The sequence below is a fragment of the Schistocerca piceifrons genome, chromosome 1, assembly GCF_021461385.2.
Source record: "Schistocerca piceifrons isolate TAMUIC-IGC-003096 chromosome 1, iqSchPice1.1, whole genome shotgun sequence".
Taxonomy (NCBI): Eukaryota; Metazoa; Arthropoda; class Insecta; order Orthoptera; family Acrididae; genus Schistocerca; species Schistocerca piceifrons.
Window position 1 is genome coordinate 729759605 of NC_060138.1, and position 1153433 is coordinate 730913037.

Below are 1153433 nucleotides of genomic sequence, written 5' to 3' on the forward strand. Positions count from 1 at the left end.
TGATTCCTTTTAAAGTGTAAAATATGCGTATAAAAAGGACTTCATATTATTTGTTGTGGACCATCGATGGTCGAACTCAAGACTCCAGATGGCCGAGCTGAAGCCAGGACCTACCGCACTATATTTTGTCAAGAGGCTGAGCAAGTTCAATAGCGTCAAGGGGCAGAGCAGAGTGATACAGCGGTATTTGGAAGTATTCCTTTATTCAGCTAGTTTACAGAAGCGTAATGTCGGCGCGCCGCCCGCATGCTGTTCCGCGCGTCTTGCCATCTCAGCACTCCTGGACTGCTGACACCGCTGCTGCAGTTATCAAGACCGCCCGACGATGTAAGTCAGCTTTGCTCACCCGCTCACCAACCGCCGAGGCGTCGCGTCTTGCGCCGCTTAGCCGCCCGCGATTCCAGAGATTGCTGGTGCTCACCACCCTCCCTCCCTTTTCGACCTGCTCTGTCCGACCATGGGACGAAGGTTGATGTACTGGTCACCCGTGGCCCTCGGGCCAATGCTGCTCCCAGGACAGGCCCAGACTCGAACCCGCGCCCTCCTGGATGTGGTGCCGCAACTTGCCGCTAGTGGTGCTTGCGGGATGGCAATACCCGCCGCCGTCTCCGGCGCTGCTGCAGCGCTGCCACGCCTCCAGCATCGTACGCCTTGCCCAGATCCCGGTATGCCAGGTGGGAAGCGAACGTGGCCCATCCTGGACCCACTGCAGACCGCTGTCACTGCCCTCCTTCAGGCACACCGTGCAATCTTCCAGTACCCGGCTGCCATTCTGTTCTGCCCTGGTGTAGTTTCGCTGGAGATGTAATACATCCGAAACAAGTACATAGAAGCAAAGTACAGGTTTACACAGAATATTTACAACATCGCTGCCAGACTGGCCCCTAAAAGCGTAGCTCCAGACTTCATTGCCCAACCGCGCCTTTACTGAATTTTTAACAAAATCCCCTTTCCTACGATTACGACTAATACTAGTGCAGCATATTTATTTCATATGTGAGTATGACCCTGACACGCTCATATTTCATGCGCTTAACACTGACTAGCCAAAATTGTTGCTTAACATAAAAAAGGAGACTGAACTTCATACAACATTTTACATGAGGGAATTAATTACTGTTTTCATACGGTCAAAACTGGTAGAATTCAAACTCTAAAAACCAGCGACAGTGTTAAAAGTAAACTCACTTTTTAAAATTACAGTTTCATTTTGGCGACATGAAAGAATGAACATTTATGGCTACTACCAATAGCGCAAAACGTTAACAGTAAATAAACACAAATACATAGAGTAAGTCACACAAGTGACGCTTCCCAGCATATACATTTGCTTAGTAAATCGAACATCCTGTATCATAAAATATTTTAGCCCAGCGGAAATACAAAAGTGTGGACATTTGACTGCCCCCCAAAAAACTTGCGGGACAGCAGTACATTTTGGTAGGAAATGTGACAGTGTCACGAAGAACGGGACGAATGGACACCTTGAGATGGAACCACTCGCTATTTTCCTGCAGTTTCTTCGAAACACAAACAAAATCACTTCAAAACCTTGTCTATATGTATCATGAAGTTATTCAGATGCACAAACTTCTTTTTGATTTTATACAGGATACGAGATGCATTCAATAAAAACACAACTCTTTTTTTTTCTCCTCCGATTCCTGTTCAAAAAATGTGGAATTGTTGCGGGACGTCGTGGAATGTTCCCGCTTCAGCCCCTATAGTTTCATGAATTTCCGTTAGGTGGCGGCGGTATACGTAGCCTTCAAAAAGGTGTCTGTAACGGAGCTGTGTTCCAAACTGACAGCCGTCATTGAGTTTTTCACTGCCAGTGAAACATTTTGTGTTATTGGGCAAATGTACAGAAAGCTGGCTAAAGCCTGAAATAAGTTCTGCAGAAATTTTTACGAAGTCTCAGACGGTGCTTTGGAAAGATAGATTAGGCAGAATTGGTGGTGGAGTGTTTGTGTCTGCCAGTAGTGGTTTATCTTGCAGTGAAGTCGAAGTAGATACTCCGTGCGAATTGTTATGGGTGGAGGTTATACTTAACAGTCGAACTAAGTTAATAATTGGCTCCTTCTACCGACCCCCAGACTCCGATGATATAGTTGCTGAACAGTTCAGAGAAAATTTGAGTCTCGTAACAAATAAATACCCCACTCATACGGCTATAGTTGGTGGGGACTTCAACCTTCCCTCATATGTTGGCAAAAATACTTGTTCAAAACCGGTGGTAGGCAGAAAACATCTTCCGAGATTGTCCTAAATGCTTTCTCCGAAAATTATTTCGACCAGTTAGTCCACGAACCCACGCGAATTGTAAATGGTTGCGAAAACACACTTGACCTCTTAGCCACAAACAATCCAGAGCAAATAGAGAGCATGATGACTGATACAGGGATTAGTGATCACAAGGTCGTTGTAGCTAGGCTCAATACCGTTTCTTCCAAATCCACCAGAAACAACGCAAAATAATTTTATTTAAAAAAGCGGTTAAAGTGTCACTAGAAGCCTTCCTAAGAGACAATCTGCATTCCTTCCGAACTGACTATGCAAATGTAGACGAGATGTGGCTCAAATTCAAAGATATAGTAGCAACAGCAATTGAGAGATTCATACCTCATAAACTGGTAAGAGATGGAACTGATCCCCCATGGTACACAAAACAGGTCCGAACGCTGTTGCAGAGGCAACGGAAAAAGCATGCAAAGTTCAGAAGAAAGCGAAATCCCGAAGATTGGCTAAAATTTACAGACGCGCGAAATTTGGCACGGACTACAATGCGAGATGCCTTTAATAGGTTCCACAACGAAACATTGTCTCGAAATTTGGTAGAAAATCCGAAGAAATTCTGGTCGTATGTAAAGTACACAAGCGGCAAGACGCAGTCAATACCTTCGCTGCGCAGTGCCGAGGGTACTGTTACCGACGACTGTGCCGTTAAAGCGGAGTTATTGAACACAGTTTTCCGAAATTCCTTCACCAGGGAAGACGAATGGAAAATTCCAGAATTTGAAACACGAACAGCTGCTAGCATGAGTTTCTTAGAAGTAGACACCTTAGGGGTTGCGAAGCAACTCAAATCGCTTGATACGGTCAAGTCTTCAGGTCCAGATTGTATACCGATTATGTTCCTTTCAGATTACGCTGATACAATAGCTCCCTACTTAGCAATCATATACAACCGCTCGCTCACCGATAGATCTGTACCTACAGATTGTAAAATTGCGCAGGTCGCACCAGTGTTTAAGAAGGGTAGTAGGAGTAATCCATCGAACTACAGACCTATATCACTGACGTCGGTTTGCAGTAGGGTTTTGGAGCATATACTGTATTCAATGTACTGTATCACCTCGAAGGGAACGATCGATTGATACGTAATCAGCATGGTTTCAGAAAACATCGTTCTTGTGCAACGCAGTTAGCTTTTTTTTCGCACGAAGTAATGGCCGCTATCGACAGGGGATCTCAAGCTGATTCCGTATTTCCAGATTTCCGGAAAGCTTTTGACACCGTTCAGCCTTTGGGATAAGCGACTTTGACAAAGGGCAGATTATTATTATACAGAGCCTTTGAACGAGTATCTCGAAAACTGCCAAACTGAACGGTTGTTCATGTGCTACTGTCGTGAGCATATACGGAAAGAGGTAGAAGGACAGTGTAACTACCACTAGGCGCTAAATGGTTGGACGTCCACGACATTTCACAGAACGTAGAGTTCGGAGGCTTGTCTCTACCGAAAGAGCACAACGCTAGTTCACGCACAACTGTTTATGAGAACACCTTTCATCGTAAATTGTTGAACTTGGAACTCCACAGCAGACCATCCTTACGTGTTGACATGTTTGTTGACACAACTACATCGTCAGTTACAATTGTAGGGGGAACGAGACCACCAGGGGTAGCGTTCTCGCATCCCACGCCCGGGTTCCCGGGTTCGATTCCCGGCGGGGTCAGGGATTTTCTCTGCCTCGTGATGGCTGGGTGTTGTGTGATGTCCTTAGGTTAGTTAGGTTTAAGTAGTTCTAAGTTCTAGGGGACTGATGACCTAAGATGTTAAGTCCCATAGTGCTCAGAGCCATTTGAACCTTTTTTTTTTTTTTTTTGAGACCACCAGGATTCGACCGTCGATCAATGAAAACGTGTCAGCTCTTCGGGTGAATCACATTTTTGCTACACTAGGTCAATGGTCGTCTCCACAACCGCTGTCATCGAGGTGAACGGGGACTCGAAACGTGCAGCGCGCCACGGACGCAGGCTGGCGGGAGCAGTATTGTGCTGTGGGAGACAGTCTCCTGCGCTTGCATGGGACGTGTGGTAGTAATCGAAGACACGCTGACACCTGCGAATGATGTCTTCCCCGTCTTTCATCAGTATAATTGCCCGGGTCTCGGAGCCAGAACCGTGCTTCAGTGGTTTGAGAGGCATTATAGTGAACTCGCATTGATGTCTCGGCGATTAAATTCGCCTGATGCAAATCCTATAGAACCCATCTGGATCGCTATCGGCCGCCATCGTCGCGTACGCAAATCAGCGGCCCGTTATTTACGCGAATAACACGACCTGTGCGTAGACATATAATGCCACCTACCTCCACTATCCTGCCGATGATGGCACCACCAGTGCAGACGTCGACACCATCTGCGACAGCACGGCACAATTACCGACCAATCAGAAGCCGTGGGTGTGCTATGTAAGGCCACTACAACTGCAGTGCCGAAGATGAAGGAGATAATCGTTGAAAGCTCGAGGTTTTACTCAGAGCTGACGCGGCAAGAAGTCCGAGAATGTTTTATACAACAGTGCCGTCGCAAAAGACTTCGCTCTGCTACTTGTAGCTATATTTTCACTCTCCTCCTTTACTCTCTTTACTGTGCAAGTGGAATAGCAAGCACTGCAGCCATCTTAAGCACACTTTTAATGAGGTTTTTATATCCTTGTTTGCCTCTCCTGGCATAAATTTAATAGAACTGCATGTAATCACACACCTCTGACTACGACGAACGTTCTTTGGGCTTTTGGTGCACAGTCTGTGGTGGAATAATTTGTAGGAAAGCAACAGCAAAGAGAACGTTCGAACTGCGCAGGTCGGTAGGCGATAGTCAATAGAGGTGGCCCCTTCTTTGGAACAGAGTGGTGGACTCACCCAGCGCTCAAGACGAGAATGCGTTTCTGCACAGGCGCCACGTTATTTTGTGGAAGCTCCACTGGGATCTGGCGATGGACTCAACGTGATGTTGCTGCTGATGTTGTTACTTCCAGCAGCTCGACGAGAGCCGTATGAGGAAGCGACTCAGAGTAGATTGAGGCAGTGGCAGCACATGCAAAATTATGTCAGTGTGCTACAGTGTCGTCGCCTACAGTCTTCTTTTGACGTAAAAGGGTAGTAAACGGAACTGACTTGAATATATTAAGTTTATGTACATCAACTTAATTGTTTAAATATATTTAAATTTCATAATTCATTGTTTAACATTGTGAGGAATTAAATTAAAAGAAATTGGGATCAGCTGGAATCGAACCCAGGTCGGCAAGCTGCCATTATTAGCTTTGATCACTCACTCACAGCACCATCATGACAGCAGCACTTTAAAAATACTTTATACTGTACGCTTGCATAATGCGTTACATGTAATTTCAAAGAAAAATAATGACCTTTTGAATTTAGTAATCTGTGGCAGAGGATAGACTTTAGATTAAATATTTGTTCAGAATAAGATCTGCCCTTTCTACAACCACCTTGATATTCACCTAAATTACTCTTAAGTGTTGTTTCTACTCTCTTCACAATCTCGCAAAATATACTATACGCAATTAGTTGCAAAGAAATTCTGTGTAGTTGTCATCATCTTGCTTACAGTGTTCCTTATGGAGTAGATGTATCAAGGCCACGTTACATTCTCCTATGAGTTTTTCTGTTTCCCAAATTCTTTTATTTTTGGTAGAGATCATTTCTGAAATTCTGCTGTACTAGAGTCTTCTCCACTAGCTTTATAAGTTTATAAGGTTTTAATAACTTCTTCAACTTCTTTGGCAGATGGGGCGGGGGGGAGGGGGTAAATCTTCTTCTAGATTTTCGTGAGTGTTTGAAAATTCGAGCTTATGGATTGGTTCTGGGTACTTAAGAAACTGATTAAAATGTTTTACAATTATTTCGAAGCCAAACCAATGAGCCTCGTCCAGTGGCGCTCTCTACATACATCTACATACATCTTTAAATCTCAGTTTCTCTTCCAAAAATCTACTGGAAAAGGGGCACCTTAGTAAACATCAACACATCATCTGCAGAAAACACTTTCATACAAAATTTCCTCTATACTCGCTTGTTTTACCACCATCTAGCCTTTTGACTTACAAGGGTAGTAATCACCCGCCTCCATGGCTGAGGTCGCTAAGGCAACTGGGCGCAAGCCGGTTCGAATCCTGGTGGTAGAAAAAATTTTCACTGCCAGTATTTGGTCGGCAAGGGGAGGAGAGGTGTGGCGTACAGTTTCTGATCATCGGAGTTTGCGCCAACGTCGTGGTTTAAATACCAAACCTCTCTGCAGTGCCTCGCGAGGTGAGGGCAGGTGCACTGTTGATGGTGATCCCACCATCGGATGGAGACATTAAGCTTGGTGGCGCTAGTAGCAAGAAGAAGGCAATATGCTGGCACCGGGTTTCACCTTCTCCCCTCTCTCATCATCATCATCATCATCATCATCATCATTATACAACCCAAACATTACACTACAAACACACACAAAATACACGCGTGTAGTATTACAATTGGTGTGTAATGGAGCATGTTGTAAATAAACAAACTAACAACTAAAAAAGACAGTAATCGCAACTAAAGTGAATATATTATTTTTGCACATATAATCTGAGCTGTTTAAATACATTTAAATGAAAAAAATCTTAGAGACAGTGGAAATCGAGACCTGTCCCATCAATTGCCACTCTGTTGTCAAGACCAGTCAGTCACTGTGCTGTCACTACAGTGGGACTGTACAAATTCCTCGTACTGCATACTTGCACAATTCGCTACATGCAATTTCAACGAAAAATACTGATCTGGCGCTGTGAGTAAACGCAACACTCATAGTGGCAGAAGGGATGACATCACATCAGAGCCAGAAAACAGTTTCGTCGCTTCTCTAAGCTGATCGTAGTGCGACTGATTATCATTTCAGCACTCAGCACCGGTCTCTAGTTATTGTGGAGAGAGCGCTACAGAGTAAGTTTTTCGTCCATTTTATTTCCATACCAGCACGCATTCGAAGGAAAATTACGTAATTTTAGTGCGATTTCCAAACCGCATAAGAAAAGAAATGGCGTAATTTTAGTACGATTTGTGGCTCACATTCGAAGTGAAATGGCGCAATTTTAGTATGATTTCCAGCTCGCATTTGAAGAAAAATGATGTAATTTTAGTGCGATTTCTGGCCCACATTCGAAGCGAAAGAGCGTAATTTTAGTGAGATATTTACATTGTGCTGTAGCACAGTAGCACACGATAACCAACTGCCACTGGACTGAGGGACTCCATTTCGTCACTCTTCTGTAAACACACACACACACACACACACACACACACACTTTGACTGGAGGACAGCGTAGAAAGTGCTGTTAAGCAAAGGGAAGGGCATAATTTCCTGTCGGTAGCCAGGCAAGCAAACAAATCAAAGGTTCACTGCCACGACAGTGCTGAATACCATGTAGTGGACTCACAGATTGTAATTTCTAAAAATGTTGAAAATTCTATTGTAAATAAAAAGCCTATCGTAGGGGTCAAGTAGAGTCTGCGCAGAATACGGTGACTGATGCGCAGTGACCAATTTTCGTCCAATGCACTGGGCAAGTTCATTCGTTTATTTGCAAAGTGAGGCCGGCAAGTGTTCACCACCTCTTTCAGCCAGTCGGCGCACGCTCTGCAATCTTTCTCAAACGATTTTGCAGGAACTATTCGGTAAAAAAAGATTCATTTTTGCTTTACTTACGGCTTTATATGTTAGGTTCATGATGATGTGCCCATCATTTCGTTAATTTTCATAGTGATATTTACGTGGAAGTAAGACACAGCGCTAAATACGAAAATGTTTGCAATCAAAAATAGAGGTCGCTCAGATTCTGCATTTGGTACACAATATATGATATGTTCCTTCCTGCACCCGCCAGGGTAGCCGAGAGCACTAACGTGCTGCTTCCTGGACAGTCGGCTTTCAGCCGTGTTACCGTGCGGACGGGCTCGGCGCGCCGGGCAGTGCTCCGCAGGTGTTGTTGTTTACCCGCTAGCGCGCGGTCGCGTCGTTGTCTTGCCGTATAGTACCTGTACCGACCCGACATGGCGTTCTCATATCGAAAAGCTACAATCAAACTAACGTTCAACGCATCGTACACGAGACCGAAGGCCAATGAAATTGAACGGTTTCTACGAGACATCATGCACATAGAACCACAAGAACTGATAGGAATTCATCTGTCTATTGTAACCAGCACAGTGTACCTCAAACTGATTGACGAAGCGGCCTGCGACAGATTACTCCAACGATCTGCAAACGGCTTTCGCTTCTGTCACGCAGACGGTAACGTGAGCGTGGTAGGAGTTGACCATGCTGGTCTGGGGGTGCGTACCGTGCGCATCTTTGAACTACCGTTCGAAGTCCCTGCCAACCTAGTCGTTGATGCGCTGCGGCCATACGGCACAGTTCTGAGCCACACAGAGGAGAAATGGAACACATTCGAAACGTACCCTGTCCTTAACGGGGTACGACAAGTGCGCATAGAACTTAAGAAGCACGTTCCATCGTATGTTTTCGTTGGTGGCTGCCGCGCAATTGTTATATATGATGGACAACCGAGGACCTGCTCGGGCTGCGGCCAGGAGGGCCATGTTAGAACTGAGTGTCTGCAGCGCCGCCTAGTTCAGGTGCCCCGCAATGAACTTCCCCAACGATCCACTATGACCTCTCTCCCGCTAACATATGTGGAGGCGGCACGACATGATGTGATGGATGATCAAAACCTGCTACCTCCTCAAGCCGCTGCCAGCTCCGTTGGAGAGTCAGCGCCGTCGACGACGCCGCTGTCCAACGGTGCAGAGGTTCCTACAGCCTCCGCCCACCGCAGCGTCGTGAGCACCCAGCCACCGTCACTGTCGGGATCAGACACAGGGGTTCCTAGCGACCGAGACTGTGTCGAGCCCCGCCCTCCAGTGGATGTCGAATCTCGGACCCGAAAGCAAAAATCACCCAAGCGACACAAGAAGAGGCGATTGTCAGCTGACGAACAGGACAGGAATGTGAAGCCGGCGGAAGACATCGACTTCGTTGACTCGCCCACAATTGCAACGGACTCCAGTGGCATCATTCACCAGAAGGTGCCTGAAGACAAGGAACGCTCTCCTCAATCTGGTGGCCCAGAAAACGAGGCGCACTGCGTCGACTCCCAAAATGTGGGCTCCTGTGAAAGCGTCCAGCCCCCAATGACATCACAATCGTCTCTTGGTGATTGGGCAGACGATATGGAGGCAGATGATGCACAGCAAACATCGATATCTCCACCAGTGCCCATGGCTGACAATGAGCCCGGAGGGCTCTGCCAGTCAGGGACTCCTACGGCACAGTAATGCACAGCATGCAGGTGGATGGCTGTGTGGTGGGCGGTGTGTGAAATCACTGTGGGATTGCACCGGCACACTGCCTCCGCCTCTTGATATGTCTCAGTCATACCGTGTGGGAACAGTCAACGTAAATGGTGTCCACTCCACTGTCAAGACCCGCATGTTACACGACATGATCAGAGCGGCAGACTTGGACATTGCCCTTCTCCAGGAGGTCCGTCCCGAGCTGTGTTTAGACCTATATGGCTACACCACGTACAGCCTACCCGTAGGTGATGGCGCAGGAGGAACGGCCATCCTTCTCCGAGATGGCATAGACGCGACGGACGCGACGTACTTGCCGAACGGGCGAGGCATCGCACTCACACTTGGCGCAGTGCGCCTCATTAACGTCTACGCTCCCTCCGGTAATTCGCACCGTGGTGACAGGCATGTCTTCTATTCGGAGGAGTTGGCCCCACTTTTGCAAGGAAATATGGACCATTACATAGTGGGCGGCGATTTTAACAGTGTTCTGCGGCCCGAGGACCAGATACCGCATTACGTCCCATGCCCCGCTCTACAAGCATTGATACGTGACCTCGCGCTCCACGACACATGGCTCTTGCATCATGGGACCCAGAGTGGATATACGCACTTTACCAGCCATTCTGCCAGTCGTCTGGACCGGATATACGTCTCGCGTGCTCTCCGCACAGCAACCCGTGATGCAGAACTCTGGCCGACGGCCTTCACGGACCATCTCGCGTATATCTGCACTGTCACCTTGCCCCGACAACTCACAAGACGCAGCAGGGGCCCGTGGACGCTGAACGTCTCCCTCCTTCGCGAGGAAGCGTGTCGGCGAGCAGTCTCTGACACGTGGCGTCGATGTATCAGGCGCCTGCCTATGTATGCTTCCACGTTGCTGTGGTGGCTGGGATGTGTCAAACCTGCCCTCCGAAAGACCTTGATGGCCTACGGGCGTGACAGATCGAACTGGCAAAGGGCAACATCGGAATTTTACTATACAGCGTTACGTGAGCTGGCGACGCAACCGCCGTCTCCCGAACGTCAGATGTCCGTACAACGCATCAAAGCTCGTCTACTTCGCATCAGGACAGAGCAGTTAGACGGTGTCCGCATCCGCGCGCGAGTGCAAGACTGTATCCCCAACGAAACAGCGTCAGTGTATCACATTGTGCGCGAGAGACGCCACCGCAAACGTCAGCTCATTACGGCGGTAAACACGGAGGACGGCGGGCGCGCAGTGACACAAGCGGACATCGCGCACACGTTCGCCAGACACTATGGGACCTTGTACATGGAAGATCCGCGGAATGTACGTGATTATGACGGGCTGTTGCACGATTTTCCCGCCCCTCGGGACGTGGCACCCGATGATAGTCTGCTGTTGCCCATTACACCCGACGAGCTGACATCGGCCTTGGCACGTGGAGCACCGAACAAGTCGCCTGGACCGGACGGTTTACCCCTGGAATTCTACCGCACTTTTTATCACCTTATGGGTGACAAGTGGCTCCAAATGTTTCAAGACCTGATCCGCCCTGATTTCACTGTCCCCACAGAATTCACAGAAGGCATCTTGATCCCAATTCCGAAACCGAATGGTGGTTGTAGGTGGCAGGATTTTCGCCCACTCACACTCCTCAACAACGACTACAAGATCTTCGCCCGTATCCTCCGCGCGCGTCTCCACACCGCTATCGGGAAAGCCATCCACACCGATCAGACATGTTTAGGTGGTGTCAGCAACATTTATACGGCGTTAGGAGCATACCGCGACGTAATTGCTTTGACGGCGGCCTGCAAAATACGAGGCGCCCTTGTCGCCGTAGATTTTGACCACGCATTCGACCGCGTCGATCACGGCTTCTTACGCGCAGTTTTGCATCGCATGGGCCTCTCTCCGGAGTCTGCAAAGGTGGTCCTTCGACTGGTCCACGGAGCGCGCTCCCGCATGATGGTCAACGGATATCAGTCTGGTCATATTGTTGTTGGACGGTCAGTGCGACAAGGGTGCCCCCTGTCGGGCATATTATTTGCTGCAGCACTTGAACCAGCTTTACATGGTCTACGGCAGCGATTAACTGGTATCTCCTTGCGGGACGTGACCTTTTGTTGTGGTGCATTCGCCGATGACGTGGTGTTCCTGGCCAGATCAGAGGATGAAATGCATATGGCGCTACAGTGGCTACGCCAGTACGGGGCGGTCGCTGGGAGCGTCATCAACGTGAAGAAGACAAAATACATGGATGTCGGAGGGGGGATTTCCCACACAACGGCGGTGCCCTTTGACAAGGTGCCCGTACTCAAGTGTTTAGGAGTGCAATTCTATAGCAATGTCCGCCGCACGGCGGCGGCTACGTACCGCCGGCTCCTACACCAGACACGTGCTCTGCTGCAGGACAACAAACTGCGTCGCTTGGATATGCTCCTCAGAACACGTTATGTCAACACCTATCTTGTCTCAAAACTGAACTATTTTGCGCATATCCTTCCCTTGACAGCTACGATGGCCGACAGATTTCAAGCAGCATATGGACATTTCGTAAGCACCGGTCTGGTTTTTAAAGTCCGATACGCCACCCTGACACTGCCGCAGCGGGCGGGCGGTATCGGTTTAATTCACGTATATAACCGTGCGCGATCGCTTTATCTCAACACTAAGCGTCGCACGTGGACTTCTGCCCACGCCACTCTGACGGGCACCCTGATAGCGGAAGTGGCACCACACTCTCTGCATCCCCCGGTTTCTGTAGGACACATTTCACCGGCACTCACCCACATCAGAGACTTCTTTATTGACTTCAGCTACTTATGTTCAGAACTTCCGACGACACGGAAGCCCAGCACAAAAGACTATTATCGCCTCTATCAGCAGCGGCAACCTGTAAATACGGTCACCCACAGACACCCTGAAGTTGCCTGGAACACGGTGTGGCGAGCGGTACACACGCCTTTTCTACCTACGACGGTGCGTTCATTGTGGTACGTAGTTGTGAATGGGAAGTTCGCTACTCGTCAGAGGTTACATTCCATACATCTGACGGACGACCCCTTGTGTCCGACATGCTCAGTCGCTGACTCGGATGCACACCGTCTGACGTGTGCCGCGACCAGCGAGTGCTGGCTACTGACGCAGCGCATGCTGGCATTACTCTTGCGGCGATTGCCGGAGTCTATCTCCCCTGATGACGTATTGCGCCCCGACGTCGTATACTTTCCATCAACCAGAACGAACGCCGTTAACTGGCTAAAAGGCATGGCCGTTCACTACATATTTTGCGATGTTCCCAAAGGTACACTCGACTTTTGGTCCCTATTGATGACGACACATGCAGCTTTCAGCCGCCACCCGAAGTACAGAACTCGTTTCGCAAATTATTTAGGTTCATTATTTGCGGATCCTCCTGCTCACTGGGGCGTTCCGGGTATGAGACGCTGAAAATGAAGACGAATCCTGGAGCATATTGATCCTCTACGGACGGAATAGGGGGGAACCCCTCCCAACAGACGAGAAGACGACTCGGACGCTCGGCTACGGCAGTTGTAGGATCTTTCTTTGTAATGAAACAAAATAAATCTATAATACAAAAAAAAATGTTGTAAAAATTAAAGAAATAAATAAATAAAAAGAACTTGATGTGGTTTTTAGGTGGTTTTCCACATCCCCCTAGGTGAGTACCGGGCTGGTCCCTACCTCCCGCCTCAGCTACACAAGTTACAGATATTTGAAACACATTCACACTATTTCACGATTTACACTAGACGCAGACAGCTGGGGTGCACTCATTCCGCCCCGGGGAGGTATGGGGTGGCGGCAGGAGGGGCATCCGGCCACCCCTTAAAATTAACCATGCCAAATCCGTACTTGACCCTGCCACAATGCGGGATAAAGGCAATAGCAAAAGAAAGATAGAATATGATATGTTCCTGCGTATGAGATGTCCATCTGTAACCAGTATTGAAAAAATTGATCTGATGTAGCACACTCATTTGCGATCGCGCTGCGCTAGTGATAAAGCTAGAATTAACTATCCATAACATTCCTCATATTTCATAAACAGTTTCAGATATCGAAAAGAGATTTGGCCAAATGACAGCACGCAAAGAGGACAGTATTTTGCCATATCGTCATTACGCAAAACTTTATTACCTACCATGTTACTACACTAACTACAGACTATCTGATGAAAGATTGTAATTTTTAAGGGCCATCGATAGTTGGTAAAACGAGAAACACTACGGGTTTTGGATCAACATAAGTGAAGACACTACACGTTTTTTGTACCGAGGATGTGCTTTCTCATAAGCTACTGACCTTACTTTTGCTCAGTTCCTCACATTTTCAGAATTCTCTCGCAATTGTACCTGTGCAACATCTTACTGAGGCGAGACTGTGTAAACTCCGATGTATTTTCGCAAAAGAAGGAAATTTTAATTTGGCAACCAGGGAAATGCGTAGGTTTTACTCGAAATTCGGCACTCATGGCGCTTCTCTGAAAGTTACAAATGGTTAAGAAGCCAGGCGAAAATAAATCGCTGCGTTTTCGCCGAAATTCTTTTTAGATACTAAGCAAAGCAGAGGTGACAGATCTTTTTGAATGGTCAGCATGCATGTACGAGTGTGAAGGAGTCCCACTTAATATTTACAGATAATGTGAGTGTAGGCTTCAGTTTAGAATGGCATTTCCCCTCCAGCGCTCCACATTTCTCCACAATGCCATCACTACTGCCCTCCCCGCGCGTGCCCTGCCATCTGTGCATCTTGCCTGCCATGGTACTGTGCGCGGACTGTACTGCGTGTTACTTTCCCCTTCCCCTCTTTTCATGTCAAAGCCAACGAATGGCAGTCATCTGTAAGTATGGACACTCTGTGAGAGAGATTGGAGAGATTCCCATAGCAAACTAAAACTGTTAACTGACGAAAGATGGGGATTGCATCATTCCACCACTCTACATACCCACAAAGCCTCGATGGCAGGCACTTGGAGAACTAGGCCGGCCCGCTCGAGTATATCACTTTAAGCCCTCCGATGGGAAAACAAAAAAAAAAAAAAATGGTTCAAATGGCTCTGAGCACTATGGGACTCAACTGCTGTGGTCATAAGTCCCCTAGAACTTAGAACTACTTAAACCTAACTAACCTAAGGACATCACACACATCCATGCACGAGGCAGGATTCGAGCCCGCGACCGTAGCGGTCGTGCGGTTCCAGACTGTAGCGCCTTTAACCGCTCCGCCACTTCGGCCGGCGATGGGAAAACAAAACGGTCTTGTAAGTAGGTAGGTCACGTATACAAAAGTGTTGAAAAGAATAATGTACAGAAGATTGGGAAAAATGAGGATCTGTCAGGCCAATATTAGTTTCTGAGAGTAAACCAAGGGAAGACCAGAGTTTTTTTTTTGGTCATCAGTCTACTGACTGGTTTGATGTGGCCCACCACGAATTCCTTTCCTGTGCTAACCTCTTCATCTCAGAGTAGCACTTGCAACCTACGTCCTCAATTATTTGCTTGACGTATTCCAATCTCTGTCTTCCTCTACAGTTTTTGTCCTCTACAGCTCCCTCTAGTACCATGGAAGTCATTCCCTCATGTCTTAGCAGATGTCCTATCATCCTGTCCCTTCTCCTTATCAGTGTTTTCCACATATTACTTTCCTCTCCGATGCTGCGTAGAACCTCCTCATTCCTTACCTTATCAGTCCACCTAATTTTCAACATTCGTCTATAGCACCACATCTCAAATGCTTCGATTCTCTTCTGTTCCGGTTTTCCCACCGTCCATGTTTCACTACCATACAATGCTGTACTCCAGACGTACATCCTCAGAAATTTCTTCCTCAAATTAAGGCCGGTATTTGATATTAGTAGACTTCTCTTGGCCAGAAATGCCTTTTTTGCCATAGCGAGTCTGCTTTTGATGTCCTCCTTGCTCCGTCCGTCATTGGTTATTTTACTGCCTAGGTAGCAGAATTCCTTAACTTCATTGACTTCGTGACCATCAATCCTGATGTTAAGTTTCTCGCTGTTCTCATTTCTACTACTTCTCATTACCATCGTCTTTCTCCGATTTACTTTCAAACCATACTGTGTACTCATTAGACTGTTCATTCCGTTAAGCAGATCATTTAATTCTTCTTCACTTTCACTCAGGATAGCAATGTCATCAGCGAATCGTATCATTGATATCCTTTCACCTTGTATTTTAATTCCACTCCTGAACCTTTCTTTTATTTCCATCATTGCTTCCGCGATGTACAGATTGAAGAGTAGGGGCGAAAGGCTACAACCTTGTCTTACACCCTTCTTAATACGAGCACTTCGTTCTTGGTTGTTGTACATATTGTATATGACCCGTCTCTCCCTATAGCTTACCCCTACTTTTTTCAGAATCTCGAACAGCTTGCACCATTTTATATTGTCGAACGCTTTTTCCAGGTCGACAAATCCTATGAAAATGTCTTGGTTTTTCTTTAGCCTTGCTTCCATTATTAGCCGTAACGTCAGAATTGCCTCTCTCGTCCCTTTACTTTTCCTAAAGCCAAACTGATCGTCACCTAGCGCATTCTCAATTTTCTTTTCCATTGTTCTGTATATTATTCTTGTAAGCAGCTTCGATGCATGAGCTGTTAAGCTGATTGTGCGATAATTCTCGCACTTGTCAGCTCTTGCCGTCTTCGGAATCGTGTCGATGATGCTTTTCCGAGAGTCAGATGGTATATCGCCAGACTCATATAGTCTACACACCAATGTGAATAGTCGTTTTGTTGCCACTTCCTCCAATGATTTTAGAAATTCTGATGGAATGTTACCTATCCCTTCTGCCTTATTTGACCGTAAGTCCTCCAAAGCTCTTTTAAATTCCGATTCTAATACTGGATCTCCTATCTCTTCTAAATCAACTCCTGTTTCTTCTTCTATCACATCAGACAAATCTTCACCCTCATAGAGGCTTTCAATGTATTCTTTCCACCTATCTGCTCTCTCCTCTGCATTTAACAGTGGAATTCCCGTTGCACTCTTACTGTTACCACCGTTGCTTTTAATGTCACCAAAGGTTGTTTTGACTTTATTGTATGCTGAGTCTGTCCTTCCGATAATCATATCTTTTTCGATGTCTTCACATTTTTCCTGCAGCCATTTCATCTGAGCTTCCCTGCACTTCCAATTTATTTCATTTCTCAGCGACTTGTATTTCTGTATTCCTGATTTTCCCGGAACATGTTTGTACTTCCTCCTTTCATCAATCAACTGAAGTATTTCTTCTGTTACCCATGGTTTCTACGCAGCTACCTTCTTTGTACCTATGTTTTCCTTCCCAACTTCTGTGATGGCCCTTTTTAGAGATGTCCATTCCTCTTCAACTGTACTGCCTACTGCGCTATTCCTTATTGCTGTATCTATAGCGTTGGAGAACTTCAAACGTATCTCGTCATTCCTTAGTACTTCCGTATCCCACTTCTTTGCGTATTGATTCTTCCTGACTAATGTCTTAAACTTCAGCCTACTCTTCATCACTACTATATTGTGATCTGAGTCTATATCTGCTCCTGGGTACGCCTTACAATCCAGTATCTGATTTCAGAATCTCTGTCTGACCATGATGTAATCTAATTGAAATCTTCCCGTATCTCCAGGCCTTTTCCAAGTATACCTCCTCCTCTTGTGATTCTTGAACAGGGTATTCGCTATTACTAGCTGAAACTTGTTACAGAACTCAGTTAGTCTTTCTCCTCTTTCATTCCTTGTCCCAAGCCCATATTCTCCTGTAACCTTTTCTTCTACTCCTTCCCCTACAACTGCATTCCAGTCGCCCATGACTATTAGATTTTCGTCCCCCTTTACATACTGCATTACCCTTTCAATATCCTCATACACTTTCTCTATCTGTTCATCTTCAGCTTGCGACGTCGGCATGTATACCTGAACTATCGTTGTCGGTGTTGGTCCGCTGTCGATTCTGATTAGAACAACCCAGTCACTGAACTGTTCACAGTAACACACCCTCTGCCCTACCTTCCTATTCATAACGAATCCTACACCTGTTATACAATTTTCTGCTGCTGTTGATATTTCCCGATACTCATCTGACCAGAAATCCTTGTCTTCCTTCCACTTCACTTCACTGACCCCTACTATATCTAGATTGAGCCTTTGCATTTCCCTTTTCAGATTTTCTAGTTTCCCTACCACGTTCAAGCTTCTGACATTCCACGCCCAGACTCGTAGAACGTTATCCTTTCGTTGATTATTCGATCTTTTTCTCATGGTAACCTCCCCCTTGGCAGTCCCCTCCCGGAGATCCGAATGGGGTACTATTCCGGAATCTTTTGCCAATGGAGAGATCATCATGACACTTCTTCAAATACAGGCCACATGTCCTGTGGATACACGTTACGTGTCTTTAATGCAGTGGTTTCCATTGCCTTCTGCATTCTCATGTCGTTGATCACTGCTGATTCTTCCGCCTTTAGGGGCAATTTCCCACCCCTAGGACAAGAGAGTGCCCTGAACCTCTATCCGCTCCTCCGCCCTCTTTGACAAGACCGTTGGCAGAATGAGGATGACTTCTTATGCCGGAAGTCTTCGGCCGCCAATGCTGATTATTTATCAAAATTTAGGCAGTGGCGGGGATCGAACCCGGAACCGAAAACGTTCTGTATATGAATCAAAGACGCAACCCCTAGACCACTTTTTTTTTGTTTTTTTAAACCTTTATTAAAAAAAACAATGTTACTCATTGCAAATACATTCTAAGTTAAACATACATGTAGTTATTTAAACAAAGCGGTTTGATCATTTCAATTGCGCTGACATTAAGGAAAGACAACAGAAGATTGTGTTACTGACTAATTCACCAGAAGAATTAAATTAAACATAAATACTTGAGAATGGCGGAAAGGAGATATATAATAAAGTTGACTAGCCTTCCAACTACACTTTCTGGACATTAAGTGAATCTAAGTATTTGAAGTGATCAGATCTATATAATCAGTCTTTTCACTGCAAAAATGAACAGCGCAATGTGCCAGCCACTGAATATGGTTTGAACCAATCGATAAGGAGATTTCTATAAAAACTGTCTATTTCCAAATTTCTAGTATAAGCCAGTAATGCACCTTTCATGTTTTGTGTTTGGCACTATTAGACACACAATCTCAATGTCACATAAGTTCTGTACATTAGCTTATAAATTTCAAAAAACTACTCTCTTAAATAGAGAAAGCACACATCATAAATATACTGTAAAATCTTAAAAATAGTATCCTTAAGGTAACTACAATACATCACTGTCAACACAGTCTTCTTTTTTATATTAACCAATGCCCATTCTTTCAAATACAATTTTTAGCATATTACCGAACTTTTTCTTGTGATTCGAATAGCTTCTAATTTTGTGGAACTCACACAGCATGTGTACCTTGAACTCTATGATGCTATCGGATCCTAATTTGTTTAGGACGTAGTTAACAAAATTTCCCAGCAACCAGTACACAGCGTTATTTGTTGCTTCTGGGAAATAGCGTGCTTCAGGCCTGTGTATCAATGACAGCGATATATACTCAGGGGATGTTCTTGTAATCAGAGCTATTTGCTCCCGGATCCACTTCCAACTATTCATGTGACCACTGCAAGTATATCTATGAATTACTGTGTCAACTAGATGGCATTGTTGACATAAATTTGTTTCACAGAGTCCGATTGCGTGCAGTCTTTCATTGGTGCTAACTATGTTGTTAACTGTCTTGTACCATGACGTTTTTATATTAGACGTGAGCACATTAGAACTAATGTTTTTCCAAATCTCAGTCCACTCAATGTTTGGAAACTGTCGTTCTATTTTGTTTCTTCCTTCGCTTTTCTTTCGTTCCCGCATTATGGCTCTCGATGTTAAGTGTCAGGACTGCCTGAGTTCGACACTGACATAACTAAACTCAACATAGAAAATCCTCACGTGCTGTAAGCGACTGTTGATATTCTGCACGTCAATCGGGGGAAGCAGGCTTGGAGGTTTAATGATCTCGAAAAGTTGGCTGGTTATGCTTTCTCGCGAGTCTCTTATTAAATTAACTTGCCTTTTGATAAAAAGAGCAGAGGCTTTATCCGTTATATCAGTTAATCCTAGTCCACCATTTTTAGGATCTAAAGTGGCTACTTTAGCAGGTACTCTGAACACTTCACCTCTCCACAAAAATTTTGTGATTTTGGACATTATTCTCCTCGCTATCATTCTCGGTATTGGAAACAGCTGGGCAGTATAATAAGCCTTAGCAAGGATGCATGAGTTGATATACTGTGTTCTTTGAACTTGGTTCATATATCGAGTTAAATTCTCTACAATGGCTCCTTGCACTTTATCTGCTGCTACTTTCCAATTTAAAGCAGTCATTTTCATAGGGCATGCTGTCAGGGTGATCCCAAGTGTTTTATGTTGTCGGACTAATTTTGCCCACTCGACGTTGATATTATCAAAACCTCTGAGATTTAACATCTTACTCTTTTTTCCGTTTGCATTGGCTCCAGATGCTCTACAGTACGAATCAATCACTGTTGCTAGCGTGGTTACCTCGTCATTATTCCTTATAATGACCCCTATATCGTCAGCATAGGCTCTTATAACTGTTTTGTTTCCTGATAATGTTAAGCCTTTTAATGTAACATGGACATGTCGGAGGAAAGGTTCCAGCGAAATTGCGAAAAGCGACATGGACAGAGGACTTCCTTGAGGAACACCTCGTTGTATTTGCATCGGCCTGGATTGTTGACAATTCACCGCTATTTTAGCATTTATTCCAGTTGCTATGTTCTTAATCAACTGTATAACCCTATCGTTGAAACCTATTTTCTTCAATGTGTGTAGAAGATATTCATGGTTTACTACATCGAACGCCTTATAAAAATCTAAAAACAATAAAGCACACTTTATGTTTGTTACAGAAGTTATTGCAATGATATCCCTGAATTCCGCTAGATTTTGAAAAATGGTTCTGCCTTGCGCACAATTCTGATGTTGACTAATAATTTTATCTGTAAGGCATGAAATTCTCTTGTTTATTATTCTAGCTATTAATTTATAATCAGAATTCAGCAGTGAAATTGGACGAAAATTATTTAAGTCTTTGTTTCCATTATTTTTTGGCACCAGAACAATTTTACTCTCCTTAAACTCAGCCGGAATCATTTTACCCTGAATAACCTCATTTACAATGTCCGTGATTTTCGCACCTACTATTGGCCAGTAACGGATGTAAAACTCTGCTGGCAGACCATCCGGTCCTGGGGATTTTTTTGGTGGCGAGGCGCACAGAGTCTCATACACGTCTTCTTCACTGGCAACCTCGAGAAAATTTTCGTTGTCATCTTCTGTCAGCTGTGGGGCTAGGATGTCAAGGAATTCTTCCAAGGAAGCATCACTACTTTGATGTACAGAATATAGCTCGAAATAATAGCGATAAATCTCGTCCATGATATCCTGCTGGGTTCTGAGAATCGTGCCGTTTTTTGTTCGAATTTCTTCAATAAAAGTTCTTCTCCCGTTTTTCGTATGCTTCACTAAATGATATAGGGAAGCAGTTTCATCTGCTGACACCGAATTTGCCTTCGATTTTATTTTCAACCCTTCCATTTGACTTCTCTTGATATTAAGTAACTTGGCTTTGACTTTTTTTATGTCTGCTATCCGAAGTGAGGAACCTGCTGAGACTTGATCATATAGATCTCTCAAAACGGAATAGTAATACTCTATAGTGCATTTCATTTCCCTTGCGCTCTGGGCACTGTATTGAATAAGAACTTTCCTCAACTTTGGCTTTGCCATTTTAACCCACCAGTCAATAGCAGTGGCATATCTACTACGGGCTCGCAGGCATATTGCCCATGTTTCTTTAATCAGATCTTCTAAATCATGATTAACTAACAAGGAAGTGTTCAAATTCCACTGATTCTTGAATCGGCGAACCGGCTGTCTTGTTAGATTTATGCAAGCTAAGACACTTGAATGGTCTGAAAAGTACGTAGGAATGGTTTCTACTTTTGTCACGGAAGTTACAAGATTTTTAGAAATATATAGTCTATCAATCCTGCTACGTGATGTTGCCGTGACATAAGTGAACTCAACAGTGGAGGGGTATTTGATTTCCCATATATCCTTTAACTCTAAACCAATAACTAGTTGTTTTAGTTCAACTGAGAAATTAAAATTAGGTAACTGATCTTTTCGATTTAAAACACAATTAAAATCACCTCCAAGTAATAACTGTCTTGGAGATTTCCTTAACAAGTATATCAGGTCATCTTTGAAGAAACGTGCCCTGTCAGCTCGATGAGAACTTCTTGAAGGGGCGTACAAGTTGATGATAGTCACATCATAGATATTTAGTCCTATTCCCCTTCCGGATTCCAGTCGTTCCACCTCGCTTACTGTAATCCCTTCCCTTACCAAAATAGCTGTTCCAACACTTGTTTCGGGAGGCACATTTATGTAACTGACAAAACCGGGAATTACCAAATCCGAAATTAGAACTTCTTGTAACAGGGCAATATCAGTCGCAGATTCGTACAAAAATTCCTTAAGGGCCGATAATTTCAAACCAGTCGTGATTTTATTTATGTTTATAGTGGTGACAGAATAAGATTGCGTCATTGTGCTGTCACTATGTAGTTGTTTTGTTGAACTAATTTAGTTTACTGTGGTTCAGGGTTCAGTTAAGCTGTAACAGTTTTCTCGGAAGGCTGAACATGGAATAACACTTCAATCAGTTTATTAGTTACTGTCCCGTTTTTTTCTACTTCTGATGTTTTCTCTTGTACCGCAAGTAGACTGATTTCCTGGTAAACTTTCTGATTTTTCCTCCAGTGATTCGTGTACGACCGTTTCGGACTGAACATTCTTTGGGCTTGGGTCGCCCCTACTGGATTTTCCCTTCCCTTGGTTACGAGCTACATTCTCATTTGGTTGCGTCGGTATTTTGCTTTGCGGCTTATCTGGAGCAGCAGCAGACGCTTTAGCAATTTCGGTTGCCGGCGCCTGCCCTGAGGTGTTGACCGTGATTTCAGTTTGGCCACCACTTCCTCGTTCTTTATTAATTTCACTCACTTTCTGATCTAGGGAAACAAATGGAGACTGCAGTTATGCATCCTCTCCCTGAATTTGTTTATTAACAGATAGATTCTGATCTTTGCAATCGGCTACTGCACTGTTTTTTCTTGCAAATTAATGCTGCTTACACCCCTTCCATTTTCTGGTACCGTATGTGTATTATCTATCTGTTCATTAGTTTCCATTCGCATTTTGCCTTCAGGTTCCTCAGCCTTCTCATCGCACTGTTTTTGCTTGCGAAGTGAGGGAGTGGGACAAGACAGCTCGTCCTCTGAACAACTATCAGTTATCTCCAGAGGTCGTTTTTTCGGTTGCATTTCAGTTTCACGAGTAGTGGCAACGGGGTTTCCTTTTGTTGTTAATGGGGGAAATTGACTGTTATCGTGAAGGGAGACATCAGCTTGTCCCGCTGCGTTAACATCCTCAACCAGTTGTTCCGGGCTATTCTTTGGTAACAGATCATTTAAGGTAAGCTTCTGACGCTGTATCAAATTACTTTTAAGCACAACAGTTCGCCGCGGACATTCCTGTCTGAAGTGGCCGGTTTCGTTACATATATGACATGTAGCTTCCTGACCTGTATAAACAATTTGTGCCTTATACCCACAAACAGTTATGTGAGACGGAATATTCGTCTTAACGTCCATCTCTACACAGCGGACCCCGTTAAAACACTGCAGTTTAAAGCGAGGCGACCATCTTTCATTTGCAATTGATTTAACGTCTCCATAGTTTAAAAGAGCTTCCTTAATCTTATCATTTTCAATTTCAATGGGGAGATTCAAGACACGAACGGTTTTGTAATGAATGTCCGCTCTATAGATGGAAACCTTACTTTTATAACCATTCCTATGCACAAAATCTACTTCATAGCCCCACTTTCGTAGCACTTTATCAACAGTCGAAGCACTGATTAACTTGACAAAAACACAGTATTTTTCCTGATCCAGTTGCCAGGTATGAACGGTTTCAGAATTTAGACCAATTACCTGTGTAATCCAGTCATCTATTTCCAGGGATGTCGGCTGAACAGGACGGGATTCTTTGTCAAAAGCAAATACCAGAGTATTCTTCCTGAGGTTTGTAGCCATGGTTAATCCGGCGAAGCAATTTCGGTTAAACAACCGAAATTCCAAGTAGCAGCAGCAAGACCAGAAAGAGCGATCAGATCACAAGGAACAGGAACGAACACGGAGATTAACGGACGGACGGCACTCGGCGAAGCACAAGTACAGCGATGTAAACACTGAAGTGCAGCGCAACGACCACGGGTATGGCTCAAGACCAGTGTGAGTAATGATATTAGTGATAAATAAAACATCGTAATCGGGTCCACATAATAGATGAAGTAAAGAGTAATTTTTTCATCAAAACTGAGAACTGCGTTATAGAGAATGTGAGGAGACATTCCTGGTCTATATTAACGACAAAGGAGACAATCTGAGTAGCCGTCTTAAATTATTTGCAGATGATGCTGTCATTTACCGTCTTGTAAAGTCATCAGATGATCAAAACGACTTGCAAAATGATTTAGATAAGATATCCGTATGGTGCGAAAAGTGGCACTTGACCCTCCAAAAAGAAAAGTGTGAAGTTATTCACATGAATACTACAAGAAATCAGCTAAATTTCGACTACGCGAAAAGTCACACAAATCTGAGTGCTGTAAATTCAACTAAATACTTGGGGATTACAATTTCAAATAATCTAATTTGGAGCGATCACATAGATAATATTGTGGGTAGAGCAAACCAAAGACTGCGAGTCATTGGCAGAACACTTAGAATGTGCAACAGGTCTACCAAAGAGACTGCTTACATAATGCTTGCGCGCCCTATTCTGGAGTATTGCTGTGCGGTGTGAGAGTCATTGGCAGAACACTTAGAATGTGCAACAGGTCTACCAAAGAGACTGCTTACATTATGCTTGCGCGCCCTATTCTGGAGTATTGCTGTGCGGTGTGAGATCCACATCAGGTGGTACTGACGGATTACATCGAAAAAGTACAAAGAAGGGCAGTTCGTTTTGTATTATCGCGAAATAAGGGAGATAGTGTCACAGACATGATACGTGAATTGGAGTGGCAATCATTAAAACAAAGGCGTTTTTCGTTGCGACGGAATCTGCTCATTCTCTTGGCACCCACCTACAGAGGGAGAAATGATCATGACGATAAAATAAGAGAAATCAGGGCTCGCACAGATACATTTAAGTGCTCGTTTTTCCCGCGTGCCGTTCGAGAGTGGAACGGTAGAGAGACAGCTTCAAGGTGGTTCATTGAACCCTCTGCCAGGCACTTTATTGTGAGTAGCAGAGTAATCACGTAGATGTAGATGAGGATGCTGCTTAGGATGCAGAATACATCACAGAAGAAGCAAGGAGGATATAGTATTCGTTGCTAAAAGAAATCTTCTCGTACCAAACATAAGCGTTAATCTGAGAACGACATTTCTGAGAGGCACCAGCACGTCAATTGGACCTCGCCACTGTGTTTCTTAAACCTCTCCATTACAAATAAATGGTTCAAATGGCTGTGAGCACTATGGGACTCAACTGCTGTGGTCATAAGTCCCCTAGAACTTAGAACTACTTAAACCTAACTAACCTAAGGACATCACACACATCCATGCCCGAGGCAGGATTCGAACCTTCGACCGTAGCGGTAGCGCGGTTCCAGACTGTAGCGCCCAGAACCGCTCGGCCACTCCATTACACTCCTGGCCTTATGACATGACGCACTCTCTTGTTGAAAAATGACTTGATCGTCATGAAGGGGTATACGTGGTCTGCAACCAGTATACGATACTCCTTGGCCGTCATGGTGCTTCGCACGAGCTTCACTGGACCCACGGATGCCTACATGAATGTCTCGAAAGCATAATGGAGCCGCCGCCAGCTAGTCTTCGTCCCACAGTACAGCACTCTAGGAGCTGTTCCCCTGGAAGACGACGGATTCGTGCCTTCCCATAGGCATGATGAAGAAGGTGTCGGGATTGATCAGATCATGCAACGCTCTGCCACTGCGCCAACGTCCAGAGCCGATGTTCACGTGCCCATTTCAGTCGTAATTGCCAATGTCGTGGTGCTAACATTGGCACATGTATGGGTCGTCGGCTGCGGAGGCCCACGGTTATCAGTGTTGGGTGCACTGTGTGTTCAGACACACTTGTACCCTGCCCAGCATTAAAGTCTGATGGTAGCTACACCACAGTTTGCCGCCTGTCCTGTTTTACCAGTCTGCCAAGCCTACGACGTCCGACATCTGCAATGAGAGGTGTGGCCGCCCAGTCACACGACGTCTGGACGTGGTTTCACGGTTTGTTTTTTTTTTTTTCGCTATATGTTGAAGACACTCACCACAGCACTCCTCGAACACACGACAAGTCGTGCAGGTTCAGAAATGCTCATGCCGAGCCTCCAGGCCATCACAATCTGCTCACGGACAGCGTGTATCTGACTAGCAGTCATTCCTCGCCAGGTGACGCTATCGCCTGGATTGTTTTATATCGACAGTACGTCGGTGACCATCATATTCTGGCTGATCCGTGTACCTTGAACTTTGTCAGTAGCTTTTTCTGGAGGCAGTATTGACACCCGCGCTGCAGCAAGTCTTGCTAGTTCTTTCTACACAGCCAGTATTGTTGTAAGTAGGATGTTTAGGCTTTTATGTTGGTAACGTCACGTAGCGCTCTGTATGAAAATCACTGACTGTGCTGTGTGCAGTATGTGACTGGTTTGCATTGCTGGAATATTTGCCATTGTAGTGTTGGACATTTGGATGTGAACAGCGCATAGCGCTGCGCAGTTGGAGGTGAGCCGCCAGTAGTGTTGGATGTGAGGAGAAAGTATTCCTATCAGTAGTTAGTGCCTTCAGTAGTTAGAATCTTTTGTTCAGCTGGCAGTATTGGCGCTCGCTGTATTGCAGTAGTTCGAGTAACGAACATTCTTGTGAGGTAAGTGATTCATGAAAGGTGTAGGTTACTGTTAATCAGGGCCATTCTTTTGTAGGGATTATTGAAAGTCAGATTGCGTTGCGTTAAAAATATTGTGTGTCAGTTCAATGAATGTCTGAGTACGTCCAGTTTTGCTCAGCTGTTTGAAAAATCAAATAACGTAGAGGTTTTCCAGCACTGTCCTTTATAAAATTTTTCTAACGGAGATGTTTCAATGTAATCGCATCCAGGGTTACCCAGAAGGGTTGAAGGGGAGGGGCCAGGGTATAAGAGGTTCCGCCATTTGTTTACATAGCAAAGTTTTTAATGAATTACTTTAATGAGTGCTTACTGTCCTAATCTGGTAAACTCCTTAAGTATTAGGTTGATGCATAAGTTCACAGCGTTTCTGTTTTGCGTTTTTGTATTCCGGTTGCTGTGGATTAATTTATCAGCTGTCAATTTCTATTTGTAGTTCACTACTGATATTCGAGTTTACATTTTGTCATTTGGAGATAGTGAGCGGAGCTGTGAAGCTAGAAAATGAAATACAAAGTTACGGCACATTCTTCTGGTCGAGCTCAGTAGAGGAGTGACAGCAGCGGAGGTACCCAGTAGCATTAGCACCGTGTAAGCGGATAGTACCATTGGACAGATTACAACAAGAAAATTGTTTCCTAGTTTTAAGGAGGATCGTTTCGACATTTGTGACTCTCCACGTTCAGGAAGACCTTCGGGATTTCGTGAAGATCCTTTAAATGCATTAATACATAATGATCTACGACCGTGTACTTGAGACCTGGCAAATGTGAGGAACTGTATTCATTCCATCACCGTACGACATGTGCACGCGCTGGAGAAGGTTCAAAAATCGGGTGTGTGGGTGCCGCATGCTCTAAGCTAAAATCACAGAAATCAGTGGACGGCCATAAGTGCATCTTTGCTTGCTCATCATCAATTGGCTCGTCAACAATACCTAACATTACTATCCTGTATCTTTACTGGTGACCATAAATGGTGTCTTTATGCTAACATAAGGAAAAGAAAGGATTGGTTGAGCCCAAATAAAGCAACAAATCCCGGTACAAAGACCTGTGCACATCCACAAAAGACAGTGTTATGAACCTGGCGGAACAGTGACGGTGTAGTGTGCTACGAATTGCTTCCTCGATGTGTAATCATTGCTGACATTTATTCTCAACAACTGAGACATCTTGCAGGCGCAGTCCAAGGACAACTACCGTGAAGACTGCGGGAAATGATGCTTCTACACGATAAAGCCCGCCGGCATTCTGCTAGACTGACAAAAAGCGCTTTACAGGAGTTGGGTTGTGAAGTCTTTTCGCACTCACGTTATTCGCCTGATTTTGCGCTCTCAGGTTTTCACCTTTACCGCTCTCTATCGAACAACCTTCACCGGAATTTCCTTTCTGGATGAAAACAAGTCCCGAACGTGGCTCGACGAATTCTTCACCTCAAAACCACGTGATTTCTAAAAGTTGCGAAGTCGAAAAGTTAGCCGCGCGGAGTTGCCGCGCGGTTTGATGGGTCATGCACGAATTGCGCGGCCCCTCCCGCCGGTGGTTCGAGTCCTCCCTCGGGCATGGGTTTGTGTGTTGTTCGAAGCATAAGTTAGCTTAGCTACTGTGCAAGTCTAGGGACCGATGACCTCAGCAGTTTGGTCCCTTCGGAATTCACACCCATTTGCACATTTTTTCGAAAAGTTGCCCCAGCGTTGGCAAACTGTTGTAAATAGTGAAGGAGAACGTATTATTGATGATTAAAGTCTCTATTATGTGTATCTCTTGTGTTTATTAAATCTATAGAAAAACTTCTTGCTACCATTTGAAACCCTAATTTTACAATTGTCTAATTGCTTCTGTTGCAATCACACTTCATAATAGGACTTCTTGTACCCACGCTGCAAAATCTTTCAATCACTTTACGTGCACGCGGCCCAGAAAGCTACGGCAACATATTCGTCACTAGAGCTACATCTCGGGTAACGCTCGTTTTTCTGCAAACTTTTGAACCGGTTTGGGAGCTGACGCTCTATTCAGTCCCATACTTAACTGCAAGTAGCACTGCATTTTATATCACAAGTTTTACTTTTACCTTTGCTGACTGGTACTACTTATACAACATTCTTCATTCGTATGATCCCTTGATCTTGATTGTGGCAGTAACGTGATAAATAAAAAGTACTTTAGCCAATATAGGTGGTCCATTCGCAGAAATAACACTGAATTACACTACTGGCCATTAAAATTGCTACACCACGAAGATGACGTGCTACAGACGCGAAATTTAACCGACAGGAAGAAGATGCTGTGATATGCAAATGATTAGCTTTTCGGAGCATTCACACAAGGTTGGTGCCATTGGCGACACCTACAACGTGCTAACTAGAGGAAAGTTTCCAACCGATTTCTCATACACAAACAGCAGTTGATGGCGTTGCCTGGTGAAAAGTTGTTGTGATGCCTCGTGTAAGGAGGAGGAATGCGTTCCATCACGTTTCCGAGTTTCATAAAGCTCGGATTGTGGTCTATCGCGATTGCGGTTTATCGTATCGCGACATTGCTGCTCGCCATCTGCACGAACAGTTCTACGACGTTTGCAGCAGCATGGACTATCAGCTCGGAGACCATGGCTGCGGTTACCCTTGACGCTGCATCACACACAGGAGAACCTGCGATGGTGTACTCAACGACGAACCTGGGTGCACGAATGGCAAAACGTCAGTTTTACGGATGAATCCAGGTTCTGTTTACAGCATCATGACGGTCGCATGCGTGTTTGGCGACATCGCGGTGAACGCACATTCGAGGCGTGTATTCATCATCGCCATACTGGCATATCACCCGGTGTGATGGTATGGGGTGCCATTGGTTACACGTCTCGGTCACCTCTTGTTCGCATTGACGGCGCTTTGAACAGTGGACGTTACATTTAAGATGTGTTACGACCCGTGGCTCTACCCTTCATTCGATCCCTGCGAAACCCTACATTTCAGCAGGATAATGCACGTCCGCATGTTGCAGGTCCTGTACGGGCCTTTCTGGATACAGAAAATGTTCGACTGCTGCCCTGGCCAGCACATTCTCCAGATCTCTCACCAATTGAAAACTTCTGGTCAATGGTGGCCGAGCAACTGGCTCGTCACAATACGCCAGTCACTACTCTTGATGAACTGTGGTATCGTGTTGAAGCTGCACGGGCAGCTGTACTTGTACACGCCATCCAAGCTCTGTTTGACTCAATGCCCAGGCGTATCAAGGGCGTTATTACGGCCAGAGGTGATTGTTGTGGGTACTGATTTCTCGGGATCTATGCACCCAAATTTCGTGAAAATGTAATCACATGTCAGTTCTAGTATAATATATTTGTCCAATGAATACCCGTTTATCATCTGCATTTCTTCTTGGTGTAGCAATTTTAATGGCCAGTAGTGTATCTGCATCTCTCTGATTAATCCCGTGTGACTTCCCGTTTCCTTCAGGCGTCAGAATATGTTATACACTTTGCTCTAATAACAAACTTGTGATGTATAAATTTATGGACGTCTTCATGCGCTCGGTGAAGGAGAGCACTCAGTCTTAGCAAGGACGGCCGAGTTGGCTACCTACAATATCGCTGCTTCCTGGAAGACTATCTGTCGTACGGTGCTGCTGCAGTGTGATAAGGCCCCTTCATAATTATTGCTGCCCAGATAACGCCGCCGACGGAGAAGAATATGTAGCAGTCACACATTACAGCGGCTCCGCCTACAGAAACAGCATCTTAAGCGTAGTCTTTGGCGGGGATCTTATTATACACTGAGCTGACAAAAGTCATAGCATACCTCCTCATAATGTGTAGCACCTCATTTTGCAGGCGTAGTGCAGAAGCTAGAGGCGGCATGGACTCAGCAAGTGGCTGGAAGTCCCCTGCGGAAATAATGGGCCATGCTGCCTCTGTAACCGTCCATAATTGCGAAAGTGCTGCCGATGCTGGATCTTGTGCACGAACTGAACTCTCGATTATGGCCCATAAATGTTCGATGGGATTCATGTCGGGCAATCTGGGTCGTCAGCCATTCTCTCAAATTGAATGAGATTTTCACTCTGCAGCGGAGTGTGCGCTGATATGAAACTTCCTGGCAGATTAAAACTGTGTGCCGGACCGAGACTCGAACTCGGGACCTTTGCCTTTCGCGGGCAAGTGCTCTACCATCTGAGCTACCCAAGCACGACTCACGCCCCGTCCTCACAACTTTACTTCCGCCAGTACCTCGTCTCCAACTTTCCAAAATTCACAGATGTTCTCCTGCGAAAATCTCATTCTGGAAACATTCCCCAGGCTGTGGCTAAGCCATGTCTCCGCAGTATCCTTTCTTCCAGGAGTGCTAGTTCTGAAAGTTTCGCAGTTCGAGTCTCGGTCCGGCACACAGTTTTAATCTGCCAGGAAGTTTCATATCAGCGCACACTCCGCTGCAGAGTGAAAACCTCATTCTGGTAACATCCCCCAGGCTGTGGCTAAGCCATGTCTCCGCATATCCTTCCTTAGAGGAGTGCTAGTTCTGCAAGGTTCGCAGGACAGTTTCTGTGAAGTTTGGAAAGTAGGAGACGAGGTACTTGCGGAAGTAAAACTGTGAGGACGCGGCGTGAGTCGTGCTTGGGTAGTTCAGATGGTAGAGCGCTTGCCCGCGAATGGCAAAGGTCCCGAGTTCGAGTCTCGGTCCGGCACACAGTTTTAATTTGCCAAGAAGTTTCATTCTCTCGAATTGTCTAGATGTTCTTCAAACCAGTCACAAACAACTTTGAAACCAGGCCGCGATTTTCCAGTCCTCTAGGGTCCAACTGATATGGTCACGAGCCCAGGAGAGGCGCTGTAGGCGGTGTCGTGCTGTTAGCCAAGGCACTCGCGTCATCGTCTGCAGCCACAGCCCATTAACGCCAGATTTCGCCGCACTGTCGTAACGGATACGTTCACTGTACGTCCCACATTGAGTTCTGCAGCTATTTAACGCAGTGTTGTTTGTCTGTTAGCACTGACAACTCTACACAAACGAAGCTGCTCTCGGCCTTTAACTAAAGGCCATCGGCAACGGTGTTGCCCGTAGTAAAAGATAATGCCTGAAATTTAGTGTTGCCACGACACTCTTGACATTGCTTATCTCAGAACATCGAATTCCGTAATGATTTCCGAAATGGACGCGTCTAGCTCCGACTGCCATTCCCACCACCGTTTTATACCTTGTGTACGCGATACTACCGCCATATGAATATGTGCAAATGTTCAAATCTGTGTGAATTCCTAACGGACCCAATTGCTGAGGTCATCAGTCCCTAGACCTTTTGCTTGGTCATCAGTCTTCTGACTGGTTTGAACCGGCCCGCCACGAATTGCTCTCCTGTGCTAACCTCTTTATCTCAGAGTAACGCTTGCAACCTACGTCCTCAACTATTTGCTGGATGTATTCCAGTCTCTGTCTTCCTCCACAGTTTTTGCCCTCTACAGCTCCCTCTAGTACCATGGAGGTCATTTCGTCATGTCTTAACAGATTTCCTACCATCCGGTCCTTTCTCTTTATCAGTGTTTTCCACATGTTCCTTTCCTCTTCAATTCTGCGCAGAACCTCCTCATCTCTTACCTTATCAGTCCACCTGATTTTCAACATTCGTCTGTAGCGCCACATCTCAAATGCTTCTAATTTCTTCTGTTCCGGTTTTCCCACGGTCCATGTTTCACTACCGTACAATGCTGTACTCCAGACGTACATTCTCAGAAATGTCTTCCCAAATTAAGGCCTATATTTGATATTAGTAGACTTTCTTGGCCAGGAATGTCCTTTTTGCCATTGCTAGACTGCTTTTGATGTCCTACTTGCTCCACCCGTCATTGGTTACTTTACTGCAGAATTTCTTACCTTCATATACTTCGTGACCATTAATCCTAATGTTAAGTTTCTCTCTGTTCCCATTTCTACTACTTCTCATTACCTTCGTCTTTCTCCGATCTACTCTCAATCCATACTCAGTACTCATTAGACTGTTCATTCCTTTCAGCAGATCATGTAATTCTTCTTCACTTTCACTCAGGATAGCAATGTCATCAGCGAATCGTATCATTGATATCCTTTCACTTTGAATTTTAATTCCACTCCTGAACCTTTCTTTTATTCCCATCATTGCTTCCTCCATGTACAGATTGAATAGTAGGGGCGAAAGGCTACATCCTTCTATTACACCCTTTTTAATAGGAGCACTTGGTTCTTGGTCGTCCACTCTTATTATTCCCTCTTGGCTGTTGTACACATTTATACGACCCAGCTCCCCTTGTAGCTTACCCCTACTTTTTTCAGAATTTGGAACATCTTGCACCATTTTACATTGTTGGTGGTGGTTGGTGGTTGGTTGGTTGGGGAAAGAGACCAGACAGCGTGGTCATCGGTCTCATCGAATTAGGGGAGGATGGGGAAGGAAGTTGGCCGTGCCCTTTCAGAGGAACCATCCCGGCATTTGCCTGGAGCGATTTAGGGAAATCACGGAAAACCTAAATCAGGATGTCCGGACGCGGGATTGAACCGTCGGCTTCCCGAGTGCGAGTCCAGTGTCTAACCACTGCGCCACCTCGCTCAGTTTTACATTGTCTAACGCTTTTTCCAAGTCGACAAATCCTATGAACATGTCTTGATTTTTCTTTAGCCTTGTTTCCATTATTAATCGCAACGTCAGAATTACCTCTATCGTGCCTTTACCTTTCCTAAAGCCAAACTAATCGTCATCTAGCGCATCCTCAATTTTCTTTTCCATTCTTCTGTATATTATTCTTGTAAGCAACTTGGAATGCTTGAGCTGTTAAGCTGATTGTGCGGTAATTCTCGCACTTGTTACCTCTTGCCGTCTTCGGAATTGTGTGGATGATGCTTTTCCGAAAGTCAGTTGGTATGTCGCCAGACTCATACATTTTACACACCAACGTGAATAGTCGTTTTGTTGCCACTTACCCCAATGATTTTAGAAATTCTGATGGAATGTTATCTATCCCTTCTGCCTTATTTGATGTTAAGTTCTCCAAAGCTCTTTTAAATTCTGATTCTAATACTGGATCCTCTATCTCTTCCAAATCGACTCCTGTTTCTTCTTCTATCACATCAGACAAATCTTCACCCTCATAGAGGCTTTCAATGTATTCTTTCCACCGATCCGCTCTCTCCTCTGCATTTAACAGTGGAATTCCCGTTGCACTCTTAATGTTATCATTCTTGCTTTTAATGTCACCGAACGTTGTTTTGACTTTCCTGTATGCTGACTCTGTCCTTCCGATAATAATTTCTTACTCGATGTCTTCACATTCTTCCTGCAGCCATTTCATCTTAACTTCCCTGCACTTCCTATTTATTTCATTCCTCGGTGACTTGTATTTCTGTATTCCTGAGTTTCCCGGAACGTTTTTGTACTTCCTCCTGTCATCGACCAATTGAAGTATTTCTTCTGTTACCCATGGTTTCTTCGCAGTTACCTTCTTTGTACCTATGTTTTCCTTCCCAACTTCTGTGAGGGCACTTTTTAGAGATGTCCATTACTCCTCAACTGTACTCCCTACTGAGCTACACTCCTGGACATGGAAAAAAGAACACATTGACACCGGTGTGTCAGACCCACCATACTTGCTCCGGACACTGCGAGAGGGCTGTACAAGCAATGATCACACGCACGGCACAGCGGACACACCAGGAACCGCGGTGTTGGCCGTCGAATGGTGCTAGCTGCGCAGCATTTGTGCACCGCCGCCGTCAGTGTCAGCCAGTTTGCCGTGGCATACGGAGCTCCATCGCAGTCTTTAACACTGGTAGCATGCCGCGACAGCGTGGACGTGAACCGTATGTGCAGTTGACGGACTTTGAGCGAGGGCGTATAGCGGGAGGCCGGGTGGACGTACTGCCGAATTGCTCAACACGTGGGGCGTGAGGTCTCCACAGTACATCGATGTTGTCGCCAGTGGTCGGCGGAAGGTGCACGTGCCCATCGACCTGGGACCGGACCGCAGCGACGCACGGATGCACGCCAAGACCGTAGGATCCTACGCAATGCCGTAGGGGACCGCACCGCCACTTCCCAGCAAATTAGGGACACTGTTGCTCCTGGGGTATCGGCGAGGACCATTCGCAACCGTCTTCATGAAGCTGGGCTACGGTCCCGCACACCGTTAGGCCGTCTTCCGCTCACGCCCCAACATCGTGCAGCCCGCCTCCAGTGGTGTCGCGACAGGCGTGAATGGAGGGACGAATGGAGACGTGTCGTCTTCAGCGATGAGAGTCGCTTCTGCCTTGGTGCCAAAGATGGTCGTATGCGTGTTTGGCGCCGTGCAGGTGAGCGCCACAATCAGGACTGCATACGACCGAGGCACACAGGGCCAACACCCGGCATCATGGTGTGGGGAGCGATCTCCTACACTGGCCGTACATCACTGGTGATCGTCGAGGGGACACTGAATAGTGCACGGTACATCCAAACCGTCATCGAACCCATCGTTCTACCATTCCTAGACCGGCAAGGGAACTTGCTGTTCCAACAGGACAATGCACGTCCGCATGTATCCCGTGACACCCAACGTGCTCTAGAAGGTGTAAGTCAACTACCCTGGCCAGCAAGATCTCCGGATCTGTCCCCCATTGAGCATGTTTGGGACTGGAAGAAGCGTCGTCTCACGCGGTCTGCACGTCCAGCACGAACGCTGGTCCAACTGAGGCGCCAGGTGGAAATGGCATGGCAAGCCGTTCCACAGGACTACATCCAGCATCTCTACGATCGTCTCCATGGGAGAATAGCAGCCTGCATTGCTGCGAAAGGTGGATATACAGTGTACTAGTGCCGACATTGTGCATGCTCTGTTGCCTGTGTCTATGTGCCTGTGGTTCTGTCAGTGTGATCATGTGATGTATCTGACCCCAGGAATGTGTCAATAAAGTTTCCCCTTCCTGGGACAATGAATTCACGGTGTTCTTATTTCAATTTCCAGGAGTGTATTTCTTATTGCTGTATCTATAGCCTTAGAAAACTTCAACCGTATCTCGTCATCCCGCAATACTTCCGTATCCCACTTCTTTGCGTATTGGTTCTTCCTGACTAATGTCTTAAACTTCAGCCTACTCTTCATCACTACTATATTGTGATCTGAGTCTATATCTGCTCCTGGTACGCCTTACAAAAAATGGTTCAAATGGCTCTGAGCACTATGGGACTCAACATCTGTGGTCATCAGTCCCCTAGAACTTAGAACTGCTTAAACCTAACTAACCTAAGGACGTCACACACATCCATGCCCGAGGCAGGATTCGAACCTGCGACTCTAGCGGTCACGCGGTTCCAGACTGAAGCGCCTAGAACCGCACGGCCACACCGGCCGGCCCGTACGCCTTACAATACAGATTTTGATTTCGGAATCTATGTCTCACCATGATGTAATCTACCTGAAATTTTCCCGTATCACCCAGCCTTTTCCAAGTATTCCTCCTCCTCTTGTGATTCTTGAAAAGAGTATTCGCTATTACTAGCTGAAACTTGTTACAGAATTCAATTAGTGTTTCTCCTCTCTCATTCCTTGTCGCAAGCCCATATTCTCCTGTAACCTTTTCTTGTACTCTTTACCCTACAACTGCATTCCAGTCTCCCATGACTATTAGATTTTCGTCTCCCTTTACGTACTGTATTACCCTCATACACTTTCTCTGTCTCTTCATCTACACCTTTCGACATCGGCGTGTATACCTGAACTATCGTCGTCGGTGTTGGTTTGCTGTCGATTCTGATTAGAACAACCCTGCCACTGAACTGTTCACAGTAACACACCCTCTGCCCTACCTTCCCATTCATAACGAATCCTACTCCAGTTATACAATTTTCTGCTGCTGTTGATATTATCCTACACTCATTTGACCAGAAATCCTTGTCTTCTTTCCAGTTCACTTCACTGACCCCTACTATATATAGACTGATCCTTTGCATTTCCCTTTTCAGATTTTCTAGTTTCCCTACCACGTTCAGGCTTCTGACATTCCATGCCCCGACTCGTAGAACGTTATACTTCCGTTGATTATTCAATCTTTTTCTCAGGGTAACCTCCCCCTTGGCAGTCCCCTCCCGGAGATCCGAATAGGGGACTATTCCGGAATCTTTTGCCAATGGAGAGATCATCATGACACTTCATCAATTACAGTGCACATGTCCTGTGGATACACGTTACGTGTCTTTAATGCAGTGGTTTCCATTGCCTTCTGCATCCTCATGCCGTTGATCATTGCTAATTCTTCTGCCTTTAGGGGCAGTTTCCCACTCCTGAAGTGCGCGTCATTTACGACGGCGGCCGAGTTTAGGTTCGTTCTCCGCATCTGACGTCACAAAACACAGTCAGCCAATGAACAGAGAACGACGTTGCCAGAGCTCGACTGCAGTGCAGAGCACGGACGAGTGTCTTCAGTTTTAGAAACATTCAGTCATAAATAAAGTAATTGAACAAAAGCAATGTCTTGATAGCAGACTTTCTTTTATAGAAAGTTTTTAAAAAGCATTCTTTATACCAATTGCTTCATATTCTATTAATTAATTAAACCAAACAAGCAATAAGCCTCCTAATTCAGGCGATAGCAAGGAAAGGTGTTTGTATCATTCTCACTAACCGCTTTTACGCAATAAAGAACAGCGGTAATTGTTTATTTCCTATTGTACTTCGACGAAACGTGAGTAATCCATAATCATACCAACAGTGTTTGTCGGTATTTTGCGTGACATTTTATTAAGTCCTCCGAGAGATATACTGAATGACGAGCTACGTTAGCGTAATGATTAAAAGGTTCTGAGGTCAAACCTTGATCGGTGCATAATATTTTCTTTATTTAAAAACAATATCGAAGTGTCTTACTTCACGAATTTTATTCGTTTGAATGTAATTTTTTGAAATTTCTACAGGCAACCAAAATCGACCATACGGAAAGTATATGCTGTGGACTTTTACCTCTGCAAACTCTTCAAAATTTCGTGCAATAGTTTACTACATCTAATGCTGCACAATAACAGCGTTGAACATTGAAACAAAATTAAGTCATTTATGGGGTGGGAAGATATCAGTCAAGAAGATGTGTAAAAATCAAATTTTTGGGCCAAATAGTTTTTTGTGAAATCGAATGATAAAGTGTGTCAAAGCAGTCGAAACACCATGTGTCTGCACAGGCGAGCAGTGAAATGATGACAAAATCGCGCACATCGCGGAATGCGGGGAGCACGTCTTTGTAGCAGCGAAAGGGTTAATGCGGCCGTGGTGGCTTTACTTCATAAACTGCGCGCTCCCCCCTAAACGTAAGTTTGCGAAGTATACTATGCCACTGCTTCTCTTGGCACGTACAACTGGCAACGCAGCAATCTCCTGCGTTTGGGCGGGCATGCGCGAACCGCCAAGATAAAAGATTTGAACTATAGGACAGGAGAGTGCCCTGAAACTCTGTCCGCTCCTCCGCCCTCTTTGACAAGGCCGTTGGCAGATTGAGAGTGACTTCTTATGCCGGAAGTATTCGGCCGGCAATGTTGATTATTAATCAAAGTTTAGGCAGTGGCGGGATTCGAACCCGGGACTTAAGATGATTTTGAAGCAAAGACCACGAGTGCTGCTTACAGACTATTTTTTTCCCCTGAAAACTACATCCAGGCTGTCCAGCTCACCGCCCCTCATCGTTAATCCGCCAGGCGGATTCGATCCGCCGCCGGCTCGGCTACCCGAGTTCAGGAAGCAGCTCGTTTTTTTTTTTCGCGGTAATGACAGAATGACAGTCAGGTGGCAGAGTGGGCAGGGGTCATACATGGAGGCCTGGCAACGGTGTCCCCGTCTCCTGACAGGATAAATAAGGGAGAGGCAACAGGAAGGAAACATTGTACATTGTAATTTCTGTGTTAGTAACAATAATATTTTATTTAATCATTTAATTTTAATGTCCCAAAAGAAAAATCATATATAAAAAAGAAGGGAAAGAAATATAGGGCTGACGTGACATCATCGTCACTTCACTGGGAGTACATCCTATCCCTCGAAACAACGTAAACCTGGGACTCCCTACCGCTTTGGGGGGTTATGAAACATGCTGCCTAGAAAGTTCGCAAAATGCGTTTTATATTTAGAGTGGCGTCGGATGATTTCGTCTTGTTCTAGTAGATAATGACAATAGTCCATGCCCGATGTCAAGGTCCGCGAGAGCACGTAGTGCGATGCGTGTCCTCCAATCCATTGGATTGCTGAAGTTTTTGTGAGGGGGAAAAGACAGCGTCAGGGAAAAATAAAGCGTCCGTCGTGATCGTTGATTCGTCGGTGCATCGGAGGAGGGCCATGATGCGTTGCGTCAGCCGCCAAACATCCTTTGCCCCACCGCACTGCAGAGAATGTTCGTCGGTGTCCTGCATGCCACATATAAGGCAGAGCGGGGAATCTACCATGCGAATGTCGTACAATCGTTGGCGGTTGACTGTCTTGCAGTTGATTAGTGTATACCACGACGATCGCGCTGCTTTCGTGAGGAGAGGTATATGGACAGCTCGCCAAATCTGTCGCCAGTTTCGTGTTGGGTATTTAAGTTCGACAACATTGCTGCCATGATGACGCTGCAAGTATCGATATGTCTCACGGGTAGTGGGGATTCTTGTAGAAGGTATCTGTAACTGAACATAACTGAAATCAAAAAAAAATCGCGCGACGTGAGAAAAAGAGGGCGAGATTGTGCCTACCGCCATCGGTGGTTCCAAGGACGTGGGAAGAAGCACATCCAGGATTACCGATGTGATGGCGTGTTGCCGTTGGTTCAAAGTGCGTAGCGTCGCTCGCAGGTATAGAGCTAGAGCCTTGTTCCGCACATCCGTGAGGTTAAGTCCTCCAGAATGGTGTGGGAGAGTTAAAGTCTCGTATTTGATCTTAAACAACATTCCTTGGCTGACATAGTATCCAAAGGCCGCAATTAATCTGTCTGCAATACCATGTGGCATTGGCAGTACCTGTGCCAGGTGCGGCAGTCGCGAGGCCAGGTGAACATTAGTGTAGTCCACCCTTTGGAGCAGGTCGTGCGTTCGGAGTGAATTGTTGCGTATGTGCAGTCGGACGTTCTGGAGGAGACGTCGATAGCTCGCCACTGCTGATTGCCGTAGCGATCGGGTGAACAATACACCTAAGCATCGCAAAATGTCCACCGTCATAAACGGACTGTGCAGAGCGTCCAGCCCTCGACCGATGTGCATGATCTTGGTTTTATTCATGTTGACCCTGCTTCCCGCAGCTACTCCGTATGTAGTAAGAAGGGTAACCATCTGACTTACTTCGTTCTCCGACCGGACGAGTATCATCAAGTCGTCAGCATATGCACGACACATGAAGGAGCTCGCACGGAGTCGGACGCCTGTTAGAGTCCGTCTAAGAGTCTGCATCAATGGTTCAAGCACTATTGTAAACAGTATCATCGACAAGGGACATCCTTGCCTAACTGAGCTGCAAACAGGAATCGTTCCTACCTCCTTGCCATTGACTCTCATCGTCAAAGAAGCGCCGCGAAGGAGGCGCATGAGGACAGTAATAAAATCCTGTGGTATCGCCATACGTTGCATGGTCGAGTCAAGGAAATCATGGTTGATCCTGTCAAAGGCACGATCAAAATCCACCGATACGAACGCCGCTCGCATGCACAAGCTTCCGTCAGGGAAATTACGTCATGGTATTCGCCGAGGATAGAATGTATGTTGCTCCAAACCCCTAGACAAGCCAGGTCTGGTGGTATTGTCTTGGATATTACAGTCTTGAGCCTTGCCGCCAACATTCGTGCAAAGATCTTATAGTCAGTATTGAGCATCGTGAGCGGTCTAAATTGATGGGCGCTGACACTCGCTGTCGATTTCGGTATTGGTATGAGCAGTCCCGCCATGAACTGTGACGGAACGTCCGTGTCAGGGCTCAATAACTCATTATACATCAATACCAACTGGGACATCATTAAATCTGCAAATGCGCGATAAAATTCGAGTGTCAACCCATCTGCCCCAGGGGATTTATGCACCGCAACCTTCGCGAGTGCGCCCCGGATATCGTCTTCCATTAGGGGTTCCAATAGCGCCTCTGCATCCGGACCATCCACCTCCGTTTGCATCTGTCGCAAAATTTCTTCTCCTGTCCGACTGTCCGTCGGCGTCCCAGAGAAAAGGAGGCGGTAATGCTCCAGAAACTCAGCAGCAATGTTCTGTTGTGACGTCAAGGGCCGACCATCGTCATCATGGAGCACTGTGATTAAGGATCGGCGATTACGCGCATGTCCCTTGGACACATGATGCATGGCAATACGTTCTCCATCGACGTTGTCCAAGCACCGAGCACGGATCCAAAGTCCCTCCAGTCGATGTCTCGTGATCGATAAAATGCAGACCTGAATGCGATGGACTTCCGCTTGACACTCGGGCGATGGGGCTCTGGAGGACAGGTCGCGCAGCACCATGTAATAATAATCAAGTGCATGTCGGAGCCATTTCACTTGTTCCTTGCCATACGTTATGAGAGCTCTTCCTATCGCCGGTTTTGCACACTGCAGCCACCACGAAAGAACCGTACGGTGCAGCGGCAGACGGCGAGTGCAAGTCTGCCATGTTTCTTCGATTTGCTGGCGACATTTGAGATCCACCAATAAGGATGAATTAAGTTTCCAGGAACTACGACTCCGCCAGACCCGCTGCCGTGGGAGGGTTAACGTGCATAAATATGCAAGGTGATCCGTAAAAGCTGTGGGCCAACGTTCAGCAGCCAACAAGTGATCTCTTATCCGTCAGAAACATAAATCCGATCCAGCCTGCTCGCCGAGTGGCTAGTAAAATATGTGTAGCCCTCTCGCTGCCCATGGATCTTTTCCCATGTGTCCTTAAGGGCCAAGTCCCGGCAGATTGTGTTCAATGCATGGCAGGAGCTGAAATTAGGAGTTTGATCCTTCGGTGTGAGTACACAGTTAAAATCCCCCCCTACCAAGATGTGGTCATACCTCCCAAGGAATAGGGGGGCAATCTCCTCCAAGTAGAATCGTGCACGCGCCTGTCGATTGTCAGATCCGGAGGGTGCATAGATGTTGACGATACGAATGTCGTTCACGGTCATAGCCAAACCCCGAGCCGAAGGAAGGTAATCGAGGTCACACATCGGAATCCCTTCCCGGACTAGTATCGCTGTGCCATGTCCTCCATCTGGAGTTGGCGATAGGTAAGTGTTGTACCCATGCACGTCGGGAAAAGCAGCATTGCAGGTTTCCTGCATCAGCAGAATATCAACGTCTGTGGCGTAAATCATGTCCCGGAGAAGTTGCATCTTTGCAAGTGAACGTGCCCACCTTATATGCTTGGTTTGTTGTCGTTGTCATGCTCGTGTCATGTCATTGAGAACTCCAAGGGCTGTAGTCCACTATTCGTGCTCAGAGGGGTGCCCGCCAACGGGCTGCCCTCCTTTGTTGTCGTTCCGTGGTGTGCATCCTGTAGGTGAGTGGTCATCATTTGGGGGTGGCAATTCCTGTATGTCTTCGACTGGTTCCACCCAGTTACAGTGGTTATCCATCCGAGAAACGTACTCTGATGTATTTCGACATGGCTGCCAGGACACTGGCGTCCCTGACTCCTTCGTCGGCAGTGCTGGGTCAGTCGGTGTCAATGAAGAGGGACCATCTGAAAGGGAGGACATCCAGTCACCATCTGACGGAATCCTGTCAGCGTCCTCTAAAGGCACATGTTCTGTGTCAGACAGTTCTTCGGCTAGGATACCTTCCGTGTCCCCTAGGCTAGGGGGGGACGTGTCACTCGAACTATGGCGACGCTTTTTGCGACGCTTCGGCGATCGCTGTTTGTGTGCCCTGCCCTCTGCTGCCTCACTGTGTTCGTCGATCGTTCGTTGATCCGTTGCCGGCGCCACTGTCTCGACCTCTACTTCCACACCGCGTGCTACATGTGGGTTTTCGGAATGTTCCTCCCTCAACTGACATGACGTGGGTGTAGGGACATTCTCCGAGTCACAATGGTTCCAATGGCTCTGAGCACTATGGGACTCAACTGCTGAGGTCATTAGTCCCCTAGAACTTAGAACTAGTTAAACCTAACTAACCTAAGGACATCACAAACATCCATGCCCGAGGCAGGATTCGAACCTGCGACCGTAGCGGTCTTGCGGTTCCAGACTGCAGCGCCTTTAACCGCACGGCCACTGCGGCCGGCTTCTCCGAGTCACTTCCATGCTCCCGTAACTCGGTCTGCTCGTGCATAAACACGTCCTTGTCACGCTCCGAACTTGGCAACACCTCCCGGCGGGCCACCGACACGTACGTCATCGGCAGTTGCGTGGGAACTTCTCGCTGTGACGCTTCTCCATGTGGTAGTTGCAAGTTGCACGACGCGGCGTTGTATGCACTCCGAGCGGATATGTCCTTCCCCACCACAGCCAGAACAGGTGCGTGGCTGGCCATCGTAGATCACAATAGCTCGACATCCGCCAATGTATAAATAAGATGGGATATGTTTAGTAAGGACGATCCGCACCTGTCGCACGCCTTTTAGCACAGTATAGGTACTAAAACGTGCCCAGCGTTCAGGCGTATGACTAAGTACCGTTCCATATCGTCGCAGCGATTCAGTAACCATCGATTCTGGCACCTCAAATGGCAATTCAAAGATCCGAATGACCCTCACACCCAATCCTGAAGGAGCTACTGTTACATCGCTGATATGGCCATCAGAGTGTCGAAATTTAAATCCTCTTTGAGCAGCGGAGAGAGTTCTTTCACATGCAGCTTCATCGGTCATCTTTACGTACATTGTACTGCTTACAATGGACAGGTGTATTCCAATTATGTCTGCAGCAGGTAAACGAACCTCTTCCCTCAAAAAACGCTCTATTTCGAAAGCTTTGGGTCTGTCAAATTCGTTGTCAAACGTAAATTGGAGCGTAGCCTTTCGAAAATTGTGTGCCATGGCGATCGAGTCAGACAACAACACGCGCGAGTACCGCCGGTGTAAACACTTCCTCGTCCACGCGCGCCCGCGACCGGGACAGCAGGTCCGTGCCGCGCCACCGCCTAAAGCAGACTGAAATTTCTACAGGCAACCAAAATCGACCATACGGAAAGCATACGCTGTGGACTTTTACCTCTGCAAACTCTTCAAAATTTCGTGCAATGGTTTACTACATCTAATGCTGCACAATAACAGCGTTGAACATCGAACAAAATTAAGTCATTTATGGGGTGAGAAGATATCAGTCAAGAAGATGTGTAAAAATCAAATTTTTGGGCCAAATAGTTTTTGTGAAATCGAATGATAAGGTGTGTCAAAGCAGTCGAAACACCATGTGTCTGCACAGGCGAGCAGTGCATTGATGACAAAATCGCGCACATCGCGGAATGCGGGGAGCACGTCTTTGTAGCAGCGAAAGGGTTAATGCGGCTGTGGTGGCTTTACTTCATGAACTGCGTGCTCCCCCCTAAACGTAAGTTTGCGAACTATACTATGGCGCTGCTTCTCATGGCGCGTACAACTGGCAACGCAGCAATCTCCCGCGTCTGGGCGGGCATGTGCGAACCGCCAAGATAAAAGAATTGAACTATAGGACAGGAGAGTGCCCTGAACCTCTGTCCTCTCCTCCGCCCTCTTTGACAAGGCCGTTGGCAGATTGAGGGTGACTTCTTATGCTGGAAGTCTTCGGCCGCCAATGCTGATTATTAATCAAAATTTAGGCAGCGGCGGGATTCGAACCCGGGACTTGAGACGATTTTGAAGCAAAGACCACGAGTGCTGCTTACAGACTATTTAAACTAACTTAAACTATCGTGTGGTAAGAACAACACACACCCATGCCCGAAGGAGGACTCGAACCTCCGGCGGGAAGGGCCGCTCAGTCCGTGACGACGCCTAAAACCGCGCGCGGGTATGTGCATGTCGTTATCCCAGGACTTCCGCCAGCTCAGGGTCGTCGTTACTAGGCCCTACTTCCTCATGAAATACTGTGACTATAAGCAAACGTTGCTCTTCGTGCATCGCCTTAGTGGTTGCCACTGGCGTGCAGATTACTGATCTGTCAGTTGAGTGAGCGACGTGCAACAGTGGTTGGTAAGATACTGCGACTCGCAGCCTGCAGTCATCCAGACGTAGCTTCTCTGCGGTCTTCCTCTCCTTCACTTTAAGGATTATGCCTCTTGTCTGTTTCAATCTCAGTCTATCCATCTCTTCCGTGGTCTTCCGTGATCTCGTGTTCCTTGCGGTTTTTGGTTAAACTCGTTTGTTCAGAGGCGGTTTGTTAGTATAGCACATGCTAAGAGCCACGCTCCGCCAAGGATCCGCACCGCATTGCCAGTTTTTCGGGTGGGAAATAATCGTAAGAGTTTTGAATTACAGGGTCAGAATTCAACATGGCTTAAAACATTTGACAACAACAAAGCGACTGAAGCAGATAACATTCCTGCTGTGTTATTGAAGATTACGGGAGCTAAAGAGAAACAACTAACGTACAGTTTGTGATTGTGATACGAGGATGGAACATTACGAATGGAAGTAGCAAAAAGTAAAACAAATACCATACCTATGAAAGAATATGCGAATAGTTGTTCACAATACTGAACTTTGGCGTTACTTAGCAATGCTTCAAAAGTTCTTCCCAGTATTTTTAAGGAAATCTAAGCTCAACCAACGTTTAGGAGAAGATCAATGTACATTTTGAGAAGAAAAGGAACGGAAAAAGCTGTAATAGCACTAAGAATAATCTTACAAAGAAAAACTAGAATGAACAAGGAAACTTGTGCTGTATTTCGTTACTTACAGAAGGTTTTTGATAGGGTGGACTGCAAGATACTGTTTCGAAACCTGAATAAAACTGGAATAGACTTGAGAGATCAAAGATTGATTCTCAATCTATACAAAAACCAGAGTACAAAACTACATATCAATGAAACTGAGGAAGTGGCTAGGATAAGAAGGGTGTTCAACGAAACTGTCTTATGTCGCAATACTTACGTAATTCTTTTGCGGAAAGTACAACACAGTCCATGAAAACTGGAGCAAAGTTAATGGTAAATAAATACCTTATATTCGACTTGCTGATGATATATTAGTCGTAGTAGCTTATGAAAAAGGCGTGAACTACACTACTGGCCATTAAAATTGCTAGACCAAGAAGAAATGCAGATGATAAACGGGTATTCATTGGACAAATATATTATACTAGAACTGACGTGTGATTACATTTTCACCCAATTTGGGTGCCTAGATCCTGAGAAATCAATACCCAGAACAACCATCTTTGGCTGTAATAGCGGCCTTGATGCGCCTGGGCATTGAGTCAAACAGCTTGGATGGCGTGTACAGGTACAGTTAGTTGCCCATGCAGCTTCAACACGATACCACAGTTCATCAAGAATAGTGACTGGCGTATTGCGACGAGCCAGTTGCTCGGCCACCATTGACCACAGGTTTTCAATTGGTGAGTGAGCTGGAGAATGTGCTGGCCAGGGCAGCAATCGAACATTTTCTGTATCCAGAAAGGCCCGTACAGGACCTGCAACATGCGGTCGTGCATTATCCTGCTGAAATGTAGGGTTTCGCAGGGATCAAATGAAGGGTAGAGCCACGGGTCGTAACACATCTGAAATGTAACGTCCACTGTTCAAAGTGCCGTCAATGCAAATAAGAGGTGAGCGAGACGTGTAACCAATGGCACCCCACAACATCACGCCGGATGATATGCCAGTATGGCGACGACAAATACGCGCTTCCAATGTGCGTTCACCGCGATGTCGCCAAACACGGATGCGAACATCATGATGCTGTAAACAGAACCTGGATTCATACGAAAAAATGACGTTTTGCCATTCTTGCACCCAGGTTCGTCGTTGAGTACACCGTCGCAGGCGCGCCTGTCTGTGATGCAGCGTGAAGGGTAACCGCAGCCATGGTCTCCGAGCTGATAGACCATGCTGCTGCAAACGTCGTCGAACTGTTCGTGCAGATGGTTGTTGTCTTGCAACGTCCCCATCTGTTGACTCAGGGATCGAGACGTGGCTGTACGATCCGTTACAGCCATGTGGATAAGATGCCTGTCATCTCGACTGCAAGTGATACGAGGCCGTTGGGATCCAGCACGGCGTTCCGTGTTACCCTCCTGAACCGACCGATTCCATATTCTGCTAACAGTCAATGGATCTCGACCAACGCGAGCAGCAATGTCGCGATACGATAAACCGCAATCGCTATAGGCTACAATCGGACCTTTATCAAAGTCGGAAACGTGAGGATACGCATTTCTCCTCCTTACACGAGGCATCGCAACAACGTTTCACCAGGTAACGCCGGTCAACTGGTGTTTGTGTATGAGAAATCGGTTGGAAACTTTCTTCTTGTCAGCACGTTGTAGATGTCGCCACCGGCGCCAACCTTTTGTGAATGCTCTGAAAAGCTAATCATTTGCATATCGCAGCATCTTCTTCTGTCGGTTAAATTTCGCGTCTGTGGCACGTCATCTTCGAGGTGTAGCCATTTTAATGGCCAGTAGTGTATATGATATTAGATTTATCCAATGCCTTGAGGCGGGTCCACACTGAGCGCGCCGTGCCGAGCCGCGCTGAGCAAAACGGCTGTGCGCGGCCCTGCGCGCTCAGCGTGGACGGCGACGGCGAACAGCGCCGCGCAGTTTTCCGGCTGTTGTCGGTACATCAAAGGAAGTGCGCGTTTGCGCGCTCAGGTTAGACGGGGCTTCGGCTCGCTCCATCTTCAGACCATGGGCGCGCTCCAACTGGAACACGGTGCGCGCCTCGGAGCGGAGCGGCGCGGCGGGGCGCGGACGGCGCACTCCTCTCTGTTACGGAGGATGCTAAGTTCACCCGACGGGAGGCCCTAGTCACACGACATTTCCATTTTTACCGGATTTACTTGGATACGATGTGACGTCATTATGACGTATACACGCTACATCGAAAACGATAGAAACCGTATATCAACTATTCGACTTTTCTGAACTTTCGAGAGGTTGTGACAGGGTAGCGCTGTGCTCTGCGCCATTCGTTTGTGAACAGTAGACTCTAAAGCTGAACTGAGTATATGATGACCTAACACATTGGTTCTCCGAGTAAGAGACCTTTACTGTTGCCATCTTCTGCAAGCTGCATCCAGCAAAAGTAATGAGACTTCTGCATAGTTTAAGGTATCCGCTCATGTTGTGATGCAATTCGTATTTTGCATAATCTTGTCTTAGCAAATTATACTGCTGACATAAACCACACTGACATGGCCAGGTACATGCTAAAACTATTGTGGTTGTATACATGACATAATAAACAGTACGTCTGGTTTATCATACCACCGTGGAATGCTTTGATACTGCATTCAATTATTTCATACGTCAATCAGTACTAGACACTAACCTTTGGTTAAGATTACATTGAGAAATCCACTTCCCCTCGTATTTCATCTCCGGTCGACGATTTTTCTTCAACAATGCCTCATATTTTTCTTTTTAAGTTCGAAATTCAATCATTCTACACACCAGTCATTACTGGACGCTAAGGTACCTGTCTCTGCGGTCCGAGTGTAAAATTACTTGGAATTATGGTTGATAAAAGACTCTCTTGGGATGGACATATAAATTACTTAGCTAACAAACGTGCACGAGTTCTCTTTCAGCTCTATAAACTAAGAAAAAAAGTCAGCAAGAGTATGCTGCTACAATCTAATATGTACTGACAAGACCAATTGTATGAAACCATACTAAAATGTTGATAGTAAATAAATATAATTTTCGGCGTAAGCATTCAATACAACAATCACACAATCTAATCTGGTCGGGACATAAGAAGACTTCACTTTTTTACGAAACGTGTTGTCCATGGTGTTTTCAAGGCCACTTTCAGGAATATTTCTACTAATATCCAGCTCTTTTATTTTGGCGAAATACATATACGCTGCCACACTGAGCTGTTTTCAGAACGCTAGCAGACGACAGTTTAGTATCTCGAACGTTCGTAAAAGTCGATAGGTGTGTTAATCGAATAAAGCGTATATACGTCATAATGACGTCACATCATATCCAGGTTGGGTGAACTTAGCATCCTCCCTCTGTTACAGCTGTGCGCGGGCAGCAGCAGCGCGGCGCAGCACGGCGCGCTCAGTGTGGACCCGCCTTTGGACAATCACAAAATGAAAATAAATAAAAACAAGACTAATAGTGGTGGGAAACTAAATTAGTTTTTCTGCTTGGTAGTTACAATAACAGATACCGACAAAAGTAAAAAGAAAACCGCAATAACAAGAAATTATCCGAGTGGGACGAAAATCGGTAGATGTAATTTACGTGAACAGAGGATAAAATGATTACAATTTCTGAAAAACTTGATAATTTATTCAAGAGAAAGAACTTCACAAATTAAACAGTTCTATAATGCGTTGGTACATCTCTGGCCAAAGACAAGCAATTAGTTGATTGATAGAGTTCTTGGATATCCTCCTGAGGGACATCGAGCCAAATTTCCTGCAATTGGCACGTTAGATCATCAAAATCTCGAGCTGGTTGTAAGGCACTGTCCATAATACTCTTAATGTTCTCAATTGGGTATCTTGCTGACCAAGATAGGATTTGGCAAGTACTAAGGCAAGCTGTAGACAATCTCGCCGCGTGCGAGCTGGTATTAGGGTGCTGCAGTGTAAGGCTTGGCTCTGAGCACTATGGGACTTAACTTCTGAGGTCATCAGTCCCCTAGAACTTAGAACTACTTAAACCTAGCTAATCTAAGGACATCACACACATCCATGCCCGTGGCAGGATTCGAACCTGCGACCGTAGCGGTCGCGCGGTTCCAGACTCTAGCGCCTAGAACCGCTCGGCCACCTCGGTCGGCTGCAGTGTATGGTCAGGATGGCTTGCCACAAAGGGCAACGAGACGGGGTGTAGAGTATCGTCGACGTACCGTTGTAGGGTGCCGCGGATGACAACCAAAGGGGTTCTGCTATGAAATGAAATGGTATCTCAGACTGCCATTCCTCATTGTTGAGCTGTATGAGGGGCGACAGTCGTGTTGTTATCCCACCGCCTTCGGAGCCGTCTGCAGATACGTCCTCGGTGGTCGTCGGGGCTCAGTTGGAAGCGGGACTCATCACTGAAGACAGTCCTACTCCAGTCAATGAGATTCCAGGTCGAATGTGGCCGACACCACTGCAAAAACCGGGGTTGTCAATGGTAGTCGACGCATCGGGCACCGTGAACTTTTTTCTTTCTGTGAGCGATCTGTTAATGGTCCTTTGGTCATGAAGCACCAATTGCACGTCGGATCGATGATAATGATGAATCCGGGGCTCTGACGATTGCCCGATCATAAAGTTCGTCGTATATCTAGGTAGACTGTTTCGTTCTTGACCCTGTTTTCAGCTGTGTGTCACCGATTTCTACCAGCATCGTCGAATAGTGGCATCGTTCCTATTGAAATATCGAGCCATTCGCAGATTACTTCAACCGGCTTCTTTATGGCACAATTACCTTCCTCTCTCAAATGCTAATATTTGTATATATTGTTCAAGCGTGTGCCCGCCGGCATTGTTACCAACGGAGTACACGGAATGAAAGTCGCAGAAACTTTATGCCCTGATATCGACATATCCCCTATTTAATATCCCCGCCAGCTGTGCGGTAAAACTGCGCTGCGCTGCAGCGTCACACATCCATCCATCGGCCGCTTTTTCCGTAGATACCGTATGAATATCAGTTTGTGACCAATTTGCGTAACTCCTTCGTGATAGGACGATTTTCTCTTTTTTTTGTCTTAGAGTATATAATGGATATTAAAAGAGGATTTGCAATAACTATACAAGCCTTTAGTGATAAGAGGAATTTATCAACAAACAATCACACTAATATAGGAACAAAAATAAATTCATTTTGGAGCATTTTAAGTTATTGTTGCGAAGCATGGGCTCTGGGTGAACAAGAAAAAAATTAGAAGCAATATATGGAGAAGAGCCGCTAAAACATCCTGGAACGAAACCAAATCTATTGAACGAATACTAAGTTGATTAAAGAGAAAAGGGCGTTGGTTAACATGATACAGAGAAGAATAGCAGCACTCCGTCATCTGGCCACAAGTGGCCCTTCGCGACCATTCGACCGCCGTGTCATCCTCAGCTTAGGATGCGGATAGGAGGGACGTGTGGTCAGCACACCGCTCTCCCGGTCGTTATGATGGTATTCTTTGACCAGAGCCGCTACTATTCGGTCGAGTAGCTCCTCAATTCGCGTCACGAGGGTGAGTGCACCCAGAAAAATAGCAACAACGCATGGCCGCCAGGACGGTCACCCATCAAAGTGCCCGCCACGCCCGACAGCGCTTAACTTCGGTGATCTGACGGGAACCGGTGTATCCACTGCGGCAAGGCCGTTGCCCGTATACAGAGAAGAAAAACTAAATTAATTGGAGATCTAATACGACGAACCAACTTCGTATGAAACATCTTAGAAGACAGAACCCTAGAGAAAAAAGTCGAGGAGCAGTCCCAGAACATCCATGTTACAGAGTGTTATAACTAGAATTACAGTAGAATTAACTGTAGAAACTACAGTAAGGCTCCAACTTTGCAAAAATTCGCTGCTGGACTTTTTGTGGATGTAGGTAGGGACTGAGGCCAAGTTACAGAGTGTATCGATTTCGCTGAAATTAGAAATTAATGTTTCTGACATGAGTGACATTTTTTGATTAATTCTAGGGTCTTGATTTAGAATTCCATGAAAATTTTCACAAGTTTCCGTACTAAATTTTGTATTTAGCATTGAACGTAGCGTTTCAACTGCGAGTGATGATTTTTCCGATATCCGCATGGCACTCATCAACGAAATACTCGTTATGTAGTAAACAGAGTAGGTACTAGACGATGGTCAGACAGTTTTTAAGTGGTATTTGCCGTTCATTCAGCTTTTCGAACACCTCTAACCGCTTTTGCCCCGTACTGCTCTTCATCCCTCCCCATCTCTTCACTACACTGTGTGTGGTCCGTGCAATCTGAGACGCAGCTTACTTCATCGAATAAGTTACCTTCTGATATTATTGTTGCCGTCGTAGGTATCTGCACCGTAAATGTTTGTAAATCTGCTCTAGTACACGGAATGAAAGTCGCAGAAACTTTATGCCCTGGTACCGACATGTCCCCTGTTTAATATCCTCGCCAGTGTTGTTTTACCTCAATCCAATTATATGTTTCGAATTCACTGTACTGATGAATATATTTCTGTAGGTACTGGATGCAGCTGTGATAGAAGTTGCGTATATGCCCCCTGAAATAATTTCTGTCGATTTTCCCTCTCTTCACAAGCTTATTTAACTCATTTCGTATGCTCAGAGCAATGTAATCGTTTCCAAGCGGTTTGTGTACTTGTTTTACAGTTCTACAAAGAAGTGATAAACTTCTGTAATGCTAATTTTGTCTCCTTCCATTTATGTACGCAGATGTATCACTCTTGCTTGCCAACATTCTAATTTGACCGCTCTTGAACAGAGTTTCACCTACGATCTGGAATTGATAGCTGAATACTTCAGGAAATTGCAACTAATCCCAAGCGCACTTAAAATGGAGACTTCATGCTTCCTCCTAAATAACAGGCTGGCTGGAACACCTCTACAGATATCTCTGAATGGTATTGCGCTTCCTTACAATTCCCATCCAAAATATCTCGGTGTAACATTGGATCGCACTCTCTCTTATAAAACACACCTATCAGACCTAGCCGCAAAACTGAAATCCCGAAACAACATCCTCCAGAAATTAGCGGGAATGACCTGGGGAGCTGGTGCAGAGACACTTCATACCACCGCTCTAAGTTTGGTCTGCTTAACAGCTAAATATTGCGCATCGGTGTGGCTAAACAGCCCACACGTGGGAAAAGTAGAGTGGTGCTACATCAGACGATGCGAATAATTGCTGGAGATATTAAAACCACTCCACTTTACTGGCTACCAGTCCTCAGTAACACCGAACCGCCTTGTATACGAAGATGTACCCATACTCATAAGAGAGTTTAAAAAGATCTCCAATAATACAGCCCTGCCAATCCACCAGGATCTTACTGTATTTAGAAGACTCAAATCCAGAAATCCTCCCGTGAAGACTGCACAGCAATTTCTGAGCCGAAACTACAATGTCGTTGAAATCTGGCGAACAGACTGGAGAAAAAGAGCCAGTCCAAGATGGCATACTTTATTTGAAACTCCCAACCATCCAGCGCGCTTTCACTTCCGAAGGAAAAACTGGGTAACACTGAATACGGACAGGTCATGGCCGATGCAGAATCTCGATGAACAGATGGAACCAGAGACCTGACCCGGGGTGCGACTTCGGTGCCAAAGAACATACCATCCACCACACCGTCAGCGAGTGTCCACTGTGGGTGTTCACCGGCACTGATGACTTCCTGAGGGTAACACCACAAGCTGTAGAGTGACTGCAGAATCTAAGTGTGGAATTGTGATTGCTAAAAATACTCGAATCAGAACTTTATGCAATCTTACTGTTTTGTAACGTAGTTATACATTTATTGTTACGTGCCAATGTTCAATTTACATTATTTTATTGCGTTTGTATCCTATATTTTAACAATATACATTCTCTTTTATGCTGTTCCCAATGTGGTGTGTCTTGCCATAAGCTACATAAATAAGTAAATAAATGTCTCCTTCCATCATTGTCACGGAGTCGCTAAATAATGCAGCTTGAACATGTATGAATTTTAGCCACGGCTCCGAGCATTCATTACAGAAGAATACATGTAGTACAGTTGGACTTTTTCTTGTAATAAAAAGTAAGCTTTCAATGGTACATACATTTGCAAGATTCTCTCAACGGTAGGCGAAAGTGCAAGCCATCTTGTTTTACTATATCCCAAAATTCTTTTGTACTGTGTCTCTGCCTCTTCGCAAATATCTTTGAGAGCTTCTACACACACTATGCATACATAAAAGTACTAATATATCTTCATATCAATGTATTCGACGTCCACTGGTAACAAATCTACTTATATTTGTATAGCGTTGTGCGCAATGTGTGCTGCACACCCGATATCGACCATTTTTCCTCCTAAGTCCAAAAATGGCTCCGAGCACTATGCGACTTAACTTCTGAGGTCATCAGTCGCCTAGAACTTAGAACTAATTAAACCTAACTAACCTAAGAACATCACACACATCCATGCCCAAGGCAGGATTCGAACCTGCGACCGCCTCCTAAGTCCTCTTGAAGTTTGCCGGCCGGAGTGGCCGAGCGGTTCTAGGCGCTACAGTCTGGAACCGCGCGACCGCAGGTTCGAATCCTGCCTCGGGCATGGATGTGTATGATGTCCTTAGGTTAGTTGACGTCAGCAGTTAAGTGCCATAGTGTCAGAGCCATTTGAACCTTCTGAACCTCTTGAAGTTTGGGGTAAACGTCACATTGTACGTCACACTTAACTTCACCAAAATTTGTATTGGCATTATCAGCAGATATTCTAATCCCCTTCTCTTTAAGATTGTGCGTTTCAAGAATGTCATTTAAAGAATAATATAAAATGTCTGCAGTTTCGCCAGGTTTATTCAGGATAACTAATATTTTGACATTAATTCTAGTTTTAAGATGAAAGAACAGCAATTGCATTGGAAATATTGTAACATCTTATAAATGGGACCTCATTAAGTTCTCTCTTCAGACTGTCTCGAAAATGTGGCGCAATCACACTTTATAGTTGCCTCACACTTAGGTTTCCGCAGCAAATCTTCTTTTCAGATACAGTTTGAATTAATTTAGAATTCACTTCGTCGATATAAAATTGCGATTGTCACTTGCGTGCAAGGCCCACAAACCTTCGGCTCTTGCAAGTTCTTGGTTTCGTGACGGAAGTAAATTGACAGTGGTGGCGATGTAGTGGCAGCGGTCAGCGGATTTTTGTGCTTGTCACATGTTAAACGCCATTGTATGTCGTGTTTGCCCCGTGGGCAACAGAAAACATCCCTTTGCATATATTGCGCTATACTTCAGCATGTGTTGAACACTTATGAAAGAAAAAGAATTCTTTTTGTAAGTCGTACAGGAATTTACAACTTCGCTTTCTCGTTGTCGGCGGCATTGCAAAGCAAAACACGCAGATTACTTCAAGAAATTGGGCGAGACAGAGGGACACAAGTTAACATGTCGTGTCACAGCACGGGCTAATTTAAACCCCAAACAATCACTTCGCGCTGAAGGTCTTGTTTTTCAGATCGCTGCCAGCCTCTGTGATCTAACAGGGTTCGCTATTTATCTTACGCTAACTGCGTTGTATTACAACATCCTTAATTCAGTTTCATTTTCTGTTCTATTAATAAGTACCACGTTTCAAGATGAAGGCCTTTATGATTCACTTTCAAGAATACATGTTACATCTGTGTGAAGTTTATTCGACAGGCGCTGCGAGGTACGAGGCACGTGGAACCGTAGCTTGCATGCGCAGGTGTCAGCATTTTCCCTCTCACATTCCCACTCCAAGCAAAATCAGATAACTTCCTCTGCGCATCCCACTAGTAGAACTAACTGACTAATATGTCAGTTTTGCGGCGCTTTTTCACCTTGTCTAAAATATTATTATCTTATATTTCTTTCTCTTTCATTTGCAATTGACAACGAATGCTATTGCACGTAGTCACACAGAGATTGTATGTTGATAAGCTGATTAATATTTTCTACGGCATCTGGAAAGAATGTGACTGGTCGAATGTGATAATTACCGGAATGCGGGACGTATTATGAGTTTTGCGGGACTTTCTTGTTAATAACAAATACCATTGCGAGATGATCCCACAGAATGCGGTACGGTTTGCCGCCATATAGTGCCCCCAAATGGTAAGGAGACGAGGGACAGAGCTACATGAACAAAAGCTTCCTTTAATGTCTGAGGATGATGAGAGTTTTTAACTGACAATAATAGCTCTGTTTCGGTTTATGCGTGCAAGATTTTTCAGTATTTGTAAAACACTTGAAGCATTCAATCAGTAAAATTAAGGTTGTGTGTTTTTTAAGGGTTGAAGAATATTTTCGACGTAATACTCACGTATTAAATCTCATTTACGTGTTACAAACTGGCAACGTGTTCTATTCCCATATCAACTGCTGTGCACTATTACTAACTTGCGTCACAGTATTGTCGATAGGTGTTGTTTGCTTTACATTGTTAACAGATCACGAGTAAAATTTAGTTGTTGATATCGCCCCAGATGTCGTAGGAGAAACGGCCTCCCTACCAGGGTACTTCAAAAGTCTGACAACTATTCCTTTGAATTGACGTTATTTTCTGTTTTCTTGCGTCCACAGTTCCGCAATATTTTAGAAGATACAACATTTTGCGCCTGGACTCTTATTAATTAACGAGGGCCACACTGAAAGTCGTGATTAACCCATTGTAAAATTTCAGTGATACCTACGTAACGAAAACGATCGCAGGATCGTGACTTACAGACTTTGCACCATATTTTGCCATATTGTGACGTAATATTAGCGTCTATCACGTGATCACAAGCAGTACTTCCAAAATGGCCGACATTAATTTTTCGTTTCGACAGCGTGCTGCTATTTAATTCATTGTTAAAAAGGGACAATGTGCTGATGAAATTCACTTCAGACTTAAAAGTGCCTTTGGAGATGTATGAAAGGGAGGCAGCAGAAACATTTCAAAGGTGAAAACACAAGTGTCCCGAGATTAGCCTCAGAGCGTTTCGCTCTCGAACAGCCTCCACAGAATGCAACAATGGAAGACTTGTTTATCCCGTTAGAAAAGACGGGCTGGACACACAATGAATTCGCTACAAAACTTGCAGTAGGACACAGTGGACTGAAGAAGTGATGAAACTTACTTGAGGAAGAGGTTTTGAGAATACGTTCATTTGGAGCACCGCGTTGTGTGGTACTGAAACCTGGGCTGTGGGAAAACCGGAACAAAAGATAATCGAAGCATTTGTGATATGGTGCTACACAAGGGTGTTGAAAATTAGGTGAACTGTTAAGATAAGGAATGGGGAATTCCTTGCTGAATCGGTGAAGAAAGGAACGTATGGAAAACACACTTAACTAGAAGAAGGTACAGGATGATACAACGTATGTTGAGACATCAGGGAATAACCTCCATGGTACTAGAGCAATCTAGGTAATTTGATGGAACATCTTGTTTATTTTAAACGTCAACAAAACTTTATAAAAATGACAAAAACTTGTTTTACTTGGTGATTATTTCAATTTTAAGTCGTAACTATTACCACAGAAATCGTAATAACATTTTTAAAATATAATTAGTACCGGTATCGTCAAATTGTCAAATAAATCGTCATACTATTAACAGTTTGTTGCCGATCACTTATTCACTTCCCACGAAACAAAGTTTGGGAAACCCTGTACTGGTGGAAGCTGCAGAGGGTAAAAACAGTAGGAAAAAGGAAGTGATTGGAACCATCTAAAGGCGCGTTTACATTGAGCTCAGAACATGTTTTTGTTCGGAACATTGTGTGCAACTTGTTCCCTCAACATGTTGGCAACATTGTTCGTTGTCCGCATTCCCATTTACACTAGCGACCAACATTTCTACGTATTCGCATAGCCTGCTGCGGTGAACTGACAGGTGTATTCACATCAAGAGATACGCTATGTCAAGTGAAGAGGAAGAATTAATGACATTTGGTGTTGCATTAATAATACTTCACGAAATTAACAGACGAAGAAAACGACGTAGTCGTCGTTAGTGGGCCGAAACATACTATAGAAGACGTGGCGGGAATGACATGCTTTGTGAGCTGAATTTGGAAGACGGTTCTGGCTTTCGCAACTTCAGTAGGATGTCGCCGTCAGATTTTGAAATGTTGTTGAATATTATAGGACCAGTTGTTTCAAAGAAAGTCACAAATTTCAGAAAAGCAAACCCTGTGAATCAAAGACTTGTTGTTACTCTTCGTTTTCTGGCATCAATGTTGTTGTTGTTGTTGTTGTTGTGGTCTTCAGTCCTGAGACTGGTTTGATGCAGCTCTCCATGATACTCTATCCTGTGCAAGCTGCTTCATCTCCCAGTACCTACTGCAACCTACATAATTCTGAATCTGCTTAGTGTATTCATCTCTTGGTCTCCCTCTACGATTTTTACCCTCCACGCTGCCCTCCAATACTAAATTGGTGATCCCTTGATGCCTCAGAACATGTCCTACCAACCAATCCCTTCTTCTGGTCAAATTGTGCCACAAACTTCTCTTCTCCCCAATCCTATTCAATACTTCCTCATTAGTTATGTGATCTACCCATCTAATCTTCAGCATTCTTCTGTAGCACCACATTTCGAAAGCTTCTATTCTCTTCTTGTCCAAACTATTTATCGTCCATGTTTCACTTCCATACATGGCTACACTCCATACAAATACTTTCAGAAATGACTTCCTGACACTTAAATCTATACTCTTCTTCAGAAACGCTTTCCTTGCCATTGCCAGTCTACATTTTATATCCTCTTTACTTCGACCATCATCAGTTATTTTGCTCCCCAAATAGCAAAACTCCTTTACTACTTTAAGTGTCTCATTTCCTAATCTAATTCCCTCAGCATCACCCGACTTAATTCGACTACATTCCATTATCCTTGTTTTGCTTTTGTTGATGTTCATCTTATATCCTCCTTTCAAGACACTGTCCATTCCATTCAACCGCTCTTCCTTTGCTGTCTCTGACAGAATTACAATGTCATCGGCGAACCTCAAAGTTTTTATTTCTTCTCCATGAATTTTAATACCTACTCCGACTTTTTCTTTTGTTTCCTTTGCTGCTCGCTCAATATACAGATTGAACAACATCGGGGAGAGGCTACAACCCTGTCTTACTCCCTTCCCAACCACTGCTTCCCTTTCATGTCCCTCGACTCTTATAACTGCCATCTGGTTTCTGTACAAATTGTAAATAGCCTTTCGCTCCCTGTATTTTACCCCTGCCACCTTTAGAATTTGAAAGAGAGTATTCCAGTCAACATTGTCAAAAGCTTTCTCTAAGTCTACAAATGCTAGAAACGTAGGTTCGCCTTTCCTTAATCTTTCTTCTAAGATAAGTCGTAAGGTCAGTATTGCCTCACGTGTTCCAGTGTTTCTACGGAATCCAAACTGATCTTCCCCGAGGTTGGCTTCTACTAGTTTTTCCATTCGTTTGTAAAGAATTCGTGTTAGTATTTTGCAGCTGTGACTTATTAAACTGATAGTTTGGTAATTTTCACATCTGTCAACACCTGCTTTCTTTGGGATTGGAATTATTATATTCTTCTTGAAGTCTGAGGGTATTTCGCCTGTTTCATACATCTTGCTCAGCAGATGGTAGAGTTTTGTCAGGACTGGCTCTCCCAAGGCCGTCAGTAGTTCCAATGGAATGTTGTCTACTCCAGGGGCCTTGTTTCGACTCAGGTCTTTCAGTGCTCTGTCAAACTCTTCACGCAGTATCATATCTCCCATTTCATCTTCATCTACATCCTCTTCCATTTCCATAATATTGTCTTCAAGTGCATCGCCCTTGTATAGACCCTCTATCTACTCCTTCCACCTTTCTGCTTTCCCTTCTTTGCTTAGAACTGGGTTTCCATCTGAGCTCTTGATATTCATACAAGTCGTTCTCTTATCTCCAAAGGTCTCTTTCATTTTCCTGTAGGCAGTATCTATCTTACCCGTAGTGAGATAGGCCTCTACATTCTTACATTTGTCCTCTAGCCATCCCTGCTTAGCCATTTTGCACTTCCTGTCGATCTCATTTTTGAGACGTTTGTATTCCTTTTTGCCTGCTTCATTTACTGCATTTTTATATTTTCTCCTTTCATCAATTAAATTCAATATTTCTTCTGTTACCCAAGGATTTCTACTAGCCCTCGTCTTTTTACCTACTTGATCCTCTGCTGCCTTCGCTACTTCATCCCTCAAAGCCATCCATTCTTCTTCTACTGTATTTCTTTCCCCCATTTCTGTCAATTATTCCCTTATACTCTCCCTGAAACTCTGTATAACCTCTGGTTCTTTCAGTTTATCCAGGTCCCATCTCCTTAAATTCCCACCTTTTTGCAGTTTCTTCAATTTTAATGTACAGGTCATAACCAATAGATTGTGGTCAGAGTCCACATCTGCCCCTGGAAATGTCTTACAATTTAAAACCTGGTTCCTAAATCTCTGTCTTACCATTATATAATCTATCTGATACCTTTTAGTATCTCCAGGGTTCTTCCATGATTATGTTGTGCTCTGTTGCAAAACTCTACCAGGCGGCTTCCTCTTTCATTTCTTAGCCCCAATCCATATTCACCTACTATGTTTCCTTCTCTCCCTTTTCCTACACTCGAATTCCAGTCACCCATGACTATTAAATTTTCGTCTCCCTTCACAATCTGAATAATTTCTTTTATTTCATCATACATTTCAATTTCCTCGTCATCTGCAGAGCTAGTTGGCATATAAACTTGTAGTACTGTAGTAGGTGTGGGCTTCGTATCTATCTTGGCCACAATAATGCGTTCACTATGCTGTTTGTAGTAGCTTACCCGCATTCCTATTTTCCTATTCATTATTAAGCCTACTCCTGCATTACCCCTATTTGATTTTGTGTTTATAACCCTGTAGTCACCTGACCAGAAGTCTTGTTCCTCCTGACACCGAACTTCACTAATTCCCACTATATCTAACTTCAACCTATCCATTTCCCTTTTTAAATTTTCTAACCTACCTGCCCGATTAAGGGATCTGACATTCCACGCTCCGATACGTAGAACGCCAGTTTTCTTTCTCCTGATAACGACATCCTCTTGAGTAGTCCCGGCCCGGAGATCCGAATGGGGGACTATTTTACCTCCGGAATATTTTACCCAAGAGGACGCCATCATCATTTAATCATACAGTAAAGCTGCATGCCCTCGGGAAAAATTACGGCTGTAGTTTCCCCTTGCTTTCAGCCGTTCGCAGTACCAGCACAGCAAGGCCGTTTTGGTTATTGTTACAAGGCCAGATCAGTCAATCATCCAGACTGTTGCCCTTGCAACTACTGAAAAGGCTGCTGCCCCTCTTCGGGAACCACACGTTTGTCTGGCCTCTCAACAGGTACCCCTCCACTGTGGTTGCACCTACGGTACGGCTATCTGTATCGCTGAGGCACGCAAGCCTCCCCACCAACGGCAAGGTCCATGGTTCCCATATCTCAAATAGTTCCTTATCATCCAGGAAACGTTGATATTTGTGTCAGTACTACATCCAGATTTTTTACTTTCCTCTATTTTTCTTTTCTCTCGTCGGTACTGAGACAAGAGAGATTTAATTTTTTTGTCCACGTCACTGATGCAGGTGCCAAGCGCCGCAGCAACTTTTTGTAATAAATCGTTTTTGATTTTAGTATTTTTGTAACCTGCGCAACGTACATTCCACAGGCACTCCTCTGCCTCATAGAGCAATATCAACTGGAAAATTTTGTCTCGTTATCACTCCGTTCCAAATAAAAATGAAGGGACATAAAATTAACGTACCACTTCACTCCAGCAAAACAAACACCAAAACAGTCACTCAGAGCAAACGAACACTAGCGCTGCGTAGCGGAATTTGGTGGTAGCTGGCCACTAACAATGTTTCTTTGATCTCTACCGACGCAGCCGTGGAACATTGATTTTGTGTTGCGAACATGTTGCCAACATGTTGCGAACATCTGCAGTCCATTACTAGCCACCAACAATGTTGCGAACAATGTTGTGAACAATGTTGCGAACTCAGTGTAAACACGCCGTAACAGTAGTGTGCAAATGACACGCTGAGACAGGAGCGATGGGGAAAAGAAACTCTGATTTTGTAATGCGATGTGTGTGGAGAAGGAATTAGTATGTTGCGTGTCTAGTTTTGGTACTTTGGGATGAAGGCTGCCTTTACACGAGGCCACCGAGATGCGTTTCCTGCAGCGCACCGACTCTACACACATTGTGGCGCGGGGCGGTGAGTTGCTACTGAGAGAAGCGGCTCCTTTGTTGTCGCACTGGGCAGCTGAGTTCTGCCTCTAGTGCGGCGCCGCCGTTTTCCGACTCCTTCATGGAGTCCGATGGGGTGGAGGTCTCTCGTCTAATTCTCTCACGCCACCTTCAAGGGACCACAGACCAGCGCTTCGCAGTATTGGTTTAAATGGGCGCTTGCAGATGTGCAGAGCCAGCGAGCTTCTGTGGCTCTCAGCAAAGGACTGCCACTACCTGTGGCGCAAAAGCCACTGGGCCCAGTGTTGCCAACAAGACTGAACTAAACGTCGCTAGACTGAAGGCGAGAAGTCGCTAGATATCTTTAAAATAATTTGATGAGATTGACGAATTGAACCACAAAATATAATTTCATTACTTCAGAATTTTTTGCTCATATGTATATCAATTAGGAATGTCTTTTAAATTAATAGAAGAAAAGGAGCCAAAACCTGTTTATTCGTCATCATCATCGGAAATGTCAATTAGACAGACTAAAGGGTGTTGAAGTTGCACCAATGTTGAAGCTGGCCGGCCGCTGTAGCCGTACGGTTCTAGGCACTTCAGTCCGGAACCGCGTGACTGTTATGGTCGCAGGTTCTAATCCTGCCTCGGGCATTGATGTGTGTGATGTCCTTAGGTTAGTTAGGTTTAAGTAGTTCTAAGTTCTAGGGGACTGATGACCTCACATGTTGAGTCCCATAGTGCTCAGAGCCATTTGAACCATTTTTTTGTTGAAGCTGATGGTAGTGTTTACTACCATCTTTACTCCTAAACGAGTATGAGCTGTTGGCTCCAATAAGTCTTATTACAGTTGTTGGTAACTCACAGTCAAAACATTTTTATTCATTCTTTTTAAGGTGTTTTTGATCATCAAAATAGAATTCAACGAAGTAAGCCAAGGCGACTGGAAAGTTTTTTGACCATATTCATGGTACGAAAAATTAGTTCTCTCTCTGCATTTGAGTGTGGCAATGACAATACAGTAAACGCAAGAGTACACAATTCTTTGAACAGATTTCGATTTCCAGCATCTTTATGAGATTGAACTTCAATCCAAAAATCGACTGTATTCTCGATGTTTTACCATCGAATGAAATTGATATTCCATTGCTACAAGATTTTTTACAATATGTTGATATCATTTTATTCCAATTATTTTGCTAGGTGTGTGACTTCATGAGTACTTGCTTTAGTTCGGTTACAGACAACTTGTACAACTTCATTAAAATTGTACTTCTTTCATAAGCTTCATTGTGAAGTCAGTGTATCGTTTTGTTACCAATTTGATACTGTCGTCAGATAAGTTCAACTTGCTGGCACAGGTCTCGTAAGCGATGTCTGTACCTATTTATTCCTGTCAAATTTTCAATTTCCGGGTTGGATCTTTAAATATTTCTTCGATTGTATCCTCCAGAACTTTCGCATCGGCTTTTTCGACGGGAGTGAGCGATAAAAATGAAGGCACAGTTTGTTTTTGTGGTCCACTCCAGTTCCTAGATGTTTTAAAACACGTACGTCAGTGGATTCATCTATCAGCAGACTAAATTTTTCGTTACCGAGATCAGCTGGAAAGTACTTCACGTATTATGTTTGAACACTTCGTTCGATGTTATTGTAAGTCTGTGATGGGTTTAGAAACAGAAAATATATTTTTACACAATTCTCCCAGATGTTTCACAGTCAAAACTGAATAATGTTCAACAGTGAACAATGTAACTCATGCTTCTGCTTTAGTGAAAGGTCTAATATTGTCCATTTTTTGTGCTGGCCACGTCTTCTGTGCCGATTTTATGTCAAGTCTCATTTGATGTTTCTTGGTTTCAACGTGTTTTTTGTATCGCTCAGTTTAGCCTAAAATTCAGTATGGTAGTAGCGACATAAAACTTTAATACCATTTCCAGGAACTGGTGTCAGCCGTCCTTTAAATTCAGGTTTAGTCTCCCATTCCTTTCTGTATTTTTGTACGCAGCTCTTTTTCTTCACTGGGAAGTCCATTACACCACACTGTATTCGCTCACCATACACAACGCAACCCAGAGAAACGAATATATGCAAAAATACACTTAAGCCATCCCACTGTACCCGAACATTGCGCCGGCCGGTGTGGCCGAGCGGTTCTAGGCGCTTCAGTCTGGAACCGCGTGACCGCTATGGTCGCAGGTTCGAATCCTGCCTCGGGCATGGATGTATGTGATGTCCTTAGGTTAGTTAGGTTTAAGTAGTTCTAAGTTCTAGGGGACTGATGACCTCAGATGTTGAGTCCCATACTGCTCAGAGCAATTTGAACCATTTGAACCGAACATTGCACAAATACTCTTGAGTCATACCAAGGTAACCGAACACTCCCGAAATGACAGTAGACAACTACCGATTCCAAGCTACCTGAACAGTTTCGAAGTGGCACGGGACAAACGTCGGTTTCAGAGTGCCTTGCTCTAGCTTTTTGAGGTATCAAACAGCTGTTTTTTTCGAGTTTGGTTAGCGTTTTCCGACAGAACTAAGAGTTAGAGCATATATATTCTCAAGAGAAATTGCTTGTAGTAGTTGAAGAAACACAGTTTAAAAAGTCACCAGAAAAGTCGCTACACAAATTTTGTCGCTGTTGTGTCAATATGTTGCTTAATCTAGTGACAAAACCGCCAAATTGGCAACGCTAACTAGGCCACCGATTCCAAAAGCGGCCTTCACACGACATCAATCGGTGGCCCTGCTGGTCGGCCTAGCCATGTTGTGCTTTTTCCGCCATTTTGGGGAAAAATGTTTTTGGTGAAACGAAAACTATGGGCAAATTTTTTGGGGAAATTGGGAAGTATATTTTGCGTAACCATACTACTAATGTCATCTCTGATATTTTAGTTCAAATAACACATAGTTAGTTTTATAGATATGCTGGTGTTTGGTATTAGCTTCATATCGACCGCCGCAAGATATAGCTACAAGCATAGCACATATCGAGGTCACGGTGTATTCAAACATTGCTAGCCGAAGCTACTAGCATATGCAATGCCTAATACAAATTTTTATTTCTCCCTTGAGGAAATAATGAGAGATTTGTGATTACTTTTTAATTGGTAGTATTTATTTTCCTTTTAAAATTATTTCCGACGTTTACGGAGTCAGAGATTCCATGTCACATCCTGTCTTATAGTTTCATCTGTGTGTACTTATCGATATATCTGCTGACGTACAACCTCTGTTTAATTTCATCAGTCATTTTTATGTCTAATTCTTTTGTCTAGCGTCCGCTGGTTTTTGTTCTGTTCTGTTCCCGCTCTGATTAGGTGTGGACGCATTGTCATGACGCCCTGTATGAGTCTATGTTAAAATGTTCCTTAAGTGCTTATAATGTAGTCAAAGTTAACTTTACTATGATTTTCGTTTCTAAATTTCAACCCTCCATGTCACTTTGTTATTAATATTTTATGATTTATGTTTTTCAGACGATCACGGCTGAAAAATAGGCGCCGACCCATTGTTAGTGGACGTATATGGCTGAACACTACTCGTGTTCAGACATTAATTTCAAACCGCGTATATCGCTCCACGTCCCTTAGATCGGTGCGCCGATCATTTCATTTGCATTTTGCCGCAGTTTTCACGCGAGTGACGCAAAAAATGATTCGTCCCGCCGTCCACCAACAGTGACGTCGTTGTGCGACCTACACCAGTCGTACACAGGCTCCGCTTCGTTCAAATTATTGAAGGTGGTCCATGTTTTGTTTTTTAATTTATACTAGCTGCTTCACGCCGAACTCAGCACGGAGCGTTGCAGTTTCATCGCGCTGCGCCGTCCGTATTGCTGCCGACAATACGCATGCGACCGCCATCTAATGGCACTTTCCTCCTTCTTTATTAATTCTGAATGCTAATTTACATTTTCGATTCCCCTTGAAGGCTAGGACACGTTCATTCTGGCGCCTAACGTGAGGCTAGACACTACTGTTGTACTAATACATGTTTTGTTCTATATTTCATGGTCTATCTTACGAGGGCCAACTGTTATGGAGAATTGTTGTATCTGAAAATAACGGTACATTGATGATAAATTGCTTGGACCGCCAGTAAGAGAGGAAATATTGTACAAACCTGGAGTTATGAAAGTACGACGCTGCACTTCACATCTGTAAAAAGGTAAGGGACATCATCGTTCTCAGCCTGTTTTACATGTTTGACAACTTTAAACGCGGGCTCAGTAACTCAAATTTTGGCATTTTTTCGGTTAACCACATCATTGATGTTAATTTGTATTTTAATGTTAACTTCCATTGTTAAAAGTTTGTCAAACATGTCTGCCGTTGCGCTGCGCCGCGACAAGATGGAACATTCATCTTTCTAATGTTTTGCTTAGCCCTTCACGCTGCCATGTTTTTGTTGCTTAATAATTACATTGCAGCTGCGCGTTGTCCAACTTCATTTTATTATCATTCAAAGTCAGTGTTACCATATTTTCCTGTTTCTATTAGTCAATGCCGAAATACGGAAAATTTTCTTCTATGAATATCAGCGACAAGACATTTAGACAATCGCATGTGGATGACGGCACTGCTGCTGATGCGATAATGGCGCGAACGGGTTAAAAGCTGGATGAGAAATTCAATGAACAACGCACTGAGTTACGAGAAAGCTTTAATGAACAACGTACTGATTTACAAGGGAAATTTGGCGCACAAAGCTCTGTGTCTGACGCAAAATTTGAAAATCTGACTAAAAATATCCGAGAAAGTTTTAATGAACAAAGTATGGAGTCTAATGCAAAATTTGCAGATTTGTCAAAAAATATTTAAGAAAGTTTTAGTGAGCAAAGCACTGCAATAGATGCATAATTTCAAGGCATATTAAAAACATTCATGAGAAATTTGATGAGATAGTCACCGATCAATAAGCCACGGCTGGAAAATGCTAACACGAATTCTTTACAGACGAATGGAAAAACTGGTAGAAGCCGACCTCGGGGAAGATCAGTTTAGATTCCGTAGAAATCTTGGAACACGTGAGGCAATACTCATCCTACGACTTATCTTGGAAAATAGATTAAGGAAAGGCAAACCTACGTATCTAGACTTGTAGACTAGATTTGTAGACTTAGACAAAGCTTTTGGCAATGTTGACTGGAATACTCTCTTTCAAATTATGAAGGAGGCAGGGAGCGAAAGGCTATTTACAATTTGTACAGAAACCAGATGGTAGTTATAAGAGTCGAGGGGCATGAAAGGGAAGCAGTGGTTGGGAAGGGAGTGAGACAGGGTTGTAGCCCATCCCCGATGTTATTCAATCTGTATATCGAGCAAGCAGTAAAGCAAACAAAAGAAAAATTCCGAGTGGGAGTTAAAATCCATGGAGAAGAAATAAAAACTTAGAGGTTCGCCGATGACATTGTAATTCTGTCAGAGACAGCAAAGGACCTGGAAGAACGGCTGAACGGAATCTACAGTGTTTTAAAAGGAGGATATGAGATGAACATCAACAAAAGGTAACGAGGATAATGGAATGCTGCGGGAGTAAGATTAGGAAATGAGACGATTAAAGTAGTAAATGAGCTATGCTATTTGGGGAGCAAAATAACTGATGATGGTCGAAGTTGAGAGGATATAAAATGTAGACTGTCAATGGCAAGGAAAGCGTTTCTGAAGAAGAGAAATTTGTTAACATCGAGTAAAGATTTAAATGTCAAGAAGTCTTTTCTGAAAGTATTTGTATGGCGTGTAGCCATGTATGGAAGTGAAACGTCGACGATAAATAGTTTAGACAAAAAGAGAATAGAAGCTTTGAAGCTTCCGAAATGTGGTGCTACAGAAGGATGCTGAAGATTAGATGGGTTGATCACATAACTAATGAGGAGGTATTGAATAGAATTGGGGAGAAGAGAAATTTGTGGCACAACTTGACTAGAAGAAGGGATCGGTTGGTAGCACATATTCTGAGGCATAAAGGGATCACCAATTTAGTATTGGAGGGCAGCACGGAGGATAAAAATCGTAGAGGGAGACCAAGAGAGGAATACACTAAACAGATTCAGAAGGATGTAGGTTGCAGTATGTACTGGGACATGAAGAAGCTTGCACAGGATAGAGTAGCATGATGAGCTGCATCAAACCAGTCTCTGGACTGAACACTACAGCAGCAACAACAACAGTCACTGATCTGAACAGTTAACTGGATGCAAACCTAGCGCAAATCCGAGCTGAAATTTCGAGCTTAACTGAAGCATATCGTGAGATTCCGGATCAGGTTAAGCGGTTGTCTAACGATGTGAAGGAATTAAAAGATACGCAGACAACTATGCAAGCGAAAATGTCAAATTTGACGGACCAGTTCGCGGAACTTTCACTTGAGCAAGAGCGCAAATTGCAGCAAAACCTCGACGTTCAAGGCGAAAGCTTAAATAGGGAATTTGGCGAATGAGTATCAGGACGCAATAAAGACATAAATTCAATAAGCCTAGACAGAAATACGCGCCACAGTACTAGCTGCTGGTGCAGAGATACTGTCTGAACCAGGCGCATCTGGCAAATTTTTGCGGGATGAACTTGGTCACATTCAAAATATTTTGAAAAAATGAGTTGCCTGGATGGCAGCAACAAGCAAATGATTTAAAAAACGAGATTCGTCAGATGCAAGAGTCGCCATGCGTGCCAGATTCATTACCGCCGTTTTTGCAAAATAATGCGGCGGGGGCGCACAGAATAATATGACGTCACCGCAACATACTGGACATTACAGTCCGTATGGTAATTCTCCATCGAATCTGTGGGGGCAGCGAATGTTTTAACTACGGTGTTGCTAGAAGGAGAGCTGTTGAAACACCGTCAGTTTCAGATTTTTATACCGGAGAAGAAATTCCCACACTCCGAAGTTTTTATCAGAGGTTTTCGAGGGGCGCAGCCTACACCGTGGAATGACAGGCAGAAGATACAATTCGCTGTAGCGTACGTACATGCAAAGAGAATCCGCACTGTGGGCTACAGCCACTACCGAACACTGTACAACGTACGAAAAGTTCGAGCAGGCGTTTGTGGCCAAGTATTGATCACCACACGTGCAAGCCAGATTGAGACGAGAGGTATTTAATCCTGAAACGTACCACTCTAAAACAGGGAACGCTTCAAAAGTACTTCGAGCGCCAAATTAACAAAAATAGGTACTGGGTCACAGTTTTGAAGGTGTGAAAGGTAGTAAGCAATGATTTCGACCGATATTTGACAAGTGGTGGTTTTTTTCCAAAATTAAGCACAATAATTCAGAGCACATTGCGTCCATTTCTGGCTCTTTCTTGCATTCACCAAAGAAGTAATTTATTCGGAACACGGCTGACGAAAGTTGCGGGGTTAGATGTACCTGGTATTGGTTTTTTGGGTGCTTTGTTTTTTGTTGTGTTCGCTGATGCTGTGATTTTCTGGGTATGTCAACTGAAAGAGAGGAAGTAGGCATATTTTACCTAAACTATTTACCATACGAAGATATCAGTCTGCATGGGAAGCCGAACCACAATTTTCTGGTAAATTTCTGAATTTCTGCGGTTTCGGGGTACTTCACTTGACGCAAACCAGAGTTTCAGTCTTGTCTAAAAAGCTACAAATAAACGATTTTCATTTTATTTTTAGGATAAATGCATTTATGACGAAATCACGCTATACGATATTTTATCATTCCGATACTGCGTACTGAGTGAGATCACGAGTACTTAGAGAGCGTTGAAATATGGAAGTTGGGTACTGATTACTGGTTTGTGTTTCTGTTTGTACTGAGTTGGATCTGTGTATTTTCGTGTTGTTTTGTATGCCATTAAAGCAAGAAGTAACTATGTATTAATGGTAACTGGATTGTTGGCGTCATCAGCTTACTTTAGTTTTGGTGGAATCATCTGATTCGCTCCTTAAAGCGCCTGTAGACGATAGTACCAGATGATGCTGACCAGCGGTCCAAATTGCACACCACGGACCGACTAAAAATAGGCTACTCATAAATCTCTTTCATTTTCGTTCGTCAGAAATGAACAGCGCAGTGCGGTCTTTGGTTTCGTCTGTGGTCCAGACTTCGGTATTATCATTTGGGGGCCCTTTTTGCTTGCTTGGTGTTGCTATTAGGGTGTCCCAAGAGAAGTGGCACTTTTTCCGCGATACTAAACACATATAACCTCATTTTTTTGCTGTTTGACCTTAATAACTCAGTTAATAAATATTACTCCGATTTAATTGTGGTAACACGTGTTGACTGAATGCCAAACATGAGACATGAAAATCTGTACCGCGTGTGGAAGGATTCTAGAATTTATTGGTTATTTGATGTGAAACACCAACATGCCCATTTTTTTTTACTGTTTCACTGTTTAATGTGCAATAACATTATTTTTTTAAAATTTTCTTTTCGTAGTTGGCTTTCTACGGTCACGATAAATATTCCAGTGTTATTGTATGCAACGTAACGAAAACTGCTTTTGTTCCTTCTCAAACATGATTAAATGAAAAATTTTGTGCAGGGCTTAATTTCGGCCGGCACCTCCCTGGGAATTTATTTTGAATGCGACGGAACAAGTCCACACCGGAGATTTAAAATAGTACACGTGTATTAAATCGCAATGTAACTAATTTGCCGCTGCGCCGGCACCTGTGAATTTGACAATGGGCGACCAACGTGATGTGATGAAATATCTTGAGCATCATTCATCGCTAAATGTTTTATTAGTTAATACTGGACACACGATCACCGAGCAGCTACACTGCAACTTATTGAGTGCTGCAATTACAGTAGTTGAAAACATGATCTCATATTCACGTCTGGGCGGGCCGATGTATCGAACAGAAATAGGGAGCAAAGTGAGGCTGCAGTGGCATCTGTTGTTTATGTTAAACCTTATGGTTATAAGAAATTATGTTTTAAAACCTGAAATTCAGAATAGTCTTCTGTAAAAAACAGTTTCTCATCGTAAGTTTTTTTCAAAAGTTTTCAAAAACCGAAACTTGTGATCTTTATGTGTGGAAGTGGGGATTGTATGGTTGAAGAGGTGCGTTCGCAGATTCCGACACCTAAACTTCTAAAATTAAGCACTGGTCCTGCAGTAACCTGACTATTTCTTTCTGGTCTCTTGAAAAAAGCGTTATTTGGCCACATTGTAGAGCACTAGCAGAGAAAAACTGTCGTCAGTTTTAAGACGATCGAACAGTGACATGCCTCTGACTCGAAAGAATTCGTAGGTACATTTTTGTAAAATAAGAAAAGAGAAAGTCACTTAATAAAATATTGATCTAAACTTAAAACTAAAGGGATTGTTTTTATATTTACTTATTTAACTTACAGCAGAATGGAACTCAAAGTTATCCCTTCGATGGCATGTAATATTTACCATTGGTTGGTAAATTCTCTTTTGTTAAATTTTCAACCTTTTTTTGCTTTATGTATTGATCCACGTCATCGTCAAACAGTGAAAAGACAGAAACTTCATCAGTAAGGTACCATAAATATTGGTCTTTCTTCTGTAAAGCTGCTTTCGAGATGCTTATATCATTTTTTGCGTAAGCCTACCTAATGGCCTTGGTAGGATGCTTTTACTGTCAAAATAGATTCAATCCATGGTTTGACGCAGAATGTCACAATGAACGGGCAAACGCCTCCAACAGCGCTGCTACTTTATCCTTGCTTTTAATTTTGTACTGAACACAAACTAATGATATTTTTACGAAACAAATAGCTCTCGCCTTCCATCTAGCTTGGTGTATTGAACCTGGATCTCTGACTAATTCTCTAATCATTTCAGTTCAGTAAAACTCAAGCAGATTGTCAATTTCGGACACAGTCAGGTGTAATCCGAGCTTTTCTTTACAGGGCTGTAATTAATCTTGATCGGTACTTTTCCTGTAATCTCGAAACTTTTTCAACAATACTTCGAACACGCTTTTTAACACCAATTCATACACGTGATGGTGGCAAGCAAAAATAACAGTATGTCTGTTAAATTTTTGTCCAACAAGCACACAGGTACAACTGATTAATCGATATGAACAAACAGCTTGCGCCTCTTGTCATTCTGAAGAGCTTTCCGGCCTTGGCGCAGCAAAAAGTTTTCTTTATTCCAGTATGAAGTTAACTATTGGAAGACATTCTTCTTTTGATTTCAGATCATGTAAAGCAGGTAACAGTTTGCCATCCCAGTGAACAGTTACAACATCTGGTACCTCGTTTTGAAAATTAGCTTTTATGGCTTCCGCACGCTCTATCCGTCATTCTGTAGGAATTCTTTGAATCGAGAACTTACTTGCACGAAATTTATCACTATTATATCCAAGTGCCTAAATGTAGCTTCAAACATAAACACTGAAACTTTCATACTTAAGATGGCACCCTCCTATTGCTACTGATTTTGGAGTAATAAAATTTTTCTGCATAGTTGCTTTACAGCAGGGATTCCTAGGGGTCGACATAAATTTTGTGGGTCGACGAGGTCTAAAAATCGACCCCTATTAAATTAACACAAGTTCTTATTTAAAACTTAAAGCATTGATAATTCTCACTCTGTCTTCTTCTATTGACCTAAGTCAGAATGAAAAATAACACTCTGTAGCAGCTGTTTTAAGTTAGCGGACCATTATGAATAAGGGGGTTGATCTTAAAAGTAGGTAATTTGGCCATGGGGGTCTGAGGTAACAGTTAATTTTGGAAAAGGGGTCACTTGTCCAAAATAGTTTGGGGATCCCTGCTTTACAGGTTCTGAAATGTATGTTCTCGAACAGACTTGGAAAATCTTCTTGTAAATCCATGTCATTTTCATTAGCATCAGAAGATGCGACTTTTGTAACGAGTCGAAGGAGATGGCTCGGAAAACTATTCAGAGCGTCGTTTTACTTAATAGTTCTGAGCACGCCCTTCTTCTTCATCAGCCAATTTTTTGTCCACTCCCAGCTAACTGATCAGGTCGACCTGTTTTCATTAATTGAAGCACATCGGCGTGTGCAGTGTTAGACAAATTACGTAAGTTGTTGACAAAGTCTTGTCGGGGCCGCTCAAATATGTTTTTTTTTGTGTTACTCTCCAAACTTCACACAATTAGGCAAGGATTTGACAAGCATACAGTGAGATCTGCAGTTTCATTGACAGTTAATCGCTTCACTGATATCGTAAAATAAAATTATTACAGGGCAATTTTGATTCTCTTATTTGATGTGTTGCGCCGTCTATTTAAAACATACTCATTTCACAACTATTAGGTACAGTGTGTTAACTTTTAGATACCAGACCAGTCCCTAGTCTCGAGTCGGCAAAGTCTGCAAAAGTCGGACGGCTTTGGCGGATAGTCATTCGTTTTTGGCTGCAGCCAACATTAGCTAGCTGACAGTACTGTGTGAGGTAGTCATTGTTGTCTGCAGTGATACTTTGTCGCAGTTCAGTGTAATTAGTACTGTTTCATTTCCTTGCGATAAGTGCATATAATTGCTGCAGTTAGAATCTGCATTAAACGCGTCAATACGTATGGCTATTTCTCAGTTCCGTTAACGAACAGCATTTCAGCGATTTTTTACTTCCGTGCATGAATTCTGCTTTCGCGGAAGCATGTAGCGTAGTTTACGGTGCCAGGACTACCGGGCACACTGTAATTCCTCTGACTTGTTCTCTAATTGACAACATTCTATTTACTGACGGTGTTAAAAATTGCTTACAAGCACGTCAACGCAATACTGCGCGGTCGCCTTACTTAGCAAGTTTGACAGGTACGGGCTACCGGGGTACTACGTTTACGAAATTTTATTTACACATGTTTTTGACATCGTATAAATAAATTAAGTGGATACGCGTTCAACAAAAACGACTTCGATTTTTTTGGGACACCCTAGTGTCCGTTAAATAAAAAATGCTCGTTTCTGGGTAATTACTATAACGCCAATTTCGATATTGGTTTCAGGGTGTTTCACTTGGTCAAAAGGCGATGGAACCAAAGCGTTTTGCAAATTGTGCAAATGTACCTACAAGCACATAAAAAAGATTTGTCTAACCATGCAAATCGTAGGAAGCATTTACAGGCCCTCAAATTTTCACAAGTCGGTTGCAGCAACTCAAAATTAACAACGTTTTATGGTGCAAATATACTACCTAGAGTTAGAAAAATTGCAGAGATGAAAGTGGCGGCATTCATTGCGGAGCATTGTTTGGTATCAGCAGTAGACCATCAAAATCTGTCGCCAGCTTTGGACAAGTCATCTACTGTTCTCAGTGGTATGAAGTTGCACCACACTAAATGTGAAGGGCTGATTACTAATGTGATTTCACCAGGTTTGCTTGAGGATCTCTTTGAAGACATTCACGATAGTCCTTATTCGATGACAATAGATGAGAGTACGTCGACTGACACCAAGAAAATGTTGTGCATCATTGTGCGTTATTTTAGTCAAAACACGAAAAAGATAACAACGACGTTTTGTAGACTGTTGAAAATGAAGGTGGTGATGCTGACTCTTTACCTAATGCGTCTAAAAAGCAACTAGCTACAGATGGCCTTTATTTAAGTACGTTAATAGGTGTAGGTGTGGACGGAGCTAATGTAATGGCAGGAGAGCATCATTCATTCTGTTCAATTCTGAAGGAATCTCTGCCCCGCCTTACTACTGTCAAATGTATGTCACACTCGTTGCATCTTTCTGCAGAAAACGCTTGCAAAGTATTACCTTCGCATTTAGAATACATCATTAGAGAAATCCACAACTGGTTTTCGAGCAGTACCAGGCGACAAATTGAATATTCTCTGCTGCATGAAACACTGACCCGAAAGAAACTGCTCAAAATAGATAAGTTGTCAGGGACGCGCTGGCTGGCTCGCATAGGAGCCATTATTTAAATTTTAGATCAATGGGCTGCTTTAGAGCTTCACTTTAAATTGGCCAAGGATAAAGAAAGATGCTATAACGCTCATCAGTTACATCTTATGCGATTGTCAGAACTCGATAAATTATATTTAATAGTTTTGAAACACTCACTAAAAGCAATCACCGATTGTAATCGCATGTTTGTCTGATAATGTTGAACTTCTTAAGCTGTTATCAGAGCTACATACTTTGCTACTGAACTATCTGTCAATTTTAGTCCCCAAGGAGGAGTAATTGATGTCAAGAGACAAGATTTGACAGGCTGCAATTTCAGGGATTACGCAATGAATTTTCAGTAGATCAGTTTAGGATTTAGTTACAGTGAAGAGACAGGTGATAGCGAGCAAGTGATTTAATAGTCATAAAAGAGCCGTGTGTATCATTTCTTTGTTAATTATGCCAAGAAATTCAGAGGAGAAATAAAAAAATCTAAAGCTTTTGGAAAAAATTGCCTGTTTCACACCTGACCCGGCTACTAGCCAAGTCCGGCCTGATGTGGGGGATACAATGCCCTATTTTAAAGAATTACTTGGAGCTGACAATGTTCACAGCGCTTTGGATCTAAGACGAGTTCTCCCTTCCAGCAATGGTACAAGGGTAATTCAATATTTCGGGGTGGAGTGTTGGTCCTTGAAGATGTTGCTGGAGTACGAAAATTCTGGGCTGTCAGCAAGTTGATGACAGGTGTTTTGAACCTGCCATTCTTCAATACTAATGTGGAGAAAGCATTCTTTGTAATGAATATGGCAAAAGACAAATTGAGAAACAGAATGCACACAAAACACTGCAGATCACATAATTCGAGTGTGGTACAGTTTCAAAAATGAATGGTGTAATACATTCGAGCAAAACACTAAAATGCTTACCAAATTTAAGTCAGAGGATGTATATAATACAATGATGTCGATGTCATGTCGCTTCTGGCATAAAAAAATTGATCATACTGGCTTTATTTCTGTTTTATTCCAATGTAAATGATTGTAAACAGTGTCTGCATTAGTACAATAATTGAAGCAGGCGTACATGACACATAATTTCATCCATTGCACCATGTAACATCATATCTTTATGACAATACATCATTGTACTGTCATTTTTACGGCAGAGAAAATTTATTTTTTGTATTGGTAGATGCTTAAGAGATTAAAAATTTTTAAATTATGCCCCCGTAATTGTGCTTTTGTCACTCACCGAGCCGCAAAATAGCTGTTTGATCTATTTCTAAAGTTTCTGTAGCATCTAATGATAAACCAATTGGACAAAAAAAAAAATAAAACATGAAGAAAGTGAGTGTGGTACCCATAGACCGCGCTTTTTATTTTTTTTGTCAGGCTACCTGTTTTTTTTTTACGTTATAACGATCAGTACAAGAAAAATCTGAAAAACTTGAACATCGATCCGAGTAACTGGTCCACAATAGCAGAAGACCGAAGTCGCTGGCGCTCAGTTACCTCAAATGCTCTTCAAAACTTTGAGCTGGAACGTCGAAGAATGGAGGATGACAAACGCCGGAGACGCAAACTCCTCCAGGCTCAGCCACGTCCTCCACCTTCCATCAGCTGTAATGTCTGTGGCCGCCTGTTCCACGCTAGGACTGGATTGCTAAGCCATCAACGACACTTCCACGCCTGAACCGTGACAAAGGAAATCTCAGGAGAGAAATGAAAACTCGGATACGAGTATCAGCCGACGACGACGACGACGACGACGACGACCTGTTTTTATTTACAAATTAAAGATTTTATTTTGTTTAGTATATTTCTTTGATATATAAGATAATATTACGGTCTTGGACACGTAATTCGGCCTCTTAATGCTGCCAATACTGATGATAAATATACCTATTCCTTTTAACTATAATTTAAGATATTTGGGGAAAAATAGTATCATGTTGGGCAATTTTTTTGTCTACTTCGGGGAAATTTAGAAAATCCTATCTGGAAACGCAGGCCAAGCAGCGGGTAACGAAGCACGTAAACAGTCGGCTCGTGGCCTGTAGCGACTGCTGCTCACTGTTAGTTGGTAGCACGGTCGTGTGGGTCATACTGTTGGCAGAGCTGCAAGTCACAAAAGAAGTGTTCCTATGTGAAGTTGAAAAACATTGATCGATATGCAACATGGAGTGAGAGGACTATTCAAATGAAATGCAGAAAATGAAAGTCATAGTGTACAGAGATAAACGATTGGCGAACGTCACTCACATTTGTTCCCGCTTGTATTGGGTCTGTTGATTTATCATGTAACACACAAATACTCAAAGTGTCTTCCAATCTGTATCTGTATCGATCACGAACATAACTGTGCAACTCGCAGTAAGTTTTTACAATATTCTCAGCGAATTCTGGAGATACATTCAAAGGCCGAGCAAAAGCTCTGCACTATTTAGCAAAAATTCCAAAAATACATTCAACAATGTCTTCTAGCACTACAGACTGTACCTGAAAACTCTTTAAAAAGAAATTTTCCATGTTAACGCAGTAAGATGACATGCTGAGACATTAATCACATACGATTACAATGGGAAAGTCCGCCTCCGTAGAGTAGCGGCAGCGTCTCCTCTTATCACGCAGGAGGCCCGGGTTGGATTCCGGGCAGGGGACTGGGTGTTGTGTGTGCGTCATCATCATTTTCATCATCATTGACCCGAAGTGGCGTCAACTAAAAAGGACTTGGAATACGGCGGCCGAACTCCCCCGCACGGGGCCTCCCGTCCAACGGTGCCATACGCTCATCTCCACACACAACAGGAAAGTAATTCCATCCTTCACACAACTGTCTGTTTTGAGGAAATTTAGTTCCATTGTCAATTCTTGACACCAACCTGGCGATCATCTATTTGCTCCATTATCAATGAACAAAAGTCTGTGGTGAGAATCACACATAGCCAGAAACAGTATGGGGAAAATGTTTTTGTTGTTTTAACTACGCACAGTCTGTTGCCTTGATGACAAATATATGTTTACCATTTGTAGCCGCCATACGGTTGGGTGCATTTGTTTGCCTTTTTTTAGTACACCTTTAACAACTTTCCCTTCGAGACACAGTGGCACCCAGGCTTTACTTTTAAATTAACAACTTTTCGATCGAAACCTTCATCGCCTACGGGTACTAGGGCAAAGTAATTAGAGCTCTAACGCAACTGCTTGCTTTGAGCGAATATAATTTGTATTGCCAGTATCAGCACAAATAACAATCACTTTCTCTTCAAGATCGTGTTTTTGAAGAACGTCCATTAAAGAATGACTGCAGTTTTGCCAGTTGAATAGATGGATATCTAACATTTTGACGTCAATTCCAGTTGTACTATGATAGTACCACACTAGCGTTGGAACTACACTCCTGGAAATGGAAAGAAGAACACATCGACACCGGTGTGTCAGACCCACCATACTTGCTCCGGACACTGCGAGAGGGCTGTACAAGCAATGATCACACGCACGGCACAGCGGACACACCAGGAACCGCGGTGTTGGCCGTCGAATGGCGCTAGCTGCGCAGCATTTGTGCACCGCCGCCGTCAGTGTCAGCCAGTTTGCCGTGGCATACGGAGCTCCATCGCAGTCTTTAACACTGGTAGCATGCCGCGACAGCGTGGACGTGAACCGTATGTGCAGTTGACGGACTTTGAGCGAGGGCGTATAGTGGGCATGCGGGAGGCCGGGTGGACGTACCGCCGAATTGCTCAACACGTGGGGCGTGAGGTCTCCACAGTACATCGATGTTGTCGCCAGTGGTCGGCGGAAGGTGCACGTGCCCGTCGACCTGGGACCGGACCGCAGCGACGCACGGATGCACGCCAAGACCGTAGGATCCTACGCAGTGCCGTAGGGGACTGCACCGCCACTTCCCAGAAAATTAGGGACACTGTTGCTCCTGGGGTATCGGCGAGGACCAATCGCAACCGTCTCCATGAAGCTGGGCTACGGTCCCGCACACCGTTAGGCCGTCTTCCGCTCACGCCCCAACATCGTGCAGCCCGCCTCCAGTGGTGTCGCGACAGGCGTGAATGGAGGGACGAATGGAGACGTGTCGTCTTCAGCGATGAGAGTCGCTTCTGCCTTGGTGCCAATGATGGTCGTATGCGTGTTTGGCGCCGTGCAGGTGAGCGCCACAATCAGGACTGCATACGACCGAGGCACACAGGGCCAACACCCGGCATCATGGTGTGGGGAGCCATCTCCTACACTGGCCGTACACCACTGGTGATCGTCGAGGGGACACTGAATAGTGCACGGTACATCCAAACCGTCATCGAACCCATCGTTCTACCATTCCTAGACCGGCAAGGGAACTTGCTGTTCCAACAGGACAATGCACGTCCGCATGTATCCCGTGCCACCCAACGTGCTCTAGAAGGTGTAAGTCAACTACCCTGGCCAGCAAGATCTCCGGATCTGTCCCCCATTGAGCATGTTTGGGACTGGATGAAGCGTCGTCTCACGCGGTCTGCACGTCCAGCACGAACGCTGGTCCAACTGAGGCGCCAGGTGGAAATGGCATGGCAAGCCGTTCCACAGGACTACATCCAGCATCTCTACGATCGTCTCCATGGGAGAATAGCAGCCTGCATTGCTGCGAAAGGTGGATATACACTGTACTAGTGCCGACATTGTGCATGCTCTGTTGCCTGTGTCTATGTGCCTGTGGTTCTGTCAGTGTGATCATGTGATGTATCTGGCCCCAGGAATGTGTCAATAAAGTTTCCCCTTCCTGGGACAATGAATTCACGGTGTTCTTATTTCAATTTCCAGGAGTGTATTTATCGTCCATGTTTCACTTCCATACAAGGCTACACTACATACAAATACTTTCAGAAACGACTTCCTGACACTTAAATCAATACTCGATGTTAACAAATTTCTCTTGTTCAGAAACGCTTTCCTTGCCATTGCCAGTCTGTATTTTATATCTTTTCTACTTCGACCGTCATCAGTTATTTTGCTGCTCAAATAGCAAAACTCCTTTACTACTTTAAGTGTCTCATTTCCTTATCTAATTCCCTCAGCATCACCCTACTTAATTCGGCTACATTCCACAATCCTAGTTTTGCTTTTGTTGATGTTCATCTTATATCCTTCTTTCAAGACAATGTCCATTCCGTTCAACTGCTCTTCCAGGTCCTTTGCTGTCTCTGATAGAATTACAATGTCATCGGCAAACCTCAAAGTTTTTATTTCTTCCCCATGGATTTTAATACCTATTCCGAATTTTTCTTTTGTTTCCTTTACTGCTTGCTCAATATACAGATTGAATAACATCGGGGAGAGGCTACAAACCTGTCTCACTCCCTTCCCAACCACTGCTTCCCTTTCATGCCCCTCGACTCTTATAACTGCCATCTGGTTTCTGTATAAATTGTAAATAGCCTTTCGGTCCCTGTATTTTACCCCTGGCACCTTTAGAATTTGAAAGAGAGTATCCCAGTCAACATTGTCAAAAGCTTTCTCTGAGTCTACAAATGCTAGAAACGTAGGTTTGCCTTTCCTTAATCTTTGTTCTAAGATAAGTCCTAAGGTCAGTATTACCTCACGTGTTCCAATATTTCTACCGAATCCAAACTGATCTTCCCCAAGGTCGGCTTCTACCAGTTTTTCCATTCGTCTGTAAAGAATTCGTGTTGGTATTTTGCAGCTGTGACTTATTAAACTGATAGTTCAGTAATTTTCGCATCTGTCAACACCTGCTTTCTTTGCGATTGGAATCATTACATTCTTCTTGAAGTCTGAGGGTATTTCGCCTGTCTCATACATCTTGCTCACCAGATGGTAGAGTTTTGTTAGGACTGGCTCTCCCAAGGCCATCAGTAGTTCTAATGGAATGTTATCTACTCCTGGGGCCTTGTTTCGACTTAGGTCTTTCAGTGCTCTGTCAAACTCTTCACGCAGTATCGTATCTCCCATTTCATCTTCATCTACATTCTCTTCCATTTCCATAATATTGTCCTCAAGTACATCGCCCTTGTATAGACCCTCTATATACTCCTTCCACCTTTCTGCTTTCCCTTCTTTGCTTAGAACTGGGTTTCCATCTGAGCTCTTGATATTCATACAAGTGGTTCTCTTTTCTCCAAAGGTCTCTTTCATTTTCCTGTAGGCAGTATCTATCTTACCCCTAGTGAGATAAGCCTCTACATCCTTACATTTGTCCTCTAGCCATCCCTGCTTAGCCATTTTGCACTTCCTGTCGATCTCATTTTTGAGACGTTTGTATTCCTTTTTGCCTGCTTCATTAACTGCATTTTTAAATTTTCTCCTTTCATCAATTAAATTCAATATTTCTTCTGTTACCCAAGGATTTCTACTAGCCCTTGTCTTTTTCCTACTTGATCCTCTGCTGCCTTCGCTACTTCATCCCTCAGAGCTACCCATTCTTCTTCTACTGTACTTCTTTCCCCCATTCCTGTCAATTGTTCCCTTATGCTCTCCCTGAAACTCTGTAGAACCTCTGGTTTAGTCAGTTTATCCAGGTCCCATCTCCTTAAATTGCCACCGTTTTGCAGTTTCTTCAGTTTTAATCTAAAGTTCATAACCAATAGATTGTGGTCATATTTCACATCTGCCCTTGGAAATGTCTTACAATTTAAAACCCAGTTCCTAAATCTCTGTTTTACCTTTATATAATCTATCTGAAACCTTCTAGTATCTCCAGGCTTCTTCCGTGCGTACAACCAACCTTCTTTCATGATTCTTGAACCAAGTGTTAGCTATGATTAAGTTTGTGCAAAACTCTACCAGGCAGCTTCCTCTTTCATTTCTTAGCCCCAATCCATATTCACCTACTATGTTTCCTTCTCTCCCTTTTCCTACTCTCGAATTCCAGTCACCCATGACTATTAAATTTTCGTCTCCCTTCACTACTTGAATAATTTCTTTTAGCTCGTCATACTTTTCATCAATGTGTTCATCTTCTGCAGAGCTAGTTACTTTGTCGAATTAATTTAGAAGTGCACTCCCTCGATCTAAGACACTGATTGTGACTTACCGTGTGGAAGGCCCACAAACCTTCAGCCCTTGCAAGTTCTTAATTGCCGTATTTTTCTTGACGGAAGTAAGTTGACATTGATGACGATGCACTTGCAGCAGTCAGCGTTTTTTTTAAGCTTGTCAGAATGCAAGTACGTCTTCGGAAATAAATTTAGAATAATTTGGATAGTACATTGAAAAGTTAACTTCTAACAAAATATTTTTTGATTGTGTATGGGTATAAATTGTCCTGACCTTAACGTGAGGCCAAGCTACTCACTTAGTTGAATGCAAGATCGCATACTGGAACTTTGTTCACTTAATATCAGGCTGAACGACGGAAAAAAGTTTGTCAAAAGATCCCCGCGACATGCGGAAATACATAAAAAAAAGTTGCCATCATCCTGTTTAAGGTCGTAATCCAAAGTACGAAACAAACCCATAGCTATTCTTCCTTCTAGAAAAGGTTGCACCGATAATTTTCTTTTAAATTTTCTCATTTTGGCTTTCTTATTCAGTAAGCAAAAGGAAGTTATCAGATTCCCAAGCCTGCGTGACGAAACTGAAACACAGAGGCGCAGCTGTCAGCGTTGCTGTGGCGGTAGTGTCAAAGCTGCTCGCTGCAACAGCTGCGCCGTTCTCAAGTCGCGCCGTGCGAAGGCTCAAGAGCTGCAGGGAAGCGCATCTCAGTGGTATCGGGCCCTTAAACCTCTATAAGTTTATACGGAGCGCTGTTGAAATTTTTCCTGTTTTGTTGCAGTTTCTATTTCCATGCAGCATGTAAGGTTGCAGTATCCTTACACATATGAACGCAACGTATTCTGCACCACACAATTTATCGCTGATGCTAACACTGCGTTTCAGAAACTGCAGCAAACAAAAAGGCCAAATGTGCCACTTCTGTGTGGGCCACGCCATGCTTGGGACGTAAATGTAGCGTGAATGTACTTTCAAAGTGTTGTTATGACACTCAGTATTAGTCAGGATGTTTTCTCTTACATATGTGATAATGTAAGCTACAGTCTTCATTAACGGATATTGCTTCCGTTAAAACAGTACTTCGTCAACCCACAGTAGATCACCAAGAGGAAAAACACAGAGTCACAGTAAGAGTTGTAATTGTAAGAGTAGGTGGTACGATTACTATCTGTGTAGTCTATGTAGAAACAATTACTAGTTGAAATTGAATCTGAAATCCAGCTGACGTTTTCACACAGACGACCTCGTTCTACAAATCTTCAGAGGGATTCACTAGTTCAGAGTCTGATACTATCTTACGTAACCAACTGAACACATTATTTGTGTTAACCAAATCAGACCATCACAGTCTCGATCGTACATATTGCTTTTTAATTTTTGTTAAATACCGTTTGAGGATCGCTGCTATTTTCAGTTCTAATTACAAGAATAATCTCTTTTTAGTATTTGATAACGGTACCTATTGCAAGCACACACTAACTCAGTCAAGTACATAACGTCCACATACACCAATGTATTTAACATTTAATATAGGATTACATTTCAATAATAATTAATAGTGAAATTAAAGGCATATCTTGTTATACTACAATACAAATTTAGGGTAATACAGAACGTATTGCACTGCTTATCTCTGGCATTTTGCTTCCTATAATCAGACTTCATAAGGCTTCTGGACGAACTACATTAAGGTGCTGGTCAAATTAGTGATTTGCACATGCCTCCCGTTATCAATAATTGCACTGTCTTCGAATGAAACATGGTCTGACGTCTGCCCTCCAAACAACTAGATTTATGTAATCGATTCATCCTGAACCTCTCTTGATCGAAATCCTGGGCATTTGTCGCTTGTGACTGATTTCAGTGATTTATGGTTAACACGTTATTTGAGTGTATTTGGCACTATTGAGGGTCATGTGTCGGCTTTTGCACCAAGCGTCAATCAGTCTATTATCCGCAGGTCAGTCTCCGCCTCGCAACCATTTTGTGACAACTCCCCGCCCCCCTCCCCCCTCTCCCCCGCCCACACCATCACACACCTGCATTCTTCCCGAACAGCCTAGCGAGAACAGTTGACTTGTCTGTATTTAACAACTAGTTTCGGTCCGCAGACCATCATGAGGTTCATAAAGGCAATTATAACACCATATTAGGCGTTATAAAATCTTGGCGTCAAATAATATAATATAATTCACGAATTCGTCGCTGTTGTCACATAATAACATCAGAAATTGTGACATATGGTGCACTTATTTACCTATATTGAGGGTCATGTGTCGGCTTTTGCACCAAGCGTCAATCAGTCTATTATCCGCAGGTCAGTCTCCGCCTCGCAACGATTTTGTGACAACGAGAACCAGAAGCATTCAACGTGAAAATTTTTTTTATCATCAGTAAAGAAATTTTATCAGGAGCTCTAGATGGTATTTATGACGTTTTCAAATGTTTACAATGAGTCTTCCGAAAATATAACACATATCTCGTATGAAGGACATTGCAACACGAGTCCGCAGCTCGTGGTCGTGCGGTAGCGTTCTCGCTTCCCACGCCCGGGTTCCCGGGTTCGATTCCCGGCGGGGTCAGGGATTTTCTCTGCCTCGTGATGACTGGGTGTTGTGTGATGTCCTTAGGTTAGTTAAGTTTAAGTAGTTCTAAGTTCTAGGGGACTGAAGACCATAGATGTTAAGTCCCATAGTGCTCAGAGAGCCATTACAACACGAGACTATGTAGGATCTTTAGTATCGGTACCAACAAATACTTCGATAATATCGGAATAAAAGCATAGATACCAAAAATATAGCGAGGTATGAATTGCTTTTTTTTTCAGTATTTTTGAGCTTTGTTTCAACACAAGAGGACTAAATTGGAATATCAGAAGAAATATAGAAGTTATTGTGTGTTGTTAGCATGAACCATATTGAATATAAAATTAAATACTAATGTTTGTAGTAAAGGTTAAATATTTCAACAATGAACAAAATATCTGGTTTCACATAAAATTTTTTGTACACATTGATGCTACGAGGGTTAGTCAAAAAGTAATGCCTCCTATTTTTTTTTCTACGTTTAATTGTCAGGAAATTTAAATGCAATTACATAGGTTGAAAACCACAACGTTGAGGATCATTTTGTCATTTTTCAATGTAATCTCCGCCCATCTCTACAGTTTTGGTCCATCTTTGAACAAGGGCATGTATCCCAGCACGGTAAAAATCACAGCTCTGCTTCCTAAGCCATTGACGCACGGATGTTTTGACGGCCTCCTCATCTTCAAAATGAATCCCACGATGAGCTTCTTTTAGTGGCCCGAACAGATGGAAGTCTGATGGTGCCAGGTCAGGGCTGTATCGGAGATGAGGCAAAACTTCCCATCCAATTTTGACAATCTCGTCAGAGGTGTGACGACTGGTGTGTGGTCTTGCATTGTCATGCAAAAGAAGAACATCTGCCATTGATTTTGTTGGGTGAACTCGCTGAAGACGTGCTTTAAGTTTGTTGAGGGTTGTGACGTATTGAACAGAATTTATTGTGCATCCCTGCTCCAAAAAATCAACCAGAATCACATCCTCTGTATCCCAGAAAACTGTTGCCATAACTTTCCCTGCCGATCGCACAGTTTTGAATTTTTTCTTCTTCGGCGAGCTTGTGTGACGCCACTCCATTGACTGCCTCTTTGATTCGGGTTCAAAAAAATGCACCCATGTTTCGTCCCCGGTCACAATTTTTTTCAGAAACTCATCTCCCTCCAAACGGAAGCGTTGCAAGTGTTGGGAGGCTATTGTTTTCCTTGCCTCTTTATTCTGATCGGTTAACATTCTTGGAACCCACCGTGCACAAACTTTTGAGTACCCCAATTGTTTAATAATCGTGATCACACTGCCTTTACTAAGAGAAATAATGCGACACACTTCATCTGCAGTCACCCGACGGTCACCACGAATGATGTCATCAACTTGCTGAATGTTGTGTGGAGTCACTGCACTCACCGGCCTGCCGCTCCGCTTTTCGTCAGTCAACGGTGTTTGCCCTTCAGCTTCCTTACAACGACGAACCCATCATCTAACAGTGCTGACATCCACTGTCACAACACCATACACCTTCTTCAGTCTTTCATGAATGCGTATGGGCGTTTCACCTTCTGCATTCAAGAACGCTGTCTCAAACGAACATCGATGTCGGCCATCTTACAAACTTCTGCTGTGCTGCCACCTGTTGACACAGAAAGTTACTACTGCAGTGGATTGCAGAAGAAGGTTTGAGGAATGGCGCCAAATTCAAATTTTTCACTTAACTTAATTTCTTTAAGTAGAAAAAAAATGGGAGGCATTACTTTTTGACCGACCCTCGTACAATGCACTTTCTACAAGCTCTTCTTTAGGTCAAAGGAATCAATTATAATTTCAGTTAAATTACAGTTTTAGAACAGTTATTTGAATGTAACAATATAATCAATTACAATATTTCATAGCCTGTGTTATTCAGATTACGATGCAAAATTCCTTTACTGTGGCGACCACAGCCGGTATAAAACATTTGAAATGGTAATCAATTACTGCTGACCAATGGTTAATTAATAGACATAGTAGCGAAGTAAGACCAATTATTTTTAATAATATATGATACCATCAAAAGGTGTTCTGCAACTTTAAATAATTTTCTTGAAAGAAAAACACCTGCTTACACTATGTTTCTTCCTCTTCCTGAGAGCTAAGTGGACCCAAGGTCCCCCTTGCCCCCAGGTATGGGCACCCTTACAAAGTAGCGTTTGTATTCCTCAGGGTTCAAACTATCTCCATACTGGATATCATCTGAATCAGTTCGGTGGTTGATCATGAAAACATAAGTCAGAATTACTTTCACAAGGCGTGGCCTACACCTCGATAGGAAAGGGAAGGGTAAACTGGCAGGGGTGTTAGCGAAATCCATAAGGGGGGATACTAGTACTCATGGATGTACCTAATATCAATGTCCAATGAGAAGTTCAGGCAGGCAGGTGCTAAAGAGGTGCAAAACTCACAAGATTCTCACAACAGTCAAGTAAATAATAATGTTACCATATTTAACCAAAATATTGGTGGATTAAAGAAAAAAGTAGATTCTCACAAAAGTAAAGTAAAAAATGATGTTACCATTTTTCACCAAAATATTCTGGGATGAAGAATAAAGTAGATGAGCTCCTGGTTTGTTTAGATGACATTGAATATCTGATAATGTAATAGATATACTATGCCTTTTTGAGCATCACATTGTGTCTGATATGGAAAAGGTAAATATCAGTGGTTATAAACTAGCTGCATATATGATTAGAGAGAATAAGGTGAGAGAAGGAGTTGCCATATATGTCAAAAGTTATCACTGTGTCAAAAGCTTAGATACAAAAAAAGTTTTGTCTAGAGCAACACATAGAAGCATGTGCCTGTCAACATAAACTGAAGGGGGGCTCTTTTATATTTATAACAGTATATAGATCCCCTTCAGGAAACTTTAATTTATTCCTCGAAAACTTGGTTGCCTTGTTGTGCTATCTGTCAGATAGGGGAAAGCAAATTATTATTTGTGGGGACTTCAATGTTGATTAACTGAAAGAGTGTAATAGGAAGAATGACCTGGAAGTCTTGCTCAATTCTTTCATTTTGACATCTGTCATCAATGTTCCTACTCGGGTAGTAAAGGACAGTAGCACCTTGATAGATAATACTTTTATAGACCAAAATAAGTTTAAAAACATAAATTCTTGTCCTGTTGAGAATGGCGTTTCTGATCATGGTGTTCAGCTAGTTGCAGTATATGACATAGCTCCATTCAGTAATCCAAAACTACCCTCCAAAGTTGTGCATTCAATTAATGACTCAACAATTAGAAATTTCAGGGAAAATCTTCAGCAGTTAGACTGAGATGAGGTGTACACGGAACCTGTTGCTAATTTAAAATATAACTTATTTCATGATACACTTGTAAGAGAATTTGAAAACTGTTTCCCCAAGAAAGTAGTTAAATATAATTATAAGAAACCATGCAAAAAACCTTGTCTTACTAAAGGAATAAAAATATCTTGTAACCACAAAAGGGAACTGTATCTAACAACAAGAAAGAGTAATGACCCAGAAACAGCCAAATATTATAAAAACTACTGTGCTGCATTAAGAAAGGTTATTAAAAAGTCTAGAAGCATGTGCATCAGGTCTGAGATTAATACCTCTGATAATAAAATCAAAACAATTTGGAATATTATTACAAGGGAGACAGGGAAACCAAGAGTACAGGATGACGGCATTACCATCAAAGCGAATGGAAACATGACAAACAACAAGCTGAAAGTCGAAAACATTTTGAATAATCATTTTTTGAATGTTGTAGAGAAAATAGGATCTAAATGTTCATTAGAAGAAGCAAGGCAGTTAATGGAAGGGGCCTTACCCACACAATTTGATGCAATTGAAATTCTACCAACCTCTCCTTCTGAAATTAGGAAGATAATAAACTCTCTCAAGAATAAAAGCTCACATGAAATCGATAGCATTTCCAGCAGGATAATAAAAGCTTGTTCACAACAGATAAGTGGGATTCTTAGCCACATATGTAATAGCTCTCTGAAGCAGGGTATTTTCCCAGATAGACTGAAGTATGCTATTGTTAAACCACTGCATAAAGTGGGGGATACGTCTGATGTCAACATCTACTGCCCCGTCTCTCTTCTGACTGCCTTATCCAAAATTCTTCAAAAACTAATGTATTGTACAGTAGCTTCACACCTTTGTAAAAATGAAGTTTTAACAAAATGTCACTTTGGTTTCCAGAAAGGTTTTTCAACGGAAAATGCTATATATACTTTCACTAATGAAATATTAAATGCTGTGAGTAACCGGAAGTCACCTGTTGGGATTTTTTGTGAACTCTCAAAGGCTTTTGATTGTGTAGATCATGAAATACTTCTAGTTAAGCTCAAGTACTGTGGTTTGAATCGGACAGCGCTCAAATGATTTAAATCATACCTAACTAGAAGAGTGCAGAAAGTTGAAATAAGCAGAGCACATAATATGCAAAAAACTGGTGATTTCTCAAACTGGGGAACAATCAAGAATGGGGTGCCACAAGGTTCGGTCTTGGGTCCTCTGCTGTTCTTAATATATATTAATGATTTGCCATTCAGTATTCACAGATACAAAACTCGTACTTTTTGCCGATGATACAAGTATAGCTATCACACCCAACAGACAAGAATTAACTGATGAAATTGTAAATGATGTTTTTCAGAAAATCATTAAGTGGTTCTCTGCAAATGGGCTCTCATTAAACTTTGACAAAACACAGTATATACAGTTCCACACAGTAAATGGAATGACACCATCAATAAATATAGACTTCGATCATAAATCGGTAGCTAAGGTAGAATATTCAAAATTTCTAGGTGTATGCATTGATGAGAGGTTGAACTGGAAAAAAACGCACTGATCTGTTGAAACGTTTGAGTTCAGCTACTTATGCTGTTAGGGTTATTGCAAATTTTGGCGATATACATCTCAGTAAATTAGCTTACCACGCCTATTTTCAATCTCTGCTTTCGTATGGCATCATATTCTGGGGTAACTCATTGAGTAAAAGAGTGTTCATTGCACAAAAGCGTGTAATGAGTATAATTGCTGGAGCTCATCCAAGATCATCCTACAGACACTTATTTAAAGGGCTAGGGTCTTCACTGTAGCCTCACAATATATGTATTCACTTATGAAATTTGTTATTAACAATCCGAACGAATTCAAAAGTAATAGCAGTGTACATGGCTACAACACTAGGAGAAAGGATGATCTTCACTACTCAATGTTAAATTTAGCTTTGTCTCAGAAGAGGGTAAATCATGCTGCCACAAAAGTTTTTGGTCACTTACCTAATAGCATCAAAAGTCTGACAGATAGCCATATAGCATTTAAAAGGAAATTAAAAGAATTTCTGAATGGCAACCCCTTCTATTCATTAGATGACTTTCTGTATATAGTAAGTGGGTAATTTCCCCACCCCCACCAAAAAAAATTAAAAATATTAAGTGTCATGCAAGATTTTGTCTAATGTAATATCTTGTTTAGGCACCTTTTATTAACCTGACACGTTCCACATCATTACAAAGTGTCATATTCATGATCTATGGAACAAGTACTAATCTAATCTAATCTAATATTAGTATGCAAGTATCCATGTACACAGAGATATTATCACTCAACATTATCGTGATGCACACCATAAGATGCTTAGTACACACCATAAGATGCAGAGTAGGTGTGATACGTTTGTATTTGAAGGAACACTGTCATTTTAAAATAGCTTTTGTTGTTTGTGCTTTCACAGCTTTGATAAATTGTAGAAATGACGTATTTTAACATGTGAAGCAGCTGAATAATTTATTTTTAATTGTACAACTAGTTACAGCCAGAGTACATTTCCCAGTACCTGTTGTACAGCATTATGGATATGGGACAAGTTTCATGCAAAAAGGATGTTTGAAATTTGTGGTAAGATATACACAATACTAGCAGTTTTTGTAAATAATGGGTGTCACATAATTTTTATTATGCAAAGATACGTAGATGCAGGGAGCATCCATTACTCAACTATCCAAAGAATATATAAAATGAAGTGGCATAGAATTGCTACTATCACCAATATTATCTTTGTAATATACTATCACGAAAATTTTCCATACATTTTTATTTTTCAGTTCGAGTAGCACATTTTAAAATAGCAATCGATGTAGCAATTCATTACACTCCAAATCATGGATTGCTCAGTATGATGGGATACTACCCGAGTCATGGCCACTAGTGTACCTAGAAGGTTCAATAGCAGAGCACATGCATAGCGTTACAGCAAACTGCCGCAGCTACCGCGAATTCAGAGAGGCTTTCCTAAAAAGTGCTGGTCACAGGACACCCATGGAAGGATCAAAACAGGAGATTATGTTACGGAATAGTTACGAAGCAATGGGGTACCGCAATCCGGTAAAGTTTTTAGAGACGCTTGTCAACAAAAACCGATACCTGGACCAACTGTGTAGTAATGGTGAGATAATGCAACACTGCTACATGAAACTGCCACACTTTTTGGATGATTTGTTATTATAATTAGAGGATAAGATCTCCTGTAATACTTGATCAATGAATTTGGCGTTTGTAGTTTTCTGTAGATAATTTACTGCAAATTTGAGAGGTACTGGTATCATCTCATGTTTCACAGAAAGAAATTTATTTCGTGGATAGGAAAGTGCCGTATTCTCGCCCGACACCTCTTGTGTTTATGATAAAAGTGCTCAGTTTAACACTTGAGCGTTGCTGTATTAGTAGCTTGTCACACCACAGCAAATGTATGTGTTGAATCAATGTGAATCTTGCATTTTTTGTTCAAAAATAATTGCACAAGCGTTAGAGACACAATTGCGATCCGATATTGGTTCTTGGCGAGATATCGATCGAGCCACTGATACCGATGGGGGTATCTTGTCAGATGGACTTGGGTTTTCCACTCCAGAGGCGTGTTTGGATATGGTTTTTCTTCTCGCTGTGGTTCGATTAGGGTATGTCGATTGGAACCAGATAAAAAACGGAAGATAGTCACAAATCCTTATGCACTACAAATTATAAAAATCTGGTATTTGATGTTTGTATGACAGCTGTTATTTGATCATATCAGTATGTAGATTTTTGAGAAACATTGGCCAGTTTCAGAGGGAAAGGTCAATTCCTGTCGATATCTGATTTACCCTAACAGCACAGTAAGAAGTGTAAGATGGTAGTGAGTTATATCGGCCCAGATTCTGCTCGAGACATCTGGATCAGGGCCACCATACAGTACGTTGGCATCAGGAGCAGTATGAAGTCCAGTTTAGCGTAAACCAGAAAAGTTAGATGTAGCTAGACTTGGTAATGGATAGAATAAAATTAGAAGTAAGTGTTGGATGATGTGAGAGTGCTTGAAGTATATGTGTGCTGGCTTACCCCATTAGGGTGCATGAGTGGTGTTCGGAAACTAACAAAACACTGACATACACTAGAGTAACACATCTTCACCACTAGAAAATGATTAGTTTACGTGTTTTAGATAAACGATTAATTATCGATGATAGTGCAATTTTTTTTTGAAGATCTTTTGCAGTAGCACTGACTAAATGAAAAAAAGCTGCAAGGCACTTTTTTACGTTAATCATATTGTGAAATTCAGCTACAAGCAATTCATGTTTTTGTTTTGATTTTCTATGTATTTGTTTTTGGAAGTATTCATATAAAAACACATCACTAAAATATGCACTAAGGATTCTGCAGAGGACTCTGGCATTCAAACGACAAGCGAGAAGCAGACCATGGCTGGACGTGGCTGGGCAGACATTACATATCGCAATATGACTGGCAGGGATTGTGCGTTGTAGCACAACTGAGGCACAACTGCCAACATGGCATCACAGCAGGATGATCACCCCAGACGAGCGGCCACCGACGTGACATCACCATGTGACCACACCGGCAGCTTTCAGCTACAGGCGACCCGTCCACCCCCCCCCCCCCCCTGCTTGAATGAGGTCAAGACAGGGTGAAGTGTTTTTTGCTTTTTATTGGTAAAGCTGTCATTATTGAAGACTCAGTAAAAGTGTCACAATTTCTTCTGGTACATGTAACACTAAACTGTTTTTTGAATTGTGTCCCTGCCCATCCAGAAATTGTTGGGTAACAGGGAGGTAGTGACAGATGGCACTCCACTCTCTTGCTTTAATAACATTGTCTGTCAGATTAACATTCATATTTTAGGTCATGATTTCAGTGTTCCACTGTACTACATTTGGTTTGTGTGGTTTATGACATTTTTATATGAGGAAATTGTGGGCAGATATTATAACTGCATGTCTAACCTGTAGAGAACTTGTACCCGAGGGGCTGTAGTGGAGACGATGGAGAACAGGGAGAGAGATGAATCGGGACCATAAATGCTTAGTGCAGCGACCTGGCTGTGTCAGTGATTCTGGGAAGCCTGGGCCAGACGGCAGTCTGTTGCGAAGCAGCCAGTTTGAGGAAAGTGGGTGGAGGAATCTATTTAAAAGAGGCTACCGTAAATTGAGCTTTAGCGCTAACGGTGGTAAGGTCATAAAGCCCAATGCATTTTGATGTTGGAGGCTGGAACGATACGGATAGAGCAGCTTGTATATGTGTTTAGTGGACAGAAACTCCTCCTGATGCCAGGAAGTCACCAGGTTCCTGTAGCGAGCGGCAAAAACATATATTTCATGGGCACAACTGCCTGGGAAGTTTAATAGCCTTGTTTCAGAAATTGCAAATGGTCAGCCTGGAAAGATTAGATCTCTATGTAAGTGAGAGACTGTGGTTTCATCTAGGTAGCTGTTTCTGGCAAAACATTGCCATGCTTATTGTGAGAACGACGCCTCCCTAATCTAAAATCTTCTTCCTTCAGACAAGAGAGATTTGGGGTCGCTGATTGGGTCCTCTCAGGATACACATGGTTGAGGCTTGCTCCCCCAGCATGGGAACCGTGTTGCTGTGTCTGCATTGACTACTAGGCGAACAGTGGCTGCTTGGTTTGTACAATGTGGAGGCAGGTTCGTGTTTGCTAATTCGGCTCCTTTAGCAAGGCTTGTTGGAAAGTGGTTGTGTTTCTTTGCTTTTTAGTCTTCTGATCCTCCCCTGGTGGAAAACTGCAGGTCTTTCCATAGTGGCTGACACTTGTGATCTTTATCTTGTGGTGGACTAAGAGCCAGTGGCAGTTTCCAGCTGCACTGACAGTAGAACTACGTATTATCTCAGACAAACCATGTGTCACAAGGGCGAACTTACTCAGTCTGACGTTTCACTATCCCAGAACGCACTGCCAAGCCTGTGAGTCAACTTGGTCTGGCTAGACCAGCGATCAGGTGCACCTCACACTGAATCTGCCGGGATTTCAAGGCTCTGACAGGGGAGTTTCCCGCGTTCTGATAATCAGGACGCCCGACCACGTAGTTTGCAAATTTTTGTGGGTGCGTCGGAACATTTATAGCTGCCACAGCGCACTGCTCTTCTCTGCTGCGGACTGAATCAAGGGGAAAGGGTAAAATACTGCTGCACTGCCGTAGGGTTGTTAAATGATATTCACAGCTCTCTGTTTCAAGGCTAAAGCATAGTTTGTAGCATACTTAGTCATAGTTGATTCCTTTTGAATAAAGTTGGGCCTTACAGTGGATTCAGATTGCACTGTGAAAGGGATTCATGCAGGGGAGAATTTGTATAGCATCTACCCCAACGAATGATTTGCCAATCAAATACCATTCCTTTTCTGATTTGTGTTTGTCATTTTTATGTCAGCTTTATCTGCTAGTTGTAGTTACAAAAAAATTAATACGACTTGTCATTATTTTGTAAACTGAAATGCGCCACTGTTTTCGTTCATACTTCCTGAACTATTCACTGTTTTTGTATTGTGGTAGTACATTGGAACACGTGTAATTTAAGGTTCAATCATATTAAATTAATTAATTTGATTATTAATTTGAGTTCTCAAAGTGACGAGAGGCATAGGCAAGAAAATTGTCGTGAGTAAATTCACTAATTCACAGATAGAAATTAAGGGTGTAGTTCACGATTTGAAGGTTACTGAGAAAATAATACTTTTCTTTATGTAAAAATAATAACATTTAGCAACACTCGGACATATATTTACGATTAAAGCAAGCGATGGCTTGCAAACTAAAAACATGCTAGATATGCATAGCTGCACTAAACCGGACGGTGAACAAATTTTCCTCAGCCCAGTAACTTTTAGGCGCATCTGCTGTTTATTATATTGATCGAAGGGCCGCAGTGCTGAAGAAAATAGCCACGGATGCGGGAGAAGCAGGACCAAAATCACTGTCTGGCAGTCTTGATTTAGATGTATTGCTTTAAGAAAAACATAAGCGTTGTTCATTTGACACGGGCACGCCTAAGTTCCTCAACCTTGCCGATCTTCTGTTCCATGTCTAATAACATTGGCGTCGACGAAACGTCTTCATGCTTACTTTCTGTAGTATATTTAAGTCACAGATGAACTTCAGTATCCTCTCAGCGCAAACCAGTATTTACTGACCGATTGAAGTTGAGCAGTACTGAAAGTCTTCTGATATTTCTCAATGGAATGATAAGCAAATTCGTCCCCTGCAAGTCGATTTCGAATATGCACAGCATCTTCTTGCATATTATGAGCATTATAGTTCAACTTATGGATGTGTTTCTGGTGGCCAATCCTGGCACAAAACATGCGTCCACATACATCGCACTGAATGGTTGGAGGAGGGCGGTATTGTAACTTAAGGAGCCTTTTTGTTTGTCGCTTGGCCTCATCGTGTCTGCAGCGATCTCCTTAAAACAGGCTGACAGCGGAGAATGTAGTGTTCCTCCACAGTAAGCGGTTTACAGCACTTTCTTGCCACGTTTGTATGTTTATGCCAGTCGTCTTCACAATGTGATTTTATCTTGTCCTTAAATCGCTTGAGAGAGTCTCCATGCGGTCTGCTGCCGGAGCAGTGTTCACTATAAAGAATTTGACAGGGAAGTCTTGTATAGTTTATGCGATGAACATGGCCTACCCGTCTCAGTCGATGAGTGATGGTGGTTGCCTCAGTGCGGCTTAGATGCACTTTCTGGAGAACCACAGTGTGGGTCACATGGTCCTCCCACTTAATGTTCAAGATGTATCTGACTTTTTGTTGGTGGAAGCGTTCAACTGTCTTGATATCACGGCGAGAGAGTGTCCAAGTTTCACAGTCATAGAGGAGCGTAGAAATAACAACGGCTCTGTACTCTATGGGTTTGGTGTGCTGCTTTAGGTCTTTATTCCTGAAGAATCCGTGTATTAACCGTCCAAATGCTGCATGGGCAGTCCCAATTCTTTTATCAACATCTTGTCCGCAGGTACACCGTTTAGATAAGATGCTTCTGAGATATAAAACGTGCCCAACCTGCTCCAGTGCTGTGTCTAGGACGAAGATATTGAACTCAGGGAGAGTTAATCCTGGGGCAGGTTGTGTGAGTACCTTCGTTTTTCCTGCATTGTTGGAAAGACCACAGCGATCACATGCAGTTTTAAAGCAGGTGACTGACAGTTGTAACTCTGCTGGTGATAGAGAAGGAGATGCAGTATCATCGGCACACTGTACTTCCGTCTCCCAGGTAATCTGGGTACATCTTTGGAGACGAAGTCTTTTTTATTAATTTTTTTATTTACATGTCAAGTTCCGTAGGAACAAATTGAGGAGCAAATCTCCAAGGCCATGGAACATATCAGTACATGAAATTACAACATAAAAGTAATAACAGATAAAAATGAAATGTTTATGAACCCAAAAAAGTTAAGCCGTAAGTTTAAGTAAATGCAATCAACAATATAACATAAGAATCAGCTTAATTTTTCAAGGAATTTCTCAGCAGAATAGGAGTCACCCACGAGGAAACTCTTCAGTTTCGATTTGAAAGCGTGTGGATTACTGCTAAGACTTTTGAATTCTTGTTGTAGCTTACTGAAAATGAATGCAGCAGTATGCTGCACACCTTTCTGCACAAGAGTTAAGGAAGTCCGATTCAAATGCAGGTTTAATTTCTGCCGAGTATTAAATGAGTGAAAGCTGCTTATTCTTGGGAATAAGCTAATATTGCTGACAAGAAACGACAGTGAAGAATATATATATTGAGAGGCCAATGTCAAAATACCCAGACTAGTGAACCTCGACAAGAGGTTCGCGAACTTACAACACTTATTGCCCAAACTGCCCGTTTCTGAGCCACAACTATACTTTCAGAATGGGAAATGTTACCCCAAAATACACTCCTGGAAATTGAAATAAGAACACCGTGAATTCATTGTCCCAGGAAGGGGAAACTTTATTGACACATTCCCGGGGTCAGATACATCACATGATCACACTGACAGAACCACAGGCACATAGACACAGGCAACAGAGCATGCACAATGTCGGCACTAGTACAGTGTATATCCACCTTTCGCAGCAATGCAGGCTGCTATTCTCCCATGGAGACGATCGTAGAGATGCTGGATGTAGTCCTGTGGAACGGCTTGCCATGCCATTTCCACCTGGCGCCTCAGTTGGACCAGCGTTCGTGCTGGACGTGCAGACCGCGTGAGACGACGCTTCATCCAGTCCCAAACATGCTCAATGGGGGACAGATCCGGAGATCTTGCTGGCCAGGGTAGTTGACTTACACCTTCTAGAGCACGTTGGGTGGCACGGGATACGTGCGGACGTGCATTGTCCTGTTGGAACAGCAAGTTCCCTTGCCGGTCTAGGAATGATAGAACGATGGGTTCGATGACGGTTTGTATGTACCGTGCACTATTCAGTGTACCCTCGACGATCACCAGTGGTGTACGGCCAGTGTAGGAGATCGGTCCCCACACCATGATGCCGGGTGTTGGCCCTGTGTGCCTCGGTCGTATGCAGTCCTGATTGTGGCGCTCACCTGCACGGCGCCAAACACGCATACGACCATCATTGGCACCAAGGCAGTAGCGACTCTCATCGCTGAAGACGACACGTCTCCATTCGTCCCTCCATTCACGCCTGTCGCGACACCACTGGAGGCGGGCTGCACGATGTTGGGGCGTGAGCGGAAGACGGCCTAACGGTGTGCGGGACCGTAGCCCAGCTTCATAGAGACGGTTGCGAATGGTCCTCGTCGATACCCCAGGAGCAACAGTGTCCCTAATTTGCTGGGAAGTGGCGGTGCAGTCCCCTACGGCACTGCGTAGGATCCTACGGTCTTGGCGTGCATCCGTGCGTCGCTGCGGTCCGGTCCCAGGTCGACGGGCACGTGCACCTTCCGCCGACCACTGGCGACAACATCGATGTACTGTGGAGACCTCACGCCCCACGTGTTGAGCAATTCGGCGGTACGTCCACCCAGCCTCCCGCATGCCCACTATACGCCCTCGCTCAAAGTCCGTCAACTGCACATACGGTTCACGTCCACGCTGTCGCGGCGTGCTACCAGTGTTAAAGACTGCGATGGAGCTCCGTATGCCACGGCAAACTGGCTGACACTGACGGCGGCGGTGCACAAATGCTGCGCAGCTAGCGCCATTCGACGGCCAACACCGCGGTTCCTGGTGTGTCCGCTGTGCCGTGCGTGTGATCATTGCTTGTACAGCCCTCTCGCAGTGTCCGGAGCAAGTATGGTGGGTCTGACACACCGGTGTCAATGTGTTCTGTTTTCCATTTCCAGGAGTGTATAATACCATACAACATAAGCGAATGAAAATAAGCAAAGTAGGCTGATTTTCGTGTCGAACGACCACTTACTTCACATACTGCTCGAATATTAAAGATGGCAGTATTAAGTCTTTGAACAAGATCTTGAACCTGGGCTTTCCACAACAGTTTACTATCTATCTGAACACCTAGAAATTTGAACTGTTCAGTTTCACTAATCATATGCCCATTCTGTGAAATTAAGACGTCGGGTTTTGTTGACTTGTGTGTTAGAAACTGTAAAAACTGAGTCTTACTGTGATTAAGCGTTAGTTTATTTTCTACAGGCCTTGAACTACTGTCATGAACTGCACTATTTGAAACCGAGCCAATGTTGCACACAACATCCTTTACTGGCAACACAGAAATATTTTGGAGTTACCCACAATACTAGAGGGCATATCATTTATATAAACAAGGAACAGGAGTGGCCCCAAAAGTGATCCCTAGGGCACCCCACACTTAACCCTACCTCACTCAGACCCCACATCACAGCCATTCTCAGCACTGTGAATTATGACCTTTTGCTGTCTGTTGTTAAAGTAAAAGGGGTGAACCAATTGGGAGCTACTCTCCGAATTTCATAATGGTCCAACTTCTGGAGCAATATTTAGTGATCAACACAATCAAATGCCTTAGTTAAAGCAAAAAAATATGCCTAGCGTTCGAAATCTTTTGTTTAGCCCATCCAGTACCTCACAGAGAAGAGAGAGCATAGCATTTACAACTGTTAAACGACTTCTAAAGCCGAACTGTATATTCGACAGCAAATTATGTGATATAAAATGATTAATTATCCTTACATGTACAACCTTTTCAATAATTTTAGCAAACACTGATGGCATAGAAATAGGTCTAGAATTGTCTACATTCTCCCTTTTTATAAAGCGGCTTTACTACTACTTTAATTGTTCAGGAAACTGACCATTCCTAAAGGAAAAATTGCAAATATGATTAAGTACAGGGCTAACACGTGCAGCACAGTAGTTTAATATTCTGCTAGGCACTCCATTATATCCATGAGAGTCTTCAGTGATTTAATTATTGACTCAATCTCCCCCTTGTCTGTACCACAGAGGAGTATTTTAGACATAAATCTCGGAAAGGCATTTGCCAAGAGAGTTGTATGATTCCATGCAGAAAATAAATTTTTGTTTAATTCACCAGTAATGCTCACAAAATGATTGTTAAATGCTGTACATATATCTGATTTAACAGTAAGAGAAATACAGTAAGTAGCGTGAATAAAAGGTCGCTATGTGTAAGAACCGTGAAGCGCACTTTGAATGTATCCTAATAGCTAAAAGAGCGACGCGCACTTTGAATAAGAAAATGCTATTGAAATCAACATAAAAGATTGGGTCGCCACCAACTCTAACCACACGATAAATAAGAGGTTGCGCTGAGTCGGAAAATTACTTAATTTATTCATAAGGAAAACTCACAAAAGAACATTCATTGTAAAGTCACTGATAAAGAATGGGATGTATTTATTAATATGATCCATGCATTGTTCATGTGAATGAAATATTCACGGAGACGTGACATCGGTACACTGGATAAGATTGGAGGCAAAATTATTTATTCCTTAAAACATTGATGTAATGCATCTATAGAACTTCTGTTGCCTGGTAATGAAGCACAATTGCTTGTGGAACGCTATACGTTTCACAACAGACTCGTGTGCCCACGTGGCTCGCGGAGACACAATTTCTACGTACCGTGGCCAAATTTTAGTAACATCAAACCAAGCAGTCGCGAACAATTAACATTTTACAGAGGACACATTTGAATAGACAAATGATAATGGCAGATGGACAACAAACTCTAATATTAACCCATGTGAATTGTTTCTACCGGACGTAAAGCAAAGAGACAAAGAAAATTCTCAAAGAAGCAAAAATTACCAAAATTCGGAAAAGATTAGAATGCACACACACGCAGTTGCGGGCACACAAACATTCACACTGAACCGAGGACACTTCAACATATACAACACCTTTGTGCTACGTTCTTCTTACAGATCAAAGTAAATTCTGCATAAGGAATCAAACTGAAAGTCCGCAAAAGGCTTGCATTCCTTGCTGCGACCCAGCAAATCAATCTTTATAAGATGAAACGCGAGACCAAAAGATAAAAGCTCCGCTTCTGCTGCGAGACAACGCGCCATGCGGTTAAGTCAACACCCTTCTGCGAAGAGACTTCGGCTGTAAACCCTCCGCGAGCTGGGAGCAGACTGACCGTCTCAAACATTCCAGCGTCTCAAACGCGACCCCGTGGCCAGGAAAACCCAGAGATGAGGCTTCCGCCACCAACCTAACACCGGTAACATTTACACGGGGGGAGCAAACCTCTTCGCCTACCTGAAAACCACAAGGGTTGGCCATTCTGTACGACTACGGCTGCAGACTAAACCACACACATTCATTTACTCACGTATGCCAGAGAGTTCTGTATCATTGAAAGCAAATAAAATGATAATTAAATGGGACCACAGGACCCTTTCATCACCCCAAACGTCCTGGAGAAGCCTGTGCCGTGAATTTGCTAGCCATGCTAGGAGATTTCGCGAACAGTCTCCGAAACAAACATAACTTAAGAAAAAATTATCCCAACAGGCAAACAGCAGCTCAAAAGAAGGGACTAATCTACATTATTTAAATGAGTTTTGAATGACTTTCGTCAGTAGTTGTGACCTCGTGTGGTCCGCAAAGCAAACAGTTTAAGATAAATGAAATGTATGACATTGGAAGTTGACATCATACCACCCAACTTGTTGCAATAACAAACATGAGATATCATCTTAAAAATTGCTTTAAACAGTTATTAAAAGTGAGTATTATAAGGTGATCATTGTGTCCTGATCATCATGCTCAGTGGAAGGGCCAAATTACAAGCATTTCAAATAAAATTTCAAAGAGAAAACATGAAATGTATGTGACAGAACAGACATGTGTCGGTCATTAAAGTAACATTGGAAATTGTTTAACGATATTAAATGCAAAGTCTTAATTAACACAGAAACATACATAAAAGGTACACAAAATATATAGGTTTTAAAAAAACGCAATATTACAAGATTAAAGTCGTGAGTGCACGGTTATTACGATATTCAACAAAACATCATAATTAACACAGAAACATACATAAAAGGTACACAAATATACAGGTCTAAAAAAAAAAAAACACAATACTACAAGGTTAAACTCGTGAGTGCACGGCTAGACAAGTTAATATTACGTCGGTGGTTTGTAAGGATGAGGTCGCAACTTTCGTTCGCACTTTATCATCATAGCTAGTTTCACGCCGTAACACAGTAAAGACATACGCGCCTCGATAGATTATCTGAAGACAATCACACATCCATATTATGTGGCGAACAACACAAAAAAAAACACTTGCACTTCACTGGTCGTGCGGTGACGTAGCCCCCGAATCCACTAGAGCGCACGCCGTCGTCCCACAGAAAGAAGGACCTCATTGGTGGAGCGCCTCCCGCCAGCATAGCTGTCAGCACGCATCACTGTCCATGCGCCACGACTACTAGACGGAAGTACTTCGTCGTGGCCGGTGTCAATTCTTCCGTTAGGACACCTTAGCGCACCGTGGTCGTTTGAGAGCAAAAAATGGCTCTTCTGTTAGCGCCGCCCTCGACAAGCAAGGAACGTCGACCACGACTACATTTCATCTGAACGTCAGGGTACGTCACTTCAGACTTCATACCATCGTCATCATCGTTTGCGAACAGCTCAGTTGGTAGAGCCATGCAATGTTCGTCAGGACATTCCGTGATTTCTCTAAATCGCTTCAGTTAAATGCCGGGATGGCTCCTCTGAAAGGGCACGGCCGATTTCCTTCCCCATCCTTCCATAATCTGAGCTGGTGCTCCGTCTCTAAGGACCTCGTTGTCGACGGGACGTTAAACGCTAATCTCCTCCTCCTCCAGGACATTACCGCGCGAGGAAGGCACTAATAAGCTCTTATTCGTGCCTTCCATCAGAAAGCGGGGAACTTCCACTTCAGGTGCTGTTTGGTAGTGGTCAGGTGCAAAGCTCTGTACTTGTCACAAGGGCACGCCCCGTACCGTGAAACTCAACGAAACCATCTTCCTGAGATGGTAACGTCTCAATAGACCAGTAGCCGTGCCGTCGTCAGACAGCGTTAATGTTTTTTGGTTGTGCCTCGGGCACTGCCTAAATCTCGCTTGTGTGTGCGCGAGCGCCGCTCTTCTGCGCCACGCTAACACAGCTCCGCTCGCCGGATCAGCGACCAGGGCGATGCCCTGGCGCGCCACGCCGTCTGCGCCGGCCGACACTCCGGAGTTGGGGGGAAACCAGCATCTGCCCCCCTCTGGCGTGGAAACAGCCGTGACCGCTCGCCACACCACTGGCTCGCTGTTGATAGCAAGGCTCCGCAACACCTGCCGTTGCAGCAGGTCCCGTACTTTCTGACGCGCAGGCTCACTAGGCGGCCTGGGGATCTTGCGCCCACTTAATAGCTGCACTCACAGAGACTTTCACATAATATGATGCATATACACTATTGGCCATCCATTAAAATTGCCACACCAAGAAGAAATGCAAATGATGAACGAGTATTCATCGGACAAATATATTATACCAGAACTGACATGTGATTACATTTTCACGCAATTTGGGTGCATATATCCTGAGAAATCAGTACCCACAACAACCACCTCTGGCCGTAATAAGGGCCTTTATACGCCTGGGCATTGAGTCAAACAGAGCTTGGATGGCGCGTACAGGTACAGCTGCCCATGCAGCTTCAACACGATACCACAGTTCATCAATAGTAGTGACTGGCGTATTGTGACGAGCCAGTTGCTCGGCCACCATTGACCAGACGTTTTCAGTTGGTGAGAGAGCTGGAGAATTTGCTGGCCAGGGCAGCAATCGAACACTTTCTGTATCCAGAAAGGCCCGTACAGGACTTGCAACATGCGGTCGTGCATTTTCCTGCTGAAATTTAGGGTTTCGCAGGGATCGAATGAAGGGTAGAGCCACGGGTAATAACACACCTGAAATGTAACGCCCACTGTTCAAAGTGCCGTCAATGCGAACAAGAGGTGACCGAGACGTGTAACCAATGGCATCCCATACCATCATGCCGGGTGATACGCCAGTTCGCGATGACGAATACACGTTTCCACTCTGCGTTCACCGCGATGTCGCCAAACACGGATGCGAACATCATGATGCTGTAAACAGAACCTGGATTCATACGAAAAAATTACGTTTTGCCATTCGAGCACCCAGGTTCGTCGTTGAGTACACCATCGCAGGCGCTCCTGTCTGTGATGCAGCGTCAAGGGTAACCGCAGCCATGGTCTCCGAGCTGACACTCCATGCTGATGCAAACGTCGTAGAACTGTTCGTGCAGATTGTTGTTGTCTTGCAAACGTCCCCATCTGTTGACTCAGGGATCGAGACGTGGCTGTACGATCCGTTACAGCCATGTGGATAAGATGCCTGTCATCTTGACTGCTATTGATACGAGGCCGTTGGGATCCAGCACAGCGTTACGTATTGCCCTCCTGAACCCACCGATTCCATATTCTGCTAACAGTCATTGGATCTCCACCAACGAGAGCAGCAATGTCGCAATACGATAAACCGCAATCGCGATAGGCTACAACCCGACCTTTACCAACGTCGGAAACGTGATGGTACGCATATCTCCTCCTTACACGAGGCATCACAACAACGTTTCACCAGGCAACGGCGGTCAACTGCTGTTTGTGTATGAGAAATCGGTTGGAAACTTTCCTCATGTCAGTACGTTGTAGGTGTCGCCACCGGCGCCAACCTCGTGTGAATGCTCTGAAAAGCTAATCATTTGCATATCACAGCATCTTCTTCCTGTCGGTTAAATTTCGCGTCTGTAGCACGTCATCTTCGTGGTGTACCAATTTTAATGGCCAGTAGTGTAACTGTACGTCTTTTTCTTCTTCGTTAATGCTGCCACAAATGGTATCAACTCGTCTGGGCCACTTTTATTTGCCCCACCTTTTACATAACGGGCATTCCAATGAAATAGAGACAAATAGTGGAGAGATCGGAACTGTATAAGAGCTTCCCAGCGACACTGCAGAACGTTTGGACTACGCTACAGAAGTTTCGCTGAGAAGTCCTTACACACCCTTCATACAGTCTCGATCTCTCCCCCTCCACGCACTTTTCTGTCCGAGGCAGATCGACGGCCACGAGAGTCTTTCTTCAGAGGTCAAAACAATATCGAAATCGCATAGGGAGAGATGGGGTATATACGCAGGGTTCCCCGGTGAAATTTTAGTTTGATTCGACTACACTGCAGAAGTTTCGTTGGGAAGTCCTTACACATCCTCCGAACAGTTTCGATTTCTCCCCATCTAAATTCCATATTTTTGACGCCCTGAAGATAGACATTCGTGGCAATCGCGAATATTTTTCTATTAAGGCATTGACGGTCTTGTCTCACAGTGGGATGAATGTATTGTATTAACTGGCAATGTCGATGTTGTTGTGGTCTTCACTCCAGAAACTGGTTTGATGCAGCTCTCCATGCTACTCTATCCTGTGCAAGCTTCTTCATCTCCCAGTACTTACTGCAACCTACATCCTTCTGAATCTGCTTAGTGTATTCATCTCTTGGTCTCCCTCTACGATTTTTACCCTCCACGCTGCCCTCCAATGCTAAATTTGTGATCCCTTGATGCCTCAGACCATGTCCTACCAATCGGTCCCTTCTTCTTGTCAAGTTGTGCCACAAACTCCTCCCCAATTCTATTCAATACCTCCTCATTAGTTATGTGATCTACTCATCTAATCTTCAGCATTCTTCTGTAGCACCACATTTCGAAACCTTCTATTCTCTTCTTGTCTAAACTATTTATCGTCCATGTTTTACTTCCATACATGGCTAAACTCCATACAAATACTTTCAGAAAAGACTTCCTGACACTTAAATCTATACTCGATGTTAACAAATTTCTCTTCTTCATTCTCTATACTTCGACCATCATCAGTTTTTTGCTCCACAAATAGCAAAACTCCTCTACTACTTTAAGTGTCTCATTTCCTAATCTAATTCCATCAGCATCACCTGATTTAATTCGACTACATTCCATTATCCTCGTTTTGCTTTTGTTGATGTTCATCTTATATCCTCCTTTCAAGACACTGTCCATTCCGTTCAACTGATCTTACAGGTCTTTTGCTGTCTCTGACAGAATTATGATGTCGTCGCAAACCTCAAAGTTTTTATTTCTTCTCCATGGATTTTAATTTCTTTTCCAAATTTTTCTTTTGTTTCCTTTACTGCTTACTCAATATACAGATTGAATAACATCGGAGATAGGCTACAATCATGTCTCACTCCTTTCCCAACCACTGCGTGCCTTTCATGTCCCTCGACCCTTATAAATGCAGCCTGATTTCTGGACAAATTGTAAATAGCCTTTCGCTCCGTGTATAAGAGTCCTGCCACCTTCAGAATTTGAAAGAGAGTATTCCAGTAATATTGTCAAATGTTACGGCGATTACTTTTGAAATATTAAACAGTATACTTATTTTTTTCCATCTGTCTAGTTTTCATTTGACTCCCCTTACAGAAAAAATGATGCATTAATTCAAAATCGCAAACTCTATCCAAACATATTTTCACTTTTAAAACGTTACTGTAAACGACAGGTTTTACAACGTTTTTCCTTCAGCCCATATCTAAGTGTTGCAGATCACGCTTATATAAATTTCTTAGCTTTTGATTTACGGCTTACTCGAATAATTGAAATCCGATAAAATATGTAATAAAACTGTGGATATAAATTTAATACAAAATCTACAAACATGTTCATCCCTTAAGTGTTGAATCCAGAGAGGGCTGTCATTTCTTCACGCTACACAGTTTGAACTTAGTATTAACAGATAACTTTAATAAAAAATTAACTGACCTCTGAAAGAGACAGTTGACTTTGGCCACCGTTATCCCACCTGTATTTATGTTAACTGTAACTGAAAACTGAAAAGTTTTTTGGTCAATGCGACGATTGTGTGACCATCGTTAACAACAACCAAAACATTAATTCAAGTGATCGGGTTACACTATCTCGCCCAGTCGGAGACACAGCGCGTCACCCACTACAGTAGCTGGAACAAATTGTGTTGAGCCTCGAATTAAGTAAAACGTCTTAATAGTTCACGTGTTAATATCACTTTTAACACCCTGTACCGTACATCAATCAGTTAAACAACTGCCAACAATAATAACCTAGAAGTTGATATTCTCGATGTAGCGTAACAACTTAAAACACTTGGTAGAGGCAAGGCTTCTGGTCCAGATTGTATACCAGTCGGCTTCCTTTCAGAGTATGCTGATACAATAGATCCATACTTAGCAATTATACACAATCGTTCGCTCGTAGAATGATACATACCCGAATGCTGGGAAGATGCACAAGTCACACCAAAAACAAGAAACGAAATAGGAGTAATCCACAGGATTACAGACCGTTGGATTACAGACCGATATCACTAACGTCGATTTGCAGTAGGATTTTAGAACATACTCTGTTTTCTAACATTACGATTTACCTCGAAGAAAACGATTTATTGAGAAGCAGCCAACACGTGTTCCGAAAATATCGTTCTTGTGAAACACAACTATCTCTCTATTCTCACGCAATAATGAGTGATATTGACAGGGGATGTCAAATTGATTCCACATTTTCTGGATTTTCAGAAGGCTTATAACACCGTACCTCGCAAACGATGTCTATGTGTGCCTAAGGACTATCGTCTCAGTTGTGCGACTAGATTCCTGATTTCCTGTCAGTAAGGTCACAGTTTGTGATAATTGACGGAAAGTGATCGAGTAAAACAGAAGTAATATCTGCCGTTCCCCAAGGAAGTATTACAGGCCCTCTGTTGCTCTTGATCTACATAAACGACAATTGTTTGCAGATATTGCTGTCCTTTACCTTCATGTAAAGTTATCAGATGAGCAAAACGAATTGTAAAATGATTTAGACGAGATATCTGTACGGGTCAAAAAGTGGCAGGTGACTCAAATAGCTCTGAGCACTATGGGACTTAACATCGGAGGTCATCAGTCCCTTGAACTTAGAACTACTTAAACCTAACCAACCTAAGGACATCACACACATCCATAGCCGAGGCAGGATTCGAACCTGCGACCGTAGCGGTCGCGCGGTTCTAGACTGAAGCGCCTTGAAGCACTCGGCTACAACGGCCGGCCGGCAGGTGACTCTTAAATCATGAAAAGTATGAAGTCATCAACAAGATTCCACCGAATTTCAGCTACACGATAAATCGCAGAAATATAAAGACTGTAAACTCCACTTAACACTGAGTGATTACAATTACGAATAACTTAAATTGAAACGATGACATAGACAATGTCGTGGGGAAAGCAAACCAAGGACTGCGATTTATTGGCAGAATACTTAGAAAATGTAACAGGTCTGCTAAAGAGACTGCTTACTCTACACCTGTCCGCCCTCTTCTGGAATACCGCTTTGCGGTGTGGGATCTGCATCAGATAGGATTGTCAAAGGATTTCGAAAAAGAAGAGGAGGTCGTTTTGTCCTATCATGAAATAAGGGAGATAGTACCACGGATATGATACACGACTTGGGATGGCAATCATTAAAACTAAGGCGTTTTTCGCTGCGGCAGGACCTTCTCATAAAATTTCAATCACCAACTTTGTCCTCAGAGAGTAAAAATATTTTGTTGGACCTCATCTACGTAAGGAGAAATGATCATTATAATAAAATAAAAGAAATCAGAGGTGGAATCGAAAGATTTAAGCGTTCGTTTTTTTACCGCGCGCTGTTCGAGTTAGACCGGTAAAGAAGTAGCTTAAAAGTGCTTCGATGAACCCTCTGCCAGGCACTTAATTGTGAATTAGCGTTATGATGGAGATGTAGACTGCTCCCGTTCACGAACTCTGCAGAATCGTCACCGTAATGTTCAGTTTGATGGTGACCTTATAGAAAACTGTGGTTAATTGCAGTAGCGAAATACGTTGTTTCCAATACAAGTAAAACTTCAAGCAGTCGTTCACAAACAGTGCGGTCTACTTAGTTTCCGATACTCGAGTAAGGCTGGCTAACCCTGGCTGGAGCGACGCCAGAACGGCGCAGTACTATCAGCTTTTGTTTAACGGAAGGTGCCGATGAGACAAAGTTCATGCTAGACGGAACATTTGTCTCGACGAGTCACAGGAGTTACTGCCGTACACGAACTATCTGTTATTTGAATCTCACTCATAAATACATCCAACCATAGTCGGAAAAAGAACTGGGAGGTAATTTTACGCTTCATCATAATCATCATAGACAATATCCCAACTGAACTTCAGAAATCTGGAGGAGCAAAACTGAATCAGGAGCAGTATAATCTTGTTTTCAACATGTACGAGCAGGGTAAAATTTGTACAGACTTTGAGAAAAACATTATGATCCCCATTCCAAAGAAGGCAAATGCTACAAGATGTGGAAATTATAGGACGCGCAGCCTAGTTACTCACGCCGCTAAAATAGTAACCTCAATTATCCTAAAACGCATAGAACAAAAAGTCGAAGCTACACTCTCCGAAGACCAGTTTGGATTCCGGAAAGATAGAGGAAGCAGAGAAGCAATATTTGCTCTAAAACTAATAATAGAGAAACGACTAGATAAGAATCTGACAGCATACATACCTTTCGTAGATGTAGAGAAAGCGTTTGATAATGTTAAATGGGATAAGATGTTTGAGGTACTCAAAAAAGTAGGAATAGACTATAAAGATAGAAAAATGATATGGAACCTGTACAAAAACGAGACAGCAGTTATCCGCGGACGGACAAAACGAGAAGAGGTGCAGATATGGAAAGCTGTCCGATAAGGTTGTGCACAATCCCTTGTTATCTTTAACCTATACATTGAAGAGGCGCTGAAAAAAGTAAGGGAAAATTCACAGACAGGTGTAGTAATTCATGGCCAACGAATAGATATGATAAGATATTTATTTATTTATTTAATCGTGTCCAACCCATAGACAACCCACATATTACATATACACACAAATACAAATACAATACACATATGTATAAGTAAAACAAACCCAAAATGGCGAGTCACATTACAATATAAAGACAAACATAGTTTATATATCATATCACGTCCCGCCAAAATTCAGCGCATTTAACTGCCACTGCCGTAGCGTTTGCCAGATCTTCTTTCCTGCACACTTCCCCCATGTTGCTGCATTCCAGGAGGTGGTCCATTGTTTGGGTCTGTCCGCACTGGCACGTGTCCGTCCCGTCTCGGTATCCCCATTTACACATGTTTACGTTGCATCTGCCCACACCAGTTCGTAGGCGGTTGAGGGTTCTCCATAATGGCCATTTTAGTTCATTTCCAGAGGCCAATTGTTCGTTGGGTGAGGTTAGAGGTGCCTGGTCTCCCGTAGGCAGTGTTGCTTGCCATTTTGGCAATCTGGCCTTTTGTTTTGAGGTTTCGATCGGTTGAACTGAGGTGAGGAAACTCCGTCTTGATTTTAGACGTGTGTGTGGAGGGTTTTGTCCGAAGAGTGGATGACGCTGGTCGCGCAGCTGCTTGAGGCGCTCTGCTTCTCTTGCTATAGCTCGTCTGATGTTGGGTGGAGCTATGCCACTAAGCAAATAAAGTTGGCTAACCGGGGTGGGTCTTAGGCATCCCGTGATTACGCGACAGGCATCGTTCAGCAGAGGATCCACTCGTTTCGCATGCGCTGAACTTTCCCAAACTGGAGCAGCGTATTTAGCAACCGAGTAGCAGAGTGCAAGTGCCGACGTACGTAAAGTATGTGGGTCGGCACCCCATTTTGTGGAGATGAGCTTACTCAGAAGGTTGTTTCTTGTTGATAGTTTGCCCCTGACCTTGTCTACGTGATGTCTGTAAGTAAGTGTGCGATCAAGGGTGACGCCTAAATAACAAGGAGTGCTGCTGAACGCGATCCGTTGGTTGTTCCACGTGATGTTTAGGGTATGTTTGGCGTCTCGGTTTCGAAGATGGAATAGGCAGGATAATGTTTTTGCTGCGTTCGGGCGTAGGCAGTTGGCTTCGTAGTATGGCGTTAGACCGTTGGGGGCATTCGTAAGACTAATTTCTATGTCGTTGAAGTTCCGACCCTGCACGACTTTTGCAAGATCATCCGCGTAAGGAAAGCTCCTAGTCCCTGGTGCAACTGGTTGATCATTCACATATATGTTGAAAAGAGTGGGTGCGAGGACACTGCCTTGGGGTAGTCCATTTTTATGGATACGCAATCGGCTTCGCTTCCCTCCTAGGTTTACGATGAACCGTCTGTTGCTGAGAAGAGTTGATATAATCTGTATCAGCCCGAAATCATTAGTCATAGCGTATGTTTTAGTGAGCAGCAGTTTGTGATTTACAGTGTCGAATGCGGATGAGAGGTCGACAAGTACGGCTCCAGTAATTAGACGGTTCTCGTACCCATGCTCTATAAACTGGGTAAGATTCAGGACCTGTCCAGTGCAAGTTTTCCCAGGGCGAAACCCCGCCTGTTGCGGAATTATATGATGATCAATATGATAAGATATGCCGATGATATAGCTGTCCTAGCTGAAAGTAAAGAAGATCTTGTAATCGTACTGAATAGAATGGATAAAGTTATGGGGGAAGAATATAATATGAGAATTAATAAAGCAAAAACAAAAGTAATGGCATGCGACTAAAAAGATCAAGTGAAAGTCCAAGTTCATGAAGGCAATGAACTGCTTGAACAAGTCGATAAATTTACTTATCTGGGCAGTAATATTACCACGTATAGAAAGAGCAAGGCAGAAGTGGGAAGTAGAATTGCTCAAGCAAAGATGGCTTTTAACAAGAAGAAAAACATCTTAACATCTAAGAGCATCAGCCTTGAAATCCTGAAAAGATTTTTGAAATCATATGTGTGGAGTGTGGCATGCTATGGATGTGAAACATGGACTCTCGGGACAGAGGAAGACCAGAAGCTAAATTCTTTTGAAATGTGGTGCTATAGACGCATGCTCAAAATAAAATGTGTCGACAAGGTCACAAACAAAGTGGTTCTGGAAAGAGCAGGTGAGAAGAAAGCTTCTGGAGTTTCATTGTTAAATTAAGAGTGCAATTTACAGGCCATCTATTAAGACATAAAGGACTCCTGAACACAATCATAGAGGGATATGTCGAGGGAAAAAGACCAAGAGGAAGACCACGGCTGAGGTACATGGATCAAATCGTGAAAGATGTGGGATGTAACACCTATAAAGAAATGAAGAAAAAAGCTGAAAGACGCACAGAATGTAGACAAGCAGCTATTGTAGCTGTTGCAAACCAATCCTTGGATTGACCACTACAGAAGAAGAGAAGACATAATCATTGAACAGCTCCGTTTTCCCGGCTGCAGCGCCCAAGCCTCTCCGTGTCTTTCCGTCAAGATAAATCTTATTGTTCATTTTGTTTAACGGAAGGTGCCGATGTGACAAAGTTCATGCTAGACGGAACAGTTATCTCGACGAGTCATACGAGCTATTCCCGTACACGAACCATTTTTTATTTGAGTCTCACTCATTAATACACCAAGCCATAGTCGGAAATGTCCATTTCTTTCTATCAAGATAATCCCTATTGTTCATTGCATCGCCCAGTGTTCCTCCTCTCGCTGCAATGTCCGTCACTCTAATGTCCATCCAGTTTGTTGTTGGTGTTCCTATCCGCCAAGTCTCTCCAACTCCCTCCAGATTAATTCGAGCTGTCCTCGATGATTCCGTCCTTGGTGTGGGCCCAAAGCCCGAGAGTCTTAGATATTCTGACTTTCTGTAGTACAGCCGTCCCTCTCCCCTCTCCATTTCTTGATCTGTCCACTTGTCTGTACAATGGATCTCAAGAACTTTATCTCTGACGCCTGTAGCCGCGATAACTCGCTGTGAGGGTGTAAGTTTCTATAATATGTTTAGAATTAGTTTGAAGTAGCTGTTATACATCACTGGTCGTGCTTTTCTTTGGACCTTAGGACCACATAGAAGATAAAAGCATTCTCATTTGTTCAACCTTAGTTTCAACCTTATTCAGGGCTAGACTGTCTCGAGAAATTGTACTTCAAAGACGGTCAAAGCTTTCCGCATTTCCCAGAGTAATGACATAACTAGGTGTTTCCTGGGCGCCCTTCCCTATGCACTGCCATTACTACTGTTTTGGCTTGATTTATTTTCAGACTGTATTTTTTGGAATTCATTCATCCATTTGTACGGCTTGAGACGTATTTCCAGCTTCGTTTCTTCCCAGTTCTCAACATCGGCAGTAAAATCCAAGACATTAAGATGTGTATAGGATTTTTTTGTTAGGTCATCCATGACAGTGATAAACAACATTGCTGTATTCCACCTTCGATCCGAAGCGAAGATGAATGGCCTTTGCCAGATCGCACACGGCTAATGCAGTGCTCATACACTTTCTGAGTCTTCCTTACTAAGCCTGTTTTCTATCTTCTTTTTCTCAGACACTCCCATATCATTCTAGTTTCCACGCTGACATATACCTTCTCGATATCAGTAAACACTAGGATCATCTCTGTACTTTTTCCACAATTGTGCAATCAACAAACAACTCTGTTGTTGGCCTTTTTTGTCCGGAATCCGTATTATTCGACTGTGATAATGTTACACAAATTTGGAGGCTTTCGTGGCCACTTTGTGACATAGAAAATCGGAACCATTCCATCTGTTTGACTTCTGTGAATTCTGCTTTCTTCCCCTTTGCTCATTTCTCAGATTTTGAACATTTTCTAACTAGTTGACGTTTGGGAGGTTTTCCAATACGTCAAATGTCAACTTAACTGTTTCCCCCTTTAGATTCAGTATTCAAGATAATTTTTTTGATGTGCTGACTCCAATGACACACTTAGCTTTAATGGGAAATCAATAAATTAACAGTTCTACCTAACCGAAAATCCCGCTACACTACAGAATAAGGAAACAATGGAGTTAATATGTATTTCTTGGCACACTTACAATACTAGTTACAAAAACTGGTTGTTCAACTTTTACAAAAAGTTTTCGAAGTTGCATAAAACTAATTAATTTGTGAAAAAATTAATATTCAGTTTTAGGAATTACTACATCATCTACCGCAGATTTTGTGTCTGTGCTTGTTACATTTCGACCTTTACCATTATACTTTTATCAACCTGATTTTTTTGCACCACATTACATAACTCATAAATGATTATGCCATTAATTAAGATTTTTGGCATAAATTACAATAGTTTTCAATGTTGCACTCGTAAGTTGAGTATTCGAAACATGGATGCATAAAGCGATTCTATAACGTTTCCTAAATTCCTACACCACCACTATTTCTGTAAACCAGAATGTTATCAGTACTTGTAAGTAGTGGACCAGAGTCAACGCTGGTGCAGTTTTGATATCAAATTAATTGACTAATTGATTAAACTGATCAATTAATCGTCTGTCCCCCACCCCTCAGGGAAATCTCAAGCCCTTCCCCCTCCTTCTGGGAAATTCCCAGCCCTCCACACCCCTCACTCCTCCCAACCCTCCACTCGCCTCCTACCTTCACTCCCCACTCGTGAATTAGTGGGAAACCCTCAGTCTATGCTGAGCCACCAATATAGATTGACATAGAGTATTATTTTCTTTATTTTGGGAACTATGGGTGTTATCCTGTGGAAAGAATTTTCCAACATGAATGGAAACCGATGGAAAAAGTTCAGGAAGGTGCAAGTTCAACAATTACATGTCCCAGTTAGGTAACTGCACTGCTACATATCATCAGTCCAATAAAAATCAGCTACAGATCCAGTAACATATTGCAAAAAATGGTATCAAAAACCTCACCTATAACGATCCAAACATATATTAAAAAATGTTACCAAAAATGTCGTCAATAAAGACCAAAATATTCTGTGAAAGACTGTATCAAAGACAATGCCTCAAGTCCACCTATAAATGTCTTGAAAACAGTATGCCAACACAGCTAACACACACAGCAGATGGAGTCTATAATATTACTTGCATCTCCTGCTAGCAGCTCCACAACTCCAAGCAGATGTACGTTGCTTGAAAACGTTATTGCACTACGCCAAGCACTAGGAGCGCTGACAGTTCCACAAATGCGGGACTGTGGCGCTTTGTGCTGGGAGTACATATCCCCCTACATCCACTTGCCACAGCAGTCAGCCGGCTGCTGTGCACCAGTAGCGTAGCAACACTGCAGGTCAGGGAACTAACTCGCCCTAGACTCAGTGCCCAAGACTGTGCACTCATTATCTGGTAGCAGTACAGAGAACTACCACGCCCACAAGAAAGATGGTAGCCGTGGACTTCCTGTCTATTGTTTCTAATGATGTGGATTTTGAGCTCAGCCTGCAGGCTTCTTTAATTCTCTAGAGATGTGCACTGGTGGAGGTTTCGTAGGCAGATTTCTTTGTCTGCACCCTGCTTTGTTGACTGACCGCTCACAATGCTCTACAGACATCCCCCACATACAAGCAGGTGCTTCAGAGATATTCCTCAGACTCATAAGAGCTGTCCTGTTCTTCTTCTCAGAACAATTGGGCAGTTAACAATATGCTTCAAACGTTCTGTATGTGTGCTGAAGGATTCTCTTCCCTCATGAACAATAACAGACTATCTGCCCACTACAAATGTGTTTGAGCCCGCAAACCTGTAGCGGGTGGAACAAAGACAACCCATCCTTCCAGGAAGGAGTGGCAAACACCTGAGGGACTTAAATATCACCGACCATCTGGGATACCAACAAAAGAATGGTGCATTTCCTGTCTCAATGTTCACATGCGCGCACACACACACACACACACACACACACACACACAACACACACACACACACACACACACACACACACACACACATGCACACAAGCTGGTGCTTCAAAGACATTCCTCAGAAATGTAAAAGCTGTTCTATATTTCTCAGAAGAACGAGGAAAGACCTGAACACTTAAGTGTCACTGACCACCTGAACTGGGGGCAGGAATTCCAGATGCCTTTTCTGTAGTGGTTGCTTCAAAAACACTTCTAAACTGTCCTGGAATACATGGACACTGTGAATAATACTGGCTGCTTAACAGTAGGTTTCCTCTCTTCCCATCTGCGTTCTGTATGTGGGGCATTCCTATCGGTTCCCACCAAATGCAGGCCTGTGTTTTCCACCTGTATAAGCATCCTACTGGTTCCCACGAAATTTGTCACTGACCTCCAGAAATGGGAAAAACGCCAGCCCTCCTCACCCCCACCGCCTACCCCCTTATATCCCCACCTGTTCTCCATACCCTTCCCTCCCTTCGCCCACTGCCCTGGAAATTGGCGGGAAAAGCTCGGTCTGTGTTGAGCAGCTGGTGTGGAAGCAGTTTTGTGTGTGTCTATGATGTTTGTGTGTGTGTGTGTGAGTGTGTTTGTTTGTATGAGTGCACAATGTGTTCAGTTGACGAGATGTTGGTGTCAGACAGAGACGACTTCAGTCACCACATTACCTGTAAGCATGCATCCGAGGACTGTGTCCATAGTGTCCTACATAAGGACTGAAAAGAAATGGCAATGTAGGAACACAAAAAGGATACTTTTTAGCAAATAATGATGATGCTGCAGTTTCAAAATACATTTCACATCTGATAGAGGCAGTTGCTGGTGCTCCAACTGTCAAACTCGTTTGAAATGGCTAGTCAATCTGCCTCTCCCACTGCACGTAAGGCGACTGCCACCACTCCAGCAGGTAAATGATATTATTATTAAGTACTACACTGTGTGGAGGACATTGTACCAATAGCAATGATGTGCTGAACTAATAACGGTTTTCCCTGCAGCCAAACAGATGGGGTTGCAGCCCCAGACTGTCCTATATCTGTGTGTGACTCCACTATGAGACCTGGAAACAATAGAACTATAAGGCGAGTGTGATAGCTCACCAGGCCCAGCTTCAGTCAGTGGAAGGACCATGACATGTCAGCAGCAACCAAGATTGTCCAACGTCTCCCAGAAGAATAGAAAGAACGGAAGAGTATGTGCCCCGTGCTTAATAATATTACACCTGTACCTGTCACATACATGCCTGTAGTTGGTGTTATTATTATTGCATGCAATGGTCATTCTTCTTCTTCTTTGTTCCACAGCGTAACTGGGCCTGCAGTGATGGTGCCTTACACTTGTCGAGACCTGAAGCTGCACAACAGGCCTGCTTGTCAGGACCTGCAGCAGTGGCAGCGACCTCCAGCACATGCGATCCTGTAGTGGAACTAGTCAGCATGTTAGAATAGGACAAGGATCTACTATTGTCTGTGCTGCTCATCGGTTTGTGTGATGAAGACACCCAACAACAGAGCAAAGATAACTTGTCCACAAGTTGCAGAAGTTCACTGCAGGCTTTCAATTTTCACAGTCATAACCTGCTGAGCAGTATCAGCAGTATACCTGGAGTTTCAAACAGTATGGTGTATGTCAGTAATGGACTCCAATACATCATACATTGAACCGCAGAACATTCCATTGATGCTGCAATGACAGAGTGTGGATGTAGTGAATGAAAAGAAAGCAACTGCTCGCAGTGTACTACTATTACTATTCATTTCTACGTATAATTTAATTGTTAGTGGATCAAAGTGTCTGACTATAGGCATAGAAGCAGACAGCGACTGGCATGTGGTGACAGAGGCTGAGAATTTGATGAAGGTTGTTGACGAACAGTTTACTCAGTCATAAGGGGGGGGGGGGGAAGAGGTATGTCATGCAATGCCATACATAAGTGCTCAGATCACTACAGAGTATAACTCACCTCTTTCTCTCCTGGAAATTTGCTGTGCTGATCTGAAGCTATCTGTCATATCAATGTATGATGATGCAGCACTCAGGATGAAATTTGGAGACCTTGCCATTCATTTATGGCACTCTACTGTTATGAACTTATTGAGACTAGAGATGGCGCTATCTTTTGTGTCAGAGAGACTGAATTGCTGGCTAGAGCGTATTCATACTGTATAGAATGACTTTATGAACTATCAGCATGAGCATAGTGTATGTGTGAGTGATTTAGAAAAATGCTTGAGTTCATATATCCGTACAATATGTGTTGAATCCATTCACGCTAAATTTATGGATGGAATACCTGAGTTTTGTGATGCTCCGAACAGTTTGAGGGAAATAAGAGCAGTAGTTAGTGCATACAAGAAACAGTTATTTGGGAAATACTGTACAGCTATGAAAAATTAACCATTCAGTTTCAATGCGATTACAAAGAACTAAAATCTATCTATCTTTTATACGCATCTGTATGTAAGAGAACTGAATAAACGAATTTGTTACCCTACATCTTTGTGTGGTAACTGTAGCAGCACCACCATTTAGGATAGGGAAAGTTAGTTTTGTTCGATATTCCAAGCGCAAGTCGCATCCAGGTGTGGGCCGGTTTGCAGTGAGTTACCCATACCAGCAGTTGCAAAGCAAAATAGAGGCCACAGGGATGTAGAACTGCCAGAGAAGGCACACACAGCAGTTTGGATGGCGCAAGTCGCAGGCAGAAGGGGGCCACTGGCCAGCCTACCATGTTATGCCTACATGACTCGGAGGGGCATGTTAGCCAAACAGGGGCACACAGCCGAGTATAAAAAAGAAGTGTGTCAAATCTTATGGGACTTAACTGCTAAGGTCATCAGTCCCTCAGCTTACACACTGCGCAACCTAAATTATCCTAAGGACAAACACAAACACCCATGCCCGAGGGAGGACTCGAACCTCTGCCGGGACCTACCGCACAGTCCTGAGACCGCTCGGCTAATCCCGTGCGGCAGCTGAGTATAAATAGGTGCTGTTGTCTAATGAGATCAATACAAGTGTGGCAGCTCTCCGGGACAGCGGGGCGTGTCACACCATCGGGCTACATGCAGCAACAGATGGGGTGCCAGCTTCAAGTCCACAGCGGGTTGTTGGTTCGATCCTCTGAGGTCGACATGGGGTTCGCAGCCAGCCAGTGGTGGGCCACTCTTCGGCTCGCAACCGCAGGCAGTTGTCTCGACTCCCGACACACGCCGGAGACATCCCAAGGCAAGGGCTGCAGATTCGGACGCACTTGGGCACTTGTTGGCCCTGTGACTCGGGCCCCGCCGGCAAGGAACCGTGGAACAGGCATAGTGCAGTTGGCAGCTGGCTGCACGGTGGCTCCCGGCGGAGCTGCGTGGAGACATATAGGATGGTGGCCGCTGAGTCGGCTGCTGACGCAGCCATGCTGACGTAATTGGAACTCTGCAGCTGGTGTACAAGGCCCGCTTGACACAGATTGCACTACACGGGCCGCTGGGGTGCTTCCTCAGCATTGTGGGTCCTGTGATGCAGATCAAGAGTAACGAGGGCACAAAGCAATAAATCACTTGGAAAGTTCTCGCCGAGTTTTAATATGGCACCTCCTGGCACCCATCCACTACATGACGAATATATATATATATATGTACACTCCTGGAAATGGAAAAAAGAACACATTGACACCGGTGTGTCAGACCCACCATACTTGCTCCGGACACTGCGAGAGGGCTGTACAAGCAATGATCACACGCACGGCACAGCGGACACACCAGGAACCGCGGTGTTGGCCGTCGAATGGCGCTAGCTGCGCAGCATTTGTGCACCGCCGCCGTCAGTGTCAGCCAGTTTGCCGTGGCATACGGAGCTCCATCGCAGTCTTTAACACTGGTAGCATGCCACGACAGCGTGGACGTGAACGGTATGTGCAGTTGACGGACTTTGAGCGAGGGCGTATAGTGGGCATGCGGGAAGCCGAGTGGACGTACCGCCGAATTGCTCAACACGTGGGGCGTGAGGCCTCCACAGTACATTGATGTTGTCACCAGTGGTCGGAGGAAGGTGCACGTGCCCGTCGACCTGGGACCGGACCGCAGCGACGCACGGATGCACGCCAAGACCGTAGGATCCTACGCAGTGCCGTAGGGGACCGCACCGCCACTTCCCAGCAAATTAGGGACACTGTTGCTCCTGGGGTATCGGCGAGGACCATTCGCAACCGTCTCCATGAAGCTGGGCTACGGTCCCGCACACCGTTAGGCCGTCTTCCGCTCACGCCCCAACATCGTGCAGCCCGCCTCCAGTGGTGTCGCGACAGGCGTGAATGGAGGGATGAATGGAGACGTGTCGTCTTCAGTGATGAGAGTCACTTCTGCCTTGGTGCCAATGATGGTCGTATGCGTGTTTGGCGCCACAATCAGGACTGCATACGACCGAGGCACACAGGGCCAACACCCGGCATCATGGTGTGGGGAGCGATCTCCTACACTGGCCGTACACCACTGGTGATCGTCGAGGGGACACTGAATAGTGCACGGTACATCCAAACCGTCATCGAACCCATCGTTCTACCATTCCTAGACCGGCAAGGGAACTTGCTGTTCCAACAGGACAATGCACGTCCGCATGTATCCCGTGCCACCCAACGTGCTCTAGAAGGTGTAAGTCAACTACCCTGGCCAGCAAGATCTCCGGATCTGTCACCCATTGAGCATGTTTGGGACTGGATGAAGCGTCGTCTCACGCGGTCTGCACGTCCAGCACGAACGCTGGTCCAACTGAGGCGCCAGGTGGAAATGGCATGGCAAGCCGTTCCACAGGACTACATCCAGCATCTCTACGATCGTCTCCATGGGAGAATAGCAGCCTGCATTGCTGCGAAAGGTGGATATACACTGTACTAGTGCCGACATTGTGCATGCTCTGTTGCCTGTGTCTATGTGCCTGTGGTTCTGTCAGTGTGATCATGTGATGTATCTGACCCCAGGAATGTGTCAATAAAGTTTCCCCTTCCTGGGACAATGAATTCACGGTGTTCTTATTTCAATTTCCAGGAGTGTATATATAGAATGTCTTATATCACTGCTAGTTGGTTCCCTTTTCTGTTCCAGTTGCAAATGGAGCAATGGAAGAAGGAATATGTGCCTCTGATAGGTAACTTTAGCTATTGTATTGTGGTGAATATGTGGGACTTCTTAGGTGAGTCACTAACTATTGGCACCTAGAATAACTCCGAAAGTATGATAGGAGCTGAAAAGTTTGTGGGACAAAAGTTGCATGGGTCAACGGGGGCCATAACATGGTGTTGGTTTTTTGTTGCTAGTTGGGGTCGCTTCATAGATATGAAGGTCAACTTTGTTTTGTTTTTTTAAAGGGATGCTATAGTTTGGTACTTATTTTCTGATAGTAGCTATCAAGACGAATCTAATGATATGTGACAGTAAGGTATTCGAAGATCAACGAAGGTCACAAAGGTGGCATGAACGTCCATTTACAGAACGTGTTCGAAGTGATGACTATAGGTATCAATGCAGTGCTGCAGTCTTCTTATTATGGATTGTGTGTGATTCCTTATCACTTTGGCACTTATTGAAGCACATGCTCTGACAATTCTCTCTCATATATCGTGCAAATAGTAAGTATTCGCTGAATATGGCGTATCCAGCGTATTTACAGAAGGTGTTCGAAGTGATGATAAAGGGTGTGCGAGATACATACACACATGACATTAGTTTTGAAAGTGAGTGCAGAGGAGGAGATGAATAAGAAATGGATGCAGTTTAAGATAAAGTATAACAGTAATTCTGGTGTACTGGTCCAGATTTGAAACACTGGCATAGGTTCTATGACGCAGAATACAAGTTCTGGAATACTGGTTGGTACCTTGCAGGAAAATGTGCTACAATAGTTCGTAGGACAACGTAATCGAATATCTCTTAAGATATATCCACCATACATAGTTTCTTCGTAGCGATCCATATTTCAGAGACCAAGTCCCACAGATACACCACAATTCAACAGCTAAAGTTACCTTTCAGAGGCACAAATTCCTGCCTCGTTGCTCCATGTGGAACTGGAATATAAAAGGGAACCGACTAGCAGTGATATAAGACATTCTTTACAATGTTTTATATGCTGACTTACTACCAATCTACACATCTACATGGTCGCTCTACAATTCACACTTAAGTGCCTGGCAGAGGGTTCATCGAACCATTTTGATACTGCTTCTCTACCATTCCACTCTCGAATGGCGCGTGGGAAAAAGGAACACCTGAATCTTTCCGTTCGAGCTCTGATTTATTTTATTATGATGATCATTTCTCCCTTCGTTGGTGGGTGTCAACAAAATACTTTCACATTCGGAAGAGAAAGTTGGTGATTGAAATTTCGTAAATAGATCTCGCCGCAGAGAAAACCGCCTTTCTTTCAGTGACTGCCAACCCAACTCGCTTATCATATCAGTGACACTCTCATCCCTATTGCGCGATAACACGAAACGGGCTGCCCTTCTTTGCACTTTTTCGATGTCCTCCGTCAATCGTATCTGGTAAGGATCCCACACCCCACAGCAATAGTCCAGCAGAGGACGGACAAGTGTAATGTAGGCTGTCTCTTTAGTGGATTTGTCGCATCCTCTAAGTGTTCTGCCAACAAAGCGCAGTCTTTGTTTCGCCTTCCCCACAATATTATCTATGTGGTCTTTCCAATTTAAGTTGCTCGTAATTGTAATTCCTAGGTACTTAGTCGAATTGACAGCCCTTAGATTTGTGCGTTTTATCGTATACCCAAAATTTATCGGATTTCTTTTAGTACCCATGTGGATGACCTCGCACTTTTCTTTGTTTAGTGCCAATTGTCACTTTTCGCATCATACAGAAATTCTCCCTAGATCATTTTGTAATTGAAATTGATCGTCTGATGATTTTACTAGACGGTAAATTACAGCATCATCTGCAAACAATCTAAGGGGGCTGCTCAGGTTATCACCTAGATCATTTACGTAAATCAGGAATAGCAGAGGGCCTATGACACTACCTTGCGGAACGCCAGTTTCGCAACACCGAAGATATCTACTTTTATGTCACTCATGTTAACAGCTGTTCTGGTTTCGAATTCTGGAATATTTACTTAATCTTCTTTCGTGAAGGAACTACGGAAAACTGTATTTAGAAACTCCGCTTTAGTGGCGCCATCATCGGTAACATTTTCATCGCTATTGCGCAGTGACGGTATTGTCTATTTTTTGCCACTGGTGTACTTTACATACGACCAGAATCGCTTTGGGTTTTCTACCATATTTTGAGACAATGTTTCATTGTGGAAGTTATTAAAAGCATCTCGTATTGATGTCCGAACTAAATTTCGAGCTTCCGTGAAACTTAGCCAGTCTTGGGGATTTTGCTTTCTTCTGAATTTGGCATGCTTTTTTCGTTGCTTCTGCAACACTGTTCTGACGTGCTTTGCGTACCATGGTGGATCAGTCCCGTCTCTTACTAGCTTATGCGGTATGAATCTATCTATTGCTGTCGATACTATATCTTTGAATTTGAGCCATATCTGGTCTACACTTACATAACTAGCTTGGGAAGAATGGAGACTCTCTCTTAGGAAGCCATAAAGCGAATTTTTATCTGCTGTTTTAAATGGATATATTTTGCGTTTATTTTTAGCGGTTTTGGTTGATATGGTTTTGAGCCTCGCTACAATGATCTTGTGTTCACTAATCTCTGTATCCGTCATGACGCTCTATATTAGATCAGGGTTATTTGTGGCTAAGAGGTGAAGTGTGTTTTCGCAACCATTTATAATTCGTGTGGGCTCATGAACTAATTTTTCAAAGTAATTCTCAGAGAAAGCATTTACTACAATTTCAGAAGATGTTTTCTGTCTGCCACCGGCTTTGAACATGTATTTTTCGGCAACAAATCGAGGGTAGATTGAAGTCTCCACCAATTATAACTGTATGAGTGTGGTACTTATTTGTAGTGAGATTCAAGTTTTCTTTGAACCGTTCAGCTATTATATCATCTGAGTCGGAGGGGCGGTAGGAGGAGCCAATTATTATTTTGGTACGGCTGTTGAGTATAACCTCTACCTATAGTAAATCGCAGGAACTATGTATTTCAGCTTCACTACAAGATAAACTACTATCAACGGACACAAACACACCACCACCTACTTTATTTAATCTATCCTTTCAGAACATGGTTTGCGCCTCTGTAAAAATTTCGGCAGAATTTATGTCCGGCTTTAGCCAGCTTTCTGTTCCCATAACGATTTCAGCTTCAGTTCAAGAATATATTGGAGCAAGACAGCATCAAATTCATTAACACCACACACAACACACGCCAGAAACTGTACATAACATCTGTAATTTCTCACAAATTGTACTGGAGTTTATACAGAAAAGTGTACTGTAATAAATGTGAATGTATGCTTTCCCGGCGTATACAGCTGGCGAAGAGTTCTCGGGCTTCCAGCCGGGTGGCGGTGTCTTCAAACTGCTGCTACTGTAATAGTTCCTACAGATGTATGTGCCGCTGTTGCTTAGTTGGTATAGCATCAAACCAGCATTTGTAGTAGCAGATCTACATCTACATCTACATAGACACTCCACAAGCTACCGTACGGTGCGTGGCTGAGGTTACCCTGTACCACAACTAGTCATTTTCCTTTCCTGTTGCACTCACTAATAGATTGGTTCGTTTGTTGATTTGGGGGAGGGGACCGTACAGCATGCTCATTGGTCCCATACGATTTGGGAATGATGGGGAACGAAGTGGGCCATGCCCTTTCAGAGGAACCATCCCGCCATTTGCCTGGAGCGATTTAGGGAAAAACCTAAATCAGGATGACCGGACGCGGGTTTGAACCATCGCCCGCCCGAATGCGAGTCCAGTGTGCTAATGCTCCACGTCGCTTGGTGCGGAAATAGAGCGAGAGAAAAACGACTCTCTATATGCCTCCATATGAGACCTGATTTCTCGAATCTTATCTTCTTGGTCCTTCTTGGAATGTATGTTGATGGTAGTAGAATTGTTTGGCAGTAACTTCAAACGCCTTAACTCTAAATTAACGCAATAGTGTTTCTCGTTATGGACGTCGCCTTTCCTCCAGAGATTCCCATTTGTGTTCCTGTAACACTTATGTACCGTTTGAACCTACCGGTAACAAATCTAGCAGCCTGCCTCTGAGTTGTTTGGACGTCTTCCTTCAATCCGACCTGATACAGAACCCACACCCTCGAGCAGTACTCGAGAATAGGTCGCGTCCTGTATGCGGTCTCCTTTACAGGTGAACCACTCTTTTCTAAAATTCTCTCAATAAATCGAAGTCGACCATTCGCGTTCCCTACCACTGTTGTCGCATACTCGTTCCATTTCATACCGCTCTGCAACGTTACGCCCAGATATTTAAACGACTTGACTATGTCAAGCAGAACACTAGTAATACTGTAACCGAACATTACAGAATTGTTCTTCCTGATCATCCGCATTAACTTATGTTTTTCTACATTTAGATATAGCTGTCGTTCACGACACTAACTAGAAATTTTGTCTAAGTCGTCATGTCTTCCTACAGGCACTCAACTTGGACACTTTACCGTACACCTCAGCATCATCAGCAAACAACGGCAGATTGCTGCCCATGGTGTCTGCCAAATCATTTTTAGAGAACAACAGCGGACCTATCACAGTTCCCTGGGGCACTCCTGACGATACCCTTGTCTCTGATGAACAATCGCCGTCGAGGACAACATACTGGGTTCTACAACTTAAGAAGTCTTCGAGCTACTCACGTATATGTGAATTTATTCCATATCCTCATACCTTTGTTAACAGCCTGCAATGGGGCACCCTGTCAAATGCTTTCCAGAAATCTAAAAATAAGGAAACTGCTTGTTGCCCTAGCTCTCAGTATATCATGTGAGAAAAGGGCAAGCTAAGTTTCGCCCGAGCGATGCTTTCTAAAACCACGCTGATTCGTGGACATAAAGCTTCTCAGAAGCAAAAAAGTTTATTATATTCAAACTGAGAATATGTCCAAGGATTCTGTGGTAAACCGACGTTAGGTATATTGGCGTGCAATTTTGTGGTCCGTTCTTTTTCTCTTCTTATATACTGGAGTCACATGCGCTTTTCTCCAGTCGCTTGGAACTGTTCTGGGCGGGAGGTTCACGATAAATGCAAGGTAGGTAAGTGGGAAATACGGAAGAGTACTCTTTGTAAAACAGAACTGGGATTTTATAAGGACCTAGGTACGCTTATTACTACGTCGTCCATGTGGGAGTTCGTCCGATGGTCAAATGACGGTATGTTTGTACGATTCTCCTGTGTGAACGGTTTCTTGAATGTGGAATTTAAAACTTGGGCTTTCGTTTTGCTGTCTTCGACTGCCACACCAGACTGCTCAACAAGGGACTGAGTGGAAGTCTTAGAAACGATTAGCAATTTTACATGGGACCAGAATTTTCTCGGGTTCCCTGCCACATACTTTGCTACGGTGTGGCGGTGGTTGTGTGTTTCACTCATAGATCTTTTCACAGACGCACAAATTCGAAAAAGTCCAGCAGTAGGCTCCATGACGAATTCAGATTGCAATAGATTCCCATCTACACTGTAGGATTCTCAGTCAGCTGTATCATAGGAACTTGCATACTCTTTTAATGGATGGCAGTACAGCTTTTGTAACTAACACCGGTTTTCACTGTAGACATACTTAGTGTGATGGGGGTTTGGTGCTGATGCAGACGGAATGTTAAACTCCATCTATCCTTCCTGAAAATAGAATGTGATCTAATTTCCGGGCTGCCGCTGCATTTTTAGGAGATTACTCTCATAAATTATAAGCGTTGTACGTTGTATATAGGACATCTAAGATTTCTAGGAGATTTCTATCTACTACTCGCCTATAGCGCCCAGGCTTACTACCCATCAAGAATGAAGTGTCTACTGTGAATTTGTACACACACATACAGAAAAACAAGGAAACTGCACTAAGTGTTTACAATTGTACTACGTTTAGAAGGAAATGTAGAAATGTGACCCAAGGTGATGTCATGAGCACGCGAGCAGAAGTGTCGGCTTATTGGACGTTTAGAGCAGGCTGTATGTAAAGGGAGCTTTGGAAGCAGGTCGCTCAGTAACGTAATGGATGTCTGAGGGAGCTAAGGAGGTATATCGGAGCTTTGAACTGTTTGTTTTGCATGATACTTTTAACCTGTGCAGAATGGATATACTCCCACATTCATTTCCTGAATCTGCATTGTTATGAAGTTCAGTGTGTGATGTGCGGGAGATTAGGTTAGCTCACACTACATATATAACATACGATGCGAGGCCGGCATCTTTCAAAGGTTGGTCTTTAGCTGCTAAGCAACCTCCTGAAAAAGTAAGTATGGATTGTTTTATACCCGTTATGGAGATGGAACCATGAGTTTCCATTGGGTTGGAGGGTTGAAATATTGGGATGAACCGAATAACCCATGGGTGGAACACGCTGTGTGGTTTTCCATGTCATTGTTTGTGCTTCTTGTGAGGGGTAAGGATTTTGTGGATAATGTTTGCCAGAAGAGAAATTACTGCAATGGTTGCAGCTAGTATTGAAACTCCATCAAGTCGACTGAAGGCAGTGTCAGAACATCATGTGACTGTGAGAGCTTCTGGCAATGCTCACCTGAGTAAAATTTGCTTTCCGGAAGAAGCAGGAGTACAGCTCTTTCCCTGAGGACGTATTGCTGCTTGTGTTAAATGTGGACCTATCCTTTCCTCAAGTGCTGTGTGTCAGAGACCAGTTTTACCTACAGTAAGACCATTTGTGGCGAAGGCCATGATGTAGTAAGAGATACTATTATTTTATGGTGTACTTTTTATTCTTTGTTTACATACAGTGCGAAGAATAAATCATTGTCGTTGAAATGCGTTATTTTCTTGTTTTTTCCTACATCAGTCAAACTCAGTTCTGCTCTTAATACGATAGCTATGATTACACTGTAATCTTAACACCTACTGACCTGCACTGAAGAATCTTGATTTTTTAGTGTCGAAGCAAGGAACTGATTGACATACAATACCACCGTTCTGTCAACATATTCACTCTTCTATGGGGTTAAAAAACATCATTTCGTCCGACAGCAGAGTACTATTGTTGAGATCTATGCTACAGAGTTCCAGATGATCTGGTAATAAGTGCTTTGCGACACGTACACCTCACTACGCTAGTAGCGACTAGATTATGTTCTGGGGAGTGTTGCGGGGAGAAAAAGTACATCCAAGTGCTGCCTATGGCTATGCGTCATATTACTTTAGTATAGAGCATTACACAGCAAATCTAATGTGAATCGAATCAGCAGTGTTTTCGAGAACCTGTTATTTTCTGAGAGGTTAGATCGAGATAATTTTCGCCTGCTCACGAATTATTAGCATCTTATTGCATCTATATTTAATTTTTTCTCGAATTCCTCTTGTACTGGCTCGTGGTGACGCTTGAACGTTTTATCAGGGCTAGGTACACGGACACTTGTAGGCGCAATTCCGGCACAGTAGAATGTCATATATCGGGATTTTAATAGGCGGAAGTCTGTGCATTCTAGAGACATCGTAACATATCCCATAGTCGGGAGCATGTTGTGTATTTGGAGAAATAGTTGTGGATGCAGCAGGAATATAAAAAGAATCAATCTGAAGCAGAACTGTTTGACGCTGAAATGAACCATCAGCCCGTACTTTTGCAGTGTCCTTTTATAGATGACTACCTGCTTATGAATTAGGGTAAAACGCTACTTTTTGTTGTTGGGAGAAACTTTTACATCTTCCTCCGCTAAAAAGAACCTGGTTTTTAAATTCTGAGCTATAACTATGAAAATAGAGGGTTCGAGTTTGATCCTATCCAAATGCTAGCGATTCAGTATGGGATGTATACGGTGCAGAAGACTGTGGTTTTTATGGAGCATTTGTTAATGACAGAAGGGAGTACGTTACACAACATCACTGTACTTAAATAGCCCTGACAGTCGTTTGGAACCTGTGTTACATGCATTTGATTCCATTGAACCGCAGGATTACTGGGTATTTTTCACTTCTTAAGCAAATCACATTTAGAAATTAGTATGGAGTCTATATGCATGTATACGACATGAACGACTGTAGTTTTAATGGAACATTTGTAATGGTGGGAAGGAATACCACACACAGCATCTCTGTACTTAAATAGCTGTGACAGACATTTGCAGAGTAAGTTACACACATATGATATCGCTGCGCCGAAAATGTTATGGATTCTAAACTTAGAACCATACAGGTCAGTAGTACCTGCAGGGTGAGTCATGAAGAATTGCGGTCCCGCTATTCAGTGGTTTACTATGTTGGAATGTCATTTGAGAATACCATGTTAGAAATTCACAGCAGACACTTCACTCTTGATGGGTAGTAAGCCTGGACGATATAGGCGAATAGTGGATAGAAATCTGCTAGGAGCTGGCCGGGGTGGCCGAGCAGTTCTAGGAGCTACAGTCTGGAACCGCGCGACCACTACGGTCGCAGGTTCGAATCCTGCCTCGGGCATGGATGTGTGTGATGTCCTTAGGTTAGTTAGGTTTAAGTAGTTCTATGTTCTAGGGGACTGATGACCTCAGATGTTAAGTCCCATAGTTCTAAGAGCCAGCCAAATCTGCTGGAAATCTTAGATGTCCCATGTACAATTTATCTGCAGGGAGAGAACATTACTCCCATTTCTTCTGGGAAGCAGGTTATACACAGGTAAAAATTGCCAGAAGCTCTCACAGTGATGTGGTGTCCTGATGCTGCTTTTAGTTTATTTGATAGAGGTTTAATATTAGCTGCAAACTTTGCATTGATTTTTGCACATCTCTGCTGACAAATATCATTCACAAATTCCTTACCCCTAGCCAGAACGACAAATAAGCGCTTGGAAAACCACAGATGTTCAGTCACTTAAAAATGCAATATCATCCTGGACAATAGATCACATTCCCACCACATCAAGGTGTACTTACAAGGAAAATGGCTATTAGTTAAAAAATTTATACTTCCATCCATTAAAAGAGGGTGCGTGTCGCTATGGTATCTGAACTTTACCTTCATCGCTCACACTGTTATATCATGGAAGCTCGAAAACAGGTTTTTGTAGCCCAGTGGAGGAAGAGGAAATATAGTTATCATGAATTTTGCTCAGTTACTGTGTATATAAAAGTTTACTATTTCAGTGACTGGTTTCCTGTGTGTCAGTAAATGCAAGTAGTATGTAAGAGGATGGATGTGGAATCAATTAGTATGTAAGAAGATGGAAACCAAAACCTTTATTGTTACGTCAGCTATTTTGTAACAGATGTCTTAACTGTATCTGGGTTCAATGACACTGAAAGATTTGTTTAATTAATTTCTAATTGTTTTCGATTATATAATTTGACAATATAATCAGCTAACGAGGTAGCAGCAACAGCACTTCGCTCAGTTCATAGTAGAAGTAAACTCAGTATGTCATCATAATGTCTCAGTGTCCATAAGAATATCTTATCATCTTCCCCTTCAGGCTGAAGTGAATACATTTGGGATAGAATAAAAAGTATGTCTCAGAGTAGTGACTATGAAAACAGTATTTGTTATGAAGAAGCCCTTCAGTGAGGTGAAGAACAGAATCAGTATTTTTGTAGTAAAGTAACATCCTCACATAATGGAGGCGCTTAATGCTATGCGATAAAGAATATAGCTTTGTAAAACGGAACTGGTTTGCAGCTGTAATGTGTCATTTTTAAAGTTAGTTTTATGAAAGGGAACAAACCATTAAGATGTAATGATATAATAATGAAGCAGTGACGTGTCAGTGTAGTTATATAGAGTAATAAGGAAGTTAGTGTTGAAGTAATAATGGGAAATATGAAAAGAATTGTGTAGTGGAGCAATGGTTAGGAACCCTGGATTCGTGGCAATTTCTTTTGGCAGATCCATTAATTAAGGTATTCAATGAAAATACCGGTAAAAGAAAACGAAGTTTAAGTGTATAAAGGATAATATAATTTTGTTATTCTGGAACATCAGTACAGTTTGAAACAACATTTGGTACTATGTTTGTAATTTATGAGCCCTTAAACAAAAACTGAATGGAATGTGAGGGTTAATGTGACTTCATTATAGTGAAATATATATGATTTGAGGTAACATTTGCTACTATCCTTGTAATTTATGGTCCTTTAAACAAGAACTGAATGGAATATTAATGCTTTAACATTATGTGGAACCGCTGCATAATTTATTTTCCATGATGGCAAATGTTGCTGTCTTCATCTTTGGTGCCAATAACTTTGAGTGAATGCGAATCAAAAGAAAAAAGTCCTGGTAATTAAGTATATGCAACACATGGAGTAAATGTGAATGTTCTCTTGGGAATAAATAACAGTAAATTTGACTTTGTTTTCAGTAAATTTGCGTAATTTTCTTTGAGTGAACTCAACTGAGATTTAAAAAAATAGCTTTCATCCATTTAATTGAAGTAATTAGGTAAATTGTTGTCATACAGTAGTAATAAATATTAAATGAAAAATGAAATTTTTTTAATTGCTTTGCTCTAGATTTAGGAAAAAGTGTATCATTCTGTATTTAATAATTGGTTCCTGACCATGAGTGGAACCATGGACACTGACAGGAGTTTCTGGAAATGAACGTATTGTCAGTCCATTTGGAGGATGTGAATATACGTGCTGGTAAAAGTGGGTGGACTCCAGATGATGCATATTGTGAGTGATGCATGTAAAATACTTTTTTTATCCATTTGTAAAATTGTAAAATGTTGTTCATATCCAAGAAAGTTACTACAAATATACAGGTATACATGTTTCTGTATGAAGGATGATGGCTAGTCCCAGTTCCAGATTAATGCCTCTTATTGCAAATTAAGGTTGTATGAAAATTCGATGACTGGAGTGCATTGTATGTTAAGATACAGGGTGATTATAATTAAGGTTAAACTTTCAAACCGCTGTAGAAATAACATCACTGGTCAGAATGACATCAAATTGCAACAGAATGTTATCAGAGAAGGGGGAATACGTATGGCAGAAGAAAAATAAAAAGTTACAAAATGTGGCAATAGATGACGCTGTAAGCGTAATAAGCTAATGGTGGTCGACTACAAATGACAAACGAATTACACAACAATGACTGAGGTGTACGTTTGACGTGTGCATGAGTGTACTGGTGTGATAGTGTTAGTTACGCAACCCATCCATCATGGCAAGGTCATATCACATCGGATCGGAAAAATCAGTTTTTCATTGTCCTAAGGCCAGAAACCGCATAAAAAGCATCAACAAAATCAAATCGGATTATTAATTTCCGGCTGACTGGCGAAAAACATGTTCAATATGCTGTCCACCGTTTCCTGCAACAAGCTGAAATCGAGAAACAGCATGTTTCATAGCTGATTGAAGTGTTTCTGGGGTCACGTTCAGAATGTGTTGTGCAATGCGCACCTTCAATACAGCTAATTTTGCAATCGGAACTCTGAACACAACATCTTTCAGATAGCCCCACAGCCAGAAGTCACACAGATTAAGATCTGGTGATTGGGTCTACCAGGCTCTACGGAAATGGCGGCTGATAATTCTAGCATTTCCGAAATGGCGCTTCAGCAGCTGCTTAACTGGATTTTCAGTGTGTGGAGGTATTGCAATACCTTGCAATACTCAAGGCAACCTCTTAAGTAACATGTTAAGCTATAGGTGGTTTAAAGTACATCAAGGAGAAGAGAAAAGCAGATGGCATGTACTTAATGAAGGATTACCTCAGGGCTCTGTTCTTGCTGCAGTGTTATTCAACCTCTGCATAGCTGACCTGCCGAATTTGACCTGCCGAAAATTTCAATATGCAGATGACTTGGCAATTTCGCATTAGAGTGAAGACCTTTCTGAATGTGAAGAACACCTAACGAACAGCCTTACTAAACTTTATGAGTATTTTGAGACATGGCGACTGAGACCAAATGTTTCTAAAACTGAGGTAAGTCTGTTCCACCTCTCTAATCACCTTTCATCAGCAAATATCAGTCCACAGTTTGGCCCTCTTGGCACAGTCAGATACAACGATGAAACTAATTATTTTTTTATATAACTAATATTCAGTTTCAGAAATAGCTGCATCTTCCATTGCAAGTTTTGCCTCTGCGCTTGTTACATTCCACCATTTACCATTATACTTTTATTGACATTATTTGTACCAGATGACATAACTCATTAATTAATTTTGATTTTTGCATAAATTACAATAATTTTCAATATGGTACTTATACTCATAAGTCAAGTATTACTAATGTGAATGCATAGCATGATTGCATAAAATTTTCTAAATTCTTACATTACCATATTTGTTGTAAACCAAAATTTTATCATTACTTATAGTGCATTCTGAGTTGCAAAATTTAACCTAGTCACTTTTCAGATGATTATGAGTTTGTGAAATAACAGTTTGCTCATACACCAGTCTTTAAATAGACGTCACTCAAAATCAGTAGTCTGCACCACGTCCTGGTTGAGCTAACAAACATATAGTACTATGTTGAGTCTACTACTGGTGTTTGTTCGCACAATAGCTATGCATAATTTGTTCACGAAAATACTTGTATCAGCATCTGACAAAAACTCAATAATTTCATTGCCCAAAAGCTTCCAGGTGATTTCTGTAACCCAAATTAATGCATATTTTGACTGCATTGTGTTGTGGTTGATAGGAGGCTTGGACTATAATTGTTATTAAAACGAGTGACTGTTGAGAGTGGTGACTTCCAGTAAGAACTGGACTAAGTGAACTACTGCAATGTACTTTACTTGATGAGTGAATATATGAACTGCATTCTTTGTCACACTTCATTGTTTGGTTTAGTGAAATTTTAGAACTACCAATGATGCTTGGACAGTGCTTCATTAATTTGTGCTTCAGTTAACTTAAAATTTGGCTGAGTAATTATGGTGCTGGACTCCTAGCTGTTTGTGATTCCCACTTGATTTTAATCGCTAATAATCTTATGAAATAGAAAAACTAGTTACCATCCCAACAATATAATTTTGAGGCTAGAAAATGTGTAAAAAGTGCAACCTAAGTAATGGTGTCCGGTATATCTTTTTTTAGCAAAGACCATCAAATACTGAAAAAGGTTTTCAGCTTCAAGACAACAGACTGACGTGCTACTGAGGAGGTGACTGAGACTACAGAAAATCAGGTTGGTGTCTTCATGACTTGTTGAATATTGACTGTTGGCGTTTGTATCACGTTCTTTGGCTGATGTTTACTTGACGATTTTTCTGACGTTTTACCCGCGTGAGTGGCTGGCATTGCCCTCCATTGCTGGCGATGGACTAGTGTCGAGTTCCGCACCGCAGATTATATGTACCTGTCACGCAAACATCTGAGGGTTTTTCTCTGGTCATTACTGTGGTGGTTCTCCTCTTGTTGCCTCAACGGTTGTTCGCTGTACCGACGTCGCTTTCCGACCGCGGTGTATCCCACCCTTTTGTAGGTGCAGCTCTTACCGTGGATCTTCTGGCCAATCAGTTTTGCACCATGGATTTTCCGACTACAGCCTCCCCCTTTGCTCATTTACGCCAGCCGTGCATCAGCAGCGGCGGATGTGTTGTCAACGTCAGTCAAACAGTGTCGTCGTCCACACGCTTTGTTTCCATACAGTTTCATAGGCCTAAGCTACTTGAACTTGTGTCTGCTCCTCCGTCCTCTTTGCAAGGCTGTTGGCAGAACGAGGGCGGCTTCTTACGCTGGAAGTCTTCGCCCACCATTGCTGATAATGTCTGCTCAAAACTTAAGCAGTGATTTCGAACTTGGGACCAAGGACGTTTTGGTTACTAGTTACTGGAGACCACGGGGTCAAAGTTCAGGGTGCTCTTCCTATCGGGATGGAAAACTATCCCAGAAAGCTAGAAGTATCTGTAACGCCCAACAGCATGACAATGCAGAAGGCAATGGAAACCACTGCATTAAAGAGATAAAACATGCATAGACAGGACGTATGGCCTGTAGTTGAAGACATGCCATGATGATCGTTCCATTGGCAAAAGATTCCATGTTAGCTTGTCATTTGAATCACCATGAGGGGACTACCAGTGGGAGGTTTTGTTTGCTTGTTTGTTCATCGATTTACAACATCCTGGGTTATACACTGTAATGCTACACATATATTTGTGTGTGTGTGTGTGTGTGTAGTGTAGGTAATGTTTGTGTTGTATGATGACGTTGAGAGAAGGGAGAGGGTGAAACCTGATGCACATAGCCTACTCCTCGCAAATAGCACCAATGGGGCCACCAAGATTAACGTCCCCATCCGATGGACGGATCACCATCAACTGCGTCACATGCCCTCACATCATGAGTAGTGTGGAGGGGTTTGGTATTGAAACCAGGACGTTGGCGCCAAGTCTGGTAATCAGGAACACAACCTCTCCTCCCCTTGCCGGCCAAATACTGGCAGTGAAAGTTTTTTCCACCACCAAGGGATAACATTAGACGAGTCGGAGTAAGGAATGTCAGATATATGAACGTAGTATGAAAACTAGAAAACCTGAAAAGGGAAATGCAAAGACTCAATCTAGATATAGTGGGGGTCAGTGAAGTGAAATGGAAAGAAGACAAGGATTTTTGATCAGACGAGTGTAGGGTAATATCAACCAGCAGCAGAAAATCTTATAACGGGAGTAGAATTCATTATGAATTGGAGTGTAGGGCAGAGAGTAAGCTCCTGTGAACAATTCAGTGATAGGGTTGTTCTCATCAGATTCGATGGCAAACCAACACCAACAGCGATACTTTGAGTGTATGTGCTAGTGTCGCAAGCAGAATACGAAGAGATAGAGAAAGTAGATGAGGATATTCAACGGGTAATTGTGAACGTAAAGTGAGATGAAAATCTAATAATCTGGAGCACTAGAACGCGTTTGTAGAGGAAGGAGTAGAAGCGCCATCTAGCGGGCCAACCATAGCGCCATCTGGTTTCCCCCTTCAAGCTAGATAAGTTTCGTTCTTTGTAGTTTTTTTGTTTGACGCTTATTTCTTGAAATATTTGGCCCGGTCACGATCAATGGGCCACCCTGTATATTGATATAACATTGCCCTTATTCGTCTACTAATTGTACGTCAGTTGAATGGATTCAAAGAAAAATAACGAGAAAATTATTTGATATCGTTGTCGCCGGCCGTTGTGGCCGAGCGGTTCTAGGCGCTTCAGTCCGGAACCGCGCTGCTGCTACGGTCGCAGGTTCGAATCCTGCCTCGTGCATAAACGTGTGTGGTGTCCTTAGTTTAGTTAGGTTTAAGTAGTTTTAAGGCTAAGGGACTGATGACCTCAGATGTTAAGTCTCAGAGTGCTTAGAGCCATTTGAAATTGTTGTCGGTGAAATGCCTGTAGTGTATCTCGAATCATAAGCAGTTGAAAATTTCCGGAAAAAAGATCCGTTATGCACTGTTTGTTGCCGCGAAATTATTGCCAAAGCACGAAATCTTCATCTATGTTAACGACGTTTCTTTCTCGAGTGAGATTCATACGAAGAAATGTCACCGTGGCAAACCTCTCTTCCTGCAATGCTCTTGGTGTTCGGAAAAATCTGTGTTTTGAATGTGTCTACGATCGGTATCATCCAAGGGCATGCACCAAATCTTACTGAAGAGTAAACTTAGGAATGAACTATAAGAATTAATGTAAGAATTTACATGAGAATGAAATACTGGAATACGAGAATTTAAAAAGATTGTAAAACCTCAACATACCGTACACATCCAGTGGTAATTGTTACAATTACAATAACGAACGCTCTTGTATCCCATAATTTGTTGAGAAACATTCGTGTAGTAACCTTCCGCAGATGTGGGTAGATAAGGGAAACAACAACAAAATAAATAAATAAAAACAATAATTGGGTTTCGAACACAGCGCGTAAAATTAAGAAGCCGCGATGCAAACCGCTGAGTTACCATTCCGCCTGAGTAGATAGTTCGGTAAAAGGCGTGTAAAGTGCGTCGAAAATGCTTCGAAAACTTTGAACGTCGTTTTTTCAGTAACGGTCGAGTAGTTGCGGATAAGGCAAGTCGCTTATTTTAACTCCTCTTCCGCTGAGCGAAGATCCTGACACGTCGTTTTGTTTTTATTTTTCATTTATATACCCATGTCTGCAGAAGATTACTACAGGGATGTTTTCCAGTGTATATTGATATATGGTTGTCCTTATCAGTCTACTAACTGTATGTAAAATGAACGTATTAAAACAAAACGAGAAAATTATATGAAATTGTTCTCAGTTAAATTCCTGTAGTTGCCTTGTCGTGTTCTCCTCGTCAGGTGAATGGGTGTCGATGCCTCTGTACAGGTACATTACTCGAGTGCTCAATTGAGGCGCACTGGTGGCACTGAGGCTGTTGCCAAACTGGGGACCCTTTGCCATTTTACTCACACTTGGGTCAATGTTGCAACCTCCTACGATCATGCAAAGGGGAGCGCGCAAGAGGAGGGCTGAAAAAGCAAAAACACCGTTTGCTGCTTCATATAGCGTTGAGATTTGGTCGAATGAGTTTAAACAGTCCCTGGCGGCTCCACCTGTACACCAGATCAAAAATTGTGGTTGCGCTATGCTCCAAAGGGGTCAGATCACGTTCAATGGAGTTGTAGGTCCCCGATGTCAGCAGAGACGTCCACTTGCTTAGCAAAGTGGTAACGTGCTCGCCCCCCATGCAAGCGGGCCCCGCTTCGATTCCCGGCCGGGTTGGAGATATTCTCCGCTCGGGGGCTGCGTGTTGTGCTGTCCTTGTTATCATTTTATCCTCATCACCGGCGCGCAAGTCGCCCAGTGTGGCGTCGACTGAAATAAGACTTGTAGTTGGCGGCCGAACTTCCCGGATGGGGCCTCCCGGCCAACGTTGCCATACGCTCATTTCATCTGTCTTTAGAGACGGCTTGAATCGTCCGGAGGGTTTCAGCGGTGTCGAACGTTATCAAGTACGTCGTCCTCTTGCTCATCCAACTGCGAACTGTCGTTTTTAACCGCGAGATGTGTAGGAATGAACGCTGCAGGGGAAAGGATAGTTTCACTGACGCCCTTTATCCCATGTAATTGCGAATACATAGAAAGAAGGATCCATTATTGTGTGAGTATATGATAGCGGAACAAACACTGGTAGCAGATACTTCTGTAAAATATCTGGGAGTATGCGTGCGGAACGATTTGAAGTGGAATGGTTCAAATGGCTCTGAGGACTATGGGACTTAACAGCTATGGTCATCAGTCCCCTAGAACTTAGAACTACTTAAACCTAACTAACCTACGGACAGCACACAACACCCAGTCATCACGCGGCAGAGAAAAATCCCTGACCCCGCCGGGAATCGAACCCGGGAACCCAGGCGTGGGAAGCGAGAACGCTACCGCACGACCACGAGCTGCGGACTGAAGTGGAATGATCATATAAAATTAATTGTTGGTAAGGCGGGTACCAGGTTGAGATTCATTGGGAGAGTCCTTAGAAAATGTAGTCCATCAACAAAGGAAGTGGCTTACAAAACACTCGTTCGACTTATACTTGAGTATTGCTCATCAGTGTGGGATCCGTACCAGGTCGGGTTGACGGAGGAGATAGAGAAGATCCAAAGAAGAGCGGCGTGTTTCGTCACAGGGTTATTTGGTAAGCGTGATAGCGTTACTGAGATGTTTAGCAAACTCAAGTAGCAGACTCTGCAAGAGAGGCGCTCTGCATCGCGGTGTAGCTTGCTGTCCAGGTTTCGAGAGGGTGCGTTTCTGGATGAGGTATCGAATATATTGCTTCCCCCTACTTATACCTCCCGAGGAGATCACGAATGTAAAATTAGAGAGATTCGAGCGCGCACGGAGGCTTTCCGGTAGTCGTTCTTCCCGCGAACCATACGCGACTGCAACGTGCAGTGGCACGTAAAGTGCCCTCCGCCACACACCCTTGGGTGGCTTGCGGAGTATAAATGTAGATGTAGATCTCTTGAGCAGCGGTGTCTGAATTGTTTTCTTCGGCCACCCATAAGAAAACCGCGTGATTTCAAAGCTGGGCGTCGTGATTCTGACCTCCTTTGCAGAGGCGTTAAGAGAAGGTGTGACATTTGGACAAATCGGAGTGTGACGACCTTCCCATCGTATGATACGTCCACGATGGCGTTGGGCAGAACTGTGGTGAAATTTGGTGCCAGCTCGACAATAATAACGCATTTTACACCTCAGATGGACTTCTGAGCTCTGACCTTTTTTGCGCATGTGTCGACATCTTGCTGTCTGAAGTGTCGCTGAGACCGAGTGACGTCGCAGGGCACCACGCTTCTGCACTATCAGGCTTCTTGGAGCCAAATTTCAGACGTCTGGGTCGCAATGGAAGACAATTACAGGATTTCATAAAAGTGACCCTTTAATTGTGTTTCCGATTTATAGCGAACCACTGAAAAAGACGCTGATACAATAAATGCAGGCCTACTCCAAAAAGATTTTGTTTTGCGTTTTTTTGGCTAATGATAGGCGACCACCCATCCACGATTTGGCAACTATTTTTATTTTCAGTGTTGCTGGATGCCTTGCTCGTAATTACAGACGTCATCCTAAGGAAGAAAAGTCATGTGCTGCTTTTTCTAATGCACTGATAAAAAAAAGTGCGATATTTTGACGAAAAGTGTAGAAAACCGCGTAAAAGTCACATTCCGCCAGTGTACGATAGCACTCAGAGTCGATACGGTGTCAGGCTGACCTTCCCGACTCATAATGTAGTGCATTGTGCCTTAAGCTGTATGGGCAAGAACAACGTGAAAGTGTAACTTCTCAAAACTGAAAAATTTCCCTTCCCAAAAAAATTGTTCAAATGGCTCTGAGCACTATGGGACTTAACATCTGAGATCATCAGTCTCCTAGACTTAGAACTACTTAAACCTAACTAACCTAAGGACATCACACACATCCATGCCCGAGGCAGGATTCGAGCCTGCGACCGTAGCAGCAGAAAAGTTCCAGACTGAAGCGCCTAGAGCCTCTCGGCCACTGTGGCGGGCACACCCTCCCACTGCACCTGTTTAATTATTACATTCTCGTGACAACCGCTGCTAACAGTCATGAAAAGTGGCTACATTCCTGCCAAGTCTTCCTACAGCATCGCAGAAGGAACATCCAGTTTCTCGTAGTCCTATTACACGACATCGTTCGAACCCAGTGAGGTGTTGAAAATGGCCTCTTTGTCACCTTAAAGGTATTCTTGTCTAACACCAGTCCACCATGTCCAATCCCAAAGGTAACTAACGCTCACGACTGGCACAGCGCGTATTTTTTACTTTTTTTAAACAACCTGTTTGGCATCCTCATACTGGGGCTACTAGCACCACTCTTATGTGACTGGCGTGAAATTGTAATAACATCAACTTTCAGACGTGGAAACACGCTTACCAACGTACGTTCATGTCGCCCAGCTCCTTCTTGGTGTTGCGATTTTTTCTTCCGTCAGTGTATTTGTAATCTTTTGATGTAACATATAATTGAAGTTGTTTACTCTGTCGTATGCTTTTTGTGATGTAAAAGTAGGATATAGATTGGTACGTTACATTATCCGTGTTTCTCCATCATCTGTTTTATTGTTAAGATTGTACCTATAACATTTCTGTTAAGAGGTTTAACGCTGAGGTAGAATTCAACAACCAGAAATACAAAAGACTAAATGGATGCTATCCATATCATCATCTCTGACATCAAGGCAAAACAAGAGACGAATAGGAACAATGGAAATGAATGTTTTGACGTGCCACGGAAATGACTTTATGAGATAAAATTGGAAGTGTTGATATCTGTAGGGAACTTAATATTAGTAAAATTACTGACATATGGAAACTGATCGCCCTCACATTTACAACACAATCCCAAGGCTGCCTCCCGTGACAAGCATTCTTTTACTAACCCAGAGAGAACTAGACATCAGTCAACAGTTCCATTACTTTGGGATCAGGAGTTTTTCCAGCCTTCATTGGAGGATGAAAAAGAAGACCTTGGCGGAAGAATAATACATTACAACGCCGTTCATACAAATCTCATAGTGACCGCGAGGGCAAAATAAGATGAAATTGAGGTCATTCAAATTCTTGCCACCAAATGTTCTTCTGTAGCATCACACGGAAAAGATGAGAATAGTACTCGTCCTACACTGTACCCCTCGCCACACACCACGCGGTTGTTAGAACAGTATAAGTGCAGATGAAGTCGCTATGGATCGCGCCATGTTGACCCAGGATCGCGCCATGTTGACCCAAATTCATTGGCATTGGCATTCCATTCATGCCTACCAGTCTCTCACACCGCAGTTGACACGAACGTGCTGCAGCATGCAGCGGTAACTCGAGTCGTGGCGTGGAATAGTCGGGAAATTTCGGCTGACGCTCCGAGAACTGCCGGCATGAAGAGGGGTATTCCCCTTGTAGAAGAGAGCAACGAATTTATTGGATGCAATCAGGCAGTGAGCACGAGTTGAATTTATCAGCCGATGACGAGAATGGAGCGTGGGTATTGAACCCTTGACTTAAGAAGTCAAGTGCCTGGAAATACCGGAGCACCGCTAAAGCACAGAGTCGCAGTCTAACTGAGGAGCTTGCCACAAAGACTGAATATGTATGACCCCCTGGGAATAAGAAAAGAAACGAAAACATTATGTTTGATGTATTTGTTTTGCAAAATTTGTATAATACAAAACAAAACATTTTCTTTCTTTTTTTGCCCATTCCGAAATGTTTAACATCGATGTTGGACAATTTATTACGATTTCGGACGTGATTATTTTTAGGCCTAAACGAGTAATTACACTTTTAATTTGGTCAACAAGTAAAAGGTAACTGGACCTAATGGGTTGCCTGTGCGATTTCATTTAATTACGGATGAACTTGCTCCCTTTCAGCGGCAGTTTATGCTCAATCACTAGAGCAAGAAGCGTTCCAAGCGACTCGAAAATTGCTGAAGGTCAGCTCCGTTTCCGAGAAAGGTTGTCTGTAAGGCTGAAGTCAGTCTAGCATTATGAAACACTTTTTAAGCTAGCGTGTCATAACCAGTGTGGATTTAGAAAATATTTCCAGTGGGAGCCAACACTGATTCCTCAATCATCTTCCGTAACTCAGCAACACCGACTCAAAGGAAGGCCTCGGCGCTTGTTGGTGACGTCACGTCAGCTAGGCACGGCGAACGCCAGGTCTGTTGCAGGCAGAAACGCCTGGGCGTGCTTATCACTATGAATTTCTTATTTTTGGACAAAATGTTTGGTATTAATTTGGATTCTGCAGTTTTATTTAGATGAAAGATTTTCTTACTATCGTAAAGCTACAAATGACGATCATAGTTCTGTATTACTGAATCCTGTCGAAACAAACGTAGATCAATATGAGAAGATGCTTTACCCCATTGCAAGCTTCGGAAATTTTACATTCAAGTAACTACATTTACTTGATCCATTTTGTTATCGAAACTTACCCCAACCCCCTTACAGTGAACTCGTTTCTTTTATTTATTTATTTATTTTCGTTTGACATCGTCACTGGAAATGTGAACTAATTTACAAGTGTAAATGCCCAACTGTTGCCAGTCATTAGATTACAGTCGTTTTCAACGAAAGGAATTCTAAACAGGAAACAAAATAGCTTCATATATCGAAAATACTGCTGAGCTTAAACTTTTTTAAACATGCACATTAGAAAAGATAAATATTCCCCTCTTGCAACTGAAAGGAGAACTTTTATAAGATTAAAAAAGAAAATTATTTGATAAAACAAGTATCTCTCTTTTGCCTCTTCTTCTGTCCTCCACCCCCTCCCCCAACGTGTACAATCGCAAGATAGTTCATTAACATTCAGTGCTCCTCACCCCCATAGTCAACCAAGATACCTAAAGAAGAGCACCAATATGTTCACAGTTTTCTGTAAAAGCAACCCAGTACAAACGTAACTTCCTCAGATTTACAAATAAGGTAAAGAAGCACGAATTCTGTTGCTGCTGGACCATGAAGTTGTTTTTGTATGTCAATCCTTAAAACAGGTGGAAATTTAAGTTCAGGAGTACACTATTTGTTAAGAAGTGTAATGAATTGCACAATTAATTGATTGCAGGAATCTCTCAGAACAATGTGTGTCGGTCAACTACCGCCAATAGTTTCACATTTTCCTGTGTCAGAGAGGGAGACACCACCATTATGAGTATGCCTGCAACAAACCTGGCGTTGGCCGTGCTTAGCTGACGTGACGTCACGAACAAGCGCCGAGGCCTTCCTTTGAGTCGGTGTTGAACCCAGCCTGCTCTGTTGTCAATGAGATCGAAATGGCAGCAGATAACGGCGCCCAGGTTGATGCCATGTTCTCTGACTCAGGAACTTTTTTTTAAGTCATCAGCATTCTGACTACTTTGATGCTGCCCGCCACGAATTCCTCTCCTGTGCCAACCTTTTCATCTCTGAGCTGCATTTGCAACCTACGCCCTCATTTATTTGTTGAACGTATTCCAGTCGCTGTCTTCCCCTACAGTTCTTAGCCTTTAAAGCGCCCTCTATTACCATGGAACTCCTATCGTCCTGACCCTTCTCGTTGACAGTGTTTTCCACATACTCCTTTCCTCGACGTTTCTGCAGAGAACCTCCTCATCCTTACTTTATAAGTCCACCCACTTTCCACCATTCTTCTGTAGCACTACATCTCAGATGCTTCGATTGTCCTCTGTTCAGTTTTCCCTCAGTCCCTGTTTCACTACCACACAATGCTGTGCTCCAAACGTACATTCTCAGAAATTTTTTTCCCTAGCTTATGGCCTGTGTTTGATACTAGCAGACTTCCCTTCGCCAGGAATGCCCTTTTTGTCGGTGCTAGTCTGCTTTTTATGTCATGGGCTATTTTGCTGCCGAGGTATCAGAATTCCTTAACTTCATCCACTTCGCGATCACCAATTCTAGTGTTAATTTCTCGTTGTTCGCTTTTCTGCTAATTCTCATTACTTTCGTCTTTCATCGATTCAGTCTTAAACCATATTCTGTACTCATTAGCCTGTTAATTCCATTCAACACTTCCTCTAATTCTTCTCCACTCTCACTGAGGATGGCAATATCATCAGCGACTCTTATCGCCTTGAATTTTAATCTCATTCTTCAACGTTTATTTGATTCCCGTCATTGCTTCTTCGAAGTCTTTATAGAACAGTAGGGTGAAAGGCTACACCCTTGTCTTACACCCTTTTTAATCCGAGCATTTTGTTCTTGGACTCCCACTCTGATTGTTCCCTCTGCTCCTTGCACGTATTATGGGTTATCAGCCTTTCCTTTGAAACTTCCCCTTTGAATGTAAAGAATGACAGTGCTGGAAAAAATCATTACGTTATTAGATTTTCAAACAGCTGAGCAAACCTCAACGTGCTCAGACAGTTTTCTCTTTACTTATTCTGATCATCACTAAACTGACACACAATATTTTTGGCGCAACGCAATTCGACTTTCAATAATCCCTACAAAAGAATGGCCCTGACTAACACTAACCTATACCTTTCATGAATCACTTACCTCACAAAAATCTTCGTTACTCTAACTACTGCAATACAGCGTGCGCCAATACTGCCAGCTAAATAAAAGATTATAACTACCGAAGGCACTAACTACTGATAGGCACAGTTAGCAAATGAAAGATTTTGATAGAGAATAAACAATGTATTTACCTTAATACTGTTCAAAAGTCATATATCAGTTCATGACGTCCAGTCTTACAAATTTCTTTTTTCTGACGGACACACGTCCAGATCGTCCGCTCTCACAACTCTGCCATCTCTCCCCCCATATCCACCACTGTTGGCGGCTCACCTCCAACTGCGCAACGCTACGTGCTTTTCCCATCCAACTGCCCAACACTACAATAGCGAATATTCCAACAATGCCAACCAGCCACAGATTGCACACAGCACAGTCAGTGATTTTCCAGCCACAGATTGCACACGGCACAGTCAGTGACTTTCATACAGAGCACTACGTGGCGTTACCAGCATAAAAACCCGAATAGCCTACTTACACCTTATGGCTTACCCATTTCTTAGAAATTTGAACGTCTTGTACCATTTAACATTGTCTAACGCATTTTCCACGTCGATAACCCGATGAAAGTCTCTCAATTTTTCTGCAGTCTTGCTTGCATTATCAACCACAAAGCGAGAACTGCGTCTGTGGTGGCTTTAAATTTCCTAAAGCCAAACTAATCATCATCTAAGAGATCTAATTTTTTTTTCATTCTTCTGCACATTATTCTTGTCAGCAATTCGGATGCACGAAACGAGCGAGGTGGCGCAGTTGTTGGTACACTGGACTCGCATTCGGGAGGACGACGGTTCAAACTCGCGCCCGGCCATCCAGATTTAGGTTTTCCGATATTTCCCTAAATCGGTCCAGGCAAATGCCGGGACGGTTCCTTTCAAAGGGCAGGGCCGATTTCCTTCCCCATCCTTCACACAACCCGAGCTTGTGTTCTGTCGGTAATGACCTCGATCGACGTCGACGAGACGTTAAACCCAACCTTCCTTCCTTACTTCCTTGGATGTAAGAGCTGTTAAGCTGACTGTGCGAGAATTCTTTGTCCCTACTTCCTCCAATGTTTTTGGAAATTCTGATGGAATGTTGTCTATTCCTTCTGCCTTATTTGATCTTAATATATCCAAAGCTCTTTTAAGTTTTGACTCAAATGCTGGATCCCCCATCATTTCTCTATCGACTCCTGTTTCTTCTTCTATCACGTCATCACGCGAGTCATCCCGCTCATAGATGCCTTCAAAGTACTCTTTCCACCTAACCGCTCTGTCCTCTGTATTCAACAGTGGAATTCCCATTGCATTCTTAATGTTACTGCCGTTGCTTTTAATTTTACAGAACGTTGTTTTGACTTTTCTATACCCTGAATCGGTGTCTCCAACAACCATTCCTTTTTCGCTTTCTTCACATATTTCATGTAGCCATTTCACCATTTCACCTTAGCTTGCAGCACTTACTATTTATTTCATTCCTAAGTGTATCTTGGTAATCCTGAATTTCCCTGAAAATTGTCGTACTTACTTGTATCGTCGATCAGCTGAAGTATTTTTTCTGTGATCCGTAGTTTCCTCGCAGTTGCTTTCCTTGCATATATGTTTTTCTTGCCAACTTCTGTGATTGCTCGTTTTGCAGGGACCCATTCCTCTTCAACTCAGCTGCCTGCTGAGCTGTTCATTATCCCAGAACTTATAGCTTTAGATAACTTTCAGTGTGTCTCCTCACTCCTTAGGTGTCCGTATCTCACATCTTTGCACCCTGATTGTTCCTGACTATTCTCTTAAACTTCAGCGTACTCTTCATAACTACTAAATTGTGATATGACAAGTGTATATCTGCTTCTGGATATGCCTTACAATCTAATATCTGATGTTGGAATCTCTGCCTGGCCATGATGTAATGTAACTGAATTTTTTCCGTATCCCCCGGATACTTTTGCAAGTATACCTCCTCCTTTTATGATTCCTGAACAGAATATTCGCTATTACAAGCTGAAATTTACTGCAGAATTCAATTAGTTTTTCTCATTCCTTACACAAAGCCCATATTTTCCCGTGATCCTTTATTCTACTCCTTCCCTTACAACTGCATTCCGCTGTCCCATGGCTATTAGATTTTGAACTCCCTTTACGTATTGAATTACCCGTTCAATATCCTCGTCTACTTTCTTTACCTCTTTATGTTCTGGTTGCCATATCAGTATGTGACCCTCAACTACTGTCGTCAGTATTCGTTTGGTGTCGATACTGATGGGAACAACCCTATCACCGAACTGTTCAAGTAACACACTCTTTGCCCTCTCTATTCGTAACGAATCCTACTCCCGTTATACCATTTTCTGCTGCTATTGATGTTACCCTTGTAAGTAGGCTGTATAGGTTTTATTATTGGTAACGCCACGTAGCGCTCTGTATGAAAATCACTGGCTGTGCTGTGTGCAGTCTGTGGCTGGTTTCCATTGTTGTTGGCTATTGTAGTGTTGGGCAGTTGGATGTTAACAGCGCGTAGCGTTGCGCAGTTGGAGGTGAGCTGCCAGCAGTGGTGGATGAGGGGGGAGAGATGGCGGAGTTTTGAGAGCGGATGATCTGGACGTGTGTCGATCAGAGACAGTAAATTTGTAAGACTGGATGTCATGAACTGATATATATATTATGACTTTTGAACACTATTAAGGTAAATACATTGTTTGTTCTCTATCAAAATCTTTCATTTGCTAACTATGCCTATCAGTAGTTAGTGCCTTCAGTAGTTTGAATCTTTTATTTAGCTGGCAGTAGTGGCGCTCGCTGTATTGCAGTAGTTCGAGTAACGAATATTTTTGTGAGGTAAGTGATTTGTGAAAGGTATAGGTTATTGTTAGTCAGGGCCATTCTTTTGTAGGGATTATTAAAAGTCAGATTGCGTTGCGCTAAAAATATTGTGTGTCAATTTAAGCACAGACATTTATAATTTTTCTAAGGGGACGTTTCACCCTACACTCATCTGATCATAAATCCTTGTCTTCTTTCCACTTCACTTCACTGACCACCACTATAGCTAAATTGAGCGTTAGTTAGTATTTCCCTTATCAGATTTTCTAGCTTCCCTGTCCTGTTCAAACTTCTGACATTCCACGTCCCGATTCGTAGAACGTTATTATTTCGTTAGTTATTTATTATTTTTCTCATGGTTACCTCCCCCTTGCAGTACCCTACCGGAGGTCCGAATGGTGGAATGCACCAGAATTTTTTGTCAATGGAGAACTCATCATGACATTTTTTCAGTACAGTCCTCATGTCGTGTGGATACACATTGTGTGACTTTTATGCAGTGGTTTCCATTGCCATCTGCATCTTCATACCGCTGATCACTGCCGATTCTGCCCTCCTTTTAGGGGCAGTTTCCCACCGCTAGAGCAAGAGAGTGCTCTGAACTTCTGTACACTCCTCCGTCCCTTTTGGCAAAGCGTTGGCAGAATGAGGGTAATTTCTTACTCTGGAAATTACGGCTGTCATTGCTGATGATTTTTATTCAAATCATCAGCAGTGATTTGGTTCGAATCCGGGACCGGGGACGTTTTGATAACTAGTCAAAGACGCTAGCACTACACCACGCCTACAGGGACTACTGGAGAGATTCAGATACCGTTTCCACTAATACATAAACTGCTTCGTGAGGAAGATTTATGTATATTAACTACAGTTATAGCAGTGATGAGGGTCTATACAAGGGCGATGTACTTGAAGACACTATTATGGAAATGGAGGGGATGTAGATGAAGATGAAATGGGAGATATGATACTGCGTGAAGAGTTTGACAGAGCACTGAAAGACCTGAGTCGAAACAAGCCTGCGGGAGTAGACAACATTCCATTAGAACTACTGACAGCCTTGGGAAAGCCAGTCATGATAAAACTCTACCATCTAGTGAGCAAGATGTATAAGACAGGCGAAATACCCTCAGACTTCAAGAAGAATATAATAATTCCAATCCCAAAGAAAGAAGGTGTTGACAGATGTGAAAATTACCGAACTATCAGTTTAATAAGCCACAGCTGCAAAATACTAACGCGAATTCTTTACACATGAATGGAAAAACTGGTAGAAGCCGACCTCGGGGAAGATCAGTTTGGATTCCATAGAAATACTGGAACACGTGTGGCAATACTGACCCTACGACTTATCTTAGAAGCTAGATTAAGGAAAGGCAAACCTACGTTTCTAGCATTTGTAGACTTAGAGAAAGCTTTGACAATGTTGACTGGAATACTCTCTTTCAAATTCTAAAGGTGGCAGAAGTAAAATACAGGGAGCGAAAGGCTATTTACAACTTGTACAGAAACCAAATGGCAGTTATAAGAGTCGAGGGACATGAAAGGGAAGCAGTGGTTGGGGAAGGAGTAAGACAGGGTTGTAGCCTTTCCCCGATGTTATTCAATCTGTATGTTGAGCAAGCAGTAAAGGAAACAAAAGAAAAATTCGGAGTAGGCATTAAAATCCATGGAGAAGAAATAAAAACTTTGAGGTTTGCCGATGACATTGTAATTCTGTCAGAGACAGCAAAGGACTTGGAAGAGCAGTTGAACGGAATGGACAGTGTCTTGAAAGGAGGGTACAAGATGAACATCAACAAAAGCAAGACGAAGATAATGGAATGTAGTCGAATTAAGTCGGGTGATGCTGAGGGAATTAGATTAGGAAATGAGACACTCAAATTAGTAAAGGAGTTTTGCTATTTGGGGAGCAAAATAACTGATGATGGTCGAAGTAGAGAGGATATAAAATGTAGACTAGCAATGGCAAGGAAAGCGTTTCTTAAGAAGAGAAATTTGTTAACATCGAGTATAGATCAAAGTGTCAGGAAGTTGTTTCTGAAAGTATTTGTATGGAGTGTAGCCATTTATGGAAGTGAAACATGGACGATAAGTAGTTTAGACAAGAAGAGAATAGAAACTTTTGAAATGTGGTGCTACAGGAGAATGCTGAAGATTAGATCACATAACTAATGAGGAGGTTTTGGATAGGATTGGGGAGAAGTTTATGGCACAACTTGACTAGAAGAAGGGATCGGTTGGTAGGACATGTTCTGAGGCATCAAGGGACCACCAATTTAGTATTGGAGGGCAGCGTGGAGGGCAAAAATCGTAGAGGGAGACCAAGAGATGAATACACTAAGCAGATTCAGAAGGATGTAGGTTGCAGTATGTACTGGGAGATGAAGAAGCTTGCACAGGATAGAGTAGCATGGAGAGCTGCATCAAACCAGTCTCAGGACTGAAGATTACAACAACAACAACAGCAGTGATGAGTGTGTAATATATGCACTGTTATCTGTTGCCTATTTAACTGGCATTCGGAGTGACATTTCGTGACAATGACGAGCAGGTCAGCTAAAGCGACGGCAGCGCCTGGTGGGAAAAGAGTAAACAGGCGTCGCAGCTCTGGAGAGGAGCGAAGGTTGGCCAGAATCTGCATGTATCTATGCACATTACAAATTAAAGTCCCCCACTGCACTTTTATGTTTGTACATGAACGCTAATCACAGAAACTACTGTAGGAGCTCTTATGGGGTTTTAATTAATAGATAGACTGATTCATAAGGAATGTTTGTGTATATAGTTTTCAAATATTTTGCGCAAATTGGCTGAATTATGAAGAATTAAGGTCCCCTACTGCGTATTTCTGCCTTCATGTAGTAGCTATTCCCAGGAAGTACTGTACGTATTTTGATACAGCTTTCACTGACTGTTCACGAGATGAGTTTGCTTACACAAAAGCAAAGCAAAGCTCTGCATTCTTGCCCCGGTGGGCCAATCGGACCCGACCGACCGCCGTGTCATCCTCTGCCAATGGAGACCCTGGATGTGGCATCATGGTGCGTGGGATCAGCACGCCGCTCTCCCGGCCGTTGTCGTCTTTATTGACCGCAGAGACGCTGCTGCTCGGTCAACTAGCTCCCCAGTTGGCCTCACGACCCATCTAGCAGAAAAAGGAGCCACTATGAATATATTAGAAGAATTAGAAATACACACACACAAAAACAGCACCCCAGACTATATCCTTAACGAACACACAAAGTTAGCTAACACACCCCTTTCCTGAAAAATTTCCAAAAATCACTTTCCAGCCTCCAAAGCAAATAATAGTAGTACACCTATCTGCAGATCAAGTAGCAAATTTATATGTTACTATAATTCTCATGATGCTAAATGTAATTAAATAATATACTATTATAATTAATTTAGCAATATCAACTCAAAAATTCAATGTCTCTGTACTAGTGTAAAAGGCATTACATTTGTGTAAACTAATATATGATCCTTCCAAACATAATACATCATCGTCAAATGCTACGAGATATCATAGCATCTGTGATACACATATGTTTGTAAGCTCTTTGTATGTATCAATACATGTGGCGCGTGGTAGAAATCGGCTCAGTGACAACTCTTAAGTGTTCAGTGAGAACAATTTACGTGTGCAACAATAAGAATGCAGTGGGAATGCATTTACATCTGTTGGACGAATTTTATGAAAACAAACACTCGAAACTGACGTTTCACGTAAGTCACTTGCAACGAAAATCTGTAACGCAACCGGGCGAGGTGGCGCAGTGGCTAGCACACTGGACTTGCATTCGGGAGGACGACAGTTCAATCCCGCGTCCGGCCATCCTGATTTAGGTTTTCCGTGATTTCCCTAAATCGCTCCAGGCAAATGCCGGGATGGTTCCTTTGAAAGGGCACAGCCGACTTCATTCCCTGTCCATCCCTGATCCGATGAGACCGATGACCTCGCTGTCTGGTCTCCTCCCCGATACAACCCAACCAACCCTGTAACGCAACCATCTGTGTGTGGCGTGTTTATAATTATGTATTATTTATCTTTTAGGACAATTAGAAAGCATGTAAACCGTCTGAGGATGAATCACAACGACTCGAAACCGGTAACGGTACCCTTTGAATAAAGGAACTGAAAGTAAATTTGTGGCTGGTTGCTGTCCTAACACCATCAACATTTGTCTTCAAACAACATCCACGGTCTCCATCATGTCATCATATTACAAAATTGCATACACGGGATTTTCTCTGAAATGTCCGAGAACACCTCACACAAACATTCAGTGGGAAATGAATTGGTCGGGGAGGCCCTGTACGTTGGTCATCTCGTCCCTCCCCCTCCCCCGAGATGACGACGTTAGTAAATTCAGAAAATTTGAAACTCGTGCTTCGCTTGCCCATAATCGACCTCCTGCGCTCCGTACACGAATGAGACAGGAAAGACAGCTGCATGATCGTGGTGCCAAGAGTAGCCTTGCGAAGTGCCTGGACGGAGTACAGATGTAGGTGTTTATGTTGTTGCGGTTCGTGTTCTTGCGTACGTCAATCAACGTCGTCAACGGCTCTTTTTTGGTGCATTGCCGAGGCACACGGCTTATCATCTGCTAAGCAGCAATAAAGTAATAAGTCGGCTTTTTGCAGTTAGTCCTAGATGAATATTTTTGCCAAAATTAATTTGTATCAGCAGAAGTCGCATCTTACTTGACCTGTTTCATTCGTAGAAGTGTTGCATTCTCGTCAGAGACGTGGGAGCAGGTGAAATCTGCTACGGGTTAACTGGCAACTGATTTCGAATAGCAGCAAGGAGACTGCCACGCGTTAAGTACCCCCGTATGGCGGAGGATTGCCACCGAAACGTAAGACTGTAACCAAGCATTCTGGCGTAAAACCCTATGATCATGAGTCTGTAGCACCACTTTCTTGCCGGCCTGGGGTGACCGAGCGGTTCTATGCGCTACAGTCTGGAACCGCGCGACCGCTATGGTCGCAGGTTCGAATCCTGCCTCGAGCATGGATGTGTGTGATGTCTTTAGGTTAGTTAGGTTTAAGTAGTTCTAAGTTCTAGGGGACTGATGACCTCAGATGTTAAGTCCCATAGTGCTCAGAGACATTTGAACCATTTTTGAACCACTTTCTTCTCATTGCTGGAAAAGCAGTGATGATGAAAATATTTTACGCTGCCAGATTTCGAGCCAAATACCACTAGATGCAGCTGTCCATTTCATTCTAATTAAAGTTTAGTAAAAAACCTGGGACAGTTAGGAAAGAAAACAGGACACAAACTGTACTAACAAAATTTAGTGCACTTAGAAATTTACCTTAGCATCATGCAGTTGGATGAACCCAGAGGACTTCTTAAATTTATTCTCTTGCATTGACACCGCAATTTCCACTTTTATGTATTTTATCAAGAAGTGCATTTTCGTTTGAGCACTCATGCGAGGTCTGTTCGTCCTATCGCGATTCATCGCGGCCGACCTTCCACCATGTCTAAAAGCGAAGTTTGATTTGCACAACGTTCATGCTACAGTTTCTCTACTGCCATTGATAAAAGTAAACTCACTTTTTATATTGCTGTTATAATTACATTTTCGTTTTGGCATGATGAAAGAGCGAATATGAATCGGTACTACAACACTGCAAAACGCTAACAATAAATAAACAAAGATTGTAGAGTAAGTTGTACCAGGCCTACTTGCACACTGCGCAGTACATTGCAATCCAAACATCTGGTAGCGCAAAATACAGTAGCGAAGAGGAATTACAAAAAAGCAGAACATTCGTGCGTTCCCAAAAAGCTTTCGAGACAGCGGATGTTTTGGAAGAAAAGAAACGGGATTGCCCAGAGAAAAACGGGGTAAGTTGCCGCCCTATGCTAGATAGAAGACCACTGCACAACCAAAGTAGTTACAGTTCGACAACTGAGCAATTTCGTTGCACCGTCCGTGATGAAAATGGCAAGAAGGAAGTGAAGGATCCGCCGTGATCTACTCGCAGCACCAGCGCAAGAGGTAAACTATATATATATATATATATATACATATATATATATATATATATATATATATTGCTAGACTAGTTTATATATATAGTCTAGCACTATCTAGCTGTTTGGCTGAAATCACGTAGTTCCTAAATACAGATTCCGGGCTGGGATTACAACACTGTTAACACTGTTTCTGCCAAATTCGAGTTCAGGGTTAGTTCCTTAGCCAGCGCGAGGTATCAAAGAAATTATCCACAATCGTCGGCAGGAAACCCTACAAGGAACCCGTTGTGCATCACATGAGGATTGACCCAAAAATTCGGACAGTCGAAATTCTAAGATGAGCCAAAAATTGTGAACTTCTCCGACAACGGCCTGGTTTTATGGTTATAACGGTAAGCTTAGAAAAATTCGGACACTGTCATTCCTGCGCCCATTAGCGATTTGAACAGGGTGGGGGAAACTGTTTCTTCTGCCACATACCACATACGGCAAAAATACCTAGTTTTCTGCTGTTGTTCAGTGTGTTACAATTACCTTTACGCTGCGGTGACGATTTCTAAAATCAAAATATGGGACCCAAATTAGAAATAGAAATGAATGGACAGTTTGTGAAAACTTCTGTTATTACCATACCTACATAGTAGATTTGTGTTAAACTACTTGGTTTATGCTACAACAACGTAGACCATTGTCGCAATTTGTTAAAATTCGCGCTGCTAAAAGATGTGTAAAACGTTACATTAGTAATCGGGTAAATATTTTATTGAGGAGACATGCAAACACAATATATCACTTTAATATAACGAAGTCCTTAACTGCGGTAGAAAATGATCATTATTTACATAGGATACTTATTTTTCACTCTCAATTGGCCTGGAAGTTCCGCCTTGGTAGTTTCTGAAAAATGTTCTTAGGGTAAAATTTTAGTTACAGCAGCGGCGGCGTAGTGTGCTGACGTTGGTAATAGTCTTTTATGTTGACTATAAAGTAAATAATTAATGCTGGTCGTGCTCTAAGATTGACAGGTTCTTGTACGTACTCTTGTCAGCTCAGTAAATTAATTATCCTCGTAAAGCGAACATCCATAATAAAACGTTTGCGTTATAATGAATAGATTAACACCGACGTTACATGTTGCCAACATCAGCACACTATTCCGCCACTGCAGCAAGTAAAATTATACCGTTTTTTGTTGTATTTTGCAGAAGTTTTATATTTTCAAAGGAATTTTATTAAAAAAATCAACACTTCAAGTATGCTAAAAATAAATTTTGGTTATAATTACTTCCTTAAAAGTTTACATAATAAACCTCTTTCTTCCATCAGTTCAAAACGAAATTGGATCGTGATCACGCTTTCTGCAGTAGCGTTAGTGTCAGGAAGAGCTAGCACAAATGCAGTAATGAATTAGAAATTTTTGCAGAGATGTAAGGAAACTGTAAACGATTAATCTCGTTCCTTCTGGTTTAATAGAAGTGTGCAGTTTCCTTATTCTCTCAGTACGACCACATTTGTTCTCCATTTGATTATGCTACATCTTAATTGAAAACACGCTACTTCAAAATTTACCGGACGAGTAATGAAAAACTGGGTAATACACGTCTCGTATGTATTTCATCGGGACACTGAAGCTAAATAAGGGACGATCGCGTAAATTATGGGACGCCTGATCACCCTACTTTACATGCCTTTGAAATAGGACCCGACATAGTGATTTTTGCGAGTAGGGATGATCTCGCACGCATGACTCACTGACTCACAGCTCGTGCTAACCTCCAGTGTGCAGCGCAGACAGGCACCTGGTGCATCGCTTGCACAACAGCGGCAGCAGCAGCTTCGGCATTCCAACACGTGGGCGCTGCGGCGCTGCCCGTGGGCAAGTTCCACTGACCTTGACAGCCAAACTCCGGGGAATCCCCGAACTCGGTTGTCTGGGGAGAGGCGGCGGGAAGGCTGGACAAATACGCTCTCGCGAAACAGCCGGCAACTAGGTCACGCGTTGGCGAACTTGGCAACGCTGTTTCCTTAGCTCTGCGTGACTCTCCTGTTATCGATTATTTACAAAACGAGACGTTGAACTGGGGAAAACACCGTAATCAAATCAAGCGGCTGTTGTCTGAATACCAGCCGGCCATGTTGACTTCCACGACAAGTGCGTTAACGGAAAGCGGTGATGACCGCACAGATGTCGCCTGTCTTACTATTTTCGCTAGGCCATTGAACAAGCAGAGTAAAAGACAGGGAAAAAAGCTTTCTGTTCTGTAAGGGAACCACTGCAGTTGCACAAGAATGTTCTCTTCCCGTTTTCGATCAACATGGAACTAGTTTCTCATAAATCATTTGTAAGAACTACTTATTTTTCGTCTCCTGCGAATATTTGAGATTTCACTGCTGAATAATTTACAGACTAATATGTTAATTCTTTCTTGTTCGAACTACACAGAACAGGATCGCATTGCCTCAAAGCCCCATCAACAACAAATAAATCGCAATTACTGTACAAAGAATTTCGCAGCTGTCAGTTAGGCGTTCCATAGATCATTTGAGCGATTTCATTATTGAAATAACGTAGAACGAGTCAGATTACAGGATATGTATACAGGATTAGTTTTAACATTAATGAATACATTATTTTGTAGTCCTACACAACAAGGTTTTTTTGTCGAATAAACTGTTCCTTACACGTTAGATACTTTTTCTTTGTCCATAGGCAGACGACGGTATCTTGCATGGTGTTTAGCTGGCGCTAAAAGTCACCATAGCCAATGGTTAATGAGGCGGTGTGTAACAGCAGCAGTTAGGTTCCATTAGCGTACTAGTGTTGCCGCGGACGTAACATGTATTCACGCGTAAATATGCATTGTCTTTTCTTTTCCTCTGTGTTCATTAACAAGACACAGCGGATATTTGATGTTACTATGACACACGAGTAGTTGCTCTTTAAGCTCTGCTCTTTCTAGGCGAGATATAAATGAGTACGTACTAAATGTTTACGCATAATATAAAAATGAGATTTATACAAAGTCATATAACTATTACTAATATTTTGTGGACGTTTTCGCATCTTTCAATAATGTGAGGTCTTGTTTAACATATTAAAAAAATTCTTTATATGAATAATTAAAATTGACCATAATTTGGAGCTCTTCCTCGATCGTTTCTGTACTACATGTGTTTCTTGTCTCATTCAATTTGTTATTCGTTAATGAGAACATCCTTTCCAAAAAAACTGAACAAGAATCCCACTGTCTCATAAATATTTGGCACCTTATGTTCTGGTGCTCTTGAAAAGAAACGTTACTACCGTCCTTGTTCAAAGGCGATTTCTCAGGTTAATTTCCACTGCAGTTTCGAAGCCTTTAAATTCAGTTCCATTCTCCAAGGAAAACCCAGGTAAGTATGCAAATCGACGGTTGCAGTAATATCACATGTCTTTTCCAGATACTGAAGTAAAATACAGTAAAAGGCATTGAAACCTGCTGAAACCTTTTTTCCTTTAAGTAAGAAATTAAGTCATCCAACTGTTGCTTTGCCTTGCAGCCATAAAAAACCAGCCTTCTGCCTCTGTTTAAGCGTATCAGCTAGAAGACGCATTTGTTCAAGGGTCTCCAACACACTCAGATGACAACTTTACAGTGTTCTGTTAACTGTATCCATCAGATTTCCGACATTGCTCACAAAATGGAGGTATATTTCTGCATGATTTCTTGCTCAGGGTTTTCATTCAGAAAAACTGACCTCAGAAATTTGCATAAACTGTGAAATGGTTATAAATTTTTTAGAACTTCACTTTTCATACCAATATCTATTTGTCAATATCATTCTCAATTACATTATGGATTGTATTATTACTGCAGTTCCACCTTCATAATATTTTTACTCTTATTGACAGGTGACTGAAAACTTATTTAGTCGCGCCAAAATTAGCGCTTGCATGATCAGCATTGTATGAAGAAAGCCTTATTTACACTCAGCTTGTAGATATCTAAACTTCGCAATAGTAAATGAGTCACTCCAGAAGAGATTTCAGCAGCACTTTCAGTGAATTTCAGAAGATTGTTTCGCACTCCTTTCAGTGGGTCAAAATAGCAAATGCAAATAGGAGATATCTGTTGCTGTTGAAAAAAAAATTGACGTTTTCCTAAGCCTTTCTGAATGTCTAAAAAGTCATTCACACTCTTTGTCCTTCACCAACATTAGCACCTTTGTTCGTTCACAAGAATCTTCGCAAAATCTTCGAAAAATATGTTGTTGTTACCGGGTATTCAAGTCTTACACCCATACGATGCCTTTTGTCAGATGAACATACCGTGCATTCGGGAGGACGACGGTTCAATCCCGTGTCCGGCCAACCTGGTTTAAGTTTTCCGTGATTTCCCTAAATCGCTCCAGGCAAATGCCGCGGTGGTTCCTTTGAAAGGGCACCGCCGACTTCCTTCCCCGTCCTTCCCTAACCCGATGAGACCGATGACCCCGCTATTTGGCCTCCTTCCCCCAAAACAACCCAACCATACCGTGCAGTTGGAATTTGAACTTCCTCGACAGACTGAGACAGGTGGGTGGCTCTAGCAAGATCCAGTCGCAGATTGAACCTTTGTAGGAACGGGATCCGAAAACAACGATCGTGTGAAACTCAGCTCGCTCTGTTTGTCCACGAGACGAGGGATTCAGTACATACGGGCGCGCAGGTGGATGCCGTGTTCCTTGACTTCAAGAAGCCGATAGATACAGTTACGCACTGCTGCTCAATGAACAAAAGACGAGCCTAAGCAAAATCGGACAAGCTACTTGATTGGCCCGAAGACTTTCTAGCAAACAGAACACGGCGTATCATTCTCAACGGAGAGGAATCTTTAGACGTAAATGTAACCTCCACCGTACCCAAAGAAAGTGTTATAGGAGCATTACCTGTCACACGTACTAGATGAATCACCTAAAAGCTACCCCGCAAATATTGCGGGAATGCAAAGTGCTATGATGTGTGGTTTTTGTTTCTAGCATTTGTAGACTTAGAGAAAGCTTTTGACAATGTTGATTGGAATACTCTCTTTCAAATTCTGAAGGTGGCAGGGGTAAAATACAGAGAGAGAAACGCTATTTACAATTTGTACAGAAACCAAATGGCAGTTATAAGAGTCGAGGGGTATGAAAGGGAAGCAGTGGTTGGGAAGGGAGTGAGACAGGGTTGTAGCCTTTCCCCGATGTTATTCAATCTGTATATTGAGCAAGCAATAAAGGAAACAAAAGAAAAGTTCGGAGCAGGTATTAAAATCCATGGAGAAGAAATAAAAACTTTGAGGTTCGCCGATGACATTGTAATTCTGTCAGAGACAGCAAAGGACTTGGAAGAGCAGTTGAACGGAATGGACAGTGTCTTGAAAGGAGGGTACAAGATGAACATCAACAAAAGCAAGACGAGGATAATGGAATGTAGTCGAATTAAGTCGGGTGATGCTGAGGGAATTAGATTAGGAAATGACACACTTAAAGCAGTAAAGGAGTTTTGTTATTTGGGGAGCAAAATAACTGATGATGGTCGAAGTAGAGAGGATATAAAATGTAGACTGGTAATGGCAAGGAAAGCATTTCTTAAGAAGAGAAATTTGTTAACATCGAGTATTGGTTTAAGTGTCAGGAAGTCGTTTCTGAAAGTATTTGTATGGAGTGTAGCCATGTATGGAAGTGAAACGTGGAAGATAAATAGATTAGACAAGAAGAGAATAGAAGCTTTCGAAATGTGGTGCTACAGAAGAATGCTGAAGGTTAGATGGGTTGATCACATAACTAATGAGGAGGTATTGGAGGAGGAGGAGGAGGAGGAGGAGGAGATTAGTGTTTAACGTCCCGTCGACAACGAGGTCATTAGAGACGGAGTACAAGCTTGGGTTAGGGAAGTATGTGAAAGGAAATCGGCCGTGCCCTTTCAAAGGATCCATCCAGGCATTTACCTGAAACGATTTAGGGAAATCACGGAAAACCTAAATCAGGATGGCCGGAGACAGGATTGAACCGTCGTCCTCCCGAATGCGAGTCCAGTGTGCTAACCACTGCGCCACCTCGCTCGGTAATGAGGAGGTATTGAATAGAATTGGGGAGAAGAGGAGCTTGTAGCACAACTTGACTAGAAGAAGGGATCGGTTGGTAGGACATGTTCTGAGACATCGAGGGATCACCAATTTAGTATTGGAGGGCAGCGTGGAGGGTAAAAATCGTAGAGGGAGACCAAGAGATGAATACACTAAACAGATTCAGAAGGATGTATGTTGCAGTAGGTACTGGGAGATGAAGAAGCTTGCACAGGATAGAGTAGCATGGAGAGCTGCATCAAACCAGTCTCAGGACTGAAGACCACAACAACAACAATGATGTGTGGTTTTTGCAGAATGGATTGGCAGTCAGGAGATCGTATTGTTAGCCGATTAACAGACTGTAATATTACTTAGGAAGTGTGCTTCTTTGTGCAAACATACACTTTTATAAATGGAACAACACATTAACTTCAAGATGGGTTACACTAGAGGGGAAGAAGAGTGACCATTTGTCTTGTGGTGCAGTTTTTCTCTTCGTTTGGCAGTAGAATAATCGTTCGATGAACTTGTTCTAGTTCCAGACAAAACTGTCCACATTGCTAATCAGTGTGAGATGGACCAGGATTTCAGAGGGGTTTCTTTAGCCTCGAGAACTCTCCCCTCCTGGCTTATTGTCAGTCCTAGAAATATTGATGAGCAGTATTGATGAACCTCAAAATATTCTCACCATTGCCTATACACATTGAACGTGTGAGGTCAAATATTGACTGTTTGACAATATTCTCCATTCAGATGTTGACAGAGTCTCAGGAACCAGCCACGCGACGTTAGTGTGCACTGTTTATTTTTTTTCAATTCGCCATTGTGTATATCACACTTTAGATTCAATTTTTAAGGAGTCTTTTAACACAAAAGAATTTTAATAGGCGTATGCAAGGGTAATCATTGTATATGTCACTTTAGTATGGTTCACGGAGGATTCGCTATAATATTCCTTACTTCATTAATTTAAAAATATAGTATAGATTGTTCTGTTACACAGCAACTTTGAAAAACGCTCCCATTTCGGCAAATACGCCATATATATGCAGTGAATGGTAAGATGCCTAGGAAATGTGTGTCAGTTTCACTAAATTATCACAAGGAGCAAAACGTTTGACGTTAATTTTCTGAACAGGTCTTTGCAAGACAAAATGAATTGCTTCATACCTTTCCATAGAAGTTTACTAATTGTGGTTGCTGATACTGCAGAATTAAACTTCGAGCATTAAAATGACCTGTCTGTCGCCAGATGTCTGTAAGTTTCTCCTCTCTCATTAACGTATATTGCTTTTTTTATTTTATCTCGTATTAACACTAATAACTTGTCATACGATGCAGGACTAATCGGAAATTAATGTATAAAATCTTTTGGGTCCGTGATTCAGGTTTCAGTCAGGAAATTAACATGTGACCAGTGGCTCCTTTTTTCAACCAATCTCGGACCCATTTCCTCTTTTTCCCTGTTTTGTGTTGCTTGTAAGCTACAGCTAATACAATTGCAGTATACGCTTTCCTCTGGCATTCGACATCCTACCCTCGTGAAATCGCTATGTCAACTGACAGTTTTTATCAGTGTTATTGATTGTGTGAGGTCGTTGCAAAATATTGATGGTTCGACAAACTAGTATTGTCAATATATATTGAACGTCTGCAGTCCCCTTTACAGAGTGGAAAATATTGGAAGCAAATTCACATGTCATATCACCAAAAAGAATAATCGTTGAACCTACAACACCCGTAATTTCTGTCTTTATGCAATAACACGCGGAACCTTTATTCTTTTGTTAGTACAACGCAACTTTGCAAAAAAATTGATAACAAATCGTATTACGTGGTGTACAGCTTCCGCAAAAAAATTCAGAACTGCTCCTTCCCACAACGCAAACAGCCAAGCTAGAGATGAAAAACTCTGTTATTGTTATTACACTGAAGTGCCAAAGAGACTGGAATAGCAATTCGTATTCAAATACAGTGATAGGTAAACAGTCAGAATACGGCGCAGCGGTCAGCAACGCCTATATGACAAGTGTCTGGTGCGGTTAAAGGCGCTGCAGTCTGGAACCGCAAGACCGCTACGGTCGCAGGTTCGAATCCTGCCTCGGGCATGGATGTTTGTGATGTCCTTAGGTTAGTTAGGTTTAACTAGCTCTAAGTTCTAGGGGACTAATGACCTCAGCAGTTGAGTCCCATAGTGCTCAGAGCCATTTGAACCATTTTTGTCTGGTGCACTTGTTAGGTAGCTTACTGCTGCTGCACTGGCAGGTTTTCAAGATTTAAGTGAGCTTCAACGTGGTGTTTCAGTCGGCGCATGGGCGATAGGTCCCAGCATCTTCGAGGTAGCGATGAAGCGATTTTCCCGTACGACCACTTCACGAGTCAGGAATCCGGTAAATTATCAAATCTCCGACATCGCTGCCACTGGAAAAAGATCCCGCAAGAACGGGACCAACGACGACTGAAGATAATGTTTCGACTTGACAGAAGTGTAAACCCTCTGCAAATTGCTGCAGCTTTCAGTGCTGGGCCCTCAACAAGTGTCAGCGTGCGAACCATTCAACGCAACATAATCGATATGGGCTTTCGGAGCCGAAGGCCCAGTTGTGTAACCTTAATGACTTCAAGACACAAAGCTTTACGCCTCCCCTGAGCCCGTCAACACCGACATTGGACTGTTGATGACTGGAAACATGTTGTCTGGGCGGACGAGTCTCGCTTCAAATTGTATCGAGCGGGTGAACGTGTACGGGTATGGAGACAACCTCATGAGTAGTTGGAGTGATATGAGACCCCTGATACGTCTTGATACGACACTGACAGGTGTCACGTACGTAAGCATCCCGTCTGATCACCTGCATCGCCGGCCGGAGTGGCCGAGCGATTCTAGGCGCTACAGTCTGGAACGCGCGACCGCTACGGTCGCAGGTTCGAATCCTGCCTCGGACATGGATGTGTGTGATGTCCTTAGGTTAGTTAGGTTTAAGTAGCTCGAAGTTCTAGGGGACTGATGACCTCAGCAGTTGAGTCCCATAGTGCTCAGAGCCATTTTAACCATTTGATCACCTGCATCCATTCATGTCCATTGTGCATTCCGACGGACTTGGGAAATTCTAGCAGGACAATGGGATACGCCACACGTCCAGAATTGCTACAGAGTGGCTCCAGGAACATTCTTCTCAGTGTAAACACTTCCGTTGGCCACCAAACTCCCCAGACATGATCATTATTGAGCATATCCGGGATGCCTTGCAACTTGCTGTTCAGAAGAGATCATTACCCCCTCGTACTCTTGCGGATTTATGGACAGCCCTGCAGGATTCATGGTCTCATTTCCCTCCATCACTACTTCAGACATTAGTAGAGTCCATGCCATGTCGTGTTGGCGCACTTCTGCGTGCTCGCAGGGGCCCTACATGATATTAGGCACGTGCACCAGTTTCTTTGGCTCTTCAGTGTATATTCCAAAATCAAACAACCCGGTACGGGCGTTGCAAAGCGAAAGTTCATCTGTCGTCTGCAAATCCTGGCCCATCAAGGTGAGAATGAAAGATGAGCTATTCACCGTAAGATGACTGTTAAAACTTCAGGTGGTGTATTTCCACGGCAGAGAAAAATGCTTCAAATGTCTCTGAGCACTATGCGACTTAACTTCTGAGGTAATCAGTCGCCTAGAACTTAGAACTAATTAAACCTAACTAACCTGAGGACATCACACACATCCATGCCCGAGGCAGGATTTGAACCTGTGACCGGAGCAGTCGCTCGGCTCCAGACTGTAGCGCCTTGAACATTCCGGCCGGCATCCACGGCAGAAAAAGAGTACTATTTATTCGCTTTTTTCCCTCTACACAAACAGTTATATTTATTGGTTCCCGTAAGGCTCCATATTTAGGTAAATAATGCGGGAAGCGAAGCACAGTGCATTTGCGAGAAAACAATCTGAACATGAAGCAATTTATCCATCCCTCAACGGGTACGGAAACACCTCCTACATTATGTGACTCAAGAAGGATCTTGTAGATTGGAAATCGATTTCAGTTAAAGTGGAAAGCATTAAATGTAGTTTTTAACATATATCACATAAATTTAAAAAAATCCAAAGTAGGACTTGCGCACTAAGAGTTCTGTGCAAACTAAATTAGGTATATGCATAAAGTTCAGTCATACGGGGAATCGAGAATGTGAATGATTTTCGCTATTTTCGATATAGGTACAGGCAAGATATCCGTCCAGGGATTTCTAAGATCGTTTCAACATCTCCACAGCAGTTTCTTAGACCAGCATGGGCATATGAAGCGAGCAGAAAAATTCGGTTTATACGTGTAGATACTGAAGACTTATTGAACTATTTTTATTTAGTTACTAAAATGGGGCTACAATTTACATTTTGTGTTTGCATACAGCAATGTTCGTTTATTATTCTTTTGTCGGAGGATGAATGCAGTGTATGTTATAATGCTAAAAACATTTTATGTGATATAATTAAAATTTAACAATTTTCAAATCTTTTAATTTGCATGAACTGTAAAACCATGCTTCTTGACAAATTCATGATGCTACGTCAACGGGAAGTACCGTACAGGTTTCGATGAGTGGGTTTTGCGAGATTCAAAATATGTGACATAAATGACCGAATCTGTTGACTGCACTGACTTCTAAGCATAATCTTTTTACACCGCCAAGGCACCATAGGCCTTAGTAAGCGAAGTAAATTTGAAGTTGGTAAGCCAACCTGTTCAAGAAAAAACGGGGTCCTAACAGACGGGCAGACAAACAGAAAAAAATAAAAACATGGACACGTACGAGCAGGATTCCCGCACTACGGATTCTGCACAAACTCAGTTACGTATGTATACAGTTTTTCCATTCCTAGATCAGAGAATCTCGATCATTTTTGCCTGTTGTTAATACTGACAAGAAATCGGTCCCAGGAATTCCAAGATTTTAGAGATTGTTTCAATTTCAATAATATAAATATGACATGCGGTCATGCATGAGGCAGGCGACCACTTTTATAATAATTAGTAGTTCTCCATTCCGGGTGACTTGGTCGCAGTGGTAAAAGTTAAACATTAGGCAAGGAATGACTCTATTGCTCACGTGACGCGTTTCGGAATTTATCCATCTCCAGATATCCAGAAGCGATTACTGCACGTCGATATGTCTTTTCAAGTTGTGTGTGAAATAAAAATTCGCAGACTAATCTATGTCTACGTGATATAACTATAATTTTATAATTTTCAGTTTTTTTACTTTATTTTTATTGTAAAACCTTCCTTTTTGACAATTTTCATGATTCTAGGGCAACGGAAAGTACCGTATAGGTTTTGGTTAGTGAGTTTGCAGGTATCAAAATGTGTGATATAAATGGCGACATCTTTTGACTGCATTGACTCAATTTTTTACACCGTCAAGGGATCATAGATAACAGTATGAGACACAGATTTCGACTTGATATGTCTAACCGTTACTGAGAAAAAGGGTTTCCAACAGCCGGACAGACAGAAAACAAAGCATCCTACAAGGGTTCCGTTTTTACCAGCTGAAGCAAAAAGGACTAAATAGTATTTATTCTCCAACGTCCAAATGGCAGTAGCTGACGTCCCCACTTCTTGTGTCATTATGAAAGCTGTCTACATCTATGCTCCGCAAACCACTGCGAAGTGCGTGGGAGATGGTACTTCCCATTGTATCACGCATTAGAGTTTCTCTCCATTAAATTCGCGTAACGAGTGCGAGAAGAATTCTTAAATGATCGTCTGTGCACTTTAATTAGTTTTATCTTGTCCTCGCGCGGCCTCTGCTGGAATGATACGAAGGGTTGTAGCTTATTCTTAGAGTTATCACTTAATACTGATAGTTGAAAGTTTTAAAGTAGGTTTTCGCGTTATAGTTTTTTCGGGCGTCTGTAAGTTAAGGTTATCAGCAACTGCTTGACGCTGTCCCAGGGCTTAAATAAACCTGTCATATTTCGTTGTCTTTTTATGTACATTCAGTACCCGCCATTTTTCATATCTTGTATGGGTCCCACACACATGAGTGTTCTGTATTGGATCGCACAAGTGTTTTGTAGACACACTGCATTTTACAGGTATCATTCCAATGAGATTAAGTCTGTCGTCTGCTTTGCATACTACTGACCCCATGTGGTAATTCCACTTCATATCTCAACAAATTTTTAGAACCAGGTCTTTGTATGAGGTGACTGATTCCTGCTGCTACTCATTGATATTGCAGTCGGGAGAGAGTAGGGTTTTGCGTTTAGTGAAGTACGGAGGCTGCTCAGTAAAGAATGATCATAATTTATTATGGTCATAATTTCTCGCTCTAAAATTTAATCTTATGTTATTCTATTAGCTTAATGTGCAATAAACACGCCGTAGTAGTTTCATTGTTGGGACTCTTGGTTCCTGCTAGTGAGAGGCAGGCAAGGTCAGACATGTACAGTATCGCCTATCGCTGCAATGGAGGTAGCACGCGAGGAACTATAGGCGGCTTTGAAATTCTGCTTTCGTCTCAACAGATCTTCAACTGAGGCCTATACAATGTTACAGGAGGCCTATGGAGAATCTGTTCTGCCCTAAAGCACAGCTCGAAGGTGGTTTAAAATGTTTAAAGAGGGGGGACAATTAATTTCAAAGGAAGGTGGACCAAACTTTTCGACTCTGTAAGCGCAGAACAGGGAATCAGTGATCATAAGGCCGTGAAAGAACTTGCCCCACTTCTAACAGCCGTGTACCGCAAGTCTGTAGAGGAACGGAAGGTTCCAAATGATTTGAAAAGAGCACAGGTAGTTCCAGTTTTCAACAAGGGTCGTCGAGCAGATGCTCAAAACTATAGGCTTATATCTCTGACGTCGATCTGTTGTAGAATTTTAGAACATGTATTTTACTCGCGTATGATGTCATTTCTGGAAATCCAGACTCTACTCTGTAGGAATCAACATGGATTCCGGAAACAGCGATCGTGTGAGACCCAACTCGCTTTATTTGTTCACGAGACCCAGAAAATATTAGATGCAGGCTCCCAGGTAGATGGCATTTTCCTTGACTTCCGGAAGGCGTTCGATACAGTTCCGCACTGTCGCCTGATAAACAAAGTGAGAGCCTACGGAATATCAGACCAGCTGTGTGGCTGGATTGAAGATCTTTTAGCAGACACAACACAGCATGTTGTTCTCAATGGAGAGAGACGTTAAAGTAACCTCTGGCGTGTCACAGGGGAGTGTTATGGGACCGCCGGCCAGTGTGGCCACGCGCTTAAAGGCGCTTCAGTCTGGAACCGCGCGACCGCTACGGTCGCAGGTTCGAATCCTGCCTCGGGCATGGATGTGTGTGATGTCCTTAGGTTAGTTAGGTTTAAGTAGTTCTAAGTTCTAGAGGACTCATGACCTCAGGTGTTAAGTCCCATAGTGCTCAGAGCCATTTGAACCATTTGTTATGGGACCATTGCTTTTCACAATGTATATAAATGACCTAGTAGATAGTGTCGGAAGTTCCATGCGGCTTTTCGCGGATGATGCTGTAGTATACAGAGAAGTAGCAGCATTAGAAAATTGCAGCGAAATGCAGGAAGATCTGCAGCGGATAGGCACTTGGTGCAGGGAGTGGCAACTGACCCCTAACATAGACACATGTAATGTACTGCGAATACATAGAAAGAAGGATCCTTTATTATATGATTATATGATAGCGGAACAAACACTGGTAGCAGTTACTTACGTAAAATATCTGGCAGTATGCGTACGGAACGATTTGAAGTGGAATGATCATATAAAATTAATTGTTGGTAAGGCGGGTGCGAGGTTGAGATTCATTGGGAAAGTCCTTAGAAAATGTAGTCCATCCACAAAGGAGGTGGCTTACAAAACACTCGTTCGACCTATACTTTAGTATTGCTCATCAGTGTGGGATCCGTACCACGTCGGGTTGACAGAGGAGATAGAGAAGATCAAAAGAAGAGCGGCGCGTTTCGTCACAGAGTTATTTGGTAAGCGTGATAGCGTTACGGAGACGTTTAGCAAACTCAAGTGGCAGACTCTGCAAGAGAGGCGCTCTGCATCGCGGTGTAGCTTGCTGTCCAGGTTTCGAGAGGGTGCGTTTCTGGATGAGGTATCGAATATATTGCTTCCCCCTACTTATACCTCCCGAGGAGATCACGAGTGTAAAATTAGAGAGATTCGAGCGCGCAAAGAGGCTCTCCGGCTGTCGTTCTTCCCGCGAACCATACCCGACTGGAACAGGAAAGGGAGGTAATGACAGTGGCACGTAAAGTGCCCTCCACCACACACCGTTGGGTGGCTTGCGGAGTATAAATGTAGATGTAGATGCTGCTCTTACGGACGAAAACATCACACTGCTGCTGTCATTGTGAGAGAGGATCGACGAATTACCTTAAGATCACGTTCTAAAATACTGAACATGTCACTGGGTGCCACCCACAAGTTGCTGGCAGAAAAATTACACGACACGTGTTTGTGCGTGATGGGTTCCAAGACTGTTGATTCTCTAACTAAAGGACACTCGCGTGCAGGTCTGCAAGCAGTTAAAGTTAATGTTCGAGGAAGATCCGGAGTTTCTTTCAAATGTAATCACAGCTGATGAAACTTGGCTACATTATTTTGAACCTGAGAGCAAACAGCAAAGCTCAGTGTGGAAATCTCCTTCATCACCAACCCCCGAAAAAGCAAAAGTGGTTGCTTCTGCTGGGAAAGTTACGGTCATCTCGTTCTTTGATATTCATGGAATGGTTTATCAGCATGTTGTACCTGCACACACATCAGTAACTGGACAACATTACAAAGATGTCCTGAAAACACTGTAAGTCCATATCAGGCGCAAAAGACCACATTTCCTTGAAGCACGCTGGATGCTAGCCCACGATAATGCGCGGCCGCATATTGCTAGTGTTGTTGCTGAATATCAACGTGTAGTGCATCCCTCACCCTCCCTATAGCCCGGATTTAGCCCCAAGTGACTTTTTCTATTTCCTAACATCAAGAAACGCCTTCGTGGGTGCCGTTATCAATCATCAGAAGCAGTGGTGAAGGCTGCGGAGCTGATTTTGAAGGACCTCTCAAAAATGGTTTCCAGCATGTATTTGAAGACTGGCAGAAACGCTGGGACAAGTGCAACGCATTCATGGGAGACCACTTTTAGAAGGACCTCAAAATGATGAGGATGAGTAAAGGTATGTTGTCAAATATACAGGGTATAAACTTTGAGAAACCAGAATAACTCGAAAAATAAGCTTCACGCGAAAAACTATGTAGAATCCAAAGTTGATTATTTTCGAGGGGGACATCTGCGGGTGCCAAAATTAGCCCGCCACCCCAGCCCCCTGGGGGTGGGGCGGGAGGCAACTTTAAAATTTCATATGGGAAACCCCATTTTTTTATTGCTGAATCAGATTCTACATTAAAAAAACTACGTATATTTTGTCTTAAACATTTGTTTTGATTCTTGATAGTTGGCGCTGAAATTCAAGAAAATCCAAGTTCTCATTTTTACGTGGAAAATGGTTAAGGATAAATAAAAAATACTTATTTTCTTCGTAAATTTTGATTCGCTAAAACTAAAACTCTCCCTCTCTCTTCATAAGGCGGAGTTTGAGAGAGAGGAATTAGAATTTTACAAATGTTGACACAAAATTAATGAGTTCACTCATTAGTAAGTAGGATGTTTGGTTAGTTAGCTAGAATTCCTCTCTCTCAAACCCCACCCTATGGGGAGAGAGGGAGAGTTTTACTTTTAACGAATCAAAATTTATGAAGTAAATAAGTACTTTTTATTTATCCGTAACCATTTTCCACGCAAAAATGAGAACATGGATTTTCTTGAATTACAGCACTAACTACCAAGAATCAAACAAATGTTTAAGACAAAATGTACGTAGTTTTTTAAGTAGAATCTGATTTTGCAATAAAAAATGGGGGTTCTCATTTGAAATTGTAAAGTTGCCTCCCGCACCACTCCCAGGGGCTGAGGTGGCTGGCTAATTTTAGCACCAGCAGATGTCCCCCTCGAAAATAATAAACTTTGGAATCTACACATTTTTTCGTGTGAAGCTTATTTTTCGAGTTATTCTGGTTTGTCAAATTAAAATTTACACCCTGTATACATATTGACAAACATTACGCAATATATATATATATAATTTTACAATGGAAAACTGCACTATCTGCAAAAACATTTGAGGTTGTTATTAGTATTCTTTGTCAGATAAGTAATATGCAACATGAACAGGAAATGTTCCAAGTCGCTTCCCTGAGGCGCACCCAGATTACGTCTACACCTGAAGTGGGACTTCTGCGTTAAAGCATCGTTTTGTGGGAGTGATGTGTCAAACAGTCTCTGTCTCTACGTTGGATTTTCATTCTGCCGCGGGGTGTGCCGTGATTTGAAATTCCCTGGCGGATTAAATCCAGGGTATGTGCCTGCGGGCTTTGCCTTTCACGGGCCAGTGCTCTACCGACTGAGCTAGCTGTATCTGAGCACGACTTATGACCCTCCCTCACAGAATTACTTCGACTAGTACCTCTTCTCCTACTTTTCAAAATTCACATAAATTCTTCTCCGTACCTTGCTGCATCAGCATTCTTCGAAAAAAGGATATTAAAAAAATGGCTCAGCTACAGCGCAGGAGATTGTTATCAGGACGAATTTTCAGTCTGCAGCGGAATGTGCGCCGATTTGAAACTTCCTGGTGGATTAAAACTGTGTGCCATACTATTATCCAGGTAGTTTAAGTCTCTGTTTCAATTAACGGGGTTTGAAATCAGTGCTGACCATGGTTCTCTCATTATCAGAACTCCGAGATCAGGTCCAAAATGTTACAAGAGGTAAAGAGTACAGCAGTCAGTCGAAAATAGCGTTTATCGAATCCAGATTTCGGTTGCTGTGTGGCCATCTTCAGTGCAACAAATGTAAGTTGAGACATTACAACCACTTGTATATAGACATAGTATCAACTGGACTACCCACGTCAAAGTCTGAGTTCACACTGGTCTGAAGATGGCTACAGAGTGTCTTAGATCTGGATTTGAAGTAAACATTATTTGCGACTGATTGCCGTAGTCTATACCACTTGTGACGCAGCACCTGGGCACGTCTATTTTCCACATGGAGTTAAGCCTCCAAAACGTTTATTTAACGGCCGACTTGAAATCTGGTGAGCATCCTCTCAGTAACTGCGCTGTTGTCCAACACGACTTTTCCTTGTCACTGAAAGGACTGAGCTCGTCCACAGGCGGTTGGTACCTGCCAGAAAGAGAAAACCATATGCTTCGCTGAGAGAAAATGCCCGGCGGAAATTGTGCAATAAATGGTTCGAAAGTCTAGAAAGGAGCGCAGAGTTCATGTAAATTATTTTAAAAAGTTGAAATTGGTAGGCCTGGGCTGAGACACTTATCTGGTGCCTCGGTTCTTCCCCACAGATACAAGCGCTGCGATAAGACATCTTGTACCTGATGCACGCGTGAGAGCGACATCGTGCAAATGTGGGGATTCTGCTGTGTTATTTTTGTGTATGGCATGTCCAGAGTTACTGTGTTGCACTAAGACTTCATTGATGCTGGCTTTCCTTGGTTGGCTAACTATCAGACACCCTTTTCTCCTGTGGGCGCAGTGCTTCTCCCGTCCACTTATTTTTCTTTTTTTTTAACTTAAAAAAGTACGGTGCCACATAGCGCCGTGGTAAATACGCTAAGCTTCCATTCTGCAGAAACGCGGTTCAAATCTCCTGGTGCCCAGCCACATTTACGTTTTCAGCAGTTCCTCTAAAATCGCAATAGGCGATTTCCCGAATAGTTCCTCTAAAAAGAGTGGAGAAAAACTGTGCATATTTAAATCTGTTGCATAATGAACAAAAGCTTTGAGATATAAGGCATTACGTTCACTGACGTTGGCTGCTGCATAGCACTATTGGGAAGTGGTGCGTCAAACGTAAACTGAAGTACTCCGTAATGGAAGAAGCTGACCTCATAAATTTAGCCGACATTATACAATGACAACGACGAGTTCCCCTTGCCATCCTTTCCAAACCGGGCAAATGCTCTAACGATCTCAACCGCCATGCTACGTTAAGCTCTGCATCTACATCTACATCACTACTCGGCAGTTCACACTTAAGTGCTTGGCAGAGGGTTCTTCGAAACTCCTTCAGACTGTTTCTTTGCCGTTCCACTCTCTAACTGCGCCTGGGAAAAATGATCACTTAAATCTTCCAGTACTACCTCTGATTTCTCTTATTTTTGTTATGACGATTATTTCTCCCTATGTAGGTTAGCGGTAATGAAATATTTTTGCATTCAGAGGAGGAAGCTGATAATTGAAATTTCGTGAAAAGATCTGTTCACAACGAAAACCACCTTTGTTTTAATTATTGCCATTCCAACTCGGCTTATCACATTCGTGGCACTCTCTCTCCCCTATTTCGCGATAATATAATACGAGCTGCCCTTCTTTGAACTTTTCCGACGTCATCCGTCAATCCTGTTTCGTTAGGATCGCATACAGCACAGCAATACTCTACCAGAGGACGAGCAAGCGTACTGTAGATAGTCTCTTTAGTAGACCGGCTGCAGCTTCTAAGCATCCTGCCAATAAATCGTAGTCTTTGATTTGCCTTCGCCATCACATTTTCCGTGTGTTCGTTCCGACTTAAACCGTCTGTAAACGTAATTCCTAGGTATTTAGTCGAACTGACAGCCTTTCAATATGTGCGATTTATCGCTTAATCAGAATTTAGCGGATTTCTTTTAATTCGTCATGTGAATGACCTAACACTTTTCCTTATTGAGAGACAATAGATACTTTTCGCGCCAATCAGATCTGAAAGCGACAGATTAACGTCAGCATTGTGCTTTAGGTACTCCATCAACTTGATATGCTGTGCGGAGCGGCAAAGACTCTGAATTTATAAATTCAGTTCCCGTCCTGTGACACTGCACTCGCTGGCGATGCATATTGCTGTATAGTTGTCCATGAGGAGGAGATTTACAAAACGTGAGGTATTGAAAATGGAAAGAAGCTACGGAATAATATGGAGCCAATATCTTTGCTCTGTAGGTGAAGAAGTTCTCTACCTAGCCATTTCTGAGTATCGTGTCTCTTACAGGAATTTTATGAGCCACTTACGCATGTTTAGGTTACTTACTTTCTTTGGTCTAAATACTGTGTTGGTATTACTGGTTATACGTTCACGGCATTTTCTCATTATGTGGTTACGCTTTGCGGTGTCTGGGTACATCCCACCTTACTTCATTCCGAAACTCTCAACATTTCGTATTCAAAGATGCAATGGACACAACTGTATTCCGTATAAATTGAATGAAAAAGTGTCATTTATCTGAAGAAACAAGCTAATAAGATAATGCTTTAGTAATCCTGTTCCTACAGAAACAGGAATGTGGTTATGTAACGCTACAAGTGGAGTGTGCGCGAGCGCCCGCGCACGCGTGTGTGTGTGTGTGTGTGTGTGTGTATGTGAGTGAGAGAAAGACACACACACACACACAGAGAGAGAGCACTATCTACACGCAAATAAGATTTCTTTTAAATCTCAAGCAAAAAAGCAAATCAGTCATATTCCCTGCCAGGCATTATCAGTGCAAATGCGTTACTCAGCGCCCGTAACCCGAGGAGTCTAGTAGGTCACAGTCGATTCTTTCTCCTTATGTTCTGGCTCCATGTGAACGCTCCTTACATCTTGCGAGTGTCCGGTTCTCACCTAAGCTAGGGAAGGGAAGCAAAAGTATCTACTCTAACGTCTCGTCATCGCTGTGGTCATTAGGGACTGAGAACTACACTGAAGCGCCAAAGAAACTGGTATAGGCATGCGTGTTCAAATACGAAGATATACAAACAGGTAGAATATAGCGCTGCGGTCGGCAGCGCCTACGTAAGACAAGTTACTGCTGCTACAATGGCAGGTTATCAGGACGTAAGCGAATATGAACGTGGTGTTATAGTCGGCGCACGAGCGACGGCACACAGCACCTCCGAGGTAGCGGCGAAGTGGAGATTTTTCCTTACGACTATTTCACGAGTTACCATGAATAACAGAAATCCGATAAAACATCAAATTTCCGACATCACTGCGGCCGGAAAAAGATCCTGCAAGAACGAGACCAACGACGACTGAAGAGAATCGTTCAACGTGACAGAAGTGCAACCCTTCCGCAAATTGCTGCAGATTTCAATGCTGGGCCACCAACAAGTGTCAGCGTGCGAACCATTCAACGGAATATTATCGATATGAGCTTTCGGAGCCGAAGGCCCACCCGTTCACCCTTGATGACTGCACGACACTAAGCTTTACGCCTCGTCTGGACCCGTCGCCGCCGACATTGGACTGTTGATGACTGGAAACATGTTGCCTGGTCGGGCGAGTCTCGTTTCAAATTGTATCTAGCGGATGGACTTGTACGGGTACTGAGACAACCTTATGAATTCACAGACCCTGCATGTCATCAAAGGACTGCTCAAGCTGGTGGAGGCTCTGTAATGGTGTGGGGTGTGTGCAGCTGGAGTGATATACGTCTAGATACGACTCTGACAGGTGACAGACACGTAAGCATCCTGCATCCATTCACGTCCACTGTGCGTTCAGACGGATTTGGGCAATTCCAGCAGGACAATGCGACACTGCACACGTCCAGGCTACAGAATGGCTCCAGGAACATTCTTCTGAGGTTAAACACTTCTGCTGCCTACCAAACTTCCCACACATGAACATTATTGAGGATATCTGGGATGCCTTGCAACATGCTGTTCAGAAGAGATCGTTACACCCTCGTACTCTTGCGAATTTATGGACAGTCCTGCAGGATTCATGTTGTCAATTCCCTCCAGCACTACTTCAGATATTATTCGAGTCCATGCCATGTCGTATTGCGGAACTTCTGCTTGCTCGCGGGGTCCTACAAGATATTAGGCAGGTGTACCAGTTTCTATGGCTCTTCACTGTAGATCAGTTGTAACGGCACGGGGGAAGGAACCAGTCTTGGCCAAATTAAAAGAAACGTCTGTGCATTCGCCCGTAGTGGGCTTAGGAGCCTACCGAAAAATCTAGATCCGTTAGATGCGACAGGGAGCTCAACCCCGCCGCACCCCTGAATATGAGTTCAGTGCCTTTTGTTGCGCTACGTCGCCTAAACAAAGGCACACCACTCTTCGTCCGTGAAATTCTGATACTAGCGGTCTCTATGTATTCGAGGTTTCTCTTTCTTTGTTTTTTTATCTAATCATTTAACAATCAGATCTCCTGCTAAGTTACGCTAGCCGATCATATCACAAGTCCACAGTCTTCTTGTACAAAAGGACGTTAGAAGATTTTGCGTCTGTGAGTGGTCAGCAGTCTCTGAAGAATTCGGCTGTTCTTGATTGCTCTGAGGGTGCGGTTAATTGCAGATTGTGTAGATAAATATGTAGCAGCGAATGTGGAACAAGCTACACTGTGACGAAGTATGTAATAATATTTTGTGATCTAAAGAAGAACAAATTTTTGACACCATACGACATAGTTCAAAACTATGAAACTGATTCTAAAATCCATCTCCTTAAAAAACAGAGCGATATATCAGTGCAAGTGTCTGTGTAGCAACATTCAATATTTCTGTTTCCACAGACAATCTTTACAGAGACCTTTATCGTACTTTGTATCGGTAATGTGAGAACACTGTCTTACGCGTTTTATACTCTCCGTCTAGTATATGGTGTTCGAATAGATTTCGGCAGAATCTCTCTGCGACAGAGATTCACATAATAAACTATTAGTATTAAGGCTGTAGTCAACCCGAAGGTTAGTTTGAACTCTGCAGTGCTTTACTGAGCATGCCTCTATTGCCGCAGGTGTGCCCTTGCCTTCCTACGACCTTTTCACAGACTTACCCAGTCCGCTATACGGAAATCTGTAATTAAACATAGACTCCGAACCACAGCCTAGCTTGGCATATATTCACATTTACAAATGATTACCAGAGGTGAAAGGAGTGATAAGTGACATAAGAAGTGCTAGGACTGACTGAGGGTAAAAGCCCACCATCCGATTTGTAGCTTGGTATCTCATTAGCCACACGTTAAATAGTGGTGAGTAGTTTTGAGAAACACACTAATGAGACTGGCTCACCCTCCCCGATAACCGCGCACGTTAGCTTGCCGCAACCGGGTTTCGGGGAGGCGCGCCAGCCTCGGATCGAACTCGACGAGGGGCGGTATACTGGTCGGCCTGAATGTGGTTCTTAGGTGGTTTCCCACAACCGAATAGGTGAATGCCGGGCTGGCAACCACGTTCCGCCTCAGTTACGCGACCCGCAAACATTTAGGAAACATGCACACACTTTCAGATGGATAACATTCCAAGATGCTATTCCAGGCGAGTGTCAAATGAATGTGCGCAACGGAAAATATTGAACGCAATAATGAAGATTTGCCCGTCTGACTGTCCCATGAAGCAGATCTTAGAATCTCTTAATGGTGATATTATCTCCTCCTCCTTGCTCCTTAACATATAAATTACAACATAAACATAAATGATTAAGGGAACTAGTAACTACAAAATAATAAATCCTGTTTCTGCTTACACATTTATTGTAGATTAAAACCCCTCTATATTACAAATGTCTTTATATTAACGTCCAATGGACATAAAGAGACAAAAATTAATTTCCTTATTGATATTAGTGATCAATTGCCCAAATCTGCCGTTTTCTATGGCTACGCGATCTAATATAAATAATGCGAGGCGACTGACGTCATCTACGTACCAAAAACTAGAAGACACTACTTCCAAAGATAATCTACAGCGGTGTGCAACCACAGTGGAAATAAAGTTACGTGACCACAGGTATTTAGGTTTATAGCCCTAATAAGCCAAAGCAATTTGCAATGTCAACATATGTACAGCACAGAGTGCGTTGGAGTGATGGTTCTCGTACGCGTCTGCGGCAATGGGAGACCTCCAGCCACAAAATAAAACTCTTTCAAACACTAGGTTGGCAGAAGGCGGTCCTCTGACTAGTATGATCTAATACTGTCTTCTCCTCTCTATGTTCTACAGAAAAGAAATGCGAGCTCCGAGCCGCAAGGACGGAATTCAGATAACGTCTCAACGTGAGTATAGGCAGAAGAAGTGCTCTCAGTCACTGAACGTTGTGTACTCAACGACGACTCCCAACCCAGAGGCGAAGTCCAGAATCGTATAAGTTCGCAATATTACAGTGCCTAACCGTTCTGAGTATAAAATCTCCTCAGAGCAAAGACAGCAAGTCCGTCTGTAGCAACAAAGCTGATACTGAGCGACTGTCAGACACGGGCGCTCAAAACGGAAGACCTCTTTCTTTCCACCGCTGGCTTCCCAGCGAAGCTCGGCTCCCCTCCCTCGTAACTGCAGGAGACGAATCATATTCTCGACACCACGAAATATTCTCCCTTTCTACAGATTCTTCCGAATGCCGACCAACCAAATTTTAGTCTTTTGTCGTCCAGCGCGGTAAGTTTGCGAGTAAATACCTATCCCGCTAATTAGGAATTCATACAATGGCCCGCTTCTCAGAGTAAAAATCCTCGGAAGTAACCCAGCCTGCGTGATTTCGAAGTAACGCTTCATTGTTCCTCTCTGCTCCGTCCAAGATTTTCAGTGTTTCCGGTTATCCTTCCGTCCTAGCTACAGTACTGTCCAGCCGCCACTCTATTGTGCTTCAGCGCTCAGGTGCCGCGACCGTCCGGCTAGGGCTACTTCCTCTGTTAAGCAGGACCAACACACCTGTGCGGGCCATTCCACCCAGGGCCTGAGTTATGCCTGCCGTTTCATTTCCACTGGCGCTCTAACCTCTACTAGTATAGGCAATCATTCATTACGCCGTTTTGATAATGAAGACACTCCGTCACCTTCATGCAATAAGTGTACGGGACAGTGTCAGTCTTCTTTAAATATTCATATATACGATGTACAACCTATCAAATGATATCTAATTCCGTTTGTAAATCACGGCAAAGTATGTAGATGAGTGCTTGTAAGGTGCGAAATTATAGCCATCTTACAACATTAGATGCGGACAATTGGGATACACAAATTCCGTTCCGAGGGGTAAAGAGGTAGCGACAGGAAGGGAGTTCGATTACCCTCTAACACTAAGAACGCCAAATCCAATAGCCGTGTCGACCTTGTGTAGGTACGGGATCAAGGCAACAGAAGAAGAAGAAGATTGATGAGACGGGCTCAAAATTCATCACACACACTAGGGAACAGTATACCTCAGAACGAAAAAAAATGTAGGTATGTGTGTGCTCAAAGCTGGAGTATTGCTGTGTGGTGTGGGAACTCGCATCAGATGGGACTGACGGAGGTCATGGAGTAAGTTCAAAGAAGGGCAGCTAGTTTTGTATTATCGCGAAATAACTGAGTGACACAGACATGATTCGCAAATTGGGTGGGAATCATTAAAACAAAAGCATTTTTTGTTGCAGCGGGATCTTCTTGTGAAATTTCAATCACCAACTTTCTCCTCCGATTGCGAAAGCCGCGCGGTCTAGGGCGCCTTGGACGGTTCGCACAGCTCCCACCTTCGGAGGTTCGAGTCCACCCTCGGGCATGGGTGCGTGTGTTGTCCTTAGCGTAAGTTAGTTTAAGTTAGAGTAAGTAGTGTGTAAGCCTAGGCACCGATGACCTCAGCAATTTGGTCCCACAGGACTTACCACACACATGGCTCTGAGCACTATGGGACTTAACATCTGTGGTCATCAGTCCCCTAGAACTTAGAACTACTTAAAGCTAACTAACCTAAGGACATCACACACATCCATGCCCGAGGCAGGATTCGAACCTGCGACCGGAGCGGTCACGCGGTTCCAGACTGAAGCGCCTTTAACCGCACGGCCACACCGGCCGGCAGGACTTACCACCACCTACCTAGGGAGAACTGATCTTCAGAAAAAAAGAAGAGAAATCAGAGCTGGCACTGAAAGCCTCAAGTGCTTGTTTATCCCACGCGCTATTCTACGGCAGATCGGTAGAGAAATAGCTTGAAGGTGGTTCATCTCCGCCAGGCACTTAACTGGGAATCATGTAGATCTAGAAGGATAGTGCAAAGCAGCACTCCTCTCCCACAAACCATGGACTTTACTGCAGTGTGGAGGCTTCCGTGCTTCAACAATACAGATGACCGAATCCATTTGCATCAACGTCGGAGGGGTATCTGTGGAGAGACTAGACCAGACTAACATTTGGTAGAGAGAGAGCTTTGCAGTACTTGCAGGGGCATCAGTTCGAATGACCGACTGATCTGACCTTGCTGTGTTGGTACTGTGGCATGGCTGAATCCAAGAGCAAACTACAGTGATTAGCCAGAAGGAATTTTCAGTCTGTAGCAGAGTGTGGGCTGATTTGAAACTTTCTGGGAGATTAAAACTGTGGGCTTGCCCAAGGCTCGAACTCAGAACCTTTCCCTTTCGCGGACAAGTGTTCCACTAACTGAGCCCCCCCGGCACGACACAGAACCCACCGTCAGCGATTTACTTGCGCCAGATCTCCCACTTTCCAAACTTCATAGCAGTCCTCCTGCAACCTTGCGGGACTATCACTCCTGAACGAAAGAACATTACGGAGAAGTGGCTTAGCCATAGCCTCGGGGATTGTTTCCAGAATGAAACTGTCATCCTGCAGCAGAGTCTGCTCTGATTTAGAACTTCCAGGCAGATTAAACTCCGTATGTAAGAGAGAAGTCGTGGCGGGAGTAAAGATGCGAAGGTTGACAGTGAGTCGAGGCTGGATAGTTCAGTCGGTAGGGCACTTCTCTCCACAATAGTCTGAAGCTCGAGGTGTGAGTCCAAGGCCGGCACACGGTTTTAATCTGGCAGGAAGTTACAGCAGTTATACGCGGTTCGGTCATGTTAATGTGACCACCACATGCACTATGTGATTGAAAGTTCCGCACACCTTCAAAAACATACGTTTTTCTATTAGGTGCATTGTGCTGCCACCTACTGCCAGGTAGTCCATATCAACGACCTCAGTAGTCATTAGACATCGTGAGAGAGCAGAATGGAACGCTCCGCGGAACTCACGAACGTGGTCAGGTGATTGGGTGTCACTTGTGTCATAGGTCTGTACGCGAGATTTCCACGCTTGTAAACATCCCTAGGTCCACTGTTTCCGATATAATAGTGAAGTGGAAACGTGAAGGGACACGTACAGCACAAAAGCGTACAGGCCTACCTTGTCTGTTGACTGACAGAGGCCACCGACAGTTGAAGAGGGTCGTAATGTGTAATAGGCAGACATCTATCCAGACCTTCACACGGGAATTCCAAAGTGCATCAGGATCCACTGCAAGTACTGTGACAGTTAGGCGGGAGGTGAGAGAACTTGGATTTCACGGTCGAGCGGCTGCTCATAAGCCACACATCACACCGGTAAATGCCAAACGACCATGCGCTTGGTGTAAGGAGCGTAAACATTGGACGATTGAACAGTGGAAAAACGTTGTGTGGAGTGACGAATCGTGGTACACAATGTGGCGATCCGATTGCAGGGTGTGGGTATGGCGAATGCCCAGTGAACGTCATCTGCGATCGTGTGTAGTGCCAACAGTAAAATTAGGAGGCGGTGGTGTTATGGTGTGGTCGTGTTTCTCATGGAGGGGGCTTGTTTTGAGTGGCACTATCAAAGCACAGGCCTACATTGATGTTTTAAGCACCTTCTTGCTTCCAACTGTTGAAGAGAAATTCGGGGATGGCGATTGCATCTTTCAGCGCGATAGAGCACATGTTCATAATGCACCGCCTGTGGCGGAGTGGTTACACGACAATAACAGCCCTGTAATGGACTGGCATCAATCTTATAGAACACGTTTGGGATGTTTTGGAAAGCTGACTTCGTACCAGGCCTCACCGACCGTCGTCGATACCTCTTCTCAGTGCAGCACTCCGTGAAAAGAAGAAACCTTCCGGCACCTGGTTGAACGTAACGCCTGCGAGAGTGTAAGCTGTCATCAAGGCTAAGGGTGGGCCAACACCATATTGAATTCCAGCATTACCGATGGAGGGCGCCACGAACTTGTAACTCATTTTCAGCCAGGTGTCCGGATACTTTTGATCACATATCGTACGTTCGAAGTAAACATGCAATAACCACTCACAGACGGCAGATGGTAGCACTAGCAGAGTGTATAAAGCGTTTCGGGGAGACACGAAAAACCGAGCGGGGTAGTGCAGTGGTTAGGACACTGGGCTCGCATTTGGGAGGATGACGGTTCAAACCCGCGTCCGGCCATCCTGATTTAGGTTTTTTTTTTAAAAAAAAAAAAACTTTATTTCTCAATATATATATGATACATTACAACCCACCACCTTGTACAATTAGTGGGTCCTAGTTGATATAGTTTGGTGTTAGTACTACAGCTTACTCTATATTAGTTATATTAGTTTTCTATTGCTCTCACTATGGGCACTACTATTTTGTCTTCCTATGTTATTTTATTCTACTTATACTAAGCTACTTCTACGTGCAGCGTTACAAATGTGCCAGCATAGTATAAACCTACGTTGTTGGCCCTGTTCACCGAGCTATCCCGGTGAACGTGCCCCTGGCACCGGGCTGGGCGGAGTTGTTTTAATCATAACTTATCGTACGTCTAACCTATCCTAACCTAGTGTCGAAATCGGTGAGTGTCTCAGATCGGTAGTTGGGCGCACCCCCCCCCCCCCCCCCCCCCTAATCCCAGGCGTGGCGGATTCCAGCCGTGAGGCGGCTGGCCAAGTCCACGCCTCGGCGGAACAGGTCAGGTGCGTTGAGTCAATTTGGGTGTAGTGAGATCTTAGTCATTGTTCCTGAGATATTCCCTTATCACTTTGAGCGAGATCTCATTGGCCAACTTGTTCAAGATTGTAAAATGGTCCTCATGCCTGAGCAGGTGATACGTGTCATGGTGTGGTAGTTGCTGGCGAAATTGCGCCGCTACGTCGTCGAAGAGGTGGCACTCATACACCACGTGTTCCGGGGTGCCTGGTGTGGCCCCACAGTCACACGCTGCTGTAGCCCGTTTCCCGAACCGGCATAGGTATGCCGGGTAAGGTCCATGACCTGTGAGGAAGTGCAGCAGTCCTCGTGACGGTGTGAAGTGTTTTAATTGCAACCTTTCCCTGATATTGGGCAGCAGTTCATGTGTTCTACGACCGGTTTCTTCATTATCCCGTTGTTCTTGCCAAAGTTCTTCCCCCCTTCGTTTGATTTCTCTTTTGTTCCCCACGTAAATCCCCATTAGATCAACTATTTTATCCCTGTTACCCTTTCTTACCAAGTACCATGTTGCCTGTTCCCTGATTTTTATGTCAAGCGGACAGAGCCCCATCAGTACTGTTAGGGCTCCTCCTGGTGTTGTTCTGTATGCCCCTACTGATCTGAGTAGCATGTTCCGCTGCACTCTTCTCACAGCCATGGCAGGCATAACCCTCGTGAGTCTGTGGCCCCATATTCCTGATCCATATCCTACAATTGATGTCAATATGCTGTTATGATATAATTTGATTAATTCTGATGGTAAGTGGAATCGCTTGTGTCCAATCGCAATTAAATTATTTAATGTTTCTAATGATTTTTGTGTAACGGTGTCAATGTGTGATGCATAAGTCCACCTCTCATCGACGACTACGCCCAGGTATCGCGCCTCATGGCGTCGAAGAACTGGTGAGCCATCTATCCTTACAGTTGGGTTTCTAGCTAATTGTCCTTTTAGAAGTAAATATGTAGATTTGGTTGGTGAAATCTTCATTTTGGACATGTGGCACCATGTACTTAGAATTGATATGGCCCTTTCAATTTTCGGCTCTAAGTCTTCGCGGCTACGGCCACCAACCAGCAGGAGGAGGTCGTCCGCATAGGCTATGCCCTCTAGCACATCGTCGCTGTTCTGAAGGTTATCCGAAAGGGGTTCCATATTAATATCCCAAAAGAGTGGCCCCAGGACAGACCCCTGTGGACACCCCTTATTGATCTTTTTACTTACTCTCCCGCTAGGGGACGATAGCCAGACCTCCCTATTCTCACAATAGCTCCTGAGACAGCCATATAGCGACCTCGGGCACTCCTTCTCTCGCAATCGGGAGAAGAGCGAGGGCCACCACAGGTTGTCAAAGGCGCCACTGATATCCACCATGATGCCGACCACGTATTTGTGCGGGGTAGAGGCACAGACCTCCGCAGCCAGGGCAATAGCGTCAGACGCCGATCTCCCAGACCTGAAGCCGAATTGTCTGTCACTCATCCCGCACAAAGCTCGGTGTGCTGCCAGTCTGTCTGCCAGCAACCTCTCAAAAAGTTTCCCCAGTGTGTCTAGTAGACAGATGGGCCTGTAGGACTTAGGTTCTCGTGGATCTTTGTCTGGGCTTTTCTTGATTATTACTACTGTTGCCCTTTTCCATATTTGGGGGAATTTCCCGAGCCGCAAACACTCGTTGTATAACTTTGTGAGAGGTGCTACCAACTGGGGGGGGGGGGCCAGGAATTGGACCACCTCTGCAGTGATGCCGTCTGGGCCAGGAGTCTTGCCTTTTTTAAGGGCATTTATCTGTGTGGCTACTTCTTCCTCGGAGAAGGGATATACCATGTTGTTGTTCCGGTATTCCTCTTCATCTTGTCTCCGGATCTGCTGTTGTGCCTCGGAGTCATCATTCTCGTCATCGTCAGGCAGCAGGACACGGAGGAGGACCTCAGCAGTTTCCTGCCAGGTTTCCGTCATCCTGCCCTGATCCCTGACGGTGGACGGCACCATGGGTGACCTAATCTTTTCCCGTACTAACTTGTATGGTACACCCCATGGGTCTGTAGCTAGTTGCGTCTGTACATATTTTTCCCAGCTCTGTAGCCTTACTGCTTTAAGCTCTTGTTGGAAGTGCTCCTTTGCCTCTCTGTATCTTAGCAACCAGCGTTGCTTTTCTTCCCAGACGACACTCCGCTGGTAGTACCTCCTCGCCCTCCTGACCGACTGGTGCATCTGTCCCAGTTCAGCTGACCATGGTGACGGAGAGGCCGCTACGGCTCTCCTCCTGGTTGGTACGGCAGCTTTTACCGCCCTAACAACTGCTTTCACCAGCTCCTCGGCGTATCCTTCGACATTTTCGTCACCATCGGGCAATGTCGGTATTTCACACTCCCTAGCCAGGCGGTCCCAGTCAGCTCTATTGTAGTTTAACTGTGTCTCCCACCCCATGTCCCAGCGGCACTCCTCGTCTCCCAATGAGAATGTGATAAGATTGTGATCACTAGTTGTTACCTGATCCCAGACCATCCAGTTTGTTACTCCGGTGGCGAGATTGGGCGTGACCAATGTGACATCAATGTTCGTGCCCTCGCCCCCACCTCCTGCGTAGGTGGGCGGGTTTCCTTGCTTATTGGGGACCATTAACTGTAGCGCCATGATGGTCTCCTCGGCCTTTTCTCCTCGGTCGTCTCGTGTGCCGCTGAACCACAGGGGGGACTTAGCATTTATGTCTGCAGTAATAACACATCGACGTCCCCGCAACGCCGTGGTTACTTGTATGAGCTTGTCTAAGAATTCATCTATTGCCCGACCGTACTGGAAGTACATGTTGATGATGTACAGTACTCCGGCTGGTGTTTGTAGTTCCACGACGTTGCAGTGATCGTCGGAGAACTGGGAGAGAACTGTGGCTCTTAGTGCTTTGTTAATGATCATTATAGCTGCTCTGGGTTCTGCTCCGCTGTGAATGACTTGCCAGCCTGCTGCCGCAAATGGGATTCGCCCAGCCAGGGAGTATGGTTCCTGCAGACAGAGCACATCGAGACTCCTCTCCTCCACGACTCTGCGGAGTTCTTGCATGACTAATTTGCTTTTATGTGAGTTAAATGGGTCTCGTGCATAGTATGTTCTAATATGCGATTCAGGCCAGTTCTTGCTCCAATCGTGAGCTATTCTTCCATTCGTAATGACAGATTGACTGTAGAGTTCGTCAAGGTCGAATTTCTCATTTCGCCTTTCAAAGACTTTTTTGACCAGGTCACGCAGGGCTCCAAAGTCGGTGGGGAGATTCATTGTCTTCAGCTGTATTCTGTCGACAGCCTCCATCACCGAGAAGGTGACGTCTCTGCCGTACACGTGACCGACACGCACCACGTGCCTCAGGGCTGTGGTGAGGACCGCCGGCTCCTCCAGGCGTGCTAATTGTAGAGCGTGTTCTAGGTTGGGGTATACCCTATTGGGATCTACGCCCAAACCTTTTTGTATGCCAGAATTGGTAGAGGATGATGTGCTACTTATTGTGTTGACTTGTACCTGTTGTTTCTCTAGTACTTCTGATTTAGGTTTTCCGTAATTTCCCTAAATCGCTCCAGGTAGATACCAGCCAGCATCGCCCCTTCGACAGGGCAAGGTTCCTTCACCCTATGCCTTTCGCGGGCAAGTGCTCTACCGACTGAGCTACCCAAGCACGACTCACGCCCCGTCCCCACAGCTTTAATTCCGCCAGTACCTCGTCTCCAACCTTCCAAACTTCACAGAAGCTCTCCTGCGAACCTTGCAGAACTAGCACTCCCGGAAGAAAGGATGTTGCGGAGACATGGCTTAGCCACAGCCTGGGGGAAGGCATAGGTCCCGAGTTCGAGTCTCGGTCCGGCACACAGTGTTAATCTGCCACGAAGTTTCATATCAGCGACACTTCGCTGCAGAGTGAAAATCTCATTCTAGATACATCCCTAAGGCTGTGGCTAAGCCATGTCTCCGCAAGATCCTTTCTTTCAGGAGTGGTAGTTCTGCAAGGTTCGCAGGAGAGCTTCTGTATAGCTTGGAAGGTAGGAGACGAGGTGCTGGCGGAAGTAAAGCTGTGAGGACGGGGCGTGAGTCGTGCTTGGGTAGCTCAGTAGGTAGAGCACTTGCCCGCGAAAGGCAAAGATCCCGAGTTCGAGTGTCTGTCCGGCACACAGTTTTAATCTGCCAGGAAGTTTCAGTGCAGTCATTGTCGTAATGCAGAAACGGAGTGATTTATCTGACGTCCAATAGAGCGTGATCATTGGATTTCGACCTGAAGGTGGAAGAATTTTCTAAACGGCCAAGTCTGTAAACAGTTCCCATGTCACTGCGGTTAAAGTATACCGCCCATGGCAAACTAGCGCTATCCAAAACCGGGGCTGAGGCTGCTGTGGTTTACCATGGGCCATAGATGACAGACGTGACCTATGGCTGCAGAAATGTGTACGAGCAAACAGGCGTACAACTGTTGAGCAAGTGACCACTCAGATGAACCAACGAGATACCAGCCGTGTCTCCTCAACGACTGTTCCACGAACGTTGCTGCACATGGGTCCATGCAACAGGCATCATGTTCATGCACTCACTCTCACTGCTGTTCATAGGCGACGAAGGCTGGTATTTACCTGAGTCGAAACAAGGCCCCGGGAGTAGACAACATTCCATTACAACTACTGACGGCCTTGGGAGAGCCAGTCCTGACAAAACTCTACCATCTGGTGAGCAAGATGTATGAGACAGGCGAAACACCCTCAGACTTCAAGAAGAATATAATAATTCCAATCCCAAAGAAAGCAGGTGCTGACAGATGTGAAAATTACCGAACAATCAGTTTAATAAGTCACGGATGCAAAATACTAACGCGAATTCTATACAGACGAATGGAAAAACTGGTAGACCCCGGGGAAGATCAGATTGGATTCCATAGAAATATTGGAACACGTGGGGCAATACTGACCCTACGACTTATCTTAGAAGAAAGATTAAGGAAAGGCAAACCTACGTTTCTAGCATTTGTAGACTTTGAGAAAGCTTTTGACAATGTTGACTAGAATTCTCTCTTTCAAATTCTGATGGTGGCAGGGGTAAAATAGAGGGAGCGAAAAGCTGTTTACAATTTGTATAGCAACCAGATGGCAACTATAAGAGTCGAGGGTCATGAAAGGGAAGCAGGATATAAGATGAACATCAACAAAGGCAAAACGAGGATAATGTTGTCGAATCAAGTCGGGTGATGCTGAGGGAATTAGATTAGGAAATGAGACACTTAAAGTAGTAAAGGAGTTTTGCTATTTGGGGAGCAACATAACTGATGATGGTAGAAGTAGAGACGATATAAAATGTAAACTGGCGATGGCAAGGAAAGCGTTTCTGAAGAAGAGAAATTTGTTGACATCGGGTATAGATTTAAGTGTCAGGAAGTCGTTTCTGAAAGTATTTGTATGGAGCGTAGCCATGTATGGAAGTGAAACATGGACGATAAATAGTTTTGACAAGAAGAGAATAGAAGCTTTCGAAAGGTGGTACTACAGAAGAATGCTGAAGATTAGACGGGTAGATCGCGTAATTAATGAGGAGGTATTGAACAGAATTGGGGAGAAGTTTGTGGCAAAACTTGACTAGATGAAGGGATCGGTTGGTAGGACATGTTCTGAGGCATCAAGGGATCGCCAATTTAGTATTGGAGGGCAGCGTGGAGGGTGAAAATCGTAGAGGGAGACCAAGAGATGAGTACACCAAGCAGATTCAGAAGGATGTAGGTTGCAGTAGGTACTGGGAGATGAAGAAGCTTGCACAGGATAGGGTATCATGGAGAGCTGCATCAAACCAGTCTCAGGACTGAAGGCCACAACAACAACCGCCATTGGACGTCCACTGAGTGGCGAAGGTGGCCTTTTCAGAGCAATTACGTAATCATGATTTATGCTCCATTTTTTATGACCCCCCCCCCCCCCGGCCTCAGGGGGTGTAACGCACCAGGATGACAGAGGACATGGTTCGGGAGAGAGGGATGAAACACGCCGGGGCGTGCAGAGATACGCAGACAAATTTGGCGTTGACTTCTGTTTCGCCGAAGAACATATGTTCTGCTGATTTAGACGTCGGAGTGTGTACGCCTATCAGCGGAAACGCCAGCTCCGGATTCCGCTACCACAGCATCCGTCGTCTGCTCTGTGCACGTGACCTAACGGCTCCTTTCCTCAGGCAGGCGGCGTGTGTTGGCCGAGGCAGAAGCCCCGCGCCTGCTCTTCGGAGCGCGGCTGAAGCTACACTCGTCTCACCATGTAGAGCGCTGAAGGGTAACCGTGTAACGAGCCGACTGGCGGTACTCGAGATCGAGCTCACAACAGATCGTACTGTACCACCGTCGCTAAGCCGCTGATGTATGGCTTCCTACCGCGCAAAATTACTTGAGCGAACCAGTCGACCACTATAGCATGAATTTGGTACAATTTTAATTTTACAGTCGATGTTATGAGCCGGCCGGAGTAGCCGAGAGGTTCTAGGCGCTACAGTCAGGAACCGCGCGACCGCTGCGGTCGCAGGTTCGAATCGTGCCTCGGGCATGGATGTGTGTGATGTCCTTAGGTTAGTTAGGCTTAAGTAGTTCTAAGTTCTAGGGGACTGATGACCACAGCAGTTAAGTCCCATAGTGCTCAGAGCCATTTGAACCATTTTGATGTTATGACTGTGGATCGCTATTAGTTTTCAGGTGATTCCAGTCATAGCGGAGCGCCTGACAATTACTCGAAGTCTGGCTCGTACCGTAGTTGGACTCTTAAAAGACAAATTGAAGACAGATCAACCCTCGGATAATTAATACTGCAGCAATCACAACCATTGAAGAGACGACAGACTCAAATGTCGAATAATAATAAACAGCCCCTTTACTGTACACATCGGTCGTAATCGTACAGTGACACTATTACACCACGAATAGCCACGCTAAAACATTCCAATGACACTGATAAACAATATCGAGCAGCAGTTACGAGACAGGCAGATTTCGATAACAACTCCCGTTATCGTACTATCGCACAAAACAAAACACCAAACCACTTTAAATACAATACCTGTTTATGTTATGTAAAACTAAATGTTACCTCTAGCTTGCAATTGTTCTGACACGCAACAAAATTCTACAACGCAGCAGACTATCTCTGGTAAAGTCTCGTAATCTTTTAATTACTTACAATATTTATATTCACTATATCGTCGTGTTACGACCAATTCACTTTAAGTTGCTTTCACCGATCTCTATAAGGATTAAGATAATTGATGCTACCATTAAATCTCTTTCTGTTTAGTCCAACGTTGCTATGTAAATAATACGACGTACTGTATTCCACAGATTTACCAATCTTTGTTATTAGTATAATCGCTGACTTTTCCGTGATAACTTTCGACAACTTCAATTCTAATAGAAGTTACTTGGGACACTCTTTCCATAAATGAAATCGTTTTAACTGTTTAGAATATCTACACTCTGTATATTTAGCGTGGGTCAATTCAATTAATGAACTTTTTGATCTGGCAAAACTTAGAAATACCATCGAAAAATTGTGTCATGCAAAGCTTTATTAATACCTCTGAAACTAAACCTTTGCTTTTCTGACAAAATGTAGCTACACACAACAGCTACTAATTGACCACAGGTAAAGGTTTCTTTTAACCCAAGGAAACTGGTATTCATTGGATCTAGGTATCTCAATACAATTAAATTCACGTAAGTGAGCGAGTGCCAGCAAAGACACACCCCACAAACACGGAAATTCAATAACAAAAAAAAATAATAATAAATAAACAAAAATCCTTGGTGCCAGTGTCTCTTTAACCCTAACCTTAAGTAACAATTTAACACAATTCTGAGCCTCTTCAGGCGTAAACAAAACGCGACCCGCTAAGTTCCCTAAATTGAAATAGGCCACTCGTCACTTTGACTAAAAAAGTTTTCGTTTAGTTGCGTGTTGCTTGTAAATGGTTCCTTTTATTCTCGTCGCTTATCAACGCAACTACTGGTGCGACCTATCATATTACAGTGAAACAGTCCCAATCCATACGAGCCAATTCTAGGTCCGCTGTATGATCGTGGTTCAAATGGTTCAAATGGCTCTGAGCACTATGGGACTCAACTGCCGTGGTCATAAGTCCCCTAGAACTTAGAACTACTTAAACCTAACTAACCTAAGGACGTCACACACATCCATGCCCGAGGCAGGATTCGAACCTGCGACCGTAGCGGTCGTGCGGTTCCAGACTGTAGCGCCTTTAACCGCTCGGCCACATCGGCCGGCTATGATCGTGGTATTTAAACAACAACAACAAACATGTGTTCGAGGTTTCCCCTTCTCGACACACCCCAATCACTACCGAACCACTCCAACAAAGCAGCTACAAACCCAATTACCTCTGGGCGAGCCGCGACCACTAATCGTACACCACGGACAGGATATCGGTTCCAACGATTCCCAAAAATTCATCAACTGCAAATCTCCTTCTCTCGGACACGTCTCACGCTGTATTTATCACAGCAAACTATTCCTTACTACCGAACTGTCCATAGGACGACAATAAATCGATCGCCCTAGCACATAAATTAGCCAAAACCAGTGTCTCATCCGCGACTATTTATAAAATCACACAGAGCCTGCGTATATTCCGTAGCTCAGGTTTGGGAGGAAACTGCCGTCACAGCCACGTATATGAACAGGGGCCAAAAAGACAAAGTATCCACGCAGCCTCCGCGAACTGCACCAAAATAAGATACTAGTTCTACCAGGCAAAACTTCTTTCCCTCTCCCAAGCCTTAAATACCAACTGCGGTGCCTCAATACACCACGCAATGGGTCGGTATCCTATCCGACCTAGATGTACCCCGATATATCAACTTAGTCGGTAACTAACTACCTTCTTACGTCATACATAAGAACCAGTTACACGAACAAACACGCAGCGCCACGCCAACTTTTGACAATTAATTAATTATTCTTTGATGCCGTCGGTTCTCTACGACAGCGGCCCGTTGCTACGAGTCGCTCAGGCAGCATCTCTGGACCCAGCGATGGCGAATTGTTGCGTCGCTGAAGTCGCGCGCGCTCACCACCTGTTTTTTTTTTTTTTTTTTTTTTCGTCGACACCCTCGGATCATCTATAACATGTTTTGCCGCCCTTAATACATCGTACACGTATATTTATAGTAACCCTCGGGTGTTATTAGTCATTTATCCGGTTGGATGCTCATCAATTGTAATGGCGAACGAAACCCGTGCGTTTTGACACAGCATAACCGCCAACAGCCGTCGCTGCAGTAGAACCTCAGCAACTCCAGTGGCCCGAAGATCGCGCACCGCCTCCGCCCTTGCAAACGGAATCTTGCGTTCCGTCGAACGGCGTCACCCAGGGAGCGGAGGCAGCCCCCCTTGCCCTACCCCCCTCCCTGGCGCTCTGCTCCCAGAACCTGTGCAGCGGCAAGTTTCGAACCCGCTTAGCGGTTGATTCTGTGGGCCGGCTGGCCGCCGAAATTCATCACCAGATGATGGTGTTGGCTGGCCTGCAACTTAAAACTACGCCACTCTCATCGGTCTCTCGACCAGACAGCATGGCGACGCGTCTGCTTGCATTGGGCATCTGGTCTCCCTTACGTATACTCCTTTTCTTATGCCTCTGACGTTGGTCCTCTGGAGGCGAGGAGTGGAGTGTTCGTTAATAAATTATAACGTCACCTTTTTTCTAGCTCGCTTCAGCCCCCCACATACAGGTTTCTGGGCGCTGTGGTAACTGCAACATATCGGTTTTTCAAAGCATATCAGTGCCCTGTGATGCACCTGATTACTCCACTCCTGTCTCTACACTCATTTATACAGGGTGATTTTTTCCACCATGTACAAACTATAGGGATTGATCGATGAGAGGATATGGCACAAAAAAGTTGAAACGTTCCCTTAGAAAAATTATGAATGACAGTGCTAGTAAACTACTATGTTATTTGATACAAACACAGCTGAGTAAAACTGAACATACTCAGACAGTTCTCTCTTTACTTATTCTGATCATCACTAAACCGACTCACAATATTTTTTTAGCGCAACGCAATCTGGCTTTCAATAATCCCTACAAAAGAATGGCCCTGACTAACAAAAACCTATACCTTTCATGAATCACTTACATCACAAAAATCTTCGTTACTCGAACTACTGCAATACAGCGAGCTGCAATACTGCCAGCTAAATAAAAGATTCTAACTACTGAAGGCACTAACTACTGATAGGCATAATTAGCAAATGAAAGATATTAATACAGAACAAACAATGTATTTACCTTAAGAATGTTCAAAAGTCATATATATATCAATTCATGACATCCATCTTTACAAATTTCCTTCTCAAAACTCTGGCATCTCTCCACATCCACCACTGCTGGTGGCTCACCTCCAACTGCGCAACGCTAAGCGCTGTTCCCATCCAACTGCCCAACACTACAATAGCGAATATTCCAACAATGCCAACAAGCCACAGACTGCACCCATCACAGTCAGTGATTTTCATACAGAGCGCTACGTAGCGTTACCAACATAAAAACCTAAAGAGCCTACTTACAAAGTCTAACGAATTTATGTCCGGAAATGCATGGTTTCCATGCTAGAGAGAATTTATTCAATCATATTTTGTTACAGAGACTGCGGTCTAGTATGCGCTGCACCATACAGCCATAGTTACAGTATGCATGATTTCCTCGTAGAGGGTGGTACTGTTGCTGATATGTCTTCTGCAATAGTAATTGGTAACGTTGTGTCTGATTCACTTCTTTTGCTGACTCTCCTTGTAGTTGATGTGATACAGCATTGTACACAGTGGTTCCGTATTCGATCGAGAGCCTGCCGACATGGTGTCTATTTACGGAAAGGCATATTGCAATGGGCGGCGGGCAGCATGAATTATATCAGACCTATCCTCGCCGACAACTACCGCAGCATTCAAAGTTTGAAACAGTGTTTCGCTGTTTGTTTGAGACAGGATCGCTTCAGGAAGTAGGAAATCATGAAGGACACACCCGAAATGTTCGGACACCAGTGGCTTGAAGGGAATGAAAACGTGTCCCGGGTTCGATTCCCGGCGGGGTCAGGGATTTTCTCTACCTCGTGATGGCTGGGTGTTGTGTGCTGTCCTTAGGTTAGTTAGGTTTAAGTAGTTCTAAGTTCTAGGGGACTTATGACCACAGCAGTTGAGTCCCATAGTGCTCAGTGCCATTTGAATGAAAACGTGGTTAACGTTGTGGAAGGCCACCGCCACGTCAGTACCAGGCACTTGGTCAGCCGGAACAGGGTTAGGCAGACGACCGTGTGGGACATTCTCCATGTCAGCTGAACTACCCTTCTCATTTACAGCGTGTGCAGGACTTACTAGCGAATGACCTTCCGTTTCGGGAGCAGTTTTGTCCCTGTTTCTTCACCAGGCAACCACGATTCCGGGATTTGTGTCATCCATCTGTAGGGAAGGAGCATACTCACGCCTTATAAAATTCACATCAGTCTTTCCATTGTGTGCCAGCCTAGTCCGCTGTAACTAGCTCTCACGTCATAAATATTGCGCAATACTTTAAAATGAAGTAAATAACCTGAAACGTTTCTAGCACGTCAGGAGTAATACTAAATCAATATGTGTTGAATATCAGTTCAATAACTCTAACCATTTTCGAAATTTGGACGTTTTTCTGTAAAAATCATTGGCGCAACAGAAAAGAGCTAGAAACTTAAAAATTTATATTTAGATTCCCTTTGCATAATAATTTAGTAGAAACAGTATTCTGGATCTCACAAATTAAAATTTTAGCTGAAATTCATGATTTTCTGGTTTTTATCTTAAAAATTAAGGAAGCAAGATAGATTAAGTAGGCGAATAAATAAATCTAGGATGTTTAAATTTAAGTAGAAGGGAAATCCGCTATACTCATAAAGATGTGAGAAGTTTCAACTGAATAACTATAAAACTATAGCGATAGCGTATCTCCAAAGGGCAAGTTCAGAGCTCGTCTACTGCGTGTAGTGTAATTAAATTAATTATCTCGCCCAAAATATTTGACTTAGCCACTTCAGACTTTTATTATGATTACTTACCTGTGTGCTGATTGCACATTTAAATTGAGAGCTTCATTGGCCATCAGCTAAGGAAGCAATGATTTATTCGATAACTTAAAGTGGAGCCGGCCGAAGTGGCCGTGCGGTTAAAGGCGCTGCAGTCCGGAACCGCAAGACCGCTACGGTCGCAGGTTCGAATCCTGCCTCGGGCATGGATGTTTGTGATGTCCTTAGGTTAGTTAGGTTTAACTAGTTCTAAGTTCTATGGGACTAATGACCTCAGCAGTTGAGTCCCATAGTGCTCAGAGCCATTTGAACCATTTGAACTTTAAGTGGTGCATTACTAGCCCAGCGGCTAGTCGGGAGAGCAGATTTGATCAGGCGTTCCCTTAGCCGTCCGCACCGCGGCTTTATATGTAAGAAAGCTGCGTGAAAAAGGAGAAGGCCCCAGTTCTCTCCAGACGCTGATTAGCGCACCACCTGTGCCGGGAGTAGCGTCGCGTCGGTATCGTTGATATAAACAGCCTCAGCCTCGGATGCAGTAATAAGTTACTCGGGATATGTGTAACCATGAAATCGTTTTCGAGTGAAGTGTTAATTTTGGGATGACGTTAATGATCTATCTTTATTTGCGTATGTCGTATTTTCACGTGCCGCCGCAGGACAGACATTCTACCATTATTAGCGTGGCGTTTGATGAACATTATCATCAAATTATGGCGAGCATTCACTTAAACATTTAATTTGAACAGTTATAGTTGCGACTCTGAACTGCTCTGGTAGTTGGATTGTGTGGATTCTTTTTGGTCTGTGACTTTCAGAATATAGTGAACATTTTAGAGAGAATGGTTTTTGATTATCAATCCCAGACAATATCCTAATTCCTCAGGGCTATAAGCTGTAGCTATAAATGTATTTCTCAGATGAAGTGGACACTAGGAATTCTAATTACAGGCTTCACGTTTTGCTAATCACTTTCTGGTTGCCAATATTGTAGTTAGAGAGCCAGTGTTGAGAACGGAAAACAACAGCATTAAATAAATTGTAGGAACATTAACAATTATTCCACCCACCGCCCCACACATCTTATTCAAATATGAGGCCACCATTATGTGTAGTGTTATTTTCAACTTTCACAACGGTCATCTGTGTGATAGTCAGTAGAGCCCCCATGGTATGGCTACAGCGCCGGCCGCTGTGGCCGAGCGGTTCTAGGCGCTTCAATCCGGAACCGCGCTGTTGCTACGGTCGCAGGTTTGAATCCTGTCTCGGGCGTGGATGTGTGTGATGTCCTCAGGTTAGTTAGGTTTAAGTAGTTCTATGTCTAGGGGACTGATGACCTCAGATCTTAAGCACTATAGTGGTTAGAGCCATTTGATTTATGGCGACAGCAAATCATCAACATCGGTGCAGCTGGAGAGTGTGGGGCGGCATAACTGACGACCGTATTTTGAGACCAGTCTTATTTCCACGTCGCCTATTTGGCCGGAACTATCGGAGTTTCTTGCGGGTAACTTTGCCTCCCCCGCTGGAAGAAGTGTCACTGATGATTTGGAGGGATATGTGGCTGCTACAGGATGGAGCCCACTTCGCCGCTAATGTCCATCTCTATCGTGTCTTCCCTGGTCTACAGCCTACAACACACAGGGAACACACGGCACGTGGTCAGAGCAACCTTCATTCGTCAGCGCCGTCTGCTGTGGCAACGACGCGTTTCCGGCCACATGTTCGTAGGCTCTTTTTTCCTCGATTTCCAGACAGAAATCCGTCCCCGCAGTTTGTCGGTTTTATTAAGCTAAGTTTCGCAACGGTAATAGATGTTAATGAATGTTCCACACTAGGCCTCTTTCCTCGTGCGCAAGCACAGACGCAAGGGAACAAAAGCGCGTACGCAAAATTTAGTTAAAAGAGGGCATTAATCGCATGGGCGCTCTCACGTCCAACGCGTCCGTCGTTGTTCAAGCAGTCTGCAAACGTGTACACTTCTCTGCTCGGTAATTTATTGCGACAGAAGAAGAAAACATGAAGGCTACTCTGTGTAAAACAGTATCGAAATAACTGAGGTACAACACATGAGAAATACAAAGTGACGGCGACGTTTTGTTTACAAATTTCAGAAGAGTGTCACAGCAAGCTTTTGATTTTCTGGATGGGGAACTCAGAACTTGTAGCTTTAGGCAAGGTGCTATTATGCGTAATGCCATTTCTGCAGCGATAATATGGCAATAAAGTTTTGTTAGCAGGGTAGCAACGACCTGTGTACCAGTTTGAGCTGTTTATTTCGGTTTTCCAAACACCGCAGTGTTTTCAATGACTATTCTTGAATCTGCAAAACTTTTAAGGGAACTTCTTAGCGGTTATACGCTGAGCCGACAAAGCTCATGGTATATCTCCTAATAACCTGACCCTACGACTTATCTTAGAAAATAGATTAAGGAAAGGCAAACCTACGTATCTAGCATTTGCAGACTTAGACAAACCTTTTGACAATGTTGACTGGAATACTCTCTTTCAAATTCTGAAGGTGGCAGGGATAAAATACAGGGAGCGAAAGACTATTTACAATTTGTACAGGAACCAGATGGCAGTTATAAGAGTCGAGGGACATCAAAGGGAAGCAGTGGTTGGAAAGGGAGTGAGACAGGGTTGTAGCCTATCTCCGATGCTATTCAATCTGTATACTGAGCAAGCAGTAAAGGAAACAAAAGAAAAATTCGGAGTAGGAATTAATATCCGCGGAGAAGATATAAAAACTTTGAGGTTCGCCGATGACATTGTAGCTCTGTCAGAGACAGCAAAGGACCTGGAAGAGCAGCTAAACGGAAAGAACAGTGTCTTGAAAGGAGGATATAAGATGAACATCAACAAAAGCAAAACGAGGATAATGAAATGTAGTCGAATTAAATCGGGTGATGCTGAGGGAATTAGATTAGGAAATGACACGCTTAAAGTAGTAAATGAGTTTTTCTATTTGGGGAGCAAAATAACTAATGGTGGTCGAAGTGGAGGGGATATAAAATGTAGACTGGCAATGGCAAGGAAAGCGTTTCTGAAGAAGAGAAATTTGTTAACATCAAGTATAGATTTAAGTTTCAGGAAGTCGTTTCTGAAAGTATTTGTGTGGAGTGTAGCCATGTATGGAAGCGAAACGTGGACGATAACTAGTTTAGACAAGAAGAGAACAGAAACTTTAGAAATGTGGTGCTACAGAAGAATGCTGAAGATTAGATGGGTAGATCTCATAACCAATGAGGAGGTATTGAGTAGAATTGCGGAGAAGAGAAATTTGTGGCACAACTTGACTAGAAGAAGGGATCGGTTAGTAGGACATATTCTGAGGCATCAAGGGTTCACCGACTTAGTATTGGAGGGCAGCGTGGGGAGTAAAAATCGTAGAGAGAGACCAAGAGATGAATACACTAAGCAGATTCAGAGGGATGTAGGTTGCAGTAGGTACGGGGAGATGAAGAAGCTTGCACAGGATAGAGTAGCATGGAGAGCTGCCTCAAACCAGTCTCTGGACTGAAGACCACAACAACAACAACAACAACATCGTGTCGCACCTTCTCTTACCCGGCGTAGAGCAGCAACTCGACGACGCATGGACTCAATACGTCGTTGGAAGTCCCAGGCAGAAATATTGAGCCATCCTGCATCTAGATGCGCGGGATCAGCCGAGCGGTCTCGGCGCTGCAGTCATGGACTGTGCGGCTGGTCCCGGCGGAGGTTCGAGTCCTCCCTTGGGCATGGGTGTGTGTGTTTGTCCTTAGGATAATTTAGGTTAAGTAGTGTGTAAGCTTATGGACTGATGACCTTAGCAGTTAAGTCCCATAAGATTTCACACGTATTTGAACATTTTTTGCTGCCTCTATAGCCGTCCATAATTGCGAAAGTGTTGCTGTTGCAGGCTTTTGTGCAGGAACTAACCTCTCGATTATGTCCCATAAATGTTCGATGGGATTCATGTCGGGAGATCTGTGTGGACAAATCATTCGATCTAATTGTTCAGAATGTTTTTCAAATCAGTCACGAACAACTGTGGCCCGGTGGCATTGCACATTGTCATCCACAAAAATGTCATCGTTGTTTGGGAGCATATAGACCACGAATGGCTGCAAATGGTCTCTAGGTAGCCGAACATAATCATTTCCAGTCAACGATTGATTCAGCTGGATCAGAGGACCCAGTCCATGCAAACGCAGAGCACGCCATTATAGACCCATCACCAGCTTGCACAGTGCCTTGTTGACAACTTGGGTCCATGGGTTCATGGGGCCTGCGCCACGCTCGAAAAATACATCAGCTCGTATCAACTGAAATCGTTTTTCATCCGACCAGGCCAAGGATTTCCAGTAGTCTAGGGTCCAATCGATAAGTTAGGAGCCCAGGAGAGGCGTTGCAGTCGGCGTCGTGATGTTAACAAAGGCACTCGCATCGGTTGACTGCTACCGTAGCGCATTAACGCCAAATTTTCGTAGCAATGTCCTAAAGGATACGTTCCTTGTACGTGCTACATTAATTTCTGCGGTTATTTCGTGCAGCGTTGCTTGTCTGCTAGGACTACTACACTCAAGCGCCGCTGCCCTCGGTCATTAAGTGAAGGACGCAAGCCACTGCGTGGTGAGAGGTGACGCCTGACATTTGGTATTTTCGGTACATTCTTGGTCCTGTGGATCTCGGAATGTTGAATTCCCTTACGATTTCCGAAATGCAGTGTCCCTCACGTCTAGCTCCAACTGTTATTCCGCTTTCAGAGTCTGCTAATTCTCGTCGTGTGGCCATAATCACATCGGAAACCTTTTCACATGAATCACCTGAGTACAAATGCCATCTCCGCCAATGCATTGTCCTTTTATACGTTGTGTACGTGATACTACGTCCATCTGTATATGTGCATATCATTATCCCAACACTTTTAGTCACCCCAGTGTATGATGATTAGTTGGCTTGCACTACATTTTTGCATTTTATTTCACACAACTACTTCTTTACACTACTACATTCAAAAGATAATATAGAACATCTACAGTCTTGATAAATTCGGAAATATCATCGAACCCAGTATTGCGTTTTTTCTTAAATTAGTTTTTCTTGCATCTTCAGTGTCCTTCATTTCAAATTCTACTAGTTTGTTGAGGAGCCCGCCGTTTCTGATATTTTTCAGTTGTTCAGATGCCAGGTACTCCAGTATTTTTTTTTTTCCTGTTAAGTCGCCAAAGCGTTAACGTTGGCCCACAATTTCACAAGCACTTTCATAAATTTGTAGGCTGCTTCTTCACTGACTTCTTTCTTCCAGAGTAATTCCTTACAGAAATATGGTTCAAATGGCTCTGAGCACTATGGGACTTAACTTCTGAGGTCATCAGTCCCCTAGAACTTAGAACTACTTAAACCTAACTAACCTAAGGACATCACACACATCCATGCCCGAGGCAGGATTCGAACAGCAATATGACTTGAGACTTTTTATCATATTTTTCGTCCCCACCAAGTCATCCCTCATGCTTGGCACTCGGGTTATCGCATCTCCATTTTTGTTTCAAATAACCTTTAGGAGAGAATTTCCCTACGTTTGGCTGTAGTCATCGATAAATTTCAGCGTGCATTGTTTGGACCCAACAGACATCACTGGACATAAATCTCCTTAAAGCGTAGCCACAACACAGTAAACTACGAAACATACTTGGACTTTAGCTCTCTGTCGTATGGTGAACAGCGAAAGAAATTCCCATCAAATCCGGAAAGCAATGCGCTATGAACCCGCCCTCCGTTTGGAACAAATTACGAGTATGCAAATACGTGTGGTTGCTTGTTCTCTTGGAAAAGTGGAGCGCTAACGCGAAGTTAAAACAGGAAAAAGGCATCCTGTGGATGCACCTCCAGTGGATAATAACAGATACCGCTGTGCACACACAGGGCACCTACAATAGCTACCCAACAGTGCACTCTTGAGATATCGACATACAGGTAGTTGCTGTGAAGCAGAGGCACAGTTTTCCCATCTACAGACTCGATAATGACGCACGGTTCTAACAGGACAATGCCGCTTGCAGTTGTCACAAGGTTCGAGCATCTGTTGCGCATCGTGAAATGTCCTGCACAAAAGACTCAAAGCGTCAGAACTCGACTTGCCTACACTACTAGCCATTAAAATTGCTACACCACGAAGATGACGTGCTACAGAAGCGAAATTTAACCGACGGGAAGAAGATGTTGTGATATGCAAATGATTAGCTTTTCGGAGCATTCACACTAGGTTGGCGCCGGTGGCGACGCCTACAACGTGCTGACATGAGGAAAGCTTCCAACCGATTTCTCATACACAAACAGCAGTTGACCGGCGTTGCCTGGTGAAACGTTGTTGTGATGCCTCATGTAAGGAGGAGAAATGCGTACCATCACGTTTCCGACTTTGATAAAGGTCGGATTGTAGCCTATCGCTCTTGCGGTCTATCGTATCGCAACATTGCTGCTCGCGTTGGACGAGATCCAATGACTGTTAGCAAAATATGGAATCGGTGGGTTCAGGAGGGTAATACGGAACGCCGTGCTAGATCCCAATGGCCTCGTATCACTAGCAGTCGAGATGACAGGCATCTTATCCGCATGGCTGAAACGGATCTTGCAGCCACGTCTCGATCCCTGAGTCAACAGATAGGGACGTTTGAAAGACAACAACCATCTGCACGAACAGTTCAAAAATGGCTCTGAGCACTATGCGACTTAACTTCTGAGGTCATCAGTCGCCTAGAACTTAGAACTAATTAAACCTAACTAACCTAAGGACATCACACACATCCATGCCCGAGGCAGGATTCGAACCTGCGACCGTAGCGGTCGCCCGATTCCAGACTGTAGCGCCTAGAACCGCACGGCCACTCCGGCCGGCACGAACAGTTCGACCAGGTTTGCAGCAGCATGGACTATCAGCTCGATGACCATGGCTGCGGTTACCCTTGACAGGAGCGCCTGCGATGGTGTACTCAACGACGAACCTGGGTGCACGAATGGCAAAACGTAATTTTTTCGGATGAATCCAGGTTCTGTTTACAGCATCATGATGGTCGCATCCGTGTTTGGCGGCATCGCGGTGAACGCACATTGGAAGCGTGTATTCGTCATCGCCATACTGGCGTATCACCCGGCGTGATGGTATGGGGTGCCATTGGTTACACGTCTCGGTCACCTCTTGTTCGCACTGACGGCACTTTGAACAGTGGACGTTACATTTCAGATGTGTTACGACCCGTGGCTCTACCCTTCATTCGATCCCTGCTAAACCCTACATTTCAGCAGGATAATGCACGACCGCATGTTGCAGGTCCTGCACGGGCCTTTCTGGATACAGAAAATGTTCGACTGCTGCCCTGGCCAGCACATTCTCCAGATATCTGACCAATTGAAAACGTCTGGTCAATGGTGGCCGAGCAACTGGCTCGTCACAATACGCCAGTCACTACTCTTGATGAACTGTGGTATCGTGTTGAAGTTGCATGGGCAGCTGTACCTGTACACGCCATCCAAGCTCTGTTTGGCTCAATGCCCAGGCGTGTCAAGGCCGTTGTTACCACCAGAGGTGGTTGTTCTGGGTACTGATTTCTCAGGATCTATGCACCCAAACTGCGTGAAAATGTAATCGCATGTCAGTTCTAGTATAATGTATTTGTCCAATGAATACCCGATTATCATCTGCATTTCTTCTTGGTGTAGCAATTTTAATGGCCAGTAGTGTATGTTCGGCTTCAGAATACGTAACCCCGTTTCGTTTAGTGAATCATAACCAAAATAAGCACAGAGAACAGATGAAAAAATGGCAACAGTAGAGTTGCAAATCGACTCCTATATATGCTCGTTCCGAAGAGAATTAACAGAAGATACACTGAGGAATGACAGAAGAGGTGCGCAGCTCTTCGCCAGCTTATTTAGTCCGTACACTCTGACAACTTCCTTAATGTAGTATATTTCTAGAGGGCATAAAATGGAAGAGAATGAAGGAATCTTCAGGAACACACTACATTTTTTCTCCAGTGTGTAATGGAGGCTTAAGTAAAAGACTGACGTAGCAGGCTGATGGGCGGTATTATGAGCCTTTGCCTCAAGAGGTAATTAGATGTTTATGTTACAAAGTGACTGTAGAGATATTTTAAATGTTTCTGTGGAATATACTAACACGAAATTTCATAGGAAGAAAGGTCAGACTCTAAAGTACCCTGTTCAGTTGAACTGGCTCCAGAAAATAGTACGGACCCTAATTAGGATGGTTGGGAGTACACTTTAGTCTCGCTATCCCTGAATAGAAAGAGGATAAATGGTTATTAAAGCCATAGAATTAGCTTACATTGGAAGTAGATGGCAAAGCAATTCGGGTCTTTCCTTTCCAAAGGAAGCGTCCGGGCTTCGCCTTTTCTGATTTATGGGAATTCTCTATTATCCTAAGATAATTTTGTCATAACAAACAATCAATTGTTTTTCTGGAACGGAAAACGAAACAATATTCAATAACTTTAATCATTTCAGTTAGACTTATAAAGAAATAACTATAATTTGTAGCTACAGGGTGTTTCAAAAATGACCGGTATATTTGGAACGGCAATAAAAACTAAACGAGCAGCGATAGAAATACACCGTTTGTTGCAATATGCTTGGGACAACAGTACATTTTCAGGCGGACAAACTTTCGAAATTACAGTAGTTACAATTTTCAACAACAGATGGCGCTGCAAGTGATGTGAAAGATATAGAAGACAATGCAGTCTGTGGGTGCGCCATTCTGTACGTCGTCTTTCTGCTGTAAGCGTGTGCTGTTCACAACGTGCAAGTGTGCTGTAGACAACATGGTTTATTCCTTAGAACAGAGGATTTTTCTGGTGTTGGAATTCCACCACCTAGAACACAGTGTTGTTGCAACAAGACGAAGTTTTCAACGGAGGTTTAATGTAACCAAAGGACCGAAAAGCGATACAATAAAGGATCTGATTGAAAAAATTCAACGGACTGGGAACGTGACGGATGAACGTGCTGGAAAGGTAGGGGGACCATGTACGGCAACCACAGAGGGCAACGCGCAGCTAGTGCAGCAGGTGATCCAACAGCGGCCTCGGGTTTCCGTTCGCCGTGTTTCAGCTGCGGTCCAAATGACGCCAACGTCCACGTATCGTCTCATGCGCCAGAGTTTACACCTCTATCCATACAAAATACAAACGCGGCAACCCCTCAACGCCGCTACCATTGCTGCACGAGAGAGATTCGCTAACGATATAGTGCACAGGATTGATGACGGCGATTTGCATGTGGGCAGCATTTGGTTTACTGACGAAGCTTATTTTTACCTGGACGGCTTCATCAATAAACAGAACTGGCGCATATGGGGAACCGAAAAACCCCATGTTGCAGTCCCATCGTCCCTGCATCCTCAAAAAGTACTGGTCTGGGCCGCCATTTCTTCCAAAGGAATCATTGGCCCATTTTTCAGATCCGAAACGATTACTGCATCACGCTATCTGGACATTCTTCGTGAATTTGTGGCGGTACAAACTGCCTTAGACGACACTGCGAACACTTCGTGGTTTATGCAAGATGGTGCCCGGCCACATCGCACGGCCGACGTCTTTAATTTCCTGAATGAATATTTCGATGATCGTTTGATTGCTTTGGGCTATCCGAAACATACAGGAGGCGGCGTGGATTGGCCTCCCTATTCGCCAGACATGAACCCCTGTGACTTCTTTCTGTGGGGACACTTGAAAGACCAGGTGTACCGCCAGAATCCAGAAACAATTGAACAGCTGAAGCAGTACATCTCATCTGCATGTGAAGCCATTCCGCCAGACACGTTGTCAAAAGTTTCGGGTAATTTCATTCAGAGACTACGCCATATTATTGCTACGCATGGTGGATATGTGGAAAATATCGTACTATAGAGTTTCCCAGACCGCAGCGCCATCTGTTGTTGAAAGTTGTAACTACTGTAATTTCGAAAGTTTGTCTGCCTGAAAATGTACTGTTGTCCCAAGCATATTGCAACAAACGGTGTATTTCTATCGCTGCTCGTTTAGTTTTTATTGCCGTTTCAAATATACCGGTCATTTTTGAAACACCCTGTAGGTATAAATGTGTATCTCATTTAAATCCTCTTTATCAAGAACGTTATTTTTCTTGGAAATTATTTCGTGAAACTCTTGACGAGATTACACAACAACACACAACAACAGCTTCATCTTCGTGATTTTGTCGGCTTGCAATTTATTGCTTTTCTTTTGTCCGTTGGACGCTAATGAAAGAGAGCACCCTTTCGACAATGGTATTGTGGCTTGGAAATTGCAAGGTAATATTCTGCCAATGTTAATAATTCCGAATAAAATTCTGTGATTTGAAATAAGCTGTCCGCTTTACATGTGTCTAAAGCTTTTTCAAGGCAGAGTCGTCACTTTTTTGTTGCAGGAATTTCGTGAAATTTCACCGCTGGTCAAAGAATTTACTGTCGTCCAACTTTTTTTCTAGAACAATATCTATTATTTCTGCTGCTTGTTTCCAGGCTGGAACATCAGCGAATGTCATCCATTGAAAGTACATTAAGTGGGTGCTAAATTCACATGCCCATGATTTTAAGTAGTCTTTGACAACCATGTGTATATTATTCATGATTGCTGTAAATTCTTTCGCCTGATTTGGCATCGGCTTATCGGCACATCCTACTTTGCCTCGCTCGTTGTGGTCGTAACATGATTGTTTCATTATGTGTTAGGCTCGTACGGGCTTCAGAGAACAACATAGGACACAGACATAGCAATAGCATTGGCTGATATTTCTATATGCTCTTCTCATATATCTCCTTACGCTTATTTGTCGCACTTACGCCACTGGCTTGGAATGGGCCTTAGTTGTGTGTTCTCTGCTTCATCCCTAAAAAGCCTAACAAAAGCCGGACAGGCGTCACTGCTTAGTTAATCATTGAAGTTAAGTTCTTTGTGTGCTGGTATTAAATTTTACAGGCTACTTTTAGGGCAGTAGTCCAGGTGTCAACCGAGTCCGTTTCAGATTCTGTACGAAAACTGTAACTGAAGTAGCTCCGTTTTTACCAAAATTTTCTACAGATATTTGGAGCAAAGAGCTGTCACAAAGAATTGGAACTGAGCATAGATCACTCGGAAAAAAAGGTGAGCAGGACCGACGCAAATAGAACTCACCTCAGTCCGTATGAGGAAACGATTTTTTATCAGGTAACAATGCAACACGTTAGACTGGATGAAGTGTCATGCGTGGGCATCAGAATAATTTGGTTCATCCTGTATGAGAATGCCCATGTTCTCTTCAGGTGTGTTTGTGCAAGTTAAGACTACGGAAGGAAAACATTAGGTAAACAACTGCTCTGCTCTCGTTTTCCTAGTTGCAGGTTTTTGGAGGTGTCAAGAGTGGGAACGTTGAGGTTCAAATGGCTCTAAGCACTATGGGACTTAACATCTGAGGTTATCAGTCCCCTAGATTTAGAACTACTTAAACCTAACTAACCTAAGGACATCACACACATCCATGCCCGAGGCAGGATTCGAACCTGCGACCGTAGCAGCAGTGCGGTTCCAGACTGAGGCGCCTAGAACCGCTCGGCCACTGCGGCCGGCGGAACGGTGATGAAATATTGAATTAACAGACCAGTGTTTGTATTGTTTTACTGTTAGTTTTCCTTAGCATTTCACTTTCAAAACCGACTCTTCATACTTCAATGGATTTTGCATCTTGTGTAGACAGATTCTGTGCTCTAATAGACCAATAGAAAGACAGGAAGTATCACCGTCAACTTCAGTGCATTTGCAAACTATTGTACGTGTATGATTAATCAAATGTTCAAATGTGTGTGAAATCTTATGGGACTTAATTGCTAAGGTCATCAGTCCCTAAGCTTACACACTACTTAACCTAAATTATCCTAAGGACAAATACACATACCCATGCCCGAGGGAGGACTCGAACCTCCGCCGGGACCAGCCGCACAGTCCATGACTGCAGCGCCTTAGACCGCTCGGCTAATATGATTAATCGATGCTGGGATGCGCTTTAAAGAAGACCGTAGAGAACAGTTTAGTTTAATCAACCATGTAAGCTATCTGCGAAATGCAGTGAAACTGACGGTGAATGTCCCGTTTGGTAACATTTGAACACCATTTGTAATGCTGAAAGTTCCAAACAGTTGCACTACGAACAACATGGAGAATATATCGTAAGTTTGTTGTCATGATGTCTTCCTTCAGAATGATCAGCACTATAACGTATTAATATAGGTTTCTTTCCTTAAAAAAAGAAAAAAAAGCAGCTGCGTAAATGAATTAGCATTAGTTGCACTCTCAGGCTTATCCAGACGACGCGACTATCTACTGCATGAGGAACTGTTATCCGTTGATTTTACTGTCAATCACTCGTCATATACAATAAAATATCAGCCTTTGACGAAGACTATCAACTAGGCTATCGCTCCCCTTCCCTTTTAATTGTTGAAAACATATTGCTGTACTGTTTTCAGCCAACACCAACGTTGGATAAATTTTTATTGGTGGCAAACAGGCCAAAATAGTTTAATGACAGCACGGTTCTGCAATTTATCCATACCATCAAAATGTACACAGTACGACTACTTAATAAAGTTGTCTGAAACAAGTTAACACTTGATTTAATATTGTTGTGCAACATGTATCAACAAAACAAAAACTGAATTCATATGAACTTCAATTGTGTCCTATGCGCATAAATTTTCTCCTTGCTCTGACAATAAGTCATTCGTGAGTAGAATGGGACAAAATCTGAACCCTTAACTGGTATCATACGTATGAGACGACTGTCGAGCTCCCTGGTGGACATCCCCTTCCCTACTGGGGTTGTTTCATCTTTTACTCCGGTGTACCTTTCAGTTGTAGTGCTGGTCTCTTGCTGTGAGTGTGAGGTACCGCTGGCACCATTTGACCTTCAGTGAATCCACAGTAAAGTGGCCGCAACGTTTCGCAGACGTTTTCATCAAAATGTCATGTTTTATTGGGATAATTACGGTGAAATATGTTATGGTTATTACTGACAGTGTCTCACAGTTAATTTACACAATATGGAGCCTCTGCCAGATCCATCTCGCCATTGAAAACACCCGGAACAGACTGGTTGTTCTCAATGAGTTCTAAGAGTAAATGAACCAAACTTCGACATTTATGTGGAAGAAATGAAGAATGATATTGATCCATATTACGATACAGCCAATGATGATGATACAAATTCAAAGCAGGAAGGTTTATGTTGATGTTGATAATGATGATGACGATGATGCAATCTAGGACATACAAAGAGGCAAAGATGATCTAAGTAGAAAACAGTTATATCGCCGTGATTCCTCATTGTGATAGGGGAAACTGCTTCAAATGTACAAAAACACAACCACCAACTAATGTCAGGATAAGACAACATAACACGGCATTGCAGGTTCGTGGTCTGCGACTTAGGGCTAATACATTCAGTAATAATTCAGATGTTGAACAAATATGGTGTCGTCTTTTGCTCAAGACATTTTAGGTAAAACAAAAGTGCTCTCACGTCCTTTGTACATAATATTTGATGTTCCTGAGCTGCAAGCTTTTATAGGCTTCACAGCAATTTCCCAGGGTGGCAGTGAATCCATAGATAAACATTTCTGAGTGGATGGAAGCGGACGTAACCTTTTTGCTGAGAAAAAAAGTTTATTTCGCATCGGGAGTTGTTAGATTTGAGGCCACTGATGACAGCAAAAACAGGAGAAAAGATTCGACTGCCGGAGTGCCGTTTTCTCTTTCATTCCTGTCATCTGGGTTCCCAGATCGAAGGCATGGAGCTGACAGCAGAGTTACTCTCTAGAGTGTACTAATTTTATCGATAAAATGCTTATACTTTTTTGGAACAACACTTGCGTATTTTCTGTACTTTCTTTTTGTTTATTAACATTTTGCTGTGCTTTTATCTTCATATGTATGAAGATATATGTTGTAACTAGCTGCGACTAATAAACAATTAATAAGCTAAGACAATATTGTACAATTCAACAGCAAACTTCTGGAGTCTGACAGACACCATGATAGCAGTTAACGTTAAAAATAGTATTATACCAATTAAGGGTTAATGTGTGCTGAAGTTGTCGGTCAGAGTAGCCGAGCGGTTCTAGGCGTTACAGTCTACGGCCGCAGGTTCGAATCGTGCCTCGGGCATGGATGTGTGTGATGCCCTTAGGTTAGTTAGGTTTAAGTAGTTCTAAGTTCTAGGGGACTGATGACCTCAGCAGTTAAGTCCCATAGTGCTCAGAGCCATTTGAACCATTTTTTTGTGCTGAAGTTCATCGAGTGATTAAGCAGTGTATGCCTATACGGGTTCAAATAAATGCCTACGTAATCTAAACACCAGCAGACTCAACGTCATACAGACATTTCCTCCGGTGATAAAGAAATCTAATTTACATTATACATTGTGTCGCAAAAGTTTCCGACAAGACAAAGAGAACAATTTAGCAGTTAGAACGTCGAAGAGGTGTATATCTGTTTGCTGGGTACAGAAAGACGGTGCACGCCGGAACGCTGTCTCAGCGCATGCGCAGAAGGCTTGCACGGTGAGTCATCCGAGCCGGCTGCACCAGCAGCAGTAACGACCCGCTCTGCGGGAGCCAGCGTCATGTTTCGCCAACCTTTCCGCTGCACTCGTCTCACTGTGCAGCACGTTGTCGCGGGGGATGACGCGCGATGCCTGTGGGTGATTCTACTAATGAGCGATGTGTGTCGAAATACTACTTGTTCCGAGAGATACTCAGCCTGTGCCCATGCCTTTTTTCTTTTTCAGTACAGTGTTGAATGGAGGCTATGATAAGGAAATACTTCAAAGTGGAATATTCAGGCAGATTTAAGTCTGTAATCAGTTCTTAACACTGAGGGTGCATTTCATTATTTCAAAGGCAGAGTGCTACAGAAGTACTGTGTAAATCTGAACTGGGTCTGGCTTGCAGCAGGTACACATGTGCAATCGCAATGCTTGTATCGTTACTTGCAAAATAATTGTATGAATGAATGAACTGCGGAATCTCGCTGATCTCTTACATCATCTTCAACGACAACTAGCTACAGAAAATTGTACATTAGAGTACTGGTTTCTCCTGAAATGAATATACACGAGGTGAAGGTCTAGTGTGTCAGTTATAAAGATCGGTCTGGAAACGACGGAGTCGAAAGTTAACGAAGCCTTTAAGTGTTGCGGGATAACTCTGCCAATCGAATACGAGAACCAACGATGCAATAAACTAATTTATTATGTACGTAGCGTACCGTAACATGGAAAAATTCTGTTAAAAGTGGGCCCCATGAACAAAGTGTAAGAACAAAAGAGAAAGAAAAACTTCGTGTTAATCTAAATATGTCAATTACCCACATTTTAAAATAAATTTGGAATTGCAGAAACTGATAGAACGCTGAAATTTAGTTAATACGGCATATGGAAAAATAAATGTAATTATGTGTTATCTCCAGGATGTTTCACAATTCATGTTATACGCTTCTAGAGGTTGTAAAGGGGACTTAATAGATCAAGTTTTACATACTGACCCATGTCTCTGCGCGACAGCAATGGAGATAATATCGAAGACAGTGCTGCCAAAGCAGAGTTACTAAACACAGCCTTCCGAAATGCCTTCACAAAAGAACTCGAATCGAGAACAGCTGCCAACATGAGTAACGTAGAAGTAAATATCCTCGGAGTAGTGAAGCAACTTAAATCACTTAATAAAAGCAAGTCTTCTGGTCCAGACTGTATACCAATTAGGTTCCTTTCGGAGTATGCTGATGCAGTAGCCCCATACTTAAAAATCATATACAACCGTTCGCTCGCCGAAAGATCCGTACCCAAAGACTGGAAAGTAGCACACGTCACACCAATATTCAAGAAAGGTAGTAGGAGCAATCCACTAAATTACAGGCCCATATCGTTAACGTCAATATGCAGCAGGATTGTAGAACATATATTGTGTTCGAAAATTATCAATTACCTCGAAGAAAACGGTCTATTGATACACAGTCAACATGGGTTTAGAAATCATCGTTTCTGTGAAACACAACTAGCTCTTTATTCACATGAAGTGTTGAGTGCTATTGACAAGGGATTTCAGATCGATTCCGTGTTTCTGGATTTGGGAAGGCTTTTGACACTGTACCACACAAGCGGCTCGTAGTGAAATTGCGTGCTTATGGAATATCGTCTCAGTTATGTGACTGTGATTTCCTGTCAGAGAGGTCACAGTTCGTAGTAATTGGCGGAAAGTCATCGAGTAAAACAGAAGTGATTTCAGGCGTTCCCCAAGGTAGTGTTATAGGCCCTTTGCTGTTCCTTATACACGTAACGTGTATCCACAGGACATGTGGTCTGTAATTAAAGAAGTGTCATGATGATCTCTCCATTGCCAAAAGATTCCGGAATAATCAAAATATTCACGTGTGTACTGCCGGTCTACAGTGTCCAACGGGCACAATATTTCGGCGATCATACATGTCGCCATCATCAGGTGAACTGACGGACTGAGCTCCTGTGAACGTGCCGGCACGGAGATCCGTACGTCTCCGACAATTGTCTGGTTGAAGGCGTATGCAATACTCATTGGTGAAGAGAACGTGATGCCAATCCTGAACGGTCCATTCGGCATGTTGTTGGGCCTATCTGTACCGCGCTGCCTGGTGTGGTGGTTGCAAAGATCGATCTCACCATGGACGTCAGGAGTGAAGTTGCACGTCTTGCAGCCCATTGCGCACAGTTTGAGTCGTAACGCGACGTCCTGTGGCTGCACGAAAAGCATCATTCAACATAGTGGCGTTGCTGTCAGGGTTCCTTCCAAACATAATCCGTAGGTAGCGGTCATCCACTATAGTAGCAGCCCTTGGGCGGCCTGAGCGAGGCATGTCATCGACATTTCCCGTCTCTCTCTATCTCCTCCATGTCCGAACAGCATCGCTTTGGTTCTCACCGAGACACCTGGACACTTCGCTTGTTGAGAGCCCTTCCTGGCACAGAGTAACAATGCGGACGCGATTGAACCGCAGTATTGACCGTCTAGGCATGTTCCGACAACACGAGCCGTTTACCTCCTTCCTAGTGGAATGACTGGAACTGAACGGTTGTCGGACCCTCTACGTCTAATATGCGCTGCTCATGCATTGTTGTTTACATCTTTGGGAGGGTTTAGAGACATCTCTGAACAGTCAAAGGGACTGTGTCTGTGATTCAATATCCACAGCCAACGTCTGTCTTCAGGAGTTCTGGGAACTGGGGTGATGCAAAACTTTTTTTTGATGTGCATAGATACGTATGTCTGGAAAAATCGTTCGAGGGCTACAGCAACGAAACACGTATGTACTAAGTGAAAGAGAGATTGCAAATAAGTGTGACTACGATAATTATCAGTTTTGTAACCAATTAATGGATGCCATAATATTGTCCAAGCTGTTGTAGCAGTGGAAGGGGTTGCGAATCACTACTAGAAGAATACACACACAATAAATAATATGTCAAGTGAATACAACCTTTTTATCGTGTACTTTAGACTGGGCTTTGTTGCTAGTATAGTCAGTTATCCCATTGGAAAACATCCCATGGAATGCTGTTCACGAATGACAGCACAACAGATCGAATGACCAGACGTATAAATTTACCGTCAGGGTGCCTGGGAGAACCACGAGAATCCTGCTACTGTCACACGACGTCGCACCCCAGACTGTGTAAGTAGGCTGTTTATGTTTTCTCAATGTAAGTAGGCTGTTTATGTTTTCTCTATGTAAGTAGGCTGTTTATGTTTTCTTATCGGCAACGTTACGTAGCGCTCAATATGAAAATCACTGGCTGTGCTGTGTGCAGTCTGTGGCTAGTTTGCATTGTTGTAATACTCGCCATTGTAGTGTTAGGCAGCTGGCTGTGAACAGCGCGTAGCGTTGTGCAGTTGGAGGTGAGCCGCCAGCAGTGGTGGATGTGGGGAGAGAGATGGCGGAGATTTGTAATTTGTCATGAACTGATATATATATTATGACTTGTGATGATATTAAGGTAAATACATTGTTTGTTCTCTATTAATATATTTCATTTGCTAACTATCCCTATCAGTAGTTAGTGCCTTCAGTAGTTTGAATCTTTTATTTAGCTGGCAGTAGTGGCGCTCGCTGTATTGCAGTAGCTTGAGCAGCGAAGATTTTTGTGAGGTAAGTGATTTGTGAAAGGTATAGTTTAATGTTAGTCAGGGCCATTCTTTTGCAGGGATCTTTGATAGTCAGATTGCGTTGCGCTAAAAATATTGTGTGTCAGGTTAAGCACAGTCATGTAGAAATGTTCAAAGGGGAAGTTTCATATGTCGACCCTTAGCCGAGGATACCTCACTGGAATCTTCTGATTTTTTCTTGTAGTTTGTGTAATTGGTGTAGCTATTGTTTATTGGTAGCGCGTAATCATAGAGAGAATTTCCTTTGTAGTTGTAGTTTTTCATTGTTGTACAGTAAAACAGTTGTGGCATGCATGTAGATTTGCACCAAGTATTTCGCAGCTGCGCTTGCAATTAACTAGATATTATTTTCAGTGCTATGTTAATGTGTTCTCTTATTTTTGATCTTCAAATTGTGTTTTTCTGTGTTGTCGTGTGAAATACTGTGACAATAATGGCGTGTGAAAAACGTAATACTAGGATCCAAAGTAAACTGAGAAATGACAGTGAAAATGAAAGCAGTGTGTTAGCGCCACCGAGTAATGAATTAGCTGATGTTCAAAGTAGTAATTTGGTAACTGTTCATAGGGAAATGGAGCAGGCGGCAAACAATGGCGTGGACAGTGAAACAATTAGTGAAGAGGGACGCATTATCGATCGATCGGTCGGCAACAGCTTGCCTCAGGAATCGGGAATGTCAGGACACAATTTTGCGAATACTGTAGACTCAGGTTTTGGGTTCTCGCCGTTTTCTCAAATAAGTCAAGACACATTTTCTGCATGTCAAAATGTCAATGTTGCCGGTGCAAATTCACTGCCGAAAAGCACTGAGGAACATGTTTCAGACACCAGTGCATTGTTATTACAGTTAATGCAACAAATGGGACAAAAGCTACAAAAGTTAGACACAACACTTGAACAAAATCAGAAACAAATGGGACAAAATCTTAAAAAGTTAGACACAGTGGAACAAAATCTTAAAAAGTTAGACACAATGGAACAACACCAGAGACAAACACAGCAACAGCTTCAAAAGTTAGACTCATTGGAACAAACTCTTGAACAAACGCGTGAAGATTTAACTACTGAGTTACATAACATTGAATCGAAATGTCAAAAAGTCTGTAATGACGTAAAAACACAAATTTGTGAGCATTTTCAACCTATTTTTTCGCGGCATGAAAATGCATTACAGAAGCACAAAGCAGCCATAAAAGAGCTGCAAACCATTGTTCATGAAAATCATGAGACCTTGTGGGCTAAATTTGACTCAGTTGCATCTACCGATTCGGTTACGCAACTTGCAAAAGCTCAGGAAAACTTAAAGGACAAAGTAGATACTCTGAAACTTGGTTCAGAAAAACACGCTGAGGAAATAAGTACACTATCGGAGAAAGTAGCCGAACTTTCGGATCAATTCACTAACTTATCTACAAAGGTAGATGATGATCTGAATGACACAAGACCCGTAGCCTTCACTGACACGGAAGAGTATGAACAAATAAGAAAATTCAAACAAAATCAGAATCAAATTAATACACAACACCAAAGAGAAATCCGGGAAGTACAAGATCAGCTGACACAGGTAATACAAGAATTACGTATTTCCGTAAGAAAGACTCGCGCTCCAACACGGGAAGAGGGACTTAGAAACACGGAAAAGCTGCAAAATAATAACACAGGGCATTTCGGAAGTAATGAAAGAAATTGGGAATGTGCACCGAATTTTGAGATGGAACGGCCGACACGACCTAACAATGACCGATATGCGACTCGCCGACATGATGATTTTGACTATAAGCTGTTCATTACTACACGTAAATTCAAAACATTTAAGAATTCTGGCAACGACATTCATCCACAAGCATGGCTCCATCAATTCTCTCATTGTTTTCCTCCCAACTGGTCATTGGAGCACAGATTAGAATTTATGTGTGGCTACTTAGAGAATGAACCAGCTGTAAGAATGCGATCGGTCATTCACGATTGCCACAGTGAAGGAGAATTTTACCATGCCTTCCTCTCAGCATATTGGTCTCAAGCCACACAAGACCGCGTAAAACATGGCATCATAATGATGAAACATTTCGAACAATCTGAATTTTCCAGTCTTGTGAAATATTTTGAAGACATGTTGCACAAGAATCAGTACCTGTCAAACCCATACAGCCCCTCAGAACTCATCCGCATTTGCTTAATCAAATTACCTGAACATTTACGACACATTATTTTGGCAGGGCGTTGCAAAGACGACATTGAAGCTTTTCAGGGACTGTTACATGAATTAGAAATTGACACTGACAATCGCAGAACGCGAAACCAGGAACACAACAATTACAGGTCACATCCGTCGCAATTCCGCGATGAAAGAAGTAATAACTTGACACGACAAGGCTATTCTCACAACACAAATCGTGACCAAACCAGACACCACCCGTATGACAACCGTTGGCAGAGTAGTAATAACTACAGGGAAAGATCACCTCTCCGTGGTAATGACTATCACAGAGACAATCAGAGAAACAGACAATATGGGAACCAAAATAAATATTATCAGGGGAGACAGAATAACTTTAGACGCAACGGTCCAGCGCGCAGTTTCGATTCAGGGAGAAATTCTCCACCACGTGACCGACAAGAAAGAAACTATGGCATCTACCGACATGACGACAGACGATATGATCGTAACGACAGACCAGAATTGCATCAGAACTGGCGGGATTCAAACAGAGCAGGGCCCTCTCGTCACGGTGAATTTGTAGAAGTTAGGTCTCCAAACCCCAATAACGACGCGCGCCAACAAAGAGACAATAGGCAATGACTCACACCGCTAGCAGCCACAAAACGTTCTTATGACACTAACGACGCAGCTGCCGTAGCTAGTAATTACGTAAAAATGGAAGACATTAGGGACATCTTACTCCAAGAACACGACGTAAAACATAACAACGTTGCATATCCTGTGATTTGCATTACAGTAAATGACGTAAAATTTACGGCAGTACTTGACTCTGGCAGTCCCATTTCAGTAATCAGTGAAACAGCCTTTAGCAAATGCAACAAATCGAACGATTGCCCCACACTTCCGTTACGTAAGATTAAATTACAAGGTGCAATCTTTGGAAAAAGTGTAGATGTACGCCAACAAACCAACCTAGAATTCTTTTGTCAAAGCCACAGCTTCTCTACGAACTTCCTTATTGTTCCATTATTGTCGACGGAAATTATACTGGGAGTAGGCTTTTTGAATGAATACAAAGCAATCTTAAACTTTCACGATGCTGAAATAACTTTAGAAAAAGAAGGTAAGTCAATAGCTTTGAAATTTGAAGATTGGCTCTCAAACCATGATGAGGAAATTAATCGGCTTTACGTTCTGTTAGACAACAGTTCGGAATTTTCTACGGAACTAGACACTAACAATCACTCTGCAAGTACTGACAGGGATGATATCGACGGCGCATTTGACACTAATAAGTTAATTCAGAATAAAATTCAAACAATTGAGAATTGTAATGACACTGATAGGCAGGACCTTTTTGAGATTTTACAAGCACATTTCACAGTTTTTACTCATAAAACAGGAACAATCAAGGGATTTCAATACCAATTTCGTGTTCGTGAGCATACTAAATTTTGTGTTAGACCATATGTAATTCCAGCACATTATAGGGACCGTGTTAGAACAGAAATACAATCTATGCTCGATGAGGGCATTATTGAGCCTGCAGTAAGCTCATACAACAATCCATTACATGTTGTTGAGAAGAAAAATGGATCGATCAGGCTTGTCTTAGATTCGAGACAAATCAATACGATCATTATTCCTGAAACAGACAGGCCGCAAACGTTAGAAGAACTTCTTCAAAATTTTAATGGTGTAAAAGTGTTGTCTTCCATTGATCTCAGATCCAGCTTTTATCAGATCGAACTTCATCCAGAATGTGGAAAATACACAGCTTTCCTTTGTTTCGGCGTTTGTTATCAGTTTCGGAAACTTCCTTTTGGTTTGAACATTTCTTCGGCAGCATTCATTCGTGGGTTAAATTCCATATTACCTGAGTTCTTAAAACGTCACATCACCTTGTATGTGGACGATATTCTGATAGCAGAAGCTTCATGGGAACAACATAATCGCATCCTCAACAGTTTGTTACGTATTTTTGCAGAATCTGGAATTACAGTTAACTTGGAAAAGTCTGAATTCGGTAGGACAAAGGTGAAGTTTTTGGGACATATTATTTCTTCTGAAGGGATTCAGCCGGATCCTGAAAAGTTAGAAGCAATCAGAGCCATTCCAGTTCCATCCACAAAAAGACAAGTCCGCAGTTTTCTAGGTCTCGTAAATTTTTACCGTCGTTTTCTGAATATGCAAATTCTTGTTACACCAAAACTTTGTTCTCTCACTGGAAAAAATACTATTTGGAACTGGGACGAACAAGCACAGTTGGAATTCAATTCTTTGAAAGAATCGCTACTTAACGCGCCAATACTAGCACATCCAGATCTGTCACAAGATTTCTGCCTTAGCACGGATTCTTCTAAAGTCGGTCTTGGTGCCCATTTATTTCAAGAAGCCATAGAAAATGACACTACCATTCAGAAAACCATTGCTTTTGCTAGCCGAGTGCTAACCAAATCTGAAAAAAAATTATTCCGTTACTGAATTAGAAGCTTTAGCTATCGTTTGGGCATTTAACAAATTCCGTTTCTTTCTTTCTGGTAAGCACGTAAAAGTATACAGTGATCATCGTGCATTACAATTTCTTAAGTCTTCAAAATTAAATCATGACAGGTTAAAACGTTGGGCATTGTTTCTGCAAGAATTCCGCTTCACAATAGTCTACATTCCCGGCAAGGAGAACATTGTTGCGGACGCACTGTCACGCGCACCGGCTGGGCTTGAGAAAAGTACCACAGAAGGCAACCTCGAGAAAAATTTCAGTATTCTTTACATTCAGAAAGTCGCCTTTGAAAACTTCATCACCACATCTTTAAAGGACATTGCTCATGAACAAGATAAAGATCCGATTTGGAAAGACATCAAGAGCAAATGGCATGAATTGACACACACACAGATTCGGCATTATTACCTGGTTAGAAAAAACATACTCTTCAAACGCTGCACTGTTGATGACAAGCTATGGGTACTTTGCATTCCAGACGATTTTGTTAATAAGCTCATTTGGTACATTCATTTCAGCTACGCACATTTTGGTCCACGAAAATGTTATCATATTCTTCGAACGACTTGTTATTTTAACAATATGGAAAAGCGAATTCGAAGAGTCTTGTCTATTTGTAAACTTTGTCAAAAGGCGAAACCATCTACTGTCTCACATCGTGCTCCGTTGTTTCCTATCATTCCTTCTGAATTAAAAGAATTTGCTGCTGTTGATCTCTTGGGACCGCTTGTCAGAACATCTAATGGATTTTCGTACGTTCTAGTCGCTGTTGAACTTACTTCAAAATTTGTTTCTTTCACACCGTTACGTAAAGCCACTGGACGGTCTGTATCCAACGCCTTTGTTAAAAATTTCTTACGTGAAGTTGGACACGTTAGTAAAGTCATTTCAGATAACGGACCGCAATTCAGATCTGCTGTTTGGTCACGCATGCTTCGCAACCATAAAATCAAACCTGTTTTTATTTCATTGTACTCACCACATTGTAACCCGTCTGAACGGATTATGAAAGAAATCAATAAGCTTTGCAGACTTTATTGTCACAGAAAGCATCAGCATTGGGACAGATATTTACACTTATTTCAAAATGTGCTGAATGAAATGCCTCATGATTCCACTGCTTTACCACCTACTCTTGTACTAAAGAATGAAGAACCACCGAACAGAATCAGAGAGCTTGTACCTTTCCCAAATACACGTAAACTTCGACACAAAGACATAATTGATTTGGCTCTTAAAAATATAAAATCTGCAGCAGACAAAAGGAGAAAACTACACGGTAAAGCAAATACAAAGAAATTGTATATTGGTCAGAAAGTTCTCATTAAAGCTCATTCATTGTCACATAAGAAGAAACACTTGAGTCACAAATTCTTTCTAGTTTACAATGGACCTTACAGAATCCGACGTATACCACATGATAATTGCGTTGAAGTTGAAACTCTGCGTACTAGGAAGAGTAAAGGTTTACACCACATTTCACATGTAAAACCGTTTATTGAAAGATAATCTGCTTTTTAACTTTGTCATTGCCATAAAACTTTTCGCTTCACATTACTAATATGCTTTGTCAGATTTAGAATCTGTTAACATGTAACAATGTTTGAAGTTAAATATCCAGTCTAGAAACCTAGGGAACATTTTTAAACAGAAATTACGAATGCATTGTTATAGTGAACAGACGACACAGTGCTGTATTTGTACATTCTTGCTTGTTAGTTGCACGATTACGTAACGACTATCAGGCTTACATACTTAGGACACATACTATATTGGTACTGCTAATGAGATTTTAATGCAACATTTTGGTTTACTTGAAAATACATTCTGGGTTTAAAGTACTTTCTGTGAGATACCAGACGACAGAGTGATTAGTTTATGTGACAGCTACACGATTTTTATCACGACGCTACTAATGAGTGACAATTTACAATGTTGATTTTGCGGTGTTTCTGTTTTATATCTGCACAGTTTTTCTGTATTATTCCGGAAAGTAAAACATGTTTTAATAGTAACTTTTGTGGTATAGCTACAATGAGACAGCCTTTTCCGTAGCACAACAATACGTTACAGCACAGTAATTTCTTCATCACAACAATAAGCGTAATAACTAAGATATCTATACGCAAAGCATTTCACTTTTGTTTATCATGAGGTAAGTACATTGACTTCTGCAGAACTTAGCTTTCGGAGGACGATAAGTACGACACTTCCACAGAATTATCTTACAGCAAGACGCACATTTAGCGCTACAGGACACGTATTAGAGTGATTAATTTTGTACTTAAAACATTTATTTTTAAAGATTTTTTGAATTACAAAGAAAGTTTTCAGTGATACATTTCATTTCATTGCTGTAATCTGTAACACCTGAGGGTATAATTACATTAATCCTCAGGGGGGTACACGCTTACTTTGTGTACCATGTGTGTGGCAACCACAAGGAACCCTAGCTAATATGGTATTTGCTTATACAACTTTACACATCGGTACCATATTTCTCTAACACACAAATTACACAGCTATCTGATTATTTAACTGAGAGAGACAAACATTTATTTTACTACATCAGTGACACATGTTTACGCAATTATACAGTTGGATAACTTCACACTTATGAAACTGTATTTTGTCTGTACTTTGTAAACTGTTCATATTTTTTCGGAATCATTGTGATACTATGAGAGCTTTGAATGATGTATTTGGTATGAGATCATGATTTTTAAAGTACGTTTGAGGCAGCTGACACTTTTGACATGAGCAGAGAATTTTTTTAGGCTTAGAAATTATTGGAGGAAGTTACGACGATTTTGAGATTTGACTGAGGTGTTATGATGTTATTATTACGACGACGATGTGTATTATGTTGTTGAGGAATGTTTATTATGCTACGTATTTCTCATGATGAAATATTGAAGAAGTGTCGACGAATATGTATATGTATAATGAGGTAAGGAATAATGAGTAGTGTTTAGGGACTCTGATTTATGAAAAGGATGTTGGAAACCAAGAAACGTACTTTAAGAGTTATGAAATGTGTGTGTATATTCGTGAATGTATTACAATGCAGACGAAAATTTTTTTTGGACACTGTTATATCAATAGCATTTTGTTTCTACAGATTTGTAACGCAAATTCTTGACCTGTGAAATATTTTTATATGCGACTGTCTCTGTAGCGGAAACTGCTGTCGTAAATATTTCCGTAAGAAAGTTAACGGACCACCTACACATAATGCGTCGTGGGCACCCAGCTGTGTCAGACGCCTGGAGAAAAAGCCATTAGCGCGTGCCTTTCAGAGCACAGGAAAACACCTGGAGAACAAGCCATTAGGGTGTGCCTTTCATCGCTAATGCGACACCCTCGTTACTTGAAAACATATGATTACTCGCACTTTGTGCTAATTGCTGAAATGCTTATGAATTGATGGGAAATATTCGTACATCTGCACACCTGATTATGACAAGTGTCTTTCTATGAGAGTTGAGAGCTACTGACTTACGAAATGCCACATGACTATTGAATGATGTTTTTATGCTTTGGTTTGCGTAATTGCTTATTTCACTTGATATCTGGTTTCCAGCTGTGTTGCAGCATTGCTTTTATAAAATAAAATGCATTTGCTAATGTGAACACTTTCTGTCAACAGATCTATTAAATAATTATTTTATAATCCACATTCTTTAAAAAAGGAGCGCTTGGAAAGGAAAGAACAATAAGAAGGAACTAGTAACTGCATACATAATATTCTTTTCAAGTACATGGTAATATTTCTTTTACAATAAGTTGTTGTGGTGCACCACTTTAATTACATAGATGTGAATATACATTTCCCTTATCTGCATTGTTGTTTTTACTGTATTATTTTTTCTGCTTGAGCTATGTCATGTTTAGATATAAGTTATTGCATTTGCTGTTGCTGTTTGCCAGGCATAGTGCTACTAAATTTCACATTACATTACTCTGTTAAGCCAGTTTTACAACTGATTTTTTTTTGTTGCTGCTCATTGGCTCATATTAGTTGTAATTTTGCATTTTATCTGTTAATTTAGATTTACTGTAGCTTGCTTTGCAATTTTCCAATTTTTTGGTCATTGCTGTTTGTGTTACTTATTTTGTGCTGCTGCATTGCCTCGTCCCTTAGTTTAGCATCTGAGCTCAGTAGATTTAAGTTAGCTTAAGAGGGGGTAGCCTCTAAGAGAATGAGTTGCGATGAATTGGAAGAAATGCATTGAGAAAACAGGTTTAGGTAGGATTTTCTTGGAAATAAATGATGAGGTAAGATAATGGAAAATAAAAATGAGGTAAGAAACGTGTGAACATATAAACACAGAAAGCATGCTTAGTTAGAATTTTTTTTGGTGGAAACAAAGGATGAAATAAGAGGAAAGATATATGAAGTTTTGGGTTGGACTGCAGTACCAAATGTTACACTGAAAACGAACCCTGTCCTTTCCTATTGGTGTTATCCCACTATGAGTTTGTGTACCCTTGAGTATTTGTTTTCTTCCTGTCTCTGTGTAGTTTCATAGAATTTTTTCTTCTTTTAATATTAAGCTACATTCACTATGATGAGGAATACTGTTATCCTCAAATATAATTGGCATTAATAATATGATATTTACTTTGTAAAGATATTAGACATTATTCATTCTGTTTAAATGCTCATGTGTGAAGTTGATGTTTCGCAAGTTATTCTGATCTTCTATGTATGTACTCATGTCATAATTCCACTGATGTATATGTTTATTTCTATTCTTTTGTAAAGCCCCTATTACTACAAATGTTATCTGTATTATTATGTTTTTAATGATGTATTTTGTACCTTTGTTATTGTATTCTTATGTTATAAAATTGTAATTGTCACCAGTTCATGATATTATTAACTTGTTAGTTACATTTCACTGCACACGTTTCTGTTGGTCATAGTATATGGATAATATGTGAGAAGTTGGGACTGTGAGTGTTTGCACGTGTGTTAATAACTCAGCAAGGGATTGGATAACAGCATTGCTGGATCTAAGGACAATTCCAGAAACTTTGTGAGTGCACAAGTGGTGGTTTATGGACTTGCTATATTCTCCGCAAGACTCTTCGATGGTGAATGTGCACCTGCACAATCGCAACAGATGGCTGCTGGCCATTTCTACAAGGACTGCAGTGGGTCTGCACCTCTGGTGGCCCACCAATACCACAATCTCTACCAGGACTACAGTGGGTCTGCTCTGTGATGACCTACCTACCAATATTCTTCCAAACTACGACTGACTCTGCTGTGGGTTTGCTCTGTTGTGGCCCATTACCTGCATGCATGTCGAGAGTCAGCACTGTCTTTCCATTGGAAGGACAACACTACTTCTTCAAGACTGCATGGAAATCCACTACTTCTGTGTGCATTTTCTTTTACTGCTCAGACTTTGAGAAAAACACTGCTATTCTCCTGTTATGTACGATTAGGACTGTCTTTATGGACTGTGAGACAATTTTAGCTTTTGACCAAGATTGTATCAATAAGTGTGTGCATTTGATTTCTTTGTTATTGTAATTATGAAAAGAAAAATTTTTGTCAAATCTGTATTGGCCAGTGCCCAACACCATTTGTAAAAATTTTTTGTGGGGAGCTATGTAAGTAGGCTGTTTATGTTTTCTCAATGTAAGTAGGCTGTTTATGTTTTCTCTATGTAAGTAGGCTGTTTATGTTTTCTTATCGGCAACGTTACGTAGCGCTCAATATGAAAATCACTGGCTGTGCTGTGTGCAGTCTGTGGCTAGTTTGCATTGTTGTAATACTCGCCATTGTAGTGTTAGGCAGCTGGCTGTGAACAGCGCGTAGCATTGTGCAGTTGGAGGTGAGCCGCCAGCAGTGGTGGATGTGGGGAGAGAGATGGCGGAGATTTGTAATTTGTCATGAACTGATATATATATTATGACTTGTGATGATATTAAGGTAAATACATTGTTTGTTCTCTATTAATATATTTCATTTGCTAACTATCCCTATCAGTAGTTAGTGCCTTCAGTAGTTTGAATCTTTTATTTAGCTGGCAGTAGTGGCGCTCGCTGTATTGCAGTAGCTTGAGCAGCGAAGATTTTTGTGAGGTAAGTGATCTGTGAAATGTATAGTTTAATGTTAGTCAGGGCCATTCTTTTGCAGGGATCTTTGATAGTCAGATTGCGTTGCGCTAAAAATATTGTGTGTCAGGTTAAGCACAGTCATGTAGAAATGTTCAAAGGGGAAGTTTCAACTGTAACTGCAGGTGTAGGTCCATTGCATCAAGCACAAAGCATGTTGGTTGCAGGCCCTCAGCTGGCACCCTTCCAACCAATACGCGGCCATCATGGGCACCGAGGCATAACCAGCTTTCATCAGAAAACACAACAGACCTCCACTCTGCCCTACAAAAATGGTTCAAATGGCTCTGAGCACTATGGGACTTAACATCTGAGGTCATCAGTCCCCTAGAACTTAGAACTACTTAAACCTAACTAACCTAAGGTTCACACACACACACATCCATGCTCAAGGCAGGATTCGAACCTGCGACTGTAGCAGTCGTGCGGTTCCGGACTGAAGCGCCTGGAACCGCTCGGCCACCGCGACCGGCTGGGAAATAACAATGATGGGTTCGAACATAAAATGGGGGTACATGGCGTGGGTGAAATGAATGATAATGCGGAAAGATTTAATGACTTCTGCGCAAGCCATGACCTTGTAATAGGAGGGACCTTTTTTCCTCATTAGAGATGCCATAAGATAACATGTGTATCCCCAGATCATATCAGAGAAAATCAAATTGACCCATCGCGTTATCCAGGAAGTTCAGGAGGAGCCTGGAAGATGCGCAGAATAGAAGGGTGCAGACGCAAGTAGCGACTATTGATGACTGTAAATATGTTGCCTTGTCGGACGAGCCTCGTTTGAAATTGTATGGAGCGGATCGACGTGGGCGGCCGATGTGACCGAGTGGTTCTAGACGCTTCAGTCCGGAACCGCGCTGCTGCTACGGTCGCAGGTTCGAATCCTGTCTCGGGCACGGATGTGTGTGCTCTCCTTAGGTTAGTTAGGTTTAAGTAGTTCTACGTCTAGGGGACTGATGACCTCAGATGTTAAGTCCCATAGTGCTTAGAACCATTTGAACCATTTTTTGGATCGACGTGTACGGGTATGGAGACGACCTCATGAATCCATTGACCCTGCATGTCAGCAGGGGACTGTTCAAGCTGGTGGAGGCTCTGTAATATTGGGGAGTAATATGGGACCCCACATACGTCTAGATGCTGTAAGTAGGCTGTTTAGGTTTTTTTATTGGTAACGCCACCTCTGTATGAAAATGAAATCACTGGCTGTGCTGTGTGCAGTCTGTGGCTAGTTTGCATTGTTGTCTGCCATTGTAAAGCGGCAGCTGGATGTGAACAGCGCGTAGCGTTGCGCAGTTGGAGGTGAGCCGCCAGCAGTGGTGGATGTGGGGAGAGAGATGGCGGAGATTTGTAATTTGTCATGAACTGATATATATATTATGACGTGTGATGATATTAAGGTAAATACATTGTTTGTTCTCTATTAATATCTTTCATTTGCTAACTATCCCTATCAGTAGTTAGTGCCTTCAGTAGTTTGAATCTTTTATTTAGCTGGCAGTAGTGGCGCTCGCTGTATTGCAGTAGCTTGAGCAGCGAAGATTTTTGTGAGGTAAGTGATTTGTGAAAGGTATAGGTTAATGTTAGTCAGGGCCCATTCTTTTGTACGAATTATTGAAAGTCAGATTGCGTTGCGCTAACAAAATATTGTGTGTCAGGTTAAGCACAGTCGTGTATAATTGTTCTAAGGGGAAGTCTCGTGTATAAATTGTTCAAAGGGGACGTTTCAATGCGACTCTGGCAGGTGACACGTACATAAGCATCCTGTCTGACCACCTGCATCCATTCATGTCCATTGTGCATTCCGACGGAGAATCCCCGTGAGAATATGACGCCTTTGGTCCCTAAAAGGGCCTTGAAGATTCGGCGATTCCTGACGGACGAGAATGTGCAGCAGGCAGTTAAGGACTTCTTCAAACAGCAGGACACAATGTTTTACCAAATGGGTATCTTAACCCTAGTTCGTCGCTTGGATGATTGCCTAGATGCAGACGGCGATTTATCCTGACTGGCATACTGATTCTGGACTACGGCCGTCTAATGGATTTTTTTTATCTCCCCTGGTATAAAACAGCTTCAAACGTCTCATTATATTACAAATGGGTTAATGTCTTAAATATTTGACGCTAAGCACATAAGCGAAAAAAGTTTAGATAAGTTTTGAAATTATACTTAAAATTTATTGGAAGTCGCTAAGCGCTCTCGTTATGAAAGACTGGATGAATGTAGTCTGCCTAACTGCACTCTGTTTTATGTAAAAGCACGTTTTTCATGCGCCTAAATGTCTGTGATGTCATATCTCCTGAACTACGTGTCGTACAATAAGATAATTTTGCAGGTACATTCATCGATATATATATATATATATATATATATATATATATATATATATATATATATATACACAATAATTTTGTGGGGGTGTGCAGTAAGAGAAACTTTCGGAAAGATATGAAATTCCTACGATATGCGTAAAGTTTGTTGGAAGTCGCTAAATCCTCTCATTCTCAAATGTGCAACAGACTTTGCAGACGGTATATATATACATATATATATATATATATATATATATATATATATATAATATCGTCTGCAAAGTGTGTTGCGAATACAATTGCTGGTAAAGAAGTAATAAATTTAACACCACACCAAATGTTGAAGTTTTACTGCGCAATGTTTTTAAGAGAAAATAGATTTTCACCGAACTAAATGTCTATAATATCATACCTCCTGAAGTATGTGTGGTTAAATTATATAATTTTGCAGTTACATTTAGCGGTATATGTGGATACTGTAAGCAAACTGCGATGCAAATGGAGTCCATAGGATAGAAGTAATAAATTAAATTGTCATGTTTGATGCTGAAGCTTTACTGCAAGAACGGCGAAAATGTTGTAAGGGATAAACTCTTTTCCTTCAGTAATTTTGTGGGGGCGTGCAGTAAGAAAAACTTTTGGAAAGACATGAAATGCCTACGATATGCGTAAAGTTTGTTGGAAGTCGCTAAATCCTCTCATTCTCAAGTCCTGGATGAATGAAATCTGGGTATTTGCGTGCTTTCAGTTATCCTGCCTCAGGACAAATGTTTTCAAACGTAATAGTTGTCTTACTGTGTTAAACTTTTAACTCAAGATTAAACCTCTTTGTCAGTAGATTATGACAGAATTTTAAATTTTTAAATTCGGTCAGTAATGTATTCCGAAACCTTTCGTCCAAATTAATACAGGAGGCAGATGATAACAAATGTACACTTGACAGCAAAAAAAGTGGGTCACTGCCAAATGCAACCAACATAACGTAGCTGTGTTGCAGGTCCTCTAAACACCAAAACCCCGTGGGGTACAGTCGTTTGACTACACACAATGAGTACCGCAAGAGACTGCTAAGAGACCAAAGGTCTTTATGGCAGTCAGTCTAAGCGCCAACTAATATCGTCATACAAAACATATTAGAAAACACGTTCTTAGCGATGAGAAACCCCATAACACTCATAAACTAACTTTAATTACAACAAGTGACATTCCAAAAGTTCTGAGAAAACGGATTATTTTACATGTATCGTACAGTAATCCTTGGTCAAAATTAAATACTTGAGACAATATATGGAGTTACAAAGCTGTATGGCAATTGGAAAAAAGTTTTTCGCTCTCTAAAAGGTTTTCCATCCACGTGCTGAAGGTCACTCAATGGCGAGTGGCTCTGGAAACTGGATATTGGAAGAACCAGTAGACAAACGCGATTAACGGCAACAAGCACTCTAAGGAAATCTCAACATTAACAGTGAATCACCAGTAATTTCTCGTAACACATCAACAGCTACGTGTACACAAATTTGAACTTAAAATGACATGACCAACGTCGTCGTTATGGTCCTGGATTCAAACCCAGCACCTATAGCCATTGCCACCTAAGCTAAGCTTTGTTTGTGCCTTATTGAGACCGGATAACTAGGCACAAAGAGACGTGAAGTATAGACGTTTGCACCAGTATCAGTTATCAATTCAGATCCTGAAAATAAATGACGAAAATGTTTGTACTGAACTGGAAATCCTGTCATAACAGTTACCGTCCTGAGAACTACCCCCAACGACGTTTAATATGGTGTCATTGACAAGGAACAAGGTGTGCTCATGTTTAAAATTGAAATGGCACTATATAAAGCTTGTGACAGGGATGCGAACCCAGCACCTAATCGGATTGTTAACGAAGTACGGTCATGCTCAAAAGTATCCAAACGACCTGGATTGCATTTCGACTGATTCCCATGCAACCCACATAACGCAACTGTCTAGCAGGTCCTCTAATAGCTCCTTGATACAGTCGTTTGACTATTGAAAATGGTTCCAACAAGTCACCACTAGAAAACACTGCTCTGTATCGCAATAACTCAGGATGTAAAGTGATAACACGATACTAAAAATATCAGGGAACACCTCATCACGGATAAGACTGTCCTTAAGGCTTGTAAGCTCGCATTTATTGCAATAACTGACGTAGCTGAAATGTTAGCATTCTCATTATTACGTCAGATGGGTAATGCACGTAGTAAGTTAATCGTATTCATGATTTCCTCTTCAAAGTAACATACCATACTTGTTATTTAACACAAAATGTCATTCAAAATTTACGTTATTCACGAGCAGCTAGTTGAGAATATGTATGAACTTCAAATGACACGACGAACCGACTCGTTATGCATATGGATTCAAACCCATGTCATGCAAACTAAGATTTCGTGACTGACGGAAATTATCAGTCATTCCTGACTAGGCATAGAGAGAGTGATATACCTCGATTTTAGACAGTATCAGTTAACAAATATCAACTTTAAATTACATAACGTAAACATTTTTAACGGTCGCGAATTCCTACACAGCATCTATTGTCCCTGTTAACGAACTACGAGAGATGTTAAATATTGCTACTTCACAAGTAACTTACTTGAAATGCAGTGAGGTAAAGCTTTGTGTTGGACAGGGATTCGAACCCAGAACCTAATCGGATTGTTATCGAAGCACAATCAACTTTGACATATCGGACTTTCTCGGCAGTAGCTAGATGTATTAAATGAAATGACGAGACGAAACATTAATTTTTCCTTTTCAGGACTCCAACCCGGCACATATCGCTGTTATATTCTAGAGAAAAGGAACGTTAAGTATGGGTTTGTTACACAAGTAGCGACATGTGAGCATGTTTGAACTAGAAATAATATGACGAAGTGTTCAGTGCTGACTGAGAATCGAACCCCAAACATATCGTTGTTGACTACACACGAAGAGGCGACACTTACCGAATTTTTCACCACTAGCAGCTCGGAATAACATCCCTGAACTTACTGTGATCTCGCAAATAGTTCTGTGTCTCACTGGGTGTCAAAAACGTCAGATGTCGTTAGTGTTGACAACGAATGCAAATGCATTAAAAATAAAAATTATTATCCACCAGCAGATAGGTGTTCTCATGCTAGAGCTTGATAATACATAGTGAAAAGTTTAGTGCTGGGCCAGGATTCCAACCCATTCATGCGCAATATGTGGAGGTGTTGAGGAATCTGCAGTTTTGAACAAACAACAAGTTGTAGTCGAGTTCTATTGTCACGAAGGGATCAAATTCCGCGTTAAGGGCGGTCTGAGTTGCATTCCCAGTTCAGAGCCAATTTTATCGACATACAGAAGCTCAAATAAAAGACGGAATAAATGTCCTGTGACCATACACAGTGTTCGTTTCGTCACTAGAAATAAATAACTAGTATAAGAAAAGTTACTGGTGATAGAGTTTCTAATTGTCGCCACTCCTTACTTTATTGTGGTTCCACCTAACGTCTACTTGGTAGAGAAGGAATATCACGTTTAACGTGATTTTCAGACCACAATGCCATTATACCTTCTTCACTTGGCGTAGCCAGAAGAGAATAGAATCTACCTCTCCTTATCAAAAAACATCGGCAGAAGTTGGAATCGAACCGAGAGCATATGAAACTATCATCAGTCCAACAGACCACCACACCAACTTCTCTACGGCTCATGTCTCTATCATAACACCGTTGCGGCACACAAGATGAGAATTCCGACACACAGGCTCCCTGTAGTGGTTTGCAGGATGTTCAGTACATTCATTTACTTGGTTGACCGAATCGCCGTGAACTAGCTGCCTTGGCTAGCCAGTGCATACATTCGACTCTATTTTCTAATCACCGAAACAAAATAACGTAACTGCCATCTACACAGAACTGCCAATAGTGTAGGATGCTGAAATTTAAGTAGGAAGTGTTCTTTTCGATTTGAGCTACTTTATTGCGCTATCTGTTTGTTGAAACCATCGTGCAGTGCAAAATAAATGCTGTAACTGTCTGTCTCTCAGAAGTCTATATCCGGCCATATGCATTATCTCACAGCACTGTGGAATGCCGAAGTTCTGGAGGAACTGTTGTTCACTTCCAGAGGTGGTGTACCTATGTCACAGCTAGTAGCGTAACGGTAAGCGTCGTGCACTGGTGATAAGACGTCGCGTGTTCTATTACATTCGCTACTACATTTTTTTAAACACAATTCTGCTGTCTGCTAAAGTATTCAATTTAATGGAACTTTGAACATAATTCTCTTCACTTCTCACCCCAAAATAGTCGCATGTGGAAAAAAGGCTAACTTCTGCGTCATTTTGTTCTTTTCAGGCTTAATAGACGGCCAGGCAGCAGATGCGCTTGAAGCTTTTGTATTATGTATGGGGAGAGCGCATCATGCCAAAATAGTCAGAAAAGTATTTTCTACATTAGCTGTCGTCTGGTAGTGGCATTTTATTCTTCTTCAAACCTTGTCTGACAGCTTTAACTCAGAACAAGTTTTCTACATGCATGTAATCAATAAACTGCATGTGCATTGTCAGACTGTTATAGATAACATCAGAGAATTCGCATATATCGTTGATGATTAATTTCTCTCTCATGTTTAGCATTGTTTTAACAACACTAAAAGAAACCTTACGAAAACTGTGCACTGTATTGTAAGAAAGGAAATAAAACTACCCACGATAACCTTACGACGAAAGTCTGTTTTAACAAAACTGAGTATCTGTACAAAAGCGTGCCTCTATCTGCACGAATTAGTAAAACACTATTCACTTAGATTTCTATTGGGTCTGTGTTTAAACGGTATGCTGTGTCATACTCAACAGGTATGCAAACGTGGCATTTTATAAATAAAATTACGTATCCCTAGAAACCCAAAATTTGCTTGTCAGCAGCGGAAAGAGGCGTTACCTGTTGTGCAGCATTGTAAGTTTTTCACCGTTGCACTATGAGCTGAAAGTATTTTCTTACGATTTGCTTATCGACGTTTGATCTAACTGCTTGCAGCTCTTACACAGAAGGGATAAAAACGTTACATTCAATGAGGCTGGAACCGCGAACCATAACAGTCGCGTTTCCACAGGTCAGCACGTCAACACAGAGCTGTTGACAAGCAAATTTTGGGTTTCTAGGGATACGTAATTTTATTTATAAAATGCCGCGTTTGCATACCTGTTGAGTATGACACAGCATACCGTTTAAACACAGACCCAATAGAAATCTAAGTGAATAGTGTTTTACTAATTCGTGCAGATAGAGGCACGCTTTTGTACAGATACTCAGTTTTGTTAAAACAGACTTTCGTCGTAAGGTTATCGTGGATAGTTTTATTTCCTTTCTTACAATACAGTGCACAGTCTCGTCATTTCATTTAATACATCTAGCTACTGCCGAGAAAGTCCGATATGTCAAAGTTGATTGTGCTTCGATAACAATCCGATTAGGTTCTGGGTTCGAATCCCTGTCCAACACAAAGCTTTACCTCACTGCATTTCAAGTAAGTTATTTGTGTAGTAGCAATATTTAACATCTCCCGTAGTTCGTTAACAGGGACAATAGATGCTGGGTAGGAATTCGCGTCCGTTAAAAATGTTACATTATGTAATTTAAAGTTGATATTTGCTAACTGATACTGTCCAAAAATGAGGTATATCACTCTCTTTATGCCTAGTCAGGAATGACTGTTAAATTCCGTCAGCCACGAAATCTTAGGCTGCGTGATTGGTTCAAATGGCTCTGAGCACTATGGGACTCAACATCTAAGGTCATCAATCCTCTCGAACCTAGAACTACTTAAACCTAGCTAATCTAAGGACATCACACACATCCATGCCCGAGGCAGGATTCGAACCTGCGACCGTAGCAGTCACGCGGTCCAGGACTGAAGTGTCTATAACCGCACGGCCACCGCGGCCTAGCCTGCAATGCCTGGGTTTGAATCCATATGCAGAACAAGGCGGTTCGTCGTGGCACTAGAAGTTCATACATATTCTCAACTAGCTGCTCGTGAATAACGTAAATTTTGAATGACATTTTGTGTTAAATAACAAGTATGGTATGTTACTTTGAAGAGGAAATCATGAATACGACGAACTTACTAAGTGCATTACCTATCTGACGTAATAATGAGAGTGCTAACATTTCAGGTATGCCAATTATTGCAATAAATGCGAGCTTACAAGCCTTAAGGACAGTCTTACCCGTGATGAGGTGTTCCCTGATATTTTTAGTATCGTGGTATTACTTTACATCCTGAGTTATTGCGATACAGAGCAGTGTTTTCTAGTGGTGACTTGTTGGAACCATTTTCAATAGTCAAACGACTGTACCAAGGAGCGATTAGAGGACCTGCTAGATAGCTGCGTTATGTAGGTCGCATGGGAATCAGGTGAAATGCAATTCAGGTCGTTCGGATACTTTTGTGCACGACTGTACATAAAATCAGAAGTTAAATATCAAATGTTTTCACCAATAGCGAAATGCTGGAACCTTAATTGACGATAGAATTGTTTTTGCCTGACTGGGATTCGAGCCCAGCATCTAGCACCGTCGTTTTCTAACCAGAAACAGACGATAAATAGCTGTTGTTGGTTCACCAGTAGCGAGATGGGCGCATGTTTAGCTAGACATCAGGCGACGAAAAGTTCTGTGCTGAATGGAATTCAAACCCCGCACACGTGGTCATGAAGAAACGTTAACTATCAAATTCTTTTCCAATAGTAGCTATGAATGACATGTTTGTACTGTCAATGATGTGATGGAAAATACTCTGCTGGCTAGAAGTTGAATCCACAACATGTCGTCGTTGGTGATCACAACGAACACAACGTCAAACCCAAATCCGTTTTCACCAGTAGGATGGAGAGGAATATTTGAACTTGAAAAGATGTAAGGAAACGTTTGATCTTGTAATGTTGTGATAAAACGCTCATCATGTGGCTGTGAGTTGAAACGAACACGTTACAGCTGACAACGCACGAAGAGACGTTGAAAATGCAACTATTTTTCACCAGTAGTTCGGAGTGCACATGCTAGGGCTTGAAATGAAATAATGAATATTTTGTGCTGATCAGGATTCGAAACCAGATAGGTGCCTTTCGGGGACGCCTAGAAGAGTTTGCAATCTTCAGGAACATAGTGAAATCGAATTCTAATCTCAGTCCAGCACCACAATTTTCAACGTCTCAGTTTCAAATCAAGTAAGACCCTTGTGAACTTACATGGCCATTGGTTCATTAAAATGAAATACTTTTTCTAGTTTACGACGGCTTGCTGGTGACAGAGTCTCTGCCTTGTGGGGTTTCTCCATCTGTCACAGCTCAAACGAATGCCCAGTCGGCAGCGAAGGGATGTTATCTTTACTGCGGATATTGAACTACGGAGCTTACAGGCGTTCTGCACTTGGCGTTACTAGGGGCGAAGGAGAGCTACTTGTGTGTGTTAAAAATTTACGCCCGACGTGAGATGTGAACCTACACGTTTTACACCTCAATACAAGATTAATCCACCAGACGACAGAACCCCCTGCCAAGCACATAATTATGAATTGCAGAGTATTCATTTAGATGTAGATGCAGATGTCAAGGGACGCGTAACAGGAAGGAGGGCGGGGTCTGGGAATGGACAGAAGTGCAGAAGTGCAAAATATAAGCGTGAAATGCTTGCAAAGTATTGCTTATTTAGACGTGTGCCACAGTTCGTTTTATCTTAGGACTGAGAGATAAGGAAGGACTGTTCTCAGAACGAAGAATGGGTTACAGGGAAGGGGAGATCAACGAATACGGTTTCATAGGTGGTGAGAGGAATGATAGAGAGTAAAGACAGCAGCAATTAAAAGAGAAAATGTTGCGTCATTGGAAACCGCTAGATTTGTTTACGAAGTTTTGGGGGAGTGTAATAGAAGGGCACTTGCGGTGATAGTGACGGCTATTGCGTCGGTAGCGCTGATTGGGATTGGGTACTGACATTCAGTTATCCATAGTTGGCATGTATGGGCTCATATGGCTGTAAGAGATACTCGACCTCGTGCTCATCAACAGCCATTTGGTGATAATGTGTGACCCGGCATTCTCGGTAACAGGTTTACTGGACCATATATTCTTCCATTTCGCATCAATGGACGAAGATATCGCATCTTCGTGGAATATGTGTTTCCAGACTACTGGAGGATAAACCTTTGAGTCTTAGACAACGGATGTACTTTTAGCACGATGGGGCGCCAGCCCATTACAGTATTGCTGTGAGGAATCATCTGAGAGCCACCGTCGGGAATCGATAGGTTCGATGGGTTGGTCGAGGTGACCATGCGGCCTGCCCACAAATGTTACGTGGCCTTGCATTTCGGATTTCTTCCTCTGGGGGCAGACGAAATAGTTGGTGTTCCAAACCGTTGTGGAAACAGAAGACCTCGTCGCTGGAATTGCCATTGCTGCTGGTGTCATAGCGGACATGCCAGGCATCTTCGAAAGGACACGAATCAATGGTCCTATGACGTACTGCGTGCATACAGGCCAATAGTCACGTATTTCATCTACATCTACATTTATACTCCGCAAGCCACCCAATGGTGTGTGGCGGAGGGCACAATACGTATCACTGTCATTACCTCCCTTTCCTGTTCCAGTCGCGAATGGTTCGCGGGAATAACGACTACCGGAAAGCCTCCGTGCGCGCTCGAATCTCTCTAATATTCATAATCTCCTCGGGAGGTATAAGTAGGGGGAAGCAATATATTCGACAGCTCATCCAGAAACGTATTCTAGCAGTTCCTGTGAATGCCGTTGATATACTTAGCATGCAAAACTGTTTTCTATGTAAAACGTCGCTAGCATCACACTCTGCTGTCAGGTACCACGTTTACCATAACTGAATGTATTTGTTTTGTTGTTCTCTATATCCTGACTCAATCTGAACGAATAGTTTCGCAACACCCTGTAGAAGTGTACTAAATAATCAGAAACGAAGTAGAAGTACTGAATTTGGTATTCAGATTGTTAAGAATGTTTTGTTTGTTGCAATAATTTTGCTCGTATTTTGCGTCCTCTTGCAGAGCTTCGAGTTCCGTGCTGTGAATTTAAGACGTGCAGCGGGTAGTGGGGCCGTGTTATCAGCAGACCTAGTATCGAATCTCAGCTGCTAGGCCGCACGTAAAGGGAAGGCATTTACCCGGCTAATTGGGCGCATGACCTTCCCAGGTAGCCTGCTACCGTTTCCGCACACAGTACAGGAGTGTGACTTGTTGAAGACTCGTATACGATGACCACAAAGAGATTACTTTCCTTTAAGCAGTTTGTCCCACTCATTTAGGAAAGATTCGACATTAGCGCAGGAAGAGACTATTAGTATTGGCGGTGGACTAACAGACTAGAACCCATTCGTTATGAGTAAATCTGGGACCGCAGTGTACTGTTGATAGTGATTTGTCCCAACGGTATACACTGGGTCAGAATCCCGAAAAAGTGACTATAAGTTTAAAAAAAAGTTCCGACTCAAGAAGTTTCGTTTAGTAGGTTGGCTAGAGTAATGTTATGAATATTGAATCCTGGTCTTAGAAGCGGTCAGCTGTTTCTTCCGAAGCTTGAATTTTCAGGGCCAACGCAGCAATTCATTTGTCAGCTACGCACAGAGAGCTAGCTGGGCTGGAAAAGTACTGCGTCGTTAGTGAAATATTTATGTTGAGCGAAATCAGACCGAAATTTTTTGAAAGTGGAGGCTATTCCAGAAGGTATGTACTCAATTACGAACACTTATTTCATTATTTAAACATTAATTACCAATTTATTTCTGTTAATTAACTTCTCACCGGAACTCAAACAAGGAAATTGTAAAACGCGAGCGATAGAAAGAAGTAACCTTTAGATTCCAGGATATTCCGCCTTCTCTTTCATCCCGTCCTTAAGTACGTACTATTATCACCGCGAATCAGCCTTAAAATTCAGTTACTTAGCCGACAACTCCGGAGTTTGCACCATTTTTAAGCGACAGTTGCAAAATGGCGTTATTTATACTAAGAAAATAGAAACTGACGTCGAAAAATTTCGAAGCTACGTCATTACAAAAGCCAGGCATTATGTCAAATGGTACCCATGGTACAATGTGCCAACAGGAGTCCATAGATTGTTGATCCACGGACTGTACATAATTACTTCTACACTTTTATCAACAGGTTAGCTGTCGGAAGACGCGCAGGAATCAACAAACAAGTTAATAAGGCAATAGCGCCTAAGCTTTTCCCGAGAGTCTCCTTGCGTGAAAAATATGGGAACAGATCCCTGTTTTTCTTCTTTGCGGAAACCATCTTCGAGGAAAGTAAAAACTTTACCGACGAAAGCTGTTGCCCTCTTGGTGCTTGCTACAGAGGATTATGAGGTTCAAATGGCTCTGAGCACTATGGGACTTAACTTCTGAGGTCATCAGTCCCCTAGAACTTAGAACTAGTTAAACCTAACTAACCTAAGGACATCACACACATCCATGCCCGAGGCAGGATTCGAACCTGCGACCGTAGCGGTCGCGCGGTTCCAGACTGTAGCGCCTAGAGCCGCTCGGTCACTCCGGCCGGCTCAAATACAGAGAAATGTAAACAGGCAGAATATGGAGCTGCGGTCGGCAACGCCTGTATAAGACAACAAATGTCTGGGGCAGTTGTTAGATCGATTACTGCTGCTACAATGGTGGGATATCAAGATGTTTTGAGTTTCACGGTGCAGAGCGATGGGACACAGCATCCCCGAGGTAGCGATCAAGTAGGGGTTTTCAAATGGTTCAAATGGCTCTGAGTACTATGCGACTTAACTTCTGAGGTCATCAGTCGCCTAGAACTTAGAACTAATTAAACCTAACTAACCTAAGGACATCACACACATCCACGCCCGAGGCAGGATTCGAACCTGCGACCGTAGCGGTCGTTCGGCTCCAGACTGCAGCGCCCAGAACCGCACGGCCACTCCGGCCGGCTAGGGGTTTTCCAGTACGACCATTTCACGAGTGTACCGTGAATTTTAGGAATCAGGTAAAACATCAGATCTCCGATATCGCTGCGGCCGGAAAAATATCCTGCAAGAACGGGACCAACGACGACTGAAGAGAATCGTTCAACGTGACAGAAGTGCAGCCCTTCCGCAAACTGCTGCAGATTTGGATGCTCGGCCATCAACAGGTGTCAGTGTGATAACCATTCAACGAAACATCGTCGATATGGGCTTTCGGAACCGGAGGGCCACTTGTGTATCCTTGATGACTCGACGACACAAAGCTTCACGCCTCGTCTGGACCCATCAACACCGACGTTGGACTGTTGATGACTGGACACACGTTGCCTGGTCGGACGAGTCTCCTTACAAATTGTATCAAGCGTATGTACGTGTAAGGGTATCGAGACAACCTCGTGAATCCATGGACCCTGCAAGTCCATGGACCCTGCATGTCAGCAGGGGACTGTTCAACCTGGTGGAGACTCTGTAACGGTGTGGGACATGTGCAGCTGGAGTGACATGGGACCCCTGATACGTCTAGATACGGCTCTGACAGATGACACGTACGTAAGCATCCTGTCTGACCACCTGTATCCATTAATGTCTATTGCGCATCCCGACGGACATGGGCAATTCCAGCGGGACAATGTGACAGCCTACACGTCCAGAATTGCTACAGAGTGTCTGCAGGAACACTCGTCTGAGTTTGAACACTTCTGCTGCCCACCAGACTCCCCAGACCTGAACGTAATTGAGCATATCTTGGATATCTTGCAAGGTGCTATTCTGAAGAGATCTCCACCCCCTCATACTCTTAACGATTTATGAACGGCCCTGCAGGATTCATGGTGTCAGTTACCTCCAGCACTACTTCAGACATTAGTTGATTCCATGCCATGTTGTTTTGCGGCACTTCTGCATGCTCACAGGGGACCTAGACGATATTAGGCAGGTGTATCAGTTTCTTTGGTTCTTCAGTGTACAAGTGTTCACAGAAAACATTTTTTGGCATCATCATTCATTTTTTCCAGATTCGTTTTGCCGTATTGGACCCGCCATTTTGAATTTTTTAATTTTGATTGTAAAAATGTTATCAGAAAGGCCAGAAATATCATTACACCCATTTTTGAACACACTGGAGCAATTTTGAAACTTTGGCCAGGTTTTCAGGGTTCTGACCCACTGTGCAGTCGTTAAATTCGGCACTCGCTTTCGTGTCCTTTTTTACGAATATTTTTTTGTGGTGACAGAGAGCGTCCTTCGTTGTATTTCACAATCACCAATGACACTGATCAAGATGATACTCAGTTCGACTGTGTAGAAGAACAGACTGTTTATCATATGTTTCAATACCGACTGTGTCCAACGCTGTGCACAGAAGATGAACTTCATCAAGGAGCAGAAAATGCATTGGAAGTGGCAAAGTTTTGGGCAAAAGTAATATAGTCATAACTATGTATCCAATATGTATGCTTGTGATTGCACAATAAAAAATGACAAAAACACAGAAAAAGTCCGAAGACTTTTACAAGGAAGCGAACGACAGTTAGGAGGTGATAGTAAGTGAGCCTAGAATGGAAGCACCACATAAACGTATACTTGATTCCTGGCACCCTCTAAGATCCAGTTTTGAACGAAAGTAGTCAAATATCTGTCTCCAGTCACCTTTATTGATCTTGCCACTTCAGTAAGAGTTACTCGTGCATTTAATTGATGTTCATTACAGTCATGTTTAGTTCAAGTCTAAAACACTCGTATTTAAAAGATACAGATTTGGGAGATTGAGAACTGAGAACAGTGCGTGAGATTGTGAAGTACCTGGTCTTTTACTAATTTCCGTTAGAAGACAATGTTTAACAATATTTCTGCCAACCTAGGGGCAAGTAACAATAGCTTGGCTACATTTAAAATGATTGTCAATTTATTTCACGGTCATCAGATCATCCCAAGATTGCTCTCGAAATGATACAGAACTGTACTCCGATTACAACAATTTATGATTGACGTTTCAGTTAGTCGAATGGTAGGGAGCAGCCGCCATCCAATAGCAGTTCTTTCTCGAGCCCCACGTGCTCGCTGCGTCGCCTGATTAGTAGGCACAGAGCTTTGTTAGCGTGACCGGTTGGACACCGGCACCCTGTCACCCACTACTGCAATCTGTCAATCACCAAGTTATTTCAATCCGAGTATAGTAAATTTACAGGCTACAAACACTATGTGATCAAAAGTGCCGGCCGGTGTGGCCGTGCGGTTCTAGGCGCTTCAGTCTGGAACCGCGTGACCGCTACGGTCGCAGGTTCGAATCCTGCCTCGGGCATGGATGTGTGTGTTGTCCTTAGGTTAGTTAGGTTTAAGTAGTTCTAAGTTCTAGGGGACTGATGACCACAGATGTTAAGTCCCATAGTGCTCAGAGCCATTTTTTTTATCAAAAGTATTCGGACACCCCCAAAACCATACTTTTTCATATTAGATGCATTCTGCTGCCACCTACTGCCAGGTACTCCATATCAGCGACCTCAGTAGTCATTAGACATCGTGAGAGAGCAGAATGGGGCGCTCTGCGGGACTCACGGACTTTGAACGTGGTCAGGTGATTGGGTGTCATATGTCTGTACGCGAGATTTTCACATTCCTAAACACCCAAAGGTCCACTGTTTCTGATGTGTTAGTGAAGTGGATACGTGAAGGGACACGTACTGCACAAAAGCGTACAGGCCGACTCGTCTGTTGACCGACAGAAGCTCCAGACAGTTAAAGAGGGTCGTAATGTGTAATTGGCAGACATCTATCCAGACCATCGCGCAGGAATTCCAAACTGCAACAGGATCCACTGCAAGTTCTATGACAGTTTGGCGCGAGCTGAGGAAACTTGGATTTCATGGTGGAGCGGCTGCTCATATGCCTCACATCACGCCGGTAAATGTCAAACGACGCCTCGCTTGATGTGAGGAGCGTAAACATTGGACGATTGAACAGTAGAAAAACGTTGTGTGGAGTGACGAATCACGGTACACAATGCGGCGATCGGATAGCAGGGTGGGGGTATGGCGAATGCCCGCTCATCATCATCTGCCAGCGTGTGTAATGCCAACAGTAAAATTCGGAGGCGGTGGTGTTATGGTGTGGCCTGTTTTTCGTGGAGGGGGCTTGCACCCCTTGTTGTTTTGCGTGTCACTATCACAGCACAGGCGTATACTGATGTTTTAAGCACCTTCTTGCTTCCCATCGTCTAAGAGCAATTCGGGGGTAGCGATCGCATCTTTCAACACGATCGACCACCTGTCCATAATGCACGGCCTGTGGCGGATTGGTTACACGACAATAACATCCCTGTAATGGACTGGCCTGCACAGAGTCCTGACCTGAATCCTGTAGAACACCTTTGGGATGTTTTGGAACGCCAACTTCGTGCCAGGCCTCACCGACCGACATCGATACCTCTCCACAGTGCAGCATTCCGTGAAGAATGGGCTGCCATTCCCCAAGAAACTTTCCAGCACCTGATTGAACCTATGCCTGCGGGAGTTGAAGCTGTCATCAAGCCTAAAGGTGGGCCAACACCGTATTGAATTCCAGCATTACCGATGGAGGGCGCCACGAACTTGTAAGTCATTTTCAACCAGGTGTCTGCATACTTTTGATCACGTTATGAACACTGCCACTGCGAGAATGAATGATGCCTGGTGACGTCACTGGCACGTATTACTTTAGGGAAAGTATATAACTGGAGCAGAGACGCCAAGGGAATCATTGCATTCGAGTTTGCTATGTCAAAGTGTACAACCCCAACGCACACACGGATCTCGAGTATGAGGGACCGGCAACAGACATACACTAAGGCGAGAAGTCATGGGATAGTGATAAGAGCTGTACTACTCCACCGCCACTCCTTTATGTAATTGACCTGTATCAGTATATAGATGCCCAATGAAGACTGTAAACTATGTCGCAAAATTATTTTTAATTGACTATAAATTATGGCCCTACAGACTTCAAAGGAGTGTTGGAATAGTGACATGTAATTTAATTTTGTGACCAGGTAGATACATATGTAATGAAAGTCAGAGTCACCATACATTCTGTTTATTATCATAAACCCTCATTCCAAACAAGAGAGTAGTTACGCTAAAGTATGACATGAACATGTTTAAGGGGTCAGGGATTTTCTCTGCCTCGTGATGACTGGGTGTTCTGTGCTGTCCTTAGGTTAGTTAGGATTAAGTAGTTCTAAGTTCTAGGGGACTGATGACCGTAGATGTTAAGTCCCATAGTGCTCAGAGCCATTTGAACCATTTGAACATGTTTAATAACACCCTATTCACTGACAAATTATCAGAAGAACGTTAAATAGTTACAAGTAACATAGTTTGGCAGAGATTCAAGACAAGGAATCGATAGATATGTTACTATATTATTGGCTCACGGATCCGTTTGTGCAGTCTGACGATAGTGACTGCCAAAATTTGAGTTCGTAAAGTTATGTATGGCAGAACGGCGTCTCCCTTCTATTCATTAACACTCTAACGTTTACTAAGTACATTGCGACCTGTAGACGCCGAAACCGATTGCAGATCTGACCATTTCGTGAAAAGCTACCTAAAGCAAACTTTACAGCATGCTGCAATTGGAGCTGCAAAGTGAAATGACTGCTTCTCACACCAAATTCTGCGAGCGGAATTCCGAGTGTTTCTCTCACTACATCAGACGAAGTGTCCTTAGGTCCTCCTGTATTTCCTCATAACATTCATCCCTTCTTCGAGAGTCAGTCCTAGCCTCTCACGAGCAGTCATCCAGTGACAAATGTTCTCCCACTTCTCAATAATTTTCCAAAACTACTTTGTCAGACCAGGCTGACCAAAAAAATTCCCGCATTTTCGCGCCCAGAGGCCGACAGCTTAAGAAAGGAATTTGTTATGGCTCTGTCCTGTTGGTGCCTCAAAGGAGCGCATTATTGTGTTACAGCATGTTGTTTCCTACGACCTTGCTAAGATCCCTGTCTGCTTTATATGTGTGACGGGGCAGCTGCAGGTATTTTTGGGATGAGAAAGTTACAATATCACATTTATAGAATCCTCACACCTCACCTGTCATGTTTTGCAGAGAGCTGTAGCTTTCACAGAGCCTACGTAGTGTCCACCGGTATATTGCTCTCCTATCGGCAAATTGGCGCCATCTTCTCTGCATTTTCCGCCCAAGACTCATTGTTGCCCACCTTCCAAGACCGTTACTGTGCTTTACAATGCTCTCACCATAAAAAACCGCTATAGGAACGTGGGAGCAGTGGTCGTTTCACGCGGTATTCGAACGACCCCTCTGCGGCTGTCCGAACAGCCGTGGCGTTATCTGCTGTCTACATTGTGTCAGCTCACGACCGATGTACCATCATCGCGTCCAATACACACAACAGCCTTCGGCGAACACTGTCCTACCTGGTTCCGGCGTCACCTTTCACAACTTGCATTAAGTTAATGGTGCCCTTCCGTCCACTCTGATGTGCTGTCTGTCTGATAAATTGCCAGCTCAGCCAAACGTAATTCTGAAGAAATAAAACGCCTTCAAGCACTTAATGTATTGGCAGTCACTATCGGATATTCTTTAATAAAAATAAAAGAATACGCTATTTTCAAATCAAATTAATTCGATCTGCATGTAATTCTATATGATCTACGTATCAAATATCGACCGTCAGTTTCGTCGTCTTTCAGCACATATACAGGTGGCGGAAACATCGCATGAACAAGGTGTAAAAGGCAGCGCGTTAATGGAACTGTCATTTGTATTCAGGTGATTCATGTGAAAAGGTGTCCGATATGACTATAGCCACATGACGGGAATTAACAGATTTGAATGCAAAATGGTAGTTGGAGTTAGATGCAGGGAACATTTCATTTCGGAAACCATTCAGGAATTCAATATTCTGAGACCCACAGTGTCAAGAGGGTGCGAAAATACAAATTTCGGCATTACCTCTCACCACGGACAACGCTAAGGTCAACGACCCTCGCTTAACCACCGAGAGCAACAGCAAAGTTGTCAGTGCTAACAGATAAGCAACACTGCGTGAAATAACCTCAGAAATCAATGTGGGACGTACGACGATCGTATCTGTTGAGACAGTGATGCGAAATTCGGTGTTAATGCGCTATGGCAGCAGACGAGTGTCTTCGCTAACAGCGCGACATTGTCTGCAGCCCCTCTCCTAACCTCCTGACCGACCATAGCGCTTGGACCCTAGACGACTGGAAAACCGTGGACCTGTCAGAAAATCCTAGTTTCAGCCGGTAAGAGCTGCTGCTCGCGTTCGAGTGTGGCAGAGACTCCACGAAGCCATGGACCCAAGTTGTCAACAAGGCGCTGTGTAAGCTGGTGGTGTGTGTCTAATGGTGTGGGCTGTGTTTACATGGAACAGACTTGGTCTTCTCGTCCAGCTGAACCAGTCATTGACTGGCAATGGGTAGTTCGGCTACTTGGAGTCCATTTGCAGCCATTAATAGACTTCATGTTCCCAAACAACGACGGAATTTTTATGGATGACGTTACTCCTTGTCACCAGACCACAATTGTTCACGATTGGTTTGAAGAACATTCTGGACAGTTCGAGTGAATGATTTGGCCACCCAGAGCGGCCGACGTGTATTCCATGGAACATTTATGGGATATAATCGAGAGACCGTGCACAAAATCCTGCACGGGCAACACTTTCGCAATTGTTTATGGCTATAGAGGCAGCATGGCTCAATATTTCTGCAGGGTAGTTCTACTGTGCCACTTCAGTGGCGTGGCGAGATGTTACGCTAACTTGTACAAATAACACAGCCTTAGCTTTATAGTTAGCCACGTCGGGTCCCCAGTGCTAATATAATACGTTAAATTTCGATCCACGATCGTTATTACATGCTGGTTCTAGTGGCTGCGCGCAAATAACCCATCTGCTAGTGTAATTCAGAAGAACTCAGGCGCATGCTATTAGTACGTGTACGGTATATAATGTCAACTAAATCCAATTTACTGTGCTCGTCAATAATGTTACTACCGCGCGGAGGTGTGAAAAGTTCGTACCCGTCAGCGCTTGTATTATCGCTTATACAAAATGTGAATTGTTTAAACTTTGCACTCACGGTACTTTAAAATGACATCCAAACACGACTTCTAATTCAATCTTGCTAAGGAAATCAATAATCCAATAACTCTTATGGGAATTATGTACACGTTATGTCACGTGTACTGTGATGTTATAGATTATAACATTTGCTATTTCCACCTCTTTAAACCATTTAATAGCTTCACGCTGCGAGATAACTACGGCTACAGCTACTTATTTACCTCAAAACAAAGCTATCGGCAGCCGGCCGAGGTGGCCGAATCAGAAAAAAATTAGCAACTATGCAGAGAAAACCGCCATATTTGATAACGCCAGCGTGCCTTTTATACCCGGAAGAAGAGCTATACCCCACCTGGAAGAAAAATGCCGTCAACTGGTTGAAGGGACACGCGGTATTTTATCTACTGTCCAGTAAAGAAAGGAGCGAAGGAGACTTTTGGACGTACATTTCCGACCAGCATCACAAGCTACTACGCATGAATAATTCTTATGATACGTACGCCAACTTCCTCAGAAGAACAGTCATGTAAACTCCATTTTCGATGATGCGATTCAGAACATGAAGAAACGAGAGACAATTTGATCTTTGAAAAACAAATACGATCAATACGATCAAGTGACGAACATCACTATCTGGTCTAGACTTGGACTTTTTCTAAAATGCCAAGGAACCTGTAATTAATTTTAGTTTGTTTTATTACTTTTAAATGTCAGTTGAAAATTATGTACTACTGTGGAATGTTATGACTAATAAATCGGGAAAAAAAGCGGTTCTAGGCGCTTCAGTCTGGAACCGCGCGACTGCTACGGTCACAGGTTCGAATCCTGCCTCGGGCATGGATGTGTGTGATGTCCTTAGGTTGGTTAGGTTTAAGTAGTTCTACGTTCTAGGGGACTGATGACCTCAGATGTTAAGTCCCACAGTGCTCAGAGCCATTTTTTGAATGCTATCGGCCAATATTACGTTCTGCAGCGGAGCGCGCCAAATTATTACGAAAAACGCAATGTACATCAACACACGTATTAATTATTTACCGTAGCTACTACTTATCTTACTTAAGGTAACTACCGATTTAATAAAATCCCTCAAATGCCAACTTGTCTCTTTTTACGAGAATTCTGATCGTAGCAGTCAAAGTTATTATTTTACCATCATCGAGCGATACAGTGATAGCTACCTCTGCGGTAGCATTAACTTCGATGACCTCTGATCTCTCTTATTATACCTTTTCTTATCTTTATCTCTTTAGAATATTGAAATAACCTTTTAATTATGAACATTATTATTTCCTTTTGTATATCTCAAATGAAATTCCGATTAAAACTGTTTCTAATATTTACTGAACTTTAATCGTTACTGAATTAGTAGTACGACAAACTGCATTCTTTGTTTCTTTATCTTTGATACTACTAAAACTGACTGATCTTTGCGATAGTCGCTTTTGAATGCTTTGAAATTCAAAATAATAACTTTCCCCTGTTTAGGCAACTTGCGTAACTATATACTTCATTAGGATTCTATCCTTTCCACTAAACAGACACATGTAACGCAGATTTAAGTTTACCTCTTTCTTTATTTAACTGAATTAATTAATTTCAATACAACTTTTAAACTTCAATGACACAAAAGCTAAAGCCCTCACACAAATCGGAAACTACGAAAGATAAAAAAATTTAAACAAAAAGCCTACATACCACCACCACTAAATTTAAAATTATAAGCGAGGCTCAGCCTCTACAGGTGTTGGCTTTCGCCTTCCCACTAACAGTTACTAATTTACTTGTCACTCGTCGTTCTATCAAGCAATGGTATATCATCGTTTACGTCAGTTGGTTCCGCTAGGGTACAAATGTATAATTACTGTTTAAGTTCTCTAATTTATGGGCAACAACAGCTGTGTTCTCTCAATGTAAAATATGGATATACTGGTTCCTGGCTCTCTTTAAACACCAATTGAGACTTTAACTCAACGGTACATAAACCGTGTACGATACGCCAGCAGTGCGCACTAAAACCTCAACAAACACAACTGCTCAACACTCATTTATCTTAGAGTAGGCGTCATAACCACGAAATTATCGCAAACGATCAATTACCTTACAGCGTGCGTTCCTCTAAACACCACAAAATGCAACCACAACGACTTTCTAAGTCCTGTGCACACCAGGAAAACCACGAATCGCACTAATAGTCCACTTCTTTGACTGACTATCACTTTTATGAACACAAAGCTTCTCCAAATATGGAACACAACTTCCTCAAAATGTGCGTAACTTCTCCTCACCACGCTAGCACATCATCTTTTCCCTCCGTGACCACGAATAAACTATATCTACGCCCTTCCAGCGGCAACTAACAAAAGGTTCAAATGGCTCTGAGCACTATGGGACTTAACATCTGAGGTCATCAGTCCCCTAAAACTTAGAACTACTTAAACCTAACTAACCTAAGGACATCACACACATCCATGCTCGAGGCAGGATTCGAACCTGCGACCGTAGCAGTCGCGCGGTTCCGGACTGAAGCGCCTAGAACCGCTCGGCTACTGCAGCCGGCGACAACTAACACATTCTCCAAGTATGATGTCGTACCTTAACCTTTCCAGAGCTTACGACCAGAACACTCTCAAATTAACTGACCTCAGCATAAACTAAATTTCTCTTACGGAGCCGGCCGGTGTGGCTGTGCGGTTCTAGGCGCTTCAGTCTGGAACGGCGTGACCGCTACGGTCGCAGGTTCGAATCCTGCCTCGGGCATGGATGAGTGTGATGTCCGTAGGTTAGTTAGATTTAAGTAGTTCTAAGTTCTAGGGGACCACAGACGTTAAGTCTCATAGTGCTCAGAGCCATTTGAACCATTTTGATCTCTTACGGAACAGAGTAAACTCAAAGCAGACACACTATAGAACTCGTCTACCGAAACCAATCACACTAACTTAGTGACTCAAAATCGATCAGATTCTAAATCGGTATCGCCATTCAAACTTATCGACGATATTCGCGATCTCGACTAGATCCACGATCAGTTCTTTCCCTAGGTGAATAATATACGCTATGCCTAACTAAAGTTCGTGTCATGTAAGAAGGTGGCCCAATTTTCAGCCATTCTGCGTATCCCCCTCCACTAGCCACTGGCAGCCAATAATATACATTCTCTTTACAGCGAACAGCAGAGTGTCACAGCTAGAGAGCGAGAATCTTGCTCCTACATGCTGCACTGCTGCTGTACTTCGCGACAACCGAATTATTAATTCAACTGTCAATTCTTTTGTTTCCTTTTTTTCTTGGAGCAGTAGAGCTGTGAATGTGTATCTGTAAATGTTTAACAGCGATGTTTTTTTAAAAAAAAACAGGTGACGGCAATAGATGTGAAGTGCTTCATAAGCAAGCGAGGAGGATTATTTACCGCATTTACAACTTTTTCAAACGTGAATTTGAAAGCTGGTCTCCTGCTGCTGACACTTGAAAACATGAGACCGGACTGCAGAACCATTTGGTGTCGACAAGAGAACTATAAAAAGAATTGTAAACGAAAGTGTCAGAGCTGTAGGAACCGTAGAAACAGTTGGTTTCGTGTCGCCTGGAAAGCATCGAAATCGCAAGGAACCTGTAACACAAATGGATGGTTTTAACAACGCTGTCGCCGGCTGTTGTGACCGAGAGGTTCTAGGAGCTTCAGTCTGGAAACGCGCTGCTGCTATGGTCGCAGGTTCGAATCCTGCATCGGGCATGGATGTGCGTGATGTCCGTAGGTTAGTTAGGTTTAAGTAGTTCTAAGTCTAGGGGACTGATGACCTCAGATGTTAAGCCCCCTAGTGCTTAGAGAAATTGGAACCATTTTGAACAACGATGTTTTAAACTGCTTCATGTGAATGATGAATGCCTGACATCACAAAAATGTGTTACTGTTATGCAGCTTCGTCAATGTAAAGAATTTTAAAAGATGTTGGTTCCAGATATGTTAAGAAGAGAGTTTTTAATTCAAAGAAGTGACAGATGCAGCACGAACTATACCCTATATAAAGATTCACGATGCAAGAGAATGAGTAGTTCAGCAGTGTGTTACCTTGATGAAACACAGGTCAATTAGAATCATTCGAAGAAGATATACTGGAAAATAAATGATGGTACTGGCGGTTTTAAAGTTCTCATAGGAATAGGTTCTCGGATACTTAGTCTGCATGCTGACTCTTCTTCTGGTTTTGTTTCTGAGAATAAACTCGTATTTATATGTAAAGAAAACACCAGTGATTACAATTCGGTAATGAACGCTGTCATTTTCGTGACGCGATTCACAATTCTTGTCCTACCTTGCTTCGAAGCCAGTCATTGCTAATTATAATCCAACTGTTATAGAGAAAACATCAAGTACAAACACCAGAAAAGCGGATATTTTTCTCCGGCTTAAAAATAAAAATATTAAGCACCGTATAAACCAGACTTGTACCGATCTCCTGCAGCTCGTTAATTTATACAAGACACGTGACAGAACATACGAACTTGACGGCCTTGCACGTGAATGGGGACACACAGTTTTGCGTTTACCGCCGTGCCACTGTCATTGTAACCCCATAGAACTAATTTGGGCAAAGGGCTTTAAGGCTATGTGGGAGAAAAAAAAACAAAACATTCAAGATAACATACAGTGAATCGCTTGTGCCTGAGACAATAGAGAATGAGGCAATACACAACATTACACCTGCAGCCTGCGCACTGTCTGTGCCGCAGGCTGAAAAGCTTCAGAAAGAAGAATTTGACAGGGAAGTGGTGATGGATATAAGCCTTGAACCTATCATCGTAAATTTAAAATCAGATTGTTCGGAAACAGACTCAAATAGAAGTGATGATGATGTTACGATGTAGACTTTGAAACAAAGCAATAATAAGATTTCTTACTTTTAAAGACTCGTGGTTTAAAACATGTGTTCGTCAACATAAAAGTTGCATGCATAATAATGAAAACTTCCTAGCCTTTTTGATTAGGACTTAGTATTCTTTTAGTTATGCAGACTACAACGTTTAAAATATTGCCCAAGGAGAAGTTAAGCTTCTCCCATCATTTTGTATGCTTTAATAACACACGAAAACGCAGCTGGGTAATTTCGTCAGGAGTCCGATATTTCCACATATAAATCCGAGTCATTTTCAAGGCACGAACTGGATAAGGCCATAAAATGACAGCAACTGTTACTTGTCCAGATATCGGTGGTTTTCGATGTTATTGGTCAACATTTCCTGGAGTTATTCGCAGATGATGGTTAATTGCTTGCTTGTTCAATGGATTATAAATGCGGTCTGTCACCGTAATATCGAACTTGTTAGTTTACACTCATAATTCACGTTAACAGCGAAAAGTGTGACAACTTACTGACAATCTTTACGATAGTCTTTTACATTAGTCTTTTCTACCCGCAGCGATTACACTTAACTATAATCGAACACATCCACACACACATACACACCTTACACATTTCAAATTTTTTTTTTGATTGGAAGCAGTTGTCAAGCAAATATAATAATTTCGGCTTGTGTTTGAAGTTAATTTTGTTATGTATTAAATTTTTACGTTTATTGCAGTTCAAATCGTGGTAAATGGTAATTATTGCAAGCATTTTCAAGCACCTTATCGTTAGACAATTGTCATTTTGAGATAAATTGTACTTCACGTCTTGACAAATCTGTGTCAGCTGTTGTCGTCTCCCGATGTCATGCAGAGTAAATCTGTGGACGCAACGTCGTCAAGACGTGTATTAACGTTCCTCTCATGACGATTGATCGAAATTGGTTTTAATATTTATTATTCCCCTCATAGATTTGAACGTATAATACAATGTACCGTAGGCAAACGAGCCTGACTTGTCCGCAGCAGAGCAGTTCGGCAACATGGACTTTGTCCGCTCTCTGCTGCCGCGCATGCACAGTCCTCATCCCCCCCACCTTTCCTTTCCAGTCCACCGTGATGTGCGGAAGCGCCATCATAGGTGACGCGGGCCTTAGAACTTTCAGAGAGAAACTCTCGCGTGGGGCACTCGTCTAGGACTGAACTTCTAACACACGAAAACCATACGGGAAGCAATTCTTGACAATCATTTCACTATTCCATTGCTTTTAACAATTAACTATTTATTCTTCTGCGGGCTTCGCTGCGTCGAATGGTAGACAGCTGAATGGGATGGTATCCCTGGCACGGACAGCTGTTGGCTTCTGCTGCTGGTGCATGGAGACTCTTCGCCGCTACTTGTTCAATGCGGACATTTGCTCGCTTTTCTACAATAATCTGACATACAAAGACATTCGTTACAGAACGTGGTTACATTTACAACCATTCTTCAACTATTAACGACTTTCCAACCTCGCTGAAGCGACTGAGAATGTGTCACAGCGCTCGAAAACTTTTGTCTCGACTCAATTTCCAATGACTTGTTGAATCCACACCACGTTGAGTTGCTGCTCTATGCCGAGTAAGAAAAGGAGATCTGACACGATGTTAGGAGCTCCTTCGTGACTATCCTTGCCCATCTCTATAACGTCATCCTCTCTACCGCCTTCTACCCTGTGGAAGACTTCCCGCTTCCTCTTATTCCTCAAACCCAAGAAACCCCCTTCCGTCGCCCCTCCTATTGTCCCATCTGCCTCACCTCCATCTTCAGCAAAGTCTTCGAATCCATCCTCTTCTGTCGTATCCATCAGCACCTTAACTAACACCACCTCTTCCCCTTTACCCAGTGTGGCTTCCGACCCTCCTTCTGCGCCGAAGACCAACTCCTTAACCTCGTTCACCTTCTCTCCCTCCAGCTTAACTCCCGTCGCTCCGCCATTTTTGGTTCTCTCGACCTCCAAAATGCCTATGACTATGTATGGCATCCCGGTCTCCTCTTTAAACCCCAAACCCAGCAATTTTGTCTGTCTGGTCGCTTCCTTCCTCTCACACTGTTCTTCCCATGTCACCCTCCACAACACCAACTCCTGCATCTTTTATCCCACTGCTGGTGTCCTCTATCTCCTGTACACCACTGATATACCCAAGCCACCCCCACCTGTCCACCTTCTCGAATATGCTGATGACACTGCCTTCCTTGCCTTCTATCCCTTCAACGGTCCCAATGCACCCTCCAAACCCACCTTGACAAGTTCACCACTTCGTGTAACCAGTGGTCCCTTCATGTTGACCCCTCGAAAACCCAGGCAATCATTATAGGCCGCACCACCCACTCCTTCCATCTCTATGACTTCTACCTCACCCTTTATGGCCATCAAGTAGAAGGAATTGGAAGAATTTATTCTGAAATCAAAGAAATGAGACCATTAACAGCTGAAGAACAATCATACATTGGAAATCTAAAATTTGTACATTGTGTAGATGTCGTTATACAAGAAATAATAAAAAAGTTTGTCATCATGATCATTTGAGTCCCACACAGTTATATTTGTGATAAATTTTACAATCATAATTCCTAACATTACACAGCACAATTCCTAACCACAGGACAAGTTTCCATTTCCAAATCTCTTTAATTCCTCTAGAGAATGTATGAGTGGAATACTGCTAATTTTTAACAAGATTTAGAATTTCCCACCATTTCTCAGTACGGAGTTAAGCATAAGTTTAATTCCTGCATTTTTAAATTTCCCCACCATTTTAACTTAAGTCACATGGACTGTAATTGCAAGACTTTCACACACGCTGTACTAGTTTTGAGAATTGGAACTATGAGTGGGTGCCGAAAAGTAATGCCTCCGATTTTTTTATGTGAAACCTCTTATAGTGTTTTAAACAAAGCAGGTGTTATTAACATTTTACATGTTTACTCTTCAGGCCAACATATTTATTTGTCAACATAGTCACTCAAATGAGGAACACATTTCTCCAAACAAGAGACCAGTATGTTGATAATGTTATTGCAGAATGTTTGACTTCTGGTTACACCACTTCATTACTATCTAAGTGAATTCCCTGAAGATATTTTTTTAAGTTTTGGAAACAGATGAAAACTGGTTGGGTCAAGTTGGCTTGTGTGGAGGATGACCCATTACAGTGAAACCAAGACTTCAGATTGTTGCAGATATTGCATGTCACGTGTGTGGTCTGGCATTGTCATACTGTAGGAGAGGGTGATCCGTATATAGAGCAACTCTTTGAAATCGAAACTTCATGCAGGCTGCAACAATATCACAGGGCTACCAATCTTGGAGTTTGACATCACTGACCTAGGGAGGAAACTGACAACTATGCAGGCTGCATCTGTATCCCGGAGTCCAGCACCTTAGATTTTCAACCAATAGGATAACTTCCCCTCTTGGATTTTTCAATTTATAGCAATTTTACACTTAGAATAACCACCTTACATCCTCAGTTACATCACACAAGTTGGAGAAAACCCGAACTAGTTTGAATTTCCTTCCAGATTTGAATTTCCCATCATTTTATATATATATGGCAACTGACTTTTATCCGAAAGGTGTGGGAAAAATCTGGCAACATTCCATGATGAAAAAAGTTGTAGCAATGAAGACAGTATCTTCAAACCTATAGACCTATAGCTGATGTTCGTCCAGCAGCACTTGCACAACAGGCACTACATAATATTGAACCAGCTCAAGTACAAGAACCAGTCTTGTGGCGTGCCAACGTGGGTTAATCCACAGGACCAACATTGCGTATCCTGCATCACACTAATAGTATATGTATCAGTCACAATGTGTGGAGAGAAAGATCTTGTTGCTGATTTTTACAACAGACTACCATCATTATGGGGTTTCTCACATCAGAAATCTTTAACAAAGAAGTGTGCTTAGGTAGATGCCATCATAAACTTGCATAATCGTAGCTATGGGCTACGAAAGATTCACAAAGAATGGTTGAATCGTCATATCAGCAGCGGTTTAGCACCAACGTGTGGGCAGAGATTATTATCGCCCATCTTCTTCGACCATTGGTTTGACACAGTTCCTTAGTGGACCCGCATCTGTGGAATTCCTACAGAACACTCTGCTCTTTTTCAGAAGAACGTGCCTTTAACTGTATGACCAATAATGTGTCTGATGCATAATGAAGCACCAGCCCACTTCTGTATCATTGTTCAACAGTACCATAACATCTCCCATAGGGGAGGCCCCTTTGATTTTTACTTGTGGGAGCATCTGCACAACATTGTGTCTGCTGAACCAGTTGATGATGTGCAGATGTTTGAACAGTGTGTCCGTGTATCATATTCAGCTGCAGCGTGATAAATTCGAAATAGTTGGGCGATCCATGATGCGACATGTGAATGCTTGCATTGCCTCTCAAGGTGGACACTTTGAACAACTTTTGTAATGTGGTAAAATTAAAACCATATAATGTGTTGTGTAATGTTCCTGTACTAATTGCTTTATTGCCAACTTGCCCTCCATTTCCACATATACATTGATATAAACTGTTCTGTTCCTTTTCCTGTCAGGTATCACCAACTGAAATTTGTCCCTTTACTTAATGTTGTTCCTGTATATGAACTTTTGAAGTGTTGCATGTGTTGCAATGTTTACACTAATGTGATTACTGAAGTTTGAATAGGCAATGTTATCTGAGTTGGAACAGAGGGATGTTCTACTTGGAAAGTTATTTTGATTCACAATGATTATTGGTCCACAGTATCAAGAAGTACCAAAATTTCATCCTTGTAAGTGTCCTTTCCGGCTAGACACATCAGTGCTCTATTTCACCATCATGTGCAACAATGTTTCAGCAGAATCATATGACCAACTGACTAATTGACAAAGGACACCACAGAAGTAGCACTCAGATTTCTGATATGGAAATCTTCCTGTACTTCTATCAGTTTCCTCGTTTCTTCTTTTCTTAGAACAACTGTTCTGTTCCTTTTCCTGTCAGGAACCACCAATTGAAAGAATATTTCATTTTCAATTCCGTAATGTCATACATTAATAGGAACCAGTAAATTCAAGCGCAAACTTTCTTCAAGAGCTCTTCTGTTGCAAGTCTGTACCAATCAACAACGTTTCTCGCAACACTATGTTGGAACTCAGTTGTGTCCATAATATCAAGGTGGTAAATCAATGCTGCAAAATCAAAGACAGCAACACATTTTCATCGACTACATCATGTGTAGGTTGTAGTATTTCTGGTTCTTGGAGCCACTACCTTATTTCCACAGATTAGATCTGAGTTGAGCATGAGTATGATGTCACAAGGTGGCATGAGGTTACCATGACAGACGGTACTGAGCTGATGCACAGCTTGTGGGAAATTGCAGCAACAGGAACTATTTACATTCTGAGTGCCTGTGAAGTGAAAACTTGAGAAGATTCTTCTCTTGTCTGCACTCCAAATTCCTTATTTTCATTTATTTTTAATTATTGAATTAATCTTCAGACATAGTCCAAAGTGGCCTGGGAGATTCTCTCAGTACTATAAAGTTATGTCATAATTGGAACATCTATTTACAATTAATTTAATATTAGTTAAATGTTTGACATACAAAGGGACATCATTTCATGTATCATCGACCATGTAAAGGCTCACTGTCCAGCGAAATGGTTCACACCAAATTAGTCAGAGCTCCATTGGATGGTATGGTATTAGGAATTTTATCTGTGAATCTTGGTCAACTATTCGTAAAGCAGATCATATTATGAGTTCATAAATGTTTAATTTATCTTGTGATATGTTGATAGTATGTATTATTCAGACAAAAGGTGATAAGTGATTGATTTTTTACACATGAGAGTGATGATCATGTTTATCTTGACAGGTGTGCATGTTTTTATTACAATGTACCTGGTGTGCTTGTTATTGAATTACAAAGAATGTAAGTGTGATGTGCAGTACACACCACTCGGGCTAGAAAATTTTGTTGTAATTCAAGAAAACAAAGATTCTTCTGCTTCCATGTTCCAGAATTTGAAGCGTCAAGGTGATAGTGGAAGTGCAATATATAACAAAGGATTACAGTAGAGGAGCAGGGAGGAAGGCATCTGATGTTGGGCTCAAGAAATTTTGACATGAAATTTAGAGCAGCAGTGCCAATTTTTTTAGGAAAACTGTAATATTGTATATCTCCACCATCAAGATTTCAGCTATCAATGATGGGGAACTTGGCTTTCTCAACAGTGACACTATGTGCATAATTTATCATAGGAGAGTAAATACTTGAAGTGAAACAGCCTACTGTTTGCAGTAGATTATATTTTGAAAAGTATTGAAATAGAATAAATATGTTTAATTATGTGATGAACAAAGAAGAAAATGAAATGTTTTGTAATTAATTTTACCCAGAATATTTTTTGTTTGTTTTTCCTTCCCCTCTGTGATATATTTTGTTGTTGATATCTTATTCTGATGAAATACTGCTCTTGTTGTAATCAACATGTAAGCTGAAATAGCAGAAGAAGGTAACAGTAACTGATGTGCACTCCAAGTCTGCATGACTCGAGCTTCTTAAAAGACTAAAACTGGCACTGAGAAAGCAGATGCAATTAGAAAGACATACAGAGGAATTAGTGGTAGAATTCTGAATCATTTACAAACACACTTAGGTAACGATTGTTTCCAGAAGCACATTGATATGACTAAACTTTCTACCCCAAGGAATCAGTGCCAACAAAAAAAATAAAAAAAATCATAATAAAACCTCTCTTAAACAATAAGCAAGTAAAAGGTGACTGTTGCGCAGTCTTTTTAAACAGTGACTGTTATTAAGTTAAGAACTCGTAATTTAGAAAAATCACCCAAGTGTGGCACATCTGACAAATTTTTTTTACATCCTCAGCATGGATGCAATGACATATTAAGCTTAAGCAAAGAATAGTGAGCTAGAACTAAAAATAGAAATCTAAAGAGATGGCAATCAGAACAGAAATTACTCTAAAATTCCTCAGCTCACCAATTATATTTGCAAATATTTGAACAGGCGAAGGAGATACTCTACATGTAATTACAACATCGCTCACACATACGTCTTTAGGCAGAATATTTAGAAGTTAAAGCAAGTACATCAACAGTAGACATGCCTTAAGCACTGTTGGAAGGCAGATGCAGGGGCACAACAGCAACAGGTCCTCGCAGTCAGCAGCTGCTGAAATATTGGGCTTGCGTTTCACAAAATTTCACAAGCTAACAGACACCATATAGGTGACATATAGCCTATAGAAATACAAATTACATGAACAACAATCACCACCTTCTTAAGAGATCATGGCTATAAGCCCAAAAAATACATAATAAAATAAAGTAGTGATTATTACTTTCAGAAAGCTGTCTGAAGGAAACAGATCCTAAATCGCTGATAGAGGAGCGTAAAAATAGGACAATTAACGTCTCCCGAAACAATTTATGTAAACTTTAAACCAAACTGCAATGCTGGATGCCTACTTGAATCAAACAGGTTGAACAAATAAATGCTTAAGCTTACCCCTACGAGGGAATACTTAGTTACAGGGCATTATGAACAGTGTTTCCTTGAATCATACCACATGTCTCATTACCATGTTAATAAAACTGAGTAAAGAACTACATTAAACACTAAAACTCAAACAGGAAATTGCCACATGCATAAGGTGGAAGTTAAGTTTCACTAGTAAACCACTGAATTTGAAGAGTGTCACACGGCTAATGGCCTTGGTAATACACAGCAACTAAAGATCTCAATGGTACACTTTATCGCCAATGCAGGGACAGTCACTAATTTACAACCAAAACTTCCACCAGTGAAATAAATACAATGGTACAACATGGTTGCGGCCAAGATTGATCACGATAAATTAAAATGTTCCAGTGATACAAAACGATCCAACAGTAGAGGCACAGATATCAGAGCGCAACAGTAATGACCACAAAACTTTCCACTAATGGTCCTTGCATGCGCGGAAACAATGAGGGCAAAACTGCAACAGTCCAGGTCTGCACAGCATGGATAAGCAGGGAAGTGCAAGTCCGCTGAAGGTCGTATGAGGACACCGTCGATACAGCAGTGTAATTGCCACTACCCAAAGTGGTGACAAGTCGATCTCGGCACAAACAGAACAGCCGAAGGAACCGTTGCGCGCGAAAACCCATGAGCGATACTCTTACACTGCGCCTCTTATGCCCGTTCTCACCAAACTGCCGGCTTGTTTCAACCTCTCTGAGCCAACGATCATCCACGAAAAGTAAGCACTGTGAAAGTAAGTACCGGGAAGAAGGAAATAATATGAGCTGGCGCCGCCACGCCGTAAGTAGTATACAGGCTAGTGAGTCAATGAACTCAATAATTTTACTTCAAAAGAACAAATACTTTCCATTTACATTTTATATATGATTGAAACGTAAACTAAAAACCAGCCCTTCAGTTTTATCTACTTCAACTACGTATTATGTTTCTAATAAATACCAGTCTCCCATGGCTTGTGAAACATTTACTATCACAGCTTTCCTTTTCGTTGTGTCCAGTAGTGTGACAAGTCAAAACCGCTGGAGGAAGTCTTATTCACTCTCCTATCCAGTCATTTTAAGTGTCGTTTTCTTATAGATCGCAAGTACTGAATACTTTATTATCTCTGGTCGCATTTTCTCAATCGAGAACATATCTAACTTACATGTTCAGGATACCCGAACATTTAGAATCAGTCACTGGTGGTTACAATGTCTGTGTTTATACAGTGTCTGTGTGTTCACAATACGGTGTCCATCTGACACGCATGTGTATGTGAAGAAACAGACATTGTCACTGACGATTACAGCTGTGGTAAACATAACGAAACAGATTCGCACTCTACAACTAAGCATGGCCGTCAGCTATTTGCGACACATGGAAATTTATGTTGGACGTGGACTCGAACCCAGATTTCACGCTTATCGTGAATTGTCGCCTTAACCGCTTTTTTTCTTTCTTCTTTATTAATTTTTTATGTGACAGGAAACTGTGACTTTTTATCTACCTATCTCAGAAAAAAATCTGAGGAGATACCAGCAGTCAAACATGGGCTGTTCTGCACTGAAAGCGACGACGCTAACCATTTTTACTACATTTTAGTTTCATTTTATTATTATTATTATTTGCAAGAAGTTCACAATAGTGCAAAGAGGAAAACTTGCTGTACAATTTGAACAAAAAAGGTCACTGTATTTTTCCTCTTATGATGCTAACCATGGGACCAACAATAGTGAACACAACATAATTACTATATAAAAGAAATCTGTTCACAGCATTGTATTTTATTTGAATACGGTATTAAACAGCATACAACAAGTTGAGCATACCCTTCCGGTAATATAACATAGGAGCGATGACCAGTCGAAACATCAGAAAATAAACACTGGCTGGTCTCACTTCCCCACAGCAGTAACACAGATACGTTTTCTTGGAGTACATACTTGTTCGAAGGTACATTTCTAGATGCAAATCAGTGTCCACCAGAATCATCTTGTCTTACCCCATACAACCCAGCTGTGGAGAGATCCTTGAATACATTGCTCAAGTAATTAGCAAAATTCTAACGATATCATGAAGAGTTCATCGTTTCGTTCCTATAGGAAAATCCAAAAGTCAAGCACATCCTTGAGACTGTCCCTAAAAAGCGCACAGAAAGTCCTCTGATCCAGTTCATTGCATGAGTCTTTTATTAAGGAAAGTATGTCTCACTGGGCGAACGAGCATTCCGCGCTCGATCGTGTGGGACGGTACTCGGGTGATACAAGGTTAGCATTTTCCGAATTACAAGCCACACATCCGCGAAAGGTCCACATTCCAGGCGATTTTTAGCCATGTCGGTCGCACAACACCGCTTGCACATTGGAAAGTCTGCTAGAGCAATGTTGTGCAGTCTTTGTCTTGGAAACTTTTCGTTAACCACGGGTTACCAGATGGCGCGGATCCCCATCGCGAAATATTTTTTTGGTGAATTGCTCGCCACACCGCAGGCCATGCCACTGCTGGGTGGCATCTCTCAAACACGTTCCGACGGTGATTTGTCATCAACAGGCCGTACACATGACGCACCATAGTTGCTCTGGTATGGGGGAAATTCGTGTCCACATAGTTATAACCGAGGAAGAAAGTTTTGATGTGAAAGAGCGCAGGTGCGATGTGAGCGAGTGCGACATGTGACAGGGAGGATGGAGGCGCTAGTGAAACTGTGTCCACGATAGGTCCACATCTTGAGCATTGTGTTGACGCAGAGGGCGCATGAACGTTTGATAAGCCTAGTCCTCCCCTCCTAGGGGCAGGGTGACGGTATATTGAAGACAAGTCCATTCTAACAAAGTATCCAAAAGCCACCTGGACCCACTGTGCAGTCACTGGAGTCATCAGAGGGACCTGCAGCAAATTAGGTAGCCAGGACACCATGTGAGTGTTAATGAAGGCAACACTTTGGATCATATCTAAAGCTCGAAGGATGACTGTGCGGAGGATTTGTAAAATGCATTGATAGTCCAGTACCATTGTACAGCAGACATCTCTCGTAAATACACTCCTGGAAATTGAAATAAGAACACCGTGAATTCATTGTCCCAGGAAGGGGAAACTTTATTGACACATTCCTGGGGTCAGATACATCACATGATCACACTGACAGAACCACAGGCACATAGACACAGGCAACACAGCATGCACAATGTCGGCACTAGTACAGTGTATATCCACCTTTCGCAGCAATGCAGGCTGCTATTCTCCCATGGAGACGATCGTAGAGATGCTGGATGTAGTCCTGTGGAACGGCTTGCCATGCCATTTCCACCTGGCGCCTCAGTTGGACCAGCGTTCGTGCTGGACGTGCAGACCGCGTGAGACGACGCTTCATCCAGTCCCAAACATGCTCAATGGGGGACAGATCCGGAGATCTTGCTGGCCAGGGTAGTTGACTTACACCTTCTAGAGCACGTTGGGTGGCACGGGATACATGCGGACGTGCATTGTCCTGTTGGAACAGCAAGTTCGCTTGCCGGTCTAGGAATGGTAGAACGATGGGTTCGATGACGGTTTGGATGTACCGTGCACTATTCAGTGTCCCCTCGACGATCACCAGTGGTGTACGGCCAGTGTAGGAGATCGCTCCCCACACCATGATGCCGGGTGTTGGCCCTGTGTGCCTCGGTCGTATGCAGTCCTGATTGTGGCGCTCACCTGCACGGCGCCAAACACGCACACGACCATCATTGGCACCAAGGCAGAAGCGACTCTCATCGCTGAAGACGACACGTCGCCATTCGTCCCTCCATTCACGCCTGTCGCGACACCACTGGAGGCGGGCTGCACGATGTTGGGGCGTGAGCGGAAGACGGCCTAACGGTGTGCGGGACCGTAGCCCAGCTTCATGGAGACGGTTGCGAATGGTCCTCACCGATACCCCAGGAGCAACAGCGTCCCTAATTTGCTGGGAAGTGGCGGTGCGGTCCCCTATGGCACTGCGTAGGATCCTACGGTCTTGGCGTGCATCCGTGCGTCGCTGCGGTCCGGTCCCAGGTCGACGGGCACGTGCACCTTCCGCCGACCACTGGCGACAACATCGATGTACTGTGGAGACCTCACGCCCCACGTGTTGAGCAATTCGGCGGTACGTCCACCCGGCCTCCCGCATGCCCACTATACGCCCTCGCTCAAAGTCCGTCAACTGCACATGCGGTTCACGTCCACGCTGTCGCGGCATGCTACCAGTGTTAAAGACTGCGATGGAGCTCCGTATGCCACGGCAAACTGGCTGACACTGACGGCGGCGGTGCACAAATGCTGCGCAGCTAGCGCCATTCGACGGCCAACACCGCGGTTCCTGGTGTGTCCGCTGTGCCGTGCGTGTGATCATTCCTTGTACAGCCCTCTCGCAGTGTCCGGAGCAAGTATGGTGGGTCTGACACACCGGTGTCAATGTGTTCTTTTTTCCATTTCCAGGAGTGTATAATGCCCAAACACTGAAATGTCTCCCTCACCTGCAGAGTGGCAACTCCCTTCCCAGAGCTCTCTGTCTGTTTCCAGGACACTCGACTTGACCACGTTCATGTTGCTACCTGCCGCATTTGCATACTGCTCAATCCATCTAGCTCCTGTTCAGACTGGGCGGAAAAGACTAGGCCATTTGCGTAAGTGCGCTGTTGGAAAAAATGTCCTCTTAGAGTGAGCCCCAAGAGATGCTGTTTCAGCCCATATTGAAATAGAATAGCCCATGTTGAATAGAGGGTTGTTGAGAGAGAACAGCTCTGTCGGACCGAATGTAAGATGGGGATGTGTCATTCCACACTACAATTAATCATCACCTCCGGCAAGGCACCAGGAAGAATGCATATGGTCATGTGGCAGAGAAGATCACACAATCCATCATGGCAGCCAGGAAAGACTGGTTCACTTTATCAAATGTGCGATCAGAGTCTATGGAGACCAAGGCAATTTCTCAGCCTACAGGCTGACGCAAGGATGATCACATCTCGACAGTCGCTAAGGGCTGTTTGGATACTCTCCTCCATAGACATTTGTTGATATGAAATAACTTGGCGAAATACTTGCTTAAAACCTATCGCCAAGATTCTAGTGAAGATCTTGAAACACAGTTGAGGAGGGTGATTGGACAGTAATGTTAAATTCGTGTGCCTCCAGCTGGTTTAGGCGCTGGAATAATGAGAGCTTCCACTACAGCTGGCCATTTAGGGACCGGTAATGACGGCAACTCCTGGTACATCGCCTTCCACTGCGGGGCTATTTTGAAGGTCTGATAGAAAACTAATGGAAAATCTTAACTGCCCACTTGGCGTGGGCGCCCACAACATCATCACTCGTGATCTCCTCCAAAAGGGATGCCGACGCCGTATCATCCAGTATGCGAATGAGGGTCTAAGGGATTGCTGCGAAGGCTGCATCATCGATACGCACCTCATATAATCAGTGATAATAGTCGACAAACGCATGTGCTATGTTTACTTGGGTCGTCACCATGTTACCATCTGGGAAATCCAGAGCGTGCACCAACGTTCGTCGTCTTTCTCATCGTTCAGAGATAATGTGGCACATAGAGCAAAGTTCTTCGTTGGTCGTGTCCTTGCATCTCGTTCACGCCTCGACACCTTCAAGCCTATATTGGTTAAGGGTGAGTATCTTCGCTTTGGTGCGATAGAACCCCGCAAGACGATCATGGGATGATGGGAGCGTTGTAAGTTCCCAGAGAAGTGCATAGTAGATGACCATAATTTGTCAGTGCCATAGCGACCTTTCCCTGCTCTAACCAGAGGACACCGTGAAGCCAGTGGAACGCATTCAAGCCACCACCAAAGCCACAGTGAATATCTCATCAATCGACATTCACATGAGGCCTACATACTCGCTATTACTTGTCTACATTACTGATTCTGTAGGAGCGCCACATTCAGTTTCCATAGTCTCCAACTTCTCCACACCATCCGTCTCCAGAGGTTGACCATGCGGATCTAAGCTCTATTGTCCAAGAAAGCCATGGGCCAACATTCCTCTGCTAGAACCGCCATTGCAAGAACAGAGTAGACATAGATGCGATCGAGTCAGCTGGTAGAATGGCTGGTCGCACAAGTAAAGCCAGGGCGATCACCATGTAACATTTCCCAAGTATCAGCAAGATGCAGGTTTTGTACCAAGAGACGCAGTTCAGGGCATAGAATGTAGTTTAGTTGTTGGTCTTTCTGAGACAGCACACTATTGAAATCTCCTTCAATAATGATGTGATCGTAACGACCCAAGAATAGAAGCATAATTTCTTATGCACAAAACCGTGACCAGTCCCACTTTTTATCTGTGGGGCGTAGATGTTCATAACTCGGTCCCCTGCGTATTGAACGCCAGTCCCCATGCCGACGGCGAGCATATCACATTGGTTACCCATTTTACATCTCGCACAAGGGCAGAACAGTAAAGCTGTAGAAGTCCGGTACCATGTCTAGTCGAACTTCCAGCAGTAGTGCAACATCCTGCCCTGAGCATATCGTGCAGCAGTTGAAATGTGCCGACCATGTTCAGATTGATTGAGACAAACTTGTGAGCTTGCTGCTGGTCCGCAGGCAATAGGGCGTTCATAACAATATGGGGAGGAGATGTAACCACAATCAACTTCATCAAGCTACACCTTCATCACATAAAAAATTCTATCATTCCTGTGCAGCCGAGGCAACAGTTGCTTGTGCATCCTCGATCATAGATTCAGGGACAATTTCATCTGTCCATGCTATCTGGTGAGTGGCAAGATCTTCAGATGTCCCCCCAATGGGACGAGGTCGCTGCAGGGATACTTAGTAGGTCACAGAGCATCGTTCATCGAGTTGATCGATAATCAATAGCTGCACATCTGACATGACTGAACAGGGGGCCAGCCAAGTGGAAAGACGTGCGTCACAATCCAGCGTGGAGGCGTCCACTGGAAGCTCATCATGGTGGTGAGAGATCGCATTGGCTCATGAGTGTGGCCATGGGTGTACTGGCTGAGTTCATCTTTTGCCTCTTTGGAAACCACTGTTTCTGCGAGTGACAGATGAAAGAAGTGAATCCCAATATCCAGGCACAAAGGTGGTCATGGGTGCAACCATCACATCAACTTCCATCCTGCCATGGGACTTCTCTTCACCTCCTTCTACAGCTGGTGGAGCTAGAAAGGGACTGTGTCAAGCATTGGACCCCACTCCATGTCCCATCTTGACATTGCTATTTGTGAAAGGTCCTGCGGGTGGTCAGGCTCATGCATCTGTCTGGGATTTGTCTGGAGCTCTGCTGCATATGTGAGGGGTAAAGATATCAGAGTTGTGGAAGCTATCAGATCCATAATTTGGAACCGAGTAATCAGTTGTAGGCCGTTTGAAGGAACGTGGCCTTCTTTCCCACAATGTGAACAGGTCTTCGGCTATTCAACATATCTGATGTTCCCTCTGCATCCCCCTCAGTGTAGAGATAGGACGGAACATGCTAACTGAGGTCAATCCATACTTGTCACGCTCTGTTTGGTACAGAGTGGGTGATGAATTAAGCCCATTTCTCCTCAATATGACTGTGAATCATTCCATAGAGCCTGAGTGCAAACACCTCATCGTCCATTGGCACTTCGAATGGGAATCTGAATATGCAAATCGTGCTAAGACCAAGTCCCACACAATCCACAGTCACCGGACCAACATTGGCACCTGGATGTCGGAACTTGAGCCCATCACTCGTCTTCTCTAAGATCATGTTGCATGCAGCATCACTTACTAATTTAACATAAACCACGCTGCTCAGGATTGAGAAGTGGATTTCAACAAGATCAGTACAGTGGCTCTTCACATTGTCTTAAAGAAATCGTTGCATTTCTGGCACGTACATATTCATTTGAGAACCTGCATTTCAGGGTCGATTTCCGATAGGGATTGGACGTTTACTTCGAAAGACACTCATTCGCGCCAAGGCTGCTGAACTACGTAAACTCCTAGAAAGCACAAGCCATGACGAGAACATAAGCAGGTCTATCTACAATGCACCATGCTGCTGCCAAAGACAGACTGCCACTACAGCTATTCAAGCACGACTTCAGGAGCGACCCAGACTTCCATGTAACGTAGTCACAACACTTATGCTTGCACGTCTCGTGATCCTCTCACAGGTAGACGAATAAGTCGTCGTTTAAGCCAGTCGAGACATGGACACATCATGATGGTTACAGTGTCTGTTTTTAAACAGTGCCTGTGTCTTCACAGCACAATATCCTTCAGACATGCGTGTATGCTTGATCAAAGACATTTTAACTGTCAGTGATTTATCCTTGCCTTGAAGGGCTAAAATAACAATATAATATTTGTCTCTGTATGCACGACTCACGAATTGTGGACACATAAGGTTTGTGACTACATGACATATGGAAGTTTAGATCAGTGCTGGAGGCGTGCTTGCATAGCTGACATGATTAAGGCGACCACTCGCGATAAGCGGGAAATCTAGGTTCGCGACCCGATCTGGCACAAATTTTCATGTGTCACAAACAGCTGTTGTATGGCCAATAGGAGATGCTGAACTGAGGATTTTGGGTAGCGAACCAATGGTCGGAAAATAAGTGGCGTGACGACTTCAGATGGTTCAAATGGATCTATGCACTATGGGACTTAACATCTGAGGTCATCAGTCCCCTAGACTTAGAACTACGTAAACCTAACCAACCTAAGGACATCACACACATGCTTCTCCGAGGCAGGATTCGAACCTGCGACCGTAGGAGCAGCGCGGTTCCGGACTGAAGCGCCTAAAACCGGTCGGCCACAGCGGCCGCCCTTGACGACTTCAATCAGCAATGTGCGTGAGACATTTGTATGTAATCCACTTATGATTAATAATAAACAGTTGCACGTAGCACCATTGTTGGTGGTAGAGTAATACACAACTGTCGGCGATGTCCTCGATGGAGATGGACGACGATGGATCAATCCTCGTCACAGGAATTTGCAAAATTCACATACTCTGCTACATGGTGCAGTGCCCAGAAGCCAAACGGATTTATACAGAAACGTTGCCCCAACAGGTGGCATCACAGTTCGAGCAAATTTATTGCTGTGGATGGAGGTGCACGAGAAACTTTGTCTTTAAGGCCACAGAGAGCTGATCTGGGTTCTCGACAAATAATTGTTCACCCAGTATAATGCAGGGATTAAATATTGGATTATATGGGGAAAATTCTAAAAATTCTGATAATGTCATTTAGGTGATATAAAATCTAATGTGCAATCAACAACACACTATCCGATCAACAGTGTCAAGACAATTATTAGTGGACATTAATATGGGATGTGGCCATCTTTCGCCTTTATGACGGCTTGAACTCCTCTGAGGACACTTTCAGTTATGTGTCTGAATGTCTGCGGACGAAATCAGAGAAGGCTGTGGTGTTGGACGCTGTGGTCTGGAGCGAACTCACCTCAAAGATGTTTCATTGGGTTCAGGTTGGGAAGCTGGACAGGGTAGCCCCTTTCAGGAATGTTGTTGTCCACAAACCATTGCCTCATAGATCCTACTTTACAAAAGGGTGCATTTCCTACTGATAAAACAACTACCATCTCCAAGCAGTTCCTCTCTTGTATTCCATACACATTGATACAAAATGTGTTCATACCCTTCCATATTTAGTGTTTTCTTAAGCGCAATAAGAGGACCACAACTTAACTACAAAGGAAGCCTCCCTACCATAACACCATCTACATCTAAATCTTCATCTATACTCTGCAGACCATGGCAGACGGTACTTCCCATTGTACCATAATTAGTGTCATCTAAATCTACATCTGTACTCTGCAGACCACTGTGAAGTGCATGGCAGAGGGTATTTCCCATTGTACCACTATTAGTGTTTCTTCCCATTCCATTCGCTCATGGAGCGCGAGAAGAGTGGTTGCTTAAACACCTCTGTGTGTGCTGTATTTAATCTAATTTTGTCTTTACGATCCCTGTGTGAGTGATATGTAAGAGCATATTCCTAGAGCCTTCATTTAAAGCCGGATCTTGAAATTTTGTAAGCAAATTTTTTCGGGATCATTAAAATCCTTTGACATTTCGGCTACTGTTGCAAATGGTCTTCCTCAGGGAGTATTTGCTTTAGCAAAGGCCGTTTTTGCAACACTGGCAGAAACGTCAGAGGATTTTAAACAATGAAAATGCGGTCATATATTTAAAAGAATTTTATTGCCGGTCAAATGGGTGCAGAAGCCTGCGCTTACATTTATCGGGATGGTTAACATCTGTCTTCAAGAGTCTGCCAGTTCAGTTTCTTCATCATCTCTGTGACACTCTCCCATTTGTCAAACGATCCAGTGACTATTTATGCTGCCCCCGTTAGCCCTGTTTGATATGGGTCCTACACACATGAGCAATATTCCAGAATCAGACAATCGAGTTATTTGTAGGCAATCTCCTCTGTAGATTGATTTATTTTCCCAGTAATCCACCAACAAACCGAAGTATGCCATCTGCTTTACCCACGACTGAGATTATGTGAACATTCCATTTCATTTCCCTAAAAGATGCTACATTAGATATTTGTCTGAGTTGGCCGATTCCAGTTGTGACTCACTGATATTGTAATCATAGGATATTATGTTTTTTCGTTTTATGAAGAGCACAATTTTACATTTCTGAACATTTGAGGCGAGCTGTCAATTTTAGCACTACTTTGAAACCTTATCATATTCTGACAGAATATTTATGCAGCTTCTTTCAGACAGTAGTTCACTACAGATAACTGCATCATCTGCAAAAAATCTGGGGATACTATTAATATTGTCTGCTACGTCATTAATATACAGTGTGATTAGCAAAGGTCTCAACATACTTGCCTGCGTCACATCCGAAGTTATCTGACGATGACTCTCCATCCAGTATCACATGCTGCATCCTCCCTCATTCCATTCACAAATTTCGCTTCATATCCCACGTGATGGTACGTTGGACAATAATCGTAAAAATGCGAATTGAGTTTCGCTTGGTCTATGTTTTCGGAATCCATGCTGGTTGACATGGAGGAAATCATTCTGTTCGAGATACCTCATTAAGTTTGAACTCAGTATATGTTCTAAGATTCTGCAACAAATCAAGGTCAAGGATGTTGGACGGTGGTTTTGTTGATCACTTCTTCTGCACTTCCGGCAAACGGATGTGACATGTGCTTTCTTGCAACTATTGGGCATGATATTTTGTTCGACAGACCCAATAAATTACAGTCAGAAGAGGGGCTAGCTCAGCCGCAAAGTCAGTATGCAATCTGATAGGGATTCCATGTGGCCCTGCGTCTTTGTTCAGTTTTAACGATTTCAGCCGTTTCTCAACGCCACTGCCACCAATATGTGCTTCACTCACCCTTTCACTGGCACAAGAGTTAAACTGGTCGAAACTTCTGTCTCTTCCTCTGCAAAGGAACATTTGAAAACGCAGTTAAGCATTTCGGCTTTTCTGTTGCTACTCTCAGTTTCAGTTCTTGCCTCGTCCGTGAGTGTCCGGGCACTGTCTTTGGTGCCACTAACAGCCTTTACATTCGACAAGAATTTCTTTAGCCTTTACATTCGACAAGAATTTCTTTAGGTGTTGTGAACGATCTTTCGACAATAATTTGATACTTTGGACACTGAAGATTTCACACATTGCTGTCTTCACAGCCATATGTCTTTCATTCAGCTTCTGTCTATCTATAGCGCTATGCTTTGTTTAACACTTATTATGTCGTAGTCTCTGCTTCTTTATAAGTTTATTTACAGGGACTGAAAACCATGAAGGGTCCCTCCCATTACGAACTCTTCTACTGGGTACATATCGACACAGTTCATGGTCGACTGTTCTTTTCAAGTTGAGCCATAGTGCGCCACATCCTCCTGTCCTGTGCTGAAAATTTCAAGTTAATCACTGAGTTATGACGCTGCTGCTATTTTATCTGGTTTACTGAACATACGTATCTTTTTACTTGTTTTGATTGTTCTTTGTTCTTTCGTTACCAGTGTCGCCTCAACCACGTCATGTTCACTGATATCAGTTTCAATCTGGATATTCTCAAAGAGGTTGGGTCTGTTTGTTGCCATTAGATCTAATATATTTCCGTCATAAGTGGGATTCCGAACTATCCGTTTTTGGTAGTTTTTAGGCAAGGGAATTAGTAATGTTTTAAAAGATGTCTTGTCACATTCACCACTAACAAAACTGCAATTTTCTCAATTGATTGTTGTATGATTAAAGTCTCCACCGATGATTGCAGTGTGACTGGAGAACTTAGGTACAAGCGAACTGAGGTTTTCTCTAAAGTTTTCAGTTACATCAGGAAGCGAGTCTAGTGAGTGATAGAAAGATCCAGTTGCCATTTTATGTCCTTCGCTGATGCCGAGTCTTGCCCAAACGATTTCGCATGCAGCTTCAATTTCTGTCTCTGAATTTGAGTTTCTTATCTATTGTGACAAGTACACCACTCCCATTACCCTATCCTTTCGATAAGCATTTAAATTTTCCACAAAAATCTCACTGCTGTCAATTTCAGGTTTCAACTAGCTTTCTGTACCTATTGTTATGTGAGCTTCACAGCTTTTCTGGAGCGCTTCAAACACCTAGCACTTTGACAAACTGCCTACTGGCTTCTGTCTCGGGTTCTTCGGCCGACGTTCATCTAATGATTGTTCTGACGTTTCGCCAGCACGAGTGGCTGGCATTGTCAAAGCTTCACCCTCCATTGCCGGTGGTGAACTGGAGCCGAGCTCGCGGGCGCAGACTATATGTACCTGGCGCGCCAACGTCCGAGGGCTTCTCCGCGGTCATTTCCGGTGCGGTTCTCCTCATGCTACCTGCGACGGTCGTTCGCTGCAGTACGGGAAGCCAGGATCCGTTTACCTTAAGGCTTTCCTCTTTCTTGTTGAAACTGTTCGCGTGTTTTTGTATTTCTACAGCTTCTCTGAACGAGCGCGTGTGATAGTGCTTCTCTACAGCCAGAATTTCCGTGTCGGCGAATTTTATTACGTGGTCGGTCTCATTGAGTGCGTGCTCTGCCACGGCCGATTTCTCCACCTGCCCCAACCTACAATGTCGCTTATGCTCGTTGATCCTGGTGTTGATGGATCGTCCAGTCATTCCGACATAAACTTTTCCGCATGTGCATGGTATGCGGTATATTCCCGACATTGCAAGTGGGTCTCTTTTCTCCTTTGCCGATCTAAGACACTCTTTGATCTTCCTTGTCGGTTTGAAAATCGTCTTTACTCCATGTTTGCGCAATATACGGCCGATTCTGTCCGTCACGCTGGGAAAGTATGGCAGAAAGGCCGTACCCGACATCTCTTTTTCTGGTTCCTTACTTCGCCGAGCGTTTGGCTCTGTTACACTTCTAATGTAATTTGTGGAGTACCCATTGCTCCTCAGGACAGTTTCCAGGTGTTGCATTTCTCGTTTGAGGTGTTGAGGCTCACATATTCGTCCTGCTCTCGTTACGAGCGTACTAATCATGCCTCTTTTCTGGCTCGGGTGGTGGTTTGACAGACTGTGCAGGTGTCGCTCCGTGTGTGTCGGTTTCCGATACACGCTGTGTCCCAAGTTTTCGCCGTCCCTTGTGACCAGCACATCTAGAAATGGCAGTTTCTTGTCCTTTTCTACTTCCATGGTAAATGTTATGTTGGCATGGAGGCTGTTCAAGTGTCTCAGGAATTCGCCGAGCTGTTCTTCACCATGGCTCCACACCACGAAAGTATCATCGACGTACCTGTACCACACCTTAGGTTTGCAAGTCGCCGAATCCAGTGCCTGTGCTTCGAATTGTTCCATGAAGAAGTTGGCCACCACTGGACTGAGAGGACTACCCATGGAGACACCTTCCAGCTGTTCGTAGAAATCGCCATTCCACGTGAAATAGCTCGTGGTGAGACATGCATGGAAGAGCTTTTTGATGTCTTGCGGGAACATGGAACCGATGTGCTCCAGAGCGTCACTGAGTGGCACTTTCGTAAATAACGAAACAACATCAAAACTGACCAGGATGTCGTTTGGCGCAAGTTTCAGTTTCTTCAGCTTCTCAATGAAATGTCCTGAGTCCTTAATGTATGTGTCGGTCTTCCCCACGTGTGGCTGGAGCAGAGAGGCCAAGTGTTTCGCCAGTTTATACGTTGGTGAGCCAGGAGCGCTAACGATCGGTCTCAGTGGAACGTCGTTCTTATGGATCTTGGGTAATCCATACAGCCGAGGCGGTAGGGCTTCTGTGTTGCGCAGGTTTCTCTGTATGTCCGCCGGCAGACAAGACGCCTTGATTAATCGATTCGTATTCCGAATGATACGCTGCGTCGGATCTGCGCTTAGTTTTCGTTACGTCGTCGGATCTAACAGGTCTCGGATCTTTTGCTCATAATCCTCGGTCTTCATTACGACGGTCGCATTCCCCTTATCGGCAGGCAGTACCAATATACTCTTGTCGGCGTTGAGATTCTTAGTGGCTTGTACCTCTTCTTTCTTCAGGTTGCAAGCTGGTTGCAGAGCACGCACTAAATGAGACCGACCACATAATAAAATTCGCCGACACGGAAATTCTGGCTTTAGAGAAGCACTATCACACGCGCTTATTCAGAGAAGCTGTAGAAATCCAAAAACACGCGAACAGTTTCAACAAGAAAGAGGAAAGCCTTAAGGTAAACGGATCCTGGCTGCCCGTACTGCAGCGAACGACCGTCGCAGGTAGCAAGAGGAGAACCGCACCGGAAATGACCGCGGAGAAGCCCTCGGACGTTGGCGCGCCAGGTACATATAGTCTGCGGCCGCGAGCTCGCCTCCAGTTCACCACCGGCAATGGAGGGTGAAGCTTTGACAATGCCAGCCACTCGTGCTGGCGAAACGTCAGAAAAATCATTAGATGAACGTCGGCCGAAGAACCCGAGACAGAAGCCAATAGGCAGTTTGTCAACAAGTGGCCACGAAAGCCTTAACAATTTTGTACCTAGCACTTTGTTGCGAAGTCTTCGGCAGTTAACTACTAATATTAGGATTTTAATACTCTCGCCTGCGTTGGGCATTCCTTTTAGACCTTACACATACTCTATTGCGTCTTCTACAGCTGCTGTCTGGACTGGATAGGAAGTCGCCTAATCTAAAAAGCCCTCGTGTGCACCCCACTCACAGTTAACTACCTGATGTGTAGCGCACACCTGACCCATTTTGGGGCACTCTCCAGTTCTCATCACTATGGCACAAGTCCAGAAAGTCGCAGCCTAACTTGTCACAGAATCCTCGAAGTCTCTGGTTCAGTCGTTCCACTCTACTCTAAACAGGGCCCATGATCAGTTCTTGGGACAATGCTGTAAATTGTGAGCTATGTTGAAACTCCACGTGCATAGCTGGTCTTCTCAACCTCATAATCTAGCTGCTGGAATGGTCCAAGTACGGTGTTGGAGCCCAGTCTACAAGCATTGTTTGTTACGACGCATGCAACGGAATCTGCAGTTGAACGCTGTTCCCTCAATGACTGCCTCCTCAACACGTCGAATGAGGTCCCTAGGCATACAGGTACACTCTGAGTAGACCTGGTGTTCTTACTGTCCCTTGCTGCCATTGCCCTAAGTGGTACCATTATTCGCTGTACAATTGAACTGCCAACGATTAATACACCCCTATCCTTTTGCGTTTGCTACCTCTTTGCTAGGGACAAATCGGGTTCCCCCAGAACAGGTGAAGTGTTCCATGGCTCGGTTTCATTTTTAGTGGAAGACAGCACTTCGAACGTATTGGTCAGGCGGTCGGTATAACACCCTAAGTCCATCCTGGTCTCTGTTTACCCTCTACAGGACAGCAAGATCTACCATTGGTATGCAACTCTCACTCAAGTGGACGCGTAATGACAGATTCCATACTTCCTGTAGAGGAGACAGGTTCCACAGTAGAGGATAGTACTTGGGATACCTTTGGTACCGAAAAAAAATATCTTTAAACTAAGCCTGCTGACTATCTTTTAATCTGTTGAGCTAAAAAATTATTAATTCCCTATAAGGACTGAAGCAAATACACAAAACGAGATTTCCATTAAGGCGAGAGAAAAATCACTAGTAAAAATTACTAGTTTACGCAAGCTTTTTGATGTTAGTTATAGTTGCTAACAAACTCGAAAATAGAGTTAGTTTACGATAAATGTAGATAATATTCAGGGTGTTCGTGTTAACTGGACGCATTGAAATAAATCGACAAACACACATTGGATCAAAAAAAGTTGTAATTCAAATCTATTCGTATCGGTGGGGGACATCCAACGATGCGTGGGTGGAGGGAGGCAGCTTTAAAATCTTCAGTGGGAACCAACATCACATTACGATTCTACGGCAAAATCTAGGTACGTTTTGTCTGAAACACTTTCTTCGTTTCGCCACAGATGGCATGGAAATGAGTATAGATGCTGCTTAATGGCCCTTGAATATCATACAGCCATTTGGATCCCAACTCCGTGCTGCGATGGTAGGACAGCCTAGTATTTCATAACTTCTAGGAAACCCCATTCTCACCCCATTCTCAACGTTGTATTCCTCCGACATATCGAACAGGGAATAAATCGACACGCCATCGTGACCATGTAGCGAACTACGATGTATCATAACAGGCAGTACACTGCGACCGGAGCTCACATACGAGGGTAATCCCAAAAGTAAGGTCTCCAATTTTTTTTATAAGTACAGAACTCCGTTTGTGTGGCAGTTGGTCACATTGTTATGAAGAGTGCTTCACGCGCTGTGTGCCGCACTGAGGCGCTCAGTCTTGGCTTGGCAGCCGTTGAGAATGGAGCTCCCGTTGGATGTTACCGCCAAGTGCGAACTGCGCGCAGTTATTCAGTTTTTGAAGGCAAAGGGCTACTGCGTCGATTGAAATACATCGCCAATTAACGGAAGTGTATGGTGAGTCGTGCATGGATGTCAAAAATGTTCGTAAGTGGTGTAGAGAGTTTGCAGCTGGTCGGACCGAAATTCACGACGAACAAAGGAGCGGAAGACCGTCAGTTTCTGTGGAGACAGCGTTGAAGGTTGAGCAAAGCATGCGTGAAGATCGGCGGATCACCGTGGATGATCTCTGCACGTTGGTTCTTGAGATTTCCCGAAGCACCGCTCACAGAATTTTAACGGAAACATTGAACTACCGGAAGGTGTGTGCAAGATGGGTGCCACGCATGCTGACTGAGCACCACATGCGGCAACGAGTTGATGCTTTTCTCGCATTTCTTCACCACCTTGCAGCCGAACAGGACAACTTTCTGGACTCAATTGTCACGGGTGACGAAACCTGGGCATACCACTTTACATCTGACACCAAGCAACAATCACGCCAGCGGCGGTATCCTTCTTCGCCAAAGCCGCGGAAATTCAAACAAACACAGTCTACCGGTAAAGTGATGAATTGTTTTTTGGGATCGGAAAGGGGTATTGTTGGTCGACTATATGCCCCCTGGGACCACAATTAACGCTGATAGGTATTGTGAGACTCTGAAAAAACTCAAACGGACAATTCAGAACCGGAGAAGAGGAATGTTGAGCAAGGGCGTACACATTCTACATGACAACGCTCGCCTACACATCGCTCGGCAAAGTGTTGCTCTCCTGCAACAGTTCCAGTGAAACATAATCACGCACCCATCATATAGTCATGACTTGGCGCCCAGTGACTGTCACCTGTTCCCTAAGTTAAAAGAACATTTGGCCGGAAAGCGATTCAGCTCCGACGACGAGGTGAAAGAAGACGTTCATAACTTTCTGAACAGCATGGCGGCGAGCTGGTATGACATCGGCATCCAAAAACTGACACAGCTTCTACAAAAATGCATCGACAGAAATGCTGATTATGTCGAAAAATAGCTAAATGTTCAATCTGTGAACTGATATAAACCATTGTAGAAGTAAACAGGTCTATGTAGTTATAAAAAATAGGAGATCTTACTTTTGCGATTACCCTCGTATCATGCAGACACAGAACAGATAGCGACTCTAGCATTACAATATTTGCGCAGTGTTTACTGTCAGCACACTTACCTATAATTTGGAGAACAGACGTGCAAGTGAACGATGAATGTTGCAACCACTGAAGAAAAAATTGAAATGATCCTGATTTACATAGAATGTAGGAGAAATGTTGAGCTGCTGTTGCCTTGTGTGCCGAACGTTTTCCAGTGAAAGTTAGATCTCGTTCGTTCTTTTACAAGGTTGTGACGCCTTTATGTCTGGTGGCAACATACAACCGGCAAATGGGAACAAAGGAGACATGTTACAGGAGAAGCTAATGAAATAGATATACTAGCGGCAGTGCACCACTACCTTCAGATAAGTGTCTGGCAACTAAGCCTCGATTCCGTTGTGGCTGTAGATAGTATTGTCACAATACTACAACGTCATAAGTATCATCAATGCTACGAATCACTGCACCAAGAAATTCATGGCGACAATTTCCATAATTGGTTAATATTTTCTGAATGGGCACGTCAACGACCCCCACGTTCTTTGCCGAGGTACTATTTTCTTATGAGTCTGCATTCACAAACCATGGTAGCTTTAACCGGCATAACAAGCATTACTGGAGTGTAGACAATCCACACTGGTTACAGCAAGTTGACCATCAGTGTCCTTGATCGGTTATCGTGTGACGTCATGAGCAACAAACTCATTACTCCACATTTTATCGACGTCAAGTTGAATGGATCCAAATACAGAAGTTTTGGAACAGGAACTACCGGTACTACTGCAGTATGTTGCCCTGGACGTTCGCCTACGTATGAGATTTCAGCATGAACGTTGCCCACTGCATTGTGCAACTGGAGAACGGGAGGTATTAGACCGTGTATACACAGGTCGGTGGGTCAGCAAAGGTGGGCATATTAATTGGCCCTCTAGGTCGCCGGATTTGACTTTGCTGGGTTTATTTCTGCGGGAAATTTAAAAGATAAGGTGCTCCAGCAAGTGCCGACAGATTGTGCAGACATGGTCGAACGCATCAGAAACACCTTTACTGACATTCCTGCATATATGCTTATGTCGTGTATACAGTCATTTGAAAAGCGGATCACTAAGTGTATTGAAGTTCGCGGTTCCACTGTGGCCGTGACTCGAGGCGAACGCTACTCTACTTTTCCAATTAGACTAAGTGTTCAAACGTATTACCGTGAATAGTTCCTCTGTTCGATATGTCGAAGGAATACAACTTTCCGAATGGGGTGTCCAATAAGAAGTTTTGGAATGTTGGCCTGTCCTACCCTCGCAGCATGGAGGTGGGGCCCCACGAGCCAAGGGGCTACTGAGCACCATATCGTAAATTACGATTGTGTATCCATTTTTATTCCTCCGATTACAGCGCCATCTGTGGCGAAACGAAGAAAATGCTCGAGACGAAACGTTTATAGATTTTACCATAGAATCGTAATCTGCAATAAGAAACGGAGCTTCCAATGGATGATTTCGAAGTTGCCACTCGCCACCTACGTATGGGGTGGAGTTCGTTGGTTGGTTGGCTGATTTGGGGGAGAGGACCAAACAGCGGTGTCATCGGTTCCATCGGATTAAGGAAGAATGGGGAAGGAAGTCGGCCGTGCAGTTTCAAAGGAACCATCCCAGCATTCGCCTGAAGCGATTTAGAGAAAACACAGAAAACCTGGCCGGACCGTCATCCTCTAGAATGCGAGTCCAGAGTGCTAACCACTGCGCCACCTCCTTCGGCTGGGGTTGGGTGGGGGGTCGAGTGTGGTGTCATTGGATGTCCCGCTCCGAGGCAAAAAAACTGGAATTATAACTTTTTTTGATCCAATGTGTAGCTTTTGAGATATTTCAATGTCTTCAGTTAAAATGAACACTTGTATACTCCTCTTGAAAGAGAAAACTAAATGTAACCCAATATGTTCGTAACAATATCTGCTACAGTAGCTAAATCACAAACGCCGAATTAGTTTGTACGCAGGACAATGGTAACTTCCGAAAATTCTCAAAAATGTACATTTATTTGCCATAATAGGCACTGAAAAACAGGGAGATCTATTCTTTGGCAGTAACTGTGAATCGCAAACGCTGATTTGCTGCGAAATAAGTTATCCACAACCCTCATAACTTACGAAAATTTTCAGAAATATCTCCTCCGTACTTCACTGTAGGAAGGTAACAGTCTCCTGGCATTCGCCAAACCCAAACCCTTTCATTGGACTGTCACAGGGTAAAATGTCATTTATAACGTGATTCATTACTGGAAATCACTCAGTCACTCTTTTACAATCATCCACTGTGCAGCTCTTTTCGCCACCTGAAGTGTCGCTTAGCATTAATTAAAGGAACGTGTGGCTTGCGAGGAGCTGCTCAGCTATTGCAACCCATCCTTTCCAACTACCCAGCCTCAATCATTGTGCTAGCTAGACTGCCGATAGCACTGTTGGAATTCACGATTGATTCGTTCCACTGATTTCATGCGACTTTTTACTACCACCCACCGCAACGATCGACGGCCCCTGACGTTCAGTACGCGAGGTCCATCCGGTCCTGGTTCAGCTGTTCCTGTTCCTTCGTGTTTCACTTCAGTCACATCACCAACAACTGTACTGGGCAGGTTTAGAAAAGTTGAAATGGCCCTGATGGAGCTGTTACTCAGGTGATGTCCAATGATTAATCCACGATCGAGGTGACTGAGCGCTCCTGGCTGACCCATTCTGCCGTCACTGCTTCTCTAGTGGCAACATAATACTCCACGCCTCCTATTATACTGGCGGGTCCCCCTCTCCTCCCCCACCCCCCTCGTGACTTACTTGGTCAAGACTGGTCAATACGTAGTACACAGGAGAGTTGGGGTTGTTTTGGGGGAAGAGACCAAACAGCGAGGTCATCGGTCTCATCGGATTAGGGAATGGTGGGGAAGGAAGTCGACCGTGCCCTTTGAAAGGAACCATCCCAGCATTTGCCGGAACGATTTAGGGAAATCACGGAAAACCTAAATCAGGATGGCCGGAAGCGGAATTGAAGCGTCGTCCTCCCGAATGAGCACAGGCGAGTCCGTATACTTCAAATCAGACAAGTGTAGCACCGCGATTTTGAACAAAGGTCTGTGGGTAATTGGAAATTTGGTAATTAGGGCGGGGGGAGGGGGGGAAGGAGGAATTCTTTGTTTCAGTCGTTGCTGAAAACCCATCCACGTGGGCCGTCAGCCGAAAACTGTCCTGTATTAAACATAACTCGTAATTTTTTACATTTACTTGCTCTTTTCAAGACACTTGGCTATCATGTTAATTTATTTTTAGGAAGCTCTCTGAGAAAGCTGAAAATTAATATATGTAAAAATACACTTTTAGTCATTTTTGGGGAAGGGGGAGAGGGTTTATGACCTCCACAAACCCTCTCTTGGATGGCGCTTGGACTCGCATTCGAGACGACGGTGACTCAAAGCTATAACCAGCCAACCAGTTTTACGATTTGCGTGATTTCCCGAAATCGCTTAAAGGATATCTGCGATGGTTCCTTAGGAAGGCCGTGGCCTAATTCTTTCCCCAGTCCTACGCCATACACGAAACTAAATATGAGCCCACAACTGTTAAAGGACTTTTTAAGTGGACTGGAACATGCATACCACCTCCATAGAGATGGAACACATATTTCAGAGGCGTCGGCGGCTCATATTCGATGAAGAGACACGCTGTAGTGGTCAGTACCCGCTAACTCGGGACGCCTCCTTATAGCGGAGCTCACTGCAATACCAGAGGGACTTAAACATGCTGAAGGCTTAGATAAAGATACAGTCATTATTCTGACAGACTCGCGTTCGGCATTGCGGCTCATACGGTGTCATGCTGTCGATAATGCCAACAGTTACTCGGTGTCCAGACTACAAACAGTATTGCAGAATTATGACGCGCTACAAGAAAATCACAACGTTACAGGTGAAGTGGTACCATGACATAAGGGGCAATGAAACAATCGATGTTTAAGCTAAGAGTACCATTCACCATGGGACAAAGAAGACATACAAACATGTTCCTTACTCTGACCTTCCGCAGGACGTGCAGCGGCGAATCAGAACATTGTGAAACAAAAAGTGACGCATATCGTGCCAAATCGAGGAGGGTTTACTACGAAACATCCACGCACGTCCATGGTTCTCCATTGGTACGTACCATAGAAAGTTTCTGGTCACCATGTTCATCTTCGTTTTAACCGCGAACGGTTTCTACTACATCTCCAACGGCTACAACTCGTTGGCTCACCTCCAAGTCACCGTAGCGCGGAGGACGACATCGAGTTCACCATTTTCGATTGCCCAATGCGTTACCCCGCGACAACAAAATTATTACGGTGCCTAGTACTTCGTGAACAACAATTTCCGACCAGAATGGAGAGACTACGTACAACTGATGATGTAACACTATAAATCGTATATATAATTTTTTAGCGGTTGAAACTTGGTTTGTTGTTGTGGTCTTCAGCCCAAAGACTGGTTTAATGCTGCTCCATATGCTAGTCTGCCCTCTGAATGACTATTGCAACCTACAGCCATTTGAACCTACTTACTATATTCATGTCTAGGTCTCCCTCTACAAATTTTACCCTCTTTCCCCGCCCCCACAACACACACACACTTCCCATAGATTCACTATTCCTTGAGTTCTTAGTATGTGTCCTATTTTTCTAGTCAGGTTGTGCCACAAATTTCTTTTCTCCACAGTTCTATTCAGTATCTCCTTATTAGTTACGTGATCTATCAGTGCCACCTAGGAACAAGGCCGCTACACTGCGTGTGTAACGTCAGCGCAAGGAAAAAAAAATGGCTCTGAGCACTATGGGACTTAACATCTATGGTCATCAGTCCCCTAGAACTTAGAACTACTTAAACCTAACTAACCTAAGGACAGCACACAACACCCAGTCATCACGAGGCAGAGAAAATCCCTGACCCCGCCGGGAATCGAACCCGGGAACCCGGGCGTGGCAAGCGAGAACGCTACCGCACGACCACGAGCTGCGGACTCAGCGTAAGAGTCATACCACTACACTACGAGCCGAGAGAGACTTGTAGATGCAAGTGTATATTGAACTTCATGTTTATTAAATAATTAATTTATCTAAAATAAAAAGAAATTCTAGTACTTTAAATAATGTTTCCTTATTTTTTTTACGGTGAACTTTTTTTCGTAAAATCACCTTTATACTTAAGTAATTTGAAGTTAAGTGAAATCATGAATTATCTATATAAATATCTGTTTACAGAAATCAAAGAAAGCTTTGAGAATTCAATAAACAATGAATTAGTATTTATGTTTACACAGTTACCATATTTGTTTATTATCTAAAAGCACAATAAAATAAACAGAGCCAAGTTTTCAGTCCATTTTTCTCTTTCTCTTGAGGGTTGTAACATTATTTGTATTTACAATGTCATTGACCCTCTTTGTATAATCATTCAAAAGAATGTTGACAGTAGCACCAAATATATTGTCAATGATTTCATGTACAGAGTGATTTTCAGTGCAAGCAAACCCAACAAATGTGTCATCAGGCAAGTTGCTATGACATACACAAAACAATACATTTCTTCGGTACTTTTCCTGAAGAAATAACTCAGTTTCTGTGCAGTAACATATATACATGCTACACATGTTACAACATCCTAACTAGGATAGCAGATACCACCTCTACTGGTCACAGTAGTTAAATGATTTCTGTCATCTTTCACATCCTCATCATCTCCACCAATGCAAGAGTGGTATGCCTAAGAGCTACATGTGTTTGTCTGCTAAGACCAATTAAACCCTGAGAATTTTCCTTTGTTAACCAATTTGCAAACTGATGTAGGAACTCTAGTATGTGCTCAGAATTCTTGTTATTGGCTCTTGAAACCTATTTAATAACCTTTGACCTTTTAACAATGTTTTTACATTAACTGCATCCCACCACTTGCAAATGATCTCAATGAAAGTTGCAGTATCATTGCAATATTCAGTATTGTGTTTAGAGCCTAATTCCCCAAGAGCAATAGCTGTCATATGGTCAAAAATATGGAGAGCAAGTATTACATTCTGCCTTTCTATGGTTGAGGGATACAGTGATTAAAGACATAGCTTGTTTGCAAATTTCAATAAATTTGCCTTTTCCAGCGAACGAAGACATTTCAAACTATTGAAAGACGCAAAACCACCATCCAGCTCATTATTAAAATTCGGAAACTCTATAAACTCTTCTTTCTGATTCAGCTAAATGTTACGTATGCATTTTAATAGGTGCACACTATTAACTAGAAAGTAAAAAGGCCTACTTCCAGCACCTGGAGAAGGTTTTGGTATTTAATTTTAAGTTCAGGTGGATCACTGAAGTAAGATTCAGCTTTCTTAATGATAGCATTATTATCTGATACTATACCAACTACTTCAATCCCTATGCTTTCTAACTTTAAAAAAAATGGCTCTGAGCACTATGGGACTTAACTGCTGTGGTCATCAGTCCCCTAGAACTTAGAACTACTTAAACCTAACTAACCTAAGGACATCACACCCATCCATGCCCGAGGCAGGATTCGAACCTGCAACCGTAGCGGTCACGCGGTTCCAGACTGAAGCGCCTTTAACCGCACGGCCACACCGGCCGGCTTCTAACTTCAGTATAATATTTTTAAGGAATGTGAAAAGAGCAGGGGCCAGCATGACTTTGACCGGCAGAGTATGAGCTACATCAGTGTACTTTGTATCCAAACTATGCACCATAAATACGTAGGCTGCAATGCACATTCACTACTATTATAGGCCTGGCCAACTATGTTTCCCCCTTTGTAGTCCATTTGTGACTTTAAATGGATTTCATCCATTAAGAGGAGAACTGTCCAGTCATCTTCAGTTAAAAATCTCTCTTTCTTAGTTATGTATCCAAGAAAATGTGCAGGAACTTGTTCAAGAGCAGGATTAAAAGCAAATCCACCACATATTCTAGTCAGAGTAGCAGGGCTAGGTATAGTTATTTATCACTGCTTCTTAAAAACTTGTAACAGTGAGGAGAAATAGAATGAGCTAATGACCACAAAACTAAAATATCCCATGAATATCTAGCATTATTCTTCTTGCATTTTAGCAATGAAGTCTGTTCTTTCATAAAGTTTATAATTTCATGTTTATCTGACAACTTTCAGAAAAAATATTCAAAATAGTGGTTATGAAATCAATACTCTCATTAGGTTCCTGATCTTCTCTGTTGCTAAACTTTAATTTGACAATATTAAGAATATTAGTTAACGGTGTTGTGGTACTTACAGTTACTGGAAACTTTATGTTCCCTATTTGACCAAGCTGTAAATCATTGACATGGACAGTGAGAGTGAGATTTGCGTTAATTGTAACATAACACAGAACTTGCAAAAATGGCACTTCACTAATTAAAAGAAAATACACACTATTCAACTTTTTGACACATGTCCACTCATTCAAATCACTACTATTAATTTTATCGCATAATTCCTTCAACGAAGAGAATGATATTGCCTTCTTATGGTCTTCATGAGTAATCAAACTTTCTTTCAGCGCTGATCTGACGAAAGCATTTTCCAAACTCTGTCTTCGATCTTCAGGATGTTCTCTTGATGCTGACGGTGTAGATAAATATTCAGGACATCCTGGAAATAGTGCTGGTATTGCACCTATAAAAAAATATTAATTCTCAGTATCTTACCATATAAACCAAAAGCGTAAGAGATTCATCCAATGATTATATAACCTAACTCGAAGTCCGTAAATAACCAACTTACCTTTCCTTAGACGTGGACGGTCAAGAGGTGTTGTAATTAATCTTCCAGTCTTCGCATCATCTGCTGATGTAGTTCTTTCCATATCGTGTGCATGGAAATGCAGCTCACAAACCTGTTTAAAATATGGATTACGTTACTTTAGTATGAGAAAAGTTTGGCCTATGTATACAGGTTATGTTTATAAATTATAATTAACGCTAAGACTAAACAGAGCCATTTCATAGGTTTATTTACTAAAGCTGCTACTCACCACAGTGTGATCTGAAGGAGTAAAATTATCATGGTGAACTGCTCTTATCCATTCTCTCCTTGCATCTTCATCATGAGGGAAATGAAATGTACTTACTCTTTCCTGAGTAATATAATTGCCTCTACAAGTAGGCATACAACACCTACGTGGCATATGTATATATTGAAGTAGTATGTACACTATGGGACCTGGATAAACTGAAAGAACCAGAGGTTGTACAGAGTATCAGGGAGAGCATAAGGGAACTATTGACAGGAATGGGGGAAAGAAATACAGCAGAAGAAGAATGGGTAGCCTTGAAGGATGAAGTAGTGAAGGCAGCAGAGGATCAAGTAGGCAAAAAGACGAGGGCTAGTAGAAATCCTTGAGTAACAGAAGAAATATTGAATTTAATTGATGAAAGGAGAAAATATAAAAATGCAGTAAATGAAGCAGGCAAAAAGGAATACAAACGTCTCAAAAATGAGATCAACAGGAAGTGCAAAATGGCTAAGCACGGATGGCTAGAGGACGAATGTAAGGATGTAGAGGCTTATCTCACTAGGGGTAAGATAGATACTGCCTACAGGAAAATTAAAGAGACCTTTGGAGATAAGAGAACCACTTGTATGAACATTAAGAGCTCAGATGGAAACCCAGTTCTAAGCAAAGAAGGGAAAGCAGAAAGGTGGAAGGAGTATATAGAGGGTCTATACAAAGGCGATGTACTTGAGGACAATATTATGGAAATGGGAGAGGATGTAGATGAAGATGAAATGGGAGATATGATACTGCGTGAAGAGTTTGACAGAGCACTGAAAGACCTGAGTCGGAACAAGGCCCCCAGAGTAGACAACATTACATTGGAACTACTGACGGCCTTGGGAGAGCCAGTCCTGTCAAAACTCTACCATCTGGTGAGCAAGATGTATGAAACAGGCGAAATACCCTCAGACTTCAAGAAGAATATAATAATAACAATCCCAAAGAAAGCAGGTGTTGACAGATGTGAAAATTACCGAACAATCAGTTTAATAAGCCACAGCTGCAAAATACTAACAAGAATTCTTTACAGACGAATGGAAAAACTAGTAGAAGCCGACCTCAGGGAAGATCAGTTTGGATTCCGTAGAAACACTGGAACACGTGAGGCAATACTGACCTTACGACTTATCTTAGAAGAAAGATTAAGGTAAGGCAAACCTACGTTTCTAGCATTTGTAGACTTAGAGAAAGCTTTTGTCAATGTTGACTGGAATACTCTCTTTCAAATTCTAAAGGTCGCAGGGGTAAAATACAGGGAGCGAAAGGCTATTTACAATTTGTACAGAAACCAGATGGCAGTTATAAGAGTCGAGGGGCATGAAAGGGAAGCAGCGGTTGGGAAGGGAGTGAGACAGGGTTGTAGCCTGCCCCGATGTTATTCAATCTGTATATTGAGCAAGCAGTAAAGAAAACAAAAGAAAAATTCGGAGTAGGTATTAAAATCCATGGAGAAGAAATAAAAACTTTGAGGTTTGCCGATGACATTTTAATTCTGTCAGAGACAGCAAAGGACTTGGAAGAGCAGTTGAATGGAATGGACAGCGTCTTGAAAGGAGGATATAAGATGAACATCAACAAAAGCAAAACGAGGATAATGGAATGTAGTCGAACTAAGTCGGGTGATGCTGACGGAATTAGATTAGGAAATGACACTTAAAGTAGTAAAGGAGTTTTGTTATTTGGGGAGCAAAATAACTGATGATGGTCGAAGTAGAGAGGATATAAAATGTAGACTGGCAATATTGAATAGAATTGGGGAGAAGAGAAGTATGTGGCACAACTTGACCAGAAGAAGGGATCGGTTGGTAGGACATGTTCTGAGGCATCAAGGAATCACCAATTTAGTATTGGAGGGCAGCGTGGAGGGTAAAAATCGTAGAGGGAGACCAAGAGATGAATACACTAAGCAGATTCAGAAGGATGTAAGTTGCAGTGGGTACTGGGAGATGAAGAAGCTTGCACAGGATAGAGTAGCATGGAGAGCTGCATCAAACCAGTCTCAGTACTGAAGACCACAACAACAACAATGTACACTATTATACTAACATTTCAATTCACAATCATATAACGGCTACACAGGCGAAACAACTAAGACAGCTTTGTGTTTGTTATGACCTGTAGTGCTTACGTCACGAGCGACTCCAAAGACAGTGTAGCGGCCTTGTCCTAGGTGACACTGGTTCTACCCATCTGATCTTCAGCTTTATTCTGTAGCACCTGTAACTCCCTCTCACATGAAAGGTAAATTGTTATTATTTTACTGAGATTGAATGATTCACGAGAGGAGTCATTATTTCATCCTGAACCCAGTTATTGTATAGAGGCCTGTGTTGAAAACTCCCTTTCAGATACAGAAAGCAACTTCGATGAACTGCTTTTATTATTATTGTTATTCATTTCGTAACTGCTTTGATTTATTTTTATTATTATTGATTGCAGAAATTAGTTCTTTAGTATTCAGTCTCACTAAGAAAAGAGTTTAGGTTTTCGAAATGAATAAATAACCAAACAGCTTTCACTAGACGACGTTTATGTTCAGGGGATTGGGGCTGGTAGACTAGAGATCTGCTGCTGCATACTGACTGGAAGCTGTACTCGATGTCTCTCCCGGTCGTCGAACTGCGTGCGGAAACTGTAGGAATCTTAGTCTATGTTAAATACTGTCCAATTCTCCTTTCTATGGAAACCTGTCCGTCGAAGTGGGTATGTTTAAAAGTCGCTGCAGGTTCGAACATCCACGGTAGAAAGAAATGTCTCGTACGCATGCACAAATATTTGAAAATGAGAAGCCGTAAGATGGAGAATACAGTAATTTACGCAATACACACCTTGTTTATGCTGCCGAGAAATTGGTTTATTGGCTTATTATTGTCGCACAAAATCAAAAACGCCTTTCAATTAAAGATGGCGGTCTCCCAACAATGCCTTCTCGCTTAAGCCAAAATACATTCGTCCATACTCATTAAGATCAGAAGCTAGACAATATCTTTTCACAATAGTTAACAGCGAACCACAGCTCTCTTAGTTCAAGTAATGGAGAGAGTGTCAGCGATAATGCTGCTTTCTCGCAGGCAGTTGCGTGCGAGTACACTTCAAATAATACCTTGCGCGGCCATGTAATATCGTCGCACCACCGTCACACCCTCACTTGCCCATGTTAGGCAAAATTTTTCTGCCTAACTCATGTAGTACTATCACCGTCAGAGAGTGGTGCGGGACTACAAGTCCCACCGCCACACCTCCAAAGTGAATTGCAGTGACGCAGTCACTGCCCTGTGGAAATATACTGCCTCACCAACACAGTTGGACCGCAATAGACCGGTGATGCTGTATTGCAACATATCACCCCGGACTACAAGTCCATTTAAAAATAAAAAAAAAACATGTAATATCACTGTCTCGTGACTCAAATTGCTACACACCACATTTCAAAGCTTCTAATCTCTTCTTATCTGAACTGCTTATCATCTAGTTTTCTTCTTTGCGCATCAGACAAATACATTATGAATGGTTCGTAACAGGTCAGTTTACACACAGAAATTGCAAAGACTGGTACAGACGTGCGTCTTCAAATTCAGAGACATGTAACCTGGGAGAATACGGCGCTGCGGTCGGCAGAGTCTATATAAGACAGAAAGTGTCTGGCGCAGTTGCTGGATCGGTTACTCCTGCTACAGTGTCCGGTTATCAAGCTTTATAGCGCATTTAAAATTAGTTGGCGACTCTTGACAGCCCAGTACGGACCGTGTGGAGGAAAGCGTGGTTGCCAGCGTCTGCTGAACACGTCAGCATGCGACTATAACAACAGGCCTTCTCGGCACATAACCTGTCAGCTGCCCAAGCTGTCCGATATGCAATCTTTCTCAAACAATTTTAGAGAAAATATACGGTAATTAACTTTGAGTCTCGCACAGCCTATAGCTTCATTCGCCAGCTTCATGATGAACTACCTATTATTTCGTTAATGGTCATAGTTACTGTGAAATTTCGGTATTAGCTAAATTACTGCCAGAAATTGTTAAGGTTTCAAGTGAAAATTAGGGATCGCTACGAATTTGCGTTTGGTGTGATTTAGGTCATTTTTGCTGTATATAAAATTTAGATAACATATTGAATTAATCATTAAATCTCGAAGGATGTCGGTTTCTATATCCAAGGTCTCATAATCTGTCTTTGATATGGAATCAAGATTTTGGCAAAGAGCAGAGTATTTTGCCGTATGATCAATATGCGAAACTTCCATATCTATCGCAGTATTCAAACAACTACAGATGTTTTCAAATGAAGTAACGTAATTTTCAAGGATCATCAGTAGTCTGTGAAACGAAACTTGCAGAGAGTTTTGCAACAATGTAAATGAAGAAGCTGTACATTTATTTTTATACTGGGAATGGGCTTCCTCGTGACTAAAGATGTGTCTCGCCTTCAGTTGCTGGTTTAATAATACGTTGTTTTAGGATTCTGTCACTACTTCAACTGCAGTAGAATATTTGTGAGATGCATATCTGTAAACTGTGCTGTGTTTAGGCAAAAGAAGCGGTTGTTAACACAGCAACAAGAGAAGTAACGTATTACTCAAAACTCAACACAGTTCTTCATGAATCCGTGTCTCCTTAAACATATTCTTAGAATACCCTACAACTTGAGACCAGTCCTGTGATGTAGCATTTGCAATGACTTCTTTTGTCAGCATTTCACCTTACTGAGAGTAAATAATTGTTGTTTTTTGCCTCATTACTTTTCACCTCGGCCTATATTCTCAGTCGGATTTAAATGGGCGTGATACAGAGGAAATGTGATTAAACTATGGTCTTTAGTGTTAGCCAGTTCATCGACCTGGTAGTGTGGAGTTTTTGACTTGTACATTACTACAAGTTCCGTTAACTTCGCCTTAGACGAGCTAGGTTCACTTAATCCATTCGAACTTTTCTTTGTACCCAGATAAAAATAGCCGCTTTCCTCCGCTGTATTGTTGGAGCTTTATCCATCACAACCGAGTGATATTGCGTATTGTCCATTCCTTTGTCGAATTCAGAGGAATGTTTTGCAGTAGACCGTGTTCTTGCATGACCACTTTTATTGAGAATCTCGTGTTCAGACGTGCTGCACTATTATTATTAACGCAGCGCACTCGTTCGCAATATCTGACGACCGTAGAACACTTCAACGCCAGAAAATACCACTTGACTACGAGAGCAATTGAACATAGATGCCTCTAAATCGTGACATCACGTGGTACTGTTTATCCACAGCGTGGCAACAGTGGCGCTTTACCAAGAGAACTGCTGGTGGCGTGGTAGGGAAAGCTCTCCATTGGTGTTACCTTGGGAACGGCGTCATGTCCCAACTGGTGAGCCAAATGTCAAAAGTCGCAACCAATTTGAAACGCACTATAAGTGAGTTTGTACTTTGTGTATTAGTCGGCGCACGAGCGGTAATACACAGTATCTCCGAGACAGTGATGAAATGGAGATTTTCCCGTATGACCATTTCACGAGTGTGCCTTGGATATCAGGAATCCTGTAAAACATCAAATCTCCGACATCGCCACGGCCGGAAAAAGATCCTGCAAGTATGGGACCAACGACGACTGAAGAGAATCGTTCAGCGTGACAGAAATGCAACCCTTCCGCAAATTGCTGCAGATTTCAATGTTGGGCCATCAACAAGTAATAGTGTGCGAACTATTCAACAAAACGTCATCGATGTGGGCTTTCGAAGCCACAGGCCCACTTGTGAACCCTTGATGACTGCACGACACAAAGCTTTACACCTCACTTGCGCCCGTCAACACCGGCATTGGACTGTTGATGACTGGAAACATGTTGCCTGGTCCGACGAGCCTCGTTTCAAATTGTATCGAGTGGATGGACGTGTACGGACATGGAGACAACCTCATGAATCCATGGACCCTGCATGTCAGCAGGGGACTGTTCAAGCTGGTGGAGGCTCTGTAATGGTGTGGAGCGTGTGTAGTTTTAGTGATATGGGACCCCTGATATGTGTAGATACAACCCTGACAGGTGACACATATGTAAGGATCCTTTCTGCTCACCTGCATGCACTTGTGTGCATTGTGCATTCCAACGGACTTGGGAAATTGCAGCGGGACAATGCAACACCCCACACGTCCAGTATTGCTACAGAGTGACTCCAGGAACACTCTTCTGAGTTTAAACACTTCCGCTGGCCACCAAACTCCCCCGACATGGACATTATTGAGCATATCTGGGATGCCTTGCGACTTGCTGTTCAGAAGAGATCTTGACCCCCTTGTAACCTTACGGATTTATGGATAGCCCTGCAAGATTCATCGTGTCAGTTCCCTCCACCATTGCTTCAGACATTATTTGATTCCATGCCATGTCATGCTGAGGCACTTCTGCGTGCTTGTGGGGGCCCTACACGATAGTAGGCAGGTGTAACAATTTCTTTGGCTCTTCATTGTATTAGAGGTTAACAAATTTCAGTTTCTCAGAAAAAGTTTTATTACTGTTGTCAGTTTGCATTTTATATCCTCTCTACTTTGTCCATCATCAGTTATTTTGTTGCCAAATAACAAAACTCATCTACTGCTGTTAGCATCTCATTTCCTAAACTAATTCCATCACCAATTTCTAATTCAATTCTACTTGATTCCACTGGCCTTGTTTTCCTTTTGTTTATGTTCAACATGTAATCTCTTTTCGAGACACAATCCATCCCATTCAACTGCTCTTCCAAGTCCTTTGCTGCCTCTAACATAATTGCAATGTCATCAGCAAAACTTTGAGTTTCTATTTCTTCTTCCTGAACTTTAATTCCCTTTCCTACTTTTTCCACGGTTTCCTTTACTGGTAGCTCAATTAAATTGAAAAACAATCGAGTCTCAATGTCTTGTCAGCTACAGCTTCGCTTTCAAGTCCACCAATTCTTACCACTGCAGCTGGTTTCAGTTCGAGATATAAATAACCATTCACTCCCCTTAGTTTATCCCTGCTACCTTCAAAATGTCAAAGCATGTGGGCCAGTTGACACAGCCAAAAGCTCTCTCTAAATGTATGCAGTTCTCCTTCCTTCAACCTATCTTCTAGGATGAAGCATATGGTCACTATTGCCTCACATGGTCTTACATTTCTTCGTAACCCAAACTGGTCTTCCCTGAGGTCAGCTTCTGACAGTTTTTTCATTCTTCTGTAAACAGTCAATGTCAATATTTTTTGAACCATGATTTATTAAACTGATGGTTGGACAGTATTCACACCTGTCAGCACCTGCCTTCTATGGATTTTATATTTAGTTACTTTCATGATCCTTGAGTATGATAAATCGTAATTATGTGGAGTGAGTCATTTTATATTCACAGCAAAAGTTATTTTGTAAATATGTCTATATTACTAAATGTCTTTTTTCTTCTGGTATTGTAATTATGTACATCATTGTTCCTTTTGATTTGCAGTGGATTATTTACAATGAACTTCATGAGGGAATAAATATACTGTGAAGCAGCAGTATAATGCCGATCGCCTTAAACATAAAGGTGATAACAGGGTGATTGTGGGTGATTACAGCCCATTATTCTTAAAGCATGTTTAAAAAGGAGTTACCTCAGAACATTATTACATAAGCTACTAGTGAAGGAAATATGCAAAATTATTGATTTGTTTCTTCCCAAGATCTGCAATGATTCTAAGTGAAAATTTGGCAGAACTAAGTTGTTTTAGGCATTCCAAAATATGCTTCTTCCAGTTTAAATTCTCATCAACATGGACACTTAAGAAATTCGAAGTTTCCGTCCTTCTTATTATTTTCTCAAGATGTGTTCCACTTATCATTGGTGTAGTACCTCTAGATATGCAGAAGAAAATATTTTGCGTCTTTTTAAAATTGAAGTTGAGACAGTTCACACGTAACTAGCTAATAACACTTTTCAGAATATTGTTTACTGTTTCCTCTGTTGCTGTATGTGTGCTTCAATTGATTACAGTACTAATGCCATTCACAAAAAGAATTAATTATGCTTGTTGTATATAAAATGGAACCTAATTGACATATATGAAGAACAATAGTGGACCAGGTGAGAGTTGGGTCCCCAGACTACGTTGATTGAGTTACCAAGGACAACTTTCTATATTCTTTTTGCTAGATATGACTTTATCCATTGGTTGGCGAAACCATTGATCCCATAAAACCTCAGTTTAGGTACGAGCATATAGTGATTCACTCATTCAAATGTCTTAGAAATGTCGTAGAAAAATTTTGTTACCTAATGTTTGTAAAATTTGGTGAATGAACATGTAAATGGCATTCCTATGAGAGTAACTCTTCTGAAATCGTAGCTGTGATTTACTGATGTTATTATTGTTACTTAGGTAAGGTGCTATTCTAGAACACATAACCATCTCAAAAATTTTGAAAAGTGACATCTATAGTGAAAGAGGTTGGTTGTCATTGATATCTCTTCTATCACCTTTCTTATAGAGGGGTTTAGCAAAGGTATACTTCAGTCTCTCTGGGAAAATACCTTGAGTTAGTGATATGTTACATATTTCAGATAAGACAGGGCTTATTATGTGTGAACAATTCTTTAGTATTCTATTGGAATCTCCATCAAAATCCAAATAAGTTTTTATGTTTGAGAGAACATAAAACTTTCTTAATGTCAGAAGGGTGGATTTTATGAGAGTTGCTTTTTGAACATACTCTTGTGATTGTTTTCTTGTACTGTTTGTCCCTGTATTTTGTACTACATACACAAGTGATTATTAAATACATTTGCTACCTGTGGCACACCATTTATAATTCTTCCATTCAAATCGATAGTGATATTATCGTTTTCTGTGGTTAGATGCCCTGTTTCTCACTTCACTACATTCCATATAGCCTTAAATCTGTTCCGCAGACTTATTGATTTCTGACGTAATATACAAGTTCCTTGATTTTTAATAACATTTCTTAATAATTTCGAGTAGTTATTTTAGTGTGTAACTGCTACAGGTTCTCTACTTGATCTTGCTAACAGATGCATTTCCCTTTTCCTTTCACAAGATACTTTATACCCTCTAGTGATCCATGGTTTCTTACATGGCTATTTAATGTACTTTTCTGATTAGCTTATATGGAAAGCTATTTTCAAATAATGATATGTATTTATCATGTAATAGATTATATTTTACATCAGCATTTGGCTCATTATAAATATCACCCCAAGTAACTATTGTAAATTGTTCTTTGGTCATTTCATATAAACTGTTCTTAAAAAATATTGATTCTGGAGTCATTAATTATTCTAACTAATTTACACTGTGTAGTATCAATGCTGCAAGGTGCTGCCTTATTTATCCTAATTAGGTGTGCATCATGATCAGAGAGAGCATTTTTACTGATTATACAGTTATTTTCTGGTTTTAGCTTCATCGAGGAAAATGTTTCAGTTAGAATTTACTGTCTTTATCCATTCATGCTGAAAAATTGATTACTGAGATCAAATTGTAGGATTCAAATACAGTTTCAGGTCATTTTTTCCTACAGAATATTTTAGAAAATCTAAGCAAATTCCTCGTAAGTAGTTCAACACTGTATTAATACGTTATTTTTTAAGTCTGGAAGTATTTCCTCTCTCTCATATACCTTGCACACTATGCGACTAGTTTTGTCATGGATGACTCCTCCAAAGATCTCAGCAATTCTTAGGGTATGTCGTCTAGAGAATGTCATCTACTTGAGAGGCATTGTTTCCCCTAAGATCTTTCAGTTCTCTGTTAAATTCTTCTTGCAGTATTGTGTATTCTGTACCTTTAGCTACTTCTTCATGTCTTGCTATAATATTGTCCTTGAGTTTGTATCCTTATAAATATCCCATAGCTACTTGTTCTGCCTTTCAGCTTTACCTTCTTTGTTTGGTACTGGTTTGCCATATGAGTTCTTGTTAATCATTCAGCTGAATACATAATGATTTTGTTAGTAGGTTTACAACCTAAGTAAATATCCTACCATATGCTTGGAATGTGAGTCAGTGGTTTGTGTGTGTGTGTGTGTTTGAGTGAGAGATTGAGTATCTCTTTCATTTACTGAAATAAGTATTAGTCACTTAGAAAAAGAAAGTAAATTATTTAATAATTGGTTCCTCTGCTAGTGTCCATTAGGGGTGGATAAAATTCGCCTACGTTTGCAGTATAGTTATATGACAAGTGAACGAAAATGTTATTAGTAATTTGCTAGTGATGTGTTGAATAAATAAAGTACACATAGAAATAGATTTGTGACCAATCCTAATGCAGCTGTTCCTTTAGGATACCTATCATGGAAATTGTATTGACTGTTAAGCTACAGTCTATCTCTGAGATTCTGTGGTAAAGGTTCATAGCTCAAATGTACATTGACAAATCCAGATCGAAGTGCATACAGGAAAGTGCATGCAGGAAACACATTGCAGCAACCCTCAGACTCGAAATTAATACAATCCTGCAGGAATATTTTTGACGCATGATCAGGAAGATGAGGCTCTCTTTATAATGTACCTATAAAAAAACATATTTTTTTCAAATTGTCAATAGCTTTGTATTTTATGCCTTGTGAAAGAGGTGTTGTTACTGAAACAAACATCTATGTAAAGCACAAAACGCAGTTAAAGAGGAAGAAGCAATTTTTTGTGAATAAAACCACTTAGATCGTTTATTAACCATCTTTATTTATTACAACATTTCTGCTATTACCTTCATACAATATCTGCAGTTACAATGAAGGGAACATTATGAGATATATGTTTTCATTACACTGCAACAAGCTGACAAAGGATAATAAATTAAAATGTTGAAGCATAGTTTTGAATGTGCACTCTCCAGAAAGCTTAGAACTTATGAAAGAAGGTCTGTGACAGTACTACAACCTACACATAATCAAGGCATCAATTAACAGCTTGGTTCAAAAAATGCTACAAAGATATAAGTTTTAGTGGGCAAGTTTTAAAGATGATCCATCTTTTTACATGTTTGAAAAGACAAAAAATATATCAATAATAAAATAAAATAAAATTTTAAAGTGACATTCCTAACACTAGCGTCATCTATCGACTAAAACACGCTGGCCGGGGTGAACGAGCGGTTCTAGGCGCTACGGTCGCAGGTTCGAATCCTGCCTCGGGCATGGATGTGTGTGATGTCCTTAGGTTACTTAGGTTTAAGTAGTTCTAAGTTCTAGGGGACTGATGACCTCAGAAGTTAAGTCCCATAGTGCTCAGAGCCATTTGACTAAAACACATCTGTAAAATGTTTTGGAGCAAGCTATTGATTGATGACCCACTTAGGCATAAGCTCTAGAACTTACACAGAAGGCTCTTTTATAAGCTCTAAATTTTTTGGTGAGTGTAGTTTTAGAAATATTTTCTAGCCACTTAGTTTATTTTTTAGCTTGTTGTTGCAGCTGTAATAAACGCCTGTCCCTCTTTATGTTCCTTTCGTATTAATGCCAAGTATCTGATGATAGCTGTAGCCTCCTTTCATCTTAATTGCAGGTTTCTGATTACGGCTGTAGAGAAAACGTCATAATAAATAAACAAATTTTAATAAGCGGTGTATACGATTTTGTTCACAAAATATTCACAATATTCGCGTACCTGTATAGGAAATTCATTTCCTTTTTTTTTTAATAAGGGAAGAGCAAGCCGAAGGTTGACGTAAAATTGACGAGAGGCTGTTGCACAGCTACGGACGATCAGCTCTGTCAATTCCTAGAGTCAGCCGAGATGATGTATATACAGGAAAATTAGTGGATAAAGAGAAATATTTTTAACAAGCTGCACAATGTAGCTACACATTTTTGCAGCGATGCGGATAACGCAAAAAATGAAGTAGTAGATTTCTAAACTAAGTCAGTACAGATCCTTTTTGTGGTGAACAAGAAAGCCTTCTCCTGAGGCAGCAAGAAATATGTCAATTTGAAGCATGACATAGTTATTATAATTAGTGAGTCAAATACTTCTGTTGCCTACACATTAGATTAGTGTCTAAACAATTCGTTTTCACAATACAGCGATGAGTATTTGTTTAATAAATTAACAACGTTAACCTGTTGTACCGGTATGTTTCAGCATCCATTTGATTTAACAGTGTTAGTAACTGTAGTGATAATATTTGGTATGTGGGATGTACTGGTGATATTTATTTTACATTTAATTCCTCTTTAACGCTTTCGTTACATTAGGCTACTTAGACAGTGCTTTTGTAGGAGAGAAATAAAGCACTAAAGTATTCACCTCATAATCTCGCCACAGGAAGGTCGAAATTTGAGGTCACAATAGCAACTATGATAAAAACGACTTTTAATACACATGTCTTGAGGAAAACAATGGTAATGGGACCTGAGAGTTTTTCCCTATCCGGTGTATATGGTACTATTTAGTACTTACAATGTACACTTTAATGACATTACTAAACTAAATAAACGAAACAAGACAAAATTGGACATTTTTACGGAGAAAGCTCTAATGAATTGAGTGTGGTTTGGCGGACAATTAAATTAGATCAATTTTACAGCTTGATAAATATATACTTGAACGTTTGACTAATGTGTCTTCTAAATAAAAATAAATAAACAACTGAATTTTCAAATACGTGTATTCGTGGTTATTGGCAGTTGCTTTTGTGGACAGCTGTTGAGTTACGAGACAGTTTTGCAGGATTGTTTACGTGTGAAGCAGTTGGTATCACTGCGATGCGGATTGTTGCTCCATGTGACTCGCGCGTTCATGTGAAATGAGATAGTCAGCTGGTGGAGTTAGTGTAGGTGTGACGTTCTGTGGGTGTAAATTATAGAACGCTGTGTTGTGTTTTTCAGTATTTAAAACAAATGGCTGTGATTAAACTGTTGTTTTTTATTTTTGTGATGAGTCATGAAACATTCGAACTGGATACGTCAAATTGTATATTTAAAGTGTCTAATTCTTCTGCAGCATCCTATTTCGATTTATCTAGGTAAGGATACGGTGTTATTGGATTGCATTTGCTACCTATATTGCTTTGGATTCCTTACATTTATTGTTATTTTTGTATGAATCACCATGACAGCGCATTTTTGGTTTATGAGTTGATAGTCGAAATACTGTTTACGCATCACAATGTCATTGTCAAGTGTTGCATAGGTCTTTTAATTTTTCCGGGGGTTTCTCTCAAGCACTGTTAGTGCATTAGGAAACTGTTGTTATGTGTGCTAACATCGATTGTGACATAAGATTTATAAGGAGACGGAGAGTGAATGCCGTGTGTCGAATATCTTTCAAGTTACATTTGTTTTGTTGCTGTGTTTCGTTCATGTATTTATACCGGTTTACTTGTTGACAAACAAACGCTTGTGTAACTTTTGAAATGAAGTGGATGACAGTCATATTGCGTGACAGACTTTGTTGTTAATTATGGATTGCATAGCCATTTTCATGTCTTCCGCTGAGCCAGAGGAAAGAATTGCAGGTATTGACAGCATTTGTATCGTTTTCCTTTCAACTGAAACAGTGCTGTTATTGATACTGTTATTGGTGGGCAACGGTCTGTGATCATAAGCGTGTTATTACAGCTAACTGTGGTTGGCTTTTGTTTAGTTTTGAAGAAGGTTGCGTTTCTAGCGTGATTTTATCTGGTGTCAAATTTTGGATGACAATGAAAGAACAACAAGCTAGCTGAGATTTGGGTGCATGTACCATACTGTTAGTGGTTTTTCCCAACTGAAGGTAGACTATTTTGGGACTCAAAGTAAATAAAAATTTTGACTTTTGTAGTAAGTAATGTCGCTTATTGAAATGGAGAACAGTATGGGAAAATATCCAGTGAGTAGCTAATGTTTCTGAAATACTATTTTATGTGGGAATAGTCCGCACTTCAGTACACTTCTTTACACAATTTATAATTCAGTGTGGTTGCATTGTTAACAACTGGACATATTCTGCTATACTCACGGCAAATATATCCTGAAGTAGGGGACATTAAAAATGATTTTCAACACGGACAGATCAGCTGCATTGCAAGCAAGTACTGGCAAAAGATTTAACATTATAAGGATACCAACACAGTAGCAATCACTTGCCTATATCATAATGTAGAGAGTAATAAAACTTTTGTGCAACAATAACATACATCATCCTTCACCTTATTGACATAATTCACAAAGTAATTAAGGAGTTCTGTGTGCTGTTTTATTAAACTGATAACTCTGTGTTTAGCAACTTACAAAATATAGACTCACATTGTTTATTGTGACCATGATTGTGTTTTTATTTTAAATACACCAATGTCGAATAGGGACCAATGACCTTTGTAGTCTGCTCTCTTTTACCCCACAAACCAACATTGTTTATTGTGGCTGTGAGTGTGTTTGTATTTTAAATACATCGATGTCAAATTGGGACTGATGGCCTTTGTGGTCTGCTCCTTTCAACCCCACAAATCAACCAAACAATCTCAAATATATTGAGATAGTAGCAAAATGAGCAAATAAGACAGACAGCATGACAAAACACACAAAGTGCAATAAGCCTACTGCATTTGCTTAGAGTTATGCTGGAGATGCAATAAATTGATGTTAACATACACAGCTTGAACTTTACTTTTTAAAATTCTTCATTATCCACATGACCAGGAAACAATAATGGAAATGCTGAATTGATGTTTGACTCCTAAATATTGTTGCGTAAGAATTTCATCTACTTATTTTCTGTCAGTGAATTTGGAAATTATCCCTTAGTCACTCAGTACATACCAGTTTTACAAGACATGGTTGCACTGCTCAATATTCAATGAGAAACTTAAGAAAAATGGCAAAACATGAATGTTTCTATTAAATACAATATGAATTCTGCCTTTGTTTACAAAGGTTTTTGTGTTGAGAGTGTGCCTCTTTTCTGCTCAGGAAAGGAATAAAAAATTTCTTTTTGCTTATGGCATAAACGTCATAGTCCTTGCTAAGACAACACTATTCTTATTAGAGAAAGGAAATAAAGTCCTCAGGGATGTTTACACTTGGGTGGTGTGCAGTAGATTGACATTGAATATAAAGTAAACAAACAGTATGTACTCCAGCAGAAACAGGATGAAAGTTGACGCAGTAAACATAGACAATAATACTACTATTTTTATTATAAGCACAAAGTTTTCAAGGGTGAATTTTGATTTTCAGTTAACATGAAATGATCACCCAAAGAAACTGGCAAAAATAACATCATCAGCATACTATTCTTTTAAAATTCTATTAACAGTTTGTAACAGCTAGTGTAATGTGGTGACATACTGTTCCTACATACACTCTGGTCTCAGCTATGCTTCTTTTTTGTGGGTCAAAAGCATGTAAGAATAATAGCAACTAGATGTATTAGTCAGGCTCATTGCAAAGAACTATTTAAAATACTGGGAATTCTTACTGCACCAAGTGAGTACATCTACCAAGTTATTGTGTAAATCAGGGAAACATTGCTAATAATTTTACTGATAGTTCTATACACAAATGCTGAACAAGAGCTAATTTGAAATTCACCAATTAAAAACAAAACCTCAAAACAACTTTTTCTACTGGAGAAGAAAATTGTATAATAAATTGTCTAGGGATATGAGAAAATGTTACTGATGCAATTGTTTAAGGCAGCTAAAATATTCATCATAAGTAATGAATATGACACAGTTAAAGATTATTGAGATGGTTCATAGTAGTGGTTAATTTGGTGTGGTGACTACAATACCTTGTCACATTACAATGTTACATTTTTACAAGAAATTGTGTGTGCCAAGATGTATAGTGCATGAAAGTAATTCTTGTCTTGTCCTGAGCTTAACATCTCACTTATCACGAGTTTACTTGTGTGTTTACGAGCCTGGAGTCTTTTCTGAACAGACTGGAGGCTGTGCAGGGTCACAGCAGTGTGTTTGTGCTCGAGGAGTCTCCAGTGGGTGCCCTTTAGTGCAGTGACGCCATGCAAAACTATGTTTCGTGTTATGAGTTATCTGGTGCAGATTGTGTATGAAGAAATAAAAAAATAAAAATAAAAAATTCCATAATAGGACCAACCAAATGAGGCAGTGCAGTTGTTAAGACACTCACATTGGTGGGAGGAAGGAGTTTGCTCTGTCTGGCCATCCTTACTTAGGTTTCCTGTGGTTATTCTTAATCATTTCAGGCAAAGAGAGGGGTGGTTCCTTACCAGGGCCATGGCTGATCACCTGTCCTATTATCATAAAACCGTACCTGTGTTTTCTAAGTTATTTATTTTTATTATATAATGGCGACACATATAAAATTGTGAGAGAATCCCGGGACAATTAAATCAGTTCATAATTAATACAGGATATGTGGAATCCAAATACTATTTTTTAGTGGTTGTATATATTAGAAGCAATCCATTGATTGGGGCTCCTGGAATGGTTATGTTTATAGGAAACCCCCAGGGGTGGGGAAGAGGGAGAACATAGTCCCAAAATACTCCATTTATTCACCATGTTCTGTAGATCTCATCATGAGTGTAAAGCTTCTTTAATGTGGAGACCCAGTCAGTTGACAAAGTGAAGCTAACACAGTGTTCAGAATGTGTACATTGCATTAAAAATGAAGTATCACTACAGTGCCTTATACTGTTTGTGTTGAGATACCCTGAATTTGCCACAGTCTGAAAGTAGCAAGTAAGCTACTACTTCAGGAAAAGCTGATATTTCCTCAGTTGTGTTAAATACTTACTGTAACCATAATATTTTTGTGATCATGTTGATATAGGTCAGGTTGAAAGATAACAGTTTTGTCATGAGGTGGCATAGAGACATTGAATAGTTTTGTTGGTCCATAATCAGTTTTTCAAAGAATAATTTTATGTTTGCAATGTTACAGTCATCATTAGCACTTGTCTTGCAGTTACCAGGAGTCATAAAACCTCGAATATAGATAAGCAAATGAAGTGGTGAGAACCTTAAGGGCCTAAAGCACATAATTTTCGATTGTGAGATTCTAGCACTTATTCATGTTTCTGAGCTCTGTTGATCTTATACTGAGTCATGTTTATCTGTGCTGTAGGTCCTCATAGTATATACAGAATAATCCGTATCACTTCAGGCAGGGGGGTTACCTTCATACCCCCGGATGTTATTGAATTTAAAATTCAGGAGTAAGTAAGAAACACGTATTTTTTTGTTTTCTCCAAAAAAATTCCTGCCCTAAGATTCAGGCCTCCAAAGAGGACACTGTGAACACCATTTTGAAGATGTGAATTTCAGAAACTTTTTTAGAATGCTATCTCTCTGTAACAGTTCTAGATATTTTGTTAGAGTTTTTTTTATTTGAAAGGTAATTGCTTTATGATTGCAGTGATATCCTCTGTTTGGACATATCTGTCAAAGTTCTTTTACTGTCACCTTTTGAGTTTTTTTATAATTTACAGATTTTTTTATCAAATATGCCAATTCAGAAAAATTTGATTTTTTTCTGTTGACTAGTACTTCATAGTACTATATTATATGTAAAGGAGAGCTTCCACTTTTAAGTTGGACAGGTTTTATTTTTAAAAAAGCTTTTGTTTTTTTTAAAAAAACTATCAAGGGTAATGTATGTCTTCGCTGAAGTTATTTCGTACCAATTTCTTTGTTACAATGTTTATTTCTGTCGTCTTTGTTGTGGTTATTTCTTATCACTTTCATTGTTGCAGTTATTTCTTACACTTTGTTGTAGTTTCTTGTCAGTTTCTTTGTCGTAATTGTTCATTACATGTTTCTGTATTGTAGTTGTTCAGTGCTAATTTGTTTACTGTGGAGCCTTCTAAGAAATGTGAGACCATCCAGTGAGTTCTGTGTTTTCGTGAGGAATTTGCCAGTTGACACAATTGCAGTGTGTTTTGTGAAAAGGACTGTTTTAGATGTCTTCCGACTGGGGCCACAGGAAAGTGAAGTGTGGTGGCTATTTGCATGTCCATAAAAGAGTGATACGTAAGAAAAACAAAAAACAGACTTTGTTCACGTTGGGAATAAGTGTTCTCATTTGAAGATTCTGTTTCAAAATGAAGACGTTTCCAGTGAGACTTTTTGTGTTATAAATGTTTTGACACAATAACAACAATGATAGGATCTGAACAAGGTGAAGCCTCCCATGATGCAGATAACGCAGATTTTGCATCAATAGAGGAAGACTTAAATACGCTGAATCAGTCAGCTACAGAGGTAGTTGTTAATCCTGTTAAGAAACCGTGGTCAGTGAAGTCGAGTCATAAGCTATATGGATCAAGAAAGTGCAGAGAAGTTACTAAAGCTTTGGATGAATACTCTACAGCAAAGCTGGCCACACTCTTCAAAGTAGAAATTCCATCTTCAGAAGAAAATGAACCAAAGCCCTCTCGCACCTCTTGCCAGGAATTTTTCACAAATATCAATTCAGCTGTTGAATATTGTGCATCCTACAGTGAAAAGGTACAAATTTTAACTATTATTCCAGAGACATTTTCAAAGAAATCAGTTTTGAACCATGTTCCATCAGTATCAAAGTACATGGTAGACAAATCAAGAAATGTGAGGTCTGTAAAAGGAGTCTTTGGAAGACCAGATCCCTATTATGGTCGTCTTGTAGAAGTAGCTCAAGTTCAAATAGTGCAGTCATTTTATCTGGAAGGTAAATGGGATTGTTCTTGCCAGAGTGCTGACAAAAAAGACACCATAAGTGTAACAGTTGAAGGTCAAAAAGTTGTGAAAGTGAAGAGGTACATAACTTGAAGTATTAAAGAAAGTTACACAATTTATAAGAGTAACTATATAACTTCACATATTGGAAGATCAAAATTTTATGCACTATGACCTAAGTAGGTAGTTCCACACCTACCTAGAGATGTCTGTTTATGTGTGTACTGTGCGAATTTTGGACTTTGTGTGGTAACTTTGAAGAGCTTACTGGAGCATGCGGTGTATGGCACCTTGGTTTGGTGTGTGAAGTCATTAGTAGGCTGTGATGTGAGAGACATGTTTGTTTCAAGAATGTGGTGACTGCCCTGGTAATGGAGGACTGTCTTTGCAGATACTTGGCCCGGAAGACACTGCACGTAACTCTGCAGAAATTACATATGTGACATGGGAGGAAAATAATTAAGAAAACTGTTGCCTTTACAGTTTCATTGATGAACTTGGTATATGGTCAGTGAAAGCAGTAACACACCAGCATCTGAAGAAATTGCATCACCACATTGCAGGAGTGAAAGGATGTGTACAGGATGAAGAACTACGTTTAGTGCTTCACTGTGATTTTGCTGAGAACCAGTCTGTAATTCACCCACAAGAAGTACAAGTAATTGGAGTAATGGCCAGGTTTCAATTTTTACAGGAGTGACATATTTTCAAAACAAGACCACAAGTGTTGCGGTTATAAGTGATGACATAGGGCATGACTCAGCACATGCTTTGCTAGCAGTGTGCAAAATTCTTCAACTGCAAACAGGGGCAGAGAAGATCATCATTATTTCTGATTGTACTTCTACTCATATGAAAAATAATTACCAGCTGTTTGAATTGAGTAAGTCGCTTGTGCCAACTGACTGCATATACAGTGCTACTGGTCATGGGAAGGGGCCTCGTGATGGTGTAGGAGGCCTGCTGAAACACCATGCTACAAAACAATCTTTCCAGACCAAATATAGCTGTGATCCAGAATGCCGAGGATTTTACGAGAGTCATGAAATTTTACACATCCACAGCTCTCATTCTTTTGTCCAAAGAGGAAATTGAAGAATTCCATGAGCAGAAAAAAGAAGAATGGTCCAAACAGACTACTCCTGTGTTAGGAATTCAGAAGAAACATTTTTGGACTCAAAATGATGGGCGAGCTCATATTGCATGCACTTTAAAGAGCAAGAGGGAAGAAATTTCATTCATTCAACCAACACCTCAGAAACAGCAGAATATTCAGATTCACAACCTGGAAGAGGGATGTTTGTGGCGTGTGTGTATGACTGTGACTGGTGGATTGTAGAGATTATAGACACCAGATTTCGGTTAAATGTTAAATGAAATTGTAGTGAACTTTATGCTACCACATGGACCAGCTGCTGGATATAGATTTCCAGCTGAAGGACAGCAACAACGCCACCAGTGCTCACTTCCTGTTCACAGTGTCGTGAAGATTGTAACTGCTCCAGTTCCTATTGGTTCAACAGGAAGGCATCACTCTATATCGAAGGAAGATGCTGAAGCAGTGGAACACATTGTAGTTCGTTGACTGGCTAATTTCAGTACAAAACAGAGTGCACAGATCTTGTATAAATTGAAACCTTTAAGTCTTTGGACCTTTCACATACACTTCGGAACCATTTAAAATGCTTGAAAAACGAGTCTCTTACTCATCTTTCAAAACTAAAGTTATGTTAAATAAGGCTAGGTTTTGATTTTTATCAGCCTGTTATGTGATAATGTGGTAATAAAACAGGTTTTAAAGTGTGGCAAACATTTCAGTTGTTTATAAAACCTGTTCAACGCAAAAGTGGAAGCTCTCTTTTTCAGGAAATGTAGAACTATGTGGTACTAATCAACAGAAAAAAATAAAAATTTTATGAATTGGCATTTTTGAAAAAAAAAATCAATGAATTATGAAAAAAGTTCAGAACATTATAATAAAAGAACTTTGACAGATAAGTCCAAATGGAGGATTTCTTTGTAATCATAAAACAATTGTCTTTCAAATAAAAAAACCTCAACAAAATATCTAGAACTTTTCTAGAGCATTTTAAGATTTTTACCAAAATTCGCATCTTCAAAATGGTATGCACAGTGTCAGCTATGGAGTGTTGTATCTCGGAGCTGAAATTATTTTGGAGAAAACAAAAAAATAACGTGTTCCTTACTTAGTCCTTCATTTTAACATATGCTAAATTCAATAATATACGAGACTACGAAGGTAAGATTTTTTCCTAGCCTGCCTGAAATGATATGGACTTGGACATGAACTTTTACAGAAAGCTTTCTCTCCAGTTCTCTGATATTCGTGTAAATGTGGACTCAGTGATGGTGTGCTTTAGGACTTTATGGTTCTCAGTGCTTCAAATTATTTATGGAATGAATAGATTATAATAAATATTTTTAAACTTGTAGTGTTTGAATGTAGATATTCCCTGTTCCTATCTTTTGTGTCTGAAGGTAGTTTGTTGAGGACCTCTGTAGGGGCAAAGTCAACAAGAAAATAATTTTTGCACATTGTGCTGCAAATGGGTCACAGTCCATTTCAAACTGATATTCAGTGTTAGCATAAAACTCAATTAAAAAGTAAATACACTGACAAATGAATATGGTAGTTCAAGTATCTTTGGAGGAAGACTGTGTAAAAGTTTAGGCCCTGTGTACTTTAATCAGTATTATTTGTGTTCAGTTTTGCTGAATGAATACACTGTTCTCTATAGCTGTACTGCCCCAAGAGACAATTCTATACAACAGCAAGGAGTGAAATTATTTAAAATAAACTTGCATTGCAGAGGGCACACACTTCCTAGTGCTAAGTAACAAATTTGTCCAAGGATTATTTTAAAGTGAGCTGGGATAAATTAGCTTAATACTAAGAAAACAAATTAATACTAGGAAAATGTAAGTAAGGCATGTTAAATGAGGAGATGAGAGGGCAGGTAGTTCACTGTGGCCTTGTAAGAACCATCTCAACATACGCATGAAGTGATACATGAAAATGTAAAACAGGATTCCTCCAGAATCTGAGGGCCATGCCTTAACAAATGTATTATCTCAGTCGGTTATAGCTAATGTACATTTTTCTTGCATTTGCACACACTTCCAAGGAACAAATTAACTCCATAAGGTGAAAATAATTGTACACCGTTCATTTAATCTTTTCACTGCACACACCACCATACACTTGCCACTGACTTAATGACTACAACCAAGTGCAAAGCTTGTTCATTAAATTATATGAGGAGGCCTACTGATTACATTAAATCTTAGTAAGGAGCTGCACTCTGTTGAGAATGATTATAAATTTCTTTTTCCATCAGTAATGATTTTGTCATTTGACATGGTGTTGAACAGGGATCTTGTCTCTGAATACTAATGTCTGTTTCTGGTATCAACATGTTATTTTTTATTAATTTGAAATTGCATTACGTGAACCTTGAAAACTTTAATATTTTTGTGTGTAACAGTGCAGTGTCTGGTATGGTTGAGTTTAGGCCATTATTGATTGCTGCATGTGCGTTATCTGCAAACATAGTTTTTTGGACTGCGGTGTCCTTTATAATCATTACATCATTTACAAATGATAAAGACGAGCAAGAGTGAGCCCTATGCTTAAAGTCTCCATAATGTTTTTCATTTTTTTTTGTTTGTTTTCACTGTTACAGTGCAGTTTTTCCATAAGACTGTCTGCTTTCTGTAATTGTAATCAGACTCAATGCGTGTGTGAAATGTGCTAGCAGTTTGAGGACATATTAATTTATTAAGATGAATTTTATAGGTGACACAACCGTGTGTTGACAAGGTCATGGGAATATATCAGCAGGATATGTTTCTTATTTGGCTCTACCATGTATGGCTTTATCTGTAGGGAGTCTCCAACAGAAATCAAACTGAAAGGCACTTACGAAATTCTGTTCAGAAGAATGGATTGCTCTGTTGTAACTCCCATCTTAAAATATTTTTGTGAAAGTTGGAAAGACTGGTGTGGACTTTTAGAAGTGATTAGCCTTTTGTGGGTGTGCTACCACTAAATACTGAAAACTGTCAGGAAATATGTCTTTTGCTATTGACTGATTACAAAGATAGCTCAGTTGTGGTTATGTTTTAATATTCAAGTAAAACACATTTTATAGGTTGAAAAACTACATTTCTTGTTACCTAATGATCTTTGTAATCTCACTAGGGATTGCGGTCTTGAAACTTACACCTGGCAGTGGTGCATGCATTGTATGCAGATATAAGTCTGACTTATTTGTATCTTGTTGTTTATTACTAAGAACAAGATTTGCTGTTACAGAGAGAGAGAGAGAAAGTAATTGAATTTAGTTGTCTGTGATTTTAATGTTTCATTTGTCCCCCAGCAGTTGTCTCCAAAAATACATTTCATCTGGTCACTCCTCTGTGTTTTCTTTGTAAAAAGGGTTGATATATGTTTTGTATTGTTTTGGGATGTTTTACTGCATTTGTGTGTTGTGTAATAGGTTAAGAATTTTACCAGTTTGACAAGCGTATGGGATTTTTGAAAGTGCTAGTACTGGTTGTAATAAAGTTTCAATCCTCATTGGGAACTTCAGTATAGAGAAATAAATTGTAGCTGGCCTCCAGTAACTCCAGGTGTCTGTAATCAGTACGTCTGTCATTCGACACTGAAGTCTCCATGAAGAGTGAATACCCTCTTATGCCTGAATAATCATATTAATACTGTGTAATTTCTTGGTGGAACTTACACAATTTCCAGCTGCTGTCCTGAAACTGTCAGTAGTACTGGCTAGTTCTTTTTTTTTTTTTTTTTTTTAAAAAAATTAACGACTGTGCCATAGCATTCAGAGAGCTGTTGAATTCAATATTACATAATCTGCGTGGCCTGTTATTTAAGTCCAATTTGTGTGTATAGAGACTTCTCCGTACTTTCTTTTTATTGGTTGTACAGCAGTTTGATATTAGCTTGTGTGACCTGCTAGATTTCAGTCATTTTCGAAGTTATTTTCTGACAACTCCACCTTCCACCAACCTCCTTATTTTGTCATATTGATATCATAGTGCTTATCTTTCAGAAAAATTTTCCCAGAAAACACCTTTTGAAAACAGTGAATGGCCCTAGGATAGGGTGGAGTCAGTTTTGACCAGACTGGATGATTCTGCCAGTTAGCTGTACAAGTAACCTTTTAGCAGAAACTTGCAGGTGCAGACTATTCCACATAGATTGGTTGGTTGGTTGGTTTGTAGGGGTTGAAGGGACCAGATTACAAACGATTCCACATAGGACGTGACACACTGACTAGCCCCACCCGTATGTTAACATACCTCTGTCATAAGCTCCTCTCAACAGTCTGCATGAAGGTAGTTCATGGAACGCTAAATTTGAGTTTTGTTCAACTGCTGGAAAAGTAACCTGATCTTCGATGATGAAATCTTCTAAGGTTATCAGCTGAGCTGTGGCATCATGCTTTCAGAATGCTTCAACAAGTTTCCTACCGTTAACTTCAGGTGAGGCTTTGAATAGTAAACTCGTCAGAATGTTGTGACAGCACGATATCATGATTTGGCTGATAACCCGAAAAGATTTCATTGATGAAATTCTCTTAACAAAACCTGCATTCCCATGTAACCTGATGTTCACTCTAATGTTAGGTGCAGTCTCAGTCTGATGCCTTCCAAAATTTGATAGTTGAGATTGTGATCTAAATCTTGCAAATGTCCACTGCTGTTCTCTTGGGCATTTACCATGAAACTTGCTCAAATAACGTAAATCACAGATACATTACCTCCCTACAGGAGCGGTACATAGGTAGTTGTAGTATATTCCAGGATACATCATTTTAAGCTGGTCCTTGAAACTTTAACAGTAGGCAGTCTTGGGATACTTTACATCTATCTTCAGGTGCCTGCCAGTTCAGTTTCTTCTGAATTTCTAAGACCCTCTCTCATGGGTCAAACAAACTTGTGATCATGGGTGCAGCAGTAGTGTGTATATGTTCAGTATCTCCAGTTAGTCCTCTGTGGTACAGGTGCCACACACTTGAACAGTGTGTAGGATGGGTTGCACGAGTGATTTGTAAGCAATCTCCTTTGTAGATTGATTGCATTTCCATAGTATTCTACCAGTGAACCAAAGTCAGGATCCTGCTACGCCTGTGACTGGATTTGTGTGACAGTTCCATTTCATATCCCTACAGAGCATTACATCTAGGAGTTGACCAGTTCCAATTGTCACTTGTTGATACTGTAGTTGTAATATACCATGTTATTTTTTCATTTTGTGAGTGCACAATTTTACATTTCTTAATATTTAAAGCAAGTTGCTATTCTTTGCACACCTTTGGGGTTGTATCAAGATCCAAATGATGATTTGTGCAGCTTTTTTCAGACAGTACTTTATTATAGATAACTGCGTCGTCTGTGAAAAGTCTGAGGTCACTATTAATATTTTCTGCAGTCATTAATACACAGCATGAACAACAAAGATCCTGACATACTTCCTTGGGACTTATACATCTGTTATTGACTCTCCATATAAGATAATATGCTCTGACCCTCTGCCAAGAAACACCCAGTCCAGTCACAAATTTCACTTTATACCCCTTATGACGCCTTATATATGAGCCCTGTTGACAGCCCCCTGGCGGAGGCTGGTGTCCCACCACTGTGGGTTAGATGACAGCAGTTTCTGGTAAGTTACACAGTCACAAGCTGTCAGAAGCCTACGCATCCATGCCACTCGACTCTGTTCTAAAGCCAATAGTTCAGACCGTTTGCGCATTGCCCAAAACTGGGCAGACCAGCTGAGATCTTACTTGGTATTCTATTGAAGGACTTCCAACAGCCTCCATTAGTTCTGTGTTCCTAGAGCTCCCTCTTGACATCCCCCATGGGCTGTACTGTGTCCTGTGATACGGATGGACCTCTTTTATGGCTCCAAGAAGAATGATGATCCTACCCTTCCCAGACACCTGTTTCTTTCAATCCACCTTGATTACTCTAATTTGGTATGCATCTACACAGATGGATCGAAAGTCAACAGCAGGGTTGGTTACGATTTTGAACATGCAAGGGGCACTGAGAAACATTCTCTGCCGAGTGCCTGCAGTGTATCCACTGCAGAGTTGGTTGCCATCTTTCAGGCTTTGTGGTATGTCAACTTTGTGATCTGTACCGATTCAATGAGTTGCTTAGAAGGCTTAAACTTGTGCTAGCCCAAAAATTTTGTGGTTGCAAACATCCAGGACCTACTGGCTGACCTCTACAGTCTTGGAAAGACGGTGACCTTCCACGTGTACACTGAGCCATGTGGGCGGGTATTCCAGGAAATGAACTTGCTAACCGTCTAGCTAAAGGCGCAACCACAGCAGATCAACTTGAGGTCGGGATGCCAAGTCCACACTTACAACTTTGACGCAATATTTCGAGGATCTGGGTATTGGGATGGTAGGCTACTAAGATCCAAAACAAGTTGAGGGTGATTAAAGGATCCACCAAGTTGTAGCATACATATTTCCAGGCCTCACGGAAAGCTGCCATTGTGCTTTGCCGACTATGAATTGGCCACATGAGACTCACTCACAAGTTCCTTCTGTGTCAGGGGATTCTCCTCATTGCAGCTGTGATAGTCTACTGACGAATCCGCATGTTCTTGTTGAGTGCGTCCTACTGGCCGATCTGCAGCAAGCTCTGAGCTTGAGTGTCTTACTACCTCAGATGCTTGTGGATGACGTGACAGCCACTACCGTAGTCTTGCATTTCCTGAGGGAGAGCAGATTTTACACTAACTTTTAATACTCTTCCACTCCCAGTGTTGGGTGTGGTTGTGGGGGCGAGAGCCACCCCCTCCCCACCTCCTCTTTGGCGGGTACCCACCAAGCGACCACTCATTAATTTCTTCCCCTCTCACGTTGTACCTTTTAGCCCCCCTTGTGCAAGATGCTACCTGTGTTATCTCTTTTCTTTTACTTATTGTGGGACAACTACTTTCATGGCCTTTTAAACTCTCTGACTTGCTTATGTAGTTTAAGTAGCCAAATCCCCAAATTTTTTTTTTTTTTTTTACTTTCTACCTTTTGATATGTTTCTCTCATGATAAGGAGGGACTGATGACCCAGTAGTTCAGTCCCTGAAACACACATTGATCATATTGTTGGATTCAACTGGTCACTAAACACATCTGCTCCTCTCACTCAAATGTACTGACACAGCAAAGTGCTGGAGACACTATGTGTGGGATGCATGCAGATGCACACCAATTGGTGCATTGAAATCACTGTTTCCAGCATTTTCTATGACGGGCGCTTCTGTTCCTCTGTTCTGCGTCAGCGTTATCAATTTTTTTCTGCGACAGTTGTATGCATAAGTTGAAAATGTCTTTATTTTGCCAAACAGGTATTGCAGATAAAAAGTGATGGATGCTACACCCTGTGCTGATTTAGTAAAATAAAGTATATTCAACTTTTAGCATTTGCTCTTAACCATATATCATGATTATTTTTTTAAAAAACAAATATTCTGAGTAACTGAGGAAGTGACAGTTTTTTATAATAGCTAACCTCATTCAATTGTTTTGTTAAATTTAGCCCACACAAGCACAAATAACAGGGCTGTAAAGCATTTAATGACTATTAATTTTGAGGGCAGTTTCTAACAGCTGTGCCTCATTGTTAATGTGTACAGTGAAACATTCAACAGCATAAGTTCACCATGACGGGATCTATGGAACATTGGTGAATGACTAGCCTCTTTAACCGAGGTAACCAAATGGAAAATAATAACCATAAGGCAAATTTTCTTTTACAGTGAACAGTTTGTGTCAGAAACAGCATACTGTGAGTTAACACCCTTTTTCCAGGTATTTGGATGACACTATTAAATTTCCCATTAGGTGTAGATTGAGAATACGGACAAGTCATAAGTAAAACTCAAACAATAGAAAAAATCCATGATGGAATGTAACAGTATTATGAAAGGAAAATTGCTACTCACCATATAGCCTTGCTGGCTGAAAGCTTATTTGTGACAGTCTTCTTGTTGTGCCTCCCTGCGACTCAGCATCTTTGTTGTATGGTCAGCAGCAACTTTCCTTTCATAAATAAAACTTGGGAATACATGGAGGAGTAGTCTGAATCAGACTTTTTATGCATGTGGCTTACCTTTTGGAAAGACACATTGTGTGGGGAAGACACTTCTAGCACCTGTATGGGTTAGAGAAGAAAGCGATGGCATTTAAAAATGACTGTAAAAGACATATTACTGTTGAATCCTTGGTGTTCGTGGTCACTAGGCTGTATTTTACAATATATAATATGTGGCAAGAAATCTTGTTATCTACAGTTTTACTTTTCATGTAATTTTCAATTATTTTTCCAGTCTTTCCAGACAAGTGTGGAACATCAAAGTAGCTGATGAAAGAAAACTTGATGGCAGTAGAAATAGTAGAGGTGGCAATCGGACACTGTTTGCATTCATGTCACCATGCAGCAGTGTGAAAAGTAGAAGTAATGTGGACTATTGTCCAGATGAAAGTGCCTCCGTTTGTATTGCACAGAAGTCTGGTGGAGTATGGAGTAGGGAACTGCCCAACCTAGGAACGGATGTCCTCAACAGTAAGTATCTATTTATTATATGATTACATAGTTATTTTTATTTTTTTATGCTGATGAACAATTGAATTAGAGAACTACCATCTTCACAGGATAGCACTTGTCGAATATTGTAGAATGGCTTACTCAGGTATACCAGTCTTCCGTTGTATGGACTATGTATGAGAGATCGTGGTCAGATGATCGGGACCAGATTCATGAGGCTTCCCATCTCTGATGAAGTCCTGATGAATAGTGCTTGGTTTCTGCCAAAATCAACTACCATTGTCAACAATATATGTGTGACTGTGGTCTAAATTGATGAGATTGGAGGGACCACAATTATCGCAGTTTTGCCGCCAGTTCAGTGCTGGGTGACATATGAGCAACCAGAGCCATGTGTTTGCTATTTCAGAGATCTCAGAAATCAGAAATGACTCAACCACTTTAATAGATTGAATCATACACTTATAATTGTTGTGTATGCCGATGTGTGCAATTGGGAGTGTACAAATGTCTCAATAACATAGTCTTGCAGGTGGGATTCAGCCAAAACAAGTGTTGGTGGTGTTCTTAATGGGAAGAAATGGGGCTTTTCTGAATACTATTGTCCCTCATAGCTGAACATACAGGTAACTACTGGCAGGCTTTGTGCACCCATTTGTTCATACACATCACCTTGCTGGATATCATTGTTGTAAACAAACTAATACACAACATACAAATCATAAAGGAGAGGCCCCCCAGGGGGTCCACAACTCTTTTGTGGATACGTGCGTACCGAGCACGGGACACCGAGCTAATGTGGCCTTCCTTCCTTTCCGGGCTGCATACCTTCCTTTTCCGCATCCTTCCCCATCCCCCATCCTCCCCCCCCCCCCTCCCCCCCGTCACCTCCGCCTCTTTCCTTCCCTTTCTCCCCCTCTGGGAGTATGTTTTGTGCCTACGTCCGGAGACAGACGCTCGAAAATGTAACACATTCTTCGCTTTCTCTGCTTGCAAGTCTTCGTCCTTCCTTTGTCCTTCTCGTTTCCTTACCTCTTCTCTTTACCCTTTCTCTGCTACGGCGTTTGAAACCTCTCTTCTTTCCTTTCCCCTTTGTTTTTTCCTCCCTGTGCTTGTCTGAAGGCTGACCCACGCATTTCCATGTGTAGCCGGTGACGGGATAACGCGTAATTCCCCGCCCTGGGTAGACAGGTAGGACACGTACGTACCCCCTGGTAACGGCCAGGCCCAGGGAGGGGTGATTACCCGAGCTGATACCTTCCGAAAGTTCCGATTGGTCCCTCCATCCGTTTCTCGGGAGGTGTGACCTGAGGTGTGAACAATCACCTAAGGCGGGAGTGCCCTCTGAGAGGGCCCCCTCAAGGGAGGAGCGCGCCATCAGAGACGCCGCTAATCATGGGGGATACTTCCGCAATGGTTTCCTCATCTTCTACTATGTCTGCTCACAAGCATAAGTTCAATGAGTCTCAGCCACAGACAGTTCTTCCATCGTTGCCACAGTTCCTTGTTGTTTCTCGATCTGATGAAGGTCACGACTTCTCCACGGTCAACCCTTTCATTATTCAGAAAGGTGTCGACGCAATTGCAGGTCCTGTAAAGTCTTGTTCCAGATTACGAAATGGCACCTTGTTGTTGGAAAAAGTCAGTGCCCTCCAGGCTCAAAAATTGCTGCGTACTTCACTGCTACACACCTTCCCTGTCCTGGTGGAAGCGCACCGCACTTTAAATTTCTCACGTGGGGTCGTTTATACATGCTCCCTCGATGGATTGTCCGACGAGGAAATTCAACACTACCTGTCTGACCAGAGCATAAGGCTGTTCATAGAGTCATGAAAAGGGTTGACACGAACATCGTTCCAACCCGTACTGTCTCCTTGACATTTGGCAGAGTTCAACTCCCATCGAATATCAAAGCGGGCTATGAGATAATTTCCGTTGCGTTGCTATCGGTGTCAGCGGTTCAATCATACCAGCCAGTCCTGCTCCAATCCGGCCAAATGTGTTACGTGTGGCAAGGATGCCCATGAGGGTGCTTGTCCACCTCCATCCCCTTGTTGCATCAACTGTACGGGTGACCACGCTGCTTCCTCTAGAGATTGCCCCATTTTTAAAGACGAAAAGCTCATTCAGGAAATCAGAGTGAAGGAAAAGGTGTCGACCTTTGCTGCTAAAAAATTATTTGCCAGTTGAAAGCCCACGGTGCCTCAGACAGGTAAATACAGCACTGTCCTCGCCTCTCCTCGGCCAACAAAGGAGGCGGCCATGCAGACTTGTGATCTCACCTTTAGTGCCACAGTCGTCAGATCGGCCAGTGCAAAGATCGCCCGTTCAACCTCTCCACTTTCACCTGCTCACTCTAAGGCTCACCCTTCATCGGGTTTTGCTAAATCTCGAGCCCAAAAGTCAGACACCTGGACTTCCAAAAAAGAGCCTACACGTGAAGATTTTTTACGTACCCCAAATTCACAACCATCAGTTCCTCCTTCATCTAAACATCCTGTTTCCAAGCAGGCTAATAAGAAACCCAGTTCCTCTCCTTCTCCGCCACGGCATGTCTCATCTACAGCACCACCTGGCGGTAGCCGCCCTCGGCCGTCTTCTTTGTCGTCAAGGTGCACTGCTAGCGGCCGATCAACCGGCCGATTGCTGGTGGCAGGAGCTGCTCCTGAACAACCTATGGATCAGGATCTTCTGCCTTCGGCTGACTGCTGTTCCACGCTGTCAGTCGCAAGCTCTAAGCTGTCGTTGAGTTGAGGGCAATCTTGGTCACATTCTTCCATTTTCTGTCCACCCTATGTCCATTATCCATTGGAATATACGTGGCATTTGAGCCAATCGGGATGAGGTGTCGATCCTCTTACGATCCTACTCGCTGGTCATATTCTGTCTTCAGGAAACAAAGCTGCGTCCCCACGACCGCTTTGTTTTTCCCCATTTTCAGTCAGTACGATTTGATCTCCCCTCTGTTGAAGGCACTCTAGCACATGGAGGATTCATGATTCTTCTCCATGATACTCTCCATTATCACCCAATCCCCTTAAAACACTTCCTTCCAAGCTGTCGCTGTCCGTCTTTCCCTTTCTGGATACACCTCCTCTCTTTGTACCGTATACATTCCATCGTCCACACCAATGGCACGAGCTGATCTCCTTCATCTTCTTGGTCAGCTTCCACCCCCCTATTTGCTGGTTGGGGACTTCAATGCCCACACCACCCTCTTAGGGGATCTCCACATCCTTGTCCGCGTGGCTCATTATTGATAGACGTCTTCCATCAAGCGGATCTTGTTTGCCTCAACACTGGGACCCATACATTTTTGTCTGCCTCCACGACCAATTTCTCTCATTTGGACCTTTCGGTCGGTACTGTTCCGCTAGCTCGGCGCTTCGAATGGTTCGCCCTTGCTGATACACACTCGAGTGACCACTTTCCGTATGTCCTTCGATTGCAGCCACACCTGCCATATGTGCGCCCGCGACGCTGGAAGTTTGCCCAAGCTGATTGGACACTTTTTTCGTCTCTAGCGACATTCAATGACCGTCACTTTTCTAGCGCCGACAGTGAGGTCACTCATATTACAGACGTTATTCTTTCAGCTGCGGAACGTTCAATACCTCGCACCTCCGAATTGCCCCGGCGCCCCCCAGTTCCTTGGTGGAATGAGGCATGCCGTGACGCAATACGTGAGCGGCGGTGTGCTCTTTGCGTTTTCAGACACCATCCTACATTGGCCAACTGTATCCGCTATAGGCAGTTCCGTGCGCGATGCCGTCGCGTCATCCGCGATAGCAAGAAGGCAAGCTGGGACTTCTTTACTAGCTCATTTAACACTTTCACTCCCTCCTCAGAAGTTTGGAGTCGGATTCGACTTTTTCTCCATGCGGGAACTCCAACATGCACTATCTTCTTCTCGCTATTCCGCCCCAGGACCAGATGGTATCCACATTCAAATGTTGCTGCATTTACCATACCATAGTCTGCGTTACCTCCTTCGCCTTTATAATCGAATTTGGGCTGACAGTACTTTTCCCAGACAGTGGCGGGAAGCTATCGTTGTTCCTGTTCCGAAACCTGGAAAGGACAAACAGCTCCCCTCTAGCTATCGCCCCATTTCTCTCACGAGTAGTGTATGTAAGGTTTTGGAGCGTATGGTGAATTGCCGTTTAGCTTGGTGTCTGGAGTCCCGCAGTCTTTTAACACCTGCCCAGTGCGGTTTTCGAAAGCATCGTTCTGCAGTTGACCATCTTCTTGCCCTCTCCACTTATATCGTGAACAATTTTCTCCGGAAACACCAAACTGTAGCAATATTTTTTGATCTGGAGAGAGCATACGATACCTGTTGGAGGACAGGCATCCTCCGCACACTGTTCTCTTGGGGCTTTCGAGGTCGGCTGCCCCTTTTTCTTGCCAAATTTATGGCAGAGCGCACATTTAGAGTGCAGGTGAACACTACTCTCTTTCCCGTACTTTCTCCCAAGACAACGGGGTACCCCAGGGCTCTGTGCTAAGTGTTGTACTGTTTGCCATTGCCATAAATCCCATTATGGATTGTCTCCTTCCCGATGTCTCGGGCTCCCTCTTTGTGGACGATTTTGTGATCTACTACAGCTCTCAACAGACCAGCCTTCTTGAACGACATCTTCAAGGATGTCTCGATCACCTCCACTCTTGGAGCATCGAAACCGGCTTCCGCTTTTCTCCCAGTAAGACCGTTTGTGTTAATTTTTGGCGTTGTATGGAGTTTCTTCCACCTTCCTTACATCTAGGACCTGTCAACCTTCCGTTTTCGGACGTCGCTAAATTCTTGGGTCTTATGTTTGACAGAAAGCTGTGCTGGTCCTCCCACGTTTCCTATCTTTCGGCTCACTGTCTGCGATCCCTCAACACCCTCCGTGTCCTGAATGGTACCTCCTGGTGTGCGGACCGAGTGGTCCTTCTCCACCTCTATCGCGCCGTAGTGCAATCAAAATTGGACTACGGAAGCATGGTTTACTCCTCTGCTCGGCCGTCTGTTCTTCGGTGTCTCGACTCTATCCACCACCGTGGATTACGTTTAGTTTCCGGACCTTTTTACACCAGTCCTGTGGAAAGCCTTTATGCTGAGACTGCTGAACCTCCGCTGTCCAATCGGCGAGCTGTCCTGAGTCGTTACACTAGCCATCTGTCTTCCATGCCTACTAACCCAGCCCATGAAATTTTTTTTGACGCCTCCTTGGATTTAGGGTGTGCAGGCCGCCCTTCCTCCCTACAACCACTGGGAGTCCGCTTCCTTCAACTGCTCCATTCTCTTTCCTTCCGCTTTCCTAAAACTTTCTTGACAATTTGGGGTACAGCACCGCCTTTGCTCCGTCCCCGGACCTGCCTGCTCCGTGACCTTTGTCAGTTTCCCAAGGATGGTACCCCTACACTTGTTTATAGTCGGGCATTTTCTGCTCTATGTGCAAAAATGAAGGCTGCCACATTTATTTACACTGATGGCTCAAAAACTTCGTTTGGTGTAGGGAGTGCCTATATTGTTGGCGACACCCCAAATTGATTTCGGCTTCCCGACCAGTGTTCGGTTTATACTGCGGAGCTTTACGCTGTTCTCCAGGCTGTCCAATACATCTGTCGCCATCAGTGGATACAGTATGTTATCTGTTCAGATTCTCTCAGCTCTCTCCTCAGTCTCCAAGCTCTCTACCCTTTCCACCCTCTGGTCCACCGGATTCAGGACTGCCTACGCTTGCTCCACTTGGGGGGGAGGGGGGGTCTCTGTGGCGTTCCTCTGGATTCCAGGACACGTTGGTATCTGTGGAAATGAGGCGGCCGATATAGCGGCCAAGGCTGCAGTCTTTCTTCTTCGGCCAGCTATTCGCACGATTCCCTTTGATGATCTACGGAGTGTTTTATGTCATCATGTTGTTCTTTTATGGCACGCACATTGGTCGACACTTCCCAATAATAAATTGCGGGTTGTGAAAGCTCTTCCCTGTGCTTGGACCTCTTCCTCCCGAACGCGTCGTCGGGAGGAAGTAATTTTAACTAGACTCCGGATAGGTCACTGTCTTTTTAGCCATCGACATCTTTTAAGTGGCGATCCTCCTCCACTCTGTCCCCACTGCTCTCAGCTGTGGACGGTAAGACACCTTTTAATTGAGTGCCCTATTTTACTTCGTTACGTGCCCGTCTACAGCTGTCGCGTGATATATCTTCCTTTTTAGCAGATGACACGTGCTCAGCCGATCGCGTTCTCGAGTTTATTAGTGCCAGTGAGATGACGTCAGTCATTTGAAGCTCTTTTTGGGGACAACCAAACCCCTTCTATAGTGGCTTTTTAAGCTTTCCTTCTGTTTTTAGTTTCTCCAATTTTTTGAGTTTCGTTCCCATTGCTGCTGGTTTAGAGTTTCGTTTTTTTACCTTTTCCTAAGTCACAGACCGGGCGCTAATGACCGTAGCAGTTTTGCGCCCTAAAACCATAACAATAAATAAATAAATAAAGGAGTGAGTTGACAAAAACTCATTGGAGTAAAAAAAAAAAAAAAAAAAAAAAAAAAAAAAAAAAAAAAAAAAAAAGTTTTGCTGGCACTTTAAATCGATAGACTTTGTTCTATTTATCATCACTAGAAGTTCGTAATATACCTGTCTCATGTGGAATGTACAGTATCATGATGTACCACAGTCAGCAAAGAAATGTTATACATTCATGGACAAAATTCTCTAATTCACTTGTTCATAAGGAATTTTATGTTGCTCTATGAATCATATGCACTGATATTTATTTGCATGTTTCTCATTCTGTTTCACAGAACATTCTTTTGCAAATGGTACACTGAAGGTTATTTTGAATGGAAAGGAGAAATGTGTGAACGACAAAAATTATGAAACCGAAATACTATTTTCATGTGTAGAAAAGGTAAGTCATTTTAGAAAAGTTTGCATTTCAGCAGAAGACCTATGTAGTTTCACATTTAAAATAACGTTTTTGTTTTCAGTAGTTAATCTACATGCAGCATCCCATGGGATTCATATGTAATGTCTGATGATGAGATTGAAAGGAGGACGTTGGCAGAAAAAAATTAAAGATTAGAAAAGCAAGTAGTTGTCATCATCTCAGATGAAATTTGTATTATTTTAAAGGTGCCATGTCAATTTCCCAGAGGCATTAGCAAAAATACCTGTGGACCAGTAGACACATGACTCCTCAACAGTCTACAAAGTAACACTACAACCCAGTTGTTGTTTTTCTTTGTTACTGTTCTCTGTCCCATTACATTACTCTGTGTCCTGCCCTGATCTTTCTCCGCTTTCCCTATTCATTCCCCATATGACACATGCTTTCCCTTGCTTACTGTGTATGATGTGGCATACTGGCTTCTGAGCCAGTCAATAACAAGGGTCTTCCCCACTTACAACACATTGTGTATGGTTCCAACTTCTTGCTGATAAAATTATTTGTAGACCTTCACACTGATCTCACTTCCTACCTTCACTCACACATATTTTTGCATGCTCTCTCTCTCTCTCTCTCTCTCTCTCTCTCTCTCTCTCTCTCTCTTTTTCTCTTTTCTGTCCTGAATGCACCACACACACCCACATATATATTGTCACACCATACTGCTGTTGTCCAGTCCATTTACACCTGCTGCCCCTCTCCCCGCTCTACCTGCTGATGTGCACCCCACATGATTGTTGTTGTTTTATTTCTCTTTTTGACTTTGATATCATCCTGTTTTCACATTGACCGTTATTTCATATCCATCTCATTTTTTTTACTAAATCTAGTTTCATCCTGTTCCACTATACTTCATCTAGTGTTATTTTTTATGAGTTTCAAAATATTCCTACAAATTTTTACTTGCTTATTATCCTCCATGGGTTCTTGCTCCTTTCATCCACGTGGGTTCTTGCTCCTTCTGTCTGTGCTATTACAGAAAAGTTTCTCTATCCTTAGCCAGGACTCAGTGTCACATACTGTTCTTCAATTGTTCCTAGTTTGTGGACTCTCACCAAATGGCCTGGCCATCAAATTACCTGTCTACAGCTGCAAAATTCTTCCACAATTACCTCTCCTTGTTCAGTTTTTGTCAATCCATTGCCTTCACCTACCTAGTCCTTCAAAACTATATTAACTCAGGCTCGAGTCTCCTCTCACTACAGCTCCATCTGTAAAAACCTGCTCTGCACTTCCAAGTGTCTGCGTCCCATCATCCAGCACATCATACTCCCGCCATGGATCACCATCACCACCATCACTGCCAACCACTCCCCTCTCTCATACCTGCCAGAACCTACCCAGCAGACTTACTACATGTGTCAGACCCACGGAAACTTCTTCCCACTGCCATACAGAACCCAGAGCCTCAATGCAGCTGCAACAGGGTTATGAAGGGGCCATCCCAAAGCCTCAGTATCACAGAAGTGTCAGTCCTTTTCAAAGGCCTCACCTTTTGCCCCATTCTTACATTTAATAATGCTGGGCTTGTTAAAGGCCTTCTCGCACTATCATGATTCTTATAGCAGAAACACCTTTTTGCCACCAAGCCTACCAACCAGACATGATCTAGAACCAGTATCGAAACCTGCCTCATTCAATTTACTCTTCTTTCCAACCATGATCTATCCCACTACCCTTGTATTACCCTTGATAGCTTTCCAGAATTTCGTAAGCTCAAACTTTGCCTCACCATCATTCCCTAAATCTGTCAACATGGAAATCAACCTTAACCTTACATCCACAGAAAGAACTACAGTCCACCTCCTAAAACTGATCCCAACCTTATAATCCTACCTTCCAACAAAGATTCCTCCACTTTTGTTATGAACTGCAGGGATTATGTGGCTGAGAACCTCTGTCAGCTGTCCGACATGTCCACCTAGAAGCCCTGCCATAGTGACCCCATTCCAGAAACCAAGCATGATCTCCAGTTTCTCCTCAAATCCCTGAAGCTCTCCCCAGAGTGTTATCTCCCTCCTCATCCCCTTCATTTTCTGCACTCCTACATTCTACGTGCTTCTTAAAATACATAAACCTAACCACCAAGACACCACCATTGTGGCTGGATACTGCAACCCTACAGAGAGAATCTCTGCCCTCCTGTGGCAATACAGTATAGTCTTGGTATTTTGAGATTCCGTGTAATTCGAGCTCGTCTTAAGAAAATTAAAATTTTACATAAAACTAGAGTAAAAGCTTGTTTTCATAAGTTGTCCACATGTACGTTCTGTGCACTTTATCGAATGTGGTACATTTTGAATTTTCTTTCAATTTTCCATGTACAATTCAGGTAAAACTGTCGCACGTAGGGTTTTTGTTCATAATGCTCAACAATAACCTTAGCCTCAGACTGCTAATGCATTTATATTACAGATGGACAGGTACCATTTGGTTTTAAGGGGTTTGAGTATACCCAAGTAACAATACAGTACACGTTTTAGAATGCTGGCTGACCATTGTTGTAGGTACTTTAGTTGGTCGTGTGTAACACCTGTACTGCAGTGTTCCCACCTGTATCATGTTAATTTTAAAGTGTTGTATGTATGTTCAGTGTATTGTACATATGTAACTGTGTGTTTCTTAATGTTTTAATTCATACATTAAAGTTAGTGGTAGGAGTAAGAAAAAATTTGTGCCATTGAATGTGAAATTCCGAGCTCTCTAAAGACTAAACAAAGGAGAAACATAAAGAAAAAGAGAAAAGAAAAAATCTTGCTGCTGGGTAGGAAGGCGGTGAAGTGACAGTTCAAGAGTGGCTTAGAAACAGAGACAAAATTGAGAAGTTTTCTTCAAACAAGTGTTCTATCTATTTCGTCATTTTAATGAATGGAAGTCATTGAACAAGTCTCAGTGTGAAAAAATGAGTGAAACTTTGTTTGTTTAATTTACTCAACAGAACCAAAAAGGAAAGCCAATTTTGTGGCCTGTTCTGCAAGAAAAAGCTGCATTTTTTAGAAATGAGTTAAAGGAAGGGGAGGATGATTTTACTGGAAGCTCAGGATGGCTGAATAGGTGGAAGAAGCAATACATCATAAGAAAGCTTGAAATTTGCAGTGCAAAACTTCTGCAGATTGTCAAACTGTTACACGATTTTGTGAGAAATTAAGAAAAACTTTACAAGAAGTAATCTCACTTGTGATAAACTGTATAACTATGATGAAACTGTGCTAAATTATAAAATGCGTCCAATCTAAAACTCTAGCCTCAAAAGAAGAAAAGGCTGCCCTGGGCTACAAAAAATGTAAAGCGAGGTTAATAGTTGTTTCTGCATTGAATGCAAATGGATGCCATAAACTGAAGCTGCTGGTATTGGGAAGTCTGGTAAGCCTGGAGCTTTAAAGAATATCACTGGTTGTGCACTGTCTGTCACATACATCCACCAAAAATGTGTTTGGATGGACAAAAATATTTTTAAGAACTGGTTTTTCAAAGATTTTATTTCAGAGACCAAAAGATTCCTAAAGAAAAAGTGCTTGCCTTCCAAAGCAATCGTAATGCTTGAAACACTGGTTCACACCTTGATGAGGAAGAATTACAAAGTAACAGTATTCGCGCAGTGTTCTTACCCCCTAACGTGACGAGTTTAGTACAGCCTATGGACTAAGGTGCCTTACAATGGGAACTAGATTCTGTGGAATCAAACGGATACCTGCAATACAGAGGAAGATGGCCTACCAGTGGCAAAACTGATGGAAAAGCTTGCTGGGTGTGGAAATGCAAGTGCGAGTTATGTCCCAAACTGGATGAACAGTGATAAACAGTTCGAAATGACAGATCTTGCAGTAGTTGACATGAAATGGATAGTGAACCTGCTGAAGACAGTGATCATGAGGAATTGCCCAAAGAAATTGTACCAGTGATCACTCACACTGAGGGTTTGGCAGCACTAGATGTGGCATTGTCTTAATATTGAGCAGCAAGTGGAAGCTACTCCAAATGACACCATGCTTCTTAGAAGATGGCATGACATTGCTGCTTAAAAAACGAGATTCTGTTTTAAAGCAAAGGACTGTGGACAATTTCTTTTTGCAACTTTAAAATGTGTGCCAATATAAGTACATATAAACAATTATGTACTATAATGATTTTTATTTAATTTGTTAACCATTATTGTGTTGATTAAACATTTATTCATGATTTACCCATTGACTTAGTGATGTTTCTGTATTTTCTGAGTTTTCTGTAATTCAAAGTAGCCTTAGCCCCAGTTAGCTCGAATTGCTGTGGATCTGCTGTATCTTCAGTCTGTTATGGTAAATTACCCTCCTATATAAAATGCAGTACCCATTTCCTCTACAGACATTTCCTGACCCTTTATGACTGGCGCTCTGGTGGTCACTGTTAATGCTACTGCCCTCTATACAAAAGCCATCGATGCCCATTGCATTGCTGTCTTCGCAATACCCAGCTGCCAACAAATCAAGAAACTTCTTTCCTGGTCACTATGACTAATTATATTATCACCCACACTTACTTCTTTGAAGGCATCACATGCAGCACAGCTATGGGAACCTATTCCAAATTAGTCATGAGCTATCTGGAGGAATCCTTCCTAGCCATCCAGTATATCCTTGCTACATTGCTATCTTGGCAATACCCAGCTGCCTCCAAATCGTAAAACTCTCTCCTGGTCGCTACGGCCAAGTATATTATCAGCCACACTTACTTTTCTTTTGAAGGCATCACATGCAGCACAGCTGTGGGCACCTGCATGACATCACCCTATTCCAAATTACTCATGAGCTTTAGTATCAAAAATCCCTCACGTGGTTCAGATTCGTTGATGACATCTACATGACCTGGATCCACATTCCTACAGCACCTCAACAACTCCTCTCACATTCACGTTTTCTGATAACCCTCAGCACAGCATGATACCTTCCCCATTATTGACCTCCCACTTCATGGATGGCTCCATTCACTCCAGTGTCCACATAAAACATAGTAACCACGAACAATACTTACATTTCAACAGGTTCCACACTTAGACACTAAGTGGTCCCTTTCATCTTTCATGCTGCCTAGCCACCTATAGTTGTCACATCTGCAGTGGCTCTGCCGTATCTTCCGCCTGTTATGGTAACCTGCCCTCCTTTATAAAATACAGTACCCATTTCCTCTACAGACACTCCATAGCTCCTGAGCCTTTATGACTGGCACTCTGGTGGTTACTATTAATGCTACTGCCCTCTACTCTCCAAATATGCAGATTGTCTCACTGAGACCTTTAGAGAGCAAAACTACCCTCCTCACCAGATCTCCCACGCCTTTTCTCCCCAGTCAGTTACCATCCCCCACTTGCTTAAATGTAAACAAAAACTTCTAACTTGTGTTTTATTGTTATGTGCATGCACAAAATAAAATTGAAATTTCAATACTGTATGATTATATAAGATATTAAATGCCATTATAGCTGATTAATGAAGTAAAAATATCTTGAACTACCACTCAAACTGTTGAAGAATGGGAAGAAAGAAGTTGCACCTATAATTGCGTATGCAGCTTGGCAGAGCAGTTGTTGTTAAAGCTCTTATTGTAAACCAACTTCCATTCGAATTCACCTTTGTTGTACCTTCTGTTTCTGGCATCTGCTTATTTTATTTAATTTGTCATGTCAGTTTCCTTTTCCCTTCTATTTCCATTTTCTTCATTAGTGGTAATTGCAGTGTTCTTTTATGATAATCCTGGACCATTTATTAATCAGCAGTTCATAAGGTGATACTTCAATTGTTGAGTGTTACAGCTCATGTAGTACAGCCTCAAAGCTATTATATCCATTCGTCACAAACTGTTTATCAGTACAATATACTTACATAATTGTCCTACTCCCCTCATTTCTCCTGATTTCTTCGAAGCTTTCCCTTGAATTGTACCCTTCTTTGGGATTGAAATAACTGGTTTTCATCTCCCTTTCCCATTCCTAACATGCCTTATTTTCAGGCACTTGTATCTTGAAATTCCAATATAGGTCTAACAAGATCTGTGAATTTTATTATTTTTTATGTTCTTACTTGTTAAGTACACATCATGTCTTCCTTAAAGCTCATCACTACCACATTGTTACGCAAAGAATCTGTCCTAGTTTCAAATATAAGTACAGATTTCATACCAATGTAGCACTAATTTTGTATTTTACAGGTACTACTTCTATCTCAACATTTATCACCACCTACTTCTTTGTTAATTTGCTGTTTTTCCTATGTTCGTAGAACATTTAAAGACTTCTACTAGCAAATCTAGTTTAAATGTACCTCAAACTGATGCCCATTTCAGTAATCATTAATGTATTCCCCTTTGCTATTTTTGCAGGTTGTGTCATTATCTGCATTTTGTGGTAAACTACATTGAATCAGTCATAAGACTGGTGATTGAAATAAATTGCATTTTTTAAAATTTTCTTCCTAGTCAAATTGATATCCCCCTGAAGATTGGTGACCGTCTCTTTTCCAGCCACCTCTTCCTCTCCTGGGCAGATTCGAATACTGATACCTGTTATCATTGTTCCCCTGATACCTCGTACCTCTGGTATTTTTCCCTTTCGCCTTCCCTTTGCTGCAGGTTTCAATATGTCATTCGCACGTCATAAACTAGTGTATGTAACTGTTCCAAAGCCTGCAATAAGCCATCCACATTCTCTTCTGAAATACCTTCTCCTGCATGCTCATTGGTAATATAACGAGGGGTAAGGCAACCAGATCATAACTAGAAATGGTTCTTAAGATAACAGGTTTTGCTCCCAGTAACTGCAAAGCTCTTTCCTGAGATAATGCAGTTCCTTACATTATTTAGCATACTCTGTGACTGATATTAGTTCAATAACAGTTCTACAAAATCATCGTACTGCTGGCCAGAACTTCCTGCCTCATGCCCCATGATGAAGCATCTGCTTCCAACCTACTTATTACACAGCCAGACTTTTGTGTATCATGTTCAGGAATAATGCCCTGAAACTGTTGGAGGAAAGCCACTGTGTATAGTTCGCCTTTGGTGAAAAATGCTGGAATTCACAGTTTTAAATTTTATCCTTCATTGAAGCTCCCATCCCAGGATATTATTTTTCTGGCTCAGCAGACTTCTGTCTTTGGAGTTCAACGCACTCTTAAGGGATTCTGTCTGTTCTGCAGTAAGGTTAGTGTTCTTATTATGTTGTTCACTAATCATATGTTGGATAATGTCCATTTTTTTCCTGCACTTCAGGTGAGGTTTCATTTTAGCATTCCTCAACAGTATTAAGCTTCACAATTAATTCAGATTATGTATATTCGGTATTTATGCTCTTCCAAGTATGTAAATACCTTAGCAGTTTTCTTAATGGGCTGTCATTGATGTTACAAAAGATCTCTCTACAAGTTACATAAATTAACTGTTTTGCCAAAATTTTCTGTTGTCTTGCTAGCTTCCTACCACTCATCTACGAATTTCTGTATTCAGTTTGTCTACATTTCCTTGTAGTTTTAGATTGATCTCAATTCATTATCTTTTGTTGTGCATGTTTCTAAGGTTTCCGCAATATTTACTACCCCACTGTACACTTCTTCTGTACTTCAGATACAGAACTATATTTGCAAAAAATATTTTCTGTGGGATGCCCTGCTTAAATTTCTTCTTGCTGATTATTGTGCTCTGCTTCTTCCACATAATTTCTATTAGGCTCCTTAACTCTTTTTAAATTCATAATGAAACTCTCATCTTGACCAGAAAATACAGGGTGTACATAAAGTCCGGGAGCACTTTCAATTATTTATTGTGCAAGAACTAAACATTGTACAGATGTCGTACATATTGCATTTTGAAGAGAAACTCTGAAAGTTTTTTTTTACAAACATTTAATATGCAAACCATGAGTGACCCGGCAGACATCAATACGGTAATCGAATTCTTGCGATACCCATCCCAGCATGGCATCGTCGACTGTGGCAGTTGCTTCTCATATTCTCTCCCGGAGCTCTGCTACATCATGTGGTAGAGGCAGTACATACACCAGATCTTTAATGCATCCCCACAGAAAAAAGTCACAAGGAGTGAGATGTGGTGATCGGGGAGGCCATTTCATGAAACAGCTGTCCCCTTCTGTAGCTCTGCACCTGAACTCGACATGTTTGCAACTAGCGCTGACTATCGGCAAATTACCAAACTTTGCTGTGGAGGTATACATGGAAAAAAAAACTTTCAGGGTTTCTCTTCAAAATGACTTATGTAGGATATCTATCCAATGTTTGGTTCTTGTGCAATAAATAATTGAAAGTGTTCCTGGACCTTATGTACACACTGTATTTATTTCAATACTTCCTTATGAAATGCGTAAGAAAGATTATCGCTTTAGTCTGAGTAATTACTTAGTTAAATGCTATCCATCTGCACGCACGCGCATGTGCGCTCTCTCTCTCTCTCTCTCTCTCTCTCTCTCTCTCACTCACACACACACACACACACACACACACACACACACACACACAATGTATGTGTCCTCTTAGATTGTGCACTACAGTAGTTGCTGACAACAATCTAACCCTTTTGTCGCTCATGATCAGTGTGCGTCTGGCATGTAACTGCCTTTACAGCATCTTCTTTCTTCATATCTGGCCCAAAGCTTGCTTCCAGTTGTCTTTCTTCTACATTATCTGGCTTACACCCCACAATAGGTCTTGCACCACTTTCTGTACTCACAAACCATTTATGCTCTCCTACCATGCAGTGGTAATTCTTCATTATTTAAATTATTTAGTGCTGCCTGCAACTTTCATTTTTCCTTTATTATATGTGTGTTGTAGTTGTTGTGGTCTTCAGTCCTGAGACTGGTTTGATGCAGCTCTCCATGCTACTCTATCCTGTGCAAGCTTCTTCATCTCCCGGTACCTACTGCAACCTACATCCTTCTGTATCTGTTTAGTGTATTCATCCCTTGGTCTCCCTCTACGATTTTTACCCTCCACATTGCCCTTCAATACTAAATTGGCGATCCCTTGATGCCTCAGAACATGTCCTACCAACCCCTTCTTCTAGTCAAGTTGTGCCACAAACTTCTCCCCAATCCTATTCAATACCTCCTCATTAGTTATATGATATACCCATCTAACATTCAGCATTCTTCTGTAGCACCACATTTCGAAAGCTTCTGTTCTCTTCTTGTCCAAACTAGTTATCGTCCATGTTTCATTTCCATACATGGCTACACTCCATACAAATACTTTCAGAAAAGACTTCCTGACACTTAAATCAATACTCGATGTTAACAAATTTCTCTTCTTCAAAAACGCTTTCCTTGCCATTGCCAGTCTACATTTTATATCCTCTCTACTTCGACCATCATCAGTTTTTTGTTCCCCAAATAGCAAAACTCCTTTACTACTTTAAGTGTGTCATTTCTTAATCTAATTCCCTCGGCATCACCCTTCTTAATTCGACTACATTCCATTATCCTTGTTTTGCTTTTGTTGATGTTCATCTTATATCCTCCTTTCAAGACACTGTCCATTCCGTTCAACTACTCTTCCAAGTCCTTTGCTGTCTCTGACAGAATTACAATGTCATCGGCAAACCTCAAAGTTTTTATTTCTTCTCCATGGATTTTAATACCTATTCTGAATTTTTCTTTTGTTTCCTTCACTGTTTGCTCAATATACAGATTGAATAACATCGGGGAGAGGCTACAACCCTGTCTTACTCCCTTCCCAACCACTGCTTCCCTTTCATGTCCCTCGACTCTTATAACTGCCATCTGGTTTCTATACAAATTGTAAATAGCCTTTCGCTCCCTGTATTTTACCCCTGCCACCTTTAGAATTTGAAAGAGAGTATTCCAGTCAACATTGTCAAAAGCTTTCTCTAAGTCTACAAATGCTAGAAACGTAGGTTTGCCTTTCCTTAATCTAGCTTCTAAGATAAGTCATAGGGTCAGTATTGCCTCACGTGTTCCAATATTTCTACGGAATCCAAACTGATCTTCCCCGAGGTCGGCTTCTACCAGTTTTTCCATTCGTCTGTAAAGAATTCGCATTAGTATTTTGCAGCTGTGACTTATTAAACTGATAGTTCAGTAATTTTCACATCTGTCAGCACCTGCTCTCTTTGGGATTGGAATTATTATATTCTTCTTGAAGTCTGAGGGTATTTCGCCTGTCTCATACATCTTGCTCACCAGATGGTAGAGTTTTGTCAGGACTGGCTCTCCCAAGACCGTCAGTAGTTCTAATGGAATGTTGTCTACTCCCGAGGCCTTGTCTCGACTCAGGTCTTTCAGTGCTCTGTCAAACTCTTCACGCAGTATCGTATCTCCCATTTCATCTTCATCTACATCCTCTTCCATTTCCATAATATTGTCCTCAAGTACATCACCCTTGTATAGACCCTCTATATACTCCTTCCACCTTTCTGCTTCCCCTTCTTTGCTTAGTACTGGGTTTCCATCTGAGCTCTTGATATTCATACAAGTGGTTCTCTTTTCTCCAAAGGTCTCTTAAATTTTCCTGTAGGCAGTATCTATCTTACCCCTAGTGAGATAAGCCTCTACATCCTTACATTTGTCCTCTAGCCATCCCTGCTTAGCCATTTTGCACTTCCTGTTGATCTCATTTTTGAGACGTTTGTATTCCTTTTTGCCTGCTTCATTTACTGCATTTTTATATTTTCTCCTTTCATCAATTAAATTCAATATTTCTTCTGTTACCCAAGGATTTCTACTAGCCCTCATCTTTTTACCTACTTGATCCTCTGTTGCCTTCACTACTTCATCCCTCAAAGCTACCCATTCTTCTTCTACTGTATTTCTTTCCCCCATTCCTGTCAATTGTTCCCTTATGCTCTCCCTGAAACTCTGTACAACCTCTGGTTTAGTCAGTTTATCCAGGTCCCATCTCCTTAAATTGTCACCTTTTTGCAGTTTCTTCAGTTTTAATCTACAGTTCATAACCAATAGATTGTGGTCAGAATCCACATGTGCCCCTGGAAATGTCTTACAATTTAAAACCTGGTTCCTAAATCTCTGTCTTACCATTATATAATCTACCTGATACCTTCTAGTATCTCCAGTATTCGTCCATGTATACAACCTTCTTTTATGATTCTTGAACCAAGTGTTAGCTATGATTATATGTGTAATTGTACAATTTTGGTCTTAACACCATTAGCAATTATCTAACAGAATAAGATCTTTTGGAGTCACATGCCCACATTAAACGTTCTGTGGCCATAACATGTATGTTGAAGGCAATGGGGCCTGAAATATGTATGTAGTTTCGTAAATTGTGATGTGCACCAGTACTAATGGAGCTAGTTTCCAGCTCTATGGCAATCACGGCACCTGTATTCATTAGGTAGAATAACAGTGGAGACGGCTTAAATTTACACATATGCAGACACTTGTATGGCAAATGTGCCCTCAATGAATTTTTTGTAAAGTCAGTTATATTTGCTATAGCATATCTGAAGATCTGATTTGTCTTCATGTTTAATTCTTAAGTGACTGCTAATACACTCAGTTGATGATGCTTCCATTTTATAGATACTTGTTAAATGATCTATTACTGAAATTGTACAATTCTACACCAAAGAAAGAAAATACGATTGTAAAATTCTTCACTCAATAAAGAAAAAATGGCAGTTGCAGATCTGTTTCAAATTAAGATAACCGTTATTGTTCATATTGCTCCACATTCATAGGGAAACAAGCTTTTTCTGTTATTACCAGTACACAGTATATTAAATGCTTACAGTTGTCTCTCAACAGTCTTGTTATATTGCCCAGCAGATTTAAACAGAAATGCCAATTTCTAGTTTTCACTGTTCCAGTCCATAAGTAATGGTATGGCCCAAACAATCCCCCATCGCAATGGGTCCCAGTTGTGAGCCCCAATTTACTCGAATGCTTCACCCTTGGGATGCCCTGACACTACTCGCAGAATTGCTATAGTAGATTTGTTGCACAGAGAGCTACAGTTTGGAAAAAATACTTACTTTTACTACACCCCAAGTTGGTGTTGGAGTTTGTGACATACTGCGCAGTTTGTTACACTTTGTTTGTGGCAGAGGTAACATTAGTTGGCTGCAATTAAAATCCTTTTTGTGTGAAGTTGACTGTTTGACTGGTGGATTGTGGTGCAATCATCTTGAGTAATTAAAAGAGCTAATATATCAACAAAAAATTATCAGTTTTTGAAAGTAGAATTGGATAGGTAAAAAATCTACTCACCAAGGGGCAGCAGGGGAAAACACACATAGAAGTTAAGGAAAAGTGCTAGCTTTCCTGCTTCTTGCAGAAGGGGTGAAGGAGAAGGAAGAGGGATGAAGAAAAAGGAATGGCAAGGCTTACGAAATGGAAAGAGTTACAGATAAGTCATCCAGAACCCTGGCCAGGGAAGACTGTTGGACAGGATTTTGGGGTTTCAGGATCAGATATGTACAACAGGGGGCTGTAGTGAAAGAAGTATTTAAGTTCGCCATCTCTAAGAAACAAAAACACTGATGTATTCAATTGACACAAGATGCTAAGCCACAGCACACCTTCCTGTCTTAGGAGTTACATCAAATAAAATGGGCAGAGTTCTGTGCAGCTAAGGTATTCAATCCATTTTCTGACACCCAATTAAATTAGAGAGATGCTGCACTGAGTATAAGACAGTCTTGATCTCAAGTGTTCATGGAATATACAAAATTACTTGTGAAGCAGTTTCAGTTTCATTGGATACTCTATACGTACATTTTTAAGACACTGCACAGAGCACAAACGTCACATTAAATATCAAGATTTTGACAGAGCTGCCATTACAAAACACAGCCTTACAAACATATCATTGTGTTTTGATGAAATGAAATGAAAATCTTATACCATGCACCTACTTTCAGGAATTCTGCCATCATAAGATCTATTAGTATGACAATTAGCTACTAATGATGATGATGTGTTAATACGACAGTTAACTCCTAATGTTGGTGACAGAGGAAAGCATTGAATGCTGGATTATATGAACAAATCTCACGTGACAAGTAAACTAAGAAACATTCCCTGAATGTGATAGCTCATTTCTTGACCTAATATTTAAGGAAACACTGTCACTAACTTTATCATGTAAAACATAATCTGTTGTATTTTCACTAACCACTTTTTTTTGCTTACGAAAGAATTTTTTCATGTCATATCAATATAAGCAGGATAACATTGATACTCAAGTAGGAAATGGTAATTTACAGCACTGCTCACATGCGAGGGTAATGCCAAAAGTAAGGTCTCCTATTTTTTTTAATAAGCATGTTGACCTGTTTATTTCTACAATAGTTTACATCAGTTTACAGCTTGAACATTTAGCTATTTTTAGACATAATCACCATTTCTGTCAATGCATTTTTGTAGACGCTGTGGCAGTTTTTGTATGCCCTTGTCATACCATTGAGTTTCTTCAGAGTCTGACAGTACCTGTCAGTGTTAACTGTGGTCCCAGAGAATCAGCCCCGATGACGAGATGAAAGAAGAGTTTCATAACTTTCTGAACAGCATGGCGGCGAGCTGGTATGACATGGGCATACAAAAACTGCCACAGCGTCTAAAAAAATGCATCAACAGAAACGGTGATTATGTCAAAAAATTGCTAAATGTTCAAGCTGTAAACTGGAGTAAACCATTGTAGAATTAAACAGGTCTATGTACTTATAAAAATAGGAGACCTTACTTTTGGGATTACCCTCGTACATTCCATTTTGCTGGATTTAAGATTCCACTGCATAACACATATTGTAAATGAAATGCCATACAGACAGTAACTCAAGAAGATGTATAAAAAATTGTTTAGCCTGAGTGTTTGTTGGTAGTGGTACAGAATTGAGATGTGATCATCATCTAATGAAGGGAAATATGAAATTCTTGTCTGAAGCATTAAGACCCGTTAACTTTTTGATGACAGATCTTGTTCTTACTGCTGAACATTTGCAAGTGGACATGCATATAGAGATTGGCAGAGGGGGAAGGGGAATTGTACTATGACAGATGACCTATCTTCTCTCCCTCTATGCTCTGTATTAATTTTAAATTAACATGTTTGTCTGTTCCAGTTTGATGGTCCACTGATGGCCCGGCTGAGTGATTGTAGTTTCACTGTATACTGGCCTACAAAAATAGCTTGCCCTTTAAAAGGTCCAGATTCAGTGCTAGTTGATCGATGTCTGCTACAGACTGAAGGAGAGAACTCTGGAGTTGTTGATCTACGTCCACTCCGTCATCCACAGTATTATTCTGTCCATTCACCTGACGGTGGATTATTTTATCTGAATATATGTGCAACATTAAAGAATTCAACTTGTGATGGCTCGACAGCTTGTAAACACACCAAAAATGGAACTGTTGTTATTATTGGAAGTACCAAAGGCACTAATGTCAGAATTGCTGATGATGGCCCACTGCTGGTATATAAAGCAAAAGGTCTGCTCTGTTAAGATCTTCATTATCAGATTTATTAGTATTCAGCTGATAATTTAGCAGAGAACTTGACTGTTGTCGTTGAGATTACAGCAGTATGTTTGTTACGCCTTGCTATAAATTAAGTTACTCGATTCAGTGTAGAAGCAATGAATATGTGGGCTAGATGTTTTAAAGATTCATTGTTCATATTCCACTTGGTTTTGTTCATTCGCTGCAACTGCACTTGATAAGTGGGAAAGGTATTATTAGTATTTTTATTGTATTTGAATTACTTTTAGAGTCAAAAATGTCGCATCAGTATTAATAAAAACATTAGTTTTTCTGATTTAAGCATTTAGCTTCAGAATACGATTAACTTACCGTATTTACTCGAATCTAAGCCGCACCTGAAAAATGAGACTCGAAATAAAGGAAAAAAAAATTTCCCAAATCTAAGCCGCACCTGAAATTTGAGACTCGAAATTCAAGGGGAGAGAAAAGTTTTAGGCCGCACCTCCAAATCGAAACAAAGTTGGTCCATTGTAATATGAGACACAATTTAGGTCGAATAAATGACGATACAACCACAGTAGTTTCGTTCGAGTCGTAAGCTTAGCAGTTAAGCTTTACCAGGTAGCCATTGCTATGCATCAGGCACTCCGTCGGTATTTATACGGGTACCCTTCCTTTTTCATGTGCTTCGTCTGGTTTAAATTGATTGCTTATTTTGCTTTGATCTGATGAGTATCTTTTTTTTTTTTTAATAGGTGTTTACGTCACTCGAAGCTGAAAATGCATTACTGTACTGTGTCATGCATTATTTGTCACATTCTGATAGTGTGTGTTTACGGCCTGTCGCCGCTCGCGGCATGGCTTGCTTTTGTGCGCGCTGCCGCCTCTTACAATTTATAAAAAAAGAGAGGAATCATCTCGTTAGTGAAACAATGGCAAGAGACTGCTATTTGTTGTTACTTATACTGCTGCTTTCTTTGATAGTATCAACAAGAATCAAATAATAGACTGGGTATGATAGAACATGTTCTGAACGAGAGTTATGCGAAAATTTTTCTGCGTTTGAAAATCTTTGCGGCCGCTTCTTTAGTGCATCAGAATCTGCACAGAAATTAGTCATCTTAAATTTAAAATTCTAGTCAGTTGCCATGCTTCATTTCTGACTGTATCACTATTAGCGTAAGAATAATACGAATATAAACATGACACGATACCTATGTTCTTACGCGTTTGCTGTTGTCTCACTCTAGTTTCGTAGTTTATTAGGCAGACAGGATTTAAATGAGATAGCAGCAAACACGAAAGAATACATGGCAAAATGTTTATATTCGTATTATTTTTATGGTGAAGAGAATACTGCATGTGATTCACATTTCATCAGGTTCCTATTAGCAACCATCTCTTCTCACAGGTAGCAAAAAATTCAGAACGTAGAGTTGGCCATACTGACAAACATCCCAAACAGTCTTGCCAGTCGGATTTTCGTAGTACATTGAAATTCTGCTACATTCGAAGATGAACAATACGGAATTTGTATTTACTTCGTTGGATAATGTATGAAAATACAGTGGTAGAAACTGGAGGCGATGGAAAAAAAGCTCGTCTTCCACCCTTTTTTTTTTTGTTAAAATTTATTAACTGACGCAGAGGTTTTGGCGCCAGCATTTATCTTTGTGCCTACAAAGCATGCCTGTGTACCGCTACATATATTTGACGGCAGAAGTTAGTTGTGGCGGTACCTACCAAAATTTTTTAGAGCTTCCGCTTGCTTTGCACTCGATTCTAAGCCGCAGGCGGTTTTTTGGATTACAAAAACTGGAAAAAAAGTGCAGCTTAGATTCGAGTAAATACGGTACACTAACGTAATTCAAGTTTACCGTAGAATGATATTAAAGAGCTAAAGAAGAGAAGAAAAGAAAAATGTAAAAGTGTTGTATGTAAAAGTAAATAATTCACAATAATTATAGTGAGTACTAGGATAGAATACAGTTACAATTAAGAAGAAAGAAGTAATGGTATGGTTCACATAGGGAAAATAGAAGAAAAGTCTTAGATTCAAGAGGGTTGTGCTTTGTGCAAAGTTAGCTATAGTTCAAGCCTTTTAGGTGGGGGGCAGGGAGGGCATTGGGGGGAAGCGTCTAGTGGTTTGTGGGAGAGTGGGGAGCCATCTGAGGCCAGCTAGGGACGCAGTTAGAGGGGCAGGTGGCAGACAGCTGGACATGTGATTTCATACACTAGGGCATGACATAAAGCACACAACTAACTGATGTGTGGGCACAAGTTGGGTTGGGGTACTAGGCAGTAGATAGTGTACACACTCTCTCTCTCTCTCTCTCTCTCTCACACACACACACACACACACACACACACACACACACACACACACACACACACACACACACACACATACTAATGAACAGGTGGAGGGGATTAGGACGCAGTAAGTTCCCATAGGTTTATGCCAGAAAGTTTACGGAAGCGGAGGGATGTGCTGTAAGGATAGCTCCTATCTGCACAGCTTAGAAAAGCTGATGGTGGTGGGGAGAATCCAGATGGCACAGGTTGTGAAGCAGACATTGAAATCATGCGTGTTGTGCCATTGGGTGGCCCACCTTGTTTTTGGCAACAGTTTGGTGGTGGCCATTCATTCTAGTTGACAGCTGGTTGGTTTGTCATACCAATGTAAAACGCAGTGCAGTGGTTGCAGCAGAGCTGGTATATGAGAAGTTATCCAAAATTTTCGGGACTGGAGCTGCCATATGTTGAAAACCTTACCTTTGGACTAATGGTCACCATCAACCTCGAAGTAGTTCCTGTCCACACATTATACACCGGTCCCAGCACTTCTGCCACTGGTCATATGTTTTCTGGAAGTCCTGTTCTATGAGGGTGTTTATCACCGCCAGCAATGCTTCTTGAATCCTCTGTAGAGTGTTGAACTGACGGCCTTTCAACTTGAGTTTCAGTTTTGGGAATAGGGCAAAGTTGCAAGGTGCCAAATCTGGCAAGTACTGTGGGTGGGGTACAACTGCCATGTTGTTTTTTGCCAAAAAGATCCTGGTGAGCAAAGATGTGTGACAGGGCGTGTTGTCGTGATGCAGCAGCCAGGTCCCTTGATGTCAAAGTTCAGGCAGTCGTCGCCGCACGATGATCATGCTCTTCACTTTGCTCCTCACCTTTCTTGCTTTTTTGGGTCTTGGAGAGCCCGGACTCTTCCACTGGAACGATTGTTGCTTTGTCTCTGGGTCATAACCGTAAATCCATCTCTCGTCACCGGTGATAACCCGTGACAAGAAGGTTCGATCATCAGATGCGGTCTGACAAAGATCCGTGCACACTTCAACGCACTGTGCTTTCTGATCGACAGTCAAGATCCTTGGCACAGATTTTGCGGCGACACAATGCATGCCCAATTCATCAGTCAACATACATTGACCCACTTCATCCGCAAGGTCTTGAACAGTTCGACGTCGATCCGCACAAGCCAATTGTTGAAGTTTGGCAACAGTGTCTGGCGTTGTGCGGCTAATGGGCCTTTCAGTGTGAGCATCACCTTCGGCGTCTGTACAGCTGGCCTTGAACCGAGCATGTCACTCAAGCACACGCATACATCTCATGCTCTGTCTCCTAAACACTTGTTGAATCATTGCAAGGGTCTCTGTAGCACTTTTCCCAAGATTCACACAGAATTTGATACACACGCACTGTTCTGTCTGCAGATCCTTCATATAATTTCCACACAGCAAACACAGAGTATTACGGAAATTGCTGTGGACATGCAACACGTCCTCCCAGCTGACTGACACTCCGTACACTGCCACTTCAGATACGCAGCTCTCGCCACCTAGCGGTGCAGAGATCTTCTACTACTTTCCAGATGGCAGCACCAGTCCCGAAAATTTTGGATTCCACCTTGTATAACACGGCTGCTTGCACAGGTGGCCCTGTCTCTGATGTGGTAGAATAAGACTGTGATGGGACTGGAGCAGGTGGTGCTTGGGGTGGATTGGGCAGGTCTTGCATCTGGGTCTTTCCCAGGCGTATGATCCCTGTGACAGTGTATTGGAGGTGGGAGGGGCATACAAGTGGACTAGGATGTTGTGGAGGTTGTGTGGGCAGTGGAACACTACTTTGGGAGGGGTTGGAAGTATCTTGGGTAGGATACCCCTCACTTCAGGGTATGATGATAAATAATCAAAGCCCTGACTGGGGATGTGGTTCAGTTGTCCCAGTCTGGGGTGGTGTTGGGTGACAAGGGTTTACTTCTTTGTGGTTGGTTCTTTTGATTGATGTGAGAATCAGGTGTGTGTGTGTGTGTGTGTGTGTGTGTGTGTGAAGATACGGTATGGGAGATCTATTTGTGAATGGTCTGGAGGGTATTGCCTCTCTGCGAAGGCCTTTGTGAGGCCTTCAGCAACTGGGTAAGAAACATCACTGCAGATGTGTCTGACATGGGTGGCCAGGTTGTATGAGAGCGATTTTTTTAGTGAGGAAGGGGTGGTAGCTGTCAAAGTGCAGATGCTGTTGGCGATCAGTGGATCTGATGTAGACCAAGGTGTGAATGGAGCCACCTGAGAGGAGGAGATTGACATCTAGGAAGGTGGCATGATGGGTGGAGGAGGACCAGATTAAGTGGATAGGAGAGAAGGTGTTGATGTTGTGGAGGAATGAGGATAAGATGTCCAGGCCTTGGGTCCAGGTTATAGAGATGTGATCAGTAAACCTGAACCAGACTAGAGGTTTTGGGTTTTGGGAAGCTAGGAATGTTTCCTCTAGATGGCCCATGAAGAAGGTGGCATCGGATGGTGCCATGCGGGGCCCCTGGCTGTGCACCTTCCCTTCAGAGGTGAAGTAGTTTTGGGTTAGGATGTAGTTGGTTAGGTGTTTGAGGAATGAAGTGGTGGGTTTAGAATCTGCAGAGCATTGGGAGAGGTTGAGTTCAATTGTTGTGAGATCATGGGCATGAGGATGTTGGTATATAGTGAGGTTGCATGAACAGTGACGAGTAGGGATCTGGAAGTTAGGGGTGTAGGGATGATGGAGAGCTGGTGCAGGAAGTGGTTGGTTTGTCTTATGTGGGAGGCTGGGTTTTGGACAGTTGGTTGGAGATGTTCTTCAACAAGAGCTGAGATTCTTTTAGTGAGTCTCTGTAACCAGCCACAATGGGGTGCCCAAGATTGTTAGGTTTGTGGGTTTTGGGGAGTGTGTAGAAGGTGGGTGTGGGGGCTGATGTTGAGGTGAGTAGGGAGGGGGATTCAGGGGAGAGGTCTGGGAAGGGACTAAGGATTTCAGCAGGGATTAGAGGTTATGTTGGCCTTTAGGATGGGGTCACTTTGGCAGATATTGTAGATGGTGGTGCCGGACTACTTGTGCAGGTCCTCTGCTAGGTAGTCACTCTGGTTCATCACAGCAGTGGTGGAACATTTGTCTACCAGGAGGATGATCAGATCAGCATCCATTTTTAGGTTGTGGAGGACAGTCCTTTATTCTGTTGAAAGGTAGTTTTACGTAATGAGGGACCTAGGGAAGGATGGTGAGACCATGTTGGAAGTTAGGAATTTCTGGAAGGTGACCAGTGGATGTTCAGGTGGGAATGTGCAGAAGGTCATAGTTGGGTGGTGGTATGAAGTGGGACAATCAGGGTTTGATGTTGGGATTGTATTGGTTTTGGTTGGAGAGATTGGAAGCAAAGAAGTGTTTCCACTGCAGAGAGTGGAAGAAGGAAAGTAGTAGGTCTTTTACAAGTCCAACATGGTTAAACCTGTGAATCGGCCTTTGTCTAGGACTGAAACTTCTGTTTTGGGGGGAGAGGTTAACAGCAGTGTTCAGGGGTTGTTTCGGCTCTAGATTTCGTGGAGTTTCGGCTCTAGATTCCGTGGAGTGTTGTTAGGGGTTTTTGGAGGATGTAGTCTGGATGTTATGAGGGGTTCACAAGGAGTACATGAGCTTATTTAGACTTAGTTATGTGTTTTTCTTTGTTATATGCTTTTATGAATATTTATTGTGTGAAGAGTTCTATTTTTCAGCATTTCTAGCAGAAAAGAGACAACACTTTGATGTGGCATCAATTTGCCGTTAGCATGATTTCATTACTAACTGGCATTGTTCATTGCTATGTATTGTGTACATAAGAACTTGCAGTCATTCAGAAGAGTAGTCCGAGTTTTTCAAACCAATCATATGGCATAGGGTGATTACCAAATCGCAATATGCAGAGTACAAATTTTTTTTTTTTTTTTTTTTTTTTTAAGTTGGTCCACACCCCCTGTTGCACTGCTTCCAACACTGACCTGGAACATTTACGACCTTCATTCTGGTAAAATTCTGAAACATTTGAGTTGGTAGAGATGGAAGCCAACACTTGAGATGTGGGATCTAAACATAATTTATTGGTTGTGAATTGCACATTAAAAATGAAGAACCTGTAGGAAGGTAGAAAATTAAGAGAGCTGCAGTGTGGGTAAGTTGAGAGAACCAATGGTTGTTAATAGTTTCAAAGGCAGCATTAGGAAGCAATTTACTGAAACGGGGGAAATGAATATAACATAACATGAATGAGAAAGTTTCATGAAAGAAATAGCCTTGGCAGCAGAAGATCAAACAAGTTTTAGAAATCATTGGCTAATGTGCCTGATGCCAAATTAAGATGATGAAAGGAGAATATATAAAAATGTAGCATACGAACCAGAAAGAAGGGAATACAGATGTGTAAAAAACGAGATTAATTAATCAGTGACTAAAAGTATAGTACGGATAGATAAAAAAGTCTACTCACAAAGTGGTGGCAGGAGAAAACACATAAGATGTGAAAATGCACAAGCAGTAGTTCCTAATTCTGGCAGAAGGGCTGAAGGGAGAGGAAGATTAATGAAGAAATAGGACTGATGAGGTCTAGCAAATGGGAAGAGTTACAGAAAAGTTGCCCCGAACCCCTGGTCAGGGAATATTTATTTTTTATGGGAGCTGAAAAAAAAATCATTGAAACTTCCTGGCAGATTAAAACTGTGTGCCAGACTGAGACTCGAACTCGCTTGCCTTTCGCGAGCAAGTGCTCTACCAACTGAGCTGCTTATAAGCCATCCTCACAGCTTCAGTTCTGCCAGTACCTCGTCTCCTACATTCCAAATTTCACAGGAGCTCTTCCGCAAACCATGCGCAACTAGCACTCCTGGAAGAAGAGATATTGCGGATATATGGCTTAGCCACGGCCTGGGGGATGCTTCCGGAAAGAGATTTTCACTCTGCAGCGGAGTGTGTGCTGATATGAAACTTCCTGGCGGATTAAAACTGTGTGCCGGACTGAGACTCTTACTCAGGACCTTGACCACGAAAGGCAAAGGTTCCGAGTTTGAGTCTCGGTCCAGCACACAGTTTTAATCCGCCAAGAAGTTTCATATCAGCACACACTCCACTGCAGAGTGAAAATCTCATTCTGGAAAAATTCATTCTATGCATACACACTGGGTGAAATTTGAAAACCTGGGAACTTAAAGGTGGAAGGCAGGGTAATAAGCAAGACAGAGATTACTGAAAAAAAAAAAATGTTGTGAAGTAGTTATAAGAATGGAAAGCATTGTATAGGTTAGAAGGTGCCGGGAGGGGGGGGGGGGAGGAGGTAGCCATATCAGAAAATAAACATAAAAAAAAAATAAAAAGGTAAAAGGGACTCAAGAAGGAATAGTTACTGAAAAGACATTCTGAGACCATAGAAGATAATAAATTTACGGCAGTGGTGAAGGTTGGGGTTGTTAAAGGAGGTTAGCTGAGGTTGGTTTGCAGGAGAAGAGTGATGTTCGATGGTGTGTCTTTTTTTGGAGCTGGATTGGAACAGGAATGAAAACACCACTATTGAGGCAGTTATAGGAGAAGGTAGGACAGCTTTTTGAGGTAAAGTCTGGGCTGTTGTAGTAGTCTGTGGTTTTCTTTGCAAATGATACTGTCCAAGTATATGTGAGGGGCAGATAACTGCTGAATTTTAAAAGGAGAGAAGTCTGATGAAATGGAAAATGGCAGAAGAGGTGTATTATAGATCAGAGATTATTATTTTGGTAAGTGTAAGAGAGTCCAGAATCAGGAACTTTCAAAGTTAGGGTTGTGGGGGTAACTTCCAGGAACAGGCAAGGTTCCAGGAACAGGTGAGTTTCAAGGAACAGAATGTGGGACCTCAGTTTAGACAGTGTGAAATATTTAATGACATTTGTGACACAAGAGGAGTGTTTGAAGTATTAAGAGGGGGGTAGAGTGGTGAAGAAAAAAAAGCAGAGAGAAGGAAAATGAGAGAAAGAAGAGAAGGAAAGGGGAAGACAAAGAAGGGAAAAGATAAAAATTCAAACGAAAATTGTGAAGAGATAAGAGCTAAGAGTAAGTAATGGGTTGGTGTGAAGAGGTGAGAGTTTCTTGTGAGAAAACTGGTCAATATGGTAAAGTGAAAAAAAATTACGACAGTAAATCACAATTTGAAAATTTGTGAAAAAGACATGGAAACAGAGCAAGGAAGTCTTGGAGAAAACGAAATGTCCTGTATTTGGGAAATACGCTAATGCAGGAAATGGCAGTAATAGTCAGTCAGTGTGGCTTGGCATAAAACAAAAGCACAAAAACACGAAAGAATCGCATAAAAGCAAGGTAAGTGGTGGGAAAGAAAGAAAAGTGGTAGAAGTTTGGCATATGACTAGCTGAAAGATGATATGAAAATGAAGCAGCCCTGCATTGTATAGTGGACCATAAACAACATACGAGGGTGGTTTGAAAAGTTCTCATAGTCGCCACGAGAGGTCAGCGCTAGTGCAATGAGTTGTTAACGTGATATTCATTGGACATGTTGCCTGTAAACATGTGCCATGTCAATGCTCTTGGAAGAGAGCTGTGGCGGTGATGTGGCTCTGTTGTTGTTCCCACATAGTGATTTACGAAGATGCAAAAAATCAAGATTCGTGCAGTGATTAAGCACTTTGTAAAGAAAGGTATGAAAGCAAGGGACACTCATGCTGATCTCCAGAATACACTGGGCGACTCTGTTCCTTCAAATTGAACCATTGTCAAGTGGACAAATGAATCTAAATTCGGTCGGGAGAGATCAGGTGATGATCCGCGCAGTGGTCGGCCAAGACGTGTCACTACTTCATAAATCATTGCAAAAGTGCACAAAATGGTCATGGAGGATCCCTGATTGAAAGTGTGTGAAATTGTTCACGCTTGCCCAAAGCTTATCTGAAAGGGTGTATCACATTTTAACTGAACAATTAGAAATGAAAAAATTATCTGCAAGATGGGTGCCGCGACTCTTGATGCTGGATCAGAAAGGCATGAGAATGGACATATCGGAACAATGTTTGGCCCATTTTAAGAGAAATGAACAAGATTTTTTGCACCAGTTTGTGACCACAGATGAAACTTGGTTGCACTACTATAACCCAGAGACAAAATAACAGTCAGAGCAGTGGAAACATACTGATGCTCCGCCACCAAAGAAAGCAAAGAAATTCCTTTGGCGGGGAAGGTCATGGAATTGGTATTCTGTGATGTGACTGGGATTGTTGTTTGTAGATTATCTCCCCAGTGGGCAAACAGTTACTGGAGAATACTATGCTAACCTCCTGGACAAACTGCAACAAAAGATATACAAAAAAAGGCAGGTTTAGCAAGGAAGAAAGTCGTCTTCTATCAAGACAATGCATGCCTGCAAACATGCCGTCGCCATGACAAAATTACACAAACTAAGGTATGAATTGTTGCCACTCCCATCAGACTTCCATCTCTTCCAAAAACTGAAAATTTCACTTCAAATGGAAAATGGAAAGCTGGAGTTGACAACTATTTTACAGGCCTGGGGGAAACTCGTGGTCGAGATGGGATCAGGGCAGTGGAACATCGTTGGACCAAGTGTATTAATCTACAATGAGACTACATTGAAAAATAATAATAAAAAAAAAGTTTCAGTGATGTAAGTACTTTTTCTCTGTTCTGTTCCGAGAACTTTTCAAACCACCCTCATATAATTGGGTGGATAAGAAATCTCCTCATCAAGTGGCGGCAAAAGAAAATGCACAGGTGTTAAGAAATGTGCACATTTCCTTAACTTTTACATGTGTTTCCTTCTGTTGCTACTTGGTAAGTAATTTTTTTTATCCACACAGTTATATTTTCAAAAGGGAACTATAAACAAAGTGTTACAGGAAAATTCATAAAGAAGACTGGACCTTTCTACAAGCATGAAAATCGGTAGTAGATATAAGGGGCAGATTTGGTGAATAGTAGGTGGTACAGATAAATAAATGAACAAACGAGCACATTGGGTTGAAAACAGATATGACATTTTGGACAAGATATATGACAACAAAGACTGAAAAGTGGTTTACATAAGGAGAAATGATGGCCACAAGGGCTATATACCAGTGAAAATAATTAATGTTTGATTTTATAATCATCATCATCATCATCATTGTTTCCCCTGTATCCAACATCTGGTCGGGTTAGGGTATCAGTGGGACTTTGCCTCTTTACGCGGTCTTTTCACCATTCTTCTTCCACAATTTGGTTCCACAGCAGGTTTCTCCTCCTAAAACTTATCATTATTGTATCAGTCTATTTTGTTCTCAGTCTTCCTCTTGGCCTTTTGCCCTCAATCTGGAACTCCATCATTTTTCTTGGTATCCTTTCCTCTCCCATCTTCTTCACATGCCCAAACCATTTTAATCTATTCTTCTCAATTTTTTCAGTGAACTTCTCCACTCCAGTTTCCTTACTAACATCGTTATTTTTCACTCTGTCTCTCCTCATTTTCCCTAGCATACTTCTCAGAAACTTCATTTCACTCTCTTCTAGTCGTAGTCCAAATCTCTGAGCTGTAAATTAGTATGGGTGTGAAGTAAGTCTTGTATAGCACCAGCTTGCACCTCATTGGCACTTCCCTTCCCCACATCAAGTCCCTCACACACTGGTAAAATGTACTACTCTGTTCTATTGCTAATTTCTGTCTCCAAATGAGCATTCCACATTAATACACTTCCCAAATATTTAAAGTCATCCACTATTTCAATATCCCGTCCCTTAATATGTATTTGTCCCTTGCCCTCTCTATCCCCTCTGGTTACAACCACGGTCTTGCTTTTCTCCACACTAAATTTCATTCCATAATTTTCGACCTTATCATTTAGGATGTCTATTTGTTTTTGTACCTCTATACTGCTTGTCCCCCATACCACAATATCATCCACAAATAGTAACAGCTTCATTTCCCTTCCTTTAAGGGCTTCTTTTGTCTCTCTGCCTATTTCATCCATCACCATTATAAATAGTAGTAGTGATATCACACTTACTTCTCTTAGTCCCATAACATTCTTAAACCATTCAGTTCTTCCAGCTGGTGTCTGCACACAACTAGAGCTTTTTTCATACATTGCCTGGATGACTTCAAGTGTTTGCTTTCCAACTCCCTTTTTCTTCAAGGTTGTCCATACCTTTTCTGATGGAACACTGTCATATGCTTTCACTAGGTCGAGAAATGTCATCACCAGATCTTTCCCATACTCCCAGTGTCTATGCATCAACTGTCTCATACTAAAGATTGGGTCCACTGTTTATGTACCATGATGAAAGCCATACCGCTTCTCTTCTAACTGCTCTTCCACTTTTTCTCTCTCTCTTCTTTCCACTATCCGCTCCACTATTTTTGGTACTTGGGATATGAGTGTGATCCCTCAATAGTTGTCACATACTTTCCTGTCACCCTTCTTGAAAACTGGGATTGTTATTCCCTTTCCCCATTCTTCAGGTACACATTCTTGGGTCCAAGTGCATCTTATTAGTCTATATAGCCACTGTAGCCCAACTGGTCCAGCTGCCTTTATTATCTCCACAGTAATTTCGTCTATCCCAGGTGCCTTTCCTGTTTTCATTCTTCTCAGAGCTAGTTCCACTTCTAATATTGTTATATTCTCCTCGTCTTCCAGACACCTGCCCCCCTGCCGTACTTTTATTCCCTTTCCATTGCCATTGCCATTCTTCACATTTAGTAATTTATCAAAGTACTCTTTCCATCTTTCCTTTATCTCGTGTGGTTGCATCATTAGCTCTTCGCTTTCCCCTTTCACTAGCTTTGTGTATGTTTTTTCCTTTCTCATACTCATTGTAATTCCATATATCATCCTCATACCACTAGTAACATCTTTTTCCAACTCTCGGGTGAATTTCTCTTAGCTTTTCCTCGTTTCTTCTGCTACCATTTTCTTACACTTATTTTTACTATCCTGGAATTTCCTTTTACTTTCAGCTGTTCAGTCTCTGTTCCATTCATTCCAGGCTTTCTTCTTTTCTTTTACTGCCTCTTTGAACCTCTCATGCCACCATAGTGTCTCCTTTTCCTTTACCCTTCCGGACAGTCTGCCACAGGTCTTCTCAGCAGAGCTTACAAACACTTCTTTGAACTTACGCCATTCCTCTTCCACATTGTCATACTCGGAGTTAGGGATTTTACGCTTAAGTAACTCCTTAAATTTTTCTTGTACCATGCCATCCTTTAGTTTCCACTTTTTTATTTTCCTTTCCCTTTCTTCCTTTATGTCTTTCAATTTCTTGAATCTCATCTTTGCCACCACCACTCGATGGTCTCCATCAAAAGCCTGTCCTGGGATTGCAGGTACATCCATCAACTGTCTCTTATTTTCCTTTTCCAACAGAAAGTAATCGATGACCGTCTTCGTCCGTCTATCACCCCATCCATATCTCGTTATCTTTCGGCCATTCTTTTTACGGAACCCTTTGTTGCCCACAATCACCCTGTTTCTTTTACAGAAGTCAACCAGTTTCTCTCCTTCCTCCCATATCCATATGGGCCAATTATCTCCTCCTTCCTTAGCCTTTCTTTGCCTACCTGTGCATTTAGGCCAGCCATTACTATTGCTTCCGCATCTGTAATTACTCTCTAATACCTCTAGAAAATCCTCAATGTTCTCTTCTTTATTTCCTGTTTGTGGTACATATACTTGGATGAAGCCCTTCACTACACTCCTGGAAATGGAAAAAAGAACACATTGACACCAGTGTGTCACACCCACCATACTTGCTCCGGACACTGCGAGAGGGCTGTACAAGCAATGATCACACGCACGGCACAGCGGACACACCAGGAACCGCGGTGTTGGCCGTCGAATGGCGCTGGCTGCGCAGCATTTGTGCACCGCCGCCGTCAGTGTCAGCCAGTTTGCCGTGGCATACGGAGCTCCATCGCTGTCTTTAACACTGGTAGCATGCCGCGACAGCGTGGACGTGAACCGTATGTGCAGTTGACGGACTTGGAGCGAGGGCGTATAGTGGGCATGCGGGAGGCCGGGTGGACATACCGCCGAATTGCTCAACACGTGGGGCGTGAGGTCTCCACAGTACATCGATGTTGTCGCCAGTGGTCGGCGGAAGGTGCACGTGCCCGTCGACCTGGGACCGGACCGCAGCGACGCACGGATGCACGCCAAGACTGTAGGATCCTACGCAGTGCCGTAGGGGACCGCACCGCCACTTCCCAGCAAATTAGGGACACTGTTGCTCCTGGGGTATCGGCGAGGACCATTCGCAACCGTCTCCATGAAGCTGGGCTACGGTCCCGCACACTGTTAGGCCGTCTTCTGCTCACGCCCCAACACCGTGCAGCCCGCCTCCAGTGGTGTCGCGACAGGCGTGAATGGAGGGACGAATGGAGACGTGTCGTCTTCAGCGATGAGAGTCGCTTCTGCCTTGGTGCCAATGATGGTCGTATGCGTGTTTGGCGCCGTGCAGGTGAGCGCCACAATCAGGACTGCATACGACCGAGGCACACAGGGCCAACACCCGGCATCATGATGTGGGGAGCGATCTCCTACACTGGCCGTACACCACTGGTGATCGTCGAGGGGACACTGAATAGTGCACGGTACATCCAAACCGTCATCGAACCCATCGTTCTACCATTCCTAGACCGGCAAGGGAACTTGCTGTTCCAACAGGACAATGCACGTCCGCATGTATCCTGTGCCACCCAACATGCTCTAGAAGGTGTAAGTCAACTACCCTGGCCAGCAAGATCTCCGGATCTGTCCCCCATTGAGCATGTTTGGGACTGGATGAAGCGTCGTCTCACGCGGTCTGCACGTCCAGCACGAACGCTGGTCCAACTGAGGCGCCAGGTGGAAATGGCATGGCAAGCCGTTCCACAGGACTACATCCAGCATCTCTACGATCGTCTCCATGGGAGAATAGCAGCCTGCATTGCTGCGAAAGGTGGATATACACTGTACTAGTGCCGACATTGTGCATGCTCTGTTGCCTGTGTCTATGTGCCTGTGGTTCTGTCAGTGTGATCATGTGATGTATCTGACCCCAGGAATGTGTCAATAAAGTTTCCCCTTCCTGGGACAATGAATTCACGGTGTTCTTATTTCAATTTCCAGGAGTGTATATTCCTTGTCCTCGGCCGAATCCTCATCACTCTATCACTTGTGTATTCTACTGCTTCCACCTATTCCTCTAGGTTGATTTTATAATATGGATGGATAAAAAAGCTACTCCTGTAAGAATGCAATCATTATTACTGCCTTTAGATCTTTTGAGATGTTTCCTCAAATAAATGAAAATGTATATAGTGATGCCTCTTCCTTTTCATGTGTCTTTCTGCTGGGCATTTCTCTTCCAAGTCCAGGAATTTGATGGGTTGTTTTTACTAATCTGCTCTTTCCACCTACTTACCAGTGATCTCTCATTTCCATTGTGAATATCCATTGTGAAATCCGTTTGCAGTCACTTCTGCAGAAGATCATCTTGCAACCTTACATTCGTTTTGTTGCTCCTGACCCTTAATTTTTCTTCCTCTCCAATTCTTTTATAGTCTTCCTGTCCAACGTTACGCATATGCCTTTTGTATCTCGGATACTCTTGTATTTCCTTCTTTCATCCACAAGCGAAACTCTACATTATGTGTTACTGTTACAGCAGTGATTTGTAATTATATATACAGTGTAGCAGCTATTTTTGTCTGTGCAAATATTAAAGCTTCTAATGAACCAAACGAACAACTGGAGATGATGCTGATCCTGTTTACATAATTTGGTAGGAATTTCTCTCCATAGACAGTCCAATAAAAGCAGAACAGTTTATTGTGACCACAGAACTTCGATTAAACCAGTGGTGAATGTGCTCATTGGAAACAGCAGCGTCAGCATTTGTTCAGTCCATTTTCCCCAAATGTGTTCAGAAGCTCTACATTTTAGCATTGATTGTGACATCCATGCAGACCATGATTCTACAGACAGCATATTGTAATGTTCACAATGCTCTTCGCATTTTGAGAATTACGTATAGCTTGTGTTACCAGAGTGATGGAAATTTCTTCAGTTGTGAGATCAGGGGTTTCACTCTCACCTTACATGAAACTGTTGTGACATTCTGATCAAGCTTAAGTTGACCAACGGCTCCTCTACTACCATGAGCATTCAAGTGATTCTTTGTTGCCATTCTTCATTGCTCATGCCAATATTTCACTATATCTGATTGTTCTCACCTTCACCATTGTTTTGGTGTCACAGCCCACTGCCTAATCACAACTGGTTTTCTCTAATAAATGAGCTGTAATGCTGGAATAGTGTTCCTACCAGTAGGTTTATGCCAATACATTGGTGTAGTGCAGTGGTGGATATTGAAGTATCACTGTTCCGTAGTAACTGAGTTGAGTATTTTCACTTTTCTTCCACTGCACCGATCTTAATGATTTTGCTCAGCCTTGTAATTGTTTTTTCTTATATTTGAGTCAGGAGACTGCTCTGCAGCTTACACTGTTGTACCATTATACCGTTTTGCTTATTGATATGCATGCTTACAGTGTTGTGGTTGGCAGACATATTTCAGAAGCTGCGTGCACTCAGATTAACTCTGGACAATAATATGTTTGAAAATATTGACATAGCCATTTCATTTTTGTTGAATCCAGCTCAGTTTGGGTTTTTAATGTGTAGTGTTTCTTGAGCCCTGGCTTAACACCATTCCATGTGGTCATTAATATTAATTATTTATCCATTTTGATAACAGCAATTGTAAGCAGTCCTACATTTTTTACGCACATTATTGGTGAATTTTTTTGGCGAAAGAACGAAACTTGTTCAAACAGTTTTTGAACTTGCAACCAGTTGTCGTTCAGTACATCCCATGATATTTCAGCTGGGCAGCTGCCAATCGTACACGGGTGTGCCATTGAAAACGGATGAATTTATCCTCTGTTCTACAAAATAAAGTGTGGTGCGAGTATTTTGCATATGTGTGACAATCAAGCTGACGGATGGACCACACCACTCAGCGGCAGTACCGTTGTTGGTGGAACTGCAGAACTCGACTGTCTTCTGCATTACCGCTCGCAACAGCCATCTGTGCATTCTGTCTTCTTTGATCAGAACAAATTGTGGAGGTGGTTGGGTTCCACGCACCGTCCAACTGATAGCCACCATCGTGGTTCATTGGATTATCTGCCAGGCATAACGGAGTCCTAAAACAATGTTGCTGTGGTCAGAATCATTGTTTTATTATACACCATTGAATGTCCAGTGGAAATACAGTGTTCGGCAATAGCAGACTTGCTTCGTTGCAAAAGGTGAGTACAGTGTTTGTGTTCAGTGCAGCATTCTTTTACAGTACGTGTCATCTGACCTATTTAAGCAATACCACATTGGCAAGGTATTTTGTAAATTCCGGCCTTTTGCAGTGGCAAATTGTCCTTCACTGACGCCAGAAGGTCTGCGATTTAGAAGGTGGGTGAAAAACGACTTTCATCTGAAATTTATAGAGGATTCTTGCTGTCTTAAACAAAATGTTGGCTGTAATCAGTAGAATTGAGGTGCTGTAGAAACTCCTTTAATTTATCTTCTCCATGAGGCTGCACAATGAAAGTATCATCCACATGCCTCCAAAATAGATTAGGTTTAAGGGCAGCTGATTGAAATGCTCATTCTTTGAAGTCCTCCACAAAAACTCTGCCGTCAAGGGAGACAGAGGGCAGCCCCTGGCAACACTCTCAGTCTCAAAGAAGTGCTATCCACGTAAACTTATTTCCAGTTAGTGTCAAACAGTCTGCAAGAGGGTTCTTTGTAAAAAGTGAATCCACATCAAAACTAACTAAAAGGTCCAAACTGCCTAGACGGAGAGCCTCCATTCTATTGAAAAAGTCGGCTGAGTTACGGATGTGATATGAATATTTGCCTACCAGTGGACTCAGCAAAGAAGCAGGATGTTTGGCTAAATCATTTGTAGGAGCTCCAATGGTGCTCACTATTGGATGTAAAGGAAGATTTTCTTTATGAAGGCCATATGGTCTTGATGGCACATGACCATGTGGTCTTAACCTCTTAAAAGATGAGGAGGAATTCAGAGGTGCAGAAATTTTCTGTTGTACACATTCTGTAGGCTCATAATTGTTCCTCCTGTAGGTATTACTGAGCAGGCATGCATTTTATCATCATCACACTCTGAAGTAACAAAACAGTGGCATTACCATTGTCAGCCTCTAACGGTTTTGGCGACAAGAGAAGCGGTGCAAAACTGGATTGCGAACTTCACACTTCTCCTACTGCAGTTGACTTACTTGGCCTGTGGGGGATATTCCCAGTGTTGCAGTTCACCTGGGTCTCGTGTTCTACAACTTTGCTCTTTGTTCCAGTAATACCGATTATGTACACTCCTGTTACTGGTAATATCGTAAGTGATATTTCGTTCGTAATGTGTTAAAGAAAGCGCTAGAAATAAGTGACAGTTCACTCCCGGAATTTGTAAATATGTTAACTTCAAAATCCTCCTTTTTTCCTATTACTATTGGTTGTGTATTAGTGGTAGTTAAGCTCAGTTCTTACAGTAACAACCATTCTTTGGTTGGTATTTTATGCATGAAGTTAATATACCTATTATAAGCCAGGCCTCCGAATATAACTCTTTGACCTGGGCCCCGGCCCTGTATCCAGATCCCACTACGTTTCCCTCATTACTGGTGATCACTGGTTGGTTACCAAATCGGGATATTACATTATCATTTTGTACTCTATTACTACTTGGTACAAATTCTTATGAAGTAACTGGATCTAAATTCGAAGGCAGATGCTTTTCCTGACAATCTTCGCTACCCTCATTCCAATTACCCTGGTGTACTCTAGCTAAGTTGGCCTCATGTCTCTTAAAATTGCTATTACTGTTATTACTACCTCTTCTGAAATTCTGATTTTCATTTTGATGTACGTTCTCATTGCAGTCTTTGTTTAAGGCATCAAGTGCGTCTACGAAGAATAATAATTTTCCACATTTTTCCACCCACTACATAATATGTCCTTCCTTGCGTAAATGGGTAAACGTCTTATTAAAATTTGTACCAACCCTTCTTCCTCCATGGGCTTATCTAAGTACTTCGCTCTCTTTAATGGCAGTCGAAATACTTTCGCATCGTACCCCACGAACTGTTGTAATACTTTGGGTCCCATAAGTCGGATATTAGTTTTTCCTGGGTGCTTGCTGACCAATACTTCTCCTTAAACTTTTTCTGGAAGTCTGTCCAAGACAAAAAATTCTCTATGTTCACTGTGCCCCACTCTCAAGCTTCTCCTAAAATGTACCCCACCACAACTTCAATCTTTTTTTTAATCTTCCCAAGTCTTGGGCAAGGCTTGATTGAACCTTTTCAAAAAATGTAGAATGTACTTCCCCATCTGGCTTGAACTTAGGGAAATCTCTAGATAACCCTGAATTTGCTCCCCATTGTAAATCTGTCATTACTTCAGTAGTTAATACTACGTTGGGAGAAGTCACTCTATTATCTACTTTGTCTTACATAAGTTTAAATTCTTTCCACAGTTCATTTATGTTTCTCTTGGTGTTACTAAGTTCAGAAGATAAAATTGGAGACACGTTGTCGGAGGATATGCTTGCGGCAACTTCTCTGTCTATCATCTCTTCTACTTGTCCCTCCAGACTGCTTATATTTATTGTGTCTGATGTTGCTAGTTTCTCTTTAAATTTCCTTTCCACGTTATCAACTTACGAGTGTTAACGCCTGCAGTTTGTGATTGGGCTATAGGAATTAGCTTGTCCTATTTCTCTACACTTTCCTTTAAAATGTGTAGTTTCTGCTTTACCGCATCAAATGTAACATTACGTATACTTTGAAATGATCCTAATTTTTCACTAAATTCAGATTCTACATTATTACATTTATCTTCAATATCAAATTCTAGTGTTTTAGCTAAGTCCTGAAATTAGTTACTGTGGATCTCACTAAAGTCAGTGAACAGTTGGTTTACATGGATGGTCAGGGCATTACTTCATTCATCCTTTAAATCTAATTGCAAACTCTCCACTATATCATTTTTTCACTTATAGTAGTACTTAGTTCCTTTCTTATAGCAGCTGAATCCGCCTCCTGTTCATCTAATCTTATCATTTAACTGGGCATTTACTGAATCTAACTTAAGACTTAGCTCTTGTCTTAAAGTAGCTGAATTTACACTCTGTGCATCTAATTTTTCACTTAAAGTTGCAATTTGAGCATTTGCAGCTGCACTTTGATCATCTAATATAGCATTTAGTTGAGTATTCACTGAGTCTAATTTAAAACTTAGTGCTGTGTCAGTGAGCAGGTGTGGAATCAGCGCCTGTGCTGTTCACAGGCGCTGATTCCACACCTGCTCACTGACACAGCACAGCACAGGCGCTGGCAGCATCAAAGGTTGGTTTCAGTGTCGATATCGGTGAACGGATTTGTAGTCAGCACCGGTGAGCAGCAGCTGGCATCGTTGGCAGGTGTGTGTGAGGGCTGCTTACTCTCCACACTGGATCTTAGTTGTTGAATAGATCTCGTCGTCTTAGTCTAAACTGTTGAGATTTTCCTTGCTTCTTTTCTTACATAGTATTTATTTTCATCCCTTTTTACCATTTATGCAGAATCTAACTCAAAATATCTTTTTATCTTGATTTCATTTGAAAGTTCCTCTTTCTTCGAGTCCTGTCATAACTTCTTCTCCGAAGCCAATGAGGTAACTGCACAATGTTCCGTTGTCAATTTCATGGATGAAAATTTAGATGATTTGATGCTGTCTGCATTAAACAAGAGACTTGAAGATTTTGCACTTACACCTAGAGCACTGCCTTGAATAACCGTAGAATACCTCCCTTTGGATGCTCATTTGTATTTATAAGCATCGAGTTGTCATCACAAATTGCAAACTAAGATCATATGTAAAACACTTGCACACAAAGCTCAAACACGTTTCAGATGCAGATAGCTTGCCTACAGAGCTTCCCCACCTGAAGACATGTTCAGGGATAATGGATATTCTAGCCGGCAGATTAACAAGGCACTGTCAGTTAAAACCAAGAATCAGGGAATGGGTAAAGAGGAGAATATGCCACAAAAGCTTTAGCTTTTCTTCCTTTTGTGGGTGATATTTCATTTAAGATAGCAAGAATCCTCGATAAATATCAGGTGAAAGTTGTTTTCCGCCCTTCATCTTAAATTGCCCATTATCTGGCTTCAGTGAAGGATGATTTGCTACTGTGAAAGGATAGAATTTACAAAATACCTGGTCAGTATAGTATACCTTACATAGGTGAGACCACATGCACCGTGGAAGAGTGCTGTACTCTCCTTTTTCAGGGAAGCAACTCCGCCTGTGGCAGACATTGTATTTCCACTGGACATTCAATGGAAAATGCTATGGTGGGGCATTTGGAACGACGACTGGCTGCAAATCCAAAATTAGTTCGTTCATTCAGTTCAATGGGAAAATATTAAAATTCAGAATGACACTGTCAGCTTGAGAACTGTCATATTCAAAATGATGTAGGTAAATAAAGGGTAAATTCTGCTCCTAAGAACATTAAAAAGAGTTTTATAATTAATATCTGTGGCTTGCTGTGTTACAGGTGGAATACTAACTCGAGTGGAATTCGTTTGCAACGTTAGTGTTCCATTTGGAGAACCAACATTCAGATCAGAAGTGGGAAATACATATACATTTGAATTTCAGTCTTCACATGCTTGTCCTAAGGGAATTGTGGACTGTGTTGTAAGTATTGAAATGTTACGGATTGGTACAGAATAAGTGAAACACAGTTTTTCAGTTAACATTATTTTATGGTGCTATTAGCTGAGCACAGCTGCTGGTTACTCACATAATTAAAGAAAAACTGTGTCCAGTGGCCTTTTTTTTCACATTTATGTATTTTGAGCTTTTACTCATCTCCATGTGGCATACTGTAATAACATAGTTATTATTCTTTTATCAACTGCATTTTGAATGCTGCCTTTGATGCTACAGCTGTTGTGTGTGGGAACAACCTTTGTTACCAGATACTGTTATTAGAATCTGGTTGAAACATGTTACATTGAAGATGTGAGTGGAGCTTAAATGCAATACTGACTTCTGTTATCATCATCGTCATCATCATCATAAGCAGCAGCAGCAGCACCAGCACCATTGTCATAATCTTTTACACTTTCTATCACCTGGCTGAATCTGTTAGATCATAAAACCTATCAGTCTTTTTCTGTCCTCCCTCCAAGTTTCGTTCTCCACTCTGTCTCAGTCTTCTCTCCTCATCACACATTCCTTCACTCCAGTGATCTATCTTTCTCTCAGTCGTCCTCTGGGTCTCCTTCTTCTTCATCTTCTTCTTCTGTTGTCATTTCATGGGCCTATCTCGGTTTTCTGCCAATTCCCATTCTTTTAACATGTCCATACCATGTTAATCTTGTCTTTCCTATGATGTCTTGCATGAGCTTGTCTTTAATGCTTTCTCACACTGTCTGATTCCTTACTCAACTCATTCTATTTAGTCCTATTCTACTTTTCTGAAATTTTGTCTTGCATGCCTGTATTCTGCTCACCTGCCTTTTCTTCATTACAGACTTTTTTGATGTGTATGGGTACTGAGGCATAATACACTTTGCATAATGTTTGCTTACTTTTTGGTGATACTTCCTTGCTCCAGACCGTGGTTCTTATGCTCTAAAGGAAAACATTAGATTGCCTTCACCTTTCATTAATCTCCTTCTCATTCCTCCTGCTTGTTTCTGTTTTGTACCCCATGTACTTGTAACTTTCCACTTCTCGTAGTACTGCCCTCTAGTACACCTGTTGCCACCATCCTCTTATTCCTAATTGTCACCATCATTTCACACTATTCTTAGTGTCTCTCATGAACTTGCTTTACTGTAAAAATTAGACTCCCTGTTTTACTTACAGGTCCAAACCCGTATTACTCCTCTTCCAGCCCTCCTCGTGCTATCTTCTGTACTCTCTTTTTCAGAATATTCTGAAATACAATGGCAGCATGACACATCAAAGAAACTCCTCTATAATTATATATAAAAACAAAGATGAGGTGACTTACCGAACAAAAGCGCTGGCAGGTCGATAGATACACAAACAAACACAAACATACACACAAAATTCAAGCTTCCGCAACAAACTGTTGCCTCATCAGGAAAGAGGGAAGGAGAGGGGAAGACGAAAGGAAGTGGGTTTTAAGGGAGAGGGTAAGGAGTCATTCCAATCCCGGGAGCGGAAAGACTTACCTTAGGGGGAAAAAAGGACAGGTATACACTAGCACACACGCACATATCCATCCACACATACAGACACAAGCAGACATCGTGCTTGTGTCTGTATGTGTGGATGGATATGTGCGTGTGTGCTAGTGTATACCTGTCCTTTTTTCCCCCTAAGGTAAGTCTTTCCGCTCCCGGGATTGGAATGACTCCTTACCCTCTCCCTTAAAACCCACTTCCTTTCGTCTTCCCCTCTCCTTCCCTCTTTCCTGATGAGGCAACAAACAGTTTGTTGCGAAAGCTTGAATTTTGTGTGTATGTTTGTGTTTGTTTGTGTATCTATCGACCTGCCAGCGCTTTTGTTCGGTAAGTCACCTCATCTTTGTTTTTATATATAATTTTTCCCACGTGGAATGTTTCCTTCCATTATATTAAACTCCTCTATAATTTTGACTAGTTTGCTGCAATCCGTCTCAAAAATTGGCTCTATAAATTCCTTATTTCAAATTTTCAGGTGTCCTCCTTTCTTGAAAGACCTTATGTCCTCCTGCTCCTCATTTTCTTCTTCCATATTTCCACTGGGATTTAGTAACTTTCCAAAATACTCGTGCCACATCTCCTTGATTTTCTGTACATTCTCAGCTTCTTTTCCTACTTAATTGATCATCCTGACGTTTTCCATCATGCCTAGCATTAACCTTTCCATAGAGGAATTCCTTACTCCCTTCACTGTCCCCTCAGGGGGTCCACAACTCTTTTGTGTATACATGCGTGGTGAGCACGGGGCCCAGACCTATTGCAGCCTTCCTTCTTTCCAGGGCTGGATTTCCTTCCCCTTCCCCTCTTTTCCTCTCCTTGCTCCTTCCCCCTTGCCCTCTCCTCTCCCTCTCTTGGTGTCCTATCTTATGTTGGCCCCTGCTATCCTCCTGGTTATGTTGGTTTTCTCTCTTGGTGTCCTATCTTATGTTGGCCCCTGCTATCCTCCTGGTTATGTTGGTTTTGCAATTTAGCTTTGTTGCATAATCACCTCCTCCTTTTGGCACTCCCTGGTCCCCCTCTGGGGTTTGACCTCCATTACTAAATTTCTCTTCCATAGTGTGAACCATTTGGGGAAGAGCATCTTACCAAGTGCCTCCGATGTGTGCCCTCCTAGTACTTTCCACCTTTTCTTTCACGTCGTTGTCTGATGCTAGGGTGCATAGCCAGCACGGTAGCCAGCCCATGTGGTGGGGTCGCTATGTACCCTTTTGGTTGAGCCCCCCTGAACATACAGGGATTACACTTCTGATACCTGAGCTGTGACCACCTCATGCAAGCCTTGCAGTGGTTGCTCATCATCCTGGAGCATCGGAACTCCCGGCAATGGCCGCCGTGCCAGACGACCCTTGCTGTGACTGGGTGGTGCCCGTGAGGAGAGCCCCAATTGGAGTGGGTGGTATCAGGGCGGACGCTATGCAAATGAAATGCATACGGGTCCAGAACTCTGGCCGTTCTTCTGCGCCCGTCTCTCTGCGTGGAACTGATTCTTCTAGTGCTGCTTCTCCGGCTCCTTCGGCCTTCCCTTCCATGGCTACCCCCCTGGGAAGAGGGTCAGGCCCGTCGGCTAGGGGCGAAACCTTTCCCCCACTATCTGGTTTGCACCAGGACTGATTGTATTCTTTGTGGAATACATTGAAGACAAGATTGGCGAAGTGGACTCCCTGAGCAAGATGCGGTTGGGTTCGTTGCTGATCAAAACTGCTTCAGCTGCCCAGTCTGGGGCCCTTCATGCCCGTACCCATCTTTGCACAATTCCTGTGTCCATTACCCCCCACCAGTCTCTAAATATGGTTCAAGGTGTGATTTTTCACAGGGACCTCATCCTTCAAACTGATGAGAAAGTTAGGGACAATCTTGGACGGCGCGGTGTTCACTTTGTTTGGCCTGTTCAGAAGGGTGCTAAGGACAATCACATTGATACTGGTGCCTTTATCCTGGCCTTTGAAGGGGATACCCTGTCTGAGAAAGTAAAGATTATGGTTTATTGATGTGATGTGAAGCCGTACATCCCACCTCCTATGAGGTGTTTTAAGTGCTTGCGTTTTGGACACGTCTTCCCGCTGTTCGCTGGCCCCTCTCTGTGGTGACTGTGGATGTCCACTCCATGAGGAGAGTCCCTGTGTTCTCCCTCCTGTGTTGTTAATTGTCATGGCAATCATTCTCCACGTTCACCAGATTGCCCAGTATATAAGAAGGAAAAGAAGATACAGGAGTACAAGTCCCTTGATCGTTTAACCTACACAGAGGCTCATAAGAAGTATACACGTCTTCACCCTGTGTCCATGTTGTCTAGTTGTGCTTTAGTTACATCTTCACCCCTTCCTCCCCCTTCCTTACCCCAATCCCATACCCCTCTCCTCCCCGCCGCCCCTGCGGCACCTTCTCCTCTGGGCACTGCTCCCCCTCCCCAGCCGGAGAAGTGTCCCACTCCTTCGGTGTCTGCCGGTCAAGGGCGCTCCTCCCGGGATGCCCCTTCCCGGCACCTTCCAGGCCAGAGGTCTGCTGCCATGTGACGACCGTGAGAACCGCGGTCTGTCAGCTCCCACGTTGCCCGATCTCTTTCTGTTCCCGATCTTGCTGCAGCTGGCTCCTTTATGCCACGCAGCCCTCCTTGATCTCAACCAAAAAAGAAGAAGAAACATAAGTCCCGGACAAAGAGCCTCTGGTGTCACCAGAGGTCCCATCCCCAGCTTCACCACCAGATCCAACCTGTCGTTCATGGAGGTCACCCCGTCCTTGTCGGTGACGGGTGGTGACCCGGTGGTATGACTGGCTTTAGCCTGTTCACCCCCCATTTAAATCATCGTACTGTGGTTATCCAATGGAATTGTAATGGATACTACTGTCACCTTCAGGAATTGAAAGCCCTTATTTCGTCTTACTCTGTAGCTTTTGTGATTCTACAGGAATCTCATTTTACTGATGATCACTTACCGACCCTCTGCGGGTTCCGTGTTTTCTGTCGAAATTGGCTCGGACTCCTGTGGGCTTCTGGTGGCGTTTGTACGTTGGTCTGTACAGACATGGCTAGCACATGGATTCCTCTTCAAACTACATTGGAAACGGTTGCTGTTAGGGTCAACCTGGACTCTGAGGTCATGGTTTGCAATCTTTATCTCCCTCCTGACAGGACTCTTACACCTGCTGTCTTAACTGCCCTTCTTCGGCAACTTCCTCCTCCCTTCCTCCTTCTCAGGGATTTTAATGCTCATCGTCCTTTGTGGGACAGTGTATTTCCATCTAGACGAAGTCTTGTCTTAGATCAGTTTATTACAGACCAGGACTTGTGCCTTCTTAATGATGGCTCCCCTACTCATTTCACTGCCAGTTATGGTACCTTTTCTGCCATTGATCTTTCTCTTTCTTCTCCCTCTCTCCTCCTGTCATTACACTGGCCGCCACACAATGACCTTTGTGATAGTAACCATTTCCCGTTGATTCTCTCTCTCCCTTCCCACTCCCCAAGGGACAGGTTACGCCTTTGGTCTTTCCAACATGCCGATTGGCCTCTATACACTGCACAGATCGTGTTTTCTCCCTCTTTGTCGGGTTGTATTGATGACGTCCTACGTGACGTGTCTGACGCGATAGTTCGCACTGCTAGCCTCGTTGTACTGCGCTCATCTGGACCATTTTGTCGCCAGCAAGTCCCGTGGTGGAGTACGGCCATTGCCATTGCCATCTGTGATCGCCGTCGAGCTTTGCAACCCCTTAAGAGGCACCCATCCGTTGCCAGCCTTATTACCTTTAAGCACCTTCGCGCTAAAGCTTGTTATTTGATCAAACAGAGAAAGTGGATGTGTTGGGAACGATTTGTTTCTTCCCTCGGTTCTACTGTCCCTATGTCATGGGTATGGGCTACACTTTGCTCTCTCCAAGGTTGCCATCAGCAATCCACCCTCCCAGCCCTTCACCACCCAGGTGGCCTTTGTACGGACCCGTTGATTCTCGCAGAACATCTTGCGACCCATTTTGCAATGGCATCAGCATCAGCCTCCTATCCAGCTTCTTTCCTTCACCAGAAACAGCGGGCCTAAGCTTCCACCTTATGTTTTACCCCTTGTCAGTCAGAATCTTACAACGAACCTTTTACTGAATGGGAATTTCTTTCTGCTCTTTCTTTTTCTCATGATATGGCATCTGGCCCAGACTCGATTCATAACCAACTGCTTCAACATCTCAGTGCTCCACAACGGCAACATCTTCTTCGGGTGTTTAACCGTATCTGGCTCCAGGGTAACTTCCCTCCTCAGTGGAAGGATAGCATCGTGGTTCCTGTCCTTAAGCCTGCTAAGAACCCCCATTTGTTGACAGCTATCGGCCAATTACTCTGACCTATGTTGTTTGTAAGTTACTTGAACGGATGGTAGCCCTTCGGCTCAATTGGGTCCTTGAATCTCAGGATCTATTGTCCCCTTACCAGTGTGGCTTCCGAGAGGGACGGTCTCCAATCGATCATTTACTTCGCTTGGAATTCGCAGTTTGGCAGGCTTTTCCCAGTGCCGCCATTTGGTTGCAGTATTTTTTGACCTACGCAAGGCCTGTGACACAGCCTGGCGCCATCACATCTTACTTACCCTTTCTTTGGGCTCCACTCTCGATTTTTATCCACCAGTTCCTGTTCCGTCAGTCATTCAGGGTTCGGGTTGGTACTGTTTTTAGTTCTCTACAGACCCAGGAGACGGGCATCCTACAGGGTTCTATCTTGAGTGTACTTCTTTTCCTCATTGCTATCGATGGACTTGTGGCCTCTGTTGGTCCTTTGGTCGCCCCTGCCCTGTATGTGGATGATTTCTGCATTTGGGTTAGTTCCTCTTCGATGGCCTCTGCAGAGCGGCAGCTCCAGGGAGCTATACGGCGTGCCTCTGCATGGACCCTCTCACACGGGTTTCAATCTCTCCTTTAATATCGTGGGTGGTCCACTTCTGTCGCCGTACTACGATCCACCCTGATCCAGAGACCTATCTTGATGCACAACGATTGCCTGTGATCCCACAGTTTCGTTTCCTGGGTCTTCTTTTCGACAAGCTCACTTGGCTGCCCCATATCAGACTTCTGGAGGTAGGATGTTTCCGTAAACTCAATGTCCTTCGCTTCCTTGCCCACTCCTCTTGGGGTGCGGACCGCTCCCTCCTTGTCAGTCTTTATCGTGCTCAAGTTCTGTCTCGCTTGGACTATGGTTGTCAAGTTTATGGTTCGGCTGCTCCTTCCACACTGCATGTACTGGATCCAGTCCACCATCGCGGTATCCGTTTGGCCACTGGTGCCTTTCCTACTAGCCCTGTTGATAGTCTCCTGGTTGAAGCTGAGATCCCCCCCTTTTCTGCTCGGCGGTCCCAGCTTCTGGTGTCTTATGCACTCGCTGTCTGTTCCTCTCCCACTAATCCTTTCTATTCTATCCTGTTCCAAGACCTAGGATGTCGCCCATCCGATTCCCGCCTTCGGGCGGGTTTACCGGTTGGGCTCCGCCTTGCGTCCCTTTGCCGTGATTTTCAGCTTCCTTCTTTGCCCTGTCTTCCTTGCTCCCTCCCCTCCACCCCCCCATTGGTTAGTTCCTCGAATTCGGATGGATCTTCGCCGAGGTCCGAAAGATTCCATCCCCCCGATGGTGTTCCGTTCCTTTTTCCACTGAATTTTATGGGAGTTTCGGGATGCTGTTCTTTTTTACACTGATGGCTCTAAATCTGCTGATCATGTGGGGTATGCCTTCACGTCCTCCGTGGAAACGGAAAATCAGCTGCTGCCTCCTACATGTGGGGTGTTTACTGCGGAATTTATGGCAATTTCCCAGGCCCTTACCTTTATTAAACAGTCCCAACACAACCGCGTTTTGTTATGTATGGACTCAATTGTTTTTCGCGCCATCCCTTGGTCCTTGGTCTCTGCCATCCATGACCATCTCACTGATATTCACCGTGCTGCTTGTTCTGTTGACTGCCTTTGGGTCCCTGGCCACGTGGGTATCCTGGGTAATGAGCTCGCTGATCGTTTGGCTGGGGGAGCAGTCACTCACCCCCCCCCCCCCCCTCCCCCTGTTTTCTGTAACCTCTCCTGCAGCGGATTTACGGCTTCACATCAAATTCCACTTCGCACAATCATGGGCCAATTCTTGGGAGGCTACTTCCCTGTCTAATTAACTTTGTGCGATTAAGGTGACACCAGGCCCGTGGTGTTCTTCCTTTTGCTTCTCCAAAAAGGGCTCGACCACACTGTGTCGTCTCCGCATTGGCCACACCAGGCTGATCCGTGGTTTTCTTTTGCGTGATGAGCCAACCCCGCTTTGTGGTTGTGGAGCCTTCCAGTCAGTAGCCCACATTTTGGTTGAATGCCCCCTTCTTTTGGCTCTGCGTGCTAAGTACAGCCTCCCTCGCACTTTACTTTTGATGTTGGCTGACGATTCCCGGATGGTCTCCCTGGTTCTTGGTTTCTTCCGGGAAAGTGGTTTTTATTCTCAGTTTTAAGATTTTTAATCTCTGGTGTTGGGGCAGGGCGGTGTGTGTTGGGGTATCTCCCACTGTAAGCCGTGTTTGGAGTTTCCCGACTCCCCTCTCTGACCGAGATCCTCTTTTCTTCCCCTTTTACTCTGGTTTTTTTTTTTTTTTTTTTAAAGGATTGGTTAGTCTCCTTTTCCCATACGTACTTCTACATTCTAGTGGTTGCAGCTTGTAAGCTGCAGGTGGTCTTGCCTCTGCTGCTTCAGCATAGTGTTGGGTTTGCTCTCTTGCTGACTTACCTCATTTTGTTTTTACCAGTGACAACATTACTGCCCTTTTACATTTTTTAGCCTTTTCCTTTTAATTGTTCTGACTTTTCTGAGATATCACTATCGGAATGGACTACATTTGAAACAAGGGACTGATGACCTTGCTGTTTGGTCCCTTAAACCCCAACCAACCAACCTTCACTATCCACTTGCATAATTTTTGTCCACTCTTCTACCACGGTGTTTCTTTCCACATTTTTGTATCACCTTTTCTTCTGCCCACTTTTTCTGCTGCTTCCACCATTGTTGTTTTCCCATTCCTCCTCTGATGACTGCATTTCATAACTTGGTATGTTGCTCTTTACTGTTCTCTGAAATTCTACTTTGCATTCTGTTCTTTCAACTTCCATGTTCATATCCTTCTTCCCTGTCTTTCTGCCTCCTTTTCCTCTTTAATCCTTCTGTCACTACAAAAAGGTGGTGATTGCTATGTAGGACTTCAGAAGGTAGTATGTTGACACCTGTGACTGTTCTCTTTTCATCCTAGTGACATAATATGTCGTGTGCCACAGATTTACTTGGAAAAATAATGGTTGTACCATATTATTTTGTGGTTGTTTATTGAAAAGTTATGTAAATGTACTGAACTGTCAGGTAGGATACGCTTGATGTTGATGTCTTCAGGCCAAAAATTGGTTTAACGTAGCTCTCCCTGCTATTCAGTCCTGCGCAGTCCTCTTCATCTGTGAAAAGCTACCGGAACTTACATACTTCTGAATCGCACTTCCTGTCAATCTAATTTTTCAGACATTTGTATTCCCATTGGCTTGCTTCATCTACTGTACTTTCATATTTTCTCCTTTCATTAATTGAATTCAATAATGCCTGTGTTACCCAAAGATGTCTACTAGGCCTTGTCTTTTTATCTGCTTGATTGTCTGCTGCCTTCACTACTTAATCTCTCAAAGCTACCTATTTGTCATGTACTGTATGCCTTTCCCCTGCTCTAGTCACGTGTAGCTTAATGCTCCCACTGAATCTCTCAGTAACCTCTCATTCTTTCAACTTATGCAGGTCCTATCGTTTTTATTTCATAGCTTTTGCAGTCCCTCCAGCATTAACCTACAGTTCATAACCAGTAAATTGCGGTCAGAGTCCATATTTGCCACATTAAAAATCTGTTTCTGATATCTGTCTTACTATTATATAATCAATCTGAAACCTTCCGGTGTCTCTAGATGTCTTCCAAGTAAGCAGCCTTCTTTCACGATTCTTAAACCAAGTTTTAGCAATGATTAGAGTATGCTCTGTGCAAAATTCTACCAGATGGCTCCCTATTTCACTCCGTTCCCCTGGTCCATAATCACTTGCTGTTTTCCTTCTCTTCCTTTTCTTATTGTCACATTGCAGTCCCCCATCACAATTAAATTACCATCTCTCTTAACTATCAGAATAATTTCTTTTATTTCATCATAAATTTCAAACTCTTCTTCATATGTGGAGCTAGTTGGCATGTAAACTTGCACTACTATGGTGGGTATGGATCTTTATGATAATTTTCATAGAAATGTTAAATATGAACTTAGCAAACACCGAGTAATTGTACGGCTGTGGGATGTCCACACAGGAACAGTGAGTCACAACTTTTCTGTACGGAACTCAAGAATTGATTTTAACACAATCCAAAATAGCTGTAAGACCTCACGTACACTGGGTACTGACTGTTTTGGTGGTGAGGTTCCTTACATAAAAACTGGTGTATGAACATATTGTGAAGTTGGAAAGTATATAATGATTTGAAAGATGGCTAAGTCATATTTTACTATTGAGAATGGACCATAAGTATTAATAAACGGCTTAATCAGTTAGCGAACTATGTCATCTGGCACTTAAGTTAGGCCAATAAGAGTATAATGGCAAAGATTGGAACGATCAACAAGAGTATAATGTCAGAGATTCGAAACTAATAAGCACAGACAAAAATCTGCAATGGAAGATGTAACTGGTTACAGACTTTACTGTTAATCATTTTGTAAGTTACATAGTTCCAGGTAATTCAAAATACTTTATTGGGAAGTGAGGGTGGAGTCATTGTGATGAGAGCTGCTAATTAGCTCTCTAGAAATTTACTCTTGTGTGTTGCATTAAGAAGTTTGATTACCCACATTTTTAAAAACTTAATAAGGTTTTCATTATAGTTACTTGTACTATAACAGTAACTACAGCAAAAATAACAGTTGGAACAATAAATCCGAGTGAAACTCATTTAGGTTAATGTTTTAAAATATTCATGCATATGCTAAAAGTGTATTATATGGGTGATAGTATCAAAAATGGAATAATGAATATCGAGAAAAAAATTAAATTTAGTAAGGTGTAATAAGAGCAAATGGGTGGTTCCAGCTTACTCTTGTTTCATTATACCCCCTCCTCCTGCCCCTCCAATTGAGTTATACAGACAGATATTGATAAATCACTTTTAACTCGAGTGCCATAGCAGGAATTACTGTTGCTCATTGATGAGAAGCTGAAAGAGGAATTTGACGATTTGTTCAAGCGTATGCTCACTTTGGTTTACTTTTTATTCAATGACCAATACTTTGAGCAGACTGACGGTGTCACAATGAGTAGTTTTTCTCCAGCCATTGTGGCCAGTCATTTTATGGAAGATTTTGAGGAGAAAGCACTCCAGTCTGCGGAGTTCATATCGGCAGGTGGCTCCCGCGAAGGGGGTCCTCTGGTGGCTGAGGGCTCTACACAGTGTGATTGACAGCATCTGTGCATGCGTTGAAGCTGTTGGTTCATCATCCAACAGGTGATGTAGCTGTCCCTCCCACTACCTATAAGCATGCCTGCACTATTGGTCACTGAATTTGGTGCATTCATGCCTGTATATTTCCTTCTCAGCTGGCATACATAGGAGGCTTCAGTCACAGCTTCAGCAATGCGTTTGCACATCTGAAAAAGTCAGTTGTGCTGACGTAATATTATAGAAATTCCATGACGATATTTGATGTCTAGCGTGAGGGCCATATTTACAGTGCTAATTTAAGTAATCTGACATTTAGAATTTCACAAATACATGTGCTAACGGGACTTAACACCAGTCATCTTCATTACATAAGAAATGAACACGTGTTGTATGACTTATTAGACAAATACATGTTTGCACATACTAAAAATTTCTACAGCAAATACATTTTTTTAACAGTGTCTTTACATTGTTTGTGGAAATTTTGTACTTTATGTTTTACGTAAAACACCTCACACTTTGTTGCGAGTTGTGCCTACTCCTTTAGAAGGTCCAAGCTGTGGATCCATTTTCCAGACACTTTTCTCAAGGTCAGTGGTTTTTCACATGCAATAGATTTGACCAACTGTCAGAGTCGAGTGGAGAGGAGCCTCTTGTAGCTGTGGATGTAGAGAACATGCAGCAGTCCTCAGCAGTTAGGAGGCCTAGGTCAGTTGCAAAGTCTAACAGAAAGAAGAAAGTTTTGCTGCTAGGTATTTCACACTGTAGAAGTGTGGGCCAGCAGTTGTTGGAACTGTTGGGGAGTGAGTACCAGATCACTAGCATTGTGAAGCCTAGTACAGTGTTGGCTCAGGTGACTGACAGCTTCGGGAAGTTACGTAGGAATTTTACAAAGGAGGAGCAGGTAGTGATAGTGGGTGGAGCAGAGGACAGTCTTGATAGGGACGGGGAATATGGTGTAGGTAGTGACCCGGTAAAGGTAGCTACTCAAACTGGTGGCACTAGTGTGCATTTCGTACAACTGTTTCAGCGTGATGGACATCCTCATCTTAATGTGGCTGTTAGGCACATTAACATGGGTCTGGAGAGGGTCACATTTCAGTGGTGCCAGTTGGGTCTGTCAGTATATCGGGTTTCACTAGACATGGCCTGCACCTCAATATGGTATGGGAAGGGGAGGCTGGCAAAGCCTATAGGTGACAGTGTACTGGGTGGTGGTGGGATCACTCATGGAAAAATTCCTGTAGTAGCTGGTGTTAGAGCTGGACCTTTTTTTAGGTTGAAATCAGCTGATAGGTATACCTGCTTAAAGGAATTAAGGGCTCGCCTTTAGAGGACATCATGTTTCCACGTAGAGAAGGAATTAGCATATTTCATCAAAATATAAGAGGTGTTAGATATAAAGTTAGTGAATTGCTTATAGATGTTGACTCTGAAATTAGTGGTATGGCAGAGCACCGCTTAAATAATTTGACAATTCAGAGGCTTCCTTTACCAGGATACAGATTATCTAGCTGTTTTTCAAGGAGTTTGTTGCAGGGTGGGTAGTGGCCATGTATGTAAAAAACAGTATTCCATTTGAGTCCACAGATGTATCACGGCACTGCACTGAACAGATATTTGAATGTTGTGCAGGGGCAGTTGTATTTAGTGAAACCAAACTTCTAATTGTTGTTGTTTATAGGTCCCCTAACTCCAACTTCAGAGCATTTTGCACAAGCTAGATAGGATTCTTGATTCACTTTATAGGAAATACTAAAAATTAGTTATGTGTGGTGACTTCAGTATTAATTTTGTATATGAAGGTGCAAGAAAAAGGAAGTTGGTAGATCTCCTAAATTCATATTATCTGATGCATACTGTGTTTTTTTCCAACTAGGGTGCAGGGGAACAGTAGTACAGCAATAGACAATATTTTTAAGCATTCTTCATTGCTAGATGGACCTTTCAGACCACGATGCACAAATTTTAACATTAAAAGGCTTTTGTACTCAAACAAATGCCATATATAATTACAACTACATAGGAAAAGTTAATTCAACAACAATAGAGAGTTTTTTAACCTTGTCAAGGAACAAGAGTGGCAGCATGTTTATAGTGCCGATAACATAGATGATAAATATAATGCTTTCCTTAACACATTTCTCATGCTTTTTGGGAGTTGCTTTACATTAGAACATTCTAAACGGGGTACTAACAGTAATAGGCAGCCTGGGTGGCTGACTAGTGGGATAAGGATATCATGTAGAACGAAGTGGAAATTATATAAAAATGTTAGAAGTAGTCACAATCAAGCCACAGTAGCCCATTACAAACAGCACTGTAAGGTGCTTAAAAATGTTATTAGGAAGGCAAAGAGTATGTGGTATACAAATAGAATAGCTAATTTACAGAATAAAATTAAATCCATATGGACAGTTATGAAGGAAATGTCTGGTCAGCAGCACAAGGTCGATGTTATAAAGTCAGTTTTTAGTAAAAATATTTCTGTTACTGATAAATCAGATATATGTACAGTATTTAAAAATCGTTTTCTGAGCATTGCTGGTGAATTGAGTAAAAATTTAGTTTCTACAGGGAATCATACAACTCTCTTGGCAAATGCCTTTTCGAGACTGATGTCTGAAATACTTCTCTGTGATACAGACAAGGGGGAGATTGAGTCAATAATTAAATCACTCAAGACTAAGGACTCTCATGGATATGATGGAGTGCCTAGTAGAATAATAAAGTACTGTACTGCACATGTAAGTCCTGTATTCAGCCATATTTGTAATTTTTCCTTTAGGAATGGCCAGTTTCCTGAACGATTAAACTACTCGGTAGTAAAGCCACTTTATAAAAGGGGAGAAAGGGATAATGTAGACAATTTTAGACCTATTTCTATGCCATCAGTTTTTGCTAAAGTTACTGAAAAGGCTGTGTATGTAAGGATAATTGATCATTTTATAACACACAATTTTCTGTCAATTGTACAGTTCGGCTTTAGAAGTTGTTTAACAACTGAACATGCTATATACTCTTTTCTCTGTGAGGTACTGGATGGGTTAAACAAAAGGTTTCAAATGCTAGGCATATTTTTTGATTTAACTAAGGCCTCTGATTGTGTTGATCACAAAATATTGCTCCAGTAGTTGGACCATTATGGAATACAGGGATTAGCTCACAATTGGTTCACCTCTTACTTTAGCAACGGACTGCAAAAGGTCATTATTCACAATATTGAGAATGGCTGTGATATGGGGTCTTAGTGGGGTATGGTCAAGTGATGGATGCCCCAGGGATCAGTGTTGGGGCCACTCCTATTCTATATTTATGCAAATGACATGCCCTCTAGTCCTACAGGTAACTAAAATATTTCTGTTTGCTGATGACACTACCTTGGCAGTAAAGGAACTTGGGTGCAACATTGACTCAGTTTCAAATAGTGCAGTTCATGACCCAAGTTCGTGGCTTGTAGGAAATAAACTAAAGCTAAATCACAGTATGACTCAATTTTTACTGTTTCTAACACACAATTCAACAAAACCAGACATTTTAATTTCATAGAATGGGCATATGATTAGTGAAAGTGAATAGTTCAAATCTCTAGGTGTTCAGATAGATAGTAAACTGTTGTGGAAATCCCACGTTTAGGATCTTGTTCAAAGACCTAATGCTGCCATTTTTACTATTTGAACGGCATCTCAAGTTAGTGTTTGACACGAAAATTACTCTACTTTGCTCATTTCATTTGCTTATGTCATGTGGTATTATAGTTTTCGGTAACTCAACCCGTTCTGAAAGATTATTTTCGGCTCAGAAACGATATATATTAGCTCTTGTTCAGGAAGGTGTGCAGTATACTGCTGCATCCATTTTCAATAAGCTACCACTTGAATTCAAAAATCTTAGCAGTAATCCGCGTGCATTCAAATCTAAACTGAAGAGTTTCCTCATGTGTCACTCCTTCTATTCTGTCGAGGAGTTCCTTGAAAAATTAAGCTGATTCTTGTTGTATTGTTACATAAACTTATGGATTGACATTTTTCGGGTTCATAAACATTTTATTTTTATCTGTTATAACTTATATGTTGTAATTTCGTGTACTGACACATTCTATGACCTTGAAGATTTGCTACTCAATTTGGTCCTATGGAACTTGACATGTAAATAAATAAATAAATAAATAAATTTCAGCACTCAGATATATGAAAAATACATAACGCATCCTGTCTTTGTAAAACAGTACATCTTAATACTAAACCTTAAATAAAGTTTCTTATTTTTATGAAGTATAATTTCCAGTCACATACAACATTTTTTTCCCAAAACCTTTCATAAATTCATTTAAAGGGGATGGAAGCTGTTTTTAAACCTATAATTCTTTTGAAATATAGATCAAAATTACTGGAATTCTCAAAATTCGTTCAATCTATCTGAGGTCATGACTACTTTTGTTTATTTTTGTTAGAGCACCACTCATTGTCTTCATTTATTGTAACCAGATGATCAGTACATCCTTCTATAGTGCTTTATTACTCAAAACCATTAGTATCAAAGACCTAATTAACACTTTAATATCATGGAAAATGAAGTATGCAGCAGTATATAATTAATGGTGTGTTCAAAATATTAAGATTTCTCTTAACTTTTCTCTAAAGTGCCATAAATTACATATACATAGAGCTACTATAAATGATTCGTTTGCCTTCAAAGCTCTATATTTTACAAAGTGTCACCTGTACAAACATTACTTAGGTATGAATAGTGTTGTGGGTGGCAAGAGAGCCAACCCGGTACTACTAGAGGAAGCCAAAAGGCACGTGTTTTAGCTCACACAGGCTGGCGTGAGGTCTGGAACAGGTCAAGGAAATTAGACTTTAGCAAAAAACGTACGTAGCTGCTGGAATACTTAACTTTAATCCATAAATGGTGAACATCGCTCTTGAGGGTACATTATTCATAATCTCAATAGTAACTGGTAAAGGTGCCTTTCTAGGTCGTAGCAAATGACGTAGCTGAAGGCTATGCTAACTATCGTCTCGGCAAATGAGAGCGTATTTTGTCAGTGAACCATCGCTAGCAAAGTCGGTTGTACAACTGGGGCGAGTGCTAGGAAGTCTCTCTAGACCTGCCGTGTGGCGGCGCTCGGTCTGCAATCACTGATAGTGACGTCACGCGGGTCCGACGTATACTAACGGACCGCGGCCGATTTAAAGGCTACCACCTACCAAGTGTGGTGTCTGGCGGTGACACCACATTCCTCCCCCGTAAATCGGCGGCCGGTTGTGGCATAAGGCTTCCTCTCGCCGTGGGGAGGACCCCATGTTGACGTATGCGACGAGGTGGGGAGCCTAACAACAGGCGAGGCTGTGCCACCCCCCCCCCCCCCCCCCCCTCCCCTCCACCCTGCCATTTGGACCGAGGGGAGCTAGGTGCACGCCAACATGCGGTGTATGCGCCCGTAGAGAGACAGGAGGGGCCGAAGGGTCGACCTTCATCGGGCCGGGGCACCCAACGGGCGAAGACGACATGGCCCGGAGTGGGCAAGAGTTCCATGGCGGAGGACAACTGGTCACGGGAAGCGATCAGCGGCGCGTGACCCAGGGAGGCGCCCGGCAGTTCCAGCGACGCGTCCACTGCGGGCGTCGCTGGCGGGAGAAGAGGCGGCAGCGGCGCGTCACCATGGGGCAAAATGGAAGGCAGCGTCGGTAACACCTGGGGCTGAGGCGAGCCAGTAGATGGGTCCCCAGGGCGCTGACCGGACGGCACCGTCGCTGAAAGCAGACGGGGAGCGGCAGATCCCGTGCGACGACAGAGGCGCAGCTGATTGAGATGCCGATGCACCTCACCAGAGGCCCCCAAAACCATATACATAGTGCGGCCGAGGCAGCGAAGAATGCACCCTTCGAGCCAACACCGTGAACCTCGGTAGTTGCGGTAGTAGACAACGTCGCCTGGGGTAAAAGCAGGTGTCTGCCGCTGCACAGGAACCTGATGCGGCGGATGTAGCAAAGGCATCAAGGTGTGATGAGGGCGACCGTGGAGCAACTCAGCCGGCAAGCGACCATCTCGGGGCTGAGAGCGATACAAGGACAAAAAGAGCAATAACGCATCCTCCCGAGAATGCGACTCTTTCAACTTCAACATCTGTGACTTGAAAGTCCTGACCAACCGTTCAGCAGCACCGTTTGACTGTGGCGAAAATGGCACATACGTCAGATGTTGAATACCATTGGCCTTGCAGAATGACTGAAATTCTGCAGACATGAATTGTGGGCCATTGTCAGAAACAATAGTCTGTGGAAGACCTTCAATACAAGAGATAGCAGGTAATGCTTGGATGGTGGCAGATGACGTCGTGGAAGACATCCGGACAACAAAAGGAAAATTACTGAAGGAATCTACCACAACCAACCATCGAGCATTCCAGAATGGACCAGCAAAATCGATGTGTAAGCGTTGCCAAGGGGAAGTGGCTTTTGGCCATGCAAAAAATTTCCGCGGTGGTGCTGATTGTTGTTCGGCACACACCATGCAAGAAGAGCACATATTCATGATCGCGGCATCGATTCTGAACCAAGTACAGTGCTGATGAGCAAGTTGTTTCGTTCTCACTATACCCCAACGTCCTTGGTGGAGAAGCCGTAAGACAGAGGACTGTAACGAACGTGGGACCACGACCCTGGACTGATCATTATCAGAACACAACAGCAAAACACCACGTCGTACAAAAAGTCTCTCCTGGTGAGCAAAAAATCGGCGAACCAACGGATCCCCGATCCGTGACTTTCACAAGGGGCATTGCGTAGCAGCAAAACGCAGAACGGTAGCAAGGACAGGGTCGGCAGCTGTGGCTGTAGCTACACGACGAAAATCAATCTGAAACGATTTGACCACGTCATCGGTTTCCGAATCAATGAACATGTAAGCAAGTTCGGAGGAATCGAATGCTCTATCCTCAGCAACAGGCAAACGGTACAATGCATCGGCGTTTCTGTGCTTAGCAGTGGACCAATACAAGATATCGTAGTGGTACTGCGAGAGGAAAATAGACCAGCGAATGAATTTCTGCGCTGTATGTGGAGGTACAGGCTTGGTCGGATGAAAAAGCGATGTCAAAGGTTTGTGGTCTGTGATGATGGTAAAGTGATGACCATACAAGAAATCGTGAAACTTTGTAACACCAAATACGAGAGCCAGTGCTTCTTTCTCGATCTGTGAATAATTTCTTTGCGCAGACGAGAGCAATTTGGACGCAAAGGCAATAGGGCGATCGTGCGAACCATCTTTGTGCGCAAGCACAGCACTGATCCCAAAATCCCATCCTCGTCGCCAAATGTTGTGGGTTGGTAAGAGAGCCAACCCGGTACTACTAGAGGAAGCCGAAAGGCACGCGTTTTAGCTCACGCAGGCTGACATGAGGTCTGGAACAGGTCAAGGAAATTAGACTTCAGCAAAAAACGTATGTAGCTGCTGGAATACTTAACTTTAATCCATAAATGGTGAACATCGCTCTTGAGGGTACATTATTCATAATCTCAATAGTAACTGGTAAAGGCGCCTTGCTAGGTCGTAGCAAATGACGTAGCTGAAGGCTATGCTAACTATTGTCTCGGCAAATGAGAGCGTATTTTGTCAGTGAACCATCGCTAGCAAAGTCGGCTGTACAACTGGGGCGAGTGCTAGGAAGTCTCTCTAGACCTGCCGTGTGGCGGCACTCGTTCTGCAATCACTGATAGTGGCGACACGCGGGTCCGACGTATACTGACAGACCGCGGCCGATTTAAAGGCTACCACCTAGCAAGTGTGGTGTCTGGCGGTGACACCACAAATAGAACTCTAAACTCACCATGTTTGCATTTTGAACTGTACAAACGAAATATGAGTTCCCCTCTGGTCACACTACACACGTCTAGGTGGTAGTACAGTTCGTTCCATACGTTCTGTAGTGACATCCTGTCAGTGGTCATCACAGAAGCATTGATGCATTTTGTGAACTGTTCCAGGGTTCTTGTTAGTGGGGGGTATTGAAGCTCAGTGCTTTTCTGTACTATCAAAGGAAAAAGGCACAAGGTGTTAGGTCAGGTGACCTGGGCGGGCAATTGATCAGAGGCACATCATCTTCACCACTACAACCAATCCAGCCATGCAGAAGTTCACCATTTAGGTAGTGAGGGACATCGATGCTCGAATGAGGGGGCACCGTTCTGTTGTAATATGATATTTTCATTATCAGCAATCGGTCAGCTGTGGAAATAACCACAGGTGCAGCATATCAAACAAGAGATAGTTGTCCCAGTCTTCTCACAGAAGGAAAACGATCCATACAACTTCATCTGTGTCATTGCACAGAAGATGTTAATTTTTGGCTAATCTTGTTCATGCATCACAATTTTGTGAGAATTTTCAGTGCCCCACACTCTCACAAAGTGGCGATTGTCTTTTCCAGATAAATGGAAGGTTTTTCATCTGTGAACATCAGCTGGGATGCAATATATTCTTCCTTGAGTGCTGCTGCATCGTAATGCAGAATGGAAGCCACCAGCCATAATCTTCCAGTTTTAATTGTCGAACGAGCTGCAGATGGTGCAGTTTGAAATGTAACCTTATTCGCAATATCTTCCGTATACTTTGCTGCAGTATTTCAGGTCATGGCTTGCATGGACTGTTGTCATGAGCATGAATGCAGAAGTTGTTAACACGAAAGCTGCCACAGTAGGACATATCAAAGTTTGTAAGTGTTGGAACAAATAGATTGGTCGTTAATGTACACATGTTTCTTCCAGACATAGTTGAAGACATTGCATCATTCTTCCTATGGTGCAGTTCTAGTGCTTTCTAAGCTTTTCTGTTCTCTATTGAGTGTCCATTCCCCCGAGGTGCAATGAGTCACATGTCTTAAAAGTATCTGACTTTGTCCTCCAAATGATAGGTTTGGAAAGTGTTTAAGAAATATCTTTCTTTACTGTATTTCATTAACTTTGGTCTCCCGGAATATCACTGTAAATGCTTTGTATAAGCAACTAATATTAAGATCAGAGCCGAGGTATTCTTTAGAAGACTTTAATGAGTCTACACCTTTGTTATCAAGGTATGACAGTTGACCCATCTTCAGTTTATTGATTAATGTAGCAATCCTCCTCTTTGAAACACAAAATACATCCATAAATGTTTTACAGCAGGGTCTGGAATGACCTCATTCTCCATCAGGAACCACGTTCACTACATTACATTGATGACGTCTGTCCTCCGGTTCAGCATATTTATCACTGCGCTGCCTGGAGTGTGGTAGTATTTTCATTAAATCCATTCGAAATTAGCCTTGCTTAGTTTCATTTTGCATATAGAAGTCATGAAATAAATTTGTTCTTAATTCATTTGACAGGGACTTGTATGATTGGCTACATTTGCAGTTCAACTGAAATGGGAAAGAGTACCTACTTTAATTTCGATATATTGAAAAACAGTTTCTTATTAAACTAGGTACATTTCCATTCCATGTGTTTCACTACATTAAATACTTAAATGCATATGTTCTACACTGTTCCCCTGTCACATTGAGTCCAACATAGTTCCAAAAAGAATGGAACCATACAGAGTATAAATTGGATACCTCCCTATTTTTTACATGTTTTGCTGGAATTGTATTCCCAGAACTTGTGGTATATTCTGCCCCTTTAACTCGTGCATTGTGCTGTCGAACTTTCACAGGTAAGCAATGTTTTGAGACATTACTAGCATGCTTTTGTTTCTCCATAGCAGAAATGTGCCCACAATACATGACAACAATATTGCAGCTATTAAGTACTCATGTAAAACTGGTGTAATGTAATTCACTGCTGACTATCGAGCACGTTTAGAATGAAGAAGGCTGTGGAGCTAACATGTACACCATCTGTTGGTAACTGTTAACAACTTCTTACTTTCGTCAGACGATGAAGCGCTTCTAGTATAATATACTCGCGTGCATATAGCTTCTTTAGAGCAGATAAAATCAATTTTGAAAAAAGTGGCACTTAGCATGTTTAGAATGTTGGATCTTCATTTATCAGTGCAGTATTATCTTTAATTTTGTTTTTCATCCACATTATTTGAACTGTCCTATTCACAATCTGTGCACATTTTTTATCATTTGAAATATTTCTTATTGTTCACTGCGACTGTCATTCCTAGTTAATACTTCCCATTCACTTTTAATCTTAATTTCACTGTCTACCAGTTTGCTCCTCTTACATGTGTGAGTTTGTCTCATCGTAACAAAACAACGAGATGTCATCACATGGTAGGCATCATAAGGAACGGTGCCTTGTTGCATTGTCCATTGTCAAAGTGTTGTAGAATATCTGCAAATTAGTTTCCATGAATTTAAAATAAATAAATAAATAAATCTTATGGGACTTAACTGCTAAGGTCATCTGTCCCTAGGCTTACACACTACTTAACCTGAATTATCCTAAGGACAAACACACATACCCATACCTGAGAGAGGAATCGAACCTCCGCCAGGACCAGCCGCACAGTCCATGACTGCAGCACCTTAGACCGCTCGGCTAATCCCGCACGACTTCCATGAATTGAGCAAATGATGTTCACTACACAGGTTTCCAGAGAACGTGACTCTTTTCACATTGATTAACAACACAAACATTATGATGACCAGATAAAGGTTCGCATCGCATCTTTTTATGCAAGTAGGTATTTCCGGCTCTCCTCTTCACTATACACAGATGTGACATTAACGACGTAATCACTACCTGAAAACACAGTCCTTTTTGTTACAGCTGTAGCTGAACACAGTGGCTACAGATTATGTAAACAGTGCACTGGCTGCAGCTTACGTAAATAGTGCACGTACTCGAGGTTTTGATATAGTCACCAAGATAATTAAACACTAAGTGCATAACACGATACCAGTCCAAAGTAAACAAACTCTATTGATTCAAAAGGAATCAACACAGTCATTACTTGATAAAAGTACATCAGATAATCTATGCATTCACTATGTGATCAAAAGTATCTGGACACCTGGCTGAAAATGACTTAAAAGTTCGTAGCTTCCTCCATTGGCAATGCCGGAATGGAATATGGTGTTGGCCCCCTCTGAGGCTTGATGACAGCTTCCACTGTTGTAGGCATACATTCAATCAGGTGCTGGAAAGTTTCTTGGGGAATGGCAGGCCATTCTTCATGGATGCTGCACTGAGGAGAGGTATCGATGTCAGTCAGCGAGGCCTGGCATGAAGTCGGTGCTCCAAAACATCCCAAAGGTGTTCTATAGGATTCAGGTCAGGACTCTGTGCAGGCCAGTCCATTACAGGGATGTTATTGTCATGTAACCACTCTGCCACAGGCTGTGCATTATGAACAGGAGCTCGATCGCCATCCCCGAATTGCTCTTCAACAGTGGGAAGCAAGAAGATGATTAAAACATCAACATAGGCCTGTGCTGTGATAGTGCCACATGCCAAACAACAAGGGGCCCAAGCTCCCTCCACGAAAAACACGACCACACCACAACACCACCGCCTCCTAATTTTACTGTTGGCAGTACCCACACTTGCAGATGACGTTCACCGGGCAAGAACCATACCCACACCCTGCCATCGGATCGCCACATTGTGTACCATGATTTTTCACTCCATACAACATTTTTCCATTGTTTAATAGTCCAATGTTTACACTCCTTACACGAAGCAAGGAGTTGTTTGGCATTTACCTGTGTGAGTGTGGCTTATGAGCAACTGCTCAACCATGAAATCCAAGTTTTCTCACATCCCACCTAACTGCCATATTACTTGCAGTGGAACCTGATGCGCTTTGGAATTACTGTGTGATGGTCTGGATAGATGTCTGCCTGTTACACATTACGACCCTCTTCAACTGGTGGCAGTCTCTGTCAGGCAACAGATGAGGTCAGCCTGTACGCTTTTGTGCTGTACGTGTCCGTTCACATTTCCACTTCACTATCACATTGGAAACAGTGGACCTAGGGATATTTAGGAGTGTGGAAATTCGCTTACAGACTTATGACGCAAGTGACACCTAATCACTTTTATCACTTTTGAAGTCCGTGAGTTCCGCGGAGCGCTCCATTCTGCTCTATCATGATATCTAATGACCACTGAGGTCGCTGATATGGAGTACCTGGCAGTAGGTGGCAGCAAAATGCACCTAATATGAAAAATGTATGTTTTTGGGGGTGTCCAGATACTTTCGATCACATAGAGTGTTGGTGTGTACATAGTCAAAAGATTTTCATGAAAGTATGAACTAAGTAATTGTATGGATTCCACATAGTAATAGTCAGTTGTAACTTTTCAGTACAGAGGTCAACAATGTAGAGATCAATTGTGAAGTGAAGAATTGACTTTAACACAATCCGGACTAGCCACAAGATCTCACAAAGGTGTAGCTGATGGCAAACATTATTAAGAATACCAGCTGAGATGATGCTCCTTCAATAGCTCACCTTAGAATTGATGTTTTGGGGTGAGGTGTGCTATATAGAGACTGACATAAGAACATATTTCTATTTTGGAAACAACATAATCATTTGAAAGATGACCAGGTTATATTTTGTTACTTAGAAAGGACTGTAAGTATCAAGAGTAATTTAGTTTATGAAGTATGTTGTGGGTTAGCATATCAGGTAAGTTTACAAAATCATTTTGTACGTCTGTGTTGGGGATACACTATTTTCGAGTACAAGTGCTGTATTGAAAATTATGGCAAATTACGTGAAAATCTCAATTGTGTAATCAATAAGTGGAGTATGTCATCTTGTACCTAAAAATCAGATCAATAAGAGTGTAATGGCAAAGGTCAGAATCTAATAACCAAAGAGAGAGAATCTACAATGGAAAATGTAACTGGTCACAAATTTTAATGTTAATTATCTCATCAGCTAATTTGTTTCATATAATTCAAAATATTTTACTGGGAATTTTGGATGTTGGTCTTTCTAATGGGTGGTGTCATTGCGATCAGAGCTGCCAATTAGCTCAGCGGAAACTTGCTCTTGCATGTTGCATTAAGAAGTTCATTTATCCACATTTTTTTAATTAACAACAGTTTCATGAAAGTTTCCTGTACTACAAGAAGCAGCACATCAAAACTAAGACTCAGAACAATAAATCCAAGTGAAACTCATTTTAGTTCTTGTTTTAAAATATTCATGCATGTGCTACATGCACATTATATGAAAAATGGAGTAGCAAATACAGGAGAAAAATTATTAAAATATTCAGTCAGATGGAGATAAGGTTCCAAAGTAGTGCAAAGATTAGAATGTTGCTTTAAATGTTGATAAAAATAGAATTGTACACTTTGCAAAATGCAAAAAACATAGTATCTTGTGGCTACAAATATCACTGTCAAGGGAACATCACCAACTCAGCCTCATATTTTAAGGAGGGAAAAAAGCAAACTTGCAAGATGTCAGCCCCAGGAGTTGATTCTGCACAAAAATTGGGACTGTAATTCTGATAGTATGCTGTTATGACTTTCTGAAAGTACAGCTGTTAAACTTTTTGCGTGCAATGGCTATTTATCACTCCCTCCACCTGACTGCAGCGGCGTAATGCCCGAGTGTGAAGTACTGTACGGTCATGTGACAACCAGAGCTCTCCTATTCACGGAAAGTTGAAAGCGAGGGGAGAGGAGAGGGAGGTAGACACTTCTGCTCAATGTGTTTTGAAGTCTTGGTCATGGACAGTCAAGTTATTCTGTACGGAAAATAGTAAATAATATGAGTGATAATATATCAGCCTCCCACGCGTATTCAGTCAGTATTATTTTAACAGTATTCTCATATTGATATTCTGCCTCAAAATAATAATTAATGAACCTAAGTAACTGAAGAATGATTATGAAATGAAGTTTGATTTTTGATTTACCATTTAATCATATTGAAGGGTACTTCACTTTAACAGTGCCGACCTTAAAATCCAAAGAAAATAATGTATAATAGTGATGTTAATTATTAAATTGTGCAGCATTACTACTTTGACAACACACTAACTCTTTTCATTCATTCACACTGCATTTGTGAACCACAACATAAAAATGTTCGAAACAGAGAGGTTTGTGGCACCAGCTATGGGTTAGAAGCTGCACACGTTGACACAATGAACAAAGCATGTTACCAATGTCAATACAATATTTCACTAATCTTGTATTCATATCCATAATCCAATTACAGTTTGACTCAGTGCGCAGCCAAGTTATATCTGTTATTGCCGCCAGAGATGGCAGCTCTGTGTACTAAATTTTGCATCTTTTGTACCCCCAAATCACCTACAAATTTGGTTGTGTATCATTCCTACTATATTTTACATGCACCATAAGTAAAATGTCATTATTTATTATCTGCCCTGGTGTTGTAATTATAATGGACAACAGTGTATAACAAAGTCCATAACAAAGACATCCGTGCAGTTTTGTGTACTTTCGGATAACCAAACAATTCTATGATTTTCTTTCACATCCCAGTAAGCATAATGGCTGTCAAAACTCAAATAAGAGGCAAGAGGAATGAGTGAGTATGTGGAGCAGTCGAACCTCACCTACTCCAGATGTGTATGGTTGGGTTTGATTATAGTTGAAATTTTATGTTTATAAAGCTTTTGTATCACAAGAAACTCCGTAGAGCCCATCATGTGGCATGGAGGCCAACCATAGGCCCTTTTAAGACAATTCCCATTACCAGCCCGGGAGCCACCACTTTGCATAAAGTAGCAACTCGTCATGGTACAAAAGACTTACAAAATTTACAATATTCCAGTCACATGCTTATGTCGCCACTGTTCACCCATCCTCCCAATGGAAGGACATTTTTAATCTTAACTTGCAAACTAGGACATCTGTGAGATCGATGCAAAGAACTAACTTCTAGCAGTATGTGTGGCAAATAATAATGTTTCATGTTCATTGAGAGCATCAGAATAATTTTAGATGTATTAATAAAACTGGATTGTGTAGTTTTTGAGTCTTCATTTTAATTTTAGATAAGGACTGCAAATATGTTACGATATGTATAGATGGGTTAGTGTGAGTGGACACATTTGATTGCTCTTTGGTTCTCCCTGACCTTGCCTTACTGATTCACCTGCCTAAACATTACTAGGTGTGAAGGGCAGTGCTATATGCAGTCCTGGAACACTGGAGGAAGTGAAACATAGTAAAGGAAAAATTTTCTTATTCACTTTAATTTAATTAGTGCTCTCCAAACAATTTATTAGTATATTTTGCAGAGAAAATATTGAAATAATTAGCATTCTTCTACCACAGAAACAGAAAAAGATTGTGCCAGTTAGCTTTGTATCAAGGTACATTCAGATTCAGGTAAAGAGAGCAGCCAAGGCATTTTGTCAGAAACATGTTACAGTACAATGTGCTGTTTACTATGGGATGTGCTGAGGCAGAATTTGGTGGGCTGCTGATAGGTAGAGCGAACTGATGGGCAATAAGCTGTGTTTGGTTAACATGACTGCTTGGCAGTGGTGTGATTTCTTCTGTCACACAGGGGGATGAAGTAACAGTGACCCATCTTTGTATATGGCATTATTCTCTAGCACACGTCTTTACGAGAGGATCCATCTGTGTGTTGTGTTTGTTATAGAAGCATTTCAGTACACAACATCTTAACAGACAATTTTACAGGGCCAAAGCAGATTCAGGAGGAAGCCTATTCTGTATATTTCAGCTGTTGACAAAAAATGTGTGCCATGCCTTTTAAAATTTTGAGTACTGTCACAACATAAAACTCAGAGCTTAGTGGTTTTAGTATATTGTGGTGTGAATGTAGTGGAGCTAGAGAAAGAAGATCCCTGGCAGTTGCAGTGGGCTGGTTGCATCTGCTTTGCGTGTGTATCTCAACCAATAATGTAACATAATTTTCTATATGTCTGTGGTGCAATGTCTCAGTGTTGTTGCATCTTTTTGGACTACTATTGTTTTTGCCTGCAGCCATTTGCACTTTGTATTATAGCAGATATATATAGCTCTCTCTCTCTTTTGTAATGTGGTGTTCAGAAAGAAAGTCGCTTGAATTTGCTGTAGCATTTTAATCTTTGTCTCTTTTAACTTCCACTTTCATCATAAATTGTATGAACTGACATAATCACATCTCTCTCTCTCTCTCTCTCTCTCTCTCTCTCTCTCTGTGTGTGTGTGTGTGTGTGTGTGTGTGTGTGTGTGTGTGTTTAGGGAAAAATGTTGTACTTATTTTTGTACAAATTTTGATCATTTTAACCACTCTCATTCTTTATTACTGTGGGTATTTAAGATTCTGGTGCCAAGAACTCCACCCCATATATATATATATATATATATATATATATATATATATAAATAAAAAAAACTGGAATGCGTCTATTGTCCTCGTTCTACATTATAGTATACATTTCTTATGAGACGTATTCGTTAGCTTATTGTTAATATTTAACATATATGTTTTTAGGTTTATGATGATCAAGCAAACAAATTTGATCTCAGTAATTTAAGAAGAGAGATTGGAAATTGGGAAGTTCGTGCAGAAGTCCACGGAAGAATGAATTCAACATTTTTCATAAATGTCTGCAAATCTCTCAATCCTGTACGGATGTGCAATTTTAAAGGTAATATTTTCTTCCTTATTATTCATTTCTTTCCATTTCAATTCCCCGTGTAAAATTGGATAGTTTTGTAATGTATATGTAATTTCTGCCATACGCACTTCATTGTGGAGATTAACAACATTCTTTGAATGGCATGGATATAATACTGGAAAATATAATACAGTAAGTACAATATGAATGCGTTATCGATACCGTGTAAATAAAAAGCCTATAAATCAAACTACAAATACTGGTCCAGTTAAAAAAAAAAAGAGTTACCTTTCATGATTTAGATTCATTTGCACAAGGAGTCATTTGAAAATACTGTGCCTCTAGCTTAGGTATTTTATCCTCCTAAAATTAAAAGAAAATTACTACTATAATCATATTGACATTCCATACAACATTTTACCTGTGTACAGAAGAACAGAGGACTGTGTATAATGTATACTGCTACTTGTCACACAGCTAATGAGTGTAATAGCCATTATCAAGTGATGTGGCTGTATGTGATGAAATACATTCTTTGAAATAACAAATATTTATTACAAGAACCAAATGAAATACAACTTCCAAGAACAATGTCTCCTCATCTTGAGAACACCAATGTTTTGAGGGGAAGGGAAGATGAATGACAACACAGTCCCATGAGGCTGTAAACTCAAGCCATTCTCCTGATGAGCAGCAAGTGCTGTGATGACATGGTCCTACAGGACTGGGAACTTGCAGCCTGTCAGATGGTAACAACACACTCATACAAGACTAGTTGCTTGTAGGCAGTCAACTGATGTCCCAAGAGACAAATACTACAAAGTAGAGCCCTTGAGAGGAGCTGGTGGAAATGCTATGCTGGACATGGCTTATGGTGGGGGCGTGGTGACATCTTGGTGGGCAGTGGCAGGTGTGATTCGTTGTGCAGACTCAAAGCGTCTGTCAATCGTTTGGAGCTTGGGATGTAACTGCCCACTGAGGGGCGGAGTGCTGACCTCAATAGCCACCTGCAGGAGGATACATGCACAGTATCACATGAGCACGTGACCATGTGTACTAGTGTTGCAGACTCCTCTGCTGCCTCCCTTTAAGGGGCAAATGTTCACTTGGGGGGGAAAAACAGCATTTCATTTTTTTACCCAGGACAAATGAAAAATAAATTATTTCTTGTGATTTACTGGTCTTCATTATATTTAATGATGAATGTAACTTAATTTGCTTTTGTTTGAATTTACATATTTAAAAAAATCAATGCAGTTACAATCATAGTTAAAAATAGTCATTAATTCACTTTTTCATCAAATTTGAGGTACATTTATTTTGTACGTCAGTCCCTTTTAACGCCATTTGTGAAAAAAACTATTTCAAAAAAGCAGTTGGAAGTAGGGATGCTAAAGATGAACCTTAAGACGTGAAAAATGTTAGGGATTTCATTCTTGGAAAATCTTCCATGATTTTCTTCCATTTCTCAATCACACACATATTTCTGTCATCAAAAGACAGTACCGTGTCCAGGCTTCTTTTAATTGTTTGAAATTTTTCGAATAAGGATTCCGTGTTGATTGATCCTTAAAAGTTCCACAATTTCTTGAAAATGTTCATAATTTATTGGTGATTTAAAGTTTAAAAACAGCGTATTGGAAATGATGTTTTTTTTCTGAGAAATCATCTTGTGGTAACAGATATCCTACAAAATTGGTGTATAACTGTAGAAAATCATTCCAAATAGATTCTTTTGCATTAGTGCTTAGTTCACCCATTATTTTTCTTGCCTTACTTCTGTAAAAGTTGTCTTTTATTCTTTTCGTGAATCCTGTGCATTTCGGCATATGTCTCGATAACTGACAGAGACTCTGGGATTGTTGTTTCTTCCGAAAACATTACGTTATGCAGAAACAACAAATACAACAAAGATTTTTTTTCTTTTCTTCTTCTTGTTCAAATGTGCTTCTGTTTATTAATAAATGAGGACACTCATTGTGGTCCAGAAAATGAGGTCTTAGCGCAGGCCATATTCTTAATACTCTTTTGACAGCAGGACAAAGAGATAAAAATCTTGTGTTTTATTTCTTCCCATTGCATCTCATTTGCTTCAAATTGAAGTTGCAAGTATGCTCTTTGTTTCACAGATCTACTGAAGTGACTCCATATTTTCAGTATCGGACTTAACGCATGCGCTCCCAGTTTATCAGTACTGAATTTTATAGCATTGTGGAGAATATGGATGGAGCAACCAGCTTTTGACAGTTTTATCATTTTCAGCTAAAATAAATGTAAAAATGTAATGGTTTCTGCTGAAGTTTACATTAGTGTTGTCAGCGCGAGTACCGAAACTTTATTTAAAGACAATCCATCCTATCTTCGAAACTTGATACACGCTTTCATCATTACATTCTACAAATTCTATTAGATGGTTTACAACCCCAGTACTCTAATCAAAGTAGTGTTAGCAAATTGGAAACATTTTTCTACTGTTTTTAATTGCTTGCATCTGTTGCTATAGAAGAGTATGGATTTTTTTTTTCCTTGGATGGTCTTTAAAATATTTTTAACACAGTCTTTGGCCAATACTCTAAAACTTTGAGCAATTTTTTAGTCACTGCAGGTATATGGCAGTAATTTGTGTGAAGAATCCATACTATTGTAACTAAGAGAATGCTTTACCTTATGATAAACAGATGCGAGTTCTATAGCAGTAATCTTGTCTGCCTCCAAGGCAGGTGGTTTAGGCTTCGAGAAATGTTTAAATAAGGTACTCGATACTCTTTTGCTAACGACAGTATTGTGAGATTTAGTAGATGCATGTTGTTTTACATCAGGAAAGCCTCCATGAGCACTCGAGAAATGTTTAATGTACAAATCACAGTATGCCTTGTACAAATTTTCTTTTGCTTGTCCTAACCAAAAATAACTATTTTCCCAGTTCAAATTATAATTAGTAAGCTTTTTGGCTTTCTTAGAAGGTATTGCACCTGTTCTAGACAAATTATCTGTGTCACTGTCATTTAAATAACTCATTTTGTCTTTAGTTTTAGAAATAATTCACAAGCGTAACTCGTTCGACACTCAGTTCTCGCAAAACTATGAATGAAGTTTTAAACTAGAATAACAATCAAGAATGGAATTAAAACATCCTTCCAGTATTGTTAACACATGTTGACATGGCTTTTAAATGAATTAGCAAACAAACGAAGATGTTAAACACAAAATTGTGGAAAGAAAGTTCGATGATAATAAACAAGTAGAAGAATGTAAAACAGACAGACAGACAGAGGGAAACAGATGTGTGGCACCATGCAAGAGATTGCTGAATGTGGCCCTCCTCTCTATCACCCACCCCGGCATTATCATAGACTGGTAGCCGAGCTAGTTGTATCCTCTTGTGATGTATGCATAGATAATATGTGCTGCCAGATTTAGTGCGAAAGATTTCACAATAATAATTGAACAAGTTTGAAATATGGGACAGTGTCTGTCTTGATGGGACATTTAAAATTATACAGGATGTCCTGGAAAATATGGGATGTCTGGCTACACTAGTTTGACTTGCATGACAAGTTAGTGATAAGGTATTGCCCTCGAATACCGTGGCAGCTGCTGGTAGCTTGACTGTACAACATGCATGTAATTGTGGTGGCCGAAATAAGCAGGAAGCAGTCCTGCATACACTACATCCTTACCCAATAAAAAAGATGTGTTGCAACAATCTCAAAGAAGTGCCACACATAAGGCAGGAGGCACAACATAGCCATCCAAACAACTGAAACAAAACAACAGTACATTCAGCTAGTATGTAAATGTGTGCCTGAGAAGTGATCAACATGTGGTTAATCACTTTAACACAACTTTGCATCCTACAAGTATTGAACAGAACCAAATGTTATACCTGCAAAGTACCTCAGACATGACATGAGCAAGTGAATAACAATGCAGGTTGCAATGAACAAGATTACTGAGCATGGGGTGTAGGACCCATGACATCTGATACACAAGAATAACAAAAGCACACAAAAATTGTGTAATAACTTTCAAAAGATAAGCGAAAGGCCCATGAAGTTACTGAACCAAAGTATTACTGTATTTACACGAATCTAAGCCGCACTCGAATCTAAGCCGCACCTGAAAAATGAGACTCGAAATCAAGGAAAAAAAATTTTCCCGAATCTAATCCGCACCTGAAATTTGAGACTCGAAATTCAAGGGGAGAGTAAAGTTTTAGGTCGCACCTCCAAATCGAAACAAAGTTGGTCCATTGTAATATGAGACACAATTTAGGTCGAATGAATGACGATACAGCTACAGTAGTTTGGTTCGTGTCGTAAACTTAGCAGTTAAGCTTTACCAGATAGCCATTGCTATGCGTCAGGCGCTCCGTCCGTATTTATACGGGTACCCTTCCTTTTTCATGTGCTTCGTGTGGTTTGAACTGATTGCTTATTTTTCTTTGATCTGATAAGCGCCGTTTTCTTTGTTATAGGTGTTTTCGTCACTCTAAGCTGGAAATGCATTACTGTACTGTGTCATGTATTCTTTGTCGCATTCTGATAATGTGTGTTTACAACCTGTCGCTGCTTGCGGCATGGCTCGCCTTTGTGCACACTACCGCCGCTCACAATTTAAAAAAAAGAGAGGAATCGTCTCATTAGCGAAACAATCGCAAGAGACTGCTATTTGTTATTACTTACACTGCTGCTTTCTTTGATAATGATCAACAAGAACCAAATAATAGAATGCGTATGATAGATGATGTTCTGAATGAGAGTTTAGCAAAAATCGACATGGCGCAGTCGTAGTGACTGTTGGTGGGCAACCTTTATTGGAGAAAGAGGAACGATGGATGTAAATAAGGCTACACCTCGCTATTACGCATAATGAAATATGACATAATGAGCCTACCTTGTCAGTTTATAAAACTTTGCCCTGCACGTGCGCAGAACTGAATTCAACAGGTGAGCCGAGCACACTGACTACTCATAGACTGTGAGATCTAAAAAGCGAGCGAGGCAAGTGTGACAGCACTGTCTCTGCCAAGCAACGATCAGCGTTAATTATGATATTATTAGTAGCGCTGCGTTTGTTGACCCTTTAAGAAACCATGAATGACAAGACGTATTAACCAGTCTTACTCCAGTAATCTGTTGCAAGTTTCTAGCTAATTTTACATGTACAGTACACCATCTCAATTATAAAGACGAAAGATATTAAGGCCACCGTGCTCATTGACCAAAGTTCTGAAGGCTTTGCCACCTTTTCGTTCTAGCTTATTCCTTATCAATTTTAATTAAAAGTCTAGATTCTGTACCAGCGTACATGCTGATTTACTTCTAGAGGAATTATTTACCCACTTAATTTTAAAATATGGTTTTACTTGACATCCAGTATATCGATAATGTCGCTTTTTTTGTATCCCTCCGTAACTAGAAACGTAATAAATGCTGTTCAGCTGTTATTGTTGTCTTCATGTTATATTTTCTTGCTGTTGTTTGACGTATTTGCAAGCCCTCTCTCCATATTTTTCTGCTAATCAAGTCCGCAGTAAAGGAAACACGCTGGATGATAATTCCGTTTGTACATGCCTTGTAAAACCTATTTAAGGATTTCCATTCTGGAGTAGTTCTGTATATTTGGACCATGGAATCGGAACGTTTGCCCTTGAACTTTTGCGTGATCCGATGGCTGTAGAACTTAGATGTTGCGGAGTGCACTCTAGTAACTGCTTCTGTATTTGCGAATGTTTATTGCAAAGATAGAGCACAAAAACAACCTGAAACGTGCTAGCTACATGGTAGTCTGTGATCATCTGAGGAACATGCTACTCTGCTCAATAAACTTGTATTTCAAGACTCTTGCTCCAGACTTTTCTTCTTTAATTATTGACCAACTTACATAATGTTTTTGTTTACCACTTGTCTACCAGCTAGTATTTTCCTGTAATACTGTCTCGATGGTTTTTTTCTTTCTCTCTTTACATATACTACCAAGTTATATTTTTTGGCATTGGATATATAAACAGCAATTGTTTTACTTGTATTTAATCACGCTAACAGCGGCTGTATTATTAAGGCGTTTCACGGTGTTGGGATTTTGAGCAGGCATGTAACAATGTTAGCTGCTGAAAGCGATGACTTGTCTTTCGTGTGATCGATTGCTGCCCAGTCAGGCAGAACACAGAATGCTCTCAAAGATCCCTAGACCTTGCTGTGAGTGCTCGCAGCCTTATGTCAGTGGGTGGTTAAATGTTGTACACTATATTCGGAGTTTCCAATGAAAACAATGTAAAAGCTGTTGCATCACTCTTCGATAAAACGTGGCCCCTACCACAGCTAAGTACAAACTTCACTATGTAAAGGTTCTCCTAAATCGCTGCAGCCATGATCACAAAATAAAAACTAAATAAATTGTGTTATTGCAAAACAGTTTATGGAAAGGTTAGGGGTTTTATACTTCCGAGCACTTTAGGAAATGAAATCCAGCAAAAAACAATGCGTTTTGGAAAGATCTTTGATTTGCATCGGCATTTGAACTGCATGTTTGCATAATACGAAAGTATATGTATGAAATACATCAAATACAGCAGTTTAGTTTCCGAAGCATTCTTAGGATCCTGCCTGACCATGCCCTCCGAGAAAAAACAGCAAAACATTGTTAATGCTTTTTGTGAAGATATTGTGTACTTACATTACTTTAACCCATTAACCTTTTGTGTTTGTATGGACGTGCTACTTAACAATGATGCTGCTAGTGGTTGAGTACATAACATGCAATCTCTATTTTAGACCTTCGGTAGCTACCATGCTGTAACTTGTGGAATTTGTGTATATACTTTCGCAATATGAAAATAAGCTCTGTCCATAGTGCATAAGCACTGAACAAGGCCCATGAGAAAGACAGGCCACGGCGTGTATGTCACGAAGGACAGCCTGAGCTCGCTCGTTCCCTTAATGTAGTGGGTAAAATGCGTTTCTAAATCTGTTAACTCGCAACCAGGTGTGTTGCATACTAATGAGAATTGCATCTTGTACTGGAATCCGTTATTATGAACTCTTACTGATTACTGTTCGTACAACAAAATTTAAAATCAATTCTTGATAGAAATGGTATAACCGCTCATTTATAGCATTTAGTCTCTTCTTCGGAACAGTTCTCCTTTCATGGAAGATGTGGTGCCTTAAGCAACTGATAATCACTTTGGCATGATTTTAATTGCCAAATTAGAGCCTGTTACTAGGCCTATAGACTTCCTATTATTGTAGGACTAATAATAGTGCATTCCAATAGACAATGCAATTCTCGTTCGTGCATACACATTTAGTTATGAGTTAGCCGGTGTAGAAACACACTTTGCTGAGATGAGCGAGCTCGGCCTATCTTCGTAACGTACGCGCCGCGGCCTGTCTTTCTCGTAGGCCCCGTGCTCTGAATAATTGCCATCATTCGCTAGCGAGATCACGAGCTCTGAATAACTGCCGTCATTCACTGGCAAGATCATGTGACGTGAGCTAAGACTGGCTGACAAAAGTGCATCACTCAACGCAATCTCCATTTTAGACCTTCGGTAGCTACCATGCTGTAACTTGTGGAATTTGTGTATATACTTTCGCAATATGAAAGTAAAGCTCTGTCCATAGTGCCTCGCATCAATTATCTTTCCAAACGCATTATTTTTCCTGTTTCCTAAAGCGCTGGGACATCTCACTATTCAAAGGACTGAAAGGTTTTACAGCTCCGAGGGAAAGTATACTGTTGCTTAACACGGATGTATTTTCACCCGCTTTATACATAATTTTATCCGAGATAAATTATGTTTTTAACTGGGAAATCCGAGAAAAATCCGGGAATTTTTTTTCCTTGTCCACGTAGACACCCTGATACAAAATATAGAGTGCTGTACTACACAACTGCTAAACAACAACATTGCAAACAACCTGACTGAAGGTGGCGCAACTTGCTACACACAAAAATTCTGGGTGCCCAGTCTGGATGCTGTTCAGGACCAAGTGCGCTTGAATATTGGGGAAGATTGCCCAACATTAAGAAAGAAAAAAATGGCACAAACTGTTCGGCCGGAGGTGACTATCGCACCAAAAATACTCGTATAACCGTTCCACTAAGTACTAGAGTCCACAAAGAACTGACAACACAAACAAGAAATTTCTGCACCTACACTGGCAAGAAAATGAGTGCGGCATTGTATAACTTGTATGCCATAGGCCATAAAATGAAACTCCAACTGTTGGTAGTACAGGTCCCAGTCCTCTTTCTGAGCGTCATGCATCTGAAAATTTGCCGCAGTTGCGGTAGCGGCATGCCAAGATGTGGCTGTAGAAGTCGAAACCTGAGTGAGCTGAATTACACCCTGCAACAGGGACTGAATTTGCATGCAGTGTGTGTGAATGACTGGGGACAAAGACAGCTCTGATGATGGAACAAACTTGAAAAGACAAAATGATGTTTGAACCTCAAGCAAAAATACGCTGCCAGTTAACTGAAACTTGAATTTTTAATTACTTCAAACAACTAGGACCAACAGCATCAGTTAAGAGAATTCACACTTATAAAACACAGCACCTGGACTAGGCATAAGAGACAACTGCTAAGAAACTTATTTCATTTCAAAAGCATGCATATAACGAGAAACTTGCCTTGTAGGAATCGCAGAATACGATGAATACTATTACATGCAGACTGTGTGTTATTGTTGTTGTGGTCTTCAGTCCTGAGATTGGTTTGATGCAGCTCTCCATGCTACTCTATCCTGTGCAAGCTTCTTCATCTCCCAGTACCTACTGCAACCTACATCCTTCTGAATCTGTTTAGTGTATTCATCTCTTGGTCTCCCTCTACGATTTTTACCCTCCACGCTGCCCTCCAGTACTAAATTGGTGATCCCTCGATGTCTCAGAACATGTCCTACCAACCGATCGCTTCGTCTAGTCAAGTTGTGCCACAAGCTCCTCTTCTCCCCAATTCTATTCAATACCTCCTCATTAGTAATGTGAACTACCCATCTAATCTTCAGCATTCTTCTGTAGCACCACATTTCAAAAGCTTCTATTCTCTTCTTGTCTAAGCTATTTATCGTCCATGTTTCACTTCCATACATGGCTACACCCCATACAAATACTTTCAGAAACGGCTTCCTGACACTTAAATCAATACTCGATGTTAACAAATTTCTCTTCTTCAGAAACGCTTTCCTTGCCATTGCCAGTCTACATTTTATATCCTCTCTACTTCGACCATCATCAGTTATTTTGTTCCCCAAATAGCAAAACTCCTTTACTACTTTAAGTGTGGCACTTCCTAATCCAATTCCCTCAGCATCACCCAACTTAATTCGACTACATTCCATTATCCTCCTTTTGCTTTTGTTGATGTTCATCTTATACCCTCCTTTCAAGACACTGTCCGAATGTTCAACTGCTCTTCCAAATCCTTTGCTGTCTCTGACAGAATTACAATGTCATCGGCGAACCTCAAAGTTTTTATTTCTTCTCCATGGATTTTAATACCTATTCCGAATTTTTCTTTTGTTTCCTTCACTGCTTGCTCAATATACAGATTGAATAACATCGGGGAGCGGCTACAACCCTGTCTTACTCCCTTCCCAACCACTGCTTCCCTTTCACGTCCCTCGACTCTTATAACTGCCATCTGGTTTCTATACAAATTGTAAATAGCCTTTCGCTCCCTGTATTTTACCCCTGCCACCTTTAGAATTTGAAAGAGAGTATTCCAGTCAACATTGTCAAAAGCTTTCTCTAAGTCTACAAATGCTAGAAACGTAGGTTTGCCTTTCCTTAATCTAGCTTCTAAGATAAGTCGTAGGGTCAGTATTGCCTCACGTGTTCCAATATTTCTACGGAATCCAAACTGATCTTCCCCGAGGACGGCTTCTACCAGTTTTTCCATTCGTCTGTAAAGAATTCGCATTAGTATTTTGCAGCTGTGACTTATTAAACTGATAGTTCGGTAATTTTCACATCTGTCAGCACCTGCTCTCTTTGGGATAGGAATTATTATATTCTTCTTGAAGTCTGAGGGTATTTTGCCTGTGTCATACATCTTGCTCACCAGATGGTAGAGTTTTGTCAGGACTGGCTCTCCCAAGGCCGTCAGTAGTTCTAATGGAATGTTGTCTACTCCCGAGGCCTTGTTTCGACTCGGGTCTTTCAGTGCTCTGTCAAACTCTTCACGCAGTATCGTATCTCCCATTTCATCTTCATCTACATCCTCTTCCATTTCCATAATATTGTCCTCAAGTACATCACCCTTGTATAGACCCTCTATATACTCCTTCCACCTTTCTGCTTCCCCTTCTTTGTTTAGTACTGGGTTTCCATCTGAGCTCTTGATATTCATACAAGTGGTTCTCTTTTCTCCAAAGGTCTCTTAAATTTTCCTCTAGGCAGTATCTATCTTACCCCTAGTGAGATAAGCCTCTACATCCTTACATTTGTCCTCTAGCCATCCCTGCTTAGCCATTTTGCACTTCCTGTTGATCTCATTTTTGAGACGTTTGTATTCCTTTTTGCCTGCTTCATTTACTGCATTTTTATATTTTCTCCTTTCATCAATTAAATTCAATATTTCTTCTGTTACCCAAGGATTTCTACTAGCCCTCGTCTTTATACCTACTTGATCCTCCGCTGCCTTCACTACTTCATCTCTCAAAGCTACCCATTCTCCTTATACTGTATTTCTTTCCCCCATTCCTGTCAATTGTTCCCTTATGCTCTCCCTGAAACTCTGTACAACCTCTGGTTCTTTCAGTTTATCCCGGTCCCATCTCCTTAAATTCCCACCTTTTTGCAGTTTCTTCAGTTTTAATCTACAGGTCATAACCAATAGATTGTGGTCAGAGTCCACATCTGCCCCTGGAAATGTCTTACAATTTAAAACCTGGTTCCTAAATCTCTGTCTTACCATTATATAATCTATCTGATACCTTTTAGTATCTCCAGGGTTCTTCCATGTATACAACCTTCTGTTATGATTCTTAGACCAAGTATTAGCTATGTTTAAGTTATGCTCTGCGCAGAATTCTACCAGGCGGCTTTCTCTTTCATTTTTTAGCCCCAATCCATATTCACCTACTATGTTTCCTTCTCTCCCTTTTCCTACTGATGAATTCCAGTCACCCATGACTATTAAATTTTCGTCTCCCTTCACTACCTGAATAATTTCTTTTATCTCATCATACATTTCATCAATTTCTTCGTTATCTGCAGAGCTAGTTGGCATATAAACTTTTACTACTGTAGTAGGTGTGGGCTTCGTGTCTATCATGGCCACAATAATGCGTTCACTATGCTGTTTGTAGTAGCTTACCCGTACACCTATTTTTTTATTCATTATTAAACCCACTCCTTCATTAACCCTATTTGATTTTGTACTTATAACCCTGTATTCACCTGACCAGACGTCTTGTTCCTCCTGCCACCGAACTTCACTAATTCCCACTATATCTAACTTTAACCTATCCATTTCCCTTTTTAAATTTTCTAACCTACCTGCCCGATTAAGGGATCTGACATTCCACGCTCCGATCCGTAGAACGCCAATTTTCTTTCTCCTGATAACGACGTCCTCCTGAGTAGTCCCCGCCCGGAGATCCGAATGGAGGACTATTTTACCTCCGGAATATTTTACGCAAGAGGACGCCATCGTCATTTAATCAGACAGTAAAGCTGCATGCCCTCGGGAAAAATTATGGCTGTAGTTTCCCCTTGCTTTCAGCCGTTCGCAGTACCAGAACAGCAAGCCCATTTTGGTTAATGTTACAAGGCCAGAGCAGTCAATCATCCAGACTGTTGCCCCTGCAACTACTGAAAAGGCTGCTGCCCCTCTTCAGGAACCACACGTTTGTCTGGCCTCTCAACAGATACCCCTCCGTTGTGGTTGCACCTACGGTACGGCTATCTGTATCGTTGAGGCACGCAAGCCTCCCCACGAACAGCAAGGTCCATGGTTCATGGGGGGGGATGCAGACTGTAACAACACAAAAAGCAAGAAAGTGTTACCCCCACAGAATGACCTAATACACAAGTAAAAATACACTGAGTTGAAAAACCACACTAACAAACTTGAAAACATACCCTGCTCAAGAAATGAACTAATACTCATTGAAACACCAGAACAGGCTTGAAGATCAAAACACTAAACCTATTACCTCGTGACCAATGTAATATGGCGGACAAGAAGAGAAGACAACAGTCCTGTAGGCACTAACGCACATGAACACATGAGAATCAGACTCTTTGCCAATGTAATGTTATTTACCGAATAGTGTACCGTATTTACTCAAATCTAAGCCGCACCTGAAAAATGAGACTCGAAATAAAGGGAAAAAAAATTTCCCGAATCTAAGCCGCACCTGAAATTTGAGAATTGAAGTTCAAGGGGAGAGAAAAGTTTTGAGCCGCACCTCCAAATCGAAACAAAGTTGGTCCATTGTAATATGAGAGACAATTTAGGTCGAATGAATGACGATACAGCTACAGTAGTTTGGTTCGAGTCGTAAACTTAGCAGTTAAACTTTACCAGGTAGCCATTGCTGTGCATCAGGCGCTCCGTCCATGTTTATACGGGTACCCTTCCTTTTTCACGTGCTTCGTCTGGTTTGAATCGATTGCTTATTTTGCTTTGATCTGATAAGTGCCGTTTGCTTTGATATAGGTGTTTATGTCACTCTAAACTGAAAATGCATTACTGTACTGTGTCATGCATTGTTTGCCGCATTCTGATAGTGCGTGTTTACGGCCTGTTGCCGCTCGCAGCATGGCTTGCTTTTGTGCATGCTACCGCCGCTTACAATTAAAAAAAAAGAGGGAGGAATCGTCTCATTAGCGAAACAATGGCAAGAGACTGCTATTTGTTGTTACTCACACTGCTGCTTTCTTTGACAATGATCAACAAGAACCAAATAATAGACTGCGTGTATAGAACATGTTCTGAACGAGAGTTAGGTGAAAATTTTTCTCCATTTGAGAACCTTTGCGGCCGCTTCTTTAGTACATCAAATTCTGCACAGAAATTAGTCATCTTAGATTTAAAAATCTAGTCAATTGCCGTGCTTCATTTCTGACTGTATCACTATTAGGCATAAGAATAATACGTATATAAACATGACATGATACGTATATTCTTCCGCGTTTGCTGTTGTCTCACCCTAGTTTCGTAGTTTATTAGGCAGATGGGATTTAAATGAGATAGCAGCAAACACGAAAGAATACATGGCAAAATGTTTATATTCGTATTATTCTTATGGTGAAGAGAATACTGCATGTGATTCACATTTCAACAGGTTCCTATTACCAACCATCTCTTCTCACAGGTAGGAAAAAATTCAGAACATAGAGTTGGCCATATTGACTAACATCCCAAACAGTCTTGGCAGTCAAATTTTCGGAGTACATTGAAATTCTGCTACATTCGAAGATGAACAATACGGAATTTGTATTTACTTCGTTGGATAATGTATGGAAATGCAGTAGTTGAAACTCCGGCGGAGAAAAAAAAGCTCGTCTTCTACCGTTTTTTAAAAATTTATTTACTGATGCAGAGGTTTTGGCGCCAGTATTTATCTTTGTGTCTACAAAGCATGCCTATGTAGCGCTACATATATTCGACGGCAGAAGTTAGTTGTGGCGGCACCTACCAACATTTTTCAGAACTTCTGCGTGCATTGCACTCGATTCTAAGCCGCAGGCGTTTTTTTTTTAATTACAAAAACCAGAAAAAAAGTGCGGCTTAGTTTCGAGTAAATACGGTAACTGGTTGTAGTGAAGTTCACTCTTCAAACTAACAACTGTTTATTATAAGAACCAAACTAAATACAACTTCTGAGAATAATGTTCACGCAACTTGAGAACAGCATTGTCTTGAGCAGGGAAGATCAATGATGACACAGTCCAATGAGGCTGCAAACATGTAGCCAGTCTGCTGATGAGCAGCGGTGCTGTGACGACACGGTCCTACAAGACTAGGAGCTTTTAGGCAGTCAGTTGCTAATGTCAAAGTCCTTCATGGCTGAGAGCTCATAGGCGGTCATCTGGTGAGCAGCAAGGTGCCATATCGACACGGTCCCACAAGATGATGAGTTTGTGGCCAGTCACAACGAATACTGCAAAATGGTGCCCTTGGGATGGAAGTGCAGTGCTGGACGTGGCTCATAGTGAGATGACACCTTGGCAGACAGCGGCAGGCAGGGCCTGTAGCAGAGACCCGTAGTGCAGACTTGAGGTGGCTGCTGTTGATCACTCAAAGTTCGGGACATAACTGGTCTTCAAGGGTTGCAGCACCGACCTAAGTAGCCACCTACAGAAGGACACAGTGCGCAGTATCATGTGAGAATATGACTGCTTGGACGTAAATCAGTGCCCCTGACTGCTGTGCTGTGTTTTTGTGACTTGTACGCCACATAGTGGATAGGCTGTTGCTCCAGATGCTGTGACGGCTGCTGAAGGCTTGAGTGTACACAGTACCTTGCCTCTTCTGTTTGCAAACAACCTCCTGGGTGAGGCAGGGGCCGTACCTAACCAGCAATAAATACATGTAATTGCAATGGCCAAAATATGCAGGGGACGTCCCAGCATGCACCACAAGAAGAATCTTCAGTTCTTGAATTTCAACAAATGGCAGCTTCTTTAACACATCTGCACAGAATGCAGAAGCCTTTCTTTAGTTATAGCCAAGGAGGAAAGATTTACATGGAAATTACTTTGCTGTGTTGTATTGTGGTTGTGTAATAGAAACCCATTTTTGACCTTGAAACAAAATTCATAAGCAATAGACATACTGGGAAGTGCATATGAGAATTGCACGGGTGTAGGAGAATTTGGAGGAGCTCTGTAAGATGTTGTATTATTCACATTGTGCAAGTGTAGCGTACACCATGGAGAACTGTTTTGTGTATTCTTGAACTCCAGCTTAGCCTTCATAATTTTCCTATTCTGCAGTCTTACTTTCAGCATGTGAGCTATTTTCCTGCTTTCTGAGGTTGATACTTGACCATTTACTTTTTCATTTCCACAGTATAATCCTGTCGGCTGGGTAAATGTTGACTATTACTTCCCAGTACGTATTTTCCTTTATGTGTTTCATCAACAAAAATATTGGGTTTTATAAAAGAAATAGTGAATACCGTGGATATGATACTAGGAGAAAGCACGATTTACATGGTGATTGTATAAACCTGGCTATGGTGCAAAAGGGTGTTGTACAGTTACCTGGTGCAAAAGCTTTTAATGCTCTCCCTTCAGATATTAAAAGCAAATTTGACAAAGATTCCTCTTTTGGGAAGCATTTGAAGCAATTTCTACCGGATTGGTCATTTTACAGTTTGGAAGAGTTTTTAGCAACAATGAAAAAACCTAATAGATCTATGGACCAGAAATTTTGAGTGTGATATACCATAGTGTAAGTTTGGACAATGATGTGGGTACCGTACTCATGTAAATATTCATAGTTATTTTCGCTTTAATTCTATACATATAGATTGTTTACTGACACACTCTATATCCTTGTGAGTTTGTCACAGTTGGATCGATGGAGTAAGAAATAATTGAATAACAGACATTTTCAGTATGGAGCTATTCAGATGTAGGTTTTCTGCTGTTCCTTAATTGCTGTGGTTTCTTAGTTGCTTAAAATTTACGGCTGTATGGTTACTTTTAGTAGGAGTCATCTAATTCAGCCTCCAATCTTGTCCATTCTGGGCTTGTGTTCTCAATTCTAATAGCCTCATCACTGGCAGTCTTATTCTTTGTACCACAAAAGATTTCTGGCTTTGTCAGTGTGGTCTGTACATTATACATACCTTTTCGTAGGTGCCTGTTTTACATTTTAGAAGATGTAAACTAAGCATGTCTTTTTGGATGCTGCAACAGCACCTGTGTTTCCGGAACAGATTGTGACAGTGGGTTCCACTTGTATATGCAAGCTGCAAAATTCTTCTTAAGGTACTTTGTTTGCACAAACATGTTTCAGCACATTTGTGGGTTATTTTATTGAAATCTTAATAACTAGGTTGTGAGGCTTTGCATGACCTCCATCAACTACTGATCTGGTAGCTTGTCATAGTTTGTGTTTTCATACATTCCAGCTAGCATACATTTTTCTCATGAAGATAGATGCCTAAAAGCATATTATTATTATTTAAAGTAACAGTATTCAGAAGTATAAACACTGAACTTCAAAACAAAATGTTTATATGTATGTTGTACATGTATCCTCTGGGCAGCCATTAACTAAAAGTAATTTTCCTAAAGGTAAAATTTTGTTGCTTGCAGTGAAAAATTCCTGCTTAATCAAAAACTTGTGAGGAGACTGGGCAAAAGCCTTGAAGTTGGAAAATAGTGCAATCAATTACTTTTATTCTAAAGTAATATACTCTTCTGCTTCTCTACCATTTCTGTTTTATTAAATAAATTCATGGGATCACATCAAGGCCACCAAACCACTTGGTAGTTACATAAGACTAAGAAATAATGTGTGTGTTCCTGTCAACACTAATTGTGTATCAGATACGTGAAACTGACTTATTCCACATTATTTTGATAAATGAATTGTTTGGATGATTTATTTAATTTGTAACTTACTAAGTAACTAACATGTACAAAACATTCTGAAGCAAATACATAGAAAATGGAAAACATGAAAGATTATGGCTTAGTTAGCAATGCCCTCGTCTTGTGTAAGAGAGATCGTTTGCCAATCTTTTATTTCAGTTTCGTTTTTGTAACAAAAGTCATTCTTCTCTGTTAAATGATATTTGTCGAGAAGGTGGTGGTTATAGAAAATTGCCTGAGGAATGTGTTTTTACTAGTAGTTGCAAAGGACAATAACTCAGTTTTCATAAAGGTAGAAAGACCTCTTTGACACACATTGTACATGTTCAGTTGATTTTATTTCATCTTCCTATACTTCTCCTTCTCCTTCACCTGCATTTGCCTTCAGATCAAATGAGAATGAAGCCACAATTCCAGGATCAAAAGTATCAGACTTGGATGGAAACATTGTTTGCACCTACCTTACTGATTTTCAGATCAATGTTTCAATAATTTATCTGTGAATAGGAAATCGGGATGAGATGCTTTAATTCATTCTGATGACAGAAGCTAGGCTCATGCGTATATTTGAGCAAGAAAAATTCATACTCTTAAAAGCTCTTCTCCCGATTAGATAACTGAAATGGATGTTGAAAAAGATATTAAAACTGTTCTTATCATCTGCCTTGTATGATTTACAGCTTCTGGAGGTGAAATTATATCTTGTTCTTATGAAAGCCTTCTGTTAACTCCAGAAGCTGTCTGTAATCATCTCATTGATGAGTAAGTAGAGTGGACAGCATGAGGCACTTCATTGCTTCAATATATGTAAATCATAACTAACTAATCCAAAAATATGATGATGATGGCAAGAGATTCACGACAGGTTATTATTATTATTATTATTATTATTATTATTATTATTAATCTTATTCCCCCCGTCCCCAAATCCGTCTTTGACATGTAATTGATTTGTGTTGCTTGCTGTCATATCATAGCAAACTGCCTGAATTTTTTTGGTTATACCCATTTCAGTATTTGATAAACAGTTATGGATGGCTTCCTGTTCTGCTAAATATGTTGAGATTTAGGGACTCCCAGCAAATGCTCCCTGATTTGCAATGTGGCTATTACTGACAGTCTAATAATATTTTCAACACCTGTGACTGCTGGGAGCAGCTTTCTATCTCAGTGTAAGCCTAAGATTGTTATTGAAGTTAAATTGTGACTTTTTTCTGTGGGTCTTGTTTCTTTAATTTTTTTATGAACCTTTGTAAAGAAATACAGCTTATTACAAGGTTTTCTCTATTGTGTCTGCAAACTTATACTGCCAGCATTAATACATAATCCCCATTTCTATCACTGAACTTGCACCTATCAACAATGTGAGAGAGACTGACCAGAAAAAAAGTGCTATGTGCATCAACGTACTGGAACAGCTATTATTGCTGCTGCTATGGTTATTGTTATTGCTGAGCTTTGCCAGATGGTGGCAAACTCCTTTTCGCTGTTAGTTGCCAACATTACTACTCTCACTGGTTGATGTTGGATTGATCTTTTTTGATCCACCATGCTGGTGAGTGGCAAAACATGAAGGCATGTTGTCCTTTTTAATGTTGAAGCATTAGGAAATCTTTTCTTATTTTTTTTGCGTGATCCAAAACATATTCACATGGCCTGTCAGAGAGATTATTCACCATTTGCACAAAAGAGGTATCTTTTTTTTTCATTTTTTATTGTCTGCAATTCTAATCAAACATGTCTGTAAATCTTTCCAATTGTCATAGAATAAAAATAAATTATCAGTGACATAGCAAGACTTCTAATAGGAAGTTGTACATGTTTACCAAAAAATTGAAACTTTTTCATTCACTAATGCTGCACTTTCCTATGTTGCAAGGCTTGTAACTTTTTGATTATAGAAAAAAATGTTTGAAACCTGCAGGTTTGAAGCTAGTTTGGCTCCAATTACTTAATTGGAAATGTAGCTTACAAGACATATCAGATTTATTTTCTGCTTGTAATATGTAATTTTACATACTTTGCCGATATCAACAAAGTACAAATTACAGCATTATTTGTGTACACAGACAGTTTTCATCCAATGTTGTTCAATTATCTAATGCAAGCTGTAGGACAGTAATTAATTCCTTTATGAATAGTAGGATCTTATGTAATTTACTATTATACTTATTTCTAGGACAGCATTGTTGCTTACATTATTATTTATTTTAAATCCAAATTTCATGAGCATTTATGGATAAGCCACTGCTTAAGTCACTTGGTAAATTTATTTCCTTACTACATCTTGAGATCATTTGGAAGAAAATTATGAAAAATCAGCTTGACATGAACTTTTCACTGCTAACATTAATGTTCTGTTAACCATGTGAAAGTCTGTTTCATGCCTTGTATCATGATTGTGAATCTGCATGATCCTATTGGTGACCTTAGTGTCTATTTTTCACTAGCATAATGGTCTCTACCATATACACTGCATAAACTGAGAAAATATTAAAGCAAGTAAATAGTCTTTTACAAGATGTTCCTTTTTTCTCTGACCTGCATGCATACATACATACGTACATACATACACATACATACATACATAATCCGCAAGCCACTGTATAATGCCTGATAGAGGGTACCTTGTACTTCTACTAGTCATTTCCTTTCATGTCCCATTCAAAAATACAGCAAGGGAAAAACGAGTGTCTGTCTGCCTCCATGTGACCTCTAATATCTCTTATCTTACCTTCATGGGTGTTGGGCAAAATGTGTGTTGGCATGCTGTAGGATCCTTCTGCAGTCAGTTTCAGCTGGGTGTATATGCCCAGGAAGAACCAGGAAATGTGGCAAAAACAAGGGAATTTTTTCATCTGGGAAAACCCTGGGAATTTTTTAGAATTCCAAGAATTTTCATTGTTTGGTTTTCAGTTAGAATTTTGTAATTTTCACTCGTAAGACCTACTACTGTAATACTGCTACTGCAGGGTAATACTGCAGCAATAAAACATAAACTTGAGAATAGTACCAAAATAAAACTTTGTTGCAAAGGATATGTTTTATTTATAGCACCTAAACATAGTCCACACACAAGTTTTCAAATGTGTCAGAGGATTTAAGCCAAAGACTATATAAAATATAGTAACAGCAGACTGGTTTTAATAAGTGTGACATTGCAACTGTTGACATTTTTAACAGGCCACGGGAAAATTTTGGGAATGGTGGTTTGAGAAGCATTACTTTCAAAGTATATTTCCTTTTACACTAGATGAGTTGTGTTACGTGTGAGAATGTGTAATGAATTTCTTGCATCACAGAGCATTTGACTCTTATTTAACATTTCACACTTTGAGGACCAAGCATTTAGAAAAATTTTGGCCCCAGAAGACCAGACATTTGTGCCATTATTTAAAATTTTGGAACTTCCTGGCAGATTAAAACTGTGTGCCCGACCGAGACTCGAACTCGGGACCTTTGCCTTTCGCGGGCAAGTGCTCTACCATCTGAGCTACCGAAGAACGACTCACGCCCGGTACTCACAGCTTTACTTCTGCCAGTACCTCGTCTCCTACCTTCCAAACTTTGGTAGAGCACTTGCCCGCGAAAGGCAAAGGTCCCGAGTTCGAGTCTCGGTCGGGCACACAGTTTTAATCTGCCAGGAAGTTTCATATCAGCGCACACTCCACTGCAGAGTGAAAATCTCATTCTGGATTTAAAATTTTACTGGCACTTTGTGTATTTGTTTATGATATATCAGCATAACACAAGCTAAAAAGACCAAGCTTCAAGGTTAGTTTTTTATATTTATTTTAGTTCTTTCATAGATTACCAATTATGCAGTAATGATGCAATTTCACACTTAACTGGCTTTTCTGTAGAAAAGTTAAAGTGCTTGGTGGAATGTGTATTCAGCCAAGTAACCCTTGAATTGTGTGGTGCACAGCAGTGAAATTTGTAATTGGGCTTTTCAGAAATATTCAGCTGCCGCAATTTAAGCTGTGCCTCCTGCCTCTCCTGCTCCCCCTATCACCCCCCTCCCCACCCCCACCCCTCCACCCCCCCTCCCCCCCACACACACTATTCTCATCAATGTTATAATTATTTCATAATTGCTTTCTACCTCTGCTTATATATACTGCAAACTGCCATGAGGTATATGGCGGTGGATGCATCCCATTGTACCTGTTTTTAGGGTTTCTTCTTGTTCCGTTCATGTATAATTGTTCAGAAGCCTCTGTGCATGCAGTAATTATTCTAATTCTATTCTCATTGTTCAGTGTTAGTGATATGTGGGGGATTGTAGTATATTTGTAGAGCCACCAAGTAAAACCAGTTCTTGAAACTTCGTCAATAGACTTTCTTGGGATAATTTACATCTATCATAGAGAGTCTTCCAGTTCAGTTCCTTCAGTATCTCTGTGATGCTCTCCTATGGATTAAACAAACCTTTGACCATTCGTGCTTCCCTTCTGTGTATAAATTTGCTGTCCCATTTGTCCTATTTGGTACGGGTCCCACACACTTGCACAATACTCTAGGATGGGTCACACGAGTGATGTGTAAGCTATCTCCTTTGTATACTGATTGCAGTTCACCAATATTTTACCAATAAACTGAAGTCTACCACCTAGTTTACACACGACTGAGCCTATGTGACCATTCCATTTCATGTCACTACAGATTGTTACACTCAGGTATTTATATGAGTTGACTGAGTCCAACAGTGACTCATTGATATTATAGTCAAGGGATGCTATATTCTTATTGTTTTGTGTGTGTGTGTGTGTGTGTGTGTGTGTGTTTTGTGAAGTGCACAGTTTTACATAAGCAAGTTGCAAATCTTTGCACCACTTTGAATTCTTATCAAGGTTTGACTGAGTATTTATGCAGCTTCTTTCAGTACTTCATTGTTGATAACTGCATCATTTGCAAAAAGCCTGATATACTATTAATGTTGTCTGCAAGGTCGTTAATATACAACATGTACAGGAAGGGTTCCAACACACTTCCCTAGGGTACTCCCGAATTTACTTCAACATCTAATGATGACACTCTATCCAAGGTAATGTGCTGTGTCCTTCCAACCAAAAAGTCCTCAATCCGGCCACATATTTCACTTGACACTGCATATAATCAAACTTTTGACAATAAGTGTAAATGTGGTACTGAGTCAGATGCTTTTCGGAAGTAAAAAAATACTGCAGCAATCAAGTTGAAATACGGAAATCTATCTTCAGATCAAGGCAATCAGCCTTGATCTAAAGCTGGTTGCCTTGATCTAAAGCTCTCAGTAAGTCAAAAAGTGTAAGTTGGTTTTCACATGATTGATGTTCTCGGTATCCATGCTGATTGGTATTGAGGAGGTCATTTGTTCGAGATAATTAAGACAGTGGTTTTGTGGATCACTTTTGCTACCCTCCAGTAGACTGGTTTCTGTGTGTGTGTGTGTGTGTGTGTGTGTGTGTGTGTGTGTGTGTGTGTGTGTGCCCCGGGCAATCCGGGAAATAACCAGGAATTTTTTCATTATGGCGTAAACCAAAAAAAGGTTGGAATTTTCAGAACTCCGGGAATTTGTCGTGTTCTAGTTTCAGTTAAGTTTTTGTAGTTTTGGCTGGTATGAATTTATACTCTAATAAAGAATTTTGCTTCCATATGCTACTACAGAATAGTATTTCAGCAATAAAACATAAATGAGAGAAATCACCAAAGTAAAACTTAACAATATTTTGAAAAGAATAGTCGCTACTCACCATTTAATGTAGATGCTGAACTGCAGCTAGGCACAACAAAAAGACTCTCAGAAAGTGAGCTTTCGGCCAACTAGTCCTTCATCAGAAATAGATAACATACATGGATGTATGTAAGCGCGTGCCACCCCCACCCACACGTGTGTGTGTGTGTGTGTGTGTGTGTGTGTGTGTGTGTGTTTTGTTGTTGTTGTTTTTTTTTTTTATATAAAACTTAAGTTACAAAGAAAATGTTCCATTTACAACAACAAAACACAGTGCCCACACAAAAGACAAAAGTTTGCCGACAGCCAAATTTTTCAAAGGCTTTAGGACAAAGGCTGTGCAATACTTTTAACAACAAACTGATTTAAATGAGCATGACATCGCAACTGTTTAATTCCTGACAGGTGGCAGGAAAATATTACTTTTGAAGTAAATTTCCTTTTTTGCAAGATGAGCTATGTTCCATGTCAGAATGTTCAATGAATTTCTTAAATCACATAGCATGTGACACTCATTGGAAACTTAACAGTTTAAGGAGCAGCCACTTAGCAAAATTTCTGATCCATAAGACCAGACATTTACATCATTATTTATGCTTTTACTGGCACATTTGTGTTTGATATGTCTTAAAGGGTAACACGTGCAAAAAGGACTCAATATTATATGTGAAAGCTTAGCTTTTCTTGTAGCTAGACCCTATGTATACTAATTGAAACCATTACCTTTTCCTTAGACCCTATGTATACTAATTGAAACCATTACCTTTTCCTATTTGTGTGTTCGCGGTGCTTAACAGTGATGTTGCTGTTGACTGACTGCATCACGTCTTGTTCTTGAAATATCGGCTGTCATTGGCTGGTGAGATCATGTGATGTGAGCTGTGACTGGCTGTCAAAAATTCATTGCTATCTCATTTTCAAAGCTGCCGAAACTAATGTGCTGTGTTTGGTGGAATTCGTATTTATACTTTCATAATATGAAAAATGCAGTGTACATGTTGCTGCGCATTGAAGAACTTGCGAAAATGTGACTTGGTTGAGAAACACTGCAGCATTCTCCATACAACTTGATTTTTTTGCCATGTATTTTTCACACCTAGGTAATGTGAAAAGATATGTGTGGATGTCGCTTTCATTTGGTGGAGCAAGTCCAAGAGTGGGTGCGGTTGTGGATCCATCAGCAGCCAACCCTGTTCCACGAAACAGGAATTGATTGTCTCATCCATAAGTGGTGATTACTTTTGAATGGAACAATTCAATGGTTCCATTACAGTGGGGTTTTCATTTGACTGGCTCTGATAAGATTGTGGTTGGGAAAAGACTATACATAATGTCTGTTCAAATTTTTATCTGTTGTGTAATGTAATTAAATTTAATAATAGTTTATGAAGCTCTCTGACAAATAAAAACTATGTACCGAACGAAGACACAGACTTGAACTCTGACATTCTGCAGGCAGTAATTCTCAATCCGAAACAGAGTTCATCTGTCAGACAGTTTCATACCTGCACACCTTTGTTGCAGAGTGAGAAAAAATCATTCTATAACTCACTGACGATTATGCATGTCAGTTTTTCCCTCCTACCAACCTCTTTTTTTCAGTTAAGTTGTAGAACCTTTGGAAATTTTATTACTACAAAGATATTTGTGCCAGTTGCAAATTATTGATAAGAAAGCGCATCATCAAATTTGCGATTTATTTTGAATTTAATACAATTTTTTAGTCACTACATAAGACCACATAGTTCATGAATTTCATAAAACTGTTACTGCAGATGTATCTGTGTCTATTACCTCTGGAGTTCACTGATATTGTTTGTTTGCATTTTCTCATTGACCATGGCTGAATGCGAAAAAATTAGATGGACCTGTGGGAGTATGCCAGACTACTGATGCTGGGACAGCCATAAATCTAGGCATGGTAATAAAAGGACCTGAAGTTACAAATGGTATGTTGCAGATAAGTTATTCTGGTAAGTACAAATAGTAATGGACAGATAACCTAATTAGACCTTTACAGAAAGTTTTAGTTTAGTGTGGGAGTGGTTGTTGACCAGTGCAGTTACTGCTGTTTAAATGTTGCAAAATTCACTTGAATTTAGTGCCAGAGGATTATCATATTTACTCAGCTGGTTGGAGCACAAGGGGCAGTCGCAAAGTGATGTCCTTATATTTTATTTTGTTTCAGATTGTTGTTATTTGGCAAATTTTTCTTTGGTTCAAATGTGTAACCTCCAGTTTGAAAAGATTCCACTGCAGATTTTCAGTTTGTAAACAGTTGGCACTGAAGATATATTGATGCCTTTTTTTATAATTTTCACTCTTTTTCAACTTCATAGTTCCTTCACAAATAATTTCAATGTTCCAGTACAGAATCAGTATTCAATAGCTGTATAGCATTCAGTACACTCCAAACAAGGACACTAGAAGGTGAACTCACTCTTAAGTTAAGTTGGATGCAGATTTATTCAGTGTAAAATAAAAGTACCAACTACGGTAGACACACTGCATGATTTAATATAATGCTTATCGGACACAAGTGATACTGCAGGAGAAACAGCCAAAGTTATTCTTAAAAGACTGTAGAAAAGCCATTTTACTACACGCATTTCCACGTGGGTGGGTGCCAAGTTAGTATTATGCACCCTACATATAGCTACTCGCTCTAAGGAAGGAAATCGACATAAATCCACACATACACATTAATAAAGGGAATAAACAAAATAACGATCTCATTTGTCTGCTTATTTGTGTCATCAGGCCCTGCACGTCATAGTAGACACTGATGTACATATTAGACAGTGGGCAGTGATTCTTGAATGCTGAAGGCGAAACTACAATTCACATGCACGAAAAGTTGAACTATGTTTTTGGGATATTAACTGTATAGTAGTACAGTTGAAATTGCGGGGTGGATGCTGTTGGTCAATCGAAAACAAAACCACTGCAGGGACTTCATGAAACACCCAACACATCAGTGGCATTGTTTGTGCCATTTAATGAGTAACAATAATTTTGTATAATGGCAGACAAAATTTGGTGCAATGTAATTTGTATTAATAAGAAACTGTTCACTCAAAGATCTGAGTACTTCAAATGTTACTTAGCAGGAAGTAGGGTACAAGAAAACAGTAGCTGCTGACTTCTTGTGCTACTTTAAAATAGGTGGAAAGAATTCTCAATCCAGATTGTGACAAGGGGTAAGAAATAGGTTAGATTTTCTGTGCATGAATAGTGCTGTGATCTGTCACAAATAATTATGTACTTCCTCAATGAAGTTTATTAACATTGTCACTCTTTGAAAGGTGAAATGTACTATCCTGAGATCCTCTTCGCTTTCTTCATTAGAGTCAGAGCCACATCTGAAAGTGGCTCTGTCAACCACCAACATTACCAAGTCACAAGATTTTGCACTATCATATTATTTTATATTGTCATGTTTAATTACTGAATTTAATTTTTAGGGGGATCATTATGTCCAAATGGTGAAGGACGGTATCGAACTATAATTAAATTTCAGTGTACAAATACCAAAGGAGCACCAATATTTGAGAGCCAGTCAGCTGATTGTGTGACCTCGTTTATTTGGCCAACCAACATTGCTTGCCCTATGAAGGTAGTGTTCCTGCTTTGATTTACAGAAGTTTTACATTCATTCTTTTTGATTTATCTTTTAGTTCGATATATTTCTTTCTTCCATCTGTACTGAGGTTATTCTTCTGTTTTGTAGGTTGCGAAAGGAGAAAATTGTATGGTGGTGGAACCAATTTATAGCCATCAGTTTGATATGACAAGCTTGCATAACAGTAAAGCTGACTATGTTGTGCAAACTGAAGTGGGAAGTTTCCGCATCAACTTGTGCGGATCTCTAGTTGCACCATGTGATAACAAGGAAAATATCAGTGTATGTTTGGAAAAGGAAGACAAACAGCAGATAGCTGTTGGTGAGTATGATTTTGATTAACTGCATTTTTAATATCTCTCATCCACCATTTCATGCACATACAAAGCAAAATCACATAAAATTGAGTTTATAAATTTCCTCAAGGTTTCAATGTAAGTGCCTGTAAATCAGCATTCTGATCTCTAATTTAAATGTTAATTGCATTGAAGAGCAATCCTACATTTTCCCCCCAAATTGAAGGATATGAAAGATTCATGAGAGACTGATGAGAAATATTTTGGTGATATAGAATCTCCGTGCCCATCTCCTCCTTCAGTATATGTTCCATACAATATGAGACGTACATCTACATCAGCGATAGCTACCAGAATGTGTATCACACCTTCTTGACCGATAGGCACCGCCTCTGCTCACAACACAAGATTTCCAGATCTTTAAGATTTCATCCTATCAACAATTCATAGGCAGCATTCGGCAGGCTTACTCACTTTGAAACTGGTGTATGTTGACTTTATAACAAACTTTTTAATTCCTGACATATTCAGGACAGAGATAAGTGATCTAATATTATATAAGTTTTAAAAAATGTAATAAAATCTTTTAATGTCAAGATTGCAAGTAAATAACATTATGCAGCCATCTTTAGAGATCGACTGAAACTAGTCACCATATAATAATATTTTCTTGTGATCCTGACATTAAAAGGTTTTATTAATTTTATTAAACATTTTATATATTATTAGATCACTTGTCTCCATCCTGAATAAGTCAGGAATTAACAATGTTATAACAAAGGCACTATACATTGATTTCAAAGTGAGTAAGCCTACTGAACGCTGCCTCTCAGTGGCTGATAGGATGGAACTCCTGTGTTGTGAGCAGAGGAGGTACCTTTCTGTCAAGAACGTGTGAAAGCATTCTGGTAGCTAACACTGACCTAGATGTACTTCTTGTGTTACGTACCACAAAAATTTCTACAGCTCTTTGGCAGTAAATTTATGGGGCGGAGTAATTATTAAATGTAATCTAGATTCATGTTATCTGACTAGAAAGTGGTTTTATCTTCACACTCCTCTATTTTGCAAGGAACATTTTAAAAATTACTAGAGGGTGTGCTGTACAAACTGTGAATGTATAATACAGGATATAATGCCACTATGTTGAGGAAAAGGGGAGATAAATTGAAAAGCAAGTAGACATCAAAATTTAAAAGCAAGTAAACAACAACATAACCGATGAAAAGCTCTCACATTTCAAACCAAGTGGCTACAATGAAATTTTGCAATGTTTTGGCAAGTGTCATTCGTGTCACCATCTGGCACTATCGGCTGATGAGTATGTAACTTGAAACGTGACTGAAATTGATTTTCTTCAGCTGTGTGTGCTGGTATGAGCAACATTCTCACACCAAACTGATTGCTGTGAGTATAGCCAAAATGATTGCCAGGGACCAAGTACATGCTGAAGAGTAATTTCTTATCTCCAGCTGTTGATGTTGTGTGGAAGAACCCAAGTCACCCTTGTAGTGATGTAGGTACCAGGTTTTTTATTTTTTATTTATACACCAAGTTCCATAGGACCAAATTGCGGAGCAAATCTCCAAGGTCATGGAATGTGTCTGTACATGAAATTACAACATAAAAGTAATAACAGATAAAAAGAAAATGTTTATGAACCTGAAAAAAGTCAATCTATAAGTTTAAGTAAACGCAATCAACAATACAACAAGAATCAGCTTAATTTTTTAAGGAATTCCTCAACAGAATAGAGCAAGTGATCCATGAGGAAACTCTTCAATTTAGATTTGAAAGCACGTGGATTAGGGCTAAGATTTTTGATCTGAGTGGTAGCTTATTGAAAATGGATGCAGCAGTATACTGCACACCTTTCTGCACAAGAGTTAAGCAAGTCCGATCCAAACACAGGTTTGATTTCGAGCGAGTATTAAGTGAGTGAATGCTGCTTATTCTTCAGAATAAGCTAGTATTGTTAACAAGAAATGACAGTAAGGAATATATATATTGAGAGGCCAATGTCAAAATACCCAGAATCATGAGCAGGGGTTGACAAGAGGTTCATGAACTTACACCACTTACTGCCCGAACCACCCATTTCTGAGCCGAAAATATCCTTTTAGAATGGGTAGAGTTGCCCCAAAATATAATAGCATATGACATAAGCAAATGAAAGTAAGCAAAGTAGAGTAATTTCCATGTTGAACGATCACTAACTTGAGATACCGTTCGAATAGTAAAAATGGCAGCATTAAGTCTTTGAACAAGATCCTGGACGTGGGATTTCCACAACAGTTCACTATCTATTTGAACACCTAGAAATTTGAACTGTTCAGTTTCACTAATCATATGCCCATTCTGTGAAATTAAAATGTCAGGTTTTGTTGAATTGTGTGTTAGAAACTGCTAAACTGAGTCTAACTGTGATTTAGCTTTAGTTTATTTTCTACAAGCCATGAAGTTAAGTCATGAACTGCACTATTTTAAACCAAGCCAGTGTTGCACACAACATCCTTTGCTATCAAGCTAGTGTCATCAGCAAACAGAAATATTTTAGAGTTACCTGTAAGACTAGAGGGCATGTCATTTGCATAAATAAGGAACAGGAGTGGCCTCAACACTGATCCCTGGGATACCCATCACTTGACAGTACCCCACTTAAACCCCATATCACAGCCATTCTCAACATTGTGGATAATGGCCTTTTGCTGTTTCTAAAGTAAGAGGTGAACCAATTGTGGGCTACTCCCCGTATTCCATAATAGTCCAACTTCTGAATCAGTATTTTTTGCTCACCACAATCAAATGCCTTATTTAAATCAAAGAATATGCCTAGTGTTTTAAACCTTTAGTTTAACCCATCCAGTACCTCACAGAGAAAAGAGAATATAGCATTTTCAGTCGTTAAACAACTTCTAAAGCTGAACTGTACATTTGATAGCAAATGGCGTGATATAAAATGATCAATTATCCTTACATACACAGCTTTTTCAATAACTTTACCAATAACTGATGGCATAGAAATAGGTCTAAAATTGTCAACATTATCTCTTTCTTCCCTTTTATAAAGTGGCTTTACTACTGAGTACAGGAAACTGACCATTCCTAAAGGAAAAATTACAAATGTGGCTAAATACAGGACTAACATGTGCAGCACAGTACTTTATTATTCTGCTAGGCACTCAATCATATACATGAGAGTCCTTGGTTTAGAGTGATTTAAGTATTGACTCAATCTCCCCCTTGTCTGTATCACAGAGAAGTATTACAGACATCAGTCTCGGAAAGACATTTGCCAAGAGAGTAATATGATTCCCTGTAGAAACTAAATTTTTACTTAATTCACCAGCAATGCTCAGAAAAAGATTTTTAAATATCTACATCTACATCTACATCCATACTCTGCAAGCCACTTGACGGTGTGTGGCGGAGGGTACCTTGAGTACCTCTATCGGTTCTCCCTTCTGTTCCAGTCTCGTATTTTTCGTGGAAAGGAGGATTGTCAGTATGCCTCTGTGTGGGCTCTAATCTCTCTGATTTTATCCTCATGGTCTCTCCGCGAGATATACGTAGGAGGCAGCAATATACTGCTTGACTCCTCAGTGAAGGTATGTTCTCGAAACTTCAACAAAAGCCCGTAATGAGCTACTGAGCGTCTCTCCTGAAGAGTCTTCCACTGGAGTTCATCTATCATCTCCGTAACGCTTTCGCGATTACTAAATGATCCTGTAACGAAGCGCGCTGCTCTCCTTTGGATCTTCTCTCTCTCTTCTATCAACCTTATCTGGTACGGATCCCACACTGCTGAGCAGTATTCAAGCAGTGGGCGAACAAGCGTTTTCGGATTGCATTTCCTTAGGATTCTTCCAATGAATCTCAGTCTGGCATCTGCTTTAGCGACAATCAACTTTATATGATCATTCCATTTTAAATCACTCCTAATGCGTACTCCCAGATAATTTATGGAATTAACTGCTTCCAGTTGCTGACCTGCTATATTGTAGCTAAATGATAAGGGATCTTTCTTTCTATGTATTCGCAGCACATTACACTTGTCTACATTGAGATTCAGTTGCCATTCCCTGCACAATGCGTCAATTCGCTGCAGATCCTCCTGCATTTCAGTACAATTTTCCATTGTTACAACCTCTCGATATACCACAGCATCATCCGCAAAAAGCCTCAGTGAACTTCTGATGTCATCCACAAGGTCATTTATGTATATTGTGAATAGCAACAGTCCTACGACACTCCCCTGCGGCACACCTGAAATCACTCTTACTTCGGAAGACCTCGCCCCATTGAGAATGACTTGCTGCGTTCTGTTATCTAGGAACTCTTCAATCCAATCACACAATTGGTCTGATAGTCCATATGCTCTTACTTTGTTCATTAAACGGCTGTGGGGAACTGTATCGAACGCCCTGCAGAAGTCAAGGAACACGGCATCTACCTGGGAACCCGTGTCTATGGCCCCCTGAGTCTTGTGGACGAATAGCGCGAGCTGGGTTTCACACGATCCTCTTTTTCGAAACCCATGCTGATTCCTACAGAGTAGATTTCTAGTCTCCAGAAAAGTCATTATACTCAAACATAATACGTGTTCCAAAATTCTACAACTGATAAACGTTAGAGATACAGGTCTATAGTTCTGCACATCTGCTTGACATCCCTTCTTCAAAACGGGGATGACCTGTGCCCTTTTCCAATCCTTTGGAATGCTACGCTCTTCTAAGAGACCTACGGTACACCACTGCAAGAAGGGGGGCAAGTTCCTTCGCGTACACTGTGTAAAATCGAAGTGGTATCCCATCAGGTCCAGCGGCCTTTCCTCTTTTGAGCGATTTTAATTGTTTCTCTATCCCTCCGTCGTCTATTTCGATATCTACCATTTTGTCGTCGGTGCGACAATCTATAGAAGGAACTACAGTGCAGTCTTCCTCTGTGAAACAGCTTTGGAAAAAGACATTTATTATTTCGGCCTTTAGTCTGTCATCCACTGTTTCAGTACCATTTTGGTCACAGAGTGTCCGGACATTTTGTTTTGATCCACCTACCGCTTTGACATAAGCCCAAAATTTCTTAGGATTTTCTGCCAAGTCAGTACATAGAACTTTACTTTCGAATTCATTGAACGCCTCTCGCATAGCCCTCCTCACACTACATTTCGCTTCGCGTAATTTTTGTTTGTCTGCAAGGCTTTGGCTATGTTTATGCTTGCTGTGAAGTTCCCTTTGCTTCCGCAGCAGTTTTCTAACTCGGTTGTTGTACCACGGTGGCTCTTTTCCATCTCTTACGATCTAGCTTGGCACATACTCATCTAACACATATTGTACGATGGTTTTGAACTTTGTCCGCTGATCCTCAACACTATCTGTACTTGAGACAAAACTTTTGTGTTGAGCCATCAGGTACTCTGAAATCTGCTTTTTGTCACTTTGTCTAAACAAAAATCTTCCTACCTTTTTTAATATTTCTATTTACGGCTGAAATCATCGATGCAGTAACCGCTTTATGATCGCTGATTCCCTGTTCTGCGTTAAATGTTTCAAATAGTTCGGGTCAGTTTGTCACCAGAAAGTCTAATATGTTATCGCCACGAGTTGGTTCTCTGTTTAACTGCTCAAGGTAGTTTTCAGATAAAGCACTTAAAAAAATTTCAGTGGATTCTTTGTCCCTGCCACCAATTATGAACGTTTGAGTCTCCCAGTCTATGTCCGGCAAATTAAAATCTCCACCCAGAACTATAACATGGTGGAGAAATCTACTCGAAATATTTTCCAAATTATCCTTCAGGTGCTCAGCCACAACAGCAGCTGAGCCAGGGGGCCTATAAAGACATCCAATTACCATGTCTGAGCCCGCTTTAACTGTGACCTTCACCCAAATTATTTCACATTTAGGATCTCTGTCAATTTCCTTCGATACTATTGCACTTCATATCGCAATAAACATGCCTCCCCCTTCACTGTCCAGCCTGTCTCTGCAGTATACATTCCAATCTGAGTTTAGAATTTCGTTACTGTTCACTTCTGGTTTCAGCCAACTTTCTCTCCCTAGTACTGTGTGGGTATTGTGACCGTTTATTAATGAGAGCAGTTCTGGGACCTTTCTATAGACGCTCCTGCAGTTTACTATTAGCAGATTAATATTGTTATTCCCCGTTGAATTTTACCGGCGTCTTGTCGGGCCTAGGGAGGGAATTCTCTAACCTAAAAAACCCACATGTGCACTCCTCACACGTACTCTGCTACCCTTGTAGCCGCTTCCTGCGTGTAGTGCCCGCCTGACCTATTCAGGGGGACCCTACATTTCTCCACCCGATAGCGGAGGTTGAGAAATTTGCACCCCAGATCTCCGCAGAATCGTCTGAGCCTCTGGTTTAGGCCTTCCACTCAGCTCCAAACCAGAGGACCGCGATTGGTTCTGGGAACGATACTACAAATAGTTAGCTCAGATTCCACCCCGGGAGCGAGGCTTTCCGCCTTCACCAAGTCCGCCAACCGCCTGTATGAACTGAGGATGACCTCTGAACCCAGACGGAAGGAGTCATTGGTGCCGACATGAGCAACAATTTGCAGTCGGGCGGCACCCAGCTCTCTCTATCGCCACCGGCAGGGCCTCCTCCACATCTCGGATGAGACCCCCTGGCAAGCAGACAGAGTGAACACTGGCCTTCTTCCCCGACCTTTCCGCTATTTCCCTAAGGGGCTCCATCACCCGCCTACTGTTGGAGCTCCCATCACTAATAAAACCCTCCCCCCGTGTGTCTGCTCGGACCTTGCTGAAGGAGCGGCCACATGTCCACTCACAGGCAGAGCGGACGATGCTACACGGCCAAACTTTGTGCGCCGCGAACGCCGCTGAACCCACCACTCCCCTTGGGGAGAGGGTGGCCCAACCGCGCCCAGTACACGCGAAGATGTCTCGACAGCAGGGACAGTGGGTGAAGCATGTAACACCTGGGGTGTACCATGCGCCGCACCAGACTCCCCACTGCCGCTACACTCCGAGGCAGCAGCCTGAAGACGGCTGATCGCGGCCGTCAACACGTTCAGCTGTTCACGAAAAGTGGCCAGCTCCTCCTGCGTCCGTACACAGCAGTCGCACATTGTATCCATTCTAAGAAATCAATTTACTGTAGAGAGTTAATCAACTTTTAAGTAGACTGCTAATTCACTAAAGGCGGCTGATAGTTGGCTAAACTGTGGTTACTGGACACTTCTTGTGGGAAACAATGAAAATAGCACTACCTGTCTCTGGACCATATTCAAAACAAACACTAGCTCTACTGGCACTATGGCTGACTGAAGGGACTCTCTCTGACTGTATGCAAAACAAACCCGAAATCTATGGAACACAATTAGTAGCACTCGACAATTAAAGCTTCCTAAAAGCAAAAACACATGGAAGAAGAAGTGGCAAGTAAGAAAAATACAGTTAATACTTAAATTAACGTAGCTCCCTGCACAGCAGACGTGACACAGATGGCAGTTACGATGACACTGACACTACTTTTCGCTGTACATATATCTGATTTATCAGTAACAGAAATATTTTTACTAAAAACTGACTTTATATCGTCGACCTTGTGGTGCTGACCAGACACTTCCTTCACAACTGACCATATGGATTTAATTTTATTGTGTGAATTAGCTATTCTCTCTGTATACCACATACTCTTTGTCTTCCTAATAATATTTTTAAGCACCTTATAGTATTATTTGTTATGGGCTACTGCAGCTTGGTTGTGACTACTTCTAACATTTTGATATAATTCGTGCTTCGTTCTACATGATATCCTTATCCCACTAGTCAGCCATCCAGGCTGCCTATTACTGCTGGTACCCCGTTTAGAAGGTTCTAATGTAAAGCAGTTCCCAAAGAGCATGAGAAATGTGTTAAGGAAAGCATTATATTTATCATCTATGTTATCGGCTCTATAAAAATGCTGCAACTCTTGTTCCTTGACAAAGTTTAAAAAACTCTCTATTGCTATTGGATTAACTTTCCTACATAGTTTGTAATTATATATGACATTTGTTTGAGTACAAAAGCCTTTTAGTGTTAAAATTTGTGCATCATGGTCAGAAAGGCCATTCACCCTTTTACTAACAGGAATGCTCATTTAGTAATGAAGAATGAATAAAGATATTGTCTATGGCTGTGCTACTGTTCCCCTGCACCCTGGTTGGAAAAAACACAGTCTGCATGAGATGAATTTAGGAGCTGTACCAACATTCTTTTTCTGGCACCATCATATACAAAATTAATGCTGAAGTCATCACATATAACTAATTCCTGGTACTTCGTATAAAGTGAATCAAGAACTCTCTCTAGCTTGAGCAGAAATGCTCTGAAGTTGGAGTTAGGGGACCTGTAAACAACAACAATTAGAAGTTTACTTTCACTAAATTCATCTGCTCCTGCACAACATTCAAATATCTGTTCAGTGCAGTGCCATGAAACATCTATGGACTCAAATGGAATACTGTTTTCTACGAACATGGCCACTCCCTCATCCTGTGAGGAAGTTCTTGAAAAACAGCCAGTTAATCTGTATCCTGCTAAAGGAAGCCTCTGAATTGTCAAATTATTTAAGTGGTCCTCCGATATAGCAATAAATTTCAGAGTCAGTGTCGATAAGCAGTTCACTAACTTTATCTTCAATGCCTTTTATATTTTGATGAAATATGGTAATTCCTTCTCTACTTGGAAACATGACGTCCTCTGAAGGTGAGCCCTTAGTTAGAGGGACTTCCTTTAAGCAGGCATACATATCAGCTGACTTCAATCTAAAAAAGTTGCAGCTCTTACACCAACTACTACAGGAATTTTTCCATGGGTGATTCCATCACCACCCACTACACTGTCACCTATAGACTTCGCCACCCTCCCCTTCCCATACCATATTGAGGTGCAGGCCATGCCTAGTGAAACCCGACCTACTGATAGGCCCAACTGGTACCACTGAAATGTGACCCTTATGCCTTCTGCCATCAGCTCCTTCTCCAGCCCCATGTTAACGCGCCTAACAGCTGCATTAAGATGAGGCTGATCATGACGCGGAAACAGTTGCATGAAATGCACATCAATGCCACCAGTTTGAGTAGCTATCTTTACCAGGTCACCACCTACATCATATTCCCCGTCCCAATCAAGACTGTTCTCTGCTCCACCTACTATCACTACCTGGTCCTCCATAAAATTTCTACATAACTCCCGTATGCTGTCAGTCACCTGAGCCAACTGTGCAGTAGGGTTCATAATGAATGCTGGTGACCTGGTACTCACCCCCACCCCCCCCCCCAACACTTTCTGCAGCTGCTGGCCCACAACTCTACTGTGCGAACTACCTAGCAGCTGAACCTTCTTCTTTCTGTTATTCTGTTAGTCTTTGCAACTGACCTAGGCCTCCTAACTGCTGAGGACTGCTGCATGTTACATACACCTACAGCTACTAGAGGCTCCTCTCCACTCAACTCTTGACAGTTGGTCAAATCTATTGCATACATACAAAGTATAACTATCTGAATACCTCCTCCTCCTAGCTGCCGTCTTGCCAACTGCCAGTTCCCATTCCCTAGCATGCTTCACCCTCCTCACTTATCTAGTTCTTCGTTAGCGTGTTGTAACTGCACCTGAAGGGCACAAATTTTATGCTCCTGCTCCTTTATCAACTTATTTCTATTACGGATTCTGCATTCCCAGCAGAGGATCTCACTAGAATGCCCACTGGCTTCCCCATTTCATTCGCCCCAGTGACAATACTTTGAAAAAAATCCCACGCCGTAACCCACTACTCACAAACCTACCACAGAGCCCACACTTCTCACTCATGGTGAAATTTTACAGTTACTGTAAAAAACTATACAACTACATTACCTAAGTTCAGTTACACCAGTATAACTATTTATAGAACTAACAATAGTGGTCTCGAAATTCAATCTCTACTAAGAAAGCAACTATTTGCATAAATACTACTAAACCACAACTAATACCAATACCAACAAAACTTCACAAAATTATTAGCTAAAACCGAAAATTATTACTATCCAGTGCACAATGTGTGACAAGGTGTTCCAGTTAGCCATTACAGTCTCCTAGAATTGTATTTGTGGAGTTTATTGTTCTTCTTAAATCCCAGAATGCTGTGCTATGAATTACAAGGGCCCAAAACCTGATAAATTCTTCCCAACTTGATCAGAAATAATGGGGATTAAATTTGCACAGCAATTGTGGTTAAATGTAATTTTGGCAACAGGCTAAGTTTATATTTTATCTGAATGAGTCTGCACTGTGATTTTCTATTTAAAGTACTTTGTAACTATAGACGAGAGCATTATTTAGTCTAACACACACTACTCTGGAAGGCAGAAGTTCTTCAGATACCTTCTAGTAGAGTTGAATGGATTTTAAAGTTAAAACTATTCATTTTGGATATTACTAAACTTTGTTGTATTTATTTAGAAAACAATTGTGTTTGATTTTTCGACATACGTTATTTAATTGTGTTATTAATAAGAATTTTTAGGTGTTGCATGCAGAATATACATTTACAGCCGGTTTTATGCATGGAAATGTAGAAAAGTGGTACTTATTTTGCTCGCTTGTGCAGGTTACACGACAAAGGAAATAAGCTACGTCAATGGAGGAATCCGCATAGAACTTCATGGAGATGATTGTATTCCAGGAGAGAGCAGTACAGTACTTGTGCTTCTAATGTGCAACCATCATGGCTACTTGAGTAGCACCAAACCAAAATTTGTGTCTACAGTAAGTCATTTAGTTTTTAATTTCTAAAATCTTCTCAGTAATGCATGAGCACTGATATTTGACTGTAGTTGTGAATTAATTTGTGTGGTTGCAACATACACAAGTGTAATAAAACTGCAGAAAATTTCAGTGGAAATCAAAGTATTAAGAGATACAATGGAGAATCTAGGGTGGAATGTAACAATTTATGAGAAGGAGAGTTCTGCTCACCATATAGCAGAGATGCTGAATCGCAGATAGGCACAACAAAAAGATTTCCTCACTTGAACCTTTCGGCCAATGGCCTTTGTCAACAATACACACACATACACACACAAACACTCACGCAAATGCAACTCACACACATGACTGCAGTCTCAGACAACTGGAACTGAACTGAATTGTGGTTTCAGTTGCCTGAGACTGCAGTCATGTGTGTGAGTTGCATTTGCATGAGTTTGTGTGTGCGTATGTGTGTCTGCTGTTGACAAAGGCCATTGCCGAAAACTGTAAGTGTGAAAATCTTTTTGTTGTGCCTATCTGTGACTCAGCATCTCCGCTATATGGTGAGTAGCATCTTTCCTTCTCATAATGAAGTATCAAGAGATTTGGAAATATATGTCATAGAATATGAATGTTCATTAACTGTTGTTCTTGAAGAATCCCATTTTGTTTAAAATTAATGTGTGAGCCTGGAACAGACCTTTCTTAACAATTAGTACAAAGTTATTGCCTCATATCTGACGGCTGTTTTTAATCTTAGGTACTTTTATTGTGTTGTGTTCATTTTACATGGAAGTTGTACTGGTCATGGTAAAGTCTGGCACAGTTTGTTTATCTATTCCTCACTATCTTTCTAGGATAATGTTTACTTAGAATCTGCTCATATATTAAAACCTATGTAACAAAAGAAATCTGATTCTGAATCTTTTCATGCCATTTTTTTAGGATTCCAGTAAATTTTCATTGTTTTACTTTTCAGTTAAATTCTTTTAACTTTGACTGGTAAGAACTGATACTCCAACAATAAGTTTTACTTTAGCCCACTACTGCAGAATAATACTGCAGCAGTAAAACGTAAAGAAATAAAGAATAGAATAACACCAAAATAAAACTTCAGCTTCAAAGAAAATGCACCCTACACAACAATAAAACACTCTGCACACTCACACATCTGCCAACAACAAAATGTGTAGAGAGTATGCAGTACTTTATAACAATTTTATACCAGGTGGTACACAATCCATCCACCAACAGGCGGCAACTGGGTCTTCAGCGTCTGGGAGACCTGGGCAATCATGAACACAGAGAAAATCTGAGTTCTCCAGCAAACGTGCATCCAAAACTATCACTTACATAGGCAAATTTAATATCAACGCTCCAATTCAACTGGGAAAATTACACAACCAAGTACAGGAGTTAGAGTGACAAAAAATTCAGATTTTAGACCTTCAAGATACACAAGCCACAGATGAAGCCACAGTAGATTATGGAAATTACCACATCTTTAAATGTAAAACAGAAAAAAGCATCGCTAAAGGTGCTCCACTTCTGATAATGGCTTTTGTCATACATAACAATATAAAACTCCATAAGATACGTGTGCGCCATAAGCAACCACCTTACGACAATACGCACGCAGTGCACTATCAATAAATATGCCTTCATTAATGTTCATGCCCACACTAACATTGCTAACAGAAAGGATCCACATACTGTGGAGAAATTCTGGACCAAGCTTGAGAAAATAATTGCTAAAATTCCAAAGCAGGGCACCAAAATCTTATTAAGTAATTTCAGTGCTTAGATAGGCAAAGAAAAACAATACTGGAAAACTGTAGGAATATATCCCACCCATAAATTTACCAATAAAAACGGAAAAAGGCTTATCGAACTATGCCAACTAAACAACCTTAAAATCATGTCAACATTCTTGAGGAAGAATTCCCGAAAACAAAAGACCTGAAATCCCCAATAAAAGAGCTCAGTGAATATCAGATTGATCTTGTTGCCATCTTGTATCATCTACAGAAGGAAGTTCGTGACATACAAGTCCGCAGAGATGCAAACATAGATTCAGACCACTACCTAACACGGATTAAAATGAAATTTACCCCAAAGAGAGTCCACTGCAAGAAAGTGCACCAGCAGAAATTTGGCACTAGAAGAATCAAAGAAACTAAGCTTGGAGAAGAACTGGAAAAAGTCCAGGCAGATAATTGGAAAAAATTTCACAGTAAAATAATACAGAAGGCTAAAGATTTAATCCCCTTGAAGAAAAAAATACAAAACATCCATGATGATGGGATACAGAGTGTGATAAAGCTTTGGGAAAACTTAACAACAACAGAAAGAAAACATTGGAAAATCTTCACTACTTTTATGAAACTAGCAAACAAGTGGAAAAATCATTAGGCAGGTCAAAAGAAAATACCTGAAAACCCAACTGAAGTTAATCGAAGAAAACTTCCGCAACTACAATACATAAGATTTTTACAGAACTTCTTCAGAAAAAATTTGCGGGTACAGCACACAGAATTTATGTTTCGAGAAATCTGATGGAAAACTTGCACTCACTAACCAGGAAAACTGTAAGGAACTGGCACATTATTTCTCAACACACCCTAATTGTCCGGAACCACCTTTTAGGTTCCCTAAAGAAAGACCTACTTATACACACGCTTAATCATCTCCACCTTCACAAGAAGACATTCACAAACACATTAAATTGAAAAAAAAAACAATAGAACATCTGGTGAAGATGGAATTATTGCTGAGTTACTGAAAATTCTAGGACCAAATTCTCTCACAGTGTTAACCCAAATCATTGCAGATATTTTGGAGACAGAAAAATTAACACAGGAATGGTAATGTCGGTGGGATGTTGAACGGTTTGAGCGTGGGACAGCTGTGGGAGAGGTGGCTTCCATCATATACAGATCTCTGGGGGACACTCACCTGGCCCCACCCTGATTATTTCTCTCACCTAATTTTGGTGTTGTCTATCTGTCTGGCATCCATGAAGTTTTTAAGCATGAAGTTTCTTTCTTTTTAAATTATTTCTCAGCTCTGGCATCAGCTTTGATTGCAAGACCTTAATTTGCTACTCTTACATATTTTAATAATTTGATCAAATTTCTGGTTGACTTCATTAACTCCAGATCAACTATCTGTTGAGCAAGATTCTGGTGACCTTGCTGTTAAGTCCTTTAGCCTGAAACCAGCCAGACTACACAGTTGTTGTTGTTGTGGTCTTCAGTCCTGAGACTGGTTTGATGCAGCTCTCCATGCTACTCTATCCTGTGCAAGATTCTTCATCTCCCAGTACCTACTGCAACCTACATCCTTCTGAATCTGCGTAGTGTATTCATCTCTTGGTCTCCCTCTACGATTTTTACCCTCCACGGTGCCCTCCAATGCTAAATTTGTGATCCCTTGATGCCTCAAAACATGTCCTACCAACTGATCCCTTCTACTAGTCAAGTTGTGTCAAGACTACACAGTATAGGAGAAAAATTCCTTTTTTGCATTTCATCCATTTTAATTCAGCCAAGTCTCCCTTTCTTGGACATAATAAAATGCAAGGATTTCAAATGTCTTATACTCCTTTACATTGCTGAACTTTTTTTTTTCTGTCAACATATCCTTTGAAAATGCTTTGGTGGGCTATTTTATTATGCTTTTAGATTTGATTCTTTTAGTCCTCCTGCATTGTTATCTACAAATAACCGTACATGTCTTCACTACAAGTTACCATGCAGTGAGATGCAGGGTACACAGTGTACCAATGTTATCTTTCTCTTGTTACCCCATTCCCAATTTCTCTTCACTTTGTGGGTGGTGCATGTTAAGAACAGCTGTTAGTTTGCCTCTGTATGAGCTTAGTTTTCTGTGAATTTTTACTTACAATAATTGGGCTCTAAAGAAATGTGGATGTTAATACAGTAGAATCTTGCTAATTTGATCTCGGATGATCCAGCTCCCCGTTAGTTCAACCATCCCATTTGCGACGTTTGTCTGCACTTGTTGATGACTCATTGTCTGCATTTTGTATAAGTAGACTAGTTTGCTGTTGGTACACAGAGTAGTTCAATGAGTTTTAGTATGAAATAATTGGTTTCTAATTCAATCAGTAAATGTTGTGCACACAATTCAGATGTAAACTAGTGACAGTGTTCTTATTACATATTAAAGTGTGTAAAGCTTAATCATGGCATTAACTAAATGTAAACACATGACACTGTCTTTAGCAGAAAAACTGAAAGTATGTTTAGGGACAGACACAGTATGAGTCTCTTTGAAACATTGCAAGAGACATAGGGGTTGTCATACCAACTGTTAAAGACTGGAGAAAAAAATTTAGGAAAATTCTGAAAGTCATTCAGTGATGACTGATGTTGAGAAAGGACTGAAAATATGCAAGACTTTGAAGGGGCCTAAAAATGAAATATAGACAATGCTTTGTGGATGTGGTTTGAGCAGGAGAGAAGAAAAGGAACTCTGTTGTGTGGACCAATCATAAAAGGGAAGGCACAATGAAAATGAAAGGCTTACTGCAAATGAATGCTGGCTGCAGTAGTGAAAAAAATGGCATTGGATCCAAAATGTAATTATTTCCGATGGGATTCTCTCTGCTGATGAAACAGCTGCCAGTGATGAATTCTTCCGAAATTTGAAAACTCACCTAAAGAGCTTAATCAGATCCCTGCTAAAGTGTACAACATTCTTGAGTCCGGCTTAAACTACAAAATGTTCCCTACAAGAAATCTTGTTGCACGAAATGAGTCGTTTGTGTGTCATTCCAGTACTGTAATAAGATATGTACATCTGTTAAACTTTCACTCACATTAACAATATCTTACTGCTCAATACAGATGTATTGTACAGTGCAGGCAGTACTATACATTACACTATTGTGTAAGATTTTCCGCTGTGTCGATGTTTTCTTTTCGTTGTGTTTCTGTTTTAACACAGAACAATATATCAGACAATATTTCCATATTAAAATTAAAGTTGTACTGTACTGTATTGTGATGTTAATGAAAGTGTTCCTGTGATAATATGAGCTTTTTTGCATTCCAACCATGATCGTAGTCATGCAGGGGACAGATTAGTGAGGTTTTACTGTATGAATGCTCTGATTTTGAGCCAACCATAGTGGCAAAAATCACGTAATCCCAAAGCCAGGACAAATAAATTGGTTTCAAGGCGGTCGAGCTAGTCACTTCTGTAGAACAGTGTACTCATTATGCTGCTGGTGTTTTCCTTTCAAGGCAGCTTGGTGTAATAAATCTTTGCTCCTTTAAAATTGAAACTGGTCTAGCAGTGAAACATTGGAGTTGAACTATCTCATTTAGCCCATTAGCTACCACACGTTACCTGGCCGTTCTGAAACTACGAGGGCATGCTGATAAGTAAAGCATCAGAATTTTTAATATAAAAACTCTTAAAGCTTTTTAAACGAATCACACATTATTAACATTAACGTTTTCATTCTTCATGCCTACATATTTTTTTCTCAACATAACCACTCTGTGGTGAACTCATTTCTCCCAATGAGAGGCCAGTTTGTTGATACTGTCACTGTAGAACATTTTACTTTGTTGACAGAACCACAACCTCACTTCAGCTTACACCACTTCAGCACTGTCAAAATGAAATCCTCAAAGGTGTTCTTTAAGTTTTGGAGACAGAGGAAAATTGGATTTGCCAAAGTCGGGATTTTATGAAGGATAATTGATGACAGTGAACTCAAGATGTCGGATTGTTGCAGCTTTCGTGTATGATCTGGATTTATCATGCTGAAGGAGCGTGTGCTCCATATGTGGACAAACTCTTCAAATCTGAAGTTCAATTACAGCCTGCTGTTTCTCATGCAGCAACATAGTTACGTTACACACCACCATGTTACACACTACAATTCAGAGCCCTCTTGTGGCAGATGGCTGAAAATATGTAGGTGTGAAGAAAAAAGATGTAGAATGTCAGTAATGTTTGGTTTATTTAAAAAGCTATGAGAGATTTCACAAAAAAAATTTGCAGGCATTACTTTTCAGCACGCCATCTGCATTGTGTACAAACCAGTCATATTGACATATACTGAAGTGAAAATCCTTCAAGACCATTTTTTGGAGGAATGTTTTTGTGTTTCACAAAAAATTGGTGATAGAAAGCATGAACTTGTGGGCACTGTGATCCACAATTGAATAAAGGTGATGTAAGTCACTTTATTAATATAACAGTCGCTGAAAGTGAAGGAACAGAACCTCCAGAGAAAACTAGATAACTACAATCAAGTCATTAACCATAACCAAAGATGCTGCTAGTTAGTTCATTACATAGATACAAAGATAGTCCACACTTTTGATTGCATATTCGAGTGATTGGGTCGCAACAAACTGACAGATAGATGTCTTCGGTCTAGCAGAAGATGGGAGAAGTTTGCAGAAATTTCTGAGAGATCATAAATGGTACCATGTACTGCAATAATATATAATATTTTTGGTATATTTCTTTAGTCTAGAAGAAGATTAGACAATGTTGCAAGAAAAGAGACTAATAATAAATTCCTGAGAGAGAATAAATGGTACTATGTGCTGCATTAATATGTAGTAATTCTTGATGTCACCTCTGTCCATTGTCACAATTTTTGAATGATGACATTGTTTTCTGCAACATATGGCACTATTCTGCTGCAATCCCATTAGTGCTTCTCTTTGACAACTCTTTAACAGTGCATCCTCATTTTATAATTAATTCTCTCCCATAGGTATATAAATATGGTGTGTGATCAATAGGGTCTATAATATTGCAACAACTCTATAAAGTTTGCTTGTTTCATTGCAGACATGTTTTACGACTGTTGCAGCAACGTCTCTTGAAGTTGTTATCTTCATTTGAAGTAATAGAGATGCAGAACATGTGTGTCTGTCTAACCCATTGGTAATAGATTTACCACGGTTGTTTATATTGTATTACAGCTCACTGTACATTACATTTTGTAAGTGATTGTTATTGATTTCGTCAATAGTTCTTTATTTGGTGCAATATTCCATCTACGCATTGCACAAGGTTTATTAGACAATGTATTTACTGAATTTTGGGATTTAAATCTTAGCTTCTGAAAATGAATGTAAGATCTGTGCAGGGTTTGGTGACTGATGTGTAGTGATTAATTTACGTTTAAAGTGCTGGGTGAGTTCATTCATTTGTTCTGAAGAGGAAGCCGACATTGTTTGCCTGCTTTTGGCTGGTTGCCAATGCGCTATGATGACAGTATCTAGGTGCTCGCTCTGCAGCCATCCTCAAATGATTGTACAGAAACTATTTGGTAAGGATTCCATTTTTGCGTTACTTATATCTTTATATGTCAGCTTCATGATGACTTGCTCATCATTTTGTTAATTGTCATAGTTATTGTGATATTTGTATCTAAGTAAGACACTGCACTGAATTCGGAAAAAAATGCAATGGAAACTAGGGGCCGCCTTGATTTTTGTGATTGGCACATATTATGTAATATGGTACTGAGTGTGAAATTTAGCTAACATATTGAATTTTCTTTTGAGTTCGGTGGACATCTCTATTTGTCACTAATCTCGAGAAAAATGGTCTCGTGTAGTGCACTTATTTATGGTTGCATGTACTAGTGATAAAGCTGGAATGAAACACCTGCAACATTCCTCAAACTTGATAAACACTTTGAGACATCGAAACGAGATAGCATACAAGAGGAGATATTTTGCCATATGGTTATTATGTGAAACTTCCATTATCTGCTATGTTAGTCCATTTACTACAGACTTTTTCAGTGAGCGATTGTAATTTTTAAGGGCCATCGATAACTGGTGAAACAAGAAATGCTGTGGGTTTTGGAACGACAAAAGAGAAGACACTACACATTTATTTTTGTACAGAGGATGTGCTTTTTCAAAAGCTGTTGACCTTATTTTTTCCTCAGTTCTTCACTTAAACTTATTCTCTTGCCTGTACAAAATGTTAATGAGACGAAATTGTGTAAGCACCACTGTGTTTAGATAGAAGCAACAAATTTAACATGGCAACAAGAGAAATGTAGGTTTTACTCAGAATTTGCCACACATGATGCTTCTCTGAAAGTAACAAATGCTTAACAAGTCAGGTGAAAATAAATTGGCACTTCTGTTGCATTTTCATCAGACTTCTAATTATATTCTAATCGAAGTGGATTCAGTTTAGAATGGCACTTCCTCTCCATCACTTGTCATTTCCCCTACACCGCACTGCCTGCCTGCCCTCAACCCCCATCACTACCATTGTCCCACACTTGCCCTGTTGACTGTGCATCTATCGGCCATGTTATTCTGCATGCACTCTGCTGTGAGAATATACACTCCTAGAAATGGAAAAAAGAACACATTGACACCGGTGTGTCAGACCCACCATACTTGCTCCGGACACTGCGAGAGGGCTGTACAAGCAATGATCACACGCACGGCACAGCGGACACACCAGGAACCGCGGTGTTGGCCGTCGAATGGCGCTAGCTGCGCAGCATTTGTGCACCGCCGCCGTAAGTGTCAGCCAGTTTGCCGTGGCATACGGAGCTCCATCGCAGTCTTTAACACTGGTAGCATGCCGCGACAGCGTGGACGTGAACCGTATGTGCAGTTGACGGACTTTGAGTGAGGGCGTATAGTGGGCATGCGGGAGGCCGGGTGGACGTACCGCCGAATTGCTCAACACGTGGGGCGTGAGGTCTCCACAGTACATCGATGTTGTCGCCAGTGGTCGGCGGAAGGTGCACGTGCCCGTCGACCTGGGACCGGACCGCAGCGACGCACGGATGCACGCCAAGACCGTAGGATCCTACGCAGTGCCGTAGGGGACCGCACCGCCACTTCCCAGCAAATTAGGGACACTGTTGCTCCTGGGGTATCGGCGAGGACCATTCGCAACCGTCTCCATGAACCTGGGCTACGGTCCCGCACACCGTTAGGCCGTCTTCCGCTCACGCCCCAACATCGTGCAGCCCGCCTCCAGTGGTGTCGCGACAGGTGTGAATGGAGGGACGAATGGAGACGTGTCGTCTTCAGCGATGAGAGTCGCTTCTGACTTGGTGCCAATGATGGTCGTATGCATGTTTGGCGCCGTGCAGGTGAGCGCCACAATCAGGACTGCATACGACCGAGGCACACAGGGCCAACACCCGGCATCATGGTGTGGGGCGCGATCTCCTACACTGGCCGTACACCACTGGTGATCGTCGAGGGGACACTGAATAGTGCACGGTACATGCAAACCGTCATCGAACCCATCGTTCTACCATTCCTAGACCGGCAAGGGAACTTGCTGTTCCAACAGGACAATGCACGTCCGCATGTATCCCGTGCCACCCAACGTGCTCTAGAAGGTGTAAGTCAACTAGCCTGGCCAGCAAGATCTCCGGATCTGTCCCCCATTGAGCATGTTTGGGACTGGATGAAGCGTCGTCTCACGCGGTCTGCACGTCCAGCACGAACGCTGGTCCAACTGAGGCGCCAGGTGGAAATGGCATGGCAAGCCGTTCCACAGGACTACATCCAGCATCTCTACGATCGTCTCCATGGGAGAATAGCAGCCTGCATTGCTGCGAAAGGTGGATATACACTGTACTAGTGCCGACATTGTGCATGCTTTGTTGCCTGTGTCTATGTGCCTGTGGTTCTGTCAGTGTGATCATGTGATGTATCTGACTCCAGGAATGTGTCAATAAAGTTTCCCCTTCCTGGGACAATGAATTCACGGTGTTCTTATTTCAATTTCCAGGAGTGTATATATAGAGGGAAACATTCCACGTGGGAAAATAATATCTAAAAACAAAGATTCTGTAACTTACCAAACGAAAGCGTTGGTATGTTGATAGAAACAATAACAAACACAAACACACACACAAATTTCAGGTTTTCGCAACCCACGGTTGCTTCATCTGGAAAGGGGGAAGGAGAGGGAAAGACGAAAGGATGTGGGTTTTAAGGGAGAGTGTAAGGAGTCATTCCGATCCTGGGAGCGGAAAGTCTTACCTTGGGGGGAAAAAGGGACAAGTACACACACACACACACACACACACACACACACACACACACACACACACACCCACCCGCACATAACAGCACCTGTAAGACTTGTTTCATAGGATGTGGAGGACGCATAAATTGGCCAGCCCGTTCTCCTGACCTTACACCTCTGGACTTCTTTCTGTGGGGTACGTTAAAGAAGAATGTGTACCGTGATGTGCCTACAACCCCAGAGGATATGAAACAACGTATTGTGGCAGCCTGCGGCAACATTACACCAGATGTACTGCGGCGTGTACGACATTCATTATGCCAGAGATAGCAATTGTGTGCAGCAAATGATGGCCACCACATTGAACATCTATTGGCCTGACATGTCGGGACACACTCTATTCCACTCTGTAATTGAAAACCGAAACCATGTGTGTACATGTACATCACCCCTCATGGTAATGTACATGTGTGTCAGTGAAAAAGACCAATAAAAAGGTGTTAGCATGTGGACATAATGTGCTGTTCCAGTCTCTTCTGTACCTAAGGTCCATCACCGTTCCCTTTGGATCCCTACGTAATTCGGTGCTCTCCAATACACACGATCGAACAGCGGAGGAGTGGTACTCAAGCATCAACTTTAGGTTACAGTATCTCCGTATGTAATTAATATTTTTACAATGCAACAAGTGACACTGATTACGTATTTGTTTATAGGTTCAGATGTGCTAACAAAACTAACGTGGTTCCATTTAAAAAAACGTAGGTTTGTGTTAAAAAACATACTTCCGTGCATTTTTGTATGGTTTGTATTAAACAATTACACTAGTCCCTCTACACATGTTCGGTCTGTGAAATCGGTTCGTCAGTGATGTGACTTACGAAACGAAAGCGCTGGCAGGTCGATAGACACACAAACATACACACAAAATTCAAGCTTTCGCAACCAACGGTTGCTTCATCAGGAAAGAGGGAAGGAGAGGGAAAGACGAAAGGATGTGGGTTTTAAGGGAGAGGGTAATTCCAATCCCGGGAGCGGAAAGACTTACCTTATGGGGAAAAAAGGATGGGTATACACTCGCACACACACCCATATCGAACCACACATACACAGGCACAAGCAGACATTTGTAAGGGGAAAGAGTTTTGGCAGAGATGTCAGTCGAGGCAGAAGTACAGAGGCAAAGATGTTGTTGAAAGACAGGTGAGGTATGAGCGGCGGCAACTTGAAATTAGCGGAGGTTGAGGCCTGGCGGATAACAAGAAGAGAGGATATAGTGAAGGGCAAGTTCCCATCTCCGGAGTTCGGACAGGTTGGTGTTAGTGGGAAGTATCCAGATAACCCGGACGGTGTAGCACTGTGCCAAGATGTGCTGGCTGTGCACCAAGGCATGTTTAGCCACAGGGTGATCCTCATTACCAACAAACACTGTCTGCCTGTGTCCATTCATGCTTGTGGACAGTTTGTTGCTGGTTCATTCCCACATAGAAAGCTTCACAGTGTAGGCAGGTCAGTTGGTAAATCACGTGGGTGCTTTCACACGTGGCTCTGCCTTTGATCGTGTACACTTTCCGGGTTACAGGACTGGAGTAGGTGGTGGTGGGAGGGTGCATGGGACAGGTTTTACACTGGGGGGGGGGGGGGCGGTTACAAGGGTGGGAGCCAGAGGGTAGGGAAGGTGGTTTGGGGATTTCATAGGGATGAACTAAGAGGTTACGAAGGTTAGGTGGACGGCGGAAAGACACTCTTGGTGGAGTGGGGAGGTTTTCATGAAGGATGGATCTCATTTCAGGGCAGGATTTGAGGAAGTCGTATCCCTGCTGGCTATTGGACAGATGGAGGTCAACGTCAACGTCAAGGAAAGTGGCATGGGATTTGGAGTAGGACCAGGTGAATCTGATGGAACCAAAGGAGTTGAGGTTGGAGAGGAAATTCTGGAGTTCTTCTTCACTGTGAGTCCAGATCATGAAGATGTCATCAATAAATCTGTACCAAACTTTGGGTTGGCAGGCCTGGGTAACGAAGAAGGCTTCCTCTAAGCGACCCATGAATAGGCCAGCTTCACACGTCCGTCCACATCAAACCCACCAACAAGCAACAGTACCTCCCCATCATGACAGCTTGCCACCCTTTCCACATCAAATGGTCCCTTCCCTACAGCCTAGGTCTTTGTGGCAAACGAATCTGCTCCAGTCCGGAATCCCTGAACCATTACACCAACAATCTGAAAACAGCTTTCGCATCCCGCAACTACCCTCCCGACCTGGTACAGAAGCAAATAACCAGAGCCACTTCCTCATCCCCTCAAACCCAGACCTCCCACAGAAGAACCCCAAAAGTGCCCCACTATGGACGGGATACTTTCCGGGACTGGATCAGACTCTGAATGTGGCTCTCCAGCAGGGATACGACTTCAACAAATCCTGCCCTGAAATGAGATCCATCCTTCATGAAATCTTCCCCACTCCACCAAGAGTGTCTTTTTGCCGTCCACCTAACCTTCGTAACCTCTTGGTTCATTCCTATGAAATCCCCAAACCACCTTCCCTACCCTCTGGCTCCTACCCTTGTAACCGCCCCCCAGTGTAAAACCTGTCCCATGCACCCTCCCACCACCACCTACTCCAGTCCTGTAACCCGGAAGGTGTACACGATCAAAGGCAGAGCCACGTGTGAAAGCACCCACGTGATTTACCAACTGACCTGCTTACACTGTGAAGCTCTCTATGTGGGAATGACCAGCAACAAAGTGTCCATTCCCATGAATGGACACAGGCAGACAGTGTTTGTTGGTAATGAGGATCACCCTGTGGCTAAACATGCCTTGGTGCACGGCCAGTACATCTTGGCACAGTGTTACACCATCTGGGTTACCTGGATACTTCCCACTAACACCAACCTGTCAGAACACCGGAGATGGGAACTTGCCCTTCAGTATATCCTCTCTTCTCGTTATCTGCCAGGCCTTAACCTCCTCTAATTTCCAGTTGCCGTCGCTCATACCTTACCTGTCTTTCAACAACATCTTTGCCTCTGTACTTCTGCCTCGACTGACATCTCTGCCGAAACTCTTTGCTTTTACAAATGTCTGCTTGTGTCTGTGTATATGCGGTTCGATATGAGTGTGTGTGCGAGTGTATACCTGTCCTTTTTTCCCCATAAGGTAAGTCTTTCCGCTCCCGGGATTGGAATGACTCTTTACCCTCTCCCTTAAAACCCACATCGTTTCGTCTTTCCCTCTCCTTCCCTCTTTCCTGATGAAGCAACCGTTGGTTGCGAAAGCTTGAATTTTGTGTGTATGTTTGTGTTTGTTTGTGTGTCTATCGACCTGCCAGCGCTTTCGTTTTGTAAGTCACATCATCTTTGTTTTTAGATATATTTTTCCCAGGTGGAATGTTTCCCTCTATTATGTGTGTGTGTGTGTGTGTGTGTGTGTGTGTGTGTGTGTGTGTGCAAACAATGGATTTTAACAACAAATTGTTAGTATTGATTCTCAGAGTATTTGTGCAAGTTATCTGTTGCGTGGGTAATCATCGTGGTCTCACTTCATCAACATGGTGTCTGTGATACATGAATAGCTGGCTGCACCAGTGGACTTCCATTATAGGCCATTTCTGTGGGTATCTCTAAATGGATTGGGCCTGCTGATCTCAAGCCCATAATTTCCCACTAATGTGTGGGCCCTGCCTGTTTGATCTAGTCTCAGCAATCTGCCCGCAGGCCAGGTCTGTCTGTGTGTGGCGCAATGCGGTGAATTTTCATGGTTTATCCATGGACCCAGAACTGCGGTGCTCCTTGGCAGGCTGGAGGCCACAGGTATTGGATTTCAGGAATTGCGACTGTCTCACCACAAGTTCATTGTACAGTGCAGCAATTTATAGACTTTTTTTTTATTCTAGTACATTTTAGCACTTCAAAAGTAGTTTATATGTCAAAGTATGGACGATAAGAAGAAGAAGGAAATTGTGGCAGTTTGTATGCTATGTACTCATGTATTTCTTGAAAGAAATATCACACAATACCTGTAGAATAATAGACGTAACACAGTGGGTTATAACCGACAATAACAAGCAACATTTTATTGGCGGTCACCTATAGTGTTGGTATACGCAACTCTTTCCACACCTTATACTTTTAATTCAAAAGGCCTACTTTTTTCTGAAAGCAGTGAAGGTATTTTAAATCTGTCTTGCGACTCCAACAAAATGCGTATTTTTGTCATCAAATGTGTTTTGCTTTATTGAAATAAAATAACATCAGTGGTCTTAATGAATCATATATACCATTTGGCTTGCTGTCTCCATCTGAAAACAGTTCATTACAAAAGATGTTGCTGTTTGTTTTTAACATTTTTGCTCGGACGTTTTGAAACAGAGAATTCGTCACATTTTTTGTTAACTTATGTCTTTACTTACTCTTGAGATCTCAAAATTTGTCAATGAAAAAATGGAAATATCAGTGAATTTCACTTGGGGAAACTTGTGACAACCCTGACAATATATTAAGTAAGGTTTGAACAATGAACCAGAGCTGGCACCCAGGTAAATTGTCCAAATCGATTAATTAGTTTTGCAAAAGATGTTAATTGTGCTGAAATTAATGCTCAGCTAATGACATATTTGAGTGTGCACCTTTTGGATTTTATATGCAAAAAAACTTTTTCCTGTGAGATTTTTGAAGTGCACCGCTTCTATACCTAAACTTGTACGAATCAGTTCGAACTTTGCACTAAAGTAGATAAATGGATAAACTCAAAACCAAATTTTTTTATGCAGTAACCTGTATCTGTTGTCGAGGTACGATGGTTTAAAGTCGAGCTAAATGTAACATATAAATTTGATTCTAATGTGAATTGAATGTATGGAAACAGTTTGAAGTGATTCAGATAGATAAAAAATGTGTTCTTGAGATAACATTGAAAACTCACTTTGAAAAATTGGTCTTCATTCTGAGTTCACGAGCAAAAAACGCATTTTTTGGTGAGGTTTTTTGTGTGTGCCACTGATATGTTTTAAACTTCTGCCAACCAGTTGAAATTTTGTAAGAAAATAAACAAATACATATAAATAATGGTCATCCTGTGTTTCATGAAAGTTGTATATGTTACCACAATGCAAACATCATTGTTCAAAAGAGAAAAAGAACGTTACTGTATCAGTTGTCACCCATGTCAACAAAAATTTGCATCGATTGCCAAGCTGTGGCGGTCTGGTGTCAAAATTATGGTAGAGTAAAACTTGGAAACCAGAATGAAAAATGCTCCTACCAATGTACTTAAAAAGGCGAATATGTCCTGGGGAGAGTTATGGATGTAAAAGAAGGGAACTAGCTTTTCGATTTATCTGGCAGCTTCACAAACATTTAAATTAAAACATCTTACCATATTTACACTTCTTTGCGAGTTAACCCTACTTCCCCAACTCTCGTAGCTGCAAGTGTTGGCACACCTGCATCTTACAATTTACAGGCTAAAATCCCTGACCCTGCACCCAGAATCTAGAAGATTCGCCAACCATAGTAAACAATATATAATTTCATGTGATTGAAAAGCATGCATGTAATAGTCAAATTATTTTTTTTTTTTTTTTTTTTTTTTTTTTTTTTTTTTTTTTTTTGGGGGGGGGGGGGTTATGGGGCTGGATTAAGAGGGCAAATAAGTCAGATGTTTTGATTTAAAATGTCTTCAAAGCTGCCAGATAAGTCAAAAAGCTAGTTCCCTTCTTTTACATACTTAATTATGCCCAGGATATATTTGCCTTTTTTGTGCTATGATAGGATCTGTTTTCTACTTCAGTGTTGATATTTCCAAGCAACTCTCATGTTTCCTGTACGAATTCTTCTTTCTTCAGTCTACTTCGTGCTCGGTCTTGTGGTGACTTCATTCTCTGGCAATACTTCCCATTTACTAACTTGTTAGCTACATGAACTTTTGTTGAAGATATCTGTTGGACTTAAATGAACCTTATTGTTCTTTTTTATCTACTGGATCCAGGAGATGATTTTGTATTCTTGTGTGTATGTTGCAACTTAGTGAGCGAGTCTCATTGTTGAAATTCTGTGTAGTTGGTATTCATCATCTGTTCTTTTGGGGTCAAGTATCTTTCTGACAATTTTGCATTCATCCTTTAGAATATCTTACAGATCACCTTTTGTGTGGAGTGTTAGCATTTCACTGTGTACAGGGCTTCAGGCTTGATAACTGTGTTAATAGTGTCCGATTTTCGTGTGTATGGACATACATTTTTGTTGCACATTTTGTTGATTTACTGTAAGAACTCCCGAGTTTTTGTATATAAATATTCTGTGCCATTTTCTCTCCACCTTTATTGCCAAGGATTTCACCCATTTACTTGAAGTATCGAACTGCCTCATTATGTCCATATTTTGTGATCATTTTTGAGTAGCATGTGTACTTAGTTTTTTGGAGGCTTCTTTCACTACATTCCTTCAGAGTTTCTTTCTGTTTGCTTGCTATTGTCTCATTGTATGTTAGTATTGCCAGATCATCTGTGAAACTAGGCAAGAAATTTGAATGTCACTTTTAGGCTTCTTTCCTCGCTATACGGATTTCCAATTGTTTCAGTTTTTAAATTTTTTCCCCACTTTTGGACATCTTGTCCAAGACCTCATTAAAAGAGGCTGGGTGACAGACGTCGTCATCATTCATGCTAGTGGCGAGATTGGATTGAGCAAAGGTTGGGAATTTGTATGGATGCTGATAACCGCCCAGTTGAGCGCCCAACAATCCAGTCATCATCATCATCATCATCATCATCATCATCATCTTATGTTGTGAATTTTGTATTTCTTCTGACACACCCTTTAGTTTTTTTGAAGAAGCATTATAGTGAAATGGTCATTCATTTAGTCAGTGAAGTTGAGCAATAGTTCAGTGGACATAAATTGTCATCTAATCGACAGGTTTTGTTGGTCTTGTTTTATAATGTACAGGAAGGGAAATCAACTGTCAGTGAAAGTGATGATGTAATCTCGCGTGAAAGTGTGGTATTATGGGAGAAGGCTAGGATTCCTGCAAGAGCTCTACCTAATTATACAAAGAAAATTACAGAATTGTATTTAGAGTGGCGCAATCTGCAAAAAAGTGCACGTATAAAGACGAACACTCACAAAGAACGGGAACGGAAGTTTCCACAAACCTAAATAACCATTTTGATGTTGCCCATACTAATGCTTTGAACATGATAAAAATAGTAGAGGATAAGCTCCTTTTATCATATCAGAGGGAACTCAGCTGTAGAGGTAATCATGGAGGTGTTGACTGGAAGTTGGCAACAAAAGAGAAAAGGATGAGGATTTTAGTGATGAAAGAGGAATCATGGAGGGTGAACGGTAATACAGATCATGTTTTTGGAAACTGCTACTGATTCACCCGAAGAAACTGTTGGTACTTTTATAGACCCATCCGTGAGTTCAGCTTCAATGTCTCATAGTAATGCAACCATAGATGAAAATAAGATAAATTTAAAAAAGGAAAACAAACATGGAAGAAGATGTTTTACGAAATCAAAAATAGCGGCTGTTTCAGACAGGGCTTAGGGCATAATGTTGATGCAATAGCGATTAATCATTGCTCTATTCAAAGATGTCGGGGAGTTTAGAAAGAAACAGGCAGAAATGGCAGTTTGGAATGCCAGAAACGTTTGGGGACTGGACAAGAAAGTTTGTTGTGAGACCATTGCATCCAGCACTGGTCATTTCAGTGGAGCTGTTACTTTGCTGGAACAGTTGGTTGGAAGAGAGCTGTTGTTTTTTATCTTACTGCCGTCATCACGTACATGAACTACTATTATGGAGTGTGTTTGAAAATGAGTTATTTATGTGGGCAGTTAGTCCCAATGTAACATTTTTGGAAAAAAAACTTGGGAGAAATGGAATGACATGGGGAGGCACATTATGAAGAAGAACTGAAGATTTACATGAGGCTTTCAGCGATGTCGAAATTGCCGAAGCACGCAACTTCTTCCAAAAACTACTGAAAGAACACCACCTGGAAAAATTATTAGTTTGATTTCAGTGAATTGTGCATCATGTTTCTGTGGTCACCTGTGGGGTTGAATCTGTAAGACTGCCTGGAGCTTTGCAAGATGAATGGTCAAAAGAATTTATTCATTGAATATGTTGCTCTTTCATTCTCGGGTATTTCAAAGTGTTAGTGAATTGGATGGCCCGAACAACACTTGTTTGTGGAAAAAGAATATGCAAAATGGTGGTTTCTGGGTTTATCAGCAATCGGCACAATGTACATGACTTGTACCTTTTGAAGGGATTAAAACTGTGCAATAAAGTAACTGTAGGGGTTTCGTCGAGTGCTCTAAAAACATTGCCAGTGCACTTAAAGTATTTGAATGAAGAGATTTGTATGTTAACATCCTTTGATCACAATGTTAACCATGATACTAAAACCCGTATGATTAGAAATGTGCAGCGAGAAACTTTACGGGTCAGGAGGAGGTACACTCATCTTACCTGTTGCAGCTATAAAACTTTTTGCTAAGTTTATAAATTTAGATTTAGCACTTTTGCATAAGGCTATTCAGACTGCATCAAAATATTTACTAACAGTGTGTGCTTTGAATCTCTGTTATTTCAGGTAAGGAAATTGATGAGTTCATTTCAGCAGGAGTTTGCACATGTTGAAAAAGTTAAGCATAGATTTAAATTTCTTAAATAACTTTCTTATTTCTTGGGTTTCAAACACTACATACCTTATTGCCAAATAGACTATGAAATCTTAAGGTAATAAATGATATGGCATAGAGAGGTACGAAGTTAATGCAAAATTCCAGTGGACTATTAATGGCCAATTAAAAACAAAAAGAATTCATATTTCAGTGTGTGCAGGATCGCGAGAGGCAGTATCCTAATTGTAAAAACAATACACTGAAAAGAAAATTGTGCTAGAACTAGTATTGATTTATGCTGCATTCACACTATTTGTATGCTACGATACATAGTAATACTTAATAAATTAATGGTAAATCCAGGATGGAATGTAACAATATTGTGGAAAGGAAAGTTGCTACTCACTATATAGCGGAGATGCTGAGTCGCTGATAGGCACAACAAAAAGACTGTCACAAGTATAGTTTTTGGCCAGTACGGTCTTTGTCAAAATTAGACGACAAACAAACACATACACATTAACGCAAACCCAACTCGCACACACATGACTGCAGTCTCAGGCAACTGAGTATATTGATAGTAATACTTAAATTTATTCCATTTTAATATTTCTAAGCATATTTGCGAAACATATACAGAGTGATTTCCATTGTTAATGCCAATGGAAAAAAATACTCACTTTTTTCAGTATTTAATTCTTATGCAGATATTTAAGCCTGTTGCATGGGTTAACATTAATTAATTGTGATGGAATTTGGTACATTATCAAAGCATCCAAAAGTAAAAAATAAGGGGGGCATGTCCTCAAATCACTTGACACTTTTTTTGCAACCCCGATTTAAGGAGTTGTCACATTGCACTCTATCCAGAACCACTTGCAGTGTCATCACTTCCATCAAGCAGTAATCTAGGAGTAGTTTTCTTCTGTGCTCTTCCTTTATCAAGTTCGTGCTTCCATGTATTGCTAAGTGCATAACCAGTGTCTCTATTGAAGTGTTTACCACAGAATATACTTTCCACTGCTTCTCCAGTCATACAGTCACAATAGTTCGATGCATAGGCCAGCATTCTCATATGTTCAAACAAGATGTTGTGTTTATTTAACAGGCTGTTCTTGGCTTTGGCCTCCGCTGATTTTTTCCAAATTCCTGTACTTCAGGTGATGCTGACATCCAACACAGTGATGAGCAACAGTCTTACAGATTGACCCAAGTAACTGCTGCCAGACATGCAAGGAATATTAGAAATCCCTATCTCTTTCAGGCTGAGAGTATCTTTAATAACATATCCTTAATTTTTATGTTTGGGCAAAACACTGATCTGATTCCTTGCCTATGTAGGACTTCACCTACCTTACTAGTTGTTGCATCATAGAATGGAAGCCACACTACATGTAGATCCTCCTGGCTTCGTTGAACGGCATCATGTATCTGTTTCCTCAACAGCATTGACCTAATATCATAGACTGATATCTGTTCCTGTTGAACACCGTCGTTGGATGGTTCATCTCAGAGCCAAGGTGCTTGTTTTCCAAACTCATACTGGCTCTGTGGTCTAGGACGTTCAGCATGGCTGTCTTCTGATTTACAAATGATAGAGTGCAGCAATCAGTCATCCTTTTTTGCAGGTGTTATTTGGCAAATCTAGATTTCGGCTAGTGCCTAGCCATTATCAGTGCACTATTTCATAGTATCAGTGCATGTCAGTTCCCTGTTGTCCGGGCACCTGTCATAGTTCTATCAAGGCTACTGTTGATATACAGTAGTCTTGAAAGAACTGTGACATCGGTGTCCCATCCCTAGTGAATTAGACAGAAACTGAAGTTGAGGGTAGCAAAGCAAAAGCTGAAATACATAACTCTGTTTTCAAATGTTCCTTTACAAAGGAATACCCAGGAGAATTGCCCCAATTTAATCCTCATACCACTGGAAAGATGAATGAAATAAGTATTAGTGTCAGTGATGTTGAGAAACAGCTGAAATCATTAAAACTGAACAAAGTTCCAGGGCCCGGTGAAATCCCTGTCAAGATTCTATACTGAATTAATGGCTGAGTTAGCTCTGCTTCTAACTATAATGTATTGTAGATCCTTCACAGGCCCAGTTCTTGGAAAAAACTGCAGGTCACATTCGTCTCCAAGAAGGGTGGTAGTAGTACTCCACAAAACTATTGTCCAGTATCTTTGAAATTGATTTGTTGTAGAATTGTAGAAAATAATGTGAGCTCAAACATAATGAGATATCAGAGTGAGCTTCTCAGTGCCAATCAGAATGGATCCAGAAAACATCGATCATGTGACACCAACTTGCATTTTTCTCACGTGACGTACTGAAAGCTTTGGATCAAGGCAATCTTGATTTCCGAAAAGCACTTGACTCAGTGCCACACCTACACTTACTGTCAAAAGTACAGTCGTGTAGTATATCAAGTGGAATTTGTGACTGTATGAGGACTTTTTGGTAGGAAGGACACAGCATGTTATCTTGAATGGAGTGTCAACATCAGAGGTAGAAGTAACTTTGGGTGTGCCTGAGGGAAGTGCGTTGGGGCCTTTGCTGTTTATGTTGTGTATTAATGATTTTGCAGACAATAGTAACATCAAGCTTTTTGCAGATGATGCAGTTATCTATCATGAAGTACTGAAAGAAGCTGCATAAATATTCAGTCAGATCTTGATAAGATTTCAAGGTGGTGCAAAGATTTGGAACTATCTTTAAATGTTCAGAAATGTAAAATTGTGCACTTCACAAAATGCACACACACAAAAGAAAATAGTATCCTGTGACTATAATATCAGTGAGTCACTGTTGGAATCAGTCAACTCGTACAAATACCTGACTGTAACACTCTGTAACGATATTATGAAATGGAATGATCATATGGGCTCAGTCGTGTGTAAAGCAGGTGGTAGACTTCAGGTTATTGGTAGAATACTGGGGAACTGCAATCAGTATACAAAGGAAATTGCTTACAAATCGCTCGTGCGACCCATTGATCCATGGGAGAGAGTCACAGAGATACTGGAGGGACAGAACTGGAAGATTCATGAAGACAAGATGAACTATCCCCAGGAAGTCTATTAACAAAGTTTCGAGGACCAGTTGTAAATGATGGTTTACCTCTTCCTGACATGTAACATGACATACGAACAGTGGTTATAAAAAGATTGTAACTTTCAGGAATCAGACATGGTGTCCTATGTTATTAATGAAAACAGTTTCAATACCAGCAGGAATTGTTACTGTCAGTTCATAGAGTTCTATCTCAAATGGTCGGAGTGCATAATGATTATGCTGTGGACAGTCTACTCTTCCTACATGACAACTGCAGTGTTAACAGAACTGAAAACATTCATTCCTGGGCTGACAAACTCTCAGGTGCGCTATTGCCCCTCAACTGGGCCACCAAATGACCTAATCTTAATCCCATAGAAAATGTCCAGGTCTATTTGAAACAACAGGTGAAACATAGCAATCAACATCTCAGCATGAAACATATCAGTTAACATCTCATCAGTTTGGGTGCTCTATGTGATCTAATCTTGAATGACTGTGTCCAGCTGAAAGTGCCTGGAGAAGTGCATGGACTCTCTTTCTCCCATGATTTGAGGCAATTATCAGTGCTTGAGGGGGTGTTGCATGGATTAGTGTGATATCTACAAAGCATACACTTGAGTAAAAGAAAATTGAGAACAATATTGTAAACAGATTGCTGTAGTCTGGAAAAAATGAACCACCTAATGGCATTTTTAGCAACCAATTATTCCTTTTCATGTTTTATTTTGTCCATAATTTGCTAACTATATAAATAATTATTGTCCGATTATTCTGTTATTATGTTGGTGAAATATTTAATTTAATTTACAGTTGTCAGATTCGTGCAAATTTCTCTTCATTTGGGAACTGCAACTGGCCTGCCCTTCGCATGAAGAATATCCATGCACAACAACAGATAAGGAAGGAAATGTTTATGATTTGAGTATTCTTTCGAATCCAGCCAGGAATTACAAAATTCTGAGGAAGACTGACACTGGAATGCTGAAATATCTTATAAATATATGTCGACCGTTGGTATTCAGCTATGGGGAGACATGCGAATATAGCTCTGGCATGTGCGAGTACAACATGTCTGAACCACTTATCTCAAACAAGTAAGTGAATATGCCTGTATGTACTTTGATTTTTTTATGTTTACAAAGTGAGTTTTTGTTGTGGTGCAGCCAGATGTATGTATGTCTGTTAATGATGACTCCTATATCACTAGCCTTACGAACATCAAACACTGGAAAGACCAGGGTGGAATAACAACAGTATTGAAATTGATAGATTTCTACTCACTATATAGAGGTATAGAGGTGGCATTGAGTTGCAGATGGCACGACAAACAGACTGTTATTTCGAGTTTTCGGCCCAAAAGGCCTTCCTCCGAAGTAGAACACACACACACACACACACACACACACACACACACACACACACACACGAAAAAACACGGGGCGGGGAGGGGAAGGGATAGCAGGGTAGTGGTTGGGTAAGGTTTAGTACTACTTGTTGGAGCATGTGGGGATGTGGTGGGGACAGGGTAGGGCTACTATGTGCAGCAGGGTGATTTGAGGGGGGAGGGGGGGGGGGGGGGAGTAAAGTAGGTCAAAAACAAGTGGTCGATGTGTTGGTGAAATAGAAGGCTGCCCTGCGCGATTAAAAAAAGCTCCCATTGGTAGGAAGGATCCAGATGGCACAGACTGTGAAGCAGTTATTGTGCCTGCCACAAGAGGTAGTAAAAGTGAGAATGTGATTCAGTTGCATCAGTCCTGGGTGGTAACGAGTCATGAGGGGAGTACTCACTTGTGGTTGGATAATGGGTATGCGGATATGGAATGGGTGGCACATGTTGAAGGGGAGCTATTGTTGATGGTTGGTAGGTTTGATATGGACAAAAGTACTCATGGGATCATCCTTGAAGTGGAGGTCAACATTGAGGAAGATGGCTTGTTGGATTGAGGAGGACCAGGTGAAGTGAATCGTGGAGGTGATTTTGAGGTTCTCGAGCAATGTGTGTAGGGTGTTGTCACCCTCAGTCCAGATCATGAAGGTTTCATCATTGAATCTGAACCAGGTGAGAGGTGTGGGTTCCTGGCTGGTTGGGAAGGTTTCCTCTAAATGGTCCATGAATAGGTTGGTATAGGATGGTGCCATGCAGGTGCTCATTGTTGTGCCATGGATTATTTGTAGATGATGACTTTAAAGGAGAAGTAATTGAGGGTGATCGGCTGTTTGTGGTGACCAGGAAGGACTTCGTAGGATTGGAGTCAGTTCGGGCATCGGGAGAGGTAGTGTTCAATAGCGTCAAGGCCATAGGAATGGGAGACGTTAGTGTAGACGAAGGCGACATCAACAGTAACAAGCAGGGCACCGTGTAGCAAAGGAACAGGAACTGTTGGGAATTGGTGGAGGAAATGGTTGGTGTCCTTTGCATAGCAAGGTAGGCTATGGGTAACAGGCTTAAAGTGTTGTCCCATGAGAATAGCGATTCTGTCGGGGAGGCACTGTAGCCGGTCACAATAGGGTGTCTTAAGTGGTTGGATTTGTGGACTTTAGGAAGCATGTAGAAGGTATGAGCGCAGGAATTGGTAGGAGTGAGGAGAGAGATAGACACAGGGAAAGGTTCTGACATGGGCGTAAGGATCTGAGGAGAGACCAGAGATTCTGTTGGGTTTCTGGAATGGTGTTGCTGGTGCAGGCTTTGTAGGTGTATGAAGCTAACAGCTGATGGAATCCCCTGCCCCGTCTTTGAAATGAGGAATATCCTACGCACTATCCTTCCACCCCTTTTACAATGGTATTCCATCGCACACCGAGCCTAGGCAATATCTATGTCCATCTGTACTCCATGTCTCCTCCCAAACTCCTGCCACATGGCTCATATTCTTGTAGATACAAGACCTGTCCCATACATCCTGTCACCACTATCTCATCCAGTCTGGTTACAAGCATCTATCCTAACAAAGGTAGGGCTACCTGTGAAAACAATCATGAAAACAATTATGTGATCTGTGAACTAAACTGTGACTACTGTGCTGCTTTCTGCATGAGTGTGGCAACTAATCAGCTGTCTGTCATCGAAATTCTGCAACAACCGTGTAACTTATGATGTTGTTTTATTTTCATTTGAAGGCTGCCAGTTTTAAGCACAATATGCATCTTTCCAATTAAACGAAAATGTCATATAGTGCCATTTAAGGCAGTACAGTATAAATCTGCTTTTATGTTCCCAAAATTAACATTTTCCCACTGTTTAAGACATTTTTTATCTGTCCCGGCATATTTCCTATGCACACAATGTCAATTTTCACCCGAATTTGCGTCAACATTTGCCTGCGATTTACACACTACGAAAAAATGTTTGTGGAAAAAGAATGTAACTGGCCTGATGTTGACCATCCAGTAGTGTTTACAAATATTATGTGGTTAAGTTTCTTAACACCAGGACACTCTATTCAGTGGATCTGAACCAGTAAATATGTAAAAGTTGGAACAATTCGTGCCATATCTCCCGCCGCTGCCGAGCTCTACTTGGCATGGTGGCTGATGGGAGTAACTAGGTTTGTTCAAATGAAGATATCATGACCAATCACAACCATTTCCAGACTGTCTCTACTGCGCAAATGCTGTTTCATGATTGTTGTGATCATTGTGACACCTTTGTCAAACCATATTTAGCGTGTTTCAACGTATGGCCACTGGGAGTGCTAGTTGACACCGTCATTCAATTTGTGTTTCTCAGATGTTTTATGTTTCTAGTTTAAATACAGTGACAGTTACATATTTTATTCATGCTGAGCAAAACGTGTTTCAAGAATTTATTCTCATTGTCAAGTACAGTATTTACTTATGCATTTTTTGTGACGTTACACAAACAAACAATGTGAGTGATAGTTTGTGCATGTGTGTGTGTGTGTGTGTGTGTGTGTGTGTGTGTGTGCATTTCTATGTAACTGATGAGGCACAATACCAGATAACCTCAAAAAGACGACTACAGTGCAAGAGATGCAGAACAACATATATTCAAACACCACACAAAATACTTAATATACATACTTGCACTTGACAACGAGAAAAAATTCTCGAAACGCTTCATGCTATGCATGAAAAAATATGTAACTAGTGCAGTATTTCATTATTTTAATAATGAATGGCAGCTGCAGGCTTTCAAAAACATCAATTATGACATACAAAAATTGAGTGAAACATTCCTACTTCCTAGACAGTTATTGGCTTCATTTAAATCAGCGGTGTTTTTTAGATAATAAACCTTCAGTAGATAATAAACTATGTCCCCGACAAGTCTTCTGGTGCCTGTTACGTACATATATCATACATAAAGTGCAAGGGGGTGTCCTATACTTAACTTTTACAGCTTAAAATGTTATTTCCCTCATTTTACATTTTCCCCACATTTTACACCATTTTTTTTTTGAAGTCCCTTGAAAAGTGTAAGGGGGGGGGGGGGGTGTTCACTGTATATGACATTTTTGTTTATTTGGAGAGATCCATATGGGGCCTGAAGATGGCATAGTGAAATACTGAAACTGGTAGCCTTCAAAACAAAATAAAGTAACATCTTAAGTTGCACGGCTGTTGGAGAATTTCATTGACATTGACAATTACTTAAGCAGCATATGTCCCCTATCATTGATGGATCAACAGTGAACCAGGTGTCTGGCCACATGAAAGGCCCTGACACACTGTGGCCAAGAGACAGCTGGACCACCCAATTTCTGAGCAGGCAGCCTAGCACAAGGACTGCTTCGCAGCCTGCTCCATCTGGATCCTTCCTACCAACATCACTTTCATTAACTGCATGGGTGGGAACTCACCCCGCAATAGCCTAAGTTTCCATAATGCCTCTCGTCTTGACTGTCATTACTCCCTGGCGTCCACCATCTGCCTTCCTCTTCCCTGCTCCCATTCCAGCACTATACAGCCTTCCATTCTGCCAGTACACCCACCAGCTTGTTTCACTTCTACCCCCCCCCAAAAATAAATAAATAAATAAATAAATAATCTCTCCACACTGCACAAAGCAGCACTACCCTGTCTCCACCACATCCCTGCATCCTCCCACAAGCAGTGCTACACCTACCTCGACCCTTCCTTACTATTCCTTTCCCTCCACGTCCCTTCCTACTTACCCACACTATATAGCTGCTCCAATCAGGTGCAATTGCTACTCGCAGTCTGGCTACAGTGGCCTGAGACATTGCTGATGTTTGATTGAGTTGTGTGTGTGTTTTTTCTAGTTTGGAGGAAGGCCATTTTGCCAAAAGCTTTAATGTATAACAGTCTTTTTGTGTGCATGTATGAGATTCAGCACCTTCTCCATATGGTGAGTAGCAATCTATCCAGTATAGCTATTAAAATGTTTGACTGGGCGAATGTTGCTGACTTAATGGTATGAAACCTGTAAATGGTCAGGGTAGCAGGAACTTTGTCAGCCAGTGGTAATTAGCCTGTGCCTGTCAGACATTTGATTTTGGTGCTGAATGAAGATACGGATCTGCAGGTTGCCTATTGTTGGTTGCCTTAAAGGGAGGCTCTGGTAGAGTAGATGCCGTAGTATTGCCAAAGGCATCTCAATTAGTAGTTGTTTTATGGACAAAACACAACAGTCGTCAGGCAAGGGAGGTGATCAGGAGAGCAGTGTTGGCCGGCTGTGATACTGATGTTTGTGCTCCCTCTCTTACAGTGTAGATATTTAACATGTTCAATAATAAGGGGTCTGTGCCTATTCATCATTACCAGTTTTGTCCACATTTATGGTATATGCAGTGCTTCGCCAGAAATGAAAGTGACAGAAGCCCTAGCTCCATGTGGCCAGGTGTTTAGAAAAAATAGCAATTTTAACCCTGGTTGGGCGACGTATGAAACATTTATGTTAGCATAGTTTCCAGGAAGAGGTTAGTGCAGTGGAATGAGTACAAAACAGTACTCAAAGGATCATGGGGTTGAGCCCCTGTGTGGGAACTATTTTTATTTTCAGTTTTTACATTATTTATACTGCAAATAAACTGAAGTAATGCTCAGTACATTGTATTTATTAATATTTTGATAAATGACATGAAAAGGAAAGCGAAAGGAAATTTTTGGGTTGCAAATGCATTTCCAGGAAGGGATTGTAAGGTGTGAATGAGAATTTTTTATTGTAAATGAGATACTTCTATTACTTTAAAGTTGCTGGTTTACACCACTTGCAGATGTGATATTCTTTGTAAAAGCAGTGAAAGGAGTAATTATCTAGGAAACAGAAAGACTAAGGAAATTCTGAGGACTTAAGAGCAGTTGAACTATTCGTTTATAAAAAGAAGAATGGAAGAATGCTACAAATCACTCTGAAAGTGAATGTTACAAATCACTCTGAGAGTCTACTTTGGAAAGAATCGGTTGTGGAGACGCATAAAGAAAGATGAAGGGTGTTGAATTGTTGTTATGTTTGTTGATTGATTGTAGCTACCTCTGGTACACTCACCGACCTCAGTAATCTAAATTGTTGTTCATGGGTTCTCGGGTTCCAGTTTTTTTGGCCCCCCCCCCGAATGCCTGTTTCTGAGTGCTATGGGCTATAATGTGATGTGTTCATAATAATTTATCATATAACTGTGAATTCACACAAAATCAACATTCATTTTCTTTTAAATGCATTAAAAGTGTAATTGTATTAAAAGTATAAATACAAAGCTGTATTTGATCATGCATGCTTTGTAGATCAGTTCTGAATATTCAGGCTTTGGCTCTTTTATACTGATTTCAGTGCAAAATAGTACTTGTCAACTTTCTTGCTGGGCTCCGTCGAGCCAGGTTAGCGGGAATTTATGGAAGATCTAGGCCCCAAGTTAGAACATACTTCATTATCTCCAAAGTGATTCACATTTATTAAACATTTTTTAAAAAAATAATAGTAAAACACAATGATAGCAAAACGATACCAGGCTAACACAATGGTTTGAATCACAGACTCAAAATTTGACATAGCCCCTTAAGAGACTTGAAAAGTTTTGAAGGTCAAATGAAATAATGACTAGCACAAATTTAGTAATGGGTAAAATGTTTAAACAAGTTTAAATGTGCAAACTAACACAATGGTTTAAAATAACAGATCAAATTTTTACACAGTTTTTTTTTAAGTCAACAAATTTAAGTGATACAAGGGTCAGCAAAAGGCCCGGCTGAGTAAGGAAAACTTAATGCAGAAAGGGCACCACACCAAAAGGGATCCGAGCCAAATGACAAAAGAAAAACTCAAACTCTGAAAGGAATTAGGTGCACGTGAACAAGAGAAGAAAAAATTAACTTATACAACAGTCACCATACTGTAGAACAGCAGTGACAAGTCCCAAATACTGACCAGTAATATGAAGCTGCCATTGTGCTGTCAGGCCTGGTCAATTACATGCATAGACTGCAGAAACAGTAGCTGACCCATCAGGCAACAGCAGGGTGCTTGTAAAATTAGCACCACGCGACAAGAAGATGCCTAGAACCACCATCAGGTCAATTAGTTCAGTAATAAATTTTAGCAAATAACTGCCGGAATAAGAAATCCAGAATAAGTTACAACAACACTCCTCAAATGGCTATTAACAGATTGAAAATTTTAAGAATAGTACAGCTTAAACACTGGCGAGAACCAAGAACAAGTATGTTAACATAACCAAGCTACAAACATAGTTAAGTAGTTTTTAAATAACAATTTGAACTTCGCTTCTAAGTTGAAATCCTGTTTCTATAAATAATATGACAGCTCACAAACCCACACAGACTCAAAAGAATCAGGTAAGTAATCTCACCTTACAACACCCAAGGGTGGCAACACAGAAGATTTCACAGCTCCCCGTCAGTGCACCCGGTATAGGAGGAGAAAGCGTTTGCACCTACAGTGTATAAAGCTATTTGTAATATAGCTATTACTACAAAGAGCGGAGTAGGTGCTCAATTTATTCTGAATTGTCCTTTAGTGTTTTATGGATGCGTACTGAATTTGACATTTACCAATGCTGATGCTAGTGCATGTGGTAATGGTTGGATTACTGTGACTCTAGTGCGTGGTGGTAAAGTGGAGGCTGTATCAGGGCTGGAGACTTTTAACAGCCGAGAAGTTATTGCACAGAGGTGGGCAGGCTTAAGCAGTTTCTATAAGTGATATAGACCACACTGTGGCTGATGCAAACTTCCCAGAAAGCACAAATTCAAAACTCACAAAAGAATCACATTGGGCAGGGCAGTAATAACAGGCCTACTAATGCCGCCAAAATAGATCACACAACATGTCCCGACAACAGGAAACAGGTGCCCATTCATAGTAGTGGAATAATCTAATCATAATCAAAGTTCTTCCCGTTGCAACAGGTTACTCAGAGTGAATTGGTCAAGACACTGATCACTGGCATGTGACAACAGACATTCGCTCTGACTGACTTCCTTCTTCCACTTTTCCCAGTGACTGTCCATTTCCCACTCACTCACCTCACAAGCATTTCAAACCAGAAGATGTGATGCAAGAGCACTGCCCAGCTAACAAAGGGATAACGAGCTAGAAATATGATATACAGATCACAATACTCCCAGAGGGCTCATCACTCTATGGTGAGCTTGTGCTTGGGTACATGGGACCCTAGCCTTTCCAGCATGTTTTCCATTTCCATGCTGCAAGTCTGTCCTTTTGGGAATGTGTACTGAAGTTTCAGTAGTCTGACATCAGAACAGTCCTTCCACTGACACTCCTCCCTCCCCTCCCCCTCCCCCCCCACCCCCACCCCCACCCCCACCCCCACCCCCACCCCCACCCCCACCCCCACCCCAATCTACTGACCTTCCCCTGCTTCAGCATTGTTTTTTCTTCCCCTCTCTGTACGCTCCTGAAACCCGGTCCACATGTCTGATGCGTAATGGTGACTGAGTAACATGTAATTCCCAGCCCCGGATTGTCAGGTGGTTTTGCATGTACCCCCTGGCACAGGCCTGATCCAGGGTGAGGTGATTGCCTGAGCTGTTACCTTCTCAAATTGCCAGTTGGCCCCCCACTCAAGAGTTCTGGAGGTGTGACATGAGGTGTGAACAATAAGCTGAGATGGGCGAGCATCTGAGGAGTTGGGGGGGGGGGGGGGGGGGGGGGCAGTTGGAAGGAGCGTGCCATCGGAGATGATACTGGCAATTATGGGGGATTTTCTCTCAATGGGCCAAACACCATCTTGGTTTGTGTCTTCTAAACGTAAACGGAATGAGGCTAAAGATTCCAAGAATCTTCCAGGTGTACCTCAGTTCCTCGTGGTATCGCGAACTGAAGGAGGTCAGTCCTTTCGTACGGTTAATCCATTTAATATTCAGAAAGGTGTTGATGCAGTTGCAGGCCCTGTGAAATCCTGCTCTTGTTTACGTAATGGCACTTTGCTTTTGGATACCAATTGTGATTTTCAAGCCCAACAACTGCTTGCAGCTTCGCTCTTCCACAGCTATCCTGTGTGCCAAAGCCTGTCAAATGCTGAATTCTTCATGTGGTGTAATTTACACTAGGATGCTCGATGGTCTGACTGAGGATGAAATCCAAACATACCTCTCTGATCAGGGCATTACTGCAGTCCATCGGGTAATGAAGAAGGTTGATGCAACCTTAGTGCCTACTCGCACTCTTTTTCTTATTTTTGGTAGAGTAGTGCTTCCATCAAAGATCAGAGCAGGCTATGAAGTCATCACGGTCCGATTATAAATTCCAAACCTGATGGGCTGCTACCAGTGTCAACATTACTACCACATGTGACTGTCATGTCGAATCACGGCCAGATGTGTTACTTTTGGTGTTCACGAGTCCGATTGCCCACCTCCTCCTCTCCACTGCATCAATTGCAGTGGTGACCATGCAGCCTCATCCCAAGAATGTCCCGTGTGTTTTGATGAGCAGACTGTCCGGGAGATTCGGGTGAAGTGCCTTAGCCTGCTACTCTCAATTTGCTGGCTAGTCGCAAGCCCTGTGTTTCACCGTCTGGCACTTACAGTAGAGTTCTTGCTATGCCTTGCTCCAGGAAGGATACGGCCATACAAACTTCTGACCTCATATTCAGCACAGCCATTATGAAATCACCAAGTGTCATGGTAGTATCTCTGTCTCTTCCTCCAGCTTTACAGGAAGCCACCAAATCTTCGCCCCCGACGGCGAAATCACCCGCTACACAACCGGTGGACTGGAAAGGACGTAAAGGAGTACTCCTGTGAAGACTTTCTGTGTCCCTCCAGCCAACAAACATCAGAGTCTTCATCTGCCAAATGCAAAGGGTTAAAGAAATCAAAAGGCAAATGGTCTTCCCTTTACCCAACTCAGAAATCCTCTTCAGTGGTGCTGCCGTGTTATACCCTCACCTGGCCAACCTCCATTTCACTGGTGTGCTGTGCCAATCATTTTTCTGCCCTGGAATCTACAGGCTGACCTAGAGAGACTGACAAAGCCTCTGTAGATCATGTGGAACAGGATCCTCCAGCGTCTGTGCCATGTAGCTGTGAGTCTTTGCAGGCTAGCACTCGGTAGCCGCCAAGGTGACAACCCTTCATTTTTTCCCTTCTCCCCTTTCCCTATCATGACTCTCCTTTAATGGAATGTTTGCAGCATTAGACCCAACAAGAGGGATTTATGGCTACTCTTAGCATCGCAGTGTCCACTTGTTTTTCTGCCTTCAAGAGACAAAAATGCAGTATTTGCGACTGCTTTGACCTCTTGCATTTCTTTCCGGTCCGCTCTGACCTTCCCCTCAAGGATGGCATCCTGTCTCATTGGGGAGCCATGCTCCTCATCGGGATGATGATCATAGCCAAACCATCTCACTGAACACCTGGCTGCCAGCTGTCGTAGTCCACATTTTCCATCCTCCCTTCACCTATTCTCTTTGTGTGTCATTTGGAGTCACCAGGACGAACTTCCTCCAGCTTTTTTGTCAACTTTCTCTCCCCTTTTTGCTGCATAGTGACTTTAATGCACACCATCCTCTTTGGGGCTCTGCCAGAACCTGTCCGAGAGATGCCCTCTTCGCTGACCTTCTCTGGCAGCTCAACCTCATCTGCCTTAACACTGGAGCATCCACGTTCCTTTCAGACTCCACACACACCTTTTCCTCTTTGGACCTCTGGTTCTGCATTGCCCAGCTTGGCTGTTGTCTCAAGTGGTCTGTTCTCTCTAACATGTAATTGAGCGACCATTTCCTGTATGCTGTATGTTTGCTGACTCCTGCGCCACCTACATGTAAACCCAATTGGCAGCTTTCTAAGGCTGACTGGACCTTCAACAAACAGCATTTCCCCATTTCTGATGACCAGGTAAAATACCATATGAACGTTATTCTCACCGTTTCAGAATGTTCCATTCCTTGCACTTCATCTTTACCTTGCCGTTTTCTTGTCCTTCGATGGACCGAGGCATGCTGCAACTCCATTTGCATGTAGAGATATGCTCTCCGCATTTTTAACCGTCAGCCTACAATGGTAAACTGCATTTGTTGTAAACAGTCTCTTGCAGTGTAGTCACATTCTTCAGGATAGCAAAAATACCAGCTGGATTTTATTCTTAAGTTCTTTTAGCAGTTGCTCGCCTTCTTCTGTCGTGTGGGGGCAATATCCATTGGTTCTCTGAGACCGAGGTCCATTCTCCAATGTCAGGCCTTCTCCTCTCAGAATTGTGAATGCTGTAATGCTGCCTATACTAGGAGGGCCCAATCTTCCTCCCCAGGGTTGAATGATGTTCACATTCAGATGTTGCAGTGCCTTTCGCTTGCGGCAATCAATTTCTCCTTCATACGTACAATTGCATGTGGACAGATGACACATTTCCCAGACGCTGGTGTGTAGCCACTGTCGTACCCATACCTAAGCCCGGTAAGAACAAATACCTTCCTTCTAGTTACCACCAGATTCTTTCAACAGCTGTGTTTGCAAGGTGATGGAACATGTGATTCATGCCCGACCTGTATGGCGGCTCGACTCTTGCAATTTACTAATCACTGCACAATGTGAATTTTGAGTGCGCTGTTCTGCAGTTGATCACTTGTCACTTTGTCAACCCATGTTATGAACGGTTTTCTGTGGAGATACCAGACTGTGGCTGTGTTTTTTTAATTTGCAGAAAGCCTGCGACACCTGCTGGAGGACTGGTGTCCTATGTCCTCTGTACATATAGGGCTTCTGAGGTCACCTGCCCTATTTCCTTCAAGAATTTTTAAAAGACAGAGTTTTCAAGGTATGTGTGGGTTCTACCTTGTTGGACACCCGTATCCAGGAAAACGGGCCTTCTTTGCTGTAGCAGTTAACCCTGTTATAGCCTGTCACATGACTGGCATCTCTGGCTCAGATTTCATCAACAATTTTGCGATTTGTTACAGTTCTCCATGCACTTGTCTTCTTGAACGGCTTCTTCAGTGATGTCTCGATTGTCCACTGTCTTTTGTCTTGCGTCTGTTGTTCTTGAGTCCACTGAAATTAAGAAATTCCAGGGGCTGATGCTTGATCGTCTTACCTGGTCGCCCGCTGCACCAGGTCTCTCAGACTCCTATGTATCCTAAGTGGTACTTCCTGGGAAGCAGATCAGACCACTCTCCTCAGTTTGTACCGATCCCATGTCCATTTAAAACCAGACTATGAACATTTTGTTTATGCATCTGCACATCTGTCCATCTTATGCTGTATAGATACAATCCACCATAATGGAATCTGTTTGGAGGTGGCGCGTTTTGCACTAGCCCAATTGAGATTCTCTATGCAGAAGCTGCTGGACTATCGCTTTCATACCTGCGTGATGTTCTCCTCTGCACACACTCATGCCATTTGTCTGCCATGCCCAGCCACCCATCCTATGCTTCCGTCTTCGATGACTCTTTTAACCACGAATATGAGGCATGTCCCTCTTCTCTGTTACCTCCTGGAGTTCGCTTTACACTCATGCTCCACCATCTTAACTTCACACTGCCTGCCACTTTTGCGATGAGTGTGAACCCTTCACCAACTTGGTTTTGTGTGGCGGCCCGTGTTCCCCTTGTACTTCATTCACCTCCTAAGGAAACTACTCGGGATTCAATCTTGTGTACACTGATGGCTCTTGGACTGACTGTGGTGTCGAGTGTGCCTTCATCATTGGCACCAACGGTTTTCAATATCAGATTCTGGAACACTGTTTAATATTTACAGCAGAGCTCTTCGCCCTGTATCAGCCCCCCAGTTCTTTGATTCCTATCAGCGATCTGTGTGTTGCTGACCATCAACAGGTGGTGTCACTTTGACATCACCACTGGTCTTCCCTTCATGGGAACAAGCTCTGGGGAATTAAACCTCTCCCAGTGGCTTGGCCAACCTCATTTCGTCCTCTTGACGCGTGGAGATAATTTTAGCTAGGTTGCACAGTGGGCATTGTCGTTTTAGCCATCACCATTTGTTAAGTGGTGATCCCCCCACCCCTTTGTGCTTATTGTCGTCAACCTTTGACTGTTCGCCATTTCCTGATCAAATGTCTTTTTTCAACCAAGTACGTTTTAATGTATGTTTGCTGCCTGAGTTATTGACCATTTTAGTGAACGACACGCGCGCTGTCTACCGCGTTTTACTTTTTTTTCGGTTGTAGCAATATGGCGAAGGACATTTAATCTTTAGTTTGGGACGTCCATTGTTTCTACCGTGTATTTTCTTAACCTTTCTCCAAGAGGTAGTAGTTGTTCATAGCGCTCTTTCCTTCAATCAATCGGGCTTATTGTGTAGTTGCTTTTAACTCCTTTTTTGTAATAGTGTTCTAAGGTTCTGACGTGGGTGTTTATGATGTTGGTTGTGTTTGTGCACTAAAACAAAATATACGCATCACAATCTATACGGCCGACATGGCTCACTTGCATCTATGCTTAAGTCAGCAGTGACTGTAGTGTGTAGAATTTTCGATTTGAAACATGATATATCATAGCTAACAAAGTCTATTGATATTACATTACAGTGACAGCAGTTAGAAACCTGTTACTGTGAATATTTATCATACACTTGAAGTTGTCGCACAATGATGCAGCATGCCATGTAATTGTGATGTGTGACAGAAATGATGGTATTTGCATGAGAGAGACATTCCCGCCAGTGTTTTCAGAAAATCTAAGTCATTTATTCTTCTGCTCAGTTTCTGTACTGTCATTACTTTTGCCAGACACACTGAAAAGTTCTACAGCAGAATTAGGAATCATCACGACAATATTTTGACAATGTATTTTGTGTTGCTTTGTTTGCCATTCTTGCTGCATCTTTCCAAGTGCTTAATCCATTATTTCAGCTGTAGAAGGTATCTTATTGAGAAAACTGTGTGGGGTATTGTATGTGCATCTATTCTGGGAAAAAATAAAAATAAACTAAAAATTAAGTGTCTTCTGTCTGCACGAATAAATAGTGTTGTCATCAGAATGTTTACTGTGATGCAGGAAACACGAAAAAAGGGGGGATGTAATAGAGGTGAAGCCAAACTGTATCAAAGGTTTTGGAAATGCCCGAACAAAAACAGAAGTAAAAATTAAGGAAGTCAAAGATTTGAAATAATAAAAAAATTTAGGTGTTTAATGTCTTCATATAATCAGTCACAGAAAAGAATATAATATACTAGAAAGTGTGTGAAGTCAGATTACTCCATTAGTTAATCATTGTCAATATTTGTTTCAATACTCTAAAAGGAAGTCTGTCTACATGGAAGTGACCTGGAGGTACTGGGAGGTTTCAGATAGATTATGTAATGATAAATATAGAAATTTTGAAAACAGATTTTAAACTGCAAAATGTTTCCATAGGCAGATGTGAACTCTGACCATAATTTGTTGGTTATGAACTGCAGAGTAAAACGGAAGAAATTGCAGAAAGATAGGAAATTAAAGTGATAGGACTTAGACAAAACTGAAAGAAAGAGAGATTGTTGAGATTTTCAAAAGTAGCATTTGGCAACGACTGACTGAAACAGGGGAAAGGAATACAAAAGAAGATAAATATATTGCTTTGAGAGTTGAAATAGTGGAGGCAGCAGTGGATGAAACAGGCGGAAAGACAAGGCCCTGTTGATACTGTGAGCAATACATAAGATGTTGCATTCAGTTGACAAAAGGGAAAATACAAAAAATGCAGCTAATGAAACATGTGAAAACAAATACTGAGGACTAAATATGAGATCGACAGAAAGTGTGTAAAATGGCTAAGTGGGAATGGCTACAGGACAAATGCATGGTTGTAGAAGCATGTGTGACTAGGTAAAAGGTAGATGCCACCGGTGAATTGAAGAGACCTTTGGAGAAAAGATAATCGCCTCTGTGAATATTAAGAACTCAAATGTCAAGCCAGTACTAAGCAAGGAATGGAAGGATGAAAGGTGGAAAAAATGTATAGAAGTTTTATGCAAGATAAAAAAACTTGAAGTCAATATTAAAGAAACAGCGGAGGAAGTAGATGTAGGTGAGTTGGGAGACATGAAATTATCAGAAAGTTTGACCTGAAAGACCAAGACCTATGTCAAAACAAGATCCTCAGAATAGGCAGCATTTCCTCAGAATTAAAGAGATTCTGTTGGGAGAGCCAGCTGTGCCAAAACTATTTCACCTGGTATGCAAGATACACGAGACATGCGAAATACTCTCAGTCTTAAAGAAGAATGTTATAGTTCCAGTTTCAAAGAAGGCAGGTGCTGGGAGGTGTGGATATTATTGAACCATCAGTTTAATAAATTGGCAGTTGCAATATACTGACAAAAAATCATTTTCAGAAGAATGCAAAAACTGGTAGGAGCTGGCCTCCAGGAAGATCAGATTGGGGTTCAGAGAAATTCTTAACACGTGAGGCAATATTGATCCTACAGACTTAATTTAGAAGATTGGTTGACAAAAGGGAAAACCAGACTGCAGTTTCGGTAGTAGTCGAAAGATATGAAATGGAAACAGTAGTTGAGAAGGGAGTGAGAGAGTGAGATAGGGTTGTAGGCTATGTTATTTAGTCTGTACATTGAAGAATCAGTAAAGGAGATTAAGGAGATGCTTTGAAAAGGAATTAAAGTTCATGGCAAAGGAATAAAAACTTCGAAGGTTCTCAATGACTTTGTAATTCCATCAGTGACAAAGAAATTGGAAGATCTGTTGGACAGAAGGGATAGTATCTTTAGAAAAGGATATCAGATGAACATCAACAATAGCTAAACCATGGTAGTGGAATGTAGTTGAATGCAATACCGTTAGAATTAGATTAGGAAATGAGACACTGAGAGTAGTAGCTGAGTTTTGCTATTTGGACAACGTAGTAACTGATGATGGCAGAGGTAGAGACAATATGATAAACAGACTTGCAATAGCAGGATAAAAATTTTTGAAAAATAGAAATTAGTTAACATTCAGTATAACTTGATCTTATGAAGTCTTTTCTGAAGTTATTCGTCTGGAGTGTAGCCCTATAAAGAAGTGAAAGAGTGCAGGTTGAAGAGACTAGAAAATTTTGAAATTTTGTACTGTATAAGAATTTTGAAGATTAATGTTGCAGGAAAATCACACACACACACACACACACACACACACACACACACACACACACCTGGTTTGCTGGTTAGGAAGGTGGGAAGGATGGGTGCCAGGTTTATGGGTTAGGCATGTAATGCACTATCATAGGAGTCTGAGGGGAGTAGCTTACACTGAAGGAGACGTAGGGACGTTGTTGAGAAGGAGTGACAGGGCAGAGCAAAGGGAAAACCGTCAGTTGGAGGGTGTGAAGACAGTGGATTACCTGAGATTGAGGCCAGGATGATTACGCGTGTGCAGGATGTATTGTAAGGATAATTCTCATCTGCATTATTCAGAGAAACTGTTGGTGGAAGGAAGGATCCAGATGGTCCAGGTTGTGAAGCAGTCATTAAAATTGAGCAAGTGATGCTCAGCTGCATGTCGTGTCACCAGCTAGATATTTGTGCTTGTCAACAGTTTGACAGTGGTAATTCATCTTGGTGACTGCTGTATGGTAATTATACCGAACAGTGCAGTGTTTGCAGTGGAGTTGGTATATGACATGGGGGCTTTCACAGGTGGCCCCACCTCTGATGAGGTAGGATTAACCTATGACTGGACTGGAGTAGGAGGTGCTGTTTGTATGAATTGGGCAGGTCTTGCACCTTGGTCTGGCACATGGTATGATTTCTGTCTCAATGAGTTGGAAGTGGGAGTGGAAGTAGCATAAGGATGGACAAGGATGTTGCATAGGTTGGGTGGGCTGGGCTATGTAACACCACTTTTGGAGGGGTGGGAAGTGTCTTTCGTAGGATGTCTCTCATTTCAGTCCATGATCAGAGAGAATGAAAGCCCTGGTGAAGGATGTGGTTTAGATGTTGCAATCCAGGTGATAAAGAATAAAGAGGGAGATGCTTCTTTGTAGCTGATTCTTGTAGTGGCGGGGAATTGGGGATGTGTGAGGATATGGCACAAGAAATCAGTTTTTGGACTAGATTTGTGTGGGGCAAATGCCTGTTTGTGAAGCTGTTCATGAGGCCTCCAGCGTACTGGGCAAGGAAACTCTCATCATGGCAGATGTGGCATCTATGGGCAGTTAGGCTGTATAGGAGGCATATATTGGCATTGAAGGGGTGACAGCTGTCAGAATGCAAATATTGCAGGTGGTTAACGGGTTTAATGTGGACAGAGGTATGGATGGAACCATCAGAGGTATGGAAGTAAATGTCCAGGGGGGTGGTGCGGCATGGTAGAGAAGAGCCAAGTGAAGCAGATGGGAGAGAAGGTGTTGAGTGGAAAGAGTGTCTTGTCCCTGAGTTGGGATCATGAATGTGTCATCACTGAACATGAACCAGACTAGGGGTTGGGAGTTTTGGGAGGCTAGGAAGTTTTCCTCTAGATGGCTCATAAATGGTTGGCATGGGAGGGTGCTATGCGGGTGCCCATGGCTGTGCTGCAATTTTTTTGTTTATCTACCTTTCTAAGGAGTAGTAGTTATGAGTTAGGATATAATTGGTGATGTGAATAAGGAATGTTATGGGTTTTGAGCCTGAAGTAGATAAAGTGAGGTAATGTTCGATAGCAACTACTGTATTTACTCGAATATAAGCGGCACCTGAAAACTGAGACTCGAAATCAAGGAAAGAACTTTTCCTGAATCTAAGCCGCACCTGAAAACTGAGACTCGAAATCAAGGAAAAAAATTTTCCCGAATCTATGCCACACCTGAAATTTGAGACTTGAAATTCAAGGGGAGAGAAAAATTTTAGACCGCACCTCCAAATCGAAACAAAGTTGGTCCATTGTAATATGAGACACAATTTAGGTTGAATAAATGACGATACAGCTACAGTAGTTTGGTTCGAGTCGTCGTAAGCTTAGCAGTTAAGCTTTACCAGGTAGCCATTGCTATGTGTCAGGCGCTCCGTCCGTATTTATACGGGTACCCTTCCTTTTTCACGTGCTTCGTCTGGTTTGAATTGATTGCTTATTTTTCTTTGATCTGATAAGTGCCGTTCTCTTTGTTATAGGTGTTTACGTCACTCTAAGCTGAAAATTCATTACTGTACTGTGTCATGCATTGTTTGTCGCATTCTGATAATGAGTGCTTACGGCCTGTCGCCACTCGTGGCAGGGCTTGCTTTTGTGCGCGCTACTGCCGCTTACAATTTTTTTTTAAAAAAGGAGAGGAATCGTCTCATTTGCGAAACAATGGCAAGAGACTGCTATTTGTTGTTACTTACACTGCTGCTTTCTTTGATAATGATCAACAAATAATAGGCTGCGTATGATAGAAGATGTTCTGAACGAGAGTTTAGCGAAAATTTTTCTCCATTTGAAAATCTTTGCAGATGCCTCTCTAGTGCATTATGTTCTGCACAGAAATTAGAGTCATCTTAGATTAAAAAATCTAGTCAATTGGCGTGCTTCAATTCTGACTGTATCACTATTAGGCATAAGAATAATATGAATATAAACATGACATGATACATATATTCTTACGCGTTTGCTGTTGTCTCACTTTAGTTTCGTAGTTTATTAGGCAGACAGGATTTAAATGAGATAGCAGCAAACACAAAAAATACATAGCAAAATGTTTATATTCGTATTATTCTTATGGTGAAGAGAATACTGTGTGTGATTCACAATTCATAAAAGTTCCTATTAGCAACCATCTCTTCTCACAGTTAGGATAAAATTCAGAACGTAGAGTTGGCCATATTGGCGAACATCCCAAACAGTCTTGCCAGTCGGATTTTCGTAGTACATTGAAATGCTGCTAAATTCGAAGATGAACAATACGGAATTTGTATTTACTTGGTTGGATAATGTATGAAAATGCAGTCATCGAAACTCGGGACGGAGAAAAAAAGCTCGTCTTCCACTTTTTTTTTTAGGCCAGGTGGTTGTTTGGATTACAAAAATCGGAAAAAAAGTGCAGTAGGCCATTGCATGAGGGATATTTGTGTAGGGAGCTGGTATCAACATTGACGAGTAGGGATCGTGGAGGTAAAGGGGTGGGGTTGGTGGAGAGTCACTGAAGGAAATGATTAGTATCTGATGTGTGAGGCTAGGTTTAGGGCAGTAGGTTGAATAGGTTGAAGGCATTGGTCAAAAAGAGGGGAAATTATTTCAGTGGGAACATAGCAGCCAGCTACAGTGGAATGTCCAGGATTGTTGAGCATGTGTAATTTGGGGAGCATGTAGGATGTGCTGCTCCTACTGGAAGAATTTCCTCTATTGTTGACCAATGCCTCCAACCAACTGCCTGAAACCTAGTCACCCACATAGAAGATATGATACAGTTCCTTACTCGATTCTCTGCCACCCTCCCCTTTACCTCCTGGATCCTTACTCCTCACTGTTGATGCCATAGCCCCCATAAACCAATCCCTCATGCCCATGACCTTGCCACTACCAAACATTGCCTTTCCCAATATCCTTCAGACTCAAAACCCACCACCTCATTCCTCACACACCTTACCAACTATATACTGACCCACAACTACGTTTCCTTTGAAAAAAAGGTATAAAAAACAAATCCGCAGCACAGCTGTGGACACCAGTGTGGCCCATGAACAGGTTGACATTGGAGGGTGCCATCTAGAGGAAAATTTCCTAGGCTCCCAAAGACCCCAGCCCATATTCTGGCTCAGGATTATTGATCATATGTTCATGATCTGGATTTGAAGCAAGACACTCAATCCACATTCCTATACAACCTCAACACTTTTTTTCCCATCTGTTTCACCTAGTCATCATATACCCAACACCTCACTTTCGTGCTTACTATACTTGGACCCTCACGAAGGGCCTCATAGACATGCAATACAAACCCCCCCCCCCCCCCCCCTCCGCACCTAGTCTAGAAGCTGATTTCCTATGCCATATCGTCACACACACATGCCCAATCCTCCCACCACTCCCAAAAATCAACTACAAGGGAGTGCCCCTCATTACACACATCACTCTGGACTGGAATATCTAAACAATGTTCTTCACCAGGGCTTTATCTCTCATCATGCTCTCAAATGAAATGATTGACGTCATACCAAAGATCCTTCTCACTTCTTCAGAAGTGGTGTTATGTAGCCCACCCAACCTACACAACATCCTTGCCCATCCCTATGCTGTTCCTACACCCAGCCCCTAGCCACAATAACCATATCTCATGCATACGAGCACAAAATGCTCGCTCAATTTTAATGCCAGCTTCACAACCCAGGCCATCAGGATCATTCCCTTCATTACCAGCTTCTCTGAACCAAGCAGTTGGGTGTTGTCCTTACAACACATCCTCCACACTGGTAATCATCCTGGCCTCAGTCTTGGGTAACCCACTGTTGCTGCACCCCAAGCCTTTTCCTTGTCTTCCACCTCCCTCTCCCTCTCCCTCTACCCATCCCTCCAGATGCTAGTCCCGTCACAATTATTCCACCTGCCAAGGTGCAGCACTGACACTGTTGGTCCAGTCAAACTATGTTGGAATGGTGTGTGTGTCCTGGTAGGCCCTAGTTTGTGAATAATCAATGAAAAAATTTGGGTTTTGCATGGTGCTCTACAGTTTTAATAAAGCAGTGTTTAACAGACTGGTTGTGTGTCTTACCATCGTTTGTAGGTGCTTACGGTTGTGTGATTCTCAAAAAAGTTGTTGTTCTTATTTTATCTTCCATGTTCTCCTTGTAGATTTTGTCATGGAAAACAGTTCATGGAACTTTTTTAGTAGGTGTTTGTCTGACATAAGGCCATGTTGAGAGTTTATCAGTTATATTTCCATGTCATTCTTTACTTCCAGTTAAATGAATGTAATCTCAGTTGTGCTGCCTGTATTTCTATACACTTGGTGTAACTTATATATGTGTCCCATGGGCTATCCAAGTATTTTGGGAGAAATACCTGTCATAAACAAGCTGACGTTTCACAGTATCCTACCAGTGATTTGAAGCCTATCATTTGCTGTATATACACTCCTGGAAATTGAAATAAGAACACCGTGAATTCATTGTCCCAGGAAGGGGAAACTTTATTGACACATTCCTGGGGTCAGATACATCACATGATCACACTGACAGAACCACAGGCACATAGACACAGGCAACAGAGCATGCACAATGTCGGCACTAGTACAGTGTATATCCACCTTTCGCAGCAATGCAGGCTGCTATTCTCCCATGGAGACGATCGTAGAGATGCTGGATGTAGTCCTGTGGAACGGCTTGCCATGCCATTTCCACCTGGCGCCTCAGTTGGACCAGCGTTCGTGCTGGACGTGCAGACCGCGTGAGATGACGCTTCATCCAGTCCCAAACATGCTCAATGGGGGACAGATCCGGAGATCTTGCTGGCCAGGGTAGTTGACTTACACCTTCTAGAGCACGTTGGGTGGCACGGGATACATGCGGACGTGCATTGTCCTGTTGGAACAGCAAGTTCCCTTGCCGGTCTAGGAATGGTAGAACGATGGGTTCGATGACGGTTTGGATGTACCGTGCACTATTCAGTGTCCCCTCGACGATCACCAGTGGTGTACGGCCAGTGTAGGAGATCGCTCCCCACACCATGATGCCGGGTGTTGGCCCTGTGTGCCTCGGTCGTATGCAGTCCTGATTGTGGCGCTCACCTGCACGGCGCCAAACACGCATACGACCATCATTGGCACCAAGGCAGAAGCGACTCTCATCGCTGAAGACGACACGTCTCCATTCGTCCCTCCATTCACGCCTGTCGCGACACCACTGGAGGCGGGCTGCACGATGTTGGGGCGTGAGCGGAAGACGGCCTAACGGTGTGCGGGACCGTAGCCCAGCTTCATGGAGACGGTTGCGAATGGTCCTCGCCGATACCCCAGGAGCAACAGTGTCCCTAATTTGCTGGGAAGTGGCGGAGCGGTCCCCTACGGCACTGCGTAGGATCCTACGGTCTTGGCGTGCATCCGTGCGTCGCTGCGGTCCGGTCCCAGGTCGAAGGGCACGTGCACCTTCCGCCGACCACTGGCGACAACATCGATGTACTGTGGAGACCTCACGCCCCACGTGTTGAGCAATTCGGCGGTACGTCCACCCGGCCACCCGCATGCCCACTATAGGCCCTCGCTCAAAATCCGTCAACTGCACATACGGTTCACGTCCACGCTTTCGCGGCATGCTACCAGTGTTAAAGACTGCGATGGAGCTCCGTATGCCACGGCAAACTGGCTGACACTGACGGCGGCGGTGCACAAATGCTGCGCAGCTAGCGCCATTCGACGGCCAACGCCGCGGTTCCTGGTGTATCCGCTGTGCCGTGCGTGTGATCATTGCTTGTACAGCCCTCTCGCAGTGTCCGGAGCAAGTATGGTGGGTCTGACACACCGGTGTCAATGTGTTCTTTTTTCCATTTCCAGGAGTGTATTAAAGATCATATGTCTTCGTATCTCCACACTTGGTTGTTTGCAGTAATTGGTATGGTACTGACGCCAGCTGTGACTCAGTATTTTTGTAGCAAATAGCTACTACATTTTTATCTTTCCTGAATTCTTTGACTTTGTCTACATTAAGAGATGATTGCCAGTCTTTGCATCAAAATAATATAATTTGACTATGGTGTTGTTTTACAGTAACTTTAGTGTAATAACACTTTTGTATGTGGAAGCAAACAATGGGAAGTCGAGGATGGAATAACAATGGTATGAAAGTGATAGGTCACTACTCACCACATAAAGTGAGTAGCAGTCTGTCCTTCTCATATTTCTTGTATGTAGAACCATGTCATACCTCAGTGGCTCAATGACCAGAAATCCAAAATTTAGGTTTTGATAAAAAGCTGGTCCTAGGATTTTTCCCCCACCCTATCAGTGAGTTGTTAATGTAAACAATGTGAAGTAGCACCATGATTCAGAGTCCAACTTGAACTGTAGGTCACTCTTATTAACTGACTGGGTAAGTCAGCTCAGATATCAAAGGAAGGCAAGGACATACCACCAATTAGACCATGCCTAGTAAAGTACTATGGTGTTCAACTGCTGGACATCCTTATATATTTTTACTTAATCATGAGGTTTGAGGTTGTATCCAAAGGTAATGGCTGATTCAATGGTGTAATAACATGAACTTTTTTTATGACTTTTGAATGAGGACCACGATCACCACACCAGTATAAATAACAACAAAAGGAGGATCAGCATTGGTCGTGGAGCCAGAAATCTTTATTTCTGTTGCAAATTAATTTCACTCACTGTGTGGCCATTATCAGTGCTAGTATTAAAGCCAAGCAAGGTTAAAGACAAGCAATAAAATTGCAATATCTACACAAATCAGTAAAGAGTACTTTTCAGACTGAAGTTACAAATGCAACTGTCAGTTGCTTTTGTACCTTTAGCCTGACAAGGTGCAGATTTTACTGCTTGTCTTTATGAGTCCACAGGGCTTTAATAATAGGACTGATGATGGTCAAGCAGTGATTGAAATCGATTTTCAACAGAAGTAAAGATTTCTACTTCAACGACCAGTGCTGATGTTCCTTTTGTTATTAACATGAGGCATACCACGTATTTCTTCAGTGTATGTCCACCTAGTAAATGATGGTGTTCGTACTCTGAAATAATTTTCAAACTAGTCAGAAACTTGGCTATGTATCCGGCACAAGCTCTCTCTCTCTCTCTCTCTCTCTCTCTCTCTCTCTCTCTCTCTCTCTCAGAGGGGAAACATTCCATATGGGGAAAAAATATATAAAGAGCAAAGATGCTGTAACTTGCCAAACGAGAAAGCACTGGTTGATAGACACAATAAAGAACACACAAACACATACACAAATTTCAAGCTTTCGCAACCAAAGGTTGCTTCATCAGGAAAGAGGGAAGGAGAGGGAAAGACGAAAGGATGTGGGTTTTAAGGGAGAGGGTAAGGAGTCATTCCAATCCCGGGAGTGGAAAGACTTACCTTAGGGGGGAAAAGGACAGGTATACACTCGTTTGCGTGGGCGCGCGCGCCCACACACACACACACACACACACACACACACACACATATATATATATATAGAGGGAAACATTCCACGTAGGAAAAATATATCTAAAAACAAAGATGATGTGACTTACCAAATGAAAGTGCTGGCAGGTCGACAGACACACAAACATACACGCAAAATTCAAGCTTTCGCAACAAACTGTTGCCTCATCAGGAAAGAGGGAAGGAGAGGGAAAGACGAAAGGATGTGGGTTTTAAGGGAGAGGGTAAGGAGTCATTCCAATCCCGGGAGCGGAAAGACCTACCTTAGGTGGAAAAAAGGACGGGTATACACTCGCACACACACACATATCCATCCACACACACACACACACACACACACACACACACACAGAGATATATATATATATATATATATATATATATATATATATATATATATATATACAGGCAGACATATGTAAATGCAAAGAGGTTGGGCAGAGATATCAGTCGAGGTGGAAGTACAGAGGCAAAGATGTTGTTGAATGACAGGTAAGGTACAAGGGGCAGCAAAATTTCAAGTTGCTGCCCCTCATACCTTACCTGTCATTCAACAACATCTTTGCCTCTGTACTTCTGCCTCGACTGACATCTCTTCCCAACCTCTTTGCATTTACATATGTTTGCCTGTGTGTGTGTGTGTGTGTGTGTGTGTGTGTGTGTGTGTTTGTGTGTTTGTGTGTGTGCGCGCGCGAGTATATACTTGTCCTTTTTCCCCTTAAGGTAAGTCTTTCCGCTCCCGGGATTGGAATGACTCCTTACCCTCTCCCTTAAAACCCACATCCTTTCGTCTTTCCCTCTCTTCGGGTTGCGAAAGCTTGAAATTTGTGTGTGTGTGTGTGTGTGTGTGTGTGTGTGTGTGTGTGTGTTTGTGTTTTTTATAGTGTCAATCAACCAGCGCTTTCTCATTTGGTAAGTTTTATATAAAATTCAGGCTGAATCATAATCAATAGTGGAAACTGATGCAGGTGAAAGTTGATTGTATCAAAAGCAAAAACATTCCAGTAAACATGGGTCCACAAACAATCTACTTGCAAGATAATTGTGAGTGAGTGGTTACAAGCCACCACTGACTTCATATTGAAGTATTGTCCTAGTTAGTATAAATGTACTTAAAATCTAATTATTTTGATTAGTTTTCGATTTAATTAGGCTCAAATTTCACCCATGGCACATGATAGGGAATATGATAATATTCATGATGAGAGGCACTGGTACACTGTGCTGCTGGTGTAAGATGACATCTAATGTGGCAGTATGTTCCAAGATGTACAGGTTGAGCATAGCCTATACTTTGGTCTCCTAGATCAGTTGACCTCAACCCTCTGGATTTTTCTGCCTGGGATAATCTCAAAAGTGAAGTGTAGAGTACTCTTTTGATAAGCTTGAAGAATCAGAGCAGTGAATTATACGGTCTTATCAAGATTTACGAAATGGTCTTGGAATATTTGAAAGAATTTGTAATTCAGTGCAGAGATGAGTGCTGTATTGCACCCAAATGTGAGGAAGGCATGTGGAATGCCACTTTTTAACAAATACGAATGTACAGTAAATTGCAACAAGCAACATACTGAACGTGCATTGTATTTTTTATTAATGAAAGTCGTGGATGAAATTTTGAGCACAGTTACATGAGTATCCAACCTAAAAGTTTTGATTTAAAACAAATTTATACTAAATAGGACAACATTTCTTACTAAAGCAAGTGACAGATAATAACTACACATTCACAGTTATCTTCCAGATAGCTTGTTGGCACATTAAGGTTTACTGCAACATGTATTTCACCCTTGTCCATTTTTCATATTGATCATGATAAAACCTTTATAATATTATGTGGTACTGAGTAGAAGACTTCTGAAAAGTTAGAACAATGAACCTCTCTGGTTAAATCTACACATTGTTCGCAGGATAACATGTTTTAACAGTGTAAGACAATTTTTTTCTGAAGTCGCTGTTAAAATTTGTGCTATTTGCCAGAGAGAAACTAATTTTGTCCACCCCAAGTCATATTTACACTTTGCCTGTATTCTAGAACTCTTCTATATAAAAAGCAGATGATATGACAGATCTTTGGATTAGTTCTGTTGGGGTGCCGTTTTGATATTATATTGCCATGAGACCTGACTTGTGCAGTGTAGCATAATGGTTAGTGTTGCTGACTGGCGTGGAGGAGATGCCAGTTCAAATGCGACCACCAGCAATTATTAAACAATGGAAATTCCAGGTAGAAATATCAGTAGTGTAGGAAAAGATAGATTGCTACTAACCCTAAATAAGACACATTAAGTTGCAGACAAACACAATTAAGACAATTACACGAAGCTTTTGCCACAACCTTCATCAGCAAAAGAGAAACTGAAAAACACACACAATTCCTACACACAAGCAAACACACCTCACGCACACATGACTGCCATCTCTGACAGCTCGGACCAGAATGCAACTATCTACATCTACATCTACATTGATCCTCCGCAAGCCACCCAACGGTGTGTGGCGGAGGGCACTTTACGTGCCACTGTCATTACCTCCCTTTCCTGTTCCAGTCGCGTATGGTTCGCGGGAAGAACGACTGTCTGAAAGCCTCCGTGCGCGCTCTAATCTCTCTAATTTTACATTCGTGATCTCCTCGGGAGGTATAAGTAGGGGGAAGCAATATATTCGATACCTCATCCAGAAACGCACCCTCTCGAAACCTGGCGAGCAAGCTACACCGCGATGCAGAGCGCCTCTCTTGCAGAGTCTGCCACTTGAGTTTATTAAACATAACCCTGTGACGAAACGCGCTGCTCTTCTTTGGATCTTCTCTATCTCCTCCGTCAGACCGATCTGGTACGGATCCCACACTGATGAGCAATACTCAAGTATAGGTCGAACGAGTGTTTTGTAAGCCACCTCCTTTGTTGATGGACTACATTTTCTAAGCACTCTCCCAATGAATCTCAACCAGGTACCCGCCTTACCAACAATTAATTTTATATGATCATTCCACTTCAAATCGTTCCGCACGCATACTCCCAGATATTTTACAGAAGTAACTGCTACCAGTGTTTGTTCCGCTATCATATAATCATACAATAAAGGATCCTTCTTTCTATGTATTCGCAATACATACAATCATGTGGGATGGAAGCAGTAGCTTGGAGAGGACGGGGAAAGGGAAGGGATAGTAGTATATGAGTGGAGCAAGAGAGGAACACTGTCTGGTGGAGTATGCAGGAACTAGAATGCCAACAGGTGTAGTGTCACGAGGTTGTGGGGCAGGGAGGTGGGGAAGGAAGGAGCAAAAAAGGAGAGGAACGGGGAAAGATAGCGGGTATGTTGGCAGAGGGCGGTAAATGAAGAGGGTGGGAGGTGAAAATGAGGAGCAGGGCTTGGAAACTGTTGGGTGGAGGTATGGGAACATCATGTTACTGTATGTTGAGGCCAGGATAATTATGAGAGCAGAGAATGTGCTGTAAGGATAACTCCCATCTCCGCAGTTTCAAAAAGCTGGTGGTGGATGAGAGGATTCAATGGCTCGGATAATGTTGTAGCAGCATGTTAAGCTCAGCTGTATGTTGTGCCAAAGGATGGTGTACTTAGCTGTTGGCCACAGTTTGGCAGCAGCTAGTCACCCTGTTGGGCAGCTCGTTGGCAGTTGCCCAATATAAAAAGCTGTGCAGTGATTGCATCAGAACTGGTAAATGACATGGCTGCTTTCGCAGCTGGCACAGGCCCAGATGGGATAGGACAAACCTTTGACGGGACATCAGTAGGAAGTGCTAGGTTCATGGATTGTGCAGGTCCTGCACCTGGGTCTTCCACAAAAGTATGATCCTTGTGGCAAGGGGTTGTAATTGGGAGTGGCATGGGGATACACTAGCATGTTGTGGAGGTTGGGTAGGCGATGGGACGCCATATTAGGAAAGATCTTGGGTAGGATGTCCCTCATTTTAGGGCATGGTGATAGGTAATCAAAACCCTAGTAAAGGATGTGGTTCAGTTGTTTCAGTCGGAGGGGAGGGGGAGTACTGAGTTACGAAGGGGACACTCCTTTGTGGGCGGTTCTTGAAGCTGGTGATAATATTAGGGGTGTGAGAGAAAATGGCATGGGAGATCTGTTTGTGGACAATGTGTGGGGGAGAGTGCCTGTCTTTGAAAGCCTTGGTGAGACCCTCAGCATACTGAGCAATGGGGCTCTTGTGACTGCAAATATGCCATTCCTGGGTGGACAGTCTATATGGGGGGAAAGGAATGACAGCTGTTGAAATGCAGGTAATGTTGGTGGTTGGTGGCTTTATTGCGGACAGAGGTACAGATAGAGCTGTCAGAGAGGTGGTCGTGTAGGAAGGTGGCACACTGGGTTGAGGAGGACCAAATGAAGTGGATGGGTGAGAAGGTGTTGAGGTTGTGAAAGAATGAAGATAGGATGTCCAGATCATGAAAATACCATCAGTGAACTTAAACCAGTTTTAAGGATTTGACGTTTTAAGAGGTTAGGAAGGACTCCTCTAGATGGCCCAAAAGCAGGTTGTCTTAGGATGGAGCCATGAGGGTGCCTATGTTTGTTTGTATACCTTCCCTTCAAATGAGAAGTAATTAAGGGTTAGTATAAAGTTAGTAAGGTGTATGAGAAATAAGTGTGAATAGTTGTAAGAGTTGCTGGATAATAGAAAAGACGCTTAAAAATATCTAAAGACACACAGAAACACAAGCAAATATACAAAAAATACACGCAGATACCTAAAAATACGCACAAATATGATAAAAACTTACAGACACTTGGAAGAAAAGGAAAGGATGTGGTATATGAGTGTATGCTGTATTGCAGTAAGGAAGGAGAGGGGGACGGGGTGTGGGTTAGATATATGATCACAAGTTTGTGTGGCGAAGGCAGGTGTGGAAATAAAATTCTAAATTACTTCAGAATGAGGAATGAAGTGGGAACATTGGGAATAAATATAATAATAACTATTGGAGGAAAGAATCCCTGGCATCAGATGCTGCATCAACAATCTGCGCAGTTACGAAGCCTGTCTTGTGCGTGGAAGATTGTTGATACAATGTGGTTTGGGTGGCAGTGAATAAACATGGAAAGGAGAAAGAATGGACACTGAAAAAAGTAATGCTATAGAGAAGCGTAACAAAGTAAAACATCACAGGGTTGTAGGATGAAAGAAAAGCCATTTGACCAAAATCAAAGAACAGAAACTCCAGGTATCAATGTAGGAAAGGATAGATTGCTACTTACCAAAAAGAAGACACATTAAGTTACACTCAGGCACAATTAAGACACTTAACACAAAGCTTTCGGCCACAGCTTTCATCAGCAAAGAGAAACACACACACACCTTTCATACACACAAACAAGCATACTTCATGCACACAACCATCAACTCTGGCAGCATGGACCAGAGTGAAACTATCACGTGGGATGGAAGCAGCAACCTCAGGGGGGCGGGGAGAGTGAAGGGATAGTAGTGCACGGGTGGGGAGAGAGAGCAATGCTGTCTGGCAATGTGTGCCAGGCTACAATGCCAACAGGTGCAGTGTCAGGAGGTTGTGGGGCAGGGAGGTGGGGGGAAAAAAGGAACATTATGCTCAGCTGCATGTTGTGCCACAGGATGGCGTACTGTGATCTCGGCCACTGTTTGGCAGTGGCTGTTCATCCCGGTGGGCAGGTGGTTGGTAGTCTCCTGTCTCATAAATACCCGGGCCTCAAACTATGATGACAAACCGTCCCTACACTCTCCACCCAACTATTTCCATCCCTTCAAGTGTCCAATCGTCTCCTCCCCATTTTCGTCTTGCATTCTCTTTGTTTGTTGTCCTTTGCCAGCACATCTGCCTATTGTTCCGTACTTCTCTCCTTTCTTGCTCCTTCTTTCCCCACCTCCATGCTCCACAACCTTCTAACGCTGCACCTGTTAGCTTTCTAGTCCCTGCACACTCTGCCAGACTGTGTTTCTCTCTGCCCCCACCTGTACACTACTATCCCTTCCCATTCCCCGCCCCCTCCAGATCGCTGCTTCTGTCTCACTTCATAGCTGCATTCTTACCTGAACTGTTGGAGTTGGTGGCCATGTGTTTGTAAGGTGTACTTGCTTGCGCGTATGGTGTGTGTTTCTCTGTTTTACTTCCGCTGTTGAAGGCTGTTGATGAAAGCTTTGTGGTCTTTTAAGTGTGCCTGTCTGCAACTTAATGTGTCTTCTTTGTGGTAAGTAGCAATCTATCTTTTCCTGCATTGTTAATTCCCCAGCAATTATTTATCATTTTTGGAAAATTATTGAAATATCCTACATTTGTAATTGTTTGTATTTTGTATTTTCTGGAATATTTGAAGTTTATATAAATACCAGCAATTTGGAAAATCCAGGATGGATTGATACGAGCAAGTTGGAATATTCAGTGTTTGTATAAATAGCTGCTCACTCTGTCCAGGAAGTCATTTGCATTCTGGCTGTAAGTTTCTGTCAGTGATAATGTGGTTTTAGTTGTTAAGTGTTGTATTTCATTGACTATCCTGCCTTCTCATTTGAACTTGACTGTGGTTTCAACGTGACATTATTTGCTGGAGACACTGAGTACTTCAAGTCATCTACGTCACTATGGCACCATTTAGGCAATGTAAAAGCTGTTATCTACACGTGCAGGCACTGGAATACAAGCAGTACATCATTCCTAATATCCATATATTAAGGAGACGAATGGATTCACCAGGATGTCGCATCCCTCATTTGCCAGGTAGTGAGAGGAAAGATGAAGTGAACTAAGGCACCTATGAGCATCAACCCCAAATGTCAGGCGGTAATAGAGAATATTGAAGAAGGGGTGTATCAATCTTTAGCACAAATGTCCACCACCAGTTGAATGTGGCACAAAGAATGGGCTGAGCAAAATTGGACTTATGCCACAGCCGTCAAATGACAACACAGCATCTGCAAATGCATGTTCAGCCAACACCTACATCAAGTATAACAACCCACAGAAGAACAGACCTTTGACAGTGGAGGACAACACACTGGAATATTTACTCTTTGGATGCCCTGGACACATTTTGCACTGTTGCAGAAAAAGAAGAAAAGTGTTTGACAACTATTATGGTACAAGACATCAATCATCGCAACAGATCTTTTTACACCACTCAACTGCATACGAGTATAGTTGACCTGTGAGATGAAGTTTGTTACTGTATCCTGGATGATGTTGCTCCCCAATGCCCCATATCCATCCCCTGTTGCCGTGCAGAAGTACCAGAGGTTTGCCTAGCCACTGAATTCTGGAAAATTAAGCGAGGCAACTATCTATGAAGATAAGGCTGCCACATGCAAAACTCCTCTGTGGATGACACTTACCGAGACATCAGGGATACCCATTGATGTCATCACCACCCACCAGCATGTCCAGGCCCTAGTTGACTTGCACTTCTTTTCCTTTAATGCTTATCATGAGCAGCCAAATAAGGCTACTTACCATAATATGGAAGCGTTTGTGCTGAAAGCTGTAAATGGAAAATATGTCCCACCAACAGGAACAGGTACTGCAAGAAAAACTTATCAATGAGAGAACACAGCCTTTTGAATTTGTTGTTTTAATGGAATAAAATCATAATGTTACCATCTGTAAAATGCTCCTGTTGGTGAAAAAGAGGTGAATGTGCTCCTCCTTATTCTCATTCTGCATTCCTACCAAAACTTTTGGCACATGAACATATTTACTTTCTTTTAAAACACAGAACATTCTATGTCCTTTTACCCAGTCTCTCTTTTCAGTTAAGACTTCATACTCAGCTCTCCATCTCGGTGTCATTTTCTTTATATGTACAAGGATAAGTCAATTATTATCCACAAAGTAATTATAAAATTTTATTGTAATCAAATAAGAAGCTTACAGGAACATCATTTTTCACCATAGTCTCCTTGTGTTTCAACGCACTTGGCCCATCGTTGTACAAGCTTCCTGATGCCCTCATAAAAGAAGGTTCTCGATTGAGCTGCAAGCCGGGAATGTACCGCTTCTTTCACTGCTTTGTCCGAGGTGTATCGGTGGCCCCTTAATGCCTGTTTGAGTGGGCCAAACAAGTGATGGTCGGAAGGGGCAAGATATGGACTATATGGACGATGATCCAGTACTTCAAGTTTGAGTTTCTGGACCGTTTCAGCAATGTGGGCAGCAGTTTGCGGACGGGCATCATCGTGCAACAACACAACACCTTTTGGCATCAATCCTCGCCATCTGCTTCAAATTGCAGGCTTTAGCCTGGCAGTAAGTGTCTCACTGTAACGTACACTGTTTATTTTTGTGCTCCTTTCCCCATGAAGTTGCAGTACTGGACCTTGTGCGTCCCAAAAAGCCTTAAGCATCAGTTTTCCTGTGGATGGTTGGGTCTTTAACGTTTCCTTGCACAGCAATTTTGGATGTTTCCATTCCGTACTCTGCCGTTTACTCTCCAGGTCATAATGGTGGATCCATGTATCATTACCAGTAATGATCCTGTCTAAGAAGTTGTCCCCTTCGTTACCATAGCGATCCAAATGTTTTTTGCAGATGTCCAAGCACGTTTGTTTATGCACTGTGTGAGTCGTTATGGAACCCACCTTGCACAAAGTGTATGAAACCCAAATCTGTTGTGGATGATTTTGTAGGCAGAACCGTGACTAATTTGCGGACAATGTGCCACTTCTTCAATAGTTAATCATCGTCTAAGAGAATCATTTCATGTGAACACTCAGTGGTTTCTTCATCTGTGGCGGTAAACGGTCGTACGGCTCCTTCATCGTACGTAACACTTGTGCAACCATTTCGGAATTTTTCAATCCATTTGTTGACAATCTGTTGTGGCAGAACACTGTTACCATACTGTACCAAAAGTCTTCAGTGAAATTCGGCCTGTGATACGCCTTCTGACCACAAAAAACGGATCACTGAACGTTGCTCTTCTTAGGTGCAAATAGACAGCAGAGCAACCATGATTAACAGCATGGCAGGTATAACGAAACTAACCTGGCAGCTTGAAAATTGCAAAGATATAACAACAAATAAACAAACGTAAAATGACAGTACTACCAAAATAAACAAAAATGTAACTAAATTGTGGACAATAATTGACTGCCCCCGCCCCCCTCCCCCTCTGTCTTTGTCACTCTCTTCATTGCCCTTTCTTACCACTGGCTCCTTCTCATCCACTTTCACTGTCTTTTGTCCCACTGCCATAGTGTTTGTTCCATGTCCTTTCTGTCCCATTGCCACTGTCTCTCACTTTCTGCCTTACAGTCTGCTGCTGTCTTTGTCTTCAGCCACCATTGTGTGCTCTCCATGCGTCCTGGGGATTGGTTTGTCCAGGGTTTCGACCACTAGACCTCGAAACTTTTGGCACATTGGTATAGGAGATGGGGGAAAGGGAGCAAAGTTTTTTGTATTTGTTTGCTGAACTGGGTGGTGTAGACCACCCCAAACCTGTGTACAGTCTCTCTCATCTCTCTTTTACATTTACATTGTCTCTTCTCTCCTTTGCTCCAAGTGCTATTGTCTTCATCAATCTCTCTCCCAACATCATTGTCTCCTCACTAATTCTCTCCCACAGACACTGTCTCCTTTCTCTTTCTCTGCCACTGGCACTGCCTCCTCTCTCTTCACTGCCACTGTCTCCCTACTACTCTCTTTCATCACAAAAAAGCATGAATCTGTTCACTTGCCAACATTTTTGTTGAGGAAGATGGAATGAGAATTGAGACAGCTGGTTCTCCACTTTCTGTCAGAGTATTTTGAAGAGGAGCATTTTTCAACTGGTTTCCTTTGTTTCCCTGTTATAGCAAGATCTGCTGCTAATATAAAACGAATTCTGTAGGTCACTGAAGTTTTAATAGTTCATTTATGTACTCCAACACATTTACATACTTTGACACATGTAAACAACAAATAAGTATGCTTACTACAAGGTTAACACAAAATCATCTCCAATCCAATGCAAATTCACGTCATAGTACTTTATATAAAAATACACAACGTTTTTAGACTACACCTACAATATACAAAAAATATGATGTTTGATTTGCCAGTACAAAGAATTTCATATGACTGATAAAATAATTATTTGTAAGGTGCTTACGCTGTCAGATGGTGTCATCTAATAATTTCCAGGTCAAGACAGCTTGTATGGGTGTGAAGTACCCTTTATACAGAAACAGTATCATAAATTTTTATTGGTGAAAAAATGGTGACTGAAAACATAGTTCGGTGACCTCAAAACTCTTGTTATGACCCCGGAATCCTTGTCATGTGTTTGTTATGTCAGTTAAAACTACATTTTTGCATGAAGACTGTATATTTCATGCATAAGTACCGTAATTTTGAACCTCGGGATCTCAATAATAGATAATGGGATATCGAAAAAAGTTGCAATGTTCACTTAGAAAATCATTTTAAGGTAAAGAATTCAATGAGTTACCATGAATAGGAATTACAGAAGTGACCATTCCCACTACTGATACTTTTGGACCCAAAAATGATGGTCTTATGGGTGTATCTTGATTATGGATTAAAATTTTCAAGAACAGATAAATGACATTTTCTAGATAAATGTCTAAATAAGTACAGTGAAAGTTTGTCATTTGCTGTGGTTAACTGTTTAGATAATTGCTGCTCATGGTGCAAAGATGGCTAAAAACAGGTTTTTGCAGTGTTTTTGCATGAGTACACTAACTTTGAACCTATGGATCTCGGTAATGGAAAATTATTTTGAAAAGTGTGTAAGTTCCCTGAGTGTTTTGTCCTAACAACATGAAGTACTAATTTCAATGGTCTGCCATACATAGAAGTTGCCATCTCCACAATTGGTATATTTTGTACCTTTTTTAGGTTTTCTCAGTGACTGCCCATGAACAGGTGGTGCTTTCATAAGCCACTTAAAGTCTCTCGTAGACCACATGTAATGCAAAAACACCAACCGATTTCTTCAAGTTTCTTGGGCCAGAGGTTGTGAGTAACGTTTAAGTTTTGACGCTGTACTTTAGAATGGCTACAGTATGCCCTTTCTTCTGATATGTATACAAATGGTCGCTAGGCCAAGCACTGTCCAAAACACTTGACCCCTTATTTCTGTGATCCATCACTTGTATAGAGAAACGACTGAAAGAGTTAAAAATTGCCAGATCTGGATGGAATCCCAACCTATTTTTACAAAGAGTACTCCATGGCCTTGACCCCTTACTTGGTTTGCATTTATTGCAAGTCTCTCGCCCAGTGCAAAGTCTAAAGCAACTGGAAAAAAGCGCAGGTGACTCCTTTCTATAATATCGGTAAAAGAACAGGCCCATTGAATTACAGAACAATATCCTTGACATCAGTTTACTGCAGAATTCTGTAACATATTTTCAGTCTGAATATATAGTGGAACCTCGCAATGCAAGCATAATTCATTCTGGAATCTTACTCATAGTGTAAAACACTCATTAAGCAAAACAAGTTATCCCATATGAATTAATGTAAAATATGATAATGTGTTCCATGCAGAAAAAATGTTAATGTTTTTATCTTGTTTGTGCCATTTATTCAAACAAAATTATACATGCAGTTTTATGTTCTTGTCTTATTGCACCAGAAGATTGCTACTTTGCTGTTACCGCCGCCTCCTCCTCCTCCTCCTCCGAAAAACTCCTCTCCACAACATCCTGCTGTGAAACACACTGCAACTCCATAAGCCCTTCAGTGGTCATTTCTTGGCTGTGATCTTCCACACTCTCGGTAATCCTTTCCCATACCTTTTCAATAATCTTGATGCAGTCAACAATGTTGAAGTGATATTTCTTAACTCTCTGTGAGTGGGATTGGTAGCTTCAGTCAACTCAAAGCAAGGCTTGAAGAGTGCTTTAGTGTAGAGCTTCTTAAAGTTAGAAATAATCTGCTAGTCCATAGGTTGGAGTAATGGAGTGGTGTTGCGAGGCAGAAATTTGATCTTGATGAATTGAAATTCTGCAAGGAGATGGCCTTGTGGGCCTGGAGAATGGGCAGGAGTGTTATCCATAACAAGAAAAACATTGAGTGGGAGATTCATCTCAAGCAAATATTTTTTCACCGAAGGACCAAACACTTCATTGATCCAATCACAAAAAAGGTCACATGCCACCCACGCCCTGTTGTTGGACCTCCGCATCACGTTTAACCTGCTCTTCCAGACTTCACACTTCTTAAAGGCTCTTGGAGTTTTCATTGGCTTATGACTGCGCAATGCATACTCGTCTGCTGTTATAAAGGTATGGTTCAGCATCTTTTTCCAGAATAGACCCATCTTGTCACAATTAAAAACCTGTTGCGGCAGATGATCCTGAGAATCAACGAGCATTTTGAAGTTACTGATGAAGTTCTCTGCTGCCTTTGTGTCGGAGCTGGTTGCTTCATCTTGCCTCACAATGCTGTGGATGCTTGTTCTTCTCTCAAACTTCTCGGACCATCCACGGCTTCCCTTAAACACTTATTTGGCCACTGATGATCCTGGTGTCTTCTTAACCAGGTCAGCGAAAATCATTCTGACCTCACAAATGATGATCTCATTAATAGTGTCGCCTTGCAATTGCTATTCATTTATCCATACAAGGAGCAACTATTCGATATCATCCAGAATGCAAAACAGTTGTTTAGATACTCTTGTCACTTCCTTTGAAGCATCTATTTCCTTAATCTCATCCTTGTTCTTGAGGACAGTGCAAATAGTTGATGCAGACTGATTGTATGTGCATGATAAATCAGCAACGCTCACACCACATTCACATTTTTCAATATTTTTACATTTCATTTCTAAGGTCATTTTCTTTCTCTTATGGTCGTCTTCTTGTGGCTTTATCTTTAGGGACATTTCTGTGGAGGTTATTAAAATTTGCACACAAAAAGACACTGTGTGAACACAAGTTTCGAAAAATGTGTGATCACTAGCTGCACTGAGATGGTAGCAGAAAGAGTATGAACCCAGACTGCAGTACATACTAAAGACATTCTTCATGTGCTACTAGCAACAACAAAGGGTTGTTCGTATTGTCAAATGTTTCCCGTGCCGCGTGTGAATGGCTGGTGACGTCACACTAAATCGTTTTCACTCGTTATGCAGCACATCGCTTGTTAAGTGAGTCATTTTTTTACAATTTGTTTTGCTCATTATGTGAATTAGGCATCACGGGAGAGGTGCTCATTAAGCAAGGTTCCACAGTAATAAATTTCCGTATTATGGAAAAGTGTGTGTCTACAAATCAGCATGATTTTAGAAAGCATTGCTTGGGCAAAATTTGGCGTGCCTTTTTTCATGCCCTTTCCTCACACAGTGCCCTGTGAACCAAGGATGAAGGGCAACAAGCAGATTCCATATGCATAGATTTCTGAAAAACATTTGACACGGTGCCCCATTGGGGGGTGTTAACGAAGGTCTGACCACATGAAATATGTTCTGGGATATGAGAATAACTAGAAGACTTCTTGAGTAACAGAACCCAGTATGTTGTCCTCGAAGGCGAATATTCGTCAAACACCAGAGTATTTTCAGGAGCGCCCCAGGGAAGTGTGAGATGAGTGCTATTATTTTTCTCCATATGTCAGTGATCTGGTGGACGGAGTGAGCAGCAATCTGCAGCTTTTTCTGATGATGCTGTGGTGTACGGGATGGTGTCATTGTTGAGGGATTGTAAGAAGATACAAGATGACTTAAACAGAATTTGTATTTGGTGTAATGAATAGCAGATAGCTCTAAATGTAGACAAATGTAAGTTAACACAGATAAGTAGGAAAAACAAATGTGTAATGTTTAAATACAGCATTAGTAGTGCACTACTCGACACAGTCACATTGATTAAACATCTAAGTGTTAACACTATAAAGTGATATGAAATGGAACAAACATGTAAGGATTGTCACGCATAGTAGGGAAGGCGAGTGGTCAACTTTAGTTTATTGGAAGAATTTTAGGAAAATGTGGTTCATAGGTAAAGGAGACCACATACGAGACAGTAGTGTGACACCCATTTTGAGTATTGCTAGAGTGTTGGGGTTCCGCACCAGTTAGGTTTAAAGAAAGACAATGAAGCAGTTCAGAGGGATACTGCTAAATTTGTTACTGGTAGGTTTGAACAGTTGGCAAGTATTGCGGAGATGCTTCTTGAACTCAGTGCTCTTTTTGAGAAACACTATTGAAAAATTTAGAGAACCTGCTTATGGAGCTGTCTGCAGAACGATTCTACTGGTGCCAACAGACATTTCTCATAAGGATGATGAAGATACGAGAAATTAGGGCTCGTATGGAGGCATATAGACAGTTGTTTTTTAGTCGCTTTATTTGTGAATAGAACGGGAAAGGAAATAACTAGCAGTGGTGTAGGGTACCACCACCATGCACTGTGTTGTGGAGTATGTATGTAGATGTAGAAGAATCTTAGATTGGAAGATCTGAGTTCAGACAGACGTGGCTATCCCAACATGCACACGGAACGAAGATTGCTATGTATGTATGTTTGTTTGCCGTTGAAGAACTTCTCATGCCACTGTTATCAATGAGACATGTTCCTGTCATCAGTCTAGGTTCTCAGTGTAGCTGTGAAGCTTTTGTTGATTGCAAAAAGATACTCATAAAAGAAAACATATCAGCGATAATCATCAGCATTCGAGGTGGTCAAGGAGAACTTTGTATCACTAATTGTCGCTAGTAGCCACAACTCATCCCTAAAGATATGTTTGTAGGAACAGCTGTACCAGCCCAGGATGGGTATCTCAGTGCCATTGACCAAGAATCATGCTCCACTGCCGGTGCAGACAGCACAGTGGAGGGAGCTACTAATGAACTGCCAATAGGATCTGGTATGACAAGGAATAATGTTGGCAAGTGGTAGCCATTATGGACGTATTTTTGAATATGTGAAGTTGAGAAAAGGCAGACCAAGTGGCCCATGGTGAAACTGTGTATCAACACTGGGGATCAGTGCTTGTATAACGTGTTACCAGGTGATTGATGCATAATTCGGAAGTGCTGTGAGATGCTGTCGTTGAACCTTCAGAGTGTCCTTCAACCTGTCCTGTGTGCCCTGGGAAAAAGGTTCATGATACATGGCTTTCCTGTGTCGACTATTGATTACTGAACCAAATCACAAAAAAAGGTGTCTCCCTATTGCTGCCTGTTGTCGGCACCCTAAAGTGGCTGAAAGAAGCAAAGTTTTTCCAAACTGTGGACATTTAAAAAGGCCACTGGCAAATAAAGGTCAGCAAAACTGAGTGAGAAAAGACTGCCTTCATAACACAGGATGGCCTCTTAAGAGATAACCAGTTTCCTGGCTTTCTGATTGGTCTTCAACTTTATTATTGTATCCTATTGCTAATCATATTAAGATCTTGGTGGTTTGTGATTAAGAATGCTCTCGATTCCCTTAACTGATTGTGTTCATCAGTTTGAATATTTCGACTTGGAACAGCATTCTGGAGATTCCATCACTACTGCTGTGAGAGCAGTTGCTCAGAGCTGTTTTAGCAGTTGGTCACCGGGCTGTAATTTATGATGTAGTAGTTAAACCATGTCCCTCAGCATGTGCCTTTTCCTACAGTCACTCATGGTTCTACACTGGCTGCTGGCTTCACACTGCCTCAGTGATGATAAACTGCATGTGTTCTGAACTCTTATCTCCTTAAAAAAAAATTTAGAAAGGACAGAGGCATCGTGTACTGCAGTGTACCCAGACGGACGAGGTCAACCACAATGTTGAGATAGAATGGCCCAATGTACATTTACAGACTAAAGGTTACCACAGTTCTTCACATTTCTTCAGAGATATTTGTAGAACATCTAAGCTTCCTGACTGCCCCGTTAAAGTGGGTTCAGACTTCAGACCTCTGCCTGAATTTGAATAAGTGCCTCTTCATTGCCCAGCAAATAAAATGGCGATGGAGTTGTCCCGATACGGAGAAAATAAGAGCAGTCACAGATTTTGATTCCCCAGTACGTTTGTAATGTGAAAGCCTTCTTCACCTAGTGGTGATGCTTACATGAATTATAAACCAAGGCATATTCCTTGAAAGAATTACTGTAGGGAGGTACTAAATTTTCTTGGAACAAGGTGCAAGAAAGATCTTTCCTCCTCCTTATGTAGGTACTAACATCATCTCATGTTCTATCATTGTATGACAAGAATGTGAAGACAAACTTCATGCTCACTCTAGCAGTTATGGAACAGAAGCAGTTCTAGTCCAAATTGGGAAAGGTGATAGCTGGTGCTTCCACAATAGTTGATGCTTCCACAGTACTCTCAAAGTTCTAGATGAACTACTTTACAGCTGAGAAAGTTTGTCTTGCAGTTCATCAACAAGTTCTGGCCTTATTTATTTGGTAAACCATTTACTGTTATCACAGACCACCATACTCTATGTTGGCTGACTAAGCTGAATGCTCTACAGGGTCAGCTGGCGAGATGGGCACCAAGACTTGAGGAGTATCACATAACGGTGACGTACAACACGCAGAAGGATTTTGATTCCCATACTACACGCAGAAGGATGTTGATTCCTTTCAAGCAATACTTTGATGGAACGTACCAGTGTGGATGAAAACTAAGTAATTTGAGCATTAAATGATATTGCTGTTCAATAGCAGGAAGATACAGCACTGAAGAAGGATAAAATGACCAAACGAGAATTCCAATTAACAAAAATTACATTGTATTAGAGGAACTATGATCCAGTTGGACAGAATTGGTTGCTCACCATCCCAGCACATCTACAGTCAACTATATTTAATCCGATCACCTGGGATTTGTGAAGACTGTAGACAGGATCATGCCTGTTAAACAACTAAGTTCCTTAAGGAAAGTATTATTTTGAAGCACGGAGCAGCCCATTTGATGATATTTGACCAGTGAAAAGTTTTCCAGTTGAGACTAGTATCTCTGGTAATTTCACATTGTGTTACAACCTTGGACTGAAGAAACAAGATAGTTAGCTCACATGTGGACCCTAGAGGCTGAGGAGGAGGACAGAGAGCACAATAATACCAAGCATCAGAGAGTAAAATACAGCTCGGGAGACTTAGTATCAATTTTTATTCCCATGTGGAAACTGACCCTATCGGAAATGTTACTAAAATGATAATGTCTTCCATATCATATCCTTTGTTGCTTATTGAATGTTGCTTACAAGGTCAAAATTATGACTCGTCATCAAGAAGAATAAAGCGCAGGGACATTTACCATCTCTCCGTATGAAATCCTATATCTGTCCTGAGATGCAGATTGATAATGGGGGCTTCTCATTCAGGGAAACTGAGGCCTGCTTGATGTGACAACATAACTTGAATTTGAGAATTATACGGCACTGCCATACAGAGGAAAACTGGCAAGATCTAGATCTGGGATGCTATAATGGGCTTCTGTGAGAACTTCTGAAAGAGCAGGTTGCTGTTTCTCTGGAAGAGGAGGCAATGCTGTGAGGCGTGGTGCAGGCAGTATGGAGTAGTGGTTCGCGGCACTTGCTGGTGTGCTGTCGGTCTCCAGTACAAATATGATCAGCAGCAAATGCTTGTCATTTAGTACTCAACATTTCTGGAACACACTTACATTTCTTATGTTTGTAATGTTTGTCTGTTGTGGGATATTCTACGTTTACAGCAGCGTTCTCTGCTTAGGAGGTAATTGTGTTCTGTCTGTTTGTTGGTGTCCGTAATAGGTGTGCTTTCAGTGGTAAGTGTTATTCTTCATTTATGACCCTGCCTTTGGATTTGAACTTGATTGTGATTACCTTGTGGCAATACTGAATATCTGAAGAAACTGACTTCACTTCTAGCATCACTTCAGTGGAGATTGATGGAACTGTGGAGCATCCACATGACTGGAAAAAGGTGCTGGTCATTCCAGTCTATAGGAAGCATTGCAAGACTCATACATGAAATGAGAGACCTATATCAGTAAAGCTGATTTCTTGCAGAATTTCAGAACATGTATTTTGATTATGTATGATGTCTTTTCAGGTGACCAAACAACTCCTTTGTAGAAATATGTGCAAGCACTGGTAGTGTGAAAGTCAACTTGCTCTGTTCGGTCATGACATCCAAAAGACAGTAGATAAAGGATTAAAAAATGGTTGTTTGTTTGCTGGCATGAGAAAGCCTTAGATACAACTCCACCCCATTGTCTAGTAAACAAGATACTTGCACATAGAGTAATTGAACTGATAATGTGATAGGTATGACACCTTCTTTGCAAATGTAACTCATTATATTTTTCTCAGACATTCAGAAGCAATGTAGTGTGGTAAGTTTCGGGAAAATATTATTCAATTTTCTAATTGTACATAATGCATAATTGAGCAACAGGAAACTTCAGGCGTGAACATTTGGGACTTCATAGATAAAGAGGAAAGGACACAAGATAACATAGATTATCTCTTTATGCAGTAAACTACTAACAAGGACCCCTTGAGTCTGAGATTGCAAGTTTACTATTTAGTAAAGCTCATTTGAAAATTTTGTGTTAACAATTATGACAAAAAATTATAGCTGCTGATACACACCATGTGCATCAGGAGAGCGACAGAAAATGATTGTCTGGGGACTGCAGCAATCAACCTTCTATGGAATGTATGTATCATATTTTACAAAATAGGAATTGTCATTCAAGACAAGTTCAAAACAAACCATTAAGTTGCTCCATGAACACCAAATGAAAAATGGTGTGCCACAGTGATCACAAAGTTTCGCAGCAAACTTCGTACAATCACAAACCATGCAACAAGTTCAATTAGGTATCCACTCTTAAGGAATGTACATAGAATCATGTTGGCTTAACGGGATGATGAGAACCGATGGAATATGATGACATGCAACCAAATTCAAAACAGTCTGTTGTGGAGCTTATTGTGAAACTGGCTATCCATTATGGTGTAGCTGCAAATAGTGTGATATTATGTTTTATAGGCACAGAAAAAACAAACATCCAAGAGGCTGAATTTGTACAGTGGTTCCAAGTGGTATGAATTGCAGATGCACACACTTTTCAGGTGGGACAGTTTGCTCTAAAGGAGTACAATTTTTATATGCGGACCAGGAATCAAGCAAAAGCAAGTTATTTGGACCAGCTATTGGCTAAAAGCATTGCTCAAACCATCATTATAGCTTTCTTGTAGCCATTTTCCCCACTCTTGCTTGCTCTGACATAAATATTCCCTACTGCTCTTGCGAGATCATGACCACGAGAAAGACTCATAGGGGCAGAGAATGTCCAACTTCTCGCAGCACAATAACTAACTTACTTTCCAACCAATTTACCATCAAGATCAACAGCTGGTATAATTGTATACGAATGTGTTAAGGCATTGATGATAGTTGATCTTAATAAAACTCTCTTGGTACCACTAATTTCCAGGGTTCCGTTCATATGCAATTCCTCTTAAGATCCTGATTGGTTAGAGTTGAAAACACATTCATTACTCGTAGATGGGATGGGTTTGTTTATCTTGCCTACAAATTTTTGAACCGATTCTGCTGTTTTCTGTGCATTGTCAAGTTGAAGCTTTGTTTGAAAGGAGGATTTCCATGTATATAATTATGTTTAATACCCACTCCTTGTACAATGATGGTCCTTTACTGTGTTTCTGGAATTTGTGACACCCTGTCCAACAAAGATTATGAGCTACATGGCTCGACACCTGTTTCAGTATCACTTTTTCTTATTAAGCATGTATCGTCCTCATTGTACTCTTCATGTACATTATCAGCACAGACGAACGTATACGACACCATATATTCCACTGATCTATCTTGCAGAAATGCTAATATTTCATCTGCCACTTCTTTTTCAGTATGCTTGATTCCTTGGCTTCCTTTCCGACAAAATTTCAAATTTGACAACTGTTGTAGATATAATGCAATGTTTGCTTTGTTTATCGTTACCATTGCTTTGCTTCGTATCAACACCACTAACACTGTAGCAATGTTGTGAGTTACTCATCGACTAAGTAGTTCAACTACGCTCCGTAGCCTCGTGCTGCACTCACCATTGGATACTTCCAGGCCCACTCACTGTTGCTGTTAGCAACCAATATTGTTGTTGCATGGTACACAGTATATGGGGCGTTGAATGCTGTAAACATGCTTTATGCAACCTCGCACTTGAGGGGTTCCCTGTAAGACATGGGTAGTATGGAGCCTGGATCTAGATGTGATAAGCTGCTGGGTGCATATAACACAAAAATTTTATACTTTTATTTTATTTTTCAATTTTAAGCAGATCTGAATTCTTAAATCTCACAAACATTTAACGTCTTGCCCCAGAGCCACTCAAAAGACTGTTAACAATTACTTTGAATAATATTGTAGAACAACCACAATTTGAAAAAAAAAAATTAAGGACAACATTCAGCTCAAAACAATCTTTTAACTTGTGTAATGAGTAAAAAAATGAATGTCTAAAATGATAATTCACAAAAGAGCTGGAAAACAGATGCATTTGTTTAATAGTTTTGAAACAGAATTACAAAGACCTGAAAATGAATGCATTAGCCAACATAAGATGACTAGCTTGATCTCAGCTTACACATCAAACAGTTACTTGATTCAGCTCAGAATCTAAAATACATGTAAAATATACATTAAAATTGTATAACAGAAATAAGTACAGATCACTCGCAGGTTGCTGACCTTGACATAGTAACTAGGAGCAAGAAAAACTGACCATTAAAACCACAAATGTTCTTAAACTGACAGTCAGTTGTAGATATAAATGCTTTTAAAACAGTTTTGACATGTAAGCATTCAGATGAAAACACACACAGAATTTTTAAAAAATCGTTATTTATGCTTAATCAAGTAACAAAGGAACTAGAATTCGGCAAAACATGAGCCCTTTTACAACTTTATTAAGAGTAACTCCGGAATTTCTGATTATCAGGCCTGCTGATCCACATATCAAAATAATAGCTACTAGCAAAAGCCACTTCACGCTATAGATGAGGACCCAAAACAATTTTTAGTGACAGGGGCTCAGTGAAAGGACAGGAATCTTGGAGAACTGCATCCAGCACTTAACCACAGGCAAGACAAGGTGCTCACCATTTATTTCTACACAGGACATTGGTGAAATAAGAAATGCCAGTAGGATAATATCCACCAATTAAAGCAACTGAAATGGGATTTGGTTGACTCAGGAGATGCAAGCCCCCAACCCTTGACCACGAAGACTGAGAGAAGCAGTGATTTTCCTATGCCATATAATGCTTGTCATGCTAAGCGACCACAGACCACATCACAACAACCGGACCTTGGTTCTTGCTGAGTGACCCTGTTAGCGTCTGTACATGTCAAGAACACTGTGTAGAAGATCTCTCTTCCATATTAAAATGCAGCTCATTCATTTATGAAAATTTTTGTTTTTATTTTGTCTGTAAACTTCTGATGATCAATTATTGGAATAATCCTAAGGAAGTGTAATTCACACATGATAGAGGTTATTTACAGAACCCTCATTCATCCAATTCTTTGTTGGGCTGAGACTCTAAAAAATAATGTATTATTAGAAAAATTGGAAAAAGATTCAAAGAAGAACTGCGCAATTTGCCATGGATTTGTTTTGTTAAATGGCACGACTTATTGCAGTAGAGGTCATAACAAGAAAGATGTTTTGTTTCATAAGAGCCTTACCTACAAAATTATTACTGTATGGCACATAATGGAGGACACTTTTCATCAGCAGTGGCTACCCGTTGACCTCTTCCATTTGCAAATGATGTGTGGAAAAAATGACTGGCTGCATTCCTCTCTTATCTTACTCTCATTGTCTTTACACAGAAGTATGATGGATGCAGCAGAATTGTTGCACAGCCTGCCATGAATACTGGTTCTTTAAATTTACATAAAGTTTCTTGAGCAGATCTTTTTTTCTGGGAGTTGTGTTTCCTGAAAACACTATTACACTTCCATGTACACATAGCTATGTGTTACTGCACCTGGAAGTGTTATTTGTTTTGTAAATGAAAAATGCCATCTCTTGCTGAACTGTATTTTATTCCTCCCATACGCATTTTGCCTTTTTCACTTTAAGGAATCGTCAGTGTGATCTAGAATGATACACATGAAGAACCATAAGTAATCACTTATTTACATAAAAAAGAGATGTGAAGTGTTTTATAATCTATAAATAACACATATCAAAACAAAACTGTATCATTCTAGATCCCACTGATGATGTCTTAAGCTGAAAAAAGGCAAAACACTTCTTGGAGAAATAAAATTCAGTGCAGCAAGAGAAGGAATTTTTTATTTACAAAACAAGTAGCTCTGTGCTTGCTGTGGAGAATGGCCATGTGAACCAACATCTAGAAGTGTTTACATGAATTCCTTTGATGTTCGCTGCCTTGCAAATTGATTCTGAGAAACACTGTCACAGTTATCTAGATTAGGATGTATACATTTCCTCAACATAATGTTGCACATTCCTCAGAATTGCTGTAACAAATATAAGCATTTCATTTGCCTTTGCTACTATTGATTTCATATTTTCATCCCATACCATATTAATTCAGTTTTAGTATTAGTATTAGATATTTAAACTATGTTGCATACCTTCAAAAGAGTGATACCTTCTTTGTATGCTTGTGTTATTTGTTAATCATGAAAGTGAAGGACTCTTGTTTCAAGGAAGACATTATTCCACGAGGCTATATTTAAAATAGTACTTCATTAAACTCTGCTAGCTTCAAGCATCACTCATTCTCACCTGCATACCAGATGCACACATTGATGACCTTGCTAAGAACACCAGTACATGACATATATCTGTTTGACAGGGATGATGTGTCCACATCTGTTACGCAATTGTGAATGACCAACACTAGAAACCAGTAATTCTTAGTAAGTACTATTTTAAAATACAGGCTAGTGGAATAATGTCTTTCTTTTAAACTTATCTTGGCTGTGGTGCCCAACTAGAAGTCTGTTGATGGATTCTTAATTATGTAAATTGAATTTTAGTGTATAAACTCATACATTCATTGTGTGTGCAAGACTTAAGCCATCTTGTTAAACATTATGTATTTATAGTTTCAGGAATTTAGGAGACGTCACTGACTCATTAGGTCCCTCATTCGAAAATGGTGTCTTGACTTTGCAGTATTCTAATGGAGCTATGTGCCGTGATCCAAAGAGTGATGTGGGCCATTATTCCACCACAATAACATTTTACTGCAACCCATATGAACTGGTATGTAGTGCTTCTAATATTTCGTGATCTACATTATGTCAGAGAGATATTTTGATACCAAGATGAATGAAAAAGGCCATATTCAGTGATAGCAAAAACTGAGTGAAACTCGTATAACACAAATAAATTATATTAGCTGAAGGCTACGTCTTGTCTTCAATAAAATACTGATGAGGAAAAAGGCAAGGCATGCAGACATAAACTAGATACTCCATTGGAAAGAATGGATGATGAAGATCTCTTCTGACAGGGAAGGTGTAGTGTGTAAAGTGTTAAATAAAAACAGGGGAAAAGAAAGAGTATTTACTAAAATTACAAAGTTATTCAACAATATAATGACCAGAAAGTGGTGTGACAGAGGAGGGATGGAGGTAGTTGCAAGGAACTGAAAAAACAAGAAATAATAGAAAGATAAAGAAAAGGTTGGATAGAAGGGAAAAAAAGTTTATTTGTGTGGATATGATCATACACCAGTGCATTTCGAAGAATCACTTGATGCGTAGAATCTGAACTACATAAAAGTATCAAATTATAGTTGGAATGATTTTGAATAAGTATTACTGAACAACCAAGGGTGAAGTTTGCACTCAATCAGTAATTGCAAAAGGTAAGCGATGGTTCAGCTAGTATCTTAGTACAATTTATGGCAGAAGTTCATTGCTGGTCTTATCGTCAGTGTAGCTGTATTTTACTAAGTACATAACTCTACTTCACTCCTGGAATTTATAAGTATTATAATTGTGCTCACATGTGGCTGGTTGCCACCCAGAAAAACTAAGTTTGACATGTCTTCACTGTACCTTGACCTAGATGCAAAAACCCAAAACGAGACTCTCGCTCATCTTATTCCAAATTCAAGCTCTGTCTTTGCTGTGTCTCAGATGTAAAATGGAATTCCCACTCTCTGCCCTAGCCTATATCATTACTGTGCACTCTCTTCCCATTGCTTGCAACTTCCACTGCTCCCATCCTAGCCACTATTCATTTGTGATGCTAGTCACTGTAAATTTCATGAAATTTACAGCTCTTGAGCCACGGGGCTACTATAAAATAAAAAAGATATTGTCAGATGTGTGCTGGAGTGCTGAGCATTTGATATAAAACTTAATATAGTTACCTAAATTCTTATGGTGAAATGATATACTTAATATTTACAGTTTTTCATAGCTTGGCACGTTGACCTTAAATTTTACAAATACATGTAATATATTATTTTTACATTTACTCTTCATTTCATTTCATCTGATACTAGGAAGGTTTTATGATCTTGCATTGTTTACTACCTAATCACTAAATTTTATCTGTAATGGATACCATAAATATAACTGCACATTGTTAAAATTATATAATAATAAAAGATATGGTTATAATAGAGGGAAACATTCCACGTAGGAAAAATATATCTAAAAGCAAAGATGATGTGACTTACCAAGTGAAAGTGCTGGCAGGTCGACAGACACACACACAAATAAACACAAACATACACACAAAATTCAAGCTTTCGCAACAAACTGTTGCCTCATCAGGAAAGAGGAAAGGAGAGGGAAAGATGAAAGGATGTGGGTTTTAAGGGAGTGTCTGCTTGTGTCTGAATATGTGTGGATGGATATGTGTGTGTGTGCGAGTGTATACCCGTCCTTTTTTCCCCCTAAGGTAAGTCTTTCCGCTCCCAGGATTGGAATGACTCCTTACCCTCTCCCTTAAAACCCACATCCTTTCATCTTTCCCTCTCGTTTCCTCTTTCCTGATGAGGCAACAGTTTGTTGCGAAAGCTTGAATTTTGTGTGTATGTTTGTGTTTGTTTGTGTGTGTGTCGACCTGCCAGCACTTTCATTTGGTAAGTCACATCATCTTTGCTTTTAGATAAATAATAATAAAAGGATGGATAATATAAGGGAGAGGATGCTCTGACTGCATGCTATGGTGTTTTGGAATTTTTTGGTTATATATTGCTGTTCAGATTGTAAATGTGATGTAAAGTTGTCTTTAGAAGGAGTTGCTTGCACTAGGGAAACAATCACACCAGCTAGGCATCTACTTGAGGGGGAATATCTCTTCACATCTCTCATATTTCTGCACTCAGTTCCTTCTTAAAGGCCATTTCTGCCACGCCCTATGAAGCTCCCTGCCAAAATTTCATTGCAACCATGTTTGCCATTCAGTGTAAAGATATACGGGGATGAAACAAAAGTTTTAAGTGTTGTCAAAAGGGATTCACTTGCTACCTGCACCAGAATGTTGCCATCTTCCTGTCATATTTCTTTTATTTCCACTGTTGATGCAACAAGACGCTTTTTGTTCCCTAAAGCTCAAGATTGATTTATTAAGTGAAGCTTTCTTTTTATTGTTGTGTTGCTGTCACCGTCAAAGTAATATGTGGTTTGTTAAGGTGGATGTTCTAATTTATTGCTTCCATTCTTTCATACTCCATCGAATTTTTTGCTGCATTGCGTATTCTTAAAAGCTATTGGTTAACAATGAATATATCAAAATAATGTAAACAAATTGGTGCCCTACACCAGCAAGTTGCGTATCTTCAAAATAGACAAATGTTTCTACTTGCAAAGGGATATCATTGAGCAGAATAAATTAAAGGAGAGGATGGGGGGGGGGGGGGGGTTTATGGAAAAGAAATTTGCAGTGGTAAGAGAGGTGGATAATTATAATGCTACTTCGAAAAATAAACGGAGATACAGAAATCATAATCAGGGTTGCCACAAGTTCTGGAAATCAGGGAATTTAAAACATAAAGGGACATTGGGAGGGGAGTGGAGGGGGGTAGCACTCCGGTCCGTCTGCAGGCCACAGGTGGCCCATCGGGACCATCCGACCGCCGTATCATCCTCAGCTGAGGATGCGGATAGGAGGGGCATGTGGTCAGCACACCGCTCTCCCGGTCGTTATGATGGATTTCTTTGACCGGAGCCGCTACTATTTGGTCGAGTAGCTCCTCAATTGGCATCACGAGGCTGAGTGCACCCCGGGAGGGGGGTAGGATACTCAAAAAATCTCATTTTTTGTCTCAGTAAATGAAATGGTATGTTTACCGTGATGTCATGCATTGTCGTTGGCTGGACGCAGCTGAGTACGTGCACTGCTTCCCTACTTCCTCATTCTTACTGCTTCTCCCCTTCCTACCATTCCCTCACCTTGCAGTCAGCGCTTCCACCACTTCTTGCCACTAGCCTAGGAGCTGCCGATGAGATGCAGGGAGACATGAGAAGTGGTTTGTTTGGATCGGATTCTCAGAGATTGTTGATGCAGTGGCCAGAAACGGTGGTCATATGTGCATGAGTTATGCGTGAGTGACTGTGTGAATGTGTATATTGCTCTCACTTTCTGACAAAGGCTATGGCTGAAAGTTTAGTTGTGAGAGTGTGAGTGTCTTTTCTATGAGCCCCTCTGCAGCTCAGCGATCATCTTTTTGGTGAGTTGCTACCTCATTAGTATTGATTTTCAGAGTATTTGTGCAAGTTATCTGTTGCATGGAATGATCAATGTGGTCTCATTACATCAGCACGGTGTCTGACACGTGAATAGCTGGCCACACAGGTGGACTTCCACAAAGAGCCAAAACTGCAGGCCATTTCTGCAGGTATCTCTAATGGATTGGGCCTGTCGATCTGATGCCCATCATTTCCCACTAATGTGCAAGCCCTGCCCATCAGATCTAATGTCACTGATCTGCCTGCAGGCCGGGTCTGTTTGTGTGTGGCATAATGCGGCGTATTTTCATAGTTTATCCAAGGACTGAACACTGCGGTGCTCCTTGTCATGCAAGAGGCTACTGACGATGGATTTCAGGAATTGCGACTGTCTGACTGCAAGTACATTGTACAGTGCTGCGTTTTATAGACATTTTATTTATTCTAGTACATTTTGGCACCTTGAAAATAATTTATGTATTAGAAAGTATGGATGATAAGAAGAAGAAAATTGTGGCAGTCACTGGCAGTTTGTACGCAATGTACTCATATATTTCTCAGAAGAAAAATAATAGACATAAAATAATAGACATAACACAGTGACTAAAAACCGACAATAACGAACATAGTAGAACCAACATTTTATTGGTGGTCACCTATAGTGTTGGTTTACACAGTTCTTCCCTGCGTTGTACACTTTTTTCAAGATTGTATTTTTGTCGCCAAATGTGTTTTGTTTTATTGAAATAAATAACCATAGTTGTCTTAATGAAACACATACACCATTTGGCTTGCCTTCTCCATCTAAAAATAGTTCATTACAAAAGGTGTTAATATTAGTACTTAAGATTTTTGCTCACACAAGGGAGGATTACAGAAGTCTGTACATTTTTTTGTCAACTTATGTCTTTACTTAGCCTTGAGATCTCAAAATTTGTCGGGGTCAAATGCTAAAACTTATCTGGAAATCAGGGATTTTCACTTTGGGAAACCTGTGGCAACCTTGATAATTATGAAAGGGGCCAAAGAAGATTCAAAGTAAGTTGGCCTTAAGATTCTTCTAAAGAATTGTGTTTCACGTAATCAGTAGTGCACAGGCTGGAGTGATTTTGTAATCCATGTGATGTTGTTGTTAGCACTTTAGTCTCTTTGTACCCTTAAAATCTTTGGAGTTTTGGAAGCTGTGGAGAGGAGCTGCTCACAGATTAGAACTTTTTGAGTTTCGTCATGTGCAGGAGTCGAGAGAAAGCAAAGGGGTGGGCATCCTACAGGGTATTTTTAGCGAATAATTGGCAATGATTTAGGTGGAAGCACACTACTATTCAGCACTCGGCGTACAAAGGGCATACCTGGGGATGGCGGGCATGCTAACAACTTATTGGAGGACTCATCATGGCTAAGTTATGGAGTGGCTCAGGAGTGAGGTGTGTTATGCGGTTGCACAGAGAGTGTCGGTTCTGGGCCTGCTGCTCTGCTCACGTCTATTGTACCCCACTATGACCATTCTCCAACACTTTCTATTGGTCCGAAGCCTGAAGACGATGTTCACAAGCCATTCCCCATCAGCAGTCCTCAACAATGCAAACTGTCTTTGCCCTGAAACATACGCCAGTTATGGAGCAGAAGCCATGGGAGCAGTCCCTCAGTCAGACAACAACTCTTAGCTGGAGAGGGAAAGAATTTTCCACCCCAGAGTTTTCAATAAAATACTCCTAAAACCCTTCAGGCAGGTTGGTGAGTGCACTTTTGTTACTTCTTCTGCAGGAGTGGAAACTTTAAGAGATTGCAAAAGATCATCTGGCACTCCCTTGGGAAGGTGGATTGCTCTAATATGTGTATTACAGGCTAGAGGAGGGTGAGTGTTGAATAATTGTAAATATATTGTACTGAGGAGCATATGTTTACAATATTGGGATATTTCATAAGATCTTAGTTATGAAAAGCTTCAGGGGGTTTGAAACGACGTGGCTTGCCTAGAAGACCAGTAGGGCAGCGGGGTGGTGCGGTGAGGTATGATGTTGAAGTGGTACAATGGTGGTGGGACAGTGCATTGGTGATTGGGCGTAGGAGTTGGGGGGGGGGGGGGGGAGGTTGTGGTGTCACTTGCTTGGTGGTGTGTGCCTCAGGAATTGATGGTACAACACTCCCTGGTGACATTAGAGGGAGCCATCATGGTGCGTTACACAATAAGAGTGAACAGGGGTATAATTTAGAAACAAATGTTTCCCACTGATTGTGAGAGCCTTAAGTTCAAGTACAGGTAAGTTGTATCACATGGGGTGAAAGGAGGAATGTGAAAGACCTTACATTCTCGTCAGCATCACAATTAAAATTTAAGTCTAGCTTTGCACACAGAATTCAATAGATGTAACCCGTATGATCTACATTTAATAGGTGAAATAAATGTTTCTTCTTACTAGACTGAGTATCAAAATGGAACAATAAAATACTAAATCCATTGAAAAAATTGTTTAAGTATCCTGAGGGCATTGTAATCTAAGATTCTCTTCTGTAACAGTGTCAGCAGGTATTAACATTAAGATGAAATACGTGCCCTTAATGAAATAACAGTTGTGTAGTATCAGATATCTAACTCAGCCATGTCTTGATAAATTTACTGCCAAAGTTGTATACAAGCTTGGTAACTGTGTGTTATGTACATATTTGACATACCCCTGATTGAATATCGAGGATGCAGAGGAACATGACTATAAAAACCTCAGCCATAGATCTGCTAGGTGTGCTACTCTTTTTTTGTGATATAGGTAGTCTGTAAAACCTATCGTGATTAGAATGAGCTGTCCTTGGCAAGCCCGTGCAAGTGAAGCTATGTAACAACAAAACCATTTACAGTTTACTCATTTGATAAAAGTACTTATTGCACCTACTAACGAGGAGTTAAAAATGGTGAACAGATGCAGGGATGTTAAGACAACCCTTAGAGTCTAAATGCTAAATAAATCTGTGATGACATGTCTTTCCCAAGTTGGGGAGATAAACACAAAAGCCTATCCTAATTAATAAGCACAGCATTTCATTTATGTAGTTTAGTGTCATCATGTAGTATATAGAAAAATCTATCAATATTATGACCATCTTTATGGCCTGTCCACAAATCAACATATTTTCAATGAATTACACAAAGTGAAATAAATACACAATTAAATCTTGCAGCTAAACACAGTGTTCATGGATATAAATGTTCCTGTGTTTGTCAGGTAGTTTTTATCCATGGTAGTGAACTTTTGGTTGTGGCATTGCAATGGCTTCTTTGGGTGAGCTTCAGCATCACTTACAATACCCCTTTTTATACAAGAGCCACATAGCTAGTCTGATTAAAGGCAGAGTTAGATTAGTAGAGGTAGAGCCAGGTAATATTATGATCATTGTATAGCTCCAGTGATGGCAGACATTAAACAGAGAAGGAAATCGTATTACACAAAACACACAATGCTAAACAGATGTGCACAATTAAATCTTACATCTGAATATAATGTTACGTGTCCTTTTTCCATTCCTAAAAGCACTGGTCCCTTGTAGTTACCGTATTTACTCAGATCTAAGCCGCACTTTTTTTCTGGCTTTTGTAATCCAAAAAACCGCCTGTGGCTTAGAACCGAGTGCAAAGTAAGCAGAAGTTCTGAAAAATGTTGGTAGGTGCCACCACAACTAACTTCTGCCATCGAATATATGTAGCGCTGCACAGGCATGCTTTGCAGGCAGAAAGATAAAACTGGCACCAAAACCTCTGCGTCTAAATAAATTGAAAAGAAAAGAAAGAGGTAGAAGATGAACTTTTTCTCTGCCCTGAGTTTCCATCGAAGTAAATAGAAATTCCGTATTGGTCATCTTCCAATGTAGCAGCCTTTCAAATAGTTTTAGCAACAAAAATAAATTTCTTTACACAAAAATACCAACAATGCACAAGGCTTTAGGATTGTTGCACGAAGGCTGGGGCTCATTAAGATTACACGTAGCGGCACCTATTGCTTCGTGGAATTTTGTGAAGTGCTTGTTGGTGTTAGTGAACCAGAATGAAGCGCTTTCATTATAGTGCCAAATACAAGAGGGGAGTTATTTCTTTTGCGGAACAAAGTTCTAATTGTGGTGCAGGTCTGCAATACGGAACTGATGAGAGCAACGTCAGGCGATGGCGACTGCAGAGACAGAAATTATTTGAATGTTCAAGTAACAGGAAAGCATTTAGTGGGCCAAAGTGTGGCCGATAACATGCACTAGAAGTGATTTTAATGAATTTGTTAAGGAACAGAGACAGAAATTCCAGCCTGTAAATCCTGAAATTTTAAAAATTAAGGCACATGAAATTGCTAGAGAGCAAAAAATCGAAAATTTTAAGGCTAGTCGTAGCTGGATTGATCTGTTTATGAAGCGCTGGGGTTTTTCAATTCGGAGCGAACTTCAGTTGCACAGAAGCTCCCGAAAAATTATGAAGAAAAACTTGTGAAATTTCAGTGCTTCATAATTAGGCAACGCACAGAAAAGCAATACCTTCTTGGTCAGATAGGAAATGCTGACCAAACTCACGTATATTCTGATATGCCGTCAAATTATATGGTTGACGCCAAAGGAAAGAAAGACATAAGTGTTCTTACATCAGGGGGTGAAAAATAGTGGATGTCCGTTATGCTTGCTTGCACAGGAGATGGACATAAATTATCCCCATTCATAGTTTTCAAGCGAATGACTTTACCGAAATCGGAAGTGTTTCCAAAAACTGTAATTATACGAGCAAACAAAACTGGGTGGTTTTCAGAGGACATGGTGCTGGAATGGATTAGGCGTGTGTGGAATCGTCCTGGCGCAATGTTTGGTTTATGCAGTCTGTTGGTATTAGATGCGTACGCAGGCCATACAACACCTGCAGTAAAACGAAAATTAGAGGAAAGCAAAACGAACTTGGAAATAATTCCAGGAGGGATGACGTCAGTTCTGCAACCACTTGATGTCTTTTTGATTAAACCATTGAAGGACAAGCTTAAACACATGTACACAGACAAGCTTTCGAAAACCGACAGACAACTGACACCAACAGGACATGTAAAACGCGTAAGTTTGTCGCAAGTGTGCCAATCGATTTATGAGGCATGGAAGTGTGTTCCAAATCCGAGTGTGTAACAAGCATTTAAAAAATGTTCGATATTCAATGCACTAGATGGTACGGAGAACGATGCTCTGTAAGAAGAAATGAGCAACAGAGAATAGAGTGATAGTGATTCAGAATCATGACTTATATTTTAAACATTTCGTATAAGATGTATTACAAACCTAATAAAATTTTGTTTTAAATTTCAGCGTTTAATGTCTAAGTTATTTTCATTCTTATTTTATAAGTGTTGCTACTCTGCATTGCACAGGATAGAAAAGAGGGGAGAGCTGCATCAAACCAGTCTACGGACTGAGGACATCAACACAGTCTGCATTTGAAGTCATCACTAAAAATCTACTAGGCCTACGAAAATCCGACTGGCAAGACTGTTTGGGATGTATGTCAATATGGCCAACTCTATGTTCTGAATTTTTTCCTACCTGTGACAAGAGATGGTTGCTAATATGAACTTTTATGAATGTAAACATTATGCCACGTATTCTTTCATGTTCGCTGCTATCTCATTTAAATCCTGTCTGCCTAATACACTGCGAAACTAGAGTGAGACAACAGCAAACGCGGAAGAATATACATATCGTGTCATGTTTATATTCGTATTATTCTTATGCTGAATAGTGATACAGCCAGAAATGAAGCACAGCATCTGACTAGATTTTTAAATCTAAGATGACTCTGATTTCTGTGCAGAATGTAATGTACTAAAGAGGTGTCTGCAAAGATTTTCATACAGAGAAAAATTTTCGCTAAACTCTCGTTGAGAGCATCTTCTATCATATGCAGTCTATTATTTCGTTCTTATTGATCTGTTGAGAGGCCAGACAAACGTGTGGTTCCTGAAGAGGGGCAGCAGCCTTTTCAGTAGTTGCAAGGGCAACAGTCTGGATGATTGACTGATCTGGCCTTGTAACAGTAACCAAAACTGCCTTGCTGTGCTGGTACTGCGAACGGCTGAAAGCAAGGGGAAACTAGAGCCGTAATTTTTCCCAAGGGCATGCAGCTTTACTGTATGATTAAATGATGATGGCGTCCTCTTGGGTAAAATATTCCGGAGGTAAAATAGTCCCCCATTCGGATCTCCGGGCGAGGACTACTCAAAAGGATGTCGTTACCAGGAGAAAGAAAACTGGCATTCTACGGATCGGAGCGTGGAATGTCAGATCCCTTAATCGGGCAGGTAGGTTAGAAAATTTAAAAAGGAAAATGGATAGGTTAAAGTTAGATATAGTGGGAATTAGTGAAGTTCGGTGGCAGGAGGAACAAGACTTCTGGTCAGGTGACTACAGGGTTATAAACACAAAGTCAAATAAGAGTAATGCAGGAGTAGGTTTAATAATGAATAGGAAAATAGGAATACGGGTAAGCTACTACAAACAGCATAATGAACACATTATTGTGGCCAAGATAGATACGAAGCCCACACCTACTACAGAAGAATGCTGAAGATTAGATGGGTAGATCACATAACTAATGAGGAAGTATTGAATAGGATTGGGGAGAAGAGAAGTTTGTGGCACAACTTGACCAGAAGAAGGGATCGGTTGGTAGGACATGTTCTGAGGCATCAAGGGATCACCAGTTTAGTATTGGAGGGCAGCGTGGAGGGTAAAAATCGTAGGGGGAGACCAAGAGATGAATACACTAAGCAGATTCAGAAGGATGTAGGTTGCAGTAGGTACTGGGAGATGAAGAAGCTTGCACAGGATAGAGTAGCATGGAGAGCTGCATCAAACCAGTCTCAGGACTGAAGACCACAACAACAACATTGATCATTAACGAAGAAAACAGCAGTGTAAGTAACAACAAATAGCAGTCTCTTGCCATTGTTTCGCTAATGAGACAATTCCTCTCTCTTTTTTTATTGTAAGTGGCAGTAGCGTGCACAGAAGCAAGCCATGCCGCGAGTGGCAACAGGCCGTAAGCACTCATTATCAGAATGCAACAAACAATGCATGACACAGTACAGTAATGAATTTTCAGCTTAGAGTGACGTAAACACCTATAACAAAGATAACGGCACTTACCAGATCAAAGCAAAATAAACAATCAATACAAACCATATGAACCACGTGAAAAAGGAAAGGTACCCGTATAAATATGGACGGAGTGCCTGACACATAGCAATGGCTACCTGGTAAAGCTTAACTGCTAAGCTTACGACTCGAACCAAACTACTGTAGCTGTATCGTCATTTATTCAACCTAAATTGTGTCTCATATTACAATGGACCAACTTTGTTTTGATTTGGAGGTGCGGTCTAAAATTTTTCTCTCCCCTTGAATTTCGAGTCTCAAATTTCAAGTGTGGCTTAGATTCGGGAAAATTTTCTTTCCTTGATTTCGAGTCTTATTTTTCAGGTGCGACTTAGATTCGAGTGCGGCTTAGATTCGAGTAAATATGGTACATTCACAACCTGACAACAGCATTAGGTGTTAGGTCTGTGGTCACGGTAATATTATACTGTAGGAGCAGAATGGAGCTGACACTCTTCATTTTAGTCAGCAGTATGTGTACATCATAAGCATGCAACTTAAAAGTTTTTGTACAATCTTCTGTGTAGTACCTTAATAGAGAGTACAATATGTCAAGGGTGTTACGGAATGTCAGGTGATACCTAGTCGCATGATACTCAAGTTTGCAGGACGTGTTAATTGCACTTTACCCCAAGCGCTCAGTTCCATTTACCTCTCTTCCCAGGAGCCCACAAGAGAAAACAATACTTATTACATAATTAGTATCCCATTTTTTAGAAATAAATAAAAAATAAATAAACGAATGCTTAGAACTAACAAGTTTGAAGTTCATGTAAGTCTGTGATCACAGCTTCACTCGCGGTATCCATACTAGAAGTAAAACAAGAGAGAATAAGCAGATCTAGACAGTATACAGTTCTGGTAATGCCAAACATTGACGTGGGTAATAACACAACCAAGATTATTTTGTCCCTTCTCCTAGGCTATGAACAGATTGATTGATTGATTGATTGATTGATTGTGATGGATGAATATCAATGACAGTAGGTGGCGGTATCTGGTTATCATGGTTTTTGGTATTCACAGGCACAGTTCTACTTCCCTTGGAGGTGTTCACATAGCACTAGGCCAAGGTGTGATCAGCTGTGGCAGCATGATAGTGGTATCAGAATGGTGAAGCCTATCTAAGAGAGGGGAAGCAGGGGACCTTATGATGTCACATAATGGCCACCTGCTCAGAGGTACCATTCGCGAAGGCTAGAGGGGTAGGAGAAGGTAACAGCCATGTGGGGGCTCCCTGTGCACAACCCATATGCTTAGGTGGGACAGCGTCTGTGGTGCTGTGTTGCTGTGTGTGGCTTGTAACTCATGTCTAATAGAAATATAAAGATTCAGCCAGTGAATCAATTAACAGTGTTGTGGAAGCTAACCAGAAATATTGTGCACTATTTCCGATTGGTGCCCTTACCTAAGAATTGGTACCAGGAGTCTCAGGATGGGCCAAACAGATAGGAATACCCAGTTGGCTGTCTCTCCAAACAAGTCCATATAGAAAATAGCATGATGTGGTTCCTCAAACCTCTGCCCACTCAGCAGAGTGGTATGTGGTAGGACACACAGCCAGCTGCCCACCAGGCATATGACACAGTGTCTCTCACAGTTCTCTGTCCAGTTAAATTGCGATTTCGTAACTGAACTCCTGAATAAAGCTAGCATAAAATGGCAGTGAATAATAATGTTATTGTGTACGAGAAATGCACTTGTCTTGCTGCATTTGTCCAGCATTGTGAAGAAATCGCTATGGAAAGATAAACATTCCAATAAGTAGTTTTTCCGAAGCCCCAGGGCTGACAGCATACGTTCAGAATCATATCAGCATGTATAGATAATTCACACAAGTCATTCAAGGCAGCCCCACAGCAATAGGGGAATATATAGTACTAGAACAAGTTAAATGCTGTACTATGGTTTAAGTACATCCTCCACTTATGGCCAGGGGTTTAGACATTGAAATAAATCGGATAGCAAAAAGATTGCAATTTTATTGTCAAGTTATTGAATCTTTCTGAATCAAGTTCATTGAGAGAGGAAGTCTCACAAGAGTAATCAGTCCCATGAAAAATGGAAAGCATTGAATTACTCATGGTGAAGCTTCATGTCAGAGTACATGTCACTAGGAGGCCAGGAACCCTTCATGTGAACAGTTTGTTCACTGCAGGAAGGCTTGGTGCATGTCTCAGGTTGCAGTCACGGCATCTACACATACTGGCTTGGCCAGGTGGGCTGCTGCAGCCTCTATCTGTGTGACAGTTGGCTATTGTGATGGGGATTGTTGGCATTACATAAGCCCTGCCATCATATCTCCATACGCTCTTTGTGTACAGGTGTTTTAAGGCCTTACACGGCTGATACACTGTGGTATGCTGCGTATACAATCATTAGAAGTGAAAGGGGTTGAGAATGATAATAAGTAATACCTCAGTGATAAGTGAGAAATCAAATCTCAAAAAATTACAAATGTCTAGTTAATGCTCTGAGGGTTGTAGGGCATCCAGCTTGTGTGACAAGAAAATGCAGAATATGACTAAACCATTTTATTGACAGTATAGTTCCATAATTTTGGCAAAACCTTCTCATAGGGCTGTGCTCAGTCTCGTGATCATAGTGCTTAGGGATGCATAGAGTGTTGGGTGTACCTTGGTGCTACTGCGGCGGAAGGTTCCTTATTTTCCATATAACTATTACAATACCTAGTTTGACTTGCGTTGGTGCTGCTGCTACCATGGGCTGGGTTCTACTTGTACACATTGAAGGCTTCAATATATTGAAATGGTCGGCTGCAGAGTGATCTGCCAAATGTATCTCAGTGTTCAGTGGGCATGTCCAGTGAATAATTTGGTATGGAACTTTATAGGATGGGAAAAACTGGAAAGTTTTTGATTGTTGTGTTCCACAACAAGACCCAATCACATGGTCAGTTATCAGGGTAGCATTGTTTGTCTATTGCCCTGCAGAACCTGTCTTGAGGTCTCCTTGAAGTTAGTCGGCTTCACTCTTCTCCAAATCATCTTAAATCAGCAGGCTAAACTCTTCATTTCTCCTAGGTAAACATTAGGTGGCGTCTTATCTAATTCAAAGGGCAAGATCGTTGGGTACCTGTATACTACTTCATAAGAATGTGTTCTGTTGATTCATGAGCTCTACTGTAATAAACAGACAGTATGTATGGCAGATATTGATCCCAATTGTTATGTCTTATTCACATTATAAAACAACATTTTAATGATAGTTCTATGTACTCTTTTGACATTTCCATTGGTTTCGTGATGGAAGGCAGTATTTTTCCACTTCGTAATCCTCAAAGTTTACACACTTGCAGAAATAAAGAAGATGTGAAATGCGGTCCATTAGAATGGCATCAGGGCTTCCTGATGGTAATACTAAGTGATCGACTAAAGCTTTTGCCTCTGCCTCTGCTGTCATGTTGGCAATTGGTACTAAAACCAGATACCGTGTGTGTGTGTGTGTGTGTGTGTGTGTGTGTGTGTGTGTGTGTGTGTGTGTGTCTGAGAGGAGGGTCCTATAACATCCAATGCTACAATCTTGAATGGTCCAGAAGTTTCTGGCAAAATTTGCAATGGAATTTCCAGTTGTGTCTGTTGGCCTTGTTATGCATGTAAAAATCTAAGCACCTTTGTAATTCTCAATATCACGCTAATAAGTTTTCCACCTGTAGAACACGGCAATTAGTTTGTTAGTGGAGCATTTTCAGCTTTGACAGGTATGAATGCTTTCGTGGCATTCAGTGATGATAAAGTGCTAAAGCCCTTTCAGCCTCACCAATTAGTTCACAGTGGAGTAGGAGGGGAGAGTGAGTTGCAATACTGAATATCATCTTCAAGACGAGAGAAGGAAAGTTGCTACTCACCTTATAGCAGAGATGCTGAGTCGCGATAGGTGCAATAAAAAAAATGACACACTCATAACTTTCGGCCATTAAGACTTTGTCAGCTGTACACACACACATACACACACACACACACACACACACACACACGCACACACACACCCAAATGCAACTGAGTGTAGTTTCAGCTCTCTGAGACTGCAGATGTGTGTGCAAGTTGCATTTGCATGAGTGTGTGTGAGAGTGTGTGTATGTGTGTCTACTGCTGACAAAGGCTTAATGGCTGAAAGCTATGAGTGTGTGAATCTTTTTATTGTGCCTATCACGACTAAGCATCTCCGCTATATGGTGAGTAGCAACTTTCCTTCTCTCGTATTGTTACATTCCATCCTGGACTGGGCGCTAATGACCACTGTAGTTGTGCGCCCCTTTTTTTAAAAAAACTGGATTTTTCCATTGTTTGAATATCATCTTCAGGTACAAAATCTGGGAGGTTGGCATATTGGTTGCACTCTGCATTCTGCTTTTGAGCTTCTTGCAGCTCCATAATAGGCATCTCATCTGCTTACAATGAACGGACCTTCCTGCTCGACATAGCTGCATTCTGATGTAATTTCCCAGGCTTACAATGCATGTCATGATCATACTCGCTTAACACCCATCTAGTCAAATGATTAATAGGTCCTTCAAATTTAGCAGCTGCAGAAGGTCTGTATATTCAGTAACTACTGTAAACGTCCTGCCATACAGATAACATTTGAAGTTATGTACCATAAATACCAGAGCTAATAACTCTTTCTCCATTATAATGAATTTCTTCCTTGTTAAGTTGGCAAGATACGTAACCAGTGGGTTTTTCATTACCACCTTGTTCCTCACTAAGAACACAACAAATACCAAAATCGGATGCATCACAAGATAATATGAATGGTTTTTCAAAATCTGGGCATATTAGCAGAGGAGAACTCATAAAAACATCTTTAATGTGACTCATGGCTGTCTCACACTCTGTAATCCACTCAAAGGTACCCCTTTTTTGAGAAAAATTTGTCCGTGGTTTAGCCATTATAGCATAGTCATTGACAAAACAATGACAGTAAGTCATGAGATGAAGAAAGCTGTGCAATTCCTTCATATTAGTGAGTACAGGAAAATTGTCTACTGCTTCTGTAAGTTTTGTATCTGGTTTCACCCTAGCCAAATTAATAATAAGACTCAGGTACTGAATCATAATTCTGCTGAATAACATTTCTCCAATTTCAAACTCAAATGTTCCCCTTGTTAGCTGTTTGGCATGTTCTTTGATTGTACGTGAGAAGACAATAATGTCCTCTAAATAAACCAAACACAGAGTGGGTTTCAATCCTTATAACAACGAATCTGCAAACTGCTGAAATGTCGTGGGCACATTTACTAAGCCAAAAGGCATTCTAAGGAATTCATACAACCCAGATGACACTACAGGAGTGGTCTTCAGCCTCTCGTGGGGCACAGTAGAAATTGACGATAACCCACTTCCATATCCATAGCAGTTCAAAGTGTACAACTTTGCTTCCGCCGTTTGCCAATAGGTGGTGACAACGGTAAGTAGCGGTCAAAAGAAACGGGTTGCAGATGTCAGGCAGTTAGCTTGGACCTCACTCAGCATAACCTCATTCAAACATTAGTCAATTTATGTCTGCATCATAAAGTTGTTCTTGATTGAAAGTGTCAGTTTACGAGCCTAATTATCATCATTTGCGAGTGGTGTTACTGTTTTGTTTGTTTCAGTATGAAGAAAACAGCAGCTGAGTCTCATCGAATGCTCTCAAGTGTGTATGGTAAGGACGCTATTAGTGAAAGAATATGTCGTGAGTGGTTTCAACTCTTCAGGAATGGTAATTTTACCGTCGTAGACCGGTATATGGTGGAAGAGAGAACGTTTTCAAAGATGCAGAATTGGAGACATTTCTGAGTGAAGACTTCCATCAAACTCAATAATAATTGGCATGATTAGTGTGAGTGACACAGCAAGCCATTTCAAAACGTCTCAAGGCTGTGGGCATGATTCAGAAAGAAGGAACTTGGGTCCCGTGTGAGCTGAAACCGAGACGTTGAATGGCATTTGTGTGTTTGTGAACAGTTGCTTCAAAGGCAAAAATTGAAGGGATTTCTGCATCACGTTGTGACCGGGGGCGAAAAATGGGTTCATTACGATAACCCTAAACGCAAAAAATCATGGGGATATCCCAGCTATGCTTCCATGTCGACAGCCAAACTGAATATTCGCGTCTCCAAGATGGTGGGACCAGCTCGGTGTCGTGTACTATGAGGTGTTAAAACCAGGTGAAACAATCACAGGTGCTCATTATCAAATGCAATTAATGTGTTTAAGCAGGGCACTAAAAGACAAATGGCCACAATCCAGCAAGAGGCATGATAACGTGATTTTGCAGCATGGCAATGCTTGATCCCATGTCGCCAAAGAGGTCAAAACGCACTTGGAAACATTAAAATGAGAAGTCTTACCCCACCCACCGTATTCTCCAGACATTGTTTAGATCAATGGCGCATGGCCTGGCTGACCAACACTTCCAATCTCATGAAGAAGTCACAAATTGGATCGATTCGTGGATCACTTCAAAAGATGAACAATTTTTTTGACGAGGGATTCGTACACACACCGCCTGAAAGATGAGAGAAAGTAGTGGCCAGCGATGGAAAATACTTTTAATGATACATGTGTAACCAATTTGTTTCATTAAATCCTCAAATGTTGGGGAAAAACAGCGGAAGCAAAGTTGTACACCTTTTAAAATACACTCCTGGAAATTGAAATAAGAACACCGTGAATTCATTGTCCCAGGAAGGGGAAACTTTATTGACACATTCCTGGGGTCAGATACATCACATGATCACACTGACAGAACCACAGGCACATAGACACAGGCAACAGAGCATGCACAATGTCGGCACTAGTACAGTGTATATCCACCTTTCGCAGCAATGCAGGCTGCTATTCTCCCATGGAGACGATCGTAGAGATGCTGGATGTAGTCCTGTGGAACGGCTTGCCATGCTATTTCCACCTGGCGCCTCAGTTGGACCAGCGTTCGTGCTGGACGTGCAGACCGCGTGAGACGACACTTCATCCAGTCCCAAACATGCTCAATGGGGGACAGATCCGGAGATCTTGCTGGCCAGGGTAGTTGACTTACACCTTCTAGAGCACGTTGGGTGGCACGGGATACATGCGGACGTGCATTGTCCTGTTGGAACAGCAAGTTCCCTTGCCGGTCTAGGAATGGCAGAACGATGGGTTCGATGACGGTTTGGATGTACCGTGCACTATTCAGTGTCCCCTCGACGATCACCAGTGGTGTACGGCCAGTGTAGGAGATCGCTCCCCACACCATGATGCCGGGTGTTGGCCCTGTGTGCCTCGGTCGTATGCAGTCCTGATTGTGGTGCTCACCTGCACGGTGCCAAACACGCATACGACCATCATTGGCACCAAGGCAGAAGCGACTCTCATCGCTGAAGACGACACGTCTCCATTCGTCCCTCCATTCACGCCTGTCGCGACACCACTGGAGGCGGGCTGCACGATGTTGGGGCGTGAGCGGAAGACGGCCTAACGGTGTGCGGGACCGTAGCCCAGCTTCATGGAGACGGTTGCGAATGGTCCTCGCCGATACCCCAGGAGCAACAGTGTCCCTAATTTGCTGGGAAGTGGCGGTGCGGTCCCCTACGGCACTGCGTAGGATCCTACGGTCTTGGCGTGCACCCGTGCGTCGCTGCGGTCTGGTCCCAGGTCGACTGGCACGTGCACCTTCCGCCGACCACTGGCGACAACATCGATGTACTGTGGAGACCTCACGCCCCACGTGTTGAGCAATTCGGCGGTAAGTCCACCCGGCCTCCCGCATGCCCACTATACGCCCTCGCTCAAAGTCCGTCAACTGCACATACGGTTCACGTCCACGCTGTCGCAGCATGCTACCAGTGTTAAAGACTGCGATGGAGCTCCGTATGCCACGGCAAACTGGCTGACACTGACGGCGGCGGTGCACAAATGCTGCGCAGCTAGCGCCATTCGACGGCCAACACCACGGTTCCTGGTGTGTCCGCTGTGCCGTGCGTGTGATCATTGCTTGTACAGCCCTCTCGCAGTGTCCGGAGCAAGTATGGTGGGTCTGACACACCGGTGTCAATGTGTTCTTTTTTCCATTTCCAGGAGTGTATTAACAGTACCCTAACGTAGGCAATGTTTCATCTACATGAGCCAAAAGTGATAGGATTCCTCACCATTAACACACTTGTTGTCCACAATTACTGTAGGCCTAGGGCTTGGATGAAGGTTGAATAATTCCAGCATTGAGCTGTTGCTGAATATTTTCTTACACAACGAACTGAAAGTGGTACAGAATTAGATAGGGTTTTGGAGTTATTAGTCCAGCATTCCTGGTTGGAACTTTATGGTATGTTAGGCCTGTGGCCAGCAAATACTACCTCCCCTCAAACAGCCCTGCAAACTCTTTCTAGTACTGGATACAAAAGACTTTGTTCAGATTCTGACAAATGTGACAGTTTTTCCTGTAAGCAATTTCTAAGGGATTTCATGATTGAGTAAACTTCCCTCATGTGCGGTGACTTCTGTTTTCTACCCTCTTGAAAAATTCTCATAATTAGATATCTCCTATATACTGGCCAGTAAAGTCCCACAGGGCATTATGAAGTCTCATACTGAAATTATTTAGGCAAACCGGCACACACATTTTCCCATTCACAGTCTCAGCCTTGAAAGGCCACCTTAACATGAATGTGAAGTCTGCCTAGAACTCCATTTTGGGTGTATGGGTCAGTCCAAAAGTTTGTTCCATTAGAATCTAAAATTTTGGCCATCATCCAGAGAACTCTTCTGATACCATCACATATGCTTACAGGGTTATTGGCAGATATGCGGTTCATCAGAATCTAGATGAATAGGCCTCTTCCCCAGAGTTCCTCATGCCTGTTCAGTGTTTCACCACCAAATTGGTAAATTGCATCTCAACATTGAGCAGTTTGCACTCTGTCAATGACACCCAGAAAATGGTGTAGCAAATCGTTCCCCTGGACAACATCAAAATCTTGTTCTCATTTCTTTAATGCTTCACTCTTAAACTCATAATTTCTTTCATTGATTGTTAGTTCAGCAGGGCAGTTCCAATAGACTTTATTAATTCCATCCGTAAACCACCAATACTGCAGCGAGGTGGCTTTAATGCCTGCTTATTGCCAAGAGGTAAAAATACAGTGCTCACTTGAACTCCTGTATCAACCAAAATTCTTACTCTCCTTCCGAAAACAATGTTTCCCACCTTTTCCAAGCCACAAAAATTGATGGGATTGTCTGTCCTTATGAGCCGCAGAGGGCTACTACTGCCCATCTGTCGTTTTCCTGGTTAGGTCTTCCATTGACCCTAAATTTCAGAAATCCACCTTGGCGGTGGTTTGATTTGCCCAATACCTGGGGGCAATAAATACATAGATGACCAATCTCCCGGCAATTAGGACAATGAGGGCACGTCATATGTTGGTGGTATGAGCCAATTGTCCATGTCATCTGAAATTGGTGTCATTTTGAATACACGGAAAGGTTCATTATTGCATGTGGGGGTTGAAACAAATCATCCGGCTTCTTGCACACAGTAGCAAGACAGACTGCCTCATGAAAAGATGAAAGATATGCAACTTTAGACAGAATGAGACTTTCACTCTGCAGCGGAGTGTGCGCTGATATGAAACTTCCTGGCAGATCAAAACTGTGTGCCCGACCGAGACTCGAACTCGGGACCCCCGCCCCTCGCGGGCAAGTGCTCTACCAACTGAGCTACCGAAGCACGACTCACGCCCGGTACTCACAGCTTTACTTCTGCCAGTACCTCGTCTCCTACCTTCCAAACTTTGCAGAAGCTCTCCTGCGAACCTTGCAGAACTAGCACTCCTGAAAGAAAGGATATAGCGGAGACATGGCTTAGCCACAGCCTGGGGGATGTTTCCAGAATGAGACTTTCACTCTGCAGCGGAGTGTGCGCTGATATGAAACTTCCTGGCAGATCAAAACTGTGTGCCCGACCGAGACTCGAACTCGGGACCCCCGCCCCTCGCGGGCAAGTGCTCTACCAACTGAGCTACCGAAGCACGACTCACGCCCGGTACTCACAGCTTTACTTCTGCCAGTACCTCGTCTCCTACCTTCCAAACACAGTTTTGATCTGCCAGGAAGTTTCATATCAGCGCACACTCCGCTGCAGAGTGAAAGTCTCATTCTGGAAACATCCCCCAGGCTGTGGCTAAGCCATGTCTCCGCTATATCCTTTCTTTCAGGAGTGCTAGTTCTGCAAGCTTCTGCAAAGTTTGGAAGGTAGGAGACGAGGTACTGGCAGAAGTAAAGCTGTGAGTACCGGGCGTGAGTCGTGCTTCGGTAGCTCAGTTGGTAGAGCACTTGCCCGCGAGGGGCGGGGGTCCTGAGTTCGAGTCTCGGTCGGGCACACAGTTTTGATCTGCCAGGAAGTTTCATATCAGCGCACACTCCGCTGCAGAGTGAAAGTCTCATTCTGGAAACATCCCCCAGGCTGTGGCTAAGCCATGTCTCCGCTATATCCTTTCTTTCAGGAGTGCTAGTTCTGCAAGGTTCGCAGGAGAGCTTCTGCAAAGTTTGGAAGGTAGGAGACGAGGTACTGGCAGAAGTAAAGCTGTGAGTACCGGGCGTGAGTCGTGCTTCGGAAGCTCAGTTGGTAGAGCACTTGCCCGCGACGGGGCGTGGGTCCCGAGTTCGAGTCTCGGTCGGGCACACAGTTTTGATCTGCCAGGAAGTTTCATATCAGCGCACACTCCGCTGCAGAGTGAAAGTCTCATTCTGGAAACATCCCCCAGGCTGTGGCTAAGCCATGTCTCCGGTATATCCTTTCTTTCAGGAGTGCTAGTTCTGCAAGGTTCGTAGGAGAGCTTCTGCAAAGTTTGGAAGGTAGGAGACGAGGTACTGGCAGAAGTAAAGCTGTGAGTACCGGGCGTGAGTCGTGCTTCGGTAGCTCAGTTGGTAGAGCACTTGCCCGCGAGGGGCGGGGGTCCCGAGTTCGAGTCTCGGTCGGGCACACAGTTTTGATCTGCCAGGAAGTTTCATATCAGCGCACACTCCGCTGCAGAGTGAAAGTCTCATTCTGGAAACATCCCCCAGGCTGTGGCTAAGCCATGTCTCCGGTATATCCTTTCTTTCAGGAGTGCTAGTTCTGCAAGGTTCGCAGGAGAGCTTCTGCAAAGTTTGGAAGGTAGGAGACGAGGTACTGGCAGAAGTAAAGCTGTGAGAACCGGGCGTGAGTCGTGCTTCGGTAGCTCAGTTGGTAGAACACTTGCCCGCGAGGGGCGGGGGTCCCGAGTTCGAGTCTCGGTCGGGCACACAGTTTTGATCTGCCAGGAAGTTTGATATGCAACTTTGATTTCACCTCTGATTTTCAGGTTTATAACATGTATGGATACGTACATCAATGGCCCATGCTTCTGCCTCTTTGAGCAAGATATCATTACATGAACCATGGACCTTGCCATTGGTGGGGAAGCATGCGTGCCTCAGCGATACAGATAGCCGTACCGTAGGTGCAACCACAATGGAGGGGTATCTGTTGAGAGGCCAGACAAACGTGTGGTTTCTGAAGAGGAGCAGCAGCCTTTTCAGTAGTTGCAAGGGCAACAGTGTGGATGATTGACTGATCTGGCCTTGTAACAATAACCAAAACGGCCTTGCTGTGCTGGTACTGCGAATGGCTGAAAGCAAGGGGAAACTACTGCCCTAATTTTTCCCGAGGGCATGCAGCTTTACTGTATGATTAAATGATGATGGCGTCCTCTTGGGTAAAATATTCCGGAGGTAAACTAGTCCCCCATTCGGATCTCCGGGCCGGGACTACTCAAGAGGATGTCGTTATCAGGAGAAAGAAAACTGGCGTTCTATGGATCAGAGCGTGGAATGTCAGATCCCTTAATCGGGCAGGTAGGTTAGAAAATTTAAAAAGGGAAATGGATAGGTTAAAGTTCGATATAGTGGGAATTAGTGAAGTTCGGTGGCAGGAGGAACAAGACTGCTGGTCAGGTGACTACAGGGCTATAAACACAAAATCAAATAGGGGTAATGCAGGAGTAGGTTTAATAATGAATAGGAAAATAGGAATGCGCGTACGCTACTACAAACAGCATAGTGAACGCATTATAGTGGCCAAGATAGATACGAAGTCCACACCTACTACAGTAGTACAAGTTTATATGCCAACTAGCTCTGCAGATGACGAAGAAATTGAAGAAATGTATGATGAAATAAAAGAAATTATTCAGGTAGTGAAGGGAGACGAAAATTTAATAGTCATGGGTGACTGGAATTCGAGTGTAGGAAAAGCGAGAGAAGGAAACGTAGTAGGTGAATATGGATTGGGGCTAAGAAATGAAAGAGGAAGCTGCCTGGTAGAATTTTGCACAGAGCACAACATAATCATAGCTAACACTTGGTTTAAGAATCATGAAAGAAGGTTGTATACATGGAAGAACCCTGGAGATACTAAAAGGTATCAGATAGATTATATAATGGTAAGACAGAGATTTAGGAACCAGGTTTTAAATTGTAAGATGTTTCCAGGGGCAGATGTGGACTCTGACCACAATCTATTGGTTATGACCTGTAGATTAAAACTGAAGAAACTGAAAAAAGGTGGGAATTTAAGGAGATGGGACCTGGATAAACTGAAAGAACCAGAGGTTGTACAGAGTTTCAGGGAGAGCATAAGGAAACAATTGACAGGAATGGGGTAAAGAAATACAGTAGAAGAAGAATGGGTAGCTTTGAGGGATGAAGTAGTGAAGGCAACAGAGGATCAAGTAGGTAAAAAGACGAGGGTTAGTAGAAATCCTTGGGTAAAAGAAGAAATATTGAATTTAATTGATGAAAGGAGAAAATATAAAAATGCAGTAAATGAAGCAGGCAAAAAGGAATACAAAAATGAGATCGACAGGAAGTGCAAAATGGCTAAGCAGGGACGGCTAGAGGACAAATGTAAGGATGTAGAGGCTTATCTCACTAGGTGTAAGGTAGATACTGCCTACAGGAAAATTAAAGAGAACTTTGGAGAAAAGAGAGCCACTTGTATGAATATCAAGAGCTCAGATGGAAACCCAGTTCTAAGCAAAGAAGGAAAAGCAGAAAGGTGGAAGGAGTATATAGAGGGTCTATACAAGGGCGATGTACTTGAGGACAATATTATGGAAATGGAAGAGGATGTAGATGAAGATGAAATGGGAGATAGGATACTGTGTGAAGAGTTTGACAGGGCACTGAAAGACCTGAGTCACAACAAAGCTCCTGGAGTAGACAACATTCCATTAAAACTACTGACGGCCTTGGGAGAGCCAGTCCTGACAAAACTCTACCATCTGGTGAGCAAGATGTATGAAACAGGCAAAATACCCTCAGACTTCAAGAAGAATGTGATGATTCCAATCGCAAAGAAAGCAGGTGTTGACAGATGCGAAAATTACCGAACTATCAGTTTAATAAGTCACAGCTGCAAAATACTAACACGAATTCTTTACAGACGAATGGAAAAACTAGTAGAAGCCAACGTCGGGGAAGATCAGTTTGGATTCCGTAGGAACACTGGAACAAGTGAGGCAATACTGACCTTACGACTTATCTTAGAAGAAAGATTAAGGAAAGGCAAACCTACATTTCTAGCATTTGTAGACTTAGAGAAAGCTTTTGACAATGTTGACTGGAATACTCTCTTTCAAAATCTAAAGGTGGCAGGGGTGAAATACAGTGAGCGAAAGGCTATTTACAATTTGTACAGAAACCAGATGGCAGTTATAAGAGTCGAGGGACATGAAAGGGAAGCAGTGGTTGGGAAGGGAGTAAGACAGGGTTGTAGCCTCTCCCCGATGTTCAATCTGTATATTGAGCAAGCAGTAAAGGAAACAAAAGAAAAATTCGGAGTAGGTATTAAAATCTGTGGAGAAGAAATGAAAACTTTGAGGTTCGCTGATGACATTGTAATTCTGTCAGAGACAGCAAAGGACTTGGAAGAGCAGTTGAATGGAATGGACAGTGTCTTGAAAGGAGGATATAAGATGAACATCAACAAAAACAAAACGAGGATAATGGAATGTAGTCGAATTAAGTTGGGTGATGCTGAGGGAATTAGATTAGGAAATGAGACACTTAAAGTAGTAAAGGAGTTTTGCTATTTGGGGAGCAAAATAACTGATGATGGTCAAAGTAGAGAAGATATAAAATGTAGACTGGCAATTGCAAGGAAAGCGTTTCTGAAGAAGAGAAATTTGTTAACATCGAGTATAGATTTAAGTGTCAGGAAGTCATTTCTGAAAGTATTTGTATGGAGTGTAGCCATGTATGGAAGTGAAACATGGACGATAAGTAGTTTGTACAAGAAGAGAATAGAAGCTTTCGAAATGTGGTGCTACAGAAGAATGCTGAAGATTAGATGGGTAGATCACATAACTAATGAGGAAGTATTGAATAGGATTGGGGAGAAGAGAAGTTTGTGGCACAACTTGACCAGAAGAAGGGATCGGTTGGTAGGACATGTTCTGAGGCATCAAGGGATCATCAATTTAGTACTGGAGGGCAGCGTGGAGGGTAAAAATCGTAGAGAGAGACCAAGAGGTGAATACACTAAGCAAATTCAGAAGGATGTAGGTTGCAGTAGGTACTGGGAGATGAAGAAGCTTGCACAGGATAGAGTAGCATGGAGAGCTGCTACAAACCAGTCTCAGGACTGAAGACCACAACAACATCATCATTACATGTTGCTTCTCTCCCCAGGGTATAGGCACAACACAAGATCATACAAACTCTGTCTCCTCCAAATATCCTCATGTTTTTGCTTTATGGTGGACAGTTTATTTCTGTAATAACTTACACTTCTCTTATCTGCATACCTCTCTGTTAACTCCTTCACCAGAATGTCAAACATTCCTGTATTCTTCAGTGTATCTACTGATTTTACATAAATATGTGCGTTGCATGACAACTTTATGTGTGCTGCTGTGTTAGACTATGGGGGGGAACTGTGCTATTTCTAGTTTCTCTAGGCTCCTCAGTGGTAGCCTGAACGTTTAACCTGGACCTGTGCTAAATTATCCTCTAAGTCAAAATTTTGTGTTCCATTGTATCAGTGTGCTCTCGCAAAATCTTAACAGGATCTTTACTACTACATATCTCCACTGTGTACTTCGATTTTTGATAAATGGTAGTATTTTGTTACCCCAAATGGGAGCCAGAATTAGGAAATGAGATGAAAAGCTTCCATAATGCAAAAAGTCTGTTCTGGAGGTGGCATTCTCCACTAATTTTTCAACTATAAGCCCTCGGGCAACACTTCCAGTAGCTGTGACAGAAATAGCATGAAGTGAAGTGCTGTACTGTGCGAAACTGTGGGGACGGCAATAGCAACAGTGTATGTGGGTAACTGAGGGCTGCAAGCATGCGGCATCTGCATGGAGGCAGTATTCACCCGACAGCAATGGCTGGCCGAAATGACAACGGGGAACAGTTGCCCCATTGTCAAGGCCAGGACACTCAAATGGAGCAGGAAGGCATGCAGCACTCCGCTGTGCTGATGAATGGGTGGCAAGAAGGCTGCACATCTGTGGATTGTTGCAAAGTAACACAGCCCTTTAAAAGGCACCTCTAGTGACAGGACGGCTGCAGCATGAGCAAAGGCAAAAGCGTGGCTTGGACAACCTGTCCAATAAGCAGGCAGTGTGGCAGCAAGACAGCAACGTCAGTAGTATGGCTGCAGCAAGGTGTGGATGCCAGTGTTGTTCTTGGGCTAAACTGGCAGACAGACTTGTAGTGTGGCTACAAAGTCAGCTACAAAATGTTGGGTGTGACAGCACCAGATTGGGGCAAGCAGCTCTTGCGTTCTGTGTGGTGCATGAGGGACACATTGACAATACATACCGTATTTACTCGAATCTAAGCCGCACCTGAAAAATGAGACTCGAAACCATGGGAAAAAAAAATTCACAAATCTAAGCCACACGTGAAATTTGGGACTCGAAATTCAAGGGGAGAGAAAAGTCTTAGGCCGCACCTCCAATTCGAAACAAAGTTGGTCCATTGTAATATGATACACAATTTAGGTCGAATGAATGACGATACAGCTACAGTAGTTTGGTTCGAGTCGTAAGCTTAGCAGTTAAGCTTTACCAGGTAGCCATTGTCATGCGTCAGGCGCTCCGTCCGTATTTATACGAGTAGTCTTCCTTTTTCACGTGCTTCGTCTGGTTTGAATCGATTGCTTATTTTGCTTTGATCTGATAAGTGCCGTTCTCTTTGTTATAGGTATTTACGTCACTCTAAGCTGAAAATGCATTACTGTACTGTGTCATGCATTGTTTATCGCATTCTGATAGTGCCTGTTTACGGCCTGTCGCCGCTCGCGGCAGGGCTTGCTTTTGTGCACGCTACCGCCGCTTACAATTAAAAAAAAAAAAGAGAGAGGAATCGTCTCATTAGCGAAACAATGGCAAGAGACTACTATTTGTTTTTACTTACACTGCTGCTTTCTTTGATAATGATCAACAAGAACCAAATAATACACTGTGTATGATAGAACATGTTCTGAACGAGAGTTAGGCGAAAATTTTTCTCCGTTTGAAAATCTTTGCGGCCGCTTCTTTAGTACATCAAATTCTGCACAGAAATTAGAGTCATCTTAAATTTAAAAATCTAGTCAATTGCCGTGCTTCATTTCTGACTGTATCACTATTAGGCATAAGAATATAGGCTACGAATATAAACATGACACAATATGTATATTCCTCCGCGTTTGCTGTTGATTCGCTCTAGTTTCATAGTTAATTAGGCAGACAGCATTTAAATGAGATAGCAGCAAACACGAAAGAATACATGGCAAAATGTGTAGATTCGTATTATTCGTATGGTGAAGAGAATACTGCATGTGATTCACATTTCATCAGGTTCCCATTAGCAACCATCTCTTCTCACAGGTAGGAAAAAATTCAGAACGTAGAGTTGGCCATATTGACAAACATACCAAACAGTCTTGCCAGTCGGATTTTCGTAGTACATAGAAATTCTGCTACATTCGAAGATGAACAATACGGAATTTGTATTTACTTCGTTGGATAATGTATGAAAATGCAGTGGTCGAAACTCGGGGCGGAGAAAAAAAAAAAAAGCTCGTCTTCCACCTTTTTTTTTTTTAATTTATTTACTGACGCAGAGGTTTTGGCGCAACTAATTATCTTTGTGCCTACAAAGCATACCTGTGTAGCGCTACATATATTCGACGGCAGAAGTTAGTTGTGGCGGCACCTACCAACATTTTTCAGAACTTCCGTTTGCTTTGCACTCGATTCTAAGCCGCAGGCGTTTTTTTGGATTACAAAAACCGGAAAAAAAGTGCGGCTTAGTTTCGAGTGAATACGGTAGTTCAATCATGAACTCATTGCAGTAGGTGCTGCTCGCAAACAGCACACTCTCACGTGCATACGCATATGGCATGCAACCTCACTCAATTTCGAGATGGACCCATGGCATGACTCTCAAGCCATGCAAACCTGGGCGTCATTACTGACAGTGACAGGATGACTCCAGGTGATGTTGGCTGTGACAGTAGTCCAGGCTGGACTTTGCGCCACAATGCGGCAGAAAGTGCAGTGGCAGCTGGCACGCCTGCAGCCATCTTCTATGCCCCAAAACTCAACAACGTGCATACTACAGTTTTCAGTTGTGAAGATATAAATGAGTGAACTGTATGGTAGGTCAGACCCCACTGCCTTACACCAGTTGTACAGGAGCCAAGGGATAAAACAAAGATTTAGGCATCCAAGGAGAGTATTTTTGAGGAATAGTAGGCAATAGTAGAAGCATACTGTAACTCTGAACTTCTGATGCAAAGACATACCTGGTGAGGTGGATACTCCATGAGCTGATTGAATGGGCCATCATAGCTGAGTTGCAGAGTGGATTGGGAGAGTACAGGAAGAAGGCACATTGTCAAGTCAGGAGATGATTACAGAAAGGGCATAGGTTCTGGACCCGCTACTCCCTACCTGTCTACTGGGACCCCATATAACCATTTTTCCACGTTTTCTGTAGGCTGTGTGTTGTAGACGATGATCACAATGCATCTCTTGTGAGCATCCCTCAACCATGTGACCTACTCTTGCCCTGGAACATTAGCCAGTTATTTAGCGTAAGCTGTGGGAACAATCCTTCGGCATAACAGTTGTTGGCTGGAGAGAAACAAAAGTTCACAGTAAAATGCTCCCAAACACCTTCTGTCCTGTGGCTGCCTGCAGATGCATGAAACATGGTTGGTTGAGTAATTGTAGGAGTGATAAAGACAAGTGCTGAGGTTCCCCCCTCATGTGGTAAGCAGTTTTTATTTGCTACTAATGCTCAATACATTATTTCCTTTGTAATGTTGTTGTGCTATCAGAAGACCATCTGGTTAAGTTGTATTGTGGGTGGTTTGTTTTATGACTGAGACTTATTTTAACAGAGTGCATTATATTGAACCAGTATTCATGAGTGTTCATTTCTTAGTTATTAAAATAATTTTTCCCCATACAGCATGAAATTTATGAATCTCAGTGTACCGTGTATGTTCATAAAAATAATGGGAATTGCAAATGATTTAATTTCAGAATGAACCTGTCTTCGAGGATGTTGTGTCATGTAACTACAAATTCTCTTGGAGAACAGTAGCAGCCTGCCCTGTAGGAAGTATTCATAATGGCACATTTCCAATCCACAACAATGGGAACTGCACAGCAGAGAACTTCTATACTAAACATCTGTGAGTATTTTTTTTAAAGTAATTGCTGATTTTACATTAAACAACCAGTGCTTTCTGCCAAATACCTCATGGTTGTTTGGTATGTCGTTTCATGAACGATAGTAGAAGTAAAAATATGGATATCACTTGCTCTTGCTCTTTTGTTACCTTCCACTTTTTTGATTCCATTGAGTGAGACCCTTTACAGAATTGAAGCCACCTCTGTCATTTTGTCAGCAAGCACATTCTCTTTTAATGTTTACACCAAACTTTCTGCCATATATTTGACCTTGGGTACAGACTTCTGGTGCATAATACTATTCTTGTTGCTAAGCTCCTGGAAGAGAGATGGGATGGCACACATCAGCACAGGAAGTTATGTAGTTAACTTTCTCTGTGTGCTGTAATTGTTAATTCTTAAGGTAGTACTACTAGTATGGACAGGGTGCTTGTGTGTTGTGTGCAGGTGCAGGTGCAGGAAGTGTTAGCCGTGATTTGCAAACAGCTGAAGACACTTACTACCCTGCCCAGCTATCTTCAGGCTGCTGCCTCGGGGTGTAGCAGTGGCAGAGAACCTGGTGCATCACATAGGGCAGCTCAAGTGTCACTCGTTTTGCTTACAGCCTGTACTGCTGAGGCAGCTTCCAGTGTTTCTGACATAGTGGAACCACCACAGGGTCAGTGATGGATAGTAACATGTTTGCATTGCTCGAGGCAGAGGATCAATGTGAAGGTTGTCTTGTCAGGCCTTGCCTGTTGACACTATGAGTGAACAGGACTGTTCCTTCAGAAGGGCCTGAGCAGGCACATGCAGGGTAGGGTTTGCTAATTATTGGGAACTCCAAAGTGAGGCAACTTATTGAGCCATTAAGGAAAATAGCATTCAGGACCTAAGGAAATGCAATTTTCACTCAACATGTCTGCTAGGGAGCCTCGTCCAAGATGTGGTAGCCCTTCCTCCAACTATCGACCATCAGGATGCAGTCAGCTGCAAGCTATGCCTCACATTGCCACCAATGATGCCTGTCGTTTGAGTTCTGAGGTAATCCTCTGTTTTTATGGCCAGCTGGCAGAAGTGATTAATATAACTGGCATCACATACTGTACAAGTAGAGCTGATGCTTTTAGCTTCATTCCCAGAATTGATTGGGTACTTTGATTTGGAGCTGAATGGGGGTTCTCAATCAAAGGGTCTGTTGATTCTGCGAAGATATTGGCTGCAGATTTCTGCTGGAGCCGCGTTATGGGGGCGGAGTTGTTATTGTAGGATTTCTCTTGATAGGTCAGCGGGCTGCACTACACAAATGAAGGACCTATTTGAGTAGCCGAGTAGTTGTGGAGTGAGCGTGAAGGCTATATGATAGTTTGTGGTCTGATGAAAGCTCGCCAGTAGATATGCAGAGTGAAAGCAAACTGCATACAAAGTAAAGACTCTTTGACAGTCAGAATTTTCAAACAGTAAATTGTTGAAGTATTCGTGGCAAAGTTCCTGAATATACTGCCCTCCAGAAAAGCTGTCGTTCTCAGATTATTCTTAGAACTGATAACTGGCTGAAACCCAAAGTAGAAAGGTCCGAAATATTTAGTGGGGCATTGAACGTATATTGACAAGACAGAGCAGATGCCATAGGAGTATCATTACAGTTGACAAAAATATTGTGTCTATCGATGTTGAAATTGAGTTTGTCTTTGAAGTGGACTGTACGTGTGTAACAGGTCTAGGTGAACTCAAATTAATTGTTGGATGTTGTAATGGCCACCCGATTCTGCTGTAACAGTTGCAGAATCATTCAAAGAAAGTCTACACTCAGTAGTGCGGAAATATTCTGAGCATGCAGTAGTTGTTTGAGGTGACTTTAGCTTGCCCATTTCTCATGTGATATCCTGTGAACCATGGATGCCATGGTAGTGGTACAGACAGCCAGTCTTGGAACTACTTTTGAACAAGTTTTCCAGAAACTGTCTTAAGCAGCTAGTTCGAGAGCCCACATGCAATAGAAATATTTTAGACCTTGTAGCTACAAACAGGCCAAGCTTATCATCTGTATTAGAATGGAAATAGGAGTTTGTGATCAAGATGTCATAATAGTGATGATGGTTACTAAAGTTGATAAATCTGTCAAATAGCCTAGGAGAGTACTTTTGCTGAAAATAACAAATAAGTGATTGTTAGCATCCCGTGTAGACAATGAATGGACAGTATTTAGTTCCATTACAGTGGAACATGAGAAATTACGGGTGAAGTGTAAACAGATTGTAAATTGTGCTCAAGAGAAGTATGTGCCGAGTTAGTGGGTAAAGAATGGGAAAGGCCCACCTTGGTTTAGGGCGAAGTGTAAACAGATTGTAAATCGCGCTCAGAAGAAGTATGTGTCGAGTTAGTTGGTAAATAATGGGAAAGGCCCACCTTGGTTTAATCACAAAATTTGGAGAATGCTACAGAACCAGAGACTGCTGCAATTTCGATTCAAAAAAGGTACACAAAGATGACAACTGGCAACTGGCATACAGCTACAACCATCATACCTTAGAAAAAGAGCTTATTGAGAGCCCAAGAAAAATCTGGTCCTATTTAAAAATTAGAAGCGGCTTGAAGTTTTCTATCGAGTCACTACCTGACAAGTCAGATGTGGCAGTAGAAGACAGCAAAAGGAAAACTGAAGTTTTAAATGTCATGTTTCAGAAATTATTTATGACAGAGGATTCTATGAACATATTGTTGTTTGATAGTAGCATAGACTTCTACATGGGTGACGTAATAATAAGCATCCCTGGTGTAGAGAAGCAACGAAAGGAGTTGAAAACAAATAAGTCACCATGGCATGATGGAATCCTAATTCAGTTGTACAGAAAATTTGCAAAACCATTGTTCCCTTACTTAGCTGACATTTACTGCTAATCTCACCCAGCACAAAGCCCCAAGTGACTGGAAAAAAGTGCAGGTGACTCCTGTATACAAGAAAGGTAAAGGAACGAACCTGCAAAGTTTCAGCCCAATATCCTTAATGTAGGTTTGCTGCAGAATTCTTGAACACACTCTGAGTTGACATATGGTGAATTTCCTTGAGCCCAAAAAGTTTCTGTCCATAAATCAGCACGGTTTTAGAAAGCATCACTTGTGCAAAACTCAGCTTGCCCATTTCTCATGTGATATCCTGTGAACCATGGATGAAGGGCAGCAGATTCCTAGATATTAGGAAAGCATTTGACAAGGTGGCCACCCTCACCTCTCCTCGTCCCCCCTTCCCTGCACCCCAATCCAACTGCTGCTGCCCTTGGCAGACTAGGTTCGCAGATATCTGAGTGAGTGGCTTGAAGACCAGGAAGATCAGTATGCCTTGATGGCAAATGTTCGTCAGAGACAAGGGTGCTATCAGGTGTGCACCATTGAAGTGTGATAGGACTGTTCTTACTCATTCTATACATAAATGATGTGACAGACTGGGTGAGTAGCAATCAGTGGCTGTTTGCAGATAGCTACATCTACATCTACATCTACATTGATACTCCGCAAGCCACCCAACGGTGTGTGGCGGAGGGCACTTTACGTGCCACTGTCATTACCTCCCTTTCCTGTTCCAGTCGCGTATGGTTCGCGGGAAGAACGACTGTCTGAAAGCCTCCGTGCGCGCTCTAATCTCTCTAATTTTACATTCGTGATCTCCTCGGGAAGTATAAGTAGGGGGAAGCAATATATTCGATACCTCATCCAGAAACGCACCCTCTCGAAACCTGGCGAGCAAGCTACACCGCGATGCAGAGCGCCTCTCTTGCAGAGTCTGCCACTTGAGTTTATTAAACATCTCCGTAACGCTATCACGGTTACCAAATAACCCAGTGACGAAACGCGCCGCTCTTCTTTGGATCTTCTCTATCTCCTCCGTCAACCCGACCTGGTACGGATCCCACACTGATGAGCAATACTCAAGTATAGGTCGAACGAGTGTTTTGTAAGCCACCTCCTTTGTTGATGGACTACATTTTCTAAGCACTCTCCCAATGAATCTCAACCTGGTACCCGCCTTACCAACAATTAGTTTTATATGATCATTCCACTTCAAATCGTTCCGTACGCATACTCCCAGATATTTTACAGAAGTAACTGCTACCAGTGTTTGTTCCGCTATCATATAATCATACAATAAAGGATCCTTCTTTCTATGTATTCGCAATACATTACATTTGTCTATGTTAAGGGTCAGTTGCCACTCCCTGCACCAAGTGCCTATCCGCTGCAGATCTTCCTGTATTTCGCTACAATTTTCTAATGCAGCAACTTCTCTGTATACTACAGCATCATCCGCGAAAAGCTGCATGGAACTTCCGACACTATCTACTAAGTCATTTATATATATTGTGAAAAGCAATGGTCCCATAACACTCCCCTGTGGCACGCCAGAGGTTACTTTAACGTCTGTAGACGTCTCTCCATTGATAACAACATGCTGTGTTCTGTTTGCTAAAAACTCTTCAATCCAGCCACACAGCTGGTCTGATATTCCGTAGGCTCTTACTTTGTTTATCAGGCGACAGTGCGGAACTGTATCGAACGCCTTCCGGAAGTCAAGAAAAATAGCATCTACCTGGGAGCCTGTATCTAATATTTTCTGGGTCTCATGAACAAATAAGGCGAGTTGGGTCTCACACGATCGCTGTTTCCGGAATCCATGTTGATTCCTACATAGTAGATTCTGGGTTTCCAGAAATGACATGATACGCGAGCAAAAAACATGTTCTAAAATTCTACAAGAGATCGACGTAAGAGATATAGGTCTATAGTTTTGCGCATCTGCTCGACGACCCTTCTTGAAGACTGGGACTATCTGTGCTCTTTTCCAATCATTTGGAACCCTCCGTTCCTCTAGAGACTTGCGGTACACGGCTGTTAGAAGGGGGGCTAGTTCTTTCGCGTACTCTGTGTAGAATCGAATTGGTATCCCGTCAGGTCCAGTGGACTTTCCTCTATTGAGTGATTCCAGTTGCTTTTCTATTCCTTGGACACTTATTTCGATGTCAGCCATTTTTTCGTTTGTGCGAGGATTTAGAGAAGGAACTGCAGTGCGGTCTTCCTCTGTGAAACAGCTTTGGAAAAAGGTGTTTAGTATTTCAGCTTTACGCGAGTCATCCTCTGTTTCAATGCCATCATTATCCCGTAGTGTCTGGATATGCTGTTTCGAGCCACTTACTGATTTAACGTAAGACCAGAACTTCCTAGGATTTTCTGTCAAGTCGGTACATAGAATTTTACTTTCGAATTCAATGAACGCTTCACGCATAGCCCTCCTTACACTAACTTTGACATCGTTTAGCTTCTGTTTGTCTGAGAGGTTTTGGCTGCGTTTAAACTTGGAGTGGAGCTCTCTTTGCTTTCGCAGTAGTTTCCTAACTTTGTTGTTGTACCACGGTGGGTTTTTCCCGTCCCTCACAGTTTTACTCGGCACGTACCTGTCTAAAACGCATTTTACGATTGCCTTGAACTTTTTCCATAAACACTCAACATTATCAGTGTCGGAACAGAAATTTTCGTTTTGATCTGTTAGGTAGTCTGAAATCTGCCTTCTATTACTCTTGCTAAACAGATAAACCTTCCTCCCTTTTTTTATATTCCTATTAACTTCCATATTCAGGGATGCTGCAACGGCCTTATGATCACTGATTCCCTGCTCTGTACATACAGATTCGAAAAGTTCGGGTCTGTTTGTTATCAGTAGGTCCAATATGTTATCTCCACGAGTCGGTTCTCTGTTTAATTGCTCGAGGTAATTTTCGGATAGTGCACTCAGTATAATGTCACTCGATGCTCTGTCCCTACCACCCGTCCTAAACATCTGAGTGTCCCAGTCTATATCTGTGGTGTACGGGATGGTGTCTTCGTTGAATGTCTGTAGAAGGATACAAGAGGGCTTAGACAAAATTTGTAGTTGCTATGATGAATAGCAGCTTGCTCTAAATGTAGAAAAATATAAGTTCATGCAGATGAATAGGAAAAACAATCCTGTAACATTCGAACATAGCATTGCTTGAAACAGTTACACTGATTAAATATCTGGGCGTAACGTTGCAAAGCGATATGAAATGGAATGATCACATAAGGACGATGGTATGGAAGGCAAATGGTCAGCTTTGGTTTATTGGAAGAATTTTGGGAGAGTGTGGTTCATCTGTAAAGGAGACTGCATGAAGAATGACAGTGCCACCCATTGTTAAGTAATGCTCAAGTGTTTGGGATCTCCATCAGGTCAGAGTAAAGGAGGACATTGAAGCAATTCAGAGGTGGGCTACTTGATATATTACCGGTAGATTCGACAGACACATGAATATGTCAAAATTTAAATATCGCTTACTCTTTTAGTACCTTCCACTGTTTTGCTCTCATGGTGTTAGATACCATACAGAATTGAAGCTAACTCTATCGTTTTATTAGCAAGTGCATTTGTCTTTTTAGGTTTGCACCAAAATTTCTGCTGTATATTCGACCTTGCGTGCAGATATCGGCTGCTTAATACCATTCCTGTTGCTAAACTGGAAGAGATTGAATGGAAATCGTTAATATGCTCTATGAACCGTTCTCATAATTTTAAATTAAAAGCTCTGTAAAAATCCCACAATCAGCTGAGAAAGAATGTTGATTCACTCACAGCACCATGTAACTTTGAAAGCCTGATACACCTGTAATAGGTCTGATAACCGCGAGGTTGCCTATTAATGATTCCTTCGCCCAACACCCACGGTGCTATTGGTGCACATCACGTATTGCGATTAAGATAGTGTGCTGGATTTTTTTTTTTAAAAAACGGTGGAGTAGGTTGTGTGTGGGGAGGGTGTCCCCCCCTTCCCCCACTTTCATGCCCTACAATGCTTGCTGAAGCGTACCAAGTGATTACAGTGCTAGAGGACTGGTGGCACTCACCAGCCCCCAGATCAGGAATACCAGGTTTGCCTTGTTAGTATCCTATCCAGCCCTTACTGATGGGCTCTTGAGGGACCACAGTGACTCACTACGCTAGGCAACAATTGTGGTTGTCAGAATCCGCTATTTGGCTCCTATGGTTGTGTGAAGCATGTTAACTGGATGTGGTAGTTTTGAAAATGTATCCACAATGACCAGCCATAAGCTATGAAGGTATGATTTGGTGAAGCCTAAATGGAATCTTTCCCATAAAGCCTCTAGTGTGGTTCTTCTCCATATCAGTACTTATGTCGTTTGTTCCTGTTTCCCCACACCACAGTAACTCTATGCTTCTTCTGGCTATCCCTTCTCTGCAACATCCAATGGACTACAACTTGTTTGTGCGCACATTTGGTGAACAACGGTCTTGAGCCCTTGTAATACTATTTCTGTGTCTGTACTACAAGTCTAATTCCTGACTATATACCGTATTTACTCGAATCTAAGCCGCACTTAAATCTAAGCCGCACCTGAAAAATGAGACTCGAAATCAAGGAAAAAAAAATTTCCCGAGTCTAAGCCGCACCTGAAATTTGAGACTCGAAATTCAAGGGGAGAGAAAAGTTTTAGGCCGCATCTCCAAATCGAAACAAAGTTGGTCCATTGTAACATGAGAGACAATTTAGGTTGAATGAATGACGATACAGCTACAGTAGTTTGGTTCGAGTCGTAAGCTTAGCAGTTAAACTTTACCAGGTAGCCATTGCTGTGCGTCAGGCGCTCCGTCCGTATTTATACGGGTACCCTTCCTTTTTCACGTGCTTCGTCTGGTTTGAATCGATTGCTTATTTTGCTTTGATCTGATAAGTGCCGTTTGCTTTGATATAGGTGTTTATGTCACTCTAAACTGAAAATGCATTACTGTACTGTGTCATGCATTGTTTGCGGCATTCTGACAGTGCGTGTTTACGGCCTGTCGCCGCTCGCAGCATGGCTTGCTTTTGTGCATGCTACCGCTGCTTACAATTAAAAAAAAAGAGGGAGGAATCGTCTCATTAGCGAAACAATGGCAAGAGACTGCTATTTGTTGTTACTTACACTTCAGTTAGCAAGCCAGTAATGGATGGGGGTGTGGTGTCCTGGGGTTCCTGAGCTTGGAGGCAGATGACTGCTGCCAGACCCATAGCACTGTAAACAGTAGGTGTGCTTCTGTGATAAGTGGAAGGCATGATAGGAGATGAATGGGAGTTGAGACAAAACACTCAGTTAACAGATAGCTCTGTGGTACCATCCTCACCCCAGTTGTATAAAGTTTGTCCAAACTGGGATTTTTTCTGAAATGATCTCTTTCCAGAGCTGCTTGTGTTACTTCTATGGAAAGTGTTTAAAAAGCCTTACAATGGGATAGGCAGATGGATAAGTTGTAATGAAACCCAACCAACCAACCAAGAGGCCTCAGGTTGGAATGTAGTGTGCTTTTGAATAACTGTCACACCTACTGTATAAAGGCTCAATTCCTTACTTCTACTTGGACAACTTTACATTTTTGGCCAGGGTCATGGCCAAGCAACTTAGATGCTATGGTGTCTGGGTACCTATATTGTCACTGAAAGCACCTGCCATGTGACAAAGGTTCAATGAGAAACACTCTAACACACAAATGTGTTCAGCATATGAATTATGGAAGCATATGGAACTTGGTGGTCTCAAGTGTCTGCCTTTCCAATGTGCTTGTAAAATAAATCGAGCTCAAAAGGCAAGAGATAGTTAACATTAGCCAGAATGCAACTAAAAGGTAACCAAAAGAATGGAATCAATTAAACTTAACTAAACTTGAATTGAACCTGCCTGGTGGGACTTTTTACCATTCCAACATAATGAAACAATAGCATTAACTTTCCATAAGAAGCTTTGGCTCATCTGTATGTTTTGGAAATACTATGACATTGAGAAACACGAGTTAATCAAGGAGCCAATTAGCTATTAGCATATGTGAAAACTATACAACATCAAAAAGTTCACTACTTTTAAGCCAAGTACATGTATCACTTACCTGTGCTGTATACACAGTGCCAGGATGAAAGAATGCAAACTACTGTTGATCTGAATACCTGCAGAGGTAAAGTTACACTTTTTCACAATATGAAAGTTCAATGTGTGCTAGAGATATTACTTAATTGCGTGGATGCAGGTCTGATTTCTTCTTTTTTTTGGACTAAATTCAGATCATTTGGTGCTTGAAATAAATTCAGAACATTTGGCGTAGCACTCGAACTCAATTACAAGTGTTCATGGGTGTGGACCGAGGCTCTATGAGCACTGATAAAAATGTCCATTTGTTGTGAGAGTGAGTCATTGAGTTACCACAGCTACCATGCTCAGATCTTAGCATGTGTCTCCACATGACTACGCATTCCTTCGCGAGGCTGCATACTCCGGCCATTGCTGAAATTACAAACTAACGATCTAACATTAACCATTAATATGCAGACGACCTACTTACAGGCCCTTTTACCCTCCTTTCACTTTCTTGAGGTTAAAAAAATCTTGATAAACAAGAGCACTACCTGACTTGGTGACTTCATATGGTATCTCAATACTTCACCATGTAGACCTCCAAAGGGGACTTCCCTCGTTGAATGCCTTTTGCACTAAAAGAGGTTGACATAGGCCATGAAGCTTGTAGAACATTTCATAATCACTCAGCTTTCTTAGTGCTCATTGACCTCCCTTCCAGCCACATATCGTGGCAGACCTGCTGCCCAAGAGTGGCCTGTAGCCTTCTTTATGTACATTCCAAACATGGCTGTATCAGTCACTCTCCTATGCGCAGTGAAACTCCTGTTTGGTACAGATGAAACAGAGGCTACTTTACATTGCTATAGTATTAATAACAGACTTACATCACCTTATGACAGGCATAATTATTAGTGTCGTAAATTTAAGAGATACCTTAAGAACTGTTATTATGGACATAAAAAGTTTTGGATGAGAGGAACAAGTATGTAATACTAATAGCAGACACAGTTTCTATGCTACAGGATGGACAATTCATCAGAGAAATTTGCTAAAACTACTGAAGACAGTTACAGTTAATTTATCACACCCTGTGGTGAATAAATATATTTATAGTTTTTAAGAAAAAAGGGAGCCTTTGAAAAATTATCCCCATTACATATAAATAAGGCTAGGTAAGGACTCACAAGGTCACTGATATCAGTATTATCAAGTTCAGGGACATTATCTTCTTCTTCTTTGCATGAAAGAAAATTGGCATGTGGCCCTTGTCATGCAGCCATTCATCACATTTATTTATTTCATGTGATCTGACTATTTATAAAAATATTTAGGGTGTGAATAAATGTTTAATACATGTCTCAGCTATGAACTACTGATAAAGTGATTATACCACAGTAATAGAAAAGAGAATACGTAACATAAAATACAAAAATCCACACAATATGTACACAGTTTGTCTAGATAGTTAGGTCACACACATTTAAGTAGTTGAACGTTACATTTAAAACTAGTGCACTGTTTTCGGTTGACATCAGCACTGCAGCCGATGTTGGAAGTGGATTCTTTGCTTTGATCAGTAAAGTGACAAGAAAGAGATGGAATGGAAATTTGCCCTGATTTAAGCGCTTGCGCGTAATTGTTGTTATGAGTAGTATGCTCCTATTCCAGTCAGTAAATGAAGAGGATAATGCTATTTTAGGCTGCAGCTGGATGTATTGTACGCCTTCTGATATCTTGGTTGAATCCCCTTGTGTCTGCCAGGCATTTCTTTCTTTCTCATTGATTAACCTCAGCACTTCTCATTTAGGATTTCACTTAAGTTCATTGCTGCCAGTTTCACTGAGCTGTACCATTTCATTACTAGGGACTACTATTTGTTGGCCATATTTAGTGTTGTATTTTGTCATATTTGGTGTTATAAAAAGTACTGGGCTGAGCACAAGAAGCAAGTAGTCCAATCTTAGAAGAGAAAGTGAACATGGAATTACTCAAGTGGTCAATCAAGTTAATAATTTGGTGTTATTTTTTGCCAAATTTAGTGTTTTTTCTGAATTTTTTCTGTCTCTTTATTTTCATTTTTCCTTTCCTTTTTTCCGAATTTGTTGTCTTTTTGGCAAATTCAGTGGAATTTGTTGCCAATTTAGTGTTTTTTCCCCCAAATTCAGTTTTCTTGCGGAATTTGTTTTTACTTTTCTGCAAATTCATTGTTATTTTTTGTCTAATTCATTATTATATCTTTGGCAAATTCATTGATAAATTTTTCCTATATATATTCATTTTTGGCCACATTTAGTGTCAATTTTTTTTTTTTTTTGCGAAAGTTTGTATCTTTCTGGATTCAGTCTCCCCCCCCCCCCCCCCACCCCCACACCCCCTCCACTCAGTGATTCTTTTGCCAAATTCAGTGATTTTTTTTTCTGATTTGGTGTTCTTTTTCACAGTTTGATGCTATTTTTTCCTTATTTGCTGTTAATATTTTTGAAATTCTGTGTTATTATTTGCAAAATTCATTTCTTTAAGTATAAATTCAGTTTTTTCCAAATTCGGTGTTATTTTTTTGGCAGATTATGGATTATTTTTTAATTTTTTTTTTTTTCATATTCAATACTATATTTTGTGAAATTTGGTGTTGTTTTTGCCAAATTCTGTGCTCATTTTGCCAAATTCAGCTTTGCAACTGCAAATGCAACTTTCATGTCACGCCATTTGTCAAACAATCTGAAAGAATGAACATGGAAAGGCCTATTGCCAGAGAATCCCAGAAGATGAAGACGCCCTGCGAAAGATGAAGGAATGATGAACATTATGACTACCATCATCAACAGTTAACCAGTTAATCAAAGGCAGCAACAAGCCTAAAAGAATTCCTCCAAAGCTGTCTGACCATATTTGTGGTTTGTGACAATCCATAAGCGTTCGTCTTATGACGAGGAGGAGTGTAAAGTCTTCTCTAAAGAAGCAACAGGCCACAGAACAACATCCAGTTTTCTGTTGCAAGTATAGTTTCTTCAATAATTCATATTTTGGTTCTCCATAAAGTGACTAGATTCAGCAACTTTTCCAGTCGGACTGAGTTGCTAATTTTGAGGATGTAGAAATTAGCAAGCTAACATACTTGCATACTTTCACTCTCTGGTGTCATATGGAATAATATTTTGGGGTAACTCAACACTTAGGCAAAAGGTATGCACTGCTCAGAAGAAAATGGTTAGAATAATGTGTGGGACTGATAGTCGCACATCTTGTAGGCATCTGTTTAAAAGGTTAGGAATTCTTACAACAGCCTCACAGTACATTTACTCAAGTAATTAAATTTGTTCTCAACAGCATGGACCAGTTTAAAAACAACATTGACATATGAGATTATAATACCAGAAGAAAGAAAGACTTACACTATCCTCTACTTAACATATCTTTGGCACAGAAAGGGGTAAAATATGCTGCTGTAAAACTTCAATAAATTACCAGACGAAATAAAATGTCCGACAGACAGCAGTAATAGTTTTAAAAATAGATTGAAATCTTATTTCCTTGTCAACTCCTTCTATACCATAGATGAACACTTGACACGTTCCAAATCATAATGGTTTCCGTGAGATTGATCAATGGAACACGTAACTAATTAACTTATTCTCAACAGTCGTAGCTGTAATTTGCATTCATTATTGATGTCCAATATCCTTGTAAGTGTGATCTACGGATGAAGACAACAACTACCACCACCACTACTACTACTACTACTACTACTACTACTACTGCACTGCTACAGTTTACACTTCTTACGTCACTAACACTATAAGCAAAGCAAGTGACACAATATGTTGTCCTCTAGGCTCCCTATAGTTGAATCAGCAAAATTGTATCACTTTGGAATAATACTGTTGCCAGCCTTGAAAATCAACAGTGCTGTAGAGCAGTAGCAGCTGTAGGTGCCCACACAAGTGACAGATCTTAATGATCCATCACAGGTCATGCGATCAGCCTGCAGATCTTATATGCTTGGGCACATCACAGCGATAGATTGCTGCCGCGCGGGATTAGCTGAGAGGTCTAGGCGCTGCAGTCATGGACTGTGCGGCTGGTCCCGGCAGAGGTTCGAGTCCTCCCTCGGGCGTGGGTGTGTGTGTTCGTCCTTAGGATAATTTAGGTTAAGTAGTGTGTAAGCTTCGGGACTGATGAGCTTAGCAGTTAAGTCCCATAAGATTTCACACACATTTGAACATTTTTCGATAGATTGCTGATGGCTTGGAATTCACTTGTAGCTGAATGAACTGTAAGTGATATGTGACAATATGGCTGCCTGGATGCGTTGTGTTTGCCTAGTTATTAAGCATAGTTTTGTTTTGTTTGCTTTGCCTTTGTTGAGAAATAACTTCAAGTTCAATTTGTAGGCTTTCAGTGGCCACAAACCACTCTGAGAAGTAAAGTTGAGGCCAGGGTTACCATCTAAATTAGAAATCATACAAATATAATCACATTGACACCCTCCAATTTTTGCAGTGATTAGCATTTTGATGCTTGTGCTGTAGAAGTAGAACTGAAGAGAAGTTCATAGTAATAGTCATGTTCCACTGGACTTCATCTGGTGATTTTGATATAATTATTAAACTTTATGCATTAATAAAGTTTTTAACTTCCAAACGAAGTGACAAGCTGTAATGTTAAGTGAACATTTTATTTTAAATCAGAGGTTCCCAACCTTTCTCAGACCATTACTGCTGAGTGCAATCAGATATTAGCTAATGCACCCCCCCTCCCCTGTTTCTAGCTGGTACCTCTTCCCCCCACCGTTATCAACATTAAAAACTAAACATTAGGATGAAAAAGAACTTTCTGTGAATACTTTTATTTTTAAAGTAATGAAAACTAAACGATATGTTTCTGTAAGTGTTTTATTAAACCATGAGCTAATGACTCAGTGACACTATTGGTACTGCTTACCTCTAATAATCATTTCTTATACAATGATGAACCTATTCTCAGTACATTTGGAGGACTGTCTTACAACTCCTACTCAGTAAAGAAAACTAACTATCCACATGAAGGTAGGCACTTGTTACAAAACGTTTACTCTGCACCACTCCCCTCCCCAGTGACACTTGCTTCATCCACACAATATGCACCCATTTAAATCATTGAAGTTAATATGTGTGCATTGCATTATACTTACTGTTTGTAATCATTTAATTGCTGGTCTCCTTACTTCCAAACTGGTATACATTGGAGCCAAATGCTTTCTGTCTGAATACTGCTGCTGCTGCTACTACTACTACTACTACTACTACTACTATTACTGTTACTACTGTTACAGGACCTACAGTAGATTACTAACCATTACATAGTTACTGTTGAGTTGTGCTGTCAGTTAGTTCAATTATCTGTTGTGAAATAAATAATGAAGCAATTTTTGGTCCATTGTGTGAATTACCCACAACTTGGAGAAAGCATTTTCATTCGTTATTTAAGATTACAAGGTCTGTTGAAAAAGTTCCAGAACTTTCATAATTTTGCACCAATGGTGTGTTTGAATGAAATTCTGTTGGTATCCCTGAACAAGCCTGTGTTTAATGTTTAACTGCTGGAAGTTTCAGTGTTGTATGTCTGTTAGTTATTGTTCAGCACTGTGTTGAGTAGAATGTTGGGTCACACAGTTTGCGAATTTCAAGATGGCATAGTTAGAGGAACCAGGTGTGTAGCTGGATTGAAGAGTTTTTAGCAAACAGAACACAGCATATTGTTCTCAATGAAGAGATGTCTACAGACGTTAAAGTAACATCTGGCGTGCCACGGGGGAGTGTTATGGGACCATTGCTTTTCACAATAAATATAAATGACCTAGTAGATAGTGTCAGAAGTTCCATGCGGCATTTTGCGGATGATGCTGTAGTATACAGAGAAGTTGCAGCATTAGAAAATTGCAGTGAAATGCAGGAAGATCTGCAGCAGATAGGCACTTAGGGCAGGGAGTGGCAACTGACCCTTAACATAGACAGATGTAATGTATTGTGAATACATAGAAAGAAGGATCCTTTATTGTATGATTATATGATAGCGGAACAAACACTGGTAGCAGTTATATCTGTAAAATATCTGGGAGTATGCGTACAGAACGATTTGAAGTGGAATGATCCTATAAAATTAATTGTTGGTAAGGCAGGTGCCAGGTTGAGATTCATTGGGAGAGTCCTTAGAAAATGTAGTCCATCTACAAAGGAGCTGGCTTACAAAACACTCTTTCGACCTATACTTGAGTATTGCTCATCAGTGTGGGATCCGTACCAGGTCGGGTTGACAGAGGAGATAGAGGAACTCCAAAGAAGAGTGGTGCGTTTCATCACAGGGTTATTTGGTAAGTGTGATAGCTTTACGGAGATGTTTAGCAAACTCAAGTGGCAGGCTCTGCAGGAGAGGCACTCTGCATCGCGGTGTAGCTTGCTTTCCAGGTTTCGAGAGGGTGCGTTTCTGGATGAGGTATCAAATATATTGCTTCCCTCTACTTATACCTCCCAAGGAGATCACGAATGTAAAATTAGAGAGATTCGAGCGCCCACGGAGGCGTTCCGGCAGTAGTTCTTCCCGCGAACCATAAGTGACTGGAACAGGAAAGGGAGGTAATGACAGTGGCACATAAAGTGCCCTCCGCCACACACCGTTGGGTGACTTGCGGAGTATAAATGTAGATGTAGATGGAACAACACATCTGCTTTAAATTTTGCATGAAACTGAAGAAAATCTTTACAGAGGACACTAGATGATGCAGGAAGCCTATAGTGATGAGTCGTTTAGCCGTACTTGATGTTACGAATAGTTCAAACGGTTTAAAAATGGCCTGAGGGAAGTTAAAGGTGAGCCTGTTCAGGGCACCCTTCGATGTCTACTGACAATGCTCGTGTCAGGAAGGTCAGCGAAATTCAATCAAAGAGTGACTGTCAGAGAAATTGCAGAAGAATGTAACATTCCAGTTGGATCATGTCATGAAATCCTGACACAGCATCTTGGAATGCATCGTGTTGCTGCCAAGTTCGTCCCACGGCTCATGATTCAAGACCAGAAAGATCTCCATGTCACAATGTGTGAGGAGCTTTTGGATTGCGCAAATGTGAACTAGATGTTCCTTCAGAGAATTGTAACTGGTTACGAAATATGGGTCTACGGCTATGACGTTGAGACCAATGTTCAATCTTCACAATGGATCAGGAAAGGTTCTCCAAGACAAAAAGAAGCATGTCAGGTCAGGTCAAAAGTCAAAGTCATGCTGATAGTTTTCTTTGACTTTGAAGGATTGGTTCCTTATGAATTTGTGCCTCAGGGGCAAACTGATAGTCGATGGTACTATTGAGATGTGTTGTGGTGCCTGCGAGAAAATGTGAGGAGGAAATGGCCAGAAATGTGGCGAGAAAGTTAATAGCTCTTGCACCATGGTAATATATCCACACGTTCATCCCTGTTGGTTCGGGACAGTTGCACAAAAAATAAAATCGCTGTGCTGCCTCATCCTCCGTACACTCCAGACCCGGCCCTTGGGGACGTTTTTTATTTCCCAGGTCGAAAACCCTGTTGAAAGGACAAAGATCTGCAACGATAGATGAGATAAAAGAAAATTATCTGACAACCCTTCGCGTGATCCAGCGGGAGGCATACCAAGACTGCTTTTGAAAGTGGAAACGGCACTGGGAGGTTTGTATCACTTGTGGAGGAAAGTCTTTTGAAGCAGACCATGCTCAGTAAGTAATAGGTAAACATAGAAAAAATATATGGGCAAAGTTGCAGAATCTTTTGAACAGACTTCATATGTGTCGTACATGTTTCAGTTTTACTGTAGTATGTGTGCAGAGAGTGGACTACATGACTATAAGAAGAAGATGTTGTTAATACATTCGTTTCACAAGCTGTAGCCTCCTATACACTGTGTCAGACGTTAATGTTAGTATTAGAAAGAAATTGTCCAGGTGTACGTAGAACTCACACATTGTGGGTATGTTACAAACTGAATTATCTACCAGGTCATTATAATTAAACTTTCCCTATTTAATACATTATAAAATGGAAACTAATTACCATACAAGTACCAAACTTTGTAGCATTAATGTCCAGAGTATGTCACGCACGATTTGCATGTGCCACAACGCCACTGTCCAGTTCTACATCTACATCTACATCCATACTCCGCAAGCCACCTGGCGGTGTGTGGTGGAGGGTACCCTGAGTACCTCTATCGGTTCTCCCTTCTATTCCAGTCTCGTATTGTTCATGGAAAGAAGGATTGTCGGTATGCTTCTGTGTGGGCTCTAATCTCTCTGATTTTATCCTCATGGTCTCTTTGCGAGATATAGGTAGGAGGGAGCAATATATTGCTTGACTCTTCGGTGAAGGTATGTTCTCGAAACTTTAACAAAAGCCCGTAACGAGCTACTGAGCGTCTCTCCTGCAGAGTCTTCCACTGGAGTTTATCTATCATCTCCGTAACGCTTTCGCGATTACTAAATGATCCTGTAACAAAGCGGGCTGCTCTCCGTTGGATCTTCTCTATCTCTTCTATCAAACCTATCTGGTACCGATCCCACACTGGTGAGCAATATTCAAGCAGTGGGCGAGCAAGTGTACTGTAACCTACTTCCTTTGTTTTCGGATTGCATTTCCTTAGGATTCTTCCAATGAATCTCAGTCTGGCATCTGCTTTACCGACGATCAACTTTATATGATCATTCCATTTTAAATCACTCCTTATGCGTACTCCCAGATAATTTATGGAATTAACTGCTTCCAGTTGCTGACCTGCTATATTGTAGCTAAATGATAAGGGATCTTACTTTCTGTGTATTCGCAGCACATTACACTTGTCTACATTGAGATTCAATTGCCATTCCGTGCACCATGCATCAATTCGTTGCAGATCCTCCTGCATATCAGTACAATTTTCCATTGTTACAACCTCTCAATACACCATAGCATCATCTGCAAAAAGCCTCAGTGAACTTCCGAAGTCATCCACAAGGTCATTTATGTATATTGTGAATAGCAACGGTCCTATGACACTCCCCTGCAGCACACCTGAAATCACTCTTACTTCGGATGACTTCTCTCCATTGAGAATGACATGCTGCGCTCTGTTATCTAGGTACTCTTCAATCCAATCATACAATTGGTCTGATAGTCCATATGCTCTTTGTTCATTAAATGACTGTGGGGAAGTGTATCGAACGCCTTGCAGAAGTCAAGAAACACGGCATCTACCTGTGAACCCGTGTCTATGGCTCTCTGAGTCTCGTGGACGAATAGCGTGAGCTGGGTTTCACACGGCCGTCTTTTTCGAAACCCATGCTGATTCCTACAGAGTAGATTTCTAGTCTCCAGAAAAGTCATTGTTCTCGAACATAATACATGTTGCAAAATTCTACAACTGATCGACGTTAGAGTTATAGGTCTATAGTTCTGCACATCTGTTCGACGTCCCTTCTTGAAAACGGGGATGACCTGTGCCCTTTTCCAATCCTTTGGAACGCTACGCTCTTCTGGAGACCTACAGTACACCGCTGCAAGAAGGGGGGCAAGTTCCTTCACGTACTCTGTGTAAAATCGAACTGGTATCCCATCAGGTCCAGCGGCCTTTCCTCTTTTGAGCGATTTTAATTGTTTCTTTATCCCTCTGTCGCCTATTTCGATATCTACCATTTTGTCATCTGTACAACAATCTAGAGAAGGAACTACAGTGCAGTCTTCCTCTGTGAAACAGCTTTGGAAAAAGACATTTAGTATTTTGGCCTTTAGTCTGTCATCCTCTGTTTCAGTACCATTTTGGTACCAGTGTGTCTGGACATTTTGTTTTGATCCACCTACCGCTTTGACATAAGACCAAAATTTCTTAGGATTTTCTGCCAAGTCAGTACATAGAACTTTACTTTCGAATTCATTGAACGCCTCTCGCATAGCCCTCCTCACACTACATTTCGCTTCACGTAATTTTTGTTTGTCTGCAAGGCTTTGGCTATGTTTATGCTTGCTGTGAAGTTCCCTTTGCTTCCGCAGCAGTTTTCTAACTCGGTTGTTGTACCACGTGGCTCTTTTCCATCTCTTACGATCTTGCTTGGCACATACTCATCTAACACATATTGTACGATGGTTTTGAACTTTGTCCGCTGATCCTCAACACTATCTGTACTTGAGACAATACTTTTGTGTTGAGCCGTAAGGTACTCCGCTTTTTGTCACCTTTGCTAAACTGAAAAATCTTCCTACCTTTTTTAATATTTATATTTACTGCTGAAATCATCGATGCTGTAACCGCTTTATGATCGCAGATTCCCTGTTCTGTGTTAACTGTTTCAAATAGTTCGGGTCTGTTTGTCAGCAGGAGGTCTAATATGTTATCGCCACGAGTCAGTTCTCTGTTTAACTGCTCACGGTAGTTTTCAGATAAAGCACTTTAAAAAATTTCACTGGATTCTTTGTCCCTGCCACCCCTTTGTGAACGTTTGAGTCTCCCAGTCTATATCCGGCAAATTAAAATCTCCACCCAGAACTATAACATGGTGGGGAAATCTACTCGACATATTTTCCAAATTATTCTTCAGGTGCTCAGCCACAACAGCTGCTGAGCCAGGGGGCCTATAGAGACATCCAATTACCATGTCTGAGCCTGTTTTAACCATGACCTTCATCTAAATTATTTCACATTTAGCATCTCCGTCAATTTCCTTCGATACTATTGCACTTCTTATCGCTATAAACATGCCTCCCCCTTCACTGTCCAGCCTGTCTCTGTGGTATACATTCCAATCTGAGTTTATGATTTCATTACTGTTTACGTCTGGTTTCAGCCAACTTTCTGTCCCTAGTACTATATGGGCGTTGTGACTGCTTATTAATGAGAGCAGTTCTGAGACCTTTCTATAGACGCTCCTGCAGTTTACTATTAGCACTTTAATATTGTTATTCCCTGTTACATTTTACCTACTCCTACCTTGCCGCGTCTCAGGAGGCGTCTTGTCGGGCCTAGGGAGGGAATTCTCTAACCTAAAAAACCCCCATTTGCACTCCACACGTACTCCGCTACCCTTGTAGCCGCTTCCGGCATGTAGTGCACGCCTGACCTATTCAGGGGGACTCTACATTTCTCCACCCGATAGCGGAGGTCGAGAAATTTGCACCCCAGATCTGCGCAGAATCGTCTGAGCCTATGGCTGCCAGGTGCTGTGATCAGTCATGATGATTCATAGTCTCACACTTGACCAGCCATGGTGCACATGAACTTGGTCAAAAGGAGCAGAGCATTATTGGTGAAGCTCTATTATCAAAACAACATTAATACTGCAACTGCACTTCGAGAATGTCACTGGCTGAAAGCATTACATGAGGGTCATCTCTCTCCACCTGCTGTGCAGAGCATGATGAAGAAGCCGGGTGTTGCCCCGGGAAGAGGACAACGACCGTTTGCACCACAGGTGGCTGATGAAATCGCTGTTGCTATGGCAGACCATGCTGCACGCAATTGCCGCTTGTCAGGCAGTGCACGTGTCTTGGTCCACTGTATGGAAAATGCTTCGAACCATTCTCAAATGGTATCCGTACAGGTCCATATCGTACAGCAGCTTGCACCACAGGACACACAACAATGTGTTGATTTCGTTCTCCACTTTCTTGCAAGGATTGAAGTTGACTAGGGCTGGCCCTGGACCATACTATGGACAGACGAAGCTCACTTTTCTCTGACGGGTGAGGTGAACACACAGAATTGCAGAGTGTGGGGACCTTCACTTCCAGTCACTGTGCATGAAGTTCCTGTGTATGGTGAATGTGTCCCAGTATGGTGTGGCCCATTCCTTTTGCTCAAGGCCCAAAATGTGCAGTGTGACTGGCCAGCGTTACTGCAGTATGCTTCAACAGCATGTCATACCTGCCCTATACGAGAGAGAAGCATTGAACTCAACAGTTTTCATGCAAGATGGGCCCCACCACATGTCGCTTGTGAAGTTCACCTGCTTCTCCGAAATAGCTGATCTCACTTCCTGTGATTTCTGGTTGTGGACAGGATTTACCAGGGGAACATTCACACACATGCTGATCTGAAGCACAGGTAGCCAACATAACTATGGGTATGCTTCGTTCTGCTGTGCAGAATGCAATCCTGTGCTTTCAGACTCTTCTGGACACTGATGGGCACCATATTGAGTCCCTTTTGTAGCAGTAATGAAACCAATCTCTAATAAATAAATGTAAATGCCGTGTGGCTAGGTCCTCCCATTGGGTAGACCATTCACCTGTTACAAGTCTTTCAAGTTGACGCTACTTCGGCGACTTGCGTGTCGATGAGGATGAAATGATGGTGATAAGTACAACACAACACCCAGTCCCTGAGTGGAGAAAATCTGCGACCCAGCCGAGAATCAAACCCGGGCCATTAGGTATGACATTCCGTCGGGCTGACCACTCAGCTACCAGGGGCAGACAGACAATCTGTAATGGTATGATGTTTCGTAACAGCATATTAAAAGCTTTTCAGTTGAACTGATTGTGCATTATTTCTCTTACCCGTGTCCTTGACATTGATGCTACCAAGTTTGGTCCTTGTATGGTAATTAGAACGAAAGGTTTTGAACACTATGCTTATTTTTTGATTTAACGAAGGCGTTTGATTGTGTTGATCACAAAATATTGCTCCAGAAGTTGGATCATTATGGAGTACAGCAGTAGGTCACAATTGGTTCACCTCTTACTTTAGCAACAGACACCAAAAGATTGTGTTGAGAATGGCTGTTATGTGGGGTTTGAGTGGGGTACAGTCAAGTTGGGGGTGCCCCAGGGATCAGTGTTGGGGCCACTCCTGTTCCTTATTTATATAAATGATATGTCCTCTAGTATTACGGGTAACTCTAAAATATTTCTGTTTGCTGATGACACTAGCTTGATAGTAAAGGCTATAGTTCGCAACATTGGCTCCATTTCAAATAGTGCAGTTCATGATCTAAGTTCATGGCTTGTAGAAAATATAGTAACACTAAATCACAGTAATGCTCAGTTTTTACAGTTTCTAACACGCACTTCAACAAAACCTGACGTTTTAATTTCACAGAGTGGGCATATGATTAGTGAAACTGCACAGTTCAAATATCTACGTGTTCGGATAGATAGTAAACTGTCATGGAGAGCCCACGTTCAGGATCTTGTTCAAAGACTTAATGCTGCTGTTTTTACTATTCGAACGGTACCTGAAGTAAGTGATCGTTCGACACAAAAATTAGTCTACTTTGCTTATTTTCATTCGCTTATGTCAAATGGTATTATATTTTGGGGTAACTCTTCCCATTCTGAAAGGATATTTTTGCCTCAGAAATGGATGGTTTGGCAATAAGTGGTGCATCAAACCTGCATTTGGATCAGACTTAGGTTGCAGAAAGGTGTGCAGTATACTGCTGCATCCATTTTCAATAACCTACCACAAGAATTCAAAAATCTTAGCAGTAATCAACGCACTTTCAAATAGAAGCTGAAGAGTTTCCTCATGGGTCACTCCTTCTGTTCTGTTGAGGAGTTCTTTGAAAAATTAAGCTGATTCTTGTTGTATTGTTGATGGGTTTACTTAAACTTACGGCTTGACTTTTTTGGGTTCATAAACATTTTATTTTCATCTGTTCTTACTTTTATGCTGTAATTTCATGTACAGAGACGTTTCATGACCGTGGAGATTTGTTCCTCAATTTGGTCCTACAGAAATTGACGTGTAAATAAAAAATTTAAAAAAAGTTAAGTAGGGAAAGTTTAATTATAACCACCAAGTGTATAGACAGGTCATGCATCCCATGAATCGAGAATGTCAACGATTTTTGCCTTTGTCAACACTGATTGTGGCATGACATACAGATTTTTATAGATTTAGCAAAAAAATACATGCTTAATGAAATATTTCCATAAAAACTTTCATTCTGTATTTCACCTTCATAGTGGTTGAATTTCCAGAAACAAAAAATGCTTCCATAGTGCAATATTTTCATAAAACATTTCATCCCCTATTCACCCCCTTAGGGGTTGAATTTCCTGATATGTTGAAACATGTATTTCTTTATTTTTTACCAAGAAAATTCATGCCAATTTTCGAAGGTCTAACTTCAAAATATCTTTAGTAGCAACATTTTTCAGAAAACCTATGATTACCTATTACGCCCCCTTAGGGGCCTACAGTATAGGGTCAAAACTCTCTGCAAGCTTCAAGTTTCGATCCTTAGTGGTTTGGGCTGTGCAATGGTGAGTGAGTATTTGAGTGAGTGAAATTCATGTAACTGTACAGCGTGAAAGATTAGATACTTAATAAGCTGCTGTGAATCTATGGCTAACAGCCACTACTACTACTCATGCACTAAGTTCGTTTTTCACGGAGAAAAAGAACCATTGACCAGTTTCCATAAAAACTTTTGAGTAGGATATTGGAACGTGTGTGTCACTGTTTGGGTGTGTTGGGTCTTTTGAAAAAGTCCTCAGTCTGACCATGAACTTATTACACCAATGTGATCCAGTAACAAGAATACACACAGTAATTGGCATTAATGAATGCCATTGAACAGTGAAGTATAGTATATGAAATATAGCGTGTTGAGTAACCAATGGAAGTTCGTTGTATACACAACCATAAGAACATTCAGATAAAAGTAAATGTATTCAGACATTATGTGACTGGGAGGTAAACAAGTGGGAAGGGTCCATTGTGGCTGGGTGATGCACCAGGCAGGGCAGTGGTGTCATCTTTGTGTGCATGGTGCCCTCTGTATGTTGTGCATCATTATAGGTTCAACCAGGCAGTCCAAATCTGTTATGTGTGACTTGAGATACTGCAGCTGTGTGTATAAAATTATATTATTGTTATAATGGTAACACAATGGTTCTGGGCTGGCGGAGAAATGAGGAAGCACCAGTTTCACATAATCTAGTCCAGAAATATATAAACTGGAGCAGAATGTTGTGGAAACCAAACTGTTTGTTAATTCGTCTTATACTAAAAATAAAAACACACAAGATTTCTTTTGGAAAGTAATATGAATTATGTGAACACAGTGTATGAGGATTAGGTGTACATGTCTAATGAAAGGTTATTGGTGGAATATAAATAGTTTGAAGAGGAAAAGTAACATCTTGGTTAGTACTTAAAGTTCTGAGTCATCAACAGGCATTTAGCAGTAAACAAGACCGAGAAAATATTCATCTTTCAAACAAATCTATCTACACAGCTATAAAGTATGCATACACCTGTACAGTTACATTGTCCTGCATGACTACCTTGCATCAACACTACAGCTTGACTGGATGAACTACCATGCTGCCTGACACAAAATAGTCAGATGAGACAGTGTAACCACATGCACCTCTGTGCGTGCATGTATGTGAAATAGTTTAATGAAAGTTTCAGAATGTTGTCAAGTACTATTTGTTTCTTCCACTCTTGTTTTAATTAAGAGCATCACAACCACCTGCCGGATGAGTCAGAAACTGTTCCTTTTGAGTTTATCTCATTTATCAGCAAATAGGGGAAAATTACACACTTCAAGAAAAATTATAGTGCTTTGGAGCCTTGGAAGTTTGGAAAATCTGATGCATGAAATTTACTTTCTGTGTAAAATTGATTTTGTATACCCAAGCTAGAAGGTTTCAGATAAATTATATAATGGTAAGACAGAGATTCAGGAACCAGGTTTTAAATTGTAAGATATTTCCAGGGGCAGATGTGCACTCTGACCACACTCTATTAGTTATGAACTGTAGATTAAAACTGAAACTGCAAAAAGGTGGGAATTTGAGGAGATGGGATCTGGATAAACCGAAAGAACCAGAGGTTGTAGAGAGTTTCAGGAAGAGCATTAGGGAACAATTGACAAGAATGGGGGAAAGAAATACAGTAGAAGAATGGGTAGCTTTGAGAAATGAAATACTGAAGGCAGTAGAGGATCACCTAGGTAAAAAGACGAGGGCTAATAGGAATCCTTGGGTAACAGAAGAGATATTGAATTTAATTGATGAAAGGAGAAAATATAAAAATGCAGTAAATGAAGCAGGCAAAAAGGAATGCAAACGTCTCAAAAATGAGATCGACAGGAAGTGCAAAATGGCTAAGCAGGGATGGCTAGAGGACAAATGTAAGGCTGTAGAGGCACATATTACTAGCGGTAAGATAGATACTGCCTACAGGAAAATTAAAGAGACCTTTAGAGAAAAGAGAATCACTTGCATGAATATCAAGAGCTCAGATGGAAACCCAGCTCTAAGCAAAGAAGGGAAAGCAGAAAGGTGGAAGGAGTATATAGAGGGTCTATACAAGGGCAATGTTTTAGAAATGGAAGAGGATGTAGATGAAGATGAAATGGGAGATATCGTACTGAGCGAAGAGTTTGATATAGCACCAAAAGACATAAGTCGAAACAAGGCTCCGGGAGTAGACAACATTCCATTAGAACTACTGACAGTGTTGGGAGAGCCAGTCCTGACAAAACTCTACCATCTGGTGAGCAAAATGTATGAGACAGGCGAAATACCCTCAGACTTCAAGAAGAATATAATAATTCCAATCCCAAAGAAAGCAGGTGTAGACAGATGTGAAAATTACAGAACTATCAGTTTAATAAGCCATGGCTGCAAAATACTAACGCGAATTCTTTACAGACGAATGGAAAAACTGGTAGAAGCCAAACTCGGGGAAGATCAGTTGGGATTCCGTAGAAATGAGAACACGTGAGGCAATACTGACCCTACGACTCATCTTAGAAAATAGGTTAAGGAAAGGCAAACCTACATTTCTAGCATTTATAGACTTAGAGAAAGCTTTTGATAATGTTGACTGGAATAGTCTGTTTCAAATTCTGAAGGTGGCAGGAGTAAAATACAGGGAGCGAAAGGCTATTTACAATTTGTACAGAGTCGAGGGGCAGGAAAGGGAAGCAGTGGTTGGGAAGGGATTGAGACAGGGTTGTAGCCTCTCCTCGATGTTATTCAATCTGTATATTGAGCAAGCAGTAAAGGAAACAAAAGAAAAATTCGGAGTAGGAATTAAAATCCATGGAGAGGAGATGAAAACTATGAGGTTCGCTGATGACATTTTAATTCTGTCAGAGACAGCAAAGGACCTGGAAGAGCAGCTGAACGGAATGGATAGTGTCTTGAAAGGAGGATATAAGATGAACATCAACAAAAGCAAAACGAGGATAATGGAATGTAGTCAAATTAAATTGGGTGATGCTGCAGGAATTAGATTAAGAAATGAGACACTTAAAGTAGTAAAGGAGTTTTGCTATTTGGGGAGCAAAATAACTGATGATGGTCGAAGTAGAGAGGATATAAAATGTAGACTGGCAATGGCAAGGAAAGCGTTTCTGAAGAAGAGAAATTTGTTAACATCGAGTATAGATTTAAGTGTCAGGAAGTTGTTTCTGAAAGTATTTTTATGGAGTGTAGCTATGTATGGAAGTGAAACTTGGATGATAAATAGTTTGGACAAGAAGAGAATAGAAGCTTTCAAAATGTGATGCTATAGAAGAATGCTGAAGATTAGATGGGTAAATCGCATAACTAATGAAGAGGTATTGAATAGAATTGGAGAGAAGAGAAATTTGTGGCACAACTTGACTAGAAGAAGGGATCGCTTGGAAGGGACATTCTGAGGCATCAAGGGATCACCAATTTAGTATTGGAGGGCAGCGTGGAGGGTAAAAATTGTAGAGGGAGACCAAGAGATGAATATACGAGACAGATTCAGAAGGATGTAGGTTGCAGTAGGTACTGAGAGATGAAGAACCTTGCACAGGATAGAGTAGCATGGAGAGCTGCATCAAACCAGGCTCTGGACTGAAGACTACAACAACAACATACCCAAGCTAATTACACAACCTGTTAGTATGTAAAACAGTTTAAGTTTAGTTGCAGGTATTGTAAAACTATAAATTGAGTGAGTGATGGCAGTTTGCTGAGAGAAATCAAGTTACACATTACATTTACAGTAATTGTTGAAAATGATTTTCCTTTTATTCAGCAACAAGATCCTGCTATCATTTGTCCATAGAGTGGTGGCATACACAAAGATCTTGCAAAGTGTTCCCCAGATTCTGTGTAAGATTTTGTTGTTGGTGATCTCCAGTTCAGTCCGAAGACAGCTTTGATGCAGCTCTCCACACTACTCTATTCTTGGCAAACCTCATCGTCTCTGAATAACTACTGCAACCTACATCCACTTGAGCATGCTTACTGTACTCATCTCTTGGTCTCCCTCTGCAATTTTTACCCACCACTCTTCCCTCCAGTGCTAAATTGATGATTTCTTGGTGTCTGAGAATGTGGCCTATCAGCTGGTCCGTTCTTGTATTCACGTTATGCCACAAATTTCTTTACTCCGAAGTTATCTTTAGTGCCTCCTGATTGGTTACGTGATCTACACATTTCATCCTCAGCATTCTTCTGTAATACAACATTTCAAAAGCTTGTATTATCCTTTTCTGTGGACTGCTAATCATCCATGTTTTACTTCTGTACAAGGCAACACATCTTAAAAGACATTCAGAAAAGGCATTGTAATATTTAAATCTGTAATCAGTGTTAACAAATTTCTGTTCTTCAGAAATGATTTTCTGGCCATTCCTATCTGCATTTTATATCCTCTCTACTCTGAGTGTCAGCAATTTTTTTGTTTTCTATTTATTTTTTTGTTTTCTATTTATTTTTTATTTATTTATTTTTGTCCACAGCTCGTGGTCTAGTGGCTAGTGTTGCTGCCTCTGGAACACGGGGTCCCGTGTTTGATTCCCAGCCGGGTTGGGGATTTTTCTCTGCCTGTGGACTAGGTGTTTGTGTTGTCCTCATCATCATCATCATCATCATTTGTGACAATGGCTACATTGGATTGGGGAAAAAAGAAAGAAAAAACTTGGAACTTTGTACAGGCAATGATGACCACGCAGTTGTGCGCCCCACCAACCAATCATCATCGTCAACAATTGTTTTACTGCCCAAGTAGCAAAACCCATCTACTACTTTTAGTGCCTCATTATCTAATTAAATTCCCTCAGAATCACCTGATTTAATTGGACTGCATTCTATGATCCTTGTTTTGGTTTTGTTGGTGTTCATCTCATACCCTCCTTTCACGGCACTGTCCATTCTATTCAATTGCTCTTCAGATTACTTTGCTGTCTCTGATAGAATTACAGTATCATTGGCAAACCATAGAAGTTTTTATTTCTCCTCCCTTTAAAATGCTTGCCCAATGTACAGATTGAATAACGTGGAGGATGAGCTACAAACCTGTCTCACTTCCTTCTCAACCACTGCCCCTCCACTCATAACTGCCATCTGGTTTCTATACTAATTGTAAATAGCCCTTCCCTCCCTGTAGTTGATCCTGCTACCTTCAGAATTTCAACGAGCGTATTCCAATCAACACTGTCCAAAACTTTCTCTAAGTCTGCAAAAGCTATAAATGTAAGTTTGCCTTTTCTTAGCCTATCTTCCAAGAGAAGTTGGAGGTCAGTGTTGCCCATGTGTTTCAACATATCTCCGGAATCGAAACTGATATTTGCCAAGGTCAACTTCTGCCACATTTTCCATTCACCTGTAAAGAATTCATCTTGGCATTTTGACTTACTAAATTGATAGTTTGGTAATACTCACAACTGTCAGCTCCTGCATTCCTTGGAATGGTATTATTACATTCTTCTTGAAGTCGAAGGCTGTTTCGCATGTCTCATTCATCTTGCACACTGGGTGGAATAGTTTTTTGTCATTGGTAGTTCATCCATGGATATAGCTCTGAGGATATTTTGTCTACTCCAAGGGCCTTGTTTTGATTTAAACCTTCAAGTGCTCTGTCCAGTTGTCTCCCATCGCATCTTCATCTACTTCCTCTTCCCATTCTGTAACATGCCTTAAAGTTCATCAAATTCATCTACCTTGTATGGGCCCTCTATATACTCCTTCTACCTTTGATCTTTCCCTCGCTTGCGTCTTACTGATTTTCCATATGAGCCCTTGATATTCATACAGTTGCTCCTCTTTTCTCCAAATGCCTCTTTTGTTTTCGTGTAGGTGGTATCTATATATTTTTGCCCTACTTATACATGTTTCTATAGACTCACATTTGTCCTCCAGTAATACCTGCTTAGCCATTTTGCACTTTCTGCCAATCTCATATTTTATACATGTGTATCCCCTTTTGTCTGCTTCATTTGCTGCATTTGTATATTTTCTCCTTTAATCAGTTAAATTCAGTATCGCCTGTTCTATCAGAGAATTGCTACTAAGCCTGGTAGTTTTAACTATTTGACCCTCCGCTGTCTTCAATATTTCAAGCTTCAAAGCTACCTATTCAACTTCTACTCTACTCCATTACACTGTTTCAGTCAGTTGTTGCCCAATGCTCCTTTTGATTTCCTGCCTTTTTGCAATCTGGTTCCAGAATCTCTGTCTTACCAATATATAATCAATATGAAACTTTCCAGTGTCCCCAGATCTCTCTTGCACCTTTTTTCAGGATTCTTAAACCAAGTGCTAGCAATGATTAAATTGTGATCGGTGCAAAATTCCACCTGGCGGCTTTCTCTGATTGAAGCAGAGTGCAGAATGATTCTGCTGTCACCAATGCACTTTTTGTATAAGAACCATGAAGGTAAGATGAGAAACATTAGAGCTCTTGCAGAGGTTTTAGACAGTTGTTTTTCCCTTGTTCTATTTACCAGTGGAACAGGAGAGGAAATTACTAGAAGTGATAACAGGGTACTCTCTGCCATGACTTCTGAAGTACAGATGTAAATGTAGGTGTAGATGAAGCCACCCTACTTCGGCAATGTCTGTGGTTCATGGGGCAGCTATGTATGTTACGGGCAATATTTTGTACAACTCATAGAAAATGAGAGATACTTCTACATGCTATACTTTTTTTTTTAATTTTTTACTTCATGCATTTGTTTTATGTGTATTTCTTGTTTTCAGGTTTGATTTGACATCACTAATGAGCAAAGATTACAATGTTACATCAGAATCTGGAGATGTATTACAGTTTAGTGTTTGCAGAATCTTAGAAAAATCTCCTTGCGAAAATGGAACAGGTAAATTAAAACTCATGATTTATGTTACACTGTATTGCTAAATAACAGTGAATGGATATTGCTTAACTACTATAGTTCCCATTTTAAAAGCTAAATATGCAATACTTTTTATGTAAGCTTAAGACTGATAACAACTGTTCTCAGCATTTACAATTACAGTACTTCATAATTCTTCAAGAGCTTTTTGACATGTCATAGCATAACATGAATAGATGAGAATTCTGGCTGTCGCTTGCAGTTTATGTCATTATCATTGCCATGTGTGTGTGGTAAATATCTTGACTGTCTGTCATTAGATACTATTTACGAAGTTTTATTCTCTTTTGTATTGAAGTGTCTTTAGTAGGTTTATTAATGTTTACATCTAGGTCTGAGAAAGGTTTATTAATGTTTGCAGCTGTAGTTCCAACCTCACAATCACGTTGTGTTTTTTATATCTATATGATTTATCCTGAGCTTGATAATTGCCTCTTGTTTTCCATTGCCCAGAGACGCACTTTCAGATACTTGTAACGCAAGTGTTATTTTTATTTCACTTAGATTCAGGGGAAACATTGTGCTGTATCGGTTTCTGAACGCAAAAAAACAGGAGTGATGTTGTCAGATGGGTTTTAGATCAGTTAACTAGCATTTAACCTGCATTTAGTTTATGTTTCTATCAGTCTTTGCTACTTTGCCCGGTCTCAATGGATGCTAAGTAGACCATACTCTTCCAGCATTAATAATTTGTTATGTCTACAAAATTTTCAGTGCTGTTATAGAATATGACACAAAAGTGAAAACTACAAAAACTTAAATCTCAGAAATAAAATTTCTTAAAGGATCACAGACGAAATTTCTCGGCATTTTCTGAGCGATAATTGTTTAATGCAAGTGTTTCTGTAAGTGAAATGATTTCCAAGAACAGACAAAAGATTGCTCAAATGAAGTAGTTTAGCACCAGAATTGACTTCTTGGCAAAAACAGGGAAAAATATGAGGAGCATTCAATAAATAATGCAACACACTTTTTTTCCCAGCCAGTTTTGGTTGAAAAAAAATGCAAAATTTGCTGTGAGACATGGTAAAATATTCCCGCTTTGGCCTCTTTAGTTTCATGAAGGTCTGCTGTTAATGGCCCTTTACGTAGCCTTCAAAATGGCATCTGTGAAGGAGGTGCATTCCAAGCAGAGAGCTGCCGTTGAGTTTCATTTGGTGGAAAACCAGAACATTGCAGATATTCATAGGCATTTGCAGAATGTCTACAGGGACATGGTAGTGAACAGAAGCACTGTGAGTCAATGGGTGAAGCTTCTGTCATCCTCACGGTGAGGTCATACAAGCCTGTCCGATTTCCCATGTGCTACCCTCAGGAAATTGTAGAAACAACTTCAGCAAGTTCGGCGCCACAAAAATGCAATTGACCTTCTCCTCTTCCATGACCATGCAAGGTGTCACCACAGGTCTGTGCTCCTAACAGCAGCTCACAGAACGTAATGGGATTGTTCTTCCTCGTCCACCCTACAGCTCAGATCTGCAACCTTCCGACTTCCATCCATTTGGCCCAATGAAGGCATGCAGTCTGCGGGAAGCAGTATGTGGATGATGGGGAGGTTACTGATGTAGCAGGACGTTGGCTGTCGAGTCGACCATTAGAGTGATAGCATGCTGGTGTGCAGGTCTTTCAAGAGAGATGGCGTAAGGCCGTTGCTTTGAATGAAGATCATGTTGAGAAATAAGGTTTTGCACCAAAAGAGTGGGGAATAATATTAGAATCCTGAATAAATCCAAGTTGTTGTTGAGGAAAAAAAAGAAAAAAAATATTGCCCTTATTGAATGCCCTTCATATTTAATCAAAGATGTTTTCAAGGGTGAAATATTTGTAGACTCTGCATCAGGAGCCTAAAACAGGTTAAGGTGAGGCAGAGATAATGAGAAACTAACTACTTGAAAGCTATAAAGATCTAATTCAGAATTTATGGAGCAACTAGTAAATAAGCGTAGCAAAATTATCAGCTTTTCATTTAAAGGAAGGCACATGCTACATCCTGAAATGACAATACTTAATTAAATGTTATTTCACTACAGACTTAAAATGTTTTGTGTGGATTCTCCAGTAGTGAAACAGATAGGTAATAGTGGATAGTGGTCAGGTGTGATTCGTGGTTACCATACTGAGGAATGTTGCCACAATTATCAATCAGAACAGTTGTGCCAGGGCTCTCTATTTTTTTTTAAGTTTAGAGTGTGTATCTACTGTGCTTCTCGTAATCAACTACTAAATAACACCAAAAGCTAACTCCAGTACAAGATCGATAGGTACCATATTTAAATGTCAGTGATACATTTCCCAGCTCTTCATCACAACAAAAGGTTCGTTTTGCTGAGATCTTTAGTGCATCGTGTAATCTTTGCTGCATGATTAATGTGTGCCCCCCACCCCCCTTCCTCCGAAACGTGAGACAGTTAACACTTTCTATGTGTTCAGTTCGCAGTGTTGAGACTGGTGATGAGACAGTGATGTTACGTGATGTCATAGGTCCTGTGCTATGATTGACTGATAGAAGCAAACCAAGCAACCCCTACACTGATTTAAGTGTCTTTGAAGCTAACATGCTGTATTTGCTGATTTTTATATTTTTGCTTGTTTATTATGAAAATATGCACCTTAAGTGATTCACTGCCTTAAATATCTCTCCAAAATGTGTTGTTTTTAGTGTGATTCGTTGTAGTAAAGTGTTGGGAAACGTGACATGGGTGGCTAAACGTGCTACCGTACATTGCTCCATTGAAATTACAAATATATCTTTGCCTGGATTTGTTCTTGTGTTTAAATCTGAAATGGGCACACCAAATTCCACCACTTTCACCTTAAGCTCATATTCCAAATGTTTGCCTAATAAATTGGACTGTAAATTCATATTGTGCTGTTTTCTGACTCATTGCATATTACATGTACTTGTAAGACAATAAGATGTGCAAGAACTCAGTCACAATATATTCACAGGTAGAAAATTGCTAAATATAAACTTTATGCAGAGCAAACAGTGTCAGCAAGCAAGAAGATTGTTAAGAACTGAAGGTATCAGAATACATTTCCCACACTTATTTCCTTTAATCATTCATGAAACTCTCACTAGGTGGTACCACTTATGTGCACTCTAGTGAGGCATTTACAAACTTAGCATACCCTTTTTACCATGGATAGGACTGCAAAAGCTAGAAACAATTCAGTAATATCAAAACATTAATATTAAACATGAATCAAAAGGCATGATAAAGATATACAGAGGCAGGGATTCCATAACATAGGTTCATCTACTCTCGTGATTACATGTCATTGTAAGCAGTGGAACATGGAAAACCATGTGGACATTGGTAAGACATCCACAGTCTGAATGGACAGAGCCTTTGGGAGGCCTGCAAGAACTATACTCTCTAGAAGCCGTTCCCCCAAACAACTGTTACATGGATTAACTGATTTTTCAAGGTGCAGGATTAAGACTAGTTACTACCTGTTAGAAAAACATTACTCAATATTGCCACAAGCTCTGGTGCGTATAGTGTGAGGTAGCGGTTGGCCATGAAGGCTGGCGTGCTGTGAATCAGTGATTCAAACCTGACTCTCTGCAATTATTTGTTATTTGGTGTCTATCATTTTTGGAAGATTCTTGAAATATCTTATGTCTGTAACATTTGTGTATTCTGGTACATTCTATGTTTGTATGAATACTAGCATTCTGGAACATTCCGTATTTTTATAAACAGCTGCACACACTTTGCAGTAGTTCAGTTCTAGTTTGGTTGTAGATTGGTATCGGTAATTAATGTATCTTCAGTTCTAAGTGTTGGGCGTCATTGATGACCCTGCATTCGGATTTAAAATTAATTATGGTTTTGATGTGACGTTGTTTGGTGTAGACATTGGTACTTCAAAATGTCTATACCACTGTGGCTCCAATCAGACAACATAAAAGCTGTTGCCAACACAGACAGGAACTAGAACTCAAGCAGTAAGTTTTTCCCGAGGTCCTTATATTCAGGAGAACAGTGAATTCCAAAAAGGTCCTTATATTCAGGAGAACAGCGAATTCCAAATCAGCAGTAAATCAGCTGCACACGAGGCATCCATCAGTGTTTTCCAGAGACCCTTGTCAGGACCTGACAAAACGGGTGAAAGGATTCGACCAAGTAAGCAAATACAGTGGATGGTATGACATGATGTGTTTGGCAAGTGTATACTGCAACTTGAATGCCACAACCCAACAGTGGTTCAAGAATAATGAAGGGAAGAGGAAATCAATAGCTGGAACAAATTCCAGGCCAAACTGAAGAAAATGTTTGGTGACAATCAGCAGCTAGTCCGTTTAGCTTGAAAACAGGATCCAGTGTCATGGAAAATGAGACAATTGTACATACAGAATGTTTTGGCCTCACACGACGTGATGAACCCAAATATGACAGATACTGACAAAATTTCAGACTTGATGAAGAGAGTCACAGAAATTGTTACCAAATATAATGTGCTCCCACTATTATTTACTGATCTTTTTACAAGATGGTTATTTTACATCTGGCTTTTTGTGGGGAGCCAATATTTTTCTTAATTTATGGCCAATTTTGAACTTGATATCCTGCAGTATATGCTAATGACAAACTCAGTCACTTGAAAATGGCATAAAAGGTCAAAACCTGGGTCGTAATTAAATAAACAACAGTACAGTCAAATTGTGCTGTGTTCATTTAAAAGTTATTGTATGGCTGTTGCTGAGCAACATCAGAACTGTTACCACTGAGGAGAGTGGTGGCCATTCTGCATCAATTTTCCAAACCTTTTACATCTGAAGTGGGGGTAAAGACAGACAATGTGGCCCATAGTAAGACATCATATCAACACTGGGGATCATTCACCAACTGTTGTTGTTGTTGTGGTCTTCAGTCCTGAGACTGGTTTGATGCAGCTCTCCATGCTACTCTATCCTGTGCAAGCCTCTTCATCTCCCAGTACCTACTGCAACCTACATCCTTCTGAATCTTCTTAGTGTATTCATCTCTTGGTCTCCCTCTACGATTTTTACCCTCCACGCTGCCCTCCAATACTAAATTGGTGATCCCTTGATGCCTCAGAACATGTCCTACCAACCGATCCCTTCTTCTGGTCAAGTTGTGCCACAAACTTCTCTTCTCCCCAATCCTATTCAGTACTTCCTCATTAGTTATGTGGTCTACCCATCTAATCTTCAGCATTCTTCTGTAGCACCACATTTTGAAAGCTTCTATTCTCTTCTTGTCCAAACTATTTATCGTCCATGTTTCACTTCCATACATGGCTACACTCCATACAAATACTTTCAGAAATGACTTCCTGACACTTAAATCTATACTCGATGTTAACAAATTTCTCTTCTTCAGAAACGCTTTCCTTGCAATTGCCAGTCTACATTTTATATCTTCTCTACTTTGACCATCATCAGTTATTTTGCTCCCCAAATAGCAAAACTCCTTTACTACTTTAAGTGTCTCATTTCCTAATCTAATTCCCTCAGCATCACCCGACTTAATTCGACTACATTCCATTATCCTCGTTTTGCTTTTGTTGATGTTCATCTTATATCCTCCTTTCAAGACACTGTCCATTCCATTCAACTGCTCTTCTAAGTCCTTTGCTGTCTCTGACACAATCACAATGTCATCGGCGAACCTCAAAGTTTTTATTTCTTCTCCATGGATTTTAATACCTACTCCGAATTTTTCTTTTGTTTCCTTTACTGCTTGCTTAATATACAGATTGAATAACATCGGGGAGAGGTTACAACCCTGTCTTACTCCCTTCCCAACCACAGCTTCCCTTTCATGTCCCTCGACTCTTATAACTGCCATCTGGTTTCTGTACAAATTGTAAATAGCCTGCCGCTCCCTGTATTTTACCCCTGCCACCTTTAGAGTTTGAAAGAGAGTGTTCCAGTCAACATTGTCAAAAGCTTTCTCTAAGTCTACAAATGCTAGAAACGTAGGTTTGCCTTTCCTTAATCTTTCTTCTAAGATAAGTCGTAAGGTCAGTATTGCCTCACGTGTTCCAGTGTTTCTACGGAATCCGAACTGATCTTCCCCGAGGTCGGCTTCTACTAGTTTTTCCATTCGTCTGTAAAGAATTCGTGTTAGTATTTTGCAGCTGTGGCTTATTAAACTGATTGTTCGGTAATTTTCACATCTGTCAACACCTGCTTTCTTTGGGATTGGAATTATTATATTCTTCTTGAAGTCTGAGGGTATTTCGCCTGTTTCATACATCTTGCTCACCAGATGGTAGAGTTTTGTCAGGACTGGCTCTCCCAAGGCTGTCAGTAGTTCCAGTGGAATGTTGTCTACTCCCGGGGCCTTGTTTCGACTCATGTCTTTCAGAGCTCTGTCAAACTCTTCACGCAGTATCGTATCTCCCATTTCATCTTCATCTACATCCTCTTCCATTTCCATAATATTGTCCTCAAGTACATCGCCCTTATATAGACCCTCTATATACTCCTTCCACCTTTCTGCTTTCCCTTCTTTGCTTAGAACTGGGTTTCCATCTGAGCTCTTGATATTCATACAAGTCGTTCTCTTATCTCGAAAGGTCTCTTTAATTTTCCTGTAGGCAGTATCTATCTTACCCCTAGTGAGATAAGCCTCTACATCCTTACATTTGTCCGCTAGCCATCCCTGCTTAGCCATTTTGCACTTCCTGTCGACCTCATTTTTGAGAAGTTTGTATTTCTTTTTGCCTGCTTCATTTACTGCATTTTTATATTTTCTCCTTTCATCAATTAAATTCAATATTTCTTCTGTTACCCAAGGATTTCTACTAGTCCTCGTCTTTCTACCTACTTGATCGTCTGCTGCCTTCGCTACTTCATCCCTCAAAGCTACCCATTCTTCTTCTACTGTATTTCTTTCCCCCATTCCTGTCAATTGTTCCCTTACGCTCTCCCTGTAACTCTGTACAACCTCTGGTTTAGTCAGTTTATCCAGGTCCCATCTCCTTAAATCCCCACCTTTTTGCAGTTTCTTCAGTTTTAATCTACAGGTCATAACCAATAGATTGTGGTCAGAGTCCACATCTGCCCCTGGAAATGTCTTACAATTTAAAACCTGGTTCCTAAATCTCTGTCTTACCATTATATAATCTATCTGATACCTTTTAGTATCTCCAGGGTTCTTCCATGTATACAACCTTCTTTCATGGTTCTTAAACCAAGTGTTAGCTATGATTATGTTATGCTCTGTGCAAAATTCTACCAGACGGCTTCCTCTTTGATTTCTTGGCCCCAATCCATATTCACCTACTACGTTTCCTTCTCTCCCTTTTCCTACACTCGAATTCCAGTCACCCATGACTATTAAATTTTCATCTCCCTTCACTATCTGAATAATTTCTTTTATTTCATCATACATTTCTTCAATTTCTTCATCATCTGCAGAGCTAGATGGAATATAAACTTGTACCACTGTAGTAGGTGTGGGCTTTGTATCTATCTTGGCCACAATAATGCGTTCACTATGCTGTTTGTAGTAGCGTACGCGCATTCCTATTTTCCTATTCATTATTAAACCTACTCCTGCATTACCCCTATTTGATTTTGTGTTTATAACCCTATAGTTACCTGACCAGAAGTCTTGTTCCTCCTGCCACCGAACTTCACTAATTCCCACTATATCTCACTTTAACCTATCCATTTCCCTTTTTAAATTTTCTAACCTACCTGCCCGATTAAGGGATCTGACATTCCACGCTCCGATCCGTAGAGCGCCAGTTTTCTTTCTCCTGATAACGACATCCTGTTTAGTAGCCCCGCCCGGAGATCCGAATGGGGGACTATTTTACCTCCGGAATATTTTACCCAAGAGGACGCCATCATCATTTAACCATACAGTAAAGCTGCATGCCCTCGGGAAAAATTACGGCTGTAGTTTCCCCTTGCTTTCAGCCGTTCGCAGTACCAGCACAGCAAGGCCGTTTTGGTTATTGTTACAAGGCCAGATCAGTCAATCATCCAGACTGTTGCCCTTGCAACTACTGAAAAGGCTGCTGCCCCTCTTCAGGAACCACACGTTTGTCTGGCCTCTCAACAGACACCCCTCCGTTGTGGTTTCACCTACGGTACGGCTATCTGTATCGCTGAGGCACGCAAGCCTCCCCACCAACGGCAAGGTCCATGGTTCATGGGGGGGATTCACCAACTAGCCAGTGCTAATATAGTGTCATCGGTGGAGCGACAGGTAATTGAAGAAGAAATGGAGAAGATGCTGCAAGATGTCATCATTGAACCTTCAGAGTTCTTGGTTCTATCCATTGGAAGGAGGAGGATGACACATGGGGTTACTGCATTGACTACTGATGACTGAACAAAATCAAAATCATGAAGAATTAAGTCTATCCATTGTTGTAGAAATACAGTCAGGCAACTTGCAAATTGAGGTTGACAAGGCTGACCAGGAAGAGACGGAAAAGACTGGGTTCATAACTTCTGATGGCCTCTATGAGTTCAAAGTTACATCATTTGAACTTTATAATGCTCCAGCCAGCTTTGAACGTATGATGGACAACATGCTTCAATACTTTAAATGGATGATGTGTTCAGATTGCAGGTCTCTGCCTGAATTAAAATAGAAAAAAAAAAAAAAAAAAAAAAATTTCACTGCCCAAGAAATAATAATCATGGGGCATCATGAAGGGTGATGGAATCCATGCCAATCCAGAGAAGATAAGAGCAGTCCAGATTTTCTGACTCCTCAACATATTTTTTATGTGAGGAGGAATGTGTTCGTAATACTGGTGGTTCATAAAGGATTTAGGCACCAAGGCATGTCCCATCCAAGAACTACAGCAGGAGAGATGCCAAATTGTGCTGGAATGAGGGGCAAGAAAGATTTTTCCTTCTCTTTAAGGTGTTAATATGATCTTCAGTTCTAGAATTCCATGTTGAGACAGCCATGTCAGAACTTCACACTTATGTTTTAGGTAGGAACAGTTTTAATACAAATTTAGGAACTTGCCAAGGAGGCGATAGCATGTGCTTCCAGAGTGCTCTTCAGGTCTAAGGTGAACTACTCTACAACTGAGAAAGAGTGCCTGGCAGTTGTTTGGGCCATCAACAAGTACTGGCCATATTTACTTGGTGAACCATTTGCTGTTGTGATGGACAACCATTCTCTACATCGGCTGACTAGCCTGAAGGATATGTTGGGCCATCTGGTCAAAATGGATCCTGAGGCTCCAGGAGTACAACATTACAGTGGTTTACAAATGTGAATAGAAACTCAAGGATGCCGACTGCCATTCAGTGAAACCTTTGGCTGAACACAGTAGTACAGCATGGATGAAATCTGACATTGCTGCCTTAAATGACATAGCTGCTGAGCAGAGGGAAGATCCAGTACTGCTGAAAACTGTAGAAGTCTTGAAGGAAGAGAGGCTGATCAAACAAGATTTCAAATTGATAAACAGAGCATTTTATAAAACTAACTACAATCCAATGGGGTAGAAGTGGTAGCTCATCATCTCAGCTCATCTATGGCCAGCTATCCTGACATATTTCTGAGACTTTACAACCTGTGGTCACCTGGGATTCGTGAAGAGTGTAGGCATAATTAGACGCATATCAGTGACTAGGTCCTATCAATCAGTTAGATAGTTATGAATGCCAACTATTGAAGCATATGCCACTGTTGTCTCTGCGACATCTGGTACCAATCCCACCTATAGCAGTGCCATTCCACTCACTTGGAATCAATCTCTTGGGGAGGTTCACGCAGTCAGTCAATGGGAATTGATGGGTGATAGCCTGCACTGACTACCTCACCCACTGTATTGTCATCAAAGCTGTGCCAACTGCTAAAGCTCCAGAAATTTCGAAGTTCCTTATAGAAGACATTGTCTTGAAGTACGTTTATTGACCTCTGACCATGGAAATGTTTTCCAGTTGAGACTAGTGTCAGGAGTGATTTCATATTGTGGCATCACCCTCAGGAAGACAAATGATTACCACCCACAGTTGAATGACATCACAGAACACTTTAATAAGGTGTTGGCGTATAGTCTTGAGGTATGTTGATGTCGAACAGAGAGGTTGCAGTATGATACTACCAGTCATGACATTTACATGTAACACAGTGAAGCAAGACACTACAGGCTTCACAGTATTCTTTGTGCCCCATATTGGTAGGCCAAAACGATATTGGATTCACTGCTCCTGTTTCAACTGGATGATACTCAGGTTGACTGCATGGAACATGTCAGCACTAGGACCGAAGAAACAAGGCAGCTGGTTCGAATATGGACTCTGGGTGCCCCAGAGGAAGACCAAGAGTGCTATAAAGTCAAGCACTCGCCAGTGGGATACTCAGGAAGCTTGGTGTTGGTTTTTAGGATAATCTGAAAGTCACTGAAGCATTACTTTGGCCCAAATCAGATCCTTCGTTGCTTGTTGGACGTCACATATGAAGTTGAGGATTATGACCATTCATCAAGAAGACCAAAGCACAGACACATCATACATATCCTCCATATGAAGCCCTTCTACAGTCTACAGGTGCAGCTAGACAATGGATCATTCAAGGAAACTGAAGACCCACTTTACAACTGTGAAGCTTTGATGTGAGTGAAGCTTATCATAGTGAAGCGGATGTAACAATATGACCAGAACACGAGGATCTATCATCACAGCATACAAAGGACCTTTGACAAGATCTAAATTCAGAGTGCTGCAGTTAGCTCCAATGAGAACATCTGAAACATTGTGTAACACAATTAGAGAAGGAAAGTTGCTACTCACCATGCCGCAGAGATGCTGAGTCACAATACGCACAACAAAAAGATTCACACAATTATAGCTTTTGGCCATTAAGGCCTTTGTCAGTAATAGACACACAAACACATACGTTCACTCATGCAAACGCAACTTGCACGCACGTCTGCAGTCTTGGATAACTGAAACCACACTGCGAGCAGCAGCACCAGTGCGTGATGGGAGTGGCGACTGGGTGGAGGTGAGGAGGAGGCTGTGGCGGGGAGGGATAGTGTGGTGGGGGTGGTGGACAGTGAAGTGCTGCAGTTTAGACCGGGGGGGGGGGGGAGGAGGAAGTATCGGAAAGGAGAGAAATAAAAAGAAATTGAAAGAATGGGTGTGGCAGTGAAATGATGGCTGTATAGTGCTGGAATGGGAACAGGGAGGGGGCTAGATGGGTGAGGACAGTGACTAGCGAAGGTTGAGACCAGGAGTGTTATGGGAACATAGTATGTATTGCAGGGAAAGTTCCCACCTGCTCAATCCAGAAAAGCTGGTGTTGGTGGCGTTGTGCATGTTAATCAAGTTCCTGCAGGGCAAGAGTTTCAATGTGTGTTACGGGTTCCAGGAATTTGGGATTACGTGGCAGGAGAATTTTGTGGATGGGGAGAAGGTACTGCAAGGAGGATTGGGCATGGTTGATATGATTTTGCAGGACTGTTGGTAAGGGCTAAGGATTGACAGACTCTGAACAGGTGGAGGTCATTGTGGAAGGAGGGGTGGCAACCAGTGATGGGTAATTTGATGGTAAGGCCATTAGAGGGGATTTCATGAGCCAAGCAACAACGCAGGAACAGTATGTGGGACTGAGATCTGGTAGGGATAAGGAAACTTTTCTGTATTGATACAGATGGAAGGAGCAAGGATCAATGGTGGTGCAAAAATGCGAAAAATAACGTAAAAAAGAAGAATTACGCCTGAAAAATTATGCAAAAATATGCATTGAAACTCTTGCCGTGCAGGAACTTGAGCAACATGCACAATGCCACCTCAAAAAGCTCTCCATCGTGCTCACTTCCTATTCCTGCACCAGAGTGTCACTGTCCACCACCTCTACAAGAACCTCCAAACCTCTCCCACATCCCCTCATAGCTGACAAACCCTGTCTCGCAGACCTACTACACTTACCCCACTCTCCAAAACTCCCTCCTACCACCACACAGAATCCAGAACCCAATCAGACCCGCAGCACAGTCATGAACCTTTCCTCCAGAAGCCTTAGTCCCACAGAAATATCAGTCCTTTCCAAAGGCCTCACCTTTTGCCCCACTCCCAAATTCAATCCTGGTGGACTTGTTAAAGACTTTCTCTCCTTGTCCTGGTCCCTACAATGGAAACACTTTTTCACCACCAACCCGACCAGCCTGACTCAACCAAAGACCGTTATTGAACCTTGCTTAACTCAGTTCACTCCTCTATCTAACCGTGATCCACCCCCACTGTTAACTTTCCAGAGTTTCTTAAACTCGAATCTTGCCTCACCATCATTCCCAAAATCCCTCAACATGCAAACTAACCTTACATCCACAGAAAGAAGTGCAGTCCACCATCTAAAAACTGATCCCAACCTTATAATCCTACCTGCAGACAAAGGCTCCACCACTGTTGTTTTGAACCGCAAAGATTACCTGGCGGAAGGATTCCATCAGCTGTCAGGTACTTCCACCTACAAACCTTGCCACAGTGACCCCATTCCAGTAATCCAGCACGATCTCCAGTCAATACTCAAATCCTTAGGCCCATCCCAGAACCTCTCCCCAGAGTCCATCTCTCTACTTAACCCCTACCACTCCTCATACCCCCATCTTCTACACGCTTTCTTAAGTCCATAAACCCAACCACCCAGGATGACCCATTGTCACCGGTTACTGTGCCCCAACTGAGAGAATCTCTGCTCTTGTAGACCATCACCTTCAACCTATTGCCCAGAATCTATCCTCCTACATAAAAGATACCAACCATTTTCTCCACCAACTCTCCTCAGTTCCTGTCCCTTTACCAAATGGTGCCCTGCTTGTTAATGTTGATGTCACCTCTCTGTACACTAACATTCCTAATGCCCATGGCCTTACTGCTATTGAACACTACCTTTCCAGACACCCTATGGATTCCAAACCAACAATCTCCTTCCTAGTTGCAATGACCAACTATATCCACCCACAATTACTTCTCCTTTGAAGGCATCACCTAGAAAGAAATCTGGGTTACAGCTATGGGCACCCGCATGGCACCATCCTATGCCAACCTATTCATGGGCCATCTAGAGGAATCCTTCCTAAAAACCCAGAATCATAAACCCCTCACCTGGTTGAGATTCATTGATGATATCTTTGCTATCTGGGTTGAAGGTGAGGACACCCTATCCACATTCCTCCAGAACCTCAACAACTTCTCCCCCATTTGCTTCACCTGGTCCTACCCAACCCAACAAGCCACCTTCCTAGATGTTGACCTCAATCTCAGAGATGGCTACATCAGTACCTCCATCCATAACAAACCTACTAACCACCAGCAATACCTCCACTTCGACAGCTGCCACCCATTCCATACCAAGTAGTCCCTTCTGTACAGCCTAGCCATCCGTGGTCATCGCATCAGCAGTGACGAGCAGTCCCTCTCAAAACATACCGAAGGTCTCACTGAAGCCTTCACTGACCTTAATTATCCTCCCAACGTTGTACAAAAGCAAATCTCCCATGCCTTATCTTTCCAATCTCCCACCACCTCCCAAAGTCCCACAGTCCGGCCACAGAGCAGCATTCCCCTCGTAACTCAGTACCATCTGGGACTGGAGAAACTGAATTACATTCTCCACCAGGGTTTCGATTACCTCTCATTGTACCCTGAAATGAGAAATGTCCTGCTCACTATCCTTCCCACCTATCCTAATGTGGTATTCCACCGTCCACCAAACATTCACAATATACTCGTCCATCCTTACTCAATCCCTGCTCCCAATCCCGTACCTCATGGCTCATACTCCTGTAATAGACCTAGATGCAAGACCTGTCCCATACATCCTCCTACCACCACCTACTCCAGTCCGATCACTAACATCACCTATCCCATCAGAGGCAGGGCTACCTGTAATATTAGTCATGTGATTTACAAGCTAAGCTGCAATCACTGTGCTGCATTCCATGTAGGCATGACAACCAACAAGCTGTCTGTCTGCATGAATGGCCACCGACAAACTGTGGCCAAAAAACAAATGGACCACCCTGTTGCTGAACACGCTGCCAAACTTGATATCCCTCATCTCAATGAGTGCTTCACAGCCTGTGCCATGTGGACCCTTCCCACCAACACCAGCTTTTCTGAATTGCACAGGTGGGAACCTTCCCTGCAATACATCTTACGTTCCTGTAACCCTCCTGGTCTCAACCTACGTTAGTCATTGTCCTCAGCCATCCAGCCACTTCCCGTTCCCATTCCAGCACTACGCAGCTGTCATTTCACCGCCACACCCAGTCTTTTAATTTCTTATTGTTTCTCTCCTTTCAGCTACTTCCTCCTCTCCCCACCTTCTGTCCTGCCCCCCGTCTAAACTGCAGCACTTCACTGTCTGCCACCCCCACCATACTATCCCTCCCCCTCCCTGCCCCAGCCTCCTCGTTACCCCCACCCAGTCGCCCAGTGAGGAGGAGAAATGCATACCATCACGTTTCCGACTTCGATAAGGGTTGGATTGTAGCCTATGGCGATTGCGGTTTATTGTATCGCGACATTGCTGCTCGCCTTGGTCGAGATCCAGTGACTGTTAGCAGAATATGGAATCAGTGGGTTCAGGAGGGTAATATGGAACACTGTGATGGATCACAACAGCCTCATATCATTAGCAGTCGAGATGACAGCCATTTTATCCGCATGGCTATAACGGATCATGCAGCCACGTCTCGATCCCTGACGTTGACAAGACAACAACCATTTGCACAAACAGTTCGACGATGTTTGCTGCAGCATGGACTATCAGCTCGGAGACCATGGCTGCGGTTACCCTTGACACTGCATCACAGACAGGAGCGCCTGCGATGGTGTAATCAACGACGAACCTGGGTGCACGAATGGCAAAACGTCGTTTTTTCGGATGAATCCAGGTTCTGTTTACAGCATCATGATGGTCGCATCCATGTTTGGCGACATCGCGGTGAACAAACATTGGAAGTGTGTATTCGTCATCGCCATACTGGCGTATCATCCGGCATGATGGTATGGGGTGCCATTGGTTACGCGTCTCAGTCACCTCTTGTTCGCATTGACAGCACTTTGAACAGTGGATGTTACATTTCAGATGTGTTACGACCCGTGGCTCTACCCTTCATTCGATCCCTGTGAAACCCTACATTTCAGCAGGATAATGCACGACCGCATGTTGCAGGTCCTGTATGGGCCTTTCTGGATACAGAAAATGTTCAAATTCTGCCATGGCCAGATCTCTCACCAATTGAAAACATTTGGTCAATGGTGGCCGAGCAACTGGCTCGTCACAATATGCCAGTCACTACTCGATGAACTGTGGTATCGTGTTGAAGCTGCGTGGGCAGCTGTACCTGTACACGCCATCCAAGCTCTGTTTCTCTCAATGCCCAGGCGTATCGAGGCAATTATTACAGCCAGAGGTGGTTGTTCTGGGTACTGATTTCTCAGGATCTATGCACCCAAATTGTGTCAAAATGTAATCATATGTCAGTTCTAGTATAATATATTTGTCCAATGAATACCTGTTTATCGTCTGCATTTCTTCTAGGTGTAGCAATTTTAAGGGCCAGTAGTGTAGTAAAGAAACTGCCCTCTGCATTATGGGCATAAATTCTGTGACAAAATGAAACCGTGTCAGATCAGGACTCAAATACAAAAGCGTTTCACACTCAGTGTGCCACAGTTGTCTGTGCTTGCCTCGGGAACTAACTCGTTGTTTCATGTTGTCGCTAGTTTCTGTCCGTACCTTTACAGCTCCACAGAAACTCTACTGCTGTGACACTTGACTAGTGTAGCAGGGAGAAAGTGTACAAAACCTCGCTCAAGAGGTAATTACTGAAGGAAGTGACAGTTTGAAACTCGAAGCAGTTTGTGAGATGGGCAGTGATAGTGACATTGTCAGCACACTGTCATAAAAAGATAAGCGTTTTCAGTCCACGCATTTAGCATGTTGCAAATGTTTCATTACTGCCTATACTCTTCACCTTATTGGAAACTGTTTTTTAACTATACTAAGCTCAGTGTGTTGTGTAGTCCAGTGGTATGTCAATTTTTTGCAGGCTCAGAAAAGAAATTTGTATCCAACTCTGAATAATACTCATTTACTGGGACTATACCCTCTTCATTCGATGAAAAATTTTGCGTTCCAGTGTGGCACCACCACCCACCCCACTCCTGTCTTGGAATGGGTGGAGGGACAGAAAAGTATTTTATGAAGTCACTTGACCCACATCATAGGAAATGATAAGAATAATATAATCGTCTGCCTCATGAACTTAGCCATATGCAGTAAGGCACAAGAGCTCATTATTGTGACATTTGTCACTCACTGGACAAACTTTACATTAGCATTTTGCAAATATTGACAATAAAACCCACTGAGTTCCATTATGTTTCTACCAAAATCTTTGTTTCTTTGTTTATCAGCCCTCTGATTTAACTGCCATTTCTCTGCTCACTGCTTTAAGTGTAGTTTCCTTCTGGCATGTATTTATGGCTACATGTATCGTCCACAACTTCGTAATGAAACTAGTCCATTAATTATGGTGGAACACTGTAAAAACATAATTTTGAAATTTCTTTCCTTGTACGTTTTTCATTTGTATGTGTAGAAACACACATACACTTTCATCTATGTGGAATGTCATTCAACATATTACTGTATTTATCCGACAGTAAACTACTCTGAATATAAGACGACACCCTGTTTTGAAGAGAATAATAAATAAAATTTTTGTTATTAACAAATTCTTACTAAACAAACCACAAACTGAAGTACTGATATAAACTGCTTAAGATAGTGAAGGGAAGTTAATGCTATCCATTATAACTTAAGCTACTTATTGACTGTCAGCATTTTGGTGGCCTAATACAAGGGCGGGGGGGGGGGGGGGGGAGGGGGGGGGGGGAGGGGGGGGGGGTAGTTGCTTATTTTACCTCCATCATCCTGTGGTGAAGACAAAGTCTCTCTGAAGAAGCCACTGTCTGTAAGGCTGTTTCCTGTGAGCCTTGTAAGGTCTATGCACAAAATCATGTATTGCTAGTACTTGAGGTCGTGCCATGTGGAATTATTACTTGTCTTTGTTATCAGAGCCTTAACATCTTTGGTTATATGTCCCCTGAAAGAATCCAGCAGCAACTTACCTTTGAAATGTGCAGGCATGCACATAGGAAAGAGTCTGAAGTGACAGGGAGGAGGATTTGCTTTTAAAATGTCTCTTTCCCCTGCGTTAATTTTCAAAAACCAACAATTATGTAAGATTCATCAGCTCTGTACTTCATCCATTTATCTACTTTCACAAGACTTAATCCATTATCCAGTTTTTGCTGTTACTACAGCTTCAACACTTGTAAATAGTTAATGAACTCTCCTTCAGTCATAATGCATTACTTATTTTCTGTTCTTATTTGCTACAAGAATTTCCATCCTCTTCAAATAATGATGACTTTTTATTACATGAGTGATTGTATTTATGTTTTCATTGTTATTTTTCTCATTCATGGAATGGAGTATTTTGAGGTCCTACGTGGCACTCATTAAGATGTTGCTAGCTCCGTGCAGCACCTACTGTGGTGTAAGGCTGCCTGTTGTTGAATTCCATCTGCTGGATGCCACCCAAGGAAAAATAAATAATAAAAACCAATAACAAAAATACAAAACCAATGTCTGAACATTTACAGGATATAATCCACATATAAATAACTTCTTTCTGGACTACTTTGGGCCCACTTGATTTTTACTAAGAGGATGAGTCAAATGAAAACCTTAAATTTGTAATAACAAATCAAAATTTCACGCTGTTATCCTATAAGTTGGTAAGCGTGCTACAAACCGTTGCAGTATCAGTATAAAGATGGCCGTCCCACTTGCAACTTGTGCCAAGGAAGAACAGCGTTCTGTTATTCGGTTTTTGCGTAGTGAAGGTGTGAAACCTATTGAAATTCATCAACGAATGAAGGTTCAGTATGGTGATACATGTTTGTCACAGCAGCAAGTCTACGAATGGAGTAGGAAGTTCGCAAATGGTGTGACTTCAGTGGAAGGTGCTCCTCGTCCAGGTCAGGCACAATGAGTTGTGACTCCACATAACATCGCAGCAGTTGAAGCCATAGTGAAGGAAACCCCCGAGTGACACTGAATGACATTGCTGCATGTTTACAGATTAGTCATGAGTCAACACACCACATTGTGTGCGGGTTCCGCTGGATAGGTCAGGAGTCCACTACACGCAGCAAGTGGCTACACGGGTAGCAGGGGTTGTGTGGCGTGGACTGGGCGATTTTATAGGTTAGATGGCCTCGGGCAAGTACAGAAAGGGCAGCAGCCTCAAAGGGTGCGGGGCAAAGTCAGGACATGCGGGAGCCAAGCAGCAATCGGTATTGTAATTGTAAACTGTCAAAGCTGCATTGGTAAAGTACCAGAACATCAAGCACTGATAGAAAGCACCGAAGCTGAAGTCGTTATAGGTACAGAAAGCTGGCTGAAGCCAGAGGTAAATTCTGCCGAAATTTTTACAAAGGCACAGACGGTGTTTAGAAAGGATAGATTGCGTGCAACTGGTGGTGGCATGTTTGTCGCTGTTAGTAGTAGTTTATCCTGTAGTGAAGTAGAAGTGGATAGTTCCTGTGAAATATTATGGATGGAGGTTTCACTCAACAACCAAGCTAGGTTAATAGTTGGCTCCTTTTACCAACCTTCCGATTCAGCGGCATTAGGCCGGTATTACACTATCAAATTTCTTTGTCCAATATCTTTGTCAAAGATATTTGATAGTGTAATAGGGACTTTGTCAAATGTCGTCCAATATTTGATCAAATGTAGGGCCTCGCTGTATATTTGATCAAAGAAACCGCTTGTCTTCTGTTCACTGCAATGTGACATGTTACCACATGGAGCGCTAGCATTGCTGCAGCGTTCTGTCATCTGTAGTGTTTTTATAACCATTGCCGGTAAATACAATTGGTGTGTGCCGACAACTACAAAATTAATAGAGATGTCTGAAGTTGATGAGGCGCTTTACAACGTGAGGCACCCTGAATACAAAAATTGATTAAGAAGATTGGAGACCTAACCTAACCTAACCTAACATAACCCTCTCCTGTAGGAAGGAATCGGAGTGTATAGTGAGCCTGTCTTCTGAAGATGTAGCAGTTCTTAAGTGAATATTGTGCTTTGTGATATGAGGATACACTTCATTGAGCACATACAGAAATGTGTGCTCATCCATTCTTAAGTAATTGATGTACGACTTGACGTCTTCCACTGTAAGCTCACGTAACAAGTTTTGTTGAATGCTTTTATCGTGTCGTCGTAAAACCCATGGCTTCACCCAGATTAGATTAGTTTTTTCGTTCCATAGATCCGTGCTGAGGAGATCCTCGTGGATGTGGAACATGTCGATTTTTTAAGCTGAAATACCAATACTAATAGTATGAATAAATACAATACATCATTTGTTTCTGTTAAAAATTTCGCCAATGGAGTAGAAGGAGTTGGCCAGTAGTAAGTCTTTCAGGCTCCTTTTAAATTGATCTTTATTTCTAACTAAATTTTTTATGTTTGCTGGCAAATTATTGAAGATGAGTGTTCCTGAGTAGTGGACCCCTTTTTGAACTAAAGTAAGCGCTTTTAAGTCCTTGTGCAGATCATTTTTGTTCCTGGTATTGTATGTATGAACTGAGTTGTTTGTTGGAAAAAGAGATATATTATTTACGACAAATTTCATTAAGAAGTAAATATACTGAGAGGCAGTAGTTAGTATACCCAGTTCTTTGAAGAGGTTTCTGCAGGAGGTCCGTGAATTTACTCCACAAATAATACGTATTACACGCTTTTGGACCTTGAAAACTTTTGTTTGACTTCAAGATTTACCCCCAAAATATTATCCCATATGACATTATGGAATGAAAGTATGCAAGCTTTTTCATTTTTATGTTGCCTATGTCTGCTAACACTCGAATTGCAAATACAGATTTGTTAAGGCCTTTCTGCAGTTCTGTGGTGTGCTCCTCCCAACTGAATTTATTATCAAGTTGTAATCCCAGGACTTTTAAGACTGTCAACCTCGTATGTATGGTTCCATTTTTCCCCCCACTTCTTTTCCGCATGTGCACACAATGCAATTGGAGTACGTAGAACTGCTGCGGTTAAATAACAAGTTGTTGTCAGCCATCTTGAACTTTGACGAAAAATTTGATGACAGTGTAATACCCCTTCTAGCGCTACGTCAAAGATCTTTGTCAAATATATTGGACGGAATATTGGATCACATCTTTGATCAAATCTTTGACAAAGAAATTTGATAGTGTAATACCGGCCTTAGTGGCAGAACAACTGAGAGAAAATTTGGAATACATTTCACATAAATTTTCTCAGCATGTTATAGTCTTAGGTGGAGATTTCAATTTACCAGATGTAGACTGGGACACTCAGATGCTTAAGACGGGTGGTAGGGACAGAGCATCGAGTGACATTATACTGAGTGCACAATCCGAAAATTACCTCGAGCAATTAAACAGAGAACCGACTCGTGGAGATAACATCTTGGACCTACTGATAACAAACAGACCCGAACTTTTCGACTCTGTAAGTGCAGAACAGGGAATCAGTGATCATAAGGCCATTGCAGCATCCCTGAATATGGAAGTTAACAGGAATATAAAAAAAGGGAGGAAGGTTTATGTATTTAGCAAGAGTAATAGAAGGCAGATTTCAGACTACCTAACAGATCAAAACGAAAATTTCTGTTCCGACACTGATAATGTTGAGTTATTATGGAAAAAGTTCAAGGCAATCGTAAAATGCGTTTTAGACAGGTACGTGCCAAGTAAAACTGTGAGGGACGGGAAAAACCCACCGTGGTTCAACAACAAAGTTAGGAAACTACAGCGAAAGCAAAGAGAGCTTCACTCCAAGTTTCAACGCAGCCAAAACCTCTCAGACAAACAGAAGCTAAATGATGTCACAGTTAGCGTAAGCGTTCAGTGAATTCGAAAGTAAGTTTCTATGTACCGACTTGACAGAAAATCCTAGGAAGTTCTGGTCTTACGTTAAATCAGTAAGTGGCTCGAAACAGCATATCCAGACACTCCGGGATGATGATGGCATTGAAACAGAGGATGACACACGTAAAGCTGAAATACCGTATTTACTTGAATTTAAGCCGCACTCGAAACTAGCCGCACCTGAAAAATGTGACTCGAAATCAAGGAAAAAAATTTCTCCAAATCTAAGCCGCACCTGAAATTTGAGACTCGACATTCAAGGGGAGAGAAAAGTTTTAGGCCGCACCTCCAAATCGAAACAAAGTTGGTCCATTGTAATATGAGACACAATTTAGGTCGGATGAATGACGATACAGCTACAGTAGCTTGGTTCGAGTCGTAAGCTTAGCAGTTAAGAGCTTTACCAGGTAGCCATTGCTATGCGTCAGGCGCTCCGTCCGTATTTATACGGGTACCCTTGCTTTTTCATGTGCTTCGTGTGGTTTGAACTGATCGCTTATTTTTCTTTGATCTGATAAGCGCCGTTTTCTTTGTTATAGGTGTTTACGTCACTCTAAGCTGGAAATGAATTACTGTACTGTGTCATGCATTGTTTGTCGCATTCTGATAATGTGTGTTTACAACCTGTCGCTGCTTGCGGCATGGCTCGCCTTTGTGCGCGCTACCGCTGCTTACAATAAATAATTAAAAAAAAAAAAAAAAAAAAAAGAGAGAGGAATTGTCCCATTAGCGAAACAATGGCAAGAGACTGCTATTTGTTGTTACTTGCACTGATGCGTTCTTTGATAATGATCAACAAGCACCAAATAATAGACTGCGTATGATAGAAGATGTTCTGAGTGAGAGTTTAGCGAAAATTTTTCTCTGTTTGCAGATCTTTGCAGGCGCCTCTTTAGTACGTTACATTCTGCACAGAAATTAGAGTCATCTTAGATTTAAAAATGTAGTCAATTGCTGTGCTTCATTTCTGACTGTATCACTATTAGGCATAAGAATAATACGAATATAAACATGACATGCTATGTATATTCTTCTGTGTTTGCTGTTGTCTCACTCTAGTATCATAGTTTATTAGGCAGACAGGATTTAAATTAGATAGCAGCAGCAAAGAATACATGGCAAAATGTTTATATTCATATTATTCTTATGGTGAAGAGAATACTGCGTGTGATTCACAATTCATAAAAGTTCCTAGTAGCAACCATCTCTTCTCACAGGTAGGAAAAAATTCAGAACGTAGAGTTGGCCATATTGACAAACATCCCAAAGAGTCTTGTCAGTCAGATTTTCATAGTACATTGAAATGCTGCTACTTTTGAAGATGAACTAAACGGAATTTGTATTTACTTCATTAGATAATGTATGAAAATGCAGCGGTCGAAACTCGGGGCGGAAAAAAAAATCTTGTCTGCCGCTTTATTTTTTTATTTTTTTATTTTTTTTTAAATTTATTTACTGACGCAGAGGTTTTGGCGCCAGTATTTATCTTTGTGCCTGCAAAGCATGCCTGCGTAGCGCTACATATATTCGACAGCAGAAGTTAGTTGTGGCGGCACCTACCAACATTTTTCAGAACTTCCGCTTCCTTTGCACTCGATTCTAAGCCGCAGGCGGTTTTTTGGATTACAAAAACCGGAAAAAATGTGCGACTTAGATTCGAGTCAATACGGTACTAAACACCTATTTCCAAAGCTGTTTCACAGAGGAAGACCGCACTGCAGTTCCTTCTCTAAATCCTCGTACAAACGAAAAAATGACTGACATCGAAGTAAGTGTCCAAGGAATAGAAAAGCAACTGGAATCACTCAACAGAGGAAAGTCCACTGGACCTGACGGGATACCAATTCGATTCTACACAGAGTACGCGAAAGAACTTGCCCCCCTTCTAACAGTCGTGTACCGCAAGTCTCTAGAGGAACGGAAGGTTCCAAATGATTGGAAAAGAGCACAGGTAGTCCCACTCTTCAAGAAGGGTCATCGAGCAGATGCACAAAACTATAGGCCTATATCTCTGAGACGTCAATCTGTTGTAGAATTTTAGAACATGTTTTTTGCTCGCGTATCATGTCGTTTTTGGAAACCCAGAATCTACACTGTAGGAATCAACATGGATTCCGGAAACAGCGATCGTGTGAGACCCAACTCGCTTTATTTGTTCATGATACCCAGAAAATATTAGATACAAGCTCCCAGGTAGATGCTATTTTCCTTGACTTCTGGAAGGCGTTCGATACAGTTCCGCACTGTCGCCTGATAAACAAAGTAAGAGCCTACGGAATATCTACATCTACTTTTATACTCCGCAAGCCACCCAATGGTGTGTGGCGGAGGGCACTTTACGTGCCACTGTCATTACCTCCCTTTTCTGTTCCAGTCGCGTATGGTTCGCGGGAAGAACGACTGTCTGAAAGCCTCCGTGCGCGCTCGAATCTCTCTAATTTTACATTCATGATCTCCTCGGGAGGTATAAGTAGGGGGAAGCAGTATATTCGATACCTCATTGGCGAGCAAGCTACACCGTGATGCAGAGCGCCTCTCTTGCAGAGTCTGCCACTTGAGTTTGCTAAACATCTCCGTAATGCTATCACGGTTACCAAATAACCCTGTGACGAAACGCGCCGCTCTTCTTTGGATCTTCTCTATATCCTCCGTCAACCCGATCTGGTACGGATCCCACACTGAAGAGCAATACTCAAGTATAGGTCGAACGAGTGTTTTGTAAGCCACCTCCTTTGTTGATGGACTACATTTTCTAAGGAATCTCCCAATGAATCTCAACCTGGTACCCGCCTTACCAACAATTAATTTTATATGATCATTCCACTTCAAATCGTTCCGCACGCATACTCCCAGATATTTTACAGAAGTAACTGCTACCAGTGTTTGTTCCGCTATCATATAATCATACAATAAAGGATCCTTCTTTCTATGTATTCGCAATACATTACATTTGTCTATGTTAAGGGTCAGTTGCCACTCCCTGCATCAAGTGCCTATCCGTGCAGATCTTCCTGCATTTCGCTACAATTTTCTTATGCTGCAACTTCTCTGTATACTACAGCATCACCCGCGAAAAGCTGCATGGAACTTCCAACACTATCTACTAGGTCATTTATATATATTGTGAAAAGCAATGGTCCCATAACACTCCCCTGTGGCGCGCCAGAGGTTACTTTAACGTCTGTAAACGTCTCTCCATTGATAACAACATGCTGTGTTCTGTTTGCTAAAAACTCTTCAATCCAGCCACACAGCTGGTCTGATATTCCGTAGGCTCTTACTTTGTTTATGAGGCGACAGTGCGGAACTGTATTGGACGCCTTCCGGAAGTCAAGGAAAATAGCATCTACCTGGGAGCCTGTACCTAATATTTTCTGGGTATCATGAACAAATAAAGCGAGTTGGGTCTCACACGATTGCTGTTTCCGGAATCCATGTTGATTCCTACAGAGTAGTTCTGGGTTTCCAAAAACGACATGATATGTGAGCAAAAAACATGTTCTAAAATTCTACAACAGATCGACGTCAGAGATATAGGTCTATAGTTTTGCGCATCTGCTCGACGACCCTTCTTGAAGACTGCGGCTACCTGTGCTCTTTTCCAATCATTTGGAACCTTCCATTCTTCCACAGACTTGCGGTACACGGCTGTTAGAAGGGGGGCAAGTTCTTTCGCGTACTCTGTGTAGAATCGAATTGGTATCACGTCAGGTCCAGTGGACTTTCCTCTGTTGAGTGATTCCAGTTGCTTTTCTATTCCTTGGACACTTATTTCGATGTCAGTCATTTTTTCGTTTGTGCGAGGATTTAGAGAAGGAACTGCAGTGCGGTCTTCCTCTGTGAAACAGCTTTGGAAAAAGGTGTTTAGTATTTCAGCTTTACGCGTGTCAGCCTCTGTTTCAATGCCATCATCATCCCGGAGTGTCTGGATATGCCGTTTCGAGACACTTACAGATTTCATGTAAGACCAGAACTTCCTAGGATTTTCTGTCAAGTCGGTACATAGAATTTTACTTTCGAATTCACTGAACGCTTACGCTAACTGTGACATCGTTTAGCTTCTGTTTGCCTGAGAGGTTTTGGCTGCGTTTAAACTTGGAGTGAAGCTCTCTTTGCTTTTGCTGTAGTTTCCTAACTGTGTTGTTGAACCACGGTGGGTTTTTCCCGTCCCTCACAGTTTTACTCGGCACGTACCTGTCTAAAACACGTTTTACAATTGCCTTAAACTTTTTTCATAAACACTCAACATTGTCAGTGTCGGAACAGAAATTTTCGTTTTGATCTGTTAGGTAGTCTGAAGTCTGCCTTCTATTACTCTTGCTAAACAGATAAACCTTCCTCCCTTTTTTTATATTCCTATTAACTTCCATATTCAGGGATGCTGCAACGGCCTTATGATCATTGATTCCCTGTTCTGCACTTACAGACCTGAAAAGTTCGGGTCTGTTTGTTATCAGTAGGTCCAAGATGTTATCTCAATGAGTCGGTTCTCTGTTTAATTGCTCGAGGTAATTTTCGGATTGTGCACTCAGTGTAATGTCACTCGATGCTCTGTCCCTACCACCCGTCCTAAGCATCTGAGTGTCCCAGTCTATATCTGGTAAATTGAAATCTCCACCTAAGACTATAATGTGCTGAGAAAATGTATGTGAAATGTATTCCAAATTTTCTCTCAGTTGTTCTGCCACTAATGCTGCTGAATCGGGAGGTCGGTAAAAGGAGCCAATTATTAACCTAGCTCGGTTGTTGAGTGTAACCTCCATCCATAATATTTCACAGGAACTATCCACTTCTACTTCACTGCAGGATAAACTACTACTAACAGTGACAAACACGCCACCACTGGTTACATGCAATCTATCCTTTCTAAACACCGTCTGTACCTTTGTAAAAATTTCGGCAGAATTTATCTCTGACTTCAGCCAGCTTTCTGTACCTATAACGATTTCAGCTTCGGTGCTTTCTATCAGTGCTTGAAGTTCCGGTACTTTATCAATGCAGCTTTGACAGTTTACAATTACAATACCGATTGCTGCTTGGCTCCCGCATGTCCTGACTTTGCCCCGCACCCTTTGAGGCTGCTGCCCTTTATGTACTTGCCCGAGGCCATCTAACCTAAAAAACCGGCCATTCCACGCCACACAACCCCTGCTACCCGTGTAGCCGCTTTCTGCGTGTAGTGGACTCCTGACCTATCCAGCGGATCCCGAAACCCCACCACACTATGGCGCAAGTCGAGGAATCTGCAGCCCACACGGTCGCAGAACCATCTCAGCCTCTGTTTCAGACCCTCCACTCGGCTCTGTACCAAAGGTCCGCAGTCAGTCCTGTCGACGATGCTGCCGATGGTGAGCTCAGACCAGCTGTGTGGCTGGATTGAGGAGTTTTTAGCAAACAGAACACAGCATGTTGTTATCAATGGAGAGATGTCTAGAGACGTTAAAGTAACCTCTGGCGTGCCACAGGGGAGTGTTATGGGACCATTGCTTTTCACACAAAAAAAAGGAACAAACACTTGTAGCAGTTACTTCTGTATATCTGGGAGTATGCGTGCGGAACGATTTGAAGTGGAATGATCATATAAAATTAATTGTTGGTAAGGCGGGTACCAGGTTGAGATTCATTAGGAGAGTCCTTAGAAAATGTAGTCCATCAACAAAGGAGGTGGCTTACAAAACACTCGTTCGACCTATACTTGAGTATTGCTCATCAGTGTGGGATCCGTACCAGATCAGGTTGACAGAGGAGGTAGAGAAGATCCAAAGAAGAGCGGCGCGTTTCGTCACAGGGTTATTTGGTAACCATGATAGCTTTACGGAGATGTTTAGCAAACTCAAGTGGCAGACTCTGCAAGAGAGGCGCTCTGCATCACGGTGTAGCTTGCTCGCCAGGTTTCGAGAGGGTGCATTTCTGGATGAGGTATCGAATATATTACTTCTCCCTACTTATAGCTCTCGGGGAGATCACGAATGTAAAATTAGAGAGATTCGAGTGCGCACGGTGGCTTTCAGACAGTCGTTCTTCCCGCGAACCATACGCGACTGGAACAGGAAAGGGAGGTAATGACAGTGGCACGTAAAGTGCCCTCCGCCACACACCGTTGGGTGGCTTGCGGAGTATAAATGTAGATGTAGATGTGCTCCAGTTTCACAAAGTTTCTGCAAGATGGGTGCTATGGTAGCTGACCCCTGAAATGAGAAAAAGACGTGCTGATGCTTGTGAAGAACTTCTTCGTCGCGTTGAACGAGAAGGTGATGGCTTCCTTGCAAGAATCGTTACTGGGGATGAAACCTGGGTTGACTTCCACCAACCGGAAACGAAGAGATCGAGCAAGGAATGGCGCCATTCCTTATTACCAAAACCAAAGAAGTTTCGAACAGAACTATCAGCACGGAAGGTTCTGCTGACTATCTTTTGGGATGAAAAAGGTGTCATTTTGGAGCATTACATGCCTAGAGGGACCACTGTCACCAGTGCATCATACACAGATCTCCTAAAAAATCATCTGCGGCCTGCAATCAAATCAAAGCGACATGGATTGCTGTCGGCAGGTGTCCTTTTGCAACATGACAATGCAAGGCCCCACACTGCCCGTACAACAGTTGCAACAATGACAGACCTGCATTATGAGTGTCTTTCTCATCCACCATACTCACCAGACCTTGGCCCAAGTGATTTCCATGTGTATGGACCACTTAAAGACTCAATGGGAGGAAAGAAGTTCCATTCTGATGAAGCGGTATGCCATGCAATGCATGAGTGGTTGTGCGGACTACCAAAAGAATTTTTTTCTATGGGAATTTATGCACTTTGTAAGTGCTGGAGGACTTGCATTGGGCGTGGGGGAGATTGTGTTGAAAAGTGATACAGCTTTGTACCGCTTACGCACAATAAATAATATTTTAAAAAAATATTTAAGGTTTTCATTTGACTCACCCTCATAGAATTATAACAAAATTAATTGTACACACATGTACTCATTTATAAACATGAGGGTATTGAAAATTGTGCATATCCAGTTTTTATGGGAAGATTTACAGACTCAGTTCAGCCGAATTCTGTACCCTTATACCTTCTGTTAAGAACATAGCTTGACATTGTGTTCCAAACAACATCCAACCAACCTACAAATAGTTCACCTCTGTTGCTGTCCATGACCAAGGGATGCTTACAACAAACTACTATTATATAATAGCCAAAGAAATGTTGAAAAAAGTGGCTCATGGATTTCAAATGATGTTATGACACAAAAAGAAAATGTGTCTTGAATGTAATTTGAGAGGTAAAGCTTATTTGGACTCACAAAATAATTTATTTGCTAAAAACTAGATCAGAATTGATGATTTCTGAGTTTTTGTTGAAGGAGACTTTGATTTCAAAGTCTTGTATCATTATCTTCCTTGTATGTGTAGAATGTATTTTCTTTAGTGTGCCAATGACAAAACGTAGAAAATCAAATAACCTTTCTGATGGTGATGTTTGATAAAATAATTGTTCTGAAAACTAAATTAAAAGCAACAAAGCATTTGTTTAATACATAACAAGGAATTGGTGCAATAAATGTCATTAAATTGTAAATTTATCTATTCTTCATAACGCTTTTTGTCCATAAGTGACAAATAAAATGGTTTTGTTTGTGTAAATGAATAATGTTTTGAATGAATGTTTTCAATAGCTGTTCACAAATAATTTATAATAATTTTTGTCGGTATTCGTTATTTATCATTCAGATAAGTTTTGGCCAGCTCTGGTGCTAAGGGGAGGCATCACTCATGTGCAGACTGCAAATTCGCAGTCTTATGTGCAAATGAGTGTGAACATCTGACTTCTGCTTGGCCTGGACAAGTGCTTACTCAACTGTATTGTTTATTAGGCGTATTAGGCAAGGCAGCATTGGTCATCTTTGGCAACGTCTATCAAAGTATATTTGCTATTTCACACACACACACACACATACACACACACACACACACACACACCCACACCCACACCACAGCTATTGTAGCTGTAGACCATTTGGGTGAGCTATGCTCTTGCAGGGTTCTAGCTAGAACGGTTTGTAGCAACACACTCTTCATGTCATCAACATTAATATTTGATGAAATATCAAAATTTACGGGTTCCTGATTGCTGTTGCATGTAGGGCCTGCTGAACAGTTGTGCTGTTTCCATAAGCTAGTTATAAAGTTCCATAGGCTAGTCACAAAGTGCCACAAGGAGCCACTAAGCTAGTAATTGTAACGCAAGACCCACCTTCTTTTATCATCCTTACACAGCAGCGTAAACTGCTTCTCTGATTCATGAAACTTCCCTTGCTTCGGTCCCCAGCAAATGAAGCACCTAGAATTGGATTCTTTAATTTATAATTCATCTTATAGCACTTTAAAATGTTCACTTCTATGATGCCATATATTCGTCCTGCCACTCAGGTGTTTGTGTCCGATTCATCAATCACCATTAATGTAAAGTTGGCATCGTATTGTCTGCATCAGACATGAAATTGTAGATTCTTGTTTCTCAACAGATTTATGGCTATGATTTACATCCATTATCAATCACTAATGTTCGCTGGTCTTAACAACACTGACACTCAAAGCACATTGTATGAAAACAAATGTTGTCCAATGGCTTCCAAGTATTGAATCAACACCAATTGGAACACTTGTGGGCTAACATTACATTTGGCTCATCATTTGTTGCCAACCTTGAAAATTAACAGTGCTGTGGTGCAATAATAGACTTAGCATCATTGTTGAACCTCAATTTTAATTCTTTTACTACATTTAAATTGTTCTTCGCCCTTTACCTCCCTTCTGAAATTGTCGTATTAAACTAGCATGTGACTTCTACTTACGAATGCTTCATCTGTAAATATAAGGTGATCCCTATGTTGAGTTACTAAACAAACTTTGGTCTTACCTACCAAAGCTTAATATGCAAACCTGCGAACCCCGAAAGGAGAACTTGGAAATTATGTGATGATGAACTGGGAAATGTTACTGTTGAAAGTGTCTGCTTGACCATCTGCCCCTGTTAACTGTTACCAAAGTAAAAAATACTTTCCAGCCATGAGTAACGTGCAGCATAGATGGAGCTATTAATGAGTCACGAATACCACGTGAAATGGTGGTGGTGGAATTTTCTGAAGGAATGGAGACATTGCAGGTATTGTGGAAAAGGGTGAGGGATGGAACTCTGAGGGTGGCCATTATATTGACAAGATATGAATTGTGTTGATTTAAAATAATGAAATTTTATCAGCAAGAAGAAAGGCATTGTAATGAAACTGAATAGTTCTCATTACTATCAAAAATTTGGTGAATAGTGAAAAAAAATCTTTTTTCTGTTTATAAATCCCATCACATTAAAAAAATTTAATAGGGTCCAGTTTGGAGTATATTATTTGCTTAATTGATATGACTCGGTAACAGTGTTATTTTAATGGTTACACCAAATATCACACATCTCTACCATCGAACAAGCATTTGTCGAGCTGTATGCCGTATGCATTTGCATTTAATTTCTATATCCTAAATAAATGTTGCACCTCAGTCTCTTCCCTGATTAATGTGTTTGTTTTCCTGTCTCCTCTCATAATTCCCAGTAATGCATCTTTCCAGTCCTTATTAGTGTACATAATGGTTAGCACATTAAAAGTTCATGTCTTGCTGCTGTAAGTTGAGACTGGTAGTATACTTGTAAACTTCAATTTTCAGACTCATTGGAATAATTATTTTGGAAGGCTTTTTCAGTGAATCTAAAGTACTCCAGTCCATTCTTACTCCTGTGTGTCTATCCATACATTGTTTTCAACTGTCCTAAATACAGAAACTTGTCGTTTGCTTGACTTCATTGTTAATTGCGCTCTTCCTTTTCAATTTCTTGGTTATATGTTATTGTAGTTGATTTTGAGACTCACAGTTGAAGTTCATTTGCACTGGTGGCAAGCAGAACAAACTCATCAGCAAAGCGAAGCTGTTTCAGAAAGTTGGTATAAAAATGTTATTGAGTGCTTATTTAGAGTCCTGGTGAATTTCCCTCTTCTCAGGTTGTATCTGGGTTAAACAGAACATTTCTCTGAAATTTAATACTAATTGCTTAAGATGCCTTCCAATAAACGGCTGTAAGTTGCTTCCGTTGGGGGGAATCACTACAAGAACCAAGTTTACCAACAATCAGAATTGCCTATACTGTGTGTTATGGTCTTAAGTCCAGAGACTGGCTTGATGCAGCCCTCCATGCTACTCTATCCTGCGCAAGCTTCTACATCTCCAAGTACATAACTATTGCAACCAACATCCTTCTGAATCTGCTTAGTGTAGTCATCTCTTGTTCCCCCTCTATGATTTTCACCCTACACACTGCCCTCCAATACTAAATTGGTGATCCCTTGATGCCTCAGATCATGTCCTACCAACCAATCCCTTCTTCTAGTCAAGCTGTGGCACAACTTATTCTTCTCCCCAATTCTATTCAGTACCTTTCCATTAGTTACTGGATCTACCCATCTAATCTTCAGCATTCTTCTGTAGCACCACATTTCTAAAGCTTCTGTTCTCTTCATGTTGAAACTGGTTATCGTCCATGTTTCACTTCCATACATGCCTGCACTCCATACAAATATTATCAGAAAAGAGTTCCTGACAATTAAATCTATACTCGATGTTAACAAATTTCTCTTCTTCAAAAACACTTTCCTTGCCATTGCTAGTCTATGTTTTATATCCTCTCTACTTTGACCATCATTAGTTATTTTGCTCCCCAAATATCACAAGTCATCTACTACTCTAAGTATCTCATATCCTAATCTAATTTCCTCTGCATCACCTGATTTAATTAGACTACATTCCATTATCCTCGTTTTGCTTTTGTTGATGTTCATCTTATATCCTCCTTTCAAGACACTGTCCATTCCGTTCAACTGCTCTTCCAGGTCCTTTGCTGTGTCTGACAGAATTACGATGTGATCGACAAACCTCAAAGTTTTTATTTCTTCCCCTGGATTTTAATTCCAGTCCCAAATTTTTGTTTTGTATCCTTTACTGCTTGCTCAATATACAGATTGAATAACATCGGGGATAGGCTACAACCCTGTCTCACTCCCTTCCCAACCACTGCTTCCCTTTCATGTCCTTCGACTCTTATAACTGCCATCTGGTTTCTGTACAAATTGTAAATAGCCTTTCGCTCCCTGTATTTGATCACTGCCACCTTCAGAATTTGAAAGAGTATTCCAATCAAGATTGTCAAAAGCCTTCTCTAAGTCTAAAACGTAGGCTTGCCTTTCCTTAATCTGTTTTCTAAGATAAATCGTAGCATCAGTATTGCCTCACGTGTTCCACCATTTCCACAGAATCCAAACTGATCCTCCCTTAGGTTGGCTTCTACTAGTTTTGCATTCTGTCAGGGCTGGTGCTCCCAAGACTTATCAGTAGCTCTATTGGAATGTTGTCTACTCCTGGGCCCTTGTTTTGACTTATGTCTTTCAGTGCTCTGTCAGATTCTTCACACAGTATCATATCTCCCATTTCATGTCATCTATGTCCTCTTCCATTTCCATATCGCCCTCTAGTACATCACCCATGTATAGACTCTGTACACGCTCCTTCTACCTTTCTGCTTTCCCTTCTTTGCGTAGAACTGGTTCTCCATCTGAGCTCTTGGTATTCGTACAGGTGGTTCTCTTTTCTCCAAAGGTATCTTTAATTTTCCTGTAAGCAGTACCTGTTTTGCCCCTCGTGATATATGCATCTACATCCTTACATTTGTCCTGTAGCCCTATTTAGCCATTTTGCCCTTCCTGTTGATCTCATTTTTGAGACATTTGTATTCCTTTTTGCCTACTTAATTTACTGCATTTTTATATTTTCTCTTTTCTTCGATTAAGTTCAATATCTCTTCTGTTACCCAAGGATTTCCATTAGTCCTCATCTTTTTACCTACTTGATCCTCTGTTGACATTACAATTTCATCTGTCAGAGCTACCCATTCTTCATCTACTGTATTTCTTTCTCCCATTCTTGTCAATCGTTCCCTAATGCTCTCCGTGAAACACTCTACAACCTCTGGTTCTGTCAGTTTATCCAGGTCCCATCTCCTTAAATTCCCACCTTTGTGCAGTTCATAACCAATAGATTGTGGTCGGAGTCCACATCTGCCTCTGGAAATGTCTTACAATTTAATACTTGGTTCCTAAATCTTTGTCTTAGGGTCAATCCATACCAAGTGGTCCAAGAAAAACATAAGTGGTTGCTTGACAACCTCAGAAAAACTTTATATTTGCTGCGTGAATTCCCTAATGTTTAGTAGTCACAAAAATATTTTTTTAAAAAAAATTATTGTTAATTATTTTGAAGTGGCCTTCTTATTTGTTCCAGGCCGCACGCGTTTTTTTTTCGTATTTGCAAGAATCCACATTTTTGACAATTATTCAGTAGTGGATTGGCTTAAGCCTCTCAGATAAAATGCATTTAGTTCAACACACACTGGGCTACAAATTAACGTCATTATCACTTAGCTGAATGGATTCTTTAATATATTTTTGGTAGTTCAAAGTTATCAGTCACAAGTTAAAAAAAAAAAGAAAAAAAAACAATTTTTGAACAGTAGTTTTCCAAAGAAAGATTAATTTCTCAGCTTTAATATTTTTTCTGCTATTACACTGTACGATATATTTACTTTTTATAGAGTATCAGTGGTAAGCAGCTTACACTTAAAAAAATACACTATTTTAAAAACTGGATTTTTTTTTTTTTTTAAGTTTTCCATTTTGTGGCCTGCAATATCTTTGTTGGGGGGGCAGATAAAAATCTGAAAATTTCACAGTTATTAGACCTTTATGATATCAAACTTCTGTATAAATTTCAGCTTTGAGATTCAATTGGAAGTTATGGGAAAAAATTACAAACATGAGTGAAAAATATGTTTTTTAACATCTGCGATATCTAGGCTTATGGAACAAAATATATCAGTTAACAGTATATAATTTAACCATATCTATGATTACTTACTTTTTTATTGAAAATAAGCCTACTAATTACATTATATTGTTCTCTTGTTATTTGTTTTTAGTGCATCAGTCATTGAACATTTGAGGAATTTGTTCACTCAGTTTGAGTGTTAGGTTACAAGTTCGCCCCGTCACAGTTGTAAATTCCATGGGAGACAGCTTCCTTAGTACATTTGTAAGTGGCATCCAAACTTTATCCTTCTCAATTTTTTAAAAGATGTCCTTGGTCCTGGGGGGTGATAAAATACAACATGCACATCATGGTTTTGACAGTCAATATTATCAACTTCACCAATCCACCAATGTTCATCATAAACACAAGCCACTATGTCTTTATTTTGTAGAACCAGTTGTACAAGTTTTCCACACTGATGAAGTTCACTATCAGGTGAAGTTGAAGTGATCTTACACGTCAGTAAGTTGTGTGAATGGGGTACATAACAATGAAAAGATGGAGTGCCTCTAATCTTCTGACAAGTGTTGTACCTTTTCTTCAAGACACTGTCATAGACTTCTCGTATTTTCTCACATTGTACAAAAACATAGGTAATTCCTTTGATATGTTTTTTTACAGAATTCAAACATTTCTTGAGGTGTTATGATATGATTGTCATCGGTGCGCTGCAGACTTGCTTTTGTGACAGCTCGTTTTGCTGTAAACCCGACACCATCACAAGCATTCTTCCCATGGCATGAAGTGAAAAAGTGCGATTCTGCATCAAACCTAAAATCTTCTTTATGAAAGAAGATTTTTTAATTTTTTTTTATTGATTGCTGCCCTATCCAAAAAGTAAATCAGTTTTTTTTATGGAAGGGTGGTGCTGTTTAATGTAGTTTGTTAATTTTAGTTGAAAAACATGCACTGCTGTAGTGTTTTTACACAATATTAACCTTTTTTGTTTCAAAGGAATCTTAGCACCATTTTCTTTCACAGAAACACAGTCTTTTTTGTCAGACATCAAATGTCTGTTATTGTCATCATCATAATACTTAATAACTTTATTGATTGTGTTTTCATCTACCAAATTAGATGCACTTTTCTTTTGTAACGCTGGTAAAATTCCCCGTAATTTTTTTTTTTTTTTTTTTTAGGGAATTGTATTTAGTTTTCAGTTTTTATATCAAATCATCATATTCGGTTGGTGAAGTTTTAGAACTTCCATCTGTTTTAGAACAAATTGTATTTTGAAATGAAACTTACAAATTCTTTTTGACTGTAGCTGCCACTTTCTCAATTTTTGTATTCTAGGCACTTGGTCTTTTATCTTGACTTAGTTTTCTAATTTTACTATCAGGCAATATACCCAGGATTTCACAAGCTGTATCTACTTTTTTAATGGTTGCTGATAAGTCACAAAATTCTGTATCTGAGGTTTCACTATTCTTTCTCTTGTGAATTACAAATATCTTAGAATAACATGTTGGACACAATGATTTTCCTGGTATGAGATTGACAAAAGGACTTTTGTTTTTAGAATAATGATCAAATGTTGTTTCTCGTAGACCTTTTGTTATAGGTTTCTTATGTTTCTCAAAAGGGTCCCTGCAAGACTGACAAAAAAGGTGATGAATTGTTTTAAGTATTTCATTTCATGGTACTTGCATGTAAAACAACACTTTTTCTTCTTCTTCACTGTAATCTTCAATTAAAGTAATGTCTTTAGGGTGCACACTATACCCACTTTTATGACATGCTTCATTAATAAGAAGACCAACAGAACACTAAGACTCCATTTTCAGCTGCACACTTCAAGAACTTCTGGTAAATAAGTGTGAGTAGACAATCGTTGGTGTAAGGGGGAAGACAACAATTAGAACTGTATAGGCTTGCAGGTGCAATTATTAGCTTCCTGGAACAATTACCATAGCATTGCTTTGACAAATAATCATTAGCTAGTGTAATGTGGTGTGTTACATTATATAATTGGTATACTGTAATTTGATTAGTCTACCAGATATCGCAAGTGTTAAAAAACGTATTTTTGACTCGTGTTTGTAATTTTTTTTCCATAACTTCCAGTTGAATCTCAAAGTTGAAATTTATACTGAAGTGAAATTTTCAGGTTTTTATCTGGTCCCCCCAACAAAGATATTGCAGGCCACAAAATGGAAAAATTAAAAAATCCAGTTTTTAAAAATAGTGTATTTTTTAAAGTGTAAACTGCTCACCATTGATACTCTATAAAAAGTAACTTACTATACAGTGAAATAACAGAAAAAATATTAAAGCTGAGATATTAATCTTTCTTTGGAAAGCTACTGTTCAAAAATTGAGTTTTTTTAATTTGTGGCTGATAACTTTGAACATATTAAAAATATGTTAAAGAATACATTCAGTTAAGTGATATGATGTTAATTTGTAACCCAGAGTGTGTTGAACTAAATGCATTTTATCTGAAAGGCTTAGGACCATCCACTGCTGACTAATTGTAAAAAATGTAGATGCTTGCAAATACAAAAAAAATGCATGCGGCCTGAAACAAAATAATAAACAACAAATTTTTAAAAAAATATTTTTGTGTCTACTAAACATTGGGGTATTCACCCGGCAAATATAAAATTTTTATGAGACGGTCAAGCAACCAGTGCTGGACCACTTGGTATGGACTGACCCCTTACCATTATATAATTGATCTGAAACCTTCCAGTGTCTCCAGGCCCCTTCCATGTATACAACCTTCTTAGCTATGATTAGGTTATGCTCTGTGCAAAATTATACCAGGCAACTTTCTCTTTCATTCCTTATCCCCATTTCATATTCATCTATAACCTTTCCTTCTCTTCCTTTTCCTACTGTTGAATTCCAGTCTCCCACGACTATTAAATTTTCGTCTCCCTTCACTATCTGAATAATTTCTTTTATCTCATCATGCAGTTCTTCAATTTCTTCATTGTCTGCGGAGCTATTTGGCACATAAACTTGTACTACTGTGGTAGGTGTGGGCTTCGTGTCTATCTTGGCTACAATAATGCGTTCGCTACGCTGTTTGTGGTAGCTTACTCGCTCCTATTTTTTATTTGTTACTAAACTTACTCTTGCATTACCCCCATTTGATTTTGTATTTATAACCCTCTATTCACCTGACCAGAAGTCTTGGTTGTCCTGCCACTGAACTTAACTAATTTCCACTATATTTAACCTATCCATTTCCCTTTTTAAATTTTCTAACCTACCGACCCGATTTAAGGGATCTGACATAACACACACTGTTCCGTAGAATGCCAGTTTTCTTTCTACTGATAATGATGTCCTCCTGTATTTTAGAAATCAGCTAGATGTATCAGTCTGCCCTCATCAGGTTACGTGAACTCCTTACTTCCTAGAAGATGGAGTTTGTTGTTTTTTTACTTGTTTTTTAATATATTATTTAAGTAGTTTATCTAACCTTCCAATATTATGATAAAATAATAATAATAATTACTACTACTACTGTCTTATGTGATGTTAACCTAAAATTATTTATTGTCATGATGCAGTGGGGTAAGTGATGTTAGACTTCTGTTATAATCATCCAGGCACTCACTTGATATGAAGTAGGCAAATCTGAATAAAGATGACTGGATCTTGTTGCGAACCTGGGAGTCTTCATCAGAAGAACAACATTTCATAATTGGTTTACAATAATGACCACCATAGTTACAGGGACCTCTTGCATTCCCAAAGACAATAGTAGTAGTTTACCAAGAGAAAAACTTATTGAAAATGTACAATGCAAATGAACATACTGAATGAGAAAGATGCAATCCAGATATACTGATGATTTTTTCCTCTTGCGTATGAGTATACTAAATAGTTGTAGCTGTTTGTTTGATGCAAGTATACATTTTCAACACTAGATCAGAATAACTGTAATAAACGCCAGAGTAACAGTCCTCCTCATACTAATGGCCTACGTGGAATAGTCCTGCATGCATCCCAGATATCGCACCCCTGATCTGAATTACCTCAGAGTATTACACCATATGATATCACAACAAGATTGTTTGCTAAGTAAACCGTCATCAGAATATTGCAACTTTTGTTGATGCATGATACATTACATACTCTGCACAAGAGCATACCATCTATTGTCATTGTCAGAATTTGATGTCCTCCACTTTACTAATGGTGCAACCACTATAAGTCAGTTTAAAGCAGACGTGGATTCCCCCAGAACATTGTATGCTTATTATTGCGTTCTTGGTCAGTGTTTGTAACCATTACACTTATATCATTTGCAAATGTAGCTAGCTTTGGATCTATCTGGTGCACTCAAAGCTGCTGATAGTGTATGGTACATAAAGAAGTGCTCTGATAAGAATGATCCAAATTGTGAGACTCAGTCAGTTGCAAGTTAATTTCCTTTTATGTGGCAGTATAATGAGGCATCATTTGTTCTGCCACATAAGTAGTAGTTTACAACATTTGCTTTCTTTGATCCATTAACGTTGTTACTTATGTAATAGTATGCCATAGTGTACAGTCTGAACCTTTACAAAGACACAAAAGATGCCCAGTGTCCACAATTTTCAAACAAAATGTTCTGACATTTAATGCAAGAAGGAGTGAAGTTCTTTACCATCTAATGTGGAGTTTCTAGAGCCAAACTGAGTGTCTGTCAAAGAGTTCTGGCTACCGACAAATATCAGATATGCTATTATGCATTGCTATGTTAAAAAATTTTAAGATTGTGGATATTGATGATGTTGAAATGTAATGAGGGAACTTGGTTATTATTCTCTCATCTCTCTTTCTGAATGTTCAGCCCTGGGGTTGGTTTGCAGCAGTATGCCATTCCCCTCCGCCTTCCTCTTCACTTACACTTATGTAGTGCATCCCACCTCATGCGAAATCTGCTGCGTCAAACAATGGGAAATCATGGATGGAATAATGACAATATTATGAAAATATTTATCATACTCACCGTATAGCAGAGATGTTGAGTTGCGAACAGGCACAACAAAAAGTCTGTTAAAAAGTAAGCTTTTGGCCAGAAGGCCTTCTTCCGAATTGGGCAACAGACATAAAAGCACATTAGCACAAAGGCAACTCACACGCATAAGACCACTATCTCTGGATGCTGAGGCCAGACTATGAGCAGCTGTGCATGGTGGAAGAAGCTATCTGGGTGGTTGGGTTACGGGGGAAGCCAGGGTGCGGATGGGAAGGGATAGCAAGGTAGAGATGGGGAACAGTAATGTGCTGTTTGTGGGAGCATACAAGGATGAGGTGAAGAGAAAGTAGGGCAGCTAGGTGCAGTCAGGAGGTTAAAAAGATGGCAGGGAGGGGGAGGAGTGGGAAAGGAAAGAAGTAAAAAGACTGTGGGTGTATTGGTGGAATAGAGGGCTGTGTAGTGCTGGTGTGGGAACAGGGAAGGGGATAGGTGGGTAATAGTAGCTTTAGGCCAACATGAGGATGGCAGTTGTTTCAGAAGTGTCAAGTTCCTCCTATTTTCATCTGTAGCCAATTTCACTAATAAATGATAGTATCAGTGACCATTTTATATACATTCATTGCTGTATGCCATTCTTTTATTAATGTTGTTATTATTTTTTTCCTCTCTTCTTCTTCTTCTTCTTCTTCTTCTTCAAATTCAACAAAATGTTAAGGGAAGTTCCTTTTGTGGCGGTGTTCGTAGCGACAAGCAATTCGCTGTAGAAACGGCTTACGAAGTCACCGCCACACTTTTAATAGCGGGCCGACAGGTCCACTGGAACAGTGAACAGAAAGATGAAAACCCAAACACTCTGATTAAATAAAAGTCGGTACTTATCTTTATTAACGAAGATACAGCAACACAGTAGTGAACTCCGTGTCTACAGAAATCTGTCTAGTTCGAGTCAGAGCGGCTAGGTCAGCGTCGGCTGACGACAAACAACAACTCTGCTGCGATGAACACACAACTGACTAGCAAGTACACAATTCGGTGGCGAGTATACAACTGAGCGGCGAATACAGAACTGTCCTAGTGCTCGCGACTCCAGCGCTTAAGAACCCAGAAGCCAGCGGTGGCGCGCGCAGACTTGCGGCGATTTCCTGTCTCGCTGGCGCTGCTTATGCGGACGGCGTCCGGACTTTGATGCTGCCAACCTTTTGGCAGCGGGCTCGGGTGGCATTACTGGCTAGGATATAACACTCCTCCCCCCCCCCCCCCCCCCCCCCCCCAAATCGCCGCACCGTCGTTGAATAATGACGTGGCGAGCGTCGACGGCGGGGGAGGGGTCTGGCCGCAGGCGTAGCAGAAGAGACCGGGGCGGAGACTGTTGTCGGTGGCAGTCCCCGGTCCGCACCCCAGCATTGGCTGCGCGGGGCCTCGGGAAACACCGACTGAAAACCGAGGTCAGGGTGCACGCCTGTGACCACGGGCGCAGCTTCTGGTACTGGACGCGACGGGGCGTCGGGACCCACGAAGAGAGGCAGCGTCTCCTGACGCTGCGTCGACGGCTGCTGAGTGGGCGCCGGACAAGGCGCTGCGGTGTCAGACTCCTTGGGGGAGCCCAAGGAAAGTGGCTTCAGGACAGGCTGCACAGCCACCGCTTGGGAAGGCGGCCCGGCTGAGGGGTCGACGTCCATCAGCTCCGAAGGCGGTGGCGACTGAAGAGGGACCGCAGGCGCCGGAGCAACCACCTGGGGCGCTCCCGGATGAAGCTGCGCGGGAGGCATCAATGGGACGGGCTGTCGGCGTGGTAGCGGCGACGGCTGCTGCTGCTGCCCTGGGGGCGGCAGCAAAGTCGGAAGGCGCGGCTGGAACCCGCCGCGGACCAAATCTGTGGACAAAGAACGAGCGGCAGAATCCGGGCGGCCAGCGCGGCGCAACTGGTTCTGATGCCTCCTGTGCACCCCAGTAGCACCTTGAACAGTATAAAAACCGCGACCCTGGACACTTATCACGGTACCACGTTTCCAATGACGGCGACCGTGATAAACTCTGCAAAAAACGGCGTCGTTGCGCTGAAAACGCGTGCGATGCTCAGAAGCGGCGGGTCGATCCTGGGGGGTGCAACAACCGTAGTAGGGTGCGATGACGACGGCCGTGGAGAAGCTCCGCAGGCGAAGGGCCGTCGCGTGGCGTGGTCCGGTACGACGACAGGAACGTGATGAGGGCCTGCTGACGAGAGTGCGTAGCACGAAGGCGGTCCATATGATCCTTGAATGTGCGTACAAAACGTTCCGCTGCACCATTCGATTGAGGGTGGAACGGCAGAGTAAGAACATGGCGAATGCCATTGGCAGAACAAAAACTTTCAAATTCAGCAGAGGTAAATTGTGGACCATTGTCAGACACTAAAACTTCTGGAAGACCCTCAATACAAAAAATTGAAGTCAACGCCTGTATAGTTTGTGCAGACGTTGTAGACTGCATGGGCACAACAAACGGAAAATTACTAAATGCATCTATCACGATGAGCCAACGAGAATTCCAATATGGACCAGCGAAATCAATATGTACTCGCTGCCAGGGACCGGCAGGGCATGCCCACTCAAAATAGCGTTGAGGCGGAGCAGCTTGGTGTTCGGCACACGTCGAACAATCTGTAGACATCTGCGTAATCTGCTTATCAATGCCGATCCATGTACAATGACGGCGGGCAAGCTGCTTGGTGCGGACCACTCCCCAATGACCTTGATGCAACAAGGCGAGGACCTTGGATTGGAGCACTTGGGGAACCACTACACGAAGCTGGTCATTCTCGGTGCGTAACAGCAAAACTCCGTGCGAAACAGACAACAGATGATGTTGCGGATAATAGCGACGAACCACAGGATCCGATATGTCCTTTGCCTTGGACGGCCAACCACGTTGAACAAAACGTAATAGTAAACTCAGATGAGGATCCGTAGCTGTCTCACGTGCCACCTGACGATAATCAATCGGAAAATCCCGGAGGGATTGATGCTCATCGGCGTCAATCTGATGGCAAGAGTCGTCAGAGGAATCGAAGACATCATCCGCAGCAATCGGCAATCTAGAAAGCGCGTCAGCGTTTGCATGCTGAGCTGTAGGGCGATACAGTATCTCATACTGGTATTGTGATAACAAAAGAGCCCAACGTTGTAGTCTCTGAGCTGTCCGCTGAGGAACTGGTTTAGACGGATGAAACAGTGACGTCAGGGGCTTGTGATCTGTTACTAAATAGAATGGTCTACCATAGAGGTAGTGATGGAATTTTGTGACACCGAACACAATAGCCAACGCTTCCTTGTCCAATTGGCTATAATTACTCTGAGCTTTGTTTAGCAATTTAGATGCGAACGCAATAGGACGTTCGGTGTTACCGACTCGGTGAGATAACACAGCACCGAGGCCGAAAGAAGAGGCATCACAAGCTAACACCAGAGGCTTGTTAGGGTCGTAATGGACCAGACAACGATCATTCAATAAAGCCTCTTTAAGCTGCGGAAAGGCTGATTGGCAATCAGCTGACCACACAAACGGAACATTCTTACGGCGGAGACGATGCAACGGTGCAGCAATCTGTGATGCATTAGGTATAAACCTAATATAATATGTCAATTCGCCAAGAACTGCTTGCAATTCATGCAGATTGCGAGGGGCGGGCAAATCACGAATAGCTGCTAAATGTGACTGGGAGGGAGGAATGCCTTGAGCATTAATAACATGTCCCAGATACTCCAGCTCCGTAAGGAAAAATGAACATTTATCGATGTTGCAACGTAGGCCTGCCTGAGACAACACTTTAAACAAACACTCCAAATTACGGAAATGTTCAGCAGGCGTCCGACCGGACACAACAATATCGTCTAAATAGTTGCAACACGATGGCACATTAGCCAGAAGTTGTGACAAAAAACGCTGAAAAACAGCTGGAGCTGACACACAACCAAAAGGCAAACGCAGAAAACGGAACAACCCCAACGACGTGTTTATGACAAAATACTGTTGTGATTGCTCGTCGAGGGGCAATTGCAAATATGCTTCACGGAGATCAATTTTGGAAAAGAAACGAGCTTCCCCTAACTTATCCATCACCTCGTCCGGTCTAGGCAAAGGAAAAGAATCAATGACAGTCTGAGGATTAACTGTCTACTTAAAATCAGCACACAAACGTAACTTGCCAGACGGTTTCTTTATAATAATTAAGGGAGAAGCCCACTGGCTCGCTGAAACGGGTTGAATAACACCGTTGTTTTGCCAACGACGAAGTTTAGCTGCTACAGGTGCCCGGAGGGCGTGAGGCACTGGACGAGCACGACAAAATCGAGGCTGAGCATTATCTTTTAACGTAATATGAGCGGCAAAGTTCGCAGCACAACCTAGTTCGTCTTTAAATATGTCACTGTATTGTTTACACAAATCGGTTATGCTGTCTTGAGGAAGAACAACAGAATTAATTTGCAACACATTGTCTTGGATAGACAGGCCAAACAAGTCAAAACAGTCTAATCCGAAAATGTTTACACTGTCTGTAGCGCAGAGCACTGTGAATGAAACTGTTTTGGTATTGCCACGGAATGTGGCTGGCGCGCTACATACACCTAACACAGGAATTTGTTCTCCACTATAAGTAGCCAAAGAATGTTTTGCCGCTGAGAGTTTAGGGCGGCCGATAGCCGCATACGTAGCACTATTTATGAGAGTCACAGACGCACCAGTGTCTAATTGAAAATTGAAGGTCTTATCCTGGATGCGTAGCTTCACAAATAGTTTATTACACTGTCTCTGGATCGGTGCAGTGGAGGCGGAAGACACAAAATCAGCGCGTTTAGCGCGTGTTCGTTGCTTACGACAACTCGTGGGTTGGGCGGGTGGAACAACAACTCCCGCTTCACTTGCAGTCTGTACATTACTTTTTACAGCGTTTGAATTACGCTTGGGTCGCATAGCAGAGGGCTGGGTGGGTGGCTTATTGCGAACAAGTTTATTACCCACACGAACCGTGGAAGAGTCTTTAAACGCGACCTTCTGGGCGGGCTGGCTTTGAAGAACATGAATATCCATGGGCTGGGCAGCACTAGAATTGTTCTTGCGTTTACGCAAACAAACAGTCTGGATGTGTCCTTTCCTTTGACAAAAGTGACAAACCGCGTTTCTTAACGGGCAACGTTCACGAGGATGAGCAAGAACACACTTAGGGCAAGACTTAACTCTATCATTTTGCACACGCGGCTGACGAATGTGTTTAACATGACGCGGCCGGCTAGTGTTTACAGTCTGACTGCCGGTGGGGCCGCGGGCGTGACATAACTTGCTTAGCACAGGCAATTTGAGAAATACATGGCTGATCTAACTCACACTCAGCATAGTCAAAAGTATCTTGGGCTTCAATGATGTTCATCACAGTCTCTAATGACGGGTCAGGCAACTTTAAGATAGCAGCACGAATACGAGAATCTGCAATGTTTTGAGTAATACCGTCTCGTAACATGACATCACTGTAGGAAGCTCCGCACACACAATTAAATCGGCACTGACGGGTGAGGCCCCGTAAATCTGTTAACCACTGCTTATTAGATTGATGTGGCAGTTTCTTCAATCTGAAGAACTTGAATCTGGCTGCTGCCACATGAACTCGCGACTCGAAATACTCAGCAAGCTTGTTAACAACAACGTCATAGTCTAAAGCTTCTGGCTGGGATTCCGGGAACAACTTACAAAGTAGTCGATAGACTTCCACGCCTGCAGTGGAAATTAAATAAAGCTGCCGCTCAGTACCTGTGATTTTGTAGACTGTCATGTGCGCCTGCAACTGCGCGAAATATTCTCGCCATTCTTCTCGCGATGCATCAAAAGCACGGAAAGGTGGTGCTGCCTGTGCTTGTTCCTTTTGAGTTGGAGGATTAGCCGCTTGGTTGGCGATTGCTTCCACCAGACTTTGTATTTGCTGACTCTGTAACAAGATCAACTGTTGTAAGTCGGCAGACATAGTGAACACGAATTAAACCAGCCCCCAAAATTTTATCGCTATAATTAGTATAACCAGAAACAAGTTGAACCAGCCCTGCACACGAGTTCGGAAGTCCTCGTCGCCAGTTTTGTGGCGGTGTTCGTAGCGACAAGCAATTCGCTGTAGAAACGGCTTACGAAGTCACCGCCACACTTTTAATAGCGGGCCGACCGGTCCGCTGGAACAGTGAACAGAAAGATGAAAACCCAAACACTCTGATTAAATAAAAGTCGGTACTTATCTTTATTAACGAAGATACAGCAACACAGTAGTGAACTCCGTGTCTACAGAAATCTGTCTAGTTCGAGTCAGAGCGGCTAGGTCAGCGTCGGCTGACGACAAACAACAACTCTGCTGCGATGAACACATAACTGACTAGCAAGTACACAATTCGGTGGCGAGTATACAACTGAGCGGCGAATACAGAACTGTCCTAGTGCTCGCGACTCCAGCGCTTAAGAACCCAGAAGCCAGCAGTGGCGCGCGCAGACTTGCGGCGATTTCCTGTCTCGCTGGCGCTGCTTATGCGGACGGCGTCCGGACTTTGATGCTGCCAACCTTTTGGCAGCGGGCTCGGGTGGCATTACTGGCTAGGATATAACAGTTCCTATGTTGTTTGCACCTTGTGGGCAATCAGTTGTGCGAAGTGTAGCTGTCTGCTGTTGTTGCCGTATTCCTCCCTGTTATTCAAGTAAGAAAGTGTTTTGTGTGAATGCAATTAATGTGACTCCGATGATAAAATCTAAAAATGCCACAGTTGCTTCTTTGAAAATTTCTCACATGCTTGCAAAGAAGAGAAAGCTTTTTCAGAATGGCTAGTTGTTACAGGCAGCATTTCTGACTGTCTCTCACTGTTCAGTTGTAGGATTGCACAAAATAAGAAAGAAAAAATTACACTTAATACAGAAAGTTATGGGGCCCATTTGCTGATGATTGGGTAACAAGCAGTTAGAAAGATGATAGTGAAAAAATTAAGCGTCACCCATGTTTGACCAGAGAGAGAGTGAGGAAGGATCGTGGCAAAAACTCCTTGATCATTTGATTCAGTGCCAGTCTGATGGATAGTAAGCTTGATCTCTCCCTAAGAACTTGTGGAGTTATGACTTGCGACAGTGTCGATGACAGTTTTGTCAGACAAGGCCAGCAAGTTCGGTGGCCTCCGTAGTGCAGTTTGAGAGATGACCCTGGTATTCACTCTCTCCCATCCCTTGACCTTGGAGCGGAGAACAATGCAGGATTTCTATGTTATCTCTAGTCCTCAGGGACACAGTATTTGGAAACTGCAGTAATATTTAAGTCTACAATGTTGAAAAATATTTGCTACCTACAGGATCACGTCTGTGTATGTCATTAAGAATAATATAAATTGAATTATATTCAATAACACTCAAGAGTCTGCGTGTCACATGAGGTACAATGTAAACTAAACTTTGTGTCTCATGCCAAGCAGGGAATTGTTGATGAGCAAGTAAGTTTCACGCTTATAAAAATTTATGAAATGAATAAAACTCTTACAAAGAGATGAGATAGTATGAAGATTGGTGTAAGTAGACATACAAATCAACCTTTTGGTTGATGACTGTGTATCATTGTGTATTACTAGGAATAGACTCTTTATAAAGTTATAAACCATTACATTCCTTATGTGTGTTATCCAATTTAGTTAACTATTTACAGAGGACTCCCTGGTTTTCTGCACCCTTTCTGTGTGTATAGTATTTAAATGGTACAGTAATCAAAATTATACAGTGTCACCATGGGCATGTGTATCTGGGTGTATGTGTGGTTGTATGCGACAGAGTGAATTTGTACTTACTTGTGACAGGTGGTGTGTTACTCAGCTGAGATATAAAGAAATATTAATTAAAAGTATCATCTGACAGCTTTTTCTAATGTATTCTCTTGAAGCAAGTTTCAGTTTTCTTACCTTTTTGTGCCTCCTTTTTCTATATGTAATGAAATAAGTTTCACCCTAAGATCTTAGCAGTGCTATGTGTTTACAATTTCAGGTGCCTGCATTCTTAAAAACAATGATGAACCAAAATCTATTAGTGCTGGTATTGGAAATGCCAACTTGGAATATCGAATAGGTGCTTTATTTCTGAATTATTCTGAAGGTGACTTATGTGACGTAGGTGTTCCAAGAAACACTTTAATAGAATTTATTTGTGGAATGGAGAATGTAACTGACGGGCCAAAGTATGTTGATACAACTAGCAACTGTACATCCATGATCCATTGGTTCACACAGTTGGCATGTGAGAGTCATGTAAGTAATATTTATAAGTTTACCTTCATTTTTGTTTCATTATCTTTTGATGATAAAGAAGTAGCATGCAGTAGATTTTATATTTACTCTGCAGTAGTTGCAGTACCCAGTACTTCTATTGATAACACACACACACACACACACACACACACACACACACAAGGCACAAGTTGACCTGAACACAGATTTTTACTAAATGGTGCACTGGCTGCAGATGATGCTCTAGTGCCACATGAACCATGCTGTTGCAGAAGGCACCTGATACGAACTAGTCAGCTACTGTGTGGTGGCACACATGTTTCTGGCTGCAGCTGCAATACATAGCTGTGACAGGAGTAATGGCCGAGGTGTCTCAAGTGCTGCCAGTGATTTGGCAGTCTCCTGGGTCGAACCACATGACTCTGTCTCTGTGTGATGTGTCTACTGCTTGTATGATATGAATCTTAGTGAGATGCACGGTGGTGGGCCTGACCTAGAAGGTGGCGCCATTCTTCCTGGTGATGGATTAGCTCCATTCAGGATATGTCGGGAGGCTTCAGTACCTTGTTCTCGGGTGCTTGTAGTTGTCCGTAATCCAGAATCTATTGAGGCAAGTGTTGTCAGGTGATGGAGAGCTGGGAGACGCTGCCAGCTGCAGACAGGCAATATACCCATTGGCATTATGGAGTGGTGGCTCTGTGGTATTTGTTGCTGTGTGTGTGCCACTGCTGTGGCTACAGGTGTGGCTGGTCTGCACTCTACCATAGTCACAACGGTACACTTGGTGACTAGGCTTCTTTTTCATTTTCACACGTGTTAAGCATATCATGGAGGCAGCATTGTTATAACTGCTGAAACAGCAACAAGAAGAGATTGCAGTGTAGCAATAGGAATGACGCATGCAGCAAATGGTCTTGCTCCATTAGCCCGTTATTGAATATTGCAACAGTTTCTCCACAACGGCATACCGAGATGGCATCTTGCTTTTCAGTTGTATTGAATCTGAAGAACATGCAAATTAAACTACAACAATTATGCAGGTTCTGATGTAGAGTCAGTCACTATTGTAAAGAGAGCACAGGAAGAGTCCATGGTATGCTGGCAGCAGCTGATGTTCATGCCACTCATAAGCCACGCATCCTGCAGAAGGTGTCAGATACAAATTTGGCAGCTGCATGGTAGTGGCATAGTAGGTGCTTACAAATTCATTTATTATGATATTTCGTGCAGTTTTTGGGGCTATAGTCTTCACATATAAACTTTAGTAACTGAAAATGTTGTCTAACCACGAACATCCTATGAAGAACACAATAGCACAGGGGCATTTTTAAATAAATTTATGGGAAACTAATTTCTATAGCATTTCAAAAAATGGTTTTGATCTGTTAATTTTGATACATACGATACCAGGAACATCAGGTAAGCTTAATGTCAAATGAACAAGTGGCAATATTTTAATTACAATCTGTATGCAGAAATGCATGCTTTAATTGAAATAATTCAGATGCACCTTGAAATCTCGTAATTATGTTTTTGATTTTCTGATGGAATTATGCATCTTGTGGCTGAAAATAAGCTGTGTATGCCTATAGTACAAGATAGGTATAACAAAATCGGCCAATTTCCGAAAATAATGGATGTATAACACAGCCTGTAACATATTAAATGTTATCATTATCAGCAGGCATTACATTTCTTTTAGGTCACTGTGACTAACTTAAATCCCTAATTTAACCTTTTGTAACAATTAAACACCATCTCCAGTCTTTTTTATGTACTTATTGATGACTACTCGTTTCGGAATCAGATCTCAATTTTCAGTGACATGTGACTGTATTTAGCTTTTCATCAGTTTCTGAGTTTTACTAGGCAGCAATTGAAGTGAAGGAAGTTAATTTTTATACATAATGGGACAGCATATAAATTTTTAAGAGAAAGAGTTTATTATTGTGGGGTTGTTTCATGAAGAGGCTTTCATTGCTAAACACACAAAGTAGAATGATTGTTTGTTATTTAAGTCTGTGGGTTGTAGGCTACGTGTATGTCAATGGGGCCATAATATTAATATTCTGAGTTCGGTGACAGTAAGTTGTTGTTTTCTATCATTACATGTGTGTCCAATTTTGGCTTATGTCTTACATTTAATAGTAGACCTGCCATGTAATTGTAGTAGTGTACTTCAAATGATTTACCTCCTCTACATCTGTAAAATACGGGAAAGTCCTTGACATGTGAGCTTGCAAAACGTGATTGCTTAAATTTATCCAGTGTGTTGCTACTGTGAGGAAGACCTCCTTTAATGCTATGTAAAAAGGAAAAGAAAACCTTCTAATGAAAAAAATAAATAAATAAATAAATAAATAAATATTGGCCAGGTGCAAGTAAGGCTCGTGATCTGAGGGTTCCGTACAGACTTAATTATGTATGTAGGCAGTTCATCCATCACAGATTTTTGCCTATTATTGACATTGACGCTGGCAAGATATCGGTCTTGGGAGTTCAGTCTTCTGAGAATGTTTTAATTTTAAGTTTGAAGTCACATAATGAATATGTTCGCTTCTTGCCAAATGTCATGATTCTAGGTCAATGGGAAATACCCTGTATGTTTTGACAAGTGAGTTTGTGAGTATATATGATACAATGACGATGTTTTTTGACGAGTGAGTTTGTGAGTATATATGATACAATGACTGTGCCTTTTGATTGCATTGACTTTGAAGCTTTATGTTTTTACATTGCCAAGAGACTGTAGACCTGAGAATATGACATGATTGGCAACCTCTTCCTGAGAAAAAGTGTTTTTAACAGTCTAACGTTCTGATGACTTAAAGTGTGAAACTTCCTGGCAGATTAAAACTGTGTGCCCGACCGAGACTCGAACTCGGGACCTTTGCCTTTCGCGGGCAAGGTCCCGAGATCGAGTCTCGGTCGGGCACACAGTTTTAATCTGCCAGGAAGTTTCATATCAGCGCACACTCCGCTGCAGAGTGAAAATCTCATTCTGGAAACATCCCCCAGGCTGTGGCTAAGCCATGTCTCCGCTATATCCTTTCTTTCAGGAGTGCTAGTTCTGCAAGGTTCGCAGGAGAGCTTCTGTAAAGTTTGGAAGGTAGGAGACGAGATACTGGCAGAAGTAAAGCTGTGAGTACCGGACGTGAGTCGTGCTTCGGTAGCTCAGATGGTAGAGCACTTGCCCGCGAAAGGCAAAGGTCCCGAGTTCGAGTCTCGGTCGGGCACACAGTTTTAATCTGCCAGGAAGTTTCATATCAGCGCATACTCCGCTGCAGAGTGAAAATCTCATTCTGGACTTAAAGTGTGATTGTGGATCTGGGTTACATCGGCTTATTCCCCCAAACCACCTTCCACTTCTTTACAAGATGACTTACTTGGAATTTGCAGCCACTCTTCTTTACTGAATAGCCAGCTGCTGGAACCCTCTTGACTTCTCTGTCGAATAACGCTAGGTATAGGAATTTTTAGACTCTTTCTACTTATGAAATAAGTAGACATACAAACTTTACTTTTCGTCAACTAACGATGTATTTGACCTCCATACACAACCAAAATTTCACTTTCCACGTACAGTTGGACGTTAAAAACAAATTGAGTTACAGTTAAAAGAAAGTTGGCTTGGATACCATGACCTTCCTTAACATGAATCATAAAATGAGTCTTGCCTCTAACAAGGTTGCATCAGTAGTCTACAAGAATACTTTTTCAACTGTTCTTGTTTTAATAACAATAGTCAATTACACAGTAAGCACAGAGCTGCATATAAACTCCATGGTTCTTCCTTACACGTTCACTAAAACATCTATGGATTGCCCGACAGGTACTTGTCGGTGCCATCCGACTGCCGCATGTACTTTCTTCCTGTCACTGATTTTAAACCTGCACACACAAACGTGACGCGCAGTAGGTAGGATTCTACCATCCCACGCTCATATCCAGAATAGTATGTGTTTGAGATGGTAAAAGGCTGAGTGGTTCTAGAATTTACACATAAATTTTCGAGTCACTACAACAGTTGGACAGACAGACAGATGAACAACAAATTGATCCTATAAGGGTCCGTTTTTATCGATTGAGATGGAACCCTGAAAATATTAAAACATTTCTTGTTAATGGTTCTGTCTGATCCACAACTGCACTGTCTGTCTGACAACTTATGACGTAGCAGTGTGCAGGAGCATGGTGAATATAACAATGAAGGCAACCAAGGCACAACAATGTTTGGAAGACGAGATTAGCTTAATGAAATGGATACTACAAATAATAGGTATCTACCTTTCACTATTGACTAGCACAAAAAATAATAGACAGTGAAAAATGAAATTCCAGTCTTGATAGAACCAGACACAAACAGCATAAAACATTTAGTATTCCCTTCTTTCAGAAAGCCTCCTACAAAATTACTAATGAATTTAAAAAGGCTTCTAAAAATGAAATTGCCAAACATAACGGAAAAACTACACTTCCGCCGGTCATTACTGCCCAGGGCTGCCACGCATGAGAGACTTTGTGTCTCTCTGAGCTAGACCTTGGCTTGACTGAGGAAACTCAGATGAACTCATGCAGTGGATTTCCTACACATGGGAAGCCCGAGCATTGGTTTGGTGGTATTGCACAGCATATTTAGGACTGGCGAGAGTCCAGACTCACTGAGCAACCCATGGCTGCCCATGGATGTTCCATCACACGTGGTAAGATTTAGCGCAGTGCAGAGTCATTTGGCCTGTTACATCATTCACATTCTGTGATCTTTATACCAGAAGTCTTCAGCCACCGTCACCAGTTATTTTGCATTGAAAAATTAATCTCGAGGTGAAAAAGTATAGTTGCTGATCGAAAAGGTATAGTTGCTGATCAAGTTTCTGAGTGTTTTGTGTGTATCTGGGTCCTCATAAACATTTTACTACAGACATGTTTCTTATGTAGTTATTATTAGAAAATTTATTCTGTTTTACTTCCATAACATTGTTTCCTATTTTGCTTTGGTATGAGTTTTGTTGTAAAGGTAATGCTTTGACATTTTCTGTCTTGTAGGTCGACTGCGTGCTCCGTGAAGGTGATTGGGAGGTAGATTTAACATCTCTGTCACGAACTGAGAACAGTTACCACATTATCAATGGGAAATCAGAGTTCTTCATCAATGTATGTGCTCCCATAACACCACTTTCTGGACTGAGCTGCCCTGGAGGCTCAGCAGCGTGTATTGCAGAACGAGAGCTTGATGGAAGTCTAGTTAATGAATCGGTTTGTTATTATAACTGTTTGTGTAAATAGCTTCTAGACTATGAAGAAATGGAAGCAAACTAAGCTATTTATGAAATTGCTTTTTTACCAATTTCCTTCCTAGTTACAGTTTATTTTGTGACTTATAACCATAACATGAAACAAATGATGTTAATGAAATAATTGCCAACTATTTTCGCTTGTGAATATGTTAATAAGGGTTATTACCTCATTTCTGTGTTCGGGAACTTTTCCTGCAATTATGAAATGGAGTTTTTTTATGCAAAAATGTTACTAAGACAAAAAATGATCATTCACCTGAAAATTGGTAGGTGAGGGGGAATTTAACAATGAAGCCAAAAGAGACAGCCAGAAGTACTTGAAGCTGAGGAGATCTGCTCTGTTAATTACAAAGAGAGAAGAAGGGAAAATATGAGCATTTGATAAATCAGCCATACATCAAGATAGACATGTAATTCAGAAAAGGAATAGAATGGGCTGAGTGAGGTAGCCTAGTGACTAGCACACTGGATTTGTATTCGGGAGGACGATTGTTCAAACCTGTGTCCGACCCTCCTGATTTAATTTGTGATTACCCTATATCCGGTAAGGCAAGTGCTGGAATGGTCTCTTTGAAAAGGCATGGCCACTTTCTTTCTCTATCCTTCTCTAATTCAAGCTTGTACTCTGTCTCTGACACCCTCGTTGTTGACGGGACATTTAACACTAATTTCCCCCTCCTCCTCCTCCTCCTCCTCCAGAAATAGAATGGAATGTGCAGCCTGTTCAAAACTTTCACATGAGGTGCCCTCATCTAGACTTACCTGCTGTCACTTAGTTGTTTATTGAGTGAACATGCATATGAGGAATATACAGGGTGTTTCAAAAAGAATGGCCTGATTTAAAAACTCAATATTTATTGACGATAACATACCACAAACATAGGACGAATTGCAAAATATTCACAAAATCTTAAAAGTTTTAGCTATACTGCTACAAATGCTCTGTGCATCTACCAGCAGCAGCGCAAACAACATCTAGATGAGAAATGGCATGAAGAAATCTTTTGGTTTAGGTGAGTCTCTTTTGTGCTCAGTAATGTCATGAGAGTTCTAGAGTCCCCATACATGTAAATTGTGTCTGTTTACTTTATCGCTAACATTAAATGCTGCTTCATCACTAAAAATTAATCATGGTAAAAATGTATTGTCTTCCATGTCCTCTAGCAGAGCTCTGCTGAAGTCATCTCTTTTTTCCCTTTCATCACCAGTCCGAAGAATGTGCACTAATTGTAGTCTGCAAGGTTTCTAGACCAGACAATGCCTTATCACCCACTAGAGATTTGCTTGAGACATTGCCAGTTCCAAACATTTGTCAAATTACTTCCACTGTGTCACCAGAAGTGTGAGATTGACGTGGATTCTTACCTCTACACAGCATCTTGTCTCTTCAAACTGGCGATACCAAGGACTAATGTTTTGGGGTGCAGGTGGATCAGTACCAAAACACTGCCGAAAAGCATGATGGACCAAAATCATTGATTCATTCTTTGAAAACTGCAACACACAAAAGTCTTCTGTTCAGCAGACACCATCTTGCCTCTGACTGACTGCAAACTGAGAAGATGCATTGATGGAAATCTTAACGGCGCTTTTGTGAAACTCTTTAGTCATGCCCATTCAAACTATAATTTTTGTGGAAATTTTGGGTTATGCAGAGTATTAATTATAGATCCTGCACCTATATCTGTATCTTCTCCACAAGCTATGTAGCTTCCAGTACCATTTATCACTTCCTCCTCTCCCTGCTCCAGTGGAATCTCCATGATCCATGCCACCTATTGTGTAATGTAACAGAGTTAAGGACCCCACACTTGATGAGCAGTATTCAAATTTCAGTCAAACTTGAAATATGCTAACTATTTTTATATACTTGAATTTAGCATATTTCGTGACAGTACTCACTTTTCCGTGAAATGTTTGTAAGATGATAGTTGACTTTTTGTGTTGGCTTCAGTCGTCTAGTGAAAGTATGATTCCACAATGCTGTTTCGTTGGCTGCAGAAATGACCTGGTTCAATGTGTTTGCCTCATTTTTGGTGCTTCTAATACCATTTCTTCGAATGTGGTTCCTTCTTGATGTTTATATAAAAAAAGTAGTAACATAATTCATTTTTCCTGTTCACTTGCAAATTATTATAACGTTGACCTGCACATTGTTCCAATGTAACACACACCAAGAGTTCACTGCCGACTGACTACGGTCAAAGACGACTCCAGTGTCAAAGACATTTTACACAACACACAAGCTTCCACTTGTAACCAGTCTCTTTGGTATTCTTCATCACATCTACTAATATTAATGCTGTCACTCTCAAACATATAAGCAAATTGGCATAATAAGGCAAATTACAATTCACAAAAAAAATATTCTGACAAAAATGTAAGAAAACATTTACAACCTCCCTCATTAGATTTGGTATCGACTAATCCGGTAGAAAATAACACATCTCCCAGATCCATTACAAACTGATATTCTGAAACTGTAAGCCACTGCTTTTGTGGATCAACTACATTTTCTTACACTCTTCCAGTGAATCTCAGCCTGGCATTTTGTTTTCATAGAACTAGTTTTATGTGGCCATTTCACTTAAGGTCATTTTGGATGGTCACTGCTGGATACTCCAGAGTTGCTACTGTTTCCGGCAGTTATTGCCACTAGTGTAATTTAATAATAATAGATCTTTTTTCCTGTTTATGTGGGATATGTTTAGGGTCAAAATGACAGTTCCCGCGCCAGTCTTTGATCCTTTACATCATAATAATTGAATTCCATTAATTTCTACATCTATTTCTGGTGTTATGTAAGTATCAAATTCAACATCCACTCAGTCTCAGTGTTCATAACTTCAGTATCAGTTTCATCCAGTGGTTTCAATAGTGATTATTACATTTTCTGAATCATCAAGTAAATATAGTAGCCATAATGGATTGTAATGCAGCCATATAGCACTTGCTTGGGATAATTCTGAAGTTACTTTTACATCTGTCAACTTCATTCCATTAAGAACAACAAGTTCATTCTCTCTTCTAGGAAGTCCTGAATCTCAGTCACAAATCTGGTCCAAAACTTGATAAACTCATATGATGTTCTGGCTCTCATGGATGAATACAGCAGACTGAATTTTGTAAGATCAGATCTCTGTGTGTGGAATCCCTTTTGCATTTTTATAAAGGAGATTTTCATTCTCCATAAATGTCGTATTGTTTTACCATGAAACGTATTCCATGATTTTACAAGATACTGGCACCAGTCATACAGGCCTATAATTATGTCCGTCTCTTCAATTACACTTCCTGAAAATGGGAATGACATACACTTTTTTCCAGTCACTTGGTATCCCTCCGTTGCTCCAGTGAACTATGATAAACTACTGCTAGGAGGGGAGGAAACTCTTTCACAAAATTTCTGTAGAATCTCGCAGGCATATAATCTATAGCTGACCCTGGGGACGGCATGGTGTCTATGTTATCAGGTTGTGGAATGGCTGCTGAGAGTTGAGTCTGGCTGGCAGGCCGCTGAAGGCCCAGAAAGAAGTGGCTATCAAAATCAATAATTTATTTTCTGCTTGTACATCAGCACTGCATCAATATGGGGAGGTGACCGCTCCTAGCCCCACGGAAAGAGCGCTAGTAGCCAACCATCATGATGCTAGCAACCAGCCAGCTGTATGCAACATAGCTCGTGCCCTGCTTTGTTGACATCTGTCCTCGGTAGATGGCACACCCCTGTTGTGTGACCAACAGTCCCGGTGTCAGTTGGTCATGGAGATAGACAATAATCTTGCAGAGATAGCCACCTCCATGATAAATGACCACACATGGGCAGCCAAAGCCGAGGAGGCACACCCACTGCGTTGTCAGAAGGCAGCTGCCATGCCTGGCATTTGATCTGCTGTCCTTGGGCAGGAATCTGGCTGCTGCTGGAGTGAGCTGGGAAAGCCAGCTGCACTGTGGCTCCAAGTCTGGAGAGCAGTGCAGGTAGCTGATACTGTAATGGAGACTCGAACCTTTGGCTGCTTCTGGCAGCTCCATGTTACCTCGTTGTCTGGCGTAGCTCCTTTGTCCTGGTAGACTGCTGGGCTGATATTCACGAATTATTCTGTGGCCTCATCCCCTCTTAAACACTTAAGAAACAAGTTTTTCTCTGACATTTACACTACAATATTTGTCCTTCATTCACATCCATGCTCTATGGATCCTCTCTACTGGGATTTATGTTACTGGTGGATTTGTTTGCTGGGTAATTCTCTCCTCAAAACAAATGAAGACTATGTGTGGCAGAGTTAGAGGCACTAAGGTGCTATAATCCGTTCATCATAAGAATAAACCTGATGTAAACATTGCACAATGTATTCTTCCATGTTTGCCAGAACCTCATTGGATTCCCGTTTCACGTGGGACTGCAGCCAAGCTGTCTCGAGTTCTGTCAAGTACAATAATAAGGGTACTTTTAGTGCTGTGCATTAGGAGCACATCGACTTGCAGTAATACAGGACAACAGCTTTACCGGCACATTTAACGTGGACAGCACTGGCCGGTCAGCTCGTACAGCTAGCCTGCAGTGACGTGGCCAGCTGCAGTTCACACGTAAAAAGAGACGAACAGAGGAGCAATACAGCTTCGAATGTCATTTAATTTTTAAGCAGAATGAATAATATACTGCAAATCTCCCACAATGCGCTCCTTTGACGGCTAGACAAAAACCACAACACGTTATCATTTTTAGCTAACTTACTATTGTAATTAAAAACAAGAATGATGAAAATTCCAGACTTAACCACAGGGTAATTTTTCTGCATAAGCTGTGTGTAACGTAAGAGAGCACTGAAGAATTTCACCGTATAGTTAAATATTCAAGCCACTGAAGGTATTACTTACAGTCAGTCATCTGGTGATCTCTTAGCTCCTTCCTTATCCGAATCTGAGAAATACATTTCAGTTCTGGAAGTGTCACCTGCTACGTTCATAATGAGCATATCAACAACAGAATCTACAAAGCCAACCAGGCACAGCATTTTCTCTTCTTTTATGACGAGCTGTTCTATATCCCGCCTGCGTTCGGCAGTGACATGTGAAAAAGCTGCATGCGTTACTTCCAGTAAGTCTGGTAGCATTACAGTCTTGTTACTTCTCATGCCAAATCCCACGGCTTGGTTTCAAGTCAGTTCTGTTGGGTTCATATTGTAATGGTACAGTAGCAAATGTAAAAATGCAGCATTTGTGAGATGTGCTCAATGCTGTGAAAACAGTGGTTTTTCATGTTTCTACAATACTTATCTACCTCTGTGGTATTAAACAATGGACAGTCCAAATACAGAGGATTTGGCTTTTAATTTTTGCCTTAAAATTAAATTGTTATGATTTCTTAATTTAAACAACTTTTATGAACAGTCTTTCATAGAACATCCATAATTAAGAATTTGTATTTGAAATGGAAACAGAAATTTCGAGTCCATCATGTAATAAGAAACAAGAAGATGTGCAATATTCATAAAAAAATGATGATGAGTTTTATAATTACGAGATGTAGGTATTTCAAATTGAATGAGGAAAAAAAGAAACGAAAAAAAAGAAAGAAAAAAAAATGAAATTGGAGTTATTTGAACCAATGCACATTTATGCTTATTAGGGTCCCATTCCATCACACTACCGACTGCGCTATAAGTTCAACAAATTTTCTTCAGTTTACTGCATTGTATATAACATTGGGGAAACTTCAAAGCTGATTATCTCCGTATGTGTATGAGAAACATTAGGAACAGCCTGTTTCTCGGCACTTTTTAACTGTATTCCACATGCGTGTTTCACTATGGAACAGAAAGCACCCCAGCCATTTTTATACTGCGCATTAACAGCGCTACAATCAGAGCACAACGCTGCAGAGGCTGTGACTTACACAATTTTTGAAATAAAAACTACGTAGCTAAAGCATGATTAAGAAAAATGCTGATGGTTGTTAATACATTTGAATATCTTAAAGTTTCATATACCGTAACTTAGAAATAAGATATCTAATACATAAGTAGGACCTTCTTCCAAGAGTGACAACACGAGTGTACGTGTGCTATGGCTTCTGACCAATCATCGTGTTTGTTTATATCAGTTTTATTCTTATGATGAACGGATTATATGTATGGTGATGTTAAAGGTTATGGTTACTTGCCATTGCTCTTCCTGATATTGTTTGACATACTGCAGAAATTCATCCCACTTGTGAAACTTTTAACTGGTTAAGGAAATGGACCAGGACTGGTTTCACTGTATGGTTCAGGAAGATTAAATTCTGCTGTAGTAGTAACTCCAGTAGTTCATCTGCCCAGTACATCAGTGGCTATGTTATGTTCCCAGTGTCTATGTTATGTTCAGGTGATTAACTCCTGTCACCTTGGCTCGTAGATGGAGGGTAGACCCTGTTATATAGCATGCTGTCCCATTATTCAACAACCCAATACCTGTCAGTTCTAATCATTTTGCTCCCATGAGCCTTCCTTGCTCGTACCAACTTGCCATAGGTAGAATGAATTCAGTGCAGTACTGCTTGCTGGAAATAAAGTCTGTATTCCACAGTACCCCTCAGACAATCATGTCCTCCTGTTCTACCCTTGAATAGCTTCACCGATTGTGCATTTGATCCAGTTTGAATCACTTGAGCTGGACACACCGTAATCTTCTCCATTGGATACTGGTCCAGCTCCTCCTCCTGTCGTCACCGCATGTCTGTTTGCCTGTTTAGAAATCTGTAGCACATCTCATGTTCTCACTTAGAGAAATTTTCCTGTGACACTCTATTTCACCGGGTAGGGGTGAATGGTGAACATGTAAGTTGTGCATGCCTGCTTGTTATCGGGATCCTAACCAGTACATACAGCTATGCCTGGTCCGTCATCAACTCTACCGATTCCATATGATGATAAAAAGCCAAACTCCACCAGCTGTGCTCTGCCACCAGTATCAGCTCAGACAGTAGACCTCTTTGCAGTCTCCACAATCATGACAGATACTGTTCTGGCAACAACAAGACTGGACTCAGCTGCACATGCAGTTCATGTTGTATAGCCTCTTGTAAGCTTATAATTTCCACTCTCTCGTCCCAAACACTGTCTGCTAATGATTGCAGCGGTCTTGTCGTTGTGACTATAGTATCCAGCACATTTACTCATGCCCGTCTCAGTTCACTGCGTCCTCCGATGCCTTTGCATACTCCATCACCTCACTCATCAACTTCTGAAGCATACTTGTATTGTTTAACACTGTGCTCTCCAAGCTCACTATGTGTGTGGTATTCTACTTCACTGCATGGTATGCCAACTCCTTCACTGCCTCCACTGCCCCTTTCAGTAATAGAAGCAAGATTGAAGAAAAACTGAAAATGCTCATAGGATTTGTCAACCTAGAAAAACCATTCAGCAATATAAAATGGTGCAGGATGTTTTTAATTCTGAGAAAAGTGGGAAAGAGCTATAGGGAAAGACGGATAATGTACAAGAACCAACAGGGAGCAATAAGAATTGGAAGACCAAGAACGAAGTACTCATGCTAGAAAGGGTATAAGAGAGGGATGCATTTTTTCATCCCAATAGTACAGTCTGTAGATCGAAGAAGCTATGATAAAATCAAAAAACTATTCAGGAGTTAGATTAAATTTCATAAAGGATATCAGTGATAAGATTTACTGATGACATTACTATCCTCAGTGAAGGTGAAGGAGAAGTACAGGACCTTTTCAGTGGAGTGAACAGCCAGATAAGTACAGAATATATGTTGGAATAAACTGTAAAAAGACAGAAGTAATGAGAAGTAGCAGAAATAAGAATATCCAGCAAATCACTGTCAAAATTGGTGATCAAGAAGTAGATGAAGTTAAGGAGTTCTGCTTCCTGGGAAGCAAGTGTAACGCATGATGGACAAAGCAAGGAGGACATAAAAATCAGTCTAATTCAAGCAAAGAGGGCATTCCTGGTCAAGAGAACTGTACAGGTATCAAATGTAGGCTGTAATTTGAGGAAGAAATTTTTGAGAATGTGCATTTGGAGAACAACATTGTGTGGTAGTGCATCATGGACAGTGGGAAAACTGGAACAGAGGAGAATCGAAGTGTTGGAGATATGGTGCTACATAAGAATTTTGAAAATTAGGTGGATTGATAAGGAATGATGAGGAACTCAGCAGAATTGCCAAGGAAATATGTTTATGGAAAACACTGACAAGAAAAAGGGACAGGATGATACGACATGTATAAAGACATCAGGAAATGAGCTCTGTGGTACTAGAGGGAGCCGTTGAGGGTAAAATCTACAGGGGAGGACAAAGATTGGACTATATGCAACAAACTGAAATTTTAAATAATTTGATTGGCTGTGATTCAGCAACCATATGATATTTAATTACAGGACATATATACAGGCACTTCGGTTGCACAAAATTTTTGTCAAATTGACCTTGGTTTCAATTGCACTAAGGCACTAATGCAATCTTCATCAGAATAAAAATTACATGGAGTACATGTAATCACACCATGGTTGAAAACATCTGAGCCGAAGTGCTCTCATCAAACAGACATGTCATAGGAATAAAATCTGCAATGTAAAAGTGTAACATAATTATCAAGTATATAAAATACGGCATAGAATATGACAGCTGCAAGGTCACTTAGGGCCAAAAGCAGCATAACACAGCCACTACCATCAGAGTAAAATCGTATGGAGTATTTTATCTAGTTGTCAATCATGTTATATTTTTACATTTTATATTTTATTCCTATGACATTTCTGTTTGACGAGCACTTTTGCTCAGATGTTTTCAACCATGCTGTGATTACATGTATTCCATGTAACTTTTTATTCTGATAAAGATTGCCTTATTGCGGTTGAAACCATAGTCAATTTGACAAAAATTTTGTGCAACCAAAGTGGCTGTATGTACGTCCTGTAATTTAATAACTGAGGAGGTAGGGTAGAGGTGATTTGAAGCTGGAGAATAATTCACGGCGGGGCATATCAAACCAGTCAGAAGACTGATGACTCAAAACACACCACCATAACTGTTAATACATTTATCCCATTGTGATACAAGATGGTAATCTTTGCATTTACCTACAGAACCATATGATTGTAGCCAGGTGTGCCCCTCTTCAACTGAAGCAAATCAACTACCACAAATGTCTATGTTCAAGATTCCAAAAATATGGAAATCGCATGAGGAGAGATCGGGACTGTATGGAGGATGTATAAGGGCTTCCCGGTGAAAAATCCTGTGTTATAGTTGAAACAACATGGTGAATTGTGGACGGGCATTGCATTGCGACAGAATGATGCTGTTTGTCAATCCTTAGCATTTGGACCTGTGGTGCCTCCAATTTGCATGAAGTGTCACATACCTCTGTGTGTTACTTGTGAAGAAAGTCAGTGAATAGTGGACCCTTGTGGTCAAAGAGAAAAGTTATCATGACTTTCCAGGAGCTATTGTGCTTTTTGTTTCATCTAAGTTGCAAAATTCTCTCTGGGAAGGCTTTGCACATGCTCCACACAGTCCCAATCTCTCCCCATGCGATTTCCCAATTTTTTGGAGCCCTGAAGACAGCCATTGGTGGCTGTCAGTTTGCTTCAGATGAAGAGGTGCGTGCCGGGTACAATTGTGGTTTTGTAGGCAACCACAAACTTTTTCCATAAAGGCATTGACCATTCTTATCTCACAGTGGGATAAATGTACTAACAGTTATGGTGATTCTCACTTTTGCTCTGTCTGTCTTATTTTCATTTGACTGCCTCTTACAGTTACGCAACTGAGACTTATTATAGGGTAGAACATCTCTGTTAGCTGACATTATTCCAGAACCCCAACATCCATTTCCTAATTAACCATTTCAAAACCGAGAGAACAGCTTGGTTAAACTAAAAGCCAAGTATCAGGAGCTCCTTTTCCATGCAATACTACCCACACAGTCGGAACACTCGCTCTGGTGTATTGCTCTATTTATAGTACAAATATGCCTGTAAAATCTTATCAGGCATCACACAAACCTTAGGTTCTATTTGATACTATGTGGCTATGAAATGTTAGTGTGATATGTACTGAAGGTTCCTAGGACAATAAGGAAATTGGCTAACTATTTATCAACATAAATATTATCGAGCAACCCTTCCTTCCCATTGTATGCAGTACCTACATGACAGAATTACAATCAGTACACAGAGCTCTGTCACGGTAAACACTCAACCAGACAGAAGTATTTACCTTTCTCAGTAGTTTGAAACCAATTGAAAATTGTCCTCAAACTATTCGATTGGCATTAGCAGTTAACAAACTTCTTACATCTTTCACAAAACTGGCACCTCTGTGGTATTGTTTTGGCGCCGAGGCAATGATCATACTGGTACATTGGCTCCACTCTTCCACAGTGGACCTGTTGCCAGTATAAATCCCAGAAGCTGACTTAAAGGTGTATCTTAGATGCTGTTTCTTTGAAAAGTGAGAAGGAGAGAAGGTGATCAACATTTGATGCAACAAACTCTGAATGATAAAAGTCTGTACCAGCAATTGGAAAATATCACTTCACTGCTCTTGAAGAGAAGGTCTTACATGTAATACATACTTGTCACACTTACACCTGGCTACATACTATGGCAAAAGAACCTCTTCTCAGTGCAGAAGTGGACTGACCTTGACAATCCACCACATTCTTCAGGCATGTCTAGGCTCACCTGATTTTGGTGAGGATTACATCTTGACAAGTCATTAAGAGAAATCTTAACTGGTAATGCAACGAAAGCAGCCATCATTTTAACATTTCTGAGGGAAAGTAGATGTTACCACTTGATTTAAAACACATTTTTTGTTAGTCGATTTATGGGTTGGAGTTGAGAAATGGATGCCGTCTGCCACTTGATTTGCCCCAAGGGGATCCCCACCCAGCTTCACTCTGCCCAGACATCAACTTCGAATGACGCCTACCTGTACTTGAACTCTCTCTGTGCCTTTTGTTCCTATCAACTGTAATAGGTTGTCTGCTACCGCGCACCTCGGAATTTGAATCCCCACTAGACGTCATGGAGGTCGAAGACCCCTAGAGGTCTCTGCACCTTCGCGCCATAAGCTGTGGCAGGGCGCGCCTCCTGGCCCGCTTTTAGTGTGAAGGGGCCACAGTGAAACACGTGGTTCTAGCGGCCAATAGCAGCGCCCCCGATAGAGTACTTAAGTGCTTGCATCTCGCTCAACCAGTCAGTCTAATCTCGCGTACGTCTGTGGACACATCGCCTCACATTAAGACAGCTTACTTACTTTCTTGTTCTGTGTACAAGTGGATGTGTTTGTTAGGTCTCCTTGTGACTCCATTGTTCAATCTTGTTGTTCGTTCTGTCCTTCGTTGGTTGTGTCCGTCTTCTCCCTTGTGTTGTTGTTCCCGAGCCCCTCCGCGGGTCCTGCCGCGCTTTCCGTCATTTCAACCCTCTGACCATCCCAGTCGCAATTACAACAGGTTGAATGACGATTTTTTAAACTGATATCTTATCCTAGTGTTTATGCAGAAGAGAGTATGTCTTCCAACACAGCTGTTGGTCTGAGGCAACTTTAATCCATGCACTTCCTCTTGCTACTGTGGTCTACCTTCATGTATGGATATTCTGCATCATCTTTTACCAATACTCTTAATTCAGTGTTTCCCATAAATCATTTCCTGTGGCAAGGTCACAACCCTAAACCTGAAATTACCAATATTATCTGCAAAACTCTAGAATTTCCTTGTTAATTATGAGAATAAAGGGACTAGTAATCATGCTCTGAAGTCCCTCAGAAACTCCATCCATCATCAGTGTCTTCATTATCTATAAACAAACTATAGAGAAATCAGGAACAGACCAAACTCTGAAAACAACGAAAAAAAAAAATTGTTTTCTACCCCCTTTTTAAACAGTAATCATTACAGAATTTGGTATCTGAGATGAATCTTTGTAAATTCTTGGAAATGCATGCTAAGTTAACAGGTCAGTATTTGGCATGAAATACACTAATTGAAAAAATTCGCAAAACTCAAAAACTAATTAATGTAGAGTAATGCAATTTCAGAAATTTGTCTAGGTAACATGGTTAAGTCAAACAATGGAAACTCCAGGTAGGAATATCAACAATGTAAGAAAAGATTGATTTCTACATACTGTAAAGAAGATACATCATGTTGCAGACAGGCACAATTAAAAGACACTTACATAAAGCGTTAAGTCACAGTCTTCCCACACACAAGCAAGCACACCTCACACCCACACTAACACAAGACCATCAGCTCCAGCATCTCGGGCCGGAATGCAACTATCACGTGGGGTGCAAACACCAATCTTTAGGGGTGGGGAAGGGGAAGGGATAGTAGTGTGTGAGTGGGGAGAGAGACAAATGCTGCCTGGTGGAATGTGTAGGGACTAGAATGCCAACAGGTACAGCATCAGGAGGTTGTCAGGCAAGGAGGTGGGAAAAAAGGAGAGGAGTGGGGAAAGATGGGTGGTTGCATTGGCAGAGGGCTGCAAATAAACAGGGTGAGCAATGAGAATGGGGAGATGATGGGGCAGAGTGTGTGGATACTGTTGGGTGGGGAGGGGGGGGGAGGGGAGGGTGAACAGTATGTTACCATAGGTTGAGGCTGGGATAGTTACAGGAGCAGTGAATGTGTTGTGAGGATAACTCCCATCTGCACATTTCAGAAAAGCTGGTGGTGATGGGTAGGATCCAGATGGCTCGGATAGTGAAGCAGCCATTGAAATCAAGTGTTATGTTCAGTCACATGTTGTACCATATGCGGTCTGCTTTGCTCTTGGCCTCAGTTTGGGGGTGGCTGTTGACCCTGGGGGACAGTTGGTTGGTTGTCGTACCAATATAAAAAAGCTGTGAAATGATGGCAACAGACCTGTGAAATGACATGGCTTCTTTCACATGTGGTGTGGCCGCTGATTGATTGCGCTGAATAACACAAAGAATGTTGGGAAGGTGGTAAATTCTAGTGAATTGGAAGTTACCACAAATGGAGTCCCACAGGGTTCAATTTTAGGTCCTCTGCTGTTCCTTATTCATGTGAATGACCTCTCACTTAACGTTCAGCAAGCAGAACTAGTACTTTTTGCAGATGACACGAGTGTTATAATAAATCCCATTCCAGAAAAAGCAGCTGAAGATATTGTTAAGGATGTCTTTCAAAGAATTATTAAGTGGTTCTCAGAAAATGGACTCTCCCTTAATCTTGAAAAAAACTCACTATATCTAGTTCTGTACACTGAATAGAATCATACCGACAATTGATGTAGTATATTTACAGGACTCAGTTAACAGGGTAGATTTCTTCAAATTTTTGGGTGTTCACATTGATGACAACTTGAACCGGAAGAAGCATATTACTGAGCTTCTCAAACAACTAAATTCAGCTTCTTTCGCTCTTCTTATAATTACTAGTCTTGGTAATAAACAGATCAACTTCCTAATGTACTTTGCATATTTCCACTCAATAATGTCTTATGGAGTAGTTTTCTGGGGTAACTCACCACTTCGACATAAAGTATTGATTGCACAAAAGAGAGCAGTGAGTATAATTAATGGTGTTCACCCAAGGACATCATGTAGGCACCTTTTCAAGGAGTTAGGTATTTTAACTGCACCATCAGAGTACATATATTCACTAATGAAATTCATTACAAATAATCATTTCTTTTGGACAACTCCCAAACGAAAGCGTTGGTACGTTGATAGAAACAATAACAAACACAAACACACACACACACACACACACACACACACACACACACACACACACACACAAATTTCAAGCTTTCGTAACCCACGGTTGCTTCATCAGGAAAGAGGGAAGGAGAGGGAAAGACGAAAGAATGTGGGTTTTAAGGGAGAGGATAAGGAGTCATTCCAATCCTGGGAGCGGAAAGACTTACCTTGGGGGGAAGAAGGGACAGGTATACACAATCGCGCGCACACACACACACACACACACACACACACACACACACACACACACACACACACACACACACACACACAACAGACACAAGCGTGTGTGTGTGTGTGTGTGTGTGTGTGATGATGTGACTTACCAAACGAAAGCGCTGGCACATCGATAGACAAAACCTTTCACCGGACTCCATCAACCTCCTGACCCCACCAACACCCCGCACCCCTACCTTCTACCTTCTTCCTAAAATTCACAAACCCAATCATCCTGGCCGCCCCATTGTAGCTGGTTACCAGGCCCCCACAGAACGTATCTCTGCCTACGTAGATCAACACCTTCAACCCATTACATGCAGTCTCCCATCCTTCATGAAAGACACCAACCACTTTCTCGAACGCCTGGAATCCTTACCCAATCTGTTACCCCCGGAAACCATCCTTGTGACCATTGATGCCACTTCCTTATACACAAATATTCCGCACGTCCAGGGCCTCGCTGCAATGGAGCACTTCCTTTCACGCCGACCACCTGCCACCCTACCTAAAACCTCTTTCCTCATTACCTTAGCCAGCTTCATCCTGACCCACAACTTCTTCACTTTCGAAGGCCAGACATACCAACAATTAAAGGGTACAGCCATGGGAACCAGGATGGCCCCCTCGTACGCCAACCTATTCATGGGTCGCTTAGAGGAAGCCTTCTTGGTTACCCAGGCCTGCCAACCCAAAGTTTGGTACAGATTTATTGATGCCATTTTCATGATCTGGACTCACAGTGAAGAAGAACTCCAGAATTTCCTCTCCAACCTCAACTCCTTTGGTTCCATCAGATTCACCTGGTCCTACTCCAAATCCCATGCCACTTTCCTTGACGTTGACCTCCATCTGTCCAATGGCCAGCTTCACACGTCCATCCACATCAAACCCACCAACAAGCAACAGTACCTCCATTATGATAGCTGCCACCCATTCCACATCAAACGGTCCCTTCCCTACAGCCTAGGTCTTCGTGGCAAACGAATCTTCTCCAGTCCGGAATCCCTGAACCATTACACCAACAACCTGATAACAGCTTTCGCATCCCGCAACTACCCTCCCGACCTGGTACAGAAGCAAATAAGCAGAGCCACTTCCTCACCCCCTCAAACCCAGAACCTCCCACAGAAGAACCACAAAAGTGCCCCACTTGTGACAGGATACTTTCCGGGACTGGATCAGACTCTGAATGTGGCTCTCCAGCAGGGATACGACTTCCTCAAATCCTGCCCTGAAATGAGATCCATCCTTCATGAAATCCTCTCCACTCCACCAAGAGTGTCTTTCCGCCGTCCACCTAACCTTCATAACCTCTTAGTTCATCCTTATGATATCCCCACACCACCTTCCCTACCCTCTGGCTCCTACCCTTGTAACCGCCCCCGGTATAAAACATTGGGGATTTCATAGGGATGAACTAAGAGGTTACGAAGGTTAGGTGGATGGCGGAAAGACACTCTTGGTGGAGTGGGGAAGATTTCATGAAGGATGGATCTCATTTCAGGGCAGGATTTGAGGAAGTCGTATCCCTGCTGGAGAGTCACATTCAGAGTCTGATCCAGTCCCGGAAAGTATCCTGTCACAAGTGGGGCACTTTTGGGGTTCTTCTGTGGGCGGTTCCGGGTTTGAGGAGATGAGGAAGTGGCTCTGGTTATTTGCTTCTGTACCAGGTCGGGAGGGTAGTTGCGAGATTCAAAAGCTGTTTTCAGGTTGTTGGTGTAATGGTTCAGGGATTCTGGACTGGAGCAGATTCGTTTGCCACGAAATGGCTGTAGGGAAGGGACCGTTTGATGTGGAATGGGTGGCAGCTGTCATAATGGAGATACTGTTGCTTGTTGGTGGGTTTGATGTGAACGGACGTGTGAAGCTGGCCTTTGGACAGGTGGAGGTCAACGTCAAGGAAAGTGGCATGGGATTTGGAGTAGGACCAGGTGAATCTGATGGAACCAAAGGAGTTGAGGTTGGAGAGGAAATTCTGGAGTTCTTCTTCACTGTGAGTCCAGATCATGAAAATGGCATCAATAAATCTGTACCAAACTTTGGGTTGGCAGGCCTGGGTAACCCAGAAGGCTTCCTCTAAGCGACCCATGAATAGGTTGGCGTACGAGGGGGCCATCCTGGTTCCCATGGCTGTACCCTTTAATTGTTGGTATGTCTGGCCTTCGAGAGTGAAGAAGTTGTGGGTCAGGATGAAGCTGGCTAAGGTAATGAGGAAAGAGGTTTTAGGTAGGGTGGCAGGTGGTCGGCGTGAAAGGAAGTGCTCCATCGCAGCGAGGCCCTGGACGTGCGGAATATTTGTGTATAAGGAAGTGGCATCAATGGTTACAAGGATGGTTTCCGGGGGTAACAGATTGGGTAAGGATTCCAGGCGTTCGAGAAGGTGGTTGGTGTCTTTGATGAAGGATGGGAAACTGCATGTAATGAGTTGAAGGTGTTGATCTATGTAGGCAGAGATACGTTCTGACCAACCACTATTCATGTGTATATATATCTTGTAATCTGACTTGTTCCACATCATGTTGTTGTTGTTGTTGCAGTTGTTGCAGTCGTCAGTCCTGAGACTGGTTTGATGCAGCTCTCCATGCTACCCTATCCTGTGCAAGGTTCTTCATCTCCCAGTACCTACTGCAGCCTACATCCTTCTGAATCTGCTTAGTGTATTCATCTCTTGGTCTCCCTCTACGATTTTTACCCTTCATGCTGCCCTCCAATACTAAATTGGTGATCCCTCGATGTCTCAGAACATGTCCTAGCAACCGATCCCTTCTTCTAGTCAAGTTGTGCCACAAACTCCTCTTCTCCCCACTTCTATTCAATACCTCCTCATTAGTTATGTGATCAACCCATCTAATCTTCAGCATTCTTCTGTAGCACCACATTTCGAAAGCTTCTATTCTCTTCTTGTCTAAACAATTTGTCGTCCATGTTTCACCTCCATACATGGCTACACTCCATACAAACACTTTCAGAAACTACTTCCTGACATTTAAATCTATGCTCGATGTTAACAAATTTTTCTTCTTCAGAAACGCTTTCCTTGCCAGTGCCAGTCTACATTTTATATCCTCTCTACTTTGACCATCATCAGTTATTTTGCTCCCCAAGTAGCAAAACTCCTTTACTACTTTAAGTGTCTCATTTCCTAATCTAATTCCCTCAGCATCACCCAACTTAATTCGACTACATTCCATTATCCTCGTTTTGCTTTTGTTGATGTTCATCTTATACCCTCCTTTCAAGACACTGTCCATTCCGTTCAACTGCTCTTCCAAGTTCTTTGCTGTCTCTGACACAATCACAATGTCATCGGCGAACCTCAAAGTTTTTATTTCTTCTCCATGGATTTTAATACCTACTCCGAACTTTCTTTTGTTTCCTTTATTGCTTGCTCAATATACAGATTGAATAACATCGGGGAGAGGCTACAACCCTGTCTCACTCCCTTCCCAACCACTGCTTCCCTTTCATACCCCTCAACTCTTATAACTGCCATCTGGTTTCTGTACAAATTGTAAATAGCCTTTCGCTCCCTGTATTTTACCCTTGCCACCTTCAGAATTTGAAAGAGAGTATTCCAATCAACATTGTCAAAAACTTTCTCTAAGTCTACAAATGCTAGAAAGAGAGGTTTGCCTTTCCTTAATCTTTCTTCTAATATAAGTCGTAGGGTCAGTATTGCCTCACGTGTTCCAACATTTCCACATATATCGATAAAATAATCAGGAAAAGATTTACAGAAAATGACATAACTAAAACTAAACTAAACTAAAACTATGACATGATGAGAATAGGGAGTATTGTGTGCGTGGAGTGGCCAGGTTTTGCACGTGGGTCTTCCACAGGGAAATGATCCTTGTGGCAAGGGGTTGTGATTGAGAGTGGCATGGGAATACACTAGAATCAACTAAATACTGAGGGACTACAATTACAGGCAACTTAAATTGGAAGGATCACATAGAAAATGTTGTGGGGAAGGTGACCCAAGATGGCATTTCATTTGCAGGACACTTAGAAAGTGTAATTAATCTACTAAAGACACTGTATACAGTATGCTTGCCTTTTCTGGGCTATTGCTGCTCTGTAGGGCAAAATAAGAGAAATTAGAGATTGCACGGCTAGATGCGTGTGTCGGTGTTTCTCACACGCTGTTTGAGAATGGAATGGTCAAGAAATAGCCTGACAATTGCCACATTTATGTGTGACTTGCAGAGTAGTCATTTACAAAAAGAAAACAACTGTAATGTAGTGTAGCCAACTTCAATCAGTTGATGCCGAGGGAATTATATAAGGCAATGAGACATAAACAGGGGATGAGTTTTCTGTTTAGGGAGTAAAAGAACTGACAGTGGTAGAAGTAGAGAGCAATAAAAGTGTTTCTTGAAAAGAGAAACACTGTAACATCTGATATAAAATATTAGAAAATATTTTATGAAAGTATTTATCTGGTGTGTAACCTTAAGCAGAAGTAAAGTGTGTGTGTGTGTGTGTGTGTGTGTGTGTGTGTGTGTGTATGTGTATATATATATAATGTTCACTTGTCTAATCAAAATGTTACGAGCCCTGACAAGTTAACGACCCGAGGATAGTGTTTCTGAAGGCGTTATTACCATATGTTAGATTCTGGTTCAGCGGTATTACAATTCAGATGAAAGAACATCAACACATTCCTACTTTTAGTCAACCTTGTCCCATAATTTTCGTTTTTCTTAGTTTGATTCTGTATGTCTTCATGAGTTACCCCATTTACCCCTCTAATCCTCGGCAGTCTTCTGTGTGTGTGACTTACCAAATGAAAGTGCTGGCAGGTCGACAGACACACAAACGAACACAAACATACACACAAAATTCAAGCTTTCGCAACAAACTGTTGCCTCATCAGGAAAGAGGGAAGGAGGGGAACGACGAAAGGATGTGGGTTTTAAGGGAGAGGGCAAGGAGTCATTCCAATCCCGGGAGCAGAAAGACGTATTTAAATATGTCTGCTTGTGTCTCTATATGTGTGGATGGATATGTGTGTGTGTGTGTGTGCGCGAGTGTATACCCGTCCTTTTTTCCCCCTAAGGCAAGTCTTTCCGCTCCCTGGATTGGAATGACTCCTTATCCTCTCCCTTAAAACCCACATCCTTTCGTCTTTCCCCTCTTCCCTCTTTCCTGATGAGGCAACAGTTTGTTGCGAAAGCTTGAATTTTGTGTGTATGTTTGTGTTCGTTTGTGTGTCTGTCGACCTGCCAGCACTTTCATTTGGTAAGTCACATTCCACATGGGAAAAATATGCCTAAAAACAAAGATGATGTGACTTACCAAACGAAAGCGCTGGCACGTCGATAGACACACAAACAAACACAAACATACACACAAAATTCAACCTTTCGCAACAAACTGTTGCCTCATCAGGAAAGAGGGAAGGAGAGGGAAAGACGAAAGGAAGTGGGTTTTAAGGGAGAGGGTAAGGAGTCATTCCAATCCCGGGAGCGGAAAGACTTACGTTAGGGGGAATAAAGGACAGGTATACACTCGCGCACACACACACATATCCATCCACATATACAGACACAAGCAGACATATTTAAAGACAAAGAGTTTGGGGAGAGATGTCAGTCGAGGCGGAACTGTAGAGGCAAAGAAGTTGTTGAAAGACAGGTGAGGTATGAGTGGCGGCAACTTGAAATTAGCGGAGATTGAGGCCTGGCGGATAACGAGAAGAGAGGATATACTGAAGGGCAAGTTCCCATCTCCGGAGTTCGGACAGGTTGGTGTTAGTGGGAAGTATCCAGATAACCCGGACGGTGTAACACTGTGCCAAGATGTGCTGGCTGTGCACCAAGGCATGTTTAGCCACAGGGTGATCCTCATTACCAACAAACGCTGTCTGCCTGTGTCCATTCATGCGAATGGACAGTTTGTTGCTGGTCATTCCCACATAGAATGCATCACAGTGTAGGCAGGTCAGTTGGTAAATCACGTGGGTGCTTTCACATGTGGCTCTGCCTTTGATCGTGTACACCTTCCGGGTTACAGGACTGGAGTAGGTGGTGGTGGGAGGGTGCATGGGACAGGTTTTGCACCGGGGGCAGTTGCAAGGATAGGTGCCAGAGGGTAGGGAAGGTGGTTTGGGGATTTCATAGGGATGAACTAACAGGTTATGAAAGTTAGGTGGACGGCGGAAAGACACTCTTGGCGGAGTGGGGAGGATTTCATGAAGGATGGATCTCATTTCAGGGCAGGATTTGAGGAAGTCGTATCCCTGCTGGAGAGCCACATTCAGAGTCTGGTCCAGTCCCGGAAAGTATCCTGTCACAAGTGGGGCACTTTTGTGGTTCTTCTGTGGGGGATTCTGGGTTTGAGGGGATGAGGAAGTGGCTCTGCTTATTTGCTTCTGTACCAGGTCGGGAGGGTAGTTGCGGGAAGCGAAAGCTGTTTTCAGGTTGTTGGTGTAATGATTCAGGGATTCCGGACTGGAGAAGATTCGTTTGCCACGAAGACCTAGGCTGTAGGGAAGGGACCGTTTGATGTGGAATGGGTGGCAGCTATCATAATGGAGGTACTGTTGCTTGTTGGTGGGTTTGATGTGGACAGACGTGTGAAGTTGGCCATTGGATAGGTGGAGGTCAACGTCAAGGAAAGTGGCATGGGATTTGGAGTAGGACTAGGTGAATCTGATGGAACCAAAGGAGTTGAGGTTGGAGAGGAAATTCTGGAGTTCTTCATCACTGTGAGTCCAGATCATGAAGATGTCATCAATAAATCTGTACCAAACTTTGGGTTGGCAGACCTGAGTAACCAAGAAGGCTTCCTCTAAGTGACCCATGAATAGGTTGGCGTACGAGGGGGCCATCCTGGTACCCATGGCTGTTCCTTCCCTTTAATTGTTGGTATGTCTGGCCTTCAAAAGTGAAGAAGTTGTGGTTCAGGATGAAGCTGGCTAAGGTAATGAGGAATGAGGTTTTAGGGAGGGTGGCAGGTGATCGGCGTGAAAGGAAATGCTCCATCGCAGCGAGGCCCTGGATGTGCGGAATATATGTGTGTAAGGAAGTGGCATCAATGGTTGCAAGGATGGTTTCCGGGGGTAACAGATTGGGTAAGGATTCCAGGCGTTCAAGGAAGTGGTTGGTGTCTTTGATGAAGGATGGGAGACTGCATGTAATGGGTTGAAGGTGTTGATCTACGTAGGCAAAGATACGTTCTGTGGGGGCTTGGTAACCAGCTACAATGGGGCGGCCGGGATGATTGGGTTTGTGGATTTTAAGAAGAAGGTAGGGGTGCGGGGTGTCGGTGGGGTCAGGAGGTTGATGGAGTCAGGTAAAGGTTTTGCAGGGGGCCTAAGGTTCTGAGGATATCTTGAAGCTCCGCCTGGACATCGGGAATGGGGTTCCCTTGGCAAACTTTGTATGTGGTGTTGTCTGAAGGCTGACGCAGTCCCTCAGCCACGTACTCCCGACGATCAAGTACCACGGTCGTGGATTGGTCAGCCTTCAGATCACGGATAACCTGGGCTTCAGCAGTGGTGATGTTGGGAGTAGGATTAAGGTTTTTTAAGAAGGATTGAGAGGCAAGGCTGGAAGTGGGAAATTCCTGGAACAGTTCCGTCCTCCGTCACAGCGGGACCCACCTCCTCTTCCTCAAAATCACCCTCTCCAAACCTTCCAGGAATTTCTGACTTCCAGCCTTGCCTCTCAATCCTTCCACCTAACCTTCATAACCTCTTAGTTCATCGCTATGAAATCACCAAACCACCTTTCCTACCCTCTGGCTTCTACCCTTGTAACCGCCCCCGGTGTAAAACCTGTCCCATGCACCCTCCCACCACCACCTACTCCAGTCCTGTAACACGGAAGGTGTACACGATCAAAGGCAGTGCCACGTGTGAAAGCACCCACGTGATTTACCAACTGACCTGCCTACACTGTGAAGCTTTCTATGTGGGAATGACAAGCAACAAACTGTCCATTCACATGAATGGACACAGGCAGACAGTGTTTGTTGGTAATGAGGATCACCCTGTGGCTATACATGCCTTGGTGCACGGCCAGCACATCTTGGCACTGTGTTACACTGTCTGGGTTATCTGGATACTTCCCTCTAACACCAACCTGTCAGAACTCTGGAGATGGGAACTTGCCCTTCAGTATATCCTCTCTTCTCGTTACCCACCAGGCCTCAACCTCCGCTAATTTCAAGTTGCTGCTGCTCATGCCTCACCTGTCATTCAACAACAGCTTTGCCTCTGTACTTCCACCTCGACAGACATCTCTGCCTAAACTCTTTGCCTTTACAAATGTCTGCTTGTGTCTGTGTATGTGCGGATGGATATGTGTGTATGTGCGAGTGTATACCTGTCCTTTTTTTCTCCGTAAGGTAAGTATTTCCGCTCCCGGGATTGGAATGACTCCTTACCCTCTCCCTTAAAACCCTAAAACCCACATCCTTTCGTCTTTCCCTCTTTCCTGGTGAAGCAACCGTTAGTTGCAAAAGCTTGAATTTTGCGTGTATGTTTGTGTGTCTATCAACCTGCCTGTGTTGTGTGGTTTTTTTTTTTTTGGGTGGGGGGGGGGGGGGGGGGGGGGGGGAGCGACACATGACGACTTTGAGAAGGCCAGAGTTTGAATTCAGAATCAGCACCTAAAAACAGAAATAAATTTGCAGAATGGTGACAATAAATGTGATAGGACTAGAAAGTGATCCAGCAGATGCATTATGAGTGCTAACGGCCTAAGAAGAGGATCCTAGTGAACAGGAATGCTAGATTTGAATAGTCTTTGTGATTAAACATTGGGATCCAACCTGGTTGGTCCTTGTAAACCACATGTAATTGAAGGTTCTCTGCCAGTTCTTATTAGTCACCTTTTTCATCATGTACTCGATATACTGAATCATAGATTTTACAGGACTATAAATATATTCATGAAAAAAGACTAATGTGCTCCATGAGTTTGTAGAAAATACAGTTACCAAGACTGTTGTGGAATAAGGTATTTTGATGTGTCACAGACACTCTGCTCTGATTCCAAATTCAGAAACAGTGTTTTTGTTGTATTTTTGACAGAGTCTGGGCTACCCAGTAATCACCCCCCGTATGGACAACAAAAAGGTCATTCTGAAGTACTACCATGGCTCTTCATGCCCGTTTGGACAAGAAGTTAACCTAAGTTCGTCCTTTGTATTCAGCTGTGATCCAAAGGCTGATCCAGTAAGTAATTTTTGTATGTAACTTATATTAATTATCAGAAAAGATTGTAAAACACTAATAAGCAGTCCACTTAAAATTTATTGTTTGCTGGTTAAGATGCTTAAAATACAGTTATTCTTTTCTTTTACTATTTATTCGTGGCTTTTTGACATGACAAATGCATGCTATTATTGTAAAATAATGTTTTATTCTACATTTCTTGTGCTTCTTGAATCTTCGTACCTCTTTTTTGAGAAAGTTTTCACATTTCCATTAATTGAGGAATGATTTTGTGGAATATAATTCATTAATAATCTGTGGTGCATATATAGACTGCTTAGATAATGAAATGTAGGGGATTGTAATGTGAAAATATGTGAAGATTTAGAATAATGACATTAATGTAATTGATGTTCACTCTTCAATTACTGGTTTGCCCTTGCTACAGCTGACACCTTTACCATAGAAAGAAATTAAAAACTGTTGGGAGGAAGTTCCGTTATTCAATTTTTTGCACAATTTGTAAATTTCTAGAACCCTGTTTAAAAGGCTTTCCCAATCCATGAAAGAAAGTGTATGGGAAACATTCCACTGAAGTAAATTAATGTGCAGTTGCAGCTATAGTTGGTACGCAGTTCGTAGTGATTCAAGAATTTTTGTGTAAATTCTAGAACCACTGAGCCTTCTACTATCTCGAACACACAATATTCTAGATACGAGTGTGGGATGGTAAAATCCTACCTACTGCGTATCACGTGTTTGTGTGTGCAGGTTTAAAATCAGTCATGGGAAGAAAGTAAGACGCGGCAGTCGGACGGCATCGACAAGTACCTGTCGGGCAATCCATAGAGGTTTTAGTGCTTGTGTAAGGAAGTACCATGGAGTTTTTAAGCCGCTCTGTGCTTATTGTGTCATTGACTTTTGTTATGTGAAACAAGAACAGTTGAAAAAGTACTCTTATAGACTCTTGACTCAGCCTTGTTAGAGGCAAGACGTTTTTTCAGTCTCTCTTTCTGAAAGTCATGGTGTCTAAGCAGACTTCCTTTTGAATGTAAATCAATTTGTTTCTAACATACGACTGTACAAGAGACTTACTGAAGTTACATATTGTGTTGAAAGTGAAAATTTTTATTGTGCTTGAAAGTCAAATACGTCGCTGATTGATGAAACGTAAAGTTTGTATGGCTACTTATTTCACAAGTAGAAAGAGGCGTGAAAATTCCTGTACCTAGCATTATTCGATGGAGAATAAGTCAAAGAGTGTTTCCAGCAGCTGGATATCCATTAGAGAAGAGTGGCTGCAAACCCCCAGTAAGTCATCTCGGAAAGAAGTGGAATGTGGTTTGGGGAAATAAATCAGTATAACCCAGGCCCACACTCACACTTTGTCGTCAAAACGTTAGAAGTTCAGACTGTTGCTAAATTAGGTAAAAAGATTGCATAAGGGTAAAATGCATTCTTATTATATATTAAACAGTATTTGTGAAGATAGTTCACCAGAATGAATAATACTTACCCTGTTAAAAGAGCACACCGGTCTCGCAGTAGTGCTGAACACGGTGTACGTTCTATACCAGGCAATCATGTGACCTTCCATGGATGACATAGGTCATGGTAGTGAAGTGGCATGTAAATGTTATTTGGTTGTGTGGAATAAGTGCTTTAAGCTGGGTCAATCTGTAGACGTGACTTAACGGCAGAAAGGAGCTGCTGTTTTTGGATATACTCACGACCACACAGTGATATACTCATGACCACACGGTGAATGAAGTTATGTGATTTGTTGATGTACTAATGCAGACTTTATAACATTTTCAGAAGGAATAGTGTTTCACAGCCATGTGTAACTGCCTAAGAACAGGATCCTAGCGAACAGGAATGGGGGATATGAATAGTCTTCATCAGTGACAATTATTTTTAAACCTGACTGGGAATTCTGCTCCCAAGAGATGCAAAACTATCTCATCCAGTTTCTAAATGAACATTGTGAAGAAAGCTGCACACAGTAGATATCTGGTATAAAGATAATTTGGTCGTGATTGCAACCGTAACTGAATTCTCCCTATAACACTACCATAATTGCTGTACCAATGCCACAGAGTTTGGGAATGGAGTGGAATGACTCTTGATAAATATTTGGAGTTGGAGTACCTCACAAAAGGTCATTGTTCACAAAGCTACATATCTTCAACACGTCAGATTACACAGAAAATGTACAGTAACTGACTGGAGCATGAAATGTGATCCGACGAGGTGCAATTTTGCCTCTTTCAAACGATGCAGAGTGGTGAGTGCACTGACAGCCCAATGAGGTGTTTAATCTGCTGTGTGTACAGGGTTTTGTAATTTTTGGAGGTGTTTTATGTATTGTGGTTCGAGGCAACAAATTAGGGTTATTGTGAATGTACCCCAAGATGTTCATTTCATCATTCTTGGTGACCAAGAGTTGCCCTTCCTTCTACATCATGATGAGAATGCTGTGTACACTCCTGTCGTTGAAGGTGACGACAGCTGTACTCACAGCACTGCAGGTGTACGTTTTCAGTTTGACAGACTCTTGAACTTCATGTTGCACCCCAACTGCTAAGTCACTTGATCTGAATCCCATGAAAACATCTAGGGCTATTTGGAACAGCAGGTGAAACCCAGCAGTCAACCCTCACAGTTAACTGGCTCTATGGGATCTACTAGCTCTATGGGACCTGTTCATCAGGTTGTGGCTTCAGCTAGATATGATGTACCTAAAGGAAGCTGTGGACTCTTTTTCATTGTCAGATTGAGGCTGTTATCAAGGCTAGAGGTATTAGTGAGATGTCTCCAATGGGTGACTAAATTTTTGTCTGCTTTGATGTTCAAGAGGCACTGTTCTCTACGGGCAAAGAGACTATAGAAAAGTGTATTTTAGAAATACAACTGAAATTTGCTAAATCCGTTATTATTATAATGATAAACAGTACTAATAAAATGGAATAAAAACTACTTCACAGTGGTTCTCAACAAGTTTATCGAAAAGTTGACAGACCAATGAAAATTGAAACACAAGACATACAGCCATTCATGACTACATCAAGTTAGAACTACCTACCTTCTCCAGATGAGATCTCTTTAAAAATAAATAATACATTTACCTTTACAAAGTTATTGATCAACAGTTCATCTTGTGAAAAGACAACAAGGACTCAAGATTTTATGTGATCTCTGATAACTGATTTATATGATTTGTCATAAATTATGTTCAGCAGAATACTGAGTTCAGTTGGAGAAATTGTGAACAGAAGTATATCTCCAGCTGTTGTGTATTTTTAGCGACTTGAGAGTGTTCATGTCACACGCATATTAAAAAAAAAAAAAAAAAAGGCCCATAATTGCAAATAGCCCTCACCACAGAATACCAGTGTATACCCAATATTTCCTAAAAACTTATCTACGTGTATAAATGTTCTCAGCTTGGAACATAAATACTGCTCCTGTCCACGGTATTTATGTTTTAAAGTGGTTGGGGTTGATATATGTTTCATTCAAATGCATAAATACTGATACTATATGTCATAATTTTTGGTCTATTTTGCATAGTTAATCCTTTGTAGATGGTAACTGTTACTGGTATGGGGCGAACATATTGTTATGCGAGCCTGTGGCCATACAAATACTTATCACTTTTCTGTCGTGTGTATCTGATACCATACTGGTACAATTAATCCCTCATGTGAGTGAATGGTGCTGACATTTCTTGTGATCGTCTTGCTCTACTTGTGTTTTTAAGAGGTCTTGCTGAGAATGACGCATTTATAAGGTTTGAGTGACAATGGAATTCAGAGATATACTACTAAATGAAGACTTTGATGCAGACTTTCGTAGTAATTTTGAAGGCCGTGAAGACTGCGAAGTATTATCTAGAGAAAGTGAAGATTCATCAAGTGATGTGGAAATTATTCACAAACCGGGTCCTTCACAGGTGAGAAAGAAGCAAAAGGTCAGAAATAGTGAGTACAGACAGATTACCGATGGTGTGCTTTCGTGTCAGAATTTAGATAATTATAGAGTGAAACCTCATTGTGGACTCAGTGTGGAACCTAATAAAAATGAATGTTTGAGCATATAGTTGACAGGCAATTGGTGAGATACATTGCCCGTGAAACTAACATCTTATACCAAGTAGTGAATAATTGATGACAGAGATCTTCCAGGGGAATACAATCGACAGATACAAGTGCAGACGAGATTTATAATTTTTTAACAGTCTGCGCGATGATTGCTCATGTAAAAAATGATAGACTGAAGGGCTATTGGTCTACAGACCCATTGACTGAAGAACCGTTCTTTTCAAAAGTAGTGCCTAGGGACAGATTTCTGACAGTCCTTCCAATGCTGCATTTTAGTGATGCATGCATTTTTGGAGACACTCAGAAGGTGAATAGGGTTGATAAAATAGAGCATGTTGTGAATTTTTTGACAGCGAAATTCAAGTGAATTCTAAACCATTCAGAAATTTGTGCATTGATGAGTCTCTAATGCTTGGGAAAGGTAGACTTGTTTTCTGACAGTCTATACCAAGCAACAGGCACATATTTGGAATAAAGCTGTTTATACTGTGTGATGCCGAAACCAGATTTATTTTAGATATGATAGTGTACACAGGAAGAGGAACAGAAATTGAAGATACTTGTGGTCTAGATGTTTCTGGTGCCTTTGCAGCTACTGTGTTGAAGCATCACCTCAACAAAGCTCACAATATTTTTTGAGGTAATTGGTATACAAGCCTTGGCAAGAATAGAACTGGTGCCTGTGAGGCAGTTACACCAAAAAGGAATTTTCCTTGAAAACTAAAGAAAGAACAAATAACATCACACCATACTGATGGTATGTTGGTAGTAAAGTTAATGGGCAAGAGATATGCTTTCAACAATTCACTCAGACACAATTGTTGAATCAGAGAAGAACAACAGAGAAACTGGTGAGAAAATTAAGAAACAAGTACTGTTGTAAAATATAGCCAGAACATCGGAACAACAGATAAAACTGACGATCAGCTCTATTGAATATGTGCAAAAGTTAATCAAATGGTATAAAAACTTTTCTTTCACCTCATGGACATGTCTGTACAGAATGCACAGGTACTTTACCAAATGAAAAATGATAAAAAACCACAGCTGCTAGACTTCGACGTGGAGCTCGTGAAACAGTTGCTCAAGAAATACAGCACTCCCAGAAATGCTGGAAAGGGAGGAAGACCAACAAATGCAGATTTAATATTTCACCAAAAATTTGAATTTTTAATTTTTTTATTGTCTTTTCTATAAAAAGCCATAACTCAAATTCTAATCGTGTAATTAATCTGAAAATATTATGGTAGTGTCTTGAGAAGGTTATAAGACCACTGAACTACAGTTATTAATTTATGGTACAAGTTGTATCATTAACAGAGTTTTTAATTTTGCACATCCAAAATTACCTTTCTTTTCCTACTTACAATCATCAAAAAATCAGAATGCTATTGCAGGAGCTCGTATTTATTAGTTCCAGGAAGACAGCAACATGTTGCATGCAGTTCCTGAAAATTTCATAGCATTATCGCATATACTTTTTGAGAGAAGGCTTCTAATAATGTAAAAAATTTAAAATAAAGAAAATGAGGTTCAAAGATTTTCTTCTCATATTTCTACATGTAATAAGTGTACCCCAATTTTAAAATCCTCCATACTGATACTCCTTATCCTCCAGGTTTCTCTGTTCTCCTCTTCGAATCTGCCTGGCCTGTATTTGTTGGTAAGACACTGATCTGTTAGCTTTCTTGACCCTGCTCTCGTTGATGGTGTAAAATGCTTTTGTTGCAAACACGCCAGGATCTATATCAGTTTTCTTCAGCACTTCGATTCTGCTATTATTGTAACATAAAACTGTACCATAGACACCTATTTTGAGTACTTCAAGTCCACAGAATGTCCTTTTTGAGCATCTAATCCAAATCAAATTATTGAGGCTTTCATTTGCTTTTTGTGTCTTTCCGTGAAGACATTTCCTCAATAAATCAGGATTTGCAAGAAACCTGAATGTGGGCTTAATTGCATTCATAACAGGTTCTGGTAATGAGTGTTTATGTGAATATGTCTCATTTCTGTTGTTGAACTTACACCAATTGTCCTTTGGACACAGATTGTGCATTGGTGTTTGGTCAGTGGATAGTTTGTGGGAAAAAAATGCCCATACAGCATGCCTCATTGCCTCTAAATTATGTGTTTTTTTCCAGATAGCTCTCCCATAAAATAACTGAAGAGAATCAGTTTCTTTCAGGGTAAGCCTGCCTTTTCCTCGTAGTGGTTTTCCATCCTCGAGTACTTCACTTTTCTTCTCTTTCAGCAAGTGAAGAAGCCTACCACCAAGCCTCTTATTGGATGTGGCCAACACATTCCAACTTATCTATGCTGTATTGTACGGATTTTTATCTGTTACAGCTTTGAACAAAGAGGAGTCCCCATCACCAAGGTATTTAGTATATCTGACAGCATACTGGTCCTCAGATCTGGAGAACATCCTCACAGGTGCAGTAGACTCCATGCTCCACTTGAGCCACTATAATTTTTAGAGGATGCTGCTGCATGCTTTTCTTGCCACAGTTTCTCACTGTCTTCATTGTTGGACATTTTCCATGTTGCACACTGGTGGCAGTATTTTAGAGATAATTTCTACGTCTAAAACTGAGTCAATACCAATAACAGATGCAACTCCAGACAGAGATGTGTGACCCCACTCACTCACTCACTCACTCACTATATTGACGGGCCTGCCTTGGCCCGAGGTAGCGGAGTTTAAGCTGTTTGAGCTGTTCCTCCTGAAGTCCTCTCTGTTTGGAATGTTTTTCTTCGCGTGTTGGTCTGGCCTCTGGTTTCTGTGGATGCAGGAGCTTATCTGCCGGCTGATTCCAGCGGCTTCTTGTTCTTCTTCTTCTTACTGCTTCCTGGCTGCCCGAATTCAATTTTCTTCAGGCGGGAGTAGTCCACTGGCGGCATCTGTGTCCGGATGTACTTGACTGCTTCCTCTGTCATGTATTTCCAGTCCTCGTCCGTGAAGATCGGGTGCTTGTTTATGAGCTCCAGATCACCACGCCTGACGATTTCCCTCCTGTGCAGCTTCTGGTTCAAGGGTTCACACCCCCAGTGGAAAGGATAAGGTTTGTGAGGAAGGGGAGGGATGTTGTCTACCGTGAAAGGGTAAGGATGATCATGATGGAGGCAGCTACCATCTCGCAGGGAATCGGCGATCTTGGTGAGCACCTCCCTCACACAGTTCTTGTTAGGGAGGGGGAGGCACTCGAATGGCTCGTCTTCTTCCTCTCCCTCGGTCTCCATCGGCACTTCCTGTGTCGTCTGCGTTTCCGCAGAGACAGGAGTGACGACTGCTTCCGAGGGTGCCGTTTCCTTGTTGTCGGAGGTTTTCCCCGACTGTATGACAACCTCCCTAGCAACCTGCGTTGCCGCGTCGGCCAGGGAGGCGGTCGTTTGTGTTGCCACATCTACCCCCGTACTGGTGGGGGTCGGTGCCACGTCCGGTGTCGTACGGGACGCGAGGTACAAGCCGACCCTCAACTGAGTCACCTCCTGATGCGTCTCTTCGAGTTCTGCTCTCAGGGCCACTCTCTCCTCCGCCATGGCAGATTTGGGTGCGGTGATTGCGTCCTCGTTGGCTTCCCGCAGTGCTTGGTGGAAGGCATCCACGTCGTCTTGGTGGCGCAGCCCGCTTTCCTACTAAGGCAGGAGGGCGGGGTGACCACCATTTCTTCTTGTTGGGCCACCTCTTCGTGTGTGGTGGCCGATGTGTGACCCCTTTTCATCCATGTCCCATCTACAGACACACACAGGTCAGCAACATTTGTAGGAGATTCGCTGTCTTGAATATCTACCCCAGGACATATTTCTTTTTGGTTTATTTCCATGAATTCCTCCACTGCTTTCTTCATAGAAACTTTGGCAGTATCGCATAGAACATCAGACATTTCTTTATTTATTTTTTCGAACCTTGCACAAGGTGGAGGCATGTTCAGAAAACCACACAGTAAATTACCTCCTTCCCTGCCCTGTCCAAGACATCTCAGATTGTAAGCTAACCTAAAATTGCTTTCATAGGTCCAGTGTCGGTGTTTTTGGAGGAGGAAACTGAAAATTCATAGCCACATGAATTACAAATTAATTTAAAATCACGGGCTATTCCCACTCTTCTTTCTTCAACAACAATCATGCATTCTGTATTTTTACAGCTAACACACGAACATGAAAACTTTATAGCCTGGCAGAGAAGCTCTAAGTCAATAAGTCTGAATCCAGGGAATCCATATCAACATCATTCAAGCACCTGTACAATTCGTCTGTCCCAAGTTTCGATACTGAAGCTGAGAGCTTTCTTCTTTGTTTTGAGCTGCTGCTTCTTTTTTGTTTGTAAACCGATTTCCATGAAACCTCCATTTCCTAAACACAGTTTGTCACCACCCATTACGCATAAATCTTGATTTCCACATAAAGGTTTGTGAATTGAACCTTCCACCTACTAATACGTGTTAGTATTGGTAAGTTTAACAATTTAAAGGCATTTCTAAAGCTGCTATCATGGTGAAATTCACACATAACATAGATTAAACAGTGTAGATCAAGAAAATAATATTTATGAAAAAATTGATTTTTGGACCAAAATCCATTACATTCCCCCTTAAGCAACGTTGCAGGATTACAATTCAGGGATCTAACCTACTCACTTAAAAAAAAAAATCCAGTACAGGAATAACATTATCAAAACATTCACCACTAAAGCTTCATGTACCTCTTTTTGTGCCATGGAATGAGTATTAGAATTGCACTATCCTCTTCACCCCTCACCATATTGTATTCTGCTGCTCACTCAAAATAAATCAGTGTACTTGACTGTCATTGTACCTTCATGCTGCCACCTCTGTGCCTCTTGCATTGTATCTTTGTGGAAGACCCAGATGTAAGATCTGTCCCATACTTTTGCCAACAACCTACAGTTCCACTGCAGTCAGTTGGATTTCTTGTCTCTTCAAAGGCAGGGCCACCTGCCAAAAAGAGACTCATCATATAGAAATCTCAGTGCACAGAATTCTGTTTGGATATGTACATGAACAAACACTCCACTAAGATGAATAACCAATGCCAAATTGCAGAGTTGCAAAGTTCCACAGCACGAGGCATTACCTGTGTACAAGAATAATGCCACCTCATCAATGTCTGAGAGCCTTGTGTGGTAAGAGTTAGGTTAACCAGAGATAAATTGTTTCTTTTTGTGAATGTATAGCTCAGGATGAAATTATTGCAGATACAGGGTTTAATGTTTCTATGGTGGGACATATATAACATGCAGTAAAAGTGGCTAAGATACGTGGTCAGCCAAATTTTGAATGACAGAGTGTGTTATCATCAGCACTGTGCAACAGCTACCTGAACTGCATTACTGTGATAGGTCATAAGGTTCAATTTAGAGTCTTGGCATAAAATGGTAGCCCCACTACATACAAATATGCTATTGTCTGCCTTCCCACCAGCATTTCCCTGCTGTAAAATGGAATGAGGGGCCATGCCAACTGTTCTGGATTGTGAGAACTCCCAAATTTTACCTGAAGGAAATTAGATTGCCCAAAATGGTAGTAGTGCATGATAATTAATGAATTCCTGGAGCTGTATTCCAATAGGGCAGTACTCGCCTGACTTTTCGAGAAAATTTTCTGTGTTGTAAGTAAGTGTCTTCCATGATATGTCCATTTGCCAGACAGGCAAGTCTTTTTCTGTTGACAAAAAATAATCAAGTGAATGAATTATCATTTTGTAGTTTGAAATTTTCTCATTCAATGTCATTTTCTTTTGGTCTTTCTTCTTGCTTTTCAGATTTTTTTTTGGCCCAGTCATGAGTCAAAAAGTTGTGGTAGCTTGCTGAAATACAAGTCTTTCATGGGCAACAACAATTTCTGAGCATTGATCTGCTGAAAACTTGTGATCAGAACCATCAGAGTCTTAGCCATATTCCATCTAACTGGGAACCCATTAAACAATTATAACTGTTGTTATTGTTGTTGTTGTTGTTGTTGGGGTCTTGAGTCCACAGAATGGTTTGATGCAGTGCTCCATGCTACTCTATCTTGGCAAGCTTCTTCATCTCTAAGTAACTGCTGCAACCTACATCCTTCTGAATCTGCTTAGCGTATTCATCTCTTGGTCTCCCTCTGTGGTTTTTACCTTACACACTGCCCTCCAGTACTAAATTGGTGACCCCTTGATGCCTCAGAACGTTCCTACCAACAAATCCCTTCTTCTAGTCAAGTTGTGTCACAAATTCCTCTTCTCCCCAATTCTATTCAGTACCTCCTCATTAGTTATGTGATCTACCCATCTAATCTTCAGCATTCTTCTGTAGCACCACATTTCAAAAGCTTTTATTCTCTTCTTGTCTAAACTATTTATCATCCATGTTTCACTTCCATACATGGCTACACTCCATACAAATACTTTCAGAAATTACTTCCTGACACTTAAATCTATACTCGATGTTAACAAATTTCTCTTCTACAGAAATGCTTTGCCTGCCATTGCGTCTACATTTTATATCCTCTCTGCTTCGACCATCATCAGTTATTTTGCTCCCCAAATAGCAAAACTCATATGCTACTTTAAGTGTCTCATTTCCTAATCTTATTCCCTCAGTATCACCTGATGTAATTCGACTACATTCCATTATCCTCGTTTTGCTTTTGTTGATGTTCATCTTATACCCTCCTTTCAAGACACTGTCCATTCCGTTCAACTGCTCTTCCCAGTTCTTTGCTGTCTCTGACAGAATTACAATGTCATTGGCAAACCGCAAAGTTTTTATTTCTTCTCCATGGATTTTAATTACTGTAGCTAGTATAATTATGAAACGATGTACTATATGCCTGAGGCTCCTGTAGTGAAATTAATATGGTTTCGATTTTCATGGTTAGTGCAGATTCGACACAGCACAGATACCAAAATACTTGAACAGTCCAAAATACTCATGTTTATACTGCAATCTGGTGTTTTACAAAACATGCTAAATATCACATTTAAAGTCTGCTGCATTAATTATACTTTACTCACTGGAAACTGATAAATTATTAACAAAATTAAATTCAAACAAAATTAAATTCAAAGCACTGTATTTGTATCACTTACCTTCACTTCGCTTTTGGAAAGTATCTGTCCATTCTTCTCTTTCTCATTTACTTATTTTCTGATAATGGTGAAACATAATTTTCATGCATCATAATGTATTTGGAACAAAAATACGTGTTCTAATTATAACTGAGGTATTCAAGCTTCAGAAATCTTTATTTTTTACACAGTCTGTATATGTGCGGTTGGATATGGGTGTGTGTGTGCGAGTGTATACCTGTCCTTTTTTCCCCCTAAGGTAAGTCTTTCCGCTTCCGGATTGGAATGACTCCTTACCCTCTCCCTTAAAACCCACATCCTTTCGTGTTTCCCTCTCCTTCCCTCTTTCCTGATGAAGCAACCGTTGGTTGCAAAAGCTTGAATTTTGTGTGTATGTTTGTGTTTGTTTGTGTGTCTATCGACCTGCCAGCACTTTCGTTTGGTAAGTCACATCATCTTTGTTTTTATATAAAAACACGCACATATCCATCCACACATCATATATTATATATAATTTTTCCCACGTGGAATGTTTCCTTCCATTATATTGATATCATCTTTGTTTTTAGATATATTTTTTTCCCACGTGGAATGTTTCCCTCTATTATATACAAACTATGTGGATAATATGTTAAAATACCTCCTTCTAAAACAGTTACTTTACTGGAAAAAAGACACTAACCCAATGAATGAAGCTTAAATTGTCATTATATATTTAAGAAATACAGCTAGACAAGTAATTTTTCGTGGCATTTTTTTCAAATATATGGACACTATGGATTTACATGCAAGTATTGATTCTTTCTCAACTCCTTTGAAATAATTGTTATATAATACTTTTTTTCTCTTGCACATAGGGTCAGCCAGTGTTCAATCAAATAGAGGACTGTGAATATCAGTTCTCTTGGAGAACTAAAGTGGTATGTGGTTCTCACAACATGCCATCATGTACTTTGGTTGACAAATCTCAGGAATTGGATCTTTTTGACATTACTCCACAAAGTGAATATGAGGTACAGTATAATTATATTTTATATCTTAAAATTATGATTGGTTTGTAATTTGTTTGAAAGTGCTAAACCAGGAAAAATATTGGACATACTGAATGTTTAGTATGAGTATCAACACTTCAAATATGCTACTAAGAAGTATAAATTTATCATCTTTGATCTCGATGAATTTTTTCTGATGCGGGTTCCAACGAATTATTAAAGAAAGTCCACCAATAATGTGTGTTCAAAAGTGCTAAACACAAAGTTCAAGTAACCTTTCCTTCAAGACAATGTATGAAGGCACACAGTTTTGTGAAGGGAACTGCAAAAAATTTGAGTGTTGTGGACTGCCTTCCTTGTAATCTCATTTGTTACAATAAAATTAATGTTGGACACATTCCTTTTTGTTGGATTTTAATCACAAAATACTTTTTAAAGAGATTATGACATGCATGTAAGGTTCTCAGCCTGGAAGTATTGAATAACATTTATTGTGGAAAGCATTTAGCATGTAGACTCAAATTTTTGGGTTCAGTTTAACTGAAAAATTTGGATCATTTATGGAACTTGTAAAAGAATTAGTTAAAAATAGTAAATATTATTTCAGAATTTTAAGATATAGAGTAACTGACTAGATTACAATATTTTCAAAAGGTAGGTGTAAAGTATCCCACCTCAACCCTTTGGTATTAAATGAGTGAAACAAGGTTTTACATGGGGTTTTGGTTGGCTGTTGTCAGTGGGGTATGTGGTGAATAAATGCTTTAAAAAGTATAGAGACTTCTGCAGGGGCCAGAATTTTGACAGAAAGGTTGACAACAATGTTAAGAGATAGGTATTAAGGAGCAGTGTGGGCATAGGACGTGAGTAGTTGGGACAACTTCCTTTGATGGAGCTGGGAATGCTGTTTCAACTGTGGAAAGGCAAGAATTTCTATTGCAGTAATAACATTCAGGACATTGTGATCACAATGATTTTGAGAGAGGAGTAGAGGCTCTCAAGTATGGTTTAAACTGTCCGCAGCTCATGGTCTAGTGACTAATGTTGCTACCTCTGGATCCTGGGTTTGATTCCCGGCCAGGTTGGGATTGTCTCTCACTGTGGACTGGCTGTTTGTATTGTCCTCGTCATTCCATCATCATTCATAGATGTGGCTAATTTTGACTGTGTGAAGATTGGGAATTTGTATTGGTGCTGATGACCATGCAGTTGAGGCCCCCCACAAACCAAACATCATCATCATACGGTTTAAACCAGGATTGTACGGTTATGAAGGACCAGATTGGTGAGGTTCAGGGAGTGATGGAACTGGAAAAGTGAGAGAATGCAGTACATGATCTGGACAGGGAAGAAGTAGTGTGGACAGAAGAGAGAATGGAAAAGGTAAGATGAGGCAGTGGGAAACAGGTAAGCAGAGGTTTAGACTTGGGGATTGTGAGAGCACAGGATGTGCTGGAGAGAGAATTTCCACCATCATTGTTAAGAGGAAGTTTTGCTGGAAGAGATACCTAAATGGCTCGCATAGTGAAGTAGCTGTTAAAATCATTTTCCTTATTCCAAAGGAAAATACTTAGCCTTCCTTTGAATTAAAAAAGGTTTCTCCATGTAACATTCTTATTTTTAATGTTTCAAGTCGGCTTATTACAAAATTTGAAAGAAGGGATACTGTCAGCTAATATTGTCTGTGACTTGTGAAAAGCATTTGAGCATGCAGATCACAGTATTCTCTTAAAGACGCTCAAATATTATGGTATCAGAGATCATCTGGTAACTGGTTTTTGTCATCTTTAAGGATACAGTATGTTTCATTAATAAATATAGCCAGTGTTTAGCATCTTCAGAATGGGAGACAATCACAACAGTGTCCCACAGAAATCAATATTGGGTTCTTACTTGTGCTTGTTGAATATAAATGATCTGCCATCATATATCCAATAAACTGAAATAGTTCTCTTTGGTTGTGATGAAAGTGTTATAATCAAGCCTATTGGAGAAACTTAAGCAATTGAAAATTGTTAACTGGTTCGTCACAAGTAAATGGTCACCGATTAAACACAATGTGTCCAATTGTGTGTTGTACAAGGCCTGACCACACCATTAGAAGTAATGGGTGAAGGTAAATAAATGAGTGAAACAGAATATTTTGTATTGTTTGATGTTCATACTGATAAGAACCTGAGCTAGAAGTTGTCTGTTACAGATCTTCTTAAACTCCACAGCTATACTACTTTTGCATTACACATAATACCAGATTTTGGAAATGAAAATTTCAAAAATCGGCTTATGTTTCTTATTTTTCTTAGCTAATGTTTTACAGCATCGTATTCTGAGAGAACTTGTTATTGAGGAAGACAATATTTTGTTGCTCTGAAGCATGTAATATGGATATTGTATGCTGTCCACCTCAGAACTTTTGAAGGAAGCTCTTTAAACTATTCACCATTACAACAGCAGCTTCACAGTACATGATGTGACTGGATTGATGAGAATGAAATGGGGTATCAAATATATAGGGACAACTGAAAATTTGTGGTTAACTGGGGCTAAAACCACTGTCCTTCACAGACTCTTTTTCTCCAGTGGTGTGATTCCCATTTACCCCATGAAAAATGATAATGGCAGTGCTCAGAAATTATAAGTGGGAACATGACTGACAATATATGGTTTTTGATATGCAGTAAAACTTCGTTTACATGAATCTGAAGGAGCCGAAAAATCAGGAGTTCATGTTAAAAAGAGTTCGTGTTAAAAAAAATTACTGCAGTACACTAATGTGTAACACACTACACTATCAATCACGTTATTGTAGACTTATAACACTAAAGTGATTGTTTGATTACAAGTACTCACAAATTATGTACGTTACTTTCTTGGAAAAATTTGGTCATGGTTCGCTGACAGTCATGGGAATGATAATATTTTGTAATTTCACAACCAATTGTAATGATAGCATCCATAAACCCAACAGTGTTGTCGGATGTTGAAGCGAACTGTTCTAACAAGTCCAAGGCTGTAAACATCTCCTAACGGGTAGGTGGAATGGTATCTGTATTCTCTTCTTCACTTTCTTCTGATGACCCTTCTTGCTCGTTCACAGCTTTTCGCACATCCGATTCCACAGAAGCACATACGGCAACATTGTCGTCTACACTAATGAATCCTTCGAAACTAATCCCAGGGTTCGCAATGTCCTGCAGAACTGTCCATTCATCAGGTGAAGTGGCATCTTCAGTGTTGCTATGTCTCTAAGCTCTGTTAAAGCACTTCCCTATATGATGCGACGATACTGAGTTCCAGGCTGCTGTGATGGCTTTTATTGCATAAAGCAGATTCCAATTTGGGGTTGCACTATTGTTTTCAGCAGCACAAATTTCAGCTCTTACAAGTCGCTTACGATAAGCTCTCTTTATGAGAGATATTATGCTTTGGTCCAAAGGCTGATGGCCGCTTGTGGCGTTGGGTGGAAAAAACTGAACCTTTATGTTGGATAGGTTCAGATCATGATCGTTATGGGCAGTACATCTGTCCAATGTAAGAAGAACATGTCTATTTTGAGCAACCATTCGACTGTCGCAACAAAGGAGCTGCTTGCGAAATGATGTGCCATCAATCCAAGCTTTCTCGTGGTGAGAGTAGGTGCAAGGTAAAGTGTCCATATTTATGTTTTTAAACAAAGTGGTTTCTCGGATTTACCAATAACCCAGGGATGAAACTTCTCACTGCCGTCAGCATTACAGCACAGTACAACAGTCACACGTTGTTTGCTTCGTGCTCCACCGTGACACTTATCACCTTTTATCCACAGGGTATGATTTGGAAAAAGATTGTAGAAAAATCCAGTTTCGTCCATGTTAAACATATCACACGAGGCATACTTTTCCCTCACTCAGTTGAATTCATGCAACCAGCTGTTAACACTTTCTTCATCAACCACAAATTTGTACAGATGAAATTGAGTGTCTCTTTTGGAACTGATACAACTAACCAGCAGAACAACGGAAGTCTTCAATGCCCATATCTTTAGCAATATCATTTGCTTTTGACTGAGTCACAGGGCCAGTTAAAGGTATGTTAGATGCACGCATATGATTGGACCATTCTAGCACTAACATTTCGATGTCTTCATACTTGGCGGTACGAAGTCGTTCAGATTTGTTTCCGGAACCTGATGCCGCAGCATTAATAATTTTTTCTCGATTCTTAATAATCGTAGATAAAGTAGATTTAGGTATTCCAAACTGCTCTGCAATTGCTGTTTTCTTGGTACCGTGGTCCACTTCATCTAGAATCTTAAGCTTTAACTGTACATTTAGAGCTGTCTGTTTCCTCTTTGCCATTTTCGTGTGCTACGGTACCAGTTGTAACTGTAGTTTTTATTCGGTATTCCAACTTGATACGGCTACGACTAACAGAACACCTGTCAAATCTGGCACTGATTATGTTCCTAAGTGCTGCTGCACACATTATTGAATGTCTTACAATGTACAGCATATGCTGATTGTTGAGGTGATAATCGCGGCTACCGACCTACAATACTTTAAAAGCGAGTCAACAATAAGTATAATTAGCTTTGTAGCTACATTTCCTACATTCATTTCGGGAAAAAAATTGCGCTTTAGAGTACTCTAAGGTCGGAAGTTTGTGTTACAGTGAAATTTAATTACACTAGGAACTGAAACAGAGTTCGTAATTAGCCTTAACCGAAATTCATGTTAACTGATAAAACATACCATAAGAACTAATGTATTCCTGGTGGGACCAATATTTTTTTCCCGTTAACCGCGAGTTTGTCTTATGCGAGTTCGCGCTAATGAGGTTATACTGTAATTCTAAATCATTTAGCCACCTATGTACCGCATTTACTTGAATCTAAGCCACACCTGAAAAATGAGACTCAAAATCAAGGGAAAAAATTTTTCCCGAATCTAAGCTGCGCCTGAAATTTGAGACTCGAAATTCAAGGGGAGAGAAAAGTTTTAGGCCGCACCTCCAAATTGAAACAAAGTTGGTCCATTGTAATATGAGACACAATTTAGGTCGAATGAATGACGACACAGCTACAGTAGTTTGGTTTGAGTCATAAGCTTAGCAGTTAAGCCTTACCAGGTAGCCATTGCTATGCGTCAGGTGCTCTGTCTGTATTTATACGGGTACCCTTCCTTTTTCACGTGCTTCGTCTGGTTTGAATCGATTGCTTATTTTGCTTTGATCTGATAAGTGCCGTTCTCTTTGTTAGAGGTGTTTACGTCACTCTAAGCTGGAAATGCGTTACTGTACTGTGTCATGCATTGTTTGTCGCATTCTGATAATGTGTGTTTACGACCTGTCGCCGTTCGCGGCATGGCTTGCTATTGTGCATGCTACCGCCGCTAACAATTAAAAAACAAAAGAGAGGAATCGTCTCATTAGCGAAACAATGGCAAGAGACTGTTATTTGTTGTTACTTACACTGCTGCTTTCTTCAATAATGATCAACAAGAACGAAATACCAGACTGCGTATGATAGAAGATGCTCTAAACGAGAGTTTAGCGAAAAATTTTCTCCGTTTGAAAATCTTTGCAGACGCCTCTTAAGTACATTACATTCTGCACAGAAATGAGAGTCATCTTAGATTTAAAAATGTAGTCAATTGCCGTGCTTCATTTCTGACTGTACCACTACTAGGCATAAGAATAATACAAATATAAACATGGCTTGATATGTATATTCTTCCGTGTTTGCTGTTGTCTCACTCTAGTTTCGTAGTTTATTAGGCAGACAGGATTTAAATGAGATAGCAGCAAACACGAAACAATACATGGCAAAATGTTTATATTCGTATTATTCTTATGGTGAAGAGATTACTGAATGTGATTCACAATACATAAAAGTTCCTATTAACAACCATCTCTTCTCACAGGTAGGAAAAAATTCAGAACGTAGAGTTGGCCATATTGACAAACATCCCAAACAGTCTTGCTAATCGGATTTTCGTAGTACATTGAAATGCTGCTACATTCGAAGATAAACAATATGGAATTTGTATTTACTTCGTTAGATAATGTATGAAAATGCAGTGGTCGAAACTCAGGGTGGAGAAAAAAGCTCATCTTCCACCTTTTTTTTTAAAATTCATTTACTGACGCCGAGGTTTTGGTGCCAGTATTTATCTTTGTGCCTGCAAAGCATGCCTGTGTAGGGCTACATATATTTGGCGGCAGAACTTAGTTGTGACGGCACCTACCAACATTTTTCAGAACTTCCGCTTACTTTGCACTCGATTCTCTGCCGCAGGCAGTTTTTTGGATTACATAAACCAGAAAAAAAGTGCGGCGTAGATTCGAATAAATACGGTAGCTGAGTGGTGGACTGCCATGTTGGGGACTTGTGTTTGATTCTTGTTACTGCCAAGGATTTTTCTTGGTAGGGGGACTGGTGTGAGATGCACTCAGCCTTGTGAGGCTAACTGAGGAGCTACTTAACCAATCAGTAGTTGATCCAAGGTCAAAAAACCCAACAACGACTGCGAGAGCAGTGTGCTGACCACATGCCTTTCCAGACTGCATTCAGTGATGCTGTTGGCAGAGAGTGATATGAAGGGTGGTTGGGCCCAAGCGTCCCATCCAAGACCAGAACATGAAGCTTTTGTAGATGATTGAATTGAGGAACAGTTTGGCATTAGCAGCAGTCATTAGTGAGAGGATACGATACAATTTTTCAGGAACCATATTGTATCTAGTATAGCAGGAACTCAGAACATAAGGAAGGGTAGTTTAGTTGAGTTTAGTTATGTTCCATTGATCTTAATTGTGATCATCTTTCTGTGATAGAGAATGAGTTAGTTTTATAAGTATAATACACTTTCTCTGTGAAAAACACACCAATATGCTGACCATTTACATGACAGTTTGAAAATACACACACACACACACACACACACACACACACACACACACACACACACACACACAGTTACAATAGAATTTGTATTGACATGCTCCAGGGAAGTGCAGATGAAATCATCCCAATGAGTAATGAATGTCAAACATCAACTTTCAGCGACCAACATATGCTGACATCCACAAGCAAAACTGACTGTAGGTATCGTGTGACATCTTGTAAATGTAGACTGATGCCAGGAAATTTGTGGAACGAAGGAGAAGTGTCTCCAACTGTGAATATGCGGTCGCAGAGGGTGGGCTTACTGGTAGTTGGGAGCTCCAACGTCAGGCGTGTAATGGGGCCCCTTAGGGAAATGGCAGCAAGAGAGGGGAAGAAAACCAATGTGCACTCTGTGTGCATTCCGGGGGGAGTCATTCCAGATGTGGAAAGGGCCTTCCGGATGCCATGAAGGGTACAGGGTGCACCCATCTGCAGGTGGTCGCTCATGTCGGCACCAATGATGTGTGTCGCTATGGATCGGAGGAAATCCTCTCTGGCTTCCGGCGGCTATCTGATTCGGTGAAGACTGCCAGTCTCGCTAGCGGAATGAAAGCAGAGCTCACCATCTGCAGCATCGTCGACAGGACTGACTGCGGACCTTTGGTACAGAGCCGAATGGAGGGTCTGAATCAGAGGCTGAGACGGTTCTGCGACCGTGTGGGCTGCAGATTCCTCGACTTGCGACATAGGGTGGTGGGGTTTTGGGTTCCGCTGGATAGGTCAGGAGTCCACTACACGCAACAAGCGGCTACACGAGTAGCAGGGGTTGTGTGGCGTGGACTGGGCGGTTTTTTAGGTTAGATGGCCTCGGGCAAGTACCGAAAGGGCAACAGCCTCAAAGGGTGTTTGGAAACTGGTGGTGGCGTGTTTGTCGCTGTCAGTAGCAGTTTATCCTGTAGTGAAGTAGAAGTGGATAGTTCCTGTGAATTATTATGGGTGGAGGTTACACTCAACAACCAAGCTAGGTTAATAGTTGGCTCCTTTTACGGACCTCCCGACTCAGCAGCATTAGTGGCAGAACAACTGAGAGAAAATTTGGAATACATTTCCTATAAATTTTCTCAGCATGTTATAGTCTTAGATGGAGATTTCAATTTACCAGATATAGACTGGGACACTCAGATGTTTAGGACGGGTGGTAGGGACAGAGCATCGAGTGACATTATACTGAGTGCACTATCCGAAAATTACCTCGAGCAATTAAACAGAGAACCGACTCGTGGAGATAACATCTTGGACCTACTGATAACAAACAGACTCGAACTTTTCGAATCTTTAAGTGCAGAACAGGGAATCAGTGATCATAAGACCATTGCAGCATCCCTGAATATGGAAGTTAATAGAAATATAAAAAAAGGGAGGAAGGTTTATCTGTTTAGCAAGAGTAATAGAAGGCAGATTTCAGACTTCCTAACAGATCAAAACGAAAATTTCTGTTCCGACACTGACAATGTTGAGTGTTTATGGAAAAAGTTCAAGGCAATCGTAAAATGCGTTTTAGACAGGTACGTGCCGAGTAAAACTGTGAGGGACGGGAAAAACCCACCGTGGTACAACAACAAAGTTAGGAAACTACTGCGAAAGCAAAGAGAGCTTCACTCCAAGTTTAAACGCAGCCAAAACCTCTCAGACAAACAGAAGCTAAACGATGTCAAAGTTAGCGTAAGGAGGGCTATGCGTGAAGCGTTCAGTGAATTCAAAAGTAAAATTCTATGTACCGACTTGACAGAAAATCCTAGGAAGTTCTGGTCTTACGTTAAATCAGTAAGCGGCTCGAAACAGCATATCCAGACACTCCGGGATGACGATGGCATTGAAACAGAGGATTACACGCGTAAAGCTGAAATACTAAACACCTTTTTCCAAAGCTGTTTCACAGAGGAAGACCGCACTGCAGTTCCTTCTCTAAATCCTCGCACAAACGAAAAAATGGCTGACATCGAAATAAGTGTCCAAGGAATAGAAAAGCAACTGGAATCACTCAATAGAGGAAAGTCCACTGGACCTGACGGGATACCAATTCGATTCTATACAGAGTACGCAACAGAACTTGCCCCCCTTCTAACAGCCGTGTACCGCAAGTCTCTAGAGGAACGGAAGGTTCCAAATGATTGGAAAAGAGCACAGGTAGTCCCAGTCTTCAAGAAGGGTCGTCGAGCAGATGCACAAAACTATAGACCTATATCTCTGACGTCGATCTGTTGTAGAATTTTAGAACACGTTTTTTGCTCGCGTATCATGTCGTTTCTGGAAACCCAGAATCTGCTGTGTAGGAATCAACATGGATTCCGGAAAAAGCGATCATGTGAGACCCAACTCGCTTTATTTGTCATGAGACCCAGAAAATATTAGATACAGGCTCCCAGGTAGATGCTATTTTTCTTGACTTCCGGAAGGCGTTCGATACAGTTCCGCACTGTTGCCTGATAAACAAAGTAAGAGCCTACGGAATATCAGACCAGCTGTGTGGCTGGATTGAAGAGTTTTTAGCAAACAGAACACAGCATGTTGTTAGACGTCTACAGACGTTAAAGTAACCTCTGGCGTGCCACAGGGGAGTGTTATGGGACCATTGCATTTCACAATATATATAAATGACCTAGTAGATAGTGTTGGAAGTTCCATGCGGCTTTTTGCGGATGATGCTGTAGTATACAGAGAAGTTGCAGCATTAGACAATTGTAGCGAAATGCAGGAAGATCTGCAGCGGATAGGCACTTGGTGCAGGGAGTGGCAACTGTCCCTTAACATAGACAAATGTAATGTATTGCGAATACACAGAAAGAAGGATCCTTTATTGTATGATTATATGATAGCGGAACAAACACTGGTAGCAGTTACTTCTGTAAAATATCTGGGAGTATGTGTGCGGAACGATTTGAAGTGGAATGATCGTATAAAATTAATTGTTGGTAAGGCGGGTACCAGGTTGAGATTCATTGGGAGAGTGCTTAGAAAATGTAGTCCATCAACAAAGGAGGTGGCTTACAAAGCACTCGTTCGACCTATACTTGAGTATTGCTCATCAGTGTGGGATCCGTTCCAAATCGTTTTGACGGAGGAGATAGAGAAGATCCAAAGAAGAGCGGCGCGTTTCGTCACAGGGTTATTTGGTAACCGTGATAGCATTACGGAGATGTTTAAGAAACTCAAGTGGCAGACTCTGCAAGAGAGGCGCTCTGCATCGCGGTGTAGATTGCCCGCCAGGTTTTGAGAGGGTGCGTTTCTGGATGAGGTATCGAATATATTGCTTCTCCCTACTTATACCTCCCGAGGAGATCACGAATGTAAAATTAGAGAGATTAGAGCGCGCACGGAGGCTTTCAGACAGTCGTTCTTCCCGCGAACCATACGCGACTGGAACAGGAAAGGGAGGTAATGACAGTGGCACGTAAAGTACCCTCCGCCACACACCGTTGGGTGGCTTGCGGAGTATAAATGTAGATGTAGATGTAGAAACTAGGGGGTAGCAAACAGGCAGCACCACTACCCAGTGTCCTAGAGTTTCTGCTTCCTTTTGAATTGTTTCCATTTATTCTTAACTTTTCTGTCTGTGTCTAGTGCCTGCTTGTAGCAAGTGACCTTCATCTTAGTTAAAGTTTTCATAGCTAATATGAATTTGCGTTGAGTTCTTCTATTTCAAAAGCATTGTAAGCAGCTCTTGAAACGGCATCTTGAGGTAGCCAAATCCAGGACATCATAATGTGATGAGGAGGAAGTAAGGCTAAATAAATCCTCCCAGTGCATTTTTATAAAATACTGGTGACTGCTGGCATGTGATTTTTGGAACTCGTGAAGAGGGACACCCTTGTTCCCCGTCATAAAAGTTCACTGAATTTTGGTTTATTCCTCTCATGAAATATATTTGATTTGTGTGCAGTGTTCTGACATGTTGTTGCAGTCTTATATTCACAAGACGTGTAAGAAAGACCCAGGAGTGCATGGACATCCTGCGTTTCTGAATCCAGGAAGTCAATGTACTCACCTGTTTCCACTGTATATTCAGGTTTTGTCACTCTGCCTTTGACAGTGAAATCTTGTCGAGGATGGAAGTTCAAAAGACTTTCTAACACAAATAGCATGTCTTTATATATTTTTCAGTTTTGATAAGATACAGCTAATTCATCTCTAACTGTACAGAAAGGAACACTACTTACATAAGTATCTGAAGTCCTGACATTAGAAAGACATTTCAGTCAGTTTTTTCTGTTCTGTCCTAATATCAGTCTGCATTGTTATAGCACCTGTTTGTACTTGGTGGTGCAGGTGCTGCTCCGACTTGGAACAACGTCTCATGGAGTAAACACAAAGCCCTCACAGATACCCCAATTCGTAGTGATAATGCCACTCTTGCACAACATTTGAAGACACATATGGTCCCTCTGTACACAAGTCACAAGCAAAACAGATAACACAGTCCTCCAAACAGCTTCCTATTCTTCTTAATGTGCTTGCTCAGAGAATCAAGAACACCCACAGTTTAAAATCTAATTTTCGCGTTTCTGGTTGTCATGTCTGACGGACTTTGCTTTATTGTGGATGTATGTTTTATGGATCTGTTAGAAGATTTGTGTCAATTCCTCATAGTGTTTTAATCCTATAAAATACATTCTGCACAACTGGTATCTGCACATCATATCATAACTTACCCACACTTAGATTGTGTTTTTAATTATGTGACTGACACCATTGGTTTATTCCTGGGCTGAATCAGATCACTAATTTATCATATTAACAAGCCCTGAATTGTATTAAAACTGACGAAGTAGAAGAAAAATGTTCCAGAACATAAAATTTAAAGCAGTAGTTGAATATTGGTTTGAAGAATGTAAGAATTTGGTTACCAGATATTCAAGTAGCACAAAAGATGTTCGTCACAGACAAGGGTATTGTCAGGGGTACCCTAGGGAAGTGTGATAGGTTGTTCTTAGTCCCTGTTTACAAGGTGTTTCAGAAGTGTTGCAACAAACTACTAGGGGAGATGCGGCACATCATAAGGGTTGAGAATTGCATAGCAACCCATGGCTCTGAACATGAGGGATAAGTGTAGCACCGGTTGAAGATCGGAAAGAAAACAAGCAGATTGATTGCAACACATGCTTGAAGTTTGCACCATCAGATACCAAGCATGCCTGGCACTGATGGAGCACTGACTGCCCGACCCGCTCAAACACACCATAAGTTTCTTCGATTGTAGCAGCTGCACAGATGATTGTTGCAATGAAATCTGTTTCAGGCTCCACAGGGTTGCGATACATCGCAATGTTATAGAGCTATATACATGTCGTACATCATGTTTGCACTCTTTATGTCCAATAACTGTTTCAAATGAATCACTCTCTTGTTTCCTTTCCGATGTTCAACCTCTGCTACTACTTACTCCAGATGTTTGCGTGCGTGGCTTGCTAATTAGTTTTTAATACTTACCATATGCCACACCTTTAGAGAAAAGAGAACCATGTGTATGAATATCAAGAGCTCAGATGGAAAACCAGTCCTTAGCAAAGAAAGGGTAGCAGAACGGTGGAAGGAGTATATAGAGGATGTATAGAAAGGCAGTCTACTTGAGGACAATATTATGGAAATGGAAGAGGACATAGACGAACATGAAATGGGGGATATGATACTGTGTGAAGAATTTGACAAAGCACTGAAGACCTAAGTCAAAACAGGGCCGCGCCAGTAGACAACATCCCATTAGAACTGGGAGAGCCAGCCATGACAAAACTCTTACATCTGGTGAGCAGGACATGTGAGACAGGCGAAATTCTGTCAGACTTCAAGAAGAATATAATAATTCAAATCCCAAAGAAAGCAGATACTGTGACAGGTGTGAAAATTACTGAACTATCAGTTTAGTAAGTCACGGTTGCAAAATACTAACACGAATTCCCTACAGGTGAATGGGAAGACAGGTAGAAGCCAACCTTGGGGAAGATCGGTTGGATTCCGTAGAAATGTTGGAACACGCAAGGCAATACTGACCCTACGACTTATCTTAGAAGATAGGTTAAGGAAAGGCAATCCTAATGTGTAGCATTTGTAGACTTAGAGAAAGCTTTTGAAAATGTTGACAGGAATACTCTCTTTCAAATTGTGAAGGTGGCAGGCGTAAAATAGAGGAAGTGAAAGGCTGTTAACAATTATAAAGAAACCAGATGGCATTTATAAGAGTCGAGGGCATGAGATGGAAGCAGTGATTGAGAACAGAGTGACTCTTTGCCTTTTAATATGTCTGCTTGTGTCTGTATATGTGTGGATGGATATGTGTGCGAGTGTATACCCGTCCTTTTTTCCCCCTAAGATAAGTCTTTCCACTCCTGGGATTGGAATGACTCCTTACCCTCTCCCTTAAAACCCACATCCTTTCGTCTTTCCCTCTCCTTCCCTCTTTCCTGATGAAGCAGCCGTTGGTTGCGAAAGCTAGAATTTTGTATGTATGTTTGTGTTTGTTTGTGTGTCTATCGACCTGCCAGCGCTTTTGCTTGGTAAGTCTCATCATCTTTGTTTTTAGATATATTTTTCCTACGTGGAATGCTTCCCTCTATAATTCCCTCTATTATATATATATGGAGGCCTTGGAAGGAAGCAGAGAAATTCTCAACTGCGATGCTGTAAGCTTGTTTATCACAAGCCCATTGGATGTCTGCAATATCTTGGTGAAGCTTGTCTTTCAGTTGCTTTCTCACTCATAAAAACAAGAAAAACTTAAGGCAAGGGGTTGGGCGAATATGGCGGGTGTGGGATGGTGATAACCGACTGTCTGGTCAGATGCTCAGTAACAGATAAGTAGTCTGGGTTCTTGCATTGTCATGCAGTAAGAACCAGTCCTGAGAAGGCCACAAACCAGGGTGGCGACGTTGAATTGCTTGTCATAAATGTCACAAGACTTAGATGTAAAAAGTTTGGTTCACTATATGACATGGAGGAACAGACTCATAATGAACGATGCTTTACCATCAAAGAATGCAATCAGCATTGTCTTTGTTGTCGAATGTTGTCATTTGATTTTTAGGCGAGTGATCCAGGACTCCACCATGCAGCACTTTAATGCTTCATGTGAGGGTCATGCTGGAAGCACCAACTTTCATTGCCAGCAATAATCTTTGACATAAATTTGGGATCATGTCTGGCTCTTTCCAGTAGTTCAGAAGAAATTCTTCATCTTTCCTCTTAGTATTTATTAATATTTAGTATCAAAAACAGTCTTAATCACAATTTATTTACTACGGTGACCGGTTTCAACCACTACTGTGGTCATCTTCAGACCTACAAGTCGTATACAAGCTTTAATTAGAGGGCTGCACACATTAAAGAAAAAACATAACGTTATAAAGCTATAAGACGATGAATTACCAATGAGTATGGACCTCCTTCTGCTGGAGAATTGCTACTGGAGAAACCAATGCACATCTTACTGTATGTAATGGCGGCTCTGCCTACTTCTGATGGAATGATGTCAAACTAACCAATGGGTTAAGATTGAATAACGGTGTAAAATTTCTTAGTTAAAAGAACATTGTCAAGAAAGGAAAATAAACACACACTAAACTTAGCTTATTTAATAGCTATTGTCAATTAAAAAGCATTAAAAATATTTAAACATGTAGGATAAATGAATTTTGTTTTGACAGTACATGGGTTGCCCTCTCAAGACCTGTTAGTGAACCATTTGGAACCACTGGTTGCCATGGTGAAGTTGGACGCCATTCCAAAGATGTGGCAGCAGCCTGCTTGACAATGTCCTTTTAACTAAGAAATTTTACATTGTTATTCGACCTATAACCCATTGGTTAGTAATGACGTCATTCCATCAGAAGTGGACGGAGCCTCCATTATATATAGGAAGATGTGCACTGGTTTCTCCAGCAGAAGGAGGTCCTTACTCATTGGTAATTCATCGTTTTATAGCTTTATAAGTTGATGTATTTTCTTAAATGTATGTAGCCCTCTAATTAAAGCTTTGTGTACAACTTGTAGGTCTGTAGATGACCACAGTAGTGATGGAAACAGATCACCATAAAGGTAAATTGTGATCAAGACTGTTTTTGATAATAAATATTTGTAACACTTTGATCACTGTTCACTCCCACAATGTATCCAAAAGTAATTTTCTCATTGTGTTCGCCTGTTAGTGTGTGAGGGACAAGTTTTGCATTAAGTTTCCATTTCCCTAAATTTTCCTGTAAAATCTTATGACACACATCACGATTCAAATTAAGTTGTTCTGATATTGCACGCACAGCTATGTGATGATCTTCTTGCAATAACTGTTTTACACGCTCTACGTTTGTGTTATATTCTGTAGACAGGTGACCAGCTTTGGGATCATCTTGCACAGAATCTCTGCCTTCATGAAACCTATTGTGCCACTTGAAAGCACGACTTCTTGAAAGTGCTTAATTATTTTCCATATTTCAGAAGGGGTTTTCAAAAGCTTAATGCAGAACTTAATATTCACTCTTTGCTTGCAATCTGCATCTGTTGTGTCACTGTAACTAATGCACCAAGAATCCAAACAGCATGTTGGTAAGCACGGCCCAACTACCTAGTGAGTTTGCACATGGCCAAGGTTGTTTTGAGCATGCACACATATGAAGTAACATAAAAACAACATTAATTCCTTTTTAGTATTGCAAACTCAAAAATAAGAAACCTGTTCTGGAACTTTTCTGGTAATGGGAGTATAATGCTTTAATCTAAGTAATCTTGAATCATTTTCCGTGCTCTCATTTGTGTTTTAATTGTTGTAGGTTGCAGACATAGTGTTAGTTTCACATTTCAAATTTTGACTTCCAGATTACATCATCTTACATAATGCGGTTGTGTACTGTTGAAAGCGTTTGTAATGGAATCGTCTGTAGACAAATTAACAAAACATGGGAGTCACTTGGAAATGAAACAACACTGCAGTATGATGACTCTAGTAATTCTCTACACATATACATCACAGGAAATGCTTGTCAAGGTGCTCAAGGTGAGAAGCATTTTATTGTTATTTTGCTTCTTATAATTAATTTATTCCATTAATATGATCAGGTAAGTAAAATTGTGAAATTTTTGGATTTATTGCCTGCATATTAAATAAAACAATAAAATTATTCCCTAGCTAATTTTAACCATGGTCATAAAGCTCAAAAATTAGAGGAGAATTGGTAGGTATTGTTGAATAAAACAAATAGTTGCTGGTATTAATTGAGTGATCTAAAACATAAATTTAGCTCTTTTTGGTGGTTTTTTTCTTTCATTTATGAATTCATATTGGAGGTAGACAGTACAGCAGTCTTTAGTATAGGGTTTTGCTGCTATTGAGGGATGAGGGATGAGGACAGTTAGATAATGTCGGAAGGAAGCAAGTTAAAAACACATATGTGGTTGAGTTATTGTATTGTCAACTGAGCAGGTTAGCGCAGTGCTCAAGACATTAGGTTTTTCTTTTGATAGCACGAGGTCCAAGTCTGCATTTTGTCAACATGGCTCAGGTTTTAGTATAACCTCAGGGAAATACCAGAATAGTTTTGAAATGCCGTCCTCCCAAAATTGGGTAGAATTCTAGCTTAATGGGTTGAGTTCTAATAAGATGCAAGTGACATGAGAAAAAAAAAGAGTATTCACAGCTGCATCCTGTTGCCCCATTGAAGAGCAGCATAAGGAAGAAGCAAAATAACATGTTACATACATGACCTACTGTGGTTGGGACTGAGCAGTCAGTTGAAAGCTCAAATATGGGATATAGATTCAAAGTGAGAAAAATGTTACTAGTAACATGAAGGAAGAAAACTTGTAGCTGCAGTGATATTAAATTGATGGGAAATACCAGCTTATAAAAAGCATACAGGAAAGTGTATCTTGATGAATAACAATGTCCAGCAACAGTGTTGGATTAAAAGCAAAATAAATTGTGTACAAAATGCCTTTCATAAAAGGCTAAACACAAACAACTGGAAATGATTCTTATACAAAGAAGTGTGAAGTTACACAGTGGTGGTGGTTGTGGCTACATGTGATATTCCAGGTGACCAAGTGCAGATCAATCAAAGGATCACATACCCACTCCTCATGGCCAAAGGTTACTTAACAAAGTGCTCTTTCAGGAGGAAACCAGTTGCACTGCTTGGGCTCCTAAACACTCCACGGGGGTTCAGTTGTATTCAGAACAGGGAACTGAGGGGGCAGACATGGTGTTATTCTTCATCATTGTGTTTATTAAACCTGTCTGCAGCAAATCCAGAACTGTCATGGGAGCAAAATTGTCTTCTTGAGCCCAGGGTGTTCACCTGAGAACATGGTTAGCAGCATAAAGTGAGAATTTTAAGCTCAAACATTTGCTTAATCTTGCATTGTAGCTTACCCATGCAGGATGACAAGTGGACCAAGACCACAGTATGACAACATGCCTCATGGCACCACATGAACCCTCATTGTGCTTCACTGAAGGACAGATGATACAGTCCAAATGATAGGCTTCAGCTAGCTTACACCAAATGTAAATATGTTCATGTATCATGAAGAAATTAAGACAGTCAGATGACAGTTTCCTTTTGTAGTTGTATAATTTGTGTGCTGACAACACTAATTTCACTATTTCAAAGTATTGCATGGTGTAATCAGCGGTTCTGAAACAACCATGTTATTGTGAATGTTTGCAACATTCGTTTCATACCAGATAGTTTTCATCATGCATTGTAGATATTTATTTATCTCAGATGTTGACTGGTGTGCTTGCTGTCTGCAATCTGCTTCAAAATGCTATTATCTCCATTAGTTAGCAGCTTCAATTTTGAACAAATGATGTGTTTTTCTGGAGTGTTCTTCATGTTCGATGTATAGTATCATTACAGTTGACATGGTAATTCTCCCAATAACAGTAAGAATGATAGTTTTCATTACTGAAGCTCATGCAACAATAGACATAAATGAAATTTCAACACCACAGTATCTTACAGCTGTCACTGATAGAAAGAGTGTGATGTGTGTACATTCTCACCTGCTAGTTGGCAGTCTTCAACACAGGAGGATGGGCGACACAATAGATTTTTTTTTAATACAGTTAATACACAGGGGTACATATCATGTTAGCCATTCCCTGTAGACTGGACTATAATACGTGTTTTAATGTTCTATTGGATTCCCATTTGCCCCCCCCCCCCCCCCCCTGTCAGTTGAAAGCACTAATATTCATATTACCATGCTCATGATAACAGTAATAAATAATTTAATTCTCAGTTTTAGCACTTTTCTAAATTGTATTTAGACATGCTACAGAAATTCAGTTAATGATCTTTATTTCATATATTACTCCACTATATAAAAGAATGTCTTCTTCTCAGATGTCATTACTAATACCAGAGAGCACTTACCTACATTGGCATATAACTTTCAGATGTTGCCACATTGAGTACAGTGTTCATCTTCTGGCTCAGACGTCCTTCTTGTTCAGTGCCAAAACATATGTACAAACAGCCTACATATGACGTCATTTAGTGCTTACATTTAAGAGAAATAATTTCTGTAGTAAATGTCATCAATATTGAGATTGTTAGCCTCATTTTTTGTGACAATTTCACATGCTTGTGGTCTTAAGCAATAACTAAGTAAAATATCTTTGGAACTGTGCTCCAAAGAAACAAAGTTCAGTAGGACCACAAGACTAGGTAACTGAATCATCAGAGGGTACGGTACAGTAAATTAATATGCATTGATATGTATATTATTGAACTGAATAGTTTAATTGGCAGTGATCAGTGGACTATAGAGGCAATTCAGTCTAAAGATATCTCCATTTTCAAACTGACCCCACAAATGTGTGTGTGTTCCATTAAATTTGGGAAAATCAAAATTGCTCTTCTGGTGGGAGTCTGGGAGATAGCATTATGGTGCAGGGAGTGAGAGTACAAATTTGATGTCAAATTTAAAATGAAATTGGTAAGAAAGGCTCAAGGAATACACTGCAAGATATGTTTGCATTAATAGATGTTAAGGTAATTTATAGAAGATGCTACACATAAATGTATTCACTATCTTTACAAAAAGTGTAGCTCCTTCCTTTTTGCCTGCTGTCAGTGTGTGCAGTGAAGTATAATAGCGGAACAAATGTCTTTTTTTTTTTGGCAAGGGCCACAAGGGAGAAGTTGGGACACTATGTATTTACTTTGTACAGAGGGTACCAGGCCATCTGATATTCATTGTCGGACAGACTGTAGCAATTGATCTATATCAGGAACAGTAGAGCTGGAAGTGGTTTATGCTTAAATAAGGAGATTGGGCAACATTCCATGACATAGTCAAATTATATAATTGCTCATAATAAGGAAGGTTTTATGAAATATTTGATTGAGACAACCAGGTGAATTTATTGAGCAGGCGCCTGACAAATAACTGATGGTACCTACTGTTAGAATTCACTCCAGGGGACAAAGTATAAGCATAGCACCATACTGTCACACACACAATCTCCAATAAAAGGTGTCTTGGATTCTGAACAAAGGAATGCGTTTTGTTTTCTCACAGTGTCCAATGTTATACTTCCAACATAGCAGAAAAACTTCTTAAGGCTTAGGATATGAGGCACTTGATTGCCCTACTGGAAATGTTGACTTTTACACGAATGTGATATCACTTTTTCATGCCCTCCCAGAAATAGTAGGGCTACAGTAAGGGAATAGATACAGATAAGGGAATATGGTTCAAGTATTGTCCCACAGTGGGACAATATCACAGAAAATCTGGAGAGTATGTAAAAGTATAGTTCATGTTCTGTAAAACCCTCCTATTTTCAACAGGATGTTAATTACCCATCAGGACCACAACTCAATATTTTGGTAATTATTGATTTCAATTCATTTAACGAATGATCTTTAGTCTTGCAATAAGACTGTATTGAACCTCATCAGTAAACATACCATAAACAATAATTATTTCTAAGGCTTAAAAGTGCATGTGATAGTCTCTACAGGCGAGTGATAACAGCAATCTGTTACCAACATACTTCATTGTACTAGTGAACAACAAAATGGTAGCTAGGACAAGATAGGTCAATTCTCCTACCTCCTCATTTCCCCCTCATTGGTAAGTGCCAGTGAGAAGCCTTTGGCCTAGTGCAGCTTAGTCCATAACTCTAAGCACACACTGTAATCTTAGTTTCATTTCTGCCCCATGTGCCACACAGATAGCATTGTAGGAAGCAACTACTGAATGAATGCTTATTGTTAGTAGGTTCAGTGTGACAACACTGTGCTTCATCTTGCTGCTGCAAGCATGGCTTTGCAATAGTTCACCACATTCCACATGACTAGTGCAGACCAAAGGCTTCCAACCTGCGACGACTGAGGTGTAGGGCGAGATGAGGAGGGGAAAACATACAGAAAAGGTGGAAGGGAGTACCTTCTATACTTGCCCTCCAGCTGCCAGTTTCGCTGCTCACTAGTATAATATAATGGTGTACGCAATAGGTATGGATTATTTTAAGAGACCTACACTTGTGAAATTAATTTATATGGCAAAAAACTCAGTTTTTCCACTCAGTTCTTTCTTTTACTCCAAGGAAACATATCTTTTCTTGTTTCTTGGTAGGTAAAAACTCGAGTGCTCACATACAAATTATGTGCAGTGATGCTGCGACTGCGAGAGACCCGTATATAATGAGTGTAAGTAAAACCTGCCATTACTGTTACTCTTTAATTAGTTGCTGTTGTTTCACCTGCAAGGTAGGTGGTGAGCTTTCTTGGTAATTCAGTAAAAAGAATATGGAATTGGTAGGTATATTATGGTTACAGAGAATGCTATACTTCTGTAATATGTGCATGCTTTGGCTTGAGATTTTATGCAAGGTTCTATCTGTTTCCAAACATATGGAATGGAAAACAGTAGAAAAATGGACAAACTAATTGGCAAACAAAAATGTTCCAGTAGAATTCCAACAAATTAGACATGACATTTTTCCACATAATGATTTTTGACCTTTGAAAGAATAGTACCATCATTCCTTTCTTCTGCTTGTTTGAAATAGAGGTAGTTGTGATACGCAAATAATGTTTTGACCATCATCTGCCCATATTACATCATAGTACTAAAGCCGTAGGTAGTTTGCGTGGGAAACCTTGAATTCTCAGGGAATTCTGGAAGACTACAGAAAATTCAACTGTAACATGACTGCAACAAATGTATAGAGTCATTTCATTACACGTTGTAGTTATTGTGTTGTGAGTTATTAAGTAAAGGAATGCAAAGCAGAACATTGAATTATTATAATATTTGTCAGTTTTCTACCAGCACACTCACCAATCTGAGGAGCCGTTATTGTTGCCCTTGGGCTCCTAGTCTGTCAGGCCAGTTTGCTACTGATTGATCATCAGTGTCATGTCCATACCAATGCAGCGGAGTTGGGGGTTTTAATTTAACATGCAAACACTTGCTGTTTATTGACAGAAGAGAGAAAAACCAAAGGATTTATGAAGCTTGAAATGTTGAAGAATGCTGACCTAGTAGCAGAATTGACTGCAAATTACACCCAACAAAGCCCTTTTTCCTTTCCCTATTCAGTAGCGAAGATTCAGATTCAGAAGTGAAGAAATTTTACTGTCTCAATGTTTTTAAGCGGTTCGAGAAGAGCATAAATTTATATACAAAATATTTCAGTATCTTGTTACCAGTCCATCTGCAAAAGCTTTTAAGTAATTTTGATCATAGCTTTTTGATTTGAGTGAGGACCAGTTGCATAAGTGTGTTTAAAATACTTGTGGAAAAGAATCAACTTTGCTGAACTTGAGCTGATGCTGTAATTTCACATATTAACCATGAATGATTGGTGCATTTAAAACTTACTGATGTGCAGAAAAACAGTTTCTACAATTTCTAGAGATTCAAAATGAAAAATCTGTGAACTTTGTCTGCACATTTAAACTACTATTATTTTCTTCCTCTCCAATCACTGTCAAATGTTGGGTATAACTTTATGCAAACACAATATCTGTTCAGATTTATTTCTTTAATCGTATGCCTAGGGCCCCTTGTCGGGTAGACCGTTCACCAGGTGCCTATCTTTCAATTTGACGCCATTTTGGCAACCTGCAGTTGATGAGGAGGATGATGATTACAGCACAACACCCAGTCCTTAGACTTAGAGAAAGCTTTTGACAATGTTGACTGGAATACTCTCTTTCAAATTCTAAAGGTGGCAGGGGTAAAATACAGGGAGCGAAAGGCTATTTACAATTTGTACAGAAACCAGATGGCAGTTATAAGAGTCGAGGGACATGAAAGGGAAGCAGTGGTTGGGAAGGGAGTAAGACAGGGTTGTAGCCTCTCCCCGATGTTATTCAATCTGTATATTGAGCAAGCAGTAAAGAAACAAAAGAAAAGTTCGGAGTAGGTATTAAAGTTCATGGAGAAGAAATAAAAACTTTGAGGTTCGCCGATGACATTGTAATTCTGTCAGAGACAGCAAAGGACTTGGAAGAGCAGTTGAACGGAATGGACAGTGTCTTGAAAGGAGGATATAAGATGAACATCAACAAAAGCAAAACGAGGATAATGGAATGTAGCCAAATTAAATCGGGTGATGCTGAGAGAATTAGATTAGGAAATGAGACACTTGAAGTAGTAAAGGAGTTTTGCTATTTAGGGAGTAAAATAACTGATGATGGTCGAAGTAGAGAGGATATAAAATGTAGACTGGCAATGGCAAGGAAAGCGTTTCTGAAGAAGAGAAATTTGTTAACATCGAGTATACATTTAAGTGTCAGGAAGTCGTTTCTGAAAGTATTTGTATGGAGTGTAGCCCTGTATAGAAGTGAAACATCGATGATAACTAGTTTGGACAAGAAGAGAATAGAAGCTTTCGAAATGTGGTGCTACAGAAGAATGCTGAAGATAAGGTAGGTAGATCACGTAACTAATGAGGAGGTATTGAATAGGATTGGAGAGAAGAGAAGTTTGTGGCACAACTTGACTAGAAGAAGGGATCGGTTGGTAGGACATGTTTTGAGGCATCAAGGGATCACAAATTTAGCATTGGAGGGCAGCGTGGAGGGTAAAAATCGTAGAGGGAGACCAAGAGATGAATACACTAAGCAGATTCAGAAGGATGTAGGTTGCAGTAGGTACTGGGAGATGACACAGGATAGAGTAGCATGGAGAGCTGCATCAAACCAGTCTCAGGACTGAAGACCACAACAACCCAGTCCTTGGGCGGAGAAAATTCCCCGACCCAGCTGGGAATCGAACCCGGGCCCAGAGGATTTACAATCCATCACTCTGACCATTCAGCTACTGGGGGGTGGACAATCTGTTCAGCTAAAAAGTTGCAACAGCCAAGATTGCATAAATAAGACTTTATTTTTGGTAACCTCTTTTGAATGTTGTAACTATCATAGTCTGGTCTTGAAAAATCTTTTGTTGCAGAACGTATTCCATTGTGAGTTAGTCCTCACACCATTTTGTCATTATAGTGGATAAAATAGGTTTGTCAAAATTAAAACCATTTACAGTTAAAAAGACTTCGTGCACATTGGCATGTCTGCATATGTAGCACTCACAGAGGCTAGTTACTTCTTAAAGTGTATGATATACAATAAAATGCACATTTGTCCATATGGTTACTTTCGCATGATATGGCACATACATCATGGACCCACCTTAGCTAAAGTATACGGTGCAACTGTATACTTGCATCACATTATGTATTAGAGTTGCACTGCCTGCTAGAATTGCAACGTATACTTTGGCTAACGTAGATCTATAATGTATGTAACATGTCGCACAAACTTAAACTGATGAATAGCTAAGCATTTAAAGAATTAACAAGTCTCTGTCGCTGCTAGATATGCCAACACACCCGTGTGCAAAAGGTGCTATGTAACTGTAAATGGTTTTGCTTATAAACTGCAAAAAGGTGGGAAATTAATGGGGAAGGACCTGGATAAGCTGAAAGAACCAGAGGTTGGCAAGAATTTGAGAGGAAGCATTAGGCAATGATTGATTAGAACAGGGAAAAGGAATACAATAGAAGATGAATGGGTGCTTTGAGAGATGAAATAGTGAAAACAGCAGAGGATAAAACAGGTAAAAAGACAAGGCCTAGTAGAAATCTTTGGATATCACAGGAAATACTGAATTTATTTGATGACGAGAAAATATAAAAATTAAGCAAATGAAGCAGGTAAAAGGAAACACAAACATCTAAAAAAATGAGTTGGCAGGCAGGTACAACTAGAGGACAAACATAAGGATTTGGAAGCATATTTCTCTATGGGAAAGGTAGATACCACATACAGGAAAATTAAGGAGGCAAGAAAAGAAAAGAAAAGCGGATGTATGACTGTCAAGAACTGAGATGAGAAAGTAGTACTAAGCTGTAAAGGGAAAGCTGAAAGGTGGAAGGGGTATATAGAAGGTCTGTACAAGAGAAATGAGCTTGAAGACAATATTATAGAAATAGATGAGAATGCAGATGAAGGTGAGATTGAAAACATGGTGCTGTGAGAAGAATTTGATAGAGTACTGGAAGACCTACATCGAAAAAAGGCACTGGAATTAGATGGCATTCTGTCAGAACTACTGCTAGCCTTGGGATAGTCAGCCATGACAAAAATCTTCCATCTGGTGTGGGAGATGGAAGAGACAGCTGAAATACCATGAGACACCAAGAGGAGTGCAATAATTCCTGTTACAAAAAAAAGCAGGTGCTGTCAGATGTGAATATAATCGAACTATCAGTTTAATAAGTCATGCTTGCAAAATACTAAAACAAATTCTTTACAGAAGAATGAAAAAACTGGTAGAAGCCAACCTTGGGGAAGATCATTTTGGATTCTGGAGAAATGTGGGAATACACCCCATGATTCTCCTTACAAAGTGGGTTGAGGAAAGGCAAACATACGTTGATAGCATTTGTATACTTACAAGATAGCTTTTGACATGGTTGACCGGAATACGGTCTTCAAAATTATGAAGGTACTAGGGGTAAAATATAGGCAGCAAAAAGCTACATACAATTTCCACAGAAACCAGAGGGCAGTTACAAGAGGGGAGGGGCACGAAAGGGAAGCATTGGGTGCGAAGGGATAGAGATAGTTTTGTAGCCTGTTGCTGATACTACTCAATCTGCACATTGAACAAAGTAAACCAAAGAAAACTTCGGAGTAGAAATTTCAGTTCACAAAGAAGAAATAAAAACTTTGAGGTTTTCCGATGACATTGCAATTCTGTCAGACACAGCGAAGGAATGGACGATGTCTTGAAAGGAGGATATAAGATGAACATCAATGATAGTGGAATGTGGGAATTAGATTAGGAGACGAGATACTAAAAGTAATAGAGTTTCGTTATTTGGGTATTAAAATAACTTATCCTTTCTACTTCAGTAGAGAGGATATAAAATGTAGATGGGCAACCAAAAAAAAAAAAAAATAGCATTTCTAATAAAGAGTAATTTATTAACAATGAATGTAGACTTAAGTGTTGTTGTTGTTGTGGTCTTCAGTCCTGAGACTGGTTTGATGCAGCTCTCCATGCTACTCTATCCTGTGTCATCTCCCAGTACCTACTGCAACCTACATCCTTCTGAATCTGCTTAGTGTATTCATCTCTTGGTCTCCCTCTACGATTTTTACCCTCCACGCTGCCCTCCAATGCTAAATTTGTGATCCCTTGATGCCTCAAAACATGTCCTACCAACCGATCCCTTCTTCTAGTCAAGTTGTGCCACAAACTTCTCTTCTCTCCAATCCTATTCAATACCTCCTCATTAGTTACGTGATCTACCTACCTTATCTTCAGCATTCTTCTGTAGCACCACATTTCGAAAGCTTCTATTCTCTTCTTGTCCAAACTAGTTATCATCGATGTTTCACTTCTATACAGGGCTACACTCCATACAAATACTTTCAGAAACGACTTCCTGACACTTAAATGTATACTCGATGTTAACAAATTTCTCTTCTTCAGAAACGCTTTCCTTGCCATTGCCAGTCTACATTTTATATCCTCTCTACTTCGACCATCATCAGTTATTTTACTCCCTAAATAGCAAAACTCCTTTACTACTTCAAGTGTCTCATTTCCTAATCTAATTCTCTCAGCATCACCCGATTTAATTTGGCTGCATTCCATTATCCTCGTTTTGCTTTTGTTGATGTTCATCTTATATCCTCCTTTCAAGACACTGTCCATTCCGTTCAACTGCTCTTCCAAGTCCTTTGCTGTCTCTGACAGAATTACAATGTCATCGGCGAACCTCAAAGTTTTTATTTCTTCTCCATGAACTTTAATACCTACTCCGAACTTTTCTTTTGTTTCTTTACTGCTTGCTCAATATACAGATTGAATAACATCGGGGAGAGGCTACAACCCTGTCTTACTCCCTTCCCAACCACTGCTTCCCTTTCATGTCCCTCGACTCTTATAACTGCCATCTGGTTTCTGTATAAATTATAAATAGCCTTTCGCTCCCTGTATTTTACCCCTGCCACCTTCAGAATTTGAAAGAGAGTATTCCAGTTAACATTGTCTAAAGCTTTCTCTAAGTCTACAAATGCTAGAAACGTAGGTTTGCCTTTTCTTAATCTTTCTTCTAAGATAAGTCGTAAGGTTAGTATTGCCTCGCGTGTTCCAACATTTCTACGGAATCCAAACTAATCTTCCCCGAGTTTTGCTTCTACCAGTTTTTCCATTCGTCTGTAAAGAATTCGCATTAGTATTTTGCAGCTGTGACTTATTAAACTGATAGTTCGGTAATTTTCACATCTGTCAACACGTGCTTTCTTTGGGATTGGAATTATTATATTCTTCTTGAAGTCTGAGGGTATTTCACCTGTCTCATACATCTTGCTCACCAGATGGTAGAGTTTTGTCATGACTGGCTCTCCCAAGGCCGTCAGTAGTTCTAATGGAATGTTGTCTACTCCCGGGGCCTTGTTTCGACTCAGGTCTTTCAGTGCTCTGTCAAACTCTTCACGCAGTATCATATCTCCCATTTCATCTTCATCTACATTCTCTTCCATTTCCATAATATTGTCCTCAAGTACATCGCCCTTGTATAGACCCTCTATATACTCCTTCCACCTTTCTGCTTTCCCTTCTTTGCTAAGAACTGGGTTTCCATCTGAGCTCTTGTTATTCATACAAGTGGCTCTCTTTTCTCCAAAGTTCTCTTTAATTTTCCTGTAGGCAGTATCTATCTTACCCCTAGTGAGATAAGCCTCTACATCCTTATATTTGTCCTCTAGCCATCCCTGCTTAGCCATTTTGCACTTCCTGTCGATCTCATTTTTGAGACGTTTGTATTCCTTTTTGCCTGCTTCATTTACTGCATTTTTATATTTTCTCCTTTCATCAATTAAATTCAATATTTCTTCTGTTACCCAAGGATTTCTACTAGCCCTCGTCTTTTTACCTACTTGATCCTCCGCTGCCTTCACTACTTCATCTCTCAAAGCTACCCATTCTTCTTCTTCTGTATTTCTTTCCGCCATTCCTGTCAATTGTTCCCTTATGCTCTCCCTGAAACTCTGTACAACCTCTGGTTTAGTCAGTTTATCCAGGTCCCATCTCCATAAATTAGCACCTTTTTGCAGTTTCTATCTACAGTTCATAACCAATAGATTGTGGTCAGAGTCCGCATCTGCCCCTGGAAATGTCTTACAATTTAAAACCTGGTTCCTTTTAGTATCTCCAGGATTCTTCCATGTATACAACCTTCTTTTATGAGTCTTGAACCATGTGTTAGCTATGAATAAGTTATGCTCTGTGCAAAATTCTACCAGACGGCTTCCTCTTCTATTTTTTAGCCCCAATCCATATTCACCCACTATGTTTCCTTCTCTCCCTTTTCCTACTGACGAATTCCAGTCACCCATGACCATTAAATTTAATGTTACAAAGTCTTTTCTTAAAATATTTGTGTGGAGTGCAGCCATGTATATAAGTGAAACATCGACGATAAATAGTTTAGACAAGAAGAGAACATAAGCTTTGAAATGTGGTGTTACAGAAGAATGCTGAAGATTAGATGGTTGGATCATGTAACTAATAAGGAGGTACTGAAATAAATTGTGGAAAAAAAGGAATTTGTGGCACAACCAGTCTAGAAGATGGGATTGGTTGATAAGACACATTGTGAGACCTCAAGGGATCACCAGTTTGATATTGGAGGGAGAGAGGCAGGGGTAAAAATTGTAAAAGGAGACGAAGAGATGAGTACAGTAAGCCGATTCAGTAGGACGTAAGCTGCAGTAGTTAATCTTGAGATGAAGAGGCTTCTACAGGATAGAGTAGCCTGGAGAGCTGCATCAAACCAGTCTTCACATTGAAGACCACAACAAGAATGATGGCAACTTGGTATGAGATACTAACTCACAATGGAAAACTTTTATAGCAAAATCATTTTGAAGACCAGAAGATGACAGTTACTACTGTTGCAATCAATTGTCAACAATGACGACTAATTTATGTGACATGGCTACTGCAAGTTTCTTCCCAAGTAAAACCTAGAGCACTCCTAAGTTCTCAGTATTAGAAAATTCAGACAATATCTGTTGATAATATAAAAGAGGAATAAATTCTCATACATCACCATTGTTGCACATCATAATGGTAGGATAGAAAATATGAACAAATTAAATTTCTTCATTTTGGTGTTGGAAATGCACATCCTTCTGACTTTCAAACTACAGAGCGTTGCTGACAGACATAGTAGGCATGTGATGAGAAAAGATTCCACACATGTGGATGTAGGTAATCACCAGTCAAAAAGGATGACCCATCTTCAAAGTATATCTCCTCTGTAGAGTAGGAAACAATAAATGTTGGTACTTCAGGAATGACAACATTTACACCACTTTAGAGTAATGTTGTATATTAAATGGTGCAAGTAATAATTGACACTGTGATGTGGTTTTGCTACGCTGTGTTTCCTTTTAGTATTACTGATATGATTAGGCAAGGAAGTATGAATTAATTCATAATGCTTTATCAGTTCAGTTTTTATTTGTTGTGGAAAGGTTTGGCTAGAATACAGTAGCGAGAGTGGGGAATGAAAGTTTAATTTGAAATTATTCCATACATCAGTTACTGTTTGGTGCTTCAGCTGCTACAAGTGTGTAGGATAACAGTTCGTCACATAACATAAACAATATGTAACCAAGTTCAGCACAGAAGTTTTAGAATTCACATTAAAGAAGAGTGAGTCTATAGTTTTTAATGTTTTCTTCCATGTTTCACTTTAGGTGAATGCCAAATGGTTCCCCTAAGACAACCATGGGATATGCATTGCCTTTTCTATCTTAACATATATGCGTGCAGTAGTTTGTAATAGAGTTATCCTGTTACTCTGTGTCTATCAACAAAACATTAAACACTGACAACCATGACAGTGATAATGTTCCTCTAATAATACTACAACAAATAAACGAGTTGAATTGTAGAATGTGTGAACCAAATCATGACAACTGATGGCTGTAGCCCAAGTCTTCAGAATCAAGATTTAAATGGCTCACTGCTAAGAAATGCTTGTTAAAATTTTTACTTTAAAATAATAATTATTGACTGGATCTTATATTCAATATAAATCCATTAAGATACGGCACCTCTCATTTCCACACTGGAAAGAATATGCACGACTACCAGCAAACTCCTGTATGCTTTCATTTCTTCCCAAATTTGGTACATTTTGTTTGATTGTCAGATGTGCGAGATAAATTACTTTCTGTATTAGACTGTGCAATTTTCAGAATGCCTTTTTATCCAGATGCGAAGGGGCTTAGGAAGCAGTACAGACTAAAGAATACAAGTCACTGGAAAGAAGTGTTACAAAAGTGTGCGCTCTCTCTATCTGTGTGTGTGTGTGTGTGTGTGTGTGTGTGTGTGTGTGTGTGTGTGTGTGTGTGTGTGTGTTAAAATAGCTGTGTTGCACATCCTGAATGAGTAGATTGGGAACTCAACCTGAAGTGAAGGAGGGAGGATTAAAATTGTAGAGGCAGACAAAAGCTTGATAACAGTAAACAGGTTCAAGCAGACGTAGATTGCAATAGTTTGAGTTGAAAGATACTTGTATTAAATCATCTGGTGACAACTGTCACCTTGTATAAGTATTCAAGACATGATCAGCTAATAGAAACTCCAGGTTGGAATATCATGATGTATGGAAAAGATGATCATAACTTACCGAAAAGATGACACGCAAGTTGCAGGTAGGCACATTTAAAATTGAGACTGATTATTGTGACCCCACTGAAAGAATTTTGCCCCTTGTTGACACCATCTCCAACCACTTTCACACAATCCAGCCTTCCATGTCAAAGATACCAACCACTTCCTTCACCGCCTCTCCACCATCCCCACTCCTTTACTTCCTAGAACCCTAATCGTCACTGTTAACACTATTCCCTCTGGCGGCACCACAGTGGTATTGTGTGCGAAATAGTGATCAACAGCCGGCAGCACCACAGTGGTGTTGTGTGCGTAGTATCGCTCAGTGGCCGGCGACACCACTGTAGTGTCGTGAGCATAGTGTCCCATAGTGGCCGGCAACAGCACTTTAGTATCTTTTGCATTCTGTTGATGTTTTGTTTAGATAACAATAAGTTATACACGTCAATAAGTTTTTTGAAGTATTTGTGCCCTTTCATCATGGCAGACAAAAGACACAATATGATGCAGACAAAAGAGACAATATGATTATTTACGATGAATGCGCGGACGTCTCGGCTGATGTTCCAGATGATTTGACCGATTGGGAAGAAGACATTGGATATCAAAAAAATGAAAGTGAAGCAGAATCGTTGGAAGATAGTGAAATACTTTCAAGAAGAGTTCGGCGAACAGTATGGTTCCCAACCGATTTGGATGAATCAGATGAAGAAGACGGTGCACAGTGGTCAGATTTTGATTTACCGAGGACCAATAATAAACTTGAAGGATCCCCTTTCGACTGAGCGAGGTGGCGCAGAGTGGTTAGCACACTGGACTCGCATTCGGGAGGACGACGGTTCAATCCTGCATCTGGCCATCCCGATTTAGGTTTTCCGTGATTTCCCTAAATCGCTCCAGGCAAATGCTGGGATGGTTCCTTCGAAAGGGCACAGCCGACTTCCTTCACTGTCCAACTTATTTCCCAATGATACACAGGATATCGTAGATTTATATATTGGGAATGGTCCATTTGAATATATTAGTCATGAAACCAGCAAGTACTATAATCAAAATTGCAATAGAAGGAAACTGGATAAAGAATATGCCAAATTTGTCAACGTTACGAGACCCGAACGTAGAAATTGGTTTGGGCTTGCTATTCTTATGGGAATTAAAAGCATGGATCGATGATTATTGGTCAACAAATCCGTTGATACACACACTAATATTTCGCAAAACGATGTCCCGCAACCGATTCAGACAAATATTACCATTTTTTACATTTTTTCGACAACAACAATAAACTGGACAATGCTGTCCTGCTTTTCAAAGTGGTATTCATAATTATTTATTTTTCCAAAAAGTTTAAAGAAACTTTTAATCTAAGACAAAACATCTTAGTTGATGAAGGAATGATACTGTGGCGTTGACGGTTAAATTTTAAAGTTCACAATCCGTCGAAAATTACTAAATATGGAATACCCATTCAGATGCTCTGTGATTATAGAGTACAGGATGAATTTCCTCATTCAAGATATATTCTGGCACTGGACAGCCTTTAGCAAAACCAGTGATGCCAACCTTCATATGGAGAGTGGAACTTTCAGAGAAGTTGCTTGAAAAGAAAATTCGAGTTTGTGGAACGATACGGCAAAATAGAGGGTACCCGGAAAAATTAAAGCGCATAAAAGTCAATGTGTTTGTAGCTTGTCATCAACGGAAAGGTGAAGTCCTTGCACAGGTATGGAGAGCTTAGAAAACTAAAACTATACAAATGATCTCTACAATACATAATTTCACTTTGACTGACACTCAAAGAAAATGTAGAAAAACCAATTACGCAATTTAAAAAAACGTGAAAGTGTATTAGACAACAACAAATGCATGAAAGGAGTGGAACGGGCTGGCCAATATTTGAGTTTTTATCCTATACACAGAAAAACTATAAAATGGTCAATAAAGGTTTGCATGTACCTCTAATTGCGCATTATTTAATGCATTCCGTACATGGCAATATTTCAATACAGATCACAAGAGTCTCTGAGTTTTTATTGAAAGTGCCTGATTCGTGGATAAAAGACCATGTACCTGCTTCTGAGCAAAACTTGGAGGTTGCCACTACGTTGCGTAGTCTCCTAATGATCCAGTTGACACACTTTCCAGTCACATAAAGTAACACCAAGTAATACTTATTTCTGAAATGAATAAACGAAAATGAAGAAACTGCCAAGTATGTCCCAAAAACAAAAAAAGGAGAACAACAAACTTAATGTGATAGTCTTGTGGAGTTGCGTTACATCTTGGAGACTGTTTTTTTGCATATCATATGGAAGAGAAATACTAAGTAGCAAAGAAAGTGCAAATAAATAAATATATGAAACAAACAAATTTTATATTTATTTACATATGTATATCTTCAAAATTTCATGAAAGTAGGGGACCAGGGTTGTGAACTTGCATGCATTACTTCAAGATCTAATAAAATCGGTAATTTTTTTATATAGAGGGCTGTGGATTGTTGTGTTACAAAGGTTAAATTACGTGTTTGTATTGGTAGTACTATCAAAAACAGTATTGTATCATTTCATAGTATAAACACACTTCGTATGTCAAAGAGCTAACATTTTTCCAAGGAAATGTGACAAATAGATTGGTAAATCTCTCAAAAAGTAAAGTGTGACACCAAAATGAAGTGTTTTTAAGCAACATGGGTTTCATGGTAATAGATTTTTGAATAAAGGGAAACATCGTTTTCAACATGTGGCGTGTGAAGTTACAGACAATGAAATGCGGGCAAACTCGTCAGTATCTAGAGAAACACCCATTAACACTTTAAAGATTAAAATAAAATGTTGTGATACACAGTTTTCAAACAAAAGTGATGTAAATGGTAGGTTAGGTTATATTCTGATAGATTTACATTTCCTAATAAGGGTGTTAGGTGAGCGTATGTGTTGTAAAATATGTGGAGGGCCAGTCAGTTTACATGAAGACAGTGAGGTATCAAATGGACTAGCCAGGAAACTTATCATTAATTGTGCCAGTTGTAAATATGCTCATTCATTTTGGAATTATGATAAGTGTAAAGATAATTATTTTGAAGTAAATATTAGGTGGCTTTATGGATTGAGAGCTATCGGTAAAGGACACACTGCAGCAGAAACAACGTGTGCTGTGATGAATATGGCACGCCCACCTTGTAAAATCGACAAGTATGCAGGGTTTATTGGAGCTGCTGTGGAATCTGTTACATGTGAGTCAATGAAGGGCGTTGCAAATGAAGCTGTTGCTACAGCATTTTGGAATTAATATTGGAGCAAATTGCATCAGAGAACTTTAACTGATGGACCAGGTTCGCATTGATAAAGCCGAGTATGCAGCACAGTTGGCCACTAAGGCGTCCAGAAAGAAGAAAACACTTGGAAAAAGATCAAGAGGATAATATACAGTATGGTGCAGGGTGCTTTTGAGTGGGGAGGGGGGGGGGGGGGGCATGTGTTAAGTGGGATACAGTCTTTTGAAACTTAAGACGCCTTTCCTGAAAATTTACATTTACTGTTGCATTTCCCCGTAAATCTCAGAAACAAATTCAAGTAGAATATTCAAATTTTCAGGAAGTGATAACATACATATTCTGAGTCTACTGAACTAAAAGAACAACTTAATGTTATGTATAATTAAAATTATTTTGGATAATATACAAAAAAAGTACACAAAATTTTAGCCATGTAATTAAAAAATTGTATTTCTGAAAGCAGTGACTGAAATGCAATTGCTGTAGTTCAGTAGACTCAGAACATACAGTTTAATGTCCTGTAAATGTTTCATGCCATGGCTACAGTGGTTCCTGAAATGCAGGGAAGCCAAGTCACTAAATTTAACGTTGTCGAGATAGGGCGTTCCAACTCCCCTTAATGCCACCTCTCTATACACCAACATCTGTTATGATGATGATCTTAGTGCTATTGAACACTATCCTTTCCAATGTCCTTTGGGACTCCAAACCTACCACCTCATTCCTAATACACCCTACTAACTTTATCCTAAATCACAACTACATCTCCTTTGAGGGGGATGTATACAAATAGATCTGTGGCACCGTCTTATGCTGACCTGACTACAGGCCATCTAGAGGATAATTCCTACCATGCCAAACTCCTTGATTGGTTCACGGTCAGTGATGATATCTTCATGATCTGGACTCGGGGCAAAGAAATGCTATTTTCATTCATTTGCAGCCTCTACACCTTCTCTTCCATCCACTTCAGGTGGTCCATATATAAACTGGCTATGCATCAGGGCAAGTGCAGTAGACCAGTCTGTAGCACAACATGCAGCTGAACACAACTCACTTGGTTTCAGTGGGTACTACCAGAGCCATCTGGATCCTCCCCTCCACCACTAGCTTTTCTGAACTGTGCAGATAAGATTTATCCTTACTACACATACTTCACTCCCGTAATTATCTCTGCCTCAACCTATGGTAACAAACATACTGTTCCAACAGATTGCTTCCTATTCTTGTCTCCCACTATCTTTGTGTACCACCTTCAGCCATCACACCCACTTGTCTTTCCCTTCCCCACTCCTCTCCTTTTTCGCTGTGTTTCCTCATCTTCCTGCCCCACAGCCTCCCGATGCTGTGCCTGTTTGCAGGCTAGTGCCTGCACACTCCGCCAGATGGCACTCTTCTCTCCCTCTGCCAGTACACAGCTATCCCTTTCCTGCTCCATCCAGATTGCTGCTTCCATACCATGCGACAGTTGCATTGTGGTCAGAGCTGCTGGAAATGATGGTTATGTGTGTGTGAGGTGTGAAGGAATGTGTAAGTGTCTGTCTGTAACTCAGTCATCTTTAAGGTAAGTATTTAAGGCATGACATATTTAGATATGCGGAAAGCAATGGGAAACTTACCACGTAGTTTTCAGAATAAAGATTGCAAGATACATGGAAAACTGTGAGATGGAAAGGGGTTGTTGTAACACATGTGTCAGTTTGAAAGGGAGCTCAAAGGTTTTGCACAACCGTATATTTAGTACATCCAATAACTAGTTGTAAGACCTGTGACTTGATGTACAAAGAATTCTTAAAGCAGGCATCCCTCAGATGTCTGTGAGAAATTTGTTCGTATTTTTTAAACTGTGGTGGAGAATAGGCCATGCACAAAGATATTTTGGTTATGTTTTCTTTTCCTTAAACATATTTTTTTATCTTTATCCATTTTTCCCACCTTCTTGGAATCCCTCATCGGTTGCTGAAAAAGTTTACAGAGTTGTCTGCAGTGCTAAATTTCAAAGTACCCTCTTAACAGTAATAAATTAAAAATGCTAAATTTTTGTACTTACGAACACATTAATAGATTTATATACATAATCAGACCTTAAAATTTTTACAAGAGATACTGACAGTTCTGTCTCTTTAATTACATTGTGCCATCAATGTAGTCAGTATAATGAATCAGACTTAACATTGTTGATAAAGCAAGCTGCCATTACTTAAGAAAAAAAAATTTGACATTATTCTTTAGACTTTGGCTTAAAATATGGCACGTACAACAGTTCTAATGAAAAAAACAATATTTGCTGTTCACATTTAGCTGCATCATCTTAAATTACTATACGTTTCATAGTGTGCTAGGTTTGAAAGACTTTCTAGTAAATCAGGTACACATGAATTTTTGTAAAATATATCCAGTCTTTGACACTGACACACACGCACATGCACGCAAACAAACATCCACTCTTTCCCCTTTTCTTCTCCCCAAATGCATGAGTTTTGCAGTCTTTACTATAAGTGATTTTTTTTGTGGGGTGGGGGAGCAGTATCTTAAGCACAATATCACTTAAGTGAAAGCCTTGTTATTGTAACAGTTTACATTGCATTGTTGTTGTTGCTCCAAGGGATTATGCACTTCAGCAATTGGTGTTACTAATGGGCTTGGTGTTCCAGGGCCAATAAGTTCCATTCTGTCAGATACTGTTCTACTCCTGGTGGCCCCATGTAGTTTCTGTGAGTGTGGTAATGCATACCTCAGCTTATCCCAGAACCAAGGATCACCCCATTTAACATACGTGTTTGTAGAGAGATATGCTTTGAGTTCAGGGTCCAACTTTTCCATATCCCCTATCTCTCCGTACATTACAATTATAACTCTTGCTCTGCCTTCAGCAAGTGCTTTCTTGTGAGCTGCTCTGAATTCCATTTTTCCCCAAACACTTTCAAGAAAATTTGGTGAAAGCACAACTAACGTCCTACACGATCGTTCAATTGACCGCGCAATTTGTTCTGTAATCCATTCACCTGCTATCCAGTCCCTATAGTGCAGGCACAGTTTGAAAGGAACTGGACCATTTTCTAGTCCTCTCACCAACTGTTCTACAACAAACTCCTCATCCTTGTGAGAATAACTGACAAAAGCATCGTACATTTTGTCACGATCAAGTTCTTCCTCCGTAACGAACCACAGACATAAATTCCTGGCGTAGAGCCAAACTTTCACATCCTCTTGATAACGATGATATAAGAAGGCAAGAAGACCAACAGCAATGCCTGTCATGGCGAGACATACACTGCTGACTATTATTGCAAATTTGGGCAGTGGGCAAAGATCGTCATTTGTTAGTTCTGGAAGTGGACGGCCATCACTGCAGCTTATATTTCTTCGATCTATTACCTGTAACATCAACGCATATTTAATTAATATTGAAGTTCCTACTACATACACAGCAATATGGTTTATATTGATGTTCAGTGGTAAAATAGAATAGGAAGCTTAATTTTCTTGCACAACCTGGAGTCCCCAGTCAGCTGCATAACAAATAGAAAGTATATCTAGAACTGTAAGCACTGAAATTTACCTTCACATAATCATCTTGGAGGAACTGAAGTAGCTGCTTTGTTCTGCAGTCACATTCCCAAGGATTCTCTGACAAAACAATTTTCTGCAATGGAGGTTTTTTTGTTTTAATCAAAGCGACAACTTCATCATCCAGATGCTGAAGATAGTTGTGATTAAGCTCCAGTTCCTGTAGTGCAAAATTATAATTGTGTTAATGTAAATATTTTCATAATTAAGATGTGGATTTTTGTAAGTATTGCTTTGACAGGTCTAGTTTGATCTAGAAGACATAAATGATTTAATGTTAAAGAAACAGATTCTCTTAGGCTAAGGAGAATGCTTGGTTTTCTCTCACAACAATTGAGACTTAATGTTGTGATGCAGGTTGTACAATTGTATACAAGAATAATCCTATTGCAACTGCAAATACTGTTTTATTGAGTGTCATAGTAAACATGTTGAAATAAATGGTGATCCGTAAACTGTACTTGTAGTCATTAGATAGCTACAGATGATTGCAGTGTCAGTGAAAGCAGTCCTCACGTGGGACATGAATCTATTCGTGGACAAGGAGCTGGTAGTGTTTTGTGATGCCACAACATGGAATTTCCAGTTCCAAAGCATTCTGAAGTGCGAAAGACAAGTCAGAGTTTTGCTTCATGGGCTAGATCATGGCAAGTGAGATACAGGACTGAATTCTACATCACTAACAGAACTTCAGGAATACCATATTGGTTTACTGTAGGTCATTAGCAGTTGAAGCCCTTATTTATTGGGTTTTATATTACAGCTTACATCATATGAATATATGCTGTTTGAAAGCACCAGGACATTGAGCATCTCTCAAAAGCACGTAGTATTTGTTGTAATGAGATGTGGGGGGAAAAAGTTGCAGGTTAAAGAATTTTTTAATCTTGTTATTTTTGTGTTTTAACTTATGTTACAAAAAAATCCATTTTAAGGCAATGGCATTATGATTAAATGTCAGTTAATGACAGATCGATCGCTAAAGCCTCCAGGACTTGTTAAGATCAGTGACAATCCTATGTAAGACCAGTTCATTGTTATGTAGCGGAGGGAAACTTGGAGTTGTGAAGTCATATGTAATGAGTCATGCACATCTACCTCCAGAAGTATTTTTTGTTCACCTTCATGCTGTATAAGATATTCTTCAACAGTCTTAAGTTATTAAGCACCTTCTGTAATATTCAGTGTTCTGTACACATAAAATTGCTCTTTCTCAGTAATCAGTTCATTAGATTTCGTAAATATGTCAGGGAACAGGGCCAATTAAATTGCAATATTACTTTCAATGTTGTTGCCTTGATTCAATTGCAATTCAGTATAGCTTGCACTACTTTCAGTAGAGATTTTTTGCTTCTTGTTTATATCTTGTATTTCACACATTGAATTTGCTGAAAGAATTACCAAGGGTTTTAATAAAAAGTGAGAATGGTGAAACAGTTTTTCTATTACGTGGAAGATATTTATTCCACTACTTGTAATGGAAATTTCAAAAGGCTGATGTCCTCGCTAACTGTACATGGAACTTTATTTTTTGCCATGTGTCATGTTCACAGATACTTAAGTTTTATTTACATATACTACAGACATAACAACATGGCTGGCATATGGACAACAGTGTAAATGTCCATTTTTGAAAACAAATTGTGGACTGTGAGCCAGGTACCACCAACAACCATTACTGAAGCACCCTATGGACACGAATCACAGTGAGGAGTATGTTCTGTTTGGTGCAGCATCTGATTTCTAAGTGTGCACCAACCATGGTTTATACCAAATCTGGCATGCTTCTCTATGTGAAACAAGTCCTTTGTGAGGGTGGAATAACATTAGGACATAGCACTGAAGATAGATATGCTGTTCAAATTACTTCCCACGATAGAAATTAGGCTAATTGTAAATAACTAATGTAGTGAGTACAGTAAGCATCAGGGTTTTCAGTACCAGTATTTTTCTCCCTCTTCCTGTATGAAGTGTTAATGTAAAAAGAAGACACACATAAAATGCAAAAATCTTGTATATGTTCCTTAAAAACTAGAAGCTGTGCAACAAATGTCTTTCCGCTGTCTATAAAAATGAAAGCCTAGTAAGTTCAAATGATCCACAGTATAAAATATTGCTTGCACTTTTCTTACCTGAAGGAATGGTGTTATATCATGAATATTGATCTCAGACAGCCAGTTGTGAGACAAGTGCAATGCTGTTATATTTAGATTAGGCTGCAGAACACCTTTTGGTATGCTAGTAAACTCATTATTATGTAGATAAACTTCAGAATGTTTTGTTCCTCCAGGCTTGCATGAAAAATTTGAAGGAACTGGAGGTTTTCTTCCATCTATCCAACATTTTTCACATCTGAGGAGCCAGGCACGATCCCACAGTCTTATCTTGCATTCCCATGGAGGTAGACAGCAAGGTCCTTCACACAAGATATCTTCTAGCTTCGTCTGCGACATGAGCCTGTTGAAAGCGTGTTCAGATATTATATGATGTAGACAACATCATTTAGCTGGCACATAACAAGCATGCCAAACAAATGAGAAGTTAACTCCACAGGAGAAAGTTCAGATACAGCAATATGTAAAAGGGCAGAATAAGGTGTTGTAAGACAAGAAGTATCTGCACAGCTGTTAGACCGTTACTGCTGCTACAATGGCAAGTTACCAAGATATAAGTGAGTTTGAACATGGGGTACATCGAGTATAGATTTAAATGTCAGGAAGTCGTTTCTGAAAGTATTTGTATGGAGTGTAGCCATGTATGGAAGTGAAACGTGGACGATAAATAGTTTGGACAGGAAGAGAATAGAAGCTTTCGAAATGTGGTGCTACAGAAGGATACTGAAGATTAGATGGATAGATCACATAACTAATGAGGAAGTATTGAATAGAATTGGGGAGAAGAGGAGCTTGTGGCACAACTTGACTAGAAGAAGGGATCGGTTGGTAGGACATGTTCTGAGACATCGAGGGATCACCAGTTTAGTATTGGAGGGCAGTGCAGAGGGTAAAAATCGTAGAGAGAGACGAAGAGATGAATACACTAAGCAGGATATAGATTGCAGTAGGTACTGGGAGATGAAGAAGCTTGCACAGGATAGAGTAGCATGGAGAGCTGCATCAAACCAGTCTCAGGACTGAAGACCACAACAACAAACATGGGGTTATAGTAGGCGCACGAGCGATGGGACACAGCAGCTCCGAGGTAAAGATGAAGTGGGGATTTTATCATATGACCGTTTCAGAAGTGTAATGTGAATATCAGGAATCTGACAAAACATCAAATATCAGACATCGCTGCGACCAGAGATCCCGCAAGAACGGGACCAGTGACAATGGAAGAGTATCGTTCAGTGTGACAGAAGTGCAACCCTTCTGCAAATTGTTGCAGATTTCAGTGCTGAGCCATCAACATGTCTCAACGTGTGAACCATTCAGTGAAACATCATCAATATGGGCTTTCAGAGTCCAAGGCCCACTGGTGTACCCTTGAAGTCTGCACGACACAAAGCTTTATGCCTTGTCTGGTTCCTTCAACACTGGCATTGGACTGTTGATGGCTGAGGACAAGTCTCATTTTAAATTGCATTGAGCGGATGGATATGCACGGATATGGAGACAACCTCATGAATCCATCGACCCTGCATATCAGCAGGGGACTGTTCAAACTGGTGGAGGCTCTGTAACAGTTGGGGGGCATGGGCAGTTCCAGCAGGACAGTGCAACACCCACACATCCAGAACTGCTACATAGTGGCTCCAGGAACACTCTTCCGAGTTTAAACACTTCCACTGGCTACCAAACTCCCTAGACACAAACATTATTGATCATATCTGGGATGCCTTGCAGTGTTGTTCAGAAGAGATCTCCAGCCCCTCATACTCTTACAGATTTATGTACAGCCCTGCAGGATTCATGGTGTCAGTTCCCTACAACACTACTTCAGACTAGTCGAGTCCATGCCACATTGTGTTGTGGCACTTCTGCATGCTCGCGGGGCCCCTACACGATATTAGGCAGGTGTACCAGCTTCTTTGGCTCTTCAGTGTATAATGTTACGGGATGGATAGAATAATCTACTCACCCAGTGGTGGCAGAACACACACATACATACGTTAAGGAAATCTGCAAACTTTCAGAGCCAGTGGCTCCTTCTGGCTGAAGGAGAAACGAAGAGGGATGGAGAGAGGGGAAAAATAAATAAATAACAGGTGAGTTTTAGGAAATGAGGATAGTTTGGAAAAGTCACCCAGAACCCTGGGTCAGGGGAGAACTTCCCCCATTTCCTAAACCTCTACCTTCCTCTTCAAACCTACTGCCAGAAGAATGGCTCTGAATGCTTGCAGCAGATTTCTGTAACTTTCATACGTTTGTGTATTCATACTGTCACTAGATGAGTAGTTTTTTAATCTATCCAGTTACATTATATTTTCAAGAATGTCTTATTTTGACCACAGTTGTTATATGTATGTTACATCTGTTATTTGGAACCGAGAGCCTATGATGAGGAACACACAGTACTCTGAAAGTGGAGCAACTTTGCAAGAAGCAAGCTTGTATACAATAATGATCATAGGAATATGTCCTTAGTTTTTAGACAGTTTCAGAAGTTTGGAACAGTCTGTGTACAGTTTATTTACCTTTTTGTTGTAAGACATGTGGCTTCATCAGCATCAATATCAAACATGTTGTAAACTGCAGGGTGAACATTCCCATGTACATATTTCAGAAGGTGGAACGATGCACAGCAGTCCACAGTATTATCCGCTAGTATGAAATGAGGCTTTACCAGTTTATTATTGCTTTGCGCAATAGCAATAGCATCAGCACTTTCCAAGTTCACCACTGTGAGGTTATTGCTTCTCAAATCAACCGTCACACCATTTGAAAGGAACTGCATTTCATTCACCTGTAAGAAGACAAACTATGTAATATAAAGGTCAGAACTAAAAACGCCAACAGTAGAGACCTGCAACTTACAAGTACATCGCTATCAAACCAGTTTTTTAAAAAATAAGCTTAAAGGAGAGAGGATGACAAGATCATTAGAGATTTAGCACAAGTTTGGATAGTTTAACAATGCAATGGACAATCACCTGTGCTTTGGCTTTTTGAGGAACCATCTGAAGATTCACCCTAAGTGAAATTATGAAAAACCGTAATTTGAATTTCTACCTTTCCTATATTCTGTTGAAAGCACTATATAGTAGGCAACAGCATCTGGCTGCAATTTATCTAATCTTAACTATATACCCCACACCCTTTCCCCAATACCAGTATTCTGCTTCAAATGCTGCATGTTGCCACAGTCTAATTATTTCACATAATTCTCTCAGGAAGTACAGTGACATACCCTGTCTGAATATTTCCAAATTGAAAACAAACAGGTAAATAGTCAAAAACAGATATTGTAGTCACTGTGCATATACTCACACTAATTTGTGTTACATTGTTGTAGCTCAGATTGAGTTTCTTAAGATTGAGCATCGATAACATCCAGTCAGAATAAATTTCTGAAACAAAGTTGTTGGATAGATTGAGCTCTTCCAAATGTATGAGTGTGTTAAACACTGACGATTTCCCAAATCCAATGTTTACTTTTGAAGCTGATAGATCCCGTAACTTGTTGTGGGAAAGATCAAGAGAAGCAAGTCGGGCAGCATCAGGAAATGATTGAGGCTTTATTTCCCGTAGTTCATTACGAGATAAGTCTAACTCCAACAAATGTTGCAGTCCATGTAGAACTCCCCTGTAAAATAAACACAAAATTACATAAAGGGCTTGTTAAATTATTATTTAACATCATAAACAGTCTTCGCATGAACTACTTGCCTTTGAAGAGTTTGTATCCGATTACGTGATAAATTTATTGTTTTTAGTTTATTTGCTGTATCAAAAAAACCATTAGGTATGGATTCCAATGTATTTTCACTCAAGTCCAGCTGAGTCAGATCATGTTTTCCCTTAAGCAAGGATGGAGGTAATCTCGTAAGTTTATTTTGCTGTAATTTGAGCACAGAAACATTGGGAGAATCCCATATCAAATTTTCTGGTAATTCTGATATGCCATTTGAGTGCATATGAACTTCCTTCAGGTTCTTCAAATTTGCAAGTAAATTGTCTGGAATCCGTAGCTGCTGTCTGTTATGGAATAGTTTCAGAACTCTTAAGTCAGTAGGTAAGAATAAACGTTCTGGCAGAGTTGTAAAATTGTTTGCAACCAAACTGATATTCTGCAGGTTTTTCAAGTCAGAGAAAAGTCCATCTGGGAGGGAGTTTATATTGCAGACACCTAGATCAAGAGATGTAAGATTCCTCAAACCCAACAGTGATCCATGAAATAACTGAAGATCCTTGTTGCCCCATAGGTTCAGCAGTTTGAGAGAAGGCAAATTGACAAAGCTTCCATCAGTTATTGTGTGTATCCTATTATTGCTAAGTTCCAAATATTTCAAACCTCCAAGGGGAGCCAAGCTATTTGAAGGTACAGTTTCCAGGAAGTTTTCACGCATATCAAGTTCCTCCAACAGCAGTCCAAGTTCCTGGAAAACATCAGCTGGTAGTGACTGGATATCACACTTATAAAGTGTCAGATGAGTAAGTGATGCATTTAGTCCACTGAAGTGGCTTCTTTGGAAACTTTTTCCATCACAAGACTTGAAGTATAACTTCTTAACTTCATGTCCTAAGCCAATAATGTCTTTAAGTGGGATACCATTGGGCGGCAGAGGGCAGTCAGACAGTGTTACAACTTTTATATGTTCTAGAGGTGGTAGTCCGCTGTCATTTTTCCTGTGAAATAAACAAAAATTTGAAAAATTAATAATTTCTAAGAAATTGTAAATTAAGTGTGAAAAAAAATTTATGTAGCCTGTATAAAACCACCAAGTAGGGGCAGGAGAACACATGTATCTGCAAGCTTGTGGAGCCAGTGGTTTCCTCCTCCTACCTGAAGGATTGAAGGGAAAGAAAGAAGGATGAAGAAAGAGGACAGGCAAGGTTAAGGAAATGAGGAGATTTTGAAAAAATTGCCCAGAACCAGGTCAGGGGAGACTCACTGGATGGTTTGAGAAGGAAAGACTGATTGTCAATCTCTGCACCATAAGAGATTTGAAAATGTAAGAGCTTGGTGGTGGAAGATAGGGTAATAAACAAGACAGAGATTACTGACAAAACATTGTGCAGGACTTAATAAGAGCAGAAATCTTGTGGTTTTGGTGTTGGTAAGGGGAGATATATAAATCAGAAAATAAAATATATAGAAAACTAAAAAAGTGGCTCCAAAACTTGCAAATTTCCTTATCCTCCATGTGCATGCACATATTTGTATGAATGAAGTAAATGATACCACACAGTATACAGTTACAGCATTTAGTGATTGACAGGTACCACAAGAAGGAAATAAAATGAAAGGCAACAGCAAATTACCATTCTGTTAGGCAGAAGTTTATTTACTGTCACCCTTTATTATTCCTTTCCGATGTACCTGCGACAAATATTTCACTACTAACTTGTAAGTTGGCCATGTGACAAATTTCACACGACATATTGCTAACCTTCTGTCAATCCACGCATATACATCTTCAGGCGATATCCCAGACTTGCAGGTCAACTCTAATGAATCTCTAAATACGATTTCCTTTATTTGCCAATCATTCCATGAGCTCAGATTATGTGCACAAATTATTTCAAACTTCTCATTGTAAGACTGGCAATGACATGCCTTATGACATGCAGAGGAACCACTAACAGATAGTAGTAACATAAATGCTGAGAGAAGCCTTGGTAAAACACTTGACATCATTCCACCTGCTGAAGAAACAATAAGAAACAATAATTAATCTTTTTCATTAGTAGTAAAGACAAACACACACACACACACACACACACACACACACACACACACACACTCTTTTTTTCAGAGCACCACCAGTTGAAGGTTGTTGTGCACCCAGAAAATTGTGGCCTGACCTATACTCGGACGCCATCTCATTTGACACAAAAGTTGTGGCCCGAGCTATGCTCGGGTTTGATCTCCAAAGTATTAAGCACTGTATCAACTTGTGCTTTACTTGTTATAGATCATATGAATTAACAGAGTGATACCAGAGGGAACATATAATGGGCACATTGACTTTTGTATTCATGCTTATTAATCTCAGTTTTTCCAATGTCTTTTTGATCATTTAAATTATATTACTCAAAATGACAGCAATCCAATTCTCTAAATGATTCTGCAGTGAACCACAGTTCGTCATTGAGTAAAAAGGTATTTTACTACTCCTAATTTTTTGCTAATATGGAACTGAATCTGACGAAACAAATGAAGAATTTTCTCCTAGTTGTTGACAGACATAAAATGATCATCTTGCGGTTTTCAATTAAGTGCAGGGGCATGAACTGTCACTACCACAAAGTGGAGCTGCTTTACCTCTACAGGGGTAACTGCTCAATTCTGAAAATTGATTCAGTCCTGCCTAGTGCCATTGTAATAAAAATTTTAGAACATTTTCGACTCATATGTTCAAGTTACTGTGCCTCGTGTTATCTTGGATGTTTTCTGCTAACCAAATATGTGCTCTTGTATTTTTAGAGGTGATTTTTGCCAAGAAAAGTGGTATTTTGTTACCATGAGACTACTTAAACAGAAATGGAATTAATTCATTTATGTGAAGAAAGTAGTTATTGTATAAATCACATCCACAAAATTATGAGCAGAAGCAACCATGCAGGTTATTTTGTGGGAAAACTGAGACACTTTTGCACCACTGACAAATTAGAGATCAGAGTAGCTCCACAGCATTTGTATTACTTTGCCTTAGACTTGATTCAGCTTTTAAACAAGTGTCATTCTCTTAGTGCCAGGAGATTAATGTTGTTACGGTATGGTTCAAGTTTAAGTGAAAGCAAGGACCTCATGGATATGCAGAGTGCAGCACTAAAAATTTTAAAGAATGCCTGGAACCCATTAAGAAATTGAACAATTAGCTGAAATCTAAAAAAAACTTCTGAGCCAGTGCCTGGTACTAGTAAAAAACCATAAGAAAAGAATCCAGACAGCACTTGATTGTTCTAATGCAGTGAAGACTTATTAGAACAACAAATTCTTGACAAAAGTTGTGAAGATTGGGAATAAGTCAGAAGGAAGTGTTAGGGACTCTTCATTCTCTGTACATGTCACTATCAGTACCACAGGAAACCAATAAGCTAGAAGATAGGTGTATTTGTGGTATGAAAATAAACATTATCCAGGTGTTATTGAAAGTTTTAATGAAAATGGAGCAGTGGTAAATATCGTGACACCATTCTTCATGAAGGGGAGGATACAGTTAAAGGTATAAACCCGCCAGAACTTATAAGGAAAAAAGTCAGTTTCTCAGTGTTGGAGTTGGTTGATGGTGGTGAACTTGTGCAAAATATTTTCATATGCATGCCAACATACCTAATGAAACACTGGTCTTGTCTTTGAGAGGAAAACAAAAATAGGTTGCACTGCCCTAAATATTTTTGCAAAAAATACTGTGATGCTATAAGGTAGCCTCTTTAAAGGGAACAGAATGTTTACGTTAAGTGGAGCAAAGTGACCCTCTACAACAGCTAATTTGCTCCAATTTTTAAAAAATTAAAAAATTTCAAAAAGTTTTGATTTCTTTTTACATTACTAGATGGTTTTTGTTATTTTGGGAAGACGAACCTCATTTTCAAACGTTATATTATAAAACTACTGTGCATTACACAGCTGTGTTCGAAAAACTGTCCAAAAGTGGAGCCTTACAGTAGCTGATACAAAATAATATAGTGTAAGTTTCATTCTAATACATATAATTGTGGGCATTTTGTCTTTGCAATGCCTTGCCAAAATATCTGTTCAACAACAGTTGCCATTTTTTACGATATGATTGCTTTTTTTTATGTACACACAAAATTGCAAGTACAAAACCCCAACTGTCAGAATACGCAGTCCTAGCTTTTATAAAGGAACAGTAAAAGATGTTTGATAGTGTAAAATGGGCCTTAAAGCTTCGTGGCGCTCTGAGCACGCTCTACCGGCCGATTTATTGCAGGAGTCCAATGTTGTGGAGCCGGCCTTTAGCTGGACGCGGGGAAAGTAGCCCTGAAGACATGGCAACTCGGCCGTGACGCAACTTCATACACAATCTCGAGCTCGTGCCAGCGCGTAGTGACCATCCTTGACGGACGGTTACAAAATATGACAAGACGACAAGGGCAGCATAGCGGATCTTTCCAAACGCCCATTAAATGGCGCCGCTTTATGATCATCGGAAAAACGGCATTTTTTTATTTTTATTTTTTTGTCGCCGATATGTCGTTCAAAATATCTATCCAGATCGACTGTACTGTCAGTGGCATGATCAACATAGTAGCAAGAAATGTTGCCTGGCCTACACCCCAACTTTATTTGCAGCATATTTAAGTTAACTTTAATAATTAAAGTCTGTTAACCATCCCAAATATCCCGAAAGAAGTTACCCATTTTGTATGTTCAACCCTGTGAATGATTCCAGGCAATGTGTGTACCACAGGTAGACTAATGTCATTAGGGAAAGCGGGCGCTATCATTAGCGAGCCTTGAAATCATCAAATCGTCCGTTTCAAGCACTTACGTAACTTTAGCCCCCACCGCCTAACAGCAACGAAAAAATACAATTTTCCTTTGACAATGCTCTTTACCTCCGACAGAAATAGTGTCGTACACTATTGACTATTATAGAAAATTATGGAAGTATTTTGTTGTGATGTGAAAAGTTTCGAGTTTTAGTTACAGGTACGAGTAAGAATCAGTATAATCAGTCACGTCTTGAGGGATGCTCATCAGTTCTTTCCCTTAGGCGTATGCTTGTCACACTAAAGTAAACTGCAGCCTTGCGTTTGGTTTATCATTCGTGATCTTGCAAAATATAATTTATGTTGAAGCAGGTATGCCTTACGACAACTGGTACAAGGCGCGTTTCCTATCTATTCCACTGATGTCTAACGTCACTAAGACCTCACGGTAAACATCCGTAGAAGATAGGCTCGTTTGGTATAAACTTGTTGGGAACAGTGCGACCACCACACAAGCCTACACTTTAGTGACCTGAATAGTCATTGGAGCTATGATAAGTCAGAAAAACAATCTCGTCCGTCACGTGCAGTTTGTATTAGTGTAGAATACGGACTGTCACAGGTTAGTTACCAAATATCTCAAACTACTAAAAAATGTTAACACTGTATTTTCATGTTGGGAACTGCAAAAGGCTTGTATATTTGCAGTAGTTGTACTTAATAAAACGTTTTGTTTTAGGTGAAGCACCTGTAATCTCTTCTGACAATCGCCAGGTATTGGAGCGTTTAGCAGATGAATAATTCCAGTCGTCGTCTTGCCCCGTGCCCAAACCGGCAACCATATCTGGAATGATGCATGCAATGTTTGCATATCACATAGTATTAAGAAAGTGTCAAATGCTGTTACTAGTAAGGAAACTGCGTCCCATTCCTTCGTATTGTTCCTTATGAAAACACCTGAAGTAAATTTAAGACAACTTCGATTTTCGTATTGAAGTAATACATAGTGTAAGTTTGCAGGTTAAGATGTTTGACATGTAAGGCATTCAGTAGTATAAAAGTGTAAGAGCAGAAATGACGTGACAATCACAAGGCCCGTAGTAGCGAGTGGTTGTGGTTGAGGCCCGAGGATATGTGGAAGGAGTGAGTGGTTACGCTCACAATCGGATGGAACGGTACGCTGCTTAGAGGACACTGCGTTCCGCTACGTTGGTTACACGTGACTCACATTTCAGGCGTGACCCGCACGGATGTCTGCTACGCGACCAGCATCCCAAAACATTGCCCTCCCGTTAGCAACTTGCCATTCGGTCGACACCCTAAGTAGTTTATGCCCGTTTGTTTCCTGTTAACTTATGCTATGCTAGACTAGCCTATCTGTTTCACTTAGATGCCAGGCCAGGCAGTACAGTATGACATATTCATTTTGTGTCTACAAGCCTGGTTGCCGAGCCAGTTTTTCACGGTTTAAGAATGCAGAAGAATTGAATCTCGCTACCAAACGTGATTGTTGCCTTGTTTTGCTCATGACACGATAGCGTTGAAAAACCACACTTCGTCAAGCAAGGTTGTCCCCTCTTTCTTTATAGCGTCATCTGAAGGCAAGAAACACTCCCACCACTACGAGCTAACAAGTTATGGTGACAGTAGTTGGAAAAACGTGCGTACAAAAAAAAAATTGATCTCTAGCTGTGGAATGTCGTGGAAAACAGTGCTAATGTTACAGCAGAGACGATGGCCCAGGACTTACTGTTATGTGACGCGCGCAGCCGATGGTAGATGGCGCGATACACTACTACTGCACATTGAGCACTGAGCACTACCTCCTTCTGCTACGACTGAAACCACACTGAGCTCACTTCCCGCACTGGCTAGCGACGGCAGCGCCGCGCAGTGGCCGAAGGTAACAAACTGCGCCGGCCACTCGCTGCGCTGGAGAAAAATGTCGTCCCCCCCCCCCCCCCCCCCCACTCCAGAACACACACGTCGGCGTTTCGGGTCGTGGTCCTCGGCTGTCATAATCCGTGTTTGGCGCAGCGTTGTCGAATCACAAGGCTACTGCTTCATCTTTCTCCGGAACATCAAGTAAAGGCATTCATCTAGTAACCGATTCCACTTTCCGAAAAAAAAATAATAAAAATGAAGCAGCTTTTACTCATATCATGGGAATACACATGGTTATGGGGTGAGAAGTTCCGACCTATGCAAGATACACCTTTTTTTTCATCCATACATGTTTCAGCACTTTTGTGCTATCGTCAGTGGGTTCAATTTTTAACTTACATGATGTTATTGTCCATTTATTTTGGTAGCTATTCTGCTACACAATATACAACTTGTCGTAGTTTTGAAGTTGTGGTGCGTTCTCCTGTCTTGTTGGCGAAGTAAATAGGCGTACTTCTTAACCTGTGGTCACTTGGCACTGCACTTTTTTTCGATTTTTCAGAACATGGCGGAGTTTTCGCTGCCATTACATGTGGTTTCTTTTTTTAATTATTTTTATGGGAGTTTGCTGACGGACAAGTGGCCCCCGTCTTGACAGGTTTCGTTATTATTTGGTGCTGTGTTTCTTATTTTGAAAGACTAACAAGGGTTAATGCCAATCTTTCGGCATAAGGCCCGTATTACTTCATCAAAAATCGTTGACAATCCTGACCATGCTCTAATTCCATTAAAAGATGTTATAAAGCGTCTTTCCCTTATGACCTGCCGAGGACAGTGAATAAATATAATTGGCTTATATAAATCATTTCTTCATAAAAGTCAGTTTATTTTTTTATTTTATTTTTTTTATCAAACGCGTTTCGCTCCTTTTATTTATGAAGCATGTTTGTGCCCTGTGTTATATAAGATGCATTATGTAGTAGTTATAAGTACGTCACTGTGTTACGTTTTCTTTTGTTTTTCAGGTTAGGAACAAATTTTGCAGTACAAGTCTCGTGAGGTTAAATTATCGGTAAATGACACCAAACGATAATTTAACATCACGAAACGTGTGCTGCATAAGTCGTTTCTAACCTGGAAAACAAGAGACAACAATGAAAACTTTTTTGGAAATTTGTGGTAAGTTCCTGTGGGACCAAACTGCTGAGGTCATCATTCCCTAGGCTTACACACTATTTAATCTAACTTTAACTTACGCTAAGGACAACACACATACCCATCCCCGAGGGAGTTCTCGAACCTCCCACGGGAGTCTCGCGAACTGTGGCAAGGCGTCCCAGACCGAACGGCTACCCCGTGCGATATCACAATAGCATAGACTACTTGTAACCTCTACGTAATGCATTTATTATAGACCACTGAAGATACTTCGTAAATGAAAGAAGCGAAATGCGTTTGGCAAAAAACAAACTGCCTTTTATTTAGTTGCGAAGACGAAAGATACCTCCATGAATTTTGAAGCTACTAAGGAACGACGAAAAACGAAAAAAAAATACATCCTTTTATCTTTTTTTCAAAATAGCTTCATCTTTTAACTGAAGATTGTTGATTCATCAATTCATAGTTTATAGAGAGCTGTCCCCATTACGATGGAACTCCTCCGGTTCTTAATATTTAACCTGTTCAAAACAAAAGTAAGTCTTGTACGCTAAGAGGTAAAGGAGAACGGTATTCATCCATATATTTGTTTCCGACCTGCTTGACCTGCGTGTGTTTTAGTGCACGGTCCTAGTGAATGTAACGCCTCTTAAAAAAGTTACTGAATGTGTGGGCCAGTTCGTATTTTGCTATAAACACGTATTTGTCTTAAGTGAGACAGGGAAACTACCACAGAACCGATATTGGGCTATTGCGTGTAACCTGCGTTGAAAAATTATTTGTAAGTTTTATGCTAGGGAACATCTTACAACTAGAAATAATACGGTTTTCCCTAAACTCGATCTTGCCGAGAGAGGCAAATGGAGTAAATTACGTCCACGGGGCGGTCTTTTGAATTTAGAGAGAGAGAGATAATTCTCGAATTCTGTTATAATCCAGTACGAAAAAGAAAGAAATTTTAAAAAGCGTATGGACTAACAGCCGTTACAGCGTTCCAACGTCTTCAAGTTTGCAGTTCATATTTACCAATAGATACTGTCATCTGTGTAGCCGTCGTCGCTTCGTTTTAGGCATACTATCATGTTATTGCCGAAGAGAGGGGTCTCGTTTTACGTCGCACTCACGAACCACATTACTGATTTCCTTTAACTGTATTCAACGACTTCGCTGACAAACTACTGTATCTGACATTACTTTCCCTTGCAGCTTATTGTTTTATTTGTTGACACACCGTCGCTGCTTGTGTTTATGAAGAATACTTTCTGCTTAACATTTACTTTCTCCCGTGAACATTTCTTTACGGACGTTAGATAGAGATGTGATGTTTATTCTTACTTGTGGTGTGCTGCAACATACGTGAATTCGAAAGAGGCCGGTGAATGACTGAGTGCCTAGAGCGGTTTCCAATACCGTTATAGGCACCCTCCGAGAGTTGTGACATTCCTTGAGACTAATGTGTCCGAACCATTGCTTCCATTCATATCAACTCCGTTACTACCTTCGGAGGAGCTCGGCAGGTAACCGCACGTAACTGCATGCCATCGTTACAGTCTGTTCACTAAGCCACTACAATCGCATTATAAATACCGACAACAATCGATAGCTCATATGCACGTGGAAATGACAGTATTTTTCCATCTGCCCAGACTACGCTATACTGAATTATTGCAATAGTTCAGAGCAACAAAACTGAAACGTGCAGGGTTTGATACAATAATCTATGCTAGTCTGTCATCATGTGCAAGCCTCTTCATCTCTCCGTAAATTGCGACTTACATCTGCTCGAGACTGCCTGCTAAAATCAAGTTTTGGTTTCCCTCTTAAAATTTTCACCTCCCCCACTCTTAACACATTTCCCTCCATTGCCAAATTGGCGATTCTTGTTGCCTCGAGATTTACTCTTATCAAACTATCCCTTCTTCTACAAGGTTGCACCATAAATTTCTATTCTCCCCGATTCGATTTAGTACCTCCTTATTAGTTTCCGGTTTATCCATCTAATCTTCAGCATTCTTCTATACCTTCTCTTCAAAAGCTCCTGTTCTCTTCTTATCAGTACTTCATAACGATCATGGCTAACTTCTGAAAGGCTACACTCCATATAAATACTCTCAGCAAAGATATCCTAACACTTAATTTTACTTTAAATGTTAACATATTTCTCTTCTTTGGAGACGCTTCGCATGCCATTGCCTGACTGCAATGTACAGGGTGTTTCATAATTTCTGTAACGGGCGTGTAGGGTTTTTAGGGGAGACTTAGTAGATAAAGTTTTGATAAGGAACCCTTGTCCGGAAATTTACAGTTTGGATATGAAATAAATTTGAAAATCGGATCGCTTTCTAATCACCCGCTTCACAGCACTTCACTTAACGGCGGAGCTGCACTGTGTACCATTTTTGTCCCAGTACAACGGCTGCGACAAACTGGTCCGTTCGCAACTAAGAGGGTAGACGTGGTGCTCCACGGACAACCGTGAGGGTTTGTTGATAGTGCGTCTGAAACGATGCGAGATACGCCCTGTGCAGTGTCGCCACCTGGAGCAACTACTGTAGAGCACCCGAATCGGAAATCATTGACTGGGTTGTGCTTTGTGTGTGGTGGTGGGGGTGGGGGAGGGGGGAGTTGGGGGGTGAAAATCGGGAGATTTGAAACTGATCCGATCTTCAAATGTTTTGTTCTCCCACGCGGTACATTTCCAGAGATGGGTTGCTTATCAAAACCGTGTCTACAAAGTCCCCTCCACAAGCGCTAGAAGTCTTTAATAGTAATTATTAACTCGGCCTGAACAAGCCTCGGAATGCCCAACAGTTCCGACCGACCGCCGTGTTATCCTCAGCCGATAGGCGCCTCTGGATGCCGGTACGCTTGTGGTCAGAACACCGTTCCCCCAGCCGTTGTCAGTTTTCGTGGCCGGAGCCACTACTTCTCAGTCAAGTCGCTCCTCAATTGGCCTCACAAGGGCTGGATGCACTCCGCTTGCCAACAGCGCTCGGCAGACGTAGATGGTCACCCATCCAAGTGTTAAGCAAGCCCGACAGTGCTTAACTTCGGTGATCTGGCGGGAACCGGTGTTACCACTGCGGCAAGGCGATTAGGAATACTGATTGTTAAACTCCCTGTATAACCTGCCTATTTCGGCCATTGTCAGTTATCTTACCGCCCAGTTTGCAAGAATACTTTTACTCATTCCCTCAGCGTACCCTGATTTAATTCAACTACATTCCGTTACCCTGTTTTACTTTTGTTGTTATTCATGTGACAACCGCTTTTCAAGAGGCTATCCATTCAAATGGTTCAAATGGCTCTGAGCACTATGCGACTTAACTTCTAAGGTCATCAGTCGCCTAGAGCTTAGAACTAATTAAACCTAACTAACCCAAGGACATCACACACATCCATGCCCGAGGCAGGATTCGAGCCTGCGACTGGAGCGCCTAGAACCGCATGGCCACTCCGGCCGGCGGCGATCAATTCCGTTCAACTAATCTCCCTAGTCCTTTGCAGCTTCTGACAGAATAACAGTGTCATCAGCAAACCTTAAAGCTTTTATTCCTCAATTTTTATTCTCCCTTAACTTTAATTCGCTTTCCAAGTTGCTCTTTGGTTTCTTTTACTGTTTGCTCAGTATACGTGGTGAATAACATACGGGATAGACTAGAAATCTGTCTCACTCCCTTCTCAACTATAGGTTCTATTTAGAACTGGGCTCGTTTTTGTGCAAGTGTAGAAACCCTTTCAGCCCTGCACTGTACCACAGAAAGAGATACAGAATGCCACAAGCAAAATTTTTGATCACTTACCCAGTGATACAAAACGTCAGATACGTAATAAGCACTCCGTCTTCAGGCCACAAGTGGCCCATCGGGACCATCCGACCGCCGTGTCATCCTCAGATTAGGATGCGGATAGGAGGGGCGTGTGGTCAGCACACCGCTCTCCCGATCGTTATGATGGTTTTCTTTCGAAAAATAGCAACAGCGCATGGCGGCTGGATGGTCACCCATCCAAGCGCCGGCCACGCCCGACAGTGCTTAACTTCGGTGATCTCACGGGAACCGGTGTATCCACTGCGGCAAGGCCGTTGCCCTCTGATACATATTAAAGTTAAATTTTGAAACAAACTGAAAAAGTTGCTCCTTGTCAACTCTTTCTATTCTGTAGAATAATTTCTATGTTTGTAACCTGTAAATGATTGTGAATATTAAGGTGAAAAGTAATCCCAGCCAAAGGAACAACAGCGATTTGTATCATCTTCGACATACTGTGTTGATTTGCAAGAACATACGCTTTATATTGGCATCCATACCTGGTTATCGTTTACAGATACCCCAATACCACGTCCGGTTGGACCTATAAACAGTCCAATATTGATTCTGGAATCCGTGATTCTGGTGCCAGATTTCACCTCTTGCGTTTGGCATTCGCTCGATTTAAAACTCTCCACGGTATTGGAGTTGTAATTAGGTTGTTCAGCTGCCTTATGTTGGTGGACGTGGACGAAGCGATTTTGTGCGGAGTAAAAGGGAAAGTAGCATTATTAAACTGATCGAAGTTACTAATTTCCTTTATTCAGTTGAAGAGGAGCACATGCGTTCTTCATTACACGGGAAGAGATACATAGGTATGATATTTTTACCTATCTCAGTTACCAAAATCGAAGTGATTGGCAACAACCATATATTCTTCACAGCTGGCTAATTTTTAAGCTGTTGTACCAACTCTCTTTTATTAGTGACAAAGGCTCTTGCACACAGTCAGTGATTGGGGGCAAAACATTTGCTAATTCTGAACACCGAAGTGTATCTTTACTTATACGGAAATCTTCAAAATGTTGGAGTAGAATAACGTATCACCAAGACTGAGCTAGCCAAGTATGGAAACATTAGTTCTTGTACAGTCTCCTCCTGTTTTTCCTTACGGCTTCACTGACATCTATAAAATATTACATTTTCTGTACTAAAAATATTACGAGAGTACCGATGACGCAACTTCATCGTGCTGAAGAAATCGAATAGCTGATTTACATGCAACATTCACGCAAAACAGATGACACTCGGGAACGTATATTTCATCGGTCTAGCAAAGTCGATTCCGTTGTAATACGTTAACACTACAGAGGAAGCCGGTTCCCGACGTTCGATTTTCGTCTTCCGCCGTTTCTCGTAGCAACTACAGCAAGTTTGTTTTCCTGACCATTATCCGCAGATGTTTATAAGTACAGAGTGGTCGGAAACACTCTGAAAAGTTTGCAAGGATGTTGCAGGGTATGTTGTGCTGAGAAATAATTGTGATACGTTACACCGTTTCCGAGTTAAGTGACATTGAAGTTAGCCAATCAGGCCGTTGCACGCGTAAATTCAAGCGGCTCTTCGGAAATCTTATCGATAAACGTATGAGACGGTAGTACGGATCGAAGCCGAGCCAAAACTGAGCAGTCTCGTACGCTGTCATCTACGCTTTGAGAATAGGGAACACTAATTATATCTGTCGAGTTGCATGAATTTGCTTTGCAGACATAGGGCAGGGAGGGCTATAGAGGCGCGATGAAGCCAGTCAGCTTCCCCTACTGGAAACAAGGCAGGTCTCGATACCTAGCGATGGTAGCCCCATCACGCGACTTAACCGGCGCAGCGCTCGTAACGCCGCCAGGGGATTATAAAATTACTGGCAAACTCACAAACAGCGTGGGATACAGGACTGGATCAACTTGTGATAACTGGAAAATCTTAAAGGACAAACAATTTTGGGTCTTTGGCAACGTGGAATATTCGAGGTGTGACCAACAAAGAAAGCGACATAAATCAAGCACTCAAAGAGAGGAAACAAGCACTCAAAGAGAGGAAAGTAGACATTGCAACAATAACAGAAACTGAGAAAAAACTAAAAGGATCAAAAGATTTGACACACTGCTGGATGGCTTACAGTGGCGTCCCACAAAGTAAACGAGCTAGAGCTATACTAGCAATTTTAGTCAATGATAAATGGAAAAGTTCGTGAATACAGCTTCATAAATGAAAGGATAATGACAGTCAGATTTCAAATTCCAAGTGGTCACCCAACAGTTATAGGTATCTACGGCCCAGAAGAGGGAAGGAAGGATGATACTGATAACTTTTTGCGATGGTCTTCAGAAAGAAGTGAACAAAATCAACAAGACAGACCATGTTGTCATCGCTGGCGATTTTAATGCAAAAATTGGAAATCTACCTTTACCAGGAATATTAGGACTATTTGGAGAAAAGACCCTTTATAATAACGGATGTGAACTACAACAGTTTGCCTCGTTCAGATATTTTAAAATTACTACCGCATTTTATAGAAAGAAAGACATTCACAAGTTCACATGGAGTGCATAAAGTTTAAGGTCTGGATATATTATATACTCGTATAAATGGATGATAAACTGAAGAATCTTACGCAAGACACACGTGTTCATAGAGGAAGTGACGCAAATAGCGACCACTTCCTTTTAGGCAGTACGATAAGGTTATTATCAAAATGTAAGAAGACAAAGAAACTCTAAAAGAAGCCACAACATGAGTTGTGGGAATATAGCATTAGGAAACTTCATCACTACAGACTCCAAGAAAAGCTTGCTTCAATACCCGTCAATAAAGACATCGTTATGGAATGGAGTAATATCAAAACTTGCATCATTGAAGCAGCCTCAGAATCACTTGGTAAAAGGAAGAAAGCATAGGAAAAAACGACTCAGAATTAGGAACACAGAAATTAAAGAAGCGCGGGCCAGTGTGGCCAAGCGGTTCTAGGCGCTTCAGTCTGGAACCACGCGACCGCTACAGTCGCGGGTTCGAATCCTGCCTGGGGCATGGATGTGTGTGATGTCCTTAGCTTGGTTAAGTTTAAGTAGTTCTAAGTTCTAGGGGACTGATGACCTTAGATGTTAAGTCCCATAGTGCTCAGAGCCATTTGAACCGCTTGAAATTAAAGAAACCATTAAAGAGTAACAAATAACTTCTCATCTACATCTACATGGATACTTTGCAAATCACATGAGTGCCTGGCAGAGGATCCATCGAACCACCTTGACAATTCTCTATTATTCCAATCTCGTATAGCGCGCGGAAAGAACGAACACCTATATCTTTCTGTACGAACTCTGATTTCCCTTATTTTATCGTGCGTTCCTCCCTATGTAGGTCGGTCTCAACAAAATATTTTCGCATTGGGAGGAGAAAGTTGGTGATTGGAATTTCGTGAGAAGATTCCGTCGCAACGAAAAACGCCTTTCTTTTAATGATGTCCAGCCCAAATCCTGTATCATTTCAGTGACACTCTCTCCCATATTTCGCGATAACACAAAACGTGCTGCCCTTCTTTGAACTCCTCAGTCCTATCTGGCAAGGATCCCACATCGCGCGGCAGTATTCTAAAATAGGACCGACAAGCATAGTGTAGGCAGTCTCCTTAGTAGATGTGTTACATTTTCTAAGTGTCCTGCCAATAAAACGCAGTCTTTGGTTAGCCTTCCCCCACAACATTTTCTACGTGTTGTTCGTAATTGTAATTCCTGGGTATTTAGTTGAATTTACGGCCTTTAGATTAGACTAATTTATCGTGTAACCGAAGTTCAACGAATTCCTTTTAGCACTCATGTGGATGATCTCACACTTTTCGTTATTTGGGGCCAAATCACAGTTTTCGCACCATTCAGTTTTCTTTTCTAAATCGTTTTGCAATTTGTTTTGCTTTTCTGATGACTCTACTAGTCGATAAACGACTGCGTCATCTGGAAATAACCTAAGACGGTTGCTCAGGGAAATAACCTAAGATGGTTGCTCAGATTGTCTTCCAAATCGTTTATGTACATAAGGGACATCAAAGGGCCTATAACACTACCTTGGGGAACGCCAGAAATCACTTCTGTTTTACTCGATGACTTTCCGCCAATTACTACGAATTTGAAGTTTCTACAGAGAAAAACATCAGAAAGCTAGGAAACATACAAAATCAAAAGGAATGCTGCGAAACAAATAGTGCGCAAAGCGGGACTCATTCATAAACGTCTTAGAACACGACGTACACGGCAGACGGCAATGTGCATACGTCATGAAAGCCCTCAACAAGGAAGAAAAGACGCTGCCTCATTGAACATAATACACAAAGAACAATGGATAAATCGTTATATGGACTTCTTGTGTAAACAGGAAACCGAAGACGATACTGGAGAAAGTATGTACAATGAAACATTAGATCCAATTACTATGGACGAACTACAAGAGTCTGTGAAAGGCATGAAGAACAGGAAAGCTACTGGAATAGATGGAATAAATGCAGAGCTAATTGAATACGGAGGCTTACCACTAGATAAAATACTTTTACAATTAAAAAATGAATGTTGGTTGAACTTCGAGATCCCAGACGCTTGGTATACAGCAGAAGTAGTCTCTCTTTTCGAAAAAGGGAAACGTAATGACTGTAAAAAGTATCATGGCATTAATCTTCTAAACACTGACTACAAAGTATACTCAAAGTTAATCAATAACTGCATGAAGAATATCACAGAAGCTGTTATTTCTGGAGAAGAAAGTGGATTTAGGTCATGTCGTTCATGCAGAAATAACGTGTTTGTAATTAGAAACTCATAGAAAAGCACAGATAATTTAATATAGTAACATAGTGGTTCATGGTGTGGGTTCCTGTAGTCATGTCCTAGTTCATGAACCACGGGCAACGTATGAGTGGCCAAGTAAGTGGTCCCGACCGTCGGAATACCAGTTACTTTGGAATAAGGCTGGGCATCTCGGACATATTCTGAGTCGTGGTCACCTTTGTACTCATACGGCAAAGACTACCAAATCCACTGGTTAGTCCCTCAGCCGTTAAGGGTAAAACCCAATGGGACTCGGGGCAAGTAAGGCTAGCAACCTGCTTTCCTGGTACTTTAAATAAGATGCTGGCAATAATCAGAGCAAAATGCCTCGGACCTTTGGAGGTGACGGAGTCCCACCTGTAACTGACAAACCAGGGACTCCTAAGATACGACTTGGCAAACACATGGTAATGAGATGGGGAGCTATTAATATCAATGGGGGCTATTCGGGGAAGAAGGTAGAGCTGGCAGAGGCTGCAAGTAAGATGGGGCTGGACGTTTTAGCTGTTAGTGACATTCGGGTAAGAGGTGAGAAAGAAGAGGAAGTGGGAGAATACAAGGTCTACCTGTCAGGAGTCAAAGCAGGAATAGCACAATGGGGTGTAGGGCTTTACATCAGGAAAGAAATGGAACCCAGCGTAGTTGCAATAAGGTATGTAAACGAACGACTGATGTGGATAGATTTGACAGTGTCTAGCAAGAAAATTATGCTTGTGTCAGTATATTCGCATTGTGAAGGGACAGATCAAGATAGGATGTATAGTTTTTATGAGGCACTCAGTGATGTAGTTGTTAGAGTAAAGGACAAGGACAGTGTTCTGCTCATGGGTGATTTTAACGCCAGGATTGGAAATCGAACAGAAGGGTATGAAAAGGTTATGGGTAAATTTGGAGAGGATATGGAGGCCAACAGGAACGGGAAACAACTCTTGGATTTCTGTGCCAGTATGGGCTTAGTAATCACAAACTCCTTTTTTAAACATAAGAACATTCACCGGTATATTTGGGAAGGCAGGGGAACCAGATCTGTCATTGACTATATAATAACAGATCAGGAATTCAGGAAGGCTGTGAGGTACACACGTGTATTCAGGGGATTCTTTGATGACACTGATCATTATTTAATCTGCAGTGAAATTGGGATTGTGAGGCCGAAAGTTCAGGAGGTAAGGTCCATTTGTAGGAGGATAAGAGTGGAGAAACTTCAGGATAAGGAAATCAGGCCTAAACCCACACTGATTTTCATCCAATTGGTCCTCAACTAATACTCGCACTTTTCTTTCAACAATACCTGCGAAGATTTTACCCACAACGCTGATTAAAGAGATACCTCTGTAGTTGTTACAATCTTTTCTGTTTCCATGTCTTCCTCAAATGTGATCCTATTCCCATCATCATTCCTATCGCATTTTCACCTACATTGAGCAACTCTTCAAAATATTCCCTCCAACTGCCCAAGGCATCCACAGGATTCACCAGCAGTTTTCCTGACCTGTCCAAAATACTTGTCATTTCCTTCTTACCTCCCTTTCGAAGACGGCTAATTACACTCCAGCTGATGACACTGTTATTCTGTCAGAAGCTGCAAAGGACTAGGAAGATTAGTCTGCCGAGCGCTGTTGGCAAGCGGGGTGCGCTCAGCCCTTGTGAGGCAAACTGAAGAGCTACTTGACTGAGAAATAGAGGCTCCAGTCTCGTAAACTGACACGCCAGTGGGCTGAGGATGATACGGCGGCCGGTCAGTACCGTTGGGCCCTTCATGACCTGTTCGGACGGAGTTAGTTATTTCCAGGTTTATAGCAGGAAATAGCAGGAAATCAACGAACATTGGCCAAAAAATTCGTGAACAGTAAAACATGACTTTTCCACACTAAACCATATAAGCTGCTGAAAGATGTTTTCAGCCACCTACATCTCTGCGATAGCGTGCGGCCTTAGATTCAAGGGGAGTAAGGGACGTAAGCGTAAGTCTTATGAAGCTGAAAAAAGAGTTAGGGAGAAATGGAAACAAAAAAAAGGCAATCTGTTCGACAGACCTGCGGCAACTGTACATTTCGTAAGGAGGGTTCCTATGGTCACTGCAAGGTTCCACTGATCCCAAGCGTAATCGGTTAAGTTCACGAGAACAGGTAACTCAGGATATTCCTTAAGGTTGACGCCTGCCTGCTGGAGAAAGGTGTTCATGAGGTGAGCGCAATGAGGCCGTACATTATTATCCTTTTGAAGGATGCATTCATGACCGACAAATTAACTTCAAAGCGGTAAAGTAGGTTATAGACTCCTGTCCCAATATTGCATTTGAGGAAGTGGAAAAAATGGTCAATAGATTGCAGTGCAATAAAGCGGCTGGGGTGGATGAAATTAAGTCGGAACTCGTCAAATACAGTGGAATGTCAGGTCTTAAATGGCTACACAGGCTAATTGAAATGGCCTGGGAGTCGGGACAGGTTCCATCAGACTGGACAAAAGCAGTAATCACACCAGGCACAAGTACATAACAGCGATCTCAGAAAGGTGCCAGTTAGTTGAATGTAGTAAATTACAGTCATTGGAAAAGGAATGGACAAAGTACAGGGACACAGTACTAGAAGTGGCTAAAGAATGTCTTGGAACAGTAGTGTGTAAAAGTAGGATGAAGCAAACAGCTTGGTGGAATGACACAGTCAAGGCAGCCTGTAAAAGGAAAAAGAAGGCGTATCAAAAATGGCCACATACCAGAACCCAGGTAGACAGAGAAAGTTATGTTGAAGAAAGAAACAAAGCCAAACAGATAATTGCAGCATCGAAGAAGAAATCGTGGGAAGACTTTGGAAACAGGTTTAGGCCTCTTAGAGGTTGTCAGGACCAGATCTGTAGCTTACGGTAAATAATGGAGAAGTGTTATGAGTGGAACAGGGAACTGTATCTATGCTTTATAGATCTAGAAAAGGCATATGACCGGGTTCCTAGGAGGAAGTTATTGTCTGTTCTACAAGATTATAGAATAGGAGGCAAACTTTTGCAAGCAATTAAAGGTCTTTACATGGATAGTCAGGAAGCAGTTAGAGTTGACGGTAAATTGAGTTCATGGTTCAGAGTAGTTTCAGGGGTAAGACAAGGCTGCAACCTGTCTCCACTGTTGTTCATATTATTTATGGATCATATGTTGAAAACAATAGGCTGGCTGGATGAGATTAAGATATGTGAACACAAAATAAGCAGTCTTGCATATGCGGATGACTTAGTTGTGATGGCAGATTCGATTGAAAGTTTGCAAAGTAATATTTCAGAGCTAGATCAGAAATGTAAGGACTATGGTATGAAGATTAGCATCTCCAAAACGAAAGTAATGTCAGTGGGAAAGAAATATAAACGGATTGAGTGCCAAATAGGAGGAACAAAGTTAGAACAGGTGGACGGTTTCAAGTACTTAGGATGCATATTCTGACAGGATGGCAACATAGTGAAAGAACTGGAAGCGAGGTGTAGCAGAGCTAATGCAGTGAGCGCTCAGCTACGATCTACTCTCTTCTCCAAGAAGGAAGTCAGTACCAAGACTAAGTTATCTGTGCACCGTTCAATCTTTCGACCAACTTTGTTGTATGGGAGCGAAAGCTGGGTGGATTCAGGTTACGTTATCAACAAGGTTGAGGTTACGGATATGAAAGTAGCTAGGATGATTGCAGGTACTAGTAGATGGGAACAATGGCAGGAGGGTGTCCACAACGAGGAAATCAAAGAAAAACTGGGAATGAACTCTATAGATGTAGCAGTCAGGGCTACCAGGCTTAGATGGTGGGGTCATGTTACACGCATGGGAGAAGCAAGGTTACCCAAGAGACTCATGGATTCAGCAGTAGAGGGTAGGAGGAGTCGGGGCAGACCGAGGAGAAGGTACCTGGATTCGGTTAAGAATGATTTGGAAGTAATAGGTTTAACATCAGAAGAGGCACCAATGTTAGCACTGAATAGGGGATCATGGAGGAACTGTATAAGGGGGGCTATGCTCCAGACTGAACTCTGAAAGGCATAATCAGTCTTAAATGATGATGATGATGATGATGATGACTCATATGGCGTTTATCGACCTTGAGAAGGCTTTCGGCCATGTAGGATATTGAATATTATATCTGAAAGTGGATATCCTTATGACCTAATAGAGATAATGAGAAATCTCTACAAAATTACACGCATTGTAATAAACACAGGTAGGAATCGATTAGAGAAATGGTTATTAACTAAGGCGTTAGGCAAGGGCGTGGACTATCACCTACCATTTTTAATATTTTCCCTGACTTCATTCTTTGCAAATGGGAATGTAACACACTGCTTTACGAGCGGATTAGTGTCGAGGTCCGTTGTTCCGGCCAACCTGTGGATGGTTTTTAAGGCAGATTTTCCATCTGCCTCGGCGAATGCGGGCTTGTTCCCCTTATTCCGCCTCGGTTACACTATGTGGCGATTCCTGCTCAAACACATCTCCACGTACGCGTACACCATAATTACTACGCAAACATTGCGGTTGCGCTCGTTTGGAATGAGTCGTTCCCAGGGGGGTCCACTGGGGGCCGAACCGCACAATAGCCCGGGGCTCAGTGTGGGGCGGTGGTGGGGTGAGTGGACTGCTGTAGACTTCTGGGGTTGTGTACCACTGAGGGCTACGGCGGGGACGAAGCCTCTCCGTCATTTCTAGGTCCCCAGTTCAATACATACATATATACAAACAAAAGAATTAAGATAACGAATGAGGAATACCTGAATGCACTTTTGTTTGCTGATGACATCGTTATTATTCAGAATAATGAAGATGACCTCCCAAGATCAGTATACGAGCTGAATGAAATTTGCAAGGAGGACAACTTCAAATTTTCTAGCATACCGAGGACAATATCAAGTCAGATCAAAAATTGTTTGGGATAATTCAGGTGTAAAACAAGTGCCGCAAGAGCTCTCATTTAGGCTGTGCTATAAGTTTTGATTTTGACCCTGATATTGAAAATAAAATACACAAATTCCAAGCAGCCTGTGGTACTATTAGCAGAATATTCGGCGATAAAGTACAAAAAGAAACCTCATGAAACAAAAATAAAAAGAGAGAGAGAGAGAGAGAAAGATTGAAGCAGCAGAGATGAGGTTCCTAAGAAAGACAATGGGCTGCACAAGAAAAGATTATAAATGAAGGTATTACAACAGAATTAAATATTTTCAGCTTGAATGAAAAGACAATGGGCTGCGCAAGAAAAGATTATAAATGAAGGTATTACAACAGAATTAAATATTTTCAGCTTGAATGAAAAAAATTAAAAAATATCGTGCTTAGCATGAGAACGCCAGGTCACAGAATTCTTCAGAATAACCTGAACTACAAGCCCCCGGATGGGAAGAGATATTGGAAGACATTGAAAAAGATGGGAATGATTTTTCTGTGATAACAACAACAACAACTACTACTACTACTACTACTACTTTTTTTGGCTATCCTGTGTAAATACTTTTGTCGCAAGTAAGAAGAGAGATATCAAGTCAACACACAGTAACTACAAAAATCACCCACAGTTCTCGTAAGAAGAATCTGCAGTTAGTGCCAGACTAGTTGTGTTGTTCCACAGCTGTTGGCGTATGAAATATGAGAACTGCGAAACAGAAAGATAGTGATGTGAAAATATGTCGACGTTTTATAAGCAACAATTCGACCTCCAGCCTGTGAGCAGATTAGAGGACCAGAGAAAGTAGTAATTTTTTGTGTAAAAACTGTGACGTGAATCTGTAAATATCGTCTATTAAAACAAAACTGTATTACCCCAGATTAGATCCACTGAAGATGCTTCTATGTAAAATACGAAACGCGTCTTAAACAAATTTATAAAAAGTAGTAACCATGTCGGCTTTGGCCGTGTGCGTAGAGGTTGTGCTACCTCTAAGTAAACATTAATTTGTCGTTATCTCGTATTCTTGTCGTTAAGTGCACCTCGCTAACGAAACCAAGCAACAGCGCTTCAAGAGCTTAAAGGTCAAATGCCAGTATCTAGAAAATTAGTTTCAATTCAGTGATGAAGAGGGACTCCGTCCTTCGTAATTAGTGTATTAGCCTAACAGTAAGTTGTAAAGACACAGACTCCTTGTGACAGTGGAGCAGTTGCTTTATGAACCGCCTCCTACAAGGTAAAGCACGCGGGCGAAAATGGACAGTTACGTTGCTGCCGTCAGCAGGAAAATGACGCATCTTTAGGCTGCGTACAGCCACTTCCTCGCGTCTTCCGTCACATCTGTTGTGGTGCGGCCAGTCCAAACAAAAAAGTTATACTTTCACTGTTGACGTTCTCCAGTAAGTCATCAGATTTTACTATTTAATCCGTTCTAACCTTTGCTGCGTACGACTGAGAATACACGCGCTAGGCCGTTGGCGCCCATTTCGTAAGCACATTAACATCATCTACGCAGGCGCTAAAGGAAATCCAAGGGCGCATTGGTATCGAGCATTGCCGCGGGCGCTATCAGCGTTTCCTTTTTTACGTAGTGAGGAATGTTTTCGGTTGTCTGCTTAATATAGCCTGCACCTTTGGTGTGAGGTTCAAATGGCTCTGGGCACTATGGGACTTAACTTCGGAGGTCATCAGTCCCCTAGAACTTAGAACTACTTAAACCTAACTAACCTAAGGACATCACAAGCATCCATGCCCGAGGCAGGATTCGAACCTGCGACCGCAGCAGTCGCACGGTTCCGGACTGCGCGCCTAGAACCGCGAGACCACACCGGCCGGCTTCCGTCCAGCACCAGAGAAAAAACACTTCGTGATGTATTGCGGATGGTTCGTATTGTGGATGGAGAATCGGATTTGAACGTATGGCACAGTTTCATAGTACTTTTAGATTGGCTTCACGTAAAAGTTCTGTACAAACATTGGCCCTATTTATGTGAATCTATTATTATGCAGCCGTACTCAATGTTTTAGATGCTGAAAATATGCCTCAGTCAATGCCTTACCCATTCCAAAATAATGCGCCGTTTGTAATGGCACCGCCATCGGAATGATGTGTAATCATAACCAGCATACCAGGAGTTCACGCGCAGATGTTACCTGAAGTAACACTACACGTGAACCTGAGAAAGTACATCGTTTAAGCTGTAACGGGAATTCACCGTTTCCCGTTTTAGCGATCGACGAACGAGTTAAAGAGTGTTCAAGACACAACACCCCTGTTCGACGTTTGCATGGTTCAAATACCAGCTATTCTGCTTCATGTTTGTGTTTACTTTAGTCATGCAATTTTATGGTGTTTCTTTGACCTAACGTCACTGTTTCCTTTCACTCTTTTTTTTCGTTCGTTCGTTCGTCGTCGTCGTCATCGTAGTCCTCCTCCTCCTCCTCCTCCTCCTCTAGCTGGGGCTTCTTCCTCGCTGATGCTGTGATGGAACCAATTTCCCTCCAAGACAGTGCGGTTGTTCGTTTCGTTAAAGAAGGTAAAATGTTCGACTTTGCGCGAAAACTATAAACAGTTTTGCACTACCCTCATGATTAGCATAGCGTTTTTGTAATTTGAAATCTCTTTCTGGATACTCTTAGAATCACAAATAACTGCTGCCTGGAGGCACCGGTGAAACGGGGGTAAATGTTAAACTCTGTCAGTGCCTTTCAGTGGTGAGCGATGTTCCCCAGTCGTCAACGCGCACCTTTCCGTCTGTCAACAAGCCGCGATCGCCATTTGAAGCTTACTCCGTGCTCTTTGTCATTTTACTGAAAGAAGGATCGTCAGCACGAGAATTTGCCCGCTGAAATGGCGTATACTTAACCAACCGTATTCGAAGGTTTAACCTCTACCACGAGAAACAAAATCTTGAAAATCTCTCTCGTACTCTTCACTCGCGGTCAACAGCATCAGCTGATGACCAATACCTTAAAAAATTAAAGAATAACAGTGTGCGGAAATGGTTGGCACGGAAGATTATCGTGTGGCGTCCCGTCGTTATTACAGACCGAGCACAAGTTGTGACTGGTGTAGGATGGGGGAGGAAATAGGCCGTGGAATTTCAAAGAACCATTCCAACATCTTCCGTAAGCGATTTAGGGAAATCGCGGAAAATCTAAATCTGGGTGGGATGATCGGGATTTGAATTTTGAACAGCCATCCTCGCTCCCTGCTCTATCTGGCAAGGGAACACCTGGAATGGAGCTAGAATTAATGACATTACCAGTGCACATCTCCTGGCGTGTAGACACACGGGTTTGGTAGGGACGTGGGTCAGTCATGCATCTACGGACGTCGGACGCCTCTCGTCGCTATCATTAGTGATTTGAAGGCTGTGCAATATTGGGACAGGAGTCTATAACCTACTTTACCGCTGTGAAGTTAATTTGTCGGTCATGAATGCATCCTTCAAAAGGATAATAATGTACTGCCTCATTGCGCTCACCTCATGAACACCTTTCTCCAGCAGGCAGGCGTCAACCTTAAGGAATATCCTGAGTTACCTGTTCTCGTGAACTTAACCGATTACGCTTGGGATCAGTGGAACCTTGCAGTGACCATAGGAACCCTCCTTACGAAATGTACAGTTGCCGCAGGTCTGTCGAACAGATTGCCTTTTTTTTGTTTCCATTTCTCCCTAACTCTTTTTTCAGCTTCATAAGACTTACGCTTACGTCCCTTACTCCCCTTGAATCTAAGGCCACACGATATCGCAGAGATGTAGGTGGCTGAAAACATCTTTCAGCAGCTTATATGGTTTAGTGTGGAGAAGTCATGTTTTACTGTTCACGAATTTTTTGGCCAATGTTCGTTGATTTCCTGCTATTTCCTGCTATAAACCTGGAAATAACTAACTCCGTCCGAACAGGTCATGAAGGGCCCAACGGTACTGACCGGCCGCCGTATCATCCTCAGCCCACTGGCGTCACTGGATGCGGATATGGAGTAGCATGTGATCAACACACCGCTCTCCCGACCGCGTGTCAGTTTACGAGACTGGAGCCTCTATTTCTCAGTCAAGTAGCTCTTCAGTTTGCCTCACAAGGGCTGAGTGCATCCCGCTTGCCATCAGCGCTCGGCAGACCGGATGGTCACCCATTCAAGTGTAAATTCCTAAGGGAACGAAACTAGGAGCGTGGACGTTGTTAGTGCCCGTTACCTTATCAGATGTCATTGCAACGCGTGACGAGCGAGCTCATTGTCTCCTCTACTTTTTTAATTTAGTCCTAGAATATATTGTACGAATGGCAGCAGATAATTCAGAGGGTGTGGAGTTAAATGGAAATATTAAGAAATTAGGGTATGCAGATGATCTAAACATCATTAGCGATAGGAAAGAATCTGTAACAGCAAATGCGAATGCGTTAATCAAGGCTAGTGAAGATGTAGGTCTAAGGATAAGTGAAGACAAAATTAAATACCTGGTCAGTATTAGAATGCCAACAGCAGTAGATCAGGAAATGTTAAGAGCTGGAGTCATGCAGTTTGAAAAAGTGAACACATTTAAGTATCTAGGCGTGGACATCACTTCGAGAAATGAGATTGAATCCGAACTGAAGAAGAGATTGCGGGCGGGAAATGCGTGCTACTTCTCACTGAACAGATTACTTTCATCACGGATATTGTCCAGGAATTTAAAGATTAGATTATACAAAATTATTATTCTACCAGTTATGCCGTATGGGTGTGAGACTTGGTCTCCACTGTGCAAAATGAAAAGCCGTTTCGAGTATTTGAAAATAAAATGTTGAGGAAAATTTTCGGACCAAAAAGGGATGACATTAGCGGAGAGTGGCGAAAACTGCATAACGAAGATGTTCACGAACTCTATTCAAGCCCTGACATAATCAGTATTATTAAATCACGTAGGCTGCGATGGGCGGGTCACGTAGCTCGAATGGATGAGGGCAGGGCAGCGCGCAGGGTACTGGTAGGGCACCTAGAAGGAAAACGTCCTGTGGGGAAACCGAGGCGTGGATGGGAGGACAATGTGAAGGCTGATTTGAGGAGCCTAGGTATTGAAGGTGACTGGAAGGAAGTAGCCCAAGACAGGGACAGACGGCGAAAATACGTTGCTGCGGTAATGGACTCTCGAGTCCGGTATGACCAGTAAGTAAGTAAGTATGTAAGTATTAAAAATGGCCTGGGATCTGTAAGATATCTCAGTCCGTGTTTCCACAGCTGTTTTTGTTATTAAAATTCACAGTGTATTAAAAACGCAAAGACATCTCGTCGGCATACTACCAACAAAAGCGACAAGACTGCGGGACGTAGATTTCTCTTGCTGTGGCGTGAAATGCTCGAGCAGTTGGGGGCCGTGCTCAACTCGAGCACAGCACCGCTTGTAGCCTGCGGCGGCTCAGCGCGTCGCGGTCGGCTGCGAGGCTACATGCAGCACTGCGCAGTGCTGGCCGCCCCGCTAGCAGCTTTTTGTGCCGCTCTGAGCTGCCTGCTAGCCAGCTGTGACGTCAGGCAGCAGCGGCCGAGGTCGGGACCTGGACACAGCTGATCCGAGTGGCGCGTCTTTCCCCGATTCGGTGCTCGCGCTCAGCGTGCTGCCCCCTGACGGTGCTCTTACCCAAACGGAACGTACGCTGCAGCTGTATGGGCAATCCAGCCAGGAAATCTCTGTACCTAAAGGCAGCTCTTAGCCCTGATTTATTTACGCCGTCGAAAAATTAGAATCTGCTTCAGCATATAATTTGTTCGTGACGCATGTCACTGGCCAAGGAAAAGTAGAGGTTGTCGGTAAACATTTCTCGGTGGACAAGCCGTAACCCTTCTTGCATTTGTGTTCAAGTCAGATCCCTGTTGAAATGAAATGGCTCTGAGCACTATGGGACTTAACTGCTGAGGTCATCAGTCCCCCAGAACTTAGAACCATTTAAACCTAACTAACCTAAGGACATCACACCCATCCATGCCCGAGGCAGGATTCGAACCTGCGACCGTAGCGGTCACGCGGTTCCAGACTGTAGCGCCTAGAACCGCTCGGCCACTCCGGCCGGCCAGATCCCTGTTGTTAGATACTAAGGGAGCCTTTATTTGCTTTGCAATCCGTAATTATTATCGGCTTTCGAATCGAAGCAGATATGATGTTGTTGTTGTTGTTGTGGTCTTCAGTCCTGAGACTGGTTTGATGCAGCTCTCCATGCTACTCTATCCTGTGCAAGCTTCTTCATCTTCCAGTACCTACTGCAATCTACATCCTTTTGAATCTGCTTAGTGTATTCATCTCTTGGTCTTCCTCTACGATTTTTACCCTCTGCGCTGCCCTCCAATACTAAACTGGTGATCCCTCGATGTCTCAGAACATGTCCTACCAACCGATCCCTTCTTCTAGTCAAGTTGTGCCACAAGCTCCTCTTCTCCCCAGTTCTATTCAATACCTCCTCATTAGTTATGTGATCTACCCATCTAATCTTTAGTATTCTTCTGTAGCACCACATTTCGAAAGCTTCTATTCTCTTCTTGTCCAAACTATTTATCGTCCATGTTTCATTTCCATACATGGCTACAAATACTTTCAGAAACGACTTCCTGACACTTAAATCTATGCTCGATGTTAACAAATTTCTCTTCTTCAGAAACGCTTTCCTAGCCATTGCCAGTCTACATTTGATATCCTCTCTACTTCGACCATCATCAGTTATTTTGCTCCCCAGATAGCAAAACTCCTTTACTACTTTAAGTGTCTCATTTCCTAATCTAATTCCCTCAGCGCCACCCGACTTAATTCGACTACATTCCATTATCCTCGTTTTGCTTTTGTTGATGTTCATCTTCTATCCTCCTTTCAAGACACTGTCCATTCCATTCAACTGCTCTTCCAAGTCCTTTGCTGTCTCTGACAGAATTAGAATGTCATCGGCGAACCTCAAAGTTTTTATTTCTTCTCCATGGATTTTAATTCCTACTCCGAATTTTTCTTTTGTTTTCTTTACTGCTTGTTCAAGGTGCTCTTACCCAAACGAAACTTCCGTTTCCTGACTGTACGCTGCAGCTGTATGGGCAATCCAGCCAGGAAATCTCTGTACCTAAAGGCATCTCTTAGCCCTGATTTATTTACGCTGTCGAAAAATTAAAATCTGCTTTTGCATATAATGTGTTCGTGACGCATGTCACTGGCCAAGGAAAAGTAGAGGCTGTCGGTCAACTTTCCTCTGTGGACGTTAAGCCGTAACTCTTCTTGCATTTGTGTTCAAGTCAGATCGCTGCTGTTAGAGACTAAGGGAGCCTTTTATCTGCTTTGCAAACGGTGATTATCTTCGGCTTTCGAATCGAAGCAGATAATGGTTGTGAAATGGCGAATATCAGGAATATTCATGAGCTTATTTAGATGTTTGAATTGAAGGTCTACTACTATAACACCCCAAGTCCATCCATCGTGCTACAGGAGAAAGCTCAGCATGCCGGTTGAAGCATGCTGGAACGCTGGACGAAAAACAAGCGCCCCCTCCCTCTCAGGAGACTTGCCACTGATACAGCTTACTACCACCTCTAGTCTTGATAGTGGCTTCCTTCCGGCGACGAAGGGTGTCTGCAGGATTCTTCACAAATGGCATACGCAGCTCATGATCAGATCCCCTAGAGCTACCAAATTGCGCTTCAGTGGAATTACAATTGAATGTTTGAGTGATGGAGTTACAATTGAATATCTGAGTGATCATCAAGCCAGGAATGTATGCTTGCATCCCTGTGAACACGACTGTTGTCATCTGCATCAATATTACGTATCCCACTTAAAGATTTGTGGCGAGGGTACCTCTGGTACCATTAACTAATCGCCCCCCTTCCCTGCCCCACATGTGAATGGCGCGCGGGAAGAATGACTGTTCGTAAGTTCTAGCTCTAATTTATTGGTTCAAATAGCTCTGAGCACTATGGGACTTAACTTCTGTGGTCATCAGTCCCCTAAAACTTAGACCTACTTAAACCTAACTAACCTAAGGACATCACACACATCCGTGCCCGAGGCAGGATTCGAACCTGCGACAGTAGCGGTTGCGCGGTTCCAGACTGTAACGCCTAGAACCGCTAGGCCACACGGACTGGCTCAAATTTATTGGATTTCCTCGTCGTGGTCATTTCGCGAAATGTTTGCCGGAGGAAGTGCACTTTCGAACTTTCTATAGTAAGACCTCTCCGTGATGTACAACGCCTGTCTTGTAGCGCCTGTAACGCCCTCGTGCCGACTAATCCAGTGACGAAAGGTGCCGCTCTCTGTTGTATTTTCTCTCTTTCTTCCATTAGTCCTACCTAGTAAAGATTCCATATTAATGAACAGTACTTCAGAATCCGTCTAAAAAGCGCTTCATAAGCCACTTTCTTAGTGGATGAGTTACATTCCATTAAGATTTTCTCTATTAATATCAGTCTTACATCTGCTTTTCCTACAATTTGATTAATGTGGCCATGCCACTTAAGGTCGCTCTGGATAGTTACTCCTAGATGTTATACGATATGTCTCCAGCAATTTGTCATCAGTAGTGCTGTTGTACAGTAGTGAATTTATTTTTCTATACATGCGCAGTATGTTACCTTTACGTTCAGGGTCAACTGTCCGAGGAACAAAAAACATGTTCCCTAAATCTGCAACAGTTTGATGTCGACGATATAGACGTATAATAGTATCCAGCTGTCCTATGACCCTTGAAAACGGGAATGACCTGCGCTTTTTTACAGTCGCTAGGTATCTTTCGCTGCTTTAGCAATCTACGATGAACTGCTGCTGGAAGGGGAGCAAGTTCTTTCCAGTAATCTTTGTTTAATTTTACGGGTATCTCATATGGTCCTGATGCTTATCCACTACCAAGCGAATGTAGTTGTTTTTCCATTCCGCGACCGATTTTGTCAATATCTGCAATTTCGACGATCGTACGATGGTTATCTTCGATGATAGGAGCTCAAGTGAGTGAGTCCAAATCATGGTACGAAAGACAACCTCAAGATATCACAGAAGCACCTTCGATCCGAACTACATTCATCGCACACTTCATATGAAACGCATCATTGGGGCGTCGGTGCTCTCTACGCCTGGCATCGTTTGAAAAAGAGGCAGAATAGCGACTCGTCGGACCACACTACATTCCTATAGTCAGCTAATGTCCAGTTTCCATGAAAGAAGAGCAGCTGTGTGCGCCTCTGTGGGCAATGGCCGTTTGTGACGCACCCGGCACCAAACGTCTATTACAGTTTTCTTCGTAATGTACGCTCCGAAACTGATTGAGGTGAACTGCATTCACAGGCAGCAGCAATTCACGTCAGGTTTGAAGCCGTCTGTCATTGAGAAGGCGTGACACCCAACTGCGGTCCCTGTCCGTTGGGATATTTTACGACCAGTATTTTTACGCCGTGTTACGTAGCTGCGAGCGGCGCACTATTCCGTGTAGATACGTTGGGTAATTCTCATTTGTACATAACAAATCGGGCATCTTCATTGACGTTAGGGGTATGGGAACATCCAGTCCCGATACCTCCTATCTGCAATTCTATCATGTTTCCACATCTTACTGTACTGATTCTCTACAAGCGACTGGCACACAAACTACGTAACCATTAGGCACATATACACCACTTAAGTTACCGGTAGAGGGTTACATGACTGCCTAGCAACCAGTTTATGCCATCTAAAGCGCTCCAAAGCGACCAGTGTATTCTTTTATACTATTTTGTCCGATAGACTAATCACTCCATAACGAATTCGTTTGCTCTCCGGAACCAGTTCGATTGTTGTGTACCTTTTCTTCTTCAATAGTCTACAAGCACTGTATTTTTTGTACGTTACTGTGGTGTGTTATTAAGAGCTGTTATCAGCTACGTAGTGATCTCTATGAAGCTACATAAAATATTTTAATCGCCAATATTTACTACTATGTAATATGGTCCTAGCAGCATGGTAATTGATCGAACACAAATTAAAACGCTGCACTGTGAAAAACGAAATGCGAAAGCACGAGAATTGTAGTGCGGCTGCCTAACTTCAGGGAATTAGTGGAGAAAATCGATATTTTTGTGTTAAGTAATTTACTCAACATGAACGGAGGCTTTGATGTAAATTGAGGTACTCGGCGAGGATCTTGTTCGAAAAGATACCAAACTGTTACAGGGAACGCGTCAGGAGGAGAATTGGAACTTAAGATCAAAATCTGCGTCGGAATGAAAAATGCCAGTTAACAATTTTACGTTCAAATCCAGAAAGCGATGAACCTATATTTGCACCCAACATATTCGGGGCGAAAACTGTAAGCGCTTCACAAATAATCTGTGGATATTGTAACCTCAGCTAGCCAGCGAACTAGAAGATCTGAAGTGTATAGGTGGTCGACCAGCTTATGCGGCGATTAAATGGTAATTTGTTTGAGACCGAGATAGTGTTAACGGAATACAAAAATCAAACCTGTGGCTATAATTTTGTTCGGTATAGGGTCCATTTTTTCTTTTCAGTTTCCTTTAAGAGTCCATTACTTTAAGCTGTTATTTAAGAATGTGAGGTTACTTCAGGAGTATATTTTCAGATAAATGTATCCATCTTGATCCAATGACAGGATCACCTCTACTCCTAAATTCAATTCTCACAGTCCAATTAGCCATTAGAGTGAAGTCGCTTTCTCTAATGTATGTAGAGATGGTAGCGACGGTTATAGTTTGTGCCGTCGATCAAATTTACATTGTGAGCTGAAACGTCAGAACAAACGCAGAATTATTTTACGAATTTCGCGCAAGTTAGCTGTCAAATCAGTAATTTGTTTGTTAAATTTGTATCTTCATGTCAGGGAGAAGTAAAGTTCGGATTCCCTTCCCACCTTCCTCATTCAGGTTTTCAGAATGAGTAAAAGGCGAACGCGAGCAAATTTCCTTAAAACTGGCCGCAACCCTTTTCTTTTTAAACAGTTTTCGTGGTGTCTCTAATGACCTTACCGACGGAGTTGAAACTCTGGATTCTCCTTTGGGAAGTAAGAGTTTCAAATCTCCGTCCGGCTATCCATTTGGGTTTTACAAGTTTTCCAAAAACGCTATGGCAAATGTGGGAAGTGTTCGTTTGGAAAGCATCTAGAGAGTTTAATCCGGCTTCCTGTTCAGTCGGAGTCGTCCACTGCGCCATCATCACCCTTCTCCCCCCCATAATTTTTCCAACTTCCTTGCTTTCAGAGCAGATGCAGAATTTACATTTGATGTAATTAGAAGTGAGAACAAGATAAATGATACTGTGCTTGAGTAGCCAAAGCCACATGCGTAGATGACTGGAAGATATTACTTTCAGCTCAAAAGAAGTCATGGTCACTTACACCGATGAACTAAAACATTATGTCCACCTGATTAATAGCTTGTTTACCCCTCTTGGGAACAAGAGACATCACTGATTCGGCGTATCAGGGATCCGACAGTTTGTTGGTAGACTTGCGGAGGTACAAGGCATTAGTTGTCTACGCACAGATCACGTAATTCGCGTAAATAACGGGCCGCTGATTTGCGTACTCGGTGATGGCGCCCGATAGCGACCGAGTTGGGTTCCATTGGATTTACATCAGGCGAATTTGGCCGCCGAGACATCAACGTGAGTTCACTATGATGCTCCTCAAACAACTGTAGTACGGTTCTGGCTCCAAGACACGGACAATTATACTGCTGAAAGATGAAGTCGTAGTCGGTGAAGTTATCAAGCATTAAGAGATGCAGGTGTTTTCTAGCTGTCAGCTTGCCTTCGATTACTACTATAGGTCCAATACAAGCACAGCAGAATGTCTCCTATAGCGTAATACTGCTCCTACCAGCTTGCGTCCGTCGCGCGCTTCGCGTTTCGAGCTGCCGTTCACGTCGATGACGACGTTTATAGAGACGACCATCGACCTAGTGTAGCAAAAATGTGATTCACCCGAAGAGCCGACACGTTTTCATTGATCTACGGTCGAATACCGATGGTCCCGTTCCCACTGCAATCGTAATTGACGATGCCGTTGGTCGACATGAAAACACGTAGGGGTGGTCTGCTAAGGAGCTCATATTCAACATGTACGATCAACGGTGTGCTCCGAAACACTTGTGCGTGCATCAGCATTGTGCTGTTTCGGCAGAACTGCCACAAATCACCTGTTTTACTTTACAGAGCAGACAAGCCTCCGAATACAAAGATCCGCGTAGAGTTGTGGTCGTCCAACCAGTTAGCTCCTAGTGGTCGTTTCACTGTCCTGCTACCTCTTTCCGTAGATGCTCAAGGCAGTAGAACTTGAACATACGACCAGCTTCGCCGATTTAATTCACAAGCTCTTTGGAATAATAACCTGCCCTTTGTCAGAGTCGTTTATCTCATTAGATTTCCCGATTTGCAGCCCACATCTTCGCTAAGGCGATCCCCCGTTCGTGTATGATCCGCTTATATACTTTCGTTACCGCGTCACGTGCCCGAAACGCCACCAGGCGACATTCAACGTCGCGATGGGAAGTGGTTATAATGTTTTGGCTTATCAGGGTACGCATTACCTTCGGTGCACTCCGCATTATTTCATAACGTACTAAACATTGATTTTTTACTTGCTTTTGTTCTGCGTTATTTGAGTGTAAATGTCAGTTTTAATGTCGCATTGGATAGCTGAACCGCTGCATTCCTTACAAGAACCCCAGCGCCAGCTTACGCTGGACGCCTTTTAGAGTTCTCCGAAAGCAAACATGTTAGCCCTTATCTCTGCATGTAGTGCCGTCAGTAAAGCGCAAATGTTTACCGCCGTTTCCATTCATCAGCTGTGCCGAAATCTTCTCCGAAATTTTTACATCTGTTTTGGTAAGGCACGAATACGTTAAATGCCTAATTCTGAACTCACAATTCTGAGAGACCACAGAAAATTCTAGTGATACCATTCGACTGTGTCAACGCACTGCTGTAACTGCAATACTCACTCAGAGTGTACAACATTCACAGAACGTGATGTGTAAGACCGCCAGCCGGCCGCTGTGGCCGAGTGGTTCTAGGAGCTACAGTCTGGAACCGCGCGACCGCTACGGTCGCAGACTCGAATCCTGCCTCGGGCATGGATGTGTGTGACGTTCTTAGGTGAGTTAGGTTTAAGTAGTTCTAAGTTCTAGGGGACTGATGATCTCAGCAGTTTAGTCCTGTAGTACTCAGAGCCATTCTTATTTTATTTATTTATTTATTTTAAGACGGCCAGTTCGATGTACTCAGTTGTCAGGAGATAAAAGCCGACGGACAGGTCACCTAATAAGGTTTGCGAAAATTACTTTTACGATATTTTACATTGCAGTAAATTTTCCATATTTGTTTTATTCATCTCCTCTGTGGTAGTTTTATCATTAATAGCGTAAAAAAAATTGCCTTTCGCACCATAGGTTTGCGAGTCATATGGTCCTCATCAGCATGTAAAATTGTATCACACAGAGAATTGTTTTAGTGCCTTTTTTCTCTTAAATGTTAGAAATGTATTAAAGCAATACGCATACTTCCTCGTGTGTGTTTTGTCAATTTTTGTGTGTGTGTGTGTGTGTGTGTGTGTGTGTGTGTGTTGGGGAGGGGGGGGGGGGGGACAGTTTTGAGGAAGGTAAAAAAATTGCATTGTATAATACACTGCTGGTGCAGGTCTTTCAATTTGACGCCACTTCGGCGACCTGCGCGTCGATGGGGATGAAATGATGATGATTAGGACAACACAACACCCAGTCCCCGAGCGGAGAAAATCTCCTACCCAGCCGGGAATCGAACCCGGGCCCTTAGAATTGACAGTCTGTCACGCTGACCACTCAGCTACCGGGGCGGACTTGAATCAGATCATCCTCGGGTCCCACAAAACTCAGTTCGAAGTGAAAGAATAGTGTTTCTAATGTTGTTGGGACATAACCGTTATATATAAACGCCCATTAATAATAATGGAACTGTCCGTAAGTTACATTTGGCATTCCAGTTCGAAAGTGCATAGCTGAATAGCTTTTTGGGACCCGAAGGTGGTCTGATTAAGGATCGAAATCGATTTTTTTCAATAAAAATCGAGAAATACCTTTATGCCTTCGTTTGCGAGGTTATTGATCAAGGAGAAGTTTTCATACTTCCCGTTAGGAGTCCATGGATCTGAATGGATTATGTTTCTTTTAAAACTAATGTACGACAAACTTTTCGCCATCGTCTTACTGTGAAATGTAATAGGTTTACAACAAGGAAGTCTCTCTTCTAAGATGAACTAGCACATTTGGGTGTTATTTCCAAGAGTGCCACCCATATTGGATTCGAGATTCCGTCTTGCCATCCATGTTAAGGCTTTTCGTAGATGGACCATCAAACTTATCATTCTTGTGTCATCGTGAGCCGAGGGCTTGTTACTGCCTTCAGCATTCTGCAATACGTAGAAAGAATATATCTCAATTGTAAAAACGTGAGACATATGGAAGAACTTGGCATTTATTCAACCTGTACTTGTTCATACATCGCCGTCTCTCCGTAGAACAACCAGATGAGAGACTTCGCGGTTTAGCAGAGAGCAATTGTCGTTTCCATGTTGGAGACAGAGCAAGCTCATTTAACGTCAATTGCGATTAAAACGTACATTGTAGTAGGGAACGGACGCGAAATCTAGGACAGTGTAGCCGGCCTGTGTGGCCGAGCGGTTCTAGGCGCTTCAGTGTGGAACCGCGCGACCGCTACGGTCGCAGTTCGAATCCTGCCTCGGGCATGAATGTGTGTGATGTCCTTAGGTTAGTTAGGTTTGAGTAGTTCTAAGTTCTAGGGGACTGATGACCTCAGATGTTAAGTCCCATAGTGCTCACAGCCATTTGAACCATTTAGGACAGTGTAGCTTACAGGGGCACTATGCAAGATACTGTAGTGTTGGATGCATATAATTATAAATCATTTGTGGGAAATGAAAAGCAAATCTTGATTTGGCGTTTTAAGTGGGATGGCCTCGTTCCATCTCAGGTGCTAAAACTCTCAGTTTTACGTTGTCTGTCAATGCTTGTTAAATTGCTTCTACAAATTGGACTCTTCAAAATAGCCTGAATAAGCGATCCTGTTCTACAGGATGCAAGTAGGATGAAACAACCTTTAGAAATACAGAGCACAAAGATTTCTCCGTTTTCACACACTGAAACACTCGTCGCTTGATTACATTACACACGTCTGATAACCAAACTTCATTATGGATCTCCGTAGAAACACCAATAATCTCAATAATACTGGCAGTACTAGATGTACGGATAATGAATTACTTCTAATAAAACCGAAGAAATATTTAACGCAGTGGAACACCACGCAGAACCCCTTATAATTTCTATGTGGTACTTTCAGTTGTGCCAAGGATTGAATATGAAGTCGATTTCGACAGATGTAAGTAGGGAGTGAAGAAAACTTAGCGGGATTTGAAATCCAGGGAGGGCGTATTAATTTCACAGCTTGCAAAAACTTGCCAACACGTATCACTCAATTGTTGATAGCAGTGGAGTAAATCTATGCCGTAGTCTAGTTCGTCAGCTGGCCATGCCTGACTACGAATAGCTCCATACCGTATAATGTATGGTTGAACGTGCTGCTCGGGAGCTTAGTGTAGTCACCTTTTACAGGAACACTCGTTCTACTTACTGGTGTTTCCCAGTATTTAGACATTTACCCTGCACGTTACGCAGAAAGCCAGTGCGCAAATTTTAGAGCGGTACAGCGTGCTGTGATCCAGCTTGCTGTCTGCGCGTGTGATATAGTTACGAAATAGCGTTTTCCGCCAACTTCCGGTCGGAGGCGATAAAACTATTTGCTCTCTGCACGCCTCTGGTACCTTGCTACGCAACCAGCAGATTTCTAGTGAAGAGCTGTCTCGCACGCGTGGTTGTCTGTGCGGTAAAGGATTTGTAATCGTGCGTAGTATTAAGTACCTCTAGAGCTTACTTCTAGTGTTCGAAAAATGACGTATGGTTCAAATGGCTCTGAGCACTATGGGACTTAACTTCTGAGGTCATCAGTCCCCTAGAACTTAGAACTACTTAAACCTAACTAACCTAAAAACATCACACACATCCATGCCCGAGGCAGGATTCGAACCTGCGACCGTAGCAAAATGACCTATGAGCAATGACCTAACGTGAAGTTACTCTGTATGAGATTCATCATAAGCAAGCTGACTGAACGGTAATACTCCCATGTATGTGACAGAACGTACTTCGCTTCATCATTTGCAAACCGTGTGCCTAATGCGCAGCTTCATATATTCCTGACGCAATTATTGATCCGTTATTTTTCGGACCTGTACCTGTAGTAACTGTATTATCCTGCACATGTTTCAACCACATTCCGTTAGACCATCTTCCTAGTGTCAGTCGGCTGAGAAGGTGGGATAAAAGTTATCTCCCGAAACACCAGTGGGTAATTGCAGTTGTTGGACCCACGCAGCCGGCATATTTATCTGATTTTCGGCAACAAGTAGCTAATCTTACAGTTGGTAACATGTATGTGCGTAGGCATTGGAGTGGGGGTGGGGGCAGAAGACGCCATCTTCGTTTCGGCCTGTGCACAACTGGTGGTCTGGTCTTTGTCCTTAGTCAGGTGGTACCCATTAGCAGCTGCCCAAAACCGTAAGTGTTGTTCACTATGGCGCAGTCACACACTCTATTTGCACTAGAAGAAACTACATCCCCTCTAAATGTACCTCTGTTTAGGAAAACACAAAAGTGTCGGTCTGGCTGTGGAAAAACTTAGTGTTTTTTAATGTGAATACTGTTCTTAGTTTCTTAACCCTTTTTGGCGAGCGGGATTCTTGGGTGTTTAGCTGTATTTATTAATAATGTATTGTTGGTATGTTCCAGCCAGCTTTTCCTTTTTTGTATGTATAATATGATACCGATTTAAGAGTTACGTAACTCCATTTTCAGATATCCTTATGGTTGTACAATCAGTTGCACATGGAATACAGCGAGCAAATCAAGTAGCGTGCACAGAGAAGGTATATTTTGGAAGTCAGCTTTACGTGCAAGTAGATAAAGAACACATTACCAGCAGATATACTGTAGTTGAGTTACATACGCACTTATCTCACAGAAACTGAGTTTCGTCACTCCATAACAGCTTGGAGTAAAGCCTCATTGAACACCTCTCGTTCAACAAACTGACGGAAGTTTGTCATTTAACTTACTGTCTAATCGTTTCATTGTAGGCATAGAGGTGTGAAGATGTCTCTCTACAGCTTTGTTTTTCATTGAACGTACTGTCTAATCGTTTCAGTGTAGGCATACAGCTTTATTTCCCATAACTGAAGTGGCCTGCAGTGTTTTAAACCAACCCTAAAAAAACTTTTATATGAAGAAGAAGGCATGTAACAAACATTTTGTTGCGTCAAAGTTACGCGTGACAGAAATAAATTTATACTTACTAGATAGTAACACACTACAAGATAAGAAACGCTAAACTTGATTGCCGGCCTCCGTGGCCGAGCGGTTCTAGGCGCTCAGTCCGGAACCGTGCGACTGCTGCGGTCGCAGGTTCGAATCCTGCCTCGGGCATGGATGTATGTGATGTCCTTAGGTTAGTTAGGTTTAAGTAGTTTCAAGTTCTAGGGGACTGATGACCACAGATGTTAAGTCCCATAGTGCTCAGAGCCATTTGAACCAAGCTAAACTTGATTTCTTCATTTGTTTTCGGAGATTTGGCAACAGTAAACAGCTTGGTTAAAATTGTGTAGCTGCTGGTTTCTCAAGTCGCGAAGAATACGTCATTCGCAGTTTACTGCAGTCATAATATCTTATCACCAACGTCCATAATAAATGAACCGTGTGGCTGTCCTTCACAGCAGTTACAGTGTTTTTGGTTTCTTTTCTAGTAGTGCATGCATTTCCAACATTACTCTACCATTTGTGAGCCTCTTCCCTTCTATTTCCTTTAATTACAGTTAACAGTCTGATGTACTGAATGTGAAACACAGAGTAAACCTGCACAGCAAATATTTATCCTACTGTTATATTATTGACCTGCATTATAGAGAGAACGCAAAACAGAAGAGCGTTACAAGACCAAAAAAGTGTGTTGATAAGTCTTATTAAATATTTGACGCAAATCCCTTTTATTCTGCAGTTTTGAGCGTGACTCTTTTGTGTCTCCGTTCTGAAATTCCATCCCGAATGTACTTCGTGCAGTTCTTCTCTCGGACTTTCATTGATCAAAACTTCTTGTAGACGGAAAACACGACGAGACGATTGCCACATTGAATTTTGTTCTATCTTTGCGTGGGAAGGTAGATAGCAGTTTCAAGTTCCAATACAGCAGGTCCGCATCGAATAGTTTCCAGATATTTGGCAAACAGGCATGCTTACTGTTCACCGATGTGGAACTTCTGCTTTCTGTTTAATTTTGCTTGTATATTTATGGAGCCGTATGCAACCTAAAGTTGATAAAACTGAGCAGCAACACGAAACTAGTGGAATTTCGGAATGGATACACAGATGGCGGTTACGAGTGTGCGTAGTGACTATGGAAACCAGCTTGACGTTAAGGACACAACGGTCCGTTGAATGTGGTACCGTTAGAGATGTGTCACTGGCTCATTTTGGTTAAGGCCGGGACAAGGTATCAAGAGCGACCTTGTCTAGTGAGGAATGACTTTCGCTTGGCACCATCAGTAGCCAGTTTTCATTCACTGCTGGATTACGATGCCTTTTAGAATTTTCCACTTGTTTTAAAATGGGCCGGATATTGTCAGTCAAAGATTTTATTGAAATTTCGCTCAGATGTTCTTCATGGTAATAATAATAAAAGGTAAACAACACTCACTGATTAGCTCTCAGGCCTGTTCCGACAAATAACCAACTAAGTCCCATAAAACAGAGGTGAGTGTTCAAACTGCTTCCATTGGATTTAACAGCACTCATATAGTGCGCCCACAAAAATATTTTAAGTTTAAAATGTATATTTATGTGCAATCAATTTGTCCTGTATTTATATATACTACTAAACGAGGCCATAGCTGGAACACAATGAAATTTGCAATAGCCATCTGTAGATGGATTTGTAATAAATCTGAAATCGGTAATGATTCGTAAGTTAGTTAATTTTACGTTCCTTTAATCATTTGCACGATATATCGCAATGATGTAGAACGAGCCGTTTTAAATTCACATCACAAATTATTTTGTAAATATGGCACATGCTGATTATAAATGGTTTTTGTTTTATTCTATTCTCTTTTATTATTATTTATTTTTTAAAGAACTTACGGATGTGAGTTAATAATCAGTAATCATCACCTTTTACAAATTGTAATAATGGAAATTCTTCTGCGAAATATAAAGAGTCTTCCAGGAGTAATTTTTTCAGTTTATTTTCAAATTTTACTTTTAGGTCATTAGACGTTTTATATTATTATGTAAATGATCAAAATTTCTGTAAAATTTGGTGGTTGAACGTATAAACGGCACTCTCAGTAGAGCAACCCTCCTGAAATCCAAACTGTGATTTACTGGTGATATTATTGTTACTCAGGTGGGACACTATTCTAGAATACCTCACCTTCTAAAAATTTTGGAAAATGATGTCAGTAGCGAAACAGGTCGACTGTGATAGACGTCTCTGCAACCACCTTTCTTATAGTGGGATTTTGCAATGCCATTTTGCAATTTCTCTGCTGAAAACGTTTTTAAACTGACTTCTCGCTGTCCACTTAAAGCGTTGCTTTAACACTCTCAACAGATACGAATTGCTTCTCTTCGCCTCGATAGCGTAGCGTTCATTCAGTTATTATTATTATTATTATTATTATTATTATCATCTTCATCTTCATCATCATCATCATTAGTAGTAAGAGTAGCAATAGTAGTGCTGAGTTGCTGTACAGAGTCAATAGGTTTTTTTCTAATAGTTTGTATGTGGTACTTATTTCTTTACATAAAAGGACGAAGCTTGAATACGCCCTTTTTAACAACATGCTCCCCGTCTTTTGCTTTTGTTTCTTGTCGTTATACAGTACTCGATGCTCTGCCCTGTAATGTCTTCAAATTCCCAATAGACAAGTGTCCGCACCTTTGCATTCGTGTTTATTTTTACATCCATTCATTTTTCTGACAACGGTCGTCGCGTATGGTTGGTACGACGGATCTGCATCTTCTTGTCCAATAGTTGACTAACCTGTCAACTCATCTCAAGTTTCGGAAACTGCATCGCGTATTTGCGGGTACTTTCACAACTTCTGTGAAGCTCATTTCATAGTATGTAATGCAGAACCAGCGGAATTAGTATGTTTTTGCTATGTGAAATCGAAAAAGAAAAAAAAGTGCACTGCGCCAGTGATTTAAGGATGTAAACCCCTGGGCAAAACTTGCATCGCAATTGACAGTGGACAACCCTTTGCGTACGGGATACCACGTACAATGAAGTACTTCATTGTCACAAAATTCCAAGCATATCTATACTCAAACAATGTAAGAGAACTACTTATAATATTGAAATGTTCATTATTTCGCGCAAAAAAATATTTTTACATAAAACGTAATGCTATCAGTCTGAAGGTTGGTTTCAATACTGCCCACTCTTGCTTTCATCCCGCTTTCGCACTGACGTACACTGCCTGTTGTGGGGATACATATAATATTCTCAGAACCACCGTGCACAGTGCATTGTGCACACTCATAAATCATTGCTAGGTAAGAAAAATTTCTGGGACCGACTCAGGATGAACTCCGGACCTTTGAATATGGTTTCAGATACGTCGCCATTAAACCAGCGCTAAGCCATAAAAACTTATAATCGAAGTACTGATTGGAACACACGTCCACACGTACGGTGGCTAATCCAGAGGACCACGTGTAGTCTGTCAGTTTTTAATATCCTAATTAAAATTGACGTAAGTCCGAGGAAATCTTCCAATATTCCAAAGACCTACATCATCAGGAGATGCAAAGAATGAAACTGTGAAATCGGAATTGATCTTGAATACCAGAAAAGAAAACCATTACGAGTGGAAAATACTTGAACGCATAACTGTACATTAACTACCAGCAAATTTAAGTGGTAAGAGCAAGAGCGATCGTCTTGTCTCTGTCCGTAAAGTGGGCGAGCAATAAGTTTGCATCCTTGCAGTCAACCTGCGGTTGACATTTTGAAGACATACTATTATGATTTGGTAAAGATTTGGGACGTTTATTGCATGATCTGTGTACTCAAAAGCAAATTGTTTAGTTTCCAAGTGAAAAGTGGGCCATGAAGAAAGACAACAAGATACTAGTGAGATAGACTCCATCCGAAATCGAGTATTCGTGACGATTTGGGTAATGTTAGTCAGGACGTAGGTCTCATCAGAAGAAGAACTGGCGTTGAAGGCAGGGCCGTAAGGCTAAAAATAACTTTTTCCGTCTATATTACTAAGAAGTCCCAATAAAAGACGTCGTGCCCTTCATTCTGAGTTGCAAACGAGGACCTGGTGCCTCAAATTCTTGTAGACATCTCAGCTTTTAGTATTTTCATTGATTTATTATGATTGCTCCTCAGCCTTAATTTTGATTGATGTAACTGGGGAGACAAATCAACAGTGATCTTAGCCCTGTGCTACTCATATCGGAATTAAGCTTATTGTACGGTATCTCTCCCTGCCATTATAAAAAGGCCAACTACTAATCTTAAAGAGTAGTGGAAGTCCCTTTACTAGGTCTCGGTTAGCCATAATTTCTTGAAGAATTAATGACCCAAATAGTTTGTGTCGTTTGGCCTCTAGTGCTCCACACTGGAAGATTAAAAGTGATGCGGTTTCATGCCCTGTACCACAAAGTTTGCACTTACTGGCTTCATTCTCTGTTCCCATTGCGTTCAGGTGTTTCTTGATGTTCCCGTGACCAGTCATTAAACCTACCATAAGTTTTTTAACTGTCTCTTGTTCAGATCCAGAATTACGGAACTTCTCTTTGAACATTAGAACACGCTGTCGTGCGGCACAACCCAGTCAGCAGTGAGTTCAAACATCCACGCGGCCCATACTGGTAGACAGCACGATATTTGTCATTAATAGGGGAATCCATCGTTTAGATGGGTGCTGGTCCTTCTTAGATGGGTGCTGGTCCTTCATTTGGGCTGACAGCGTTTACTTAGGGCTCGAGCTCGTTTGTGTGAACATTGAAGTGCGAAAGTCTTGGGATAGCAATATTCACATACGCAGATGGCGGTAGTATCGCGTACACAAGGTACAAAAGGGCAGTGCATTGGCAGAACTGTCATTTGTACTCAGGTGATTCATGTGAAAAAGTTTCCGACGGGATTGTGGCCGCACGACGGAGAAAACAGACTTCGAAACACGGATAGGTAGTTGGAGCTAGACGAATCAGACATTCCGTTTCGGATACCGTTAGTGATTTCAGTATTCCGAGATCCATAGTGTGAAGAGAGTGCTGACTGCCGAGAATACCAAATTTCAGGCATTACCTTTCACCACGGTCAACGCTGTGGCCGACGGCCTTCACTAACCAACCGAGAGCAGCGGCTTCTGCGTTTAGTTGTCAGTGCTAGCAAACAAGCAGCGCTGCGTGAAATAACCGCAGAAATCTATGTTGGACGTACGATGACCGTATCTGTTAGGACAGCGCGGCGAAATCTGGCATTAATAGGCTGTGGCAGCAGACGACCGAAGCGAGTGCCCTTGCTAACAGCACGACATCGCCCGCAGCGCCTCTTCTGGGATCGTGACCGTATCGGCTGGACCCTACGTGACTGGAAAACCGACGCCTGGTCAGATCAGTCCCGATTTCAGTTGATAAGAGCTGATAGGGTCCGACTGAGGCGCAGACCCTACGAAGCAATGGATCCGCTTTGTCAACAAGGCACTGTGCAAGCAGATGGTGGTTCTATGATCGTGTGGACTGTGTTTACAGGGAGTGGACTGGGTCCTCTGGATTTTCGGTTACTTGGAAAAAAAGTTAGAGCCATTCATGGACGGTCGTGTTCCCAAATAAAAATGGAATTTTTATGGGTTTCAACGGTCCATGTCAGCAGGTCTGAAGAACATTCTGGACAGTTAGATCGAATGGTTTGGCCAACCAGATCGCCCAACATGAATCCCGTCGAACGTTTATGGGACGTAATCGGGAGGTCAGTTCGTGCGCAAAATCCTGCACTGGAAACATTTGGCAATTAGAAACGACTATAGAGGCATCATGGCTCAGTATTCCTGCAGGAGACTTCCAACGACTTATTGAGTCCATGCCACGTCAAGTTGCTGCACTACGCTGAGCAAAACATGGGCCGACACGATATTAGGAGGTATCCCATGGCATCTGTCACCTCGGTGTGTAATTGTGTGCTCGCCTTACGAATATGTTAGCGATGAGAACATAGCTTTCCTCATAACTGGCTTATTCTTATCAGCCGAACGAGCAATACCCTTCATTTTGCATTCGGGAGGACGAAGGTTCAATCCCGCGCCCGGCCATCCTGATTTAGGTTTTCCGTGATTTCCCTGAATCGCTCCAGGCAAATGCCGGGATGGTTCCTTTGAAAGGGCACGGCCGACTTCATTCCCCGTCCTTCCCTAATCCTATGAGACCGATGACCTCGCTGTCTGGTCTTCTCCCCCAAACAACCCAACCCAACCCTTCATTTTGGAGCTACGTTTCATGTTCTTATTATAACCTATAACAAACATGAAAACTTCAATGTGAATGTGTGTGAGTGAGTATGGATATGCAGCGCAGCGTTCGGCATGCTTGATGCAGACGCCCAGGTCACAGCAGCGCCAGAGCGAGGCTAGGTTCGCTGCGGTACGGCGCGGCCTTGGCGTGGTTGTAGCCAGCGTCCGCCTGCGTCACGGAGTCCCGCCAAGAGCACGATCTGCCCAGCACGTCACGCTTACACGGCACAGGTGTTTCCCCTGCTGCTATTTCTGCCGTAATAAGCGAATGGGCGCTCATGTATCATTGTTCATTTTTACTTGATTATTCCTACCTCGGAAGTTGACTAAAGGCCATCTTTTGATAGGGAGCTTCATTTCGTTTGCCACTGAATTTTGCGACATTGTATAAGTGCTCAAATAGAGCTCCTGTCGTGATCCTGGTGGTTTGCCATCTCCATCCTCCGACCTAGCCGTGTGAGATGTGAAATGAGAAAGGGTGTACGTTGTGTATTCAGGAGGAAAGCGCGGTGTATTATCGCCTTGGTAGACGAAACCACCGCTGAAATATTTTCTGCAGGGCGTCGCTATTGCGTCTTGCACTGTAATTCTCAGGCCATCGTATTATCAGTGCGTAAACAAACGGAACAACGCAGTCTGTTCGAAAGTGCACATCTGTGAATCAAAATTTGCTGCTGGGTGACATTCAGTAAGGTATTGCTACACCCATTGCGTTGTAATGTGCTTGAATCCTCCTTGGCAAACTGTCCACGAGGTGCTCAACATGTATAACTCTTTGACGGCGGCTCTTCATAGATCATTCTGTATGCGACAACACTCTGCATGTTTTAACCGATCGCAAGCATTATCTGCCGGCTTGATGTCAGCTGTTATTGCAGACCGTTCCATTCTGTAGATTCTTGCTGGAGGAACGTGTTCATGAGATGGTCGCTGTGTGCTTGTGCATTGTCGTCTTGGAAAAAAAAGAACCTATCACAAAACCTGTTTGAGGCGCCATGTCACGGATTGCACGGCCCCTCCCGTCGGAGGTTCGAGTCCTCCTTCGGGCATGGATGTGTGTGTTGTTCTTAGCATAAGCTAGTTTAAGTAGTGTGTAATTCTAGGGACCGATGACGACAGCAGTTTCGTCCCTTAGGAATTCACATACGTTTGTACATTTTTTGACAAACAGGTTGGAGGAACCAGTATCGATACTTAAAAATCCTCAGATTAACATCGAGAGCGTTTAAACGTGTGTAGAAGATACTTTCCCAAATCATGAACATCCCACAACGTAGCTGACCCACCTTCTAATTGAAACCATGGGATCGCATACCGGAGACGTGTGTTGGTACCTGACAGCGTGCTCACGTCTCCCAGGACGAGCATTAGACGTCGGACAAATCCTGTACTTGTAGGCGAAGAGAACCTGACACGATAGATGCGTGTTCCATCCCAGGTGAGCCCTTGTCCACCTTCATCGTGCACTAAGGTGCTGGCGAACTTGGACTGTGGTTCTTTATGGACCCTTTGATTATTAGAAACATCTGTATTCTGTCAGGGTTGGGAAGTCCTTCCAGTTGCCTCCAAACTTTCATCTCAGATTACTTACGAGCTGTAATTTTGTAGGTAGCGGTCATCAACTTCAGTTGTTGACTGTGAGCAACCACTTCGATTCAGATCTTTCAGTGTTGTGTTTCTCGATAGCAGTTGAACTTTCAAATGACGGTGCTGTCACGAAGGCCAGTATCCGTGCTTGATAACCCTCCATGCCGAAAACGTCAGTGCGTTCACAGTCTTATGTTTGAAATGACCATTCACGGCCATTTTGTCGTACTGAGCAGTGTACACAAACAACATTGTCCTGTTCCTGATTGGAAAAACAGTGCTCTGTTTGAAGGAACTGTACGTAGAGATGCCCTGTGCCTGTGGTCAGTATAAGTAGAGGGCTCTGGTAAACTAATAACGTCTAACTCATGAGAGTGGCGCAAAACTTTTTATTGGCTGTTTACACGCTTATGGAATGTCAGATCAGAAATATGAGGAAATCATAGCAGACAAAAAAAAATGGTTCAAATGGCTCTGAGCACTATGGGACTTAACATCTGAGGTCATCAGTCCCCTAGAACTTAGAACTACTTAAACCTAACTAACCTAAGGACATCACACACATCCATGCCCGAGGCAGGATTCGAACCTGCGACCGTAGCGGCCGCGCGGTTCCAGACTGAAGCGTCTAGCACCGCATGGCCACACCGGCCGGCCAATCATAGCAGACAGAACCTGTTAAATTATCGGGGTTATGTCAACAGAAGTGAATAGCGTCGGGTGTTTCTCAGTGAAGCATTACACGAATTTAACTGTTAACCATCATGAAATCCTGTGTTACAGAAGGAGCCGGCTTTCACACGCTACAGTATATATAATGATAATGATAATGTTGCTTTCGCGATAGGAACTATACTTATGGAAGAGTAAACTGAAGTTGAAAGGCATTGGATCTTCCACTCCTGTGGAATCTTTCACTTCTGTGGATGGACCTTGTGTTTTTGTAGGTGTTGTACTGATTGGTTCAAATGGCTCTGAGCACTATGGGACTCAACTGCTGAGGTCATTAGTCCCCTAGAACTTAGAATTACTTAAACCTAACTAACCTAAGGACATCACAAACATCCATGCCCGAGGCAGGATTCGAACCTGCGACCGTAGCGGTCTTGCGGTTCCAGACTGCAGCGCCTTTAACCGCACGGCCACTTCGGCCGGCTGTTGTACTGAATTTCTATACTATTAAAGCTGATAATTTTTCACGCGCAGTGTCTCACGTTACGCAGAAGTCTCTGATACTTCATAAACGGCTTAATATATTTGTACAAGGTTATCGACAAATGGTAGGACACGGAAGGATGAACATTCTGCAATGTCGTTACTAGTACTATCTATAAGCCCCTCTATTTTTGTTTAAATATTAACATCTTGATTTTGTGAAGACGGCCGAGAGGGGAATACGCGGATATAATAATATTTGTCAGTGTTCACTGGAATATCTTTCTCGAAAACAGTCGGAACGTCCTAAATGCGAGCACTGTGTCTACTGGCCCAAAGCAGTACCACGCCGTTTATAAGTAAACACAGTGACAGCTGAAACTGCACAGTGCTGGCCGAGCATTTGCTTGCGTTGTGTGAATTTCCCGGCTATTTGACTACAACCTTTGACGATACTTACTTCACTACATTGCTGTTTCGACAGCTATGGGCAGCCGTTACGGATAATTCATAGTTCCACATAAAAAAATAGACCCTTTCACATTTTGACGCTTACAAACGCCGAGTGTGTTAACTATTGAGCAAGTACGATGCAAGGTACCGAGAATCGTCGTTCCACATCGTGGACAAGGATAATCACCTTGGTGGAACACCCTGTATGAAGAATTACAGTTAATCAGCGCACTCTGCAGTATCGAGGAAACTGTCTTTCAACACAAGAAAACGTAATGCAACGTCCGTAAACAGACAAAAGGACTATTGATTGACTAGTCGTATGCAGTAAATCTTTATCGTTACATCTGTTAACTATTATGGCACCATCGTCCTCAATCGAACCAAGGTCGATTGGTACCAGAAAGCAGGTCACACATTATAATACGTTGTGAGAACTCTCTGAAAGTACAACTAATCGACATAAGAGGTCGTTTATGAAAGTCTTTTTGCCTCGGTGAAGTAAGAGGCTTACGCACGAACTGTTTGGTGTTAAATTATACACACCTAAAAAGTTTTGCATCACCCCAGTTCACAGAAATCCTGAAGTTAAAAAGTTGACTGTGGATATTGTATCACAGACACAGTCCCTTTGACTGTTCAGAGATGTCCCTAACCCCCCCCCCCCCCCCCCAAGATGTAAACAACCATGCATGCGCAGCGCCTACTAGACGGAAGGGATCCGACAGCCGATCAGTTCCAGACATTCCACTAGCAAGGAGGTATACGGCTCGTGTTGTCTGTAGTTCAGCCATGCCTGGACGGTCATTACCGCGGTTCGATCGCGTCCGCATTGTTACTTTGTGCCAGGGAGAGCTCTCAACAAGGGAAGTGTCCCGGCGTCTCAGAATGAACCAAAGCGATGTTGTTCGCATATGGAGGAGATACGGAGAGACAGGAACTATCGATGATATGCCTCGCTCAGGTCGCCCAAGTGCTACTATGCAGAGGGTAACCGTTACCTACGGATTATGGGTCGGAGGAGCCCTGACAGCAACGCCCCATGTTGAATAATGCTTTTCGTGCAATCACAGAACGTCATGTTTCGACTCTAACTGTGCGCAATAGGCTGCATGGTATGCAACTTCACTCGCGACAACCATATCGAGGCCCATCTTTGCAATCACGACACCATGCAGCGCAATACAGATGGGTCCAACAACATGCCGAATGTATCGCTCACGATTGGCATCATTTTCTCTTCACCGATGAGTGTCGCACATGCCTTTAACTAGACAATCGTCGGAGACGTGTTTGGAGGCAACCCATTCAGGCTGAACGCCTTAGATACACTGTAGAGCGAGTGCAGCAAGGTGGAGGTTCCCTGCAGTTTTGGGGTGGCATTAAGTGGGGCCGACATACGGTGGTCATGGAAAGCGCCGTAACGGCTGTACGATACGTGAATGCCGTCCGACCGATAGTGCAACCATATCGGCAGCATACTGGCGAAGCATTCGTCTTCATGGACGACAATTCGCGCTCCCATCGTGCACATCTTGTGAATGATTTTCTCCACGATAACGACATCCCTCGACTAGAGTGGCCAGCATCTTCTCCAGACATGACCCCTATCGAACATGCCTGAGATGGATTGAAAAGGGCTGTTTATGGACGACGTGACCCACCAACCCCTCTGAGGGATCTACGCCGAATCGCCGTTGAGGAGTGGACCAACAGTGCCTTGATGAACTTGTGGATAGTATGCCACGACGAATACAGGCATGTATCAATGCAAGAGGACGTGCTACTGGGTATTAGAGGTACCATTGTGTACAGAAATCTCGACCACCACCTCCGAAGGTCTCGCTGTATGGTGGTACATCATGCAATGTGTGGTTTTTATAAGCAATAAAAAGGGCGGAAATGATGTTTATGTTGTTCTCTACTCCAAATTTTCTGTACAGGTTCCGGAACTCTCGGTACCCAGGTGATAAAAAACTATTTTTGATGTGTGTATAACAAAAAAGGCTGGACCCATTAATTTACCAAGCAGGTCTCGCAGTAATAAGAGGACGGCGGTTCAAGTTTCCCTCTGGACATCCAGATTTAGGCTACCTGTAGTGTTTCTGAATCAAATGTCAAGTACCGGGTTGCAAAACGACACGGCCGATTTCTGTCTCCACTCTTCCCCAGTCAACCTTCGTGCAATTATTCTAATGAACTCGTTGTCGACAGGACGTGACACCCTAAATGTCTTCCTTTCTTCCATTTCCATTCACTTACTGTAGATTTTATCGTCTCAAAACATGTCCAGGAGAACAGAAGTTCTTTTTCGTGATCAACGCTAGAACAGTCGTCTGCCCAAGTTACGCATCAGTATTTGCCTATTTATGAGGGTGCCCTGGAGAACGTTACTGGCAAATCGAAGAAGCTGTGAGGCAATCTTGTGTGTTTCCAATGCCCTTTTTATAAATCTTATAGAAAACTAATTGCATTTTTCTTTCGAACAAGAGTGAACGTTGTCTTCGAAAACTAACGCTGCGGAAATAAATCTTACTTCACTACTTGGTACTTACAGACCATCCCAGGTTGCTGTGAAAATGAATTTCATAACTAACTTTATAGATGTGAGATCGACGGGACCTAGTGTTTGCTAGACCACTCCGTCTCAATACCAATTTTTTGATACCTGTTGTCTCCTTGCAACGCGACTTAACGACAAGGATAAGTACCTGTCATGTCGCTCCCAGTATTTTCACGAATACGGCCAGACGTTTTAGATCACAGGCATATTTGATTTTCTGCCACGTGCCCATCCCCGATCTATTTATTTATGATTCTGTGCAATTTCTTCCTCATTTGCCATCGCGTAATTTTGAGAAGTATTTTTCATAGTTTTAGTTACTGTCCGTTACTCCCTTGGGTGCCTTGTATAGGTAGGAACCTGTGCTTCGAGCCACTTGTTTATTCCATTGTCACGGCACATTGTGCTATGCTTCCTCTGTACTCAAATATAATGCTTACTTCTCTTACGTCCTTTAGTTTCCCTGAATTTCCCATTCCTCTCGACTCTCTTTTTCTATTAGAAGTTGCGCTCTTCCGCCATCTACGTACCTACTAAGTTAATACACATATGAGTATTTACTATTTTCTGTGAAACGGTAGCAATGTTCATCAAGAATCCGTAGCTTCGCCGATATTAATGTTAAAGTTTCACCGAGTTCGGTCGTAAGCTCATGTTCTGGTAGCAAGAGGAATTCTGTAATCGTTGCTGCCTTTTCTCGTAACACATTATAGAAACAGTCGCGTAACCCTACGCGTATCATACAAGAGACATTAACTAATGCTTAAATTTGAATTTCAAATTGGAATTTGCATCAGATGAAATTGAAATCACCCTAAGACGCGTTCGGTCATTAATGCTCGTTTTGAAGCACCTTTCATCCATATTGAGGCGTATTTGTGTACGCTTAGAGGTTTCTTCGATCTCATCGCAGACGTCTTCCAATCCTGCCTTAAAAGGTAAAGCGTATTAGCAGTTGTAACAGCTCCTTGCGAGTATCAGTGAACAGTTTTTCCATGCGCAGGATATGCATGTCCGTCAAGAAATTGATCACGTTATGGATATTTTTGAGGTTAAGGCAAATGTAAAAACGTCGAACATTTGATTTGCAGACGAGGTCAAATTTAAGGCACGTTTCTACTGCGTAGATTCTGTTACATTTTCTGTGCCTAGATCTAGGCGTAGAAATACAGTTTAAATGATGTCTAGAATGCAGAAAAGAAAAGGAAATGTGATTGCGGGTAACAAAATAGTAGGTGGGGTGCATGAAAGAATTTATGGCTAGCTCTTCCGGTATTTTTGGGGTTAAGGCAAATGTTAAAACGTCGGAACATTTGATTTGCAGACGAGGTCAAATTTAAGGCACATTTCTGCTGCGTAGATTCTGTTACATTTTCTGTGCCTGGGTCTAGGCGTAAAAATACAGTTTAAATGATATCTAGAATGCAGAAAAGAAAAGGAAATATGATTGCGAGTAACAAAATAGTAGGCGGGGTGCATGAAAGAACTTATGGCTAGCTCTTACGGTGTAGCTGAGAGGTGATTACAGAACGACACTATACTGCTCCCATTAAGACGAAAATGGCGATGCAAATACGGTCCTTGGCATGCCGGAACTCGTGTCACGTGAGCGCGAGAGTCGTTAAGGGGGCGGCAGGCGGCTGTACCATTATGGCGAATGATCAGCTGCGTCCTGTAAACAGTCGTCTCGTCTCAGTCCTCAAATCCGCCAACACCTAATTAGCGCCAAGGTTGCTCGCAACTGACTGTGGAATCGACACGCAGTGGGTGTGGTATCGTTGAATTCATCATGTGCGATGTGGCACAGTAGAGTAACATTCAGGAAGACCTTGATACAGTGGCTAGTGTGACGTGGTTCTTCTGTGGTTTCCCTAAATCATTAAAGACAAAATCCAGGATAACAAATACAATCTGAGTTGGTATCCGCTCTTAATAACCTCTTCGGCGCCGACCTGAGTGGCCGAGCGGTTATAGGCGCTACAGTCTGGAACCTCGCGACCGCTACGGTCGCTGGTTCGAATCCTGCCTCGGGCATGGATGTGTGTGATGTCCTTAGGTTAGTTAGGTGTAAGTAGTCCTAAGTTCTAGGGGACTGATGATCTCAGCAGTTAAATCACATAGTGTTCAGAGCCATTTGAACCTCTTCGGCGCCGGGGCGTTCAAACCCTAACTTCCCTATCACACTTACATCGCCGGCAGGTGTGGCCGAGCGGTTCTAGGCGCTTCAGTCTGGAACCGCGCGACCGCTACGGTCGCCGGTTCGAATCCTGCCTCGGGCATGGATGTGTGTGATGTCCTTAGGTTAGTTATGTTTAAGTAGTCCTAAGTTCTAGGGGACTGATGACCTCAGATGTTAGATCCCATAGTGCTCAGAGCCTTTTGAACACTTACATCTACACCCCGCAAGCCATCTGTCGTTGCGTGCATAGGGTACGTTGTGTACTGCTGTCACTCCCCCCTCCCCATTTTTTACTGTTCGAGTCTCGGACTGTTTGCGGGAAGAACAGTTCAGTTCTTGGTAATCTTGCTCATGAGCTCGAATCTCTCTAATTTTTTTTTTCCATGGTCTTTTCACGAAACATATGAAGCGGGAAACAATATTTTGGTCGACTCTTCTAGGTTCGTACGCTTTAGCAATTTTCGTCTGTAAACCACACTTTAATGGCGAACGCATTTCTTGTAGTGTCTGCCACTGGATTTCGCTGAGAGTCTGCGTGATGTTTTCGCATTTCCTAAATGAACCTGTAACGGAAACGCTGGTTTTCTTGGATACCCCTCTGTTTTTTCTATCAATCCTATCTGATAGGGATGGCGTGCCGACGAGCAATAACGTATTGGTCGAACGAGGCTTCTGTGAGCTACCGCTGGTGGTCTACACTTTCTGAGGATTCTTGCAGTGAATCTCGGTTTGCCGTCTCTCGTAACTGCGATTGGTTTTATGTGGTCGTTACACTTTAAATCGCTCCGTACACTCATTTAACTTCCGATGTTATCAATTATGCCGTGTATATATTGCGGAAAATAATACGCTTGGGGTATGCCGGATGTTACTTTAACGTCCGAGTATTTCTTTCCGTTGGTATTTAGTTTCATACATTCAGTTTAGTTCGATCACGCGGCTGGTCTAACATTTACTACGCTCATTCCTTCCTTCGTTGAATTCATTCTTGTCGCTGAAAAATATTATGTAGTTTTTAATGCTTTTTGATTAGAGCTGGCAAGGAGCGACCTGCAAAATAAAGAGGCGGAGCGTTACGAGAAGTTTTTTTATACATTACGGTGCTCTCCGCAGTTCCCGGATACTGCCTGTCCGGTGCTGTTATAAGTACCGAGCTTTTTAGTGCATTCATTCGTTTCGTGTCTTCCGTATTTTATAACCTACGTTCAGTGAATATCGGTGGTGTGTTCACAAGCTCGTGTTAACGTCTTCCCGCCTTCTAATCGTTGCGTGTTGTTTCGAATTCATTACAGTATTTTACATAATTTGCTGATATCATCGGTTTAAGATTGTTCATAGAAAATACCGTGCTTTTTAGTTTTCATTCGCTTTGTGTCTACCACTACATACATTCAACGAAAATCTGTCGTGTTATTCTCCGTTTGCCTGGTGCCTGGAAGTTACTTCTACAAGTCAAAAATAGATAATTTTTTACTAATTATTGCTTTATTACAGTCTAAGTTGTTGTAGTGCGTTTTAGTTCACTGTGGAAGTAGCGTCATGTTTGACAAATGTTGATGTTGTCGTAGATTAATTGGTATGGGATGAAAATATCAGGATTGTGGGTTAATGTATCACCGGGGAAAATGTAGCGGGGAAGCCAAAAGTGTCAGATGAGGCTCCTTCTTGAAGTTCTAGGTTACATAGTCCAGAGAAGAAATCGTGGAGCAGGGAAGACAGATTTGCGCCCTCCAGGCAGAATTAGCTATGGCATTTTTTGGATTAGATCGGTCGATGGGGGAAAGAGTAAGAGCTGGTAGAAGGTGTCAATGTTGTTGTTGTTGTGGTCTTCAGTCCTGAGACTGGTTTGATGCAACTCTCCATGCTACTCTATCCTGTGCAAGCTTCTTCATCTCCCAGTACCTACTGCAACCTACATCCTTCTGAATCTGCTTAGTGTATTCATCTCTTGGTCTCCCCCTACGATTTTTACCCTCCACGCTGCCCTCCAATACTAAATTGGTGATCCCTTGATGCCTCAGAACATGTCCAACCAACCGATCCCTTCTTCTGGTCAAGTTGTGCCACAAACTTCTCTTCTCCCCAATCCTATTCAATACTTCCTCATTAGTTATGTGATCTACCCATCTAATCTTCAGCATTCTTCTGTAGCACCACATTTCGAAAGCTTCTATTCTCTTCTTGTCCAAACTATTTACCGTCCATGTTTCACTTCCATACATGGCTACACTCCATACAAATACTTTCAGAAATGACTTCCTGACGCTTAAATCTATACTCGATGTTAACAAATTTCTCTTCTTCAGAAACGCTTTCCTTGCCATTGCCAGTCTACATTTTATATCTTCTCTACTTCGACCATCATTTTGCTCCCCAAATAGCAAAACTCCTTTACTACTTTAAGTGTCTCATTTCCTAATCTAATTTCCTCAGCATCACCCGATTTAATTCGACTACATTCCATTATTCTCGTTTTGCTTTTGTTGATGTTCGTCTTATATCCTCCCTTCAAGACACCATCCATTCCGTCCAACTGCTCTTCCAAGTCCTTTGCTGTCTCTGACAGAATTAGAATGTCATCGGCGAACCTCAAAGTTTTTATTTCTTCTCCATGGATTTTAATACCTTCTCCGAATTTTTCTTTTGTTTCCTTTACTGCTTGCTCAATATACAGATTTAATAACATCGGGGAGAGGCTACAACCCCGTCTTATTCCCTTCCCAACCACTGCTTCCCTTTCATGTCCCTCGACGCTTATAACTGCCATCTGGTTTCTGTACAAATTGTAAATAGCCTTTTGCTCCCTGTATTTTATCCCTGCCACCTTGAGAATTTGAAAGCTTTCTCCAAGTCTACAAATGCTAGAAACGTAGGTTTGCCTTTTCTTAATCTTTCTTCTAGGATAAGTCGTAAGGTCAGTATTGCCTCACGTGTTCCAGTATTTCTACGGAATCCAAACTGATCTTCCCCGAGGTCGGCTTCTACTAGTTTTTCCATTCGTCTGTAAAGAATTCGTGTTAGTATTTTGCAGCTGTGGATTATTAAACTGATTGTTCGGTAATTTTCACATCTGTCAACACCTGCTTTCTTTGGGATTGAAATTATTATATTCTTCTTGAAGTCTGAGGGTATTTTGCCTGTCTCATACATCTTGCTCACCAGATGGTAGAGTTTTGTCAAGAATGGCTCTCCCAAGGCCGTCAGTAGTTCCAATGGAATGCTGTCTACTCCGGGGACCTTGTTTCGACTCAGGTCTTTCAGTGCTCTGTCAAACACTTCACGCAGTATCGTACCTCCCATTTCATCTTCATTTACATCCTCTTCCATTTCCATAATATTGTCCTCAAATACATGGCCCTTGTATAGACCCTCTATATACTCCTTCCACCTTTCTGCTTTCCCTTCTTTGCTTAGAACTGGGTTTCCATCTAAGCTCTTGATGTTCATACAAGTGTTTCTCTTATCTCCAAAGGTCTCTTTAATTTTCCTGTAGGCAGTGTCTATCTTACCCCTAGTTAGATAAGCCTCTACATCCTTACATTTGTCCTCGCCTGCTTAGCCATTTTGCACTTCTTGTCGATCTCATTTTTGAGACGTTTGTTTCCTTTTTGCCTGCTTTTTTGTATTTTCTCCTTTCATCAATAAAAGTCAATAATAGTAATGAACAAAAAGAGAAAACCTCAAAAAGAGAAAACCTCAGAATCTCATTTCAAATTCCGGTTAGCAATCAGTTTGACTTGTTACCTGAAGTAGGAGAAGAGTCTCGGCCAGGTTTTGAGTGTAGTAAGGTGGAGCAGACTCATAGGAACGACTTTAAGGCTATGTCGGTAGAAAAGTAACTTAGAAAGAAAAAGAGTCCTACTGCTAGGGAGCAGTCACGGCGAGATGTAGGCCAGTTGCTACAGGAAAAAATAATTAGGTGTAGAGTACCAGGTTCATGAATCGTGAGACCTAGCACCAAGCTTAGCAAGGTGACAGAAACGTAGGGATCTTGTGCAGAGATTCTGATGCAGAGTATAAGGTACTTACAGTAGTAGTACCAGGAAACAGCCTGGTTTGCAAACTAGAATATAGCATTAAAGGTGACCTGGGGGAAAGAGGAGCAGCAAGAGCACACACTCATGTACGGTTTTTGGAGGTTTTCCAGCCACCTGGTTTGAAACAGGTGTTAGCCGTGCAAAGAGCTGAGCAAATAGCTTTTGACTGAAACAGAGCGTAATATCTGTGCTGTGCTTGTTGCTGCAATGTGTAGATGGGGATATGTTAATCATGACCTACACCTGAATAGGAGAGGGCAGGAAAGATTGGCTGAGCATCTTGCAAAAAGTGCCGGTCGGGGGGGGGGGGGGGGGGGGGGCAAGTGCACAAGACATAATCCCTATGATTACTGGAATCAAAGGGGCACATTTTTTAGGTTACGGTCAGGTTACAGACAGACAGTATTAAAAGAATTTAGAGAAGAGCAGGTCTACAATATATGCAACAGTTTCCAGGAAAATGAAATTAGTTTCATCAGAACATTCGAGGGTTGAAAAACAAGATAGATGATCTTCTTGTATGCCTAGATGATGTGGAAAATTCAGAAGTGATTGATGTTTTATGCCTCTCTGATTACCACGTTACCAGAGGGCTGGAGAAGTTAAATATCAGAGATTGTAAATTTGCTTCAGTTTCGTGAGAATTAACATAAAAAAGAATGAGTTACAACGTGTGTAAAAGTTGGATACAAAGTCAAAACCTAGAAGCATATGCTTGTGAGTTGTTAGTGCAGAATACTTCTTTAATAATTGTAACAGTCTACAGATACCCTCTAGAGACCTTTCAACCATTTGTGAGAAATATAGATGCATTATTGAGCTACCTGTCAAACAAGTTGAAACAGTTAGTAATTTGTGGCGATTTCACTTAGATTTCTTAAAGGATGCGGGTAGGAAAATGAACTAGAATTATTATTGTTTGCTTGCATTCCATTTTTCAATTCGTGTTCGGCAAAATAGTAGGACACTGATTGATCACATTTTTATGGACAGTGCTCAGGCGGTAACAATTAATGTGTACCTAATTACTAATGAATTATCTGATCATGAAGCACAGTTACCATCCAACATTAACAACCATCGGTGCAGATGGACATTTGCGTTCGTCTTCCAGGAGGAATCAAAAAAATCAGCGGGGATGGACAGGGACTATGGATAAGTGGTGGCGCTAGGTTGGAGTATGAGTCGACTAAGGAGCGTAGCGAGATAATGCGCACATTTGCGATTGACACTGTGTACGTGAGGCACAGTAGTTAATGCAACTGCCTAGTAAGCAGGAGATACCGGTTTCGAGCCCCAGTCCGGCAAACATTTTCATTCAATGCCACTGATTCTGCATGAAGTACCGATGCAGCAACTGATGTAGCACGTGAAGGGAAGTCGGTAAATAGGGTACAATGCTCCAAATTTTTGGGTGTTCATATTGATGAAAACTTGAATTGGAAGGAGCATATTACTGAGCTTCTCAAACAGTTAATCTCAGCTACTTTTGCTCTTCGTATAATTGCTAATCTTGGAAACAAACTAATCAATGTCCTGACATATTTTGGGTATTTACACTCAGTAATGTCTAATTTTGGGGTAACTCCTCACTCAAAATGGAAGTAATCGTTTCTTACCATTTATGAAGTGCTTTTATTTGCTAACATAATGAGAGATTTCACGGCCATTGTTTACTGTTGTTAAAACATTCAGGCTGAGTCAATGTTTATTTTACAATAGTTTTAAAATGAGTCTTTATTTTTTGTTGATAGATAGAGTGATTGATATTTTAAGAGAGATTTAATCAACAACCTTTCAGAAACGACTTTCAGGAAATTTTCCTTTCTTATTATTCGCTTACCAGATAATGTTTGGAATTGGAAATTTTCACGCGTTTTTTGCACCGTTCGCTAAAGGAATGAAGGTACCTGTCCATAAAAGCGACAATTCGCTTATGTAGGCATCACGTTGCATTTGTGTAAAGTAGTGTAACACACTTTAAAATGATACACAATACGTACTAAAAAAATCATTCATACATATGATATTGAAACGGCTGTTTTTTATTTCCCTAGATTCTATTACCATGTGTAATTCCTGTAGTAAAGACAAACGGTGACACGTAACAGTGTGTTGACTGACTGACGGAGTGCAGCCTCTGCGTCCGAGGAACCGAAGTTGTCCATTCCCAGGAGCGTTCGGCTTTGGACTGTAAGTGCCGAGTTCGCTGTTCCCTCGGTGTAATCGACCGAGCGAGGCATCGAGTGGGGAAGGTATTGGACTCGTTTCCCCAGTGACGGCGGTTTAACTCTGGCCGTCCAGACATGGGTTTTCCGTAAATGGGTTAACATGCTTCCCATGAGGATACTTTTGAAAAGGACACTGCCGATTTACTTACGCCTCCTCCGCCTCCAAACCGAGCTTTTGCTCCTCCTACAGTGACTTCATCATTGACCGAACATAGTGTGAAACAGAGGACCGGTGTGCGGGTGTTCTAAAAGGCAGTCGACTCGTTCTGTCCTCGTTCTATCCTACGCTTCTCGTTTCTATCCTACGCTTATAATCCCACCCTGATGCCTACTACGGGAAAGAAAATGTGCAAGGTGATAACGGAAGCAGAAACATACTTTCCGAGGACGATCCCAGTTTTGGAGAAACGTTGTCAACTAAAGATAGTATCTTCTGTTAAATCATAGCAGATTGCATTGCTCAGTTTGCATTATGTCCTTATCATCGCGCTCTGACACAGAGATATAAAGCGATGGAAATTTAATTAGTTACTAATGAGTCGCAGGGATTTTGTTCCTTACATTTAAGAACAAAGTTTTGTTGGTACAGCTTGCTAGTCCCTCGCACTTGTACCGTCCAAAGAGGCAGTTTCAGTCTATGCTCGCTTGTTTTTGCCATGGATAACCCCCTCTAAAAATTGAGAACAAAATCAAAATGCACTTCGTAAGACCACTCCGTTGCAGCTGCGCGGCTGAGGATTTTCTCTCGTGCGGCTATGCTGGGCACCCTCGGCAAGGCCATGTTTGTGTGTTCCGCTGCCGCGATAACCTTGAATCTCGTTATGTAATTATTCTTCCACGAGCGTACTGCCGAACATTGATGTTTTTTTTTTGTTTGTTAGAAAATTCTTCTTGAACTCGTTCTATGCTTAACCATTTACACAGATACACGTAGCCCCACGCGGTGAAGGTTTGTTCAGTTTGGCAACAACTCAGTACTATACTATGAGGCACATGCTGCTATCATATTCAGTAGCGTACAAAAAGACTTGGGCCACAGTGTGTTCTCAAATCGCCATTTTCTAGTATTATAAGTCCAAGGAGAAATATTTCACCTTGCAGCGAAAGATTGTGGTGTTAGGTCAAGCTGCAGTAATTTTTTGACGTATTGTCCCGTTAAATTAATGTATTCCTGGCCGGGTTGGAGATTTTTTTTCGCTCATGGACTAGGTGTAGTGTTGTCCTCGTCATCATCAACGGCACGCAAGTCGCCCGATGTGGCATCGACTGAAATAAGACTTGCACTCGGCGGTCGAAATTTCCTGGATGGGGCCTCCCGGCCAACAATGCCGCGCGCTCATTCCATTTTTCAATGTATTAAGTAAGTAGAATCCATTCCAGAATACCGTACTCTCCGTCTTCAAAGTGACCGTCTGAAGCTGTTATTACCGCATCATTGGAAACGCAACGTATTCCACTACAATTTTCTTCAGTTGTAAGATCTGGTCGAAGTCAACCCAGAAAATTGTGTTTCGCGCGCGGCTTTTGCAACACATTGCTGTCCTGCACTGTCCGCTCCACACTGTATTTTAACTGTACTATTTTTAGTCCTGCAGTCAACAGTTACCTCTTAAACACCATGAAAACCGTAAAGATCTGCAGCGAAATTTTTCCCAGGAATGTCTACCACACCCATTTCATTGTGAATAAGCTATGTGATTCTTCAAACGCACGTAATTCACGCTGATGTAAAAATACGTCTTCCTAAAGCTTTCTGTGCGTTGCCTTGCCTGCGGTATTTACATACTTCAGATTTTGTTATCTGATGGTAATGATTCATGCTGAGACCTGAAAAGTAGATAACTGGCAAACAAGGGAAAATTGCTACTTTGCATTCTATAATTATGCTCTGCTGAAGTAACGCCGCCATCAGTCCGAAGATTGTTTTGAATACCACAGTGCTTTACTATCCACGGTCCTATTGGAGATGGTATGCCGCTGCCTTCCATCAACTTTTGGACAGACTGACGCAGGGGCCGACAGTTTAACGCGGATTCCGAGCGACGGCGTATGTCTGCATTTTTCACATCAACTTACAACCTATTATTCCTCGAGATTTCTTATTAACTTCGTTACAACGTCATGCTACTGCTGCGAAAAGCTTTGTCCGATGCCAGACGCAAATTATACTGACGGGGGATACCGCAATCTATAGCGATTTCTATTCGTAGCAGCTTACTTCGATAGAAAGCTTTTTATTTCGGGGCGCGTCAACGTACAGGCAACGGTTATTTGCGGCAGCTAAACTTATTTTTTCACTAGAAGTAATGTATTTCTGGAACGTCACTGTCCGACAGTTAATGGTATTGGTCGGAGCGCAAGACACGGTACAATGCACGGAAGACATTAAAAGTATAAACGCAAGTCTCTATTTTGGGCTTGTCATTGCACGGTAACTATTTGCGTCACACGTCGCCAATATTCCGAGAATGCCTCAGCGCGCGGGAAACATTATCGATCAGAATTATAAGGAGCGCATGCATTCGCCTAATTAAACAGATGAGGGCGATGGCATTCACGGGAATCGAGTTGCTTGCTGACCGCAGTAGACAGCATTGTGAAAAGAATTAGGCGCAAAGCAACTTCGAACACGTAAAAAGTAGACCTGTTCAACGTAGAGCATTAAAGAGTTAGCCAACGAAATCGTAATACTGACACTTAATTCGAGTCAACATTAGCGGCACATAAGCATGACAAAAGATTATGATCCTACTCCACGATCGCTGGCCCATTCTGTACTTGGAAATTACCGAACTTCGATTGTTGGAGAACAGTGCTTCTAGCTGCCACAATGAAATCGAGCCGGTGACACCGAATACGAAATTATATGACGCTCGGTAAGGAACAACCACATCCAAATCAAGACTCAAAACAACCCAGCTATATCGAACAAATTGTGCTTTCCACCACGCACGAACAATCGCGACGATAAACACTATTGCTGATGTCAGGAAGTGCACATAGTAACTTATCTTCTACTTTACACGATGCACTTACAAAAAATAACGATTCTTAATGTAGAATCTTTACAATGAAAGTCAGTATCAATATTGACTTTTGCGGCTGCGACAGACTGCGATCCAATGCTGTTGTTTTTATTCCCTTGTTACGCAACTAATATGAACCGATGTGCTTTTCGCTATTCAGTTGTCAGAAATTGTACATCAGAGGACACAATAAACTTCTGAGAATTAAGGACTTAACTAACAAATTATCCGGCATTGTCCGATAATCCAAATTTTCTGTTATTCAGTAAAATAAATCAAATACATATAAAGTGAAAAAAATCATTATTTCAAAAATCAAAATATTTGAGGAGTAAAGGAGACCACTCATAGAAAAGCAGATGCGCTGAATCGTCGACAGGCACACAGAAAGAAGAAAGAAAACTTGCCACCTTTCGGAGTAATCCTTTTTCGGGTACAGCACACGCACGCGCGCGCGCGCCCGCACACACACACACACACACACACACACAAATGGTTCAAATGGCTCTGAGCACTATGCGACTTAACTTCTGAGGTCATCAGTCGCCTAGAACTTAGAACTAATTAAAAACTAACCTAAGGACATCACACACATCCATGCCCGAGGCAGGATTCGAACCTGCGACCGTAGCGACACACACACACACACACACACACACACACACACACACACAAACAAAGGCGCGCTCGCGTCCTTGCTTCTTTCTTTAAGTGTGCAACTTCTAACGTAAAATTCTTTACAGAGTCAATATAATACATAATACAGCAACTGATTCCAATAATTTTTTTAATCGGGCGCGCCCACCTCTCTCTCTCTCTCTCTCTCTCTCTCTCTCTCTGTCTGTCTGTGTGTGTGTGTGTGTGTGTGTGTGTGTGTGTGTTTTCCCAAGAAGTCACCAACAGCGCTATCTCGTCACATCCTTACCGTCTCTCGACCAAACCCGACATCACTCCGTTACCATTCCCTTAATCACTTGTCATTAGCTACACTTGAAAATTACGGTTTCGACACCAATGTAGGCCGTTTTCGACAATTTGTCACCTCCACTCGTAGCTGCACTAATGGCGTATCTCCCATTGATTTTTTTTCCCTACGTAGTAAGTCACATACGTACAAGGTTCGGAATTTCGCCACGTGGTGCAGAATTATGCTGACATGATATCCACCCCCCTTACCTGCTTGGTGCATTTTACATAAAGAATGAACTATATGAATATTTGCGTACGATGGATTCCATATTTGTTTAATGCTGAATAAAAGCAAGTGCAAAACGGTATTTCACAGCAATTTCAACTCCGCTGCAAAAAGAACAAACCGATTTTATCAGCCAATTTGTTACTGTGAATAACACGTGAGTTCACTACTTCACGCCAACAACGAAACAGATATAAACGTAGTGAAGCAAAAAGGGTAGCTCTGCACCAAAAACAGGAGAAGACGAATTCCTCTGCCGCGACCAAAGGCCAGGTTATAGTGGAAACAAATGGGGATTAAGTTGTGAACGGTAAAACGGTAACTGTCAAATACCACATTCAGGACCTGCTTAAATAGAGAAAATCAGGAGCCTAGATTTTAATACAGAGATCGAGGTACATACCGGGGTTGGGAAAAAATAACGGAAAAACCCCGAGAATTGCTTGCTTTCATAAAATGTAGATGCTAGCCGAGGCAGCAGATTGCGCTGTAGTATTTAACCACGAATGGCACCTGTCCATTGTTCTCAACACGTTGCAAATGTGAGTTGTTGTCATGTTACGTGTAGTTTTGAGTGCATTATGTCGAAGTTAGGGGAATTCGAACATGGGCAAATTGTCGGTGCTCGTGCGGTGGTTGCTTACGTAAACAAGGGAACCGAAGTGTTTGGTGTTTCAAGAGGCACCGTATCAAAGATTTATATCACATATAGGGAAAGCGGAAAAGTATCATCCGCTGAGTCACGACGGGGATGAAAGAGTGCGTCGAGTGATGGTGACAGACAGTCATTGAAGAGGTCTGTGACGAAACATAAGAGAACGACTGCTGCAAACGTCACTTCAGAAATGCATATCACACTCTTCACCCTGTCGACGCCAAATACAACACAAAGGGAGCTCCAGAAGACAGGAACTACAGGGCGGCGAGCTGGAATTCCAAACTCACTCATCTGTAACGCAAATGCCCGTAACAGGAAAACGTGGTGCCGAAGCCATAAAACCTCGCCCACGCAGCAGCGGAAGAAAGTTACTTGCAAGGTCGCATGACCGTCAAGGATTACGTGCCCATTTCGGCTAATCAGATACATCCCACGGTACAATGTCTGTTCCCCTGTAGCGAGACCGTGTTCCAAGACTACACGCCCCTATTCGCACACCAAGGATCGTCCAAGACTGGTTTGTGAGCACGAGGATGAGTTGAGGCATCTTTCCTGGCCACCAAAGTCACCAGATCTCAATATTATTAAGCCTTTGTGGTCTACTTACGAGAGAAGGGCGCTTGGTTGATATTCACCTCCATTATCGAAGTCTGAACTTGCCACTATTTTGCAACAAGAAAGGTATAATATTCTTTTACAAACTCTACAGAACCTGTATTATCCATTTCGAGACGCCATTTGACAGATCTGTCCAGCACACTGAAGAATTTCTTAACATGCAGTACTATTTTGTGTGCGTGTGCGTGCTTCGTGTGCGAGTGCGCGCTAATGTAAGAAACACTCGTATACTCAGCACGTTGCCATATATTTATAAAAATAGAAAATAAACTGCAGTTGTAAACGTAACGTCGTACCAGGTGTATAGTAATTATGATCAGTGGAAGATGCAAACGTCTAACTAAATATTAATTACAGATTTAATAGCGAATAGACAAATGTCCTGTTGATACCCAGTATAGTGTTGAGTTGTTTACATTTATATATGTTGATAAGGATGTAGTAAATACGCTTTATATGCACATAACAAAACAGTAGACACGGTGACGAAGGAATGTGCATCTGACTTCGACTGTCTATAAGAACATGACACAGAGAGTGAAGGTCTTCGTGTTTGATAAAGAGTTCGGGCGTACCCTTTAGCTTGTGTGGAAACCGCAGCAAGCAAACGGAATAGTAGCTTTGGGATTGTAATGGAATCCAAATGGCATTCTTGAAATGAAGGACGTCGTCTGTAGAAGAATGCTTACTTTTCCATTTACCGAACGATAAGACATAGTGATTATTCTCGAAGTCGGGACCACTACGATCAACTTGCAATGTTGACATCCAGATTTGAGTTTTCCTTACTGATTTTAAAACGATTTTTTTCCCCTTTTCGCGAAATCAGGACAATGCCCTTAATATAACATTGTCCATATCCAAACGTTTGCTCCGTCTCTAATGACCTCAATGTCAACAGGGCGTTAAAGTTCATCTTTCATTCTTCTCTCCTTTTAAAGTTATCCTGCTTTGTTTATTTGACATTTTTGTGTTAACTGTTTAAAAAGCATCAAAAACTACTTCCATCCACGTTTGTAAATTACGAAGTTGAGGCAAATACCTGTATTTCGCTACATTAACGAACAGACGTTTTCACGGAAAGTTGTGATTCTTCGTAATTGTTAAGGAGCAAGGTAGTACGTGATACATACACTTATGCATGCCACACACTAATTAAGATCTATAAGGACGAACTTCCATAAAAAGTATGTAATCGCAAAGGCGTCAGCATGTGGCGGAACGAAATCTCGATGATTCTCGACTATACACCATCGCTCGATTGAAGAGCTGTTTCAAGCGGCGTGGACATTTGTGCCTTCGCTAATGGTGATTGTTATTCCCACCATTAGTTCACCGCGCTAATACGATTTTTCTCATACAAGGATGTGGTGGTTTGTTTATTGATCCGTTCTCTCTCCAGAAACAAACGGATCCGTTGTCAGGCGCAACATTAAATAGCTTCTCGACAAAGAAGAAGAAAAGGCTCCACCTAGTGGATCTCATCAGCTATTCCTCCACTCGTTCTCTTTGGACGGTGTGATGCTCCATTGTTAATGAAACACGCATCATGGGTCTACATGTGTAAGAACCACATTCTTAAAATACGATTAGCGATTGGCTGAATTATAATTTTGTGTGCGACCTGTTGGTTTTTATAAGGCTTTAGTTGCCTCATACTGTGAACAAAAGCTGACGAGCTCCTTGATGGCCATAACGTGATTTTCTAAAATCCGTTCAGTTGTGTGACAGCGTTTTCGCAGTTGTGAAGTAACACTTCGGGACGCTCTAACGGCGTTTGCAACCTATTTCTGTCTCGTACAGGGCTTATACTAGCAGTTAGTTTGCACTCAGCACGTTCGGTTGAATGCAGTTCGTGAGGCATCATATTACATTCACTCGTATCGAAGTGAACCACACCGAAAAACCAATGATCCTTGGATGTTCAATATCTAGAAAGTGCTTTCTTCACCAACGTAAAGTTATGGCATGTGCTTCCCTTTCCTTCTGGTGAACAGTCGATGGTTCTACTTCAAGCTGTTCCGCGTACTACATTATCCCCAGGACCCGTTAAGACATCTTTACTGATAAGCTCATTGTGCGGACCGGTGTAGGGCAGTAACAAAAAGCTCAGTGTGGTACAGAGATGGTGTTGGTATCAATTCAATACCGATTTGATGTAACATAGCCAAGAGGCAGATTGACCTGAAGAATTGTTTTATTAGTAGTGGCGTTTAAAAATAATGATAGTGTGTATTTTTTGTTTAAATGGTCAAAGTGGTATCACGTAAAACCACAATTATTATGAAATTTCTTTAACTTTTTGTGAGGTACGCAGAATCTACTCCCCCGTTAAGAAATCTGAGGTTGGCCGTTCTACGTTTGAAGATGAACCACATGAAGAACGTCCAAAGTGTAGTACCACAGATGAAAACAAAGAGTGTACCGTGTGGTAGTGGACGATCGGCGAATGAAGGTGCACGAAATAGCTGAGGAAATGGGTGTATCAGAAGAAAGAATTCCGGACATTTAACATGAAAACGTAACTACGAGAAAGCTTTGTCAAAGATGGCTCTAAGCACTATGGGATTTAACATCTGAGGTCATCAGTCCCCTAGACTTAGAACTACTTAAACCTAACTAACCTAAGGACATCTCACACACCCATGCCCGAGGCAGGATTCGAACCTGCGGCCGTAGCAGCAGCGAGGTTCCGGACTGAAACGCCTAGAACCGCGCGGCCACACCGGCCGGCTGTCAAAGATGGCTCCAGCATTTGTTGCGTGCTGATCAGCCGCGGATGAAGGAGAGGAAGTTTATTTTCTTTTTTTTCTTCAAGAGAAGGTATATTATGGTATAATGTCCCGTCGATGAAGAGATTTTTAGAGGCGGAGCATAAGCCCGGAGTGGAATAAGGTCCCATCCTGGATTTGGCGTGAGCGATTCAGGTGAAGCAATGAGATTGCTGGCCGGAAATTTCAACTTGAACCACTCCCACCTCCCGAAAGAGAAGATCGTCTTAATCAGTGAGCGACCTCGCTTGTGAGAAGTCGATTTTCAGAGCGTTGCACTTGTCCACAATGGTTCATATTATTGCTAATAGGAACACCGAGATATTTGACGTGCAGTTTTTGGCGCATTCACTCTGTTCACTAGTATGTCAGTTACTGAATAGCACGTTTTCGCACATTGAGTAAATTTTTCCAATAAAGCGTTACGGTCAAATAAACTGGTTATTAGTAATAATTTATACTGAACGTCACGGAACGGAAAATCAAAACATTCCACACTACATGTCGAACGGAGACGTTCATATAGACCTTCGATAGAACGGAACATCACCGTCAAGGGGTCGTGGGGAGAAAATTTTTGCGTTGAGAATGGTGGACGATATCGTCTGCTAACACGGGAAATTAATAACCTAATTTCACTATGGTCTCTCATAATAATGAATCTTGTTGATTTGTGTGTATGCATAGCACACATGTTCTTAGTTTCATTGATGTAGCACTCCATTTGCTGTGTAGCCATCATGGTGAATGCTGTGCTGCATAAGTAAAGTTACAAGTGTATGTGCTGATATAAATGTATTATAAAATGTCAAAACATCTTAAGCCATCTAAATTTCTAGTTTTATTTTATTTGTGCTACAGTTTTAACGTTACAGCACGCGAGCCCTTCGATAATCGCTTACAGTCCTATCTGGAAGTGATGATCGAAAGGATAGCTATGTTATGAGGAAGTCTACGGATACCAATGACTGTATGTTGCAATGACTATATGTTGGCACCTTATTTCGATTGTACAAGAGGTGGGATTGTTCCTACACGTCGGTCAGAGAGCCTGAAGATGGCTTAATGCAGCCGGCCTGAATGGGCCAGCGGTTCTAGGCGCTACAGTGTGGAACCGCGCGACTGCTACATGCCTCGGGCATGTATGTGTGTGATGTCGTTAGGTTAGTTAGGTTTAAGTAGTTCTAAGTTCTAGGGGACTGATGACCTCAGAAGTTAAGTCCCATAGTGCTCAGAGCCATTTGATTTGGCTTAATGTAACGGTGAAACTAGTAGCACAACTGTAAATTTAGACTAGTGAACGTGTTTTGATTTGACATTTTATTATTAAACAACTGAGGTCCTGCAACGATTTTACTTAAAGATGGACTAACAGATAAATGTATTACGTCAGCTGGAGATGAGTGAAAGCCCGAAACGCATATTGAGGTATAAAACGTTGATTTTTGATAAGTGTCTAGAAGTAGTTTATTCCAGAGTCAAAGAGCTCAGACAGTTTTTTCATGGATAAATTAGTTAATGTTTTTGAGAATGCCTGTATGGAAAATAAGATGGTGAGACTAGGTGGACAAGGATCTTCAGGTACTTGGAGCTGAGGACGAAGGATGCGAATGACAGAATGCTGTGGAGGAGGCTGACTGCGGTTTGTTGGGCCAGGAGATTAAGATAGAGTAGTAAAAGTTCGGAAAAACAATTATCTATGTCTGTTACTGTTTTTATTTCATTCCATGACTCGTTTCGAGAATTTACATTCTCACCTTCAGTTGGAACAGTGATAATGATTTGCATATTTGCCAGCTGGATGCAGTCAGTTGTTTATTGCCGTTTGATATTTGTAAAATAGTCGCTTGCTATGGTAATAAGGCACGAAGGTTATAAATTTTAAACTATGGTAGAGTTACTTACAATCTGTTCCACTGCACAGAACCCTTCGGTTCGTCGTAAATATAACTTAAAAATGTATATTTATGACGTACCGAAGGGCTCTTTGCAGTGGAACAGATTGTAAGTAACTCTGCCACAGTTTAAAATTTATGATCTTTTTACCATATTACCCTAACAAGTGCTTGTTACACGTTTTTGTAGCAAAACAACAAGCAACTGGCTGCATCCAACTATGCAAAAATGTAACACAGTATCATTGTTCCACCTGAAGATGAGAGTGTGAATTCTCCGAACACGTGCTGGGATGAAATAAAAAGAGTGGCTGACGCGAATATTTGTTTAATTGACGGCCGGAGTGGCCGAGCGGTTAAAGGCGCTACAGTCTGGAACGGCACGACCGCTACGGTCGCAGGTTCGAATCCTGCCTCGGGCATAGATGTGTGTGATGTCCTTAGGTTAGTTAGGTTTAAGTAGTTCTAAGTTCTAGGGGACTTATGACCACAGCAGTTGAGTCCCATAGTGCTCAGAGCCATTTGAACCAATTGTTTAATTCGAACTTTTATTGTAGTAAATAGTCGCAGTTCCTTACAACGGCCCAACAGGACGACGTAAGGTTGCAGTGAGTAGGTTTTGAGAACGTCGGTACGTGGCCACGCGATTTTTTTTATAAACTGGAGCCGTGTAGTGGTTACGTGAGTTGAGGGTACGTGACTCCCCACGGCCGTGCTGTGGGAGCCGGATGCACTGGGCACGGCTCGCGGCTGCCAGTGGAGTTCGGTACTCTGGGCGCCAGGTCCGGGATGGTCGCTACTTTCCCCGCGCCAGCGCGGCCCACGCCGCGCCGCGATATCTCCCGCCTGTCCCCGGAAGCTCTCGCCCAGCCCTGCCTCACCGTTGAAACAGGCTTCCCCCATTGTATGCGCCGCAGGCGCCCCGCCCTGTTCATACGTGCTTACAAAAAGTCATTTGTGTGCAACGCGTCGGCAAGGTCTGGGCCGTAATCTTCGCATTGTATGGTAGGCAGCAGTCTCTGTCCTTGAAGCGATTATGCTTCCACGTGCATTAGCTATCCGTGTCTTTCTGTTGTTGTTGTGGTCTTCAGTCCTGAGACTGGTTTGATGCAGCTCTCCATGCTACTCTATCCTGTGCAAGCTTCTTCATCTCCCAGTACCTACTGCAACCTACATCCTTCTGAATCTGCTTAGTGTATTCATCTCTTGGTCTCCCCCTACGATTTTTACCCTCCACGCTGCCCTCCAATACTAAATTGGTGATCCCTTGATGCCTCAGAACATGTCCTACCAACCGATCCCTTCTTCTGATCAGGTTGGGCCACAAACTTCTCTTCTCCCCAATCCTATTCAATACTTCCTCATTAGTTATGTGATCTACCCAACTAATCTTCAGTATTCTTCTGTAGCACCACATTTCGAAAGCTTCTATTCTCTTCTTGTCCAAACTATTTACCGTCCATGATTCACTTCCATACATGGCTACACTCCATACAAATACTTTCAGAAATGACTTCCTGACACTTAAATCTATACTCGATGTTAACAAATTTCTCTTCTTCAGAAACGCTTTCCTTGCCATTGCCAGTTTACATTTTATATCTTCTCTACTTCGACCACCATCAGTTATTTTGCTCCCCAAATAGCAAAACTCCTTTACTACTTTAAGTGTCTCATTTCCTAATCTAATTTCCTCAGCATCACCCGATTTAATTCGACTACATTCCATTATTCTCGTTTTGCTTTTGTTGATGTTCGTCTTATATTCTCCCTTCAAGACACCGTCCATTCCGTTCAACTGCTCTTCCAAGTCCTTCGCTCTCTCTGACAGAATTAGAATGTCATCGGCGAACCTCAAAGTTTTTATTTCTTCTCCATGGATTTTAATACCTACTCCGAATTTTCCTTTTGTTTCCTTTACTGCTTGCTCAATATACAGATTGAACAACATCGGGGAGAGGCTACAACCCTGTCTTATTCCCTTCCCAACCACTGCTTCCCTTTCATGTCCCTCGACTCTTATAACTGCCATCTGGTTTCTATACAAATTGTAAATAGCCTTTCGCTCCCTGTATTTTACCCCTGCCACCTTTAGAATTTGAAAGAGAGTATTCCAGTCAACTTTGTCAAAAGCTTTCTTTAAGCCTACAAATGCTAGAAACGTACGTTTGCCATTCCTTAATCTTTCCTCTAAGATACGTCGTAAGGTCAGTATTGTCTCACGTGTTCCAGTATTTCTACGGAATCCAAACTGATCTTCCCCGAGGTCGGCTTCTACTAGTTTTTCCATTCGTCTGTAAAGAATACGTGTTAGTGTCTTTCTATATAACGTTAAATATTGTAACAAATAAACTGAAGTGACAAAAGTCATGCGATACCTCTTAATATCTTGTCGGACCTCCAGCCCAGCGAAGTGCAGCTCCTCGACGGGGGTGAGGGCTCAACAAGTCGTTCGAAGTTCCCTGCAGAAATATGACCCATTCTGCCTCTATAGCTGCCCATAATTGGGAAAGAGTTGCCGGTGCAGGATTTTGTGCACGAACTGACCTGTCGATTATGTCCCATAAATGTTCGATGGACTTCATGTCGGGCGATCTGGGTGGCCAAATAATTCGCTCGAATTGTCCAGATTGTTCTTCAAACCAGTCGCGAACAATTGTGGTCCTGGGATATAGACGCATTGTCATCCACAAAAAATTCATTAATAAATGAAAAGCACGAGTTTGCTTTTGTTCTACAATATTACTTTTATTGTTAACCGGTTTTCGGCTTACAAGGCCATCTTCAGACATTTACTGAGTATTATCACCAAAGAGGTTAAATATTAGCAGACAACATTGGAAGAGAAGTAACACATCTAGACTGGAGTAGAAACATACAGTAACTAACATCTTTGCAATGAAATAGTTAAAACTGAACAGTACATAAACAACAATGGAATTGACAGGAAAACATTTAGCACAAAATAGGAATAGCATGCCTACATAAGTTTCTATTAATAAACAAAACTAAATAAAATAGAATTAGTACTAGACAAGGCTGCATCAGGAGGTATGAAACATGGGGAGTGATAGACAACCAATTAAAGGAAGAGACAGTTGTCATTGTAAATACAGAATACATAAGGAACTTAAGCAGTATCAATAAGATAAACAGAAATTAATAAATGCAGGAAAATGGAGGTGTTTGAGGGAACCTACAGTTTGAGAGTGTTGTGGTACTGCATTTTAACATTAACATTATACTCAAAGCAGTGGTTGTGTACCAGTTCTCATTAAATAAATGAGCAAAGTAAAATATGAACAGTATTTGATGAGACAACTACAAGGGATGTTAAACATGGACAGTAATACAAGTAACAGTTAAAAGAAAGCCTTAACTATTGAAACTACAGTCTATGTGGAATACAAAGACAACTTCAACAAATAAAACAACTTAATGAATACAGAAAAATGGGAATATGTAGGAAGAGAGAGTGTGGGAAGTAATGAACAACATAGATGATTATATGAAGTTTAAGAGAGGGGAAGTGTTGAGTTGTGTCTGGTCATTTAGGATGAGATCTGGACTGTGAGCAAGATGTTTGTTAATTTCCAGGGCTTCTAGCAGGTTGAGTTTTTGACCTTTGTTTGCTAAGTACATGGGACACTGGCTGGTAGTTGTGATCCTCACTCAGTACATGCTCAGCAAATGCAGAGTCTGAATTCTGCAACCTCCAGCTGCGTTCATGTTTAGCCAGCCTAGTTGATATGTCTCTGTCTGACTGACCAATGTAAAATTTGTCAAAATCAGAACAAGTGATTTTGTATACCCCACTGTTGGCTAATAACTGGATCTTGTTTTGCTACTAAAAACACACTGGGCTGTCGTGTTCGTGACATAGTAGGAAAGCCTATACTTGCAGGATTTCAGTGCTTTTGCTACAATCTGTGATATCTCACCTAGAAATGGTAGTGTATACCATTTCTTCCAGACAGTGGATGGGGAAGCAGGTAGGGCATAGAGGAGGGGTATAATTTTCCGATTTTGTTTCCTGTGCAAGATGTGGTCAATAAGAACTGGATTGTAGCCATTGGCCGTGGCAATAAATTTTATTGTATCTAACTCTGCTTTAAAATCATCTCTGGACATGGGGATAGATATTGGACGGTGTACCATTGAGTGGAAAACTGCGTGTTTGTGAGCTATAGGGCGTTGTGAGCAAGAAGGTATTACTGAGTCTATAGTTGTTCTTTTTCTGTAAATTTTGAAACAATGTGTGTGTGTACTGATGTCAATGGTGAGATCTAAGAAGTTTATGGATTTGTTGCCAATTTCCATAGTGAACTGGATATTTTTATGTTGACTGTTTAGGTTTTTCAAGAATGTGTTGAGTTGTTTTGTAGAACCAGTCCACATACACAGGACATCATCTTCATATCTAAACCAGTATTTGATGTTTGTACTCAGAGGTTCTGTTTTTAGAAAATTTTGTTCAAAATGGTCCATAAATATTTCAGCCAACAGTGGACTAAGAGGGGAATCCATAGCTAAGCCATCTTATTGTTTATAAAGAGTCCCTTGGAACTGGAAATAGTTCTGTGTGAGGCATGTCTGTGTGGCCAGTCTCAAGTCATTCAATTCCACAGGATTTACATTAGACTTATGCATCAGCTCTGTCAGAATGTCAATGCATTCTACTACTGGTATGTTAGAAAACAAACTGTTGACATCAAAGGATACTAATTTATCACTGTGTGAGACAGATATACCTTTTAAATTGTTTACTAGGTCCACAGAGTTTGAAATACCATGCTTTGGTTTGAATTTAGTCTCGCTCTTAATTAGGACATCAAGTTTACTGGCTAGTTTGTAAGATGGAGCAGTGAATGATGATACAACTGGACGAATAGCAACATCTTGTTTATGCAGTTTAGGAAGCCCGTACATTCTAGGAGTAATATTGTAGAACAAAAGCAAACTGGTGCTTTTCATTTATTATAATGTTGTTCTACCAAGAACCGACGGAAGATTCTGTTAATATGAAAAAAATTCATTGTTGATTGGGAACATGAAATCCATGAATGTCTGCGAATGGTCTGTAAGTAGCCGAACGTAACCATGTCCAGTCAATAATCGGTTCAGTTGGACCATAGGACCCAGTTCATTCCATGTAAACACAGCCCACACCATTGTGGAGCTGTCACCAGCTTGCACAGGGCCTTGTTGACAACCTGGGTCAGTGGCTTCGTGGCGTCTGCGCCACACTCGATCCCCAGCATCAGTTCTTACCAACTGAAATCGGGACTCATGCTACCAGGCTTCGGTTTTCCAGTCGTCTAGGGCCCAATCGATATGATCACTAGCGCAGGAGAGGCGCTGCAGACGCTGTTAACAAAGAGACTAGTGTCGGTCGTCTGCTGCCACAGCCCATGAACGCCAGACTCCCCCGCAAAGTTGTAATGGATACGTTAGACCTACGTCCTACATTGAATTGTGCGGTTATTTCATGCAGTGTTGCTTGTCGGTTAGCACTGACAACTCTATACGCAAACTCCGCTGCTCTCGGACGTTAACTGTAGACCATCGTCCATTGCGCTATCCGCAGTGAAAGATAATGCCTAAAATTTTGTATTCTCAGCACACTCTTCACGCAGTGGATTTCGGAATACTGAATTCCCTAACTATTTCCGAAATGAAATGTCCCGTGTGTCTAGCTTGAACTACCACTCCGCGTTCAGAGTCTGTTAATTCCCGTCGTACGGCCATAATCAAGTTGGAAAACTTTTACATCAAACACCTGAGTGCAAGCGATGGCTCCCCCAGTGCACTGCCCTTTTATACCTTGTGTACGCACTACTGTCGCCATCTGTATATATGCACATATCACTATCCCATGACTTTGTCACCTCACTAGGCATCTACATTCTCTGATAAGAAGTATCCCAATACCTATTAGTGGACATTAATATGGGGTGAGTTCACCTTCGACTATATGACGGCATGAACTGTAAAAATAAAAAAGTTTGTGAAATCTTATGGGACTTAACTGCTAAGGTCATCAGTCCCTAAGCTTACACACTGCTTAACCTAAATTAACCTAAGGACAAACACACACAGCCATTCCCGAGGGAGGATTCGAACCTCCGTCGGTACCAGCCGCATGAACTGTGCTGGAGAAACTTTCAGTGAGCTGACCGAATGTCTATGGAGGAATGACGGTCTACTTTTCCTCAAGAATCGAAACCAGAGAAGGTAGTGCTGTTGGACGCTGGGATCTGGAGCGAAATCGACTTTCTAACGCGTCCCTAAGGCGTTCCATGGGGTTCTCTTCGGTACTCTGAGCACGCCAGTCCATTTCAGGAATGTTATTATTCACAAACCGTCGTATCCCACGTGCTACTTTATGACAGTGTGCACTATCAAGCTGATCTAATTACTCATCGTCTCCGAACTGTTCCTCTAGTGTTTACACTACACAATACTGTAAAAGGTGTTCATATCCTTCTGCTTTCAACTTTTTAGTAAACGAAATAAAGGGACCACTACCCAATCACAACTAACACCCTCTTACCGTTACACCACCTCCTAAGTGCTGTAGTATTGGCACTACGCATGATGGCAGGTAACGTTTTCCAGGCATTCGCCAAATTCGAACCCTTCCATCGGATTCCTACAGGGTATCGTATTATTCATCACTCCAAATTACTCGTTTCAAAGTGGCGCCACTCTTTACACCATACACCACCTCGAGCGTCGTTTAGCATAAGAAATATGCGGCGTAAGTGGAGGTGCTCGGCCATCGTAACCCACTCTTTTTAACTCGCTAGCCACAGTCATCCTGCTAGCTGGATTGCTGGTAGCACTTTGGAACTCTCGAGTGATTCCTTTCTCTGGTGTCCTGCGATTTTTCGGACCGGACTGCGCCAGTGCTCCATGGTCACTGCTCTCAATACATGAGGTATGCCTGGTCTTCGTTTATCTATAGTTGTTCGCGTTTCCGCCTCACGATCTCACCATCAGCGGTCAATTTGGGCAGCTTCAGGGTTGAAATATCCTTGATGAATTTGTTACCCAGGTGACATCCAATGACTAGTCAACGTTCGAAGTCAATGATCGACCCACTCTGCTGTTGCTGCTCCTCCACTCACAACACAATACTCTTCGCTTCCTTTCATACTGACGGGTCCGTCTCACTTCACAATTAGTGGTCAATTCCGTAATACATAGGGGTATCCGTATGCTCTTCATCAGATAGTGTATACCCCACAACACGTCTCAGTTTCTTTTCATGCTCCAGCTGTGCTGTGCGGAAAGAACAATTGTTGGTAGGCCTCCCTGTGAGCTCGAATCTCGTTAATTATTCCTTCAGTCTTTCCACGAAATATACGTAGGAGGAAGCAATGTGCTGCCTGACTCTTCTGGAAACGTACGCTCCCGGAATGTCAACAGTAGACCGTACCGTGGCACGCAGCTCTCTTGTTGCATCTGACACAGTTTTCCTCCTTCGGTCGTGTCTGGTAAGGGTTCAAGCGTACGAACAATGCTCAAGAAGAGAGCGAATGAAATTTCTGTAAGCTATACTATTTCAGAATGTTACCAACAAATCTCGGTCTGGTATCTGCCTGTCTGATTTATTCCCAGACGTGTAATGTAGGCGACTTGTACAGTAGCGAAGATAAAAAAATGCTCACAGCAGTTAAGATATACACTTTCTAGCCCATGTTTACTGAACGTTTTGTTCTTGTTTTGTTCCATACTACCTTCTCTCAAAATATGGGAAGGTTAGAGCTTCCAATAGAAGAGATATATTTCACAGAATCGGAGATGAAGAAGTGTTAATAGCTCTTAATTGCGTTTTAGAGCCCATGTTTACTTGAGTTTCTTGCTTTTAATGGTTGTTCCTGCCCTAGCCCTCCTCTTGGGACACAGTGTATACACCACTATCGTCCGCAAACAGCCTCGCGGATCTGCTGACGTACGCAAGATTAGTGGTCCTTTAACACTCCTATGAAGTACACCCGAAGTTAAGTTTCACATTCTAAGACTTCTCTCCGTTAAGAACGATATAATGTGTCCTTTCTTGCTGGTCTCATATTCCGTACTCTCAGTAGGAGCAACATGCGTGTTTGCACACGAGCGGTCATAGCGTGACGTCACACGAAACAGGCACACACTGGATTCTGCAGCTTTGATGTGACAGCGTCCTGCTGCTTCGGTAACAGTCCGAAAACATACGTCGTTTAATATACTGGCATCTTGCAACTTTTTTTTATTTTTTAGTATGCTTTGTATATAACGCCATAGGCAACGAGGAGGACTGTTATTAGTAATTTTTCAGTTATTTACTGTCCACGAGAAATGTTCAAGTCATCAAAAGTTCAACAGTGATAAAAATCAATGTGAGGTGTAGCCGTAAGAAATTATGGGTAATATGTCCCTAGTAAGCTCTACAGAAAATTTATTATCATACCCAGAACGTGTGTATCTGTTTTTCTGTGATGGAGTGGATCTCATAATAGTCAGGAGGTTGTTAATCGGAGTGGGGAAAAGAGAAATTAATGTTGCAACTTGACTAAAATAAGTAACCAGTTCATATGGCACATCCTGAGGCTATAGGAAATTGTCAATTTGGTAGTGGAGGGAAGTGTAGGGGGGTAAAAATTCCAGGTTTGACTGCTGTAAATTGCAGGTTTGACTACATTAAGCAGGTTCAGATGGTTGTGAGTTGCATGTTAGATGCTTACACAGAATAGGTTAGTATTGAGAACCGCATTACAGTAGTGTATGAACTGAGCCACAACAACTATAACAATGGTATTTTTACTAAATTTTAGCCTTTGCTTTTGGTCACAGCTCGTGATTTTTATTTCAGTACACGATATATTACGTGCCTTGGAGGGAGGAGACTTTATCGGTCTATCAAAGTAGTCTCCCAATAATGCGATGCACTTGTCCCAGCGTTTCTGCCAGTCTTCAAATACATGCAGGAAACCATTTTTTGAGAGGTCCTTCAAAATCGCCTCCGCAGCCTTCACCACTGCTTTTGTGCACTTCACGTTGACTTTTGCAAGATATTCGGCAACAACATTGGCGATATGCGGCCGCGCATTATCGTGGTGCAGCATTTAGCCTGCTTAATGGAAACACTTGCAGTGTTTTCAGGACATCCCTGTAGTATTGCCCAGCTACTGATGTGTATGCAGGTACAACATGCTGATAAAACATTCCATGAATATCAAATAATGAGATGACCATAACTTTCCCAGCAGAAACAACCACTTTTGTTTTTTGGGGGGGTTGGTGATGAAGGATTTTCCATACTGATCTTTGCTGTTTGCTCTCAGGATCAAAACGATGTAGCCATGTTTCATCAGCAGTGATTACACAATGACAGCAGCAGTGTTGATGTTTTCTTCCGTAAGAGCAGTAACTGGAGCACCGGGTCCACCTTCCTTTGGAATTTATTGTCTCCTTTCTTTAAACATTTTAAACCACCTTCGAGCTGTGCTGTAGGGAAGAACAAACTCTCCATAGGCATCCTGTAACATTGTATAGACCTCAGCTGAAGATTTGTTGAGACGAAAGCAAATTTCAAAGCCGAATGTTGTTCCTCGCGTGTTACCTCCATTGCAGCGGTAGGCGACACTGAACATGTCTGACCTTGCCTGCCTCTCACAGACGGGAACGAGGAGTCCCAACAATGAAACTACTGCGGCGTGTTTGTTGCACGTTAAGCTAACAGAATATCATAAGATTATGACCGTAAAAAAAAAAGATGATCATTCTTCATTGAACAGCCCTCGTAGATTACTATCTATGTCACAAGGTGGTATATTGTGTCTACAATTTTTATAGAACTGAGGCAAAAACCGAAAAATTATTTACTGTTTCCAGTAGTGGTTAAATGGTTTTTAAGCACGTTAAGAGTAGACAGCACGTTTCTAAGTTACGCGCTAAAATATTCAGTATTGCATTAATACTCGCACAAGTTAGTTTAGTATTCGCTATGTTGTTAACTTTCCTAGTAGACACTCCGAGCGCGACATGTGGAAACAGTGAAAACGGAAGGATTTAAATTAAGATGTCGCCGTTTCTCACACCTTCAGGTCATTAGGATACATGCACTGATCGGAGAAGGAAATCCTCTCTGTCCCGTTAGAGGCGTTAAGCGATATAGGGAACCCACGGAAAATCTACATCTGGATGTCCGGAAGTAGATTTGAACTGCAGTCCTCCCTAATACTAATCCAGTGACTTAAACAAAGTGCCGTTCCACTCAATGGAAACAAAATAAAACGAGTCGGTGGACTCGGACTTGACAAAATAGTCAGCCTTAATGAGATTCCCGAGTATCGCACGCGCAGTCAGTGCCTTACTGACAGTTCATTCCCATATGAGAGATCTCAGAAGGCTTTAAACATAAGATGGGAAAGGAAATGTACAGTCCATTTGTTTATCTCGTGCTTCTCTTTCTTCTTTCTGTTTTTGTCTAATTATGTAGTTTTCTTCCAGTAGAAAGGGCTTTTTTTAACCACCTTTAAAGGGTAACAATCATTCGCTTTTTACTTCGTCACTTCTTTAGTATGTACAAAACACTAAAAAAAGAAATCGAAGACATAAGACCAAAATCATTTTTCCTGCCATCACGTATTCGATGAATATCAAAATCAGATGAGGTTTTTTCCTATTTTCGAACCGCAGATGGTGTCGATATCACTATTTTAAAATGTACAGTATCACGTAACCTTACTTCCAATTAATATTGTGCGATATTGCAGTGCCAGTGTAATTCCGAATTACTATGCATGCTTGTACGGGAATATACGTAATGGATGTACGAGTACAAGATGTAGGCACTTGGCTGACGACGTATGAAAGTTTGGGCCTTTGGCGTGAATTGTGCTCGGATAGCTAAATGGTTAGGCGACAGCTCGCGGGAAATACGGGTTCGAGTCTCGGACAGGCACAAATTTCCATTGTCATCATTCCGTTGTACAGCTGATGGCCGTTCATATTCGGAATTGCGAATACGTTTAATATAATTAATATCGTGGTTAGTTCCTTGTCTTCTTCCTTACAGGATCAAAGCATCTTGTCCCTTCCGGCATCAAGCAATATCCCGATTATTGGCTACACTACGGTTTCTGATCTCTCGTCCCGACTACCTGGTGTTGCAGTATCTGCTCAGGGTATCTCAGGTCCCACACTAATCAATGTGATGTGCCCCATTTTCTCTGTACGTAGGTATTTTCTCGTTTATGTAAGAGGCATTTCGTTCCCGTCGAATGTTTCCGTTTCTACATGATCCAATCCGGACAACCTTAAAGTATATGTGAGTCTGTACATCAACATGAAGATTAAAAATGACTGAACTCAGGAATGAGACGGGATTGTAGTTTGTCACCAATATTACTTAATAACTGTTCGGATCATAAAGTAAGAGAGCGGAGAAACTATATTCCTCCAAGGAATGATGACGGTATCCAGCCATCTTCAAAGCATTCCATACAAATTGTCTGTCAGCCGTGTCAGAAGGTATTCCATACATACAAAGGCGACTCTTTTTTGTACACATCAAAGCAGCGCAATTCTTCCGTTTGAATTCCTTGTGTTTCTGCGTTATTTGCGCAGTAGTAAACACTTGTGGTAATTGTTTATCCAGACTCTGAGGTAACACACTTTATCAACTTTGCACACAATTATTTGTCTTTTACCTGTCCCTTTTTTTGTGGAAGATCTCTATGTCAAATTAATGTATGCATCCCTGGGTATAGAAGTACAAGCATAATGCATCTGATTCAGTTGAGATAATAAGTGTTCGTTTGAACGCGACAGGGCTGTAGAGACTTCCAAGTAGTGCGGTCAGATGTATTTTATTAGAGCGGAAACGTCAGGAGTGCTCTGACACCAATTATTGCTCTGGTAGTCTCAATTACGAACTAATCTTCAGATATCTCAGCAGCTGCGGTAGAGTAGTTGTGCTGTCGTTCAGATACAGGGGTCGGCGTCGGAGGGGTTTGCATAATGTGTAAGGAGACTGGTTTTGTAGCGCGTCGAATGGCGATACGTAACTGGCACTGGGATGGCCGGGTTTGGGTATGTTGAACAGTGTTTAGCTCTCTGTGCTCGTGGCAACAGTTCTATTTGGCGTAGTTTGTGGGATTAACTGCACCTGTTTTTTTCTACTTTTCGCTTAAAATCTTTAGTTTTGGTGCGACAGCATGCTGTGACAACACTCTCGAGCCATCATTTTTCTGTGTCACCCTGATAATACCTATCTTAACAGGCGTATTTAATTTTCCTCCCGTGAATGTTATTTGACTATTATCAGTCCGGTTTTCGTACATACAGTAGCACAGTTAACTGATGACCTGAAATTGGCCGTGGACAACCGTGAGGTCACAGTATTGGCACAAATAGACTTCATCAAAGCTATTGGCAGTATTAACTTTGACATACTGTTCAGAAAAATGCGACAGCTACATTTCACAGATAGTGCAGTGAAGTGTTTTGAAAGGTACTTGGAAAATAGACAGCAAAGTTTTGTCTGTGGAATGAAAAACCGTCCAGGAAACATGCTGTCTTGGAATGCCATAAGGATCATTCTTAGGCCAATTTTTGTTTTCTGTGTATGTCAATATTTCATCTGTTCCGTCGTCCTGTAAATATCATTTCTATGCCAAAGACCTCAAGTATTATTTAAATGCCAGACCCGAAGATACAAATACTGTGATTTTCCAGATGAATGGTGATATGTCTTCAGTTTCGTTGGTGAAAAACCTGGAGCATAAACTAAATGCAAAAAAAAGTCGCGAATAACATTAGTCTTCAATCAGAAATTAGTAAGTTCAGATTCCTGCGATCGTTTGCATCCCATTCAACTTCGTGGTATCCCAATACCGTATAAGAAGGCGGTGAAGAACGTAGGTGTAACTTTGAACGAGCATTTAAATTGGGCAGAGAATAGTGTAGCCATGTGCTGGAATTTTTTACGCTTGCCTCTACACCCTGAAAAAGCTTGGAAAAATATTTCCACAAGATGTGAAACGCATATTTCTGCAATCAGTCGTTGTACGAACCTCCAGTATTGTGATGTAATATAGCACGGCACGAGTAGTAGAAACACAAGACTGTTAGAGCCATCCATGAATTTTTGTTTGTATTTCATTTTGAACATTCTTCATTGTGACCATGTCAGCGCTTCATACACCCAGTTGGGTGGTTGCGGCCAAACAGGTTACGGACTACCGGCGTCTCAGTGCGCAAGCATCCCACCAGCTCGCTTCAGAGATCAAAATACACCCTTCATGCTAACGTAATATGAACACAAGGTCTCACATGTCTACTGCCCTAGTTGTAACCATTCATAAAACAGAAGTATTTGCTATCTGTTTCTGGAACAAGCTGCTCTGAACTCTTTGAGCTATTCAATGTCCTGCTATTTTTTAAGAAAAAATTGAAGCACTTCCTTGTGTCATCCATAGCGTTTCCCAAAATTAACTTATATGGCGAACTTTTCCTCTGTCAAATAGTAAAGTCAATCGTCCTATCTTCCCCCAGTTACGCTCGTTTCTTTAAAAGACACTCTGCCTTCTCTTACATTCTTTAACTGTGTGTTTTTACATTTCTCCTTCTCTCCCTCCCCCAGCACTTTCTCCGCACCCATTGCTGCTTGAATTCATAATCAGAAAACCTACCTTACCTTAATCTCTAATTATTGTTGTATTTATCACGTACGAATATAAATCGTATTTTTATGTGCACGTTTGTAACTTTTATGTGCTATGCAATGTAAAATGTAAAATATGTAGAATGCCTGATTAGATGTAAGAGAGCACCTGACAGTCCTACTCTTGCCACATTGAATAAATAAATAATGCACTTATATTCAAAACAACAACCCACTGCTTCATATTTCAAAGAACCTGAAGTGTATATGAAGGTTTAGCCGGGTTGAATCCTCTCTAAAGTATTTGGGATAAAATGGTACGCCTATTGCTGTCAGATGAATTTTTCTTAAAACCCAGTATCAGCCATTGACAAAAGTTCACCGAAGAATGAAAATAACATTGGCCTTCTGACTAGAACTCGAACGGAAAACCTGAACCCTCTCCTTTCGCTGCATCCATTCTGCGAGCAACGCCTGTGCTGCAATTAACCAATTAACCAATGGTGCGAAAAGTGGCAATTGACCCTAAATAACGAAAGGTGTGAGGTCATCCACATGAGTGCTAAAAGGAATTCGCTAAACTTCGGTTACACGATAAATCAGTCTAATCTAAAAGCAAAACGAGGATAATGGAATGTAGTCGAATTAAGTCGGGTGATGCTGAGGGAATTAGATTAGAAAATGAGACACTTAAAGAAGTAAAGGAGTTTTGCTATTTGGGGAGCAAAATAACAGATGATGGTCGAAGTAGAGAGGATATAAAATGTAGACTGGCAATGGCAAGGAAAGCGTTTCTCAAGAAGAGAAATTTGTTAACATCGAGTATAGATTTAAGTGTCAGGAAGTAGTTTCTGAAAGTATTTGTATGGAATGTAGCCATGTATGGAAGTGAAACATGGACGATAAATAGTTTGGGCAAGAAGAGAATAGAAGCTTTCGAAATGTGGTGCTACAGAAGAATACTGAAGATTAGATGGGTAGATCACATAACTAATGAGGAGGTTTTGAATGCAATTGGGGAGAAGAGGAGTTTGTGGCACAACTTGAAAAAGAAGAAGGGACCAGTTGGTAGGACATGTTCTGGGGCATCAAGGGATCACAAATTTAGCATTGGAGGGCAGCGTAGAGGGTAAAAATCGTAGAGGGAGACCAAGAGATGAATACACTAAGCAGATTCAGAAGGATGTAGGTTGCAGTAGGTACTGGGAGATGAAGCAGCTTGCACAGGATAAAGCTGGAGAGCTGCATCAAACCAGTCTCAGGACTGAAGACCACAACAACAACAAATCTAGAAGCGGTAAATGCAACTAAATACCTAGGTATTACAATTACGAACAACTTAAATTCGAAGGAACACTTAGAAAATGTTGTGGGGAAGGCTAACCAAAGATTTTATTGGCAGGACACTTAGAAAATGTAACAGTCCTACTAAGGAGACTGCTTACACTACGCTTGTCCGTCCTCTTTTAGAATAATGCTGCGCGGTGTGGGGTCCTTACCAGATAGGACTGACGGAGTACATCGAAAAAGTTCAAAGAAAGGCAGCACGTTTTGTATTATCGCGAAATATGGGAGAGAGTGTCACAGAAAAGATACAGCATTTGGGCTGGAAATCATTAAACGAAAGACTTTTTTCGTTGCGACGGAATCTTCTCACGAAATTCCAATCACCAACTGTCTCCTCCGAATGCGAAAATATTTTGTTGACACCGACGTACATAGGGAGGAACGATCACCACGATGAAATAAGGGGAATCGGAACTCGTACGGAAAGATATAGGTGTTCATTCTTTCCGCGCGCTGTACGAGATTGGAATAATAGAGAATTGTGAAGGTGGTTCGATGAACCATCTGCCAGGCACTTGAATGTAATTTGCAGAGTATCCACGTAGATGTAGATGTCTCCACGATATCATTTCGTCCAGAAATGGTACTGCAGCAACGTATGCGGGAGTGGGATCTAGGAGAGAGGTGCTGATAGACCTAAAGCTGTGAGGACAGATGGTTAGTCATATCTGGACAGTTCAGTCCGTAAGAGCACTGCCTGTGATAGGCAAGGGTTCTGACTAAATGGTCAGTACTACACACACTTTTAATGTTATTATTATAAATAGGCCTCCGGTATGTTCTGCCAGTCGTAAAAGGCGACGAAAAGAACAAACCACTAATAGGGGTAACCCACCTTTTAGTGTGATTAGTTGGTTCAGGACAGAACTAAAGAAGCCTCGGACAAGCGCCGTCATGGTCGGGGACGACGCTTGAACCCTATGCCCGCCCACAATGGTAACGAAACTGCTAGCCAACTGGAAAATGATTTAAATCCAAATAGAGGTGTTTTGCAGGATATGCTTCCTGCAACCACCCTAGAAGGAAAACAAAGACAGAGGATGAGATGGTCAGATGAAGTTAATCGACACCTCATGTTCTGTTACTACCAAGCAACAAACCTAGGGACCAACACAACTGGATACAGATCACAAGTATACACAACATTTATTACCAGATACCCAGAATTAAAATTTTTAACAGAACAACGACTAACTGATCAGATCCGTGTAATAATCGAAAATAACAGGATACCCCAGTCAGAATTAGAAAACATCAAACAACAAATGCAACAAATACTGGAACAAAATAATGTGCAATCAGAAGAAGAAGAAAATACAGTAATGGACTCAAACATCCCAGAGCAAACAAACAAAGAACAACACGCATCAATTAAACAGTCAGAGGAAAACGAAATCTTAAGACAGCCACCAGAACAAGCACAAATAGAACACGAAGTGACACACACATTAGTTATAGAAGAAAAATTTCAGCTGACATATATAGAATACAAAGACACAAATACAGACATTAGACCATTCTTGAATAGACCGCCAAATAACCCACAAGTCGAAACAACAATAAAAACTATCAACATAATCATACACAACAAAATAAATGAAAACACAACTATGGAAGAGTTACAACTACTGGTTTCTATAGGAGCACTCACTTCACTTCATATACACACTAGGCAGAGATCAGAACCAACCAACACACAGAAGAAACCCACAAAACCAGCATAGCAACACAGGCTACAGATCAGAATAGAAAAACTGAGGAAAGACATCGGACAGCTAACACAATTTATAAGAAATGAAATATCAGGGAAAAAAAGAAAAAGGTTAGGTAAAATCTCACAACAAGAAGCGATAGAGCAATTAGATGAAAAGAAGCAGAAATTACAAGCATTGGCCAAACGACTTAGAAGATACAAAAAAGTGAAAATAGAAGGAAACAAAACCAAACATTCAACACAAACCAAAAGATATTTTCCAGACAATAGATAACACACACATTAAAATAGACAATCCACCAAACATAACAGACATGGAACACTTCTGGAGCAACATATGGTCAAACCCGATACAACATAACAGGCATGCACGGTGGATACAAGTAGAAACAGACACAGACAAGATGATACCACAAATGCCTGAAGTGATAATTTTGCAACATGAAGTCACCCAAGCAATTAATTCTACTCACAATTGGAAAGCCCCTGGAAAAGATAAAATAGCAAATTTCTGGCTAAAGAAGTTAACCTCAACACATTCACATCTAACTAAATTATTTAACAGTTACATTGCAGATCCATACACATTCCCTGATACATTTACACATGGAATAACTTATCTGAAACCTAAAGATCAAGCAGACACAGCAAACCCAGCAAAATATCGCCCCATAACATGCCTACCAACAATATACAAAATATTAACTTCAGTCATTACACAGAAATTAATAACACATACAACACAGAACAAAATTATAAATGAAGAACAAAAAGGCTGTTGCAAAGGAGCTCGAGGATGTAAAGAGCAACTGATAATAGATGCAGAGGTGACATATCAAGCTAAAACTAAACAAAGGTCGCTACACTACGCATACATTGATTACCAAAAAGCTTTTGATAGTGTACCCCACTCATGGTTACTACAAATATTGGAAATATACAAAGTAGATCCTAAATTGATACAGTTCCTAAACATAGTAATGAAAAATTGGAAAACCACACTTAATATCCAAACAAATTCAAATAATATCACATCACAACCAATACAGATTAAGTGTGGAATATACCAAGGACTCATTATTAAGTCCTTTCTGGTTCTGTCGTGCTATTAACCCACTATCCAACATGCTAAATAATACAAATTATGGATACAATATTACTGGAACAAACCAACACAAAATCACACATTTGCTATACATGGATGATCTAAAACAAATCAACAACTCAACCAATTACTAAAGATAACAGAAGTATTCAGCAATGATATAAATATGGCTTTTGGAACAGACAAATGTAAGAAAAATAGCATAGTCAAGGGAAAACACACTAAACAAGAAAATTACACATTGGATAACCACAACGACTGCATAGAAACGATGGAAAAAACATGCCTATAAATATCTAGGATACAGACAAAAATAGGAACAGATAATACAAATATTAAAGAAGAACTAAAAGAAAAATATAGACAAAGACTAACTAAAATACTGAAAACAGAACAGACAGCAAGAAACAAGACAAAAGCTATAAATACTTATGCTATACCAATATTGACCTACTCATTTGGAGTAGTGAAATGGAGTAACACAGACCTAGAAGCACTCAATACACTTACACTATCACAATGCCCCAAATATAGAATACATCACATACATTCAGCAACAGAAAGATTCACATTAAGAGGAAAGGAAGGAGGAAGGGGATTTATGACATAAAAAACCTACATTATGCACGGGTAGACAATTTAAGAAAATTCTTTCTAGAACGAGCAGAAACTAGCAAAATAAACAAAGCAATCACTCATATAAATACATCAGCTACACCACTGCAATTTCATAACCACATCTACAACCCTCTAGATCACATAACATCAACTGATACGAAGAAAGTAAATTGGAAAAAGAAAACACTACATGGCAAGCACCCGTATCATCTAACACAGCCACACATCGATCAAGATGCATCCAACACATGGCTAAGAAAAGGCAATATATACAGTGAGACGTAAGGATTCATGATTGCAATACAGGATCAAACAATAAACACAAGATATTACAGCAAGCATATTATTAAAGATCCCAATACCACAACAGATAAATGCAGACTTTGCAAACATCAAATAGAAACAGTAGATCACATCACAAGCGGATGTACAATACAGAATACCCCAGAAGACATGATAATGTAGCAAAAATAATACACCAACAGCTTGCCTTACAACATAAACTTATAAAACAACACGTTCCCACATACAAGTATGCACCACAAAATGAACTGGAGAATGATGAATACAAATTGTACTGGAACAGAACCATTATAACAGATTAAACAGCACCACATAACAAACCTGAAATCATACTCACCAATAAAAAGAAGAAATTAACACAACTAATCGAAATATCCATACCCAATACAACAAATATACAAAAGAAAACCGGAGAAAAAATTGAAAAATACATCCAACTGGCTGAGGAAGTCAAGGACATGTGACATCAGGATAAAGTTGACATTATACCAATTATACTATCAACTATAGGAGTCATACCACACAATATCCACCAGTACATCAATGCAATACCTCTACATCCAAACTTATATATACAACTACAGAAATCCATAATTATTTATACATGTTCAATTACCCGAAAGTTCCTAAATGCAATATAACGTATACCGTACAGTTAAAAGGAAGTCATGCTTGATCAAGGTCCACGTCACTTTCCATTTTTGACCAGACATAACGTCTGAGAAAAGAAAGAAATAATAATAATAATATTAAAAACACTAGAGACAAATAGTTATTTTAGAAGGAGCCACTCACGCATTAGCGTAAGTGAAACAATGGAAAACTGAAATCACTGTGATTCCCTCCCCAAAGCTAGGACGAATCCAAACTCTTAATAATTTTTGTGAACTAAATTCCACAGTATTTACTAAATTATTGACTTTTATCCTACATGTGGCTGTAATTATTAGACAAAAATATGGGCTACTGACGGTATTAAAACAGCAACACCCTGCGGTAGTTGTGCGACATACGCAAAAGTTGGTAGACGTGTTTCTATACGTGAATGATGATTTCTAAAGGTGATGTCTATTCAAATTTTGTGTCATTCGCGTAAGAGTGGCGCTAGCGGTTGTTATGTTTGAAGCTGGACATTGTGAATTGACTGAGAGGGAAGACCATTGTGTTCGGCTTGGGCTCTGTCGCATCGTACTGCATCTGCAGGAGCAATTTGAGCAGCAGTTGACACTACCGTGACAATTTTTTTTTCTCCAAATTTATGAAACCTACATAACCCACTTTCTAACACTTTTGAGTGGGTGTATTAAGACTAACTATCTCTGTTATTAGTGCTACAGAAGTGGTTATTAATGCATGCACACTATTTATTCTGCAACATTGTGCTCTATATGAATGATCGGCCTCTTGGCCTCTCTGTAATCTTGCCAGGGAGTTGCCCGTCCCTAGCCGCGTGGAGGCAGGCCGCTACTACTAGAAGAAACCACTCCATTTATACCACTCTTTTATTCCCCCCACCACCATGCTGATCTAACTACAACTACTAGCTACTACAATTCAAAGACTTAGACAAACGTAATATTTACGTATTTACAATTGCGCAGAAACACTGGAACACGTGAGGCAATACTGACCTTACGACTTATCTTAGAAGAAAGATTAAGGAAAGGCAAACCTACGTTTCTAGCATTTGTAGACTTAGAGAAAGCTTTTGACAATGTTCACTGGAATACTCTCTTTCAAATTCTAAAGGTGGCAGGGGTAAAATACAGGGAGCGAAAGGCTATTTACAATTTGTACAGAAACCAGATGGCAGTTATAAGAGTCGAGGGACATGAAAGGGAAGCAGTGGTTGGGAAGGGAGTAAGACAGGGTTGTAGCCTCTCCCCGATGTTGTTCAATCTGTATATTGAGCAAGCAGTAAAGGAAACAAAAGAAAAATTCGGGGTAGGTATTAAAATTCATGGAGAAGAAATAAAAACTTTGATGTACGCCGATGACATTGTAATTCTGTCAGAGACAGCAAAGGACTTGGAAGAGCAGTTGAATGGAATGGACAGTGTCTTGAAAGGAGGATATAAGATGAACATCAACAAAAGCAAAACAAGGATAATGGAATGTAGTCTAATTAAGTCAGGTGATGCTGAGGGAATTAGATTAGGAAATGAGGCACTTAAAGTAGTAAAGGAGTTTTGCTATTTGGGGAGCAAAATAACTGATGATGGTCGAAGTAGAGAGGATATAAAATGTAGGCTGGCAATGGCAAGGAAGGCGTTTCTGAAGAAGAGAAATTTGTTAACATCCAGTATTGATTTAAGTGTCAGGAAGTCATTTCTGAAAGTATTCGTATGGAATGCAGCCATGTATGGAAGTGAAACATGGACGATAAATAGTTTGGACAAGAAGAGAATAGAAGCTTTCGAAATGTGGTGCTACAGAAGAATGCTGAAGATTAGATGGGTAGATCACATAACTAATGAGGAAGTATTGAATAGGATTGGGGAGAGGAGAAGTTTGTGGCACAACTTGACCAGAAGAAGGGATCGGTTGGTAGGACATGTTCTGAGGCATCAAGGGATCACCAATTTAGTATTGGAGGGCAGCGTGGAGGGTAAAAATCGTAGAGGGAGACCAAGAGATGAATACACTAAGCAGATTCAGAAGGATGTAGGTTGCAGTAGGTACTGGGAGATGAAAAAGCTTGCACAGGATAGAGTAGCATGGAGAGCTGCATCAAACCAGTCTCAGGACTGAAGACCACAACAACAACAACAATTGCGCATTAGATCTGAAGCGCATTTACTCTCTCCCAAGGTAGGCTCGCTGGGCCTCCCTTGAGATTTTGTTAACCAATTTTGCGAGATTGCTGAACAATTCGCTTTTTGTCAATATTTCATTAATATTTCTTCTCCACAGAAGCTGCCACTCCCCTGAGACAACCTGTTCATATATTGGGCAGTCAAACACTATGTGTTCTGGCGATCCTTCGTGGGCACCACAGTCACACTCCGGTGTTGGCCTTTTCCCTATTTTATGCAGATACGTGGGATAGGGACCGTGTCCTGTGAGGAAGTGAACTAAGCCCTGCAAGGGCTTCATTATCTTGTTATTTAGTCTTCCCCTCACTGTGGTTAGAAACCCGTGGACTCTTCGGCCTGTACTGGACCCATCCCATTCGTCCTGCCAAATGTGAAGCAATTTTCCATGGATGGCTTTGACACTTACCAGAGGAATGCTCATTATGTTTTGTACCCTATCTATGTTCTGTTTGCGCAGCCAGTAGAAGGCTGCGTGCTGCCTTATTATTAGGTCTAGTGGACATAGACCCATAATTACCAACAGTGCATCTGTTGGACTTGTGTTGAATGCTCCAATGCATCTCAACAGAACGTTCGTCTGTATTCGCCTGACAGCAGCGGCAGGCCGCACCAGAGCTAACCCGTGGGCCCACACACTGGATGCATACCCTACTATTGGTGCCAATATACTGTTGTGATAGATGTTTATTGCCTTTGACGGCAAATGAAATCTTCTTTGTCCAATTGATATTATCTTATTGAACACAGCTAAGGACTTTGTTGTTATTTGCTCAATATGCGGAATGAAACTCCAATTCTCATCTAGATATACCTCTAGGTAACGGGCATATCTCTGTCGCGACACTGCCTGGCCATTTATTCTGACTGTTGGGTCCCTATTTAACTTGCCTTTTAAGAGCATGTATTGCTATTTTTGTGGTGCAATAGACATTTTAGTCTTCTCACACCAATCTGTTAACAGACCAATAGCCAGTCGTGATCGGTCTTCGATCACAGTGCGAGTGTCACCTTCCACTAGAATTACGAGATCATCCGCATAAGCAACGACGCCCAGAACTGCAGTCTCTCCCTCCAGGACGTTCAACAATAGTTCCATGTTGATGTCCCAGAAAATGGGGCCACACACCGATCCCTGGGGACAACCACGGGATACTCTCTTAGTTACAATGGCTCCAGGAGCCGTTATTTTAGCGATTCTTCCATCACAGTAGGCCTCCAGACAGCCATATAGCAGCTGCAGGCACCCAATCTCTCTTAGGCGAGAGAACAGTGCCGGCCACCACAGGTTATCGAAGGCCCCTGAGATGTCTATCATTATTGTAGCTGAGTGAACAATTCGGCAAACCTCATTGATCGCATCCTCAGTGGAGCGACCCTTTCGGAATCCGAACTGCCTATCACTCATACCGTGCAGAGTTCGGTGACTCAGTAGTCGGTCAGCCAGCAACTTCTCAAATGCTTTGCCCATTACATCCAGCAGACAGATAGGCCGATAGGATTTCGGAATCGTTGGATCTTTGTCTGGGCCTTTCTTGATAATTACAACTTCTGCAGTTTTCCACCTCTGTGGATAATAGCCCGTCTGTAAACAGATGTTGTAAATACGACTTAATGCTGGGGCGACCAAGTGTGCTAGTCCCTGCAAGATCTCCACAGGGGTCCCATCAGGCCCAGGTGCCTTCTTCCTTGCAAAGGTGTAGATGGTTGCTTCCACCTCCTCCGCAGAGAAAGGGCACACGTTTGTATCGTTAAGATATGGATTCGAGAGCGCCTGACGTATTTCCCTCTGCTCGTGCGAATCCTGGTCTTCGATGTCATCTGTCAGTAGTGTGTCCAACAGCAGTCTTGCTGTTTCTTCCCAATTCTTGGTCGTTCCACCATCCCCAGCACGTAGTGTAGACAACATCATGGGCGATCTAATTTTTTCTCGAACGATTTTGTAAGGAACTCCCCAAGGGTCTGTTCCCAACTGATCGTTCACAAATCTTTCTCAGGACAGGCGCCTTACACCGTCCAACTGATCCTTATACCTCTGCTTCAGACGACGATAAATACCCAAGTGGTATTGTCGTTCGTCATGGGCAAAGCTTCTTTGGTAGTTGCTTCGCGCCCTTCTGACCGACCGTTTAAGCACAGTCAATTCAGGGGTCCACGGGGTGGACTCCCTGCAGATGTATCTCGCTATTCGAGGTACAGATAGTGTGATGGCTGTTTGCACGGAGCTCACAAGCTCCACCACAGCTTCATCAATGTTTCCTATGTCCTCTCCAAACTCTGGAGGACTGAACACCTGCACGAGTCGGTCCCAGTCTGTCCGAGCATAATTAAACCGTTCCACCCACTCGCCTGGCACATCCGCGACGGTTGTCGCTATTTCAAATGTTATGCAGTTGTGATCACTGACAGTCAAGTGTTCTCTTACTTGCCAGTTATGGACGTGGGGTGCTGCCCTCTCGCTTGCAAGTGTGACATCAATATTTGACGTTGCTCCCGCCCTCCCTGAGTAGGTTGGGGGGTACCCAGGCAAGTTTAGCACATGCATGTGCATTTCCATTATCAAATCAACAAGCTCCGCACCCCTACCGTCCTGTACATCACTATGCCAGAGTGGGGACTTAGCATTGGCATCTAGAGCTACAATTATAGCCTGCCCAGCTAAAGCTCTTAGTATCCAATTCAACTGATCAAGATAAATCTTGATGTCATGTCTGAATTGGCAGTAGACGTTTACAACGTACATACTGTAAGACAGCAAATTAAGTTGTACTACTATAATATGCTCAGTACAGAATTGATTTAATATCGTAGTTTTAATAGTTTTGTTCAATACAATAATTGCACTCATGGGGTTCCCACCGAAGGAAACCACTTGTGCTGTTGCGGGAAAACCAGGGACTCGACTCGCACAGGAGTTCGGTTCTTGTATCAATAGAACATCTATTCCTTCTTGTTCCGCTACTTTCCTTAGCTCATGTGCAACCACCTGGCTGCGCATGGCATTGACTTGTACCACTTTAAACATCGCCGTAATCTGTTCTTTGTATAAGTCTATCTAAGAACATTCGGTGGGTTGGACAATCTTTAGGTCCACGACACTTACTTACGGCCTCGTCTTCTGCATGGTACACATACTGCTGCTTTGTCCTTGTTAGGCCAGCCTTTCTTAATATGTCCAGACAGGCCACAATGGCCGCATATGACATCGGGTTGCGTACAATACTTATTCGTATGATTTATGTCCTGGCATTTAGTGCATCGTGGCACCGCCAGGTAATCTTTTATGTTCAACGCAGAGTAGCCAACATACAACCGACCCATTCTCGTTAGTAATTTCCATAAACCTGGTGAGACTTCTACCACATGGTGTACTGTCAACTTCTCACGTGGTCCTACTTTGAAGCGTAATTTTAACTGTTCGTCAAATTCTCCTCTTGACATGTTCACATCAAAATTTTGTGTATATATTGCGTCCACCAGATTGTCTGTTGTCATGAATGTCGGTACATCGTACAGACACATCAAAGGTCGACGCTTGCGAGGAGGTTCACACTTCACCTTGTCACTTAATTGTTCATTGTTTAGTATCTTTTGACAGTCCTCTTGTGAGGCTGTTTCTACTATCAACATGTTTTTCGCAGTACGTACATTGTTTATCTTTATCTTATCCTTTTTAGGATCAATGCACTTCTCAAATGCTGACTTAACAGCCTTAATGTCATCGCCAGGTTTAGGTTTTATAAATACTGTAGGAGTAACTTTTTTGATGTTCTCCTGTATAGTTTCCTTCGCTGTCGGTGCTTTGGCAACTGGGGCACTTGCAACCGCAGCATAAGTTCGTACCGGTTGACCTCTGAGTCTTTCATTTTCTTTTTGTAATTCTGATACCCTACCCTCTAACTGAGAGTGGGCGATTGCCCAGTTGGCTACAAAGTCCCTAATATGATTAATAGCATAATTGCTGATCTTACCGTTTTTGATGCTCGTATCCAGCAATCTTAGAAACTTCGCATGACTCTCAGCGACAGACAAATTCTCGAGGCTCGAAACTTCGCCAGTATCTAACGCATTAACACTCTCTTGATTCTCAGCCATTTTGAATAATTAGAGAGTGTAAAAATGGAGGCCCGTCTCTTGCCCCGGACCGGCCTCTCTGGCATGGGGGCAGGCTATATGCAGTTCGCACACCGGTCCCGCCCCTTGACCAAGACCTATCAGTAACTGAGCTGCCAGGTTTAGCACGCCGTGGGTACAGTGCACTAGTCCTCTTCAACAGCCACACCACCACAGTTTTCACCCGCTCCCTTATCGGCGAATGCCACCCGCATTCCGAGAGAGCGGATTCACTCTCCGTCCTTCGCCCCCTACTAGGCCAGGTTCCCACCAAAGGCACCCGGTCCTACTCAGGTGCCGGGCCGGTCCCCCAGACGTTCGGAGGTCTGGACCCATCTAACCTGACCGGGGACATGTCACCACACCCCGGCTTGGCTGAGCAGTCCTTGGCATCCAAGACAAGGTGAGTGGCCTTCGCCGACTTGGGGCAGGATCCAACCACGGCAAATGCAGCCATCAGATCCAGAGTACAAGTTGTTCAGCACACTGTCGCGCCCCTACCCTTCAGTTGCCCGAAGGCTTAACAGCTCCACCTCAAGAAGGCAGGTAAGGGCACTTGGGAAGGAGAGGCTGTTTGAGACGCATCCTTCCCCACACTGCCTTTTACCAACCGAGAGCCCGCACAGCTTGAGGGCCCACAGTATGAGACAGCCGGAGCTACCGCGACACAACGAAGTGTTACAAATCGGTTACTTCTAGAACAGCTCCGAGCCAGGCGCCGTGTAGCATGTATTCCACTGACCCCAAACCACCGCCGTTTGCGGCTTCAGTGGTGCCAAGCGAGATCTCATTGGAGGGCAGGATGGAAGTCTGTTGTCTTTTGTGATGAAAGCTGGTTGTGCCTCGGTGCCAGTGTTCACCGTGTGTTGGTTACAAGGAGGCCAGTTGAGGACCTTCAACCATCCTGTCTGTGTGCTAAACATACTGTACCTACATCTGTAGCTGTGGTCTTGGGGTGTGACATCGTATGACAGCAAGAGTACTCTCGTGGTTAGCCCAAACACCCTGATTGCAAAGATGTACATCAGTCTGGTGATTCAACCTGTTGTGCTGCCATTCATGAACAGAATTCCAGAGGGTGTTTTCCAACATGATAACGCTTACCCACCTAGCACTGTTGTAACCCAATATGTTCTACAGATCGTCACAATTGTCTCCAGTTGAGCACATTGGAACATCATCGGACGAGAACTCCAGCATCATCCACAACCAGAAATAACCGTCCCCTTATTGACCGACCAAGTACAACAGGAATGGAACTCCATCCGACAAACTGAAATCCGGCACCTGCACAACACTGCGAGTGCACGTTTGCATGCTTGCATTCAACATTCTGGCGCTTACACAGGTTATTAATAGACCAGCATTTCACTTTTGCAATGGCTTATCTCGCCCTTACAGTAACCCGTGATCTTACAATGTTAATTACTTAAATATGTTACCCAGACTAATGTATTCCTGACATTTCATTCTGTACAATATTTATTTTTTGGTGTTGCTGTTTCCGTCGGTCTATAAACAATCAGGTGATTTCTGCCTCTTCAGCCGTTTTAGAATAATCAATGTGCATGTACAAGAGCGGACTGTAGAAAATAATTTATATATATTATTATGGGAAGCAATTATGTGAATGTATTGAATGCTGCACTATACCTCAGCAAGTGCCTATAAACAACTGTCGGAACTTTCTGGCAGTCTTTCAATTCCTCGACGATAGAAACCCGCTCCTTGGTCACGGAGCCATGCGAGAACCGTTGTGTGATGATGATGTTCGGTTTGTGGGGCGCTCAACTGCGCGGTCATCAGTACCCATACAAAGTCCCAATTTTCACACAGTCCAATTTTTTTTTCAGTCCAATCGGGCCACTGTCACGAATGATGATGATATGGCGAGGATAACACAAACACCCAGTCCCCGGGCAGAGAAAATCCCCAACCCGGCCGGGAATCGAACCCGGGACGCCGTGATCCAGAGGCAACAACACTAGCCACTAGACCACGAGTTGCGGACGAACCGTTGTGCGAACGTCCTCACCGTTAGATAAGCTCTAACACCCCCCCACTGCCGTCTCTCCAGATATTCTTTCAGGTTTCTGAAAACGCTGAAAATCTCAGGGTACAACATCTGAATTACCGATCAGCATCACCAATGTCTGTGCGGCCATGGTCACATTCCTGGCACAATTTCAGTATGGCTGGACGCGAAATTGCATCTCTTCCAGAACTATAGAGTACGTTTCCAGTTGCCCCGCTATTTCACACCCACACTGTGATGCATCTGTACCGGAACAGAACTGTGCCTGCAAGACATCCAGAACGTGTGCTCTCTTCCGACAATGCGCCAACCTTGTTGTGTGATGTCTTTCCGTGAGACGACGTTCTTGACATACATCCTGATAACCCTACGTAACTCAGAAGAATGATGAAAGTTTGAAAGGTACATTTGCAACTATACACAAATGTTTCAATTCTGCACACATACGCAGAATATATTCGGCAGCACCTTAGTCCCATTGCCGAGTTTCACCCTTCCTTTATCATCATCAACGACGACGACGGCGCAAACACGACACTACACTACGGCATTACAATCACCCCCACGAGGGAGTTGTGCTTAATACATGCAAGACACTCACGTGCCGTCGATTATAAAGGATCACACCACGCAGTGAGACATACGAGTTCATAGTTAACACCGGTATTAAGTAGATGGGACATTGTGCATTAATGATCTCGCAAATTATTGCAATTAATTCTGTGAGGACAGAACTTTTAATACGTTGAGCGCCAGTCACTTATGGTAAATCTACTAATCACTGTGTCGGCCTGTTATCTCCGTCTCCTGCGTTCAGTTCTGGACATTTTCGCTATAATTTGACTCTCTTGTAGGAACTCAAGGAACAGTGTGGTACAAAGCTTGTTAATCGCTTATTAGACAGAATGTGAATTATGTTATTATTCTTTTAAACTTTCATCGTAACAGGGCTGAAAAACATTGCTTTCATCAGATGTAAAAATTATTATTATTATTATTATTTCAGCACTTCGTTTATAATTTACTAGTAAAGTGTATGTTTTTAAATCCGTCTATATGAGTACAGTGAAGAGCAAGAATATATTATGACATTGGTTTACAATTTCAGACAGTTCATTTTTGTGTGGTAGAGTTGGGAATCTGGTTCCGCACAAAACACCAGTTTGCATACTCCGTGCTGAATCGACATACCTGTATTTTGAGCTTCGGTGATGGTCCTTGCTAACACTCGTATGCGAAATGACTGCAATAAATTTACCAATGTCGTCCAGGGTGACGGTTTTCTTATCAGAATCAGATAAATCATAAGGAGGATCTTCAACCTTGTCATCACCATCCAAGCAATCGCTACGATCATTTCAGATTGTTCGAGTATGTGGAGAATCTGCTAACTGAGTAAGTGGGCCATCGTCAGAGCACACATACCACCAACAGTGGCGTCTCTCACTCAGCTGACTAGTATGGTTGGTTCAATTATACAGGGTTATTACAAATGATTGAAGCGGTTTCACAGCTCTACAATAACTTTATTATTTGAGATATTTTCACAATGCTTTGCACACACATACAAAAACTCAAAAAGTTTTTTTAGGCATTCACAAATGTTCGATATGTGCCCCTTTAGTGATTCGGCAGACATCAAGCCGATAATCAAGTTCCTCCCACACTCGGCGCAGCATGTCCCCATCAATGAGTTCGAAAGCATCGTTGATGCGAGCTCGCATTTCTGGCACGTTTCTTGGTAGAGGAGGTTTAAACACTGAATCTTTCACATAACCCCACAGAAAGAAATCGCATGGGGTTAAGTCGGGAGAGCGTGGAGGCCATGATCATGATCTCCACCACGACCGATCCATCGGTTTTCCAATCTCCTGTTTAAGAAATGCCGAACATCAAGATGGAAGTGCGGTGGAGCACCATCCTGTTGAAAGATGACGTCGGCGCTGTCGGTCTCCAGTTGTGGCATGAGCCAATTTTCCAGCATGCCCAGATACACGTGTCCTGTAACATTTTTTTCGCAGAAGAAAAAGGGGCAGTAAACTTTAAACCGTGAGATTGCCCAAAACACGTTAACTTTTGGTGAATTGCGAATTTGCTGCACGAATGCGTGAGGATTCTCTACCGTCCAGATTCGCACATTGTGTCTGTTCACTTCACCATTAAGAAAAAATGTTGCTTCATCACTGAAAACAAGTTTCGCACTGAACGCATCCTCTTCCATGAGCTGTTGCAACCGCGCCGAAAATTCAAAGCGTTTGACTTTGTCATCGGGTGTCAGGGCTTGTAGCAATTGTAAACGGTAAGGCTTCTGCTTTAGCCTTTTCCGTAAGATTTTCCAAACCGTCGGCTGTGGTACGTTTAGCTCCCTGCTTGCTTTATTTGTCGACTTCCGCGGGCTACGCGTGAAACTTGCCCGCACGCGTTCAACCGTTTCTTCGCTCACTGCAGGCCGACCCGTTGATTTCCCCTTACAGAGGCATCCAGAAGCTTTAAACTGCGCATACCATCGCCGAATGGAGTTAGCAGTTGGTGGATCTTTGTTGAACTTCGTCCTGAAGTGTCGTTGCACTGTTATGACTGACTGATGTGAGTGCATTTAAAGCACGACATACGCTTTCTCGGCTCCTGTCGCCATTTTGTCTCACTGCGCTCTCGAGCGCTCTGGCAGCAGAAACCTGAAGTGTGGTTTCAGCCGAACAAAACTTTATGAGTTTTTCTACGTATCTGTAGTGTGTCGTGACCATATGTCAATGAACGGAGCTACAGTGAATTTATGAAATCGCTTCAATCATTTGTAATAGCCCTGTATGCCTCCAGTTTCGTGAACCGTTGTGGTGAAAATGTGTATTAGGAATGTTTATGTGGCGTCAGTTAGGCTCAGGACATCTAATATTACTCACAAGAGTTAATAGTTGAGTGAGGAACGCTGCGCTTAATATTAGGAGCATGGCACTCGAAGTGTTACACTCCGTTTAAAAAGTAAACTCCTATGAAGTTGTATCGCAGTTCGCTTGCAGTGTGCTTTTAATTGTCTCCAAATCGGATAATAACTCTTCTAATGATAGCTTCTGGGGAAGCACACCCTGAATTCAGAGCGATACGGGGCTCTGCTGCCAACCGAACAGAAAGACCTTGCCGCTGCCAACTTATGTTTTATAAGAAACCCCTACTCTTGTTACATATGCAAAGTACAGGAATGTACCTGCGAAGGAAACGTCAGCCCTGTCGAACTAGCTTTCAAACGTATTGAGGACGTTATGTTATGCAACTGCCTCTCAGTCCACCATCGAGTCCCTGCAGAGGCGCGCTAAATAGTTTCAAGCTGCAGAGCTTCTGAGAAGGAAGTTGCAAGCAAAGCCGTTGTGCAACGCCATTTCGGCTGCGGACCGGTTGTGAGCTCAGGCGTTCGTCTGCTAAGTGGCCGGGAGCGAACAAGCGAGCTCGCTGTCGGGGAACTGACCTCATTCCACATTCGTTTCTAGGAAGCGCACAGTTATTAGACATGCTGTGGTTTCTGCGTGGCGCACGCAGCACTGCGAGATACCAACCGCAGGCCACAGTCTGTGATAAAATCTGTGTGCGACACTGCGTTGGCTCACTATTGTATTTGGTCGTCACTTTGCGCTGCGTGTTTTGCAGCGCATACTGACATGATTTCGTCCTTCGTTAATTCTTGATTTCAGTCGAAGCCTATTTCTCTTCAACTGAAGGTACACATATCATTCGGTTCGACAGACACTAAGGTGACAGAAGTCGTGGGGTAACCATAAGCACATATACAGATGGCGGTAGTATCGCATACACAAGGTACAAAAAGGCACCGCACTGGCGGAGCTGTCGTCGTACTCGGGTGTTTGATGTGAAAGTTTTCCGACTTGATTATGCTCGTACAACTGGAATGAACAGACTCTGAACGCGGAGTGGTAGTTCGAGCTAGACACATGGGACATTTCATTTCGGAAATCGTTAGGGAATTCAGTATTCCGATTCCCACTGTGTGAAGAGTGTGCTGAAGATACCAAATTTCAGGCATCACTACAGTCGACGCAGTGGATGACGGCCTTCAAAACCGAGAGCTGTGGCGTTGGCATGAGTTGCCAGTACTAACAGACAAGCAACACTGCATGAAATAACCGCACAAATCCATGTCACACGTACGTCTAACATACCCATTAGGACAGTGCGGCGAAATCTGGCGTTAATGGGCTATGGCAGCAGAGAACCGACGTGAGTGCCTTTGCTAACAGCACAACATCGTCTGCAGCGCCTCTCCTGTGCTAATGACCATATCGATTGGGCCCTAGACGACTGGAAAAATGTTGCCTGGTAGGATGACTCCCGATTTCAGTTGGTAAGAGCTGATGCTGGGTTTCGAGTGTGGTGCAGAGCCCATGAAGCTATGGACCCAACTAGTCAGCAACACGCTGTGCAAGCTGGTGGTGTCTCCATAACGCTGTGGGCTGTGTTTACATGGAATGGACTCAATCCTCTGGTCCAGCTGAAACGATCATTGAGGAAATGCCTGTGTTCGGCTACTTGGAGACCGCGTGAGGCCATTCATGGATTTCATGTTCTCAAACATATCACTGTCCCGCAACTATTCGCAATTGGATTGAAACACACTCTGGACAATTCGAGCGAACGATTTGGCCACTCTCGAGCGAACGATTTGGCCACTCTCATCGCCCAACATGAATGCCATCTAATATTTATGGCCGCGCGGTTAGAGGCCCCATGTCACGGGTGCGGGGCCCCTCCCGTAGGAGGTTCGAGTCCTCCCTTGGGCATGGGTGTGTGTGTGTGTGTGTTCTTCGTAGCGTAAGTTAGTTTAAGTAGTGTGTAAGTATGTGTACAGATGATCTCAGCAGTTTAGTCCTTTAGGAATTCACACGCATTTGAACATGTAATATTTATGGGGCATTATCGAGAGGTCAGTTTCTGCACAAAATCCTGCACCGGCAACACTTACTCAATAATTGTGGCTATCGAGGCAGCGGGAGACTTCCAACGACTTGTGTCCGTGCCACGTTGAGTGCTGCACTATGGCGGGCAGAAGGAATTCCAGCATGATATTAAGGAGGTAACCCATATATTTTGTCACCTCAGTGTATACTCGTTTCACGGTGTCACTGTTGACATTTGCTTAAGCTTCTGATTTTTCACGTACAGACGTTACTCATAGTGATCTCTCAAGTTTTCTTGGCGTGATTGATTAAAGGTGTGCTTCCGAGTGTTCTATCGAGTTGTTGTTTCCATTTTCTGCTCAGTATTTCAACGACCGACCCAGTCGTCTTCTTAGCAGCTGCAATATTTGACGTTGTGTGTATTCGCTGTTTGGACTCCAACGAGACTGCTTGAAGTTCAGGCAGCGAGCACACATACGATTACTGTAGCTTCGGTCAGACATTCTGGCGGGTGGCTGTTACTGCGCTGTTGCCAAATCGTGCACCTGATAATCACGTGCATCTCTGTTACTCACTGTAATAGTCTCCGATTTGGTCAAAATCAGTATAATTACGTTTTTTGCGATGAAATTTTGTTTTAGGCTATCTCAGTCATAGCATTATGCAAGCAAAGTACGTGTACAATATTTGAATATAAAAACATAGAGCCTCATCATTCATCTCGTTATTTGCCAATCTATAGTGCATAAAATTATTAAGGACAACTGTAGGTATTATATGTTTATTATATGAAGTGTAAATGTACGTAAATCAACGGCAAAAGCGCACATTAAGATAAAAACACCTACTTCTTTTGGAATTGCAATTATTGCATTCTTTTTGAAGTCTGAGGGTATTTACCGTCTCTTATACATCTCGCACATCTGATGGACTAGTTTTGTCATGACTGGCTCTTCCAAGCCTATCAGTAGTTCAGAGGAAATATCGTATACTCCAGGAGCCTTGTTTCGACCTAGGTGTTTCAGTGGTCTGTCAAATTCTTCTCACAGTCTCGCATCTACTATCTTATTCATCTGCTGCGTCTTTCCTTTCTATAATATTACCTTCAGTTTCATTTCTCTAGTATAGCCTGTCTGTATATTCCTTCCACTTTTGAGATTTTTCTTCTTTGCTAAGTAGATTTTTATTTCTAAGCTCTTGATATTTATACAACTGCTTCTCTTTTCTCCAGAGGCCTCTTTAACTCTCTGTAGGTAGTTTCTGTCTATCTCCTTGTTCTACATGCTTCTGTAGCCTTTCATTGTCCTCTAGCCCTTTCTGCTCAGCCATTTTGCACTATCTATTAGTCTCAGTTTGTATTTTCTCCTTTCTTCAATTAAATTCGAATATCCTATGTTACCCAAAGATTTCTACCAGACCTTGTCTTTTTACATATTTGGTCGTCTGGTGTCTTCACTATTTCAACTGTCAAAGCTACCCATCCGTCTTCTATTGTATTCCGTCCCTCTTTTCCAGTCAGTCGTTGCGTAATGCTCTTTGTGAAACTCCCAACCACCTCAGTGTTTTTTTCAACTTATCTGGGCCCCATTAATACAGAATTTATTGTAGTCAGAATCCAGATCTGCCCCTTGACGTGCCTTACAGTTTAGAATCTGGTCCCGAAATCTCTCTCTTAGCATTATACACTCCTGGAAATTGAAATAAGAACACCGTGAATTCATTGTCCCAGGAAGGGGAAACTTTATTGACACATTCCTGGGGTCAGATACATCACATGATCACACTGACAGAACCACAGGCACATAGACACAGGCAACAGAGCATGCACAATGTCGGCACTAGTACAGTGTATATCCACCTTTCGCAGCAATGCAGGCTGCTATTCTCCCATGGAGACGATCGTAGAGATGCTGGATGTAGTCCTGTGGAACGGCTTGCCATGCCATTTCCACCTGGCGCCTCAGTTGGACCAGCGTTCGTGCTGGGCGTGCAGACCGCGTGAGACGACGCTTCATCCAGTCCCAAACATGCTCAATGGGGGACAGATCCGGAGATCTTGCTGGCCAGGGTAGTTGACTTACACCTTCTAGAGCACGTTGGGTGGCACGGGATACATGCAGACGTGCATTGTCCTGTTGGAACAGCAAGTTCCCTTGCCGGTCTAGGAATGGTAGAACGATGGGTTCGATGATGGTTTGGATGTACCGTGCACTATTTAGTGTCCCCTCGACGATCACCAGTGGTGTACGGCCAGTGTAGGAGATCGCTCCCCACACCATGATGCCGGGTGTTGGCCCTGTGTGCCTCGGTCGTATGCAGTCCTAATTGTGGCGCTCACCTGCACGGCGCCAAACACGCATACGACCATCATTGGCACCAAGGCAGAAGCGACTCTCATCGCTGAAGACGACACGTCTCCATTCGTCCCTCCATTCACGCCTGTCGCGACACCACTGGAGGCGGGCTGCACGATGTTGGGGCGTGAGCGGAAGACGGCCTAACGGTGTGCGGGACCGTAGCCCAGCTTCATGGAGACGGTTGCGAATGGTCCTCGCCGATACCCCAGGAGCAACAGTGTCCCTAATTTGCTGGGAAGTGGCGGTGCGGTCCCCTACGGCACTGCGTAGGATCCTACGGTCTTGGCGTGCATCCGTGCGTCGCTGCGGTCCGGTCCCAGGTCGACGGGCACGTGCACCTTCCGCCGACCACTGGCGACAACATCGATGTACTGTGGAGACCTCACTCCCCACGTGTTGAGCAATTCGGCGGTACGTCCACCCGGCCTCCCGCATGCCCACTATATGCCCTCGCTCAATGTCCGTCAACTGCACATACGGTTCACGTCCACGCTGTCGCGGCATGCTACCAGTGTTAAAGACTGCGATGGAGCTCCGTATGCCACGGCAAACTGGCTGACACTGACGGCGGCGGTGCACAAATGCTGCGCAGCTAGCGCCATTCGACGGCCAACACCGCAGTTCCTGGTGTGTCCGCTGTGCCGTGCGTGTGATCATTGCTTGTACAGCCCTCTCGCAGTGTCCGGAGCAAGTATGGTGGGTCTGACACACCGGTGTCAATGTGTTCTTTTTTCCATTTCCAGGAGTGTATAATCAATCTGACACCTCAGCGTCTCCTGATCTCTTTCGCTTGGTACAACCTTCCTTCCTGATTCTTAAACCGCGTAATTAGCTATGATTCAATTACGCTGGTTGCAAAATTCTACCAGGAAGCTTCTTCTTCCATTCCTTTCCTCCGGTCCATGTTGTTCGACTACTTTGCCTTCTCTTCCTGTTCGTAATGTGGATTTCAAGTCACACATCCCAATTTACCTCTTCCTTAACTGTTTGGATAATTTCTTTTATTTCGTTACACAGTCTTTCAGTCCCTTCATGTGCGGATCTACACTCATGCTCATAAATTAAGGATAATGCTGATACATGGTGAAAAAAAGCTCTCGTGGGGGGTTTGCGGGTTTAAACCACCTCAGGGTATGACCATGCGGTGCATCTGACCTGCGGTCATTGCACGGTGGCGCTGGCAGCAGTCCTCATACGCAGAGGTGTGTTGGTGCATGTCAGAGTACGGTGCACCGAGTAAGTGTCCAGACGTCTTCAGGCGCGCTAATGGTGATTGTGTGTTGAAAATGGCTCAAAGAACACATATTGATGACGTTATGAGGGGTAGAATACTAGGGCGACTGGTGGCTGGTCAAACACAGCAAGTCGTGCACGGGCCCTCCGTGTGCCACAAAGTGTGATCTCAAGATTATGGCAACAATTGCAGCAGACAGGAAACGTGTCCAGTCGCTACAGTATTAGACGTCCACAGTGTACAACACCACAAGAAGACCGATATCTCACCATCAGTGCCCGTAGACGATCACGGAGTACTGCAGGTAGCCTTGCTCGGGACCTTACCGCAGCCACTGGAACAGTTGTCTCCAGACACACAGTCTACAGACGACTGAACAGACGTGGTTTATTCGCTCAGAGACCTGCAAGGTGCGTTCCACTGATCCCTGGTCACAGGAGAGCCCGTAAAGCCTGGTGTCAAGAACAGAGTACCTGGGCATCGGAACAGTGGTCCCAGGTTATGTTCACAGACGAGTCCAGGTATAGTCTGAACAGTGATTCTCACCGGGTTTTCAATTGGCGTGAACCAGGAACCAGATACCAACCCCTTAATGTCCTTGAAAGGGACCTGTATGGAGGTCGTGGTTTGATCGTGTGGGGTGGGTACGTACTCCCCTGCATGTATTTGACAGAGAAACTATAACAGGTCAGGTGTATCGGGACGTCATTTTGCACCAAAATGTCTGCCTTTTCAGGGGTGCAGTGGGTCCCACCTTCCTCGTGGTGGATGATAACGCACAGTCCCACCGAGCTGCCATCGTGAAGGAGTACCTTGAAACAGAAGATATCAGGCGAATGGAGTGGCCTGCCTGTTCTCCAGATCTAAACCCCATCGAGCACGTCGTGGATGCTATCGGTCGATGTATCGGTGCACGTCTTCAAACCCTTACGACACTTTGGGAGCTCTGACAGGCACTGGTGCAAGAATTGGAGGCTATACCCTAGCAGCTGCTCGACCACTTGATCCAGAGTATGCCAACTCGTTGTGGGGCCTGTATACGTGTGCATGGTGATCATATCCCATGTTGATGTCGGGGTAGATGCGCAGGAAACAGTGGCGTTTTGTAGCATATTTGTTTCGGGACGGTTTTCTCATTTCATCACCAATACCGTGGACTTACAGATCTGTGTCGTGTGAGTTCCCTATGTGCCTATGCTGTTAGCGCCAGTTTCATGTAGTGCCACGTTGTGTAGCACCACATTCTGCAATTATCCTTAATTTATGAGCGTGAGTGTAGTTGACCTATAAATTTTATTTGATTTTGTATTTATAATCCTGTGCTCACCTGGGCAGAAGTTCTGCTCCTTCTGCCACCGAACTTCACTAATTCACACAATATCTGACCTCAGCCTATCCATTTTCTTTTTTTAATTTTGTAACGTACCTGCCCGATTGAGGTCTCTAACATTCCACACTCCGAGCCGTGGAATGCTAGTTTTGCTTCTCTTGACGGCATCTTCCCGCGTACCTCTCGCCCGGAGATTCGAACGGGGAACTGTTTTACTTCCAGAATATTTTACCCAAGTGGATGTCATCATCATTTAACAGTGCAGTAGAGCAGCATACACCCGGAAAAAATAACTGCAGAGGTATTCCCTTGCTTTCAGCCGTTCGCAATGCCAGCACTACAAGGTCCAGATGGCTGGTGTTACAAGGCCAGATCAGGCAATCATGTAGACTGTTCCCCCAGTAACTATTGAAAAGGCAGCTGCCCCTCTTCAGAAATCATACTCTTGGCTGTCGTATCCACAGATACTCTTCTGTTGTGGTTGCAACTACGGTACAGCTGTCTGTATTGCTGAGGCACGCAAGCCACTCCACAGCGGTAAGGTCCATGGTTTAAGACGAGTTATTCAACAAACGAGACACATTTTAAAAGTCACGACTAGCATGAACATACGAAGAACATAGACAGTCCTCGAGCCCAAAAAAACACTCTCTTTACAGAGACGAAGAAGACAGAATGTTGCGCGAATAGAGAGCTGATTTGAACATTGTGGGAATAAAGAGCTTCTTATGTTCACAGGATCTAAATCCTGAATAGGGAGCATTGGACGTTCTCGGGGGACGTGTTGCTCTGATGAGTAAAACCATCAGGATGTTAAAGATCCATTGACGAACGAAAGGCATATGTTGTGTCTGTAAATGTATCCTGCTTCTATTAATTACAAGGAATTCCTGACGTGTGGCGTAAATAATTGGGACTTTTGATAGTGGAATACTTCACGTAAACAGAAGCTACAATATACTGTAATATTTTTCTTTAGCATTTGTCATACAGGATACATTCATGTGCAGGTTTTTTTATGCACTAACTATTCAGTTTGAAATGCTTGCTGATTCTTTAGACAAACGTTGTCATTTGCTCTGCACAGTATTACTTCGTGCCGGAAAATCGGCTACTTCAGTACCATTCGGCAAAGGTGATGCAGTACTAGGAAGTTGGGACTCGTATGCGTAATGCGCGAGTTTTGAGTTTCTCTTGTCCAGTTTCATTAAATTTGCTGTTGTTTCCCAGAAACACTTCGACCGAATGCTGGAGAAGTTCTTTCCCCCTGCTTTTATCCACTGCATGCTCCCTTTCGCGGTTTGGATGGGTCTTACAAAGTTTATGTGGCGACTGCTGAAGCTAATTCTCTGTTGGACGAACACAAGAGCATTTTCTAATGGTTCGTGCTTAGTAAATGTGCGGCTTTCAAACCACCCTTTAGATTTCATGACTTTCGCTCGTGGCACGTGGAAGATGATTCGTGTTGTAAAAGTGTATGCGTTGTTTGAGATGGATATCGAGGAAGCATGTGGATGCATTCTGGAAAGAGCCTAGAAGGAACGTGTCAGTTTGTGCACAATTCCTTGAGTAGAAGCAACATCCGTGTTCGCTCTTTTTTACATCCACCCTTCCCCTCTTCTTTTACGATGCCAAGAGTCCTTGATTGGAGAGAAAAGAATTATTCATAGCGCACCGGCGGCCATGAGCGACACTGTAGGAATTCGTGGGCGCGGAGCATACTGAGCAGCTGCGCGGTATTCGAGCTTCGTCCTCGGTTCCCAGCGCTGCACCGTAGTCTGGCAGCCGCCCATTGGCGGGCACTGGCCAGAGTACCGCCCCGACGCGTCACCGGGGTCGGTGTTTCACTGGGGTCTTCATAACTTGCACGGAGACGCTATTTTAACGAAAAGGCGGTGTAACCAGTTAATTTGTGGCAAGTACACGCTTATGCGGGTGGCATTCTAAACGTAAAGAACCTTTTGAACTGACGAGCTGCACAATTCTCCCCCTCCACCCACCTATACCCTGAGAATGTGATGAATGAATCGTCAGTTCGAAACGGTGCATCATGTTTAATGGGGGAAGTGCAAATATTCATGATGAACAACGTTCAGAGCCGGCCGCTGTGGAATAGCGGTTCTAGGCGCTTCAATCCGGAACTGCGCTGCTGCTACGGTCGCAGGTTCGAATCCTGCCTCGCCGGCCGGAGTGGCCGTGCGGTTCTAGGCGCTACAGTGTGGAGCCAAGCGACCACTACGGTCGCAGGTTCGAATCCTGCCTCGGGTATGGATGTGTGTTATGTCCTTAGGTTAGTTAGGTTTAATTAGTTCTAAGTTCCAGGCGACTGATGACCTCAGAAGCTAAGTCGCATAGCGCTCAGAGCCATTTTGAACCAATCCTGCCTCGGGCATGGATGTGTGTGATGTCCTTAGGTTAGTTAGGTTTGAGTAGTTCTTAGTCTAGGAGACTGATGACTACATAGTTCTTAGTCTAGGAGACTGACGACTACAGATGTTAAGTCCCAAAGTGCTTAGAACAATTTGAATCATTTTGAATAACGTTCAGACCGGCCTTCATTTGCGACTGACGAACTCGAATCAAGGTATGAGGAAAAATTCCAGCGACATAGACGTTTAACTATCGATGGACAGCCGGCCGAAGTGGCCGTGCGGTTAAAGGCGCTGCAGTCTGGAACCGCAAGACCGCTACGGTCGCAGGTTCGAATCCTGCCTCGGGCATGGATGTTTGTGATGTCCTTAGGTTAGTTAGGTTTAACTAGTTCTAAGTTCTAGGGGACTAATGACCTCAGCAGTTGAGTCCCATAGTGCTCGGAGCCATTTGAACCTATCGATGGACAGAGCTATGCTTTCCTGAAATTTCACGATCTGTTCTTTTTAAAATTGTTACTGGTTATTTGGGCTATGTAAAAGTGTTCCAGTACACGTACGAGGGCGTTCAGTAAGCAATGCAATACATTTTTTTCTCGGTCAGTTGCGGTTGAAAAATGCGGAATTTGTTGTGGGACATCGCGGAATATTCATGTTTCTTCCCTATAGCAGGTGGGACATCGCGGAATATTCCTGTTTCTTCCCTATAGCAGGGCTTCCCAACCTTTTCAGCTGGCGGACCCCTTCTACAGTCGAAAATCCATGGCGGACCCCTAGTCAGTCAAGAGCACAGTAACTTTAAATTTCAGAGCGAAACCCATGGAACTGAAAGCTTCTTAATGCAAGTGCCATGTTCCCAATCACCTCCCCCCCCCCCCCCCAACCCGAAGTATCAATACTCTTTGGAGCTTCTTGTCATTGCTCTTGCTTTGGTCGTCCTACCTCCTCATTCATTTCAACTGGAAACTTCCCTTGTTGTGAAGGCGATGGAGCAACCGCACCCTTCTTCAGTGATCCTGACTTCAGCCACGGATCCATGTTACAAGTAATAAACTGGTCAAAAATCGACTTATGAAATAGGTAGTGCACTGAAAAAGCAAGTTTAACATTTAACGATGCCTGGGGCCGCATACGTGCCAGCGAGCGCTGTGATTGGTCGACAAAGCTTGCTCTGCGCAAGGTTTCACCGCATCTAGCGCCGTGAGCCGGCGCACAAACGACCCCCGTATTGTTGCGAAACAGTCGATCAGAGAAGCCGCATTCTCCGGCACTAAACTGTGTATGCGTTCTCACTTAGGAACCGCAAAGGCTGCTTGGGAATACGACCTGAAGTAAAAGTACACGCTTTTCACACGAAAAAAAAAAAGTTATGGATTTGATTTTCACATTTTTATTCAATAATTTTACTCATTATTTTACAAGATTTGGTAAAAGGTGGCTGCGGACTCCCTAGAAAGAGATGGCGGACCCCTAAGGGGTCCGCGGACCACACGTTGGGAAGCCCTGCCCTACAGTTTTGCGAAGTCGATACGTGGCAGCGCTAAACGTAGACTTCAAAATGGCGTATTTAACGGAGAGTGCATTACAAGCAGAGAGCTGTAACTGAGTTTCGTTTGACGGAAATCCAGAGCATCGCAGATATCCGTAGGCGCCTGCAAAATGTCTACGGAGACTGGCAGTGAACAAAATCCCGGTGAGTCGTTCCGCGAGGCTACTGCCATCATCGCAACAAGGTCATGCAAACCTGTCCTGTCTCTCGCGTGCAAGCCAGCCGCACACAGCTGTGACTCCTGCGATGAACTTCAGCGAGTTCGTCGCCAAAAAATGCAAACGAATCTCTCCATGACTACGCGAGGCCTCAAACAAGTCGGAGCACCTGAGAGGAGCTCAGAATGCTTCATTGGACTGTTCTTCCTCATCCACTGTGTGAATGATGGGGCGGTTGCTGTAAAGTGGTACCATTCGGGCATAATTTCCCTCACAGTAATATGGCGTAAGGCTGTCGCATTGAACGGAGAATGTGTTGAAAAGTAGTGTTCTAGTGGCCAGAAGAGCGGAGAATAATGTGGTGTATCGGAATCCAGAAAAAAAAAAACATGCATTCAGAGAAAAATGTGTTGCATTGCTCATTGAACGCCCTTCGTGTTTGTGATTAGTCAGTAAAAGAATGATATAGCACAACGGTAAGCGTGTTGGAACACTAGGAAAGTTTACACCCTACCTGAGTTCAATTACAGTAAACCTCACTCATAGTATAGTACGATTCATTGAAATTGTCTGAGTTCCTACATTCGCCCCGCGCAAGAATGCTCGAATTAAATGCCGAACAGTCTTCTGTGTTCTGAGCGAGTACAGCTGCTGAAGGTCTCTTGAGAACACAAATTGGATCTTGTGTCAATGTGTAGGTTACTAGGACAACTGGAAGTGGTAATGGTACAAAAAATATTATCATACAAGTGCCGGATGTGCAGCAAACTGTCACTGCCGCCTGGTAGTAATGGTTTCAGAACACCAGTCTCGTCCCGTATCAAGCTGACCAAAGGTCACTGGTCGCGGCGGAATCATGACCTGCCACTGATAGCAAAGCTCAGCCAATTTTTTGATCGGTAACCGGTATGGAAACAGCAGCGTCAAGCCCTTGCGCTTCAAAACATAACGTGTTACTGATGACTGGCGGTATGCTTTCCACTTTCACCTGCGCAGCAGCATAACTTAAAAATGTGAATGTAGTCCGTGGACCACGCATCGTTGGCGCAACGTGCTTTTCTCCTGTGAGTTTCTATTACATTTAGCGTCAAATTTCACAACACTAGCTGATTGATAAAGATAAGGGAACTTGCAAGAGTCTGTGCAGCGTTCAGCAAAGGGAACAGTGATGATGAAATCGTGTGGCCAGAATCGGACGTTTTCAATGAAGGCGTGCCACATCTCCTTCCGGCCTGTGTATCTGCCAGAGGAGAGACGCCTAATGAGAGGTTAGTATTCACGTGAGACTCCGCTTTCTCCATGTCGTTATAAGAATAAACTATACACACTTCGAGTTATTCTCATTGAGTCCATCTTCCTTGCCACATGTTCTTTGCTTATGTTTCAGTTATCTCTCTCACCAATGAACAGAACCTGTGTGAGAGCTAACAACTTTGCTCTGTAAGACTTGCAATACATTGTGATATTTAAATATGTAGACAACAAATATGTTCGTCACAACAAATCTCACGGTGTAAAAAGTTTTTAAACCACCTGATCGTGATGGTATGGCTTTTAAATATGTCGTGGTCTTTAAGTAGCTGAAACAGTAGATCGAGTATCGCTTTGTGCATTAGTTAATCTGTGGCAGCCTTTGACAAGCAGTCTATTATGGACAAAATATTTCAAACTTTATCTTGGTCCTCGCTGCATATGGTCTTTGGCAGACAGTTAATTGTTTCATTATGACGGACTCTTACGCTAACAGTCAGCTTGGAATATAGGTAAAAAGTGTGTGGCGTTCACAGTTTTCTGTTACCATTCTTCAGTTTGAAATCATTCCATCGGAGAAAAAAAAAGGTCTGTTTAAAGTAGTATCGAATGAAAATTAGTCTTACTAACAGTGTATCAGTAATTTCCAACTTATAGCGTTGACATTACCGAAAAAATTTCACTCAGGTCCCTCAGTAATAGTCGAAAGAAACTGTCTCTCTGCTCCGTACGCCCTATTCCACTTAAACACCCAGAAATTTAATCAAGACGTAATCTGTAAACGATACACTCAGCGGAGAAACGTAGTCGACTCCTAGCCCCCAAACTGAAAAATATCTACTCTCAGCGTGTCACACGAAATACGGGGGGGCTTCCGTCCATTTGTATAAAGGGGAAATGTACCATTCGCGATATTCCTTAATGATCCTCTCTGTCTTCTAACTGAACTGCTTTTGGAATGGATCATAAATTGAAAACATAATTCCCTCTGGTAGGGATAATAGTACTCGGCATGTTGAACAGTATGTAGCTTGTATAGTTGGAGCACGCTCTTACTCGAAACGATAATCGTTACAAGCTTGGAATGAATGTTAAAGTCGCCCGCGTTTGATCAGCGAGGAGATTGGGTGGCAGTACACCGCTAATGGTTCCTAGATGCGTGTGTTACCGTTTTTCCTTGTTGTAACAATAAACATTTCATAAGTTGTTACAAGTGAATGAAAATACCAATGACAATATCTTTACCCGACCCGTCCCGCATCTGATGTCAAAAAAGCTTGTTGGTGACTGATAATTACATAGATAGAATGAACCGTATAATTATACATGTAATAATCGATTCGTATGCGGCCTACTAAGCGCTGTAAAAAATAATTAAAAAACTAAAATCTTGAGTTGATCCACTACTACAGGTTTTACAACCGAAACCTGCTCGATTATTTGTTCGTAACCTCTGAAATGTTACGTGAAATTACATAGATCTCAGCGAAAGCTTACGCATATCACTAAGGAGGAGAGCTGTTTGCTGCATGTCTTAATAATTTAGAAAAGACATCGTCAACGCTGAGGGACGGAGTGGGTACCTTATTTGCTGGCTAGTTTTAGATATCCTTGATATGCTTCAGTATGAATTCCACGCGCACTGCATTCCTTTACGAGACTGGTCTTGTTCCGTAGAAGATGTAGCTCTAATTACTGGTGTGGGTCTCTAGAGGCGCAAGATGATGATTGTGACCGATGACTAGGGTTGCAAGTGCCAGACTAATTACACGAAAGCCACATTGAAATTGACGAGCAACGGCTTCTTTGTGAAGATACGGTACTGTTAAAAAATAAACGTACCGCTTACTTATTTTCTTCGACGGACGCCGGCCACTGTGGCCCAGCGGTTCTAGGCGCATCAGTCTGGAGCCACGCTGCTGCTACGGTCGCAGGTTCGAATCCTGCCTCGGGCATGGATGATGATGGTGTGATGTCATTAGTTTAAGTATTTCTAAGTCTAGGGGACTGATGACCTCAGATGTTATGTCCCATAGTGCTTAGAGCCATTTGAACAATCATCGACAGACGGTTCTTCACTTTACAGCTGTGTTTACGTCTGTATCTTCTTTCGCAAAAATTATGAAGATACTCAACAATAGTGTAACATGCGGCGACTACAAACCAATTATCTGCAAAGTCTGAATATTCATAACTTAGTATTAGTGTTGTCCGCTGGTTTTAATTGTGATTATTGCACCTATTGAATCATCAAGTAAATGAACTGTCGTCGAAAAATTGCTACCTCATTTGATTACGTCAAAGGCCTATGTTATGGCTAGTGAAGATCTTCCCCGTTTGCAGAGTGCTTGTAGAGTACAAAGAGTGCAAAATAGTTGTAGACAACATCCAAAATATCTTCTCGTAACTTTTGCACGAGAGTCGAGTCTACTCACGATCTGATTCTTTCTTGACTGAACTACTATGGCGACACTCAAAAACCAACTGTTTTGTTTCCCCTTAGAAGTGATAAGATTAATAAACATCGAAAAGTTCTCTTGTTGATGTTTCTGAATAAGCTCCAGAGCGACGTGTGTGTGGTTCGTTCAGAAACGTTGGAGTGTTGTGGGAAGTACAAACGTTTGAGCTTATTTTTCTTCTCTACACTAAATTTAGCAATCAGTCTTACAGCATTTTAATTCTCTTTTCCCGTGTCCCTTTGAGTAGCAGAGTTCAAGAATGGCTGTTCCTGAGTTAACATCCAAAGTCCGTTTTTTCGTCTTCTGTGTGCACCTTTCAAAATATACACTGACGTGTGAGTTTCAGCTACGAGTGTTTTTTGTTTCGCGACAAAGCGTCATAAAAACAACACAGCTCTGGAGTATATTTCGTTTCTGCTAGACTAGTATTACTGTATTGTTTCAACTTTCCCAATAATTTTTGAATTGCTGCAGGTGTCTCTTCAGTCTTCGTATCTTCACGCGTTCCGTTTTTAAGTGTCCTCGAACATTTCTGCCGAAGAAAATAGCTGCCTGCGCAAGCATGTCAACAGGAGGAAGCAATGCAGAGCATAAGGGACGCGCGGTTCGAGGCGCCATGTCGCTGATCGCGCGACCCCTCCCGCCAGAGGTTCGAGTCCTCCCTCGGGCATTGGGTGTATGTGGTGTTCTTAGCACAAGCTAGTTCAAGTAGTGTGTAAATCGAAGGACCGATGACCTCAGCAGTTTGGTCCGTTAGTAATTCACACACATTAGAACAAAACATAAGTGCGAGACTTTAGGAAGGATGTTACGATGAATGAACCAGGGTCCTAATTCGGTTTGTTTGCGTTAGGCACTTGTACTACCCGAATCAGGTATTGTTCTGCCTCCTATACTCCAGTAACATTGTGTTGAGATGAATTTTCATTCCCATAAATCACAATTCTCATGTAGAAAGACACGTTGTCTGCAGACTGCAGCATGTGTGCACTTTTGGAAAACTATCACTTTCTCGGCAACGAATGAAGGGAAAACGGAGAAATGGGAATAGGTTTTGTCGCCTCTGAAATTGATCTGTGTCCTTCCGAAGCTTCCCCCCTCCCCCCACTTCATGCTGTCTCGCAAAATAGTTTAAATTACGGTTTCAAAGTGGTTCGAGGATCGTCGTGAGCTGGGTGCGCTCTATAGGCTGGAGTTAGACCAATTAAATCCGCTGAAACATCCACAGGAGTATAAAGATAAGAATAGTGCTCTCTCGAGACTTACTCGAATAACATATGCACTGTCAATCACAGCATGTATGGGGTGAGCTGTACACGAGCAGAATTTGGTGGTGCCTTGTCCGTGTGGAGTCTCGCAATGTGGTACGTTTCCTTTGGCGTGTCTGTAGCCGCCTGATAGAAGCAAGGTACCACACAGTACCTCAGGTAATCGGGCCCTCTAGCCTAGTCTTCCTGATATGAGGGATTCAGATTTATCGGAAATTTCCACTTACATATCTGTATATGCCACGCATTTTTAGTAAATTCACACTGAAAGAGCGCACTGAACTGCCCACATTCATTGTCGGCAAAGAGCACATCAGCAGTAGCGGTCGTTGCCACGTGTTGACGCCTCTTCGTTCTGCGACCCCCCCCCCCCCCCCCCTCTATCTGTGTGTGTGTGTGTGATGACGACATGGGTGATCGCCTTGACCTCGCGACTCTACAGCTCAAGTCATGTTGCTCTTTGCAGGCATGTCTGCGTTACATGTACGCTGCGCTAACTTAAAAGTCCTCGAAGGCCGTTGAAACATGTGCAGAGACTGAAATAAGATACTGTTTACATTCGTTTTTCACTGTTTTGGATATTAACATCACTTTTTAAGGAGAAACAGTGCGGCTTCAGTCCCAAACGGAATTATAATAGGCTGCGTGTAAATGTTACATTAGTTATAGGAAATCCACAACGAGAAATTGGCGTCACGTGCGGACACCAAACCATATTTTCTTTCATTCTATATTTTGACACTGGGTCTTCTTTTGATTCAAATGGCAGTCAGTTTTCCGAGTAGTGGATGATGGGACGTAGTATAAATACTTGTGTATGTGATTGATTAGTCGAATTAGGATTAGGTCGAAAGGGCTACGTCGGCATTCTATAACCTATTCACTAAAATTGTCGTGACCATTTAAGAATAACAGTGATTTTGCACGTTTATAGTTACAGAAACAATGAAGAAACAGAAGATGTTTATTGCACGAGAAGTAAAAAAAGGATCTCCAAACCTCATCGATTTTTAGTGATTAAGAGTGTTTGGTGGCCAGTGGAAGTTTTAAACTCGGAAGAGTGTTCCTGGAGCCACTCTGTAGCAATTCTGGAGGTGTGGGGTGTCGCATTGTCTTGCTGGAATTGCCCAAGTCCGTAGGAATGCACAGTGGACATAAATGGTTGCAGGTGATCAGTCAGGATTCTTTCGTTCGTGTCACCTGTCACAGTCGTATCTAGGCGTATCAGGGGCCCCATATCACTCCAACTGTGCACGTGCCACACCATTTCAGAGCCTCCACCAGCTCCTTGCTGACATGCAGGGTGCGTGGATTCGTGAGGTTGCCTCCATAACTGTACTGTCTATCCGCTCGATACAATTCGAAACGAGACTCGTCCGACCAGGCAACATATTTCCAGTCATCAACCCTCCAATGTTGGTGTTGACAGGCCCAGGCGAAGCCTACTAAAGCTTTATGTCGTGCAGTCATCAAGGATACACGATAGGGTCTTCGGCTCCGAAACCCCATATCGATGATGTTTCGTGGAATGGTTCGCACGCTGACAGTTGTTGATGGCCCAGCATTGAAATCTGCTGCAATTTGCGAAAGAGTTGCACTTGTGTCACGTTGAACGGTTCTCTTCATTCATCGTTGGTCCCTTTCTTGCAGAATCTTTTTCCGGCCGCAGCGATGTCGGAGATTTGATGTTTTACCGAATTCCTGATTTTCCCAGTACACTCGTGAAATGGTCGTACGGGAAAATCCTCCTACCTCAGAGATGCTGTGTCCCATCGCACGTTCGCCGATTATAACAACACGTTCAAACCCACTCAAATCTTGATAACCTACCATTGTAGTAGCGGTAGCCGATCTAACAACTGCGCCAAAGGCTTGTCCTGTATAGGCGTTGCCGACTGCAGCGCTATATTATGCCCGTTCAAATATCTCTGCATTTGAATACGCATGCCATACCAGTTTCTTTGGCGCTTGAGTGTTTTTGTTCAGATGTTATTAAAATTGATCCGCCACCATCATTAGATGGTTCAGCATCTTGGTAAAACACATCTGTGGGTCCAGAAGGTCGAGAAAAATTGTTATTATAACTGACATTTGGGCATTTAGTATCCGACTTCTTAGATAGTCACGCAATCGGTCCGTGATTTCTGCCATTGGATATGTAATTTTCCCTTCCGCATGAATCTGCTTGGAAATCTTATTAGTCAAATATTTTAGTGCTTTTCCTTTGTAAGGGACTACATGTCATAGCCACTGAGGCCCCTCCAGGTGTGGGCGAAGCGTTGTAGAAAAGTTTCAGATTTACATCTTTTACACAAATTCCTTGACAAGGCAGCCGCAAAATCATCTCTTCGATGCTCTTAGAATACCATGACCTTCCGGAGCCGGGAACAATTGCAAACGTTTGCTAAAATTCCCCGTCTCTTATAGACTGTTTTTAGTGTGGTTGGATATCAAAAAACCAGACACTGTGGTCCGCATTACCCCCAGCCTACTGTTTCGTCAGCTACACGTGATCTGCGACTTGTTGCCTGTAATGAAAACAGTCCTTGTTTACCGAAAGAGAAGAATATGATGGACAACGTATGGAAACCTAACATGGCTATTTAAACGCCCTGGTGAAATCAAAAACTGTGGGATGGAAGAAACATTCAAGCCTTAAGTGTTTACGTCATTGGCAGCCCAATGGTACAAAACGAACCCAGGAGGTACAGATGAACGCGAACCAAACAATTAAAGGTAGACGATGACTGCTATGTGCCTGACACTCATCACGGAACTACCGAGTCCCCTGAGATGTCTGGTGTAGCGCCTTTTCGATCCTGGCTAGGCGAGTGTTGAAAGCAGCCTGCCAGCCCAACAACGGAGGAACACTCACTTTCTTCACTGAGGCCGGCGACTTCAAACTGGAGGAATATTCATAATTGTATATCGCTATACGCAACTGCACTCTGGAGTCCAGATGAGGAATGTTGGTCCAGTAAATCTCCCACTTAAGACAACCGCTCTAAGAGTTACCGGGAAACTTCTTACTTGTATTGTTTAATTGATTAGAGAAATTAGTAATATATTTGGTTATTTAAATGGATATGGTTCCCTGTTAGCTGCTTTTCTGTCTTGTAATTTGTACCAACGCTATAAAATTTGATCGTTGTTATTTTCATCATGCTTACCAGCTATCTTACAAAGGCTGATAGGTCAAGAGGATCAGTAGATAATATATTATTCCACTCGGGACCTATTGAAGTAACCATTACACGAAATGGTCGTGTCATCGTTGGGGAGTTTTGCACTAATCATCCCTCGAATTCTTTCTGTTTCTGCTGCTAAGCCTACTCACTGTCTTCAGATGTAGGGGCAGCATTCTAGATTTTTTTTTTCATAGATTCCCCTACTACTTATTGATTTTTACGTCCGCCCTGGGTAGCTGAGTGGTCAGCGCGACAAAATGTCAATCCTAAGGGCCCGGGTTCGATTCCTGGCTGGGTCGGAGATTTTCTCCGCTCATGGACTGGGTTGTGTGTTGTCCTCATCATCATCATTTCATCCCCATCGACGCGCAAGTCGCCGAAGTGGCTTCAAATCGAAAGACTGGCACACGGCGAATGGTCTACCCGATGAGAGGCCCTAGTCACGCGACATTTACATTTTTATTGAATTTTACGTGTTTGTTTTAATTCATGTCGCTTGTTAGTGATTCTCCTAAATATTTCACCGGTTTTATAATATAGACTCTTAGAAGTAATTGGATGTTATCGGGTTCTTCCTCTTTGTTATGCTAATTATCTTTTATTTATTCAATTTTAAAGGGATAAATATTAATTACACCAAATTGACATTTTGTCCAAGTCTCTAAGGATTTCATTACAACCTTTCAACGACGACTCTCACCTGTAGGTATTGTCATCGTCAAGGAATAGTCTAAGATTGCTTTCGATCCTGTCTAACATTCTGACCGAGATCGGTAGTGATCCGTTGTGCTTTCGTGAAGCACACTCATATTTTCATTTCAACTTTCCGCCAGTACAAGGTAAGGAACTCTATTAGTTAAAAGTTCTTCGAGCTAATCACATATCAGTGATGACTAATAAACGAGCGTTTCCTTAGAGATTCAAACTTCGAAGATCTGATTACAAATGAGTTAGTGTGTTATATATTTGACGTTGAGCACGTAGGCGATAAATAGTTTAGCAAAGGTTTCAATTTAGCCTCTTAATGTTTATGATGTCTATCTCCTGAACTATTTGTCGTTCAGAAATATAATTTTGCAGGTACATTCACTATTAGACTATATGTGGCTACTGCCTGCAAAGTGTATTGCAAGTAGAGTGACTAGTAAGGAAGTAATAAATTAAAAGGTCATCCCAGTTGCGGCAGTTTACTGCATATGCAGGGACAATGTGGACCACGGAGTCTAGTTTTTTGATATCCAGCCACTCATGACAAATTTAACAAATGTTTGCAACTGTTCCTGCCTCCAGAAGGTCATGGGATTCTTTTTTCCTTTCATCATCTTGTGGGGGATGTATATGAGAAAAAGCTTTGTAAAGGTTTGAAATTATGTGTAAAGTTTATTGGAAGCCGCTAAGTGCCCTCATTCTCAAATACTAGATGAATGAATTCCGGATATTTGCGCGCCATCAGTTACCTGTTTCGAGACGGACACACAGTTTCTAACTGTAGTTCTTGTCTTATTGTGTTAAACTTGTAACGTGATACATCTTAATGAGTAGCTTGTGACAGCAATTTCATTTATTAAGTTCGGTCAGTAATTATGCCGTATATTGAAAACCAAATTTGGTTGTCCCTGAAACTGGAACTGGCACCGGAATCTGGGACTGTAATTCAGTAATATACAGGGTGGCCAGAAACAGTCTGAAAAGCGCGAAAGATGCTGGAATTTTGGTCGTACTGAGAATTTATTACGAAGAAAAAAAATTCTATACGTTGCACCGTTTCCGAGTTCATCAGCATTGAAGTCAGCCCACCAGGCCTTTGTGCACACAAATTCAAGTAGTGCTACTTTTCTCATAGCCTAGATGATAGCGCTCGAGACTTCGCCTCCTTTGGCTCGGGTTCGATCCTTCCTACCATCCAACGTCCAATTTTTGTTCAAATGGCTGTGAGCACTACGGGATTTAACTGCTATGGTCATCAGTCCCCTAGAACTTAGAACTACTTAAACCTAACTAACCTAAGGACATCACACATATCCATGCCCGAGGCAGGATTCGACCCGTAGCGGCCGCGCGGTTCCAGACAGTAGCGCCTAGAACCGCTCGACCACCCTGGCCTGCCCAATTTTTGTATTGCCCTCTAGTTCGCTTTTAGGAAATCAAACTAAGAACGCTTTTGCCGACACCATCACGTCACGCGCTGCTTGAAATTGAATTTATGCGCGCAACGTCGTGAGTCGCTAACTTCAGTGCTAAGTAGAAGTGATTTCTGGCTTTCCCCAAGGTAAAGTTGTAGGGACTGTGCTTTTCCTTACCTTTATAAATGATTTAGGAGGCAATCGAACAGCCGTCTTTATGTTGTGTGCAGATGACACTTGTTTATTGTCTAGTAAAATCATCAGAGGATCAAAACTAGATGCAAAACGATTTAGTACACACACACACACACACACACACACACACACACACATATATATATATATATATATATATATATATATATATATATATATATATATAATGACGGGTGCAAAAATTGGCAATTGACCCTAAATAATGAAAAGTGTGAGGTCATCTACATGAGTGCTAAAAAGAGGAACAATTAGGAACAACTTAAGTTGGAAAAGCACACAGAAAATGTTGTGGGAAAGGCTAACCAAAGACTGTGTTTTATTGGCAGAACACTCACAAAATGGAACAGCTCTACTAAAGAGACTGCGTACACTACGCTTGTCCGTCCTCTTTTGGATTACTGCTACGTGGTCTGGGATCCTGACCAGATAGGATTAACGGAGTACATCGAGAAAGTTCAAAAAAGGGTAGAACATTTTTTATTAACGAGAAATAGGGGAGAGAGTATCACTGACATGATACAGGATTTGGGGTGGACATCATCATCTCTAATTCTTTTCTTAACTATTATTTCTCAGCACAACCTATCCCGCAACATCCGTAAAAGCTTTTCATTGTTTGTGGCCACCCTGTAGCAGCTCCGTATAGTCGTTTCTTGGTTGTTTGTCGACAACGTGGCAGCGAGTCTAAAGCGTTTTGGAAGTCAATCACTACGTATTATCAAAAAGTATGTATGTAGGTACATATGTTCGTTATCTCCTCCTAAACCACTGGACCGATACCAACCAAACTTGCTACACATTGTTGCTGTGCGAATGAGAACTACCTGCCTATGAAAGGAGTGAGGGCGGGGGTGAAAAGAAGTGTACTCCAAGACGCGTGAAAACCCATACTTCATTCATCCAATATTCGAGAGTGAGAGCACTTAGCGATTTGCTACAAACTTTACGCATAATTTCAAATGTCAACGAAACTTTTTCTCGCTAACAAACCCCACAAATCGATAGAAGAAAAAAAGTTCAGGCTTAGTACATTTTCCGCAGTGGCTAGCACACTGGTCACAAATTGGCGCAAAACGTCTTGGTGGTTACGATTAAGCATCGTCAGAAATTTTGCTGAAATGTTATGCAGGATGCACTTTTGTCGACTCTGACCAATCGCGGTATCCACCTCGTACACGGCTTCTTCATAGCCAATTCTCTGTGCAGGTTATGATGCACTCGTTCAGTTGAGATGCCTGCAGTCTCAGCAATCTCACGAATTTTTATTTGGTGGTCTTGCATTACCATATCTTGGGTTTTGTCAATTATTTCCTTTGTGGTGGCAGGAGCGCACTTCGTCTTCGGCACTTGTCCAACAAAAGTTTAAATTCATTAATCCGAAAGTAAATGGTCTTCGGTGATAGTGCAGAATCCCCATGAACTTCATGCCACTCAGGTCTGTTTTGTGCGGCAGTCCAAACCTTCAAATGAACATGCTTAACAGAAGTACGAAACACAGTTTTCTCCGTTTTCAATCGCAGTCTACACGTTGATCAACTCAGATGGCGTCAAGAACGAACACTGTTTGGAATAACCAAGTTTTCAACCATGAAGGCACAATAAAGATGTTCCATGCCTTTATGAAGATTTACGAGACTTATGAAACCACCCTCGTACTTAAGTCGACGTTTTTCAGTGAGTACACTGAATCACTGAATTGCAATTCTCTGAAGTCTGCAAAATATCCACCTAAAGATGTCATTATGTCGTCATTACATTTAAAATCCAAATACGAACTTATTTAGATCAGGGAAATGGTACACTCCAGCTTGTGCACACCGTTGATAAGGGCAGATGTACCAACCACTCGAGCTTCAAATCCATCAGGCGCCAACGCACTTTCTATCTTTTATTCTCTTTGTGAAAGCCCCCTCTCCTCTTTCTTTCACAATCACAGACTTAGTGTCAAATGAAACTGACTTCGCCATTTTTTATGCTGTGTGGCCATCGATTCCACAAACTCTTTTTATTGCTGTTTCGACAAATTACCAATCGGCATTACCACTGTCTGCATCGATGAGTCCACTACAACTACTATTCAGTCCTATTCGAATCCAAACTGGACTCGCATTCGGGAGGACGACGGTTCAATCCCGCGTCCGGCCATCCTGATTTAGGTTTTCCGTGATTTCCCTAAATCGCTCCAGGCAAATGCCGGGATGGTTCCTTTTGCACGGCCGACTTCCTCCCCTAATCCGATGAGGCCGATGACATCGCTGTTTGGTCTCCTCCCTCAACCCCCCCCCTCCCCCCTCCCCCCCGTATTACATTTTCACTGTTCATGCAGTTAAACTGCCGCATCGGGCAACGTTATATTTCAGTACTTCTTTACTACTAACTTTATTCGCGACAGATTTTGCAGGCAATACTCATGTATTCCACTGAATTTGCCTGCAAAATTATATCATTGTGCGACTCATAGTTCAGGAGATAAGACGTTAGAAACACTGACAAGCGTGAAAAACTGCCGCATCATACATGACTTTTAAATTTCTTACTTCTTTATTACAATATTCTACTCGCAACACATTTCACAGAGAGTATCCAAATATTTTGTTGATTGTAGCTAGAAAATTATAACATGGTAACACACATTCCGGGCAGATATAATTGAAGTGCAATTATTCGCAGAGGTCCGTTGCGGTCTCTAATCATCTTATGGCAGCGGAACGTTGTAAATATTCTAATGCGTTAACCAGGAACCGATTTATAATCTCCTAGTTTGGCTACCAAGTGCAACTCCGACGCTGTGAATTAGTTGATTAATAACGGGACGCGGGCAGAAAAGGTCAGACTTTGATTTTATTATTAACGAGCGCTTACACAGTTTGTTCGATATGAGCACCTAAGACGTCGACGAGATGTTGTATAGTGCCAGAATTGGGCCTGGTGGCCAAAATTGGAAATAATTTTTTTTTCAGCGAACATCTGTTCTGCATTAACGGATTGCCAAATCCACCAAGTTTCACTACCGTACAGTAATACAGCCCACACTGGGCCTCTGTGAGTAGCTGCACTTTAATTATAACCATCCAGTAGTTCAGGAGATACGACGTACCAAACATTGTGCTGCGTGAAAACGAAACTGCAGGGCGAAATTCGCTAGAGGTACAAGTGTGTACAAATACGTACGAAACACGTGAAATATATGTGACGTGCGTTCGCAGGCAAAGCCACGAGTAGAAGGCTCCTCATGTACCCATGGATCTATTTCAACGAAACTTAATACACATTCTAATTACTACCTGCAAATAAATACTGTGGGGGTAAGAACTAGCAACCTCCTATTGGAATACGGATGATAACATGGAGATAGAAGAGGGTAGGAGGAGATGGAGATAGACAAGCGGGGAGAGGGAATGGACAGAAGAGAGGGAGATGAACAAAGAAAGGGGAGAAGATTGTCAGTGAAAGAGAGGAGGAAGAGATGGACATAGAGGGGGGGAGGGGTAATGGAGGAGAGAGAGGGAAGGGGGAGATGGACTGATAGAGGGGTAATGAGGAGCTGGGCTAATAGAAGACGGGTATTCACCTAGTAATAAATAAAGCAAGCACGAGTTGTTTTTCGTGAACTTATGTCGAGTCTTTGAGAGTGGCATGCGTTTTCTTTTTTCCAGGTAAGTCATAATATTAGAGCCTTGCATATGCTCTGGGATCCTCTAATACGAAGACGTTAACGATACTGGTGTGTAATTATGTGCATCCGTTCTCTTATCCATTCTTGTAAATAGAAGACATTGCGCTTTTTCCTCTCATGTGGAACTATACGTAGCGCAAGAGATGCTCGGTAAATAAGGACTGGGAAAGGTTTAACTCCGCAGCGTTTTCAATGTGTAATCGGATGTTAATTTCGTCAGACGTGGTTCCATGCTCATTTTGTGTAATCTTGATTGTTTTTTAGTCTTAATTGTTTTTCAAGGCATGCATGTGATTCTTTCAGTATCTCGCGACCAAGAGCGTTGATAACATTAAGCCGAGATCAAAATATAAACATTGGGGTTTTTTGTTGGATACCTACGTCCAATCAACAAGCATATGACTAAAGCTTTGTCGATCTCTCTCTATCTCCCCCCCCCCCTTTCTCTCTCTCTCCTCTCTCACTAGATAAGAGAAGTGAACTGTGTGAAGTTAAGCGGCATAATAAGTCTAGTGACCAGAAACTTTGCTTCTCTGCTTCTCCGCTGTATCTGAAGATGAAAATCTGTTTCAGTATATATGGTTAAGAGCCACCGGCAAGGGGAGAGAAAACACGAAAGGCACTTCGAAACGGAGACAAAATAATTGATATGAACATAATTGCGGCACCATCTTTATGCCGAACACTTTTCTGGAATTAAACATATGTAGCGGTTTGTCGCTCACAAGAAAAATATCCAACCCATTTTTTAAGATAAATACTTCTTCTAAGTTCTATAAACGATTAGTGAAGTTAACAGTTGTACATATCTCTTGTGTTCCAAGAGCAACACATGGGGCAATTCTGAAGAAACAGTGAAAAGGAATGTCATTTTTGTCACTATGCCAAAATTTCGGTATCCATGCTAGTCAGAGCCTGTTACACACAAGGAGATCTGTGAGATGAGAACCGGACGTGTTGCTGGGTTCTCCGTATAGTTGCTTCGGAGGTATGACGTAGTTCAGTGATTCGTAAAAACCGGTTGTGTGTTTTGGTTTCTGTCAGTTGCGGCGAAACAGCGCGGGAACTTCAGTATAAATATTTATCTTAATGCGCGCCGGGAGAGGGAGAGAGAGAGAGAGAGAGAGAGAGCGAGAGAGAGAGATTGGCGTTAGTTGATGGAGCGAGCAAAAAGAAATTTGTTTGTCACGGTTCTTGAACAGGACGCGAGGCCGTTGTTGGCTTACAAACAGAAATTCGACTGACAGCTGTGCCCAAAGTAAGGCTAAACTCATTTCTTGGCATGGTAATCGGCCTTTGAAACTACAAAATAGAGGATCTCGTGCAACTTTTGTTCATTACGCACATGAAACATATAAGTGGCAGAAAATGTTCTCCACAGGCGACATACTCTGGTGTTGTTCGAGGGACATGACGTCGTAGTTTCTCGTGTAATTGTCGGGGTTCAGTACTAGTTCGTTATTATTTATTGTTGCAGATAACATGGTTCTAGGCACTTCAGTCCGGAACCGCGCTGCTGCTACGGTCGCAGGTTCGAATCCTGCCTCGGGGATGGATGTGTCTGATGTCCTTAGGTTAGTTAGGTTTAAGTAGTTTTAAGTTCTAGGGGACTGATGACCTCGTGCTCAGAGCCATTTGAACCATTTCCAGGCCGTGCAGTACTATGCGTATACAGGGTGATTCAAGAAGACATGCAAATATTTTAATATGTTATTCTACAAGTAAAACTAAAGAAAAAAGTTCATATAAACATAGGTCCGCAAATGTTTAGTTACGGAGTTAACGGCTAATAAAAGATTTTGCCTGAAATTTAGCAACTTGGCTAATATGAAGCCATCGCAAAACTGTACGAGGTTAAAGTAAAGCACGATTCCTATTAATTACGTTGTTATTGGTCTAGTTATTCAGGAATACAATCCACCCCGCCCCTCCACTCACACCCCTCATAAGTCAGAATTTTTAGTTTATCGTTCATGGCACTCAGTGCAAAAATTTGCGACTACACGAATTATTTCCCACATTTTACCCCCTTTGGACGTCACTCACTGTTCAATCACGCCATCGGCTATTCCTTTAACACACTGACTTGCACTTTCCCTTGAGGATAATGAAAGAACAAAGACCTTTGTATACGTCATTCAAGAACTAATTCCGTTTACAATTTGCCGGCCGCGGTGGTCTCGCGGTTCTAGGCGTGCAGTCCGGAACCGTGCGACTGCTACGGTCGCAGGTTCGAATCCTGCCTCGGGCATGGATGTGTGTGATGTCCTTAGGTTAGTTAGGTTTAAGTAGTTCTAAGTTCTAGGGGACTGATAACCACAGCAGTTGAGTCCCATAGTGCTCAGAGCCATTTGAACCATTTCGTTTACAATTCGATCCAAACTTAATCTTTACAACCACAGTACTTTCGTAGTAAGAAGACCAGACAAAACGATTTAACTGTTAAGTTTATGCTGTTATAGGTCGCAAAATTGTGATGTAAAATTTACACAAACGTCGGTTTTACAGTTTGTAGATGCACGACTAAGCCGGTGGCTTAGCCCAATTATTGACGGCCAAAAAAGATCGAATGAGACAAAATAATTCAAGTAGTATTATAGTTTTGTACAGTGGTATGAGGTAATGCTATGAACGAAATACTAAACATTGTGCTGGTGGAGGAGGAGGAGGAGAGAGGAGAGGGGCGGCTGCTGGGTTTGCGTTTTGTAAGGTTTTCTTGAGTAACTCGAAAACCGCGGCCTCAAAAATAAACTAAATGAAATTTCCTACAAACAGGTCCTATTAGTTCTCTCGCATTAGCAGTTTCCGCAAAGAGAGCGAGAGAATATTTAAAATCTCGCGCGACTCGTATCTGCTGTAACTTAGGTGCTTTTCGTGGGTCAGTTTGAGATATACTAGTTTACCGACTGTATCCAATTTTTTGTCTCGACTTCCTCTGCACCGCTGTTGGGCGTTGTAAACAGTTGTCGTTTACACCCTGTATATTGAAAATTCAAATGCATCCTCGTTTGGATTGCTGGTTAAGCAGCAAACACTCATCTAATACGGCGTAGAGTACAGTATCTAAACAAGTGCTGGAGAATAGCCAATAGCTCTTAATTAGTCTTATAAAACAGGCTATAATGAAACGGTAATATAATTCAGCGGTTGTCCAAGCCATGGAGGACGTCGTGTTTCATTCTCATGCCGGTCGAACTAACATTGGAGATTTTTCCATTGATTTTACTCTTCATTTCTGTTGGGATGATGGGGCCAATTGAAATCCACGATGTGACCACCCGATATAGGGATATATGATGCACTGCTCTCATTCGAAAATAATGAGGAATGGGCTGTGTCTTATTAGTAGGACAATCTATGTGATCCCTTGCAACGGCTGATGCTTAGAACTTCTGATTGAACTGGTGAACTTTATACTGGTAAAGACAGCATCAAATTGAGACAGGTAGATAATCTAGAATTCGACATGAGCCACGGAAAGAGGAAGAGTAACCCCTGATTGTCAAGTCTGAAGCCTTCCTTCCATGTGTTCCGAGTATTTCTTCAAATATAGCTAAGCATTTATCGAAAGAGATTTTGTGCGTACCCGCGAAAACGGCAGCTCTTCTGTGGACTTGAGGGATGATCTGTCTGCTGTTACGCAAGGTGGAAGTGATATTCCTTGCGTAGACTTCTTTCATTTGCCATGTTATTTGCTAATGTATGGCCTAGTATGTTTTTTAACTTATGGCGGTGAACTATTGTTGAACTTTTTAACTGCAAAACGCATAATTCCAAAAACCAAGGGGGGGGGGGGGGGGGGGACTACGCACAATAGATAAGCGTGAGAATTCTGCATAATACGATTCCGGAAACAATTCATTCTTGAAAAGACTAGTTTGTGCCCAGGAAGGCTATTGATATGAGTTTGCCCTTACTCGTGTGAAGGCTACTATAATTTTTACGTTCGTGTTGTGAGAAAAATGGGCTGAATGCCGGATAGGATACCTTGAAACTTGTACCACTCACACTCAGAAAAATCATTTTCCGTTTTTCGAACACACCTCAACATGAACCATTAACAGCTTCTGAACAGGAGGAGTAGAGATCACACAGCAATCGTAGCCGCCAGCCGCGTTTAGAATTTTTTCACGACAGGAGAGCAGTTGTTGGCAATTTGAAACTACGAATCCACACCTTTACACAGTAGTACAGTACTGGGGAAATGCGTGACGATTGATGAACATGACGTACATGCCGCCAAGAAAGAGAATTTCAGCCGAAAATTTGTGCATATATTATATTAATGTTCTGTTGGTACGGAATTCACCGCTTCAGCCGCTGCTTTCGTTCTTCCTTGCAGATGACATTATTAAAAACTCAGTTCTTAATTGTATGAGAAAGAGGAAAGGAAAGGAAACCTTAAACCTATGATGTAGATTTTGCATTGGGGCATATTACGTCTCCGCAGCTGAGTAGTCAGCGTGTGTTGCTGCCAAAAGTTTAGTACCCCGCTCTGCCAGGGATAGTGTTCTTGGTGGGAGGACTGAAGGTGGGTGCACTTAGCTTGGTTCTGCCAGTTGAGAAGCTTCTTGAGTGGGAAGTGGCGGTTCCAAGGACTAGCAAGACAACAACCGCCGGGAATTCGATGTGCTGACTCTACAATCTCAATGGCGCATCAGAATGACGCCATTTGCAAACGATGGCCCGGTGGCCCAGTCTGAATTGAATGATGCGTCAGGAGCAGAGGTCATGGTCATTAGTGGGATAGCTGCCAAATAACTCCTCCACATTTAATGTCATTATTTCATTAGTGCTTAGCTACAATTTCGATTAAAATCCTAGACTTCGTGTTCTCGGTACAGTAGCGCGAAATTTCTATACTACTTGTGACATGTCTCTGGACCGTTCTACAATGTTTAACGCTTCGTTGGTGTCATTTGGAAAAAATTTTAACCATTCGCTTCAAGTGATTCATGAAACGGAGAAAACATAATCCACTATGGTCGGACGACAGAGGGATAGAGAAACAATTAAAATCGCTCAAAAGATGAAAGGCCGCTGGACCTGATGGGATACCACTTCGATTTTACACAGAGTACGCGAAGGAACTTGCCCCCTTCTTGCAGCGGTGTACCGCAGGTCTCTAGAAGAGCGTAGCGTTCCAAAGGATTGGAAAAGTGCACAGGTCATCCCCGTTTTCAAGAAGGGACGTCGAACAGATGTGCAGAACGCATTGACACCGGTGTGTCAGACCCACCATACTTGCTCCGGACACTGCGAGAGGGCTGTACAAGCAATGATCACACGCACGGCACAGCGGACACACCAGGAACCGCGGTGTTGGCCGTCGAATGGCGCTAGCTGCGCAGCATTTGTGCACCGCCGCCGTCAGTGTCAGCCAGTTTGCCGTGGCATACGGAGCTCCATCGCAGTCTTTAACACTGGTAGCATGCCGCGACAGCGTGGACGTGAACCGTATGTGCAGTTGACGGACTTTGAGCGAGGGCGTATAGTGGGCATGCGGGAGGCCGGGTGGACGTACCGCCGAATTGCTCAACACGTGGGGCGTGAGGTCTCCACAGTACATCGATGTTGTCGCCAGTGGTCGGCGGAAGGTGCACGTGCCGGTCGACCTGCGACCGGACCGCAGCGACGCACGGATGCACGCCAAGACCGTAGGATCCTACGCAGTGCCGTAGGGGACCGCACCGCCACTTCCCAGCAAATTAGGGACACTGTTGCTCCTGGGGTATCGGCGAGGACCATTCGCAACCGTCTCCATGAAGCTGGGCTTCGGTCCCGCACACCGTTAGGCCGTCTTCCGCTCACGCCCCAACATCGTGCAGCCCGCCTCCAGTGGTGTCGCGACAGGCGTGAATGGAGGGACTATTGGAGACGTGTCGTCTTCAGCGATGAGAGTCGCTTCTGCCTTGGTGCCAATGATGGTCATATGCGTGTTTGGCGCCGTGCAGGTGAGCGCCACAATCAGGACTGCATACGACCGAGGCACACAGGGCCAACACCCGGCATCATGGTGTGGGGAGCGATCTCCTACACTGGCCGTACACCACTGGTGATCGTCGAGGGGACACTGAATAGTGCACGGTACATCCAAACCGTCATCGAACCCATCGTTCTACCATTCCTAGACCGGCAAGGGAACTTGCTGTTCCAACAGGACAATGCATGTCCGCATGTATCCCGTGCCACACAACGTGCTCTAGAAGGTGTAAGTCAACTACCCTGGCCAGCAAGATCTCCGGATCTGTCCCCCATTGAGCATGTTTGGGACTGGATGAAGCGTCGTCTCACGCGGTCTGCACGTCCAGCACGAACGCTGGTCCAACTGAGGCGCCAGGTGGAAATGGCATGGCAAGCCGTTCCACAGGACTACATCCAGCATCTCTACGATCGTCTCCATGGGAGAATAGCAGCCTGCATTGCTGCGAAAGGTGGATATACACTGTACTAGTGCCGACATTGTGCATGCTCTGTTGCCTGTGTCTATGTGCCTGTGGTTCTGTCAGTGTGATCATGTGATGTATCTGACCCCAGGAATGTGTCAATAAAGTTTCCCCTTCCTGGGACAATGAATTCACGGTGTTCTTATTTCAATTTCCAGGAGTGTATTATGTTCGAGTATAATGACTTTTCTGGAGACTAGAAATCTACTCTGTAGGAATCAGCTTGGGTTTCGAAAAAGACTGTCATGTGAAACCCAGCTCGCGCTATTCGTCCACAAGACTCAGGGGGCCATAGACACGGGTTCCCAGGTAGATGCCGTGTTCCTTGACTTCTGCAGGGCGTTCGATACAGTTCCCCACAGCCGTTTAATGAACAAAGTAAGAGCATATGGACTATCAGACCAATTGTGTGATTGGATTGAAGAGTTCCTAGATAACAGAACGCAGCATGTCATTCTCAATGGAGAGAAGTCTTCCGAAGTAAGAGTGATTTCAGGTGTGCCGCAGGGGAGTGTCATAGGACCGTTGCTACTCACATTATACATAAATGACCTTGTGGATGACATCGGAAGTTCACTGAGGCTTTTTGCGGATGATGCTGTGGTGTATCGAGAGGTCGTAACAATGGAAAATTGTACTGAAATGCAGGAGGATCTGCAGCGAATTGGCGCATGGTGCAGGGAATGGCAATTCAATCTCAATGTAGAAAAGTCTAATGTGCTGCGAATACATAGAAAGGTAGATCCCTTATCATTTAGCTACAAAATAGCAGGTCAGCAACTGGAAGCAGTTAATTCCATAAATTATCTGGGAGTACGCATTGGGAGTGATTTAAAATGGAATGATCATATAAAGCTGATCGTCGGTAAAGCAGATGCCAGACTGAGATTCATTGGAAGAATCATAAGGAAATGCAATCCGAAAACAAAGGAAGTAGGTTACAGTACGCTTGTTCGCCAATGCTTGAATACTGCTCAGCATTGTGGGATCCGTACCAGATAGGGTTGATAGAAGATATAGAGAAGATCCAACGGAGAGCAGCGCGCTTCGTTACAGGATCATTTAGTAATCGCAAAAGCGTTACGGAGATGATAGATAAACTCCAGTGGAAGACTCTGCAGGAGAGACGCTCAGTAGCTCGGTACGGGCTTTTGTCAAAGTTTCTAGAACATACCTTCACCGAAGAGTCAAGCAGTATATTGCTCCCTTCTACGTATATCTCGCGAAGAGACCATGAGGATAAAATCAGAGAGATTAGAGCCCACACAGAGGCATACCGACAATCCTTCTTTCCACGAACAATACGAGACTGGAATAGAAGGGAGAACCGATAGAGGTACTCAGGGTACCCTCCGCCACACACCGTCAGGTGGTTTGCGGAGTATAGATGTAGATGTAGATGTAGAAGTTCGACACCCCCCTCTCTTAAATTGCGACTCCATTCGCCTTTATGATGGTCGTTTCGGAAGTGTTGAGAAAGAAGCCCAAATTTTCGTAACCTTTCTTTTATATCTTCTGATATTTTAATCCATTATATGCGTGCTGGACAGACTGCCCACTAGCTTTTTATAGACAGAGAGAACAGTTATTAACAGGCAACTAGATCTCAGATATAAGCCGGACGTCTGGGTGTGTAGATTCTGTGCTTCTCAGGAAATTCACTTGTTGGTCGTTCCTAATGTTGAGCAGGTGCTCTTTCCTGATGGTCAGTGGGACCGCATTTGGCCACGTACCATGGTTTCGCACACTTCAACATACCAGTCCGCAGTTACATCCTACCTCCTTGAAAGTGTTGTACGGCAATGTAGTCAATTTGGGTTCTTCAGTATTAGTTGGTCGGGTATCTCTGTGACAGATCCATACTCTGGCAGCGACATCGTCCCTTGTTCAGTTGGTGCAGCCACGTTTCAGCTCTTGTGTAGATAGTGCATCTTTGGACCTGGCTGAATTAATGCTATAAAACACTATTCTTGAAATCCTGAACTTTCAGCTTTCTTTTACTGATTTGGATGTACGTTATTCACTAATCGCAAAACTTTCGAGAGCGATTGCTTCATTTCCGTAGTTATGTACATTTTCAACATTTCATGTAATTATTGACGTAATTTAAAAATTGACAATGCTATCCCAGGATACTCATTAAAAGATATAACCATAAGGTTAGTTAGAAACTGTATATATGTCTTGAGACCCAAACAATATTCATAAGTATTCGAGAATGAAAACACTCGGCGATTTCCAACACAGCTTTTCGTAACTTTTCCAAACTTTTTCCCGCTTGTATGCTTAACATCATATTTTTAACATAAGAGCCTAGCCGCTGGGCCGACGAAGTAATGTTAAAGTTAGTTGGGCACAAGGTAGCAGGGATGAGTTAAATTCTTTGGGATGATATTGGAATAATTGCACGCTGTATCTCCAAAGTCTGTAGAGGGCTTCACCTCAATGTCTCATTTGTTAGCGAAATAGTAATAATTTTTTTCATGTCCCCTTCTTTCCGTCCTGGATCAAGGAAATATAATTGTGTTTTTCAGCGTGTACGTTCAGTAAACTCTTGCTATTATGTTGGTGTAGTATGTATGTGTGGTGTATTATGTATAATGCACGACGGAGGACGTAGCATTTCGAAACAACCTGCTTTATTTATGTAAAAAATATATATTTTGTAGTACGTTATGATGTTACTCGTGTAGTGGTAAGGTGTTTTTGAGTTGATCCGCGGCAGCCAATCCTCTGTCGGATACGGGACAATTATTTATTGCCTCTCGTTATGAAAATGGATGTGAGAAATTCGTAGTCTTTCTGAGCAGGATGTTGTAAATAGTCTCGTCGCTAGTGTGTGTTACATACAACAATGCATTATAATAAAGACTTTCGTTAAAGATACTTTGTCCCTCACTAGCTGCCCCTCACACTGTTATGTCTTTTAAGCTTTGATGTCTTCACAAACAAAACGTAAAAGTATACTGTCTAACGAAATTCTGGTGTTGAGGGTTGAAGATACTAACAAAAGAAATTTAACAGTTTATTGGAAACGGAACACTGGCGAATTTTACAAGAACGAGGAAGCAAATCGATAGTGTCCTTGTTCAAGTCCTTTTAGGAACTACGGAGAATCCAAATCTTGATGACAAGACTTTGTTTTGAAAACAGCTCGAAATAAATACGAGAGAAATACCACCACGTCCGACGCGCATCAGGTTTCAGACTGCTAAGGGTGCACCGTGGCGCTTCGCAAGCAGGTAATGATGGTTATCACTTTCACTCACTTCGCTTTGAGCCGTGACGATCCCGCACCGCTTTCACTATGTGCCTGCAGTTCTTCCTGTCTCGCGCCGCTTTCTTCCATTCAGTGATACCCATCACCCTACAGTCTTGAAGTTACCTCATCTTTCCACCTACTTCTTGACCGTCGAGGGTATCTTGAGCCTTCCATCTTCCTGTCGTATATCTGACGGACTATTCTGTCTGGGTCCATTCTGACAACATGGCCAGCCTATTGTAAACGTCACGCGTTGGCGATATTCATTACCGAGGGTCGGCGGGCTGGCTTAGCTACTTTTTCACTAGATCTCCAAACTACTCTTTTGAGTTACTTGGTCAAATTTCGGCCCATTTTATTTGTTTATATTTTATTTTATTTGTTTTCCCCCTGTGCACTTTTGGTCAGCCGGCCGCGGTAGCCGAGCGGTTCTAGGCGCTTCAGTCCGGAACCACGCGGCTGCTACGGTTGCATGTTCGAATCCTGCCTCGGGCGTGGATGTGTGTCATGTCCTTAGGTTAGTTAGGTTTAAGTAGTTCTGAGTTTAGGGGACTGATGACCTCAGCTGTTAAGTCTCGTGGTGCTTAGAGCCATTTGAACCATTTGAACTTTTGGTCATGCTGTATATTTCCACTCCGTATAGGAATACTGAACTGATGATTGTGTGGTTGAGTTTCGGCTGTGTTTTCGTATTCACGATTGTGGAGGATAAAAGTGTTAGGAGCGCAAAGTGAACGTTGTTCAAATGGCTCTGAGCACTATGGGACTTAAAATCGGATGTCATCAGTCCCCTACAACTTAGAAGTGCTTAAAACTAACTAACCTGAGGACATCACACACATCCATGCCCGAGGCAGGATTCGAACCTGCGACCGTAGCGGTCGCACAGTTCCAGACTGAAGCGCCTAGAACCGCTCGGCCACACCGGCCGGCCGTGAACGTTGTCTGCTGTTCTGTTTAACGTAATACACTGGTGTCGAAAACGTAAGGACGGAAGTAACTGTCGGATGAGGTGTTACTGCCAAGTAACACAGCTCGATGGAAACTGGAACATACATCGAGAGAATTGCTGCTATATATTACAGGAGGTAACTAAAAGAAATACGCATTGAGAGGAATGGAAATGAGACTTTTTAAGACGATAATTACAATGAACGATTCATGTTCGTTCTGTGGACATTACAAAAGACGAGACATGGTTTTTAATACGGTGTACGACCACCAAAGACTGCAGTGCATGCTCTGCAACCTGCTCCAGTGCTGGCCACAAGGCTGGTAAGGAGTTGTTGTTTTAGGGCTTTCTATTTCTCCGCCGGAGTGGTTGACAACTGCAGGAGGGTCATTGATGCATGTGGAAGTGTTGCTGCTCCTCGACGTGTCCCGCACGTGCTCTATGGAACATGAGTCGGGGAACGGGCAGGCCAGTTAATTCGCCGAATATTCTGTCGTTCGAAACGCTCCTCCGCATGCGCTGTTCGATTTTGTCGCGCATTGTCACCCATTGAAATGGAGTCATGGCCGAATGTGTCCCTGAAAAGACACACATGGGAAAGGAGTACAGTGTCACAGAAACGTTGACCGATGAGTGCACAGTGTTCAAAGATTTGGAGGTTAGTACACCCATGTAGCATTATGCCTGGACCACTAAAACGGTCATGGTCGACAGTGTTCCCGAATGCATTACGTATTCCCATATCTAACCGTACGTAGGTACGTGCAGCATTGTCGAACAAGAATGCCTTTTGTAGTGTCCAAGGGAAAATCTCGAATGGCGATGATTCCATTGTAAACTTTGTCTCTGAATAGAAGTGTAATTTGAGTTCGTCTCAGTACTTATTTCTTTCAGTATTGTATTGCAGCACTTCTTGCCAGGTATGGTCCAAATTCCATCGAGCCCAGGGATGCAAAAGATATCCATGTTTTAGAAACATCGATGTTTAATAGAAGAAGTATCGATGTTTTCTTCGCACGTTTCCAATTGCCAATCGTCGATGTATCGATGTTATTTTCAACACTTCTATCGATTTTTGTTTGGGATTTGAATCGCTACACTCGTTTGTCAGTTGCCATTCACAGTTAAAAAGTTTACTCGATTCTTAGCCTTTTTAGACTTTTTTTGTGAAACTGCTGATCAAAAAATAGGTACGACTGTCATAAACTGATTTGTTGACAGTAACTTTAAATTTGTGAAAACTGTGAATTGCTGGTTTAATCTAAATTTTTGAGAGGTAGGTGTATTGCTCAGTATTGTTTAGTGTTGTTGGAATAGAATCATCCCCTAATGTCAGCAAAATTACTTAATTATTTGCTAAATTCTTGAGTATTCCTCTCTTAATTCATGAAATACTTTATTGTTTTGTTTCATATAAACGAAATGTTGATTCGAGTCGTCGACAAAAAATAAATATTACTACAATGGTGTTAGTATGAAATTTGGTACACAATGAGACAATGAGCTGGATTAACTCATAAGATACTCTTTATCTCGCTAATGAGTTTTCCTGGGTTTATGTCCGACTGCCGTTGACGGTTAAGTAAAGTTATCTATAACTACTTCTTCAAGGTCATAGTGCACATGTCTGCCAAATACCGCTAGTAAGTTGCCCGAATGAAGCCGTTAATAATAGTTAGCCAAAAGATACGATTATACTCCAGTTAAAAAGGAATTATGGAAACAAATACAAGACGATTTGGGAATCAAATGTAATTCGATTGTGGTATTGGCTACTGAATTGGATCTAAAGTTTTAAGTTACTACATTTTAAAGATACAAGAGTGAAATGGTCACATACTTCAGTGGACTCGCAAAAAGGACAATAATATCAGTAACAAATACGATTCTCCGACGAGTCAGAAAAAGTAGATAAGACTGATAATATGTGGAAATATCATAGTCGATCCTGTCAATCGAAGAGTCATCTGGGATACTCTTGCAAAATACGGCATTCCAACAAAAATTATTAACATCGTCAAGGAAATGTATGAAGACTACGAATGCCAAGTACTACATAATGGAGAACTAACAGAGCCTTTCCAAGTTAACTCGGGAGTACGACAAGGGTGTATTCTTTCGCCAAAACTATTTCTTTTGGTGTTGGACCATGTGATGAAGAGAGTGATGGGGGGACACGGAAGAGGGGCGTACAATGGGGGATGCGGGATAGGCTCGAAGATCTACATTTCGCAGACGGCGTTTGCTTAATGGCACAACGATATCGAGACATCGAAGAGAAAGTGGCCAGGTTATACAAAGAGGCGGAAGTTGCAGGCCCCAAGATAAATGTTCGCAAAACTAAAGAAATGCGGATATATTCGACCACCGCCGATAGGCTGGCCATTAATGGAGAGGTCGTAGAACAGGTCCAATCTTTCCTCTATCTCGGAAGCATAGTCACGACTACAGGAGGCGCTGAGGAGGACGATCGTAGTCGCATTCGCAAAGCAAATGGTGCATTTGTACAACTGTACCCTGTCTGGAGAAATAGGAACACGTCAAAGAAGACCAAACTCTTTCCGCGCGGAATTAGCCGAGCGGTCTCAGGTGCTGCACTCTTTAGGTTAAGTAGTGTGTAAGCTTAGGGGCTGATGACCTTAGCAGTTAAGTCCCATAAGATTTCACACACATTTGAACGTTTTTGAACCAAACTCCGGCTTTTCAATAGCAATGTGAAGGCTGTTCTGTTGTATGGTTGCGAAACTTGGAAGGTGACTAACCACATCAGAAACCAGCTCCAAGTTTTTATCAATCGCTGTATCCGGCGTATTTTAAATGTGAGATGGCCAGATATAATGACAAATGAAGATCTTTGGAGGGAGACAAATCAGCAACCGCTCAATATACAAACCAAAGAAAGAAAATGGAACTGGATTGGGCATACATTGAGGAAACCAGATGGAACTATTGAAAGGATGGCTTTGGGTTTGAACCCTCAAGGAGTTAGAAAACGTGGTCGTCCCAAACAGATGTGGAAAAGGACGATCGAGAGAGAAATTGCAGAGGATGGGGAAACCTGGAGTGAAGTGAAGTGACTTGCTAGAAATCGTACCAGGTGGAGGAATTTCGTCACGGCCCTATGTTCCATAGGGAACGACAGGAACTAAGCAGGACAAAGTTTAGGCAGTCATCATCTACTGCTACAACGGAGACCGCAGTTTACATGAATATTGCTTCAGCTGTTGTCCCGATCACACAAAATCTTATTGAAATGTGGAAAGATATTACATCTGTCTTCTCGCTATTGTATAAGTACGCCCCGAAGTATTTACCAATTGCTGGAACGTCGGTTCCGACAGTAAGTCAGCAACATAGTCGTTTAACTGGGAAATGTCTTTCAGAACGGTAGTTAATTTCAGTACTAAAACAGTAGAATACAGCTTTGAATATAACAAAGGAAAAAAATATATTGATTACAGCGATTACATTTTTATGTACTTTGCTTGTGGTGAGCCTTATGTTAATTAAACTGTTGTTATAAAGATATAAAACTGTGGCTGGATTTCGTATTATCAAACTTCGTGTTTGCAATTAGTTAATTTGGTTCATAGACACACGCTTCACAGCACGGAAAAAACATGCAAAAGTGACAGTTTTCGCTAGCATTTTTTTTTAAAAAATGACGATTCTTCGATAAATCGATATTTTTAGATGATGTTCTCCTACATCAATGTTGTTTTCAGACCATCGATGCACCTTTGTTTATCATAACGATGTTCGGATCCCTAATCGGGCTATGTTACTTGACACTGACACCTTGTACGAAAGTTACTTTAGTCTTTTTAAGCTTTGCACACCAATGTCTTTGTTAGTTTACGATTAGTTGTTCAACTCGATGGTCCGACAGAATTATCGAGATGGAATGTTTCTGTGGCCTCTTGGCAGGGCGCGATGTAAAAGTGGTGAGAATTCCCAGCACAAATCAGGATTGTCGAGAGGGGGCCGGCGCAGCCCCCCGCGCCTCCCGTGGCGCAGTGGACCCTCTGAAGGGTTCACAGGAGGATTCGCGGCCGGTTCGCCGGCTTCCTGCTCTCGCCCTTCCTGGAACCCGCCCTCGCCCTGGGCCCTTTGTGCGCAGCTCTCCAGCCGTGCGTGCGCTCCGCGAGTTAGCGCACCTTGCACCTGGCCTCAAAGCGTTCCACAGCCCTCGTGCGGTTCGCTGCCAGCAAATCCAAGACATTTGAGAAAGCGAACAGGGTGCGTGACAAGTTCAAAGCACCTGGACTGGTATTAGGGTATACCAGTCTACTGAGTGAAACCCATCCCCACTAAAAGAATTTCTGAATTGTTCAGCGATATTTTCTTAGTATTTTGATCTAAAGCTGTCCCTAGACCATCAGTAATATTAGGCAGTATATTGACGGGTGGCTACAGGCAACGTAGCGATATTATGCAGTTTTTGAGTCAAATCTCGCGAATGCAAATACGGCGGATACAGAACGAGATTTTCACTCTCCAGCGGAGTGTGCGCTGATATGAAACTTCCTGGCAGATTAAAACTGTGTGCCGGAGCGAGACTCAACTCGGGACTTTTGCCTTTCAGGGCAAGCGCTCTACCAACTTTTTTTTTTATCTCATTTTGTTCTATATTGTTCGTTGAATTTGTTCGTGGCGGACATCCGATGACACTCGTTCAGGTGTTCGTTACTCCGATCACTCAGTTTTTTTATTACAGAGGGTGGCTACACTCTCTCCCCGAACACGCTGAGCTACCGTGCCGACAATAGTGAAACTTCCTGGCAGATTGAAACTGTGTGCCGGACCGAGACTCGAACTAAGGACCTTTGCCTTTCATGGGCAAGTGCTCTACCAACTGAGCTACCCAAGCACGTTAAATTTGTACCAGCGCGGGACTCGAACCGCGATTTACCGCTTACCGCGAGCGGTCGCCTACCATTTAGCTATCCGTGCACGGGCCAACTGAGCTACCCAAGCACGACTCACGCCCCGTCCTCACAGCTTCACGTCTGCCAGTAACTCGTCTCCTACTTTCCAAACTTTACAGAAGCTCTCCTGCGAACCATGCAGAACTAGCACTCCTGAAAGAAAGGATATTGCGGAGACATGGCTTAGCCACAACCTGGTGGATGTTTCCAGAATGAGATTTTCGCTCTGCAGCGGAGTGTGCGCTGATATGAAACTTCCTGGCAGATTAAAACTGTGTGCCGGACCGAGACTCGAACTCGGGACCTTTGCCTTTCACGGGCAAGTGCTCTGCCAACTGAGATACCCAAGCACGACTCACACCCCGTCCTCACTGCTGTGCTTCTGCCAGTACCTCGTCTCCTACCTTCCAAACTTTACTGAAGCTCGAGATCGAGTCTCGGTCCGGCACACAGTTTTAATCTGCCAGGAAGTTTCATGGCGGATACAGACGCCGGCTATGGTTTGACTCTTGGCTTTGCTTTGCGCTCGCTTAAGGAAGGCGTGATACAAGATGACTTGAAGATAAGCAGCCAAATGATTGTTGGAACCTTTTCAGGTTGGACGTTCATTCATTTGATGGTCATTCGCAAATAGTCAAAGCTATAATTGTGATAATATGTGCATAATATTTATTTATTTAGATTCATTTTAAAAATACAAGAAATATATACTTTTTTTTTACATTGCGAAAAAAGTACGTGCCTTTGCTAAAAGTTCGTGGCATCAAAGCAAAGTCTTGGCTCCACTAGCTGGTCTGCACCAGCCCCGAATTTCGATGGACTCTGTAATTCTTTTCCCATCTTTCCTAAAATATGTCCGCAGTTAATATAATTTCTTTACTACTTGTAGCTTATCTGATTCTGGGTACCTTTCCCTATATTTCGACAACAACTAATCGTAATGCTCTTTTTTCCGATGGTAGCTCCTCTATACTTACGTTTAGTGAAAAAAATACGAGCTTACGGAATATCGGACCAGGTTTGTGATTGGATTCAGGATTTCCTAGAAGAAAGAACACAACATGTCATTCTTAACGGTTCAAAATCTGCAGATGTAGAGGTAATTTCGGGAGTACCGCAGGGAAGCGTGATAGGACCTTTATTGTTTACAATATACATAAATGACTTAGTTGACAACATCGGTAGCTCCGTGAGGCTATTTGCAGATGACACGGTTGTCTACAAGAAAGTAGCAACATCAGAAGACTCGTACGTACTCCAGGAGGACCTGCAGAGGATTAATGCATGGTGCGACAGCTGGCAGCTTTCCCTAAACGTAGATAAATGTAATATAATGCGCATACATAGGGGCAGAAATCCATTCCAGTACGATTATGCCATAGGTGGTAAATCATTGGAAGCGGTAACGACCGTAAAATACTTGGGAGTTACTATCCGGAGCGATCTGAAGTGGAATGATCACATAAAACAAATAGTGGGAAAAGCAGGCGCCAGGTTGAGATTCATAGGAAGAATTCTAAGAAAATGTGACTCATCGACGAAAGAAGTAGCTTACAAAACGCTTGTTCGTCCGATTCTTGAGTATTGCTCATCAGTATGGGACCCTTACCAGGTTGGATTAATAGAAGAGATAGACATGATCCAGCGAAAAGCAGCGCGATTCGTCATGGGGACATTTAGTCAGCGCGAGAGCGTTACGGAGATGCTGAACAAGCTCCAGTGGCGGACACTTCAAGAAAGGCGTTACGCAATACGGAGAAGTTTATTATCGAAATTACGAGAGAGCACATTCCGGGAAGAGATGGGCAACATATTACTACCGCCCACATATATCTCGCGTAATGATCACAACGAAAAGATCCGAGAAATTAGAGCAAATACGGAGACTTACAAGCAGTCGTTCTTCCCACGCACAATTCGTGAATGGAACAGGGAAGGGGGGATCAGATAGTGGTACAATAAGTACCCTCCGCCACACACCGTAAGGTGGCTCGCGGAGTATAGATGTAGATGTAGATGTAGATAATTTAGCACACCTTAAGACAGGCAAATCCCCGGATAATTCCAATAATTCTAAAATGAACATGCGTTTCGATGACTTCGAAGCCATTTCCACTTCATAATATAACAAATCCCGTGAAATAAAACGGTTTAGCGTACGAGTCGGAGATGACGAAGATAAAGAATTGTCAACCAGATACTACACAATCCGAGCAGTTTGCACAGTAAAAATGTAATTTCGTTGACTCCATCAATATATTCTTCAATATATTGGACAGCCTTCTGTCGTATTCATATACGGTCAATAATAATTGCACGATATTATTGACAGACTTTTGGAGTCCGACTTCTCGTTACAGAGTAATTGCGTTTCATTTGATTTCTTACCCTCACTTTATCGTTGTATTTTTATTGCAATCAAAATAAATGAAACAAATTTCGACAGTATGGGTAGTGTGTAATGTTTGCAAACAAATTTTTCCATTCACTCACGGTGAGTGCCAGCGACTACAGTAAGACCTGCTTCACTCATCGCTCTTAAGCCGGTTCTGTGCCGAATTTTTTTTTTTTTTCTCTCCAAACGTGTTTCTCCTACGTTCACAGTGATACAGAGCAGTATGGAAAGACTCGTTGGTAAAATGTTAGGCGATATACAGCTCGTGTATGGCTTCACTGAGCACAGTGGCAAAAGCGGCACAACGGCGCCTGTTCTCTCAGCGATGGCAGTTGCGTCACGGAACTGTTGCATTGGCCTGGTGATTGTTGACCCCTAGAACTTAGAACTACTTAAACCTAACTAACCTAAGGACATCACACACATCCATGCCCGAGGCATGATTCGAACCTGCAACCGTAGCGGTCGTGCGATTCTAGACTGTAGCGCCTAGAACCGCTCGGCCACCTCGGCCGGCAATAATGCCATTATGCCATTTAGCCTGAAGGTGAGGTTTAACCCTCGAAACATGTCGCTAAATAATTAAGTAATACAATAGTTGACGAAGTTTGTGACTGGTAGCGGTAATTTAAAATAAAAAATAAAAAAAACCTTTACGTATGAATCTTGACTACATCACCCTATAACGGTCTACCGGAGAAAACGGGTTTGTTGTGAGAAAAGACTGCAAGACTATCACTGACAAGGGAACCTCCCCATCGCACCCCCCTCAGATTTAGTTATAAGTTGGCACAGTGGATAGACCTTGAAAAACTGGACACAGATCAATCGAGAAAACAGGAAGAAGTTGTGTGGAACTACGAAAAAAATAAGCAAAATATACGAACTGAGTAGTCCATGCGCAACATAAGCAACATTAAGGATATTGTGAGCTCAGGAGCGCCGTGGTCCCGTGGTTAACGTGAGCAGCTCTGGAGGAAGAGGTCCTTGGTTCGAGTCTTCCATCGGGTGAAAATTTTACTTTCTTTATTCTCGCAAATGTATGATCCGCCCGTTCGTTCATTGACGTCTCTGTTCACTGTAATAAGTTTAGTGCCTGTGTTTTGCCACCGCACCGCAAAACCGTGCGATTAGTAGACGAAATGACGTGCCTCTCCAGTGGGCACCGAAAACATTTGCTCGCAAGGTCATACGTCAACCGATTCCTCCACAGGACAACACGTCTGATATATTCTGTACGACACTGGTGACGGCATGTGCATCACCTGACAGGAATATGTTGTCGACCCATCTAGCTTGTACACTTGGCGAATGGGTAAAAAGATTATTCTACTTTGCCGATTTAGGTATTCTTGTGGATGTGATAATCACTCCCAAAAAAGTGATGAAAACATAGGAGTTTGCACATGAACTGCAACAATTGACTGCAGCAGTTTCACAGTCGCACAGTTTTCCCTGTGCTCTGTCAAAACATATGTTTCTAACGTTTTCAAATTTTACCGTGTGTAGACCGTCAAATCCTGCATGTGTCCAAGCAAATCGGAACGTGTCCTGGAATTTTGGAGAGCGAAGTTGATTATGTTTGAGTGTCTTAACTTTGATAATAGTCTGAAAATAAAAAATTTTTCACTCGAGGGAGGCTTGAACCAAAGACCTTTAGTTTCGCAGCTGCTCACGCTAACCACCGGACCACGGCGCTTCAAAGCTTGTAGTCCCTTGATGCTGCCTATGTTGCGCATGGACTACTCAGTTTGTATATTTTGCTTTTTTCATAGTTCCACACAACTTCTTCCTGTTTTCTCGATTGATCTGTGTTCAGTTTTTCAAGGCCTATCCACTGTGCCAACTTGTAATTAAATCTGAGGGGGGTGCGATGGGGAGGTTCCCTTGTGAGTAATCTATAATTCGTCAGCGGCATTAGGGATCAGCCCTTGGTCTAAAATCTTAACAACGGTTCTCGTAAAGAGTTCCTTTTTATACACGAGAAACAGAGGCTTCATCTGTCCATTAGGACACTAGTACACTGTCGTTTGTCAGATCTTTTATAAAACGTAGGACTACACAATCACTTTAATGAAATGAGCGTTTGACGTCATTGACCGGGAGGTCCGGCCGCCTTGGTGCAGGTCTTATTACATTCGACGCCACACTGGGCGACATGCGCGCCGGATGGGGATGAGATGATGACGAAGACAGCACAACACCCTGTTCCTGAGCGGAGAAAATCCCCGACCCAGCCGGGAATCGAACCCGGGTCGTAGGACGGCAATCCGTCACGCTGACCACTCAGCTATCGGGGCGGACATCCCTTTAATAAAAATATATCATTAAAACAGGAGAACGTAATAATCTCATTTCCTGTGAGGGCTTACAGAATGTGACTGTTACCGAACTAACATGGCTGCAAAGTGCTAACATGAATGCTGTACAGTCTAATGCAAAAACGTGTAGAAGCCGACCTCGGGGAAGAGCAGTTTGGATTCCGGAGGTATGTAGGAACAAGAGAGGCAATACTAAGCTTCGATTTATCGTAGAAGATAGATTAAGGAAAGGAACAAGAGAGGCAATACTGAACATCGATTAAATTTAGAAGATAGATTGAGGATAGGAGGACCTACGTTTACAGCATTTGTAGACTTGGAGAAGCTTTTGACAATGTTGACTAGCACTTCCTTTGAAATGAAATTATAAAGGTAGCAGGAGTAAAATACAGGGAGCGAAAGGCTATTTACAACATGTACAAAAACCAGACGGCAGTTATAGAAAGTCGAGGGTCTTGAGAAGGAAACTGTAGTTGAGAAGGGAGTGTGACAGGGTTGTAGCCTGTCCCCAACGTTATTCAACCCGTACATTGAGCAAACAACAAAGGAAACCAAAGGAAAATTTGGAGTAGGAACTTAAGTCCAGGGAGAAGAAATAAAACTTTGAGGTTTGTCGATGATGTCAACAGCCAGCAAAGAACTTGGAAGATCATGTGAACGGAATGGACAGCGTCTTCAAAGGGTGATAATATCCTTATACACTGAAGCGCCAAAGAAACTGGTGTAGGCATGCGAATTCAAATACAGAGAGATGTAAACAGGCAGAATACGGCCCTGCGGTCGGCCACACATATACAAGACAACAAGTGCCTGCCGCAGTTGTTATATCTACATCTACATGGATATTCTACAAATCACATTTAAGTGCTTGGCAGAGGGTTCATCGAACCATATTCACAATCCTCTATTATTCCAATCTCATATAACGCGCGGAAAGAACGAACACATATATATTTCCGTAAGAGCTCTGATTTCCCTTAATTTATCGCGGTGATCGTTTCTCCCTATGTAGGTCGGTGTCAACAAAATATTTTCGCATTCGGAGGAGAAAGTTGGTGATTGTAATATCGTGAGAAGATACCGTCGCAACGAAAAATGCCTTTCTTTTAATGATATCCAGCCCAAATCCTGTATCATTCCAGTGACACACTCTCCCATATTTCGCGATAATACGAAACGTGCTGCCCTTCTTTGATCTTTTCGATGTACTCCGTCAGTCCTATCTGGTAAGGATCCCACACCGCGCAGCAGTATTCTAAAAGAGGACGGACAAGCGTAGTGTAGGCAGTCTCCTTAGTAGATCTACTATATTTTTTAAGTGTCCTGCCAATAAAACGTAGTCTTTGGTTAGCCTTCCCCACAAAATTTTCTATGTGTTCCTTCCAATTTAAGTTGTTCGTAATTGTAATTCCTAGGTATTTAGTTGAATTTACGGCCTTTAGATTAAAATGATTTATCGTGTAACCGAAGTTTAACGAATTCCTTTTAGCACTCATGTGGATGACTTAACAATTTTCGTTATTTAGGGTCAACTGCCAATTGTCGCACCATTCAGATATCTTTTCTAATTCGTTTTGCAATTTGTTTTGATCTTCTGATGGCTTTTTTAGTCGATAAACGACAGCGTGATCTGCAAACAACCTAAGACTGCTGCTCAGATTGTCTTCCAAATCGTTTATATAGATAACGAACAGCAAAGGGCCTATAACAATACCTTGGGGCACGCCAAAAGACACTTCTGTTTTACTCGATTACTTTCCATCAATTACTGCAAACTGTGACAGCTATGATAGGAAATCACGAATCCAGCCACATAACTGAGACGATATTCCGTCGGCACACGAGCGATTTGACACAGCATCTCCGAAGTAGCGATGAAGTTAGGATTTTCCCGCTCCACCATCTCACGAGTGTACCGTGAATACGAGGAATCCGGTAAAACATCAAATCTCCGACATCGCTGCCGCCGGAAAAAGATCCTGCAAGAACGATACCAACGACGACTGGAGAGAATTGTTCAACGTGATAGAAGTGCAACCCTTCCGCAAATTACAGCAGGTTTCAGTGATGGACCATCAATAATTGTCAGCGTGCGAACCATTCAAATAAACATTATTGATATGGGCTTTCGGAGCAGAAGGCCCTTTCGTGTACCCTTGATGACTGCACGACACAAAGCGTTATGCCTCACCTGGGGCAGTCAACACCGACATTGTACTGTTGATGGCTGGAAACATGATGCCTGATCGGACGAGTTGTATCGAGCGGATGGACGTGTACGGGTGTGGAGACAATCTCATGAATGCATGGCCCCTGCATGTCAGCAGGGGACTTTTCAAGCTGGTGGAGGTTTTGTAATCGTGTGGGGCGTGTGCAGTTACGTGTAGGTACTTCTCTGACAGATGGCAACTTACGTGAGCATCATGTCTGGTCAACCTGTATCCATTCATGTCCATTGTGTATTCCGATGGACTTGTGCAATTACAGCAGGACAACGCGACATCCCACACGTCCAGAACTGCTACAGAGTGGGTCCAGGAACACTCTTCTGAGTTTAAACACTCTGCTGGCCACCAAACTCCCCAGACGTTAACATTATTGAGCATATCTGGGATGCCTTGCAACGTGCTGTTCAGAAGAGACCTGATGATGAGGAGAGAGAATATAAAATTTAGACAGGCAATGACAAGAAAAGCGTTTGTTAACATCTGATATGAATTTTAAATGTTAGGAAGTTTTTCCTGAAGTTATTTCTCTAAAGTTAGATTTGTATAGATGTGAAATATGGACGATGCACTGTTCTGACAAGAAGAGAAATGAAGCCTGAAATGTGATGCTACAGAAGAACGCTGGGGATTAGATAGGTAGTTCGAATAACTAATGAAGAGGTACTGAATCAAATCGGGGGAAAAAGAAACTTATGGCACTGCTCGATTAAAATAGGGATTGGTTTATAGGACACATCTTGATGCATAAGGGAATCGTCAGTTTGGTAAAAAAAGGGCACTGTGAGTGTTAAAAATTATAGATGGAGACAGAGGCATGAATTCAGTTAGCAATTTCGAAAGGATGTAGGTTGTAGTATTTATTCGGAGGAAAGAGATTTGCTCCGGTTATAGTAGCGTGGAGAACTGCATCAAACAATCTCAGGACTGGAGAATACAACAACAGCATCATACAAGAAATCCAGTACACGTCTTGTACTTTATGAAATTCATTTTATAGGATGTCTTTGAGAAAGTTGGCTTACCGATTGTTACGGTCCTAGTGTTCAGTCTTTACATGGAAGAAGCAAAGATGATGGTAATGAAAGAAAGGTTCGGGAGTGGAATTAAAATTCAGAGCGGAAGGATATCAATGATACGATTCGCTGATGACATTGCTATGCTAAGTGAAAGTGAAGAAGAATCATATGATCTGCTGAATGGAATGAACGGTCTAATGAGTACAAAATATGGATTGAGAGTAAATCGAAGAATGACGAAAGTAATGAGGAGTAGCAGAAAAGAGAACATCGAGAAACTTAGTATCAGGATTGATGCTCACGAAGTAGATGAAGTTAAGGAACTCTACTACCTAGGCAGCAAAATGATCAGTGACGGACGGAGCAAGGAAGACGTCGAAAATAGACTAGCACTGGCATAAAGGGCATTCCCGGCCTAGAAAAGTCTACTTACATCAAACATAGACCTACATTCTGCCAGCTTTCCATTTTCTCTGTGACTCGCCCAGTACCCTTAATGACGCTGCAGTCGATGTACTTATTAATTGCTTTTGGAAGAAGCAAAGCAGGTGTAAATCACACATTATTCTAGTGCCGAACCGGAAATGCAAATTTAGAATAAGAAAAACCCTATAAAAACTAATTGTGTGGTCAGTTTGAGGAAAAAATATCTGAGAAAGTGCATTTGGAGCATAGTATTGTGTGGTAGTGAAACATGGACTGTGGGACAACCATAACAGAAGAGAATAGAAGCGTTTGAGATGTGGTGCTACAGACGAATGTTGGTCATTAGGTGGTCTGGTAAGGTAAGGAGTGAGGAGATTCTGTGCAAAATCGGAGAGGAAAGGAATATGTGGGAAACACTGACAAGGAGAAGGGACAGGGTGCTATTACATCTGTTAAGACATCAGGGAAAGACGTCCATGGTAAAGGGCAAAAGCTATAGAGGAACACAGAGGTTGGAATACATCCAGTAAATAATTGAGGACGTAGCTTGCAAGTGTTACTCTGAAAACTGGAAATTTGTGGTAGGGTCTTATGGGACCAAACTGCTGAGGTCATCGGTCCCTAAGCCTACACACTACTTAATCTAACTTAAACTAACAACTTACGCTATGGACAACACACACACACACACACACACACACACACACACACACACACACGCCCGAGGGAGGGCTCCAACCTCTGACGACGGGGGGAGGGGGGAACCGCACGGATTGCTACTCTGAGATGAAGAGGTTAGTACAGGAGAGAAATTCGTGGTGGGCCTCATTAGCGAGTTGTTACGCATTCGCCTATGAAGCGAGCAAACTGTGACTGTCTATATTCCTGCGTACGTGCTCTAGTGACTCTTATATTATTTCATTATGCCTATCGAAGATGAAAAAAAGTCGGTATGGACCAATGACATAATAGCGTCGTGTGGCGGGAGTTGAATATTGAAAGTATTCAATTTGTCAAAACTTTAAATCAACGGAATTATATATATATATATATATATATATATATATATATATATATATATTTTTTACCTATCGTGTGATAGATGCTCACTTATTGGGACGCGGGACCGTTCTGGTGTACGAGGTCCGTTCAAAGATTCCGAACATTCGTAATTTTGGGCCAATATTGTGGTGGAGCGAAATGCGGTTATTATCCTTACAGAAACCTATGTTTAATGTGTAACTGTCAGAAGTTTCATTTTTGTGTGTCTGTTAGTTATTATTCAGCGCTGTATTGAGTAGAACTTTGTGTGTCGGACAGTCAACGAATTTCAAGATGGCAGCGTTAGAGGAGGAACGCGTCTGCATTCAGTTTTGCGTGAAACTCAAGAACACCTTTGCAGAGACACACCAAATGATGCAGGAAGCCTACGGTGATGAATATGCGATGTTATGAACGGTTGACATGGTTTAAAAAAGGCCAGACATAAGTTAACGATGACCCTTGTTCAGCATGCCCTCTGACATCTACTGACGACGCTCATGTCAGGAACATCAACAATATTGTGCGTGCCAATCGAAGACTTGACAGTCCGAGAGATTGCAGAAAAATATGACATTCTGTTGGATCATGTCATGAAATCCTGCCACAGCATCTTGAAATGCATTCGTGTTGCCGCCAAGTTCGTCCAATGGCTCGCGAGTCAAGATCAGAAAGACTTTCGCCTTGCTATCTGTGAAGAGGTTTTGGATCGCACAAACGAGAATAACTCGTGATGAGGCGTGGGTCTACGGTTGTGTTGGTGAGACCAAGACTCAGTCTTCACAATGGTCGGGGAAAGGTCCTTAAAATTATATTTGAATTTGCTCCTTTGAAATTGTAGTAGAATATAATTTTACTTTCACTGTGTGAAGGAGTCTAACTCCTTTTTGAGTTTCACCTGTCCAGTCTTTCTCTTTGACTGTGTGAAGCAATTTAAAAAACAATTTTTAACGCAACTAGTGTGCTATTTCTTCACATCGGCAACCTTCAGATCTTCACATCTGAGTGTCTGCGAACTAATGAGAGAGCGTTTAATAAGTTTCTTGTCCGAATTCTTCGTGATCAGAAGCGACGTAAATGGCTGTGAACTGGAAGAAATACTCATGACATCTGGAAACAGACGAGAAATGTAAACCGAAGATCGTACTGTACGCTGAAATAAGGTCCGCGCTTATTCTGCTGTGTGGTGAAGAATTATAAATGGTGTCGGTGATAAGTCGCAAGTCGCCCACAGATAAATATTAATGTGCAGCTGCTGGTTGTGTAGAACCAGATGATATCCTCACAGTGCTGTTTTGTTTTCCTTTCTGGTCATAATGGTGTAGTTACGACTTATCACAGCCATTAAGTGTTTCCAGGAACCCACTCCTCCATCAGCAGCGAGGCGGCAGCTTGCAGCACGTCCCGTCGTACAAGTTATTCTTCAAAAGTAAACAGACGTGGGACCCAATAGGCGCATCATAGGCAACACAGAAATGATCATGTGCAGTAGTGAATGTACTGCCGTATGGAAATTAATTATAGCTCCAGACTTGATTACTGCCATCGTCAAGAAGCAGCTTTTGAAACAGCCACTCTAACTGGGACTGATACTTGTGGTAACACCTCGAACCACATATACAGCACAACATCGTACTTCTATACCGTGAACGTGCAGCTTTTTGCAAGTTTCTAATGGTTTATGCTACGAAGAGGAATCGAATTTAATCGCTCCGTTCTGTGCCTCGCGTGAACTGCATCCTCCGTGTATGCGAAATACGTATTTAAAGAAGTATGTGTAATCATCAATAAAACTATGGAAGGTTGTTATCGTCATCTGCCGATGTGGCAATCGTATATGACTATTCGTGTTGTTTCCGGAGAATTAAACACTGGAAAATACAGTGCAGGTTCAGTTATTTGCTAGTGTTGTGAGGAATAATTTCATTGTAAACGAAAGAATAAATTTGATAAAACCCCATAAAGGCAAATTATATTGAACTGGCATCGCTAAGGGCAAGAATTCAAGAAATTAAGGGGGGTAGAACGTCAAACGGGTTGACTTGGAGCAGGAGAGGCACCACAGGACATTTTAATTTCCACTGTCTATACTTTTACAAATAAATTCATAAAACTTTGTCAGCATGACCAGGAAGGATTCAGAATTCACACTCATAGCAGTGGAAGTTCGAAAACGTAACGAAATGATTTTTTTTACATGTGAAATTTCATCATTTTTTCACTTACTAATGGCAGTATTTGTTGCTATAGGTACACTTTTCTTCATATTTAAGAGAGATTCATCTATGAATTTTGCACAGCATACAAACCATACTTAAAAGTGTTATGAAACTCTAGAGTTTTCCAAATATATTAAGAACTGTGGTAAAAATTGAGGTAATTAAGTATAAAATTTTTGTTTTTTTTCTGAACATGAAATTTAAAATATAACAGTTGATTCGTTTTTTCATAAATTAAATAAATTCTAGAGTTTTATACACCTGTGAGTATGGTATGTACGCTGTGCAAGATTCATCGAAGAATCTCTGTAACTTATGAAGAAAAGTGTACCTATAGCAACAAATGCAACCATTGGTAAGTGAAAAAATGATGAAATTTCACACGTAAAAAAATTTATTTTGTTATGTTTTCGAACTTCCACTGCAATGAGTGTGAATCCTGAATCTTTCCTGCTGATGCTGACAAAGTTTTATGAATTTATTTGTAAAAGTAGAGACACTGGGAATTAAAATGTCCTGTGATGCCTCTCCTGCTCCAAGTCGGCCCCTTTGACGTCCTACCCCCCTTGAGGGAAGGAGATATTAACTGATATTTTGGCGAGACTACATCCAACGTGCAAATATTTGGCGATTGATTTGGCTAAATGTCAGAATGCTAAGACGTAGATTCAATTCAGTTTTGTGTACTCGAAATGTATCAAGCAGACAGTTTCTATGATTAGCCTTGTGAAATTTTAAACTTGCTTTTGGCCTTTTGGATATCGGTTTTTCTTGACATCTTTAGCTCATATCACGCTAAGACGGAGGTGACTTCTTCAACCCGAGACCAGTTCCCTTCCCAGTCTTCCCCTGCCAGTGTCCTTGCCGCGCGTGTGGTGACCCCGTCGGCGGGACGTTGAACTCTTCACCTTCCTTCCTGCTATCTTAGGCGGCAGGTCAGCTGGGTCAGCAGTCAGGACTACACCTACTGCTGCACTGCGGTGTTACAACTGCTGCGTTTGTAACAGCTTGTGAGTTTCGCATAGTGAGAAATGTAACGAATCGCAAGGATACTGAAGTCAGCTGCACAGGAATATTTATAGATCATAATACCATCGTCAGCTTCTATAGTCCTGTCGGCCTCAGTTGCATAAAAATTTACGGTATATTTATAATTATTACTTTGGGACCGACGGAATAAAGCGAATTTTTGCGCCGTATGCTTTTCGCCTTCATTCTTTGCAAAGGCATCTCCAGTGGCAGATTTCGTGGATGTTCATCTTCTAATAATTCCTATTTGAAATTTCATTTCCACACTTCGCAGCACTAGGAACTGAACACATTAAAACGATTGTTTAGTTCGTAGTGCTGTGAAGTGTGAAAACGGAATTTCAAATGGCGGTTATCAGAAGATGAACAGCTAGGTGGGGTGGGGGAGGGGGGGGGGGGGCGGGGGTATGGCGCGATAATTGTGTTTTATTCAGTTGTGATTAGAGGGCCCCAAAGTAATAATTATAAACATCTCCTAAAAAGATGAGGATAATTTTTATGGACAGCGTTTTGTCTCCTGCTTGAGTTAAGCATTGTGTATGTTCATATTTTAATTCTTTGTCATGCTTGATAGTAGAGAGCGAAAGCTCGATGCATCTAATGATTAAATGGGTGAAACAAATATCTTGTGAATAATAGCGATGAAACAGATGAAAATATGTCTAAGGACACAGTCAGGGCACATTAAAGAAACCTGTATGAAATTTGTTAACATTAGAGGCGCCTACTCAATTATCAAATTCCTGCTCGTGTAGCTGAACGCCCAGCCCGATAGTTTGCGAGACGGGGAGGTGGGCCACAACGGATTGAATCCGTGAGGGGGATTAAAGAAAAAATGACTCGTTACTTCAGCCGGCCTGAACGTTCAATTAGGCTAATGCTGTGCTGGTTCCCAGACATCGCCTCATAAAATGCTGTACAGTGTAAATTCCATAATACACGAAAAATTTAACGCACTGACAGATTTCCCAACCTTACTGGCGACCTGAGGTGGTAAGGACATTGGCTACGAAGTTAAAATGAATAAATAAATATTATACCAGTAAAAAACAGACCGCACCATGTGAGTGAATAAACGCTGAGATAATTCAGCTGTCTGCTGTGGGATTGGCTCCTAAGTCTTAAGAGTGTGTGTTTGGGGGGGTGGGGAGTCTGGCAGTGGAAATCGTGGGACATGGACTGCTAGGAATACCTACAGAGTACGTCATCACGGAAGTATTGGCCCAAAACCTTCGAACTTTCACTACGAGCTGATCTGACAAGATATAGCAGGTTCTGCCTGCTGGGAATGCCTCTCACCAGAGGCAAACACTCAGCAGAGAACGAAAAATGATTATAAAGCCTGGACGTCACGTGATCGCGTCTCCGTAATAGTGTACAAAAAATTACTGCAGTGCCAGCGTATCTACAAATGACGAAAGTTTCTGATTTATACATAGACTGAAGAGAAATGTCTTCGAATTCTCTGTTTACTCGCGCTTTTGTGAAATAATTCTGGTTCTCAAAACCTCTTGTCAGTGAAGGGCAGCCGTGGATTTCGAGATGCAGTTATTTCGTTCTTACTCACCATCTGTGGCATGAAGTGAAGATGGGTCGTATACATTCTTATTTGAAATGTGCTTCAAGCACAAATTCGTGAACCCCAAGACAATATAACAGCAATTTCTAAATTAAGTTGCATTTATACTACTGACTGCAGTGAATTGTTGAATAATATTTACTAATTTTCCCTGCATACACCAGGGGAAGTTTGATTGTCTCACTTGTTCAAATACGTTCCATAATACGCTAGCTCACGATTTCACTTTTTAATACAGAAGGGTCGTACTTTGTACAGGCATCGTGTGAGGTACACTGCATGGATTAACTGTACTGTGGATTTTATTGATAATAGTCACTTATTGTTGTACTAATTTTTTTGTTGCCATAACATTTGCAGTTTCATAACCACTTCCCGTCATGGATGACGTAAGGTCATGCATTATGTTAGCAATAAAATCAATTTACCATGTAAAAATGACGATTTTCCAGAATTTCAACGATCGTCCGCTATTTAACTGTTTGTTATTAAAAAGTGGAGGGTAGCCGATCTTCGAAAGATTTAGTGTACGAGAAATACGCAGGGGGAACCCGAACTCCACCGTCAATATTTCGGATGTTTTTTACGGACATTTTGTGGATACTTTGTTGCAAGGGACCCTTGGTCTCTGGCGTCCGTTACAGAGTGATATAGCATAAATAATGTATCCAGTTTATTAACCCAACTACATACGTTCTGTGAAAACACCTTCGGATGTACTAGGGAAATGAACTTGAAGGCAACATTATAGAAAGAGAAGAGGACGTAGATGAAAATGAGATGGGAGATATACTGCGAGAAGAATTTGACAGATCGCTAAAAGACTTAATTCGAAACAAGGCCCCTTGGGTATACGAAATTCAGTCAGAACTACTGATAGCCTTGGGAGAGATGCCATAACAAACTATTACACTTGGTGTTTAAGATGTATGAAGCAAGAGAAATAGTCAGTAGCATTTGTAGACATGGAGAAAGCTTTTTACAATGTTGATTGGAATACTTTCGCTGAAATTTTGAAAGTCGCAGGGATAAAATACAGGGAGCGAAAGGCTATTTACAATTTGTTCAGAAACCAGATGGCAGTTATAAGCGTTGACGGACATAAAAGGGAAGTACTGGTTTGAGTGGGAGTGAGACGGGTTGTAACCTAACGCCGACGTTATTCAATCTCTGCACTGAGCAAGCAATAAGAAAAACCAAAGAAAAATTTGGTGAAGGGATTAAAGATAAGGGGAAGAAATAAAAACCTTTAGGTTGCCGATGTCATTGTAATTCTGTCCGAGACGGCTAAGGACTTCGAAGAGCTGTTGAATGGAGTGTAGGTGTCTTGAAAAGGGGATATAGGATGAAAATCAACAAAAGTAAAATAGTATAATGGAATATAGTCAAATTAAATCAGGCGATGATGAAAGAATTTGATTAGGAAACAATGCACTAAAAGAGTAGGTGAGTTCTGCTATTTGGGCAGCAAAGTAACTGACGGTGGCTAGAGAAGAAGGAATATAAAATCTAGACTGGCATGTAAAGAAATGATTTTGTAAAGTAGAGATATTTGTTAACACCGAATGCAGATATACTGTAAGTGTTAACGAAGCCATTTCTGAAGGTATTTGTCTGGAGTGTAGTCTTCTATAGTGAAATTAGCAGTACAGTCAAGAAGAGAACAGAAGCTTTTGAAATGTGGTGCTCCAGAAGAACTTTGAAGATTAGAAGAGGAGAGTATGTAATTAATGAAGGGGTACCGAACCGAATTGGGGAGTAAAGGAATTTCTGGCACAGCTTGACTACAAAGAAGAAATACATTCTCAGACACGAAGCGATGTCCAGTGTAATATTGGAGAGACAGGTTAGGAGTAAAAATTCTAGAGGGAGACCAAGCGATGAATGCAAAAAGCATGTAGGTTGCAGTAATTCGGAGATGAAGAGTCTTGCACAGGATAGGATAGCATGGCGAACTGCAGCAAACCAGTCTAGCAACAATAACACAACACGGCTTCAAAACTGGGGGGGGGGGGGGGAGGGGGTGGCTGTAACATGCAGTCACACAGAACAAACAACACAAATCGAGAGAAGAGGGACAACCCTTAGGAAGACGCAAAAGTACTGTGATACGGTAGCGGTCACTGTCGGAGTAGATGCTTGTCGTCGTCCTGACGATGTTCCGCTGTATTCAGTGAGCCCATAGACGAGGACACAGTGTGCCTGTCGGCCAGCTCTTTATCAGTAACCCTGTCCACACTGCTGTGCATCGGTATTAAGTGACAGTACAAAACAAACCCGAGACAGAAACGGGCAATACTTGAAGGCGGAGAAGTGACATTAGTGTTGTCAACATCAAAGAACGGAACAAGTTCGTTTGCAGAGAAGACACACAGCTCATACCGTCAGCATTCGCAAAATCCTGCTCGTATTTTCAGTGCAGTACAGAAACAAAGACAAATGAGGGTAATAAATTAAACAGGAAAGTGGTTACTCTGCAACGAATGATCGCAGACGTGGATTCGTCTGTACAAAAGTTCTCAGAAAATATCCCACTACAGAAATTTTCTTGGAGAGCTTAGAGTCCACCTTATGTATGGATGATGATGATGAGATCCCATACTCCGAGGAGCGTAGGGGACGATGCGGGAGACCCACGCCGCTGACTAGGCAAGGTCCTAACGGAGGTGGTTTGCCATTGCCTTCCTCCGTATGTATGGATACAAAAGTCAAAATCACGAGCGCAGAATTGGAATTTTGGGCGGGCGTGGTAGCGCGAATTTCAGCACATACTTGGCAGGCTGTCGGCCGCGCGACAAACACTTGGCGTGCCTGTGTAGGGGAGGCTCACCCGAGGGGTGCATCTGGCAACAAAGGAGCGTTCTCAAGGCCACCAGCGGTACGGCACATATAAGCCTGGCGAGAGGGAGGGGCACGATGGCGCTTCTGTTGTCACCGTAAGCAGCTACGGGGATGTTAGCTTCGCAGATTTCTTTTGAGTGTTGTAAGGTCACAGCTTAAGCTATTCGGTGCCGTTGCCAGCGTGGTTGTGGGGTCACGTCAGTCATTCTTAGCGCTATCTGTTGACAGCAAATGAAGCCGTTGATTCCAGAACACCAAGTCTATTCCTCTGTAGCCCTACAGACAGTTTTCAGAACTCTGAACTGAAAAAACTGAACAAGGAATACAGGTTTATGGAATGTATGCGAACTATCCTCGTTTTGCCGATTGTGTTTCCCTCTAGTGCAGATTAACAAATGCAGATTTTCTTAAACTTATTGTTTTAAGTTCTCTTATTTTGTCGGCTAAAATAAAATAACGCTTTGAAAATATATTTAAATTAACACGAAATCATAGAATCAATTAATAAGTTTTACTATTGGACCAACCGAAGACTTCTAGTAGGTGGACAACAAAGGAAATAAAAAGAAGAGTAGAAGCGGTCTGATGTCCTTTTGCTAAAACAGAACACCAATAGCGACTTTAAAACGATATGGGTGAATCGAAAAAATGAACAGTCGGTGTGTATAACCTGTTTTTCTGCTTGCAGCAGTGAGACAGACATACGATACTAAGTCCTTTTAAAAACGGGGCAACTTATCGAATGGTAAAGAGGTGCTATATGCTGGAATTAATAAGGAAGGAAAACGAACAAATGGATTAGGGAACACTCTTCAAGGGAAGACTGTAGTGAATATAGCCAAGCAAGTGGTTGGTAGATGGACCAAGGAAATGGAAGAAGATAAGGGTTTAGCGTCCCGTCGACATCAAAGTTATTAGAGATGGAACGCAAGGACAACGAAGGAAATCGGCCGTGCCCTTTCCAGGCAACCCTCCCGGAGAAATTTACGGAAATAAACGAAAAAACAGAATCAGGATGGCCAATCGGAGATTTCAACCGTCGTCCTACTGATTGTGGGTGAGGTGTGCCAAGCACAGCGCGCCACCTCTCTTGGTGGAAGAAAGAAGCCTTCTGCTAGACTCCCAAGATATAAGACGGTAAGTAATTTTGAGGTGGTTACCTAATGGAATGTATACACATGACATTAAAAAAACGTTCATTAACAGCATGGGTGCACGTACCGGAATACTGGAAACGATATATTTCATCCAGTATCTAGTTTTAGGAATGAAAACAACTGACTGAAAAAAAAGAAAAGAAAAAAACTCAGCGATCATAGGCGTGAAAAGAAAAGATGTCCTAAAACTAGCAGTCTCTCAGGGCGAGGGCAAAAGAATTTGAACTAGCCCTCGTAAATAACGCCCAACTCTTCTAGTAAAATACTGGTGTTATACAGATACACACATTTCTATACACAACACACGTGCTGAACATATTCATATTGTACACTCGGTATCGTCAACCCTTTTTTTTGCGTTAAGGGATGAACGGTCGAAGTGAATACCATAGGGGTGAAAAGTGTTGAACTAGCAATGTGTTTGCTTATCTTCCGTAATAAACAGCAGTTTGCGGCATTGACATTTAACTTGAAAAACAGTACGCAGTTCTCTGTGACGTGTCAAACAGTTGAAGTCATCGCATTTTGTAGTCCATGGTTGTCGAAAATAGAACAATACTTGTTGCAGAAACTTGTAGTCTACATTTTATGTAAGGTGAGGGAGGAATGAAGGAGCAGAGAATAATTGGCAAACTGGTTTCCTCTTAATTGAAGGAAATTTCTTGTCTTAAGACAACTTGTAATTCCAAAGATAGCAGGTGCTGACAGGTGTCAGTGTTACTGAATTTTCAGTTTAATAAGTCTTGGTTGAAAAATACTATCACGAATTCTTTACAGAAGAATGGAAAAACTGGTAGTAGCCGACCTCGGGGGGAGATCAGTTTTGATGCCGGGGAAACGTAGGCGCACGCGAGCCAATACTGTGACCCTACGACTTCATTTAGAAGATAGTTTAAGGAAGAGCAAACCAACGTCTATAGCATTTGTAGACTTAGAGAAACCTTTCTACAATGTTGATTGGAATACTCTCTTTCAAGGTGGCAAGAGTAAAATACGGGGAGCGAAAGGCTATTTACAATTTTTACAAAAACCAGGCTGCAATTATAAGAGTGAGGAGCATGAAAGGGAACCAGTGTTTTGATAATGGAGTGAGACAGGGCTGTAGCCTATTGCCGATGTTATTCAATCTGTACATCGAGCAAGCAGTAAAGGAAACAAAAGAAAAATTTGGATTAGGAAGTAAGGTGTAGGGAGAAAAATAAAAACAGTGAGGTTTGCTGATGACATTGTAATTCTGTCAGCAGGCAGCAAAGAACTTGGAAGAGCATGTAAACGGAATGGACAGCGTCTCGAAAGGGGGATAATATCCTTATACACTGAAGCGCCAAAGAAACTGGTATAGGCATGCGTATTCAAATACAGGGATATATAAACAGGCAGAATATGGCGCTGTGGTTGTAATTCTCTCAGAGACAGCAAAGAACTTGGAAGAGTAGTTGAATGAATGGACAGGGTCCTGAAAGGAGGATATAAGACGAAAATCAACAAAAGAAAACGAGTATAATGGAATACAGCCGAATTAAATCAGCTGATTCTGAGGGAATTAGATTTGGAGACGAGACACTTACAGAAGTAGATGAGTTTTGCTATTTGGGTTCAAAATGGCTCTGAGCACTATGGGACTTAACATCTATGGTCATCAGTCCCCTAGAACTTAGAACTACTTACACCTAACTAACCTGAGGACAGCACACAACACCCAGCCATCACGAGGCAGAGAAAATCCCTGACCCCGATTTGCTATTTGGGAAACAAAGTCACTGAATACGGCCGAAGCAGAGAGGATTTAAAATGCAGCTCGGCAATGACCAGGAAAGCACTTCTGAAGAGAAGTTTGTTAATGTCGAATATCGATTTATTGTATTGTATTGGGACCTAGAAACGACGGAGAGGCTTCGTGCCCGCCGTTGCCCTCAGTGGTACACAACAGGGTACAGCAGTCCGCTCATCCCACCGCCACCCCACACCGAACCCAGGGCTATTGTACGGTTCGGCCCCCAGTGGACCTGGAGACCCCCCCCCCCCCCCCCCCCCTCCTCCGGGAACGTCTCACACCAGACGAGTGTAACTCCAATGTTTGCGTGGTAGAGTAATTATGGTGTACGCGTACGTGGAGACGGTGTTTGCGCAGCAATCGTCGTCATGGTGTAACTGAGGCGGAAGCAGCCCGCATTCGCCGAGGCAGATGGAAAAACGCTTTAAAAACCATCCACAGGCTGACTGGTCGGATTCGTGCCGGGGGCCGGCACGCCTTCCTGCCCGGAAAGCAGTGCGTTAGACTGCACGGCTAAACGGGCGGTGTAAGTGCCAAGAAGTCTTTTCTGAAAATATTTGTATGGAGTGTAGCGATGTATAGAAGTGAAACATGTACGATATACAGTTCAGAAAAGAAGAGAATAGAAGCATTTGAAATGTGAGGCTACGAAAGAATGCTGAACGTTAGAGGGGTAGATCACGTAACTAACGAATAGAATTGGAGAGAAAAGAACCTGACTATCAGAAGGGATCCGTTGATAGCGCACGTTCTGATACATCAAGGGGTCACGAATTTAGTATTATAGGGAAGAAGACGATAACCACAACGAGACAAGTTACGACAAACTGAGTTGTACCCGCCTAAGAGGTACTGCCGTACCGTAGTTCCTACGGATTGTATTATTGCCGTATGAAGTTTCTTTCAATCGTGATGAAGTCGTCAGTTGACGCAAAAGCCTTGACACTCCATGCACCACGATCGTCTTAAATTACTATCAGCCATCCCCTATCAACTGAATGTCCTTCACACTGCACTTTAGAGGATCTGATGTTGGCAACCCCAAATTCTGTCGACGTAGCCCGCTTATGGGCCAAATGCCTATAACATTTTGTTTCTGTGCACACATATTTGTATATATATTTATATATATTTTCATATGCCTGTAATTAATTTTTTTTCTGTGTGCTACTCATTTTTTTTATATTCCTGTATCCATGATGCTTCTGACACGAATTAAAAAAAAAAAAAAAAAAAACTTGTGAATCAGAACGGTACGATATAAATTTGTAGGACGTCCCCACGCCGTGCACTAAAGAGTCTCTGATGCGCCTCCGGGTGTTCATCCTAGTGGTTGATTCCATTTTATCTGTAATATTTCGACGACAGAGGCAGACATCTTATTCAGGTGCTGCGAGCTGTGTCTTTATACGTGCTCGCTGCGTTGAGGAATGCCTTTGGTTCAATCCTTGAAATATTTTTCATAAAGTGGAATCAATAACTCAGCTGAACACTCGGAAAGCAGGGAATTTGCCGGCCGTTGTGACCGAGCGGTTCTAGGCGCTTCAGTTCGGAACTGCGCTGCTGCTACGGTCGCAGATTCGAGTCCTATCTCGGGCATGGTTCAAATGGCTCTGAGCACTATGGGACTAAACATCTGTGGTCATCAGTCCCCTAGAACTTAGAACTACGTAAACCTAACTAAGCTAAGGACATCACACACATCCATGCCCGAGGCAGGATTCGAACCTGCGACCGTAGCAGTCGCGCGGTTCCGGACTGAGCGCCTAGAACCGCTAGACCACCGCGGCCGGCCCTCGGGCATGGATGTGTATGATGTCCTTAGGTTAGTTAGGTTTAAGTAGTTTTAAGTTCTAGGGGACTGGAGATCCCAGATGTTAAGCCCCATAGTGCTCAGAGCCATTTTTGAGCACAGCATTTCAGTACAACAATATTTTGAAGAACGCGGTCTGTAAGCATAGGGGAGATTGCAGTAACGACAACGTGCCTTTCCGAACAGTTACTCGTTGCCGCGAGTAGGAATTCGCAGAACTTGTTACCTGTTTCGCCGCCGTGCGCCGGCGCCTGTGTTATAAAACCGGTGTGGCGAAAGACGCGCGGTTGCTGTTAGGTGCGGAGCCCGTCCTCTGCGGCCTGCCCTTTGGTGATGGTGTGTGCCCTCAGGAACGCTAGGTGTCGCGACACAAGATTTTGCGTAAGACAATCTGCGGTGCAGTTCTGCCGATTCTTTGCCACTCTGTCTGAAGCGAGATGTGCCATCGCTATGAGTTGCAAGACATGTCAGTTTTCATTGTATTGTACTGTATTGTCTGGTTGCAGGTGCCTCTGTACTCTCCTGTTTACTTATTTTGGCGGCTTGCGTTTTCGCATTGTCAGCGGACGTAAAAAGTTGCTACGCACAGCGATCTCCCGTTTAATTATTTTTCCGTGTTGGAAAATTACAGGGTGTTTATCTGTGGATATCGGCGGTTGTCGAAGTAGTTACGTGAACATTCCACGTAACGGAAGAGGTTCAAGTTTTACTGGCATAAGTAGTTTATACTTTGTAGTGACGTCCGTACTAAGACAGCTTTCAGCTGCTCAATGTATTTTTTACTGAAGTCGTTGTTATTGGTCAGGTGGAAGGATGCTAACTCAAATAATAACGTGAGTTTCAGAAATTTTCGAAGCATTTATACCCATTCTTGTCAGTAGACGATATTTGTGCCAGCGGTGCACGTGCAAAAACCTGTTGTTTATTTATAGTGTGACTTGTTGACAGCAGATCCATATCTGAGGCAATACTGACACTACGACTTACCTTAGAAAATAGATTAAGGAAAGGCAAACTTACATTTCTAGCATTTGTAGACTTAGAGAAAGCTTTCGACAATGTTGACTGGAATACTCTCTTTCAAATTCTAAAATGGTTCAAATGGCTCTGAGCACTATGCGACTTAACTTCTGAGGTCATCAGTCGCCTAGAACTTAGAACTAATTAAACCTAACTAACCTAAGGACATCACACACATCCATGCCCGAGGCAGGATTCGAACCTGCGACCGTAGCGGTCGCTCGGATCCAGACTGTAGCGCCTAGAACCGCACGGCCACTGCGGCCGGCCAAATTCTAAAGATGGCAGGGGTAAAATACAGGGAGCGAAAGGCTATTTACAATTTGTACAGAAACCAGATGGCAGTTATAAGAGTCGAGGGGCATGAAAGGGAAGCAGCGGTTGGGAAGGGAGTGAGACAGGGTTGTAGCCTATCCCCGATGTTATTAAATCTGTACATTGAGCAAGCAGTAAAGGAAACAAAAGAAAAGTTTGGAGTAGGTATTAAAATCCACGGAGAAGAAATAAAAACTTTGAGGTTCGCCGATGACTTTGTAATTCTGTCAGAGACAGCAAAGGACTTGGAAGAGCAGTTGAACGGAATGGACAGTGTCTTGAAAGGAGGCTATAAGATGAACATCAACAAAAGCAAAACGAGGATAATGAAATGTAGTCGAATTAAATCAGGTGATGCAGAGGAAATTAGATTAGGAAATGAGACACTTAAAGTGGTAAAGGAGTTTTGCTATCTGGGGAGCAAAATAACTGATGATGGTCGAAGTAGAGAGGATATAAAATGTAGACCGGCAATGGCAAGGAAAGCGTTTCTGAAGAAGAGAAATTTGTTAACATCGAGTATATATTTAAGTGTAAGGAAGTCGTTTCTGAAAGTATTTGTATGGAGTAGCCATGTATGGAAGTGAAACATGGACGATAAATAGTTTGGACAAGAAAAGAATAGAGGCTTTCGAAATGTGGTGCTACAGAAGAATGCTGAAGATTAGATGGGTAGATCACATAACTAATGAGGAGGTTTTGAATAGAATTGGAGAGAAGAGGAGTTTGTGGCACAACTTGAAAAAGAAGAAGGGACCAGTTGGTAGGACATGTTCTGAGGCATCAAGGGATCACAAATTTAGCATTGGAGGGCAGCGTGGAGGGTAAAAATCGTAGAGGGAGACCAAGAGATGAATACACTAACCAGATTCAGAAGGATGTAGGTTGCAGGAAGTACTGGGAGATGAAGAAGTTTGCACAGGATAGAGTAGCATGGAGAGCTGCATCAAACCAGTCTCAGAACTGAAGACAACAACAACAACAACAACAACAACAATAGCCTGTGGTTCCTTACGTGATAACATGGCCTGAGGCATAATTTTTTGCCGCGCATAAAATTTCCTGGTCCATAAGGTGTCTTCATAGGAAAAGGAGTACTTCGATCAGTAGTCGGAAAAAATAAATTAAAAAAATGTGACAAGATTAACGCCAGAACATCAACTAACATATATCAGCAGTGGCAGTTTATGTTTTTCTCATAATGTGGATAGTCATTAATATCCTCCTCGGTTAAAAGCACCGCGTAAAAACAGCTGTTCTTACCCACGAGGGGATTACCCACAATGTTAGCCTCAGAGGTCGTACGGTGCGGCCAGAGTCTCGCGGACGGGCTCCATTGAGCCCATTACGCAAGGACAACATGTTTTTATAGCTGGGAAATACGTGCAAGGAGGGTCGATGTCTCAGCAAAAAGATTTCAGAAATAAATGTTTGAGGCGACGTTTCCAGTACAATCTTCCTAATTATCTTCGTTGCCGTAAGACAGGCACGTTCCCAGTAGGCGCAGGTCATTCTCCTGTTGTTTACTTGCTGAGTTATATATGCTGCTGGACACCAGCGTAGCCGGCGACGGTTTTATAGGGGTCGCATGCGCGTTAAGGTAATTTCTTTTGAACACCACATTTAACAGTGAAATGGTTTAACTTCATGAAACACAGAATTAATCACTGCAACGGAACATGCTTTATTAGACTCCGCAGTTGCACCTCAGAGATTCTACTCTGTTTTGGTGAAGGCACTTTTTTTCTATCCACGAGGAAAAACATTTTTCTGGTTAAGGTTTTATTCTCATTTTCGACTGCAAAACAACTTGAGAAACGGAAACGCTTTTAATAGAAAATTTTAAATTTAACATTGCGTGCCTTGTGTTGTCTTCAACCCGAAGGCGTGGGCTTACTCATGACCTGTTGTGCGCAACACCTCCTGAGTAGTTTTGCACTTTAACCATGTCTTTGGACACATGTACACTATCTCCAAGATATAGACAGTAAAACATCTGTACCTGGCTTTTTAAAAATATGAGACACTCTTTCTGTAATTGTAGATGCAATTTGTTTCCTTTGTCTTTGTGCGTATTCATCTTTTATATTTGCAGCGCTTGTATTTTTTTCGTGTTTATGGTTCCAAAATTATTGGATATGCGTTCCGCCTTTGATGCGAAATACTGTTTTTTCTTGTTACCCAAACCTGTTTCAGCACCTCTGTGCCATCATCAGTGGGTTTTGTTTATTGAACCACTGTAAAAAAAGAATGCAAATGATAGCTTATCATCTGCAAACCAGATGCAGATGCTGATTTGTAGATGATAATGCAGGGTACCATATAGATGGACTTGCAAAACCATGTAATGTAAAATCAGGGTAGCAACAAAAAGGAACAAAAACTGACTTTAGGCCTCATTTTGTTAGATCAGTTACAGCATAAAATCGTTTCACTTTTTACGGTTGCTAAATAAACAACGCCCACTGATGATAGCATAGAGGTGTCGAAACATGTTTGGATAACAAGAAAAAACAGTGTTTTGCGTAAAAGGCGGAACGCTTAAACTACCATATTTCTGCAAGTAATTTTGAATTATTTGCTTCAAACTCGAGGTCCATGTTTCGCGTTGCACTAGTCACCGGAACAACTATTTGAATAGAAAGTACAGGTAATCGGCCATCAGCTCAAAGGCTGTTCTAGGTCCTGTTGGAGATGAAACAAATGAACGCGCAGTTTCTAGCCATTGCGCGACGTAATATTTTTCAATTTCGTAAGGAATGTCAAGGATCACTCATAGCACCAAACAAAATTTGGAGCTAGTTGGTGGAATATATGATTACAAAACCAAGCTCGATTAATGGTTATGTGTAACCTCACTTGTAAATTATACGTGGGCAGGTAAGATGTGGATAGCTGTAACGGCATGCACTTCGTCAAAGTGTTAACAAAAGGTCATTCACACTTGTGTTAATTTTGTGAGCACGCGACGAGCTTCCGCTAAAATTGCATGTGTACACCGTAATTCTGCAATGAGTCCATATTCTTTCCACTTTAAGAGAATCATGCCCGACGTCTGATTCTCTTTTCCGCATTCTTTGTCTAACTTGCCATAAAATGTGAAACGGTTAACTTTCGTTGCGCCCTGGAACTAAATCAGTGCGTACTATGACGGAGAGTACAGTCCGGGGGCGCGTCATGTATATCCAACAATAGATTGTGATTCTTCCATCCGTATCATATGCTGCTTTTTGAGTCAGGTATAGGTAGATTTTGCCAGTAGTTCAATGACGATTTTTAGTTATTCTCTTGCCATTTATGAATTCTGTGATTCGTGAGCACCATGTGTTTGAATACTGTAAAAAGTACATTATAGTTTAGACAAGTAGAGAATAGAAAAAAAGTTCAAATGGCTCTGAGCACTATGGGACTTAACTGCTGAGGTCATCAGTCCCCTAGAACTTCGAACTACTTAAACCTAACTAACCTAAGGACATCACGCACACCCATGCCGGAGGCAGGATTCGAACCTGCGACTGTAGCGGTCGCGCGGTTCCAGACTGTAGCGCCTAGAACCGCTCGGTCACATGGGCCGGCTAGAGCATCGAAGCTTTCGAAATGTGGTGCAACAGAAGCATGCTGAAGATTAGATGCGTAGATCACGTAACTAATGAAGAGATACTGAATAGAATTGAGGAGAAGAGGAATTGGTGGCACAACTTGCCAAGAAGAAGGAATTAGTTGGTAGGACACGTTCTGAGGCCTCAAGGAATCATCAATTTAGTATTGGAGGGAAGCGCGGAGGGTAAAAATCGTAAATTGAGACCAAGGCATGAATACACTAAACAGATTCAGAAAGGTGTAGCTTGCACAGGATAGAGTAGCATGGAGAGCTGCATCAGACCAGTCTCTGGACTGAGGACCACAACAACAAACTTATGGCCTGCTATAGTCTAGGGACAATGTCGTTGCTTTATGAAACGTAAATAGCGTATTTGAATCCCCGCACCGTTGTGGTTAGACATGTACCGTTATTGTATGTACCGTATATATTTTGCTTGTATGACTGAAAGGTATGTTGATTGTTGTAAACGAAATGACTATATTCGAACCATTAAAATAAGTGTGATTGTTGTGCAGTGTGTGTTTGAATCTGTGATTGAGACTCTCATGTTACTGACGAAGAGGGGTAAGATCAGCTGCTACAGCCACTGTCCCCATTACGTTTTCTTGGAATTTGTGCTATAGTGTTACAAGCTGCCAGCGCCTCTAATACAAAGCTGTTGTCTTTCCCCAGAAAGAACTGTTCTGTATGAATGAGGACGAACATAAACACAAGGAAGGTAACTGTGAAGAAACCTGAGAGTAAATCGAAGGAAGACGAGAGCAATGAGAGGTAGCAGAGATGCAGAAATCGAGAACCTTAATACCAAAATTGGTGATCACGAAGTAGACGAACTTCAGGAAATTTGCTGCCTTGACAGCAAAATCCCTCCTGATGGAGTAAGAACGACATAAAAAGGAGACTAGCACCTCCAAAGGCGGCATTCCTGCCCAAGAGAAGTCTACTAGTATCAAAGATAGGCCTTAATGTGGGGAAGAAATTTCTGAGAATGTACGTTCGGAACACAGCATTGTGTGGTGGTGAGTCATGGACTGTGGGATGACAGGAACAGAGAATAATCGAAGCGTTTGAGGCGTGGTGCTACAGAGAAGTGTTGAAATTGAGTGGACTGCTCGGGTAAGGTATGAAGACGTTGTTCGGAGAATCTACGAAGATAGAACATGCGGAAAACAGACAAGAAGAAGCGTAGGATGATAGGACATGTATTAGACATCAGGGACTAACTCACATGGTACTAGAGGGAGCTGTAAAGGCTAAAAACTGTAACGGAATGCACAGATTGTAATACATCCAACAAATAATGAAGGATGTGAAGTGCAAATGGTAATATGGGATGCAGAGGTTGGATGGGAGAGAAATTTGTGGCGGGCCGCATCAAACGAATCAGAAGACTGATGACAAAAAAGTAATGCATGTAGGTCTCATGTGAAATTGATAATGCTCTAGAAGCATCAGCAACGTAATACATACTGATCCTATACAGTTTTGCAATATTTGTATTGTTAGTAAAGGTGGCGCAGGGTTATGTCGTGGAAGTTGCAAGCTTCATCAGAACATTTTGACAACTTTAATTTTATTTCTTAATTTGAAGTGTGAGGTTTGAATCGGATATACACAGTACTCGCTGCCATTCAAAATGAAAACAAGGCCCAGCTGACGAAGACAGAGGTGGTCATAATCCTCCTGTTCAGAAAATGTGGTAGACGGAAGCTCAAATGGTTCAAATGGCGCTAAGCACTAAAACTACGTAAACCTAACTAACCTGAGGACATCACACACATCCATCCCCGACGCAGGATTCGAACCTGCGACCGTAGCAGCCGCGTGGTTCCGGACTGAAGCGCCTAGACGGAAGCGCGGAAACGAAATGTCGTGGCGTCCGTTGTCACTCTCTTCGAGTGTTGTTTTACAGAAAGTATTTCGAAAAAATAAAACTGGACAAAAAGCAGAATCTTTTTAAGAAACGTCGAAGAACCGTGGGCCACACGTATGTTAATAAGAACGCAAAAAGAGAAAAAAATGAAAATCGTTGAAGTGAGATTTCTCTTCGAAAGAAGTACATGTGAGAAATGAACGGGAACATAATGTGCCTAGATACTTTGTGAGCAAAGCATTTGACCTGCGAGGATAGAATTTTTTCTCATTTCTGTTCCTCGCGTTTGTGCATCAAATAACCAAATGTGCAAAGAGCCAGGTCCTGTGTTTATGGTGTATGTTATATGGGAAGAAATAGCCGAGTCAGTGAAAAAATAAAAATACGAAGCTTCGTATCTAAGAAAGTGTCTTCGCAACAAGATTTTGAATTTAGGAATCGTTAATACCACACGCGAGCGGAGGCCTCTTTAATTGACATCGAGCGAGTTTGCATTTCGGAGGATGGCGATACAAATCCGCGGAGTGGTGATCCGAATGCAGTAAAACCAATGTTTAAAAGTAAAATTGGAAACTTACTTAAACATTTAAAAAATCACATGACAAAGATTTTTTAACGTGTAGGCGTAGCTGATAAGTCAGTGTCAGAAGGGCTGTTGCACGACATAGTACATGCTGTTGTTTATGTGCTGCAAGTCAGAGAGAATGGTTTCTAAGGCACTCTGGTTCTTTGCGTAGCTGAAGTTAGTCACTCTCGTTCATTTAGTTCCTAGTAGAAAAGCAGTGTCGGGTCGCTGGGCGAGGGAAAAGCAACTCTCACCGCTACGGAACGCTGTGCTAGCAGTCTTGGTTAGCGGGCTTATTTGCGGTCATTAGGTATCGGCAATCGAGGAGCAGCGGTTTATTTCTATAGATCCGGCACAGCAACGTAGAACGACTCCACAACATTCCAAACACATCAAAACGTGTCACTACATTTCGCCACGTGAACCGTATGTCGGTAAACTGTTGTATGAGACTTTATCTATTTAGATTGTTATAGTCCATAGACTGTAGTATATAGCCGTCACTTGTAAGCTGCGTCTGCAGGAGGATCAGCTGTCCTGTAGATAGTAATAATTCATACGGACAATCCTTTCCCCACTGTAGAAGTAAAGAATAAAATGAAGGAAAATAAAGAGACTCAAGTGGCGCTGCTTTACCAGTCGAATGGTATTACATTTTTTCTTACTTGACACCACCTTTGTGATACTTTCTATTCCTCCGGTGGTGCCTTTCAATCGCGAGCACAAGTTCGCTCTCTATATGACATTACGCAAGTCGTATACCATGGGTCCCATGGCGAAGAGACGACTGGAATATGAAAGGTGATAAATGAGGTTTTATGTATTTGCGACACTATGAACTGACATAATATTATGTAAGACCATTCAGTTACAGTGCTAATCTTAACTATAACGTAAACGAAAACATTTTTAAGAGTTTTCGTGAAGATGTTCTGCACAGTAGTAGGGTTACCCAACAGAAAGTTCCGTAATTCAGCCTTAAACTTCGCTATGTACATTGTTGTCCCCATGTATCTGACTCCTTTGTTTTTGTAGTGGTTGTTGTTGGCCCTAGGGTATTCTTTTCATTATTTTTTTGAGAAAAAATAAATATTTATTATGGTCTAAGATTATTGACCAATTTTTCGGCTGTTTGAAACAATAAGTACGAGAGGGATAAAACCTCTACAGCAAACAGTACGACGAATAAACGATCTGTTAGCGGCAACTTCAGTCCTTATACTCAGATACCAAGCGAAGATGCGCAGTGGTTACACACTGGACTCGCACATTCTGTGCATTTACTTTTTGTTGTATCTGGAATTATATGTTTTGTTCGTAATGCAATAGGTACCATTTGTGATTTCCATAACATATATAATAACCGGCTGAATGTGGTTTCAGCCCAACACATAGTATTAGATTGGTGCATAAGTTCGTGAAGTTTTTTCATAAGTTTAATAAACACAACAGATAATCATAACAGAGACTTTAGTCATCAATAATACAGGGTGGCGCAGGGAAACGGGAAGTTTCGAAATTTCCGTGAATAAATTCATAAAACTAGTAATTTATTAACGAAAGTGAATGTATAATGTATTCAGTATGCCATTATTCAGTATGTCTTTACAATCAAAATGTCCAAAAGTGTCTCTTTACTTTTTAAAGATGACATCGGAAAGATGTACCCCCATTCGGCGTTCACACTCTAACAGCCTGTCATGGGAACTCTGGAATGCGCGGTGTAGCAAATCTTGGGGAATGGCTGTGATTTCGTTTTCAATGTTCTCCTTCAGTTCATGGATTGTTGCAGGACGTGTACGGTACACCTTGCCTTTAAGATATCTCCACAGGAAGAAGTCGCACACACTAGGATCAGGGGATCTCGCAGGCCATGCAATGTCACCGTTACGTGAAATAATGCTTCTTCCAAACAATTGACGAACTGCTGCCATCGATTGTCGAACAGTGTGTGATGTGGCTCCGTCCTGCTGAAACCACATGTTTTCGACGTTAAGATTAAGCTCGTACAGTCTCGGTGTAAAGAATGTTTGCAGCATTTCAACATATCGAGCGGATGTTACTGCCACTGCACTACCATCCTCACGTTCAAAAAAATAAGGGCCGATAACACCATGACATGATACAGCACACCATATTGTGACCTTGGCGCTATGTAGTGGTCGCTGGTGAAACTCACAAGGATTGTCCTGTGCCCAATAACGAAAATTCTGTTTGTTCACGAATCCGTTCAGGTGGAAATGGGCTTCGTCTGATATCCATAAGTTACCAAGAAAATTCGCGTCCTCGTTGATTTTAGCCAATATCTGGCTACTAAACTCCATACGTGACGCTGGGTCTCGTTCATGTAAGTGTTGCACAATCTGCAACTTATAGGGATGGAAGTCTAATTCGTGCAGTATTCTTTGTAAGCTTCGCCGCTTAATCCCTAGCGAAGATGCATGCTGTCGAACGGAGCGGCGAGGACTTCTCTCGATTGCAGCTCTAGCAGCTGCAATGTTCTCTGGGGTACGTACCGTTGGAATGCCACCTGGAGGTTTCTTTTTCAAGGCAGATCCGGTTTCTTCGAAATTACGCACCCACGTTGTAATCGCATGCGCAGATGGGACACGTCCATGACGTCCAAGCTGGTAATGCTGTCGAAATGTTCTCTGCGCGGCAGTCGCACCATCACCATTTTTGTAAAGCGCTCTCACAGCTACTGCACGTTCCGCACCAGTCCAATTCTCCATGATTACTAATTGGCAACGCGTTCACATCAAATGCGCAAAGTTTCGAACATCTGCCGGCGCTACAGTGCTACGTTCAAAATTTCCCGTTCCCATTGCGCCACCCTGTATATTCTGCCTCACTATTTACAACATTTTCCAACGCTGGAGTAACTTTTAGTTTCCGCGACTAGAAACCTCGTGATTTTAAGGTAGAGAATTGGCCAAGCCATGCTCGGAGCGCATTTTCATCTGGAAAGGAAGTTCTTTGAAGGTTGTTCGATAGATCGCGGAAGAGGCTAGAATCTGAGAGCACAAGATTAGGTGAGTTCGGAATGACTTCCCATCCCAACTGCTGTAAGCCTATAGTGTTTTCGGTGTAGTAGAACGCGGGCGGGCGTTATCATGGAGTAGCATCACTTCACGCAGTCCTCCTGGTCGTGGACTGCGTCTGCGAGACGTCTCAGTTGCTGGCAATAAATGTCAGCAGCGATGTTTACACCCCGAGGAAGCAATTCATAGAACACCACATGTCGCTGCTCCACCAGATGCGTAACATCATCTTTTGCGGATGCTTGCAGATCTTTGAACGGGGAAGTTACTGTTTTGTTTGCGCTCAGCCATTACTTTATTCTCCTTACGTTAGCGTAAACGCACTATTTCTCATAATCAGTAACGTACAGGAGAGGAATGGTCGGTGTTGTTCACGAGCCAACTGATGACGAGCAAGCAGAAACGTACATATGGTCAGCCTCTGGTCTTTGTAATTTTGGATTAGAGCATTTGGTACCCATACACCTGATTTTTGAACCTTCCACATAGCATACAGATGTCGCACGATGGTGGAATGATCGCAGTTCATCACATTTGCCTGTTCTCGAGTACACTGACGTGTATCATTGTGGATTAATGCGTTTAAACGATCCTCATCAAACCCTGATGGTCTTCCTGAACTTGGAGAGTCACTAATGTCAAAACGATCCTCCATGATAAGAGAAAGCTATTTTCTTGCCATACTCTGTCCACTGGCATTTTCCCCATACACAGCACAGATTTTTCTGGCTGCCTTCACTGGTGTCGCCCCCTATATTGAACTGCTACAGAAGAGTATGTTGGAAATGTTCTGATTTCTACATGTGGCACTCCATCTTATAGCCTCCACAGCTCCACTCATTATTTTAAAATGACAAAATATAAACTCAAATAGCATCAATGAACTAGAAATAAGGAATGACAATCTATAAATCCCCTAGCAATCGTAAAAACCGACACGCAATACGAAAACGCCACGAACTTATGCACCAACGTAATACACAATATTCAACGAAAGTGTGACTGGCTTTTATGTTTTCCTTTTTTTGTTTTTCCTCATTTAGTTTTACCTCGTCGATATAGTATTTAAAAATAATTTTTCCACAGAGGTTAACACATCGTGACAAAGAGGCGGAATTAGTGAATGTGGAAAGACGCATATTTTAATTGGTTAATTTTTAGAAGGTCAATACTTACATACTTGCGCCCTGAGTATTTACTAATACGTGAACAAATTCAAAGACAGTTAGGTCTGAAATATGATGTTAAATAACAGTAGCTATATGAGACATACCGCTTCAGTTTCTTCCAGCGGGCTACATCAAAGAAGTAGCGACAATACGTGTATTGCCTGTGTTATACTTCGTGCCTGGCGTTCAATATGCCTTCGAAGCCATATTCAACAGCGTGGCTACGTGCGTCTGCTCCAGCAGTCGCGCGCGCTAAGGTCACGGTCGTGCTGTTCTCCATTAAATACCGCTTAATGGGCACTCTGAACGAAGACTACAGTAGTTGCAAGCTACCGGTGAATGTTAGGCAAGCTACCTGCGAACGAAAGGTCGTGTCGAGGACATGACTAGCTACTTTTTCGCTAACAGTGGAAGCTAAATCGCGGTACCGTACATAAATGCTGGGATGACGACTCCTCTAGAAACCGCCTACAACGAGGACCAGCTTGTAAGATTTTACAAAAAAGACGAAAGAAAAAATTTCTTCAGGTGTTGGTGTTGTGGTCTTCTGTCTGAAGACTGATTTCATGACTTCTACACGCATGTCTATACAGTGCAAGCATTTTCATTTCTGCATAACTACGGCAACTTCATCCACTTGAACCTGCTTACTGTGTTCATGCCTAGGCCTCCCTTTGCAATTTTTACACTCCAGTACCAAACTCACTATCCTTAGATGCCACAAGATGCGTCCCATCAACCGATCCCTTCTTTGAATTAATTTGCGCCGTTTCTTTTAGCTAACTTTCTCTTTTCCCCAGTTCGTTCAGTACCTCCTCATTAGCTATTCGATCTACCAGCATTCTTTTGTAGCATCACATTTCAAAAGATTGCATTTTATTCTTGTTTTAAGTACCTGTCGTCCACGTTTCACATCCGTGCAAGGCTACGCTCCAGAATCGTATCTCCAGGAAAGACTTCCTAACACTTATATTGATATCAGACATTAACAGATTCCCTTTTTCGCAGAAATCATTTTCTTGCTATTGCCTGTCTCCATCCTTCGGCCGCCGCCTGCTTTTTGCTGTCCTAATGGCTAGATTCGTCTACTACTTTTATTACTCTATCCCATTATGTAATAAGACCTGATTTAATGCGACTATATTCCATTGCCGCTGTTTTGCTTTTGTTCATATTCGTCTTTAATACATTTTTCAAGACACTATCCATTCGGGTCAGCTGCTGTTCCAAGTCCTTTACCGTCTCTTGCAGAATTACGATATCATCCACAAACCGCAAAGTTTTTATTTTTTCTTCCGGAACGTAAACCCTACTTCCAAACTTGTCCTTGGTTTCCTTTGTTGATTGCTCAAAGTACTGATTGAGTAATATCGAGGATAGGCGGCAATTCTGTCTCACTCCCTATTCAATTACTGCTTCCGTTTGATGTCCTTTGATTCTTACATCTGCAATCTGGTTTCTGGGCAGGTTGTAAGTAACCTTTCACTGCCTTTGTATAATCCCTGCTACCTTCAGAGTGTGTGTTCAGTCAACATTGTCAAAAGCTTCCCATAAATCTGCACACGCTATAAACGTAGATTCCCCTTCTTCAGCCTATCTTCTAAGATTCTTCTGTAGATAATTCGAGTCGGTATTTTGTACCCGTAACTTATTAAACAAATGGGCCCGTAATATTCACACCTATCAGTACCTACCGTCTTCTCGGTCTCTTGTGTCTTGCATACCAGGTGAAATAATATTGTCACGGTAGTTTCGCCCAAGAGCTTAATAATTTAGAGAGAGTGTCATCTACTACAGGTGCTTTGTTTCGACCTAGATCTCTCAATGCTTTGTCAAATTCTTCTCGCAATATCATATCTCCCATCCAGTTCCCATCTTCTTCCTTTTCCCTTTTCATAGTATTCTCTTCAGGTTATGTTTTATTTACATAACTCTTCTTTATATTCCTTACAAGTCTCAATCTTCGCTCCTTGCTTAGTTCTGGCTTGACCTCTGCGGTATTGATACTCATACAGGTGCTTCTCTTGTCTCTAAAAGTTTGTTCATTAGTTGTGACTACATATGTCTCACAGTATTGCAGGCTTCTACAGCTTTGCGTCTCTCTTCCTGTTAGTCTCCATTTTTAGGCGCCTACACTCCACTTTGTCTGCTTCGTCTGCTACATTCTTATATTTTCTGAATTCGTCAGCTGAATTTAGTTTCTCGTGCTTTATTCGAGAATTTCTAGTAGGCTTTGTCTCTATGGCCAGTTGCTCATCTGGGGCCTTCACTGTTCCATCTCTCAAAGCTATCAGAGAAAACAAACATCTGCTCCTTGAGGTGTCTTGCCATTTAAAATCTGGTTCAAATGGTTCAAATGGCTCTGAGCACTATGGGACTTAACAGCTGTGGTCATCAGTCCCCTAGAACTTAGAACTACTTAAACCTAACTAACCTAAGGACATCACACACATCCATGCCCGAGGCAGGATTCGAACCTGCGACCGTAGCAGTCGCGCGGTTCCGGTCTGCGCGCCTAGAACCGCGAGACCACCGCGGCCGGCTTAAAATCTGGTTTCGAAATCTTTGTCTCGCTATTATATAACCTGTCTGACTTCTGGTGTCTCCAAGTCTGTTCTAGGTCCACAAGCGTCTCTCGTGTTTCTTAAACCAAGTGTTAGCTATGGTTAAACTGTGCTCTGAGCAAAATTTTACCAGGCATCTTTCCCTATCGTTCCCTTCCCCCGACGATCGAAGTATTTTTTTTATTTTTTTTTTATTTATATTTAATCTCACAGGTATGGAAATAATATTCCAATACATGACAAGCTGCAGATGTCTTAAACAGGCCATTCCTCTGTACTCTTAGTAACTAGTCGTTGATGAATATTAGACATAAGGCAACTACAGACTTCGTGTCCATGTGTATTTTGCCGTTAACAATGTTCTACGAAGAGAATGAGGTAAAGAACCGGTGTTACGAGTCCTGTCTGTTTTCGGCGTATTGCGAGAGATTTCAAGAAGGCCGAATAATTTGATATCGCAACGGATGTTTGCCTGCGGTTTGCTGGAGGTAAGTGGATGCCGTCGTGGCCAACTTCGTGCTTTCCCGTAGGATAGCATCGCTAGCAGCGCCATCGCAGTGTCATAAGAACGTACTGCGCAAAACTATTGTGCCACTTCCATTAGTTTAGTTTCGTTTATAACGTCACTTCGTGTCGACTACACTTTCATTTTCTGTCGACTACACTTTTATTTTCTGCCAGGACGCCAACCAAATTGCTACCTTCGTCTTGATTTCTGTTTCAGTATTTGCCGTAGAAGCTTGCGCTATTTGGTATGGCTAGCTTCCAGGGCAGCGTCAGACTAGTTTCATTATAAGTCCACAAATACTTATCTCTGTCTTATTCGTTTTCATCGATACCTTCTGAATCCCAATAAATAGCTTTGTTGTCCTGGTAGGCTGTTACACCATGTTTCAGCTGTTGCACTCAGTTGCTTTGCCACCAATTTCTGCGTGGTCGGCGTTCCTCGTGGTGTTGCTTCTTTGGCAGTGAATCAGCCGTAACAGTCTGCTTATTAGAGTGTCTTCTCACTTTATAATTGTTAGCCATATCACATTGGGAAGTTAGTAGTAGTGTTTTTCACTTAAACATCAATCGAAACTCTTAAAAAGCGAACTATGGCATCACTATTGATCGTCTTGACATTATTTTTCTCTTTGGTAATGTTCATGATTGTACTCCCAGTGTGTACATTACTTGATAACACTCATCGTAGGCTATGTGTTCCGTATTTCGTGAGTCTGTGTATGATGCCCACCGCAAATTGCGAGTCAGATTTTAAAACAAACTTTCCTTCTTTCGTCCTCTTCGTTTTCTTGCTGTCCAAAAACATCCACTCTTGCTGTTATACTTTGTATATGCCTCAATATTTTCTAAGATTTTCCTTCTCTGCTGTTAGAATGACGCTTGACTGTGTAGATATCATTAATGCTTTCGAAAGAAGGTTTAATAAATGACGTAAGTCAGTCGTTTCCCTCTAGAGTCCCGTGGTGCAGCGGTTATGCCAGTGCATTTGGGTTGGTTAGCTAGAAACGGGGAACAGGTCCCCGTCATGCCTTCCTGATATGCCATGTTTGTTATTTCTCTTAGTTCAGGCGCATGCAAGAAGTATTCGCTAGAAGTCAAGGTATCAGCAGCATTCTGAACCGACCAAGTACATGTCCATAGAAGATCAACAACGATGGAAAACACCGTCTGCTTGAGTATAACCGAACGGCCTTCAGTGTGAAACCAGACACCTAACCCTGTAACCTGTTATAGCTCTTACAAACATCACTTTACAGGACTATGCACTGAGAACCGCGAAGTCTGCTAGATTGTACTTGAGTAGTGACAATAGATTCTGATTCTTTCAGAAATACAAATCTGAGAATGACGTTTTTCCTTTCTAAGCGCGTTTGCATAGAAAACTTCATTAAGTTTTATTTTTTATTTATTTATTTTTTGTCAATCAGAGTACAAGCACCCAGACCATTTCTGCACGTGTGTGTCTGTTAATGTGTGTTGGCGGTTTCGCTTATTTCGAAGGAAAAATATTTATTTATTTAACCTGATCAGGCTCGAAGGCACTCAGGCGCTCTCTTAAATCTAACCAGTGTTTTATACAGGCAATATTTTTTACATCATAATTACTTGAAGAATGACATTATTTTCAATATGATGAACAATAATAAAATGGTATTAATACAATTAAAAATGATTTGAATATCTATAATGACTATGTGAACAACAGCACTGGCAAAGAACTAACAACGTTACTGTTAGCCTTGGTACTAATGCAACAAATGTGCTGCCACAATTCCCTTTAGTCCAATCTCGTATAGCGTGCGGAAAGAACGAACACCCATACTTTCCGTGCGAGTTCTGATTTCCCGCCGCGATGTCTCGCGCGTCCTGTACCGGTTCGCGCGCATCCTCCCGTCGGAGGTTCGAGTCCTCCCTCGGGCATGGGTGTGTGTGTTGTCCTTAGCGTAAGTAAGTTTAAGTTAGATTAAGTAGTGTGTAAGCTTAGGGACCGATGACCTCAGCAGTTTGGTCCCACCACAAGTTTCCAAGTTTCTGATTTCCCTATGTAGGTCGCATTCGGAGGAGAAAGTTGGTGATTGGAATTTCGTAAGAAGATTCCTCCGCAACGAACAACGCCTTTGTTTTAATGATGTCCATCCCAAATCCTGTAACATTTCAGTGACACTCGCTCTCCTGTTTCGCGATAATACAAAACGTGCTACCCTTCTTTGAACTTTTTCGATGTGCGTCAGTCCTATCTGGTAAGGATCCAACACCGCGCAGCAGTATTCTACAAGAGGACGGACAAGCGTAGTTTATGCAATCTCTTTAGTAGATTTGTTAAATTTTCTAAGTGTTCTGCCAGTAAAATGCAGTCTTTGGTTAGCCTTCCCCACAACTTTTCCAATTTAAGTTGTTCGTAATTGTAATTCCTAAGTATTTAGTTGAATTTACGGCCTTTAGATTTGACTGATTTATCGTATAACCAAAGGTTAACGGATTCCTTTTAGCATTCATGTGGATAACCTCACACTTTTCTTTATTTAGGGTCAGCTGCCAATTTTCGCACCATACAGATATCTTCTAAATCGTTTTGCAATTTGTTTTGATATTCTGATGACTTTACTAGTCGATAAACGACTGCGTCATCTGCAAACAACCTAAGACGGCTGCTCAGATTGTCTTCCAAATCGTTTATATAGGTAAGGAACAGCAAAGGGCCCGTAACACTACCTTGGGGAACGCCAGAAATCACTTCTGTTTTACTCGATTACTTTCCGTCAATTACTACGAACTGTGACCTCTCTGGCAGGAAATCACGAATCCAGTCACATAACTGAGACGGTATTCCATTAGCACGCAATTTCACTACAAGCCGCTTGTGTGGTACAGTGTCAAAAGCCTTCCGGAAATCCAGAAATATGGAATCGATATGAAATCCCTTGTCAATAGCACTCAAAACTTCGTGGGAGTAAAGAGCTAGTTGTGTTTCACAAGAACGATATTTTCTAAAACCGTGTTGACTGCGTGTCAGTAGACCTTTTTCTTGGAAGTAATTCATAATGTTCGAATACTATATGTGTTCCTAAAACCTGCTGCATATCGACATCAATGATATGGGCCTGTAATTAAGTGGGTAACTCCTACTACCGTTCTTGAATGTTGATGTGACCTGTGCAGCTTTCCAGCCTTTGGGTACGGATCTTCGTCGAGCGAACGGTTGTAAATGATTGTTAAGTATGGAGCTAATGCATGATCATACTCTGAAAGGAATCTAATTGGTATACAGTCTGGACCAGAAGACTTGCTTTTATTAAGTGATTTAAGGTACTTCGCTGCTCCGAGGATATCTACTTCTACATTAGCTTCTACATTAGTCATGTTGGATGCTGTTCTTGATTCGAATTCTGGAATATTTCCTTCGTCTTCTTTGGTGAAGACATTTCGGAAGCCTGGGTTTAGCAACTCTGCTTTGGCAGCACTGTCTTCGATAGTATCTCCATTGCTATCGCGCAGAGGAGTCATTGATTGTGTCTTGCCGCTAGCATAAAATGTTAAATGTGTGTGAAATCTTACGGGACTTAACTGCTAAGGTCATCAGTACCTAAGCTTACACACTACTTAACCTAAATTATCCTAAGGACAAACACACACACCCATGCCCGAGGGAGGACTCGAACCTCCGCCGCTAGCATACTTCACATACGCCCGAATCTCCTTGGATTTTCTGCCAGGTTTCGAGACAAAAGTTTCTTTGTGGAAACTGTTAATAAGCATCTCGCATTGAAGTCCACGCGAAATTTCGAGCTTCTGTAAAAGATCGCCAGTCTTGGAGATTTTGCATCTGTTTGAATTTGGCATTTTTCTTTCGTTGTTTCTGCAACAGTGTTCTGACCCATTTTGTGTACCATGGGGGATCAGCTCCGTCGTTTGTTAATTTATTCGGTATAAATCGCTCGATTGCTGCCGATACTATTTCTCAGACTTCAAACCACATCTGGTCTACACGTGCATTGTTAATTTGGAAGGAGTGGCGATTGTTTCTCGGGAAAGCGTCAAGTGAACTTTCATCTGCTTTTTTGAATAGGTATATTTTTAGTTTATTTTTGGAAGATTTGGAGGTCACAGTATTCAATCTCGCTACGACGACCCTGTGCTCACTAATTCCTGTAACCATTTTGATGCTCGTTACCAACTCAGGATTATTTGTTGCTAAGAGGTCAATTGTGTTGTCACAACCGTTTACAATCCGCGTGTGCTCATGAACTAACTGCTCGAAGTAATTTTCAGAGAATGCGTTTAGCACAATTTCGGATGATGTTATAATGCGTACCTCCGAAATTAAACATGTATTTTCAACAACATATCGAGGGTAAATTAAAGTGATCATCAACTACAATTGTGTGAATCAGATACCGGTACGTGTTTGAAATCCAACTCAAGTTTTCTTTGAACCTTTCAGCAATTGTATCGTCTGAATTGGGAGGTCGGTAAAAGGATCCAATTATTATTTTATTCCGGTCGCCAAGAATGACCTCTGCCCATACTATCTCACAGGAAGTATCTACTTCAATTTCGCGACAAGATAAACTACATCTAACAGCAACAAACATGCCACCGCCAACTGTGTTTTGCCTATCCTTTCAGAAAATCGTTAGGTACTTCGCAGAAATTTCAGCTGAACTTATCTCCGGCATTAGCCAGCTTTCAGTGGTTATAACGATTTGTGCATCAGTGCCCTCTATCAGTGCTTGGAGCTCTGGTACTGTCCCAACAGAGGTATGACAATTTACATCTGTTGTACCGATGGTTCCTGTTTCTAGGTTTTTCCTGTGTTCGGCCTGCACCCTTTGTGACTGAAGCCCTTTATGTGTATTGCTGAGACCCTCTAACCTAAAAAACCGCCCAGTCCATGCCACACAGCCCCTGCTGCCTGTGTAGCCGCCACCTGCATGCAGTGGTTCTTGACCTATTCAGCGAAACCTGAAACCAACCACCCTATGGCACAAGGCAAGAAATCTGCAGCTTACACGGTCCCAGAACCATCTGAACCTCTTGATTCAGACCCTCCACTCGGCTATGAACGAAAGGTCCGCAATCGGTCCTGTCGGCTATGCTGGAAGTGGTCAGCTCTGCTTTCATCTCGCAAACAAGACTGATAACATTTACCACTTTTGTTAGTAGCTTGAAGCCAGAGAGAATCTCCTCCGATCCAAAGTGACACACATCATTGGTACTGAAGTGAGCCACCACCTGCAGTTGGGTGCGCCCTGTGCTCTTCATGGCATCCGGAAGGACCCGTTCCACGTTTGAAATGACTCCACCTGGTATGCACATGGAGTTTGGTTTTCTCCCCCTTCTTGACAGCCATGTCCCTAAGGGGCCCCATAACGAGCCCAAGTGTTAGCCCTGGAACCTGTTTGTCAGACTAACGGTGGAGGCCGTATGTGCGGCTCCCTGGGAAGTGTTTCGTCGCCTGCCACGCCCCAGGGCGACTTCCCACTCGACCACAGGTGAGGAGTCGGACGTGCTGGACGTTCGCTGGATCCCCACGGCCGGCCTGGAACGGTGTTGCCCATCCACTGCTGTGTAACCGAAGCCATTACAACCTGGAGCTGAGAGCGAAGTGTCACCAACTCGGCTCGCATCCGCACACAACAGTCGCAGTCCCTATCCATACTAAAGACCGTGGAAAGCTAAACCACCGAGATAAACGGGCTATCGGCACGTGCTGCGGAACTCTACTGTAAACTCCAACGACAACGCAGGAACTGTGTGTGATAGATTAGATTAATACGCAGAGATTCAAAACAGAACTACCAAAGCACTCAGGTAAGACTACATAATTCGCCCCTGATTAGGAGCTTGTGTTATGTTGCAAAGTCGATTTACTTTCCGACGCAAACGAAAACGCGAGAGCTGTGGCTATTACATATTAAATTAACACGCAGAAACTCAAGAAACTCAACTATCAAAGCACACAGATGAAGTAATACAATTCGCTCCTGGTTAGGAACTCGTAAAGTCACAAAATCAGTTACTCCCCTGTTGCTGCTTGTGTCTCGGCCGGTCGCTGCTGCCTGCCTGTGTCGACCAGAAAAGAGCGTTAAGGTCAAGTAGAGACATGAGGCTTTATATACGTTGATAAGAGGTTGGAGGGGACTGAATATATGGAAATCCCTGCACTTGTGAGCTCGTAGCCAGAACAGATTTGCATTTATAAAAAAAAGCGCCGTGATCTAACTTTAGAAAAACCTTGCAGGGTAACGTCGGTATAATAAAAAAATGAAGTACAACATCCTTTTCTTTGAGGCGAAAAGGAAAGACCGCTTTATATTTGTGTAGGGCATGGAGAGATAGAGATCCTTTCTTGCTCACTGCGGATATGTTCTCATCCCAGTTTAGGCTTTCGTCTGTTATTACTAATAGACTGTTCTCAGAGGGAGAAAAATTTGTATTTGCCCCAATCAGAATTTAAGAGAATCAAGTTTCCCAATATTTCCAAATAATGAGCCTTGAACGAAAAGACGTGACCACTTGAGTTTTGAACAGATTAAGCTTTAATCCTGTATTTTGTGTCCATTTTGATAATGCACAAGGGTCAGTACTGAAATTCTCGGTAGCTGGCACCAACCTGATTGGTTTTGCACGCAGCTACAACTGGAGATGATCAACATACATGTGTTACTTAGCAGTAGATCAGAACTGATGACACATCATTGATGTCCAGTGAAAAGAGTGCACGACCTTTTGCCGATCCCTGGGGGACGCCTGATACTACCTGTTTTCTTAGCAATTTTGTGTTATTTTATTTTTTATTAATAACCGTGCAAAAAAGAGAAAAAGAAAACGAAATATCAATTAGCCATAGCAGCAGCGCAAAAATTTTTCGTTATTAAATAAATATTTTTAGAAAGGGGAGTGATTTTTATTTGTAAAATTTGCGTTGGTTTGAAATATCAGTGCTATTTTAATAAAAATACCAACAGATACGAGCAAGAAACAAAACATAAGAATAGGGTACGGCATTGCTGACACGATAATGTCCCTGTTGTAAGTCGTGGCTTAAGGTACGTGTGCATATGCATTGTACAATACTTGCCCCCACCTGTTCTATACTGTAGTTTTTCGCTGTCGTCGCCGGACATAGGTTATATTGCAAAATGCCACGAACACTAAGCAGGAAATACTTTTACGAAGTGATATAGCAGTGAAGTACAATGCTGCATTTGTTTTAAAGGATTAAATATATGTCTGTCATTTTTATAAAATAATGAAAGAGGAAGGTAATTATAGTAACAGCATTAAATTAAAAGCTTAACAATTCATTCATAGTATACAACAAAAATAGAAAGTAGCTGACCTGCTGCCTGTATCTACATATTATGCCTTTATCTGCTTGTAGCCATTGAAAACAGACAAATTAATACGAAAAACAGTTTTTCAGTGTCTACCAATGAGCTGCGACTGTTCGTAATGGTCAAATAGTGGTACAGTGTGTGATTACAACACGTTTTTTTGAGGAGAGTTTCAAAAATTAGAATCAGTAGGAGAAAACCAGTGATTTGTTGTAGTCCTCAACCATTTATCATATTTCGAGAAAGTCAGCTACTGACGGACGGACTAAATATAGTTTTATTTGCCTTTTTAATTTAATATTTTAATTCTTTGTATCTTGAAACTAAGAGAGTCGAAATTTTTCGATCTTTGTTCGATATCTACATTTCTTACTCGAAACAATAAGAATAAAGAACTGAAAATCGGTTATTTCAGAAACCTGTTATTTTGCGAGGTTTTAACAATCAGGTTAAACTGGGAAAAATATAACCAAAAATCGGTTGTTTCAGCGTTAACCGCCATTCCTACATTATAGTGACATCTTGTCTGTCGGCACTTACCGTTTGTGGAGGTGGCTCGCCTGCCGCGCTCCACAGGCCTGGCCGTTCGCATTGTTGCGGGTTCTTCGACAGCTGTTAATTTTAAATGCAGTTCCACTTACCGATAATTAGACGCTAGACACACGATTCTCGAATACATAAAACAGCCTAAGTGTTTAGTAACACCACCAAGTATAAGGTGAAATTGCGAGGATAACAAACGTTTGTAACTCACCAGCCGCCTTCTTGTAATGTGGGAATCTGCAGTGAGGAAATTATTGTGAACTTACAGTTAAGGAAAGAAGAATTACAGTCCAAACAGATTCTGGAATTCATGGAGGAATATTTTTCGTAAGTTATGCAGGTAACGCCTTATGTACAGGAGTTGCACAAAAATATGGAAACACTACAAACACAACACATTACCATGCCTAGTACATTGTAGGAAACCTGTTTGCATTGAGAACCGTTTACAGTCGTCTCGGAATGGATAAGTACAGGTCTTACGTGGTTTTCAAGGGAATCTCATACCATTCTATCTCCAAAGTAGTGCCAAGTTCAGTTGAAGATCTTGGTGATGGATGGCGATCGCACGCCCTTGTCTCCAAAGTAGGCCACAAATGCTTAAACACAGAAATCTGGTGTCTGTAGTGCAGGGGAGATTCGACATTTCATCCAAGTGTTCACAAAACCAGTCCTGGACGATGTGAACCGTATGAACAGAGACGCTGTCGTCTTGGAACGCAGCACAACCATTGGAGGACAAACATTGTACCATGGGATGAATTTTTATAAGCCAAAATGGTCACATAATCCTTGGGAATAACTCGCTGAGTAACCATAGTGACGATGGAATACCACGATGTGGCTGCCCGAATCATCATCGAACTCCCAGCGTGTTTCATTCTTAGGATGTGAGCCTGGCCAGAAGTTGAAAACAGTGTGTAACAACTTCCTATTCTAGGCAGTTATTGTTCTTCATGTTCGGATTATTTGCTATTATTACACATTTCCGCACCATCGGAACGATTGGGAAAGACCTTTACTCGACCCATTATTTCACTGTTTTGTGTTGGTGTGTTGTGTTCATTCCGCACAAGTGTCCTCCAGAATGTAATTTTTTCGTATTCAGCCGTTTCGTATGGTGTAATTCTTTGGTTGTCGTAAGTTCTGCACCATGTTTGGATGCATAGAATTTAACTAAGAACCATGAACATAATTCATAATACTGTGGTGAATTCGTGGCATAGATCATGTTAAAAGTTGTGAGGACTGTTTGGAGCGTAGTTTGGAGTTTTTGTGACGCATCATAGAGGAAGAAGCTCTTTCTTGGTTGCGTGAGTTTCGGACTCTCTATGAAAACCATTGCAGGTTATGAAAATATCGCCCATGTAAACATCAATTTCTGCTCTTGGTACACAGAATGCTAAGTACATTAGGTAGAAATCGGGTGTCTGGGTGTAAGGTAGGTTTTGATTCCATACCCCCAAACCTGCTGGAGAAAATAAATGCATGATGAATAACTAGAGAGGTTTGCGACTATCATGTAGTATTCTTGACCGTCAGAACGCATTACATTTCTCTAGATGCAGAGTCAGTCACAGACACAAGAGTAATTTCTGGTGGCTCTAGGGATGTGTAGTATGACGGTTGTTGTTCTTGATGTACACTATATGATCAAAAGTATCCGGACACCCCCCAAAACATACTTTTTCATATTAGGTGCATTGTGCTGCCACCTACTGCCAGATACTCCATATTAGCGACCTCAGTAATCATTAGACATCGTGAGAGAGCAGAATGGGGCGCTCCGCGGAACTCAACGGCCTTCGAACGTGGTCATGAGATTGGGTGTTACTTGTGTTACGCGTCTGTACGCGAAACTTCCACACTCCTAAACATCCATAGGTCCACTGTTTCCGATGTGATAGTAAAGCGGAAACGTGAAGCGAAACGTACAGCACAAAAACGTACAGGCCGACCTCGTCTGTTGACTGACACAGACCGCCGACAGATGAGGAGGGTCGTAATGTGTAATAGGCATACATCTATCCATACCATGACACAGGAATTCCAAACTGCATCAGGACCCACTGCAAGTACTATGACAGTTAGGCGGGAGGTGAGAAAACTTGGCAAAAAATGGCTCTAAGCACTATGGGACTTAACATCTGAGGTCATCAGTTCCCTAGAACTTAGAACTACTTAAATCTAACTAACCTAAGAAATCACACACATCCATGCCCGAGGCAGGATTCGAACTTGCGACCGTAGCAGCAGCGCGGTTCCGGACTGAAGCGCCTAGAACTGCTCGGTCACAGCGGCCGGCTGAGAAAAGCTTGGATTTCATGGTCGAGCGGCTGCTCATGAGCCATACATCGCTCCAGTAAACGCCGAACGACACCTCGCTTGGTGTTAGGAACGTAAACATTGGACGATTGAACCTTGGAAAAATGTTGTGTGGAGTGACTAATCACGGTACACAGTGTGGCAATCCGATGGCAGGGTGTGCGTATGGCGAATGCCCGGTTAACGTCATCTGCCAGCGAGTATAGTGCCAACAGTAGAATTCGGAGGTGCTGGTGTTATGGTATGGTCTTGTTTTTCATGGAGGGGGCTTGCATTCCTTGTTATTTTGCGTGGCACTATCACAGCACAGGCCTACATTGATGTTTTAAGCACCTTCTGGCTTCCTGTTGTTGAAGAGCAATTCGGGGATGGCGATTGCATCTTTCAACGCGATCGAGCACCTGTTCATAATGCACGGCCTGTGGCGAAGTGGCTAGACGACAGTAACGTCCCTGTAATGGACTGGCCTGCACAGAGTCCTGAGCTGAATCCTATAGAAAACCTTTGGGATGTTTTGGAACGCAGGCTTCGTCCAGGCCTTGCCGACCGACATCCCTAAGAAACGTTCCAGCACCTGATTGACTGGATGCCTGTGAGAGTGGAAGCTGTCATCAAGGCTAAGGTTGGGCCAACATCATATTAAATTCCTGCATTATCGATGGAGGGCATCACGAACTTTTAAGTCGTTTTCGGCCAGGTGTCCGGGTACTTTTGATCACATAGTGTGTATTAATGATACAGCGCGTACTATTTGTGTGGTCTGTTCAAAATGTTCAAATGTGTGTGAAATCTTATGGGACTTACTGCTAAGCATAGTATGAAGGCTTTCACGACCGGATGACATATCTTCTGGTAAACCTGCCGGGATGTAAGGTCGTGGTCCATGAAACTCTTCAGCTCCTAACGTTTCGTCCAGAGCTGCGCTGGACATCTTCAGAGGGGTGTTTCTCCTCCGGTGAGTCTTGCCGACTGACGGGTCGGACGTCTGAGAGCGACTTATATATCGTAGAAAGTGGGCGTGGCCAGAGTTACACGTGATATGCAGAGATAATCTTTGTCAAAGATAAAACTTAACTATCGATCGTGATCTCGTCACGGATAAAACTGTCTAGCAATTCTGTAGTGCTACTGTCCAAATATCACTAAGTTTCATGGTCTCTTCTTTCCGATTAAAATTATCCCTATGTTTATATATTTTAATTGCTTCTCTACAAAGCCGTCGTAGATAACATTTTTGTTTCGGAAAACTTCACTTGATGATTTCCTGACTGAAAAGCGTGTTCTGCTACAGCCAATTTATCTGTTTTTCCTAATCGGCAAAGACTTCTGTGTTCTCTTAACCGTGTATTTACGCTTCTTTTTGTTGTTCCAATATAAACTTTTCCACATGTACACGGAATTTTATATACACCACTGGCTGATAGAGGAGCGCGTTTATCTTTTACAGACCGGAGAACATGACAAATTTTCTTCGTTAGTCTAAAAACAGGTCTAATATCATGTTAACTTAAAATCTTTCCAATCTGATCCGTTACTTTCTTTATGAAAGGGGAGAGAGACTGTATTCTTCCATTCTTTCAAGCCTAAGGACAAGCCCGAAAAACGATGGAAGAATACAGTCTCTCTCCCTGTAAAATATTAATGGTACAGTGAATAACTGAATAATGCTTAAGTTAATGGGATTATCTGGGTGGAGTAACAGAAATCAATTGCGCAGAAAAGAAAGTGATGCGAATAGACACGACTTTTGTTTGGCGAGAGAATATAACAGAAATAATGAAAAGTTTAACCTGCAGAATCTCGAAGAAAGATTGAGCGTGTATTCGAAACTTGGAAGACCCCCTTTCAGAACAGAAAGGGCATGAAATTACAATAACGGTTTTCACAGAGGCGTACAGAGAATCATTCCCTTAAAGCTCCAACCATGAACGGGACGAGACGGAACCATCGCGTGCCATATAATATATAGTTTTCATTGCTATACATTTTGTAGTGACTATCAAGAGTCGTATGTATAAGTGACTCGCAGAGCTATGTTTATAGTGACTCGCTGTAGTGCTAGTCGACCCGGGCATTTCTTCGCCGGACTGGTAAAAATCTTGTATGCTGTTAAGTGAGCAGCAGGTATAGTGTCTCCTTGGGTTAGTTGTGCTGGATTTACCAAACCACGGTAAGCGAATACAGAGAGGGTCCTTCCAACCGATCGCCAGAGGCCGACTCTGCCTCCGCTCTTTTCCGCATGCAGTGACGTTTGACGGGACGTTAAAACTCCCATCTGCCCCCTCCCCCTTTACGCAATAGAGGTCAGCGAGGCTATCCAGAAGCGTGGAGCAGCGGTCGCCGTGCTGCGGAGATAGCGGGGGCGAATGTCGACAAATGGCTGTTGTGTCATCAACCTGCCTACACCTTCGAAATTAACGTCGGAAGGAGACGACTGTTCCGACTGGTGCAGAGAGCAGACGACAGGCGTGGGAAACCGCTTTGTGTGTAGCCCGTTCTGTTGGGAGTCGCCGATCGCATCACCGTTCAGTCGGCTTGCGTCGCGTGCCTGGGGACGCCGCTGCGGGATTTCCCTGTGGCGGGCCGCCTGGTATTCCCGACCCTGCTGCGCCACGCGTACGCTGACCTAAACTCGGCCTTTCGTTTCGCCGCGTAACTTGACCTTCCCCCTCTCCAGTCGCCGAGACTCCAATTGGTTTAAGGAGCTCTCGCACTTGCATGATACTGTCAAACCGTCAATGTATGGACCATCTGAGGACGCATATTGACTTATTGTCAATACTAGAAATCTTGTCGAGTAGTATTGAGACAAAAAAAGAAAAAAAGAAGAAAAAAAATTTCGAGTATTATGTGATCTGGGACTTTACTGGCGTTTCGGAGGACAATAATTCCCCCGTCATCATGATCGCTGAAATATCGTGTACTTTCGACGGTTGGATCCGGCAGTGCACTCGAGGATTATGGACGGATTCTCAGTATAGAGCTAGCCGGCCGCGGTGGCCGAGCGGTTCTAGGCGCTTCAGTCCGGAACCGCGCGACTGCTACGGTCGCAGGTTCGAATCCTGCCTCGGGCATGGATGTGTGTGATGCCCTTAGGTTAGTTAGGTTTAAGTAGTTCTAAGTTCTAGGGGACTGATGACCTCAGATGTTAAGTCCCATAGTGCTCAGAGCCATTCAGTATAGAGCTGTATGATTCACATGCACGGCATTAGTGTACACTGTTCATGTTTATGGTTTGTCTTGGGGCGTAACATGCCTCAGATTGAATTGTAAGACATTTAATTTTTAGTTCAAAAATGTTCAAATGTGTGTGAAATCTTATGGGACTTAATTGCTAAGGTCATCAGTCCCTAAGCTTGCACAATACTTAACCTAAATTATCCTAAGGACGAACACACACCCCCATTCCCGAGGGAGGACTCGAACCTCCGCCAGGACTATCATTTTTAGTAGGACTATGCAGTGGTACTTACTGCCTTTGCAACTTTAGGATGGTCAGTGGGGGATTCCTTATGGCATCATTCTGTTTATTAATTTGAAAACATCGTAGACCTCGACATATATACGGCCCAGTCACATTCATGTGACCACCGCCTATATTCGATGTCATCGAGCAATAACCATTCACAGAGGGCCCTAGCAGTAGAGGGTATATGAAACGTGTCGGGGGGGGGGGGGGGGGGGGCAATGCAGGCGTTGTCGTAATGCGGAAACGGAGCGATTTATCTGACGTCCAAAAGGACATGATCAATATACCATGCATGGCAAAATGACGCTATCCAAAACCGGCGCCGAGGCAACCGTGGTGCACCACGGGCTGTAGATGACACTGGCGAACGACGGCTGCGGAAATGTATCCGAGCGAATAGACACCCAACTGTTGGGGAACTGACCGCCCAGATGAACCGTGGGCTACCATCAGTGTCTCCTCGATACTTATTCAGCGAACGCTGCTGCTTATGGGCCTTCGAAGCATGGGCCTGGACCATGCACCCATGCTGATTGCTATTCGTCAGCGACGGAGACTTTTTAGACGAATCATGTTTTATGCTCCATCGGATCGTTGTTGCCGTGTAGGGTGTGAAGCATCTGAAAGCAAACAACCTGCAACAATCGTCGGAAGGGTCGAGGCCGGAGGGCATTCCACTGGTAATTTCGTCGCTGTGGAGGCGCAGTGTACGAGCACAGATATGCATCGATCCTTGGGGGACCACGTCCACCTCTACTTACAGTTATTTTCCTCCCTCGGCATTATGCCATCTACCAGCAGGACAACGCAACGTGTCACACAGCTTGCAACGTACGTACAAGATCGAAGAGCACCAGGGCGAGTTTAATATACTCCCCTGACCACCAAACTCACCTGATTTCAATTCAAACGAAAATTTGTGGGATCTCCTCGGTCGGGCTGTTCGCGCCATGGATAGTCAATCGATGAACCTAGAGCAGTTGGCCACGGCACTGGGGTAGGCGTTGCTCTACGTGTCTGCCGGTGCCTTCCGGCATATCACTGACTCCCTTCCTGCAGAAGGTGGTTATTCAGGCTTCTGACAGGTGATTACATTCTGACTGGAGTGCGTGTATACAACGACTGCGAAATATATGTCCGCCTCACCACAGAACGAAAAGAAACTATTTTTCGTGAACTACCCGAATATATCGTCGCAGGACAGATATAATTACTTAAAAGATTTCAGTAATAGTTTTGCTAATTGTATTTGATATTACATTTCTAAACTTCAAGCATTCGAATTACCAGTCTGTCTCCAGAAATGTAAAGGTTACGTCTAATCTTCGTCGACTTCGATTGCCTTCCCCATTAACATATTTTGTAATCTCTGTTTTTATGTCATGTCAACATTAATAATTTGTCGTAAGATGCAGGACTCGTCCTGAAAATAGCTTTTCTCGGGCCCATTTCCTCTTTTTAGTTGTTTTGTGTTGTTTACCAGCTATAGCTAATGTAATGGTGGCACACACTTACTTTTTGGTGTTCGACATCGTAACCTTGTAATACGCGTTGATAATTGACATTATGGATAATATTATTGGTGGTGTTTGGGTCGCTTCAGTGTATCAAACGTCTGACAAAAATGGCTCTGAGCACTATGAAACTCAACTTCTGAGGACATCAGTTCCCTAGAACTTAGAACTACTTAAACCTAACTAACCTAAGGACATCACACACGACAATGCTCGAAGCAGGATTCGAACCTGCGACCGCAGCGGCCGCGCGGTTCCAGACTGTAGCGCCTAGAACCGCTCGGCCACTCCGGCCGGCAAAGGTCTGACAGACTATCATTGACAACAAATATTAAACGTGTACAGACCCCTACATTGTCAAAGTTATTTCATCAAAGATCACTGTCAAAGATTTTGTAAAGCTTCTTCGACGAAAGTTCTTCGCTGGAGCCATGACACTGTCGTCAGATTTTTCGTCATAGTTGTTCGGGAATGATTCCAAACAGTGTGCAGCAGCATGTATCTGTATGTAGTGTTGATGGTGACCGCATAGCTAAAAAAGAAAGAGAAACGGAAACGATTGTGGGTGAAACTTATAGATAGCGAGAAAAGGTCGAAGTGTTCACCAGAATTTACTTCGTGAGCTATCGTGCAAGGGTATAAAGAACTGCGTAAATTGTTTGTGAACGGACAAACGAACGTTACAATCTGCCCCTATGGAGTTAGACCCTCATATTTGAAACAAGATACTCAATTAAAAAACGCAGTTTCTGCGGAAGGTAATTTCATGGTTACGTTAAGATTTTTAACAACAGGCGGAATATATCCTAACTTGCATTATAATAACTCGCATCCCACAGTGTACCATTTCACGAATTGTTTCAGAAACACGTGAGGCCAAATTTAAAACTATTTAAGGGGAAATTTGTGAAGGTTACGTTCGTTAGAGTTTCCCTTATGTACATGTAGTTAACGACAGTTGGATTTCTGCCAAATTCTGACTTCAGTTTGTTCCTCTCACATCGGTCCACACACTTCGAATACAGCTGATGGCTGCAGCTATTTCTTTAAGAGTCTCACCGCTAACTGCGGTTTTTATAACCAGTGTTTTCTGAAGAATTTCGTATTCTTCGTACTTAGAAATTATCGATGTGGTGATAGCCATACAAAAAGTAAACTTTGACGTCATTTTACAGGTTAGAAGCGGGCCAAACCAGTCAGACAGGGGTCTCTTCTAAGAGTCGTCAGGCGCTTCGGCACATATTTGCAACTTCATTTTTGCATTGTGTAGCTGGAGTCAGCCCACACAAATAGTGCTCAACTCGTCTTTCATGCGACGCTCATTGTTGACGGATAGTGTCGGTCTGTTCCCCATTACAAACAAAATGATTTTAAAAAGGTATTTTACGTGCACGTTCGATAGAGCGCTCGCAAATTAGTGTAGTTCCATATTCGTTTTATCGATATGTATTAACAGTGGAAGTAAAACTCGAAGAATAACGAATACTCCAACACCGGCAGTACTGCCCTGGCACGCGGTGACTACTACCTCCAAGCTGGTGGATTGCTGTTTCTTCTTCGTGGTTTACTATCCCCGTACATGTCGATAAAACGAATATTATGGTAGATTTGTTGGACGTAAAACTCCGATTTAAAAACAGTTTTGGTTGTAATGGGAAACAAAAACGCTTTCTGTCGACAGTGGGCGTCGCATGAAAGACATGACGAGCAGTAGTTGTTCGAAACTTCCTGGCAGATTAAAACTGTGTGCCGGACCGAGACTCGAACTCGGAACATTTCCTTTTCGTGGGCGGAAGTAAACCCGTGAGGACGGGTCGTGGGGTAGTGCTTGGGTACCTCAGTTGGTAGAGCACTTTCCCGCCAAAGAAAAAGGTCCCGAGTTCGATTCCGGCCCGGACTCTGCCAGGAAGTGTCATCTCAGCGTACAATCAGCTGCAAACTGAAATTATAATTCCAGTAATTGTATTGTGCTAACTTCAGCTACACAGTGCAAAAACGAAATTGCAAATATGCCGAAACACCAGATAAAATTCGTCTGACGACTCCTACAAGAGACACTCTGTAAAATACGGCGAGCTTTGATCAAAGCTAGGCCCATGCTCTAACATTGGTCAAAGAGCTTTGGTCAAATACATCTTTGATAAAATCTTCCCTACTACATTGTTAAAGATTTTATCAAAGATCTTTGGCCAAAGAAATTTAACAGTGTAATTACAGGCCTGTACGAATTACCCCAAGTTTTCATTTTTACCCAATATAGTGAGTGATGGTTTCATCAAATGAACAATTTAATAAGTAGTAATAAGCTTCAGAACACAGCCCATTAGAAACAAGATGAAGTTTCGGCAAGAATGTATGCCGTCGTTAGAAGATAGGTTAAATATAAGGCAACATTTAAAAAAATGGTTCAAATGGCTCTGAGCACTATGGGACTCAACTTCTGAGGTCATCAGTCCCCTAGAACTTAGAACTACTTAAACCTAACTAACCTAAGGACATCACACACATCCATGCCCGAGGCAGGATTCGAACCTGCGACCGTAGCTGTCGCTCGGCTCCAGACTGTAGCGCCTAGAACCGCACGGCCACAACGGCCGGGGGCAACAATAAACGTCCTTGTGGTGATCGTAGTGGTGGGGATGGGAGTGTAGGGGGTAGAAATGAAGCCATACTCATTCCTACATCCTTTTTAACAATGACAGAATTTGAAGTACTGTTGGGTTGAACACCCATGCGTTTCACCGGATCTGAGGTCTCCTGACTTCATCTGTAACCACGTAAAAACGAATTCGTGGTTTGAAAACTGTTTTGAATTCAGTGGAGAGTATGTGACAGCCCGGGTTTGGTATTTTACATATCTTCCAAATTCGCATATGATGTCTATAATTTATTCACTGAAAGTGCACTTTACTAAATTGTGCTACTAATGAAATAACAGTGTCTTCCAGAGGCCAAAAGTGGGACGCCTATACAAAGAATACTCAGTCTTTCTTATACTGTGTGGACTCTAACGGCACCGTTGTTCAAGGATATTTCGTGAATGTTTAGTATAAGGGACCCATTGTCTCCGGCGGTTCGGGACAGAGTAATGGCATTTAATTTCACACCATCACTCAACTTTACATCTCTATTGCTATGAAAAATACTTTTGGCAGCGCCGATACCCACTTTACTCTACGCCCTGAGGCTCGCATTCAGTACTGCCTGGATTTGTCTCAGGTTTGTTTTCTTCTTCTGTGTTAGGTCTTTGTTAACTGTCGGTTTACACTCTGTCGTCTGTTGGTCCGTGTTTTGGACAATACCTGTAAGGGAACAGTTTTATATTATTCGAGTACTAAACAGTACATTGACTGAACTGACAGAGGAAAAAAGGTATCATAACAGAAACATATGTAGCTGATTTAACAAACCGAACAAATCATAATCTCATTATTGCTCTATAACGAGCCACCGGAGCGAGGGACCCCGCATTACCAAATACTTGGGGAATGTTGCCGGACAACCTCTGACATATTGTCATTGTAGTTCGGGATCGCCACGTATGTTTCGTGTGCGTTTGTATTCTGTTGGTTCGTTGGCAGCTAGTGCTTTTCGCAGTTCCTTTTTATTACATTGAGGTTCTGTACTCTGTTACGTTTGCACACCATTATGGGGCCACTACCAGCTTGTACGATGCCTTGTTGACAGCTTGGGTCCATGGCTTCTTTGGGTATGGGCTACACTCGGACTCCACCATTAGCCCGTACCAACTGAAATCGGGAGTAATTTGATCAGGCCACGGTTTTTCAGTAGTCTAGGGTTCAATCAATATGGCCACGAGCCCAGCAGGCTGTGTCGTGCTGTTAGCAAAGACACTGGCGTCGGTCGTTTGCTGCCATAGCCCGTTGACGCCAAATTTCGCCACAGTCTTAACGGATACGTTCGTTGTGCGTCACACACTGATTTCTGCGGTTATTTCACATTGTGTTGCTTGTCTGTTAGCACAGACGGCTTTACGAAAACGTTGCTGCTCTCGGTCGTCAACTGAAGGCCGTCGGCCACTGCGTTGTCCGTGGTGAGAGGTAATGCCTGAAATTTGGTATTGTCGGTACACTCTTTACACCTGTTGATCTCGAAATATTGAATTCCCTAACAATTTCCGAAATGGTATGTCCCATGCATCTAGCTCCAACTATCGCTCCGTGTTGGAAGTCTCTTGATTCCCGTCGTGCGCCCACAATCTCGTCGAAACCTTTTCACATGAATCACCTGAGTGCAAATGACAGTCCCGCAAATGCACTACCCTTTGATACCTGGTGTACGCGATACTACCGCGATCTGTATATGTACATATCGCTATCCCATGACTTTTGTCTCCACAGTGTATAGCTGCACAGTGTACATCGATAGAAATCGAAAGTGTTACACCATGACTGGACACTACCAAACTAATACTCCATTATTTCCATTCTTGTGGAATATGTTGATAAAAATTGCATTTGCGAGACTATTTTCAGTACAGAAAGAAACCATTGTTATGGAAGAAGAATGGTGTGAGTTCCTGACGACCGTATGATGAGTCTAACGTTAACTGGGACTTTTCAGGTGGAGATCACAGCATAGGATGCCCATGTAGTGAGTACGTACACATGTAGCTTACCACCACCTTCTTGAATTTCGAGAAAGGTTGAATCTTTGGTGTGATGAACCTGCGAGGATCATACCGACATATCGCACAGATAGTTGGCTGCAGCGCAGTGACTGCAATACAAGCGGTGACGAAATGGGCTCATGACGACAGTGTGGAAACAGGAGCGTCCAATAACTTGTAGAATCGTTCGACTGGACTGATGACGAATAAACAGTTGAAATCCGGCCAAAGATTAGAGGTAGAATGTAACCTAGAACCGGCAGGAAAAGATTACTGGTATCTTGACTTGAGATCTCGAGTTGCCATGCGTCGTTTACCGCAGACGCCATGCCTCAGACAATAGAGACCTGCATGGTGGAGAGCCAGAGTGAACTGGGAAGTTGAGTGGCATTCTGTGGTCTTCAGCAATGAATCTCGCTTCCGTTTGTAGCGGTCAGATCGAAGCAAGCGTCTCCGTAGAGGAAGTGGCGCAAGGTCACAGGAAGCAGCAATTCTCGAGACCAATAATTGATTACATTTCATCAACCTCTTCTCAAAGTTTCGTAAATATTGGGTTGATGCTTCTCGGTGTAACATTCCCAATTTTCGTTAATAAAATGAAAAAAATGGCAGTAAATCCACAGAACTTCTAAAGCTATTTAAGAGTTTTTTCGTAGAAGTTCCTAGTTGGACTATTGGATTTCTAGGAGGTGGCTTGTAAACAGAATCCTGAGGCGTTTTGTGGGGAACGCAGCGTCACATGTGACATGAATTTTTATACGTAAAGTGAGTGACAACGAGACCTTTTACAGAAGTCGTATTCACTATTACACGACAAAGTTATTCCATTCGTGCACTCACAGGCAGCCTGCATTGGACGCGCAATTTGCTGAGTCGGAGGTTTGTTGAGTCAATCCGGTGCTGAAATAACACTGCTCTTGAAATGAAGAGCCTTTCGGCAGCAGTTGCGTCACCCATGCACACCCTTCCCTGCTTTCATCTATTCCGATCTTGTTATTTAGATTCAGAAGGACGTCACTTATGTTAAGGTATTTTTTCTTTTTCTTTTTTTCCTTTTTTCCGAAGGACGTGCACTTGACAACTTTGCGTACCCGCCTTATGTAAACGTTTTCAGGGTCTGCGGCCAACTGGGAAATCCCTATATGTAGCCAGATCTCTGCTGGGAGTCGTGCGGTGAGCATTTTGAACGATGTATGTGAGTTGCAGATGATCATGTGTGATTTCACTGCGTAAATAGGTGTAATACTGTTCCCACTTTAATTGGAGGCTTTTCGATTTGACACCACTTAAACGTTTTCGCGTTGTGAGTGGTGCCTTTTTATTTATTGGGGCGCTTTCGTAGTTCATCCGGGAAAACTTCCTAAATAGAGAAAAATTTGTTCCTCTCAGACCGTCTGGAAAGTACGTTTTATAGATTTTCGTCACTCGTGCGTTCGATGCCTGAAGTACTCTCCAAATTCTCAATATCATTTCGCACATACGGAATTTGTGTGAGAATCATAGTAGCTTGTATGTTACACAGAGATGCAATATTAACTCTTTTTATGAGAAGTGGTTCGTCGTATTTAATGCATATAATGAAGTACTGCCAAAAAAAAAAAAAAAAAAAAAAAAAAAAAAAAAAAAAAAAAAAAAAAAAAAAAAAACTAGCCAGCTCTGATATGAGCTTTCTTTAAACGTTCGGAAAATTAATACTTTGCGCTTACAAAATGAACTAACGTAGTATCTTATGACTACAATACCAGCGATTCAGGGTTGCAATCGTTCAACTTATACAAATCCTGTTGTATCAGTTTGTTGCCATACGAGATTGAACGAACGGAAAGTCTCAGTCGTAGGTAAAGCGGGTGGTAGACTTCGGTTCATTTCTAATATATTAGGGAAAAGTAACCAGTCTACAAAGGAGATTACAAACCACTTATGCGACCCATCTTAGAATACTGCTCAGGTGTGTGCGCCCCGTACCGAACAGTGCTAACTGGTGATATTGTACGTGTACAGAGAAGGTGTAGTGATTCGATAATTTCTGTGTAAATTCTAGAACCACTCAGTCTTCTACCATCTTGAATACACGATATTCTGGATACGAGCATGAGATGGTAGAATCCTACCTTCTGTGCGTCACAAGTGTAAAATCAGTTGCGGGAAGAAAGTAGACGCGGCGGACGAACGGCACCGACAAGTACCTGTCGGGCAATAAATAGATGTTTTAGTGAGTGTGTAAGGAAGAACCATGGAGTTTATATGCAACTCTGTGCTTATTGTGTCATTGACTATTGTTATTAAAAAAAGGACAGTTGAAAAAGAACTCTTGAAAACTCTTGACGTAAGCTTGCTATACGCAAGACTTATTTTCTGATTCATGTTAAGAAAAGTTATGGTACCTAAGCCAACTTTCTTTTAACTGTAACTCAATTTGTTTCTGACGTTCGGCAGTACGAGAGACTTACAAGAAGTTACATATTTATGTGGAACGTGAGATTTTTATTGTGCATGGAGGACAAATACATCGTTAATTGACGAAAAGTAAAGTTTGTGTGTCTACGTATTTCATAAGTAGAATGAGTATAAACCGATATAACCCAGGTTCAAACTCACACTTTAAGTCGTTAGAACGTTAGAAAGGGCAGCACGAGTGGTCACATATTGGTTTGAGGAGAGTTCTCGAAGATGCTGAAAGCACTGAAGTAGCAAACACTTGAAGATCGGCGCAAACAATGCCGTGAAGGCCTACATAGTAAATTTCAAGAACCAACTTTAAATGATAGATCTAGGAACATATCACTCCCGTTGGGATCGCGTAGACAATATTGACTAATAATGTGCGCATAGAGGCGATTATAACACGTTGATTGCCGCACGTCAAGTGGTGGATGTTAAACTGCTTCAGGCGTGCGGGCGGTCAGCGTGTTAAGCAGTCATTCCTTCCAACGCTGTAGGAAAATAGCAAGTTACTGTTAAAGTGGAAAGCGCTTAACAGTGGTTTGCAGAGCATGGATGTAAATGTAGACCTGCGAAACATACCTGGTCTAATCCGCAAGGAGTAAAAAAAGCCAAAATAATGCATTGATGCAGGGTAGCTCAAAAGAATTCTTCACTTGAGTAGCTAAATTGCAAAACGCGCTACACGACAGAAAATTCGATTTCGGTGGTTTCATGCTCCAGCCCTTTTCACGTTGTGGATAGCAAAACAAGAAAAGTAAGATACACAGAGTTGCAAAGTTCTCTACGTGCATCAGCCATGCACTTGGAAAGCCAGCCAGCTACATTCCTATAGAGGTGCAAAATCCGTAATATCAACCCCAGCTATTACGGTCACCGCCTTTATTGGCGCAAAATCGGCTAAATTTTCCTGCTGCTGTATTGATCTCTTTTCTCTAGGAATAAAAATTAATATTTATGCTGCAGTCAGCAAAGGAAGCAAGCAGTGAGCGGAGATGATACTTTTCTTTACTCTGTAAAAGGAACAGCTACTCAGGTTCTCATTTGTTTTATGCAGAGCCCACTAATACACGCACGTCACAAATGCAGGCGTTCTGCTCTTCAATTGAGAGTGCTGTTTGACTGATTTTATGTTTTTGAGATATGTTGCTTGATAGAATAACGGAAAGCGACTTGTTGGAAGCAGAAGAATCTGCAGTTATGTTACAAGAATAAAAAAATGAGTATCCCAAAGGGTGAAAACAAATTGCTTCAGCACTGCGTCACAAGACTAATGCAACTCTGCTGTAGAGGATCTTTCAACAGTTCGGTATTTTCTGACGGCTGTGGTGGTCAGAGTAAGAATAGGGGACTGTTGGGAGTGTTGTCTCACCGGCTTCTTTTTGAAGCTTCTCAAAATGTTAAAACTGTTGAGATGTGTTTCCTCCCCGTTGTCGGACACTCGTTCATTTCATCAGGTAGCTTTTTCGGTAGACTGGAAAGAGAGTTCAGACACAGGGATGTGATTTACAGCCCAGAAAAGTATAGAAATCTTATAGAAAGGCATGCCATAGTAATCTACTGAAGAAGTTGACTTCACTTCAAGCTGAACCATTTTACAACGTTGACGTAAGTGAACCTAAAAGCCTGTGCAAAACGGGGAAAATCACTGGCAGAAGCTGAACTGAAGACTTGTATGCCTCCACTTTGGTGAATTATATTTTGATGTTACAGTATTATTTAATTTTTGAAGTAGTACTTGTGAATAGCTGATAGTGCACATATAAATGGATATTAAGCGAGCGGGAACATAGTGTTAAGATTATAGTAATAATAACAATAATAATTTTAGGGAGTTTGGCATCTTTATTATGTCACCTCTGTTCTTTTCAAATCCTCGTCATAAAAATAGCAGGCTTTGCAAACTAAATGGGAAATCAAAATCACAACCCATTGTCTCGCAAACCCACTAAACGCGTTATGCAGTTGCAAAACCTGCTATATGTTGTAGAAATATTTAAATAGCTGATTACCAATGTTCATGTATTTAGGGCTACTATATGAACTAGTTTTTGTGAATTTTGGTAATAAGCAGTCAGCTGTCTATCAGGTTTCTGATAGTCTGTGCAGGTTTTTCATCTGTACCCATAATTTTCTTATAGTGCACACAGCGGGCTTTGCATAGGGGCTATACACTTACTGGTTAGCAGATGGAAAGAACTTTTTGAAAACAGTGAGAACATAGCTTCTTCGTGTTCCTTGTCGCAAATGATACAGATGACGCTGTAACTAATTAAACTGAATTCGGATTTGAGAAGATGGTTCAGGTCTCGTTCCAATACTCCCAATTGAAGTTTTATATGCTTTTCTCAAACCACTTCAGGCTTGCACCAGGACGGGCAGTTTCTTCAACGACATCACGGTCTATCTCCCCCCCCCCCCCCCCCCCAATAAAGACAAATATGAATAATTATTCCCCGCCAATAAATGAAATATGTGTCAGTATCTGTGACTGCCAGTAAGTAACTGACGTAGATTACAATTTCCTATTTTAAATTGCGTTTAGCCGTAAGCGAACGGATGTGACGTGGGTCGTAAAGCGGAAGGGGAGAACTGCCCCTTCAGAAGTCACACAGGGCAGCCGGATACCCGAAAGTGAGAACGGCTGGCGGTGAGGCTGGGCTGTGCTTTCAGGAAAGCCGCCGTGGGTGCCGGACATACTAAAGCCACAACACAAATTGTGTCTCCAGGTGTGTGGGGACAGCGGAATCTGTTTTTAATGAGCTGTGAGGGATAGGTGAGCGCGTGCTATTTTTGGCGGCGTCCCGGCAGCGCTATAGTGGACAGAACAGCAGAAAGTCAGAAATAGTCGAAACACACCGCTTGCAAAAGTTAAATCTGAAATTGTAATCGGGAAGATTTAGGACGCCTCTGAAGAGTGTGTGACACCAGCCCTGAGTCCAGGCCCTGCAAGACAAAATGTTTAACGATTTGTAAAAACAGTTACGTAAATAACTTAAAAGTTGGGGTGAAAAATAGCTCTGAGCACTATGGGAGGTCATGAGTCCCCTAGAACTTAGAACTACTTAAACCTAACTAACCACACATCCATGCCCGAGGCAGGATTCGAACCTGCGACCGCAGCGGTCGCGCGGTTCCGACTGTAACGCCTAGAATCGTTCGGCCACTTAGGACGGCCAAAAGTGGGGTGAGAAACACGGCTGTGCTTAGAGAGCTCACCCTCTGTGACCGACACACGAACTTAGACAGAGAGCGTAGGACACTGTTTTGAAGCACCAAGTGTTGCGAAATTTCCTTACAGCGCAACTACCGGGAATGAGCGTAAGGCGAGGAGACCGGTATCGTTCAGCCAATGCTGTACGGGGTAGCCGCGCGATGTGCGGCGCCTTGTCACGGTCCGTGCGGCTCCCCCCGTCGCAGGTTCGAGTCCTCCTTCGAGCATGGGTGTGTTTGTGTGTTATTATTAGAGTAAGTTAGATTAAGTAGTGCGTAAGCTTAGGGACCGATGACCTCTGCAGTTTGGTACCATAATACCTTACCATAAATTTCCGCTCAGCCAATCAAAGTTACGAGGCGTCAGAAAAACGCAGATACCCGAGTATTTCTTTTAGGAAGAGGACGAGTAAAAGTTATCTTTATCCAGGCGCCATCTCGAGCACTCGTCTGATTTCAGCGTCTTGATTAACGGGCGCCTTCTCTTAAGCAAGCGAGCTGACTTGAACTTAAGACGCAGATGCAAGTTGTTAATAGAGCCTTGACTGGCAGTCGCATCCTACCCACAACAGCGAGGCGAACTGTAGGGGAAGTCATTTTTACTGAGATTCTGAATACTTGTTTCCAGTTGAAGATACAACGTGTTTTCGACTCCGGCCATAGATAGAAAAACATACCCATTAGTAGCGCTTTCTATCTTTAAACACTAATCCTTTGGCAATCACGATACGACTTATTGAAGTATTTATCCGGATACTCGCTCATTGAATCACATTCCAGGTCCCTTGTTCAGGCTTGCTTATCACAGCCAATTATTGTCGAACTATTTCTCTTACATTTTATGTAATGGCATGCTGTTTAATTACGTCACATAAACGGGGCCATTTTTACATATCTAGTTAACATTGCAGTCATTAGCAAGCAATTCCCCACGCCATCGCTTACATGCTGATGGAAATCGTTGTGCTAGTAGCTGACAAAATTTAGGCGTTTTGAATGAAAATTGTAGACAGTTAACATTTAATGTTTTTTGTTATGATCATCAATTTATTAATCCCGTTCCAATATTTCACCAAATATTGGCATTTAGTCTTTTGATCTTTACAGTAATTCTTCTGTGTTACATGTGTAGTTAACGTTGCATCTTTATTGAGGCGTTCCTTGTGATCTGCTGTCTCTGTGAATAGTTTTTCCAAATACATACTCCACAATAAAAGGGCACAATATAAATCATTGACACACAGACTCGACTAAAGTCAACAACTAATACACACATCAAAAAAAGTTTTGCATCGCTTCGGTTTAGAGTAGACAACAACATAGACATCATTTCCGCCCTTTCTATTGCTCATGAAAACCATACATTGTATTTTGTACCACCATACAACGAGACCCTCAGAGGTGGTGGTCCAGATTGCTGTACACACCGGTACCTCCAGTACCCAGTAGCACGTTCTCTTTCATTGATGCATGCCTGTATTCGTCGTGGCATACTATCCACAAGTTCATCGAGGCACTGTCGGTCCACATTGTCCCACTCCTCAACGGCGATTTGGCGTAGATCCATCAGAGTAGTTGGTGGATCACCTCGTCCACAAGCAGAACTTCTCAATACATCCCAGGCACGTTCGATAGGGCTCATGTCAGGAGAACATGCTGGCCACTCTAGTCGAGCGATGTCGTTATCCTAAAGGAAGTGAATCGCAAGACGTGCACGTTGGGGGCGCGAATTGTCGCCCATGAAGACGAATGCCTCGCCAATATGCTGCCGATATGGTTGTACTATCGGTCGGAGGATGGCACTCACGTATCGTACAGCCGTTACGGCGACTTCCATGACCAACAGTGGCGCACGTCTGCCCCACATAATGCCACTCCAAATTAATTTTTTAAATGCTTACTAACAAATATTGTGAACCAAATGTAAAGTTCGAATTTATTCACTAATGTAAGGAAGATATTATGAACAGTTTAACAGTGTGAGGAATCGTCCCTCTTATTGTTCCGTGGCGTGAACTTCGTTTCTGACTTGTCGTAATCCAACCGCCCAGCTGGTCCTTCCCTACCGGCTTCTAGGCGTCTCCACGCGTTCCGAGAATGTCGTAAGCTGCAGGGGTCAAGGTCTAACTGCGAGGTGCCGCCGTTGGCGCAACTGGTTCCTGCTCCTCTGCTAGCAGACTTTCTGATAGCTCCAGTATAGACGGAAACATCTTCAGAATTTCTGGCCTCTCGTTTCTGCTGAGCCACACTGTCTCTTTAATGCTCATCGTAAACTGTGTGTAAAAGTGGATGAAAATAGATCTCCTAACTTGCACGTGTATCTTCTGTAGATGGACTCAAATGACGGTTTTAGTTACTGGTGCATTTTGTTGTATGAGTATCGTGAACAACAGTCATATATTCCTGAATGAGTAGTTTAAAACTGCTCTTCCTGCATGGACCGTTGCATACCCGTTTTTTTCTGTTACAGTAATAGTATAGTCGAGCGAGGTGACAAACTGGTTTACACATTCTACTCGTATTCGTACCTATGTAGACAATACTTTAAACTGTATCGTCCCTTTCACTTCATGGCAACAACACGTGAAAAGTGAAGTCAATGTAGGAATGTTGTATAGATCCTGTCTGAATCTTTGCACACCGGTCTCGCATTCGGGAGGACGACAGTTCACATCCGCGTCCGGCCGCCCTGATTTAGGTTTTCTGTGGTTTTCCTAAATCGTTTCAGGCAAATGCCGGGATGGTTCCTTTGAAAGGACTCGGCTGATTTCCTTCTCCATCCTTTTCTAATCCGAGCTTGTCCTCCGTCTCTAATGACCTCCTTTTCGATGGGACGTTAAACCTCCCCCTGTATCTTTGCGGAGTCGTCTGTCTTCGTGTATCATTGAACTAAAGCCATGCAATAATTCATATCGCAGCTGTCTGCCAGAATACAGTAGAACTGTAGACGTAACTAATGTGTAATCAAATACAGAAAATAATAATAATAATAATAATAAAAAACGGTAAAGAACTTTCATGGGAATTTTCATGGACACATCCACGAGAAGCAAGTGTTAATGAGCGTAATATGGTGGATGAGATACTCTGTTGTAGGTCTGGAATCATAATATCTCAGAGGTTACTTTTGGTAATAATGAGACTCTTCTATACAACCCCAATAAAACTTAGTACGGCTTTTAATACAGAAAAATTTGAGATGTTCATTTACAGACTCTCGGGTGAGCTGGACAGCCTTTAAAGAAAGTCTGTTTGGTGGACGTACTTAGTGCATTGTGATTTTGACTGGTATACTACAGCAAAGAAAGCTTTTATACGAAAATTAGTACTAGGCGAAATATTAACGTGATGAGTAAAACATTATACATAATTTTGAGCAGGGGGAATACTTTGCATGGCAAAACTCACTGAACTCGACACAGAAATCATTAAAATTTAAACATCTATGAAACTTTGTTTCAGATGATGGAGTAACGCTCTCGGCTGATGTTGATATCGTTAGGGAAAGAGCAGCATTTCGGATAGATAAAGAAGCATCCCACAGTATTCTTCCTAAAAGGTTAAGAGAAAACACAAGAACCTTAAATCTAGACAGCAGAAAAAGGATTGAACCTCTACTTTCTAAATACGAATCCATTAACGAAACCGCTGCATTACCTCTCTGTCTGTACCCGAATGCGCTTTAAGAAATCTTGAATTGTCTAGAAATTAGTGGAAAGATTACTTTTAGGTAATACGAAAGTGATCCGTATTCGAGAAAACTTCCAGGAACACGAGGTGGAACGAATACTTAAAATAATTAATGGATCATGCTATAAATGATTCTAAATATTCTTTCCGTATAGCTTGTAGTAACAATTCCGGAAAGATATTTTAACGATTGCCGTAAATCGGAAATGATAGGTCGAGCGAATTCGATATGCAGTTGTTAGTTCCGTCAGAGCTGTAACTGACCTAGCGTGAGAGTATTGTCTGGATGAGTTAACGTTTAAAGAAAGATCGCGTTATTCCAGACAAAAGCAACCGAGATGAACTCCAAATCGATTCTGTTCCAAACAGCTTTTGTAATCCGGGTAGGTACCACAGGGAAATATTGAGAAAAAAAGCACCAGTTGTTTCTTTTTTAATTATTCGGTTTATCTGTTCAAGAACACAGAGATCCTTGTTGTTACAAAGTCATTTTCGACACGCTCTTATCAGTTACTTGCAAAATACGAATGTAGATAAAAATGTATAAATATAGGAGCTCAAAGAATCACAGTTCTTATATGTAAGAGAGTTTAATCCCTTAATTTTCAGAATGAAATTTCACTCGCATTGCAAAGGAGTGTGAAGCTTCCTCGCAGATTAAAACTGTGTGCCGGGCCGAGACTCGAACTCAACATCTTTTCCTTTTTGCGTTTGGTCTGGATGCAAGTCACATTATACCTATTCATGTTGATCGTTTAATACTTTAATGGCTCTGAGCACTATGGGACTTAACTTCTGAGGTCATCAGTCCCCTAGAACTTAGAACTACTTAAACTTAACTATCCTAAGAACATCACACACATCCATGCCCGAGGCAGGATTCGAACCTGCGATCATAGCGGTTTCGCGGTTCCAAACTGTAGCGCCTAAAACCCCTCGGCCACCGTGAATACTTTACTTGTGGTTTTTTTTTTACGGAAGTAAAGCTTCACGAAGCTTGGGGAGCTCAGTCGGTAGAGCACGTGTGCGCGATAGGCAAAGGTCCCCAGTTAGAGTCTCGGTCCAGCACACAGTTTTAATGTGGCAGAAAGTTTCTTTAAGTTCGTTTAATGCCTTTCTTGATATTTCTCGCGTTGTTACGTTGCAGTATCACATCGGTGGCAAAGTCATGCACAATGTGAAATACAGGAGAATATTCCATTTAGGACGTAATCATTTACGACTTTATAGGATAAATGGATCTTCAGTCTCGTCTCGTTGCTGCATCTAAAAGAGGTCAGCCTGAAGGTTTTGAACACTGCATGCGCATTCGGGAGGATGACAGTTCAAATCTCGTCCGACAGTCCAGATTTGCATTTTCCGTGATTTCCCTGAACCACTTACGGCAAATGCTGGGATAATTTATTTAACATGGCACGGCCGATTACGTAGTCTAATCCGTGCTTGTGCTCCGTTCCTAATGACCTTGCTGTCGACAGTACGTTAAACTAACCTTCCTTCTTTTTTCAGGTTTTGAACAATATTTTTGTTCCCCGTATGGATCCAATTTTTTTTGTTACCACTCTGGGCTTAGTGTTTACTGAATATAGTAGAAATTTTTTGGTTCTGCAGATAATCTGCTTAAGTGCCCTTGTCACTCATTGCATAGAGACCCGTATCAGGATAGCGACGCCACACACACACACACACACACACACACACACACTTCCACTTGTCTATCTGTCATTGCAACATCTTTCTCTCTCTCCCTGTGCGCGCGCGCGCGGTGTGTGTGTGTGTGTTTGTGTGTGTGTGTGTGTGTGTGTGTGTGTGTGTGTGTGTGTGTGTGCGCGCGTGTGTGTGTGTGTGTGTGTGTGTGTGTGTGTGTGTGTGTGTGTGTGTGTGTGAAACATTAACAGGAGTAAGGGATAGAGAGCATAAAATGTCCAGTGTATGAAGTATTGTAAATTGTGTATCATGGAAGACTTTATTGGAAAATATACGTTAAAAATATAAGTAAACGCTAGACGAGCACTATATAAGTTTTTCAGTCAACTGCATGTTACAATTTCATGGTTTACTGCACGCACGCTTATGTGTTATAGAATGCAAAATTTTAACAAGCAGTTGAATGAAAACTTCTGTTGTGGATCATGTAATGGTTATAGAAGAACCAGTGGACACACCATAGGTGACTTAAAAGCCCCTGAGTATGCGTAATACGATTAGATGAAATATTTTTGGTTACATGTTTGGTAAAAACAGTAATAAATATTCAGTTGCAATATAGGGAGAATATTCATTCTTGTCTACATGCTGAATATTACCCCAAGAAGGGTGTGTTGACTGGATCATTCAGTGTTCGGAATAGCACACATCAACTACTGCTCACACAACACATTGAACACAAACCGACGTTGATAATTAGCACAACCATACCAAAGGGATTGGCACTTCTCCACTTGTGTCATTGTTAAGAAAATTTAGAGATGTTTTCTGTCGGTGTGACTTGGTATTTGAACAAAATGGATAAAATAAATGTCAGTACGATAGTTGCCACGTGTAAGAACCACCGGCAAAATATTACTAACAAATCTTTCGTAACCGCTTGAAGAATTCTGGGAATGTAATCGTGAATTCGATATTTTTTTGCAATTTTCTCGGCGGGTCGGAGTACACTGTCGCCTTCAAAAAACCCCATAGGTAAAAGCCCGACACGGTTAAATCAGGTGAGCGAGGTGGCCATTCGGTACAAGCCCGTTTGGAAATTATGCGGTTATCAAACGCTTCACGGAGAACTTGCAATGTCTTGTTGGATGTGTGGATGTCACTCTGTCTTGTTGGAAAGTTTTCCGAAGCTTTTCATAGCGAATGACGAGGGTTTGCCTGGAAACTGCTACGCACGCGTTCGATGTCTTCGGGAGTTCGGACGGTTTTCCGAGCGACGCTTCATTGTCAGTTCGATGCATTGGCAGTTGCACATAAGTTTCACCCATTTCAGTATTGTTCCACGATCGTGAATTGGATAGCGCGGCTGAATCTTGAAATGCTTAGGAAAGGCACGTTGAACGCGCAGGACAGATTTGCCGTTGCGAAAATACCACTCCACCGCGAACGCACAGTGTCGCTTCGACTATTACGACATGATTGCCCTGTATATGAGATGAAACTTGACACTCCGCAATACTAATAGACGGCGGTACCGTCGCTGTAGCTTGTTCTTTCAGCGCGTTATTCAAATGTGAAATCGTCAAACATTGTGAAATACGCTGTACGACGCATTTGGCCTCGTTGGTGTAACATTTTCTTATTTTAAGATTCGAATAACCAAGCAGAGAAACATGTGATGTGAAAAGGCTGTATTCGTTATCCAGCATTTTGATTAATGCGGACAGACGAAACTGGTGTGCGATCAGTTTCCAATCTTGTCTTATCACAGCGACACCCAGAGCTTTCCGCGTTGGACTGTGCTAAGAAACCTAACTACACTGAGGCGTCAAAGAAACTAGTATATACACGCGTACTCCAATAAAGAGAGATGTGAACAGGCAGAATACGGCGCTGCGATCGGCACGCCTATATAAGACAAGTGTCTGGCGCATTTGTTAGATCGGTGTTAGTTTGAACGTGGTGTTATAGTCGGTGCCCGAGCGATGGGACACAGCATCTCTGAGGTAGCACTGAATTGGCGATTTTCCCATGTGATCATTTCACGAGAGTACTGTGAATATCAGGAATCCGGTAAAACATAAAACCTCCGACATCGCTGCGGCCGGAAAAAGATTCTGCAAGAACGGAACCCACGACGACTGAAGAGAATCGTTCCATATGTGGAAATTGGCCTCTCTTAGTGTACAGCTTTTCCTACAGGTGATGTGGTTACAAGGCATAGTCATGTAAAATATTCCACATAGACACTTGAGTTGCGTTTATTACACGGTTCCACTGTTCGCGCACGCATAATTGGATCATTGTCCAAATGTTTCAACACATTTTCGTCCATGGCACAGGAATCAGAAACGATATGTAAAGTTGAGATGCACTGCTCGTCAGAAGAAATAAGCAACGCAAATGGGAAATTCGAATTCTGATGTGATGAAGTTCAAGACTGTCATCTGAGTATCCCGTATTTACTCTTATGGGTCAAGGGCTATTATATTCCTTTCTGATTAACATTATTTGTATAAGCTAAGCCTGCGAAATCCAAAATGACTGACACTTAAAAGTTTTACTGGCGAGTTGCGGTTCTGTTTTTGTTATATAGTGGAATAGTCGTTTAGAAAAATAAGGAAACGAGTTACATTTCATCAGCCTTTCTCCATTATTTGTGATTTAGGACTGTACAAAAGTAGCTTTGAAGCTGACGCAGCCGCGTTAGAAACTCCGTAACAGTAGCAGATTTCTGTTTAAGTTTGCGCCCCGTCCTTAATTTCTATCGTGTGCACGCAATAATTGTTTTAAATAGTAAATGTTGCAGTGCTTTCGTGTCACGAACGCAGTTTCAGGCGCTTTTCTGGTTTTAAACGTGTATTTGATCCAGTAATACAGTGTGTTTCACAATTTTGTTCACGATTTCAGATTTGAATTACACGCAAACTAATCGCGAAACGAAGTTGAACATTTTACACAAGGTACAACATCTGTTCAAGTTTACTTATGAAATATTAGATCGGACAAATGACGACCATTGGTGATTACACAATTCTGTAGGCGTTTAACCCAGCTTTTGAACAAATCTTTCGTAACCGCTTGAGGAATTCTGGGAATGTAATCGTGAATTCGATATTTGAACTATTGCAATTTTCTCGGCGGGTCGGAGTACACTGTCGCCTTCAAAAAACCCCATAGGTAAAAGCCCGACACGGTTAAATCAGGTGAGCGAGGTGGCCATTCGGTACAAGCCCGTTTGGAAATTATGCGGTTATCAAACGCTTCACGGAGAACTTGCAATGTCTTGTTGGATGTGTGGATGTCACTCTGTCTTGTTGGAAAGTTTTCCGAAGCTTTTCATAGCGAATGACGAGGGTTTGCCTGGAAACTGCTACGCACGCGTTCGATGTCTTCAGGAGTTCGGACGGTTTTCCGAGCGACGCTTCACCGTCAGTTCGATGCATTGGCAGTTGCACATAAGTTTCACCCATTTCAGTATTGTTCCACGATCGTGAATTGGATAGCGCGGCTGAATCTTGAAATGCTTAGGAAAGGCACGTTGAACGCGCAGGACAGATTTGCCGTTGCGAAAATACCACTCCACCGCGAACGCACAGTGTCGCTTCGACTATTACGACATGATTGCCCTGTATATGAGATGAAACTTGACACTCCGCAATACTAATAGACGGCGGTGCCGTCGCTGTAGCTTGTTCTTTCAGCGCGTTATTCAAATGTGAAATCGTCAAACATTGTGAAATACGCTGTACGACGCATTTGGCCTCGTTGGTGTAACATTTTCTTATTTTAAGATTCGAATAACCAAGAAGAGAAGCATGTGATGTGAAAAGGCTGTATTCGTTATCCAGCATTTTGACTAATGCGGACAGACGAAACTGGTGTGCAGTCAGTTTCCAATCATGTCTTATCACAGCGACACCCAGAGCTTTCCGCGTTGGACTGTGCTAAGAAACCTAACTACACTGAGGCGTCAAAGAAACTAGTATATACATGCGTATTCCAATAAAGAGAGATGTAAACAGGCAGAATACGGCGCTGCGATCGGCACGCCTATATAAGACAAGTGTCTGGCGCATTTGTTAGATCGGTGTTAGTTTGAACGTGGTGTTATAGTCGGTGCCCGAGCGATGGGACACAGCATCTCTGAGGTAGCACTGAATTGGCGATTTTCCCATGTGATCATTTCACGAGAGTACTGTGAATATCAGGAATCCGGTAAAACATAAAACCTCCGACATCGCTGCGGCCGGAAAAAGATTCTGCAAGAACGGAACCCACGACGACTGAAGAGAATCGTTCAACGTGACAGAACAGAAGTGCAACCCTTCCGCAAATAGCTGCAGGTTTCAATGATGGGCAGCCAGCAAGTGTCAGTGTGCGAACCATTCCACGAAACATATACCGAGCGAGGTGGCGCAGTGGTTAGCACACTGGACTCGCATTCGGAAGGACGATGGTTCAATCCCGCGTCCGGCTCTCCTGATTTAGGTTTTCCGTGATTTCCATAAATCGCTCCAGGCAAATGCCAGGATGGTTCCTTTGAAAGGGCACGGCCGGCTTCCTTCCCCATCCTTCCCTAATCCTATGAGACCGATAACCTCGCTGTTTGGTCTCTTCCCCCAAACAACCAACCAACCAACCAACCAACGAAACATAATCGATATGGGCTTTCGAAGACCCACTCGTGTGCCCTTGATGAGTGCACAACACAAAGCTTTACGCCTCACCTGGGCCCGTCAACACCGACAATGGACTGTTGATGACTGGAAATATGTTGACTGGTCGAACGAGTCTATTTCAAATTGTATCGAGCGGATGGACGTGTACGGGTATGGAGACAACCCCAATAATCCATGAAGGCTCTGTAATGGTGGGGAGCGTGTGCAGTTTGTGATATGGTACCCCTGATACGTCTACATTCGACTCTGACAGGTGACATGTACTTTCTGATGGAAGTATTTTGCTCTAAAATGACATCTTACGCCCTTTACGGATTTACTAATCGTTGTGATTATAGTCTACAGTATTAAGAAATTACATTTCGCTTGTAAGTGGAGCATCCTGTCTGATCACCTGCATCCATTCATGTCTATTGTGCGTTCCGGTGGACTTGAGCAATTCCAGCGGGACAATGCGACAATCCACACGTCCAGAATTGCTACAGAGTGGTTCCAGGGACGCTCTTCTGAGTTTAAACACTTCCGCTGGCCTCCAAACTCCAGAGGCATGAACATTATTGAGCATATCTGGGATACTTTGCAACGTGCTATTTCGAAGGGATCTCCACCCCATCGTACTCTTACAGATTTACTGACAGCCCCGCAGGCGCGTTCGCGGTGGCCCTACACGTGTACCAATTTCTCTGGCTCTTCGGTGTAAAAGCGCCGCATAAACAGCGCATTCAAAATTCTTGTATATAAAAGGAAATACCACTCGATAGAGTCCACTTACAAGTGAAATGTAACTTCTTAATACTGTAGACTATAATCACAACGATTAGTAAATCCGTAAAGGGCGTAAACTGTCATTTTAGAGCAAAATACTTCCATCAGAAAGTAATGTTTGGGGCAACTAACGTGGTGGACGTCAGCTTGAGATTCATTGGGAGAGTCCTTAGAAAATGTAGTCCGTCAACAAAGGAGGTTGAAACTTCCTGGCAGATTAAAACTGGGTGCCCGACCGAGACTCGAACTCGGGACCTTTGCCTTTCACGGGCAAGTGCTCTACCATCTGAGCTACCGAAGCACGACTCACACCCGGTCCTCACAGCTTGAAAGGCAAAGGTCCCGAGTTCGAGTCGCGGTCGGGCACACAGTTTTAATCTGCCAGGAAGTTTCATATCAGCGCACACTCCACTGCAGAGTGAAAATCTCTTTCTGGAGACAAAGGAGGTTGCTTACAAAACACTCGTTCGACCTATACTTCAGTATTGCTCATCAGTGTGGGATCCGTACTAGGTCAGGTTGACAGAGGAGATAGAGAAGATCCAATGAAGCGCGGCGCGTTTCGTCACAAGGTTATTTGGTAAGCGTGATAGCGTTACGGAGATGTTTAGCAGTGGCAGACTCTGCAAAAGAGGCGCTCTGCATCGCGGTGTAGCTTGCTGTCCAGGTGTCGAGAGGGTGTGTTTCTGGATGAGGCATCGAATATATTGCTTCTCCCCTACTTATACCTCCCGAGGAGATCACGAATGTAAAATTAGAGAGATTCGAGCGCGCACGGAGGCTTTCCGGCAGTCGTTCTTCCCGCGAACCATCAGCGACTGGAACAGGAAAGGGAGGTAATGACAGTGGCACGTAAAGAGCCCTCCGCCACACACTGTTGGGTGGCTTGCGGAGTATAAATGTAGATGTAGCTACAAGTTTGTGATGTCATGACAACTCTTTTTACTATAGGTTCGTTTGAGCAGTTACCAGAAAGCGCCAGACAACAGGCTGTACTGCACATGCGCAGCTACGATGACGTAGGCAGCCCGTGCTTGGTGCTTGCTCTGCTCATACGCTTTTCGTCGTATTTCTGGTGGGGCATCACGTGACCATGTGTAGCCGTGCCGCCCGTGCGGCGTGTTGTTGAGAGGACATACTGAGTTGTACTTAGAGCAATTGTTTTATCATATCCCACACAGATAAAGGATGCAAATAAGGAAGCAGTTCTTGGCAAAATATCATTTCAAAATTAGACTACACAGCTCGAAGTACCATAAAATTTTGCTAAGGGGTGACTTTGACAGTCTTTTTTTTTTTTTAATTCGTACTCTGCAATATTGTTATGTAGCATTTCCAACAGGTTTACATCTACACAGCACTGCAAAATGCTACTAGGATGGAATACAAATTACTTGCAGCAAGAAAAAGAGACAGTTTCTTGTGTAGCTTACACCGGAATAAAGGACAATAAATTTCATGACTATTTCAAAATGTGAAAAAATTAACATGGTTGTCTGTGAGGCAAAGAAACTGTACAACTGACAGTTTATATTCTACTCTAGGAATAAATATGAAGCCATATGGGGAGTTAAAACGATAAAACATGGCATGCTGCCAGTCTAAAATTTGGCATAGAATGGCGTTCTATAAATTTAAGACGTAAACTCAAATTAAGAAATAACTTCAGGCCCAGAGGAAGTACTAGACAAGTGCCTTGTGATCGAAAAACACTTTCACAGAAGGCAGATCTATAAAATTCTGCTACAGCTGTCATTATATTTGAAACAAAATATTTAGTTCAAAACTACTGACCAAATTTGCCTACTTAGCTTCAAGTCAGTGTATACTTATATTCGTAGGTATATAGCATTAAGAGATCTTACAGTGTCATAAAAGGAACAGGACATCAGAGACTACTCCAGCAGCATCGGAATTTCATAAACCATACTAAAATGCTTCATTCCGCTCTAATTGCCTATTTATATGTCCAGATGGACTCTGAAGTACCTGATATTCAGCTTTTCATGTGGTTCTCATGATACCAATTTTCTTGGAGGTCCAGTACTCTATTCTCATGTTTGGTTCTTTATTATGGTATAACGTCATTCGTCCCAGAAAATGAAAATTTGCACTTTAAATTGAACGAGGTTGAAAGTAGCCAATAGCGCGGAATGAAACACTTCGTTTCAAATAAACTGACTGCCTCAGCGGGAAAATAAAAAACCTGAAGCCTATTTCTCTATAAAACGGACAGAAATAGCTTCATTAAGACATTAATGGTTGATTGCTAATAACGTGGAAATAACATAAAATCAGAAAATTGAAACTACTGACTTATTTTGGTCTTTCATGATTATGAGAATGTATATTAATTCACTTGATGGCTCCCGGCCACAGAAATCTGTTTTGTTTTCATTTGACGTGGGAGCTGTAAACGAAGACACGAAACATATCTCCACGGTAATGCTTTCAGAACAATTTTTGTAAGCGTTTCCGGTACTGGAAATGGAAACCGTTAGCGGCGTCAGTCGCAGGAGGCGGCGGAACGGCCCAGTTACGGAAGTGCCTGGTGAGAGGCTCAGGGAGTCGGCGGTTTGTTGTGTCTGGCTGGCAGGCAGTCAGTGAGGCAGGGCTGGGGACAGTGACCAGAGCGCGAGCTGGGAATTCCCTGCTCGCCGCCCATTCATGCAGCGGCGACCCACTGCTGGAAGTAGGCGGCGGCGCGCGTGCTTACGCTGGCCCCGGCGTATTTATGGGCGGGGATACCGGAGCGCTGCCGGTCGGCCGGCCGGCCTTCCCTCGCTGCGTACGCTGAACGTCACGCGACCGCCTAATACGGAGACTCATGTAACGCTGACGACCCCTAAAACAACGTTCGCTTCATAACTGCACCTACAGGGAATGCTAACTTTCAGGTTATTACTAGTTGTCGCGCTGTCCCGAAATCACTTCAACTCAGCAAACCATCAGGTTTCGACAGAGTCCCTAGTCAGGCTGTGTAAACGAGCTGCACTGTTATTGTTGTGATCTGCAGGCTTAGGACAGATGTATTGCGGCTCTCTCCGCTACTCTGCCCCCTGCTAGCTTATTCGTTTCTGCGTTAACTAGAGCAACGTACAACCATTTCGACCTGCTTACGATAGTCAAGCGTTTGTCTCCATCTGCAATTTTTACCCCCTGTACTTGTTCCTTGGTGTCATAATGATATACCCTCTTAACCAGTCACACCTCTTACTCATGTTCCGCCCTATATTTCTTTTCTTCTCGATTCAATGCAGTACCTCTTCATTAGTTGTCACATCTATTCGTATAATCCTCGTTATTCTCCTGTTGCCGCACATACCAAAAGCTTCCTTTTTTCTCATTATTGTCTGTTGGTTCGTGTCCATTCAGTCATTTCAATAATGGAAAGACAATGCGATAGTGTAGTCACTTACGACGATACTAACGTAAGGACAACACAACACTCAGTCTCCGAGAGGAGAAAATTTCCAAATCCATCGAGAATCGAACCCAGGTCTCTTCGTGTAGCAATCTGCCGCGCTGACCGCGCAGCTACCGAGGCGGTCGTTGATTGCTGGCCTTTTCTGTTCATCGTCTGCAATTCACTTCCATGTAAGGCTACCCTCACTGTAAATCCTCCTTTAAATCGTCACATCAGCGAGAAAATAACACGTCGAAATAAATGACCAAAGGCTAGAAAAGCAAATGAAAACGGTGAACAGAGGAAAGACCACTGCCCCTGACGGGTAGAAATTCGATTCTAATCAGAGTATGAGAAAGAACTTGCCCCTCTTCTAGCAACATTGTGCCGTTGGTCTCTAGAGCAGGGAAGTGAGTAAGTGCTGCGCAAAAAACTATTAATAACATGATGTTTTTTCGACATTTTAACAATATTAATTATTTTTTTAGAATTCTGTTATGATTTATGTGATATTAGTTATAATTTAAAACTGAAGTAATCACTGAATAAAACAAGTGTTTATTATTGTCTAAAATTTGATCAACCATCAAAATAAAATAAGAAAAAGGTTCCACTAAAGAATCAGGATTCTCGCAGTGTTCCGCCAGAAGAAAAGTTTGAGTATCCTGCTGCACTAGAGGGGCAAAGCGTTCCTAAAATAAAAAATAAATAAAAAACAAGTAATTCTCATTTGCAAGAAGGGCCGTCGAGCAGAGGCACAAAACTATAGGCGTATATCTCTGAGATCGGTCTGTTGTAGAATTTTTGAACATGTTTTGTGCTCGCGTGTTATGACATTTGTGGTGACCAAAAATCTCCTTTGCGGGAACCAGTGTGGGTCCTGTAAACAACGAGATGTGAAACCCAGCTCGCTCTGTTCGACCACGAGACGCAGAAAATAGTAGGTCAGGTGCTCGGGTAGATGCGATGTTCCTTGACATCCTTAAGGCATTCGATACAGTTCCGCACTGCCGCCTAAAGAGCAGGGTACGGGCGTATGGAACATCAAACCAACTTTGTGATTGGGTTGAAGAGTTTGTAGCAAACGGGACACAGCATGCCATTCTGAACGGAGAAAGGTCTTCAGATGTAAAAGTAACTTTGACCGTGTCCAGGGTAATGCTATAGGACCATTATTTTTCACAATATATGAGGGGCGATCAAAAGTTTCCGTTCGAAGGCCGTACAGTCCAGAATCGGTATACCAATCAGGCAAAATCGCCGTCAGCATTGAGGCAATCATCCCACCGACGTAGCAGATTGGAGATACCCGTTTGGTAAAACACTGTGCCCTACTGCTTGAAGATATCCGTAACTGCCTGCTGAACATCTTCGTCTACTTGAGGTGGCATAACTTCTGCGTTACATTTGCGATATGGGGTCGTGCGTTATCATGAAGCAGCAGTGGCAGCAGTCCCGGACATTTCGCCTTAACTGCAGGGCGTACTTTCTCCCGCGCCGTGCAGTAGCCTTTCCCAGTGATGGAGACACCAGGTTCCTTGAAATCATCAACCAAAGGGCTCCGGTAATCAAAGAACAGCCGCCTCCATAGCTGAGTCGCCATTGCAGCAGATTGCTATCTGAGGGGACCGGATTTTATTCCTGGCCGGGCCTCCGCTCGGAGACTTTGTGTTGCGTTGTCTTATCATTACGTTCAGTTGGTCGATGAGGATCAGTTTATCCTTATTGACAAGCAAGTCGACGAAGAGGCGTCAACTAAAAAGGCTTACGCCAGGCAACCTGTGTACTCTATCTACCATTCCAGCAGATAGGCTGGCTTTTGAACTCCGTGGGACGAGGCGACGATTGACGGCAGCACTGAATTGTCGACGCTTTGGACTCCGGCTCCCAGTGGTGGCACCAGCTTTCGTCGTCTGCAACAGTGCGCTCAATCAACGTGTTGCCTTCAGCACTGAAACGCGTTAGGTGCTTCAGGCAAACAGCCATCTGGTTTGCTTTTGGGATTCAACGCCGGGGCTATCCACTGACCGCGGACCTTACGATAGCCTAACTCCTCCCGGATAATGTGTTGCACGCTACGGAAACTGATGTCGAGATCCTTTGTTAGTGCACGAATGGTTATGCGCCCGTCCACTCTAATCGCATCATCAAATCAAGCGCATGTTGGTCGTGCGTAATGGAGAGGCTGGCCTTCCCGATCGTCCGGCGTCTTGCGTCGAATCGTGACCTGCACGAAACTTGGCGCACCATTTCACAACGGTGGTTTTCGGCAGGCGCTGCCCTATACACATTCTTCATTCTGTGATGTGTGTCTGCCACTGTTTATCCTTCGACAGCTTAGAAAAATCAACAGCACATTGGTCCTATTCGGTGTTTATACACTGAAAACTCAAAGAAACTGGTACACATGCCTAATGTCATGTAGGACCACCGCAAACACGCAGAAGTGCTGCAGCATGACTTGGCACGGACCCGACTAATGTCGGAAGTAGCCCTGGTACCATAAATCCTGCAGGGCTGTCCATAAATCCGTAAGAGTACGAGGGAGTGGAGATTTTTTCTGAATAGCACGCTGCAAGACATCCCAGATATGCTCAATAATGTTCATGTCTGGAGAGTTTGGTAGCCAGCGGAAGTGTTTAAGCTCAGAAGAGTGTTCCTGGAGCCACTCTGTAGCAATCCTGGACGTGTGCGGTGTCGCATTGTCATGCTGGAATTTCTCAAGTCCTTCGGAACGCACAATGGACATGAATGGATGCAGGTAATCAGACCGGATGCTTGTACGTGTCACCTGTCAGAGTCGTATCTAGACGTTCCAGGGGTCCTATATCACTCCAACTGCACACACTGCGCACCATTACAGAGCCTCCGCCAGCTTGAACAGTTCCCTGCTGCAATGCAGGGTCCATGGATTCACGAGGTTGTCTCCATACCCGTACACTCCGTCCATTCTATACAATTTGAAACGAGACTTGTCCGACCTGTTTCCAGTCATCACCAGTCCAATGTCGGTGTTGACGGGCCCAGACGAGGCGTAAACCTTTGTGTAGTGCAGTCATCAAGGGTACACGAGTGAACCTTCGGCTCCGAAAGCCCATATAGATGACGTTTCATTGAATGGTTCTCTCGCTGACACTTGTTGATGGCCAGTATTGAAATCTGCAGGCAATTTGCGGAAGGGTTGCACTTTGCCACGTTGAACAATTCTCTTCAGTCGTTGTGGTCCCGTTCTTGCAGGATCCTTCTCCGGCCGCAGCGACGTCGGAGCTTTGATGTTTTACCGGATTCCTGATATTCACTGTACACTCGTGAAATGCTCGTACGGGAAGATCTCCACTTCATCGCTACCTCAGAGATGCTGGTCCCATCGCTCGTGCGCCGACTGTAACATCACGTCCAAACGCACTTAAATCTTGATAACATGCCGTTGTAGCAGCAGTAACCGATCTAACGACAGCGCCATTCCCTTGATGTCTTATAGTAGAGGTTGCTGACCACAACGCCGTATTCTGCCTGTTTACATGTCTCTGTATTTGAATACACATGCGTATACAAGTTTCTTTGGGGAGTGTGTATATGCTCCAGCAACGCTCTCGTGTGCTTTTTATATCCACTAAAAAGTAAGTCTGCCGTCTACTATGCGTTTCATTCCCTCAGCATCGTCTGTATTTAATTTGATTACAGACCGTTAGCCCTGTTCTAGTTGCCTTGTTGTTCGTAGTATAACTTCGTTGCTGGGCGCTATCCATTACGTTCAGTTCGCCTTCGAAGACCTTTGCCTGTCCGCCTCGGTAGGTGTGCGGTCCGCACTGCGGATTGCTAACCAAAGAGGCCCAGGTCGGAGATTTCTCCACTCGGGGACTGGACGTTGTTTTTCGTATCGACGTAATTCCGCTGGTGGGATGGCTGAATGGGCACTACCAAAAAGAAGAGGAAAGTCCGTTGCTGTTTCTAACATATCAGAATAAAAATACCATCGACAAACCTTCAAGTTTTATATCTTTTCCCAGAACTTCAGTTCCGTTTTAAATTATATTTTTAGTTTTAATTTAATTTATTGCTTTCTGTGAGAGTAGAATGAATAAGTGGGCGTATTCTGCAACGCTTAACTATAATTTCCAGCGAAAAATTAACATAGATTGAGTAAGTCTTCTGAGGTACTGGCTGTTTCCTTTTCGTTAAAAAATGGTTCAAATGGCTCTGAGCACTATGGGACTTAACATCTATGGTCATCAGTCCCCTAGAACTTAGAACTACTTAAACCTAACTAACCTAAGGACAGCACACAACACCCAGTCATCACGAAGCAGAGAAAATCCCTGACCCCGCCGGGAATCGAACCCGGGAACCCGGGCGTGGGAAGCGAGAACGCTACCGCACGACCACGAGCTGCGGACCCTTTTCGCTAAAAAGTGTTGAGTAAATCGGTACCTTCTTCAGTTAAAACATCTTGTTTCTTTTCTGTTGGGATCGACGTTTTTCGAAGCTGTAATGTTTGCATGGACTGCGTTCCATTCAGTTATTCGCTTTCATAGAGACACAGAAAATATGTCGCCTGCGTCTTTGAACCTTCTCATAAAAGGTTTTTCACAGAAAGTCGGTGCAAATACGGAAGTCTTGCGCTGATGCATGTGGCGAGTATTTCGTGGATGTAAATAACTGAAACAAAATTGACCTTCAAATTCTAATGTAGCGCTTGTGAACAGAGTTTTCGTTTAGAACCGTTCGGAATTCAGTAGAAACACATAATACTGATACTGCAGCCAGTATGTAATTATTGAAACTTTTGTTTTAATTTTTCGGAAATCGCATGAGCAGCGAGTGGTTGAACTGATCCATAGTGCTGATGTCCGGTATCACGTCTAACTTTAGCAGAAATCTAGAACAATTCTGAGTTTAAACATCAGATTGCAAGGAGAAAAATGAGCTGCGCGGCACACGGTCCCCACGCACAGTATGCTAAGAGACCAAGCGCATTCGATGTTTCTGATCTGTGGATTCGTTATTGTGCGGAAAGCTTGAAAAAGGAAACGCAGGAAATACGTTACTGTGGGTTATGTAACCACGTTTGCGGCTGGAATGAGAAGTTCCTGGTGCCAAACGCAGCCCGTTATCTTAGACGGAGTCAGCCACGAACGCGTAGGGTGTCTCCGACGTCTCAGAGGAAGGATGACAGAATTACTTAATCTCACCTTACTGTAATCTGTTGGAAACTTAGTGCATAGCAAGGTTTGCAATTCCAGACTTTTCCTGATATCTACATCTACTCGGCAGGTCACCTTGTGGCTCTGTAATGAATACTCTTTGTCACCATGAAGGGCTGTCAGATTTATCGTATTTCTACTAAAAAGTAATTAATCTGTGACCAATAAACTCGTAAAGCGGTAGACGCCAGGTGGACGCGAACTACCATTCTCTATCACCGTCACAAGCCATTACCAAGAATCACGTTACGAAATCAAAGATCTAACTGCTCTTTGCCCCATCTGAAATGAGCACGGAGTTGCTCGAGAACTATTTTATAGGCATCAATAAATATTTCAAAAGTGGCTGGCCACAGTTTTTCAATTTATATTCAGTTAATACAAGTCACGTATCCTAGTATATCCATGATAAGGATCTGTGTGATTTATAGTGAAAAGTCATTAATCTGTGAGCAAAAGGCGAGTATAATGGAAGCTATCAGGTAGATACTAACTATAGTTCCTCCCATACTGTCGCAAATTAGTACCCAACATAATCCTACAAAAACGAAGCTTGAACTACGGGATTATGGACCCGAAAATGAAACGTCGGAAATACGAAGAACTTCCGGAGCCATTACTACTGATGCCTGTTGGCTAATGGTTCAAATGGCTCTGAGCACTATGGGACTTAACATCTAAGGTCATCAGTCCCCTAGAACTTAGAACTACTTAAACCTAACTAACCTAAGGACATCACACACATCCATGCCCGAGGCAGGATTCGAACCTGCGACCGTAGTGGTCGCGCGGTGCCAGACTAGCGCCTAGAACCGCTCGGTCACTTCGGCCGACTGATGCCTGTAGTAAATGAGAAGTGCACTGTTTTCGTAGAGAAGCCAGCAGTAAGATTTCGAGTCCTTGTTGGCATTCCATTGCGGTATTACTCATGACGTCATGTCTATTAAGCAAATTAAAGAAATGTAGAATTTAATATACATCTTTACGTTACAAGTCGTACAGATATAGTGCTATCAGCTTTATATCGGATGTGCGATGTGCCCTGCATGCGATGCAGTGCATCCATCCACAAGTCGTATCACTGTTTCACTCGTCGAATAGTGTCACAGGTTGCATGGGCGTGACATTGTTCGAGTGTGTATACGTCTCGAGTTGCATCAGTATTGGGGATAATTCAGGCTGCACCACAAACGAGAGCCCAGGAAATTTATGTGTGATCTGGCGGGCCATGAAACACAGCCACTTCGTCGTATCTCCAGTTAATCGAGAGTGGTGGCAGTTTGCAATGGAAACTAGTAAGCTTTCCTCTGAAGGAGAACTCTTGTACAGCTTTCTCCGCGTGCATTGCAAGTGACAAAGTTAGTGGCGGTTTAGTGCAAGTGCTTGCCATATACTGTAGACACGTTTGTACTATAAATGTTGTTTGCAAATCAGCGAGAAAATCGTGGCAGATGTTTCTTCCCACTATACCAGTGGTATTTGTTTTTTCGTTCCATTCGCTGACAAGGCGTGGGAACAATGCCTTCCAACGTGTCTTTATGCGAGCTGTAATTAGTTTAATTTTAACAACTGCTATTACGCGATTTCTTGGAGGTCTCGGGAGATAGTGCAACTTCTGAAACCGGTTTCAGTAATATTACCACGAGATAATTAGCACCTTCCTAGCGTATTTGAGGTTACATTTTTAATTTGAGGTTACATTTTTAATATTGGTGATCGTGTTAACAAATTTAGTATTACCCGTATTGCTCGTCTCTGAATACATCCCCCGACCTGACGCAGAATCTACACTATCGAACAATATTTTGGAATAGCGTTTTGTAAGTAATCTTCCAAAAAAGAGCTGCATTTAATCAGTATTCACCAGTGAACCAAAAACCGTCATTTGTTCTACCAGTTGCCCCTAACGGAATCAGGCAGCACCTTTTTAAATAATGTGCGGTCACTTTTGTTATCTTAACAATATTTTCAGTGAGAACTATTAATACGCAAACGTCGGACATCAATGTGCGTAAACAACAAGTAAGTGCAGTGGCCGAAATTAGTTGTAATCTTTATTGTTAACCATTCACAGTTACGGATGACTTTGGAACACTCTAAATATGGAATGCGTTGCTGTAACTCTCACCGTCTCCATTTGGTGTCTGTGTTGCACAGTAATAGGAAAGACTTTGACCAAAGAACGATCGGATCGTTATTTACATCTTTTGTCGGCGTACGACAGTAAATGTCTCTAAGCAAATGGGACTAGTGCTCTAGTCCGCCTCGGTAGCTGTGGGGTCAGCGCGACAGATTGCTAACCGAAGAGGCCCGGGTTCGGTTCCCGGTCCGGTCCATTTTTCTCCGCTCGTGGACTGCCTATTGTGTTGTCCGTACGTTCGTATCGTCTTAACTGACAAAGAAAATCGTCTCCACTACGTTGTCGTATCGTCTTTCCATTAGTGGCTAAATAGGCACGACCTGAAAGCCAATAAACTAAAAATAAAGTACGCTATGATTATATTTTCAGCCCCACCAGAAGCATGTACGGATCGTAGAACTGGCACTCTACGAATCGCAGGTCTATGGATTCGGTGTCACGCGTAGTGTTCACTGGATAACCGTGATTTTTCTTCTCTCTTTTTCGAAAACAGTACAAGATGTCGGAAGGAAAGAAGATTCAGTTTTAACGCTCCCTTTGCGATGAGGTCCTGAGCGCAAGAGTGGATTGGGGCAAGAATGAGGAAATAAATTGGCCGTTCCTTTTTCATAGTAACTATTCCAGCAGTATTCTTAAGCGATACAGCAAATCCACATTCGACTTCGAAAATGGCTTGGATACAGTTTCAAAGTGATAAGATCTATTCCTGCTGAAGAGCCCCATTTTATCGGCAGTGTCAAACGTACAAAAATAATGGACTCTTTAGAGGGAGTGAACTTCCTGTGTTCTTTGCCAGTTGTGGAGGTTGTATCAGAAACATCAATGAATCTTGCACGCCAGAATTCCATGAAAGTAGATTATGGGATGCCGATTGGGAATTTGTCGAAACAGCAATGAAAAGAGTTTGTGAAATCGATGGCCACCCAGCATAAAAAATGGCGAAGCCAGTTTCATTTGACGGGGGCTTTCACAAAGAGAATAAAAGATAGAAAGTGCGTTGGCGCCGATGGATTTGAAGCTCGAGTGGTTGGTTCATCTGCCCTTATCAACGGTTTGCACTAGCTGGAGTGTATCATTTCCCTGATCTAAATAAGTTCGTATTTGGATTTTAAATGTAATGACGAGATAATAACATCTTTAGGTGGATATTTTGCAGACTTCAGAGAGTTGAAATTCAGTAATTCAATGTAATCACTGAAAAACGCTGACTTAAGTACGAGGGTGGTTTGATAAGTCTTGTAAATCTTCATAAAGGAATGGAACATCTTTATTGTGCCTTCATGGTTGGAAAGCTTGCTTATTCCAAGGATTGTATAAAGAATTTCAACTATATTCGTAGTTGACGCCATCTGAATTGGTCAGCGTGTAGACTGCGATTGAAAATGGAGAAAACTGTGTTGCATACTCCTGTTAAGCATGTTCATTTGAAGGTTTGGACTGCCGCACAGATCAGACCTGAGTGGCGTGAAGTACATGGGGATTCTGCACTATCACCTAAGACCATTTACTTTTGGATTAATGAATTTAAACTTTTGTTGGACAAGCGCCGAAGACGAAGCGCGCTCCTGTCACCACAAAGGAAATAATTGACAAAATCGAAGATATGGTAATGCAAGACCACCAAATAAAAATTCCTGAGATTGCTTGGACTGTAGTAATCTCAACTGAACGAGTGCATCATAACCTGCACGGAGAATTGGCTATGAAGAAACTGTGTGCGAGGTGGGTGATGCTTAATCGTAACCAGCAAGACGTTTTGCGCCGATTTGTGACCGTTGGTGGCACCTTGAGCCATTATTACACACCAGTAGTCAAACAATGGACAAAGGCGTGGTGAAAGTGCACAGCCAAAGACCATTTTGTCAGCCTGCAAGGCGGTGGCCAGTGTCGTTTGGGATTCCCAAGGAATAATTCTCATAGATTACTTGGATAAAAGGCAGAACCATAACTGGACCTTATTACGCTTCATTGTTGGATCGTTTGAAACTGGTGTTGGCTGAAGAAGATCGAGATTGTCGGACAAAAATGTGCTCTTTCACCATGATAATGCACCAGCCTAAGTATCAGCGATAACGACGGCAAGAAAATGGTTTTCTCGTTATGAGGAGGATCGTTTTGACATTAGTGACTCTCCACGTCCAGGAAGACCTTCGGCGTTTGATGAACGCATTAATCCACAATGATTCACGTCAGTGTACTCGAGTTCTAGCTAAAGAACTGACAAATATGACAAACTGTGATCATTCCACCGGCATGTGACATTTGATTGCTATGGGGAAGGTTCAAAAATCGGTACTGCATGGGTACTGCATGCTCTAGCCAAAATCACAAAAATCAGTGGATGTGTGCATCTCTGCTTGCTCGTCATCAATTGGCTCATGAACAACACCAACCGATCCTATCCTATATCGTTATAGGTGACGAGAAATGGTGTCTTTATACTAACATAAAGAAAAGAAAGAAATGCTTGAGCCCAAGCAAAGCAGCAACTGCCCGTACAAAGACTGGCGCGCTTCCCTTAAAGATGTTATGCATCTGATGGAACAGCGATGGTGTGATGTTCTATGAATTGCTTCCCTGAAGTGTGACCATCACTGCTTACTTGTACTGTCAAGACGGAGACGATCCAATAACAACGACTAGGAAGACAGCGTGAAGTGATGCTACTACATGATAACGCCATCTCGCATTCTTTTAAAGTAAGCAGTTCCCAACGTTTCTGAGCCCATTACACCTACGTGTAATCAGATATTGACTGGTACCCGTTCCTCCGCCCTTTTCCACCGTATCAACATTAGTGTCCAACTAAACTTAAGATATTTGGATTCTGTACGTGTTTCATTAACCCACAAACTAATGGGCGAATAAGACTATGAGTTTCTGAACTCTTTGATGGTGGTAACCAGCTTTTATTCAATATGAATGTATTTGGAATTGCATATTTTACAGTTTTTTGAGAATGTCATGACTCAGTTATTATTACATTTCTTTAGGAGAGGATTAATGTCTCCAGCAGTCCATTTTCTGAGACAAAGTCACTGAACCATATCTAGCTCTCTTCCAAAACTCATTAAAACCTCTGCAAGGTGCAGTTCTGGCCCTACAGACTAACACACTTATTTGTTTTGAAGCCTTTTATGGCACAAATTAGAAACAAATCCAAACACAAAACTGCTGTGTTCAATTCCGTAGAAAGAGATACTCTAAATAATGCAGATGGTACAATCATTTTTGAGATTTCAGATGTCTGTCTATTATTTGAAATGGATGAGTTTTATACCAAAATATGAAACATGAAAAAGCCTATTCGACAAGCTGTCCAAAAGTGACATGGCGCCTATTGAAAAATGCATAAGATTTTCGAAAATACAAAGTCTCATAACATGCACACATTATTTTCATTTATGGTTTCTGTAATAGTTTCTAATGCTGTGGCTGAAAGAGTGCAGCTTTGCACATGTGGCATTCATTTAATCATATTATTAAAGAGTCTCTTATATAATACTGATCTGCAGCTCTGGTATAGTCATGGTAGGTAACAATGGTCTGATATCAAATTCAATACAATGTTTTGTATCGATCCCAGTCTTTGAAATAGATCATGAGACCAATTTTTTGGGTTGGAACTGTAGCTATAGTTTTGAAAAAGAGATGTGTAGAGAGTACTGAAACTGCCTCTTGAGGAAATGAATTATTGCTTGTTTAAGCAGCTCAGAGAAAATAATGTTCATATCCTCTCATTATTCCAGAGGATTTGGGTTAGAAGAATAAAATGCAAACTAGTTCTAGCACAAAAGTCATTTTTGGAAAAGATAAATTTGTAAGCATCTGATCTAATATAAATTTAAGTGCTAGGAAGTCTTCCTTAAAAGATATTTGCCTGAAGTGTGGACTTGTCTGGAAGTGAAACATGGGCAATAAGCAATTCAAATAAGACGACAATGAAGGTTGTTGAAACATTATGCTGCAGAAGAACACCAAAGATCAGACAGATAGAGGAAGTAACTAATGTGGATTTACTGTATCAAATTGGGGAGAAAAGGTATTTATATCACAACTGGATTAAAAGAAGATATTGGTAGATAGGCCACAGCGTGAGACATGAAGGAATTGTGTTTGTTTATGGAGGGAAGCAGGTGGGATGGGGGGGGGGGGGGGTAAAAATTTTTCAGGAAGACAAAGGGATGAATGCAGTTAGCAGTTCCAAATGTACATGGGCTGCAGTAGTTTTTGGAGATGATGAGGCTAGCACTGTATAAGGCAGTTTGGAGAGTCCATCAAATAATTCTTCAGGCTGAAGACCAACAACAACATCTTCACTTCCCTCTCCTCTCCTCCTATTTCTTAAATGCACTTTTCATCGCACTTCTCATTTCTCTTTGCCTTAATCCATCTTTACTTATTCCGCCCTTCTATTGTCTCTGGACTAAAGATGGTACAGTGCTTACAAATGTACTATCTAAAGCATTTTCTGTAAACAGTCCTGCACAGCTTCAGTGTGTTTAAAGTCCCTATGATGTCTGCCCTCAGCCTCACAACTCGTGGAACCCTTTGAATTTGGGCTTTGAATGACCTCACTTCCCTTTCCCATTTTCCTCTAAGAGGGAGGAGCTAACAGTTTAAAAATCTAAGTATCATCTCCTCTTCTTTTAGATATCTGTATTGTCAGTACTTTGAATTTCATCTCATGAAGGTAAGTCTAGATATGTATATTGTCAGTACTTCGAATTTCACCTACTGAAGGTAACTTTTTGGTAGCCATTCTGTCTACAATATTTTATGAGCCATAAGAAGGTACGAACTATAAGACTCACCTTAATTTTTAAGCAGTTTATTTTTAAAAAATAACATTTTTATTTACTGTTTTTATCATTAGATTATAAGCCCAGACTGAAAAAATTCTTAGTTTATAAAACCAAACTGACCTTTAAAATCGCCAAAAATCTTCATTTGAGCTTTATGATGCTTCATAAACCTGTAGCACCAACTAACTCCATCCTTAAAGTCAATCAAGTACCACTGCAGCACTAACTTATGAGCGTGTATTTGAATCATTTTTGTTTTAATTCCAGTGCCATTTTGATGATGTTCTTGAATCCATTTCAATATGTCATCCTGTAGTTTTGGCTATTTTGCATTCAGTCATCTATTTCCACTTTTAGTCTTCTTCATTTTTTTCAGTTCTTCTTTAATAGCATGTTGATCATGAGTGTTTTCTTTTTCTGTTGGTTGGGGGCTATAATTCCACTCAGCTGTTCTGTTTCCACATTCAGTTTACAGCTCATGTCATATGAATACCTGTTATTTTTTATATTTCGAAAGTAGGTACTAACAAATATTTTCTACTGTAACCGATTACACAAATCACTCTCCATTCAAGTATAACACAAATCTATTTCAATTAAAGTTCACTGGCATCATAGACTGCAATGATGTATTGTAGGCTAGACATTATTCTGGGTTTGTAATGGCAGAGTGGGATGCAGACAGTGTTAGCAAGCTTATGAATCGCCGCAACTCGTGTTCGTCGCATCGGTGCACTGCTGCTGTTAGTTGAATCCAATTTTGCCAGATAGAGATAGGTTTCTCCCGACATCGAATATATGGCCATTTTTAAGACTGGTGGGAGTATTAAATCAAACACTGGATATTTTTATATTAATTCCAAATATAAGATGTACCTTAGTTTTGGAGGAAGTTCTTCTATGAAATAAGTGCATCTTACAGTCCGTAAAATATGGTATTTAATTTTACAGTTTGCAGTTTGATCAATTTAAGCAAACCATTGTGCAGATACATGAGGATTGTTGGTAAGACTGTGAAAACAAACTAAAATGATCAGTTCTAGATCTGAAATCTTTTTTGGACGGCGATGAAATATGATTTTAGTTGATAAATGAAAATGGATGTTATTCTGATTAAATTTGTTTTTGCAGCATTACAATAGTTGCAAAGGTACTGAATATTTGCATTAGGTACTATGGACTACTGATGAGTAATTGAGACAGGCAGTTTGCTATTTATGTTGCCATTTTCTGTTCTGTTCCAATCCTATAACCTCTTGTCAATTTTCATGCACTTATTTCCTCATTAGCCAGAAATTCTCTCACATTTCCATTCTAATGGCACAAAAATCTTATGTAGGCAACGGAAATATATTTTCAGCTCTACTACTTGATTATCTGTATTTGGTCAATAATCTTATCACATATAGCTATTTGGCAGCTTTGAATAAGGTGATACAATACAATATTCTGAGAAAGAAAGCTGCTGCTCACCATATAGTGGAGATGCTGAGTTGTAGATAGGCAGAACAAAACGATTTTCACACTTAAATCTATCAGCCAGTGGCCTTTGTCAACAATAGACACCCATACGTACCCACACACTCTCTCAGTTGCCGGAGACTGCAGTCGTGTCTGTGAGTTGCATTTGTGTGAGTGTGTGTATGTACGTATGTGTGTCTATCGTCGACAAAGACCATTGGCCGAAAGCTTTAAGTGTGAAAATCTTTTTGCTGTGCCTATCTTTGAGTCAGCATCTCCGCTATATGGTGAGTAGCAACTTTCCTTCTCTAAATATTGTTACATTCCATCCTGGATTTTCCATTGTGTGGTACAGTACAAGTGTGATAAGTTCATTCAGACAGGACAGATTCAGAACTTGCTCTGTCAGTTTTAATTTAGATTTTATATAGTTTCTGTAGTTGCCTTCAGAAGAAAGAAGGAAATCACCTCAATTACTCATGACAATAATGATTGCATGTATATGCTTGAAGAAATATGTAAGATCTCATTTAGTCCAGTATCACACATACATTCCTAAAATGAGCAAACTGCAAAAATTTCAGCAACTGATTAAATCAAGTATATTTTGTGGATTAGCACCATCAGAATGCTGTAGTTAACCTTTTAATACCATGAAAAGTGACATTTAAGAGTGCTGTACTGGTAACTCTGTTTTGAGTTATACATCGGTTGATGCGGTTGAAGTGGCTCCAAGCACTATGGGACTTAACATCTGAGGTCATCAGTCCCCTAGACCTAGAACTACTTAAACCTAACTAACCTAAGGACATCACACACATCCATGCCCGAGGCAGGATTCGAACCTGCAACCGTAGCAGTAGCACGGTTCCGGACTGAAGCGCTTAGAACCGCTCGGCCACAACAACCGGCTGGTTGATATTATACAAGATATTACTGTTTTGTTGAAGCAAGGTTCACACTGTTGAATCCAAAATCTTGTTGGCAAAAATGTGTAAACATTGCAGCCTGCCTTTTATTAGAACTTCTGTTGGTTAAATGTTTGATTTTTCTGCACCTAAAGTTATCGGTTATTTGACATCCCTTGCTATCCTGTGCTTATATCTGCCTACATGATTCAGTGTTTCAATGATCTATGTATAATATTCTAGTCTACATCATCTTCATGAACCTTTCTTCTTTAGTACTCCTTCCATTGTTGAATTAATTTGTCTCAGTTGCACTAATGTGTACCTCATTAGCCTGCTTGAAAGATTTCTTTCGTCACATACCTGACAGCTTCTCATTTTGCACTTGGTCAGGCTGTTTGATTTTAATATCTGTGTTGAGTTCTCACCCCTTCTCTTAGCTATAGTGGTATAATGCATTGTCTTTGTAACTATTCTAGTGAGCCTGAATGGCAACACATTCTGTATAATTTTGGAAACTCAGTAACTACACTCCTGGAAATTGAAATAAGAACACCGTGAATTCATTGTCCCAGGAAGGGGAAACTTTATTGACACATTCCTGGGGTCAGATACATCACATGATCACACTGACAGAACCACAGGCACATAGACACAGGCAACAGAGCATGCACAATGTCGGCACTAGTACAGTGTATATCCACCTTTCGCAGCTATGCAGGCTGCTATTCTCCCATGGAGACGATCGTAGAGATGCTGGATGTAGTCCTGTGGAACGGCTTGCCATGCCATTTCCACCTGGCACCTCAGTTGGACCAGCGTTCGTGCTGGACGTGCAGACCGCGTGAGACAACGCTTCATCCAGTCCCAAACATGCTCAATGGGGGACAGATCCGGAGATCTTGCTGGACAGGGTAGTTGACTTACACCTTCTAGAGCACGTTGGGTGGCGCGGGATACATGCGGACGTGCATTGTCCTGTCGGAACAGCAAGTTCCCTTGCCGGTCTAGGAATGGTAGAACGATGGGTTCGATGACGGTTTGGATGTACCGTGCACTATTCAGTGTCCCCTCGACGATCACCAGTGGTGTACGGCCAGTGTAGGAGATCGCTCCCCACACCATGATGCCGGGTGTTGGCCCTGTGTGCCTCGGTCGTATGCAGTCCTGATTGTGGCGCTCACCTGCACGGCGCCAAACACGCATACGACCATCATTGGCACCAAGGCAGAAGCGACTCTCATCGCTGAAGACGACACGTCTCCATTCGTCCCTCCATTCACGCCTGTCGCGACACCACTGGAGGCGGGCTGCACGATGTTGGGGCGTGAGCGGAAGACGGCCTAATGGTGTGCGGGACCGTAGCCCAGCTTCATGGAGACGGTTGCGAATGGTCCTCGCCGATACCCCAGGAGCAACAGTGTCCCTAATTTACTGGGAAGTGGCGGTGCGGTCCCCTACGGCACTGCGTAGGATCCTACGGTCTTGGCGTGCATCCGTGCGTCGCTGCGGTCCGGTCCCAGGTCGACGGGCACGTGCACCTTCCGCCGACCACTGGCGACAACATCGATGTACTGTGGAGACCTCACGCCCCACGTGTTGAGCAATTCGGCGGTACGTCCACTCGGCCTCCCGCATGCCCACTATACGCCCTCGCTCAAAGTCCGTCAACTGCACATACGGTTCACGTCCACGCTGTCGCGGCATGCTACCAGTGTTAAAGACTGCGATGGAGCTCCGTATGCCACGGAAAACTGGCTGACACTGACGGTGGCGGTGCACAAATGCTGCGCAGCTAGTGTCATTCGATGGCCAACACCGCGGTTCCTGGTGTGTCCGCTGTGCCGTGCGTGTGATCATTGCTTGTACAGCCCTCTCGCAGTGTCCGGAGCAAGTATGGTGGGTCTGACACACCGGTGTCAATGTGTTCTTTTTTCCATTTCCAGGAGTGTATATTGGTGCCCACCCAGCTGGCTGTGCAGTCTAACATGCTGCTTCCCAAGCGGGAAGGCGTGCTGGTCCCTGACACGAATCCGCCCAGCAGATTAGTGTCCAGGTCCAGTGTGCCGGCCGGCCTGTGGACGATTTTTAAGGCAGTTTTCCATCTGCCTTGCCGAATGCTGGCTGATTCCCCTTATTCCGTCTCAGTTACACTATGTTGGCGGTTGCTGTGCAAACACTGTCTCCAAGTACGCATACACCACAGTTACTCTACCATGCCAACATTTGGGGTTTACTCTTCTCGTATGAGACATTCCTGGGGGAGGGGGTCCTCTGCAGCCCGAACCACACAATAACCTTGTGTTCAGTGTGGGGCAGCGGTGGGGCGGGTGGACTGCTGTGGCCTGTTGTGGGGTTGTGAACCACTGAGGGCAATGGTGGGATGAAGCCTCTCCATCGTTTCTAGGTGCCCTGTTCAATACACAGTGCACAACTATATTGGTGCAGAGCAGACTGCCCCTTGTTCAAAGCAGGTAGTATATGGCACCACAATGAGCCAACAGATTCTGTACAATCTCCACAGATAGCTATGGTGTAGTGTGTGGGCTGGCAGTAGTGTTTGGTAGGTCAGTAAACACAATTTGACACAAACTACTTTATTCTTCATTGTACCCTCAAGTGGAAACAATGGGAGTGTTGCGTGTCCTCTCACACTGAAAGCCTGAAAACTAAATGTATGTTTGCAGGAGCCAGAGGCTGCATGTGAACGTTGTGTTTAGTCTTTGTATTGTAGCATCAAATATGCTTCCAGTTTTTTCTTGTGTTCTGTCGCTGGTGTCTCCATTATCATTATCTGCTGTGCTTGTGATATGACAAAATAAATATGTCCTGTGCTGTAGTCATGTTGTTTCAGAGAGGCTTTTGTCTTTTACTGAATAATGTTTTCTTTGTATATGCAAGTGTGTTGTTAATTTCTTCTGGGTCAATTATTGTGTGTGATATTTCTTCCTTGTTGGGAGTAAAATTTCACTTTTAATATTATTTGCTGAATTGGTAAGTTGTTACATACATTCATGTCACTTATGAACTTTTCTTTCTTTGTTTTGTTTGTTCATAATCAGTATTGTCTTCTGAGGTTTATTTCCTCAGTTTCTGGAATAATTCTTGTGTTTGTCTAAACCTGTTTTCAAATCATCGTATTCAAAGGATAACTGCTAACCACTGAAACTAGAAGCAAATTGTTTTTCTTTTCTAAATAAAGTTCGGTTATTCATGCAACTATAAACAATAGGCTCATTCATCCCAGAAAATAAAAGGAAAATTGGATGAAGCTAGTATTTTTGGTTCTGAACCTTACAAATAGAAAACATGCAAGCCTCTGTGGTATCTTACAATTTACAACTTTCAGCTCCGCCAAATGGTTAGACATTCCAATTGCTCGTCATTTCTGGGATGATTGCTAAATCTTGCTGCAGCAGTTTTAATTATTGTGGCTATTATATAAAACAACCACATTCACTTTTCTATTTCCCTGGATATTATTTTGTTGAAAGTAAATTTATACAATGTGATGTTATTAGTGTGATTTATTATAGTATTTGTTTTACTTTTTTCACAGCAAAATGAATGTGATGTTACTATTGGATGGAATTTACCAGCAATATGTCAAATAATCCATGATCATGCAGCACATCATGACGTCTCTAGTGGTGGTATAAACACAGGTAAACTTATGAACTAGCATTTAGGATATACTGTATAATAGACATGCACTCTGCCTAGTAATAACTTATAATAGTAATTTATTATTTTTATATTTGTAGCTACTTCTCCCCTGGGACCAGACATACACATAAGTTTGTGGCACTTCAATGAGATCCCACATGTCATAATCGTATGCCAACCTGTGAATGTGCAATCTAGAGGATGTTACTGTCTTGTTGAAGCAAGGTTCACACTGTTGAATCCAAAATCTTGTTGGCAAAAATATGTAAACATTGCAGCCTGCCACTCATTGTTCTAAACCCCTTCTCTGGTTCATATTTATTGATGATATCTTTGTGATGTGTTTCCAGGGCTAGAACACTATCCTCATTCCTCCACAGCTGCAATAACTGCTCTCCTATCTGCTTCAATTTGTCCTTGTCAGCTCAACACACCACCTCCTTGAATGTTGACATCCACCTCTTTCTTGGCTTCACAAAAGCCTTTGTCCATATCAATCTCACCAACCACCAACTGGCCAATATGTGGATGACACATCTGCAGTGATGAACAATCCCTAACCATTATACTGAGACCTCCAAATGTAGTCCACATACAGAGTCCCTGTGCCATGTCAATAGAAGCCACTAATCCTCCAAATGTCTCCACAAACGAACTCCAAGGCATAGGTATAAAACCTGTCCTTTGTACTTACCCACCACATCCTAACTACAATCTTGCTACAGACATATCCTACTCTATCTGAGGTAGAGTCACCTGTGAAAGCAGCTTTTTCTCCTTTCATTCTACACTCAGACTCTCTCTCTCTCTCTCTCTCTCTCTCTCTCTCTCTCTCTCTCTCTCTCTCTCATTCCACTCCTGCACTACATTCAATGCCATACATAATTCTACCTTCTTGCCCCTCCCCCCTCAGCCATCAGCCAGTCTTCCTCTCATCCCTCTGTGCCCCTCCCCACCTTCTTTTGCCACTCCATTTCTCCATTTGATACAATGAAAGCTGCAGGTGGAATGCAGTTGGCTGGGACAATATATTCCTGAGTGCACGCCTGCAAATGTTTGTTTGTGTGTTTCCCCAAATTTTTCTGCATTAGTTGGCTCTGGAGAATTTTCCAGTCTTGTTTTTGTGCCTGTTGACTGTCAGAGATTCACCTATTACGAGGTGAGTTCTTGGCTTTATGTCTTTCATTATTTGTATAACAACCGGCCTCTGTAGCCAAGGTTTCTACTGCATTCCTGTGCAGCTTCTCCTGATTTTGAGGTAATCAGTTCACATCCTGAAAAGAGGCTTCCTTGGTGCTAGTGAAAAGTGGTGATTATGTGTTGGTACCAGATTTCACTGTCTCCCTTATTTTATCTTCATGCAACACAAACGTAACACCACACTATACACACATCCAGTTACCTACATTCAACAAAAACTCATTTAAGATACAATATTAGTACATCCAGAGGAAAGGGGTAATTGTGTGCCAGTGAAGAATACCCTTTCTGATTTGTTGGCTGTAGGTACCCCTCTGGATCTCCCAGCCAAGACCATATTGCATCCAGGACTTTCCATTATCAAATATATTTTTGTATTTAGATTTATAACAACGAAAATAATCAATTTTTGATGTTACATGTCAAATTAGTGACAATACAATGTTTTAGTAGTAATCTCTGTCTTGCATATTACCCTGTCTTCCACCTTTGAACTCTCAGGTTTTCAAATCTCATCCAGTGCAGTCCCCAACAATTAGTCTTTCCTTCTCATCCTGTCCGGTAAGTCTCTCCTGACCCAGGGTTCTGGGTAACTTTACTGAACTGTACCCATTTCCCTAAACCTCTCCAGTCCTTTCCCTTCATTCCACTTTCTTCCCTTCAACTCTTTTGCCAGAAGAAGAAGCCACTGGCTCTGAAAGCTTGTAAAAGTTAAATCATTTTGTGTGTGTGTGTGTGTGTGTGTGTGTGTGTGTGTGTGTGTTTTCTCCTGCCGTCAGTTGGTGAGTAGATTTTTTGCAGATTGCTACAGTAAACATTAGTGATCATCCCATTGAAAGACCAGCTCAAGGTATATGTGTATTTGTGATTCATCTCATTTGCACCAACCCTTATGCCACTTTTGTAAGAAGGAAGAACTGTGAGCCTGACAGGTAGCAATTAGCTCTTCTTTTCCTCCTCCTCCTCTTCTTCTGTTAAAAAAAGACTTGACGATACTCCTAATTGGAAGGGAGATTTTTTTTTTAAATTGAGTCTATATTCTGTAGATCAGGAGGGCACTAGCTATATTGCACATGATCAGGAAACTGGCAAACTGCAGTGTTGTCACTGTGTATTGCAATCAAATAAGGAAGTTCAAATTTTGTGCAGTTATAATTTGTGGTGCTATCTACATTGTTATTCAACAGATTGTGTGGCTGCAGACTGGAGGCTAACAGATTACTGCTAATGAATGATGATCTTGATAATGATTTTCTTGCAACTTGCCAACTGTGCGCTAAGTGTTACATATTTATTGTGTTAATTTTTTATAAACGTATCATAGAAGAAGAGAATAACAACACACAGAGAAACTTCAGTGTCATTTGTACAAGAACTTCATATTTATCTTATAACCACTGATTGATCAACTTTGCAATCTAATTATTAAATGGATATAAAACTAATTATACTGACATTTAACAAAAATGTTACAGCTGCACTTGTGGTGAGCATGCTCTTCATTGTCATCATAATAACACTTGGGGCAGTTTTGAGAAAGCAACAGAATCGTATTCGCTGTAGGAACTTTTTCAGTTGCTTTGCACTATCAAGATACAGAGGCCATAACTTCTACTCGAAGGTTAGTAATTAAAAAAGGTAAAATTATTTTACATCATAAGATTAATTGATCTTCATGATTAAGTATGGCAATACTTTAGACAAACGTAGCCTAGAGTAGCCAAAATGTAGAGCCAAATCTCCTTTTGATTGTGTTAATGTGTTTCAAACAAATTATCATTCTAGAAACAGCATATAGTTTTTTTTAAAAAAAAAGAAAAAGAAAGGAAAAAAATGCTAGTCCCCACATAAAGGTGGTGTCGAGTCTCGGAGAGGCACAATGAAAATTATTGCCAGAAATATTCAGTTTTCAGCCTAAGTCTTCTGTTAGACATAGAAAACTCGACCATTTTCACATAAGCACAACTCACACACACATGGGCACTGTTGTTTCAGGTTGCCAGGAGACAACAGTGGCAATGTGTGTGTGAGTTGTGCTTATGTGAATGTGAGAGAGTTTTCTACATCTGGCAAAGGACTTGTCAGAAAGCTGAGTATTTGTAGAAGTCATGTTCATTGTGCCTGTCAGTGACCCAGTGCCTCTTCTATCTCTTCTATGTGGCGAGTAGTTATCTCTCCTTTCCATCTTGTTATTATTCCATCCTAGATTCTTCATTGTTTGATTTTTATGTGTGAAACATACTTTCTAAAATGACAGTTGAAAATAGTACAGACAATCCAAGAAAAAACATCTTATGTCCGGGAGAAGGTATACTAGTTCTGAAAGTAAAATGTGCTTGATGGGAAGACGGTCGACAATCTGTAAAACATTTCACCATCTTCTTCAGCATGTTCATCAGTTACTCTTCACCAATGTATCACTGCTATTATAGTCTCAAAAGGTAATTGAATGGTTCTTGTGTTTTAATTGATGTAATTTAATCCCTAATATGAAAATGTGACACCAGCTGAGTAATAACACATTTTCGTCCATTTAAATCTTTTTATGTTTTTCTCTTTTCGATGTCATAAAATTTTCTATATTACAGAAAACACAACTTTGTGCCACCTCTTTCTCATACACTAAACACCACCATGCAACTAAATGCTTAGTTCTGTAACCTCAGCCTAATTTGAGGTCTCTGCCTGTTCAGCTCCAGCACTTTCGTTCAGCAGCAACACTCACATACAAATCCAGAATGACTCAACTCAATTATGGGAATGCACTTCCAGATTCTCACAGTCTTCCGTAATTCAAGTAATTACTCTGTTGACCTTGAAGAATCACTTTCCCTGACTTCTGAAGTATACTATGGAAACACCACCTCCAACCCAGGGGGCTCACGGCTTCTATGCCTCTCAAATGCCACCAGCCAACTCCATGATTTTGCAAGCTCCAAATTGCTATGTGGCATTACTTCGTTTAGGCCTTAGAACCTGTCAGGATCAGGAGAAGAACATCGACAGGTTTTCATTTGCCACTTCCTGCTCCCACTTACAGTGCTTCAGTAAGCTGCTGCTTTCTGCTTGGAATTGAGCTCAGGTGACAATAGCTCTTGTGTTTTAAGGTGGGTGTCAATGCTTCTATTTGTAGTTCCTATGTATGTTTGACCACATGTGTTTGAACCAATAAGAAAGGTGTGTGAATATTTGGAAACTTCAGAGGACCTATATCTGCCATTTGCCACTGCACATGTGGTCAAGCGTGTGTGCGTACTACAAGCCACATGCCCCCCCCCCCCCCCCCCCCCCCAATCAACTCTGCGCCCTTACACAGCAGTCTGCTGGTGTCATTAACTGTCAGTTGTCTGGATACATGTAAACAGTATGGCTTGCTGAACTTGTTTGAGACTGTAACTACTTTCTAAGTCATTGTAGCCACTGGTGGTGTCTCTAGAACTGGAAGATGAAACATTAGGCAGAGAAATGTGTCTTGGACCGTTGCCTGATGCCCGTAAAATGAAAATCACAAAACACGTACCTATTTCTTTCAACGTATTGTGTGTTATGGGATCCAGAAACATAACACACATTGAACCTCTCACCCTCCAGGAACTAGAGCGACACAGTCATGAACCTTTCCTCCAACAGTCTTAGCCCCATAGAAGTATCAGTCCTTTAAAAGGCCTCATCTTTTCTCCCACTCCCAAATTCAGTCAGGCAGGACTTGTTAAAGACCTTCTCTCCTTTTTCCCGGTCCCTGCAGTGGAAACACTATTTTGCCACCAACACCACCTCTCAAATTCAACCAAAGACCAATGTTGAACCCTGCCTGACTCAGTTCACTCCTCCATCCAACTGTGATCTATCCCTGCTGCCCCCAAATCACTCCCTGTTAACTTTCGAGAATTTCTTAACCTCGAACCTTGCCTCACCATCATTTCCCAAATCCCTCAACATGCAAACCCCACCTTACATCTACAGAATAATCCACAGTCCACCACCTAAAAATTGACCGAGCGAGGTGGCGCAGTGGTTAGACACTGCACTCGCATTCGGGGGGATGACGGTTCAATCCTGCGTTCGGCCTTCCTGATTTAGGTTTTCCGTGATTTCCCTAAATCACTCCAGGCAAATGCTGGGATGGTTCCTTTCAAAGGGCACGGCCGACTTCCTTCCCCATCCTTCCCTAATCCAATAAGACTGATGACCTCGCTGTCTGGCCCTCCTTCCCCAAAACAACCTAACCTGACCTAAAAGCTGATCCCGACCCTATAATCCTACATGCTGACAAAGGCTCCACCACTGTTGTTTTGAACTACAAGAATTACCTGGCATAACCATCCACCTATAGCCCTGTTAATGTGACCCTGTTCCAGAAATCCAGTAGGATCTCCAGTCCCTACTCAAATTCTTAGGCCCTTCCCAGAACCTCTCCCCAGAGTCCATCTCTCTCCTCACCTCTTTACCATTCCGCGCACTCCTACCTTCTACGTGCTTCCTAAAGTTCTTAAACCCAACCACTCAGGACGCACCATTGTGGCTGGTTACTGTGCCCGCACTGCGAGAATCTCTGCTGTCATAGACCAACAACTTGAACCTATTAGCTGCAATGTACTCTCCTACATAAAAGATACCAACCATTTTCCCACCGACTCTCCACAGTTCATGTCCCTTTACCACACAGTGGCCTGCTCGTCACTGTTGATGCCACCTCCCTTTAAACTAACATCCCTAAGGTCCATCGCCTTACCACTATTGAACACTACCTTTGCCAATGCCCAAAGGATTCCAAACCAACCACCTCCTACCTATTCATCATAACCAACTATATCCTCATCCACCATTACTTCTCCTTTGAAGGCATTACCTACATACAAATCTGGGATACAGCTTCGGGCACCCTCATGGCACCATCCTATGCCAAACTATTCATGGGCCATTTTGAGAAATCCTTCCTAAACACCCAAGATCCCAAACCCATCACCTGTTTCATGTTTGTTGACGACATCTTCGTAATCTGGATCGAGGGTGACATCATATCCACATTCCTCCAGAACCCTGACACCTTCTGCCGTATTTGCTTCACCTGGTCCTACTCAATCCATCAAGCCACCTTTCTGGATTATTATTCACATGAAGAACTTCAAATGGCATTTCTAGTGGCTTGTTTATGTAGTGTAGATCACTGGTCATGTCATGATCCAGACAATTTAAGTCATACATATGGTCAGTAAATTACTAGATATGAAAGCTAGATACATTACGCTGTAATTAATGATTTTAAAGAGTAAAGATTATAGTAATTGCACAAAATTGGCATTTGCAAAAGTAATCATTTTGACAATGGTTCCACTCAGAGAGAGGGAGGGGGGTTGTAAGATAGTTAGGTGTGAATTCTTGGAATTTTTCAGCATGCATGCGCAAAATTTCAGTTCCCTCCAACAAATAGCATAGCTCCAGCAATGTGTCTAAATGATGTCTGAAAGTGATGCATATTACAAGCAGTGTGTCATTACTGACATTTTATAAAGGAGCAAGACATTGTGGGGAATATTCACCAAGTTTTGTGTGAAGCCTGTGGAGCATCTGCAGTCTGCGGGAGTACAGTTGGTACCTGTGTACATAGGTGGAGGCCATCAGAAGGTGGTTTGATGGAGCTAAGTGATTATCAGTGAGCAAGACCATCTACAGCCGTCAGACCTGAAATATTGCAGCATGCTGTTCTCATTTACAAGTACCGACACCTTAAGACTCAGCATTCGACAAAGGAAGTGTGAATGTAATTATCTGAACTCTTGGATATTCAAAAGTGTATGCAAGAAGGGCACACAAATGCCACAGAAAAGACGTTTGTTCCGAGTTGTTGCAATATTTTGTAGCTGAAGGGGAAAACTTTCTGTCCCAGATCGTGACAGGTGATGAAACCTCGGTTCACCACCTTGAGCCCAAAACAAAGAGACATTTGATGGAGTGGGATCATCTCTCTCAACAGAAGAAAAAATTCAAAGCAACTACTTCTGCTGGCAAGATTATGATGACTGTGTGTTAGACCGTGAGGGCGTGATGCTCATCAATATGATACCAAGAGGCATTACCATTAATTTGGAGGCTAAATGAACACACCAAGCACCTCAAGAAGTGTTTCCAGTGGCTTCTTTTTTATAACAACACAGGGGATATTACGATTCAACATGATCGGCCTCACACAAGTTTTTGAGGACTTCTGAACATATAATGAAACAAAGTTGAATAGTGTTTCCCCTCTATAGCACTGACCTATCTCCCTGGAACTTTCACTTGTTTAGGCCATTAAAGGATAGCATTCATGAAGGACATTCTGAGGATGACGAGGAGATGACATGCACATTGAAGAAATGGCTCCATGTCCAGAACAAGGGCAAATACCAGCAGCACATACACTTCCTTGGACTCGCTTGGGAGGGCCATAGAACTAGAATATTACGTTGAAAAATGGGTCGGGTAATTGGTTCTTACTGACATATATCAATCAGTAGAATTATCACAAGCAATGAGCAACTATGTTGAAAGACAGTAAGTATGTTGTGATTTTTGTTTTATGGGCATTAGCTAGTGGTCAGGGGCACAATTCCCTGCCGAATGTTTCATCTTCCAGTGTTGAACACATCATCAGTGTGTAAGTTTCAGTATGTGAAATAAAAAAATTGTCGAAGACACAAAATGTGAGGCTTCCATTCTGGATGAACCTCATAAATAAACAGCTGTTGGAAAATGCAGGAAATAGAAACAGTAGCAAGTAGTTCAGGCATACAAATAGTGTTTGGAAAATATTATATCTAATGAAAAAATCTTTCTATTTTCATTCTTTGTTGTGTGCTTGGAAGTGACAGATTTACTTTTCACATGCTTTGTCCGTCTGCAGCCCGCAGCTTTATCTCCTGAATACAGATTGACACAAAGCTTCAGGTTACCTTTACATCTGCCCTGTTCAGGAGGAAGATTAAAAATGATCTATGTAAACTTAAAACAAATCTGATAATCACAGAAAAATAAGTTACTGCTAGTAGATAGTATATAGTGTCTGAATGTACTAGTTGGAACTGAATATCTATTAATTGCCCATAAGTCCAGCATTATTTATTTATGGACACATTATTTTTATTTGTGCTGATAAACCAAGGGATATGTATATTCAGCAAAATCTTCATTGTTTGTGCATAATATTAGCTTACATTAAATAGATTTGGGTATTCTTTTTTTGTCCTAAATGTTGCATAGTGCTCATTCTTCATTAATTCTGTCAGTGATATTTAAAGTATCAACGTATGTACTTGGTTTACGTGTAATGTTAAAATTTTGTGAAATCATCTTATGTGCTGTCTGTGTAAAAAGCAGACATTGGTCCTGTTTTTCTTGTGGGCAGCAATGCTTATGAAAATGGAGCTTATCTGCCAGTATATAATCATCTTGTTGTGAGCTTTTCTTAATGCTTGTTTTTTGTCTATATAATTTACTTGCATGTCACACGCACTTTTGTGTTTATTGCTTAATTTTCGTTGCAGGCGAGTGATGATAGCAGTGACCTTTAGGTGAAGGGACTGGACATTCACCACAGTGTAGGGCTTTCAGACAAGTCAGTGTTGTATGAGTCTCTTTACACTTGGCCACCTTGGGTGTGGATTGCATGTGGATTGCCTGTTAGCATATATATGGGCTTTGGATTGCATGATTGCATGTGGGTAGTTAGCATGTACAAAAAGACACTCACACATATGCACGCACACACACACATTACAACTAATCATGCATGGGAAGTACAAATGGTAGTATTAGTTGTACCAAAAACTACTAACATTATTTGGTTTTGAGAGAGTAGCTGCATGCTAGTATCAGTGTTCAATTTGGAATTTTCTTTTCTTTTGTATTTTATGGCCTTTGTTACTGCTATTTTTGTTGGTTTGTGGAGAGATGTCTAAGTTTTATCCCAATAGCAGCCAAAACATATTAGAATATATAAGGAAGGGATATTTGTAACCTATTACACAATGCTGTTGAATTATCTTTCTTGGAGTCATATCATACTAGGCAGTTTTTGTTACCATGTTGTGTTAGATTTTTATTTTGCATGTTACTGTAGCTTCTTAGATTCTTAATTTTATTTTTACTTATTTAGCTATCAACAATCGTCAATATTTGCGGATTCCTTAGTACAGAATGAAGGGCATTAAAATATTTTGTCCTGCATTAGTATTTTATGACTACAAGAAGTTTTAGCCATTATGTAGCTTTATGTGCATGCAGTTTCTTTGTTTGGATTACACTGTTATTTCATTAGGACTTTTTTCAGTTAGGTTTGTATAAGTTTTCGGTATGTTTAATAGTAGTCAACTTTTCAACTGATACATTACAGTGTAACGTTGCACAGTATCTTAGAAACTTATAGATGTAAACTTAAGATAAGAAAATTAAAAAAAAAAAAAAAAAAAAAATGAGAAAGCAAGGAAAGCATTCTGACATGAAGTTATGTGGGTGAAACCAAAGTCAGGATTGGACTCTAGTTGTAAAGCAGCAGTATACTTTTGTCATGCTGGAAATTGTCAGTGTCAAAAACAAAGCTGGAAGTATAGGAAAACCATCACTGTCTGGTGTAAATTAAACACCCCTGAGTGTGGGTTATGTGGAGGGAATTCTAGAATTGTGAAAAGAAAGACAGTTAACTTTTAAAACAGCAATATATTGTGTTGTTAGGTGCCAAGAAAAAGACTAACCCCCATTCTGTGATCAGATATGCAACTGACACCTGAACCTTCTTCCACCACTTTCATTAACTTATTTTAAATACATTCTAAATATGTGCCTATCTAAACCTTTTTCTGCTTTCTATAGCAAGTATTTCACTATATGTCAGTATGTGTCTTTAGAAGAGGACAAGTGCTAGAAGAGAATATAGTATTATAATGATGTTCTTTGATAGCAGGAAAGAGTTTGACCTTATTTACCAATATGGATATTTCAGATAGTCATTTTGATTATCGAGTCTCTTCTTTCGGAGTGCTGTTTGTTGTTGGCAATAACATCCAATCTCAAATTGGATGGTGGTTGAATGATACTTCATGCTAATGAACTCAAGTCTTCTGTAGACTTTTATTCACTCCCAGGGAACACTAACAATATTTCGACAGAATTACCCTTTGGTGCAGAATTAGAGGATCAAAATTAACCTGAAAATTACCACTTGTGCAACATTTGGAAGTCTGAAATAAACCTGAACAATTGCCAAACTCTCTGCTGGGGCATTGATTTTCCTGGGCATAATCGGTCAGAATCTTGCAACTAAAATCTATGAGCATCTCAGTAGTAACTGCCTTATTAATTTTACTATCAACACGACTAACAAAGGGCTGGCCCTCACGATCGAGAACCAGTTTTTATCCTGACAAGAGCCCATACATGCACTCGCATGTACAGCTTGGAAATCTGGTTCTTGGTTGCCAGCATCACTCTATCATACCTTTAAAGGTCACAAAATATGTTGTTCTGGATCATTACTGCTATCAGTATATGTATTGGCAACACCTATATTGAAGTGTTCAGGTAGTGGACAGAATGTATCCTCAGCAATAATGACACTTAACAACATTCTACAAAAATATTCTATACATCCAGTGTCAGATATGTAACTTATTCCTCTTTAGATTGTCTGTGAGTACATGCCTGAAGGTTGATGAAATCATATATTATTGTTAATGGATTCAAAACTCTAGAAACAATGCAAAATATTGTAAAAATCAGAAAACTGTACTACATCTTAATGTCCTCTGTCACCAAACCTTAGGGATGTATGCAATGTCTCGAGATTGTTCCCATTTTTGGAAGCACTCCTGGGAAGTCCACAGGGTGAAGGTGTTCAGAACCTGGTGAGATTTCACTTAGATGTTGTGAATCATGTTAAAATGTCATCCTTTCAGTGTGATTTTCATCCTGGGGAACAGGTAGAAGTCGCATGGGGCCAGCTTTGGTGAGTAGGAAGGGTGGGGGACTTCTGCCACGTTGTTTATGGCCAGGAATTCCTCCATAACGAGCGAGATGTGCACAGGTACACTGTCATGGTGCACCAACCAGTCTTTCTTTTTCCACAGCTCTGGTTGTTTGCACTGAACTTTAACTACCATTAAAAGTGGCTGTGTGGAACAAAACTCCTTATGCACTATTCCCTGAATGTCGAGAAAAATTATCAGCATTGAATTCATCTTGCGGCAAACTTGTCAAGCTTTTTTCACCCTTGGAGGAGATGACATTTTCCATTGTCATGATTGCTGCTTCGTCTGAGGCCCATAATAACGATAGACCCAAGATTCATCACCTGTTGTGACTCTGGATAAGAATTCTGGACACACTTGAACACGTTGTTGCAGCTTGATGCATGTCTGAATCCTGAGGTTTCGTTGGTCGATGTGGAAAAGGCAAGGGGACAAACTTCGCTGCAATTCGTCTCATGTTCAGTTCATCAGGTAGAAATCATTGACATGTACTGTGCAACAGCCCCAGTCTGTTACAAACATCATGAATTGCCCTTGGTCTTCATAAATCAAGTCACACACTTTCATGATCATTTCCAATGGTTTGCAGGTTGACAGTCGATCAGAATGTTTGTCATCTTTCACAGAATCTTGGCCTAACTTGAAGTGCCTGGTGGATTTCAGCTGCAGTTTTCTTCAACTTGGGGACAGAATTTGATGCAAATCCATTGCTTCTTCATGTCATTCATTTCACAATTCAAAGAAGCATTGAAATGTGTTCTGATATGCACCACTACAACTCACAACTGCATGCACCAAAGATGATGAAACTTTATGCCGCAGTAGCTGAAATGCGTACCTCGAGACATCTAGGTTCAGAATGTCATACTTCTACTGACTGGTACATATTTTGGGAACCACTTGTATTTGGAAAGAAGCTCTGAATGTCACTGTGTTTTACTGCCATACAATCTTTGTAGTCATTAGCATTACCAATACCACCACATTCTAGTTTGCAAAGAAACAGAAGGAAATCTCCAGATCAAATCTTTGTGAATGTTGACGATGGTGCTGCTGATGTGGTAATGATATCATTATCACCATTAGTAGGTGCTGCATTGTGAAGATGCAGCTTCAAGTCAGGTAGCTGATATATCTGGAAGGTTATGCTGTAGCATAGTCAGTATCTCTGCTAACATTCCCTGTCATGGAGAGTGGATGTTGTTGTTTCCCAATTTGCCTCTTCACAAACAAGGTTTTCAGATCTTGTCTGATAAGATGCCTACGTGATTATAGATTTCCTACTTGTATTGTATTTTTCTTTTCAGTATTTGTGGGTTGTGTCGTCTGTTATAAAGTTGCCACAATTTCAGCTTTAGTACTGCAAAACAACTGTAGCTGTGGTTGATTAATCTTATAATGCATTTTAATCTCCATCATTACCTAGCAAAGAAATCTGTTGCAGCTGCTACCTCTAATCTCTTCCATCAGACCTCTCAAATCAAGGTACTGCTTCTTAATAAAGTCTATGTGGATTGGCACAGGGATCTCATTTAAGTGTGGGAATACCATCTTTGGTGACACCAGCCCAAGTACTGGTGCCAGGATGTGGTACAATGCCAATTCCTTTCTACCACTGAGAGAGGCTTATGCTTGGCTCCGTGTTTGACATGCTTTCTGTTATTTGCCTGTCTTTATCTGCTATAATTTTTCTAGTATTGTAGACAGGGCCATTGTCTGTTCTCACTGCTTCACACTCCAACAACGTCACATTTGTTAGACAGTCTCTCCCAATTGAATAAAATCTTCTCAGTTTTCTAGCCGTGTCAACTCTAACAGAATACTCAAGCTTTTGATGGCCATCCCTATCGTCTTCGTCAGGAGTAAAATCCACTGACCAATGGGGCTGGGACAGTTATCCACGTATACAGGCATGATTGCAGCCTCTGACACCAGTCAGAGAGAGCCAAAACAATGTGTGGCCAGAAGGCGAGTTGGACAGCTCACACACAGCTGTGACGTCAAGTGGCGTGACTAGCCAGTGCCACGATTGAAACTGGTGCTCCCGCCTTCATACAATCATCAAGCATCTGCCTTTGCTTTCTTTTGACATCCGGTGTCTGCCCCCATGCCCTACTAAATGTGTACCCCTGATCCCTGTTAAAATTGTTGCTGTTTATTCTGATCTCGGGTGCCTCTTTTATAACAGAATCCCAATATGTTGATGCATGAACTGAGACTCTTGTCTTTTCAGACTGTATTTTATGCCTGTTTATGTTCTGCTATAGCCAACTTGTCAAGCTCCATTTGTTTATTATGTCACTTGTGCTCAGTTAAATGCTCTTGCTACTGTCCGATTAGTTTGGCCTATATAGCTGGTGCCGTGTTTTCAAGGGACGCATACGCAATGGACACATGACGAACTATGTTGTCTTTGATAGGGCACAGCATATCTTGTCAAATGTGCCACTTGACATCACTCAGTCCTGCTCAACTCGTCAGAGGTTGCAACGGTGCCTATATAAATGGAAAACCATGTCATCCCCAACAGTCAGTGGTTTTTACTCTTGATGATGGTAGAGGTAGCCATCGAAAGCTTGAGTATTTTGTTTGAATTGATGCGGCTAGAAAATCAGGAAGATTTTATTCAGACATGGTACCTTACAGTATTTGCATAGATTGTTTCATTCCTTACACAGGAATGGAGTCACCTTCCATGCTGGACACACAGAAGTTCCATAGTTAATTTAGATTTACAAAGATTTGACAGGAACACTCCTGATTTCATCATCATAACAAATATCTGGCATGGTAGTATTGGCATAAGATGTTACTGTTTAAGCTAATGGCTCTTAAGTGGCAGTGAGGGGGGGGAGGGGCACCCTTGACTGCTCAGCGGTTTGCTCCAATTGTGCACTCAAGATCATCCTACTGAGCCAGTTCACAGCTGCAGCAGCAGCACACGTGATCTTGAGAGTGGTGGACAGCTGCGACAGATTGAAAATACCAAATTCTTCATCTGCGCTACATTTCTGAGTACAGGTTGGTTTGTGGGGGTTGAAGGGACCAGACTACAAAGGCAATCGGTCCCTTCTGAGCACAGAGCAAGTCATCTAGTGCATGTGGTCACCAGAGGAACCTGCCAGTCCATTCAAGAATTCTTTCAGCTGATTAATTTTGTACAACACGCAGCCATGTCAAGTCCCCATTACCAGCTCACTGTCCATGAGTGATAGCATATATAATTAAGAGGAGGAGTTACTGGAAGTTAAGGGAAACTTGCTGCAGTTGGTGAAACTAACAATCTTTCTGTGGTATAGGTCCTCACAGACACATATATGCCATTGAAGTACTCCCGACACATCCCAGTATTGTACGTTGCCTTTCTGTGGACAGTTGCGGTCTGCAGAGAAGGAAATGTGAACTTGTGGCTCAATTTAATTTAACTAATTAGCTCTTTGTTTTGTATATGTTTAGAGATTATTAAGCAGACTATGTTTTATATAACCAATTTTTTATTGCACTTTTTGGCTAATTTTTATCTGCTGACTTTAAATTAACTCAAACTGGGTCCTGATGCTTACAGTTCTGAGCATCCTTCACCCACAACAACAACACTATGAAGCCTTGCAGTAAAATCATATAAAAACATTAAGCAGTGGACCCCTATCAGTTAAAAAAATGTCTATCACATTATGTCCTAGAGAAAAAAACTTGGTTTCGAAACAAAGCATTACATGTTACTCATTGATCTGCGATGCCATTTTTCAAGATTCTCGTGTGCTAGTTTGAGGGGAATGGTGACAGCCCAGTGGTACTGCTAGACTGCAAATCATTAATCACCACACTGTTTTTGCACAAACCATGACATCACAACTTCAACATGTCATAAATACATGGTATCACCTGCCATATCAGGTAAATTCCCTTACAGTCACTCATAATCAAGAAGCAGAATGCTGGGTTTGACTTTCAGATTACCTGTGTTGAAATGACAGTTTATGATCTTAACCTTTTATAGCACAAAAGGTGAGGAACATAATTCTGAGTAAATTTTCGAATTATTTCAGTTCATGAGAATCCCAAGTGATACAAAAAATTACAAAATTTTCTGTATTTTAAATTCATCAACATGGTAGAAATTTTGAATTGTATTTATTAAAATGAATACAAAAAGAAATAATCACATTAACAAGTTTGTTGAGTGATACAGTGTAATAGAATTCATTAGGATTTATGGATTTGTACAAACCATTGCTGGCATATCACGACATAGCACATCTTACAACAAGGCATGCTGTGTATTTTAATAGTTTTAATGCTACAATATGCATAGTATCATCTGATTTTCACTTTAAAAAAAATAATAATCTAGACTATTTCCTAAAGGAGATACGCCCTCCCAGGTCAATAATGACCTTCACTATAACTAATAATTTCGTTTTCCATTTGTTCCATGATTTGTAGATGTTTGACAACTTTTTCTTGTGTGTTCATACTACAGATTCTAGGTTTTATATGTCGCTGCCGACGATTTTCAAATCAGTAAAATAATAAAACAGCTTGATCTCCAGCACTTACAGCCAATGCTTTAGAAAGATAAATACTGTTGAAATTTATCGTACCACTTGTTGTATATTTGTTACACATAGCAACTGTATCTTCCACAAATTTGATAATCTTTTTATCAACAATAGCGAAGTGAAAAAATTGTTTTAAAATAAGTTCTATTCCTTAATATTGGCTCCATTTCATTTTGGCTGTCTGACACTGCAACCCATTTTGAATGTTTTTGAATGAAAACAGCTGCGGTTGCAAAATTGTTTTTATTAATAACAGTTAACATCTCGTCCCTGTAGGGTATCATCAGATTATCTGGAGACGTAGAAAAATTAATATGACAAAACTGAGGCATGGTTCTAAGCTGTGCAGCATTGCATGCAAGGGACAGTAATAGGATAAGCTTCAGCCATCAGTTACTGCTAAAAGGCATTGAATGGGAATAAGAATATTCTGGATATAATATCTGCTCATCAAGGATCTTTTCAGATTCATAAAAGACGTAACAAGAAGAAAAAATAGAAATGTAAAATTAACCAAGGTTAATGATGGGTGGTGGGAGAAATGGGAATATAAAAATTGGTAAAATAGTAGACCAGTTATGTACCTTCCAAGTATTAAAACAGGCTCATCATGATGTACACAGCACAAAGTCATGCATACAACATGTGCTTGTAGTGTAGAGACTGACCAGCTAAGCATGTCCTCCCAACACAGGAACAGAACTGATTGTGGGTATGGGCTAGATAGCACAAAGACTCAAACAAAAACAGATTACACTATTATGCGAACACTATATCGTGGCAGTTTTAGGTGGGGAGTGTTTTGAACTATGGTTGTGTAAGATACCAGTAGAGATCGGGCCTGAACTACTGCTGCCAGGCACAGCAAACAAATGCAGTGTAGCCACCACCAAATGCTTTGTGTACTCCAGTTTACTTTGTGTTGTGGATTACTTGTTTTCTTTTCTTAAGAATGAAGAGACTAATCCTGATGGATAAAGGTATTCGAGTGCGACTCTCACCACAACAAAAGGAATCGATGATCCCTATGATCATTACGTCAGTTATGCTTTTGTGCAGAATGTGGATGTAGGATGGCAGCTCTTTGAGCAGGAGGCGGGGCTTGTTTCCCCGCACTGCACCTCTCCCCTCGAGCAGTCATAGTTCTCGTTTGTTTACTGTCGTGGCTGACTGCCACGATATACTGTCCACGTAATAATTACATTGCTTAATATCAGCAATTTAAAAACTTATTAAAATATATTTGATGCCACTTAAAAAGAGAACATATCACGCTGCAGTTATAAAACACTAAAGAACTAATGGGAACTTGCTAGTAGATGGATCCTGTTAGAAACTATTGCAATACCTAAATTGATGCCTGGGCTCTGCAGCCCTCTGGCATTTGCAGCATACATGTGGTGCAGGGTGCTTCTTTGGCCATGTCACAGGAATCCCTTTTTCATTTGGAATTATTTTATTAACGTTCCTGCATTTTTGTTTACCCTGCTGTTATGAGCATTCTTGGATGTGGCACTGATTTATCTTTTGTTATTACATTTGCTGTGTATTTTTACATACCCATTACATTCAATTGTTATTAGCAAGTTTCCATTTGCTCATTACAGTTTTGTAACTGCAGTGTGATTTGTTCTCTTTTCAAGTGGTGTCATACATATTGTAAAAAGGTTTTTAAAATTATTGTCATTAATCTGTTTTAGATTACTGTTTTTGCTTCCCATTTAGGTCTTTCATGTATCTGCAACTACTTGACATTTTATTTACATAGCAGCTGCTGTTCATGAAATATTTCAGTTTTCCATCAAATCACTGAAAGTTTTTCTGTATCATCTTGATGTTCATTTACCGCTCTTCATTTGGCTATGAAAATTAGGACAAAAATCACTTGTGTAACTTCTGGGAGTCATGTTTCTGCTCCACTCAAACATTTGACCAAACGTAATGTAAGCCTTTCTCCACTGGTATTCAGTCTGTTTGTTGAAGAAACAGTGGTAGAAATAAAACATAAGTTGAAGTGTGGGGTTGAAATTATGAGTGCAAGAATACCATGATTCAACAATGACATTGCTCAGTCAGAGTGATAAAGACAGGAGATACTGAATGGAATGAACAGTCTACTGAACACAAAATATGGATTGAGAGTAACCTGAAGAAAGATGAAGGTAATGAGAATAGTGCTGAGCAACCTTTAAAACTGGGGACTGTGAGGTAGATTAAGTGAAGGAATTCTGATACCTTGGAATCAAAATGTGTGATAGACAAAGTAAGGAAAACATAAAAACAGACTCGAACAAGCAAAGAGAATATTCTTGGCCACAGGAAGTGTATTGGTATCAAATATTATATTTAATTCAAGGAAAAAATTTCTGAGAATGTACATCTGGAGCACAGAAATGTATGGAGGTATATCATGAATTATGAGGAAACCAGAAAATTGAAGACCAGAAGAAGTTTATTATAGAAGGATGTTAAAAATTAAGTGGACAGGTTAAATAAAAAATGAGTGTTTATCTTCAGAATTGACAAGGAAAGAAAAATGTGGAAGACACTGTTTATAAGAAGGGACGAAATGGTATGATGAGTTATTATGTAAGGGAATAAATTCTGTGGTACTAGAGGAGCTGTAGAGTAGCTAGCAAAAGGCAGAGATTGGATTGATGTCACAAATAAAATAGGATATTGGATGTAAGTGCTATCCTGATATGAAGAGGTTGGCACAAGAGAGGTAATCATAGTGGTCTGCATCAAACCAGGTGGGGGGGGGGGGGGGGGGCAAGGCAATTAAATGCTCTAACCGCAGTGTGATGCTGGCGATGATTCCGGTCTAATGTACAACACTCATTCATATTTGCCAGCCAGCAGTTCCTCAAAACTTAGATGTCCATAAACAAGTCATCATGAGAGAGCTGCCATGTGGCATTGACGTCTTGCTCTAGGAAAAAACTGCCCGTGGCTACAAAATGCCAATTCACCATTGCCTGCCAACTGTCTGCTAGTTCATTACCCTTGCGGAGGCCTCTGGATTTTGAATTGTGATTACGTAGGCTTTCCCGGCGTAATAAGTCTTGAAAGTCTCTTCGGGTTTGCTGCCGGATCCTAAAATCAACTTGACTTGATATTTCGGCGATCCAACTGGTCGCCATCTTCAGGAAAATGCTGCTTCTGCTGATGAGTCCCGCTGAGAACTAACGCCAGGTTGCAAATTGACGTCCTATATAGTCCACCATTCAGTACACGGCGCATGTGCCACCCATCACGGTTTCTGCCTTCCAAAACAGGGATGGTGGCACCGCCCTTAGTGAAACACTGCTGGCAATGATATATCACAATCAAGGCCGCACCGAAGAACATTCAGTTTTGATGCAAGATAATACAGGATTCCACGTCTTGATAAGAGGAAACCCATTGTCTCTGTTAATTAAATCATCAGCCAACCTAATTTCAATCGCCTCTTTATAGACACTGTTCCAAAAACCGGAAATGTTGGCAACCACCAAAGTTTCCTCAAATTTCATATTGTGTCCCTCATTTAGCAGTATTCTGCTACCGCCGATTTTTCCGGCTGTTGTAGCCTCGTATAACGGCGATGTTCCACACACCTGTCATGCACTGTGCGAATCGAACGGCCAATGTAAGCTTTCCCACATTGACACGGAACAATAAGATTGGACGAATTTTAAGGAATTTTAACATTAAGAGTGTGTTCCATCCACCTTCTAAGATTAGGGCTCTGCTCGGACCTGTGAAGGATGATTTGGGGCTAAAGAAAACCGGTGTGTACAAAATTCCGTGTCAATGTGGGAAAGCTTACATTGGGCGTTCGATTCGCACAGTGCATGACAGGTGTGTGGAACATCGCCGTTATATGAGGCTACAACAGCCGGAAAAATCGACGGTAGCAGAACACTGCCTAAATGAGGGACACAATATGAAATTTGAGGAAACTGTGGTGGTTGCCAACATTTCCAGTTTTTGGAACAGTGTCTATAAAGAGGCGATTGAAATTAGGTTGGCTGATAATTTAATTAACAGAGAGAATGGGTTTCCTCTTATCAAGATGTGGAATCCTGTATTATCTCGCATCAAAACTGAATGTTCTTCGGTGCGGCCTTGATTGCGATGTATCATTGCCAGCAGTGTCTCACTAAGGGTGGCGCCACCATCCCTGTTTTGGATGGCAGAAACCGTGATTGGTGGCGCATGCGCTGTGTACTGAACGGTGGACTATATAGGATGTCGATTTGCAACCTGGCGTCAGTTCTCAGCGGGACTCATCAGCAGAAGCAGCATTTTCCTGAAGATGGCGACCAGTTGGATCGCTGAAATATCGAGTCAAGTTGATTTTAGGATCCGGCAGCAAACCCGAAGAGACTTTCATGGATTTTGAATTGTCGTGTGATGTTAAGGAAAGTGACATTGGTTGTCAAGTGATGACAAAAATAGGGTGGTATTTAGGTAAGACCATCATAAGGAACCAACAGTTTAGTCACCCTGAAGAGAAACACTGCAAAGATGGCTGAATCATCACTTTTAAGTGATTTCCAAAATGATACGGCCTAATGCATAGAGGAATTCTGTTCAGATTGCTACTGGCCTTGGAAGTCTTTGCACTTAGGGATTGAAAGTCAATAAACAGTGTTTCACACAGTGTCCATTCTATAAATAGAGGACAAGCAATAAATGAAATATGTATTCAGTTAACTGTGTCAGATACATGAAAATCATTTCATGGTTTTAAATCCTATCATGGAAATTTCCAAGTGGAATACAAACTGTGAAATGAGTAAAGACAGCAGCATTGAACAGTCAGGAGGCACAAAAAGATGATATTGCTTTACAGCATTAATATTTGCATTCTGCTTTTATGATTACCAAAGCTTTGTGTGTGTGTGTGTGTGTGTGTGTGTGTGTGTGTGTGTGTGTGTGTGTTAAGATAGATAGATAGATAGATAGAAAGAGAGAGAGAGAGAGAGAGAGAGACTTGCAGGCCTTTAATATAAATGAATAATTTCACTTTCTGTTAAGGATAGATTGAATAATACTAATGTTAGGACTTGTTTTGTTACAGCTCAGTTCGGGTGGAGAAGTGAGGATGATGAATGCTTCAGCTGATACTGGATTTGGTGAGAGCGATGAAGAAATGATTAGGATTTGAGCATTACATTTTACCAATGATGCAATCAAGCACAAAAATTAGAATCCAAAAATAACCTATCAAATTCTCAGTGCCTAATGTCTGTGTCTGGGGGGGCTTTGACATGTTGTGTTTAGCAAATTGCTGTCCAGTATATGAACTGCTTAATTGCAGCAAAGATTGTGTAATACTTTAATGCATCAGTGGAGAAAAAATTATTTAATTCCTACAAAAAAATATTCTGCTAAATTTGTTTTCTTACTTGGTGAAGAGCAGGAAAATTTTTGTAATTTGAATCATACTATTACTTTATTGCTTCAGAGGGACTCTTTGAAGACTTGTGTAATAGTTTTATATGGAGACTGTTTTTTGTAATTGTATAAAACTGACAGAAATATAATTGCAATGCTTTTAGTGAGAACATTATTCAGCTATTTTTTGCTGACAAAACTGAAATAGAAATTTAATCTGCACCAAAAAGTGCTTGCTTTTTGGCTAATCTACATAGCAGTTGTATTACCTGCTAAAATGAACTCCATAGCTTGCTAAAACAGTGGATTTTGTCTAAATATGTTTTATGGAGTGATTTTATGAATATTAGTTTGTGTGGCACAGCATCTGTTTCATAAGGAGGTTTCAGTCCTCATTGTTTAATGCAGAAACTTCAACAACATTTTATTTGGTATAGATTTGCCATATTAGTCCTTTTACTTCTATATTTTGTAAACATCAGTCTTTTCATATGTGGCATTTTATGGTGAAATGTTTACTGCTATGTTATATGTAAATAGTCTTGAGTAGATAGAGTTTTTAATGAATTCTAAAGTTTTGCACACTTGATTTTTAGTGATTAAATTACATTATCAATAGTTCCTGTTGCACTGCTTTGATGTACTGCAAATGTAATTGTGATAGTGAGCCAGCGTGTTTACTTAAAATCTTACTTAGCAAAGCAATGGACATTTGTTTCCCACCAAGCAGTTATTTATTTTGAAAGACATTCTTCGATCTGTGAACACATTGCTGTATTTTTAAGGCTGTACATATGCAATGAGTCACCATACCTGTACGGATATCACTATGTATCCATTAATAGTGTTTATTTTATATGCAGATCAGAAAGCTGCATTGACTTAGTTAGATACTTTTTTTATGCAACCAATGCTGTTTGTAATTATATTTTCTTCAGTATTAATGCAATTTAATTAAAAAAAATGATGTTCCACTGGAAAAACTTACTGATTTGGCTTTTGCATACTGAGATTGCTGTTGTTATTCTGTGCAGGGTATTGTGCATTGTATTTTCAGAAATGTGAGGTTTTATTTTGCAAATAATTCACATTATTGTAAGCTGCAAATTTCCTCCATTAGTGTGTATCATTAGTGCTTGTTACCATAAATATAGTGATTTCTGTGATTTCAATAATATTAAATTAAATTTGTTTAATGTCTGCTCAAAAATTGCCTGTAATTTGATTACATGAACATGTTAATGAATTGTAACAAGACATTTGTGTTGAACATTCAGACGACTGATGTGCTAGGATTCATCTGAGAAGTGAGTTGTAAAAAAGTGGCAAACACAAATAAAAGCAAATATTAACCGTAGTCAAGCATCACAAAGACTGAACAATTTGGCTGAGTGAAAAGTTATCTGTGGATTGCAGTCGTTTTTCACCATAAGGTCATCAACCCTCCTTTTCTGTATGCTATTCCATCACACACATTATCTCTATTTTCATATTTTTCCATTTCCCTTTGTCTCATTTTCTACCTAGTACTGACTTTATTCGTGTAAAACTGCTCCTCACATTCCTTTCATACCTGACTGTCCATTACATTTGCAGAATCTTTTGTTTGAAATTTCACAATTGCAATTTTTTGACGTCTCACTGTAGTTTGGATTCTAATAAGCTAACATATCCTTTTGTATTTGATCAGCATTTTCTCCATAATTGGTATTGTAAAAAAATTGTCTACTGATCCACAATTTTTTGTTGTTGTACTGAGTTGTACAATCTCATAGAATCCATGAAGTTCTGGTTAGTGTAAGAATGGTAATAGGTCAAAATATTTTGTGCATTAAGTTATAAAACCGAATAAAATTATCTTAAATAATGTGGCAATAACATGAGAGATGAAATTGCGTACATTATATTTAGCATCTATTACACTGTTTTAGGCCGAGATACGGTTTTGACTCTCATAAACTGCTAATGGGGAAAATATATTACTTGTGTTGACCAGTAAGTTGTTTAGAAAAAAATTGCCATTTGTGCTTTGAATATAAATGTGAGAGGGACATTGTGATTTGTCGCAGATTATTGAAGAGGTGTGTTGTTATTTAGAATAAGGGAGAGTATGAGGAATGTCTTACAACAGAGAAAATCCTTGAGAGATTGCTGCCTATTCTGTAATAATTATTAATAATTCAATTTAAAGAATGTGTGCAATTTTTACACTGTCACATATGTAGTATCAAGTCCATAAGCCACAGCTAATGACAAGCCTTTGGTTCATACACTTTGTGATGTTAAACACAACATTGATTGTCTGGAATGATGCAACAGCACAAAAATTTGCTTTGTTGCAGTTCAGCACATGTCCATGAATCGTGTTATGTACTAATTACAAAAAGAAAATTAAGGATATTTTTGATCTGACATTTAAAAACTTGCAAAGTTATTTGATATAATATTTAGTTATAAAGGGGTTGATAGCTGAAGTAAATGACCATAAGAACTAGAACACCAAAGTGTGATTACATTTCCAAAAAGTTTTCATGACTACTGTGTGAGTACTTTAAGCTTATTAATGTAGCAAATATATGTATGTACTACATTTTTAATATGTGTTTGAGCTATACTTTTGTGTCATGATGTATCTGTTAAGTCGTTGTTGCCTTCTGTATTGGGTTGTAATTTTGTGTAGCTTTGTCATATCAGTGTTTTCAGTTATTCAGAATGATTGTTACTTCTTATGTTAGATGGAATTAGACTGTTGCTATCACCTTGCAGAATTTGAATGAAACAAGCCTGACACTATTTTCTGAGTATATGAATAGCATTGAGCTTTCTATTTTTGTGATAACAAAGTTATTAAAAAGTGATTGCATATATTTTATTGAATTTTTATGATGAAAATTATGCCTATGTATATATAAATAGTGAAATAAAGAAGTTCCAAAATAATGTATGTATTATGCTTGTATAATTAGTAGAATTAACTGAAAGGTTGAATCCTATAACTGCCCACGTCGTGTTGTGCCGACTCCACTGTAGCTTGAATGGATTTTTAAGTTTGTTATATATGCCCGACTTCTAATTTCACCACACAAGTCTCCAGGGTTGAGCAGTTATTGCCCGATGACGACATGCAATACAGTTTGTTAAAGCGGAGTTCGCTGTTATTAATTATGTTTTTAGATTTAATTTTATTACTCGTACAGAGACTCAACGTTCCTTTGTTTAACAGTGCGTCTTCAAAATAAGTATGAAATGCTAATATCTTTGCAATACATAATGTCGACTATTGAGTTAAAGTTCGTACCTATTTTGCCATTTTAGAGAAGAGAAACCTTAAGCGATTCTGCTTCTATAGTTTCAGTAGCAAATGTTCACTAATTTCAATTTACTTCCTATCTCAGTTCAGTATTTAGCACAAATTATATATCAATGTCATTTCAGAGATATTACATCAGTTCCACACTAACGGAACAACACGTAATTGTCATTTAACATTACTTTTATTAATAATCCTTTTTCTTATGACGTAAATGTTAATGATCACTATCTTGGAGGAAAGAGGGATTGATCCTAATCATGAGAAAATAGCTTTTAGTGAGCCTGCAATCGTTAATTAAATAAAAAGTCACGTTCAAGGATGATATGCAAACAACTTTCGTTACGTCCGTTTTCACGTATCTGCCAAAACTAATCCTGTCGCCCACAATTCAAATTAACACTGACGTTAACCCCTTTTGTCGGAACATTGAATCGTAACTATTATGTGAAAGTTTATTATAGTCCACAAATTAATTCCTTTCAGATACACACACGACCGAACAGCAGAACGGAACACAAACGACTTGTTTTAACAACCAAACAATGCAATGACGCTACATTACGACAATGTCCACCCAATGAACATCTCTTTGACTTTATCTTTTGTACTCTGCTTAATTAAATTATTCCTAATTACAATTTATTCAGCTATTTAACGAGAACATCTAACAAAAAATAAAATAAATTTATCCCAACGTAAAAGATCCGTTATAATCCCCATGAACTTCCATATTCATCAATTTTCAATTCCTGATGATAAAAAGATATTGATTTTCACCTGTTACACTGCAACAAAAGAACTGTTTGTTGTGAGTACCAACCTGTCCTTTCAAAAACTAATTAAACATTTAGTGAGTGATTTGTATTTGAATTCCTTTTCATATATTAGTGTGCATTTTGTATCAAATTTTGCATCCAGTTATCTTCCTGATGAGAGTTGGTTCCTTATTTATTATTTTTCCTTCTGGATAAATTTTACTGTGCTGTGGGTATAGTAAGCAATAAAAGGAGTATTACAGAAACTGTAGTGGCAACCTTGTTAGTTTAAGAAGACAATCTGTTAGAGTACTTCCACAATTATAAGGGCCAGTCTAATGAAAACCAGACCAGTGGTAACAAGTAAATTGTTCATTATTTCAAAAATAATCACCGTAACCGTTAATGCATATATCTCTCTCTGAGACAAGATGGTCAGCGCCACATTTTAGTTCGAATCAAATTGACAGCCATGAATGTCTTTCTTTTGTGCTCCAAAAATATGAAAATCACATATTAGGTCTGTATGGAGGGTGTGTATGGGCTTCCCAGCAGTACATCTGCAGTGTATTCAAAACAAACTTGGCAATGTTTGGGTGGACATTATCCTGTAACATATTGATGCTGTCTGTCAACATTACTCAGTGTTTGGACTTGTTGACATGGTTCACCTTTTGCAAAATGTCCATGTACCACTTTTTGCATTAACTGTGATGTATGTTCCAGAAAGTCATTGAACAACTGGACCTTGCAGTCAAAGACTTTCCTGGATTTGATTTACCTGTTGTTTTGACTACTCAGTAGAAGTTTTGCTGGGAAGTCCTTATAAATCCTCCTACAGTCTCAATTGTTCCTCATGCAATTCCTGTATTTTTATACCCCTTAAGAAAGATATTTGTGGCTGTCAATTTGCTTCAGACAAAGAGGTGCACACTTGCGTTCAGTCATGGTTCCATAGGCAACCACAAACATTTTTCTGTGTGGCATTGACCATCTTGTCTCACAGTGGGATAAATGGGTTAACAGTTATGGCATTTATTTTTGAAATAATAAATGGTTCACTTGATAATTTTGTCAGGTTTTGGGCATACATTATTATTCCTTCTTCCAGTATTTCAGCTGAAACCCTTTGAACCATTGGTAAGGTGAGTGATTGACGGCTTACTGAGTGTATTTATTCCTCAGTATACCAAGAACATGTGAGACAATAAAATACTGTGAAATTAAAAGGACACACATCACATATGGCATGGTCAGAATAACAGTGCCCTGTACAGTCAAGCACCGAAACGTTCAGTAGAAGCTACTAGTTTACGGTGGTTATGAATCAGGTGAGTCATTCTTAATACTGGTAGCAAGAGTGAAAACTCATGAACAGCAAGGTGCTAGTGTAATTCCATAAGCCAATGTGGATATCTGAACAGGATTTCACTTTGTGTAGAAATTTGTGCTATGATTGTTTTGGATGTTTAATGGTAAGCTGTTTGCTTACAGACAAGAGAGTAGGGTCAGGAAGTGTTACTTAAATTTGAAAAGTTGGCACATTTTACTGTAGAGTTGCCTTCAGCTACTGTGGGTTGTACAGCATATAGGTAGTCAACAGCGCAGCAAATTCAACAGTGCAGCAAATCACTCATTAGCTGAGTGCTGGACAACAGCTAGTGAGCAGCCACATAATCCTGAACCATCTACTTGAAATGAGGGACAAATGCCACCTCCGCAAAATGTGTATCTGACAAAGACTAGCATGGCTGCAGGTACATTTCCATTGGGTACCAGAAGCAAAGGAAAAGAATGTTTAGATTGATGAGTTGTGGTATGTAATGACATTCTCCAATTTTAGGGTACAATGAAGTTCAAAATCTAGTGCAGTATTGTGTTTAAGAGAGGTGTTAATGGTATGTTACTAGGTAGATATGCAACAGGAATTGCCAGATTCTTTAAAGAATCAAACTATCATATGTAAAATAGCTTCAGACACCTTATTACTTTAAATATCAGTTAAGCTGTTAAATATTTGACATTACACATGCAATCGAGAAAAAGTTTAAGAGAAGGTTTGAAAGTATGCTTAAAGTTTGTTGGAAGTTTCTTAGTGCTCTCATTCCTAAACACTGGTTAAATGTAGTCTGGGTAATTTGTGCACCATCTTAAGCAAAAACAAGTTTTTCATGCATCTCGATGTTTATGATGTCACATTTCCTGAATTGTTTGTTGCACAGTGGTATAATGTTGCAAGTACATGGAGTGACATTCTAACGGCTTTGGATGACAATTTAAGTTCGAAGTAAATATACTAACTTCCACTTATTTTACGAGATGACTTACTTGATATGCTCGGCTGACTTTCCTTGCTGGTTAGCCTGCTGCTGCAAACTCTCTTTCATTTTCTTCTCTGAAGTATGCTGCTAGGTACAGGAATTTCTTAAGACACTCTCTACTGATAAAAATTAGACATACCAATTTCATTTGCTTCAACTAATGACGTATATTTGAACTTCAGACATATTACAAATCTCACTCTTCATATAAATTATACTGCTTTGTAAGCATCTCGTGTCTCCAAACATTAGAAACAAACTAATTTACATATAAGAGAAAGTTGGCTTAAAAGCCATGTCCAGCCTCAACATGAACCATAATACATGTCTTTCCTTCAACTAGACTAAGACTAAAGTTTTTCTACAAGAGTACCTTCTCAACTGTTCTTTTTTCACTAACACTAGTGACTGACACTATTATCACAGAGTTACATAAATACTCCATGATCCTCTCTTTCACTAAAACTTCCATGGATTACCCAACAGGTACTTATCGGTGCTGTTCGACCACTGTGTCTGCATTCTTCCTGTGACTAAGTTTAAACCTGCACACACAGACGTGATTTGCAGTAGGTAGGATTCTATCATCCCACACTCACATCTAAAATATCAGGTGTTCGAGATGGTGGAAGGCTGAGTGGTTCTAGAATCACACCAAAATTCTCGAATCACTACATATCTCTCCCCCCCCCCCCCCCCCCCCCTCCCCTCAGATCAGACACTTGATATTTTATACATAATCATTATGTAAATAATATCACTCATAACAACATTTCATATCATAACAACATACTTTTCTTATACATATTTATACCTACATCTTTCACTTCTACAACGATATTTTTTTCTCTCTAGAACAATTTTTAGATGAGCATTTCCTTATTCTGTTTTTACTTTACTTTGATATTAAGATATGAGCAGTCACTTGAGGTTCTAATGAGCTCTTCTAATATTTAAGAATTGTGTGGACACTCTTTCTTCTTTTTTTTTTTTTTTTCTTTCTCCTCTATACTTCCAATAGTGAACTCCACATGTTCATGACACATGAGTAATCTACCGTCCATTCTCATTTTTTGTACTACTTTTCCTTAGTATATACTAGTTTTACTATTTTTCGTAGTTTGGAGTAACTCTGGGCAATATGAAAGTGTTCTTTTTGACACTCATAAACTTACATGAAATGTAACAATGCTAGTTGTGCATAGATTTCAAGCTTTCCAGAATAATTCCTATAAAATTTGTAACTGTTGTCATGATACTGTCCCCTTCTCCTAGGATCAGTACCTATACCTTGCTTGTGGCTTGACCTTATGAGAGCACTTCCTCTTTCCATTCTGATAGGTATTCCCCGTTGTAAAACATTCATATGTTTTAGGCCACAGGTCGTCCTAGCTCTGTATGCCCCCCCCCCCCCCCCCATTCTTTCTGAGTAGGCCTCATCGTTCATTACCCTAGTATACACTCCTATGTATACTACAATTAAGTATTCTGTGGAAAAAATAAAAATCTATTTTACACTTTGCATTCACTTTTTACAGCTTCATTTACTCCCCGGAGTACCCCTCCACTTCTCAACTTCTATACTCGTAGTAGATACTATGTCTGTGTATACCATTCAAGTCCCACTATCCTAAAATTCGTCAGAGTATTTATTAAACTGACATTTACTAATGATCAGTATGATTAATGCCACTCCTGCTTTCTTTTTCTTTCTTTGCTCGTTACACCACAACTCACATGCTTTCGCAACAAACTGTTGCCTCATCAGGAAAGAGGGAAGGAGAGGGAAAGACGAGAGGATGTTGCTCTATATGTATGTCTGCTTGTGTCTGCACACGTGCGGATGGATATGCGTGTGCGTGCGCGAGCATACACCCGCCCCCCCCTCCCCCCAAGGCAAGTCCCCCAGCCCCCGGGACCGGAACGACTCCCCACCCTCCCCCCCTTCCGGTCCCGGGGGCGGGGGGACTTGCCTTGGGGGGAGGGGGGGGACAGGTGTACGCTCGCGCACGCATATCCATCCGCACGTGTGCAGACACAAGCAAACATACATATAGAGCAACATCCTTTCGTCTTTCCCTCTCCTTCCCTCGTTCCTGATGAGGCAACAGTTTGTTGCGAAAGCTTGAATTTTGTGTGCATGTTTGTGTGTCTATCGACGTGCCAGCGCTTTCGTTTGGTAAGTCACATCATCTTTGTTTTTAGATATATTTTTCCTACGTGGAATGTTTCCCTCTATTAATATATTAATAGAGGGAAAGCTTGAATTTTGTGTGTATGTTTGTGTTTGTTTGTGTGTCTATCGACGTGCCAGCGCTTTCGTTTGGTAAGTCACATCATCTTTGTTTTTAGATATATTTTTCCTACGTGGAATGTTTCCCTCCCTATATATATATATATATATATATACACTCCTGGAAATTGAAATAAGAACACCGTGAATTCATTGTCCCAGGAAGGGGAAACTTTATTGACACATTCCTGGGGTCAGATACATCACATGATCACACTGACAGAACCACAGGCACATAGACACAGGCAACAGAGCATGCACAATGTCGGCACTAGTACAGTGTATATCCACCTTTCGCAGCAATACAGGCTGCTATTCTCCCATGGAGACGATCGTAGAGATGCTGGATGTAGTCCTGTGGAACGGCTTGCCATGCCATTTCCACCTGGCGCCTCAGTTGGACCAGCGTTCGTGGTGGACGTGCAGACCGCGTGAGACGACGCTTCATCCAGTCCCAAAGATGCTCAATGGGGGACAGATCCGGAGATCTTGCTGGCCAGGGTAGTTGACTTACACCTTCTAGAGCACGTTGGGTGGCACGGGATACATGCGGACGTGCATTGTCCTGTTGGAACAGCAAGTTCCCTTGCCGGTCTAGGAATGGTAGAACGATGGGTTCGATGACGGTTTGGATGTACCGTGCACTATTCAGTGTCCCCTCGACGATCACCAGTGGTGTACGGCCAGTGTAGGAGATCGCTCCCCACACCATGATGCCGGGTGTTGGCCCTGTGTGTCTCGGTCGTATGCAGTCCTGATTGTGGCGCTCACCTGCACGGCGCCAAACACGCATACGACCATCATTGGCACCAAGGCAGAAGCGACTCTCATCGCTGAAGACGACACGTCTCCATTCGTCCCTCCATTCACGCCTGTCGCGACACCACTGGAGGCGGGCTGCACGATGTTGGGGCGTGAGCGGAAGACGGCCTAACGGTGTGGGGGACCGTAGCCCAGCTTCATGGAGACGGTTGCGAATGGTCCTCGCCGATACCCCAGGAGCAACAGTGTCCCTAATTTGCTGGGAAGTGGCGGTGGGGTCCCCTACGGCACTGCGTAGGATCCTACGGTCTTGGCGCGCATCCGTGCGTCGCTGCGGTCCGGTCCCAGGTCGACGGGCACGTGCACCTTTCGCCGACCACTGGCGACAACATCGATGTACTGTGGAGACCTCACGCCCCACGTGTTGAGCAATTCGGCGGTACGTCCACCCGGCCTCCCGCATGCCCACTATACGCCCTCGCTCAAAGTCCGTCAACTGCACATACGGTTCACGTCCACGCTGTCGCGGCACGCTAACAGTGTTAAAGACTGCGATGGAGCTCCGTATGCCACGGCAAACTGGCTGACACTGACGGCGGCGGCGCACAAATGCTGCGCAGCTAGCGCCATTCGACGGCCAACACCGCGGTTCCTGGTGTGTCCGCTGTGCCGTGCGTGTGATCAATGCTTGTACAGCCCTCTCGCAGTGTCCGGAGCAAGTATGGTGGGTCTGACACACCGGTGTCAATGTGTTCTTTTTTCCATTTCCAGGAGTGTATATATATATATATATATATATATATATATATATATATATATATATATATATATATATATATATATATATATATATATAATGGAAGGAAACATTCCACGTGGGAAAAATTATATATAAAAACAAAGATGAGGTGACTTACCGAACAAAAGCGCTGGCAGGTCGATAGACACACAAACAAACACAAACATACACACAAGATTCAAGCTTTCGCAACAAACTGTTGCCTCATCAGGAAAGAGGGAAAGAGAGGGAAAGACGAAAGGATGTGGGTTTTAAGGGAGAGGGTAAGGAGTCATTCCAATCCCGGGAGCGGAAAGACTTACCTTAAGGAGAAAAAAGGACAGGTATACACTCGCATACACACACATATCCATCCGCGCATACACAGACGCAAGCAGACATTTGTAAAGGCAAAGAGTTTGGGCAGAGATGTCAGTCGAGGCGGAAGTACATAGGCAAAGATGTTGTTGAATGACAGGTGAGGTATGAGTGGCGGCAACTTGAAATTAGCGGAGGTTGAGGCCTGGCGGGTAACGAGAAGAGAGGATATACTGAAGGGCAAGTTCCCATCTCCGGAGTTCTGACAGGTTGGTGTTAGAGGGAAGTATCCAGATAACCCGGACGGTGTAACACTGTGCCAAGATGTGCTGGCCGTGCACCAAGGCATGTTTAGCCACAGGGTGATCCTCATTACCAACAAACACTGTCTGCCTGTGTCCATTCATGCGAATGTACAGTTTGTTGCTGGTCATTCCCACATAGAAAGCTTCACAGTGTAGGCAGGTCAGTTGGTAAATCACGTGGGTGCTTTCACATGTGGCTCTGCCTTTGATCGTGTACATCTTCCGGGTTACAGGACTGGAGTAGGTGGTGGTGGGAGGATGGATGGGACAGGTTTTACTCCGGGGGCAGTTACAAGGGTAGGAGCCAGAGGGTAGGGAAGGTGGTTTGGGGATTTCATAGGGATGAACTAAGAGGTTACGAAGGTTAGGTGGGCGGCGGAAAGACACTCTTGGTGGAGTAGGGAGGATTTCATGAAGGACGGATCTCATTTCAGGGCAGGATTTGAGGAAGTCGTATCCCTGCTGGAGAGCCACATTCAGAGTCTGATCCAGTCCCGGAAAGTATCCTGTCACAAGTGGGGCACTTTTGGGGTTCTTCTGTGGTAGGTTCTGGGTTTGAGCGGATGAGGAAGTGGCTCTGGTTATTTGCTTCTGTAGCAGGTCGGGAGGGTAGTTGCGGGATGCAAAAGCTGTTTTCAGGTTGTTGGTGTAATGGTTCAGGGCTTCCGGACTGGAGCAGATTCATTTGCCACGTAGACCTAGGCTGAAGGGAAGGGACCGTTTGATGTGGAATGGGTGGCAGCTGTCATAATGGAGGTACTGTTGTTTGTTGGTGGCCATTGAACAGGTGGAGGTCAACGTCAAGGAAAGTGGCATGGGATTTGGAGTAGGACCAGGTGAATCTGATGGAACCAAAGGAGTTGAGGTTGGAGAGGAAATTCTGGAGTTCTTCTTCACTGTGGGTCCAGATCATGAAGATGTCATCAATAAATCTGTACCAAACTTGGGGTTGGCAGGCTTGGGTAACCAAGAAGGCTTCCTCTAAGTGACCCATAAATAGGTTGGCGTACGAGGGGGCCATCCTGGTACCCATGGCTGTTCCCTTTAGTTGCTGGTATGTCTGGCCTTCGAAAGTGTCGAAGTTGTGGGTCAGGATGAAGCTGGCTAAGGTAATGAGGATAGAGGTTTTAGGTAGGGTGGCAGGTGATCGGCGTGAAAGGAAGTGCTCCATCGCAGCGAGGCCCTGGACGTGCGAAATATTTGTGTGTAGGGAAGTGGCATCAATGGTTACAAGGAGGGTTTCTGGGGGTAACAGATTGGGTAAGGATTCCAGGCGTTCAAGAAAGTGGTTGGTGTCTTTGATGAAGGATGGGAGACTGCATGTAATGGGTTGAAGGTGTTGATCTACATAGGCAGAGATACGTTCTGTGGGGACTTGGTAACCAGCTACAATGGGGCGGCCGGGATGATTGGGTTTGTGAATTTTAGGAAGAAGGTGGAAGGTAGGGGTGCGGGGTGTCGGTGGGGTCAGGAGGTTGATGGAGTCAGGTGAAAGGTTTTGTAGGGGGCCTAAGGTTCTGAGGATTCCTTGAAGCTCCGCCTGGTAATCCCATTCCTGACCTGCCTACACTGTGAAGCTTTCTATGTGGGAATGACCAGCAACAAACTGTCCATTCGCATGAATGGACACAGGCAGACAGTGTTTGTTGGTAATGAGGATCACCCTGTGGCTAAACATGCCTTGGTGCACGGCCAGCACATCTTGGCACAGTGTTACACCGTCCGGGTTATCTGGATACTTCCCACTAACACCAACCTGTCATAATTCCGGAGATGGGAACTTGCCTTTCAGTATATCCTCTCTTCTCATTACCCGCCAGGCCTCAACGTCCGCTAATTTCAAGTTTCCGCCACTCATACCTCACCTGTCATTCAACAACATCTTTGCCTATGTACTTCCGCCTCGACTGACACCTCTGCCCAAACTCTTTGCCTTTACAAATGTCTGCTTGTGTCTGTGTATGTGCGGATGGATATGTGTGTGTATGCGAGTGTATACCTGTCCTTTTTTCCCCCTAAGGTAAGTCTTTCCGCTCCCGGGATTGGAATGACTCCTTACACTCTCCCTTAAAACCCACATCCTTTCGTCTTTCCCTCTCTTTCCCTCTTTCCTGATGAAGCAGCCGTTGGTTGCGAAAGCTAGAATTTTGTGTGTATACACATATGTGATGTGGAATATTTCCCTGTGTACACATATTCTTTCCCCTACAATTCCTGGCGATTCTCACATTGTGACAGGCTTTATAGTCTGTAATTTCAATGTTCGTGTCTAAATGTATTTTTGTGTGTATGCGGATGTGTGTTCATGGAGTCTGATTCTTCAGCCTTCTTATCTAAAGATAAGATGTAGGTTATTAGAAACCACGGAAACGAGGATGGACTTCAGCGATAGAAGATTGTGAATATGGAAAGAGGGGAAAAATAGATAGGTCATCAAATGAGAAGTAAGAAAGGAAAGAATAATGGATATAGTTGCTAATATCTAAGAAGAGAAAGAAGATAGCCCCAAAGACAGGAAACTCTTCCCATCCTCCTTTCCCAGGATCCCTACCCCTCAGGTACTTGAGTGAGATGCCGGAGGAGGTTTGGTGTAAATCTTCTCCTACAGATCGGACATTCCCACCTTCACCCTTGAGGTCCCCGAAGGAAATCTTAGTAACCCTATTGAAACGGCAAATGGTGAAGAATCAGGCACACTTGTTTGCAAGGGTTGTCTGAAAGGTGTGATGTGTATTTTGTGTTAGCCATGATTTATGTGCTCTTGTGAACCTTGCTTTTATTTACAATACCCACCCCTTTCAAAACATATACAAACCCTCCCATTTACATCACATTTCATAAAAGGTATAAAATACTCTTTCCAAAATAGAAAATTTATACACTATGATATCACAGTTGTTTAATTATTCACTTCATATTATATTATCCATAAATATAATACTCTGTTCATTTTATTTTATGTCGATATCACATTCTTTCTTATTCTGTGATTCTCCTAAGTTTTCTTTATCTTGTAGTCATATCCAGTTTTCTAAGCACTATGATTATAGGATAGTTTAATATTTTAGGAATAGATAACAGAATAGTTTAAGATTTTAAAGGAATTGGGTGCAGGAAAAGTATTTTGGAAGAAACAACGAAAACAACTCGGGACCGACGTCATCCCACTGCCCCTTAACTCAGAATGTTAACATCCCTGGGGGAAAGACGGTTCTGCCCGGCTCCCATGGACCTGATATTAACTTTGCTTGAGCTCTGTCAGACCAGTATTTCTCTTTAAATTTCTTTTGAAAGTCCTCCCAAGAGGAAAAAGTCTCAGTATTTACCGTTCTCCATTCTGAGGCTTCTCCTAGAAAGTAACCCACAGAAAATTAAATCTTTTTAGAGTCTTCCCAATTTTTCGGCAAAGCTTAGTTAAACCTTTTCAAGAAATGTGTCGGATGTACATCTCCATCAGTCTTAAATTTGGGGAATTGCTTGGATAACCCTAAATTAGCCCCCCATTGCAGATGAGTCATCACTTCACTAGTTAATACCACATTAGGTGAAGTTAACCATTTGTCTACTTTATCCTGGATGAGCTTAAATTCTTTCCACAGGTCATCTGTATCTTTCTGAGTATCACTAAGTTCAGAAGATAGAATAGGAGATACATTTCCGGATGTTACTCTCTCGGTAACTTTTCGATCTACAATTTCTTCAATCTGTTCCTCCAAAGTACTTATATTTATGATATCAGAGTTCGCTAATTTCTCTTTGAAGTTCCTTTCCACATTATCTACTTGTGTATTAACACCTCTAATTTGCGATTGAGTTATTGGCATTAAATTATCCTGCTTATCGACACACTCTTTCAGAGTACTCAACCCTTGCTTTACAGCATTAAATATAACATTACACACATTTTCCAAGGATCCTAACTTTTCATTAAGCTCTGATTCTACACTATTATATTTGTCTTCAGTATTCAATTCTCTATTTCTGACTAAAGTCATTGAACATTTGATTTACATGAATCGTGAAGGAACTCATCAATTCATACTTTAAATCTAATGTTAAATTCTCTATCTTACTATTTAAGGCATCAAATTCAGTCTTTAAAGCATCCTTGCCTTTGCATAAATTACTAAGTTCTTTGCTTTTTGAGTCAATTTTGGTATTTAACAAACTTATATTTGCCACTTGATTACTTAAAATTTCACTCTGTTTATTTAATTGAGAATGTACTGAATCTAGTTTTTCACTTAGAGTCGCATTTTGAGTCTTGATTAAATTTACTAACTCAGACCAGTCAGGCACTTCCTTACTAACTTTCATACCCATGGCTCGTTCTTGAGTTTCCTCGACTTGTCATATGTTATCCATAGTATTGCAAGCTTTTGATCTTGTAAGCATTTAACTAACTTTAAGTATGGTAACTACACTAATGAAGTTCACTAAACCATTTGTACCACTTTGTGCTAAAACAATAAAGTTCTGTTTTACGCTCACCCGTCGGAGAATCTTCACTGCGTTGGTGAGTGGATGTGGAGGCAGGTCAGTACTGATGAACAGCAGCTGGTGCCAGTGGCATCTAATGTTGGTTTCCACGTCTGCATTGTTCCTTTATATACTTGAGCATGTTCCATTGTCTTGTAGTAGATTCTTTGTCGTATTTGGTTTAGTTGCTATTGCAACACACAACAGCATATTTTCTCATTTTTTGGTCTTAGAATTCCTGTTTTTTCAGTCCTTCCTCACTGGTTGCCACGTTCTAATGGCTTTGGATGACAATTTAAGTGCGAAGTAAATATACTAACTTCCACTTCTTTTACGAGATGACTTACTTGACATGCTCAGCTGACTTTACTTGCTGGTTAGCCTGCTGCTGCAAACTCTTTTTCACTTTCTTCTCTGAAGTATGCTGCTAGGTACAGAAATTTCTTAAGACTCTCTCTACTGATAAAAATTAGACATACCAATTTCATTTGCTTCAACTAATGACGTATATTTGAACTTTGGACATATTACAAATCTCACTCTTCATATAAATATATACTGATTTGTAAGCCTCTCATGTCTCAAAATGTTAGAAACAACCTAATTTATATATAAGAGAAAGTTAGCTAAGGCACCATGTGCAGTCTCAACATGAACCATAATACACGTCTTCCTTTCAACAAGGCTAAGACTAAAGTTTTTCTTCAAAAGTACCTTCTCAACTGTTCTTTTTTCACTAACAATAGTGACTGACACTATTATCACAGAGTTACATAAATACACCATGGTCCTCTCATACACACTTTCACTAAAACTTCCATGGATCACCCGACAGGTACTTGTCGGTGCCATTCGACTGCTGCGTCTACATTCTTCCTGCTACTGAATTTAAACCTGCACACACAGACATGTGATGTGCAGTAGGTAGGATACTATCATTCCACACTCGCATGTAAAATATCGTGTGTTTGAGACAGTAGAAGGCTGAGTGGTTCTAGAATTTACACCAAAATTATCAAATCGCTACAACATGTGTAGATACCGTCTGCAAAGTGTGTTGCAAATGGAGTTAGTAGTAAAGAAGTACTATTTCAAAATGTTATGCTGATGTTGAAACTGTGGTGTCACCACCAGACACCACACTTGCTAGGTGGTAGCCTTTAAATCGGCCGCGGTCCGTTAGTATACGTTGGACCCGCGTGTCGCCACTATCAGTGATAGCAGACCAAGCGCCGCCACACGGCAGGTCTAGAGAGACTTCCTAGCACTCGCCCCAGTTGTACAGCCGACTTTGCTAGCGATGGTTCACTGACAAAATACGCTCTCATTTGCCGAGACGATAGTTAGCATTGCCTTCAGCTACGTCATTTGCTACGACCTAGCAAGGCGCCATTACCAGTTACTGTTGATGCTGTAAAACATGTACCGTCAAGAGTGATGTTCACCAATTATGGATTAAAGTTAAGTATTCCAGCAGCTACATACATTTTTTGTTAGTCTCATTTCATTGTCCTGTTCCAGACCTCACGCCAGCCTGCGTGAGCTAAAAGGCGTGCCTTTCGGCTTCCTCTCATAGTGGGTTGGCTCTCTTGCCAATCCACAACAGAAACCTTACTGTGTGCCATTTTAAACTGAAGCTAGTCTTTCATCCATCAGAATGTCTGTGATGTCATACCTCCTGAACTGTGTGTCATACTGTGGTATAATTTTGCAAGTACATTCAGTGATATATGTGTATACTGCCTGTGAATTCTGTTAAAACTAGTTTGTAGTAAAGAAGTAATAAATTAAAATGTCACGTCTGATGCTGAAGTTTTACTACATGAACAGTGAAAATGTAATAAGCAATAAACTTTTATCCATTCAACATTTTGTGGGGTGATCAGCAAGAAAAAGTTTTGTAAAGATTTGGCATCCTGTCTAAAGTTTGTTGGAAGTCGCTAAGTGTTCTCATTCTCAAATACGAACTGAATAAAGTCTGAGTATTTGTGAGCCATCATGCTGCCTGAAGATGAACACACAGTTTCACTGTAATACTTGTATTTTGTTAATCTTTCAACATAAGACTTGGTCTCTTAATGAGTAGATTATGGCAGCTTTTTTAAATCTGGTTTACAATTATTTGAAATATTGGAAAACAAATTTTTGTCACCCCCAGAAACCATTACATTGGCATCCTGCAACTGGTAGTGGGTTCTGGGATAGTTGCTCAGTAATATAAGTGATTCGACTGCTCAGTAACGTAGATATTTTGATGGTTGTTGTTTTGGCTAGGGATATCCAACAATGTAGTTGTTAAGTTTCTTCACGTTTTTAAACAATATCAGTTAAAAGTGGTGGAATATCTAATGTAGATTTAAAAATCGGAAATGTATAAAATGTATTGCGCAGTAATAAACAAATGTTATCAAATACAAAGTAAGAAGTCTGTTGAAAGTTGAAATATTATTTTTAAAAAATTTCAATATCCCTAAATTTTGGGATAAGAGAAGAGCAAAGGCAATAATGTATTTGGCGTTTGGTACCTTTTCTGTTGTTATTTCAATGGAAATTTTCAACAAAATTATTGTCTGCACAAACTGCACACCCATTGGTGTGCTCCCTTGCTGGAAGAAGAACCAGTGTATCAGAAGACAGTGCCATAATCAAGAGGTGAGTGAGATGATGTTCGTTTCACTTTGAGAGGGTGGAAGGATCTACACCATGGCCAGGTAGTCATCTTTACCACAATTTGTCTTTCACTTGCTCTTGTATAGGCGTCCTGGACTGCTACGTCCACAAATCTGTTACCACTAAATTCCACACGCCCTTATACTCAGCACAATGTTACCTTTCATTACCTCAATACTGTAGTTGAAAGATGATGTTTAGGACAGACTGGACTGATCTTGATTTTCTTATACCTTCCTACATCATAGTGTGTGTGCCCTAGGACAACCAAGAAATCCAGGAAATCTCAGGAATTTTTTCATCTGGAAGATTCCCGAGAAAAATCCAGGAACTTTTTAGAATTCTGGGAATTTTTCAATGTTTTAGTTTTCGGTGCGAAAATGGCCAAATCATCAGTTTAATAAGTCACAGTTCCAAAATACTAACACGAATTCTTTACAGATGAGTGGAAAAACTGATAGAAGCTGACCTCGGGGGAGATCAGTTTGGATTCCATAGAAATGTTGAAACGTGAGACGGTACTGACTTTTCAACATACCTTAGAATATAGGTTAAAGAAAGGCAAACCTACATTTCTAGCATATGTAGACTTAGAAAAAGCTTTTGACAATGTTGACTGGAACACTCTCTTTTAAATTCTGAAGGTTGCAGGTGTAAAATACAGGGAGCAAAAGGCTATGTACAATTTGTACAGAAACCAGATGGCAGTCATAAGAGTTGAGGGGCATGAGAGGGAAGCAGTGATTGAGAAGAAAGTGCGACAGGGCTGTAGCCTACCCCCAATGTTATTCATTCTGTATGTTGAGCAAGCAGTAAAGGAAACAAAAGAAAAATTTGGAGTAGGAATTAAAATCCAGGGAGAAGAAATAAAAACTTTGAGGTTTGCTGACGAAATTGTAGTTCCATCAGAGACAGCAAAGGTCCTGGAAGAGCAGCTGAGTGGAATTGACTGTCTTGAAAGAAGGATATAAGATGGACATGAGCAAAAGCAAAACGAGGACAATGGAGTGTAGTCGAATTAAATCAGGTGATGCTGAGGGTGTTAGATGAGGAAATGAAACACTTAAAGTAGTAAATGAGTTTTGGTAGTTGGAGAGCAAAATAACAGGTGGTCATTGAAGTAGAGAGGATGTAAACTGTAGACTGGCTATGGCAAGGAAAGCATTTCAGAAGAAGAGACATTTGTTAACATCGAGTATAGATTCAAGTGTCAGGAAGTCGTTTCTGAAAGTATTTGTGTGGAGTGTAGCCATGTATGGAAGTGAAACATGGACGATAACCAGTGTAGACAAGAAGAGAATAGAAGCTTTTGAAATTTGGTGCTACAGAAGAATGCTGAAGATTAGATGGACAGATCACATTACTAATGAGGAGGTACTGAATAGAATCAGGGAGAAGAGAAATTTGTGGCACAACTTGACTAGAAGAAGGGATCTGTTGGTAGGACATGTTCTGAGGCATCAAGGGATCATAAATTTAGTATTGGAAGGAAGTGTAGAGGGTAAAAAGCTTAGAGATAGACCAAGAGATAAATACACAGAGCAAATTCGGAAGGACGTAGGTTGCAGTAGTCATTCAGAGATGACGAGGCTTGCACAGGATACAGTAGCATAGAAAGCTGCATCACACCAGTCTCTGTATTGAAGACCACAACAATAATAACAACAGTTTCCGGTTAAATTTTTCTAGGTTTGACTGGTAGGAACTGACACTGTAACAAAGAATATTACTGTATCCCGTTACTACAGATTAATACTGCAGTAGTAAAACATAAATGAGAGAAAAAATAAATAAAGTAAGATTTAAGTTGCAAAGGAAATGAGCCATTTACAACTACAGAACGCCAAAACATCTGCCAACAGCTAAATGTGACATAGGCATTAGGACAAAGAGTATGCAATACTTCATAACAACAAACTACTTGCAATGAGCATGACCTCTCAATTGTTTACACTAGGTTTGTTTGAGCAGTTGCCAGCAGGCAGAGAGAGAGAGAGAGAGAGAGAGATTATTTTTACATTTTGAAAGACAGTTCTACACGTCTCTTTTTTTTCCACTCAACGTCTATGTCCCCATAAACTTCATTCAAAAATGTGAATTAACTGTGGCATCATAAACTTGGAAAAATAAGTTCCTCATAGACTAAGGCAGGTGGCTTACGAGAAGCGTCTGTATTACAGTTCAAGGACACACGTGCATCACTAAAATGCAGGCAGATGTAAACTGTAAAGGGGATTACAGTATGGCGTGACTTTTACTGAATTAGATGGTCACCTGATATAATACACACAGGCAGTTTGCAGCATCCTCACTGAATAATGTTGCAATTATGGAGATTGAAGATGTTACAACTGTAAGAGAAAATTGGCCATAACTTAGAAGCAAGTTTAAGATAGTTCAAAAGCAGGTAGATGATATTAGATAAAAGAACTGATGTTTTAGATAAAGTGATCAACAAAATAATAGGGACGGCTACACCAGTTACCCAGGTACAAGGACGATAAGGAATGTGCCATGGTCTGAGGAATTAACTAAGCTAAGAGTGGAGGTTAGGAAGGATTAATGGTTTATCATTGATCTCTGGGGCGGAGAGAGAGAGAGAGAGAGAGAGAGAGAGAGAGAGAGAGAGAGAGAGAGAGAGCCAGTTAGAATAGTCATGAGTGCAAAGAGAAATTATTGAAACTAAAAATGATTCATGCGAAAACTACATTAGTAATGAACTGGGCTTAAATCGCTGAGGTGTACCCTATGAGATAATGACAAGCAAAATAGGATTATCACACTACTGTCAAATCTGAAGAGAGAAAACAGAACCACAATAAATGTGTATGCAAGAAGGAAAGATTATACAGTGGTTTGAAACACAGCACGGTGGAAGCACTTCACCTGCTATTATCCTGCACCACTTGCAACATTAAATTTTTTCCTTAGTATACATTGTGCATAGTCAGTATGTTCCTAAATCTGCCAAAACACTATTAGTAAAATATTTTATGTTACTTTATTGTTCAGGTGGTAGTTTTGATCCATTGATTACAATGATATATTTAGGTTTGCTGGGAACTATGTTAATGGAAAGTATATGATAACTGAATTATTGTTACACCATGTAATAGTCAAAGTAGTATGAGCTAATCAGTAGATTTGAGAGTATTGACACTACTCATTAGAAAGACCTTATTTCATTCTTTCTGGTAACCTGTGTCAGTTTTCTGAATATTAATTAACTTAAAATTTTCATCTCCCAGTACCTACTGCAAACTACATCCTTCTGTATCTATTTAGTGTATTCATCTCTTGGTCTCCCTCTACAATTTTTACTCTCCACACTGCCCTCCAATACTAAATTGGTTATCCCTTGATGCCTCAGAACATGTCCTACCAACCGATCCCTTCTTCTAGCCAAGTTGTGCCACAAACTTCTCTTCTCCCCAATCCTATTCAATACCTCCTCATTAGTTATATGATCTACCCATCTAATCTTCGGCATTCTTCTGTAGCTCCACATTTCGAAAGCTTCTATTCTCTTCTTGACCAAACTAGTTACCGTCCATGTTTCACTTCCATACATGGCTATGCTCCATACAAATACTTTCAGAAACGACTTCCTGACACTTAAATCTATATTCGATGTTAACAAATTTCTCTTCTTCAGAAACGCTTTCCTTGCCATTGCCAATCTACATTTTATATCCTCTCTACTTCGACCATCATCAGTTATTTTGCTCCTTGTGTAAATTTCCGTAACTTCAAGTATGGCAACTTTATTTGTAAGTTGGTAATTCAAAGTGGAGGCATACAAAATAGATCTGTAATCTTTTCTACTGTGTTAACTAACAAAGTTTTTAGCTAAAGGAAGTTTTTATTGAAACCAACAGGGCATCTGTTGAAGCAATTTTTCACACTACAGTTTTATAGAAAGAAAAATGTGCAGTTTCCAAAACCAAAGAATGTCATTATGCCAGTCTTTAAATACTTTGCCCCTACCCAAAAATAGTTTCTCAGAGGCTAGCCTTCCATGTGTTAGTGATACTTAATTACTTATGTTAATTATATACTCTTTGGTAAAAGTGCAATTCGCACCTTAATATGAGTCATACTGTGTTTCAAGGTTATTGTCTGCTGCATGCTGCATTCAGCTCAGACTGCAATATGGAGCTGTTACAGTTATCAGAGATTGACCATTATCTAGACGGCCTCGATAGTTGGAAAATGTTCCTATGACACACCAACCATCATTTCACTGCTTACAAGATAACTTGATTCAGATCAAAAATTTAACCAGTTCAAAGTCTTGCACACACATTTACATGGGCAGATGCATTCTGTCACTAATTTTCCCAGTAATTTAAAAATGCTGCACAAGGAAAATAAGTGCCATGTCCTCAGTATACTTGAAGAAGTGGAGATCATGCTCTCTATAAAACATCTCCCCCAATATACAATTAATGGGCAAATTAAATTAAGGCATTAAAATATTCTGGCAAATATCAATTGCCTGAATAAAGTTAACTGGAACGTTAATCTCAGTATTCCCCAATTTCACCTACTTATACTACAAGGCAAATTTTACGACATGAAGTCAGTGCTGGCATGCCAGTCAGGAACGACAGGGAAGAGAAGGCTACGAGAAGAGTTCAGCCAATTGCATGCTGCTGACCTCCCTCCAGGACAACAACGTCACAGCAGCACCTCCTATGTGAAGAGGACATAATCACCACACTGGTGACAGCCAGTTCGATAGCAGGTTCAATATTAACGACTTTGTTAGTGATTTCTATGTAACACAGACTTGTGTTTGTCTATTCTGAAGAAGACTGCTTATTTTGCATGTTGCCCTTCACTTGCGACACATAATAAAGTTAAGTGATTGTAATTGTCTTTTATAATAAAACTCATTAATACAAGTTTTTTGACTGTTTGTCTAGTGAACCAAGTATGCAGGATTCCTAGACATAACAACATTGGCGACGAGGTGAATGAATACTGTAGCAACAACCTGTTAGCAGAGCCACCTGCTGCCACAGCTTGTCTCTGTTTTTTGTCATGGGCTTTTGTGTTTTGCTGGCGCCTTAATTTTACCTTGTCTTTTCTTTGCAAGGGTGTGTTTACATGTTTTAACAATGTGTCTTATCATGTTTTTTCTATTCAGTGTTTTCAGGTGGCCATTACAAAAGTTTTCTTTGCTTGTATGCTTCTTTTTATTGCTTGCATTGTCTGTTCATTGTATTTGCCTATTTCAAAATAAGCAACCTACCTCTCCCACCCCCTGCTCAGGGGCCTCAGCTGCAAGTGGTGGATGCAGTGCAGCTAACACAAATGTTTCAGTTTCAGATGCAACAGATTGCAACTCTTCTAAACATGGTACATCAGGTACTGGCAAACCAAGCAACAAACACAGCGCAACATGCAATAACTGTAGCTCCGAGTACCATACCGCCTTTTTGCTAGTTTAATGAAAAAGGAGACGAATGGCTTGAGTGGTTGCAACAGTATGAAGCCCACATCATTGCTCACAACATATGATACTATGAAACTAAATTACTTTTTGTCAACAGTAGGAAGCGCAGTCTTTCATCTCATTCAGAAATTGTTACCTAATGCCACACTAAGTGAAACTTCCTATGTTCAGGTTGTAGGTTCTCTAACTATTATGACCCAGAAGAGATGTGGTGGCAGCTAGGTACCAATTCTTTCATTACAAGAAAATGTCAGAACAAACTTATCACGAGTGGGTAACAGATTTGCAGGGTATGACTAGGATATGCAAATTCAAATGTGCTTTATATTCTGAAGTTATGTTGCTTGACATTGTAATCTTACCCTCCCACACATCATCATTAAAGTTCTCATTCTTTGCACAAATTTTGAAAACTTTGAGAGGAGTAAGATTACAAAAGAAGAACTTTTTTACTTATGTTTATTATCTTGTTGTTGTTGCTGCTGGCTCAAAATCTTGTTGTGTCTAGGAGTACATTCTTGCTGCTGAAAATTTTGATTTAATGTTGCGGGTTCTTGAAGACAAGATAACTGATGAACAGTTGCCTGTTGCTATGAATATATTTTTATTTTAGCCCATTCTTCTAAATCACACCGACTTTATAATTTCCATACTCAAAAAACCAATTATTACATTGTTGGTGACAAACTCATAAAATTCTACTTCCATCTGAGGCATGCCCACTACTTCTTACGTTCTGCGGTACCCACAATTTCCAAAGAGTTTACAAAACAAAATAGTTTACAAACTTTCTCGACAAGAGAAGACTCTTTACCAAGTTATATCATTATTTCGTAAATGAATCCAGAAACAAATTTAATAATTAGTGTTTGACTGTGAAATTAATAATATGAATTTTAAGTATGTCATAAATTTTTTAATTTCAATTATTCTTAAAAGAAGAGTAACTTTAACTGTTAATACATATTGATTGTAAGACATTAATTTCTTTTTTTATGCATTTTAGCCTGAAATATAATACATCATATACAAAACCGTATGAATTCTTTTAATGAAACAGCTGAGATAATTTTAACCTATGCAACAATCGATAGTATACATGATATCAGTTAACTCGTAGAAAAACAAAAGAAATTAATATTAGAGAAGGATGATTAAGTGTATATTCGGGGAGATGTTTTATAGAGAGCATGATCTCCACTTCTTCAAGTATACTGAGGACATGGCACTTATTTTCCTTGTGCAGCATTTTTAAATTACTGGATAAATTAGTGATAGAATGCCCCTGTCCATGTAAATGTGTGTGCAAGGCTTTGAACTGGTTAAATTAAGATTTTCCTTTAATCAAATGTCAAACTTCTGCCTGTCTGTCCAATATACCATGTAGGGCAGTTACCACAGGTAATGCAGCAACCCCTCCCCCCCTCCCCCCCCAATGCTTCTTCATTATCTTTTTTAGTGTATTTTGGCTATCACTACCTTGCATACTGATTGGCACCCAGTGTGTCTTAGGATCTTACTGCTGGACTTGTCCCCATTCTTTTTTAATCTTTTTAACGTATTTTTATTTTTTATCATCAGGTTAGTAACACTGATGTGTCATTTTACTTGGAAAAAATTGTGTCCGTTATTCCCATTCAGGTTCTTATATAAATAATTGTAAAGAAGTTGCCTAAACTTCCTTGTTGAATTTAACATTCCTGTTCCACTCGCTAATAGAGTGAGGGGCACACAACTGTCTGCATGTCTTGGTATGATCCATAATTTCTTGCATCTTAGCTTCATGGTCCTCATACAAAATGTATGTTGTCAGCAGTAGAATCATTCTGCAATCAGCTTCATGAAGTAATATAAAATAAATTAAGAAGGATCCAATTAAAAGTTTTCATAAGCTGCTGAACAAGAAAATAGATAACCCGAACTTTCTCTTTTCAGAAAAAGAGAATAATACACATAAAGTTGTGAATTCATGCACAACTGCTTTAGATGCACAAATTAATCTACACAAAGTGGTCAAACCTATGTGCCCAATGGAAACTAAACAGAAATGCCCTGTAGTGGAATCACTATTTTTTGGCACTACCGAATAAAAAACAATGCTGCCACAGCTAAGGCAAGAGGTCAGGAAGCAGGCCAGATCAAAGCTGATCAAGCACAGTTAATTCAGGGAATACACACTGATGTGACAGGAACTGCCACCATGGCTTCAAGTGATTATCACTTTGCTAGCCAGGCTGAGGGACCTGCGTCATAATAACAATGACACAGCAGGAAGACAGAACCACTGCAGCAATGTGGCCTGATTACTTCACACCCAAGTCATAGTCTCTGCTGGGGCTATTTGACAGGAATCAATGCCTTGGCAAAACAAGTAGATACTAAGCCCGTATAAATACCCTCATTTTTAGATAGATGCACGCAGTTTGACAGTGAAAAGTTTTGAGGAGAGGCCCACACAGGTCTAAAAGTTGATTTTAGTCTAGAAGCTGACATCACAAGACTTGGCCTACACTAACTGCAGGAGTACTGCTGATTCTGAGCCCAATAGCATGGACTTGGGGCCATCAAGACAGTGGGCCACCACTGAGTCTTCTTCCACTCATTGCCAGCCTCCTACTCTGGAGGGGGTGCAGGCATACTGTAGCTGTCCACTCCCACTGGCACAGGCACAGGCACTGCTGCTAAGAGCAGTCTTCCTTACAGGGTCAATGGCATGATTTCACACCTACCAGCATAGCCTTCCCTGAACAGTGAAGCTGCAACGGCAACGGCAATGGCAGAAGCAGTTGAAGATGTTGTTTCATATATATTGTCATCATTCGAATCAGGATTATCAGTTAATGCCACTCTTGTGGACCTCAGCAAGGCATTTGACTCTTGTCAGTCACAGGATACTACTAGAAAAACTGCACTGCTATGGTATTAGATGCTCAGAACTATCTCTGATCAGATCCTATCTGAGTGACAGAAAACAAATTGTGCATTTTAACAATATGAGGTCAAATGTCTTGGATATCATGCAGGGTGTACCACAAGGCTCTGTGTTTGGACCTTTACTTTTTATAATATATGTAAATGACTTGCCCAGCACCATGTTATGTAAATCCACACTCTATGCAGATGATACAACTTTTGTTACAGCAAGGAAACATTTAGGAAAATTAAACGAGGAAAGTGAGGCTCATCTCAGAGCAGCCATCAAGTGGTTCCAACTCAATGACTTGCATATAAATCATGATAAAACTGTAAATATTCTCTTTAGCTTGTGTGTTAAGAGTGATAAGATTGATTGTGTCTCAGCTAAACTACTTGGGATCCATCTTGACACAAAATTAATGTGGAAGAGTCATACCGATTATATTTGTACTAAGTTAGCACGTGTGACATATTTGTTAGGTAAACTTAGGTTATGTGTTAGTGGTAAGTTATTACTCAATGCATACTATGCCTTTTTCCACACCCATTTAACATATGCCACTTTGTTGTGGGGAAACTCACCCAGAGCAAAACAAGTTTTCATTTGGTAAAAGAAGGCAGTCAGATGCATCCATGGAGTCATAAATAACGAGTCTTGAAGACCATATTTCAAAAATCTAAAAATACTAACAGTTGCAGCCCTCTTTACACTAAGCTCTCTGATAGACACAAAAGAAAACCAACACAGTCACAAACTACGACAATCTATCCATCACCATGACACACGTATAAAACAGCAAATTGACATCCCAGTTGCTAGACTAAAGAAAACTCAAGATAGTTACAGGTACATGGGAGTAAAACTATTTAACATGTAGCCAATAGAGGCACATAATGTGTCACTGAATGAGTTTAAAAGTGTCACAAAGAAATGGCGTAGAGAAAAAGCTTTTTATACAATAGAAGTGTTTATAATGTGCACTAAAGATGATCATAAGTACCGGTACTAATATAGTTTCGCTTAGATTAAACTTATACATGTAAATATAATGCAAATACCTTGTGCAGCATCAAGGACAAATTTTTGTATGTTATTAGACAATAATGATCTACAATATATTACACCATTTCTGTTAGTTATGTACACTGTATATGTACACAAATGACGACATCAATTGCATTTTTAATGCCTAAAGATGGATAATAAAATAAATAAATAAATAAATAAACATCCAGTCAGCACACAAATGGCCACGTGCACCTTGTATCAGCATTCCTGTTGAGTCGCTGCCATCACCACAGACTTCAGGAGGCTGCAGGCCACTTGCTTACCTCAGCACCTCCATATCCACTGTCTTCACCTAACACCTGGTAGGGCGATGTCACCGAAGTGTGTCATTATGATTGTTGTAGTGTGCTTACTAATAATATGTAATTTTCAATCAAAGATGTTTTCTTGATGAAACATCAGCCTGCAACAAGACAATTTCTCACCACCCACTGCTGACACATCCAGGGTGGTGAAATACCAGCCCTTGATGTCAACATCTCATACCCACCATCCAATGTAGCGGCAAACCACCCCCAACCATTAGAGCCGTACATATTTGATAAATTTGGTGGAGAATTAAAAAGATTTACTGACCTACAAATGTATGTTTTTCAATGAAATCACAGAACTAATAAAAATCATGCAATTCATATTGTCGTGTAACTACATACATGGGAAAAAAGTTGCAACACCGAGAAAGAGTTATGCAACATAGTTGAAAGTTGGTAGGCACGTTTCTATATCTGAAAAATGATGTCTATCCAGATTTCATACCAGTCATGTAAGAGTGCACTAGTAACACCACTCTGAGGATGGAAATCAGATTTGCTGTGAATACATGCTCTAATGGTCATGAGCTTTAGTTACCTTCAAGAATGGATGTGGTGAGTTGATGTTAGTCAAGAATACCTTTAAGTTGACAAAAACACCATTATCAACACCTCATTGGGTTTGAACAAGATCATGTAATAGACCTACATGAAGCTGGATGTTCCTTCTACGATACTGTAGAAAGACTGGGCAAGAATATAGCCACTGTAAATGACTGCTGGCAGCAGTGGACACACAAATACATGGTTGCAGGAGGACAGGGCTCCAGATGGCTACATGGCACTACAGAGTGTTCTGTGTATGTTTCTGGTGCACTGTACTGCTGTACATGGCAGCGGTTGGCACCACAGTGACACAATGAACTGCTAGAAATTGGTTAGTTCAAGGGCAGTTCCAAGACAGATGCTCTGCAGCATGCATTCCACTGGGGCCAAATCACAGCCATCTGCAACTACAGTGGTGTCAAGTGAGGGTGTGCTGGAGGACAGGGTGGAGGTCTGTTGTGTTTTCTGATGAAATCTGGTTTTGCTTTGATGCTAGTGATGGCCGTGTGTTATTTAGGAGGATTTCAGTTTAGGCCTGCAACCAACATATCTGTGTGCTAGGCGAACTGGACCTAGACCTGGAGTTGCAGTATGGGTTGTTACTTTGTATGACAGCAGAAGCAATCTTGTGGCTATCCCATGTACCCTGACTGCAAATTTGTACATCAGTCTGGTGATTTGGCATGTTGTACTGTCCATTCAAGGACAGCATAACACTAACCCACACGCCACTGTTATAAACCAACATGCTCTACAGAGTGTCAAAATGTTGTCTTTTCCTGCTTGATAACCAGTTCTGTCTTTGATTGAGCACATATGGGACATCTTCTGACGACAACTCCAGCATCATCCACAACCAGCATTAACCACCCCTGTATTGACCAACTAACTGCAACGGGCATGTGAATGTATCCCACAAACCATCAGCCAGCACCCGTACGGCACAATGCATACATGTTTTCAGGCGTGCATTCAATATTCTGGTGGTTACAGTGGTTATTAAAGTACCAGCATTTCACATTTGCAGTGGCTTATCTCATGCTTACATGACCCTGTAATCTTGCAATGTTAATCACTTAAATACGTTACCAAGACAATTATATTCCTGAAATTTCATTAATCTACATTAATTATTTTTTGGTGTTCCTTTTGTGTATATTACACTTCATCATCAAAGCTATCATCTCACAATGGGAAATGCATTATGAGTGGCAACTGTTGAAATTTTTGTGAACCACAAAGAAAAGAAGTTCTTTGGAGAAAATAAAGCTGAGGCAGGCAGCAACATTTACTACAAATGACACATTGTTGACAGTATGACATAGATTAAACACAATGCATCCTAAAATACAGGTCGCAACAGAACACAGACATTATCATAAATGCATATTCTAATCATACAGCATGGCATAAGTGTGCCTTTTCCTATATCTTGATATATTCAATTCTATGTTTTCCAACAGATCAGATTGTTCTAAAACTGTCCCTTGAGACAAGGGCATCCCCACATGGTTGGTAGATCACCCCTGGACAGGCACACCTAACAAATGTTGCTCTCAAGCAATCCTATTCCTTGCATTCTGCATACGCAAAAGTCGCTTGGCCACTCCTATCTGCTTGGCCAGTGCAGTACAATAACATATGCTACAGCCTGGCTGCCTGCACGTCTTCTTTTTTCCCACTCCTGCCAAGAAGTGTCGGTAGGTGCCTGGCTGCCCGCAGGTAGGCACTTGAATTATGATTGAATAAATGGTCTCTAGCATGGAAACCATGCATTTCCAGACATAAGTTCATTAGACATTCTTTTGTTCCGTATGCTCTCATCAATCAGTACCTAGAGTTTGTACACGATGGAAAAAATCACCCTGCATTCAGGATACCCTCCTCATGTATATTCATTGACAGTTTGGTTTCCAGAGTGCAGGAAGAAAAAAATGGCTCTGAGCACTATGGGACTTAACTGCTGTGGTCATCAGTCCCCTAAAACTTAGAACTACTTAAACCTAACTAACCTAAGGACAGCACACACATCCATGCCCAAGGCAGGATTCGAACCTGCGACCGTAGGGGTCACGCGGTTCCAGACTGTAGTGCCTAGAACCATTTGGCCACTCCGGCCGGCAGTGCAGGAAGACATCCACAACATTTTTCTTATCAGAGGCTATCACTTTATATAACTGTATTTTTATTTTGAAGTAGTATGCATAACACCTCTTTTAACTTTCAGGCTTATTTGTTTCATCATTCTGAGGGTGGCCAGTTACTGCCAAAACCAATAATTTTGATTTGAAACTGGTGTGATTATGCCAAACAATAAATTATTTTCCAAACAAGCAAAAACTGTGCATTTCAAGTTTTACTGAAATATTGTTCTCTCCAAAAATTGTCATTTAAAAGTCTCAAATTTAATTTAAAATAAAGTTATTTTATCAATCCAGGTGTCAACCCATAGTATGTACATTATGTCAAAGCACAGGATCATGCTCTGGTTCACTGATGATTCTGATTATCAGATCTGTCTGTCATTGTACACCATATATGGTTTTTATGTGTAATAATCACTTAATTGTATTTAGTTACAGCAGCACAAAATATACCAAAATGGTTATCTTTCATGTTATATGGACTTCTATGTCATGGTACTGGCTTGCACATTGCATACCCGTGACTTTCTGTTTATTGCAACTCTTGCAGCTTGCAGACTGTTTCTGCAGTGTACATCACTCCCACAGTTCTCATCTATATTTGAAATGTGTGGGAAGTGGCGACCTAGAGTGGCTTGCAATAGGTTCCCTGTATATCTGCATCTATAAATGCTGCAAATATTATGCCACGTATTTTATAATCTTCTCTATTGCATATTATTACTAGAGTTTCAGTTCAGCTCTCTGCATCCTTCATTTTACTTGAGCCACTGTTGTCCTCAGTCTATGAGCTCATGTGCTTTCTCTTTGTCCCATAATACCTGCTGAAACATATTCATAATAGATTCTTATTCGTTGTAAAAGCAGTCTAAATTAATTTGTGCTCTATATTAATAATCTTTTGCACAATTGCAGCTGGTTTATCACTGGTTTGTTTTGAATGGGCTGGGAAATTTTACCTTCCTTAAATAATGATCTCTAGATACTTACTGTAACCACTATACATAGTGATTCATTTCCAGTTTTTATTACAGGGTCTCTTGTGACAGGTAAACATCCTTTTAACAATATATGGATTGTTTTTTTATGCAGCCTCATATAGTTTACTTAGCTGCCACAAATCATATAAAATTTACATTGAATTTGTTCCTCTTTATTTGTTTTGTGCCGTAGTTTCCCTACACACAGAAGGTGTCATCTGCCTAAGTTACACAGCCCCTGACTTTTGCTATCATAGACATTTTATTACAGATTCTAATCCTGTGTCCCAATATATGGGCATTATAATTGAAGTTTCATTACAAGCAAAATTGCTTTTGTCTCTTGAGCCTCTTTGTTTATTAGATTTGAGGATTTAACATATACTTTCACTGTCTTAATTTTTCTGAACCAAATGGCACCCTTCATTATTCAGTTAAGCCACTAATTAAGAATCTGTACAAATTAACGTAATTTCAAACATTCACAGCAGAGAAATAAAAAATAGTTCTGTACTTTTTTCTGCTTTGTTAAATAATTGTATTTTAGTTAAAGGTAGTTCTTGTTTAACACTTTCGCTGCGGCATCGGTGCAGGCACGCAACTCTCCAGTGCAGCCCGGCAACATGTGAGTGCGGGCCGGTGACGCTTGGGTGCGGACCGGTAACTCTGAAATGGCAGGTACCGCTCAAAGCCGACGCTCCTAAGCACACCTGAGCTACAGGCTGAAGTCAAGACCATGTAAGATCTGTAGGATGATGTTCTATACTGACTTAATGATGACACCTTAGATGCATTACTTCAAATAAGCTTCGACTGTATTGTGGTCATGTTTTAAAGTCTGTTTGCTGTCTGACACCTATAGGAGTCACAGGCGTCATTCAAATGTTCGTGATTTGTTGATAATGTAACAAAAAATACAATTCAAACAAACAACAAATCCACTGCATTCGGGAAAAATTGGGATTCCAAAACGCAAATTCTTCAGAAGGAAAAAAAAGAAAAAGGAAACTGGATTCATTTGTAATTATATTTACTTCAAATGTGCATTTTTAAGATTGACTCTGATAGAGGTCGTCAATTTAGTAGCAAGTTTGCTCCTGGTATGAGAGAATTAGCCGTCTACATTTATCATATACGCCCAGGGGACGCCCGGATGTGTAGAAATTAGTAAACGAAACACACCCTTTGTGGAGGCTTCTCTCATATCCCTCATCACTTCAACTGCGGTGCTATTAAAATAAATTTAGCACAACAAATTCTTTCACAAAAAACTGAAGTGAACGCTTTACAATGCAATAAGAAGTAAGTCGACTTAACACAAAAGAAAACCTCATTTTCTCAGTACTCGTGAAAAGAAATTCTCAACTTTCACGTCATAAAATGACGCCATGCAAAGTCAAAAGAGATAAAAGTTGTCTTTGATGATCGGAATTTCCCCGATATTAGGGCGTCTTTGCTACTTATGGGAAATTATACAGCAGTTCAAGCAGTATCCATGTTTGTCTGGGCTGGCTGTACACTCGTATTGGTGTATCAGTACACTTGCCTTGTTCCACGCACTTCTTACACTGCTTCCTCATAACATGCTTCTTCCCTGCAGTAGCTTCCCGCTTTTGCACAAGGTGTGTTTGTTTGTGATGTTTCTTGTTCACATTTCGTGGAACGTCCATTGGTGGAAGGAAGCCCTTTATAATCTTCATTCTGTAATTGTACAACGTCATTATATTTCCTGAATATTTGTTGTACAGATATAGAGAATTGAAAACTAGCATGTCAATGACATGAAAGAATAGTTTTTTCGGCCAGCAGATAGTCTTTCGTTCACATAAATAATACGATAACATCTGATCTTGTTTAGCAGTCGCTGAGCGGTTCTAGGCGCTATAGACTGGACCGCTACGGTCGCAGGTTCGAATCCTGCCTCGGGCATGGATGTGTGTGATGTCCTTAGGTTAGTTAGGTTTAAGTAGTTCTAAGTTCTAGGGGACTGATGACCTCAGAAGTTAAGTCCCATTGTGCTTAGAGTCATTTGAACCATTTTTGTTTATCAGTCCCAGACATACACGCATTGTGCCTATTTGCTGGCTCATATTCATCACTTACTCCATAACATTTAGATGTTCTGTAGAAATGTAGGAAACCTCTCATCGATTCTTCCATTTTCCAATCATAAATCCATTAGAATACCGTGCAATTGTCTCTCCACTCCCAAGTTTTGCCAATATGACGTCTTAGGGGGTATATTTCTTATTTAATTTCAGAGTACCTGTGGAAAGTGTTTTTAGGTTCAACAGAGTTGTAGCTAAATGAAAACTGTTTTAATTGTCCAAGTAAATGTGAGTACTTACCTCAACTCAGTACAGCCGATAGATACACATAAAACAGAACTGAAAATTTACATTCCTAGCTTTCGGAACTTTGTTCCTTCATCAGGGAGGAGAGAGGGGAAAAAAGGGAAGAAGGGAAAGTGGATTCAGTTACTCACAACCCAGGTTATGAAGCAACAGGGAAAGGTAAACAGGGAGGGTAGCAAGGATGGAGGCATGGTTGTCAGAGGGAAGCCAAAGATATTCTACTGTAAGTACTGTGCCAGCTTCAAACCAAAGAGGATGCATACAGAAGTAAAGAGGTATATAGTATAAAGATAAACACAACTATGTAGGATGAAAAGATGCGCGAATGGCTAAAGAGGAAAGGGAAAGAGGAGAAGACTGAAGAGTGAATGGGAGTGAGGTTGTTTAACGTAGGTTCAGTCCAGGGGGATGGCGGGATGAAAGGATGTGTTGGAGTGCAAGTTCCCATCTCCGCAGTTCAGAGGGACTGGTGTTGGGTGGGAGAAGCCAAATGGCACATACGGTGTAGCAGGTTCCTAGGTCCCTAGAATTATGCTGGAGGGCATGCTCCGCTACTGGGTATTGGGCATCTCCTAGGCGGACAGTTTGTCTGTGTCCGTTCATGCGCTCAGCCAGTTTGGTTGTTGTCATGCCGATGTAAAAGGCTGTGCAGTGCAGGCATGTCAGTTGATAAATGACATGTGTAGTTTCACACGTAGCCCTGCCTTGAATTGTGTATGTTTTACCAGTAGCGGGGCTGGAGTAGGTGGTTGTGGGGGGATGCACGGGGCAGGTTTTGCAGCGGGGTCGGTTACAGGGGTAGGGACCGCTGGGTAGAGAAGGTAGTCTGGGAATATTGTAGGGTTTAACAAGGATGTTACGGAGGTTAGGGGGGCGATGAAAGGCAACTCTGGGTGGTGTGGGGAGAATTTTGTCAAGGGATGATCTCATTTCAGGGGTGGACTTGAGAAAGTCATATCCCTGGCGGAGTAATTTGTTGATGTTTTCGAGGCCAGGATAATATTGGGTGACAAGGGGGATGCTTCTGTGTGGTCTGGGGGTAGGAACATTGTTGTTGGACGGGGAGGAATGTATTGCTCGGGAAACAACAACAATGTTCCTACCCCCAGACCACACAGAAGCATCCCCCTTGTCACCCAATATTATCCTGGCCTCGAAAACATCAACAAATTACTCCGCCAGGGATATGACTTTCTCAAGTCAACCCCTGAAATGAGATCATCCCTTTGACAAAATTCTCCCCACACCACCCAGAGTTGCCTTTCATTGCCCCCCTAACCTCCGTAACATCCTTGTTAAACCCTACAATATTCCCAGACTACCTTCTCTACCCAGCGGTTCGTACCCCTGTAACCGACCCCGCTGCAAAACCTGCCCCATGCATCCCCCCAAAACCACCTACTCCAGCCCCGCTACTGGTAAAACATACACAATTCAAGGCAGGGCTACGTGTGAAACTACACATGTCATTTATCAACTGACATGCCTGCACTGCACAGCCTTTTACATCGGCATGACAACAACCAAACTGGCTGAGTGCATGAACGGACACAGACGAACTGTCTGCCTAGGAGATGCCCAATACCCAGTAGCGGAGCATGCCCTCCAGCATAATTCTAGGGACCTAGGAACCTGCTACACCGTATGTGCCATTTGGCTTCTCCCACCCAACACCAGTCCCTCTGAACTGCGGAGATGGGAACTTGCACTCCAACACATCCTTCCATCCCGCCATCCCCCTGGACTGAACCTACGTTAAACAACCTCACTCCCATTCACTCTTCAGTCTTCTCCTCTTTCCCTTTCCTCTTTAGCCATTTGCGCATCTTTTCATCCTACATAGTTGTGTTTATCTTTATACTATATACCTCTTTACTTCTGTATGCATCCTCTTTGGTTTGAAGCTAGCACAGTACTTACAGTAGAATATCTTTGGCTTCCCTCTGACAACCATGCCTCCATCCTTGCTACCCTCCCTGTTTACCTTTCCCTGTTGCTTCATAACCTGGGTTGTGAGTAACTGAATCCACTTTCCCTTCTTCCCTTTTTTCCCCTCTCTCCTCCCTGATGAAGGAACAAAGTTCCGAAAGCTAGGAATGTAAATTTTCAGTTCTGTTTTATGTGTATCTATCGGCTGTACTGAGCTGAGGTAATTCGTCTATTGATAAATCTCTTCCTGGGTAATACACTTGAGGCATTCCCGTGTTAAAATAATCCAATATAGGTTGTATCTTATATAAACGATCGCCTCATTTCTGGTTTCCTGGAAGTGTTTTTTTTTGCAAAATGCAGAGAGCATAATATGACCAAATACCGGTCTCTGCTTATACCCATCGCTATTCCTCTATTCTCAAACAGCGGTTCTTCCTTCCAGTAGTCTTGTAATCGTGAATATTTAACGTTACCCCTATGTAACCAAACACCCAGGAAAACTAGTAATTAGCCTATACTTAGAGGTTTCGATTTACAGATCCTAGAGCCCTCTTTTGTATTTTCACTCAGAAATATGTTGACTATCGTTCATTTTGTCAACTACACGTTGCAACAATTCGTGTGTTACCAATAATCTGAAGAAATCCATAGGAGAATTGCCAGCAGGATGAATTTGCAAAACTTCTTCCTTCGTAAATGGGTGATGCTGCTTGTTATGTGGTTCTTTATGCCAGGATTCATCTGGATTATCTCCGTGTGACAGGTCGAGCTCTTTTTTGTTGTCGATTTGCACACAATCGTCGTGATCCGTATCGTCAGATTCGGAACTGTCACGAAACAGATTTGAAAGCTGTGCTTCCATGCTGTCATCACTCTGCAATTCTTCTGCAGCCTCTAAATGACAATCTCCGTGGTATACCTCATCCTCACTACAAAGAAAGTCACTGTCATCTAGTACACTAAGTAACTGTTCCTCTGTCAATTTAAAACTTTTCCTGCGCCTTTTCACATTGGAAGGTCCAGGTGTCGGTTCATTAGCCGCCATTATGAACAATATACATTCGATAACTGCCTACACAAAACAAAAGTTTACACGCTTTGATGCTAGCTTAGATGCTGCAACTAGACTTAGGAATCCGACAATGAGGGCGGACGCTTATCAGCATCAGCCACACTGGCTCGTGGCTTGTTTTGACACTCATAAGCGTCAGATGCAGCGAAATTGCTAAACCTATACAGCATCTGTCTAGTAAGTTTTGACCCTTCAATTTTATAAACAAATATGTAACTTCCAAAACCACAGAATGTCATTATGTCAAACTTTATTCTCTTTCCAGGAACATTGGAACCGTGTTTCTATCTTTTGTAGTTAGGAAACAATAAATGTTTGAAATCTGTTCCTTCTTTTTGAATAGCCCTATACTTCAAGCTCACCCAAGAGTATTCTGTTGGAGGCTAGCATTCAGAGTGTTAACATTGTGTAGTCACTTATGTTGTAGGTTTGTGAAACACTTTAGAAAAAGTGTGGTTTGCACCTAAACAACAACAATACTGTACTGTCTGCTGCAATTCCTATCTCAGTTTCTTAATGTGCACTACATAAACTTCTGTACAGTATTATCAGTAATCACAAAATCTACTGAGCCCACTGAATGTAATTCAGTGCTAACTTGCTGACACTCAGAATCCATATGTGAAAGTACTCTGTAAACATTAAGCCACTGTTTAACTGATTTGCAGGTTTTGTATGTGTCTGCTTGTTGTTAATACCCCATGTGAAAACTGAATGTTGTCATTGTGTTGCTGTGAGTGTCAATAAATGTGCAAGACATTTAAAGTCATACACTTTGTTGAGTACATTATTTGAGAATTCATGGTAAAACCAGTTTACAGCAGTCAGTCAATCAACTTCCACCAGTGTGACATCAAGTGCAAACCGGAGATGACAAGCTGGTACACTTACATGTTGCGACACGTCACACTGGAATCTCCTCATCTGTTATGTTTTCTACTCCTGTCAATAGGATATATTTTTCTGAACTTTATTGTATATTGAATGCAGTTATCTTGTGTATCTTGTGGTATGTGACACTTATATCAGTGTTTACAATGATTAACTGAGTTTTCTGCATTTAAATTTTAAGCAGTTTTCATTAGGACGACGATGTGGCTAATTGAAATTATGATAATGATGTCTAATGGGAAGACATTTTGAGGCATTCAATAGAACCCGAAGCACTGACACCATTTGTCATTCCACTGTCTCTGAGTACATATTTTCATTTTCACAACACTGATTAACTTAAGCTTGTACCATCATAGTTTATATTGCCAATTGGTAGATTCTGAACTTTAACACTGTATTTTTGTTTGCAAAATTTTTATGAACAAGTGAATATACTACATCAATCGATTAGTTATTAATTAAGATTTTGCATTATTTCTTGTAATGTAAAATAATTGTTAATATGGCCACTATATTCAAAAATAGGACATTTCCAGTGCACATACATCAGATGTTTCTATGTATTTTTAAAATTTATTAAACTCTATTTCGGCCGGCCGGAGTGGCCAAATGGTTCTAGGTGCTACAATCCGCAACCGCGTGACTGCTAAGGTCGCAGGTTCGAATCCTGCCTCGGGCATGGATGTGCATGTTCCTTAGGTTTGTTAGGTTTAAGTAGTTCTAAGTTATAGGGGACTGATGACCTCAGAAGTTAAGTCCCATAGTGCTCAGAGCCATTTGAACCAAGCCAAACTCTATTTTATAAACAACATTATTGTTTCAGTATGAAGTCCATCCAGAGTAGAAAAATCTAATCTAAAAATTTTTCAGAACATTTTGTAAATTCTGAAATCAGCAAATCTCTTTACACCAGACTTCATAAGACTAACTCCATCCCAAAATTGCCAGTCTGTGACGTCTAGTCATCCCATCAAATCTTCATGAAAGTCTGCAGCTAGCATTTACTCATGCAGTCACTATGCACATAAAGATTCTGTGCTTCGATTATACTTCAGTAACAACTCTGGTAGTTCCCATGTAGTTAGTCTGGCTCCAATTTATAGCAACTGTTACATCTATGTGTAACTAGCCTGTAAAGTGTCTCAGCAAGCTAGTAACAGCAAAACATCTTGTGTTAAAGAGACCCAGGTGCAATAGTAAATATGAAGTACGTAAGTGTAATTGTTCCACGAAAGTTGCTTTCGGGATATTTTAATTATGTTGTTGACTTGCTATGGCCAATGGCCTTGCCGCAGCGGTAACACCAGTTCCTCTCAGATCACTGAAGTTAAGTGCTGTCAGGCTTGAATGGATCACCATCCAGGTCTGCCAAGTACTGTTGGCAAAGGGGCTGCACTAAACACTTGTGAGACCAATTGAGGAGTTACTTGACTGAGAAGTAGTGGCACCAGCCATGAAAACTGACAATGGTCAGGACAGTAATGTGCTGGCCACATGCCCCTCTGTATCTGCATCCGGGGATGCCTAAAGGTTGAGTACAACATGGCAGCTGGTCGGTGTTTGTTTGTTTGATGACTTCCTACAGGACAAAAGGGTGTGTGTTGTTCCTATTACTATCTTGCCATTGTGTCATGCTGTTATGGTGTTCATGGAATATGGTGTCACTTTACTGAGACAGAGTTATTGAGGTTATCTTTGTAGATAAAAGTGTGAGGGTACCTACTTTTTATGACATTCAAATGTAAAACTGGACCTGGTCATTGCATAATTTACAGTGGTAAGAAATGTGGGAAAAACCATATAACTGAACAACTGTGTTGTGTACATTTTTGAAAAATTCCAGAACATAGTTGTCAGATATTCCACCAAGATATCTAACTGCAAGTTATGAGATTCTGAGAACAATATGGCTAGGGGACCATCACAAGGTTTCTCGTTCAGAAACTGAATTTCATTGTTACAATATTATGAAAAGGATAGTTTCATCTCACCATATAGTGAAGATGCTGAGTCACAGATAAGCACAACAGAAAAACTGGCAGAAAGTAAGCTTTAGGCCAACAAGGCCTTCGTCGAAAATAGACAACATGCAAACACACTCACACAAGTCCAGCTCATACACACATGACCACAGAGAGAGAGAGAGAGAGAGAGAGAGAGAGAGAGAGAGAGAGAGAGAGAGAGACTGAGTGTGTGATGGTGAGTAGCAACTGTCCTTTTCAGAATATTATCACATTCCATCATGGATTTTCCAAGGCATTTGATTGCTGGTTGGTGAGAACATGATGTTATGCCTCACATAAGAAGGAGACACGTCTAATAGCATGTGTTGGAATTCAAAAATGAAGGATTGCAGCATTTTGAGACTATGGTTTATCATTATGTGATAATTCTGCTTAGATTGGTTGAGAACTCACAACTAACATATGAATATGTAATTCTCGATTTGTAAAAATAGAGGTTCCAGTGCTGTGACCTACTGGATGGTATTATTTGAAATTTAGACACCTTAAATGTTAATTTAATGTTTTTGTCAGAGCTACTGGTATGGCATTCTTGTGTATACCTTTTTTGTCAGTGTCACTGGTATGGTATACCAGCATGTACCATCACAAATTAAGCACTGTGAATATGGAATTGGACCTGAGGACCATATTTGTCACCATGTTGGCTCTCAATAGCCATATGTGTTTAGCTGCCACTATGATGGGCATACTGTTTGCTCAGCCATGCAAGATATTGCAGCTATGTCATGTACCTTGAGATTTGCTTGCTTGTAGCAAGACAAATGTCCACAAAGACAGTGGGATGACATCTGGAGCACAGCAATTTTTGTTGCTGCTTTCCTTAACATGGCAGCAGAGAGAGTTGCACTGACATTTGTGTGATGAGTGACAACACGGGCCACAGGAGTGGCACCACTTTATCTTTCCAGACTAGTCCTGGTTCCTTGTAAAACATCGTGATGGCCATATCTGAGTGTTGAGGCTCCAAGGAGAATGAATGTTGCCAGATAACATTTGTCATCATCAAACAGGCCCAGTATTTGGTGTGATGACTTGGGTGCCGTGGGGTGTACAACATGGTCACCTGCAATTTGCATAGCCATTGATGTGGACAGCATGTGATACAGTTCTGATGTGTTAAGACCAGAGGTTGTGCTCTATTTTTGAGGTCCCTATGAACTTATTTTTCACTATAACAACACAAGATTGCATGTTGCCCATGCTGTTCTCAGGTACCTTGATACAGAGGGTGTTTGCTGTACTGGCTAGCAATTCATCAGATCTCTTGACCACTGCAAACACCTGCTCAAGGGCCAACAAGAGATTGCCACTCCACCACTTGCAAATGAATACAACTGATGAATTCTGACTTAAGGTTCCAGAAGCATGAAATGATGTACTCATATCAGTCACCAAAGTTTGGTTTAATTCAGTGCCCAGCCAGGTTGGACATCATTGTTATACCAGAGATGGTGGTTCTGTGTACTTAGTTTTTGCTCCCTGAATACCCAAATCACCTACAAATCATGTTATTCATATAATACTATATTATACCACAATAATTAAAATTTTGTTATTTGCTATCCCTCCTGGTGTTGTAATTTTAATGGACAATAATTTTAATCAGACAAGGAGGCCTGGCCCCTGGATGACAAACATCATATTTGATAATTCTGATTAACAAATATTTGCAGTGAGAAAGAACTTTGCCATTATTGAAGAAAATTGAAGTGGTCATCCTCAAAAGAGAAGATAAAGATTTCACTACCCCAGAGTTGTATTGTATTGTTTGCCTTATAAATAATTTGACAAAAATTCAGGAGCGCCTTTTATGTGAGAGACTTATGGAATTAAGAAGTAACTGAACTGAAATGAATATGGACTCAGAAAGGGATGTTTGACTGAAGATGTCATAATCCAGGCAACTGGCCTTATTTGAGATAATACCAAATGATATATCATGGGGATAATGGCCAACATTACAGGTGTGTTTGACAATGTGTGTTGGTTGGCCTTGTTCTCAAGGTTGTGTGAACTGAATTGTCATATGGCTCTGTACAAATGGCAGAAATTACCGTATGAGGATTATATGGCCTGCTAATATCATTAAGGAGGCTATTACTAAAGGTTGTCATCAGTGGTGTAAATACTCTCAACTCTACTGAATAGCTCTTCCTATTTCATTGTTACACACTGTAACAATAATTTCAGTTATCAGTTACTCTTCATTAACACAGCTCCAGCAAAACTAAACATATCATTGTAATCAGTGGAGTGAAAACTACCACTTGAGCAATAAGTTTACATAAAATATTTATGACTAGGGTTTGGAGGTTTAGGTACACACTGTTTATATGTAATGTGAATAACTAAATTTAAATGAAAGTTAATGAAAATATTTAATAATGTAAGAGGCATAGAATAATAGCAGGTGGAGTCATTCCAAGTTGTTATGTTTGAATTATGTAGAAAGATATTAAAGCTGGATAGGTAATTCAGCATAAGACACACAGAAATTGACACATTTCCTAAACATTTTAAAACCAAGCAAAAATCAAATAGAAAATTTTTCGTACAATAGGAATTTACTATATTATATATGCAAATGAGACTGAAATTGAAGGTCAAATTTGTCACTGTTCTATTGTAAAAATTAAAACTCAATAAAATTATCCATATATACACATACAAATTCTTGAACAATTCATTTTCAATCTTGAAACAGAGAATAAGACTAAAATCATTTCACAACATTGCTTACTCATTTCATAAAATCAGATGAAATTGAACCAAATTTTATCATCACATAACAAGCATTATACAAACAAAGATTTTGACATAGGTGACTTGTCAATTGTAACATTACATACAGGGTATAAAATTAATATAATTTTAGAATATGTATGTTGTTACTTCTTCAGACAGGTACTATTTTACATCAGAATCATTAAAAAAATAATCTGGTTATAATACATGTGGTGCTACTTCCTTACACGAAACTGTTTTGTACAGTTATCGTTCAAGAAATCTTCTACACTATAACAGCATTTAATTTTCAGGTACTTTTCCAGGTCCCCTTCAGTTTTTTTTTAGATCTGGATCACACTTCCTATACCTGATTTTATTTACAGATTTCATGTCCATATAATGCAGAGTTTTTCATATAGTTTTAGTCTGTGAATAGGTAATATGTAAATTGCTGTACATCCATTCTCCTAGTGGTGTGGCGGTTATCAAATGCAAGAGTCGACCACCTCATCTTTGGAGAACGAACTTCTTTGAGAACTGTTGATCTCAGTGTGTTCCGAACTCTGTATTCGAGTGGATGTGTTTGTACCGACATGATCAAAATAAAGTTAATTCATTATAAACAAGCGAATACTTAATGTTGGGTTCGATATTGCCATACATAACATCTCGATCCCCACACTGGTGACCCCGACGCTCACGAATGCCGCTTATGATGCCAGAAGTGTGTACTGGAACATTGCCATGGACAAACAATGCAGCAACCCTTAGTCTGATTTCTATGTCCATCGACTTTGCATTGCACCGCATCTGGATGCAGTGGACAGGAAGTGTAATTAGTCTGTAATTTCCCGACTCTTGTGTGAATCGTGCTTTTTGGTAACTTTCGTCACCTTCTCACACTTCGACAGTGCAATTGAGGTGTACATGTCATCCGTTGAAACCTGCTCAACACGTCAGTAATTTCACTTCTGGACAGTGCAGTGCTCCTTTGCCGATTAATTTGGACAATTGTGACTTGCTTTTATGTAATGAATTGACTTTGTGCAGTGCTTTGATACTGGATAATCATGCCAAACAATGGACTGCAACGAACTCTGAACTACGGCTAAATTGCATGTCTGGTAGAATTCACAGGAACAATTTCATCAAGGACATCCTACTGATCAACGACAATGCACCAATTACACCGACAACAATGCCGGCTGTTTCTCAATGCAACACTGGACATGCCACGCCTCCCTCTACGCACCACCCGAGCCGCACCAACTCTGCTTGACCGCTATCAACAGCGACGTCACGGCCGCCGCCTGCTGGCTCACTGACCTCGACCCAATCAAAACAAACAGCTGTGCGACATACAATCCCGCCACGGCTACCGCACCCACATCTTATCAACAACTCGCCGACACTATGTACGCTTACCGCCCAGCCGTTCACTACTGGATCGGGCCCGCAACTTGTTCACCCACCCCAGAAGACGATTTCAGCTGTATCCATGCTTCATACAGCAGTGAATGTGTTCTCACTCCATCGCCGCCAAGTACTGTCTTGTACACCAGGTTACCCTTTGATAGAGACAGATTCTGATTTCGACCCCATCTTCCTCAGTGATACACAGCAGACTGCTTCACGACATACATTTTCGCCTGAACAACTACAACAGCTACGTGAGCAAATTGCGACATACAACTTGTTGGTACAAGATCAGTTACACACGCTGCAGCCGACAACGACCGAGCGCGACATGCAACTAGATGCTCCTGTCATTGATCTGCCTCCGACTGCTGATGATCCTTTGCCGTTACTACCAGCTACAACTAATACACTGACGACCACGCCTTATGGATCTATGTCCCATATGTCACAACTGTCATCATCACGCCACCTAAAGTGGAAATTCTACGTTACTGATGTGATACAAGCAACTTATTTACGCTGCTGCCACCTTCCCTTGGTAGTTCCAGACACTTCGTTTCTGTACCACAGCATAACCAGCTGCATTCCAGTGCTGCTTGCTTTGCCGCCCTCTTCACTACCTCTGCAATTTACGACCAACACACCTGTCATTTCTGCTTCGATGAGTGAGCATCTTTCTGCTCCAACACACAACCATGCAGTAGTTTCGCATGAGCAGCTTGCAGCCTTATGACTCGACCACAGCGCTGACAGTGACAGCACACATGCAGCTCCAGTTCCATCAAACTGTGTCGCTTCTCTGCCACGGACCAGTAGTTCATCTGCCGATTCGACATCTTCACGTTCACATTATGTCTCATTGCCTTCCTGCTCCGACCATGGTTTCGCCAACCATGTCTGCCTTCCACCATCTCTCACCGTCACCATGCCTCACGCTCAGGGCTCGTAGCCAGGACCCCCAACCTTCGATCACGGCTGTTTTGCACATTAAAACACCGACACTGTCAACTCCACTTGGAACATCCTGTCATCTACCGCTGTAACACATTCACCGTCAACAGACTCTAAGGTGATGCTTCCGTCTACACCGAAGTCATCCGCCGTCAAGGTCAGTCATGTGCAGCTTGCTGTTTTCTCCCCTGCTGCGACATCAAGTGCCTCTATAACTCCATCATTACCACGAGTGTTGCTCATCTGGCATCTCTTACGCAACCTGTTAAGCCACAGCATGCTTGCTCCTTTACGTCATACGGCCAATAACAAACCGTTACCAGACACGTTGCACTTTCCGTGGCACTCGCTGGCAAATACTTTGGCAATACATCGCATCGCATCTTCGACGAACTCCGCACCTTTGATCGGATCAAAACCCCACTGCGCCGCACGGCCTCGGCACGATGATGTTCTCCCCGCTGACACACCACCGCCTTCTGCTTCCACCATGCCATCAGCAGCATGGCACAGTCAACCTGTGGACGCCTTCCGAGCCTCCTTCCCTCCACTGGTCATGCCTACCAAAAAATAGAGAAACTGTCTGATCACGCCTCGCACTAGAGCCTGCCACGACACGATCGGTCATGTGCACCTGCGCCATCAGCTGGACGGGTGCACACACGCCTCTCATCATCCTTACTGTGCTCCACACTTCCGGCGGGGGCTCTGTGGCAGTTATCGACTGCAAGAGTCGACCGCCTCATCTTTGGAGAACGAATTTCTTTGAGATCTGTTGATCTCAGTGTGTTCCGAACTCTGTATTCGAGTGGATGTGTTTATACCGACATGATCAAAATAAAGTTAATTAATTATAAATGAGCAAATACTTAATGTTGGGTTCGATATTGCCGTATGTAACATCTTGATCCCCACAGTGGCATTTGGCATTCCTGCACATGCCTATATTTCATGTATAACTGCCAGAAGTTTCATTGTTGTATGTCTGCTAGTTATTGTTTAGTGTTGTATTCAGTAGAATGTCCTACCACAAAGTGTGTGAATTTCGAGATGGCAGAGTTAAGAGGAGCAATATGTATGCATTAAATTTTGCATAAAACTCTGGAAAACCTTTCAGGGACACGTCAAATGATGCAGGAATCCTAAGGTGATGAATGCATAAGCCATATTCGATGTTATGAATGGTTCACATGGTTTAAAAATGTCCTGACGTAAGTTAAAGATGACCCTCATTCAGGATGCCCTATGACATTTACTGACAATGCTCATGTCAGAAACATCAACAAAATTGTGCATACCAACTGAAGACTGACTGTCTGAGAGATACCAGAAGAATGTAATATTTCAGTTCAATCATGTCATGAAATCCTGTCACAGCACTTGCAAAGCATCCTGTTGCTGCCAACTTCATCCCACAGCTCATGAGTCAAAACTGGAAAGACCCTTGCCGCACAATCTGTGAAGAGCTTTTGGACTGTGCAAATGAGGACAAGATGTTCCTTAAGAGAATCATAACTGGTGATGAGACATGTGTCCATGGTTATGATATTGGGACCAAGGTTCAGTCTTCACAATGGGTTGGGAAAGATTCACTAAGACCAAAAAAAGCTTGTCAGGTCAAGTCAAATGTCAAAGCCATGCTGATAGTTTTCTTTGACTTTGAAGGATGGCCTGAAATGTAGTGAGACAATTAATGGCTCTTGGCATCATGATAATGCACCTGAAACCTAGTTGGTATTGGTAGGTACTCAGAGAGTGCACAGGATAACGTTATGGTTGTGGATGGGGCCATAAACAGTTACTGTGATTTGCATAATCAAACTCACAACTTTATTTTTCTAAGAACCACTTATCTACACATTGCTTTAAAAGATCACAACCAAACAATATGGCTGAAAAATTTCTTTCTTGAAATAAAATCAGTCTTCAAAATTTTAATTTAAAATGGCTGAATTAATACACAGCCAAAGGCCTCACACTATACTTCAAACTAAAATGAAAATCACAATCTAAACAAACAGAACAAGTGGAGCTCAGAAGTGTTCCAAGGGTTGGCCTGAGAAGGTAGAACAAATGTAAGGTGAGGTGAGACAGGCAGCAAAGAGTTGAACTTAAATAATCAGATGGCAACCCAAACTAGGCATGGCCCAAGGACTGACCAAAAATTTAACCAATTCCCTTCCACCCAACCAACAGCACAATGATGGAAAATATCAGCCGAGGACGAGGATACAAACAGCACTATGTCTTCAGAAATTGGTGTCTAAAAACAGCCAAGGGAACAAAATATGAACCAAACAACTTAAAAGGCTGTCGAACTACACACTGTGCCAGACAGCACCAACATGACGAGGAAAGGCACACTGCCAGAAAACTACGTTAGCGACCAGGGCAGGTAACTGGGACGTTAACGGCCACAGGGCAGAAAATACCACTGGTGCGCTTTACTGGTAAGTAACAGTCAATTTAATTATTAATCACAATATAGGCAGACGGCTGCAAGATTTCGCCGACTCCAACACATCGTACATTGCTGCTGGCCCGAATGGCCCAGGGAGCAACAATGCGCAAATGAATGAAGAGATGTCACAGTAGCTGAGGTTTTGTGACAGGTTAACTGATCACTCAACTTCAGTGTCCAGGTTCAGTGGGCAACAAACTTTGTCACTCTCACAGCTAGCACCTCATGATCTGACAGCGCGTGCCTGCCACCAGTGGTCCAAGACTGGACTTGCGCTGCGGAGACTTCCTGGCTGCTCCGTCCCAACCGACTGATAGCCAGCATGCAGACAGCATTAAAATAACTGCTCAGTCAAAACCACACAAGCCACACAAGTTTCTGTGAAACACTTCAACAAACAACTCGGATAATACTAAAACCAGCCACTGTGGAACAACTAGGAGGAATCACAAGTCGACACACATAGAGAACCTGGAAGCGGTCGGCGACCAAATACCTGTTGTCTGATGAGATGACCAACCAAATGACCAACCAAAGTCATCCCCATTGAAGTCATGTGTGCTGGCAACGGTCGGGCAAGTCATGGCTGTCCGGACCTCACTGCAGCTCCGTCCCGACTGAACTCTAGATACACGACAACCTGGAAATACTAGGGGTCACTCCAAAGGTAGTACGACAGTGCTCTTATCAATAAGTGCTGCTGCCACTCACGGGCAGGCAAGCCAGCAACTTAGTGACACCAGTAAATCGTATAAGAAATGAGACGGTAGTATTGCCAAGACAAGATGTGAAGCAATAACGGCACGAACACAAGCCGCGCACGGCTCAGCACCCACACACATTCGACCCTGTTGGGCACAAAAAATGAAAGCACTGTGCTGCCTCATGCTCTGTACTCTCCAGACCTGGCCCTTGTGAACATTTTTTTTATTTCCAAAGTTGAAAACCCCACTGAAAGAGCGAAGGTTTGCAATAATAGTTGAGATAAAAGAAAATTTGCAGAAGGTACTGCTTCCAGAAATGGAGATGGCATTGGCAGCAGTGTATCAATTATGGAGGGGAGTATTTCAAAGAGATCATGCACAAGAAGTAAAAGGTAAGCACAGAAAAATTTTGTGGACTAAGTTCCAGAATTTTATGAACGGACCTTGTATAAGACATTCATGACATATAAGAAACTGTTAAGTTGACTGAGTATGCTGCCCACGTGATAACTCTGCAATATATTTGTATTTCATAATATGCCAAGGGGTTTGACAAAGTCTGTAGTGTCCAATTTTTTATCTGTATCCATATTTCACTTATACATTGTGCTGATTGCGTTGTGGTAAAGTGAAAAATTTCTGATTTTGTGAAGTTTAATTTCAAATTATTATTTTTGACCCATGCCTCTACTTCTCCAAGCATCTACTCAGTATGGTGGACTAAGTCATCATCAGTTTTACAGTAGACTATCACTGTTGACTCATCTTCATAGAGGATGGTATCTGAGTGAACCTAGTAAGACATAATACGGATATGAGGTGTGATCAAAAGGTGACAGGTATTTTTGTTTTCCTTAAAAAATCTTTATTTATTCATCAATATCAATGTCATCCCCTCAAAGTACTCCCCCTCAGATATAATACACTTGTGCCAGTGCTGCTTTGATTCGTGGAAGCGTTTATGCAACTCTTTTTTCATTATGGTATTCAATTCCTTCAGTGATTGGTTTTATCTCACCAATGGTGGCCAAGACAATGCCCTTTCATGGTTCTCTTCAACCTCAGGAATAGAAAGAAGTTACACAGGGCCATGCTCAGCAACTAAGGTGGCTGAGCCAACATAGCTGTGTTTGTTGCCAAAAAATCATGAACAAACATTGAGGTGTGAGAGGGAGCATTATCAAACTATTTCCATGAGTGATTTTGTCACATTCTGGCCATTTTCTTCAGATTGCTTCTCGCAAACAGCACACAATACATAAGTATTCCTTATTGACCTTATGACCATAAGGCAGGAACTCATCACGTATTATCCCACTGTAATTGAAGAAATCAGTGAGAAGAACCTTCACATGTGATTGAACATGTCAATTTTTTTTTGGTCTTGGCTCTTAAGGCAGTTTCTATTGGGATAACTGAGCCTTGGTTTTGACATCATACTCATACACCAATGGTTCATCACCTCTTATAACCTTCTTTACAAGTTCTGGATCATTGGTCACTTCATTCAGCAATTCCTGAGCGATATCTACACAATGCCATTTTTTGGATGAAATTCAACACTTTCAGAACAAACTTTACTGCTACACATTTCTTGCCCAATACATCCAAAAAATAGCTATGCTGACATCACCAGCAACATCTCTGATGGTGATTCAGAAATTTTTTAGAGTCATTTTATTTACTTCTTCCACATTGCTGTGGTCATTGTATTTAACATATTTTCAACCCTTTCTGAAACATTTACATCTGTCATAAACTCTTGTCTCACTAATAGCAGATTTGCCAAATCCCACAGTCAAAATTTTGAATGTGGTACTGCACTTTATTTTATTTTTCAAGCAAGATTTAGTGCAAATACTTTTATCCATCTTTTTTGAAAGTAAAAATTTGCCAAACACTCAACAACGCATAAAAACTTGTTGACTGTCAACAATAAACCAAAGATTCAAAACAACCAAAAACACTCACATACATCAGAAACATGTCTACCAACAAGATAAACAAAAACTTGAAAATCAGATGAATTTAGACTGTGAAATTATCTACAGTGATGGAAACTAATAAAACTTCAAATGATCTCAAAGATTAAGGTTTGTACATGCAATAAAAAATTGAGCTTATCATGAAGGGATCAGATGTTCACCGTATGAAGCCATGTTTGACGTTCAAATGAAAATGGGCATTGCCGGCTTAGTTGGTCCACGTGATTTAATAAAAAATGTAAACATTGAAGAAGATTTGGAAACAATGTTAAACATTACAATCACTGACCCTCAAGAAAGGGAAGATGGTGGTCAAGCAATTGGTTCTGGTGAATTGAATACTGGAACAGAGGGAATGCAGGTAGAAAGTATTGCTGTAGCAGGTGAAGAAGTACCAGAGACACAAGATTTGATGACGGTTAACAGCAAGACACTAGCACTAACTGCTGGTTGTGACAAAACAACTTCCAATTGTGTTAATAATAGGAAGTGGGTCCAAGAGATTGCAAATTAAGGTCTTTAGATGCAAGCAAAGAAAATGAAAACAACAAAATCCTGAAGCCTTCAGTTGGACAGAATGTGAGAGTTAAAGTACCAGATGTAAATCAGTCAAAAATTGATGTAAAAGCAATAATAACAGTGGTGATAAATATTCAGAATGACGAATTTTATCAGTTTGGTACCAAAGCTGGCAAACTGAAGTCATTCTGTACTAGGAGCCAATTTACATTATGCAAGGAAAATTTTATCAGTGTCAAAAAATAGGAAGAGAAGAAATTAATACATGGAAAGCAGTTGGCACACTATCTTTCATTATAGGACAAGGGTTCAAAACGCCACTTATTTAAAAAAAGTGCTCAACTTTAGTTTTGTTTGTGCAGATTGCCTTCCATGTTATGTAATTCTAAATACCACAACAGTCAACCTAGCTATAACAAAAATTATCATTTACAAGGTAACATTTTTATAGCATTTTTCTATAACTGACTTTTTCACTAATTTTAATATGTAATTACAATTACATTGAAATGCAAGAATATTTAAAAAATGTAATTTCACAATCAATACAAACTATTTCAGTAACTGATAAGGGTTTTTTTGTAGTGAATATGATTTTACCAGTTCACATGGGTCAATCCATATATTGTGTACCTGGTATGATAAGAAATTTCAGACTAATGCCATACCATGATAGTAAATGTTAGGTTTTTCTAGTAAATTACAGGATTTACCAATAATCTTACTTTTAAAGAAACAGATATGTATCAAGAAAAGAGCTAGTCCCACTACACTCCCCTTGGGGGACTCCGATAGTAATATATTCTGAGTCTGAAAGGTGTTTTATGGTACGACTGAAGATTGTTTAAGAGTTCTCTGCCCATTTCCCTCCGTTTCTCAGATGTGATTAAAAGCAATTACTTGCTACTCCTCCTTATTCCTAGTCAGCCAGTTTAAGTAGCAGAATGTGTGGTCTACTATATCAGAGGCTTTGATAATGTCAAGCAAGATGCTTGTTACATGATCTCCTTTGTCTATTGCTTCCAGAGTAACATTTGAAAATTGATCTATAGCTGAACCTGTAGTATTAACAAACCTAAAACCAAATTATTCTTTACACAGAGGATTGTAGTTTGTTAAGTACCCCAGGCACCTATTTTTCTTCACTGTGTCTATCACTTTTGAAGATGAGAGTGAAGAAACAGGTCTACAATTTTCTATATTTTTTATGTCACCTTTCTTATGTACAGGCAAGACTCTGCATGCTTTAGTGTCCCTAGGAAGAAACGTTGTGAAGTATTTATTTATGAAGTATACTAAAGAATCCTTAATCATGTCTGTGCAGTCCTTCAGCAAGCCTACAGGCACTTCATCTACACCTGGTGAAGTTTTATTTTGCTAGGATGTGCACAACATTGCTTAGTTCACCCATAGTGGTGAATCACAGCATCATTGTGTTTCGAACATAATCCAGTGTTTGTACAGACTGGGTTTTGGCAGATTTCTGCTATAGTTTGGTAGCTATGTGGTAGAACATTGTTTTGCAAAGTTTCCTAGTGTTTTTGGATCATATGTTATGGTACCATTGTGCTGAAATTGTATGTTTGATTTTTTTCCCTGTTTGTCTCCTTTTTGGTGACATTCCAGACTGCTTTTATTTTGTTCTCTGCCTTTTTTATAAATCTGCCATTTTTGTGATTTTTTGATACTAGTAATTCTTTTATATGTATCTTTTTGTATGTGGGGTATAGTTGTGAAATCAGGATCATTTTGGTTATTTTTGTACTCCTGAGATGCTTGAGGGCTATGAAAGATTTACTTATCCCATTGGCCACCCAGTTATTTTTGTTTGGAAAATCCAGGATGAAATATTGACAAATCATGAAATGGATAGATCACTGCTCACCATACAGAGGAGATGTTGAGTCCTAGACAGGCACAACAAAAAGACTGCTGAACATGTGGGCTTTTGACCAAAAGGCCTTCTTCTAAAGTAGGCAACATACACACACTCATGCAAGTACAAATCACACACATATCACCACTGTCTATGCCACCGAGACTGGCCTGTGAGCAACTGTGCATGATGAGGAATGCAACCTGATTGAAGGGGGTAAGGAGGAGACTGGAGCAGGAAGGGGGAGTGATAGCAAGGTAGAGATTGGGGATGGTAAAGTGCTGCTTATGGTTGTGGGAGCATGCAGGGATGTGGTGAGGACAAGTTAGGGCAACCAGGTGCTCTTAGATGGTTAAATAGGGATGGGGGTTGAGAGGAAGGGAGAAGGAGAGTGGAGTGGAAAACAAAAGAAGTAGAAGAGGGGAAGAAAGACTGTGGATGTGTTGGCAGATCAGAAGGGTGTGTAGTGCAGGAGTGGGAGCAGGGAAGGGGCCAGATGCATAAAGAATAGGAACTAATGAAAGTTGAGGTCAAGGGGGTTATGGGAACATGGGATATATTGCAGGATGAGTTCCCACCTGTGCAATACAGGAAAGCAGGTGCTGGTAGAAGGGTACAAATGTCACAGGCAGTGAAGAAGTCATTCAAGTGAAGAACATTGTGTTGGGCAGCAAGCTCAGCAAGTGGGTGGTCCAGCTGTCTGTTGGCCACAGTTTACTGGTGGCCATTCAGATGGGCAGACAGCTTGTTGGTTGTCATGTACACTTAGAATGCAGCACAATGATTGCAGCTTAGTTTGTAGATCACATGACAGATTTCACAGGTAGCCCTGCCTTTGATGGGATAGGTGATTCTGGTGACCAGACTGGAGCAGGTGGTAGTGGGACAGGTCTTGCATCTAGGTCTATTACATCAATATGAGCTATGAGGCAAGAAGTTTGGAGCAGGAGTGGAGAGGGATGGACAAGGATATTGCGTAGATTCAGTTGGTGGCAGAATAACATTGTGTGAGGTTTGGGAAAGATAGTGGGTAAGATATTCCTCATTTTAGGGTACAACAAGAGGCATTTAGGTGCTCCAGTCTTGGGTGGTACTGAGTCGGGGAGGGGGAGGGGGAGATTGCTCCTTTGTAGGTATTTTTATTTTGATCTGTAATGACTGTCAGTACTTTGGAAAGACTTCTTCAACTCTGTGTGTAAATATCAATAGAAACTTTAAAAACTTCCCATTTGTGAGTGTCTTTGTGTACATTTCTTCCCATGTTTCATTGTTCATCTCTGTTGCAAATTCAACTCTTTTTGGTGTAGAGAAAAGTGTTTTCTCTATGCCAAAAAGAGTTATATAGGTGATAATTTTAGTTTTGTTTTCTGTGGCTTTGTTTAATTTAAGATGTGACTGGAATGATTTGAAAGGCCAAGCTTATCAACAACAACAATACAACTTTCCTTCTGCAGGTCAGTTAGTATATGGTCAATGAATGGTTACCCTTTGGGTAGTGTTAATCAATGGTGATATTCTATAGCTGTGCATAATATTCAGGAATGTGCTGCAGGACCCATATGGGTTCATTCTGTTGATGTTTACATAAATCTCTGCAAATGAGAATTTTGTTCTCGGATTTGAAATTGTATTCAGTACTTTGAGTAATTTTACAATCAAAATATCCCTGTCACCTCTGGGAGAATGATTGTATAGTTCTCTTTGGAACATGTATGCCTTTTGCCATTATAGCTGATATCTGTACATGTTTTTCTTCACTTTGTAATTTCTAACTTTAAACATCATCACTTTCTTTACATAAATGCAAGATTCACCATCTCTCGTAGTGCTAGATTGTATAATTTTAGAGCTGCATGTGTCATTTCAGATGTGTTTTATCATGCGAATGAGGGAGCTATTGCACTTTATTTTTTATGGAATGGGTATTTTGATGGGGAACTGATAAACACTGAATACTACTAATCTTGGAGACTTTTCATTTTTCTTGCCCGTCCCTAGCAAATCATGTGAATGTTTGCAGGTACAGCTTTCTTCTCAGTCACTTCACTATCCACTGTTGCTTCTGTTGATTCTTCCTCTTTTTTGCAGCTTTTTCTGGAACTGATGATGGTGCTACCATCTCTCTCTCTTTCAGAAGAGTGGTTGTTGTTCCTGTTGGGGCTCATGATTGTTTTGGTTTTGAAATCATATTAGTGTAACAATTTCCATGGGTATTAAATGTAATGATCACATATATTTAATTATGATATGTGAAGCAAGTAGAAAACATCATTTAATTGGTAGTATACTGGGGAATACCATCAGTCTACAAGGATAGGATGTTTTGTAAGAATACTCATGTAACCCATCTAGAATAATGTTCAGCTATGTGGGACCTATATTAAATAGGAATAACTGGGAATATTGAAAATATATGAAGAACATATATAAAGAAGATGCATTGCTACTTACCGTAAAGAAGACATGCCAGGTTGCAACATGGCACAAATAAAAGACACTTACATGAAACTTTTGGTCACAGACTTCATCAGTAAATGAGACATACACAGTTCACACATAGAAGCAAGCACAACTCACACACACGACTTCCAGCTCCAGCATCTCATGCCAGAATGAAACTATCATGTGGGATGAAAAAAGCAATCTAGAGGGGGCTGGAAGGGGAGGGGATAATAGTGTATGGATGGGGAGAGAGACAAATGCTGTCTAGTAGAGAGTGAAAGGATTAGACTGCCAACAGGTGCAGTGTCAGGAGGCTGTGGGGCAGGGTGGTGGGGAGAAAAGGAACCAAAAAGAAGAGGAATGGGAAAAGACAGGCAGATGTGTTTGAAAAGGGCTTAAAATAAACAGAGTGGGAGATGAGAATGAGAAGGAGATGATAGGACAGAGGGCATGGAAACTGTTGGGTGGAGGATGTGAGGACAGTATGTTACCATAGGTTGAGGCCAGGATGATTACAGGAGCGGTTCAGAAAAGCTGGTGGTGGAGGGAAGGTTCCAGATGGCTTGGGTAGTGAAGCAGCCATTGAAATCAAGTGTGTTATGTTCAGCTGCAGATTGTGCCACAAGGTGGTCAACTTTGCTCTTGGCTACATTTTGGCAGTGCCCGTCCATCCTCCTGGATGGCGGGTTGGTAGCCATACCAATATAAAAAAGAAATGAAATTATTGCTGCAGAGCTGGTAAATGGCATGGCTGCTTTCACAGATGGCCTAGCACCTGATGGGGTAGGATAAATGTGTGACAGGACTGGAGTAGAAAGTGCTGGGTGGGTGGATTGGGCATCTTTTGTGCTTGGGTCTTCCACAGGAGTATGCTCCTTATGACAAGGGGTTGGGATTGGAAGTGGCATTGCGACAGATGTGGATACTGGGTGGGTGATCGAACACCACTTTAGGATGGGTGGGAAGTATCTCAGGTAGGATGTCCCTCATTTCAGGGCATGATGATATACAAACAAAGCCCTGGTGAAGGATGTGGTTCAGTTGTTCCAGTCCAGAGTGGTTTTGGGCAGGTTGGTGGGAGGATTGAGAGTGTGAGGGGAAATGGCACAGGAGATCTGTTTGCAGACTAGGTCAGGGGGTATTGCCTATTGGTGAAGGCCTTTATGAGGCCCTCAGCATACTGTGCAAGGGAGATTTTGTCACTGCAGATAAGCTGTCCCCAGGTCGCCAGTCTATTTGGAGGACTTTTTTGGTGTGAAAAGGATGACAGCCATCAAAATACTGATGTGGTTGGTGGATTTAATATGGAAACAGGTGCAAACAGAGGTCAACATCCAGGGAGGTGGTGCGCTGGGTTGAGGAGGACCAAGTGAAGCAGCCACAAAGTAGTATTCCCTTCATCACTCAGTACCAACACGGACTAGAACAATTGAACCACATCCTTCACCAAGACTTTGATTACTTATTGTCATGCCCTGAAATGAGGACATACTACCTGAGATACTTATAACCCCTTCTAAAGTGGTGTTCCATCACCCAGTGACCTCCACAACATCTTAATCCGTGCCTACGTCACTCCCAATCCCAACCCCTTGCCGCAAGGATCATATTACTGTGGAAGATAGGTGCAGAACCTGCCCAATCCACCCACCCAGCACTTCTTACTCCAGTCCTGTTACAGACTTATCCTACCCCATCAGGGGCTTGGCCACCTGTGAAAGCAGCCATGTCATTTATCAGCTCTGCTTCTATCACTGCACAGCTTTTTGTACTGGTGTGACTATCACCTAACAGTCCAGCAGGATGAATGGCCACTGCAAAACTGTGGCCAAGAGCAAAACAGATCACCCTGTGGCACAACATGCAGCTGAACATAACACACTTGATTTCAATGGCTGATTCACTGCCTGAGCCATTTGGATCCTTCCCTCCACCACCAGCTTTTCTGCACTGTGCGGATGGGAGTTATCCTTACAACACATTCTCCGCTCCCGCAATTCTCCTGACCTCAACCTATGGTAACATACTGTCTCCACACCCTCCACCCAACAATTTCCATGCCCTCTGTCTTATCATCTTATCCCCATTCTCATCTCCCACCCTGTTTATTTGCAGCTCATCTTTCCCCATTCCTCTCCTCTTTCTGCTCCTTTTTCCCCCACCTCCCTGCCCCACAACTTTCTGATCCTTCACCTGTTGGCAGTCTAGACCATAATGAGATTTTCACTCTGCAGTGGAGTGTGCACTGATATGAAACTTCCTGGCAGATTAAAACTGTGTGCCCGACTGAGACTCAAACTCGGGACCTTTGCCTTTCGCGGGCAAGTGCTCTACCATCTGAGCTACTGAAGCATGACTCACACCCAGTCTCACAGCTTTACTTCTGCCAGTATCTTGTCTCCTACCTTACAAACTTTACAGAAACTCTCCTGCAAACCTTGCAGAACTAGCACTCCTGAAAGAAAGGATACTGCGGAGACATGGCTTAGCCACAGCCTGGGGGATGTTTCCAGAATGAGATTTTCCTTTCTTTCAGGAGTGCCAGTTCTGCAAGGTTCACAAGAGAGCTTCTGTAAAGTTTGGAAGGTAGGAGATGAGATACTGGCAGAAGTAAAGCTGTGAGACCAGGCGTGAGTTGTGCTTCGGTAGCTCAGATGGTAGAGCACTTGCCCGCGAAAGGCAAAGGTCTGGAGTTTGAGTCTCGGTCAGGCACACAGTTTTAATCTGCCAGGACGTTTTATATCAGCGCACACTCTGCTGCAGAGTGAAAATCTCATTCTGGAAACATCCCCCAGGCTGTGGCTAAGCCATGTCTCTGCAGTATCCTTTCTTTCTGCAAGGTTCGCAGGAGAGCTTCTGTAAAGTTTGGAAGGTAGGAGACAAGATACTGGCAGAAGTAAAGCTGTGAGACCAGGTGTGAGTTGTGCTTCGGTAGCTCAGATGGTAGAGCATTTGCCCGTGAGAGGCAAAGGTCCCGAGTTTGAGTCTCGGTCGGGCACACAGTTTTAATCTGCCAGGAAGTTTCAGTCTAGACTGTGTTTGTCTTTATCCCCCAACCGATACACTACTATCCTATCCCCTTCTCAGTCCCCTCTAGAGTGCTGCTTGCATCCCACATGATAGTTGTATTCTGTCCCAAGATGCTGGAGCTGACAGTTGTGTGTGCATGAGGTGTGCTTGCTTGTATGTGTGAACTGTGTGTTTCTCATTTACTGATGAAGGCTGTGGCCAAAAGCTTTATGTAAGTGTCTTTTAATTCTGCCTGTCTGCAACCTGATGTGTCTTCTGTATGGTAAGTAGCAATCTGTCTTCCCCCGCATTGTTGACTTTCCCACCTGGGATTTCCATTGTTTGATATATGGAGAAGAACAACATGAATGTTCACAGGACTGTTTGGGCCACATTAGAATGTCACAGAAATACTAAAAGACATGAAGACATGAGCCTGCAGATACTTGAAGATATGCACAAGCTATTTGCAGAAGTGTACATACTGTACCGTAAGTTAGCAGACCTATGCTTACATCAGGGGACTCGACACTTTTGTGGTGTATGTCCTGGCCTGGCATGAGCACCATTGGGAGGCAGTGGTGGTGGTGGTGGTGGTGGGGGGGGGGGGTGGGGGGGAGGGGGTGAGGAAGATGGGCGTGGAGTCAGTTGGAGCAAGCTGTGAGAAACACATGTACGACCAGCAGTGATTGGTATAACATGATGGAATGCTGTTAAATGAGTACCATTAGGAATTAGGTGCTGGGCAGTGCACCCTGTGTGTTGGAACCATTTTATATAGCTGAAATTTATTGATGAGTTGGATGATGTGTATACTGATGTTATGGTTTAAAGCTTTGATACTGCAAAAGTGAGGTGTACAGCTGGACACACAGTGGAAATAGCATGTGTGGTATTGTTGTTGAATGTTATTGCAGTTTGTGATACTTTGCGTGGCCTCATTAGACAAGCTGTGTATTGTAATCAGTGTGGAGCCACAGCATGTAATTTATATTTTACACCAGGTGATTATGAATGTAGTGTATCATTGTTGCAATTGCTTTCAGACAGTGGGTTTAATCACTGTGTTATGCTAGTTTGCTGGGGCTAATGCATGCTATTGCTGTGGCACTCAGGGCTGTATTGCCAACATGCTATTTGTGTGCATGCAAGCTCTTGGGTATAGTTTAGCTCGCACCAAGCTTGTATCATTATCTGTAACAAAGGTGAGTGAGCTCACCTAATCTTTTGTTGTTCTTTTGGCAAACTGTTTGTTACTCTGCTGCAATTGGCTATTGAGAACTGTGCGTAGTAGCTGAAATCTAGCGCTGCCACTTCACCTTCAGACTTTGTTATTTCATGAACTCTTAGTGTAGCTTAGGTTTTAGATTACTGGTTAATTCATTAATTTCTGGCTTAGTGTTCAGAATTCAGCTTTACACTGTTTAATTTCCTGGTTTTAAGGGTGGATGTTAAAGGGAAAAGTGCCAGGACTACAAGGAAAGGGAGATGTTATTAAATGTGTCAGTGGCCAGGTTTTGATACAGTTTCCCTTTCAGATGAGCCTATTGTGATATAATTCGTATTGCTTGTGTTGGCCTGGTTCCTGCAACATTAGTGGATTGTTGTATTGTATACAACAAAGGCATCCACTTGGTGGTGTACCCAGATGACTTGAGAATATTATAAGCTCAATTGAAGTGATGTATTGTGTACATAAACACTAATTGTCAAACAATGGAAAATCCAGGATGGAATGTAAGAATATTCTGAGAAGGAAAGTTGCTCCTCACCAAATATATCGGAAATGCTGAATCGGAGATAGGACAACAAAAAGATTTTCACACTTAAAGCTTTAGGCCAATGGCCTTTGTCAATAAAAACACACACATACGTACACACACACACACACACACACACACACACACACACACACACACACACACACAAACTCATGCAAATGCAACCCACACACACAACTGCAGTCTCAGACAACTGAAACCACACTGTGAGCAGCAGCACCAGTGCATGTTGGGAGTGGCGACTGGGTGGGGGAAAGATGGAGGCTGAGGCAGGGAGGGAAAAGGATAGTATGTTGGGATGGCAGTCAGTGGAGTGCTGCAGGTTGAGTGGCGGGCAGGGGGGAAAGGTGTGTTGGGCGGGGGGGGGGGGGGGGGGGGGGAGTAGTGGAAAAGGAGAGAAATAAAAAAATAAAAAAAATATAAATAAAATAAAGTAAATAAATAAAAAAAGACTAGGTGTGGTGGTGGAATGACGCTGTGTAGTGATAGAATGGGAACAGGGAAGGTCCTGGATGGGTGAGGACAGTGACTAATGAAGGTTGAGGCCAGGAGGGTTATGGGAACATAGGATGCATTGCAGGGAAAGTTCCCATCTGCACAATTCAGAAAAGCTAGTGTTGGTGGGAAGGATCCATATGGTACAGGCTGTGAAGCAGTCATTGAAATGAAGAATTTCATGTTTGGCAGCATGTTCAGGAACAGGGTAGCCCACTTGATTCTTGGCCACATTTTGTTGATGGCCATTCATGCGGACAGGCAGCTTGTCAGTTGTCATGCCTGTATAGAATGCAGCACAATGGTTGCAGCTTAGCTTGTAGTCCACATGACTGGTTTCACAGGTGGCCTTGCATTTGATAGGATAGGTGATGTTAGTGACTGCACTGGAGTAGGTGGTGGTGGGAGGATGTATGGGACAGGTCTTGCATCTAGCTGTATTACAGGGTTATGAGCCATGAGGTAAGGGATTGGGAGCACCTTGAAAAGCTCTCCATCATGCTCACTTCCTACTCCCACCTTGGAGTGACACTGTCCACCACCTCTACAACAACCTCCAAACCTCCCACACACCCCCTCATAGCTGACAAATCCTGTCTTGCAGACCTACCACACCTACCCCACCCTCCAAAATTCCCTCCCACCAACACACAGAATCCAGAACCTAAACAGACCCACAACACACTCATGAACCTTTCCTCCAGAAGCCTTAGCCCCACAGAAATATCAGTCCTTTCCAAAGGCCTCACCTTTCGCCCCACTCCCAAATTCAATCATGCAGGACTTGTTAAAGACTTTCTCTCCTTCTGCCGGTCCCTACAGTGGAAAAACTTGCGACACTAATCCTACCAATCCGACTCAACCAAAGACCAATGTTGAACCTTTCCTAATTCAGTTCACTCCTCCATCCAACTGTAACCCACCCCCACTGGCCCCAAACCATCCCCTGTTAACTTTCCAGAGTTTCATAACCTCAAACCTAGCCTCACCATCATTCCCGAAATCCTTCAACGTGAAGACTAACCTTACATCCAGAGAAGAACCACAGCCCTCCATCTAAAAACTGCTCCCGTTATTATAATACTATCTGCAGACAAAGGTTCCATCACTGTTGTTCTGAACTGCAAGGATTACATGGTGGAATGACTCTGCCAGCTGTCAGACGCTTCCACCAGCAAACCTTGGCACAGTGACCCCATTCCAGTAATCCAGCAGGATCTCCGGTCACTACTCAAATCCTTATGCCCATCCCAGAACCTCGTCCCAGAGTCCATCTCTCTACTCACCCCTACCACTCTGTGCACTCCTACCTTCTACATGCTTCCTAAAGTCCTTAAACCTAACCATCCAGGATGCCCCATTGTGATTGGTTACTGTACCTGCGCTGAGAGAATCTCACATTCAACCTATTACCCGGAACTTACCCTTCTTTATAAAAGATATCAATCATTTCCTCCATTGACTCTCCACAGTTCCTCTCCCTTTACCACACGTGTCTCTGCTTGTCACTATTGATGCCATATCCCTGTACACTAACATTCCTAATGCCCCTGGACTTACCACTATTAAACACTACATTTCCTAATGCCTGGCAGATTCCAAACGAACAACTTCCTTCCTAGTCGCCATGACCAACTATATCTTCACCCACAATTACTTCTCCTTTGAAGGCATTACCTACAAACAAATCCAGGGTATGGCTATGGGCAACCACATGGCACCATCCCATGCCAACCTATTCATGGGCTATGTAGAGGAATCCTTCCTAAAGACCCAGTACCCTAAAACCCTCACCTGGTTCAGATTCCTTGATGACATATATGCTATCTGAATTGAATGTGAGGACACCCTTTCCACATTCCTCCAGAACCTCAACAACTTCTCCCCCATTTGCTTCACCTGTTCCTATTCAACCCAACAAGCCACCTTCCTAGATGTTGACCTCCACCTTGAATATGGCTACATCAGTACCTCCATCCATATCAAACCTACTAACTACCAGCAATACCTCCACTTCGACAGCTGCCACCCATTCTATACGAAGAAGTCCCTTCTGTACAGCCTAGCCACCCATGGTCGTTGCATCTGCAGTGACGAGCAGTCCTTCTAGAAATATACCGAGGGTCTCACTGAAGCCTTCACTTACCATAAGTATCCTCCAAACCTTGCACAAAAACAAATCTCCAATGCATTATCTTTCCAGTCTCCCACCACCTCCCAAAGCCCCACTGTCCAGCCACAGAGGAGCATTCCCCTCATAACTCAGTACCACCCAGGACTGGAGCAGCTGAATTACATTCACCGCCAGGGTTTCAATTACCTCTTGTTGTGCCCTGAAAAGAGAAACGTCCTGCCTACTATCCTTACCACCTCTCACCTCTCCCACAGTGGTATTCCACCGTCCACCAAACCAACACAATATACTCGTCCATGCTTACACAACTCCTGCTTCCAATCCCTTACCTCAAGGCTGATATCCCTGTAATAGGCCTAGATACAAGACCTTTCCCATACATCCCCCCACCAACACCTACTCCAGTCTGGTCACTAACATCACCTATCCCACCATAGGCAGGGCTACCAGTGAAACCAGTCATGTGGTCTACAAGCTAAGCTGCAACCAATGTGCTGCATTCTATTTAGGCATGACAACCAACAAGCTGTCTGTCTGCATGAATGACCACCAACAAACTGTGGCCAAGAAACAAGTGGGCTACGCTGTTGCTGAACATGCTGCCAAACATGAAATCCTTTATTTCAATGACTACTTCACAGCCTGTTCCATATGGATCCTTCCCATCAACACCAGCTTTTCTGAATTGCACAGGTGGGAACTTTCCCTGCAATACATCCTACGTTCCCATATCCCTCCTGGCCTCAACGTCTGTTAGTCGCTGTCCTCACCCATCCTGCACCTTCCCTACTCCCATTCCAGCACTACGCAGCTGTCATTCCACCACCACACCCAGTCTTTTTTTATTTATTTATTTTATATTATTTAAATTTTTTTATATATTTCTCACTATTTCTCTCCTTTTCCACTACTTACCCCACCCCCCTCCCCTCCGCACCTCTTGCCTGCCTGCCGCTCAACCGGCAGCACTCCACTGTCCGCCATCCCCACCATACTAACCCTCCCCCTCCATGCCCCAGCGTCCTCCTTTCCCTCACCCAGTTGCCATTTCCATCATGCACTGGTGCTGCTGCTCACTGTGTGGTTTCAGTTGCCTGAGACTGCAGTCGTGTGTGTGTGAGCTGCGTTTGCATGAGTGTGTGTGTGTGTGTGTGTGTGTGTGTGTGTGTGTTTGCGTGCGTGTGTGTGTGTTTGTGTGTTTGTGTGTGTGTGTGTGTGTGTGTGTGTGTGTGTGTGTGTGTGTCTGTCTGTCTATTATTGACGAAGGCCTTTGGCCAAAAGCTTTAAGTGTGAAAATCTGTTTGTTGTGCCTATCTGTGACTCAGCATCTCCACTATATGGTGAGTAGCAACTTTCCTTCTCAGAATATTGTAAACACTGATTGTGGTGGTTAATTTGACTTTTGAAATTTTATTTAATTGCTTGAGTTATTAATAAATATTTTAAAATGCCACTCTGCACTTATTGGACCCAGATCCTGCTCCACTCTTGTGTATGTACAAAAGTACAGACTACAGTCTATTGTTGAATTATTTTCTCTGACTAATGTGAAAGTTGTAGCTTGATTTGTAGGAATGGCTAATTTTTTCATAGGTTCAGTTGGGATTTACTTGAAGAGCAGCCTCCTTCAACCAGCTGCATAAAAAGAACAAAATGTTTGAATGCAGAGAGGTGCAACAAGAGGCCTTTAGTGCCTAAAACAGGTGCTCAGTACTGCCTCCTACTAACACTATCAAAATTTTATAGACAATTTAAACTACAGACAGGTGCCTCAATGCAGGGTTTGGAGGCAGTGTCGTTACAGGAGGGGTAGAGAGGAAGGAAATATATGTATGGCTGTTAAAAGTGTGTTGCAAGGAATTGGCTGACGGACAGTACACCCTTTGTGTTGGAAGAATTTGAAATATGATGACTTGGCTGATGGGTATACTGATGTTAATGGTTTAAGGCTCTGACACTGCACAACTGTGGCTGGACACATAGTGGAAATGGTATGCGTGAGGTTATTGGTGAACATTGTTGCTGTTTATCATATCTTCCCTGGTCTGTTTAGACAATTTGCATATTGTAATCAATGCAGAGCCACTGCCCATAATTCGCATTGAGTGCTAGACTGTCATTAATGAAGTGCATCAGTGTTTGTTATAAATGCCTTCAGACAGTAGTTCAATCTACATATGTTCTTATATTATGGTACACTAGTTTACAGGGACTAGCACATGCTATTGCTGTGGCACTTGGGACTGTGTTGCCGGCCTGCTACATCTGCGCATGCAAGCACTTGAGTGTAGATAAGCTCGCACCAAGCCTGTGTCATTATTTATAGTAAACCTAATTGCATTTGCCTGATTTTTTTGTGTGCTGCAAGTGGCTATTGAGAACTGTGCTTAGTAGCTGACATATAGAACTTCTACTTCTCCTTAAGATTTTATTATTTGATGAATGTTGAAACTGTTAGCATAGCTTAGGTTTTAGATTATTGATTAATTCATTGGCATCTGGCTTACAAATATTAATTGTGGTGGGTTAAGATTTAATTGATGACTGAAAGGAATGCATCACTTTATTTTAGATCTTTATTTAATTGCTTGGGTTGTTAATCAAGTTTTAAAAGGTCTCCAATCCGGAAGGAAGCTCACTGTGTCTATTCAGGCGATTTGGCTATTGACATTGCCAATGCCAAGTGTGGCTCATTTGCAAGGGGCAGAGGAGCCCAGCCCCACCAGAATTTTGTGATGTAGTTTTATTCTGCATATTTTTTGCAGTGTTATATTAAACAGTCTGAGTATGACACGATTTTGGTGTAGTACGGGTAACAGAAATACGAGGTACTCAGATGAAGTTTCAACTGGTCCAATGCAGAAACACACAATGCTACTCTGAGTTGCCAGTAACAGGGCCAAGTCTTGCTGTTACTTCTCCCTTAAACCTCCCTTCAGCCCACCGTTCCACAGTGACAGACTTGTATTGCTCCCCACACCCCTTTCAAATGAAGGCTGAGAGCCAGTGCCTTGTGGCCCATTAGCCCAAACTCCCTCCACACCCCTGGATCTGTAAAGTGCAGTCATAGTGATGTGACCAAGTCATTTCCCTTCCTCTGTCCCTAGCCATAGCATAACTTGGGGCCACCTCAGATGAGTCCAGCAGACTGATGTCTCATCCATACCCAACCTTCCCCACACCTCAGCAAACCCTGCTGTCTCTGTCATGTTACCACTCTCCCACCCATCTGCACCTATACAAAGTTTCTGGATCCAACTGGCTTGGTCCTGTAAGCCAGATTTTCACCTACCTCACATAACGCCCCTTCCTGTAGGCCAATAGGGAATGCCAGAAACAGCAAAAAGTGGTCATCTCTCAGTAGTGTTCTGCATTCTTGGGATTTGTGGCTGAAACTCAAGTATTCTTACAGTGATTCTGAAGTCAGTTAAGTCGATTGTTTGCTAAATAAACCTTTAATTTATTGAGTATGAAGAAAAGCTAGAAACCAAGCGGTCATGTGCACATGAACCAAAAGGTTTATTAGTGTCTCAAACCTAATGGGAAGAAGAACACAGCTTTCTGCAATACATAGCTATGCAAAACATTACAACTAACAGTCAGCGAAGAGAAATAAAAATTATTTTGTTTCTGTTATGCATTACTTGGTGGTGAAGGATTGTGAACAACAGTCAGCTGTAAGGCTCTAAAGCATTTAAGTGAATGGAGTAAGACACATGAGGAAAGCAGACTACATTTTGAAAATGCTCATAAATACAAAAATGTTTGGCACTATTATCATTGCTGCTCAAATTGATTTAGGATGTAAAATGACAATTTGGAAACATAATGAATTAGTTATGAAGAATGGACATATATTAAACAGAGTACAAGAATGCTCAATGTTTTGTGGAACTCATGAGCTAGCACTAAGGGTTCAGCTACCTGTGTCAATTTCTTCAGCTTATTACCTCTTCAAGGAAATCTCGACAATGTGTTCAATGACCACTTAGGCAACTCTAGTACTGCCATCTTTAAATATACATCATACATTATACAAAATGAACTCTTAGACTGTATATATCAAGTTTAGATTGAAGAACTTATTAAAGACATTAATGTTGCCACTTTTCTTCCTATGCAGGCAGATGGAACAACACGTATTATGTATAAATGACAGTTTGTCATTATACTCCAGTACATTAAGGGAAAGAAACCTGTTTAAAGAGTCCTTTTGTCTGACATATATGACAAACATGAAGGTTATATAACAACAATTCAGAATAATTCTGTTACAAAGTTTATTGACTTTTATTTGGGCCCCACCAATGAAAATAAGCATGAAGCACCACTGGACAGGGCACAAGTTAACTAACACTTGAAATAGGAATTATTCCTTATGGTTTAGGGTAAGATAGCCAGATATCACTGTTTTAGAAAATTTTCCTTACATTGACTGTAAGTAATAAATGTATCATTTTTCTTTATGTTAATTATTTTGGGTATCATGAGTTACCTTATCACTTTTATCATACAAAACAAATCCATAGCTCCTGTTAAGTGTCTGTCTGATCTTAGCTGTGTCCGTGACCTCTGCATTTAATCTGTATTGCTTGGACATTACTGGTCACCTATTTTATTATTTTTTCAAATGTCCAAGACATTAAATTGTGGTGGTTTAGAGTAAATTGCTTTGTTCCAACATTTAATAGCATAGTGTGCAAAAGCATAAAATGGTCCGAGAATACATAGTGAGAATCAATACAAGAAATAAATGAACACATAGTGAGAATCAATGCAAGGAATAATTACAAAAACAAAAGAATAAATGAATGCCAGCAATTATGTCACTTAGCATAAACACTTTGCATTTTGCACATATTTGATATAATGATGCACAATCACTACATCACCCTCCCCCCCCCCACCCCCCCTGTCTCCCCTCTACCCCGTGCTAATGGTATCTGTGGTTGGACTTGATGTCCTGATCGCATGACAACAGTTTTTGGCACTGCAGGTGAGGCATCAGGGTCAGCATTCAGTATCTGTTGCGGCTTGTCCATGATGGACAATACAGTGACGGATAATTCTATCTTGTACATACCTCGTGTGTCAGGCGATTCGTGGTACCAGTGTAGGCAGTGCTGAATACAGGTTTAAGGTGGACAATGGAGATTATTGTTGGGGTAGCCACAACGTCAACCTTAAACATTTTGTCATCTCTGCTGAGGACTGGATACTGTTCATCATGTGGTGGCTGCAGAGGTTTGTGGACAGCATCATGGCAAACAAAAGCTTGGTGAAATTTGCACAAGTTGGCAAAACTGTGCTGCTGTAGATTTCAGGTCATACTTGGTGAATGTATGGAAGAAAGGTAGGATGGAAGGATGATTGGGTTTAATGTCCCATCGACATTGAGGTCATTAGAGACAGAGCACAAGCTCGGATTGTGTCAAGGATGGGGAAGGAAATCGGCCGTGCCCTTTCACAAGAACCATATTGGCATTTGCCTGGAGTGTTTTAGGGAAATCATGGAAAATCTAAATCTGTATGGCTGGACATGGATTTGAACCATCATCCTCCTGAATGTAACTCCAGTGTGCTAACAACTGGATGCATGGAGGCCCAGGTGGATGACTTACAGGATTTCTCTCCAAAATTGAAATTCATGGCACCAGTGCAGACATTTCATTAATCCTTTGGTTGTCGTATGATAATACATTGTTCAGATGTGCTTCATTCCTAACAGGGTGGTTGCTGGTAGGATGCAAACTACCTGCCCTGGTGAAGGTGCCTCCCAAATGAGCAATTTGTCCACAAAACAATGTGGTTGCAACTGTTTTGGCAGTGTTGTCAACCTTGGGAAAGACTTCAGGCTATGAGTCCAGTGGTTGATGGGAACTGGGCAGTAAGTATATCCTTCAGACTATAGTAAAGATCTGACTATGTCAATATGTAGTTTGCTGAATTGCTAGTTAGGTGGGACAACTGGGCCAAGGGGTTCATTGACTTGGCAAGTGATTTTATTCCATTGACGATCATACATAGGTGCACAAATGCCTTGCAGTCTCTGTCTATATTTGGCCACACGAGAGTTTGTTTATCCGAATTCATTATGCCTTGGACCCCTGGTTGAGACAGTGATAATGGTCCTTATACTGCTGAAGACTGGGTTAGCTTCTCTTGATTTCTGTGAGACTCACAAAATTTCATTCAGTGGAGCAACTAAGAGTGCAGGGTTGTGTATGAAATGGCAGCAGAAATTAGTGACACTGAGAAATCATCATAACTCATGGATGCTGTAGGCTGTGGGATGTTATGGCTTCTTCCTTCTCCTGTAGTGGCTGTATTCCTTGAGCAGACTTCTGATGCCTGAGATGCACTTTGACAGATTTACGTGCAGTCCAGGTGCATGGAGGCAAGTAAAGGTTTAACGTAATTGTTCCAGGCATTCAGTTTAAAAACTGCATATAACCAAAAAAATCATTAAAATAAAATAATATAAAAGTTGAGATCTCATGTAACTACATCCAAAAAAAGTTGGAAGGTCTGTGCAGTGTTGCATAGTCTAAAAGGCCCTCTCACAAATTTAAAGAGACTGAACGATGTACAGATGGTGAGTTTACCTATATCTTCTGGAGCAATGGGTACTTGTTACAATGCACATATCAAATCTAATGTGGAAAAGATGTGCTTGCTGTGGATGCTGAATGCAAAGCCTTTAGTGTCCATGACCAGATAACAATCAGGAACTGTTCTAGCATTGAGCTGCACAGACACCATCCATTGGTCTTCATGAGAACTAAGTGCAGCAGTAAGAGCCAACTACTGCTTGACATGCATGCACAAAGAAAAGCTCTTTTTTCACTTCTTTCAACTTTCCTGTTATTAGGCAATGAGGTTGAGTGTGAATTGGCAGTCCTGGAGTTGTCAGTATATAATGTACTGTCAAATGTTGTACTAGCACTAATGTATGCAGCTGCCGAGTTACTGCGTGGAACTGTCTAAGAAGTGTTATGTACATAGAATCACCTGCGATCACTCACACAACAGTATCATCCACACAGCACACATGTCCATGGCTGGACAAATTAGTGGTGGTGTCCAGGAGATGACTATTATGAAGGTAGGAAGTCATGTCTGATAGGAAGGCTGCTCCAAGAACAGGTGCATCACATCTTCAACATTAAATTGCCAATCAAACTTGTGTTGTAGGCCGAGGTTTAGCAACAGTACCATGCAACCACATGTCTGGATGATAAAACCATTGGTGGCAAAGAGACAACAGTCATCACTAGTGCGGTGAAGCAGATGGAAAGATGGATGCACTGATGTATTGACTCCTGTGTCCACTGAGAATTGTAGTTTTGTAGAGAACTCAGTGACAAACAGTTGACAGCTTCTGTTTGGAAAGCATGTTTCGGTCATTGCTAACACTCCAGGTACAGTTTCCATCTCACACAGAGGACTGCATTTCTGCACTTCAGGGCCAAACAGCCTGTGGCATCAGAAAAACTTCACAGCTGAGAGCAGTTGGCTGCATTTGCTTAGTGAGTGGTGGCGCTTTGGCTGGTGACTGTGATGCTGAATTTGCAGTGCAGTGACTTGCGCAGTAAGTCTAGTGATTTATGCTTGTAATGACGCAATAATATCATTCACCTGTGAGCCACTAGCTGCTACACCTGTGATGTTGTCTGCAGGTTGTGAAGCTGTGTCAAGATTGCCAGCACATACAGAGACATTCTTCTGTGCCACTGGTGGTCGGCACAACAGCCAGATGTTCTGGAGGATATCCTCATTTATAGTGTTACTTGTTAGAGTCCATCACTAGTGCAGTAACTGCAAGGTAGTGCAGACATCGAACTCCTCAGTACACAGTGGTTTGCATAATGCACACTTCTATACACATAACCACTTATGTCGGCAGTCACTACTCAGAAGTCCTCAAAGTGCTGAGAAATTTGTGACTCCCTTACTAAACAACATAAAAATTGCTTAAAGGCACTACAGCATAAATTACCTGCATACTAAACCAAAGATTCTACAAAGCAGTCTGTTAACATATCAGTTATAAATTAGTTAAATAATCAGTCAGAACTACATTCACCACAAAATAAAACCCCGTTCTCATCACCTGACATTCCTTTGTAACATAATAACTCCTGAAACATCATGACAGCATGACAAATTAATCTACATGAACTACATACACAATACCTTAAAAATAAATAATTGTGGCCACTGCCACCTGCAACTGCCCAGTGTGCCAGCCACAGTATTGCAAATGTGGCTAAGCTTCGAACTTACAATACTGGCCACAACACCACATTGCCAACAGTGCTTAGTAAAGCTGTGTGCTTACCACGTCAACAACAAGTGCCCAGATGGCGAACCCACATAAAGTTTAAATACTGGACTCTAACAATAGCAGCTGCAGTGTGGTATCCAATTTCCTCCAATAGTACTTTCATCCCAGAATTTGCCTGATTTAGGGGATCCAGCAGTATCATGGATCAGAGGAATCTAATGTGTTGTTGCCGCTGCCCGATGATGAGATTCAACCATTAACTTATCATTGGTTATTTTGTTCATACATTATTGTCCAAAATACCACAACTTCCTTCACTATTTGCACAAAATGCGTGCACATTGTTAGTGCCAAGTTGCAACTGTAGGGAAGATGTGGAAGAGTTTCCCACCCACATGTTCTGATTGTCTCCATTGTGGCATGGTCAGTGTGAGGCAGCACATTATCCTGTTGCAGAATGATCATATTTCCAGGACACTTATTGGGCAAGGCACGATGGAACTTCCAAACTGTCTGGATATGGTGGGCAATGTTTATGGTTTGTCTACGTTCAAGCAGAAAGCAACCCTATGCATTCCAGAAGATGCTAAACACAACCTTTCCCACAAATCTCACTGTCTTCACTTTCTTCTTTGACGCCAAATCTGTATGGTGCCATTCCACACTCTGGCATTTTGTTTGTGGCTCCTAACGATGGAACTAGCTTTTGTTGCCTGTCATAGTAATCGTCAAAAAAATCATTACCTTCATCGTGAAATCTGAAGAAGGTTTTGGCTGACAGTTCTTCCCTGAAGTTTGTGGTCTTTGGTCAATAAATGTGGGACCAACAGGCACAAACTTATCGATAACATAAGCTTTGAATCATTTCTTGCTCTGCACTGTGACCTACTGTAAGATTAACAGCGATTTCGTCCACTGGCTTGGCTGTCTTCTCTAACGAGCTCACCAACTGTTTCCATGTTGTGTTCTATGGAGGCATTTCACAGGGGACCACTAGGAGGCTTTTTTTGGATACTCATTTTCCCATCTTTGATGTACTTCACCCATCTCCTAACACTGCTAGGATACATGCATACATTTCTATAGGGATGTTGAATTCCAAAGTGAGTTTCAGCTGCATATATTTCCTCTTTAATAAGTAATTCAATTACTGCACACTGTTGAAATGAAACATTGATGACCACCATTTTGGAAATACTGTCTGTTGTCACATGCTAATGACGTCACAATATGAACACATGTGGTAGAAACTCTGTAGATTATGATCCCGCTGTCATATTTGTTACAGTTTTGGAAATTGAATGTTAACAAAGGGTTGCTCACAATTTTCAGTATCATCATTTTCTTTGTGCCTCTGTCCCACTTCAACACGGGGTCAGCCTAGTTACTTTGGATTTCACGATTTTAGTGTCAGAGGGTGGTCGGATGCCCTTCTTGTCGCCACCCCGTACCCCCCAGGACGGAGTTAGTGTACCCCAGCTGCCTGCATCAAGTGTAAGCCGTGAAACATTGCGAATGTTTCTAAATGTCTGCGAGTTATGTAACTGAGGTGGAACATGGGGACCAGCTCGGTATTCACCTAGCGGGATGTGGAAAACCACCTAAAAACCACATCCAGGCTGGCCAGCAAACCTATCCACTGGGTGGATTCGATCCGGGGCCAGCACGCCTACTTGAGTCCAGGAAGCTGCACATTAGCACCCTTGGCTAACCTGGTGGGTATCATGATTTTCAGTATGACTTCCATATTACAGCTGTTACTATTACTACTAATACTTTCATGATCTTAATGCAAGTGGAACAATGTGTGCAGTTTGCATGATGTATCCGCTTTCTCCTTTTTGTTTTTACCTTGTTGCCCCCTTTTATTGTGGGGTGGGGGAGGGGCCTGCCATGACTGTTGGCAATGAATCTTGTGTGCCCCTAAGAGGACATGCAGGGAAGCAGCATACTCACGCCTTATAAAATTCACATCAGTCTTTCCATTGTGTGCCAACCTAGTCCGCTGTAACTAGCCCTGACGCCATAAATATTGCGCAATACTTTAAAATGAAGTAAATAACCTGAAACTTTTCTAGCATGTCAGGAGTAATACAGAATCAATATGTGTTGGATATCAGTTCAATAACTTTAACCATTTTCGAAATTTAGATGTTTTTCTGTAAAAATCATTGGCGCAACAGAAAAGAGCTAGAAACTTAAAAAATTTATATTTAGATTCCTTTCGCATAATAATTTAGTAGAAACAGTATTCTGGATCTCACAAATTAAAATTTTAGTTGAAATTCATGATTTTCTGGTTTTTGTCTTAGAAATTAAGGAAGCAAGATAGATTAAGTAGGCGAATAAATAAAGCTAGGATGTTTAAATTTAAGTAGAAGGGAGATCCGCCATAATCATAAAGATGGGAGAAGTTTCAATTGAATAACTACAAAACTATAGCGATAGCGTATCTCCAAAGGGCAAGTTCAGAGCTCGTCTACTGCGTGTAGTGTAATTAAATTAATTCTCTCGCCCAAACTATTTGACTTAGCCATGTCAGACTTTTATTATGATTACTTACCTATGTGCTGATTGCACATTTAAATTGAGAGCTTCATCGGCCATCAGCAAAGGAAGCAATGATTTATTCGATAACTTAAAGTGGTGCATTACTAGCCCAGCGGCTAGTCGGGAGAGCAGATTTGATCAGGCGTTCCCTTAGCCATCCGCACCACGGCTTTATATGTAAGAACGCTGCGCGAGAAGAGAAGGACCCAGTTCTCTCCAGACGCTGATTAGTGCACCACCTGTGGCAGGAGTCGCGTCGCGTCGGTATCGTTGATATAAATAGCCTCGGATGCAGTAATTAGTTACTCAGGATACGCATAACCATGAAATCGTTTTCGAGTGAAGTGTTAATTTTGGGATGGCGTTAATGATCTGTCTTTAGTTTGTGTGTGTCGTATTTTCACGTGCCACCGCAGGACAGACATTCTACCATTATTAGCGTGGCGTTTGACGAACATTATCATCAAATTATGGCGAGCATTCACTTAAACATTTAATTTGAACAGTTATAGTTGCATCAGCGCATTAGACTCTGAACTGCTCTGGTAGCTGGATTGTGTGGATTCTTTTTGGTCTGTGACTTTCAGAATATAGTGAACATTTGAAAGAGAATGGTTTTTGATTATAAATCCCAGACAATCTCCTAATTCCTCAGAGCTATAAGCTGTAGCTATAAATGTATTTCTCAGAAGAAGTGGGCACTAGGAATTCTAATTACAGGCTTCACGTTTTGCTAATCACTTTCTTGTTACCAATATTGTCGTTAGAGAGCCAGTGTTGAGAACAGCAAACAACAGCATTCAGTAAATATAAGGAACAACCACAATTATACCACCCGCCGCCCTACAGACATGTATGTCTGACGTACAGGGTGGTCATATTGATTGACAACTGTAGTGACTTTTTTGTGAAGTCAACTCAGTGACCTGATTGAGACCTTGGTACTCTATGAAAAATTTTCACATTTCAGTATCATCATTTTCTTTGTGCCTCTGTCCCACTTCAACACGGGGTCAGCCTAGTTACTTTGGATTTCACAGTTTTAGTGTCAGAGGGTGGTCGGATGCCCTTCTTGTCACCACCCCGTACCCCCCAGGACGGAGTTGGTGTACCCCAGCTGCCTGTGTCAAGTGTAAGCCATGAAACATTGCGAATGTTTCTAAATGTCTGCGAGTTATGTAACTGAGGTGGAACATGGGGACCAGCTCGGTATTCACCTAGCGGGATGTGGAAAACCACCTAAAAACCACATCCAGGCTGGCCAGCAAACCTATCCACTGGGCGGATTCGATCTGGAGCCAGCACGCCTACTCGAGTCCAGGAAGCAGCACATTAGCACCCTTGGCTAACCTGGCGGGTATCATGATTTTCAGTATGACTTCTGTATTACTGCTGCTACTATTACTACTAATACTTTAATGATCTTAATGCAAGTGGAACAATGTGTGCAGTTTGCATGATGTGCCCAGTTTCTCCTTTTTATTTTTACTCTGTTGCCCCCTTTTTTTGTGGGGGGTGGGGGTGGGGACTGCCATCACTGTTGGCAATGAATCTTGTGTGCGCCTAAGAAGACATGTATGTCTGACATACAAGAAGGTCATATTGATTGACAGCTGTAGTGACTTTTTTGTGATGTCAACTCAGTGACCTGATTTAGACCTTGGTACTCTATGAAAATTTTTTACATTTCATTTTTTGAGGTATATGGGATTTCCAGCTTTACTCACTGAGCCACACAACATCGTCCCACTCTTGTTTGATGGCCAAGAGTCCTGGACTTAGCTATTTGTACCCTTCTCCATATTTCTGTCAAAGTTTTCACAAGATTTTGTACTGATTTACAATTTTCTCCTACTTTCAGTTTGAACACTTCAAATGGTGAAGACATTTTTTGGCCATGTCCCACCTCATATTGCGATAGATCTTTATCTTCACGGGTTTTAGAATTATTCTTCCATTAGCCTGTGAATTTAATGGGCATATTTTGTCTGTGAATATGCAACAAAGGAATAACTGCTTGATCAGTTCTGACATAAAATTGTTGCAGTAGTCTGTGATTGTTTCTGGAACACTGAACTTTAGTAGCCACTGCACGTGCTGCCAAATTGGCTTGCTGAACTTTACATAGCACATCAACCATAGATTATGATACCAGTGTCACGTAATTGGTATCATAATCTACAGTTGATGTGGTATCGAAAACTAGAATTGGCTGTGTTGCATGGTACAGCATGTGTCATCCCACTTTTCCAAGTTACAACAGTTGCTGGATGAAACTGAAACAGTGTATGGCGTACCTACATGATATTATTGCGTTTGCTAGGGATATGGCAGAGTATTTATATTTGACAGAAAAAACAGGGCGACTGCTGAATGCAATCAGTATAACGTAGTGTGTCGCAGGTCCTTTAAATATCGAAACCTTTGGGGTATAGTCGTTTGACTGTACACAACAGTAACTGCAAGGGAACACTAGGGAACACTGCTCATTATGGCTGTCAGTCCAGGTGTAAACTAATACCGCAATACAACAAACATTAGAAAACATATTATTAGAGACAAGACAGCCCGTAACGCTTGTAAATTAAACTTTCTTACAATAAGTGATACTGCAGAAGTCTTATCACATCTATTAAATGACATGACGAGGTTTTGTTTGCGACGTGAATCTGAACCCACTGTTAACCAAACAGAACTTGCTTGTCTGATCGGGACTCAACTGGGCATAATGAGATGTAAAATATCGAAGTTTTCAACACTATCAGTTTACAAGGCCAAATGCCCAAATCTGAAAATAAATGACGATGCATTGAGCACTGCATCGGGAACCCCATGAAGCTTATATTGCCCATGAGAAGTAACCACGAAAGGTGTGTAATAAAGCGCAACGCACAAGTGTGGAGCGCCATGAAGTATAGTTGCAATGATGGACAGGCAGTAGAACACAGTACCCATATGAATTGACAGGTAAACACAATCAGATGTCAGATATTAAGTATGTTCACCAATAGCACGATATTTTGGAACCTGAAGTGACGATATAAATGATTTTTACCTGGCGGGGATTTGAACCTGGCACCTTTTGCTATTGTCTTGTAGGTATGAATAGACGTGAAATATTTATTGTTTCTTCACCAGTAGCGATATGTGCACATGTTCAGCTAGAGGTTACGCAACGAATAGCTCTGTGCTGCCTGCAACTCCAACCCCGCCCATGTCGTGGTTTTGACCCCACACGAAGAGGTGCCAACTGTCAAAGTCCCTTTCACTAGCAGCTTGGACCGCACCATCTGTAGAGACATAGAGGAATTTGACATCGTGAGGAAACAATGTCGAGATAGTATCAGCTCGAATCCCTGTCCAGAGCCAATATCTTCCAAATCTCTAGCTCGCTTAAAATAAGAAAGGAAGGTCCTGTGAGCTTACATGACGATTGGTTCGTGAACTAAAATAACTTTACTGGTGTAAGAAAGCTTACTAGAGACAGTTTCTGCAACCAACTACTAATGTATGTTTATGGCTGTTAAAAACTAATATTCCCAGTGTGAATTGAAACCATACCTTAGCCATTACAAGACAGCCTCAGTCCAACTAACCAGCGAATTTCACATGTGTTAGCATAATATTTTTGTCATAATGGGGTATGCAGCAAATGGTGCGAGAAGTATTGACTTACCCTTGAGTTGCTGTTATGAATAATCTATTCGTGTTCTACTAGTCAACGTCATGCAGTACGATCGAAAAGCCTCGATATCGAACCAATCTTTTTTCTTTCTTTTTTAAGCTGTATTCTGTGTGTCTGCTAAGATCGTCAGTCTGACTTAAGGTCAGAGTCAGTTTGATTCATTATCTAACATGCCAGTACCAGAAACATCCTGTGGAAACATGTTTGTGAAAGGGCTCGTGGGTGTCTGTCATGGTAAGAGCAATTTCAGTATCATTAGCCAGCGGCCTAGGGGCTGTGATCTCCAGCGGCTTTTCTGCAGTCGACTTAGCAAGTATAGCATTATATAACGTTGCGTATGATATAATACTATGTTTCAGCATGCTCCATGGCGATTTTGTATGGCGTGTTGCTATAAGCGTCCTATTTTGTTCAAGTTTGTAGTATAGCTCGTGCCATGACATCTTGTATGTTTCTCATTTTTGACGTCATCAGGAGCGTCTTTTACGCAGTAGAAAACGGAGTTTAAAACGGAGTAAAGTCTAACATTTCTGACATTTTGTTCTGTGTGTGTTTGATAAAAGACTGAAAGCAGTGGAGGCAGTTTGAAACCCCTATGCCCTGTATGGAGTGAGTGATATCGAGAAAGTCAGGATGTATCTTTTCAAGCACAAATGTTTTTAGATAAATTAATCACCACGTTGCCGCGCGGGGTAGCCGCGCAGTGAAAGGCGTCTTGTCACGGTCCACGCAGCTCCCTCCGTCGGAGGTTCGAGTCCTCTCTCGGGCATGTGTGTGTGTGTGTGTGTGTGTGTGTGTGTGTGTGTGTGTGTGTGTGTGTGTGTGTCCTTAGCGTAAGTTAGTTTAAGTTAGATTAAGTAGTGCATAAGCTTAGGGACCGATGACCTCAGCAGTTTGGTCCCATAAGACCTTACCACAAATTTCCAAAATCAACACATTCAGGAATACAAACAGGCGTTGATAAAGAACGTTTCTGCGATTTACTGCTACGGTCAATGACAGAGTCTCTGATAACTGGCAAGTGTGACGACTAATTGACCTCCACGCGACACTTTCCTTCTCAGTTCGATATAGCTGTTTGTAGCTCCGTCACAGATGAGGCAAAATGTTACTCTCGTGCCAGTTTGGAACTGCGAGCTACTGCCTCTTACTCTTTACGGAGTATCGACATTTTCATGGAGCAGGCGACCACATGCAGTGTTCATCGTCTCCTCACTGCCCTTGTGATGGCTGCTATAGATAATTCGCAATGTAGACAACGAGATTAGTTGTAGTTGCTGTGTGAAAGTAAACTTCTCTACCTGCAAACAAATATTTGATAAGTCGATGAAACACCAAAGTGGAATTCATTCAAAATCTTTGATTGGTAAACCACGATTATATCAAGTGAATCTCGAAAGATAATTCTGTCGTTCCAGGAAGTAACAAAACTATCATAGCATCAACAGACGTGATCCACTATGTTGTCATGACCCTATCATAGTCGTAGCAGGACCATTATGTTCCCACTGGCAATGTCTTTCTTGAATGGGCTAACAATTTAGTTAGTGTGTATCAACGACGCAGCAGCATACATATTTTTCCTATGACATAATGAGGAGTGTTCTAGTATTTATTGTGAGAGAGCAGGATGGAAAGTTGCAATACAAACGAAAGAAAATAATCGTAATCCACCGAGTTACAGATCCCTTTCATTGACATCAACATGTATGTGGACGTGTGCACAAATTCTTTGTTGCAGCGTTATGAAATACCCCTAAAAATGTTACCTATTGGCATCAAACCAGCATGGATTTGGAAAGGATCACTCTTGTGAGACCCAACTGGCATTTTATTTGCACTATGTATTGCGTACAGGGACTCTCAAATTGATTCCGTATTTAAAGAGGTCCAAAAAGGCTCTTGATGTCATTCCTCACAAGCAGCTTCCAACCACATTGCCTTCCTATGGACTATCGTCTCAGTAGTGCTACTGGATTTGTGATTTCCTGTCTGAAAGATCACAGTTCGCAGTAACTGATGGGACGTCACCTAGTAAAGCGGAAGAGACGTGTGAGATTCCACAAGTAAAGTGGCGTAAACCTTCTGCTACTTCTAATATATATAAACTATTCAGCAGACATTCAGGACATTTCTGGTAGATTCGTGGCAGGTAATGCTGCCTTCTAGTAAACTACTCAGAAGAGCAAAGTGAATTGCAATATGATGTTGAAAATATAACTTCACGGTTCAGAACGTTACAACTGATCCTGAACAATAAAAGTCTGAGGTTCTGCTCATGAATACGAAAGGAATTCCGTTCCAGTTCCCTTACACGATAAATAAGTCTGATTCAAAGTTGTCTATTCAACTAAATATCTAGGAGCTACGAACACAAACAACTTAAACTGGAACCGTCATAAGGAAAATATTGTGAGGAGGCAAACCCAAAGACTGCGTTTTATTGGTAGAATGCGTAGAACATGCAACAAATTAGTTAAAGAGACCGCCTGCAAAGCACTTGTTCGTCCTCTTTGTGAGGATTCCTCCACGATATGGGATCCCTGCGAGGTAGGACTGACGGGAGGCATTGAAAAAGTTCAAAGAAGGACATCTCGTTTTGTATTATTACGAAAGAGGGGAGATTGTGTCACGGATATGGTAAACGTGTTTCGATGGAAATCATTGAAACATAGGCGCTTTACATTGCGGCGAGGTTTTTTTTACTAAACTTCAGTTATCAATCCCTTCCGCTGAATGCCAAGATATCCGATTTTCCCCAGCATACAAAGGAGGCATGACTATTGTGATGAGAGACATCAGTACTTGCACGGTAAAGTTTAGTTATTACTTCCACGCGCTTTTTGAGAGAGGAACAGTAGAGAAATAATGTGACAGTGGTTCAGAGAACCCCTTGCCAAACACTTAATCGTGAATTGCACAGTATTCATGTAGATGTGGATGCAGATGGAGTAGCAGGAAGGAAGGAAGAATCTAGGAAAGGATATGAGCGCAGAAGTGCAAAATAAAGCAGTGAAAAGCTTGCTAAGTATACCTTACTTCGGCATATGCCTCGGTTCGTTTTATCTTAGTATAGGGAGAAAAGGAAGGAATGGGTTATTAAGAGTATAAAAGAATACTGTTCCATAGGTTTTGAGAGGAATGATACAGGACAGTAAAGATAGTAGAAATTAAACGAGAACGCATAGTTTCAAGGGAAACTGCTAGATTTGTTTTGGGAGAATGAAGTAGAAGGGCAACTGAGGTGACTGTGAGAGAGGAGAGAGAGAGAGAGAGAGAGAGAGAGGGAGAGAGAGAGAGAGAATGGAAGAGACATTAAGAATGAAAAAATGTAAGACGAAATAGTTTGCATAATTTTTGGCGGACAGAGGGTGTATTAATGGATGGAGGGGAAGAGAGAGATGTATTGGAAATAACCCAAAATAATTTTAATGTGTGCAACGAAACTGATTACTTTGCAGGTATCTAGACAGAGTAAAAATGAAATACAATAGAATACTTAGCAGATTGTATATTCAAAAGAAACTCACTTCAAATAAAAAGGAAACTCGAAGGAAAACTAACTCAAATTTTATCTGTTACAAAGTGATCTTCCACTGGGTCTCAGTGAGGAGAAATGAAGAAAAAGACGACATAACAAATCGCTTTAAGGACTAATATTTTATCCAGTATTCCACATTATTTTGTACCTCTATCATAGAATCTAAAAGCCTCGGACGTTACAGACTGAAGAAGCAAGTTGCTCTCAAGCTTCCAGAATATAGTTCCAAAGAGCGTCAGCAGTAGTTGGTTGATTACGTGCCCAGTTCTCTGTTAAGTTTCTGGCAACCTCAGGCCACTTATGAAACTTCCTGCCAGATTAAAACTGTGGGCCGGACCGAGACTCGAACTCGGGACCTTTGCCTTTCGCGGGCAAGTGCTCTACCATCTGACCTACCCAAGCACGACTCACGCCCCCTCCTCACGGCTTCACTTCTGCCAGTACCTCGTCTCCTACCTTCCAAACTTTACAGAAGCTCTCCTGCGGGAATTTGCTCGCGAAATGCAAAGCTCCCGAGTTCGAGTCTCGGTCCGGCACACAGTTTTAATCTGCAAGGAAGTTTTATATCAGCGCACACTTCACTGCAGAGTGAAAATCTCATTCTGGAAACATGCCCCAGGCTGTGGCTAAGGTATGTCTCCGAAATATCCCTTCTTTCAGGAGTGCTAGTTCTGTTTGGTTCGCAGTTTATACTAAAGACTTGTGTGGGGTAGATGAAACGTTTGATCCTTCAAGGGACGAGGGTGGCTTTACGGCCCGGGCCTGTACTAGTCGCGACTTGCTATAACTTGAACAGGCACATCTAGTTTTGACGTTTCATAAAAATATTTAACGAAAAATAAGCTAAAGAATAGAATCGTGATAAACGTAGTTGCCACAAAATATTTCAACTAGCTAGACGCAGGAAACTACTTTTTTTTTTAAAGCGTTCTGCATTAGATATCACATTAAGAAAATATGTATTCTGCCAAGATAACTAAGCGATTTTAAAAGTAAACAGTTTGGTGGCAACATTGCCAAATAATTGTGCATACGTAGTACATTGACATTTTGAGCACTCATGTCTCTGAAACGGTAAGTGCTGCGCGATGGAAATTACATTCTGCTGATGCACTTCATTTACATTGCAATGACACACGATTACTCTGTAATTTAAAGTTAAGTGTTTTATAAAAGGATGACAGAATCGCTTCAATTTCTCGAGCATTCAATTCACATACGGAGCTCGAGAAAAACGAAAACCAAAATATTTGTGTGAATTATAATTTCTGTTATGTTATTGCAGTTGTAATATCATCCTTTGTGTGACAGTAGCAACGAAAACTGTTTGCCTTTGGAGGAGAAAGATGGTGGTTGAAATGTCGTGGATATAACGTGGCGAAGCATTTATTTTAATATTGCATCCCCGACTCGTCCCCCTGCCCCTACAACCTCAAGGGGAAAAAAAAGAAAAGAAAAACATCCGTAGCACTCTATACTACATAATCAACTCGTTTCAGCAAGTCTCTTCTTCAGTAATTTTTTGTTACGAAGTATTTAACAGGTTTCCTAACAGAAAATGGTGGATGTTAGACTTAATTTTGAGCCCTATTTGCAATGTATATTTGGCATGTGCTTGTTTATTCATTGAAGTTACGACAGTCACTCACTTTATCATCATTGAAATTTAAAGTCAGTTGGTCACATGAAAAATAGCAGTATTACAAGTCCAGTACACCATATGGGAGATTATTGTATTTTTGTTAATGTGTTGTCGTTACTTTTTGTAAATGATTATTAGGAATTTACGCTGATAATGTTAATTATTGGGTTGGTCAAGTCTTCAAGTGTGAAAAGAGGGGGCGTAACGTCCCATTGTAAAGGATTAAAGTTTTTACATAAAATCGATCTTCTTGAAAATGTAAAAGGACTGTTTCTGATGTTAACCTTTCTGTATTTGTTTTTAAGCAAATACTATGTGCTTCTACGTTAGGTAAACTCCTATAAATTTTATCTTGTATTTTACGTCTTGTACTTTTTACATTTAATGGATGTTTTTGAAAACGTAAAAAGGCAGCTTCTGATATTAACCTTTCTGTATTTGTTTTTAAGCACACAATGTGTGATTTTTATGTAAGCTTTGGTTTTTCTATTAATGATATTCGTTGTATTTGATGTTCTACGCTTTGGAACGTAGAGGACATAATGATGCTTGTTTTTGCTGTATTGGTCGTAGCCAGTTGGCTGTGTAAGCTACAAGCTCATTGTACGTTGGCTTGACAACTGTCAAGGTTACAAGATAGGTTCACCTGTACATTTAAAATCATTGTACGCAATAAAAGTGAAGATATCTATTGGAAGTAATCATTACAGTACATGTTACACCTCATAGAAAATATTGTGCTATTATACAGACGTACAAGGTTCGAATAATTTGGTATGTACGAGAATCTGTATATTTGTATATATTTTTTCTGTTTCCGTATTTTTTGATGTTGGTGTAAATAGGGCCAAATTTCTGTTAAGGTCCTCATGTCTGATGGTTATGTATTTTTAGCACTGAAGATGGTCACACGGTGGCCGAAAACGATCTGTAAAATAAGGATTTCAGGATTTACGACCGATGCTGCCATTTATCTATTGACAATTATACGGTCGTGGTGCACACAGTTCCCAACGGAATTAGATATCTATGCAAGAAGTTATGAGGTCTGTGTTTTTTTTTTCCTCTTGGCTACAGGGACAATATGTTGAGTCTCACTCCTCCTAGCTCTTCACTCCCTGTGGCCAGCGGCCCCCTCGTGGCTCGGACCTAGTCCTCTGTGATGGTTCCCGCTATGAAAAAGCACCGGCCCGGCTGCTCTTCTCAGAATTGGCACCATTAAGCCTCACCATTTACAGCCGTAACTACCCAACTAAAAACAAGCGCTCGTGTCTCGTCTCCTCTACCTCAAGTAACTACTTGCATATAACTACACTGAATTCAGCATTACAACCACTGTAAAGACTCTCCATTAATCCATTGACCATTGGGCATGTGATCATCAGTTTCACTCAGTAAAAAAAGTTGAAGAAAGTGGTCGAAAGGACCTGGTATCTTTCAAGCCCTCTGTTGACCGAGCACAGCAAGAACGATGAGTGAGGGCGGCTAGCATGTCGTAAAACTTCATTGTGTGTGAAGCGGAAAGAATGCCTTTCAGCAAAGATAGAGATTTGAAGGACGGGAGTCAACATGAGGCTATGAGCATTTTACCAGCCATTAAGCCCAGTGGACACCAGATGGAATGTTTATTCAAAATTTTGTAAGGAGAACAGTGATTATTTTAGTGATTATTTTGGTATCGGAGGAGAGTTCCCACTCGTGTGTATGTGGATGTTTTCTCGTTAGTTGTAAGTAGAGATCTGTTACATAGTGGGGAAGATTTTTCTGCCTTCTTCCCTGTGCCAAGTGGAAATATATTTCATTTGTTAACACGACAAAATCCTCAAGAGTAGAAAATTCGTTAGCAAGTTTCTTAAACTGGTCAGAATCCGCAAGGTCTGTTGCAATTTGCTGGTGAGCTTCCAATGCTGACAAAACCATCTAACTTTAGTAAAGGAGAGTGAGAACACACTTTTCCTCAAGGCATCACAGAAGACACTTCTCTGTACGTCATCATAGAGAGCTGTAGAATGAGATGTAGAGTGAGAACTAAAAGCATTATGAATATGTCCATGTGAGGTGTGGTACTCATATTTTCATGCTTAATTGGTCCATCCCTCGTGGTTTTACTAGATAAGCCGTCATCCGTTGCCTGACCATGTATTCCTTCTATTCGCGTGGTCTTACAGGGAGTTTCTATCACCGTAGACCACCGTGGACAGAATCTGTAGCATCTCAGGGATACGTTATACTGTTCAACCCCCACCTCACACTGTGATAAAAATTACGTAAGCGCACTGTAACTTATTACGGATATCGAACAACTCCAGTTTGTTGAAAGAGGCGATAGAGGTGACATTGTCCTCTGTTTCCAGTTGCCAGCAACAGATTCATGTGTAATTACAACGACAAAATTGTCGAATCTTACAGCATATACATTTTATTGATGTGAATAGTCTTTACAGCTGGGCAATATTGCAGTTCCTTCTGTTGCCCAATTTTCCAGAGAGCAATTTGTGATGGGAAACATACCAGACGATTCCAGCATAGGGTATATTTTAGAACTGGTTACTGAATACCTCCAGAGTATTCACAATTTGCATTCGGATTTGCCCCTATGTCCGGAAAAATTACCACCACTGTCTGACAGAAAGAAACCAAAGAATTTGTTTTCGACCTAGTATGGAAAAACATTGTTATTCACTGCAGGAATCCGAAAAAATGTTTGCAAGGTAAACTGATTTAAGAAAGGCATTAATTGATTGTTATCATTTAGTCAAACACAAAGAAGCATGAGTACAAGCAATGGTTCTGAGAACTTTTTCAAACTTATGAATAATACAAAGGTACTCGCATCGGTCGTCCGCTGCCATAGCCCATTAACACCAGATTTCGCCGCACTGTCCTACCGGACACGTTCGTCGTACGTCGGACACTGAGTTCTTTGGCTATTTCACGCAGATTTAGCCTGTCTGTTAGCACTGACAGCTGCTCTTGGTCGTTAAGAGAAGGATTTGCCCGTATTGAGACGTAATGTCTGAAATTTGGTGTTCTCGGCACAGTCTTGGCACTGTGGATCTCGGAATACTGAATTCTCTAAAGATTTCCGGAATGGAATGTTCCATGCGTCTAGCTCCAACTACCATTCCGCGTCCAAAGACTGCTAATGCCCGTCGTGCGGCCATAATCACTTGCAGCACTTTTCACATGAATCACCGGAATACAAATGACAGCCCCGCCAACGCACTGCCTTTTCGTATGATGTACAGAATATCGCTAACCGATGGCTTTTGTTACCTCAGTGTATACTGCCGAATAATGAATGTTGACGCTGCGGAATGACGAAGTTAGCACACGTATAAAGTGAAACAATTAGTTCAGAAAAGCTTCAGAGAAAAAGTCTAATAACTTTTTAAAAATATATCTACATCCATATGAAATTCGCATGGCAAGACAGTAAATTGGATTGGAAATAAACCTTGGAATAAGGTTCCTCTTGAGGCGAACAAAATACTGTAGCCAGAATAAGCGAAATAAACATACCAGACAAAAAATTAGTCGATTTGTGTCACCTAATCTCCAAATAGTCCCACCCATTTTCTTTGGGATTAAGATCGGTAATTAAGCGGAACAGTCGCGACGTCGTAGGGTCCCAGGCTGTCCGTGAAACCAACAGAACCACGGGTACTCGGCTCATTCGATGCCTTGGATAATTTGAAAAGAGGCGGAAACCACGATTTGTCGGCCCACACTGTACATTTCTAGTCAACTATCGTCCAGCCCATGCGTTGTTTACCAAATGAGTACGGGAGTCTTTATGTGCTGCTGTGGTTCAAATGGTTCGAATGGCTCTGAGCACTATGGGACTTAACATCAAAGGTCATCAGTCCCATAGACTTATAACTACTTAAACCTAACTAACCTAAGGGCATCACACACAATGCCCGAGGCAGGATTCGAACCTGCGACCGTAGCAGCCGCGTGGTTCCGGACTGAAGCGCCTAGAACCGCTCGACCTCAGCGGTCGGCTAGAGTGCTGCTGTGAGCAGTGATATTTTTAGATCTGTCCGACTCCAGATGCCCATTAAACGCAATTCATTTCGTAATTTTCTCTCGGAAACTGGTTGAGAAGAGCTTTCGTTAGTTGACAGTGACTACTCTTACGGGTGTGAAGCCGCTTATCATTGACAAGGCGTCACTGTTTTTAAGCCGTGTTATATGGCTACGTATAATACACCATTTACTGCAGGCATGTTGGACAGTCCACACTGATATACCAGCAAATCGGACAACTTCGTTCACAGTTTTGTCATTTTGTCGTCTCTACGCCGAGCCATCCCACTGCAAAGTGCTGATTCCACACAATCGATTGGAACGTACACATCGCCATCACTTACGACGGTAAGTGATGGCGACCAACGAGCTTACTTAATGTTATAACTATTAAAACATAGCCAAGCTACGAATTTTGTTCGTTGATATTCCGACAACATATTTCGAAGGAAACGGCGTCGAGGATTGACAAAATACGCATTCTTATGGATAACAGTGGTTCAGCTAGCAGCTGAGATCCGGCAGTTTCACTTGTTGCCGAGGAATTTCAGCACTGTTTTGTGAAAGCAGAAGTGACGTTATTGTTCGGTGTTCGACGCCGTATCTCTCAGCAGGGAGACTGCGCGTCCAGCGAGGCAAGCTACGAGCAGGCACGTCACAGGTCGGTATGTGGCCAGCGGCGCAGGCATGCAGTGCTGGGCCCCTTTGTTGGTAGGCTGCCTCAGGCGTCAAGCTACCCGCCAAGCACCGAAGCGCTGCACGTTGCGGACTCAACAGGCGAGCTGTTCAATGCTGGACTCCGTAGGGGACCATTTCAAAGCCTGGTTGGTAATCGAATACGTTCATATATGTATAGGGTGTAATGAAACTACGAATACAGTTTTGTGAAGTTATTAGAGGAGGAAAAGTAACACTTTTGTTACGTGGTACAAGTTTGACAGATGCATCGCTTCCCTGCTAGGAGTCATGGAAGGGTCTGACACTGGACTTCCCTTAGCCCAACGTTCACTGTTGTTTTCACTGCTTCGTACGTAACATATTGACACAGGAATTTGATTTGCAGCACAATTTCATCTTACCGCTAGGAAAATTAACTTTACATGACCGTTAGCAGTTGTCTGCATCCCTCGACAAACAATTAAATAATTATTGTTTATGTTGTGTTTACTTGAAAGTTTCTGTTGATGATTACAGGTTTCTGATAGGTGATCACACTCTAATCGAGTTATGATGTATGTGTGTGGATTGAAGAGTAGAATGAAAATCTATACCAAGGCTGGGATTTGAACCTAGCACTCCTGGTCACTGGGAAGATGCGCTAACCTCTGGCACAGTGACTTTGCCCATCTGTACGGACTGCTGTAGCACGCCTCCTTGCGCAGTACAACGCAGAAATTCGAGTTTCGGACGAATACCAATGGGGATGAGGTGTGAATGGGAATCTGTTTTGTGGAGGCAATCGTGCAGTTGTGGAAAGCAACTGTGCCAGGGTGGTGTAGTGGTTAGCGCATGTACTTAGTGAGCAGAAGACCTGTGTTCGAATCCTGGCGTTGGTACAAATTTTCATTCTTCGCTTCGTCTTCATACGTACATCAGAGATGTTTGAGACTTGGAAAGGTATGCGGAATCATTTAGTTTCATCTGACTAACGGAGTTAACTGACATGGATCTCATTTATGGGAAGGCATGACGCAGTAGTCTATCAGCAAGGCGACTGTACTGTGCGGAATTACTATTTAATTTAGGGGAGACCAGACACTTCAAAAAGAACAACAAATAACAGGATTAGCGTTTCCACGACTTAAATAGCCTCTAGTCCTCTAATGGTACATCAGTGCCTGTTCCCAACTGGCCATGGTTGATTGGCTAATCGACATGGGTGCCTTCAATAATTGCTCACACAACATTATTGATTTATGTAATTTATTAATAATAGTTCACTGAAAAACAAGTCTTAAAACACTTCATAGAAAGGCTGGTCGGGTAATAAGTTCTCAACCAATAACAGTAGCAAATAACATCACTTCCAAGTACAAACTTACAGAATCGTAATGGTAGAAAGGTACCTTACAAACTTCAAATTCCAGTATTTATAACCTGCTGAACTACAGCGCAGAACTGACAATTTCAAATCTGTCCAATGAGTAGCGATTTGCGAATGTGTTTTTATAATGTAAGTATGAACAAAAATTTTATCAAATAGAGACTTCCTAACCTGTCTTAAACCATAGCCTTCCTTCCCTTTTATGTCCTAACCTGCTTACGTTGACCGCAAATTCCTGGAAACGGTATCTGCCGTAAAACATCTGGAACTGGGCGAGGTGGCGCAGTGGTTAGCACACTGGACTCGCATTCGGGAGGACGATGGTTCATTCTCACGTCCGGCCATCTTGATTTAGGTTTTCCGTGATTTCCCTAAATCACATCAAGCGAATGCCGGGATGGTTCCTTTGAAAGGACACAGCCGTCTTCCTTCCCATCCTTCCCTAATCCGATGAGACCGGTGACCTCGCAAGCCCCAACACCTGGGAGTAACTATCCACAGCTATCTTAAATGAAATGACCACTTAAAACAAATAGTAGGAGGAGCAGATACCAGTCTGGGATTCGTTGGAAGAATCTTAAAGGAAAGTAAGCCATCCACGAAGGAAGTAAGTTACAAGGCGCTTGTTCTACCAATTCTTGAGTATTTCTCATCGACCTGGCATTCTTAACAGGTAGGACTGACAGAAGAGGTAGACAAGGTCCAACGAAGAGCGGCGCGTTTCGTCAGGGAATCGTTTAGTCGGCGCGAGAGCGTTACAGAGATGATGAACGAACTGCAGTGGCAGACGTTACAGGGGAAGTATTGTGTATCACAGGGAGGTTTATTATTGAAATTTCGAGTGAACACCTTCCGGGAAAAGTCGGACAAAATATTACTTCCTCCCAGATACATCTCACGCAATAACCACTACCAGAAAATTCGAGAAATTAGAACGGATACAGAGGCTTAGTGACAATGATTCTTCCAACATGCCATTCGCGAGTGGAACGGGGAAGGGGGAATCAGTTAGTGGTATCATAAGTACTCTCCGCCACACAACGTTAGTGGCTTGCAGAGTACGATGTAGATGTTATGGAATAAGTGGTATACGTGTCGTACTGCCAATGGTTTCTCATTGTTCTCTAGAACGTCTTACTGCGCAAATGTTAGGCGATAATATTCCGATGGATCTAGGTTCAAATGGTTCAAATGGCTCTGAGCACTATGGGACTTAACATCTAAGATCATCAGTCCTCTAGACTTAGAACTACTTAAACCTAACTAACCTACGGACACCACACATCCATGCCCGAGGCAGGATTCGAACCTGCGACCGCAGCAGCAGCGCGGTTCCGGGCTGAAGCGCCTAGAGCCGCTCGGCCGTGGATATAGGGACAGTTGATCACAGTTTCACTGGCGAAAAACGTGTTCATCACTGAAAGTTGGCCCGTAGGCAGAGGAGAGTTGGCCTAATACGGCTTCTGCTACCAGACATTGAACCAGTCCCAAAGATTGAATTCCAAAACTCTCGAGATCCTAATAAACATCAGCCCATTAATTCTGATGGCATAATTGCGTTTCTGTAGAGGACCAGGCACCACCTTTCAGTCGTTACGTACGGATAGTATCAAAAACGATTTTTACGTGCATTAGTAAGATTGACTAAATTTATTAGTTGTGGATTCGAGACATCACTTGCAACTTCGCTGCCGCTGTAGCCGAGCGGTTCTACGCACTTCAGTTCGGAACCGCGCTGCTGCTACGGTCGCAGGTTCGAATCCTGCCTCGGGCATGTTAGTTAGGTTTAAGTAGTTCTAAATCTAGGGGACTGATGACCTTAGATGTTAAGTCCTGTAGTGCTTAGAGCCATTTTTGAACTTGCAACTTCCGGCGGAAATTTGTCAATGTGTGTGCGTGTATGTATGTGTGTGTGTGTGAGTGTGTGTGTGTGTGTGTGAGAGAGAGAGAGAGAGAGAGAGAGAGAGAGAGAGAGAGAGAGAGGAATACCATATTCAGGAGTTGGTGAGCTAGCCCTTTGGTGTTCCAGCCAGCACTGTCGTAAGAACCTTACTCATTACAGTTGTTTTTGAAACTGGAGAGACTTTGCAGGGCAGAAGATTCTCTACCGTTGGGACCACAATGCGAGGGATAGTCATAAACTTTTATCACCTCGAAAAATCAGCAAGTGGCTATGAAACTTGGTGATAACACTATCCTCTATATATTCAGCGTTGAGTATGACACGTATTTCTCAACGACGGATGACTTGCGGGAGAACTTGGCTGCATAAGGCTAATTTTAGCTCTTTGCAATGCTGAAAAGGAAGGAAGGAAGATGGGTCTAACGTCCCATCGACATGGAGGTCATTAGACACGGAGTACAAGTTCGGATTGTGTCAAGGATAGGGAAGGAAGGAAATCGACCATGTCCTTTCAAAGGAACCATTCCGGCGTTTGCCTGGAGTGATCTATGGAAATCACGGAAAATCTAAATCTCTACGGCCGAACGCGAGTCCTGTGTGCCACCTCGCTCGAGCCACGCAATGATTTTCTCCTCTGAGGATAGAAGAAGAAGTGACTGCGTGCCATGTCAGAGTGTAGGGGTTTGAGGCAATATTTGATAGCCCGAAGAAGGGCGTGTGTGACTCATGGATATGAGCTGAGACGTTTTCGTGGAAGAAATACACACAGGTGACATCTATGTCACAATCTTTATTACATCTTTATTACATGAGAGGTATTAAAAATAGAAACATAATAGAAACGTACTGATGTTTAGATTACTAATTAATAGTGCTAAAATTAAAAAAAAAATGAAAAATGAAAAAAAGCATGAAAAGGGAGAGGACGGACGAGAGGAGTAGAATAACGACGGAGTCTTTACCGCCAGTACTTGTTTATGTAGGGTGATCAGAAACAATTTAAAAGCTTTTAAATGTGATAGGATAGGTTGTACTGAGAAAGAAAATTGTTAAGAAAAAAATTTGACACGTTCCCCGAGTTAATTAGCACTGAAGCTAGCCAATCAGGCCGTTGCCCTCTTAGATTCAGTTGCTCTTAGAGCCTAGATGATAGCCCACGACGCCGTTCAACTTTTGGCTCGGGTTCGATCCTTACTACCGTCATTTGTCCAGATTTTCTATAGCTCTCTTTTTCGGTTTTAGGAAACCAAACGAAAAACACGTTTGGCGATACCGTCTCTGGCAGGCTGCTTGAATTTGCGCACGCGACGGCCTGATTGGCCAAATTCAATGATAATTAACTTGGAAACGGAGCAACGTATCGAACTTTTTTTCTTAAAAATTATTTATCAGGACAGCCTACCCTGCAGGACTCTTACAAGCTATTCAGACTGTTTCTGACACCCTGTATAGTCACTAGATCATTACTGGCTGGTCGCATACAGTCACTCACACTGAAGAAGCGATAGCCATAGGTGAGAGGTTGTTATACTATAATTTTTGATACATTTAATCATGTATAATTAAGTTCGAAAATGGTTCAAATGGCTCTGAGCACTATGGGACTTAACATCTGAGGTCATCAGTCCCCTAGAACTTAGAACTACTTAAACCTAACTAACCTAAGGATATCACACACATCCATGCCCGAGGCAGGATTCGAACCTGCGACCGTAGCGGTCACGCTGTTCCAGACTGAAGCGCCTAGAGCCGCACAGCCACACTGACCGGCATATAATTAAGGTCTATAGCCATATGGTAAAATTTACCAAATCAAAGTAAATGTAACATGTGTCGGCATTGACAGTTCTCGTCAAAGTAACGCTACCTGGAGAGGGTACAATGTAAAAAAAAAAAAAATGGCTCAAATGGCTCTGAGCACTTTGGGACTTACCATCTATGGTCATCAGTCCCCTAGGACTTAGAACTACTTAAACCTAACGACATCACACAACACCCAGTCGTCACGAGGCAGAGAAAATCCCTGACCCCGTCGGGAATCGAACCCGGGAACCCGGGTGCGGAAAGCGAGAACGCTACCGCACGACCACGAGCTGCGGACGGTACGATGTCTACTGATATTTTGTTTACATTAACTTTTTACACGTATCACATTACATAAACCTGAACCATAGCACATGTCACAGGTACATTTGTATGTTGATCACTATTTTGAAAGGACTTGCGGGATGGCTCAATTAGCCGGCCTTAGTGGCCGAGCGGTTAAAGGCGCTACAGTCTGGAACCGCACGACCGCTACGGTCGCAGGTTCGAATCCTGCCTCGGGCATGGATGTGTGTGATGTCCTTAGGTTAGTTAGGTTTAAGTAGTTCTAAGTTCTAGGGGACTTATAACCACAGCAGTTGAGTCCCATAGTGCTCAGAGCCATTTGATGGCTCGATTAACATTGCCAGTGAAACTGGAGCTACACATGTCACCTGCCCGGTTGGCTGTACAAAGCGCCGCTCCTGGGACTGGGAGGTGCGCCAACCTGTGATCGAACTCGTCCGGCAGATCAAAGACTGGCCAGCCTGGACATGGTTTTTAGGTGGTTTGCCACATCCAATTAGGTGAATATTGGGCTGGTACCCGCGTCCGTCTCAGTTACTCGATTCGCAAGCATTTCGAAAACTTTCGCTCACTTCCACATTAATACCACTAAATGCAGACTGTTGGGGAACACAAATTGCGTCTCGGAGGTCAAGGGGGTGGCGACAGAAATGGCATCTGTCCACCGCTTAAATTACCCACCCCAAATCCGTCCATAGCCCGCAGAGCTTGCGCCCATGCGGGACAAAGAAACACAAAAAAGAAAAAAAAATTCCTATCAATTATAATCAATGTTTGAATAGGCATTTTCGCTGATGTTACCAATTAACGTGAAAATATCGTGATAACTATTCGTATCGTGATTTTATACCGAATGTTTATTTCTTTAATGTTCTAGTTACCATTTTTAACCTTACAAACGTTGATCTTATAGTCTGACGACTGTGCAGATTCAAACTTTGTAGGTGCGCAGCAATTTGTCAAGGCATGTAAATAACTCTTTACTTTGACCCATAGAACCAGGTATTTTCTGTACATCATGTATACTGGTTAGAGATTAGATTAGATTAGTACTTGTTCCATAGATCATGAATACGACACTTCGTAATGATGTGGAACGTGTCAGATTAATAAAAGGTGTCTATACAAGATATTACATTACACAAAATATTACATGACACTTAAATATTTTTTTGTGGGGGCTGGGGAAATTACCCACTTACTATATCCAAAAATTCATCCAATGGGTAGAAGGAGTTGCCATTAAGAAATTCTCTTAATTTCCTTTTAAATGCTATATGGCTATCTGTCAGACTTTTGATGCTATTAGGTAAGTGACCAAAGACTTTTGTGGCAGCATAATTTACCCCCTTCTGAGCCAAAGTTAGATTTAACCTTGATTAGTGAAGATCATCCTTTCTCCTAGTGTTGTAGCCGTTCAGATTGTTAATAACAAATTTGATAAGTGAATACATATATTGTGAGTCTGGGTGTTTGATTATTAGGGCTACAAACCAAAGACACGACCAGAGGGCAATGAAACAGGCAAATAATTCTAACAAACGTAGGTCCGCAAACCAATGGTTTCCCCGAAGCTATGTATGTACAAGTGCAATCCTGTCAACGTTGCAACACTGTTTTACTTCGAAACACCTCAAGTACAGCGTAAATTGCAAAGTGAATAAATGCCTTAGTTTGATTTTATCATAATTCTGGGTATAGAAGTACTGGTAAATAGCGCTTCGACGACAGGTGCACCGGTCTTGAACCGCTAATACCATTTTGTGTGTGGATATTTAAAATCCTTGGTGTATTCCAGTGCTGTTTACACTATCGATGAACCCCGGAAACGCATTGCGGTCAGTTGTGAACGCTTTTGGAATAGGCCTTGGATTTCTGAACGTCGGCCGTGTACAACACCTGTAATGTGTTTGTCGCCAAGTGTATCTTTGTAGTTTGAATCCTCGGGAACTCTGTCATAAGGTGATGATGTAATTACCGTAATACAACATACTGGAGTAACTTCTGGTTTCCTGATCTACGTCTCTCAGGGTTATTTGTTTCTATGTCCTCTAGTTGCCGCTTTCGTTTGTACCTACTGTAGAATAGCCAGACACCGGTTATAGCTGGGGTTACGTACGTTGTAAAACGTAAACTTTTACCCTTAGTTGGGTACTTACTGAGCATGGTCTAGATGTTTCACATATATTAGACATTTACGCTGAGCTTCGTTTAATTTGGGAGTTTATTTTTTCGTGGTATAAAATTTCCCCATTTTACGCGGAATCTGAGAGGTCTATCTGTTTTAGAGTCTGCATAGCGCAATTTGTAAAGAAAGTTTGAGGCACTACAGCAACACGAACCCTCACTGTTACGTAATTTTATTTCCTATAAACATGCCAGCTAGTGCTATTTTGACCAGCACTTTCAACGCCGACACATGTCACACTCACCATAATTACGTAGGTTTTACCACATTGACTATGGCTCTTAATAGCGGTTAAATGTATTAAACATTGCAGTAACACAATTACCCCTCACCTATGGTTATCGCTTGTTGAGCGAGTGACTGTACGCGAGGAGCTACTATTCACCCAGTTAATTTGACTACCGGCGGTACCGACTCCTTGGTTACTCTCCTGTTGTCAACCTCTACTCTTTTTCTCCCTGTTTCAGTTTTAATGCTTCATTTTTAGCACTGTTAATTAATGTCTTGTCACATTTGAAACGCATAAAAAATCATGGCTAACATGCCTAGAATGAATCTGTGCCGTTATGTGTACATCATTCCTAATCTGTATTTATCTCATTAATGCTTATATAGGTAACTGCACTAATTTTATATTAATACCCTAGGTGCCTGATGCTGAAGCTACCAGATCTTCGAAACAGATCATAATGAATGAACATAATCGAATGAACATGCATCTGTTTGGAATTAATATGAAAATAAGAAGAATAAACATTCTACCTAACAGAAGTATACAAGCTGGCGAATCCATCTCATCTGCAAAAAGTAAGAGGAAGGAATTAGTGACAATTTTTGGTTGACTCACTGAAACAGCTTCCTTGAGAAACACATGAAACACTACAAAGATTTCCATTACCTGATGGAGAAATACATCCATGGTAGAGGTAGACCTGAGATACTAACTGAAATTTCTGTATATTGGAATACTTAAATTCATACTTACGGACATATTTTCTATCGTTAATTTTCTTGTGCACTTTATTCTACAGCTTCTGTCTGAGGATGAAATTCTGAAACGAGTGACGCTTAATAAAGAACTATCCGATCAGAACCTTTCTGTATTTCAAAGTTGTACTACAAAGATTGGAGCTTTCGCATATAGGCACATGCTATTGCAGCTCGCAGTCAGCATATGAAACCTTCTTTGGTAATAATGTAAGTATTTTTTCGGATATTTAACCGCTTTTCCGTACGTTCATTAGCTATCTACGACAGAAACTTTTATGACAACTTCATCAAGTGTTAAAAGTTTTTAGTTCGGCATTATATACACACCGTACGTCTTCATCAGTGAATTAACTCCATCTCCTGCAACGACAATGAGTTTTAGGACTACGCTAGTTGCTGCTACGGTCGCAGGTTCGAATCCTGGCTCGGACTTGAATGTGTGTGATGTCCTTAGATTGGTTAGGTTTAAGTAGTTCTAAGTCAAGGGGACTGATGACCTCAGATGTTAAGTCCCACAGTACTAAGAGCCATTTGAACTACGCTAGTGAAGTGTGTACACTGTTTCTTAATATTTTTCTATTTTCCACTCTTGCGTAATTCTTTCCACATTGAGTTGATTTCGTTTTTTAGCGCATGGCCTTACTGACATTCTTTCAGAATCCTTCCAATTGTTACATTTTACTCTTTTTGTGATAAGCTCTTGTATTTCTTCAGATACTGATCTTTGTCTCCAAACGTCTTTTTCATTTCATTGCTCATGCATTTATTTGTTCCTTCATTAGAATGTTCGACTTCTTTTACTGGCCTGTTATCTATGATTTTGCCTTTAATACTTGAAACTTCATGGAGGATCGTCAGAAACAATTTTTCGAAGCAACTGAATAGTTCTCTATTAGCTGTGAGGAATTTTTCATGGTAAAATTCAGACGCTAAATGAAATATTTATAAAATAGCAGAATCCCGTATTCTCCATGTTGCTACTTGGTCTTTATCTTTGTGCAATATATGCTAAGAAAGTACTGTCATATGTTTCCTAAAAATCGAAAATTGTGTGGAAGACCGTTGCTGAAAATACGTAATTGGTCAATTTTCATGATCTTCAGGTTAATAAATTTAAACATGAATCGTTTCAGTGCACTGAGAAATAGTTTATCGAATACCTGTCACAGTTTGTGTGACATTTCGTCTGAAGTTTTCAAATATCCCACTGTGTTGTACTACCAGTTTTAAAATTACTCCCAGGTACTATACTGCGAGAGATGTATCGCATGCATATGCATTTGTAGCTACTTTTATACGGTTAAGTAAGCGACGAGGACGCAATGCTTTTATACTTAAATAAAGGTGTAAGCAGATAAGCCTTTTTAACGTATGGGATATTTATGGAAACAGGACACAGAAATACTGAAGAATACAGGTCTCATAGCAGGAATGAGCGAGGATAAGGATTTCTTGAGTTGTGCGATAAATTTCAACTACGAGGGGCGTTCAGTAAGTAATGCAACAGTTTTTTTTTCTGAAAGCCGGTTGTTTTTATTCAGGGTTCCAATACACCATATTATTCTCCACTCTTTCAGCTACAAAAGGCTTCGTTCAGACGGCCTTACGCCACATTACTGGGAGGGTCAGTATGCCCGCATAGTACCACTCTACCGGTATACGTTGGGGCGAACGTCTTACTACATCTACATCTGCACTACTAACATCACCATCATCCACGTATTGCTTCCCGCAGGGTGCATCCTTCACTGGGCCAAGCGAATGGAAGTCGAAAGGTGTAAGAAGGTGGCTGTTCGCTTTTGAGTACCCCAATTGGTACCAAAAGAGAAGTCTAGTTGTGCAGCAAAATGTTTGATTATGATCTCTTTAGTTCCTCTAACGAAAGTGTCTACACGTTTCAACATTACAAGAGCTTCACCCAATGACTCACCGTGCTTTTGTTCACTGCCGGATCTCTCTAGATATTGTGCCAGGGTCTATGAATATCTGCGATGCTTTGGTTTTCTGCCAGAAGAATCTCGATGGCAGCTCTCTGCTTGGAACGCACCGCTATTTAGAAGGCTGAGTATCGTGCCGCCACATATCGGTACTTTATGGAAGTGTAGGCCGAAGTGAGAATATTTCGCAATGTCCCGCAACAGTTTCTGCATTTTTTCAATCGAAATTTGCCGAGGAAAAATGTATTACTTTGCTTATTGAACATCTCTCGTAGAAGCAGCAAATATAGTAGAGACATGAAGATACCACCCTGAATACATCATGCTGAAACTGGTATTTCGAAATCAGATGGCCGGCTGGTGTGGCCGTGCGGTTCTAGGCGCTTCAGTCTGGAACCGCGTGACAACTAGGGTCGCAGGTTCGTTCGAATCCTGCCTCGGGCATGGATGTGTGTGATGTCCTTAGGTTAGTTAGGTTTAAGTAGTTCTAAGTTCTAGGGGACTGATGACCATAGATGTTAAGTCCCATAGTGCTCAGAGCCATTTGAGCCATTTTTCGAAATGAGATAGTGGATTGTAAGCCGTACTCACGAGTAGATGTAGAATCAGATCACAATTTAGTAATGATGAAGAGTACGCTACAGTTTAAGAAAATCGTTATGAAGAACCTACCTGTACGTCTAAAGAAACGGGATACTGAAGTACTGGGATATGGTTATGAATTTCGATGAGGCTGTATATACTGCAATAATGAAGGCTACAGCAAACAGGTCAACTGAAGAATAGTGAATCCCCCTGAAAAAGGTGGACGAACAAATATAGATACAAAGAAGGCAGCTGCGGAGAAACCTTGGGTAACAGGAGGAATGCTTCAATTGATCGCCGAAGGAAGGAAATGTTACAATTTTCAGGAAAAGGAAACAATAGAGCAAAATGTCACATAAGAATGAACCAACGAGTAGAGAATTTAAAGCGAAATGGCTTCTGAAAAATGTTAAGAAATTGAAAAGAAAATGAACGCTGGAAGAAAACTTTCAGTTAAACTGAAAGCAAAGGTGCCAACATTACGTAGTGCAGTACCGAATCCACCGCTAAAAGCAGAGGAGAGAGCGGATGGGTGAACAGAGTACGCTGCAGTTGTCTACGAAGGATAGGAACTGTGTGCTGATGTGATAAAGAGGAAGTGGGGGCCATATCTGTGGAAATGTTGCGAATAATTGTAGTTGGAGGGATAGAAAACATTCCATCAGAATTTTTAAAATTACTGGGGCAAGTGGCACGCAAAGGTTATTCAAATTATGAGAATGGAAGTATATAATCGGACTTTCGGAATAACATCGTTCACGCGATACCGAAGCTAGCAAGGGCTACGAGAATTATCGCATAATCATCTTAACAGCTGGTGCAGCCAAGTTGTTTACAAAAATATACGGAAGAAATGAAAAATCTGGGGACCTGTTAAAGGATCAGTTTCGCTTTCGGGAAGGTAAAGGTACCAGAGATGCAGTTCTGTCGTTGCGCTTGATAATGGATGCCAGACTTAAGAGAAATTAAAACACCTTCATAAGATTTGCCGGTATAGAAAAACCGGGAGTGGAAATTAGTGCTCAATGTATTATATTCTCAGAAAAATAGATTTATGTTACTCGGAAAGGCGGATTACGTACAATGTAGACAAGAACTAAGAGGAAACAGTAAAATTGAAGACAATGATAGAACAGATCGTATTAAAGAGGGTGCAAGGCACGGGTACAGTTTGCTGGTCAACCTGTGTCCCGAAGAAGCGATGAAAGAATAAAAGAAAGACTGAGAAGTGAGATTAAAATATTGTAAGACTGGCGAAGAAAAAACTTGAAGCACGATCGTTCATAGAGAAACGTGGAGAGGCAGTTGAATGTACCCATTAGGTCACAAAACTGGATGTAGTTGTTGCTTGTTTTCTCCAGTTGTAGTAGAAAATGTATATCTAATTAATTAAGTTGAAAGCTTGAAATGCTGAGTAATGTAACAAAATCTGTTTGGCGATGGTTAAAAAAATTAGACAAAATATAAACCTGCCTCCATGGCCGAGGAAAAGAAATAGTCGTAACGCAGGCGCGTGTGGTGGCGCTCGACTCAAGGGTAAGCCGGTTTGAATCCTGGTGGTGGATGAATTTTTCACTGCTAGTATTTGACTGACAGGGGGAGGAGAGGTGTGGCGTAAAGTGTCTGCTCACCAGACTTTGCACCAGTGTCCTGGTTTAAATACCAAACCCCTCCACAGTGTTTCATGAAATGAGGGCATGTGACACTGTTGACGGTGGTGTCGGAAGGCCCCCCTGGTGTGCGAAGAGTAGGTTATGTGCCGAAACCGTGCTTCACCTTTTTCCTTCACTCATCATCATCATCATAATACTCATCAACATCTCATCATCATCATCATCATCATCATACAAATCAAACATTACACTCCACTCCACACACACACACACACACACACACACACACACACACACACACAACACATATATGTAATATTCCAAATATTGTACTAGAGCATGTTGCAAGTAAATAAACAAAAAAAACTATAACATAATCAAAGAAAAATAATAAAACACACATTGTAATAGTTAAAGCAACACACTGTTTCTGCGAACTCTGCATACTGTTTGAGATAGACCGCAGATACTAGAAATAGTCGTAAGTTGGTGTTAGACTTAATAACACCTGTCTTTCAGTAGTTTTAGTTACAGAACGAAGAGCCACGTGTTGAAAATAATCAAAATATTATTCCAACGAAACTAACAGTTGGTTTCTATGATTGTAGAGTGAAAGCCAGTCCGCCCCGGTAGCTGAGTGGTCAGCGTGACAGACTGTCAATCCTAAGGGCCCGGGTTCGATTCCCGGCTGGGTCGGAAATTTTCTCCGCTCAGGGACTGGGTGTTGTGTTGTTCTAATCATCATCATTTCATCCCCATCGACGCGCAGGTCGCCGAAGTGGCGTCAAATCGAAAGACCTGTACCAGGCGAACGGTCTACCCGACGGGAGGCCCTAGCCACACGACATTTCCATTTTTCCAGAGTGAAAGCCGGCTGACACTCTTGCAGTTTCTTTTTTCATTGCACGCAGCCCAGGAGCGCATTTGAGTATATTTGCCGTTTTTTCCCTTATTTCCCTATCAATATATGACTTTATCTCCGCTAGATTCTTACCAATATATTTCTGCATCCGTTTATTTTGTTCCTTTGTAAAAATTCTTGAGGAAACCCACAGTACACGAAGGTGAAACACGATAGGGCTTAGAAGGAAATGAAAGTGAATCGAAAGTGGGCATATGTTTACTATGGAATAATCTCTAAACTAAAACGTGATTGCTAATAGAGAAACATGTCATATTTTTAAATAAATGACAAAAATCATATACATCATTGCTTAAACCAGTAATAAGTGTATATGAATGTATTTAATTGCTAACATTGCATAGCACATAATGAGATCTGGCCATAGGAAACTACACTAATCCAGTACAGACGACTTCATTTTGCTGCACATATGAGGTACCAATGTCTTGTTCGTGAACTCTTCGTCAGACCTTCCCTGAAGGACTCGTAGGAAGGAAAGGTTCTTGGCTCTGAGCACTATGGGACTTAACGTTTGTGGTCATCAGTCCCCTAGAACTTAGAACTACTTAAACCTAACTAACCTAAGGACATCACACACATCCATGCCCGAGGCAGGATTCGAACCTGCGACCGTAGTAGTCGCGCGGTTCCGGACTGAGCGCCTGAACCGCTAGACCACCGCGGCCGGCAGGAAAGGTTCTGTTTCATAGCCAGCTCGTATACCTAATCTCATTCCATTGATTTGTGGAATCATGTGGAAGTATTACGTTCCTGGCGAAACTGAAGAGGACCTAATAGCAACAGTTCAGCTGGTTGCATTGTTATCATCAGCAGATAAATGGTAAACCTGAAATTTCCACCTCACTCAGACTGGTACATTTGCACGTAACATTCTTCTCTGAAATATTTGCATAATTAGTAATGACCATAAAAAGTAGTTGCCGTTTTCTGATGATATCATCAACTTTTTTCTGTTACGTTATTTTTTTATCGCCTCAGTTCGTCTATCATATTATTAACCTTAAGTATTCCTGAGAATTTACAATTCTTTCTCTTGTTTGTCTTTTTTGTTTTGCATTTGAGACATGTCACCAGTTATATACAGCGTGTCTCAAGAAGAGTGACCGATATTCAGGGATATGACACAAATGATTTTTTGAAGCAAAAAGCTTCTTATAGAGATGTGTCCTATTCTGAACGGTTTCCGAGATAGAACATATTAATTGTACATTGTTGCTTATTTTCCGTATTATTCAATCACTTACAAGTTTACACATGTACGCGTGCACAACAGTTGGTAAATTGGTTGGTTGTTTTGGGGAAGGAGACCAGACAGCGAGGTCATCGGTCTCAACGGGTTAGGGAAGGACGGGGAAGGAAGTCGGCCGTACCCTTTGAAAGGAACCATCCCGGCATTTGCCTGAAGCGATTTAAGGAAATCACGGAAAACCTAAATCAGGATGGCCGGACGCGGGATTGAACCGTCGTCCTCCCGAATGCGAGTCCAGTGTCTAATCACCGCGCCACCTCGCTCGGTAGTTGGTAAATGTTAGACTTACAACATGCGTTTGAGATAATATACGTTGAAAAATACCTGCTTTTAACCCATTCATCTCTAAGAATTATCGTACACGTTACATTACAATTGTTGTACAGTTGACAATGACATCCCACCGCCAACTTCAGTTTATTCGTGCACTCTTCGGAGAACATGTGTTGGTTCCAGAATCCGCCAGGAAGTTTCATGTGTTGGTTGTTAGAGTGCTTCTTCAACTTCCCTACTCAGGTAAGCAGTGTCCAAGATGCGACCAAGCAGTTCATCTCCCGTATTCATCTTTCGTTTGTACACATCAGATTTTATCCAACTCCATAAACAAAAATCTAATGGCGTAAGGTGTGTCGATCTTGGTGGCCAGTTTATTGTACTACCACGACCAAAGCAAAGTAAGTGCGATTGAGAAGTTCCCTCACAGATCTTGTAAAATGGGGAGGGGATTCGTCATGCCCGAAAGTACACTGCAGTTCGCGTGGCCAAAGGATCGTCTTCAAAATTTTCAACAAACTAATGTTCCAAGAAATGCAAGTAAATCTGTCCCGTCATTCGATCGTTTAATGTGGGGGTACCTATCAACATGTTACTGATCATGCCGCACTAACCATTAAACGTAAAACGAAGTTGAAAATTGGTTTCCACTGTAGCCTGTGGAGTTTCCTGAGACCGTCGAGGTATATTACGTACGTATGATGTTGATGTCATTTCAAGTAAACGTGCCTTCATCAGCGAATAGTACTAACGGAACCAAATGACGACTATCATTTAACAAGTGACACAATTCAAGTCGTGTGGAATTGTCGCCAATGTGAAGATTGAGGACACGCTGTATGTGAAAGGGGTTCAAGTTTTCCGCGCATCATGTTCGTCATACACGCGTTCATAGGACACTGATACTTGTAGTAGGTCGCTGTGTGCTGATAGCTGGACTACGCCACATCATTGCAACAATGAGTTCCAGTTCCTTCACAGGTTGTTGAACGACACTTTCAAAAGCAAAGTGGGAACGTGGAAAATACCTGTTCCAGGCAATATTCTGGCAACTCTGCTAAATACTCTACGATCAGGAATTCGTATTGTCGGAAAGCGCCGACGGCAATCTTCAACAGCAGCAGGAATACTACCATAACAGACGCCGTTAACATGGGCCTACTCCATATCTGGGCATTCGTCATTAGTGTAGATGTATGGCGTTTTAGCCAGCACGGGCACAAACACGGTTAACCGATGCTTCTCTCTTATACACTCTCAGTCCCTCGCACTACTTCACTCACAACGCACCACGGACAACGGCGCGTTCAATGGGCTCCTTTAATGGCAGAAAGATATCCTAAGCAAAGAGGTCGAAAGGAACGAGGTTGGATGGGCTAGAATAAAACGTATGGGCCAAAACCTGATGTGTTCTGTCTCGGAAGCAATCAGGAATAGGGCATATGACCATATAAAATGTTTTTACTTCAAATGAGCGTTCCTGTCACATCCTTGAATGCTGACCATTCCTCCTGGGACACAGTGTGTGATATCTGCGCTTCTTTTGACATGTGTGTGATTCTTGTGATGTAAATTTATTAGCGTGTGTACTACCGACGAGTTTCTGTGATCTTTGTAGTTTTGAACTTCCTTATAGTGTATTAGTTATATAAATCGTTCACGGACTTTTGCATCCAGGAGAGTGTACCACGGCACTGTTATTTTTTATTCTTTATTTACACATTTATTTCACCTAGCAAGATTAGGGCCTGAAGATCCTCCTTCACGTTTAGTCACACAATCTTAGTGAAACATAAATATGTCGTGTGTCTAGGGCGTCCCGTCGGGTAGACCGTTCACCAGCTGCAGGTCTTTCGAGTTGACGCCACTTCGGCGACCTGCACGTCGCTGAGACGAAATGATGACGATTTGGACAACACAACACCCTGTACCTGAGCGGAGAAAATCTCCGACACACCCGGGAATCGAACCTGGGCCCTTAGGAGTGACATTCTGTAGCGCTGACCACTGAGCTACCGGGGGCGGACACAATCTTAGTAAGTCGGTATTACAATACGCGTTGTGCATGGGAAACACAAAGGTGATGATAAGAATAATGAAAATAACAAGCACTCTGTATCTGACCCATACCCGTCGTCAGTATAATTGCAAACAGAGGCACAATTATCATCTTCCGTTGGTAAGGAACTAGTGAGAGGTCAAAAGTCGTCGTAAACGACCACGCCAAGTTACAGTCGGAATTTCGACTGAAGAGAGATCAAATGCTGGAACATAATACGCCACACATCGCAATTATGGGGAAAAAGAAAGTGTTATCATTGGCATTATCATCCCAGGTCGTAGCAGAATGGATGATAAACAACTTAAAATACTTTCCAGAAACGAGAAGTTGGAAAATCAAACTACAGCGACTCTTGGCGTGAACTAGCGAAAGTGGTACCCACTGATTCTCGGTACACTAGGAGGAGCGTCAAACGATCTTAGTAGGCATGTAAAAACCATTGGCATTGATAAAATATCGACCTGGCAAATACAAAAAGGCACTTTACTGGGATCTGCACGAGTTATCCGCTGATAAATCAACAGTCCTAGACCCTTGGGAAGTGTCAGACTGGGTATAAAACAAGAAATATAACACAGTTAACTCATTTGATGCTATAAACGATACGAATACTACTACTACTACTAACTACTACTACTAATAATAATATAATTATAATAGATGTAGTGATGAATAAATGGAATTTAATCAGTCCTGTTTTCATTGTGTTAAGCAATTTCTTCTTTAAATTCTCGTCAAATGTAATGACATCTAAAAGAACTATATGGCAACAGTACAGAAGAAAACTGAAGCTAACGGATCAGTGCAAGCACGAGAGACAAAATGGTAAGATTAGCAGATGAGATAGAAGGAAGAAAACAGAAATAATCAGGGATGAGAAAAGCATGGGTAGTGCTGGTGACAGAGATACTGGTTCCCTGTTTAGCCAGAAAGAGAACAACGTGTATATGGCCAGAGGGAAACTACGCCGATGGTGACAGACGATGATTCAATCGCTTCTTGAATGTGGAGGGATTTCGAATAAGACGTAGGTTACTGGGTGTTTTGTTTCAGAAGCGCATAGCTGAAACGAAGAAGAAGATGGAGAAAGAGTTAATCTTATGATAGGAACAGCCAAATGCTGAACGTTTCCAATCTGATATTGCTGTTATGGAATGATAACAGTATCTGATATGTGAGGAGAGGCGTGGAGGACAGAGCTGAAGAACAAACCGACGAAGAAAACAGGGAGCGTAAAACTTGCGTCGTCTATCCAGAGGCAGCCACACTAACTAACCATGGAAAGGACTGACATGATTAAATAAGCAAATGACATACATGTACGTGTAAAGATTTGACAGAACTAAAGACTGGAGAAATATTGCTTTATTTGGAGCTGGAACCCTTAAGGAAGTTTAAAGTTGGTCTACACGCAATAAAGTGACATCGAAAATCGAGAGCCGGCCGCTGTGGAAGAGCGATTCTAGGCGCGCCAGTCCGGAACCGCGCAACTGCTGCGGTCGCAGGTTCGAATCCTGCCTCGGGCATGGATGAGTGTGATGTCCTTGGATTAGTTAGGTTTAAATAGTTCTAAGTTCTAGGGGGCTGATGACCTCAGATGTTAAGTCCCATAGTGCTCAGAGCCATTTGAACCATTTGAAAATTGAGAAAACAAATACCACGAATTTCAGTGCGAGGAGGGAAAATGACACTACTAAAGTCAATGTAGATGGTACCTCTATAGAAAATGTAACAAATGAAAAATTTCTTGGAATGAATGTTGGTTCTCAGCTGAAGTGGTGCGAACACACAAAGATATTTGCAAACAGGTCGTTAGCATGTCATTAGAGTTCTGTCATCAGTGTCCAACAGCCAGTGTGTTTTATTTAAATAGTGTTCATTTGTACCCTCAATTTTTTGCTAAGGCATTCTTTTCTGCGGATCCAGTGGGCAAAATATGAATACAGTTTTCAAACTGCAGAAAAGGGTCATAAGAATAATAACCAGAAATAATTGTCAAGCTCACTGCAAGGATCTGTTCAAAACAATGGGGATCTAACTGCATTGTGTGAGTACATTTACTAACCACTTGTATAACCACTATAATTATTCTACAAACAGCTCTGTCCATGACCATGAAACAAGATATAGACTGAACTTTCATTTTCCAAGAAGGAATAAACATAAAACTCAAAACAATATTTTCTACCAAGGAATACATCCGTACCATAAATTAAATAGGAGATTAAAGAAATTCCTAAAAGAAACTTGTGTAAGTACCTGTTATGCAAACATTCTACACATTGAAGAATTACTTAGATAACTCAGACCAGGGATCTGGTAAAAAAGTAACACGAATAATAATAACGATAATAACTCATCTAATATCCTACGAAATGCTTTCATACTAATTTGTTTCCCTATTTTTTTCCTTTCCTGGAAAAATTGTCTTCCAATGCTATGCAATGTTTTATCTTAGTTCTGGGCCAAACGTCTCACTCATTATAGACGGATGCTGAGTCAGTTCTTTAGTAAAGCAAATGGAAAGTGACGGTTCACAAAATGGCCATGAAATAGCTGATAGTTATTAAATAACTTATGTAAAGGTCTACAGGTTTGTATGTAGCCGTACAGTACGTAACACGCGCTCGCCAGCCGACCTGTCTTGGAATGCTGACAATTTGCTTGGTCAGTAGACTTGCGTCTGCCCGCAGTGCGCCACAGGGGAGTAAGCGACTGGCCGCCGTCGGTAGCAAAAAAAGAAAAAAAAAATGTTCAAATGTGTGTGAAATCTTATGGGACTTAACTGCTAAGATCATCAGTCCCTAAGCTTACACACTACTCAACCTAAATTATCCTAAGGACAGACACACATTCTCATTCCCGAGGGAGGGCTCGAACCTCCGCCGGGATCAGCCGCACAGTCCATGACTGCAGCGCCCTAGACCGCTCGGCTAATCCCGCGCGGCCACCGTCGGTATATGTCTCTCTTCTTAGCTCATAATGCAGCCTTTAGATACAACCGTAATTAGCAAGTGTTAGGATGTCAGACACAGTGATGATGTGTGCGTGTAGCGTGCGTGTTTTATATCCAGCCTTATGTTCGTAACCTGTTTAAACTTGCTTCTCGGTGCTCGCGTATTTCTGTACCTCAAGGACCCAATGCTTACAAATCCTGACAAAAATTTCGAGTAATTATCATCCGGGGACAACAACGCAAACAACCTCCTCACACTCATTTGTAAAACAGTATTGTATGTTATGGGTAAACCAAACGAGGTAGCACTGTTTTAAACAGAGTCGTGTTGTACTCGGGAGGTTGAGGCTCCAGTCTTCATCTAGCCACGCTGATTTAGGGTATCCGTGGTTTTCTTAAATTATTTCAGGCCAATACCGGGATAGTTCCTACTATAAAGCCACTACCGACTACCTATCCATCTTTCTCATTCTAGACGCGTAAGTCTGTATATGTGATTTCTACGAAATAGGGAATGAGGAAACGAAGGGAAAGCACATGAGAATTTGTGGGTTCCAGCAGCACAGAACATCGTGGTAATGCAGTGGCGAAAGCTGAAAGTTTGTGCCGGACGCAGTTCTAGTCCTAGTCTGGCACAAATTTTCTCCTTTCGGCACTGCATTACCATAATGCCCTGTGCAGTTGGAGATAACAAGTTCCCACCATCTCTTCCCTTTCTTTCTTCATTCTCTGTTCCATACAAATGTATGCCCGACAGAACAGACACCACTCAAATACACGACTGGCCATTAAAATTGCTACACCAAGAAGGAATGCAGAAGATAAACGGATATTCATTGGACAGATATATTATACAAGAACTGACATGTGATTACATGTTCACGCAATTTGGGTACATAGATCCTGAGAAATCAGTACCCAGAACAACCACCTCTGGCCGTAATAACGACCTTGATACGCCTGGGCATTGAGTCAAACAGAGCTTGGATGGCGTGTACAGGTACAGCTCCCCATGCAGCTTCAACACGATACCACAGTTCATCGAGAGCAGTGACTGGCGTATTGTGACGAGCCAGTTGCTCGGCCACCATTGACCAGACGTTTTCAATTGGTGAGAGATTTGGAGAATGTGCTGGCCAGGGCAGCAGTCGAACATTTTGTGTATCCAGAAAGACCCGTACAGTACCTGCAACATGCGATCATGCACTATCCTGCTGAAATGTAGAGTTTCGCAGGGATCGAATGACGGGTTGAGCCACGGTTCGTGACACATCTGAAATGTAACGTCCACTGTTCAAAGTCCCGTCAATGCGAACAAGAGGTGACCGAGACGTGCAACCAATGGCACCCCACACCATCACGCCGGGTGATACGCCAGTATGGCGATAACGAATACACGCTTCCAATGTGCATTCACCGCGATGTCGCCAAACACGGATGCGACCATCATGATGCTGTAAACAGAATCTGGATTCATCCGAAAAAATAGCGTTTTGACATTCGTGCACCCAGGTTCGTCGTTGAGTATACCATCGCAGGCGCTCCTGTCGGTGATGCAGCGTCAAGGGTAACCGCAGCCATGGTCTCCGAGCTGACAGTCCACGCTGGTGCAAACGTCGTTGAACTGTTCGTGCAGATGGTTGTTGTCTTGCATACGTCCCCATCTGGGGATCAGTGATCGTGACGTGACTGCACGATCCGTTACAGCCATGCGGATAAGACGCCTGTCATCTCGACTGCTTGTGATACGAGGCCGTTGGGATCCATCACGGCGTTCCGTATTACCCTCCTGAACCCACCGATTCCATATTCTGCTAGCAGTCATTGGATCTCGACCAAAGCGAGCAGCAATGTCGCGATACGATAAACCGCAATCGCGATAGGCTACAATCCGACCTTTACCGAAGTCGTAAACGTGATGGTACGCATTTCGCCTCCTTACACGAGGCATCACAACAACGTTTCACCGGGCAACGTCGGTCAACTGGTGTTGGTGTATGAGAAATCGGTTGCAAACTTTCCTCGTGTCAGCACGTTGCAGGTGTCGCCACCGGCGCCAGCCTTGTGTGAATGCTCTGAAAAGCTAATCATTTGCATATCACAGCATCTTCTTCCTGTCGGTTAAATTTCGCGTCTGTAGCACGTCATCTTCATGGTGTAGCAATTTTAATGGCCAGTAGTGTATATACATTTCTGTGTATGTGAATTACTGCATTTCTGTTAATCTTAAATTCTATTGCCAAGACATGTCCCGTATCCTTGTAAAAGAGATCTACGGATAAATAAAACTACTACTGCTAGAACCACTATTACTACCGAATTTTTGTCTCAATTGTTGGATTACGTGTAGGCAAGAGAGAGATTTTCTTCATTACATAACACAATTTGTTCTTCCCAGTTTAGGTGTTCATTCCAGTTTAGGTGCTCATTCAAGATTAAGCCGAGATCTTATTCTATACCTTTTAATAGGGTAACTGGATACTACCACGGAGATGCAGGGACTTTTTCATGATACAGCATTACACAAGTTCATTCGCTAACAGCTACAGATAAGAGTGCCCTCACCCTTATGCTGGGAGTAACTGAAGGAGAACTACACTAACAGGAAACGAGTACGCAGAATTGAGCCCACCAAGTCGGTCGATGAGGAAGACGCTGATGACAAAAAGCGAGCCTTTTGTTGCTGCAGAGTGTTTTAAAGGGAAAGAGACCTGAGGAGATGGGAGCAAAACGGATTAACCTACATTGTGTTTCCGACTCGAGATATCCGTGGACAATCAGCGTGTAGAATTGGCAAAAGTTTAGACTGAGAGAGATGCGCCTCTGGTGGGACGCAAAGCTCATACAGCCGTAATCGCCGGCCTTTGTTTCTCGTGGCGTGGGATTGGAGGCCACGTGGGGGCGGCGCGGCCGTAAAGCCGGGGATCGCTGGCGGGACCGCCCTGCTGATCTAATTACGACCCCGCCTGGCCAACTCCTGCTGGAAGGCTTTTCCTTGTGATGCCGCGCCCTTCACTGCCACCCGTAACGCAATTACTAGCGTCTTGAGCGAAAGTGCAGCCTTCGATCGGGTTAACTTCTCGCCGGCCTGTCTCCGGAACACGGGAGACGACGAGCGCAGGAATCCGCACTGTTATGCGATAACAGAGCACACGCTCTGAGGGATACAAGGCTCCGTAATGAACCGGGCGGCGGAGGTCCACCCAGACAAAAACGTGGCAGGCACTGCTCATTAGTATCAGGCCTGTCCATCTGAATTTTCTTTTTCTTGTTAATACACTACTGGCCATTAAAGTTGCTACACCAAGAAGAAATGCAGATGATAAACGGGTATTCATTGGACAAATACATTATAATAGAACTGTCATGTGATTACATTTTCACGCAATTTGGGTGCATAGATCCTGAGAAATCTGTACCCACAACAACCACCTCTGGCCGTAATAACGACCTTGATACGCCTGGGCATTGAGTCAAACAGAGCTTGGATGGCGTGTACAAGTACAGCTGTCCATGCAGCTTCAACACGAAACCACAGTTCATCAAGATTAGTGACTGGCGCATTGTGACGAGTCAGTTTCTCGGCCACCATTGACCAGACGTTTTCGATTGGTGAGAGATCTGGAGAATGTGCTGGCCAGGGCAGCAGTCGAATATTTTCTGTATCCAGAAAGGCCCGTACAGGACATGCAACATGCGGTCGTGCATTATCCTGCTGAAATGTAGGATTTCGCAGGGATCGAATGAAGGGTAGAGTCACGGATCGTAACAGTGCCATCAATGTGAAAAAGAGATGAGCGAGACGTGTAACTAATGGCACCCCATACTATCACGCCGGTGATACGCCAGTACGGCGATGACGAATACACGCTTCCAATGAGCGTTCACCGCGATGTCGCGAAACGCGGATGCGACCATCATGATCCTGTAAACAGAATCTGGATTCATCCGAAAAAATGATGTTTTGTCATTCGTGCACCCAGGTTCGTCGTTGAGTACACCATTGGAGGTGCCCCTGTCTGTGATGCAGCGTCAAGGGTAACTGCAGCCATGGTCTCCGAGCTGATCGTCCATGCTGCTGCAAACGTCGTCGTACTGTTCGTGCAGATGGTTGTTGTCTTGCAAACGTCCCCATCTGTTGACTCCAGGGATCGAGACATGGCTGCACGATCCGTTTCAGCCATGCGGATAAGATGCCTGTCATCTCGACTGTTAGTGATACGAGGCCGTTGGCATCCAACACGGCGTTCCGTATTACCTTCCTGAACCCACCGATTCCATATTCTGCTAACAGTCATTGGGTCTCGACCAACGCGAGCAGCAATGTCGTGATACGATAAACCGCAAACGCGATAGGCTACTATCCGACCTTTATCAAAGGCGGAAACGTGGTGGTACGCATTTCTCCTCCTTACACGAGGCATCGCAACAACGTTTCACCAGGCAACACCGGTGAACCGCTATTTGTGTATGAGAAATCGGTTGGAAACTTTCCTCATGTCAGCACGTTGCAGGTGTCGCCACCGGCGCCAACGTTGTGTGATTGCTCTGAAAAGCTATTCATTTGCATATCACAGCATCTTCTTCCTGTCGGTTAAATTTCGCTACTGTAGCACGTCATCTTCGTGGTGTAGCAATTTTAATGGCCAGTAGTATAAAATCCTCTCGGTCATCTAAGTGGCTCAAACAAAAAATCATTTTGCTAGTATCAGCAGCGCTGTAATCACAGATAAAACACCAGAACTCTTACTCAAGAAATAATATGAGACTCTAGAGGATAGCTATACACTGAAGGGCCAAAGAAACTGACACACCTACCTAATATCGTGTAGGGGCCCCGCGAGCACGCAGAAGTGCCGCAACACGACGTGGTATGGACTCGACTAATGTCTGACTGAAGTAGCGATGGAGGTAACTGACTCTGTGAATCTTGCAGAGCTGTCCATAAATCCGTGAGAGTACGAGGGGTGGAGATCTCTTCTGAATAACAAGTTTCAAGGCATCCCAGATATGCTCAGTAATGTGATTACGTGGACGACACGTTCGTCATCTGGCCACATGGTATGGATAAACTCCTTGACTTCCTTAGATATCTAAACTCCATACACTCCAACATCAAATGCACTATGGAGACTGAAACGGAGGGTAAATTACCTTTCCTTGACGCCTTGGTCAAGAGAAGGGCTGACGGCACCCTAGGTCATGGGCTGTATCGGAAGACAACGCACACTGATCTGTATTTGCACGCAGACAGCTGCCACCACCCTTCACAGGGGAATGGGGTACTTAAAACTTTAGTACATATGGCGCGCACTATCTCTGACGCAGAGTGTCTACCCCAGGAATTGGAACATCTGAGAACTGTATTTCGAAAAAGTGGGTACTCAGAGTGGCAGATTCAACGTGCTCTCCGCCCAACCACTACAGCACAACCTGTGGAGATGGATGAAATCACGAGGGAGGAGGTAGGCCCGGCGTTTATTCCATATACAGCCGCACTGTCGGGGAAAATCGCCCTCATTTTGAAGAAACACCGGGTCGGAACTGTGTTTTGTCCTCCGAATAAAACTCGGGCACTGGTGGGGAGCGCCAAAGATGTCCTCGGTTTGAGGAAGGCCGGCGTGTACCAGATTCCGTGTCAATGTGGCAAGTCGTATATTGGTCAGACGATGCGTACCGTCGAGGATCGATGCCGTGAACACCAGAGGCACACTCGACTGATGTATCCGAGCAAGTCGGCGGTCGCTGAACATTGTTTGTCGGAAAATCACGCTATGGAGTATGAACGCACGAGGATTCTGGTACAGACGTCGAGAAACTGAGACAGCGTTGTTAGAGAGGCCATCGAAATTCGCACCAATGACGACCTCATAAACCGTGACTGTGGCTATAATCTTAGCAAGGCTTGGGAACCAGCGATTGGGTTGGTCAAGAGTAAATCGAGCAAACGTATAGTTGTGACGACCACGGCGGACAGAGCCATCACTCCGACGTCATCTCAGACGCCGTCGCAATCTGTTCCACAGCGCGACCGTGGCGCGGGGCGCGGACAGCGGAGGGAGCGCGCCGCGACCGAACCCAGTTCCTTCTGAGCAGCCATAGCGTACGCATCTCCGTGCCGGCACGTTCACAGGAGTTCAGTCCGTCAGTTCACCTGATGATGGCGACATGTATGATCGCCGAAATATTGAAATATTGTGCCCGTTGGACACTGAGACCGGCAGTACACCCGTGGATATTTTGATGCTCAGTAATATTCACTCCCCAGACGTGGAGTTTGGTGGCCAGCGGAAGTGTTTAAACTCAGAAGAGTGTTCCTGGAGCAATTCTGGCCGTGTGGGGTGTCGTATTGTCCTCCTGGAATCACCTAAGTCCGTCGGAATGCACAATGGATCTAGACGTATCACTCCAACTGCACACGCCCTTACGCCATTACAGAGGCTGCACCAGCTTGTACAGTCCCCTGCTGACTTGAAGGTTCCATGGATTCATGAGGTTATCTCCGTAGCCGTACACGTCCATCCGTTCGATACAATTTTAAATGAGACTCGTCCGACCAGGCAACATGTTTCCAGTCACCAACAGTCCAATGTCGCTGTTAACGGGCCCAGGTGAGGCGTAAAACTTTGTGTAGTGCAGTCATCAAGAGCACACGAGTGGGCCTTCGGCTCTGAAAGCCCATATCGGTGATGTTTCGTGGAATGGTTCGCACGCTGACACTTACTGATGGCTCTGCATTGAAATCTGCAGCAATTTGGGGGAAAGTTGCACTTCCGTCACGTTGAATAATTCTCTTCAGTCGTCGTTGGTCCCGTTCTTGCAGGATCTTTTTCCGATTGCAGCGATGTTGGAGATTTGATGTTTTACCGGATTTCTGATATTCACGGTACACTCTTGAAATGGTCGTAACCAGCTCCATCGCTACCTCGGAGATGCTGTGTCCCATCGCTCGAGCGCGTACTATAGCACCACGTTCAAACTCACTTCAATCTTGATAACCTGTCATTGTAGCAGCAGTAACCGATCAAACAACTGCGCCGGACACTTGTAGTCTTATATAGGCGTTCCCGACTGCAGCGCCGTTCTGTATTTGAATAGGCGTGCCTGTACCAGTTTGTTTGGCGCTTTAGTGAAATTGGTCACCTGCAATAAATTTAGACTGAGTATAAAGAAATAAACACCATGGATTTCTCCTCAAAGAAGAAAAATAATTCTGTAAAAATAAATGCGGACAAAAATTTCGTAGATGTACAGCAAACTAAAAATTTTCACAAATTAATATTGATTACCAGCATGTTATGTCCTTAGAGCCGTGTCATCAGTATTTAACATACACTGCCTAATAGTTATCTACTATTCCTATATGCACTCCACCTTATAACACACCCTCTTTTTTGTCAGATCTATATTAACTATTGGAGTGGATTCTTTGTATTTTCGCCTAGACTCCTATATTAAATGTTTGAACAGTTAACCGCTGCCGGCCGCTGTGGATGAGCGATTCTAGGCGCTTCAGTCCGGAATCGCGCTGTTGTTACGGTCATAGGTTCGAATCCTGCCTCGGGCATGAATGTGTGTGAGGTCCTTAGGTTAGTTAGGTTAGAGTAGTTCTAAGTCTAGGGGACTGATGAGCCCACGTGTTAAGTCCCATAGTGCTTAGAGCCATTTGAACTATTTGCAGTTAACCGTGTCGCCTCTTTACGTGGACGAGGGAATGTTACGAAATATTTATTTCACTTTTCGTCCTCTGTGAAAAGGATTCTGAGAACATAAAAATCTCTTTTGATTGGTAGAACACACAAGACACACAAGTACAATTTCTTTTATCTCGTATGTATTTATTGCTTTCGAGCATATATGTATCGTATACATAGTCTTCATAGAATTCTGAAATGACATCTAGTAATTACACCGCGTTATTTGATACTAACTATGACTCATGTAACGGCGGATAAAGATTAATGGCATAGCTCATTACAATATCTGCTTCTTTCTGATGAGGAGCGTTGCCAACTTTCTCTGGTGTCGCCTCCGCCTTCGTAAAGCGGGAGACAACTGAACACATAAACAGTAGAAATTATTACGCATCACTTACTACAAAATACTGATGAACAAGAAGGAAGAGGAGATTATGGAGTCAGTCGTGGTCCAGACGAAGTACCTATAGATAAACCAAAACCACGAATGAAGAGGACAACAGATAAATAAGAAGAAATAGTAAGTATGGGAAGTCAGTTACATTGGCACATTTACTGCTGTGAAAAAAACGAGGTTTTAAGAGAATTTCTTTAAAGTAAAAAGTTTTGGCAATGTTGTATTCTTAGTGTGTTCTACGTTTTACGTGGTGAATCAATGTAGCAATGTTCATATGTGAGAGTAAAAGTAATGCAGTAAGATAAGAGATTGTGCTGCAGCTAAAACTCTCAGCCCTTTGTGTTATAGTAGTGATTATTGTAAACACTGAATGTAGGTGTTGAAAACGAAAGGAGTGCTTTATCTGAAATGAGGAAGTGTTAAAATCCGTGGGCAAGTGTTTATGAACACAGAGGCGTGGCTTACGAATCCTGTACTACAAGGCACCATCGTCAACAGCTGAAACACGGTCATGCCACTGACTGTTGATAAACATTTGAGCAGTCAACGAACCGAAGGGGGCATAGCTTGCTAGCCTAACATAGCAACATAGATGCATGGGAATATGATTGTGTGAGTGTGTACAACTTAATTTAATTTTGTTAATTATTTGAAACATGTAAGTACTATTGTAACAGGTCATGTACCTGTAGGAAATTCTGACAATAATTGTTGTATCTTACTAGAATTTTGGAGGCGTGTATAATACAGATTTTCTACGAGAAAAAACAACATAGCGTATTTTTAATGAATAAATACGTATGTAATGATGATTGTATATAATTTGTACAAACTTCATTCTTTTTTCTTTGTATTTAAGTGTAAATGAAATTTAACTTATTTTAATGTTTTATGTAACTTAAAATTGTATGCACTTTATACGTAAATTAAACGGTTTGGTCCAGCAGAAAAAGTTTATGTGGGCAAAATTTTGTTAAGGTTGAAGTGAGAAATGAAAGGAGTGAGCCGATGCAGGAAATTGGTAATATAATGATGGACAGATGGGATATGTCTCTTAATGCGTGAGAAATACTGAAAGGGAGGTGTGTTTATTTGTGGTGAAAGAATGTTTGTACAGAGGACAGAGGAAAGAAATACAGTGGTGCATCGGAACAAGAAGTCTGAGCAGACAGAGACGAGAAGAGCACTATCATTGCAACATTATTTCAGTAAAATATTATCTGTTTAAAAGGAAATGCAAATTCTGATATTAACAGCTAAGAAAAATAAACTCAAGATGTGAAGACAGCAAGAATTCAGTTGAAGACATGTGCAGACTAACAAAAATATCAAGACATTAAATGCACGAGAAAGAATCAACAGCTGTCAGAAAACATGTATTCACTGAGACAATGTACTGAATATTTATCAACTTTTTTTGGTTAGAGATGGTGAATTACTGTATTATAAAAGCGAGTGTTATCGACTATGTTGGAGAAAGGACCTGTACACGAATGCATCAATTCGTGATAATACTACATTATTTGTGACGACGAAAGCACTTCCTAAATTTGAGAGTTTATAATAAATAAGTGCTGAATCACTAAAACTTAATATCATGTGGGCTTACATTGTTGTTACCAAACATTGAGCATCTCTGAATTTAGTTACCCAGTCCTATTGAGGCATCCTTCCGGAGGGTTTTTAAAGAAATTAGTTAGTGAGACGTAGCTATCGTTGAATTATTTTACTTTTATAATATCTCAGTTTATTACGAGTCAACGCATTGCGTTCTGGGCGTCTCCACATTTCACTGAGAAACGAGAAGAGGTTACTCATTAAATGTCAACAGTTCATATTAATTCATACATACATAGTTATATACAGTAAAAGATGCAGTGTGTATATAGAATCACACCAATATCACCTGAAACCCGAGGAACAGTTAATCTATCTAAGTAGTTATACAAATGTCACTGCGATTTCATACTTGTATCAATTTCAATGTAAGTGTGAATGTGTGATTGTGTACGTTACATCACCTGTCGTAGGCCAGGGCAAGCGTGAAGCTAGCAACCTATATATTCAACAGAAGCATTAATTTAGGACCCAGTTACTTGGTGAAAGTGTAGTAAGCAAAACTGTAGCACTTGACAGTGACAACAAGAAGTCATTCAAGCAAATAGACACAGTATACCAAGATTATTTACACACTTAGTCACGCATACTATTATTGATGTGAAACAACATACCTTTCTTTAAAGATCATTTTAGGTGTTACCTCAGAATATGTCTTGATTACAGTCATGCACTTAGTGAGGTGCTTCTAGTAACTTGCCCAAATTGTAATTTTCTTATTCATTATTAGTTCTACTCAAGCGTCAGACCTACTTAAGTTTGTATTCTATCGTTCTGAAAGAAGTCTTGCTCTTTCTGCTACCACACTTCAGTAATTCTGATTATGTCTAACTTCACCTTATCCATCTCTTTTTTTAAACTGTCTAACGTCCTTTCCAGGTTAAGTGCTCTAGCATTTGCGGTGTTACAACCTCTGGTTCCTATGTATAAGTGCAGCAGAAGTTTAGTTTTCAGTTAATCACCCATGCACTCAACAAAATGTTTGATTTAAACTTTCTTGGCTATGTTCGGATTTCTGTTACACAGGGTGTAAGCTGAGTAGTTCCCTGGTATACTTGGGTATAAATAGATGAGATTTTCTGTTGGAATGTATCATAAAGTTTTAAAGAAAGGGAATCCATCTCAGAGGAGGGAAAAAGGGGAAAACATAATTATTTTTATTTATCTGCTGACTTTATAATACTAGTAGCTCCTTTTCATTTAGCAAAATCAGTCATATTGATGTTTTACTGCCAATATATTGAAATGAAATCCAGGCCGAAATGGTCATTCATGGCTGATGGCCTCCTTGGTGATGAATAACTGTCTACATAGTCAGTATGCAACTACTGGGGTAACGTTTGTCCTGGTGCATTTTATTTGTGCAAGTTGCACACATTAAGGGACACGCATACATTTATGGGCCAATCATCCTCCTCCCACCTCCATTAACCATTTGTTATGCTAACCCACTTGGGTAATCTGCCCTTCTGAGAAACCCTCACACCCATCCCACTCTCCCCCCCCCCCCCCCCCCCCCCTCTGGGACACATTTTGGTCGTCCCCTCCCCAGTTCAGTTCTGAACTACTTTCCTCCTCTGGGATATCCCCCAGCCTTCATTCACCCCACTCTGATCTGGAAGGATCTCATGGCACTAAATTCAAATCCATGTCAATTACATTGCAGAGGGCAGAATAATATACTGTTTGTTTATAAAATTCAGTTTTCATATTCTTTGTTTTATCAGTTTGAGGGAGACATGACTCCTCCCCTTCCCTCCATGCCCTTGCCTCCCCTGCCCTTCCCCACTTGTGAATTGGCGGGAAAAAGACTATTTGTGCTGAGCTGCAGGACAGGAAGGATATATTGAATTGTACTTTGGCTGTCACCCTTCCTTCATTTGTAAACTGGCGGGGAAAAGGCTGGAGAGGGTGGCGCTGTCTTTATTTTTGGCGGGAAATGTGTTCAATTGACGAGATCTTGCTGTTGGAAGGCGAGGAGATTAATAAGTATATTAACTGTAAGCATACAACTGAGGACTGACCCTTAATAAACTACATGAGGAATGGAATGAGGTGATAATGGAGAAGTGTAGAGGAATACATTTGAACAAATAGTGGTGATGCAACAGGATGGACCGAGGGTGCATTTCCCAACTCATAGACACTACTGGACGTGCTGGAGCTGTTCGTGTTATTTTTGAAATGGCCGATCAACCCACAGTGCTGGAGACAGTTAGGTCCTCTTTCACTGCCCCAGACTGAATGAAATAGACGCGTTCGCATTGAGATGTTGTAGTGGTTTGGTCATCCATTCGACTGACGACTGGCGTGGAGACTGCAAGTCCAAGAATAAGAGCTGCTAATGGATGAGAGCGGATGTTTTTACTAGCTGAGCCTGGGTGTGCTGTGACAGGGGACCACTTCCCGTCAGCGACTGTAGAAGCACTGTGTTGCACCACGGCACGAAATAATCGAGTCCACAGCTACAGTAGACAGTAGCATTTCGGAATTCGACACCAGCGTTATTTTAACACCTAACCACAGCACTTATCGGTGGCGGGCCTGTATGCTCCTCATCAGGTTGTAAACAGTTGCCCAAGGCTATTGCTGGAACACTTCCTCCCCCCTTGGAAGAATTCAGTTTCCCAAATTTCAAACTGTTGTTGAACTTGTTAATTACTAACATAAAATGGCATTACACTGTCTATATTTTTCCTCTGCAACTATGATGCTGTCTTCATATCCTTATTTACATTTCTTTTACGTTCTTTGTTCTTCTCCCCTGCATTCTCTACCACATGCTGTGTGGCTACCGGTACACCAACTCTGTCAAACCTTGTGGTCGAACGACTGGGTTGGTAGGCAATGGGCTACTAGTGTGGATGTCCGTGTGGCTTACGCTGACGATTGACATAGGCCAAACAAGTGATGACCAGGATTTAGCTTAGGAGGACGAGAGTCCCACTAACATGAACTGGCGCTGGAAGTCGCTGCGGCGTTGTTGAGTATGCTGGAGCATCTGTTTTGCGCTAATCTGGTCATTCTGGGCATCTATTAGCTTGAGAAGAGAACTGTAGGGGTTGGACAAAAATATGGGAAACACCATGGGAAATATATGCTTGAACAAAAATGCATATACCTGCAGTTGCACTATTGTATTTGACCACGAAAGGTACCTGAGCTATGTCCTCAGTACTTTGCATGTGTCAGTCGTGTAGTTGTGAATGCAGTACGTCGAAGCTAAGAGAATCTGAACGTGGGCAAATTATTGGTGCTGTTGTGGTGCGTGCTTCTGTAGGCCAGGTAGTGGAAATGTTTGTTATTTCAAGAGGCATGAAAGATACAGGGAAAGCGGAGCATCATCATCTGATACGTCACAGCATAGACGAAAGTGCGTCTTGAGTGATGGTGACAGACGGACAACACCTGCATAAGTCATTGCAGAACTGAATGCCACAATTGCGAATGCTATCAGCACCAAAACAACACGAATCGAATGGCTTGGAGAGCTGGAATTCCAAAACCAGCCGCGATGCAAATGACCCTAACAGTAAAAAGTCATGTCCAAGCCATAAAACCTTGACTGTGAAGCAATGTAAGAAAGCCATTTGGTCGGGTGAGTCTTATTTCACACTGTTTCCCCAACTTCTGTCTGAGCTTACGTCCTAAGAGCAAAACATAGAGGGGGTTCAATGATAATTTGGGCAGCTGTTCAATGGGCCTCACGTTTGCTTAGCAAAGTCGCATTACTGCCAAGAATTCTATGTATTTTGACTGATCAGGTCTATCCTATCGCACAACTTTTGTTACCCAATGGTGATTCTATGTTCCAAGACGTGCAGGTCCCCCGTTTGTACAGCTCGCACCATCCAGGATTGGTTTTGTGAGCAAGAGGATGAACTGTCGCACCTGTCTTGGTCACTACAGTCACCAGGTCTCGGTCGTATTGCGCCTTTGTATTCTAATTTGGAGAGAGGTATGCCTGATCGCTGAAGTCCTCCATCGGTGTTACTTGAACTTGCAAATATTTTGCGGGTAAACTGATATGAGAGTCCCTTCAAAACCATACAGCGTCTGTATTTATCAATTCCGAGGCGACTGGAAGCTGTTTTGAAAGATAACTGTTTTCCTACACTGTATTAGACACGGTAATGAGTAGTGTATTTGGTGTTTCCATATGTCTGTCCATCTCCTGTAAGTATGGTGTTATCTGTGGTATTACTCAGGAAGGTTAAGTTCTTTGTTGTCAGTATTTCGAAAAGATTATCAGCTAGATACAACAGGGAATATGTTATTATTAACTGCAGTGCTGTTATTGTCACTGTAAGACGAAAAGTCGGTGAGAAGACGTCGCAAATTAAGTCCCACACAGCAGTATCCTGCTGTTTCGTAAGTCCAAACTTCCACATGTTTCCTTCCCCTTGAAATACCTTTTCTAAACAGCTATTGATAGCTATGGCTGGTCTTTCACTGAGTGCACCCAGTTTGGCCCTACTTCCAGAAAATGTGGACAGATTGTAAGGATGCCCGATGGGTATCCTCCTGCATCTGTTTCCCTGAGAAATAGTGCTAGTTCGCATGTCGAAGTGACAGTCTGGACAATCATGGAAGGATACATCGTAACCTGGCATCTGGCATCATCACAGCTCTCCTGCTGACGTCAAGGAAGGACTCTTCCTATTTGCTGTAACTAGCAGAATCTCTTTTGTCCCAGTATGCACAAATTTTCCCAAAGCTCCCCCTCCCCATTTAACTGGGTATGGATGTGTCGTGCAGCATCCACATCTGCCGTCAGTGTCTACTACAAGCAATCACACCATTACATGGAGCCGGGCATGAAAGCGCTTACCCCCACTGTAGTGAGATGATAGTACTCTGGCAAGATGTTTGTTTCTTGAGGTATAGTCAATTTCAGTATGGCTGGCAGCAGACCCTGTACCTGGCGTAGACCTGCAAGGAATTGTCACTATGGTTGTAGGATAGGGGTTAGCTGCTCTTGCACAGCAGTGTGTATAGTTTCCTCTAAGTCTGCTACTTCTACTCTAACGTCTACCATACTATTGGCAAAGTCGCACAGTAGCTTCGCCAAGTCTAAGCCTGTATCTGACTGGTCTAGTCAAGCCTGTAGTATACGCGGATTCTGATTCACCGTTTCTGTCGCCTCTTTACATAGCAAGTCAACTCCGTTGTTAGGACTCGCTGTAACCTACAGGTACACATAACTTCATCTGCCAAGTTTGACAGCTGGGATGTATGCCATTTCACCAGGATTATATTGCCCTCTGGTTCTGCTTGAACATGAATCAACGTGTCCTTCAATTGACTCATATTTTCAGCGTCAGCTGTTCCGAAAATAGTCTTTAACAATCTTTCTCCTATACATATCTACATCGGTTTACACCTTCTAGGAGTGTGTGTGCTAAATCAATTGCCTGCTGTAGTCATAGGTGATCCTACTTCCTGACGTAGCTTTCTGACAACTGTTTTTCAGGCATCAAAGCCCATTCCTCAACGCCCAGGCGTTGGATGTCAGTTTCAGTGTTCATCAGTGATCTGTCATGACGGAGTCTTCTTGTCAGGTGAATAGAACTCCACCCTCTACTGATAGCACCTGCAGGATGTTTTTGTGTGATGTATACATTAAGAATAACATGTTACACTTCTTTCTCTCAAGCGGATGAAAGATGTTAATGTAAAATCTTTGTTTAGGCCGTTAGCGTGGTTTGTTGGATTTACGGAATCAACGAGCGAGTCGCATGAACACAAAACGTCACCAAGGTGTGACGGCAGTATGAGAGTCTCCACATGCTGTGAAACCGTCACCTAAACCAAGCATTCACAGACCGATCAGTCAGCTAACCCTCCCACCTGTCTGGTCTACCCCGACACGTTTGCCTTTGTGGCGTACGATTTTATAGCTGTCGGGTTCCAGGTCCTGGTGTGTTGGCTCCACTGGCACACCGCTACCTCCTAGCCCCCGACCTCTGCCTACCACATCACACTCCGTTCTTTTCCATTCTGTTTTGGCATTATAGAAACTGCCACCCGACTGGGTGCAGGTATGGTCCGCCATGCAATCTTATGTGCCCACAAACAGTCAAATGGGTCGGCGACCAGCCCAGGAAGTGGAGGAAGGGATGGCCGACTCGTCGGACTATCAACCATCGGCTTTAGGCTTGTTGTCGCACCTTGTTGGTCTTTTGGAAGGCAGAGAACAAGGGGCGCTGCAGCAATGACAATGTCCGGAAGAAACAGTTGAAGAGAAATGTCATTCTGTTCTGTTCTAAGAGTCTGATTGGAGGTATTATTCTGGTGTACTGCTTAATAAAAGATCCGTTCACCCTGCTATGTGACTGTTATATCGGAACAACAAGATACAGAAGAGTAATTGCAAGACATTTACATCATTTAGTAGTTTGAATACTTCGAAGTTCTCTTCCAGCCCTCGACCCTCGGAAGAGAGCGAGAAAGACACAGGCCAAGAGTCGATGGTGCTGTTTAGCTGGTCCGTTGCATTAAGAAAATTTAAGAAAGGCGACCATACAAGAAAACAAGTAACGCAAAAAGTATCCAGGATAGCATCATCGTGACGGATTGTTTGTAAGGTAACACATGTTTTGGGCTTAGTCCACACACAGAACAGCGAAGTTACAGTCCAGTGTCGACCCTTCTGCAGTTGCAGAGGTAAACCAACAGTGCGACGCTCTTTGTGGACATGTCTTTGGATGTGATAAGTATACTGATGAAACCTCGGACTGTGGCAGGTGAGGGCGAGGGCAGAACAGCAGAATGAAGTCAGCATGCTCTCCCTTTTCCTAAGCCAAGCCCCTTTCCTAAAAACAGGCCTGCCTAGAAGCTTCTAAGTCAATGCATGCATATTTTTATACATCATTCACAGCCCAGTATGTTGTCAACATTTGAAGCAACCTCACACAGCTTCGTCAACTGTCTACTTGTCAGAGATCATTCTGATTTCGCACAGCAATCTGAAGCAGCTTTGTCAGCAGCAGGCACACACACACACACACACACACATACACACACACACACACACAAATACTCACACACACACAACACTGTCCAATATGGACTTGTCTGAGACCTTGCAGACTTTGCAGAAACATAACACAACTTTATATGCAGCGCCAGTCACTCCCTCCCCTCGCCCCAGTCCTCATCCTCCCTACACACATATCCACAGTTGGATCTCCCAGTCACAGACCAGTACTATACCGGCCATTAAAACGAAATAGCGGGTCGGGATGTATCCCAGAGTTAAGTCACCCTGTTCTCTGTACCCCACTTTGCGTTAATGAAAGTTACATTTTTGAACCCCACATGGTGTAAGGGTTAACAGACCTTCAAATTAAATGTGACAATGCTATTTCCACGTCTAAACCGGTTGTATTATTCTTTTACAACAGTACAAAACATGTGGCATTAACGGTGCAGAAGGCAGTAACAGCTGATAGTTCCAAGCAAACACGTAGGCATTCAAAACTCAAGTACTATTCTGATACCAAGAGCTGATAGCGTGTGTAACATAACACGACAGTAAGCTTCAGCTACGGGACTAGTACAATCATTTACATTACGCAAAATACTTGATGTTAACTACTTGCACTAGCCCAAATATTCTTCAAATTCATAAATTACTGATGATCCACCAACTTCCTATATCCTGACACGCCATGTCAGCTACTAGAAAACTAATATAAATGACTACTCAGTAATTAATACCTTCTTTTTAACCGTAGTTCGTCTCAGGCCTTCATGAAGTTCTATTACTAGTGATACTTTCATCACCTGACCAAACACTATTTTAGGGGGAATAAGATAAAACATCATGTTCTACAAAAGAAAAATATGATTCATATTATTAACTGTCTAATACAGCTTTTTTATTACTTTTAATCTTAGGTCATGTTTCATTGGTGCTACAAAAACGAACTTTCAGGAAGACTGTGACATTTACCTATTGGAAATATCGCGCCAAGGCCCTAAAAAGGTTTTTGGGATTTATCTTCTTTCCTTTCCATCATCAACTACTAAATATTAATAAGATCTATACTGTAGTGTACCACACTGCATATTTTCGTAATACGAAAATAGCTATGAAAAGCACCAAATACGGTATGTTCGCTTTCTAAACACTTGGATCAACATGCTTCTGTCAATGACATTCCATATCGTCTACTACGATGGACAAGGTCTCACACAGAGGAAAGTTCCGACACTGATCGGAACGAAAATTCAGTGTTTGCATCAAAACGTAATAGTGCTTTAATGAAACATAAAAAATCGTTATCAAAGTAAACAAAGAATTCATTTACAACGGTAAAAATATTTGTAATAGACTGATCTATTGAAAGTAACACCCGCCTCAAGCCTGCATGATCTGTTATGACTCTAAATTTTCTCCCATGAAAATAATGTTGGAAGTGCATTATACTGTATACGAGACTCAGCATATCCTTCCCCATTGTAGAATAGTTCTTTTCGACATTATTCGATTCACATGAGACATAGGCAACTGGATGTTCTGTGCTGTCCACTTTCTGACTCAATACACAACCAAATGTATGACTGTTCGCAAGACAATAAAAATTCCTGATAAAAATCTCTGGGGCTTCCAGGTGCGTCAAGTGGTTTAAAATCCACAGACTTTCAGCTGAGATCTCCACTGCCATTGTCAAGTGGTGACTGTCTTTTGGTTGCTGTTTTTTGGTTGTTGCGATCGTCCTCATGTAGCAGCACTGCCTTCTGTGACGGCGCTGGTGCCCGATTCAATGCCGTATAGGCGAATGTTTTCCTTGCGCATCCCCTGTGCCCCCTTCAACATTCCAATGGCTGGTTCTCAAACCGTGCTTAGCTGTAGGCCGCCGTCGTTATTGAGGGTGTTGTCACAAATTTTTATCTCGATCGCTTCTTTAATTACGCTATCCCATAAAGTCTGGTCCATGTCATAACTGATGTCTCTTCAAATGCAATACGAAGATGCTCCGATACCGCTGATTTCCCAAGGTACCAAATGCAGAAGCATCTCTCATGCTCTATACAGTGCTCTTCAATAGTGTACACAGTCTGTCTGATATAAAACTGTTCACACCCACACAACATTTTATATACTCTTGGCGTTGTGAGGGCTACATCATCTTTCACAGGCCTCATGAGCTGTAGATTTTTTTTTTTTTTTTTTTTTTTTTTGAGTCCTGAAGACCAAATCAATTTTATGCCTCTTTAGAAGCTGGCTGATCTTCCCTGTTGCTGACATACAGTAAGCTTCTTTGAGTCCGCCTCAGACTCCATCCACTCCTGTGTTTCCAGAAAGATGGCTTACGAAATCTGGTGGTTATTACAGTGTTCTCCTTGAATACTTTCCGTAAATGACCCAGTTCCTCTGGCAAATTTTCAGCATCTGAGATGGCTTCCGCTCGATTTATTAAGGTCCTCAGAAGAGAACGTTTCTGCGATAGATAATGATAGCTGTTAATGTGCAGGTACCAGTCACTGTGTGTGGGTTTCTAGTGAACACTGTAGCTGAGACACCAATTTACTTTATGTTGATGTGGACGTCAAGTAACAGCACCATCCTGAACTTGACATTGTCATGGATATAGTGTTTACCACTTTTCACGTCCATGAGAAGAGTCAACGAAAGTGTCATCGGCATAATGATAAAAGCAACTAGTCTTGCAGCGATTGTACCCAAGGTGATGTGCTCAAAGTGCTCCGTAAACAGGCTGGCTCTAAATCGAGCTCATGGGCTCCCCATTGTGACGTTGTCCGTCTGATTAAAATATTCTTCATCATACACGAAATATGATAATGTCAGAGTGTGCTTAAATAAATCCATAACAGTGCCACATAACAGCTTGGAGACCAGATCTAGGGAGTCCTGGATGGGAACGCACATGAATAATGACAGAACATCAAAGCGTATTACAATATCTCCTTCTCCAAGAGGCAGGCATTTAATTTGACGGATGAAGTCGGTTGTATTCTTGATGTGGTGCACACAGTGACCAATGTGCGGGGCCTGACAATGGCCGAGGACTATTCAGCTGAAAGCTCTGGAAGCCAGAGAGATTTTTATCAGTACATATCACCTCAAAACCATTCACACATATAAATCAAATTCCTATTCACAATTCAGGAAAAACTATACTGGTCTAGAGGTTAACAATTCTTTCAAACAACTGAAGGCATCTTTGCACTCAGATGACCAGGGAATCTTCACTCCTTTCTTCAGTAGTTGAATGGGTGGCCACGCTATCTCTGTAAATTTCGGTACAAACTTCCATTCATAATTCGCTAGATCTAAACATGATTGCAACATCTTCTCTAATGTGGTGCCATAAAATCCTGTGTGGCTTTTATTAACTTGAGGTCCATCTGGACTCCTTTGTGACTAATTACGTGCCCCAAATACTATACATCCTCTAGCATGAAACCACAATTTCTATATTCAGTGTTAAGCGCAGTGCAAGGATCATTGAAATACTTCCCCTAGTTTTAGCGTATGCTCTTCCATGTTCTTTGAAAAGACAATTACATCGTCTATATACACCACACACTGCCTACGTTACAACCCTGAAAAACTTCATTCAAGGCGTCGAAATGTGGTGGATTGTTAATCCGTACAGCATACGCTGATGCTGATAATATCCTTACAGGACCATAAATCGTGTCTTTCACGGTCATCTGGTGCTACATCTAACTCATAGTCAGCTCTCTGCAGATCCACGAGAGAAAAATATCCGTATTATCTCCGATTATCCAAAGTTTCCATTATATTTGGTACAGGATAAATATCTGTAACCATGTGCTTATTAAGGTATATATAGTCACAACGAAAATCGTACCTGTACTCTTCTTTGGAACGGTGCTCTCCAGGGGCTGATGCTTTCTTTGATAATACCGTCTTGTAACAGATGAGCTGATGTGGTATTCTGTGTAGTTTACCAAACTCAGGCAGTTCATTCCAAGTTGGATTCCCAAACTGTGTCACTGGCTTTTCTTGCAAAGAATCACAAGTCGATTCTAAGAGACAAAGCTTGGGTAGCTTACTCTATGTCCTGGGTGTTCATTGCGGAAGTTTAGCATCCTCGGCTGTAGCACCTAAAGGGAACGATAAAATCTGTATGCAGCTTTCTAAATCTATTTTAACATCACGTTTAACTGAGAGATTTAAAAATGTTCAAATGTGTGCGAATTCCTAAGGTACCAAACTACTGAGGTCATCGGTCGCTAGACTTACACACTACTTAAACTAGCTTAAACTACCTTATGCTAAGAACAACACACACACCCACGACCGAGGGAAGACTCGAACCTCCGACGTGAGGGACCGCACAGTCCGTGACATGGCGCCTCAAGCCGTGTGGCCACGCACACGGCACTTTTAATATCCAGTAGCACGTCCTCTTGCTTTGATGCATGCCTGTATTCGTAGTGGCATACTATCCACGAGTTCATCAAAGCACTGTTGGTCCAGATTGTCCCACTCCTCAACGGCGATTCGGCGTAGATCCCAGGCATGTCCGATAGGGTTCATATCTGGAGAACAAGCTGGCCACTCTAGCCGATCGATGTCCTTATCCTGAAGGAAGTCATTCACAAGATGTGCACGATGGGAGCGCGAATTGTCGTCCATGAAGACGAATGCCTCACCAATATGCTGACGGTATGTTTGCACTATCGGTTGGAGGATGGCATTCACGTATCGTACAACCGTTACGGCGCCTTCCATGACCACCAGCGGCGTACGTCGGTCCCACATAATGCCACCCCAAAACAGCAGGGAACCTCCACCTTGCTACACTCGCTGGACAGTGAGTCTAAGGGGTTCAGCCTGACCGGGTTGCCTCCAAACAAATCTCCGACGATTGTCTGGTTAGGCACATGCGACACTTATTGGTGACGAGAACGTGATACCAATCAGGAGCGATCCATTCGGCAAGTTGTTCGGTCCATCTGTACCGCGCTGCATGGTGTGGTTGCAAAGATGGACCTCGCCATGGACGTCGAGAGTGAAGTTGCACATCATTCAGCCTATTGCGCACAGTTGGAGTTGTAACACGACGTCCTGTGGCTGCACGAAAAAGCATTACTCAAGATGGTGGCGTTGCTGTCAGGGTTCCTCCGAGCCATAATCCGTAGGTAGAGATCATCCACTGCAGTAGCAGCTCTTGGGCGGCTTGAGCGGGGCATGTCATTGACAGTTCATGTATCTCCGTATCTCCTCCGTGTCCGTACAACATCGCTTTGGTTCTTTCCGAGACGCCTGGACACTTCATTTGTTGCGAGCCCTTCCTGGCACAAAGTAACAATGCGGACGTGATCGAACCGCGGTATTGACCTTCTACGCATGGTTGAATTACAGAAAACATGAGCCGTATACCTCCTTCCTGGTGGAATGACTGGAACTGATCGGCTGTCGGACCCCCTCCGTCTAATAGGCGCTGTTCATGCATGGTTGTTTACATCTTTGGGCGGGTTTAGTGACATCTCTGAACAGTCAAAGGGACTGCGTCTGTGATGGAATACTCACAGTCAACGTCTGTCTTCAGGAGTTCTGGGAACCGGGGTGATGCAAAACTATTTTTGCTGTTTGTATATTGAATAAGAAAACTTGTGTTTCCCTTCATCTACTAAGCCTTTTAAGCAAAATACCGATACTACACATAGTTTGGCTGTGTTTATGTTCACTACGACCTACATAGCCCCCATGGCCTCTTAATGGTGAATTAGTATTACCAATCCATGAACATCTACCCTTTGTCAGGCTTTTGTCTGCAATCCTACTCTGGATGCTATAACCAATCACGTTTTTTACATTGCGGCTCATAGCATTGCCACTTTATGTGACCTATGCATGTCACACTTAATACCTGTGATAAAAATTCCGTTTCTGTTCCAAGCTTGGGTCACAATGTCTAATGTTTTACAACGCCATTGCAGTCATTATGGATTCAGCTAAGTTCTTAGGAAACTCTGCCTGAACTTTCCTTGACACATCTGGTGGCAACCACTGCGAAGGTGTTTTCTATGGTCTTTGTTCTGCCTCTTGCAGAAACACCCTTTTGGTATCATTGCTTGCTGTCAACTCATATGTTCTGACATTCAGCTTCCTAATTCTGTTCACAAAGTTTTCAGCTGACTTTCTCTGTTTTTGTGACACGTTGCTTAACTGTTCCCCTAATTCATTCAACTATTTTTCATCTTGTAACGCTGTACCAAATCTGCCATTTTAAATGTCCATGCGAAAATTGGTTCAAATCGCTCTGAACACTATGGGACTTAACTTCTGAGGTCATCAATCCCCTAGGACTTAGAACTACTTAAACCTACTTTACCTACGGACATCACACACATCCATGCCTGAGGCAGGATTCGAATTTGCGACCGTAGCGGTCGCGCGGTTCCAGACTGTAGCGCCTAGAACCGCTCGGCCACCACGGCCGGCAGTGTCTATGCATTCATCAATTCCTTACACATGTTTTAGCATCTCTCATAAAACATAATTTGACCATATGGGAAAGATATTGGTCCGACCATTACTGCAGCTTAGCTGCTGTTAACAAGTTAGTTAAGAATCCTCAGGGGAGGTCTATTAAATATGTGATGGGGTTTATTTAAAATTTGGGCCCCCACTCCCCCCTTGGTGAGATGGGGTAATACGTGCAGGAACCCCCCCTCCTCCCCCCCTCCCCACCCCTCACTGTAGTCACTGTAGGTTTACACTGTAGTCAGGTGAAATACATAAAAAGAAAATCTTTAAAATTTGTTTTAGACATTGATTAAAATACTTTAATAAAACTATGTTTTATTTATAACGGGTACTAAACAGTGTTTTTAGCATCTGATTAAAAATATTTTGTTTTAAACGTGTCAACTCAGACTAGTATTCAGAGGGACAGCAGACAGAGAGAGGCAGATGAAAAGGCCCCTTGGAAATAGCATTAACCGTTTTAATGAATTCCTGAAAAACTGACCTTTTATTGGTATGTTATGTACGTTAAACGTCATTGAACCTTCACGTATATTGCAGACAAAAGACAAACTTGTTTGTATCTCCCTGTGAACCATATAATTATGTAGCTTTTCAGTCTCTCGATTTATATGATCGTAAGAGAGCTCTAGTCAGTGAACTTCAGCTTCACTGATCCTTCCATAAACGATTAACTTCTTGCTCACACGTGTGTTTCCACTTGTACCTATGCCGCTTAACAAACATATCTGGCCGGCCGCGGTGGTCTAGCGGTTCTAGGCGCGCAGTCCGGAACCGCGCGACTGCTGCGGTCGCAGGTTCGAATCCTGCCTCGGGCATGGATGTGTGTGATGTCCTTAGGTTAGTTAGGTTTAAGTAGTTCTAAGTTCTAGGGGACTGATGACCACAGTAGTTAAGTCCCATAGTGCTCAGAGCCAGCCAAACATATCTGAGCCGTGTGTACTTCCATTTTCCACGGCTAGTTTCCTGAGCGTCGTGTGGAGCCAATATTTTTGGTAATCGACAGTGTTTGGGCGCGATCGGGCTCTAGCATCTCGTTGCTGTCTTTTATTACTTTGCTTCTATTTCGTTTATCCGCGGTTGTTCGGGGTTGGTCTTTTATGAAGCTCTTTCGTTTGAACTCCCGCCCGTAGTGTACCCACTATCGATTGCGAGTTCTGTCTTTGGTGTACTTAGAAACCGTAGGTTAGTAACACGACCGGTTCACGTGTTTACTGCAGCAGACTCTTGGGCCTGTACTATTTATAGGCGAGCGCGGTCACGCTGGAGGAGGTTGTCGCGCAGTGGCCTTCGTGTCTGCTCTGGTGACGCCGACATCCTGCCTTCCACGTACGGGTGTTGTTTTCGAACCCACACTTCTACCCGTGGAGGAACGCCGGCCTGGTTGGGCCCCTCTGTCCGCTCTTCACTGTTTGTCCGCAGGAGGCGGATAGCAGTCTAATCATCGCCTGCGTCGACGAAGGCAATCAAAAAGTAACCATCATGGGGCGCTGGAGCCGCCGTTCGGCGAGGGTTTGAGTCCGGGAGCAGTTCGGCTGGGTCGGTGTCTGCCGGGACGACTGGGAACGGCTCAGAATTGTGCACAGCAGTCCCGGACAAACGACGAAGTTCGCCGAGAGAAAGGAGGAAAGAAAAGTGTGAATGTTTCAAGTTGATCGTCCTTTGGGATTGAGTTCATCCAGTCGTCTTTCCCGCCTTGTGGGCACCGCTGTGGCAATCCTCTGTTCTGTTCACTGGTGCAATTCTGACAGTGCAGATTCCTCCACGCATCGTTGCTAACCGGTGTACTGGTGTATTTTGGTAGTTATTTGTGTACGTTTGCACTTCTATGTTTTGGTAGTTCATCCTCCCGCCCCGTGGTTGCAGAATTTCTGGTGGGGAGTTAGTTCCGTGGTTGCCCTCGTGCCTATTCTGGTCCGAAAGATTGTATAAACAGGCTTACATGCTCCGTATCGAACTTCTGATGTTGTTTTTTGAGTGATTGTGGATTATTAAAATTGATTATAGTGCAAACGTTTGTATTTTACCAACCATACTTATAAGTTATTAATGTGATTGGCTGAAATGTAATACGAAAGTTTTAGGACCATAGGTTGTCCAGGTAGAAATTTGGAAGCCATGCTGTGTTGTGAATTCATGTATTTATGTTTTATATTGCAATGGGAATTTAAATGTGGTAAAACCACGCTTTGTGATTAATAATTAAAGATTTAAGAGTGCGTTCACTTAGCGCTTACTTATGTGTTGTGTTATTATTATTTTTAAAAGTTATAATAGGCGTTTTTGTTTATTAAATTAAAGCCTTTCCAATTTGAAAGTGGTGGCCCTCCCATTTTGGTCAATTTTAAGCATCGAAGCAGGACTTACGTAGTTGATGTTATGTACTGTATGTTATGAACAAATTATTTATGTGTTAAATCACGTCTGATATGTCAATTCCTTGGCCCCGTCCACACTTTGGTCCTAGTCTTTTAATATTAAATGATCAGACCACCGTTCTAATATCGTAAAAGTTTTGATACAAATTCATGTTGAACACAATAACATCAGCTTTAAACGTATTGCAGTGATTTCGACTTGTGTGGTAGAGAAAACTTGTGCAACATTTGTTTCAGATCACGAAGTCCCGGGCCACACAAGGCTAAAAGTTTCAGTTCAGTTCAGAGAGGCATTTTAATATTGTCTGTGGTCGGGATTAATTATGTCAAGCAAAATGTTATCCGTTATAATAATGCATATTCCCTGAACTTATAAGTTGACATGAGATTTTCGTTGTCTGCCCCCCCCCCCCCCCCTCACTTAAATTAGGTTTGGTAAGATTTTGGCAGACTCCTTTCCCAATGTTGACGCTTCTTCTCCTGCCTTACGAGAAAAAAAATGTGTGTGAAATCTTATGGGACTTAACTGCTAAGGTCATCAGTCCCTAAGCTTACACACTACTTAACCTAAATTATCCTAAGGACAAACACATACACCCATGCCCGAGGGAGGACTCGAACCTCCGCCGGGATCAGCCGCACAGTCCATGACTGCAGCGCCTTAGACCGCTAGGCTAATCCCACGCGGCCCTTACGAGAAAAAAAGGCGAAATTATAGTAGTGGTGATAGCGACTATGGTGGGTACCTACATCGAAGATGAGGACGTCCTCTCGCAATGCATCCAACTGCTGCGTAACGGGCCGCGCCGGGTAGCTGCGCGGTCTAGGCGCCTTGCCACGGTGCGCACGGCTCCCCCCGTCGGAGGTTCGAGTCCTCCCTCGGGCATGCGTGTGTTTGTGTTGTCCTTAGTGTAAGTTAGTTTAAGTTAGATTAAGTAGTGTGTAAGCCTAGGGACCGATGACCTCAGTAGATTGGTCCCATAGGAACTTTCCACAAATTTCCAATTTGCTGCGTAACTTCAAATTGTCTACCTGCATTTGTACCATCTGATTTAACAAAATTTGAAGCTCCTCTACAGTGAGAACCTTCTCTACCCCTCGTTACTTCATTGTAAAACCTACGTCAACAAAAAAGAAAAAAATACCGTAGGAAAGGCGCCAACAGCAACGTCACAGTCGCATTTCTTATCGCCGAACACATCTGATTTTTTCGTCTGAGTGCTAACCATGGGCATTCCTTACATTTCCTGGCGTCTCACGTTTAGTGGTGATCAGAATTGAAGAGGGACCTGCAGCACACCAGCCGGCGCCACTAAGCTCTGCTACTCCACAGCGCGCAGCACAGACCACGGCAGTACTGTTGCCGGCAACGGAACGACGTCAATATTACATTCAGTTAAAAGCTTGGTGTTCATTTTGTGTTTCAGCAAGCGTACTGGTGATTATTTATTTATGCATAGGTTGCAATGCCTTTTTTTTAAACAGATGAACAGTGTGCACGGCGTGCAGCCAGCACCTTATTCCACCGGCAGTACGTCTGCAAATTAGTCACTTCTAGAATTAACATCATGAGACAACCCTACAATCAATTACACAAGAGCAAAGTTGACTTGTATATTTATTAATAAGTAAGACGGATTTCCTTCTAATTTCAGACTGATGACAACTGTGGCATTTACTTGACCTCCACTGATCTCTTTAATATAACGCCCTGTAACTTGCGTTACTTTAGATTCCTGCTTCAAAACCATTACCTGGAGTCGTATAAGAGAATTTCTTTTTAAAACTTTTTTTACTTTCTTTGTTCTTTATCTGGATGGTATCTCTGTAACTGTACCAACATAGTTTCAAAGGCTGAATCCCAGTCTGCACAACTAATCTGTAGTCAAGAATTTTCGTTTTTCCGTGAAAACTCAGAATTCCATCTTCGAAACTCCAACTTTTTGAGGATTTATGGAATCCTGCTATAGGTTATGCATTGCAATGTTAAATGTCAGAAAATTATCAGACCCAATGCTCGAAGGAAGGAATTTAGAAAGGGTATAAACTGTAAGTAAATGGAATATTTATACTGTGTGTAAAGGGAGAAGTACAGAGGCAGGCAGCATGAAGTATACACACACATGAGGGAGCTGTATGAAATATGGACAACCATCAGCTGCATAATGGAATGATGGCAACTAAAATTTATGCTGGACCAGGACTCAAAACCGGATTTCCCACTTTACGTGAGAAATCGCCTTAACGAGTTTGGACATAAGTGCACTATTCACTGCCACACCCAAACTTCCATTTGTCGTCGTACGTGCGTTACTTCCTGCACTCGTGCGTATTATGTAACTCCCGTATGGGGCAGAATGGGGGGGGGGGGGGGCAATTTTAATTTAAAGTCGCTAGTTGGTATCACTCATGTTAGAAGGAACACTGCATCATACTTCGTAACAACAGAGGCATCGCAGCATTGTTCATCAATGAGTGTCGAATCCGATTTTCTGGGTGGTTCTGTCAGCAGATCGGACGCCGGCTGACTTCTTTTAGTTGATCATTACAGGGTGCGTCAAAAAAATGTATACACACTTTGAACTGTCATAGACAATTTATTTCCCGTTCTACAAGATTAAATATCTGTGAGAAAGTAATGTTATGTTTCTTCAACAGGTGAAAGCCGTGGCAAGGGAGTAACTGCAACATGGCGGACGTGCGTTTGAACTTTGAAGCGCGGGGCAGATAATTAAGTGGTACTGGAAGTTTGAGAATGTAGCTGCGGTTCGAAGACAGTGGAGAAGTGAGTATGGTACAGAACCACCTTCAAGGTTAACAATTACATGTCTATGAGACAAATTCGAAATTCATGGAACAGTGTGTGATGTGCATAAAGGTCGATCAGGGCGACCTCGTACAGCTACAAGTGATGATTCCAAAACTGCGATCTTGGAACTGTTTCAGCGTTCGCCTCAAAAATCTTCAAGGCAAGAGGCATGTGAGAGTAATGTAAGTGCTAGTAGTGTGCTACGCATTCTGAAGAAAGGTAAGTTTCGTGTGTACATTCCAAGGCTGGTGTAACAGCTAAGTGACGACGATCCAGATCGAAGGTTAGAATTTTGTGTATGGGTTCAGGAGATGGTGAGACCTGAACCGGGTTTTATGGGTAGCATAATTTGGTCGGTTGAAGCCCAATTCAAACTCAATGGGACTGTCAACAGGCGCAATTGTGTGTACTGGACTGAAGATAATACATTACAGTTGAAAAGGCCGTGAATTTGCCTGGTGTAAATGTGTGGTGTGGTTTGTCTGCAAGGGGGCTCCATGGGCCTTTCCGCTTTGAAGGTACTGTTACTGGAGAAGCGTACCTAACAATGCTTGCTGACTACATATTACCTGCCATTCGTGCATTATACGGTAATGATGAGTTTTATTTCCAACAAAATGGCGCCCCGCCACACTATCATAGGGACGTACGAGCATACCTGGATCACAATGTGCCAGGCCAGTGGATAGGACGCGGGGGACCAATCGAGTTTCCTGCACGCTCTCCAGACCTCATGACGCTGGATTTCTTCTTACGGGGCACAGTAAAAGATGAGGTGTACAAACGTAAACCACGTAACCTGGACACACTTTGGAATGAGATTCAGGCGGTGTGCGCAGAAATCTCATTGGACACTTTGGTGCGATGTACGGAATCAGTGGTGACTCGTACTCAAAAATGTATTGATGCTGAAGGCCACCAGTTTGAACATTAATCACATTTTCAAAGTACATTTATTTTTCCAATTGGACTTTAAGCTTTCCATTTCCAGAAATTTAACATTGTAGAACGGGAAATAAATTTTCTATGACGCTTCAAAGTGTGAATACATTTTTTTTTGACGCACCCTGTATAATCACATTCTTATTGTTATCCTTTTCATTCTCCTCCTTCTTGACTCCTCCTCCCCCTTCTTGTTCTTCTTCTTCTTCTAGTCCTCCTTCTTTTTGTCAATACCTGTGAAAGATTCCCTACTGCGTCACGTCTGCAGCGACAATGTTATTGGCGGACAGTTTTGTGGTAAAAGCGATGTATTTTTCTGAGAGCTGCTGTGCAGTCTTACTCATCCAGTGTGTACATTATTACTCATCCAGACATAAGACTGTAGTAGTGACGATTTAGAGAACTGTTGATTAATTTAGTTTTAATATAAAAAATCGATTTACCGTGGTAACTGTGGTATAAATGTTAAAAATAAACTTCCTTTATTAACCTCTGACAGTTTCCTAGTGAATTTCATTCTTTCTGTACATATTTAAGACGTTTGCTGTTTAGGAGAATGTTTGTGTGACAGTTCTGTGTTGCTTGACAGAGAGAGACCTATCACCTCCGTCACAGAAAGAGATGAAAAAGTGCCGGGAGGTATACGAAGAATCTGCCGTATATGTTCAGCCACGAAATCCAACGAGCAGAGGCGGTTTACCCATGTAGTACATGCTACGGGTCCTGTGCTTAAAGGAGTCCTGAAACGTTACCGTAAAATTTTTTCTTAGGAAGTCTAGCTGTCAGAACCTGTGAATTAAAAATAATAAGACAGCGAAACGCTATGGAACTAAAAGCAAGAGCAGCAGCATTAAGAGTACAATGAAAATTCAACTGTTACACACATGAGATAGACTGAAAAATAACTGGAAAAAGATGAAAGTAATGAGGAATAGCAGTACAGAGATTAGTGATAAACTGAACATCTAAACGAGTGGTCACGAAGTAAATGATGGTAAAAAATTCTGCTACCTTGGAAGCAAAACAGCACATAACGAATGAAGCAAGGAGGACATTAAAAGCAGACTAATACACACAAAGAGGGCATTCCTTACCAAGAGAAGTTTGCTCTAGCATGAACCATTGGCTTTAATTTCAAGAAGAAATTTCTGACAATGTACATTTGGAGCACAACGTCATATGGTAGTGCAGCATAGGCTGTAGGAGAATCAGAAAAGAAGAGAATCAAAGCGTTTGACAGTGTGGTGCTACAGAAGCATATTGAAAATTAGGTGGATTGTTAAGGAATTAGGAGTTGTACTGTCTCACAGTCGTACTTCTCGCAGTCATACTGTCTTGTATTTCTACTATTTTGCATTTGTACTGCCTCACAGTCATAATTTGTCACAATACTACTATCTCACTGTAGTATTGTCTCCATACTGTCTCACAGTAGTGCTCTATAGCAGTTGTGCTGTTTCACAGTCAGACTGCCTTACAATTGGGCTGTCTCACAGTTGTACCATCCGCAGTAATAGTCTCTCGCAGTCTAACTGTCTCACAGTCATATTGTCGCACAGTTATACTGTCTCACTGTTGTACTCTATGGCAGTTGTACTGTCTCACAGTCAGCCTGCCTGACAGTTTGGTTGTCTCACAGTTGTACCATCTCACAGGAGTAGTATCTCGCAGTTGAACTGTCTCACAGTGGTATTCCCAGTAAGCCAATGCCAATCGCCGTTATTTATATTTTAGTTTTAGGCTACCAGTTTCGACAATACATTATGTCATTTTCAGGACTGTTTAAATCTAGTAACCTTCGTGTCATACAATACAGCAGCACTTTCAATTGGTCTCGTTAAGATTATCACAGGCATATCTGAGTTTCTGACAGCTGTCCAAGGAGCATACATGCCCGTAATAATCTTCACAAGATCAATTGAAAGTGCTGCTGTATTTTGTAACAAAAAGGTTACTCGATTTAAGCAGGCCTGAAGATGACAAAATGTATTGTTGAAACTGGTAGCCCAAAAATAAAACCTAAATAACGGCGATTGGTATTGGATTATTGTAAATTGACCAGCTGTAATCCCTTACTCCAGACAAAGGATGGAGTTACATTCACAGTCGTACTCTCTCACAGTCATTGTGTGTCGCACTCGTACTGTCTGGTAGTTGTGCTGTCTCACAATCAGCCTATCACACAGTTTGGCTGTCTCACAGACACATCGTCTCGCAGCAGTAGTCTCTTAAGTCCACTGTTCCCAGTCTTATTATCTTACTGTCATACTGTCTCGCAGTTGTAGTGGGTAGCTCTGGGAATTGGCTGCTAAGTGAAGTAGTTTTCAGCCACAATACTGTCAAAGTCTAACAGCTACTCGTTTGAATTGAGATTACTGATAAATAGTCTCACTTGACACGTTTTCTGAAATATAATTGTACACTTCTTCCAATAATATTCATCCATCTAGGTTGGTTGGTTGTTTTGGGGAAGACCAGACAGCGAGGTCATCGGTCTCATCGGATTAGGGAAGGACAGGTAGGGAATTCGGCCGTGCCCTTTGAAAGGAACCATCTCGGCATTTGCCTGGAGCGACTTAGGGAAATCACGGAAAACCTAAATCAGGATGGCCGGACGCGGGATTGAGCCGTCGTCCTCCCGAATGCGAGTCCAGTGTCGAACCACTGCGCCACCTCGCTCGGTAATCCACCTAGTGTCTTTACATTATGTTTGTTTGTCTATCATGTCTCAACGCATTTCTATGATGTTTCCATGGGTGCTCTAATGTTGAACCCATATATATATTGCTGATAAAGGAATACTTCCAAGTCATTTGATTTATTTGATTTGCTATATACTTGGAAGTTTTCTTTTATCGGCGATATATGGGAATTGTCGAGTCACAAACAGAATGTAGTTGCCAAAACAGCAGGCAGCCAGATAGTTTGATATATATATATGATAAAGGAACACTTCCAAGTCATTCGATTTCTTTGATTTGATTTAAAAATTCGCAACGAAAGGAGTGTTAACAAAACTGAAACGATGAAAACTGTTCCAAATAGACCTAGATAATCAGATAACTGCTCAGCATGACCTGTGATGGCTGTGGATAGCCGTGTCAAATGGTTTAAAAATGTGCATTAGGAGCAGCAATAGCAATGGTGAAAAAAATAGCTTTGCACCATTAAGGAACTTCTCTTCATAAGATAAAAAAGCACCCAAAATATGCCTTGGGAGGTAGCCGAGCTGTTCGATAATTATTGCATGAAAATACCTCTTTTGCGATTCCCTGCACTTATTTATATCACGTCGTCGCCAGAGTAGTCTTAAACGTATTTAGTGGGAAAGAAATGTTAAACAACACAGAAGAAGGCGGTACAGGCAAGTCGAATGATCGGTCAAACCACAACCAAATAAAACTTCGTTAACAAACGAAATCACTCTCGATACTGACTTGTCTTATGTCTCGAATTTTGGCAGGGTTAAAATTACGCCAGTCTACGTAAATGTTCTATTATTTACTGTCTAATCCTTCTAAAGAGTTAAATTTCAGCTCCTGGTTCAGGAACTTCCTCTGACATAGCATCCTCCGGGCTTTTAGCCTCGTTCTGTGAAGTAAAAACATTTTCTGGAGGTGTAGCGTCGCATCCTAATTAAAAGCGGCTTAAGCCCTGAAAGCTGGAGATGCTGTACAGTCCTTAGCTAAGGAAGCCAATAATCGAGCGTCTCGTCTCTCACTTTACGCACAAGACAGCTGACTTCACAAACAATCCGGCTGCCTGCTGTTTTAGCAACTACACTCTGTTTGTGACTCGATAATTCCCATACGAGAAAAATTTGTCGCAATAAATAACAACACAAAATATTTAATTTGGGCTCTAGATTAAGCTTTTAATAATGTGGCAGGCGCTGGAAATTTATATGCGATAGATTTCATCGAAGACCCGTAAATCTCTTTCTTTACGAAGTTTTTCCTTAGGTGAAAAGGAGGAGTATTAATTATAAGAACAACTGAGTTCAAAATGTCCAAATGTGTATGAAATGTTATGGGACTTAACTGATAAGGTCAGCAGTCCCTAAGCTTACACACTACTTAACCTAATTTATCCTAAGAACAAATACACACACACACATGACCGAGGGAGGACTCGAACCTCCGCCGGGACCAGCCGCACAGTCCATGACTGCAGCGCTTGAGACCGCTCGGCTAATCCCGCGCGGCACAACTGAGTTCCCTAACGTTGAAATATGTGTAGTTTTTTAAAGGAGTGCGAATAAATATGATCAATAATTAAAAATCTACGATACTGCACACTGTAAAATTACAGAAATTTGATATTATGTATCTACGTCATTTACAAGCAGTAGCAAAAAACTTTGGTATTTATTCCGCCTTGACATATTTCTTGTTTCGAGGAGGTAGTTAATATTATCTCGGTCGTAAGTATTGTTTCCCGCAAAAGTGATCGTGTTCTAATGGCTAAGAGTTTAGCATTTGTTAGAGATATCATCACTGGGAAACTGCAAGTTCCATTGCTTATTCACAACTTCTGTTGCTGGTTAACATCCAAGATAATGTGTTTTATTCAGTAGGGAAGTTGGGGCAACGGCCTAGCCACAGTGGATACACCGGTTCCCGTCAGATCACCGAAGTTAAGCGCTGTCGGGCGTGGCCGGCACTTGGATGGGTGACCATCCGGACCGCCATGGTCTGTCGCTATTTTTCGGGGTGCACTCAGCATCGTGATGCCAATTGTGGAGCTACTCGACCGAATAGTAGCGGCTCCGGTCAAAGAAAACCATCATAACGATCGGGAGAGTGGTGTGCTGATCACACGCCCCTCCTATCCGCATCCTCATCTGAGGATGACACGGCGGTCGGATGGTCCCGATGGGCCACTCGTGGCCTGAAGACAGAGTGCAGTAGGGAAGTTGAAATACTGTTACGCGGAAACTATATAGAAAAAAGAATTGCTGAATGGCCAGAGCGTATCGTATATAATAAGGTAAGAAAATTTTTCTTTATTTTTCCCCAGTAAGTTTTTCCTCTGATTTTGTTCTCATCATTCTAATTTATTTCAATGTCTTTCAAAACTGTATTTCCGATGTTCTGTTATTTCACGTACTTCTATTTTTTTTTTTTTTGCAGCATTTTCTCAAGCGTTATTTAAAATTCATATTGCGTTCTGATTATTAGTTTCATTTTAATTTTGTATATTTTTTGACGGACCAGAAAAATTTAATGTCTGCTTCTTTACACTCCTCTAGTCGCTTTACGCAAATACCATTATCAGTTTTTGTTTCCTTGAAAAAAAGTATTGCTGCAGCATAAATAGACAACATTCTGTTTACATTCATATGTTTATCTCCCATTCCTCATTAAGAGTATTTTTTCAGACACAGTTTGTAATTTATTTAATTACATCTCTTTTTTACTGGAGTCCTAATATCACAACCTTAGTAAAATGATAAATTTGTTGTTACTGATGTATTGGATAGTTTCACTAGGTACTTGTAGGAATGGAGCAACTAACCACTTTTTATCTTGCGTTCGCCCATACCAAATTGGCGTAACACATTTATATCGCCGTCCATACAATATTTTTATCAACTGTTGCAGCATTTGGCATGTGATAGACTTGCGAATTTGTTCATATCGAAAGTTAAATCTGAAGCCAAGTTACAATTTACTTACACACTCAGTAACTACTTATGAAGTCAATTGTGTCCATAGACTTAACGTGGTAATCTTAAAACTACATACAAGCTTATGTATGACTAAAATTGTTTATTATAAATGTAATGAATGAATCACCTTAGGCTACTTTACAAGTAGATTTTGATAGATTAATGGTATGAAAGACCATATTGGAAATCAACTTGCATGGTTATCTGCTAATGGAGTAATGACTGGCAAGTGTTAACAAAATTATCATGAAACTGTATTGAATGGTGTTAACGTAATGGGGCATATTTTACATTTAAGAAGTAATGTCATACATTTTACAAACAGATAATAGAGTCACATATTTAACTAATATTTTAGAATGAACAATGCAAGAAGTAAATGGCTTAAAGTATACATAGTAATCAAATTTTGACTTTGGGAAGTGAGTAGAAAATTATGGGATTTTATTTATCATTACTATTACGTTTTGCCAAAATTGTACTTGATGCGTAACTTCTACAAGTAATATATGGATATTTATTGGAAACATTTTTTGGGTAACTGTATGATCTTTAGTATGCCATGTGGGGATGTGCACGTGTGAGAATAAATTTCTGTTTCTTCAAGTAGGTTCATTCTCCTGTCTTTGTTTGGCAAGTGTAAGCTGTAGGCTACGTCTAATGAAGATGGATGCAACGTCGAGGAGATTTGGAGGATGTCTTGAGAAACAATTTGGGGATAGAAACCAATGTCTGGAACCTGTCATCCTACTATGCTATAGAGTGTCGAAATTATATGGGCCAGTGCCTGCCGCTAGTCCACATTCGGCAGCAAACATGAATTTGTACGTTCTACCATGACGTGACAGATGTCAACCTTCTCGACGCCACTGAAAGTTTAAACTCACTTTAAGGCTTCGATATTTTCAATGTAATTTATTTATGCGACCAGTTTCGGCATTTCACTACCTCATCTTCAGGCCCCCAGTGTAGGAGAAATCCAACCTGGTGTGCAGTCGATATAGGAGCGAAGTATTTGGTATTGTAGATTTCCGGTTTCAACAGCGCGATCTCTTGGTTCATCAATTGCAGACTGAGTCGGGGAAGATGACCCAACTGGCTGACAGAGATGGGCAACTCAGCGCAGAAAACATTCCAACCCACAGTGATGAACTGGGGGCTACGGCGCAGGCGGCAGCAGTGGTGCGTTACGGGGTCAAGTGGCCCTCAACAAGGCAAGCAAGCAGCAGCAGAGTGTGTCCACTGAAGGCAAGCGACGGATCGGTAGCTTGTCAGCCCAGGTACGAACCGTGGACAGGTAGGCACCTGACGTCAACAGAAGTCGGCCGGCTGATGATTACCTGGCTGGAAGGTAGCAGCTTGACTCCCAGTGACATTCGGCTTAGGCATGGCCAGTAGTTCCATGTCTGTCAGAGCAGCCTCTTGTAGTGGCATAGCCGGCAGGAGTGGCCGAGCGGTTCTAGGCGCTACAGTCCGGAACCGCGCTACCGCTGCGGTCGCAGATTCGAATCCTGCCTCGGGCATGGATGTTTGTGATGTCCTTAGGTTAGTTAGGTTTAAGTAGTTCTAAGTTCTAGGGGACTGATGACCTCAGCAATTAACTCCCTTAGTGCTCAGGGCCATTTTGTAGTGGCATACAGATGACCCATTTCAGGTCGATGACTAGCCTGTGGTACCTCTCGTAGGTAGCTGTAGGTGGTGACTGGTACTGCGTGGCTAAAATGGGGCATATTTACGTGAATAATCTAAGCCCTGTTTTGGAAGGACATCAGCTCCCATCACGCAGACCACAGCAGAGCCGCGGTTTAAGGCTTCATCGTGTGGCAATCTGGAAGCCATTCCTACAGCCATACTTCCGTCTTTACAAATTGTCAACAGTATTACAGTTCTGGCTGCGGCATCAGGACCTCAATGTGTGCTAGCAGGCTACTGCATAGCGCAGTGGAGGTTCTCGCAGCGTCATCGCAACCTGCATACAGTTTCTTTTGAAACAGTGTGTTGCCGACTCCCTTTTGCCTTACTTCGCTAATGTTTCCTACATGAGCATGCAGTGACGTCTCCTGCTAATTCAGCCGTCGGGTTTCAGCCACGTTCGGACAGAGGTTGCAACGCAACACATCATTCGATGTCATTTCTAGAATAAACAGAGAGTTCAAGAAATGGCTCTGAGCACTATGGGGCTTAACATCTGAGATCATCAGTCCTCTAGAACTTAGAACTACTTAAACCTAACTAACCTAAGGACATCACACACATCCATGCCCGAGGCAGGATTCGAACCTGCGTCCGTAGCAGTCGCGCGGTTCCCGACTGTAGCGCCTAGAACCGCTCGGCCACACCGGCCGGCTGAACAGAGAGCGAGTTTAACAGGATGTACCATAATTAGTAGATGAAACCAAAATGAGTGGAAACACACGATAACAGAAGACAAAGCCTTCCAGCGAACACTGGTTCGCAAACGAGTAGATACCTAGATAAAATAGGAATCTGTGGTTACGACCTGCCACTGACTCCAGCACGAAATACTGTTCAAGTCAGTACAAATGTATTTGAAGTATAAAGTTTTAGATTAAGTCTCCGCGTAATTGGGGTAAAATTCCACCTGTGCTCCTTAGTTGGGGAATGCAATAGACCCGTGGTCATCTAGCATATTTTGCCATTGCTGTATGACATCTAACGCACCAATTTGAGCATAGCCTGTGCATTTGCCTCCAAGATCGCCTGACCTCACTCCTCTTGATTTTTCTCTCTGGGGTCAGCTCAGAAGTGAAGCGTACTTCACTCCCGCTGTGGTTGAAGAACTAGTGCAGCAAATTTACGAGACGATCCGAGGGCTTAAAAGAATTTGTAACTCGTTGCAGAGGCTAGAGTAGGGATGCATCTAAATTTAAGGTCGATGCGCGGAATACCTTTGGCAAGTACGAGAGCAAATAACGTGAAACATGTAACGTGCTGAAGTTGTACTGTTCTTCTTGTCAAAGTACGCCTATTAGACGAGGACTTGACTGAAAAGTGTACATTTCAAATACATTTATACTAATTAACAAACGGAGGCCACATCATTCGGATCACGGGTATACTTTGAAATTTTTACACCTATAGTAGTCTATTAGGACAGCAAAATGTGCTAGTAGTAAGGCGTACGACTTGGCAATTTCGAGAAAATACAAGAGAAGACTTACGCGTCGAATGTCTACCGGTGAGTTGGAGTTCTGAGCTTGAGGTGCCGGCGGTCAAGTAGTCATACAGGGTGGCCCAAAAAGGATGGTCACATTTTAAATAACTATAACTCCATCAGTTTTACAAATTAATTTTATTCAATTACGTAACTAAATGCTCCCAGGCACCCAATTACAAGAACTAACCACAAAAAATCATGTACGGAAAATGACTTCCGGAAGATGGTGTCCTTCCTCAGTGATGCATTCCACAAGTCTTTCCTCGAAATTTTCCATCACTTTCACTACTTTTTCTTCTTGAATTGCCATAATTTCCGCACTGATTGCCTCCTTCAGATCAATTAAGTTTCGGGGCTTCTTTACGTAGACTTTTGACTTTAGGTATCCCCAAAGAAAAAAATCACAAGCTGAGAGGTCAGGTGATCTCGCGGGCCAGTGGACATCTCCAAAACGCGAGATGATGTGGTGGGGGAACATCCGCCTTAAAACACACATGGAGTCATTGGCTGTGTGGGCCGTGGCCCCGTCCTGTTGAAACCAAATTCGATCTCGATTTACATGTAACTCTCGCAGTTTCGGCACCAAAAAGCTACGTAGCATGTTAACGTAACGTTTCGAGTTCACTGTGACTGTAGCGTTGTTCTCCTCAAAAAAATAAGGACCAACAATCCCCAATCTTGAAATTCAACACCAGACTGTTACCTTAGCACTATGAAGAGGCTTTTGGTGCAATTCTCTGGGATTATCTGCTGCCCAATACCTGCAGTTTTGTTTACTGACATAGCCGTCTAAATGGAAATGGGCTTCATCTGACATAAGAAGCACAACATCATTATTAGAGTACAAAATGTCAAGCATTGATTCACAAAATCGTCTTCGCTGCTCAAAATCACGATCATACAGCTTTTGCGTGATCATAATTTTGTATGGGTGAAACTGTAACTCACGGCTTAAAATACGCTGCAACGAACTACGGCTGAGGCCTAAAGTTTGAGCACGACGCCTAGTGGAACGACGCGGGCTTTGCAGCACTGACGCTCTAACATCATCAATGTTCTGTGGAGTAACTGCCGTACGTGTACGCCCTGTAGATTTACCACTTTTGACAGACCCTGTTGTCCGGAATGCAGTCACCCAACGTGATATGGGTCTGCGATCTGGAATGGGTCCATCATGCGCTACACCAAAACGTTGTCGAAACAATCGTTGCACAGTAATAAACGATTCATCATTTCTGAAAAACTGTTCCACAGCAAAAACACGATGCTCGACCGTCCACTGCGCCATCTCGTGGCAAACTGGGTGTAATGGCCGACTTGCAGACGGCCGGCAGTGGTCCCCCCTCCTCACCTTTCAATGGTACTACGCAGTTCAAATCCGACCATCCTTTTTGGGCCACCCAGTAGTTCCCCTTCGCGCGAGGAGCGGGAAGGTTCTTGTTTATCTCACTTGCCGCAGCGTCGTTTGTGTGAAGTTGTCCTCGTTAGTGTTGTTCTGTTTGTCGAGTGAGTCGTAGCGCCTCCACTTCGTCCTACTTTTTGTCTGCGTTCGTCTAATTGCAGCTCCGCTATTGCTACCATGGTTTCCACGTGTATTCCACGAAAAGATGCTGTGAGTTTTACTTTCGATAAAACAAAGCGACACGTGCAGCCCGGCTCTCTAGAAATCCACGACTGGCTTGTCAATACAATTCATGTGAACTCTGATCGTGTCTACACCGCTTATTTTGACACAGAAGAGTACGTGTTTTACGTGAAATTTATGGATTGCTTTCACGTTGAAATATTACTGTCGCGACATGGTTCTCAAGTCCTGGTCAAGCATCGCGATAGTTCCGTTGGTATGGTGTCACTCGTAGATGCTGAAATTGACTTTACCAATGTTTGAGTGTTCAACCTTCCGCCGGAGATAGATGACAACTTTCTGAAGGACATATTGACTCCTTATGGCAACGTGAAAAACGTCCGTTGTGAACGATGGTCTACTCAAGACAGATTACAGTGTTTTTGTGGAATTCGTTCCGTGGAAATGCGTATCAAACGCAGTAAAATGGCTCTGAGCACTATGGGACTTAACATCTGAGGTCATCAGTCCCCTAGAACTTAGAACTACCTAAACCTAACTAACCTAAGGACAAGACCTAACTAACCTAAGGACAAGACACACATCCATGACCGAGGCAGGATTCGAGCCTGCGACCGTAGCAGTCGCACGGTTCCGGACTGAAGCGCCTAGAACCGCTCGGTCACCGCGGCCGGCTAAAACGCAATATTCCATCACATTTGCAAGTGTGTTGTTATCGCGTTTGTGTCATGTACACTGGTCAAGAGGGAACCTGCTTCCTATATAATGAAACTGGACACGTTCGGTAACTGCACGCGGAGGTTGTTTGCATTAAAGCCGTAATTAGCGCAATGACACAAAATAACGGTTATTGCTCTTGTTACTTCCACTCCCGAAGTCCCTACTTCTGCTTCGGATCATAATGACCGAAAAGACAGTTATGATAATCTTGTAAACGGATTTCCACCTTCACCTCCGTCACAGGATCGGAATCCTATTGCCCCCTGAATAGAACTAGCAACAGTGAAAAACCAGCAATGTCTCACTGACGATGGCGAGATTGAGGGCTTGGCTATGTCTTCTTCTGGCCCAGCCTCCTCCGTATTGATTTTTCCACTGATCCATTCAGTGATACGATACCTCCCGACCGTGGTACGGTGGGTAATGAAGAAGTTATCACCAGTATCCCTTCTGCTCGCGAAGTGGCTCCTTCCGAGCTGCCTCTGTTGGGACAGGGACTGGGGTCCAGCCCCTCGTCCTTGTCTCTCCCGTTACCGTCTGAGACGTGGCGGTGTCCTCCTGCTCCTTCGTCTTCAGCCGCCGACGGTTTCCTAAATTTGCTGCCTACAGCTCCACAGGAGAACAAAATTAGCGACAAAGTATCAAAGTATAGCCTGTTGCACTGGTGTTTCGACAGAATGCTTCCGCCTTAGTGACTGGACTTCCATTACATGTCCCTTGTTCTTTGGGGCAGGAAGCTGCTCCTATGACCCCTCACAAATCTCCGTCTGCAGCTGTTGACATGCCACGTATCGTATACAACCTGACCGTGCACGTAAGAACTCTAAGAAAAAAGATTCCGATGATGGGAATTCTGGTACCATGATATCTCATTCATCTGTGGACTCCGTATTAGACCATGACGCTCACTTGTCTACATTATTCTGCTCGATATATTCCGCACATCCCTGCGTAACTATAGTCAATGGCTTAAGCCTACACATGCCTTTACTTAAACGTTAATCGTGTGGAATCAGAATTGCGATTGGCTTCCCGCGTCAGTTCATTTATGGTTCATGTGCGAAAACAGTATTCTTACAGGAGCTGTTATTAAGGCATTTCTCCGTGCCTGGTTTTCGTACGATCTGTAATAAAAAAAAAAAGTTCAAATGTGTGTGGAATCTTATGGGAGTTAAATACTAAGGTCATCAGTCCCTAAGCCTTCACACTACTTAACCTAAATTATCCTAAGGACAAAGACACACACCTATGCGCGAGGGAGGACTCGAACCTCCGCCGGGACCAGCCGCGCAGTCCACGACTACAGCGCCATAGACCGCTCGGCTAATCCAGCGCGGCAATCTGTAATACAGCACCCGAATATTGTACAGGGACCACCTTGTTCTTTCGCGAAGGTATTCCTATTGCTGAGTTGGAGATGTTGGATTCTGGCAGGGGCATAGGTTGTCAACTTTTTACTCTTGCTTTGGTTCTTTTATATGCCTCGTCTGGCACTGGTTATACAGTGGATAGTTCGCATTTTTATACAGAGTTCTCCGTATTCTATTGTCAGTTCTCCAGATACAGTCAGATAAATCTTCAAATTTTAACTTCTGTCGTGAATTACATGACTTGGTCTGCTCCTTACGCCTGAAAGACGTCTGGATATGTAAATACCCGGCGTTAGTTAAATTTACCCACTTTACTGCGACTTCTAGTAGCAGTTTAGCTAGGTTTTACTTATCAGACTGCCTGCGTTGTAGTATTCTTAATATTGGAGTCATTTCTGCTTCGCCGGCCGGAGTGGCCGAACGGTTCTAGGCGCTACAGTCTGGAACCGCGCGACCTCTACGGTCGCAGGTTCGAATCCTGCCTCGGGCATGGATATGTGTGATGTCCATAGGTTAGTTAGGTTTAAGTAGTTCTAAGTTCTAGGGGACTGATGACCTCAGCAGTTAAGTCCCATAGTGCTCAGAGCCATTTGAGTCATTCCTGCTTCCTTTGCGAATCACTGCGCTGTGACTGTAGCTCTGTCTTTATGGCAACGGTTCAGATTGTTTCGCACTCCATAGATGTTAAACATCGCTCACCCAGCTGACCCCTCTCTCGATGACGTGATGCGAGCCGTATGATAGCGTACTATCCGGTCCACCCGGAAGTACTCTTCCGTCCTTGGCTGGTAGACACAACTGCCAAAGCGAGGCTCAGGTAAGCATTGATACTTTTTTGTGCTACCAAAGCTCGTGACTTTCGGGGACTTCCGAATTTTACCGTTCCATCCTGCGAGGACTTTATGATGCTGGGGATGACTTCTCTCTGCGAATTGCGGATGCTAGGCACCTAAAAGGTGAAATTATTGACTTTGAAGATGGAAGGTTTGAAACTGCGATCCAAGTCACTGTCATTCGTGACGGAAGAACTAACTTTCTTACATCATTTTCTCAGGCATCGGACCCATTGCCAGCGCGCTTGTATTGATTCTCTCACGACAAATGATAGACGTATCATGATGACGCAAACTGATATAGTGCGTGTCTTACAGCAATGCTATGTCGACATCTACGACGTCGATGCGTCAAGTGATTCCTTTTACGACCAACTAGTCGGCACTTTCGATATGACAGTTCTACCTGAATATGATAAAACGCTCTTAGTTCAGTAGGCAGTACAGTTGAAGAGGAATGGACATCTCTAAAATGGACAATCACGGAAGCTGGAAAGAAAAACATAGGTACAAAGAAGGTAACTGCGAAGTAACCATGGGTAACAGAAGAAATACTTCAGTTCATCGATGAAAGAAAGAAGAAAAAAAATTTTCAGGAAATTTCGGGAATACAGAAATACAAGTTGCTGAAGAATGAAATAAATAGGAAACGCAGGGAAGCCAAAACGAAATTGCTGCATGAAAAATGTGAAGAAACCGAAAAAGCAATGATTGTCGAAAAGATTGACTCACCATATAGGAAAGTCAAAACAAACTTCTGTGAAATTAAAAGATTGCAGCGGGAATTCCACTGTTAATTGCAGAGAAGCGTGGAAAGAGTACATTGAAGGCCTCTATGTCAGATGTGACAGAAGAAGAAACAGAAGTCGATTTAGCAGAATAGATGATCCAGCATAAGACTCAGAATTTAGGAGAGCTTTGGAAGACTTCATACCAAATATGGCAGAAAGGATAGATAAGATTCCATCAGTATTTCTAAAATCATTGGGGGAAGTGGCAACACGGCGACTATTGACGTTGGTGTGTAGAACGTATGAGTCTGACGACATACCATCTGACTTTCGGAAAAATATCATCCACACAATTGCGAAGAGTGTAGGAACTGACAAGTGGGAGAATTACCGCACGAACGGCTTAACAGCTCATGAATCCAAGTTTCTGACAAGAATAATATACAGAAGAATGGAAAAGAAAATTGAGGAGGTGCTGGATGAGGATCAGTTTGGCTTTAGCAAAGGTAAAGGCACCAGATGGCAAATCTGACGCGGTTGATAATGGAAGCAAGACTAAAGAAAAAGCAAGACATGTTCATAGGATTTGTCGACTTCGAAAAAGCGCTCGACAATGTAAAATGTTGCAAGATGTTCGAAATCCTGAAGCACTAGTGCTAAGCTACAGGGAGAGACATAAGGTATATAATTTGTAAAGAGCCAAGAGGGAATAATAAGAGTGGACGACGAAGAACGATGTAGGATGTAAGACAGCGATGTAGTCTTTCCCCCCTACTGTTCAATCTGTACATCGAAGAAACAATGATCGAATTAAAGTAAGGTTCAGGAGTTGGAATTAAAGTTTAATGTGAAAGGATATCAATGATACGATTCGCTAATGACATTGCTATCCTAAGTGAAAGTGAAGAAGAATCACATGATCTGCTGAATGGAATGAACGGTCTAATGAGTATAGCAGATGGACTGAGAGTAAATCGAAGAAAGACGAAAGTAATGAGAAGTAGCAGAAATGAGAACAGCGAGAAACTTAGCATCAGGATCGATGGTCACGAAGTAGGTGAAGTTAAGGAATTCTACTACCTAGGCAGCAAAATAACCAGTGAAGGGCGGAGCAAGGAGGACATCAAAAGCAGACTAGCGTTGGAAAAAAGGGCATTCTTGGCCAAGAGAAGTCTGGTAGTATCAAACATAGGCCTTAATTTGAGGAAGAAATTTCTGAAAATGTTCGTTTCGAACACAGCATTGTATGGTAGTGAAACATAGACTCTGAGAAAATCAGAACAGAAGAGAATTGAAACATTTGAGATGTATTGCGTCAGACGAATGTTGAAAATTAGTGGACTGATAAGATAAGAAATGAGGAGATTCCGCACAAAATCAGAGAGGAAAGGACTGACAAGGGCAAAGGACAGGATGATATGGCATCTGTGCATCTGTTAAGATATCAGGGAATGGCTTCCATGGTGCTTGAAGGAGATGTAGAGGGTAAAAACTTTAGAGGAAGGCAGAGAGTGGAATACATACAGCACATAATTGAGGACGTAGGTTGCAAGTGGTCCTCTGAGATGAAGAGGTTATCACAGACGAGGAATTCCTGGCGGGCAGCATCAAACCAGTCAGAATATCAGAAGACTTATGACAAAAAAAAAAGGTAAATCTATGTTGTAGCATGTCTATGGCGGGACATCAACTAGTCAACTACACTGGTCTGTGACGCTAGGTCCATCTTCCACGAAGTCTGTAGTGATGTCCGTCCAACCAACCAGCGCCTTACAGTCAATCCCTCTCCCCCGCGTTGACAAATATGTGGTAGTGAGATTCTACCTCTATAGAATATCAGCCCCTATATAACTGACAGCAATATAAAATTCACGGACATGATTTAACTGGAAATTTACTCGGGCAACACGACAGGCGGATCAAGACTGCCAGTAAGCACTGTGCGCCTGACAACACAGACGCTTTACTTTGCATATCTGAAAGTCCCAAATCACTGAGAGATCTCTCACGGGCAACCACTTCGTATCGTAATCGAAAAATGTGATACTTCCATAAAAACGACGGTACATCTGTTTTAGTTTCCTAGACATCATCACAGGAGGGCGAAAGATCCAAGCAATACAATATGCTTTACACAAGAGGTAGATGTCCAGAATGCGAACTTTCTGGCGTAGGTTAGGGGAACACCGTTCATATCCGAGTATTGCTCCTTCTATCCTCTCCGTAACCAAAAGTGTAGCTACTTGGGGTAGGCAACGGTCTTTTATGACACCCAAAGATTTATCCTTGTCGACCACCGCCGCCCATGAAATGACAAATTTATTAAAAACCTTTAATTTCATCAACCGACATTTGCCTTCGTTGATGCGGGCAACAGATACGAGGCAAAACGCACACAATATATCCTTGAGCAATGGAATCTCAGATGGAGAACGGAATAACATCATCACATCATCCGCGTATGCGTAAACCGAGATAGGCCCGTTCAAGAGCGTCCTTGTAACAGCGACGATCCTTCGAAGACGGGGTTCGAGTAATAGAGCAATGACGTCTGAAGTGGACCTTTCTGAGTTGGCCATTGACAGCCACCGAATCTTGGATACTCGTAAACAAATTATGCAAGACCCTGCGCGTCAGTTGTAAACCCAGCGACTTGCAGTAGCTGCTACAGGAAGCCATGTCTGACCAGGTCGAATGCTTTATCAAAATCCAGAAACACCTGAGCACCAGGAACAGAAGTAACAGCGGCCAGTGATATGATATCACGTCATTCTGCTACTGGGGTCAGAATTGGACAAACAGGAACACAAATTTGATGGTCAGCGACAACTTTCCCCAACAACGCAGACAACCGACAATTTATCGCTCTCATCACAGTCTTATAATCAAAATTTAATAAGATAATCGGGAGAAATTTATCAGTTGCTGCCTGACCAGAACTTTTAGGAATTAACGCAATTTTGCAAACTTTAAACGAGCTGGGCACAAAACCTCAGCCGGCCGGTGTGGTCGAGCTGTTCTAGGAGCTTCAGTCCGGAGCCACGCGGCTGCTACGGTCGCAGGTTCGAATCCTGCCTTGGGCATGGATGTGTGTGATGTCCTTAGGTTAGTCAGGTTTAATTAGTTCTAAGGTCTAGGCGACTGATGACCTCAGAAGTTAAGTCCCATAGTGCTTAGAGCCATTTGAACCAATCATCAACAATCAGAATATTCTGCGAACTTTTTCGTAACAAGTAAACCATCTTGACTTTATAAAATCGGGGACGGTCCAAAGTGCTACCGGTAGCGGACGGTGCATAAAGTAGAACGAAGGCCAGGTGAAAATAAGTACATCCTTTTCCTCTGCCATTATCAAGAACTTCAATCCATTCAATGGGAATGCCCTCTCTAAGAAAATAGCTAATCCTCGTGTAACATTCAGGAGCCACATTCAACAATGTGCAAAAACAATGGAGAGAAAAGCGAGTAAATTGTATTTCTTGTGAGAATACATATGCACAGCAATAATAGATAAATTGACGCAACGAAGCGAGCTGAAGGTACGATTCCACCATATTGACATTCAAAAAAGAAGCATTTAAACATGCATACTTAAAAAACAAGAAACGAAATTCGATCTGATGACCAACTGAATGACGTAATCATTGAGTGTAAAGATCCACTGCCGAGGCCAATACGAGCCGGGTGTGGTGGACTCCCCTCCTCCCAGCCACTGGAGTCTGTATGTTTCTTCTTTTTACGAGCCACCGCCTCTCATGTGGTACGCGTTGTTTACAACGACTATGAGGCAACACAGCATCGGCAGTCGTGGACTTGGACGACTCCTGAAAATTAAACAGAGCAGGTGACGTAGAAGGAGCCTCAGAGGCCCACTCTGTAGGATGCGGTCCTTGCAATCCAGATCGATGCACAAGAGAGGGGCCAGGCACCATAACATCTGAGTCGACAGGTAACATTTCATGGCCTATGCTCCACTGGAGTAACAACAGTTGGTCGTTCCTAGGTCACCCGAATGGGTGACATCAAGGGAACAGGTAATTTTAAAGACGCCTCAATTTGCTGCTGTTGAATCATTGGAACATCACTAGGCTGAACAACTGCCCCATCCTTGGTTGGTTCTGGAGGGATTACCCCAACTGCAGGAGGAATAATAGGAGAAACACTAGAGACCTCAGAAGATGTTTTCGCACTATCGACCGCATCAGGAATGCAGGACTCAGCACTACAAGGTACATCAACCGACGGAGCTACTTCAGGGGGCGGTAGGTGAGGAGCAGACGTATCCAACTCCTCACCATCCTGCGTACGACGTCTCTTATGTTGCACTGCGGACACTGCCGGCTTGGTAAGAACAATTCCAGACCTTGCTGCGAAGGTGAAGCTGGAAAGCCGGAAGCAGTAAACTGTGCATCCGTCTGTTGTTCCATTGCACCCAGGGAAAACTTGGCACCAACCCCGTGAGCAGTAGAAACGAGATCAGCTGAGACCAACGTTGTACGCTGTTCAAATGAGGACTTCAGTACTAATACCCGCAGCGGGCAGTTAGATCTAAGGTGACCACTTTCATTGCAGAGAAGGCATGTCCCCACTTGTCCACTATAGGTGATGTGAACGCGGTAATCGCAGATTTGTAGATGAAATGAATGTTTTGTTTAACTACCACATCCACTGAACGGATTCCGCTGTAACATTGCAACTGGTGTTGTGGGGATCGGCGTTCGCGTCGTATACCGCTCACACTACCGTAAGGGAGCAACATCACCTTAAGTAAATTGTCATCAACTTCCTGCGGTAGACTGAACACCCTAAATTGATATAATCCAGTTCCAAGTTAGAAAGAAACACAATACTTTTGGGATCATCACTATGCTTAAAGAGAATTTGAGAACGATGACGCAAAAGCAACCTATCTGTGTATTGGATTCAAAACTTTACGAAAAAGATAGTTAGCAGAATGAAAATAGGCAATATGAGCCCGATCAGACGTTACATGAACTGTATCAACGAACCAATTAAAAATCTATAAAGACCCACGCTGCACGGAGCGGTTGGATTTATTGAAAGTAAATTTTTTGGGCCGCATTTGGAACCCATGTGGGACATTATGAGCGGACTACGCTGCTGCTAACGGACACTCATAACAACTAACGCTACGAACCAAACAAGACTGACGAAGAGCTGTCAGGGGCGCGTTACGGTGCGGTGAGGCGATAAACTAACAACCGTCCCGCTCGGCCCTCGAGGCGGAACTACCACTTGACTGCTACCACCTCATGAATACAACCGCAACGCGTTGGTATACAGGGTGGTCCATTGATCGTGACCGGGCCAAATATCTCACGAAATAAGCGTCAAACGAAAAAAAAACTACAAAGAATGAAACTTAACTAGCTTGAAGGGGGAAATCAGACGACGCTATGGTTGGCCCTCTAGATGGCGCTGCCATAGGTCAAACGAATATCAACTGCGTTTTTTACGTACTACACGAATATGTAATAAAAATGGGGGTTCCTATTTTAAAAAAACGCAGTTGATATCCGTTTGACCTACGGCAGTGCCATCCAGCGGGCCAACCATAGTGCCATCTGGTTTCCAGACAAGTTTCGTTCTTTGTAGTTTTTTCGTCTGACGCTTATTTCGTGAGATATTTGGCCCGGTCACTATCAATGGACCACCCTGTATATTCAAGGCGTAACACTATCGTGCAATTTTCTCGAACTTGTCTCAGCAGTATGCGTTACTGCTTGCTCAACATGTTGCCCTAATGCGCTACAAAGTTTGAAGTAAACCCGCGCCCCTAACGTTGTAGCCACCCCTTGTAGGACGATATCAGTGGCGGCTTGTAACTAGTCACTCACAATCATCTCACGTTTACTGGAAGCTTTTGGATCTATCATCATTTACATTAATCCGAATTAGTTGTCGCTATTAACTATGATACACCTTGGATACAAAGTGATGAGCCAGAACATTATGACCACTGACCTACTATCGATATAAACCCGTCCAGGCGATAGCAGCCCAACCTGGCGAGGAATGACTGCTAGTCAGACACAAGCATGGTGCATGTAGTAGAGCGTACTGTCCGTGTGTGGAATGGGGAAGGCGCGCAGTCTCTCTGAATTTCACCGGGTGCAGATTGCACGAGCATTTCGGAAACTATACGGCTTTTCGGGTGTTCGAGGAGTGCCGTGGTAAGTGTATTCACCAAGGTGAAGCCACGTCCAGACCTCGTGGGTTGGGCGGCCACCCCTCATTACAGATATCTGACATCGTAGGCTGAGCAGACTGGTAAAAAAGAACAGACGGCGAACTGTGGCGGAACTTACAGCAGACATTAATAGTGGGCAGAGTAAAAGTGTGAGTGCACGCTCAATGCTCTGAACACTCGTAACGATGGTCTCCACAGCTGATGACCCATGAATGTTAAAACTTTGACACCGGCAACTACGACTGAAATGGGCACGTGACAATCGGCGCTGGATGTTGGCATCTTTAAGGATTTCATTTCATTGAATAACATACCATCAAGTGAATTCTGTGCTCCATATTCAGGGACCTTCTTCGTCACAGAAATCTGAGGTATCATTCAGGTGTGACACTGACAATCTTCCTCAGACTCACAGTACCACACCTTGATCAGACGAAAATATACATCGGATAATTAACATTCAGACAGGCTCCACCGCAACCACACATAAAAAAAGGAAAAAAAAGAGTCTTAGTCTTCGATGACCCGCCTGAAGATACTGGCAACTGTCCAGTCGAAATATCGTGTGACGAGTTAAATGACGACCGGCTGCAAGCCCGAAATTTGTTTGAACGTTCAGTTGGTGGGAAAATTCTAAAATTCGCAAAGTCACCATAATTGATGAGCTGGAACGTCGAGTTCAGGATACGGCGGATTCCTCTGCCGGCCGCTCGTTGTCAGGTACCGTGTAAGTGTAGTAAGCTGACCCTCAGAAATGCAGGGCCGGTCCCCGCGGCGGCTCCAAAGTCAGAATGTTTGCTTTCTCACAGCCCCATGCCTCGAGTATCTGCTTCCACGTCTCCAACGAGTGCGCAAAAAAATTCTTCCCTTTTTTGCTCTCTGCTCTGCAGGAGAAGGCTCCGCTAAACATTCGACACTGAGTAACTTTTTAAACCAGCGGTCCAACGGCACATCTAGCGAATGTTTTATGAGTTATCTAATGGTTTGCCTTCTGGCATTTACAGTTCTGAGAAAGCCGGGATCCAAAGTCCCACTTCTCAGATATCTTTTTACTTCGCATAATGAGCTGTTTTTCTACCTAGCGAGGAAGAGAAATTCTCACTATACGCGGAGTGGCGCCCAGCTGTCGTACTTCCTCTCCAACAAGGGAGAAATCAAAAATTTTATCAATAAACAACCACTGAGTTTCCCATGAGAAAGCAGAGATGAATAGCTCCCAACCAGCTTGGCACCCTCCAACTTCCTAGGAAAAATGGTGAAACACAACATTCCACCAATACGTTCTTCGAGCTGAGAGACTGACTTGATAAAGTAATTTATTTGCACTGATCAGAAACACGATACGGTTCATTATACTGGTCATTTTTAGACTGACTCCGGAAACTCACATTGCGTAACCGTGGCCGATGCAAGTTGGACCATCCTCGCTCAGCCGGTGTCGAGCCGGCAACACGGGGCAATAGCGTACCTGACGGTCAGCGTCCGGTTCACTGGCCCGGTTCCAAGTGGTCTAGTCCCTAGAAGCCTATTCTCCCTAGAGGACTGAAGAGGTGGTTCATCAGAGGGGCCTGCTCACTCTTTCCATGAGGACCCATCCAAGCCACCGTTAGATTCTTACAGCACAACAAATACAGGACATACAGTCAACTATAGAGATAGAGATACGTTAGGACGTGTCATTGGCTCAATTTTTGCAATCACCGATACCACTCATGTCATCAGCACCAAGTATTCATCGGCCGGTAGACACATGAAACGTATTTCGACAAACAGAACCAAAGCAATGAATACGAGACGTTTCAGTCCACCACTTGACTGACATGATTCAATACGTATGATCAACAGCGCACTCCTAATGAAATGTACTGAAATAGTTGCGAATAGAGCTATTTACTGAACCAGCACAGCTAATGCACGAGAACAACAGTGAGCTTAAGACGTGTAATTCCAAAATCTGTGCTGTAGAGCAAAGAGAATTCTTTATTCATTTGCCCTCCTGTAACATTTCTCTAAGTGTATCCCAAATACAAACTGCTTACTGTAAAAATTGTTGGGTTTTGATGTACTTACACCTTGTCACATAGCTTGTACAGATGACTACAAACTTTGTGTAAGAACGTACACAGAACTAATAATTGATAACAGACCGTAATAGCACGTCGCAGTAACTGGAAACAAATAAATTTCTTTTCGGTTATTGTAGGAAAAGAAGATAAATAATTCTACAGAAGCACTAACCTATTATCAAACCGAATACTACCTCTTTCGATTGTATGGCGGATTCATTAAGGTAAAGGTTAAGTGAAATATACACACATTAAAAAATGTTTTGTGTCACCCCAGTTCCCAGAACTCCTTAAGATAGACGTTAACTGTGGATATTGTATCACAGACACAGTCCCTTTGAGTGTTTAGAAATATCACTAAACCCGCCCAGCCGGACGAAGTGGCCGTGCGGTTAAAGGCGCTGCAGTCTGGAACCGCAAGACCGCTACGGTCGCAGGTTCGAATCCTGCGTCGGGCATGGATGTTTGTGATGTCCTTAGGTTAGTTAGGTTTAACTAGTTCTAAGTTCTAGGGGACTAATGACCTCAGCAGATGATTCCCATAGTGCTCAGAGCCATTTGACCCATTTTTGACTAAAGCCGCCCAAAGATGTAAACAACCATGCATGAGCAGCGCCTATTAGACGGACGGGGTCCGGCAGCCGATCAGTTTGTCTTTCTACCAGGAAGGAGGTACACGGCTCGTGTTGGCTGTAGTTCAACCTAGACGATCAATACCGCGGTTCGATCGCGTCCGCATTGTTACTTTGTGCCAGGAAGGGGTCTCAACAAGGGAACTGTCCAGGCGTCTCTGAGTGAACCAAAGCGATGTTGTCCGGACATGGAGGAGATGCAGACAGACAGGAACTATCGATGAGATGCCTCAGGTCGCCCAAGGGCTACTAATGCAGTTGATGACTGCTACCTATGGATTATGGCTCGGAGGAACCCTGACAGCAACGCCACCATGTTGTAAAATGCTTTTCCTGCAGCCACAGGACGTCGTCTTACGACTCCAACTGTGCGCAACAGGCTGCATGATGCGCAATTTCACTCCCTACGTCCATGGTGAGGTCCATCTTTGGAACCACGACACTATGCAGCGTGGTATAGATGGGCCCAACAACATGCCTAAGGGACCGCTCAGGATTGGCATCACGCTCTCTTCACCGATGAGTGTCGCATATGCCTTCAACCAAACAATCGTTGGAGACGTTTTTGGAGGCAACCGGGTCAGGCTCAACGCCTTTGACACACTGTCCAAACAAGTGCAGCAAAGTGGAGGTTCCCTGCTGTTCTGGGGTGGCATTATGTGGGGCCGACGTACGCCGCTGGTGGTCATGGAAAGCACCGTATCGGCTGTACGATTCGTGAGTGCCATCCCCCAACCGATAGTGCAACCATATCGGCAGCATATTGGCGGAGATTTCGTCTTCATGGACTACAATTCGCGCCCCGATCTTGCACATCTTGTGACTGACTTCCTTCAGGATAACGACATCACTCGACTAGAGTGGCCAGCATGTTCTCCAGACATGAACCCTATCGAACATGCCTGGGATAGATTGAAAAGGGTTGTTTATGGACGACGTGAGCCAACAGCCACTCTGAGGGATCTACGCCGAATCGCTGTTGAGGAGTGGGAGAACCAGGCCTTGATGAACTTGTGGATAGTATGCCAGGACGAATACAGGCATGCATCAATGCAAGAGGACGTGCTACTGGGTATTAGAGGCACCGGTGTGTACAGCAGTCTGGACTACCACCTCTGAAGGGTTTGCTGTATTGTCGTACAACATGCAACGTGAGGTTTTCATGAGGAATGAAAAGGACGGAAAGGATGTTTATGTTGATCTCTATTCAAAGACTCTGTACATGTTCCGGAACTCTCGAAACCGTGGTGATGCAAAACTTTTTTGATGTATGTATAAGGGGCAGTTAAAGGAAAACGAGAGAGATGGAAAAAATTAAGTAAACACTTGTTTCTAAGACTGTTTCGAGAACGCTGCAGAACTTTCATTGGGAAGCCCGTACACATCCTCCATACATTCCCGATCTCTTCTCACGTGATTGCCATATTTTTGGAGACATGAAGAAAATCATTCATGAGTGTCGATTTGCTTCGGACGATTAGGTGCTCGTCTGAAAATCATGGTTCCGTCACAAACCGCAAACATTTTTTCATGAAAGCGTTAACTGTCTTGTCTTACAGCGGGATAAATCTATTGACAGTTATGGCAATTACTTTTGAAATAATAAACAGTTTACCTACATTCTTTTATCTGCCTCGTTTTCATTTGACTGCTCCTTATACTTTTCGAAATATCGCCTGTCAAACAGTGCATTGGCTCATACCAGCTCTTCATGGCAACAGACAATTAATTACATGTACTGGAAAGAGTTCTATACTGATTCTGTAGGTTGCTGGAATTACTGATGCGATTGGGGATGACAGTACATGTTCATTACTTTAGCAGGATTTTAGAGATTTTGGACTGGTGATGGGATATTGGCTATGTTAGTTGCCAGAATCTCCAGAACCGAACGACAGCGATGATTTGCATGCACATTCACAATGCATGTGAAAACTGCTTGTCGCTAGTCGTTACGAAGTTTATATAATGCCGGACCAGTCCGCCTTTGTTACTGTAGTTCGACACATTTCTGGAGCACAGCAGCGTGTTATAGAGCAACCATTAAGTGGAACGGAAATGTTACGAAACAACGCCCGTTTGAGATGCAAATTGGCGCGCATTTTCCGTGTCGCGGAGCTGCGCCGAGCAACAAGTGCCGAGTGCGGTCGGAGTTGCAGCCGGAAAGCTCGTAGGACCCACACCGACCCGCAAGTCAAAGCAAAAGGGATCGATTGGGGGAGGGAGGGGGACCAGGGCAACGCACGAGGCCTGCCACTGGCAATCTAATTAGGGCACGCAACGAAACACAAAACACTTCTCGCGACAAGCGACTCGGCTCGTGTGTATAAATCTCTTTGCATTTATTCGTTATATTGTCCGATACCGGTTTCAACTTGACATAAAAGTTTTTAATTTTTAAGCCTGGATGTAACATTTCACTGATTTACTGATACGAAACATTTTCTTGCGTATGAAGAACTACTGTAGCTTTGTAAACAATAGTGCATTTTGACCTATTAAGTGAAATTAATGTTAATCTATTTTTGTGTGTTTGCATTTACTTACATGGTGCGTCAGGAAGGAAGGTCAGTACTACAGGATGTGACCGAAGAACTAAAAGGTTCGGATAGATGTGTGATCTGGAACGATTCTTGAGATCATCGCACCTCTGTGTCTGTGATAATTAAGAATGTTTTTTTTGTATGTTATCTTGAATAATAACCAATTGGCTGTTCTCGTAAATAAATTATTTAACAACCAATTTCGTATGCTACAAGCCACATCAGATTAAATTTGTTAAATTACAAAAAGCATTCGCTACAACTGCAGTCGAATTATAGTTACAAACAAAAGTGAGAAAGAGCCAATTACTTACATGGTGAAACATGGCGTTAAAGTTGCAACATGGGAGGTGTCGAACATTCCTTATCTATGAATAAATGACGCAGTTAGCGGTTCATCAGGTATGCGGAAAAATGAAACGAAATGGCCGTATGGCATTGTTGGTCGGGAGGGCAACAGGTTACAAGTCTTATTTCAGGTGACGCCACATTGGGTGACTTGCGTGTCAGTTATGATGAAGACAACACTATACCCAGCCCATGGGAGGAGAAAATCTCCGACCCAGCCGGGAATCGAACCCGGGCTCGCTCCATGATAGGCAAACACGTTACTACTCAGGTAAGCACGCAGACAAGTAAGCAGAATATATGGGTCCACAGTTGCTCAAGTGTGCCTAACTTTTTTTTAAATATATAAACACCACCAAGAAATATCCTCCCAACCTAACACAATAAGGTCAAATGTAATCGCAGTTGCGATTATGGACAACCATGAGATGTATAATGGAATTACGACAATGAAAATTTGTGCCGGACCGGAAGTCGAACTCAGATTTTCTACTTATAGTGAGTGGTCACCTTACCATTTGGCTATCCAAGCATGACTCACAGCCAGACCAAGAACTTCCATGTGCCATGTGACTTCCATAAAATGTTTCCCTTGTAAGGGAGTGTACATAATGGCTGTATGGGTACAGGTTGTAGACACATGATTGAGAGTATATGGAGATTTGGGTGTGGCCTTGAGTCGTGTTGAGATAGCCTAATCGTAAGACGACCGCTCGCGAAGTGAGCAAAAATTTTCATTGTCGTCATCCCATTATACACTTAATGGTTGTCCATACTCGTAACTGCGAATAAATTTGACATATTTCATAACGGCTATAGTCACCGCAGTGTCTGTTCTTTCAGACATGCATTCATAACCGATCATGTATTAAATGTAGGGGCATAGTCCATCCAGAGTGCCAGAAAATTAATAAAAGTGGGAAGTATTAATAAGAACCAAGTTAGTAATAAAAACCGTATAAAGACGATAGCTGATGAGAAATTTGTGTGAAAATGACATACCATAAATACAGCAGACCGCAAGACATGGAGATGCATGGTGGAAAACAGCCAACTATGGACTGCGTAACAAGCTGTGTCGGTGGCGGAAATCGGGTCTACGCATGAGCAGTTGCGCAATACCACCTATAGAAATTCGTGTGGTGTGCTAACTTCCATTGATAAAAATTGTTAGGATCCTGCCCCGAATAACACAATAGAGCAAACACAGGTGACAAAGAACTATGAGCAAAAAAATTCGATTTGTCGTATGTTCACTAAGCACCTCTAACTGGTTCTGATCTGTCTTCCTACCACAGTTGCGCAAGGACGCTCTGTGAGTGTTTTAGGAATTTTGTGTTGAATCTACGGCGTGCTAGGTAGAAAGATACCATCTCACGCATGCAGAGTTCAGAAGAGTACAGCAGTATGGACAGTGATGTAATCAGACAATGATCTCAATGTCGATTCCACTACCCTGCCTGTAAAGGAAACGTTATCGCTAACAGAAACGGGTTCATGTTAACAGAAATGAAAATTTTAGAGTTTCGGTACTGAAATTTATTTTTACTGGCTCTGGGCACTATGCGACTTAACTTCAGAGGTCATCAGTCGCCTAGAACTTAGAACTAATTAAACCTAATTAACCTAAGGACATCACACACATCCATGCCCGAGGCAGGATTCGAGCCTGCGACCGTAGCGGTCGCTCGGTTCCAGACTGAAGCGCCTAGAACCGCACGGCCACTCCGGCCGGCTTATTTTTACTCTAAGTATGAGTTCATGACATAGCAATGTTAGCAAAATTACGTACAGGATGGTGAAATATTGATGTTGGCTGTTCACAACTGTGAAGCGAAATTCCTAGCTATTTTAAAATGACCATGTCTGGGGTCGATAAAAATACAAACAAACTAAATACCATTAGGGCCAGAGATATCAATTACGCTAAAGTGCACAATGAAAATACCCAAAATTGAATGAGAGTCGGTAAAGAGCAATCAGAAAGAAGTACACAGTTAAAACAATTTAATAACTTCAGGGTATAAAGTACTCTACAGTGGCTGATCAGTTCTTTTCGTTAAATCGGATAGCTCGCTTTTCTGCTTCAATTAAGCCCGAAAATCGTGAATATGCATAATTAAAGATCATGGCTGAATGTACGAAAAAAGTAGGAGAGACAGTGATGACCGAAGTTTCTGAGTGTCAATTGAATATGCTAGCGTAGCCAAAGCGTGCGCGTTTACCTTCCGTCGGCGGCGGCAGTGGCTGCTGTCGGCGCAAGCTTTGAATCTGAGAATCTATTCTAAATCTCTCTCGACTGTTAACACCAGTCAGACACATTTCCTACATCTTCGGTGAAGCCGAGACTCCTAGTTATTCCCTAGCTAACTGGCCAGGTACACGCTGTTTGCCTGGAATAGTGCATACGTCGTTACCCTCAATTCGCTAGCAATCGTTAACTGTCAGTGCTCGTTGCAGTTCTCCGTACTAGGAGATTTTGCAATTTAACTCCTGACTGGTTAAGACGGGCCTGTGAGCAAGTGTTGACAAAATGACTCTCGCAATCGTCTCAGCGCGGCGCGATTAGACTTGCTCAAACACTCGGCGAATTTCTGCAAGAGAAGAAGCGATTTACTCTGTCTGCAATTTCCCCATATCAAATCTGGTGGCCACGTGTTTTCTTTCTGGCCTGTCATAGTGTTCGTACTTGTTATAACTCCACCCACTAGAGTTTTTGTAGCTATCATAGGCGTTGTTTCTTTTGTAGAGCATTTAACTTTTGCTACGTAATACTGAGATAACAGCTTTTTTTTTTCATGTGAGTTTTAACACAGGTGGCTACAGTGAGTCACCAATGTTTTGAGGTTGTTTTCTCCAGATATTTATCTTCCACCTCCGGCCGTGTTCCTGTAGAAAGGCTTTCCAAGGGGTCGTCTTTAAAAGCAGGGACGAGGGCTGCTTTTGCCGGCAGCCTACGCAGTGGCTCCGGCGTCTCATTGTGTCTGCCAGGTGTCCCGCTGTGAGGTTTCAGCCATACGCAGGACAGCCGTGCCATCCTAAAATTCTCCTTCCTTTAGAACTGCATGTCGTAGCTCGGGTCTGGGAAATTACTTGTGTGCAGTTACTAGTGTAAGTGTTTATATTCATGAGATGTTGGTTTGTTTGTTCAGTCTGCATATCAATGAAATTCGTACACTTCCACGTAATTATGTTGTGTGACACCGATTTAACCAGAATTGTTTCAGGAATGCAATGCAAGGTGTGTTATTTGTTTGACACCTTAGATATCTACTGAGAATAATATTGGCAATAATCATCACCAGATACAAATTGTTATTTGATGTGTGTTTACCTGAGCATATTGTAAGAAATAAGTGATAAGCAAACAAAGCATGTTACGAAACATTTTAGTGGATGAGGTTATTGCATAAATAGTACAGACCTGCCTAAAAACAGTATGTTATATAAAATCTGTGTATATGGAAATTTTCTTTATTTCTCATTTTTGAGTGTGACTATAATTCAACCAAAACTGCAGATAACACTTTTTGTAATTTAACAAGTTTAACCTGGCTTCTAGGATAAGAAACTGGTCGTTAAATAAATTATTTACAAGAGCAGCCAAGCAGTTATTATTCAGAATGTCCACTTACGGCTCTGGTTGTCCCTTATACAATATAGCGTGTTCCATACTTTTTATTAGTGAGGCTAAAATTTTACAACATTTTATAATAAATTTTCGCCAGCTCCCAAAAAAACTACAGTGATTTTTCAGGAAGTTCACTCTCATTTGCAAAAGGCTTTTGACTCTCATACGTATGTTGCTGGTCTTAGCGCGTGCTTACACTCTTTCATAGGAGCAGCATGGGGCATGGTGCGGTCTATCATTAATGCCAGTTACCTGCACTTCTTCTCCATACTCCTCCTTTCACCCAAACATGTGGACGAAACTCTAACGACGTTAGGACTGGAGATCATGCTGCTTGTTAACAGCACTATCAAGATCATCCGACTGAACAGGAAAAGGGTGGTGAAATGTTTGCCTTCACGTATGGTAGAATCTGCAGATGTTTCAGGACTTCTGGAACGGTAATGTGTTCTGTGTGCTCAACACACACATAGTCGTCAACAGACATCCACACTGCTTGGAAAGTAATACAGTCTGAAGAATGATATGACGTAGCTCTCCATGATGCTCTATCCTGCACAAGTTTCTTCATCTCCAAATAAGTAATGCGACCTACGTCCAATTGAACTTGCTTACTGTATTCATCTCTTGGGCCCCCCTCTACAATTATGACCTCCCCCTCCCTTTCCACACACACACTTACCCCGAATACCAAAGTGACTATACTTTGATGCGTCAGAGTTTGTCGTAACAACCGATCCCTTCTTTCAGTCAAGTTGTGCCATAAATTTCTTTTCTCCCCAGTTAGATTCCGTACCTTCTCATTACTTGCACAATGTATGCATCTAATCTTCAGCATTCATCTATAGCACCACATTTCAAAAACTCCACTTTGTCTCAACTGCTTATTGTCTACATTTCATTTACATACGAAAGACCACTCCAGACAAATATCTTCAGTAAACACTATCTAATAGTTTAACTTATATTAGATGTTGACAAATTCCATATTTTCAGATATGTTTTTATTGCTACAGCCAGCCTGCATTTTATATCTTCTCTGTACCTCTTCCCTACATCAGCCATGATCATGGCTGTTTAAATGCGTTGTTCGCAAGTTTTCCCTAAACATGCTGAGCCTTGACTCAGTTGCGTTTTTTGTTCTTGTAGATGCTTGTCTAATTCTATAACTACTCTCCAAACACTTCCGGCACATCGCAGTTTATCTCTTCTTCGCGAGTGTTTACCATACTGGTAATACAAGTTCCCTCGTGGACCGTTACTATGGTTTCAGGGATAATCACGCCCTGCCGTACTTCCTGCTTCGGAATTATTGCTTCCTTACCACTTACTTTTGATACTCGCACTTTTACGATTTTTCCTTTTCTGGCACTGATCGTGATTTTGTTTGCTGCTATCCCCTGCTGGCTTCTTCCTCATATTTCGAATGTGGTACTGGTTGCCCAGTCCTGGCCGTTAGTACCCATTTTTCTCGGGTAAACCTATGTTCTTCCGTTTTTCCTATGCCTTTTTTTCTTTTGATTCCCAAATCTTCAGCTGATTTCTGCTGGCGAGCTATCTTCCGTTGAAGTTCTTCCATCTAACTGTTGGCAGCATCTAATTCATTCTCTACGCAATACACTTTCGTTTTCAAGTAACGGTTTTCCTGTTTTATTCTAGCACTTTCCCGTTTTGTATCCTCGTACTTCTTGCGTTCCGTATCTAATTTTACTTTCAGCATGTGACATTCTTTCATTAGCTGTGAGATTCCCTCTCGGTTCCTTGTTATGTTTATGTCGGGCATGCGCCCTTCACCGTGCGTGGTCTAATTGGCCGCTAACGGGGTTGTTCCCCTTTGGCCTTGTGATGTAACTGCAGCGTAACTGGTCCACTCGCTGTTTACTACACGAGCTGGCTTCAATAACACTATCTCTTCGGTGGCCTCCTTTAACGCCAGCCATTCACCTCGCACTTTAAAGCACCTCTGTGCGTAATCTAGCACTACTCAGTATTTCTTTAGAAAATCCCTTCCTAGCAACCCTTCGAATGGCAAATCCATTTGTGACCCTACCACTTGGAAATTGCGGTAATACTCCTTACCTTTCTCTGTCTGTAGTCTTATCCTAACCTGTCCTTCGGTTGTGATTTCTTCATTAGCGTCACGGCTTTTCTGGTGTCTATTCTCTTCTGCTTTAATGATTCCTCTTTAATTAAAGTTAAGTGAGCACCACTGTCCACTAATAGCCCTATTCTGTTTTCTGTTGCGGCGCGGCTACTCATTTGTACGTAGTCATTCTTTCCAGTGCAGTCTATACGTACTATGCTTGTCGCAACGTAATGGGACTGCTGCATCATGTATGCGGCTCGTTTCCCGGCTTCCTCTGTTGCTATATATTTGCCCAACGACTTTCGTTACAATCGCTGGCGTAATGCCCTGTATGACGGCATGTGAGGCAAGTTACCGGTTTCGCTCTATTACACGGAGGGGAATGTCCGGTCAGGTTACATTTTGAGCACCATACAGGCAGTGGATATTCTCCGCGTGACCCATTCCAGTGGAATTTGCTAACATCTGTTCTTTCTACTGGTAATCTAGCTCTCATTGGTAGTGATTGATCATGTTTTATATGACTAAATTTATGTACTTGTACACGGGTCTGGCATTCTCCCGCTACGTGTCCCAATTTTCCACAGTTGTAACATCCTTTCTTCCCTGTCTGATTCATATACCCTGTATGCCGGTATTTTTCTTCTTGGATTGAACTGCGCTTTCCTCAGTTGACGCCAAATCTATTGCTTCAGACAGCGTTATTTTCTCTCTCTGAGCCCGTACTATCGTTTTTGTCCTATCACTAAATAAACCTTGTATAAAGACTGCTCTACTCAATTTCCTGATTAAGGCACAACTGTCTGGAATTTCTGTGACTGTCATTACTCACCGCATGGCCTCCCTGAAATGGAATTGCATGGAGTCTATCCGGGCTCCCCACTGAACCACACTCTCATCTTGACTTTGGCGGCTATTAAATGTGCACGCGCAATAAAAGAATGGCTCTGAGCACTATGGGACTTAACTGCTGAGATTATCAGTCCCCTAGAACTTAGAACTACTTAAACCTAACTAACCTTAGGACAGCACACACATCCATGCACACGACAGGATTCGAACCTGCGACCGTAGCAGTCGCGCGGTTCCAGACTGTATTGCCAAGAACTGCTCGGCCACACCAGCCGACCACGCGTAATAGTCTAGCGTACGTCTGTTAACACAGTTTTTGGTGAGGATCTCTTTCACTTCTGACTGGGTTTCAGTATGGTCCCTTACAATAATCTTACTACGGGCAGATCCCGTTATTTGTCCTACAATATACTTAAGGAATAGTCTCTTAGAATTAGGTTCTACCAGTTTGTAGGCATTATCACAATTATCTAAAAGTTCTGGGAGTTGTTCTCGGTCCCCATCAAATTTCCGCGGTACTAACTTAGTTGCTTCACTATAGCTCATGTGCTGGCTGGTGTGGCCGTGCGGTTCTAGGCGCTTCAGTCTAGAACCGCGTGACCACTACGGTCGCAAGTTCGAATCCTGCCTCGGGTATGGATGTGTGTGATGTCCTTAGGTTAGTTAGGTTTAAGTAGTTCTAATTTCTAGGGGTCTGATGACCTCAGAAGTTAAGTCCCGTAGTGTTCAGGGCCATTTGAACCATAGCTCATGTATAATCGATCACTATCACTGTTGATGGTTGTCTCACCGGGAGCAGTCAGTTTCACTAACCTCTTATTTTATTATGCTGCGTGCTGTGTTGTCGTGAACCTCTGGCTGTGCTGATGCCATGCTAGTGGTTTGGGAACCTCTTTCTCGCGTCTGCTGTTGCTGTCTGGAATGATGAGCCTCTCACTCACGGTTATAGCCGATGTCATCTTGGGAACATTGGGCCTCTGTCCACGGTTGCTGCCACTTGTTGATTCGGGAATGGTGGGCCTCTGCCCACGGCTGCTGCTGCTGTCACGCCTCGAACTGTGGACCTCCTGGCCCACGTCAGTAACCGCTCTCCGTCCCAAGCCTCTCACTCTTCGTCACTCCTTTCCCTTGCACCTATTCCTGTACCCTGTCGTCTATGTCCCTTTAGACGAGCACCTAGCTAAACCCAACACTTGCCATAAAATTTTCTTCTGCCCCTGTCGTGTGCCAAGAGGGAGTGAGATTGACACAAATTGGATTCAGGGGTCTTACCTCGATCGATCTTCTCGAAGAGTAGAAGTAGGTGTGGGCAGCTTCTGCAACTTCGACAGCTAGAAGGAGCAAGCTAATGATAAGGTGCAGGATACAGAACTCGGTGAGGAGTGATTACTACTGCAGGGTAGAATTCATAAGAGCCCTTAGAGTTTGATAACTGAGAATCCCTACTGGCACTATCTTGCATTACTTTCTGTCAGTTGAATCTCTTACTCCGGAATCTATCTCCCTGGTTGTTGCGGAGCTAAGGCTAGCGAATCGTACTAAGTTTCCGCTTCTGCCGTAGAACGACATGGAGCTTGTTATATTCAGCAGATATTGACTGACTATAGGGTTCTCCTGACCCCCTTATTTATACTACCTTCGTGTGGTACGGAGAGCTTCTAGAATGTTCTATACCCCTTCCTGGAGGCTGACCACGTACTTGGTATATTTCCATCATCATGTGATGTGAGAAAGCTACTTTGATCGCTTTTATACATTCGGCTACAGCGTCCAGCTAGTCACGTAATGCTATTTGTCTCGTGGCGCCGCTTCGTCGGCGCTGGCCATATCATCAACAAATACTGTCGCAGTGCTTCCATACTGGAGTGTACGCCTAGCTGCCTCTCCCGTCGAATAAGTCCTAATACATTTAGTTTGTACTTGTCGCTGACTGAGATTCGCAACAGAATTCTGATGACCAATTTCGATTGCTATTCGATTATCATCAGCAATAAAGACAAAAAAAGCTCCATTTGTGAAACGTCATAAATATACACAATACTCATACACAGGATATAAGAAATATAAAGGGGAGCATACGTTAGAAAATTAATTACAGCAGGTAAGCACGTTTTTATGGCATGTTCTCTTTTAGTTTTCTCATATTAATCACGAGTGTAGTTTCCTCTTCTGCCATTTTTTTAACAAGGAGTTAACAGTTTATCAGATGAAATGTAATAGTTACAGCTGTCAAATAGTTGTAATTTAACCATTGGAGCGGTTGATTTAAGATGGAACGAGCACATAAACTTGGGCATGAGGATGGCAGATACGAGACTCATATTTATTAGAAGGATCCTAAGGGGATGTAGTACACACATGAAAGAGCACACTTACAAAATCCTGGTTCAAACAGTTAAAAAATGTTCAAATGAGTGTGAAATCTTATGGGACAATGCTAAGGTTATCAGTCCCTAAGATTACACACTACTTAACCTAAATTATCCTAAGGACAAACACACACACACCCATGCCCGAGGGAGGACTCGAACCTCCGCCGGGATCAGCCGCACAGTCCATGACTGCAGCGCCTTATTCAAACAGTACATGAGTATTGTTCGTCAGCCTAGGATCCTTATTCTATAGGAAAGCAACTAAGTAATTGGCTTCCAGTCTGTGGTAACAAATAGCCTCCTCCAAAACCGACCACACACTCATTAGACAGACGTAACAACGAACTTGCACAGTAACTCCGCTTGCCAGCTGAACAGTTGTCAAAATAAACGTTGCATATTGCTTTATTGTGAATACTGGACATAACAGGCAATTAAACCTTTTATGTCCTGTCGCTTATAGTCATTAGAAAACAAAAATAAATACGATAAATATGTTGGACAAAAAAAAAAAAAAATAAAAAGAAAAAAAGAAAAAAAAGAAAAGCGAAATGTTATAGAGGATTCCACAGCATTCTTCTCAGTGTAATCGCACATATTATATTGTTTATGGACCAATTGGCTCTCCTCGTAACTGGAGACATTTTTGAATGCAGTCAGGCATACTACTTACCAACTCCAGGTAAGCCTGAGCGTTATCGTCACACTTCTCTGCAGGGGCCTTTATAATACCCTATAAGGCAGCTGGTGGGGCGGGGCGATTACAGACTGCTCGATTTAGAATGGCTCATATGTTTTCAAAACAGCTGACGTATGGAGAATATAGAGGCGATTTTATGCGACTGATTCTGCACTCCAGTAGGAAGGTATTCACAAGATTGTGCCAATGGAGACGTGCATTGTCGTCCATCAGCTTGAAACCCGTTCCAATTCGGTTACGAAGTGGGGCCACAGTACGTGCAAGGATGTCATCCAGATGCTTCATTCCAGTCATCCTCCCATGTACTGGCACAAGGAGTATCCTGTGGCCATACATTATTCAACCCGGAAACGTGACTGAACCGCTTTGATTAGGGCGGCGCTCTACAGTGTAAATGTTGTCCTCGTGGCCTCCACACACGCGTATCAGTATCGTCAGGGTGGAGACTGATACGGATGTCATCATTGGGCCCCACCGCTGCCCAGTCCACAAAAGAACGCTTTCTTTAGTGTCCACATGACACGAGCCCCTCTTCGAACACAATTCAGAGGAGGAGCCTTGAGACGTCGCCCGACACGTAGTCATTGCTCACGAAGCCCATTTCGTGTCAGACCATTTCATATCATTTGTGTTGATACCTGCTCTTCTGCAGCTGTTTGTAAGTGTCGTAGACGTGCAGCATTCTGCTGATGGTTTGCATTCTGTTACAAGCAGATATCGGGCCTGCACACCTGTCGTTTTTCTTCCTAGGCCACTTCAGTGACGATCTTCAAATGATCCTGTCGCTGTAAAGTTGTTCCAGACTCTGGAGACATCACTTAGACTCACAGAGACATTCTCTGTTTCATTAGTGTGCCTATACGTAACTTTTGACCGTACGTTATTGTTGTCCCAACAATACTGAAGCAACACAGCACTCGTAATTACACACAGCACAACTAACGCAATGTTTATTGGTGACACTGTTTCCTTAGACTGTAGGCGTTGCTTCCTCAAGGTAGAGACGTGGGCTTTTCCCGCTAGAATTACATTACAACAAACTAATGTAATGATACCATAACGTATTTCTGGATCACAGTATTCAATATTAAACTTTTGGCAGTACGCAACATCTATAATTATTACTGTATGCTTGAACTTAGATCCTTTCAGGTTGTTTGTTGATATTGTTGTGGTCTTCAGTCCAGGGACTGGTTTAATGCAGCTCTTCATGCTACTCTATCCTGTGCAAGCTTCTTCATCTCCCAGTACCTACTGCAACCTACATCCTTCTGAATCTGTTTAGTGTATTCATCTCTTGGTCTCCCTCTACGATTTTTACCTTCCAAGCTGCCCTCGAATGCTAAATTGGTGATCCGTTGATGCCTCAGAATATGCCCTACCAACCGATCCCTTCTTCTAGTCAAGTTGTGCCACAAGTTTCTCTTCTCTCCAATTCTATTCAGTACCTCCTCATTAGTAATGTGATCTACCCATCTAATCTTCAGCATTCTTCTGCAGCACCACCTTTCGAAAGCTTCTGTTCTCTTTTTGTCTAAACTATTTATCGTCCACGTTTCACTTCCATACGTGGCTACACTGCATACAAATACTTTCATAAACGACTTCCTGACACTTAAATCTATACTCGATGTTAACAAATTTCTGTTCTTCAGAGACGCTTGACTTGCCATTGCCAGTCTACATTTTTTATCCTGTCTACTTCGACCTTATTCAGTTATTTCGCTCCCCAAATAGCAAAACTCATTTACTACTTTAAGTGTCTCATTTCCTAGTCTAACACCCTCAGCATCATCCGATTTAATTAGACTACATTCCATTATCCTCGTTTTACTGTCAGGTATGTTGTTGATAAAACTTTCACTAGGAGGTAATTTCACCATACGCGTTTGCCTTTATTATGCGTCGTGCAGCACGGGAACTACTGTAGCCTGCTTCATCGTCGCTCTGTGTACCCCGACACACTCTTCTGTGATGTCGCCGTACCACGTGAGGCATAAGGCATACAGTAGCGTGGACAACATCTGATGTTTTTACCCGGTAGACTATCAGACATGATCGCAGCGCAAATGAGAAACATTACACCCAGAAGATGTCTAAGTGAAATGAACTGATTAATATAAAAAAGTAAATTTAATGTGTGGTAGACATCGATATAACGTCATGAAATATGAAGGAAATGAGAAATGAGTGATGCCATTCAGGCTCGAGCTGATGACTCAGATCAGATAATTGCATATTTCATTTTCAAACGAAAATATATTTCTCCTGTTACTGCCTACAGGAAACATGGTGCAGATAAAATCTTTTAAAAAGCTTTAGACCAGTACTGCACATTCCTCTCCGTGATTTACAGAGCTCTGCCTGGAACGAGTATCGGTTGGTTTTCGCGGGGTAGTAATGGAACAGATCGCAGGGCTCTTTGAGTTCACGGCACTGACGCTGCTCTTGAAGCAAATGTTTAGCGACGAACTGAAAGTAGGGATTTACGGTATCGGAGAGTGCTATTTCAGTCCACCTTTGCACCTCTTCCTCTCCCCCTGACACCATCCACTACACCGCCCCCCCTTTCTCCTGTTTCTCTCTCTATCTCACACACGCACACGCATACGCACACACACACACACACCATGCGGAGGCCCGTACTCACAAAGAGCAGATATTTCCAAACTGCCGTAAGCCTACGGTACATTCTGGGCTCTCCACTTGCACGCACGAGGCGGGAACTCGTGACGTGGAGGGGGGTTGTGCTTCTCGCACGCTCGCTAATGGAGCAGACGCCTGCCGGCACAACAGCGGCCTGGCTGTCAATGCGGCGCCTGCGCCCGCGGCCGCCGCCAGATTACGGCTAAACAGCGGTTGCTTCGCTGCGGAGCAAATCTGTCGAAAGTTTAGCCGCACGTGTCGCTTTGCTTTCCGCCAGAGGGTGTTTGTTTGGCGCGCTGGCAAATCCGCGGCGCGGTTAACAAACCCGTCCTCCTGCACCTCATTCCCAGAGGCTTCCATTTGTGACGCGGCGCGGTTCCGAGGCGGTATCTCTGCTCTCATCTCGCCTGCAGGTATTTAGCAGCTTAGGTACGGGACGTCACACTTCGGCAGGGCAGGGCTTCGAACAGCGTGCCACGCAAACTCCAACGCGTTATGCAGCCGGATTACCACTGTGTTTGGTTTTGAGGAATAGCGGTTGACACAAGTGTTAGTTAAAGACACGGCGCCAACAGTGTCGTAGATGGTGCTATCTCGCTAAGGCTTAAGAATAATTGATTATAAATTAGCATCACAATTTTAGATAGGAAATCGTCTTTATAGACTACTGGGCATTAAAATTGCTACACCACGAAGATGACGTGCTACAGACGCGAAATTTAACCGACAGGAAGAAGATATTGTGATATGCAAATGATTAGCTTTTCACAGCAGTCACACAAGGTTGACGCCGGTGGCGACACCTACAACGTGCTGACATGAGGAAAGTTTCCAACCGATTTCTCATACACAAACAGCAGCTAACCGGCGTTGCCTGGTGAAACGTTGTTGTGATGCCTCGTGTAAGGAGGAGAAATGCGTACCATCACGTTTCCGACTTTGATAAAGGTCGGATTGTAGCCTATCGCGATTGCGGTTTATCGTATCGCGACATTGCTGCTGGCGTTGGTCGAGGTTCAGGCGGGAAATACGGAACGCCGTGCTGGATCCCAACGGCCTCGTATCACTAGCAGTCGCGATGACAGGCGTCTTATCCGCATGACTGTAACGGATCGTGCAGCCACGTCTCGATCGCTGACTCAACCGATGGGGACGTTTGCAAGACAACAACCATCTATACGAACAGTTCGACGACGTTTGCAGCAGCATGGACTATCAGCTCGCAGACCATCGCTGCGGTTACCCTTGCCGCTGCATCACAGACTGGAGCGCCTGCAATGGTGTACTCAACGACGAACCTGGGTGCACGAATGGCAAAACGTCATTTTTTTTTGGATGAATCCAGGTTCTGTTTACAGCATCATGATGGTAGCATCCGTGTTTGGCGACATCGCGGTGAACGCTCGTTGGAAGCGAGAATTCGTCGTCGCCATACTGGCGTATCACCTGGCGTCATGGTATAGGATGCCATTGGTTACACCTCTCGGTCACCTCCTGTTCGCATTGACGGCACTTTGAACAGTGGACGTTACATTTCAGATGTGTAACGACCCATGGCTCTACACTTCATTCGATCCCTGCGAGACCCTACATTTCAGCAGGATAATGCACGACCGCATGTTGCAGCTCCTGTACGGGCCTTTCTGGAAACAGAAAATGTTCGACTGCTGCCCTGGCCAGCACATTCTGCAGATCTCTCGCCAATTGAAAACGTCTCGTCAATGGTGGCCGAGCAACTGGCTCGTCACAATACGCCAGTCACTACTCTTGATGAACTGTGGTATCGTGTTGAAGCTGCATGGGCAGCTGTACCTGTACACGCCATCCAAGCTGTGTTTGACTCAATGCCCAGGCGTATCAAGGCCGTTATTACGGCCAGAGATGGTTGTTCTGGATACTGATTTCTCAGGAGCTATGCAACCAAATTGCGTGAAAATGTTATCACATGTCAGTTCTAGCATAATAAATTTTCCAATGAATACCCGTTTATCATCTGCATTTCTTCTTGGTGTAGCAATTTTAATGGCCAGTAGTGTAGCTGTTCCAGTGCAAATTCCCATACATTTTTCCTGATTTGGTTAAGACAAATGTCAGTTACTTCGCAAGGTAAGGCCGATGTTCCTCGCTCCTCCACCCTTTTCTAATACGAGCTTGTGCTCCAATTACCTCGTCGTCGACGGATGATAAGCCCCATCCTTCTTACCAACTTAGCAAATGTCACTGATTGCAGTGACTTTGAGTACGTTTTACCATATATCCCCTAAACCAGTGCTGGCCAAGCGCACGTGCAACGTGTGCAGGCCATGGGCGAGTCAAGGCCCGTTTCGTCTACATCTACAGCTACATCGACATGGATACTCTACAAATCACACTTAAGTGCCTGGCAGAGGGTTCATCGAACCACCTTCACAATAATTCACTCGGCGCTACTCGATTCTTCCCATCTGTACACGAAAAAGAGTGACATTTCATTTAGCACTGCAGTGCTTCATTTTTTGGCAGGCACAACTCTCTGATTTCAGCAGAATAATGCCGTGGTGCGAAGGACGTTCTATAACGTTTCCTGGTAAAACATGCTTTATAAGTATGTAATTACAATTTTATTTATATATAGGCACTGATTAAGTCTGTCGACTCTGAATAATATTAGAATAGAGACAATTATGTTGTATTTTGTATTTGTAAAGGACTAAGTACTGGATTTTTGAAATAATATCTGTGTCGGCGATTTCTGAAACCGCCACAGAAAAGAATTAGTAAAGAAAAACTCAGAGATTCCATGATAATCAGCCGTTGTATAAATAGTAGTGTAAGAATAATAATGTCGTTGTCGTCTTTTTGGAGTCACGTAGAGAGGAGGAACCTGTGACGCTATGTTTAGCGCATTGGCAGCTTTCATTTGTCAAGAGTGTAAGCAGGACACCATTAGGCGCTGATTATAAAGAAAGGTGTGTGAACTTGTTATTATTAGAGTTTAAAATATAGTTATTTAATGAGAATTCGTGTAGTATTATTAGAAAGCTTGGCTGGTATTTTACCCATTTATTTAAGACATTTTCAGCTTTTTATGTAGTGTTGGTGGTGCAGAGCTGCGACACGGTGGAGCGAGCCGCCGCCGCGGCAGATTCAAATCTGGTAATAAGGGCCACCATACCGCAATAAGCTGTCAGGTAAAAAGTGAATCTAAAATTATTTCTTACAGCAGTTAGAGATCGGAGTACAAAGCAGCAGATTTTACGTTGTGTTTCACAGGCGGACGCGGGCTGCTAATACTGTGAACTTTAACAGTGTTAAAGTTAAAAAACTTTCATGTTTCAAAAGGAAACCTTGCTATGAAAAAATTGTGGACTGGTAAAAGTTATAGAAAAATCATTTTCTCGTTAATAATGATAGTCTCACGCTCTAGTGTCAGCCGTGGTACTGATTAATAATTAATGTTGACGAAAACTCCACTGCAAGGTTTGAAGTTCCTGAAGCATTGCGTACGGTAACTTCATAAATTTTGATAACAGAAATAATTTCAGAACATTTTTACGACAGTTGTAGCAGAGATATGTTGTGCATTCTATTGAGTTACAGTAACAAAACTGTTCATTTAATAAGAAGCCTGTTCCAGTATAATAATAATTAATCTCAATTGTTCGCAGCAGGCCGCGGTGGTCTTGTGGTTCTAGGCGCGCAGTCCGGAACCGCGCGACTGCTACGGTCGCAGGTTCGAATCCTGCCTCGGGCATGGATGTGTGTGATGTCCTTAGGTTAGTTAGGTTTAAGTAGTTCTAAGTTCTAGGGGACTGATGACCACAGCTGTTAAGTCCCATAGTGCTCAGAGCCATTTGAACCAATTGTTCGCAACGTACAATTAGCCAAAGTAAACCAGTGTACAGAAAAAATATTGTAGAGCGTAAGTTCACAGGCCTAGTGGCTTTTTGCTCGAAGAGAAGCAATCTAACAATCTATCGTTGCAATCCTTTGAAATGAATGGGAATGACAGAGGAGACGGATGAGAGTTCTTGCACAAGCTACAAGTTCTGCACATTTGCTATCAGACGACATTGCAGGACCGTGCAGAAAAAAATTAAATACTTAGTTGACAATGAAAGAGCAAAAACTGCACCGATCGACAGACGATATTGATTGTTCTGTACACCAAAAAGCATTTATGCTAAATTTTCAGGCCGGGAGCACGCGAAGAAGTTGGTGGTACGAGAAGCAAAATTTCTGAGGTGACTCGCATTGTTCCGTTGTCAGCTGCAACAGTTTTCAAAGCAACTGAACGAAGAGTATTGTGACTTCATACAATAGTGAAAAGTACGTTGGCTGAGTCAAGTGGCACGCCGGGAACGATTTTTCGTTTTAAAACTCGCCCTTGTTGAATTTATGAAGGAAAAATAACTCCAGGAACAAAGATTAGAGCATCCAGAACGGAATGCAGACTTCGCATTTTAAGTGTACTTGACTGCACACTACTCATAGTAAGGCATTACAAGATAACTTCTTTCTGATTTAATGGGGTTGCATTTAAAAAGAAATCCGCTTTGTAGAAGGGACGCATTTTGACATAGACAGCCCAATTGCCTAAGCTCACTGGTGTTAGAGAAACGCGAGGTTTGAAGAATTCAGTGTGGCCTTGAAGGAATTGCAAGGATAGTTTTATAAAGAGTTTGAGAACGCTTTGAAACTTACACCTGTTCCAGAGATGTTTTCGAGACCGTTAGCCGTTTCAATTGAAAGCTCCCCTGTGTACGAGCAGTTATAACTGATTGATCTGCAAGGTAATTCCAGTTTAATGACAAGTCCTTTGACGTTAAAACTGTCCAGGACGTCTACACTGGTTGTTTCGAAGTCTCCATAATGAGGCTGCAAAAGTGCTACAATATTTCGATCGACGTATTTGTGTCAAAGAATTTTTCTCGCTTATGAAACTAAATAAGTCACGATTCTCTGACAACTTGAGTCCGAAACTTGGTGAAATTTGCCGCATCTGTCAGTATGCCGATAGTTGCTACCAGATAAATATTACGTCTTCAGCGCACCAAAAATAATTAAATAATACTGAAAATGTGAAACAGAAAAGCAGGTAGTTTTCAGTGCTATGTAAATGCGGCACATTCGCAGGTTTCCCCTCCTTCTCCTCGCACTGTGATAGTGTGGCGTGGCGGTGGAGCAAATGTGAAGCGAGGCTGACCGCTTTGGCACTCGCGCCAAGGCGCGGCCAGCGACCCGAAATCTTGGCCGCCCCTGTGCTGAACTTACAAATGAGGTTGTGGACCATTTGGTGATGTGAAGGGCCATTTCCTTCTTCCTCCTTATTCAGTCTTTTTTTCCGTCCCCTTCTTCTTCAGTCTCTCGGACACCACACTTCAGGACATACGCCACTTCCAACGACTCTCACGTCGATCTTTCAAAATGGTTCAAATGGCTCTGAGCACTATGGGACTTAACATGTGTGGTCATCAGTCCCCTAGAACTTAGAACTACGTAAATCTAACTAACCAAAGGACATCACACACATCCATGCCCGAGGCAGGATTCGAACCTGCGACCGTAGCAGTCGCACGGTTCCGGACTGAGCGCCTAGAACCGCGAGACCACCGCGGCCGGCACCTCGATCTTTGATGGGTGGCTTGGATCCAGTTTTTCCCGCATGTCGTTGGATGTCGTCCTCGTCAGAGGACACGCGACACTTTTCTTTGACTTCCTCCGACGCCACTGCATTTGTGTTTCGATCCATTTGAAGTTGTTCCCGACCATCTGTCATCCGTGCCGCCATTTTAGTCTTGCTGTGCGCTCAACAACGTCGTCGTAGCCCGTTCTTCTCCTCATCTCTTCATTCTTTATCTTGTCTCTTATCCTGTCTCTCATACTCACTCTAAGAACTGCTCTCTCTCTATTGCCCTTTGACAGACCTAGAGTCGATTTGAGCTCCATATTGTGTTTTGAGCCCATATGTTGTTACTGGCAGGCTGCGTGTGTCATAAGCCTCACTTTTTAAATTAGTTGGGAGTATGTACCCAGGTTCCCCGAATTCCATCAAGGTGACGTCAATTCACCTGATGTTCGCCGGCCGTTGAGGCCGAGCGGTTCTGGGCACTTCAGTCTGGAACCACGTGACCGCTACGGTCGCAGGTTCGAATCCTGCCTCTGGCACAGATGTGTGTGGTGTGCTTAGGTTAGTTAGGTTTACGCAGTTCTACGTTGTAGGGGACTGATGACCTAAGATGTTAATTCCCATAGTGCTCAGAGCTATTTGAACCATTTGAACCTGATGTTCCCTGTTGGCTTTTTATCTTTTCAAAGTTGGATTTTGTGTCCCAGACAAGTGTACTTATTTAGTGCTTACAGGATGTGATTTTCTTTGGAGACCGTAAAACAGACAGGGCTCATGACGTTGGTCCGTCACAGGTTAATTTTGAGACCTACAGCTTGGGAAGCATCTTTGAGTTCTCAGATGGTTGTTGATAGTTAATTTTTGCCGCTACTAAAGAGGACGATATCATGTACAAAGTGAATATAGTGGAGACGATTTCCATCTGTATAGACACCTTTCTGTCTACAGGATGGACACTTGAACAAATCCTTCAGAGGCAAGGTGGATAACGTGGGATCGTGTGTCCTTGACGGTCGCCTCTTCTCACGGTACCTTTCCAGCAGTCACTCATTCGAACATGGCCATTGTACTGAAACCTTTTCTGAACCCCTCCTAATCGACTGGCTGGTAAAAGTAAAATTTCCAACTCTGGCGATTCGTAACGGGTTTTGTTAGCAGCTTGTAAAAGATGAATGAAAGAATAGTAATCATGTGGTTCTCGATATTCGTGGTGTCACCTTTCTCGAAGAGGAGAATGGAATAACTGCGACAGTTACTTTATTGGCCAGGCGGGCCGCTCTTTTCATATACTCTTCAGGGAACATAGACATTCTCAAAATAGAACTCCTTTTGTAAGGGCCATTGCCGTTGAAAAACATAGGATGAAGGACACTGAACAAGGTTTAGAAATAATGCATTATGCATAAAATGGAAGAAAGCTTGATTAGCTCGAGGACCTGGAGATTTATTCCTGTATGAGAAAGAGCCCTGATAAGATCTTGAATGATCAAAAGGAGTTCAGCCAGAATAATTTTTTTTGGTATTTTCTATGAAATGTTATAGCGCTCATAACTGGTTATCGAGACGCGACCGCACTTGTTCCGGTTCTTGGATTGTAAACGCGCCGTCACCGTCCACCACGTAGCCGCGTCTGCCGAAACTCTGACAGCGGAATCAAAAAATGTTCAAATGTGTGTGAAATCTTATGGGACTTAACTGCTGAGGTCATCAGCCCCTAAGCTTACACGCTACTTAACCTAAATTATCCTAAGGACAAACACACACACACCCATGCCCGAGGGAGGACTCGAACCTCCGCCGGGACCAGCCGCTCACTCCATGACTGCAGCGCCTGAGACCGCTCGGCTAATCCCTCGCTACGACAGCGGAATCGATTCTGCTTTTCGGGAGGTGGCGCACTTCACCGTCAGTTGTCATCTCACCGTGAATGATTTCGTGTTTCAATAAGAATATGTCTGAAATGAATCGCTTGTAAATTCTGTAACGTGTAGTGTACCCCTCGTAGGTATTTTACCTTTTATGTATAGCTTTCCTTTTACTTAATATGGATAAGATTCTAGTCATGTGATATTTTAATATGATAAAATAAAAATTAACTTTATTCTTATTAATCAGTTACTATATTATCTTGTACAAGCTTTATACGTACGTTAAAATTCATTATTTGTTCTTCTGAGTCTATTTAAATGCATATACTCGCCCGACGCCTGTCGATCTCGTTGGTTATTTCTGTCAGGCCAGAGCGAGTTCTTGTACAGTTCAGTTGTTCTCAGAAAGGGAATGTCTAGCCACTCTGGCTGGACCAGTTTCATTTCATTTCCGTCGACAACGAATACGTACGATGTAACAATGGCTGTATTATATGTATTGTTGGATTTCTCTCTTGTCAACCAGAATAGGATTTTCTCCTAATTTTTGTGACATAAGATTATCTCTTAATATTACTACGTACTGTTTGCACCATTTTTACAAACTTGGAGCAGTTGGTAGCTCATTTTTCCCTTTCATCAAGATTTCTCACTGTATTACCTTTTTTACAAACGCATGTAATGGGTGACTCGTGCAATTTTGCTTACGCTAGTGCCCCCGCCCCTATCTTTTCTATCTATGTCTGGTAAGGTTATGGTATGTAGATATAGTTTTGGTGTTACATTGGAATTTTAATGAGTTCATATAATCTGACCCATTACGAGTACATGGGATATGTCTATTGTACGTGGCATGTTATCGTTTTACCATATAGGATAGATTACTGGTCTTGTAATTGTATTCTTTATTTTTGCAATGGTAGGACCTAGTTTGCTCTTGATGATGCTCTTAACATCGGTATTGTCTTACTATGGTTGTTCTTTAATACGAATGCATGTTTTTGCTTGATATTCACTGTTGATACTGTTTAGTGCATTTTCACATGCACTTACGATTCTGAAAGCAGTACATTATTATTCACAGAATGGTGAAAACTAGATTGTGATGCATGTTCATTTTTCTTATAGGTAGGCTCTCGTTGTATGTATTTTGTTGGCTTTAACATTTTTAAACTGTTTATTACTAGTCTAACGTAAACTGAGATCCAGGCAAAGTTTCTCTTTTAACTTTTTTTAAAATTTTAGCGGAGAGTGGTTTCTCCATTTTTCCATGACTCTGCAAACTTCCCTTTCTCGGGACGTTTAATTAGCAGAAATAGGAGTGCCTCTTCAAGTGTCTCTTCTCCAAGGTTAAGCATCTCGCTTCCGATCTGATCCTTTCCTGGCGCTTTAGAATTCTTGAATTGTTTCAGAACTATTTCCGTTTCATTTTTAACGACAGGGTCCTGTTTTTTCGATCCCCGCTTTCATAACGCCTGTGCGTGATTCATCATGCAGGCATTGGCTTGCCACTGACTGGAGAGCTTCCGATGAAAATTCTCGAGAGTTATTCAACACAAACTTTATATCTGTTCCGTCTTTATTAATCTAGAAATCTATGAGACTGCAAACTGTAACATTCTATCCAAATAGAAACTTCGGCTCTGCAGTGAAGTGTGTGCAGTTTGAAACTTTCCGAGTAGACCAAACAGCGTGCCAGTACCGGACACGATAATGGTTCAAATGGCTCTGACCACTATGGGACTCAACTTCTGAGGTCATCAGTCCCCTAGAACTTAGAACTACTTAAACCTAACTAACCTAAGGACATCACACACATCCATGCCCGAGGCAGGATTCGAACCTGCGACCGTAGCGGTCACGCTGTTCCAGACTGTAGCGCCTTTAACCGCGTGGCCACACTGCCCGGCAACACGATAATGGTTATGGCTTTCGTGAACATTGTCATTGTCAGCAGAACTTTTTTTCCCTCTCGGGATAGTTAATTGCCGAATGAGTCAAACTGAGATTTCTATCAGAAAAGGATTCTCTGTGAACTAAATGCCTTCTGCGAAAGTAAATATATTTATTCGGTGGAAGATTCTTGTCGGAATTTGCCTTCATAGCTCGAGTACTGCTAGTACCACCATTCTACTTCCTAAGCTTCACAGATCTCTCTAGTATAAGCATTACCATTGCCTGAAGAAAGTATACCGCGGAGAAATGGTTTACCTACAACTTAAGGGCGGTTTCCAGAATTATTCTACCTATAGCTACATTTGAAACTTTTCTGCGCAGTAAAACTACCCGGCACGGATTATTAATCTGTCACAGAATTTTCTCTTCCATCCTTCAATAAAGGTTTGAAGGCGGTGCTATATAAACTGATGTGCAAAATTTAAGAACAAATGTAACTTCCATGTAATGTGCCACTGCCAAGTAATGTAGCTCGATGAAACTTGGACCATACATAGAAAGACCTACTACACTGTAATGCATCAGGGCCTAAGTAACTGTAAGAAATACTCGTACGCAATGAGACGAAGAGAAAATACATTTTCATTCATAGAAAATAATTGCAACGCAGTCACCGCAATTTATGATGGTCTCTTGAACATTAGAAATGGCAGGACATAATATTTAAGTGGGTGTATGATCATCAGGGAAGACGGTGCATGCTCTGCAACGTGCCTGCAAGCCGGCCACAAGATTGGCAAGAAAGTCTTGTGGTGGGACTTCCCATTTCTCCACCAGTGTGATGGACAACTGTTGTATGGTCGTTGGTACATGTAGGCGTGGTATAACAGGTCTCCGCAATGTGTCTCACACATGCTCTACAGGATTTAAGTTGGGGAAATGGGCAGGCCAGACCATTGGACGAATATCCTCTCGTTCCATGAACTCCTCCACTGCGCGCAGTTCGATGCGGTGGCGCATTGTCGTCCATAAAGATGAGTTCAGGTTCAAATGTCTCTGAGCACTATGAGACTTAACTTCTGAGGTCATCAGTCCCCTAGACTTAGAACTACTTAAACCTAACCAACCTAAGGACATCACACATATCCATGCCCGAGGCAGGATTAGAACCTGCGACCGTAGCAGTCGCGCGATTCCAGACTGTAGCGCCTAGAACCGCTCGGCCACTCCGGCCGGCGATGAGTTCAGGGCTGAATGCATCGCTGAAAAAGACGCACATGGGGATGAAGTGCAGTGTTACAATAACGTTAGTCGGTGAGGGTACCATGTTCAAAGATATAGAGGTTAGTACTCACATGCAACATTATGCATCTCCACAGTGTAAGACCTGGACTAGCAAAAGATCATATTCGGCAATGCTGGTGAGAGATGGGAAGACGTAATTCATGAACTTCATGCTCTCGACTGATCTAGCCTGCCCGTTCCTCCGACTTACATCCCATCGATAACGTGCGGGAATCGCTAGGGAGACCTACTGCAGCACGTTCACGGGCACCAACGATCACCCAACAGTTGTGAGTCGAGCTGGTGGAGGAATGGAACGCCCTAATACAAGAACTCCTTACTAAGTTCGTGGCCAGCAAGTTAGCTCTTTGTAGAGAATGCACTGACGTTCTGCTGATCACACACACTATTAAGAACCATGTCCCGCCTTTAGTAATGTGAAGGGAACCATCACAAATTGCGATTACTTCAGTGTGATAATCGCCTTCGAATAAAAGTGTAATTTCTGTTCGTCAGATTGCGTATTTATTTTAGTTACCTTCTGTACTGTACTGTACTAACTATAGCATTTTTTTAATTAAAAATGAAACTCCTCGAGCTGTACTTAAGATTTCATATTTATTTGGCTACTGGTTTCGACGTAGCGTCAACACCATCTTCAGGCCCGTACACTTTGATCATATCAATCGTGTGTGGCTGAGTACTAGAAGTCCGCGGTGAGACCAATACGTGCTCCACATGGATCCACGTGGAGCACGTATTGGTCTCACCGCGGACTTCTGGTACTCAGCCACACACAATTGATATGATCAAAGTGTACGGGCCTGAAGATGGCGTTGACGCAACGTCGAAACTAATAGCCAAATAAATATGAAATCTTAATTACAGCTCGAGGAGTTGCATTTTTAGTAAAAAAAAAAAAATGCCAGCTGACGTCCCACCATCATCCAATTTAAATATCGATGTACGAAGATATACTGTAGCAGTTCTTCCTATGTATAATCCAAGTTTCATCGAGCTTAGGCACTTCGGCAGTGACACATTATGCGAAAGTTACTTTCGTCATTGAGGGTTGCACACTAGTTTAGAAACAGGAATGTATATAAGCTCCAAGTAAGAAACCGAAATCTGTGTCAGCGTAACTTACTTTAGTCAATCAATTGCATATTATTCTCAGGAAACGTGCCGTGACGAGTCAAAATGGGCGTCAGTCGCAAATGTATTGGTAACTTATCATCGTGTAGTCACTGTTTTCACAGGACTGCCTGTTCAGAAGAAGGAACATTTATCCATAAATCTGCCGAAGCGGAAGAAGCTAATCAGCGCTTCTGAAAGGTGAAGTTGGGAAATATTACAGCTCTGATTAAGCCCCTGCAGAAGCTGACTAATCAAGAAAAGCAGAACAAATAAAGTCAGTCATCACTGCCTAGTGGTGACATCTGCCTCCTACAGCGAGTTGTCCTTTTTGGGGTGGGAGTGCTGCTTCTATTACAGAAGTACTGACCAAGTTCTCAGAACCCCCCCCCCCCCCCCCTCCAACCCAAAACCAGAGGCTCACTCTCACACTCAGATTTTCTCAGATGCTCATCGACATTCTCTCTACATTACTATATGGGGGTGTGTACGTGATGCTGATCGCCAAATTCTTATTCAGCTGTTAGCTTCAAGGTACATTCAGTCACTTTCCAAGGAGTTCACCTCCCGGTTCCTGTGGCTTGGCTGGCATAAGCCTGCTGAGTACCATGGTTTAAAGGCCGTCCTTCCCGGTATGGCAAACTGCAACTCGAGGCACGCAGGCTGGCACTCGCTGCGCCTGTCGCACATCGGCGGCAGCAGGCGGTTCCCTCAACCTTCTGTAGCTTCACTGAAGCCAGCGCCCGCCACTGATAATTTGTGCTGTTTCTCGAGCCGACAATTGCTGACACGGAGCACGGCGCGTCTGCAGCCAATTATGCCATCGAGGGCAATGGCTCCACGTGCTGCAATCTCGTCTTTGTACCAAAATGAATAAAGGACTATGGTGATCAGGAATGTTTTAACGGTTCGCTGTGTGATTACAGTCACTAACACACCCACAGCCCATGTCCAGGCGAGGATACGACGTCTTTTCGTGACATGCGAACAGTTGATTTTTTCCCCCTCACAGGGTCATCTCCCATCCCCAACAAAACCATTCAGACTGAACAGTTCTAATTTATCAGTCAGGAGTGACGGTGTTTCCTTATCCACCAAGCTTTCCCTTTCAGAATTTTTATCTGCTACTGAAAGAAGCTCTGCTTTGCTCCAACATGGTTTTGGCCTCCACTTATTTTTTATTTAAAATCTCACTGTAAGTCTCTTGTCGCTCTTGGTGGCCAGTATGTTTATGGGGGACAACAATGAAAGGCACTACAATCTGCTTGTTTGAAACTCACAGTATTCTCGAGATTTGTTTACATCACATTGTAGTATGACCATATGGCGAGGATAAATTGCAGGAATGCACCACGAAGAAGTAATGCAAATTGATTGCAAATAGATATTTGTACAGGTATCGTCAGAAGATGCAAAATTGCAAACTTTGTCGGCCGATGAATGAAATCGTCACGCTGCAGCGCAATTTTACCAGGCAGGTGGCAAAGATATTAAATGTGGAACGTGGCGATATCAGTGCATAAAGTCTTTGTGAATTTCATTCCCTGTACTCAGTTGGAAAGTAACTATGCCGCGTAGGCAGGCGCGTGAACAATATATGCAGATGTCAGCATTTGAGAGAGGACGAGTAATTGGGCTCAAATAAACCTGCTGGAGTAATCGACGTATCGCTCGACACTTTAACAGAAGTGATGACACTATTAGGCTACGTTGGCAGCAATGCGTGAACGATGGCCGAACACAACGACAAAAAGAGAGCACTTCACCTAGAGAGACGACAGAATCTGAGGAACGATAAGTCGTCAGGAAAGCGCTCAGAATCTCGGATTCGTCATTATTACCGATCCAATGTGTAACTGGCGCTTCAGTGACCACAAGTAACAGAAAGGGGGCTGAGCTCACAGTGCTCCTTGCGCTGACTACAATTTACCTCTGTACAGCAAAAAGACCATTTGCAGTGGAGCTGGGCACATTCGGCTTGCATTCTCATTGAGTGAATTGTCTACAGTGATGAGTCCCATTTCGAACTGAGCCCTAATAACGAGTGAAGACTTGTCCGGAGACGCTCCAGACGTTGGTGGCATATCAACCTCGGCTGTCACCCGCCATATGACAAGCTGCCAGTTTATTTCATAGCAGGATCCCTTTGATTGTTAAACTATGGCATCCTCACTGCATGGCGGTACGTTGATGATGTTCTACGTCCCGTTCTGTTGCCTCTCATTGCATGCCATACTGGACTTACATTTCAGCAAGATAATGCCAGATAGCACGTGGCGAGAGTTTCTACTGCTTGTTTTCGAGCTTGCAGAATCCTATACCTTGGCCAGCTACGTCGTTGAATCTGTCACCAGTTGAGAATTTCTGAAACATTATGGGCAGGGCCCTCAAACTAGCTTTGGATATTGGCGATCTAGCGTGACGATTGGACAGAATTTGGCATGATATCCCTCAGGAGGACATTTAACAAATTTATCAGTCAATGCCAAGCCAAATAACTCCTTGCATAAAGGCCAGCATTATTGGCTTGCTTCCTATGGAATAAATAGTTCGAGTTTCCTGAAACTAATCACATGTGATCGCCGTAAGCTTATTGACACCAGTGCTTACTAATTTAAGTTATATATTACAGCACTGAAGATGGTCACTAAGTGACCGAAAATCGATTTTGCGATAATAAACAAAAATATACGACCAATGCTGTCTCTCCTTCCAAGTATACCCATTATCTGGTCGTAGTGCACAGGACACTATGGAGTCGCCAATCAATTCTTTGAGAGGTATCACACTGCCCTCTACCGCTATCGGGGCATAATCGCTCTTACTCAGGCACGTCGTATGCCTGGACTTTTGGCAGCTCTTGCCTTCAGCCAGTCGTTCGATCGCGTCGATCACTACTTCCTGGAGGGGCTGCTCCGCAATATGGGTTACTCTGATGCTACCTTCGACGTCGTAAAATGCCTTCTTCGTGGAGCTATGTCTCTACAATGGCGACCCTACTCCTCCAATGCCCACTCTGAATTGTTGTATGCATTCGCCGTGGAACCGCTGCTATGCGGCCTCCATCAACGCCTCTCTGAGATGGCCCTCGGTAGCCATGTATTCAGCTGCACTGCTTATGCAGACGATCTCGTCGTCGTTCTCCGTAGCGGTGGAGAAGTCAGGGAGTCACTAGCATGGCTTACCACCTACGGCGAAGCTTCTGGTAGCTGCCTTAACATCCGCAAATCGAGCGCCATGGCTGTAGGTGATGGACTTCTTGCGGAAGTGCTGCTCCTTTGCGTGTAGTTGATACTCTTGTAAGTAGGCTGTTTAGGTTTTTTTATTGGTAACGCCACCTCTGTATGAAAATCACTGGCTGTGCTGTATGCAGTCTGTGGCTGCTTTGCATTGTTGTAATACCCGCCATTGTAGTGTTGGGCAGCTGGGCTGTTAACAGCGCGTAGCGTTGCGCAGTTGGAGGTGAGCCGCCAGCAGTGGTGGATGTGGGGAGAGAGATGGCGGAGTTTTGTAATTTGTCATGAACTGCTATATATATTATGACTATTAAGGTAAATACATTGTTTGTTCTCTATTAATACCTTTCATTTGCTAACTATCCCTATCAGTAGTTAGTGCCTTCCGTAGAGTGAATCTTTTATTTAGCTGGCAGTAGTGACGCTCGCTGTATTGCAGTAGTTCGAGTAATGAAGATTTTTGTGAGGTAAGTGATTTCTGAAAGGCATAGTTTAATGTTAGTCAGGGCCATTCTTTTGTAGGGATTTTTGAAAGTCAGATTGCGTTGCGCTAAAAATATTGTGTGTCAGTTAAAGCACAGTCGTATATAATTTTTCAAAAGGGGACGTTTCACTCTCCGATGCTTAGGACTCTATTTCGCAAGTGATCTGCATCGGACAATTGCCCTCAACTGCCGACGTCTACTTTCCCAACTACGATCTCAGCTCTTAGGTCTCCGTTTACGAGCACTCGATCTTCTGCAACGCACACAATACGTAAATGTATATTTGGTGTCACGTATCCCCCGCGTGGCATACAGAACTCCTATTCCGCCATCCATGGCCTGCCGCATGCTATGGGCACTGGGTTCGTTTGTCTGCTACGGCTTGCAATTCAAGACAAGATACGAAACACTAACCTTCCCGCGGTGCAGGGGCACTTTAGGTCTGTATCATGTGCCTGACTGAGCGGTAGCCCTTGTCATTGGCTCTCACATGACGCTGTGGCGACGTAGTCCTACCTGCCTTACCAGCCTATTGCTGGATGCCCTTGCACCACATTCTGTCACAGCACCTACCCAACTTTCGGAAGTCCTGTCATCTTTGTTTTACTTACGCCACTTTTTCCTTGAACTGAGTTACGTTCGTACTGTGATACTGCCGGCGCAGTTGACATCCACGAAGGCGATCTACGGGTTCGTTTAGCAGCACATGTCACCGAATGTGGTTGAGGGGAAGCATCCCCACGTCGACTGGCGTGCCATTTGGCGATCGTTATTCGCTCCTTATCTTGACACTGACGTCCAGTCTGCATGGTACCTTACTGTCAATGGGAAGCAAGTATGCTGGTCACGCCTTCACAGGATTAACCTCGCAGACACCCCGTTGTGTTCGACTGTAATGTCATGGACACAGACGGGCACCACCTGGCGTGCAAATCGGCGAGAGTGTCTGATTCTTGGTGCGACAGATGTTGTCCCTAATCAGCCGTACCGCCCCTCATCAGATACCTACTCAACTGCTCCTGTTTCCGGACGCGGGATACTTCCCGCAAGCAAAGACAAACTCTGTGAGGTGGATTTGTGGACACGCAGCGCACTACTTATTTGCTGATGGCGAGAAATGCGTCCTTGACTTTTAGCAGTTCCTTAATGAACGCTGCTGTGCAGTTTTCCGCAATACAAAATACAGACAATTTTTCTCCAATTTCCTCTGCAGTGTCTTCCTTAACTCACCCTAGCGCAGGGGTGTTACTGTCTTGAAGAGTTGATCCCTCCCTCTTCCACACTTAGAACCGATATCGGAATGTTCTTCTTAGTCTGACGTCTTGCTGCACCCTCCTCCTCGCGTGACGCCAGTTTGCTAATATTTTTGTGGTATTTATGACAAAAATAAATAAATAAATAAATAAAAAGAACGAAAAGAAAAATAAATAAATAAACGATCTCATTGTACCTCTACTCCACGGTCCCTACACTTTCTTGGTTCCTGGAGGATGGGAACGGGACGTGGTGGCTAGGCCTCGGGTTGCGACCCCTGCCCACTTAAAAAAAAAAAAAAAAAAAAAAAAAAAACGTAAGGCGACCGCTCGCAATAAGAAGGAGATCTGGGTTGGAGTCCAGGCCCGTCGTCATTCCATTCTACAACTGATGGTTGTCCTTATTCGCAAACGCGAATTCATTTATTGAACTGTAGGTTCAGTCTACATAGAAAATGGCCGGGAGATACACGACCGAAATATTAGATGAAGAAACAGGATTACAGTGGTTGCCATTAAAACGGCTCTTTCATTGCGCCGTAAAAATTAGACGATGCACAACTAGATATAGGCAAACTCGTTCATCCTTGGGAACTACTTCACTGGTGATCGCTGTTTTTTGGGAACTGTTCATTTTTACTCGTTCACCGTTCATTTGTGCTTGGTATACGGTTCTTATGAAAAATTGAAAATTAGTAGCATAGGTGACTGAAGATGGAAGGCGCCTCCGTCCTGGAGTACAGAGTTTTTACTCATAACAGAATTCTCACACACTTTTAATAGTCGTGATTCTGCAAAACCTCTCGTTTAGCCAATTGTAGCGTTATGTGGCTGATCGCAGTGAAATAGTATAGGCTGGCGCACGAAAAACCGGCCACGAGTACAGACTGCTCGTCACTTAAGCAGGATTTGTTGACCGCTACGAGCAGAATAGATAAGACATGTAATAATTAGACAGTGAAGAAATAACAAATAAGCTAATGGAAACTACAACGTGCGCAGCGAACGACTCTATACTGAACTAACTATGAGCAGTCGGCAGTGGAACTGCGACGAGTGGCCACCCGAAGAAGGACGAGTACGGCCGAGGGAGACCGAGACAAATGGGAACGGGACCGAGGCTAGAACGAGACCGGCCGACGTGCAGCTGCGGGAACGCGACCGACCGTTTCCCGTTGCCGGGAACTAGGTAAGTAGAAAGCCGCGACCGAAGTGAACTGTGAAAGATCGTTCCTTAGAATTCGTTCATCGCTCGTTCCATTCATTTTGATGAACCGTTGCTTTGGACCCGTTAGATCGCGAACGACTCATCTCTATGTAGAGCTCAGCAAGTTGTCATAGTTGTTTTGATAATACCTCCAAGTAAAAATAACGACGTTGTAGCTGCCTGATTTGTTATTTCCGGTAAACAAGACTATCTTCATAGCACACATTAGCCCCTTATGTGTTATTCTGTCTGCTGGTGGAGCTGCCAACAATATCACCATATTGTATGGCGCGTAATTGTTCCTCTTTCTGGACATTTGCCCTGCAAGAGTACCCTTTTGCCAGTACAGAGATTAGATGTCGCTGGTGCGTGCGTAACAAATGCCCGATTCGCGTGTTGCAACAGGCGGTAAATTTAGCAGGCAGCGAGTAACGACGTTTGAAGTGCCGTGTCGCGCCGGCGTGGCGCGTGCGTTTGACAGTCGAGGTGACCCGAGGCGGGATTGGTTGCGGCGGCGAGCGGCTCGGCTGCAGCTGACCCGGCGACGGCTGCGTAATTACTCTGGCAGCAATTCTCGTCTAGCTCGACCAGAGAGCGGAAGAGTGCGCACATAGCATTCGGCGATCGCGTTTGCGTTTAGGTCCGTGAATATCGGCAGCGCGTTTACGGACGCAACCACCCACCCCAGTGATTTATGCGTAACACGTCTTTTGAATACTGCACAGTACTTTAATTTTCTGAACTGGACGTACTAAAATAATGCATTTCGTGCGTGAATTCAACAGATTTGGTACACCTATTTTTTGTAATGCGAGATTGTGTTAATTTCCTTCTTGTTATTTTTGAACACAACTCATAAATCATAAGTCAGCTTACATAACATATAAGGGTGGTTTGATAAGTCTGCTAAATGACCATGAAGGGATGGAATATTTTTGTTGCGCTTTCATGGTTGGTAAGCTTGATTATTCCGAGGATGATGTAAAGAGTTTCAACAATACATCCTTACAGTTAATTGTTGACAGACGTCTGACGTGGCTAGTGTGTGGATTGCGATTGAAAACGGAGAAGACCCAGTTTCGCGCTGTTGTTAAACATTTTCGTTTCAAAGATTGGACTGCCGCACGAATCAAAACAGAAATGGATGAAGTTCACGCGGTCTCTGCTCCATCACTGAAGAAGATTTACTTGTGGATTAAAGAATCCGAACGCGGTCGGATAAGCACCGGAGACGAAGCGTGCTCTGGCCGTCCAACTGAGGTCATCACGAAGGAAACCATTGACAAAATTCATGATATGGTAATGAACACCGAATAAAAATTCTTGAGATTGCTGGGACTGTGGGCGTCTCTGCTGCGCTAGGGTGTAATATTCTGCAAGGAGAATTAGCTACACTACTGGCCATACTCCACGAAGATGACGTGCTACAGACGCGAAATTTAACCGACAGGAAGAAGATGCTGTGATGTGCAAATGATTAGCTTCTAAGAGCATTCGCTCAAGGTTGGCGCCGGTGGCGACACCTGCAACATGCTGACATGAGGAAGGTTTCTAACCGATTTCTCATACACAATCAGCAGTTGACCGGCGTCGCCTGGTGAAACGTTGTTGGGATGCCTCGTGTAAGGAAGAGAAATGCGTACCATCACGTTTCCGACTGATTGTAGCCCATCGCGATTGCGGTTTATCGTATCGCGACATTGCTGCTCGCGTTGGTCGAGAGCCAATGACTGTTAGCAAAATATGGAATCGGTGGGTTCAGGAGGGTAATACGGAACGCCGTGCTCGATCCCAACGGCCTCGTATCACTAGCAGTCGAGATTACAGGCATCTTATCCGCATGGCTGTAACGGATCGTGCAGACACATCTCGATACCTGAGTCAACAGATGGGGACGTTTGCAAGACAACAACCATTTGCACGAACAGTTCGACGACGTTTGCAGCAGCATGGACTATCAGCTAGGAGACCATGGCTGCGGTTACCCTTGACGCTGCATCACAGATAGGAGCGCCTGCGATGGTGTACTCAATGACGAACATGGGTGCACGAATGGCAAAACGTCATTTTTTTTGGATGAATCCAGGTTCTGTTTACAGAATCGTAATGGTCGCATCCTTGTTTGGTGACATCGCGGTGAACGCACATTGGAATCGTGTATTCGTCATCGCCATACTGGCATGTTACATGGCGTGATGGTATGGGGTGCCATTGGTTACACGTCTCGGTTACCTCTTGTTCGCATTGACGGCACTTTGAACAGTGGACGTTACAATTCAGATGTGTTATGACCCGTGGCTCTACCCTTCATTCGATCCCTGCGAAACCCAACATTTCAGCAGGATAATGCGCGAGCACATGTTGCAGGTCCTGTATGGGTCTTTCTGGATACAGAAAATGTTCGACTGCTGCCCTGGCCAGCAGATTCTCCAGATCTCTCACCAACTGAAAACGGCTGGTCAATGGTGGCCGAGCAACTGGCTCGTCACAATACGCCAGTCACTACTCTTGATGAACTGTGGTATCGTGTTGAAGCTGCATGGGCTCCCCTTCTTGCAGCGGTGTACCGTAGGTCTCTAGAAGAGCGTAGCGTTCGAAAGGATTGGAAAAGGGCACAGGTCATCCCCGTTTTCAAGAAGGGACGTCGAACAGATGTGCAGAACTATAGACCTATATCTCTAACCTCTATCAGTTGTAGAATTTTGGAACACGTATTATATTCGAGTATAATGACTTTTTTGGAGACTAGAAATCTACTCTGTAGGAATGAGCATGGGTTTCGAAAAAGACGGTCGTGTGAAACCCAGCTCGCGCTATTCGTCCACGAGACTCCTTCTTTCCACGAACAATACGTGACTGGAATAGAAGGGAGAACCGATAGAGGTACTCAAGGTACCCTCCGCCACACACCGTCAGGTGGCTTGCGGAGTATGGATGTAGATGTAGATGTAGATGTAGATGTACCTGTACACGCCATCCAAGCTCTGTTTGGCTCAATGCCCAGGCGTATCAAGGCCGTTATTACGGCCAGAGGTGGTTGTCCTGGGTACTGATTTCTCAGGATCTATGCAACCAATGCGTAAAAATGTGATCACATGTCAGTTCTAGTATAATATATTTGTCGAATGAATACCCGTTTATCATCTGCATTTGGTGTAGCAACTTTAATGGCCAGTAGTGTATGAAGGACCAGTGCGCGAGTTGGATGGCGCGATTGCTCACAGTCAACCAAAAGCCCCTCCTGCACAATAATTAAACACAATGTCTGACGGCGTTTAATCGCAATCCACAAGTCTTTTTGTGCCAATTTGCGACTAGTGATGAAACCTGGATCTGTCAGTGCATACCAGAGTCAAAACAGCATTGACTGCTAAAAGATAATCATCAAAGGCTGACGAAAGTGCATCGAAGAAGGCAAAGGCCGTTTTGTCAGTTGGTAAGGTGATGGACACTGTTTGGGGTTCCCAGCAATGATCCTCATAGATTACTCGAAAAAAGGCAGAACCATAACTGGATCCTATTAAGCTTCACTATACGATCGTTTGAAACTTGCGCTGGCTGAGAAAAGAGCAAGATGGACACGCAAAAAAGTGCTTTTTCACCAGGATAATGCAACGCCCCACACATCAGCGATAAAAATGACGACAGTGCATGAACTGGGCTTTGAATTGGTTCCCTATTCGCCCTATTCACCAGGCTTAGTCCCAAGTGACTTCTTCCTGTTCCCAAACGTGAAACTTTGGCAAGTTGTGAAGAAATCAAATGAGGCAACGATCGTTGCAGTCAACATCTACATCTACATCTACATTTATACTCCGCATGCCACCCAACGGTGTGTGGCGGAGGGCACTTTACGTGCCACTGTCATTACCTCCCTTTCCTGTTCCAGTCGCGTATGGTTCGCGGGAAGAACGACTGTCTGAAAGCCTCCGTGCGTGCTCTAATCTCTCTAATTTTACATTCGTGATCTCCTCGGGAGGTATAAGTAGGGGGAAACAATATATTCGATACCTCATCCAGAAACGCACCCTCTCGAAACCTGGCGAGCAAGCTACACCGCGATGCAGAGCGCCTCTCTTGCAGAGTCTGCCACTTGAGTTTATTAAACATCTCCGTAACGCTATCACGGTTACCAAATAACCCTGTGACGAAACGCGCCGCTCTTATTTGGATCTTCTCTATCTCCTCCGTCAGACCGATCTGGTACGGATCCCACACTGATGAGCAATACTCAAGTATAGGTCGAACGAGTGTTTTGTAAGCCACCTCCTTTGTTGATGGACTACATTTTCTAAGCACTCTCCCAATGAATCTCAACCTGGTACCCGCCTTACCAACAATTAATTTTATATGATCATTCCACTTCAAATCGTTCCGCACGCATACTCCCAGATATTTTACAGAAGTAACTGCTACCAGTGTTTGTTCCGCTATCATATAATCATACAATAAAGGATCCTTCTTTCTATGTATTCGCAATACATTACATTTGTCTATGTTAAGGGTCAGTTGTCACTCCCTGCACCAAGTGCCTATCCGCTGCAGATCTTCCTGCATTTCGCTACAATTTTCTAATGCTGCAACTTCTCTGTATACTACAGCATCATCCGCGAAAAGCCGCATGGAACTTCCGACACTATCTACTAGGTCATTTATATATACTGTGAAAAGCAATGGTCCCATAACACTCCCCTGTGGCACACCAGAGGTTACTTTAACGTCTGTAGACGTCTCTCCATTGAGAACAACATGCTGTGTTCTGTTTGCTAAAAACTCTTCAATCCAGCCACACAGCTGGTCTGATATTCCGTAGGCTCTTACTTTGATTATCAGGCGACAGTGCGGAACTGTATCGAACGCCTTCCGGAAGTCAAGAAAAATAGCATCTACCTGGGAGCCTGTATCTAATATTTTCTGGGTCTCATGAACAAATAAAGCGAGTTGGGTCTCACACGATCGCTGTTTCCGGAATCCATGTTGATTCCTACATAGTAGATTCTGGGTTTCCAAAAACGACATGATACTCGAGCAAAAAACATGTTCTAAAATTCTACAACAGATCGACGTCAGAGATATAGGTCTATAGTTTTGCGAATCTGCTCGACGACCCTTCTTGAAGACTGGGACTATCTGTGCTCTTTTCCAATCATTTGGAACCCTCCGTTCCTCTAGAGACTTGCGGTACACGGCTGCTAGAAGGGGGGCAAGTTCTTTCGTGTACTCTGTGTAGAATCGAATTGGTATCCCGTCAGGTCCAGTGGACTTTCCTCTATTGAGTGATTTGAGTTGCTTTTCTATTCCTTGGACGCTTATTTCGATGTCAGCCATTTTTTCGTTTGTGCGAGGATTTAGAGAAGGAACTGCAGTGCGGTCTTCCTCTGTGAAACAGCTTTGGAAAAAGGTGTTTAGTATTTCAGCTTTACGCGTGTCATCCTCTGTTTCAATGCCATCATCATCCCGTAGTGTCTGGATATGCTGTTTCGAGCCACTTACTGATTTAACGTAAGACCAGAACTTCCTAGGATTTTCTGTCAAGTCGGTACATAGAATTTTACTTTCGAATTCGCTGAACGCTTCACGCAGAGCCCTCCTTACGCAAACTTTGACATCGTTTAGCTTCTGTTTGTCTGGAGTGGAGCTCTCTTTGCTTTCGCAGTAGTTTCCTAACTTTGTTGTTGTACCACGGTGGGTTTTTCCCGTCCCTCACAGTTTTACTCGGCACGTACCTGTCTAAAACGCATGTTATTGAGTTTGACAGAACCCATTGTTCTGGTGGGATAGAAAAGGTACAGGATTGCTAGACCAAGTGTATATCCCTTAAAGGAGACTATGTCGAGAAATAAGGTGAGTTGTGTAAGAAGCAAATATTTTTTCTTGCCTTTTTAGCAGACTTATCAAACCACACCTATTCCTGAAATGCGGGATGGGTAAAGTTGAATTAAATTATTCAAAATCTTTCATAGGCTTCCTGAAAGATTATACAGAATGGTCGATCTACGCACATGACGCAAGGGTGGGATGAGGATTTAGGGGCGATAAGAATGCCTGCTTAGCACACAAGTGTTTTATTCAGAGGCGGGCAGGAATAAAGAAAGGTTTCAATCTCTTCTATGTTAGGTTTTAGGATCGGTCCGCTGCAGGTCGCGGTCAGGAACAGAGAGAGCGAGCAGCCTCCCAGGCGTGCTATAAGGTTAAATAAGGTAAATTTGTATAGCCTGGCCGGGGGGATGGGGGGGGGGGGGGTGGTTGGTCACCTGTGCAGCGTTGCACCATCAGCGTTGACATTGCAACGTCAGCACTTGTGGCAAGCCACATCTGCCCTGCTTCCGTGCCCCTGTCCTGGGTCCTGGATGGAAGGATCAGAAGGTATCGAGACTGTTACAGTTTTGTTACTAATAGTTTAACATTGTTCAACAGTTCGAAGTAATAAAGATGTGGACGATCCCGGCTTAACAGTCCATGTCTTCTAAGTCACAGGTCATCTTACACAACGAGTCGCACTAAAGGTGAATTTTGGTAAACGTTTTTTTGTTGTTATAGATTTATTCCATATCTTATTGTGCTCGTAGGTTTTTTTCTCTTGCGGTGGAGCGTGTGATCGAGCAAGATTGCTAAAATGAATGATAATTTGACTTTAAATAGAAATTGAAATTAATCACTCGAAAGAAAACTGTTGAAATGAACTGGAGCAGACGGCCATTGTTGATGGTGGATGCATCTTTGTTAGTGGCCTAACTGACTTCAAGAAAAATGCGACAAAATTTAGAAAAGATTACATTTTTTTTAATGCTACCATCAGTTTTGCGGGGCCGGTATCTGTTACTTATGGGCGAAACGGACCCGTAACTTGGAGGATGTGGGCAGATTATTCGAGGTACCACTTTTGCATTTAGGTTTGCAAAACGCTTCGTGATGATCGGCAATTAATCTCAGGGATGCTGTAGCAAGTTGTAAATGATTAAATGGCAGAATACCAATTGTATTCGGCCATTGTGCCTCCACTCCACGATCCATTACGCTCGTATTGGTCGTTGACCATAACCATAAAGCAGTAAAATATTTCACGCATAATGTATCTATTAGAAGAACAGTTAAAATGAGAACTCATCGTACTCAATTGATTTGTATTAACATAGAAATAATTCAAAAGCCAAGATCGCTTAAATTCTGTTTACTAGATGACCGGTTTCAACACACTAAAGGTGCCATCATCGGATCTGGATGTAGCTTAACATGTATAAATCATTTGGATATAACGATACATGAGGCAGACTAGCTGATATAAAATCATTGTCGTAGAAATAAAAATTAAAAAACAACTGCTCTCATGGTCATTCTATTCCATCAGATATATAAAACCGAAGTCACAAGATAAAACTATTTGACACATGACAGCAGCTCGACTAAAAGTTAGTTAGTCGAGCTGCTAGACATCAGAAGGCACATTTTTGTAACCCCGTCCCCCTCTTTCACAAAAACCACGATATTTCATGCCTGTCCTCTAAAATGGGTAGTAAAGCACTGTAGGGCGGAGGGGGGTGAAGGGCGGGGGGGGGGGGGGGGGGAGCAGGCCCAAAAGTGATACACTGATCCGATGTGGTTCTCGTGCATGGAGGCGTATACGGCTCTAAATACATGTTTATTCCAAAACAAAAAATGAGCCTACGGCAGACGTTAAGTACCTTACTGTGTAAGCTCGAAATAAGATAAACTAGGACAAACTCGTCTGCTATAAACTGTCGATGGAAAATGATATTATAAAATTCTCTAAGACAGGGCTTCCCAACGTGTGGTCCGCGGACCCCTTAGGAGCGCGCCGGCTCTTTCTAGGGGGTCCGCGGCCAACCTTCACCAAATAGTGTAAAATAATGAGTAAAATTTTTGAATAAAAACGTGAAAATCAATTTGATCACTTTTTTTTCGTGTGAAAAACATGTGTACTTTTACTTCAGGTCGTATTCCCAATTAGCCTTTGCGATTCCTAAGTGAGAACGCATACACAGTTTAGTGCCGGAGAATGTTTCGCAGCAATACGGGGGTCGTTTGTGCGCCGACTCACGCATGTGCAGAGCGAGCTTTGTCGACCAATCACAGCGCTCGCTGGCCTGTATGCGGCCCCAGGCATCGTTAAATGTTAAACTTGCTTTGTCAGTGCACTACCTATTTCATAAGTCAATCTTTGAAAGTTGTTTTCATTCGTCTCTAAACCAAAGACTATTGATACTTTGGGGGGGTGGGGAGGGGGGGAGGGCGGGGGTAATTGGGAACATGGAAATTGCATTAAGAAGCTTTCAGTTCCCATGGGTTTCGCTCTGAAATGTAAAGTTATTGTGCTCTCAACTGACTAGGGGTCCGCCATGGTTTTTCGACTGAAGAAGGGGTCCACCAGCTGAAAAGGTTGGGATGCCCTGCTCTAAGAGAACTATGAAAATGCAACGATTGTCAACATGTATGTCGCATGCATGACTATCGCGCGATTTCTAACTCATAATACCCGCGGACATGTTTACGCACTACGGCGGTTCGTTTGTGCATGTCATGAAACACAATAATGAGTAAACAAAATACATACACTATTAAATTTTCATTACGTTTTATTGGCTGTACACAAAATTACAAGCTTACTTACATAAAGTGACACGAAATATGACACGGTGAAAAACAAAACTATTGTCCCAAAGAGTAGGGACAGATTCATTATAGAGAAATAAGTAAAAAATGAGTGGTTTTAAGTTTTGCGCCCTAAAACCACAAACAAATAAAAAAAAAAAAAAAAAAAAAGTAAAAAATGCCCAGTAAATAACGGCTGTGAAATGCAACACGGTACATGAGGTGGGCAAAATTGTATGAAAACCTGACATATAGTCAATATTTATTTATTAATAAGGAATCCGATCACCCTTGAGTTTGAGTATATTTGCGACTCTTCGCGGAACGGCTTCTCTCATTCTTGTAGCAAAATATTCGCCAATTGCTTCAAATATGTTGGAGCTGCAAATCTGGTCCTCACTCTGTGGTCTAAAACTCTCCGTAACTTTTCAGTGATGTTGAGGTCTGGCGATTGTGCTTACCAGGGAAGATGTTTGATATTATTATGATCCTCAACAAATGATAACTGAACCTTTTTGGATGTTTGTATGGCCGCATTATAATCATGGAAAATGTTCGTCAGCAATAGCTAGTCACACTAAGCAATTCAATGTCCAGATATTCATTCGCACTAATCCGGACAGTGAGGTCAATGATAGGACCAGCTGAATACCACGATGTAGCCGGCAACTCGCCTATGCTTGACTGTAGGAAGAAGGCAGGCCGGGTCGTAGGCTTCGTTTGGTGGTCTCCATAAATAAACCCAGCTGTACGTCGGAAACAATGTAAAAGATGATTCAGCGGACCATACCAACAAGTATTCAGGTTTTACGATAGAGGCGCTATTTCTTTCACTGCATTGCGCTGGCTTCCGTCAATAAGGGTTTCGCAATTGCAGCCCTTCCACGAATGTTAGCCTTGTTAAGATCCCGCCGTATTGTTTTTGTTGACAGTGTGTCACTCAGATGAGTGTTGGATTCTGCAGTCACTTATGCCGCAGTAGTTTTGTGTTGTATGGTCACAATCCTTTTAAATGTTCGTCGGTCTCTGGGAGTTAACTTTGACTTTCGTCCACTATTTCTCTTCGCCAACCAAGTTTTATCATGTTTCGTGTTTCCTGTCGTTACCATGGATACTGTCGCTCGTGATTTGGAAGTGTGAGAGATCACACATTTCACTGATCGCTCGTGTTCAATGTCGCAGAACAAAGTGTACAGGACTTCTCACGTCAGCTGCGCGCTGCAGCCGCGTCGCAGTATTTACACGTACGCAACGCTGCCAACTTGCAACAAGATGTTTTGTATATCGTGGTGTTCACATTATTTTGTCCACCCCTGTATGAGCACCTGTTCCTCTTCGTTAATGTTAAACACAGCTCTTCTAATAAACGATTTCTCAAGCTCCTAAGGTATACATTTTAGAGCTCATATTTACTCGACATTTTTTTTTCTTGTTTTGGTCCATAGCACCTTCTCTCAAAATATGACAAGCAAGGACCTTGCAGTAGAAGAGATTTGTTTCACAGCATCGAAGACGAAAAAGTACTCATATCTATTAAGGTATGTGCTTTAAAGCCCTTGTTTACTAGACTTTTTTCTTGTTTTGGTGGCAGGAACGCGCCCCTAAAGTTTGTCGGTTTTCCTTTTTCTTTGGGACACCCTGTATGTCCGAAAGAACAGACACCATTTTACTATCCTGCAGCCATTACATGAAATGAATCAGACAAAACAAAGACGTTATTTGCCAGAGGGCATTGAAACGTGTTGTTGGGAAAGTTGAAAATTAGTGCCGAACCGGGACTCGAACGTGGATTTACCGCTTCTCATGATCGGTTGCCTTAACCAATTTTTTATTCCTTATTTTTTTTAATGGAACTAAAAACACCCTCCCGGCGGATCAAACAAAATGGCGTGAGCGCGCTTAGTTTTGGTTTAGATGCACTAAGAACCCCAAACCAATCAGGCCTTTTCCGGGCACGTCTTCTCGAGGAATATTCAGTTTTGCCGTTACCAAGTCCTTTTATCACACACTCTCATGCCCAGAACACCGCAGCTGGAGGGGGTCCAAGAAAGCACTACCCAAAAAATTAGCATAGTATTAAAAGTATCTCGGATTGAGCGAGAGAAACGTAAAGCGATCTTGCAAGAGTGTCCAAAAATCGAAAACACTCTTATCTCCTCCACGAAACAAGTGAGATATCGATAGGCCTTTGATCCAATTCAGTACTTTGCTCTTCGTACGTGATAAATAGGTCTCATTTGCGAACAGAACTGACTTTGGCGTAGTGGCATGGGGAGCCGTACATAGAAGAAAGGCAAGTATGTTCAGAATCAGCTGCCACATCTCTGCAGAAGATACGCACATCACTCAGTGTTCTTCTGCGTCAAGCATGTGGCACTGGGGACAAAGCGGCGATTCTGTCATGTTAATGGCATGTAGACGAAGTTGTGTCATATATTTCCCATTAACAACCAGATATCAGGTCGCTCGAGCACTCGTTTCGAGGACGACATGGTGCACACAACGCCAGACCATGGGCCGTGTGACTGCACATCAGCTTTCCACCAAGTTCTGGGTATGACCTCTTATCATTAGACGATCAGTATCACGTGCCATAGGACTCCTAGTACAAGGCAAGTCGGTATGGACATAACCGTATTCGATGTAAAGGTCCTGACGTATGGGTGGGAGGCAGAAATATGTGCTACTGCAGTAGGTGTCACTCAGGAGTGTGGGACCAGTTTATCAATCAGATTTCCCGTTAATCCGGATCTGTGGTGGATCCTAGATTTAGCCATCGTACTTACATAAAGGGCAGCCGCTCTCGCATGGACGTTGACAAGACTGAGGCCACCGTCTCGGGGAGGAAGAGTTAACATGTTGTAGTCGACTTTAATGATTAGACCCGAGCTTACAACTTAGCCAAACGCCGCTTGCAGTTTGTAAGCTACTGCCTTTAGCATCGGTAAAATCTGTGCCAAATGGGATAGTTGCGAAACGAGATAAGTGTGAACAAAATCCACTCGTTGTATAACGTCTAAAATTAGCGGGATATTGCCACGAATGTTCACGCAGAAGCCCATGGTCTGATGATGTCGTAGGCGAAACAGCTGTTGTTGCGAATGCTGCTGCTCCAACCCAGCTCAGGGGTACTGAATGGGAATGTGTCGCCCACAGGGACAATAGTCTTGTACGATGCTACTCTTCCTGGCTCAATGAGCCTTTCAGAGATTACAGCTCCGCGACAAGTTTGCAGGATTGGCTCAGTCAACGTCAACAACGTTGGTACATCTGTCAAACTACAATTCCTCCGCGACGTCGTCCTCCTGCGGGAAATTCGCCTAGAGACGTTTCCCGCTAACTATGGCTATATTTCTTACCTCCCACCCTGTGCTGGCAATGGTAGTGGGACGGCTGCACTTTTAAAAGAAGGCATTGACGTAGACGAAGTGGCTAGGGATCTTGCTGTGACCTTCCATGGTGTCCGAATCATCGACGTTTACGGTCCATGAGGCACAGACAAGCGACAGGAACGATTGAGATTCTGTTCAGAAGAGATAGCCCCTTTGTTTGTAGGCCATTACGACTATGTTGTTCTTGGTGGCAACTTCAGTTGTGTGTTATCAAATGGTTGGTTCAAATGGCTCTGAGTACTATGGGACTTAACTTCTGAGGTCATCAGTCCCCTAGAACTTAGAACTACTAAAACCTAACTAACCTAAGGACATCACACACATCCATGCCCGAGGCAAGATTCGAACCTGCGACCGTAGCGGTCGCGCGGCTCCATACTGTAGCGCCTAGAACCGCTCGGCCATTCCGGCCGGCAATTACCTCTGAAGGGACCTCAAAAAGGAGTTCAAACACCCGGATCGTCACTGATGTGTCCATCGCAGTGACGGAACTTAAGACCACTTCTACTCGCACGTAGAGGTCTATCGGATACATCTTCAGTTTCACGTACAACACACTGCTTACAATCGACATATGGATGCCAACAGGATCTTTACAATCAATCTTCACTTTGTCTCTGATAAACTGTTGGATTTCAAGTGCCTTCGGTCGAGAATATTCAGTCGAAAAGCTGATCTTCAGTGTGCATTTTCTATGGGGCTAAACCAATCTCTTTCTAAGAAGATACGGCGCGCAAAGACGGCTGAATCGTGTAAACAGCTCCGGCGCGACCTGCTCGGCGACGACATAAACAAGGTCCGTGCCGCTCCCTTTCTAAAGGCGGACTGCTAACCGCTTTGGCAATCTGGACACGGCCGCTTTTCCAACTTATCTTTACACTACGGACGTAGTGTCCGTGTCCTTTACCATCACCACTCGCAGCTTGTCGCGATTCCCGTACGAGGCGGAGCGCATCATGCATGGTGTCTGTTATATGGCGAGAAGGCCACTGATCCCTTCTGTGCAGATGAACACATACAGTCGACCTCCTGTGGGAATCAGCGATATGCTGTGAATATTGAGGGTAGTAAGCAGGAGCATTACGTTTGAAGTGTGTGGATAAAATGAACATTTGAGTCAGTTAAGTACCCTGTCTGGGTGGCTGAAGCGGTTAAGGAAATTTGTCATGAGCAAGCAGCAGTAAATCCAGTTTCCAGTCCCGGTCCCTCGCAACTTTTCACCTTTCCCCACTGGCAGCTAATGTCTTCGCTTCTTTGCTGTTGTTGTGGTCTTCAATCCAGAGACTGGCTTGATGCAGCTCTCCACGCTACTCTGTCCTGTGCAAGCTTCTTCATCTCCCAGTACCTACTGCAACCTACATCCTTCTGAATCTGTTTAGTGTACTCATCTCTTGGTCTCCCTCTATGATTTTTACCCTCCACACTGCCCCCAATACCAAATTGGTAAGCCCTTGATGCCTCAGAATATGTCCTATGAACTGATCCCTTCTTCTAGTCAAGTTGTACCACAAATTTCCCTTCTCTCCAATTCTATCCAATACCTCCTCATTATTTACGTGTATTTACCCATCTAATCTTAAGCATTCTTCTGTAGCACCACATTTCGAAAGCTTCTATTGTCTTCTTGTCTAAACTATTTATCGTCCACGTTTCACTTCCACACGTGGCTACACTCCATACAAATGCTTTCAGAAATGACTTCCTGACACTTAAATCTTTACTCGATGTCAACAAATTTCTCTTCTTCATAAACGCTTTCCTTGCCATTGCCAGTCTATATTTCATATCCTCTCTACTTCGACCATCATCAGTTATTTTACTCCCCAAATAGCAAAACTCTTTTACTAATTTAAGCGTCTCATTTCCTAATCTAATTCCCGCAGCATCACCCGATTTAATTCGACTACATTCCGTTATCCTCGTTTTGCTTTTGTTGATGTTCATCTTATATCCTCATCTTATATCCTCCATTCCGTTCAACTGCTCTTCCAATTCCTTTGCTGTCTCTGACAGAATTACAATGTCATCGGCGAACCTCAAAGTTTTTATTTCTTCTCCATGGATTTTAATTCCTTCACAGAATTTTTCTTTTGTTTCCTTTACTGCTTGCTCAATATACAGATTGAATAACATCGTGGATAGGGTACAACCCTGTCTCTCTCCCTTCCCAACCACTGATTCCATTTCATGCCCCTCGACTCTTATAACTGCCTTCTGGTTTCAGTACAAATTGTATATAGCCTTTCGCTCCCTGTATTTTACCCCTGCCACTTCAGAATTTGAAAGAGAATATTCCAGACAACAATGTCAAAAGCTTTCTCTGAGTCTACAAATGCTAGAAACGTAGGTTTGCCTTTCGTTAATATATTTCGTAAGATAAGCCGTAGGGTCAGTATTGCCTCACGTGTTCCAACATTTCTGCGGAATCCAATCTGATCTTCCACGAGGTCGGCTTCTACCAGTTTTTCCATTCGTCTGTAAAGAATTCGTGTTGGTATTTTGCAGCTGTGGCTTATTAAATTGATAGTTCGGTAATGATGAACTTCCACCTGTTAGCATAATATGGCCATATAAAGTTAGAATTTTATTTAAGGCCTGTTCAATATAAATGTCTGAGTTCCAATTTATGCACACAAAAAATGTGTTTGCTGTAGCACAGTCGTAGTGTGCCCACCTTCCACATCAAAGACACAGGACCTATTCTTGATTTCTTTTTGATCGGTTATATCATTGCAAGTAGTAAATATGGAGCCACCTCTTCATCAGACAGGTGTAGGTTGTAAGAGGAAGGAATAGGAACTGGATGGAACGTTCGTTAGGACGGGAGTGCTTGTTAACAGACACTTTGGGTGAATTAGTTTGTGAGAGGAAGGGGGAGATACAAGATCAAAGACTACATAAAGGAAAGCGGAAATAATGCTGACCTGAAGGGGATGGCAGGAGACAAAGTTACCATGCGAAATCTGTCTTTGTGCAGAACACCAATGGTACCAGAAGTAGGCATATCCTTATTCTTGCTTTTACCAGTTTCTTGCCCTTAACAGTCCTTGCTCTCATAGATTTAATTCTTTATGCTTGAGATCCACTACGTTCAAATAGCTCTTATAGCAATTTCTACTTTTTATTCTCCTGCGCCTTCGTTGTTTTAGATTGTGTTTCGAACTGCAGTTGTCTTAATGATTCCTTGGCAGGGATATCATTTTTGGTGGCAATGGAAAGTAATGCGTAAACATGCCCCAACAGACTGCGTTAACGTGCCCCGTCGCAATGTTAGAATTATTTTCGAAACCAAATGGTTCAAATGGCTCTAATCGCTATGGGACTTAACTTCTGAGGTCATCAGTCCCCTAGAACTTAGAACTACTTAAACCTAACTAACCTAAGGACACCACACACATCCATCCCCGAGGCAGGATTCGAACCTGAGGCCGTAGCGGTCGCGCGGTTCCAGACTGAAGCGCCTAGAACCGCTCGGCCACACCGGCCGCCATTTTCGAAACTGCCGTAGTATCTAGGCTTGAGGCGGTTTAACACTGTTTTAGCATTATGACTCCTGCATTTGCTTGTTTGTATTTTCAGATGATATTCGTAACAGTCACTGTTTGGCGTAACCTAAAATATTGCCATTTAAAGGAGGGACATAACTTGTGTAATATGTCGACACCAAATAACTCTGAAATGAGCTTTAGTAATATACATATTAAATCACGCAGGGAACGTCGTGAACAGGATTGGAAATTTAGAGTATATTCCATTGCATAACTAGCTGTAGTAGTTACAGTGCGAGCGCAGCTGCCTCCCTGCTGGCCTCCCTGCTGCCGACCGCCGCATGTTCTTGCAGCTGGGGAACTGCTTCCGTTCCCGTCCAGTAGTTGGCCCTATCGCTTTCTGCGGACGTGGCCAACGAGGACGGCTTACTGCAACGACGCCACGGCGCGGCTCACGTACAGCTTTTATATTCTGCGGTGACTTAAGCCTTCTGGACTCCAGGAACTTCTCTAATGAACGATTTTGCCGGAGGAAATTGTTCACGTACAGCGATTAGGAGTATTAACTTTAACTATTCGTTGCTTCCCCTGTAGTGACTTCCACGATATGGGCGGCCTAAGAACGTTGCTGGAAAGGAGGCAAGTAAAAGAGAAATTTCGAAAGGGAAGTTCTGAGAGGAGGGATACAAACCTAAGTTTTAACGATGATAGTGTAATTCTGTTAGAATCGGCAAAGGGCTTGGCAGATCAGGTGAATGGAATGAGTAGTGTATTGAGAGGAAGGTATAAGATGGACAGAAATGAAAGTAAAACAAAGGTAACGGAGTATAATCGGCTTATGTGATTCTGAGGGATTAAAGTTACGAAATGAGACGCTGAAAGTTGTAGACTGGAATTATTATTCGAGGAACAAAACAACTGATGATGAAGAGGTGAAGACAATTTAAAATAAGAAGAAAAAAGATAAACATCGAACATAAATTTAACTATTAGGAAGTCATTTCTTAAAATATTTCCTTGGTGTGCAGCGTAATATGGAAGTGACGTGCAGCTGATATACAATATAGACAAAAAGAGAATAAAGGCTTTTGAAATACGGTGCAACAGGACAACTCTTAATATTAGATGGGTAGTTTGAGTAGATAATGAAGAGTAAAGGAGTCGAATTGAGGGAAGATTGTTTTATATCACAACATGGCTAAAAGTAGGAATAAGATGCTAGGAAACATCATGAGGTTTCAAGAAATAGTTAATTTGGTAATGGAGTGAAGTGCAGAAAGGTAAAAATTGTAGAGAGAGGCCAAGGTTTCAATATAGTAAGCAGAGTAAAATGGTTGAAGGGTACAGTAGTTACGTAGATATAAAAATCTCCACACGTATACATGTGTGGAGAGCTACATCAAACATTAAACCTCTCTTCAAACTGATGACTAAAACAACAGAAACAACAATAAAAGCGAAATGGTGACTGAAATCCCAAGAATAAGAACCCTATGTTTTGTTTCTAGTGTAATCTGTTTATTCTGTATTAATTTCTCGTCAATACACCACCTATTTGATGGACCACTCACAGAAAACAAACGAGCGTATTCAGAAGATACCGTAAAACGCCTAAGGCATCTGAAGTGTAAGCCAATAGTATTCATACTGTTTGTATATTTATTGACTTAAGTATGTTGTTGGCGGGACGTTGTTATTTTTCGACCAAGCCCCCACAATACAGTATGTGGTCTACCGTGAATAGCAGGCAAACTGAATTGCGCCTGGCGGCCGCTGAAGTGGTAAACTTACAAGTCTGCAGGTCTCTCAATGATTAAGTTTTGGCTTGTAAATGTCATTACCTCGTCTAAACGCTTTATTTTCTGTTCTTTGAATATATCTGCCTTTGTATGATCCTTCTTTTCTATCATTTCACTACGCTATGTTTGGTTTGCACTTGGAGTTTTTGGACCTTTTGCACGTAGTCACCGTTAACACTAACACGATTTCTTGTGGGTTGTGCTGTCATTTCTTTTTCAGTTGTGGCAGTGGAACTAGTTGCTCTTCATGACGTCTTTGACGTTCTTTGTATGTTTATCTAAAGGAGAAATGCTAATCCACATTACTGATAGAAGATTGTCAGAAACAAAAATAGTCTTATGCTAATTAGTTGCTTGTTTCTTGGTTTATGAACACAATAAAGATTATAATACGGAATGTGTTGTAAGTGCAAGGATTATATACATGTGAAAAAAACGTCAGGGTAATATGCTGAGTATTTACAGACACAAAAGTATATCACATTAAACACACACACACACACACACACACACACACACACACACACACACACACACCTCAATCGCATACCTAAATGTTTTCTTCTTGTACTGGGTCTATCTATATTTGCCGCAGAAGATGCGTTGAAGAAAGAAAATTCAACATCACAGGTTAGTCGCCGGCAGTTGAGAAATCAGTCCAAGATTACACACAGTGAGCAGTATTTCATAAAGATGAAAAACCTCCTGACTCAGTTCAGACCATCGGTGCTTGCATTTCAGTGTCTTTAAAGTTCTATAATTACAATAAAATATACGTTCCATGCTTTAAAAAAATAATTTACCTTCTGCTACATACAGCTCCGGAAATGAAAGATAGATGGAAGAGCATCATCTTCTGCAGTGTACATAGTTCACAAGGAAACAAATTTCTTCGAAATGTTCCGAACACAGAAATTTTCTGTCAGTTGAGAACCTTACCTCATGACTCTACTCATCCAGTTTTACGAAAACTGTGATTTTGAAAAAGGAAATTTGGAAATAAATGCACGATCATTATCTTAATATCATGTTGTAGACATGGCAAGTGCATTAATAAAACCGTTTGAAGATACCCACATAGTTGTAAGACGTAATATTAATTCCTTTTTGGAATTTATTTCTGCAGTTAAACTCTTCGAAACGCTACATAAGTTTTTTTCACGTAGACTGGATTACGTGGACAGTACATTTACGACTAAGAAATACAGTATGTACGCCCCAATAGATTTATAATATTGTTTGTGTCCTTACGAGCTACAATACACTTATACTTACCAGACGCTTATCGCTACGGTAGTGCCCAGATGGAGATTCAAAATATCTCGCGACTGCATCGCCCTTGGGGAATCTAGTTATTTTTACAAGGTCTTTGTTTTCCACACTGCTCTTACAAAATACGAGTACTAACTGTACCCCACCAGGTATTTGTGGCTCAGTCTGGTCAAATGGAACAGAAAGAAAAGAGAAAGCACACGTTTCTAATACGTACAGGACTCTCACACGCTAACTGACTAGCGAGTCGCAGTGCACTCAAGGAAAACACAAGCACTCTGTAAACAAATATTGTAATCCTCATTGCAGAAGTCCTGATGGCTGCTCCACTGTGATCTGGCTAAGCATTTAGTGTGTACTACCACATTTACTGTATAAGTGCCGATTGGGGTACTTTTTAAATGCTCTGCCACTGACATTCTGTATTCCCGTACTTTAATTTTGGTAATGTCAGCAGACACTGTTCCATTCAAAAAATGTATATTTGTACAAAAAATCACTTTCTAAGAATTATTACAATCCGTCGATTGGCTTAAAATACTATCCCCAGACTGCCAATCCATTCTGTGAAAACCGCAAATCAATAGCACTTCCCATTTTCGCAGTATCTGCGTTGCAAGTTTTAGATGGTTCACCCCTTATACGTATGATGAGAAAGAATGTATGTATGCGAGAATTTGTCTAACAGTCAGCTGCCCCTATATCATAGTTAAAACTACATCTGACACAGGAAACAAAATTGCACAATTTTACACCAGAGCATTTTCTTTTTCGCAGTCGGTTTTAACATACAACTTGTATATTTCGGTTATGTTATCAGTCATCTGACCACTATTAATTTATCCAGACTACATTATCAGCTGGTGCTCAGAGCCGCTGTTTAATGCCTTTTCATAGCCTTGACGAACCACCTAATTGCAGTAATCAGGAGCTCCGAGCAGCGGCTACTCGCGTGGTCTGTACACATACATTATGGTCAGAATGACGGCTAAGATAATCGGAAACGGTCACCACCAATAGAAGTAAAAGAAATTTCGTTTAGACTATTATTATTTCTTCCTAAATATTTATGATTTTGACAGTTTAACTGATAATATCGAATAGAAGCTGCTTTGAAAAAGCATTTACGACGACGTTTGATGGTCGGTTATTTTCTACGACAGTACAGGGAGTACATTGTCAACTACACTGTAGAGAATATGGTGTCAACTGCTCACGCAGGTTTAAGTTAGACGAAGTTGCCGCGCGATAGATGTTTTTGTACACGACTTTTTGGTTACTGTGTACCTATTCGCATAGATTTTATTAATATGCAATTAAACAACTACAAAACATGTTACAATTTTACAATTCACAAAAACCTGTACGAGCTGGAGGAAACTTGACGGTGGAAGTCTGAAAGTTCTCGCAAACTCGTTATCAACACAGCAACAAATAGTCCATTTAGCAACCCGCAGTCTAATGCATTAGCAAGCATCTAGGTTGAAACAGCGTGTCATGATGGTTATGTGCACAGGATTCACGTAGCAAACGATGTTCTGCTTATAACAGCATTCTGGCCGCTAGGTGGCGGAGCCAGGTCATTCGCCAGCAGCGCCGCTTATCCCGAATTAGCGAGTTTCACTCGATAACGTCTAAATCTTCCGTGGCGGAATCGATGTCATTATCCGGGCACGATATACGATTTTTACGAAGACTACGCAAACTGAATTATGCGAGTGGACCGGTAATTATGGCGCTGGCCTCGCATTTGGCAGACCACAAATAAACCAAGAAAACAACATTCAGAAAGCAGAGATGAGGTACCTAAGGAACACAAAGGGCTGCACAAGAAGAGACATGATTAGAAATGAACATAGAAGAGAATTAAATATTTTAAACATGAGCGAAAAATTAAAAAATATCGTGAAGATTGAAGATAACATGCCATGAGAATGCCAGGTCACCGAATTCCCCAGAAGATACTGAACTACAAACCGAATGGGAAAAGAGATGTGCGAATGGTCTTATTTGTGAGTTCAGAACAGATATCAGCCTAATCCTTCAAAGGAAGATGATGATGATGATGATGATGACGGCTCACATTTGAGGGCAGTGGAGCTCAAATTCCCACCTTCCCACTGTGGAATTTGGAACACAACGTACGACCAGCTTAGAGACAGAAGTGATGACACTTTCTGCAGGACCTGACCATTGTTTTGCAGGACAGTGCTCAAGTACGTACAGTGCAAGCTGTTACTGATTTCTTTGATTGATGGGGCTGCTAAGTGCTATATCACCTACTACACTCCCCTGACTTAAGCTCTCGTGAGTTCAACTCGATATCTAAACTGAAGGAAAAACTTCACGGCATTCGCTTCAGAACTGCTAGAAATTCGTCGGGGAATAGACCGTGCCGCTCGAACTGTCAACACAACTGGCATTGCTAAGAGTATCCTAAGACTTCCACATCGCTAGCAATGGGTTATACACAATGCTGGTGACTATTTTGAAGGTCAGTAAAACTTTGAAACACGTATCTATTTTGTACCAGCTGTAAATAAATAGTTGCAATTATTAAAGTTCCAACCGTCGTAGTAAAGATACTGATACTTCGCTCACTTACGTGTATAAATGGCATACTGTACTAGTCGTGGATGCTTGCACGCAATTTCACTCGCACATACAGCGAAGTATGCAAAATACAAGAGCCAACGACTACTGGTACACAAACTGCACAAGAATTAAGCTGAGGCGTCGCCTGTGAGCACAGCATCGGAATCGTTTAAAGCAGTGGTCGGATTAGTCACACATCTTAAACACTGTTACTGCATGCCAAATTTTTATTTATTTTCAGAATGGGTGCGACAGTGGATGTTACTACACAGGTTTTGCGAATGCTCCACCTTATGCGATATTCTCTGCATGCTGTCAGAGACAGAATAGTCACGGTTTCAGTCTCAGCTCCGGAGGTAACCAACTGACTCTCCAAAATCGACATCGTGGTTAAAGCGGCACACAGGGAGTCAAATTGTTCGAGACGTCTGACTGCCACGTCAAATCAAGGGCGAAGTACTTGCTAAGGATGGAGCAGCACTTGCTGGTCCAAGGCATCTCCGATGATGAGCACCAACGCACGTTTCTGCTGGCTTATCATCTGGTACAACAACTTAACAGTGACACAGAGCCCCCTGCCCTCCCACACGATAGGATCAAATCCACTTTGCTTGAATATTTTGATTCTCAGGTTCATCTCGCTGGAACTAGATATAAATTCTTCTGCTGCCACAAGCTGAACAGGCAATCATACAGAGACTGGATTCCATAGTTACAAGGACCATCCAGGAACTGTAGATTTGTGTGGAATAATTAGCACTGCAAACAGTCACATGCAGCTTCATTAGCCAGAGTCACGACATTAGTGCACGCTCCAGATGATGCACGCTCGAAAGACTAGTTGAAATTGCAAGACCAGTCGTTAGGAACTTGGTTGCGTGTAACTAACGCTTTTGAACAGTCACTGCATTCATCATCAACTCTGCAAGATCCATTCCAAGTTTTCACAACCAGGACGACCTGTAGCCCCCAACCACCACTCATAACGTATTGCCAAACGGCACTAAAGACATGGCGCAGTAGTGGAAATGGAAATGTCGTGTGGCTAGGGCCTCCCGTCGGGTAGACCGTTCGCCTGGTGCAAGTCTTTCGATTTGACGCCACTTCGGCGACCTGCGCGTCGATGGGGATGAAATGATGATGATTAGGACAACACAACACCCAGTCCCTGAGCGGAGAAAATTTCCGACCCAGCCGGGAATCGAACCCGGGCCCTTAGGATTGACAGTCTGTCACGCTGACCACTCAGCTACCGGCGCAGTAGTGCCGACCACAATAACGGCCTCGTGTTGCCGGTGTTAGTGTACGTCCCCATCATCAATGTCATTATTACAAGGCGAATTTGGGAAATCAGGACACTTAACAGCAGTACACTACTGGCCATTAAAATTGCTACACCAAGAAGAAATGCAGAAGATAAACGGGTATTCATGGGACAAATATATTGTACTAGAACTGACATGTGATTACATTTTCACGCAATTTGGGTGCACAGATTTCATCAAGAGTAGTGACTGGCGTATTGTGACGAGCCAGTTGCTCGGCCACCATTGACCAGACGTTTTCAATTGGTGACAGATCTGGAGAATGTGCCGGCCAGGGCAGCAGTCGAACATTTTCTGTATCCAGAAAGGCCCGTACAGGACCTACAACATGCGGTCGTGCATTATCCTGCTGAAATGTAGGGTTTCGCAGGGATCGAATGAAGAGTAGAGCCACGGGTCGTAACACATCTGAAATGTAACGTCCAGTGTTCGAAGTGCCATCAATGCGAACAAGAGGTGACCGAGACGTGTAACCAATGGCACCCCATACCATCACGCCAGGTGATACGCCAGTATGGTGATGACGAATACACGCTTCCTATGTGTGTTCACCGCGATGTCGCCAAACACGGATGCGACCATTATGATGCTGTAAACAGAACCTGGATTCATCTGAGAAAACGACGTTTTGCCATTCGTGCACCCAGGTTCGTCGTAGGGTACACCATCGCAGGCGCTCCTGTCTGTGATGCAGCGTCAAGGGTAACCGCAGCCATGGTCTCCGAGCTGATAGTCCATGCTGCTTCAAACGTCGTCGAACTGTTCGTGCAGATGGTTGTTGTCTTTCAAACGTCCCCATCTGTTGACTCAGGGATCAAGACGTGGCTGCACGATCCGTTACAGCCATGCGGATAAGATGCCTGTCATCTCGACTGCTAGTGGTACGAGGCCTTGGGATCCAGAACGGCTTTCCGTATTACCCTCCTGAAGCCACCGATTCCATGTTCTGCTAACAGTCATTGGATCTCCACCAACGCGAGCAACAATGTCGCGATACGATAAACCGCAATCGCGATATGCTACAATCCGACCTTTATCAAAGTCGGAAACGTGATGGTACGCATTTCTCTTCCTTACACGAGGCATCACAACAACGTTTCACCAGGCAACGGCGGTCAACTGCTGTTTGTGTATGAGAAATCGGTTGGAAACTTTCCTCATGTCAGTACGTTGTAGGTGTCGCCACCGGCGCCAGCCCTATGTGAATGCTCTGAAAAGCTAATCAGTCGCATATCACAGCATCTTCTTCCTGTCGGTTAAATTTCGCGTCTGTAGCACGTCAACTTGGTGGTGTAGCAATTTTAATGGCCATTAGTGTATGTTAATCACCATAGAAAACGTCAGTCGACTACAAGAGCGTCAATCCACTGGAAAGAGAAACAGCGATCGGAGACAAACATTATCAGGACATGTTGTTGTTGTTGTGGTCTTCAGTCCTGAGACTGGTTTGATGCAGCTCTCCGTGCTACTCTATCCTATGCAAGCTGCTTCATCTCCCAGTACCTACTGCAACCTACATCCTACTGAATCTGCTTGGTGTGTTCATCTCTTGGTGTCCCTCTACGATTTTTACCCTCCACGCTGCCCTCCAACACTAAATTGGTGATCCCTTGATGCCTCAGAACATATCCTACCAACCGATCCTTTCTTCTAGTCAAGTTGTGTCACAAACTGCTCCCCAATCATCATTAGTTATGTGATCCACCCATCTAATCTTCAGCATTCTTCTGTAGCACCACATTTCGAAAGCTTCTATTCTCTTCTTGTCCAAACTATTTATCGTCCATGTTTCACTTCCATACATGGCTACACTCCATACAAATACTTTCAGAAACGACTTCCTGACACTTAAATCTATACTCTATGTTAACAAATTTCTCCTCTTCAGAAACGCTTTCCTTGCCATTGCCAGTCTACATTTTATATCGTCTCTACTTCGACCACCATCAGTTATTTTGCTCCCCAAATAGCAAAACTCCTTTACAAGTTTAAGTGTCTCATTTCCTAATCTAATACCCTTAACATCACCCGACTTAATTCGACTACATTCCATTATCTTGGTTTTGCTTTTGTTCATGTTCATCTTATATCCTCCTTTCAAGACACTATTCATTCCATTCAACTGCTCTTCCAAGTCCTTTGCTGTCTCTGACAGAATTACAATGTCATCGACGAACCTCAAAGTTTTTATTTCTTCTCCATGGATTTTAATACCTACTCCGAGTTTTTCTTTTGTTTCCTTTATCAGGACATAACATGTATCAAATCAGTGTTCCTCCACACCACAAACAGTATCTCCAGATGATTTGCAATGATGATGTGCCACTAGGGTTGCAAATAGACATAGGTTCCTCTGCCACCACTGACCTGCACTGATACCAATGAGTAGGCTCCCCAACCCTCCAACTCATCAACTTTCAGATGAGGACTTGCAGCAGTGGCATCCTGCGTTTTTGGGGCAATCCATCACGAAAGTACAGTACGGTGCTCACACCTTTAGATTGGTTGGTTGACTGATTTAAAAGAGGGGAGAAGGGACCAAACTGCTTGGTCATCAGTCCCTTGTTCCGAATAAAACAATGCCACAAGGGAGAGAATAAAGCAAAGGAGACGTACGTACAACCCAAACGGAAAGAAAGGAAAAACCACAAGAATGAAGGAAAGGTAACAAACACTAGAAGGAACAAAGGAGGACAAGAAAACAACAGAGAGACCCAAGAAACAGAAGAGAGTCAACCAAGAAAGCAGATTACAGTCGCTGGCCGACTCTGCAGCGCATTAAAACCTCCACCCTAAAAGCGCTTGGGTGGAGGACACAGAGGGACAAAGGACAAATGCGAAAACTTAGATAAATGATAAAACCCACCCTCAAGAATAAAATGCAAAACTAAAGCTGCTGTTGGCGCATTGTCGCCCAACACCGAAGGTAGGGTGCTGGGAATGTTAAAAGTCCGCGGCAGAGCGGCTAAAAGTGGGCAGTCCAGTAAGAGGTGGACGACCATCATTTGTAAGCCACAGCGACTTCGAGGTGGGTCCTCGTGACGGAGGAGGTAACCATGCGTTAGCCACGTATGCCCAATGCGGAGCCGGCAAAGGACTACTGATTCCCTGTGACAGGCCCACATAGAAGACTTCCACACATTCGTAGTCTCCCTAATGACACGCAGTTTGTTGTGCCTACTGATATGCCATTCCGACTCCCAAAGCCGAAAAACCCTGCGGCATAAGACAGAACGCAGGTCAGGTTCAAAGAAGCCGATCTCCATAAGCGGTTTCCGCATAACCTGTTTGGCCAGCCTGTCAATAAGTTCGTAGCCTGGGATTCCGACGTGACCTGAGGTCCAGACAAACACCACTGAACGACTGGACCGTTCCAAGGCATAGATGAACTCCTGAATGGTCGCTACCAAAGGATGACGAGGGTAGCACAGGTCGATAGCTTGTGGGCTACTCAGGGAGTCAGTACACAGAAGAAACGACTCCCCAGGGCTTGAACGGATGTGCTCAAGAGCACGAGATATAGAGACCAGCTCTGCAGTGAAAACACTGCAGCTGTCGGGCAAGGAATGCTGGTCAATATGTCCTCCATGGACATACGCGAAGCCGACGTGATCATCAGCCATTGAGCCATCGGTGTAAATCACTTCATGGCCTCGGTACATGATAAGAATTGAGAGGAAGTGGCAGCGGAGAGATGCGGGGTTAACTGAGTCCTTAGGGCCATGTGAAAGGTCCAGGCGGACCCACGGTCTAGGTGTACACCATGGAGGTGTACTTGAATGGACCTCAAGTATAGGTAGTAAAGGCAAGGACTCCAGTTTGGAAAGAAGGGATCGGACACGAACTGGAATTGGAAGACCTGACCTGGGCCGCCAATGAGGGAAATGAACCGCCATGTGTGGGAAAAAGAGAAATTTGGATGCGCAGGAGAACTACGAACATGTACAACATAACTGGCCATCAGGCTAACCTGCAGGGACTCCGAACTCCACCCGGACTCTCGTCACTGGACTCCTCCTAAGAGCTCCTGTCGCTAGGCGAACGCCACAGTGGTGCACTGGGTAAACGCAACGTTGATGGCGCCACCGAACCATAAACCAGACTCCCATGGTCAAGGTGGGATTATACAAGGGCGGTGTAGAGCTGCAGCAGCGTAGAGCGATCTGCACGCCAGTTGGTGTTGCTCAGGCAGCGGAGGGCATTGAGGTGCTGCCAGCACTTCCGCTTAAGCTGCAGCCAAGTCAATCGGTCGTCGAAAACCAGTACTAAGAATCGATATGTCTCCACTACAGTGAGTGGATCGTCATTAAGGTAAAGTTCTGGTTCCGGATGAACGTTACGACGCCGACAGAAGTGCATGACACACGACTTTGTGGCCGAAAACTAGAAACCGTGGGCTGGAGCCCATACACCTTTAGAGGCTGTGTCCTCGTAGAGGACATTTCAAGAGTCGTAAACTTACTGGGAATGGATGTTCTCAGTACACTGGGACTAGAAAAGCGTGGCTACACCCACAGTGGACTCCCTCAGCGTTCTCAAACTCCTGGACAAATCGTTTGCAAAATTCAGTTCAGTTTTTTCTCAACCGGGATTAGGCATGAGACAGTTTGAAGCACATGTAGTCACACTCCCATCTGCTAAACCGAAAATTCTTTAAAGTACATAATATGCCTTTTGCCTTATATGAAAAGGTACGCCCAGAATTAAAATTACTATAGGATGAGGGAAGCCTTACCCCTATTTCGAATAGTCAGTGGGTCACACCTACAGTTATGGTAGAAAACTGAATGGCACCCTACACGTATGTGGTGATTTCAAAACACAAACTCCCAGTCCATGGTGAACTCCACGTCCATGGAGGCTATCTTTATCCATTTAGGAGGCAGAAGTATTTTTGGTAAAATTGACCTCAAACATATGTACCTTCAGCATCTTCTGGATGCCAAATCCCACAGGAAGTAGTAATCATACTACATTCAGGCTTTGTCAGTACAACCTCCAAACAATTGGAATGCCAAGTACGCTGGCCATTTTCCAAAGATATCTCGAAAATCTCGCTCATGAAGTGTGAAATAAGGCAAACTACCTAAACGAGACCATCATCAAGGGCAAAAATGCTGCGGACCTAGAAAACAACTTAGAGACATCGTCTTCAGTACTTCAGAAAGCAAGTTTTAAGTGCAATATGGGGAAGTGTTGATTCTTTGAAGAACAGATCGAGTACTTGGGTCGCATCCTCAGTGCTGCAGGCATTCATCTTATACCTCAACAGGTGGTCCAAAAGTTGCCTGCACCAAAGGATTTTGGTGAACTCAAGTCAATACTAGGAAAGTTGAACTGTCACTGGAAATTAATACCACAGGCAGCAGCAATCGTAAAGCCTCTTCATAGCCAGCCGCGGTGACCGAGAGGTTCTAGGCGCTTCAGTCCGGAACCGCGCGACTGCTACGGTCGCAGGTTCGAATCCTGCTTCGGGCATGGATGTGTTTGTTATTTCCTTAGGTTAGTTAGGTTTAAGTAGTTTTAAGTTCTAGGGGACTGATGACCTCTGATGTTATGTCCCATAGTGCTCAGAGCCATTTGAACCTCTTCATAATATCACCAGGAAGAACATATAGTGGAACTGGACAACAGTGAACCACATGACTTTTGGAGAACTTAAGCAGAGACCCTCCTACACTCAGTGTGTACCACTGCCTATGACACATCCAAACCACTTGTGTAAGCGGCAGATGCTTCCGACAATGGACTAGGGTCAGTCTTATCCCAAGTTATCAACAGGTGGAGGGATACAATGTATTCATTTCCAGGCCTCTGTCAACAGTTCTACGAAACTAAAGCCCAACTGAAGCAGTGGCACTGGCTATCATCTTCGGCCTCAAGAAATTTGATTATTACTTATATAGTAGGAAACCCAAGTTGCTGACAGCTTTTCAAAGCTCCAGCATCCATTCCTACCAAGACTGCTTGCCACCTACAGTAAAGGGTACTACTTTATCTGCGTATAATTGTGACATCCAGTTCCTTACGACCACATAACGTAGTAATGCCGATTGTCTACCCAGATTACCGGAAGGTAAGTACCCAGAATTTGACGAGGACCCAGAAGTGGGTTTCCACTTAAACAACGAGGCAGAAGAAGCAGCAGCCGGCTCCCACAGATGTGATGGTGCTGGCCAGAGACTTCGGCAGGTAACCAAATCCTCTGGAAACTTCTTCATATGGTTCAGTGGTGATAGACCTCTGATCGAAGATACATCAATAACCTGGAAATCCAGACATACTGGCATGGATGACACCAGCTTTCAATCTTCCAAGACGTGCTACTCCTACAGGGAGAGAACCACTGAACTGGGGTGGTTACTCCCCGATTTCACTCAGCAAACTGGCTCTTCTTCACGAAGGGACAGTAGTAGGTGATCCTTACCAAAAGGTTGGCTCGCCAGCACACATACTGGCGGGGTCTCAATACTGCCATCTCGCAGATTGCTGCGGCTTGCACAACCTGCCAAAGCAAGTCGGGCACACCATCTCACTGATGCCCGCTGTGGCCAGCATCTTTTGTACTATGATCGAGGCTACATCTGGATTTTGCCAGACAATTTCTGGACTACAGCCACTGATGAATGTAAAAGTTTTCCTTACGTATTCATACCGTATGTTGAACACCTCAAACCGTCAAGATATATAAGAATTTTTTTCAGCAGAAGGGCGTCCAGAAACCTTGGTAACTGACAATGTACCACAATTCACTTCAGTCCAATTTACTTCATTTTCTGGAAAGAATGGCATATAAGTAATAAACACAGCACCTTCCATCTGACCTCCAGCAGCCAAACAGAAAGATTTGTCTGCACATTGAGAAAGCAAATATCAAAATTACATCACCATCTCTCTCTTGACCAATCTTTGACTTTGTTCTTAGTTTCATATCATGTCACTCCGTAAGACAGAGCTTCCATGCCACTTCGTAAGACAGAGCCCCACCTGCATAAGAATTACATGGTTGACCATACAGGTCACAACTTTCAATTATACATCCACCAGTCAATCAGCAGCCTTTATACCCTTGAAGATCCTGTTTGGGCTCTTGTTCTTTCCTAGGGAACACCAACAGTGGCTTCTAGCAACAAAACTCCTCACCAGGGCAATGGCTGAAGTTACCCTGAAATATTGCATAGTTAGGCAGAACCATATAAACCAAAGGCGACTCCACATGGGTACAAATATATACACTGAAGGATTATCACCCATTGTTTTCAAGGAGAGGGAGACACAGGAATGGCCGCGAAGAGTGAACATATGGGCACCAAAACCACAGCCATCAACGACTTCTGGAGACCAGGCCACATACACAGAACCAACGCTGATGGAAGTGGACGTCATTCTGGGCCCCTCCCCACTCATTGTCAGAGACCCAGAGCAGGAAGGATATGCTGAGATGAGCTTCACTATCTCCGCCCTCACAGAGTGGCAGAGGGAGATGGCAAGTTCGACAACACTTAATATATGCCAGTGTCGAGGGTTGTCCATTTGACAGGCTACCACTTCTCGCCTAAAAGCAGTTTACCTGGTGTTCCATTAGGCGGTCCTAGAGGCACCGTCAAGGTTATTGGTCGTGGGAACCTATTTCCTTCCGCGAGCAAACTGACCGGAAACAGATCCCAAGATATCCTGCCACTGGACAGTATGTAGGTCGGCGCATGGCCGTCCGTCGGCAATTCACGGCGAGACAGGACCTCCGTTCAGACATCCGAATCCACACCGACGCTGCAGTCTCCACGGCCGACCAGCCGCCGCCGCTACAGACAACTCCGTTGGTCGCCGCGACGCCGCCGATGGATCCGTATTCGTGATTGTGGATGTTGTAGAACTTCGCCTAAATTATCCTTATTATAGACTGTTCTAAGAGAACTTTAAATCCATGTTACCCAGAAGATCTTAACTGACTTCGTGCATAGGCGGAAGAACTTAAACTTTTTTGTTGAAATTTTACTCTGTACATAGACTGAAGAAACTAAATTTGTTGTTGGATTTTAACTCCGTGTCAAGTCGGAAATGTTAAAATCTTATTTGAACTTAGCTTCAAGACGGTCTCAGCGAAACTTAGCATTTCCTTTTGTGTAACACTTATTTTCTAAACTACGGTCTTCAGGCGGTAACATTCAACTCATAAATCTTGTAGCATTATTCATTGGAGTTGGCGAACAGTGTTTCTTATTTTTGTAAATAAACGTTTTGAAGAATGTATGACATTTACGCTGTTTTCTTCATCTCCCACGACAAAGCGCCTGATACACTGCACTATTACTTGTAGCAAGTATATGCCAGCTGCAGATAGCAGTTAATGGACTGAAGGAGCGGCCTCTAAAACTTGTATCAAGTTCTCGGCAGGTAAATACGTATACTTTGTGGTCGACGGTTGCCGTCACGTCTTTATCGTCTTCTGCTGCTTACGGAGACACCATTGAAAATTTTAGTTAGGTTTTTAGGCCTCACTTAAAGGTGCTGTGTTTATTACTTATATGCCATTCTTTTCAGAAAATGAA

The 1153433-nt window shown here is 42.1% G+C and overlaps 2 protein-coding genes and 1 pseudogene across 3 annotated transcripts; 1 reads left to right on the forward strand and 2 right to left on the reverse strand.

Annotated features, from left to right (window-relative positions):
• Window positions 1–50966: 50966 nt before the first annotated feature.
• LOC124724863 lies at window positions 50967–51084 on the reverse strand (annotated as a pseudogene).
• A 241417-nt stretch (window positions 51085–292501) lies between these two features.
• LOC124711315 (cation-independent mannose-6-phosphate receptor) lies at window positions 292502–933075 on the forward strand. 2 transcript variants are annotated; one of them, XM_047241343.1, is made up of 24 exons: window positions 292502–292712; window positions 307761–307996; window positions 314767–314873; window positions 328995–329361; window positions 350266–350408; window positions 377831–377987; window positions 402107–402217; window positions 403709–403860; window positions 403975–404188; window positions 414781–414938; window positions 437453–437736; window positions 484114–484273; window positions 513407–513558; window positions 543398–543513; window positions 590423–590682; window positions 595708–595917; window positions 618973–619116; window positions 631121–631276; window positions 646977–647154; window positions 651750–651823; window positions 908894–908999; window positions 911676–911821; window positions 917724–917794; window positions 929832–933075. In XM_047241343.1, exons 1-23 carry the CDS (start codon window positions 292588–292590, stop codon window positions 917748–917750), a joined length of 3783 nt encoding a protein of 1260 aa, XP_047097299.1. In that variant the 5' UTR covers window positions 292502–292587; the 3' UTR covers window positions 917751–917794; window positions 929832–933075. The 2 variants fall into 2 exon arrangements, with proteins under 2 accessions (XP_047097299.1, XP_047097291.1); XM_047241335.1 differs by lacking the exon at window positions 917724–917794.
• On the reverse strand, window positions 666360–680628 carry LOC124711329 (protein toll-like). Its single transcript, XM_047241356.1, has 8 exons — window positions 680482–680628; window positions 675722–675977; window positions 673998–674957; window positions 673599–673914; window positions 672806–673074; window positions 670302–670626; window positions 668162–668329; window positions 666360–667977 (listed from the first exon to the last, which is right to left on the reverse strand). Exons 2-8 carry the CDS (start codon window positions 675967–675969, stop codon window positions 667147–667149), a joined length of 3117 nt encoding a protein of 1038 aa, XP_047097312.1. The 5' UTR covers window positions 675970–675977; window positions 680482–680628; the 3' UTR covers window positions 666360–667146.
• Window positions 933076–1153433: the final 220358 nt, after the last annotated feature.

What these genes read in the sequence shown, in the direction of transcription:
- LOC124711329 (XM_047241356.1), bottom strand. Translation starts at nt 675,969, where the DNA reads ATGATGTCAAGTGTTTTACCAAGGCTTCTCTCAGCATTTATGTTACTA. An exon ending in ACAATGTAACACAAATTAGT is followed by an intron (nt 673,075 to 673,598) that starts GTGAGTATATGC and finishes GTCTTCTTACAG; the next exon opens with GTGAATGAAATGCAGTTCCT. An exon ending in ACATGTCTTACAACAAAAAG is followed by an intron (nt 670,627 to 672,805) that starts GTAAATAAACTG and finishes CGCTTTCAACAG; the next exon opens with GCTCATGTCGCAGACGAAGC.
- LOC124711315 (XM_047241335.1), top strand. Translation starts at nt 292,588, where the DNA reads ATGGCTGTGATTAAACTGTTGTTTTTTATTTTTGTGATGAGTCATGAA. An exon ending in TGCTTGTCAAGGTGCTCAAG is followed by an intron (nt 647,155 to 651,749) that starts GTGAGAAGCATT and finishes GTTTCTTGGTAG; the next exon opens with GTAAAAACTCGAGTGCTCAC. An exon ending in GCCATAACTTCTACTCGAAG is followed by an intron (nt 911,822 to 929,831) that starts GTTAGTAATTAA and finishes GTTTTGTTACAG; the next exon opens with CTCAGTTCGGGTGGAGAAGT.